This window comes from Mauremys reevesii, linkage group 27 (genome assembly GCF_016161935.1).
Source record: "Mauremys reevesii isolate NIE-2019 linkage group 27, ASM1616193v1, whole genome shotgun sequence".
NCBI lineage: Eukaryota > Metazoa > Chordata > Testudines > Geoemydidae > Mauremys > Mauremys reevesii.
The window spans coordinates 376,778-1,530,210 of record NC_052649.1 but is presented as its reverse complement, the minus strand read 5'-3'; the positions used below and the strand labels follow the sequence as shown (position 1 = coordinate 1,530,210).

Below are 1,153,433 nucleotides of genomic sequence, written 5' to 3'. Positions count from 1 at the left end.
AGACTCTTGCAGTAGCAGGCTATTGTGGGGGGACAGAGAGGAGGCTGGGGAAGTGGAGAGGGAGGGGAAGGAGAGAGTTGGTCAGGGGCGGCTTTGCCTGGAGTTACAAAGCTTTAGCAAACAGGCTGAAACTGACATATTTCCATTACCCAGTTCATTGACTTCCCTGCTCCCTGAGTTGGGTTATGCTGCTGAGTAACGTGCTAGGAAGCCCGTGAAGCCCCGTGTTCCTAAACGGCTGCTTGAGAGATGAACTCTCTAGGCCTGATTCTCCACCGCCACGTGCGACACGCAGTCACTTACGCCAGTGCTGCCAGGTCAGACAGGGAGTGACTCGCACCTGCGTTGCACTGTCAGCGACAAGCCAGGGGAGCAGAGTCAGGGTGGAGCGGGTGAGGTGATGGGGCAGATGAAGCCGGGGTGGAATGGCAGTAGAATCTCTGGGCACCAGGGCTGGGTGAGATGCTGCTGCTGACATCGGTAGTGCCAGGGTGCAGGGCCCTGTGCTGCTGGAGTGTTGTTATGCTTATAAGAAGCACGGGATCGTTTTCAGGGGAAAAGGCAATAGGCTGCATTTACTGACAATACAACAAATTAGCATATGCATTTAATTACATTACACACACACACACAGAGTCCCACCAGTCAACGTTACAGTTACCAGTCCAGAGTCCGGATCGATCCAGTGGCCAGCGAGGTTGATCACGGGTAGGGAGGAGCCGGGCTTCGTCAGTCCCGACACGATGCTCCGGGGAAGTCTTGGCAGGACGAGCCCAAGGTTTCATGGCAAGGCCCCCTGTTTATATAGTGATTTTGTTTTTATTGGGACCAATGAGTTTTGCACCGTCCTGCTGTAATTAATTGTTGTTTGACGAGTGTTTGTTTTTTTTAAATTGTTGGATCTTTTTATTTTTGATTTTTTTTTGAGGGAGTTATTTTATGCTGGTTTTGATTAGAGCTATTTTATTTTTATTGCTGGGGCCTGTTTTATTTTTTGAGTTGTTAATTTGCCCGCTTTTGACATTTTAATAGGGGCGCGGTGCAGCCTCCTGGTGCGCGGCCGTTTGGCGCCGGGTTTTTTTAGACGCTCTGGTTTAGTGATGGCCTTGACACTTAGGCTTTACTATACATTTTTTTTTATTTACACACAAAACAGAATTAATTTACACAGAACATTTTGAACAGGGGCCATTACGTTGCAATGCAAAAGAAAAACAATGACGGCTTCTTTTACTTATTTTAAAATGCTAAATCTACAACAAAGGGATGACCCTGAAAGGTTTGTTACTGCCTTGAAATTAGTCCCGATACAAAGAAATTCTGGCAGATGCATGTCTACCAATGGCACATTAGGCCAGTCCTTTTTGCTACTCAAAAAGGGTGGCTGGCAGGAATACATTTCATTATTATTTTATTTTTTTTAATTATACAAAATACAAACATAAAATTACTATTACTTGTCCCCCTTTTTGACCCTTCAAGACCAGTTCTGGAGTGCGTCATAGTTTATACAACTGTTTCAGAGCAATATATTGAGAGGCAATTTGAGCCTGTGGTTGTAATTTAACAAACATGCTTTTTGTTCAACAGCACATGCAACACATTTCTAGCAAGCAAACACAGGACACTATTAACACAACTAGTAACGGGTGACACACGATAGACAATAGGCCCTTAGACGTTGGGCACCGGCCTGTAAAAACCTCCTACCAGTGATAGGCTGGGGTTTTTTAGACCTAGCAATTTGCATGTTTTTATTTGCATGTCATATGCAAATGACACATTTCCCTCTATTCCTTTGTGTCTGTGCTTTCTCGGAGATGATTAAACAGGTTGAGCCTTTTGGTGGCAGACAAATGGAGCAGAGCAAGTATATCTGCAGTGAGCTGCGGTCTGTTTAATGCAGCTGGAGCTGAGTAATGCCTGTGTTAGTGTCTGTGCTTGGCGGGGCTGGGGGGAGAGGGCAAGGGAAGCAGTCAGAGAGGAAGGCTGGTTTTGTGGCTGAGACAACGGATCGGGATTCAGGAGTTCTAGGGTCAATTCTCTGTTGTGCCACAGGCTGCCTGGGTGACCTTGGGCAAATCACCTGACCGGTCTGTGCTCAGTTCCTCATCTGTACAATGTAGATACCGAGACTTCCTTTTTCCCACCCTTCAGCTGGTTTATCTCTTCGGTTTGTAAACTCTTTGGGGAAGCAACTGTGGGTCTGTGGAGCACCTAGTGCGGTGGGACCCTGAGCTCAGCTGCGGTATCTCAGCACGGCCGTAATACAATGAAATAATCCGTGCAGCCAGCCAGTCACGTCACTGACTGGATTATGGGCTGCAGCAGTGGGTGCGTGTGTCAGCAAGCATCATTCCCGCGCCATGGATGAAGGGTGGCCATCGTACGCTAAGCTCTTGCTTGGCTTGTCTCATTACGAAATCTCTGGGCTTCCTGTGTGACGAGGGACAGCAGGTAGAGCGGGGGCTTAGCTGGTAAAGTGGGGTGACGCATCTAGCCCCCAAACTCTGATCTGCAATGCCTGAGGATTCACTGAGGGGTGTGTCTGCCTGTCTGGCAGCTGTGTTGATGTGGGGACCACGTTTTCCAAAGCACTCAGCTCCCAATTAGGGGTCAGAGTAAAGGCCAGACTTCTTAAAAGTGGACCCAATGTGCTGAGCCCTGGCGAATCTGGCCCTGATTGTGGGGGCTGGGCTTTTGAAAATTCTGGCCTAAGCATGTTGAGTGCCCTCTAGTGGTAGTTCCAATTATAGTTCTACTTAGTACAGGAAATGCCCGTTGGACTATGTTACCCAGAAGCCTTAGGAGGAAGTTGATTGTTTCATTGCCCGGTGTGTCATCAGCAATGAACCTAAAAGTTCCTTATAAAACAAACCCCCTCCCACACGTGTCTAATACGCCACAATCTCCCTGCTTCCCAGTCAGGCACCAGGTATCTCTTTGCTGCCTGGCCGGCTCCTTCTCCTGCTGCATGTTGGGTGAGGCTCTCACTTTGATTTCTCTCCCCCACTTTAGGAGGCAAAGAGCAACTCTGGAGGCAGCACGGTGCAGCGTTCCAAGGTACCTGACCCGCACGACCCTCTCATCCCCATTCCCCACCCTAGGGGCTGCGTGTTCTGAACGAGGCGGCGTAACTCAAAGGCAATGGACGGGTCTGGCATGCCGGGGCCTGGGCCAAGGTGGCTTTTGCCCCGAGTGTGTGATAGGCGATATATGGAAAGAACAGAGCACAGGGCAGCCGGTTCCCACGTCACCTTGTGCTCTGTGCCTATAGCTGCTGTCAAGCAACGTGGGGCTGGGTCCCCGTTTGGATGGAAACCTCCAGGGAAGATCTATTTGCTGGGGGTGGGGTGGGGGGTGGATGTCTCTGGTTTGCACAGATCCAATGCCCCAGCATTCGGGCTAATTTGAAATGCTAATAATGACCCAGCGGGTGGGCCGTGGGGGTGGCCAGACATCTGGGTTCCCTTGATGCTGTGGGCACTCAGCAGGCGGAGCGGTCCCCTCACCCCCGTCTCCCTTTGGTTTCGGGGCGGCGCAGTCGTTCAGCCTGAAAGCCCAGGTGAAGGAGATGTGCGCGGCCTGCCAAAAACCCGTCTACCCCATGGAGCGGCTGGTGGCTGATAAATTCGTCTTCCATAACGCCTGCTTCTGCTGCAAGCACTGCCATGCCAAGCTCAGGTGAGGAGGGGGCTGGGCTGGGGGGGCGAGGTTGGGCTGAGCCCCCCAGGAGTCACAGCCCCTTTGCTCAGACTCGGGATCAAGTGCTGGAGTCCTGAGAAAAACCGTGCAGGGCGAGGCACTGCCCAGAGCTCTCCCGGCGGCGCGGAAGGACCGGAACCGCTGCGCCGGCCGGAGCGGCAGCCCCAGGCATCCCGGCATGGCTGGAGCACAGGTATTAAGGGAGGAAACTCGAATGTTGGTTGAATGCAACCAGCGGGCCTCAGAGCACTGACGTGCCCCAGGTCCCATGCCAGCTTGCACTGGGTCAGTACGGGGAGCGTTGCTAGTTTGGCCTCTCCAAAGGCTGGGTCAGGAGTGTGGAGACGTGACAGGGCTTTACTCCCGTCCTACCCCTCACTGATTCCCCCCGCAAGCCCCTCTGCTCCGCTCCGCCCCTGCTCCCCTCTGCCTCACATTCTCCCTTTTGAAGTCCTGGTTGCCGTTGCGCCCCCTTGTGGCCTGCTGGCGTCTCCCGGCGCTCGGCTGACCCCGGGGCTGGCTGACCTGTGCCGCCTTCCTTTCAGCCTGGGCAGCTACGCGGCGCTGCACGGCGAGTTCTACTGCAAGCCCCACTTCCAGCAGCTGTTCAAGAGCAAAGGCAACTACGACGAGGGGTTCGGGCGCAAGCAGCACAAGGAGCTGTGGGTGCACAAGGAGGTGGAGAGCGGGACCAAGATGGCGTGATGGGGTCCGTTCCCGCCCCCCCACCCCGCCGACCCCAGAAGGGGCAACGTGGAGCGTACAGCTGAACCGAGGGCTGACTGAGCTGCTGTAAAGCAAAGCGGACCCGCAGGGGGCAGGCAGATGCCACCTGGCTCCAAACAGCCACGTGACTGGGGTGGCGGGGGGGGTGTCCTTTGGCAGGTGGGTGCTGGGAAGCGCAAGGCTCAGTGGGGGCGGTTGGAGGGGGCCGACCTGACTGGAGGATGAGCCTTGAGAGCAGGTGCTCGGTGGGAGAGGGTCAGGGCTGGCCCGGGTGTATCTGCTAATATCTATATGGGGCCCCCCCTTGCAGAAATCGGGGAAGAGCCGCTGGGCGCCTGCCAGACGAGCATGCAAAGTGCCCTGCCTTTAACCCCGTCCCCATTCACGAGGCCCAGGTGTCTGCTGCTCTGGAGAAGGAAGCAGCTGGGAGCCCACAGAGCCAGTGCCTGGTGTCAACTGCCCCCTCCCACTCCCGTCCTGCCTGCCGGTGCCGGCGTGAGAAGCGGGGGGTGGGAGGGGTGTCGCTCTTTGGTTTGCAGCAGCTCAGGCCAGCTGAGGTTGTTCAGCCTTCCCGAGGTTGCCCCGTGACCGTTTAACGTCGTCTGTCTGGTTTTTCTATTTGCCTTTGATTGGTACGTTCTGCACCGGGCCGCGGCCACGCGCTTTTTTTGATTATTTTTGTAATACAAGGTTTCCGAGCCTTGCCTGCCTCGTTTTGCTTTCTGGGGGGGTCAGAGCCGATGGTGGGGGTGAGTGCCCCCTGCTGGCCAGATGCTAGAGTTGACTGCCCCAGAGAGCCCCCGCTTTGCCAGCCACATGGACAGGAGGTGGTGGGAGGAGGACGGTGCCTCCCCTGCCTGGGCGTCATACCAGGCCCTTTCAGGTAGCATTTCTCCCAGTGAGTCACACGGGAATCTCCTCATGCCTGGGCTGGGCTGAGCTGGCCGTCACCCAGGGCAGCTCAGCCTGCAGGTGCCGCTAAGAGCTGACTGGGCGAGTCTAACTGAGCCTGTCTCCAGCCCCGCAGCCAGGGTGTCTGAGCAGGGGACAGGCAGCAAGCGAAGTGCTGGCGGCTGCATGCAGAGTGTGCGACGCACGTGTGTGTGTGTGTGTGTGTGTGTGTGTGTGTGTGTGTGTGTGCGCACGCACATGTGCGCCTCTGGCAGAGGGTGGGTGCAAAGACAGCAGAACCCACATACTGAACCCTGTCTGACTGCCAGCACACGCAGCGCAAGGTGCCCGATGTGCTTAGAGGAGGACGGGCAAGGCTGGCCAGCGGCTGGTGTAAGGGAGGCCAGTGTGCCATAGAGGCTCCCACCCCTTCCCCATTCAGCCAGTACCGCTGCACGGAGCCGCTAAACACCAGTGCGCGTTTCCCCCATGATCATCTCAGCCCCTGGTGGGGATGGGGGGGGGTGGGGAGGGCCGCAACCCCCCTCCCCGCTTGCCAAAGCCAGATTCTACAGTGACACGAATCACGACCCAATCGGCTTTCTGATGCACCCAGGGCAGGGCCACAGGCTTCCTTCAGCAAGTCACTGGGCTGCTCCGTGCCTGTTTCCCCATCACCAAAGTGGGGAGCAGTGAGCCTGACCCACCTTCTCAGCCCCTGGGGGTGTGGGAGACGGATCATGAACCTCCAGGGTGGGCCTGCCCGCCCAGTGCTGGCTCTCATGCCATGTGTACGAAAGCCTTGGTGCTAGGCCAGCCGGGGGCCTGAGATAACTGGGTTGGGCCGGGCTCGGGGGGGCAGGCAGCCGGCACGCCCCCCTCCCCCCCCATGCGTGGGTCACACCGTGCTGTAATGATTGGGGTGGGGGGCAGGCCAATGCTCCAGGATGCCCAGGGAGCAGCGGCAGGCACTGGTTCTGTTCAGCCACCGATTGGCTCAACTGCACGCCTGGCTACACACACTGTGTGGTCAGACACCCAGCCACATTGGGGATCTGACATCAGCGGTCGCACCCCCAGTTCCATGGCGGGTGATTTCAGCTGCTTGGGGCCGAGCTGCAGCGCATGGCCCCGAGAGGGAGGCTAGTCGAAGGCCTGAGCGTCTCCCTCGTGCTACAGGGGCCGTGCCGTGCGCCCCCCCCGCCCCGAGGATTGCTGGATGACTGACGTGCAGCTAGCAAAGGAGCCCCGTGGCTCATGCTGGACCCCCTGGCTGGGGCAGCCGCCCAGCGTGAACCTGGCCCCCTCCGGCTCTAACCACGGCAGCCTCTCCTGGCTCAGTTCAACCCCCAAGCACAGGGAGTGGCTGGGTCACGGCGCCTCACCCTGTCTATGCCCAGCCGCTGCCACTAGAGGGGGACTGAGAGCCACAGCCAGCAGGCCCACATTACGTGGGCCCCACGCTCCGGGCAGGCAGCTCTGTTACACACACATCCCTTGGGATAGGACTACGCCCCCCCCCCCCCCCAAGCCACCCAGCTGGCTCTGCCTCAGGCGCCAGCACCCCCCGAGCGCCTTCGGATGGGTTCAGCCCTCCCCAGAGTGGGGGCAGCTGCAGTATTCGGCGCTGCAGCTGGATGGCCCCTGAGGCCAGTGCAGGGCAATGCCAGTTGGGATCCGTGGTGGAGGCGGGCAGCAGGGAACACAATGGGAAAAGAAGATGACTTGGCCAGAAGCAGGCCTGCCTGGTAATCCACAGCTCAATAAGCCACAGGGAAGGTGTTTCTCTCCCCGATCCCTGGGGGGGGGGGTCCCTTTGTGATCACTGGGCCCCCGCCCATGGAACTAGAAGACGATCGTGTAACTGCCTGGCTAGTGGGGGAATGTATAGCATTGTGCTTCAGTGGATGGAATGAGCTGCATGTCATAGGCCCTATACTGCCACTGGAGAGTCCCCTTTAGCCCAAGAGGGTCATTGACTGCAGTTGGCAGTGAAGGTGTACAGCAGCTCCCAGGACTGGGCACTTACAGGAAAGTTGTTTCTTGACCCGTCCACGCCCCTTTAATGAGCCCCTTCCTCCCCGTACAACTGGCATGAGAAATTTGACACCAACCTCTGGGCCGGTGCTGCCAGCACAGAGGAAACCCTAGAGCCCCAGGGCTTGTGGGCTGAGCACCTGCTGAGCACCCCACCCCAGCCTGGGCACAGGGGGACGGGGTTGGATGCTGGCACGCACCTTGGCATCGGAGAGGGGTGGTTTTAATGCTGCAGGGTGCCCCTCAGCCACTAACCATTTGGGGCAGATGCACCCCCTGTCCCATGACTGAGAAAACATGGTGGCACTGAGGGGTTGCAGGGTCCATCTTCCCCAGCCCACGAGGCACCAGGTTCTTTTTGCCTCACAGGCAGATCCTGCTGCAGTGATTAGGATGCTAAGATGGACTAGGGTGATCAGCCAGCAAGTGTGAAAAATTGGGATGGGGGGGGGGTAATAGGAGCCTATGTAAGAAAAAGACCCCAAGATCAGGACTGTCCCTATAAAATTGGGACATTTGGTCACCCTACCTGGCTGGCCCAGGTCAGCTGGCCTTGATGTATGGGCAAGGGCTCTGAACCCCTGGGAGGAGAGTCTCAGATCCCAGGCTCCAGCCCAAATGTCTATATGGTCATTTTTAGCCCTGCAGCCAAAGCCTTGCAAGCCTGAATCAAGTCACCCTGGCTCAGACTCCAGCGGGCTGGTTTTTGATTGCAGCATAGCCGACCCCTCCACTGTCAGAGCACTGGCTGGTGAGCAAAGAGACCCGGGTTCTCTTCCTGCATCTGCCACTGATTTGCTGGGAGACTTTGGGTAAATCACGTCCCAGCTTAACACCGCTCTTACCTCCCACCTGTTTCTGGCTAGTCTATTTCGCTTGTAAACGCTCCAGGCCGGGGCCTCTCTCTCGCTCTGTGGGTGACAGCACCTAGTCAAGTGGGCCCATGGACTCAGCTGGAACAGAGACCTGCTACCACCACCCAACTGCAAATAAATGCTGGCAAAGCCGCGTGGACAAAGGGTTCAGCTCTCATGGAACGTCTGGGTCCAGAAAAAATATTTAAAAAAATGCCCCAGGTGCCCATGACCCCATCCTAGATGAATACGGAGGGGGAAGGTTTTACATTTGCTTTTCACTCTCCGTGGCGCTCGTTCACCTTTTCTTGGGTTGGCTGATGAAAGCAGAGGAGGCAGTTTCAAAAGCCGGTTTCACTTCCTCCCACTTGGCACACACAGGACGCTGGCGGTGGGGTTCTCATTGGAGAGAGCGAGTGTGTTGCCATTCTGAAAAACTCCCGAGTCATTTTAGATTTTGTAACCGCTCCTGGGTGGGCGGGCGGGCGGGGGAGGGAAGGAGAAAAGCATTGCAGAAATTGGGGCCTGCAGGGTGCCCCTCAGCCACCAACCATTTGGGGCAGATGCACCCCCTGTCCCACGACTGAGAAAACATGGTGGAACTGAGGGGTTGCAGGGTCCATCTTCCCCAGCCCACGAGGCACCACCAATATTGAGAACAGGGATAATGACTTTTCCTCCCTCCTTCAACGAAGGCAGCAGCAAACCCCGCTCACCCTTCATCCTGCCCCCCAGGCGGGGTCTGTCCATTCCCGTTCAGGGTGGGCCAGGAACTCCCCGGGGCACCGGGGGACGAGCAGCGCGTGTACACGTCCAGATGAGAAATAGGAGAGCGGAGGCCAAGGCAGGGCTTTGATCGCCTGCCCCGTCCCTGCTTCCCTGAGCACGAGCTCCTCAGCCCGAGGTTGGGGCGGGAGCAGGATCCAGAAATCAGCGCCAGCCACCAGGCTGGAAGGAGAGGACAGTGGCGTGATGAGTGGAAGCCTTATGCAGGGGAGAGTTTGAAACCCCCACAGGCCCTGCCCCTCAGGCCCAGGGTAGACACCACAGCCTGTGCTGGTGGGGGGGAAGCCAAGGGCTCGGGGTGGGAAGCGGGTAACTTCGGCCCCACCACTTGCATCATCTCCCCCTCTGCATTTGTAACCTGGGGAGACGCAGAAACAGACTTTCCTTTAGAGGATCAGCAGGAGCCAGGGACCGAGGGATCAGCAGGGCCAGCCCCAAACCTGCCAGCATCACCCATCACACCTGGGAGGGAGTTTTTCAAACAGAGACTTAAACCAATGGTTCCCATTTGGCCCAGGGCCGGAATTCAGGCCCCTGCAGGGCTGTGTGCATGCGGAGGAGAAGGCAGCGGTAGGAGTCAGTTCTGGGCTCCGTGGGAACGGGTTTGCATACGTGGTTTTGTAACTGAAGGCTTGTTTTGCTGGGCAGCACAGAAACAGAGAGCCGGCCATTCCCTGGCTCAGAAAGCCCCCCCTCTGCTACTCCAGCCATCTCAGGGCTGCCCTCCCCCTGGCTTTCTGCCTCCGCACACGGGGCCTGCACCCCAGCTCCTAGCCCCTCCCTTGGCAAGCAGGGAAACCCCTCAGTGCTCCTGGCCCAGCAGACCTGCCCTGTGCCCCAGGGGCTCTGGCTCAGGCAGTAGCCCCATAGGACCCAGCTGTTTTAACTACCTAAAGGGGATCGATTGCTCCTTCTGCTGAGCCTGAAAGAGGGGCTGGCCCACCCCGTGCTTTCCATCCATTCTAAAGGCAGAAGGGCCCATGATGATGTTCTGTGCTGACGTCCTGTAGCGCAGGCCATAGGCCTGCCCTGCATTCCCTCCTGGGCAGAGCTTATGGAGAATCCACCCCCCAGCCCTGGTGCATTGTTCCAGTGGCTACGGATCCGCACTCAAACATTCGCACCTTACTCCTAATCTGAATGTGTCTAGCTTCGACCTTTAGCTGCTCCATGGAAGAACCCTCGGATTTAATTTCAGACTAGACCATGGTCAAGTCACCCCTTAACCTGCTCTTTGTTAGGCTAAATCGATTGAGCTCCTGTAGTCTACCACTCGCAGGCAGGTTTTCCAATCCTTTAATCATTCTCATGGCTCCTCTCTGAACCTGCTCCAATTTCTCAACCTCCCTACTCTTACTAGATAGGTTGAACAAGGCCAGTGATGGTCTTTGGATCCAAACCCACCCTCTCTCTCAGGCAGCCATTGTCACCTTTCAGCACAGTAATGAATTGAGGCTGTGTTTAATTTGCTTTCTGGTTGGGGAGACTTTAGGTCACCCTTGGGTCACATTTTCAAGTTCTTTTCTCCATGAGGGTAGAAACTTAGTTTGTTCTATACTGAATGAAAGGCAACTCCAGGAGCAGGGGCTTTATGAGAAGCCCTGAATATTATGAGACTTGTGAGAACATCACAAGAGCTGGCAACACAGACAGGCCCAGAGACACCATTGACTCCAGGGAGAGCAGGCTGTTATCCTGCTGCTCTGTTCCTCTGGCTAACGGAGCACAAGGAGGCCTGGCCTCAGTCCCTGGCTCCATTACTAGTGCCTCCTTAGGGCTCAGTGGCCCAGTCTGTAAAATGGGCACTACGCTAATAGAGCTTGCAGAGTGGTGAAGAGCAGAAGCTGGCCCTAGAGCAGGAGTCTTCTCCATGGCTGGATGTGGAAGACAGGGCCAATGCTTTGAGCTACGGTTGGATTTTGAACTGCACCATCACTTGCAGCTGGGAGAAGCAAGCTGTCAACTTAAAGTAAGAGCCACCTTTGAGATCCCTCCCTGCTTTGGCTCAACTCACATGTGCTATGTGCCACGTTAACAGCTAATGCCAGTGGAGGCTCTGCAGAACTGGGAGTGATTGTTCTATTTCAAATCATAGAATATCAGGGTTGGAAGGCATCTCAGGAGGTATCTAGTCCCACCCCCTGCTCAGGGCAGGACCAATCCCCAGCCAAATTTTTGCCCCAACTGCCTAAATGGCCCCCTCAAGGATTGAACTCACAACCCTGGCTTCAGCAGGCCAATGCTCAAACCACTGAGCTCTCCCTCCGCGCCATTGTCATACCCCAGTGCTGGACATTGGCTCTGAGCCCCTATGCTGAGGCATGAATTCCTCCTACCCTCCCTGGGCTGCCGCAGGCTTGTAACATGGCACTAGATGGCTGCTTGTAATTGGTGCCGGCCAAAGCCTGGAAGCAAGGAGTGTGGTCAGGATTCTTTGGGTCCCCAAATTCGGCCAAGCTGTAAAGGGCCAAGATCTATCATGGAAAGTGACCGTGCTGCTCAGGAGGGCAGCGTCTCAGCAGGGATTCTTGCTGAAGGCTGCAATGCCTCGCTTGGCTTTTCATTCCCATCGCTGAGGTGGAAGCCAGCCAGCATATCCAGGAAGCACAGAAAAAGTGAGTTTTGTGCTCCCCTGGTGGAGCTGCAGCCACTCTGCACAAAGGGGATTCCCAGTGCTGGGCTGGGCTAGAGAAACTGTTCAATCCATGCTCATTACAGATCCACAGCGAGGAAAGCCACTGGCACCCTTTGCCAAGTAGAACGAGCCAGGGGAAGAGAAAGGCTGCCCTGGCTCCTGACTCAACGTAGTTGCAGAGAGTCTAGATAGTGTTGCAAAGGTTATTTCAAGGGGAGCATCTGGAGCCACATTCCAGCCCAACAGCGAAGGGGGCTGCAAGGGCACCTACAGGAATGTCCCCAATTCAGCAGTGACCTATGCTACATTTCTGCACAGCCCCCAGCATAGAGACTTGCCAGGAAAGGAGCCCGGATGAACAATGAGGAGCCAGCATTTGGGGCTCCAGAAGTGCACTTAAGGAGCTTGCCTGGGGCTGCTCTAACTTACACCTGGGGCTGTGGCAGCACCCAAAGTGGCCCAGAATCTGCGAGGCAGAAAGGTGGCATATAACAACCTTGGCCTCCATTGCTCCTGGGCTGTGCCTTCTGTGTCTGTCATGGGATCCCACACAACTGCCCAACTCTGCAAGCAACACACTAACCTTTTCATGGCAGCTTATTTCACGCACAGGGTCTTTTTGTTGCAACTCAGCACAAGCCTCAAGCGTCCCCTCCCCTTTCCATGCCTTGGTTTTTGCCCAGCAGAGGGACTTTGACAGATTCCCAAGCCAAGCCATGAGACACTCTGGATAGAAACATGAAAGTGTTCAGTTCTCAGCCATGTAGGGTTCAGGGGGAAAAAATAATAAAAATCCACTGAACGTTTATACTGTCAAGCTGTAACCCTGAGTCATTACAAGAGACAGGCACCTGGCAAAGATCACAGCAACATGAGAGAACAGTGGTGCAGCCGGCACCGGCCAGTGCGTAGAGAGCAGGGCGTGCGCGCGCACACAATTCAGTGAATGCCGTTGTCAGTTCACACAGGTATTTTTTTTTAAGATACAAATATCAATTTTCAAGAAGGAATCTTTGGCTGTGACGTTTTCAGGCAGCTCAGTAGATCACTATTGATAAGATTGGTCTCTCTCCAGAGATACAAAGCCCCCCATTCAGCACATGCAAACACATGACTTTTCCTCTCAAGATTAGACACAGTCCACTATTTTTCCTAGTAATGAAAATGTGTTGTATGTTTTATTTCAACTTCCTCTTCCATAGCATATGGACTGTATGCGATCCTTCATGTCCTATAAAGAATTAATTTCATACCAGGTAGTTGAAGGCTGCTGTCAGATCCCCCACCCCCGCTCATCTCTTCTGCAGACTAAATAAGCCTCTCCTCGTAAGTCATGTGCTCCAGCCTCCTAATCATTTTCATTGTCCTCCGCTGGGCTCTCTCCAATTTCATTCCAGAATGTATTTATTTAATTTAAATATCTCATTCAAAACAACAAATTCTACATCTTCGATTTAGGCTCACAATTTGTTTAATACTGGTGCTGTAACTACATCAAGCAAAGCCACAATTTACATATACTGGGTTCTTCTAATATGTTCTCAATAGGATAAAAAGTAGCGTCGGCAGCCTCAGCCATCCCTTTCTGGGGGGCCCCTTATTGTCTAATGGGGCCTGGAATTGCTGTCAGTGGGCCTGCATATATACACACAAACAATATTAAAGCCAGAAAACAAGCCTTCCCAATTCAGGAGTTCTAGTCCCACTAGAAACAATCATTAGGGTGTGTATAATGTAGCATTTTAAGGTGACTTTCCCTTTAAATGCAGCATTCAATCACTCTGCGATTAAGGCAAATATTATAAATCTTTAAAGTCACCTCACTTGCATAGTTGTATCATGGTTACTCATAATACTTACCCATTACAAGAAACAAAAGGCAGAGAAGTTATTTCATGTATGAATCGATCAGCACGATGTCTAGTCACTTTCATGGTCATCTCCCCCCCCCGTCAGTTATTTTCTGCTCTATCTCCACTTCCACACATGGTAGCAGGAAAGAGGCAAATATTTAAGAAATAGCACAATGATAAGGCCACCTACACGTTGGCAGAAGAATCAGATGACTCAGGAACTGTAGTTGTGAAGTGTGCATTAATACTGTACCCCCAAAAGCTACCAGTAATGTTTACTGGACACCAAGTAGAATGAAGCTACCAGTGTCATGAGAGACAGAAAGTGTCTATTGTCCTAAAACAAGGTGAGAGGAAAGAAGAGGGTGTCTGATTTTAGTGACATCCCTAGAGATGCCAGGTTCTTCATTCTGCAAGACCATGAATTTAAGGATCCAAGTTAGCCCCAGAACAGTATTGGTGGAGTGGTACAAAGATGTTATTTGGCCACACTGGAGACAGACCCCCTGCAATGAGACACGACAGTTAGGTGATGTGGGGTGATTTCTAGCCCTGCATGAGAGCTCTGGCCTGGGACAGCCCCTGGTGTCTGGTTCTCAAAGGCTTTGGGACTGCATGGTTGTGTTTTTTTTGTTTTTTTTAAACTCAGTCATTTCACCCTTGGGGTTGATATTGCATCAGATCATTAACCCCCCTTTACTCAGGTCCCACCACACTTTACAATAACCAACTTTTAAATATTTGAATGTAATGGTAAATAGCTACTCCCAGCTGGCAGAAAAGCAATCCTGGAGGCATTTGGGTCCTGTTCAGGGAAGCCAGGGGGACTCAGGTCCTGGCACCAGAGCAGAACACGAAGAAAACATTGAAAAGGCACCAGAAAAAGCCAGTGACAATTTGAGCCATGAGTTTCCCAGGGGATTAAGGGTTCTGCTCTCTCCTGCGGTACAGTAAATGAAAGTCAGACCTGAAGACATTTAGACACATTGATGGCAGTGGGAGTTGGCATCTAAATCCCGTAGGCAGCTTTGAAAGTCTCGCTCCAATTGCTAGCAAGCTCCAATGAGACCGATGGATTCCTCCTCCCTTTCGAGCCCAAAGCCCTGTTGTATGTGCTCTCTAGTCTGGCTATTTGCCCCAGGTACAACGAGCTGATTTCTCTGACTCTCAGTTTGTTTCCTGGAAGGACCAACTAGCAATCTTCAAGGGAAAGCAGCTCTGGAGATTGCCATTGGTTGTGGCTATTTAGGTCATGCGCACAGCTGGCAGCATCCGACTGTAGGTGGGAACTGCCCTAGAAGCTCCATGGGCTCCAGCTGGGACCGAACTCAGCAGCCAATTAAACACCACAGGGTGCCATAAGCACATCACCCCAGGTCTCCGCATGGTCTCATCATGGATCAGAGTCCAGCTCAGTGTCTGTTCCGACATTCAGAGCCCTCCATGGGATTGACCTAAGCTCTAAGAGACCTTCTCTCCCTTCCCGACTATGACCGCCTCCCACAGCCATACCACTATTAAATAGTGCAGGAGACAGCTCTCACAGGAGCCAGGCCTAGCCTACGGAACTCCCTGCCACAGGGGATGGGAGCATGGGGATCACCCCCTTTCAGAGCTAAATGCAGAGACAGATGCCTGATAAACTAACCGAGCTGTTCTCCTGCAAGCTGGAGCGGAAGAGAATGGCATTTCTATTTTCGATACTCGGATGGCACTCAGCTACCAGCGTGAGGGGGGCCACAAAAGTACTTAGAGAGGTGCAGACTCTCCTGTCCCATTCTGTCCCCTCCCTTGGAGTTGCAGAAACAAGACAGGAAGGGTAGATGCTTCCCACCCTGTCTGGTGGCAGGGGACTTGGCCAGAGGGGACATACCAACCTGGCCCCAGGACTGGATCCTCGTTCAATGCTTCACAGTTAGGATCTCTCCCCCTCTATCCCCCAGGAGAGTCACTGGGGCAAAAAACTTCTTCCTCAGACCAAGCTCGGTCTTGTGGATGAAAGTAGGTCAGCCCAGTTACCCGAGAAACCACTGGCAATGGAGGAGTTTGTAGTGTTGTTGTAACCACGTTGGGCCTAAAATACGAGAGAGACAAGGTGGATGAGGCAATGCCTTTTATTGGGACAACTTCTATTGGTGGAAAGGACAAGCTGAGCTTCGAAGCGCTCTATGAAGCTCGACAACTTGCCACTTCCATCAGCAGAAGTTGGACCTTCTCTCTTCCGTCTGTAAGAAAGGCACACGAGCATTTACGCCACCTGAGAAGCCAGCTTTCATATAAATGATAATTTTATTGTAAATAAACGATACATTGGCCTGGCTTTGCACTGCAAGCCCCCGGTCGGTATACATAATCAGATAAACTACTGATTCAAGGTCTTCTGCACAATCCAGGTTAAGACAGTAATATCTTCCTGCTACCCATAGGTCGCGTCAAACATGTGGTTACGGACTCCAGAATCCTCTAAACTGCTTCCCAGGCACGTCTCCCTCCCAGCTGGGAAATTCAAACCCAATTCAGGGTGATCAGCTCCTAATGTTGCCTGGGATAGTCACAGGAGCCTCTGGGAGTTGGTGCCCAAATCCCACGGGGCATTCAGCTCCCTTAGGCCTCTGAAAAAAAATCAGTTAATTCCCAATTTCAGGGACAGTGCCTGGGTGCTGGACACAGGTTTCAGTTCACATTCAGACACTTAATCCCCCCAGCAGCCACAGTGACTAAGCACCAATCACTGGGCACTTGTCCTACCTGCTGTACGGTGCTGGACAGCTGGCCCTTGCATACCAGGCAACAGTTCTACAGTGGGGATACACATTTCCTGAGGCATCCACAAGTTCTACAGGACCTGCTGGCACCTCAGAAATAATGTGCGTCACCAACGTAGACACCAACTCCCCTATGGATCAGTTTGTTTTGCTTATTAACAGCAAAATAAAGGGAACTGCTTTTGTGAGCTACAGCTTCACTGAATCCCTTTGGAATTTTTTTTTTTTTCCATGCACAGAAGCCAAATTGCTGCAATTTACAGTGACTGGGAGAGAAATCAGAGCTACTGGAGAGCAAGTGGATAACCTGGAATGCACAGAATCGTCACACCAAGACCAAAATGCCAATGTTTTGTTTCCTCACAAGCTCAATGGGAATTAAATCCCATCCACGCTTGGTTTGTTCCAATGCTAAGCTGATTACATGGAACGTGCAGGTGAGGCATTCAGCAATCTCCTTTCTAATGGGGATTTTGCAGCTATTTCACCTTAATGATTTGAGGTCTTAACTGTCCCAGGAGCAATGGTTTGCTACAGGGTTATCCTTCAGAGATTCTAATTCTCTTCATTACTGCAGGACCTTTCACTTGAGGATCCTAGAGCTCATAACAAGCACTGAGTCTCCCTCCCTTCCCGGGAGGAGCAGCTGAAGATGTAAAATGAGATTTGCAAGAGTCACAACTGCTTAGTTTTAGGCAGACAAACCCCTCCAGTGGGCTCTGTTGTCATTTACACAACTCTGGCAATGCCAAGAGGCCTTAAAAGAGTGGATACAAAATGCAATTCATGCCCATTCTAAGGCCCCTTTATGCTGACAGGGTTTAGCGTAAATGAAAGTCAGTCCTCAAGGTTGCTCCACTTGGGACAGATTGAAGATTTTCAGTTTGCATGAATGGGGGTGAGTGCCTGACAGGCCCGGTGAGGAACCAAAGGCGGCATTTTGGGTTGGCACTACTCGTTATAAACCATCAGCAAATTCTCTGCAAAACCAGCTGCTTTTTTTTTTCTTCTTCTCCTTTTTAAATTCATAAAGGTGTCAAATTTATTTCCCCCCGTAACAGTCGAGTCGATATATATAAAAATCACCAAATATGATCTTTTACGATATAAATAAAAGTATGAGGCATCAATGTTTACATGACGTAAAAAGAGCTAAAAAAGAGCGATATAAACTACATTCATAAAAGTGCTTCTCCAAACATACAAGTAATGCTTTGGCTTGTACTTGTGCCGAATGGGCGGCATTGGGTCAGGTACTGGAATACAAGAAGTCCGAGCTGGCTTACCGTGTTCTCAAAGACAGACGTCTTCTGTCACTGTACAATTGCAATTTACTCTTCCATTAATAAAAACTGGAATACAAGTGTATACGCAGAGTAGGCACATTTCAGCATAGGTGGGGAGTTCCAGAGCTCTGGATAGGATCAGAAGCTCTGGCAGGGTAAAGGACTTGGCACGTCAGTCCAGGATGCTATTTGCTCTTCTCCAGAACAGCGTTCCAGGGATATGTATGAGGTAAAAGCCACAACAGATCCTGAGGATTTAGTTGCTTTGAAACATTAAACAAGTTGCACCATTTCCTCAGCCCCCTATTCTATTCTCCCAAACAGTGATGTGCTGGGTAATGAGCAAAGACCACAGAAGCCGGCCTTGGTCAGTTCTGTGAGGACAAGCTGGGAAAAAAGAGAGGCCAAAGCAGCCAGGAATGCTGCATTGGTCTTCATGGCTGCTCTACACCTGCAAGTTAAATTCTGTAGCAGGAAAAGGCTCTGATCTTTGGTACATTTCAAAAGGTAAGAGCTGGCTGCGAGTGATAAAACCACAGGCTTGAATAACGCTGCCATTGGCTCAATGGAAGGACTACTCAGTCCTACTTCTATTGAGAACAAGTCCAATTTCCCATTGCCCTGCACCTTATGTGGTCATTTGCACCAGTGCAAAGCATGTGTGTAAAATGATCCCAAAGCAGAGTGGTAGTGTAATACCCTCACTTTACACAGGTGCAAGTGAGGACAATGCATAGGGCAGCTAAGAGTGAGGCTGTATGTTTATAAAAGGGACACCGGCTGGAAAACTTTGGCTCAAAATCCAGGGTTTTGTAAAGATCAACAGATGTGTTTCCATAGGAATTAAATAATTTCTGGAAAGATGCTTGCAACCCAAACACTGCATCCTTGTGTTAGTGGCTGAGAGCCTGAAAGTGATTACAATCACTAGCCTGCTTTCATTGCTTAAACATGTCTCAGTTGGGTCCAGGAAAGCCATTTTAGATGACATCTTTTCAGTTTTATTAACCCGAGGTGTTATTTACTCCTAGATGAGGAGACGGTTTAATAAAAACATGACTTAATCTGCCACAAGTGTGCCTTTAAATGAGGTCTTATTACCTTCAGACCTCTGGGTCACTAAGACCAGGACTAGTGTACCAACCAAAATGCAGCATTTGAGACTAGCAAGTCACCAGTGGCAGAGAGATCAGAAGCTTGGTACAATCCATGGCAAGATACAATTCAGCAGGGGTTCTAAACTTCATTGCACCGCGAGCCCCTTCTGACAACAAAAGTTACTACACGACCCCAGGAGGGGGAGGAGCTGAAGCTTGAGCCCAGCCAAGCCCTGACGCCCTGGGCAGGGTGGGGGCAGGTAGGGGAGCTGAAGCCCAAGGACTTCAGCCCTGGGCGGGGGCCCTGTAACCTGAGCCCCACCACCCAGGGCTGAAGCTGAAGCCTGAGCCATGCTGCCCAGGACTCTGGCTTGGGCCCAGGCCCCAGCAAGTAGGAAGCCACCCCTAGTGACCCCATTAAAACAGGGTCATGACCCACTTTGGGGTCCGACCCACAGTTTGAGAATCACTGCAATAGAGCAAACTGGTCTGTGTATGTTATGCCTCTCTCTCGGGGACCAATCCCATTTCTCCAGTCGATTTCAGACAGGCATAACAAATGCTCTTTACCTTTACCTCACTGACTGACACGTCTCAGTAACAAAAGCTTCTCTAACCGGTTTTTTTTGTTTTAAAAAAGATCATAGAAACCTGAAACGAATATTTCCACATATACTGAAACATGCAGGGGAAGATCACCTTTGGTTTCAGCCTAGAACGCCCAGTGAACTAGTGTCCAGCAAACTCCTCCCTATGCACGGAAGGGCAACCCATTTTCTTCATCTAGCTTTGCCAGTCTGGCCTAATGCAAGTATTTAACCTTTCCCTGAAGTAAGTTCTCTGGCAGCATTGAAATCATCTTTGGTTTAAGGGATTGGTATAAATAGTTTATCACTTGATAAGACAGGTGCAGCGGAAAGCCGTCCTGCGAACTCTCCCTTCCAGAAGAGGTTTGTTTGGAAGAAGAAGTCTTAGGGAGGTACAGTGAGGACATCCTGTCCTGACACTAGGATAACTTTGGCCTTGAAAGTCAAGTATGGACTCCCTAACCTCGCTGGGAGAGCCCTTTACCATAGCCCTATAAAGCATGTGTTCTGCTGGAACCTCCTTTCTAATTATCCTGACATTTGGATAGCAAAACAACTCCCTCTCCCACCCCGAACCCCAGGTTTCATTATAAAATAATACTATTCACATATTTTCTGAATCAATATTTTCTGAACACCTTCAGATGCTGAATACTTAAGAAGAAAAATATATAATTATATATAGAGCGCGTGCTCAATGACACATGGCTTTGCTGGATTCTTGTACTGTAGAAGTCTGGAAAGACCTAGCAGTCTGGAAAACAGAGCGATCCACACCGTAAAGCCCCCTGTGGAGAGCTGGTTTGGGTGGCTGCCCTATGTTTCTACTCTGAACATAGCTCCTCCAGTTCCCATTTCGGTCCAGATTTCTGTTGCCTACGTACATTCAACAAGAAGCTTCCTAGATCCCTCTGCTTGTGCCTGCAGAAGACATGCACCTCACAAGATAACAAGGACAAAATGCAGCTCTGTGTTGCACAGCCATTGGTAGAATGAGCATCAATCCAGCAAAACATACCAGGGCCAGACCCCAGGTTCCTCAGCATCACTTGCCCAGAGGACTAGGACAGCTGAGACAGCATTTTGAAGACGCAGCTCCACAACGGTCATTTGCATGGTTTCACCATACGGGGCACTGAAAGCCCAGAGTGAACTGCTGGCATGGGAGGTAATTCAGTACAGGAGCTGTGCAAAGTGATGTCTGAGCAGCTCTTCGGCTGAAGGTCTCTGCCGGGCTTCCACAAAGATTCGCTTAAGAAAGTCCCGGCAATGTTCCGATATGTGAGAAGGGAGCTGGGGGTTGGTTGGCTGGGTGGCAATTTTGAAAATGGCTGCCATGGCTTCATATTCTGCCCAGGGTGGTTTCTCGGTCAGCATCTCAACGACAGTGCAGCCGAGACTCCTGGAGAAGCAGACAGGAAAAAAATATGAGACAGAGATTCATACAATAATGCTTAGCATTTATGGAGGAATTCCTAGCAGCAGGTGGTCAGGTACAGCTCTGCCCTGAAAAGGGACTATAAAAATGGCCTCATACTCAGATCTATTCCCTGCATGGATTCCAAGCCAGATCTGCTGAGAACTGACGTCACTACTTTTTACTAGTGTGCTGAGAGTCGGCAGCTCTGGGAGAGGGCGCTGGGTTCCATTGTGGCTCACACAGCATCAACAATTTTTAAAGTTACAACTGTGCAGCCCTATGTCCTCAAACTCTGTCCTCAGTTAACACCTGTGCTACCCACTGAAGGCAACAGGTCCACACAGATGCCACTAACAGCATCATTTGACCTTCTGAACTCGTATCACAGGTGCTGGTGCAGAAGTAGGATAGCACCCAGCTGAACTCTCAGATCCCATGGGGAGGTTTGCAGAGCTGCAAGATAGAAAAGATCTCCTTGTACCTGTAAATTGAGTAAATCAGAGATGTGTAATCCCACCAGGCCATTTTGACAAAATCAAATTTCAGAGTAGAAAGACACTAAGAGCTTTGTTATCCTTGTGTGGAAGGAAAGCTCGTATTATCCCCCATTTTACAGAGAGCCAAATTCAGCAGTGATTTGAAGCATGTGTAGCTCCGGTGACTCGAATGGAAATGTGCTTGTGTATGGTGGCAGTGAATTTTGCTCAAGAAGAATTAAGTGACCTGCTCAAGGCCAAGAGGGAATCACTGACAAAGCTGAGCAGTTCCTGGCTTCCAGATCACACTTCCTGCTTGCTATTAAATAGGGAAAAAATCCCCATTCATCTTTAAAACAAAACTCTTCTGATCTACGCCACAAAGAATAAGATGTTTCAAAGGCAGATTCCCATCAATCACCAAAGCCGGGGAGGAAAGGAATTAAATCTGACGCAGACACAAGAACCAGTTTCTTAACAAGGTTTAAACCCAACAAAAAAAGTTAACACTGGTTTCCCCACAGTCTAAGACTTAGTAAGAGAGTACAGAAAATGCAAACCATGTGCGCTGATGTGCTGGGGTTTGCTCAAGATCAAGCAAGGATATTTTACTGTTTAAACTGATTTATACAGTTTAAGCAGATCCAGTTTCTTTAAGATATTCAGCAAACAACAGGAATGTTTTTCATGTCAAGTTTTTCCAGCAATAACAAATAACTCACATATTTTGCTATTTAAGAAAAAAAACTGGAGAGGCCTGCAGCAGTGGCTGAGCGCCAGGTGGCAGGATCGGTTACGTTTCTGTCTCTCCTCCATACACATCTACTCAGAGACTAACATGGAATTGGAAAAGTCTGACCCCAAAATAACCATCAGGATTGTAAAGCCTGGAGCTCAGCCAACAGCAGCGCCTCTCTGATGGGAATAGACCACTGTTAGTATCAAAAGGAAATTTACAACTGCATCAATCCCGGGGGGATGCACATGTGCTCCACTCTTTCCCAGAGATTCCTAGTTGGGAGAGACCACTGTATACTGGGAAAAATTTTTAGTTACAATTCTGTTAAGTAGTTGTTTGAAAAATAATGCAGTCCTCATTTAATTAAGGAGACATAAGCACTGCTTCTACTGGTAACTCTTATTAAAGCTGCACAACCTAACTATAGCCCTGGCCAGCCCACTGTCTCTAGAAACTAATACTTCAGGGATTTGGGGCTGTTAATTCCTCTATTGCGAGAGTACTGTTTCCTGACTTGTGCTAATCATAGTATGTATACAATTTCCATATGTCTGTCTGCCAATTCACCTCAGTCCTGACCTACAGCTCTCCTGCTATCCCAGTCTGAGGCATTCCCTCCCCACAGTTCTGTCAACGCACCAAAATCCTAACCTTTGTCTATAATGTGCTGTGCACGTTTATGGCGCTGAAGACAAACTGAAAACAGGATGCTACCCCAAGTGGCTTTCTGTCTAACCTAGATGTGACACAGTTAAGGGATATAGGAAGGATGGAAGTACAATAAGAGAGAGTCTTGAACACAGACACCTTGATAGACAATGTAATAGTTAGAGGGACCACAGCCTTGCCGAATGGATTTTTGAAGATAAAATTGCACGATACGGTCCGCAGCAGCCCCGGGTCTCATGCTGTGATCAACTAGCCCAAATTGTGTCAAACTCATTTTCATTTTCGATTCGGCTAAATTTGAATCCAAATCTACAGAGGCAGGGCTGATTCATTAACTGACCACATCACCTAGGACTCAAGAAAAGCTGTGACTCTCTCTGTGGAATATAAATAAAACTCTGAGCAATTCCTCACCATACATCCGCTTTCCTTCCATAACCCTCTCCGCTGATCACCTCTGGACTCATCCAGTATGGCGTGCCGGTGACAGAGCGGATACCTGTTCCAGACATACAGATGGTCTGCAGCCGTTTGCTGGCCCCGAAGTCCCCAAGCTTCACATTCCCAGCAGAGTCACGGAGAATATTGGCTCCTGGAGGAAAAAGAATTCAGGCAACTGTTGTACAATCCTGCTCTCGGATTTGCAACCTGTAGAGTTTACATCTGATCCAGATGTGCCTGGGTCCATGATAGGCTATTTCCCAGTTAAGCCTCTGGTGACCTGCTATGCCACCATCTTTGTTCTCCAGGCTGCAATCAAGCCATTTGTCAACAACTGCCACTTTAGGGGAAAACACAAGGAAGTGAAGGGGGAAGTGCTGAGTCAGTGTTCTCATTGTTGCAGTGTCTGCAAACAGGTCTGGCAACCTATAAAGGGCCCCTCTGGTCAATGGCTGAGACAGTACCTAGCTCTGCTAAGAGGGGTCTCGTCTGAGGGCAGGTTTGGTGTATATTCTGCTTGCCAGAAAGCAAAGATTAGCAGATGGAACTAATTAGATGACTTTGAACTCCTGCAATGAACAAGTTAGCCCATGTTATCTGTTTGGAAGTCCTGTTTACCCTGGCCAAAGGGAACTGGCAGATGGTGGCTTGCTATATAGATGTATGCTAGAGCCTAAGAAGGGCCTTTTTCACTTCCTTCAGGCTCGCAATGGGATCTGGAGCCCCTCACTATTGCTGACTGATAAACCTTACGTACTTAGTTTTGCAGGGCCCTGTGCAGGTATTATAGGGGTCCATCCAGTTCCCTGGAGGCAAGTGTGTAAATCTGGCATTGAGGATGGGGATGTACCAATGAGTAATCTGCCAGGGAGCACAATGCTCATGTGACTAGCTTTAAGGTGAATGTACAAGACCCAGCAGGAAGGTGGTGTTTTAGCACCAACGACTTCCTCATCTTTATCAGCCTGGTAATGATGTGATGAGGACCTACAGGCCTGTATAGGATACTCCACCTTCACCAGAATGCTCCCCCCGGCCCTCCACTGGATAACAGAAAATTGTGCTGACAACTATTGTTAACCCTTAGGAGACTGGCTGGCTCCTAAGAGGATAATACTAGGAACTGGCAGTTTAAGGATTTTGTGGGTCACACAGGACATTAGTGCAGGAGGCCAGAGAAGATTTTTGCAAGGAGGCGGTAAGAAAGGTTGGGACAGCAGCCTGAAGGAAACCCTGCTGTCAGAAGCTGTTTCTGGATCTGGACATGGTGTTCTTAAGGCATCCTGCCTGTCCACCAATGAGGAGGTAGCAGTTTGGCTAGGCACAGGCTAATCTAGGAGGGAACCAAAAAAGAAGCAAAGTATTGACTGCAGGTGGGAAGCGAGGGAATCAGCCAGGAACAAAACCTCGCTTTGTTGGGATGTGGGAGAAAGGGCTCAATTGCAGATGAGGGATTTTAAAGATTACAGCTCCCCATAAAACCATCCTTATTAGAACCCCCAAATGGCAGCTCCTCCAGGAGCTGCCAAGTGGAGAACAGCGCTGACACGTTGCACTCTACATGATTGTATGAAAAGATGCTAATGAGTGTGAATATAATGTAACTGGAATATGCTTCATGCAAAAGGTCTCTTGAAAGGTATCATTACAAAGTTTATAATTTACTGAGTGTGGTCATCCTATTTGTATAAATGTACCACTCTTGTATCTGAAAATAGAAATATGAAATATAACTCTGAGGTCCTATTGTAATTATGCAAAGTGTGGGCCATTAATGGTGGTTTAGAATCTAGATGGCTCCCATCAACTAGGACAATTGACTGTAAATGGGTCTGTTTACTTGTAAGTCTTCCTGTATACATGCGTGCTGGCAAGTGGGTAATGAAGTGACATGTGACTATGTCACCTGAACTGGAATCCATCTTTAACCTGGTGCTTTTCTATTTAGAAGGAGGGGTGGGAACCCAGAGAGGGACAAAGGATTCCTGCCTTGTGCAAAAGATATATAAAAGGGGTGGAACAGAACAAAGGGGGCTGCAGATATGAGGAATCCCCAGCTACCACCTGAGCTGAAACAAGGACTGTACCAGGGGGAAGGATTAGGCCCAGACTAGGAAGGCGTCCAGCCTGTGAAAAAGTTTATTGAAACATTTCTGAGGGTAATATTTTATCTGTATTCAGCTTCTTACTGTATTATGCTTAGACATGCGTCTTTTATTTTACTGGGTAATTTACTTTGTTCTCTCTGTTACTTGGAACCACTTAAATCCTACTTTTTGTATTTAATAAAATCACTTTTTAATTATTAATTAACCTAGCGTATGTATTAATACCAGGGGGGAGAGGAGGGCAAACAGCTGTGCATCTCTCTCTATCAGTGTTATAGAGGGTGAACAATTTACGAGTTTACCCTGTATAAGCTTTATACAGGGTAAATCGGATTTATTTGGGGTTTGGACCCCATTGGGAGCTGGGTATCTGAGTGCAGGAGACAGGAGCACTTCTTAAGCTGTTTTCAGTTAAGCCTGCAGCTTGTGGGGGGACATGGTTCAGACTGGGATCTACGTTTGCGGCAGGCAAGTGTGTCTGCCTCAAACCAGACAAGGGACTGATGTCCCAAGCTGGCAGGGAAAACAGGCTCAGAAGTAGTGTAGGCACATCAGGTGGCATTTCCAAGTGGGTTTCTGTGACCCAACCCGACACAAGTGCATACAACTCTCCTCTTTCTATAGGCTACTGATAAAGGCCCTTAAACATGTACCGCTGACCGGTCTGGGCCCTGAGAAGGCCATCATAAAGGAGACGTTACACTCTTGGAAGCCTCCAGCTTGAGCCGTCAGTGTGTTTAGTTTTTAACAAACCCCAAACATGACATGCAGTCTCCTAGATAAACGCTCAGCCCCCATCTTCACAGATTCCTGTGTTGGTGTATACATGCCCGAGATCGGCCTGATGCTCTCACCCTTTATGTCCCTGTGCACGATCATGTTGCTGTGAAGGTAGGAGACGCCCTCAAGAATCTGGCGGGTGTACTTCCGGGTCACGTTTTCCGTCAGTGCACCATAGGCCTTCAACTGGTCTTTCACTGAACCCTATACCAAAAAGCAAATGGAAAAGATTCGCTCAGAAATGACAAGCCACAGGATTCGCAGAATTCATTCATTACCCAAGAGTTTGTGCTCACAGCATGGTTAGCTATTCTGAACTGCAAACTAGCTGAAAAATAATTTTTTCTACCAAAAAGATCTAATCTCTTCAGCTCCTTGTCCTCTGGGGTAGAGGGATCAGACTGTCTTGACTTCTCCTTGGCGGCTGTCACAAATACTTATCCCGGAGTAGGATGGAATATAAAAATACTCTAATCCCTTCAAGGGGACCCGATATCTGGTGTCTGCTTGGATATTGCACAGATCAATGCAGGACTACCGGCTAACAAAACATTTTTTTGCCAACAGGATATGAAAAAAAAGCAACAACTAAGAACAGGAACTACACTAACAACTATGGAACAGGAGAGACTCCAGCAGGACACAGATTCCATCTCGCTGCCCCAGGCAGTGATAAGTAGGGATCTGTGTCAGTCACAAAGCTCGCAGAAGTCATGGCTCCAGGGTCAGCTGCTTAGGTGGCCTTCGGGACAGTCACACCGGCCACTGCTGGAGTGGCTCTGCAGCCAGCCGCACCAGCCGCTGCTGGAGTGGCCCCAGGGACCACCCGAGCAGCAGCCCCAGGGGTCGGCAGAGCAACCACTGCTTGGCCACCCCCAGCAGTGGACCTTGGGCAGCCCCCAGCAGCTGGTACCTCTGGCACTGACCCCCTGCCACCAGCAGCCCTCTGGTCCCCTCCCTTCTCTTCCCCCCCGAGCAGTGGCTTCCCCTTCTTCCCCCCCACCAAGTTTTAGTCAGGGGTATTTTTAGTAGAAAGTCATGGACAGGTCACAGGCCCATGATTTTTTGTTTATTGCTCGTGACCTGTCCATGATTTTTTACTAAAAATGCCATGACTAAATTGTAGCCTTAGTGATAAGGAACTGAGTGGAGGCTGGGGTCACTCGGGAGAGGAAGTATGAACATGCAGAGCACATGCATGATCCCATCAGCCAATGCTGGTTAAGAGATTCCAATCTCCTGTGCATGGGGTGCATGCTCACCAAGAACGGGATCCACCTGTACAGAGACTTGAACACTTGAGAACTCCAGTTTCTCAAAACACTATCTCACAGATAAAGATCAAGGCAGATAAAACTGGGCCACCCAAGTTTCGACAGTCTCTGATCTGATAACGTCCCAGATCCTCCAAAACAGCCTCCTTTAACCACCACATAATGTGCCTGTTTCTGACGTTAGTAGCTAGAAGCTATTGTTTCAACACTGAAACTACAGGGGCCATTCCATGCCCCAGCATGTCTTCCAACCAGTGAACTTATTTGTATTCTGGAGGCACTCACAACATGGTATGTGCTGTCCAAACACACAGGAAGACACAATCTCTGCCCTGATGAGCTTCCAATCAGATGCAGAGTGGGAGGGCAGGGAAAGATTTAAAAATACACTATCACATATTTTTATTGTATAATAAATCCTCAGTTTGCCCCAACTGTTTGTTTATTGATTGTCTAATTTCTTGAGGGCTTTGTAGGAAGAGACATTTAAAGGAAGAGAGAAGCGTGGTTTTAGAGAGGAGTTCAGGGAGACTGTTCCATGCACAGAATATAGGAAGAAGGTGTGGGAGAAATGGACAAGTGGGTGGTTGAGACTGGGATACTTCCATAAGAAAAATGAAGAGAAGTAGGGAGGGGCAGAGGCGTGACAGGCCATCAAGGTTGAACTTAAAATGTTCAGAAGGAGGAACAAGTTGAGAAGGTTTGAAGCATGGGGTGACCCGGTCAGGGTAACAGGCAAGGACAACAATTCTAGAGGATGTTTGCTCTCTTACCCCAGGCATATACTCCATGAAAATGGTCAAGGTCTTCTCTGCTCGGTCCCGGAGGCAGCCATAATACTGAACAATGCGGTCATGCTGGAGATTCTTTAGCAGCTGGATCTCACACTCCAGAGCGCTCACTTCCTACAGATGTTGAGAGAGCAGGTTAGGTACAGTGCCTAAGGACCACCACATTTCAACTACCCTTGCCCATGACACTTCCACAATGCTACTAATCTGACCCCTGGTGTCTGTGGGCTCAGTGTAAATCTATCCTCTGGATGGCATTAGCTAAGGCAGACCCTGGAAAAAGCTAATGTTCTAGTGACTACCAGGTTAATGTTTATTGTGTAAAGAGTTTGTATGTATGATTGCAGGTGCTTCACATGTAATAAGGTCTAGCAGACCGGCAGTGCTGTCCAGTGGGCTGAGTACCAGGAACTCCTGGCTTCTAGTCTTGACTACCAATGTCTTACTGCATGGCTTTGGTCAAGTCATTCAAAAAATAAATTATTTTGCCAGCTGTAACATGGGAATAGTCCCTTCCTCCCAGACTGGAGGGTTGTGAGGTTGTTTGTTTATTTTTTAAAACAGTAACTGAATATAAAGCCCTGCAGATGTGCTAGGAGTGAGTGTATAGTATCCTCAGCCCGTTAGATACCAAGGTATTTCTTAGACGCCCTTAACCTAAGAATTTCAATCACTGGTTTCCTGCCCAGATTTATGCTAGTGAGTTTTACTCAAATTCAAGCTTAGGAAGGGATGCTGATCTTGTAGGATCTAAAGCACACACACACATGAAGATTCTCTCCTTTATCCTCGTCACAGATGCCACAGGGTTTTATAGTACAATGGCAGAAGGGCTATCCAATAATTTCCAGATGAATCAGAGATCCTGACTGCACAGGAAGCACATCAGATTCTCCCAGCGAATGAACAGGCTGACCATTAAAGGTATCAGAGCACAACTGGTTTGTAGAAGAGCAGCATGGTTCCCCCCAAGCATTCCCACTGATTCAGTCCTTCACACCCTGCAACAGTCTCCTCTGCCATAGGCCAGATTCCTCTCTCTTATTTGTGGAGAGGCTGCATCTTTTCAAGAGGGAGGAACTAGCCACTACACAGATAATGAAACAAGGTTTGGGGTGTCAGCACCTCCAAAACACATTCCAGCCTGTTCTCCCTTGGCCCAGCATCATTGTCTGATTTACAGCAGAGATATGGTGTAAATGAGGGCCCACTGTGGTCAGGGCCTCACTTAAATTGGAATCATAATCCCCACTGCTCAGTTAGAACCATTAAAGCTTCATGGATCAATTCTCCCGCCTCACAGTGAACTCACTAGATGCTGGGAAGCTGGCATGTTAAACTGGCAAGGAGGCCCGAGGGCAATGCACACGACAGTCACCGTGCAGGCATCAGCAAGTTACTCCAGTACTCTTGCAGGCCACGCACCCATTTCAACTGGAATGCCAGTTAAAACTGGAAAGAGCCAAGTTCTCAGCCTGGATGTACAGGCTTCCTTTTGGCCAAGAAGTTAGATATACAAGTTCAGTTTGTTTAGAGAATAATAAATCCTTAGAAACTTCCTGTAACGGGTCAACACGAGATTTACCATTTTTTACCCTTAAGGGGGCTTTGCAAGCACAAAATTGTATGTCAACCCCCCCAATGTCTCAGTGTTAGTTTTTCTCATGCACTTTTGTCTAACAAGGCCAATGGTAGCCTCAGCACCCACAAGGAACTTGGCAACAAGCCAGTAGGGGGATGAAGGAAATAGAGTTCAGTTTCAAGCTTAAGCTATTCTCAATGCTAACAGAAGAGTGATTTTTAAATGACTCCTTGCAGCCTGAAGCCCTAGCACAGGCGGCGGAAGATGTTAGCTTCCAGAGAGACAGGCACAGGCACATTACAAAATCTCAGTCTGCATGCTTAGGTTTGGCAGCCTTGAGGAGTTCTTTCAAATACCTTGCTTGTTTCAGGACTGTCTGGGTCAAACTGGACCTGTTTAGCTGCAAGCTCTCTGCCAGTGTCCACGTCGTAGCACAAGTACACACGACCAAAGGCACCCTGTCCCAGAAGTTTCCCTCGTCGCCAGTTTATTGGGGCACTTGGAGCTGCAAACACAATAATAATTTGCCCAGTTACAGTGCTAGTTGAGGATCACAAGGTTCTGTACAAACATCAGTCCCTATTACGAAGTGATTTCAATATCCATTTTACAGCTGGGAAGTGACTCTTCCGAGGTCGGAGGGTCAGTGGCAGAACCCTGACAAATTCAGGGCTCCAACATGCACTCCTAGACCCCTGCTCTAATCACTGAATCACACTCATGCTAAAATGAACACATGGAACACAACATAATGAAATGCCGTTGTGAAGTTCCACTTGGAGCATATGTCCCAAGTTGTTTCACTGAACTTAGTGATGCTTCACTCCACCATCAGGGGTTCCTCTGAGATAAATCCATTGGAATGCAGCCATCATCTCTGGCCAGGTAAGTGGTCTATTGCTTTGGAATGCAGTATTTCCTCCCCCTCAGCATCCACTCAGGAGAAGTTGCTATTACCTCAGGGGGAGGGAGGCGAATATTAAACCCCTAATCTTGCCACAGTTGCTCCCTGCAGGGAATAAAAAGGAGATGGGTGTCCTGCTAAGGGCTAGTTTACACTGGCAGTGCTTTAACATGGCTTGTGTAGTCATGGCAGAAAACTGGGAGAGAGCTCTCCCAGCACTCTACAAGGGGCACAGCTCCCAGCGCTGGTGCACTGTCTACACTAACGCTTTACAACGCTGCAACTTGCTGCACTCAGGGGGGTGTTTTTTCACACCCGAGTGAGAAAGTTGCAGCGTTGTGAAGTGCCAGTGTAGACAAGCCCCAAGATCAGTTCTTTCCTGCTGGAAATGACAATAAGAATTAGATGTTTTGACTCCATTTCCAGGGGTCTTATCACAATTCTGGCTAGAGGAGTGTTTTGAGGGGACAAAACCTTTGTTCTGTATAAATAGGGAAACTCTGGTGTCAGATTCTAATAACGGAGCTCAGTTTTCCACTGAACTATATATTTTGCAGTCATTTACACCAGCACAGAGAGAAACGGGAGTAACACCAAATCAGGGAAGTAGTGTTTTACCCCCACTTTGCCTCTAATTATGAAGAAAAGTTTGTAAACAAAGCTTTTTCATTATAAAAAACAAGCAGCAAGCAGCCAATTTGAGGATGCAAAGAGGCATAAAGAATTGACTTTGCTATTGGGAGTCAATGTTTTAAAGAGGTGAATTTGATCTAATTAATTTGCTTTAAACAGTTAACCCCCTACATTTGTCACCAAGCTTAACTTTCAAAGTTACTGCACAAGATCTTTGATGCTCTCCACATTCTAACACTTTGTCCTTTCATACCTATTTTTATGAGGAAATAGCTTGGATATTTTTATTCTTTACAAACTGAAACATTCCCAAACAAGTCCAGGGTTTCATTAACACGGAAATACATCTTACTACCAGGAATCGCAAAAACAAAAATAATTCTTAATTAGTAACATACTTTAGTCTGCAAGCCTCATTCTACACAAGATAAACAGTACCAATAAAATAAACAGCTCTTTAAGAACTGCTTAAAAACCCTGGACATTAGCTGGATTCAGCTGATTTCAGATTTTACCTTGTAGCAGAATTGCCAATGCTTTTTAATAGAAAAGCCAATTCTTTCAGCGTGAGCTTGCAGCAAACAGACCACTGCTGGTATGGCTCACGGAGAGGGACACGGTGCTGGGTATTTTAGGGACTGCTGTCAAAGTATTTTTAAATCCACATGTTCTTATTTAGTGACACTAGAGCTATTTCAGGCATCACCAGTTACTGGAATTTCTCTTACACAGTCAGATCATAATGTACCAAAATGAGAATTGCTGAACAGTGTGACCAGGACACTGACTGGGAAGCAGAAAACAAGCCTGATATTCTAAGTCTGGAAATGCTTTCCTAGCTGGACTCTCACTGGCTTCTCCCACCACAGGGGGGAGCTAAAGCCTATCCAGCAGAAGGAGCACCAAGCTCGGAGACAATTCGCTTCTAAGCATCAGGACCCATCTACCAGAGGAACCAGAGTAGATGGCCATGTTCAAATGCAACCCTGAGGCTGCATGGCTTTGGAGCAGTTTGTCCTAGTGAAGCTCTTGGACAGATGGACACCAGCTCCAGGTTCATCCATGCTGCCGTCCCTCAGCACCTATTGTCCCAGATTGGCTGCTTTGGCACCTGACACTTACATTTGGTTGGGATGTTCCTTTCCTGCACAGTAAGGGCATTCTCACTGTCAGCACTCCGCAGGCGCCCACGGGGGTCCAGGTATTGCAATGCCAGGCCCAAGTTCTCCCCATTGGTGCTCAAGGAGCGGCTTGAGGGCACTAGCGTGAATAGGTTCCCTTGGTGCCGCCGTATCCGGGGGAACGTCCTCCGGCCTGAAGATATTAACAACGGGGAAGAGGAAGAGAAAGTTAAGCGTTGCCAAATAGCCTAGGCACAAACAGGAAAGCATGGCCAGAGCCTGAGTCCTGGGGGAAAGGGAAACCAGACATGTGAAATCCACCACCGTGCAGGTCACACACTGAAACATGCACATTCAGAGTATGCTACTTGAGCGCAGGACAACTTACCCTCGATCATAACCAAGAGAGACGGGAGGGGGAGTCACTTTACCGCCCTCATTCTGAGGCATACCTCCTCTGCAGCCTCACCAAGCTCCAAACAGGAACTTGCTCTTAAATTAAAGCAAAGTTTGAGGAGCCTTAGTGGGCAAGCTCCGAGGCATGCTAATGGCCACACAGGCTGCAGTAAGAGGACTGAGAGACTGGCTTGCCAGATAACACCCCAGGCTTACAAACATAACAGCACAAGGGGTAAATAAGTGCAAATAAGTGGTGGTCACATTAACACCACCCTATACCGAAAACCTACCGACCGCTATGCCTACCTTCATGCCTCCAGCTTCCATCCCGGGCACACCACAAGATCCATTGTCTACAGCCAAGCACTGAGGTACAACCGTATCTGCTCTAACCCCGCAGACAGAGACCAACACCTAGAAAATCTCCACCAAGCATTCTCAAGACTACAGTACCCACACGAGGAAATAAGGAAACAGATCAACAGAGCCAGATGTGTACCCAGAAGCCTCCTACTGCAAGACAAACCCAAGAAAGAAACCAACAGGACTCTACTGGCCATCACATACAGTCCCCAGCTCAAACCCCTCCAATGCATCATCAGGGATCTACAACCCATCCTGGACAATGATCCCACACTTTCACAGGCCTTGGGTGGCAGGCCAGTCCTCGCCCACAGACAACCTGCCAACCTGAAGCATATTCTCACCAGCAACTGCACACCGCACCATAGCACCTCTAGCTCAGGAACCAACCCATGCAACAAACCTCGATGCCAACTCTGCCCACATATCTACACCAGCAACACCATCACAGGACCTAACCAGATCAGCCACACCATCACTGGTTCATTCACCTGCACGTCCACCAATGTAATATATGACATCATATGCCAGCAATGCCCCTCTGCTATGTACATCGGCCAAACTGGACAGTCTCTAAGGAAAAGGATAAATGGACACAAATCAGACATTAGGAATGGCAATATACAAAAACCTGTAGGAGAACACTTCAACCTCCCTGGCCACACAACACCTTAAAATCTGCTAGCCATCCTACAGCAAAAAAACTTTAGGACCAGACTTCAAAGAGAAACTGCTGAGCTCCAGTTCATCTGCAAATTTAACATCATCAGCTCAGGACTAAACAAAGACTGTGAATGGCTTGCCAATTACAGAACCAGTTTCTCCTCCCTTGGTTTTCACACCTCAGCTGCTGGAACAGGGCCTCATCCTCCCTGATTGATCTAACCTCGTTATCTCTAGCTTGCTTCTTGCTTGCTTATATACACACCTGCCCCTGGAAATTTCCACTGCTTGCATCCAAAGAAGTGGGTATTCACCCACGAAAGCTCATGCTGCAAAACGTCTGTTAGTCTATAAGGTGCCACAGGATTCTTTGCTGCTAGCACAAGGGGTAGTTAACTAGGGTACGCAGGCTAAGACTAACTTAATCTCTACAATTACCCAAGCAGCCAGCAGGTCATCTAACAGACTTATTTCTTTAAATCCATCAGTGTCTTACTAAAAGGAAGCTTTAAAGATTCTTTAAAGTGAGCCGGATGAGGTATAGCTGGTGCCAAAGAGCCACGCAGGATAAAAATAGCAGAGGGGACCCCCAAGGAAGAAGCCTCTTTATGTTACGGTCTCCAGCCTGTGGCCGAGGTGCTTATTCATCATCCCAGGGAAGGCACTGTTCAGCAGGGATGCCCTCAGAGAGGGAGGGCAGAGAGGGAGCAAAGGATGGCAAGCCTGCATCAGTAGGGAAACCTGGTATCACACATGGCAGCATGCATCTTGAGCTACCACCACCATGCATGGCACCAGTTGCGTACACAAGAAAGCTGTGTGTGGTGAGGCTCTCCAAATAGAGAAGTTACATTTGTGCCCTAGTTGTTAAGTTTCCCACAGCCACCCAAACGTGCTGGCTCACCTCTGGAGCTGCTGCCTCCTTCCCCTCCAATTTCAACCCAAGAGGTGAAGGGCTGCAACATACTCACCGTCACTGTAATCTTTGTGTTGCATGGAGACATGGTAGCGCCGAGGGTACGTCCCTCCTTTCCCTGCTTTGTCATAGATTTGATTCTCACGATCTGGTAACAGGTAAGAAGGAGCAGAGAGTGAGACTCCTTATGCAATGTAAACAAGTTCTAATGGCAGCACGTTCCGCTTTCAGCAGGCTTCATAGGAAAAGGCAGTAAATTCATAGCTTTTCATTGAAAATTTCTCTAGATGTATCCAGCAAACAAGGAGGGATAATCACCAAAACACAGAAAATGTAAGGAGAGAGACTAATATCTGCACATAACAAATTAGCTACACTAAAGTCAGAACCTGTATTGATACCTATAACGGATGCTTGTTATACGAGGTGCTGATATACCTGAGAATTCCTGTCTGTTGTCGGGGTAGCTTTGCGCTCTGGACATCCGTGATTTCCGAAAAGAAGGGCTATTTAAAAAAGATCACAAGCCATTTCAGACAGATATTTACAGCAGTGGACACTGCAAGTTAATTCAGCTCCAGATGGATAAGTGCAGGTCTCAAAACCTCTGCCCCAGAAGCAACAGAAAGCCAAGATGCTACACAGCAATACGACTGATGCTGCAGTAATTTATTTCCTGCTTTTATGCTATGAAAGTTACAAGTTAAAACCCGGCTAAACCCGTTAGCTAGGTTCAATCTCCCCTGCCATCACCCCTGCTGGTCCAGCTTGTGCGCCTAGACTGTTTGCTCTCTGGGACAGAAAGTCTGTTACTGGTTTGACGGTTTCCCTTACTATACAGGTCAACATACACTTCTCTCTCTATGAGACCAAAAGCAGCCACCGTGCCACAATACAAACGTGGTTAACAGCATCTTTTGAGTCTCTCTCTCCTGCTCCTCCCCAACACATGGCATTCTGTGACCATGCTGAAGAATAGTCCCTTCGTTGGCAGCAGTGGCGGAAACCTTTGTCAAGGTCTCCCAAGAGGTTAAGGTGGGTGGTTTCACAAATCTAGTCTTGGCTGCAAAACCAGGCTTCTCACATCCATTTCTCCTAAATTGGTTTAGAAGGAGTGAGGCTGACCCACCTTTCAGATTCCCTAATAAATTTCTTTCTTAGCCTTCCTAGATCCTGGCCAACCCCCGCAGGGAGCAGCCAAGCCCCCTATTGCCAGCAAGGCAGAATTTAGCAACATGCAGAGAGGGGAAGGAAGCTGAACTCCTCCAGGAGGAGGGAGAGAAATCCCCCATTTCCCTTTGGAATAAATGCTACATCGTTTTATAAACCACACAGATCTAGTGTAATGATATGTCCCGTAACATCACAATTTGTGGGTTTTTTTTTAAAGTAGTGTCTTGTCAAATTTCAGTACCCTGTAGCCAGATGTTCTCCAACAGTCTAACCCCACAATCTGCATACTGTATTTTAAACAAACAAGGTATTTAAGCCTCATTTGATTCGTTTATTTTATTTTCTGGCAAAACCATAATCTTAAAATGCAGTTAATTCTCTCTAGAAGTATATTGGGAAATTATGTAGGACTACGATCCTATTGTCTCTGAGTAAAATAATTTAAAGTGCAAAATAAACTGACCTTTACACAACCTCATCACAATTTGATCACATAAGACCTCTTATCAGTCGGTCTGTACCTGTCTGCTGATCTGTCCAAGGACTGACAGCTTCCTGATATGGAATTTTCAGCACTGCTTAGAGGGTCCAACATCTGTAAAACAGGTAATAAAACTGCAATAGTAAGCTGAGTTGATGTTACCACATAAGATGCTGCAGAGAAGGATGCAGTGGTCACCACTGCCAGAGTGAGGCCTTGGCTACACTGGAGAGTTGCAGCGCTGGTAGTGGCTTTACAGCGCTGCAACTTACTCCCCATCCACACTGGCAAGGCACATACAGCGCTGGCTGTACTCCACCTCGGCCTGGGGAATAACGACCGCAGCGCTGGTGCTGCAGCGCTGGAGTGCCAGTGTAAACAGTGATTAATCTTACTACGCTGTGACTGACCTCCGGAATTTTCCCATAATGCTTTTAACTAAAGAACTCTCTTTGTTTTGTTATGATGCCGCTCTCTGTTTTGTTGTGAACTCGGGGCTCCCGGAGCTGCTTATCTAAAAAACAAACACAGCTACTGTTTGCTGTGAATGAGGCAGGCAGGGGGATGAATGTCCACAGCTAGTGTTTGCTTGAGAAGAGAAACACCACGGCGGGGGGTGGGAAGGGAGTCCCTCGGAGCAGTTGCTTATCTGGTCTGAAGGCTATTTGCATTTAAGAGTGAATGAAGGGTGGGGGAAGTGGTCAGAATTTGCAAGGCAGGGAGCTGACAGTGTCGGCTCCAAAAATCCACTCTCTCTCTCTCTCTCTCTCCCCCACCCCCCTCTTTTGAAAAGCACGTTGCAGCCACTTGAACGCTGGGAAATGCTGCAAATGCTGCAAATGTGGCCACACTGCAATGCTGGTAGCCGTCAGTGTAGCCACACTGCAGCGCTTTCCCTACACAGCTGTACGAAGACAGCTTTAACTCCCAGCACTGTACAGCTGCAAGTGTAGCCAAACCCTCAGTGACTGGGGTAAGTCCAGAAAGGGGGGGGGGGAACTATTTAGAAAGTACACCCCATCTTCACCCCCATGGAGGACTTGCTGGGATTATGGTTGCAGCAGTTTGGAGCCACCATGTTATTTTAGATAATGGAGAGCTCTGACATGCACAATATGGTTAGAGTCATACAGTCTGTGTTTATATATTTAAGGAAGGAAATATACATCATACTGGAGATCAGTCGGCCTTCACAATGTATAGAGCTGTTCCACCCCCCCAGCCTTGCCAATGTGAGTGTCACCTCCCAGCTCCCATCTGTGGGCCCCATTTGACTCCAGCAGCAGCAGAGATTCCGTTCCCTAACTGACCTCTCCACTCACAAGATGCACTGTGGCCCTGCTTCCTGGTGTGTTTGAGTCTCTGCAGCCTCTGCTCAGACAGGAAAAGATCACAGAGCCAGGGGGTGGTGACCCTGGGCATGTGTGTCAAGGGTACACCTAGAGGAGCTCACTGATAGGTGGCGAGCCTGCACGGGCTATGCCTAGGGATTGCTCCTGGCAGTATAGCAGAGGGTTTCAAGGGCTGCACTGGAGTGGTACATACACAACATTTATAGGTGCATAGTTTAACTGAACAAGCAAGCAGCAGCTGTTTGCTGGTGAATATTCTAGGATGAAGGCAGGCACAGGGAAGACTGCCAGCAGTGTTGGTGCTTACTGGATTTATTCCCCATCACCCACACGTTTATACTCACACACTGTTCATTGGTCTCTGGGATGAACTCGCCTTCACTGTTTATGCTGGTGTAAGACCCCTGGCGAGCAATTCGTTGTTGCCTCTCTGGAACATACCCAGGGGGAGGTGAACTTCGGCCTGTGTTCTGAGAACCTGGACCACAGACACAGAGGGAGGTTTATTACCCAGATGCTTAGTGAAACAGAATTCAAGAACAGCCTGAATTCTGGAGCTCTCAAACATTCACGATGGTGAGAGCAATTCTGGAGCTATCGTAACAGGTATGTGCAGAGACTTAGCTCATAAGTGCTACTCAATACAATGGCTGCATTGCTAGCAAGTGAATAATTCAACAAACAAAAGGACTGCTGTTTAAAATACCACACAAGTGTCACCTGTGAAGCCCCTGAGCCTCAACAGATCACAGCTATCTGTCCTGTCCTCTTCTTTTTGAAACAGACCTCATGACACTCCAGGTGCTGCCTCCAATATCTCAGTGCTGGAAGGAGAGTGATGAGCACTCAAAGGCAGAGGGCCTCCTTGCTACTCTGACCACATAATAGAAGCATTATCCCCTTGCTGCCTCATCAGCTTCTGCCTACACAAAATACTCCTGTCAGGACAGCCATTAATTACTACATGCAAAATACAGCACCATCTAGTTTGAGCAGCAGCATCACCGACGCCTAGCCATTCCAACATTTAGTGTTTCATTAAATACACATTATGGGAGACCTGCAGCAGTGCTGGCTTGCATTAGTAAGTACACCCAGCAATCTCTTCCTTGCCACGTGAGATTGGTACTGCATAAATAGCTTGAAGACTGCACTGCACATATTAATGCTTCAGTCTCAACCAACCTGAATGAGTCAATGACTAGAGGACAGGAGAACGATTTCTAGGGAAAAATTAAGAGCACATCACATTTTACTTGAACTTAGGGCACTGTGGTACTTACTGTAAGAGGTTTCTGGTCAAGCATCTGCTTGACTAGAGTGTGTGTGTGGGCACAGAGCATACGCTGTTTACTGAGGATAGCCTAATCCCCAGCATTCTTCCTTCTGTGCTTCCCAGAGTGCTTCATAAAGGGATAAGGATACTGACACTCACGGGGCCGGGGGAGGGACAGGCAAAGCTAAGGTAAGAGCCTGATTACCAGAAGAGCTAGGCTAAGCACTTACAGCTCCCCCGACTCAAGGTGTGAGTGCTCAGGACCTTGAGAAAAAAAGATCAGGACCAAGGTGACTTGCCCAAGGTGGCAGAGTGAGTCAGCAGCAGAACTGGGAAGATACGACTCCCAGACTTGTGTGCTTATATGACGCTGTCTTTAACCTATACAATAGGCCCAGCTGCTACAACAGGCACATGAAAGTTGGCAAGTGCTTTCCTAAAGACAATATTTCATACAGCTATTACTAATCCCCCCCCCAGTTTATTACACTTGTGATAGTAAACTGAAATCAGGGCAACGTGCACACTGAGATAACTTGGAATGCACTGGGCGCCCAAACACGTGAAACAATTTATATCTGCTTTTTAAAAAAATTACTGCCTGATTTTCTAAGAAAGCCCATGGGGGTCACATGACACTGGCAACCAATCAGAACCAAGATAAACAGGAGCGCATGCGGTATAGCTGGGCGGAGTCAGGAGAGCACACTTTCACTTTTTCTGATACAATGCCATGGCTTGATGAAGGGAGCCCAAAGTTCCACTGGCTTCAGGCCAGCCGCTATTGTGGAAAGGTCACCGTCACTGGGCAGGAAAAGGAAGTTGGTTCTAAATCAATGTATATCAAGGGAAATGAGTGGAAAAAAACAGAAGTGCTGCCAGACAGTGCTTACCATTTTCAGTTTTGTTTTTTGTTTTTATAAAACTTATCTTTACTTCAGAAACCTCAACTGCATAGCAGGCAGACTGCCTGCTTTATATGATGGGTATCCACACAGGTGTACTCTGCACATCTAAACCATCACAACAGAACACTGCTCTGTATTAGCCTCCCATCTACTTCTGGCATAAAAGCAGAGCTTGAAATCCTCTAGGAAACTGGGTTACATTCCTCATCCCAAATTAAAACGGGGGTGGAGGGGAGAGAAAGCAGCCACCTTCCAGAGATCTAGACTGATCTATAGGCTAGAGTACAACCATATCAGTGACAGGAATGGAGGCTTCTCAAGGTTTATTTTTGGGGCTACAAATGAGGTGCCTGCCTGCCACCTAATTCGTCCCATGGCTTGCCAGGGCTGAGTAAGTCTGCTGTAAAAAGTGACATTTGTGTGTTTGTTGATATCACTTTGCACTGCCTCTCAGCTAGCTAAGTAGTCTGGGTCTGTGAAAAGTGATATTTGTATGTTTGTTAATATCACTTTTCACAGACCCAGACTTACTAGCTAGTAATTCTATTAAAAAACAAACAGAAACCAAAAAAGCAAAAGGAACAACAAAAAGACAAGAACATGCAAAACACCTTATTTATGTTTCTATTCTGTTTAGGTCCAGTAAAGAATAGAGACAACTATTATACAGTTGTCTAATAGAGACAAAACAAAAAACAAAACTGAAAATGGTAAGCACTGTCTGGCAGCACTTGTTATTGAGTCTGCAAAAAAACCCATCATAAATAAATTACAATGATTTGGACAGGTATATGTGCATATTAATTAGCTTTAGGAAAAACAAAGTTTTTCAGAAAAATGGTCATACCGGCCACCAGCAAGAGTTGGTGGCCACACTTTGAGGCCACCAAAAAATTTGTTGCGAGAACCCCTGAAAGGTATACTTGGTCCTGCCTTAATACTGTGGGAGGGACTAAAATGACCTCAAGGTTGCTTCTAGCCCTACATTTTTATGATTCCATAATTACACATCAAGATTTCACACACAAAAGAAGCTTATTGGTAAGTCACATTTGCGGATGGCATTTCTGTCCAAACAGCTTTCAAGGGGTGTCTCAGAGTCTGTTTTTTCCTTTTTCACATTAAAAGTTTACAGCCTTTAATAACAGTAACAGCTCTTAGCACTTCTCACCCACAGATCTCAAAAATACTTTACAATTATGCAAGGGAACGTTACAGATAAGCAGCTCAAACTAGTCAAAGCCACTGCAAGCAGGGGTCAAGGATAAATGTATGCATTCATGGTAGCTTTAGGTCAACAAATTAAATAGGGCACTATAACTTGCCTTAATGAATGTGTGTGCAGCTAAGGACCTGGCACAGCAAGAGCTTCCTGGGAAGTACTCAGCACCCAGAACTTCACATGAAATGAATGGGAGTTGATACTCAGCAGCTCACAAGAATTAGGGTTTCATTATGGAAGTGACCTTCAGTGCTCTGTTGTGGCTGTCCTACTGCTGAATGAAACGTAGCTGCTTTGGAACTCATTACTGAAAAGTGCATCTCTGTTACAGTCAGCAGCCCTGAAACGATCTTTCAACTGGAACATGAATTAATTAGAATAGCAGCTGTGAATAGCTCGAGAAATGAAAGGAAGGTACATTTACTCTGATTTTCTTATTATTCTGAATGGGGCAGGCCCCAGCTACCTACTGTATTCACCCTTGGTTTGATCATCTGATACTAGCCACTATGAGAGATATCAGAATATGCAGGACTCTGGTCTGATCTGCTATGGCAACTCCCATATTCCTAGTAAAGCTTTAATCAGGGTGGCTGATGGATGCCAGAACCCAAGATTTAATTCATTGTAGTTTTGTGGACTTAAATGCCAGTCTAAATAAAAAAAGTTTAATGGACTAATTATGGCCTTTCCAAACCTCTAATCTCAGTGAATTTCTGGGACATCCCACCTAGTAGTAACTCTTTAGCTGTTCAAAAGATTACATCAATATTCCTTACTATTCTATCACAAACCTATAAAGGGCTTTTGATAAGGAATTATTTTGTCCTAGGAGCAGTAAAGAGTCCTGTGACACCTTATAGACTAACAGACGTATTAAAGCATGAGCTTTCGTGGGTGAATATTCACCCATGAAAGCTCATGCTCCAATACGTCTGTTAGTCTATAAGGTGCCACAGGACTCTTTGCTGCTTTTACAGATCCAGACTAACATGGCTACACCTCTGATACTTTTGTCCTAGGAATATTCCTACAATTAGTCAACAGATTTCTCAGAACTGTCTCCTCTGACAGCATGAACACTAATGCTTAATGGATACACATGGCTAAGAATACAAAGATGGTTGGGAAGTGGTGAGAAATACTCACTGACAGACAGGAGCCTACTTCTGGGCTCTGGTGGCTGGTAGGCTGTGTTCACATCCCCCATAGATTGGGAAGTTTTGATCCTGACTTGTTTTGGCAGCCCCGAATGTGGTGAAGAACTAGTCTGTTGGGAGAGGAAAGAAAGCAGAAATTGAGCAGCCCGGACACATTTTCCAAAATATGAATTTTACTGCTAACAAGAAGGTGCATGAATGACAGCCCTGAAGACTGAAGTCCTTTTCATGCAGAGAGCAGGAACAATACAGATAGCAGCAAGGCAAGGTTCCCGATTACAGGACGAAACAGGTGGAGAAGGTTCTGACAACTAGAGAACACTCCTCTTCACAATCTGGAATGGAACCCAAGGCTCACCATTCCTTTGGTGTCATCAAGTGTCTGAAACCCACTGGCAAAGTGTATGTTGATCTAGTTCTGGTTGATGAGCTTGGTGTGGGGGTGGCTGGGTGGGGTTTAATATACAGGTGAGACTGGATGACCTGGAGATCCCTTAAACTATGTTTTGTCCTCCTCTAGTAACTACAGAGGATGACAACCTACTACTGTTATCAGTTTACTCCATCAACTCAAGTGCCAGAGACTGAGTTACGGATTTAAAGGTTCCAATCCTGCTCACAAGCCACGTGGGTGTCAATGTGATTCCACATGATGGAATTTGTTTTTTCTGTTTTTTAACAAGCTAGGGAATTGCACACAATCTACATTAAAATTACACAAACACACAAATTAGGAAATCTCAGAATTAAGATTGCCTGGGCAACCTTAATCCATCCCCCCTGCACGTATGAACTATGACGGTCTTTAATTACATGATCATATTTCCTCAGGATCTCTAAGTGAGTCAAGGAATAGATGGAGTAACTATTCAATATTTTGTTTTATCCTCCCTGTTCAGTGGTGTCACTTCAAGCCTTATTATAGCACACTATTCAGATGATGCTCTGAGGGCAGAATTTTAATTTCCTTGTGGTCTTTTCTATGGTGCTTATTACTATAGTATCTGAGTACTTCAAAAATATTATCTTATTTTCACATCACCAATGTGAAGTTGGAGGATTATTCATGTTTTATCAATGGGAAATCAAGGCACAAAAAAATTAAGGTAAAAATTGTTCACTAATTTTGGGTGCTCATTTTGAGACTCCTAGGACCTGATTTTTCAGAGTATTTAGCATTACATAGTAATTTACATGTCTGTTGCCTTTGGTTGCAGCTGAGTATGATCAGTACTTCTGGTGATTAGATCCCAGGGTCTGAAGTTGGGCAACCAGAAAATGATCACCTAGGAGAAGTTGGGTTAAAATGCCTTGCTTAGCATCATACAGGAATTTTTCTGGAGAGGCAGGGATTGAATCCAGTTCTCCAAGGTAACATTCAACTTTCTTAAACCTGAGACCATTCTTTCTCTTCCTGCAATCCCCTGCCTCATATAAACCTTCCAAATTCTGCAACAAATGAGGAAGGGGTCCTATGAACAACCTTCTAACCTCTGAATGAAGCAGGGAAAAAACAGTATGTGACCATGTAATTAAAGATAGTTTCGTACTGCATATGCACAAGGAAGATGAATTACATTTTCACAGGCAACCTTTTGAGTGCTTCATTTTACATTAGAAGACTATGAATGTTGTGGTGTGTAACTGGTATATAAAATCTGACGATATTACTATACAAAATCAAAGTCCCTGAGCCAATGGCTTATTGGGCTGACAGAGTTAAGGCATGCCTGTTTCACAGCCAATGGTACACAAAGGGTGATGAGGCCAACATCACATCTGACCACCTTTGACTACCCTAACCCAACAGATTACATACCCATTTTGCAGCTGGGTGAAGGGGAGGTCAGTTTGACACTGGAACCCACGACCTTCAGGATTGTAGTCAAGTGCCTTAACTACCCAACCACTGCACCTTATATTACTATACACAGCATGCAAAATATTAAAAAATAATGGCTTGATTTTAAGGTAAAAAAAAGAAAGTGGGAACTAAGCTTACCCCCAAATCAGTTTTTTTCAGATCCTAAGGTGGTGCAGCTGAACAGAGCCTCACAGGGTCTGAAGGACACATGCAGGAGAACTGAGGTGATACAGAGCCCTGCTAGACACCATGAATAGGATTTCCAAAAGCACTCAGTGTTGGCCTAACTCTGCTTCCATTGAAATAATGGTAAAACACATTATTTCAATGGGAGCAGAGTTAGGCCAATCCCACCATGTATCTACCCAACTATTAAAGGAATATGGAGAGCACTGTCTTTGGGGGCAGAAGGGCATGGATGAATCTTCAACAGGAACAGACAGCCCTACTAAGAATGCCATCAACACACCTGACTGTAGTTAGATACAGACAAAGCCAGTTTTCTCAGATCTTGTGAAGGTGTTTTCTATGGAAGGGAGGCTAAAGTAGTAAACAGATGCTAGTTGTGGTTGCAGTTAAGCTAACACTGATGCTGTAATCCACTGTCCTCTGACTGCTTCATAAAGGTGCCTAAGCAACTAGAGATAAATTACCAACACTAATTCTTCCAGTGACAAAGGGAGGCTCTGTATTTTAATGAAGGTTTGGGATATTGTTCATCTAACCTGGTAGATAAGGATCTAGTCCTTCAGCCTACCACAGGATTCTCTAAGACAGATGTTTACAACAAATTGGGTAGATACCTTTTATTTAAACACCCAACAGCTCTCCTCTTCACTCTGCCCTTCCCTGCAGCGGACCAGAAACCGCAAATCACTAATTGCTGGCAAGATACAAATCAAATTCTCTCAGACACTGCCTTCCCACCGATAGCTGCAACAACAGCTGAGATTGGTTAGGCCAGCCTTACTAACTCTGCAGGACATTTTCTGTTGAGAGCCCTCGCCTGTAGGGCTGGATTCCCTGGTGGCACACCAAAGCCAGAGCTTGGTTAACAGCAGGGTACAATGAAAGACTAGTTAAGTTCATTTTTTCCCACCAAGGCACAACACTTTTGAGGCAGGGACTGGAGTGGGGGTAGCTGTTACAGTGTCTCAAGTTCTCTTTATCTCTCAATTTTTTGAGTTTTTTTTCTATGGACCAGATCCTCAGCTATTCTATATTGTAACTCCACTGAGGTCAACGGTGTTACACCAAAATCCAATGAGGATCTAGCCCCACTAAATCTTCTCTACAAGCTCAGGTGATTGGCTACTGCAGTTCCTGCCATCAGCATCTGTACTGGTAGAAAGGATCAAAGGCAGAGTTTATTTTTAAAAGGATAAGGTGCATAGCTGCCCTGGCAAGAGGCACAATATTAAATGAATACAAGTACTGTCAAACTCAGTCTCTCACCAGTAAAGTCACAGCTAGTGCAGAAAAACTAGGTTAGTTTTACACACATATTTGTGCCAAAGTCACTGCAGCACCTTTCCATCCCAAAAGAAGAAAAGAACCCAACCAAAACAAAATCTGCATCCTGTACTTCAGGAAAAAATGCTTCCCGCTGCCTCGCTCAGATGAGATCATGCAGCCAAGAAGCCTCCTTCAGGCTCATGGGCTTTTGCTTTATCACATGCAGGACTCTCTTGTCAAGCAGCTTGGAGCTGAAGAGGAAGTCAGAGGAGAGGGGAAGTAGTGGCACTTGCTGAAGCCCTTGCTGTGCAACAATTTGCTTCTGCTTCCAGCAGAAGAGGAAAAAACAACTAATAGAGGACAGCATCACAGCACTGACTAATGGTTGGTGAGGGGAAGAGAAATTACTGCAGGTGGTCACTGGTGGCTTGTGTAAAGTTTGGATAATCTCTTACACCTAGTAGTAGCCCGAAAACATTCAAGTTAACGGAGGGCAGTAAAAACATGATTGTTTCTTCTGCAATGCCAAAAACGTAAGGCTCTTTTACAGGATATCTCCTGATCGCACAGTGGTGCTGTTAACCATATCTGAAGGTTATTGTATTTTTATCTAACGTGGACGGTGATGTTTGAGAGATGCTGAAGTACCTTTAAGTCCTTAAATCTGACCTCTCCAAGAATTACAGGTGTGCTGAGCACTCATCCTTATGGAGAAGTCCTACAGAATTTAATAGAAATGAACTTTCAGGATTTGATAGCAGCTATATTTAGAGTAACTTTTTGTGCAGCTCCATGTACCATTCTCTGCACGTTATTAGCTATTTGCATTTGACCATAAACTTTAGCTTTAAAAAAGTTGTGCGGATCTAATGCTGATGGAAATAATTCACTAGGGCTGTTGACTCACTGTATCCTCTGTTTTCCTATAGCAGCAAGCAGTACAAGCCTCTGTCCTGCCAGTATGGCTTAGCCCTAACATGGAGCGCTTTGGGGGAAAACTCTCCCGATGGAACACGGGTTTTCATGGTGTCTCAGTGCAAAGCACAAGTTTCTGATGTGGGAGCTGGAATTGAGACCCTTCAAGCTCATCTAATACAGGCAGAAGATGGGAGCAGCTTCCTGATGAATGAGGCTGGATTCAAACTAGTGACCTACAAGCTGAAAGGCTCTGTAGCTCATTAGGCAACATCATGAGGCATCCACTCCCCCAAGAAGTGCTAATATTATACCTTCAAAAATAAGGCTTGCTTTCTGGAATGGCGAGGTAAAATCAAGTTTTGACCTTTAAGGAGTTTACAAGGGCAGGGCCTTCTGCTCTCTGGGCACACAGGCAAAGTGTCCCATATGTTGTACTTGGTTTCCTCCAAACACTCTACTAGCAAGTGCCCCACTTTGTTGTTATAGGGACACCGCCTGCTCTAATCAAAATACTGTCAAAAACCCAGCCAAACAAATATTAAGTTATAAAATTCACACAGTATGTGCTATCTAATCAAAATCAACTCCCTATGCACCAAATCCACTAAGATCACCTGGTCTAGTTTACCAGGGGATGCTTCTGAGGCGCTATTTATACTAATTTTAATTCTTAAAAGTCTGCTGAAGCAGGAAAAAAATTAAGCCAATACTTACTAGTAAAGTCCAAGCAAAGAAGTTATTTGAATGTGGAGCATAGCAGTCTTACTACTTTATATTGCTTCTCTTACTGGAGTACCACTGCAGTGCAAGGCTCTTTAACTAGGGGACATAAGGATCTCAAGGTGAAAAATCTCAAGCATTTCACTTAGTTGCAGTGTCACAAAATTGGTTACCTACATGGTTTCTGTCCTGGGACAGCAGTAATATTCTAAGGCTTTTCACATTTGAGCTTCGGTCCAAGATATCTACCGCTTTATCCAGGTCATCTTGATTTTTCAAGGGAATAGATAACTGCAAAAAGAAAGTAAGATGTTAATGTCTCCAAAGCAAACTGTTAGAAATTAGTGTGATTTTTGCTAATAGTGACATTTCCCCCCTGGAGCTAACTTGTGCAGTAACTGCTAATTTCAGATGCAACTGCAAATTCAAACTGAGTCTCTAGAGAAGCCCCTGTGTACTTTTCACACTGCCTGGAAAGTGTCTGTACCTCATTGTTCATGTAGTGGAGATCCAGTGGTTGGCCAAAGGCTGTTTTCACTTTCTGCTGTACATCTTCATATCGCACAGGTCGGACAAATGGAATAATTCTGGAGGGCAAAAAAGACAGTCGCTGATTGTCCAAGCAGAAAAGATTCACTGGCTAACTGATATGGTCAGAACCGAGTGAACGATTCCAAAACATTAATTCATTAAAATGTTGCACTTTTCTGTCACAAATTATCCTTAACAGGGAGTGATTTTCTCAAATTTGTTAGTTAAATTCATGTAAGTGTTTTTGCAAGGGATTCTTGGCTCATAGCTCGCTTGCAAGCAGTTCATTCAGAGTACATATTACAAGTTAGAGCTGTTTGACAGGACACAACATGTTTCTGTTCCCTGATTAGATAAATATGTAACTTATACTGGTGAAGTATCTCCCTCTACAGGCTGGTTCCAGGTAAGAGGATGAGTCTACTAAAGCTGCCAGCTAAATGAGTTATCTCCTTAGCTCAAGAAGTAGAGACTCACATTTGGTTCTGAAGGTCACAAGTTCAAGTCCTGCTGGAGGCCAAGATTGAGGCTAAAAGTGAAATGACTTAGTGTCTGGTGCAAATACTCAAGTTTATGAATTTAAGACCTACTTCCTGATAATATTTTCCAATATTTGCTTAAAATTAGCCATTTCCACAAACATTCCCACAAGTAAACTTGTTACCTAGAAGTGTTTTCTTGCCTCTAACAGAGAAGGGCACAAGCACACTTGATTCAAGTGAAAAACCCAGATTCACAGAAATTGCTTTGCAGTGTTCACCCTGCTTTGGCGATCCTTGAGCATCCAAGTCCCAAGATCTTGAATTGCAGCATCAGCAACTGCTGTGCAGTCTGCTGCTGCTATTCAAACACTTGCAATACTCAAAGTTTTTGTCAATGAATATAGCTGGATTTAACTGAGGCTGGACAATGTTGACCATTATTATTAGTATTGTTGTAGTGCCTAGGAGCCCTCATCATGGACCAGGATTGTGCTGGAAGGTGTATAGAAAGAACAAAAACATTTGCAGTTTTGTGCTAAACAAGCATGATACTTCAAAGCTTAAAGGTGGCCAACCACACTGGACAGGAAGGACACCCCTCATTTCACGGTGTCAAATATTACACAACTGGCCAGGTACATGGCGGGATTTTGTTCAGTTACCTCTGAACTGGCATGGGAAATTTTATACTCCTATGTTCCAAACAAAATACTGTAAAAGATATGACAGACTCATACTCCACACATTGAAAACACCCTCTCAAATCTCCCAAGAGCCAATATAAATAAGAAACATTTAAAAGGAGCACCACCACCACTTTCCTTGTGTACCTATAGGTAACATGCCTTTGGACTGCTCTATCAACATGGACATTAAGAGGCCAGTACCAAACTAGTTTTTGCCTGTCAGTAACCTACACAAATGACAAGGCACACCAGCACCTGCTCTACCCCCAGGTGCTGGTGTGCCTTCCTCCTGCTAGGATCCTGGTTTTATCCCCTTGAGCTCCAGTCAATTACTGAACTCTGTTCTTCCTTGCAGCCCTTCTTATATGAACCTGCTGTCCATGACTGGCTACTCCTCTCAGCCCCTTTCTAATTGGCTGCCTCCAGCACAGCCTCCCTAGGGCTGCTTTTAACCCCTATTCTGCCAGTGAGGGGCAGATGCCCCATCACAATGGGTATTCATCAAAATACAGCCATTCCTGAAACACTGATAATCTGCTTAGTTTTCCCTAAGCACAACCCTCTTGCCATACCGAGATCCTAGTTACACCATTCAGCCATTGCCCCCTCAGTCTCAATTGAAAAGGAATTTTAAAACCAAAAACTAGGTAAACAGCCAGAAGCAACCCAAAACCATCAATGGTGTGGCTATTTGTGGGGGACACTGCATGACCCTGTGGCATAGTCATGCTTCCAAGGACTGCAATACAGCCTCCCTTGTTGAGTATTTATTACTGTTTCACTTGCTTTGAATAGAAACTAGAAAGGTTTCAGGCAGCAAAGTAATAGGTAACTTCAGTACTGATTCTTATAACTGTTTATTTTGTTGGAATGTTCTTGCTGTTGAAAGTTATCAAGTACTCAGCAAGTCATATACCCCGACAACACTACATTAGGGGACTATTTTTCCTCTATCCAGTGGAAGGATCAGTGTTATGAAGCTCTGTGCTACATCAGAACTCTAGCTCTATTTACATCAACACTAAGCAACTGTGCCTGTGAAGTGAAGGCCTAAAGAACAGCTCTCTCAGCTACCTTAAAACATTTAACCCCTTCGCTGGCACTCTCAGGACATTCATGTGTCAACAGATCATCAACCCATTTGAATGCAATGTTAGCACACATCAGGAAAATGTGTTTCCCAGACATAACTTAGGAGTCATTCAGCACAAGAAGGGTTAAAGACATACCTGTGGTGGGGAATGAACTGGAGAGCTCAACTGGCAAGAGTACAAATTAACCAGCCCTTCTCTCTACCCAACCAGTCCATGGAGAATCCATCAGGGATGCTGGATCCCCTGCAGCCTGCCCTCTCCATTCCACATGGGCCAGGCCGTATGTTTGCCCCTGCCTCTCCACTTACGTCTGCTTCTGGGCCTTGCTACCCCTCCCACCAGACTCCTCTCCAGCTTTTCTATTCCCTTTCCTTCCGTTCACCACTCTCCACACTCCTTTGTTTCCCCAAAACAATGGTTCTCAACCTATTTACCATTGTGGGCTGCATCCAATACTACCTGTCTGGCCCTGAGGATGTCAGCTGATCAGCTATGTGCTGATGGGCCACAAGTGGCCTATGGGCCGCAGATTGAGAACCACTGCCCCAAACCCACTAGGGTCCTCCTCCATAAACAAACATAGCGGTAAAGCCAGGCCCTTAGCGCTTGGCTTGTATGTTGTAGCCCTTCCCCCTACCCTTTGTTTAGGTGGTTTGCTCCTAGGTGCAGGTTCTCTTGTATGTGTCTGGACAGCACCCAGCATGTTCTGAGAGTTACTCTAATACAAATCTGACGGCTGCTCCAGCTTCCTGCTGCTACATGAAGCAAGGTAATGTAGCTCCTAGTGGATGGAAGTCCACATCACAACCACCACAACTATTAGCACTAATTGGCAACCCTGCCGTCAGCCTTCAAGGGAGAGTACTGAATAGGCCACTCAGCTCCTGTCCTATCCCTAGAGGCAATCCCTTCAGATGAGGGTAGAGATATGTTGCTTGGGAAGTTCCAGCGTGCACTGCTTGTGCTTACTTGCCCTATGATACTCGTCTCCAACACTGTCAATCCAGCAGATTTCACCACCACTAGATACTCTTTAAGTATATAGAGGTTTGGTTTTAATAATTCCTAACTTCAGTCTGCTTCCTCAGCCTCTTGCTACTAGACCTACAACATCCAGCTATTTAGAAATAGTCCTTGTTAAAAAAGGCAGCCCACAATAACATTTTCTGCATATTACCAAGAAACCAATCCATGGAAATTATAGTACTTTGGCACTGGGCAAATGTAACTTGGCTCCCAGCTGCAGTGAAGCCCCTTATAAAGGCTTCTATTCTACACACACTGCACGAAAAAACACACAAGATTTGTGGCACCCGAAAACAGCTCTATTAGAGAAGCGCACAGTTTTTAAACTAACACAAAATCATGGAGTTCAGGGTTTAAGGAGTCCATTCCTGCCTGACCACCTTAAATATTTGTGGTTAGATCTGGCAGCTTCTCTGAAACGAAACACACACACTTACATTCTCAGTGCAAGCCTGCTGTCTGTAACTGCATGCCACTTTGGGAATGGGGAATTAGGGCAAGCGTAACTGCATAATTAGACTAACACACAATCAAGCTTTTCATTTCAATGTTACTTAAAAAAACCCACTTTCTACTTCCCTGAGCGCTGTGCCACCTTAAATACAAGCACTTGGGAAGGAGATGTGAGAGACAATAGCACTGTTGATGAGGTTCCACTTCCGAAGTTACCTTGTCACAACACTGTATATCGCAAAATATTGTGGCATGTCAGACAGTGGCTCTGTTGTACTCCACAGCATTCCTATGTGACATTCGAAGCCAACTCATGTCAGCGCTCTATTAGGAATGCAGTAGATCATGACTATGACTACTTTTGGATTTTCTCTTGGTGTACCAAAAAGATTAATGTGTTGTATGCCTGAATTCCTACAGACAGTGAATTTTGTGAGTGATATGATCCAATGGCTTGTGGAAGCAGGGAAAGAGAGGGTTTAAGTGCAGCCATTTAAGTGTCAGAGACAGAGCAACTGTTCTGTCAAGTCTTAGCCTAACTTCATGAGACCTGTAGAAGCAGGGCTCACGTCAGAGTGAGTGGAAAACAGCAGAATACTTGTAAGTAAAGAGTCTTTCCCCTACAGTGTCTACCACTCTCAAAACTGCTATGCAGTAATAATGCAAGGACATCAGAAAGTGAAGTACTGGAAAAAAAATGAAACTGACCAAGCTAGTTTCACTATCCTGAGCTAAGTAAAACAAGTAGTAACACAAACAAATGAAAAATAAAGAGACTGCCAACTGGAAGTCACTTCAGGCTAGAATGGCTTATTTTTTTCTTGTTACTATAATTAATATGTAAACTGACTAGAACTAAAAGAATAGAGAAAAAGCTCTATTTTAAGTTTCTTTTGTGCAATGGACAGTAATTTGGGTATAGCCAATTTCACTGTTTGTCCTGAATAGTCCGTTTCTTTTTGTGTGAGTCTTTCATGCAGCAACAGGGAAGAGAAAAAATGTTAAAAATAGAAAAATAACTGCACAGCCATAAAATTCAGCAGGGAAACTCCAGGCAGGTATGAAACCTGAAACTATAAACAGCTAGCCAATTTTTAAAAAGAAGTTCAAATATATATTTAAAGAATACATCAGATTAAGTTTTTAGTTTTACTATAGTGCAATAACTTTTTAACTTGACATCATAAGAATGATTTTTCTAGAGAAATCTAAAGGGTCCAATAATGTGAGTAATGACATCCCCATGAAAACTAACTTTCTTAATCAGAATCCTGAAGGAGGTTTGAGAGTTCTCCTCCAAAATATTGCTACATACAAAGAACTCAGTCTCCAACCTTTACTTAAGTCATCTTTACTGACTCAAAGGCCCCACTGAAGTTCATGAGACCAACCTACTTACATGAATAAAGGTTGCAAGACCATGACTGAAGAAAGTCACTTATGTGGAATTCCTTTGCTTCTTTATTATTTCCAAAGGCAAGCCACTTCAGCAAAGTAAGAGTGCTGGGGGTTACAGACAAGGGTGATGCATGCAATCTCCATTTTCTTTTAACAGTGGTTATATAAATCACAGCACATCACAAGGCCCCAATTCAGTTAGGTACTTCAAAACATGTGTAATTAAGGGCATAAACAATCCTATTGGTTTCAGTGGGACTACGCATGTATTTAAGTATCTTACTGAATCAGAGCCTAGGAGAGGAGAGTTCCTCTCCATTTTTAAAGCTGAATGACTGTACAACCCCACTTGTCAGTCCCAGCACAGGGATGCCCAGCAGCACCTCAGTGAAGCATCCACCTTAAGATTTTATTAACACGTTTTTATGCAGGATTCACAGATTGAAAACCATGTTTAGAGGTTAATTCAATTATGACCAAAACAAACTAGGAGAGGGTGAATCTAGAATATACACAGACAAGTTCAACTAGGGCAACTGGAACTCGATTTTCACCCATGTCATCTACTGTAGGATTTGCCAATATTGTGCATCAATGGGTCCCTTTTCCCAACCAATGATGCCAACACGGAGGTACTGCAAGAGTATTACAGCTGCTCTTCCAAAACATGGTGTCTGTTACAGCTGTCCTCCCTGCTGCATTCCTTTTTTTTCCCCTCTCCTTTCTGTTGTTCTGTATGGCCGCCCCTCCCGGCCATGGTGCTAACTGAAGTCAAAGCCTGGCCCTGCTCATGGAAATGGCTTGTGCAGACTAACTGGAGCCATTGCTCTGCTCAGGGAGGGGGGCTTTTGGCTCCTTTGTTTAGACCTGGGCTCGGTGTAGGGTGCTCTGCCCAGGTATGCAAGACCTAATATGGCCAAACAGCTGAGCATATGAGTCATGCCTATGGCTTAAAACTTGCCCAGACATGTTCTATGCCTACCTGCAGTTTTTTCCCTGCTTTCTCTCCTCCCTGTAAGAAGGGGAACCAATCAAAGTTACTGGCGGGAAACTGCCTAAGTTTGCCTTTATAACCAGATATTTTCTGATCAGACCTCAGAAAAGTTCCTGCATTGCTGCCTGGTCTGATCAGCCAGGGGTTCTGGGGGGTCCTTTCTCCGCTCGCGTTTTATTTTTGAGCATACCCCCCGTTTTTTAACTCCCCTCCCACAAACAACGAATTTTGCCTGGAGATCTCCTGATTATTGTGAGCGAATCGAGTCCTCTCTGCGTCCTCTGATGCTGAAACTGCTCTTCCTGCTGCTGCTGCTTTGGGGATTGGTAAGAACTCCCTCTTGCAAACTCCCCTGTCCTGGCTGCTGGCTCTGTTTCCCCAGCAGACAGACCTAAGCTAACTCCGTGGTCTGTGCTGCTAAAAACAAGCCTGCTTGCAGCCGCCCCACTGCTGCAGTCACCACTCCCTGAACTCTATCCTGGGCACACACCACTCTGCCCTCTGGAACTACCCCTAGTATAAGGTGCACCCATTAGGTTAGGTTTAGCCTTTAGTCTAGATAAATTGTAATTTCATTTTGCATAGCTGTGGTTAAGTTAGGCTTAGAGAACTGTTGCATTGTGTTTTGTTACTTGCTAATTTGTGTAGTCTTCGTTAAGTTAGATCATAGATAAGATTTTGTAGGTTCTGTATAATTGTGATTAGGTCTGTCTTCTCACTGCCCCCCCCCCGGCTTTCTCTGTGCCTCTCTGACTTGTTGCAGCCTCTCTGTTCTCTGTGTCTCTGAGTTTAAATCTCCCTCCGCACCACCACTTTCTCTCTCTTTTAATTCCTTCCCTCACATGTTCACCCAAAACCCCATTGGTTACTTTTTCTCTCTGATACACCTCACATTCTACATTTACACCACTGTGACACATTTTTACCTAGAATTGTTTGCTATTTAACATATTTTATCCATAACTGTTAGTTGGTTATATGCTGCTGTGACACACCCTTTACACAGAAATTGTTAGCTACCTGTAACATTTATACTTCAGTGTGAATTGGTTACCAACTGTATTGTACCCCATAGCATTGTACCCCACTATTGAAACCCCCTATACTGTTCACCAAAAGAAACCCCTCCCCAATTGTCTACCTTAACAAACCCCAAACCCCTCACTATTGAATTTTCCCTGTTTTTGCATTTTCTTAAAGTTTATTTTGCACCCCACCAGTGCAGTAATTGTACCCCAAGATCCCCTACCTGCTAGCAGGGACACATGGGACATTTGCAACACTAAATATCCTGACTCTGGTTTGCAGAGGCAATCATCAACCTAGCGATTTCTAATTTAAGCTTCCCTCTCCCTCTTTCCCTGAGCTACAAATGTGTGTTGAGGGGCAGAGAGGATATCCATACCTTCTTCCAAAGGAGTCCCTATGAGCAAGATAAACACTATTGACAGAACTAGGACTGTGGCTGCAAGAAGAGGACCACAAGGAGGTGGAAGTGGAAAAAATGCAGGGTTGGGGGAGCACTGAGGAGAGAAAGGGAGAACTCAAGAATCTCAACAGGAACTATCCTTCGCCCCACCCTAGGTAAAGCATTCTCTTTAGGTCAGAGTAAGCCATTTTAGACAGAAACCCACCATAAGCTCAAAGATATAATGGCATGCACCATGTGGAATTCCCGTGAAGTCCACATCCATTTAGTCTGACTAGTGTACTTTATCAGAAACACTGTATATGAGAACACTGAACGCAAAAACTTACCGTCTTTCCCCATTATGTTCAAACTTTATCCTTACATCATTCTGCCCAAGAGAGACGAAACAGAAGATTAGTCCATTATCAAATTCTTTGGCATATTTCATAAGTTATAACAAAGCATAAAATGAGGACCTGGGAGACAAAATATTAATTTGTTCTCTGTTCTCACTCACATTTTTAATACGTTGCAATTTTCAACCCTCTCCCTACTTTAGTCCCAGAAAAAGCCTTAATTTTCCAGCACTCAGGCTGTTTCTTATACCATAAGTTCTCACCTATTTGATGTCAAATAATGAAGCCTGGCTTCTGGAAGCATTCATCAGAAACCACCAGATTCTCCATCTATTCTGCTCCACAATAGCTGTGGTCATTGAAGCACCATTTTTGTTGGTCCCTTCCTCCCAACTCATTCCACCCAAGCAGAAGCATTTTTCAACTAGTATCTTTCTCCCAGTATCACCCCCTGCAGACTAGGAATTTATAAGCAGCATTAATCTTGTTACATCTCAAAGTTACTATCTGATGGTTTACGTAAAATGAGATGTGTATCTGGTGCATACAAGCCAGTTAAAATGGATTTCACGTTATTTTGTATCACCATAGCAACATAAAGTAGTCAGGATCATATCTGCCTCTTAAATTTGCAATTGACATATTAGCTTGGTTATCTGGGACAAAGGGTAATTTTTTTCTTTTTTAAATATATAAGCAAATTTACCAAGTAAACTTCTAGGACACAAAACTGATGTGTGACAGGCATAATTATCAGGTATTCTATTATTTCCTCTTCTATCAAGACTCACAGGAAGACTGGGCAGATAAGAGGAGGACTTCACAGGTATAATATGAGCAGGCATGTGGGGAGAGTATGGGGGGGTGGGCAACGACAGGAGAATGGAGCACCATCAGGAGCTAAGGGGAGGATGAGGAAGCAGCATGAGATGGTGACAAAGAATGTGAAAGGGGGGACTGTGGGGAGTGAAGGAACAGAGAAAGGGGCCATCCATGGCCCCATGCACCAGAAGGGGAGCGTGAGCAAGAGCGCGTGTGCTCATTTTGTCTAGTTACCCACTGATGATGCATGGAGGCTGTGGAACTTTTAAAGAGCAGCAACAGATGTAGGAGGCAAGTAACCAAACCATGAGAATTCCTTACATTAGTATAGCATGGCTCTCCTCCGATTCATTTCTAATAACAGAACTGCAGCATGCAAATTAGCTGGGAAGAAGAGATCATGATTGGCTGAATTACTTCTCATGGCACTATAGTACTTAGAGAGTTGGGTGCTACTGAACTGGCCCTGTCTAGAGTCTACAGTTATAATTAGATCCTGAGAGGGAATGTCTACATTGTTATTTTTAGTCTCGTAGCACAAGCCCATGTCAATTGACTCAGGCTTTGAGACTCGCTGCTGCAGGGTTTTCTTTTGCAATGCAGATGTCCTGTCTGATACCTCATAATAAATGCTATAAAGATGAGGGAGGATTTGCCATTTTATTTATAAAAAGACATTAAATCCCTGCTTTAAGATAAACATAGTGTATGAGGAAGTCACAACCAATACTTTCATAATACAAGCAACTTGTATGTCATTATTTAAAGTGTAGAAAGTTTGCCATCCACGTTACCCAAGGTTTTATTAAAGTGGCCAATGTGGTACCTGTGCACTAAGCTATAAACTCAGAGGATGCTAGACAGCACAGGGAGTGAAAGTATAGCACATTTAACCACTAGAGAACAAAGTTCAAGTTCCAATTTAGATCAAAGATAAAAACCAAAAAGGAAAAAAAAAATCTGCTCTCAGAAGGTATTATCATTTCTCCTGCACAACCCTAAGTGATTAGAGTGGATGAACCCAGCTGCGAAAGCCTTAAAGACAATAGGCAATCATACATCTAGGAACTTAAAAAAAAAAGTGGGTAGGAAATGCTCTTTAAGGTAGAGGAAATATCTGGCAGACCCAGTGGTCAAGAAGGCAGTTCAAAGGGACCCATACATTCACTGCCAGTACACAGTATTCTTGAAGAAGTCCCGTAGGTGCATAATTGTTCATGACAAATGGGCTTCCTGACCAGAAGAACAATGATCTTCAGCCAAAGTAATTTACATATAACTTTCCTAAAGTTTGCTCAGGAATGGCAGGAGTGCAAGGGGTGTGTGCCCCACACTGGCCCTATAAGAGCTGCGGGCCCAATCAGCTAACTAGACTGCAAACCGGGTAGCTTTAGGGTGGAGGCAACTAATTAGAGAGAAGCTCACCTGGAAAGGACAGGTGGGGCTTCTACAAGAGACAGGATAGAGGGGGTGGCTAGGAAAGGCTGCAGTCACTCCCTGGGAACAGGGAGGAATGTTTGGAGGTTGCAGATACAAGTTGCCTAAAGTTACTCTCTGGAGAAGGGGATGGAGACTGGTAACTCAAAGGAGTAGAGAGGGCTAAAGGAGATATGGAAGTGGCTCAGGGAAAGGCAGCAAGGTGCAGGGAACAGACCTTGGCTGCTGTGTAGAAGATCCCTGAGCTGGAACCCAGAGTAGAGGGTGGGCCCAGGTTCACCTGCCAGCCATTGCCGGAGTGGCACTGTAGCAGAAGACTGTCTGATACTGTTGGAGAGCAGGAACCTTGATACACTCCCCGGCCCCCGGCCCCCCAAAAGGGAAATCACAATAGTGACCTGGCCAGAGGGCTGAGTCAGGAAGAGGACACCTGTGGCTCCTGAGAGCGAAAGAGTGGCTACAGGGGAGAAACTGACTGGGTGTAATCACTGGAAGGAGTGTAGGCCTGACTAATCTAATCCCCAGAACTACCAGGAGGCAGTGCCATCCAACAGTAAGCAGACCAACCCATGACAGGGAAGGGTGAATTTTATGCAGACACATCAAAAGGGGAACTTTGTGTATTTACTCCAGTTCAGCTGTCTAATCCAGGAAAAGGAGGGCAGAAAGGGTGAAGGAACGATAGGTTATTAAAGATGTTTTCCAGCTGACTGGGTGAGAATACGTGTGTCTTATAAGAGTTTAATGGCATAATGTACAGAGGAATAACAAATAAGAATCCAGTACACAGGTAAGACACCGGGGTAACAATAGAATGACAACTAAAAGAGGGTGGGCATGTAACTTCAGCCCTTGGCAGTGGGGCTTGGGCTTCAGACTTGCTGGGACCAGGGCCAACACCAGCCTTGGCGACCCCATTAAAATGGGGTCTCAACCCACAGTTTGAGAACCCCTACTCTAAAGGATAGGCTTTGACAAGAGCTATAGGTCCTAGGGTTTTATCCCCACTAATAACCCAGGGCAGGGATAATTTTATGCTGGTGACTGAAATGTAGCCTCTCTGGGGTGAAAGAGTGGTAGCTGTATAGACAGTCAACAGTAACACTGCACAAGAGTGTATGAAAGTAAAGAACATCTCTAAAGGGAGTTTAAGAATTGGATTGCTTTACTCGCTTCCCTTTTAAGCATTCCTCAGACACACAGGCTGAACTAATCCTTTGTCAGCATGTCAGTATCATCCCTTCAATGCCTTCCTGAGCACTGTGGGTGACTTAATGAGGAATCAAGTGTGTGAGGAGAAGTCTAAGGTTGCGATGAAGTTCTTGGAATTTATCTGTGTTTCAGTAGAACTACATGGGGCTGAAAGTCTGTTAGAAGCTAAACTTAGGAACTATAGATCCATGGACAATCAGTGACAGTATGGGAAAAATACTGGAAGAGAGAGCTGGATTCCTGGCAATTACCTACTATCCCTGGCAATATGAGCCCAAGAGCAGTAGATTTCTGGATACTCAGGCAGAGTTAGGGTACAAGGCAGAAAACCAATAGACTCATCGTTCAAGACCACATTCATGGTGAAATACACATAGCTTGGACAGTGGCTTAGTTAAGAAACTTGTATCTACTGCTCATGAGGGCAATGGAACAAGCCAATGTTTCTTCAACCTGTGGGTGTCCACAGAGATGCTAGATTAAATTGTGGGAGGGAGGCATGTGCCACAAGCAGAGGAGGAGAGCCACGAGGTTGAGTAAAGCAGCATGACCCCAAATCTAGTCTGACTCTGAAAAAACACACTGCTATGGGTGAAGCACTGGGTAGTTTCTTGAAATCAATTCTCCCCGTTCTAGTGACTATTCCACAGGGGAATAGGGCTACGCATAGGACTACAGGCTCAGGAAGCAACTCACTGGCTCAAACCATCTATGCTCACAACAAACAGCTCAGCTCCAAAGAGCTTCCTATAGACTCCTCTACCCTATGCTACATGTAACATTCTGATGAGTGAGGGAATGGGGAAAGGGAAAAACTAAAAGACAAAACAAAAATAGGATAACATGCACAGGGAGACAGAGTGGAAACAAAGGAGTGGAAAAAGGAAAAGAAAGACCCGGTCACCACTGTGATATGGCAAAGCACAATGGGATTCTGGGAAGGGGCACTCCATCTATCATAAGGGAGGCTCAGACAAAAAGTTGAACACCACTGGACTAAGCACTAGCTTGAGAGAGGCACAGTTCATTAAGACACTGCACAGTCTTGGCACTTACATCCCCAATCGTAAAACTCTTCTGAGCAGAGCGCTAATTGTGCACAATGGAGTGAAGATTTTGTACGATGGACAAATCGGGTGTAGATCAAGAAACCACACCAGCTTCGTTCCCACTTCCTGAATAAGCCAGGATTTCATCCTTGGCCTCCATAGCAGAAATGACAGTGAACTAACTTTTATCCCACCGAGCATCCCTTTCATGGGAAATACAACTACATGGAAAAAACAGACCAATGAATTTGCCATGGATCAGAGACCCAAGTATGACAGCCAGTCTGACTGTGTCCACCTAAGAAATAATGGGTGTTGACCACATTTTGATAAATGGGTTTTGAACTCTGATCCCAAACCAGCAGGACAACAGAGTTCAATGCTAATTGGGGAGGCTCACGAGCACTGTTCATCTCTAACTGTAGTAAAACGTGGCTGATTACACATTTCATCAGGGTCAACCACACTTTGCTATAATGGGTGTTGAACTCTGTTGACCTTCCCCACATTAGTGAGGCAATACATCCAATACTGAGAGGTCAGGGGCAGGAAGGAACTTAACTTGATGTACGTAACAGCCTCAAAACTGGGTCCACTCCTCTAAAGCCATTTGACCATTTGTCGTTAAGCCCAAGGGACTTGAATTAATTCTCTGAAAGTGCTGGACAAATATTTGCATATTAAAAGTCTGGGGGGTATTGCGGAATTTTCACTAAAATGGGGTTCACACAAATAGCACACAGTACAGGTGGAATTTCTAGGATAACTTGGTCTTCAAGACTAGTGAATTCAACCTTATCAGAAACAGATAAGACCTATTTGGCTATCTTTTCCTCCTCTCCTTCTGCTAAGAAGCCAGTGCAGGATTCTTCCCTACAAAACGATCTCCAGAGCTTTGGCTAGATTAGTTTTTAAATTATTTAAGTAATGGGGCTTCCAGCACTCCCCTGGGGAAGGTACATTCTATAGCTACAAGACAAAGGCAATAGGAAAAAAAAAACCCATCACTACCCTTCCATACCTGCTTAAATGAGCTCTGTAAAGGTCACTGAGCATGAACATGCTCTTAATTTATAATTGCTAGTACTGAAATGGAAGCCAGTTTTCTTACCGGAATTTTTTTTTCTTCTACTGCACAGGCACACTGGTTTGTTATTGTAGGGCTACTCAGGAGGGCTGGACTGCTGGCATTGTGTTTTTTCTTAAAAGAAAAATTATTAATGTTGGTTTATAAAAATTAAAAAGGTGGACTGTGCAAGCTAAAACAAGAAAGCCACATGGTAGAATTTTCAGCCAATCTACCCGGATAATGACTTTCTACATACACCTGGGGGAGGCAGATCATTGAGTTGCTCTGAACAATCAAAACATTGCCTACTTTAGTCCAATAGAAGGAATAAAATAACCCAAAGTGAACCTAAATCAATGACCTAATCCATATGAGGGAGTATAATGCCCATAAAGTAGACATCCCTCTGCAATGCCAGGACTTGCATTAAACACTGGTGCCCTACTGCAGGTGAAGCAAATGGACCCACTTCCACTCCAGTCTAATCCCTTGTGCCAGGTCATAATTTTCAATCTCCAGTAAACAATCCTTTACCTGTTTGTTGGAATGAGCAGTGTCTTTATTCTTCATGGTATCAAAGCCAGGCAGTCTGACACGCCGGCCCATCTGGAGCGCGACCAAGTCCTTCATGATGGAGTCCAATGCCTTCTGCTCATCTGCAATTGACAAGAGGGAAGTTATCTTGGGAAGTAGCAGTTGGGGGAATTTTCAGGAATTCAAACTTTTGTTCCTCTGGCTGAGAGACAAAAGAAGTTTTTCAAGTGCCCAGAGTACATCTTCATTCACAACCACTAACCCCCATGACACCTGTATGAGGTAAACACGCATTAGCCTCATTTCAGAGGCAGGTAAATGGAAGGGTAGAGAGTTGTCTAAGGCCACAAACCAAGTCCGGTCAGAGCTAGAATTCGAATATGGGAGTTCCTGCCTCCCAGGACCATGTCCCGTTCACCTAGCAAAATTTGCTACATGGTAATTTAGGTCACTTAGAAGGACCAGCGGTAGGCGTTTTGTTGCCACAGGAAAACTGGCTAACATCTGTCCCCTTCCAACCTTATGTTCTGCTACCCCAGAGAGCCTTCACTGCTTGATGATAGAGCTAGTCCTGCCTAACAGCAAGAAAGGAACCAGCCAATCAATTATTCTGAATTATTACTAGGTCTCAAACATTTGCGCTGATTGTCAAGTGCACTTTTCCCCATATCCCCCAAACAAGGGTTCACAGAACAAAGGTTGTCTCCTGAGGAAGCTAAAACATCTTCAGGACAGAAGTCAGAAGGGGTCAGCAATGAGAAGAGCCCTGACTGCTTGTAGAGCAGAGCTAGCAGCTGCAGGTCAACCTCTTCAGGAACATGGTAGGAACCCATGACTGGGATTTCGGCAACTAATTATGTTATTTACACTAGAGTAGTACATGGAGGCTCTAATCAGGATTTGGGTTCATTGCGCTAGGTGCCACACAAAGGAAGCAGGTATGGTCTCTGTCCTGAAGAGCTAACCATGAGAAACCAGTGGCATCTATTTCCAAAACTGAGCAGGTAGATGTAGCAACAACATAAATAACTCTGGCATTTTATTAGACACCATAGTCAGTCTTATGAATAAACTGGGCTCTGAGGTGTTGCCTGTCATAACTACCAGGGGCCCTGCCTTCAAGTGGAAGTGAGATGGCAAGACTTGCACTGCCTTTTTTCACTAATCAAACAATACATTGGCTCCGTCTGCTGACGTCAGTCTCAGTTCTCACCTCGGCAAATTTTTCACCACCCATGTGGCCTGCTAACTATAGGACAGTACTAGTCAAGTGGCCTCATGCTTTGCTACAACTGTGAAAGTGTTGATTAATGCAATTCCCTAGCCTATGCCACAATATAACTGAGTCAAAGGTCCTGGGTCTCCTCATCCTAGTTAGTTTGTTTAAACTGATGGTGTGCACAAGACCTTACTATGTTCCTTAAACAAGGCTAAAGCCTGGGATTGTCCCAGGTTTTAATCAAATTACATGGACACAGTTATTGCTGATACTACAAATTTTAACTGCAGTGCTCACAACCTATCACCTAACTCGGTCATATTTGTAACAGATGAGCATAAAAAAAAGTTATGATGAGTTTATAAACTATAATACCCTCCACCCAGTTACAGTCAAGCAAACATATAGTGAGGCTGCTAAACTGTATCAGCTATATTCCATTTTCACATAATTACAACTGTCAGGAAAAAAAATTGACCTTTTGGATTAAAAGTTCTCATGTAACCAATACAGTGTAGTCTTCCAGAGCCTGTCTGAATTTAGGACTGAGGTGAAGTGGCAGAGCTGTGTGGAAAGCCTAGAACTAGAATACCAGGAGGTGCGGCAGGAGTTAGCTAGACACCTGCTTAGCCTATGCCAAATCATTCACTGAAATTAGTCCCTTTCTTTCAATATCACCTAAATACTGTAGAGAGAGTTGTATATGGCATGTGAACTTTTGCTCAAACTACTTACTGGCTTATTGGCTTCATTTTTGAAGCACTTTGCATTATGAGCAACAAAGCATTGGACGTTATCAGTTACCCAATCCGGTCATTGGCACATGTGTACATACTATATTCTTGGACTGTTGTATGTAAAGCTTATCAAAACTCTATGGTTTTACTCTATGGTGTTTGTTTCTTTAGACGCTGTATCCAGTTAAATCTCCTCTAATAGGAGCATAACCTGGTTATAATACATTACAAATAATGTTTCAAATTGTCTCCAGCCTGGTGGTCTTTTTAAATAGTACTAGAGAACTGGGCTGGGGAAGGAAATTTCGTGTCTTGGATTTGTCCATTGCCTTTATAACAAAAGTGTAAAATGTGATCTAGTCAATTCTGACACATTCGAGTCCAATCCTGCAAATTCGAAACAGGTCAAGACACTCAGCCCCTTCAAGTTCAGATACAATGCTGTACTGCAGTTTTAACAGTAGACTGTTTATTTTGATGTCCTTCACAGACACATAATGACCCCAAAGTCAAATAAGCAAGATGGCTGAATGTTTCCGGCAAAGTAGGCAATTTGATTGGCTGAATGCTCCCTAGTGTTATAACATATGATAGACTTTGTTTAAGTTCATTTTGGTGACATGGGAAATGAAGATCAGACACCAATCTCCATTTTTAAAGCAAACGGAATATCAAATATTTGATTTTAAACTCATTTTATATCAAAGTGTAACTTCAGTTAAGGTCTGTATGGCAATGGAAATACAAATTTGAAAGTATTTTATATTAGGTCAAAAGATATTTTAACATCAAGATTTTACACCCTCAACTTAAAAAAAAAAAGTGAAGTATTTGCAGCACTATCAGTTGTATGGCACAATGCAGAAGTTACTACAAATGAAATCTAAGCAACTATTGAAGAGCACTGAGACACCCTGTTTTGCTAGGTCTCCAGCAGGTCTGGGAAACACAGTTCTGCTTTGTGCGGGAAAGACGTTGTCCAGGAAATGCTTTTCATGTTTTAAAAACTACACTCCAGGATGTTATAACATTGATAAAGGGGAATTGCTACTTACAAGGAAAGTTATTCCTTGTGTAAAGCATTTATTTCAGTTAAAATTAACTCAGATCTGTGTAATAAATTAAGACAGAGAATTTGCTATGGAAGGGATGGAAATAGTTTAAAGCAAAATCACAAAGTAGAAGCATCTGCACATTGGTTAAAAACAGGAAGCCTGTAGACCCCTATAAACAAGTTTGCATGGTATGAGAATGGGAGGGATGGTGACAGCGTAGTGTCCACTGTTTACTTGTAAGAAAGATGCACACTTCTTAACAGAGGCACCTGGTTAGTTTGATCCAATGACTGGGAAACTCATGGCAATCAATGAATTTTACAAGTTAGAAATTCCAAACTACAGCCTAAAGCTTTTTTTCACTGGACAAGTGTAATTTATAGTCCTTCAGTGCACATTGGTCAGTGTACCCTAGGGTATTTTGTAAAAGTAAAGTATTAATGACACAAAATTGCACTACATGTTCAGGGTCTGCTTTTACTACATGTCTGTATAGCACCTAGCATAAAGGCCTCAATCCCCTGATTCAGACCTCTAGGCACTATTGAGTACAACACTGCATTAGAGAAGTTCTATGGTAATTTGCTAATCTCACTATCAGAGGCTTATGTCTTCACATTTGCCAGTGTCTTAGAAATTTGCAACTCACTTGCCTTACAAATGTCAAAAGCCAAAGCTCCTCCGTGTGACTGAAAGGCATAGAAAAAAACAGTGACTCCCTATTTTAAATTCTAACAAAACAGTTAAGAATTGAAAACTGGTTGTTAATTGCAGGCTTATTCCTTCCCCCTCCCCCATAATGCAACAGTGGCTGTCAATGCAGCAAAACCTAAAAGCTTACGGGTAAGTGTGTGAGCCAAGGGAAGGAAATGACACAGGCAGGAAAAAAGCAGATTGAGGGAAAGACTCAACTGCAGCTGGGCCTGCAATGAGCATTTCAGTCTAGGTCTAGCACAAGACATTCAGTCTCAACACGGCTCTCCCCACTGCTTCTCAAATATACGCACATGTTTCTCTTTAACAAAAGCAGTATCAGCTTCTCCGACACTGCTGAAAAGCTATGCACAGAAATTAAATTTTGTGGTAACTTCCTATAAAGTGCAAGAGAATCAACTTTAATGCACTTCAGCACTGTTAATGGAGTTACGTCAAATTGCAAACCTAATATCCCTTTAACTACTCAGTATATTAACTAAGTTTTTTAGGGTAATTTATGAAGAAAAGTAGAAAGCTAGATGGAACAATGTAAAGAATAATACAGCATAACCTAGATTATCCAAACATCTATCCAAAACTGGGTCATTGTCTCCTGATGTCTATCACGTTGAAAATTCCCTCCATTATCTGAATCAATTATCCAATCGTCAAAGACCTCTAAATAATCATGGCTATACAGTAATAGTGCTTTTCTGCTCATAAGTTAAGAGCAATTTTACAAAGCTGGATGGCATTCATTAGTTTAACAACCGGTAAAGTCACCCCTTTTCATTTTGCAACTCATGAGCGCACACACAAATATTAGCTATATGATTGTGATTAGTAAGCATTTTAGTGGAAGGCAGACTTTCATTTTCTCAAGTATTGTGTGTTTAAAGACCTTCACATCTGTTTCTACAGAGCAAACACCAGACTATTCTGCCTCCATTTCTAAGCATGACCGAGTCATGGAGCTAAATGCATCAGCATTTTAATTTATAAGAATTAAACCAAATTATATGCATTTGTTTTAAGCATTGTTAGTGATGCTGCATGGATTTGTATTTTAACATAAGCACTAATTATATGCAGGAGACTAAATAGAAGAGGTTTAGCAAACCAGATAACTTCAGAAAAAAATCCAAGTTGCAACTCCCCAAACAGTGCAACTACACAACTCTGCAGTTAGGTTAATAATAGTACTTTCTTTGCCAGTATACAAACATGGTCAAGTGTAAACTCTAGTTTACATAAATTAAACTTTTCTCCTGGTTTACAATGGATTTAATTTCGGACTAAACAAGAAACCAGGTAAACTCAGAAAATCTTGTAAGGCACTTCCCTCTACAGTTCATGTCTTCCTAAAACATTAACTCCAATCGTTCAGATTGAATTATGACAGCCTGCGGTGGCAACTGATGATAGCTCTTCAGCTCCATTACTTGTCTAAAAATGCTATTGTCTGAATTTAGTAAAACAAATGAGGATTGAATCGAAGTTTCACATGGGAGACTGAAGATTGATAGAATTCCAAGTCACAAATAGTGCTATGGCCAAAATTTTCACATTTGGGTTCCTACAGCGAAGCACCTAAATCCATATTTCAAAATACATGGCCTGATTCTTAGAAGTGCTAAGCTTCCACAACTTCAGTCAAAGTCAGAGGAGCTATGGATGCTCATTCACCTTCCAAAGGTGTCTGACTTTAAACATCAGTGTTTGAAAATATTGCTGTATATTTTTAGAATTTTACTGAAATACCTCCAAGCTCCTGATCAAAATGATAGAAAATGTATTTTACATTACCAATCAAAAATCAATATTGGTTTTAAAAAAATTCACACAATGTTTACATTCCTCAAATATCACTAATTGTCAGATACCATCAGGCAATAACAGAACCACCATAATGTCTTCAAAATATAAGACCCTTGACACTGGAGCAAGAAACTATATTAGTTCCAGCCGTGTTCAAGAACGGTTTTCAAGCAGGATTTAATTTCAAGATGAGGTAAAAAAGGGCCCGTGACAAAGGTATAATAAAAAATACCAGAGGTGCTGTTTACATTCTCATAATACAAGAATGAAACTGAAAGTCAAAAAATATTAAAAGGAGATGAGGAAATACTTTCTCACACACCACCAGCTAATTAACCAATGGAACTCACTGCCACAAGACAAAGAGCTTGGTAGAATTCAAAGAAAGATTATTCCTAGAAGTCTCTAATGATAACATCCATTGTTACAGCAGACAAGAAAAGAGAAGATAAGGGATACAAACTCACGTTTAAGGGTAGAAGACAACTACTACTTATCGGGGGTAGACACACATCTCCTGTGAAAGTTACTCCATAACTGACCCTGGCAGAGTTTTTGCATCTTCCCTCGTTGCTGGATTCAGCAGAGCGATTATGCCCGTAACTGATCCGGAATAATCACCTCCCTAGGGGGGCTCTGCTCACCACCGTGGATAGGGCTTTAGCCCAGGCTGTGGCCGGCAGAGGCCTCGCGGGATGCAGCGTGTCGGGGGGCCCATGCGATGAGAGACGCGAGTCTCCCCTGTTAGGGCCTCCCTCGGACCCCCCCAGGGCAAAGCACAGCCGGGGCCCCTGGCCCAGGCGAGCCCCAACCGGCACCGCACCCCAGGGGGCGAGTGACACCCCAGTGGCAGGAGGGGGAGGGGTCCGGCGTGCAACCCAGGGAGCAGGCACGTGAACCTGGATGGGGGGGGGGCGCTCTCAGCTGGGCCCTGCACGGGGAGATCAGCAGGCAGCCGAAACCCACAGACCGGGGCGGGGGGCCCAGATCCTCCCATGTCCCCCTCACAGGGGGGCCCGGGCGCGCGCAGTTCCCCCCGGGAGCCAACGGCCGCAACCAGCCCCTCCCCCCACCGGAGCCGACAGCCTCGCCTCAGACTCGCCCCCCCAGCGGACCCCTACCCATCTCGGCGGCGGCCGGGCCCGCTCCCAGGCGGGGCGGGAGGGGGGGTTAGCTGCTCTCCGGCGCGCTGTCTCCGGCCCCAGGCTGTCACGGCCGCGGCTCCATGGCGGCCGGGAGGAGGGGGGGGGGCAGGGCTCAAAGCCGCCGCCGCCGCATTGCCAGGCCCGGGCCGCCGCAGACAACGTCTCCTTGCAGCGGCCCCTCTCCGGCTCCTCCCCCCGGCGGGCCCGGGATGGGGCGAGGGGGGGGCCCGGTCTCTCCCCTTCACCACCTCCGCGGGGCGCACGGACCGTCAGCAAAACAAACCGCTCAGCGGCCGCCGCGCGCGCACGCACGCGCCCGCCGCCGGCGCCGCCGCCTGCCAATCACAGGGGCCGACCCGTCGCTTGTCTGCCAATCACAGGGACCGAGCCAACCCACCCGACGTTCCCGCCTGCCAATCACGGGCGGCGAGCCCGCCCCTCCCTCCCAATCACGGGGCCCGAACCGTTCCATGCCAATCACAGGCGAAGAGCCGCTGCACCGCCTCCCGGATGGCCCCGCCCCTCCGTCGTCACGGGGCGGTATCAGATCAGCCCCGCCCCTAAACCTGCCAATCACCTTGATGGATGTCTGTCTGGGCGTTGGGATCCGCCCCCTACACTATTATGCGTAGGTTGCAGCGCCAGCTGCTGAGGTTGCAGCTGAGGCTGGGTAAGTGGGAGCCTGCACCTTGCCCTGCGTTGTGGGTTTGCCATGGGAACAATGATGGGCAGGGCTGTTTAATTAAATGTAATTAAAGCAATGGGCAAGGGAGGGATTCAGATAGTTCTGTCCACTATTCATTATTTGGCTGCAGTCAGCCTTGTGCTTCATCTGCCCCTCTGCAGCCCATGCACCTACTTGGGTTAGAGTCTTTAGCAAACCTCTATGAATTGTGGGTCATCTGCATTTGCTAGATCATTAAATGCTAGGCCCAGGGCACCTCTCTGTTACAGGATTGTCAGGCTCCTGCCTTCAAGAACAGTCAGGTTCCCCAACAGTTGTGGGTGTAGCTTAAAAAAAATCTTGAGACGAACTCAGCTGTTTTGGTATGGGTGTTGTTGAGCTCTTAGAAGTCACATTTTCTGAACCACGAGGAAGGCCAGAAACACTTCATTTAAAAAAAAATGAAATAAATGAAGACTAAGATTCTCACATCACTCCAAGAATTGGGGCTTCAAGAACCACCCCAAAGGTTAGCAACCTTACAGTTAATTTTTTGCCACAATCAAAATAGACCATTTATTCCTAATGTGGTTTCAGTCTTAGGTAATGGCACCCCGTTGTCACTCCCCTCCTGACTGTGTTTCCTTAACAACTTAAATGTGAAAGACTCTGAAATGCTTTTGAAAATCCAAATAAATTATGTCAGCCTGTTCCCTTTTATCCGCTACTTTGTTGAGATGCTCAAAGAATTCTAGCGGAAGCAGGATTTTCCTTTACACAGGCCAGGTAGCTGCTGGTTCCCTTCACCTCTAGAGCTAATTGTCAATATCTCTGCAGTGCTAAGGATGCAAATTTTTTCACAGCCCTGAGCAACGAAGCCAGATCAATCTAATTTTTAAGTGTAGAGCAGGCCTAATACAAACAAATCATTTAGTATTTCTGCAATGTCCCTACCCTCTCTGGCACTCTTGACCCCTATAGTTAACCAGCAGACCTAAGACTTCCTGCTTCTGATATATTGAAATAATTACTTGCTCTTTGAAGAGTAATTAGCCAAAGAAATGAAAAATCCTTAGCCCTCCTGAGTTATGTATATTATGCGCCTATCGGCTTCAGAAGGGTTTTCATAAATTTCAAGTCAAGAAAGGACCATTAGGGTCATCGAGCCTCTCCTCCTGCATACCACAAGCCATTTAATTTCACCCAATAATTCTGGTATCAAGCTCCATAAACCGTAATTGAGCTAGAGCATCTTTTAAAAAGACATTTATTCTTGATTTAAAGACTGCAGGTGTGTAGAATCCCCACAACCCTCATTGTTAGAAATTTAACCCTCATTTCCCATTTGCATTATTCTAACTTCCACCTCCAGCCATTGGATTCTTTTTTATGCCTTCTCAAGATTAAAAGAGGTTCAAATAGCTTCTTCCTGGCTACTTAATCAAGTTACCCCTACGCCCCCCTTTTCAATAAATTAAAAAAGATTGAGCTCCTTAAAAATTCTCATTGCAAACTGTGTTTTCTACACCTCAGATCATCCGTGTAGCTCTTCAGAATCGTCTCCAGTTTTTACAACATGCTGGTTGATGTGTGGACTGTTGTATTAATTTTGATGGAAAAATGGACCCAGAGAGAGTCAAAGAAGTTACCGGGCACTGTCCGCCACTAAAGTTGAGTACGGAGACCTCAGTCTGCTTAGACTTATGGCAATCACCACCCCTAAACATTTTATAGCCTTTTATTAAAGATACAGAAAAAGGAAAAAAAAACCAGTTAAAGCATTTCAAATGCAAAGTATCAAACGTAAACCTTTCATTTTAAACAATATCTGTTATTCCCTTTAGCTGTAGGGAGTTTTTAGAAGGGACGGTTTTTTAGCTGGCATGAAAGATGACTGATATTTTTGGGAAAGAGAGAAAAAGTTAGTTGAGATGAACTGAAGCTGCCGTTTTTTTTTTTTTTTAAAGTCCAAGACAAACACACACAAAACAGAAAAGAACAGCAAAGGTAAGAAATGCAGCTTCTCTCGCTGGTTCTGACTTTCACTTGCAACTTCACTGCTGAAGCAACGTAGGCCCAGCACAGGGTCTTAGCAGTGACAGGCCTAATATGGTGAGCAGGAGGGGTAACCTCCACCTGGCAGGCTTTAGGTACATACATGTTTGGTGCCTTTTCAAGCATTTCATGAAATTGACGAAGAGAGGTGTCCGACGCGAGTTTCACACAGGGCTGGAGAGCAAGCCCACCCCCCCCCCCCACTCACTTGGCAATGGTGGCTCCTGTCCCACGTGGGCCCAGCTCCCGACTCCAAGTGTTGTGATCTGGTGGATGGGGTCACGTGGCACCGCGCTCCCATGAGTCACATTGCACCACCACTGACTCCAATTTGGCCTGGCTGCTTCTCCATCATGAGAAGAAATAAGGTGAAAAAGAAAAAACCACAAGGCAGGGAGGGAGGGCAGGAACCCAGTCTCCCAACCCAGGTGTTATTTAGGATTTAACCAAAGCCTGCGGAGACAGTGATGTCATTGGTTCCTTTCCCTGGTCTAGCCTAGTCAGGACACCTTTCAGGATTAGCACAACAAATGCCCAACAGTGCCATGGTGGAGTCCAGGTGTCCAGAAGACGGTGGCTGCGGCAGCCATGACAATGAAGCTTTCTCCTTCCAGTCCACATGTCCATTTTGATCTCTTCTCCCACAGCTGAACTCTCTCTTCTAAGGACCCCAAAAAGGCAGCGATGAACAGAATAACCCATCCCCTCATTATTTTGTTCACTTATTAGGCCTAGTTTCCAACACATCAACTTTGGCCCATGAATTTCCAGTTCCGTTCTCCTCTTGTTTTCCAGACGTGGTCTCAGCATCGTCCTTCAGCTGCACCTGTGGACCCTTTTCTTGTTTGGACTAATCCAATCTGTTCCCCTTTTGTGCCTTTGTCTGCATTTTGAGTTATCTCCTTAACTCAAGTAGCAGCAACTCACATTTGGTTCCGAAGGTCACAAGTTCAAGTCCTGCTGAAGGCCAGAATTGATGGTAAAAATGAAATGACTCAGTGTCTGGTGCAAATACGCAAGTTTATGGGAGGAGGGATAGCTCAGTGGTTTGAGCATTGGCCTGCTAAACCCAGGGCTGTGAGCTCAATCCTTGAGGGGGCCATTTAGGGAACTGGAGCAAAAATCTGTCTGGGGATGGACCCTGCTTTGAGCAGGGGGTTGGACTAGATGACCTCCTGAGGTCCCTTCCAACCCTGATATTCTGTGATATTTTATATAACAGTCAGAACTGGATTTTTGTTACCTTGGACAGCTCAAGAGTGCAGGGCTCTGCCCCACAAGGCACCAGAACTGGACACAGTATTCCAGTAGTAGCCTCACTGACACTGCACATAGAAGTAACATCTCCCTACTTTTACTCAATATTACCCTGTGTCATGACCTGCCCCCTTCTGGGCACCAACACTGGTGTCTCTGGGTTGCTAGTACAGCCCTTTTATCCCCCCCAAGCTTCCTCTTGGGGACATTTGCCTGTGGATATTGTGCAACTCTAGCTGCTTTTCCTAATTCTATTTCGAGGGCCCAACCCCTCTTCAAAATCCCACTGATTGTCACTGCCTCCAAATTCTAGGTTTGAAAAAACACTGTACTTTTATTTAGCTAGATTAAATCTAGCAAACATAACAGTAGCTCTTCTCCCACTTACTCCCAGAGGGCAAGCCTAATCTTACTGAGTGCAGCAGCCCTTCTCTTCCTGATCACGGTCTAGCTCCCCGGCCCGCTCTGTGATCTTGTTCCCTCTCCCCTCTGGAACAAACTGACGCGCCTCCAAATTCAACCCCCCAAAGCTCCAACCGGACAGACTGAGTGGAGTGTCCATCCAGGAGTCTAAGCCTCTTTGTGCCTGTGCACCCAGCAACAGATGTTCTTTTTTGTCTTCGTCCCACAACATCTCAGCATATCATTTCAAGTTAACATAGTTCCTTCTCCACACCATTTATACCTCCAAGGATCAAGTTAGCTCTCTGCCACAGCATGAAGATGAGAACTCACATTCAGGTGGTTGGTTATCCACCATGGCCCCCAAACCCCTTTCAGAGTTGCTGTTTTCCAGGAAACAAACTACATCAAAACATGTTTGCTTACCTCCAGTTTACCAAGTGATTCAGACTGCTCCGCATCACTGACCCTCCTCATCGTTTGCCACGATACCAATCTTTGTGTCACCTGCAAACTTCACTGGCACCGATTTGGAATTTTCTTCCAGATCATTGATAAAAATACTGGGGCTCAGAACCAAGCCACACAAGAACACTGACATACTTCTACTCTCTGGTTCCCCATCAGCAGTTCTGTTTAGAGACCTCTCAGTTAGCCTGTTTGTCATTTATCACTGATTTTGTATGTTTTATTACTAAATCAAGAGGGAAGTGTTATCCCCAATTCACAGATTAGGAGCCAAGCACAGAGAGAATAAGGGACTTATCAAAAGTCCAACAGGAAGTCTGTGGCAGGCAACCTGGGTTCAATTCCCTGGTCCTATGTCCCAGTCCAGTGTCTTAATCATTATCCCTGCATTTTGGCTGAATTTCCATTTTCTGAAGGATACCTGTTTGACTCAAATACCTCTTGATCCTTGCAATTACACATACTGTTTATTTTCTTTCCTTCCTGCTTCCTTGTTTCAGGACATGCATCCTTCCTGTGGATCTTAGTTGCCTCCACGCTGACTCCTGTATTGAGCTAAAAACTTCTTCAGTTACCCTCTCAACAGCCCCATATACACACATATTGAACAGGAGATGTGACAAGATAGAATCCTGTGGAAGCCCACCTGAGCCCTTGCAGCAGGTATTTACTCACCTGATACTCTCCTGCTGGGATTTCTCAAAGAAAAGGAGTGAAGTTACTTAAGAGAGACGATCTACTCCTCATAGGTTCTGGAGGTGCCATCATCTCATGGTCAACGTCAGCAAAAGCACTTGAGAGATCCAAGTATCAGCATGGATACCTGATACAGAGCACGAGTCAAGTCACTTCTCTGCACTTCTTCTGCTACTCTTCATTTATCTTGCCTACCTGGACTGTCAGCTCTTCAGGGAAGGGTCTGTCTTACTATGTGTACGTACAGCACCTAGCACAATGGAGCCCTGATCTCACCTGGGGCCCTACAGGTACTACAGATAATAATTGTCCAGCTTCTCTCCAGGATGAGATCAGCTACCAGAGTTGTCTGTGCCATCCCTAGGCCTAAACCAAAAGTGAAGGAGACCTAGATAAAATGGGTATAAAACTGCTTGAAAACTGGCAGCAGGACCATGCAGGCATGATCGATAGCTAAGAATCCAATTGCAGGGCAGCGTCTAGTGTGGCAGGATGGGTGTAGCCTGGCCTCATTCCTACCTAAAGGCACCAGACACTCCTCTGAAGCAAAAGAGAATCGCCTCCACACCCACCCACCCTTAGAGAGACACACAGGGCTGCCTCCTTCCCCAGGGAGCCATTAGGACACCTGCCCTATTTTCTACTGGTTCTGTATGGGGCCAAGTTCTGCTCTGATGGCACCTATCAGTAATGATCTTGGCCAATATAAAAAATACCAGAACTGCTCAATGGGTGAAAGAGGGATCATCTGCAAACATGATTAGCAGTTCTCTATCAGCCCAGCAGAGGGGGCTCTTAGCCAGTTTATTTAAAGAATTAGGAGCTGTACCCTCCTCTTTAGGAAGGATCAAATAGGCAAAAGGGATGGCACTGTCAAAAATGGCCTTACCTATTTCAGAGACACTGACAACTCAGAAGCAAATGATCTGGAATGTTTATGGATATATATAGTACAAGATGGGGTACTAGTTGGTATCTGCTGTAGATGACCAAATCACATTACAGAACAGGATGAACACTTATCTATGTGTAGAATATAACAACTGATCATTGGGGACTTCAGGCGGGATGCTATATGGTGGAGGTCTCATGCTGCCAGCAGGAAAACCTCCAACATGGAATTCTGGCTCAGGCCTCATCTTGACAGATAGACAAACTGATCTTTGAACTGAAAATTGGTGGTTGCTTAAACCAAGTGATCATGACTTGATTACATGTGTTAGATGTGAAGAGAACTGAGGCCCCAACCAGTTTTTATATATCTATATCTATCTATCTATCTATATATATATCTATATATCACACACATACACATATACATACACACACACACACACGGGGTTTTAAAAGGGTCAATTTCACAAAGCTGAAAATAATTAGTTAAATCAGTGGGAGGAAAAATGGAAACAATAGAAATATGAATTATAATTGGGAACTGTTTAAGGATATTTTACTAGATACCCAAAACCCACATTCCCACAGTTGAGAAAGTCATCTACTTTGGTTAAAAACAGCCTGACAGAGGGGAAGTGAAAGCAGCAATATAAAACCCACTATATAACAAATGGAAAAAAGGGGAAGTTGATAGTTTCTAATTTATATTTATTAGTAGAAATTGTCTGTTTGCTTCCCTTATCAATTTTCTACACGGAGAAATCTCTGTCCAGCCGAGTTAAGGATGATAAGGATGTGGTTGTTACTAGTAATACAGAAAAGGCAGAAATGTTCAATAAATATTTCTGGTTTGTATTTGGGAAAAAGCCAGATGATACATTTCACATCATATGATTAAATGGTTTCCATTCCAATAGTAACTAAGGAGAATGTTAAACAGAAGCTGCCAAGCTCCACACAGAGGACACTGAGAAACAGGAGGAGGACACACTCAACTTTCAGCCCAGTGGTTAGGTACTTAGCTGGGATCTAGAAGGCCCCTGGTTCAAGTCCCCCTCTGCCTGCTGAAGAGAAGAGACTGAACATGGATTTGCCACTTCTCAGATGAGTGCCTTAACCGCTGGACTACGGGATACTGTGATATGGGGCTCCCTCAGTCTCGCCTATTAAAACTATTCTACCTTGGCTAAACAAATCGCCATCAGCAAAGGGGGACCAGATCCTGTATCTCGTACCTCCCAGTCTAGAGAGTCCTTCTCTCACACTCTGGCCCAATGACCAATTATTTATCCACAGCTTAAATGGGCAAGATTCAGGGCACCCCACATCAGACTATCCCATAGCCCAGAAATTAGGGCACTCCTGAGGTGTGGCAAATCCACGTTCAAATCCCTTCTCCTCAGGCAAAGAGGAGATTTCAACTGGGGTCTTCCACATCCCAGAGCCAGTGGGCTACGAGGCTGAGGGGTGTCCTCTTTTCTTCCCTGGAAAGAACTGCCTTAGACACCTGACTCCACCAGAGGGCTCACAGCCAAGAATCCCATACAGCGAGAGCACCAGACTCTGGGATCAGACTTTGGACACACTCCTCTCTTCAGCATCCTCCATTGGCTAGCTTAGGCAGCTCCCCACCCAGGCTGCTGGCTTTCGAGAATCCCATTCTCATGTGCTGCTCTCTCCTCATTCATTGGATAGGGAGCCTGAGCACCTAAACACAAGTTTTGTGAGGCTCCTAGAATATCACTAGGATTAAGAGTTAGGCACAATGACTAAGTCCCTTTGTGAATCTAGCCTAACACGACCAGCCAGCTCTCCACAGTTGGGATTCAGTGTGCTAGACAACACGCTTTCTCCGTCATGTTCAAACAGGCTCTTGGCCTAAAATAAGGGGAAGGAAGGCACATCACATTCAAAGTTTCCAGTCAACAGATCAATTTGACTTAGAAAAGGATATTTCATCTGGATAGATTTCTATAGCACCACGCACTGGAGTATGTGTGCGCTAAGTATTGAATTCTGCCATGGTACGCAAAGGCAGCAGTGGGAGTTGTGGGCAGATACCAAGTGTGGAAATAGGCCCATAACGAGTGCCCACTGAAATGTAACGTTGGGGCTCACAGGGAATGGGAAGGGGGATCGAGATGACAAATACGTCTCTCACCGGGTGTCTGGATGCACAAGCCAGTCCTCTAAGAACAGCCATTTGTCCAGACTTCACTGGATTTCACATATCCCAGAGCATGAAGCTATACAAGGCAAGTCAGGATGAGTTTAAAAGTGTCAGACAAGTGTATTTGTCCTAAGCAGGAAGTGGCTTACTTGCTACACCCTGGTATACCGACTAATTGTTGGCAAAGCACCCACCAGAGACGGCAGCAGGGAGAAGTCAGTGGAGACAGTAATAACTAAGCGGATGGCAATTGGGAAAGGTTTCCATGGAGAATAGTGAAGTTTAGATCCTGGAAGCAGCTCCATGGGGATCTAAACAACTTTTCTAGGGTAACACACATTTCAGAATGATATTATGACATATAGAAGCAAAAGGCCAATGTCACTATTTTCCTCTAAACCTCGATTACTATTTTGCTACGAGTATGCTAAGTGTTTTCAGAGGTAACTCCTTTCTTCACGGCCAAAAAGTTTAGTAAGCATTTCCCTTGAAACCAAAATCCTAAGAACGAGAGGCAGATAGATCCAGAAACAAGATTATTCCAGATTGTTCCAGATCCAGAAACAAGATTATTTTCATGGACAATAGATTGCATTGGCTGCAATTCCCTAAGCCAGTGGTCCCCAACCTTTTCGTCTGGCGGGCGCCAGCCAAAGGACCACTGCAGCGGTGGAGCACCTGCCGAAATGCCGCTAAATTTCAGCGGCATTTTGGCAGCGACACCCCTCAATGACGCCGCTTGCCGTCGACAAGCGACGTCATCGAGAGATGTCCCCGCCGAAATTCAGGAGCAACGCCTCTTGATGACATCACTTGTCGACGGCATGCGGCGTCATCGAGAGGCATCCCCGCTGAAATTCGGCGGCATTTCAGCGGGTGCTCTCCCGGGGGTCAGGACGTGGGCGTATTAAGATGCCCCCATGGGCGCCATGGCTCCCATGGGCACTGCCGTGGGGACCACTGTCCTAAGCTGTCACATTCATTTGCATAGGAGAGCTAACTGTTTAATGTCAGTACATACCTATTTTCCTGGGCTCTTATGAAGTAAAGTAGCACTTCCAATTCAGGCATCAATTGACCTCTCCATCAGTATTACAGAAAACAAATGGTTCCATCTGAGAAGGCAGGGTGCCGCTTCAGAAGCCAATAAAACTGGAGGGACTGAGTAGTTAATGAACAGTGCTTTCCACAGTTAAGATTGTAGGATGATTTTGTCCTAAATTTACAACTGATTAAAACTTAAGGGAATCAAGTCATTGGAACTAAAAAATAATCCAACTGTCACCCTTTATTTTCATCATTATAGACAGATACTGGTGATTTATTATTGTGCATTGAAAGTGCCATTTAATGAAGACCAGAATTGTGAAAGAAAAGAGAATCCAAAGAACCAGGGTAATAAGTGTTCGTGTTTTGGGTTTTTTTTAAATTTATTTTAAGAATAATTACCTGAAAGGTATTAAACCTTTATCTCTGTTACTTTAACTGATCAGTTAAGTGCTTTTCAAATGGAGCTCTATGAACTGACCTGTTTGGATGTAGTTTTTGTAACGTGTTACTAGCAAACTTAACTTTGAGTTGGTAAAGTTCTGTCTGGGACTAGACACGAGAACAAAGATGATCATTGAATTTTATTAGCCTCGGAAGCCCATGGAAAATATAAACCAATAACCCCTTTCTCTGCACATCAGCGAACCTGCAACAAGACACAAAACAAAATCAACACGTTTTAAGCAGTTTTCCTGCTCACCTGCAATCAGTTTTAACTCACCACACAGCAAACTGCAGTCAATCTATAAATGTTCAATTTTTATTACAAAGTATGAAAGGCAGAAAATACTGTACCTAATACACAGGAGGCTGAAACTGAAAAAGGTTAAAAAATTGAATAAAACTACATAGGAAGCAGGAAATAGCATAAAAGGATGCAACATTCCACTTTCAAGCGGTTTCATAAAAGACTGACTTAATTTACAGAGTTTCAATAATATGGTTCCAGGGTGAGGGTGTTAAAATCCACTGTAACAAAACCTTTGATATTGTGTCTCCATAAAAATAATTAAAAAAGGAATACCAGGACACTGCAGTTACTCATGGCAACAACATGTCTGAGTCTGCCCGATAATGGGATACTAGGATTCCTCTAGTACAGTATAGTAGCAAAGTTGCAAATCTCAAGCAATATGAAAGAGGGAGGAAAAAAGTGTGCAAACACCTTAGGCTATGCATGACAGCAGTAAAATCGCTATTGCTTTAACATATTTTAGTGAGAACAAGAAATCTGGGATTTCATATGTATGTTTGTACAATCATGCTACAAAGATCACACCTTCAGGAAGTTATCACAATGGGACTTGAAATGGGAACAGCAGAAGGGAATACACATAACAAAATGAACATCTCCTACTTAACTACTAGTAGTAAAAAAAAAAAGCTTCGGCTCAACAGATTTATTCATTATATTGTACACTGCTGGCAACCCAAGTTAAAAAAAAAAGATCCTTTTAAATAGCAGGTACCACAAATTCATATTCACCAGGTTGTCAAAATACCACATTGCTTCACAGCAGTACTATTTACTGCCGGAGTCCTTCCCCCTTTGTTTAGCAAGTTCTCTATGCCTTCATTCGGATTTGCCTGACCAATTACAGGCAAGTCTCATCTTATGCACATTTAACATGCACGAATTCAGCTTTGCGCAGTCAGCAAAGAAAAAAAATGAGAAAAATAATTTCAATACTGTTCCTGTAGTGTGGGCAATTCGCCTGCCATTACACTCAATGTAATTTTGACTATACGTGTTTTTTGCTTTACGCGCTGACAGCGGAACGTAACCCCAGCGTAAGATGAGACTCGCCTGTACCCTCTCTCGCGTAGAAGGAAACTTGCATATTTTACAAACAGGAAAACGGACATTCTAAGAGACGCTGACTAGTGTGTTTGACGAGAGATGGAACCAGGGCCTGTAGTTTGTTGTGGCCGCAGAACCTTGCAAGAATTAAAAGAAACCCCTCAGCATTGTCCTTTATTAGCTTATCTGAAAAGGATGCCAAGCAGGTCATTTTCCTCACTAGCAAGGAAATTCTAGATTGATGGTATCTGTGCACCAGAAGAGAGGGTTTGTGATACTAGGCAGACTAAAGGCTGTCCAGAAATCTAATGCAATAGTGTGCAACTTCCTCTTAGACCTGCTCTTGCCTCTATGTTCCGTCTCCAGTTGCCAGACAAGCACCCCGCTAGCTGGTGTCTAGTCACGTTTGTTACTATTTCAGTGCTGGTGAAAGGTGCTGGATCAAAAACCTTAGAGAGAGAGAGATCCTCTGGCTACAGCATGGGCAGTGCAAGTTTCTTCACTCACCCTACCTTTGCCAACGTACCTCACCTATGACTTAGAGCGACCTTCCCTAGGAAAATTTGGTTGCCAAGCAAGCATGGAAAAGTGCTGTTTAAGTGCCACCTACCATTAAATCCGTAGGCTTCCCTGCAGACATTAATAAGGGGGCCATCTCGAGCCAAATGTACCCCTGCCCATTAGGAATCAGATCGGGAAACCACCTCATTTCATACAGACCACAGATCAAAACAATGCCTAGACTGGGATTTGAACCAGCGGCCTTGGAGTGAAAAGCAACCGGTCATTCAGAGATACCTGAACTGCCCACTGACTGGATAATGCTTCCCTTGAGTTTGAAGTGGCAGAACCATTGTGTGTGGCAGTAGTGGGATAACGAACCCTTTCAATACTTAGAGGGAAGTATAAACAATTGTACAGCCCTACTGTGCATGGAGCTGCACCCTGTGATTTATCCATTTCTGCCTTTGCTGCATATACCAAAAGGGTTAAGGTGGTCAGTACCAAGGAATTTTGACAAGTCAAAGATCTTTGAATTCTGCATCTTAAGTCACAGAAAGCTGCATCAATTTTCCTGACATTATGGAATTGACAAAGACTGCAGAATTCACCTACCTCCCAAGATAACTATCTACCCAAACCACCTGACATTACTGCCGTATGTTTGAAAGGGCACCTAAGTCCAGGGTCCCCCAAACACAACTAGGCAATAAGAAAAGTACCCAAAAGCAGCAAAAAAAAAAAAGAGTTCAGTTTGGACAAGAGGCAAAGTTAAGTGCTTGAGAGAGCCCTCCTGGATCATGCTGTCTTCTGAATATAAAGCCTCACAGTTTGTAGCATTAACAGCATTTTCAAGTGCTCACATTTTTGGTGTTGCTTTTCAGGTGGTTCTGGCGTGAAAGAGGTCACCATGTGCTGCCAGCCAGAGCCAGTTTGGAACCGCAACATTCAGGAAACTCTCACGCTGTATTTAAGATTTTATTACTCGGACACAGGGTTCAGAGTCAAACGCCAGCCTTAAAGTACTGAGGTAGGAAGGTTATTCCATTCCTAACCCTAACAAAAATATACCTGCTAAAGTTCCATCTAGAGCATGCTCAGCTTCCTGAACTTATATTTTAAAACAAAGGTCCAAAAAAATGTACGTATGTACCAATACATTAGCACAGACATAGATTTCTCCAATCCAATCCCAGTTAAGGAACGATCTACAGATCACACAGCTGTGGATTTAGCATCTCATCAATGAATCTATTCTGGCTGCTGACCTTTTTTAGCCAGTGTTCAAAAAAAAGGAATCAGAAGCAATGCAGATGTGTGATCACAAGTAAATTTTGAAGGGATCATGAATTTTGACTCTTATGGGAAGCAAGGAAGTACCCAGGGAGCCTTAAAGTAAGGAACAACCTGCAGTGCCAACCTCTTCTCTTTCTGTACTTTGCGACCACTGAATTTCTTACTCAAAGAGATTGTCAAAGCAACTTTGACTATTAAATCCTAGCACATAGCAGGGCAAGTTTAGTTGCAGCAACCTACCACAGACGGATTTAATTCAGTGACATACAGATTTAACATACTAATGCACTGGCTCATCCTCCAGCTAGCTTTTAGAGTCTCACCTCATCTTTGGGCTGGGAGCCAAGACATATTAACTGCCCATGTGAGAGTTGGTATCCTGGGCAGTTGGGTTTTTCAAATGCAGCTCAATGGCTGGAATTAGCCAGCCAGAGAAAAGATACAAAACTAGTGAAGTTGGAGGAGAAATGGAGGAGAAATGGCACTTTCAGTCCCATTACGAAATTCACTTCTGTACCAAGCTCACTGATGCTTAGGGAAAGGTCTAAGGCAGTGGTTCTCAACCTATTTACCATTGTGGGCCACACATGCAGTCCTCTGTTTTGTGTGGTCTGCACCCACACAATATATATACTACCTGTATGGCCCTGAGGATGTCACATGGGCCACAGCTGTGTGCTGATTGGGCCACAAGCCGTCCGCAGGTTGAGAACCACTGGTCTAAGGTCTCCATCTCTATTCTCCCACTCCGATGCAAAATTCTTTAAAGGCGGTTTCTCTGTATAGTGTCGCAATCATTTAAAGAGCCACCACCAAAATGAGTCACTGAACCAGTTATTTCCACTAACTCTGGAAGAAATAATGCTTATGGAGACTTGGCAAGTGGTAAATGTAAGGTGGGCTGAGGTATTTCAATTCATCAGCACAAAGGAACTGTGCAAGATTTCCACATCTAATTGGACTTCAGCAGGTAGAATCTGCTGCTGAGTAGTTTTTTGGTCATTAACCCTCAGCACCATATACATCTCGGGGAAGGAGGGTTAATTTGCCATGCAAATAAATGAACTGATGGACAGTTCAACTCCTCCCTCATTGCCCCTTTTGTGAGAGTAGGAAGGCGGGGGCATTGAAGCCTCATTTCTTTACCTATACAGACATGCCATTTGTATTACTGAACTCCTTCTCTAGAAAGATTTGTGGTAATATTCAGGGAATGCTCATTAAGCTACCAAATGACTTCTGAAAACAAGAAGTGTCAGTGCCATACAATGTCCCCGGCTTCCCTGGGGTTCCACCTATGGAATGAGAGCAGGACATGACCCAAAGCAAGTAATGAAGCCAAAAGCAGTTCAACTGGCCAAGTGAGCAGGTGCTTCCATTGCATTCAAGGAACTTTGGATCAGGAGCCTAATCTCTAAAGACAAAGCCACAAATGTTCTGCAAGAAATCTTATGGAGGAAGGCCTCAAGATGAGGTCTCCTCAGTGTACATAACAGAACCACTTCTGCTGGTAATGGAAGCTATGAAGTTATGTGTACTCATTTAGTCTCATTTTCACATGCTCAATTCTCATTCTCTAAACTCTGTTCTTAGTCAAGGTGGGATTATATTTTTGGAAAGTTTGAGGAAAATCCCTTTTCAACTGGATGTTTATTCACTTTCCATAATGCAAAAAAGCTCTCACTATATCAACTAAAACTTCTCCAAGTGAATTGTTCTCCATGACCATCACTAAGCTGGGTGGGAGGAAGAGTGTGATTTAAAGTTGTTCAGATACCACAGTAATGCACATAGTACAAGAATCTACAGAGAAAAGAGTCAATGAGCATGTTCAATACCATTCTGCCTAATACAGCCTGTAGTGGGCAGAGAAACCACATAAGCTCAGTGTCTGGCCTGACCGTTAACAGTCTGCAGGAAACTAAGTTTCTCATTAAAACATGAACCTGTCAAGATCAGAGAGACTGGAGAAAACGGTGGACAAGAAAGAAAGTTAAGATCATGGGATCCACCATTTTTGATGCATTCTTTGTAGTTCTGCAAAAACTAAGCTTTCAGCTTAAACATTATGTTGCTATCATTTTTGCCTTCTGAAGACTGCAGCTAGAAACAGATGTACAGCTACACTGTTAACTCAGCCTTGCAGAAATCTGTCTGCAGCCAAGCAGCAGCAACTCAAACTTTACCCACACAATTTACATCAACAGAATAAGACTTCAAAGCTTAATTGGGACTATTTAAATATTAACATTATGAAAGTAGTCCTTCCCCCATCTCCCCCAAAACCCTACTTCCCCAAAACATGAAATGCAAAACTTATTGCAATGTTATGTAAACACATTTAGTTTGCAGTCAGGAAGCAAAAGGTTTATGCTTCTCTCACTGACATTAGCTTGTTTACACTGTGCCTAGTACTTGTATTTAGATACACATGCAAGAATTTTTCATGTAATATTTTTACAAGTATATCTAAATGAAAGCAGCCTACACAATATAAATGAATGTTGCTATGAGAAACACAACTTTCATTTTCTAACATGCTTGCATATTTAAGTTTAACTTTAAAGGCACAGCTCTACTTTGAAGAGTGACCAAGTTTAATGTGTGGTTCCACACTTGTGTATCAATAATTTCTGGAGCAAATGTGCTTAGAATACCAGAGATGCATGTGTAAGCTATCTGAACATGCAACCATATTAGGAATCTGAACACCAGACAGTTCTTTATGGCTCACCCATCAATAACAATTCTGCAATTGGAACGTAATGAATTTTATTGACAATGTGTGAGACTGAACAGAATGCATCTCATTCTCCCAGAGAACGGCTCTGCACTGTTAACCAGAGTAAATATCCGTCACTAATGAGAGGTGATCAGATGAATAAGATGCTTTTGTATACTGTTTTCTATTTTTTTAAAAGTCACCTGAAGGATAAGTTTTGCTGGTTGTTACCAGAAACATCTAAGATTATAATTGAAAAAGGAGACATCTCTATTTTTCAATTTTAATCTGCACTTGACAGCAGGCTGAACATTTAGTTTCATTGACTCCATGACTCTGTCCCTCCATGTAGAACATGAGGGACAGAGCATTTAAAATAGAAACCTGTGGTTGCAAGAGAGTTGACTGGGGACTTGGGAGAGACGGTGTATACAACTGAAGCTACTATTTGGAAGCCTAATATTCTTAGAAAAATTGGAAGCCTAATATTCTTAGAAAAATTAATTAAATGTTGCCTTTTTATGTATAATGCTGCCTTTGGTTTTCAGTCAATATCAAGATTGTCTCTCAAGGTAATGAGTCAGGGTCAGCTGATCTGGATCTTGACCTATTCAGCTCAGTCTATTGTTACAGAACAAGGTGATGGTTAGACCTCACCACAGTGCGGTGTTCAGTTTGTCACCTTCTCATTTGAAGGGTATTGCAGTTAGCTGATCAAAACAAGAAAAATGACAACATTCAAACTACCTGCCATGTTAAAACGACAAAGAATTTTGCTATCCCTCCGCATAAAGCATCATGGTGACAGAGGGCCGGCCTCGCTCCCCTTTTCCTTTCCACTTCAGAAAGGGAACTTGGCTGAAAACAGAAGGCTCCCCTCACGCCATACCTATCCTGCTCCTCTTACAAGAGTTGCAGTATGTAAGAATGACAGCTAGAGCCAAAACAAGGTCTCCATTTGAGACACACGTTGGACAACTTCTTTTCATTTAGACCCAACCCTGTATGTTACTTTAGGAAACTTTCCTTTACAGGGGGCATGACTTGCCTTTGGACAGCAGACCACCTGTTCTAACTGCTTCGATCACATTCATCCACCAAGATCTGACAGTACAATGCTAATGCTTCTCTCCTTGTGAATCTTGTCACCATTCAGTTAAGTCATTCAGCTGTGGGAGACTCAATAATTCAGTTATGATCTAACATACGGCCCACCACAGTAACAACTGCCTCTAGCGTCAGTTAAAATGAAAGAACTGTGCGACAAGTCATGGTACGTCACAGCACCAGGTGTGGTCAGGGGCATGTAGCCAAGGCAACAGCTACAGCAACTGTTTTACTGCTAGGAAGCCTACAATGATGCTTATGACCCATCATCATCAACAGATCCTGCTTGGGGCTTATGGAACTGGATCACATATCAAAAATAAGAACTGGGGTGAAGAGCCTAGTTAATAGAAACTTAGTCCAATATATAAAAACATACAAATGTTCAAACCGTTTAGGGACAGTAACAGGAATGATTAAAAATTCCTGCAAAGGCGGTGGTTAATATTAATGTCTTTTCTTTCCACCTAGTTTTGCACTTACATCTATCAAACTAATTGGATGTGCTGCCATAGCTGGCTGACAAACACATGGATATATGCAGCAACTTAAAACAGTCATTTAAAGCCTGTAATGCTCATTAACACAGTCAACAAACAGATATACAGAACTTTTTAATTGAGAAAAATATTAAAATCAAAACCCAGAAGGTCCAAGAGGCTGGGTACGTCCCTTCATTTTCTGAGTCTTGTAGGGACCAGCCGACACCTGCCATTAACTCCTGTAACAGTTTCTTGGAACAGTAGATGCAAAGCAACAAAAGATACTGGCCACTTGAAACATGTTTGTTCTTACTTTAGAGGGGAGGGGAAGTTATAAAGCCCTGCCTCAGTTTGGCACAGACCAATAGTGTTACACTCTCAAGATCTCCAGACAGTTGTTGTAGCAGATAGCTATCCAGTCCGGCTGAGTCGATGCCCACTGTACATTGTTGATTTCCCCTTCTGCTGTGTAGGCCAAGATTGGGTCCTCAATGGCACGAGGCATTTGCTGGATATCCCAGATGAGAGCCTGATGGTCATCCGCTACAAACCGGTAAGAAAGAATTTGAATCAGTCATCTCAGAAATAGGTACAGGCATATTTACATGGCTAGTTGGAGGGATAGTTTCAAAAGCAAGCTAAAATACAGAGTGAGATGTCCAAATGAAAAAAAATAACGTAAAGCTGGGCAATTCCCCAAACATGGAGAAATGAAGATCACATAAAATGAAACAACTCCACTCCACCATAACCCTGCTTGTATAGATCTTTAGCTCACTACACATCTGTGATACGGTCTCAAGGGAAATGGTGGCAGCACCATCGATAGGCACATTTAAGAACCTGCACCTGGAGAAAGCACTGAATATACACTGGCAGGAACAATCTTGCGTCGGCCAAGGGGATGGACTAGATGGAACCTAAGAGACCTTTCCTGTCTTTAACTTACGTGGTTTTAAGCTTTGTGTCCACGGACATCTGCCCAATTTTCTTAGAAAATTAATACTGTTTTCTGACTACAGACATGGGTGCACAGCTCCCAGTGACTTAAATGGGAGCCCACACACTTAGCCAAAACCAAAAGTATGGTCTAATGGATGTTAAGAAGCCATATAGTGAACCTCTCTACTGTGTGTGCAGCAATATTACACCTTCAGCAAGAAAATGGCCCTCTGCAAAATAGTCAGCCAGAAGCGACACTAAATTCATCACAAATTAAAAATGCAGAATTCGAGCACTGTTAACAACTATAGCTTTATTACAAGGAGAGAAAACAGCCCTTTGAATAAGGTGGTTAGCTGTTAGGGAATGCACCTAAAGCTAATGAACTACTCCAACATTCATGACTTAAGAAAGGTGTTGCCTCCTTCGCAGTTCAGACACTGGGACACAGTCCCGCATTTTCAAGGTGAGACAGCCCAATGCCCAAACTGCTTAAGAGGCAACAGCTTCTTGGTTTCCCTGGAGAATATTGGGAAATGGCGGAGGTAATAAAATGAGCACCTATGACACCTGGATATAGATCTAGTCTTATTTTTTTGCTCAAAGAGCTGGAGAGATTCGAGGTAGTGGAAATGATTGCAGGGGTCCCAGGATAGCGGTTCATACATTCAGAAAGTTCCTGGGGAACAGGACCAAAGAGGGGGAGAGATCTTTTCTCCTTCGCTCCCCCATGCTCACCTGCTGTACAGATATGGCAGGAAGAGTGAGGTGCCCAGGCAATGCCATTCACACATGCTCTGTGGTTGTTTAACCTGGCAACGGGTGTGCAGGGAACTCTGACATCTAGAATCACCACCTTCAGAAGCAAAAGTAAAAATGTTTGTTTATTTGTTTCCTGAAGAAAAAACAAACAAACAAAAGAAAACAAGCCATTTTGGCAGAATGTTATAAATACAGCACTGTCTCTAAAGACACACACAACTGACCAAAAGCTGTTTTAAAATAATATCTGCTTGCCAAGGACTTTTGAAAGCAGCTAGAGAATCACTCTGTACACCTTGTGTAATATGTAACACAGGAAGAGTGAATTATGAAGTTACAACTCCATGGAGGAGTACTGGTGATGTCCAACTAAAGAAAAATCTACAGTGCCTTTTGGAGTCCCTGGAGCAAGATGGAACTTCGGAGTATCAGCTCAGAGGCATAAGGACCAGCCTCAAAATCAGCTACAGGTTAAAGGAGCCTTTCAACTCCTCAAGCTTGCAGCATCCCAAGACCTACAGTTGCATATTACAGATGTAAATAAGTATGTAGACATGTGAAATCAAGTCAGCTTTTATTTTAAAAGTGTTAATATTGAAATTCAGCAAGTACGAGAACTTCAATACATTTGGAAAATGAACAATGTACAATGCAGCGAACAACTCCATAGAATAACTCCTTACAATACTTCTCTTAGAAGCTGGGCTTCTTGCAATCCGTATCTACAGCCCTGTCCCAGATACCCAATATAAAGCACTTATGTAGTGCTCTTCTCCTTCAACGTGCTTTACAAACATTGACTAATCAGTAAGCCCATCTAAAAAGTCCCAACTGCTGAAGCCTATAGGGCAAATGGTCAGTGCCTTACCTCCATACCATCCATGGCCATTGTTGCAAGATAGTTGGGATCCTGCTTGTTCCAGCAGAGACGCAGCAACGGATGGTGCTGTGGATCCTCATAGATAATGGTGCTGTGCTCCAGATGGCGAAGGTCAAACATCCGCACTGAGCCATCTGCGCCAACTGACGCAAACATGTCTCTCCCGCCACCCGCGCGGCTAAATGCAATGTCATATACCTGCTCAGTGATAGGGGAGATAAGAAAATGGCATTATTTTAATGGCATCATTTTGGCTCCCATTTCTCCATTTTCAAGGAATGTGCCCTATTAATTCTTCCTCCTCCTCCCAGTTAGTGTTTGCAAACACAAGAACAGCACACAGCCACGTCAAAGTAGTGACAGCACTGCTTTCTAGACAGTTTGAGATGGGAGCATGCTAGGAGTGCTAACCACACAGCTGTAGCAGCTGTGCCAGCGTCTTCATTATCTACATCTGGGCCTTTTCCTCTCCAATAAAAATATCACCATTACATAGCTGGACTGCATGTACTACATATACTTACTCTCAGAGAAAAATACAGAAGTCTTAAGCTCCAGTGTGGCACCAGTTTATTACCAGATATGTTCTCTGTTTGGGGAATGCACTAAGAGGGCTTTTCCATCTAAAGAGTGTGTCATCACTAACAATTTACTATGTCAGGCATTTGATTTTACCAGGGAATTGCAATGAATTATAGCAAATACCACAGGTATCTTGGTGTAGAACAGGGATCTCAAACTCAAATCACCACGAGGGCCACATGAGGACTAGTACATTGGCCCGAGGGCCGCATCACTGACACCTTTTCATATAAAAGGTACAAAAGCCCCCCGCACCCCTTCCATGAGGCCCTGCCTCGCCTCTTCTCACCCCGTCCCCAAAGTCCCCACCCCAACTCTGCCCCTCCCTGCCCCTGTTCCAACCCCTTCCCAAAATCCCCACCCCTGCCCCGCCTCTTCACTGCCTCCTCCCCATAGCGCCCCGCTCCCCACTCCTTCCCCCTCCCTCCTGGAAAGCGCTAAGCGCCACCAAATGGGAAGCGCCTGGAGGTAGGCAGAGGAGTGGGGATGCAGCGCACTGGGGGGCGGGGGGGGAAGAGGGGCAGTGGCTGAAGGGAGATTGGCAACTGCAGGAAATAACTCTGGGGGGTGGGGGGGCGGCGGAACAGGGAGCTTGGGGGGCCGCAGCAAATAACTCTGCAGGCCGCATGTTTGAGACCCCTGGTGTAGAATATAAAATGGCGCCTACTGGCAAATGATGCAGTTAGAGATAGAAGAGATCTAGCCTATTCCCTAGCTCAGAATATAGTTCCCCTGAGAAATGACAATTTACATGTACATAATTTTTTTAGAGAGGACTTTAAGAATGTATCAGTTCTGGTTCTATCCTCGGAGGCCTCTGCAGTAGGAGTCCAGATACTAATGCTACTTAACTTTAACAGCGGACAGAAGACAAAGCTTTACTACTAAAATTAGCTTTTTTGGGAAGTGTGGCAGAAACAAAGGTCTATTATAGGGCAAAGGGTTGTACAGGTTTGTCTAGAGTCTAGAATGACCTGCATCTCAAATTCATGCCAAGATGATTTTTACAACACACTTATTTTATATAAAAAACAATTTGTGTTATGGTATGACATGTCATTCAGTTTTTGGGAACCCTTGGGGAAGACAGTTGTGGGGGGAGAGAGAGAAGAGGTTGGTAGGAACTGTGTTGGGGAACATAGGCTTAAAGTCTAAATAAAACTACTAAAGACTCTTAATGCTCCCTGAAGTAAAGGGGCAGAAAGTCCCAGGGAATGAAAAACCCTTTCCTTTCTCCCCCACCCCATCAAAATGCTCACAGAGGCTTCCTCAGAAAGGGACAGGCAGCAAAGAATCCCTGCTCCACTCCCTCATAAATGGAGCCAGGGAGCGAGCAAACATTTAAAAAACAAAACAAAAAAAAACCACAACAGGCAGTTAGAATAAGTCTTAGAAAAATGCTTATGCTATACAGGCCATCCTACAAACCCTGAATTGCATGAGAGGGTCTGATATAAATGTCTTAAGTGTAGAGGCTGCTGTCACTACAGGGTGATTTGGGTGCCTTAACTGTATGTTTCCATTTTTTGTCCCGTCCCCCCCACCTTTTTTTTTTATTTTTTTTTAACTTTAAAGTTAAAAGAAACCTAAAGTGAAATTAAAAAACAAAGAAAACATTAAAAGGTTTTACCACCCTTAAGTTACAAATATAGCTCTCAACTTTAAACTGGAGTTAAGTTTTGTCTGGCAATATTTTATACATTTAATACAAATTAGAACAAAACAGCAAGCATATTCTGCAGGTCCACCGTCTAAAATGAGTAAAAGCAAGTATGTAGAATTCTCAGGCTACAAGCAACTTAATTTTAGACAGATATGTAATGTAGACTCCAAGTCTTTTTTCTAAATCCTCAGATTTTTCTGGAGAAAAATGGGAGCTACGTTCATTCTATAGACCTTTAACAGGTGTAATGCGGACAACGGTATGAATAAGAAAAAGGAAGAGTAATATCATCACCTCTTTGTCATGTGCAATAAGCTGGGTTTTGACATGGCCCGATACCAGATTTACTCTTCCCAATACCTGCCCAGTCTCCAGACCCCAGATAGTACAGGTTGTGTCAATACTAGAGGTACCTGAAACAAAAAGTGTCTGTTAATGGTGGTACTAACATAGATCTGCAGAAACATAATCTTATCATTTATGGGATTAGTCTCAGATGTGCTTTGAGATCTCTGGGTGAAGAGAACTCTGCATGAGCAAAGTATTAGGATTAAAATGTTTGACATGCCTGAATTAAACCATGGATCACAGGCTGGATCTGGCCTGCACAACATGTGTGGTCCACATGACTCAGGTTGTGCAGAAATTTTTAAGTCAAGTCTTTGGCCCTCATAGCTGTAGAGAAAGCCTTACAAAGATGAACCAAGCATAAAGCGATATCATGTCTGCCTGAGTGTACAGACAGCCTCAGATAATGACTCAGTGGGGTGAACTCCACTGCCCTATACAAAACTGACTGGAACATCAGCTCTAGAGCCCAATACGGGTGGTAGCGAAACCCTTCAGGGGTGGGAATTGCTGCAAAAGACGAAATGTTACTACAGAAAGGATGTATTGCTTCCTTGATCTCTGTTCAAGCTTCCCCCTGATGCTATAGGAGGTCTTGACTATGGATCAAGGGGAGTATACACCATCCTTGATTCATACCCCACCCCACAGATTATAATTAAATAATGAAGTTAGCTCTCTGCTCCAAATGAGAGTGACACCTGGTTTAAATCCTGCTGCTGCAGAGGCATTTCATTGTAACAAACATGGTGCAATGGGTACCTGTGGGTACCATTGCATCTTCAGCTACAATCAAATAGCTGAACTGAGCCAGAACAGTCTGTGTATAAATTTAACACTAACAAAAGGTGCCAATCTGACAGGCCTGAAGACTGAAACCCTCTATTCAACATATAGGTTGAGCACAAGCAGCAGGGAACATCCCCAACCCACATGCACAACCCTGAACTGGAGATGCTTCGGGGGGGAAGGGGGAGTTCAGTCTCCATGGGCTGCTCTTTTGTGACATTTAAGGGAGCAGGTTTTTTGTGATGTAGAAACCTGGCCACTGAACGCCCATGAGCTCATAGTAAGTTCTAGTCACTACTCACCTGGTCTAGATTCAAAATGGTCACTTTTATATTGAGTATTTAATGTGTCAGCAGTCTTACCTAGAAGATAAGGATCCACTTCATTCCAATCAAACGACGTTAACGGGGCACAAAAATCAGAGTTCTTATTATTGTTCAGCAAGCACTCCAGTCGGGTCTCAGTTTCACCCACCTTCAGGAAGAAGTTAAATACACAATGATTGCCTTATTGAATGGCCTGGCTGCAAAATCCAAGAGGTGCCCCATAGAGCATAGGCCTTCAGAACTTCAGGTCTTAACTGTGTTTGACATTGGTTTCTTCCATAAATATCTATCCATTGTAAAGAGCTTTCAGACTGTTTGAAGTAAAACTGAGAAAGGTACATATGCTCTCCCGTAACAAGTTTCTGTTACAAAGCAACTATTGAGCCTTGCGATCACATTTAATAAGCTACTTTCATAATTCTGACACTGCTAGAATTCTCAAGATACCGCACAGCCATTGTATTGTTATTCAGAGAGGGTTCTATGTTACTTTGAAAATGTAGGTAAAAGAACAAATTATCCACTATGTTGGCTTTTAATTATGGGTCCTTTCCGTCTTCCCCCCCAGCAATATTGGTGAGCATAATGCTAGAGATAATGTGCCTCAAAAGAAATGGGACTGGGAGAGAAGGGGATCAAAATGCAATGCAGTTAATGGCACATACGTGGTCCTTTTCAAGAGGCTATTTACTTACTCTCCACACACGCAGGTAATCACCGCTGGTTGCCAACAGGTCTGGATATACTCCCTTGGTGTCAGGAATCCACATGAGCTTTGTAGTAGGATATGGGTGATCAAAGGTGTTCCTGCAAATGAACTCTGAGCTCTCCTCATCTAAACCAACAAGCTGGACCTGTAAGAAAATGTCTATCAATTAAAAACTCACTTTTCTGCTTAGCAAAATAACCATGTATATAACAATATTAAGATGTGTATCAAGTGTTGCATTTTAAATGCTATATTAGCAGTTAAGAGTCTATTAATGATATGCCAAAACAAACGCCAGTGTTCATCTTGACAAGCAGCAAGATACCTCCCACTCTTCCACCTTCTCAAGTTTTAAGGAATACAGTCTGTGGTAGGACAGATCTACTGCTAAATACAAGTAATTGATCTACCACTACCATTATATTTTGCACTTCTCTAGTACTTGCCAACCAAATAACCCCTCTAAAAGCATTTTGAGATAACAAAACCAAACCACTCAGCTCCTTCTGAGGTACAAAAGTATTAACTAATTTCATTTTATAGAAGGAGAAATTGGGGCACTGAGAGGTTAAGTGAGTTGTAAAGTCGTAACCAGAACACAGATCTGTCCCCCAAATGATGAAAGCTATTTCTTCTCTTCCACCGATGCTGCTTTCAGATTAACAAAAAAATGTGTATCAACTTTAAAAAAGGAAACATGCCCAGTCTGCCCACATATAAACCTCACAGAGCACTTCATGGTTTCAGTAGATGCATATGCATTACAGAAGCCTCTTTTCTAAGCATATGGTTTTAGCAAGGTAAGTGAATGAAAGTGACATGCTAGGGTGCCATATTTATTCTCTTTAAATGACTTTAAATCAGTTTCCAATTCAAAAGATTCACCCCAGGTCTCCAACAGCAAAGTGCTTAAAAATCATAGCAGACGGTACAACACAAGTGACGAAGTCAGAGTGACAGTATTACAAATAGTCCAAGACCTGGAAGAAGAAATCAAACTTTAAATTTTTCTGTTCCTTTATATCAAAGATTTTTAGCATGGTGGTATATAAAATTTAGTATTGACAAGCACAAATTAAGGCACAAAGTGGGGAATAATTTGAACTTCTTAAACACTTCACTGCATTCTAAACTGAAATATGTCTACACTGCACACCTTGCAGCTGCGCTGTTGTAAGGTGCACAATGTAGCCGTTCTATCGCCGGGAAAGCTCTCTCCTGGCGACAAAATAAAACCACCTCCAATGAGGGGCAGTAGCTTCGTCACCAGGAGGTGGCTCCTGCTGATGAAGCGCTCTCCACACCAGCGCTTTTTGTTGTTAGAACTTTTGTCGTTCGGGGGGTGGGGGTGTTTTTTCACACCCCTGAGCAACAAAACCTTTAACAACGGAAGTGCCAGGGTAGACAAAGCCTTAGGTATTTTTGTGGCCTGCTCAATGAACGTCTCTGCTCAGGCCTTGTCCTCCATGGGCTAGAGGTGAATGCTACAGCTAATCAGGGCCCTGCTGGCTTCGATAAAAGGCGCTGCCTGGCCTTAGCCATTCGGTTCCCGGCTGGGATCAGAGGGGGCAAGGAAGGGTGCTGCTCTCTGGAAAAAGGAACTTGAGGGTATATCCAGAGTTTGTTTTCTGGCTGCACTTTGCACAGCTCAGTTTGCAGAGAGAGAATCCAAGAACCTTAACCCTGAGATTAGGGTGAAACTAAAGGGGCCAGGTAACAAGAAGCCCAAGGAAGAGACAGCAATTAATTGAAACAAGCCATATATGGCTGTTTATAGGGTCCATCAGCTGGAACCTGGAGTAGTGAGTGGGCCCAAGTTCCCCTACCGGCCACAGGTGAAGTGGTATAAACCCCAAGAAGTGATGGAGCTTATTTGGGAGCCTGAACAAAGGGCCAAATTTAAAGGCCGCAGAGCCAGGACTGAAGACCCTCTGAGAGCAGACTGTTTATTGGACTCTAATACCACAAAAGAGGTTTGTGATGGGGCATCTAGCCCATAAAGGGTTAATAGAACCCTAGGGAGGCTGTGCAGGAGATAGCTAATTGGAGAGGGGCTGCGAGGAGCAGCCAATCGAGACCAGGCAGGCCCATATAAGAAGAGCAGCAGGGCAGAGCAGGTCAGTCACTCCCTGGAGCTTGGAGGACTGGCTGCCCTATGGGCAGAGGGCAGATAGCACCTTGGACAGAGCAGTGCTGGGCAGGATCAGGGACTGCTGGCATGCTGAGACCCTGAGACAAGGGTGGAGAAGATGCTGGGGCTGCGGGAAAGTGGCCCAGGGAAGTTGACTGAGGGGTTGGAGGGGACGCAGCATGTGGCTGCCATCTACAGGGTCCCTGAGCCGAGACCCGGAGTAGTGGGTAGGCCTGGGTCCTCCTCTTCCTCAGTGGTGATTGGTGTAAGTGGCTGGACTGCCGTTCCCCTGGAAGGAGGAAGAACTGAGTGTGACACAGCCAGAGGGCTGTGTCCTGAAGAGGATGCTGCGGTTATTGTGATGACATGGGTCCAGGAGCAGAGGTGACAGTGGGTGAGACACCACCAGAAGACGGTGCACTACATATCTGATCCCCGGGACATCCAGCGGGAGGCACCGTCGCAGTGGTGAGTCACACTCTGTTGCAGGGTTCATTTGGACTTTGTGGCTTGGCTGGAGTGTCAAGCCACAGAAGACCCACCAAGGTCAGTCAGCAATCTGCTGGAGGCATCAGGGGCGAGAGGACTGAAACACCATACTCAGCCACAAACAGGCGCATGCCCCTTCAGTTCCTCTAAGTTCTTTCCTACTTTCTTCCAGCACTCAGGCAGAGAGAAGGCTTATTACAATAACTTTTCTAAGCAATACTTTACTCCTAAAGGCATTCTGCACCAAGAAAGTAAAATTTCTGTGCCAAAAATAAAAATTCTGCACACAATATTTTAAAATTCGGCAAATTTTATTTGTTAAATAAATGTGGGGACTCCAGCCTGGCATGGGGGAGCACAGGCCACTGGCTGCATGGAGGTGGGAGATCACTCTATAGCTTCCCCCAGGACATGGACTCAGCATCCAACCCTGACGCAGCGCAAGGACCAGGCCTGCCCCTCCATGTTAGGTGCACCAGGTGTGGGCAGCCAGGCAGGATCCAAGTGTGGATGGGCTTAGTGGAGGGGCAGGAGAGGATCCAGGTGTGTGTGGTTGTGTGGGACCATCTGGGTGCAGGGGAGAGCTGGATGCAAAGGGGCTTGTTAGGGGGTTCTGGATGCAACAGTAATGGGACGCTGCAGGGGGTTCCAGGTGAAGGTGGTTGGGGCTCAGTGGGGAGAGGGGACAGAGCTTAGCAGTCGGGTAGGATGCCAGGGGAGTAGAACTCAGTGGTGTGGCAATCAGGTGCAGCTGGTTGGGGCACTGTGGGGTGGGGATCTGGGTGTGGGTGGCTCATCAGGGTGGTCCAGGGTGAATGGGGCTCGTCAGGGGGGTTCTGGATGCGGGGGGTGGGTAGGTGGATGAGGTTCTGCAGGAGGGTCCTGGGTATGAGAGGGCCTGGACAGATGACAGATGGGGGAGCAGCTCCCCATACGGTGATCCCTCCCCCTGCAGCTGAGGAGCGATGGGTGTATTTGCACCCCTGGCTAATCATTCATGCCTCTCACTTGTAAACAGTGCCTTAAATGAATCCATAAACGTATTGGGTGCAGAACGTGGCAGTCTACCGGAGTGGAGGAACACCACTGAGTAACACCAAGTGACAGCTCACACCACTGCTTCCTATTGGTTTCCAGTCTGAACCTGAGTTGTTCACCTACAAAGCCCTAAATGATTTGGAACGTTACGATCAGCTAAGCTCCCTGGGTCCAAAATAGCTCATGTCTGTTGGCCTTCAGGGCATGCTGCAAGAAATGCACCTATTCCTGTGGACTGCTACAGATGGTGGGGCTTGAACCGCCTCAGGTAGGGAAATTATAAATTAGGTTTTATAGGGGGCTATATTATGTTGTCTGTCAAGATTGGGGGGTAAACTGCTGTTATATTATTCATTTTGTATCTTGCATCAGGAATGCCCTTTTAGAAGAAATCCAAAACAATACAAATCAGATAAGAATCTGTCCTGCTTTCATCCACTGCACTTCTTCCCTCACAGTAGGCAGTTCTGCTGAAGTGAATGTGAGGAGGATTGAATCTTTTTAAAAGCACCAGATATATTTTTCTTGTAAATAAGGAAGAGGCAGTAATATTGGCCTGCTTTTAGGAAATCTACCTTCCTAGAAATAGTAACAAAATGGATGAAATGCATTACAATGTTGATTTGCAACGCATTAGAAACACAGGGGAAGCAGAGAAGTCAAGAGGAATAAAATAGTTAAGAAAAATATTGTTTTGAAGCTTTAAAGTTTATGAATATGGAAAGGTGTGTTAGTTTTAATTTTTCCTTTAAATGCTGCTGACTGTACCTTTTTTTTTTTAGGTCATTAGGCTCCCTTACGTGATTGCTATGTAAGTTTGCCAGCTGAGATAAGGCACATGTAGGATGACAGTTTTCAGACCTGCCCTATAAAGCTATCCTCCTCCTGTCCCTGAAACTAATCAGTTATCAAACCAAGAACCATCATGTACTTTACAGCCCCACATTACAAAGCTCCATTTAACTGAAACTTAAATAAGTTCTTTCATGATCCCTGAGGTTATATCATACCCATGAATAGATATGGACTAGATCTGAAAGAGCCACTTTTCAACTAGCATGGCCCCAATATAGTTAGCTGGCATCTGCACCACAGGAGGACAAACTTCCATCCATTTTCCTAAATGTTTCCTTGCAACATTCAGCAAACTGGATTATATCATTATCACAAGAGTCTCAGTAGGGTAACAACCATCACATCCCAGTGCTTGTAGGTTTTGTTTGCAATCAAGAGTGAGGAGGTGTCGGAGACCATGCAGAACAAAGACACAAAGTACAGGAGACACTACCATACTCTAAGCAATAGCTACAATTTTATTTAATGAAGACTGCAATCTCCCTGCCTCCATTAGGTATCTTTTTACATGGGTAACTGTTGATATTTGTTAGCACCATGAAACTGAAAACCTATACATGTCAACAAGTCTGGCAGTGTTTGATCAAGATCCCTTCTGAGGAACAGCCAAATGTGAAGTTTGAAGATCTTGTTTCAATTTTTAGAAGACTGAAGAAAATATGTATCTTCATTTATTTCTACAGCAATATCAGGCAAACAGATTTGCACCCCACCCATCATGCCCTCTATCTTCAATTCTACATGCAAGTCTCCCACTCTCTAGTACTCAGAGGGAATGGAAAACAATGGGACAGATGTGGGGCCGTAAGAGCCCACTTGGGAATATCCCCAGGACACAGGTAAGGCTACCAAATGTTAGAGCCGCTTTAGAAATGGCCCAGACTTAGGAAAGTGCAAAGATGGCAAAGACGCCTTCTAACCACCAATCCCCTTCACATAAGCTGCACCTTCTGTTACCTGTCAAGAGTCACAGCACAGAACCTTGCCCATGCTCTTTTAATCAATCCTACCACTTCTAGTCCAATCCCCATCTGAGTTTCTTATTTTAGGTCCTTTGCATACACAGTGCTAGAGCATCATATTTACAATAGATTGTTACCTGACATCATGCATATAGCTAGAGAGTGCAGCTGCCTTTCTTAATCAAATGCTTTGGATTTAATTATGAGACCATTGTTCTGTTAACCTCTCAGATTTTGGTCAGTTTGATGGCATTGACAGGGTAGTGTCAGATCACTGACAGAGTATCAGAAGATAAGCATATTGAAACAGTTCTTGTACAGCAGAAGCCATTGAAAACTCACCCTTTGCCAACCACAAATACAAAATTACCATAGAAACATACTAAAGTACTGGGTTAACACTGGTATCTCAGATACCACACTGTGAAAAACTGTTGACAAATGCTGACAATAGCTGTCATCACATTTTTCAGGGAGTGTTTCTCATTTGTCCTATAATGCTTTAACTTTCAGATCTTTTGGAATTGGCCACTGTAAGGGGCTTCCAAAGAGTATTAGTGTTTTCCCTCCCAAAGAACTCTAACCAGATAACTGGATTTAATTAGTATTTAAAAAAATAAAAAAATCTTCGGGTTGAAACCAAGCTGGAAAGTTTCAGGTCAAGAGAATTTTTGGAGGAAGTGGCAATTGTCATTACATTCATTCATTATCTGACACTATGACAAAGACCAAATCTCTCTCGACCCAAAAATGAGCATTAACCCAACACAACTTAGTTTATTTTCCTCCCTACTGCCACTCCACATTCTTAGAAGAGAAACGTACATATCTCTCTGCAAATTTACCATCTGCTATTACAGCACCTAATATTAATGTAACTGAAACACACTTTTTTCAGTCCATTCAACAGCCCTCTGTATAGTTAGTTTCCTCCTGTTTGTATGGGTCTTTCACACAGAAATGGGAGATTTAAACGGGAAAATGCAATTGTAAAATGAAAAAGTTGGCATGGGAATGCAAGGGAGAGTATAGTGCCATAAGGTATTTTTAACTATTTTTTTAACAAAGGAATGGTTTTCAAGTTGACAGTCCCAGAGCCGATTGTGCTTCCATGGCCCCAACATAACTCACTGAGTGTGACACACATACAGGCTGCTGGTTAAAACAACTACACATCACACTTGGATAGTGCTCTGGTCATCTACAGTGCTACATGGGCAACAATTTACTGCCCCCACCTTGTTACATTTCTCCACAAAGTTGTAAGTCATCCCACTCCCCTACACCAACTCTGTTGTACTCTTCCCTGCTCGGAGGCTTCCCATTATACAGCTCCACAAAAGGACTATGCATCCTGACCCCCAGCCTGGCTTATCTAAAAGGGATATTCATATACAACAGCTGAAGTTATAGCACTTATGAGCTTGCTGCCTAGTAATAAAATATGTTGCCTGTAAGAGGGATTACATGGGCTGCTCCTGGAAGATGAGGTCTCTTATTTAAATCTGAAGAGGGCATACAGAAGCTATAGCACACCTTGTGAGGAAGAGAGAGGAGATTCCTCTCCTAGAGGGCCATCGGAGAAAGAGCTTGCATGGGGAAAAACCTTCCTGTGTCCTGCAAAACCTTTCCCACAACAATGAAGCCTTCAGAAGCAAGGTCAAGCATTTTTAACATGAAGCCATCAGTATTCCATACCACTGAAAACTGACCACAGCCCAAACTTTCTAGTGCTGGGAAAAAAAGAGCGGCTTCCACCAAATACCCTAGGAAATGCCACACAAAACACTCTGCAATGAGACTGTGACAGCCAGCCAAGGGCGGAGCAAGACAGCCGCCCTACCCTTAACTCTCACCCCAAGGCCCCACGATCCCACCGCCCTACCCTTAACTCTGCCCCCCCGGCCATGCGATCCCACCGCCCAGCCACCCTACCCTTAACTCTTTCCCCGCCTGCGTCCCACCGCCCAGCCACTCTACCCTTAACTCTGCCCTCCCCCCACCCTGTGATCCAACTGCCCACCCACCCTACCCTTAACTCTTTCCCCCCGGCCCTACGATCCCACCGCCCAGCCACCTTACCCTTAACTCTGCCCCCGCGAGCCCAGTGCCCTACCCTTAACTCTGCCCCTGCGAGCCCACCGCCCTTCTGCGCCCCCCGGCCGGCCCCACCCCCCACGCACCTTGTTGTTGTACTCCTCCACGAAGCTGCCGAGCGCCAGGCGGAAGCGCTTGTCGGGCCGGACGCTCCAGTTCATGGCGTACACGGTCCAGGGCGCCTCGTACTTGTAGATCTCCTTCCGCTTGCCGTGCAGCGACATGGCGGGGCCGGGGGGCGCGGGCGGGGGCCACAGGCAGCCGGGGAGGGGCCAAGGGCCCAGGTGAGGCGCGCGCGGGGTCTCGGTCGAGCGGGGCCTACGGAAGCCGGGGGCAGCGGGGGACGCGGGTGGAGGGCGCCGCCGGCTCCTGGCCCCGAGTCCCGGCTTCCAAACCCGGAGGCGCTGCGAGCCGCGGCGGAGGCCGTTTGGGATTCGGCCCCTCACACAACAGGAGCGGAAACCACGCGGGCTGCCCCGCCCGCTGCGCGTCCGTTGGCTGAGTCGACCGCCACTCAGGGCATCCCGTACAGCCGTTGGGTGGGAAACCTGCCAGTCAGAAGCGTTCCGGTCTCTTATTGGCCACTGTACCGCTCATTCTAAGCAGGCGCGCGCCGCGTTAGTAGAATCACCTGCCACTCCGTTCGTTCCCGCCCCAGAAGGATGGGATGCTCTTTCTCAACATCTCATTGGCTGCGAAGGGTCGCAGTGGCTTCGCCCCTTCGTGAGGCGGGACCGTCTAGCTCCCTGTCCTCCTATTGGCTGGACGAAAGTGTCAGTCAGGGGTGAGCTGCTGGGCAACAGGCGGGGCTTGGGGCTCAGCGGAGCAATTTGAGGCTTAGAATGTAGATGTATCCTGCATTGAGAGAGGTTCGAATCCCAGCTCCGACAGCTAGAGGGGTTGTAAACACCCTGGGCCAGATCAGGCTCCTCTGAAGAGCTCAGCTCCCATTTAAGCAGTAACATAAGGGCAAGATTTTCAGCTGTGCCAAGCAGTCCATGTGCTGAGCAATTTTGAAAACCATGCCCAAGGTCAACCCTTGTAGGTTCATTCAAAGGGCAGGTGAAGCAGAATGTCACTGCTGGGCTGTGGGAGGAAAGAGTCCGCGATGCTTAGAGTCAATGAGTGTATCCCATACATGGATGGAAACACATAAAGGCCTTGCCTTATGCTTTGCACCATTGCTGACAGCTCTCCTAAGGCATGGGAGGGGAAGCAGAGAAAAGTCTAATTTGTATGGGGCCAGAGTCTCAAAAGATTGCAGTACTTGTTTAGGCAGGTACCAATGTCAGTGGCCAGATTTTTGCATAGGAAATAACCTCAGTGTCCTTGGGCAAAATTTCTCATTCCCCCACTGTTGTAGTGTGGAAGGTAGCTACTGCCCTCTGCGTCACAAAGGCCAAGAGAGGGGTCTGAACAGTTGCCATAGGCCCGGTGGTGAGGGGATGGTTCAACATCAGAAGTGAGATTTGTTGCAATCTTTGTTAGCCAAAAAGGAGCAATTTGGATGAGAGAGGGAGAATGGCACGGCCGATATGCAGTGGCGGCAAACAGAAGCCCCTTTCAAAGTTCTTCTGAAAAGTGGCTAAAATGGCCCCTCATATTCTGATCAAGCCTGTTCACTCTTGTTACATCCAAGAGAAGGGACTCGGGCTTCCGCAGCTGCCTTCATTCAAGTGCCAGGTTAACCTTTATTCTCATGCCTTTTCTAAATAATAGGATTGGGAGTTGGCTGCGCTCTGCTCCCAACTTTGCTACCGGATCCCTGTGTGACCCTGGGAAAGTCACTTCCCCATTCTGTGCCTCAGTTTCCCATCTGTAAAATAGGGATAATCTAGCATGGAATAAGATTGGTGTCCTGTCTGTCATGTAGAGCCTCTGGGGCAGGGAACATCTTTGTTTCTTGTCTGTACAGTGCTAAGAACAAAGCAGCCATGAGTCTTGACTGGGGTTGCTAGGTGCATAATAATAATAATAAATTAATAATTAAAGTATTTGCCACTTACATAAGGCTTTTCCTGTTCTAAGTGCTTTACAAACTCATTACTCATTACTGTAGTTCTCACAACTGCCCATGAGGTGGGGGTAGCACCATTTTCCTCATCTTGCAGATAAGGAAACCGAGGCACAGATCGAGGTAAGTGACTGGGAAGATCTTGCAGCAGGCCTGTGACAGAGCTGGCATTCCTGATTCCACCTACGTGACTTCCCTGTGGGTTTCTGCAGCGGCACACGGAGGAAGGATTTGGGCATGTCACTTGACAAGAGGCTGGAGCCATTTATGGGCACTATGAATCCACAGGAATGGTGCTCCAGGACCCACAGGCTGTATCTAGTAGCCTGCATTCCATAACCATCCACAGAGTAGGTGCCTCTGGTGCAGTGCTGTCCTGAGCAGGCACAGCTCTTCCTCAGGCTTTGGTCACTTTTCCTGGCCTGGGACTAAAATTCACTTCAGTTTTGTGAGATCTACCATGGACAGGTGCTGAACGGACAAAGCAGGATTTTCTTTGTCTACGTCAGGGTCATTGAAATACAAGCATCCCCGTTGTAGGCATTTCTCATCCCTTCGAAGAGACACTGAGGAACAGAGGAATTGTCAACTCCATCTCATCCAGCATCCTGTCCCTGACAGTGCCCAGAACCAGCTGCTTCAGAGGAAGGTGCAAGGAACTCTGAAGTGGCTCATTACGGGAGAACCTGCCCATAGGGGCAGTTTCTTCCTAAACTCATTGGTGGTTGGTTAGCTTGCTGTCTGCGGGGAGGACTGGTAGGATGTTAACGCTACTGTGTGGATGAAAGACACGGCCATGTGCCAGAGATCCTATGGGAGTTCAGTTGCCTTTTGCCTCTCCAGGCAGAGGCAGGAGCCTTGTGGGAGAAAAAATGCCTGCGGCTGGAATGTCCCTGCTGCTGCAGAAAGATGAAACCGAAGTTGTCCTGAAATAGAAGTAGCTGCATGGTTGGAGAGAGTGAGTGTGTGTGTGTGTGTGTGTGTGTGTGTGTGCGCGCACACACGCAGCAGGGGCCTAGGACACGGGGCTGGGGTGAGAGACACAACAGCGACAGGTGCTGCAGCATGGTGGAGAAGCCGGCTCAGTGAGCGCAACCCAGGGTTGGTAGGTTGAAGGGTACGTTCACACTGCAAAGGAAGCTGGGATTGCAGCGTGGGCAGGCGTCCTGCCACTGGCTTTAATCAGGCTGGTGCGGGTGGCAGTGGTGGCGAGGAAATGGCAGCGTGGGCTCTGGTGCAGGCTCGTCACCCCAGCCCAAGCCTGCCCCACTCAGGTTGCTGCCCTGCGCCAGGATCCATGCCACAGCATCCTCACTGCTCTCTTCAAACACGCCTAGCCTATAGATCCCCTCTGCCCCGCCATGGCCCAGCTCAGAACCCTCCCCTGCACACACACCTCGACCACAGAACCTCCCAGGTCCACTGCCCCCCAGCACATACCCCCTGCCTAGCCCCTTCTCCTCACAGTGTTTTATGGCGTTGAGATGGCACCTTCCCCTTCACAGCTCAAGCAGCAGCAGTGCGAGCTTCCCACTCCGCCGAGCGGCTGTGGAGAAACCAGACTGGGGTCAGGGGATGGTGCACAAACTCCCTTTCCCTTTCGCACGGCTGCAGCTGCCCTCTGCCTTCTCCTGCTACGGGAGAGCCCTGGGCACCTGCTGAATCCTGCGGCACAGTTTCCATAGCGACGTTGCTCAGGTATAGCAAGGACATCAGTCATTGGGGTGCTGGCTGTGAGGGCACAGGCCAGACTCCTCCTCGCTGCGGCTTCTCTGATCCCCACCACGCCCTTTAATGCAAGAGCTGCCTTGGCTCTAGCTAGCAGTTCACTTGCACACTCTATCCGCCCTGCGTGACTATGGTGGCTATGAATGAACAGGCAGCACGGAGTCAGTGTTGAACCAATGCCCCAGCATGGGGCTGCTGGAGGAGCTGCAGAACCCAAAGTGGTGCCATGGGTAAGATGAGGGCAGATCGGCTCGTGTTTCTGGCCAAATTCCCATCTCAGCAGCTGTCTCTTTACTGCCCTGCGCCGGGTCTGGTCATTGACGCCTGTACAAACAGGTGCGTGCAGCACTGCAGAATCAGACTGGTACCACGTGACACCCAGGCAGCACACATGTGGATGCCAACAAATGGCACAAGGAAGGGAGAATCAGAGTGTGTTTTCACACCACATTCCTCCCCATCGTATCTGACCCGCCACGGTGCCAATGCCAGTAATATCCTGCCCAGCTACAGTTCGATCTGCCATTTCAGTCGGAGATGAGGTTTTTTACTTCCTGTCCTAAACTCTTGAGGAGTGTTAAACAGCTGCCATGTTCCACCCAAGTGGTGGCTGCATTTCATTGGTGGGTGAAATAATTCTGGTGCATGTATGCAGTGTGTAGAGTGCTCTGGGTTGAAACGGGGTATATCTCGTTGCCCAGTTCCACAGGGTAGCTCATGGACTGTACCATGTTACTGTACACACATTTTCCCCTACTTACTGATACGCATGGCTGGCTCGTCCGCGGGGATTGAACCGGGGAACCTTTAGATCTAGAAGCATGAGTCTCTCTCGCGTGAGCTAAAGGAGAAAACATCTTGGTACGAAGGCCATAGCAAATTCACTCTCCTCTGTATGTTATCCAGCCTCTATGGAGTGACAAAGCCCCAGCTACCTGTGCTGGGATGCGTCTCTCTCTCTCTCACACACACACACACACACTCTCTCTCTCTCTCTCCCTCCCCCCGCCCGGTGTACAGATCATTAGCTGTGCATTACGAGCACAGCTATTACAGGCGTTTGCTTTGGAAATGTCCTGCCTTTATACCCCATTACTGAAAGAAATGAAAACCATCTTTCACTCCGAATCCTTTGTGCCTGTGGGTTGTTTTGGCCTCTCTGGAAATTGCCATTGTGCATTTTAACGTCTCGCTGCCACATCTGCTTCCAACGCAGGTGGTTTTCAGCCCCGGCAATTTAGTAGGATGCTTAATTTTTACAACCCTTTAAACGCTGCGGCCTCTGGAGCCATGAGCTCCGAGGTTTTGAAGAGGCAGCAGAGTTCATGCAGCTGCACTTCTAATCAGAGACCGCGGGGTCCCAGACGAAAGCGTCCAACTCATTGCTCTGCCCTGAGCTGTCCTTCCCGAGGGTGTCGTCCGGGTAGCCCATCCTTGAAATGGTTGTTGAGACCATCAGTGTTCAGGTCAGCCAGGTAAACGGCCCACATTAGGACATTCAGCCGAAAGTGCAAAGAAGACCAATTAAACGCATGGAGCATCGAGGCTGGGAATTTTCAAAGGGAGGTGTTGGGTGCTTAATCCCCTTGGGCCCTCTGGGAGTCCTAGTTATAAAGCCGGTTCTGAATACAGAGCCAACATCTCCTGAGCCCACTGCTACAGAGGTGGAGGAAGCCTGCCCTGTGCATGCATAAGGGAAGCGCTGTGCCCTGGTGCCTCACGCCTTTCCGAGGGTTCCCAGCACAGTTTCCATGTGGCTGCTCCCCCGTGGCGACAGAGTGGGAAGCCTGAGCACACGGCAGGAGAAAGCAGGGGGTCCCCACATCAGCTATCTGAGTGCCCCCAAAGCTCATTTTCTCTCTGGACAAAGGGGAGAACAAGCCGCTCAGGTGCCTCTGGCATGGTCAGAGGTGGCTGTTCAAATCCCCACCCTCTCAGATTCCTGCTCGGCTGCGAGCGTGGCGCGCGCGTGTTGGATTATTTCGGGGGCAGGCCAGGCTGTCCTGACAGAACGGCCTTTGCAAAGCGCTGGGTCAGATGAAGTGCTGAGATCCAGCCGTATTCTCATTTCTGCCGAAGGGGAATTCCACAGCCGCAGGCCCTGTCTGGGATCCGCGAGAGCAGCGCTCTGAGCACCACTGGCCCTGGCATCCCCGACAAGGGCAGCTGACAGAGAGCGTCCCAGAGATCTTTGTAGATTAGGACCAGGGCTCTGAAGCAGCTCCAGTATTGGACGGGGTCAGGGTAGCGCTCAGAGCTCCACAGCCATGACCTCGCTCCAGCCACTCTCCCAGCCCCTCGACAAAACCCAGCCTTGAGCCACTTTAGATGCCAAAAAACATTTATTAGCAAAGTGGACACTAAGAAACGCTCACAGTCTTGCTACTCTCACAGGGAGCTCAACGCGGCGTGAGCCGGCGGCCAAGACTACCTCTACAGCATCTAACCGTGTGGAAGGCAGCATTGCTAGGCGGGTTTTCTCCTGCAGGGGAGCAACAGGGTCCCTCGGGGTGTGTGTGTGGGGGGAGCATCTATGAAACCATTATCAAAAGAGACGATCTCCGGGCGAGGGCTGAAAACAAGGTATCTGGGGGTTGGTTTTGCTTTTCTCTTTCCAGGATTGTGCCTCTGAGTTTTGTGCTTTCCACTCACGCTGGGTCACAGTTGAGTTTGTCTGGGAAGCTACGGGGGCTTTGCAAGAGTTGGATGAGGGCTGGAGGAAAGTTTCTCAGGCCTGGCTGAAGCTTACAGTCAGCCTTGCTCTAGGGGCTTCTGGCCAGGGACCTGTGCTGAAGCGTGCTAGAGTGGTGGAAACCCCACCACCCTCATTTCTTAATGACAGCCAGGTAGGACAGGGATGACTCCTCTCCTCTGCCCATCCCCTGGACTTTACACCTCCAGCTCCTTCATTCTCCCACTATCCGATGCCATTTATCCCTCCTTCCCTCTCCTCCTCCAGACAACGTCGTCTCCACGATGAACAGCCCCAGTATGGTAGCGTGCAAAGGTCCCGTGGAGCTAGGCGCGGTATGAACACAGATGTCGAGGTGGTCCCCGCCCCAGAGAGCTGCCAGCAAGGTGGCCTCCCAGCCATGCATTCACTCTCCTCCTGCAGTCATGGCCCATTTTGGTGGCACCAACACAGGGAGGAAGGCTTGGCGAGGAAGGGGAAGCTGGTGCCATCTGGCTCCTCCAGCCCGTTGGCTTCTTGGTGGCCATCAAAAAGAACCGCGTTGGGTGCACTCTATAATGTGCAATTTGAATCTACTCTACATAAGCCTTTGGAGAACAATGATCTCTGAACTCCCTCCACCCTCCACTCCCCTCCACCGGGGCAGAGGACAGCTACAAAGTGTACCCCTGAGCCAATAACTTTGTCCTCCCCGTCTCGCCCCCACAGTCAAAACTGAAATCAGCGAAACCAGTTCTCAGTTGCGGTTCCTCTTGGCTTGGCTCGGCGCGTGCGCGTCTCTAACTGCCGGGAAGCACCGGGTCGGAGAGATGTCTCTGAATGTCTAGGTGCTCGGAAGAGGCTTCAAGATGCTCGGGGAGGGAAGGGAAACGAGAGCCGCGGAAGAGTCCCTGTGTGTTTGTTGCCCTCTGGTGGGGCTCTGGGTGGGAGAAGGCCTGGGAATGGCGCTCCGGCTGGGAGTAGATGGTCATGGTTTTCTCTGAGGCCGCCAACAGGTGTATCCCGCTTGACAAGGAGTCCCTGGATTTCAGCTGGAACTTTTCTATCTCTGTGTAGCTTGGGCTCTGGCGGAGAAGAAAAGGAGAAGTGAGGGTGTGTTGTTATGAGATTAAAGTTCAGCAACTAGGGTCTTCTGGCCAAGAGGCCATAACGTTCCATTGAGAGAGAAGCCCATTGAGCAGGTGGTGCCAGCCTATACAGTGGGGGAGCTTCTTGCCTTTTCATGGGGACACCTTGGAAAAGAGAAGCCCCTGCCCCGTCATTGGGAAACCTCTTACAGCTCACACACACTCCCATTGGTCAAATCCTGCTGCCCTAGTGACGGCGCAACCCCCAGTGCTGGAGCCACGTTTCAACAGATTCAGAGGCCTGGTCTACACCAGAAAATTAAGTTGGCTTGAGCAGTGTAGTTAAGCCGACCTGTGTCCTGTGTAGACAGCGCAAGCTAGCGTTGACTTGGCTACTGCCTCTCGGGGAGGTGGGTTACCTAGGCCGACGGGAGAATCCCTCCCACTGGTGCAGGTTGTGGCTGCACTGAAGTGCTGCATGGGGGCAGCTCTGAAATGTAGACAAGCCCCTGAGCTCTCAAAGCAGCAGCAGCTCCCCCAGAGACAGTGGTGACTTCAGGCAATCTAGGACGGAGCAGCTGATGCATGCCAGAAAGGGGACTCTACTCTCTTTTCCTCCAGCACCCCAAAAGAATGGCTTTGAGGTGCTGGGTGTTCTCATTCCAGGCCTCTGCTGGGCTTCATCCCCTCTCCAGCCCCAAGGGCTTAGCCCAGAGGGGATGACCTGGGGTATGACGGGTTTTGAAATGGCCCTGGGTTAGTCAGAGAGGGAGAGGAGAAGCAGGAGCAGGGGGACCTCACCCAGAGAGAAGCAGTGGGGGAGGTGACAACATCTCCTGGGTCTCTCCATCTCCCACATTGGTGAGAGGAAGCTGCCTCCCTCATGGCCAGCCCCTTCCCCATACTGTGAGGAGAAGTGGGAGGGGAGCAGCTCCTATCCTGGACCCTCAGCCCAGCACTCTCTGCACCTGGAAGGCAGCGGCAGCCTTAGAGAGCCAAGGCTTCTTCCTTCACCCCAGGGTCACTCGCGCAATGACCTGCCAGGGGACTCCCTTGGCCTGCTCCTCTGGAGGAGGAAGCTGCTCTCTGCTGTGAGGAGACGGAGACGTCTCCCCTAGAGCCCCCTCAGCCTCAGTTTGGGCTCAGCGCTTGTACTGGTCTTTGCTGTGAAGCGGGATGAGGTCGGGAGTTACCTGCCCGGGAGGAGTCAGGTCCTCCTGCAGCGGCGTGCACGGTGGAGCGGGCTCCATGCCCCTTGGGCCCATGCTGTACATGGCCAGGCTGTGGGAGGACGGCGAGATGGGGCTGTATGCGGGTGGCACTTGGGACAGCTGGCGCTGCAGGAGCTGGAGGATTATAGTAATATCTGAAGACATCCTGGACTCCAGCCTGTGGGACAGATCAACCAGCTTTAGCACGGTGCCTCCCAGGGCCACCCTCTTTCCTCTGGGGCTTTGCCTGGGCAGTGGACTTTGGACTGCACTGAGCTGGCAAAGTTTCTGGAACCCCTGTAAGGCCAAGCCAGTGCGGCCCACTGAGGGTGGCGTGGGAACCAGCGAATCCGGGGAGTGGCCAGAGCACGGGGGGTGGGGTTTGTCAAAGCGCCATCCCTTGCCTTTCGATTTTCCAAGGTTGCTGCCGATCCTCCCAGCTCAGGCTGGCGAGGGCAGGGTCAGACAGCCAGCTCCAGCAACAGACAGAGGATGCTGCAGTCACCACCCACCAGAGCCAGCCCAGGAGAAAAGGCTTATCCCAAACAGCCTGGCCAAGGCGTTTTCCAGCCCGGAGCCTCGTTTGTATCTTCTTGTCGTGTAGCTGGGTCGCAAGGACACCCAGTGTTAGGATGGCTAATGCTAACCAAGAGTCTTGGAAGAGAGACAAACTCAGATCTTAAACCAATCGCTATTGGGATCAGGCTGGGCAGAGGAGCTGGCTATTGGACGTTTTCTTCCACATTCCTCTGAAGCGTCTGCCGCTGGCCACTGTCAGAGCCAGGACGCTGGGCTAGATGGATCCCTGAGCTGATGGGATCCAGTCTGGCAGGTCCCACGGTCTGTGGATTTACACTATTATTTATATGACAGTAGCAATTAGAGGCAACTAGAGCGGCGATCAGGCCCCATTCTGCTAGGCATTGTGCAGTGACAGAGTCAGAGACTGTCCCTGCCCCGAAAAGCTACAATCTAAATAGACATAACAGAAGGTGGAAGGGGAAACAGAGGCACGAGGGAAGTCAAGTAATTGCCTCAAGGAAGACAACCCAGGTCTCCTGATCCTAATCCACTGGGCCGTGCTGTCTCTTCAACAGCCAGGCTCAAACCAAGAAGCCAAACTCCCAGGAGCGCTGAGGAAAGCTGGCTGCAGATTTGGCTCTGGATTTCGGGGCTGTCCCTATCTCCACGTGGGTCTGGCAGGGTGGAGTTCTGGGACCCCTCTCTGGAGAAGAATGACTGAGAATAGTTCCACGTTTACATCACAACCCAAAGGGACCATTTTTTTTGAGAGAAGTAAATGAAAATGAAAAGGCAGGCTAGGGCCTTTTCTCCGATCTCCGCGGAGCCTGCTGCTGTCACTACGTGGCCACCAGGGGGTGTATCATACCTAGTCGGCGTAGCTCATGGGAGTTTTTATGAAGTCAGTGAAAAAATGGCAGAGTGACGCAGGGCAAATACTTCTTGGGACTAAAGTGAGACACCGAAATCTCCACTTAGGCAGCTAGATAAAAGTGGCCTGATTCCTAGAGGCACTGAGCACACACAACTCCCACTGCACTGAACGGGGGCTGCAGGCAGCCGCTGAAAATCATGTCTTTATCGAGTTGCTTCCACATGGGGGTAACTTTCGGTCCCCAGCGGTGGAGATTCCAGCTGCACCATTGAAGTGGCAGATCTCACCGATCTGGGCTCCTTTCCCTTCTCATTCGAATGCTGGCCCCTTCCTTACTATTTACACGGCAAGTGTCTGTCGCCAGTGACTGGCTTTGTGAACAATTCACCTGCCTAGGATGGTCGAGCGGGAGGAAGGCAGCCGCTCTTCATATACGGGAACAGCGGCAAATGTAAATGCAAAGCCTTCAGTTCCTGACCCCGTGACTGAATTCTGTGGGATCCACTGTAACTAAATCCCGTCTGGGCCCTACCGAGGAAATACTTTAGCAGCTGCTTCCAGATGTCACCACTAATCACAGTAGGGCAGGATGCTCCATGGACATGCAATACCCGAAGTAGCCAGCAGGGAGAGCCCACGTCACATCACAGAGCTGTGTTAAACTGCCCTGTTCCACGTGGGTCTTTTAATGGGGGGGCCGCAGACGCCACTCACTGGGTTGGCCCAGAAGGGGCAGCACCCTGAGCCACTCAAGCACTGCAGGAACCCAGGCTCCGGCCTCGGAGGAGCTGCACCCACCTGCTGAGCTGAGCCTGCAGGAGCTCGAGTCGGGATTCGATCTGACCCTGCCCGTAGTCCAAGCGCAGAGAGTTGGCCCGGGGGTTGTGGACCAAGGACGCGTGTGGCAGGGGCTCTGGGTGGAGATTTGGCCGTCTGTCCTCCCAGAAGGCGAACATGTTTGGAACGTCCCCGGGGGTAGCTGCAAAGAGGAGAGTTCACAGCTGCTGTTGGAGCAGATCCGCGATAACCCCCCAACCCTGGCACCAGGAATTCCCGGTCAGCAAACCCTGACCCCGTGGTCCCAAACAAGCTCTCGCTGCTGTATCACCTGCATCAGCACTGCACCCGTGGGTGGCCAGGGGAACCAGCGCTAGGCTGGTCCTGCAGGAGGCCCTAGGAGCCGCCAGGCTGGAGACAGCTTAGGCCAGGGGTGGGCAAACTTTTTGGCCCGAGGGCCACATTGGGGTTGCAAAACTGTATGGAGGGCCGGGTAAGGAAGGCTGTGCCTCCCCAAACAGCCTGGCCCCTGCCCCCTATCCTATCCCTCCCACTTCCCGCCCCCAGACTGCCCCCCTCATAACCCCCAACCCATCCAATCCCCCCGTTCCTTGTCCCCTAACCGCCCCCTCCCAGGACCCCCCGCCCCTAACCGCCCCCGGGACCCCACCCCCCATCCAACCCCCCTGCTCCCAGTCCCAGACTGCTCTGACCCCTATCCACACCCCCGCCCCGTGACAGGCCCCCTGGGACCCCACGCTTATCCAACCCTCCCCCCAGTCCTCCACTGCCCCCCAGAACCGCCCCCCCAACCAACCGCCCCCTGCTCCCTGTCCCCTGACTGCCCCCCGGGATCCCCCACTCCTTATCCAACCTCCCTGGCTCCAGCCCCCTTACCATGCTGCTCAGAGCAGCATGTCTGGCAGCCGGGCCACCCGGCTGGAGCCAGACACGCCACCGCGCTGCCTGGCAGGAGCACACAACCCCGCTGCCCAGAGCGCTGCCCACGCGGAGGCGTGGCTGTGGGGGAGGGGGAACAGTGGGGGAGGGGCCGGGGGCTAGCGTCCCAGGGCAGGAGCTCAGGGGCTTGGCAGGACGGTCCCGTGGGCCGTAGTTTGCCCACCTCTGGCTTAGGCTGAGGTTTGTGTTGTGATACCATCACTGTCTGGATTCCCCCCAGAGCTAGATCCTAGGCAGGGCCACGTGGCCTCACACAGAGAATGCAGGTTTTGTGTGGAGCCAGGTTGCTCCTCCCAAGGGTCCAGACTTTCCTCCATCTCCCGAAAACCGGACACTCTCCCTTCTCCCTCCCACGGCGCCCCCCAGTGGTCACACTCGAACCCTGGACACTGGAGGGATGAGGGTTAACGGGGCCAATAGGATCTCAGCCCATCTCCCCTCGCTGATAGCCAGCGCTGGGCCCCATGGCTCCCGGCAGCGCCCCAAGACACAATCACCACTACCTGCGTAGGACTGGCTGTCGTCCGCCGCCTGCTTGCCGCCATCGGTGCCCCTGACATTGGGGGGGACCAGGCTGAGCACGGCTGGGGCAAAGTCGTCCTTGTCGGAGTCAGAGGAGGGCTCGGCCTGGGTGGGGCTGGGGGGCTTGGCTTCCTCGTCGCTGGTCTGCGAGCAAGGCGTGGTGCTGCTGCACAGGTCGTCCCACTGGTCCTTGCTGGGGGGGCCCTGCAGGTTGGTGAGCTCCGAGTAGGTGTGGTACTGCTCGGCGTCCGAGATGCCCGTGTCCAGCCCGTCCGGGTCTGTGGGGCGGGGTGTGGGGGGGTGCAGACAGGTTAGTACAGACACGCCAGGGCTGCCCCTTCAGACCCCATCCCCACCGTGATGCCAAGGGGCTTCAGGAGCCCACGAGAGAACCATGGGGAGCCTTACCCAGCTTCATGGGGATGAGGGGGTGGAAAGGGCTGGCGGGCACCTGCCTTGTGCGGGCTGGATGGTGCCTAGCGCTGCCTAATAGACAGTGAACAGGAGAGGCCGGCTGGTGCCCAGTGCTGCCTCGCGGAGGGGCCAGGCCAGACAATACTATGTCTCAGGGCGGGCACAACGTGATCCAGTCAGTGCCCTGCTCCGCCTCATGGGCAGCGGCCCGGGTCTTGCTGTGCCAGCAGCAGATAAGCTGGTAAAAGCCTCCACCCCCCCCAGGCACTGCTCAGCCGAGGCTCTCAAACCCCCGCCCTCCCACCAGTGCTCCTGCTGCAGCACTGCCCGGGGTGGAGAGCGGGCTGCCCCAGGGCGCTCTGGGGCAGGGCACAGGCCAGCTACCTCCCCTCCCCACAGCCCTTCACAAGCGCCGGACACCCAGACCCACCCTGCGCCATGGCGCACAGACCCGCCCCAGGCCCTGGCAGGGGAGCTGGGGGAGAGGGGACCGTTGCTCTCTGAGTCAGGGGCCCAGATTGGCTTGACCCAGCTCTGGCATAGCTGAGACCAGTCCCTCCTGTAGTGCTGGTATCACAGCGACAGGGGGCGCTCGGGAGAGGGGGGACGGGAGAGAAGCGGATGGAGGGAGAAGGCGCTCGGGGGGGGGGGCAGAGACGACTGTTCACACCCTCCCTGTCCTGCCCAGCAGCTGCCACCGATTCGAGGAGACCGAGCCCGGCGGGCTACGACTCACCGGTCTTGGGGGGCCGGCAGAGGGAATGCTTGCGCCGGCGCACGTGGCGATAGGAGCAGTCGTAGTCCTCGCTGAGCGGCGAGCGGGGGATGCTGTCTGCCTGAGAGGGAAGAGGGGACCGAGCGTGAGAGGGGACTGTTAGTGCCACGCAAGGAAACCCTGGGGCGCCTCTCTGCAGGCCCTGCTCCCGGTCCCCTCTCCCCAAGCCCGCCGGCGGGAGATACTGAACTGGACCCTCCTGAGGTGTGATGAGAGACCCCCGAGGCTCGGTGCCCTGGGGGGCATGGGATAGTGTGATGGGAGGTGCCCCGGGACATTAGTGGAGTTAAGGGGGTCTCTCACACACTCATCAGCCAGTGTCTCTGGAAAAAACAAACAAACGGTGGCAGCCAATCAGATCGCCGAGCAGGATTTAACGATAATGTTTACGGGAAAAAAATTACTCCAGAGCCTTCAGCCAGTCACAGCCTTGATTGTTCATAAAAGTGGGGACGTCTCTGAATACGCTTATTTGTGATTGGCTGAAGGCTTTGGAATTCCTGTTTTTTTCCCTTAGCAATCTGACCCCACCGTCTGATACCTGAAGTCAATTGGACTTCAGTATGTGGGTAAAAGTTCAGAGTACTTTTCTGGATTGGTGCCAAAGTCATGATGTTTACATGGTGATGTCATAACATGACATCATCAGTATGCAATGACATCACCATGGCAATGCCATCTATATGGGTCAGTGCCTTTAGTCACATCATGTCAAGACCAGAGAAGCACATCATGACAAGACCATCACCGCACACTGCAATAACGTGACATGCTGCATCATGACAATGAAATCATGCCCTCACTCAAACCATTGTGTCACATCCGTGTTACATTATGACACAATGACATGGTGTCATGTTGAAACAATGCCCTCACGTTACATCACAATGGGAAACAATGCCCTCACGTTGTGAGAACAGCATCATGTCAAAACACAAGACAACGGCACCACGTCATGTGTCAACATGTAACAGCAAAACATTGTCATGCGACACATCACGATGCCACCATGTTGACATGTGGCCACATTGCATCAAGCCATCACGACACCACTCTGTCATGACATAACAGTCTTGTCACAACAAAGCGTCACCGTTTGATGACTCTGCATGACCCCATGCTGTGCACTGTCATGTCTCCCATACTCCCTCCCATCACAACCTAACGTCAACACATCTTGTTGGCATAGTATTGCAACACGATGACCTTGCATCAGCCTGAAATAACCTTTGAGATATTTTAATAGTGCTGTGGTCCTGCAAAACTGGGGGGAAGGGAGTTTAGCTGCAGGACTCATGGATCCAAATTTCCAGAAGAGCTCAGGGCCAGATTTCCAAGCTCTCAGCACCTACAATCAAGGCACCTAACATGCCCCCATGGGCTGGGCTCCTGTGAAAATTTAGGGCCAAAATCACCATTTCACAATCCCCAGGGTGAGTGCTGAGCTTTTCTCAAAACCTGGCTCTTATTGACTCGAAAGCAATTAAAAGCTCAGACAAGGCTTTGAAAACATAGCCCTTGGTGCCTAGCACAGACCGCTTATCAGTCTATGCTACCCAGCACCATTGCCTCCGGCGTCCTCCCCAGCAATTTGGATGGGGACAATTTGCAGCAGCTGCCTCTGTTCTCCTAACTCTCCACACCTACGCCTGAGACTCACATCTCTCAGGTTGAAGGTTATCTCTAAGTTGCTCCAGAAGTTGTCGGAAAAGGCCGGGTACATATCCAAGACCTCCAGGAGGTCCTCCCGCTGGATCTTATGCAAGTCGCAGTAGGTCAGTGCCCGGACGTCCGCGTTGGATTTCCCAGGCCGGGCATAGAGGCTGATGGGCTCCCCAAAGATGTCGTTCTTCCCTGTGCAATGGAGAGAGGCTCATGAAGGCATGGGTGGTGGAGCTGTCCCCAGCGCTCTAAGGCTTTAGAGAGATTGCTCCGCTGAAGTCCTGATTCACTCAGCAGTCGACGTCTGTGAACTCCTCTCCTCCAGCTCCCCACCTTCCTCTGTGTCCTCCTTGACCAACCCACTAGACTCCTCCTGCTCGCCGCTTTGCACCTTCTGCCACGCCTCCCTTCTCCAGATCTACCCCACCCCAAGGCCTCCTCTGCCCATCCCTTTGCTACTTGCGCTGTGGCTGATCTTTGTAAGCTCTGTAGGGCAGGGGCCTTGTCCCTTCAGCTGCTCTGTAACATGCCATGTATGGGCCTCTCCAGGGCTCTAACACTGAATTAAAAGACTGTCCCCCGTTAGGCCAGGAGTGCTGAAATTCACCAGCCCTCGCTGAGGTCACAAAACTGTGAGAGTCTAGTCAGCTTTGTAGCATAGTCAGCACTCCCTTCCGCAGCTGCTGAGTCTAGGCCAGGATGCTGGGTAGACCCGCTGTGGAGACATGGAGCCACATGGACTGGGAGCTAGAGAGAACCCAAAGGGTCTGTCAATAAAAATCCCCTTGGAATTCGTGACAGCCGAGTCTTGGCCTTCCCCTGCCCACAGGGACACGACAGGATGAAACATCGGCAGATGTAAGTGCTCCTCCCAACTCTCAGAACCTCTTGGGTTTGGAGGGCTGGGAGAACAGGCCTCCTCTTTCATGATCTCCGACGCTTCTTGCTTTAGGCTGCGCCAGAGATGTCACAAGATCAGCCGTCTTGTGTGGGATTGCAGTGTTTCTGGCCCTAGCCTGCAGGGGACAGCATTCTGGGAAAGAACAGGGGAGGGGGATGGAGGAGTTGGGATCCGCCAGTTTCTTCCCAAACCTAGAAACAGGCGGAGTCCAGGGATCTGAGGTAGGTTTGCTTCGATTCCGATCTGATCTGAGCTGGTTCCTCCACTCCTAGTCACAGCCAGGGGTGGATTGAGACCAAACTGTGCACGGATCCACCCGGCTGCTGGCATCTTCCAAACACACCCTCCCAGCCTCCTGCCGCCTCCCAGCCCTGGTGGATGCTTCTTCCCAGCCTCACTACAGCAGAGAGAGGATCCCAGGCCTTGGCTAATTCTCACAAGTGAGGCAGCACTGGATGCTAGTGGAAGCCTAGAGTTGGGGAATGGGAACCAGCTCCCTCCTCTCCGTCCACAGGCTGGGTGACCTTTTGGGGGGGTCTCACACCTGCCCGAAACAGGGAGTTATCAGGGGAGTGGGACGGTACCCTGCTTTCTTCTGGCAGAGCCCCTTCTCTCTCCCCCACCTCCCACCTACCCCCCCACCCCACCCCGCGCACCGGAAGGAAGGACTCTTCCACCTAGGATGGCCACCACAATGTCCTCCCGGAGAATCTCGATGGAGCCGCGGGAGATGAAGTAGAGGGTGGTGAGGACATCCCCGTAATGCACCAGGGTGTCTCCAGGAGGCGCGTGAGTCGTCTTGAACTTCATGGCCAGGGCTCGGAGGCAGCCCTTGCTGGCCCCCCGGAAGGCCTTGCAGTTCTGGAGCAGGGTGCGGTTCAGGTGGAGGCAGATGTCAGCCTGCAGGCATTCGGGGAACCCTTTCAGCACCTGCATGGGGAGGAGGGGGCAGCCGGTCACACAGCAGGCCCAGAGGCTGAACCCCACATCCCCCGCCCCCGGCTGTCCTGTAGACAAGCCCAGCCTGGGCTTCCCGTATCGCAGTTACATCGAGAAAGGGATCCAAGCCATAGCCTCTGCGCCGGATGCGGCCAATGACTACGGGCTCTGTCTGTAATGGGACAATCCAACCTGTCTGCTCACGGCACAATCCTGAAGCATGGGAGGGACGCAGGCTCCAATAGGATGTGCTGAGAGGTGGGGGGCTGGGAGTCTGTTCCCAGCTGTGGAAGGGGGTGGGAACCAGAGGGGTGGAGAGTGAGTGCGTGCGGGAGTGGGCGGGTGGGTCAGGAGAACTCTGAATGGCCTGTGGCAGCCCCAGGACAGGGGGGCAGAAGCCCCCACCTTCAGTCCCCATGCTGGGGCCTGCACTGCGAATCCAGCCCTCTAGGAGCAAGTCAGCATGGTGCCTTCAGTAGAACCAGCACAAAGGGAACTGGCCTGGTTGTAGGTGAGGTCACTTTATAGTAATCTAGTGACTCACCCAGCTGGTGCCTTCCTGATTTTAGAAGCTGCCTCCTCACTGACTCCCCAAAAACAAATAAAAACACTTGGGAAATTCCAAACCCCAAACTGTTGTTTAAAAAACAATAAAATAAAAGTGATGGTTGCTTGCAGTCACCCCTCCCCTTCCTTTACAGAACCCACGCCCTGAAAAGCAAGGAAATGAACCACGAGGGGCACCCGAAATCTCACCAACCACATGACAGACCCCTTCTTATCGCTCATAACTGATCATCAGCCGAAGATGAGTCAACACTGTGATGCAGGTGCGAAAAAGACTAAGATCATTCTGGGCTGTAGCAACAGGAGGGTCGTATGCAAGATACGGGAGGTCATTGTCCCAGTCTACTCGGCCCTGGGGAGGCCTCAGCCGGAGCACTGGGTCCAGTTCTGGGCACCGCACGTTAGCAAAGATATGGACAAACTGGAGAGAGTCCAGAGGAGAGCAACAAAAATGATCAAAGGTTTAGAAAACCTGACCTAGGAGGAAAGGGTACAAAACTAGGGCATGTTCCGTCTGGAAAAAAGAAGACCGAGGGGGACCTGGTAACAGCCTGCAAATATGTTACGGGCTGTTAGAAAGAGGACAGGGATCCGTTGTTCTCCTTGTCCGCAGAAGGTAGGACAAGAAGTGACGGGCTTGATCTGCTGCAAGGGAGATTTAGGTCAGACATTAGGGAAAGCTTTACAACCGGTAGGTAAGCTCTGGAATAGGCTTCCAAGGGAGGCTGGGGAATCCCCCTCTCCGGAGGGCTGTTGGACAAACCTCTAGCAGGGGTGGTCTAGGTTTACTTGGTCCTGCCTCAGGGCCGGGGACTGGGACTTGATGACTTCTCCAGCTCTCTCCCAGCCACAGGCACCGACTCCGTGGGTGCTTCAGGGCTCAAGCACCCATGAAAAAAAAAAAAAGTGGGTGCTCAGCACCCACCAGCCACAGTTGTTCGGGGGCGTTGACAATCAGCTGTTGGGGAGGTGCCACAAACAGCTGTTTGGTGGATGTGGGAGGTGCGTGGGGGAGGGCAGAGAGCAGCAAGCGGCGGGCAGGGGCTTTGGGGGAGGGGTTAGAGCGAGGGCAGGGTCTTGGGGGAGGGGTGGAGTGGGGCGGGGGGTGTCTCGGGCAGAGCAAGGGTGGAGCAAACCCAGGGAAAAATAAAAGCCATTTTAAATTCTCCTTTGCCAGGATATCGGCCAAAAAAACTTGACAATGATGTGGTGAGCCCAGTGCCAGTCATGCCAACCAGTATGGCCTCACGATTTCCCTTGTGCGCCTGTCTGGCTGCATCCACCAGCGGTCTCTTGTCCCGTGCTTCGACTGGAAGCTTTCGGGGGAGTGAATCATCTTGTGGTTCTGTGTTTCTACAGCACACAGGGCCACGGGGTTGTGGCTCAGGACGGGGGCTGCACGCGGCTGCTGCAGTATGAAGCGGTAATAAAATAGAGGTGCACATTAGTGACGAGATTCATCAGCCCTCAGATCTGTACCGAAGGATGCCGTCTGCTGGTGAGGAGACACGCTATCCTAACTAAACTCTGTACTATTATAGATGTTAAATGACAAGGGGGTTGCCATTATGGTCAACTGCCAACGGATCAGTAGAGCAGATCAGATTTCCCATTTAATGGTATTCCTTACAAGTAAATATAGAGGAACTGGACTCAGGATAACAAAGAGCCGTAACACAAAACACCCCCCCCCCTCATAGCAACTGCTGGGTCAGAGTTAGCCCCACATTTATGGAACTGTGCGGCTGTGTCTACGCCACCTGCTGCAGCGACCTAGGGAGAGGTGGGCTTCCGAGCCCAGGTTCCAGCCCAGGCCACAGCTTCAGAGCGCTGCCTGTGCAGCTTTGTTAGCAGGGCCACCCGGGGTGGGGGGCAAGTGGGGCAATTGTTTTTTGGGGCCCCTGACTCCTTCACTTGCTCCGGGGGCCCTGGAAAACTCTCGCGGGTCCCGGGCCCCCGGAGCTTCTTCTGCTCCGGGTCTTCGGCGGCAGGGGGTCCTTCCGCTCCAGGGCGGAAGGACCCCCCGCCACCGAATTACCGCCAAAGCGGGACCCGCCGCCGAAGTGCCAGGTCTTCGGCAGCAATTCGGCGGCAGGGAGTCCCCGCCGCGGGTCTTCGAGGTACTTCAGTGGTGGGTCCTGGAGCGGAAGGACCCCCCGCTGCCGAATTACCGCCGAAGCGGGGGCCCCCCGCTGCCGAAGACCCCAGGCCCCCTGAATCCTCTGGGCGGCCCTGTTTGTTAGTGCTGTAGCATGAGCCCTGCTAGCCCGAGTCTCTCTGCCTTGGGCTGCCACTGGCCTGTAAGAAACACGGGCTTGTGTGTTATGTGGGCAGCGGGAGAGTTAGCACGGCCTCAGCTTGTCTTGTCTTGTCCGCGAAGGAGTGGGTCGTGTGCGCCAGGTGCAAGCTGAGTACGTTGCTGTCCCTTAGCAGGCTCCAAAGCGCTTCCCGGGCCCGGTGTAGGGGTAGACTGGGTTAGGCGTTGGAGCTTCAGGACTGGGAGAAACCAGCTCCTTCCCTCCCAGAGCTCCAGCCAGTCGTAGCAATTGTGGGACTCCGCCCATTTCTTCTCAGCCAGTGGGCATGGTGCCACCCAGGGCGCTCCCCCTAGTACCTGTCCGGAGGGTCCCCTGGTCTTGGGCTAATGACTGAACACCAGGCTATGAGTCAGGAACTCCTGGGTTCTAGTCTTGGCTTTGACACTAACTCACTGTGTGGCCTTGGGCTGGTCACTCGCCCCTGGCTCTGTGCCTTAGTTTCCCCATGTTTAACATGGGGGTAGGGATACTGACCTATCTCACAGAGCAGCAGGGTGAGTAATTAGTTAATATTTGTATAGCACCTTGAAAATATAAAGCACTCAGGATTACTATGAGAAACAGACCCCAGCCACAAAGTTTGGGGTGCTCGGACTTGGGGTTTGGTTTGGCTCATTATAATGCAAATGGACCAGAAGCAAATTTTGAATCAGGATCTGAATTTTTCCAAAGCTGGAGGGGGAGGAGCGTCCATACCTAGCATTCTGGCTTGGGCCCATCCCTAATTATAAGTATCAATGTCTAATCTAAACTATTTTCTTCAACAATATCATGTGGCTGTGAGTTCCTCAGGTTAATTACACATTGTGTTGCTTGGCTGCCATTTTGCCTTGACCTGGTGCTTGTCAAGCACACGGAGCAGGGTGAAAATCTGCAAGCTGACCTGATGATGTCCCCAGCGAGGGGAACACATTCCTCGCCCGAGAGGTGAGATGGCCTCTTTTATAGAATTGACTGTCCTCTCTTCTTCTTGGGTTCACAGCATCCCATTCTGGATAGCTAATGTCTCAGGAGGAGGGCTTCTCCCGATGGCAAAGGCCTTTCTCTCATAATGCTGCTCTCCCATTGATCCCCTTCGCTCCCTCATTGCGGCCTTTCCAGATGCTAATTAAACTGGACTGAAGTTTATTTAACTGCTGTCCTTTCCCTGTCACCCAAAGCACAACCTGCTTTGCTTAGCAACCAGCGGCGCAGAGAGGAGGCTGGATCGATACGAGCAGGGCCGGTTCTAGGTTTTTTGCCGCCTCAAGCAAACACTCCCCCCCTTTTTTTTTGGCTTTTACATATGTTTGTACTTTGCAATGTTGTTTTGTTTTGTTTTACTGGGTGTCGTACTGATGCAGGATTGGGCAAGGACTGCATCTGAATCTGCTTGAGCTGGGTGTATCTGCCTGAATTTCTTATTGAGACAGAGGAGCTGAAAAGCCCCTTGGGCCACTGAAGTGCCTGAGTAACTTGTGCCGCCTGTAATATGTGCGGAGGGCAAATACAGACTAGAGAGGGACATTTCAAGAGGCTTAAATCACCACTTGCTTTGCTGCCCCGGTGTCACGTCTGGGTCTCTTGAAGGAGGGCTACAGGGCTGTGCAGCCGCGATCGGAGACAGCCCTTGGCTTTCCTGGGCACGCTCCATATTTCAATCTTAATAGGAGCTGGGCTGCTGCTGCTTCTGAGCGCTTTCTGCTACTTTCACTAATTTAAAATGAGCCTGACGTCAGTGACATTTCCCAAATCATTAACTGAAATGGGTAAGGAGCGCGGTGGAGAATTGCCGGCTGTCTGATGGGTGCTAATTCCGACACTGCCACTTGATCAAAGGGTCGGGTCATTATCTTAAAAAAGTTGTGCCCGAATGAAAGGATTTCTCCCGGCTCAGCTTCGTTTCCAAGGGGGCGGGGAAGGGAGAGAAGAAGGGGGAAAGCCAGGCTAACCCTGGAAGGGGTATTTCATGGCACTCTCTCCTGGTGAGCCCCACCGGCGGTACTGCAGCGCAGGGTTACTGATGGTGTTACTGGCCGCTCGGGGCTTCCTTCCCGGCCCTGGTAAGTTCTTGGCGGCTTTCTCGTTGTTCCTCGGGGGACTCGGGCTTTAGGAACATGAAGTCGCTCTTGGCAGACTCCGGTATCAGGCAGACTTTGTCACAGTAGCCCGGAGGGCCGCTGCCCCCCACATCCAGGCAGCTGGTGGGCACTTTGTTGCCCGAGGAGAGCTGGGGCTTGATGTTGGAATTTTTGAAGATGTCAGTCGGAATGCCGCCCCTGGAAACGTGCCGCCCCAAGCGCGTGCTTGCTTTGCTGGTGCCTAGAGCCAGTCCCGGATACGAGCTCCAGAGCCTTTCCCCAGCACCCAACGGGAACTGATGCTGGAGCATAGCAGTGGGCTTTCAGTTCAGCTCCAAACCACAGGCAGCTCAGCACGCAGCCTGCCATCCAGCCAGGGAAAGCCGAGGAGAGCGCACCCTAGCCTCCTCCCTCCTCCCCAGCCGCCAAGCTAAGTAGTGGGTATCTAGCTAGCTAACTAATGGGTCTGCCTGGACCCACTGCTCGTTCGCACATGGCTCCCAAGCAATACTGACGTGATCTCATCTTGCTCTGCTTTCTTCCAGCCTGAACTAAAAGCACTGGTAGTGGGACAGAGGGGAGTGGAGGTGGGCTCAGGATTCTGCAGGGTGCCCACCACGGAGCTAGGAGCCTTTCCAAGGCAAGCAGCACCGTAAGTTGCCTTCCCATTTCCTTCCCCACGGATGCCTCAGGGTTATTGACAGCGGCGCTGCAGGACCCGGGACCCAGATCCCTGCCTGGCAGCGGCTCAGACCCGTGGGGGAGGTGGTTCCCCTCTCATCAGCCAGGCACTCACCGCGTTCATGTCGATACCGTTGGTGTAGGACCAGGCGTGCTGGAAGTACTCCTCCAGGCGCTGGCGCAGGGGATTGGGGATCTGGTGGAAGCGGATGAACTCCTTCACCCTCAGCATCTGGGTGTGGTAGCGGGCCGTGCCCGAGTACAGGCGCTGGATGATGGCGGAGACGTTGCCGAAGATGCTGGCGTACATCAGAGCTGCAAGAAGAGGGCTGGGGTCAGGGATCCCGCAGAAGGGATCGACCTTTGGTGCAGCTAGGGTTGGAACTGCTCCTGGACGCTTGCCCCCACAGACAGCAGCTCCAACCCCTTCTGGCTGCCTTCTCACCAAGACACCTGATCCCCTCCCACGGCCCCCATGTGTCACGCTGCTTCCCTTGCTGATCCAGGTGGATGTGTGCTGCCGCAGGTTCCCAGCCACGGGGGGTTATGGATGGCTAGGAGGACTCACGCTGGGGATTGGGGGCATGTCTGGCAGCGGGATGGGGGGCTGTAGGGCCAGAGCACACTGGGGATTGGAGTAGTCTCTTGGGTCAGGCTGGGGGAGTGGGAATCAATCCATGCAAAAGTCCCTTACCCTGTTTCTTAGTGGCCAGAAACCGTCTCTCTCTCTGGTCTAGTGCCCCCTGCCTGACCCCTTCAAATGCTTAGTACAGGCAGTCTCTGGTTGTCATGGATGGAGCTGGCCAGTTTCCTACACTTGACTCTCAGGAGCCTCCCCAAGCCAAGCTGGGTTCTCAGTGCAGAGAATACCTGCTACAGGCAGCTGTCTGCACCCAGGTGCTGGGCCGGGCAAGCTCTCCCGACCCTTCTCAATATGAGCTAACCCACCCCTCTCCCCAGAGCAGCCCCTGTGGCCTCTGGCCATCACTGCATCCCAGGAGGGCGCATGGGAACAGGCAGGAGTGGGGAGGTCCCCCAGCTGAGGGTCACGTGGCCCAGGAGGGCGAGTGGGGACCAGGCTGGGCGGCCCGGCCAGGTACTCACAGCCAATCAGCATGACACAGATGGAGAAGATCTTCTCGGAGTTGGTGTTGGGGGAGACGTTGCCGAAGCCCACGCTGGTGAGGCTGCTGAAGGTGAAGTAAAGTGCGGTGACGTACTTGTCCTTGATGGAGGGGCCGGACGAGAGGTCGCTGTCGTTGTAGCGCTTGCCAATCTGGTCGCCCAGGTTGTCCAGCCAGCCGATCTTGTGCTCCATGTAGGGCCGCTCCACGTTGCCGATGGCGTACCAGATGCAGGCCAGCCAGTGGGCGATGAGGGCAAAGGTGCACATGAGCAGGAAGAGCACGGCCGCCCCGTACTCGGAGTAGCGGTCCAGCTTGCGGGCCACACGCACCAGGCGTAGCAGCCGGGCTGTCTTCAGCAGCCCGATCAGCGTGGTGGTCTGCAGATAGGACAAGTGGGGAAGGGAAATCAGCCAGCAACCAAATGGAGTCCTCAGTGGAGGCGACAATTAGAACTGGGGACGAGGAGCCAGGAGTCCTGGGTTCCATTCGTGCCTCTGGGATACAGTGTGGTCTAGTGGTTAGAACAGAGGACTGGGAGTCAGGATTCCTGGGTCCTCTGGACAGGAAGGACCATTTAGTGGTTTAGGAAAGAAGCCAAGACTCTTCGGATGTAGTCCCGGCTCTGAGAAGGGAGGTCTCTATTAGCGAGAGCAGACGATTGGGCGTCAGGGCTCCTGGGTCCATTCCCAGCCTTGCCACTCATTTGGCCAAGTCCCTAATCTCTCTGTGCTCAGTTAAAAGGGGGTAATAACCCTGATGGAGGGAAGCATAATTAATGAGTGTTTGTAACTTGCTTTTGAGATCCTGGGGGCTAACGATGTGCAAAATATCAGGACCTGGTGTTGCTGATTAAAAAGGCCAATCCCCCCAACTGTGAACCCAAACGCCAACCAATTCCTGCTGAGCTTCTCCCTGGCCGATGGGGCAGGGTGACAGGCCAGAGTAACAAGGCTCCTGGCCACAGAGGCCATGGTAACTAGCAAGCTACAAAATTCCAGTCAGAATAACAGAGGCACAACCACGCGGCCTGTACCATCCTCAGCACCTTTCACCCAAGCCCACACGTGGGGAAATGGAGGCAGAGGGGGCAGGGACTTGGCTGAGGCGACACCAGGATTTGGCGGCAGGGCCAGGGGACAATGCCAGCCCATCGAGAGGCTTAGGGAACCCCCCAAACACCGGAGACTGGAGACTGACTTATCAGCCCCCACCCCGACAGTAAGCCATCCTGGCCCTCAGGAGCTGCTATTTCTGGCACTGTCTCTGGCCTGCTGTATGACATAGAGCAGCATTTCTCAAACTGGGGTCCATGAACACCTGGGGGTCTGTGAGAGTACTCCAGGGGGCCCACCAGCCCCACTGATCAACTCCTCCCCCTCCCCCCCAGTGCTGCCTGCACGCCAGGGAACAGCGGTGTGCAGGAGGCGCTGGGAGGGAGTGGGAGGAGCGGAGATGGGGCGCACTTGGGGGAGGGACGGAATCATGTCTGGGGCCGCTGGCCCCACTGATCAACTCCTTCCCCTCCCTCCCAGTGGCTCCTGCACTCCACCGAACAGCTGTTCCCCGGCATGCAGGTGGCACTGGGAGGGAGGAGGAGGAGTTGAAGGAGGGAGGGGGAGGAGTTAATCAGTGGGGCCGATGGACCCCCTGGAGTACTCTCAGCTCCCCGGTGTGCAGGAGGCACTGGGGGACGGGGTGGAAAGAATTGGGGAAGAGGTGGGGTGGGAAGAAGTGGGGCAGGGGTGGGGCCTTGGGGAAACGGGTGGTGTGGGGGCAGGGCCTGGGGATGAGCGAGAGGCTTGGGGGTCCTCAACATTTTTTAAATCAAAACAGGGGTCCTCAGGTTGCTAAAGTTTGAGGAGCGCTGACCTAGAACAAATCACTTCCCCTCCTGCCCGTTGTCAGTTTCGACCGGGTCAGGGACTGTCTCTTGCTACGTGTCCGTACAGCGCTGAGCCCTGATCTCTGTTAGCGCCTCTGGGTGCTACCCAAACACGAGTAAACAACAGGAAAATCATCCCCAGGCGTTCCCGAAAACATCTTTCTAGGCTTAGAATGGCCACAGCAGAGCCAGCTAGTCCAGCGGCTCCTCGATATCTGGGGCAGATCACTGGTCTAACCCAGCATCCTGCCGTACTAAATCACAGTCCCTGGTCCATCTGCTCCAGTCTCCTTCCTCCTCTAGGGGGCAGGGGCCACCCCTCAATGGGGAAGCCCCCACAGCCGAACCACGCTGTGTGGACTGTGGCTTGTTACTGGGGGGTCAGTCAGAAGCACTAGGCTGCACCCCTCTGTCTATATTTGCTGTTGGCGAATAACCCAATGACATCTCAGCTCACAGCTGCTTGGTGTATACCAAGGAAAAGACATTTCTCTGCTGCCCTTTTATCAATCTTCCCCCTCTCTCTTGATCTATTCCCCCGTCTATCCCGTCTCTCTCCCTAGCCATCTCTTCCTATATACACACTTTTCTCCCTGTCTGTCCATCTAGGACAGTCCGCTCAGAGCAAGGCGACTCCTGCAATGTCTCCGTGCCAGTCCTCCAGGGCTGGACTCAGCCTTTGGCTATCTGCTATTTTAAAGTTGCAGATAAACCCAAAACAAAGTAACCTCTTGGCCACAACACCTCCTAGAAGTGCTCCTCTCCTATTCCAGCTTCACACAACACTCCCCAGGCAATGGCACAGGCAAGCCTTCTTAACTCGCCTGCTGGCTCCTGATTGGTTAGTGTCTCTTCCCAGCCCTTCTAGGCCCTTGGAGGACTAAATCTTGTTGGTACCTTGCCCTGAGTGGGTTTCTCCTACATAGGAGATTGTCAGGGTGCCTCCAGCAGGGGGCAGAGCAGGCCAGATAGATAGATAGATAGCTCTATCTATCCATCCATCCACCCCACTATCCATCTATCCATCTCTCCCCCTCCTAGGGTGACCAGATGTCCCAATTTTATAGGGACAGTCCCAATTTTTGGGTCTTTTTCTTATATAGGCTGCTATTACCCCCCACCCCCGTCCCGATTTTTCACACTTGCTTTCACACCCTACTCCCTCCTCCATCTGTAATTTCATCGTCAACATGGTGTTTGGGCACCAGAAACCCCAGGAAGACTGGTCTCTACTCTACCCTCTAAGGGCTCAGCGCAGGTCTCTGGGTTCTGCGTCGTACCACTGCTCACCTCATCGGAGCCGGAGCGGAAGATGAGCAGGTCGAAGGGGATGGCAGCCACCATGTCGATAAGGAACCAGCCCTTGAAGTAATGGATGGCAATCTTGCCAGGGTGGCTCACCACCTCGTCGTTGATGTTGACGTAGGTGGTGCGGAAGTTGATGATGATGTCCACAATGAACATGATGTCCACAATGAGGTCGATGATGTTGAGCGGGTTGCAGGAGTAGCCGCAGTTCCAGCGCTTCTCCTCCTGCTCCTCGTTGAGCAGGAAGGCGGCTGAGTAGGGCGTAAAGACAGCCGTGTAGATGACCAGCAGCAGGATCAGCCAGTCCCACACCGCCTTGAAGGGGCTGTAGTGCAGGATGGTCCATCGGTGGATCCGCGGCGCCTGCAGCTTGTACTCCGGGAGGACGTCCGCGCCCAGAGACAGGACCTGCCAGGGAGATGAGCATGGGAGGGGCACAGGGGATGCAAGAAGCAGGGGGAAGGTGAGCTTAGAAGGTCCTGGAGCCCAACTTTGCCTGATGGCACCAAGTGTCCTCAACATCTCTTCCCCAATCAGCCCTCCCAACTGCTCTGCCCTCCCTCAGGCACCCACAGGTGTTCTTCCAATGTCACCCCCCCAAAATAAGGTGAGCTCGCTCTCTCTCCTGCCTCCAGCGTGCTGTTGCTTGTAACAGGCCTAGGGACGTTGGTCACCATTCAACAGTGGGGCGAGATGGGACATTACAAAACACACTGTCACTCCATTTATCCAAGAGCTCCTGGTCCCCATTTCAAGGCAGGCAGCAATGACTGGGTAGAACCAGCTGGGCACCTAAAGAGAAGCTATAAATCTGGCCTGAATTTCAGAGCAACTGCAGTAAGCGCTTAATGGAATTCAGGTCAGATTTGTTTAGATGCCTAACCCTGGATTTAGGAGTCTAACAGTGGACCCCCATTTTTTCAAAATCTCAGCCACAATGTAACAAACTGGCCAGTGTAGGAGCATCCCACTGGATGCCATCAGTGGCATGTCATAGACCCTCTACTGCTAACAGCTAAAGCAATTCTCCTTTAGTTGACTCATCGGCACTGAGTTTCAAATCTGCCGGGGGGTGCTCACCCTGGCTCCGCCCTGGCCCGACCCCACTCCACCCCTTCCCCCAATCCCTCACCTCACCCCACCTCTTCCTGCCCCCACCTTGCCTCTTCCACGCCCAGTTCCACCCCCACCTCCGAGGCTGCGCCCTTGCTCCTTCCCCCGCCCTCCCAGCACCTCCTGATGCCTCAAAACAGCTGATCCGCGGCAGGTGGTAGGCGTGGGGAGGGAGGGGGAGGCACTGATCTGTGGGGCCTGCCAGTGGGCAGTAGGTGCTGCAGGGGAGGGAGAGGGGGCTGATAGGGGGACTGCCCATGGGTTCTCAGCACCCATCATTTTTCTCCTGTGGGTGCCCCAGCCCCGAAGCTGGTTGATATGACAGTGGCCTCAGCTGTAGGAGCAGACGGATCTGAACTCTGCCCTTGCTGCTGTCAAGTTCTGCATTGCAGTGGGGGGCAGCTGGGAGGTCCCATAGGATTTGCCAGCCTGGATCAGACCACAGGGCCACCTAGCCGGGGGCCTGGTCCCAGCAGTGGCCAATGCAGACCGCTCTTCAGAGGAAGGTGAAACCCGCACAGACAGTAACGGAGTGATTAATGCAATGCTGTGCCCCGGAGGGAGTTCATCGCCACGAAACGGACAGATAGTTCAGGGTCTGTCCAAATCCATCTGGCTGGCACCTGCTGCCCGGAGGGCAGGGGAGGGATGTCCAGCCCTCAGGGTCCCAAACACTAGGCGAACCAGCAGCTCTAGACGTCCTGGGCCCCGAAGGGAGAGGCCAGACGCCTGCTCTGCTCCAGTATCTCCTGCACCGCGCCCCAGCAGGATGGAGGGAGGAGGGAGCCACCCAAAAGTACCGCGGAGGAGAGCCAGCCCAGCAGGGCGGCCCTTGCTCACACGCAGAGCCGGGCCGCGCTGCACAGCGAGAGCCCTGGCCTGGCATCCCATGAATAACACGGGGCGTCCATTTGCCTGCGCCCGTGGCTGAGCCAGGGTTGAGCGTAAGGCCCCGGCCTGGTTGGTGCCGGCTCTTTGGTGGCTCGTTGGCTGGAAGGTAAAGGGCCCATAGCCCAGCGAGAGGCGCCTGAGGGGGCCTTACTTTCTCTCCCCCCCTCACCAGGCTCCCCCTGCCATTGCTCTGTGTTTGGGATTCGCTGCCCTCTGAGCCGCCAACCCATAATGCTTAGACACCACGGTGACGGCCGCTATGGAAACTCCCACAGGGCCCAGTTTTCCTCCCCCTGACACCAGGTTTACACCACCGGTGTCCATGGAGTCACTCCTGATTTGTGCCAGTGAGCAACGAGGACAAGGCTCTTAATCCCTCCAGCGCTTTGGGCCTGATGCTCCATTGCCAAGGGGGGTAACGCGCTGCCAGGGCAGGATGGGCGTGTTTCACACTCGCTTGGCGCTGGGGTCACTGGTGACGTGAGGGCAGCAGGCGGCCTGGTCCTAGGGGTGTGGCAGGAACCGAGCAACCCCAGCTGTGCCTTTGCCTCTTGATCGTCCTACTCCCCCCCCACCACGTACTTCTGGGGGTGAGCTTTACCGGAGCATCCACTGGCCTCACTGGGTTTCCTTCTACCTGGCTGGCCGCTCCTTGCCCCACTGCCCGTAGTGTGGGTGTCCCTCCAGATACTGTCCACAGTCCCCTCCATGTGCTCTCCTCTCATCGGCCCCAGCATTAACAAACCCAGCTGTCTGGGGCAAATCCAGATCAGCGATGCCCCATGCAGATTGACCCGCCCCAACCACCATATGTGTGTCTCAGCCCCACCCTGCCACCCACTAGCCAGCCCTGCAAACCAGGGACTCTCCACTGACCAATGGTCCTTCTGCCCTGCATCCGCCTCCCCCACCCAATGCCTCTCGACTGCCAGCCCCTTGCCCGCTGTCCCGCCATTAGGGTAATTCCTGCCTGGCCACGTCCCGCCCTGAAACTTAACAGCTGCTGGACCATGGCGTGGTTTGGATTCCCCCAACCCAGGCCCCGCTCCCCCCACAGCAAGGTGGCATCTCTCACACACACGGGTACATGCATGCCCAGACCCACATGTGCACACGCCGGCAAAGGGCATTCAGGCGCCTGCCGCAGATTAATCAAAATCAATCAATGGCCAGGCCCCGGGTGGGGAGGAAGCCACCAATCAAGAGCTGGGAAGGCCAAAGACGTGGCTGGCAAGGGAGGGAGAGGGAGTGGAAAAAGTGACCGAAATCCAATCGTTCCGAAGGGGGATGTGCAGAGGCAGCGCTGGCGGGGTCAGGGAACTGACCTCCTTGTCCCAACAGGAGCAAATCGGGGCAAGGGGAGGGGAACTGGGACCCCCCCCCTCGAGCAATGCAAAGGGTGCAGGAGGCAGGATCAAGCTGGCTTTAAGCCTGGCAGAAATGCCAGGGCATGATCCAAAGTCCTTTGGAGCCAACAGGAAGAACTCCAGTGGATTGTACTCGGATCAGACCCCGAGAAACAATCAGAGCAGAGCAGGAAGCCCATATGATACATCCCAACGGGGCCCTGATCCTGAGCGACTCCTCAAGGCAGTAGGAGTCAGGTGGGCTCAGCCCCTCCGTGGGTCTAGCCTTTGGGGGGTGGCTAACACTGACTTCCCCTGCCCTGATCTGAGAGCTGCACATACGCTGCTGACGTGCCAAGTTCCGTGTTATCTTTCTCTGCTGGCTTCCGGCACACACCACCTGCCCGAGCTCCGGCCTTTTGGTTTCGAACTGTTTCAATATTAATCGGCGGAGCCGGGGAAGGAGAAAGGGAGGTTGGCTTGTGGAATTAAAAAGGCTTCTCGCTTGGCTGACCCTGCCCCAAGCGGAGGAATTTGGGGACCCTTTGAACTGAGAACAAAACATCAGAGAAAAAAAACTTCCCCCAGAATTACAGCCCAGAGCCAAGGCCCAAGTTCCAGCTAGTCTGTGTATCCGTCCAGCCTCTCCAGCTGTCCTCCCCAGCCAATGCATCCATCTAGGGAAGGAATCCTGATCATCTACCATCTCCAGTCATCTGTGAAGCCGACACACCTGTTCACCCTTGCCATTGCTCTATGGGATTTCTAAGGCATCTGCTGCCTTCGTATCCAAGAACCACTGGGTATGACTCATAAATCTGGAGTAACTTCTCTGACCTTAGCAGGCTCACTCCAGATTCACTCTGGAGTAACCAAGAGCAGGATTTAGCCAGTGCCTCCTGTTTGCCGGGTGTGTGTGTGTGTGTTTGCTTTCAGTAGCTGTGAGACCCAAACTCCCAGAACCTGCAGGACGTCTGGCTGCAGAACAGGAGGGGAGAAGGATCACGTCTTTCCCCTTCGCCCCTTCAATCCTGCCTCACTGCATCAACCCAAACCCAGCTCATTCTCCCCCCCAGCAGGTCTCTGACTAGCCCGATGCACCCAGTGCAGGAGGGGATGCTGATACTGATGCTGCAGTAAGGGGCCTCAAGGCTCATTCCTAGGCAGAGATTCGTACGTTCATCGCAGACGTGTGCGGCCGACCCCTCTGTGGCTTTAAAAGTCCAGGGCACAAGGGAGGCTGGGGTGCTCCATGCCAGCTCCCTGCCCTCCCACTCCCAGCCCCGCTTGCAGAGAAAGTTTCTGCCTCCCCAGAGAGCAGGGCTCGCCAGGTCAAGAGGGAGTTGTTTCCTGGGGAAAGGACGCCCCCCCTCCAAAAGAAAAGAGCCAATGTGTCCTGGCTCCCCCCTGGGGTTTAATTCACTCTAGGGACAAACGCCCCCCTGGACCCGCTCTCCCCATGGCAATAGCAGGGACTCAATTAACAACACCCCCCTGCCTCAGCCCTGCCCGTACCCCCATCCCGTCCATTCGTCTCACCGCTTACCGGCTTCAGCTTCAGTTTCAGACTCATGGTGTGGTGGGAGTAAGGCTGTGTGTGAGCAGGGAGCGAGGCACAGGCGGGGAGAGGATCCGTGTTCCCCAGCACAGACCTCTGGTGCTTACATCACGCCCCAGGGCAGAGCTGTGATCACACGCGACCCAGCCTCCGCCCCACCCCGGCCCCACTACTAGTGTGTGCTGCCTGCCAGACAGTGCGGCTTCAACCTGCGAGACAGGGCACTTACCACCCTGCCTGGCGCCTCTGCGAGGGAACTCAGACCCTCCCCTGTCAACACTGCCCTGGTCTCCCTCCGGCCCCATCGGGGCAGACTCCTGTCTGCCGCGCTCAGTGCGCTGAAAGGGAGCGAGTGGAACTGACATGCTGCGGTGCCACTCAGAGCCCCGCACAGTTTAGCTGACGATCCTCAGGCTTGGCTGGAAGCCCCTCACCCCCCGCTAGCCCAGGATTGGGGAGCAGGCAGTGTGGATCCCAACACCTGACGATGCACCTCAACCCTGACCTTCCAGGCTCCCCACAGCCAGCTCTGCCTCTGAACCCCAGTCCTGACCCACAGCCCCTGGCTATCCCAGCCCTGGGATCCCCACACCCAGCTCTGCGAGTGCCCCATAATCCTGACCCACAGCCCCCGGCTATCCCAGCCCTGGGATCCCCACACCCAGCTCTGCCAGTGCCCCTCACTCCTGACCCACACCCCCCTGATATCCCAGCCCTGGGATCCCCACACCCAGCTCTGCCAGTGCCCCATAATCCTGACCCACAGCCCCCGGCTATCCCAGCCCTGGGATCCTGACACCCAGCTCTGCTGGTGCCCCTCAATCCTGACCCACAGCCCCTGGCTATCCCAGCCCTGGGCTCCCCACACCCTGCTCTGCCGCAGCACCTCAGCCCTGGCTTGGTGGTGGCTTGGTGATGGGGATCAGTGTCTGCTGAAAGCTAGGGTGAGGGTGCCCAGAATCCCTGTCTCCCTGTTCAGTGAGCCAGTCTTTGGATCCAGGTCTCCCGTGCTGAAGGCCAGACCAGGGCACCGATAACCCGCCTGGCACCTTGTGTGAGGAAGAGGCATTTGGGGCACACAACATGCCCCAGGGGACTGACGATGTCGTAATGCTCTCGGCCTGCACACGAGCTGGTGCTGGCCAGACCTCGGTGGAACGAGGGCCCCAGTCTGAGCTCTGTCACTCTGCACCCCAAGGCCCATGATACCCAGGAGCGGGGACTCGGCCAGGAGCATCTCTCCTGGTCCTGAGAGGATGCTCGGACCCCAGGCTGGCCCATGGGATGCCCACGGGGCCCGATTCCCTCTTGCCTTGCACTCGGTGTCGGCACTTGCAGCAGTGCCACGCGGCGGGACATCGCCACCGTTGTGGTTTAGCAGCACTTTGTGCTCCCTTTGCACGGGGGGTGAGGGACAAGGCAACGCGCTGGGACGTCCTCAGCACACTTGCTCGTGAGCAGCTGCTGCGAGTGTTTGTGGGTCTGGGCCCGGGTCTGGATCAGGGCCTAGGCTGTCCCCCAATGGCAGAGCCCGTGGAGCCAGCCAGCAGCAGGTGTTAGGGCAGGGCTCGTCGGAGCAGGGTCCGGCGGCTCTGAGGGCTCCCGCCCGCATCTTCCAAAGGAGCTGCCACCAAAACAATTACCCCGGAGCCCAGCCCAGGCTAGGGGAGGGGGTTAGCCCTGGATGGCTCAACTCTGAGCTCAGAGCGATACAAAGGGAGCATTTTCCTGGCTGACCTCTGCCTTCCCTCCCCCAGCCACTTTCCTTCTCCGGGCCTGTCAATCTCTCCCCCGCCCCCTGGAACCCACCCCCAACCCTTTCTCGCCCCTCCACCCTTTGGCAGGCAGGATCCGGGCACCCCGACTCCCTTATGCCTGAAGTCACTCTCTGCGCTGACCCAGCCCGGGCTGACATTTCAGCGCCTGCAAGCCAAAGGGGCGTGAAGAGCCGCTCCAGAGAAAACAGGAGCTGGTAACCAGGCCTCCCACAGCCTCTCACCTGGGCCAGGGGCCCGCAGGGCCAAGCTGGACATGGGGAGTGACCCCCATGAAATGGGACAAAGGGCTGCACCTCAGTGAGGACAAGGCCCCCCCAAGCTCTGCTGAGCCCCCTTAGTGCTGGCCTGCTGCTCTCCTGAGCTCCCCCAGCCAGCTCTGCCAATGTCCCTCTACTCCCCTCAGCCACCCCCCATTATTCCAGCCCCAGGAAGCCCCCATGAACCTTGCCCCCTGTGCCTAATTAGACGGCAGCTCCTCGATGCGAATACGCATCCCGAGGGGGGAGAGGCTCATCCCACCTGGGATCCAGGCTCGCATTAGAAAGCGTGGGGGAAGGAGTGGGGCTTAGCCGTTAGCCCCATGGACGTGTTGCTGACGCTAGCAAGGCCTGAGTACGGCCTAGTTCAGGGGCAGAAAAACTTTTTGGCCTGAGGGCTGCATCGGGTTTTGTAAATTGTATGGAGGGCTGGTTAGGGGAGGCGGTCGTGGCCCGGCCCCCACCTCCTGTCTGCCTCCCCCTCCCCCAGGACTCCTGCCCCATCCAACCCCCCTGTTCCCTGACAGCCCCCCCGGGACCCCCGCCCCATCCACACACTTCCGCTCCCTGTCCCTTGACTGACCCTGGACCCCCACCACCCCATCCAACCCCTCCTGTCATTCCTGATGGCCCCCTGGGACCCCTGCCCCCATTCAACCCCGTTTCCCCCCAACCCCTATCCACACTCCCACCCCCGACCACCACCCCAAACTCCCCTGCCCTCTATCCAACGCCCCTGCTCCCTGCCCCCTACCGCGCTGCCTGGAGCACTGGTGGCTGGCGGCACTACAGCCGCGCCACCCGGCTGGAGCCAGGCCACCCTGCCACCACCGCGCAGCACAGAGCACCGGGTCAGGCCGGGATCTGCAGCTGCGCTGCCCCAGGAGCTCACAGCCCCGGCCCAGAGCATTGCATCAGCGGTGGAGCGAGCTGCGGCTGCGGGGGAGGTGGGACAGCAGGGGAGGGGCCGGGGGCGAGCTTCCGGGCCAGGAGCTTGGGGGCTGGGCAGGATGGTCCCGTGGGCCGTAGTTTGCCCGCCTCTGGCCTAGTGGTTAGAACGGGGGGCTGGAAGTCTCTGTTCTCCCTTCTGGGAGGAAAGTGGGATTTCAAGGTTGCAGCAGGGGCTGGGGACAGGATTCCTGGGTTCCTTGCCCAGCTCTGGGGGGGAACGGCATCTAGTGGTTAAATACGGTGCGCAGGGGGGTCGAGATCCAGCAGAGACCACCCAGAACCCAGCCGGCATGGAGATTTAAGGGGAGGGGGGAACGGACACTTCCCAGACCACTCGCTGTGGATCTGTGCCAGGGCCGGTGGGGAGCACACAGGTTCGATGCTGGCCCTCCCGCCCGCAGCAGGGACCTGTCAGCTTCAATCCCGTCACCTCCCAGCCGCCTAATGACCCAGTATCGACAGGCTGGTGAGGCTGAGCCAGCGTCAGCCCTGTCGCTTAGCAGCGGGTCCCTGTGCATTGCAGCTCGCTGGGCCCTCCGGCCCTCGTGCACATGGCATCCAAAGTCAATGTGCCGCTCGGGATGGAGGCTTTTAGGGGGAAGCAGGAGAGGGGAGAATTGTGCCCCTTGAGACATTCCTAGGGGCTTGGCGGGGGAAGTGGGTGCTGGAGGAGGCTCCTCTTCCAAGTGCCAGCATTTGCCAGCTAGTTTAAGGGCACCTTACCAACCCCTCTGGGGCCTAGTGGATTGAACACTAGGCTGGGAATCAAGATGCTGGGTTTTTTTTACCCAACTCCGGGAGGGGAGTGGGGTCTAGTGGTTACAACATGGGACTAGAAGGAAGGACTCCTGAGCTCCGTTCCTGCTTCTGGGAGCGTGAATGGGATCGAGTGGTTAAAGCAGGAGTCTGCAAGTCTGAATTCCTTTCCCAGCTCGGGGAGAGAATGTTGTCTAGTGGTTAAAGCAGGCAACCTGGGGGCCTTGACTGCTCGTGTCCTTTTCTAGGTCTGGGAGGCAGGTTGGCAGAGTAGATGGAGCATTGGGCCATGGAGCCGAGATTCCTGGATGTTATTCCTGGCTCTGCCCAAGACGTCCTGCATTACTTTTGGACAAGTCACTTGTGTGCCCTGTGCCTCAGTTTCCCCATCTGTAAAAGGGAGATAAAGAGACTGACCCCTTGGGAGCACCTTCCAGACTCTCAAGAAGAGACAGGCCTTAACCCAAGGAGCTCACAGGAGCCTTGCAAGAGCCTTGGATGAAATGTGCTCTTGCAAGAGTAAGAAAAAAAAAGTCAATCTGACTTATTTCAGGGGTGCATGAATGAAGATGCAGATTTCACACACACACACACACACACACACACACACTGCAGGTCTCCCTGCCCGCTCCCATTGCTGCTGAGACACAACCAAGAGTTTTCACCCAGGAAAAACGACACTCTTGTCGCGGAGGTTTGCTGCCAAGATGAACAGCTTGTTGGCGCCAGGAAAGAACGACTGTGTCATGCCAGCCAACAAGCAAGGGAGAGCCTCGCCGCTGGCATCGATCCACAAAGGTTTCCACGGAGCGACACCGCTTTACCCCAGCTGAGGATCTGGCCCACTCCCCTCACCAAAGCTCCACTGATCACCAGTGGAGGGCCGGGCCCACAGGCTCGGGCTGAGCTGATCTGTACCTGGCCATGTACCAAACATCTCCCAGCAAGTAACCGAACAGATGAGAGAGAGGGAGGAGTGGGGAGATGGTGATTATTATGGGCTAGATCGTAACTGTGCCATCTGCCCCATTGTATCCCTGCTCCCCCCTGGCTCAAGCAGCTCCTGCCTTCCCTATGCACACCAGCTACTCTGGCTAATAAACAAAGGGGTGGAGCCAAGGGCCAGGGCTCCTCCTAGTCCCCGCCCCTTTCTGCCCTGCGGCCCCACCCCTCAGAGGCTTGTAGCGGAGGGTGAAAGGCAAGTAGTAGCCACAATCTGAGCAGAGGAGTAATGGAGAATCGACCTCCCAGTGATTCCCCTGCATGGCTGAGGAGGGCAATGACAATCCAGCCGTGTGCAAGCCCTAGTGACTGTATCCCCAAACAGTGACAGCAACCCCACAGTGTGACCTCCCCCACACGTGGCTCCTAGTCACTGTGGGGTTTGCCCAAGAGCATCTCCCCTGGGCTGGACAGACAGACAGCGTCATGGCCAGCATCCTGTAGACGCTGGTTTTCTGGGGTTAAAAACATGGCAGAACGTGTCCGGAGCCACAATCTCTTGTTCTCTGCCATGAGCGAGGGAAGCCCTCTGGAAAGCCACACGCATGTACTGAGCCCACACGAGTGCTGGAAACAGCTTTCAGTGGGGCGGCCACGGGGGAGCCCAGGTGCGAAGAGATAAGCGTGGACAGAAAGAGTGAAACACTGCCAGGTGGGTGTGTCCGTCCCCAGCCCTGGCCGTGCCGGAGAGGAGACGCGGAACTGAATACCAAGCACGCAGGGACCCTTCCCTGTCTCCGCTCAGCCGCTCCGTGAAATGTGTCAATCTCCCCCTGCCCTGCGGCTGTTCCACAAACGATCGCAAGTGTCCCCACCATGCTATGGCCGATGGGGAACGGCCTCACTCAGCCCCCAGGATCCCGACTTAGACGTAGTCTGGCCAGGGAGGCCAGCCCACAAGGGAGAATGGGGGCCTGCGCCTCAGGGCGGCCCCGTAGGGAAATGTCGTTTAACGTTGACTCGGCCCCAACGTGACATTTGGCCATTTCCAACTCAACACTTTTCGGAACTTTTTGTTCCATGAAAAATCTCAAGATTTCAACAGTTTGACCCACAAAAGAAAAAAAAAAGTTGTCAAAATATTGCAATTTCTTGTGGGACAGAAATTCCAATTTTCACTCAGCTCCACAAACTAATGTGATCTGCCCCTCCCCTCCAAATCTGCTCCACAAATTACCACGCGTGCCCCCCACCCTGCCCCATGCCTGCTGCATGAATTAGCATGATCATTCCCTTCACCTCCCATGAGTGCCCCTGGCCTGGGGAGAACTCCCCTGGCCCGTACCTGTGTGACTTTCTCGGTGACATTCTGCGTGCGCTCCGTCACCTTGTGGGGCGCAATGATCTCAATCTCAGTGGTGGAACCCGAGCGATGCTTCTCCAGGTTGAACTCCACAAAGTTGAGGGTGAACTGCGGGATCTGGCTGATGGTGCGGTACCTCGTGAGGTCCGAGTCCGAGGTGGAGTTCTGGGGGTTGGGCTTGACTTGGGAGGCCTCTGGAGCAAACCCAGGAAGGAGAGAAACACTCAGGAGGGCAACAAAAACAACGATTAACCATCAGCATCCTAGTCTCTGTGGACAAGGGAGCCAGGATAAGCCATCTGAGAGAACCTATCTGGAGACACAACGCTATTGCGATGGGCCCATTTTGCATTGGTACCCAAACACAAAGGCCAAAATTCTCCAAAGCCACTCGTGATCTTGGGTGCCCAACTCAAGGCTCTTCAGAAAATCCAACTCCAATTGTGGGGGCTGAGCACTTGAAAATGGGTCTCTGCGCTATTGAAAACGTAGGCCCGAGGCCTCTCGCAGCTTTACTGCTCCCCAGCTCTCGCTCTCCCACCGCGGGACTGTATGATGGATTATTTCCTCCCCAGTGTGTTCACTTTCCATTTTTCCCCCCCGAATTCAGTCTCTTTCACCCACTTTTCTAGGTCTCTCCGGATTACTTCTCTGTTCTCTCTGCATGTCTGCAGTAGAGCCGGTTGGACATTTTTCAGTTAAACGTCTTTTTTTTTTTTTTTTAAAGTCAGAAAATGCCAATTTGCCAAACCCAAAACTCACTGCAGTAAAGGGCCAGCTGCGATGACATTTTGGTGCAGGATGGCATTTCTGGTGCGATAGAGAGAGACCCATAGCAGTGGTCAGGGCACACGCCTGGCAGGTGGGGGATCCAGTGTCAAGGCTCCGTGTGACGAAGTGGGGGATTTTTTCGTGGTTTTCCAGTGGGATGCATGCAGAGGGAGTGGGACTCAGTGTCCTCGGGTGTTACTGGTTTAACGAGGTGAGGGGAGAGGGAGTTTGTTGTTACAGGGGACCGGAGAGGGAACTTGGGACCTCAGCCGATGGCCTGGAGGAGGGACACCCCAGCGACTGGTGACCTGACAACCCGGAGACCCAGCTCAGGAGTCGCAGCTGGTTCTGGCCAGTGGGAGGACAATGGGCTGCGAAGAGAGGACCCCATGACCTAACCAGCCGGTTCCAGCCAGAGGAGGGCGGAGTGGAGAGGAGTCCCAGAGGACCCTGTTTACCTGGAAAGAAGACAATGGACAGAGGTGGGGCCTGTGATATCAGATGCCCAGCTGGGAAGCAAGGGGGGCAGGGCTGGAGAGAGGAGGCAGGGGGCCCACGGCGAGAAACAGGTGTGCTAAGGCTCAGGGAGGTGGAGGGGCCAGCCCCGGGAGTGAGTGGACCCCGAGGAAAAGGGCTGTCTCACTGAAAGGGGCACCCCCCCACAGACCGCACGGGGCCAAGAGTGGGCACAATCTGTGAGTCCGTGACACCCTGCTCCGAATCAGCTGCCAGGGGAGTGCCCGAACCACTGAGCTATTGGCTCTGCCGGCCTGGCTCTCTCTCACGTTTGGTTCCAATGCCGAACGAAATACATTTCAAAACCTCGACATTGTTCATGAAATCTGCAATGCTTCCCAATTCAGTATCCTCTGCAAAGGTCAATGTCACGCCATGACCACGGGGATGGGGTTTCTGGATGAAATACTTGGGCCCTCCTCCTCCAAACATGAAGATGATTATGTATTATATCTACCGTATTCACTCATCTAAACTCACCCCTCCACCGTTGGGAGCAGTGGGGACCGGAGTCAGGAAAGAGCCTGGAGGGGTTTGGACATGGCGGATTTACAGTGCAGACGGGTTCACTCAGAGACTTTCATACACAGACCCAGATCAAAGGCACACTGGCGCCTAACTCCCATTGGTTTCAATGATTTCAACTCCCGTTGGTGTCAGTGGGAGTTAGGCACCTAAATTCATTTCAGGAACTGGGCCGTAGAGACACAGCTGGATCTACAGGCCAAGACACATCCGGAGAGCCCCGCACTTGGAAACATACTGGAGTCAGTTTATGCTCCGGGAGACACACCCCTTATCGCTGCTTCTTTAAGGCAACGTAGGTGAAAAACTCCCCCAGGGACCCTCAGAGCAGATGAGAGGAGGGCCCGTCTGCTGGAAGAGCTCTGCACCACCTCCCCATTGGTAGCGACACATCTGCTTGTGCTTTTCCCCTACCTGAGTTTGCCCTCCTCTCCCTGAATTTTCTCTGGAACTCAGACCTGGTGACCTCAAAGTTGTCCAAGGAGGAGACCCTGCGGAGGCTGCTCCCTGGGCGAGGCTGGACCAAGCCCCAAGCAGCGTCGGACCCCGGTGGGCCCAGGAAGGGAGGCTCTCGTTTCGGGGACGAGTGATGCACGGTGGGGACGGCCTCCAGGCTCGACCTCCTCTCCTTTTCCAGGAGGGACTCGGTCTCTGACTGGACACAGTTCTCCTGGGGAGGAGTCTTCAAGTCCCTCAGAATCAGGGAGTCGCCCCTGGGCTTGAAGACAGCCAGGAGAAAGCGTTTGGTTAGGAGGAGTCCTGGAATGCTGAGGCAGGAGGGTGAGGAAAGAGGAAAGACAGAGGGCTGGGCAGCGCTGTCGTGTCATGGGTTAAACTCCCGCTGGGACCAGAACCGAGCACACGGCTAATGGAATCCCACCAGCCTCAAGAGCCTGCGAGCCCCGACTCCTTGTACGACTGTGGGACCCACCACCAACGTCCCGTTCCGTTAAGCCTGGCTGAGCATGGGGGAGCTTGCAAGGTATTGCTGAGCCACTAGCAGAGAGTAAACGGGCCGGAGCAGGAGAAAAAGAGGAAACCCCAGAAGTGGATTTACCTGGCACGAGATGGCTTCTATTCACAGTGTGCCTAAGGCATGAGAGTGAAAAGCTGAACACGCCCTTTCCTCTCCCCACTGCCTGCTGAGGGAGTTTAAAGAACCAATGTACTAAGTCCTTCACTTGCCGTTGACAGATGCTGCCTAATCCACACCAGAGAGCAGGACCATGCCACTGGGGAAGCTGCCAGACGTGCAGATTCAGTTATTCACAGGTTTTCCTCTCCCACCCTCTCCTCGGTGCCTGCTACACTCAGTTTTTTGGAGACTGAGGCGAGTCTCCTGACTTAAGAGACTCGTATAATGACAAGCCTGAAAAACAACCAACCCCTAGCCCGGAACGCACGCTGCATGAAATCTCGGTGCCCCAGAAGTGTCACGTTTCTGCCTATGGGTCCAACAGAGACCAGGCCCCGAGGATTTAAGGAGTTTCCCTGCTATCAGCCAGGGTAAAAAGCCCAAACTGCACATTTCAGGCTCTCGCAGGGTTTGGCTACCAGAAATACGGTGCTGTCCATGACTCTTCTGAGGGAAACCAACCCCACCTCACCCCAAACACTCTGCCAAAGTACTGGCACTAGCTCAACTCTGCTTTGTCCGCAGAGATTCTGCACAGCCCCCGCCAGGCCATTCTCCAGGCTGCTGGCCTCTGTCACCATGCTGTTCCTCAAAAACCTTCACTGAGTTTCTGATGGAGCCGTGCTTTCATTCTGAGGCTCACAGCCTTTTCTGGCTAAGCAAAATGGATCATGGAGATCTGAATTTTATTACCTCCGACTCTTTTGCTGATGGCCCCTTTGCTCTTGCTAAGCAGCTATCACTCAGGGAAGACTCCACTCAAGGCAATAGAAAGTCAGCTTGTCCCAGAGGCACTTGGCAACACTCCAGATGTCTTCTATGTGGACATATTTGGAGCCTTTGACAGCCCAACAGGTGCCTTCTACCTGTATGTACCTACAACCTTTGACAGTCCACCAGGTGCCTTTTACCCAAAACGTACCTACAACGTCAGGCAGCACAGCAGCTGTATTCTCTCTTGACATACCAAGTACACTTGACAGCACACCAAGCACCTTGTACCTGGACATACGTAAAACATTTGGCAGCACAGCAGATGCCTTCTACCTGGCTGTTCTTAATGCTTGGCAGCACAATGAGTACCTTGTATCTGGACATACCTAGAACATTCGAAAGCACAGCAAGTGCCTTGTGCCTGGATGTGCCTAGAACATTTGGTAGCACAGCAGGTGCCTTCTACCTAGACGTACCTAGAACGTTTGGCCGCACAGCATGTGCTTGCTACTTGTACATGCCTGGAACATTTGCAGTAGCCAAGAGGATAATGAGAACAGCAACCTCTTAAAAAGTTCTAATACTAACAGGCCAAGAATCTTTTCCCTACCCCATTAAGTTGATGCAGTCATGACTGTTGCTGGCCCTAATGCATAGGGACAACGTAATCTTTGCTTGTACAATAGTGGGGAAGAGCTGGACAAGATGACTCGTTAGAATGTATTTGAAATCCAGGGCTTACGATAATGCATGGGAGTGACATAAGGATTGGCAAGGCAATTTTAAGAAATGTGTAATTTCAAGGAATATTTGCAGCAAAATTTTGGAGTTTTGCCCATTGATTTCTACCAGATCCATGCAGCAACCAGTGCCACCATCTCAAACCAGCGCTATGTCCTTTCTTAAGAGCAGCATATTTGTGCAATCTTTCCCGGCTCCCTTCCTGCCCAAATGGTTCTAGAATCTGTTAACACTTCGACAAAGAAAGTCCTAACAACCTCACCCCTAACCGTAATCCCTGGGGGTTCCAAAAGGCATTCCTCACCGCTGCACTAAACCGTGCTGCCACCTGAGAGCAGTGGTATGAAGGCCTGTGTGTGAATGCACATATGTAGTTGTATGTATATATGTGCCACTTCTTCCTCCTGGTTGGAAACAGAGCTGTTCAACTGCGCACCACAGGCTCCGTACTGCCAGCAGCCAATGGAGATTCTCCTTTAGTTCTAGTGGTAAGGGCTGGCGCTCAACGCAGGAGGTTCCAGGGTCTGTCCCCACTGAAGTTCCGAGCAACAAAGGCAACAACCACAAAGTCCCTACCTAGCCACAGCTTTGGCTCAGGGTTTAACCATTAAGAGAAAGAGACACTAAATTCAGACACTGCCACAGCAGCGACTGAAGGGGGCAGGGTGGGGAGAGCCAAGGAAGAGCGCTGGGGCCTGACCTAATGTATCAGCTTATATCATACAAAGTCTCCGGTTACCTTTCCATAGTCAATGGCTACTCCATCAAACTCACTGGTGGGCAGAGATTTCCGCTGGATTTTGAGTCGCCGCAGGGACGGGAGACTAAACTTCAACCTCTTACCTTGACCTTGTTGAAAAGAAAAACACAAACAGAACACAAGAGACACAAATGTAACCTAGCTGCAGGTGCCCTGGGCAAAGCGGGTGGGAGGCACGGGGGGGACAAGGCCAGGGACAGCTCAGCTGCAGGTGAAGCCAGGTGCCCTGGGCAAAGCGGGTGGGGAGCATGTGGGGGCCAGGGCCACAGCTGAGCTGTGCCCAGCCATGGGGAGACGCCCATGCAGGTGGCCGGATCGGATGGCTGCCGACAGCTGCGATGAACATTCAGCTGCTCTGGATTCCGCTCTGGATTCCGGCTAGCAGGGGCAGAACCGACAGGCGGCGAGGCTGGGCCGTCCCAGGGCCTGCCAATGGTAACACTAGGTCACTACCCGTCCAGGACTGCCTGGTATGGGTGTCTTAGAGAGGAACGGTTCTGTATCCCAGCCCCCTGGCTGCCTGGACCCAGCCGTTATCCAGTCCAGTGCTTAATCTATGCCAGGGTTTAGCCCTGGCACCTCTGGTGGCAGTTCATAGCCCCGGCACCTGCTGCATCAGTTATGAAAGTAAATCACTGCTTGAGCCGACGCCTCTTTCGTTACAAATTAAGCACGGACACAGTCCCTACGCTATGCCACAGAGACCAACTCCTGGACATTCGCAGTGATCAGCTGGGATCCCACAGTGAAATCCAAGTTTCCTAGTGCCGTGCAAGGCCACGCGGAGAATTTCACTGGGGACAGGACCCAGAGCTCTGAGCACTGGCTCCATGCCACCTCTGTGTCCAGTTTATAAGCCCAAATGCCTCTTCTTAGCGGGGTGGACACATCAGGTCATCCTTTCTCCCGGTGCAGTCAGACGTCATTAGCTCATGGGACCTTCTCCCAACCCCTGCCCGTGAGAGGAGAATCCTGGTGGGGATTCTCTCCCCCAGGGAAATGCTAGCACTTGCCCTGATTTATCTGTCCCACCCAAGCTAGGAAATATACGGCTGAGAAGCCATCTAAGGGATTCGGACAGAACGGGAGCTGAGCGTCTAAACCTCCCAGGTGGGCTTTGGAAATCAGCCTCTAAACCTACCCTGCACCAAAACCATGTTAGAAGAACATCAATCAGGTTGCGAAACCAAGCGCTCCAAAGCTGGGGATTGCTACAGTTAAGGTTGCCTGTGCCCACGCCTGCGCTCCCCACTATTAATGCCCAGGCAAGCAGGAGGAGGAGGAAGCTGCTGGATCTGAGTGCAGGAGGGTTACAAGCCGTACCCGGGAAAGGAGCAGGGGGAGCAGATTGGGACAAGGGGTGTGGGAAGGCGGGAGGCCTGGCAGGGGGGAGATGGAAACTGGGACTAGGAGTTGGGATGGGTGTAAACTGGGATTGGCTGGGCAAAGAGATTGGGGAAAGGACCTGGGGGGACGACACTGAGATTGGAGGAGCTCAGGGAGGACAACTGGGAGCCAGGAGGGCTGGGGGATGTGGGTAGAGGGAGGAGAGGGTGACTAGAGGCCAGCGGGGAAAGAGAGAAATAGCTCAGACGAGGAGCTGGGAGAGGGAAAATGGGACTGGCTAGCAGGAGGGGAAGAGGGGGCCTGGGAATCTGGAGCGGGAATCTGGCTAGATAAGAAGAATGGGGCTTGTGGGAAGAGGCTGGACTGGGACAGGTTGTGGGGGGGAGGGGCAGAAGGGGTCAAGCTTGCAGAGAAGAGGCAGAAGGCTGAAGCCACTAGAGCCTACTCCCCTCCAGAGCCTGGAACTGAACCCAAGATTTCGGAGTCACACCATTATTTGCTGACAGCAGAGCAACCTGTGATACCCACTGGCAAAGTCCCCCATCCTCCTCTAGAGCTGGCCCACACAGAGGAGGACAACCTACTATTGCTACCAGTTACTCCCTAAACTCATATGACAGAGGTCTGTGCAGTGAATCTAGAGTTTCCAGCCCTGCTGATGACCCAGGTCGGTGCCAGTATGATGTCACAGGATGGAATTCCTGTTTTTTTCAGTTTGCTCTTTTAAAAACCTGGGAAATGACACACAAAAATTATGTTAATAGAGCTTTATTATGGTTGCAAAGCCCTCAAAAGTTAAGAAATGCCAGAGTTAAGGTTGTCTGTGTAACCTTAATTCAGCCCCATTGTGCACGTACATTACGATACAGCCTCTAATTACATGATCACACACTATTGCTTCCAGTGGACCCCTGCCTTCTTCAACGCACAGCATGGCCCTGCTCAGGGGATGAATCAGGGTTGTGCAATAAAGGAGGCAGTTGTCTGCAGGACCTTTGCCTCATTTGCTGCTGAAGTTGGAAGGTGGGGTGGATAGGATAGGGGATTGCAGGCACAGAAAGGATGGCTTCATGGTTAAGGCAATTGAATGGCGGTCTGGAGATCTGGAGTCTACCTCTGCCCAGGTCACAAAGTTCCTGTATGATGCTAGGCAAGTCACATAAACCAAACTTTTCTCAGGTGGTTCCTCAGTTCCTGGCTATCTGACTTGAGACTGGATTCGCCGAAGTGCCGAGCACTCCCAGCTGCATGTGAAGGCAATGGGAGCTGTGCTTTGAACATATAAAGGTGCTATATAATGTCAAGGTCCTAAATACCTCAACAGGAGCACCCAAAATCAGTGGCAGTTTTGACTTCAATCTCTCTGTTTCTCAATTCCTGTCTGTAAAATGGAGCTAAGAATCTAGTACACAAGACCTTGCCTGCGGTTCTTTTTTAGGCTTTTGCCAAATGCCAGGGTTCAGGCTGGCCCACTCCGAACAAACAACCTGTTCAAATCTTCACCTCGCACTGGCTTTCACTAGGGCCAGATTTTCAAGAACCTGACTGCCACAACTGGGGCCAGATCAGAGCTCAGTTCCCATTTAGGCACCTAAATAAGGGCCACATTCTCAAAAGAGCCCAGCATCCAACGTGGAGGGGGGGTGACTGCGCTAAGTACTGCTATGCTGAAAGGTGCTAATGGCTTCCAGGGATGGTCTTGAACCCAAAGACTATCACAGACCTCCTTAAGCCAATGGGGGTGCCAAGAACTCTTTTTTTTTAGGCTCAACAGAAGCAATCAAACCCCTTTATGTAGTAACGGCAGCTGCACACAATGGGGGCTATCACCCAAGGACTAGGCTGCAAAACAGGTCAAAGGTAAGCCAGGTAGATTAACAGGGTTTTCCCTCATTGCAACCACAATGGCTAAGATATCAGTTGCAGGGTGGTGTGAGGAACCAAGCCAGCAGAAAAAAAAAACAGTTGTGAGTATGACCCTGAAAAGAAGCAGAGAGACAGAGCTCCTTGGGCACAGAGCTCGCTGGAGTGGCAGACATGGGAATTTCTGAGCAAGGAAACTGCCTGTTTCCACTGTGCTCAGGGGAACAGGACTTTGTGGGCATTTCTTTGCAAATAAACAAGTTTACTCCAAGAATAGATCTGACTCACCTCTCAGATTTTTCATCCAAATGTAAACAACCATGCAAGGCCCTGAATTTTGGCTAACTGCTCAGGCCAAAAGGGACAACAGTCCTGGGCTAACCAAACGGTGTTAGCTGACCTGAGCTAACCATTGACCAGCCAAGATGAACTAGTTACAGTAGCAAAGCAGTTTCAGTTATAGCCTCTTCCCCACCCTGCTCTGTAACTTTCTGGCACATTCTTTTTTAGGGGCCAAACTTTCCATTCTTGGTCTAAGAAGAAAGGGTGAATCTGTACTGCCACCTTAGAGGAGAATCTGATCAGTCAAAATCTGAATGATGAGAAGAGACACCTAAAACCAAACTTTTCTACCTGTAAAAAATAATATTTCCCCACACCACAAACAACTCCGACACAGAAGGAGTCTGAATCTTGCCGTGCAGATAACGATCAAGCTGGAGAATGTCTGAGACCAGGATGATAATAGTCAGATGAGACTGAAAAATCCCTTCTGATTACGTGCGTCTCAAACTTGATTACTCTGTCACCTCTGCAGTACGTCCAGTGGACGATGGTATTGTGACAACCTGCAAAACTCGTGACTTCACTGCTCCTAATAAGTCAAACTGAGATGTGTCGATACGGTCATGTGACAATGAGAAAGAATCTCAGAAAAAGAGTCGCTTTCTTCCAACACTGAACAAGGAACTTTACTGGAATCAGGAAAGTGCTCTCACAACTTCACTGGAGAGCTTCTGTCAAGACCGGTGGCTCTGAACCTTTTCAGATTTCTGTACCTCTTTCACGAGTCTGATTTGTCTTGTGTATCCCCAAGTTTCACCTCCCTTAAAAACTACTTCCTTATAAAATCAGACATAAAAATACAAATGTCACAGTGCACTGTTACTGAACAATTGCTGACATTTTCATTGTTACCATATAATTATAAAATAAATCAATTGGAATATAAATATTGTCCTTACATTTCAGTGTAGAATCTATAGAGCAGTATAAACAAGTCATTGTCTGGATGAAATTTTAGTTTGTACTGACTTCACTAGTGCTTCTTATGTAGCCTGTTGCAAAGCTAGGCAAATATCTAGCTGAGTTAATGTACCCCCTGAAAGACCTCTGCATACCCCCAGGGGTACACATACCGTTGGTTGAGAATCCCTGGTCTAGAAGCTCTCTCTACCCCCTCTTGCCTGGCTTCCAGCTCCCCATTTAAAGAAACGGGGCACATATCCTTCCCGGAAACACTGCACAGCATCCGGAATATTGAGGTGACACTGGGCTGGATTCTCCACTGTCCTGCGTGGGGTCTTGCCATTTGCACCGGTGACAAGTGCGTGTAAATGCTTCCACTCTGGCCTGGTAGCGTTGTACACCCATTTTGCACTGGGGTAAATAACTACCCAAGGCGCAGGGCAGTGGAGAAGCAGGACCTCAAAGGACAGCCCCCAGCCTTTCCCAGTATGCCATGATCTAAATCCCCTTCCTGATGGGACTCCAGTGACCTCAATGGAGTAGCTCCCGCTCCCATCAGTTGTCATTGGCTCACGTTGCGACCAACTCCCCTGGCTCCTGGGTAGCTGCTGTAACTCTGCACACAAGCACAGCTATCCTCCCTGCTCCCCATAGCTCACATGCCGAAGGCCAAGAGCAGAACTAGTCTCCTACGAAACAGCAACCACAGCATATTTACATATGCATATGCCCTGCTCCAGCTGCTTTGCTTGCTGGCCGGATCTACCCTGCCTGCCCCATAGACACTTGCAGTGCTGTGGGCACAAGCTTCCATTTGGCCAGGTTTTTTTTAAACTTCACATTGCTACAGTGACCTTGAGTCTGAGGCACTCACTGCAGGCAAGGGCTCACAGCACTCACTCACTGAAGTGCAGCCACCTCTGGGGTGGAACACAGCTCACAGCAACCTCGACCAACCTCTTAAGGCAGGAAATGGAGAAGAATCCCATCTGCCAGAGAGGCTAGGGGAGGGACTGCAATTACCCAGGCTGGAATCTTTGCGGGATGCCAGACTCACGTGGAAAGCACCACAGGATCTTGAACAACCGCGATAGGCCAGGTGTATTTCTCAGCTGGAAAACAGCCCCTGGGTGGCTCCTAAGCCCCTGCTGGGAGCGTTTGTTCAGCACTGGTTCAGAGGGCTGTATAAGCAGCCCCAGGGCACTCCCAGGGTGTCTCCCATCCTAGCACTGAACGTGTTTAGTTGGTGAAACAGGCGTGATTGCCATGCAGCGCGGCAGGGCTGCACTAGAAAGAGATGGACTGTTTATGCGAGGAAAGGGGGAGATACATGCAAAATGTGCTGGGCTGTCAGTTTCTTAGGAAACTAACATGCTCTGAAAACCGATCCCTGATCTTGGCCTTCCAAAGGGCAGCTGTGGCACATGAGCTCTGGAGTACAGGGGACGATGGCTGTGCCGGGGAGAGCAGCACTAGTGTCTAGCCAGGAGCCAGCCGAATGGAGTTTGTGATGCGTCCCTGGTCTCTCACACTGTGGGTCCAAGACTCCATTACACTGTCACCTCTGAATTACAGGATCTGCGCATACGACCTCCACCTGCCGGGGTAGCCCCGAATTACATTTGTATTGGACAAAAATGTTTCTAGCTCGCACCTTCTGAGGATGCGTTTTAGAGACTCGCTTAAGCTGATCCTATTAAGAGGAAAACAAATCCAGAACCCTGCTCCCCACCTGCTGCCATACGGATTCACACTGATTCCACGTACGTGTGAGCATATGCAACCATCCAGTAAACCCGCTTGCAGAACTGGCTGGAAGTTTAACACACTCACGATATAGTGAAATACCTCCAGTCCAAAAACATATTTAAAGGGCAACATCCCACCTCCTGACCCCAGGGGAACTTGACCAGCTCTGCTGGATTTTACATACATATTCTCTCCAAGGGGTGACGGAATTCACAGAGATGGACAATCCACCAGATTGGAGACATTTTAGACTAGAGAGAAGATGGAAACCACTTTGGAGACCTGGGTTCTGTTCCTGGCGCTGCCAGTGGGCTACCGTGTAACCTCTGGCAAATCACTTCATCTCTCCAGGCCCTTACTGACCTTCTCACTCTTTGGGACAAGCGCGGGTGGTTATTCTGTGTCTGTACAGTGCCAAGCCCTGTGGGGCTCTGCTCTCGGATGGGAAATCTAAGAGCTGCTGTAAGCATAAAATATCAGCCACAGAATTCATTCCCTTGGGGTCTGGCTCCCAGAGACCTTCACCACCTCCCACCCCACAGAGGTTGAGAGGAGGACAACCCCCGCACCATGTGAAATGCACAGCAGTGCTGTCCCTGCATCTCAAAGGGCTCTTGCTTCCCGACTCCCAGCCCCAGCAAGGAAGCAATGGGGATGCAGTGACCTATGAGACATTGGACCTCACACATCAGCGCCAAGGGAAACAGGGCAAGGAAGGGACATTATCCACGGTCGCTCCAGCCAAGCAAGGGGTGAGCTGGGGAAACAGGACTCAGCTTCCAAAATCTTCCTTGCTCCCTAATGCTGAGGTCTCAGATCAGCCTGCTGCTCTGAGTTCCCGAACACCCCTAGAGCCCAGTGACGGAACAGACTGACAGCGGCCACTGCCGGACACTTCAAACCCCCTCACCCCAGCTCCCCATCAGGCACCTGGATGGCTGGGCCACACTGCCGCACGAGGGGAAGGGAATCCGTCCTGAGCCCTCAGCAGATCAGCTGATACTCTGAAGCATGAGAGCCGCTTCCCACCCCGGGATAGCATCAAGACTAGTGTCATTACAGGTAATTGACAGTTGTGTCTGTCTCCTGAGACTGAGGCTGGCATGCCGGGGTGCATCTCTCCAAACCAACAGACAATATTAAACCCGAGAGAACGTTAGGACGATGGCCTCGCCAGTTGCGGGGTGGGGGCACTGACTCAGCTTTCGCTGGGAATCCTGACCTCGGTGGGACCTCCTTCCAAGCTTCCGAGCCCCGTGTATGAACACAGGGCTGGTATCAGATGTGCCAATTGGTGGAAGAGCAATAGTGATCCCGGTCAGGAGGCTGTCTCCAGGCAGCGTGCCGGAAGGAAAGGCAATCCATGGAGGGCAAGAGGACAGGGGGCTGGTGGTACAGGTAAAGCATAGATACTGTACTTTAATAGCGGTACCTCGCTAGAAGCAGAGTATGTACAGAGTGTATATAGGGCACAGGGGGTAGCTGGGGATATGTACAGAGGCAGAGGACGGTGAGGTCTATAGATAGGAAAATACAGCTATAAGCAATGTATGGGCAAGTTCTGCGGAAAGCTAGCTAGAGAGGAGGTGCGGCTGTATGCGAGGCAGTTACAGATGTGCTGCTGTATGGGCACAGGCAATGGATGGGAGGGATGGGGGTACAGGAGAGGCCTGGGCATGCTAGCAGCACAGGCCCAGTTTGGTTAGGATGAGCTGTCGGGGAGGGTTGGGTGACAGGCAAGGCGGGGTACAGGTACTGTGTGGGGAGGTCCGGTTCCCTCCGAGGGAAGCTGGGACATGAGGACACATCTAGGCGAGGTGTAACCGTGTGCACACGCGGGTGGAGGCGGATGCAAAGGGACAGGGAGGTCCGAAGGGAGGGCTTCCCTCAGAGGATGGGTTCTGCCTCAGGATCCCCAAGACTCAGCTTCCTCTTGGCCAGGGAGATTAGGCTCCAAACACCTCCCTTTGCAGAGCTGCCTCCTTGTCTTGCTGTATCACTGCTGGGGAGTCGCTCTCCATGGCTCCAAAGTCTTCAAGATCTTCCTTTGGCAACACGCCGCCTCCCAGAGCCAATCGGCAATGAGGCCACTGCTTGGTCAGGAGCTCAGACCCCGAACTAGGTCACCAACCCCACGACTCAGGCACCTCTGAGTTCCAGAGAAAATTCCAGGGTCGGATTCACCAAGCGGAACCTACACAATCTCTTGCCCTCCCCATCATCCCCGCCTGGGGACCCCAGCTCTCGCTCACCTTGGCGCCAACCCTGGGACAGTCGCTGGTGGAGACTCCGGCTGGCGCTCTTGGCGATGAGCTCGGCCAGGTCCTCGAAGTTCAGGATGAACATGATGACGGCTGCTTCCTCGTTCTTCACCGGGACCACGTCCACCAGGCACCGGAGGCACGACGCTGCCGTGGGACAGGGAGCAGGGGTCAGATCAGAGCAGGGGGAGGGGGATCTAGAGCATCCACCACCACTGCAACTCACCCCCCACCGAGTACAGCTTATGCCCTAAAACCTGGGAGGAGAGAACACCAGGGCGGGGTCCCCTCTGGGTATTAACAGGGTGGCCCCATGTTACAGCTGGGCATTCCCATTCGACGGCTAAGCCCAGCGAGCTGAGCTCAGACATATTCCCAGAGCTCTCAGCCTGCACCAACCAAACCCACCTCCCCGCAGGCTGCTGCAGGTGCCAGCCTGATGCTGACCCACGGCGCCTTCCGAGCAGCTGGAAGGGGCAGCAGATTCTCTGGGGGTGCAGCAGGAAGCTCGGTGGCAGAGAAATGGCTGGGTCAGATAAACGGCAGGACAGGAGGGTGGAGGCTGCTAGACGCATTTGCCAGTGCAGCAGCTCTGCTTGTGACGGCCACCATCTTGGCCGACAGCTAGGTGACCAGATGTCCCGATTTTATAGGGACAGTCCTGATATTTGGGGCTTTGTCTTATATAGGCGCCTATTACCTCTCACCCACTGTCCCGATTTTTCACACTTGCTGTCTGGTCACCCTAGCTGACAGTGGGGCAGGTACCAGGGACCTCCGGAGCTATGACACATGTAGGGTGACCAGATGTCCCGATTTTATAGGGACAGTCCTGATATTTGGGGCTTTTTCTTATATAGGCTCCTATTACCCTCCACCCCCATCCCGATTTTTCACACTTGCTGTCTGGTCATGCATGGCTCCCTGGCCAGGGTCTAAGAGCCTCATACCCTCTGTGGAATGGACATGGAGGGGGACCAGCAATGCACAATCCCCCATGGGTCACCTGCTCCCCTGGACGGTGATTTCTTTTGGTATCCATGTCCCTTCCCTCCTGTTCTAAGGACACGGCGTGAGCAGCTGCCGTGTGCAGCACTCGCTGGCTGTGGCTGGGTGACCCGCTCGGTAGAGGCATAACTTCCCCTGGGGCGGTGGATTCTTCACAAGGCCCGAGGAGATCAGGCTCTTCATCCCTGAGCTTTATTCCTTTATGCCCAGATGGGCAGAGGCTCAGACCAGGTGGGATTGAGGTGGGACTGCCTCCAAGGAGACCGTGCTCTCCCCCCATGGGCTCTCCCCTCCTCGCAGGGCTCCCACAGAGCCATGCCCACTCAGCAAGGCGGCTGCTGGGAACACCAGTGCCCAAGCCAACTGGAGCCCAACGCAGCTGGGTGTGAAGGGTCAGGGGACGTGCATGCAGGACGCAGGGTGATTAGGTTAATTAGGATCATCTGCCACCTGTAGCGTCCTCCCCCCATGCCTCCCACACCATCCCCTCCTGCCCTCTCAGTGGGCTCCCCAGCTCCAACCAGAGACCACCCTCGTACGCATCCCGCCTTCTCTCCCCATCCCACATCACCCTCCACTTCCCCAAAGTTCCCCCAGCACCCTCCCCTCTTCCCACTCATTATCTATCCCCTTTGCTGCCCGCCAGCCAATGAAAACCAGGAATCAGGATAACCCGAGACCAAAGCCCCTTCTTCCCCAGCCAGGCCGTTACCAGTCCCCACTCTGCAGCAGCCTCCAGTCCTCCCCCGCCCCGCTTACAGCCCCTGCACCCCCGCCATGGCTGGTACAGCCCATGTAAGGGGCTAGCCACCTGACAGTTATTGTTAGAGGCCAAGCAGCTATTTTCCTAGCCCAGGAATGGCACTGCCGTCCAATGAGAGCAGAGGGAATAACACACCCTCTTGGAGGACCAAGACACAGCATCTACCCCAGCTGGGCTGGAGGAAGTGGGATGAGGAGAGGTAAGTATTTAGTCCTGCCTCAGTACAACACCCGCTGCAGCCCTCCAGCCGTGCACAAGCCACAGAGCTCATTTTTCAAGGCACTCTGCCATGAGCAGGATCAGCCACTAGGACAGGGAGAGCTGGGCTGAGACATGCTGGAGAAATGAAAGCATCAGGCATTTCCACAAGCACCAAATCACCTGTGGGAGGGATCCCACAGCTCTTTACGGACCAGATACGCATCACCCCTTATCAAAATGCAGCCATCTCTGGGGTGGAATGTGGCAGTTATTTAACAGCATGCAGCAATGCTCCCTGACGACTCAGGACAGTGAAGTCAGGGAGAAGAAAGGAAAAGATTTGGGGGAAAGGCCTGTGTGTTCTTGCTGATCTGATGAGGACAGTGTGCGAGTGTATGGAGTAAGGCCATCTGCTGATTTACAGCAGGGTGTAAATCTCAAATGGTGGCTCAGGGGGTGGTGAGGTTATTACATGGGGGGCTGCGCCCTGTCAGCCTCCACCCCAAACCCTGCTTTGCCTCCAGCATTTATAATGGTGTTAAATATATAAACAAATGTTTGTAATTTGTAAAGGGGGGGTTGCACTCAGAGGCTTGCTGTGTGACAGGGGTCACCAGTACAGTAGTTTGAGAACCACTGATTTACACTGATGTGGTCCTTTCTCGGTCTCTCTGTGTGCCACAATTCCTCTTCCTCCAGCTCTCTCTCAGTTCGAGGCCCATATCACGTCAGGCTATCAACAAAGAGTTAAAGGATGGGAAATTAATCCATACCCATCAACATGGATTCATGGACAACGGGGTCTAGCCAGACAAATTGGGCATTGTACTATGAGATTACAAGCCGGGCTGATAAAAGTAATTGTGCTGATGTAATACATTTAGACTTCTGGCAGGAGTTGGAGTTAGTCCTGCCCGACATTCGGCTTCAAAAGTTAGCACTATACAAAATCAAAACGGCGTCCATTAAATAGATTAAAAACTGGCTAACTGATGGATCTTGAAACATAATCGTTCATGGGGAATCATCATCAAATGGGGGCGTGTCTAGTAGGATCCAACAAGGATCAATTCTCAGCTCCGGGCTATTTTTACCAGTGATCTGGGAGGAAAAAAGTGTTTTCTAAGGAGTTCAAAGTGCTGAGTGCACACTGGGAACGGAGCTCTTGAATAGCTGGCTCCAGCTGTTGGCGCTGAGGACTTGGGACTCTGGCCCTGAGTTCTTTTAAAAATGTGGGCCTACGTGGAGTTATTTATGTTCATTAGTTTTTAATTGGCACTTAAAGCATTGGTAATTAAAAATTCAGAACAAAATATGAAGCTCATCGGTAATCATTTAGCCTCCTGAGACTTGTGGTTCATAATCAATAAACAGCTAATTGCCAAGCAAGAACGGTGGCAACTCTAAGTATCAGTTTAAATTAAATGGCTTAATTAACAACAACCCGTTTCTAAGCCTTGTGCATCATTTGTCTACTTGTTCACTCCTCTCCCAGGGCTCAGTCGTGAGCTGCCTCACACACCTGTGCAGGGCAGCAGGGGGGGCGGTAGAAATGTCCTGCCCAGCCTGGGGTACCCACATCGCCAGTCTGGGTGTGCCGATGGGGGAGGAGTGGGCACAGCCTGGCTCCACCCCTTCTAACACAGTGGCCATGCCGCTGAGCCAGAGCAGAAGGGGAAATGAAATGTGCCAGGTACAGGGCTGGCTGGCGCAGCCTTCTTCCCGCCTGGAGCCAGCGGGGACCAAACGGTGGCTCTCGAGGCTCAGTTTGGTCCCCGGTCCGCTGCTGGGGCAGTGCAGTGACACAGCGTCCCCCCCACTGAGGAACGTCAGTACAGAAGCAGGGATAGATTAGCACTCGGATCCTCCTGCTCCTGAAGCCCGGGGCCTTGCCTGCTGTCCAGGTGTCAGCCGGGGAGTTGTTCAGACCCCAGCCGGGAGCGGGGCATACACGCATTTGCCAGTTCATTACGCTGCCACATTACAAACGGCGGCACAGAGCCTTAATTCACTCAGTGTCTCAAGAGACTGTGTCAGAGCCTGGCTTGAGCCACTAGATAAGACTAATAACTGTTCTGCATCTGAGTTTAATGAGCATTTAAACACTTTTATCCTGAAGGGTCACAAATATTTGAATCTGTAACTCAGCAGGCAGCTTTTCAAACACAGGCTAATAAAGATCCGTGCGGTGCACCTGGCTCCCTCTTTGTCTAACCACGCGGGGGCTGACTTGTCAGCATTTAATAAGCCAGTGGCTCCGGGGAGAGAAGTTTCCTTCGGTGAGGCAAGATGTACGGCTTTAATAACAATGGCATTTGACGAGCTGTAGTCATCTGGCAGGGAGACTGGATAACTACGTCTTGGGAGAGCAGAACGCACACAAATGGAATGCTGGAGTCAAACATCATCCGTGTAATGAGGTGACCCAGATCTGTATGTTTTCAGCATACATTCTTCGCGGTCTGCTATTTAGCCAACCGGCCCTGATCACAGATGGAAGCAGGGCCTGGAGTCGGGTCAGGTCATTAACTCCACTTCTAAGCAGCAAGCAGCCTCACAAAAATGCACTGGAAAGGATTTTGGTATCACAGCATGAAGATGCAAGTATGCCATCCGTGATCGAGAGAGACAGCCGGAGAATAATGAGCTAGGACAGCCATACTAGGGTGACCAGATGTCCCGATTTTATAGGGACAGTCCCGATATTTGGGGCTTTTTCTTATATAGGCTCCTATTACCCCCCCCAACCCCTGTCCCGATTTTTCACACTTGCTGTCTGGTCACCCTAAGCCATACATGCCAAGTATCATGTTCAGTACCATTCTAGTTCCTACTTTCCCATTAAAATACATACTAAGCCCATGCTAAGGCCCCATGCAGTGGCACGGTCATTGCTTGCCAATCCCTCAGATGCTTAACACCCGTGTAATAACACGCCAAGACGTCACAAAGCTGCGTTGTATAGACCTGCTAGCCATAGACTATCAGGGTTGGAAGGGACCTCAGGAGGTTCTAGTCCAACCCCCTGCTCAAAGCAGGACCAACCCCAACTAAATCATCCCAGCCAGGGCTTTGTCAAGCCTGACCTTAAAAACCTCTAAGGAAGGAGATTCCACCACCTCCCTAGGTAACCGATTCCAATAACATGCCCACTTCCTGGATCCCGACAGGATCATCGCAATAACATGCTACACCATGAAACTACGTTGTGATTCCATGCCAGGGCATCACGAATGCCCACCGCAATTCCATGCTGGACCACTATGAAATGGCACCACAATGACAGTTCTCCTGCTGATTATACCTGATGCACTTAAAGCAACTACAAGGCTAATTGCAATTGACCTAGATGAGAGTCTACAGTCAAAATCTTATGGCAACCCTCTCCTAGAGCAGTATGCAATCATGCCTGGTACTGGGTGGTGACCTTTGAAAGGTTTCATGTTTTGTCTGGCAATGGGCGAGAACAGGCTTTCCCAGAAGAGTCCCAGCCTGGAAGGAAATGTCGGGAGATGGGGCTCAGATCTGCTTCACTTCCTGGGTGTCCTATAGCTGTGGTGTTAAACAGCTGTCCTAGAAGCAGCTGCATTTCTACGTGTGCTCTGGAGGTGCACAATCCATAAGATGCCTTGGGATCCTTTGGGATGAAAGCTGCTGTGCTAGCGTACGCTATTATTATCCTGAGAGGGGAATGCACCAACACAATGCAGCACGGCGCTGGCATCATCCATCTTCATGTGCCTGGGCGCATTTGGGCAACAGGGAACCCCATTGGCACACTAGCCCCAATGGGATGGCTTTCCTCCTTGGATCGCTTGGGGGTTTGAAGCGCTTGCACTTGCTAGCGGAGTCTGAGAAAAGCTGCGGCAATCTCTCCCTGTGCTTGAGATAGGACGGTGGAGGTGGGCACGTGTGAGAGAGAGAAAATATACTCCTATTCTTCAAACCCTCGCCCAGGCAGGGCTCTGTAGAAAGCAGCCCAGCCTCTCTCAGTGGCAATTAGTTTCTGTTTTGTACAGCACTGATTCCTTATCTCCCTCATTCTGCTCTGCGATTAACAGGCGAGCAGTTCACAAGCAAGGGGGATTAGCACATCAGCAGGCACCGTGTTGCGCTGATGTTCCTATCGGAAGCTTCATTCCCTGGCATAGCCAGCATCCCCCTAGCCCTTTCTCCCAGCCATTGGGGGAAAGGGGAGGGAACAATCTCCTCTCTGCATGCAATTTTAAAGAGCTCAGGCTTCTGTAATCAGGAGCAGATGGCCGGCATCTCAGAACTTTCAAATCTGCCCTGACGTCAGTTACGCACACACACAAAAGAACGGGAAAGCAATGGACACAGTTAAATCTCTTTAAAGGGCTAGACAGCGGGGATTATTTTTTTCAATAGATATCGGATAAATCCATTTAGAGAGTGAGGTGGGCGGGGAAGACAGGGCTGGTATTGTCAAGAGCAAAATCTACTTCGAGGGATGGGCTGGTCACATAAGAATCAGAGCTGATGAAATAGTCAATAAAAAAATCCCAAACCATCCACCCTAATTTGCAAATATTTGTATGAATTAAAAAGCAGCGCTGAGCTTGCTGGGCTGTCAAATCACACTCAAAAGTTAAGTTGACCCGGCTACAATGTTCTGGGGTGTGAAAAAAATCTACACCCCTGAGTAACATAGTAAAGCCGACCTAACCCCCAGTGTAGACAGTGCTAGGGGTTCTCCTGTCAGCCAAGGTAATTCACCTCCCTAAGTGGTGGTACCTACATCAACGGAGGAATTCTCCTGTCCTAGTGCTGTCTACAGTCGGTATAGCTATGCCTGGCTGTTTCACACCCTTGAAAGAGGTAGCTATGCTGATGTAAGTTCCCAGCATAGACAATCCCCTAGTTACCACCTCTTGGGGAAGTGGATTAAATACAAGGATGAGAGAACCCCCTCTTCCATCGCTGTAATATGGCTACACTGAAGCACTACAGTGCTGAAGTGGTTTAAGTGCAGGAGTATAGCTGCCAGGTATGCATGGTAACGTCTGTGAAATCCCGAAGATCTGCCTGAATGGAGACGCATGGGAAGATTCCAACACGGAAGGGATCAGATTCATTAGCCCCCTTAGTTCTTTTAAAATGTTTCTAGCCATCCAATGAGAACCAAAGCCACCCGACAGAGCTGCTAATCACATGCCATGAAAAACAAACCAACAGTGTCCACTAGCGCCCCGTACGTGAAAACGACCAGCCCGTGGTGAATGCTAATGAACAACGAACACTGACCAAGAGAACTGGGATCAGGTATCACCCATAATGATTATTCCTCCCAAAAACGTCAACCAGCGGGGACAATAATCTCTGCAATCAAACAGCATCTTTCGCCCGGGGGGCTTGAAGCACTTTACAAAGTGAGGGAAATATTAGTATCCCCATCAAGAGAGAGTGAGACGGGGTCCATGGTCACAAGAGAATTAAGAGCAGAGTCAGGCACAGAACTCAGGAGCCCTGATCCCATCTCCTCCCTCCACTCTGATCACTAGGCTACACTCTCCCCGAGCTGGGAACAGAACCCAGGAGTCCTGACTCCCAGTCCCCTGTGCAGCGTTTTGTAGGTGATGGTGTAATTTAGGCCAGACTATGCTACCTCCTATAAATGATGCACTGGAATCCAGCTGCACCCCATGGTACCAGAGACCTCACACTAGGCTGCTGCCTGATTAGGTGAGGACGAGGGGCGGGCGGGGGACTCCTCCGCCCTATGGAGCTGGAGCAATGCCCCTTCGCGCCAGCCCCCTCTGAGTCTGGTGCCTGGGTTGCAGCACCTTTGCAGAGGGCGTCAGACTGAGCTGAGCCAAGAGGGAGGATGCATGTCCTTTCAGACCGAGGTGGACCAGCTGTTTGCTGGGTGTCCAGTGGGGAGTCGGATGCTGCCCCTGGAAGTGACTCTGGGATCTCAGGAGAAGAGAGAAGAACAGACTAGGGAGAGGAAAGCAGCTTCCAGGGGGAACTGCTGAGCAGGGACAGATGCAGGGTCCCTTTGTTTCTCCTCCTCTCTTTTTCTCCCCCCCGTCTCTGTAACAAGCCATTTAGAGCAGGGCGGAGCTTTCCAAAGGCACCTAGATCTGCACCTTCCTTAATCCAAGGCCCAGATCCTCAGAAGTATTTAGGCACCTAACTCTCCGCGCCAGATCTTCTTAGGCAGCTTTGAAAGTCCCAGCTTGGACACCAACCCTGGGAGCCTGGGCTCCTCCAGGATTTACCTTGGTGAGGCAGGCCACAGTCCGGGCCCCGTGGGCTGGACAGACCAGGCCGCAGGGGGCTGAGCTTTCCGCAAACACTCCAGTCTCTGTCCTCTCCCGTGACGCTCAGCTGATCCCACCCCCCTTGCCCGGGGGCACCCGGCTCGCCGCTGAGCTGCCTGATTGTCCCCATCCCCACCACCTCTGCCTCTGGGCGCTCACTGGTTAAGAGCCAGATGCCACAGCTGCACATGGCGGGCGCTGGCTGCTCCTCCCAGGTTCTCCCAGCCAGACGAGCTCGCGCTGCGCCATCTGGGCCCCAGGCTGGCGGGGACTTCCTGAGAAAGTCTCTCTCGGCTCCCAGCAGCGAGGGGGAAGGGAAACGGCCGAGGAGACGAGAAAGTGGGGGAGGCAGCACCCAGCCCTCGGAGCCAGGACTCGCCTTCTCCTCCCAGCCCAGAGAGCTGGTTGGGTGGCGCTGCTGCAAGCCACCGTCGTGCTGCCCAGATTCTGCCTGTGCTGGAGGCCAGGGCAAGTTAGGTCAGACTCCCGCCAGCTACCTCCAGGCTGCTGCGCCCGCTGGAATTCCTGGGGAGCCAAGAGCCACCCCCCCTTTTGACACAACATGCCCCAGCTCTCCACCTATGCCAAGGCCTGCGTGGATGGTAGCACAGAGCCGCTTACACCAGCGCGACACAGTTACCACGCTGGGGAAATCCTCCCCCAGGTCGCCGTAGCCCCTATATGCAGCTGGTGCAGCCTATGAACTCCAGGGGAGAATTCTGAATCCATCCCGTCCACCCTCTTCGGTGCCTGTCCCAATCCCAATCCTCCCGCCTGTGCGGCGATCGCTGTGCACGGGTTGGACCAGGCCCCCCAGGCGAGGCAAGCCGCTGCCCTCTTACCCTGCTGCACAGCTGGAGGGGCTCCGGAGGAGGGGGGTCGCTGTAGTTAACCCCTTGCTCACTGGGGGGCTGCCCCCATCACAGTGAGTTTGAAGGCTCACGTGGACCATTGCCAGGGAGCAAGTCTCCTGGTTTCCAGGCTAGATACAGCCACCTGGGCAGCAGATGATCTCAACCCTTCCTGCTGCCCCAGCCCAGATCAAAGATTAGAGGCCTGGGGACAGGATGTGTCACGCTCAGTCAGAGGGTAGCGGCAATATCCCCTTGGTTATAGGCCTCAGCTAGTCCTTGCAAAATGCAGAGTCCCTTAGAGTCAAAGCCAGCCCTGCGGTAAAGCAGTGGGAGTTGTATCTGCTCACATCAAGCCTGAATTTGGGCATCGGGCTAAAATTCATCCCTGCCGTACCACCACTGACTTCAGCAGCCTTTGGCCCAGTGTCCCCTTTCCCAGGCAGGGCACAGAGCAGTGCACAGTGCTTTCCCGGGATGTTCTCAATCTCACAAGCAGGCCGTTGGAGGGGAACCATCTGCGTGAGCAGAGATGCTGCTTAGCTGCTGAATATTCTCGTATATTCTCGTAGACACAGAGCAATCCCTCCCGGCAGGGCCGTCCGCACCTAGCGAGAACACCCAAGGAGGACCCTCCCCTCCCAGGGTCCCAGCTTCACTTCGGCTGAGAAGCAGGTGCCTCGGCCAGACCCCGTCTCAGGCCTCCCCCCTCCCTACCCCATCAGCCACTGTTCCAGAGCCAGGAATATAGCGCGCTCTGCAGGGAAGGGGGGATGGCAGGGCTGCTGGGCTTTCTTCTCAGCACTCACAGTGCGGTCCGGTTTGGCACCCAGGGGCCAGATTTTGCAAAGCACCTAATATTGCACCTTCATACTGGGCTCTGGGGAAAAAACAGTCGCTTGGGGGCTGAGCACATGGGGGCTGGAGCGCTTGGAAAGTTGGCCTGAGTGCCCCAGCGGGGCTGAGTGAACGGAGCTCAGTGAGACACTGACCACTGAAAACTAGGCTCTTAATCTCTGCCTGTGCCTCAGTTTCCCTGCCTGTAAAACAGAGCTCATTCTCCCCCCTCCCTCCCCCCCACACGTGAGCCTGAGGGATATTTGTAAAGAGCTTGGAGACCTGTGGATCAGAGGTGCAGGCAAACTGCCGAAGGGGGGGTGGGGGAGGGCTTTACAGCGCTGCAGGAAGCCGAGGGACCTGTAACAGAATAATCAATACAGGCTTTCAAAGGTCACACTCACTTCTGGGCCCATTTTAAATGAGCAGATTCCTTTGCTGAGGCCCATGTTTGCTGCGTGCTCTTTCCTCAGCATTACCAGGATTGGGATCAGGGACCTTTGTGCCAACCACCTACCAACGAACTCCCCCCCCAAAGAAATCCCCCCATCCTAAGCAGCGTTTTGACCCTCGAAAAGGGAGAAGGGGCCAGAGATTCCATGAGACGCCTTAGGGACTGCGTTCTTGCTAGTGATTTGACATGAAAGGGGCTCTGATGGACGGCAGGAGAAAACCCGAAGACCGCCAGCCATTTTTCCCGCCCCCAAACGTCGCAGCTGTGCCAACCTCACAAAAATGCAAGCTGGCCGCAAACACTGAGCCATGTCCGTGCCTCGCCCCCGCTGCCAGGAGGGTGCCGGCATGGTTGGGGGTGGTTCTGAATTTCCCTGCCGGCAGGGGACCGGTGCAGCTGCCCAGCCTTTTGCTGCTCTCCATGCCCGGCAGGAACAGGGGGAGGGGAAAGGCAAAGGGGAGTTTTCCAAAAGCTTTGCCTGAAATATCAGGAGCCGGCTTTGAGCCCGACTGAGGCTCAAGTCACGCAGCGCAATAAGATACTAATGGGCTTTGGCAGAGCACTGCGGCCGGAAGCTTGGACGTGCCCAGTTCCTCTCTGCCTGCGGTGGAGTCACAGCAGGGAGAGACCCGGCCCAGACCAGAGCCTGTGCTGCTATCCCCAAGCACGAGCAGACTGGGAAACACAACACACCACACACACACCACGCCAATCCCAGGAGCGGAAGCAGCACCCTGCTGAAAGCAGCTGCCCCAGGCTGATAGGGCACACCTGGGTGTGCAGGAGGGGGTCGCGCAGGGAACCAAGCTCTCGAACCTGGCAATGTATAAACGGTCCGGGATCTCCCTCTCGTGTGTCTCTATCCCAAATCAGCAGCAGGCGCTGTGGAAGCTCGCCCAGCCATTACCCACCCTAGATGGGCTTGCGGGGGGAGATGGCAAGGGTCCCCAGCTCCCAGAATGCACAGTGCTGGAACGGGATGCCTTGTGCTTCCAGCATCACCGATGGCAGAGACAATTAGACTTTGCCGTGCGTTCGGTCAGGGATCACGAAGCCCCTCGCAGGTATACGCTCATGCTGTCCCTCCACTCTGGCAGACAGGTGAGTATCAGCCACGCTTTACAGATGGAGAAATGGAGGCACCCAGAGGAGATACGAGACTAGAGCGCAGGAGTCCCAGGCTCCAGCTCAAAACACCCAACCACACAGAGCTAAAAACGGAACCCAGGAGTCCTGACACCCAGTGTCAGGTTTAATTACTAGATCACATTCCTTTCCCTAAACACAGGCAAGAAGAATCTCCGCCACCCAAGCTCTGGGACTGCCTGCTCCGGAGCCAGGTGTCACGAGTCCCCGGGCGATGCTTTGGAACGGCTCCCCACATAGGGTGACCAGACAGCGAGTGTGAAAAATCGGGATGTGGGTGGGGGGGTAATAGGAGCCTATATAAGACAAAGACACAAAAATTGGGACTGTCCCTATAAAACCGGGACATCTGGTCACCCTCTCCCCACAAAGCCAGGCAGGACTTTGGGGAGCCTCCTCTCCCTCGGAGCAGACTGTCTTCAGGGCAAGAAGCTCACACGGCTTCACCTCCTGGGTCTGACCTTGGAGCATTCAGCATATGCCCCTCCTTGCGCTTCCCACAGCGAGTCCGCCCAGGCGGGGTCCCGGGGAAGCCAGAGGGTCCTGCACAGTCCGACGTGACTCAGCCAGCCAGTAAAACAGAGGTTTATTAGACGACAGGAACCCGGTCTAAAACAGGGCTTGTAGGTACAGAGAACGGGTCCATTTTGGGGCCCAGTAAGCCAGACAACCCTGTCTGCCGTCACTTCCCATCCCCAGCCAGCTCCAAACTGAAACCCCCTCCAGCCCCCTCCTTCTCTGCCGAGTTCCTTTCCCGGGCCAGGAGGTCACCTGACCTCTTTGTTCTCCCCCACCTTTAGCATCCCCTTGCAGGGGGGGAAGGGCCTGGCCATTAGTTGCCAGGAGACAGAGTGTCGGCCAGAAACTGAGGCACCCACACAGTATTCAGAGGAAACATTAAGAACAGCCCCACTTCGTCACATCAGGACAACCCCACCAGGCTACAGTTTGATCCATTAATAACTAGCTGGCCGCTTGTGGCTTTCCTCATGGCTAAGTTTTGGCCAGGGTGGCTCTGCTGCCTTGGTGGTAGCAGCTGGGGTGGGAGCTCTCCTCCCATCAAGTCGCATCCCAGGATTTAGGCCTAGGGAGGTGTGGCATTGTCAGAGGAGAGGCTAGCTAAGGCCAGCTCCTTTCGCTCTGCCCCTGGGGCCTCGTTTCCCCAACGGGTGCTCGGGCTGCGAGAATCCTCAGGCCAGCTGTTATGTAAATCAGCCTCACCCCCTCGATTGTCATCCTGAGAATCTGCCCTCTGGGCTTGGCAGCTGAGTTGGTTGCACCGTTTTTTACGTTGTGGCCAGGCCAAACGCTGGCTCTGCACCCGACAGGCAGAGAGGTGTGCAGTTGGGACGCTGCTGGCTGAGATCAGCTCAGGGCGGAGGCATGCAGCACTGTATAACCCACTGGTGAGCGGGGGCTCCAGGCGCGCCCTGCAGAGGATCAGAGTCTGTTACGGCCCCAGCAGGAGCCCCAAGTCACACCCTGCTGTGTCCGCCAAGATAGCAGCTGTCACAATAGTATCCCCTGTACTGCAGCAAGGAAAGGCCTATATGGAGATGCCGGGAGCACTGCTCCTAAGCTAGCACGGGTGCCGTCTGGCCGGCGGCATGGGGACCAGGTGCCGAGCTGCTGTGGGAATAGGCTGAATGGAAAAATCCACTGTCACGTCAACAGAATGTCAATGACTCTGTATCTGGGCCTGGATCGGCGCGATTCTAGGTAGAGTGGCATAATCAGTGCCGGGAGGTGGAGGGGGGAGTGCCTGAAGGTAATTTATGGTGGTACAGGCAGATGTCCCAGAGATTAATCTGTGTGTTTAAGAATTCAGCTCTTGGAGACTTAATGGAGCAGGGCGCAGAGAGAGCGGAGGCGCAGGGAGATTTCCAGTCAGGGGAGAGTTAACTCTGAGCAGGGCAGGGAGAGAAAGGCAAGACGAAGAAGGAAGTGAGGAGGGCAGGAGCCAGGGTTCAGGGGAATGAAACAGAAATGGGTAATGGAGGAGAGATGGGGGGATGGGCTGGAGGGGGAAAATGAATCAGGCAGTGAGGAGAGGGAAAGCACAGCGCTGGCTTTTGAAGAGGAGAAGGAGCAGTGAAAAAAAGGGGCAACAGCCCCATGTTTGCAAGTTTATTCAAATCTGATCCAAACGGTATTACCGTAGGGGTCTGTGACCCCAGGGACCTGGGTATTCAGGCAGCCACAGACTTTGACACCTCCTGCTTCCCCCGGCCTTGAAACACCACAAGAGAAGACGCCCCCTGAGGTACTTGACATCTGCCCTGCCAGTTGGAGCCCGGCTCTTGTTCTCTGAACCAACACTCCCATCCCTGTCTCCCAGCCAGGGATGCTGCCGCAGAGACCACCACAGGGTTCTGCTCCTTTACTGGGGAGAGGGTTAACTATGACTTTAACATCACACTCTCTGGAAAGTGAGTGATACCAAGCTCGTGATTATGGTGACGGAGGCCTTTGGCCTTGAGATCACTGGCTTGAATCCAGTCCAGGCTGGGATGAACCGAGAGTCTTTCCTAGGCGCTGGCTCTTCCAGGAGGTGGGTCCAAGTCCAATTCCTAGGTTACAAACCACCATGCATGAACGGCAGCATTGGCAGCAGGCTGGGTGGAGCGGCCAAGGACTGACCGGGCCCTGGGGACTGAATTTGCTTTTCATCCCTAGCCTGGCTTCCCTTCTTCGCCAGGCTGGTGGAGCAGCGTGTGCGAGAAAACCTGTCCCAGCACTGCCCCTTCTCTACCTGTTCTGGGGACAGAGGGCTACAGGCGCTACTGGCTTGTGTGGGATGGAAAGAGAACAAGGAAGTGGTGGTCCCTTCCCGCTTGGAAGGGGAGAGGCCCCTGGAGAGCCATGGCATGAGGCCAGACTCCTCGCTCCACATACATACAGTTCCCCCCCGCCCCAAACTCTTGGAATAAGTTGCTCAGCCCTTATTTTAACTTTTATCCTCCACCAAATCTGACTCTGTTCCCCTGCTACGCCTGCCCATCTCCTGCTGGGCTCCGTCTGCTCCATGTAATGTCTCATTAGCACTTCAGAGCAATCTCTACCAGCTGCAGTTAGCATCTCCTTCACCTCTGGTGCTCTGGGGAGCCTGTGTTTGGGGACCTGCTGAGGCGCTGTGGGTGACAAAAGACTGACTAATGAAGCGAACCATCAGCAAGTTCTGTCTTTATCTGCCAACCAGTGCTCTCCTTTCACCTACCCCTTTATTGTCTGTCTGTCCAGCTCTATCTTCTCTATCCACCCAATCTCTGTCCAGCCAATCTACTTGGTCTAAGCATTTATGAGCTGCCCCTGCCTGGTCCTTATTTAGGTGCCTTACTGGGATCAGAGCTCCCTTGAAAAATCTGGTCCCAAGCAGCGCCGTAACAAGGGCGAAGTGAGTGAAGCACTTGCCTCGGGCGCACAAAGTGGAGGGGCGCAACTCTACCGCGATCGGCGACACTTCAGTGGCAGCTCTACCACTGCCGCTTCTTTGGCGGCAATTCGGCGGCAGGTCCCCAAGTCCCTGGTGGAGAGAAGGACCTGCCGCCGCATTGCCACCGCCGCTTTATTCATTCTTCAGCGGCGGCAATTCGACACAGAGAGAGGAAAAGGATATGAACCAGCAACAAACTAGGGAAAGCATGAGTAGCAGCAAGAGGTGCAATGTTTCTGTTCCACTGGGTTAAAGCAGCTGATATTTCCCTTAAGCTTAGCCCCAGGATTTAGAAACCAGGCTGCAAACATGCCATTCTCAGGAGAGCCCCAAGTGCTTCCTGATTCGGTCACGTTAGAAACACCACAGTGCTTCAGTTCTTCCATTTCCTGTCCCAATGGAAAGCAGGATGTATAGGGGCAGTGGGAATATGAAACACACATGGATAATTATATCCACGCCAGCCTGACATCGATCCCAGGCAAGATAATGAAGCAGCTGATACAGGATTCAATTAAAAATAAGGAGTAAAGGAGGGTAATGTAATTAATGCAAATCAACATGGATTCATGGAAACAGCTCCTGTCAAACTAACTAGATTTTTTTTTTAAAATGAGATTACATGTTTGGTTGACCCGATATACTTAGCCTTCTCTAAGGTGTTTGACTTGGTACCACACCACATCTTGATTAAAACACAACAATGATCTAAAATTAACACAGCACACATTAAATGGAATAAAAACTGGCTAACTGATGGGTCTCAAAAAACTAACTGTATATGGAGAATCATCCTCCAGTGGGTATGTTTCCAATGGGGTCCTGCAGGGATTGGTAGTTGGCCCTATGCTATTAACATTTTTATCAATGACCTGGAAGAAAACAAAAATCACTAATAAGTTTGCAGATGACACAAAAATTGGGGGAGTGGTAAATAGGGAAGAGGACAGGTCATTAATTCAGAGTGATCTGGATTGCTTGTTAAACAGGACAAGCAAAAAAATATGCATTTTAATATGGCTATATGTAACTGCATACATCTAGGAGCAAAGAATGTAGGCCATACTTTTACGATGGAGCACTCGATCCTGGAAAGCAGGGGCTCCGAAAGAGATTTGAGGGTCCGGGTGGATAATCACAGCTGAACATGAGCTCCCAGTGTGACACAGCGGCCAAGAGCTAATGCAATCCTGGGATGCGTGAACAGCGAAATCTTGAGTAGGAGTAATGCGGTTATTTTACTTCTGTATTGGCTCTGGTACGACCACTGCTAGAAAACTGTCCAATTCTGGTGCCCACAACTCAAAAAGGAGGTTGATAAATTAGAGAGGGCTCAAAAAAGAGCCACAAGAATGATTAAAGGGTTAGAAAGTGACAGAGTGAAGGAGCACCATCTATTTAGCTTAACAAAGAGAAGGTTAAGGGATGACTTGATTACAGTCTAAGTATCTACATGGGGAACAAATATTTAATAATGGGCTCAATCTAGCAGAGAAAGGTAGAACATGATCCAATGGCTGGAAGTTGACGCTAGACAAATTCAGCCTGGAAATAAAAGGTATAAATATTTAATGGTGAGAATAATTAACCACTGGAACAATTTACCAAGGGTTGCGGTGGGTTCTCCATCACCGACAATTTTTAAATCAAGATTGGCTGCTTTTCCGAAAGATCGAACTTCCCCAAAATAATTCCTAGAGTCTATGATCTAGTCTGACTTCCTGAACAACACAGATGACCACAGTGGTCCTTTCAGGCCTTTGAATCTATGCATCCACCCAGCTTCTTCTCAGAGAAGAAAGGATGCAAGTTCTAGGAGGTGGTTTGGATCAGTCCTTATTTTCCATCCCAAACAAGTTGGTTCATTCCTAGGACAAAGCCCATCAGAAAGCAGATTTGCTCCTGCTTGCACATGTTGTAAATACATTTCCACAGCTTTTCTAACAGTAATGTAATCACAGCTTCCCATGCAACACCCACCCTGCTGTCTAACACATATGGGGTGTGTAAAGGTGTTATATTTCTCCTTGATTGTGACTTTTCCTTCCTGTTTTGATCACTGAGAAGCGTGAGCAGCTACAATGTAGAATTATAATGTGGGCCTGACAGACACACATGGGAAATTGCAAAACAAAGGCCAATTCTGCTCTCACACTTAGGAGGGGGTTACTCCAGATTTACACCAGACTGGGTGAGTCAGAATCAGCCCCAGAGGCTTTGGTGTTGGCAGCAAACAATTCACCATGTTTTATCATTCCCTCTCCACACAGATCCAGAGTCCCACTTCTGCTTCAGGCATAATGCAACCTCCACCTGCAACATCTTCTATAAGCCGGTTACACCATCGTTGTCTATTACATGGATTCTTGCACCTTCCTCTAAAACATCTGGACTTTTTCCAGTGTGGAAATGCCTCTGAGCAGTATAGTCCAACAGGCATTTCCTGTACTAAGAAATACCGTAATTTTAATGACCACTAGAGGGCATCCTACACAATGAGCCTTTACCAAGCCCATAGAAACTGTTCTATGGACTGGGTTGGATTGTGCCAACCCTACAGGAAGACACGTCCCTCTTCCAGGAGCGTTTCTGCCATAGCAAACACTCAAGACATTTGATTAGATCCCAGTGTCCACCTCTTGGAAACACAGCACCACAATTCAGGGTGGAACAGGTGCAGGGGCCTCTCTCTCTCTGCTTCGCCTCTCTCAGCTAAAGAGAAGCCAATCTGCTGCTGTGCGGTCAGCGGCAGGGTATTTCCACAGCAGCGCTGTGGGAACGAGCTGGGTTGGCAGGAGGGGCGTGAGAAGTGGGTGAAAGCTGGCAGGAGTGCGGCCCATCTGCCACGGACAAGGAGCGCGGCCCATGGCAGCAGGAGGAAAGCTGCGCAGAGCAGGTTCGGCCACCTCAACTCCATTGTCAAAACCACCACACGGAACCATCTCCCTCCTCAGGCCAGGTCATGGCTGGCGGGCGGCCTTGCCCCAGGCTGCCGCCCTGCTGTTTATTTAACATTCATTTCTCTGACGTCTTGAACACAAAGGAGGCTGGGAAAGGCTCTGGCTCAATTGCCCTGGAGACCAGAGCCCTGATTTTATCTACAGGATGGGCACAGCAGCAGCACAAGCTCCCCCACATGCAGTGTCCCTTCCTAACCCGCCTCGGCCCCAACCTGATGGGGCCACACCAGGCCACGGGGAGGAGTTCAGTCCCCATGGCTCACTGAGTCTCTGGCCAATGACAGAGGCCTCATTGCCATGGGAAGGGCTTGGATGTGGTCTCCCGTCCATGAGGAACTGCATGGAGATCCACCAGCTCCTTTCACAGAGGCCACCGAATGGCTGAGAGGTTCCGTTGCTATTGACCCGGGCAGGCTTTGAACCACTGACCTAGGGCCAAAGGCCCCCAGATCACCGTTAACCCCACCCCCAGCCAGCCAGAAGCCTGTCCTTGCCTGCTACTGTAGATAAATAGGGGGCTTGAGTTTCCCAGCCCCTCCTGTCCCTTGACCTTGATAAAGGCAAACATTTAATAACATAAAAATATCATCATAATAGGAGCTGTCCTCCTCCCGCCCCCCTCCACTAGCTTATCCCCTGCAGCAGCTAGAGTGGTTAATGTATTTGGCCGTATCATCAGTATTAAACTAATCAACAGGACACGGGGTTTTCCAGGAGTTGGAGACAAAAGCGGCATTGTTATGAATATTAAAAAAAAGCAAGCTATTAATCTGCCCCCGGGAGTTATCACTGATTCCCCCCTCCCCGGCCTGGTTTTAATCTGCAGGGTCTCATGGCAGAGTAGCTAAATCTACCTCAGGGTTATATAACAGAGCCCAGGAGCCGGCAAGGGCATGGAGGTGAAAGATCCCAACCTGCACTGTGGGACCAAACTGGCAGAAAATTCAGGACCAGTCATTCTAGTGCTCAGCACCCACCAGCAGGGCTAGGTTTTCCCAATTGCCTAGCACCTGCCATGCAGAGAGCATCTGAAAATCAGGCCTCCCATTTCAGTGCCCTTGTGTCCCACTGCAATGGGCCCACCCCGAGGCCTCTCCCAACGAGAGCATTTGTAGATGGTGAAGGCTGGACTGGATGGGTTGAGTCTTTCACTGTTACTTTTTGCCTCCCTGATTTTCCATCTCATCGTGGCAACTAATGGGCATTCGCAACGTTAAATGCCAGCCGAGCTCCCTGGCCGATGATCTGGTATCTTCAGTGTAAACGTGTTCAGACTGAGAAATGAACAAGATCTACAAGCTGAGGTTAGCTTAGCACCTAAATAGCCTTCCAGCAATTTTACAGAAATGATGGTTCACGTGCTTACTCCCCGAGGGAGATAAAGAACCATTAGTGGCCCCCAAGCTCTCATAGAATAAGCATAAACAGCCACTGAGGTCATAAAGCAGGCCCATGCTATCAGTGCTCCATACAATACATAATTGTATATTCTGCACATATGGATCCACAGATCTCAAAGCGCTTTCCCAATGTAGGTGTCGTTGTCCCCTTGGTACAGATGTGGAAAGAAAAGGACAGAGAAGTTAAGTGAATTAGCCAAGCTCAATGCTTATACCGGTCTCTCCTGTGCCACTCCAGCTCTGCTCCCACTCTTTGCTTGCCTTCTGGGTCCTGCTCTAACTATTAGGTTAGACAGCCCAAGCCCTGACATCTATCTCCTTCCCTGATACTGTGGGGGTGGGGGAGGCAGCGGGTAAGAGGGTGAATAAGTTTGCCTAGATCTGCATCTGCTTATGGACTCTGACCCGGACTAACAGCTCCCCCTACTAGAAATGGGGGTGTGGGTCTCGTTCTCCCCAAGTCCTCATCCAGGAACAGGCTACAGGTGACTGAACCTCCATTCCACAGGATCGTCCGACATTCCCATAGCTGCCTTTCACATCCCGAACTGGAGCAAAAAGTCAAAATTTTGACATTTCCTGCCACACGAGAATTCTGAAAAGTTGGTTTCAGAAACACCAAAAGGCTTCATTTCAACTTGGTTGATAGATCATCTCATTAATAAAAGCTGAAACACAGAAGTTGAAGCAATCAAGTTGACATGAAACACGGGGGTAATTTCCCATTGAAATGTTGGCAAAAATCAATACGTTCCCACGAAACATTTCAATTTCATCAAATCACTTTCTGATGGGAAAAAACTCTTCAGTCACAAGATGGTTGACCAGCCCGAGAACAGGTCGTGGGTACCAGCACCACCCTTCCCCACCGGAGCATCTGCCAGCAGGTAAAGCCGGGAGCCATTTGAAACACTTGCAAGCCTCCTCTTGCCTTTCTCTCCAGAGACAGCAGCACAGTCAGCTGGCTTTGGACGCGAGAGCCTGGCGGTTTTACACAGCTCTGGGTAATGAGCATCAGGCTTCTGGTGCACAGGTGCCATTACAGCTTCACACCATTTAAAAATATCCCAGTAACATGAAACCAGCGAGAAAGCCGGGACCGTTCTCCCCCTGCTCAGCACAGACGCCCCATCAGATCCCACACCTACTGCTCACCAAGAGCGTGGCAGCAACAGTAACCTGGGCTGGAGCACAGGTTTTCCTCGCAGTGAGATGGATGTCACGTGGACTCGGGGGTGGGGGGGGGGGACTTAAAGGGTGAGGGAGGAAGCGCGCACACACACACACCCCCTATGGAAATGTTTGTGTGACACCTTCCCACTGGATGTTTTGCCTGGAGTGACTCAAAGGAGCATGGGCAATGGGATGAAATTAAGCAGAGGAAAACTGACCCAATCAAGGAAACATCTGGCAGCAATGGCTGGAATCTGGAAGTGCCAGAGATCTATTGGGAGTGGAAGTCATTTAAGATCAGGCTTCTCCACACTATTGAGGAATCCCTAGGGGACAGGTCTGTGTTGGCCAGGGAGTGGGAGCAGGAGGACTAGGGCCTGGATGCACAAAAGGAATTAGGTGCCTACGTCCCTGTTTTAGGCTCCACTGAAACACACAAAATGAATCTGGTAGTTGCCTAAAAACTCACTCGACACTTAAGTTTTTGCAGTAAAAATTCCCTAGATGCTGATTTTTCTGCCTCTGAACACGTGCATGGCTGCCCCCCCACCCCAGGTGCCCAACACTCACCTCCCAACTAAGCCCCAGCACACGTCACAAACCAGGGAAGACAGGTGCACAGCTGCCTAAGTCACATACAGGGCTTGATCCAGTAGGTTTGCTCAGAGGCCACCTACCAGATCGGACCCTTCAAGTGAGTTCACACAAAAGAGCCAGGGGAGCGGAAGAGGAAGAGAAAATCCCTCAACTTTTACCCCAGTGGTTATGGTACTTACCAGGCATGGGAGATCCTGGGTTTGAGTGCCCCAGTGCAGCCCCCTTCCCCCTAAGGATAAGGGATCTGAGCAATTAGTTAAGTCCAAGGCAGACTGCAAAGAGATTTCACGGAGCTGCGTGACTGGGCAACAAAGTGGCAGATGAAATTCAGTGTTGATAAATGCAAAGTAATGCACCTTGGGAAAACAATGCCAGCTATACATATAAAACGATGGGGTCTAAATTAGCTGGTACCACTCAAGACAGATCTTGGAGTCATTATTTATAGTTCTCTGGAAACATCAGCTCACTGTGCAGTGACAGTCCAAAAAGCGAAGAGAATGTTAGGAACCACTAGGAAAGAGACCGATAAGACAGAAAATATATCATAATGACACTACATAAATCCAAGGTACACCCACGCCTCGAGTCCTGCATGAAGTTCTGCGCTCCCCATCTCAAAAAAGAAATGGGAATTGGAAAAGGTACAGAGGACTGCGAAAATGATTAAGGGCGTGGAACGGCTTCCATGTGAGGAGAGATTAAAAAGACTGGGACTGCTCAGCTTGGAGAAGAGAAGACTCGTATCCCGTCTCAGAGAGGTCTATACTATCATGACTGGTGTGGAGAAAGTGAATAAGGAAGGGTTATTTACTCCTTCACACAACACTAGAACCAGAGGTCACCCAGTGAAATTAATAGGCAGCAGCTTTAAAACAAAAAAGGAAGTACAGTACTTCCTCACACAAGGCACAGTCAACCTGCGGAACTCATTGGTGGGGGAAGTTGTGAAGGCCAAAAGTATAACAGGTTCAAAAAAGAATTAGGCAAGTTCCTGGAGGATAGCTCCATCAATGGCTATTAGCCAAGATGGTCAGGGTGCAACCTCATGCCCTGGGTGTCCATACCAATGATTGCCAGAAGCTGGGAGTGGATGATGGGATGGATCACTCTATGGTTGCCTGCTCTGTTCATTCCCTCTGGGGCACCCGGCATTGGCCACTGCTGGAAGACAGGATACTGGGCCAGATGGACCATTGGTATGACCCAGTGTGGCCGTTCTTGTGTTCTAACAGGGATCTGCCACCTCTCAGGCGAGTCCTCTAACTGTTGCACACTGTGGTATTCTGACATGGACTTCCCCCATTCTCTCCTCTTGAAGCTGTTACACTCTGGCTAACCAATTAAAGAGTCATTAGAGCAGAGGACTGGCTCCTAATGTGGGTGCCTGGGTTTCCCACATTAGTGGCAGGTGTTGTAACTGCTAGGCTGAAGGGTCATTCTCCTGCTTCTCTAACCCAGATGACTCCGAGGGAGAAGAATTGGGGTTTTGTGGGGGGAACAGAGAGCATAAGCAGGACAATGACTGGTGGTTAGAGCACTCACCCAGGATGCAGGATGCCCAGGATCCAGTCTCTCTGCTCCAAAGACTTGCACCCTGCTAACAAGAGTCTGCCCACCTGCCCAGGAAGTCATGTTCCCAGCTACCGTGCAGCCACACCCAACAGCACCTCTCTCCACATTCATGGTAGAGGAGCATCAGCACCTAACAGTGATTTCCAAGGCACCTAACCATCCGGCATGGTGCTGGTCAGCATCACAACACCTGCCTGCTTTTGGTAATCTAGTCTGGGAGTTTTCCTCATCCCCTGCCACACCCACCTGCTCCCTTCCCATTGACCTCACGCTTAAGCCCTAATGGCAGGGCCCCCCTCGGCCTGGCACTCGTATCCCTCCGAGGCTGCTCAGGTCCCTTCGATGCTGCATATTGCCGATGGGGCACTCGAGTGGCTTTGGCCGCAGGGAGAAGGGCGAGGGAACCAATTCCCCCCCCATCAACCCCTGGGATCCCAGCCAACTTCCAGCCAGACCCGAGGGGCTGGCAAAAGGCAGCCTAATGTGCGGCTCCAAGGCAGTGAATGATGCTGGATAACATGGGGCCTTTTGGCCTTTCCGTGCTAAACCTCTGCAGCCCTCAGGCATTAGTGCAGCTTAGCTGGAAGCTGGGCACCAAAATCGGCAGCAATTAAACCAAGTGTCGTGACGCCACGGCACTCCTGAGAGCCCAGTCGGGCACAGCCTACGCACCGCTCTCCCGCGCCCCAAAGGGGACGGGGGTCCTTTCATTGGAAAGAGCCTTAGCGTGCACACTGCATGGCCAGCTTCACACGCCCTCGCACGGAGCTTGGGGCCCAAGCCGGGAATTCCCAGGGCCAAGCGCCACCGAGAAGCCTTGAGTCAGCGAGTGGTTTGAGGCGGGGCTAGGGTGCTGAGCTGGTTTCATGAAACAGTAACTCTTTGGGCCAAATCCAGGGATCCTCTTTCAGCCAAAGCTCCCACTGATCTTTGCAAGCATTTGGGGGTGCTCTGCCCCAGTCAGGATCCGGGGAAATGGAGTGAGGCCCCAGGATGTGTCCTGCAGAGACTAGAGATGGGAAAAGACTGCACCCTCTTCCAGCGCTTTCCATCCCTAGGTTCAAAAGGAGGCAAGTGCCACAATCCCCATGTTACTCGCCCGAGGTCATCCAGCAAAGCTGACTTAAGGCTGAAATGCTGCTGCCAAAAGTCTGTGAGGCAGATTAGTACCGTAATGAACCAGCTATTGTATATGTGCAGTGCCCTCTGCAGGACTGTATTGGAACAGCTCACCTGTGTGTCAGACACCCTACACTGCTAACAGCGAATGGATATTCTCCTTTAGTTCAAGCGATAGGAGCCAGGGAGCAGAGTTCTCTCCCAGGGAAGTTCCTAGTGGCCACTGTGTGTAGCACAGCAACAAATATCACTGCTCGATAGCCTTATAATGGGTTTGGAAACCTGATCCTTGTTTCACAAAAGGGAAACTGAGGCACAGAGCGGGGACATGGTGCCACACCAAGGCGAGAGTCAGTGACAGCGCCAAGAACGGAACCCTGCTCTCCCGGCACTGCTAGACCTGATCCATATCTCACAGCTCACCTGCCTCTCCCGTTAATAAGGAAATGCATTTATATTGCATTAACCGAGCCCCATAAGGCTGGAGCTGAGGGGGTTTGTTACTCAGCAGGTACGATGGATGGATTCTGCTCCCAGCAGCAGGAACGGGTCATTCTTTGAGTCCTGTTTTGCGTCGGATGCTGGAGTCAGACACTGCATCAGTAACTGCGTACGTGCAGCATGGGAAGAGAGATGAAGGCAGCCGCAGCCCCGAGTGAAGTCATTTCAGGTGGGGACCAGCCCCAGGGACATAAGTGAGTGTTTCTCCGTGACAGAATCTGCCTGTGGAAGCGTTAATAGGCTAAAGATGCTGAGTATGGAATTCATCCCACGTTGATGGACGGGTCAATGCGGGGACTGCTCCCATGCCAAAAAAAGGTCAGAGCCCTCTCTCTACTTAATGACTATCCTGCCAGGCAGGGAAAGAGAAATAGCATGGGGTCCCTTTACACAGGCCCCTGGCAATGCCAGGGCCTCCCAAATTTTGCTCAACCAAGGGCCACAAAAAGGGCAGTGCACCAGCTGCACTCAGCACACAAGCAGAGTGCAGCCTCCCAGGAGAGGAGCAATTCTCAGACGCCAAGCTTCAGTGGCCTGGCCACGGGCTGAGCCGCAGCACTGCATGCTGGGAGCTGTCGTGTCCACGGGGTTTATACACTGGAGAAGGGAGCTAAGCAGAAAGGCTGCCTCGGAGCTAGCAAAGTAGTAGCTACAATTATCACCGCCCCTGTTCCACCCTAGACTGATCGGGAGCGATGTGATCGACTGGCTACAATTATTTAGACTGCAGTGGCACCTTGGAGACCCGATCACAGACCAGAACCTCACTGTGCTTGGTGCTGTACAAAACACAGCACAAAAAGACCTGCCTTCCCCAGAGAGCTTACTGCCTATAGTATTCCCAAGCCTTAAGAGATGAGTCAGACCACCCCAAAAACCACCACAAGATTGGCTTAACAATCCTGAGATTTACAAACAAAAAACTGCCCAGTAAATGCTGGGTTCTTTTTATTTGCCTTCTGAGGTTGTACTCAGGCCAAGTGTTCCAGTTTCTCTGCAGCTAGAAATGTTATTTTTTAAAATGGAAGCGGAGATGCTCTCATATTCACATGACTCCAGGCACTGGGGCTTTAAGGAAAGCACCCAATATCACAAGACTTGTAATAAAATTGAGATCGTTCAGCTGGCAACATGGAGATATCCGAGCTCTGTGGGCACTGCAGCTCGCCCTTGAACTCGCTTGGAGTAATGCGCCCACGCCGGCGACCGCTGCAAAGCTTTGTAGAAGAGACGCGGCCAAAGTGCTTGAACTGGCCCTGTGCTGTCACTTGCACTTGTGCCAGGTGGGTGTGAAATGCTCCCTAGTGGTGGGAGCGACCCGGGAAGGCTGAATTTTAGCTCACTTTGAATGGTGTCAGTGACAAACACACGGTGCCAGGCAGAGGAGACGCAGGCCCCGGGGAGGAGTTAGAGGGGGAAGCATTCGGGCTGGGTACCCAGGTACAGCTGCTTCCAGGAGCTCTGGGAGCGGTCGGATGTGCTCAGCTTTAACGAGCTAATGCCCCGCTTCAAAGACACATTGTAAACACCAGGATCAAGCATCACATCGGTCTCCCCTCACTGATTCTGCCTGGATCTCCACTGAACTCTCATATGGTCATTTACACCTGTGCCGACCCGCTGTAAAATACAACCAAACCAGTCACCTGGTGCAGATAAAAAACTGCTGCCCAGAGTGCTGGGCAATGGAGACTCAGGTCTATTCTCTCTTCCAGAGTAAATTCAATTCCCCTGCTGGAATCCAATTCTCCTGGCTGCTCAGGGGCTCTAGCAACATGTTGAAAAGGTGTTTATTGAACAGGGAAACCACCAGCACAGCTCCACCTGGGGCTAGCCGGGAGAGCAGTGCCAGCAGGAAGGATTTCTCTTCTTTGTACATCCCATCTCTGGGCTCAGTGTAAGCAACCTGGGTGGGAGAGCTCCTTGCTGTGGTCTTGTGCCGCAGGTTATCCCAGTGCAAAGTGGGTGTGAAATACTGCCACCCACTGGATGCACTGGGTAGGTGGGATTTTGCACTGGGGCAAGTTACAACACAGGGGTGCAGGGCAACCTTTCGGCCCCTACTGCAGCAGTGTGGCAGGGTAGCATTTTGCACGTGCTTTGCACTAATGCAGATGATTGCACGAGGTGCAAGACAACGGAGAATCAGGCCCTAGTGCATCCAAAGCAGTTCGATGCCTAACTCGGCACTTAAATACCTTTGAGAATTCAAGCCTCGCTGTTCAACTCCAGCATCGTTTGATAAGCCGACACAGAGCTTGGAAAAGCAGCAGAGCAAGGCAGACGCTTCCCTGCGGGAGGCCCAACCGCAGAGAAGAGATGCCGTGGAGTTCCCATCACTCATTTTCTCCCCTCCTGAGACAGGTTGGGGAAGGGGTCCCAAATGAAGTGAGTTTGCTGGGACCACTGCAATCCCTAATTCAGTGGCCCATTTGGCCCCACCACTGATTATCCCAGGCCTAGTCCTCACTGGCCAGAGACAGCAGAAGGTGCTGCAGGTCAAGGCGGAGGAACATCCATCGAGCTGGGGTAGGGTGACGGGCCAGGACCGGAATAGCTGGCTGTGCTGCAAATTATAATTGCTTTAATAGAACTGCACGAAGGAGGCTGACACACCAGCTGCCAGTGGCTTTAGCTGGTGTCGCCAGTTTCATATTCATAAGCATCAGATGCCTGCAGATTACAAAGAAAAACCACTCCACACTAATAGAGGCTGCCAGCTGCTGCTCCCTGGGGTATGGCAATATTTCATCCATGTCTGGCATCCCTCACCAGCAAAGGGAAAATATTCCTATTCAGGGGCCTCCCTTTGGGCCTGATTCTCCACTGGCCCAGCCCTGGCGCAGTATTTGCATCAGTGCAAACTGAGCGCGAGCTGGGCACCCAGTGCTGATTTCCACCCACTTTGCACGGCTGCAAGAGACAATGCAACGGTCAGGGCAATGGAAAACCAGGCCCTGTTTCGTCCATGCAGAGCCGGCCCCACATAGCCTAGAGCTGCATCTGAATGAGGAAGTGCCCCTCAGCAGATACCGCCACCAGGGTCTGGGGGATTCCACACTCACGACCCCCCGGATTCCCTCCCACTAGCTTGCAGACCAAAGCCAGCAGCACAGCATCTCCGCTCAGCACGGCCCCGTGATGTGTTTCCGGAAGCCCAGCATGAGGGCTGCCTCAAGAGGGGTTTAGGCCTGGGCAGTGGCAGAGTTTGGGGCCCTCCAAGGTGCAGGAGGGAAAGCAAATGCCAGTCTGCATTCCAAGAGCGTGAACTGTAGCAACAGCTGCTCCTATTTGCAGGAAAGCGAAGTCTCAGGCTGCCTCCATCGTCTCTCCTGGTCAGGGCACATTAGAGCAGAGCTACTCCCCGTGGTCCAGGAAGGGAAGAGGCCAGGAAACACGGCGTGAGCAAGGATGGATGGGCCTGTCGCCCTTGGCAGCTCCCTCCCTGAAGCAAATGATCTTGTAATTAACCTCCTGGCTCTCCTGCTCGGTCACTGTCAGGCATCTTGTAAGGAAATTAACTTTGGCCTGATCGCTTGGCTTCGAACAGGGTGAATCAGGGATGCTGAACCAGCCATGTCCAGGCTTCTGCTGCTTTCCAGTGGCCCCAGGACCCGGTGCAGGGCAGATTGGGAAGGACCCGTCCCCCACATACCCACACTTATCCTTTTACCCCACCAGGTGCTGCCTGACAAGGGACTCGGAGGGTAGCACTGACCAGCTCACGCCTCTGGCTGCCGCATCCCCCTCCACCCGCTGGCTATTGTGACCGCTCAACGTGAGCTCACTGGCTCCTGGGAGATCCCTTTTAAAGCACCAGGCACAAATGAAACTCAGGTCTGAGCAGGGGCGGCTCTAGGTATTTTGCCGCCCCAAGCACGGCAGGCAGGCTGCCTTCGGCGGCTTGCCTGCGGGAGGTCCCCGGTCCCACGGATTCAGCGGCAGCCTGCGGGAGGTCTGCCAAAGCCACGGGACCAGCAGACCCACCGCAGGCACGCCACTGAAGGCAACCTGCCTGCCGCCCTCGCGGCGACCGGCAGAGTGCCCCCGTGGCTTGCCGCCCCAGGCATGCGCTTGGCGTGCTGGTGCCTGGAGCCGCCCCTGGGTCTGAGGAAAGCCATTCAAGCCACCCCAGCGAGTTTGCAGAGGAAACTAAACAGCCTCAAGAGCAGCGTGGACTCCCCCACCCCCACCCATCCCAGTAGGGTGTTGACCCCAAAGCCTAATGGACTTGCCAACACCCCTCATTTATTTCACTGCTGACCCATTCAGCAACCCTCTGCCATTCCATCTAGAGGGGCATCTCCACTAACAGACACTAGACTCAGTATTGTAGTAGCATCCTAAGTGCCCCAGTTCCAGGCCCTGTGGTGCTAGGGGCTGGACAGTCAGGGAGAGAGAGTCCTTGCCCTGAAGAATTTACACTCTAAATAGACAAGCAGAGGGAAAGGTGATACATCTTGTCCAGAGGCACCTGCAGGGTGGGGAAAATGGACCCACAGCTCCTGCACCAATGCCTTTACCCACTGGACCACACTGCCTCTCGAGCAGCAAAGCTTGTATCTTGTGTAGGCCTCTAGGTACCAGTAGTCAGGGATGCACATAACCACTAGGATTCCACACCGCTTTGACCGTGGAACGGCAGATCTGTTACAAGAGCCAGAGTGACAGATGCTAAAGTCAGCAACGTCAACTCCTCTCAAAGCGAGAATGCAGAGGGACGAGGTTATGAGCATCGTCTCTTCACCTTGTCCCCTTGCCCTCCAATAGCATCTGTCATCTGAGGACATCAAAAGGCTTTTCCCAGCAACCCCCCCACCCCAGTGATGTGATAAAGGGCAGGAGGAGGAGGAAATTGTGACACAGCAGGTCAGTGGTGAAGCTGGGAATAAAACCCTGTAGTCCAAAGGCTTGTCTACACAGGGCCACTCAGGAAAATGAATCCAAATTAACTAAAGGTGTGAATTTAATTCCAAATGTGAGCATCCACACAGGGGTTTAATGTAGTTTAACTAATCCACTTTAATTTCATACCTTTAGTTAATTCGGATTAACGTTGAAGTGCCCCATGTAGACAAGCCCCTTGTCTAACCAAGGTGCCCTTCCCGATGTTCTCTGCCTCACTCAATGATGTTGAAAGTGATGGAAAATGACTGAAAAAGTAGCCCCTTATCTGCTGACTTTAGGGACTGCAATAAGGGTCTAGTGCTTTTTACTCCCATTAGACCTACGGAGCCAGCACAGTGAGAACGGGAGTTGGGGTTTATTCTCTCTAGTGCATCATCAACACAATGGCTTATTAAGTCCCAATCAGCGACACCATTGCAAATTCCTTGGAATCCATCGAGGGTATCGCTGGAGACAGCGGAGTCGGCACTGCTGTGACCGAGAGCGTAAAACGATCTGCGGGATGGGAAGAACCTAGTTTGACTCTCAGATCCCAGGCAGATTGGGCAGGGCTGGCAGCTAGAAAACGTTTTAACCTGTAACCGGGCAGGTTTGATCTGGCCAAAAGGCAGGTAAGAAGGAGGCCCTGCTATTTTTGCGGTGCAGAGCAGACCTGCACCTTTAAGAACTCATGATCCACCAACTTACAAAGAGATGGTGCCACCTACGAGAACTCAGTAAACACAGCTGAGAAGGGTGTTGGCAGGTGGAGGTCCCAGTGGAATGGGAACAATGACAGCTGCCAATATCAGTCAGCATCCTGCAGTGGTAGGGCCTGGAATAGGAGTCATGGGAAGGATCCAGAGGGGAGATGAATTCGGTGGGCCTGCCTTCCCACGTTCTCGGCAGGGGAAGCCGTCAGCCCTCGAGCCCTTAGCCGGAGAACCGCTCCAGGATGAAGAGCCCTGCTTCTCAGAGCACCGGGGAGCAGGTGAGGTGGCTTTTCTTGCCACACCCATCCTAATCAGCTCCCCTCCCTTGCAGCACAGCACAGGTCTGGAGCCAGCCATAAGGAGTGCAAGCGGGAGGAAGCAGAGCTTGTGACAAGGGATCATTTTTGGCTGTATGGAGGATGCAATGCAATACTACGTGGCAGGAGGCGTTACTGAGTCTGAGATAGAAGCAACAGACTTGGATGAGAAGTTCTGAGCCCGAGCAGCCCCTGCCCCGTCACAAAGCCCCTGTGTGGATCTGAATTCACCAACTCCGGGATGCTGGGGCTCAGGGGTGCCGTTCGGACCTGCCCCTGCGTTCCTCTGATGCAGCCTGTGTTAGGAGGGGGATCAGGAAGTTGCATTGAGTGAACCAATAGAGCTGGAAAGACCTATTAGATTACATGTCCCTGAGATGGGTAAGCAACCAGCCTCCTGTCTCATGGCATCCTTCCTCTGATGGGCCATTACCCTGTACTGAGCCACCTCGTCCAAGGGACAGCTGAGTCACACACATGTATGTGTCAATGGGCACATGCACACGCACACACACACTTATTGCTTCTGGACCCAGTGCAAATACCACACCCCTCCCTCGCAGTTCTGATGCTCATCGCAGTTTCCTCGGTGGGTAAATGTCAGCAAGCAGCATAGCACCCAGCAGCGGCTCCTTTCTAGTCAAAGGAGCGGCCGTGTCTCCGCTAGGTATCACTATGTCTCCGGCAGGCCGTAAAAAGCAACGCAACAAGCAGGGGAGCTGCCGGGCTGGCTGCACTGCAGTCAGAAACGGCAGAGCCTGGAGATTGGTGGCGACGTTATGAAAAAAATAAAAAAAGAGGATTACTGGGTTTGGAGCCTCTGCTGTGTAATTAAGCGGCAGGTCCCTCGAACGCAGGCCCCTTTCTTTGCCGATAAGCCCCATCTATAATGGGCTGAATGCTCACAGGCGGAGCGCTGCGGGGAGACAATGCTCCCCTTGAAAAGCCTAGTGCCAGTGGGGCAGGGTTTTAAAAATAGACATGAACGACTTTCTTCGAGGCATTACAAAAAGCGGCAGCCGCTCTCCCAGGTTAAGTGCTGAACTGGTCGAGCTTCTCCTGTGGCCAGCAGAACACCGCACAGAGGAGAGGGGGGAGGTTAAGGCTGGCTCAGGGCACCCCGGGGTGGGGAAAACTTCCAACATTCTCATTGTACAGTGGTAACACCGGGGAGCCCTGCTCACGGACTGCAGCCCCGTGGTGTTAGGTGCTGTACAGACACTGCACAAAAAGGCTAAGCTCTTTGGGGAACAAACTACATGCTCCCATTTAGGCACTGGAATAAGGGGCAGATTTCCCCCTCCCCAAGAATTCTGCATGTTGGATGCTGAGCTCCTGGGAGAACATGGTCTCCAACGTGGGGTGCTGGGCATTTGGAAAATCTGGCCTGCTTTGCTTCTAGCTCGCAGGGTCCATGCAGGTGGTTGCTGAAGACCCACCTCTTCTGAGAGAGCTTTGGTGGTGCCTCTGTGAAGCGAGTCAGCACAGAGGGTTCCCAGCCACTTCCTAGTAGACAGGGGTCCCTATTGCCCAGAACCAGCCGGACTGACCCAAGCCAAGGGGCCAGTTAGTGCAACTCAGCAGATGCCACAAGGACTGAACAGCCCATGGAGGCGGAGCTCAGGGTCAGCCTGACAACGGGGAGCAGAATAGGGGGAGCTTCTGTCTGGATAAACAGGGGGCACCATTCACCAGGGCTGTCAATCTGGCACCTTCCCCCAGTATAAATCACAGGGGGGAGGGGCATGCTGGGACCCATGAACATCAGGGGCCAGAGTTTCAGTGCTGGACACCCCACCCAGGGACATCCCCACTGGGGATGCAAATCTGGCTGCCTAGACATCCGAGCACCCAGCTGTGCCTACAGAAATGGGGTCGAGTCTCCATTACAACTCAGGCCCTGAGGCCCAGCCAATGCAGTGGCTTGGCCGGGCATTCTGCACCAGTCCGGCCTCGCCCGTCTATCTGGGCTGCCTGCAGTCGGAACGTCACTGTAGCTGGGGTTTGTCAGTTTAATAGGCACCCCGGGGTTCTCTCTCCCCTGGTGGCTGCAACAATCAGACTCTGAGCAGGGCTGGCGGAGCGACTTTCCTTCTTTAAGGAGCCCTGGCAAACATCAAAGGCAGGAGGAAAAATCTCTATCTGCAGCCTCTGAGCAACTCCTGCCACCCATCCTGTAACATCAGCGCTCTGGCTCTCCTCCTGCCACCACCTGATCACACTGTGATTGCACAGGCTGTCTCCCCAGGGTCCGTCTAGCTGAGATGCTGAAGGTGCTCTGCACCTTGCAGGATCAGGCCCTTAAGACACACCCATGCTTGGCTCCTCATAGTATGCACTGTCTCTTTAATGTGAAGACCGCCCCCACCCCCAGGGCAGAAGGACAGTAGATCCTTCTGAGAAGACAAGTCCCCTGTGCCTCAGTTCCCTGGCTCTTAAAGGGAAAGTGCAGGGTGATAGATGCTACCCTGGTCACTAAAGCTGCTTAATGAGAGGGGAAAAATCACCAAACACCAGATTTTAAACTAGAATAAGAGCAATTAACAACCCTGCAAGAAGAGAGACTGATGAGGTCTGCGTTACTGATGCGTGCAGCAAGTCATTGGTAATGGGAGGCCTCCAGGAATGCAGGGGGAGCAGAATCCAGAGCTGCAGGAAGGGAAGTGTTATTTCCCCTCAGTAGGAGAGTGGTGAAAGTCACCCTCATTCAAACGGGGACAGCATTCACCGAGTCCTAATCTGGGCCATCAGCCTCCTGGCGCACGGCAGCTCTCGCTGACCTACAGCAGCGCCATGCCGGGTCACCCAGGCAGCAAAACAGGGACAGGTGAGATGAGAGGTGCTGTGGCCAATAGGGCACTGGGATGGCAGGCAGGACACCTGGGTCCTAGTCTAGGTATCTAAAGCACTTATACGTGTCCCCCTCACTTCTGCCTTAAGCCTTTATCTTCACACTCCGGGGAGGCAGGGCCGTGCGATTACCCCCATTTTACAGACAGGGAACCGAGGCACAGAGGCGGAATGTCTTGCCTGATGTCACACAGGCCAAGGCCATTCCTGTCTATTCTGAGCTTCCCCTGCTGCGTGACCTTGAGCAAGTCACTTAAGGTCTGTTTTCCTCCTCACCCTTCACCTGTCTAGTTGTAAGGTCTTCAGGTAGGGTGACCAGATGTCCTGATTTTATAGGTATGGTCCTGATTTTTGGGTCTTTTTCTTATATAGGCTCCTATTACCCCCCACCCCGTCCCAATTTTTCACATTTGCTGTCTGGTCAGGTCACCCTATCTTCAGGGCAGAGACTGTCTCTGGCCTGGTGTTCATACCTAGAACAATATTCCCCACCCCCATATCTCCACTGGGGTTTCAAGGAGAAAAAAAACTAATAAGGTGCGTCGGGCTGTTTACAAAACAAGATTTGCATATCTAGCGAGTACCTCATGTTCTAAGCCCTCTCCCAGGGGAGCACCTAGGGCTCCGTATGCTGCCTCTTTGCAGCATCAAGCCCTCAATGTTTAATTAACTCCCTGCAGCATTAGAATTAATCACCGGCATTTCCCAGCAAAGCTTCATTTTCATCTTAACGTAATTTCATCTGCGCACGCACAAGCCACCTTCTGCTGGGGGGGAAGCAGAGCTTGGAACCCGCCGACAGAACGCTGCCTGGGTACGGCGGGGCCGCGCCGGCCAAGGGGAAGCAGAGCTTGGAACCCGCCGGCAGAACGCTGCCTGGGTACGGCAGGACCGCACAGGCCGAGGGGAAGCAGAGCTTGGAACCCGCCGGCAGAACGCCGCCTGGGTACGGCGGGGCCGTGCCGGCCGAGGGGAAGCAGAGCTTGGATCCCGCAAGCAGAACGCTGCCTGGGTACGGCGGGGCCGCGCCGGCCGAGGGGAAGCAGAGCTGTGAATTAACAGTCGAGTTTCTGCTGGGTCGGCGCTTGCAGGGCTCGAGCCAAAGCCCACAGATGTCAGTGGGTGTCTGCCCATTGATTTCCAGGGGCTTTGCATCAGGAGGAAGTTCAAATGATATCACATTCTCCTGCTTATGTAACGCACACACCTGCTGGGTGGGGTGTTCTGTCCCAGCTGGTGGCACCGAGACCACTTAGAGAGAGAGAGAAAATGAATCTGCTCTACCACCCTAGCTAACAGCCAGTTGGATTTCAGCTTATGCACTAAGCTCCAGAGGCCCCAGGTTCAATCCCACCTGCTGACAACCAGGTTCTGTCAGTGTTACATTTATACCGTAACCAATCAGATTACATGGCAGAGCCATGGCCCATCCAGTAATGTGCATCGAAAGTCTTGTTTTTGCTTTAAAAAGGCCCCCCCCATCCCCAGCTGCTTGGGTGCCACAGCTGGCATCAGAAGACGGGCAGTGCAGCAAATCTGAGCCCCATCTCCCCAACCAGAGGAGTCAGCCACTCCAGGGGCAGCAGGATATAGTCAGAGCCCTCCCTGACCCCAAGGAGCCCAACTTTGGGCACTGCACCCATGGGCGTATTCCAAGGGAGGAAGGATGGTGCAGTGGTTAGGGTGCGAGTCTATGACCCAGCTTCCACTCCCTGCTCTTCCCCAGACCGCCAGTGGGTGACCTCGGTATCTCTGTGCCTGTGGACGAGCAGACGTCCCCTCAGCGCACGCCCTCGAGGCGGGGTGTGGTGTAGCAGACGCCCCTCGTCTAGGGCTGACAACCGCTCTGGCCCTGTAGTGGTCTCCTTGGGACTCGGCCACCTGGCTTTTAGCCCCACCCCTTCTGGGGTAACAAAGTCCAACCCACAAGAGTCCAGTGTCCTTTACCTCAGGTTTCAGCCCCTGATGCTGGGCCCCATGGGCCTTCAACCCTCAGGGCTTCAAAAGTTCTTATCCCCTTCTGTCCGGGGGCTTTGCCCCACCTGCCCCATGGGCTGGGGGGTAACCCCATCCCTCCCTCTCCTCTGGGTTCTAGCCCAGAGACCCCGTAGTGACCAGGCAAGGTCTGTCTAGTCAGAGCCACCCCTGCAACCACCCTGGGCTTCTTCCTCCCTCAGCCTGTCAGCCGGCCTTTCCCATAGCCCCTTCCTGGGCCCGCCATGTACTTGCATTCTCCTCAGGGGCCAGGGTGTCTCACTCGTCTCAGGCCCCCCGGCCTCTCTAGGTTCTTTCAGAGCTGGGTTTGCAGGGCTCACCCCAGGAGCCCTCCAACAAGTCCCCCATGAGGATACAGACTTCAGCCACGTCTGGCCTCCTTAGGCTGAAGCTTTTATCCCTCTCAGGTGCCCCTTTGTGTCACTCCTCACTCAAACACCTCCCCGGGCTGCCTCTTTGGAGGTCTAAATGCTGCCAGAACAAGCCACTAGCTTAGCAGCTTTGCCCCATTTCCTGGCCCCCTTGAGAGAAAAGTCTCAACTCCAGATTCCCCACATCCTCTTCAACTGTCTGCTACCCAGAGAGGATGCAGCATTCCCTACTTCAGGGTAGGCCTCCTCTTTTTGTACTAACCACCTGGCTCCTCCCCCAGCTAGCACTCATCTGTAATTGGGCCTGGCCCACCCACCAGGTGCCACCACTAATTAAGCTCCCCAGCTCCCACTTAACCCTTTCAGAGCCAGGGTGAGGCATACACCCCCTCACAGCGCCTCAGCTCTCCCCCCCTCCAGGAACATGGCAGTAATTGCTAGTATAAAAGCAGCCTTGACTGTGAGGTTCTCAGATACTACGGGACGGGGTCCAGACAAGTACCTAAGGGAGATAGGTTGGGAAGTTTGAGGACTGGACTTTGAGGTGTGAATCACTGGCGAAAGGTTCTGGGTCAGAACCTGGGATCTCAAGCACAAGGGGAGTTCAGTCCAGAAGGCTGCTCAAGACTTTCTGTCACTTTAGAAGTAGGCAACACTTCAGGGGACCTTTCCCCAGCCCAGACTCACGTGTGGCAGCCAGACAAAGGATCTCGTCCACAGACTCACGTGGGGAGGCCTCTTTAAAATGGGCCCATCGGGTCTGATCCTGCCACTTGTGCAGTATGGGACTGATCCTGCTGGAGGGGGAAATGCTACAAATTGGAATGATGACACACGCTTTGTATTGGTGTAAATAACACCACAAGGCGCAGGGCAATGGAGGACCAGGTCCATTGGATTTGCTTGCCCTTTCTAGGGAGGAAAGATAGCTCAGTGGTTTGAGCATTGGCCTGCTAAACCCAGCATTGTAAGTTCAATCCTTGAGGGGGCCACTTAGAGATCTGGGGCAAAAATTGGTCCTGCTAATGAAGGCAGCGGGCTGGACTTGATGACCTTTCAAGGTCCCTTCCAGTTCTAGGAGATTGGTATAGCTCCAATTATCACCTTTACTACTGGATGCTCAGAATGGGTGGAACCTGCTCACAGAAATCCCCCTCCCCTCCCCTGCAAGCCTGGGCTGCTCCGTGCATCTGCACTGAAACCTAAGCTGCCATGAAGGCAGAACTGGGGCTGGCTAGTTACAAGGTGTCACTTTTGGAGAAAGCAGAAGACAGGGCCCTTATCGCAATGAACGGGAAAAATCACGACTGAGCAAAGGAGCCCCATAAGGATGTTCTCTGTGATCCCCATGACAGTGGCTGTTGCCTCCCCCACATACTGCTCCCCTCTGCCACCCCCAGTCCTGGGATCTGTAAGCAGTTCTGTCATGTTTTCAGTCCAGTTCAAGGCCAGGTCCTGTGCGGTTTGTGTGACGAAGTGGGAACGTTCTTGATGTGTTATTTAAATGCTGAGTGGGGACTTCTGCTGCCTTGGGGAAGGGAGGATACCTGAGCATGTAACCTGAGAACCCAGGAGGGGGGTTGGAGGCCAGGTAACACCTCTGCCCGGGAAAATGGACAAAGGACACAAAGGCTGGGGGAGGAGCCAGAGGGAGGCTGAGTGAGAGGCTGGAGGAAGTTTCAGTTGGAGCTGGCTGGGAAATGGAGAGGGCCACCCTGACCAACAGGGCTGTGGCCTCCCCAGATGGACCTAACTAAAGGGGGTCCTGTTGTCTGTACCAGCAAGACCTGTTTTGAACTCTGCTCCTGTCATCTAAACAAACTTTCTGCTTTACTGGCTGGCTGAGAGTCCCAGTGAATCGCAGGAAGCTGGGGGAGCCGGGCCTTGTCTCCCCCGACACTCCGTGACAGCTTGCTCCCCTTGACACCCCGTTGGTGAGGGCAGCAGGTAGCCCTCCTCATTTTAAGCCTCTCAAGGCAGGGCCCTGGGGGCTGATTCTGCTCTTGTTCACCCTGAGGGTAAATCAGGAGTAGCTTAGGGGAAATCCATAGGAGAGGAGAATCAGGCTCATCGGTACAGAGGGAGACCAGGCCATAGTGCTGCATAAACAGCCATCATCTCCCCCTAGCAAACAACTCTTAGGGTGGCTACCCCTGCGCGTACCCCCCGCCTAGCTACACACAAGGCCCAGGAATCGCCCACGTGGCTATTTCAACGAGGGGCTCTTACTGTCTTTCCTGTAGTAGAGGATCTCTAGCTTGCACTCCTCGGAGCCCAGCAAGGCCTGAGTCAGCTGCGCGATGGAGTTTTTGGTGGTCTCAGGCCCGGTGAGGAAGTCGCAGGTGCAGGGGCGCTGCATGACCTCCACCCGGGAGTAGCCGAACATCTCGCAGAAGCCATCGTTGCAGTAGATGATGGCGCAATTCTCCATCTGGGCGTTGGCGATGAGGAACTTGCGGTCTGCAAAGATGCACGGGAAGCAAAGGGTTAAAATGAAGGTGACTGCTCCCAAGTGAACTTCCTCGCGGAGGACGTGCGGGTGGGAGTGACAGGAGCTTCTCCACCTGCAGAGCTGGGTGCAAAGATTTGCCAGGGCACCGGCCTTGTAGTCTTCATGCAAATAGGGTGCCTGAGGCAAGATGTTTAGATTGTAAGCTCCTTGGGGCAGAGACCGTCTCTCCCTACTTGTTTGTATAGTCCCTAGTACTGCAGGGCCCTGATCTCAGTTGGTGCCTATGGGTGCTACTGGAATATAAACCATTGGGTTTCCCCAGCACCACATGGGATATTTCCTTAGTTGGAACAGGGCTTCAAGGGGCTTTTTAAAACCATCTCCCATCTGGGGGATGTCAAAGCACTAGACAGATATTAAACATGGCAGAATCCCTATGATGATCTCCATTTTATAGAAGGGGAAACTGAGGCACGGACAGGCCCGGTGACTTGCCCACTGTAGCAGCAGCAGGACTGGGACTAGAAGCCAATACAGCCTGACTCCCAGTCCACTGTGCCACTGCCACCACTAGCAATATCCCAAACTGCCTCCTGCTTTCTCTGTATTTCCCTCCCCGTCATTGCAGATGAGTGAGACAGCTGTGAGTACAGGGGCGCTGTGACGGGATGCACCAGCCCTGTGACAGGTGCTTTCTCCTTTCCTTGCTGGTGCAGACAGCAAGACAGAAAGCACCCCCCTACTTTCCACTGGGGACTCTGGCCATTACTTTAAGACAAATAATAATAATAATAAAATGGAGCAATTAAAAAAAATGAGACAAACCCTCAGGTTATCAATTCATGAACATATTATTTATTGAATAGTGCCTAGAGGCCCCAGCCAGTGCAAGGTGCTGTACGAATATATAGTAAGAGATTGTCCCAGCTTTTACAGTCCAAATGGACAAGACAAAGTATGGGAGGGGAAACTGGTGCCTGGAGGGGTGACGTAATTTGCTCAAGGTCATACAGCAGGTCAGTGGCATAGCTGGGCGCTGACTGCCAGCTAAGGGCCCTCACCACTAGACCACGCTGTCTCCTAGGATTGTTGCCTACAGCCCATTGTCTGGCATGTTGCCCACTTTACATGCCCTATATGATGTGGGTCCCAGCCCTTCCCCTTGGGAGACTTTTCCACCGTCTAAGAGCTGTCGGCGTCAGGGAGCTGCTCCCGACGTTCAGTCTAAGAGATGATTTCGGTGGAAAAGCAGCAGGTGCTTCCTGGCTGTGAGATCGGCTCGCCCGTGGGATTGTTTCCCAGGGGGACCAGCAGAAGCCCCATCAGCTGTGACCTTTGAAGCTAGATGGGACCGAGCACAAGCACACGTACAACAGGGAATAATCTGACATTTGCCAGGGGAAGGACTAAATGAGCTGATGGGTCTTTACCATCCTCAGTCTGATTCTCCCAAAACCGGTGTAAATCAGGAGTGTCTCTTTGAAGCCAGTGTGTACAATGGGCATAAGTGAGTCAATAATTCATTGATATGTTTCCCTTCTCTCAATTAAATCCCTTTGCTCTTTTTTCCCCCTTCCACGACCTTCATCGCACCCTCTGTAATCCCTCCTCCTCCTCCTCGGGGTTCTACCTTGCACACCCCAGTGGACGGCTAGTTCAACCCCTCCCACCCCACCTTACAGCGATCGCTTCCCCCTGCCCGGCTTGCTCTTTTCAGAGTTTGCCCAAGCGCAGCACTGCCTCTTGGCTAGTTTGTGGGCCAGATTATCCACCTGGGGGGGCCCAGCTGGGCCAAGATGACTCACGCACTAAGGTTGCTGCAGGCTCGGTGAAGGGAACCGCACTGCGTGTGCCTGGTAACGTCCCTCTGAAGGGGTTCTGAACGAGCACTCCTGCATGTGCAGCCAGATGTGGGCAGGGGAAGCATGCGCCTGCACTGAGCAACCGGAGCACGGAATTGAGAAACAGAATCCTAGACGTGTAGGACTGGAAGGGACCTCGATAGGCCGTCTAGCCCTGTCCCTTGCACTGCGGCAGGACTCATTATTAGCTAGTCCAGGGATCGGCAACCTTTGGCATGTGGCCCATCAAGGAAATCTGCTGGTGAGCCGGGCCGGTTTGTTTACCTGCAGCATCTGCGGGTTCGGCCGATCGCGGCTCCCACTGGCCGCGGTTCATCGTTCAAGGCCAATGGGGGCTGCGGGAAGTGGTGCAGGCCGAGGGATGTGCTGGCCGCCGCTACCTGCAGCTCCCATTGGCCTGGAACAGTGAACCAGTGGGAGCTGTGATCAGCTGAACCCGCGGACGCTGCAGGTAAACGAACCATCCCAGCCCACCAGCGGATTTCCCTGCTGGGCCACGTGCCAGAGGTTGCCAATCCCTGAGCTAGACCAGTGGTTTTCAAACTTTTTTCCTGGCGACTCAGTTGAAGAAAACTGTTGATGCCCATGACCCAACGGAGCTGGGGAGGAGGGGTTTGGGGTATGGGAGGGGCTCAGGGTTGGGGCAGGGGTGTAGAAGGGGGTCAGGGCTCTGGGCTGGCAGTGCAGGCTCTGGTGTGGGGCTGGAGAAGAGGGGTTTGCGGTGCTGAAAGGGGCTCTGGGTTTGCGGGGGCTCAGGGCTGGGGCAGGGGATTGGGGCACGGGCTTACCTCGGGCAGCTCCGGGTCAGCGGCGCAGCAGGGGTGCAGAGGCAGGCTTCCTGCCTGTCCTGGCACCGTGGGCTGTGCTGCACCCCGGAAATGGCCAGCAGCACGTCCAGCTCCTAGGCGGAGGCGCGCAAGTAGCTCCATGCTGCTTTCGCCCGCAGGCACCGCCCCCGCAGCTCCCATTAGCCAGAAACCGGCCAATGGGAGTCTGGAGCCAGTGCTCGGGGCCGGGGCAGCACGCGCGGCCCCATGGCCCCCCAGCCTAGGAGCCGGACCTGCTGATGGCCACTTCTGGGGCACAGCGCGGTGTCAGAACAGGTAGGGACTAGCCTGCCTTAGGCAGACAGCACCACCAACAGGACTTTTAACGGCCCAGTCGGCAGTTAGCCGCTGCTCCCCAATGCCTTACATTCCACCACCCAGTACTGGGTCCCAACCCACAGTTTGAAAACCACTGAGCTAGGCTGCCCCGACCAGTGTTTGTCTAACCTGTCCTTAAAAACCTCCAATGATGGAGATTCCACAGCATCCCTAGGCAATTTGTTCCACAGCTCAACTGCCCGGACATCCGGACAACAGACATGGACGTCGTGGGCTCAGGGAAGCCTTTGGATGATTCCACAGAAGGCAGTGGGGAAGGCAAGGGGTTGGCCTGCTCCATCAATGAAGGTTCCTCTGTCTGTTGCCGTTGGGAGTCTGTCCTGTAAAGCTCAGGCCGATGATACGAGGGGATTAGAGCACACATCTCATCTCCTGTCCTTAATGTAATCTAGCAAGGTGGAGGCCACGGCTGCTCAGACCGGCAGCGAGCAGGAAGTTCATGGCCAAATTCAGCTCCTGATTCCACCAGTGGGGACCTAGGGGCCGGGGTGGGCCCAAGCGGGATGTGCCCTTTGCAGGTGTGCGAGGACATGGCTCTCCCGAGCGTTGGCATCTCTTCTGGCTGGAGCCGGAGCCAGTTCTTACACACAGAGGGCGCATTTGGGGGCTAGCTATTAGTGCACTCCCTAATTAATCTCGCTGATTACACGGGAGTGGCATCTGCAGCGTGTTTATTCCAGTTCTGCTGTTTGCCTCCTTTCCCACCTGACCCGGGGAATGTGCGTTGGCACACAACAGATCTGGAGAAGCCTCCTGCAGTCCTCGAGGGACCCACAAGCAACCCCCGGGCCCCTGTTCGCAGTCCTGCCGTGGCAGAGAGCTGGGGAAGAGCTGTTCTCACTCCCCTAGTGCCTTGCAGCAGAGGACGAGAAAGCGCTTTGCAAACATTCCCGAATGGCGCTCCAGCACCCTCAGTGAGCTGCTGAAGTGTTACTATTGTCACCCATTTTAAAGCTGGCTAAACTGAGGAGAAGTGGCCTGAAGACGCGAGTGAGCAGCAAAGCCAGACACAGAACCCAGGATCCAGGTGGAGTTTCCTGCTCTACTCACTAAATGACTCCGTCCCCACTGGCAGATGGAGCTAGACACTTGCTCAGTGGATGCCATCACTCCGTATCGCCCAGTGCGCCGCCTGCCACGCTCTGGCACTGGGAGAGGATTAATTTCAGTGAGTCGGGGCTTAGAGCAGAGCTTGGGAGGGGAGTGGGCAGCCGGGTGGGTGGGCAGAGGGAAAAGAGGCTGTTGATTTTAACTAGGCAGCGCAACTCTGCTTACAGGGAAATGGAATTAAACTCCTGGATTGTTTCATTGAGTCACAGCAGGCAGTCGGGCAAATACAAGCCGGATCAGAGGGGCACGCAACTGGCCTTCTCTAAAGGATAATCTGGTACAGTGTGTATGTGTAGGGGGGCAGAATCCATGGAGGAGACCGCAGCTAGGGAGAAGAGGGGGGATGTTATTAGCTGGTAGCTTTCAGGCCTGCTCCTCCTCTCACTCACCCCGGCGGTTATCAGGGGCAGCTGGCGTCAAATTGGGATGCGTGAGACGTAACCTGCCTGGGTTACAGGTTAAACCACATGCCCAAGGCATCGCAGAGCGAGGCATTAGCGCCCAGCGGCTCCCGGCTCTCAGCCCCGTGCTCTGCTCAATCCATCACACTGCGCTACCTCAGGGGGATCCTGGTGAGAATGAGATGAAATCCTGCCTCCAAAATGGGGATCAGGGATGGGCTCCTACTGCTGGAAGGGGCCGTGTGTGTGTATGTGAGAGAGCGAGTGAGCAGGCCTTTATTTTTTGTGCAGCTGTCCCTTTAAGAGGTAGACCCAGCTAAAGACTGTGGGGCACTGTTTCAAGAGTGGCAGCAGGCAGCTTTGCAGCAGCAAGTTATCAAGTTTAGTCCCGCCTGGCCACAGCTTTGGGAGCTGGCAGGGGGCGAGGGAGGCTTGTCTGTTTGTTGATGAGCTAGCGCCCCACTCCCCACCACTCAGATGGCACGAGGGATGCAACTTGCCAATTTAGATGGATAAACAAGGCAAGTTACATGAATTTCTCATTCACAGGATCACGTCCCTCGCCACAAGGGCTCTTGTCTTCTTTTGGCAACTACAGATCAATCGTGTTGCAAGGAAAGGCAGCAAGTTTGTCTCCCCAGCAAACTCTGCAATGGGAGACAGGCTGATTTATGCTGCTGGAGGGACCCTCCTAATTCTCTGGTGCCTAATTCTCTGGTGCCTTGCAGCTGGTGAGCAAATTGATCTCCGTATATTCTGCTCTGGTAGCACTGGGCACCCACTGTGCACTCACTTGGCATCGGGGTACGTTACCCCACAGGGTATCAGACCTCACAAGTCTAAAAAAGACAGCTCCCCTTGAATCGGTTACCTCCGGAGAACTGCCCTCCCCCAGACTATGACAAACGCCGTAGAAGCAGAGATCTCCACAGTCCATTCATTGTGTTAGAGGTGAAAAAAAAGAAACCCAGCTAAAATTCATTTAAAGGGATTATTTCTAGCAACAGCAAATGGCAGCGTTTTGTCAGGGGAGGCTGCCTGGGAGCATCCTATAATTTAAGGCAAATGGCCAGACAGCCCATTTTGCACTAAAATAAGCACTTCTACCTGGCCATTTTCTAGCTGAACATTCTGTCCCCTAGATAAAAAAGGTTTTATCCTCTCTTCTCTCCCCCCTCCCCCGCAGCAGTTACATTTTAATCAGCTCCTGATCTCGGATATGTTAGTAAATCCAAGGTTACTCCGTTGATTTCAGTGGAATTACTCCAGAGTTATGCTGGTGTAACTAAGACCAGAGTCCACCCCACCCAGTCTCGGTTGATGGCATCTGGCAAGCAATATCTAATCTATCTATCCCCATACACCCCCCCAATATCTATCTATCTATCTATCTATCCCATATACCCCCATCTAGCTATCAATCTATCTATCCCCATACACACGCACCAATCTAACCAATCAATCTATCTATTGCTATCCCCATACACTCTACCTATCTATCTATCCCCACACACCCCCAATATCTATCTATCTATCCCATATACCCCCTATCTAACTATCAATCTATCTATCCCCATACACACCCACCTATCTAATCAATATATCTATTTATCGCTATCCCCATACACTCTACCTACCTACCTATCTATTCCCATACACCCCAATATCTATCTATCCCATATACCCCCTATTTATCATTATATACACACCCACCTATCTAATCAATCAATCTGTCTCTCTCCCCATAACTCTATCTATCCCCATACACACCCATCTATCTAATCAATCTTTCTCTATCCCCATACACTCTACCTACCTACCTATCCCCATACACCCCCAATATCTATCCATCTATCCCATATACCCCCATCTATCTATCAATCTATCTATCCCCATACACACCCATCTATCTAATCAATCTTTCTCTATCCCCATACACTCTACCTACCTACCTACCTACCTATCCCCATACACCCCCAATATCTATCGATCTATCCCATATACCCCCATCTATCTATCTATCTATCCCCATACACACCCACCTATCTAATCAATCTTTCTCTATCCCCATACACTCTACCTACCTACCTACCTATCCCCATACACCCCCAATATCTATCGATCTATCCCATATACCCCCATCTATCTATCTATCTATCTATCTATCTATCTATCTATCCCCATACACACCCACCTATCTAATCAATCTATCTCTGCCCCCATACACCCGATCTATCCATCTAGCCCCAGACTATCTCCCCCACCCACACCATCTATCCCTCGATCTAGTCGCCTGTCTCTGGGACAGGATCAGCCTGGCCATGGCTGGGTCCCAGCGAGGCTGAGGACTAGGCAGGAAGTTTGGCAAGTCCCCCGAGCCCCCCCCCCCGCCTCTCCCCGGGGCGCGGTGCCCGGCGCGGAAGGGCCCCCACCCGCCGTACTCACTCTGCCCCTCGAACTTGCGGATGATGGTGTCCAGGTAGGTGTTCTGCGGGGCCACGTGGCCCCTCCGCACGGGCATGCTGGAGCCCGGCCCAGCCCGCCCGCCGCCGGGCAGCTGCGCCCCGCTCTCCGCGGGAGCCGCCGCTCGCTGCGGGGCTCAGCCCCGGGCCGCCCCGAGGGCTCGCTGCGGCTTCCCAGGGCCGCCCGTGCTCCGGCAGCCTGCACGGGGGCAGCCCCTTCCCCGCCCTCCGCCCGGCTCCCCGGCTGGGTGGGCGGAGAGACGAGCCCCGGGGAGTCTCGATGTGCTGAGTCACCGCTCGGGGCCGGAGCTGTCAGCACCGAGAGCTGCGAACCTGACAGTCTCCAGCCGCCTCCTCCCAGCCCGGCCCCGGGAGCCGGTCCCAGCCCGAGCCCCGCCCGGAGCGGCCCTGCGGGGCGGCAGCCGCCGGAGGCTGCCGGGTGGGGAGGGGATCGCAGGGCGGGCTCCCCCGCCCCGGCTGCTCCTGCGCCTCGGCCGCGGGGGGGGGTGCCCAGGAGGGCTGCGGCGCTGTCCCCCGGCCGTGGTGCTGAAGCGCCGCCCGGGGCTCGCCGCTAATCCGGGGGCGGAAGAAGCCAGGGGGCGCCGGACCGCGGCGGGGGATGGGAGGAGGGAGCCCCGGACCGTCCAGTGTGGGGGGTCCTGTCCCCCCCTTTCCCTGCGCCCGGGAGCGGGGCTGCGCGTGGGGTGTGAGCCGTGTACAGCGCCGGATCCCCCCACCCCAGGGTCTCAGTGGGACCGAGGGTCCCTTCTGATCTCGCCCCCCAGCCCCCCCTCCCATATCTCTTCTCCCCCAGCGCCTCTGCCCGGTGCCCTGCGGCTGGGGTCAGTGTCCCTCCCGCTGGGCGCCCCCTCCCCCACGGACAGCACTTGAGGGCGCTCGGTTACTTCTAGGGCGGATCAAGGAGCCCCGGGGCCAGGCCATGGCTGCTTAAGCCGGAGGTTACAGGGAGAGAAGTCGGGGGGCGGGTGGTGACCACCGCGCCCTTCCCCCACTGCTCAATGGGAGAGGGGCCTGGCTAGGGGGGGTCCCTGGAGGGCGGGTTGGATCCTGGCAGGGAAAAGGCGGAAAACCACTGTGCTAGGCACATTCCAGCTGTGACCTTCGTTCCCTGCCCTCTCCCCTCATCCCAGTCCCTGCTCCCCGCCAGGGGAAGGGGCGGCTGGCTGGGCATGGCACAGGGCTGCTTTGCCTGCAGATCAGCCAGTCTCAGCACAGAAATATCCCCCATCCCCACCCACAAGGGTTTCCAAGTAACTCAGGGCTCCCAGGTCCCTGGAGCAGCCCATAGTCTTAATCACTGATCTCCTTTACGGTAAAAGCAACAAAGAGTCCTGTGGCACCTTATAGACTAACAGACGTTCTGCAGCATGAGCTTTCGTGGGTGAATACCCACTTCTTCAGATGCAAGTGGTGGAAATTTCCAGGGGCAGGTTTATATATGCAAGCAAGAAGCAAGCTAGAGATAACGAGGTTAGTTCAATCAGGGAGGATGAGGCCCTGTTCTAGCAGTTGAGGTGTGAAAACCAAGGGAGGAGAAACTGGTTCTGTAATTGGCAAGCCATTCACAGTCTTTGTTTAATCCTGAGCTGATGGTGTCAAATTTGCAGATGAACTGGAGCTCAGCAGTTTCTCTTTGAAGTCTGGTCCTGAAGTTTTTTTGCTGCAGGATGGCCACCTTAAGATCTGCTATTGTGTGGCCAGGGAGGTTGAAGTGTTCTCCTACAGGTTTTTGTGTATTGCCATTCCTAATATCTGATTTGTGTCCATTTATCCTTTTCCTTAGAGACTGTCCAGTTTGGCCGATGTACATAGCAGAGGGGCATTGCTGGCATATGATGGCATATATTACATTGGTGGACGTGCAGGTGAATGAACCGGTGATGGTGTGGCTGATCTGGTTAGGTCCTGTGATGGTGTTACTGGTGTAGATATGTGGGCAGAGTTGGCATCGAGGTTTGTTGCATGGGTTGGTTCCTGAGCTAGAGTTACTATGGTGCGGTGTGCAGTTACTGGTGAGAATATGCTTCAGGTTGGCAGGTTGTCTGTGGGCGAGGACTGGCCTGCCACCCAAGGCCTGTGAAAGTGTGGGATCATTCTCCAGGATGGGTTGTAGATCCCTGATGATGCGCTGGAGGGGTTTCAACAGCTTCCACCCCACCATCAACCTCAGCCTGGACCAATCTACACGGGAGGTCCACTTCCTAGACACTACGGTGCAAATAATTGATGGACACATTAACACCACCCTATACCGAAAACCTACCGACCGCTATGCCTACCTTCATGCCTCCAGCTTCCATCCCGGGCACACCACAAGATCCATTGTCTACAGCCAAGCACTGAGGTACAACCGCATCTGCTCTAACCCCACAGACAGAGACCAACACCTACAAAATCTCCACCAAGCATTCTCAAAACTACAGTACCCGCACGAGGAAATAAGGAGACAGATCAACAGAGCCAGACGTGTACCCAGAAGCCTCCTACTGCAAGACAAACCCAAGAAAGAAACCAACAGGACTCCACTGGCCATCACATACAGTCCCCAGCTAAAACCCCTCCAGCGCATCATCAAGGATCTACAACCCATCCTGGAGAATGATCCCACACTTTCACAGGCCTTGGGTGGCAGGCCAGTCCTCGCCCACAGACAACCTGCCAACCTGAAGCATATTCTCACCAGTAACTGCACACCGCACCATAGTAACTCTAGCTCAGGAACCAACCCATGCAACAAACCTCGATGCCAACTCTGCCCACATATCTACACCAGTAACACCATCACAGGACCTAACCAGATCAGCCACACCATCACCGGTTCATTCACCTGCACGTCCACCAATGTAATATATGCCATCATATGCCAGCAATGCCCTCTGCTATGTACATCGCCAAACTGGACAGTCTCTAAGGAAAAGGATAAATGGACACAAATCAGATATTAGGAATGGCAATACACAAAAACCTGTAGGAGAACACTTCAACCTCCCTGGCCACACAATAGCAGATCTTAAGGTGGCCATCCTGCAGCAAAAAAACTTCAGGACCAGACTTCAAAGAGAAACTGCTGAGCTCCAGTTCATCTGCAAATTTGACACCATCAGCTCAGGATTAAACAAAGACTGTGAATGGCTTGCCAATTACAGAACCAGTTTCTCCTCCCTTGGTTTTCACACCTCAACTGCTAGAACAGGGCCTCATCCTCCTGATTGAACTAACCTCGTTATCTCTAGCTTGCTTCTTGCTTGCATATATAAACCTGCCCCTGGAAATTTCCACCACTTGCATCTGAAGAAGTGGGTATTCACCCACGAAAGCTCATGCTGCAGAACGTCTGTTAGTCTATAAGGTGCCACAGGACTCTTTGTTGCTTTTACAGATCCAGACTAACACGGCTACCCCTCTGATACTTGACTCCTTCACGGTGACCTTCCCGGAGCACCCCCCCCCCGACTATAATCAGCCCCCCCGCCCATGAGCGGAGGACCGTGGCCACGGAGGGGATTTTGATTTGAATTAGGCACAACTTTCCATGCATGAAATTGGTCGAAGAGGATTTACAGGCTGGCGTTGAGCAGGGGAGTTCCCATGAATATTCCGGCCGCGCCTCGCCAATACTCTCATCACAGGGAAACACACAATCGCCAGCCTCGGATGACAGCTCGTGATACAAAGCAGTGACCAGGGAGCCGGGCCTGCTCATTGTACCGTGGGAACTTGAGCCAGAGGAAAGGAAGGAGATTTCAAAGCCCATTGCAGAGTGTGGCTGCCGCTTTTATCTGTGGCGCTCATGAAATCTGACCTTCCCCCCCGCAGAGAAAACTTGTTCCACGGTTGAAAACTCATTTTCTCCAGTCCAATTTCCACAGCCGTCTGAGTCATGATTCACGGTGATTTATTGAGGAGACATTGTTCTGTATCACAGGGCTGCAGCTTCATAGTCTGGGCAGAACTGGGGGGGGGGGGCTGGGAGTCAGGGCTTCTGGGGGTCTGTTTTCTCACTGATGGGCTGAGAGAATTTAGGGGAAATTTCTCCGTACCTCAGCTGCCCCGTCTGTAAAATAGGGATAACACTCACCACGGTTTTCAAAGGCACTGTTGAGATTCTTGGATGCAAGGTGCTGTAGGAGAAGGCAAAGTGTTATGATGTATTAATAGGGTCCTTAGACAATCGAATGAAGACAGGCTGAGTTTGTTGTCTCCCACATTTTTCTTCTTTTTGTGCAAGCCAATACCGGATGTTTAAAAAATGAACCCAATGAACACATTTATTAATAATAAATAATAATAAAATTATTATGGTAGCACCTAGTGGCCACAATCAGTCAGGGCCCCATTAGATTCCAATGCCAGAAGGGACCCCTGTGATCCCCTAGTCCAGGGGTCGGCAACCTTTCAGCAGCGGGGTGCCGAGTCTTCATTTATTCACACTAATGTAAGGTTTCGCATGCCAGTCATACATGTTAACGTTTTTAAACGGTCTCTTTCTATAAGTCTATAATATATAACTACACTATTGTTGTATGTAAAGTAAATAAGGTTTGTAAAATGTTTAAGAAGCTTTGTTTAAAATTAAATTAAAATGCAGAGCCCCCCCAGACCAGAAGGGCCGGCTTTATGAACAGCGGAGCCTGATTTGAATACCCAGCGGTGGTCCGGGGCTTCGGCGGCACTTCGGCAGTGGGGGGTCCGCTCCGGGTCTTCTGCGGCACCGAAGGACCCCCCGCCACCAAAATGCTGCCAAAGCCCTGGAGCAGACACCCTCCCCCGCCGCTGAAATGTCGCTGAAGCCCCAGAGCTGACCTCCCCCTACACAGCCAGGTAAGTAAAAAAAACATTAAAAATTAAAAGGGCCCTCTTGAGCGTGGGGCCCAATTCCAGGGAATCAGGGGAATCAGCTTAAAGCCGGCCCAGTGGACCAGTGACCAGGACCCAGGCACTGTGAGTGCCACTGAAAATCACCTCGCACGCCGCTTTTGAGACCCGTGCCATAGGTTGCCTACCCCTACCCTAGTCTAACTGCCTGTATAACACAAGCCAGAAGATTTCCCTTAGTTAATTCCTGCGTGAAGTCAAATAGTTCGTGGTTGAACAAGAATGGATCTTTTAGAAAAACTTCCAGCCACGATTTAAAGATTTCCAGGGATGGAGAATCCACCACAGCTCTGGAAAATTGTTCCATTGTTAATGACCCTTCACATTCAGAATGCATGCCTTGTTTCCAATCTGAAGTTGTCTACCTTCAGCTTGCAGCCATTGGCTCTTGTTCTGCCTTTGCTAGACTAAAAACCCCTCTCTCACATTTATGTTCCCCATGTAGGTACTTCCAGACAGACCGAGTCACCCCTTAACTTTCTCTGTGATAGCTCCTTGAGCCTCTCATGGTAAGGCAGGCTTGCCAATCCTCTCATCATTCTTGTGGCTCTTCTCTGAGCCCTCTCCAGTTCTCCAACATCCTTCTTGAGGTGTGAACACCAGAACTGGACCAGTCGCAAACACTAGGAAATGTTCACACATTAAATGAATGAAATAGTCCCTGTCCCAAAGAGCTAGCCACCTAAGGCTCTGATTCAGGAAAGCAATCAAACCCGTGTTTAATTCCATCCCTAGTCAGGACAGCTCTTAAAGACGTGCTTAAATAAATTCCAGGGACTTAAGCATGTATGTAAAATTAAACCGGTGCTTAAGAGTTGTCCAAAATAGGGATGCTTTCTTGGGTTGGGGCTAATGGGCTTGGTCTTGCTCCCATTCACGTCAATGGAAAAAATCCCATTAACTTTAATTGTGCAGGATCAGACTTTTTTTTCTGATCTCCTTTCCTTGGTATCTGTTCTCTTTCTGTCTCTCTCTGGCTTCTTACTTCTCTTCCTGCCTCCTCCTCTCCCTTCTCCACATCTTTCTGGAGAGGGAAAGCATAAGTAGGAACCAGTCTGATTTCTGTTGTAAACAAAATCCTCCAGCTTATCAGTGATCTCTTCCTAGCTCACTAAAGTAAATGGCTAAAGAGCCATGCGTGGGGCCGTGAAAGCCAGTGCAAGCCAAGCACTGTTTAGTTTGGGAGGAAAGATAACAAAGAGGGTCAGAGGGTTCCAAATAATACAGGCAGGATGTAAAATATTTGCCTACTGCAGGGAGTGATCGTCCATACTGAATATGGAACACGCGTTGCCATATTTACGGTAGCTGAGATAGTTACGGAACAAGGAAATGTGGGGGAGGCGTATTTAGCTGTGAGTACACGTATTTAAATAATAAGACCTAGATTTTTAAAGGCATTTGGGTGTTGCTCTGCTCAGCCTTGCAGCAGCTGACTGATTTAGGAGCCTAAGACCCTCTTTCAAAAGTGACATGACAACGTATTCGCTATGGCCCAGATCCTCGAAGGGATTTAGGCACCCAACTCCCCTCCATTTCACTAGCTGTTAGGAGCCTGGCTATCTTTAAGGGTCTGAACTTATGTTCCTTTTAACCCTTGGCCACTAAGGCTGGGTCACACCCAGGAAAACTATGTTGATTGGGGTGTGATTTTTTTACTGACATAGTTATAAAGGTACAACCGCAAGGGTGGATGTAGCTATACTGGTATAAAGGGGCCTTGAACTAGAATAGCCTCTTAACCTTCCCAGTATAACCAGTATAAGTTAGTCCACACTGAGCGGATTGTACCATGTTAGATAGTTAAGGCCATACAGCTTTTAGAAGCCCTGAGGGTGTCCCCCAGATTCTCAGTCATCTCGCAGCAGGGTGCTGCTTTGAGATGTACATGTTGATCCAATGGGAACTAGATTTCCCCTCCCCCAAACTCTCTCCAGGATCTGGGACAGGCTGTTTCCAGGATCACTCAGCACACAGCTGGGGGAATCAGTCAAGGGGTTGATGCCAACTCCGCTTTCACACCCTCGCCTCCCCCGGTCTTGGAGCTGAGAAGTTTCCAGTGTGGGTGTTGCTCCAGTGCCCTGGGGCCTTTGATATGAACGCAGCTCCACAGAGGCAGTCAGCAGGAAAAAAATCCCCTTGTAGTTTTTTTAACTAATCAGCCATCTCTGCATTAGAATCAAGTTTGGATGCTTGCCTGGTTCACAGGGTTTTTCAAGCCTTTCCCCACCATCCGCTGTATTTTATAAACCAGGTGCCTGTGAATTGACAGGCTCCACACCTCCCCCAGAACATACTCTAGCCCATGTAGCTTCCCATCACAGTTCCCCACACTGCCCCTAGCCAACAGACCTCACTCCTGTGCTGGAGAAGCAAGTTCAGGTTCCAGGGCCCATCCAGTCACTGGCCTCTCTGCTGAGGCTTCTCATGAGGGCACCGTCAGTAACACACCTGGGGTCCTACATAAAAGTCACAAGCACCTAATGGAGGAAGGCAACCAATTCCCACTGCAAGTCAGCAGGAACTGGACACTTAGTGAAGTGCTTTTGACTGCTCAGCCATTCCTCACTCCAGAGCCTACTGGCCCTCTGACAATCATAGATTATTAGGAACCTCAGGAGATCATCTACTCCAACCCCCTGCTCAAAGCAGGACCCATCCCCAAATGGCCCCCTCAAGGATTGAACTCACAACCCTGGGTTTAGTAGGCCAATGCTCAAACCACTGAGCTATCCCTCCCTGTCTACTCTAACCCCAGGTGAATAGACTCCCAGCCTCACCCAGCCCCCATTTATACCCCTCTCCTGTGAATCATCCCTTGATGCCATTCAGCTGCGGCCGATGATCCCCAGCACCTGTCTGCAAGGCTGTCCCCCAGAACAGGGCTGCCTGCAGCTCAGCAAGGGCAAACTGCCCTGTTACATTCTCCGGTGCTTTTGAAGTCTGCTAAGACATAGGTTGAGACCTACCCACTTGTTTCACTTTAGCCACCAACCGGCTGCCAGAAGGCTGTGGCTTTTGGTCACCTAGGCTTGAAATGGCATTTTCTTTTCTTCGCGCTGGTAAGGAAATTCAGCCTTCTCAGACCAAAGAGAATTTTGCCTTCAAAGGGCTTTTTTAAAAATTGTGTCCTTGCCCCTTTCAAAAAAAAAATCTCCTTTATGACAAAGTCGTGACAGTTGATGTGTTTTTGTTTTAAAGAGGGTTTTTTTTCTCTTAGCTTTAAAACATCAGGCATATTAACCCCGTCTCCCCCTGACTTTGCTGGAGCACTGGTGGGAGGTCTCCCAGATGTTTATGATAGGCACTTGCTCTCAGCTGGTGCTGAGCTTTCAACAAAGATACCCTGTCTCCAAAATGTTCAGGGGGTGTAGTGGTTAAATAGAGATGGCTGGAGGGATAGCTCAGTGGTTTGAGTATTGTCTTACTCAACCCACAATTATGAGTTCAATCCTGGAGGGGGGCATTTAAGGATCTGGGGCAAAAATCTGTCTGGGGATTAGTCCTGCTTTGAGCAGGGGTTAGATTAGCTGAGGTCCCTTCCAATCCTGATATTCTGTGATTTTTCTGTCACAGGCTTTTTGGGCTTAAAAATTGTTCTTGTTTTTTAACAATACAATTTTTTTCATATTTTCTATATTTTTTTAATCAAAGTGAAATGAGAGAAAACATTCATTTCAATTTGATATGAAACAAAAATACCTTTTTTTATTACTTTGTCCCCTTTTCTCCTCCCTTTTCACTGGCAAAAACCAATAGCAATGAATGCCTGGCTCTCATACAGAGCTTTCTATTAGTAGATCTCAAATCACTTTCCAAAGAGGCCAGTATAATGATCCTCGTTTTACAGGTGGGGAAACTGAGGCACAGAGAGGCCAAATGACTTGCCTAAGGTCACCGAGCCAGGCCAGTGGCAGGGCCTGGAGTCGAACCAAGTCCAGCCAGCCCCAAGATTAACAAATAACCAAACAAAAGCCACCACCCTTCTCCTCCTCTTCCTCTCAATTTTCACGCACTTGACTCTTACTAGATCCTTGTTTCATTAGCTCTCCAGTCACTACAGAATTTTCCAGGGCAGATAAAACCTGAAATTGCTAATGTAAAAAATCAGCAGGAAAGAAAACCTTTTTTAAAATAAACAAACCACCCCCTTCTCAGGGCTTCTGTCTCCATCCTAGAGACGTGAAAAAAGGCACAAGCTTCTTTCTTTCTTTCTTTCTTTCCGAGCTGCCTTTAAATGAACTCTCTGATTTCTCTGGGGTGCTTTTAAATGACTCAGGAGCCTAGACCCAGTGGATTGCACTCTCAGCCTGATTCTCCCGTCACCTACACCCGTGCCAGGCAAGAGTAACTCCATTGAAGTCAATAGAGTCAATCTGGTAGGCCAGGGGCATGGGGGATTAAAGAGAAGGCAGAGATTTAGGCAAGCCCCTCACTATTTCTGCTTGAGTCTCTTCCATGGCTGAAGCAGGCTCTCGTGAGTCCAGTGACAGCACAGGCGGACGATTACCTCTGCCCGGTGACTTATTGGTGTCTCTGGCCTGTCAGTGGCACTCGGAACAGCCTGTCAGGCTGCGTGATGGAGGATGTCATCTCCCCGGAATAGTCTCCCAGCAGATTAACTCATCCTTCCAAGACAGGAGCCCATTCATCAGAGGGGAGCCGTGGGGGCAGGGATGACATTGGACTGGAGTGCTGAAGATAAGGGCAAGAAAACACTGATCTTTTCATTTTGCATGAGTCAGAGGCCCCCTCATAAACCCCATCACCTGGCCCAGTTCCCCGCAACGTGGGTCACAAATATCTCAGTCCTTGAACCCTCTGGCTCCTTCCATCAGAGGCTCTCAGGCTTCAAAGCACTTTACAATCACCCATGAATTAAGCTGCCCAACACCCCTGTGAAGCATAATTATCCCCTTTTTGCTGGTGGAGAAACTGAGGCACAGCTAAGTGCTATGGCATCCCCAGGTCACACAACGAGTCTGTCTCAGGGCTGGGAATAGAGGCCACAAGTCCTGCCTCCTGCTCTAACCATCTTCCTGCAAAATCCCATGAAACAATCCATTCTGTTGAATAAAACACAAGCATCGTTATTGTCTTTAATTAGCGGTGGGGTTGTTACTGCCCATCGATACTGCAGTAACGCCTAGAGGCCAAGCAGGTCTTTGTCATTCTGACTCCCACAGGGAGGGTCCTTTCCAGGTGACAGCGCGGGAGGGGGGAATTTGTATGTTGGGGGCATCCCATACCATCCACAAATGAACCCTGGGTGAAACCCAATCTTCCATGCTGCACAGAACTGGGAGAAGTAGCATCAAGTGCTTCCACTACATGCTCCATTGTCAAGCAGTAAAAACTGAATTGCTTTTGAATCCAAAGCAATTTTCTTTCTTCCACTGCCACTTACAAGGCCGCGGAGCAGAAAGCTCTTATCAGTGCAAATGAGAGTGCAGCGTGCTGGAGTTCAAGGATCCACACGCTGGGACTGCAAACCTCTTCCCGAGCCAGCTCGTCAGACGGTCCCATATTATGCTGTGTTGTGTGAGAGAGGCAGGGTCAAGGCCAGATGAATATTTAGCTGACTACTGGCTCTTGAATCCCAAGCAGACTCCAGCATCTTCAATGCCCCCGGATGTTGTGTTTGTAGCAAGCACAATAGCCCAGTTTCTGACCTCATGTGGTGTCAGTGTGAATTCAGGTTGTTACTAATGAATGTCCTCTGGATTTACAGGGGTGGAACTGAGATCAGAATCTGGCTGTTTACACACACACACATAAGAACATAAGAACATAAGAAAGGCCGTACCGGGTCAGACCAAAGGTCCATCTAGCCCAGTATCTGTCTACCGACAGTGGCCAATGCCAGGTGCCCCTGAGGGAGTGAACCTAACAGGCAATGATCAAATGATCTCTCTCCTGCCATCCATCTCCATCCTCTGACGAACAGAGGCTAGGGACACCATTCTTACCCATCCTGGCTAATAGCACACACTTCTCCACAACTTCCACATGGCAACCCCAGCATTTGGTCACATGACAGTCAGTAACAAGAAGCCAGCTTGAAAGCAATGCACTAGGGACCTTTGCTACCTGGCCTGTTTAGCTCCTCTTGCTGGGTGCAGGATTCTAAAGTCATTAGGATCAAATCTGCCCCCGCGGCTCTGAGCTCTCCGGTTCGCTTTGCACTTGGCTTCTGGCCTCCTGTGTTTGCTGTCGGGTCAGGATATCAGTGTCGATCAGGAATTTGATCACAGGCGAACTTACACCAGGGAAAGGGCTGATGAGAAAGGACATGAAGCAGCCGCCCAGCGCAGCTAAGGAGTTGCCTGGAGAAGATGCAGGGCATGCAGCGTGGCATTTCTCTCTGCACTGTGCTGTCGCATTTCATGCCGCATTGTGTTGCACAATTGTTTTGCACTATACTGTTGCAGCATTGCATGTCGTGCAGAGTTGCATTGCATGTAACTTTGCACGGGAATACTGCCCTGTGATGTAACGCAGATGGTGCTTGGCTTAGACCCCAGCTTCCCTTCTGTTCCTCTGCTAAATGAAATCAGGGGGTCCCCGCTCCCAGCCAGCTCCATGATGCCCTGGGTCCAAGCATTCCAGGCAAACACAGCCCAGGCCCCTGGGAGAGATGAGTGGGGACATCTGCTGGCCATGCGGAGAGTTACACCCCATAGCACACCTGACCGCTCCCAAACAGCTGGGAGCCCTGCACCCCCTCCCCTGTGGCCACATACCTGAGCTTTCCCTGTGGCAAAGGCGCCATGGGGGTGGCTCCTGCTTCTGACACAGCACATGGCCCCAGCACTGGGACCCAAATCTCCTCTTGCTTCTAGCGGTTGGCCAGGAGCGTAATTCCCCTGGGGCAGGTCCCACCCCTCTGCGGGGCTCTGAGACAGAAAGGGGCCTCACAAGGGGTTGAAAGAGCCCCCAGAGAATAGTCCAGCTCAGAGCCCTATGCCTCCCACTCCTGGCTCCCGGCATGGGGTGATGCCTGGGGTGCCCGCACTGGGGCTATGCTGGTCTGAGAAGCAGCCTCCCCCTCCTCTCTGTTGAGAGCCGCCGGGCTCCTCCCATGAGGCAGTCGCCCCTCCTGGGCCCGTGTGTGACTAACGCTGAAGAGCGACTGTTTCTGCCCGTGCCAGCAGTATTTCCCCATGAGCTCCTTGTCCCTGTGGGTGAGAGAATGTGAGGAATGTGGCACCACTCAGCCCTGGGCCCCCTCCCATTCCTGCCTTAGCTGGGGGGTCCTGTGTCTCGCCGCAGCCTAATAATAGAACCTCCAAACCGGGGCAATAGACCAGGCCCTGGCTGGCCCCTGGGTTGGGGAAGGCAATGGACTCAGCAGGGCCTTTGCTCATGTGGAGGAAGATGGGCCTGGATTAGGGGTAGCAGGTCTGGGGGAGGGATTTGTGTAGCCCCCCCGCCCACAGCCTAAACCTTCTCCTCAGTAGCCAGTGGCTGCACCATGGTGGCCTGTGGCCATGGCCAGCCCCAGGAACACGGGAGAAGGGGAATCTCTCCTGCAGCATTCGAGCTTCTGCACTGTGTCCTCTTCTGGGTGCAGAGGCCAAAGTAATAGAAATCAGAGACACGTGGGGCTGGAAGGGACTTCAAGGAGTCATCCTAGTCCCGGCCCCTGCGCTGAGGCAGGACCCAGTAAACCTAGACCATCCCTGACGGGGCATTTGTCCGCCCAGATCTTTAAAATCCTCCAGGGCTGGGGACCCCACGACCTTCCTGGGAAGCCCATTCCAGAGAGTTAGAAAGCTTTTCCTAATATCTAACTGAAATCTCCCTTGCTGGAGATTAAGCCCATTACTTTCAGTGGACATGGAGATTAATTGATTACTGTCCTTTTTCTAACAGCCCGTAACAGATTTGCAGACTGTTATCAGCCCCTCACCCCCCCAGTCTTTTCTCCCGAGGTCAGGTTCTCTGAACCTTTGATCATTTTTGTTGCTCTCTTCCGGCCTCTGTCTAATTTGTCCACATCTTTGCTAACCCAGTGCTCCAGCTGAGGCCTCCCCCGTGCCCAGCAGAGCGGGACAATGACCTCCCTCCCGTGTCTTACATCCACCACGCCTGTCCAGGCCAGAACGAGATTAACCTTTGTTGCACCTGCACCACAGTGTTGACGCATATTCAATTTGTGATCCACTATAACCCCCGGATCCTTTTCAGCAGCACGACCCTCCTCGCTGGCGAGTCCCCAGGGCAGAGTTACGCCTTTGATTTTTCCTTCCTAAGTGAAGGACTTTGCACTTGTCGGTATTGATTTTCCTCTTGGGCTTTCCGAAGGAGCCGTCACACTGGGGTCGAGTAGAACAGATCCCTCCCCACCCCCATGGAGCGAGGGCGGGAGGTGCCTGTGAAGCGGCTCTGCAGCCCGAGGGTTTGGAGTAGTGGCTTTTCTCACCGAAACCTCCCCGGAACCTGGCGATGGCACCAGGCTCCGGGCATTGCCTGGGTGAACGGGGCCGGGCGCAGTGGAGCTCCGCAGATCCTCTGAAGTCTTTTTGCAGCCAGCTGGAGTCCGCCCTAAGCCAGCCGTAACAACAGGGCCATGGGTGCCACTTGATGGGCCCTGCTCTTGGGAGGCAACATCAGGGTGCCCCGTAAACATCCAGCCTTTCCTACCCCTTCTTCCTTTAATCCTGCCAGCGAATTCCTCCCCCTTCAAAGACAACACCCCAGAGGATATTGGGGAGAGGAGAAATCACACACACACACACACACACACACACACACACACCGCCAACAGAGAAGGAGAAGTGAACCACACCCATGATCCTTAGGGGCATCATTTCAGGCTGTCCCAGAGCCAGCACCCGCATTGATCCAGGCCGTGCTCCAAGCACAGCTCAGCTAGATCCGGGGCCTTCTGCATCAAAGCCCTTGTCCAAGCTGAGTGCTCTGCAAGTCTAATGAGGGTGACCAGATGTCCCAATTTTATAGGGACAGTCCCGATTTTTGGGTCTTTTTCTTATATAGGCTCCTATTACCCCCCCAACCCCCGTCCTGATTTTTCACACCTGCGGTCTGGTCACCCTAAGTCTAATGGTGGACACCACTGCTTTCCCTGCTCCCTCTGCGGGGATTCAGGCTGCTAGCTGCATCCTCTTTATCCAGGCAGCTGGCCGTGTCCTCCCAGAGATTGTGGATTTCAGGAGGGAACGTAGCTGCTGTACAGAGCTGACCGACGCCACAAGCTTCCCAGGCACCGTTCCTCCACTGGCCCCCTCTCACTCGTGATCTGCCACCTCCACCCCCAGGCCTGCGTCAGTACCAGACATACTGGTGATGTGCACAACTTGGACAGCTGGCTTCAGCCACGAGATCCGTCCTCGTGGAGATGGACGCTGCCCTCCCCAGGTGAGAGGTGGATTTAACCAGCTGTGGAGCGTCGCCATCCTTCCCAATAATTCTGCTTCGGCTCCACAGGCACCTCCCCCGCCTGCCAGCAGCAACCCCCCCCGCATCCCAGCTGTCGTTCAGCTGGCAATAAAATGAAAAATGCGGCCCTGGGCAGCCTGCATGCCCCAAAGGGGCATTGCACGGAACATGCTGGAGAAGCTGCAGGGCATGCAGCGTGGCATTGCTCTGTGCACTGTGTTGTCACATTGTGTTGCACGATGGTATCACACTACACCGTTGTACCTTTGCACATGGTGCATTGCACGGCCTGTGACTTTGCACTGGAATGCTGTCCTGTGATGTAACACTGAGGCCACCACTGTGCTGCACTCATCAGTCTTGCATTAAAATGGCCATATGGTGGCACCCCTGTGGCACTGTTAATCAGCAGACTCCTGAAAATAATTGTCTGCTTAATCCCCAGGCTTCCCAGCTATTTCAGCAGCCCAGTCAGCAGACTCACTTTCTTACAAGAGAAGAGAGACACAGGCCTGGAGGCCTGGGCTGTGTCCCCCTCAGAAAAGGACTTGGTGTTGTTGGGGTGCAGTAATCTGGGTGAGTGGCACACAGCAAGGCAGGAAATTACCAACACCCCTGTTGTCAGCTTCTCTGCTTCCATTTCTCCCCTGAGATTGTGGGCCAGGGCCTGTCTCCTGCTGGAGATCAGGCAGAGTGCTGAAATTTACAAGAGCAATGTCTTCAATCCAGCTGTGTGATTAATAATTGCTTTTTAATTCACTGGCACTTTACGAGAAAAAACAACCAGTTGGGGTTGAACCAAAAACTAAATTTTTAGCAAATCAAACAATCATTGTAGGTCAAACAAAATGGTTTGTTTTGATTTCAGGCTTAAAAAAAAACAACCCACCACCCTACTCCCCAAACTATTTAGACTGACAGATTTTATTATTTTTTGGGAGTGGAGGGAGAAGCAGAGGGTTTGACATGAGCAATTCAGTGAAACCAACACAATTGGGGGGGGGGGTTGTCCAAAATCCACCTTCTCCAGTTGCCAACTCTTGTGATTTCATCATGAAATCTTCCTCTATTTGGTGTTTTCCCTAAAGCCCCAGTGCCTGGAGTCCTGTGATTTCATGAAAAGCTCAGCTTTCATTTAAAAGAAAAGAGGAAGATTCTAGCCCACCTGGTTGCCAAGAAAAGCTCGCAAACGTGACCCAAGTGCTCAAAGGCCAGAAAGCAAATAAAAAGAACCCACGGTTTATTCGTCAATTCCTGAGTTTTAAAGCAAACTTGTAATGTTTGCAGGTTTGGGGTTTGCAATTCAGCAAGCATCCTGCTCACAAGCTAAATACAGGGGAAGGACAGAACAAGACCACGCAGCCCACTCTGCAACATTGCCAGCTTTCATGATTTTATTACAAGTCTCATTTGGTGGCCCTCTTAAAGTCCCAGCTCCTGGAGTCCTGTGATTATGGGAGAAACTGAGCATTAAAAAAAATTAAGATTTTCTAGTGCCCCTGGGTTGCAGAGAGCTACAGCAGGGATTGTACAGAAGGACCCAGCAGGGATCAAATCTCTGAAAACCACAGGTCAAATTGGGCCAGCGCACAGCAGCTAGGAACATCAATATCTGGCTACATCTTGTGCCTCAGAGCTTTCATGAAGCAGAGCAGCCCTCCCTCCCCTTACACATAAAACCTTCAGCATGTGACTGGAGTGTAACTGAGGCAGTGACATCTGCTCAAGGCTGCAGCTGTGAGCAGGGCCAGCTGCCCTGACTTGTTTCATTGGTGCAATGGGTTTATTTTTAAAGCTTCCCCCCACCATCACCTTCAACTTTTATCGACTTATATTGTCACAGTGGCAGGAAGTGATGCGGGGGGAGGCATGAGACATTAACAATGTAATGACAGTAAAGGTTGAGATTCAAAGAGTTAGTTTTATAGCTGTTAAAATATAAGTTGTCGACATCACATGTTAAAATACAGAGTCAAGACCCTTAGCTCAAACTAACTGATTCGCAAGCAGCACTTCTCTTCCTTTGCCTTGCTGTAAATTCTGATGATCAGTGGAAATATTTTCCCCACCTGTTTGAGCCTGTGCAGCGAGACTGATGTTTCCCCAACAGTAACCAATAAGCCTTTGCTTTTTATAAGCCTCATACCACTTCTCTGGCAAGGATGGGCACCGCTCTCATCCCGGCACTCCTCCTCTGAATAGCAGCATTACCTTAGATGGGTTTCGGAGTCCAGGGCGCAGACCCTCCAGCTGTCTCTCTTAGGGAGTTTTTCCTCTTTACAGTAGTTAAAATAAATCATTAAAAAGGCAAAATATTTCTACAGTCCACAAGAGGTGGGGTCCCTGCAGGCCCACAGGGTGTGAGGAAGAAGCAGCCCCTGGGAGGAGAGCCAGATGCCTACTCCCTGGGCATCCAGATAACTGGGGTTCCAGGGCTCCAAAGCCAGCCGCTCCCATTCCTGACAGGGCTTCTGAGGCCAGAGCACTCTCCCCAGTAAGTAAGGGGAATGAGGCAGCCCTGTGTTCCAATCCTGCTTGCTTCTATTCCCACCTCTCACTGAACTGGGATCCTTCCTTTTAAAGGGCCACCCTCCCCAGGCTTGACAAGCCTCACAGGTGTGGCAGGCTTGGGCTAAATGTGATCAGAAGAGCTCTTTAACCCCTTCTTGGCCAGTGCCCGGAACAAGTTGGTCTGTTAACTCTGAACCCTAATGATGACAGATCCTTTTATACCCGGCTACAGTCACCCAGCAAGCTGTTTAGATCCCACCATGACATCCCATTGTAACAGTTTTTCCTTTGGGTTTCCTATTTTTGTAAGAAATAGAAGAAAGAAAGCCTAGAAGGGGAGCAAGGGGCACTTATGCATGTTTTGCTTCCATACAATGGGTTGCTCTTGCTTTGGCTAATGCCACATGTTTTACCCAAACCTATCAGAGACAGCTGAGCATTTGCAGCCCTCTGCCTGAAAAGCCAGGCTGTCTGGGTGCCAGGATTCCAACGGCACAGGCCTCAGAAGGGGGCAGATAATGAATCCCACTCGAACACCTGGAAAATAAAAATGATCAAAACTCAGTTCCCTTTAAATCCCCTTGCTTAAGGCCTGAGCTCTGACGAACTCCCCAGGCTACCAACAAGAGCTGCGCCTCTTGGGATGGGGAAAATTCCACACTCCGCAACAGGAGGAAGCAAACGCTTCTAGCCCTTGAGGGTTCAAGCCCTTAAACTTGTCCCCTGCCTAAGGCGAAATGGCGTCATCCTGCACTTCACTTGGGGGACTGAGGGAGGAACATTCCTGGTGGCAGTGGGGTTGGGGTGTCAGAAGTCGTTCCGGTGGAGTGGATCAGTGGGCAGAGTGCAGGATAAAAGCAGTTTGTCAGACACGCCGTCCCACGTCCTGTCATAGAACTAGCAGTGTTACATAAAGTATGCGATGTATAGCGCTGTGTCTAGCAAAGAGGCAGGATTCAACGCACGTTTGGGAGTGGGGATTCCTTGGTTCTGTTCCCAACTCTGCCAGAGACTTGTTGTGGCACGTGTGTGCCTCAGTTTCCCCATCTGGAAGGGGCTTGGAGATCCTCGGAAGGACAATGGTATGGAAACTCTCAGCTCTCCAGCCCCTGACACTGGGGGCTGTTTGAGGTCTTGGCTGTTTAAGGCTGCAATAAATCCCTGGCCTGGGATTAGTTTTGTACCTAATCACCACAGAGTAAATACTGGTCTTGTTTACAGACTCAGGAGAAGAAAGGCGGGGGTGGGGGGAGCCCCAGTGTGGCTGATGCAGAGATAATGGGGGAGGAGGAGAGATCAGGAGGCATGCAGCTGACTGCTGACTCCAGTGCCCTCCCTGCTCTTACATAAACACATGGCAGCTGGGCTGCTGCGACCCTCAGGCAGAGCGCAGGGCGCTGATCAGCTAACCGGGGTACCACTCCCCCAAGCCTGCCCCAAGCCTGGCAAGTGGAATTTTCCACTGGCTTCATCATCTGACTAATGAGCCCAGGCCCCCACTGCAGCCCATCCCCCCATAACTAGAGCTCGTCAGGCCATTTCTGACAGAGCAGACGTCCATCAGGCAACCCAGGTGAGTTGAAGTTGAACCATTTTGCGAGAACGCATCAGTTTCTCTGACATTTTCTTCAGAGAAGTGTCCGAACGAATCACACTGATTTTCTTGCCTTGATAAGGAAAAACGTTCTATTGCTTTCTTTGGTTTTAGACTTGTATCTAGTCTCTTTGAATGATTCAAAACCGAATAAAACAAGGAAACCTTTTTCCTTATCAAGACAAGAAAATCAACACAATCCGTTTGGACACTTTTCTGAAGCAAACTTCAGCGAAATCAACATTCTATAATATTACAGTGGTCTTCAACCTGTGGTCCCTGGGGGGCTGCAGACTATTTCTAAGGGGGCCAGAAAAGGTTGTTAAAGCAGCAAAGAGTCCTGTGGCACCTTATAGACTAACAGACGTATTGGAGCATGAGCTTTCATGGGCGAATACCCACTTCATCAGATGCATGTAGTGGAAATTTCCAGGGGCAGGTATATATACATATATGCAAGCAAGGAGCAGGCTAGAGATAACGAGGTTAGTTCAATCAGGGAGGATGAGGCCCTGTTCTAGCAGTTGAGGTGTGAAAACCAAGGGAGGAGAAACTGGTTCTGTAGTTGGCTAGCCATTCACAGTCTTTGTTTAATCCTGAGCTGATGGTGTCAAATTTGCAGATGAACTGAAGCTCAGCAGTTTCTCTTTGAAGTCTGGTGCTGAATTTTTTTTGCTGTAAGATGGTCACCTTTAAATCTGCTATTGTGTGTCCAGGGAGATTGACGTGTTCTCCTACAGGTTTTTGTATATTGTCATTCCTAATATAAAAAGGTTGTTACCATAGAACAGCAGTTTTCAATCTGTGGTCTAAGATTTCCAAAGGGGTCCGCAACTCCATTTGAAATGTTTTTTTTAAAGAGTCCGCACATGAAAAAAGTTGAAAACCACTGGATTATTATATTATCCGTTTAACATTATATATACTTAGGGCTTCTGATATTAGGTTTTAACCAATAAACACCAATAAAACACTTCGGATACAACTAAACTAAAATAAAAAGAAATCAGCGTTTATTGGCTAAGCACCAGAACTGGTTACTTGTATCTAAGGGCTTGTCTGCACTGAGCAGCAGTGCACACTATGGGGTTGTGATTTCTAAAGCACATGCGGGTGTTGCACACTCATTGGTCTGTGTAGACCCTGCTGGTGCGCACTAAAGTTTAATGCAGTGTGGTTTGAAACAGAACTATGTTAGCGCACTCCAGGGAACAGTACAAAGAGATGGATTATAATAGAAAGCAAGAAATTCCCCAAACACCCCTCCCACCCCATTCTTGGCTATCTACATAAAACAGAAAAATTGCAAAAAATAACCCCCACAAAATAACCCCCCAGAATCCCCCTGCATAGATCCAACGTTTTATATTCTATTGTAAGGTTCCGACATTATCAAAATGAAACATTGCAATGGTTCCAAACTGACCTTTTCCGGCATTTCTATTCTGCGGGACATTCCGACAGTTTGACCTTTGGTTTTGTTCCAAATCAAAATGAAGCGACAAAATTTCCCACCGAGTGGAAAGTCCAAAGCAGTCGGAAATGTCTGCGTCTCATCCAAATCCAGAATAAAACCAAATTTCAAACGGTCAGAACTTCCCCCCGACTGGAAATCCCATTTCCTGGCCGGCTTGTACCTAAACAGCAGCTGAGGTGCTAAGTCCCACCTGCAGTAGCAAGTCCACGTCTACCTAGCGAGTGTCCCAGAGGCGACGGACGTCAAACGGGCTCTTTGAAACATCACCGCTAGGCTGATCGTGCTGCCTTTTCAGTCTCCTGCTGTATTGGCCCAGGACTTCTTCAGAGCAGGTTCAACAGGCCCGATACACCGTTGCCTAATAACTAGGTGGGTCACTGACATCAGCACAAAATGGGTGTAAGGACGCCTGGGACTGCCCAGGGCAGTGGGAACAGGGCCTTAGTCATTCTGTGTAAGCAGAACACTAGCAAAGCAGAATTTTCCCTCGTTTACATTTGGTGGAAGCCTTCTGCACCCCCTCCCAAGAGGCAACACGGGGCAGGGGTGGGGGTGGGGGGAGGAATCAGGCCCAGGTCTTTTCTATGCTCTGTAAAGCGCCGTGTGAAATTGACAATGGTTTATAAATACCCAGTAAGTGGCCTGAACCGTAGGGATGGAAGCAGATTCTGGGGCCACACATCCAGGTTATGCAGCTGTCCAGCCAGCAAGCCCATCTCAAGCCACTTAGCAACTGTAACACACGATTCCAAGAAGGTTTTTTTGTTTTGTTTCTGGAATTTCCAAGGTGTTGCTCTCAGACAACGGAATCGGGCGTGTGACTGTGCAGCCCCCAGGGGTCTGAGTCCACAGTCCATGGAGAATCGGACACACGTGTATGCTTGGGAGAAGCTACACGGTCTGAAGGCACAGCTCTGGAGCGCAAGCAAGAATCCAAGGCTCCAATTCAGCAAAGCGCGGGAGTAGATCAGTGGTTTGAGCATTGGCCTGCTAAACCCAGAGTTGTGAGCTCAAACCTTGAGGGGGCCATTTAGGGATCTGGGGTAAAAATCTGTCTGGGGATGGGCCCTGCTTCGAGCAGGGGGTTGGACTAGATGACCTCCTGAGGTCCCTTCCAACCCTGACATTCTATGAAGGCACATGCTTCACTTTACTCATGAGGCATCCCACTGACTTCAGTGGGAACTACTCATGTAAAATTAAGCACACTGCTGAATCCATCCACACCAAAATGCAGACATTTCATTTCTGAGGCAGCGTGGCAGCAAAAATATCATCACAGGGGAGGTCTGATGTGGCATCTCCCAGAAGTGAGCTTGGTCCACAGGGAAAAGGGGATTGTTTGGTGTGGAAGGGGTGGTTGACTTTGTTTCCTCATTCCTCACTTTTCTAACCAGCTTTTTGGCCCTGGCGTGTCTAGAGATAGAGGGTGTGGTGTATGGAAAACTGTATTCAAATTGTAAGCTATCACTTGCTTACAATGCTCAGGGGTTTTCTGGTCCTGCTCACAGGCTAGGGGGCTCTGTCGGGAAGCATGTGATCAGAGGCAGCTTGCAGCAAGCCAGCCCAGAGTAAGGTAGGGTAAGTTGTGCCTCTCTGCTTTCAGGAGCAGCCTGCTTTGTCTCGCTCTGGTTTTGGTTGTTGCGTGTTAGGGTTCTGGATTCTAGCTGTGTTATTTTGCAACCTTCCAGCAAGAGGATTTCTGTTGTTATCTGTATGTGTACGTGCTGTGAGCGTAACAGAAGGCTGCCCCTTGCCACTCCCTGAACAAACAACAGGGACATTTTACAGGGGGAAAAAACATGACGTTTTATTTTTCATCCATGCATGTAAACAGCTTGGCGGGTGGGCACCCCCGAGGGAGGGACTCTGTTGGGAAGCAAACAGCCCCTTTCCCGCAAAACGCTTCCCACTGCGAACATGAGCCCTTTTGGTGTTCCCAACCGCACAGCGGAGCTGCGGAAATGACTTCCAGGCACAAACTGACCCCCCTGCCCAATTAATAAAACCATTTCCAATCACTAGGGAATTCATCAATGCAACGTTGATTCAAACTGGCCCATCAGCCCCAGGGGGCATAAGAAACAAGCCACATGATCCCACTCCTCGTCTTGGGGTTCTTTTTTCCGGGAATCCAAACGTTGACAAATAAATAATTCTTTTCTGCTTTGGCTCTTGCATAGTCAAAAAGTTTTGACCTGATTGGAAGGAAGAGTCCTATGCATCCGATTGCACTCCTGCCTCAGCGCCACATGAGGCTTGCACACATGCCCTGACACACAGGCCCATATGTGCGTGCACACACACCATGTACACCCACACCATGCACACCTGGCACGTGCACACCCACACACCTTGCACGCACCTTGCACACATACACACATGCCTTGCACACACGCACCTTGCACACACACACACCTTGCACGTGCACATACCTTGCACACGCATGCACACATCCTTGCACACACGCGCACACACCCTTGCACGCACACACACACACACCTTGCACGCACGCACGCACACATTAGGCCCATGTGGGCACACATGGCAAAGGAAAGGAGTGAGGTTCGGCATTACTTCAGTTCCATTTCCGAGCTGGATTTGTGAGCCCTTCTCCTTGAGGAGCGGAATTTGACTCCCAGGACGATGGTGGCGAGGAGGAGGAGGAGTCCGAGGACAAGCAGGACCCACTGGCCCGCGGCGGCTTGCTTGCTATCCAGTGACATCCCCAGGAAACTGACTTTGGCACTGGCACTAGACGGCGCTTGACCTGATTGAGAAGCAAGAAGAAAAGGGGGGGTTGGAGCGATTTGCTGGGCGGGCGCACGGCAAACGGGTGGATCTGCGAAGGCCCCATTCCTCTGCGCAAGTGGAGCCACGTAGCCCCAGGGGATTGTCGGCAGACAAACGCCCCGGACTCGCGGGTGGGTCCCTGCCCAGCGAGCATTTGAAAACAGGCCCCTGGCTCGTGGGGAAGCGTCTGTTGCTACCGGTTTGCCAGGGCCGGGTGTGTCGGCGAAGGAGCCTAAGCACCAGGCTGACTTGTCAGCGAGTGAGCTAGGCGCCTCGTGAGGCGTTGTGTGGGGTGCGACTGTGACAGGAAGCTGCCTGCACTCCCCCACTCCCCAAACAGAGCAGCCTCATTTCGATCCCTTCCAACCCCACCCGGGAATGGACCTGGTCCGCGGGTGTGAACATCATGCCGGCGACGACTGACAGAGCAGCAGCGCAAGCTCCTCCCCCAGCCCTGCAGCCCCTCTCCGCTGCGTGCTGGAGCGGGGAGAGGGAGGAGTCCGGTCTCCGTGACCCCTTCACCCCGTGGTCTCTCCCCAGAGCCTGCCAGCAAGCGGGGCCGGCTGGGAACGACGGTGGCGGTGGGACTCGGCGCGCCAAGCCAGGCCTCCCGCGTAACGCGCCACGTTTCCAGCAGGGCAGAACTCTCACCCCCTCCGCTGGAGTTGGAAGAACCCGCGTACGGCGTCCAGTTGTACTCGGGCCAGCCCAGGGTCTCCCCGTTCCTGGTGTTCTCCTGGATCAGCCAGTCCGTCAGCGGCTTGAAGTAGGTCATCAGGGCGTCGGCCGACATGTTGGGCTGCCCCGTGATGAGCTGCATGGCCTCCGGCCAGGGCTTGCTGTAACCCAGCTTCATGGCGTTCCTGCGGACGAGAGCGAGCTCCTCTAGGCGCTGCTGCGGCCGACGCGGGTGCCCTAGCAAACAGCCCCGGCCCCGGCCCGCTTAGGCGGTCAGGCGCAGGCCGCCCAGTGGAGGGTGGGGGCAAGTGGCGCAATTTGCCCCAGGCGTGGGGCCCCTCAGGGGCCCCCACGAGAGTTTTTTGGGGCCCCCGGAGCGGGGTCCTTCACTCGCTCCTGGGGCCCCGGAAAACTCTTGCGGGGCCTGGTCCTCTGGAGCTTCTTCCGCTCTGGGTCTTCGGTGGCAATTCGGCGGCGGGGGCTCCTTCCGTTCCAGGACCGCCCGCCGAAGTGCCCCGAAGACCCGCGGCGGGGGTCCTTCCACCCCAGGACCCGCCACCGAAGTGCCGGGTCTTCAGCAGCAATTCGGTGGCAGGAAGACCCCAGGCCCCTGAATCCCCTGGGCGGCCCTGGTCAGGTGGATGACTGCAGAGGCACAGCCCGGCTAGCTGGCACGGGTACCAAAAGCAGCGAAGCCGCGGTGCCATGCACGAGCCGCCCAAGTACATACTTCAGGGGCTCTGCTGTCCGTGTCCAAGCTAGCTCGGGCGCATCACCGCACGCCTCCGACCACTGGGCAGCCAGACCCTTAGGCAGCGCCTGTGGGTTGTGCCAAAGGCCTCCCCTAGGGGGCGCCAGGATCGCATGCAGGCAAGGCCAGCCTGTTACCAATGCAGAGGGGGGAGGCTGAGCCATGGGCTTTAATGGGGCGCGAGGCAGGAGGCAGACGCGTGGAGGGTGTGGAGAGGGAGGCCGTTTAACCGGCAGGACCGGACCGTGCTGACACAGGGCACCGTAGCTCAGAGGAAGACCCACTGCTCCGGCGTAGAGCAGCCTCGCTGCAGAGCCATGCAGCAGTGAAAGGGTTAAGTCTGGTATTGCTTTTCTTGGGGGGGATCTTCCCTAAAATCAGCCTTAATCCTTGCAGAAACCAAGGCGCCACCTAGTGGTGGCTTCTATATATTGCACCATATCTCCCTAGTGCAGTGGTCCCCAAACTTTTTCTGTCAGCCCCCCCGGTAGTGGAATCTATCCACCCCCCCTGGAGCCAGGCCAGGGCTGGGAGCAGGGGCTGCAGTTGGAAGCCAGGATGGGAGCTGGGGGCTGAGGTGCAGCCAGGGCCCAAGCCATGGTCAGGGCCAGAAACTGGGGGCCGAGTGGAACTGGGGGCAGAGCAGCGCGCTCCCTCCCTGGCCTCCCCATGGGGGCTGGCCCAGGCTCTGCCGCACCCCCCTGAACATTCCTCCACCCCCCCCAGCAGGGTGCACCCCACAGACTGGGGCCCTCTGCCCTAGCGAAAGACAGGTCCGTTCCCACAAACGCGGCCAACCCCTTTCAAACAGCGGCTGATACTGACTGGCTCAGACGCAGCCACTGAGATAACCTGGGGAATTCAGCTGCTCCTCCCACCTCCACCACCTCGAGCCAGCCATGCCACCGGCAGGGTGGGGCGGAGGCGAATGCAGACCAGCACAAGGATCCCAAAGCACCTGACAAACAGTCACTACTGCAGCCCTCTGGGAAGCTGCTGGGGCAGCAGATGGTGAACAGGAGGCTTAAGTGACTTTCCTGTTGAGTCAGCTGGAGAGCTGGGAATAGAACCCAGGAGTCCTGGCCCTCAGTCACTTGCCCTACCCGTTCGCTCCCATCACAGAGGCGAAAGTCCCCGGGGTTAAAGGAGGGGTTTAAAACGGGGGCCCAGGAACCGGAAAAGGCCATCAGGAGACGTCTGAGGGGGGGCAGGCTCTGTACGGGCCTCCTGGCATTCTCACTCCTGACACGCAGGCGCTGGAGGACTGCCTAGGTCGCTCCCCGCTGCCATACTCACGCCAGCAGGGTTCCGGCTTCCTTGGACTGGTAGATGTCACATTTGTGCAGGGGCCCCGTGTCACCGGCGGCTTTGCAGAGGGCTTGGTGGAACTGGAACTGGATCACAAAACTGACAAAGTACCTGGATTGGGGGATTGGAGGGAGCGTCAAGTATTTCCGGGCCAGGTGGAACCTGGACGCACATGTGCTTTGTCTGAGAGTCCGTGGAGCAGCAGGCCTCAGAGCCAGCCCTGCGCTATACAGCATGGAGCCAGGGGGACCAACTTTTCCAAATGCAAAAAACGGGACACGTGCAGGAGCCCCGCCCACTCCCTGACCCCGCCCCATGCTCCGCCTCTTCTCCCAGAGGCTCCACCCCCTGGCCAGGCTGGGTCTGGGGCTCCTCACAGCAGTCCAGGCTGCCTGGGCGGCTTTTCCTACTGCCCAGCTCCGGCTTCCAGCCTGGCCAGGGTCGGTGCCTTTGAGGGGGGGAAGAGGAGGAGCAGGGGGGGCCCCATGGCAAGGTGGGACCAAGGCCCACCTCAGCTCCCCCATCCCACCAGGAAGAGGCTGGCACACCCGAGCCTCGGGCAGGCACAGAGCGGTGCCGCAGGGAATCCGGGACAAATGCTGTCCTGGAGTCATTCAGCCCAGAAGCGGGGCTTGAAATGTACATTTCGGGAGTGCCCTGCCCAGTCAGGGACGGGTGGTCACCCTACACGTGGCCATATTCAAGTGCTTGTTCGGACGTACCGACGTCAATAGTCAGAGGTGCTGCTATATTCCCAACCGACTGCAGGGGGAGCTTAGGACCCAGGACTGTAATGGCTCCAGCTGGGATCGGCCCAGAACATCGGGGTTAGCACTCCCCAGTCTGACAAAAAGCACCCCAGGCCCTTTAATCATTCAAAGAGCTCAGCTTAGCTCCACCATGAATGACAGCACTGCTCGCATCACCCTTGCTTCCCACAGCCCCCCAGCTTTTCCAGGCTCACACCCAGGCAGTGACCACGTCCGGCCCTGCTCCCAAAGACACCCTGGCCCAGCTGCACCCGCTCCCTGTGCACGTGGCTGACAGACAGATAACCCCTGGGCTGCAGTTCTTGTCATTTCTGGACGGGTCTAGTATCTACAGACCGGACCACCCACGCCCATCCATTGCCCACCCCGTCAGTCCCTCCTCTCGTTGCAGCCCTTCCGCCCAGGTCAGATGAGTGGCTACGGGCTGAGCCGGGCTTGTTGCCAAGCAAAGGCGAAAGGAGTCGGTAGGGGAGGGCCGGGGCACAGGCGTGTAACCCTGGCCCGGCCTGCGTACCTGACATAGGGAACGTTGGCCGGGATGTGAAACTTCGCACCAGGATCAAAGTCATCCTCCGACCTGGGCACAGGTGGGCACAACCCTTGGTACTTCAACCTGCCGGGGGCATGAGGAGAAAGTGGTAGTTAGGGACCTCCAGCCAGCACAGCGCCACAGGATGGGAAGGAGACGCCCTGTGAGCAGGGGAGGGGGCACGCAGCCAGAGACTGGGACTGGTGAGAGCAGCGATGACCAGAGACCTCTTCAAGATCAGCAAGGAGAGACACAGTGGGAAGCTGTGGAACTCGACTGGACCTGCAAGAGGCACATCCTCCATTGAAAAGAGAGGGGTAGATTCCCCAGATCGGACCTCACGTGGCAGAGAACTGCTCCGAGCCCTATGCTGCCCAGCGGGGGAGCCGACGTGTCCCCAGTGTCAGGCAGGAGCCTCCGACTGACCTGAGGTTCCACCACTGCTGGTTATATTCATCCTCCTGAATGCGCCCGTCAAACACCTTCCAGCGCCACTGGTCCATCAGGTACCCGAAGGGCAGGAAGGCGATTTTATCCAGGGCAATGCTCATCAGGTAGTTAATGTCACTCTCTGCAAAGCAGGGGGAGCAGACGGGAGGTCAGTGATCTAGCCGCCCAGCAGATCCGTCGCCACCCCCACTGGCCAGCAGCCCATCAACAACATCAGCCTCTGATGGGCCTTGGAAAGTTCTAAGCCGACAGCTGGCTGAGCAGCCAACAGCACTCAGTACCAACAGCTGACAACCTGCCCCCAGCCCCGTCCCAGGCTCGCTGACTCCCAGGGAGCCCTGGTGAGCGGCCCCCGGGCCCCGGCCAGCTCACCGTTGTTATCCTCCACTCGCTCCAGCAGACTGATGCTGTGCAGGTGCTTGGGCGTGGAGACCGACAGGGCCATGACGTCGCCGATGGCCTCGTGGAAGCCGGGGTTGGCCCCGTCGCGGAAGGAGATGGGCTGGTCCTTGTACTGCAGGAAGTACTGGACGTGACCCATCTCATGGTGGACGGTGATCAGGTCATCCATGTTCACCACCGTGCACTGCTTAATCCTGAAACACGGGGGAGAAGAGAGAGAGAGAGAGCGCACGCGCGCACGGGTTACTGGGGGGTGGGGCAGCGAGAGAGAAGGGGAGAAAGCAAGCAAGCAACTATTACGATGGCACCTATAGAAATACCTGATGCACTCAGAGAGACAGACAGAGACACACACCCAGACAGACAGGCCCAGTCACGCACCCAGACACGCACCCAGACAGACAGACCCAGACACGCACCCAGACAGACAGACCCAGACACGCACCCAGACCCAGTCACGCACCCAGACAGACAGACCCAGACACAGTCACGCACCCAGACAGACAGACCCAGACACGCACCCAGACAGCCAGCGAGTCTCAGAGCCCTGGTCAACTGACGCAGGCTCGCACTGCCAGGCTGAAAACAGCAGTGTAGACGTTGGGGCTTGGGCTGGAGCCTGGGCTCTGAAACCTGGCGAGGCAGGAGGGTCTTGGAGCCTCAACTGCTATTTTCAGCCCCGCAGCGCAAGTCCCTGGATCTGGGCTCCGAGGCTCCCGGCCGTGGGCTGTTCTAGCTGGACAGACGGACCCACCCACATGCAGTTCCCGGGGCTGGAGCAGGCTCCCTGCAGGGACGCAGGCCCGAAGTGGTGCTGGACTGACACCCTGCTGCAGAGTGTAGCTCCGTGTTGTTATACCCAGCCACTGGCAGAGTCAATCTGCCTCCTGCCCTGGGCCAGGGCTCAAAATCCTGCTCCAGCTAGGGGCAGGGACAGCCTGCCCTGCCACTGGGTTTGCCAAACAGACAAGACATCAAAGCTGTGGGCAGGGTGTCCCAGGGGCCGGCCTGGGGCCCGTCGGGCAGGGCGTCCCGGGGAGCGGCCTGGGGCCCGTCGGGCCTGGTGTCCCAAGGGCCAGGGAGCAGCCAGGACTGGCTATCGCTCTGCTAAGACCCCTCTGCTCTGTCCCAGTGCCAGCCTGGGGCACTGCCCAGCCCTGTCCCTGGAGGCACCTGAAGTCCTGGCGGTTGTAGAAGTCCCAGGCAGAGGCGTGGCACACCACCTCCCGGCCGGCTGGCTTCTCAATCATGGATTTGGCCCAGAACTCCGGCGGCATGGGGATCAGGCCCAGGGAGGTAAAGAACTTATCCGACTCTCGAAACATCCTCTCCGGGGTCCAGCCCTGCGCAGCCAGCAGAGAGAGCACATGGGAGCCGGAGGCAGGATCGCTCCAGGACGGACGGGCAGGAAGCCGGGGACGGTACCACGGCAGCACTTCTCGCCTCTGAAACTCAGGGCGTGAGCCTGCTCCCATCAGGGTCGGGGGCCAAATTCTCATTGGTTGCAGGGGGAGCAGGCGCAGGCCCTTGGAGTGTTTAGCAGGGGGGGCGGATTTCTGCAGAGCCTGGGCTGGCTCTGGCGCTGTCCCTGGCAGAGCGACGACGGACACACACGGGCCATGGGGAAGGAGGGACTCAGGGTGGGTCCATACTGGGAACCAGCAGAGCTACGTTGCTCAGAGGGGTGAAAATCCACCCCGCCAAAAGCGATTTAGTTGAGCTGACCGAACCCCCAGTGTAGACAGCACTAGGCCGAAGATTCAGGGATTATCTCCTGGGGCGGGGGACTGCAGTGTGGGAAGCGCTCAGTAACAGGAGGCTCTGGGACAGCTCTAAGGAGCGGCTCCGGTTGCGCCTAACACAGCACTAAAACAACAAGGAGTCTGGTGGCACCTTAAAGACTAACAGATTTATTTGGGCATAAGCTTTCATGGGTCTAAAGCCCAGATGATACTTAACATAGCACTGACTCCCTGGCCCATACAGCCCCCGCCTTGCCGTTAGCAACACGAAATATAAATCTCAGTCTGTTTATTCCTGAGCTTCGATGGTCCCCGCAGGACCCCTCTGTGCTTGTGCCCAGATTTTGTTGCGCTGCACCTTCTATAGTTATTTTACACCCGTGCAAGGGTGGCGGGTGCTGACATTCTGAGCTGGGAGTGATTTTCACCCACTTAGCACAGCTGGGAGTGATGGAACAAGGTGCAAGGCAAAGGCGATTCAGCCCCTTTTCAACCCGAGCTAATAGGACCCACCTGGTCTGGTTACCAGGTGGAGCCAGCAGCAGAACTCTGATTTTCTCTGCAAGGTGCTATCTTGATTCTCTCCCGTTTTACAGCAGAGTATCCCACTGGTTTCTGAGCTGTGTAAGTGTGAGGAGAATCAGGCCCAGTGGCTGCTGGTTATTCTGAGACCTGGACTGTTTCCCGGGGGAAGGGAAGTCAGCATCACCTAGGGAGGAAAAGGGGTTCCCAAGAGCAGAGTCTCAAAGGGTTGAGCGCACTGACCTGTGTTTGCATGGCCGGGGTGGCATCCACTTTAGTGGCACTAGGGTAGGGCATCACCAGGTCAAAAATGTTGGACCACGACTGGGCCCACATATTCCCTAGAGACCCGCAAGGGGGTTTGGGGGCAGGAAGGGGAGGAGAAAGAGAGAAAAGAACAAAGGCAAAGTTACTCCCAGCCCCGGAGCCAGAAGGGACGGCACTACCTTAGGCTATTTTCAAAGATGCCAAAGGGCTTTGGACCCTGGAAAGGGAATCCCCGGGGTAGCTCTGAAAGCCTCAGCCCTGCTTTGCAAAGAGGGGAGGGGAGCCAGTCATGCCACTCAGCCTCCCTGCCCCTCCCGTCCTCCTCCCAGCCAGAAATCCGCCTCCTGTCCTCAAGTTCACCCCTGTTCTCGGGGTAGCACACGACTCCATGAGTCCCTGTATGGAAAGGTCCCGGCTAAGACCTGGCGAAAGCCAGTGTAACTCCACTGCCATCAGTGAGAAGCAGGATGGTCCAGTGGTTAGAGCACGAGACTGAGATTTAGCAGACCTGGGTTCAATTCTCTGCTCTGCCACAGACCTCCCGGGTGACCTTGGGCAAGTCTCTTAGGCTCAGGTCCTCACGGGTACTTAGACTCCTGCCTTCTCTTGAGTTCTATGGAAGTTGGGAATTTTCATACCTTTGAGGATCTGGGCCTTAGCCGCTCTGTGCCTCAGTTTCCCATCTGTACAATGGGGATAATGCTCTGCCCTTCCCTCACATATAAGCTTGTGAGGTGCTCAGATAGTGCAGTGATGGGGCCAGAGACACAGAAATGGAGCTGCCCTGGCTTGGACACCCAGCTTCAGCTTGGGACCTAAAGCCCAGAAAGGCGGGAAAACACCACCCAGCATGCGGACTGCAAAGCAGAACTCCTGCCTTGGCAGCCGGCTCGCCGAGACTCGGAGTAGATCAGACAGCTCACACGGTTGGATGCCCAGAGTTTGGTACCCGGGGCCAGACTTTGCAAAGAGCTCCGGGCGATTTCGACGTGTGCAGCACCCAATGTGCTGGGCTCTTTGCAAAGCCGGGCCTCACCAGCGCTGGGCCTGCGGGGAAGTCCGGTCCCTAACGAGGGGCCCTGCTTTTCAGAGGACGGGGGCCCTTTCGTTACCCACTAGCACCATCACCCCTGATTCGCAGCCCCGCGGAAAACTGGCCACTGAAGCCAGCTGGGAGGATGGGGGGTTAGGTCTCCGGGGTGGAGGGCAATGGAGAAGAAGGCCCATCTCAGCCGTCAATGGCCCCAGGCCATCCCAGCACCCAGACAAAGTCCCAAGAGAAATGCGATGGCCCCGGCCGTGCCCAGGGGGGCCTTACCGAGCAGGTGAGCTGGGATGGGGCCCTTCAGGTTGACGCGCTCCCCCCCGTATTTCTTGTAGAGGGCGCGGCGCACGTAGGCATGGAGGTTGAGGTACAGGGGCTGCAGCTGCTGGTAGAGCCGCTCCAGGTCGGCTTCGAAGGTGGGCGTTTCGTAGAGGGATCTCCAGAAGGCCCCGTTGTCCGTGTGACCTGCCCAGGTGGAGGAGGAGAACAGGGGTCGTGAGCCCTGCCGCTGATCTCCACGGGCTGCACCAGCCCTGGCCCGGGGACGGCCCTGCCCCCTCGCTCCGGGGCTGGAAGTGTGGGGCGAGGGCGGCTGACTGAGCCATTGCGGTTGGCTCCAGGTGACCTTCCCCGTCTCCCTCATCTAGCTCCCGTCACGCTGGGCTCTCAGAGACCCCTGACCCCTTTCCAGGCCACAGCCAGGACCTTGCTGCTTTTTACTCCACTTCCCTTCAGCCAAGCCCGTGAAGCCCTGCCAGGCGTTCGCCTGGGGCTGTGGTGAGACTGTCACAGGAGCCTAAGGAACAGAGAGGCCCGGTGGGAACTGGGCACTGAGGAAAAGGAGGATTGTGCCTGAGTGAGGAGCTCAGGATTGGGCGCAGGGAGCTGGAGGCCTACGATAAATCTGCTGCAGTGGGGTGGGGATGAGGATGGGAGCAGAGTGGGGCAGGGATGGGGGTGCATTGGGGGCAGGGATAGAAGTGTGGTGGGATGGGAGCACAGTGGGGCAGGGATGGGAGCACAGTGGGGTGGAGATAGGGGAGAGGATGGGAACAGAGTGGGGCAGGGATGGGGGTGCATTGGGGGCAGGGATAGGAGTGTGGTGGGATGGGCACAGTGGGGTGAGGATGGGAGCACAGTGGGGCGGGATAGGGGACGGGAGCACAGTGGGGCGGGGATAGAGGAGGGGATGGGAGCACAGTGGAGCAGGGACGGGAGCACAGTGGGGCGGGGATAAGGGACGGGAGCACAGTGGGGCAGGGACGGGAGCACAGTGGAGCGGGCATAGGGGAGGAGACAGGAGCACAGCTGAGAGAGGGTCTGACAGCGGGCAGGCTGTGTCTGTAGGGAGCGGTGAGCCCTCTCCCTTTTGGGAAGGCAGCTCCATAGCTCACCATTGAGCCTGGCTGCCTTGTTGCTCAGCTCCACATATCTCTTGTATTTGCTTTTGATTTCCTTCCCGGAGGCGTCCCGCCAGCCCTTCCAGGAGAAGAGGAGCTCATCGTAATCCCGCGACTTGGCTAGGATGTCGGTGAGGTCTACAAAGGGAGGAAACGACCATGGACTCCCTGCTGTGCCGCGTAACGTCCCGGGACCTGGGCACCCCTGGAGTTCCGTGCTGAACCCACATCCCCAGCCACAGCCTCCTCTACCCGTAGATCAGCCACCCCAGAACGGTTCCCATCGCCCGGTCCTCCTTCACCTGCCCAGGCTCTCCTCCTAGGACTCTACTGCAAACGTCCCCGCGAGCTCACCTGGTGGGACCATCTCCACTCCCTGCTAGCTTCTCCCATGGGACCGCTGCTCCCTGCCATGGTTCTAACTCTGCTTTTCCCTCTAAAAGCAACAAAGAGTCCTGTGGCACCTTATAGACTAACAGACGTCATGCATCTGACGAAGTGGGTATTCACCCACGAAAGCTCATGCTCCAAAACGTCTGTTAGTCTATAAGGTGCCACAGGACTCTCTGCTGCTTTTACAGACCCAGACTAACACGGCCACCCCTCTGATACTTTTCCCTCTAAGTCACCCTCTCCCAAAGCCCTCCTGGAAGAGCCCTTGTTGGTCACAGTTTTCTCCGTTGTCCATGTGAATGTAACCCGTCCTCTATATTCCACGTGCTCTGTGGTGGAACCTCATTCTGCTGGGGAGATCCAAGTTGCTCCAGAGCAACAAGTAGGGTTGGCTAACACTGATACTAGACCAGATTTGATATTAGGCTCCGTTGGGTTGCAGCCTTCACAGCTGAGATCAAACGAGATTGGAATTACCCAGGCATTTGGGAACTGTCACACGCTTTCCTCCTAGTTTGCTGCACACACACATGGAGATCCCAGCCTTAATTTCTGGGGCATCTTCAGAGAACTTTCAGGTGCTGGGTGGTGGAGGTGGGCACCTACTGTTCCCTGGAGGCCTTGCTACATCTTACCAGGATCCAATGGATAGCACTTGTCCTGTCCCTTGCAGACCTTGGCTACGCTGTATGTGGTCTCCATGTCCGAGAGGATGTTGTTGTACTGAAAAAGAAATTGTCTCCACTTAAATGCCTGCTTATTGCTCTGCGCTCGGAGACAATCATAGACTATCAGGCTTGGAAGGGACCTCAGGAGGTCATCTAGTCCAACCCCCTGCTCAAAGCAGGACCACTCCCCAATCCAACAGCATAGCCTGTCTCCAGCCACCCTTCTCTGGCCCTTCCATCCAGAGATCTCAAAGCGCTTTACAGACATGAATGAATTCAGCCTCACCATTGCCGGGAAGGTAGGGAACGAACATCCCCGTTTCACAGGGTGTGTGTATGGTGGGGGAAGTGGCGGCACAGAGAGACAAGACCTCTTCCCAAGCTCAATCTGTGAGCCAGTGACAGCCCCAGGGGCCCGAATCTCCAACCCACAGGATGCAAATCTCCCTCATTTACTCCGTGGGAGTTTTGTCTATCCTGTAAGGGAGGCTGGAGCCTGGGAATCCTGAGTCCCGCTACGGTGCTCTGGGCACTAGCCCTGCCCTCCCACCCACACACGCTCTGTCTCTTTTAACAAGAGAGAGCGAACATGAGAAACCAAGTGGTTTAATGGTGGCAGCCCACGCCTGGCATAACTGTACTAATGGAGCCGTTGAAAATGAGCCATACATCAGTCGCCTCATGCCCCAGTTCTCTGGATAGGCAGAGCTACTGTGTCAGACTACATCTCCCGTGATGCACCAGAATCTCCCCTTTGGGGGAATGGGAGGCAGTGCATCATGGGACATTGAGTCCAATTAGGGAACCTAAACAATAAACGAGAATGTGAGCGTGCAGAAATCCAACCCCAAAGGCACCATGGCTGCATGTCCACATTGACATATTTTGACTTTCAGGCATTCAGGTTTTGGATAAAAGAAATCAGATGCCACCATGTGAAACTAAAGGAGAATCTCCAGGAGGTGTTAGGAGGAGCAGGGCCCATGACAAGCACTTCTGGGTTTATTGAGTGGGGGGGAGCTATTTTTGGCAATTTTTGAGTTTTATGCAGATGTCCAAAAAATCAGAGGAGTTTCAGGACTTTCTCTTTGTATGTACTGGAATGAATCATGATCTACATGACTCATTCCAGCATCTCTCTTTGTAATGTTCCCTCGTGTGCTCTAACATCGTGTTTTTTCAAACAGCACGGTGTGAAAGGGCACTAAGGAACCTTCGGGGCACCCTAGCAGGGTCTACATCGGGGTCTCCAACCTTTTTACGCCCAAGATCACTTTTTAAATTTAACGGCAACCCAGGATCTACCCCGCCCCTTCCCCGAGGTCCCGCCCTGCTCACTCTATCCCCCCCCCCCCGCTTGCTCTCCACCACCCTCACTCACTTTCACCGGGCTGGGGCAGGGGGTTGTGGTTCGGGAGAGGGTGCGGGCTCTGGGCTGGGGCCAAGGGGTTCACAGTGTGGGAGGGGGCTCCGGGATGAGCCTGGTGCAGGGGGTTGTGGTGTAGGAAGGGGTATGGGATGTTGGCTCTTGGAGCGGGGTCAGGGCTGGGGCAGGGGTGCAGGAGGGGGTAGAGGGTGCTGGCTCTGGGAGGGGGCCGGGCTGGGGCAGGGAGTTGGGGTGCAGGATGGGGCTTGGGGTGCTGGCTCTGGGAGGTGGCTCAGGGCTGGGGCTTGGGATGCAGGAGGGGGTTCGGGGTGCAGGAGGGGGCTTGGGGTGCTGGCTCTGGGAGGTGGCTCAGGGCTGGGGCTTGGGATACAGAAGGGGGTTCGGGGTGCAGGAGGGGGTTCGAGGTGCGGCCTCCCACCGGGGGGCACTTACCGCAGGAGGCTCCTGGGTTGGCGGCACAGCAAGGTCTAAGGCAGATTTCCTGCCTGCCCTGGCCCTTTGCCGCTCCTGGAAGGCTCCGCACACTGCCCCTCTCTGCTGGCACTGCCCCCTCAGCTCCCATTGGCCACAGCTCCCTGTTCCCGGCCAATGGGAGCTGTGGGGGCGGTGCTTGCAGGCAGGAGCAGCGTGCGGAGACCCCTGCTCCCCACCACGGGGGGCCACTTCTGGAAGCGGCGTGGGGCCCCGCGGGGCAGGCAGGCAGCTTGCCTTAGCGGCAGCCCCGCTGCACCACCGGAGATGGCGATCGACTGGGAGAGTCACCAGGTTCGACCGGTCGATCGCGATCGACTGGTTAGTGACCACGGGTCTACATGGCCCAATCAACGTACAACACATTAGTGCGCTTTAGAATTCACCCCCGCCCCCCCATGGGGTGCATTACAGCTCCGTGTAGACAAGCCCCTCGATACAAGTAACCATTTCCAGTGTTTGTGGGAGAAACACCGATTTCATTTGTCGGGTGTCGGGAGGGGGTTTAATCAGTGTCCTACCTAGGACACACACACACACACACACACACACACACACACACACACACCTTGGTCTGTCCCAATAGCACAGAACACAAAGGGCCTCTTTTAAAATGGGCCTTTCACACTGGAGTATCTGGGAGTCGGGAGAAGCATTTCTCTAGGGGCGAACTGACCGGCTCAGTGAAGTCTCTTTATTGTGACTGGGAATAATCGGTGTTTTAATGGGGACGTTGTGCCTCCTGCCCAAGCCTGCTGGGAACCCACCATCCCCTCCCAATGTGATGTTGTGGGTACGGCCGGGGCTGCGCTCGGACTGTGCTGCTGGAGGAGGCGGATGGGCAGGGAAGGAGGGCGCGTGCAGACACACTTTGGCGTACTCCAGCTGGATCATGAAAAACACAGGAGTTCGGCTCCCATTTCAGAATTTCGGGCCTGTTACTTTTATCTAACTGGATCTCCCAGACCTGCTTGTAATTCACCCACCAGCAACCTGCGATCAACCCTCTACTGCATCTTGTCCTTCTCCATTTCCAGGTAGGGTGACTGGACAGCAAGTGTGAAAATTCGGGATGGGGGTGGAGGGTAATAGGCGCCTATAGAAGAAAAAGCCCCAAATATCGGGACTGTCCCTATCTGGTCACCCTATTTCCAGGATCAATGCTAGCCCAGGTACAGCCCTCCAGCCAATGGTAACACAGAGAGTTATGCAAAGCAGCCCACAGCTACCCTCCCCTTTCATAGGAGATTACAGGCCCCAGCATGCAACGCTCCAGCTGCATTTCAAGAGCCGAGCCACACTGCATGCTGGGACACGTAGTCTTTGGTTGGTGAACCCCGTGGGGCAGGGATTGTGCCTCTTCTGCTTGGGAAGCTCCCAGCGTGCTGTCTCAGCGCCGCGTGGAAGACGTGGGAGGCCACAATCCGCTCCATGTTAAGCAGGGCCTTCTGGGTGCTGTCACAGAACACCTTGCCTCCCCCTCACCTCACCTCCTTCAGCTCCAGCTCAGGCAGGGCGGCTCTCTCAATGTCGCTCAGTTTCTTCAGGATGCGCTTGACGCTCTGGTCCTGGAAGTCAGAGTAGTCGAACTGCCGGGCCTGCGTGCCGTGCTTCAGGGTGTGGGCTGACATCTCCAGGTTTTTCTCCAGCTGCAGGGCCAAGGGGAGACAGGAAAGGAATCACCCGGTTGGGGTGATCAGATGCAGCCCCCGCTAAGAATACTGGTGCGTGGGATCGGCAGCTATGGCATGCTCTCCCCGCGGGCTGGCCAGAGACCTCGGTCTAGGAAATGAGGCCCAACTCATTTAGGGATGCCAGGAGAAAGGCACCTCCCAGCGTATGAATGCTACTCTCTGGCTACCAGTATGTGGATGCCTCCCGCCTGGGAGCAGCAGGAGCTGCCCTGGTTTTCTGTGCTTGTCTGCAGTGGACTTTGGGTACAACCTGCCTGACTTGGTTGCGTCTGACGAAGTGGGTATTCACCCACGACAGCTCATGCTCCAATACGTCTGTTAGTCTATAAGGTGCCACGGGACTCTTTGTCGCTTTTTGCCTGACTTTGCTGTCAGCATCACACTGTGTGGCCCCCCAGCCCGGTCTCATACCATGATCTGCTTGTTGTAGTCCGTGATGTTGGTGTTGTACGCCCAGGACGCCTCGCTGTAGGCGTTCCACACCACTTCGGCCGTGCTGTTGTACTCCGCCAAGAAGGCTTGGGCTTGGGCTTCATCCGCTATTTTATCTAGCAGGGGGAAAAACCCACTGGATAAAGCTGCCAAATGAGCGCTCCCCCTTGTGTGAGCAGAACCTCCTTGGAGAATCCATGGCTGAGCTCTCGCCAGTGCCACAGGCTCTCCACGCACCTGAGCGGGCTCCACTTCCTGCCCCGGGGCACCCTTAGAGGGACATGACCGGAGAAGCCAACAGATGAGTGGCAGGTTGACGCTAGTGGAGCATCTGCCTTTGTCCATCTGGACAGGAGTAGCCCGGCTGAGCCCGGCATTCTAGACTGTACCAGTCAGCCAATCAGAATGCAGCCCAGAATGCTACCTCGTGGATTATCTGTTACATCAGGAGAGCAGGAATTACTATAACGAAGGAGACCATTGGTCCATCAAGTTGTGGATCAGGTGTCCAGCCAATGGCACATGTTTCAAAGGAAGGTGCAGTGCCCCACGAAGCACATGACTGTGATGCTCTCCGGAGCCCAGCTGGAGAACGATGCTATTTCTGACTAGCCCATCTCACTGCGCTCTAGCAGAGACATCGCCCACCTTCCACGTCTATTCTGAGCAATGCCATGCTGTGTCCATCTGGGGACACCTCCCAACACCCCTGGACCTTTGGGGAAGGGATAGCTCAGTGGTTTGAGCATTGGCCTACTAAACCCGGGGTTGTGAGTTCAATCCTTGAGGGCGCCATTTAGGGAACTAGGGTAAAAATCTGGGGATTGGTCCTGCTTTGAGCAGGGGGTTGGACTAGATGACCTCCTGAGGTCCCTTCCAACCCTATGATTCTATGACCCAGCTCTGGGGCAAAGGGACAGTGCTGAGGCTTTACCGATGCCGTCAGGGTAGCCATCAGGGACAGGCGGGCGCCACTCGAAGTCCGGCCAGCCCAGTGTTTCATTCCTTTCGGTGTTCTGTTTCTGAAGCCACTCTGTCACAGGGCTGAAGTACTCCAGTAAGGCCCCAGCGTCCATCTTCTCCGTGCCAGTCAGATTGAAGAGGATCTCTTGCCACGGCTTGGAAGAGCCAACTTTCAACACCTCACTGCAGAGAACCGGGAAAGCAAGAGACAATGAGATGGACAGCCCCAAGCACAGCATGTGTGGCTTTGCCCATCAAGATACGGGTGTGATGCTGGCAGAGCAGGTGCCAGCTCATGCCAAAGTCCCCATGGCTCCGTTGAACACTGACACACACAGAGCTGGAATCAGTCTGGCTCCCCTGTGCGTTAGTATTATTAAAACAGGTATTAAAATGATACAAATGTGTCTAGACTTTATTGAATGCTTGTGAGTCGCTGCCTGCATTACTCTCACTGATAGCATCTGTACCCCATAGTGTAATATTTGAGCAGTTGTATTGTGACTCTCTGTGACTCTCCAGACAGGAGAGAGAGATTAATTACTGTTAAGTGCTAATCATCAACAGAATGTGTTATGTTCTCCCCAACAGGAAAGGTCCATCGACACCACACAGACTATTGTGGGACGTTAAAGAGCAGGGCCGTCCTTACCCATAGGCAAACTACGCAGCTGCGCAGGGCACCAAATTGCTCCAAATTTCCTGGTGCCCTACGCAGTTCCGTGCTGCTCCAGCGGCCAGCCCGATCCCCGGGCCGGAAAGCTGTCCCCGCCGCTGCTCCGCCCCCGCCCTGCCTCTTCCCACCCCAGCCCCACCCACATTCCACCCCTTCCCCAAAACCCGTGCCCCTGCTCCACCCCCGCCCTGCCTCTTCCCACCCCAGCCCCACCCCTTCCCCTGAACTACGTCCTGGGGGACTGCAGCAGGGGTCGGGAGCGTCCCACATTCACTGGGTGGCGGGAAGTGGAGCAACCTGGCCCCAGCCCGCTCCGCTCTGCCAGCTCCGCCATCGGTGAGTGTTGGGGGGAGGTTCCCCCCGTCCCCCAAGTCCCAAGGCTGGGAGCCAGGGGAGCAGAGCGGAGCCGGCTGGGACCGGGGCACTCCACTTCCTGCCGCCCTGTGAGTGCGGGATCAGGCCCACCCTGCAATCACCAGTCAGCAGGAAGTGGAGCAACCCAGCCCCAATCCGCTCCACCGGCTCGTGCTGGGGGGTGGTTCCCCCCCATCCCCTAAACCTGCTCCTGCCCCACACAGACCTGGGAACCCCCTGCAGAGGCCTGGGGCCCCCCTGCAGAGGCCTGGGGCCAGTCCCCTCCCGCGGGGGGACTGCATGGGACACCACAATGTCTAGGAAAGCCCTGTTAAAGAGGATAAAAGACTTTGTCCTTCCCATGAAAATGAATCATATAAGCGGATTCCTCTGATCAGCTGAGTTTGCAGCTCAGAGCACATGGCAGGAAGGGAATAAAAACCCCAAACAAAAGGAACCTGGTATCTCTGTGCTGCTTGGATGCTGGGAGGCCCAGGGTTTTCTAGATATAAGCAAGAGATCCCGCTCTGCCTACCCAGAGCTAGCCCTAAAGGACATATATGGGAACTTCTATTACCTTTTGAAACTTGACTGTAATTGGTTTGTGTAGCTATATTGACCTGCTTTAACCCTGGAAATAACTCTCTAATTTCCTTTGCCAACGTAATCAATCTTTATATAGTTTATGATAACACCGGCCACAAGTGTTGGCTTTGGTGTGAGAGCTTTGGGGTGACCTGGGGTCGGTGACTGGTCCTTTGAGACTGGGACTAACCTGAATAGTGCTGTGATTCTTGTCACAAAAGTACCTTCACCTGGGTGGTGGGGTGGATGGGGGTATCCAAGGGGTCTCCATGCATAGGCTGTTATAGGGCCTGAGGAGTTCACACTCGCTAATTGGTTGATGAGCTTTAAGTGTGGAATTCACAGTCAGTTTGGGGTTTGTGCCCTGCGTCCTAACAGTCTGCCCCGAGTCACTGCAGCCGGCGTTATGGGCAATCGATTCCCAGGCTTCAGGGGATCAAACTGGCCACCCCGGGCTCAGGGGAGCAGCTCTTCTCACCATGTGCTTAGGTCACTTGGGAAAATGACACCCAGGCCCCTAAATCACTTAGGTGTCTTAAAAAAATTGACAGCTGGACTTTCTGTTTTGGGGCTTCGCTCTGACCTGGAGTTGCACCGACTTCTACTAGTGCTGGGGGCAGGGATAGCTCAGTGGTTTGAGCATTGGCCTGCTAAACTCAGGGTTGTGAGCTCAATCTTTGAGGGGGGCATTTAGGGATCTGGGGCAAAAATCTGTCAGGGGATTGGGTCCTGCTTTGAGCAGGGGGTGGGACTAGATGATCTCCTGAGGTCTCTTCCAACCCTGACGTTCTATGGATTTGCAGAAAGCATAGTCTTTACGCACATCGTCCCACCCATCCCTGTATGAAGTACCTGTCCTTAGCTGGGACTTGAACAGGGATTCAGGCATTTAAAACAGCCACGCTACCACTTGAGCTAACGGGTAAGCTCCAGCTAGCCCTAGCGCAGAGACTGACGACCTCCGGCCTGTAGGGAGCAAGGCCGTCACATATCCCCCACATGAACCAATGCACTGATCCCACACAACCGGCCATACTGGCTGAGACCAACAGTCCCTCTAGCCCAATCTCAGGTCTTCTGACAGTGGCCAATGCCCGATGCTTCAGAGGGAACCAATGAGAGAGAGGCTAGTGGGGAATAAAGACCCCCCCCGCCTTTTGTGACCCCTTGGGTCCTTTCTAACCGCCCCGCTAGGGCTGGGGCTCCAGGCTGAGCAGCTCACCCCCTTCTTTCCCAAATCCCGCCTTGGCTCTCACCCGAGTTTCGCTCCCGCCTCTTTGGACATGTAGATGTCACAGGTGTGCAGGGGGCCGGTGTGATTGGCCGCTTGGCACAGGGCCTTGTGAAACTGGAACTGCAGGATAAAGCTCACAAAGTACCTGCGAAGAAAGCAAGTGCCGTAAGAACATGAGAACGGCCATTTGGTCAGACCAAAGGTCCATCTAGTCCAGTATCCTGTCCTCTGACAGCAGCCAGTGCCAGGTGCCCCAGAGGGAATGAACAGAGCAGGTCATCACCAAGTGATCCATCCCCTGTTGCTCTGGCAAACAGAGGCTAGGGACACCGTCCCTGCCCATCCTGGCTAATAGCCATTGATGGACCTGTCCTCCATGAATTTATCTAGTTCTTTTTTGAACCCTGTTATAGTCGTGGCCTTCCCAACATCCTCTGGCGAGGAGTTCCACAGGTTGACTGTGCGTTGTGTGAAGAAATACTTCCTTTTGTTTGTTTTAAACCTGCTGCCCATTAATTTCATTTGGTGCCACAGCAGAGTCCTCAGGGCTGAGCAATGGGAACAGGGGAGAGACCAGCTGATCTCTGCTGCAGGGAGGAGGTCCCCCACCCCGGTACTTTTGCCTCCTGCCATTTACATTCTTCACATCTTTGGCCCTGAGCAAGGAAGTGCCCAGATGGTGACTGGTGCAGTTAGGCTGTTTCAGAATCCGACCAGGGGGTTTTGTGCTGACAGAGGGGAGGAGATGAGAGAGCGCTAGGGTCAGACAGAAGCACTGGGTACATTTCACCGCCTCTGCCCTGTACTCTGGTCTCCTGATGCTGCAGAGCTGGGCTCCCCGCACTGTGCTGTACCCCAGTCCTGACCCACAGCACCCCATCATTGCACAGCTGGGTTCCCCACACTGTGCTGTACCCCAGTCCTGACCCACAGCACCCCATCATTGCACAGCTGGGTTCCCCACACTGTGCTGTACCCCAGTCCTGACCCACAGCACCCCATCATTGCACAGCTGGGTTCCCCACACTGTGCTGTACCCCAGTCCTGACCCACAGCACCCCGTCATTGCAGACATGGGCTCCCCAGCTGTGCTGTGATGTACCCCAGTCCTTACCCATAGCACCCCATCATTGCACAGCTGGGCTCCCCACACTGTGCTGTACCCCAATCCTGACCCACAGCACCCCATCATTGCACAGCTGGGCTCCCCACACTGTGCTGTACCCCAATCCTGACCCACAGCACCCCATCATTGCAGACCTCGGCTCCCCACACAGCTCTGCCGATGGTGATTCTGTGTTGTGCCATGACAAACGTGAGTATCGGGGCGATAGCATCGAATCCCTTTAGGTTACCCAGGCCCTATAGGAGAGTCTCCAGGCGCTGTCACTAATTTTAAGGCTCACTGGGGCCCAGGCACATTATACCAACTTAGCTAGTACACAGCATAGTTCACCCCTTATTACTCCAGTGCAGGGCCCCACGCAGCTTTGCCTCCTGGCCTGCAGAACTCCCCGCCGGAGAGACAGATAGGCACAGCCGCGAGCTCTGCGGGTGCCCCTCGCTGCGGATCTGCCTGATCCGGACAGCAAGCTGCAGCCACTTCCTGCGGCTTTTGCGATACAGATAAACGTGCCCCAAAGGACTAGAGTGGAGGCTTGTCAGATTCAGGCTAGTGGATTGGCCCAGCGCCCCCCCCACCACGCGAGTGGTCCGAGAAGCAAGTCACATGCAGCTCCAGTACCTGATGTAGGGGGTGTTGCCGGGGATGTGATACTTTGCACCAGGGTCGAAGCTGGTTTCGTTCCTGGCAATGGGAGGACAGATGCCCTGATATTTAGTTCTGTAAAACAAAGGGGTGAGGGGGACAAAATGAAGAGCATTGGCAGGGGCCTGAAAGAATGGGACAGATGAGCCGCCCCTCGGGGTGTGAGGAGTAAACAGGAAACAAGGAGGAGGAAGAGGGGAAGCTAGTGATGAACAACCTGCATGTGTCTGGGGCTTAATTTCAGATATTTCTATCCATCCACCCGCCAAACATACCCACCCATCTATCCACATATCCACCTACCCACCCACATACCCACCCATCCATCTATCCACCCACCCACATACCCACCCATCCATCTATCCACATATATCCCCCCCACTCATCCATCCACCCACCCACATACCCACCCATCCATCTATCCACATATATCCCCCCCACTCATCCATCCACTCACCCACATACCCACCCACCCATCCATCTATCCATCCACCCACCCACCCATCCATCTATCCACATATACCCCCACTCATCCATCCACTCACCCACATACCCACCCACCCATCCATCTATCCATCCATCCACCCACCCACATACCCACCCATCCATCTATCCATCCATCCATCCACCCACCCACATACCCACCCATCCATCTATCCATCCATCCATCCACCCACCCACATACCCACCCATCCATCTATCCACATATAACCCCCCCACTCATCCATCCACCCACCCATCCATCTATCCATCTATCCATCCATCCATCCACCCACATACCCACCCATCCATCTATCCACATATACTCACCCACCCATCCATCTATCCATCCATCTATCCACCCACCCACATACCCACCCATCCATCTATCCACATATACCCCCACTCATCCATCCACCCACCCACCCATCCATCTATCCACATATAACCCCCACTCATCCATCCACCCACCCATCCATCTATCCATCCATCCATCCACCCACCCACATACCCACCCATCCATCTATCCACATATACCCCACTCATCCATCCACCCACCCACATACCCACCCACCCATCCATCTATCCATCCATCCACCCACCCACATACCCACCCATCCATCTATCCACATATACTCACCCACCCATCCATCTATCCATCCATCTATCCACCCACCCACATACCCACCCATCCATCTATCCACATATACCCCCCCACTCATCCATCCACCCACCCACCCATACATCTATCCACATATACCCTCCCACCCATCTATCCATCCATCTATCCACCCACCCACATACCCACCCATCCATCTATCCACATATACCCCCACTCATCCATCCACCCACCCACATACCCACCCACCCATCCATCTATCCACATATACCCACCCACCCATCCATCTATCCACCCACCCACCCATCCATCTATCCACATATACCCACCCATCCACCCACATATCCATGCATCTATCTTTGCACAAACATACCCATTCATCTATCCACATATACACCCACCCACCCACATACCCATCCATCCATCCATCTTCGCACAAACATACTCATCTAACTATCCACATATTCACCCACCCATCCATCCATTCACCTCCCAGAGTACTGGCCTGCTCCCAAAGCTAAGGACATGCTCTTTTGATAGATTTCTGGTATTCCCCATTCCCAGAAATATTACAGGCGCAGCTTGGTCACAAGGTTCCTCCCCTTCCGATCCCAACCAGGATACACGAGTGCAGAAGTGGCCACCATGGCTGCCCAAAGGCATCTGACCTGCCCACCTCAATGAAAGGTTCAGGTCAGACGTTTGGGTCAGTTTCTTCTTTTCTCCAGCCACATTTGTCCCAGCCCATTCTTCAGGGTCAAATGCCAACTACCCTGTTTCTAGTCATTTCAGCCCACTCTGGGGCTGAGGGTGAAGTAATCCGGGCACCTCACAAGCAATCACCATCTGTTTGCTTGGTGCATCTTTCAAGCCAGAAATAGAACAAAACTATTCACGCTTCACACACACACGTTCACTTATGCACACACCCATGCACATGTGCACACACCCCTGGGCGCACAGGTGCACACCCACCCACACCTGTGCAGGAAGAAACATGCAAGTACACGCATGCTCATCGACCACACACATATGTGCATTCACCCCTTTACCTCAGATACCACCAGTCGTAGTTGTAGCGGCTAGGGGGGGTGCGGCCACTGAAGACATTCCAGCGCCACTGGTCGATGAGGTAACCGAAGGGGAGAAAGGCAATCTTCTCCAAGGCCATTTTCAGCAGGTAGTTGATGTCACTCTCTGCAAGAAACAGAGCCGGAGTGAAGCAGGGAAAGGACCTGGGGGGATGCAGACGTTGGCCCAGGCTTCCTGGAAAGAGCCCCCGGATCCTGCAGGTGGGAGTTGTGTACAGGCAGCTTCCTTAGGTGGCCAGAGGAGCAGGAGGGTCTACGGCGGGTATGGGGGGAGCTGAAACGGCATCATGACCCAGGCGCAGGGCTCAACCTGTCCCTTTCCTTCAGCGATGGCATCGTTAGACGTTCCTCCCTGGCTCTCCTGACTAGAGCGGGGGGACATTTTTTTTGACAAAACTTTTATTTTTTCCCCACCCAAAAAAAACAAACTCTGCACCTTCGGCTCCCCCAGAGCATGGTGGCGATTCATGCCAAATTCGCCAAATTGTTTCAGCCGGAAAAAGAGACAATCGAAAAAAGGTGCTTTTCCCATTCAAAACGACTTTTGGTTTCAAATTTTACGTCCATTTGACTGGATTCTTTTCCGAAACCCCTTCAAAATCAAAGTTTGTTCGACCCGAAACCATTTGTGTCCCGATGTTTCAGGTCGGCCACTGAACCGTAAAATTGGTTCTCCCGCAGCTGGACGCCGGAGCTGGCTCCCGGAGAGCCGCTGCAGCAGCGGAAAGGCAGCTGGCGTTCGTCTCCATTGGCACCAGGCCGCGGGAAAGGATTTCCAAGGGCTCAGCGTCCACACTCAGGGCCAGGTTTTGGGCTGGATGGGACGACAAGGGGCTCTTCCATCTCTAACCTGCGCTCAGGATGAGAATCACCTTTTCACTAACGAGGACGAGAAAAGTCCCAGGCCCAGCTCTCCACTGCTCTGCACCTTGGGCCCGCCTCTCACTCCCACTAAGGCCCCACTCTGGCAGCGTAAATGGGCCCAGAGGCGAGTGTATCTGTAATTTGACTCCCCTGTTGGTGTAACGGGGAGCAGGTCCCTGGTGCTGTGGCCAGTGCGAAGCGAGTGCGAATTGGTGCGTTCTGACCTGGGAGCATTTCACACCCGCTGAGCACGGCGGGAACCGACTGTGCATGGTGCAGGGCCAAGGGGAACCAGATCCCATGTGCATATTGCAGGTCTCTTGTGTGTCTCCACAGTGGTTGCTGCTGCTCCCAGTGAAGTCACTGGCAAGACTCCCATGGGTTCAATGGGAACAAACTAGAGAGGAAACCACCTGGAAGTCAGCACAGGTCACTGCTGTACAAGCCCCCGGGAGAGATCACTTTTCCCCTCTGGGTGGTGAGTAGGCAGCTTTCCAACCCCACACTGGTGGCACCAGGACCCAGGTGGTACCTCCCCTCCACCCTTCCCATCACTCTAGTAAATCCATCCCCTCGAGAGGCAGTAGCGTGGTGGACAGAAGAATCCTTCTGTCAGCCTAGCGGTGTCTACACCAGGGCACAGGTTGGCTTCGCTCTGGCACTCAGGGGCATGAAGTTGGCACGTCCCTGAGCAAGGTAGCTAGACCGACCTAAGTTTCTGGTGTACGCCAGGCCAGAGCTTTGGGCTGGTCGGTGCAGAAGCAGCCAAAGCAGGGAGCTGGGGACTTCTGGAGAACTTTCTACTGTTTTGATTGGACTCTCTCAGCCCTGCGATTGGCTGATTGCTCCAACCCTCCCCCTCATCCTCCCTCAGTCTTTTCACTCCACCCCTAGCCTCTGATCCCTGCCCTATCCCCCTCCCCAACCCCTTTCCCTTCCAGTTAGCTGATCCCCTCCTACCTAAACCCACCCAATAAGTACAGAAATCATGCCGGTTGCTGCCATCCCACAGTCCCCTCTGCTGGCATGTCCTACCCCTTCCCCTCCGGGTCTGCCTGGCCCATTTGGGTTGTTAGCGCTTCCAAGCAGCGGCGCTCTGCTCCTCTCCGTTCAGCGCCTCGCCCGATGGGACCCCATTCTTGGCTGCTCCCAAGGCACTCTCCAGCTGTGCAGGCCAGGACAGAGGTGCACTGGCAGACCTCCAGGCCGGAATCGTAATCATCAGCATAAATACGATCCCAAGAACGTTCCTTCCCCTGCAAAGCCGCCGCTGGCTTGCAGCAGCAGTAGTCTGCAAAATGCATTTGGCTCAACGTGGTGCCGTCTGGCTCAACATGTGGTTAAAGCCCAGCTCCAGGACAGATCCTTTCCAGCCTCGTCTTTCTCCAGCAGGAACTAGTCGTTTTCACTCAGACAGCTGGCCCGGGCCTAAGACGGATGTCTTTTCAGAATTCACTGATCGTGAAACCCAGCCCAGAGAGCTGACTTCTCCTTGGAAATAGGCTTGCTTGGCTGCAAGGAACTTTCCGTCCAGATTCCAGGAAGAAACCAGGGACACCTCTGCCAAGAGAGTTCTGTTCTGTTGGCAGGGAGAAAGGTTTGCTTCCAAGCAAACGAGGCACAGAGCCCCGGTTCCCAAGCCGGCCTGCGATTTAGCACCCAGAGGTGTTACTGTGGGAGTCCTTCAGGGGTGCAGACAATGGCATCTCGGTGTCCGGGCACCAGCCTACTCCTGCAATCACACTCCAAAGCTGGAGGCCCCTTTCAAAACCTGGGACCTGACTCTGCACTTGCGCTGGCTGGAGACTCCCAAGACTCTTCCGGCCGCGGGATGACTCCTGCTTTGCATCCGGATAAGCGAGACCAGACTCGGACCCGTGGTCATTCAAATCTTAAGGACAAATAATCCACAAGTCCTTGTGCTGTTTTTGCTCGGGCAAAATGTCCATTGATGTTCATGGGCCTGAACCAGAGAGGTGCTGAGCACCCCAGGGAGCCGGCAGGCCCAGGGACAGTTTCCCTGAGGAAGAGCTGCCTGGGTCCCAGCCTTTGCTCCCCATGCTGACCCAGCGTGCGCAGGGTGGCTGTTAACCTTGCTGTCTTGGCGATCAGCAATCGGATCAGGCGCAGCAGCCGCCAGTAAAGCCCCGGCTGCCCTCCCCCCGAGCGGCAAATCACCCGCTCTCGTCAGAAGCGGCGAATTGCCAGTGACCTTTGCCGCGGCTTCCCGTCATCACACTTGCTCGCGCGCTCCTCCTCCTCCTCGCAAAGACGCTCGCTTCACGGAAAAGCCTGGACCTGCCGGGGCAGCCTTTGGCTGGGTTATTTAAATGAGCTGTTTCTCCTTCCTGCCCCTCAGCGAGCAGTTCCCAGGGCAGCAGGGCGGGCAAGTGCCCGTGGCTTCAGAACCAGGCGAGCCCCAAATCTCAGCCCAAACAGGTCTTTGGCTGGAGCAGGATTGAGGGAGGGGGGGGAAGGTTCATTCCTTGGAAGGGGAAGTGAACAACTGTCCTGCTGTTGGTCAGGAGGATGCTAGCTGGATTCCTTAGACTCATGCTGCCCTCTCCGCTGCCCACGTCTCTGGACACCCAGGCCCAGATCCTCATCTGGTGTAAGCTGGTGTCGCTCCGTTGAAGTCAGTGGAGTTAGCTGGTGTAAATTTTCCTGAGGATCTAGGCCATTACTCTCAGGTGCTGCTGTGGGAGGCAGCATGGGTTACTTGTGGCTTACAGGCCCCTCGTGCTAATAACTGCCAGGGTCTTGTCCAAGCTCTGCCACAGACGTGCCAAATAACCCTGGTCACGCCACTTAACCTCTCTGTTCCTTAGTTTCTCCCTTTGTCAAACAGCAATAACGATACTCACGCACTTTGGGAAGTGCTCTGAGATCTCTCGATTTAAGAATGCCACACAAGTGCTAGGTGTGAGTGAAAATAAGTGCACCAGCGTGGGGCGTATGAGCATGGAGAGCAGTCCCCAGGCAAGGAGCGACGACAGCTAGAAGCACTCAGAAAATCCCCTCAGAGCTCACTCTGGATTCAGATGCTCTCCCGGACCAGCCAACGTGTGACACAAGAGCTGGAGGGACAGGGCAGCCGGGGGTGTGATGACAGCTGGGAGCCCAAACCCCTCCAGCCTAAAGACACGCTTGGGCATGAACGGCAGAGTTAGCAACTTCCACGCCGGAGGCAGGGGAGAGTGTGTGGAAGGTGCCCCGGCTCAGAGCTGCCATAGCCAGGGCCCTGGCCCTGTAGGGCATTTTTCCTCCCCGCAGATCTCAGCTCATACTGCAGCCCCCTACCCGCCCTGCCCACTCCCTGCCTCCTGGCCAGAGGAGGTATCTGGTTCCCGGTGCCTCGGGGGCACATCCCCGCTGGTACCTGCATCCTGGGTGACTTGGCTGAGGAGCCCGATCTTCTTGAGATGGCCGGGGGTGGAGACCGACAGGCTCATGACGTCGCCGATGGCCTCGTGGAAGCCGGGGTTGGCCCCGCTGCGGAAGGTGACTGGCTGGTCCTTGTACTGCAGGTAGTACTCAACATGGCCCATCTCGTGGTGCACCGTGAAGAGCTGCTCCATGGTGACGGTGGTGCACTGCTTGATCCTGCAGGGCGAGGGGCAGAGTCCTGGCCACACGCGCCCTTTGAGCCGCCTGCTCCCCCCCTGCTGGGATACACTCAGCCCCGGGAGGGAGCCTGCTAGCCCCTGGCAGGTGGGAAGCAACATACTAGCTCCTCCCTCCCCAGTAAGGGATGCTCACAGCAGCACAGAAGGGACCCTAGGGTGCTGGGGAGGGTCAGTGCAAAGGGGGTGTCGGTGGAGAGGGGAGAACACGGGCTGCTAAGCCGGGTGGGAACGTCGCCTTCATTCCCAGCGGCAGCTAAGGCAATGGCTACACTGCAGCCCCCGAGCGTGGACACAGCGTACGCCGACGGGAGGAGGAGTTCTGCTGGGATGGGAACACGTTAGCTATGCAGGCAGAAGCCCCCCATAGCTGCATCTCTGCTGGGGGCGTTGCTGGCATGGTTACATGGGTAGGAGGTGCGGGAGTGGGGGTGTCACCCTCGGGGGTTTGCTGGCATGGTTATGTGGCTAGGAGGTGAGGGGGGGTCCCACTGGGGCTTTGTTGGCATGATTATGTGGCTAGGAGATGTGTGTGTGGGGGGTCATCCTCGAGGGTTTGCTGGCATGGTTATGTGGCTAGATGTGTGTCGGGAGGGTCACACTGGGAGGTTGCCGGCATGGTTATGTGGCTAGGAGATGGGGGGTGTCACCCTTGGGTTGCCAGCATGGTTACATGGCTAGAAGGTGTGGGGCGGGGCCTGTCACACTCCTGACTGACATAGCTATGGCAGTACGTGTTGACCAGGCCTAACTCCTACCTCAGGAGCTGCTAGGAAGAAAGCAGAAGTGGGGCTGGGCTACTGAGGCAACCGGACGTGTCCCCTGGCAGCTGCCGCACTCAGATCCCTTCCCCACTCCAGATTCCCCAGCCCGCCCTCCCCAGGCTGTGCGTGGAGTCAAGCGGCTCCCCAGCCTCTCCCCCCAGTCGGGCCTGGCCTCCCGCCCCCACACACCTGAAGTCCTTGCGGTTGTAGAAGTCCCAGGCGGAAGCGTGACACACCACCTCCCGCCCGTCCGCCGGCTTCTCCAGCATGGACTTCTCCCAGAACTCGGGCGGCATCCCCAGCAGGCCCAGCGAGGTGAAGAACTCCTCGGCGACCCGGAACATGTGCGTCGCGTTCCAGTTCTGGGCAAGCAGAGCCGGGGGAAGCCACCGTTACACGAGCCAGGAGGCTGCCTGGGGCCGGGACGCTCCCGGGCCAGCCAGGCAGCGCAAGCCTCAGCAGCGGGAGAATCACGTCTTTTCCCAAGGGGGCTGGGTTCACAGCCCTGGCGAACAGGGCTCTCCGCTGACCCCCAGGGTAGATACAGTGGGGCAGCTCCCCCACTCCAAGAGAGGGCTCCTATGGGAAGCGTGGTACCTGCGTAAGGCTGCTGGGATACACCAAGGCAGGGCAGCCCGAGAGATGCTGGTAGCTAGGAGGATGCCAGCAGCAGGACACTAAAGTCAGGCTCCTCTCCTGCAGCCCGGAGCCTCGCGCTGCCATTTGCATTAGCGCAAACCAGACTGGTGGTTCCCCCCCACACACACACTGGTGCAGATGACGACACAACGTGCAGGGCCCTCTACCCCCTCCCTGCACCACCGTGCTCAGAGGACACGGCCCAGGCTCTGTCACCACTCAATCAGCTGGCGGGTCCTCCCTGGCTTGTCTCCTGCCCAGCCCACCGAGGGCCTCTTCCCAGCCCTGCTCCCAAGCCAGGGAGCCGGAGACACAAGCTGTGCCGAGGAATCGCCCATTAACGGTGCTGAGAGCATGCGAGTGGCCCCACGGTGATGCAAGCTGGGGACCCTGGAGCTTTCCTTTGGCTGCAGGAGCACCAGCAAGGCTCACTGGGTCCAGCTGCCTGGAGTCTCTCTGTCTGCCCAAGAAGAAATCTCTCACTCACACCCTGCTGCTTATCTTCCCTTCCTTCTCCATTTCCTCTCAGCCCTTCTCTCGCTTTTTTCTCTTTCTTGGGCCAAATTCTGCCCTGGGTCCAGTCCCCTTGCTTGCAACACAGCTGCTGCACCCAGGAGGAATTGGTCCCATTCTGTTCCCGCGCTGCGCACACCGAGTAACGTTCCTTCGCCTGGATCTTGCCTAAGAGAATCTGGGAGGGCGGCCAAAGCAGATTTGTCCAAGTTGGCAGCCTTTTTATCAGCCCTTCCCCAGAAAATTAGATTGGCCGTGGGGCTCAGGCCTGGAGGCTGTTGCCACTGAAAATGGCTCGTGGTGGTGAGTTTCTCCTGGGGGCAGTGACCACAGAAGGGAAGCCCCCCTCTCTTTCTCCCTCTGCTGTTGGCCTTGGGCTGGTGGTGCTACGATCACCCCCATCAGCCCTGCACTGGGGCACTGCATTCTCCATCACTGGGAATTTGAATATCCAAACCGGATGTTTTACTAAAAGATCTGCTCTCGTTCAACCAGGAATCAACGCAGGGAAGTCCTCTGGCCTGTGCTATGAAGGGGGCAGTCGAGGTGACCCACCTTCTGGCCTTGGAGGGTCTCCGTCTGTGCCTCCGGCCAGGCGGTGGGGGGATGCAGTTTGCATGAGAGACGTTCTATAGGGTAAAACGCGCCAGGCTCAGCACGGCCCCTGCAGGATCAACGCGGCCCATCGCTACGGGCCGCGCTCTGCAAACCTCCCAGGCGTCCTCATCTCTTGCAGGGTGATTTACCTGCCTTTACCCACAACCCCCGGCACTCAAGCCCCAAGAGGCTAAACAAGGGCAGCGAATGGCCGCCGGGTTCTTACTTGCTGCACCATGGTGCTGGTGACATCCAGGTTGGGTTTACCAGGGAAGGGGACCATCATATCGTAGATGTTGTTCCACTGCTGGGCCCACATGTTGCCTGGAGAGAGAACAGCACAGCTCAGGGGTTTGCTCCAGCAGGCAGCTGTTCCTATGAACCAACGCTGGCTGCCTCCAGACAGGGCAGAGAGCTCCGGGCCCATCGGCACCCTTTCCTCCAGGGAGAGAGCTCGGCCTGGCTGCAGGCAGCTGAACAGAACAGATGGCCGCCTACTGGAGCATCCCTGGAGAAAGGGGGCTTTGGAAAGCAGCAGGGGCTCGTCTGGGAGAAGGCATGTGACGGCTCCTTCACTTTCCTCCCTCATTTCAGCACCTTTTGGAGCTGCAGAAGGAGAGGTTTCCTTTCCTTGTCTCTAGCTGCAATAAGAGGAAGCGCGGTCCAATGGTCAGAGCACAGCACAGGGCCTCCCAGGCTCTGTTGCCCGCCCTGCCATTGACTCATTGGGTGATCCCCAGGCAAATCGCTGCCCGGCTCCGTGACTCCATTTCATACCTTTGGACAACAGGGAGGACGCTGGGAAAAGTGCGGGAAGCTCTTCGGGTGACGGGCCCTACGGAAGAGTGGATTGCTGACGCCAGCAGGTGAGGGAGGAGATGGGGCAACGGCGACGGGGCGGGATCATATGCCCTCTGCTGGGATCTCTGCAATTGTCTGATTTCCTAACCCTGCCCCAGCCCTTGGGAAGGCGCTGCGGTGCCCTGCCATAACTACTGCATGCAGGGTGGTTCCCGACAGCCTATGCAACTTCATGCACAGAGCTTGGCGCCAAGCGTTTCCCATTCCCTCGTGCTCCCCTCCACCCCCACCCCCGCCGCCCAATCACCCGGCATAAATTCAACTGCAAAGCCGCGTAATTAGCGTGCACGGGTGGGTGGAGGAATCTGTTCCAGTGCTAAATATCTAGGAATTCCTTCCCCAGGCTGCGCATCCCCAGCGCTGACTGGTCAGACCCGGCTCTGGGGTGTGTTTGGGTTCTTCCCTCTGCTGTTTTCTTCTCTTTGGGGAGATCTGGAGCTGCCTTGAGCAGCTGCTCTGGGCTGATAAACAGAACAACTCCAATATGCTCCCAGCTCGAGCAGCTGTGCTGCTCACATGGCCTGATTGTCGGGGGCCACCAGCATGCGTGAGCGTCACGCAGTGATGGGCTGATCTGAGACTATGTTACAGCTCAAAGCACTCTGCAAACTCTGGGTAGGCAGCACTGTTGAAACGCAGCCACCGCCGGAGTTGAGGGTGGTCGCCCCAGAGCATGCAGAAGTGGCAGGTGCTGGGAAATCTCCTCGCTGAGAGGAAGTGCCCTAGAGCTCTTTAATGCCAAGGCAGCACCTCAGTGGGTAGGATCTCCCACAGCCACCGTGTGTGATGGGGACCCATCATCGTCACAGGAGCCGTTGGGCCTCATTCAGCCTTGCTGGGGGAGCTGAGTGCAGAGCAGCCCCTGCTACGCCCAGCGGCCCCCGAGCTGCGCTGGTGCAGGGAAGGAGCAGAGGAACACTTGCAGGGCGGGTATGGAACCCACTCGGCAGGGTGCTCTCCTCTGTCCTGCTCTGGGGGTGGCTGGGACACAGGCAGCGCTGGATCTTTTAGCTCAGGCAGGGGAGGCTCGTGCCTTTAGATCCAGAGGCCTTGAGTTCGATCCCGGCTGCCAACAACTCCCCACAGGGTACGGCGTTCCTTGCACATGTAATATCCAGAGCTGGGCACGTAGGGCTGCAGCTGCCTTCCCCGAATCCCGCCTCCCACTGCTACCCAAACGCTCCACAGTTCCCCCTCCTTGTTGCTGACCTCATGTCCACCCTCCTCCCAATTCCCTTAGCACAACGTCAGCCTGCACTGCCCCCCGCCCAGATCTGCATGGGCAGCTATTGCCTTGGCACCCTAGAGTGGGAGAGGCGGGCGTCCCTCCGCAGCGGGCTCAGCGCCTGCCTTGTGCCCCCTTACCCAGTAAATGAGCAGGGATGGGGCCCTGGAGGTTGATGTACTTGGGGCCGTAGCGTTCGTACAGCTTCCTCCTGACAAAGGCGTGGAGGTTCAGGTAGAGCGGCTCCAGCTGGTGGTAGAGTTCCTCCAGATCGTCCTCAAACGTGGGCGAGTCGTACCAGGAGCGCCAGTAAGCGCCGGTATCCTTGAAACCTGGCAACGGAGAGCACAGGGCCAACGGCAATGAATTCCAGCGTCCTGCCCAGGGACGGCATTTCGGGGACCGCCCCTCCTTGCCTTTCTGCACAAAATCGTCCCCGGGGGGGAGCAAGGACGCCTGCTGGAGGGATGCATGAAAGGCAGAGGGAGGCCCTGTGCCCGGTGGGTAGGGACGCCTGCCCCTCCAGGTGAGCTGCCAGCCGGGGACAGGGGGGAATCCCCAGCTGGTACATCCCTGCTTATTCCCCAGGCTTTACTGATCAGGGGCGTGGCCAGAGGAAAGGGGGTGTGGTCAGAACTCTGCTAGGCCCAGGCTAGAGCAGCCCCGAGGTTCCCTTTGCTGCAGAGCTGAGCTTGGGCAGACCCAGGGATCTCGCTCAGTGGGCCAGAGTCTGATCTCACTTACATTTCACTGGGGGAACCCTACTGACGTGTAGCTGAGCAAGAACGCACCAGCAGTGAGGAAACTGAGCCCCGGCTACTGCCCCAGTGCACAGGGGCTGCCATGCTGAAATGGACCCCCGGCCATCGAGGCCGGCATCCTGCGTTGCCCAGTGTCAGATGTGGCAGGAGACAATGCAGAACGTCACGGGCTTGATTCTCCCCTCACTTCCACCAGTAGGGTTCCCTGAGCTCCTGATTTACACCTGGGCGAGAGGCGACTCTGACGCCTCGAATGCACTCCTCACGCAATGCCGTGCCGTGGACATGGGGCGACGCAGGGAGGAGAGGTGCCTCCTGACCCCAGGAGGAGCGATTGTTCTCCATCAGGTGTTTCTGAGTTGGGGGCTGGTTTGTGAGGCTCCCCCACCCCCTGCTTGGTGACAGAGATGCCTGCAACAGCAGATGTCCTAGGTCCCTCTCACCATCCATCCTGTAGGCCTCGTTGCTCAGCGTCACAAACTCCTCATACTTGGGCCTCAGGGGCTTTCCAGCTGAGCTGTGCCAGCCCTCCCAGGCGTAGAGCAGCTTCTTGTAGCTGCGGGAGTTGGCCATGATGTCGGTTATCTCTGAGTCACGAAAGAGACAAAGACGACAGAGAGTCACACCAGCTTTCGTGGCGCGCAGGGGGAGTTTCTTTCCACCCACAACAGGTCTCCCCAACTTCCCAGCAGATCCCCAGCTGCACGGACACAGGCTGGGGCAGAGGAAGGGGTGTGAACCCCCATCGGGTTCTCTACGGCTCGCAGATCAAGCAGAGACGGGCCTGAGCTGGGACCCAAACGCTCACAAACATCGGGGTGCCAGACAGTCCCCTGGCTTCACAGCGGGCCAGAGCCCCGGGAATGGTGGGGTGTCTGCAGACCAAACCCCAATGGTCCCTGTGCCTGTAACATGCTGAACAAACACCCCAGATCCAAACTCTGCCTCCCCCCACCTGGGGCGCTGGACATCTGAAACTGGAGCAGGATCCTGCGGCTGTGGAGGGAGCAGAGGTTGTGATGCAGAAAGGCTTGTCGGCTCTAACCTCCGCCAGGAGCAGCCCGACACCCCCTTTCTCCTCCCCTCGCCTCATCTCCAGTTCAGTGGCAGCCTTCCAGTCCCCCGGAGCAGGAGCTGGCACTCCTGCGTTTGGGGCAGGGACGATTGTCTAGCGTAGGAGCTCCCATGCCATTGGACCCTGTCACCTGCCTGTGGTGAGCGGCCAGTGCCTGAGACTTCAGAGCAAGTGTCTAAAGGCCCATCGCGTACCCAGCTGAACCGGGGAGTCTGATTTCCTTCTCCTCAACTACCAACCCTGGCTTCGAGCTTCCAAATGCCACTGAAGTCAGTGACCAAACTCCCACGGACCAGGAGGATCAGGGCCACTGAGCAAGCAGGAGGCTTTGCGCTGCTTTCTTGCCTCCTCGAGAAGGGACCCAAATCTGGAAGGTGCTGATCGCGCTCGGCTCCCATTGGCTCCGGCAGAGGCGGAGGGCGCTCAGCACCTTGCAGGCTCAGGCCCACCCCCTGAGCAAGGAGCTTCGACGTTCAGAAAGCGACGGAATATGGGTCATTGGGCAGAGGGCTCCTACCCAGCTGGGACGGGAAGGCACCGTACCTGGCTCCAGAGCCCAGCAGCTGGAGGTCTGGTTTGGAGGGCACACCTTGGCGGTGGAATAGATATTGTCCATCTCGCTCAGGATGGTGTTGTACTGGGGGAGGAGGCAAAAGCAAGTGTTAGGGGGTCGAAGGCCATGGAATCAGGGCTTCCTTCAACACATGGGTAATACAGTCAGAGTTCGGGCACGGGGATACCCCGCCTACGTATTGACAGCGCTTCTGAGGCTCCTTTCACTTTGGTACGTGGCTCTCTGTGCATGTCATTTTTCCAGGGAGGTTGTGAATGCCTGTAGTTTGGTGCATGTGTAGATGGGAGAGGTGCACACCTGCATGCAGAAGTATGTTGTGGTGGGAAAAAATTGTACGTGCATGTCGTTTTGTGGGGGTACGTTTGTGTGTGAGTTTGTGAGGGTGAATGGGAATGCAGGTGGGGGGTGGGTGGCTGTGTGCGCGGTTTGCCTGGTGTCGTTTAATACGTGTGGAAGAAGGAGGCTGGGCATGCGTGTGGTTGGGGGGGGGGGTGATTTGGCAGAAGGGGGGCTGTGCATGCATGAAGTTGGAGTGTGCTTTTCTGTGGGCGTGCGTTGTTAGTGCTCGTTAAAATAAGGGGAAACGGGGAGCCGATGTGACTGGTTAGGAGGAGCCACGCCATGCATCTCCCAACCTGCCCCGGGCCCAGACGGCTCGGCGACCCACGGTGAGGAGTGGTGATGGGGTGTAATGAACAGTGTCAGTGACCCTGAGTTCCTGAGTCAGCCCTCCTGCCACCGACAATCTGCAGCCTTAGCGAGACCATGTCAGGCTTATGTGGGAATCCATCGAAAATGAGGGACGCCCATCCCGAGGGCCAGATGAATACTGTGGCAGACAGATGCTGTGCAAAGGGTCCCTTCCCGTCCCCACAATCTACCAACACAACTCTATCCTGACCTAGAGCGACCCTGCTATTCACCGCTCTGCCAGTACACCCCCGGCTCGACCTGCAGCCCCCACCGCTAGTCCAGTCCTGCTCCACCGCCCTCCGCCCACAGCTCTTGGCTAAGGTGCCCAAGTCCTCTGCAACAACCTCTCCTCCGCCAGTTTTCACACCCACTCCCCATCTTTACCAGCCTGATCTGCACCACCCTGCCAATCCACCTACATCCCAGCATGGTCACCTCGCCTTATGCCAGGAAAAGCTGCCCCATCAACGATCTGTGGCCCTTTCTGATCAGGGAACCATTTTGTAGGCAGGGAGCTTCCTAATATAGCCCACGTAGCCAGCTGCCAGTGAACGCTGGGCTGTGGACCCACCTACCCTCCCACCCCATAGGACTGACTCTGGCAGCACTCAGATCTCCAGGGAATTCAGTTCCTTGGATTCACCAGGAAGCCAGCAAAGTGCTGCTGGAATTGTATTCGGCAAGCAGGGGGGCCGGGTGGATAGGATGCTGAGTTAGGAGAGTTGGTCTCTCTTCCTGGTTCTGCCACTGGCTGCCTGAAGTTGTTTCCCTTCCTGTCTATTTAGGTGGTTGGGTCTTTGCAGCAGGGACTGTCTCTCCCTCTGCGGGTGTGCAGCCCCCAGCACGAGGATGGGACCCTGATCCCGGTGGAGGCCTCTAGGCTCTGCTGCTCTTCCCCTGAAGCCAGGGGGGCATCCTCGGTGCTGCGGAAAGTGTGGCTTGGATGATGAGATGGAGGCCTGAGGCCCTGACCACTCATGCCACTAAAGATCCCACAATGGTTTTCAGATAAGTAGAATGGTTCCGGCCGAATTCCAGTTGGGGAAATCACATCCTGCCCCCTAAAATTCCCCTTAAGCTTTCAATGGAACGGTCATTAGTGTGTCTTGCCCTAAATTGCCGTGTGCCATCATGTTTTAAACAGCTGCCACATTGCCCCCCAGAGGGGGCTGCATTGCAGTGGTGGGTAAAATGATTCTCACTGATACAGCTGTGAAGCACTTTGGGAGGAAAGGCCCGATCTAGGGGAATACCCTAACAAAGTCCTTTTAAAAGAAGAAGCAGCTCTTCAGATGCCCAGGAGTGCAGCTATTTATAATGTCCTGTCCCTCTACTGCTGCAGCTGGCTCAGTTTAGTTAACGAGCACAGATCAAAGTTTGGGAAGACATTTGCATTGGTTATGGTCGCTGCCAGCAACAAGACAATAGCAACAGGGCATTTTCTGCATCCTGCAGGCAACTACAATCTCCAGGAGAGGAAACTGCCCGGCTCTGGCCCTTCCGCTGGCTGAGCTCGCTGCTGAAGGTGGGAGGGGGCCGGGTGGGAAGCCTTTCCTCTGGAGAAGGAAGGTATTTTGCAATCACTACAAGCCTTATGGCTGGGAAGAACTAAATACAGCTAATCAGCAGGAAGGAGATTTCAACACTTGCTGCTTTCGTTCCACCTGCGAAGAATGGCTGAGGCGTCTCTCGGCGGGAGAGAGACACTGCTGACCTTGCTCTCGGGAAGCCTGGTCTACCAATGGAGTGTGGCTGTGAATCTAGCACCAGCATGTGAGGTCACAACTTACACTGCTACGCGGTATTTCATCCTGGAGCTTCCCAATGCCCTTCGCAAACCGGACCCAGGCTCCTTAGGAGAGCTCAGTTCCCCGTTAGGCACCTAACCAAGTGGGCAGATTTCCCAAAGTTTTTTGGAAAGTTTTGCCCTGCTTACAGAGAAAAGCATCTTTGGCCATCACCCAAATGCGACTGCCTCTGGGGAGGAGGCACAGCACGGCATTAGAGCAGCAGCAGCACACCACAGAGCATTTAAGACAGGGACATTTTGCAGGTGTGAAACACTCTCACCAGTGCAAATGATTTCACTATGCACAGAGCAAGTGTGTAACACTCTCACCAGTCCCAGTGGGTGCAGACTTCGGCTTTGGTAGCACTTTGCAGCTGATTAAATGACAACACAAGCTGTTGGGCAGAGGGCAGCCCGGACCCTCCCAATTCTCCATACGCCACCCCTGTCTGCCTCCTATTCAGCTGCATGGAGCTTTGCTGGCGCCAGTGCAGGGCCAGGCTATGCTCCAGGGTGAGGTTTGCTTTGCTGGGAGGATGGGGTGCTGGTGGGCACGGGCTGGCACAGGCAGAATGAGTCTGGTTAAACTTGCACAGGGTTAGGAGGAGGGTTGGGTCAGCAGAGCTCGGGGTCTCTGGAGTCACCCCTTGCCCAGTCTCCAGCGTTCCCCGGAGCAACCCGCTGCCCACATTCCCAGCACCGCTAACCCCGTGGGCTCTGCAGATCTGGGCAGGGTCTGCACATGGATGGGAGGCGGCCGCGGAGCGCCCAGGAGCTGCGGCCAGTCAGTCACGAGGTGGTGCTCTTCCCGCTGACTCATGCCTGACTAATCGCTCCCCCTTCCCCTCAGCATGCTGACTTCTGGAGCGGGTAACAACCATGACCCGCTTGCTGGTGAGCATCACAGATCCCGTGGGGCTGCTCCTGACCACAGGCGCGGCCTGGAAAAATTCTAGCCTGGGCAGTGATTTCCTGCCAAAGCTGCTGCTGTTTTCATTTCTGCTCTCCCCACTTTGGCCTCAGTGCCTTTCCTTTCCTGCCTGGATTTTCCTTAGCACCCTGTCCTGCTCCATTGTTCATTTTACTAACAGTGTGTAAACCGGCCCGGCCGCAACGCCTGCCCTTCCTGTTCCCTTCATACCTCAATGATGTTTCCTCCCCGGATCAAAGGAAAAACGTGCTGGCTTTGCTTCTCTGACCCGTTCATCTGAGGCCACTACCCCAGTGCTTGTCCCCAGCTGCCCTCGAGTGCCCCTTGGCATGGTGTAGCAGATGTGATACCAGTCTGTGCCTCCAGGACACCTGCCCTTTGTACCCTCACTGCTCCGTCCTGAGGGCCTGAGTCCCCATCGCCCCGCGCAGTTGTTTACACCAGCGCAGAGCGCGATCAGATCAGCATCGCAGCCTTTTACCGCCGCGGGCTGAGCGTTCGTGCACACGCATTGCCCAAGCTGCAGGGCAAATCAGCTCAGGCTGGCATTTTTGCCAGGCAAGAGCAGCAGCCGCTGACGAAACAGAGCGGCGGTTGCAGCCGTTCCAGCGGGGGCTCCCACACGTTGCTGGCCAGCAAGGTACAGAAAAAGTAATTTCGATCGAAGCCCTGAGGCTTGGAAGCATTGATGCCCTGGGAATCAGAAAGGCGAAAGCCCCTTTTGGTTCGGCAGCAGGGGCGTCATTTCAGAAAAAATCTTGGGGGTTGGGGGGAGTTGTAGCAGCATCTAGACTAGATCATTAGGTGTGAACGTCTGATGGCCCCTGCCCCTGACTTTGCAGGTCCACCGGGGTGCGCATGAAAAGTCTGGGAGGGCGGAATTGCCCTCCTTGCCCCATAGCAAATTACAGCCTGTCCAGCGTCCTGACACAGCGACTTTGTGAGAGAGGCAGGATGGTCCTGACAGCCCCTGCTCTGCCACAGCCCCGGGTGACCTCAGGCAAGTCACTTAACCTCAGTTCCCCACCTGTACAATGGGGAGAAGAGCCCTGCCCTGCCTCCCAGGCGTGTTGGGAGGCTGCACTCACTAACCATTGTGAGTGGCTCAGATGCTGTGGGGATGGGGGGCAGAGAAGGACCTACGCAGACAGCGGCGGCCCCAGCCTTCCTTTGCAGGAGGGCTTGGGACCGGTTCTCAGGATGGAGTGGCATCTCCATGCCTCTCCCCACCATCGGCTCTCCGGCCCAACAGGCCGCCCTGGGCGGGTGCCATGAATGAGGCTGCTGGCTGAGCAGATTTTAGACCAGGGCCCACGCTGACCTCTGTGACAGCCCAGGGTGGGAAGGTGCCCGAAAGCCGCCTTTGCCCTCCAGCGCCAGGGGCCGGGAGGTGGGGCCTGCACCGTCTGGAGGCGCAGAATTTCAGACTCTAAAGCAAGCTGCTAGGAACCGTTCCCCTTTCTCCTCCTCACTCTGGAGCCTGGGGCAGGGCCCCTCCGCCACTGGGGCTACATGTACCAAAGTGCCGAGTGATTTTTTTGGGGGGTGCCCAATTTGGGAGGCCTTACAGGGGCCTGACTCCCAGACTCTGCCAAGCATCTGCCCTCTGCCAACCAGGCCCCCTTCAGACCGATCTCGGCTTGGGCCCCCGGAATCACTAGGGGCTTTGAAAAACGTAGGCCCTGGCGCCCAGCCTCCCTCTGGTCTCCCTACAGCGTCTCACGCCTCCGCGGGACTGGGGCCTGTCGGTTTATTTCTGGCTCCCTGGTTCTTCTCCTTCCCACGGGAAGCACCCCGGCACCCGCTGGGTTTCAATTCGTTCGCAGTGTTTACTTCTTCCAAGAGAATCCACTTCCCAGTCACACCCCCTCCCCTGTGGTTCCTTAGGCACTCGACACGCTGCCCAACACAACATCGTCTCCTTCCGCTCTCTGCCTCCGCTGGCCCGCTCGCGCCTCTCCTGGCCCGAGAGTTGGAGGGTCAGTTCCCATCCGTTTCAATGTCAGCCTCCCTTGGGCCACTGTGAAAACTCTGCCTGCCACCTCACGCTCCTGTGTGATGAGCTGGATGGCTTTCTGCTCTTCCCTCCACATCTGCGTTGGCCTTATTCTAATTGCATGGGGGTTCCTTGTGGCGTCACACAGTATGTGAGCATGCACCAGGGCCATCCAGAGGATTCAGGGGGCCTGGGGTCTTCAGTGGCGGGGGGTCCTTCCGCTCCCGGACCCGCTGCCGAAGTGCCCTGAAGACCCACGGTGAGGGCCCCCCGCCGGCGAATTACCACCGAAGCAGGACCCGCCACCAAAGTGCCTGACAGCTCGCGACCCCCTATGTAATAACCTTATGACCCCCAGTTTGAGAACCCCTGACGTAGGCCATGCGCTGAAGTTGATAGCTGGGTAAGAGACCTAGTCGGAACGCACAAACTGCCGTGGTATGAACAGTCAGGCACGGAATCGGAGACCTGGCTCTCCTGCCTGCCACTGCCCGGCTGATCTGTGCCTATGGGGCCATGCGGGGACGCAGAATCACTGGAGCACAAGTCCAGCACAGCCATGCCTCCTTCCACCGCAGCTTTGCCCTGGAACACTCCCGGCACCGGGAGCTCTTGTGCAGGCAGCACAGATCTGGCAGACCTGGATCTGCGCACGGAGTTATCATCAGGGGGAAGACAGTGGGAAGCAGACCCAGGACGTCTGGGTTGGTGTTTCCCACCTTTCGCCTGCAGTCGCGGGACTCTGCTACTGCCGCTGCTTCGCTCTTTGCCAGGTTTCGCCCTGCCTGTTCGTGCTGGAGTGAATGGAGATTCTCGCCTCCCCCAGGCAGGTGGCCCGTCATCCAAGCGGGAGGAGCTGCACCCGCTCACAGCAGGCCTGCAGTGGGGCCAATGGGCCTTTGGAGGCAGAAAAGCAGCTGGGAAAATCCTAGCTGCAGAGCTCCATATTTTAGCCGGAGCTGGTGACTCCCCATCAACGTGGCTCCATTCACAAATCAAAAGATGGATTTTCTGATGACCTCCTATGTCCCAAGAGCCTACCCGAGACCTGCCCCCCGCCCCGAGACCCCTGCAAAAGCCTACCCGAGACCCACTCGGGTGCCTACCCAAGACCCAGCTGAGCCCTGAAGACTCCACCCCCTCCACACACACACACACACCGCCCCGATCATTCTCTTGCTCTCTTCCCCAACCCCTCAGTGACTTGGGGGTACATCTACATGCAGTTAGACACCCATGGCTGGCCCGTACCACCTGACTTGAGCTCGCGGGGCTCAGGCTGTGAGGCTGTTAAACTGCAGTGTAGACTTCAGGCTCAGACTGCAGCCCGAGCTCTGGGATCCTCCCACCTCACAGGGCCTTAGAGCCCAGGCTCCAGCCCAACCATCTACACTGCAATTAAAAACCCCCATTGCCCGAGCCCAAGTCAGCGGGCACGGGCCAGCCACAGGTGTCTAACTGCAGTGTAGACGTGCCCTTAGCTTCACTGGGTGTCGCTTCCCCACCCGCTCTCCGAGACCCCAGCACGACGCCTACCTGCTGACGCTTGTCCAGGGGCAGGTTGGAAGGCCCCAGAGTCTGGAGGGAGCCAATGATACTCTTCAGCTGAGTGTCTGTGAAATTCTTCCAGATGGAGCCATAGAGTTCCTTCGCCTTCTTCCCCCAGGCCTCTGTGAAGTTCTGCTCCTCCAGGGAGGCCAAGATCTGGAAGGCAGGAGGAGAGACTCTTCTGTGACAGATATTCCCCTTCCCTGGCAGAACCATTTAGCCATCGCTCCTGGGGACCGTCTGCCCTGCCGCGCGTGTGACCCGCTCGGTGTGGGGCTCTAGGGAGCGGGAACCAGCCCCAGCGTAGGCCACAGACTGGCAGATCTACACCACTCCAACCAGCAGGGACAACAAGCCCAGCAAAGAGGGAGGCACAACACGGCTCCCTGCCTCGCTGCCACACCTGTACAATGGAGACAATGAGAACCACCTTTGTAACAGAGGCATGAGCAATGGTACAGCAGCACGGTCTGGTGGATAGGGCATCGGGCTGGGACTCAGGAGATACAGGTTCTGTTCCTGCCACCCACCTGCTGTGTGACCACCGGGATGCTACTTCACCTGCCACTGTCTGTTTCCTCTACTGAGTTTTGGCTAGAGAGACAGTCAGCTCTTTGGGGCAGGGACTGGCACTCACAAGGGGTGTGTCTATGCTGTAGCTGGGAGGATGCTTTCCAGCATGGGTAGACAGATGCTCTAGCTCATAGGCGCCGACTCCGTGAGTGCTCCAGGGCTGGAGTGCTCACAGGGAAAAATTAGCAGGTGCTCTGCAGCCACTGGCAGCCAAGCTCCCCCCTCCTCGCCTATTTCTCCCTTCCCCGAGCGTGCCGCATCCCCGCTCCTTTCCTAGTGCTTCCCGCACCCTCCCTGCTGCCTAACAGCTGTTTGGTGGCGCTTAGGACTTTCCGGGAGAGAGGAGGAAGAGCGGGGAAGGGGGTGGAATGGGGGCAGGGCAGGGCTGGGGTGGGAAAAGGCAGGATGGGGCAGGGCCTTTGGGGAAGGGGTGGAATGAGGGCAGGGGCGGGGGGTGGAGCACCCACCAGGCAGAGGGGAAGTCAGCACCTATGCTCTAGCTTGCTAAAAATAGCAGTGTGGCCACAGCAGCTCAGGCTAGCTGCAGGAGTACGGGCATGGCCAACCCCCTGGGTTTGTACAACTAATGCATAAGAACAGCTATGCTGGGTCAGACCAAAGGTCCATCCAGCCCAATATCCTGTCTACCGCCAGTGGCCAATGCCAGGTGTCCCAGAGGCGAGTGAACCTAACAGGTAATTATCCAGTGATCTCTCTCCTGCCATCCATCCCCACCCTCTGACAGACAGAGGCTAGGGACACCATTCCTTACCCAGCCTGGCTAATAGCCATTAATGGACTTAACCTCCATGAATTTATCTAGTTCTCTTTTAAACCCTGTTATAGTCCCAGCCTTCACAACCTCCTCAGGCAAGGAGTTCTACAGGTTGACTGTGCGCTGTGTGAAGAAGAACTTCCTTCTATTTGTTTTAAGCCTGCTGCCCATTCATTTCATTCGGTGGCCCCTAGTTCTTATATTATAGGAACAAGTAAATAACTTTCTCCTGGTATTAAGATCCAGGGTTTGTTCAGACGATGGGTGTAACCATTCACGCCCAGCAAGGCCATCGGCCCGTCGGGTGGCAGGACTTCTTTCAGTCATGATTGCTGCTGATGGGGATCAAAGCAATTCCCCCCACTGTTGAAACGAACTCCCTCGTTATCCTGGGTTCCTGCAGCTTGCCCCATTCATTCACTTGCTGCCCTCCACTCGCTTCTGGCAACTGACACCCATGGCTCATGGCCCAGATATGCTGGGCAACCCTAGCACTGCAGCTGTGCAGATGAAAACCTCGGCAGCCCTGTGGTTCAGCGGCTCACAAGGAAGTCGCTGTGTAAGGACTGCGCTTTACAAGAGATCTGGCTAGGAAGAGGGAAATAATCAGAGGTGAGGCACAGGGTTGCACTGATCTCTGACATTTCTAAGAGGAGACACCGGTTTCCAGCTAACGTGGAAATCGCTCCAAGTTCCACTCCCTGCCTGGAGCTTCTCCAGCTGGCACACAAGCTCCAGAAAGGGTGTCATGGGAGGTCCCACTTTTGAACTGAACAGGAGCAGCAGGTGGATTATAAGTGGCTTGCGGGTAAATGTGCATCTTTCACAGCCCTGCTGGCAAAGGTTGAATAAACTGCACTGTTTGCAGGGGAAAAACCTGCTCCATTTATAAGTGGGCTATAAATGATTAACAGGAAATTGAGATATTTTCATACATAGTTAGAGAGTCCAACAAGTCAATCATTTGCTGATAACTATCTCCGGCAGCTTCTACGCATGTGCTTAAAATCATCAGGACACGTACAGCTCACGTCTGCAAGGTGCTTAAACCTTTTATACATGGAACCTTAGGAGAAAGTGGAACCAACCTATTCCTTACACAATCTGTTTGTCCTGCTCTGCTAACCACAAGGACATGCCATGCACCTTCCAGGAGGGATCTTCCAAAGCGCTGAGTCTCAGCCCTATTCCCCTCAACCCTGACAGGAGCCAAGGTTGAGCACTTTGGAAAAATCCCATCTTTGGTTCAAAGATAGCTCAGCATTGCTCACTCTCATGATCCAATCACAAATCTTGCAATATTTGGAATTTTTCTTAAAGAACCAACTCCTGGAGTCATGTGATGATAGAATCTTGGTTTCCATTTAATTTTTTTTTTAAAGCAAGTTTCTAGCTCTCGTGGTTGCAGAGAAAAGCTTGAAAACACAAGGCAAGTGAACCCGAAAAGCTAAAGACAATACAAGGCAAAGAAAAGAAAAAAGAACCCTACTTTTTTTTTAAAACTCTTGCTTTTTAGCCCAATCTCATGATTTTTGGAGCCTGACTTTGGAATGGCTGAAATTGCCAATATGGAGACTTTTACTTTAAACTAAGGAAACCAACCAACCAACAAAAAACCAGTCTCCAGTGGAGAGAGTGCAGTGTGTGCATTTCACTTGGGAACAGGCTGCAGCAAATGTCTCTACACACATGGGCAGAATTCTGGGGAGTTTAAAGGCACAGTGCACTGAAAACAAAAAGGAGCAGCATTTCATAGTTACATACCCATCACTCTATCCATTTGTCTACCCAAAGTATTTCTAACATGCCCCTCACTCTTGAGTCTAGGCACCAGCAGCATCTAGATGTATCAGACAAAAATCTATTGCATATAAAGAGATACATTGAATTTAGCTCTACGTTCAGCTTAGTGTGTGTGTGTGTGGTGAGCACACATTCCAGCCAACCAACTCCCATTTGCATCCAGGAGCCAGCGTGGTCTTGTGACTAGCACATGGGCCTGGGAGACCTAGGTTCTAGTCCCATCTCTACTGCTGACCTACTAGAGGGCCTTGGGCAAGTCTCTTTGCCATCTTGTGCCTCAGTTTCCCCACCTGTAAAATGGGAACAACGACACTGGCCTCCTCGGGAAGGGCTAACTAAGAGATAGGTATTAATTATAACATTACTAATAAGTGAAGGGACTGGGGGGCGTTTAGTGATGTGGGCACCAGGCTGCTAGGCAGTCCCACTATCTGATGTCACACAGCCCCTCTCAGGTGGCAATGGCCTCAAGGTAGCTGGCTTTGAATTGGGAAGAGACCCGTAGATCTAGCTTTGTGCCCTGAAAAATCTGAATGACCCCAAGAGTATTTGCGATTCCTGTAAATGTTACCATTGTGTTCATTTTATACAGAGGCAGGGCTCCCTCCAATGAACAAAACAAGGCCGTTAGCCTTCAGGAGCCTGGCTGCATCAAACCCACGTGCCAAGCAAGGCAGCCACCAGCCCCTCCCCTTGTCGCTTGGCAGGCCGTGTGCACCTACAGCTGGCACCTGAGTAGCTGTCAGGTGACAATACAGAGCAATGTTAAACACCCAGTTTGCAGGTGGGGGGATGGAAAGGTGGCTCCGGAATGGGCTGATTCCCACCCTAAGAGCCCAGGGAAAGGGATGAGTTGCCTCTTTCACTTTGGAGCATCTGGTGGGCAGATATGATGATGAGCCTGGAAACTCTCCATCACCCGCTGCCCACTCCGCACTCTTGTTTACACTCCAGGAAGTTCAGGGGCAGCTCCACATCCCTTCCGTTTCTCACACTCCACCTGGCACAGAGGGGTCACACCAGGCTCCTCCTGCCAACCAAGCCCAGCAGTGAGGGGCAGGAAAGGCAGGCACACAGGGAGGTCTCCACACCCCTCCATGCCACAGAGGAGGTCTTCTCACTCGCATGGAGGGAGGAGAATCCAGTCATAGATGGAGCCATTAGTCCACAACCCCCTGTGGCAGGGTCGGTCTCCACAATGCTCCCTTGTGGCCTGCTGTGGCACTACTCACCCTACCTCAGTTTCCCTGGAGGCAGAACTCTGCTCTGGGGATCTGCACCTTGTATCAGGGCTTCCTTCCAGACCCGCTCTGCACCTGCTGGCTCCCCCCGCCCCACTGCTGGTTGGGCTTGAGACCCACCTCAGCCAGAAGTGGGACAGACCCACTGGTTCACCACCAGGGAGGGGTAAGGACCCATTCTGTTGGCAGTGGGGGTTGGCCAGTGCCCAGTTTTTCTGCATCTCAGAAATGGCCACCCTACGTCTCACAAACCAACAACGACCCCAAAAATAAACCTTAACATGCCCTCCACCCGCCTGGGCTCCCCCTTCATCCTGCTCGCTCATTCACTGCTGACCTTCCCGACTCTCGCCCTGGAGCTCCAGCTTCTACCGCTGAGCTTCCCCCCTGGCTTGAAGCGGTTTCCGCCATAAACAGGCTCTGCGGTTTGGTTCAATGGCTCTCAGCAACCCCCACTATACAAATTGTTCTAATTCCACTGCTCCCCGCAGTCCTTCCCACAGGCTGGGATCCTTGTTCCCAGTCTACCTACAGGCCACAGTTTCGACCTTCCCCCACAAGCCGGCCCCAGGAGCCTCCTTCTCCCCTCTCAGGAGAGAACGTTCCTTCAGCAGCTCTGCTCCCTCACTGGACTCTCCCAGGCCTTCATGGAAGCCACCTGTCTCTTTCCCAGCTACAGCTGATAACAGACCGAAGCCATCTGATTCCCAGTGACCAGGATCACCTGGGGGGTGGGGTGATGGAGCAGGACTCACCCCTGCAGCACCTCCTGCTGGTTGTCTCAGGGAATTAGCTCTTTTCCAGCCTGGGCGCCCTCTGCAGGCTGGTGTCCTGCTTGTAGCTGGCCCCATGTCCCTCCCAGACCCTGGTGCCCCTTTACCCTGGGGCTGCCCCCTGGCAACACCCGCACCAGCCTCTCTGGGAAACCCCCAACCCTCTAATCCCCACCTTGCCTCAGTCTGGGCTACTGCCAGTCATCACCCAGCCCCAGCTCCCTGGGGCAGACTGCAGTGTAAGCCACTCATCACAGGCAAGGGGGTTCGGACCTGCTGCCTTTGCCTGCCTCTCAGTACCTCTGTGGGCCTTGAACCAGGCCCTGCAGCCTGGGGAGTTGCCAGCCTGGAGCTCCCCTGGCCCTTCCCCAGCCCTGCTTCACACCCAGTCCCCTTTCTGCAGGCAGCCAGGCCCTGCTCTCCCAGCCTGGAGAGACACTTCTCCTGGGCCTCTGCCTCCCAGCCTTTATATACAGGCCAGCTGGGGCCTGATTGGGGCATGGCCCAGCTGCAGCCGCTTCCCCAGTCAGCCCAGCTTAACAGCTCTCAGCCACAGCCTTCTCCCAGGGCTGACTTTAACCCTTTTCCGCTGGAGTGGGGGAGCCACCCCACTACAGGGCGGACAGACACATCTGTCAGAGATGAGGCTAAGCTTGACTCCCCTTAAAGGGCCAGCCAAACAGGGACACCCCCACACAGGGCATGTGGAGGGGCTAGTTTGCAGCCAGTACTGGCCTTCCCTTCGAGGACTCATTTCTTCTTCTTCTAGGAGCGCTAGTCATGGTTCATTTCAGCCTCCCCCATCCCTGCACAAAGCCCCCCTAGGCAGAGTTTCGGCAGGGAGAGATGAATGCCGTCCTAAAGGACCCAAGCCCTGAAAAGCATGGAGTAGTTCTGGGCCCCGGGTACGGGATCCAGAGCCTTTCGCCTTGGGGACCACAGAGCACATCCAGCCAACGGCATTAGCCCTAGTGACAGAGAGCTATTGCCACATCTCCGTCAGCTGTTTGGTGGCCTCAGGCACCGGCAGGCAGGTGTCCATCTGCCACGGACTGCTGTCATACCTGGCATTAGGTGGTCCCTGTGTGGGCAATCTCAGGGGACGGCTTGGCCTCGGAGACAGACTTCGTCCACCCCAGGACAGAGGAGGTGAGCCAGGGATGGGCAGCTCGCCCTGTTAGTGTTTCACTGCAGGAGAAAGCAAGGACCTTTGAAGTCCAAGGCTGCCAGCCTGACACCTTTCCCCAGTGCTCTGCCCACCTTATCACCTACCGCCCCTGCCCCCGGTTTTCAGCCTGAACTGGGTTTCACGCTCCGGGCACAGCAGAGTCACCCTGCTTTCATTTCTGGGGAGAGCCCCGGTCCGATCCCATCAGGCTGCTCAGTCATTCGCAAAGGCCTCTCCTGCGTGCATTGTGGCCGCAGGCAGGGAGTCAATCTTATTTCTTGGCAAGATTCCTCCTCTTCTCCCAGTGACTGGATGCTGGCCATTGTCCTAGGGAAGGTGTGCTGTGGAGAACAATCAAGGCTGTGTTACCCGCAGGCTTGAGCTGCTCAGCAACTCTGGGAACGGATACAACCTGGAGAGTTCGCTGCAAAAAAAACCAAGGTCTCAAAAACAAACTGCAAGGACGCAGGGTCGTTTGTAGGGACTGAACCTGGCACCTCATACTCCAAAAATCCTGGGCTGGCTGATGCAAAGCCTGTAATAGACTCATAAAACCTCTCCTGGAGCCCAGCCACTCGACAAAGGGGTTCTTGGGAGCTGGTTAAAAATGGGTGGAGAATTTGGGATGACTTATTTTTCTTCATCGATTCCAGGACCCGAAGGGACCACTGCGATCTTCTCGTCTGGCCTCCTGTACGACACTGGCCTAGAACTGCCCCACAAGAATTCATGTTTGAACTCGAGCAGATCTTTTAAACAACATCCAGTCTCGATTTTAAAATGGCCAGTGATGGAGAATCCGCCGTGACCCGGGGTCAATTGTTCCAATGGTTAATTGCTAGGAATTCGCCACCAACTCCAGCAGGCCTCATCCTTACACAGGGTCTGGGTGAGGGCCTCAGAGCCTGATCCATTGACTTCAATGAGAGTTTCACCCACAAACGGAGCGGAGCAGAACACACGTGGCCACGGGGACCGGCTGTCAATCTGCAGGATCGAAAGGCTTCCTGGTCGCTGTTCTCGCTTGCGGTGTGTGTTAATATTTTGTTGGCTGGAAATGCCGACTTTACAAGACGGGCCCGGTGCAAATCTGACAACATAGCAGCAGGGGAAGGAAAACGTGCTAAGTGTGTGTTCTTGGGGCAGTCTCTTGGAGTTTATTGGATAGCTCATTAGCTGCTATTTAAGCCTTTTCAGCCAAGTCTCCAAGTAGGCTGGGTTGTTTCATTTCATTCTCCTCTTCATTACTCAGGCCTCATTTCCTGGGTAGCAGACTTGGGTGGATACAGCTAAATGGTGCATGCGGCCATGCCTGGCTGTAGGGTGACCAGACAGCAAGTGTAAAAAGTCAGGACAGGGGATGGGGGGGTGTAATAGGCGCCTATATAGGACAAAGCCCCCAATATCGGGACTGTCCCTATAAAAGAGGGACAGCTGGTCACCCCACCTGGGTGTGTGGAACAGCTCTTTGCTTCGACCCCCTTGGGAGTCGCACAAATCAAGTTTTGATCACGCAGCCATTCGAAGAAACCTTTGCACGGGGGAGCCCAGATTTGCTCTTCTCCTTCCAGACGGCCAATCACCAAACAGAAAGGAGACCAGGTGTCTCAGGAGACCCGCCCACATAGCAAGTACTTGGCGGCCAGCGCCTGAGGCTGAAAACTGGTTGCCTCAAGCTGTTGGGCAGATGCTCGGGAGAGGCATTGTGCAGGTGGGACTCGAGCCAGTGCACGAGCCATTCACCAGGAGACATAAGGGCTACGTTCCCCCGGGGCCTCCATTCCCAGTGCTCTGGCCTCCCCTCCTTTTATAACAGCCACCTTTTAAAACTAGGGTGACCAGATGTCCTGATTTTATAGGGACAGTCCTGATTTTTGGGTCTTTTTCTTATATAGGCTCCTATTACCCCCCAACCCTGTCACGATTTTTCACATTTGCTGTCTGGTCACCCTATTTAAAATGGACAGTTACTGATCTTTGATCCGGTTCAAAGGTCCACTGTCCCAGCCCACACCTCACAGCTCTGCCTGCCTGCTGCCTCTTATGGCTAATGACGCAAAGAGGGTAAAGGGGAGAGCACCTAGCTTCGCCCGCCAATGAGGCGAGCCGCCTCTACTGACGGCCTGTAATTTGCAAAGCTGAGTTTCAGATCTGCAGGGCGAGGGGGAACGGTCTCTGCTCCTGAGACGCAACCTGTTCTTCCCCCCACTCTACTCAGAACACACTCCGACCCCAACACAAGCCATGCTCCTTCAGCATGGGATTCTTGGGCCGTTTCAGCCTGTCAGTCACTCCCCTAATCACCAGAGGGCTAGTGCCCTCCCCCATCCCTCCATGCTGATCTCAGGGTCTCTCCAGGACTCTCTGCCCAGGAAGTTAACCACGAGATTATTGCAGTGCCTCAAGCCCATTGGGGTGTCTCTTCTGTGGGGTTCCGGTATTGCTAGGGATTGGCTTCTACAGCTGTGAGTTTCCAAGAGTCTCTTGCACGGCACCCAAGCAGGTGTAACACTAATACGCGTCTTGCACGGATGAGCAATGACAAGATCGCAGTGCAACTCCAAAGATTTTCTGATAGTTGTTTTTCCCCAGGGGGATGAGGAGCAAATGCAGTATCTGAGAAACCACTGGAGAAGAGATGTCAGTCAGTCAGAGTCCACAGACACGCCATTTAGATAGACAGATAGATATGTACGGGGATGGAATGATCATTAGATAGATAGATAGATTAGATAGATGATATGCTTAACACTGCTTTGTTATTATAGAAAGAATAGGAGTCCTTGTGGACTAACAAATTTATTTGAGCATAAGCTTTCCTTACACCTCTTGTCAACTGTGTGTAATTGACCATCTTGATTATCACTACAAAAGTTTTATTCCTGCTGATAACAGGTCATCTTAATTAATTAGCCTCGTAGAGCTGGCATGGCATCTTCTCTGTATGCATATATATACTCTTCTTATATGTTCCATTCTATGCATCCGATGAAGTGGGCTGTAGCCCACGAAAGCTTATGCTTAAATATGTTAGTCTCTAAGGTGCCATGAGTACTCCTGTTCTTTTTATGGATACAGACTAACATGGCTGCTACTCTGAAACTTGTTATTATAGAGTTGCTAATCAGTGTGGAACTACTGACTGACTTTCTTGTAAAAATTGATCATATGATTTATTTTGGAAAAAATATATATATACAGAGAGAGAGAGAGAGAGGAAGAAAGAGATTTGGAGTCCTGGATCTTGCAAATATACTATATGAAATAAAATGTTTGTCAGGCTAGATCTTATCAGCCTTCTTACTGTCTTCCCTTTAAAGAGCTGATTGTTTAGGTAAATGTCACTGATTTGCTAATTACCAGGAAGAAAGATAGGAGAACACTCTAAAGCTCTCTCTGCCACAGGCCCAGACAACTATCTGCAATGCCAATGCAACACAAGGTTGCCACTGGACTCAGATTCTCCACTGCCCTGTTGTCATTTACACCTTTGCAAGGTGGGTGTCAAGTGCTCACAAAGGACGGCAGCGTTCCACACCTACCGGACACTCACTTTGCACTGGTGCAAATGATGACTCCCGGTGCAGAACAACAGGGAATCAGGCCCATAATTCATATATCAAAGCAGAAGGCACCATCCTCTCCCCAGGGCTTTATTTCTATCCTGCCCCATATGGTGAAACACTCCTCTATCAGAAAGTTACTGATGGGGCTTCTCTGGTGTATTAGCTCTCTGCAGTGGGAGAGCCGGAGTTGGGCTAGAGGATGGGGCACTAGACTGACACTCTGGAAACTTTGCTTCCATTTCCAGCTCTGCCACTGCCTGCTGGGTAACCTTGGGCAAAGCACTTACCTCCCAGCCTGTGTCTCTGTTAGAGTGTAAGCTCTTTGGGGCAGGGGCTGCCTCTGGCCTCAGCCATAGCCTGTAGGTGATACTGTAATAGCAGGGACGAATCGCCCCCATGGCTAATAGGGCCATCTCACACTCAGGCGGTAGCTTTCATGCCACAGCAGTCTCTCTCAGTCTCATCCTTCCCCACTGGAGATTCTGCCTCTCCCCCGTGGCCCCGTCACACGCCTCTGCGGTGCACACCTCCCCCATGCCCCCTACAAGCTCCCGCACTGCAGGAGGAGGCAGACCTAGGCTCAGATTCATGCACACAGACCTGAGCCAGATTCCCTCCCCACACCCTGCAGTGCTGCCAGTGGGTGGGAGCAGCTTTAAACCCCAAGCCACAGCAGCCCACATTTTAGGCTATATTAGGTGTGTCTCCTCCCCCCGCAATCCCAGGGTCCTTCCAGTCTCAGGGGCTCCCCGCTCGCAGGGGTAGACCTGAGGACAAAATCAGTCTCCTCTGGACCTTTGGAGCATCGGCTGCTGGGGACAGGATGGGGTTTACCCAGGACACTTCATGGGCCCTACGCTTCTCTACTGAAGCTTCAACAAGCTAACGTTTACCAGGCCTGATCCCCGGTTGGTATGAATCAACAGCTCCACTGAAGTTAACGGAGCTCCGGCAATTTATGCCGCAAAGGACCCGGCCTGTTCTCTTTATTCCTGTTGAGCTGTAGGCAAGTGCCGGTCATGCGGAAACCCGACGGGCTGGTGCAAACGCCGCTCGCTGCGGGCTGGGATAATGGAAGAGACGTGTCATTCTGGCGCTTTCCCGCCAGCTAGGCAATTCAGACCCCCTGGAAGGGACACTCAGAGCGCCTCCAGCTCGGGCAGGCTGGGGAGAGCCCCACTCGATTCACCCCTCCCTTCTGCCTGGCTTGGCTGATAAGAAAAGTCACTCGAGGAGGCCTGCTAGACTCAGCCTTGTTTCACGGCTCTGTTCCCCAAACAAGGGCTTTGGGGAGGAGCCCCAGCTATGCTCTGAGAAAGCTGTCACCCGTCCCCACCGTGCCGACTGCCAATCCCCCGTGCTAACCACTAGCCCACACTCCCTTCCTAAGCCGACCGTGACATTGGTAGCACAGTTCCTGTTTGCTGTCCCTGTTCCTGTTTTCCTTTTAAAACATCAGAGCCTCCAAAGTCATGTGGTGCCTGTTGTTAAACGTCTGTTACAAAACACAAAGGCTCAGCTCGCACGCTGGGGTGGATCGGCAGAGCCCAGGCTGCTGAAGTTCTGAGCCACGGTGCATGAGATCACACTGAAATCTTGGGCCAGAGCCTCGGTTTTGAGCCTTGTCCCCTTGTGCCATAGACTCCAAAAAGAGTCTGCATTCCAGGGAGCCTGAGCCACCAGGACAGCCCTAGGGACTGTTGCAACTGGCATAGGTTAGAGCAGCCCTGAGGCTGTTCTAATATACGCTGCGGGGGGGGGCATAACAAGTGCTCAGCTTCCCCCAGGAGTGGGGCAGAGATAAAGATAACGTAGGGCCACCTTTGACCTCCCAGCTGGTCCAGGCTGGGCATGATTTGGCTGGACCCAAGGTTTCTGACCTCTTTCCTTTTCATCAGCTTGATTTCTCCACCTTAATTGTGCACTAACATTGGTGAGCATGACATTTTGCCTGCAGAAGCGGTGGTGCCCAGTGGCTAGAGCAGGGGCCTGGGGTTCCCTGCCGCTTGCTCTTGGGTAAGTCACTTTCCCTTTTCCTGTGCCATTAAAAGGGGCACAAGACTCTCGTTGGGCAGGGGAGACTTAATCCAGGGGGCAGAGTTGTTTGTGAGCCTGCCAATACAGGTGCCATAGCTGCCCTGGGGATCTTATTGCAAGCACTGAAGTGAGATCATTTCAGAGCTGCCGCTCTTCAGCCATCAAGCAGCAGGACGTTGTCCCTGTAATGTCCCCAGCCCTGCCAGACTAGGCGAATGCAAACAGAGCGCAGATGCCGCTGAGTGAAGCACTCCCTGTGATTTCTTCATTGCCCTGGCAGGGCTGTGAATGGCCACGCAACCCCCCCTTCAGGGGGCTGCTCTGTTGCATGAGCTGAATCTGGACAATCCCCTCTGAAAAAGAGACAGCTGGCCCTCCAGACATGCGTGAGGGGCCATGGTGGAGTCTCCTCCATGCACGGGGAGGAGACGTTAACCACACATTGGAGACGGACACTTAGCGCACACATACACACACATTCTTATAAATGCAGACACATATGAATACGCATGTCGTAGTAGGCATCCTTCAGTCTTGAGAGACCCTGGGTATGCACACTCTTGAGGGGTAAAGAATTTACTCCGTTGGTTTTATGGCAGCCGCGAACCTGGCTGAAGAGACCCATTTGAGAGAGACATTCGCTGCCGCATCTGGCACATTTAAAGGTGATGTTTTGACCCTTTGGGCTCTGCCATCTGCGAGATCCTTTCTCCTCTGCAAAGCTGGGCAGCTTCCTCTCAGAACTCCAGAGACCTTTGTTAAACTTGTTTCCAAAGGCTGCCATCTTGAGTGTGACCTTCCCAGTTGTCCACGTCCATTTCTTTGAGGTCTTGCTTGCACACATCCTTGAAACGCAAGGTTGGGCGTCCTTTGGGTCTTTTTACAGATGCTAGTTCACCACAGAGGATGAACTTTGGGATCCACCCATCATCCCTTTGGCACACATGCTCAAGGCAGCAGAGGCGTGTTTGCATGCTGGGTATGCTGCCCCGTTTGAGCACCTCAGTGTTGGTGACTCCATCCCTCCAAGAGGGTCCAAAGATTTGACAAAGGCAACGCGTATGAAAGCTGTGGAGCCTCTTTTCCTGATGAGAGTACAAGGTCCATGTCTTGTGTAACGCCAACGGACCCCGGTCATCTGCAGGCAGGATCGAACCGGGGACCTTTGGAGCTTAGTGCATGAGCCTCTACCACATGAGCTAAAAGGCAACTGGCTGTTAGCTAAGACTGTGTAGAGCAAACTCATTAATCTCTCTCTCTAAGTGGTCTCGGTGCCACTAGATGGGGCAGAACACCCCACCCAGCAGGTGGGCGGGTTACACTCGCTCCCATACTAAGGTGTGCTGAGAACACATGCACGATGCACACAGATGTGTGTGTGTGTTCTGTCTGTTTGTTGTTCTGCCAGACCCTCTTGTTCGGTCTAGAAAGTTTTGTGGCAGCTTTTCCAATGCGGATGTTGAGTTCCGTTTCAAGTGAAAGGTTGATCTGCGATAGTGGACCCCAGGTATGTGAACTCGTTCACCACTTAAATAAAATAAATATATGGAGACATACCTCTCTCATAGAGCTGGAAGGGACCCCAAAGGTCATGAAGTCCAGCCCCCTGCCTTCCCAAGTACAGATTTTGCCCAAGATCCCAAAGTGGCCCCCTCAAGGATTGAGCTCACAACCTTGGTTTTAGCAGGAGCTCAAACCACTGAGCTATCCCCCCCTTCATGTTCATGGCTGTTGAGCTTGATGGATGATGCTTCCTCAACTCCTTGGCTCATTATGTTTGTCTTTTCTAGGCTTATAGTAAGCCTGAAGTCTTGGCAGGCTTTGGAAAAAGTGTCCATTAGGTTTTGAAGATAAGCTTCTGTGTGGGTTGTCGCTGCTGCGTCATCAGCAAAGGGGAAGTGTTGGATAAGGGCCTCCCGGGTCTTGGTTTTAGATCTGAATCTGGCATGTGCACATACACATACACCCTCCCCCACACTCATAGAAACGTAGAACTGGAAGGGACCTCGAGAGGTATCTAGTCCAGTCCCCTGCACTCATGGCAGGACTAAGTATTATCTAAACCAATGTTCCCTCTAACTTTTTACGTCCATGTGCGGAATGAATTTTGTTATGTGCACCGATATGGAGGTGATGTGTGGCATGGATGGGGCCGAGGGGTTCGGAGTGTGGGAGAGGGCTCAGGGCTAGGGCAGAGGGTTGGGGGGGGTGCAGGCTCTGGGGGGGGACTGGGGATGAGGGGTTTGGGGTGAGGGAGGGTGCTCAGGGCTGGGGCAGAGGATTGGGGTGTGGGGGTACGGGCTCGGGCTGGGGGTGCAGGCTCTGGGGAGAAACTGGGGATGAGGGGTTGGGGTGAGGAGGGGCTCAGGGCTAGGGTGGGGTGGGGTGGGGGCTCTGGCTGGGGCGCAGGCTCTGGGGTGGGACTGGGGCTGAGGGGTTGGGGTGAGGAGGGGCTCAGGGCTAGGGCAGAGGGTTGCGGGTGGGGGCGCAGGCTCTGGGCTGGGACTGGGGATGAGGGGTTGGGGTGTGGGAGGGCTCAGGGCTAGGGTTGGGGTGTGGGGCACGGGCTCTGGCTGGGGCACGGGCTCTGGCTGGGGCACGGGCTCTGGGGTGGGACTGGGGCTGAGGGGTTGGGGTGAGGAGGGGCTCAGGGCTAGGGCAGAGGGTTGGGGGCTCTGGCTGGGGCACAGGCTCTGGGGTGGGTCTGGGGATGAGGGGTTGGGGTGAGGAGGGCTCAGGGCTGGGGCAGAGGGTTGGGGTGGGGGGGGTAAGGGCTCTGGCTGGGGGCACAGGCTCTGGGGTGGGACTGGGGCTGAGGGGTTGGGGTGAGGAGGGGCTCAGGGCTAGGGCAGAGGGTTGGGGGCTCGGGCTGGGGGCACAGGCTCTGGGGTGGGTCTGGGGATGAGGGGGTTGGGGTGTGGGAGGGGGCTCAGGGCTAGGGTTGGGGTGTGGGGGGTAAGGGCTCTGGCTGGGGGCACAGGCTCTGGGGTGGGACTGGGGCTGAGGGGGGTTGGGGTGAGGGAGGGGGCTCAGGGCTAGGGCAGAGGGTTGGGGGGCTCTGGCTGGGGCACAGGCTCTGGGGTGGGGCTGGGGATGAGGGGGTTGGGGTGAGGGAGGGGGCTCAGGGCTGGGGCAGAGGGTTGGGGTGGGGGGGGGTAAGGGCTCTGGCTGGGGGTGCAGGCCCTGGGGTGGGACTGGGGATGAGGGGGTTGGGATTCAGGCTGCCCTGGGGCTGCGGCGGGGAGAGAGGATTCCCCCGGGTGCCTCTCCCTGGCTGTGGCAGCTCCGGGGCTGAGGCTGGGGAAGAGGCACCTCTCTCCTCTCCAATCCAGGCCCCTGTGGCTGTGCGCCTGCTTGGCCCTTGCTAGCCTGCTGCACAGCCACGCAGCTTAGAGGGAACTTAAGTCTAACCATCCCTGACAGGTGTTTGTCTAACCTGCTCTTAAAAATCTCCAATGATGGAGATTCCACACCCTCCCCAGGCAATTTATTCCAGTGCTTAACCACCCTCTTAGGAAGTTTTTCCTAATGCCCAACCTAAGTTGCAGCAAGAATGGTTTAACCCCATTGCGACTTATCCTGTCCTCAGAGGTTAAAGAATTTTTCTCCCTCCACCTTGTAACAACCTTTTATGTATTGAAAACTGTTATCATGTCCCCTCTCAGTCTTCTCTTTTCCAGACTAAACAAACCCAGTTTTTTCAATCTTCCCTCATAGCTCATGTTTTCTAGACCTATAATCATTTTTGTTGCTCTTCTCTGGACTTTCTCCAATTTGTCCACATCCTTCCCGACATGTAGCACCCAGAACTGGACACAAAACTCTAGTTGAGGGCTAATCAATGCAGAGTAGAGTGGGAGAATGACTTCTTGTGTCTTGGTTACAACACATCTGATAATACAACCCAGAATGACGTTTGCTTTTTTTGCAACCGTGTTACACCGTTGACTCATATTTAGCTTGTGATCCACTATGACCCCCAGATTCCTTTCTGCACTACTCCTTCCTAGGCAGTGATTTGCCATTTTGTATGGGTGCAGCTGATTATTCCTTCCTAAGTGGGGTACTTTGCATTTGTCCTCATTGAATTTCATCCTATTTACTTCAGACCATTTCTCCAGTTTGTCCAGAGCATTTTGAATTTTAATCCTATCCGCCAAAGCACTTGCAACCCCTTCCAGCTTGGTATCGTCCGCAAACTTTATATGTGTACTCTCTATGCCAGTGGGTCTCAAACTTTTTTACTGCTGACCCCTTTCACATTGCAAGCCTCTCTGAGTGCGACCCCCCTAATAAATTAAACACACTTTAAAATATATTTAACATCATTATAAATGCTGGAGGCAAGCAGGGTTTGGGGTGGAGGTTGACAGCTCGTGACCCCCCATGTAATGACCTTGCGACCCCCTGAGGGGTCCCGACCCCCAGTTTTGAGAACCCCTGCTCTATGCCATTATCTAAATCATTGATGACAATAATGAACAGAACCGGACCCAGAACATCCCTGCAGAACCACACTCGTTATGCCCTTCCAGCATGACGGTGAACCACTGACAACTACTCTCTAGGAACAGTTTTCCAACCAGTTATGCACCCACCTTACAGTAGCTCTATCTAGGTTGCATTTCCCTAGTTTGCTTATGAGACAGTCTTGCGAGATAGTATCAAAAGTCAACATATACCATGTCTACCGCTTCCCCCCATCCGCAAGGCTTGTTACCTTGTCCAAGAATATACACGTGTACATATCCGTATGTATGTATATTCTTGGACAGAGTACCAGAGTAATGTATGTCGAGCCACTCCCCTGTGGCCAGATCTATACACTGTACACACACTGCCACATATACATGCATATTTGCACACACATATGTATATAGACATTTATGACACACACACACACTTACAAACACATCTAGTGTTAGCCGCTTCACTGACACGCCTGGTACATCCCAATAGGAGTCAGTGGGGTTACCGAAGGGTTGGCCTCATCGCCCTAGACCAAAGTTGGACACATACAGATATGTCCTGACACACAAACACATTCAGCCAGGTCCTCGGTACGCATGTAGGCACATGCACACTATACGAAATCACCTATGGGCCAGATCTTCAGCTGCCCAGCACAACCCTGCCCCGATCCTGGCAGCTGTGGGCAAGGGGCTGCCCTCTGGCACAGCGAGGGTCTTGGCACACAGGGGGCACTGGCACAGGAATGAAACTTTAGTTCAGGGCCTGGGTCCGAAGGCAGGTGCCAGGGGCTGTATCCATTCAGTCCGTTGCCTCCGGCTACTGTACCCCAGAGCTCCCAGGGCTGTTATGGCAGCCGGGAATCCCCAGGCCAGGGGACCCCATCCACCCTCCCTCCTCTCCCCAGCATGGGCAGGCATGGGGAGCCGGGATCCCACTGCAGGAAGGAGCCGCCGGGAGCTAGGACAAGTCTCCAGAGCGGTGCCACGCGTCCGCCCCAGCATCTCCAGCCAGCAGCCAGGGCACCGACTCGCGGCATCCCAGCGCTGCGGGGACACGGGCAGGGAGCTGCGGGGACCAGCCTCGCCGCCGCCCCCGGGGAAAGGGCTGCACCGGAGCCGCTCTCCCGCATCCCCGCGGCTTCCCGGCCAGCCGCTCGCCCCGTCTAGTTTACAGGGTCCCGAGCGCTCCCCGCAGCTCCCAGCCGGTCCGAGTCCGCTGCTCAACCCCCCTTGTTCCTGGGCAGCCCCCCGGGCACCTCCTCGGGGGGCTCCTCCCCGTGCCAGCCCCCGGGCAGGAGCGGCACAGAGTCAGCGTGGGGGGGGGGGGCTGGCTCTGCTTTCCCCAGCGCCCGATCCCCCTAGGCAGGGGCGAGGGGGGGCAGCACCGACCCTGAGTGGCACCTGCTCCCCCGGGAGGGCTGGGCCGCCCAGGGGGGCTGCTCTGGGCTGCACCCCCCTCCCCGGGCGTGGCCCCAAAGACCCCCCCCGCGGGGACCCCGCCCGGGGCTCCTACCTGGCGCTGGGAGTTGGGCTCGCTGAGGTTGGTGTTGTAGTCCCAGCTGGCGGACACGCTCCGGAACAGGACCGCCTCGGCGGAGCTGTTGTAGCCCTGCGCGAAGAGGGCAGCCCCGGGCTCGCTGGCGTCGGTATCGGGGGGCAGGAGCCCGGCTTCCAGGGCCACCGCCCCGCCGAGCCAGAGCAGCAGCAGCCGCAGAGCTGGGGGCATCCTGGCACCCGCGTCTGCCCGGCCCCGGAGCGCCTGGCCAGGGAGCCTCCCGCGGCGGCCGGCGGCTTATAAGCTCTGCCCAGACCCTGCCCACCGAGCCGGCCTCTCCCAGCAGATAAGCGGGAACATTTTACTCTCCCTTCGGCGGCTCGGAGCCGGAGCCCGATGAACGAGCCACTCGCGGTGCCAAAGTCCTTCCATGCAGCACGGGGAGGGGAGGGGAGAGGGAATTGGGGATGGGGGAGAGGGGGGGATGGGGAGGAAGAGAAGGAAGGGGGAAGGGGAGAGAGAGGGAAGGAAGATAGGGGAGGAGGAGAGAGAGAAAGAAGGGGGGAGGGGGAAGGAAAATAAAGAAGGAGGGAGAGAAAAGGGGGCAGAAGGGGACGGGGAAGGGGGAAGCTGGAGAGAGGAAGGACCAGGTGGGAAGGAGAAGAGCAGAAGGAGGGAGACGGAAAGACGAGGGGGCTCTGGGATCTGGCTCCTTACAGCTCCATGAAAGCAGGATCCCTGCTCCCCTGGGCACTGGGCCCCTGGCTCTCCAACTCCATCGCCAGGGGAATGCCAGGCCCTCCCCCTCTGGGCAGCCAGCTGCCTCCCCATGCAGCCCCCTCTGCCCAGCCGGACTCCAGCTTCTCCCTTGCACAGTCCGCCGGCTGAGGGTGCACCAAGGCCTGGGCTGAGCTGGAGGGACGCGGCTGGACGGCGGGGAGCCACGTTGGCCCGGGCCTAGCTGGCCTAGGTTCATCCTCACTTTGGGGTTTCTTTCCCGTCCCAGCCGCTCTCGCTCCCCCTCCCCCAGTCTCCCAGCTGAGCTCGGCAGACCCTCAGGGTGGCTTTTGCAAGTCCCCGGCTGCAGGCTGCGCCCAGAGCCCGCTGGCACTTGGAGAGATGCAAACCGGGGTCCGTGGAATTCCACTGCTGGGAGCAAGGGGAACAACAGGCCCCAGGAAGAGCCTTCGCCGAGCCCTTGATCCCACCAGGCCAGGGCTGGGCGGACTTGTTCTGCCCTTTTCCTGTGGATAGGAGCCGCGAGGGGGTCACTAACCCCCTTTCCCTTCTCCTAGCGCTAAATGGGAGGGGGGTCCTGGCTGGATCCCACCGAGATGTGAGGAGAATCCGGGGGAATATGGAAAAGTGTGAGAAGCACTGGCCTATTCTGTATCCGGTCAGGTGGTGATCAGGGCTTGCGTGAGTTTCACAAGCCAGGTAAGGCGGGGGTGGTGCTGGCAGGGTGGGGCTCACGGGCAGAAGGAGAGGGGCAGTTTCTATCAGTGGCTGGGCAAGTTCCTTTCCCCTGCAGCGCTCGCTTCAGCATAGACAGATCGCGGCGCCGTTCCACTCTGGCAGCTCCTTTGTTCCGGAGCTCCATGAGTTGGCAGCTGGCCGAGGTCACCTTGGCCATGGCTCGCGCTGGGCTACTGACCACCAGTCACATCACATGTCCCGAAGTCGTCACTTTCCCTCCTCCATGGAACCGCGGCTGTAAAGCTCGGGATGACGCGCACATATCTACCCACCCAGGAGCAGGCACGTAGCTAGCTCACCCCGTCCTGCTGCAGCGGCACGGACACGGCCAGCACCCGTCTACACAGCCACCTCCTTCCATCCTGAAATGGGAGGTACCCAGTGATGAGCTGCCAAAATTTTAACAACTGGTTCCCTATAAAAAGTTCTGATTTAAGGGGGGGGAGCGGAGGAGGGGCCGGGGCAGGGGGAGACATACTTGTGGGGCCTGGGGCAAATTGCCCCACTTGCCCCCTCAGCAGCCCTAGAGCTTGCAGCCCCCTCCCCCCTTACCTTGCCGGCAGCTCAAAGCAACTCCAGAGCTCAGCTGAGCTGCCCACGCTGCAGCTGAGGGTGAGCGGGGGAAGGGCCGGGGAAGTCTCAGTCTCCCCAGCTGGGAATCCTGGGAGCAACAGGATGGTCCGGCCTGCAGACTGGAGTTCTTTGCCCACCCCCTGGCCCTTTAACAACCAGTTCTCCACGGAGGTCTAATTTTAGCAACCGGTTCTTGGGAACCTGTGGGAACCTGCTCCAGCTCACCACTGGAGGTACCTGCACAGGGTGGCTGGCCCCTTTAATAGGAGAGGGCCCAGCTTCCTCCTCCACCCCCAGCACAATTAGCTCACCTCTCAGAGGCGGAAGATGAAGAGGGTCATCATGGCACTCAGGAGGCCAGATGTTAGCCTGATGACTAGCTGGGCCAGAACTCAGTTAGGGAGGACTTCCAGGGAGCAGGTTAGGCAAACCTGTGCGAGGGTCCAAAGTAGGGTCTGCAGGGAGATCCCTAGAAGGGGCAGCTGAGCTGAAAGATAGTCCCAGAGCAGACCAGGAGAAGGATTCGGGGGAAAGCAGCCTGGGTAGTACCAGGTTTACAGTGGCACCAGGCCACACTCGGAAGGGGCCCATGACGACTACATGGGGGCCCACGAAAGGTCAATCCGACCCAGAGCCTGGGAGTCAGCACCTTCTAACAGATCTGGGAAGGACTTAAAGGTAGCCCGGAAGTGGCTGAGATCTGAGCCAGGAGGTGGGCGGAAGAGTAGCCCAGGAGAGGCAGAAGCAGTTTGGTTGGTTTGGACTTTTGTTGTCGTGCAAAGGGTTGAATTTGTTTAGTGACGAGTCCGAGTGGTCAATCTGCATCAGCAACACTGTCCCCTGTGGAGAAGCTCTGGGGGGAGGAGGAAACTGAGGCAGAGATGCTTCAGGGCCACCCCATTCCCAGAAGGGGCATTCAGTGCCCCTGTACAGTGCTGTCCTCCCTCCCCTCCCGGGGTCCAGAATGTAGCTGCCCCATCACTTTCTATTCATTTTGTTTTGCTGGGGTTTCCCCGCCCAGCAGCCCTGGCACTGACGTCAGCTGTCTCTGCCTCCCAGAGAATGCCTCCCTGCGGGGCCTGGGAGGACTCTCCCAGGACAAGAAAGCCAAATAAAACCACATCTGTATCCCTGGCTGCCTGTGAAAGGAGGAAGAATCCAGGCAGCAAGGGGCTTCCTGCTGAGCTGACGTAAAGAAGAGAGGCCACCCCTGTGAGGGCTGGTCAGCAGCACATAGCAGAGGATCCGCTGTGTAAAGAGCCTGTCGGAGCACAGGGCTGGGAGCCAGGAGACATGGGTTTTATTCCTGGCTCTGCCACTGCTTCACTCAGTGACCATGGGCAGCCCACTTCCCTGTTCCCTGCCTCAGTTTCCCCATTTGACAAATGGAGGTCATAATGCTGACCTGCCTTTGTAAAGATTTAGGGAAGAAAAGCACAAGGACTAAGAATTAGTATCAAAGGCTCCTGCAAAGAAAACCTTCTGGATAGAAGGATCTTTGTAAAGAGAATCCCATGTCCCTGGGTCCCCCTGCGAAATAAACCATCGGGTTAGGGAGGACTCCGTAACAGAGCATCTAGTTAAAAGACACCTCTCCCCCGCACCCGTAAGAAACAGCATCTGATTGGAAGATGTCCTGTGAAAACAACAATCCTTGGACAGTTAGATTGTCAGCTCCTCGGGGTGGGGACTGTCTGTGCTGTTTGTACAGGGCCTTGCACAAGGGGGTCCTGCTCCAGGACAGGGGCTGCTAGACACTTCTGCAATACAAGTAAAAGTCAGACTAACTCTGGGTTAAAGCTGGTTAATTCTCATCCGCTCTACGTGCAGGGGATCTGCGCTCTCAGCCGCCTTGCTGAGAGCAGCAAAGCCCCACAGCTGCAGGCCGCCTGCCTTCAAAGGGCTGCGCCCAGATGTTCTTGCTGAAATTCTGTGCAGCTCTTGTGCAGGCACCAGCCTGCAGGCTGCAGAGATCCAAAAACCCAACCCATGGGGCCTGATCTGCAGACAGCCGAGCACCTGCAGCTCCCACTGATTTTCATTGGAAGTTCGACTTGTGCTCGCCCTAGGGGGTGTAGCCATGGGGAGGGGGTGTGCTGGAGCCGCGCTGCTCTAATGGGAACTCGAGCAGCACAGTCCCCAGGGTGCAGGGGGAGAAGGGACAAGATGGTGCAGCCTGCTCTCCTCCCTCACTGGGGCGCTGACCCAGACTTGGGGTGCCCCTGAGTGCAGCGGTTGTGCCCTCCTAGCACCCCAGGGGGCACAAATCAGCTCAGAGGAGCCAGGGCCTTGGCCATCCGCACTGACTAGACATGCAAGGGCAGCAGGAGGTGCCCTCCTTAGGGATGGCACAGCAGACTTGCCTGGATTCTCAAGGAGGGGCGTGTGCCTCCTGATCCCTTCTGCCACCTGCAACATGGGCTGGCATTCACCAGGCACAACTGAGTCCTGAGCAGGCAAGCTCCTTCTCCTGGAGGACAGCTGTCATAAATCCATTCTCTTCCCTTCGATGTACTGGTATACTGCCTGGTGTTCCTGCACCACCGAGCACCCTCAGCGCCCATTGGCATCGGCTGGAGACGTGGGGTGATTGACCCCTTGGAAGATGAGCCCCACAGCCCCTTTGAGCCAAAGGGAAATGTTTCCCAGCCCCAGGCTGAGATTCAGGGCTGCGCCTCCAGGAAGCCCAGGACGGAACATACAGTCTGGTTGGAAGGAGGAGTAGGGCAAAGGTGGCTGAGGGAGGGGCTCAAAGGTGAAGCCTCCGAATTCAGATCTGCTCTAGGGGCAGAATAGCACCTGCTGTAAATTAGAGCAGCCCCAAGGGTGCTCTAATTTACTGCAACCTCCCAAGTGCTGCCTCTGGGTTTCTCTGCATTCCAGAATATCTGAAGCCGCATACACTAAGGAGACAACCTCTCTCACTCCGACACAACCCCACCTGACCCTGACATCCCCCCAAATGGCCCCTGGGCCCAGCCTTGCTATGTAGGGGCACAACTGGTGGCTGTGTGCTGTGCTTACTGAATGATTCTTTCCTAGCCCCCTGCCGCACAGCTCCAGCTCCTGTTCCCTGCCGAGCAGCATACAGGGGCCAGGGCTGGAGATAGACTCAGGGGCCTCGTCCTGCCTCCCAGCAACACCCGTCCAGTCCTACAGACTGCAGTGAGGGGCTGCATGGAGACCAGGAGGTAGTTGCAAATGAGTGAATTTTGCACATTAGAGAGTTAGCAACAACTCATCACAGGATCCTTTCCTTCCTGCGGAGAACTGGCTCCGCGCTGGGATCCCTGTCATTCCTGGCAGGCGAGTGAATACACTGGCCTGTGTTTCACAGACACTGGGACGCGTCAGGCATGTGGAATCTGACTCCGTTCCTTAGGTCTGAGATCTCTGCTAATGGGGTGGGAGAGAGGCTCCGTTCTGGGGGCAGATTAGCAGATTATTGCCCTGTGCAGAGAATTCGCAATGACAAAGGAAAAACCACATTGAGCCAACTGTTTGAAACGTGCGGCAGTGCAGCTCTAGCGATCTTAGAGGGCTCCTATTGCCAGGATATCCAAGTGCCTCACAAACTTGAAAACATTTATCCCCTGTAAAGATGGGCAGCGCAGTTATTCCCGCTTGACAGAGGAAGACTGATGTAGAGAGAGATTAAATGACCTGCCTGAGGTCATACACGCAATTAGTGACAGCAGGAACGGAACCCAGGTCTCCCAAGCTCTGTGCTCAGGCCCCAACTTTTAGCTGATCATCTGCCAACAGGGCTAACAGAATGATCAGCTCTAGCTTGCTCTCTCAAGCTGGCTATTAAAGGGTTAACCTGACCTGGACTTGCTACTTCCTCTCAATTAAATCGCTTTCCCTGAGGAGGGCTCCCAGTCCCCCACTGGCTCACACTCAGGCAGGGTGTGTAGTGGTACCTGGGAATCCACGGAGCTCTTAAAAGACCTTCAGTGGCAGACTGAGCTCTCGGGGTGGGTAAGTACCACTAGGAAGGAATGATGGGAGCCGCTCCCAGGAACGTGGCTCTCCGTGGCTGATGGGGCACTAAGCAGAGGGGAGGGCTGTGGTTTGCGGAGGGCATTAGGTGCCTACCGCCCGCCGATTTTCAGTGCAAGTTGGAAGCCTTAATCAATCAAATCTGACCAGTTGCCTCAGTCGTGGGCAGCTTGCACAGCCCCCGAGATCTCCTCTGCGATGCGGCATGACAAGCCTCCTGCTGCTTGCTCCCACGGGACGGAGGTCACCTCCTGCATAGCGTAGGCCAGAGACCGTCACCCGCTGCTTCCTGCACCAAGCCCGTAACTTCTCTTTAAGCTCTTGGACCTAAAGACTGCAAGTGATGGAGAATCCACCAGGCCCCTCTGTAGCACCACATCCCTCGAGTTAGGCCTTCAGTTTGCACAGGGACTGGTGCTTGCCTTGCCAATCAGCAGGGGGTTATTGTTTATCGATGGGGCTGCGTGTCATGGCAGAAACCGAGGACTTGGCTTGGGAGAGCGTGTGCCGATGTAGTTAGAATCGGAGAGAGGGACCTTGGCTCAGACTGGACACAACCACGCTGGGCCTCTGTGAAATGGGGACTGTCTTTCTCCTGCCTCATGGGGATTATTGTGAATGACACCGGGTAACGTTTGTAAAGTGCCTTGAACTCCTCGAATAACTGGTGCTAAAGAAGTTTAGTGCAGCTCCCGCTGCAGCCTCTGGATGGCATTAGTACGTAGCCATGCTCAGCATTGCTGGCGCTCCTGGGGAAGGAACCAGGCAGATCCCTGGGGCAGCTCTGAAGTCCTGCTCTGCGTCACACGGCTGGTCCATTCAGTTAAATCGGGGCCAGGGGGAATCTTCCCCGCAAGGCTGTCACATCTGATCAGCTTCTCCTCACTGCCTGTGGCTCCCTTCAGACCTGTGGGTGCTGCTCGTAGGCTGGCTGGCGGAGATGACATAGTCATGCAAAGTGCTCCCGTGTTCTGGAGGGGCTGAAGGTGTTGTCTCAGCCCCAGGATGGTGCTAGAGGAGATGGCAGCAGAAAGCAGAGCCGGCAATTCAGTAGGGGGTGCTCTTCCTTCGGAGTCAGTACAAAACCCGTGTCGATGCTGTGCTTCCGGAGATGCCACCTTTGGCATGAGACTCGCAACAGAAGTCCAGACCATTTGTGGGTAATAAAGTTCCTGTGAAGCTGTTCCTGAGAGTGGAGGTGTTAACTGTGGTGTCCTAGTCAAATTCTATCCCAGGCAGTTATACTCTGCCTCCCTGAACTCCCCCTGCAGTTTCACCTGGGAGGGTGGGGGGAATATTCTATGCTGCTGTGTGAAGGGTTGCTGTGCGCTGTTAAAAAGTGGCCAGGTTCTATCCCAGAGGCAGTTGCATTGCAGCAGTGGTTGCAGCCATATATCTGGAGAACATGGGACCTGAAATATGCTCAAGAAATGTATGAGTTTCATTAAGATCTTAAGGAAGGATACGAAACCCTTTCCTCCGGAGCCACAGGCGTGACTGTGGTGCCAGTGGAGGCAGAAGGCAGAAAGGGAAGGGAGCTTCATGAGTCACTGTCTGGGTTTAGGGAGTTTGTAGATTTGCTATTAGGAATCAAGCTTCGAGACCCTGCCATGCCCAGCAGATTGCAACACTGAGAGCAGGCGCCGAAATCCCAGCTGGGACACTGTAAACAGTTGGGAAAGCGGAAGCTCTCAGAGAAATTCTGTTCCCAAATGGGTTCAATGGTGGGAGACGCAGGCGACGCCTTTGGAAGCTGTAATTAATGAGGTAGGATTTGGGAGAGCTTGGGAGTGTTATGGAAGAAGAGTTCACTTAGGAAACCTTGGGGCCTTGAAAGCCAGCTTGAGAAGGGCCAGCTGATTGATGAGCCGCACAAATCATTGTTTCCATCCATGTCGTGCTGCGGAAAGATGGAAGGACAGGCCTGAATTCAGCTTCCGTTCTCAGCTATACTGGGATAAACACAGAGTAATTCCATGGACCCCACTGATGATATTCCAGATGAGCGCGGTCTGAACACATCCATGGATGGTTAAATTTCTTGTGGGCTGAGAGCCCAGTATAGCCCCTGGCGAAATCGGTGGGAGTTAGACACCTACACCCCTGTGAGGATCTGGGCCCAAAGTCCTCTCTCATTCAATACAATAGCTTTCCCACAATGCATTGCCAATGGATTGACAGAGCCACTTCCAGGGGTGAAAAGACAATCTGAGCCACAATGGTCTCTCTTCTAGCAAGGGGCCAGTCAGCGTGGAGATTTCGGGGGTGGGGACCACTCTGCTTTCCACAGCTCCAGCTGGGATCAGAAAGCGACACACTGAAATGTCATGAAAAAATGTTGGGTTCCCACCCTAGTCAGAAACAAGGAGCAGGCGAAATCTCTGGAGGAAGCTAGTTCTCATGAGGCGTCCAGCCCAACTAAAAGAGGAGGATAGGTCCATCAGTGACTATTAGCCAGGATGGGCAGGGATGCAAAACCGTGCTCTGAAGCTTTCCTAGCCCCTGTTTGCCAGAAGCTGGGAATGGGCGACGGGATGGATCACGTGATGATTCCCTGTTCTGTTCATTCCCTCTGGGGCACCTGGCATTGGCCACTGTCGGAAGACAGGATACTGGGCCAGATGGACCTTGGGTCTGACCCAGTCTGGCCGTTCTTGTGTTCTTAAGACAGCAGAGATACAGTTGGAGAAACTTACAAGGATGCAGATATTTATCCAACCCCCTGAACAGTCTGAGGTTTGCCTGTCGCTGGTCTTAATGCTCAGACCGATACCGACCCAGCTTATTTTTATTGTTTGTTGCTCTCTTAAAATGTCGATTTATGCAGCATGGAAAAGCAAAGCCAGGTAGGGAGTGTGACACACATCAAAGTATAATGAATCCACATGGGGCAGACAACAGACTAGATACAAATCATTTACACAGCTGGGATACTAGGGCTTGAAGTGCTGTCTGAAGAGTTCTAAGCAGCAGGAGCACAGGAGCTGAAGGGAGCTGCACCTTAGCAGCGCTGGTAATGGATCTTCTGTGCTCTGTCGCCAGCTGGGAAATCAGGAATTATTTATTCATTCACGCAAAGCCAGGAGATAATAATAGGTTGGCTGGTTCTTATGCCCGTGCTGAATGTATCCCAAGGAGAGAAGAAGGTGAGACTCTGTTCTGGAATTCCACTGCTCCCAAGCTGATTTGGCTGGTTGCCAATTTAGGTTGGATGTATTCCTGGAGGTTTCATCACATGACATAATCTTTAATTAAGTATTAATCTTTAATTCCTGGAGACACCAGGACAATCCTGGAGAGTTGGCAACCCAACTGCCTCTCCCCTTCCCTCTGAGATTCTCAAAGCACTTTGCAGACACTAATGACTTACTCCTCAACAGAAGACGAACCTGGCTTGTGACTGGCCGAAAACAGTCACATGACTGGGCAGGATGTATCTGATGTTCAGCACCTCAATAATTCCAAGACTTGGGGAAATGTCATGCAAGACGGCGTGTGTGAAGGGCTGGATTCTGACTGGTGGTATCTGAGCTCTACCAGACAGCAAAGGATGGTCCCGTGGTTAGGATGTGAGGCAGGGGCTTAGGAGACCCTAGTTCAATTCCCTCTTCTGTTATAAGCTTCCTGTAGTGAGTCCCTTAAGGTGCATCTACACTGCACTGTAAGGCCAGGCCTGTGGACCCGGTGCTTGCGGACCCGAGTTCCACAGCTGTGCTAACGCCTGTAACTGCACCACGCAGACCTTCTGACTGAAGTCTGCAGCTGGACCTGCGTCCACACTGCAAAATGACCTGGGGTGGACACAAGCCACAGAGGGACTCAAACTCTGACCCACCCCACTAGCAGGGTCCTAGGAGCTGGGCGCTTGCTAACCTGAGTCAGACTGATTTGTGCGTGGCTGGAAGGGGGCCTTGGGATCACACCTGAGTCAGAGCCTGAGCTTCCTGTACAGTGTAGACAGACGCTCCGGGCATAGCTACACAGCAGCTGGAAGGTTAAGCCCCAGTGTGGGTAGACATATCGATGCTAGCTCGCCTTGCTCTGACACCTAAAAACAGCCACGTGGCCACGCCAGCTCTAGCTGGCTGGCCGAGTACAGATCCGGAGGTCAAGGTGGGATTGTACAGGGGTGGCTCTAGCTTTTTTGCCGCCCCAAGCATGGCAGGCAGGCAGCCTTCGGCGGCTTGCCTGCGGGAGGTCCGCCGGTCCCGCGGCTTCGGCGTACCCGCCGCCAAATTGCCACTGAATCCGCGGGACCAGCGGACCTCCCGCAGGCATGCCGCCGAAGGCCGCCTGACTGCCGCCCTCGCAGGGACCGGCAGGGCGCCCCCCATGGCTTGCCACCTCAGGCACACGCTTGGAGCGCTGGTGCCTGGAGCCACCGCTAGCAGCTAGCCTTAGCCCCAGCCGTACTGCTATTTCTAGGTGTCGTGCATGTGTGTCTGCCCACCCTGGGAATTACACCTCCCCTCTGTGCAGACAAACCCTTAGCTTCTGTGCCTCCGTTCTCCACCCACAAAACGGAGACAGCTGGACTTCACTTGCCTGTATCGTGAAGATAAATGCATTAAAGATTGTCAGATGCTGTGATAATAGGGGCCATATCAGTGCCTTTGATCTCTGCTTCCCACTAAGCTGTCCGAGATAAATTGCAGTGTTCTCTGGACTTGTCATTTCCTGACCTAAAAAAACCCTGTTCCACTAAAGAAATGTCAGGCTCTAATGAAAGAGAGTTCCCAGGATGACCGCTAGGCATGTTTGGATGTAATGGTGATTGATTTAGGATGCTGGGGTGAGAGATGGTCCAGATCTCTTGGATCACTGAATTAATCCCTTCCCTGTAAGAGAGACATTGATCTGCTGCTGCAAAAGGACACAAAGAAGCTGCTTCATATTACAGGGAACGTCAGATCAAGACCTATTGAGATAAATGCACAGGTGATGTCAGTGCAGGGCCAGATTTTTAAGGGTATTTATACCCTCAGTGTCCCCCATTATGCTAAATGAGGAGGTGAACACAGCCAGGGGAAGGGAGTTGCCCCGGGTCACGCGGTGAGTCGGTTGCAGAGGCAGAAATAGAATCCAGGAGTCCTGACCCCCTAGTGCCACACTCTAACCACTAGACCCCACTCCCTTCAATATCAGGTTAAAGAACGTACATGGGCTCCCCCTAATGGCAGGCTCAGTAGCTGCACAGACAGTTCCTTGCAAGGACCTGTTCAGAGCAGTTTATCCAGAAAGGGGCTATTGAATCTGTATTTTCCTCTCCTTTTGCTCTTCGCTGCTACCGGAAACCCCAACCAGGAAGCCTCACTCCAGCTGCCTGGCCCCTGGGCCACCAGAGGGGGCTGTGGGTGGGGCAAGCACCCACTCTCCTCCGGGCTAAGCGTGTCATCTTCCACACCAGCCGGAGCTGCAGGCGGCCTGTGTTCTGCTTAATTGGGACTCCAGGCAAAACAGACCAGAGTGGCTGGAGGTATTAAAGGATGTGAAAAATGTGTTGCCACGGAGACGGATGCTAAGCCGCCCCTTGGAGAGTGTGAGAGAGCCAGCGAGCAAGACAGAGCGAGGGAGCTCCAAGGTCGGTCTGTGCACCCGCACACAGGCGTGCTTACACGCCACACACGCGGTCACATGGCACACGCAGAGCTTCGCACACGTGCAAACAGATCCGCATGCAGACACACACAGAGGTTTACACAGATGTGCAAGTACACGCCCCCACACCGGTTCACCTGTGTGCATACAGACACACGTCTACATACACAGGTGTGCAACACACGCAACTTCACACTCCAACCCTTCCACTGACACATGACCACGCAGCCCTAAACTCAGCTCACACGCACCGATTTCACACGTGCTCAGCGCAGTTTGCGGCACGTTTGCTGGCTACGGTAGCCATTGACGGGGTCACGCTCACAGTCAAGCACAGTTGTGTAAGGGAGCCTGGAGCACACTAAAGGAGAGAGGAAAACACTTCTGTTTTATTGCTGTGAGTTTCTTTCTGGCAGTAAGGATTCTGAGGCAGGTCCCTATCATTGATCCCTTTCTGAAGATGCAGCACCGAGGCAGCTTCAAGACAGTAGGTGGCTTTGAGGTGTCAGACAGCGCTGTGACAGGTCTGAGACAGTCGATGGTGCTAAGGTTGGAATCACATGGGGTGCAGTGAGATGCATTGGTAGAGTCGACGGGGAAGAAAAGCAGGCTTGGAACAGAAAGCAGGCTACAGCTGAGGAGAGAGGTGCATTGGCACAGCAGAAGTTTGCCATGTGCATTCTGGGCTCCAGCCAGCCTTTTGTTCCTCTGTGACCAGGGTCCTAGTGGGGAGCCAACTGTGGTCACTCAATTAGAGTGAACTGCAAAGAATGGGGCAGAATTCCAAACACCACAGTTCCTGTGAAGGATCCAGCCTCAGGCCTCCAGCCAGGTACCCACGTCAAATACGATGAGAATTTCTGCAAATCTTATTTCACCATATAAACGAAAAGGTTCTATCAATCCCAAAGGATTGGACACGTCACTCCCAGGGTTAATGAATGTTTCCGATCTTTCCCAAATACACGTTACAGCCAATTCTTATTAACTAAACTAAAACGTATTAAAAAACAAAAGAGAGAGACTATGGTTAAAAGATCAATGTACCTACAGACAGAGTTCAATTCATTGAGGTCCACATTCATAGCAGAGATGGTGAGCTTTGTAGTTGCAGAGAGTTCTTTCATAGGTTATAGTCCAATGTCCAGATCTCATATTCAGGGCGCACCAGCATAACTGGGACCTCAGTCTTGTGACTCAAACCTCCCCTGACGAAGCCTAAGCAGATCTGAGATGACAGAATCAGGACCCAAGGATCTTTTATACAATTTCATGTCTTTTGGCAAGCTGGGATTTCCTCAGGGAACGAAGGGTAATTAGGATGACTTAGAAGGAGGTACGTAGCTATACGAATTACCGTAAGGCCATTTGCTTGTTCCTCCACCATTCACAGTACATTTCAAAGAGAGACGAATACCATGTCCCGTGTTTACAATTCATTTAAATGCTCGGATGTTCTTTTGACCTCTGAATTATCAGAATACAACATAGACAGAGGCTGTTGATTACATCGGTTGACCCTACTCATACATATGTAAATACACAAAACCACAAACATTATTTCCCCACATGCCTTATGGGGGTTATTTGTTTTGCAGGCTGTTTAACCCTTCCTAGCCATGTGTCACATCCTCTCACTTTCCTCTTGCACTTTGTATTCATTGGTTTGCAAAGAACTCCCTGGGCTGGATGCTCCACTGCCCTGCGCCGTGCCTTTGAGTACCCCCAAGCAAAGTGAGCGTAAAACACGAGCAGACTGACTTTGCACTGGTGTAAGTGAAGATACCGGCTGCAGGAGAATGGAGAAGCAGCCCCTCCCTCCCCCTGAGTTTACACCCCCTGAGTTTACACCCACCTGCCTCCCTGCTCCAGTCGGGACTCACGGCACCAACTCTCCCCTGCTTTGCTCTCCTTTCCCTGCAAAGGCACCTTGTGGGAATGCGCCAGTATCTGCTACTCCCTGACATGACGTTAATTGGGTTCAGTGACCAGAAAACAGAGGCTAAGTAAGAGCTGCTCCACGCAAGGCCAGGAAGCTGCCTAGTCTCCTTCCATCACCTGACAGACAGGGCTAAGCAGAGCAGGCGGCCGCGCTGCCGGTGGGTCCGTTCCCCTCACCATGGAGAGCCCCTGCAAAAGGAGGATTAGACGAAAGGGGCCGGGGGCAGGCAGGAGAAAACATGTCGGAAGGAATTGAGTTGATGCCTCTTATCGACTCGTCCCTAGCGAGGCATGAGCACCGGGGGAGTGGGGGAGAGCTCGGGGCTGGCTGAACGCTGGGCAGGGAGGTGACTCAAGTGGCAGGCTGTGCCGCCACGTGCAGTCTCTGACCGGCACCTCGCAGGGTAAATCTGGTAGCCTGGTTTGGAATGTTACAGCCATGGCAACTGCAAGAGGTCCAAGGCGATGCCCGATCACAAAGACCCCCACTTGCCGCTATCCCATGCGGTACTTGTGCTCTGGATAAAGAGCATTCAGGATCCAGGGTTCTGCTCCGGGACCCTCCAGCAGCTCCAGGGCCACTGAGCGATTAGACAAGGAGAAAAACCTGTTTCTGGAGGGGAATTGTCCCCACAGTAGCGAATGGCTGCGTGGGCGTGGAGGGGTGTGTCTGCAGAAGGGTAGCCTGGGGATTGGATTGCTAGTGAGGGACTGAGGAAACCCACGTTCAGTTCTTTGGTCTGCCACAGGCTGCCTCTGTGACCTTGGGCATGTCATTTCATGGCAGACCTTTCACGGTATTTAAGTGCCTAGTAGTATTTTCAAAAGTGCCTAAGCCAGACACCTGCCTAACCCCCCCCCCACAAGCACCTTTGCAAATCCCACTAGGTGCCTATCTAGATCTCTTGGTGCCTAAATACCTTTAACAATCTGCCCCTTAGGCTCTCTGGCCCAGATCCTCAAAGGTCACAAGGTTCCTAACTTCCACTAGTTCTAATGGACGTTGAAATCAATGGAAGTGAGGGGTCTAGGCCTCAGTAAATGGGGTTAATGGCACTTCCCTGCTTCACGGGGGTGTTGGGAGAGATGGTATTCAGCTCCTGTGGGGACAGGGACCCACATTAGCACCTGTGATAAGAACGGGCTTCGTGCAAACCAAAGTGCCCAGGCGCACAAGGGCCCTGCTAGCTGGAACAGCACATTGACGCTGAGCCCGGGGCTGAGTCACTTCCCCCGCGGCGCCTCTATTTTCCCCACCTGTAAAATGGGGAGATGATCCAGACCTCCTTTGAAGAGAGCCTTGAGCGGGACAGGTGGGAAAACACTAGATCAGACCTGAGGGCTGCTGTTATCTCATTGAAATGCCCAATTCCCAGTCATTTTAATAGGAAGCAGGTGTTCAAATCCCCAGCGAGCTGTACACAGCCCAGCCTACACGCTTCCCTGTTTTAGCAACTAATCTGCTAGTAGTGACCCAGGTAAGAGATTTTATTTTACCTGGACTTGTTCCCACTGACTCAGATCCTTTCCAGGGACACAAGCTCCGCAGGGGTTTCACTATCCTGTGGTCACAATGCCCCCCTCAGGAACTGGTAAAACCACTGCAGCCAGGAGAATTGTCCTCTCTCCAGACCCCGGTTTTAAACGATCCCGGTTTATTTACTTATGAATGCAATCAATTATCATGCCGCCTAATGCACTAAGCTGCTTTCCCAGATGCTGGGACGTTGCTGGAAGGGAAAAAAAAAGTCTCTATTCCTAATTTTTCATAAAAACAGCTCTTTTGTGATCCTTTTTTTAAAAAAACCCACTTTTTTGCAGTTAATTTTAGGCCTGGGATTACTAAAATAATTATGGAACATTAGGCTGAAGTACTGTGTCCAAAGCAAGCAACGCCAATAAATTAAACTAAATTAATCTGAGCATTATGGCCAAAGCTTAGAATGAAAAAAACAAACATAAAATCCAGCCACTGCTGTGCTATCTTTCGAGCGCCACGTGAGTGCAAGGTTCAAAGCTCTTCCTTCCTCTGCCTCTCTGCTTTTACAGCTCCAGCATGACTTCTTGAGAGGCGTGAGTGTGACAATGACCACAGGAAACTCTAAGCATGTCTACATGGGGATAAGAGCCCCCTGGCCTGGCCTCAGCTGGGCTGGATCAGCTCACTCAAGTTCGTGGGGCTTGGGCTGCAGGGCTAAAAACTGCTGTGTAGACATTCAAGCTCAGGCTGGAGCTCGAGCTCTGGGACTTTCCACCCTCATAGCGTCCCAGAGCTTGTGCTTCAGCCAAAGCCCGGACGTCTGCACAGCAATCCCGGGAGCCCAAGTCCCGCAAGCCCAAATCAGCTGATCCAGGCCAGCTGTGGGTTTTTTTTATCCCCATGTGGACGTACCCTAAGAGGCCAAAAGGCACCTGGGCTAGAAATAGAGCTGGTGCAGCAAAGCTTCGTAAGTGCCCAGACTCATTTTTACAGGCATTGGGGATGAAGCACATGGAAAAACATTGGATGGTGACCTAGCAGCTTCCTAGCAGACCCCATGGTACAGGCCACAGCCACTCAGCATAGCAACAGATAGAAGAAAACTCTAATCCCACTGCTCCAAAGGCACTGGCCTCAGCACGTGAGCTAGAAGAGAATCTCCCTTAACTTTCAGCAGTATAGGGCTTGTGGTGCATAGGTGAACCATTCTGATTCCAGCCAGGAGAGGGCAGTAACATACATAGACACACACATTCCCTACAATATACTTGCACAAGAACCTTTCCTCTTTGGGTGCTACCATAATACAAACAACAACAGTGTTGCCCCTCTGCCCAAAGGTAGCAGATGCTGGGACCCCGTGGGTTGGATTCCCATTGGAGGAAAAATCTGGGACACAGAGCTGGGTATATTCTTAGTCCTTCCTGCTCTGGCATGTGGTCCCAGCATCCTACACAGTACACAGGAAATATTTGGGGGTCAACGGGTGGCATCAGCTCTCACTGAGTGCCAGGCAGCGGTGTCGGCTGGCGTGAGGCCAGTACCATGTATAGCTCGTCGGCCGTTCTTCCGGGGCCTTATCCTGTAGCTCTGAGCCACGCAGGGCTGGCCTCAAGCTTTCACTGGCTTCTGGCCAGCTCTGCTCTGTGTCCACTCCCAGCACCGACTGGCAACGGGCCGGAGCGGCCTCGCGGCAGAACGTCCGCACCACAGCCCGCCTGGGCGTGAGAGACCCGCACGGAAACAACCCTGCACCCCAAGCAACGGGAAGGGGAAGTCGCCACCCAGCCACCTTCGTGACTTGCACTGAGCATCTACCAGTAACAAGGATCCCCACAGGGAAGGCACCAACCCCCTAGAGCCTCTTGGCTGAAGCTTGTGCTATTATGTGGCCCCGGGGGCAGGACAGATCTATGGCCAGTTAGCCCCTCTGGCTGTGTTGCCCCAGCTGGAAAGCCAGGAATCTAGTCCCAGGGGCTTCCTGGTTCCTATCCCCCTACCTGCTCTGGTCACCATCTCTTGATCTGTCGTTGGGTTTTCAATAGCCCCTGCCAATGTGCTGGCAGGAGTGCCACACGGCAGGGTCGACGCATCCTGACTCGAAACAGCAAACCCGTTCCACACGCCAGGGTCTCAGGAAGGCCCAGGGAAAGTTAAACTGGCTTTATGCGGCTTTCCAAAAATAGCCGTGAAGGTAATTTGGTGCCAGCTTCTCTCCACCAGGGGAGAACTAAAATCTCATTCAAACAGAGATTGAATTCCTTCTTTAAAAGCTACAGACCAAAGCAGACAGCTGCTTCCTGGGCGCTGTCTGTAGCTCAATGGGACACGGTGGGCTCCAGCTGGGGTGTTAGTGGGTGTAGGAGCAGACCTGTTTCACTGGTGGCGTGAACTCCGGTCTCCTCTTAGACAGGCTGGAGGGGTCTGGGCCTTGCGTGAGGAAGGGCTCTCGGCCTCCGGGCCCCAGAACTGACACGCGGCTTGTCTTGATTCGGTTCTGTTCTACTCAGGTTCTTCTGCATCTGTCACCTGGGCACCCTGTCCCAGTCTCCACCCAGGAAACCTTCTGCCAAGTGGAAGAGGAACGTGAGCTGGGCACAGACAGGGCTGCGTGTCCTTAGCGCTGGTGTTAATTCTGCGGATGTTCAGGAGCGAGCAGACGCATGCGCAGGGTTCTTCTGTTTGCTAACCAGCCGGTGGATTATTTAACTAGTATCAAGGGAAGGTGCATTGAGTCCCACTCGCTCCAGGCCCCCTGAGAACCTTTCCAGGGGCTGGAGAGGCCTTGGCACGCCTGGGTGTGGTGCAGTCTCGGAGCTCCGCAGGGGAGCCCCTCACAGTAGTGATGTGTAAAGGAAACGGGGCACAGGAGGGTGTCCCATTAGAGAGGACAGGGGAAAACCACGACTCTGCTTCTGACCCAAACAGAGTCAGATCAGCTGTGCCCTTCCCACCTGAGCTGAGCTGTGTCTGTGATCACTCCCCTCTCTGCTTCAGACCAGCCATTGGCCCTTCCTTTAACCCCTCACCTCCCATAATCTAGTCACCCAGCTGCAGCCCTGCAATTGCTGCTGCCGCTGCCTTGCGCCTGAGCTTGGGCCAGCTGGGACTTTGGGTGCTGGCCAGATGCTGGCGTGATTTTACTTGTGACCATGAGAGGCCGCAGTCCGTGGCAGGGCTGTGCATACAGTTGGAGTCTGTGTGTGCATGATGGCTTTGCACAGAGGGAGGAAGGTGAGTTATTCTACCGTCCCTCCTATGGCTTTAGGCAGATATCCCTGTAGCCCCCCTGGGTCCGGGTGTGTTTTGGGTTTCCCTCTGGGCTCGATCCGTGGAGGCTGTGAGACTGGCGTGTAGCTCATTACTCTGGCTCTGGGATCCCTGGTTCAGTCCCGCTCTAGTGGCTGCCAAAGCACCATTCCAGAAAGCTAGTGACAAAGCCACGTGCCGAGCAGGGTCTTTGCCTTTCAGGTACCCTCAATCCAGAGGCGGCCGTGAGTCGGAGGCAGAGCAGCAAATGCTGGTGCATGCGCACCTAGCTGGGGAGGAAGGTCCTGCCTGGCATCTTGTGTTATTTACACCTGTGCAAAATGCTGCCATTCCAATGTGCTCGGCCGTGGGGCATCTGGCCCTCAAATCAGAGAGAGCCCGGGTCTGCCTTGGAGGCCCTGAAATGCTGATGGATCCAGTCCCATTTGGCCTTATTCTACCCACTCCTGGCTGTTTCTGGAGCCTGCGTGCAGTGAGGGAGGTGTTGGTAACTGGCTGAGGGGAGGAGCGGGTGTGGGTGGGAAGGGAGGGGTGATTTGGGACAGCAAGCATTGTCAGGAAGGCACGGGGGGAATAACATGCTGCATGGAGGTCAGTCTGCCCTGTGCAGGCTGTGTATTACTCTTTGCTTTTCCATATATCATCGTCCATAGCATGGTAAATCAATGCTATCCCCAAAGTCCCCCGGGGCCAGTGCCGGAGCTAGGAATAGAACCCAGGCGTCCTGACACCCAGTCCCCTGCACTAACCAACCTCCTGCCTGCCAGTCAAGGCAGTCTCAGTACAGTGCTCACTGGTGTCCACACCCGTGTGTGTGTGTGTGTGTGTGTGTGTGTGTGTGTGTGTGTTACAGTCTCTGGGGAGCCCCAAGATCTGGCTGACTGCTGGGTGATCTGCAGGCCCCCAGATCTTAGGGTTCATCTACACTGCAATTAACCCCCCCTCCCTCCCAGCTGGCCCATGCCAGCTATCTCAGACTCTCAGACTGCAGGGACTGTTTAACTGCTCTGTAGACCTTCAGCTTGGGGCTGCAGCCCAAGCTCTGGGACCCACCCACCTTGCAGGGTCCTAGATCCCGGGCTCCAGTTGCAATTGAGCAGCCCGAGCCCTGGGAGCCCAAGTCAGCTGGCCCAGGGCAGCCGTGGGTTCTGAATTGCAGCGAGAGGCCATGGTAACAGAATGTCCGGCTTGACAAAGCCCTGGCTGGGATGATTTAGTTGGGGATTGGCCCTGCTTTGAGCAGGGGGTTGGACTCGATGACCTCCTGAGGTCCCTTCCAACCCTGATATTCTATGAATGTCTGTGTCTCTTTCCTCTAAAGCCCACATGCCTTCCCAGCACAGGGAGTTGGAGAGGTGGACGTGCTGCCAAGCAGCAAACTGGCAGAAGGAACCTCTTGTTGGGGGAGGAGTGGAGAGAGAGGCCTTTCTGCTGAGTCTGCGATTACCAATGTTCTGCTTATTGCTTATGGTTACTCCTTTCCCAAGGGGAGACCTCGCAGTAATGAGCTGCAGCCACCTCCAGCGGGGGACGTGATTAAACTTCCCCACCTCTGCCCATGCCACCGCTGTGGCTCTGTCTGCGAGGACGCTTCCTCCTCCAGCCTCTTCTGGCCCAGCCAGCTTGGAGCAGCCTGGAAAAGAGAGATTCTGCATTTGCTGCGGTGTTCAGCCTCTGCCACAGGGGCTCGGGAGGTATTAGAAGCAAGTTGTTGAGACTCTCTCTTCTCATTAGCTGGGGCTCTCTCGGCGCCCACGATTTCAAACAGGAATGTTAGGCCACCCCCTTCTGCAGACTCCAGTCTCCCAGGATCTTCCAGGGAAACAGGCAGTTTAAGGGTTAAGATTCTGGACTGCAGGGTGAGTGGAAGGTGCCACCTGGGGGGAAGGTGGGCTCTGCTGTGAGTTCTCCCCTGGCCTCTTGTGTTACTTCCAGTCCCCGTACCTGAGATATCTGAGCCCAAGAGCAAGGTCTGAGCCCAACTCTGGAAGGTGGGAATGTGTTTTCCCAGCTCGGCCTTGGTAGCCCCTCCGCTGACCATGGGTGCAGCTGAACCTGGCTCTGCAGCAAGGAGGGGCAAGGTTGAGCCGTGGTCCAAGCCGCTTCAGAATCTGTGACTCCCACTTGGCTGTGACGAGGGCAGAGCCGGCTCTAGTCACCAGTGCTCCAAGCATGTGCTTGGGGCAGCACTTTCCAAGGGGCGGCACGCTGGCTCCTTTTTTTTTTTTTTCCCCACTTGGGGCACAAGAAGCCGGGAGCACAAGAAGCCCTGGACAAGGAGCCAAATAAGAGCTGAGAATCATAATATGATGAAACGAAGCCATTCAAATCTGGGGGCCTAGGCCGGTTCTGAGGCTCTGTCCCCACCCCAGGGCAAGTATTCGCACTAGACCGCCCACCTCCAGCCAGCTGAGCATCTACTGCCCCTTCTGCCTTAGCTGTTTGTTAGTCTGGATACAACATGCCACGTGTAAGCCACTGGCCCCACGCTCATGTCCTTCCCTACACAGAGAGCAACTGCACGGTCCCAGGCGGAGAAATCGTTGTATTCGATGACGAGAACAGCCACCCAACGTGTCTCCTCTGCAACATGCCACATGCCTCGGAATGCCACGTAGCAGCTGAGAGGCAGACTCCTCCTTTTAAAGGTACAGTACACCGAGCCCAAGTCCTAACAGATGCAGGCTGCATTGGCCACTGGGCCTAGGGGAACTGCTCCATCGCATTCAGGAACGATAGTCCAGCTCTCTAATAAGATTCCAGGAGTCTCGCTCTGTGTGTCACTCTGAAGCATAAGATGTCTGTCAGTGTGACGAGAGGGAAGTAGCTATAAGCATGGTTGGGAATCCTTTCACGTTAGAATACCACCAGGTTGAACCATCACGGGCTCTTGCAGTTTGTTACCAGCCAGTGTGTAAATTCGCAGCCATTCTGACTTTATGAATTACACCCATGTGGTGCACAGCTGCAGTAAGGCACGGATCTAGCCCATGCCAGGAGTCCCGGGCTATTGCGTTATCAGAGGAAACTCAACGGATTGCCACCCTTAATGTGCTGCTAATTTGCAGGCAACAAACTCATTGGTTGTATGGGTTACTCGGCCCAGCTGCCACCCACATAAACCAACACAACTCTCCTAGCATAACACCCTCTCAACACAAATCTACACAATCCCCAGTGCGCACCCTAAACCCAAACCCACAGTGCGCCTCCTGGCAGCACGCACCCCTCATTCACCACCTGCATGAATCAACACCAATCTCCCTAGACAAAACAACCCCCGTGCAAACCAACCCGACCGCTCTCCCAGCCCTACACACGCGTTCACCCACCTTTGCTCATACTCGGCATAAAACCCCCGCCGTGGGTCATCGCCAGGCTCCATCATTGCTGGGATTTTTCAATCTGCTAGTGTCCATTTTCAGCATTTTTACATGACTTTACAAATGTTACCCATGTGCCAGTAGGGGCTTTCAGCTACTAGTTGGTTATAACATGAATGGTGGCAAGAAACCCCACCCTGTCCCCCAAATGACTTTATCTTCCGGGGGCGGGGACGCATATAGTGAAGTGGTCATCAAGGGGTTAACTGGGTTACTCCGAGTATTAGGGTTTGGATCCACGCTCCACGCCTTCCATACTTCCGGTTTTGTCAATGGGTGTTCCTCCCCCTCCCCCTGCTGTGACGCACTTCAAGAAAGCAACAAGTTCCCAGCCTGCAGTTCAGTGAGTAAATTAATATTTCCTTGCACCGAGTGGTCCCTTTACACAAGGGAGATTTCCCTGTGACAGGGAAACTCTGAACAATCCCCTGCGTTCTCTGGTCCCCCTGGGAATCCCAGGGCTCAACAGGTGGTGGGAGCAGCCGGGGAGGTTGCTGCCAAACAGTGGCTCAGCACCAGGCGGGTTTTCCTGCGCCTGCTGCTCATTTGGCTGGCTCTGTGAGTGGATGAGCAGCGGGCGGGGGCGGCGCTGTGTGTTTTGGCATCTCGTCGTTGTGTTGCAGCAAACGTGCAGATGGCTTTTGCTCTGTCTGTTGGCAACAGAAGGCCCCGTTTTTAACTGCGAGGAAGCCGGGGTGGCTTTCCTAGGGCTTTGCAGAGACAGTCGATACAGCGAGTCGTGCATGAAACCGTGGCCTTAAAACACACTCATGCACCCCAAGGACACACTGAGACTGACTGACTCTTTCCTTCTGGGAGCCGACCCTGGCCCCTACATGTCACTTTGGTGATGTACAGGGGCACCCCAGCCAGCCAGGGTAAAATCCCCCCAGAGCAGACACAGCATAGGATTGACATCCATGGCCCAGCCCTGCCCCTCTCATGGCTCCCATGTAGCGGGTAGGGTGACCAGACAGCAAGTGTGAAAAATCGGGACGGGGGTGGGGCGTAATAGGAGCCTATATAAGCAAAAGACCCAAAAATCGGGACTGTCCCTATAAAATCGGGACATCTGGTCACGCTAGTAGCAGTGTCCTGGGGGCATGGGGGGATGAGAGGGGAGTTCCCATAGTGCTGCGCAGGAGAGTTTCTGAGCTGTAGCTAGGGTGAGAGTTGGTTGATCCAGCAGTGAGAGCACGAGCCATCGGATTCGTGATAGACACTCACTCTGTGCTTTTCCAGTGCAGGCTGGTTTTACGCACGCAGGGATTACAAAAGTGCACGGTACATCATAAACAGTGGCTGGTGAGTTCTGCGGTCAGGGTCGTGCCTGCGAGAAACAAGCAGCAGATCCGATCTGTGAATTGTCTCATCATGCGAATAGGCCCCCAATTAATAACAGTAATTGCTGACTTATCATCTGAACTGCACACTCAGCTGTTGCTGTGGGCTGAACGCAGCAGAAATGCTCCTTATCTTAGTTATTTTTTCCTCTCCTGGCAGCTCCTTTGTATAAGCACTTGTCAGAAGGCAGCTGTTTTCCTAACTCTCACTGGAGGGTCCATTGTCCAGGGGAAGCAGAGGGTGAGTCCAGATCCTGATAGTGAGATTGCGGTGCTCTGAACGATGCGCCTTGCCCTCGCATTCACGTCCTGTATTGCACTCTGTCGTGAGAATGCCATGCTTCATATGAAATGTCTCTCTGGGGTCTTTTTTGCTGGCTTTGATGGGCCATGCTGGGTGCCAGAAATACCCCTTTGCATTTCTCCAGCACCTCAGAGTGAACACACCTCCCACGCGGGGGTGAGAGAATTAACCCCGTTTGGGTTTAATGTGGAAATGGAGACCCAGGAGCCTGATTTCACCCTGCACCTTGTGTCTTCATTTACACCCTGCATAAAACACAATCAAGGCAGAATCCTCCACTCAGTTCTACTGAGGGTAGCATTTTACGCCCTGCCTTTTGCACAAGTGTAAATGGTGACACAAGGTGTCAGGCAGGAGAGAATCAGCCCAGAGCATTTAAGTAACCTTGTGGATACACAGTGCAGGAACCGCACCCAGATCTCCTATCCTGTTGTGTACCAGAGCATCTTTTTGTGAGTCTGTGGCTGTCTTCTGAAAAGGGCAGTGGGTGATGCCGTGTTCTTCATAAATCCATTGCTCCTCTCCAAGGCTGCATGCACTGATGGCCGAGCGCCGATACGTATAAATAGATCCAGATGCCACACCATTAAGGAGATAGGGTTTTGGGCCTTACAAACCCTCCAGATCCATTTTTATAGGTGCTGGCCAAGTGTAAGCCACACACAAAAAGCTGAATGTCAGACACCTGAATCCAAGCCCCAAGGCAGCGGCTGGTTGCAATGGTTGCTCGGTTTGCCCATGGAGTCTCTGAGCTGTCAGTATTTAACATGTTCTCTCCCTTTTTGTTTTTTTCCTGCCACCCATCACTGTGGTACCTGAGCACCTGCTATGGACAAATCACTAGGAACAGTGAAGTCCCTTTGGGCGTGTCTCCACTGCAGTGAAATGCCTGTGGCTGGCCCATGTCAGCTGACCCGGGCCAGCTGTGGGTGTTTAACTACAGTGTAGACAGACCTGTTGTAGCTTTGCTTCAAGATGCTGGGGTCTGGGAGATTTCCTGTGAACCTCATTCTGTTAGGTACCGTTGAATTAGACAAGGAATACGATGCCAGAGCCCTCCGAGGCTTGGGGAAGGCACTCAGCCCAAGCCATGGGCAGCTTCCTACCCCAGCTTGTGAGCTGCTGATCATGAAGGGACTCGAGTTGCAAAATTCAGGGCCCAGTCTGGTCCAGTCCCCTCTTGTGTCTCAGTGCGGCGCTGACCCGCCTGTGAGCAGGTGCTGTGCATTCCAAGCAGAGAGGTCGAGTCCTTTGATCCAGGGCAAGCCAAATATCAAGACTGTCCCTATAAAATCAGGACATCTGGTCACCCTAATCTTAGCTGAAGTTAGTGGAGGGAGAAGGATTCCAGGGACTCACTGCCCAGGATTTTATTCCTCGCTGCGGAAAGCAGGCTGCGGCCTTGTCTCTGCTGGCAAACATGGCAGCCATGACTCACCCCAGGCGTAGTGCTGGGATGGGAGCTGTAATGTTGACAGGGTGGAGGTGCCTTAGGGTTTGTTCACACTGGAATTGGAGGGGTAAGTCCCAGCTTGAGTCGCTCTGGGGGAGCTTGCATGCTACAAAGAGCAGCGAGTACTTAGCGAGGGTCGCAGACACTTGGATTTTAGCACGCTACCACGATCGCAGCTAATGCTGGTACGGCAGCTTCAGTCGGGAACGACACCTGCCAGCTCCAGTGTAGATGCACCCTGTGATGACACAGCGGTGAAAACTCCTGCACTTTCCATCCTCAGCCGCTCCCATCACCGCTAGCGCTGCTGGAGCCACATCAGGGGGGCCAAGTTTTGCTCCTCGTTATTCCAGGCCGATAGTGGCGTATCCAAGATCTGCACTCGGCCCTCTGCGTATCTCCAGTCTCAGCAGACCCCTTCTGCTCCCTCCAACCATTGATGGTTTTGTATTTAGCGGAGACTCCGGCTGGAATTCGCCACGCCCACGTGCAGACCCCCTATGCACTAAACCATCCCCCCGCTCAACGGCCTGTGTCAACGAACACTCAGTCGAACTCCCAGCACAGTGCAAAATCCCCACGCCGGCTACTCAACTCCCATACCATTGCCTGAGTTTAATTAACCAGTGGGGGAGCAGGCCCGGGGGAGTGAGCAGAAAAATTGCAAATCTACATGGCATGTTTCAGGCCAGAAGGCCAATGCAATCCAGCCGCCCGCTTGGCCAGCAGCCAGCTGCACATGGCTGGGATTCCGGGTAGCAGCAAAACAGACCCAGCTGCACAACACGTTCTGATTGAGTTTGTTTCCATTGCACGGCTCCCACCTTTACTTGTCTTGAAGCCTGACTTTTTTGGAGCTCTGCTGATGCTGCACTCATCTGGCGGCCTGGTGCCACACCACCCTGTATTAAGCAGCAGCTGGGGATACACCTTTGCTTACGCCCTGGCATAGGACTTCTCCAGATGACCTAGATCGCCTCGGCCAGGGTTACGTGGGTGACCCCCCTTATTCAAAGCCAAAAATATTCACAACCACCTCACATAAACGACACGAGTAAAACAACGTATCAATGCCAACAGTGCCGAGCCAATATTAGCGGATCTCTGCATGTGTGTTTCACGAGGTTGACCGAGAAGACTTGACCTCCAAGCGTCAGGGTGTGTGGGGAGCGAGAGAGTGGGGTTTTCTTTGCTTTCAATTGTAATTAAATCGGCAGCACTGAAGGGCCCCCCCGCCGCCAAATTGCCCCACTTCCCCCCCCGGGCGGCCCCGCCTCCAACTGCTAAGGCCCAGATGCTCAAAGATATTTAGGCACCTAACTCTCTAAATAGAGAACGGGTGGGAAAGGAAGCAGAGTTATCGAGAGGCGAAGTGATTAACCAACAACTGGTAACCGCAATAGGGCTCTGGAGCTCCTGCAATCCTAATCCAGTGTTCTACCCGCTGCCTCTCTGAGCCCTGCAGTGCTGGCAAACTTCTCTCATGACTAAAGAAAGCTTAGCCAGTGGAAAAGTTCAGGCAAAGTTGAGTGGGCTGGGGGTAGTCTGTGGAGTTTTCCCCACAGCTATCAGCTTTATGAGCCTATAAAATGTAACAAAGTTCGTTATGATGTATTTTATATTTTAAAAACATAACCACCCCTGATGCTAATAAGTGTGACTGCTGCCAAAGCAATAACCATCTGCTTGAAACCCTGTGCACACCAGTGCGGTTGTTTATCCATGTGGCGGTTAAAACCTCCGCGAATGGTACTTTGGTCCTGTTTTGAGAAAGATGAAATATGTGCAGTAGCTGCATGTCTCTTATCTGTGAACCTGCCCAGGGAGTTTGTGTTCCCGGGTAAGACAAATGCTGGACTCGATAATTGCCAACAATATTAAAAAAAAATACTTTCTAGTCATTTAAACGGAGCCTCTTGGACAAAGCAGAGAATTTCATTGGTTTCCCCAGTTCCCTTTACGTATACGTGAGATTAGACCATGGTTATAGTATTGGCAGGGCAGCTGTGTTCTGAATGGGGCGAGCTGCATTCCCCTGCCAAGTTAGAGTTGACAGATCCCAGTGGAGGGGAGGTTAATTCAACATGTCCCCAAGGGTACCCAGATGACATCGATTGTGGGCCAATCTAACCATGACAGGGAGCACACGCTAGGGATGAAGTCCCAGCTTTAGGACTCAGGACTCCTGGTTCCTATTAATGGCTCCGCCACCTACTCCCTGCGTGACCTTGGTGGCGTCACTTCTCCTTTCTGTGAAATAGGGAGGAAATACCTGCTGGGAGATTTGAGAGCTTCGTTGTTGTCTATAAAGCATTGGTGGATCCTAGGCTGCAGCCTCTGGGGTGTTCTACTAGCCAGAAATGGGCAAGGCTTTTTCTACTGTCGGAAGACAGGATACTGGGCTAGATGGACCTTTAGACTGGCCCACTACGGCCGTTCTTATGCTACGCGGCTCCTAATCACTGCACCTGTCTTATATTTGCCCGATTGCACAGAAACAGCAACACGCAGTTCTTCCTTCGGTCTCAAAGCGCTCTGGTATAAGTGTCCCTATTTGACAGACAGAGACACAGAGAGGTCCAGGATCACCGCAGCAGCAGAGCCGGGACTAGAATCCAAGTCTCCTGAGCCCCTGCCCTGTATCCTATAACCTGGGCCACATTCCCTTCCTTCCACCAGAACAGGGGAGGCACAGATCATTAACCGGACTGGGCCATGTCCAGCCACCTCTGCGGGGCCTGTTTGCATCGTGCCACCTCTGTACAGTCATGGATTTCTAGAAAAATACAGACTTTCGAATCTGCTCTGCCTGAGAGCGTGTGGGGGAAACCTCAGTCCCACCGCTGGGCCCACAACTATTGACCGTCCCTTCTGCCTGTCCGTAGAAGAATATAACCAGTAGGGCCAACCCATCCCAGGGCAAGACTATCAGTGCTGGCTGTCTTATGGGGGGACGTGGGTTCCTGTGTTCAAGCTGGATTTCTGACACCGGACTCCGACTTCTGTGGCAAACACTGAATATCCCTGCCCTGTGTGTTGTGTGGTTGGCGGCCCATACCCCGGTTGGGGTGACGGGCATGAATGAATGAATGAATGATGTTGTGTGAAATCAGGGCCACATGCCGCTTCTGCACCGTGGCAGGCGTTGCAGAGAGGGGCCAGTTCTGCACAGGGGTGCATTTGGATGTAGTCCACGTGGCTGGTGGGGATATGTGGAGCCAAGACCGGGCGTCCTACAGGCTCTCATTGCCACGTGGTTTCAGTTAGACTCAGACTCCGAGGCCAAGCTCCTCAAAGGTATTTCGTTTCTTAACTTCCTCAAGCCATTTGAGGATCTGGGCCCGCGTGTTTAATGGCGTCAGTCCTGTCTTGGCATCTGCCGCTCCGTAGCCATCCAAAGAGCTGACGGGCATCGCGTCGGCTCTGCCGTGCCTCTGCCGCTCTCGGTGCCTGCTGCCGGGGCTGGCTGACCGTCAGCTCTCGGGCTGGCTGGCACACCTGTCTCTTGCAGAAGTGGGTGCTGATGCTTTCACACTCGTTCCCAAGTGAGCAGGAGCAGAGGGTCTGGACGGATGGTTTATAACCTGGCAATAAACGCGGGGTTTGATGACGGATTTTCTTACGATAGAAAGTTCCAGGCTCCACATCTGTTGATTTCAGAGGCAGCTCAGCATCACTCAGTGCAGGGCCAGAAGCGAGGGTAACCCACAACCCCAGGCAGTAGGAAGGCGGGTAAGCTGCCCCCTGGACTAAGGAACCAGGCTGCTATAGAGCACAGTTTTCCAGAGCCCCCTGTTAGACACCAAAATAAGTGGCCTGTTTTTCACCACATGTTGTGGGCAGAGCCCTGGGGAAAATCCAGCCACCTCAATAGGGGCTAAGCGGGAGCTGAGCCGTGACTCTAGGGGCTGAGCTCGATGGGAAATTTGGCCTTAAGGGACCATGTGCTGCTATGAGTCTAAGATGGTGCGATACACAGACTGAGGGTCTGTCTGTACAGCAGCTGGGACGGGTGAGTGCTTAGGCTGAAAGCCGTGCAGGCTGGCCCTGGCTCGGAATATCCCAAAGCACTTGGTGAGCTGCTCAGGAGGGGAGCTCTGAGGTGTCCTGCTCGAGGAGGGACAGCCACAGGTTCGTAGCAGGAGCTGCAGAGAATCTAACACGCTTCGAGAGGCTGTTCTGGAGGCCACAGCAGCCGTCTGAAAGTCTGGCTCTGGCCAGCTGCCCGCAGGGAGCTCTCACAGCCCCTTAGCCAGGCTCCAGGGCTGGAGCGGTCCAGAGAGAAGCAGCTGCCCTGAGTAAAAGAGAAGTCAGTCCCGGTCTGAGCCGGCTGTGGCACCTTTCACCAGCCCCATCAGCAGCTTTCTTCCCACCGCTGGCCTCGCTCCTGTCCGTATGCTCTGCAGACAGGTCTGGCTGGGATATCCCCACCTGCGGCCCGTCCCATGGTTAGTGAACGTGCAACATTGTTAGCACGATTCCAGCACCTCTTGCTGCTGAGTTTGAAGCTACTTTGGGCTGCTGTGCCCAAGTGCACCACGAGGCAGCCTGGGGCCAGGCCAACGGTTCTTCCCTCGCCCGGGTCGGGTAGCCGAGTGGGATGGAGAACCTCTGATGTCACTCCCTGCTTTTCAGGGCACAATCCCAAGAGTACTTCCGTGTGCAGGATTATTCCTGTCCTACATGCCTGTTAATCTTCCGCAGAGTGATTAATGGGTCACTGCTGAGAAGTTAGATGTAATTATAGAGCTTTGCACAAGGCCACTACTGCAGTTTCACGCCCCCCATTCCCTCATTCTCCAGCAACTCCTCCCCTGCCACATCAGGATTACTTGGAAATCTGCTTCTCCCTTCCCTTTCTAACCCCTTCCAATTGGTTGTCTAGCTCAGTGCTGCTCCGCTGCCTCCTTACTGTGACTCCATGTTGTGACAGAAAAATATGACAGCCCCCCTGTCCCATAAGCTTTAACAGTCCCCTCCCATCTAGCTATAAAGCAGGGGCATTTGGTGGATAGCTCAAAACATTGATTGCACCCCAGCCTTCTCTCCTGCCCTTACACGACTCGCCCATTGTTTGGCGTGAGAGCCTTCTCCTCTGCAGCTCCTGCCATCTGCATCAGCCTGTATCTCTCCGCCCCATCCCTTTTGAAACCTCCTGTTTTGGGAAGACTCTAAGAAATCTGAGATACGGATGCTTGGATGCAGGTCTGCATACTGCAGGGTGAATGCTGGAGCCATGGTGTGGAGCCTAGGGTCAATGTGCAGTGTGGATGCTCAACCCCTGGGATTTCAAACCCAGGGTCAGCGGATTCAAGTCCCACTGACTCTGGGCTTACATTGTAGTGTAGACATACCTGTAGTCTGTCCACTAGGTATCAAGTCTTTCCTGAAAAATAGATCCTCTGATCCCCAGTGAAGGTTACAACCATAGATGGCATTCCTAGAACAAAATGGAATTCGTGATTTGACCCAGACTATCCCCACAAACTGCCGCAATTACCCCTATTTCACAAATGGAGCAACAGAGCAATCAAGTGACTTGCCCAAGGTCAATCATTGAGTCAGTGCCAGAGCCAGGAGTAGAACCTAGGGGTATGTCCACACTGCAATGAAAGACCCATGGCATGGCCACGTCAGTTGACTCAGGCTCAGGCTGTGGCAGGGGTGGCTCTATGTATTTTGCCGCCCCAAGCATGGCAGTCAGGCGGCTTTTGGTGGCATGCCTGTGGGAGGTCCGCCGGTCCTGCGCCTTCAGCATACCCACCGCCAAAGCCACGAGACCAGCAGACCTCCTGCAGGCATGCCGCCGAAGGCTGCCTGACAGCCGCCCTCATGGCAACTGACAGCCCGCCCCCCCCCACAGCTTGCTGCCCCAGGCACATGCTTGGTGCGCTGGTGCCTGGAGCCGCCGCTGAGCTGCGTGGCTATAAAATTGCAATGTAGATGGTCAAGCTCAGACTGGAACCTGGAGTCAGCTGAGACTCGGTGCCATGGTTTTTTTGTTGCAGTGTAGATGTACCCTAGTCTCTTAAGTCCCACGCCAGAGCTCGGTCTCCCGAACTGCACTGCCTCAGCAAAGTCCTGCTCCAATATACTAGATCTCCTCTGACCTCACTCCTGCTTTTCCCTTCTGAAGGCCCCCGACCGGCTGATGTTCTTGATGATGGTTTGCCTGGGACTGCGTTGCAGTGAATTGGACTCCTGCTACCGTTTACTGGGCCCGGTTCAAGATGAGGGGTTTTCCCCTTCTTCCTCCACCCAGTTTAAACTTCTCAAACGGGATCAGCCCAGCTGCAGCAGTAGAACAACCTAAAGCATCTCCTTCCCCAGCATGAGGGCACCCTCTCAAAGCGAGAGGTTCGGTTTGGAACGCTCAGCAGCCAGGATCCTGACCTCGTTTCACCCCCCACTGCTTTCTGATTTATCCTCCCGCCCAGCTGCACCCAGCATGAGCTTCAGCTCAGGTGGTGTTGACAATTTTTGAAGACTGACTAGTGGGAAGCGAGATCTCACTCTGAATTGACTCATCCCCAGTCGGAGGACGTGCAGGGAGAATTTCATTATTGCCTGGTGGCGATTCATCAAAAGCCAAGGCAGATTTAATAAAATCATTATGCCAACGGCAGCCGCTTTAGTGAAAGAGCTATTTGCAACCACTCTTTATTCCTCATTATGAAGAGGTTGCTAGACAAGACGAACCAGGCTGCAGGATCTGTTACTAACGAGTAACAATTCTGAGTTAGATTGAGCCATCACGGTATAGGTAAGCTATGTATCGTTTTATGGCTCCTGTCCTGCAAACACTGGTACTGCCAAATTCTGTCCTCAGATACAAACACGACTCCAAGGACTGGCCTTAAAAACGCATTGTCGAGAGCATGTAACTTTTTTTTCAATTGTTCCATTTTATTATTATTATTATTTGTCTTAAAGTAATGGCCAGAGTCCCCAGTGGGAAGTAGGACCACACTGTGTTAGATACTTTGCTTACATGTGAAGCCAGATTTTTTTAAAGGCTCAGTTCCCATTTAGGTTCCCAAATACAAGCCAGATTTTGAAAAGTGCTCAGTACCCAATGTGCGCAAGTCTTTGGAAAGTCCATTTTCATGCCTAAATGGGAACTGCTCTGCTTTGAAAATCTGCAGTGAGAGTCAGCCCCTGGGCCAAACAGCTTCTCAGCTGAATACACCAGGAGGTATTAATTTTGCCATTTTGCAGATGGGAAAAACTGGAGCATGGAAGAATGACGCGATTTGTCCACAAACACACAAGGAGCGCGTGGCGGAAGCAGGAACTCAATTTAGATCTCCAGGTCGAGTGGCTACACCAGCCTTCCTCTTCTCCGACTTAACTCAGCTGCTCAAAGGTGACTTTGTGTTTCTTTCCTATTGTTTTGAAATGTTGCAGAAAATCGTAAGGGTCGTGTCGGAGTTCTTGGCACATGGACAAAATACGTCAAGCTTTGAAATAAAATCTCTCCTGCTGGTGCTTTTCTACGTGGCTAATTCCACTGGCTTTGTGTTCAACCTTCCACCTGCCATGAAACAGACCAGTGAGTGAGGAAGTGCTCTTGGTTTCTCAGTCGAGATTTTGTGCCTTGCGTAGTTGGAAGAAGATACGATGAAACAGACACCATCAAATGCTTTCAAATGGCAACGGATGCCGTACAACGAATTCATTTCTGTCAGTGAAATATAGATGCGGCCTGTGTTGTCTGCCAAATCCAGGCGGATGCCAGGAAACACATCCTGCACATGCTGAGATAAATTAACTTGTGTCGGTTTCAGTAATTTATATTCCCATGCCTGCATAAAGGCGCGTTCTCTCTTTGATTATCGAGCCGCACGGCTGTTCTCTTGCTGCTGTGTGTGTAATTTAGGGTTGGGATTTGGGAAAGGTGGTTATTATTTATATTGCGGTATTGTGTTGAGAGTCCAAACAAGATCAGGGCCCCTGTGTGCTGGATGCTGAACAAACATGTGGTAAGAGCTGGTCCCTACCCCAAAGCGCTTATAATCAAAATTGACAAGACAGATAAATGGTCGGCGGGGAAAGGGGCAAAGTGACTTTCCCTAGTTTCAGCAATTGCACGGCCAGGAATAGAAGGCAGGTCTCCAGAGTACCAGTCCAGCCCCTACCCACTAGACTGCCCTGCCTCTCCGAAGACACTGGATTGACATCCCTTCACACTGAAGTCCAACCAGCAGGTACACTAGCAATTGGCGCAGCAGCAGTGAAAGGGCCTCAGTCCTCCCCTGGACCCTCCTTCTGCTTGGACTGACACCAGAGGATCAGGGTTTGTCATAACAGTAACACGTCTTCTGGACGGGACGAAAACCAGCAGCTCATTCAGCCCAGAACAACCAAGCAATGGCTCTAGCTTTCTAAGAACCTGAATTTGAGTCGAGCACCCCAAGGAGGAGGATTTGGACACGGAGCCAGAATTATTGTTGTGCAATTCTGGCCCATCTCTTATCTGAACCAGCCAAGCTAACCTCTCCTCATCCCATTACCCAAGCCAAAAAGACCTCACCCTTCTTACAAAGCTGGATCTGCCACAGGTTTGCGTCGCACTTGAGTTAACTAGTCGCTTCCCTGTGAGTGTGAGCTGCTTCCTGAATCATAGACTATCAGGGTTGGAAGGGACCTCAGGAAGTCATCTAGTCCAACCCCCTGCTCAAAGCAGGCCCAATCCCCAACTAAATCATCCCAGCCAGGGCTTTGTCATGTTTCTGGTGATCTATCAGCAGCGACAGATGGCAAATGCTGAGGGGCAGAAGCAGTGTCTGAGTAGGGGACGAGGGCTAATGCCCCTACTCTACTTGCGCTACATTGATGACATCTCCATCATCTGGACCCATGGAAAAGAAGCCCTCGAGGAATTCCACCATGATTTTAACAATTTCCATCCCACCATCAATCTCAGCCTAGACCAGTCCACACAAGCGGACCATTTCCTGGACACCATTGTGCTAATAAGCGAGGGTCACATAAACACCACCCTATACCGGAAACCCACTGACCGCTATACTTACCTACATGCCTCCAGCTTCCATCCAGGACACACCACAAGATCCATTGTCTACAGCCAAGCTCTAAGATACAACCGTATTTGCTCCAATCCCTCAGACAGAGATAAACACCTACAAGATCTCTATCAAGCATTCTTAAACCTACAATACCACCTGCTCAAGTGAAAAAACAGACTGACAGAGCCAGAAGAGTACCCAGAAGCCACCTACTACAGGACAGGCCCAACAAAGAAAATAACAGAACGCCACTAGCCATCGCCTACAGCCCCCAACTAGAACCTCTCCAGCACATCATCAAAGATCTACAACTTATCCTTAAAGATGATCCCTCACTCTCACAGATCTTGGGAGACAGACCAGTCCTCGCTTACAGACAGCCTCCCAACCTGAAGCAAATACTCACCAGCAACCGCATACCATACAACATAAACACTAACCCAGGGACCTATCCTTGCAACAAAGCCCGATGCCAGCTCTGTCCACATATCTATTCAAGTGACACCATCACAGGACCTAATCACATCAGACACGCCATCAGGGGCTCGTTCACCTGCACATCTACCAACGTGATATATGCCATCATGTGCCAGCAATGCCCTTCTGCCATGAACATTGGCCAAACCAGACAGTCTGTACACAAAAGAATAAATAGACACAAATCTGACATCAGGAATCATAACATTCAGAAACCAATGGGAGAACACTTCAACCTCTCTAACCACTCCGTGACAGACTTGAAGGTGGCAATTTTGCAACAAAAAAACTTCAAAAACAGACTCCAAAGAGAGACTGCTGAACTCGAATTAATATGCAAATTAGATATAATTAACTTAGGTTTAAACAGAGACTGGGAATGGTTGGGTCATTATACTAATTGAATCTATTTCCCTTTGTTAAGTTCTCCTCACACCTTCTATGGGTCATCTCAATTATCACTTCAAAAGTTTTTTTTCTCCTGCTGATGATAGCTCATTTCAATTGATTAGACTCTTCCTGTTGGTATGGCTACTTCCACCTTTTCATGTTCTCTGTATGTATAAATATCTCCTGTCTGTGCGTTCCAGTCTATGCATCCGAAGAAGTGAGCTGTAGCCCACGAAAGCTTATGCTGAAATAAATTTGTTAGTCTCTAAGGTGCCACAAGTCCTCCTGTTCTTTCTGCGGATACAGACTAACACGGATGCTACTCTGAAACCTGTCTGAACATAGCGCTCCTTAGGCTGGTATCTTGTGCCCAAACATTGCTGGCATAAACAAGGTACAGATGTTTGCTGCTGTCAGTCATCTTGCAGTGCCATTCAAAATGCAGTGACTGACCGCCCTCCACCACCAGGTGAATGCAGTGCCCAGAGTGCAGGAGACCGTTCTCTCCTGGTATACGTGTACTGATCTGCCAGTGTGTAAATACCAAGAAGAGAGAAGAATTTACTATGGGCAAGGGGGTAAAAGTAGGGGCAAGGGAGTGAAACTCAAAGGGAAATGTAGGGTCAGTATTAGCAAAAGCTTCCAGTCTGTGAGATCTCTTGGGCTGTGGAATAGGGGAAGGGGTTGGAAGACTAGACTTAAGCAAAGTACCGGGGGATAGCACTGTAGGGGACAGGCCTACATTGACCCAAGTGGGGACGCATCTACTAGCTATTTTCCATTTCTTTGATCATTTTTATTTCATTGTAGCCGATCAATGCAGCAAAGAGGTATGGAGCCATCTCTCCAAACATGTTCAGCTGGCCCCGTCTAACTCCAGACACTACAGACCAGGCAGGCTGAGCTGCGTCAGAGCGGGGCTGATGGTGCAGGAACTCAGGGGAGATTGGACCCTATTGACCGTAAAGTCCTGCACTCAAGGAGAGGAGATAATCATCAAAGACACAAAATGGGGTGATAACTGAGTAGCTATGGGCTCAGGCTGGGGAGGAAAAGTGACCGTCTCTCTTCTGTAGATCACAATGTTCCAGGTCTGAGAGCTGGTTCATTACCCTGGGATACAGCTCAGCCTCCTGGAAAACCTTCCTCCTCAGCCAGACCCCAGTCCATTAAACCATCTCTACCCTTCGAACCTGGGTAGATGTTTGGTCAGCAACATTCAGTTGCTTTCTGCCCCAATCACTTGTTTACAGTTTATGGTGGCTTTTATCTTGCTGATTAGTACTAATAAAATGATTCCCAATAACCTATTAACAAATCCCCATCATGAGATGCAGGCTGATGGCAGGTTATACTCTGGACCTTAATTGCAATCATGCTACAGGTGTTTTTAATAAGGATCTAGGGGGAAAGAGGGATTAGCATGATTTATGGTTGTCAGACTTTTTAGGGCACTGAAATTCATGATAACGGAATAAACTCTGGCTCCTGCCTACTGATAAAGTGCAGTTGGTGGCAATTTTCAACTAGGGTTTGTCTGCTTATAAGGTTGGTCCCACTATAGCGAGATTGGTTTAGCAACAGGTATAGTTAAAGTGATGCAACCCTCTAGCGTGGACGTATTTATATCTGAAGGTGCTTACAGCGGTACAGCTTATCGCAATGAATGTAACACTCTGGTAGAGCCCTGCAAATCTGTGCGTATCAGCTTTATAGCTGTGGACCATGTTTGCGGATCGGGTGCGGATACAAATTTTGTATCCGTGCAGGGCTCTACACTCGGGGTCTGTATTGCTTAAACTATATAGTTATAATGATACAAAACCTGTATAGAGCAGACCCCGCCCCCCAGAAACATGCCACCCATTTGCTTAGGAAAAAGGAATTTAGTGCCCTGTTTTGTCACACCACTGGTTAAAGTATCACCAAGTGAACTTTGCTATTTTTGGATCAGCAATTATATAAAAAAACCACCACAGTAATCTTGGGCAGATTATTGTCCTGCACCTTGCCCATCAGTCACGTGCAAAGGGCAGAGTTGCCGTAAAACACTGCCCACTGCATCTTACATCCATGTGGCACTCAGTTTTCACTAGTGTAAATGCCCGTACGTGGTGCATGGCAGTGGAGAATGGGGTTCTGAACTGGTTTCTGTCTCTGTAGTGTTGGCTGACTCACTGGGAGCCGTTTTTGAAAACTTTGTAACAAGGCTTGAAAAGTGTAAAAACAAAGAGTTGTCATTTTGAATGTGCTTCCAGATTGTTTAAAGCAGTGGTTCTCAAAGCTGGTCCGCTGCTTGTTCAGGGAAAGCCCCTGGCGGGCCGGGCCGGTTTGTTTACCTGCCAGGTCCACAGGTTCGGCTGATCACGGCTCCCACTGGCCGCGGTTCACCGCTCCAGGCCAATGGGGGCTGCAGGAAGCGGTACGGGCCGAGGGATGTGCTGGCCGCCTTTCCTGCCTTTTTGAAAGTTTATAATAAGTGATGCTCCAGGGAGAGAGAAGGGGAAGGGGGAGAAAAGGGTTTGTTCCTTTTGCCGGGCGCTAATCTTAATGTCTGTTGTGCAGCGGGGAGAGGGGAGGGTCCTGTTTTGGAAAGTGGGCATTGCACAACAGTTTAGGACAGGAAGTGAAGATCATCCCTGTATCAGATTGAAGTGCTTGGGGATGCAGGTTGTTGGGCCCTGATCCTGCTCAGTGATCCATGCACGTGGGTGGCCGCCTGCCTCTGTGTGAAGTCCCACTGAACCCCATAGGGGTCAGCCTGCATAGATCACCACAGATGGGAGTGGGGGGACGCTGTTTTAGGAGGGGATGACAGAACACTCAAAAGAGCTCCCTACCCCACCCAAACTACTTAGGGAAGCTAGTCCTATGGGGTACGTTTAGATGCAAAGCACTGGCATTCTCTCTTGGAGCCCATCCCCTGTGTAGCACATTCCTGTGTGTTGACGGGGATTTAAATGCCTGTCACATGCACATAAAATTGGCTGGTAGGTTGAGCAGGACACTGGACATAAAGGCACCTGGGGGGTATTCCTGAGCTTAACCGGACTGTAAATGAAGGGTAGTCACGCTGCACCCTTCCAACAGCCCCTTTAAAGCACTTTACAGATACTCACCGATCAAGCCCCACCGCTTGCTGTGAGTTACGATTCCCATGTTAGAGATGGAGACGCTAATGCACAGAACAGGCCGCAGCGAGTAAGAATGGAGGCTAGAAGGCAGGTCGCCTCACCCCGTCGACTGTACCTCTGTTACACATTACAGACCCTGACAGTGCTTCGTACAGTGTTAAGTGCTGTGGTCACCTTTAATGGCAGGGAATCTAGAAAGCCAATGTTTCTGGCACCTCCCCGTGACAGTAAGGGTGAATCTAGCTCTTGCTTTTCATCCCCTTCTCTTATGGATCCTGGAGTGAAAACAGCCTGCTGGTTCAATACAGGATTTCTGGGTTCTTTCTGCCACCTTGTGGCCTGCAGCCCTAAAGACACCTGAACGTGGTATTTTTCAGAGAGGAAATTGATAGTAGGCACCAAGGTGAGTGGCTGGATTCTGCACAACAGCCCCGCACTTTGCGTGCATTTCGGGGGCTGAACTCTTGTGAAAATCTGGCCCCAATGGATGTTAAGGTGCAGATTTCTAAGAGTTCAACAACCCCTAGCCCAATTCTATACTGCTCTTGTGCTACAGGGGGTGCTATCTTGGGCCACTGTGATACCTCTACCATTCCAGTGCACCAAAGCGGAGGTGTAAAGGAGCTGGGGAAAGGGGAGTCTCTCCCACAGTACCTTCACAGAGAGGTGAAATTTGCAGTTTGCTCAGCGTGCAGGTGTTTTGTACCTTGGCATTCAGGGAAAGCCCCTTTGCCGTGTGTTGTTGCAGAAAGATTTGGAGCTCTGCATGCTTGACCTCCCAGGTTATCTCTGGATACTGGAGACTTTGGTAAATGTCGCACAGTGGTTCCATTCTAGTTTTCTTGAAGGATAGCGTAGTGGACTAGACTTCAGGCCTGGATTTGTTCCTGCCACTGCCTTGCTGCGTGAGCACCCAAAACCATTAACCCGGGCTGACTGATGTCCTAGTTTATCTTCCACTCCTCCAATTTCCTACTATCTCCCCTCTTTTCCCTGGCTCTTCGTTGCTGTAATCCCAAATACACACCCGCTCTCACAATCCCTCTTCCCCGTGGTACCGGCAGCCAGAGATACTACTGCAAATAACAACCATTTCAGCCATAAAGCTGCACAGATCCATTTCAAACTACTATACTCCTAGTATAGCCTGAATTTTTGTGACCCTATCTACGAACCAGGCCCACTTTTTGGACGTGTAACAAACACGTTTCGCCTGTTTTGGGATTTCAGTACAAAATCTCCCAGCTCCACTATGGGCCCAAGGGATGGCTTCTTCAAAGGGAATCTTTAGATTCCAGGCAGCAGGGAGGTCTTCACAACGGGATGGAATGTTTTGGCTTTTATTAGTTATACTCTGAGGACAGTAGAGTGTCAGAATTGATAGATGCAGTTGTCCATTTTGGTCACGAGGGGGCACACGGTTCTTCAGAACCTCCCTGGCGGTGAAATAGCAGCTGGTCCTGCCCTTAGGTCATAAGCCTCAACTTCTAGTGAAAACAGAAACCACCAAGTGAACTTGTGTATCAAAAAGTGAGGCTCGTGATTAGCCAGCCCCAGCCCTGGTGTAAATGGGTGCAGCTTCACTGATCCCACCAGGGCTGGACAGGGCCCAGTGACTCTTTCAGCAGAGCTATTCATTGTATTATGGTCGTTCGTAGGAGGTCCCAACAGAGATCAGGGCACAGAGATGGTCCTTTCCCCAAAGCGCTTACAGTCTAAACGGGCAAAGGGTGGGAGGGGAAGAGAGGTGAAGGGATTTGAGCAAGGTCACACAGCAGGTCAGTAGCAAAGCAGGAACCAAGTCTCCTGAGTCATAGTCCAGTGCCCTATCTGTGGGCGCACACAGCAGCTGATCTATTCCTCTAATACTGGACTCGGGAGTGTGGTTGCCAAGACGAGTAGGTTCTGACTAAGGAAATCAATCTCTTCTCTCTGTTCCTTTGGGGCAGAAGCACCGGCCGTCACTCGCAGTGAGATTTGGAGTTGATTTGGTTGTAGTGAGGTTTTTCTAATTCTCCCTGTGTGAAGTCCTCCTAGTGAACTCACTGGGGCTCCACGGGGTTCAGCCTCCATAGATCACCACAGATGGGAGTGGAGGGATCCTGTTTTAGGAGGGGATGACACAACACTCAAAAGAGCTCCCTACCCCACCCACCCTACTGCGAAGGCAGCAGGTGCTTGGGGCGGCCAATGGAAAGGGGGCGGCACGGTCTGGGTCTTCAGCGGCAATTCGGCGTCGGGTCTCTCAGTCCCTCTCTTCCTCTTTGAGCTGCCGCTGAAGAGGAAGAGAGGGAGAGAAGGACTCGCTGCCGAATTTGCTGCTGAAGAATGGAGCAGCACGATGGAGTTACCGCTGCAGTGCTGCCGATTGGCTTTATCCTTTTTTTTTTTTTTTTTTGGCTTCGCCACTTGGGGCGGCAAAAAAGCTGGAGCTGGCCCTGGAGACTGCACAGTCTCAACAACTCATGAGCAACTCTCATGTCTCTGGGAATTCACACACTAGCATCCCCGAGAAAGCCCTTTAAACCACAGCCCCTCTCATGCTTCTATCCAGGGCCCCCTAGGCAGGACTATATCGAGAGAGGGGCAGAAATAATAGGAGGTGTCCTTCACAGTCCTCCTGCCAGGGCTCCTCCAAGCAGCCCCCTGGATCGAAGCTCAACTTTTGAAAGTGCGCCCGAGGACGGAGCACCAGCCCAAGTCTCGGATCCTTTCCCTCCCTTTGTGAATCGTACCGTCCCTGGGCTGAGATTACTTCAGATCGCTGGGTCCTGAGCATGGTATGGGTGGGATATTCTATCCAATTCAGTATCCTCCCGCCCTCCCACCCACTTTCCCCATCCCTCTTCAGGGACCCTTCTCGTGAACAACTCCTTCTACAGGAGGTGCAATCACTCCTCGCTCTAGGGGCAATAGAGGAGGTTCCTCAGGAGTTCAGGGGCAGGGGATTCTACTCCCAATATTTCCTCATCCCCAAAGCCAAAGGTGGGCTCAGGCCTATCCTGGATCTGCGAAACCTCAACACGTTTATAAGTAAGCTGAAGTTTCGTATGGTCTCTCTGGCCACCATCCTTCCTTCCCTGGATCTGGGGGACTGGTACACTGCCCTCGACCTGAAGGATAAGTACTTTCATATATCAATTATTCCGGTGCACAGACGATTCCTGAGATTCATGGTCAGCAGCTGACACTACCAGTTCACTGTACTCCCGTTTCAGCCCCTCGCGTGTTCACAAAGTGCATGGCAGTTGTGGCAGCCTTCCTCCGCAAACGCCAGGTACAGGTCTTCCCGTACCTGGATGATTGGCTCATCAAGGGCGATTCTCAAGTGCAAGTGCAAGAGGACGTGGCGTTGGCACGTGCCACTTTCAGCAGGCTGGGGCTCATTCTGATCGTGCCCAAGTCTATCCTGGTCCCAACCCAAAAAATAGAATTTATTGGGGCTCTCCTGGACTCCACTCAAGCCAGAGCTTCCCTGCCAAAGTTCCAGTTCCAAAGCATCAGTAACATCATCGAGAGCCTGCACTGGTTCCCAACCACCACGGCCAGAAACTGCACGAAGGCATATGGCGGCCTGCACGTATGTTGTACAACACGCCAGACTGCGCCTTTACCTCCTCCAGCCTTGGTTGGCGAAGGTATACAGACCCAGCCGGGACTCTCTGGACAGACTGGTTACCCTCCCACCCCCAATTCTCAAGTCCCTCAGCTGGTGGCTACAACCTCAGGTGATCTGTGCAGGAGTGCCCTTCGCCAAGCCTCAGCCCTCACTGTCCCTGGTCACCGACGCATCGGAGACGGGCCGGAGAACGTACCTGGGTAGTATGAAAACTGAAGACCTGTGGTCACGTCAGGGAGCTGAGAGCGGTTTGCCTGGCTTGCCAGACGTTCCAGGCCCATCTTCAGGGCAAGTGTGTCTCAGATATGACTGGTTTTGTAGATTGCAGTGGAGACAAAACTGGGACTTAGGCACCTAAAACAAGGATTTAGCGCCTAAGTATTGTCATGACTCCCACCCTCAGCGCTCCTGGCCTGGCTGAAAGCCAGCAGTGCTTTAAAAGTTCCTCCTGAGAGCAGCCCAATAGCTGTGAGGGAGGATGCTCAGCCCTTGGGGGAACCAGGAGAGGAACGTGAAGGTGGCTTCATTCCTTCCTCCCTCCAAGTGTGCTGCCTCTCCCAAGCCTGCTCCATGATGGAAGGAGGGTATCCCAGGCCAACACCTTGACCACTAGACCATGCTTTCTCTCTGGGTCTGCAATGGCTCCTCCCAGCTTCTGGGAGCTGCGGGCAGCCCCTCTGCCTACCTTCCCCCAATCCTCCTCCTGGATAGAAGCAGGGAAAGAACAGCTGGAGGTAGTGGTGGCAGCAGCTGGGGCAAGGTGTGGAGGGGGGAGTAGGGTCCCCAGCCACTCCCCTCTAGCACCCATCTACACCCCCAGGCATGCCACCCACACCCACTCAGTTTTCCACATAGACATCTCCATCAAACAGCCTCCAGCTTCTCACCCAGCCATTCCAATCTAGCACCCATTGGCCAATGCTTGGAGCAGGGTGTGCTGACCAGGCACTAGAGTTTGTGGTTATTTACAAGTATGCAGATTAGCTCAACATAATTTGCATGACATCACCCATGGAGCTGCACAAAACTGGCCACAGTGGGGTCTGGATGGAGGGCTGGGAGCACAGGAAGTGGAGCCAGAGTGGAGGGAGGGCGAGGAGGGCAGGGGGAGCTGAGTGAGGGCTGGGGGGTGCAGTGGGGGCAGACAAAAGGCTGGGGTACAATGGGGGCAGAAAGGAGGTTGGGGTACAATGGGGTAGCTGAGTGGGGCGGACAGGAGGCTGGGGGAACAGAGGGGGACACAATGGAGGTAGCTGAGTGGGGGCAGACAGGAGACTGGAGGCACAGGGGAACACAATGGGGGTAGCTGAGTGGGGGCAGATAGGGGGCTGGGGGAACAGAGGGGACACAATGGGGGTAGCTGAGTGGGGGCAGACAGGGGCTGGGGGCACGGGGTGACACAATGGGGGTAGCTGAGTGGGGGCAGACAGGAGGCTGGGGGCACGGGGGACACAATGGGGGTAGCTGAGTGGGGGCAGACAGGAGGCTGGGGGCACAGGGGACACAATGGAGGTAGCTGAGTGGGGGCAGACAGGAGGCTGGGGGCACGGGGACACAATAGGGGTAGCTGAGTGGGGGCAGACAGGGGCTGGGGGCACAGGGGACACAATGGAGGTAGCTGAGTGGGGGCAGACAGGGGCTGGGGGCATGGGGGGACACAATGGGGGTAGCTGAGTGGGGGCAGACAGGAGGCTGAGGGCACGGGGTGACACAATGGGGGTAGCTGAGTGGGGGCAGACAGGGACTGGGGGCACGGGGGACACAATGGGGGCAGCTGAGTGGGGGCAGACAGGGGCTGGGGGCATGGGGACAATGGAGGTAGCTGAGTGGGGGCAGACAGGAGGCTGGGGGCACGGGGACACAATGGGGTAGCTGAGTGGGGGCAGACAGGAGGCTGGGGAACAGAGGGGACACAATGGGGTAGCTGAGTGGGGGCAGACAGGAGGCTGGGGCATGGGGGGACACAATGGAGGTAGCTGAGTGGGGCAGACGGGGCTGGGGGCACGGGGACACAATGGGGGTAGCTGAGTGGGGGCAGACAGGAGGCTGGGGAACAGAGGGGACACAATGGAGGTAGCTGAGTGGGGGCAGACAGGAGGCTGGGGGCACGGGGGACACAATGGAGGTAGCTGAGTGGGGGCAGACGGGGCTGGGGAACAGAGGGGACACAATGGGGGTAGCTGAGTGGGGGCAGACAGGAGGCTGGGGACACATTGGGGGTAGCTGAGTGGGGGCAGACAGGAGGCTGGGGGCACGGGGTGACCCAATGGGGGTAGCTGAGTGGGGGCAGACGGGGGCTGGGGGAACAGAGGGGGACACAATGGGGGTAGCTGAGTGGGGGCAGACGGGGGCTGGGGGCACGGGGGACACAATGGGGGTAGCTGAGTGGGGGCAGACAGGAGGCTGGGGGCACGGGGACACAATGGGGTAGCTGAGTGGGGCAGACAGGGGCTGGGGGAACAGAGGGGACACAATGGGGGTAGCTGAGTGGGGGCAGACAGGAGGCTGGGGGCACAGGGGACACAATGGGGTAGCTGAGTGGGGGCAGACGGGGCTGGGGGAACAGAGGGGGACACAATGGGGGTAGCTGAGTGGGGGCAGACAGGGGTCTGGGGGCAAGGGGTGACACAATGGGGGTAGCTGAGTGGGGGGAGGGGGCTGCCAGCCCGCCCCCGGCTGTTAGCGCTTGGGGGGGGGGGGAGACACAGCCCCACCCAGGAGCTCTGCCCCCTCCCCCGTGACACACGTGCACACACCAGCCCCGCCCCCTCCCGGGGCACACGCCTCCCGCCCAACACACTCACCTGCCCCTCCCCCGCCTCCCGCGCGAGCCGGGCCCGGCGGCGTCACGGCCCAGGTACCGGCCCCGCCCCGGGCGTCAGCGGCCGCCGCTAATGTGCCCGTTGCCCTGGCAACGCCTGGGCCCGCTCCCGGCGAGCAGGAAGCTCCGGCCCGGCCCTGTCCGGCAGCGCTGACACGGGAAACGGCTCCTCGCCCCGCCGGCCGCGGCCTGAACCCGACGCCACAGGTAGGAGCCGAGGCCCGGAGCCCGCTGAGGGGGTCTGCTGCGTCCGTCGCCGTAGCGTCTGGGCGGGAGGGGAGTGGGGTCCTCCCGCAAGCCGAGACCCCCCCGCCCCGGGGCCGCTGAGCCCCAAAGGTTGAGACCCCCCCTCAGCCGCTGGGTTGGTGCCTCTGAGCCCCAGATTCTCCCCCCCTCCCCATGTCTCTGTGTCCCTAGCTGAGCTCTCCGGGCATTAATGGCTGTGGCTCCAGCCCCAAGAACTATGCCCCAGACAGGATTCTGGCTGCTCAGGGCCCTGGCTCCTGGGCCGGGCTGGGGGTGTCACGGTGCTCAGGGGTGTCACAGAATATCCAGGTTGGAAGGGACCTTAGGAGGTATCTGCTCAAAGCAGGGCTAATCCCCAAATGGCCCCCTCAAGAATTGAACTCGCAACCCTGGATTTAGCAGGCGTGGGGGAGGCTGGGACCATACAGAGCTCTGAAGTATCCAGCATCTCCGACCCTAACCCCTGATTGACCCACATAAACTCTCCGTGGCGGGCACCATCCCCAGCCAGCCACGGTGAGGGGCAGCTTGGCTCTGGGAAGAGCAAATACCTGGATCATTTGTTTGACCCCCTCCCCCCCCCCCGAGGTTTTGAACTCCATGGGGGAAAGTAATGTTTAACAGGGGCAAGACTTTGGGGTAGGGTCTGGAGGCCCCAGCATGCAGGGTGTAATTGGGCACAGGATGGGGGCTCCTGTGTAGTGGGGTAGCTGGCAGGCCAGTGCTTAGACTTTTAACGGGCCAGGGGATTCAGGCTGGCATGGCCAGAGATGCCCCGCACCTAGAAGAGGAGCATAGCCAGTCCCGACCCCATGAATGCATTAGTGGGGGGGTGCGTTTGGCAGCTGCATTAAGGCCAATGGCACCAGTGGGGTGCAGTTCAGTGCCCCACTTTCAGAAGCCATGGCACACCACCATGTCTAGTGTGTCTGAACAGTGCCACCAGAGAGCGATGGACTGGTAGGAGCTGTGTGAGACTTGGCCTTTTGTGGTCATTCCAGTGAAGCTGGGCTCTGTGCCTTAGTTCCTGTGGGTTTGTAATACACCTCTTGTTCTGTTTTGGGTTTGAACAAGCCTGTCTGTGGGAAGGAGGGGAAAGGTTTTTAGCAGTGTTTTAGCAGAGAGGATCCACTGCCTCTCACTTGCCTTCCTCAAGGTGTGGTGCTGTCCTGTAACCTGCTCACTCCCTCCTGAATGTGTCTGGCTTTATAAGGGCCGATCCTGTGCTAAAAAAACAAGTGTTTTGCACCTGCTAGCGGAACAGGATTGGTCCCTCAGTTAACTGATGACAGGCCTTTTCTCTTTGCTGTGTTTCCTCGTCAGCAGATGCACCCTTTTGTCAGTCAGTGCTGAAGCTGTGTGATGTCTGAGAGATGCATTTAGTCATATGATGGGACAAGAGGGTAGGGACCTTCAGACAGGACCTTAAGCCAGGTGCCATCCACCCTGTCTTTTGTATTCTCTTATCCAGCTGCCTTATGCTTCCATTTGTTGGCAGTAATTTCATTGTTGCATCACAAGCACTTGAAGAAATGGAAGAGTGGAGAATGTTTCCTCAGGAGGACTGGATTGTTTTTCTTTTTTGCATAGTTTCTACAAGCCTGTAACAATTGCCCCAAAACTGTTTATTTAGCAAACTTTAAATAGCCTTCTTTTCTCTTAACCTCCCTTCCTTCGGTTTGGTTGGGGAGTTTGACACTTGGTTCTTGAAAAGATTCACATTCCCATATAGATTTTTTATTTCCATAAGATGTGCTAGGCAGACCGCACTTCCTGGTGGGTGTGTCCCATGTAACTGGATTTTTCCATCAGCCACTACTCACAGAGTTCTAGCAGATCAAACCAAATGAGGTCCAACTTGGAAAATGATCTGAAACACGGGTGTTCAATGTGAGAGAAATACCCAGGCAGCTGTAATGAAGAACTAGATCTAGGGGCAAGAGTGGGCAGTACATTAGACAGGCATTTGCAATGGGATGTGTAATCCTGGACTGCAGATAGGAAGGATGGCACAGTGGTTAGGGCATTAGCCCAGGATCCTGCTCTGTGTCATACTTCTGGTGTGACCTTGGGCATGTCATTTAGTGCCTCTGTGCCTCAGTTCCCCATCTGCAAGCTGAGGATCAGAGCACTTCCCTTCCCCCTAGGGATGTGTGAGGATTAACTGCATTAAAGATTGTAGGCACTCATATGCTGTGGAAATTGGAGGGGCAGATAACTTCCTAAAAGAGACACTGCATTCACAGAGCAGTGAGGGCAGAGTTCTTCTCTGCAAGGTGCACCCCCACCTAGAATATTGCATTCCGCTTTGGGCACTGAGTTACCAGAACAGTATTGACACTGGAGGGTTTTCAGAGAACAGCAACTGACCTGACCTGGAGGGTTTGATTTATAAGGAAATTTGAAGCCACGGGCTAGAGTTCCCAGGGCTCAGCATCCACAATCAGGACTGAATTTCCAGGAGAGCGGATCCCACGTTTGCTTACTTAGTTGTCAGATCTGTGAAAGTGCCCAGCACCCAGCAGCCCCACTGTGCCACATAGGGCTAGGAGGTTTGCACAACAACTCAGCACCCAGCGTGCATCTGATGTATGAGCTCCTGTGAAAATCTAGCTGTAAAAATTCCAGCTGGGTGTTGTATAGCTTGGTTAGTGATGACTAAGGAAGGATATAACACTCTGCAAATATTTGCAGACTGTTAAGGCCAAGGAGGGAGGGAAGTGCTGTGTGTAGTAACCTGAGGTTTAGCTAGAAGTAATAGGATGAAATCAAGGAAAAGTGTAGGCTGAATATTGAGATAACAAGCTCCAGCACGTGAGATGTATTTGACTGTGCAACAGTCTTCAACTGAAGAGGATGAAGCCCCATTATTGGGTCTTTAACAATTGGATTGGATAAGGGATTAGAAGCTGCCACAGAGAGATCAATCCTGCACTGACTCCCGCAGATAGACTGGACAGTCAGATAGTTCGAGGTAGAATAACCCTTTCTGATTCTGTTCAGGGCCGGCTCTAGCTTTTTTGCCACCTCAAGCAAAAAGAAAAAGGAGGCAGCCGGACTGCTGAAGGGGGAGGAAAAAAAAAAAGCAGCTGCAGGGAGTGCGGTCAAGGCGGCTCGCAGGGGGGTGAAGGGCGGCGCTGCAGCCCGCTTGCAGCCGGGCGAGAGGGGCTCCCCCCTCCGGCCTTGGGGTGCTTCTCCCGGCCGGGCAAGCAGAGCCCCTGCAGGAGGTGCTGGCTCAGCTGCTCCTTTAAAGGTGGCTCGGCCAGGCCGGGCTCAGAGCAGCGCAGGAGGCAGAGGCCGGTGCAGGTGGCGGGGAGTGGTGCGTCCCGGGGAGCCCGGCGGCACAGTGAGTGGCAGGGATCGCTAGTTCCTGTCCCCCGGGCCGGGGTCCATGCCCTGGCTGGGCTGTTTGGACTGGCAGAGCATGGGGAGCCGGCTGGGGGCTCCGGAACTGCGGACCGGGCTGCCAAAGCAAAAAAACCCCACGGCAGGGCAGCCAGAATGTGCTGCCCCACGGTTGGCTGGAATGCCGCCTCTGGCACGTGCGCTCTCATCTGGTGCCTGGAGCCGGCCCTGATTCTGTTAAATCACTGTAATGGTGTGTGACCGGGGCTCAACCCTCTCCGAGGGGCGGAGGGGAGCCACACCGACTCACTACACACCGACTGGTCCGGGCAGGTCCCCGGTGTTCCTGGGCGACAAACGCAAAATCCCAAGGCACGGGCCCTCTGGCTCGGGGCTGTGCAACAATACAGAGTCAACAGGGCTCAGGCCTTCTGCTTCAGGGCAGAGCACCAATACAGAGTCAAAAGGCTCAGACCCCTTTTCTGAGCCAAGCACCACGTTCAGGGAGCTCAGGCCCTCTGGTTCAGGGCTGAGCAGCAGTACAGTTTAAAGGGGCCCAGCCTAGGTTCGGGCAGGGCACCAAACACAAAGTCACAATGCTCAGACCCTTTTGTCTCAGGGCTGAGCAAAGAATCCTGTACCTAAGCTCGGGCTCTTACACCTGAGCATTGGGTGAGGGGGAGTCTGCCACCCACATGTGGGGTGGCAGGGGGGACACAGGCCCACCCACTCCACTGCATCCCAGCCCGGGGCCCTAGCAGTGGCTATCACCACTGCTCAGTCAGTGGGGCTCCTGACCGAAACACACTGACATAGGTTCGGGTATATCTGCAGCCTGACTGGGGTCAGCTACCCCCAGGCTACTTCCAGTCTCCCTCTCAGGGCCTACCTGTTCCGTGGTGTCAGTCCCCGGCCAGTCCACCAGCATGGGCTCCTCTCGGCCAGGGCTTGGTGGCAGGTCCGGCAGTTCCTCGGGGAAGTCCGGCCAGGCGTGCTCTGGCAGCTCCTCTGGGTAGCAGCAGGGGTGAAGAGACTCTGGTGGCTCCTCCGGATAGAAGGCATGGGGAAGCTCTGGGGGCTTCTCCAGGTAACGGGCGCAGGGAAGCTCTGGCCAGTCTGGGCGGCTGCCCTGGGTCCCTGAGGTTTCCCAGTCATGAGCTCCCTGTAGCACATCTGCTCCCTGCAGCAGCTGGCCCCCAACTGAGCTCTGGCTGCCAGCTTTTATCCTTCCGGGTCGCTGCCTGACCCTTGGAGGGGCGGGCTCAATGCTCCTTGGCCCCGCCCCCTCAGGGTTCTGGCTAGGTGCTCCCTCTGCTGGGCAGGAGGGGAGCCACACCGACTCACTACAATCACCAGCTGTAAAAACTGTTTTTAGGGCGGTTGCATTGGTGTTTTGTCAGATGCTTTATTTCAAGGCTTTGACAGGACGTGTGTCTCACTTGTTTCCTGTGCCCATGGGGGGATCGCTTCAGTGGCTAAATGACTGGGAGCTGAGAATTGGCACTAATGTGCTGTGCTCCTGTTTGCAGTGTCAAGGCAACTGCCTTGTGAAGCGGAATGGGTTAACTGCTTCTGGACATCTGTTTCCCAGCATGCATAGCTTAATTGGGGATCTTGCTTCAGGTGTTACCAGTTTAGCTGAGGCTGATTGTCAGGAGGTGATTAACCTAGCCTGAAACATCAGGCACAGCTGAGAGCATTGGGGGAGCAGCTGTCACTTGGTAGATGACACTGAAACACAGAGAGGCTGTTCTTACTGCTGTTCGAGACTGAAGTGTGGTGTGGACTGACTGCCTAGGAGTCTCTGTGAGTCTGATTCTGACTAGTTTAGCGCTGACTATGTAGGCTTTAATTTTGGGAGTGTGGGGTGGGGCTCTGACCAGCAGCACTGACCAGCCCCAGTAGCAGGGCTAACTACATGCGATCTTGATACTGAGCTTTAGTGACTTGTGACTGATGTCTGTATTTTCCAGCAGAAGTGTATTTAGTTGGGGTGGAGTACATCCATCCATTAGACTGACGGGGGGGAGGTAGCAGCTCCAGATGCATGTCTTGTTTTTCTTTTAAGTTATGGTCCCCTCCTAGTTTCCATCCTCACCTGGTGCCTTGTGCGTCCCATTGAGAGTTGCTTGAGATGTTCAGTGGAAGCAAGCGGCAGCTGAGTGATAGAAGGGATGGGGGGACTGGGGTGAGGGGGCCCTGGCTTGGACTGCACAGCTGGCAAAGAGGGGTGAGGAGAGCTGGCGTTTAAATCCTTAGCGCTGCAGTGACGGAGGGTCTGTCCTGCACTGGGTGTTTCCATTGCTGGTTAGATGGGTGGGGATGGAGAGAGATTCTCTTATTGCTTATGGCATCAATTAAGGATAAGATTGTCACAAAGTCACAGAATCTGTGACTTTCAGAGACCTCTGTGACATTTTCTGCTTCAGCTCCAAGGTGGCAGGGTCAGAGCGGTCAGTCAGCAGTGGTCCCGGGGCCCTCAGCTGCCTGCAGTGGGGCTCGTGCTCCTCCCCCCCCCCCCCACGGGGTTTGGGCTTCAGTTCCTCCCCCCATCAGTCGTCCCCCCCCCCCTGTAATTTTTGTAAAAGTCACAGACAGGTCATGGGCTTCCCTGAATTTTTGTTTATTTCCTGTGACTTTTACTAAAAATAATGTTGACAAAATCTTAAGCTCTGCAACAATATTTGTGAAGGATTTTTTTCCTCCTCAATAGAAAATGTCCCCTGTGGTACCGTTCGAGGGGACCCTGAACAGAAGAGAACAGGTCTCTGTTCTCCCCTCATGCTATCAGGTTAGTCTTCGTCTGGATTTCAGGGTAGCTGTTCTGATGCCCTACAGCAGGTTATGTTTCTCCAGGCAGGAAGAGCAGCCAGGTAGTTAAGTCAGAGTGACCTTTACTTTAGATTTAGAGAACAAAAGCAACGTCTACATCAGAGCCGCCGATGAGTGTTTCCTTCCTCTGTATCAGTCTGTCCAGCTGTTCTCTGAAGACCAGGAATCCCTTAGCTGATAGGGGCCAGATTTCCAAGTCACAACACCCACAACTAGGGCCATGTTCTAAAAGGGCTCAGCCCCCATTGACACCATTGGCCTGTTTGCCCTGCAGCCAGCATGCTGAACAATCCCGTAAATCTGGACGCTTGTAATGGTACCTAGATAGGAGCTGAGGTCTTTGGAAAATCTGGTCGTTAAGGGGCAGAACACAGAATATCAAGTCAAAACAGTTATAGCTGGATCCACCTCCAGGCTGACTCATGTTAACAGCATTGCCATGTGAATAGCTCCTAAGCCAGCCTCACGTGAGGCTTCTGACGACCATTTTACGATTATAGCAATGTACAGTTCTGGTAGAATTATTCCCCCTTGTACCTGTAAGGGGTTAATGTCTCAGGCCCCATGTGCTGTGCTTTGCTGCCTGTAATATTTCCTAGGGCCTTTTTCTGTCTGCATCCATCTTTTTTGCCTGCCATGAATCTTTCTATGGTTTGGTGCCCAGCCCCTGGTAGAGGAAGGCTTGTTACAGCCACATGCGCTGCCAGGGCCATCCAAGTTCTGTCATGATGGTGGGAATTTCTCCTGCCACCACAACCATGTCCCAGCTTGGTAACAACCCTTGCGGTGAACTCCCACGGTACCTGGGACGAAAAGTGAGCTCTGCAGGAGGCACCTGGATATTCTGTGCCCTAAAAACAGCTGGTGATGCCAGTTGTTCTGGTGTCTGATGGTCAGGTTCTGACTCCATCCTGGTGCAGCAGGCTGCCTTGTATGGTGTGGGGACTGGAGAGAGGAAAACTGCAAGTGGCATTTCTTTAGAATATCAAGGTTGGAAGGGATCTCAGGAGGTATCTAGTCCAACCCCTTGCTCAAAGCAGGGCCAATCCCCAGACAGATTTTTGCCCCAGATCCCTAAGTGGCCCCCTCAAGGATTGAGCTCACAATCCTGGGGTTAGCAGACCACTGCTCAAACCACTGAGCTATTCCTCCCCACAGCTTTCCAAAGCTCTTTGTTTCCCCTTATAGGACAGTGGGGGCTGACTAACCCCTAGCCATCTTGTACTGTGGATGGACAAATGGCCATTTGTCCACAGGTGGCTTAATTTAGGGCTAGTAATTTTGGGGCTGCCTCTGAGGTTATGGGGTTGGAGGAGGGAGCTGCATCTCTTCTTTATCCTCTCCCTTCCCTCTTGGCTAGGGGCACGATTTCTATTGGCGAAGAGCTCTCGTCCCAGCATTGGTGGGTGCCTTGATGTCCCCATTTCACGTTCACAAGGAAAGTGCTGTTAGCTGGCTTGCAAGTGTGTCGTGTTCCCCCTGCCCCTGGAGATATGTGGGAATAGAGGTGCCTGCCTCTGGCTGAGAGAGAGGAGCCCTATGACCCAGTCCCTTAATATTCCCAAAGGGACAGCGCCTGCTGCTTGCCTTGAGACTCCTCTGCTTTTTGATTCCTAATGTACCTTCCAGAGCCTCTTCTGCCCTCAGGCTGCAAGTGCCACATGCACACAGCTGGCATTTTCAGTGCAATCTAATAGAATAAGCCAGTTGTCTTAATCCACTTATCAGGTATGATCCAATAAAGCCTGCAGCTCTGGCTAAGAGTGAAGTGAGCGTGTTCTTAATAAATCTCCCCTGTTTCAACTGGTGTCTTTAATCTGCCTCTGTCACTTACACAGAAACTTCAAGGTGGAATTAACGATGCTGCCTGCTGCTCCTGGACCCTTCCAAATCGAGAGACTCTGAAACCCCGCAGCCCAGTGCTGGGAGCTAGCACATAGTTACCTTTTCTCCAAAAGAATGTTTGTGTGACATGAAAAGAGAGACCACTAATGCCGAGACACCAACACCTTGTCCTGTCCTCCTTCAGTGGTGGGAGATACTTCCCTAACCTGCAAGGAGAAAATTCCTTAGTGCATCTGTAGCTCTTGCATCGTGCTTGTGAAACTGGCCACACAAAGGAAAGGCCACTTGGTGTGATCTATCAACCAGCAGCAACTCCCCTCTCCCCCAGCCAGGTCAGTGCTGCTGCTCAGACCACGCTGAGGGTCCTGTTGGACTGTGTGAGTAGGGGTCCTGACCTGGAATTGGGGTGGGCACGTAGAAAGTAGCTTTTTGGGTGCCGGGGAGGAGTAAGGTACCGTGATGGTCTGTTGGCACCCTTGCCAGGGCAGAGTTACAGCTGTGTGTGCAGCAGCACTGTTACTGCACTTCCTGCTTTATGTAAGTTTGTGTTGTGGTCTTTTGGTTTTTTCCCTTGTAACATTTAATTGTTTGGGTTTTTTGCGGGGGTGGGGGTATTATCTGTATTATGGGAGCACCTACGACCCCCGTCACATGCAGGACTCCATTGTTCTAGGTGCTGTACAAACGCAGCATGAAAAGCTGGTTCCTGCCCCAAAGAGCTTACAATCTAGCTATAAGACAAGACACAACAGATGGATAGAGAGAGACAGGGGAGCCCAAGGAAACAGTGAGACAGTACGTACGGTTTGAAGTCCCGCCTCTGGGCAGGATATGGGGAATGAAGGCCCTGATGGTGCACAGTGCCTGGTGGAGAGGCAGCGTGGCAGGCTCAGGCTGATTCTCCTTTTGACTGTCCCAGACGTGACATGTAGAACCTCTGCCAGGCCTCTCCCTTATCTGTCTTTTCAGCCTTGTTTGATTTCTTGTCAAATGGATTTTAGAGAGGAGTCAACAACTAGCTGTGCTGGTGGAAGAGAAATTCCATTTGTGGAAGCGTAATGCCCCTCACGCGAGTCAGCAGCCGGGGTGAATGGGGATCAAGACACTTAGCAAGTGGTTTGCACAGTAAATAGGATTCCTGGTTTCAGCAAAGAGATGGGGTAAAGCCGCTGTTGCAGAGGCAAACATGTTGACTTCACATGCTTGTCCATTTATTTGCTTAGCCTTTAGCAATGAGGCTTGAGTCTGCAATATTGGAGTCTAATTAAAGTGACCTTGTGCAGTCTCCATGATCTTATCTGTAACACAGGGGGACTGACAGCTGCCAGGCCCTGAGGCCAGGCTGGGTCAATCAGCAGTGGTGTAAAGTGCGCAGAAACATTAATAACAGCTGGGGGAAGACTGAAGTCATGGTCTCCTTGCTCCCAACCCACTGCTCCTTCCCCCAGGGCTCAGGATAGGTGGTGGTGGAGTAAGCATCCATCAGAGCCATTCCAGTGCTATAAGGTCCATATGGATATTGCCAGTGGGCTCTTCCCCCTACTTCTGTGCCTCCCCGCCCCCAAAAAGGTTAAAAATTTAAAATTGGGTTGCGGGTGGGGGGGGGAAATGCTGCTGTTTCAGGAACCACTTGACCAAATGACTCCCAGTTTGCACCACTCACTGTGCCCTGGACTCTGAACTGACGTACCAGTTTCCCAGCTGATCTTATGTATGCAACAGAAATGGTGTTGCAACTCTATCTAGCACTTGCCACCTCCTAAGAGAAGTTAATTTGTAGCCCTAATGCTGGTTTAGGGAATAGATCGTGTGCCAGGTGAGCAATTTGTTGTCTTTGCTCTGGTGCCTGAGCAGAATTGAAAGTCAAAACTGCTTTCCAATTGCTGGGTAAACGTGGAAGGGAGGGCATTGCCTGGCCTGGGCTCTGGCCTGGGCTCTGGCCTGGCTCTGCCAACGTGCTTCATTCCTCTTGTGCAACATCTCTGCTCTGCCAGCCCTCGTCCCCTCTTGAGTAGCCACAGCTCATGCCAAATTGTGTGTGGTGGAGGATGAGAGCATCAGAGGGAGTTGGCCTCCTCTCCTGTGGCGGATGGCTGGGGATGAGGAAGGCAGACACTAGAGCCTTTGAATGGCCTGCTTCATAAATGAAGGCCCTGTCAATACAGATATGTGCTTATTACTAGCCTTAGGTTAAAGAATTCCATGTACCATGAGTATTCACACTCTCCCCGGACCTATTGCTGTTCAAGCCTTGGGTTTCTCCACTTTCTCTGTCCCTGTTTCTATTACTTCCCAAGCAGGGCTGCCCAGAGGATTCAGGGGGCCTGAGGCAGGGCCGGGTCTTCGGCGGCAGTAGAGCAGCTTAAATGCCACTGATCGCAGCTTTTTTTTTCTTCTGGTGCTTGTACTCACCGGGCGGTGCTCCGAGGCTTCGGCAGCACTTCAGCGGTGGGTCCTTCACTTGCTCCGAGTCTTCCGCTGCACTGAAGGACCCGCCGCCAAAAACCCGGAGCGGCTCGCGGGGCCCCTGCGGGGCCCGGGGCAAATTGCCCCACTTGCCCCTCTTCCCCCCCACCCGGGCGGCCCTGCTCCCAAGAAAGGCTGCGGCATGTCAGACTTTTGTTTATTAGCAATTACTGAGGCTTGGTCTACACTGAAAAGTTACATCTGCACAGCACCCCGACCGACTATGCTGACAAATTCCCAAGGTTAGATACAGTTCGGTTGACAGAAGACTGCTTCCATTGACCTCGCTGCTACTGTTTGGCGTCGGCTGCGTCTACACTAGGGGCTGTGCAGGTGTAGCTATGCTGTGGTAATCTCCACCCATTTTCCCTTCTTTGGTGGAGAGAGAGTGAGAATCTTTCCCCCCAACAGCTCCCAGCACTCCAGATGCCAAGCAGTTGACAGCTCTGTTCTGTCTGATGTTGGTCCCAGGAATCCTGTCTAGGGTTACATTTTGTCCCCAGAGCACCTGTATGTCCAGCTCATCTCGCTCACTTATTCTAAGTAGGTCTTAAAAACCCTGCCTGCTTGGTTTTCTTGCTTCCCAATTGGAAGGTGTTGCCTCTTTAAGTTTAATGCAGACCCAGGCACGTCATCATGAATACCAGCGGAGACTAGGCATTGGGGGTTTTGCAGAGGAGCCAGTGCTGGAAAAAGACCATCTGCTCCTTGCAGAGAGCAAAACAATCAAGACTGTGGGCTCCTTCTGGGAGCCATCTCTTCAGCAGAGCATCCTGTGAGCAAAGGTTTTGCTGTTTAATGCTGACTCACTCTGTCCCTGAATTGCCAACTCCTAGTGTTCCAAAATCATGAGTCCAGCTCCCAAAATCATGCAGTTGGCTCAGGGTGGGTTGATTTAAATCGCCAAGTGAAACACCTCGATTTAAATCAGTGACTTGAATCAATTTTTCTGTTCTATCCTAAAGAGAAGTGCATTCTCGCTGGTTGAGTAACCATTAAAACGTGACAGGTTTCAGAGTAGCAGCCGTGTTAGTCTGTATCCGCAAAAAGAACAGGAGGACTTGTGGCACCTTAGAGACTAACAAATTTATTTTAGCATGAGCTTTCGTGCTACAGCTCACTTCTTCGGATGCATTAAAACATGTTGATTTTAAAGCTAAATGGAGGTTTACACTAGAATTGGTACATCTTGTTGCTACCTAGGAGGGTACACTGTGACCAGGTACTTTTATTTAAACAATTATATAGATTAATATTTTCAGATTCGTAACTGTACATTTTTAGTATGTTAGAAAATAGCACATCAGTATATCATACAGGGGTCCCCAACGCGGTGCCCGCAGGTGCCATGGCGTCTAAGTGTGCCCGCGTACTGGCCGGCGGATGAGCATCTGCCAAAATGTCACTGACAAGCTATGTCATCCAGAGGCGTCGCCACCGAAATACCGCGCCCATCAGTGATTTTCCCTGAGCTGAGTGTTTCCAGGGTGGGTGGAGTTGTCATAATTTGAGAACTGAGCCAAGCAGAGCTCACGTAGAGGGAAGCTGTAAAATAGGAAGTTGAACTTGATGAGATACATGATGGTGTCTCCTGGAGTTAGAGGCCAGGTCCCAACACCTGTGATGACTTTATCAGTCTCGCACTCTGGGTCCCCCACAGGAGCAAGCCCTTAATACAGTACATGACCTATTGTGCCATATTCATAAAGCTGGACCTCAAAAATTAGATGTTTTCCCCCCAGTTCTTTGTTTATCTAGAAAAGCCGCCTTTGCCTCAAAGTTTTTGATAGAGGTTCTTGGATTCAGCATTTTCATTTTTTATTTAAACGTTTTGAGAGATTATAAGAAGTTTAGGCCTGAACATATTTTGTATTTAAACTCAGATTTAGTTTTAAACAGGTTTATTTTTAAAAATAAAGAAATTTATTATCATTTAAATAACAATAAAAAAATCCAATTTAAATCCAATTTTTTTTCCTCCCCCAAATTTATTGCTTTTTATCCCCCCTGGATTGGCTTAAATCTCCTCATTTTACGGTTTTTTATTTTAAAGTTTGCTTTATCTGCTGTCTGGTTTTGGAGCCTTTAGGATTCAGGGTTTTCTCTGCAATGATGTGTGCTGCAAACTGGCTTTGTAAAAGAAAGCGGCGATTCTCTCACACCCGACTCCAGAAGCTGGCCTTTAAGAAAATCACCAAATTGCAAGACTGGTGATAAAATCTCAAGAGCTGGCTACCCGTCAGACCCAATGCTCTACAAACCCAGAGGCACGTTAACATCTTTCACTGCTGTAGTACAGAAGAGCCCAGTCATGGGCCAGAACCACTTTGTGCCAGCTGCTGTCCAAACAGAACAAAAATAAACGGTTTCCTGACCCCAAAGAATTAATAACATAAATCACACACCTGGGGCATCAGCTGGAGAGAGAAGGTCTGAGTGTTCCCAGGGAGGATAAAATGGAGATTTTTTTTTTAAAGGGAAGGCTCTGGGAAGGACCCTGTGGTGGGTGAGGAAAGGGAAGTCTGTTCATCTGATTAATTCTTAGCTGTGACTGTGGCCACCGAAAGGGAAGTCTGTTCATCTGATTAATTCTTAGCTGTGACTGTGGCCACCCCCTGTGCTAAGTTATCCAGCCAAACCTGTTGCACCAGGGGAGCATTTGAGAGATCATTATAACACCCCAAGCTATCCCTGTCCTGTGATTATCCCCTGTCTGGCTCTAGGCAAACCAGGAAGCTTCTGTCTGTATCTAGGCGGGTCCGGGCTGGAGCAGTGTTGGCCAATGAGGGGAGACACTGAAAGCTGCCACTAAGCTCAGTGAAAACAACTTGACTGGCCAGTTTGGCAGAGCTGTTTCTGGCCCTCTCCTTTCCAGTTCTTTAAAAGGAAATCCACCCCCAGGGGAATCCTAGCCCAGGCCTACGTCTGCACTGCAATCAAGCCCCACGGCCCTGAGTCGCTGAGCCTGGAACAATGGACTCAGGCTTGTGGGGATGGGGCTGTGGGGCTAAAAATAGTAGTGCAGATGTTCCGGTTTGAGCTCCACTGCTATTTTTAGCCCGACAGCCCAAGCCCTGTGAGCCGGAGTCAACTGACCTGTGCTCTGGGTTTGTCTTTGCAGTGTAGACGCAGTACCCAGCCTGCCTCCCTCTGGGTGTGTCTCCCTCCAGATAAATATCGAATAAGGCAATTAAATCCAACAGCCACGTGCTGCCTGTCTACATGCCAACCATGCAGTGTTAGGGCTGCACTTCTCTAGGTCAGCACATAATATCTGGGCTGGTTTTACAAAGATTAGTGAGTGTGAGGAATAGAGCAAGGTGCTCTGGGCCGGCCAGCTCCATAGGCACTGTTAGAGCTGGGAGTGGGTCTGGATTAGGATTCAGAGGCCCTGTCTGAAGCTGAGTAGCAAGCAGCTCTGGGGAGACTTGGTTCTGAGTCAGGATGGGCTGAAAACTAGGGATAAGTCTTGATAGCTGGTTTCTAATCCCCGCTGAAGTTAGAGTGGGCTCCAAGTGGAGATTTGATCTCAGTGGAAGTTGAGCAGAGTTCACAGCCCTGGTCCCTATGGGCAGCCCAGTGCTCCCAGCATGCCGTCAGGTTGCCATGCTGATCACTTTTCTCCTTGTTCTTGCAGCCTGAGATTTTGCCCCAGGAGTGTCCCTGGCCTCGCCTGGCATGGAGGACAGTCTCACAAGGCCTTCGAGCCCAGCAGGGCTCTCCTGTTACATGGCCGTTTCTCAGCTGTTAGGTTTGACTGTGATTGCCATGACCGGAGCCTGGATGGGCCAATACCGGGGCGGTATTGCTTGGGAAAGCGCGCTGCAGTTCAACGTCCACCCTCTCTGCATGGTCATTGGCATGGTCTTCCTCCAAGGGGATGGTAAGCTGGGATCCTGATGGAGAATTGCTGAAGGGCTAAGAGCATTCCAAATGCTACCTACCTCTCAGCCAGGCTCTGACCCCTTCACTGCCATGATCACACAGATACCTCCAGCTGTTTGCTGGAAGGTCTAGGTGTGTCTGCTGCAGCCTTAAAAATGGAGTGACTCCTGATTTCCATGTGAGTAATTGGCTTGGAATCCTGACCTTAATGCCTTCCATTGCTCGGCTGCGGTTCAGCAGTGTTAGGGCTTTGACGCTAAGAAGGTAACTCGGTCCAAGTAGCCAAGCTGGCCAAGGACAAAGCTGTCCCCCCCGTGTTAGCAGTGGGGACTGGAGCTGGGGTAACAGGTGCACTGACCCTGTCTGCACAGGGTTGCTTCAGTACGAGGTACTTACTGTTCTGCCTGGGTGCCGGAGTAGGATGCTACCAGATCCCCCCACCCCAGTCTCTGGTGACAGTGCAGCGAACAGCAGCCTCCTGCGGGTGGTGAGATTCCCGCTCTCCGCGGAGTGGGAGTGGAGCCGACGTGGCCCAAACCCATGGCAGGCAGAGCACTTAGCAGGGAGCTCGGCGTTGTGCCCTGCTCCCTTTCACACTAATGTAATTGTGCGGCGCCGGGGGCAGTAATTGTCTCCCAGACGGCCACTTGGGCAGAGAGCCGGTTGCGGCCGTACAGAGCCGTGATGGGGAAAGTGCATCAGCAGGTGCCCCCAGACAGTCCCTGAGGCTTAAAGAAAAGATTAATTGTAGCAAATTAAATTTGGAAAAGGCAGTTGGGAGAACAAGCAAGTGCTTAATGCTCCAGCATGAGTCACCCTCTGCCTCCCTCCAGCGGCTCTGACGCAGTCGTTTGTTAGTGCCGAGTCTCCCCCTCCTCGGGGCCCCGGGACCCCACCTCTCCCAGGCTTTGTTTGATGCGCTTAGCCCACCTGGCCTGGGGACGGTTCCCTTTGCTCTGGGCTGCAGAGCCGAGGAGGCTGTTCCCTGCCCACCCCCACTGCCTCTCACGCACGTTTCTCTCCCCCAGCTCTCCTGGTTTACCGGGTCTTCAGGAACGAGACCAAGCGCTCGGCCAAAATCCTCCACGGGCTCCTCCACGCCTTCGCGCTGGTCATCGCCCTTGTGGGTGAGTCTTGGACGCCGCAACGGAAAGGTGACCCAGAAGGACCCGTGTGGCAGTCCCCCTGCCCCTAAGGCCGCTGTGTTGGGTCAGCGGCATCCTGTCCAGGAAGGCTTTTAAATCCGTCCTCTTCTGTTACAACGAAAAGATCATCCCAGGAAGGCTCCCAGAGCAGAGCCCTTGCTCCCCAGGCTCAGCGCCTGCGGTTTGAGGCTCTGCTCCCCAGGCCGGGTTGGGGAGCGGGTCCAGGCTGGATCCCTGAGTGGGGTGTGTGTGTGAACAGGCTAACGAATGGGCCCCAGCCCTAACTGGCCGCCTCCTGCCACCCCTGCAGGTGTGATAGCCGTGTTCGATTACCACAGGAAGAAAGGCTTTGCAGACATGTACAGCCTGCACAGCTGGTGTGGAATAGCAGCCTTCAGCCTCTACTTCATCCAGGTGAGGAGGAGGAGGGTCCCCTTCAGGAGAGCTACGTCCTGCTTTGCAGTCAGACACATTCGTGCCTGACAGGCAGAGTCCTCCAGTGGTTAGAGCAGGGGCAGGACTGCCGGGTTCTATCCCCAGCTCTGGTGGATTTGTTCTGGATCTCCAGTCTCTGTTCCTTGGCTGCAGGCAGGAGCTCGTTGCTGTGCCAGCGTCTGAGGAGGGCTTGGCTGGATTAGCCCACGATCACCAATCCTGGGTTAGCCGGGCCAGGAGCTAATTTGCTCCGATTCCTGAGGCCTGTTGTAATAACACCAACTTCCAGTGGAAGCCTGGGCTGTGCAGGGAAAGAGCCCTTACGCCCCTCTGCACTTTCTTCTTCCCCTCCAGTGGCTCATGGGCTTCAGCTTCTTCCTGTTTCCTGGAGCATCCTTCTCGCTCCGCAGCAGATACAAACCACAGCACGTCTTCTTCGGCGTCTTCCTCCTCGGTCTCTCCATCGCCACGTGCCTGCTGGGCATCAAGGAGCTGCTCCTCTTCAGTATCCAGTAAGTGACGGAAGCATCTGGGCTGCAATTCCCAGCGTCCCCGGAGAGTTTAGCAACAAGACACCCTTGCCACAGGCCGGCACCTCGCAGGGAAATGGAGTGACTGGGTCGTCCGGACCCAGATTTCAGTCCTATCACTGAACCTCCCTCAGTGTGAGGACTCTCCCCTCTCCTAAACCGGGGGCTGGTTCAGGCCCTCAGTGGGCAAATCTGCCTTTTCTCAAAGGCAACGGCCTCTGTGGCAAAAATAGACGGCGGAATCCCTGGCCAGTGCTAGCAAAGCCTTCCCTGGCAAGCTGGGGGCGCTGCCCCTCCAGGGGGTGACCCACAGGCCCCTAATGACTGGAGCTGCTGGAAATCTTTCACCTGCAACGTTTGCCAGTAGAAAAGAGACTGAAATGTTTTCCAGGATTGTTTCTGAAGGGGCGAACTGATGCGGGTGTCCTTTCTCCAGGGCAAGTGTAAATTACCCAGCCCCCTTCTTGGGCTGATCCCTGGAGCATGCGCAGGCGGGATGGTGTCAGCTGTCAGCTAACCCCAGGCCCCAAATGGCTGAGAGAGGCAACAGCACTTCAGAGCCCTTCCCAGGGCAGGCAAGACTCTGTCTCTCCTTCCCCCCCATTCTTCCCCCAGCAGCTCTAACGCAGCCGTAGGGAAAACCTGCTGCAGATTTGGCTCCATGTGGCGCTGCAGCTCACTCGCCCATGCTGCTGCTGCTGTGATGGGGAGCGTGACACTCCCCACCCCCATGTTAGAGCAGGCAGCAAAGTAGCTGGAGAGCATTTCTTGGGGCTGGAGATGGCAAACGCTACAGTCAGACCATTAGCTTGTGTTCTTGCCTCTGGCCATGCCTCGGAGGAGAGGAAACACTCGCAGGGCCACGGGGGGCTGTGGGCTGCCCACTGCAGGCTCAGGAGGGTTGGGTGTCATTTCCTGGGCCGTGGCTGGGAGGAGCATGGTACCCTGGTCTGGGCTGGACTCCAGGGAGCCATGCAGACGTTTTCCTCCTCCGGGTGTTCCCTGTTCTCAGCCCAGCCCCTCTCTGCTCCTGCAGGGCCACCTACAGCTCGTTCGTGCCGGAAGGGATCCTGGCCAACGTCCTGGGCCTGCTGCTGATCGGCTTTGGGCTGGTGATCGGCTACATCCTGACGCGGGACGAGTGGAAGCGGCCGCCCCTGGCTGAGGAGCTGGCCCTGTCCATGGATTTTAAAACCCTCACTAAGGGGGAGAGCCCCAGCAGCAGCCAGTGATGGCTCCCTGTGCTGTGGGGCTCCCCCCAGAGGCAGGGCTGGGGTGGACTTCATGGTCGCTGCTCACCCTGCATGTACTAGCCCCTCCGGTGTCTGTTGCTGGTGTGTTGGTGTTGCTGTGATCTCTCTGCCATGTGCTGGTTGTTACGTGTACAGCTGGCGTGAGGGAGGGGGATCTGCTTTAACCCCCCATTTGCAGGGGAACTATGTGCCAGTGCGGTGGCTCCCAGCCCCATCCCGGTAATAGGCATCATGGTGCTCTGGGACGAGCCATGTTCTCCCACTGAGCCCTTATGCCAGCCATGGCCACTCCCCTGCCACCCAAATCATGGGGGATGGGCTTTGTATGTGGCAGGCGCAGGGGCATTCCCAGTTGGCTGAGCTGCTGTGGGGGGATTGGATCCCTCGCCCCTCAAGCAGCAGGCAGCAGCATTTCCATTTCCCAGCCTGCCTGGCAAGTTAGCGTGAGGCCCACTAACAAATCTAACTCCAGTGCGGATGAAGGTCAGGGCCTGGCTCGCTCCTTGGGCTGCCTGCACTGACTTCTCCCTCCTGGAGTTCACGCAGGATGCCAAGCGGTGTGTTGAACACCGCGCTCCCTGGCAGCCAAACCCCGTTCTCTAGGAGCCTTGTTTTAAACCCTCCCTCACTTGCATGCAAAGCTTTTTGTGTCTCTCGGGCTGGGGTATTTTTAATGATCACTTGGTATTTGTGTAGCCCTAACGGGTCTGCAGCCATGGCCTGAGCATATTGCCTTTGCCCCCTGCTGGCAGCAGCACCTATCTCTGATCAGTCAGGGTGTGTGTGTGTACATGTGCTGCTCTCTGCCCTGGGTAAGATAACCCACCCTGGCCCTTAAACCAGCCTAAACCATCAGTGTTCTTAGAACTCCTCATCCCTGGTACCTCTAGTTCCTGACGGGGGCCGCCCTGCCCTGCAGGCTCTCGCTGGCAGCTCCATTCTGCTGAGATAAGGCGACGCTCCAGCCAGCTGATGTTGAGCAGAGTAGAAATGCAGGTTGGTAAGGTCTACTGACTGGGTGGGCAGTGAATTTTAACATTATATTCAAGTAAAGGCCTGGTTTCCCCCAGCTCTCACTGCAGGGGGCACAGTCCCTGTCTGCACGAGTGACCCATGACAGCGGCTTTTCTTTACATCGAACATGCAAAACTTTCCCATCTACCCCTTTGTTTGCTCTTCTCTGTAACAAGATGCAGGAGTTCAGGTGTTGCCAGGCATTGCTGGTGCCTAGTGATACTGCAGCAAAGACCTCACTTCCCTGCAGGGTCTTTGCATTGATCACCTGTTAAATATTCCCTTCGTGCATGACTGATCAGGGACTAGCCCCCCTCCAATGCAGCTTTGTACAGAGAGCGGGGCAGGCTCTGCTGCCCCTGGCTGAAGGGTGCATGGGGGCTAGGTTAGCAGACTAACACCCTGTTTCCATGGGGCTGCTTGAGAGCCTTCTCGCCCTGCTTTCCTCAAGGGGGTTGGGGGGTTGAGCACCCCGCCCCCTGCTGACGGGTAATAGAGCACACCTGGGTCCCAGGTGGTCCGGGATGCTGTCGTGCGATAACAGCTGTACCCTGGCCAACTTGTTTGTAATCCCATCTCTTCACTATACAACACAGGTGTTCAACCTAACGCATTTCAAAGGGAGACACGGCCCCCTTAGCCATAGTGCAGCCCCCCCCAGATGGTCACAGAGCACAGGCTGAAAACCACTCCTGTTTCAGGGGGTCTGCCAAGCGTCATCCGCATTAGGGCCCTGGGCAGAAAGCCAAAGTCATCCCCACATGACTGAAAGGGATCGGGTAGGGCCCTGGCTTTTATATGCAGAAAAACAGTTGTGGCACAGGTGGGCTCTAGCAGATAACGGCTGGGCCAGAGCTGTTAATTAGCAGATACTGTTTGTAAACCCAGAAAAACTTCATCATGTGGCTGCTGATTCTCTTTGTAAATATTTCCCCAGCCTCTGTTCAGTGCAGATTCTAATTTTCTGACTTGTTCCCCTAAAGTGACCTGAGCTTGATAAAGCTTGAGCTGAGGGTTTGCCCCACACCCACCACTGCCTCCCTTTCAAACTCCCCCTGCTGAGCAGAGACTGGCTGGGCCTCTGGAGTGCGGCTGGTTCTGTTTAACTCAGCACTCAAGCTGGGTGCCCAACAATGACTAGGCCCTGTGAAAACCTCAGCTCCCATGTTACGTGCTGCAGTGAGAGAGCTCTGGCTGGCGCGTTTCCTAACAGGGCCAGGGCGCCTGCCTGGTTTTTGAAAGACTTGTTCTACTGCAGTCATCCCTTGTCCCAACTGAGGGCAGATAGGGGGAGGGATAGCTCAGTGGTTTGAGCATTGGCTTGTTAAATCCAAGGTTGTGAGTTCAACCCTTGAGGGGGTCAATTAGGGATCTGGGACAAAAATCAGTACTTGGTCCTGCTCATGAAGGCCGGGGGCTGGACTCAATGACCTTTCAAGGTCCCTTCCAGTTCTAGGAAATAGGTATAGCTCCAATTATTATTATTAAAAACTATTATGGCCAGTGTTTGAAATTCACTCTCTGCTGACTTCAGTGGAGCCAGGATTTCACCCACTGACTGATTTTGTCTCTCAGGAGGACCAATGCAAGTTCCTTTAGTCTGAAAAACAACTGGCCAGCTCCATAAGGTTGGCTCAGAAAAGTAACACACTGCTAGGGCCGTGTTTCCCTGCCCCGCAGTGCACTCATCTTTAACGGCCAAAAAAAAAAAAAAAAGCTTGTATCAAACAGAGGGTGTAAAGTCCCCTGAAAAAAATGCCTGCCAGCAATGGGAATTTGCAGCAGAGTCTCGTACTGCAGAAACCTTTCCTCTGCCAAATGCATAGTCCTGAACTGACCCCAAATGGTGCAGCTAATGGTTACGTGGGAGAATATTTTATAGGCTGTGTTTTAAAACAAAATGCTCTTTAAAGCCGTGTCAAAGGAGCCGCAATCACTGCACTGTGCTGGTGGCTCATAAATGCTAGTAAGGATAAACCACGTTAATGAAATGCTGAGCTAAACAGTCTCTGGTTGAACTCTGTTTGCCTGTATTGTACTGCACCTGAGTCAATAAATCCTGGTACCTAGCATGAGTCACTCTTTATATTCTTTCTAGCTGGCCAAAGTAAGCACAACTCCTCTGCCAGCTTGGAGCCAGAGCTAACAGAGTGAGCAGTCTGCTTACGTCACGTTCATTGCATGCGTCCAATAGAGGACGTATCTGTCACCGCTGAGAAGCTGTAGCAAATACGTAAATTAAGGCCCACGGAGCTTGGGTCTGTGTTAGGGCCTGGTCCTAAGAGGCTCAGCCTTAGTTTAAGGGCCAGATTTGTAAAGGCATCTAGACATAAACATGCATATAAACCCACCTACCATCTAATCATCTGGCCCCATATAACTTGTGCCCAACATCACCGCATGATCCGGCACTGAGTGCCTGTGACTGCTCCCGTGCAGGTACTGCCCTTGTCTTTAAGGGGGCCAGAGGCAGTTTGGCTCAAGTGAGAGGGGAAAATACCTCTCCTCCCAGCTAGCCGGAGAGCTCCTCATGCTGTGGGGTGTGAGCAACATGCTGCCTGGTGGCGGTACCAGCAGGGCAATGGGCTGGAACTGCTCTCGTTGGAAAGGTGGTTGGCTCAAGTGCAGTCACTCAATGCGTCCCCGCAAGCAGCCAGCCCAGGAGCCAGTAGGGCTGCAGCACAGCAGGGGCCCTGAGGCAGCAGTTCTCCAGCTGTGGGAAGCAGCGTTCCCACTGGCATCGTGCTCGCCATGCTCAGGTTGCCGGACGCCAGCGAGTCCAACAAAAAATCTGTTCTAACGACACAGCTGCCAATCACGAGGAGTGGGTGTGGTAACTGAGGCTCATAAGGACTGTTGGGTTAGGTGCTCACCTAAATTCCCCAGCCACACCATTTTTCTGTTAGTCAAGGTCATGTTATTTATCAACAGCTTAGGGTGCTGGAATGAGCCTTCTCCTCTTGGGGGGCGGGGTGGAACTGGTACAGGAAGATAGAGGCAGCCTGTGTGCTCCACATTCTGCTGGGGAGAAATCTCGTCTACCAGGCAGTAGGTGGTTCAGGGCAGTGGCATATTTAGGAAGAGACTGGTCCATTCTCCTGCCTCCAGTGGGAATGACAAGAGGGGGCACACTCCCTCCCCATACAATAACTGGGTGCACACAAGCTGTTCAGTTGCATCTCTGTATGGCTGTGCTAAGACACAATCGAATGCTCTTAATTTCAGGCTGCAGCAATGAGGAAAACACCAGGCCAGACTCTCTTTCCAAGTGTTAACCATTTATAAATAAGTACATTTTTTTCATACGTACAGGTCATTGTACAGATTACAATCTGTATACATGGGGGCAAATGCATTCGGTTGAACTTTTCACATCTATCTCACAGCTCACATGTACAGACAAGAAAACTCTGCTCAAGCAAATACAGCAAAGGAAAAAAATAGTTTTTCTTTCCTTATACATTAGAGGCTGAGGGCCTCAGCTGAGTGCAGGCATTGCCGTCCCCCTGCACCATATCACAACTGTGTCGTGTTCAATATATCCGTAGAGAGAACAGAACATGCATTGAGTAATATACTGTACAGAGAAAGTCCTTTACATCAGAATTATAGAAAAGCTAAAGGAAAATTAAGTGTCTTAAAGATCTTCCCAGCAAGTATCTTGAAGGATGGCAAACAGTACGATTGATTTAGTACAAATCATCCAAGGTGTATGTACTGTACATCTTTGTACTAATTCAAATCCTCTTGAAAGTGGAGCAGACGGAACAGAGACCAAAATGCTGTAATACTACGGACAATAAAATGCTGGACGGACATGACACCGTCGCCGCTGGAAGCGACCACATTGGAATCTCTAGGTTATTGATGTATTGGCAAAATGGACCTAAGCACAGAGTGACTCCCCTCGTTTGTCTGGCATGTCAGGGCCCACCAAGGCGTACTGCAGCTAAAGTGACCTACCTCTCGGGGCTTGAGGCTTTCCCACCAATCCGTAACTAGACTGTGTTCTAGCAGTGGCCAATCCCCAGCTCCTTCGTAACCGAGCAGTGAGTGTAAAAGGGCCGGGCCAAGCTCCAGTTCAGGTTGTTAACTGCTAAGTGGCATGAGCGCAACCGAACGGCTGGTAGAATAGAAAGGATACCGTGTATTGATCTGGTGTCCGTTCCCTTTAATAGCGCTGCCTGTGTTCGTTTTGTTTTCTCCTGGGTGTCGTGTATACATCAGTAAAAGGTTCCAGTGTGATTCAGCTGTTGTCAGGCGTTGCACACAAATGAATCTTGCTAAATAATTCAGCCCTTAGTGGTTTGTATTAGAAAAAGAGTTTGATTGAATAAAGTCCATCAATTATTCAAGTAATTCTGAAAAAGCAGATCCACCTTCACCATTGTGCTTGTGTCCACATGCATCCCCACCAAATTTTCCTTTGAGCAACCAGAAGTGAGTAAAGGCATTTTGCTGTGGAGGTCCCTGCGACACTGCACAGTAGATACAGTGGCTCTTAGCCTAAGCCCTTGTTTAAAGATCAGTAGATGAATTGTCTGGAACGTCCAAAGGAAAAATGACGACAACAACCAAAGAGCTTGCAACAGATCAGCAAGGACCCACCTTAGCAATGAAGGTAAAAACCTAGCAGGCGCGCTTGGTGCTCTATGTAAGGCGTAGCTGGCACTTCGGTTTTAGCTAGACTTCTTCTGGGTAGCCCTGAATATATAATCATCTTTGTACTAGGGCACGGAGTCACTGGTACTTAGCAGCTACCCTCGCCAGGACTTACTTAATCCAAATGATGGTTTATGTATGTGCACAAAAACTTCTAAAGAAAGAAAATTCGAGGCCCAGTCTTCAACTAAAACTCCCCTAAGCTACCGTGCATGTGATTCCAACAGTCCAGGTCAGCCAGCAACTGGCACAGTCCTCACCTACACAACAGCATTTCTCTGCACCCCGTAATGTAAGGAAGAAGGGGGTACAGCTCAGGCTGTCCAGCTCTATTCTCCCTCTGCGATGGGTCCAAGGGCCTCACTCCTTGAACCCTTCCCTCCTCTAAGCACCATCTTCAAACCCTCCAGTACCATTCCTAAGCTGGCTTGTATGGAGCCACACACAAAGCTGGTGCCCTCTCTCCTGGGGTTGAGTGTAGCCTTTCCAGCTGGTGAATCCCGATCCTCACAGCTGGGATAGACATTCTAGCTCAGTTCAATACCCAGTGCCCTCTCAAGATGACTCTGTGCGGAGTCAGTGCCCTCTAGTGGCTAGTTTGGTTACAACAAGTATTTGTTTAGGAATAACCCCCAGACTACATTCCAAGGAAAACATTCTTGGGGTCTTGACACAGGCATCAAGAAACTGTTTTACCTGGTGCACCTGAAGAATCCTACTTCCGAGGGCTCCTGGTGGGGTGCCGGTTGCGGGGGCAATGCTGGCAGTCTTCAACAGGAGAAATGTACAGGATCTAAGTATAGCCTGCCTGGAAATCTGACACCAGCCTGGGGGGTACGGTCCAGTACTGTCCTACCTTCCTCAGCAGACAAGCTTACAAGATATGCAGCTAACCTGACGGAGTGAAGCGGCAGCAAGTGAAACTTCAGTCTTGTGCTCTATTGCGTTGCCTTTAGCTAGTGTATTCTACAACCGAGACAAAGTATGACAGCAAATACAAACGAATGGCCATGCCAGCTACTAATTATGACTTTGAAGATACAAACGATTGTTTAAATAAATATTGATTTTCGATTGAGACGTGTGTTCCTTACCGATCCAGTAACTAAAGAAACAAATATCCCTCAGGTGTCCTAAGAAAATTGCTGGGGAAGCGCTTTAAAAATCACTGCAAATGGTTTTGTATTTAAAAATTACTCCATCTTGTGATGCTTATATACAACAGTTAGTTCTTGTGCTATAAATGTTCTGATTCATTGCTTCACTTCTTTTTTGAAAAATACACTGAGACAAGAGCTGTTATGCTATTTTCTAATGAAGACACTACTCACGCTTAAATATCCAGTATTTATCATAGTAACAAATTCAAACAGTAAAGTGCACCCATTTACAGAGAGAACAGATGGTAAACCATTAGTGCAAGAATCCTGTGAAAATGTAACACATGATATTGTGGGAAAAAAACCTGCACGCTACAGTATTTAAGCGTTGTTTCATTTTTGTATTAGTGTTAACGTGTGAGCTGTTTTTTTTTCTCCTTAAAACATCTTCATAAACCCGAAGTTGTACATGTAAGTGCTTTTAGGGGACATTTCTAAAGTACAGTACTGGAATCACATGGCAGTGAATAGCAAAGCAAAGCACGGTCAGAGAGATTACAATGGCGTTATCTTCAACACGGATCAGTCAGTTTGGATTCTCTTAACAATAAGATTAGAGATGACTGGCTTATGGCAGCAGCATGTCTCACTTAACTGTATATAAAAAAGGGACGGGGTCAAATTTTTCCTTTCAGAAGAAACTAAAAAAAAGCCGCTCGTTTGTTGAGGAAAGACGGGGCTTTGAACAAAAACAAGATGCTATTAAAAAAAAATCAATGGACACACTCTAGCTAGGTTGGTGCACTGTAGGGAGAGTCAAACAATCACTTGCTCCTTATAAGGTAGAACACACTTAAAAAAAGAGAGAAACACTACTGGTCAGTATCCTTTTCAATGACAGAAATAGTGCATGCAGCTTCCTTTCCTCGGGGCCCAGCCTAACTGTGTTGGGAAGGAGGCACAGGTAACTGGGAAGGCTCCTACTTTTACCACCTGCTTCGAGATCCCTGTCATAAAGCAAAGGGAGAAAATTCTGAGCTGCACCGTCTTGCCCCTTGGGGGAAAAAAACCAAACCTCCAATACAGACTGCCTTGGAGACATATAAAAGTGTCCCACAAATATCCGAGTGGAAGAAACGTAATCCCCAAAGAAAACAGAGGCAAAATTAAGAGCACTTTCCATCTGTCAGTGGGACACACGCCTGACCTGTCCCAAGGACGGCGCCACTCAGTTTGGTCTAAGTAGGGAAATTACAACAGACGGTGCTGATCACTTTCCAGCTCCACACAAGTGAGAAGCTAATCAAAGCCAGGGTTTGCTAAGCGTTTTAGGGCTGGAGCCTTTAAAACATCGTAGCAGTGTTGCGGTCAGAACGGAGTGACACCAATTTACACTAGCTGAGGATCTGCCCTTAATTTGGTTCAATGCATGTTTCCTTGTACGACTAGATTCACGGAGCCCTCCGGAAACAAACAGCGTTAACTCTGTCTAAGGACCAATTCCCTTTTTAAGAATTGCTATGAGATGCAATACTGGGCAACAGGCACTGGTTTGCTTTAAAACAAGCTACAATATTACTGCTCTTCCCATCCACCTGGCTGTTTGCCCTCAGTTACTGAAAAGGCAGCTTAAAAACGTAACCAACAATAAATCAAACATAGGCAAAGAAAGCCCCCTCTACGCAAACAAAACTCCAGAAAATGCTTGGGAAGTTCTGTAAAAATGGTTTTCGGAAATGTCCCCTGCTTTTCACACTGACTCAACACTAGTAGCATCTGATTGAAAAGAAAAAAAAAGAAACCAGACCAAAACAAAAACATTTTCCTGAAATCGATCACATAAATTAATTATAAATATCTCTCTCTTAACTACAGGTCCTTAAAGAGCCAAACATTGTCTCTAACATTTACAGGTCTGGAACACAGCAACCGCCTTCCAAAATTCCAGGAACAAATCTTGCCGCTCTAGGAAACACACATTTACTCATTAATCCCTTGGAGGAGCGCAGCCCCTCCCTACCGCTCACAGCTTCCAAAGAGTAGGTGCAAACACAAAGGAAATGGCAAGGCAAGGCTGTGCGTTGAGAAGGACTTTACTAAAGTGACTCCCTTGGACACTTTCTGGCTTGGAAACCTCCATGTCACGTTATGCAGCATGATCAAAGAAAGATTTAAGATGTCTTCCTCCATTAAGGTTTTTCCTATTCACATTTTCCTTGCGAGCAAAATGAAAACCCATTAAACTGTCCTGGTGAAAACGTGGTGGGGTGTGTGAGATGCAATCATCTGCTGGAGGTGTGAAGAAAAGATTGTGGTTAATCCTGCTTACAAAATGCACAAGAGGTTTCTAGCCAATTCCTTTGGCCGATTAAAATTCACAAAAGGGGCAGAGTTTGATTATTTTTAAAACGCCTCAGAGTAAATCAATACTGTGGCATTTGGAACGCAGCTGTCAAAGTAGCAAAGCATCTTATGGTCCCCACTCATTGCGACAGGCCACGTTATTAAAAACAACAAACAATCCAATTCAGATTAAAATGCTATCAAACCAGCTCAAGCAGGTCAGTTATTATGCATAGCTACTTGGTATTAAAAGCAAATTAAGCCCCATTTGGTGCAGATAATGAGCTCTTTGTGGGCAAGAGACAAGTGGGAAGAGGAAGGCTCTGGTTGTCTAGGGGAATACCCGATAATGCAAATTTTGAAAAAGTTGCCAATTCTTAGCCAGTTTCCACTAGGAATTTTCAGAAGCATTTTACATGAGAGCTCCTTAAAACCAAAGAAACCAATTCGATTTGAATATGAACTCTTGCAAACAGCTGGTTACCTCCCATAGGGGACCTAGCTGGGTTAACTCACTCCATGGGTACTAACATATCCTGATTGACAGCTGAAACCTGGGAGGGAACTCAGTCTGAATTGGGCAAACAATACTGGCTTGTTTGATGTTGGCTTCACCGTCAGCTGGATACCAAAGGATTCTGAGCGCGTGCATGGCTGTCTGATCACCACACAGAAATTACCGGAGAAACTTGCTCATGTAGCTACCAAATAGAAATAATAGTAATAATAAAAATATAGGTGGGACTCAAGCCAGGAAACGTGTGCTGAAAACATAAGGGTCTCACTCCAACAAGTGTCTTTTACACATTAGACTCCACAAACGGTCTCTTTGGTTTGATAGGGGATGTCTGCCCTTGTCTAGAGTCCCTGGAGAGCTGCCTGTACAGGGTGTCCTGGTAGGCCTGTGCAACGGGCAGTGTCCTAGCCACCTTAACATCTGGATATGAGGAGGCTTGGCTGACTCTCTCCAGGAGGTCTCCCCGGGAACCATTGGCTAGCATCCCATGGGGGCTGTAATAGTCTTCCTCTAGCAAATGGCCATTCTGTGCATTGTTTGTTTTGTTATAAAAGGCAATGTTGCTGATTGAAGAAGGTGGGCTAAACGATTCTGGCTGGGGGAGGTTTCCAGGAGATGTCGGACTAATAACAGTATCCACTGAAGACACAGCCCAGGTCCGGGTCTGTTGGTGGAGATGAGGGTACTGCTGAGTCCGAGCAGTTTTATCTATAATTCCCATGAACGGCGTGGTCCTGGAACGGGCTGGTTCACTGGGGTAACTCCCCTGAGGTGGAGAGACTGGAGAAAGTTCATCACACGATCTGTCATAGGCTGGCTTGAGAGGGATCTCCATTTGCTGAATAGAAGCAGAAGGGCGGAAGGTAGGAGTCAGGTTGGAGGTGGATGAAATGCTATTGCTAGAAGGGGAGAATCTGAGGCCAACACTTTGGGAATGAAGCAGCGGTCTTGGAGTTGGTGGGTGAGGCTTTATTTCGTTGGGGTTGATAGTAATGGGCCTTCTGATTAGGTGAGACACATCAGGAGAACCAAGCTGGCTGGAGGGAAGGGAAGAACGTTCCAGATCAAGCTTTGAATGACAGACCGGATAATAGGAAGCGGACTGACTGCGCCCAATCTGAGGGGTCTGACTGTATCTCATTCCACCCCTGTATGCTGAGGAAGGCCTCTGTGGAAGATCTTCTTTAGTTAGCCCTCCATGCTGGCAGATAGCTCCAGCACTAAGGCTGGCTTGAACATGTTGCACTGGTCTACCATCACCTACTATTCCACTAATTGAACCTTGGTAGACCAACCTACTCTGACCAACTCCCATTTCCCCTGATGCAGACTGGTATTTGCTGGCCATAGAATGGGCGACTTGGCTGTAAGCACCAGTTGGAATCACAGTACTAGAATGCACGGCAGAGCTCGGCTGGTTGCTTCTTACAATCTGTGCCTTGGCTGGCTGCAGCCTGTGCCCTTGCTGTGGGACTGCAACAGGAAGCTGGGGAATCTGGAAGGACCTCTGTGTCATTTTGGATAACGGAGACTTTGGTCTACCAGGGAGTTGGCTAACACTAGGTTCTTGCTGGTAACGTACTGGGGAGCCAGACTGGGACCTATAGACACTTATACTTTCTGCAGGAGGGCTGGCTCGATACTGAGGACCTCTACGGAGGGGTGAAGGTGGTGGACTTTGATATTCTTTCCCTTGACCTCCAACTGGAGGTGGACTGAAGCGGTAAGAGGAACCTTGGTGAGCAGGGGAAGTATGTGGCGGACTAGGTCTGTAATGATTGTTCTGGTGTGTAGGAGACAGAGCAGGAGAGGTGGACTGGTACCCTTGTCTTGTTGGTGAACCCACAGAACTATTGGATCTGAAGTCAAAAACTTGATGTGACCCAAGAGGCGACCCCGAAATATAGGCTGAATCCCGGTGAGCAGGGGAAGGGGGTGGGCTCTGGATGATGGGAAGCCCTTGGCTGGGCCTCGACTCTGTCTGTAAGCCAATGGAAACATTTTCTACATCCTGCTCAAGATACTCCTCTTCAAAGAGATCTTGCACAGAGTACAGTTCTTCATGCTGGGCTTCAGGTTCTGGCTCCTCTGGGGGTTGCTGCTGCTGCTGCTGCTGCATCTGTCTACATTCTTCCTCCACTCTCATCAGCAGCCGCTGGATCTCACGATTGTTCGGACACAGCTTGATGGCCTCGTTCAGATCCTCCAGGGCTGCTGAAAACTGCCTGCTTGACAAGGGGACAGATATGAGAATTAAAGTTACTCTGGATTTGAATGAAGCCTTTGGGGGATTCTATTGAGTTTAAGCAGCTTGTCTTTACTTAGGGAGAGGCTGTGATCTCTACAGCGGCTTTCTCGAGCTTTGCCTTATGTGCCTCCATTTGGTTACTTTACACCAACCAAAGAAAAACATTGTTAGTCATTCTGGGGAGGAGGGAGACACGTTACTGGGACAGCACAACCCAGCCCAGTAATTATTCTTTCACTTGGAAAGTGCTTTACAGATTAATTACTCCTCAAAGCACTTCGTGAGCGTTGTCAGCAGATTGTCCCCACTTTACGGAAGGGGAAAATGAAGCACAGATGTGGTGCCAAGCCCACCACTGGAGTAAGCAAGAGCAACTCTGTCCACTTCGACGGAGCTGCAGCTGCTCATGCCAGTGGCCCATTTAGCTTCTTCTGACTTGCCCAAGGCCACAGAATGGCAGGGGTGGCTCTAGAACTCAGGGTTCCCCCAGTCAATGCATAAGACCAGGCTGCCTCTCAGACTTTGCTGGATACTGGGTTTGTCTCCTCAGGATGAAGGGAACAAGGCAGGGAGAGGTCCCAACAGTTGCAAGCTCGCAAGGCCCCCGTGAAAGATGCTTTTTGGGACTGACACTGTAAAGGCTAGCCTGTGAGGAGTAAGGGGATGGGGTGTTCAGGGGAGGTGGGTTGTCGTTTACAGGGACACTGTTAGCTTTTCAACAAAATTGAATCTATTTGAACACGATTGTGACCTGGCGGCGAACAGCCTCCAGATTCAACATGTGCCTTTTTATAAAATGCTCCCATTCACTGCTCCGTCATAGAGAAAGAAAATCCCCAAATGCCTGCCAGCACTTTGGTAAGACCCACTCCCAGTCAGGGGAGAGCAGGTCAGGTAACTGAATTCCCCAGACCTACGCTGATCTCAGTGGTGATGCTGGCGCACAAACAAGGAAGTAACCAAAAAGAGCCATGCTGAGCCTGTTTCATTAGAGAGATGGGGAAATAATGCTGCTTGTATGTAGGATAGGGCTAAATCATCTGGAAAAGGCATTTGAGGCTTAAATGTCTGTAAATGTTGTGCAACCAGTGGAGGAGGAAAACATTCAAGGAAAGCTACAAAGTGTCAGTCTGGTTCAACTAGCCGGGCTTGTCTCTGGAAGAGAAGGTCATGGGTTCGCTCCCACATCAGACTTGAGCTCCCTGCAGTGATAGCTAGGGGAGACGCACAGTTAGAAGTGTTGTCGTTGGGATGAGAGGTTAAACTGCGGTGTCTTCTCCTCAGCTCTGATGTTTACACAAACAGACATTAAATATCCTCTGGCTAGCGGTGAGCCTCGGCACTGCCATGCAGGGAAAACTGGTGTCTAACGCCACTGACTGAGCAGAGACTAGCAGTTGTGCAGTGACAATGTGCTCAGCCGGAGGGAGAGACTCAAACTTTGACAGGTTCTGCAGGGATCTCATCTCCCTGGGCCCTCAGGGAGATTTAATGAGGGAATCCTCCCGGCTGCATCTGAAATGTAGCGAGATCCCAATATCGCATCGTTCTAGCGCCCAGTATGGAGCACGAGCTATTGCTGAAAGCACAGTGGCTGGCATTTGCCCACAAAGTCACTGCACTACTAGTAGCCAAGAAGAAGAACGCTTTAGGATAGACAGATTCATAGATTCCTAGGCCAGAAGGGACCATTGTGACCGTTTAGTTGGACCTCCTGGCCATAGCAATTCTATGAATGAATCCTTGCTTCAAGTCCAATAGCTGCGGTTGAACTAGAGCGTATCTTTTCAGTCGTGATTTGAAGCTTTCAGCGATGTAAGGTGCTGAGTATATTCCAACAAACTCAACTACAATGAGCTTCTCAAAAGTTCACATGAACGTGCTCCACAGCGATTACTAAATAAGGGAAGATGTTGATTTTGGGGTCTTTTACAGCCGCCCTAATCAATGTTCCTTTGCAATTTGTTCTCACGGGGATACTCATGTAGTTTTGCATGGTCAATTCCTACACCGCTGTGCCCAGACTTGCAGAGAACAGCCCCTCTCACTTCTCTCTCTCTCTCGCCTCACCTGCTGCTGCGTTTGGCCCTTGCTCTTGCATAGTAAGCTTCATAAGATTTCGGTTTCAGCTCCAGTGCTTTAGTGGCAAATTCCTCCGCCATTCCAAAATCCTGTCATTACAATAGGTGTGTAGATAAGTAATTGAATATATATATAGATATATATAAATAAAAAAATATATACAACTTGGGAACAAAACAAAATTATATGGACAAAGTTTTTGCATGTAGAGTTGGAAAACCTGATGGTACTTTTCACATGGATCAGACATCATTGATAGCAAGAGAGCTACAACGGTGTCCAGAAGAGGCAAACCCATTCCATAATGTTAGACACTGTCCGGTACCCACACTAACCCAAGGTGAAGTGCTCCTTTCTCCGCTTCTTGGATCTCAATCAAGTACATGCAAGTCCCTGTCCAGTAACCTACATCCTCCAGTAAGCATCTGCTCTCGCAGAGACTGGAAGGTCATCTCAGGAAGGATTTTCCACTGTTGAAACCATTAGGAAACCCTTCCCCCGCCCCCAGACTCCCCCCGTGACTGTCTCTGGCACACACACTAATACTAGGGATCGTGAATAACACTTCTCCGGGAGGAAAGGGATGTTGGTGCCTATATAGCTATGTGCAGCAACGTACAGGACCCATTCACAGTGCACTCTCTCTCACGTCCCTCTGTTCCTCTCCTTTAGGGGCTACTTAGAAAACACTGACTTAGAGGTGAAGGGGAAGGTGGTGGAACAGAATGTAGCTTGGTTAAAATGCTCGTGTGTGGCCTTGCCATGAATGGGACATTATCGGCTAAGGTATAATTCTTCCTGATTACCTGTCCCTTGACCTTGTCTTCCCTAGTGCCCATGTGCCTCGCCACAGAGCTCATGTGAGCACTCAGTAGGGCACCCACTTCCTAGTGGGGTGGCTTTGGTACAGCACCCACCGGCCCATCATGTCTAGCAATGGCTTTGGGCTGTCACAGTCAGCAGTTCTAGGATCTGGTGTCTAATACAGTTCCTGTTTGCTTACAAAATAAGCGAGGCAAACTCCGCTAGGCTACAAATGGAGTTTATCAGTGCACACTGGCTGCAGTCACTAACGAGTGTAACCTGGAAAAGCTTTTGGCATCTTATATACTGAAAAGGACTTCTGTGAACCACAGCTGTGTGCTACTTTGCCAGTTAATACAACGTTCCGAGGCAAGGACGCACTGGCAATATGACTTTGATTTTGACTGGATTTGGCTCATGAGATTACTAATCATAATGGACCAAGCAGTCATTCAAACAGGTCATTTGTAGCTTAAGCAAACCATGTCTTCAGAACAGAAACCCACTGAGGGAAGCTTGCTTAATTTCAGTTCTATTTCCAGACACTTGCCGTTTAATCAAATATCTTTCCTGTTTGGTTTAAAATTGATTAGCTGTTTCTTATTAAACAAATTTCTGCACCCAAAATACACAAAAAATGGTAAGAGTGGGTCTGCAGGGACTGATTTTAGTTTACATCTGCAATTCCAGTCACTCAGTTATCTAAGTCACTTCTCTGAAGATGCAATCTATGGTTTGGACGTCCATGTGAGCTAAATGATGGGTGCAATGATATGCCCCCTGCAATTTTGTGCCAAAAAAAAGAAAAGAAAAGAAGAGCAAGTTTTCAGGCTTGGCTGAATATTTGGCGCTGAAAGTGCAGGCTTAGCAGAAAGTTGGCTTGTTTAAAGATGAGTTTAACATCTCTGTAGTGTTCTCTGATTGTTGTGTTGTTTGCTAGCCAGCATTAAGATCACTACACACGTCACTTTCATCTGTCCCCTTCAACAGCTTAAAGAAATGAAGGCATCACAAAGTCCCCTCCCTTGGAATATAATCCTGGCCAGCACTTGGGTCTGATGAAGTCTTTCACTTCTCAAATCTATGGAGATTGGTCAGGTTGTGGAGATGTGATGCTCTCAGAATCCAGAGAAGGGGAGAGGTGGCATGTGTCTCTTTTGGAGGAACAGAGAGACTCCAGAAGATTATCCCTATGTGCAGCTAAATTAGAGCAGGGGGAAGAAGAGGGACATGGCGTTCTGGGAGGAGGGAGGGAGAGTGTTTCTGGATGAGTCATTGCCCCGGGGAAGTGAGAGCTCTCTAAGCTCCCTGATTTCAAATTCACTGGTATTCAAATGATCACATCTACTGACTCCACCCTTCACCACTGCCCTGGAAATCTGAGAAATACTAACCTCTCCACCCTCAAATTCATATTGTCATCAGAAAGGAGTAATAAAAAATTCAGAAAGCTCTAAACATGGAAATGAATTTTTAATCGTTTGAAATGAATATTAAATCACTACTTTACTTCTTCCGAATTGTAAATACCAGTGCTCTGTGAAGGACAACCAGGTTACAAAGAGGAGAGATTTCAGAGGCCATAGCAGAACCATGGGAGAGACACACTCTGTTATGCGCAGGCAGGAAGCTGGCAGCTTGCTCTAAAGGGACTTGAAGAGTGTGTGGAACTTACGTTCATTTTCCTTCGACATCGGGAGAGGTTGAGGAGGAGTGACACCTTCAGCTCACGGAAGGTTTTCAGGTCTTCTCCAAACCCTTCTCTGGGGAATTTCTTCAAGGCGTATTGGTAGCGCTGTGCTGCTTCCTTCACTTTACCTTTCTAATAGAAGGGTAAGATGTCAAAATACACCACTTGGTTGATTTAAGAGTGGCAGCAGCTTGTTAATTGCTGACAAGCAGCCCATTAATCAGCTGCAGTGACCGTATGGACAAGTAACATCGCTTAGGTGCTGATCTCCTTTTCAGAAAGAACAGCCAGAACATTTGCTCAAGGGAACAGTGTCTAAAATGGAGATGCATTCTGCAAGAACTGCTCCCCCAGTGCACACAGCACTCTCAAGCTACAGTAGGAAACAGAGCAGGAACTTGGTAGCCACAGGAATCTATCTGATAGCCAAATTTGTTTCTTTGAATTTGGCTGCCACTGCCCTGTTTTGGGAGCTCTCCTCCAGTCCTGCAGCACAATACAGAAACATTAATGACACTGCTTTACGAAAGCACTTTGGACAGTTTCTTTAAAAATTCTCTTTCTTCACTGCTAGAAATTGGCTCTAGAGCAAACTTCTCATCGCCCTCCTTGGTCCTATCTTTTATCTGGATGGAACCTGTATCTATTTCTGGATTTCTTGGGATACGTAAACAGATTCCTCTTTTAAAAACTCTCTGGAACTGTTGGAATGAGGCATATTTTTTACGTGAAGTGCTGTGTTCCTTGTGGGAGATGCAGGGCCAGATTAACCCATCACTGGCCTCTAGGCAAACATACATCTCTGGGGCCTTACCTTCTAACACCAAAACCAACACATTGACTACACTACATTCATACCACAATACGTTGACATAATTCAACTTAAATGGTAGGGGATGCAGAAATAAGTTAAGGTTCCCATAGTAATATTAGCTCACCCATACTGCACATAAGGCAAGGTCCTTAGTCCAACACTCAGCCAGGCTCACCTGGCACACAGGGTTACAGCGTCTGCACCACTCGGGTTTGGGCTGGCCATCCCTCCGTCGTGACAAAAGGACAGCTGGGCCAAACCCATGTGGCGCTGTGAACCCACATGTGGAGGAGGTCCATCTTGGTGTTCCCCCATAAAATTGGGCCCTAGGCACATGCCTAGTTCGCTTATGCATCAATCCATCCCTGGAGAGGTGATAAGTGCTTTCGAAATATCACAGAGAGATCAACTAGAATTCCTTCACCCACTACTGTAATGCAGCTATGTCTGGTGTGTAACATGGCAGCAATATTACATAACTGTTGTGCAAGGGGACCAGAAGGTGGCCACTTTCTAGATGTCATATACTGGTACTGTAATTTCCAACACTGATGTAACCAACGCTTAATACCGCAAGCCTAATAACAAGCACCTTGATGAAGCTAAAGATTTTTAGAGTAAATTCCAGACGCTGCAGAGCTAGAAGGTTGAAAGTTGTAGATAATCAGACTGAAGGTTGCCCTTTCTTCTCAGATGGATGGAAGAGGGCACAGCATATAAAAACAGTATCGTTCTTCAGAAGGATCCGGTAAAATCTGTACTATACTGGGTCAGTCTATTCAGTCAGGCTGGACTGAACAATTATGTGTAGTGACCTCTCCCTGGGCAAATGGCAGTATTGAAAGCTGGTCTATGGCTGGATTGTGCAGGGGACATCTATGCGAGGATGCTTACTATGTGACCTCATGGAAATGAGGCACAGTCAAAGAGGGTGCCCTTTGAGTGTGCTGGCTCACAGGTGACTCAGACGCATTTTCTCTCGCTCCAGGCAAGACTGTGACATCTGGGTCTCTGCCATGTGTTGGAGGTGGGGTGGAGCTGCTCTGCCTCAGGAGCCGCAGTGGAGACACGGTGTCTCTGGCAGGTCCAATGTCTTCTGGGCAACTGGGGAGCACAATCCGTTTCACCCATTAGGAGGGAGCAGCTTGCTCCTATCGGCCAGTGTATGAGGGGGACAAAGCCATGATCCCACCTCATTCCCAGCTGCTCTTAGGCACCCTGACTCTCTTGAGGAGGAACAAGTAGTCTTCGCATTCCCTACAGACTGAGCAGCCCAAGGATCCATTGGGAGGCCCATGAACAGACATGCATGGGAAGAGGGAAGGCTCTTGCGTGCCCCTTTCTTTCACCCTGAGCTAGCCCCCATGGGCAGGCAGGGGCTGAGTGTGGCATAGAAGGAGACATTCAATCCCTATGAATGAGTGTTTGGTGTTGCTCAGCAGCAGCCCAAGGATTAATGAGACCCACTGGCAGACCTCCTCAGCTTGAAGGATGGTAGCTATTTGCCTTTGTTCCGGGTGGAGGATTTGAGTCTGGTGGAATCCTTAGGGCTTAGACATGGGAGTGAAGGGGAGGCCTCTCTGAGGGGGAGGATAAACCTGGTTGTATTATTGTATCTTCATTTTTTTTTAAATGTACAAGTTTGACACATGGGTAGCAATGGGGGGAAAAAGAGGGAGGGGAAAAATGGGAATTAGGACACATGCAATTTATGAGTATCCAGACATTAATTTTGCAGCTGCAAATATTAAGCTTTAAAATCCTTTAGACTCAAATTCCTCAGTTGTGTCATATATCCCTGGCAGATGAGTTCAGTTATGGTGCCAGCTCTGCATACTTTCTACTTCCCTCTTAGACTCACTCTGCATCATCGTTGGACTTACAGCTTCTTGTGTGTGCACAAATCTCCAGGTATTGAAGACCAGCTAAAAATAAATGCAGAGCAAAGGGCCTCTATTGCTGTCATTGTGAAATGTCACCCTAATGGTAATGACTGGCTAAAAAATCCATGTCCTGAGAATTTGCTTTCATTACATGGACATTTTTTCACTATGTTTGCCTGGGACACTCGTATTGTGTTTTCGCCTTGTTGTATAGCAATGACTCTGCTACGTAACAATGACACTGCCAAGCAACAACATCAGTGCTACAAAATCCCTGTAAACTCTTTGGTTCTGGAGTTTTCAAGGTGGAAAACCAATGACGTCTCACCTCGAATCCACACAATGCAGACATATTTTGCTTTGTTTCAGCCCTGTTTAAATTTAGCAATCAGAAGGTAAAACTCCTCTGCAATGCAAGAAATCCAGTGAGCATTCTTTCTGATAGAGATGTAGCTCTCTCTTGGCTTGGATTAAGGGGGCAAGTGTTACCTAGCAAACTGACACCTGGAGAACAAGACATCACACCAAGTAACTCTGTGGCTCTCTCACGGTCATCCCTTGCTCTCCCGCTCACCTTATAGAACATGTCCCCCTCCTCCATCAGCTTGCTCAACAGGATGATCATGATGTCTGGCTTGGAGGTGGCCATCGCCCAGGTTGCTGGACCTGTAGTGTACAGGATGCATGATGGGTAAAAAACTCATACAATGCAAGGGTGGTAGGAAGCTAGGTGGAAAAAATATCCTGGGGTGGGAATTTCTGCTGGAGAGAACAACTTGGCGCGGTGAAGGAGCAGACTGCTCCAAATTAAAGGGCTGGCAGTTCATCTTGCATTTCTTAAATTAACACCATCTTCCACACAATGTCTTTCCTTTGTATTCGTTCAAAGACTTGGCTCTGTTTTAAATGATCACAAGAGGGCAGCACATGTTGTAGAATAAGCTTTGGGGGAAACGGTTGGGTTTAAAAAATACGTTTAAAGAGGAAATCAAAGTGGTTACATAAGAAAGCAAGTTAAGTAAATATATAGAAATTTAGCAGAGGTAATCAATAATTCAGCCGCCTAGATATTAGGACTAGGTTTTGATTTAAAACTTCATATGACGTGAAATACTAACGAATGGAAAATTCAATAAGCTGGAGAATAGAACACAAAATCTTTCAGGCAGAGCCCACGCTGAAGCAGATTATTCTAAGGTCTGGTTCCCACAATTGACTCCCCATAGGCGGAGAGCTGCACCAATGCAGGGTCTCACTGACTTCAGCGAGTGCAGGCATCCACCCAGGCAGAATCAATTAATGAATCAAGCCCTAATACAGCTAGGGAGCAGTGGTAAAAAATTTAGCAGAGTTTATTAGTCTGGGTGAAGAATGAGTCAACCATATTTTAAAAGTGGAGCCAATGTGTTTTTCAGGATTAGTTTTTGAGTTCAAGTTATTCTCTGCAACAGTCATTAACAAAATATTTTAAGGTGAGGTAAATTAAAAGATTAGGGGTCGAGGGGAATGCATGCAGGCAAAATCAAACAGGAGAAAGCAAAGCTGACAAAGCCATCAGATCAAGCCTGATGCTGACAGCGATGAAATATACCTCGAGGGCGACTCGGTAACGTCTGACAACCTTCAAAGAAAGGAGAAAACAAAAAGTTGTAGGAGGGGGGGAAAATGGATGAAGGTGAAAAAAAACAAAAACAAAGAAAGGAAAAAGCAGCAGTGAGAGGCAGGCAGCAAAGAAGCCAATGCACCAGCAAAATCCCCTCCAAGGGCAAGGTAACGTGAGCGGCTGTGTGGAGCAGCGCAGTTAACGCTAGGATCTGAAAGCATATACAGAGCAAGTGAAAGCAGCAGCTCACAGCAATGCATGAATACTGTACTGTTTATAGACTGGGACTAGTAAAGGCAGAAAATCATTACCACAGGAAAGGCCTCGCCAAAGAAACAGCAGCTTATTGGTTACGTTTGCTAAGTAGTATGGCAGCAAAAATCACAGTTTAACACACACAACATGACAGTCAGAACTCATGTGCTGCACTCGGGGTAGGAAGCAGCAGCTCCGCTTTAACATTTACACTGCAGGAAGCCAGACCCACTCCCCGGACATCCTGCTTTAGTAAACAGCTGAAAGAGGGGTTCCCCCCTTCGCCCTACCTATCTTCGCTCCTTTCTTCAGAAGAGTGACCACGACGGAAGTGTTGCGGCACCCCACAGCCCTGTCGAGTGGGCGCATCCCGCTGTAGTCAACATGCTCAATCATGGCACCGTGGTCCACCAGAAACTGAACCTGCAACGATGAATGCCACAGTCACCACTGCTTATGCAAGACCAACCCGGCACAACTCCATGCCATGTGTATGGAGCTCCGTTCTGTTCCACTCTGGGTCTCATCCAGGGCCCATCACTATAGTATCTGAGATAAAGTTACTCTTGTGTTGCTCTAGTCTGCAGGTCTGGGTGCTACGTGAATGCAGTAAGATGGGTGAGACATTTGAGCACTAATATTTTATGGTATTTCTGCTGCTTTCTTCCTTGTTCTGCAATTAGTAACACGGCACTTACCACCTCTGCATCACCATAAAAAGCTGCCAGGTCCAGGGGAGTGCGTCCATTTTTGTCAGCGTGGTCTGTGGCAGCTCCATTCTCCACCAGGGAACGCACCACGGAAAGGTGGCCCTTCAGACAAGCCCAGCTAAGGGCAGTCAGGCCTTCTTTGTCCATTAGGGATATGGAGCCACCTGAAAGAGAAGGGGGGGGGCATGTAAGAGCTCTCTTTTGTATAGGGTTTGGTACTATTACATAACAACAGTAAACACACTTAGCACTGCTACCCAGTAGCACTTTTTGTTTGCAGAGTGATGTACAAGTGTTAACTACTTTCCCCATTTTCCCAGTCTGACTATCCCTGTTTTTCTGATGGAGCAGTTAATTGACTTGCTCAAGGCCACATAAACAGACAGCTACAAAGTCAGGATAAGAACTCAGGAAAGTTCTTCCTTTAATCACTAGACTATGATGATCAACGAATCAACCTGGTTTCTGTTGATTTATGTTCCTGTAAGTATAATTAAAGGGAAACCTAATGGCATTGTCAGCACAGCCACCATCCAGGCTTATTAAAGAAATGAACATCAGACTTCTTGAGATCCCAAGTCATTATGGACCAAATCCTGAGTAGCTGGACTGAGCACTGGGCAGATGTGTGCATGGAAGAGATGGGAGTGAATCAGCTCCCTAGGATGCAGAGCAGCTGGAAAGCTGCTCACTGGAAGCTGCTTCAGCACCACAGTTGCAGTAGCCTCTGCAGGCTCTCATGTAACCTCTGCAGCAGTTCTGCTACTAAGGCCCCGGCTGTGTTGCAAAGAGAATGTGTGTGCAAACCTCAAAAATTGCACATAAACAGCTTTTAAAACAGAAGACAGGCCAATCAGATCCTGTTTTACTGACCTGGTACGAGCTGAGCTCAGGGGTTTTGCCTTTCCACAGCTGCAGGAGATAACAATACTAATAACTGAAGCAGAATCCAGGGAATGCAGTTACCTGCTCTCTCACCAGGTGCAGCAGGGAGGTAGTGAACCCTGAACTCATCACTAAAAGGTGAACTAAAAGCCAGACTCTAACATGAGAAGAACACCACATCGGCCCAGTTGTTACTCACTGAGCACCAGCAGTGCTGTACACACAGTGGACACAGTCCCTGCCTCTAAGAAGTTCAAAATCTAAATCAGTCAGAGGATTAGTGGTACCTTGAAGCTGGATAAACACAGCTCCTGCTCTACTGTGATCTTATAGTGACGTGGGGCTAGACTCACCAAGCATTTACAGCAGCTTAAACCCTAGTGGAAGGTCATGGCAAGTGAAATCTACCAGAGAGACTGCGACTAACTGGAGTTGGTTCACACCAAAATGCACTTTGTCCCCACTTAGATCTGTAGGCTTTTCTGCCAAACACCTTCTGAATAGCTAGTCGGATTTGAGATCCCTCCCCACAGACATCAAGAAGCCCACTCTTCTCTCTCAGGAACCATGCTTATATGGACAGAGAGTCTGGAAAGAGATGCAAAGGCATCCTGGAGTAATCAGCCATAGTGGCTCTGTCTATACAGGAAAAAAAGGTGCTTTTTCAATTGTTAGCTTAATTTTATCAACCCCATCTCACATCCTCCATAGCACTCATGTAGTCCCAGTTTAACACCTTTGAGATCATTTGAGCTGGTGGTGTTTTAGTTATCAAGTTAAATTAATTCAACTGAGCTAACTTGATGGGATCCCTTATGGGATCAGACACTGTCAACTGAGAGCCAACAGGAGAGGGACCCAAAGTTTTCCTGGACAGTCGGGAGCTACTTAAGGATCAGCCAAGTTCTTTCTCTCATGATCTTGGTCAGAATCTTTGGCACGAGGGAGGAATGTGAGAGAACATAAATAACTGAAGGACGTGAACTCCGCTCTTCATGGAAAGGGAAGCGTTCTGTTGCTTGAGCAACGGCAACGTTTTCATTCAAAAGTGTGACAAAGGGACCTAAATCAGCTGCATCCCACTGAAGAAAGTGCTTTTCCACCACTCACACTCGTGACTCTATTACCAATAGGTTGAAACACTGTGGTATTGAGTTCTTCTTCTCCACTAGGTAAAATGACAGTCTCCAGCAAATTCTATCACATCCACTGTGGGTTCTTGACTGGTTCCAAATGCAAAGGGATGACCACAGCCATCCTCTTAGCAAAAGCAGGGGAGCCAGAAGAGTGTATTTTCCAATCCTCTTCATCCATCTAGGTCAATGTGTTCACTGGATAGAAAACAAATCCATTTAGATTGTCCAGACAACACACCTCAGATATCCACAGCCTTATTCCTTGCATCTTGGCTTCAAATTTCCCTGTGGAGAGGAGCAAGAGCCTAACATACTGACACAGGCAAGTTCACTTGGGATACAACCGAGAAAGTCTCCACCGAGAGCTCTAAACACACCATGCTTGGGCACCATGGCACCATGCTTGGGCACCACCTCTAGGGTGACCAGATGTCCCGATTTTATAGGGACAGTCCTGATATTCGGGGCTTTGTCTTATACAAGTGCCTATTACTCCCCACCCTTTCCCGATTTTTCATACTTGCTGTCTGGTCACCCTAACCACCTCCATAGCTGAGTGCAGAACGCCAAAAGAATGTGTGGCCAGATCTCTCGTTCAGAAACAGATGGTATATTGCTTCACTAAGGCATATATCAAACACAGCTTGGATATACACATGTAAGCCCAGTTTTAACTGCTACCAATAGGAGCTCCTCTTCATCTGACAGCCTCCTCCTACACTGCCCCTCACTCTGTCCTGAACAGCTTTTAAAGCTTCGTGAAAGGGTCTGCTAGCCTGTAGTCAGCCAATCAGAGGGCAGAGTGCTCATGAAAGTGGTTACAGAGGACTCATTCTCTTTTCCTAGCTGCACTCTGGGGATCAAGCAGCCAAAGGTTTCCGCTCTGTTTTCTTCCTGAACCTTCCTGCACAGGTAAGTAAAACTCCCACAAGAATTGGGAAAGGCTAGAAAGCCACAACAACCACCAGCCTTTTTAATTCTTTTCCCTTTCCAGAGATCAGGACATGCCCTATTCTAGGGTGACACATGAAGACCCCAGGGTACTGATGCACCAGTGCAGCTTTAAGTGCACAATTCAGACTGCTTCAAGGATGTCAAAATGCTGCTCCTAGGCCTGTCATGCCTGACCTCTACACAAGTGCCAAATCCATGATGCACTCATTGCTCTCAGCAGGACTCTGCTCACCGTGAGGAGTGTCTTTCCTTAAGGTCCTTCAGACCCACTTAACACTGGGGGAAGCCAAACATGACACAAGCCTCTAGCCCTCAACTTTGTCAGGTTAGGGTGACCCCCTAGAACTGCACCCATATGTAGATGAGTTGTGATTCCTGCTGCACCAGGAAAGGCCCTTTGTGTGAGTGCACCCAGAGCATGCAAAACTGCTGGGCTGCTTCTCCTTATCTGAAAACGAATCAGGCTAAAGACAAGATTCAAAGTGTGACCCAGTCAGCAATCAAACTGTAAAAGATTTACCTGGCAGAGACACAGACAAGAGAAAAACAAATTGCATCAAACTCACACGAGTGATGCACTGAAGCCTCAACACACTAGAGAACCTTTTACATTTATATTTAAAAATAAGTGAGCGAATGAGATTGTAAGAGGGGTTCCATTCAACTCTCAGTCAAAAGGATCTGCTCTAGGATCACCAGGCCTGGCAGAGTGACACGCAGCAACACATGATGGAAGGTGCAGATCCCATCTGGGCAGAGAAAGGAATCCAAGGGCAGCTACAGACCCAAATGCCCAGGTAGGAGTGTGCCTCCACTGGGGAAGGAGAGGTGGGTGATTTCAATAGCTTAGAACTCAGTGCTATGAAACAGAGGCACACAAGCTAGAGAGGAAGGAACAAATAAAACTTGTACTCTTGGAAAAACAAATATATTTTCAGTTGTTCTGAGGGATAGATTTTTGCAAACAGCTTTTAAACTAGTCCCTCCTGGTGTGTGGTATAACAGCTGTCTCCGCATTGCCAGCCAGAGAGATCATGCCATTGCCTGGTTTACACGTTAAATTGGAACGCACAACCTCTCCACACTAATCCAAGCTGTCGTTTACCAAGTGAACTCAAAGCCCTTGCCTCTAAAAGTTGGCGCCAGTGGAACATATGGATCAAAGCCAAGATTATTCACAGCTGGATCTGCCAGCACTTCAGAACTGAGGGATCGAGGGAGAAAGTTTATTCTGTTGGCTGGTAACTGTCCATACCATCCTGAAACTTCACTGCTCCCCTGAAGAGATGGGAATGCAAAAGCTGCTCTACAAGCGAAAGATGCATTGATGATCCAGTGTCTGGACCAGGAAGACACAGTATTTAGAGCTCTCTTGTGCCTGCTGAGTCTGTTCAAACAGCTGTTTTGTATATACAGAAAGCTTCTTCATTTCCATGCTAAAGGTCCTTCACTTTACTGCTGCTGGAAAGCAGAGATTGCCAGTAGTATAGGAATATTCTGGAAGGATGATGGATATCACCACCTGATTCACTGAAAGCAAACATCTGCTGATGATGTGATACACCCAAAACCACCCCAAACCACTGACCTCTTCCTTCCCCCTAGCTATCTTTTGCACCAAGTAGTATAAGATTGGTGACTGTATGAGGCAAGATGCGCTCTGTCTGCTGAAAAGCATAATCTATAGCCACTTTTTCAGATATGATCTAAAACCAGAGAGATCTCAAAACTGAATGCTCATGTAGTGTTCTCAGGCCTCTGTGTCCTGCAGTTCCAGCTCAACGTACGACAGAATTCCATCCAGCTGCGGCCAGAGAATGCCAATGTAATGTCCACATGCCCACCAATTCTGGATACTACCAAGAACAGCAGGTAATTCTGCAAATGTGAATTTCAAATTGATTGATGATAGTAACTCTGTTAATAAAAAGTGCTTAGTGTTTACAAATGCTGCCTCTGCTAATCAAGTACAGTTAAATAAGATTTGCATTGCAACATACTAATTAACACTTCTGCTTTCCGATTCACACTTTGATTTTAATGAAACGCCGAACAGGACTGTCAAAGCCATTGTAATTACAATACACCATGTAGTGCTGTATTCTACCTGGCCTTGGTTTACGTTTTCAGCTGTGTGTTTTATGCTAGTGGATGCTAAGGAAGCTATTGTATTACAGAGCGTCTCTTATGAAAGGTGATTTTCATACTCTTGACCTCTCTACCTCTCCAGGGTCACGGAGCCCAGGGGCGATTATACACGAACCGGACTTTTCTGACCATTTTATATCCAGGACCAGATTAGCTGATTCTGCTCTTTCATGTTTGCCCTGCTATGTAAAGTTTTCCATCCATTGCTCACCCAGGTTTAAACAGCGTGCCTCTCTCTCGTCTCAGTTAAATAATACTTATTTTAAGATAGATGGAGAGATATGAAGGTCAGAATTTTAATAGGGACAAAAAGAAAAAGGGTGAACAATGTGAAAAATCTCAAGAGCTGGCCCATCTCACTGTCCAAGTCACAGCACTACAGAGCGGGGATCGCTGTGGCACACACTCCCAGAATGGCCAGGGTGAGGAATGGGTATCTTGCACTCAAAAGTCTGGGAGCCCTTCAATGCAAAATCATATTTTAAATGGCCACGTAAATAATTCTATGCAAGAGTCTTACAATTAATATTTTAGCCAGCAGGAATACTAGGTAGACCCAGCTACTTATCCCTCCCCAAACGGGTTTTAGTTTAGAGAGCATATCTGAAAAGAAAATATGAGGACAAACTGGAGCAAAATACTAAAAGAAAGGGAAGCTTCTGGGGCCTTTTCCCACTGCCTCCCCTCTGCCGGAGATTTTCACTGCTGTGTGTAGCTACGCACTGCAATGAGTGGGGACGCAGCCTGCGTTTCACTGTGGCTTATGGCTATGCCTACCCTAGATGTCACCACAAGGACAGACAAGGTCTAAATCCTTGTCCACACTAGGGATTTTACCTGGTGCTCACACTGATGTTTAGCAGTGGGAGCTAAAACAGCTGAAAATGGTCCAATTACAAGTGTTAAATTGTGTCCCAAAGGGTGCTCAGTCCTGTTTCATAAGCCATGATTGAGCCTTGAGATTTGGTCTTGTCAACACATACATTTAAATGGTTTCCATCACGATACTCATTAGGACCAAGAAGTACGTTTCCTAGTTTTGATGTGGTTAAGGGGCATTGCAACAGATATGGCAATTTCTTGCAATATCATTGAAAAACCTTATTGAATTAAGTTTAAGTATCTTTGGGGTCCATTGTATTAAATGCAAAGTTTATGTATTATTGTGGGTTGGGGTTGTATGTAACATCTCTAGGCGGGAGATGTGATGTGAGGCCTGGGAGTTCAGAGGACTATATTGAAAATGTGCCAAACAAGAGTGTTAAGCGGATTTCTTGAGGAATGCCCTAGGGAGAGGCTAATGCAAATACCCTATCTTTTGAAGCTACGCCCTGAGGAGAGGGTATTTGTCTGCTGATTACCCATTCCCAGAGACTGGAGATCAAAGGCCCAAGCTGTGTAAAGAAACCAGCTGGTGGTTCTGGTTCTGAATGTGAGACAGATATAAACTTGTTATCATGGGGAAAACCCAGTTGTAGGTTTTGAAGGACTGATACCTGCGAGAGCTCCAGGCTGGAGCTGAGATGACCTCTGGTAATCCTTTTAGCACGCGTGTGGTTCTTTTATTGTTTTTAATACATTTTCTCTGGAAAACTTGATGGCTGAAGCTTTCACCGTGTGTTATTCAACGAAGCTCTCAAATGAGCACATGGTGTTGAGGCGATACACACCCAAGACAGAAAACAAATGAACAGCCAAGACTAAGGCCATGACTACTCCAGTCTCATTTTCTAAAATGACAAACCATCGCTTCCAACAATGAAGATTCACTGGTGGTAGCAACTTTGGGAGCCCTAGTGTAGACAAAGTGGCAGCAGCCACCAGTGTCATGCAGACTTGCCTTCAGCAGGGCTAGATGACATGGTGGGTAAAATTCCAGCACCCATTCTGCATTAGCTCTCCAACGATTGCAACCAAAGGGTGTGTGTGTGTGAACTGTTAGTAACAACAATGTCCACAAGTCAGGAGGAGAAAATTGTTCAAAGTATTGAGGGGCCTGAGAGTGCCAAATCATGTAATGCGCTTACACGTGATCCAACCTTCACCCCAGACAAGAGAGTGGCAGTGGTCCCAATGATGTCAGTGATTTGATCTTTTGGTTTACCCTGGCCTGTTTCAAACACGAGTAGTACAGTGCTGGGCTCCAACTCAGCCTTGCCTAAGATCTAACCTTGTGCAAGTAAGAATTCCACGGTGCCTAGATGTCCCTCAGATGCAGCCATCATCAAAGGAGTCCGACCCTGCTTGTCTGCCATGTTTACATCAGCGCCGTGGGTGAGTAAGAGATCTACAATCTGGAAACACGTAAAACAAGGATACAATTAATACAAAGAGGTTCTGCTGGGATGAAATGAGAGCTGAGATACAACCTAGCAGTTCCCCTGCCTTGAAACCTCACCCAAACCTCAGACACAGAGAAAGAAATTACTTCTTTATCCATATTTTCCCCCCTAGCTAACTGCAGACTTTGGAGTGCCTGGCACCTAACCTATTGCCCAGGCTTTATGTGCCACTGTTTTTTAAAGTGAGGTGAGGCAGGGGGTTTGTAGGGGATTAGATCACTGAGAAAATATTATTGTTTTTAATCTAAACAAACTTAAGTGCGCCAAAATAGCATGGTCCTGGCTGCATTACAAAGGCTGTAATAATAATAACAACCACAATAAGCCTAATAATAATAGCTCCGTTTACACCAGCACTTTCTGTCTTTTAGGTACTTAATGGAGAAGGCACCAGCCACTGGTTCTTTTAAGACAGCCATTAATTCTAACTCCGGTTACATTTCAAGGCTTAAAGCCTTTTCTATTTAACCATAATGGGTTACCTAGGGAGGTGGTGGAATTGCCTTCCTTAGAGGTTTTTAAGGCCCAGCTTGACAAAGCCCTGGCTGGGATGATTTAGTTGGGGATTGGTCCTGCTTTGAGCAGGGGGTGGGACTAGATGACCTCCTGAGGTCCCTTCCAACCCTGATAGTCTATGATTCTATAATAATAAGAGTATCATATTTAGGAGAAACTACTCACATAGCACTACAAGTAAAGACCTACATCTTCTAAAGTGACTGGTGATTTTTTGATGTCTGAACTAAGACACCTTAAAGGGGCCTCATTTTATATGCCCTCTCCAAATGAAACATTGTGGAACATTTAGGCCAAAGCATTTAGTTGGGCAAGTCAGAAGCCTGATGACTTGAGTGGCTGAACATTTCCTGCATGGAATACTAGTATAAGGGATTATCTAAACCCATAACTCTGTCATTACCAACGACATGCACCCTAGTCAAATGAGAAATAACTTGTGGTGGATGCTGCAGTGACCTCATTTACCTGCCAGTGGCCTTGTCTCACTGCGCTGAACAATGGCACCACCCCACGTCGATTTGGCTGGGCCACTGCTGCTCCTTGCTCTAGAAGCAGACGACATACTTCCAGCTTACCCCGTCCTGCAGCAGCTGTCAGAGCTGAAAGGGGGAGGAGGGGAGAGAGAGAGAGAAGGTCTTTTAGAACTGCATATTTCCAGCAGTAAGAAAAATGTCTCCTTTGCTCCCTTCGGTGATCAGAAAATATAAGGTGCTTTATGTTAAACAAATTTCCTTTCAATTTCACCAAGCAAAAGGAGCGACTCAGCTTGCTTGTACTTCAGCGTTACAGTGAACTAAATAATAATAAAAAAAATCAATGAAAACAAATAAAAAAACAGTAATAAAAAAGCCTAATTCACCAAAAAATTTATACCAGAGAAAAAAAGCCTGTTCGGCTCATTCATGGCAATTTGTGAGTAGCTGTGATTTCTGCCAGTAATCTCAAATCTCTCTTCCTTCCAAACATCTGCATTCCCTCCACCCTGAAGGTTCCAATTATTATATTCAGGGCCTAGATACTACCTTCACAGGTAGGATAAAAAAAGACACAGAATGGATAGACAGAGAGACTATGATACTTTGCTAGTTGTAATTTTCACTAATCATTTATATTTTATTATCAAAGGTTCGTTCTTTCTGTAAAGAGACCTCATAAGATCCTGGAAAAAGAGTACTGTATGAGAAAGACCATTTTCCTTTTCCCCAAGTTGCAGTGGACCAGGAAAAAAAAAACCCAGCTATGATAATCACCAAATAATCTACTGGCATGTGCAACTATGAAATTCAAGGCTGTGTCATTTGAAACCTTAAACATTTCCCCTTGTGCCTCCTGCAGCTTTTCTGTGGCACCGTACAGCATACAATCCAGGGATTCTAAAACCAAGTACGTCACTGCATGGGAATGATTTCAATAGAACACACAAACCTCTGGGTACATGCTTTCTTCACATACACTTTAAAGCCCTTCCACAAAATGTAAGTTGTATTTGTCTAGTTTCACTAGGGAACCTGACTATGTGGGTTTCTTGAAGGAAGGCAGAGAGAGAGATGGAGTTATTGAAAGATTATTGCCAGCCAGCTGGAAGTTAGTAGAGTTTGTGGTTTTCTTTTTCAGAACTAGTGCAGAGCCATGCTATTCAAATGGAAGATTTTTGTTTTTTACTATCTCATTTTAGGGTGTAAGGTTTTGAAACCCCATCAGGGAAACAATTGGAACACAATGCATATGAACAAGCATTCTTCAATTTAAATGCTAATTCTGCCCTTTGTTTCTGGGCCAGGACAGATCACACCTGCAAATGCCTTTTTATGCAAAGCCAAAATTATCTTTAATTTTCAATATTTCAAGTGACCTGGTAACATGAAAGTTCCCCTCCCTGGAAAAATGTACCTTGTAAACTCCGACAACATGGCTGGGTTAGAAATTGAATCTGAAAATAGATCTAAGTGTAGGACTTGTCTTTTACTTGTCTTCAGTATTAATTTTAGACTTTTCAGCTCCTCCCTCTCCTCATCAGCTTCATGTGTATTTCAGCCCAGCTCCTCTGGCTCTGTGTTTTGCTCCTTTTAGTAGGCGTCGGAGCAGAAGGTGGGAGTCTATTTCTAACTGATAGCGCATGTTTCTTCTTCTTTGAAGTTCATTTCTGTGGGATGGCTGATTTAGAGGTGTTGATGGGTTTCCAGCTGCAACCCTGTTACTTGTGGGTGATATATTCAACTTCTCTCTGTTCCAAACTGTAGTTTATTTTCTTCTCTTGGGTTTGGGGGACATCAAGAGTTAAAAAAGAAAACCCTCTAAATGCAGCAAACAGAAGTGACTATGAGACCCGTAATCCTATCCATGTGGCTTTGAATGTAAGCTACAAATGTAGAAGACAGGGACTGTGTCTAGCGGTCACAAGCAAGGGAGGAATCAAGGCTTCTGGGTTCTATTCATGGGTTTTGCCATTGATTCATTGTGTGATGTCTCTAAGGGCTGGTCTACACTGGGAGGGGGTATCGATCTAAAATACGCAACTTCAGCTACATGAATAGCGTAGCTGAAGTCGAAGTATCTTAGATAGATTTACCTCAGGTCCTCACGGCACGGGATCGACGTCCGCGGCTCCCCGTGTCGACTCCGCTACCGCCGCCTGCTCTGGTGTCGACGGGAGCGCTTTCGGGGATCGATATATTGCGTCTAGATGAGACGTGATATATCGATCCCCGAAAAATCGATCGCTACCTGCCAATATGGCGGGTAGTCTGGACGTACCCTCACACAAAGTATTATTATGGACAATGGTGTGACTGTCAATTATGTAATGTGCATTTATTTTACATTCCTAGTGGGCTCAATAACAATGTACTTTTAAATGCAATTGAGCTGTTTGTAAGGAAAAAGTCAACTTCTCTACTGGAAAAAGAACCACCTTTTTAATGTGCTTTCAGTCTCCTGTGTTGTACAATCATCTATTTCATACTCAGTAGCAGGAGGACACATTTTGATGCATTTATCACCATTGTATTTGCACCTCCATCTCCGACTGTATTATTACTGTTGACACAGACATTTTCTGCTGGCTTTTAATATTAGTCTTGATTCAGAGGTAAATATTCCATCTGGAACTGACTTTATTGTGCTATCAGCAGTGCCTAGGTTATGATGTAACTTGGCACTGCAATTCAGATGACAGTAGGATAATATCATGAAGCCAGGCAGTCAATTCTACTCCAGACAAGATTAGAGAGACAAGCAACAGGTATCGAAACAGAACAGGAACCAATACGGATTTTCAAAGTTGATTTTAGGTTGAGGCAACACTTTCTGCTGCATTTCTCTTTATTTTTATCTAGAATTGTTAAGTACTTTTTGGAAAATAAAACCAAAACAAAGTAAAATGGAGTCTCATGAGCCACAGGACGCTCACGTTATCTATGCAATATGTGTAAAAACTAGAGATTGAGGTTTTGACAATTTCCATTATTGCTGGCAGGGCTGTTGGGGGGGGGCAATTTGCCCAAGGCCCCGGGCCCCACAGGGGCCCTGTGAGCCCTGGCCCAGCGGCGGTCCGGGTCTTCGGCGGCATTTCAGCAGCAGGGGGCCCTTCAGTCGCTCCGGGTCTTCGGCGGCATTTCAGCAGCAGGGGGCCCTTCAGTCGCTCCGGGTCTTCAGCGGCATTTCAGCAGCAGGGGGCCCTGCAGTTGCTCCGGGTCTTCGGCGGCATTTCAGCGGCGGGGGGCCCTTCTGTGCCGCTGAAGACGTGGAGCGACTGAGAGGCCCCCCGCCTCCGAAATGCTGCCAAAGACCCGGATCACCACTGGGTGAGTACAAGCGCTGCCCCAGGCCCCCTGAATCCACTGGGCGGCCCTGATTGCTGGCTGCTTATTTTCCATCTTTCACAAGGGCAATTTTTATCAGAAATTGGGCATTCCTTTGCGATGACTCTTAGCATGTGAATCAACGCCATTCCAAGGTAACCAGATGGACTCCAAGAGCTCTCCACAAACAGACAGAAATATCTAATAGTCATGGCCACACAAAAGCTTTTCCATTAAAGGGAGCTCTTTGCCAGGGGCAGTAACACACAGAGGGAACAAGGCAAATGTTGGATGTGTCCTTCAGGGAATAGTCAGGCAAGGAAAGTGGCCTGGGATGTATGGAAATGGGAGATGTCTGAGCAGAACAGGAAGCTGCTGGAACTCGTCAAACAGAGGTGCATGGCAGACGTCTATACAGAGTCAGGGATGTGGGAGAGCTGTCTGGATGTGAAGGGAGACTGCACTGCAAATGGGAAGAGAGTTAGAAACTAGTCCAGAAAATCTGTGTGGGTTAATATCAGACTATGTCAAGTTTAACTAGAGTCATTGGCTATCTTAACTCATGTCCAATGATATCACAGAATCATAGAAGATGAGGGTTGGAAGGGACCTCAGGAGGTCATCTAGTCCAACCTCCTGCTCAAAGCAGGATCAACACCAACTAAATCATCCCAGCCAGGGCTTTGTCAAGCTGGGCCTTAAAAACCTCTAAGGATGGAGATTCCACCTCCCTAGGTAACCCCATTCCAGTGCTTCATCACCCTCCTAGTGAAAAAGTTTTTCCTAATATCCAGCTTAGACCTCCTCCACTGCAACTTGAGACCATTGCTCCTTGTTCTGTCATCTGCCACCACTGATAATAGCAGAACTCCATCCTCTTTGGAACCCCCCTTCTGGTAGTTGAAGGCTGCTATCAAATCCTCCCTCACTCTTCTTTTCTGCAGACTAAATAAGCCCAGTTCCCTCAGCCTCTCCTCAGAAGTAATGTGTCCCAGCCCCCTAATCATTTTCGTTGCCCACCGCTGAACTCTCTCCGATTTGTCCACGTCCTTTATGTAGTGGGGGCCACAAAACTGGATGCAATACTCCAGATGTGGCCTCAGCAGTGCCGAATAGAGGGGAATAATCACTTCCCTCAATCTGCTGGCAATGCTCCTACTAATGCAGCCCAATACGCCGTTAGCCTTCTTGGCAACAAGGGCACACCGTTGACTCATATCCAGTGTCTCATCAGCTGTAATTCCCAGGTCCTTTTCTGCAGAACTGTCATTTAGTCAGTTGGTCCCCAGCCTGTAGAAGTGCATGGGATTCTTCCATTCTCAGTGCAGGACTCTGCACTTGTCCTTGTTGAACCTCATCAGATTTATTTTGGCCCAATCCTCCAATTTGTCTAGGTCACTCTGGACCCTATCCCTACCCTTCAGCGTATCTACCTTTCCTCCCAGCTAAGTGTCATCTGCAAATTTGTGAGGGTGCAATTCATCCCATCATCCAGATCATTAATGAAAATGTTGAAGAAAACCGCATCTGCTTACCAAGGTAAATACAACAGAGGGACATTTTAGTGGTTTTTTGACCAAACCTTACAAATATTTTGGATTCTCATTCTCAATTCCAGAGTCTGTTTATCCAGTTAATAGCATAACTTGATATTTAGGCCTTATTTTTAAAGTAAAAGAGAATACATTTTAGATAACACTACCTCTGCACTGGTCAGCATATTGAATCAACAACTCATCTGTAAAAATGTTGTCATCATTATACGATTGTAATGAACACTTTTTCAGTGTTCAGGGATCATATCTAGATAACTATACCCTCTATTCCTTTTCCTGCTCCTTCTATGACTCTCTAAAGTAACATTTATTTGTAAAAAAAAAAATTCAGTTAATATTATCATGACATATTTATTCTGTATTTAGGTCTCCTTTGGTGATTCTGGGGGCTTCATCCTTTCACACTTTCCTGCTGTTAGCCCACAACAATCTTATTATTGTTCAGGCTGCCTACTGTGCCAATTCTCATCTACATTTTTGTCCTTCACAAGCTCATTTTACCCAGAGGAGGATCTTCCTGGTAGGCTCAAATTTTGGTGTTGCCATGAACCTGAAAACATTCAGAGGTTTGGTTACATGAGTACATTTTCCAAACTACAAAGTCTGAACCAATTCAAGATGTACTCCAGTGTGTGTTCTGTTTACCAAAAACAATTTAACCACACACAAAATTACACATCACCCAGTGTTTGCATCCTTGGTTCAGGTCATTTCTGACTAAAGCTGGCAGGATCAAAATCATTGTGTGGTTACCCAGACAGGAATATCACTGTGGTAATACCGGTGGTTTAACCTAATTAGTGAGTAGAGTACAAACCCTGTAGCTAACATTTAACTAGCTCATCCAAGTTAAAAGCCAATGGCTCCATTTTGCAGATCTCTCTTTGGCTGAGCACAAGCTGTACGTGTAAAGGATGTGGGTTGAAATGCTGCCTTTTTTCTAGTAGACACTGGGAAGGTGACACGTCTAGATTGGCATACAGGATTATCAGATGGACTATCCTCCATTAAAGTGCATTTGTTTAATTGCCAGGTATGTTTTCAATGTTACAATAAAGCAATTACAAGCTCGCAGAAAACCAAATGCTAATTTAACATTCAGGAGTTTAAGCTGCAGGTGTTGCAGGTTATTTTGGTGTTGGCAAACATTCCTTTTATAGCTGTGCCAAATATCAAAGGAGAAAAAGAGAGTTCTGAGTTCTGTGCTCATCTAGCTCAATACAGTGGAAGATGTCCCAGAAAAGATTGCTGGCCTGATCTTTAGAGGTCCTGCACACCTGAATCTTCCAGGTACTCAGTAACCCAAAAATCAGGCCAGGCACTTTTTGGAAAAATAATAAAGCAGGTTACAGAGCATCTGCAAGGAAGTTCAAATCGAAGAAACTGATCCCCCTCAGTAAGTCATGACACACACAGGTCTAAAATGTATATTTGATATTAGTGGAATCCACAAACACAAACATGAAAGATAGAAACTGCAGCATCTATAGAAATTACCTGTCTCTCCCCACAGGCTGTCAAAGCTGTTGATCTGTGCTCGTTCCACCTCCTCTTCATCTTTTTCTGGAAGATCGAGCAGGTAGGAGACAATCTAAAACAAAGAGACGTGTCAGCTCATGAACTTCAGCATGTTATATATAAACTGCTGACATCTTAACATAAGCCATTCTGAATAAACAAAAGAAAATGAACAAAGTCTCTGCCTGGCACCTCAGCGTAGGTAAATATTCTTCCCGAGATCAGTAACTGAGCCCGCTGCCCTGTACAAGGGAAAAAACAAGTCTCTTGAGACAACTGCACATGACGAGCCTTTATAGTGGTGCTACCTAACAACTCAGAAGCTGTGTATGTTTTGTATACAGATTATCCTGTGCATGCAGTGAATGCTCCATAGTTCCTGGGTTACCCATAGCGACCAGTGAAGAAATAGTGCTTTAGTGACTTTCATCTTTGGATCTTGAAGTGCTTTAAAAAGGTGGGTGAATACTAACATCCCCATTTTATTGATGGGGAAATTTAGGCACACACAGGTGATGTGAATTTCCTAAGGTTAAAAAGTGAGTCAACTGAGTGTAGACCAGAACTCCAGTCTCCTGACTGTCTTGAGCTTCAGCCACTAGACTGGGCTGTCTTTCTAAACAATTAGCTCCTTCCTAGCATGAATGACATTTAGGCAGATTGCTAGAAAGGTACCAACATGGTTTCCCTGGCCAGTGTAGACTGGGTTTCAAAGAACTGAATTAATCTCATCCGAGGGTAAATTTTTGAAATTGGCTAAAATCTCCTTAGTGCTCGGTAAGATGATACGAGAAAGCAAGAGATTAAGGCGAGAACAGAATTTACTGAAGGACAAAGGTACATTTTTCTCATCCAAGAAGGGACACACCTACCAAGAGCTACACTAAAGGCAAGAGTGCGGCAACTGTGCCTGTTGTACTCAGCATAGCAACCTGACAGCAGACAAGGGCAGGAAGCATCTCTCATGAACGCAACGCGCAAGGGGGCTTTGAAAAGAAAGGTTTTCAGTTACAATTGCCACTTCTAAGCTGCCTGCTGGGGCTGTCCATTACTGAAAAGCAACGGCATGTACAACACAGGCCCTGGGGAGCCTGAAGTCACAGACTAAACCAGTTTTCAATCAGCTTTAATATGTGCTTAACTGCTAGAAGAAAAATGGTAATGCTGGCTATGTCAGCAAACTGCTTAATCAGTGGAAGTAACATTCCACCTTAACTTTCTTATAATCATAAATTATATACATTTTAATTATAGTATGATTATTATATTATATAATTACTAATTATAACACTATTTCCCCTGGCTTTCCACCTCCCTTGACTGTCAGCATTTCAGAGCATGGACTACACATCTTTATTTGTCTGTAAAGTGCCATGTCCATTTATAGCGCTGCATACACAGTAAATAATTCTGAAACCACTTTTTTAAAAAAAATTACAAATATATCAGTAAAATTCTGGGGAAGTTTCCCATTAGAATAATACCGGGTGCTGTTAGGGATCATGTGACCAGGTTGCAGAGAAGCTCTGTTGCTTCAAAGGCACATCTGTTCCTAAGCAATTCAACTTGTGTCACTTGCATGGTGTGATTTACCCAGCTCCCTTTGATTAACTCCTTTGATCTGATCACGTTACTTATGTTTCCATGGATTGAAGTTTCATGATTAATGAAATTAATGAGAGGGGTTTTATTTAAACAGAAACAAGTTTTCAGCCAAATATTACTTCCCAACAGGAAAATAAACAGTATTTTACATATCATCATCCATCCCCTCACTGGGGAATGGGGTAAGCAGTACATGGTTTTACCTTTGCCTGCTTAAAGGTATATTCAAATACATTAGGGGCTTTTCACTCTCCCTCTGGATGGAAGCCTGCAAAGATTTTGCCCAGGCCACCAAGAAATCAGTGGATTTGTGGGGTGGGCGGAAGTTACTGACTCCACCTCCTAGACCCTCTGTGCTCAGCCTTGTGACCAGGGAACGCAGCTACCCTATTATTTCTGTATCCCACAGAGATCCAGAACAGTGTAGTTATGTCTTACCTCAGCGTAGCCCATGCTGGCTGCTGCAATCAGTGCCTGTTGTATCGCATGGCTCTTCTTAAATACCCCCTGCTGTTGCCCAGCCATTGTCCAGTCACACTGAATCAGGAACTTCACTACCTCCAGGTGACCTCTGAGAGCCGCATGAACCAGGGCACACTGCCCGTTTTTGTCCAAGTGATCCACCTTTCAGGGGAACAGAAACACAAAACACAATTAAACCCGACTCCTGTTTGAAAAGCCATGGCTTTCTCAGCGTCTCCAGCCCTGGGTTTGTAATAATGCCACATGGGCAGGATGTACATTCTCTGCATTCTTCTAGTTAACCATCCCATCCACAACCAGGCAAAGTTCGTTCCTAAAGAATCACTGCCCTGAGGACAGACATCCTCTTGGCCACAGCTGCTTTCTTTGGGTAGGTCACCACTTTACAGCTTCAGTTTTCGTCACACTAAAAGCATACTGGCTTTATTCCCGCAAAAGCACATTTCCGCTGCGTTCTCAAGTACGCCAACTGTAGTTCCTTTGGCACTGAAATTCTACTCATTGACGTTGTCTGCCTCGGGATACAAAGAGCCACTGAGTCGAAAGAGAATGTTCTAAACCCACCATTTCACAATTCTTCAAAATGAGCAAAAATACCTCATAATGAGTCCAGTGTTAGAATGATTAGTCAGCCTGTTTTATTCAGCTGCACCTTAGTCAGCCTCACTAGAAGGGGGCAGCAGAGAAACATTAATAAAAACAGAAATTTCAGGTGATGGCATTATAATCTGATATCCTACTAGGAACTTGAGGACTGTTTTCTATGTGTTTGTCCACAATGTTACCTTTGGCTTCTAGGTCCTACCATAATACAAATAATATTAGTATCCCAGCAAAACGTTTCAACTAGATTCTTTCTACTCATTAACCACTTCACTGCTGAACAACGTATCAGTATGTTCAGTAAATGCACGTAGCCACTGCTGTTTAATTTATTCACGATACAACCCAACATCTTTGAACCAAAAATGGCTGCTACTGTGTATGTTCTCTCAGTACTGAAGGGGGACACTCACGGAAGCGAGCTTCTTTTTTTCCATTTGGGATGGGAATTTTTTAAATCACATTTCGTGCCCTGGGTTTCCCTCCCATTTCCCCTGACAGAGGATATAATGGGACTCCATTGGAAGTTTATTAATACTGCTTATCAGTCGGTGCTAGGGAGTCACCCAGCTTATCTTTTTTTTTAAAGTCTATTTTTGCCTTTACATTGTCCTGACAACTCAGCAAGACCTAAAAGGGTCCCTTAGTCATCCTGACATTCGTATTCAAACCACACAAGCCTTTAGTTTGCTTTCAGAACTGAGGCAAAACATTTACAGAAACCACAAATTGTTTCCAGGAGGCTGCCATTTCAGTTCGGAGCAAAATTCTTCTGTTCAACAGAATGTTTGAAACTTGACTCATTACACACAATTAACCCTTGAAACGCTCACCACAAACCAAACAAAAGAGTATTCTTACTGGCCAAGTTTACTGGCCAACACAGAAGCGTTCAGAGAATATTTCCAAATGGGGTATTGCAGTGGTTCTCAAACTATTGTACTGGTGACCCCTTTCACACAGCAAGCCTCTGAGTATGACCCCCCCCTTATACATTAAAAACAAATTTTTTATATTAAACACTATTATAAATGCTGGAGGAGAAGTGGGGTTTGGAGGTAGAGGCTGATGGCTCGCGACCCCCCACATAATACCCCTCAGGGGTCACAACCCCCAGTTTGAGAACTCCTGGTGTATTGGATGTTGCAAAACAATGCTGCTTTTTAACACCGTGGAGGGTCAAGGACTTGTAGAGAAATGACTTCAGCAAGCCAGTAGCAAGGCAGGATTCCACAGTTCCAGTATCAGGCCTGAATTCCCAAACGCTAATTACAGACCCTGCAAACCTGCTATGCCTTTTGTGCCAACGACACGTTTCAAAGCAGCATGTTGTCACAGAAACGCAAACCCGGCCGGCATTGTGGAGTCACCTGTGAGCAACTACAAACAGGATTCTAATCTGTTCTATCACCGGAACAAAAAACTGCAATAATAATAAAAACTCCTCACTCACACATGCACACCAGGAACAATGGAAAATGTGAGACCTGCCAATTGGGGTGCACACAGTGCTATTTTTAGTACAATGCTTGGATACCATGGGAATAGGTGCCTTAGATACAAAGAGACTGGTCAGACAGAGATTAAGGCAAGGTCCCAAATGCCATCGAATTCAATGGAATCTGGGCACCTCACTCTCTTACACTCTTGAAAATCTCAGCCTAACTAGACAGGTAAGATAGACGTTAGGTGGCTAGTAACTGTGTGTTGGCAGGGGAGGAATCTTCATAGGTGCAAATGGGAGTTAGGTGCCTTCCTCCCATTGACTTCCAATGGAATTGAAAACCCGACTGCCTTCTTGTACCTTTGAAATGCTCCATCCGGACAGTAACACAAGAGGGCAGAGTTGGGATCTCATCAGATATTTTTTAATTGCTGATGCTGCACTTGGGGCTTATAAGAACATAGACTTTGCCATACCAGATCAGATCACTGGGGCTACCCACGTTAAGGCAATAACCAATCCCTCCTGAAGGAGGAGAATCCTCACCACGACACGACTAATGCCCAGTACTATGTGTGGTCCAGCAAACTCACACGAGATGTCCAGCCCCTTGCAGGATTGAGCATTTAATAATGAAGGGTAACTCCTGCTTTGTAAGCAAGAGGGTAGGATGCTGAGACTTTTGAAGATGACGGCATGTGGAAACTGTAGGGGTTTGATTTAGACCATATAGAAAAAGGTTCCAACAAAGTAGACAGTCTGTTTAAATCATTTAGCCTATCTTCAGGTGCAAAAACCAGAGGAAAGAGTATTGTTAAGAAATGTTACATGGCAAAGGAAAAAGCGAACAGTGGCTCAGTTCCTTTTCTGAGGTCTGATATGTACTCCACATACTACCTGCTTTCTCCTCCATGTCAATGTGGAATTCCTGGGAAGTCAGAGTGTCATCAGATAAATACAGTCTCATTACCTGGGCCCGTTTCTTGCACAGTAGCATAACAATGCTCAGATATCCAGCCGCAGCAGCATATCCAAGAGGAGTCAGGCCACTTTCAGAAGAGGCATCTACGTTGGCCCCAAACTCCAACAACAAAGCCACCATCTCTGTGTAACCAAGGTGAGACTGGACACATAAAATTGGGGCATTGTTCAGAACTTCGGTCCGGTAGTTAACATTTGCACCTCCCAAAATTAGCAACCGACTGACCTGAAGGGCAGAAGAGAAACACATCACCACAATGAGCAACAAAAAGACAAGCCCAAACCACAGCTTTATTTTAGGTAGGGGGAGCGCTGTCTAATCGCTAGCATGGACTTTGTTCTGTAATTTGCGTGGTGTTGGAGCAGGCTGGCCTTAGCCATACTGCCAGAAATAGGGCCACAGGGAGCCTCACACAGGGAAAGATAGTGGATGGTTTTGTAACTGCTTGATCGTCCATTCAACAGGGGCCTTGTGATGCTTACTGGTCACCCAATTGCTGCTTCCCCTCCTGCTGTCTTCCTGGCTCTGCTCTCTCTGCACTGGGCTGCAGAGCGAAAGAGACAGCTCATGACACTGAGATGAGAGAGAGAGAGGGCTCCTGATAGGGAAAGGATAGAGAGGATGACGATGGGCCCCCTCTCCATATGAGGAGGATCTCTCAGGCTGGCCCCACCCTCATGTGGGGAGAGGTATGCAAGCCCTGAAGGTTCTCTGCATTAGATTTTTTTTCACTCTAGCTAACATATTTGTACATGCTAATCTGGACACTTCACAAATGTTTGCAGAATGTCTTCACTAGCACGTACAAATGTGTCGGCTAACTCAACTTAATCGGCAATTAACTCAAGTTAAAGAACTCTGTTTCTACAAGTGAATTTAGGATGCTATGGCTTCTTAGGCTAATCCATCCTATCCAGCTTATGGGAATGCCATGTCTCACAGCCTGCTAGCAATAGGTACCAGTGGTTCCACGCTAGCTTGGCCTGCTCTGATTTATAATCAGAGTTTTCCTTCTAAACAGACAGACTTGCCTGAAGAGTCTAAGTGAACTCTGTCTGCCCAGGTCTTAAATCAAGAGTTTTCCTTCATCTAAATATACTTGGTTCACGGCAAGTGCAACCCTTTGGGGTTTCCCCAAGATGGGCTATCTCCCCCCACCATCTGGGGGATGCAGCTCTACACTGTTTTATCCCTGCAAATACAACCAAGGTAAGTCCAACCACTGACTAGATGGTGTGATGTGATATACACAGGGACATGACCAGGCTGGACTTAATGGAGGAACAAGCTATGCACATTATACTCCTTTCCATAGCTGCAAAAACGCCCTCAGAGCAGACAAACCCCCAAGGCACTGTCAGGTTTACAACACCCAAGGGAGCCTTCTGTATATTTGGGAGAAATCGGTGGAAATGAAGGATGGTCGGCAGGAACAGATATGACACTGCTTTTTTATAGGAATTCACAGAAAATCCCTGCTGAACACAGACAAGTTGGGGAGTCGCTACTCATTGGTATCAAACCTTAACTGGACACTTAAAAAACGAGGTCCTGGTTGAGCAAGTTGCTTACATATCGGTGTAACTAAGTTGTGAGGAGTCCCATGGACTTCAATGAGATTCACTCACATGCTTAACAATACACATGCACTAAGGACCTGGCTGAACTGGAGCCTTGGAGAAATCTTTCTTTCTTGGAGCACTGGAGGCTCAAAGCACTGAACCAGCTCGTCAACTGTCTGTTCTGTACAGTACCTTTATGTTAGGGGTGTAGAGGTTTCGCAGAGATGCCAATGCCATTGAAAGACCTTCTGTGCTGTAGGAGATCCAAAGCCCTTGCAGGATAGACGAGGACACTCCTACTTTTTTACTCAGCCCCTAAAGAGAGAGAGTGAGCCAGTGAGTTCTAGTACCCAACATATTTGCATTATGTTATGCAGAAGGAATTACTACATGTAATAAAAATGATTAACAAAAGAATTTTACAGATCTGAGGCTGGAGAATTAGATTCCTGCTAGCAATAAAAAGTCAGCAAGCTGAAAATAACGTTAAGCATTTATCATAGCCACACTCACTTAAAATTCACCATTTATCAACAAAGTGCTGGCAATACTAGACGTGCTGGGGCAGATCCTCCGCTGACGTAAAATGTCACAGTAATGAGCTGCTGACAACACAGAAACATGCAGTTGTGGTTTACTGTTAAAGGCCCATATTCCCTTCCCACTGCATCTTTCTTTAATGGAGAACGAGAATGTAACCAAAATACTCTTCCCTGCCAGTTAAGAACAGTCTATACAGACTAAGGTTGCCATAGAAGCCATTTATCATGTTAGATCCCTGCTGTGAACTAATAAACTTGCAGCCCCAAGGAAGAGCCCCCAAGGTAGTACCGACACGATATCCTTAAGGCAGCCCTGTCACGCCGAGGTTACATGGGCCTCCTGAGCTCTCTTTCAGAGAATCCCATTACACGGGGTAAGGTGGCATATTCTTTTTTCGTTTTGTTTATAAAATACCTACTTTCGTGGCAGAAACTGATTCACGAAATATTCTTCTTATTCACAGAGCTAACTCAACTTGTACTACATTCTCCATCATAGCAAGATAAATTAAAGAAGTTTTACCAAAAGAGAGAGTAGACATTTTCATATCTAATGTTAGATTATCTCCAACCTTCTTATTTGGCTAGCATAGTTATTTTATGCTTACTAGATACCAATTACTAACGTCTTTTTGAACAGCACTAAATTATAGGTTATGTAATAAATAGTCAAGTGAGCTTGCTTTCCTGTTATAAGAATGATCATTTCTTCATAACAAACAGATGTTAATCAGTGGCCTGATGATAGGCGGAAGAAAAGGGGAGCCTATTTTTGGATGGGGTTTTAAAAGGATAGCTTTTCTTCTATAGTGCTTGAACATTATTTCTACTGTAGTCTCCATGGAACTGTACAGATGTCTTTGGCTACTATTTTGACATGTAAGGCCTGATTTTCCACTGCCTTGAACCTTGTGTGCTCATTTACACTTGTGTAAAGTGGGTGTAACAGCTACCAGTTCAAGTTGGTAGTGCTTTACACCGACTCTGCAATAATGTAAACAACCATACTAGGCCTAGGACAAAGAAAAAATTATGCATAAAGTCTCTATAGATTTTTACTGCCATTGTTTGACCATCATAATTTGTTGGTATTAAACAGCAACGACTGTTTTGCCATTGTAATCTGACATATCCTTCTATACACTTGAATTAGTAGCCTTTTGTCCTAACATCATGATACCACAGACGTGAACATTTTTTTAATCTAGAGACCATTATAGTGCATGTCAGTCAAGTGGCTGTACCGTACTGCCTACGTAACAAGAAGTAACTACTGTGACTATTTAAAAGCATTTTTTCAGTTAAATATACTTGCCATTTAAAACCATTTTATTTTAGAAAAAAAATAAAAGATGGCCGTCCTCACGAAGAACTAACAGTTTTCTTCATTTATTATTTTCAAGTCCTGTAGCTTTTAGCTAAACATTTGTCAAATAAAGACCATAAGAACAGCCATACTGAGTCAGACCAATGGTTCATCTAGCCCAGTATCCTGTCTTCAAATGGCCAGTGCTAGATGCTTCTGGCAGTTGGAGATTTAGGGATACCGGGAGCATAGGGCTGCATCCCTGACTATCTTGGCTAACAGCCATTGATGGATCTGGATCTATCTTACATGAACTTATCTAATTCTTTTTTGAACCCAGTGATACATTTGGCCATCACAACATCCCATGGCAGCAAGCTCCACAGGCTGTCTGTGCATTGTGTGAAGAAGTCCTTCCTTACGCTTGTTTTAAACCTTTTAATCTCATTGCGTGATCCCTAGTTCTTGTGTTATGTGAAGGGGTAACTAAATACTTCCCTAGTCACTTTTTCCACACCCTTCATGATTTTATAGACTTCTATCATATACCCCCTCAGTTGTCTCTTTTCCAAGAGGAACAGTCCCAGTCTTTTTTACTCTCCCCTTGTAAGGAGGCTGTTCCATACCCCTAATCATTTTAACTGCCTTTTCCTTTTCCAATTCTAATTTATCTTTCTTGAGATGGTATTCAAGTGTGTATTCAAGGCATGAGTGTACCGAGGATTTTTATAGTGGCATTAAGATATTTTCCGTTTTATTAACTATCCCTCTCCCAATGGCCCCTAGCATTTTGTTAGCTTTTTTGTCTGCCACTGTACATTGAGCAGATATTTTCAGAGAACTATCCACAATGACTCCACGATCTCTTTCTGGAGTGGTAACTGCTAATTTTGCATGTAATATTGGAATTATTTTTTTCCAATGTGTGTTACTTTGCATTTATCAAGAGTGAATTTCATATGCCATTTTGTTGCCTTATTGTCCACTTTTGTGAGATCCCTTTGCAATGCTTCAGTCAGTTTTGTATTTAACTATTTTAGTAATTTTGTATCATCTGCAAATTTTGCAGCCTGTTTATCCCCTTTTTCAGATGATTTATGAATATGTTGAACAGCATCGGTCACAGCAGAGATCTTTAGGGGAGCCTGCTATTTACTTCTCTCCATTGTGAAACTGACCGTTTATTCTTATCCTGTCTCCTGTCTTCTGACTGGTTACAGGTCATCTCATGACCTTTCCATCTCGTGACTTATCCTAACAGATGACCTTTCCTCTTATCCCATGACTGCTTACTTTTCTTAAGAGCTTTTGGTGAGTGACCTTGTGAAATGGTTTCTGAAGGTCCAAGTTCACTATATCCATTGGATCACCCTCGTCCACATGCTTGTTGACTCCCTCAAAGAATTCTAATAGATTAGTAATGCATGATTTTCCTTTACAAAAGCTATGTTAACTCTTTCTCAAAATATCATGTTTATATACGTGTCTGATAATTTTGTGCTTTATTATAGTTTCAACCAATTTGCCTCATACTGAAGTTAGGTTTACCAGCCTGTAATTGGCAGGATCACTTTTGGAGCCTTTTTTAAAAACAGGTATTATATTAACTACCCTCCAGTCATCTGGTACAGAGGCTGATTTAAGCGATAAGTTACCTACACAGTGAATAGTTCTTCCATTTCATATTTGAGTTCCTTCAGAACTCTTTAGTGAATACCATCTGGCCCTGGTGACTTATCACTGTTTAACTGGTCAGTTTCTCTCCAAACCTCCTTTACTGACACCTCAATCTGGGACAGTTCCTCAGACTTCTAACCTAAAAGAATGGCTTGGGTGTGGGGATCTCCCCCATGTCCTCTGCAGTGAAGACTGAAGCAAAGAATTAATTTAGCTTCTCTGCAATGGCCTTGTCTTCGAATACTCCTTTAGCACCTCGATCGTGCAGTGGCACTTATAATTGTTTGACAGACTTCCTGCTTTCTCATGTTCTTAATTTTTTTTCTGTTAGTTTTTCTGTTCTTGGCTAGCTGCTCTTCAAATTCTTACTTGGCCTGACTTATTATAGTTTTATAGTTGACTTGCCAGAGTTTATGCTCCTTTCTATCACCATCAGTAAGATCAGACTTCCAATTTTTAAAGGATGCCTTTCTGTTTCCAACCGTCTCATTTACTCTGCTGTTTAGCCATGACAGCATTTAACAGAATCATAGAAGATCAGGGTTGGAAAAGACCTCAGGAAATCCAACCCCCTGCTCAAAGCAGAATCAACCCCAACTAAATCATCCCAGCCAGGGCTTTGTCAACCTGGGCCTTAGAAACCTCTAAGGATGGTGCTGAAGCCACATCTGGAGTATTGCATCCAGTTTTGTAGCCCCCACTATAGAAAGGATGTGGACAAATCAGAGAGAGTCCAGTGGAGGGCAACGAAAATGATTAGGGGGCTGGGACACGTGACTTCTGAGGAGAGGCTGAGGGAACTGGGCTTAGTCTGCAGAAAAGAAGAGGCGGGATTTGATAGCAGCCTTCAACTACCAGAAGTGGGGTTCCAAAGAGGATGGAGCTAGGCTGTTCTCAGTGGTGGCAGATGACAGAACACGGAGTAATGTTGCAGTGGGGGAGCTCTAGGTTGGCTATTAGGAAAGACTTTCATTAGGAGGGTGGTGAAGCACTGGAATGGGTTCCCTAGGGAGGTGTTGGAATGTGCCAAATAGAGGGGAACAATCACTTCCCTCAATCTGCTGGCAATGCTCCTATTAATGCAGACCAATATACCATTAGCCTTCTTGGCAACAAGGGCACACTGTTGACTCATATCCAGTGTCTCGTCAACTGTAATCCCCAGGTCCTTTTCTGCAGAACTGTCGCTTAGTCAGTCGGTCCCCAGCCCGTAGAAGTGCATGAGATTCTTCCATCCTAAGTGCAGGATTCTGCACTTGTCCTTGTTGAACCTCATCAGATTTCTTTTGACCCAGTCCTCCAATTTGTCTAGATCACTCTGGACCCTATCCCTACCCTTCAGTGTATCTACCTTTCCTCTCAGCTAAGTGTCATCTGCAAATTTGCTGAGGGTGCAATCCATCCCATCATCCAGATCATTAATGAAGATGTTCAACAAAACTGGCCCCAGGTCCAACCTCTCACTCCACACTGACAATGCCAACACAAACACTACATGTCAAACTGTTGATATTGAGCATGAGAGAGAGGATCTAGCAGCATTCTTTTCCATTATTGTCATCCATCCAATCCTTACTTTCTTACTTCTTGCTGGCAGAATACTTGTGAAGGAAGATTCAAAAAGATATATCACGATATCATATCCCCCCACCCCATATCCACAGTTATCTCATCATCATATCTCAGAAAGCGGTCAGGCAGGCATGTTTTGGGTGATTCATGTTGACTGTGAACCTTCCTCCTCCTCCAAATGGTTCAAAAAAAATAGACTCCTTTGAGAGGACCTGATTTTTGATTTTTTTTTTGCTCTTTTATTTTTTTTTTTTTTTTATTTTATTTTGCATTTTTATTTATTGCATTTTAAATTGTTGCATGCAGTTTGTAGGCATTTTCTTGTTTTGTGACTTTTTTCTAATTTTTTTTCTTTAGCTTCACATTATTTATTTAGTCCCATTTGAAGTTATTTATTTGCTCCTTTTTTTGTTTTTTTTTTTGTTTTTTTTTTTAATTTAAAATTTTATTTTTTTATTGCATATATTTCATATTCTACATTCACCCATGCTACATTCACTCACTCCACAATCAATGTACTCCACTTAGGACTCTCTCAGAACTGCCAGTTGAATATGTATCATGTCAATATGGGGCTATTTGAAATTCCCCATTATTATTGAGGTTTCTGTTTTTGTTCTTGGCTTTTGTTTTGAGCATTTTCACAACCACTCTTCCACCCTCCTGGAGCAGTTATATTCCATTTGCCTTCTTCTATTATTATTATATTTTTTCTTTTAATTATTATCATTTTTATCAATTTTGGAATTTCTATCTATAGATTTTCTATGATTTAGTTTGTTTGGAAACTTTTCTTGACTTTTGGAATGGAATTATTTGTAATGGAATGAGGTATTTGGATTTGGAGGTAGGAATCAAGATTTGAGGAATCAACATTAAGAACATACACAAGCTTTTACTTACATCTAACATTTACACATAATTTATTTAAGTTATTTACTTAAGTTAGCAGCACTTAATAAATACAATTTTAAAAAGATTATTAAATTTAAAGCAAAAATATGATTATTAACAAAAAACATTAACAAAAAAAAAATAATCAGCAATTCAAAAATAAATATAGCAAATAAATAAAGCAAACAAATATACTTAAGCAAAAGTGTACTGGCAAAAGACACTCTGAAACAAATAAGGACATGAATTTCAATTTTCAATGAAAATTGTTTAAATAAGTATATTTCTTCAAAAAAAAATGTGTTCAAATTTAAAGATTTTTATTCTTCCTTTTCTTTTAAGTTCTGAGTCTTCATCTCATTCTTTTTCTTTCTTTCTTTTATTAAGTCGTTAAGTTGCAAAACCTCAACAACAAATATAAAAAATACATTAAAGATTAATAATAAGAGGAATGGGGTTAATAAGAAATAAAAATATGCAGGTTTAATCATACACAGGATACAATGAACTTTGATTCTGTGCCTGCCTGCAATTCAGTTCATTTCCAAATCAATTGACCCTGCAGTACCTTCAAATGACCCCTTCACTATAACCTCTTGTTTCTCCAATCCTTCCAAAGCAGCTCTGTCAATGTACTCTTCACCTCCCCCTCTTTTTACCCAGCTTCTTCTTCTCCAGTCTGTCACAACCACAACAGTCAAAGGGGGTACTAACTCAGTACAACGAAGGGGGGGGGAGAAGGAAGGGGGGGGGAGGGACGGGGGGGATGGGGGAAGGGGTGGAATGGGGTGGGGTCATGAGCACAGCTGGGGGTGGAACAGGAGATGGGCTATGTGCTCAGAGATCTGGCAAGGGTCAAGAGTCCCGTTGTGGTCGGGCTGAGCTCTCAGCCCCCCACCCCGCCCTGGCTGGGGCCATGGGGGAGGCTGAGAGAAGTGAGCTGGGGGGGGGGGTGGACTCGACCAGAAGAGGTCGGGCTTCAGCTGGAAGAGGCAGGGCAGGGGCCAGCCTCCCCAAGAGGAAGCTTCACCCGCAGACCACGGTTTAGCTTCTGATTCCCCTTTCACAGCAGTGTACAAGGTAACTCCAGTGGGGTTATGCTGGCGTCAAACCAGCGTACATTTAGAATCAGGACCTTTGTGTTTAGATAAGGCTGCTCTGCCAACACAATACCACAGAAAAAATGTAAGCTGACTTTATGACCTGACGTGCATCTAACTTGGCAGAAGGCTCACGTCACAGCTACAAGATATTGATTTTACTAGACGACCAGGCAGAATGAGATGCTGTGAAGGAGAAATCACTTCCTCATAAACAGAAAGTATCTGCAATAACAGAAATGGGAATACGGACACAAGATACTTATATTTCTCCTTGAAAGGTTCCACTTTGAAAGTGTCTCTTTCAAGAAACAGTGCTGCTATGGCTCAATTTGGTAAAAAATACAAGCAGATCCTCGTAAACAAACAACTACTGTAAATTAAGGAATAAAAATAAATCCGTTTAAGAAACACCAAAGGCTAATCTTTACAGTGCTTTTCCCATGTAAAACCATCTAACCCAAACCCCTTTCCAAACTCTGTAGGACTTCTGTACAACCTGATGTTACCCTTAGCTGTCACCGAGGCAAATTATTCTTGCTAAAATCATACACAAAGGATTTTGCCAAGTAATTAGAAACAGAAAGCTACACTGACATCTTTCGTATGTTAACAGACACCTTCCAGGATGGTAAATATTTTTCAATTCAAGTTGGAATCTATTGCCAACTCATTCACTTAATGAAACGTGAGGTTTATTTAGATTTTGAAATCCTGCCATTTTCTCCATTATAAAGTGTAAAATGATAAAGACTAGGATCCAAATTCAGCTTTGGCACTGACGTTAATAGGAACTGACCCCATTAATGTCAGGGCTGAATCTGGAGCTACTTATGTATGTTAAAATCTGAAAATTATACGCTGATTGGGATTCTTCACTTTACCTCAAACTTCCCCATAATCTCAAATGCGGCAGACCTGCCATTACACATGATCATTAATATAGCCAGTGGAATTAAATAAAGAGATCTATCAGGATGTTAATAAGGCCTGGTGAGATACCGAAACTATCCTGTTGCTCTAAAAAATATTGGCAAAGTGGGTGCTGAAGTTTAAGCACCTGAATGAGTGCCCTGATTCTCTGATGTGCTGAGTACCAACAGCTCCCATTAATTTTAAGAAATGATTTATTGTCTCTGTAGTAGTTACAGTTACCTAACCAATTCCGATGCTGATTGGTGAACATTCTTTGGGCCTGAAGATATGACTCCAGTTGTGGGTCAAACTTGAATCGTAACTAGTGACCCTTGGGTCACTCTTTGTGTGGAGGGTAAAAATGGACCATTAAGGAGCAGTAACTAGACATTTTTTAATGTGCTCAGCTCTGCAGAAACATGCACTCACTGGTAGATCATAAACAAACTATACCTGACTCATACATTGAGACGTCCAGATTAAGAACAAAGCATTTTACAAAGAAGGGACCTCATCCAATATTACACACAAGGAGACAGAAGAAGAAATTTGACCAAGGGCAGTGGCAGAGGCAGGAATAACATCCAGGTCTCCTGACACCCTGTCTCATGCCCTCTCCACTTATGGTTCTGTCACTTTTAACATTAAGAAAGTTTCAGAAGAGCTGTGGGGGCCCAAAATGAAAACCTGGGTAACAAGGACGGCATTGCATTCTGTGAACGGAATTCCAACCCTTGTCTCTGGCAAAATGTTAAGCCCAGTCAAAATTGCAATGCCATTTATTTGTAAGTCGGGGGCAGAAGAACTTGGCGAGGAGCATTTTAAGCTGCTGTTCAGTGTGTGGTGGTTTGACAAAACAAGATGTTATCAGATTTTAATTCCCCTCCCTTAGAATCAAGGCAGATTTCCCCAACTTTCTGGCCCTTCAGAATTCCTCATGTCCTCACCAGTTCTCAAACGCTAACTTTCTTCATGTGTTTTGGAGGCCTGAAGCAATGACACTTCTTACAGCCCCACTGCAACAAGAACAGACCTTACATAGTGGGTACTGCAGTGTGGTTGCAGCCGTGTTGGTCCCAGGAAAGCTTGTCTCTCTCACCAACAGAAGTTGGGCCAATAAAAGATACCACCTCACCCACCATGTCTCTCTGATAGTGGGTATGGACAGACTATGTGCGTCAGGGAAGAGGATGGTGTGAGCTTTTCCTTGAATTCTTGTTACCTTAAAAATGTGTGCTTTGAGAATGTGATGTCCCAGCTCAATAGTCTGTTGTCGGTTTAGCTTCCCATCCTGACGAGAAAACCAGAAGGCAAGCAGCGTGTGGCCACTCCTAGGAACAAGAATAAAAAAAAGTTAGTATTCGAAGAATCCCATTTCATTTTTAAATCCCAGGGGTCCTCCTTGGGGTTGGTGTCATTCAACATCATCAATCTTACGTGCTGCCTTACAAGGGAGACCTAGGCTATCAGTCTCACTCAACCTACTTCCCCAGCGAATGACTTCTCAGAGCCACATGCCTGTAGGATGCAAGCTGAAGAATAGGCACTTAACTGGTTGTAAATTCTGGCCAAACAACTTCTGGACATTTGGCTGAGTCCCTCTAATGAGGATGTAACTCTGCATACTTCTCAATGGTACCCCATTATAATGGATCTCACTTATTTTAGACCCAATTGCTTGATGATTTCTTACTTTAATTCCTTGACATAAGAATTGTTGGGTCATGAAGTTGAGGCTAGAAAAATGTTTCTGTTAAGGAAGAGAGGCATGGATCTCATTTCAAGATTCTTCTGCAGATACAGCATCTGGTGTTCTCTCTCTCTCCTTTTGGGTCTCTGTCAACTCATTTTAAATTGTGGGGATGGTTAGAAAAGTGACTACATATAAACGGTACCTGCTCAGGGCTTGTCTACATGGAGAAATCAACCAGAATTGCTATTCACATCCTACCTAAAATAGACAAGCCCTTATTCTTCAGATCTCCTAGGTGCGTGTGTTTTCTGAGTCATATTTGCTGGCTTCATGGACAAAGTAATATTTTACAACAGTACTTTTTTACTCCCGTTAGCCTTGCAGAGCCAACCCAGCTTGGGAGAATGAACTGGACTAATTCTGATTTGTATACCATGGCATAAACTAATCGCAGGGCTTTTATTACTGGTGAGTGTATAGGACTTAAGAACTATGTTTGATTTACAGATTCTGGGGGGATTACCAGGATTGGAGGTTAGAAAATACAGTTTTTACTTGTAATGTGAACAGGTATGAACTATAATCGGTGAGATACAACAATTATAGAACCTTACGGTGCCATTTTAAAATCACTTTACAGAGAAAAACTGTGATTGAAGGGACACCATCAGCTTGACTTTTTGAAAGTGAAACATTTTAATAAAATCCAGTTTCAGAAAGAAATTTTTAAAGAATCAGCCAGATTCTTCATTCTGTTATATCTTCCTAACACTGTTGTAATTCCACTCTGATGTAAGACAATATTACAAGGGTTTTTAAACTTTCCTGTTGATATTTACAGAGATGGTTTCAGCAAGAGAGAAGCTAATTAATTGACGGGAAAGTGAAAGTGGATGGAGTGCTGTGAAATACATAAAGTAAACTGGAAAAAAGAGAGGAAAATGTATTTAATTAACTTTCAGTTCTAGTGATCTTAGGTGTAATTTGTAACCATAACACACGCACACATTTCCATCTGAAAATTTTGATATTTTAAATTGACAATGACCCTTTAAAGATTAAGGACCTGATTCTCTTCTGCTGTGAGCTCTCTATAGTCATCTAACACCAGTGCAAAGCAGGTATAAAACATAACCAGATCAGAATGACAGAATTCTACATCCACTCTGCACTGGTGAAAGTGACAGCACAAGATGTAAAGCAGAGAAGGATCAGGCCCCAGAGAATGTTCCATACTTGGACTTATGTGGCCTGAGAACAGTGTCTCCTTGTAAAAGAATTTCTTGTTTTTGTAAGAAGTGCTTCTCCTGACAGCAACACCCCTTTCTCATTCTACATTTAAATATACTGTATGTTTAAAAGGAAAAAAAACCCAACAACAACAAACAGATTCACGTGAAGGAACACTTTGAGAAGCAGAGTTACAAAAAGCCGTGCCAGGATTAATGTATAAGCAGCCCAGATACAGTGACCTCCCAGGCTTTTTGAGTGCCAGCTTGGCAATCTTCTCCATCATTCAACAATATCAGAAAAATAAACAAACACTGTTGGAACTGTCCTCTTTGTTGTACTCCACAGTGAAAAACACATGTGAGAAGAGAGAGAATTGTCTGTAATTTCCCCTTGACACTACAGATAAGGAACAAAGGCATGTGTATTGCATTATTTTGCTTTTCTAAGACCTTGGAAGCCTCAGGGACTTTTTAAACCAATTTCTTTTCTGGAACCAATGTAGCTGTACATTTAAAAAAACAACACTCCCCCCTCCCCCAAGCTAACATGATGTGACTTGTCGCTTTAATAGGGTTTTTAAGGATAGCGCATGCTACTATCCCATTAGTACCTTATCAAATGGAAAAACTAATATGCCAGTGCTTAGAATGATCTAAATGCAACTGAGTAATCTAGACGAGAGGATCAATGTTTCCACAATGCTAGGGCTTATCAGCATGTCTAAATCCAAAGAATGATAATCCTTAGACACAGCACTTTCTAAAAGGGAAACCACGACCTGTCATTTTGTTTAAGCGTAGCACGAAAGTGAAGGATTTTGTAAACCAGGGCCTGGTATGCAGCAAGCTTCTCACACACAGCCCTGCCAGAACCTTAATTCTGACAGGTAATAGAGAGACTGATGATTATTTGCCAGATTGTAGGATGGTTTTAAAATATGGAGACATGACCATTAGCAGAGGGGTGCAGGAACAATTTTTATAGTGGGGGGCTGAGAGTCATTGAACCAAACTGTAAAGCCTGTATATGATGGAAACCGCTTCAAGCCAGGGATGCGGCAGCCCCCAGCACCAGCACCAATCCATTAGCAGAATAGGATGAACAACAAAACACATTTTCAACCATTTTCCTTAAAAGGCAAGACTTAAACCCTTTTCTCTGTGGGTCAAAGGTCAGAGCATTAAACTTACACATAATTCTATTGTACCTCCCCCCAAAATGCAATGAATGTAAAGGTACAACATCAACTTAACTATCACTCTGCCATCTGAAATTTTTGTACCCACTATTGTTACAAGGAATGCTTAAGATGACTAGAACTGAAAAGGATTCCAGAGAAAATATATTTATTTCTGTTTATTCAGTTTATGTATTTTGTTTATTTGGCAGCATTTTGCGTATAGTCAGTTTCACCGCTGTCCATGTGTAAGTGTGTAGTTTAATCAGTAACTTCCCTGTTTGTGTGAGTCTTTCATACAGCAGAGATGGACAGAAAATCATGTACAAAATGGGATTGGGAACGTGACTGGAAAACCATGAAAAACGGCAGGGGGAGTTTGAAGTGGTTGTATCACCTGAAGCTACTTTAGGATTCTTCTTTTTTTTTTTTTTTTTTTTTAAATTGACCAGATTTTCAGTCAGTGGTGTCCCTTTAAAGAAGATAATCTCGCAAATGTAATATTCACAGTAGTGGTGGTCTTCCGAAATACACTGATCAAAACTGTAAAGGAGGAGCATTACTGATGATTAGCCTTCAGTAGTGCCCATAAAGAGACAGAGGAAAGAAAATGGATTTAAAAGGAAACAGACACTGTGATGTACTGCTTGAGTTTTGTAGGATGCAGCTGCAACTCAAGCAGTACAGCAAAACTCCTTATTACTGTTAGTTTAATACACCAAGGACATCTAATGACTAACCTGATTACACCGCTTATCTGCTGGGCAATGTCCTGTACATTTACCTCAACTAAAAGGATGGTGATTTGAGTCTACTAAGAGAACTCAGCTCTGGGCCTTATGTCTGGTCTTATGCACTGGAATGGAAATAAGGCACTCCGAAGCTTTACACTGGGCTCGGATTTTGTTTCCATACGTGGGCCTGTCAGCCTCAATTTTCCCATCTGTGAAACAAAGCTAATAATGCTCACACTTGCCTACTGCACAGAGGTGATTGAAGAATAGTCAGAAAATGTTTGGAAAGAGCTTTGAACCCAAAGCTCTCTATATTACGGGTAGGTATTATAGGCACCAATAATGTGGCTGGGTCCATGTACCAGAAGATAAGGTGCAATTCTTAACCCATGCAGCCCCAGGCAGCAGGTAGTTCCTAATTGCTTTCCAGCTGCGGCTGGTAGAATATATGTGTATGTATAATATGTCTGTGTGCATGGTTTGGGCTGTTGTTATGAATAAGGCATGCACGAACTATTTCAGAATAAAGGCTAGAATTCATGAGCAACGTGTTACCTCTGCAATATTTCTTATACCTAAAAGCAGCGGCTTTGGGCTTGCTGATAAATATCTGCAGTCACTTGTTCTGTCAATGATAATTGCACACTAAAATTGATTCTAACAGCAGTGTCTTTTTTAAAAACACAACACAGAATGACAGTAGTGATTTCTACATCAAGGAGCCCAGTGAAATGATTTGCTTTGAATTTCACCACAGCAGAGGTTTATCCTCAGTGGGTTTCTATTTTTAATGTAAGTTTTTGTGTGTGAAAAATTAATAGTGCTGTCAGCTCCGTTATCAAAGCTTTTGTTCACTCTCCTAGGTGGTATGTGTCACCGCATGCTAACGCTGCACAGTTCATCACGGAATATTCCCATACCGACATATACATATTCTAGAGACAATGGTCTTGATCCTGCAAGTTCTGGCACAATGTAAGATATGCACAAGACTGTTGCTGTCAGGGCTAATACAAGGGAGGGTTACATGTGGAGACTGGAAAAGTTGAGTATGAGGCATAGCCCTCCAGACTGATCAGGGTAGCCCCTGTGTGCCTGCTCCCCAACCAACCAGAATGCAAGATATGAAAGGGCCGGAGCACAGGCAGAAAAAGGGAAGTTACTTCCCTTACTGTAACTGGATTTCTTTTAGAAATAGTCGGAAAATCTGTATTCCACTGCAGGTATGCATGGGCTCCAAGTGACTGAGACCTGAGAATTTTTGCAATTGGTGTCTGTCAGTCTGCGTCTACACCCTGCTCTCTTCATGCGCTGCTCTGAAGGTATATGCTTTGAACAGGGGGTTGGACTAAATGACCTCCTGAGGTCTCTTCCAACCCTAATCTTCTTTGATCCTATAAGGGGTGGTGCGGACCAACTGCCTCTCCAGTTTCTTCTCTACTGTTAATCCAGACATGATCGAAGCAGAGGGGAAGGGGAAAGCGAAGCTGAATACAGATAGGAACCACACATCTCAAAGAACTCGAGGTACAATAAGGGAAGCAACTTCCCTTTCTTCTTTGAGTGCTGGTCCCTATGTGTATTCCGCTGTGGGTGACTGACAAGAATACTGTGAGAAGAGGAGGGTCTGGCTGCTTGTAGAACCTCTATCCCAAAAGATGTGTCAGCAGAGGAGACTTGGACCAAGGTGTAATGTCTTGTGGATGGAGCTCCACGTTGCTCCCTTGCAAATAAGAAGCAGGGATACCTTGTGCAGTGAGGCTACTGAGGCTCCTTGTGCTCTTGTAGAGCGATCCTGTACTCTGTGTGGGAGAGCAGACATGAAACAAAGTCGGATATAGCCAGAGATCCACTTGGAGAGTTTCTGGGAGGAAATAGCTTGTCCTCAGACTCATTCCGCTATGGCAACAAACAATCTACCTGACTTTCGGTTGTTTTGTTCTCTTCAGGTAAAATATCAATGCTTATCACATGTCCCGGGCACACTGCTCATCACACGTCATGGGCATGAAGCCTCCACTCCTCCCTGGAACCATGAAGCTTTGGGAAGAATGCAGGCAAGTGGATAATCTGATTTATGTGAAATTTTGAAACTACCTTAGGGGTGAATTTTAGGTGCAGTTGTAGAGAGACCTTCTCTTTATGGAATATTGCGTATGGTGGGTATGCTATTAGGGCTGCAAGTTCACCTACCCTTCTGGTCAAGGAAATGGCAACGAGAAAGGCATCCTTCATTGACAGGTGAGACATCAAACATGTAGCTAGGAGTTGGAAGGGTGGCTTAGTGGGTGCTAAAAGACCTAAATCAAGGTCCCAGTGATGGGTTGGCTTTGATACTTTTGGAAAGGTTCTGATTAAACCTTTCAGGAACCTAGTAGTTACTGGGTGAATAAAGACAGAGTAGCTGTCCTTTGGTGGGTGACATGTACTGACTGTCGCCAAGTGGACCCGCAGAAAGCTAAGGGAAAGACACATCATCTTGAGGGTAAGGAGGTTATCGAAGATACCAGGACTACTTGGTATCTCTGGAGACATATGACTGCCGGTCCCAGATAGAGAAATGCTTCTGTAACATATGCTTGCTTAGTGTGGTACTCTGTCGCCACTCTAGTTGTACCCAGCTCATCCAGAGATTAATGAGTCTGCTACAGGCTTAGCTAAGAGTCAAGTGGTTTTTTGCTCATGCAGTAGAGGCTGACGCACTAAGCTTCAGAGGTCCCAGGTTCAATCTTGCCCACTGATGACTGGGGTCTGTTGGTGTTACACTTCCACTTGGCAAGATAATGTTATCTGGTGGAGTCCTTGCTGCTGTCATTAATAACGGCTTGCACAGCTCCGGGACAGGAATGTTCTAGATGTGACGACCATTCAAGCTGTGATATGAAGAGCATCCAGATTGGGATGACTGAGCTTGCCGTTCTCTTGAGCCAAGAGCTCTGACAAGGATTGAATGCTGATGGGCAGCGGGGTTGACATTCACGAAAGACTTGGGAACCAGAACTATCTGGGCCATTTGGGTGCAACAATGATGGCTTGCGCTCTGTCTTGTCAAATTTTCCAAATAACCCCAGGATAGCTGCAGGATGGGAGGAAAGGCACAGTTCAAGTGGCCTATCCAAGGGAGTAGGAGAGCATCGCTTCTGGAGTGCTGGCCTTGAGCTCCATTGGAGCAGTATGTCTTGCATTTCCTGCCAATGTACGCTATACTTTCCTTGCCAGTTTCACTATGGCTTCATTCACAGGGAGTGTTATCCAGCTTGATCCCTTGGGTTGTGGGCTGTCCAGGAGCTTATGTCGCGTGTCCTGGAGATCTAGAGCTCTTCTGCTACTCTCCATAGCAGCTCTTGGAATTGGCTGTGGTTGTCCAAAGGAGATGGTGAATCTGGAGCAACAGCGTCATTGGGAGAGGAGGAAAATATCCCTGTCGGTAACAATGGATCTGGCTTGTATTCTCCCTCTTCAAATCAGGAGGAAATTCTGATTGCTCTCTAGGAGGGGAGAGGTAATATGACTCCCTATTAAATTGTAAAGACCCTGGGTGTTATATGCACAGGTCCTAGGGCCCGAACAGTGCTGTCATAAGGAGTTAAAGGTGAGTTCCAGAGGTCCCCAAAGCATGGGGTACCACGGGTCCAAGGGTGGGTGTCCAGGTTTGGGTGGACGAAATTGGTTCCAGGCAGCTCGCAATGTCCGGTTTGGATTGATCTCCCTGAGTGGAGGTGATGACTGTTCCTCTGGTACTTCTGACTCCCCCAATGATGAGAAAGTTGGATCTGGGTCAGTTGATGGTGCTATCAGTTCTGCTGAAGAAAAACCACATTTAGTAGATGGGATGGAGGATGGACTTCTTTTCCCATACACTGTGTCTCCTGACAAGGTCAAAATATCCCCGGTGAGGATTGGTTCTGACAAAAGGGAAGATTGCAGATCCAGGAGAACAAAGATGTCCTCCACAGGTGTGTACATCTCCATTCTTCCCGGGGTGCATAGGGTCCTATCTTCCTCTCCCGTCAGAGTTGAAGTGGAAAGGCTCTTTGCTGGTGAATCCATCTGGGGTCCGTGGGGATACTGCTCTTCATTGATACCGGTGGTTCTCAGTCCCTTGACCTGGATGGTGCCACAGACAGCGTTGCTGCTGGTGCAGTGTCTGGTATTGGCAGAGCCTTGCTCCTGTGTACGTTCTTTATCATGGTCCTGGGGCTTAGGATGTGCCTACGCGGGCACGAAGATTTGTCTGCTTGGAAGACAGAGTTGGGGAGGAATCTGTCCTCTTTGGAGTGGATTTAGATAGGGATCTGCTCTTCAGGCCATTAAGGTTCTTAACTACATGCTCCCCTGTCAAGCCTCCCTCCTGCCAGAAGGCAGGAGTGACTTGGTGGTTGTGTAGCAACATTCTTATTAACTGAGGATTGGGTTTCCCCGGGCTCCCCATCCTGCTCATAATTTTTTACTTTGTACAACACTCCACACCTGCTCTGGACAGGATCAAACTCTGTATGCGTGAAAAGTGCAAGACTGCTTTTCTGCAGAGAGCACCTAACTCTCTCAGGACAGCATGGCTCAATGTCTGATCGGGGGGAGAGTAAACATAGTGCTCCCAGGGTTGGGGGAATGGGAAGTGGCAAAGGAGAAAGAAAAGTAGACCAAAGACAGATAAAACAGATACTGGCAAGTGCAGGACTGAATCATTTGGCCCAAAGAAAGGAAACAAAATTAAACCAAATGGTTGGAATAAGTCTTCTTAATCACTCTGCTTATGGCCCCCTTGATGGCACTCGATTGATGCTCTGACGGTCCACTTCAATCACAATGAAAACTCATGATCTTATACTCGGAGTAACATGTGTGATGTATTTTGCCCAATGGACCTGGAATATTATTTCTATATATACACATTTGAATCCCCATGTATATCTGTCTTTCTGATATGTCTCCTTTGAATTCTTGATATTATATCAATGCTGCATAAGGTACAGCAAGACTTCAGTATGGGAATGCACCTACAAACTAATCACATTCCATCCTTTTGTTTCACGTCTCATCTTCTATTTTCAGCAGTAGGTTAAGCTGGCCCTGAAGAGTTCACACACACACTGGAATTTCTGCATGCCTTAGAATTCTTGAATCTGTTTAACAGTGACACCTGCTGGCTGAGAAGAAACAATATCAGCAGAAGTGGAAAGGGAAATTATTTCATTGTTATATTGGTGCACAGAGCTGGAGAAATTACAGAAATTGCCAGGGCAGCGTAAAGGGCCTTAGTTTAAATGAGAATGAGGCCCACAGTTTGTATACACAGAGAAGAACGTTATTTAAGGGGAAAGATAAGAATTAGATTCCTCTAGAAATGCTAAAATAAACACATTTACAAATATTAATTAAAAAAAATTAATAAGGATCAATCATACAAAAATTACTGGGCCTAACTGGGTAACTGATCTTGTTTGGTGCTTTGATGCTAAATCCATGGTACGCCCACATCTTGAATACTGCGTGCAGATGTGGTCGCCCCATCTCAAAAAAGATAGATTGGAATTGGAAAAGGTTCAGAAAAGGGCAACAAAAATGAGTAAGGGTATGGAATGGCTTCCGTATGAGGAGAGATTAATAAGACTGGGACTTTTCAGCTTGGAAAAGAGACGGCTAAGGGGAGATATGATTGAGGGCTATAAAATCATGACTGGTATAGAGAAAGTAGATAAGGACGTGTTGTTTACTACTTCTCATAACACAAGAACTAGGGATCACCAAATGAAATTAATAGGCAGCAGGTTTAAAACAAACAAAAGGAAGTATTGTTTCACACAATGCACAGTCAACCTGTGGAACTCCTTGTCAGAGGATGTTGTGAAGGCCAAGACCATAACAGGGTTCAAAAAAGAACTACATAAATTCATGGAGGACAGGTCCATCAATGGCTATTAGCCAGGATGTGCAGGAATGGTGTCCCTAGCCTCTGTTTGCCAGAAGCTGGGAATGGGTGACAGGGGATGGATCACTTGATGATTCCCGGTTCTGTTCATTCCCTCTGGGGCACCCGACACTGTCCACTGTCAGAAGACAGGACACAGGGCTAGATGGACCTTTGGTCTGACCCAGTAGGGCCATTCTTATGTTCTTGTGTTTGAAGATTTTACAAATCAGTATTAGGATTGCCCCATACCATGTTGTCGTATCAGCGCCATCTGATAGGGGTGAGGTGTGACTGTGTCAAACTTTTCTCTCCACAGTTCCATTTTAAGGGGAAAAAAATCTTGGGCTTCCATTACAATGTTTCACCATAAGAGAAAACTACATCACCGCATAAACAAATCAGCTTGGGGTAGGTTTCTTCTCTGCGCTTTCACCATTGGAGTTCACCAGGGTTCACATGCAGATTGAGGGCACCAATGAACATGAACTGGGTGGTTCTATTCGTAGTCCCTAGTGAACATGGATTCAAATCACAAAAGCCTCACATAATTCACCCCGGGTGAGGCCCAAAAGTGAAACGCAAGGGCACTGACTGTCAGAGAACTGAATATCACAATTCACATGCTATTAGTTATTTGATATTCAAGCACATCCCTACAGTCAATCATTCATTATCCACAGCACATACAAAAAGCAAACTAAAGTGTTAATTTTGACCTACCAAGCCCTGCATGGGTTGTGCCCTGGCTTCCTTACGGAGATCCACTTCTGTTATTCACTTTCCCGGCAGTTAAAATCAACTAGCAGATTCCAGTTAACACTCTGAACGTTGCCAGGCTGGTCACAGTGTTTTCAGGATGAGGGAGGAACTCACTTTCTCTGTTGGTCCAAAAAAGCCTAGGATTTGGGCGAGGAGTTGTTTTTTGTTTTTACTCTTTCGAGGCATGTAGCAAACCCAGTTTATTCAGCTATTTCCTGAGTACCTTGTCTGGAGGGGATGAGTCTCTCTTGTGAGTTGGGGGAACACTTTTTTTTTTTCCAGTTGATTTGTCAACTTCATTACATCACGTAGCAATACAAAAGAATTACAGGAAGAACTGCTTTCTTCTAACACTGAACATCACTAGATTAAGGAAAGCCGTATTATCCCTAAAGCTACTCCTCCATCTCTTCCTTCCTGCTTGAGTAGGTATCTTCTGCCTACTACACTCTTTGCCCACAGACATATCCTCACATTTAAAATTCCAGTTTTGTGATTTTAAAATAATTCTCAATGTGCCCAAAGATTACAATGGACGATGAAGATAAAGAGCTAATGGGCCTGATTCTCTTTTATGCAAAGACACCTTTCTCTCACTCAGGCCAAGTAAAGGGGATTTAAAAGAGGTGTAAATTACACTAACTCCCACTTTAAGGCACCGTTACACCAAGGCCCCTTTACACAACTCTGGCAGTGTAAGTGTGCATCAGGCACAACAGATTTTCTTTGTGCTCTGTAAATTCCAAGCTCCCTGATTTACATCCAAGTTGCCTTTCTTGCAGCTAATTAGATGAAAACCTTCCAAAATACAGACAGTTGACACTGGGCCCAGTGAATCTGCTTTTCCAGGAGACTCGTGTTCATATTTTATTCAGAGCTCCACAGTGTGCTTTATTAGAACTGCAGTGCACACAGTGCTTCCTGTCCCAGCAAAGACAAGTGTCTCCTTTTCTACTGGAGAGCGCTGGAAAGTCTCTCTTAAAAGAAAGTCTGCTAAGACAATTTGAGAAAATGTCTCTTGAAAAACAAAAATGCTCTAAGGCAATGTCCTACCCAGCACACACACAGAGCACAAAGGTTCACCACTCACGGTGGACATTTTTGAAGGATCATTTGATCACTGAAGTTAACTGATTGAATTTTGCACCAATGATTTATTTCATGTACCAGTCAGGGATGCTCATATGGTAAATTTGAGTGAGGGTGGGCGAGTGTGCGTCTAGTGCTGGGAGATTTTGTACTGATTTGTGTGGGTGGCAAATGAGGTAAGGAGCTGTCTGTGTTTGGGGTTATTGTGTGTTCTGGTTGTATTGTTGTGTCTAGGCGGTTGTGCTATCGAGTTGTGTTGGTGGGGAACAAAGGGTGGTTGTGTTGACTTGTGTTTGGGGAGGCTGCGCTTTGGGATTCTGTGTTGTGTAATTTATAAAGTCAAAATGGCTAAGAACTTAAAAGTCCATGTTCCCCCCAGTTTGTACAGAGGGCTGTCCCCCTGGCTGGAGGCACAACCACCTCTTTGTTACCCTGCACAGCTGTTAGTCCCACCTTCTGATCAGCTGTCACATTCCAACTACCACAGAACCTTTGGACTCCAACACTCCATCTGGTTCTCGCAGACAGTATGAAGGAAGGTGGGCAAATGTGTGTGTAGGGCTGGGAGAGTTGTGTCAATTTGTGTGGGGGTTATTGTGTGCTGGGAGATTTGTGCTGATTCCTGCAGGTGGCGAATGACAGGTGGATGCTGTGGTGAGGCGCTGTGTGTGTTTGGGGCTATTGTGTGTGCTGGTTGTGTTACTGTGTGGGTGGGTTTGAAGAACTGTGGCAGCTGGGCCAAGTAATCCACCATCTGTGCAGTCTCCCTCATATAATCAATGACATTGTTGCATGTAAATTAGCTGTAGAATAAGGGTGAGGACTGACTGAGTTACTCGGACGTTATAATGATGTAGGACATTTGGCCTGGCACAGGAACATGCCTTACTGTTACTGTACACCACCTGGGTGTAATTAAAATGGCTGAGAATTTAAAAATTGTATAGCAACAGGTCACAAACCCTGTGATGATTCAACCTGGTGATATTCTGAATCAAAAGAGCTTTCAACTATGCCTGTAGCTGTCTCCATCACTTCACACTGACTCAACAGACATTCTAGGCTTCAGAACGACAATCCTGAAATTTTATTATAGAGATTAACTGTGAACTGATATAGAGTTCATTAAACTTAATGCAAGAAATAACACAGGCAAAATAGGAAATGCACCTATATGTGCAATATTACACCCTATGGAATAAAACACTGATCAGCTTAGGTTGCAAAGCAGGAGAATTCAAAATCTTTGTAATTTTATGTCACTACAGGTTCTATTCTTATTTGTATGAATATCCCACAATTTGTGGACTCAGTCTCTTTCAAAGCTAGTTGATTCAATGATACCTTGGAGCAGTAAAATCTGCAGCAAAGAATGGTTTCATCGATTACGCCATGCAGAAATGAACAAAGGTGCCCTCAACCACAGAAGTCACTTAGAAATCTAAAAGTAATTGAAGATCCAGAAGAAGTGTGACAAGATTGCACATTTCTTTGGGAAAGGGCAGGCGCATTCCCTAATTCTGGGGCAAGATACCTACCCTGTCATGTTCTTTGGTCGCTTTCCTCAGCCAACTAAAATCAAATCACCTTCTCTAGACTGTCATTTATATCATTATTATTACAATAATTTTGTTGTGTTGCAGTAGAGTCAAGGGATTTCAATTGTAGGCCAGGACCACATTGTTCTAGGTACTAAACACACAAACAAAAGTCAGTCCCTGAGACTAAGGATAGATGGGACCATTATGATCATCTCGTCTGATTATCTGCATAACACAGGCCAGAGAATTTCACCCAGTGATTTCTGTATCAAGTTTAATTTGTGGTTTAACTGGAGAACATCTTTTAGAAAGACATCCAATCTTAACTGAAAGCCTTAACAAAGACCCTATCTCAGCCAAACAGATATAATTTTTGATGAATACAAGACACAGGATTGTACATAGGATCTGTATATTGGTGCTATCATAGCCCAGTCTGTTTCACTATCACCCAATGGCTTGACATGTATACTGATCAGGAGAAATGGCAAAACAGAAAACTGTGGAATCCCATAGAAGAGAGCCCAAGGGGTAACTGCCCAATGCCACACTCTGGGACTTCTTTAAAAGGCAGGAATGGAATCATTCAGACCAGGAGCGGCTCTACGAATTCCGCCGCCCCAAGCAGGGCGGCGCGCTGCGCCGCTCGCGCTGCCGGGCGCCGGTCCCGCGCCTCCGCGGGACCTCCCGCAGACGTGCCGCTGGTCCCGCGCCTACGGTGGAGCTTCCGCAGGCATGCCTGCGGGAGGTCCACACGAGCCGCGGGACCAGCGCACCCACCGCAGTCATGCCTGCGGGAGGTCCGGTCGTCCCGCGGCTCCGTTGGACCTCCCGCAGGCATGACTGCGGAAGGTCCGCCGGACCCGCCTGCCGCCCTCCTGTTAAAATGCCGCCCCACGCACGCGCTTGGCGCGCTGGGGTCTGGAGCCGTCCCTGATTCTGACACAGACTGGTCTACTCTGCAAGGGTCTGTAGTCAAATCAACAAAATTTTGTGATCAAAGGTTTCTGATGGATGTAATAAAATCAGCAAGGTCATTTGACCCTTGTCTCTTACTAGGAGGTGAACGGTTACCAATAAAACCACCACAGATGTATCCACATGAAGGCTAAAATCTAGGTCAAGGACAGAGACAGGATCAAAGAAATCTGACTCTCAAATTGTCTTGGGACCACATTCACAATCTTCTCCAGAAAGGGCAGGTCAGAAAAAGAATGGTACCTAGCAAGATCTTCACATTTCGAGAGACAGTTTACTGTACATGTGCCTGACAACCCCCTCATTTGGCGGAAGTTGGCACCCTAGCCTCCTTTAACAGGCATTAACAATCTCTACCGACATTATGATTCATGATAGAAAGTTACCCAGTTTTTTCCAGTCTCTTTGATCAGCAGTCATCTCACTGTTGCAAATCAGTTGAAACTCTGAAATTCTGCTAATGATCCTGATGTAATATTCGTATTTCTCAAGGTTTCTTTTTTAATATTCTATTTGCACTGGTGACATTGTGCCCGTATTTTATTATGTACAGTAGAGTACATGCCTCAGATTACACTAAACATGTGGCTGTCCCAGAGAAGCAGAACATCTCTAGTTTATCCAGGATAATGTAGATGAATTCTCATCAAGAACTCATTCAGGGGAACATCTGCACTGAACTGCCTGAAATAATGGCAGATAACAGAAGCAGCCAAGGGAAGCATCATGGATGGAATTGGGAAATCTATGGCCACCTGTTAGATTTAAAGGCAACAAAAGGTATTAACTATTTTTTTTTAAAAAAAGGATTTGAAGGGACTGTTTTAATATGAGTTTTGAAAAAATGAATCTCTGTTAGCAAAGAAGAAATTCTTATGTCCTAGATTAGTTTATAAGCATTTCAGCTGACTCACCGGCTGTTAAGAATGGATTACTTTGTATTTTAAGTAAATAAGTGTTTCCTTAAAACAGTGTGAAAAGAAATCTCAGGAATACTTAAGAAATATATGTGATAGATAAGATAAGACAGATAGATAGAGTAACTATAGATAGAGTAACTAAGCCTTCTCTAAATTAAGCACTCCAATTATCTTGGATTTAAAATATATTTAGCACCTTAACCTGCTGGATATGTTGGGCCTGATTGGGAGTAGTCAGCTAAAAATTCCTTAGAGTAATCAACATAAAGTGCTACCATTTGGGAGAGACCAGTGGACTAACTAGATTGGGTTGAGCAGCAGGGGTATTGTAAATGAGTTGGTCCATGTGCCCTCTTGTGACCGGGGTGCCCTTTATTCTCCCTCTACAGAGACTCCACACACTTGTTCCTTCAAATGTTGCTTGTCCCTTATTGGGGTAAGGGTTTATTCAGACATATAAACTCAAAAGAAAAACGCAAAGTCCCGAAATCTGTCCTGAGGTATGGCTCTTACCTCACAGCCTGGGTGTGACAAGGGGTTCCTTCATAGTCCTCTTTCTAAATGAGTTATTTGGGTGTGACCCACCCTGGAGTTTGGCTTGCAGCTGTCCTGCTCTGAGCTGACTCCCCTGTACACTTCCCAGAATCAGCCCTCTCTAACAACTGCTTCAGCTTTCTTACAAGGAACCAGTTATTTGAGGTTCCCTACCTGTGCTAGGGGTCTCTAGTTAGCTCATTTAGCAAGCCTGGTCCAGGCTTCAAGTCTCCTGCAAGCAGCTCCTTCACTTCCTCTGCTCTCTCGCCGTTATCCACAGTGCATGTTGTTTTACTACACACCTGATCAATAAAACTAGCTGGAGTCGAAGTACTTTGATCGCAGACCACAATGAAAGGCCATTTGAAAAAAGTGTGGCCCCGAACAGTTTTAGAACAACCAGAAACTTTTTGGAGAGCCACTGGCAGAGAACATGGGTCAGGATTCAGCCTGTTCTAACCACGGTGGAGTGCAAAGGACTCACGAAACTCCTGGTGCAGCAAAGCACCAAGCAGATGCTTTGATGTCAATGGAACTACTTGTGTACTTAAAGTTAAGCACATGCTTAAGTATTTCGCTGGACCAGGGCCTGAGGGAGGAGGCTTGGAGGGAAATAAAGGTGGTGGAGAAATGAGAAGCAGCAAACTAGATGTACGGTTTAGCTGATTAAAATGTGACCTTTACCGTATATAAAACACACAAACAGCACTGTATCCATCAGTGTTTGGGCTGCATCTATCACAAGCTGGTAACAGTGAGCTACTCTATTCATGGTAAAGTCTTTTTCTGGTGGCTGCAATTATTTGGGATCTCCATGTTATTAATCACGGTTTAGAATCTGCCTGGGTGGCATTTCCCATCTTCCGTTCAGACTGACACTGGGGCTGCAGCCCTGCCCAGCTCTTTCAGTTCAAAAATGCATTTCAGAGCTTCATTAAAAGAGCAGACCCACCACCTGAGACCAAGTTCAAGCATCACCTTTCTTCTTTCACATTTTCCATCTGTGTCACAGGTGTATTTAGTCCAACGCTTTCACTCTAATTATTATTACAACACGAGCTTATACTGCCCTCAACAGTCCCTGCTACATCTGCCACCCCGGTTAGTTGCATTTTTTTTATCCTGTCTTGATTCTGTACTTCTGAATGTGATTGAACAGAATCACTCAGGGAACAGTGGCATTTCTTTATGACTGTCTACAGGGTTACTTACACAAGGTAATGGTCCTATGTTCATTTTGTCAAGCTGTGATAAATTCCCTCACTATTTTTATAGCTATTACACTGAAAGTAGTGGAGTAAGAGGGCCCTATTTATTGCGGGCAGACTTCTGGGATGCCTAACAGTACTATTCCCAATGAGGGCAGCACACCAAACTTACTATGCTTTGGTACAGGTAATATTTGCCAGTTTAATTCACTGAAGGACTTGTGATGAATTCTCATGTGTTGTGGCCCAACGTCTGGAACCTAAGCTTGTCCCCATTTTATCCTGATGAAGAAATGGGATATTGCAATGAAAATATCCCAGCTTATTACATTTATTATACCAGGAGTACCACAGAGCCCCAAACTACCACTCCTGTCCACTTGTACCAGCATTTCGCCTGTGTGAAGCCTGTGCACAATGCTAGCATTCTGATCGGATAGCATTTTGTACCCACCCTACATCGGCTGTGTGCAGGTGAAAATGACTGCACAGAGTGCTAGCTAGGGGAGAATCTGACCTCATGTCTTTTTATCTGTGGGGTACGGCACCCAGCACCCCTTTGGGCACTGTAAAATACCGGTAACTAACCACAACACCATGTCCCTGGTGTCTGTGTCCCAGTGAGCTGAGTGCCTGGGTGTATATACGTAATTGGGGAGCACAGAGAGCACACTAGTGCTGAAAGTGTTGGCTAAAATAAGACAGAACCAAGACATTTCATTTCTTGAGCTAAGTCTGTGATTAATGTATTTGATTTCTTGCGTGAATGTGCCTTAACAAACGGGTCTGCAGCCACTAAAACATAAAAAGAATCATAATGACAGGGAGTGGTACGTTTTATCTGTATTGATCAAAAAATAATTGGGGTTTCAAACAGAATGGGATATACAGCATGGAGAGAGGTACTATACGGGAGAACTAATTTTCTTACTAGCAAACAGATTAATTGGGGAAGAAAACAGAAGTAGGGGTATTGAGCTATGAAGGAAAGAGATACAGTTTCATAGATGAAAACAGAAAATGGCACAGTACTGGAGTCCACTAAGGGCCAGATTTTCAGAAGAGCCCAGCTCCCATTTAGGCTCCTAAAGAAGTGGTGCTCAGCACCCAGCAGCTCCCTTTGGAAACAATGGCTGCTTCTGAAACGGCCACTTCATTTCAGTACCTAAATGAGAGCTGTTGGATGTGAGCATTTTTGAAATCTGGACCGGAGAAAAAGAGAGAGAGAGAGAGAGAGTATATGTGTATATATGTACAGTATACACACAAGGTGTGTTTTTTTATATACATACACGCATGTGCACAAGGGATTAAAAAAATTCTTGTTAAAACTGTAATTTTTCTCTTCATCAAACTGAAATGGCATTTTCACCTCCCTGACTAAAATCCATCAAACACACAAACAAAACCACCTTAAGGTTTGTCCCCTTTACCACATCAGCCAATTATAAAGAAGAATGTATTGCTTAGAGACTTCAGGGACTCTCAGGTTACTGAAAATAGAAGAATAAATGCATTCAACAATTAAACGTATCTCCACGACAACAAACCAACATCTGCAATTTGAAGCGAAATTTAGACAATTAAAAAAAGCCAGCGCGTAACACAAGAAAGCAGCAGCATTTTAAGTTGTCTGCAGTACTGAGGTGTAAATGAATTTGTATACAAGAAGTTTGCTGGATAATATATAGAAACAGTAGCTGCTTGAACTGTGATTAGTTAAGAGCTCCATCTGCAGCATGATTCTGTGGAGACGTAGGGAGAGAAAAAGGAATGTAAAATACCTAGGCTGTATGATATTATAAGGTAATTCCACTGGAAACCATGGCAACTCGAGATACTGTTTTATAGCTTCACACATTCGGTTTAGATTGCTACTGAACACTAATTCCTACAAGATGTTATTACCAAGCTACCTTTACTTAGAGTTTTGAAGGCTGATATGAACTGACTTGATTCTGCAAAGGTGAAACAAAGAGGACTAGTATCTCTCATTAATTTTTATAGAGCTATCCTGGGGTATTAGCCAGAAGTCTCCTATTAATATTAATGGGCAGTAGCTGTATGCCTAATTCTCTGTGTACTGAAGGGAAATTTACTGCAAAAGATTTATTCCTCTGCATTGTGTTCTAAACAAGACTCCAGTGGCCTGATTTTCAAAGATACTGAGTGCCTGCAGCTCCTTTTATCTTCAAGTGCTCAGCACCTCTGAGAATATGACTGCAGATGTCCAAGAACTCCGCGATAAAGCCGTAAGTCTGAGGGTCTTAGGAGGATAGAGCTGCATCCTCATTTAGTAAAAATGCACAGTGCACAGCAGGCCATTTTTCCTAAGACATTTTTAATGAATGACATTCTGCTCCCTCAGATTAGTACCTCTCTTCCGCACTTCTTATCTCGGAGGGTGAAAGGAGAGTGACAGTTCCCCTAAAAGACACACCACACACTTAAAATGTTCACTTTTAAAACAGAAACTCGCATTGCTAAAAACAACTCCAGGTGGGATAAACTTTTCTTGACACAGTGAGGGAGAAAAAGTGACATTGCCTCATTTCTGTAGATACGGAGCATTTCTCATTATATGTATTCATGGGCCAAGCTTAATGAATACAAATGCAGCTGAGATTTCCTAACTCTGCTTGGCCTATACAACATAGTAGTTACTGGAAGGAGGTAACACTTTCCATCATACATCAATTTACTCCCTTCTGGGGATCTCACTGTACAGGAGCAAAGCTGTGACCTCTGTAATTTTCACTATTTTTAATCTGAACAGATATACTATGAGAGCATTTTATTATGAGATGAAAGCAGAACCAGGCTGCTGCATTCACAAACTAGGCATGTGCGTAGGGCCTAAATATGTGTGGGGGATGGGGGAGGGTGGATTTTATTTTATTTTAACCGATTCATGAACTGAAAGAGCTTCACTCACTTGAGCAAGTGGCATTGTGACTGGAACGTGTCATGGCTGGGCGCGGCTGGGCCAAATTTGTGTGGTGTTGCAACCCCTTGTGCCAGGTTGCAACACTGCTCACTCAGGTGAGGGAAGTTTCCCGCATCAGCGGATGAGTGGGCAGAGACCGTCTTCACACACAGCTGAAGCTCTCTTTGCCATTCCCAACGGAGCCAAGGGGAGAGGGTGCCACTGGTTAAAGAAACTGCTTCCTTCTCTAACAGCAGCAAGTGAACAGGCGGGGATGGGAATTTACTGCCATGGCGTGTATGAGAGGGAACATCACTGAAGTGTATTTTCCCCTTCTCTCCATGGACCAGCTGTCTGATGGTATTCATAGTCCAAAGTAGGGGCCCAGAAGTGTCTGTTTGCTTAGGGCCCAGTCATGGGTTAATCCAGCCCTGGGTGAAGGCCCAAATGCTCCCTTACCCTAAACACCTCTTTACCCAGCTCCAGTGGGATAACTGTGTATGGGGGAGCGTTCTCGGACCAGCACAGAGCTGGAATGATGACCCTAGGTCAGTCTCCTCCCAGGAGCGTTCTCGGACCAGCACAGAGCTGGAATGATGACCCTAGGTCAGTCTCCTCCCAGGCTTGGGGGGTGTCAGGAGAAATAGGGAATGTCGCCAGCTATTCTACACTGGAGCAATGACCCGTAGAGAGAGATTACAAGATTGGGCAATTCAGTGCAGGGGCCAGAACCAGAATTAAGGGGATGCAAAGGAAGCTACCAGCCTACCTTGTCCCTTCCTTACCTTTGCTGAGATCAACACAGGCAAAGAAAAAAGGAGACTCTAGTTGAAAGACGCTGAACATGTTTGATGTGGCTTAACAGGCAGACAAGGAGTAAGGAGACCTGGGCTCTACATTTGACTCCCAGTGCTTTGCTGACTTCAACTCTCTGAGCCTCAGTTTTCCCCCATCTATAACAGAGATAACGGCACCTTCCTTCCTAATGATGGGAAATGCTTTGAAACTATTGCAGGAAAGGTTCTAAAATAAAAGTCTATGCAAAAAATGCCTTGGCATTAGAGCAATGTTTAGGTCCAGAAGTGCAGAGGTAATGACAAATGCACAATGATAAGTTTGCCCCCCTTGTGCATAAACCTTTAAAAATGGTCTCTCTGTCTATAGTTTTATATTATTTGTCAAATAATACAACTGGCTAACAGTGCTACACTGACAGTCTGCAGAAGTCATTACTGGTTCCAATGCTGGTTAAAATATCAGGCAAGAGCTTTTCTTGTGTCCTATTATTAAACAGTCAGCGCCGAGGGGCTCCCTTGTGGGAGAATCTAGAATGATAGTGTTTCCCTTCAATGCCAATTAGCCTTTGCTTTGGTTAGAAAACTCACGCTGAGCATTCAGGGAAGAAGGCGCTAGCAGCACAACAGGCTAAAACAAAAATCTGGAGGGCAGGCGGTTTGTTGCTTGACTGTATGTAGCTAGAAGAGCATGTGTTAAATTTGAGTACAATACTTAGCCTTTTTGTTTGTTTTTCCTTTTCTGTGCTGCTGAGAGGATGGGACAATGGATGTTCCAGTCTTATTAATGGAAGGAAAAAGACCATCCCAGCTGCAGTGCTGCTGACCCAGGTCCCATTATCTCAATTTCCTCCATAACATCCTCCAAATCTGTTCACTTCTGTCAGGGAAAGTCAATTAAGAGCTGTTTCACATGGTCACACTTCAGTTTCAAAGCTATTCTCCTGAGAGAATCAGCCTCAGCAACCACTATCTCTACAGTAGCTCTCTGCAAAGTCAACAAGCCTAGGTTTAGCTGCTTGTTTCTGAAATTCAGTACAAGGGAACTAAACGGTGCTTCACACAGCTTCCACACCTTTTCAATTCCCATTTTACTGGGGGAAAAATCAAGCTCACTGTGAGCAAACAAAATGCAAGCAAATTTTCACACACTTGTCCTATTATTAGTCAAATCAGTGGCACGCTGTGCTCCCATTAAGGTAGTGAAAATACACGGTGATTTTTCATCTTAATTGTTGATGAGGGCTTACCTAGCTCTGAGCTCAACATTCAACATCAGCTCTACCCAAGAGCGGGACAGGAAGACGTACATCACACAATAGCTAACTCTCCGGGACTCTATCTACTGATGACTGAGATATACCGTATTTTATTACCTGCCATGAATACAAGTACCTTTCTCAGACCTGAAGAAGAGCGCGGTGTAGCCCAAAAGCCTGTCTGTTTCACCAACACAAGTGGGTCCAATGAAACATATTACCTCACCCATGTTCTCTCTCTCTCTATCAGGATATGATACAATTAGCACACATGATGCATTTGAGGTTTTTAATAGTCCTTCAGTAGGTATGGACTTACTCTCTAGGCACAGGAACCAGTATTACTTATTGCTTCTGTTTCAGTCCAGAGTGCTTCATCTTTGCCTCTGGCAAAAATTACTGTAAGCGAGAGAAGCCTGGCTAGCTCTGGTCTAGGATTTCATATTTGCAAAAGGTTTTTTCCTCCCCCGTTACAGTGATTTATGGCTTCACCTGTTTAAGATAGTAAATTCGGGACTAAACTGATGCCTGAAAGCCCACAGAAACGAATCTCTCAGTATTACAGGCTGTCTGAGCTCTGAATGGCAAGTTCTGTGACGCGGGAAGGTTGGAACAATGTAGGAATTGGTTTCCCCTCACTATACGAGTAGTAATTAACTTCATGACACCACACCTGTCAGGCACCTGTACTCAAGGTCAGGGAAGGTCCAATAACTGAGATGATCATCATCATTACAGTAGAGGGATTCAAAGCTCCAGATGACGTGTGCTAGTTGTGAAGCCTGTGCAAAACATTCACACTGTGCATAATGGTTACGAAACTGCATGAAACCTGAACCTCAGCCCAAACTGTTTCTTACCTTCACAGTGTACCATGGCTGATTTATGATTTCATGCTAAAACCATGTGAAATTTCTGGCTGTGCATGGTTTCAGTGCACAGCCTGGTGAAACAGCAGTTTTGATTGAGTTTTGCTTTGAGTTGGAGAGTTCATTCAAACTTGGAGCTCAAAAGGGACATTCAGAAGGCATAAACCCATGTGGACCAAAACTAAGGAGAAGGATGTTCTTGGGATCCTGAGAATCAAAACTGCTCACATTTACACAGCTTTACAAAGGTGCCTAATTACTACGGCACATACACAGTGTAAAAAAAATTGATGCCTAATCCATCAGATGTGCTCTGGTTAACTTTACTTTATTTGGGTAGAGAAGGAAGAAAATGGTTTTTATTTTCATGCAAAATGTATGCTGTGACTAGTTATCAACAGCAAGTATCAAAGCTTGCACCTAAACCCCTGGTTTTGTCCCATCTGTGATAAAACAGTAAAGTAATTAGTAGCTAGTGCATTAGAGATTCACATCTTAGTTGATGAAATGTGTACATCCAGTCAAAAATTACTATGGTCAGAAAGCAGCTGGGCTAAACACAAGTGGATATTAGGAAGAATGTTTCCAGTACAGCAGGCTAGGATTAAAAATAAATGAGAGACATGCATTTAAATGGCTTTGCAAATAGCAGACAACTATGGTGAAAGCCATGATGGGAAAAGCATTGCATGGTGAGAAGTATCTAATGACTCTGAGGAAAGATATAACATGTAAATAATTAACACTGATATAAAGATAGCTGCAGAGAGGTGGAAGATGCATTGCAAAGACTAAGTAAACAGGAGAGCTGTGCAGAAATCTACTAAAGCAGCCAGGATTTCCACTCGGAGCAGCTGTATGTTATTTTTTCTACTAAATCCTGTTTACCAAGAAGCTCCATATCTGAGGTGGTAAATATATTCTTTACCCTGACACTGATAACAGCAACAACTTGCTTTAATGAGGTGAATGGCTGTCACCTTGGCTGAATATTCAGTTTCAGCAGATACTATCACTATGTGCTGACTGCAGGTTCAAGGAGATGCATTGCAGGGGCTCAGAATATGAATGACTTTCCCAATTTTTATATATATGTTTCAGGGAATGGGCTAATATAAGTGAAACTAGAACTGTTGGGATGGACAACTAAAATGATGAAGACAACACCTGTACCCCATCTGAGGTTGAAAGATAGAAGATACATTTTTAATAGTGTAGTAGTATTCTCATGCTATCAGTGCATTTAAACAGACTACAAAGTCTAATAGTGTTTTGATATAACTTATGTTCACAATAGCTATGCCAGGAACACAATAATAATTTATCCGATGGTCATTGTGTCCTCTAAACACGAATTCACACTCCAAAAACACAGTGAGGCCTGATTCTGCATTCAGAAGTCATTCAGTGGGAGTTCCATGAACAGAATGGCTTTTGAATCGGGCTCATTGTATATAGATGTGTATATGTTGTTTGATTTTCATCTCTTTATCATCTATCCCAGACAGATTATATGCCTTTGCAGACGTGATGGACTAGAGTCTCCCATTTAGTCTGTACTGTATTTATCCATATTAAATCCCATGAGACAAGATTATTAGGATGAGCAAGAGTGAAATGCTGCAGACATTTTTACATCAATTACTTACCGAGGGTCACAAAGAAACTTGGTCTTTTCTCCTTCCTCTCTCCAGATAAGCCATTCTCGAAAAGACGGATGAACAAACATTCGTGTCATGTCTCTACGCTTGATAAGAAACATGGAGAGGTTCTCCATCCTCTGCTGAAAGTCATCCCATTCCAGTGTGCCCTCAATGCTACCAGCATTAATGGCCTGAAAAATATGTTCATCTGTTAATGGATGCAGAGAGGCCACTGCCACATTCAAGAGAGGCATAACCCGATCAAAGGAAGACTGTGTTGGGAACTTCATATTGCACTGCAATAGGTAAACCTCTGAGAGAGAGACGGGGACTACTTTATAGCTGGAGCTCTTCAGTACCAGGTAGCCCTTCTCTATGAGATCAAAAGTGAGCTTTAGGTATAGATAGGAGCCTTGGCTCAAGGTCTTGAGGTGAGAACTGAGTTTGCCAAATGTAGTGTTGTCCATTTTGCCATTAAGGGAGATGTTGTTCTGGATCTCAGAGCTGCTGTGTATTCGATGAAGGATATATGCCTGGAGGTCCTGATCTATGGCTTCGTTCTCTTCCAGTCTATCCAAAAAAATCCTATGGAAGGGCAACAACTTAATTATTTCCTGGAAGAAAAGAAAAGAAATTATTCATGTTGGAAGTGCTTATTATTAATAAAGATAAACATCTGTATTTCATCAGCACCTAGAGAGGTGTTGGGCAAATACCTAAGATGACATGGTCCATGCCCCACAGATCTTAAAATCTAAAAAGCACTGTAGCGGGTTTCTTTGTGAAACTAGGCGGCTGAAGTAAAACTGATGAAAGTTTTTCCTAACACACCTGCCCAGGAAAGGGGTTGGAGTATTCACAAAGAGCAGTGCCCTTTAAAATTATAGTCCCATCCCCACCAGCTATCGGACATGCCATCAGCTCTCTTCTGTGTCATGAAGATGTCCAGGTTAGGGCATCACCTGTGGACAGCCAAAGCTGGTGGGGTCCAGGACTCTAGGCCTCTCATTGAAACAGATCGCTTAGCACATCTCAAAGAGTGCTGAGTGCAGTAGTCTTCAGCATCATACCACAATTGATTAAATAGAAGGTTATTAATAGATATCTCCTAGCTTCGTCCCATTTAAGAGAGAATACACGACTAAACTCCCATTCGTAATAGTACAGTCTCACAGACTTTGGGCCTGGTCTTGCAAACACTCTGATGGTGAGTAGTCCTCTCTCATGTGAATGGTCTGAAATTAATGGAACTACTTGTTGAGCAAGGATTATTGACATGAGTAAAGGGTGCAGGATCAGACTCTTGTTCTGTAACAGTATCCAGAGAAAGAGTCTGGAGGACATAAAGCAATCTGAATTCATTACAAAAAGACTTAAATGAGGTAACTTCAAAAAGATCAATAATTAAATCTATATGACACTAGTTAAGATTTTCAATAAGAAAACCCACTATGACAAAAATCCAGTGTGTTTAATAAGAAACATGGTCTTAATATACCTGTAGACTTGTCCTGACCGTCACTATCAACTTCAGCCAGGATGGGAATTTTCCAATCATTTTGCTCAAGAATGATACTATGGTGTCCCCATAATCTGGTTTGTGAAATTCAGCTTCATTTAAACCATCAATTAATATGATGTAATCTTCATCTGGAATCTTCCTCTCTGAGATTACAAGAAAGAGAAAAGGCTTCAGTCCATCGGCTAGCAGCATGGCTACAATGAGTACTCACCACATTGTTTTAAATGGAAAATAAAATCAGACAAAAAGAGATAAAATAACTATACATCTCAGGTTGCATAAAATATGTATTTGATTTACAACATCTATACAATTGCAACAACACTTCATTAAAACATTTAAGCTATTAAACAAGTTACCTTCTCCCCAAACTCAAATATATTTGAGAAATGTGAATCAACATGTCTTAGCAAATTTTGACTTGAACATTATTACACCTACTTTCACTGGTGACATTAAACATCAACAGCACCTTGATGTAAACCTGTTGCAACATTTCCAGTTGCTATGTATACGTATGCGTAGAAGAATATGCCTCTAGCACCTTTAAATAATCTAGGTTGGGATGTTGTACAGGCACATAGTAGACTTTTTAACCAAATAATGCTCATGCTGGGCTAGATTTTCGTAAGTGCATGCAAATACTAACAAACATGTGCAAACCATGGTTCATGGGCAATACAGGTCTTTGAGCACAAATCAGTTTGCATGCACAGCAGCTGGTCAGATGAACTTTTCAAAATTCTGCCCTCTGTTCAGGAAAGATGGGTCCAGGACAAACCCCTGCCTCATGAACTTCAGAGAAGTATGGATCTGAATTCTATGGCTCAGGTCATTAAGACGATTACATTTGCTGAGAGTTGTACATGGACATTTTTAAATGTAGGATCCTGGGCAATTTTCATGCTGCTAACAACATAAATAATTAGGAAAAACTGTGGGGTTTTTATGCAATAAAGTTAACATTTCTCGAGCAAATTTGAAGGATGAACTTTAAGTTTAGCGTTAATAGATGCCAATAAGAGGAACTACGTCTCACTGATACCGCAGTCCATTAAATAAAAATAGGGGTGTCACAAATCTGTCTGTGGCGGAACCCCCATTTAGGAGTTTTTGGGGAGTGCAAGTGTGTGGGTCGAATTGCCCCCATCCCAGTCGCTGCTACACGGATGCATCCCTTTTGTGGGTTGGTGCTCAACCCTCCGGCCGAGACCTCCTTGCTGTTTCTTCCCCTCTTAGGGTCCCATGTGAAGCAAACCAAACTGCCCACTGTCAGCAGACAAGGTTAAATCAAAGTATGAAGAAAAAGGAAGAAAGGAAAACATATCTGCAGCTTTGGTCATGGCGTTGGCCTCTCTTACCTCAGCCTCATTCCCTTCTTAGCTCAAGGGATCCATGTCCTCCTCCTGCACTGGCAGAGGCTCTGTTGGCTATCAGCCTCTCTCTGGGAGCTGGAAAGCACAACAGCCAGTTCCCTTCCCCGGGTTGCCCCTAGCTGAACAGAATTCCCTCTTTTTAACTCCTCCTCCAGTCCTGGCCTGGTCTGGAGGAGAGAGTCCACTGCAGCCCAGAGCAGCTCCTTAATCTGCTTCCATGCTGGTGCAGCATCACAAGGGGATTTTTGTGTCAACTGGTTCTCTGAACCAGCCAAGGTGACTTATGGAATCAGAAGTTGGAGACTTAGGCCTCGTCTACACTTAAAATTTAGATTGACATAGCTATAGTGCTCAGGGGTGTGTACTCACAGCCCTGTGCCCCATAGCTAAGTCAAGGTAACCTCTGCTGTAGACATGGGTAGGTCGAGAGAAGAATGCTTCCATTGACCTAGCTACTGCCGGTCAGGGTGGTGGACTACCTACAGTGATGGAAAAAACCCTTACGCTGCGGTACGAAGTGTCTATACTTCAGCACTACCGTACTGCCCGTAGTGTAGACATGGCCTCATAGTTATCCTCTCCATCCCTGACCCATGAAGGACTATCCCCCTCAGCACTTTTTAGTGAGGATGTCACATTTATGAATTACACAATTTTTGCTTACTCCCACTGTCTGGGATGTTCACAGGGGTCAACACAACCTACCTAGCACCAAAGACCTCCTTTAAGAGAAAGCCAACTGCAGGTGTTCCCTTTGGTGGATGCTTAAGACAAGTTTCACTGTACAATATTGTCTAGTAATATATTTAAAAAATTCTAGCCAGGGACATATTTAGTGCACCACTGTACACGTACAAAAGATAGTTGCATTCTTTCTTCAAAAGTAGACCCTGGCAGCAGGACAAGACATTTTCAAGCCATTAGCACATCAGCTAACAAGGGCAGAATTTTAACTGCTCAGGTTACTTTTTGTAATATGTTGCATTAAAGACAACCAATTTTTGAGGTCATCTTGCCGCAGCTGAAATCTGTAGACAAGAAACAGGCAGGTAAAAAAGGTATAATGGAGGTGGGACACAAGGAGCAGGTGTATTTCCTGGCCCCCGTTTTCTAACTGGTTCAGCACTACAAAAGGTTAATACCCATGTCACATGACAGTATCCACTGACTCCGGTGGCTATTACAGGAGCTATAAACAGAGTATGGGTCACAAACATGAATCAGCTCTGTGTGGGGACCACTTGAACGAGACATCTCATGTATCAGCTTGGAAAATGGAAAGACATCTTAATTTTCTCTCCTCCCAAAGGGAATGGACCCTCTTGTACAACACAAAAGAACAGGAGCATTTAATTTCTAATACAGCTGAGATTTTCCTTGCATCAGCTCCCTATAAATTACCCTCTTTTCTCTTCGCAGTAAATTAAATCATATTTTATATTTAATGAGCAGTTTAAAAAATATTGCTCCTTTTAATTAGATTATTTGCTATTTTTAACACCTGATCACCCATCTGAAGATTGTGTTATGGCAGTTAAAACTAAACAGCCAAAGACCTGTTTATTTCAGAGGGAACTCCATAGATGCTCTGTCATGACAGCTACAAGGGGCTACAATGCTCTTGCTGTGTGTCTCCAGGGCAAAGAGCAGGGCCTTCTCAGCAAATGGTCCTCATGGGAAAGTTTGCAACAAAAGACCCATGGCACGGCCATGGCTGGCCCATGTCAGCTGACTCGGGCTCGTGGGGCTTGAGTTGAGAAGCTATAAAATTGCAGTGTAGACATTTGAGAGGGCTGATGACAGGGGAGGGTCCCAGAACTCAGGCTCCAGTCTGCAGCTTTATAGCCCCACAGCTTGAGCCCAAGTCAGCTGACCCCGGCTTTGAGACTTGGTGTTTTTATTGCAATGTAGCCATACCTGGTATCTTGAATTTGTTTCTTCTGGCAAGTCCATCAGAGCCTTTGTCTAGCCACCTTTAGGGTGTGGTGCAAGCTGCACTTTTCTGGAAGTCAGTGCTGCTTAGTGACTATGGCTTTGGACTGGAAGTTAGGAGACCTGGTTCTATTCCTGAGGAGTGCTGTTGATTTATATTTGCAATACATGCATGATCCCCACCTGTAGTGTTAACCTTCCTTTGGGAAGCACTACAGATGGACTGTGCTATGAAAGTTAGGCACTATAGTTAGCGGGTTAACTTTTTCTTTTCCTCTTTAATCACTTAAGGAAATATTTAATTAAATTTAAAATAAACGGTACAGTGGTGAAAAGAGTTGCCCCTATGGTGTTTCAGGGAATAAAGAAATTAGTACAAAATATACTTTGAGAGTAGCTACACATTAAATCTCATCATCCTATTATTATCTCTGCATCCCAAGCTTTTTTTATTTCTCCATTTACTGTTAGTATCTGTACAGAAAAGGTGTTTATTTTACATTAAAATCATTACATATGTTTTTTCACTTAACTTTTAAGCAGGATTACAGGGCACACTAGGAAATAGTCCTTACGACTCTCTCACCTTGGAGCAAATACGATGGAAGCCTGATTTTTACATCCACATCTCATGTTTCTCATAACGCTTATATGGGCGATGGGGAGGAGAAGGAAATAAGGTCATTGTTCCCCTACAAGTTGTTTATATTACTTGAAACTCAAATACATTTGAAAAATGTGAATCTCAGTTTGTCAGCAACATTCAGCATTAATAACAATGAAATTACTGTTTAAAGCTTCAACAGCACCTTGTAAAGGATCTGTTGCTATATTTACAAATTCTTGTATATTATATATTTTCTTAAACCAATTTCCATATGATGTTCATTTTGTTACAAAACATTTGGTACAAATTAGTTTGCTAACAATCTTAATCAGCAACACTGAAAGATTGGGGTCTTGATCCCTGGATCCAGCTGAGCTGTGCTTGGGGAAAAGCACAAGAGGGAAAACTTGGCTTCACATAAACTTTGACTTTCCCTGATCTTAGGTGCCAGATGGGGATCAGTTTGGCTGCCAGCATAATTTAAAGCATCCTCGGAACGGTTCTAAGTTGCGTCATCTGGAATGGCCCCCCAGGTGTCATTATAACAGCTGTAGATTACGTCTCTTCCTGCTTGCCACATCTCCAGCATACCCCTTATGGCAGGGGTGGTTGCAAAGGGTGGAGAGAATGCTGACCTGATGCCACTCAGAGATCTCCCCAAGCCAGGGGAATCCACAGCTGGACAGCTAAGCCGCCTTTACAGTCCCTTTGCGCCTGTACTGAAGTCAGTATTTAGAATCTAGACACTCAGGTTCAAAGTAGCGACTTCATTTGAACAACAAAGCTGCTAAATATGACTGGAGTGGTGTTTAGATCACTTTGATCCATCTACTGCATTGGGGTGAAACATGCAATCGTGTTGAACAATTTCCGCAGCCAATATTACACAATGCAGTATTTGTATAAACATGGTTTTGAGAGGGACAGAGTTCTGAACTCTACCCACACTTGACTAGTGTCCATGGCTATGAAGGTCAAAGGTTTTACAGTTAGTCACTCTATTAAGAAAAACTAACTGCATCTTTCTTGTATACAAAAGAAAGAGGAGCAGGTACAGCTGACACTGCATGTGGGAAAATGGAAACGTCTTGAAGGGTTTTTGCTATATCTCCAGAGTCAGTAATTAGGATATGGTCTGTTACCCAGTTGCCCAAAGCAGCTTTTCATAAGTTATCTACGGACTTGTATATTGTCAGCATTTCTGTTTGGAGGCTGAGAATTCCCAAGAGCTGATTAAATAATGAATTTCTGAGGGGTAATTGAGTGGAGAAAAAAGTTAGTGACCTAACAAATGAATGCAAACATGCTATTCTAAGCACAGCTGTGCAAGGCAAATGTTGTCAGCATTCATTTTCAGATCTTTTCATCCAAATGTTGGATGTGAATGAAACCAAATGTGCTCAAAGTCAAGAGCTCACTAACTATAGCACCACCTCCATGGCCTTGGAAAACACAACTGAAGGACTAGGTTGGAAGAGGCGTTACAACCATAACAAGAGTCTTTTGGTGTATTCTCAGCCTCCGTAAGTCCTGCCTTCTCTTCTACCACTCTTGAATTTTCCTAGCGCACTAGGGGTTCACATGTGGAATCCATGTGTTCCTTGGTTTGGCGGCCCACACCCAAAGAAAAGCTAAGTTAAAAATCCTGAGGCTGATAAGAGTTAAAAACAGTCTCAATCACAGTACCTTTATGAAGATTTTCCAAGGGCTCTAGGACTCCCCTCCGGAAGGAGGCCATGGGATCCTGAACACAGGATCTCAAGCTGAGCATACTCTGTAAATGTGGTTCCCGCAGTAGCTGCTCCCTGTAGGCGACAAACTGTGGTGAGCGGCAGAGCAGTGCTGCCACGTTGTGTACAAACTCTGGCACAAGACAGGTGTAGGCATTGTCGGCCTGGCAGTAATGATAAGCGACAACCTACCAAAGGGAAAAGAACAAAAATATATCAACAATTAAATTAAACTGAATTAAAGTTCAGCCATTCACAAAAGTAGACAGGGACAACTACTAATTGATCTGTCTGAAGAACTGCTTTGTGTACTGCGTGATAGACTTGTGCTCCACTGTTTCAGATCTCCATGTCAGTAATAAGCTGCGATTGGTTTTTAAACTTAAATTTTATTTGGTGTTTTTAAAATACCATGCTAAGTCTGGAAACCGATGTACGGAATACAGCAATTCGTTAAAAGGAGCACTGCAAAACCTGCAAATTACAGATTCTCATGAACAAAGGGGTTGCCACTTACCCTACATTCCATACCCTCTCTGACAAAGGTCCTCCTGCAGCGAACTAACTAAAGAAAAATCTCCCCTTCCCCATGGCGCCCCTAAGTCCCAGCTCTTTGGTCTCACTGCTGCCACCTTCTCATAAACAGAAGTGCAACCAGATCCACCTTCCCCTTTCCATCTTTCCACTGGTTCTCCATTCTTCCAGGAACGGATTTAAAACTCCTCCCTCCATGGACTGTGTGACACTGTATGGAATTGTGAGACACTTTATATTATTATTAATACCAATATTATAAAATTGCAATGAATTGTGCCAGATATGCTGTGTAAGGTGTCAGGGAAAATGTTATGATTTGCCAAGTATGGTAATCTTGTTTATATGTTTGTATCACCTTTGTATTGTGAGTTATAGATATGTATTGTATATCTGTATTTCCAAACTTGTGCTGTTTTTCTGGGTGACACCCACAGACAGATTGGCATCAGCACTGCCTAGCCTCTTCGATGGTCCATCAAGGGTCATCAGCTGTACAATGAACCCACTGAAAGGAGCCAGGGGCTGTACCTTATGACTTAGCAAGGCATGTATGGGCAGGCTGGTGGACAGAGAACTCTAAGGCTTTTCCATGTCATGTGCTGTGAAGCTTGTGTTTGAGACACAGGAAGTACAAGCCACATGGCAAAAGGAATATAAAGGGCAGCCGAATCATCTCCATTTATCTTCAATCCTTCTTACTTCCGGAGCAACTTTTCTACAAACCGAAGCTCTGAACAAATGACTGAATGACCCATCCAAGCTTTCGATGTGTTCGAGAGGGAATTTCAAGCCAACAACTCACCAATACTGCTAAGAAGCTGACATACAGACTTGTAAGTCTCTGTAGGTATCTGACTGCTTTATCATTTAACAACTCTCTTCTTGTTCTTTTCTTTTCTAATAAACCTTTAGTTTTAGATGCTAAAGGATTGTCTGGCAGTGTGGTATTTTGGGTGAGATCCAGACTGATACTGACCTGGTAAGTTGGCTGGCCCTTTGGGGTCAGAAGAACATTTTGTATAAGTGAGCAGAACTTCTCACTTTACTGGACCTATGTGCTAATTGGGAGGCTGAGAACTGGAATGGGGGCTGGGTGATTTCATTTTTTGGCTTCTTGGTAACCAGTGGGGGGGATCAGGAATACAGTTCATGATTGGTTGGTGAGTCTAACTTCAGTGTGAGCCACCAGTGTGGGGAGAATCTGCTCTCCTTTTTGCAGCCTGCCCTGATCTTGGCATTTTCACTGAGAGCTGCCCTAGGCACTCCAGGTCACAGTCTGTAGAGGACAACTCTCTCTGTTCCCTCCACTGCTCTCTCTTTCTCCACCACACCTGGCCACTTGGAGGCAAGTGTCCTCTTCCTTCCAGTTTCAGCCAGCTTGGTCAGCCTTTCCATAGTACACTTCCCCATCCACTTTCCACCTCTCTTTAAATCTCATTTGACAATATCATTTTTCTATAGTTCTTCATTTTAACTATTTATTTTATTCTGCAATGTATTTGGGGGTCCATTTTGTAAGAAAGACACGATATAGTCCTTTGAGGAGCCACAGATGGATCCTATGAGTCGACACTCAACATTGCTCATGGCTGCTTGTGGAGGGTGGCATGACTTGGGCTTTAATGTCTCTGAACTGCCATAATGAACCCTTGGTTGGCAACAGCCTGTAGGACAGGCTTGTTCTGAGATGTTGTCAGGAGTGTACATTTATTTTCATCTGAACTAAGCAGATATGACTTTGTAAGGCATCATTTTTCTCATCCTAACTGCATTTTAAGCCTGGGCATCACAGAGTCCAAAGGCGGCTATAAATATTAAAAGAGGCTTTTCACTTTACTCCCATTTTTGTTTTTGGTAAATGTCACCACCAAAGCTGAAGGCAGCACTGAGAGTTCTTTGCTGAAGTATTTGGTAAAGTTCAATTTAGCCAGTCTCAAATGCTTTCTATCCAGCACCTTTTACACATTGTGCTAATTCTCTGAATATAGATAATACTGAAGAAAACAATAAGCAGGCAATGGAAGTGAACTGAGAATAAAAGATTACATTTAAAATGTATATTTCCATTATTTTCCTGAGGATTGAGCAAGTAATAACAACGTGATCTGTTGTAAGTGCAAGTCAAGCCATTCCATGTAAAGTATTAAGGAGTCAAGACATTATACTCTTTATATTAAACAGCAAACGTCAATGGTCACACTTGTATATTTTCTTTTTAAAGACAGCTTCAAAGTAATTTAAACTTGTTTTATGCATATTTTACCTCAAGTGATTCCACATGCTGGTGCATGGGATCATGAAACCAATCAGCCATGGTATACCATCTGCACAGTCTCTGCATACAGTGGAGTTAGTGCTCTTTAGCAATTTACAAGTTTCTGTTTTGAAACTTGAAAAAAACAGAAAACACTTCCAAGTGACTCAGTTCAAAATGTTGTGGGCCCTGAAGGCAGAGACGTCTCTCTCTCTCAGCGGGTCAGAAGTACAGGTATGAACTCAGATCCTTTGTTTCTACCTCTTATAGTGCTAAAACAATTCCTTGGCAACTTAGCTTGCGCACCCCTTGAAAAGAGATAAAATAACGCAGGGTAGTACATTTTGGGAAGGTTAATTTCCTAGAACCACCTGGATCTCCAAGTTGGTTGTATAACAAAGAAATATGATTATCACAATTTTTGTAGCCATTTTTTTACACATTTCAGGGCTTAAAAAAAATATCCGATATGTAGAAGCTAGAAAACTGACTCTCGTAGACAAATGCCAATAGAAAAGGTGCTGCCACTCCTGAAGTAGGGTGAAGGAGCAATTAATTTCTCAGTTAGTGAGAAATGCTTTGTGCATCATCCTCCTGGCTACCAAGAGTGCATGGTTTGGGCCTCCTACTATGATACTGCCATTGAATCTTACCCAGACTAGTCACATTGCTCTTGGCTAGTAAGTGTCACAAAAATTAAGATCTTCCTCTGCTCATTTTTTCTATTCTTGCCTCTCCAATCTCTCTGCTTCCCTCCCTCTCCCTCTGCAACCACTCTCTCCGTTGTGGCCCAACCTTCACCAGTCTCTTTTTCCATTCAGCCTCAAACAACCATCACCACTCACTCTTCTCTCTTTCATCACTCCATTCTGTTCCCTCTTCAGTCGCCCTTTTCTGGATGTGGGGCTCAGCAGGAACATTCAATCCTGATCACTAGAGAAGACACTCAGATCTGCATTTCTCCTGGTGACGAATGGGTTATTCACGCTCTGTGTATGTATGTTATTTGCGTCACACCTTCAAGGTCAAGCCACTGATTTGATCTAACCTGTGCAGTACAGTACAATAATTAAATTTTATTTGACTTGAATTGAGTTTCGGTTCAGATTAGAAATGGTGGAGGGATTACAGGAGATTAGAAGGAAGAAGGAAGATTTCCTGGTATAGGTGGGATTTAAGGAGGCATCTGAAGGAAAGAGAGGGTGGTTGGTAGATAAAAGCAGGAAGATGTTTCCAAGAATATGGGGCAACCTCAGTAAAGGAATAAAGCTGAGAGAGGAAGGAGATGAATGCAGCAGTAAGGAGAGAAAGGTTTGGGAGGCAAATATGGAGCAGGAAAAATGAGATCAGTGATGTACGTAAGGAAAGATTATGTAGCACCTGGGAGGTGAAGACAAGTGAAAAAGGAAGATGGGGAGTTAGGAGTGGCAGTAGATAATCGCCAGTAAGAGTAAAAGAAGAAAGAGCTAAACAGAACGAACCTCAAAGGCGAAGGAGTACGAAGGGGAGAAAGGAAGCGTTAGGAAATGTCATATTTGAAAGATATTTTAGTTAATAGGATGGGCCATTTTAAACAGTTCTCGGGCACTTCATGTGACATGTAACATCTTCCATTCAAGACAGCATTCCTTTGACATCATGCCTATAGACATGATGTGTCTGTTTAATTTTATAACATGCCATCATTGACAGGAGGAGTCTGTTCTGTCTTAGGTCTTCTTATACAGCCAAAGTATCTCAATATCGAGGGCCTGACACCTCTGACACACTTAGAAAAATGTTCAAATCCTTACAGTGCATCCCTGCTTTTAGTACAAGGCTACAAACGTGTGTTTTAATCAAATTTTAGTATCTAACAGGATTTATCTCCTTTTTCAATCATACAAAATGGTTTGGAAGTAAATACAGTTTAATCCATTTACTTGCCAAAAGGCCATTCACCAAGTAATATTTTAATTTTAATGAAATCAGCATCACTGTATTTTAGTATTTCGTGACTGTGCATATATGTGGGGATCCTGTTTATAGGGAAGGTTCTTTCATTATTTCTACACAGCTGAGGATGCTAGTACATGCCTGCTCAAACACATTAGTGTTACAAGGCATCAGGTCTCAGCAGCAGTGAATTTTGTTTCTTCTTCCACCTCTGCATCAGATGACAGTATTCCCATTCTTTTCAGGCGCCCCAGCAATCATAAATTATTCTTTCTTTTGGCTAGGAGAGGGTGGCGAAGGACGTCTCAAGTCTGCAGTAATGCTGTGGATCAGGTGTATTAACACTATGGGGAAAGGAGCTACTGAACTAGTTATCTACGGTGCCCCTTGGGGTGATGTGAAGGGCTAGCATGCAGGGGTGCAGATGTATACATAAGATGGTTTGGCCTTTGCAAGGGATACATGATTGGTTTCATTTTCCTGAGCTAGGGGATCAACTTTCAAAGGTTACGGTAACATCAGCATAGGGCAGCGGTTTTCAACCTTTTTTTCATTTTCGAATGGCAGTGCTGTCTCCTTTGGAAATTAAAGTTGTGGTCTGCAGACCCCTACCATAAAAGTCTTACACAGAAAACTGACTGAACAGAATTCAGCTATAAATGTTGCACGTGCTCAGCCCTGCATTTGATGCAACGTGAGAAAGGGTGCTAAACTGCGGACTTCTATGGTAATGACAACACTTCTGGGTTTTGACCTGTAGATGAGTTATTCACATACTTCTGATTGATTAGAAAAACGGAATGCCTTTTCTGGGATCTTAAACTTTATTTTCAGTCACATTTCACTAGCCGCTTACACATAGTCTGGGGGAGTCGCAGGGGCATGCAAATCCTATTGATACCTTTACACAGCACCATCTGGTGCTAGGAAAGCAACACTGCAAGTTCTCATTGAATTTTGGAAAACAGCTAAATATTAGTTTGACGGTTTGGTTTTTGGATGATTGTGGGTGGAGGCCCCTCCTGGCCAGAGGAAGTTAGGTAGAAAAATGTTTTAACGGAGAAAGAAATACACACACAACGCAAGGGGAAAAAAAGAAAAAAATTGTCTAAGACCAATAAATGGTGCAGACAAAGGATTATAAACCTGGACTCCATACACAGACAGGATTTAGGGCTGGTTAGATGACAACTTGAGGGTGTTGGACAGATGTCTTCATGCTCTTAAAAGTAGATTTGATGAAGGGTCACTATTTCATCTAACTGATAAAACTGGAGCTTCATGAAGAAATTCATGCTAAATATAAGTCATATGAGTGTGCTTTTTATGGGATCTTAGATTAAAGACCCTTATTTTTATTTTTATAATGGACTCCAGGCCTTTCTGCTCTTCCTCGCTACTCTTTTCCCATGAGTTGACAGTCCCTATCTCCCATGCTGTAACTGTAGTGTGTCACCTAGGCTCAGATACACAGTGCGGTACTGCATACCACATAGGTGATATTTCTAAAGCGCATCAATGTGTTGTGCATTAATTGGTCCATGTAGACTCTATAGGTGTGCAGTAAAAGTTCCCTGGTGCACATTAAACATTTGAAAGGGTTTGAGACAGTACTATGTTAAAGCACACTAGAGAACAATTAGCGCGCAGCACGTTAGTGCAGTTTAGAAATCCCATCGCTGCAATGGCAGAGCTGCACCATGTAGACACGCTCTTAGCTAGTATAGGGGGAGGTATTATACAACCTTCAGTAGGCAGATTCAACAGGTACTTGCCACTAGATTTTCACATATATTGGGTTAGCTCCTCAGCTGGTGTAACCTGCTGTCAACTTCAACCAGCTGAAGATCTGGCCCACTATATATAACCTCAGCATTGTGGCCATGCTGGCAGACTGCTCATCTTCAGCAGGCAGAACCGTAAATAACTAGGAAATCTGCTTTGTTAAAAACCTATTTTCACATTAAATATATATTATAAAAACCCAAACCTACATAATTTACCATGGAAGGAGGAGCCCTCCCTCCCGTCAGAAGGCAGCAGGGGTGTGTGGGTTCAGGTTCACTGAGGACAGGATGGAGACTGAGGAGGAAGCGGACAGATAGGAGGAAGAACGTGATGAGAAAGGGATAGGGGAGGTGGAGGACACATGGAAGACAAGATGCTGGAGGAGCACAACGGGGAATAGGACTAGCCCAGAAGACAGGGTGGGGAAACGAGGATCAGAAAGGAACAAGACAATGAGAGGTGCAGGAGATGGCGATGGATAGAGGGGCAGCTCCATTGTCCTCAAGGGGCTTGGGGCAAATAAGTGGAATCCCTCACCAGGTAGCCACTGGGGAGGCTCCTATTTTTGTTGTGCATGCAAGGTTGAATTTTGAGCCCGAAACAAACATGTACATATTGGGAGTAGGTGGCATCCACCCAAAGGCTCACGAATCAGAAGGCAGATGAAGACACATATGTCTTTTTAAAAGGTTATGATTTTTCCAAGCCAGCCTCATGATTCCGAGCAGACTGGTCCAGGGTTTTTGAATGTCTGTATTTGGCAATACAGCTTCCCTTGCTCTCTTTCTCTGCAATCCTCATCTGTCTCTTCTCCCCATATCTCAACACTTAAAAACTGCAGGAGGGTGGAGGAATGAGGCAGGCAATCTCCCCTGACAAGCAGCGCTCTGAGCTTCATTACTGAACCAGGCCTTGGGGGCCAACAAACTTCTCATGGTTCATCTCGGGAAAGCCCCTCTGCAAAGAATCATGGGAAGTCCTCTGGCCTGAGACTGCTAATGCCATTGGCTGTTATTCCCAGGCTGGGGAAGCTGGGGGAGGGGAGGTGGAAGAAAAGTAGGGATTGGTCTGATTTCCATGTAGGTGAGCCATTTAAAGAAAACTAGGAAATTAATTCACAAAAATCTTTGTTGGGAAAGTTAAGGTTGCTATACACATAACAAGCTTCACTAAACCACAAAAGCAAGGTAATGAATAGTTAAGCCATTTAACCCTCTACTTCTTCAGCCGCAGGGAGATGTCTTACTACTTCCAAAATGACTAACACCACAGACCACACACCCCAATCTTAACCATTGTGCAAGAGATGTCAGCCTTCCAGCACTCCCTTTACTACAATATCACCTTCCAACCAGAAACATCCGCAACTAATGACGTGTGGAGGGTAACAATGCAATGCACCTCGTGAGGGTGTAACACTGATACACAGTGGCATTACATTTTCAATATTTTTGTCCATGAACCTTACAGAGTGGTAATCTCACTGTTTCCTCTTGCAAAGGCTTATATGGATTCAGTGAGCCTGTCTTAGAGAAAAATTCCAAAAAAGATCACAGCAATTCAGGGTTTTTTGAGCCAAACAAATAGCTTGATAGTTTGGTATTTCTAATACACTTTAAATTTGGTTTAAGATCTTTGTTTTCCCTAATTACTTCAGGGAATCACTGAAATCCCCAAAGAGGAGCAACCTTTCCCTCCATGGTAGTTATTCCTGTGCCAAAGTCTCAATTTTATGATCGAAATACGGGATTGATGAATCAGAGACCTCAGAGACCTTGTTATGGGAGTCTTGCCAGGGCTCAATGGGAACAGGATAATGCCCATTGTTTCAGATAATTTTTGCTTTTGATAACAGCTTTGTTTTTTGGGGGAGTTAATTTCAGGTAACTTCTGTGCAAGTGCTGAGGGGAAGGAAGTGCTTTCAGAACCCAGTAACTCATTTTCTTCTGTAGTTTTCCATGGGAAATAGTAGATCTGCTTGCTAGTTGTCTAAATTGGCTTATTTCTAAGGATTTTTATTCTCCCTGATGACTACAGGACTATAAATCATGAAAGACTTCAAACTGCTCCCTCAGAGTACAGTGAAAAGCTGCTCCCTAATAGTATGGCAAAGAAACTTAAAATAAACGATAAGCTCACCTGGAGCTCTCTCTGACACTTTTTATTAATTTAATGCCGCCAATGTGATCAAAATGGGTACAAAGTCAAAGATAAAGGCAGCTCCAGCCCCAAAGAGCTGACAGTCTGAAAACAGCCATAGAGAAGACAGATCACACTGGAAAATCCAGAGGAAGGAATCATAGGCCTTTTGCTTCTATTATTATAAACTCACAACCTATAAGGTCCAGGGGAGAAGTTAATCTGAAGGAGGGATTTGGACGAGTTGATGCTGATGTCATGTTTTCACCCCCGACTTCTGTAGCCTATGTCAACAATGACTTAGACCTTTACTCTTTTATTCATGGACTTCCACAATCGGCAGGTCATTTTTCTTTATTGTGCTGTACACTGTATACTGACAATATCCTTGACACTGGCAAAGAGCTGGAATATCAGTACTTAGGGCCATTGAATGTCTCATCTCTTTTCTGTATTTCTTTAAAAATTACTCAGGATAGTGACACGCACACAGGCTATCTTGATGGTGGTTGCCCTCCTACTCCAAATAAGCAGCTCCTACTAACTTCAATCTATTATTAGATCTTGTTTTTGATAAGGCCTGCAGATTATCATACCGCTGATGTCCGTGACGTTCTCCATGACGGGCTGTGCAAGTTATTGTAATGTACTAAAAATAAGATTTTTCTGAATTAGGGCCTAATGGAAGAAAGAAATTAAATCTCTGACATGTCAGGAGAATTGTTTCATTTTCCATGAAGTATCAGCTGTTTGTTTTTCTTAATGGGTGCTGCCAAAGACGTAAAGGTCAACTAATCAACCTAAGCACTGGTCACCTCGAGAGGACACAGTATGCTTTGGAATCCAGTGATAGTTAGTTTTGGAATTAGTCCATGTTTACAATAGTCAAGATAAGATTTACTGTCAGATTAACAACTGAACAAACCAACAGACGCAAAGCTGCTACAATAGGAGGTCGTGTATGTCCCTTGCCTTTTAGTCTGATGGCAAATAGCACATCAGCTTTTCTTTTCTTTTTTTTTGGTTAAATTTTCAGCGGCGGATGGATTGGGCGTTAAAAGTCCTTCCAAATGGGGCCACAGCCAAGATACTGCAGGTCAGATTTTTTTGGCCTAAAAACCATGACTTGTTTCTCTTTTCTCCCTAGTTGATCCGATATGCCAAAAGAAAAGCCACAGTCTTTGGATGTGAAGTGGGATGTGCCATACTGGTTGAAACAAAGGGCCTGTCTACACTGGCACTTTCCAGCACTGCAACTTCCTAGCTCAGGGGTGTGGACACCCCCCCCGAGTGCAGCAAGTTTCAGCACTGCAACGTGCCAGTGTAGACAGTGCACCAGTGCCGGGAGCTGTGCCCCTCGTGGTGGTGGGGTTTTTAGAGGGCTGGGAGAGCGCTCTGCCACAGCAGCGCTTTAACGTTGCCAGCGTAGACTAGCCTAAGTCACACACTTTGGCTTTGTAAAGTTATATTCTTTTTAAGGAAAGAAGCAGATTGGAGCTAAAAATATATCCATTTGTCAGTTACATATCCAGCAGGATTATTTGAGACCTCAGTGAAAAAAACCTTTCAATAAATGAGATATTTTAGGAGAGAGAACACTCTCTGACTGGCCGTTCTGACAGTGTGCGGCGTGTGCAACGTACAAGGAACATAATGACTAATGTGTGCCGAACAATGCAGAGTTGGCAGTTGCAATCCTCTCCAAGAGCCATATGTGAAAGAGGAGAACACTTGTGAAAGTTCTAATATTTATTTATATAGACATTCACCACACACTCTTTGCCGTGCCATCTGGGTGCTATGTAAAACAAACAGCGGGCAAGATTATACCTGGTTCAAAAGCCAAGCAAAGTAAGTGTTGGGAATCATTTAGCACAGAGGTGGGCAAACTACGGCCCGCGGGGGACCGTCCTGTCCAGCCCCTGAGCTCCTGCCCTGGGAGGCTAGCCCCTGGCCCCTCCCCCGCTGTTCCTCCTCCCCCGCAGCCTCAGTGAGCTCCTGGGGCAGTGCAGCTGCAGAGCAGGGGCCTGACCCAGTGCTCTGTGCTGCGCAGTGAGTGGCTGGTTGCAGCCGGGCAACGCCACTGCCTGTCCTGGTCCAGCCTTGCCGCCAGTGCTCCAGGCAGTGCGGTAAGGGGGCACGGAGTGGGGCGAGGAGGGTTGGATAGAGAGCAGGGGAGTTCAGGTGGTGGTCGGGGGCAGGGGTGTGGATAGGGGCCGGGGTGGTCAGAGGGCGGGGAACAGGGGGGTTGAATGGGAGCAGGGGTCCCAGGGGGGCCGTCAGGAAGGAGAGGAGGGGTTGGATGGTGCAGCAGGCGGAAGTTAGGGGCGGGGTGTCCGGGGCAGGTCAGGGAATGGGGGTTGGATGAGGCAGGGGTCCCGGGGCTGTCAGGGAACAAGGGGTTGGATGGGACAGGAATCCTGGGGGGGCCGTCAGGAGGCAAGAAGCAGGGGGAGGGGGGTGGATTGGGGGGCGGGGGGCTGGGCCACGCCTGGCTGTTTGGGGAGGCACAGCCGTCCCTAACCGGCCCTCCATACAATTTCAGAAACCCGATGCGGCCCTCAGGCCAAAAAGTTTGCCCACCCCTGATTTAGCACTAAGAGTTTGCTGGACATTTTCCTCCCCAGTGCAGGAGCAGGGAATAGGAAAGCACAAACTGCATGTACCCTTTAAAAATGTGTAGCAGCAGCAAAGCTCCCCAGAGTTCTTAGCAGTATCTTGCCACTTTCACACCATCAGCAAAGCAGGGCTGTATCTTACAGGTACCACATAACCCAGGATGTAAATGTCAACCTATGGTCACATGATGTATAATCCTTTCCAGCCAATAGAGCAACTGATGTGCAAATCACTTATTAAAGATTCTGATCTGTTTATGTGGACGTTACCCAAAAAGGCGCAAGTATCCCACAAAGCAGAACAATTCACATTCTACATCTTCATCCAAGAGGTCATGCAACCCAAGCAATTATCTCTTCCAAAAGCAAGTATTGGACACTCACTCAGCAATTTCATCTGGAATTATCTCCATTCTTCAAGAAAGAGGAATAATTACTATGGGAACCCTGTTGTGTTATGACATGCTTTACAGCCTTCAGTCTGCTGTCTGGTGGCTGTGAAAGATTAACTCTCAGAGGACGAGGTGAACTCTTGATGTTTTGGGAATTTCATTGTAAAGAGAAATAGATTTTCTGGGGTTATAAAACTGCTCTGGAAGGTCTTCCCCATACCCTTGCTCGTAAGCATTTACTTACTCACTGTCTTCTGTCAATATCCACATTGTGTGATGTATACTAAGACAATTTCAGTAATTAAACAGGACACGTTCCCAGAAAAGGTCATCATGGAACTCTTTCAATACCTGCGCGGCGAGTCTCCGCATGGCCTCTTCTTGGCGTCTGCGCATTTCAGGCGTTCCAGGGCAGCTTCCACTCGTGATTGACGAGTGAGCAGAAGGTGGCTGTGTTAGGGGTAGCTCTCTGTTTGCATCCACATCTGTGTCAAACAAAGAGGGTAACAGATTACTACAGGCCAACCATGATGGAGACTATTACAAAGTACACAATAAGGTATCTTCTAACAATCCATTCAAGCGGTTAATATATTTTCTGTAAGCAGTCTAAGACTCTGAGCAGTATAGGGGTGCACCTAGGGGAAACTCTCCTGAACAAATTTCTGCCAGAACTAACAGGGGAAGGACAGCAGAGATAAAGGATTAACCTCATCTTACTCATTTTCTTCATGTTAACGTTAGTCATTAAATACACACAGTATTTAGTGAATTTAATACTCCTGATAATGTGGCTCCTCTCCTTAGAGTCAGGTATATTGTTGAGCAATGCTCTACTACTTCTGCCCATAGGCCCCTCATCTAAATGCTTCTTTTAATTTAGACCCAAGCCCTTCTTGAGCACACGTATAAATGGGGACCATTTAACCCGGTAACTAACATCCCAATTCACAACCAAGTAAAGTAACCAGAAAGCGAGAAATACCAGACGATACCCAGAGGAGCATTAAGATGTTGGGATGGATGGAATCATCTCTAAAGCGTAACTGATTCTAAATCTCATTTAATCAGATTTGCTTGCCTGGGTAGAGTGATGCGGCACAAACTAGAAGCCTTCTGTAAACGTCAGGATAAATGGCATGTTTTTATTGTGAACTCTTTCAAACTACATTATTTTGCAACCGGAAGTTATTGATTTCAAAAATTTTTGATTAAAATTTTTTTACTTAACAATGCGTGACCATTGATTTCAATGTTTTAAGAGTATTCTAATAGCAACAGTCTCTTCAAACATAGATCCTACTAGCACAGAATTTTCCGGAATGCTATAATGTACCCTTGACTTTGGCCTGAAATCACAATTTAAACTATAAAAGCAGCAAAGAATCCTGTGGCACCTTATAGACTAACAGACGTTTTGCAGCATGAGCTTTCGTGGGTGACTTGCATCCGAAGAAGTGGGATTCTTTGCTGCTTTTACAGATCCAGACTAACATGGCTACCCCTCTGATACAATTTAAACTATGATCCATTTATCTGCTGGTAGAAACAATAAGGGTGGTGTCCACTGTCTAAATACTTAATGTGTATGTTTAATTAACAAATTAATTTTTTGCACATGTGAACACAGCAGCACCTCTATCTGCCTGAGTTATGAAGAAACTGTAGTGGGATTTTGGTTATTTCCAGCTCACTAACACCAATAATATATTTCTTATAGGACTTCTGGGTCACCTGATCAATACTTAAGTTATTAAACATATTAACAGGATTTGTTTTTTGAATGTGTGTAAATGAAGATAGATACATCTGCTGGGAGAGCAATACAGCAGTGCACAGACAATCCACGAAGTTTTTGGAGAGTGTTGGGGACAACTTCCTGTGCAAGTTGTCCCCAACTAGGAACCAACTAGGGGACGTGCTCCTCTTAACCTGCTGCTCACAAACAGGGAAGAATTGGTAGGGGAAGTAGAAGTGGGTGGCAACCTGGGCAGCAGTGACCATGAGATGGTCGAGTTCAGGATCCTGACAAAAGGAAGAAAGGAGAGCAGCAGAATACGGACCCTGGACTTTAGAAAAGCAGACTTTGACTCCCTCAGGGAACTGATGGGCAGGATCCCTTGGGAGGCTAATATGATGGGGAGAGGAGTCCAGGAAAGCCGGCTGTATTTTAAAGAAGCCTTATTGAGGGCTCAGGAACAAACCATCCTGATGTGCAGAAAGAATAGCAAATATGGCAGCCGATCAGCTTGGCTTAACAGAGAACCTTCGGTGAGCTTAAACACAAAAACTAAGCTTACAAGTTTACAAGAAGTGGAAACTTGGACAGATGACTAGGGAGGAGTATAAAAATATTGCATGAGCATGCAGGGGTATAATCAGGAAGGCCAAAGCACAATTGGAGTTGCAGCTAGCAAGGGATGTGAAGGGTAATAAGAAGGGTTTCTACAGGTATGTTAGCAACAAGAAGGTGGTCAGGGAAAGCATGGGACCCTTACTGAATGGGGGAGGCAACCTAGCGACAGATGATGTGGAAAAAGCTGAAGTACTCAATGTTTTTTTTGCCTCAGCCTTCCCAGACAAGGGCAGCTCCCACACTGCTGCACTGTACAGCACAGTATGGGGAGGAGGCGAGCAGCCCTTAGTGGTGAAAGAACAGGTTAGAAAAGCCGGACATGCACAAGTCCATGGGGCCAGATGCAATGTATCCGAGGATGCTGAGGGAGTTGGCTGATGTGATGGCAGAGCCATTGGCCACTGTCTCTGAAAACTCGTGGTGATCGGGGGAGGTCCCGGACGATTGGAAAAGGCAAATATAGTGCTCATCTTTAAAAAAGGGAAGAAGGAGAACCTGGGGAACAACAGACTGGTCAGCCTCACCTCTGTCCCCAGAAAAATCATGGAACAGGCCCTCAAGGACTGGAGGAGAGGAAGGTGGAGGAGAGGAGAGGTGATCAGGAACAGTCAACATGGATTCACCAAGGGCAAGTCATGCCTGACCAACCTGATTGCCTTCTATGCTGAGATAACTGGCTCTGTGGATATGGGGAAAGCAGTGAATGTGATATACCTTGACTTCAGCAAAGCTTCTGATATGGTCTGCCACAGTATTCTTGCCAGCAAGTTGAAGTAGTATGGATTGGATGAATGGACAATAATGTAGATAGAAAGCTGGCTAGATCGGCAGGCTCAAGGGGTACTGATCAATGGCTCGATGTCTTGTTGGCAGCCGGTATCAAGTGGAGTGCTCCAAGGGTTGGTCCCGGAGCCGGTTTTGTTCAACATCTTCATTAATGATCTGGACGATGGGATGGATTGCACCCTCAGCAAGTTTGCAGATGACACTAAGCTGCAGGAGAGGTAGATACGCTGGAGGGTAGGGATAGGGTCCACAGTGACCTCGACAAACTGGAGGACTGAGCCAAAAGAAATCTGATGAGGTTCAACAAGGACAAGTGCAGAGTCCTGCACTTAGGATGGAAGAATCCCATGAACTGCTACAGGCTGGGGACTGACTGGCTAAGCGGCAGTTCTGTAGAAAAGGACCTGGGGATTACAGTTGACAAGAACCTGGAAATGAGTTAACAGTGTGCCCTTGTTGCCAAGAAGGCTCATGGCATATAGTTGAGGTTAGTCCTGCTTTGAGCAGGGGGTTGGACTAGATGACCTCCTGAGGTCTCTTCCAACCCTAATCTTCTATGATTCTTTATATGCCTTTTTTCAGAATAAATGTCTTATTTCTTATTCTGAGGAGCTTAGAGCTCCTTATTAAGCAAACAACCCTAGCCATAATTTTTGATTCACTTATTTCCCAGAATTTAGAGCTGGGGATCTCTCCAATTTACTGTTACTTCAAGGAAGCGCTGGAGTAAAAACTGAAAGCCTGTGTGTGTTTGGTTTGTACAAGCATCTCTTTTCTGTGCTTTGCATGTGAGAACTGTAGAACATTTTCCTATTCAAAGCCTCCAGGTCTCTACTGTGTGTGTGGTTTTTAGTTTGAAAACATTTAAACTATAGCTTCTTTAATCTCCCTCACAATCTCTCTAAATAGACTGAGAGAAACATCCAGCAGGTGCGTTGCAGGCTTTTAGTTAAAATACATAAACAAATCCTGCCTTTCATTACACGTCCATTTAGCTCTGGAAGGTGACATTCAATATTTCAGAAAACCAACATTTGGTGTTGTTTCAGATGCTTATATGTGGCTGATAATATTTCATTCTAGCAAACAGCATTTGTCTAACAAGAGGTTTAACTATAGTTTCAGTAGGATAGAGTATCTCTTCATTCCTGTTTTACCCTTTTAAGTGTCGTGTGTGTGATATTAAGCTATTGTTGCCTTCCATCTGCAAGGTGGCTGCATTTCAGTGGAGGGTGAAGTGATTTATGTTGGTGTGCAGGAGGAAAAGCAGTTGCCAAGCTCAAGATTCAGTGTGTGACCCACCCCAAGCTCCTATACCAGAATAGATGGGGATAGATCTATCGTACAGGGAGGAATAGGTAATGTGTCCAGCATAAAGTGTGTTGCGGTAACGAGTTAGGGGAATAACAGATGGAGGCTTCCCATTAAGCAGGCCAATGATGAGCCCAAGCTAGGGGGCAATAGAAGAAAAGACAGCCTGATTCCTCAGGGGGCCTCAGTTGGCATGAACCAGTTCATGCTTGTGGTGGGGTGGCCACCCCACTCCAGCCCGGAGAGCTTAAAAGCAGCCCTGGGGAGGGCTATGGCTGAGGAAAGGCTGATTGTGGAAGCATCCTCAGCTGGGGCCACACCCCAATCAGGGCTCAGGTGGCCCATATAAGAAGGCAGTGGGCCAGGAGCAGGACACACTCTCCCTCTAGCTCTTGAGGGAGAAGGGCCTGGCTGCCTGGGAGCTGACAAAGGTACCTAGAGTGGGGCATGGCTGGGGGAAGGCCAGAGGAGCTGGGGAGCTCTGGCCTGGAAAGCCCCCAGACTGCAGGCCTTGTTAAAGGCCAAGAAGGGTACTGGGGTTGCAGGGGGCAGCCCAGGGGTAGGCAAAGGCAGCAGGTCCAAACCCCCCTTGCTGGTGATGAGTGGCACTCACACTGCAGTCTGCCCCAGGGAACGGGGGCTAGGTGATGAATGGCAGTGGCCAAAGACTGAGGCGAGGTAGGGATAGAGGGTGGGGGTTCTCCAGGGAGGGGAGACACAGATTTGTGGGGGTACTGCCAGGGGGCAGCACTCCAGCCTGAAAGGGGCACCGGGGTCCAGGAGGGACTTGGGCCCAGCGGCAAGCAGGACACCAGCCTGCAGAGGGCAATCTGGAGCTGGAAACACGAATTCCCTGGACGACCAGTAGGAGGTGCCGCAGGGGTGAGTCCTCGCCCCATGACATCGCTCCACATTGTCAAGGTCTGGCACATGAACAGTAAACCATGTCAGGGGCCCCATTATGGCAGGTTTGGCAACAATCTCTGAACTGGTCTACTGGGGGGTGGGAAGAAGTGGTAATGGGATCCTTGTGGGTGAAAGGTGCTAAACACATAAGCGTATGAGATTCACGCATTTCAGAGCTCTCTCTGTATAGCAGTACTTACGTTTTGGGGAGGCATGTGGGCTATCAGAGGCAATCTGTCTCATTCGTGTGCCATGGCAGCTGAGAGCAACCAGTCTGGAGATAATGGCAGTTTTACCAAAACCAATGTTCCCAACAATCACCACACCTCTGTTCACACTGGCATTGGCACTCTGCAGCTGTGCATCTATCTCATGGAACACCCAGTCCCGTCCGACAAACACAGACTCCGTGGTGATGCTTGGCACCTCAAAGAGCAGTGGTTTCAGGGAGATGTCCGGAGGTCTATAAGGTGCAAAGCGTACTGTAAAGAAGAAACACAGGGACAGAACATACCATTTAGGGCTAGATGGCAATACAGCTGTGGTTATGACATCTCTTAGAATGAATTAGAAGGCTAGAGTGCTCACACAGAAAAAAGAGAGTTTACCTGACCATTGGGTTTGCATTTATATTTCAGAGACTTATTACAAATAAAGGCCGTGTCAACAAGAGCAAAAAAGGTGTGTTCTTCAATTGTTAGCTGAGCTCCATGAACTCCATTGAAAACCCCCATGTAGACCTAGCCAGATAATCTGAGCTTGTCCTCTTATACAGTGCAACCACAACAAAACCATCTTAACGCTGTTAAACTGTGTTCACACGGATAGCAAAAGGGGGTTTTAACCGAACTAAACTAAATTGTTTGAGCCATTTCAAATGGCCAAACCAAACTAAAACGTTTTGTTCTTCATGAAGGAACATTCTGCTGAAATCTATCTTGTCATGCAGAAAATGTTAATTCAACTAACTGCATTTTCCCCTGTGAAAATGTTTTGATCAACTTTAGTATAAAGGCGTTATCAGCAGGCATTTGGAATGGCTGCAATACTTCTTACTGGTGAAGTCAAAAGTGGGTAAAGCGATTCATTGCTAGTGAATGCCAACAAAGCCATTCTACCACAGCACTCTTCCTGTATTTTGCATGTGGCACATCTTACTACAGAAGAACTATTTTGATAACATTTAGCATTTGTAACCATCCTTCTATACTGCTAGGCAATCTTTACAACAATTTTTGAAGGAGAAAAATTATAACCAAGAAACCACAAAATAATGTTTTTATATCTCAGAAAGTTGCTATTTTAATATCAAATAATCCATGAAGTATGAGGCATAAATCCTAATGTTTTACATTAACAGAAAAGAGTAAATATCAGCTCTCGCTTGCTCTTAATAGTAACCTTCTACACACTTGTATCAATCAACAGATCAGTACATCTGACTGTCACACTTGCCCAGTATTTGGGAAATTAATCTGCTCTAACATTGCCAAGGTTGCTGCAAAGGTTTTATTTGAGGACAGGTTTGATGAAGTTGGATACATATTACTTTTTTGCTATCTTGGAGATGGAAGTGAAAGTCTTATGGAATATTGGAGCATGTCACTGGCACTGTTGGATGCAGTATAAAGTAGCAAGGAATGCCAGAGACATTTCCCTTAACTCAGTGGGTCTCAAACTTTTTTACTGGCGACCCCTTTCACATCACAAGCCTCTGAGTGGGACCCCCTAATAAATTAAACACACTGTTTAATATATTTAATACCATTATATATGCTGGAGGCAAGTGGGGTTTGGGGTGGAGGTTGACAGCTCACAACCCCCCATGTAATGACATCACAGCCATCTGAGGAGTCCCGACCCCCAGTTTGAGAACCCCTGCCTTAACTTCTGATTTAAGTAGACAAGGTGGGTTGTGATGTGACCTTCTCTGTCATGAAACCTAGTACGCGTTTGTGTTAATTTCCTAGTTTTTCTCCAGGGTTGGTGTTCCTCAGTATAGGTCCCCACGTTTAGGGAAGGGAGACAGGAGAAGTGGAAGTGCATGTGCCTGGCAATCAGAGGGAGAAACAGTGCAGCTGAAGCCACTCTGACTGTGTCAACTTTTCTGAAGACAATGAGAGGCTGCAACTTCATTACGTTTTTTAGGTCTATAACATTTCATCTCCATTTAAAGGTTACTGAAAGTAAGTAGTCAAACAGCAAACCACTATATTTTGCATTAACCACAAAACCTGTCAGCTGGAGACAACCTCCAAGAAGGACTCTGTGTTGTCTCTCATTTCCTGAAACACACAGCAGCCTCTCAGGTGCTTCTGAAAATGGAGACAGCAAGGAGCAGCAGCAGTCTGGCAGCAGGTCTGCTTACCATGTTCTCCTTTCCTCTGGGTCCCCTGTCCCTGCCTGTGCGAAACCTACCTCTTCACCTTCAAACCTGCCAATATGTAACATCAGGAAAGCAAAACAAGTGACAAATTGATATTTCATCCAATACCGGTTATCTGATGATTCAGATTGTCGTAGCTTTTCAAGTACAAAACCAGTTTTAAAGATACCTTCTTACTGTGAAAACTACATCAAACCTGACATCCCCCTACCCAGGTCATCAGCAACAGCGTTTTAACCCTAGCGCTCCACAGTCATGGTTCAGAATGCTCCCACCTGTGCTACAGGATGAATTGCGGCCATTACAGAAGGACTTTCTCATTTTTTAAAAAACCAACTACCGCTCCTCCGTTCAGACAGATGCCAAGGAATGTTTGCTCATTCATTTATTTCTGAGCATTTAAATGTTTGCTTGTCGGCAATATTTCATAAAGGCTTATGGGGGAAGGAGCAGCATGAACCATTATCTGCAGATTTACTGTATAACTCCCTTGCTGCAGTCCAATGTTACAGCAGGATTCTGAAAGCCGATTTTTTCACAAAGGGAATCATTTATCACAGGTTGCTTTTAAATGCACAAGATGCTCAATTCAGCTCTCCAGGGAAAAAAATTAAAGCACTTTATCCCAGACAAAGGGCCAAGGGTGCTTTTCCTCATTCTAAAGGGCTAACATCAAAATCATTAGGCTTTACAATTAACTTGCCTTGACAGTTTTCCCATTTACTAACTATTACCTTAATGATCTCAGAGAGATCCTCCTTTCAGCCAAGCCCTGCTGCCCTTGAAAATAAATACATGATCTATGCTGCAAATCTTGCTGCTGGATTGGAAGGCCTGGAATGCACCTTAACTGATGCAAAGGATCTGATGCAGCAAGCGGCTCTTTCTGCACTTCTGTGGAGAGCATTCTTGGCCAAGGGTGGAGAGATGGTAGCCAGTCCTCAAACACCAAGAATCTGCTGGACATTGTTTTTGTTTTATTGCTTCACATCAGTGCAAGCAATGAATACAGAAATGTGAATATCCACAACACAGTGTAAAGCAATGAATACAGAAATGTCACTATCCACAATACAGTGTAAATACACGGCTTTATTAAATGGATACAATAAAACATAAAATGCTGTACCTCATGTATTATGTCATTTCTATTAATAGAGAAGCATAGAGATATTATTTTTTCCATTCTTGGCAAAAAATCTTAAAAAATCAGAGCTACCAGCTGATTCCCCTGCCTGACACTCAGCATAAAAATCCTAAACTCTACGTGCTTTGTACCGCTAACATTTTAGAGCATATTTTTGTAACCATGGACATAGTCTAAGCCTGGTGTAGGATTAGATTTAGAATAATACTGTAGAAAGGCAGGAGATTAAACAACCAACACTGTCCTTTCAAAGAACACACAACACACAGAATAAAACTGAATCCAGCCAGTCAATAAGATTTATGGTTCACTTTTACACAAACCTTAGCAGACTGTAATAGCAAACTGATGGGACTAAAGGTAAGTAGCTCACTGCTGAGCGACTGCAGGTAGGAGAAAAAGGAATACAATGTCTGATCTAATTAACTCAAGAAATGAAGGTTACGCTCCTGTAATTGGGGTTCTTCAACATGACCTCTGCACACACATCACACCCACCTTTCTCTCTTCCTCTGAGCCCTAATTAATTACAGATTCGGGGAGGCAATGAAAGGTACAGAATGGGTTGGCAAGTCATGCCACACCTCCACTGTATAGCCCCGCCCCCTGAACATTCAGAGCCTGGAGGGGAGGGGGAGGGGCAGGGGGCGCAAGAGGGCTCCAATGGACGCCGCTACAAAGAAGATTCCACTAGTCTAAGCAGCAGTCAGTGCACCCCAAAAGTGGGAAAATGCAGAGGCCATTCAAAGAAGAAAATCCACTTATAATATGCAGAAACATCATCTTTCTAAACAGATTTCCCCCCTACTCATTTATACTCAGAATTCCTCAGAATATTTAGGAGCTTTGCTTTAAGACAAACAACAAGATTCATAATTTTACGCTGTGAAATGGAGCAACAGTTAGTTAAATTGTCTCCACAAGTTTCTGCTAAAACCTCTGCAGTGTGCATAGGTATGGAGATTGACATCTGCTAGATCCCCTCCTATAGGCTGGTCTGCATGGTGGCCAGCATTTGCTGTGCACTTTGCTTTATGCTGATCAGTGCCTGTGAGGTCCTGGCTTTGTCTAGAATCACTCCCCTCTCAGACATTGCCTCCCATGTCTGGATTCAGCTCATATTTACATTTTATTCAAACCTATAAACCAGGATATAAACCAATCCTGGTACTTGTTTCCAGAATGTTTAGAGGCATAATCCAAATTTGGCCTTATTTGTATGTAGGAAGCACAGACCTAGAATGCAGAATAATTGTATTCAAACTTTATTTTAAAAAAATTCAACCAGTGTAGTTAATACCATGTATACAAGATCTGTAGTTAGAATGCTTCAAATAATCCTGCATACATTTAGATCGAAGCATATACTGGCACTGACCTTAGCTGCATCCTCACAGTTTATTGCTAAAATGATCTTTTAATTAAAACATTTCATAATGTGGCCAAAAAAGGCAGCAGGTGATTCCCCCACACAGAGAGGTTAGTCATGCAGTGTGACTCATGCTGCTGTAATCTTCATCTTCACACTACAGCATTATGCCTACAATGCGGGAGGTTTTTAAAGATATATATGATAAGCATCTAACTCCCATTGAAAGTGAATGGGAGTTAGATGCCTATCCACCATTTGTGTCTTTGAAAATATCCCCATGTGTGTTAAAATAAAGCAGCATAAAAACTTTATAATTATTTAAGATGATTCAAATGTTCTATAACATTCTAGAGTTGGGACTGCCTCTATTACATCATAGACAGTATATTTATTAACACATATTTAAAACTGATTTAACTTTGCTTGTTAAATTTTGGTATCAGTTTAAAACAAACATTTAAATTTTCTCTTGATGCTGTAATGCCACTCATAGGACACTTAATGATGACAAAATCAGCAAATTAGACTCTCCCACTAAAAATTTCCCCAGTGATATTGTATTAGGTTAATGACACCTTGATCCCCTTGCATCTGAAGAAGTGTTTTTTATCCACGAAAGCTTATGACCAAATAAATCTGTTAGTCTTTAAGGTGCCACCGGACTCCTTGTTGTTCTTGATCCGCAACAATACCTCTTTAAACCACCACTACATAAAAACGGCCATACTGGGTCAGATCAAAGGTCCATCTAGCCCAGTATCCTGTTTTCTGACAGCAGCCAATGTCAGAGGGAATGAACAGAACAGGGAATCATCAAGTGATCCATTCCCTGTCACCCATTCCCAGCTTCTGGCAAACAGAGGCTAGGGACACCATCCTTGCCCATCCTGGCTAATAGCCATTGATGGACCTATCTTCCAATCTGGTTCTTTTTTGAACCCTGTGATAGTCTGGGCCTTCACAACATCCTCTGGCAAGGAGTTCCACAGGTTGACTGTGCGTTGTGTGAAAAAAACCTTCCTTTTGTTTGTTTTAAGCCTGCTGCCTATTAATTTCATTTGGTGGCCCCTAGTTCTTGTGTTATGAGGAGGAGTAAATAACACTTCCTTATTTACTTTCTCCACACCAGTCATGATTTTATAGACCTCAATCATATCCCCCCTTAGTCGTCTCTTTTCCAAGCTGAAAAATCCCAGTCTTACTAATCTCTCCTCATATGGCAGCCGCTCCATACCCCTAATAATTTTTGTTGCTCTTTTCCGAACCTTTTTCAATTCCAATATATCTTTTTTGGAGATGGGGTGACCACATCTGCAAGCAGTATTCAAGATGTGGGCGTATCATGAATTTACATAGAGGCAATATGATATTTTCAGTCTTATTATCTATCCCTTTTTTAATGATTCCCAACATTCTGTTCGCGTTTTTGACTGCCGCTGTACCTTGAGTGGATGTTTTCAGAGAACTATCCACAGTGACTCCAAGATCTTTCTTGAGTGGTAACAGCTAATTTAGACCCATCATTTTATATGTATAGTTGGGATTATGTTTCCCAATGTGCATTACTTTGCATTTATCAACACTGAATTTAATCTGCCATTTTGTTGCCCAGTCACCCAGTTTTGAGAGATCTGTTTGTTGCTCTTCGCAGTCTGCCTGGGACTTAACTATCTTGAGTAGTTTTGAATCATATGCAAATTTTGCCACCCCTTTTTCCAGCTCATTTATGAATATGTTAAATAGGACTGGGCCAGTCCCTGGGGGACACCTCTATTTACCTCTCTCTATTCTGAAAACTGACCGTTTATTCCTACCCTTTGTTTCCTATCTTTTAACCAGTTACCAATTCATGAGAGAACCTTCCCTCTTACCCCATGACAGCTTACTTTGCTTAAGAGCCTTTGGTGAGGGATCTTGTCAAATGCTTTCTGAAAATCTAAATACACTATATCCACTGGATCCCCCTTGTCCACATGCTTGTTGACCCCCATCAAAGAATTCTAGTTGATTGGTGAGACATGATTTCCCTTTACAAAAAACATACTGACTATTCCCCAACAAATTATGTTCATCTATGTGTGTGACAATTTCGTTCTTTACTATAGTTTCAACCAGTTTGCCTGGCACTGAAGTCAGGCTTACAGGCCTGTAATTTCTGGGGTCTCCTCTGGAGCCCTTCTAAAAAATTGATGTCACATTAGCTATCCTCCAGTCATTTGGTACAGGAGCTGATTTAAATAACAGGTTACAGACGACAGTTAGTAGTCCTGCAATTTCACATTTGAGTTCCTTCAGAACTCTTGGGTGAATACCATCTGGTCCTGGTGACTTATTACTGTTTAGTTTATCTATTTGTTCCAAAACCTCTTCTAATGACACTTCAATCTGGGACAGTTCCTCAGATTTGTCACCTGAAAAGAATGGCTCAGGTTTGGGAATTTCCCTCACATCCTCAACCGTGAAGACAGATGCAAAGAATTCATTTAGTTTCTCCACAATGGCCTTATTGTCCTTGAGTGCTCCTTTAGCATCTCGATCGTCCAGTGGCCCAACTGGTTGTTTAGCAGGCTTCCTGCTTCTGATGTACTTAAAATTTTATTTGCTATTACTTTTTGAGTCTTTGGCTAGCTGTTCTTCTAATTCTTTTTTGGCCTTCCTAATTATATTTTTACACTTCATTTGCCAGAGTTTATCCTCCTTTCTATTTTCCTCATTAGGATTTAATTTCCACTTTTTAATGGATGTCTTTTTTGCCTCTCACTGCTTCTTTTACTTTGTTGTTTAGCCATGGTGGCTCTTTTTTGGTTCTCTTACTACGTTTTTTAATTTGGGGTATACATTTAAGTTGAGCCTCTATTATGGTGTCTTTAAAAAGTTTCCGTGGAGCTTTCGGTTACCAAGCAGTCCAGCTACAGTCACCTCTTGGACCTCATCCTGTGCTCCACTTAGGACTAAATCAAGAATTGCCTCTCCTCTTGTGGGTTCCAAGATTAGCTGTTCCAAGAAGCAGTAATTTAAGGTGTCAAGACACTTTATCTCTGCATTCCTTCCTGAGGTGACATGTACCCAAGTCAATATGTGGATAGTTGAAATCCCCCATTATTACTGAGGGTTTTTTTTATTTTAATAGCTTCTCTAATCTCCCTGAGTATTTCACAGTCACTACCACCATCCTGGTCAGGTGGCCTGTAAAATATCCCTACTACTATATTCTTATCATTCAAGAATGGAATTACTATCCATAGAGATTCTACGGTACAGCTTGATTCATTTAAGATTTTTACTTCATTTGATTTTATGCTTTCTTTCACATATAGTGCCACTCCCCCACCAGCACGACCAGTTCTGTCCTTCTGATATATTTTGTACCCTGATATTACTGTGTCCCATTGATTATCCTCATTCCATCAAGTTTCTGTGACGCCTATTATATCAATAGCCTCGTTTAATACGAGGCACTCTAGTTCACCCATCTTATTATTTAGACTTCTAGCATTGGTATATAAGCACTTTAAAAACTTGTCACTTTTTAGCTGTCTGCCATTACATGATGTAATTGAATCGGGCTTTTTTTTTTTTTTTTTTTTTACATTTTCTCATCAGATCCTACAATATAACGATGCAAATGGACACTCTGGTCCAATCAGAATACAGGGGAACAGGCCTCAAATTCAGTGTGCCTACAGTAAAACAAGTAGTGTGACATCAGTTTTCTGGACGTTGCTGGAAACTTCATCTGTCAGACACAAAATCTTGCTTCCTTGGAAAATGCTTTTCTGACCTTTAGGGGAGGGGTATTATCACTTTATTATTATTATTATTATCACTTAGTAATGAATAATATTATTAGCCAAAGGGAATTATATTATTACTTAATTAAGCATGTACTATTATAGCAGTAATAGCAAGGCCCCTCTGCTTTCTTCTCCAATAATCTGAGTAGTTCCATCAGAGGCTAATCCTGGACAGGGATATCACTACTTAATTACTCTATCAAACATTTACATTCTCTTTCCAAGTTCAATTACAGTATTTTTAAATTTACAGTGGAAACTGATTCCATGGAAACCACATTGCGCTAAAATTGTATAAAAAATCATGACCATTATTTAAGCAGGTCTGTATTCAAAAGAACTGTACTATTTTATGGAACACTTTGTGTACACCCACCTAACTCCCATGTTAGCACTTATGCTATGAATGACGGGATAATTTGTCTTTTATTTATTACTAATTAGAGTTTATACAAAGAAAAAAACCTGAAAAACCTTGATTTTTTGACTTCTACATGAAACTTAAACATTGCTAAAAATAAATCCTGAAAAAAATGAAATTAATAAACCTTGACAAATAGAAGCCTTATGTATAATTAAGTCAAACAGAAAGCTGTAAAAGATTTGAGCTATGGCTTAGGAATTAAAAATTTTACTCAGTTTGATAATTTGTATGTCAAGATGCAAATGAAAATGGCCACATGAACCTTCGATGCCTGTATTGCATATTTTAAGGAAACCCATGAAGAGTTGTAAAGGAGGACTATACATGGAAGCAGATTTAGGTGGAACTCCGGAGAATGACATACAGACGGAATCTATACCTCATTCATTTAAACTAACTGTCTCCAGTTGAGATTGTTTTGCTTGTTTGACGGGTTATGGCTCCCAGATGCCTCAGCAATAGCCATTACACAAAATGCACAAATAAATAACTGAACAACAGCTAAAGTCCGTCGGAAAAAAGCTCTATGTTGTATTTCTCCAGATGCTTCCCCAACTGGTTACCCTCCTATCTGGAAAGAGTAATAGGCAATTTAGCCCCCATGCAGACTTAGCGTTAGGTCTTGAGGGTGATGCATGGCAGTGATAACGTTATGAACAATACTTTCTCCTTGGAAATGAAGCAAGAAAGTTAAATAACTTTAAATAGTACATCAACTTACCACAGTACTGAATTTAATTACATTAAACGTTTTTAGGGTTACGCTACCATCCGTAAGATTCCATTGTAAGTATGCACGCCGAACCTTTCACATTTACCAACAAGTTGTTTCAGGTTTTACTGTTCAGCATTTGACTCTTTCCCCGACTGTGGGATGAATGTCTGCCGCAGTTACAAAGACAAAACCACACAGGACAAAGATGTTTCACTTTTGTTTACTTTCTCTGACTCTCTCCACTGACTCCTTTTTTCCATCATACCAAATTTATGCTTCATTTCCATAGTGTCAAGGCCTCGGGCATGCTCTATTTATCTGTTCTTGTCTAGTATTGCATCACCCTTGTCCCAGCACTTCACCAATGATATTAGCTTATTTCTGCTTCCACTTAGTGCCCACTTCCATACCATCATGTCTTCATGGAGAACTGTCCCTGAACTGATCCATAAGGCCAATCAATATCTTCTTCGTATCCTTCTGTTACACCAAGAAGAAATTGGTAACAGCACTGCGGAAGGGGAAGTATAGTTGATATAAATTTAATAAACAAAAAAATCCAAAGGTTTGTAATGTATATAGAAAGGTACACATTTTTGTTACGTTCCTCTTCCCCATCTTTCACATGCTGCTGGTCATAGAAAGGTAGGACTGGAAGGGATCTCAAGAGGTCAAATAGTCTAATCCTCTGCACTGAAGGCAGGATGACATAACCACTAGACCATTCCTGACACATGTCTGTCTAACCTGTTCTTAAAAATCGCCAGTGACAGAGATTCCACAACCTCCCTAGGCAATTTATTCCAGTGCTTAACCACCCTGACACTCACAAAGTTTTTCCTAATGTCCAACCTAAACCTCTCTTGCTGCAATTTAAGCCCATTGCTTCTTGTGCTATCCTCAGAGATTAATAAGAGCTATTTTTCACTCTCCTCCTTGTAACAACCTTTTATGTACTTGAAAGCTATCAGGTCCATTCTCAGTCTTCTCCAGACTAAAGAAACCCATTTTTTTCAATCCTTCCTCATAGATCATGTTTTCGAGAACTTGAATAATAATTTTGGTTGCTCTTCTCTGGATTTTCTCCAATTTGTTCACATCTTTCCAGAAATGTGGCACCCAGAACTGGACATAATACTCCAGTTGAGGCCTAATTAGCACAGAGTAGAGAAGAATTACTTCTCATGTCTTGCTTACAACACCCCTGCTAATACATCCCAGAATGATGTTTGCCTTTTTTGTATTAGTGTTACATTGCTGACTGATATTTAACTTGTGGTCAATTATAACCCTCAGATCCCTTTCCACAGTCCCCTTTCCTAGGCAGTCATTTCCCACTGTATATGTGCACAACTGATTGTTCTTTCTAAGTGGAGTACTGTGCATTTATCCTTATTGAATTTCATCCTATTTATTTCAGACCATTTCTCCAGTTTGTCCAGATCATTTTGAATTTTAATCTTATCCTCCAAAGCAATGCACCCCCCCCCCACCTTGCTATCATCCACAAACTCTCTAATGCCATTATCTAAACCATTTATGAAGATATTGAACAGAACTGGGAAGGCGCAGGCTGGAGCACCCCTGGAGAAAAATGAGTGGGTGCTTAGCAACCACCGGCAGTGAAGCTCCCCTCTCTCCCCCCCACTCGCGCCTGCCAGCGGCCCCCATAGATCAACTCCTCCCCCTCCCTCTCAGTGTCTTCTGCACACTGCAGAACAGCTGTTCCGCGGTGTGCAGGAGGCACTTGGAGGGAGGGGGAGGAGTGGGGACGGGGCGTGCTCGGGGGACGAGGAGGGAAGAGCCGGGGTCGGGGTAGAGTGGGATGGGAAGAGGCAGGGAAGTGTCTGGGTGTAGGGGTGGAGTGGGGGCGGGGCTGAGGGTGGACTGGGGTGGAGCCTGGGCTGAGGGGTTGACCACCCCCAGGGAAAACTAGAAGCCAGCGCCTGTGCTGGGGACCCCACTCACTGTGCCCTTCCAGCTTGACTGTGAACCACTGATAACTATTCACTGGGAATAGTTTTCCAACCAGTTATGCACCCACCTTCTAGTAGCTCCATCTAAGTTGTATTTCCCTAGTTTGTTTATGAGACAATATCAAAAGCCTTACTAAAGTCAAGATATACATCATCTACCACTTCGCCCCATCCACAAGACTTGTTACCCTGCCAAAGAAAGCTCTTAGGTTGGTTTGCCGTGACTTATTCTTGACAAATCCATGCTGACTGTCGTTTATCACCTTATCTTCAAGGTGTTTGCAAATTAATGGCTTGATTATTTGCTCCATTATCTTTCCGGGTACTGAAGTTACGCTGACTGGTCTGTTATTCACTGGGTTGTACTTATTCCCTTTTTTATAGATTGGCACTATGTCTGCCCTTTTCCAGTCCTCTGGAATTCTCCCATCTTCCATTAGTTTTTGAAGATAATTGCTAATAGCACTGATATCTCCTCAATCATCTCCTTGAGTACTCTAGGATGTATTTCATCAGACTCTGGCAACCTGAAGACATCTAACTCATTTATGTAATTTTTTAACTTGTTTTTTCTCTATTTGAGCCTCAGATCCTACCTCATTTTCACTGGCGTTCACTATGTTACACATCCAATCACTACTAAACTTTTTGGTGAAAACCAAAACAAAAACATCAGCACATCTCCCATTTCTACATTTTCCATTATTATCTTTCCCCGCTCGCTGAGTAACGGGCCCACCCTGTCCTTGGTCTTCCTCTTGCTTCTAATGTATTTGTAGAATGTTTTCTTCTTACCTTTTACGCCTCTGTCTAGTTTAATCTCATTTTATGCCTGGGCCTTTCTAATTTTGTCCCTACATACTTATGTTATTTGTTTATATTCATCATTTGTAACTTGACCTAGTTTCCAATTTTTGTAGGACCCTTTTTTGAGTTTCAGATCATTGAAGATCTCCTGGTTATGCCAAGGTGGTCTCTTGCCTAACTTCCTATCTTTCCTATGCAGAGGGATAGTTTGCTCTTGTGCTCTAATAATAATTTCTCTGAAAAACTGCCAACTCTGTTTTTCCCCTTAGACTTGCTTCCCATGGGATCTTACCTACCACCTCCCTGAGTCTGCTAAAGTCTGCCCCTGTGGCTGCAGCCGGGCTCAGTACGCCTGGGCTTGGGGCTTCTTCACCCACAGCTCCTGATGGGACTCAGGGTGACTGGGTAGGGGCTACTGCCCCTGGCGCTTCTTCTGGGAATGGGGCACCCAGTTTTCTCAGGGGCCCACAAATTGGCCGAGGGCCCCTGATTTAATTTGCCACTGGCCTGGACTAGCAGCTAAGAACCCCCAGCACCTACCCACCTTCATCTCCGGGAACCTCCTCTAGCTCTGCCCTGATGTCAGCACAGAAGTGAGGATGGCAATCTTGGGACTCCCTCTCTAAAACAGCTTTGCAAACCCCCTGATCCCATTTTAGATCTGGACCCCCAATGTTAGAACATCCTGAAATTTCAGATGTAAACATCTGAAATTGTGAAATTGACCAATTAAAACCCCCTCTAACTGTGAAACTGACCAGAATGCACTCTGAATTTGGTAGCACCCTAGGCCAGTGTTTCTTAAATGTGGCCACCATGGCCACATGCAGCCACCAGTGGCTTTTCTCGCTGCCACAGCCTCCTGGGCTGTGACTGGGGGGAGGGGAGCCAAGCAGTGGCCCCTCCCCCTCCCTGTTGCTCCTTGGTGTTGTCTGCTAGGACTGCAAGCAGGGGTTGGGCCCTGCCCCCGTTTGGAGACAGCTGGGGCACAACGCTGGAGGAGCCGGCAGCTGGTGAGTTCCCCACCTTCCCAGGGGTGGTGGGGTGCAGGTTTTGGGCTTCACCCCCGGGGCAGTGGGGTGGCAGGTTCCATCCCCAGGGCTTTGGGCTCTGGCTGCACAGCTTCAGGCTCCATCCCTATCCCCCGGCCACGGGGCTTTGGGCTCTGGCTATGGGGCTTCGGGCTCTGGATCCCCACTGTCTCCCCCAGCCCCCGCAACTCCATCACCCCTGGCCCCTACTGCCTATCCTGACCCCCAATACGGGGCTTCATTTGTTCACAGGCTTGCCAGGCTGAGTAAGTCTTCTGTGAAAAGTGATACTTTATGTTTGTTAATATCACTTTTCACAACTGACTTACTAGAGAGCAATAAATAAATTATGATTTGGACATGTCTATGTGCATATTTATTTGCTTTTCCTAAAGCTAATTAAATATTTAAAAAAAAAAGTGTGAGTTGGTGCAGAGTGCGGCAAGAGTTGGTGGCCGCACTCTGAGGCCACCGAAAAATCTGTCCTGAGAACCTTTGCCCTAGGCATAGCGAAAGCTTCTTCTGGAGGAGAATCCAAGCCGCTTTTCTTCACAGCGGCTTGGGGTCTGGGGAGACGTGGTGCAGCTGACTGAGGGCTCCTCCAGGCTGGTGGGGGGCAGAGGAGTTGGGGCACCTCTGGCGGAGGGGTGTGCTCAGGCTCCGGCCAGCCTGGAGCTCCTCCAGGTGGAGGGGGGGTGCAGAAGGGGCAGAGCCAGGGGCTAGCCTCGCCAAAGGGGGGCTCCACCCGCCACCCATGGATGAGCAGAAGATAAACAATGATAAACAAAGACATCTTGACTCCCATAGAAAATACAATATCCAAGCACTGAATTCTAATGTAGAAGGTTCCAGCATTAAAATGCATGTAGCTCACTGTTACTTGTTTGTTGATGTAAATTTAAATGCTCAGATGCCCCCTAGGAAATTTAACGGTCCAAATACAGCTAATTAAAGCAGCAACATCTGGTCATAATGAAACAACTTTCCTGCACTCACGTACTAAATCTAAAAATAAAGACTTTTTTTTCTGTAAAGTGAAGATAAATTTACACACAATGGCTAACCTTGACACATGCCCCAAACTCTCCTGTCTGCATTACTATACACACAGCAATATGGTAGTGCTCACAGATCACATTTATAAGCCACATGAAAGCTGTGGCCTTTGGGAAAGAGATGGATGGGCAGATTTATGTCTCAACAGCATACAGAATCTTTCTACATAGGTAAATACATTTTCATTTTGAGTATGAAACTATTACATTATTGTTTTAATTTATCTCATGCATTACTTTGTTTGGAAGGGATACTAGCAGATCCTTAAAGATCGAGTCTATTTTTTATATTTATATCTGATTATTCCCTACATACAAATGGTTTCAAATTCCAAATTCAAAACAGTTTGGATTTTAGGTTCCAGTTTTGGCCTATCTCTGTAATTATTATTATTAAATACAACAGGTAGCATTAATGTAATATTAAGGTTGAAATATCCGGTACTCAATGTCAAGAAATTCTAAAAATTAAAAATTTATTCACAACATTAACTTGGTACGTAATTTTCAAAGGAGTTCAAGGGAATTGGACACCTCATGGGAATAGACTACGCTGTAAAAGGTACAATGTAGCCAAATTAACATAATCTTTTAAATTTCCTAACCATTGACTGTTTGACATTTAAAATAAATGCCGCATTGACACAAAGTTGTTTTTTTATTTCATTTAAAAATATTAGGTATGATGACCATAGTAATTTATTGGTCTTCTATGGTCACAAACATGAAAGTTATGGAAAGGAATTAGGGGACATCTTTTCCACCAAATAGCTGTCAGTGCGCTAGGCAGCTTCACTGCTAAGTGTCTGAGGCTATACCTACACTACTGCACTAAGTCGACATACACTACGCAACTCCAGCTACGTGAATAACATAGCTGGAGTCGACGTACCTTAGGTCGATGTACCTTAATCTTCTCGTCAGGGGGTAGAGTACAGGGATCTATACTGGAGAGACATCTGTTGTCGATTTGGCAGGTCTTCACTAGACCCACTAAATCGACTGCTAGCAGATTGATCTCAGAGCGTCGATCTGGGCTGTAGTGTAGACCTGCCCTCCAATGCCTAATTCTGATGGATAAGCCAGAATTGCATTAATGATATATATTGCCTTCCATTCAAGACTATACTCTCACTTTCCAGTTGTCAGGAATGATACATAGTCAATGCTGATAACCACAGGTGGTCTCTGCTGAGAATACCTCTGTTCACACCAGAGACCAATAAGGAGTGGGGCTCATACCTAGTAATTATGGCTTTCAAAAAATAACATTAAGAAAGAAGAAAGGAGAAATCTGATTCAAGGAGCTGACAACTGAGAACCATCCACAAGACTACAAACTATCTGCTTCTGATTTTTAGTTAATTTTTTAAATTAAAACTGTTTTTGATTTAGAGTTTTATTTTCTTAACCGAACAGTTTGCTATTTCCCCACCCCACGCCCACATTTTGAGAAGGTTTTCTTTCCTTCCCATTCCAGCTTTTTTACTAATCGGACCTGAATTCCAAAGTTTTGCCCCAAATCCCTCCCCAAGACCTAGTAGGAAGCTTGTACCTGAGACCTCTCTATGAACCCGATGCCTGTCAGACACGTACTAAGAGAAGAACAAATTACATGAAACTTTTCCCCTGTAATTGGCTGTAGTCTCAGTGCTCCATTTAAAGTATGCAACGTTGGTAAGTACCCTGCCAGAAAGAAAATGTTTAGTGCCACAACCATTTGGACATCAGTGCTGAGGATATGTTCCGTATTTCACTAGCCACCAAAGTTATATTTGTACCAAATGCTAGAATATTAATTCCACATGGTCCATAGGAAAAGGCCCCAAATATTTCATTTTATTATGCTGACTAAATTGAATCCTGCAGTGTACTCACACCATTCCTCATCACTGATTTGTCCATTCTGTTAAACTGATGCCTGGCCAATACCTATTTTAATCTACACCATCAAGCCAAGGCTGCATATCTTTAGAGAAGAAAAGAGCACTGAGATTTTGCTAACTGGGTTTTCTAAAACATTTAAAAATAATTTTCATGTGTCACTGATTAGTCACATGATACATGCCAGATACTTATTTAACCTCATCGATTCCTGATATTGTCTGATGAACATCTCAATAGCCCCTGTTAACATTTATTTAATAATCCTCAGCAGACAGCACTCCGCAAGCAAGTCACAGAACTATGGGAGCTACCAAGAGTCAGACCCATAATAAAGCCCCATACAGGTGTGTCTCTAGCGATGCCATAGAAGGATAATTAACTATGGGACCCTAATGAATTCCCAACCACAACCTTTGCATTCCAACTTTTGCAAGAGGACAATGATCCTCCATCTTCAAAGCCTATTTAGTAACAAAGGAGAAAAATGGAGAACGAGAAAGTAGATAAAAACGAATTAGGGCTAGAGAAGACATAGAGAACAGGTAAACAGTATCACAGCCCTTACATTTTACAGACTAATTCATTGGAGGACAGATGATTGGAAAGGGCTCAGAAGGAGAGGGACAAAAATGTGACTAATTAGCAGGCCAGGGTGTGTGCACGCAAACTGGAGGATCCTGGTTACTTGCTTGATTTTAGTATTTGTTACAACCACAAAATAAATTAACAACTTGCATTTTAATTTGTCAACCCTTCGCTGGGTTTTCTATTCACTTTTAATGAGGAATTTTACAGAATTGAGGCTAGAGTCCCATGGTAATATCCTGAACTTGAGATAACTTGTTGGAGTAAATTAAATCTATATTTCTTTGGAAAGTATTAGGGGGGCAGGTAGAGAGTGTATTTTTAGTGCTAAATGAGAGACTGACAACACATAAGCTTTGCAAACCTCTCCAGTAGAGCCCTAAAAACACATTTCAATCCTGATTTGAAACACACCTGCTATTCCAGTCCTGGGTCCCTCCATAGCAGAAAATGCCAATCATACCAAAGTAAGGCTGATTGAATAATATGAACAAGTGCACAAAATCCGCACAGCTGAGATCCAATCATTTATTTCACTTCTGCTCCTAACCTTCAGATTTAAACCCAGGCCTTCAGGAGACATGCTTCTCCCACTCTCTTCCAGATCACTCTCCCCTATACAAACTGAATTCTTAGTTGTAATTTGATTTTGTTGAAGTGCCTGTTAGAAAATTATTTGGCTTCCAGACTCCTTTCTCTTCAAAGAGAATAAGAACTCCTTGTGAGCTATGCTGGCAGTAAGCATCCACAGTTCATTATTAGTATTAAGCTGAGTGGTGTACTTGCCAGTTTCCATTTTAGGACCAGCAGCTAGAACACATAGATATCTTGCTGTCCAATACAAAGCCCATACAGTACTAAGCCACATATCAAGAGTATTGCAAAGATCTAGAGAGCAACGTCGGGACACGAGTGACTTTATACTTATTAGAATTGAAATGTAGATCTGAGGAACACAGTATTATCAACTGTCATCTCCTTCTATCCTATGTTAAACAGCAGCATGCAAACGTTGGTATATTAAATGCTTGAGAATCTTGATCCTATCTTCCTTTTATTCCATTTGGATTGCAAGCTCTTCAGAGAATCCTATTTTTCTGTAAAGAACCTCACATACATTTAGCAGTATATAAATATCTATTTTTTATTGAGCACCTCCTTGGAGATGGCTGAACTATTTTTATCAAGTTTTCATAAAAATCAATGAAGCATGGAAAACTTCAGCCCAAAAGGCTAAAGTGTACAAATGTTACAAGCAAGTGAAAACAGGGGACTATAATGGAAAGTGTTAGGCACTACTGCACTGCCTGTATTAATAATAGTAGCAGTACTTTAGTAGGCTAATGCAATAGTTGTAGCACTCAGGAATTCTCCATCCAATCCTCTGTCCCCAAAATATTTCCTATAGAGGACAAGAAGAATGTTTTACATAGTAAATTTCCATTGACTTTCCCTTTTCTGGGATGGGAACATGACGACAACACTGGCGAATGTTTTAATACCCAGTACTTAGTTCTACAATAAATACACTTCTACTTCAGGGTACCTTGCAACTATTATCTTGCAGGTTAAGCTATATTAACCTAAACTAGCCTTAAATTCCCCTGGCTCATGACAGTCAAATGAAAAATGCACTCAGTATTCGGTTTATAACCTGCCACTTGTACAAAATATTTTTCCTGCTCTGAGCCTTTAGTATTGAGCTGGGGAAGGAATGCAATTCCCCTTCTCAAACAGGCTAGTTTAACACACAAAATAGACAGAAGGGAAGAGTCACTTGTTTAATGTCTAACCATTGAACCTCTCCATGAAAATTAAAATTTAGGCACGAGAGGCATTGGTGGGTTAAACAATAGTCATAATCTTTGGCCCTCAGATCGGAAGCCGCTACTGGCTCCACTAAAGTCTGAGAACCATCTCTTCAAATCCCCAAGACGTACTAAGACTGAGCCCAAGTTTAGGATTTCCAATTGGCACAACAGCTCAAAGACTTGGTCACTAGAACAGGCCAGTTCGACACAGTCTCTAGGAAACATTTGGAACTTTTGAACACTCAGAAAAAATCCCATATCCTGTGAAAAGAAGAGACTTCCAAATAGTGGTATTATCTATAGTGCTTTCCCTTCCTCCCTCCCCTTTGTTAAGATAGCGTGTCACTACAACAAAAACCAGAAACAGACATCAAATATGAAACACTGCTGCTATTCACATGCAGGCTTAACTGAAAAAGAAAAGAAAATATGTGGTGCTGCATGTTTTTTTAAAAGTGTGTCTGGAAAACAATTTGATTCTGTTCCTACAATAAAGTTTAATGTTTTGGATGCAATCACTGCAAATTATGAAGGCTTGGCAAGCTGCTCAGTTAGAACATATGGAAATTCTGTCTGTCAAAGTTTGCTTTCTTCGCTTACTGCCTGCCAATACATTTTTATAACTGTATCACCAGCCAATATGATTTCACTACAAACCGTGATCCAAGACGACACAAAATCACTTTTCTCTTTCAGTCAAGGGTTGTGTATTTTGTACAAATCCCCATCAGAATTAAAACCGGCCAACCCTGCAGTGCCATTGGATTGCTACATTAGAAACCAGTCTAGCATGGACCGATGAGCACATTCCAAACTGCCTTACTTGAGACAGTAGGTCAGCTCCTCAAGGTAAAAATAAACACATCACCCAGAGGAGAAGAGGAGAGCTTTATGGACTCTTAACAAGCACTGCACGACTTGCAGACACGCAAACATCGGATGGCCCTGTGGCAAACCAACAGCAGGAAGCTGTCCCACACAGCTGAAACACAACTCAAGACTCCAGCAGCTTTTCAGTGTATGCTCATTCCGATACTGTAGTTACAGTATGTCTGAGGGCACCAAAAATCAAAACCAAAAAACCCCTCCAAACCCAAACCTTTAACCATGACACAGCTTTTGCAAGCAGTAACAGCTGAAATGCAAACAAACCAAAGGAAAAAATAGGGTGCAACAGGCTGCAATGTTGACAAGTACGTATAACCTGCCAGCACACAATTCTGTATAGAGCAAACTAAATAGACATCGAAGTTTGACGCATTTGCTTTCTAAGAAAACATCACAGCAAGAGCAACCCAGAAAGGGTACTTTAACAACACTCCATGTAGCTCCCTTTGCACTGTTCCTCACAGAAACATGGCCCAGCACTGGCAAACTACCATCATCTAAAGAGATCAGTACTTGAGTCTATTGCTACACCTTCTCTCAAGTTTTCTTTCCCTTCTTATTTGACAATGCTAGGAAGAAACACACTGTAAGACAAGAGGCCACCTCATCTCTCAGTAGTGAGGCAGCACTTCATGTATATACCGTATATACTCAATCATAAGCCAGTCCGTTTACAAGCTGACCCCCCCAATATGGATAAGTAAAAATGGCAAATTTTTATGACCCATTCATAAGCCGACCCTATAATTCAGGGATTGGCAAACTTTGGCTCCCGGCCCATCAGGATAAACCGCTGGCAGGTCAAAATGGTTCGTTTACCTCGAGCGTCCACAAGCACGGAGGTAAACCTAAGTAAACAAGATGTCCCGGCCTGCCAGCAGCTTACCCTGACTGGCTGGGACAGCAACTGGTGAGTACATTTTTTGGGGGGGAGAAGCTGGGTGTCAGGGGAGTAACCCCTGTGACCACCCCCCACATGACCCCACCCCGTGTAACCCCTTCCCACCCCTAGCCTGGGACCCCCACAGTCTCCCCATCCCATCCCTTCCCACCTTACCTGGGGAGGGCCAGAGGAGGATGTCTCTGGCCTGCCGCAGCCTGCCAGCCCCGGAGCTGCAGCTGCTTTGGAGGCTGGGGGGAGAGCAGCGTGGCCAGAAGAGGAGAGACTCTGGCCCCCCCTCTTCCTTTCTGGCTCTGCTGCCTTTCCTTGCTCCTTCTGTGAGGGGAAGGGGCTGTGTCCCACCTCTCCCTCTCTATACCCGTTCATAAACCGACTCCCTTCTCCGGTGCTTCCCTTTTTTACTAAAAAAATTCAGCTTATGAATGAGTATATATGGTAATATGGGAAACTTTACATGAATCAGATGTTTCCACCAAAATAATAGACAACTGCAGGAAGCACCATATAAAGTCCTATCCTTGTGGCTACTACCTATGGCATGTGGCCGCGCAAAAGTCCTTCAGCTGGTCCTTACCTCTTAGGTCTTGTTGTATGCGGGCACCTGCCATGCTCTGCCGAGGCATTCGGAGGGACGTACGTAGGGGAGTGTGTCTCTGCTCATCCAGGTAAGCTAGATCCTCTAAGTGGGCTGAGCTGGTGGCTGCCAAGGGAAAGCAAACAGCTATCAGACCAAGTCCTGGTATTCTTTTTCACACTAAACACACATACGTTTGTAACTATATTAAATCAGCACAACTGAGATGAAGTAAATCTGCATGTGATATTATAGATTACGACTTTTGACATTGAAGGGTCATAAATCCTATGGTGGACAAAAATGCAAATGTAAAATATTAATTGAGAAGTTGTATTCATATTGCATAGGCCTATAAGAACAATGTATGTTTCCTTCCAGCTCTTTGGTTTCTTAAAGGTAGAAATTTGCATAGATCATGCATGAAATGAAAGTTTGGAAAACACAGAGCACAGTAATTTCACACAGCTAGGAATAATGAGGTGTTTTGGTACCACTTCTCTCATGTCCCCAAGATATTTGTACTTGTCTGGTTTCCTGCTGATGCTCAGAAATGACAAGACAAATAGAAATGGAGATGCTTATAGCTGCCAAGCCTTTCCTATTGAAAGGTTTATTTAATTGCTTGTGCAAAAAGTTTAACAGATAAAGTCAAAGACTCCAGCTATATAACTGGCAATTTAATAATGCATTTTAAGCGAATGTCAACAAATCTCTTCTTCAATTATTTTAGATCTGCCTAATTTGGACATTAACATCCATCTATTCAGACTGTTAGAATTGCTGATAGAAAATTTAAACCTCCAGGCGAAAAGGGACTTGCACAGATGATAAAGAGAAGTCTCAGTTCTAAAGAAGACAACTTCACTATACCAGCACTATTGTTCATGGTAGAACTTCGTTTGTCTTATAACAATAGATTAAATAGGAGTAATTTATTGCACTCAGTTGAAGGCAACTCCACTGTGTGTATATTCGTGGATGCAATAATGACGGCTGCTAGAAAATGTATCCCTTACCTTGTGGAAAGTGTCAGATAACGCAGCGCAGATCATTTTATTTTTTCCAATCTCAAATTAAGAACTAAAAATAGACTGACACAACACCAGCTGGGAATACACCTGGGCGACTTCTGCAAGGACTCAGATACAAGCAAAACTTCCATGAGGCATCATATTAAACACACTGAAGCAGTAAACTGTTTAAAGAGAACTTTCATCCTGATGTGAAAATATTTAGTTTTAGATAAGATGGCCTCCTGCACTACGACACTTACAGTTGGCATTTTTTAAAATCAAAATTGTGACATTTACAATGGTTATTTCAATGGTCAATTCTTTAAGTGTCCATTTTTTTTATGAAGACACTCTCTGGTTGAAAAGATTTATAAACAGGAGTTTGTTATCAGAGAAGAAGGGAAGCAGGCTTCCACTCACACTGGACTGTAAATGAGCAACAAACTGCAGCATTTTCAAAGGGAGATGAGTGATTTGCTTAGCCAAGAGTTAAGAGCAGTTCAGGAAGGAGAGAGACCAACCAATATACTTAAAAAATATAAACATGACTGAGATTTTGTATTCATAATCAACAGAGCACCCAAAGATGAGAGGGGGGGGAGGACAGAAAACCAGAGAGGAAGGAGGAGAACCAGTAGGCAGTCCCATCAGTAACCATTCACACATATTATACATTTGGAATAAACAACTCCCAGTTTTCACTGAAGGGAAACAACCAGACTTATCATTCTTAGCAAGATTGCATAAATCAGGAAACGAAAGAGTATTTGTGTGTACAAGAGAGCCGACAATGGGAAGATTGGGGGAAAAGAGAGGTTGTTAATATACTATAACATCTTAGGAAAAGGATGTATAAGAACTGGCTTATCAATCATCAGGTATTCAGATCACATCTTAATATTCCTTTGCCTTTTTGTAACACCTTCCATCCAAGTAGCTCAAAGCACATGACAAACAATAATTTTAAAAGCCTCCCCGCTACCTTTTAGGGATAGAAAGCTCAGGTCCAGATCAGTTATGTGATTCACTCAGGGTCACACACTGAGTTAGTCATTTGTACTAGTCCTGACTCCCATTGCCCTGCTCTAACTACTGCAGATACTGTCTCTCTAGGCCCTGTAACCTGAAGCCATGATCTCACGTGAGACTAGAATCCAAGTACAATGAGCCATTCAGAGATTTTACCGCACATATTTTTGTTTTCTTTTCTTCTAATTTAGAATAAACAAACGGTGCTCACACACGGGCTCCAAATGGCCCTGTCAATTGTATCAATTTACAAAACCAAAATGCCTTGTGGGTAAGTAGGAATTGACCACGCTTGCCCTGCGTTCCCCCTTTTCACCTGATGGACCATTCTGAATGCCGTAGGACCTCCCACTGGCCAATCTCCCTGATCCATTGTGGGTATGGCCTTCAAAGATTCCTCTCAGGCATGAGACCACACAGACATTTCCTTCCTGAGTGCATCACCCATTCTTCCCTCCCCTCTCCTGGTTTTTTTTTAGTTAACTGCCACATCTTGTTTGCTGCAGGACTTTCTGTTTTACTGGAGGTTCCACCAGCAATCTTTTCAGGACGAGGACTTTCCCCTCATCACAAAATTGGCACTAAGTAAATATCGGGTTTTCACTTTCATCAGAGCACACAGAAGGTCTGGTTTAAGGAAGGAATCTGTTTATACTTCAATTGTCACAAGTTTCTGTAGATGTTTACAGCAGGTTAAGTGAGGTAAGGGTGCCCGAATGCCTTCACCATCGCATTGGCTCAGTGGCCTCTAACTGCAGTCACTGCTCTGCATTGCACAACAAGGAGCAGGCTTCAGTATCTAGCCCAGAAAGTGGAAGTTCTCATCTAGACCCACATCCCTCACCCAAGGAAAAGTCTAGGGATTCTGGGGGTTGATGTCTGCTTGATTTGACAGAAGTGAGCTAGCCTCCTCCTTACGATTAGACCCTGTTTCCATGGCAATTTGATAATGTAACATGCTGGGCTTGCCCTTCTGGCAGAATGGGGACTATGCTGTAGCTCTGTTCTGGTTATGTTAGAATGAATATAGTTTTTAATCATATACACACGGTGTCTTATTTCCTGCACTGGGCAGAGCAATGTATCTATGGTAACTTCAACGCACATTGGCTTTTCCATTGTACTGTGAGCACGGTTCTTTCAAATGCAGTATTTATCAGTGTTTCAGTTCAGTTTTTTAATGTAATTTACTCATTATTGTTTAAGATGAAGCACTTTCTGCAGAGATGGTTACCTGCAAACCAACTGAAAAGTAGGACACATAGAACAATGTATGCAACAACCAATCAGACTGGATCACACTGCTATGAAGAAATTAGCACATTTTGCCTGGCAACCAGTAAAGCAGGGCCATTCAAAGCTTGATGTGATTACAAGACACTGAAAACACATACAGTACATTTCATCTGACCATTAAATAAATGGAGTACCACCGAATTTTTCTGGAAAATACCAGACCCCCAAATGATTCTGTTCTGGTGCAACAGAAACCATGGCACTCTTGTTTTATGATTACCAAGAAAAGTATGGGAATGGATTACATTTACAAATAATCCTGTTTGTTGCAGATTTCATTTGTTTTTCATTGTTAACCAATGAGTATGATTTGAAACTCATTTTTATATAAACAAAACCAAGAGTTGACGTTTTGCATAGTGAAAAGCTAGGAGCTGTTTTAAACAAGACTTCTCAGAAAAACAATTGTGGGACGACATCCAGGAAAAAGAGCTCTCGTTTTTTATTATCATGTGCCCAGTACAGCATTCAAACACTCAACATGTTTTTTTTCCCTAGAGTCGTTTCCTGGCTTTTCACACAGAGATGCTATATTAAGGGAAGATGATGCTGGAATTGATGCCTTTTGCCGAATGTTTAGTTGAATAAAATACTTCAGACCAATCCAAAAGATTACAGACTCTCAGTTAAATGGTATTATTGGGTGGTTCCTTGATATCATCACAGACTTTAAGACAGCTGAAGCATGTGGGCGGCATTTCAGCAAGAGGAGGAGCTGTGTGAGATCATCCATCATGTGGATTCCAAACTAGAGAGTCAGTTTTGAATAGGGTTGCCAATTTTGGTTGGACGTATTCCTAGAGGTTTCATCACATGACAATCTTTAATTAAAGATGAATCTTTAATTCCTGGAAACTCCAGGACAATCCTGGAGGATTGGCAACCCTAGTTTGAACCCCTCCCCGTCTCCTGATATTTCATGTCTCTCATCTGGTCACCCTACCTCAGATACTACCTCAGATGTGGTGGCATAACCTCCCAAGCACAGCACTAAGGTGGCTCTCTAACCCAAAAAGGTTTTCGTGCCACTGCTTTATACAGGGACAAAATCCTCTCTCACCTGGACTATAATCATCCTACTGACTCTACTCTTGTTCAGATAATCATTTCCATACTTCCTATTAATTACACAGGAATGGAAATCACACTGCTTGCTATTCAGGATTTTGAATATTTTGTTTGACTTATTTAATGTGTTCATTATTATTTTAATTGTTTAGCATCATGGTGGTCTCAGCTGGAGAAGAAGATGATAAACAAAATTATTACAGTTGAGAATATTTTATTCAATTACTTAATATTAAGCAAATAAAATTACTATTTTAAATTTAATTAAGTAAGTAAATGTCTCCTCCAGAGTTCCTGTATGGGCTTGAGCAAATTATTTCTGTGGGGAAGTACTTGTGCCCAGCTCTCTCAAGTCCAAGTCCAGTGCCTTGAACACAGGAGAACATGCTTTTTCCTCATGTCAGAACACAAAAAAGGGACATTCAATTAAATTGAAAGGCAGCAAATTCCAAATTGAGGCAGAAATACCTTTTCATACAATGCATAGTTAGAATGTGGAACTCATTGCCACAGGATGTCATTGTAATCAAGAATTTAGCAGAGTTCAAAGACATGATGCTATAGCTAATTATGACAAAGATGTTGAACGGGGTGTCAAACCTCATGCTTTGGGGCTTAAACTCATCTCTAACTATTAGGCATAAGGATGAGACTTTCATGGAGAGCAGATTATTCAATAACTGCCTATTGTGGTGTTTCTTGCATCTTTCCCCGACACATCTGGTGATGGCCAGTGTCAGAGACAGGAACTTGGTTAGATGGACCATGCTAGATGCTCCTATGCTAGAGCTCTTCTTCAAATAAACAATTGGGGAGGAGAAATGAACACTAACAAACTTACCTATTTTTCTTTAGCCTCATTCTTGGAAGTGGCTGAATCATTTTCACTGACACTTTCCAAAACATTTCAGCTTGAGGCAGAGAACTAGCATGTAAACTTTCGGTCTGAATGATTAGAATTTGACAAAGTTATAAGCAACTCAAAAAAGGGACTTTCTAATGGAAAGTGTTAGACAACATTAACTATTGTTTTTGTGACCAATGCAAAATTTAGACACCCCGATAAAGTTATAAGCAACTCAAAAAAGGGACTTTCTAATGGAAAGTGTTAGACAACATTAACTATTGTTTTTGTGACCAATGCAAAATTTAGACACCCTGATAAAGTGGGGTGAGAAACGGGAGGTTTTGAAAAAGTTTTTCTTATGTTCTGAAATACGCTCTTCACCCTTCATGCTCCTCTCCTCTTACAGAGTTGACCAAAACCAAACCTTCACTGCAAGGAAGGAGAGTAACTATTGTTGAGACACTGTGATTAGAAAGAATTGGATTTACAATGGCTGAGAGTTATTAATTCCTCATATTAAAAACTACTGCAAACTTAAAGACTTGCGGGCTGATTTTCATTTAACCCACGGCCACTTTACATCACTCTGCTAGTACAAACTGGCCTTTACAAGTGAGTATACATGTAATTTATACTCTCTTTATGGCCATGTAAATGAGCCTGAGTACTAAAAAGGGGCCTCAGGACAAATGAGAACAGGCCCTTAATTTACAAATAAAATATTTTTTCAATTTGTTTGCTCTGCAAGAGAAAAAATAGACAAAACTTACTAGTCTTTAAAACATGCTATACAACCAAACCAGAAACTCATCGTTCAGCACTCTTTAGAAAGTTTAATAAAGAAATATTCAAGCAAAGGAGGTTGGTTATTTCAAAGTCTGAACACTTTCTCCCTCCAAGATTTGTAAAGTACACTTCAGTACTGTAGTTTATGCAGATCACAAAATTAGGATAAGGATGATCATTCTTTCCAGGCATATCTTTTACTTGAAAGGGAGCTATTAATGTATTACACAAACAGCTCAGCAGTTGTGTTGCACTGAAGGCTTCAAAAATACAGTACACAAACTTGTTAGCTAAAAGAACTACTGTTTTTGTGACATCATAGCAGATTTCTTGCTGAATTCTGTTAAATCCTTTAGCACACTCATCTTTTCGTTACCTGGTTTAAGCAGCTCCTGTTTCTTAAGAAAATGGGCAGCCCTGAACATTATACAAGCAGAAGTGGAGACCCATATTATAGTAGAGTTGTTCATGTGCTTCATTGCTAGAACTCTGATCCTCTCACACATATCCGACTGACAACAGCTGCTGCATAGCAAACATTTCCTGCATCCAATCTCCCTGCCTAGCTCTGCACAAATCTCATTTTAATTCTTCCAAGCACACACGTAGCCATCAAGGATGACCACAAACATTAGTCTCCTTGGCAATTTAATTTGTTTACATAACCCTTTCGCTGCTACTGTAAATTGATAGAAGTTTCTTTTCAGTTTTATATATTCTCAGTTAAAAAACAAAACTGAACAAGTTTCTTTAGATGACTCATCAACCAAAACCAATGGAAAAAAAATCTTGTTATGCAAACTCATATTAGTGCTCAAATAGACATAAGTAAAATCTTTTTATCCTGCAGTCTAAGGGAAAACATGCTTCTACAAGCCAAACTTGCAATCTACACACTAGGGACAATGAATTACTGCAGTGTAAATTTGTTGCATGCCTCACTGTTTGGCCATGCAATCCCTGAGGATTAACAATTTTATTTTTTAAGGTTTTATTTTATTAAGTATATTGTTATCAATTATATGAGATTTTAGGTTAAACTGGTATTATTAAGAGGCTCATTTTTCACATGCCATGCATAACCTGGATTCCTCAGGTCCTGTTCACAATTTCTGCCAGATCTAGAAAAAGTTTTCTCAACTTGTTTTTGTCAACAGTTCAGGTTTTATGGTTAAAATGGTTTTACCAGTGAGTGGCAGGCAGCGTGAAAGGGTAGAAACATTTCTTTAAAATGGTAGCTGAAAACACTTCTTCATTAATTGTGTTTTAATATTTAGAACTGTTTTCCTTTTTCTTCTAAAGGGAGGAAAAAATGTGTCAATTTACAACAGGGGTTCTCAAACTGGGGGTCAGGAGGTTATTACACGGGCGGTCGCGAGCTGTCAGCCTCCATCCCAAACCCCGCTTTGCCTCCAGCATTTATAATGGTGTTAAATACATAAAGAAGTGTTTTTAATTTATAAGGGGGAGGTCGCACTCAGAGGTTTGCTATGTGAAAGGGGTCACCAGTACAAAAGTTTGAGAACCACTGATCTACAATAATCTTTTTTAGCTTAATTTCCAATGGACCAGAGTGACGTTTTACGTGATCTCTTATATAAGGGCCATAGTTACCAGATACAGGAGAATGTCTCAGCCACTTCACACCCACCTCTTAACCAAAACTCACAAATTACAAGGAACAGGAAGGATTTTTAGGAGGAAGCTAAATTCACATGCCCAAGTAACAAACTGTTGTTTGTCACTCAGGTAAGACAATGCGTGATTCTGAGAGGACATCTTGCACAATGGCCTTTAAGCTCTGTCCAACACTACAATGGTTGCTAGCTGCTGAGATGTTTTCCAAGATGGATTCTTGGAAACTATTACAGGTCATGTAATTTTGCCAGTTCATGCTGACCTGTGTTATGGGAAGAAACTTTTTAAATGTAGCTACTGAAAACCTTTTAAAATAGCCCTAATCCTGAAAGATGAACTGTAATTTGTGGGTTTCACTTACAGGACATGTATGAAGTCTGAGAGACACTATTCACACTCCTCCACTACCGGTGGCTCTTATAAAAAGGGATCATATAAGGCATCATATTTAGTAATTTACTATGACTCGGGCTCCAGCTAAGGTACTGTTTACGCAGGGTCCTAGAGCCCAGGCCTGAACATCTACGGCACGAGCCTCAGTCAGCTGGTACGGGCCATCCTTGGGTTTTTAGCTGCAGTATAAACATACCTTTAGTGTGCTGATAACAGGGACTGAACAGAGTTGATGAAGCAAAACACACAGGTATTCTGCTGGTCACTGCCATGGACCACTGGGTTCCTCATGCAGCCCCTTGATGTGCCTCATGTGGCAATCATCACTGTGTTGCCAAATGGCTTTAAGAATCAGTATTTTATATTGTATCATGCTTCTGTGATGGCTATTGAGAGACCAGTGTTACAACAAACCCTGCTGCAGATCTGGCTTTCTGAGTGGGGACAGGCCCTGAACGGTGTCCAGAAAGCAGCACTATGGTGGTTAAACTGGGGGCTACTTTGATTCAGACACTGAAGTTAGTCACCCTCACCCGATATCTGCCTACGCACAGTTACCAGAAAGGGTGGGCATGCCTCATCTGCAGGCTCTTTTCCATCTGCGCTTCCCTCTAAAGCCCTCTCGACGTGGATTTAGTGCACAGTTACGCTAGCAATACGCTGAACCCAGCACACAAATGACATATCTATCTCACATGCCCCAGTGGATTATTTTGCCTACGTCAATAAAATTACACTTTCCCCATTATACACCAATGAGCTGAGCCAATTATTCTTCATTTCTAAATCAGAAAGATAAAACATATCTAAGGACAAAGAAACGACAGGTGTTTTATATTGGAAATGTGTTCCAGTTCTTAAGAAACTATTCAAAATCAGTTTTAACATATACAGTATTAAACTGTAGAAAGCATCCTTTTCAACTGCAAACCTCACTCCACCCAACAGGATACAGTGACTATGAAACAGAACTAACGCTACAAAATCCCTTCCCGATAATAGTAATATCTGCATATGGCAAACATTATCCTTGCTCAGAAATTGCAGATAAAGGATGGAGGGCACTTCAGTTTCAATGTAATGTTTGAACAGCCCCCATCACCAACCATCCATAGCCTACATTTTCCTTATCATTCAAATCAACAAAGAACAGGAAATACAAAAGGGGCGTTAAAATTGCATAGGATATGGGTGGTGGGGAAGAAGCATATAAGTCCCTCAAACTCTTTTCAAGTGATTATGCTTAGAAAAATTCTTACGTATACATATTTCATTAAAGTACAGCTGAACCCAAATAATATATGCAACTGTTTTCATTCGAGCATCCCATCTGTACAAACAACAGTTCCTTCCTTTCAAACTGATTTACAATCCAAAACCATTTTTTCAAAATGGATCACAAACATCATATTTTGTTTGAATTTAAGCCAATTTTGCACAGAACAGAAATGTAAATTTAAATCAAGCACATGTTATGTTAAAGCAAAACATGCCACATGGCTAAGAGGCTGTTATGCATAAATCTAAGGTAGTACTGTATTACTATTAATAAGATGCTGGTTGACACAGGAAAATAACTGGAAGAGCTGGCTAAGGGACAGAGAGATGTCAATGTTCATTCCATCGGGGGATCCATCCATTGTTTATCAACGACATCTGCACATTTAGGGTCCTTTAGGATCCCTTGCTGTTCCTGGCTTCCCAGATATCTGTAGAGACACACTGTGCCTTTTTTTCTTCTATGATTTTTTTTTCCTCTTTCCAATGCCAGGTCTCTTTTTGTTATTAATCTAAACTGCCCATTAATGGATGAAAAATAGCAAACAGTCAATGTACGATCAGGTAAAAAATATTCTAAAAATGTAGCCTAGTGTAAACAACTGCACCTCCAAAAACAAACTCTTTTCTATGGGAGATCAATTTAATGGGAAGATCATATGAACTTCACTGTGGGGTGATGAGTTAAGATGTAACTGTGACACAAATGGATTAATAAATTACTATTGTTTGATGCACAGTGTATCCACTTAAAACATCTCTCTACAGGGAGGTTGGGAAGAAGGTGGTATCAGGGGAAGGCTGAAGAGAACGTTTTTATGATGTAGAACTGGATATTAACATGCTTGAGATTTAAAACAGTGCCCAGTTCCTAGCTGTGTTACTCCTGTACTTCCAAAGTCCTCTCCAGCGTACAGTACTTAAAAACAAGCCTTTGGAAAGGTTCTTGCTTCATTGTTTTGTCATTCCTAAATGATCCAAGTGGCTGGTTAATTTTGTTTATGGGTCTGTTGTAATAAAAGCCAGAACACCAAGATAAGCTGCCAATGTGTCTCAAAGCAGTAACATATGAAATGTGTCTTCTTTGTTACTTGTCAAATCTGTGAATGCAGTGTTCACTAATCAAAACAATTATACTTTATTGCTATAACCGTATCTGTTTCCAGTGATGGTAACAAGAGTGAATCCCTCCTCTAGGAACCTCATTCCCAAACTGTGCTGAATGCTATTCTGTTGTATGGGTTTCATCTTTGAGCATACTACTCTCATAAACTCATAAACTCATTTTTCTATTAACTACCGCAATAATGCTGTTCATAATTATTCACGGTATGTTTTGGACAATGTATCATAAAATATGCAGATTAAGTGACTAATGAATGCTGTAGATATGATGGGAAGATATTTAGTCCCTTATTCTCAGGTCATCTTCTAGAATGAGTAAGACTGGGAGAGGTTAACAGGGAATACTATCAAAATATTGGCTTTTAAAATGCCACACAGGTTGATGAGCCAAGATGGGTGAATAGTAAATTAAAATTATTTGTGAACTTGTTTGCCTAATCCAGATCTTATTTCAGTCCACGTCTGCAAACTTTATTATTATGACTACTATTATTTTGCCACTGGGACAGGGTGTTAGGTGTTACACAAGTGTATATGGGTGTTCATGTACAAACTCACTAATTCACACGTGGATGAGCACATGTATTTGAATGCCTGCACTCGTGCCAGAAGTGGTTGCCTGGCCACCATAAATTGAGACTGTGCCAAAATGTTCATTTTAGCAGGGGTGATAAGTCTCCTAAAGTTTGTGCATTTTGAATAACAGGATTAAACTGAAATGGTAATTGCACTTTGTTGTAAAGTGCTAGAATCTTCTAGTCTGCTCTGAAGTAAAAATGGCCAATGTGAGCTTAGTTCTGAGAGTTCTAAAAGAACAAGTTGGAAAAATGGGCTGCCTGACCTTTTCTATAGATCCCCTTAAAAGAATTAATAAAGCAGTAGGATGTCTGAAATTAATGTGTCTACCTTTTTGTGGTTTCAACTCGTGTATGACTACTATTTAAAGTTTAAAACATTAATTTTCATCTCTCTCTCTCACTGGCTTTCGTGAACAAAATAAATATTACAATATTAGCATAAGGAATAACGAAGAGAGAAGGTAACCTGGGTGTTAAGTTCAGCAGAGTAGTCCTTTACCTGGAGACTACAGCCACGGAAGATGGAGCAAGGTGTCTGCTTTGTGGAGCTCCTTCATTATAAACAGATGGAGCTGCTGGTAGGTTGCTCTTCAGGAAAGTTCCCTCAATTCTGGAACTTGGTCTGCCAGAGCCTGAGTTTTGTTACATAACTGCTGCAAGGTTTACCTTTTTCCTCAGGCAACAAGGGAGGAGGTTGCTGAGGGATGGAGGGGCCTTCTTATCACACAGTTCCCTTGATCTTTCTTCAGATCCTTAATGTTACTTCAGGCAAACACATATCATTATGTAAAGTTAGGTATCTTCTATGTACCCCAAATTCAATTTTCTTACAACTTTGCTGATAAATATGCTACAGATATTGTAGATACCAGATATCTGGTCTTGTGTGTGAGGACTGTCTCTCAGACTCAACCAGAAAAACACTGAAATTCTAACTCTTAAGCCTAAGCCCTCATGGTTTCATCTGTCTTCTGCCTATGACTGCTGTGCACAGTTATAGATAATTTGGAGCTGAATTGTACCCAATTCTGAAAGTAAAAAAATAAAAAGTAGGCAGATTCCTGTAATGCTACAGTGCAGCCCTAAGTCTGGATGCAGATCATAGGGGCTATATGGAAATGAACAACAGAAGTAAACCCTGTATAAGAAACCTGATTGGACCCTCCCTCTCAAAGTGTGTTTCATTTAACTTTATATTTCTCTTTCTAATCTGTATATTATTTTTCTTCTTCTAGTGATAATTGAAATGAAGTCTGAAAAGTCTGAAAAGCTTCTGATGTGCTCACTTCTGTCTCAGCTTAATCTCAAGATTGTTTCTGCAAGACTAGATCATTCTTTGTTGCCATGTGTGATCATAGAATATCAGGGTTGGAAGGGACCTCAGGAGGTCATCTAGTCCAAGCCCCTGCTCAAAGCAGGACCAATCCCAAGATAGATTTTTACCCCAGTTCCCAAAATGGCCCTCTCAAGTATTGAACTCACAACCCCGGGTTTAGCAGGCCAATACTCAAATCACTGGGCTATCCCTCCCCTCTAGTTCAGGCTATGGCTGCTGGGTTCCTTTGAGGAGAGTATGCGAGAAAAAAAGAATGTGAACATATTCCCACTTTAAGAAACCACTTTATTGGTGACTAATTAATTACTGAATCTATCAGCAAATTGCTTTTACTCTGAAAGGTATTTTCCAGGGCTCAGTCACCTGGTAAAACGTCTCCGTTTAGCTCTTTATGTTGCCAGTCTTTCACTGTCAGAGGGCAGCATAAGCTTTTGTATTTTTAAACATCCCAGATTTTAAAACATGTTTTAAAACCTTTCACTCAGAGCCAGATCACTTTTACCTTGTTTGGAGGCAGAAGATGATGCAAGGAGCCTAACCAAATTTAGGCAAGCAACACTGGCAATCTTTGGGCTTGGGAGAGCAGAGGAACTGTTCCCACCATACTCCTTTCTTGGTGTACATCACCACAAAGCGGATGATAGGAGGCAAGGCAAGGGTTGGTACAGTCTGTACTCTTTTCTTTAGCCTGAGGGCACTAATATCTTGCTAATTTCAGTTGTTGGGTTTAGTGTGCAGGTAACCAGGTGATGCTGGTGACTTACAACATACATGAGGTCAGACTAGATGACCTGGTGGTCCCTTCTGGCTTTACATTCTGTGATTCTATGACTCTTCCCAGCACCAAGGAGCTTCAACTGCACCCTAGTCAGGGTAGTGTCTAGATGGCAAAACTTAGCCCTTAGATTTCACATTGCCAAAGTAAAAGGCAAAGGCTGATCCTTCAAACTGCATCTGTGCCCACAAAAAAGCCATTTGTATGTGTTTACGCAACACTGGCCTCATCTTTGAAAATGCATCTTTTACTGTGTAAGGAATTCAGAATTAACACTTTCTGAAGATTTTCATTTGTGCTTATTTTATCCTTTCCAAAGGAGAAGAATGGATGGGGTCTAGTATTTGTATGGGTGTTTTTATTTTTATTATGTATCTATGATGTGGCCAAAATAATGCAAGATCTGGTATGTCATCTCATGCATGGCAGAGATATGGAGGAGAAAACATCAGTTGTCAGATTTTTTTCAAACGCCAAAGCAAGGTACCTGAGACGACTAGCATAGAAAGTAGTATAGAATATAAAATAAGGGGATTATGTGCATAACTGGATGGGATGGAATAGGAAGAAAACATACTTGAATGCAGAGTTTTCAATTCTTTGGAACAATAAAATAGCAAACCAAATGGATTTATAGGGTTCTGAATTGTAAATCTAAGTGCAAAAGATTTTTCAGAGGCTGAGGGATAATTTTAATAGTGATTGCTCTTGGATCGTAACCTTTTCTTCGGTCAAAAATTGCAAGCCCTTTCATTTAGTACAATGCAATGGAACTCACATACTCTTTTCAAACAGCGGAAATGGTCTGCATGGTGAGGGAAGAAAGGTGGCATGCTTTTAACAGTCATCCCAAACTGTAATTTGATTGCCTGGGGACAGGTGAGTAGAACAAAAATGGAAATTACAGTAAGCCACCTGCTTGCTTGCGTGCTATTGGCATCTTATTAAGTGCCATAGTCATAAAGGACTCCTGGATTAGCTTTGTGACCTCCTCAAACATCTTGGTCATCAGGGCCTCCTATACTATATCAGAGGATTAGATCTGGTCCACACACAGATTTTACACCAGTATAACTTGGGGTGTGATTTTTTTTTTAACTTATCCAGAGGGTGCCTCTGTCAGTCAGTGCCATTTCCTGGCTATGCATGATGTCATGATGAATCTGCCTCAATTTCTCTCATTCTGCTAACAATCATTTGGCCTGTACCAGATGGCTTCCTCTTACGATTCCAGCTGCGTCATTTATCTCCCCCTCCAGGCCAATAAAAAGTCTGACAGAGCAGGAGACAAGTGACCCTAGAGAAGGATCAATAAGCCCAGGTCCCCACAGAGTCCTGACCCCTTTGCGCCAAGGGGTTTTACTATTCCTTTTGCTGGGGATGGCAGGAGAACCTAAGCCCACCCACTCTCCTGGATTCCAGCCCAGAGACCCTGTGTTAAGCAGCTCCTCACAGTCCCTTGCTGCTTCCTACCTCACCTCTCTTGTAGGCCGTTTCCAGATTCATGTTCTCTGATTCTCCCTCACTGAAAGTCTCATCTCCTGGGCAGCTTCTGGCCAGCCTGCTGCTGCAGGAGTATCCTCTGGGCAATCCCTCAGTCTGTCTGGCAGTCACCCCTCTCCTCTGATCTGCAATTTCTTATCCCCCAGGTGTTGCTGGCCCAGCAATTAGCCCCAGCTGAGGATGTAGGTGGCCCACCTGTTTGTGCCTTGGTGGCCATGGTAGGATGGGGTCTGTATACCCTATGGCATTACCAATACCTTGTCCAGCGGAGGGCAACAAAAATGATTAGGGGGCTGGAGCACATGACTTATGAGGAGAGGCTGAGGGAACTGGGATTGTTTAGTCTGCAGAAGAGAAGAATGAGGGGGGATTTGATAGCTGCTTTCAACTACCTGAAAGGGGGTTCCAAAGAGGATGGATCTAGACTGTTCTCAGTGGTAGAAGATGACAGAACAAGGAGTAATGGTCTCAAGTTGCAGAGGGGGAGGTTTAGGTTGGATATTAGGAAAAACTTTTTCACTAGGAGGGTGGTGAAGCACTGGAATGGGTTCCCTAGGGAGGTGGTGGAATCTCCTTCCTTAGAGGTTTTTAAGGTCAGGCTTGACAAAGCCCTGGCTGGGATGATTTAGTTGGGGTTGGTCCTGCTTTGAGCAGGGGGTGGGACTAGATACCTCCTGAGGTCCCTTCCAACCCTGAGATTCTATGATTCTATGATACCGGTACAACCCCTAGTGAGGACAGTTATAGCTTATTCCCCTTCCCATATGGAAACAAGCTCTACCGGTATAAACATATTTATAGCAGTATAATTGCATCCACACTAGTGGTGTTGTATTGTTCTAACTGTACAGACATAGCTACACTTAGTATTGCTAACTTTCTAATCACACAAAACCGAACACCCTTGCCCTGCCCCCTGCCCTATCCCTTCCCTGAGGCCCTGTCATGCCCTTTCTCCGACACCTTGCTCCCCCCGTCACTCTCTCCCCCCATCCTCACTCACTTGCAGTGGGCTGGAGCAGGGGTTGGGGTGCAGGAGGGGGTGAGGGCTCTGGCTGGGGGTGCGGGCTCCAGGGTGGGGCCAGAAATGAGGAGTTAAGGGTGTGGGAGGGGGCTCCGGGCTGGGGCCTGAGATGCAAAAGGGAGTGAGGGCTCTGGCTGGGGGTGTGGGCTCTGGGTGGTGATGGGGGTGAGTGGTTTGGGGTGCAGGAGGGGGCTCTGGGCTGGAGTCACGGGGTCACGACAGTGGGAGCGGGCTCAGGAATGGGGTAGGGTGCTGGGGTATGGGAGGGGGTGCAGGCTCTGGCTGGGGGTGTGGGCTCTGGGGTGGGGATGAGGGGTTTGGGAGGAGGCTCAGAGCTGGGTTGGCATGCAGGAGGGGGGTGCAGGCTACGGGAGGGAATTTGGGGGGTGGGACAGGGCTCAGGACAGGGGGTTGGGTTGCACTATGGGGTGTGGGCTCCAGGAGGGGATTCCAACCAAGGGCAGGGGGTTGTGGTGCGGGCTCCAGCTGGGCGACGCTTACCTCAGGCAGCTCCCAGTCCGCAGCCCAGTGGGGCGAAGGAAGGCTCCCTGCCTATCCTGGCTCCACATGGCTCCCGGAAATGGTTGGCATGTCCGGCTCCTAGGCACAGGGGCAGACAGGCAGTTCTGCCCAACACGCGCTGTCCGTGCACACAGGCGCTGCCCCCACAGCTCCCATTGGCACTGCCATATATTTCATGTTATAGCAGTCTCGGATGATGACCCAGAACATGCTATTTGATTTACTAACACTGTCACTGCAGATTTGACAAAATGCAAAGAAGGTACCAATGTGAGATTTCTAAAAATAGCTACAGCACTCAACCCAAGGTTTAAGAATCTGAAGTGCCATCCAAAATCTGAGAGGGACGAGGTGTGGAACATGCTTCCAGAATTTTTAAAAGAGCAACACTCAGAGGCGGAAACTATAGAACCTGAACCACCAAAAAAGAAAATCAGCCTTCTGCTGGTAGCATCTGCCTCAGATGATGAAAATGAACATGCATCGGTCTGCTCTGCTTTGGATCATTATCGAACAGAACCCATCATCAGCATGGACGCATGTCCCCTGGAATGGTGGTTGAAGCATGAAGGGACATATGAATCTTTAGTGCATCTGGCACATAAATATCTTGTGATGCCGGTCACAACAGGGCCATGTGAATGCCTGTTCTTTCTTTCAGGTGACATTGTAAACAAGAAGTGGGCAGCATTATCTCCTGCAAATGTAACCAAACTTGTTTGTCTGAGCGATTGGCTGAAGTAGGACTGAGTGCACTTGTAGGCTCTAAAGTTTTACATTGTTTTATTTTTGAATGCAGTTAGTTTTTTGTATGTAATTCGACATTTGCAAGTTCAACTTTCATGATAAAGAGATTGCACTACAGTACTTGTATTAGGTGAATTGAAACTACTATTTCTTTTGGTTTTTTACAGTGTAAATATTTGTAATAAAAATAAATACAAAGTGAGCACTGAAGACTTTGTATTCTGTGTTGTCATTGAAATCAATATATTTGAAAATGTAAAAACATCAAAAAATATTTAAATAAATGGTGTTCTATTATTGTTTAACAGTGTGATTAATTTATTTAATCACTTGACAGCCCTGGTCCTTATTAATAAAAACAACTATAATGAGAGAGGCAAACAAATGTTCCATGGACACTAAAATCCATTCTTACAATAGACATCTGTAATGCATCTGTTTATCCAGAGAGGAGCTACTGGGCCAGTTTCATTCCAAGTCCCGCTTAGGGAATAAGAGAAACGGAAGAGATTATCCAAGGAGGCCCACTGCTCTTTATCTGCCAAAATATGATTGGGTCTGAGGTTTATTTTGGTTTCTGGGGAAAGACCTATACTGAGACCTCTTCTAAACCTAGCCCTCTATTTATAAAGTAGCTTAGTTGATGAAATACTGGATTTCACATCATTTATCATACATTTAAACATTCTCTCAGAAGATAAAAGAAATACATCTAGAGACCTACCGACATTTTTGAAGCAACAGAAGTACCCCAAATCAGCCACCGCATCAGAGGAAATCTGCTAGAAATCACTGTCAGGGCCTTTTAGAGATTTTTTAAGTGCAACAGCAGGATTGGGAAAATTGAAAAATATCCAAAAGGCTTCAGAAAACTATAAAGAGACCCGGAGTTCTGCAGAGGGAAGAGAAGCCTGTCATCATGAGTCAAAAAAGGTGAAAGGATGTTTAGCGCCACCAACTTGCAAGAAAGAAATTGGACGAGGAGACAAAGGCTAATAACTTAATAAGGACGTCTCAAAAAGCTTCCCTGAAGAAGTTTGGGGATCAGAAATATCTTCTCCCATATCAAAAAGAGAAAGACAATACTGAGACATTAGAGTTTCACGAACAGGCTGGGTTTCTTTCTGCATTTATAAAGGCAGCTTGAGAATGGTCTTGTGCACTAATTTCAGGCACTAAACTGGATTTTTTGCAGACTTGATGAAATTCAGAGCTGGAATGGTTTGACTAGCTAGCATGATGAACTGCTCTAATTCACCTCAAAGGACATTAGATCTGAAGCATAAACTAACTGTCATTGTAAATGTTCAATGCTGTTTTTAAGAAGAAAAATTCAGCTAATCTGGTGGCAAAATTTGGATATTCTACCTTTTTAAAATCGAACTATTAATATACAAATACTACATTCACCTTTTTCAAACTCGGAAAAACTATCCTAAGGAAGGGAAGACAACGGCACATATCAGTCACTGGAATGGCACTGAAGGATCACAGATCAACAATAATAAAATCAATATCAAAATTGCCCCATAGGACATTCCAGGGTATCTCAATACTGGGGGAGGGGGGGAACCCAAAAAACCCTATAACAACAAGTCTCAGAGCCCAGGTCTACAGACAGATTCATGCTACGGTGCTAAGAACAGTGCTGGTACTCCACTCAGGCTGAAGCCCGGGTTCTGAGACCCACCTCCTTTGCCAGGTTTCAGGGCCCAAGCTCCAGCTGGAGCAGGAATGTCCACACTACTATTTTTAGCACCGTAGCATGAGCTCCGAGTCTCTAGACCCACGCTCTGATGCTTGCTGCCATGCGTGTTCTTTTGCAGTGTAGACATACCCCCAGATGCTCTCCAATGCATTCTGGTTTCAGTTATTTCTTGTTTATCTTTCCTGATTTTTTATTTGCTTATCATTTTCCCTTCTTAAGTAAACATTGTCGCTTAATTTTAAAGCTATTTCCATTTGGATTGGGGATGTTATTGTTATTCGTAGTATTTTAACCAACAGCAGATGAAGTAACAATTTTTGTCCATAAATTAAATCGAACCCCCACAACTTTAGGCTTGTTGGCCCAGTGAGATGACAAACATTTCTTCCTCTTCTTTCGCTGCTTAATCTCGTTCTGCCTGTTAATTATTTCTTAGTGGTTACTGCATAGCAAAGCAGCAGTGCCCTTCACAGCTGGTTCTGCCTTAGTACCATAAAATTGCTTATCAATTTTTATACTCCATGCAGTGAGTCACCAATAACTGGTCACCATATGTGCGCCTAGTGAGCTCATGTGAAAGAAGCCTTCTACGTATTCCCACAACTGGACCTTTGAAAAAAATGTTTTTATCACATGTACAGTAACCCATTAATTTGAGTGATCTGCTAAAACACTGAATGTACAGCTCCAATGAATATAACATTTCATGCAGTAAATTATACACATGACCCTTAAGCGGTCCAGGAGACTATTTATTATTAAAGTTTCCCTTCAATAATATTTGTGAAAAAATAGCATTTCTGACCAAATACAAAGATGTAGCATACAAAGTACTGAAAGACCAGGATGCTGTTTTATTGAGAGAATTACTTTGCTTTACTTAGTTATTCCTCTTCATTTTGTGCTTTTCTGGTAGCATGAAGGTATTCATTAAATAGTAGCAAATGCTGCTTGCAGATGGGTGAAATTAGAGAATGCTTTTATGCAGATTTTTGTAGACATGCAAAGGAACTTTTTGAAAAGATACTGTAACACCTTCTGGGGCAAGCACTGCCACACATTAGTTCCCAGAACTATAGTAAAGTGCTTGCTTACAAAGTAAATCCAAAGCTTGTTTAAAGAAGACAAAACTTGTCTGCTTTAGTTATTTAGGAAGATTAGCACTGAAATGGGGTATTAGACCCAGCCTGGCTAACCTCTGGTACCACCAAAATACACACAAATAAGCAGGTCAGTCGACCTGGAAAAAATATTTGGTCAGATTTGTTGCCTGAAAACTTTACTATAATTTTACAGTAAATTATTTATAATGATTACACCAAGTACTGGATCATCAGCATTCTGCGCAACTATTAGTTGTAGTGTTGTGGAACCAATCATGGCTCACGGCTCCATTTTGCTAGGCACTGCATGTACACACAAGACAGCATGAAGGAGGAACTCAAGGATGCAACGGGAGAAGAACAAAGTTGAGGTTTCACATGTGAGAGATTAAACTTCTCCATAACAAACTTAGTTGTTCAACCAGAGTCTCTAGTCATATTCTTGCCACCCTGACTTACTCTGATTCCCAACTCTTATTCCCAACTGGGTGGCAGGTTCTTTTAGTTGTAAGTAAATGGTGGGAGGTGGTATCACAATAGTCAGTCCCTCCACGTGTAAGTTCTTATCTCTACAGCTGCTTTTAGTTTTTAGCATACAATGAACTCCACTATGAAGGAGTGTTAGGCCATAAATATTATTCAGTTGTACAGTACAGCCTACATTGGCAAGACACGCTGTTCTGATGCCCAGTATCCCAGGTTCTTTGCACTGCATGAGTCCATCATTGATATTTTGCAAGCTAGCTAAAGAATCCTGCAGGGACCAGGATTGACAAAATATATAGGTTTGCCAGTTCAACACAAAATTTAACCTGTATTTATTGAATTGCAGATGGGCTTCCAACTCCAACATTATGGATGATGGCAGATATTCACCCACCATCCTTACACTAGGATATGGTACAAAATATAGAAGAAAGAGCAGAGGAGGACAGCAAGCGAGGAGGAATACTTAAAAAAAGCTTTTAAATTAGGTTAATATATTTTAAATCTTCTCCTTTCTTTCCTTCATGTTTGCCAATGAAGAGAATTCTAAGGAAGGGGCTGAGAGGTTGTTAAATGCTATTACAAGATATTGCAACATCATTTAGGAATCTTTCAAACACTACAACTTCAAGGAAATAGAGATGATTTTGGCCTCTAATTTTCATAATTAAGGCTCAGACATGCTTCAGCAGCACTTACAGGAAACATTAACAGGCAAAATAAATATCTATATATTGTTTAACAGTGTTGCATAGATTTTAAGGCTAAAGGGACCACCATCTTCATCTAATCTGACCTCTCCTGCACAACACAGTTCATAGCATTTTGCCTAGGATGCCAAGTATAGCTATTTGTAGACGGAAAGCCTTATGAAAAGATGCGTGTTTCCCAAAATAGGACTATAATTCACATGTTTATTAAATGCATAAAGTTATGAAAACTGAAATTAGAAAAATAAAATGCAACTTTTTGTTGTTTTTACTGAGGGAATTAACCACTAAGGCAGCTTGATAAGTAATGTGGTAAATTCACCATCATTTGGAGATGTCAAGCTGCAGTTGGATGTTTTCTCAAAAGTTATGTTCTGTTCAACCAGAAGTTATTGGATTTGATGGAATTCACTTATGTGGTAGGGAAAAATCACTATGGACTCTGTTGTACAGCAGAGGTCAGACTAGATGACAACACACCACTACCTCGATATAACGCCACCTGATATAACACAAATGTGGATATAACGCAGTAAAGCAGTGCTCTGGGGGAGAGGGGCAGGGCTGTGCACTCCGGTGGATCAAAGCAAGTTCAATATAACACGGTTTCACCTATAACACGGTAAGATTTTTTGGCTCCCAAGGACAGCGTTGTATCGGGGTAGAGGTGCAGTTGTCCCTTTAGCTCTGAAGTCTATAAAAAATATTAATACCTGCAATCTTTGTCATAATTCTAGTTTCTAATGGATGCTTACATATTCTGTTTAACTGAAATCTGTGAAAGAAATCTTGCTGTATGCGCCCTCCCACTGCAGCCAATATGGAAGAGAGACTAACGTTTTCTAAAATGGATTCTTATATTGTGATGCTTTGCTTTTTAAATCCCAGCACATATCTTTCCCCATCCTCCTAAGTTTTAATTATGAACTGCAGAAAAAGCTCTTGATATTATTACTGCTGATTAATTTGGAGTTGAAAATTTTATGCCTGGAAATTATGCATTATTTTAGAACTGAGGCTGGGGTTAAGTATTGGGATGGCATTTAATCAAAAATAATAACTAAACTTTTTTTTAAAGCAGATTTTGAGATCACTCTCAAATGATCTGATGGCCATGAACTTTTAAAAAGACCGGATTTTGGCAGCCTAGATTGCTGAATGAACTGGGTGGAAAATGTACTCCTCCTTCGGCGGTTTTCACTTTATACATGGTATTTCAGGCAGAAATGGAATGTTATCACACCCAATGGCAGTTTCCTGAGGAGATGAGACTTCTCTTTGCATAAAGACATTGTATGAAAACAGTAAATGAGAAGACTGTGTTGATGGCTTGTTTTGATCTGATCTAACAGTAAATAAATTATTTCTTACCTGCTACTGAATTTGGCCGTGGCATAAGGTAAAGTGGAATAGACTGCACAGACTGGGATAAAACCGTCTCTAGGTTCCTTTCTGGGATCTTGTTTAAACTGTAGGTGGAGGCGGTCATGTTTTCATCTACGCGATATAAACAGGAGTCCATGCTGGATTTCTGAGACTGCCAAGGTTTCAGGTTTCCTCCAGATCCTAGTTCTTTGCTGCTCTCCCCTCCATATTTAGTGCGCTCCATGTTTTCAGAATAGCTTGTCAAAGTAGCTTGAAGGAACAAATAAAAGAGATGTGAATAATAAAGAAAGAAGTAGCTGCATACATAACAATATAAGATGATATGTGCAATGAAAATAACAAAAATAAAGCTGATCATATTTTCCAGCATTCTCACATAAATCAGAGATTATGGAACCTAGTGAAGCTGTCCTACTTACTGCTTTGAAAAGTTTTGTTTGACATTACTAAACGGCATTTGCAGTTATCACGAGTATTAAAATGCTACATATAACTGTATTTGTTCAAACACACAATCCCACAGACTTATAATAAAGACGATTAAGAACAAATACAAAGTCAGTTTTGCTCATTGTCTCCATTTTCTTCTAATATACAGTGAGTCAAACTGTATCAGTTTAAAGTTTATAAACATGCTTGTGATAACCAACTACAGAGTATAATAAATGACAGTAGCATATTTGTTTTAGAAAAATCAACTTGGTATAAATGTTAACCCTTAAGGTCACATCTGAGTTTATGAAGCTTCAAAGGTAATCCATAAATTCACCTTTGTACTGTGTGGATTACGCTGTTGGTGCTACGTTGTTGGGGTTTATTTCATGGTCTCCTCCTTTTTTTTCTTTTTGACTTCAACTTTAGGTATTACTTCCACCATGATATTGACAAAGCAAAAGCCTTTTTTTTTTTTTTTAAACTTTGCTCAATATCTTTCAAGTGAATGGGGCAAATTCAGATCTGATCTAAGTGCATGCCACTCCACTTAAATCAATGGAGAGGGAGGCATCTGACTATACCAGGTCTTAACTGGCCCCAGGTATCCAAACGGCTATCCTACTAATTGATAGGCAGAAAATTCTCAACCTAAACTCATCACCCTGCACCCCTCCTGTGCTGTCAGGAAACCAGATGTTCAACTAGATCTTGAACTTTCCTGTGCCTCACGTCTATAAATATAACTAATATAACTTTCTGAACCATTCCTCCGTTGAAACTCTAATGCTTTCATTTCCATTTAACCACTGTTAATTACCTCTCCAACCTAAAGTCTATGTTAATGTGACTAAAATGCAACAAACTATTGCCACAGGTCCCTGGACAACACAACATGAATTAAGCACTTTCTCTTTACAGTACAAAGATCACACTTATGTTTTCCAAAATATTCTATGATAATGCCCTGTCTTCTGAAAGAGGCTTTTCTCCTTGCATTCACACAAAAGACCATTTCTGAAGCAAAAGATATGTAAAGCCATAATGGCTTGTATCTGTGTGGTCTCATTAACAACTACCAGAGTGGTTTAATTTCTTTTATATTGGTAAAAACAAACACAAAATTACTCCAAAGAAGCATATGCTTTCAGGCTTAAGCTCTTTCTATGCCAAGTTCCAAATTAAAGCAAAATTCGTAAAGAGAACAGTTTCATCTCACAAAATAGGATTTTAATGGATTTTCTTACACAATTTGAACTACAGCAACCCAAATAATAGCATTTTGAACATCCATTAGCTTCAGTGGAAGTACCAGGGATTAATCTGGCCCATTGTGTCTGATAATGACATTAAATATTTGTAGTGAGATAATATAATGAAAATCAGGGCCAAATATTTATAAATAAAGTCAAAGCATCATAACAAGGGGAAAAAAGGCAACTGAAGGAATTAACATGCCACTACATGTTGTACTCTGAACAAGACAAAAGAGATGCCATCCCAGAAGTTACTGTGCCTGTTAGTGTCACAAGAGCTACCTGTCACTTGATTTCTCTCACATTTGAGAGTTTCAAGTGTTTAAAAACCAAAAGAGAACTTGCAAGGAGACCATCTAATACTCCTACAAGTGCAAAGGGCAATTCAGTGCACCATGACATAGTGAAACGTCACCATTCTGCAGATCCCACTTGTCTTAGAACTGTTCAGAAAAAAAGACAGAACAGATGATCTTTCCTTTAACAAAAATGGATTGAAGTCCTTTTAGAAAAGTACACACTGTAAAATGAGTAAAAAAAAAAATCAAAGAAAAATGCCTTGCTGGATCCATGGGCTTATTTAAAAAAGAAGGTGGAACCTCTAACAAGGTGTGGCCAAGTGGTTTAAGCACAGGATAGAGTCAGAAACAGCTGAGTTCTAATCACAGGTCTGACTCTAACTTCACTGGGGATCTTAGGCAAATCTCTTTACCACTCTGTATCTTAGTTTTTCCCTCTGTAAAATGGGGTAATATTTCCTTATCTCAGAGGTGCTGCAAGGATTAGTTAATGTTTGTAAAGCGTTTTTAAGTTCGAAGCAACTACAGGAATGCAAAATATTTGATATATTCTCGCTGGCATTTAAATATATATTTTCTGTCAGGAAAACAATTTTATATGTTAAAATGGGAAAATGAGATAAAACAAGAAACAGATGTTGTTAGCAGATCCTTCCCCCAAACACTGTTTAATTATTGGGAAATATGTTTTCAGATGCCTTTTCTAGAATCTCTAATTCATAGTCTCAGTTTGTGTTGCTGAGACACACTGTACCATGTATTTATGCAAAAATTAATTTGTGCCAAAGATGCATATCCACGTATTTCCAATCAATCTTTGCAGAAACATATCATCAACTGAAGGAAATAATCTCCAAATAGCACAAATTGTGGAAAACAGATAGGAACTTTAGCAATAATCTCGCTTTAAATGAGCCAGCAACAGAAAATGACGAATAAACCCTGAAGGTCCCCGTCCTAACTGTTAATTTATGTTTACTTGAAATGTAGTTTTCACTGGTTTAAAATCAAGCTGTTTTTATGTGCAAATTCTTCACTGACTCAGGTATTTGGGATTGTTCCCTGGGGGTTAATTTACCTTCTGAATGGTCTTAGATGATCTAAGTACTACTATGCAGGCTAGAATCAATTGCTCTATGGCTTTAATCTGTTCTGCGAGCTATTTTAAACCAAAACTGCTTTAATTTTATTTAAAAGGACAAAAAAAAATCTGCTAAAACTCAGCGTCCTGAATTAGTATGCAGTGCATGTCTCTGAGGAGAACTAAAACATAAGTAATAGTGCAGCGAATGGGCTGTGCCTACCACAGGCAATCAGAGCTATGAAATTACCACTTCTCAATCACTATTGTAGAGAACATAGTTCTATTTCAGACAAGTCACACTGTCTACGTCAAATGAGTCTGTCTCAATGTAACACTACATGGAGAAAAGTTAATAAGACTTGTATATACAGGAAGCTATTGAGGCTTCAGGCTATGTTTAGGCAGTAGCGGAATACCTGCAACCAAAAAGAGAAGCATGTGAAGCATGTGAAGTCTTCCCCCAAAACTGCCGAATTCACAGTCTAAACTCTCCTATGGACAGGGCTGCAGCAAGAGCATTCCAGGACAGGTTCTTGGTTCAGATGATGAGTGTGTTTAAGCACGTATCCCCATGATCTCTTACACTCACCCTGCTGTGGATTAATTGTGCTTTGCAGGAGTAATCTCCACATGCAGTTGCATGGGGACTGGGTATGCACCCTTGGGATAGATATAATGCAGGTCCACAGCAGGACTGCCTTTGCATCATTAAAGTGCAAACATGTCCATGTTAAACACACTGGGCCTGAATTTGGCCCAAGGTATTTATTTTCCCGTTTTGGGGAGAAGACACCTCTGGAAACAGTTTCAAGAGGAACTGTATTACGGCAAACACAGAATGCCAGAATGACATCATTGTAGAGAACTACCTTTCTCTCAGATATTTTATATATGCAAAGAGAAAGCCAACTCCTATAATCAAAACATCAGATTATAGTTAAAATGACCCTCCAAATTACGCAAACACTTTCCCTTGATAACACTACTTTGGTTAGATTAAAGAAATCATAAACAAAGTATTTAGTGTAATCCCCAGAGATTTATTTGCTGTGTAACTCTTAACTGTGATTCTATAACTTTCACAGCTGCTATAGCCAATGAAAAGGAAGTCCTAATAATGAGGAATCTGCTTCCAAGAGGGACACATTTTTATATTAAATTGCTCAACTGTGTTAATCATGTGATGGCTGCAGGAACTCGCATGTGTTCTAGGACCATTTCACCTACAGCGAATTAGTTTAAAGAAATTGTGCAACGAGACAACCGAGGAGCAGTGAATTTCACAAATATAACCAGATTATTTACACTGTAAACTCTTTAGAACAGGAATCTTGTATTCAGAAATGTCTGTAAAGTGTCAAGCACACTGTTGCTATCTGCCAAATCTATGTGCTTTGCTACTCTGCGTGTAACCATTGCTCTAGTCACTAGACGACACTTCCCTTCAAGAGCTAGGAATAGAACTCAGGATTCCTCAGTTGTAGCATTCTACTGCTGTCAAGCATACAGTTATGTGAACCACTGACAAAATATGTAGTACACCTCTACCCCGATATAACACCAATTCGGATATAATGCAGTAAAGCAGTGCTCCCGGGGGCAGGGCTGCATGCTCCAGAGGATCAAATCAAGTTCGATGTAACGTGGTAAGATTTCTTGGCTCCTGAGGACAGCGTTGTATCGAGGTAGAGGTGTAATTTGCTTCTAGTGGCTGCTCCACGTAGCAGACAACAGTTATGCCTAGAGCTCAACTGATAAAGGTCTGACCCATGTGGGGAGTCCTTAGGGTTGCAGGTGGTAGCATTTCTATTCTTCAGGTTTTCTTTTTTAAAAAAAACCCACTGGTTTATTCAAGTCACACAATAAATTAAAAGCCATTAAAATCTGTCACTTATGACCTGACATGCAACAAACCCATTCCATTCTTTGTTCAATCGTCATACATTTTGATTGTGTGTGACCCACTGACAGGTTTGAAGGTTGAGGAATATAATGGCTTTTAGTTAGCAGCCTATGGTGTCAGTCCCATTGGAAACAATCAACAATTAGACAAACTTTCCAGTTCTTCCCTGGGCCGAGAGCATGCCTAGAAGATTTCTGCCCGAAGGTGGCTTCGAAAGTTCTGAGCATCTGGAAATAGAGGCTTAAAATGGAACGTGGTTTTCTAATACTATGGTGGGTATTACCAGCACCAGAGATAATATTCAAACACATATAGACTTAGGATATGTCTAGATTATGAAAAACTGTTGTTTTTTGAAGAAAAAAAAGAGTGAGCTATCTCGAGGTACCTAACCCCATAAGCCACATTTAAATTAGATGCTAAAACCATAAAGCCTAGGACCAAGCCTATTTTAACATGTCAGCTGGTGGGTGTGGTAAAATATAACTTAACCCATGTCATGCTACAATTTTAAAACAAGTTAGCTTACACATTTTCAAATAACTCTTTTATCGGAGTTTAGGCAAGCCTTCAGTGAACCAGCCACAAAAGAATCCATCTAAAGACATCAGTGTCACGCACATCATTCTTGTGAGCGAGGCTGCCACATAGAGACACTGGGTAGGCAGAGTCTGTGACTTTCCCCATGGGACAGTGGCAGTGCTGGGAAGCAGCATGATGCAGCCAGAGAAAGTACCCCTCAGAACAGTCATGGCCTCCACAGCAATGCAGCATACAACCTTGTAGAGCTGTCACAGGATAGGAAACGCAAAGGCTTCTTTCTGCAGAACAGAGCCTTTAAACCAACACTAGTCAAGGGAGGGAGTAAAAAGTTCATAAAATTCTCTGTGTGCTTAATTTCCCCTAAAACAAGTGATGTAATGGTCATGTTGTTAAAATGAAATCAAAGGTTTGTGGCCTAATACAAATAAGCAATCCTGTACTGAGAGAGAAGGAGAAAGTCTGTGTGTGAGAGAGAAATATGAAACAAGTAAACCAATTTCATTTTCAAGCCTCAAGGCAATATTATAAATGGCAGCAAGTACACAAAGGGTTTTGAAATATTCTGAAAAATACCTTGATAGTGGCATCATTCTGACCTTTTCTGCTCTACATTTTAAATTCCCGAATGAATCAGCAGAGGAGCAGAATGAATTTAATGCATCAAAGACAGCAGGGAGTCATGCTGGAGATTGAGACTGGAAATGTAAGGTCTGATATAATAGCATAGCACTACCGCATTGAAAACACACACATGCTCATATCATAGATTACTTGCTGCAAATACCATGGCAATGAGATAAAACAGTCCTTACTTTCTACTTGAGTTTATCACGTGCAGAAGCAGATATATAGTTTAAGCATATTTTGTCATGTCTATTATTATATATTTTAAACAAATCTAGTAGCAAGAACCCAAACCTCAAGCAGGAGTCAGTAATACTGTGGGCAATTAAAGGGGATCTGTGACAGAGTGCAGGGAGTGAACAGGTGAGCCTGCACTCTGACACCAATTAGTCCCCCAGAGAAAGATGACTGAGGTAACCAGATAATCAGCTCGTGGGCTGAATGGAATACAGAGCAAATTAGCCCATCAGCCCAAATCTGATAAAGAGGAAGGAAGTGCCAGGAGGGAGGGGGGAACAGGACTGGTTGAGTCCATTCCCACAAAGGCCTCAGAGAAGGGAGACCTCTGTTCCCTTCAGGTCCTGATGAGCGGGCCAAAACCACAGAAGATATTGTAAATAGACTGTTTCAAGGGACTGCGGTGGTATTGGGGGCGGGAACTCGAACTAAAAGGCACATGAATGCACAACTAGTGGAGTCTGCACAATTTCTGCAGGGCAAGAAGACAGCAGTGAAGATGCACCCCCTCTTACAGGATCAATCAAGAAAAGTTAAATATCCTATAAAATATTATTTAAACATGTCCTTAATAAAAAAATATCTAATCCAAGGGCTGTTTCAGAGTTAAAATCTTCAGTACAGTGATTCACCATCAAATTATCCAGGACACAGAGGTTGTTGCATTTGTAGATGTGTATAAGTCCCATGTGCTATTTTTCTACTCTCTCTACCTGACTCCACACCCTACGTTTATTACGGGAGGCTGAGAATTTTGGATTTTAGAAGGATGACCACAGCTACTGGGGTCACTTAGACAAATATAATTTTCTCTCTGTGATTTAACTGCATCACTCTCCTGATTTAGTCTCTACATCAAAGGCATTACTTGTCCCTGTACCAACAAAAATTCTGTTAATTTCTTCCTCTTTCAGAAATGTCAACCCCAAAATCATGAGTCACGTCCACGAAAATAATGAGATTGTCTAAAAAACCACAAGATTTTCAAAAATAAATGTGACTGGTTTTTATTTGCCCATTTGGTTTTGAGGTTTTCAGAGTACAACTTGGGTCATGATATCAAGTGTTTCTCTGCAACCAGGAAGCCTAGAAATTGCCCTTTATAAAATGGAAGCTGAGATTCTCATCTAATCACGTCCCCAACAGCTGGGACTTTAAGGAAAACATCAAACATTGCAATATTCGGGATAAAATCATGGGCTGGCATCACTGCTTCTTCCTCTTGCAACTTTCTGCCCAATCCACTCGATTTACTGCTTCATTCAGATTCTCTTCCCACTCATCTTTGTTCCGTCTATCACGCTGGATGCCTGGAATAATCTCCCCATCCTCATATGCCACATGCCCTTCCCCTCTTCCGCCAGCCCTGCTCTTCAAGCGTTCCTTTTTCCCTTCTCCTTATTAATAATCCCCTCACTCAATTTCTCTATTCTGATCTGTTGACCTATTTGTTTTATTAAGGACCAGATTCTGCCATCCTTACTCATGTTGAGTAATACCTCACTCCATAAGCAGTCCCACTGACTTCAATGGGACTACATATGGAGTAGGGCATTACTCAATGTTAGGAAGAGGCAGAAACTGGCCCTTGGACTAACAAGCTCTTCGTAGGAGGAATGGTGTCTTAATCTATGGTTGGAAAGCATTTTGTAACTGTACAGTACTATACACATTTTGTTAATAATCATTTTTGGTTTATGGTAGATTGTTTAGACCTCTCAACCCTGACAGTTCCCACAAATGATGCCATAAATACACACAAATTAAATGCAGTTTTCTTTCCACTAAAGCTGTGCTTTTAAATTTAGTACTGAAAGAAATGAGTCAGTATTCTCAAGTGATATGTGTTGTATTTAACTTGATAGCAAATCCATGACCCCACTGATTTTTCCCCCTCACGCCTGATTAGATACCTGATAGATACTGTTCTTTTTATCTAACAACTACCACTGCCATCACTTTCAACATTCAGATGCCCAGCATTCTTCAAAATTAGATCCTTCACATCTACCTGTAAAGGAGGTCCTTTACCGAGGTGCTCAAAAGGATTTAATTGTGCAGTTCTAGGAAATGTATTGACCATCAACAAACACTGATCACAAAGCTAGAATTATTCAAGGTTTTTTTTAGGTCTAAGACAACAAAAATATTTAATCTGGCTTTATGCTGAAGTGTCCTTTTAGTGTCTCTTTAGTCCCTACAGTATTTAGTTATTCCCAAACAGACCCAGCTTGTCAGTATCATCTCTCCTGTTTAGCACACACTCTAGATTAATTCATTATCAAAGCTATTTTTATCTGTAGCAACATGCAACTAGATATAAAGAAGTTTAGAGGACAAAACGAAGAACAGCAAGCATGAAAGCTGCTACACCAGAATAACTTCTGTGTTCCCCAGGTAGGAACGCCGAGCGAGGCCGAGACAGCAGCAGCCATGAGCCAAGCAGCAGAGGATACACTGAGGATGACAGCATGCAGCAGCTGCGGTATGTACATGGTCCTAGCGGGGGACCCAGAACAGTACTATGTATGCATGAAGTGCCGCCTCATAGAGCTGCTGGAGGAAAAGATCCAGGGTTTAGAGCTGCAGGTAGAAACCCTGGTAGAGCATAGAAGGGGGTTCGAGCAGCTGATGGAGCAATGGCAAGCAGTGGCTGAAGGGGAATGCCCAGGAGTACAGGGGGAAGCAGGGGCTAAGGCCAGTGAGGGGGGACTGCCAGATGAGGAATATGGGCAGTGGAAGCATGTGACCGTGAAAAGCAGGAAGGGGAAATGGAGAGCCAGTGAGGGAGAAATAGAGCTAAGGAACAGGTTTGGAGGTTTGGAGAATGAGGAAGGGGTACAGCAGGTGGTAGCTGACGGTGGGAGGGCAAGGAAAAAGAGAAGAGCGGCTAATCCGATAGAAAGAGGGGAGGAGTCGATGGAGGCAGCACCAAGTTTGGGCCCAGGGAGGATGCAGGATGGCTTAAGGGGAACCACAAGGGATGATAGGAATGGAAGGAGCTTGCAACCAGGGGGGACGGAGGATAGGTTAGAGGACCGCACTGTCCCCAGGCAAAGGCAGGTCTATCTGATTGGGGATTCCATACTGAGAAGGTTGGACAGGCCTGTGACCAGGGCTGATCCGGAGAACAGAAGGGTGTGCTGTCTACCGGGCGCTAAAATACGGGATGTGGACCTGAGGTTGAAAAGGATCCTAAGAGGAGCAGGTAAGAACCCGTTGATCATCCTTCATGTAGGAACGAATGACACGGCTAGATTCTCGCTAGAGAGGATCAAGGGAGACTATGCCAGGTTGGGTAAGACGCTCAAGGAAATTGAGGCTCAAGTGATCTTCAGTGGGATTCTACCTGTCCCTAGGGAAGGGCGCCAAACGGGTGACAAGATCGTGACGATAAATAGTTGGCTGAGGGAGTGGTGTTACAAGGAGGGCTTTGGGATGTATGGGCACTGGGAGGCTTTCGGGGACAGAGAACTGTTCTCACGGGATGGGCTCCACCTAAGTAGGGAAGGAAGTAGAATTCTAGGAGGGAGGCTGGCTCATCTGATTAAAAGAGCTTTAAACTAGACATTGGGGGGAGACGGTTGGGAGAGGTCCAGGTACTCTCCACGCCAAATTTATACATTGAGAGTGAGAACAACAGGATAACAACAGATATAGCCAGAGGGGGAGGGTTAGGTATAAGGAAGAGGGGCGGGACGGATACTAGACCGACAGGTCATACTGGTAGTACTGTGTCCCTACCAAGTTGGGTGAAAAGGGTGAGAGGAGCCAAACAGCAAAAATTAGGATGTTTGTTCACCAATGCGAGAAGCTTAGGTAACAAAATGGAGGAACTGGAGCTCCTGGTCCGAGAATTGAAACCGGATATTGTAGGAATAACCGAAACATGGTGGAACGGTAGCCATGACTGGAGTACAGGTATGGAAGGGTATGTGCTGTTTAGGAAAGACCGAAACAAAGGTAAAGGTGGGGGAGTAGCATTGTATGTCAATAATGAGGTGAAATGTAACGAAATAACTAGCAATGCAATGGATAATACGGAGTCTGTTTGGGCAATGGTGACATTGGGGAAGAAAACTACTAGAGCGTCCCCTGGGATAGTGATTGGGGTGTGCTATAGACTGCTGGGATCTAGCCTGGATATGGATAGAGAGCTCTTTAATGTTTTTAAGGAGGTAAATACTAATAGGAACTGTATGATCATGGGAGACTTTAACTTCCCGGATATAGATTGGGAAACAAATGCTAGTAATAATAATAGGGCTCAGCTTTTCCTAGATGTGATAGCTGATGAATTCCTTCATCAAGTAGTTGCTGAACCGACAAGGGGGGATGCCATTTTAGATCTGATTTTGGTGAGTAATGAGGACCTTGTTGAGGAAATAGTTGTAGGGGACAACCTTGGCTCGAGTGATCATGAGCTAATTCGTTTCAAAATAAATGGAAGGATAAACAAAATTGCATCTGAGACTAAGGTTTACGATTTCAAAAGGGCTAACTTTACTAAATTAAGGCGACTAGTTAGGGAAGTGGATTGGACTAACATATTTAGGGATCTAAAGGCGGAAGACGCCTGGGGTTACTTCAGGTTGAAGTTGCAGGAGCTGTCAGAGGCCTGTATCCCGAGAAAGGGAAAACAGTTCGTAGGTAGCAGTTTTAGACCGAGCTGGATGAGCAAGCGTCTCAGAGGGGTGATTAAGAAAAAACAGAAAGCGTACAAGGACTGGAAAATGGGAGGGATCAGCAAAGAAACCTATCTTATTGAGGTCAGAGGGTGTAGGGAAGCAGTGAGAAAGGCAAAGAGCCGGGTGGAGATGGACCTAGCGAAGGGGATTAAAACCAATAGCAAAAGGTTTTTTAGCCATATAAATAGGAAGAAAACCAAGAAGGAAGAAGTGGGACCGCTTAAAACTTTAAACGGAGTGGAGATTAGGGATAATCTTGGCATGGCACAATATCTAAACGAATATTTTGCCTCGGTCTTTAATGAGGCTAATGAAGGGCTAAGGAATAGTGGTAGAGGGACTGACGGGAATGAAGATATGGGGGTAGACATTACGGTATCTGAGGTAGAAGCCAAACTTGAACAGCTTAACGGAAGTAAATCAGGGGGCCCGGATCTTCATCCTAGAATATTAAGGGAATTGGCGAGTGAAATTGCAAGCCCGTTAGCGATGATTTTTAATAAATCTCTAAACTCGGGGGTTGTACCGTTTGACTGGAGATTAGCTAATATAGTTCCTATATTCAAGAAGGGGAAAAAAAGTGACCCAGGTAACTACAGGCCTGTTAGTTTAACATCTGTAGTATGCAAAGTCATGGAAAAATTTTTAAAGGGGAGAATAGTTACGGACCTTGAGGCCAATGGCAACTGGGACAAATTACAGCATGGTTTTACGAAAGGTAGATCGTGCCAAACCAACCTGATCTCCTTCTTTGAGAAAGTAACAGATTTTTTAGACAAGGGAAATGCGGTGGATCTAATATATCTTGATTTCAGTAAGGTGTTTGATACGGTACCGCATGAGGAATTACTGGTTAAATTGGAAAAGATGGGGATCGAAATGAAAATCCACAGGTGGATAAGGAGCTGGTTAAAGGGGAGACTGCAGAGGGTCGTATTGAAGGGTGATCTGTCGGGTTGGAGGGGGGTTACCAGTGGAGTTCCTCAAGGTTCGGTTTTGGGTCCGATTTTATTTAATCTATTTATCGCTGACCTCGGAACCAAAAGTAGGAGTGGGCTGATAAAGTTTGCGGATGACACCAAGTTGGGAGGTATTGCCAATTCGGAAAAGGATCGGGATATCCTCCAGGGAGATTTGGATGACCTTGTAAACTGGAGTATTAGTAACAGGATGAAATTCAATAATGAGAAGTGTAAGGTTATGCATTTAGGGATGACTAACAAGAATTTTAGTTATAAGCTGGGGACGCACCAGTTGGAAGTAACGGAGGAGGAGAAGGACCTAGGAGTCCTGGTTGATCGTAGGATGACTATGAGTAGGCAATGTGATGTGGCCATTAAAAAAGCTAATGCGGTCTTGGGATGCATTAGGCGAGGTATTTCTAGTAGAGATAAGGAGGTGCTAGTCCCGTTATATAAGGCGTTGGTGAGACCTCATTTGGAGTATTGTGTGCAGTTTTGGTCTCCCATGTTTAAGAAGGATGAATTCAAACTGGAACGGGTACAAAGAAGGGCCACTAGAATGATCCGAGGAATGGAAAGCCTGTCGTATGAAAGGAGACTTGAGGAGCTCGGTTTGTTTTCCTTAACCAAAAGAAGGATAAGAGGAGATATGATTGCACTCTTTAAATATATCAGAGGGATAAATACCAGGGAAGGAGAGGAATTATTTCAGCTCAGTGCTAATGTAGACACGAGGACAAACGGATATAAATTGTCAGTCAGGAAATTTAGGCTTGAAATTAGATGAAGGTTTCTAACCATCAGAGGAGTGCAATTCTGGAACAGCCTACCGAGGGAAACAGTGGGGGCGAAGGACCTCCATGACTTTAAGATTAAGCTGGATAAGTTTATGGAGGGGATGGTATGATAGGATAACGGGTTTAGTCAATAGGTCAATAACGTGCCACACTGGTAATTAGTACAAAGGGTCAATGTTGGGATATTGTTAGCCTTTTCCAGAGGGTCTGGCTGGAGAGTCTTGCCCACATGCTTGGGGTTCAGCTGATCGCCATATTTGGGGTCGGGAAGGAATTTTCCTCCAGGGTAGATTGGCAGTGGCCCTGGAGGTTTTTCGCCTTCCTCCGAAGCATGGGGCAGGGGTCGCTTGCTCATGGATTATCTGCTACTAGAAGTCTTTAAATCATGATTTGGAGCATTCAACAGCAGAGTCAAGGGAGAGAATTAGTTCAGGAGTGGGTGGATCGGCTTATGTGGCCTGCATCTTGCAGGAGGTCAGACTAGATGATCATAATGGTCCCTTCTGATCTTGAATTCTATGATTCTATGATTCTATGAACTTTTGGAATGAGGGCCCTTTGCTTAGTGTTCGAGCTCTTCATTTAAAGTCTTGCAAAATTTAAGAGGAGACAACTGCCTACATGGTATTAGACAGATCCACCCTATTGCTGCAGCACTGCAAGAGGATGTGCACAGTTCATGGGCTTTTTTTTCAAGCTATTTCAGTGTCATATGCTTTTCTTCTACCTGATTTACCAAAACCTCACTCAAGAAAACTGAATAACTAAACAGGGACTAAACTGTAGATCACCCCAGAGCCTTACTTTAAGGGAGAAACACACACACAACAGCTGATTGTTTAGACAGGACAGCCACAAATGTCACTTTTCCCAGAAAGAGACAAAACGCAAAATGGTAGTTTTAAAAAATATTTGGGGAAACACTGACTTGAACCATGCTATGTCCCTAGCAGACTGCTACCAATTTGATACGCTTTGTATTCCATTAGAGAAGATTTATATTTTATTTTGTAGTCTTGCATAAGATAGTTGGGAAATCTCTTTGTGTTTTATCATAGTTAAGGTGTTAGTAGCTGAGCCTTAGAAGTCTGTTTCTTGTTGGAATGTGATGTTCGAGATTTCAAAATTTTGAAATTCAAAAGCACATGATTCTGTTACTACATTTTCTTCAGTAGCAGTCTTTGAACATTAACAGTTGGCTGCTTTTATATTGTGAGAGCAAAAAAAAAAAACAAAACAAAAAAAAACACCAGGAAACTAGTCAGGGGTTAAAATTAGGTCAACATTTTCCCCAGCTACTCTGTCGCTTCATGAAAAGGGTTAGTGGCTCACAGGAGAAAAAGATTACCTGCTCCTCTCTCTGGTTTTGGCATTCTCCTCTCTCCCTCCCGCCCCTAATCCCCTCTTTCCTTTACAACTTCATTTTTGTGTTTATTGGGGTTTTGGTGCTACTATAAGAAAAGCAACTGAAATAAAATTGGGCATCCTATGATAGCAGAAAAAATAAATCTTTCTCTGACATTTTTCCTACAACGGCAGGACACAGTTCTTTCTCTCAGTTGTGGCTGTACTTAATGATGGCGAAAGAGACAAGCTTTTTTGTGCTCAATCACCAATGGAAGTTGGTCCAATAACATGTTACCTCATCCACCTCGTCTCCCTAATATCCTGGGACCAGCACAACTACAACAACACTGTCCATCATAGAACACACTCAAGGTATTTTTAAAATAAAAATTCTGAAAGTCATTAACATACAATATGGACTAGTGACACTGAGGCTTTTAGAAGAAAAGAATCAAGTTGCTATTTAGAAAAATGGTTACATCATAGGTTGTACTTTTGTAAGTTTAGTACACGGGCTTAGCCGCTATGAAAGACAGGTGCATAATTGTTATGGTCTATCAGCGTCTAAATCTGTTGGCGTTTAAGAGACTCCAAATATCCATTCATATAAGAAACTGTAACAACTCTGAAAGAAAGAAAAAACAGCTCCAGAAAATAACTATGTACAAACACTGATGAGCTAGTTTAAACTGACAAAAGCCAGGAAAATTCAAAATTAAGATTGAAATTTTGTCTTTAACAGATGTGCTCAATATTTTAGCTAATTAAAAGTTCTTTATGCCATCATCCTAACTAACAGTTGTAGTAAAAATCTAAGCTGGGATATAGCAATAAAGGACATAATACAATTTTGAGGTACAGCAGAACCTCAGAGTTATGAAAACCAGAGTTATGAACTGACCATTCAACCACACGCCTGATTTGGAACTGGAAATATGAAATCAAGCAGCAACAGAGACCAAAAACAAAAACAACCCAAAGAACCCCCCCCCGCCGCCACACAAATACAGTACTGTGTTAAATGTAAACTACTAAAAAAAAAAGGGAAAGTTAAAAAAAAGATTTGACAAGGTAAGGAAACGGTTTTATTTAAATTAAGAGAATTAAAATAAGCATTTTGCTTCTGCCCAGTAAAGTTTCAAAGCTGTATTCAGTCAAGGTTCAGTTTTAAACATTTGAAACAAACACCATAACATTTTGTTCAGAGTTACAAACAACCTCCATTCCCAAGGAGTGCAGAACTCTGAGGTTCTGCTATGTCAACCTACATCTCGTACTTAGATAAACTGCCCACTGAATGGGACGAGGTGGGTTGAAAATCAATAGGCTGTTTCCCTTCATATGAAGGGTGGGACTGGACCCTTTCCCAGTAACAGATATTTAGAGGAAGAGATGAACAGATAAGTCCTGAAAAAGGTGTAGAGGGCTGGAACTGGGAGGATTCCGAGTTTAAAGAACATTCATTATACTGAAAGGCTAAACAGACTGAACTTTGTATTTTCTGGAGAACATAAGACTTCAAAGTAACCTACTCTAATGCAAGCAATACAATTTATTCAGGGGCTCAGTAAGCATGAGATGGTCATTTATTCACACCCATTAGACATGTAAAACCTGAGGAGCACAATCTAAAAAAAATGTGGAAATAAGGAGTAAAGAAGGAAAGCAGACAGGACTGAACTTAAAGAGCACGGGTGGAACACATAGTTACATGTGGTCCAACTGATAAACATAAGTACTTAAAACTAGGCATTTACATCCCTACTTAGGTACCTAAGTTCCATTTTATGCACTGAAGTGCTGATTTAGGCACCTGAGTTCCTATTTAGGCTCCTTACATAAGTGCCTAAAATCAGATATTTAGGTGCATAAAATGAAAATGTGTCGCTTTAAGTTTGACAACTGGGGCCGCAGAGACCATCAAAGCACATGGATAACATGCCTTTTAAGAGACGCCTAGACATTTTATGGTGAGAGAAACTATAAGAACATACAGATTTCCTTACACCATATAATAATAGCTAAGCACAACAAAAAGTTCCAGCCTTGATTAAAAAGAACGAGGAGTACTTGTGGTACCTTAGAGACTAACAAATTTATTTGAGCATAAGCTTTCGTGGGCTAACACCCACTTCATTGGATGGATGCAGTGGAAAATACAGTAGGAAGATATATATACACAGAGGGCATGAAAGAATGGGTGTTACCATACTAACTATAACAAGATTATCTACACCTCTACCCTGATATAATGTGACCCGATATAACACAAATTCGGATAGATCATGGGTAAAGCAACGCTCCAGGGGGGGCGGGGCTGTGTGCTCCAGCGGATCAAAGCAAGTTCAATATAACACGGTTTCACCTAGAACGTGTTAAGATTTTTTGGCCCCCGAGGACAGCGTTTTATCAGGGTAGAGGTGTATTTCTTGGGCTTTGTTGGCTTAAGCCAGACCCTCAGCAATGACCTTTGACATAGTGTGGACCATATCTTAAGAGAGATACATATTATCCTGTCAATTGCTCGTCTCCCAATTTGTGATCACAAAGAGAACCTCCCGAAGGCATCTACATCATCTGTTTATGTGAAAAAGTAACATTAGGCAAGAATTGATTCTATGGTTAGATGTCTTTAATGTGATTTAGCAGCTGGAAACAAGAAAGATTAGCAAGTAACATGTGACCAGCCACTCTCTGGAACATCATTTAGGAACCATTGTATTTTGTGTAAGTATGAGATACAATGGTAATGCATGTTAGTGGCATTATTAAGAAGTAATGGGTTGCCAATGTCCTCATGACTGTATCGCCTTGTTTCATTTGAAACCAACACATCAAGAAATTGAGATGAAGAGATTTTACAAGAATCATATATGATAATGTGATAACAGGGAAATAATCTAGAGTCTGCCGTAAATATTATATAAATAATATACCGGCCTGAGGCGGGGCAGAGATGAGATAATAGATCTATTCCCCAATTTAGGAACCAGAGGCGGGACTAAAACTCAAGAAATGCGTGACCTCTAGGGAAATATGTAGGTCTTTTCCAATTACGAATAAGGGCAAAGAAGGATATGATTAACTTGTAAAAGGAATTCTCTCAATACGTTAGCTCTCCAGATTTACACTCTTGAAGTAGCATGTGGAACCTTTTGACATGGGGGGAATCTCTGCAGCAGTGAACAGATTGATCTGGGTGAGGAGCGGATTGATTCCTGTCTGCAGAGCATTCTATCCGCTACATTCTGTACTAAAGATAATTCCAGAGTACAGTTAGTCATGTAGACTACACCTCTCACAGTGATTATGAGACATCACGGACTCAGGTCTCACCAATATGCTAATGAAAAAATATCAATTCCCAAAATGTCCTTTGCCTGGGAGAAAATAGCAGATGTATGAAAAAATCACACCTTGTTCAAAATTTCCTGCTAAATATTTAATTATTATTTGGAAAATATGAAAAAGTAGGGAAAAACCCATTTCCCCACATTTTGTACAAATTTTGTTGGACAGAAAATAGTAACAAAGGGTTGAAAGTGTTACTTAAAGAGAGAAAGTTACACCTTCACTTTTTAAGGTGTTCCCCTTCCACTTTTTTATGGCTTTCCCACAGTTGTCAAAATTTTCCACGGGAAAACTGGAATTTCCTGCCAGAAAAATTTCTTAAGGGGATTTTTCCTGCAACTTTTTTTTGTGTGGGAAAAATCCCATTATTGCAGCCTGCTCTATGAAAAACAGTTGACTCGAAGTCAACCCATGAAAACAGAAGTCTTGTTGGTAGGCGATGGAAAAAACTTTGCTAAACTCTCCTACCTAGTAGCCTCATCAATGACTAAGGGCATCAACTCACAGATCATCAAGGTGATGTGGCATATTAGGATCATTTTAGATGCCTCACTGCTCTACTCATATACATACAGATTGCCACAGTGGTGAGGAACACCTTCACTTGTTCATCTCAGAGGAATAGGTGAAGTCTCCTGATCATCTCCACCTGTGCAATTTCAGCACCTTCAGGTTGGATTTTGCAACTCACTCTCATCTGGGGATGGATGGAACCACTACAGAGAATGAAAATGACATAGCACATAGAAGCACACATCGCTTGCAACAAAGACTGATGAAAACACACCACACTGGTGCTTTGCAAGCTCCACTGCTTTCTAATTCCTTGAGTGCTCAAATCCTGGTCCTAATTGGCAGGTCTGATAATGGACTAGGACACTCCGTGACCCCCAGCACAACAATACTTCAGAGGGATGTTGCAATTGGACAGACTGAGATTCTGACTATCAAGCACTGGGAACAGATAGCGACATGTGATTGTGCAGTAACTCCATCTAGAGTTCAATAACCCGCAGTGATATATCACTCAGAGTACTTTTTAAATTTTCATTACAAGAATGTGCAAGCAAAAGTAATACAAACAACGGTTCTGGGAAGTGGAAGAGCTGAAATTAAACTCAGGTTTCCTGACCAGTCATGCAAAACACCAATCACTAGGAAAACTAACTTTCTTAAATTATGAACCTGTTTTTTAATATATAGATGGTTGAAAGGGAAAAGAATTCCCTTAGCAGGAAGCATATACAATATTTGAAACATGACAAAGAGCTACTGAGCTAGAAACATCCCATCTGATTTTACATAGAAATTCTTTTCCTCCAACTGCGTCTTTGCAGGTGTTGAGTTGAAATAAAATATACACATTTGTATTCTAAGTTCTCCCACCTAAATATGTATTGCAATATGCAGAGGGCACTCATAAAACAGTCACTAACAATCTGCTAGACAGATACACGCAAGGGACGCAACCATGCAATTCTGTGTTAAAGTCATCCGGGTTCTTCACTGAGGCAAGTCTTGCCAGTGGTTGAGCTAAAGAAAACTAGACAGACCTTTGGGAGCACAAGTGGAAGCTTGCTCTCCTACAGGTTCAGAAAAGTCACAGGTATGGGCTACAGAGAATCAGCCATGGGGCATGCAAATTCTGCAGTCCAAGGGACTGTCCCCTTGCTAATATTGTCCTTGCGGTGGCCAAACACTGGGGCTGGACACACTGAATATAAACTATTTCCCATTAAAACAGAAAGAGGATTTAAGGTGAGAGAAGCAGTTGTCTCATGGGAAGGCTCAGGCTGTTGTTGTGAGGAAAAGACATGGGCTTATGAAACCAGAACACCTCTGCCCCAAGGCAATTCTCATAATTACTCTAAAATATGAGACACAACACTGCTAGGCTAGGAAGGTTAATGCAACTGTGATGATTGGAGGAAGCTCTGTACAATATATGGATGCTGGTTGATATTAGGAAGTTATTATGCAGTTGTTACTATGGCAATTGCTGAGTCACAAATGTCTGTCTCTGTGTTCACTATTGCTGAGAAGCCTTTAAGCATTTAGTACTAGGAACAATGGTGGGTCCTTAGAACTCAGCCACTGTCTATTCAGGTGGAAACATCTAAATGACAATGGATAGGCTGCTGCCTAGGAGAAGATACTTCCTCCTACTTATCTCCAGGGAGGGGGAAGTAGAGAGTGGAAAGTTACCGGTAGGACAAAGAGACAAAGGTATTGGTGGTGGGAGATATAAACTAGAGAGGCTCACAGAGGGTTTACTTTCATAGTGGGGACAGAGGTGAGTATCCTGTTTAACTGCAGACTGGTCACAACCAGAGAAGGAACCATGTTTCAGAACATAAGTGATGCGCTACAGCAGGACTCGGGACAGTCCCAGATATCTCTGACCCCAGCCCAAAGAGTGCTCTGGAGTGATAAGGAAATGGAGGCAAGGAAATACATGTACGGTTTATTATTTTTGTGTCGATCTGTGTCTTTCTTTTGCAACTAAGTAAATAGCAGTGGTTTTAGAATCCTGTGCAAAGTCTGTCTTTGTGTTATATGTATTACACTATTCATGTGTCCCTTGAGGAGACAAACTGTGGACTCAAAAAACGCAAAACTGGAGTTCTGGGAGATGGTGTGTTTAAGCTGTGGGGCAGACAGGGGGCGGGTGTCTGAGGAGTCGGCACTAGTTCTAAGGAATGGGCAGGTGGCTGAACCTCTGAGGAGGGGATGCCAAACAGAAGATCTGCACCTTGAAAATGTGCCCGGGGTCCTAGGACAGTGACAGTTCGCTTGTAATGATGGCCATAGATCAACTGCCAGTGAGGGAAGAAAGGGGCAGAAAAACAGGATTTGTTTTTTGTTCACTTATCTAAACTTACTTATGTTAACTAGGAGGACATGGACCTGTCTCCTACGTGGGAGGCTACTGTCTAACACCAAGATCTACCATCTTTAACTTGTTCACATCTTTACTGGACCCCCAAGCCTGCTATGCTACCAAATTAGCACAATATCTCACATGCGTTGTGTGTGTGGCAGAGATTGGAAAAATCTTACAAGTAGTGTTCGCTTATCTGTGCCTGCTCCCTGGATGTTCTTCAAGTGCTATCTCTGTGTGTATTACACATACGGACGACAGGCAAGCAGTACTGAAATAGGAGGCAGGTATGAGGATGCAGATGGTATAGATGTCTGTAATACTACAATTCCAAGGGCTGTGACAGCATTAGAGGCTTGGATCAAAGCAAAATGCTTCACAAAGGTGTGGATGGAATTCTAGGTTGCTGCCTTACAAAGGTCCAGCATAGGCACAACTCAAAGAGATGCTTCTGAGCTCACCTGTGCTCTAGTGGAATAGGTCCTCACCCCATTTGGGGAAGGGAAATGCCCCAACTGATTGGAAAGGAGGATACAGTTAGAAAGACTCTGAGGAGTTATCACTTGTCCCCTGCTCACTCTGCTATAGCAACATATAGCAATGCTTTCTCATTATGAAATATAGAATAACTAACTATTGAGAACAGAGTGCACTAATTGCTGATAGGCAGACCCACAGCAAGCTAAGAGAAAGACTCAATGTCTTGAAAATGAGGCGGTAGATTCCAAGGGCAGAATGGACCATTGTAATCATAACACAGGCCATAGAACTTCCTCAAAATAATTCCAAGAACAGATCTTTTAGAAAAATATTAAATCTTGATTTTAAATTGTCAGTGACAGAGAATCCACGACAATCCTTGGTAAAGTGTTCTAATGATTAATTACCCTAACTGTCAAAAACGTACATCTTTTTTCCAGTCTCAATTTGTCTAGCTTCAATTTCCAACCATTGGATCATGTTATATCTTTCTCTGCTACACTGAAGACCCCATTATTAAATATTTGTTCCCCATGCAGATATAGATTATAATCAAGTCACCCCTTATCCTTCTCTTTGTTAAGTTAAATAGATCGAGCTCTTTGAGTCTCTCTCTACAACTGACCAACATTCTTCTTGATGACACTGGTTCTGTTGTGCCCAGACAGAGAACTGCTTCCATTTGGCTAGATAACGTTTTTAGAGCCCTGCAAATCTGCGGATATCCGCAGACCATTTTTGCTGATCGTGGATCGGATGCAGATACAATTGCACAGGACTTTACTCACTCAGCAGCTGGGGGTAGGTCAGAGTCAGGGCTGGCCAGCGCCTGCTCACCATGCCGCTCCCTGTCCAGCAGCTCGGGCCGCGTCAGCACTCCCACCATGGCCTGGCCCAGCAGCACTCCCAGCCTGCTGGCTCCCGGCCCACCAGCTCCTGGGCAGGAGGGCCCAGCCACGGGGATTGAAGCAGGCAGGACCCCAGTGCCCCACCCCTCTGTCCCACTGTGATGCATCACGCACTGCCGCTGCCATCTGCCATTGCTTGTGAGCCTCCAGGAGCAGCACGCAATGTGACACCCCTTCCCCCTGCCCTCCCCTCGAGACCCCCATCCCCACACTGCCTCTTACTCCCAGTCCCCACCCTCACACTGCAAGACCCTGCCCCCCACATCCCGTTGCTAGCCCTTGTGAGACGGCTTGCTGCTGTGGGTGCGGATGCAGATACAGGTAAAAGATGGCTAGCGGATTACAAGTTGGATCGCGGGTTGATTCCGGAGGATGCAGATCCACATTTTTGTATCTGTGCCGGGCTCTAAACATTTTCTGGTAGAATCTTTCCTGCTGTGATTAAGAACTATTAGGTCTCCAAACATGAACACTCTAGGTCTGACACCAATCCAAATGCCAAGCCATGAGATGAAGAAAGTCTCAAGGCTTTCTCTGTGAGGTGCTTCCTCAGTCAGAGCTTTCATCCCTCTCAGGTCCGGAGTGGGAAAGAGTGACACATGCAGCACTTGGTGGAGATATGTGCCTTGCCAAGGCAGTGCTGGTGATGTCACTGATTGAGAAGGAGTGAGGACAACAGATGCAGTTTTTAAATCCTGGAATTCTGGACACAGTCCTATTCCTGAAAGGGGGGATGGGTCCCCAGGGTGGGGAAAACTAAGCTACACTAATTGAATAAAATATTATAAAACACTATACAACTCCAATAAGCTATATACAGTTATATTGACAGAGATTAAGACAATGCAAGGCTAGCTTCAGAAAGTTCTGACAAAGGCCATTTGGTGGTAAGAAGGAACTGGAGAGTCGGTCAGTCTGCACATCCCCATACAGCAGTGGTGCTGAACACAAGGAGATCCAGGGCTCAGGCACAGAACAATGGACACTACATGCAAGATTTTCCACTCTTCGGTGCATGCATACCTACGTGTGGAATACAAATAGGGACCAGTACTCGAAAAGAAACAATCCTTCCCATCCACTTAAATGGTAAAAATCTGAATCATGCTAACATGTCTTGTTTAATAGCAGAAAGACAGACCCAAAAACTTACTCTCATGCAGCGCCTGCTAAACAAATACACAGAATCATTCAGAATCATTGCCTAGGTTAGAATTTGGGGGTAGGGGAGGGAGGAAAGAGAGAGAGAGAGAGAGAGAACACTACTCACCTATGATACCACTATCTCTGCTTTCCAGAGTGGATGTAGGGCTGGTAACAGCCCCATAGTTGCAATCCTTGGCTGTAACATTTGTACTGAGTGGAGGGAGGGTGGAGCAGGGACTACTGGCTGGTGGTGAGGCAGTGCTGCTGGTCAGCGTGGAGCAGGGACTTATCCGCTGTGTTACTGCTGAGGTCTGAAAAATTGAAACCAGGAACACATCACTCACCACAATCAATTACTGTGAAAAAAATGTATCTGTAGCTCACACTAGAGAATTTACCCTCTACAATAAAGAACAACATATGTTTTATGGCTAAAAATGAAAATACCACGATGCTCAGCCTCTGCGAAAAAAGCAAAAATATTGACAATTTGGTTTTAATTTCTTTTATGCCCTGTAAAAATGAAAGATCCTCAGTTCTGAATTCAACAGGAAACCTGGTGAAGTTTGCACAAAATGAGATTTACTATATAGTAATTTTACTGTTTATGTCAACGTTTGTCAGGAAATTTTAGCTGTTAAATTTCCCTGTTAGTATTAAGCTGCGATAAAAACAAAACAAAATAATATTACCTGGAAGGAATGATGAGGTAAAACTTTTGCTTTCCACACAAGCAAAGAAACTCCTGGTGACAATTATAGTGCATGATCTGACCTGTACTTAATGCTTATGGCAAGAAATAACACAAACAGGAAATCTGTGCCATTTCCATCTGGTCAGAAATCTCAGTTGGCTTGCAATTTTTGTTTTGTGAATGTTTCTTCCATTCAAGAAAAATAACAATGCTTTTACACTGGAAGAGGAAGTGCCAAGTCCCACATCTAAATGAAAGAAATTCTTTCCCCAGAAGAAATGCTTTCCACACCAGAGGCTGACTTCTCATACTTTACAGTAGTGAAATACTAACTTTGCCAGGCAAAAATATGGCAGCATGAAAAAGACTGCATTTTAAAAGTTATTTCAGAAAGAATCTATAAGAAATTGTGCAAATGAATACCACTAGAGTTAATATATTTAATACTATATACAGAGATCATCTATTAGAAGAGATAAAATCTGTATACATTGCATTTAAAGGCTAGTTGTGATGAAGCTGAAATTCTCTGTATCTGGCTACATGTTCAAAAGTGATCTGCATGCTTCCCTGAGAAAGAAAGATCTCTTTTCTCAAGATAAAAATTTACTCAGTTTCACCCTATCCTAGAATACCTGTACATAAATAAGACATACTGTGGTGAATTACTGAGGTACAGCAGGTTTCGGACAAGGCTCACTAACTATAAACAAGTTAATGTGGTCTCATCCACCAAACGCAATGACTTATTAAACACTAAAGAGTGCCTACATCAGATCATGCACATACAACTTTGTGGTTTCTTGAAACAAACATAACTGTAGCTAGCATATTTTTCACAAATAAATTAAAAACCCAGCTTTAAAATCTCTCCAACTCTTGATTTTGATAAGTATCAGAGGGGTAGCCGTGTTAGTCTGGATCTGTAAAAGCAGCAAAGAGTCTTGTGGCACCTTATAGACTAACAGACGTTTTGGAGCATGATGCATCCGACGAAGTGGGTATTCACCCACGAAAGCTCATGCTCCAAAACGTCTGTTAGTCTATAAGGTGCCACAAGACTCTTTGCTTTTTGATTTTGATAGACGCTGAATCCCTTGCACCAGAAACAAACTTGATATGCTTTTAGCATCACTAAAGGAAGGCTTCATATTTCAAGTGCTAGTGGTGCTCATAGGCACTGCAGTAGTTATGCGGAGGCTAGAATATCTGTTACAGGACCTAATTCTGCCCTCAGACTCACACGCACATCTCCCATCAACCTCACTGTGAATTGTGTGTGTACCAATGGGTAGATTTTCAGCCATAAACTTCTATTTACTGTCTCTATAAAACTTGCCTTTCAAATGTGTTGGTCACCGGGGACGACAGCAGCAAACCCATGTCATGGGGTTGTACATTAGCTTCAATCACAGTCCTCAAGGTAAAGTTCCTGTATTTTATCCACTAAGTCCCTGAGTCCTCATTTAGCTTTTAGACACAAAAGAACATTTAGTTCCAGCTCAGAATACACCAGTTGCACTCAGTAGTTCAGCACCATTGACAGCCTCTGAACAGATTGATGCTCTCCAACCATGTCACTACAATAAGGGAAAGTGACTTCATTTCCTAACAGTTTACTAAGCACTGCAGTACGGGGTTACTTCTCTTTGCAATTGTCTCTGCTTTCCGATTGAAACATTTAGTCCCCTTGTACAGTAATGTCTTGCTTCTCGGTAAAATGCTATTGAGGTGGAGGAAATCTCAATAGGCCTTAACTTTAATGAACACTTGCTTACTTTACAAGGGATACTTTTATAATAATAGTTATAGAAAACTGTCCCTAACTTTTTAAAAATATCATTTGATCCTGGAATCGCTGGGCAAAACTGAACACTGAAGCACAGAGCTTGCAAACTACAGAAGGCCTTTGAAGTCTAACTATTTCTTTTCAAGCTTGAAAAATGATTGAGACTGACTTTTCTAAGTAGGACATGTGAAAGATTCATTGTCTTCTAAATTAGAAGGCAGATCCCATGTGTAGCTAGTGGGGAGCTATCCAATTTGTCACAGAAATCCCACTGTGGCTTGTGAAAATGCTCGCTTACTCAGACGGCAATCACCAGACATTTGAGGGAAAATGGAGCATCGTGCACAATAGGTGGGATTGCATAACTCTAAAAAACATGAGGACTGATTCACCACTGTATTACTCTAATTCCATGCTAGTGTAACTCCACTATTTAACCATAACCATATACCATCATAGAACTGGAGTAACACATGTGAACCAGGTATGTGGAGTTCATCCAGACAGACTACCATGAACATGCTTTTATAATAATTCCTAGAGACTGCTATATACTGGAAAGGAGGACATCCAGGCACTTCCAACCAGCTTATATTTAGAGCTGATGGGGAGGATTTTTCTTAGAAAATGTTGATTAATCAAAACAGAAACTTGTTGTGGCAACATACCAGTTTTGATTAAACCTTCTTCAGAAAAAGTTTCTTAGGTCCAGAATGACATTTCTGATCAAAACCACAGAGACCCCCTACCCTAGAAAAGCCAATAGCCTGGCCAGGAGGACACTCATCTGGGACATGGGAGAATGGCAGAGCAGAGATATGAACTGGGGTCCCCCACATCATAGGTGACTGCCCCAACCACCAGGCTATTGGATATTCTGGTGCCTTTCTTGGTACATTTTCATGAAAAACTTCAAAAGACTTTGGTTTCATCCCAGTGTGAAACAGGAACATTTTTGAAATCTTGAAAAGTTTTGCAGAAGGGGAAAGCCATATCCCATACAGCTCTAGTTATAATTCCCCTTATGATCTGATTCCTTATCAAAGTAGTCGCACATGAACATTTGCTAAATTTTTGCACTCTTTTTATTCCTTTATCTTTTTAGGTGGCTGCCATCAGATCATCTTTTGAAGCATTAGGAACAAACCAACATGGTTCCCCTCCTCTCCCTGGAAAAGGCACACGCACACAACAATACGAGTAATGGATGAATATAACACTACAAATGTTGCAAACTAAATACTTCACACTCTAGAAATAACAGTACTTGACTAATGTGTCAATTTTCCCTACCTCTAAGAGCACTGCTCTTGAAATATTTAGTCTCCTAGAAACTACAGATTTAAATCTCAGCAAGGTTGACCTAGCTCTTAATAAGCACATGCACTTCATACCATAGTTTCCTGTTTTGGTTCCTTCTGGATTACATTTTAAAAAATGAAGTCTATTTATTTTATGTGGTTATAAGAAGACAGGCATTGCCAGTAATCCATTTAAACTAACAGCCAATCTCTGACAGTGATCAATAAAAAGATGTTTCTAAGGAAGGTGTAAAATCACCTTAATGGACAATTATGTAACAACATGCTCACAAAGAGAACAATGACTTTTATTCCTTTTTTTAAAATCCTAGTAAGTTTAACTGTAGATATTCTTATTATTCATATAAATGTTAAATCTTCTTTGAGATCTACGATTTCTTTGCCTTAATAATATCTTCTGACAATGAGTGCCACATGTTAAATTATACATTGTGAAGAAGCATATTTTCTTGTAATATCTTTTATTGGACCAACTTCTGTTGTTGAAAAAACAAGCTTTCAAGCTTACACAGAGCTCTTCTTCAGGTCTGGAAAACATATTCAGTGTCACAGCTAAATATAAGGTGGAACAGATTGTTTAGCATAAGTAGTTAACACATATTTCAAGGGACCATTCAATGTGAAGTGGCTGGTTAACAGCCCTCCAGTCATAGGGGGACAGGAAGGGAGATGGGAGGGTGTGTTATTGGGTTATAGATTGCTGAAATCAGGGGTGAAAGTAACTTACAGGACTTACCGGTACTGCCAGAGTCCTGAGGGGGCGTGGCCTCACCCGGAAGAGGTGGGGCCTCTCAAGATTTAAAGGCCCTGGGGAACCAGCTGTGGCTGGGACACCTAGAGCCTTTAAATCAACCAGGGGCTCCCAGCTGCAGAGGTGGCTGGGAGCTCCCTGGGGCCCAGGGGCAAATTAAAGGGCCCGGGGCTCTGGCCGCCAGGGGGAACCCCGAACTTTAAATCCTGGCCCCACCCGGCCTCCAGAACCATGGCCGGGATTCAAAGGACTCTGGGCTGCCCGCAGCCGCGGGGAGCTTTGAACCCTTTAAATCCCTGCCCCAGCCCAGCCGCCGGAGCCGCGGACGGGATTTAAAGGGCTCTGGGCTGCTCGCAGCTGCAGGGAGCTCTGAGCCCTTTAAATCCCAGCTGCGGCCGGGCAGCCCAGAGCCCTTTCAATCCCCGCCGTGGAAGTCGATGCGGTCCAGCACGGCGTACTGGCTCTTGCCGGTACGCCGTACCAGACCGGACTGGCTTACTTTCACCTCTGACTGTATGTAGTGTATGAATGTGTCACAAACAATGCAGCTGCAGCCTGCCACCGACCAGCAGCGACCCCAGCAACCGGCCCCTGTGGGCTGCTGCCTGCAGAGAGCCTGCAGGTGCCGCTGGGCTGGGTCTGCCAAGGAGTAAGTAACCAAGGCAAAAACCACAGCCAGCCAGGGAGGGAGCCGGGGGGGGGGGGGAGTCAGGGGTGAATGAAGGACAACTGGAATAGCCTTCATGAAATATACAAGATATTTAGAGAAAGTTTTGTCAATTTCAGCCTCTGCACTCTGCAGGCAGGACAAAACAATCAGAGATCTGAGATTGCACCCGATGTCCTAAGGACATTTCAGGTGTTTAAATCAATATATAAAGAGGGTGAATTGGAATGAAAACTACTATTTCTTTCAAAGGAGGCACAATAATTTCCCTGAATATTCAGTTTTCCCCTCCAATCCCTTTGTGGTTTTGTCTATGGGGGCTATTTGCTTTCCCTGTGAATCTTTAGTTGCTTTAGCAAAATTGCTTTGCCCAAAATAAACCCTAATCATCATGACACATCTTTCCACCATGTTCTCCATGTTTTTTGTGTTGTTTTTTTTTTAAACAGTAACATTTCAAAGAGGATCTGCAAGCAGTTTGGACATCACAACCATGATCCTCTGCGGGGGAGGGAATGGGATAGATTTGAACTTGGAAATGGTTCCTGATTTTGATTGTGTTTAGGAAATCCCCTCATCCCGGGGGCAGAAAAGAACTGCCCCTGCCATGGTCACACGCACCCAACAACAACTGGGAGTGAAATTAACAAGGATGCCAGAAACGGCTCCTAACTCTGGGCACTGAACTGCACAGGGAACAGCTGAGTTTAAACTGTTCTTTTGCAGGCAGCAGCAGCAGGCATCTCAGCCAGTCTACTGCAAGCTAGAGCCTAGAGGAAAACCCCTGCTGGGAGGAGGGGGGGAAATGAGGAGGAATGCAGAGCCTTGTCTGCAGCCTGGCTGGAGGAGGGGGAGGGAGGAGACGAGAAACCAATGTGACAGTGAGTTTTCCCCTTCCACCTGCTTTTATTAGCTCTGGATTTAAGCTGTGCAGCCAAATGCTTGTATTTGTTGTGTATATTAGTAGGAGAGATCCCCTCATCCCAGGGGCAGACAAGGACTGCCCCTGCCATGGTCAAACACACCCTCCTCTCGACCCCCTCCCCCCAGCTACTGTGAGTGAAATTAACAAGGATGCCAGAAACCTAGCCCTGGGAGCTGAACCATCAGGGAACAGCTGAGTTTAAACTATTCTTATGCAGGGAACAGGCTTCTCTCTCCCTCCCTCAGTCAGTCTCCTTTTCTTACCGGCCCTCCGTACCGGCGCGTACCAGCTTACTTTCACCTCTGGTGAAATAAACCATAAATCCAGTGTCTCTATTCAGTCCATGATTATTAGTGTCTAGAAAAGTTATGAATTGAAGCTCCCAGGTTCATCTTTGAAAGCACTCTATAGGTTTCCTTTGATCACTAGGACTGAGAGGTCAGATACAGAGTGATCACTTTGTGAAAGGTGTTCACCCACAGGTGATATCGTGTTTTTGTCTTTTATCATTTTCCTGTATGAGTTCATTCAAGAGCATAGCGATTGTCTGGTTTCACTCACTAATTGTTATTGGGGCATTTAGAGCACTGGATGAGGTACGGTTTCTAACCTCTTATTTGTCTCTTTTTCCCGAGTTGCTATAATTACTTAGAATCCATCAATAGATATGAGTAATATAAATGGTTCCTTCCAATGTGCAATACCTACAGGACATGAATTGCATCTGACACCATGTTTCTCAAGTGTATAGTTCTGTTAGGGCCTTTCAAAGTTCCAAATAGTTTTCTCTATCCCTAACTAGCCTAAATAATACTGTGTCATCCATAAATTTTAAATAAACATTTCCATTTATAAGACAATTCTGTATTTTCAACATTGTTGCTACATTTATTGTTATATTTCAGCTAAAGCATTTGAAAAAGTAAACTTTACTATACTGCTCTCATATTCCTAAAGCTTGCGAAGAATAGGAGAAAAAAGTTTTACTTTTTGGCATTTGTGATCTCTCATTAAGGAAAACATGCTCAAGGAAGAAACAGTATATAAAAAGCTGCAACTTCTTAGCAATTTGAATAAGAAAATGTGTCCCTTGCTATAATCAAAATAAAGCACTCGAGTGGAAATGCAATGTGTTGGAATTATAAATTGGGACAGTTTTAGTTAAAAACAGCTCTATTCCTTATCTTCATTTCACCTCAACATTGGAGAGATTGCAAATAATTATATTCTCGCTTCAGAGGGCAGCGCATGGTCAGAATAGCAAGCAGTCATCTAGTCCTAGCTTTTTACACAGAGATTGCTTTCGCTGCTCAAGCCACATAAACTAATGAATTAAAATCTAGAAAGGGCTTTTCTTTTTTAAAATTCAAGTGCATAATGGTAGCCAAAGTTTCAATCGGATGTCAGCATCTTTGCAAATTTATCTTTGCAAACCCCAGCAACATCCCTGCATCATGATTTATGCTGAAGAATTAACTCTCGGAGGGCTAGTTTAGTGGGATGGCAGCAGAGCTGTGACATGTGCTGCAGCACAGAAGGGTCTTTACTTTGGGAAATACTTAGGAAGATTCCCACTCTTAGGCCAGGTCTACACCACACACTTATATTGGTATAACTATGTCGCTCGGGGGTGTGAAAAATCCACATCCCATGCACAACGCAATTATACCAACTAAGCCCTGGTGTAGACAGCACTATATCCAGGGCCGCCCGGGGGGGGAGAGGGGGGACAAGTGGGACAATTTGCCCCAGGCCCTGGGCCCTGCAGGGCCCCCGCGAGCCCTGGCCTGGCGGCAGTCCGGGTCTTCAGTGGCATTTCGGCGGCAGGGGGCCCTTCAGTGCTGCCAAAGATGCGGAGCAACTGAAGGGCCCCCCGCTGCTGAAATGCCGCCGAAGACCCAGACCGCCACCAGGTGAGTACAAGCGACGCAGCTCCCCTGCTTTGCCCCAGGCCCCCTGAATCCGCTGGGCAGCCCTGACTAGATCAGTGAGAGAACTTCTCCTGGTGACATAGCTACTGGCTCCGGGGGAGGTGGATTAACTATGCCCATGGGAGAAGCTCTCCCATCGGCGTAGGAGTGTCTTCTCTGAAACATGAGTGGCGCAGCTGCACCAATGCAGTGTTTTAAGTGTAGACCTGCCTTCAGAGGGATGTGGTTAGGGGTAAGAGAATCACAAATGCAAGTCACACAAATGCCAGTGGATTCATACAGTAAGACTGACATCAAACTTGGACAAGGCTGTTTGACAGTCCTCCTGTCCGGAAGAGGATTGCTGCAATCACACCTTCAGAATAGGGGGGAGAGAAATTCAATTCCCTAGGACTCCAGTTAGACTGGCCATCAGCAGCTTAGATGTGGATTTTAGGGAAATATGCAGCACTGACAGAGGAGGCACTGCTCACAAAAAACAAACCCCACAACAAATTTAAGGTGGCAAATTAAGAACTTGGCTTTTCTCTATCTTCACTAAGCACATGAATGGTGTTCAAAGAGCCTTTAAAACTTTTTCATGCAAAAATTCGTGCAGAGCCCAAGATATCAATCTACTTCAGAGTGCAACTGTCACTGCTGTCTCTGTAAAGATATTTTCTTTTACTTATTCTTAAAGGCGTATTTTCAGAAAAGATGGGTTTTTAATTAAAAAAAAAAAAAGCCAACAAAAGGAACCATTTATAGTAGAAATCTCTATTCTGCTTTGAAGTATTCAATTCAAATAAGTGCCTGTTAAAAATACACTTTCTAACACAATGTATTATACAGTGCATTTCAAAGAGAGCCAACAAAACGTACACAAAAAACTACGTGAAATCATGAAAAACTTAATTAATGTGTTAAAGAATAAACATTTTACAAAAATCCATCTTCTCTGCTCCAAAGAGAAAAGCATGTTAACCCCCTTTGTCCCACTTGTGCCATGGACTGCTCAAAAACACTCATGGAAATCTATGACAACACAGAGCCAGCCCCTCCTCCCTGACCCAATTCTCCAGTCCCCCTGCAGGCCAACCTCTTCACTCCCTGATGCTGAAGGAATACAGCTTCCTTCCCCTCTAGGTTAGCTGATCTACAGCTGCCACTATTTTTTGGACATCCATAACTCCGGCTACTAACTCTACCCCATCTACTTACCTCCTCCCATTGCTCCAGCTTTTTCACCTACCTGATCCAGCCTACCTCTCTTGCTCTGGCACTGGCACTACTCACCTATCTGCAATAGCCTCCTTTTACCTCTTAAAAAATTCAAGAGGGGGTAAATTCAATAGTGATTTGCACCCCTAAAAATGATAGAATTTATTTTTTAAAATTCTGTTCAGTGGCAGTGTAAAATCAAAGAGCAAAGAAGGGTGCTGAAAACTTCAGTCTGAAGAAGAGGAGCTTTCCTGAATCACCAGAAAAATAAAAAATGGCCAATCACACTTCAGAGACGCAGACAAGTTTATTATTCCAGTATCAAGTCAGTCCAAAGAGGAACCAAAAACTACACGAGAGCTTTTATTTTATCACAAAGACAAGCTAGACAGTCACTGCTTTGTCAGCCTACCAAAGCAGATGTAATAAAAGGAACTTCAGGCAATGAGTAAGAAAAATAAGCCTTTAAACAACAATACACACTTCTCTCTATGGTACTAGCATGGCCTTTTTTATCACCATATCTGAGCACCTCACAGTCTTTAATTATTTATTTTTCACAATAGCCCCAATTTTCACACAAGGAGCTGAGGCACATGGAGACTAAGTGACTTGTCCAAAGTCACACAGTATGTCTGTGTCAGAGAGCAGGAAATTAACTTTGGATCTCCTAAGTCCCAGGCTAGAGTCCTAACCAGTGGACCATCCTTCTTCAATTAACAGACTTTCTTTTTTTCGGTTTTCACTCTCACCCCATCACCTCTCAGTTTGGTAGAAATGTCCTTAGCTTATTCACTTCCCCTATGTGGGGAGTGAGTCTACTGTCCAGAGCAGAAGACTAGGAGTGATTACTACAGAACTGGGATCCAAAGTCCTTACTCAGGCAAAACTCCCATTGAATTTAGTGTTCACCCAGCGCCTGGCTGCCACTCTGTTCTTGAGACATCCAGAAAGTTGAGTTAAGTTCAATGAGAATTTGACAAAAATAATTTGGTATTTGTATATATTTTCAGCTTTGAGCCATTTCAATATGTGAATATGAGCAAGTCATGTAAGCAGCTGTAAAATTAGGATAATACTACTTACCTGCCCTACCAGGGGATTTACAAGGCTTATTTAATGTTTCTAAAGTACTTTAAAGGCCTCACAGGAAAGGTGCATAGAATACGAATTATTTTGATCACTATTATCTAATATGGTAAGAGAGGCTATTGTCCCTTAGGAAGCTTGCAGCTCAAACAGGAAAATGACAGAAACTATCACAAATGGTATCAGCTGATCCCATAAACATGTATTGCTACTGTGTAATTATGACCCACAGTTTAATAATATGGTATTATTACCTTTTTCCTTTTGTGGAAATCATTCCATCTCTACCACACACACACCGTGTGATAGTTACAAAAACTCATGTGCTACATCACAACCAACCAATCATTGCTGTACATTTGTAATGCCGAAGGAGATCTCATACCTGATTCTCATCCTGCACTTCCATGCTGTACTGTGGCCCCGGCTGTACCTCTGTGACTTTCTCTCCAAGGAGGAAGCCCAGGCGAGTCATGAGTGTGTTTGCTGCCTCATCTACGGATGGAGGGGGTCCCAGCTCCTGCTCAGCGTCACCTGAACAACAAGAAAAACATAATTTATGATGGAAACTGTTTAACTTTACTATTGTTCACCCACTGTTTTAATGGGCACAGCAACTCCACTATACAGGTTTTCAGGTCACACACATATCTTCTCTGCCTTACTCAACATTATTCGCTGGACATTCATTGGTTTAAATTGTCACCCTGCATTTCTTTTAAAACTACCCTTTATTCCTTCTCTCTCTGCTTATTCTCAACACCTCATTTTAGGCAAGATGCAGACAGCCATCCCTTTCCCCCAAGTTCATGACAAAGCCCTCTAGGCTCAACCAAGAGATGGGACTTTGCTAAAATGCAATCCTGAAACCATGCTCCTCTCTCACATACACAACCAAATGAGTCACCTCTATGTCACCATTTGCAGAGAACTCATGACTGTATGTGAATTGTTTGATGTTCTGTTAGCAATGCACTCAAGTGGCATTCATACCAGTAGGCCCACAGTTTTAAGCAGCTGAAATTCATTATTTCATAACATGAAGGGACTTGTTCATTAGGAAAGGTAGAGTAGACCTCAGACAGGTCATGCATGTTAGTTACCCAAGGTATAAAATGAACCTTTTTTAGCAGTGAGGACAAGTCACCGGACTATGTGCTGTACTGGAGACTGGTTTTGGGTCTAAAAGTGCAAACGAAGGGACAGACTGCATGACAACTTCAATTAATTTCATGCATTGCAGTGGTGCATGGAGAGAGAAGAAGTTTCTTCAGTAGCCAGGTCCAAACTATAAAGCTCTATATAGATCAAACCAGGGCCTTGAATTACACTTGAAAGCAGAGGGGAACCCAACGTCGTTTGCTGAGCACAGGTGTAATGTTTTCATACCAATCCATTCCTCTAGCCAAGCAGATTGCTGCATTCTGGACTATCTGAATGAAACAGGATTGAAATACATCAGGCTGAAATGCATTATTATGATTAGCTAGTTTCAGCAGTACTTCCAGAGTACACTGGGTACTTTGTAGAGTTTGTGGCAGAACAGCTGGTTTCATCGGTCTCAAAGTAGAAACTGCTCTCTAAACAGTCAGAGCTTGATCATTTGAGTCTGTAGGTTTAAACTTGCACACACTCTTCTGTTCTATATTAACCTTAAGAAGCCTGCAAATGGTACAAAACTGTCATTTACCTCTCAAATAAACAAACGGATGAGCTTATTCTAAGTCAGATCACCTTGAAATGGCTGGATGTGGTCTCATTATATGGAGGATAACAGATGTCTGCACAGTGATTACAACTCTAATTCACTTGAAAAGTTCTGCGGACGTCACAAAACACGAAAAAGCACAATTCAAACAATTTATAAATGCCAGCCAAGTCCTGAGCGTGTCAAATTTACCACAGTCACCAAGTGTTATTTTATTATAACTTTCAAAGTACAAAAAACTTGAAACTCAAGCAAGGTAGTGTAATACTGGATTATTCTGCCTTTGGGCTTCATGGTTTTTTTTTTTAAAGTTTGAAACATTTAATTAACTTGATATCCTGGAAGAGACAAACCAACTCCTAGACATGGATGCAAGGATAATGCAAAAAGAACCTGTTACCTCCCTTTCATAGATGATGGTAAGGTATAATGCCCACTCACTGAGTTCAGTGAAAGGACATAACCATTTTATCCTCCATCACTATTTAATCTATTCCTTGAATACCATGGACCAAATTTTGTAAGTAACATCCAATATATCAATGATAGTATCCAATTCTAAGCTCAGCTACATGCATGCAAGGCCACTGAAGTCAATGGGACTGTGTGTGTGAGAGATCAGAATTTGGCCCATAGGCTGAAGTTCTGGTTGTGTGTCGTATCAACTCGCACATTTCTACATAAGCATTACAGTAATACAGTAATACTAGAGACAAAGCCAAAATATCTCTCTGCAACTCAATCCATTAGAAGGGAGTTGGGGGGGGGGCCTAGAAGATTGTCATTTTATGTCTAACATGCTATGCATTATGTCTTCACAAAGAGGCAAGTTAGAAAGAGATTTCCATCTCACTGTGTGATTAGAAGGGGGTGTAAATTATGCCACTACTGTATTTTCAAAGGCACCACACTAAAAGGTAAACGTAATTTTTTCCCAAATGCAATACACAAAGAAATACATTTGATCAGTCACAATCTCTCCCCTAACACCAACTCTGCCCTTTACATATTGCTAATCAGTTTTAGAGCAGCAGAGCATTCTGCGTATTTTAACAAGGGATTTTGGGTATGGGTTGTTTTTTTTCAAAGTTTGTTTCTTGGTGCCACAGCCTCCAAAAAGTGCAGTAAATCCAATTGCAAAAATGAACCATTAGCTATGACCTGGCACTGAAAATGTTACATTGCAGTGATGTCTGTGCCCGGGCACTGAAACAGTATACTGGTGGAAAGTGACTGGGTGTTGAATTGTATACACGCTCTGGAAGTGAAAAGGCATTTACAGAGGGATGAACGGGAAGATGGGACTGAGCCCTTTCTTTACCTCCCCTACACTGTTCCAGGAAGGCTAAAGAGAGGAGAAGCTTTTTAGTCCCCTTGCCTCCTTTTATCTTCATCACCTTCTGAAACCTTCTGTCCACCCCCAACCTTCCCAAGACTCCTGGTGTCCACCCCACACCCTTAAACAAAGTTGTAGCCTGGCTGCTTGTACTGTACTCCAGTGGTGAGCTATTGGTCCATCACCATTCCGTTGTTTATGTGCGATTGTATTCTAGAGGTATATCCCTGATTCTGTGGCAGGAACTCAGGATGGTGAGACGACTCGCAGAAGACAGGAAGTCCATCTTTTCCCTGGAGCGCTATGGATGAAATTCTTAGATTCACGACAACACAAAACACAGCCTAGGGAGAGGCAGAGCTATGGTGACTGTAAGCCACTTTTACAGCCCCTCAAATCCTGGGCTGTCCCAGAAGTGAGAGAGACCCATGAAATAACTGAGGTAGAGCCCTGAGGATTACTTCCATTTTGACAGCCTATCACCGGAGCCTTTCTGCCCAGAATTTCCACGGTACTGTATGAAGGGTCCCACCCTGACATATCTGATCTGTTAGAGTCTTTTGTATAAATAGGGTACACACTCCAAATGCATACTGTATCTGTTGCAAAAACCCTTATGAAATTTCTCTGAAAAGTAAATTACAGTGCAGCAGCAGAACACAATGTTAAGTTACATGCCACGTAAATTATTTACAAGTGATGTACACATTGTCAGGCAGGGGGTTGTATGTAGAACATCAATCTCAGAGTAAATATTCAGGGTGGAGTTTGTAAATATATTGGTTAGTGTGCATCATACATGCCATTATTTTTATAACGATACAGTATTGACCTTTTCCAAGATATCTGCAAGATTTCCTACATCCAAATACTGCAGAGATCATGGTAGAGTTAACTTCAGTTAATGGTAAAGAGCCGTTTTTTAATGGCGATCACTGTTTGACCACCACTGCTCTGAATGGAATGTTAGATCTGCTCTGGTGTTTGTGACAATGGCCCTGATCCAGCAAAAACTTCAACATGTGCATAACATTCAGCAAGTGTGTAGTCCCATTGACCGAGCAGGACTCAAATTACACATGTGCTTAAGTGCTCTGCTGGATCAGGGCTGATGTCATTCTCTGGTGACTTGGAGGCAACGGGGTATACAACCTGTCATTCTGCTACAGCTAACTGAGATTTCCCTTAGCTTAAGTGATAGGGCCTGGTTTTTGGACTAGGAGGCCCTTAGTTATAATTCCTGAGTTAAAGTAGTCATGGAATCAATACGAGATAGAACTCCCTGAAAATGTGATTTATTATTATGTGCCAATAATGTGCTTGGTGCTGTACAAGTTACAAATGCAATTACAGTCCCTGCCCCAAGGATCTTATTTATATGCAGCATTAACCTGAAAGGTTGATCAACTTAACAATGCATATTGAAGTGACACATTCTCTTGCAGTCATTATCACGGTCCATAGTAATAATGGAGTTTGGTTGCTGAGGTCTACCCCAGGAATTCTTACCCTTTTTCTTTCTGAGGCTCCCTCAACATGCTATAAAAATTCCAGGGACCAGTGTGTGTGTGTGGGACAGTTAAGGGCTCCTGGCTTCAGCTGCTGGGATTGGGAGGGGGGGGGGGGGTAATGACTTTGGGGCTTTAGCCCTGTGGAGCACCAGGGCTCCGCCTGCAGGCCAGAGGAAGTGAGGGAGAGATGTGCCTGGGGCATAGTTTGACTTCTGTTTTGTTGTTGTTGTTTTTTTGGGGAAAGAGGGGCCGGGCCTGGAAGGGCTTCGGCCAGCTCTGCACACTAGGGCCCAGGGAGGGAGCGCCACATCCACTCCCAACTCACCTCAGCAGGCCACACCACCTGTCTGGGTTGGGGTGGGGGTCTGGGGCACAACCAAAAATTGTAACTCAGAGGGGGAGGCTCAGCTCACAACGTTTGAAAACCGCTCAGGGTGCAGACAGGAGGAGCTCGGGGCGGTGTGCAGGCAGGGTGTAGTTCAGGGTGCAGACAGGAGGAGCTCGGGGCGGTGTGCAGGCAGGGTGTAGTTCAGGGTGCAGACAGGAGGAACTCGGGGCGGTGTGCAGGCAGGGTGTAGTTCAGGGTGCAGACAGGAGGAACTCGGGGCGGTGTGCAGGCAGGGTGTAGTTCAGGGTGCAGACAGGAGGAACTCGGGGCAGTGTGCAGGCAGGGTGTAGTTCAGGGTGCAGACAGGAGGAGCTCGGGGCGGTGTGCAGGCAGGGTGTAGTTCAGGGTGGAGGCAGGAGGAACTCGGGCGGTGTGCAGGCAGGGTGTAGTTCAGGGTGCAGACAGGAGGAGCTCGGGGCGGTGTGCAGGCAGGGGGTAGTTCAGGGTGCAGACAGGAGGAACTCGGGGCGGTGTGCAGGCAGGGTGTAGTTCAGGGTGCAGACAGGAGGAGCTCGGGCGGTGTGCAGGCAGGGTGTAGTTCAGGGTGCAGACAGGAGGAGCTCGGGCGGTGTGCAGGCAGGGGTAGTTCAGGGTGCAGACAGGAGGAACTCGGGCGGTGTGCAGGCAGGGTGTAGTTCAGGGTGCAGACAGGAGGAACTCGGGGCGGTGTGCAGGCAGGGTGTAGTTCAGGGTGCAGACAGGAGGAGCTCGGGGCGGTGTGCAGGCAGGGTGTAGTTCAGGGTGCAGACAGGAGGAGCTCGGGGCGGTGTGCAGGCAGGGGGTAGTTCAGGGTGCAGACAGGAGGAGCTCGGGGCGGTGTGCAGGCAGGGTGTAGTTCAGGGTGCAGACAGGAGGAGCTCGGGGCGGTGTGCAGGCAGGGTGTAGTTCAGGGTGCAGACAGGAGGAGCTCGGGCGGTGTGCAGGCAGGGTGTAGTTCAGGGTGCAGACAGGAGGAACTCGGGCGGTGTGCAGGCAGGGTGTAGTTCAGGGTGCAGACAGGAGGAACTCGGGGCGGTGTGCAGGCAGGGTGTAGTTCAGGGTGCAGACAGGAGGAGCTCGGGGCGGTGTGCAGGCAGGGTGTAGTTCAGGGTGCAGACAGGAGGAACTCGGGGCAGTGTGCAGGCAGGGTGTAGTTCAGGGTGCAGGGAGGGGGTAGCCAGGGACAGTCTGCAGCTAGGGTAGTAGCTCAGGGTGCAGCGAGAGGTGTAGGTAGGGGCGGTGTGCAGGCAGGGTGTAGTTCAGGGTGCAGAGAGGAGGAGTTAGGGACTGTGTGCAGGCAGGGTGTAGTTCAGGGTGCAGGGAGGGGGTAGCCAGGGACAGTCTGCAGCTAGGGTAGTAGCTCAGGGTGCAGCGAGAGGTGTAGGTAGGGGCGGTGTGCAGAGGGGGGGTGCAGAGGAGTTAGGGTTGTGTGTGGTGTGCCAGGGTTTGCGCCTCCTGCTCCTCTGCCCCAGAGCTGGGTCCATCCACCCACTGGCTACATGAGCAGTCAAAAGGGGCTGAGAGCTGAGGAGCAGCCACAGTCCTGGGCACCAGGAGCAGGAGGAGGAGGAGACAGGGGAGCGCCGTGACTGCCTGCTCCATGGCACTGCACCAGCCAGAGCAGCAGCCACCCTACGCTGTGTGGCTCCAGCTTCCTGCCTCCAATCTGGCCAGGGGGGTGGAGCCTCGGGGTGGGTGGGGAGTGGTGGTGTGGAGCTGCCCCTGGGACTGCACCGTTCTGGCACTGCAGTTTGAGGGGACCACCCCCTTGTGCCCCCCATCCCTGCCCATGGGCTCATAAGAACAGCCATATGGGGTTAGACCAAAGGTCCACCTTGCCCAGTATCCTGTCTTCTGACAGTGGCCAGTGTCAGGTGCCCCAGAGGGATTGAACAGAGCAGGTAATCATCAAGTGATCCATCCCGTCGCCCATTCCCAGCTTCTGGCAAACAGACGCTAGGGACACCATCCCTGTCCATCCTGGCTAATAGCCATTGATGGACCTATCCTCCAGAAACTTATCTAGTTCTTTTTTGAACCCTGTGATAATCTGGGCCTTCACAACATCCCCTGGCAAGGAGTTCCACAGGTTGACTGTGCCTTGTGTGAAAAAATATTTCTTTTTGTTTGCTGCCATGGGCCCCCGGCTGAGAACTGCTGCTCTATCACATCACATAACAAGAAAAGATAAATTACCTTTGTTATACTTGTCCACATTCTTAACTGAGGTGCAGCTATAACAAATGTATTGATTTCACAAAACCTTTCTACTGTGATGATAAAAATAACTGAATTTATTATTTCCCTCACTCAAAGAAAAAAGGCAAAACTGGGTTGTGATAGAGTTATGATTCAATAATTCAAAAATAGCTAAAAAATTTTGTGCTCAATTGCCGATTCTGAGGAAAGCAGCTATTATTTAATATATAAAAATATAACCAAAACATTATCTTTCAGGCATAAAGAGCATTTATCTCAAAACAATGGGAAAATTATATATGGTACAAGCATAAAAATAAACACACACACACACACACACATATATATATATATTCTCCAGCTTTAGAATGGTGGCTGTTCATAAAGTGACGAAAAATGCCATCTGCCATTTCTTTTTTTAAAAGCAAGATTAGCTAATCCTTTAGTACAGTACTGTGATTAAAATTACATATCTAGCTTTAAAAGAATTTGAACTTCTGAAGAATGTCTCCAACACCACCACTGGGACTTATACTGTAGTGTTCATGTATGGTGGAGGTATAGCTCAGCAGGTGGGGGTATAGCTCCCAGGTAGAGCATTTGACTACAGATCAAGAGGTCTCTGTTTCAAATCCAGGTGCCCCCTTCCTTGTTTTTATATTTTGACTTTAGTAAAGCTTTTGATACTGTCTCGCATGACCTTCTCATAAACAAACTAGGGAAATGCAACCTAGATGGAGCTGCTAAAAGATGAGTGCACAACCATTCCCAGAGAGTAGTTATCAGTGGTTCACAGTCATGGTGGAAAGACATAATGAGTGCGGCCTGCAGGGATCAGTTCTGGGTCTGTATCTGTTCAATATTTTCATCCATGATTTAGATAATGGCATAGAGAGGACACTTATAGAGTTTGCGGCCACTACCAAGATGGGAGGGGTTGCCAGTGTTTTGGAGGATAGGATTAAAATTCAAAATGATCTGGACAAACTGGAGAAATGGTCTGAAGAAATCAGGATGAAATTCACTAAGGACAAATGCAAAGTCCTCCACTTAGGAAGGAACAATCAGTTTCACACATACAAAATGTGAAATGACTGCCTAGGAAGGAATACTGCAGAAAGGGATCTGGGGTCATAGTGGATCACAAGCTACCTATGAGTCAACAGTTTAACACTGTTGCAAAAAAAAGCAAACATCCTTCTTGGATGTATTAGCGTGAGTGTTGTAAGCAAGACATGAGAAGTCATTCTTCCGCTCTACTCTGCAGTGATTAGGCCTCAACTGGAGTACTCTGTCCAGTTCTGGGTGCAACATTTCAGGAAGGATGTGGACAAATTTGAGAGTCCAGAGAAGAGCAACAAAAATGATTAAAGGTCTAGAAAACATGACCTACGAGGGAAGATGGAAAAAATGGGTTTGTTTAGTCTGGAAAAGAGAAGACTGAGAGGGGACATGATAACAGTTTTCAAGTATGTAAAAGGTTGTTACAAGGAAGAGGGAGAAAAATTGTTGTTCTTAACTTCTGAGGATAGGACAAGAAGCAATGGGCTTAAACTGTAGCAAGGGAGGTTTAGGTTGGACATTAGGAAAAACTTCCTCTAACTGTCAGGGTGGTTAAGTACTGGAATAAATTGCCTAGGGAGGTTGTGGAATCTCCATCATTGGGAATTTTAAGAGCAGGTTAGACAAACACCTGTCAGGGATGGTCTAGATAATACTTAGTCCTGCCATGAGTGCAGGGGACTGGACTAGATGACCTCTCAAGGTGTCTTCCAGTCCTATGATTCTATGTATACTGTAGTATCCACATAGTGAATTTGAAGCTACTTTTCTACTATGGAAGGAGATTTTACCCTGAAACATGATATTTATGATAAGCAGCGGGTTTAATGAGTGGTTAGGGTTCAACCCCTGGACCCAGAGACCTAGCCTGAAATCTTCTTGTGTGGCGTTGGGCAAATCAGTTAGCTTCTCTGTGCCTCAATTCCCCATATAAGTTTCTTAGATAGAAAGTTTCTGCATCTATATAGAAGTAGAAGAACATATTTTTTCCCCCTTAGGAAGTCACGAACTGAAGCAAAAGTAAAAAGGCTGGGGTTTGAGTAACAGCATAAGAGCTTAGGCATTCCCATGCCCAAAGAGACAAAAGATTCATCTAGTCTACTACTCCATCTCTGAAAAGAGCCAACTGTAAATGCTTCAAATAAAGGAGTGTCCCACAGTTTGCCAACATTTTTATGGCTGATTTAGAACAACACTTCCTCAGCTCTCGTCCCCTAACGCCCCTACTCTACTTGTGCTACATTGATGACATCTTCATCATCTGGACCCAGGGTCACATAAACACCATCCTATATCGGAAACCTACTGATCGCTATACTTACCTACATGCCTCCAGCTTCCATCCAGGACACACCACACGATTCATTGTCTACAGTCAAGCTCTAAGATACAACCGCATTTGCTCCAATCCCTCAGACAGAAACAAACACCTACAAGATCTCTATCAAGCATTCTTAAAACTATAATACCCACCTGGTGAAGTGAAAAAACAGACTGACAGAGCCAGAAGAGTACCCAGATGTCACCTACTACAGGACAGGCCCAACACAGAAAATAACAGAACGCCACTAGCTGCTACCTTCAGCCCCCAACTAAAACCTCTCCAGCACATCATCAAAGATCTACAACCTATCCTGAAAGATGATCCCTCACTCTCACAGATCTTGGGAGACAGACCAGTCCTCGCTTACAGACAGTCCCCCAACCTGAAGCAAATACTCACCAGCAACTGCACACCATACAACATAAACACTAACCCAGGAACCTATCCTTGCAACAAAGCCCGATGCCAACTCTGTCCACATGTCTATTCAAGTGACACCATCACAGGACCTAATCACATCAGACACGCCATCAGGGGCTCGTTCACCTGCACATCTACCAACGTGATATATGCCATCATGTGCCAGCAATGCCCCTCTGCCATATACATTGGCCAAACCAGACAGTCTCTACGTAAAAGAATAAATGGACACAAATCTGACATCAGGAATCATAACATTCAGAAACCAATGGGAGAACACTTCAACCTCTCTAACCACTCAGTGACAGACTTGAAGGTGGCAATTTTACAACAAAAAAAACTTAAAAAACAGACTCCAAAGAGAGACCGCTGAAATTGAATTAATATGCAAATTAGATACAATTAACTTAGGTTTGAACAGAGACTGGGAATGATTGGGTCATTACACTAACTGAATCTATGTTAATTGAATCCCCATGTTAAGTATTCTCACACCTATGGGTCATCGCGATTATCACTTCAAAAGTTTTTTTTTTCTGCTGATGATAGCTCATCTCAATCGATTGGCCTCTTACAGTTGGTATGGCTACTTCCACCTTTTCATGTTCTCTGTATGTATAAATATCTTCTTGCTGTATGTTCCAGTCTATGCATCCGGTGAAGTGGGCTGTAGCCCATGAAAGCTTATGCTGAAATAAATTTGTTAGTCTCTAAGGTGCCACAAGTACTCCTGTTCTTTTCATGTTTACATAATGTCTCGTACTTTGCAATGCTTATTGAGCTCCGGGATGACTTTTCTTATTTCAGCTAGTCATTAGCTCTGACGTAAGGGGGCTGGTATCCTGCTAGTGTTGTCCTAGCTTACAGTGCTGTAGTTTCTATTCTTATTCACACAAAAATCTATTCTTTTTAAAATGTTACTAAATTATTTGTCTTCAAAATATCTTGTACTAATGATGTGCATAGTTTAACTAAAAATGGCATAAAACACCTTTCCCTTTATCCATTTTTAAGTTTTTACCTTTTAATTTAAAAAATTAAAATGACTCAGACTTGGAGTCTTTCAGCTAGTGGATATGGGGTCAGAACTGAGAAACTAGTATTCATGTGTTTGCTGCCAGCCCAAAGGCTTTGTTATAGATGTCGGTGAGAGACTAAACATATGAAGCCTGAGATGGTGAGGGCCCTATCTCTCACTGACATCAGTAAGAATCATTAAGAGTCCTCACCAACTTGCAATCCGTCCCTCAAAGGGGAGGACTGGGGTTAGAGAGAGAAGGAAATTGTGCTAACCTGTATACATTTTTGTTAAAAGAACAAAAAAGAAAACTAGTATCCCTGTTTTTTCACTGTAAGAACTTGACAACCTTTGGGATTCTTTGATATTGAACATTCCATTATTACCACAATGTTTTAATTAAATTAGATGAGACCAACAGTATGCAAGAAGTTACAAAGGAAACTTAATCCAACTCTTACACGATTGATGAACAGGAAAGACACACTAATCGTTTCTGGCTTTTGTCCTGAATCTCCAGAAGTGACGGGTAGCTGTGCTCTGTATGACTCACACTGCTTTATGTAAGAGAAATAAATAACAGCTTTTACACAGATGTGAAACAGGTTGTCCCTCTGTAGATTAAAATACCACTCATGTTTACACTATCTGGTGTTTTAATGGCCAGGTCAGAAGAATCTTGGACGGAGTAAATCAGAGCATTGAAGTCTTAACTTTGCTGAATCCACAGATGGAATTCAGCAGCAGAAAAAATAAAGTAATTTCAGAAACCAGCATGGTACCAACATCCAATTTTCTAGCATGGAAATTTTAAAAGTGAGGGCCTGAGTGAGAGCCCTGGGAAAGCACAGCCAAGCAGTACTAGCTACTCAGACTTCTGTATTCACAAGTGTCAAATTCTACCTTGCAGCTACTCTTCCGCAAACTCAATGAAGTCTCTGGGGTTGCACAGCTGCAACTGAGAGCGCAATAGCACCCAAGAAACCTCTTGAATTAAAAACAAACCTGCCACCCCAAGCCTCTGCAGCTGGTTGCTCTCCCTACCTTGCTAGGCAGCACAGCAGTGTCCCTGCTAGCCACCTGACAAACAAGAGCCACAACCCTGGGTTGTTGAGAAAGAGGAGAGTGCAATACTCTGGCTGGTTCTGAAAGCTTCAGAGAGCCTATGTGTTGCCAACCCTCTAGATTTTACTGAGAGTCTCATGATATTTGGGGCATTTCTTAAAGCCCCTGATCCTCAAGTCAAGTAATTATGTGGGAACCTCAGCTTTCATTAAAAAAAATAAGTAAGATTCTAGCCCTCATAGTGGTGGAGAAAAGGTGACCCAGTCTCCTCCCCGTCTGGCCATTAATCTGGGAGGAGAAGGAAAGGAACTCCTGGAAACTTGGCAAAAAGTCTGCTAATAAGTAGGAGGCCTGCTGGGGTAGGAGTGAAGGCAGAGGACAAGAAATGGATCAGTTGTCCGGGGAGTAAGAGAAGGTTAATTGGCTCAGGCATCTGGAAAACCTGAAAGTCAATTAGCTGGGGAGGGTCTGGGTTGCCTGTGTGAGGAAAAGGTCAATTGGATGGGATGGATGTTGCAACAGAGGATGAACTGCTGGGTTTAGAGAAGCCATTTATTGATTGGGGGTACCTATGAGGCAGATGGATTGAATAGCAATTGGGCAGCAAGGTCACATAGGATAGACTCTGGGGGAGGCAGGCCAGGAGGAGGGGAGGAGAAGGGAGCAGACGAAGTATGGGGAAGGGGGGCAAAGTGTTTATTTATTTAGGGCAAACATTTCAAAAGCACCTAAGCAATTTAGGAAACCAAGTCCCATTTTCAAAAGAGACAGACACTTAGGAGTCAAAGTCCCACTCACTTAGGAGCCTAGGTCAGCCCTGACAATGAGTTAGGCTCCTTAGAAGTGTAGGTGCTTTTGAAGATTTTACCCTTTGGATTTATACAAAAATGGGTAATTCTCCTTACACACTCCCCAACTTTCCCATTTCTTTAAAATACAGAACGAACCCCACGTACTAAGTGCAGCAGCACAATCCACTATAACTCATCACCAGCAAGCCAAGCAACTTGAAAGCTCAGATCCCCCTCTCCCGCCCCTTCCAGCAATTCATCCTATTTAAAGTGTCTGGGGAAAAAAGATGAGCTTAGCAGCGTGTCCTGAAGGTCACCAGATTCAGGCTGTTTTAAAGTGAATTTCACAGCCACAGGGACCACATGGAAGATGTCGTGCCTGCAGCCCTTGTGTGTTTGTAATGGTACGGCTTCAGATTAAGTGCCTTTGCTGATTTCAACTGTGGTAGTATGACACAGGTAGAGAGGCGGTCTCTCAGGTAGGCAGGTCTTAGGACACTTCAAAACCACACTTTTTTATCCAGAAACTCACAGGTCAGTGCGGATCATGGAATACTGGCTGATTATTAATGTGGCAAGATACTCTACTTTACTCAGCAGCGGACGCTACATTCTGCAAAGGCTTCAGTATGCTGGATGGTTGCAAGCACTCAGAAATTTGAAAATGCCAGAAATAAGGATGCCTGTGAAAACTTACATCAGCCTTTTTGTGGATATATATTATGATAGTGTCTTTAATTACGTGATCACATACTACTTTTATTTAAGATATACTAGGATCCAACAAGCAGAAAGCCCTGTGCAGCACCTCAGCATGATTCTCAGTCACATTCCCCTATTCCAGTGGTTCTCAAACTGCAGGTCAGGACTTCAAAGTGGGTCGCCAAATGGGGTCGCCAGGGCCAGCATTAGACTTGCTGGGACTCCTAGCAGAAGCTGAAGCCTAAGCTCCACCCCCACCAGGGGCAGTGGGGCTTAGGTTCTGGCCCCCTCTCCACCCACCTGGGGCAGTGGGGCTTGGGCTCCACCCCACCCAGGATCATGTAGTAACTGTTATCAGAGGGGGTTGTGGTGCAATGAAATTTGAGAACCCCTTCAATTCCGTACCTTGATTTCTATTCCTATCAGCTTTTTCTCACTACAGATCTTTAAAGTCCACAAGACTTGCTGTCAACCGTAGCAGGTTAGCAGATACAGAGTCAACACAGGGATCCTAGTGACTTATCAAGGTCCACAAAAGCTCATGCAGACTTTACAAAGTCTGGCAAACCTTGGATTGGGAGCAGGAGTCAAGGTACTACCGGTAACATGGGGAAGCAGAGGAGACTGGGGAGTAAGGGGAAATGAGTCGGAGAAACCAGTTTTGCAGGCCCTCTTGTTATCAGATGCGGACCTTGCCAAGCCAATTTGCAGCAGCCTCATCAGTGAAGTGCAGAAACCTCAGACCACCATCAAATCTGGTCAAAGGGCAGTCGTTAAGTGATGTGTGACACTGTCTGTCTTTGGCCACAGCTGCATGTGGGATCCTCTCATTGGCCTCAGGTATGAAGGCCGGCTACATATAGACCCTGGCCCAATCAAAATCAATTCAAAAAGGCCCCCGCAAGCAGCTGACCTGGGTGGGGAGTGGAAGGGGTAGGGCCAGAGCCGGAGTTGAAGGGGCGAGGCCAGAACCTCTTCCGACTATGCTGGGACGCTGCCCGGTGCAGTGCAGCAGCTGCCTGACAGAGCGCCTGGCAGCGGCAGAGACCCACCTCCCACCCAGACTTGGCTTCCGGGGACAGTGGCCGAGCAGGCCGAAAACCTCCCTCCCCCCAGGCACATTTGGCCCCTGTCCCCAGAAGCTGAGTCTGGGCAGGGAACAGGCTGCTGCCCCGCTCCAGCCAGGCTCTCCCAGGCAGCTGGTCTACGCTGCACAGAGTAGCGACCGGGAGTGGCTCTGTCCTGCTCCCTGCCCGGGCCTGGCTACCAGGGAGAACAGCCCAATATGTCGGGGCAAAGCCGCTGCAGCAGGAGGACAGAGTCCTTACCCCCCTGCAGGTACCGTAGAGCGGGGAGAGTGCAGGGGCCCCAGCCTGGGGGCAGGGAAGAGACACATGGGGAGGTCACGTGTCCTCCCCTTTAGCTGGTGCCATCCCAGTATGGGGAGGCACGAGTGGTCTATGCAAAGGCCATTGAGTGGCATGGCAAGTCAAAGCCAGGTACACACATGGTCGGATCATTTATAAGAGACTGGTTTCTGACGACATCTCTGCAGACCATTCTTCAGGCCCTCTAAGCTGGGGCCAAAGAGAAGTGCAGAGAGATCAGTTGCTCTGTAGGCATTGCCAAGGGATGTTGAATTTCAGGTGTGGTGAGCTCTATCGATGGTGCTTGCCCACCATTCACTTTTATACACTAGCATATTATGAGTCCCAAATCACCCTACAAATGCCAATAAGAAAATAACTGGGAAGCTGTGTTGGTTCAGATACTAAGGGAAGGTTATTGATAGAACTTCCCGTAGACATTGCTGGCACTGTCAATGAGGCCAAGAGATTGACCTCTTCCATCATATAGTATTAAAAGACTCTCAGATTAATGCAATAAGTGGTACATAAATACAACTTCATTTTAACAACAAGATGATACAGCCAGGGCCGACTCCAGACACCAGCGGAGGAAGCACGTGCCTGGTGCAGCACATGCTAAGGGGCGGCATTCCATCCATTCTCGGGGTGGCTTTTTTTGTTTTTGTTTTTGCTTCGGCAGTTCGGGCAGCTTTTTTTTGTTTTGTTTTTGTGTGCTTCAGGCAGCAAGAATGGTAGAGCCAGCCCTGGATACAGCTTTAGACACTTCTGTTAACAGGAGGGATAAGGTGGTGAACTGTAAAAAATCAGCCTCAATATTCAGGAGCCAAAATTACAATGTTCTATGAAGTTTGGTTTGGTGGGGGGTGGGGTGGGGGTGGGGTTTGTCCAGGGGAAGAAACTCAGTCAAGAACCATCTAACTTAGTAGCTTTCTCTTGAAGCCCATGGGTTTCACGTAGATAGGAAAACAAAAAAGCATGAAAAGAATCCCACCAAACTAGATTATATGCCAGGGTCCTTTGCTTCATCAACTATGCTATCAATTCATTGTTTGCAATTAATTCACTTAGGATATTGGATAAATTAATTTAGAAGGTAGGCTCAGATATTTGACTTTTAAAAAAACGTTTCCTGGAGTAAAGTTCTTTCTAGGTCTTCTGTCAAACATCAATCTATACTGGCATTGAATCCACTGATATTTCCCAAGAAACTCTTAGAATATGAAAATAAATACACTAGTATTTAGAAAAAATCTTTTTTTTTCCCAAAAGAGACTGTGGCCCCAGTCCTATAACCCTTATGCACATGCTTGACTTTATTACAATGAACTTTGACTTTGACTTTCATCAGGGCCAATTCTAGGACAATTAGAGGAAACAGTCTTGACAACTATATTTTTTCTTTCTTTCAAGATGAAATATCTATTTATCCCATTTCATAATTTAATGTATGTTACATACAGCTCTGGCAAATTCATTATTTACAACACAACCATTTGCTAATGAAATGGTATCCAACCCAATATTGTTGCTGCAAACTAATGATGAGTTAGAGCTGGTCGAAATTTTTGTTATGAAAAGGTTTTGGTTTCGGTTGGAAAATGGCTTTTTCCAAATAAAATTTTTTTCTGTAAAAAAGTTCAGATTTTTTAAATTGTTTGTTTTTCATAAAAAATCAAGTATTTTTTAATACTTTTATTGAAAACATTGATTTTTTTCTTCATCAGGATATAGATTTTTAGTAAGTGAAAAAAATTATAACCATTAAAAAAAATCATAGAATGTACCGGTATGTTCTTTAAAAAGTGCACTTTTAAAAAAAGAAAATAGGGTTTCATTCATTTTTCAGCCAGCTCTGCTAATCGCAGAGCAGGAATACTCCACTAACTGAAGATTCAAAATTTTAACAACACTAAGAAGAACCACAAACCAGGAAATGGAAAAGACAAATATATGGGGATGGAAGGGTGTGGAGTTAGTATACCTGCCATCCAAATATTTTCATTTAGGGTATGTCTACACCAGGGGTCTCAAACTCAATTTACCTTAGGGCCAGTGCCAGTCCTCAAATCCTTCCAGCGGGCCAATAATGTCACCTCGCTCCCGTGGCCTCATGCCACTCCGGCTGCCTCTGCCCAGCGACTAGTGATGCTGCCTCCATGGCTGCCTCTGCCCGGCAACTAGTGATGGTACCTCTGTCCCTCTCCCCCAGCCAATGGGAGCTGCAGGTCAGGGGGCACCCCTGCAGCAGACAGAGCCAGCAGTGGGGCTGCATGGGTCTCTCCTCCGGGGGGGAGGGGCATGTGAATGTCTCCTGCCCGCTTCCCCGCCCCCGCCCCCTCGGGCCAGCAACCATGAGGGCCGGATGAAATAACTTTTAAAAAAGTTTCCATGGGCCGCAGTGGGGAGGTTCTCGGGCAACAGATGGCCCACGGGCTGGGATTTTGAGATCGTTGGTCTACACCGTAAATGAAAATGTGATTGCAGCATGGGTAGGCATAGCAGTACTATCTTTAATCTAGTTACCACAGGTTGCAACAGAAGTATGACACAGCAACATCAACCCTGACACAGGCAGCAACCAAAAGATATACCAAGAGTTTCTGTGGGGTTTATACTGGCTAAGCTAGCCCACACTGCCCTGTTCTCACTACCACAGTTACCAACATCAGCTAGATTAAAGCCATCACGGATGCATCTACCCATGCTGAAATCATACCTTCATTTGTGATGCCGGAGTACCTCTACGGATGAAGGAGATTCTATTTTGCGAAGATGCGAGAATTCTCATCAGAACCAATGAATAGTCTACGTAAGCCACATATGTTAGGAGTATCTTTCACAAAAACTACCCTCATTTGAAATGGCTTACACTTTATAGCACTGCACCAAGATACCTCGCACTTAGGCAGAATTGAGCCATCAGCAGAACCCTCCCAAGAACTGTCTAACATTCAACAAATGTCCAAAATCCAAAACATTCACTAAGTAAAATGCTACAAGCATCATGCAGAATGTTGACGTTGCAGCCCATGCTGTGCTCTTAAGTAAATAGAGAATCCTTGTTTCAGCCTCAACACACCTTCAGCTAAAAATTCCTTAAAGCCATTTACATTATTGACTGGCTTAATAATGAACGACCTGGTTTCATCTGTTTTAAGACTTTCTACTGTGGTACCATACATGAAATCAAATAAAGCAATCCTGATTCCCTCAAATGACATGAATAACCCCACGGTATTCCCTAAATAAAACACATTTATAAAGTTTCTCTTTACAAAAAAAGCACATAAAATGAGCAGTGTTTCTTACACATAGTATAGTCTAAAAAAATCATTTCTCTTAGCCTTGTGAACTCCTATATTGAAATTTGCCCCACATATTACAGCAGTATTTGCTTTAAAACCAAATGAGGATAATAATTTCTTATTGAGTTTTATGACTTAGTGTGAAGGCTACAATCATTGTATCATTTTTAGATGCATAATAATGGCTAAAAGAAAAGTAATGCTTACAGTGCAACCTTATACCAGAGAGTGATTATTATTCCTTTAATGGTCAGTCTTTTGCTTCTGAAGAATGACGCCTAATATTACTTAAGTTAAATCTGAAATCTGAATTAATTAAGGTCTAACCTTGATGAATCAGGATATTGGTTCATGTAATGAAACTCATCATACATTTTACTTTTAAAACACTGAACATTTAATTGAATTACCTTAAATGGGAAAATTCTGGTTCTGTTGGAAAAGCCAAAATAGGTATTTCCTAAGAGTGAACACACGCAAAATGACAGAAATAAATCTGAAAATTACATTGTCAGTAGTTTTGATTTCAGATTATGTTATTTGTTGGATTGCTGCTCCAAGAATATTCTCCCACTAGGTGGCATGAACCTGTGGCCATGTCTACACTTGCAAAGTTTTTGCACTGTCAGTTTCAACGATGATAGTGAACCAGTGAAAGAAAAATGCTGGCTAGTGCACTCACTCACCTCCGAGGTGTCAGGTAGTGTTTACATTTGCAGCATTTCCATCATGGATGAGAGCAGCGTACTGAGGGCAGCTATCCCATAGTGCAGCTCTCTCCATTTTGACTATAGGTGTTGTGGGAAGAAGTGGGGGGTGAGCGCAGGGTCCAAACACGGGATCGTTTGCTCCATGGAGCAGCCATGGTCACTTGGCCAGATGAGCACTTGCAAACAAAACAGGAAAAGGAGTTTCAAAGTTCCCAGGGCTTTACAGGGGGAGGGCTGGACATCTGTTTACCTGACGTCAGAGCAGCGTTGCTGCAGGCCAGAGTGGTCACCCTAGGCACTGTGAGATATTGTCCGGAGCCTAAAAGCTGCTTACACAGGAAGAACGTGTCTCCACTTGCACATCACCTCAAAAAGGTCACTGGTAAGAACTGTGCGCCTCTCGTGGAGGTGGTTTTCTGTTTGCGGTGAAACTTCTGAGTTTCACCACAAAAAGTCATTGGCAAGTGTAGATGCTCCCATGGTTTTTGCACAAAAAAAGGGACTTTTTGTGCTTTAAATGGCAAGTGTAGATATGCCATGCATTGTTAATACAGAAATCTGCTTTGCACTATTCTGTATGTATTTGAGATATTACATCAAACAACATTCAATTCTGTTTCCAGTCCTGCTCTCTGGAATATGTTCGTTGGTTGTTTATTATTCCTATGAAAACGCTGTATCAACCTCACACTAGTGTAAATTGTGTGTAAAATGCTTTAAGTGTCTACACACGATACAGGGCAATGGGGAATCACACCCACTAACCTAAATTTTACATAAATTTACACAAATAGACCAGTGAATTTCTAGAGCTTACCAATATCAATGCTCTGAAGATAAGACAAACATGTATCTGATTACCTTAGAGACTGACTTTTGGTATGGGGTTATGGGAGAGTTCTACAACTGGCAAGAGGACATAATACCCGTTTGCAACTTCGGTGAATGATTTAAAAGCATAAAGGCACAAATCCTGATTCCAGCACTTAGTTCAAGAAGCAGAGTATCTGTAGGAAGTTCTATAGAGCAGAAGGGAAGGAATTCTGCCTTACAGGACATGGAACTACTTGGTAGCTTAAACTGCTTTGCTACCCATGACTCAAAACATGCCCATCTCAATGGGAGACTAGCCAATGGATTCATTGGCCCTACCCTCTCTGCCCTCACCTAAAGCCCCTCTATGGCAGGGTTGACGGGGTCCTGGCACCCTACCCTACTTTCCAACCCGAAATCCCATACAGTATACATACCAATTCCACTGCAATCAGTGTCCTTCCTGGTTGTGTGCTTGTATGCACTACAAGACCATACAGAAGTTAGTCTAATGATAAATATTACCCCACTCTCTCATATCCAAGGACCAACATGGCTATAACAACACTGCAAAAAACAAAAGACCACAAAGAAAATACAGATGACCTAAATCTTAAGTGGAATAGGAAACCCTCTGTAATGATAAAGAAATTTCTGTGCTGTGTTCTGACTCTGAGCTTCACTAAGCTATCTAGCTAGCTAGCTTAAACACAAAAGTGACTAACCTTCCAACTCCCAGTCCTCATATTCTGTGTATTGCTGCTTGCTGGAATGAAGCTCTGGTCTCACAAGTGACAAGACTGTCTACTAAACCACTCAACCATTTCCCCAACACATTGGCTTCTTTTCCATTGCAGTGAGCCTCATCATTAATTCCAAATCATTAAGACATTTTCTTACATGAATTCCACAGACACTCATTATAAAATAAAATTAAGGACTATGCCCACCACCACATATAAAATTACAACAATTCCACTTCTTCCAGTTGCCATTAGGCTGATGTTCCCCTCTACCCACAGAAAGACAGTGAAGAAGTTTTTAAAAGACACTGCATTTAAACTGAAAACATTTCAGATTAACATAATTTTGATGCTATCACAAAAATCAATATCCACTGTGCTTTATGCTCTGTATTCAAAATTTTCAAAAAGCTCTGGACTCATTTTTTATCTTAGATTATCAAGAAAAATCAGCTACCAATTAGGCACCAAGTATCACAAATGGGAGCTGCTGGGGCCTGTGCACTTTTGAAAAACCGGTCCTTTATTGAAGTTCCTAAAACGGGAGCTGAACTCTTTGGAAAATCTTCTACATTTTGCTGGAAGGCAGATGTGGAGGAAGCAAAAGGACCTATTGGGATAGTCTTTTAGCTGATGTAAATCAGAGCTACAGTAATTAATACCAACTAAAATTGTGGGGCCTATTGTTTTCAAATGATCACACTGAAGATTAAATATGGGTTTCTTCGCCCATCTTTGAACACACAACCTCCTATCAATGATAATCAGAGTTACACACTCACGTTGATGGAAGAACTGACCATACATCATGTGAGACAGGTTGGAGGATGTTATATTCAATTGCTTTCAACACTGAGTGCTTTATAAGACTCCCAATCAAAGAGAGAACCCTTCCTTTAAAATTAATCTGTTTGCTAAAAACCAAGCAATAAGATGAACTTAAACAGTGTTTCATATATTAATTGTGCTATATTAGGCTTGTCTCACGTAATCCATTCCAAACATTTTTTTTTTAATTTCAACAATTGTTCTGCAAAATCTCTCCCACTCCCTCCTCTTTAAAGTTTCTCACATGTCAGGAATCTGATGTAAGTCTCACGATTGCATATTTTATAGCTCAGTTATGCATCACTATTACTGAGAACTGGGAACAAAATAAACCCAGTAATACCTGATTTATCTCAGTGCTCTAGCAGCTCTAGTGGGAAGTTACAGCTGTTGACCAAATTTAACTTTTATAGTGCATTCTGCCACATGAAATAGAAATACAGATAGAGGAAAGTCAGCTGGATGTAGAATTGGGAGGGGATCAGTATGCTAGGTATACTGAAAATATGTACAACACATTATTAGATCCTACATTTTCAACTAAAACATTTGAGGATAATGGATTCTTCACTTTGTATACTTCTTAATATGTCATTTAGGGCTTAGCAAAACTGTAGCTTAACGGAACCCAGATCAAATAGAAGAGTGTAAAAGGGCATCTTAAACAGTTGGGGTAACATGGGCTGGGGGATAGGAAACTGAGCCAGACCTGGTTCTACTTTCAGCTCTGCAACTGACCTACTGTGTGAGACTATGGGCAAATAACTACCACTGTACCTCATTTTTCCACATGTATAATGATTCTTACCCTACTCTGTAAGGAACTTTGAGATCTATGCTTTGGCTACTTGAGCTTGGAGGTGACCTTAGCTGCTCTATGAACTTGTGTGGGTTTGAGAGTAGGTTTGAGAGTAGGTGATAATTAGGTCTGTTGCCTCTAGGATGAGTTCACTTTCATACTGGCTGGACTACTGCATGTTAAAAAGAGAAAGGGAAGATTTCTTCACAAGATAGGCACCAGTTGCTCCTGACTCTCTTTTACTAACCAGAAAGGACAGGGATCAGAGTCACAAATTTTGCATTGAGTTTTGTTAAGGATGTGAATGGTCTAAATTCAAGGAATGATGGCAGGCTGGTGGTTTGCTGGCATGAGATCAAATCCATACAGCTTGAGTATCCTTCCTAAATGCAGATGATCTTTTCATTGAAGGAAGAGGATCGTTCATTGTGTCTGGTGTTGGGTTCTGTTGTGGACTGCAGGCAGTCAGCATTGATGAAGTGGAATACCACACACAACAGTTCCTTAGGGCATGATTCAATGGCTTCTATGGAGACGGAGAGAGAAGTTGTCTTGGCCTGTAATACAACTTCAACACTGGCTTGGAGAAATTCTTTATGTTTCAGCCTAAGTCTTGGGTAACTTAGCCAGATTTCCACCTGCAGCTTTGGGGGACCTGAAATTGCAGGAGGAATTTTGCATTCTTTTGCCAGAAGCAGAATGCACTCCCTGCTGGGGACAAGGTGTGCATAGGGTTGGAAGAGTGGGCTAGTCATGACACTCCCTGCCTTCACCTTCTTCCCAACGGGAAACCAAACTCTCTTCATCAGGTTACCCCATCAGATTATCTGCACTTCCCAGCCACACTCTGTGCCCCTACGCAGGTGAACAAAGGTTGGTGCAGGTCTCTGTTCACGAGCCTTCTTTGATCATTGGCAACACAAATCCATGAATGAATCAACCTTGTATTCAGTTCAGACTATCTATTACTATGTATATACGCTTTTACATCGTTAACAGTTAAAGGCCAGATTTTACACAGCCCTGACTTGTTGCAAGAGGTGGCAGAGATGCTACAGAGAATCCTTCCTCCTTGTACATCTCTGTAGCAGTCAGCCAGAATCCCAGTGTGTGAACTCTTTAAGCGAAAGATGCAGCAAATGATTGTGCAGCCAAAGATGACAGACACCCCTAAGGGAGAATGACCAAGTGGAAGCAAGGGCAGACACGCTGGGCCGAATCCTCAGCTAGTTAACAACAGGCATCACTCCTGTGATAAAAATGGAACTGTGTCACTTTACACCAGCTGTGGGTATGGCCCACACAGTTATGTGAGTTAATTATGCAAGGCATTGAATTACACAGAGAAGACAAATAGGCTGAATTTTTTCTCCACCTGATAATACAGAGACAAGTCTACAGATCTAGTGAAATTACAAATCAACAAACAGAATAGATTCCTAATACAGAAATATTTACACCTTGGATAATCGACCCTTAAAACTTGCTGCTATTGAAATACACACCTTAGTAAGAGAACAGGAGTACTTGTGGCACCTTAGAGACTAACAAATTTATTTCAGCATAAGCTTTCATGGGCTACAGCTCACTTCTTCGGATGCATAGAATGGAACACACAGACAGGAGATATTTATACATACAGAGAACATGAAAAGGTGGAAGTAGCCATACCAACAGGAAGAGTCTAATCAATTGAGATGAGCTATCATCAGCAGGAGAAAAAAAATGTTTGAAGTGATAATTGAGATGACCCATAGAAGGTGTGAGGAGAACTTAACATGGGGAAATAGATTCAATTAGTGTAATGACCCAACCATTCCCAGTCTCTGTTTAAACCTAAGTTAGTAACAGACAAAACCAAGTATATACATATATGAATAGCATCACCATCTATAGTAACACTTGCTAGAATATCTATTATAGAAGTTGTTATTCTTCATGTTTCAGACCATAAGATTGGAGTCAAGAAAAAAAATATCTTCCATGGAATAGTTCTGCACAATTGTCCACGTGCATGATGGGTTATTTTGCCTTCCGTTAAAACAGTGGTTCTCATGCTTTTGTACTGGTGACCCCTTTCACATAGCAAGCCTCTGAGTGTGGACTTCCTTTATATTAAAAAGTGTTTAATTGATATTTAACACCATTATAAATGGTGGAGGCAAGCGGGGTTTGGGGTGCAGGCTGACAACTCGCAGCCCCCCCCATGTCATAACCTTGCGACCCCCTGAGGGGTCCCAACCCCCAGTTTGAGAGCCCCTGTGTAGCGGAGTGGTTACCCACTCCTGCCCTGCGGGGCTAGAAACAGCCTAGGAGAGGGCTGTGGCTGGGGCAAGAAGCCTGGGCTGATTGGGGGAAAGCAGGCTCAGCTGGGGCCATTCCCCAATCAGGCCCAGCTGGCCCCTATAAAAGGCTGTGAGCCAGAGGCCCAGGCAGTCTCCCTCTGCCTATAGAGGGAGAAGGGCCTGGCTGCAAGGTGCCAAGAAGGGAACCTAGAGAGGAGCAGGGCTGGGGGAAGGCCTAGGGAGCTGGGGAGCTCCGGCCTAGGAAAGCCCCAGGCTGAAGGCCTGGTAAGGCCCATTAGGTATTGGGCTGCAGGGGGCAGCCCATGGGTAGGCAGAGGCAGCAGGTCCGAACCCCCTTTGCCTATGATGAGTGGCTTACACTGCAGTCCGCCCCAGTGAGCGGGGGCTAGATGGGGACTGGCAGTAGCCGAACACTGAGGCGAAGTGGAGATAGTGGGTGGGGGTTCCCCTGGGAGGGGGAGACCCTGAGGCTCTGAGGGGTTACTGCCAGGGGGGCAGCACCGCAGGTAAATGGGGCAGCGGGGTCCTGGGAGGGACACGGGGCCACAGGTAAGGCAGATCACCAGCCTGCAGAGGGCGCTCCGGAGCTGGAATGAGCAAATCACCAGCAGGAGGCACCGTGGCGGTGAGTCTAGGTGCTTACACCCTGCTTTAAAGCATCTAGTCTAGGTCACTGTCTAAAACTGTCTATTGGTCTAGATGAACTATCACAAAATTTCATTTTAAAACACTAAAGCAGCTGATGTACAAGAATGTAACAAAGTAAAGCTCCTGAAACTAGCAAATCACTATTTTAAATGTTGAAAATATGGTCTATACACAGCCTGAAGTGTAATGATGCAAGCGGTGCTTCTTTCATAAAGTCGTTCAGATTTTTATTCAATAATGCCAGATTCATTTTATCACAAGCATCATACTTCAAGAAGTGGAACACTGCAGACATATTGTAATAGCGCAATATGGTGCTCTTTAAATTCTCTTCATTTTTTCTAATACTGCCTATGTCTCCCAAACACTTTCTTCCTACCACTTCAGCAAACGTGAATGAATAAATACCCAGCCATACACTTCATAGTATGCACATACATTACACCATTCATTGGGACTTTATCTGAACTTTCAGTACAAGCTGAAGCATACCCTTCCTGAACAGGGATGCTTTCCTTAACTGGGGCAATAGACTGTGTGTCTAACTGAAGTGAATATGTGATTTACCATGTACTTACAATGGTTTTCCGTGGAGCTGCTGTGTAATTATTACACAGTTGCTACAGAATATGGCAATATTTTACCATAACTATGTGAATAACTCATGCTTTCACAGCATTTCATTTACTTATCAGAGGTTATTTTAAGAGTCACTGAAGGCTGTCATTTATTAACAATTTAGATTACTACAACTTTAAGGATATATCTGTAGATTGACAAAACGTGCCCATCATGTAGTATCTGACCATGTATTCAATAACTTTGAAATGTATAATTCAGTGAACAAAACCACCATAAATGAGCCACCAACCATACCCTTCTCAGGTGAAAGCCTCATTAGACAGACGGACCCTACCACATATCCTGAAGGTCCACAGATTCAGGCTCTGAGATCTCTGTGAGAAGCAAATTCCTGTGCAAGGAAAGCCTGCAACTATGCTACAGATACTGAAATGTATAAGACTTCTGTAAGAGCGCCCCACAAAATTTTAATTGTCACAGTACTGAAAATATTTCATCTCAACCACCAATCTCCCAGATTTTTAATCAGACTCAACGTTTGAGGCCATAGCTAAGTAGTGTCCCCTAAATGTTTCAAGGGAGTGTTTTTACCAATAATCAGAGAAGTACGGATTGCACATGTATGATATGCTGTCCGCTCTGATAAAAGAGAATTACTTAATTCATGTATTTTTTTTTTCAAAATGCAAACCCTATTCACAAGAACTTAACATCATTCAAATAAAACCAATCTGACTCCAGCATATTTTTCTTAAGGTCCAAGGGTGCACATCTTATAATCTGCAGTCTCAAGAGTATACTTAAGGTGGAAGTATAGTAGCATGAAGTCCACCAATATTCCTTTGATAGGGTCAAGTCTACCACTATAAAGTCAATTTTGAATGCAATATACCATGATGCTTTCTTTTGACCTGACAGACAATGTAATGATATCGAAACTTTTCATAGTGTAGTATTGATGTTTCCTGAGCTCACTGAACTACTTTTTCCTGGTTTTCCACCTTTTTTCACTTCCACTGTTACTTGTACCTCCCCTTTGTCTTAGAGTACGTCCACACTACCCGCCAGATTGGCGGGTAGCGATCGATCTATCGGGGATCAATTTATCACGTCTTGTCTAGACGCGATAAATCGATCCCCGAACACACTCCCCGTCGACTCCAGAACTTCACCAAGGCGAGAGGCAGAGTCGACGGGGGAGCCGCGGCCGTCGATCCTGCGCTGTAAGGATGGGAGGTAAGTCGATCTAAGATACGTCGACTTTAGCTACGTTATTCTCATTGCGTATCTTAGATCGATTCTTCCCCTCGTCCCTCCCAATGTAGACCAGGCCTAAGACGTCTACTTCTCTTTCACCTTATTCTTCCTGTCACAAAGTCAGCCAAGGAGCTTCCTTTGAGATGAATGTTAACTATTTGTATGTTACCCACATGATCATGGTAGCTAACGCTGAGCATTTGTGATGAACTCAGCCTTCTCCAGCTCAGAATCTGAAGTCCATCTCAGAAACTGATATTGTAAAATAATGAGATGAAATCACTTGAGGTTAATTTGAAATTGTATTGTACTGTCTGGTGATTGCAGATTACACAATTTTAATACTTATTATCTAGGTCCACAGATATTTAAAAAAGGAATATAAATGGAAAAAATGGGAATTAAGATGGAAAAAAATACTAACAATCCCTGAAACTTAGTCTTGTTAACGAATTGAAATTGTATGACTTTCGCTGGGGAGGAATCTTGCTTTCAAGTAAGATTTAGTCTAAAAAGCTCTAGGCTGGCAAAGGCCAACCACACAGCAGACATAATGTACTATACTTAGTATTTGAAAGAGAGAGACAGCTGCTTGAAAACTCCATGCTGACTTGGCAGGGAAGTGCACAGGTGATGGCTATGTAGGTAACCATACATACTGTCACTTCTCCTCATCAGGGAGAAAAATGTTTGCCAAGAAGAGAATGCAGTGGGAACACACAAAAAAATACACAATACATGTCTTCTGACTGGATCTGCAAAGATGGACAGTCAACAAAACAGAGAGAGATACAGGAAAGCTGTTCCAGACACCAACGGCTGCAGAGGAGAGAACTGTTGCACTACCAGGATGGGATTGTGAAGATGGATAAAAGGTCAGGGGCCAAGTGAGTGAAGAGAGTAGAGAAAAAAGCAGAGAGAGAGAAGGGGAAGTGTCTGTGTGGTAATTTCACGCAAGCCCATTGAGTATTTTAAGAACAGGGCAATTTTGAAACTGGACCCTGAAACTAATAAGGAGGCAAGGGAGGGTTTTGAAGACGGGATGATATAGTCATACTTCCTTGCAGGCTGCAACAAAATTCAGCTTCTAGCAGGTATTCAGCTAAAATTCTGGTATTTGGCTTCAGAGGAATTATTTATCAAATGGCTATTCTTCAAAGCTGACTTGGTAGGAGGACACACACCTCCTTTTCCCTGTAACATGGCTAAGCTTGGCTGCTTCATCGCCCCCATTCTGATGGCCAATTTTGATAGTAGCTCAGTGTGGTTTAAAGGAAGAGGGAGTGATTACAATGAGGCTCTGTTCCCTTCCTAACCCTCTTGGTGATACTGGCCACCTCTACCTTGTGGCTAAGTCCGATCAGGCAAGCTGCAGGTCTGAGCTGTCTTTTTTTCTCATAGGAAAGCTTCCTCACTCACTTCTGCAGTGTTTTTAAACTAGTATTTTGTCATTAACAATGAGGTTTGCTTAAGAGAGGCAGAGACAAATCTATTCATCTAGACTTAATTATAGTCATAACCTTCTAGCTCAATAGTTTTGCAAAATATTATTAAGTGCAAAGGTCTTTATGCTTTCCAGAGTGCTTAGTCTGCATCATACTTTAAAACATGTCATCTTTTTCAGAACAGATTTAATTGCCAATACATCTTTATAGAAAGTGGGAGAATAACCTTTAATTATTAGTAGGATCTTGGTATCAAAATTTCAGGACATCTGCTTAATAAAAAGTAAATGGTCTCTCCGTGGGAATCTGCCACCATGTATGATGATGACGACATAAGTAAGATATTAACAAAACAAAATAGGGAAGGTGGTATCTAATTAATCACATGCTTTGTGAGATTATGAGTCTAACTTGTTTTTGATTACTAATATATTCTTGCAATAAATGATCAGATGTTACGTGTGACTTTGACTAATTTCTATTTAACTTTTCTGATATTTCACCATCCTAAAAAATAGATATTCAGTACACCCCACTTGTTTAATACATGTAAGAATGTGTGGGTAGCTGTATTTTGAAGTTTGAAGACTTGGACTTGGGATTAAATGAGTGGCCACAGCGCTGAGAAGGGGACGAGTTTCATTTAGAAGCCCAAGTGAAGGGCAGGATTTAGGGAGGAAGCCCTGGGGGCACTGCTGTATAACAGGGCAGGGATGGACTTAAAGCTAGCCCAGGAAGTGCTGAGAACTGAGCCCGGCGACAGGGCTGCAGACATTACCAAGGGCATAGGGACAAGCCCTGTTGGACCCTTTACCCCAGAAGAGGTTTGTTTGTTCATGTGTTGGACTGTGTGACTTAGCCAGAGGGCTGAGCTGCTGAATACCCGCCTGACAAGGACAGCAGCCGACAGGGGGCACTGCAAGCAGAGAGTACAGGTTTATGTCCAGCCGACAGGAGATGCTCACAAGAGGCGAGTGCACACTGTCACAATAAGGATACTAGAAGTATATCATGTTGATGCAGTGGGCACATCGATAATGTTCTGAAAGTGGTGACAGGTTTACAGAAAGGTATGTGGGAGATGGAATGTGTACCTGATGTACAGAGGAAGCAAACAGAAGACCTGAACTAAAGAGAAAGTTGTGCCAGAGTATTCTCCCCTTGCCCAAGAACACACTTTTAGATCTAAGAATGAATAGTGCTATAATAAGAGCTAAGTATTTATTATTAATTATTATTATTATTAGGAAAGCAGTGTGACTGGATGACTACGGTACAAGGCTGGAAGCCAAGAGACCTCAGTTCAATTCCTCTGCTACTGACCTATTGTATGCTGTTGAGCCAAGTTATGACCCCTATCTGTGCCTCAGTTTCCCCACCTGTAAAATGAGAATTATTACACAGTGTGGGTGAAGCACTTTGAGATCTCTCAATGAAAAGTACTATGTAACAGCTATAATATTTATATTCAAGACATTTAACCGAAGACATGTAGATACAGTCAAATTCATTTGGATAGAACAGGCACTAAGAGGAATCAGGAAGAAGTAGAGGAGTAATTTAAAAAGTGTCAAAAGACATATACAGTTAAGCTTCTTCACTGTAAAAGTTGTTGTTAAGTTGACCAAGAGGAAGGAAGTAGACAGAAAAGAAGAGAATGTTGAGGGATAGCTCAGTGGTTTAAGCATTGGCCTGCTAAACCCCCAGTTGTGAGTTCAATCCTTGAGGGGGGCCATTTAGGGAACAGGGGTTTAAAAAAAAACTGTCTGGGGATTTGTCCTGCTTTGAGCAGGGGGTTGGACTAGATGACCTCCTGAGGTCCCTTCCTGCCTTGATATTCTATGATACTCTATAGAGGAGAGGTCTTAGCATAGAAGAGCCATCAAAGAACATGTAGCAAAATTATGGAAGAAGGGAACTAAATTAACTCTAGGAGAGAATCAGAGATAGAATCATGGGTTAGAAGAGACGGCAAGAGTCATCTAGTCTAACTCCCTAATGCTTGGTCCACAATGCCCTGAAGTCAAGGGAGATGGTAGGAGAGGAAAAAACCTATCAGCATCAGAAGGTAATGGCGGTTTCTTGAGTATTCCTTTTGCATATTCTCAGTTTGGGATGCACCCTTTGGCACCACCAAACTTCAAGAATTTTTTAGAAAATAAAAAATGGTTATCTACTTTTTGTAACTGTTGATCTTCGAGATCTGTTGCTCATGTCCATTCAATTCTAGGTGTGCGCGCACCCACACGCGCAGTTGGAGATTTTTGCTTTAGCAGTATCTGTAGGGCCACCTGTGGCGCTCCTTGAGTGCCACTTTCATGCATTGTTATATCAGGCGCCACTGGCCATATGCCCTATCAGTTCCTTCTTGATGGCAACTCCAACAGAGGGGTAGGAGGGCGGGTAATGGAATGGACATGAGCAACACATCTCGAAGAACAACAGTTACAAAAGATAGGTAATCATTTTTTCTTCTTTGAGTGCTTGCTCATGTCAATTCCATTCTAGGTGACTCACAAGCAGTATCAATGGAGGTGGGCTAGGAGTTCACGGTCTTGCAGATTGCAGCACTGCTCTGCCAAAGCCTGCTTGTCTTGAGCTTTCTGGGTAAGTGCATAATGAGACGCAAATATGTGGACAGATGACCAGGTAGCAGCCTTACAGATCTCTTGGATTGGAATCTGTGCCAGGAAGGCCACTGACAACGCTTGTGCCCTAGATGAGTGTGCTGTCATGATCACTGGTGGAGGCACCTTTGCCAGCTCATAGCAGTAGCGGATGCAGGCTGTGATCCTGGACAAAATCTTCTGAGCAGACACTGGGCAACCTTTCATTCTGTCTGCCACCACAACAAACAACTGTGTTGACTTATGGAACAGCTTTGTTCTATCTACGTAGAAGGTCAGAGTCCTCCTGACGTCCAGGGTGCGTAGCCTGCACTCCTCATCTGACACATAAGGCTTTGGAAAGAAGACGGGTTAATATATGTCCTGGCCATGAAACCAGGAAATGACCTTGGGCAGAAATGCTGGGTGCGGTCGCAGCTCGATCTTATCCTGGCAGAAGACCGTATAGGGCAGCTCCGAAGTAAGGGCCCTAATCTCTGATAGCCAGTGGACCAACATCACAACCAGGAACAAAACCTTCCAGGAGAGAAGCAGGAGAGAGCAGGAAGCCAGGGGCTCAAACGCAGGCCCCAGGAGACTCGACAGCACGAGATTCAGGTCCGGGGGGGAGGGATCCCGGACGTGTGGGTAGAGATGCTCCAGACCTTTCAAAAAATGTGCCCCATCCAGATTGAGGTGGCAATTTAAGATGGTGACTTTGATCTACAAAGACCTACATTAGCTGGGACCTTGCTGCTTTAGAGGCCATTCAAGTTGGCTCCCCTCAATTTAAGAGAGGGAGCTGGAATTAGAGCATTCTGTGTAAGGAGGCCTTAGCTCTGGAAAAAGCTTTCACCCCTTGAATGAAATAGCCATGGTCCCTTCCGAGCACACTGCACCAGATATCTAATTACACAGGCTGCTGTGAAGATAGGTCTTTGGGAGAAACCAGATGTTGAGGGACAGGGAAATGTTGTTGTTCTGAAGCTGATTTAATTCTGTTTTCATAATTTACACTAAGGGCATTTAGATACCCCATTTTATTGTTTTTAATAAATCTACAAATAATAGAAGATCCTGGAGATCTGTATACCAGCACTGCCTCGCCCAAGGTGGAGTGATCAGAATGACTCCGGTCTTGCCTTGTCTGATCTTTCTTATCACCAATGAAAAGAAGAGTGAAAAGAGATACAGATGTCTGCTCCACACCAACAAAATCACATTTGTTACTGAGTTCCTATTTGTCTCTGATGTGAAGCAAAAATAAGGAGAGTTTCCATTGCTGCTTGTGGCAAAGAGACCTACGAGAAGACAGGTCTACCATGGACAGCTTCAAAAACCACTTGCGCTGATTTTGTGGTCTGTAACAATTTATCTGTCTACATATTTGTTTAGTGGCAAGTTAGAAAGCCACAGGAAGTATCCAGTCAGCCAAACACCAGTCTCAGAAGGCTACTGCTTCCCAATACAGGTGCTGGGAACAAACATCCCTACATGTTGAAGCAGAACACTGTTGCTGAGTTGTCTGGAATCTATCCAGAATGGCAGGTAAGGATGTAACATTGCAAGAAATTATGTTCCTAAAAGAGCTTACACATATCATTCCAATCTAGGCTTCTTAGAACATCTAGGCCATGATAATTTTTTAGTTATTTAAAATGGTTCTTAATCTGTATGTATAAAGAAAACAGCTTCTTTAGAGTTATGCTGGTGACACCAAGTCCCAAGTTACACAGAGCATTGGCTATTATTAGATCATAAGCTGAAGCTGGAAGAACACCAGAATTATTTGAAGCTGTTTAAGAATCCATTTAATAAGTACAATGTGTAACAGCAGGGTATGAAAGTTCTAGAGCTAAAGATAGTACATGAACAATAAACTGCACATACAATGTTATTTCCAGAAATGCTTGTCCAGAGCCTTTCCCCTTTAGATAAGAAGGCTCTATAGAATAGTCTGAGTTGTTTATCCACTTCATGCACTCATAAATGCAGCTTTCTAAGTCCTCTCTATGCTCAAGTTGCATCAGGTTAGAGGCTAAGTTTACAAAATGGCAGCTGGTCTGTGGATCAGTCTAAACCAGGGGTAGGCAACCTGCGGCACGCGAGCTGATTTTCAGTGGCACTCACCCTGCCTGGGTCCTGGCCACCGGTCCAGAGGGCTCTGCATTTTAATTTAAATTTTAAAAGAAGCTTCTTAAACATTTTAAAAACCTTATTTACTTTACATACAACAATAGTTAAGTTATACATTATAGACTTACAGAGACCTTCTAAAAACGTTAAAATGTATGACTGGCACGCGAAACCTTAAATTCGAGTGAATAAATGAGGACTCAGCACACCACTTCTGAAAGGTTGCCGATCCCTGGTCTAAACTGAGACACAATTTTGAAACTCATCAAATATGGCAGTACTCCTATCACAGTCAATTATTTCAGCTTGCTACACTAGCTTTTAGGGTTTGTTTTTTTCAGTTATTAATACCTACAGTTTTTGATCTAGCTATTATTACCTCAAGATACAATGAAAGAAAACAGCATTGTCCGGAATTCTCAAAAGTGGCAAAGGTTTCCAGGTGAAACAACACATTACATTGCCATAACTCCTTTTTGCAATTAGGGCAGATCACTCTGATTTCACATTCCCGCCAAGTCAGTAAGTTAGGTAACATGGGGACAACCAAAAGGTCAAACAGTCAAATCTTTTGGCAGCACTAAGTTTTGTCTTTTCCCATTCTCTATTGTTCTTGAATAAGTTTAGTTCTTCAGCTGTCTTGCAGGTACTTGCAGAGATTCCATCATTACAGCACAGGACAAATCCACAATATTTTTGAAATCTTTAAAGTATTTTTCTTTTCACTCACTGTTTATACCACTACTTCACAAAGGCAGAACAGAAACCTATTTCTTCACTAAAATTATTTTCTTTCATCACACAATGCACATATTGGTTACTGTTGGGTTTCTTGTGAGAGCTGCGTTGCTTGCATTTATTTTATTTTATTTTTAAAGAAAAAGTGCAGAGTTTGTTTTGAAAACCTAAACCAAGATCCAGATATGAAGAATTATATGGACTTTATATACTGAAAATTAAGAGGTAGAGCAGGCAGAAATCTCAGTCCTAATGTTTTTTTAAATCAAAGAGAGAAGAAAAATGTATCTAATAGTAGGTTAAACAAACAAAATTGCGGTGGTGAATTGCCTTTCACTGTAAATGGAAGAGATACTCATTGGGATATCTAATTCAGTTATTAATAGAACAGACGACTTTGATCTTACTGTGAGGCAAGCAAAACATCCACTGACCAAGCATTTAAGGTTTGTGTCCCAAAATTTCTGAAGAAGAATTCAATCAGATTGAAAGATAATGCTATAACATGGTTAGCCTTTGAAATGCAACGACAAGGTAATAAATCATGCAAAATGCAACTGAAAACACTGATCTAACACAAAAGGCAATTACTTGAAAGCACTATCCATCTCAGACACATCTCATAGGTTTCCTGAACATTTATAAATAAAAATGTGGGCATGTTTTAGATGCAAAGTTCAAAACAAAAAGTAATCTAGAGATTAAAGTCCTTTGAGTAAAACACCAGGTGGAACAAAGTGAACAGTCCACCACCCATCATATAAACAAAGCTACTTCTCAATGTCAGCATGAGGGAGACACAATCAAAATAAATAAATTCTATTGGTTATCATTAGATACTAAATCACAAATGCCAAAGTCAATACCAAAATAATTCACAGTTGAACAACAGAGACCTAACGATAAAAACTTGCTCTTCCATGCTGTGGCCATGCAAGGTGGGGAAGAGGAGAAATGCTGGCTGTGCTCTGGGTCCCTTAGTGATCCTGCCAGTGCAACACAGGATGGCTTAGGAATGCTGAGGCAACACACTTTCTAGTTCACTGCTGCTTTGACTGAGATTAGCACATAAAGCCATCTATCAAATGGTGAGTGCAGCATACAAACAGAGTCCAGGGAGGGTGGAGGACTTGTTACACTCCTTCAAGATAGCACTAAGTGTATCCTGCCCATGGAGGTGCTGGCAAAAAGGTAATGTCGAATCTTCTTTCTTCAAAAAATGCACTCCAAAACAAAAAAGGGCAAGCTCGAAATTAGTAACTATCATAATTACCAAATTAAACCCGGCACTACAGCTCAGAGGAATATTTGCTTTCCAAAAATTCTGAACAACTTATTCATTGTCATCTCTGATTGGATCATTTTAAAATATTGTGATTACACTTTATACAACTGGACCAAATTCTGCTCTCACTTATGCCAACTTCGTTTGCTCCTTCTTAAAGAATTTAATTCATATTCTTCATTGTGCAGGTAAGCATACTGGACAGAATATTGGTAAGCATATTGGACAGAATGCTCAGATTATAAAAATATTTAAATAGAGAGTGAACATTTTTGCTACAATAGCCCAATTCCTTCCCTACTAACAGAAATCTACCTTCTCTCAGGAATCTCTTACTCCCCTCTTGCTCCTCCCCAAAATGTAACATTCTACAATGATCCACAATACAACATATCACAAGAAATACTGCATGATACAAGCACAAAAGGCAAACCATGGGACAACAGTTATTCAGGAAACCACCTCCCAGTAATGTGCTGAAACGTGCCTGACATTTAAAAATAAACATTTTAGCACTGAGCAAAATTCCATCTCTAGGCACCACAAACGGAGATGAGTATTTCTACATGCAGAGTAGGTAATGTTCACTTCTCATCACTATTTACTGTTTTAAACGGCCTTTAAATATATTACTAATTAGATTACCTGTCACAGATCACATTACAAATTATTGCTACCCCTACTCAAATGTATCTTTATCCTCGTGTTTTTTCTTCTTTTCTTTAACTTTACCCCTTCAGGGATACCTATGTTTTAACAGTATTTGATAAAGTCCTTCAGAAAACACAGGCATTTTAGAAGAGGGTTTAAACAGGTCAAATATTAAAGAAATTATTTCAAATTCCTTTGAAAATATTTTGTGCATAAAAACTGCTTGTATCCTTATGGGGACTGATCTCTCTCTTTAATGTACCTTTCTGTACCAACCCATATAACTCAGGCTAGGATCTATCATTTTCTCTATATATTCTAAGCCAGGGCTGGTGCAACCATTTAGGCAAACTAGGTGACCGCCTAGGGCACCTAGTGGTTGAGCAACAAAGAATCCTGTGGCACCTTATAGACTAACAGACGTTTTGCAGCATAGTGGTTGAGGGCGCCTAAAAGCCTGCTCAGGCAAGGAGGTGGAGTGGAGGTGAGCTGGGGCGGGGGGGGGGGGGGGGGGTCTGCCTGCAGAAAAGGCAGGGGTGGAGGGCGCACAGAGGAACTGCTCCCCGCCCCAGTTCACCTCCACTCCACCTCCTCGCCTGAGCACCTGCTCTAAGTCTCCTCCAATCGGCGCCACAAGCCTGAGAGGGGAGGAGAATTAGAGCAGTGACAGCGTGCTCAGCAGAGGAGAGCTGTGCGGGCTCCCTGGGCGGGGCTCCCTGGGCAGGTTAGCTGGGAGAGACTCCTTGGGTTGGAGGGGCGGGTGGGCGTGGTTAGCTGCCACAGGGGGGCAGTGGGCAGGGTTAGCTTAGGGTGGGGTGGCGCAAGGTGGAAGTTTCGCCTAGGGAGCAAAACTTCCTTGCACTGGCCCTGTTCTAACCATCCTCGAGATGATGCACCAAGTTTGGTCTGTTTAGTCATATTAATACAAAAACCTGTGTTTAAACTGCATTCAGATTGCAAAGTTCAGATCTCAAAAGTGAGGACATGCCAAAATTAAGGTTGCCATGGCTACCTGAATTTGGTGTTCTTGTGTATATGCACCATGATAGAAAAGTCCCATATGATGTTGGGCAAGACTCACATCAGTCTTCAAACTGCCTATGGACTTCTGCTGCCCAGAGTACACTCCAACCCCTCTAATGCTTGTACATCAGGGGCACGTCTCTCTGTGACCAGCTCCCAGCCCTGTCTGTCTTTGTGTAGACTTCCACCTCTCTAGAGCTCCTTACCCTTCCTCTTATGAGTTTTAGAAAGCTCTTTCTCCAGCCATCAACTCCTTCCCAAGGTTTTTCTCCTGGACTCTCTACCCCAGCCAAGCCTTTTCCAGAATTAATGAAGGTCCTGCCCCCTTCCTGATCTCTCTCTCTTATGAGTACAGTGAGATTAACTGCCTTCTTTCCCAGTACTCCTGGCTACAGCCTTTAAGCTCAGCTTCCCCAGAAATGCAACCCCAGAATGTCTTGCTGCTTCAACAAAGTCAGAGTTGAACTGAGCCATAGGCTTGCCTTAAAGGGCCCAGAACGCTGACTTACAGGTCCAAGGATCCTCCTGTGGTTTTGTGAAGGGCTGAGCTAATAAGGAGGAATAAAATACCCAACACTAACCCTACCCAGTGTCTGCCTGAGATGAGGGCAGGATGAGGTTTAGCTAGTTGAAGCTCAGTCCACACAAGAACTGATGTTATCCTCATGCCTTTGTCAACCAGGATCACCTATGTCCCTTAACTTGAGGTGTGTGTCCATCTCTTGTTTGAACTACACCTCTACCCCAAAATAATGCGACCCGATATAACACAAATTTGGATATAATGTGGTAAAGCAGCGCACTCCAGCGGATCAAAGCAAGTTTGATATAACGCGGTTTCACCTATAATGCGGTAAGATTTTTTGGCTCCCGAGAACAGCGTTATATCTGGGTAGAGGTGTATATGGAACCTAGTTAGAAGATCAGGTTACAACCATATTCAGGATGACTTTTTATCATTTATGCACTATCAGGAAGCTGTGACTGTTTCTTATAACAGCAGATATTGTGACTGTCTTCTATACCTTTGTCAGCTCAAGATTACATTGCTATAATGTGCTTGATGTACAGCAACATCTTATAACCACCTGAAACTGAACCTGGTGCAGGGTTCAGGTGTCTGTTTCTTATATGGGAGTATCATGCAGTGAGTCTCTTATACATATTCCAGGATCTGCTCTAGTTGCTTAATGGTGTTCAGGTGAAATTTAAAATTTCTAAATCTCTACATGCCTATTGACCTTCATACCTGTGGGACAACCACTCTGCGCTTGCGAAGTTTGAGCTGGAGCCCTTGTAGTATAACAGAGGGTGAGCTGCTGGCATGGTGTTCTCTGTGAGGACATTTCAACTTCTGGTGTTTCTCAGCCCTATTTAAAGTAGTCTAAATTTTACGATCTTCAGGGCCTGTGTCCACAGCTCATCTTTTCCTCCCAGCATTTGTGAAGGTGGAGAATTTTGAGAATTTAATGGCAGAAAAGAAGAAGTGTTTCAATATTTAATTTGCCTGTAAATTGCTGTTTGGGAGTCACACTGAATGGAATCACCAAAGTTAAGTCATAGTGACAGGACTTTTAGATATTTTAAGTTCTATCAAGGGCACCTAGAATGAAGGAATTGGTGCTCTTTTTATTTTGTATAAATGTAACAGACAAAATAAAACACACCAACCCACCCTGTTATCACATATGCACACCTAGATGGCAATGCCAAGTTCTGTGCATTTTATGTTCCTAACTGCAAACTAATATCTACTTTAATACAGATATTTTCTAACCGTCTGTACGTGAGGTTTTCCACTCTGAATTCCCACACTCCCAGCACACAATTTCACTAGAGCATGGGACAGAACAGAATCAAAATGTTTGCAGTCAAATGCTTTAGAAGCCTTTCCAGTGCTCTCAACAGTATTTATTAGACATTTAATAGAGTGGGCTAGTTACAACACCCCCGGGTAAGCAAGGGTTGTATGCTATCAAGCAGAAACTCACAGAGGACTAAGGATTTCTTAAAATTTATTAGTAGAAAGCAAGAGCTCCAGCCTTCAGGTTACCACTGTTTTCACAGCAGGCACTCTGGATCCAGATAGTTAAAGCATAACCCAATTCTACCACAAAAGAAAAGAGTAATTACCCACGAAGTACTGCTTGCATGTACATACCTCATTTTAAGGTTCCAAGGCATGAGGGGGGAAAGAGGAAGAAAACAGCAAATCGCACACTATACAAACTCCCTTTTCTGTGCAAATGGCTGCCTCAGTTTCAGAAGTCCTTCCTCAATAGATTGTTCTATTCCTATTCAGCAGAACTTCTCATATTGATTGCAAATAAACATAAATAACTACATATTTCAAGTCTGCATAGCCATTCAGACTCTGCATTCTCTGGGATCCAATAAACTGCAGTACTCCTACTAAAAGAGCTGCTGGATGCCAAATGTGCAACCAGGCAGCAGGGGGTCAGGCGCCCCCTGACAGATATCTTGACGTGTGGATCTACACACAAAAAAGTCCTCTGGGCCTCCCATAATCTACTTGCTCTGGCTTTACTCCAATCCAGTGCTTCTCATTGACACCCACAAAGGCATGGCTTTTTTCTTTCTTTGTTAAGTACACTTTACTTGTTGAGGTGCTGGGAATCTTCACACATTTTTAACACGTTCATCCACACTATCAAGGAGCTATAGAAGCAGAACAAAGGGCAACATTCAAGACTCCACTGTCAAAGCAGTGTTTCTGGACTGTCGCCTGCTAGGCCTCTGTGAGTATCTGCATCCTCCAAAAGTTGTGTCATATTAAATTTGAGAGAGAGAGTAGTTCTTAATTCCTTTTAAGCAAGTTATGCAATTCAATTACAGTTCTTTATTAATACAGCCATGACAGTATTTTTTTCCAGTTGTGATTATCACAGTAGAAGGTATTTCGTTACACAGAAGGGGCAAACGTTATATCAGTAAAATTCTGTTTGTAATACTGACTGATCCATTTAGAAAGAATGATCACTTTTCACAGTAAATATGGTCTCAAAGAAAGTATTCTCTGAGCATAGGGATCCAGTATCAACAACTTTCCCATGAGAATTTTATTCTGTTTCAAACATATTTCATTAAAGAAAGCTCTTCTCTCTCATTATCTGTGCAATATATGGCTTTTCATCAAATCATTCGTTTTCTTTAAACACATCTCTGACAAAAGTGATATTGTACTTTGACACTGACTCAAGTACTGGCACCTTCTCTATCTGGACATGATTCTAAAGGCAAGATTCCATGTGGTCACATACTATTTGGGAGCAACTGTTACCATTTGACTCTGTCATAGGAATATATTGATCATGTGATCCTGTAGCTTATACACTAACTGATCATCCAGAAGAGAAAATTACAGAATTCAGCAAAGATCTGAAAATGAACATTTCCTGCTCCTTTAAGTCCTGATCTGCAGCCGACTGTAACTGTAACATCTCTGACACAGCTCCATAAACGATCTTCTCAACCTTAATGAGGTTGCCAAGCAACTAGTACAAGTTCAGAAGAATCTGGGAAATGATACTGAGTCCTCAGCAAGATACAGCTATATAAAGATGTAATGGAATTCACACATCTGTATGCAGCCTGTCAGTGCTTGAAAATATTTACCAAATGAACTGATCAAAAAGTCAGAAAAATATAAGGTTAACTCAGGGAAATAAAATACTTCAGTTCCAACTATGTTTTTAACCAGATTATGACAGAGGCCTCTAACAAGATGCATACACTTTTAAAGTTCCTAAATTCTTCAGGGTACATAAATTAATGGCTACCTCTGAAATAAATGTGATGTGCTTAATAGCAAATATACAAGAAGGTATGCTTATGTATGAAATGATTTAATGATGGAATACACCAGAAGTATGTGTTTTATTCCAGTAATTCTGAATATATGTCAGTAATCAAAATCAGCCTTAAGAGAGTATGGCTGTTTGATCAGCTCTATAGTAGCTTCTTCATATTTTAGGGGGGAATGTGTCGCATGAACACACAACCGCAAGTGACAAATAAAGTACAGATCTCAGTTAGAGACTGCCACCCAGCCAAGTGGGTAAGTCCATAAAACTAGGTTGGGGGAAGGGCCAGCCAATCATTTAGAACAAGGGGGCACAATGCATATGAAACTGTGCTGTGCTGGAAGGCCCGTCCTAGAGGCTTTGCATGCATGCTTACCAGGGCAGTATGCATCAACGTCCAGTTTCTGTGCTGAAGTGAGCGTTGGTGAGCCAAGCTCAGACTCTGGGATTCGAGGGCTCTCAACAAACTTTGCCTTCCTCAGGGGGGCTAAGGAGAAGGAGGGGGAAGAAAGAAAGAGAGGTCAAGAGTAAGGGAAACAGCAGGCAACAGATGGAAGCACTTAACTAAATGACACACTGTGTCAGACTCATATTAAGTTACCCTTTTTTTGTGTGTGCCAGAAAAAAAATGATCTGCATTCTTCACAAAGGAGATGGGCTTGTTCTAAAGCTACAACAAACTGCAAAGTCTTACTTTAAAGCGGGCAAGCACTGAAGCACAGTTCTTGGTTGTCTAAACATTGGCTTTTTCCCCCTCCCCTCTCTAAAATTAATCTTTTATGAGGAACAAATGAACCTGGATTCAACAACTACAGAAAGGCTAAGATCATAGAGAGCAAAACAGAGCCTGCTTTTAAGGTATTTTGAACAAGAATGGTTAGATAATTAAAATGCTTCCTTTGAACAGAAACTTCAGCTTCAAAATATCAGTGGCACTCAATATCTTCTGCTCTAGAAAATTCAGTATTAAATATGAGTTATCTGACTACACAGCTTAAGAAGGAAATTGATCACCTCGCTTAGCCTTGCAAGCCCAGGAGGCCCAAGAGAGTTAAAAGAAAGAAGCAAAAGAAAAAAGAAAAAAAAATTTTTTTTGGCTCAGATGTTGTCCAAGCTGATATAGTAAGGAAACACTGACTTCTACAGCAATGTGATTTTAGCAACAAATTTGAGCTGCGAGCATTGGCATTAGGCTTTAGGATGTTTGTGTGTAATGAAATGCAATTTATGAAAACACTTTCAGTGCTGAGATTTTAAACAAAAAATCTTGCCAGCCACTAGAAACAAATCTAGGAAAATAGTTAATATATGCAGAAAAGACTGGATAAAGTTATATAATATTCAAAGTGGAACTGTTATGAAAATTACAACTGAATGGAACTCTCACATATCCACTAAAGTCTGAGTGTAATCTGAAAAGTTACTTTAAAAATAATATCATGGGTTTAATGTCTCTCAGCAACTCAAATATCCTCAATTTACAATTAAAAAGATTATTTTATGCCTGCCAATCCTGCAAGTTTTAAATATGGGAATTGAAAGTCAAGCTGGGTTCTTTCCTTCTCACGTACTATGTATCACCTGTAATAAAGGCTCTACAGGTCAGATAATACCCTTAATGGTAGCTATGAATCCCATTGTTGCTAACACATGTAACTGCAGGGTTAACTGACTTGCTGCATGATTGGAAATTAGTTAATGGTTCTGCTGATGCAAAAGAAGGAATACAATCCAGCTCACTTTCTCTAACTGCATTGTTTCTACAGTACTAACAGAAATAAAAAGGGGAAACATTTACATCAATCACAAAAGCAAAGAGAACTATGAGACAGAATTCATGCAGGAGACCAAATTCTGCTCTCTGTTACATTGCTATAAATGCTGAGCAACTCCAATAACTTGAGTACAATTACTCAGAATTTACACTGGTGTAACTGAGAACAGAATGTGTTCCAGAGGAGTTGAGCTGATGACTAAGAAGGTGCCATTTCTATACTGTCACTTTTCTGAATACAACCACACATTAGGTGATACTGAGTATGTGTACTACAGTCACTCTGGGCTCCTAGGGTATCCTGTGCAACACAGCCCGCACCATGCAATATGATAAGTTAAAAATTCCAAGTTATTAGTATGGAAATGATAAAAATTGCACCAGTTAGCTGAGAGTTTGAGAAAACAGCCAGTAACACAAAAAATGTTCCCAGAATTCTGATATGATGGTGATAGAAGAGGAGATTTTGATGAAAACAGGTAACTATAAGGAGAATACTGTTGTAACATTTAGAACCAACCCAGATAATCATCCCACACAGATCATTTTACTAATATTGCAGCTGTAATTGTACTTTCACAAAGGCATGTACTGAAATTTAGGTTTCATCCTACTGAGGAGAGTCCAGTAACATTATTCTTCCTATTTATTAAGATTTTGTAGGGCATACAACACACCCTTACATGAAATAAAGAATACAAGCTTCATTTTGACACGGTTTAAGTAAACACTGGAAGGATTTTAATACAGCTTAAAAAGAGGTAATAGCTTGTCTTTCTCTTCATAATAGTTTCTGGCTAACCAATTTTAGAGCCAGGAGTTATATAAAGCTACATTTACATGACACTAAATCAAAAGGAGTTATTGCAGTACAGCACATATAGTAACCTCATTTGAAACGAAATGATGTACCCCAACTGCACATTCATCAAGGAATTCAGGTAGCATCATAAATCATAAGATTGAGGCTTACGTGGTTACTTTGTGTCATAAGGACCACAAGATGGAATCATTGATTTAATTCTTGCACATTTGTGGGGAGCAGAAGTAAAATACACAAATCAAATGCATTCTTCTCCATCATTCATTGTGTGTCCCTTACCCTCCTTACAGCTGCTTTCTATATCTCAGGAGGTCTCTTTTTCTTTTATTAATATATTTATTTAGAGTTCAGTCTTAGATAAATTCCACAAAAACAGATGCACATGAAAAGTGTGTGATGACCATGACATGCATTTAAAAATATTTAAGTACATGTATGAATCCATTCCTGTTCTGAACAACACTTATGCACAGGATTATGTCCCATTGACTTCAATGGGATTGAAGCATGTACTTACATGGTGTCATGAACAGGGATGCTTTCTTGAATCAGGGCCCAGGGAAGTACATTTTAAAATATGTTCCATACAATATATAAAACTGTTTGTATTACATCCTTTTCTTCATGTCATATCTTTGTTTCACTGAGTACAACTCCCTATATTGCTAACAGCAGGAGCTCGCATACCATGGAATAAATAAAAATCAAATCTTGTTAAGCCAACAAAGGGGTAAAAGTGAATCATCATAATGACTACATCTCTCCTGCTTATAATGAAATGAAATGTTTTCAGTACTGGACTGAAAACAAGGCAGCCTGAAGTCCTCCATTCATCTGCAAAAAAAGGCGTACAGTAGCACTGCATGCTTCTCCCCTTCCCAACTCAGGATCACTCTATCACTGTACCTCAACTTTGTCCTGGAGATACTACTAATGGAGGCCAAAGAGTAATACTGTCTCTATGCTGATTTTACTGATATGGATCTCAGTCAGAAAATAGACTGAGAACATGAAGTGCTGTCAGATCATAAAATACCAGGGTTGGAAAGGACCTTAGGAGGTCATCTAGTCTAACCCCTTGCTCAAAGCAGGCCCAATCCCCAGACAAATTTTTGCCCCACATCCCTAAATGGCCTCCGCAAGGCTTGAACTCACAACCCTGGGTTAAGCAAGCCAATGCTCAAACCACTGAGCTATCCCTGGAGTGGATTTGATTCTGTGACAAGAAACAAAAGGCTTTGTACCCCATTCCCAGTTCCACAGAGCCACCTGTTCTCTGTGATTCACTTTTTGTAGGGAAGAAAACATTAGTCATAACTATTGTATAATGTCCACATCAACTATAATTTTGAGACAGAGTGACTGTACCATGTATGAACAGGGCAGCCATAGTCAGCCAGATAAATATGAAAGTCCTGCAGCCATTTTAAATTCAATTTCTTCAGCTAAACATCTTATAACTTTCTTGATTGTAAAACCACATGTAACTGCTCATCCCTGCCTATCCCTCAGTGTGCAGAACTCATTCTTCTTTACAGTGAACAGAGGAAAAGAAAAAGGAAAAGGAGGGGACCTGGGAGGACGAAAGGTTGTCTCAGATGGGAGACTAACTGAACTGTTCTCTTTCAATACAAAAATATAAAATACCTTAACAGACCAAACTTGAGCAAGGGCTCCCCAGAGGGATTACGGTAGAATTCTCTCTGACATTCAGACAACATAGCTTGAACCGGGACAGAAGAGTTTGATCAAGTACACCTCTACCCCGATATAACGCAACCCGATATAACATGAATTTGGATATAATGCAGTAAAGCAGCACTGGGTGTGTGTGTGTGCACACTCTGGCGGATCAAAGCAAGTTCGATATAACGCAGTTTCACCTATAACGTGGTAAGATTTTTTGGCTCCCAAGGACAGCGTTATATCGGGGTAGAGGTGTGCCTGTTCTGAACACTAGTTACTGTGCCATGGCCTAAGTGCCTCTATGTTATTCATAGTTTAGTTTCTAAATCTGTTAAGTTGAGGCTTTGGTCACAGGTATGTTGCTTCATCTACAACTTAACAGAGATGTGTTTGCACCCTTTATTGGAAAAGTTAGTGCCCTTTATGCAGATATAGCTACAGCTGTAAAGACACTGATAGATGTTTTAAAAACCACTGCCCAAAATGAAGTAGCCAACTGTAAAGAGATTTCTTTAATAACTTTCAATGACTTAACCAAGTTTGAAAAGTCACTTCTGAAAGATATGTCCTAGTCTAGACAAGCCTTGCTAAATTAATTCAGCTCTCAGGAACATTATAAGGGATTCTTTTCTCTAAAACAGTCACAGTGTTCAATCTATATGTCTTCCTCTTTTGCTCTACTGCTTTCCTTTCTTAACTAATTTTATACCCTTATGACACTGATTTCTTTTCTTTTCCATCCATATTATATTTATGATTTGAGATCTGTTATTGGGGTGTATTGTAATATGTTGGACAAAAGAAAAATGCAATATCACCAATTAAAATAATATCTATTGTTTAGTCCAGTGTTTCCCAAACTTGGGACGCCTCTTGGGTAGGGAAAGCCCCTGGCGGGCAGGGCTGGTTTGTTTACCTGCTGCGTCCACAGGTCCGGCCGATCGTGGCTCCCACTGGCCGCAGTTCGCTGCTGCATACCAATGGGAGCTGCTGGAACGGTGTGGGCTGAGGGACGTACTGGCCGCCACTTCCAGCAGCTCCCATTGGCCTGGAGCAGCGAACCTCGGCCAGTGTAGCCACGATCGGCCGGACCTGCGGACGCAGCAGGTAAACAAACTGGCCTGGCCCGACAGGGGATTTCCCTAAACAAGCGGCGTCACTGGTTTAGTCTATTGTTAATATTGCATGGATTAAATGTAACACTTTTTATGTCAGTGACCACATAAAATTGCTGAAAGGTTCTATATCAGATAATCATAAAGCAATTCTTTGATGTCTGTCTATGATTTTAGATTAAGAAATAAAATGTGTACAAATGGTAAAAATAAAAGATTTCAAATACTTAGAGAGATCATCAAATCTTCAATGAAATCTGAACTGAGCACTTCTGCTTAAAAAGCATCAATAAAAACCTGAAGTACATATTCATAATTGCTTCAGAAAGCACACAAATATTCCAGATTAAACCCAGTAAGGAAAGCAGAACACAACAAAAGAACAATTTGGTCACAAAGAGAAGGAAGCATTTGCTATTGTAAATTCCTACCACTGTAGCGCTAACAAACCAGAGAACAATCCTAACACAGCTGCAAATGTGAGCAATCAAACACAAAATTAATTCTTTGAAGAGCCAGTTATTATAGTGGATACAGTGCAGCCAGTGTTTATATGACAGTTGTCGAAAATTTCGCTTTAAAACCTGTTATCAATTACAGCCTGTGACACCTACTAAAATGAGTAAGTAACCAGTCCTAAGCAAAAACCTATAAACGAGCAGTAGTAGCTATTACTGGTTTTGTTTGTTTTGTCTGTATTGTTAGTTTTTATGTATATTAACTGTTGAGACTCATCCACAATATTGCTATGTATAACGTCACAGCAGAAGTATGTCAATAGCCTTAAATGAACTCCATGCGGTTTTGTTGTTTGACCAGCTGAACCAAACCACAAAAATACTGTTAAAAAAAAAAATCTACCAAAGAACCATGTGTTGAGGACAACATGAAAACAGTAATCCCTAGACTTCTGCTGGGGTTTTTCAGCGAACCTTATCATTACTTAAGCTCTATTAAAACAATATAATTTGTTTATTTGAAAGATGTACTCTGCATAACTACTCCATCAAACACTGAATGTGGTTTTTAATTCATGTCTATTGATAGTATTACTTGCTGCCTATCACAATCATTTGTGCCACATGCTAGTTACTGCCAGCTTTTGACGCCTTTGGTCAGGAATCAAAGCGATACAGTGATTTAATTCCGACATTACAAAGGTGAAATATCCCACTTTCTTATAAATGCACAGGGCCTTATAAGACATGTTTTAGGTTTTGGTTCAGAATCTCTGGGATCATCCCATTAACTCTATCAGGAATAGCAGGAAAGCAGAAATAATTCTAGGACTGTTTCTGGTATCAATACAGATAAAACACCTTTTGTACAAACAGCCAGCAATGAAGTAGTTTCAGATTCACAATTCTGTGATTACTATTAAGGAGCTGAATAAAACAAGAGTTATATTACGCACCTTTAGTTTGTGAAAATCCAGTGTTTAAATTAAGCACTACGAGGAAAGGGGCTTCATATAACATTTTCAGTGTGATGAAAAGGAAATACAAACTTAGTGCCCTCTTGAAACAACTTGTCTCTAAACGCTTTAACAGTCCAGACAATAGCTTTGCCAAGCTTAACATTTTCCTAGTACATGTGTATCCAAATTGGACGATCTACATGAAAGAGAATAATTGGATTTGAAGACCTAAAACTCTCATTTCCTTTAGTACTAACTTGGAAATCAAAACATTTTTAACAACTTGTTGCTTCAAGGATTTTGTTTGGCTACTCAAAGAATCTTTTACCCACAATGTTCCTCTTCCATACTTAGTTTATTACTAACCACTGTTCAATAAGCTGTAATCTAATTTTTGGAGTGGATCTCTTATGGCCAGCTCTTGCTTCCCCAGAAATGAATGGAAGTTTTTGCCAATAACTTCAATGGGAGCAGCCATCAGCTTACAAAAGGTATTCAGTGAAATAATATGTTTAATATGTCTTAGCATTTCTAGCTCTCTGATGTTTCAATAGATGGTGCCTCACACTTTGAAATGATTTCCATAACAACGGGTTGCTCTACTGCAATTATACAAAGAAAGATTTCTGCTCTTGTGTTTTAATTTGAAACCATATGATTTGTTTGTTAAATTAGTTAAATACACTAAACAATTGCACCAAGGCTCATCTTTATTGACATCAGAGGATGTGTAAGTCCAAGTTTAGCTATCAAAGCAGATCTGTTCAAATTCATTTTGTGGCCCTCCATCTTTAGAATGATCTGATCATGGCACAGCACTCGTTAACATAAAAAAAAAGTAGCTTGGGGAGGCAGATTTATTAAGGTACATTTCTGAGGAGGCAGGGATGTTTCTTGGCTAATGGTTCTGGTTTTTTTTGCCAATCTTATAAGTGTCATATACTTTGCATTATTGAACTGAATACATATTATTAGCATCTGTAAAACCATCCCTTTATTCTCTTTCTTGTTTTTAATTCTTCTTTACTAAGACCAGCAACATACCTATTAAATGAATCAATATTTATGTTTAAAAACATATGGACTAAACAGTGACAGGGCAGCCTGTATCAGACAAAACTGCAAATACAATACAATGGGAAACAATTCTTTAAGATGGCAAAATCAGGGACACTTTTCAAAGAAAAATTGGAAAAGAGAAGGACAATGAGGATCTGAACAGAAGAATGAAAATATTTGTTTGTCATTTATGATCTCCCTACCAATATGGTACCTAGGCCACATATATATAAGTGATGGTGATTAATTTGTATTTGTTATACCAATGGAAGCTACTGGCAATGTAGAATCTGATACTTCTCTCCGAACTCCTTAATTCAAGGTGGCTCACACTAAAGGCAATGGCAAAACTCCTACTGACTTCAATAGGAGCTGGTTTGGATCAGCCGTGAGATCCTTTTTCATGCTGAATATTCAATACCAGACTCACTTGACTTGTGGGAGGCTGGGGACCACAATGAAACCAAAACCAGGCATAAAGGCCCAGACTCGCAAGGAGACATGGGTGCTGCGATGCTCAATTTTGCAGCACCTAACTTTTAGGCAACAGAAATTCACAGGGATAACACTGCAATCCACTTCACAAATAGTGAAGCTCAATGCAGTTTAAGCAGAACAAATGGATTTTTATTAAACCATGGATTGCTCTGTCCATGTGGCTGAGCTGCTAAACTCTGGCAAATGAACTTTAAAAATATAATTAGGAAGGCCAAAAAAGAATTTGAAGAACAGCTAGCCAAAGATTAAAAAAGTAATAGCAATTTTTTTTGAAGTACATTAGAAGCAGGAATTCTGCTAAACAACCAGTGGGGCCACTGGACAATCAAGATGCTAAAGGAGCACTCAAGGACAATAAGGCTATTGCGAAGAAACTAAATGAATTCTTTGCATCCGTCTTCACAGTTGAGGATGTGAGGAACATTCCCAAACCTGAGCCATTTTTTTAGATGACAAATCTGAGGAACTGTCCCAGATTGAGGTGTCATTAAAGGAGGTTTTGGAACAAATTGATAAACTAAACAGTACTAAGTCACCAGGACCAGAGGGTATTCACCCAAGAGTTCTGAAGGAACTCAAATGTGAAATTGCAGGACTACTAATTGTCCTCTGTAACCTATCATCTAAATCAGTTTCTGTACCAAATGACTGGAGGATAGCTAATGTGACGCCAATTTTTAAAAAGGGCTCCAGAGGTGACCCTGGCAATTACAGGCCAGTAAGCCTGACTTCAGTACTGAACAAACTGGTCGAAACTATAGTGAAGAACAAAATTGTCTCTGCTGAGTCTGGAGAAGAAACAGCGCTTGTATAACCAGGTATCAGGCGCAACGGTGAGAGAGAAAGAAAAGATATCCCTATATTGAAGATAAGCTAAAGTATGTATTGTCTAATGTCACATGATTTTAAAAAATAGCTGTTTTAAGATATTGTTTTATCAGACATTCATCTATCAAAGTTTTCTATGGTCTCTAAATAACAATTTAATAGAGGTTGTCACTTTGCTTTTTTAGAAATTAGATCCCCTCTGGCCTTGTACTACCATCCAACAGATCAGTTCCCATATACACTGAATGACTTTGATGGACCCACAATGAGTGTACACTAAACTGAGCTACTGTTTCAGTTTGGGGTTTATTTGCATTAATCCATCTGACCATATTCCCTCAGATTGCAGCTGGTTGACAAGATTAACCACATCTCCTGACATCCTCTATACTAATTTCTGCTGCCTGCAATCAATCAACATACCAATGAAAACAGGCACAATTAAGTGAAGAATTAGTTCAATAGGCTCATGCATCCTCTTTCCAGGATCAGAGGAACCTCTAGATGATCAATTATCAACATGATCAATTCCTTCCTGACCCAAAATTCAGGTAACATATTTGAATTTCACACAGTGGTTTTCCCCACCTAAAAACATGATATGAGTCTTTAGAATTCCCACTATCATTAAACAAACAGTTCTCAAATAACGTGACTCAAAACCCAACCATTTCTTTTAAAGTTAATACAATCTCTAGCAATAACTGCAGTTAAAGGAACAGAATGATCACTTCTTTGGTTTCTGAGGGCCCTAAAATGTAAAATAAAATAAAAAATTTCATATCAATCTGATCATACTAAAATAGGGGTTTTGCTTAAAAATGTTAAACTCTCCTATGTCATTGGTGCACAAGGTTATTCTTATCAGATCTCATTTAGGCACTCATTCTCTGCTGAAAAATAAAACCAAAATACCAACAAACAGAACACAGATTCAGGGATTTGTTTAACCTTTTCCTCTTATTAAAATAATCTGTCTGAATTTGGAAAAGTGATTTAGGTTCCTTCCTAGTAAAGACTTCCTGCACAACAGAGTTTGAATATGTGCTGCACATGCTGTCTGTCACAAGTGTGGTGAACTTTCTTATGGTAAAAGCAATACGATAAGGATTCAGTGTACAGCATAAAGTTGACAAAATAAAACAATAAAAATGCATTGCGCATTTGCCATTATTCTCCCTTAACTGTTCACAAGTATCCTTTACATATAACTTTTTGCCTTTCTGTATGAAATGGGCTGTTTCTCCATAAGCATTAACTCTGCAAAACTATAAACATTAAAAGAGCTTTTCCTATTTACACAGCCCTCACAATTTTTTGAGCAGGCAGTAATTTTTCATCCATACTAGTACATTCCTTATAGTTGTGTAAATTTTGGCCTGAAAAACAGATGTTTGCAGTAACCAATTACAGCAATGTGGCAGACTGTAAGTCAAGAGGTCAATAATTAATACGGGTCTCTTTTTGGAATTGCAAATACAGATCTTATTCAGAGAAATGCATCAATTACAATAAATATTATAGAGTCAAAAGAGCCATAATTGGGGTTAGTAAGGCCAAAAGGCATTTTCATTTGCTACTCCTTCTGAATTTCTATCGTGAGCCCTGTTTGTGTGTACACTTTAAGGTCCAACACCATTCCCAGAAAGTTAGACAATTGCAAACGTCCTATTGACTTCTATTGCAGCAGAATTATACTCCAAATGTAGGAAGTTATATTAAGATAGGTTAAAAAATTACCCCAAAACACATATTGTAAGTACTACATACCCAATCCTTCAGTCCTTACTAAGACTTAACTCCCACTGAGTGTCCTATTGAAGTCAACGGACCAAAACTGGAAATTCTTGCACAGCTGCAAATAGAACTCCCATGTGACTTTGATGGGAATTTTGCATGAGTAAGGACTAGAAGATTCATCCAATGATAGGAACTAATAACACAATGCAAACTGCTTAGTAACATATATATTCAAAAAGTTTAATTGGCACGATTAATTTATAATAATAATTTATGCAATGGATTTTGCTTTTCAGTGGGGCAAAAAGCCTGTCTTTCTGATTCTCAGTTTTAATACTCTGATTCTTCTTTATATCCTCAAGGACACTGTCAGTACAGAACTTTAATTGGTCACTAGGGCAAGTGATGCCCAATGTTTATAACCATTATAAATGTGTCATTGTAGATTAGCTTAGAAGGGACCTTTAATGTTTACTTTAGTCTAAATATATTTGTGAGCATGGAGAATACTTTCCAAAGAGGACAAATGTTAGTGTCTTCATTCCAGAACTGTCTCCTAACAATTTACCGGTAATCCTTTGGTCTCTCTCCCATTGGCACGATCCATACAGAGATACCTTTCCACTAGCAAGAATTTCAAGGAGAAAAGTGATGCACTGACTGCTATCAATGGTATCTATAGGGTTGATTAGCAGGAGGTGCACACAGTTCCCACCCCAAACTAAATATGCGTCTCTATGTTGAAGGAGGAAAAAGTAACTTTATCACCTAATGTGTTAGCTGGGTGTGAATTAGAAATTATCTGTATTCTTAATCTTAAAAATTTGGTTAGAGTTTATGTATATACATTTAATAAAATACTATAAAACAAACAGTAGGAAAAATATTTTAGAACTTGCAAAAATAAGGCAGTGTAATTGCTAGAACTCTTTAAGAACATAAAGATCCACGGTATTGCAAACAAAAACCCATCTGAGGATTAGAACCTGTCGGCCCAAATTTATAGTATTTTTCTAAGGCATAGACTGGGGAATCTCTGTTCTTTAAGCATGTTAGCTATTTCTGAAGATCTGCTCACTGAATCACAAAGACAAGGATGGAATGAATGGTATGGTATGGTCTGCGACAGCTACCCATTCACTTTCACTGCTCTGCTATCAACACATTCCAATCAGGCATAGAAAATATTTAGAAATTGAAGAGCTACTGAGGGTTCATCCTTTATTTTTATGGACTGAATATTATGATCAATTTTATTTGTTAGTGCTTAATTCCACAATTACAATCTAATATAAAATAAAATTTGAACAAAAACATAAGAAATTATCTATTCTTTTAGAACTATCACATTTTCTCTCTGTCCTATTAGTAGCATTTATTGTGGCTTAGCATGAGGTACTTAATATCTGTGCAGCTCACTAATTCCATTGCATTTTCTATTTATGTCATTATTTCTCTGTCATGCAGTTTATGACTGAGCTAGTGTTTAATTAGGAAAGTTTTCTTCAGATTAAAAGAAAGGCAGTGATAAAAGGACAATCTAATGGATTAGTGAAAGATATCTCAGAAATTCAGTTTTAGCTCTCTAACTAAATGTTTAGTTTTGGTTAAAAGGAGAATTAAAGCTGAATTACCTTCTTATGGCGTTTTGTGCAAGGTGTTCAGTGTCATTGCTTCCCATTTATATGAACTTATTCTATGTATATGTATATACATACATACCCATAGAGAGACACAAAAATGCACCTGAAGACAAGGGAAAATGCTGGAAGAAATACTGAATTTATTTAAAAAAGAATGAGGAGTACTTGTGGCACCTTAGAGACTAACACATTTATTTGAGCATAAGCTTTCATCTGGGTTTTAGCCCACGAAAGCTTATGCCCAAATAAATTCGTTAGTCTCTAAGGTGCCACAAGTACTTCTCGTTCTTTTTGCTGATACAGACTATCACAGCTACCACTCTGAAACCTGAATTTATTTCCAGGCTATAAAGAACGTATTGATAAAATAGATAATTTGGGATATTTGACAATCCATCTCTTTGCATCAATTGTCTATTTATTTCAGACTGGAAAATAAAAGAAACTATTATGCTTCATCTTCATATGCAGTCAGTTGCTAGTCAATTTCACTTAGATGCTCCCCCGACCAGAAGAACAAACAATATTTAGGTTTCAGGAGATCAAGTCTGCTTAAAAATGTTTTTTTGTTTCCACTGGAATTAAAAACCAACAGAATAGGAGCATTTCCATTCCCCCTCACAAAGCCTGAATATATGAGTTAGCATGAGAGTTGGAATCCTCATAACCAACCTACCGGCAAAAAAAGACAGGAACCACCACGAGCCATCCTAGAAATCCATTACACAGATGCACACAGTTCATATAACCATTGGCCACACACTTGAATTCCCTTGACCTACTAACCCCATTAACAGTCCCCAAGGAAGCTTAGCTCAAAGTGCCCTTGAGTGGTCTGTCCACTTTCTGGCTGCATCTGTATAAAAGAACTGCTGAATTTCCACTGAATTTTGGCCCTTCCACAGTCACAAAAGGGAGAACTAGAACATAAAATCTGTATCTTTCTGAATGATGTAAAAGTATTGTTATATCCCATCAGTGAAATAGTACCACTGTACATGCTGGATATATCCCTCAATAGCTATCTGTTTTGAATTTCCCACTAACTTTTTACATAAATCTCTCAGATGTGCTTGAGCTGTACTGCAAAACTGCTAATGATTAGACTGAAATGGGAAAAGCCAGAGTACGAATTTTAAAGGGAAACCTTGTAAATCCACTTTTTAAAGATAGCAACAGTGGCAATTCTGCGTTGGCTTTTTGCACATCATATATTCCCCATCTTTCAGTTAACAATGGAACTGGCCCTGTTAGAGGCTCATTCATGTGCTGGAAGCTGCCCAATGACTATATAATGCTGCTGAGAGCAGCCTTTACTGAAGTCTCCCTGATGGTAAAATGTTTTAAGTGCTGCAGTGTTATTGATCCACAGAAGTCCTGAAACAAATAACTATCAGTTTCAAAGCAGTTGGACCACACCCACTAAAGCTATGGCTATAGCCTTCAGTCCTCTCAGTCCCAAATGAGTCTTGGCTCTGCTGCAGCCAGAGCCATATAAATACTAGAATACAGAACACATGGTTGTGTCTTCCATGGCACTAATATGTGAAATATTTATAGAAAGGATATTTTTGCATGAGATTAAAACCAAAATTAAATGGACAAAAATATCTGTAAAGGTAAATAAATATTAATAACTACTAGAATACTAGGATTTTTTTATTAGAGCACCTATTATAACAGAGACATGTCAATGCTTCTTTTTTAAGAAAGATTATCTTATGCAACAGCAATGGATTGTTACTAATGAATGTGAAAGCTTTCTTCAGTTATGTTTGTAAATTCAAAACGTCAATGGGTACCTAAAGATTTCTTAAGTGAACTTGTCTCCTTTCATAACACAGGTATCACAATGTCATCACACTCTCAATCCTGACAAGACAAAATCTTTGCATGTCATTTTGACCTTAACCAAAATGATATGCCTTAAGGCACAGATATCAATATTACAGAAGAAATTAATACTTCCAACGTTGCTCATTCTAGTACCATACTAGTGCAATACACAAAGAACTATAATATTATTTGTGTGTCTCTGGCTGTAACTCACTACCTTCAACCACTGCACCTCTAACAAATCCCCTACAAAACACTGAAGAGTGAGGCACAAAATATAATGATAAGCCACAACAGTGACATGTTATATAAAGATGCTGAATGACAGAGAAAAGAAAAAGTAACGTGTCTCCTAGAAAAGCATTTTATTAAATCAAATCATAATCAACCCACTTAGAGAGAGATGATTACAATCTCCTTCAAATCATAACAAACAAACTAATCAAATTCTCTTCCTGTATAAACAGGCGGCACTAATAAATTTCCAAAGCAGAAAATCACTCAGCCAAGCTAAAGAGGTTTATATGAATAAGAACAGCTAACTAAACAAGAAAGAAGTTAACTAAGTACAGCAAAACCTATACAGAACACATGTAAAACAAGTGTTTAATAATGATTATTTCAACCTTTCTCAAAAATTATTTACATTAAATGTGTGTTCAGGAAGAAAAGGGACTCTTCCTAAAAAAACGAATCTGTATCTTCCTGTACTTCCAATAGGAATAATAGCTCAATTCCAACTTTGCTTACAACTATAATGCTATTTACAATTAATTATAGCAAATTAAATGACACATTTGATGCATAATTACTACTACCGGAAACAACAGACAGAAAACCGATCCTCCTCTTGGTCAAGATAACTGCCTTTAATATAGATTATACCAGATTGGGACTCCCAGCATGAACAGCTGTTGTCAAGATTACTCTGGCAAAACTTTGAGAAGAAAGGTTCTCTAACAAGGGCTCCAGGAAAAACTCCTGGTTTCTCTGCACACAAGTTCATTTTTAATGTGAGCTGCCAGAAAGTTTCCAGTATTCCTGCTTGATGAAAGAGATTTTGGGAGGTGAAGCTAATTAAAATAAATGCATGCAGGTGAAGATATGCTGCTTTGATCTTCCCTTCAAAATTACTATGTTTCTTTTAACTCTTGACTGCCAATAGGTATGTATGGTGAAAATTCTTCAGAATAAGAAGTCACAGTAGTAGAGATTTCCAAGACCATTCCATTATAAAATGTTTTCAGTTTCTTGTAAAACTTTTCAAAAATCACCTGTTTTGGCAGACATTTCTCATATTTGGTTTCATCCCACAAGGAATTGTGTGTGAGGAGGACAGAAGGCGGGAAGAGAGAAAATACATCAATAAAAAATATCTTTTCAGCTGTTTAATTTTGAAAATAAGTAATTCACGGGTTGATATTTTTCAGAAATTTGTCCCCTTGTCAGATTGCTTTTAAAGCTTCAGAGTTGGCACATACTATAGGCTCTGCTGAATGAGGACCTGTGTCACAAACTTGTACCATCAAATTTTATGCAAAACTCTCTTAAAATGGAAGAGCTCCCACCTAACACCAGAGGCCAGTGCTGAGGTGGGGAACACTTCCACTTCCCTTCCCCCAACAATTTCACTGGCATTACTTCATCTGATGTTAAATTTAAACTGGATGAGAAGGAGATGTCACACGATGTGAGAGCTGAGCAGGAGGCATCTTGCTCCAGCTCCATTTCCCACTATCCAAAAAGCCCTTTTTTCAGTAGTTCAAGGAGTTACAAATACTGCATGGACACTGAAAATGACCAGAAACCTGCATGGAAGATTAGGACATACTTTGAATGATATTTATTCTAAAAAAGAGAAGCAGGGTGTCTTGGCCACCTTAATTAAATTTAAGTAAACCTGCTAATACACCATTGTTTGAAATTGAACCAGCCCATCATACTCTGAGACCTGAATCTAAAGAGAACAAATATGAGCAAGCCTTAATCATCAAACTGCTAAACCAAGACACCAAAATAAAACATTTGTTTTGAGACACATCAATAAATGGAAAACCAAAGCAACCACATTTTCTTCTACCCTGATCTATATGTGGAAACTCTCAGAAGATGACCATAAGATAGAGTTCAAGATCCCTTGCCAAAGGAATATTTATTCAGCCATCTGTTACCTAGAAAAGTTCATCTTTCTTTCTGAAGGAAAATGTTGCTTCTCTAATATCTGACAGGATTTTGAGGAATTTCTTGAAGCGTACCACAATCGCAGCTCCAACCTTCCCTTTCCAAAGCTCACTCAAAAAAATTCTGGAAGCGAAGTTCATTTCTGAATTTGTTATATTGTAGAATTGGGTTCATTGGCCCTTCTTAAATGTTAACATATGAGAGCACTCCTTGGTTTTTTGATTTGATAAAGTAAGAAAAAATGGTCTTTGATTTTATGATAATTGAGAATTGATAATGGAATTATGTTAGGAATTTGCCCCATTATGTTATGCTTACCAGTTTAGCTTTTAAAAAATATCCTATATAATTAAAACATTATATTCTATTTTGTATTACATTTTTATTATATTTAATTATTAAATTATTAGTGTTATAGAATTTGATTTATGCTTTACTAACAGCCAGTTGGTTGTATATTTATCTGTAATGTTTTCATTTCTACCTTTGTTCCATTGTTAAAGATGGCAGGTTCTTACTGATCTCAGGACAAACCGATGGGGTGGACATTACAACTGTGAATGCCCATGCTTGATATTAATATTGTTGTGCTTTCTTCGATAACATTTTTAATAATATTTCTTTTTGCTCACAGGACTTACTCTGCTTATTGTGGGTGATTTCAATTGTGTTCTCAGGCTACATAAGACAAGACATGCAAGCCAAAACCAATATGCTTCCTGGTCTAAAACATAAACAAACATATAAATGAGCTTAATTTGGCTGACTCTTGGGTGTGACTTAAAACAAACAAACAAAACAAAAAGAATGATACTTTTTCATCCCTCATTCTACTTATTCTCCAACTCTTTAAATTTTACTGATAAAACCTGTATAACAACTCCTTACAGTTACTAGACATTGGTCCAATTTCTTTATCCAATCCTGCTCATATAGACCGTGAGTCTGCAGTAAGTTCCATGCAGGCAGACTTGTGACAATTTCAGTGGGGCTTTCTTTGCACATGTCCACACATGGAGCTCACTGCAGGATTGGCGCGATAAAGTTAAAATTCTTATGAAATAATGCTTTGTCTAAGGTTTTCAGATAGTCTGCAGAGAGACATAATTTGCAAAAGAAAGTCAGCCAAGATTAGATTTAAAGTATCATTGCTGAGTTTTTTAATTAATAATGAAACACTGGATAGTAACCCATACTTTTGACATGACACCAATAAAAGCAGGTTTCTGGAGCAAGTTAATTTCATTTTCAATTAATTATAACAATATAAGGCAAAAATTAGCGCAACTTTATTTTTGCTTTAAGAAACACAAGTTGACTCCCACAAAGTTCCTCCAAGAAGGGTTGCCTAAGTTAAATTTCCCAAATCTGGGGACTTACAGCTTCCTTAGGAACTTATCAGAGAGAATGGCAGTTGCACCATGTCACAATATTTTTATGTGATGAGCACCAAAACTTATTGTGCTTTGACTTGGTTGCTTAAAAATCCCCTCGACAACAATTGCTACTATGAATAGCAATTCTGGTAAAGCTGGAGACTCTATCTGCTTTTAAAAAATACATTATTTCGTCTTACAAAAAAAGACATACCTTGGGCAAGCCAGAATTTAGTAATCTTTCAGAATTTTTAAAGCAGCTTAATTTACCTGAACTCAATGAAGAGGAAGTAGAGCTATTAAATACATCTATTTCCATAAAAGAAATCAATAAGTTCAATAAAACTTTTTTTTACATTTCTGCAGTGCATATATCTCCACTTGTGACTTACACTGAGATTTGATTGTTAATAATATCTGAATCACAGATACAACTGTATAAACCAGAAAAAGATTGAACCACTGTTTTTCCGCTCCCCTGCCAGGAATATTTTATCCCATCTCTAGCAATGCAGGGTGAGGCTAATTTAGAAGACAAGGAATGTAGGGTGCTATCATGGCTTCATGTGTGCTGAGATCACAGCCTAACATGCTGACCAATATTGGCTCATTGTTTCCTTGTACTACCCCATCTGTCTGTGTCCATCTGTTCTCTCGGGTATTAGACTAAGTATTTTGGACAAGGACTATCTTTTTGTTATGTGTTTGTACAGCACCTAGCATAATGGGGGCTTGGTCCACAACGAGAGCTCCCAGGTGCTACAGTAACACAAATAAATAATAAACAACTGTAATGGTACAACCCCAGTCTTGCAGGAATCTGAGGACAGTCTACACTTAAAATGCTGCAGCAGCACAGCTGCACCGTTGCAGCTGTGCTGTGTAGAGCTTCAGTGAAGATGCTACTATGCCAATGGGAGAGCTTCTCCCATCAGTGAAGTTAGTCCACGGCCCCAAAAGGCAGTAGCTATGTCGACAGAAGAAGCTCTCCCCTTGACACAGAGCTGTCTACAGCAGGGGGGCCGGTATAGCTGCGTGGCTCTGGGGTGTGGATTTTTCACACCCTGAGCGACGTAGTTATACCGATGGAAGTTTATAGTGTAGACTTGGCCTGAGAGGAGAAATTCAAGTATAACATGCTGTTACTGTGTGTACTAATTAAACATACCACAGCAAACCAAAACTCCTAGGTATGGTCTGAGCTGGACTTTGGAGTTCCATAGCTGAATCCATAGGAAGAGAAAGAACTAACTGTGGGAGTGCCAAATTCCATAGAAACAGAGCCCTATCTATTTTCAGTATAGTCCCTAAATTCCATACCTAAAAAATGTAACAATTTAAAAGGCCCAAACTAAGCAGTAAAATACACTGTGAACATCCAAAGTCCAAACTAAACCAGACAGATGAAGTATATTTACACACGTAGACACATGCACACAGAGAGAGAGAATAGATTCTATCCACCCTAGCTTTAAATGGCTGATTGTCTCAAAGAAAGGCCAAGTCATTTCGCAGACGAAGATATTAGTTGTATAGGACTGTTGGGGAAAAATATAGTTTAGGCTACTGAATTTGTTTATCTAACTACTTAATCTTCACATTTTGAGCAATCAAACTTTCTATCTTGTCACTCTTGCCGATATTCTAGAACATGTCATGGGGACCTCCCCTCGGTATAATTTGTTTTCAGGGCCTCGGGTATCACCTAAATGGGTAGAAATATTGTTTACACATTCTTGGTGAAACCTTCTCCCACCCGTCGTTTCTCCAGACTGTTAGTCTGTACTGTCAGTTTTTGGTGAGTTGTCAGCTACTTCCATCTTATATCATCAGTGAAATAAATGATATTGTCTGTTTCAGGTATCATACAAAGCTCCAGGATTGGTTATAACTCTCAGAGGGTGAATAGCATTAGAATACCCAATGGTATCCTCTTGAATATATACCCCACTGGAGCACTAGTTTTAAATCATTAAAAAAACAGAATCCAGAGGATTTTTCAATCTAAGAATGTACTAGAATGCAAATACTTGGGTGGCAAGCCAAAAAGTACAAACGGTTTGAAAGTACAGAGGGAAGGGAACAAAGGAACGTAACTAGCAAAGAGGTGAAGAGAACAAGCCATGTACATTTTAAACATAAATTATGTCTCTGAGATTAAATAGAGGAGAAATTAGCATAAATAGCTAATGAGGAGTGATTACTCTGTCCACAGGTCAGGACTAGCCTTCATATCCCTAGTCTTCAGCTATGCATTAGCTTTAATGTCAAAGTGAGAAGAGTTCCCTATGTTTCATATTAGAAGGGCAACCAGATACTATCCAAAAAGGGATACTCATATACCATTATCCTCTAAATCCTATAGCACATGGACTTTCTCAAGTGAAACATTTATTATTTGAAGAGGTAGTAGCACAAGCACATTTATCCCTTCTCATCATCTTCCAGAATTAAAACCAAGCAAGATAAAACAAAATGCCCCAAACACTTCAACAGTTAGTGTCCAGTTTACAGTGTTCATTGCTAGTTGAAAGGGCTCTTGCTCTAACAGTGCTTCACTGTTTTTTTTGCCCTGAAGAAAACCTAAAATCTGTTTAGTCTCTTAGCTAGGAATGTCTCTAAAAAGGCCCAGCATGCTTTTGAGGTGACAGGTTCATCAACGTTAGCCTAAGTGCTATTAAGTAAGTAGAAACCTTAAACATAAAACCACTCATTTTAGTAGCCTAAACAAGTGGCTCTCAACCAGGGGGTCCACCAGGCATGACCAGTGTTAGACTCACTGGGGTCCATGGCAGAAAGCCAAAGCCCCACTGCATGGGGCTGATGCCTGGGGCCCTGAGCCTGTCACGCAGGGCTGAAGCTGAAGCCTAAACAGCCTCGCTTCGCAGGGGCCCTTGTGCATGGGGCCCCAGGTAATTGCCTTGTTTGCTATCCCGTAACACCGGCCCTGGCTTTTATATGCAGAAAACCAGTTGTTGTGGCACTGGTGGGCTGTGGAGTTTTTATAGCGTATTGCGGGGGCCTCAGAAAGAAAAAGGTTGAGAACCCCTGGTCTAGACGTCTCCACAAAGTATTTATTTATGGTCAAACAATGATAAAAATTCAGAAACAATAACTAACTATTGATAGGGACAGCAAAAAATGCAGTCAGACAGAAGTGGGCAAAACCAGTGGTGGTATCACACTCTCTTATCGGGAACCAAATGGCCAGGAAGAGCATTGCCAAGTGAAAAAAACGCGGAGCATATTATTTTCAATAATGAAGAGGTACCCCCCCAAACATATTTAGCTTGGATTGTGCAGAGCACCTACCCAGCAAACTGAGAAGTGCAAACAATAAATAATGAGTCTAGCAACTAACTCTGACCTTTGTCTATCTCCTAAACAGACTGGATAATGTCTCTACAACCAGAACATTACATGCACCTACATTGCTATTCAGCCTGTATTTCTGAAATACAAGTCTCCCTTTTGATTGTTAATTCAGCCTGCACTCTGATGCAGCACTAATTGCATTTCTGTTGCTATTAGGCTGTCTCACAGTTCCAGGGAAATATATTAATCAGTATGGTGGCACCTGATCGAGTAAACTGTCCTGCAGACTGAAAGCAAAATTTGTACAAGCAAAGAGATTAAGACAGGACTCACTCTGCATTATTATGTTGCAAAATAAACGTCGCTGGACTGTTCAGTCGTCCGTGAAGAAACAATAGGTTGTACCTGTGTGAATTCTTGTTATGGTAATTTTCCTTCCAAGCTGTCTAAATCTGCTCCCATTGAAGTGAATCGGAATTTAACCACTGACTTCAGCAGAAGCAGAGTTAGGCCAATGTTGAATGCTTTAGAAAATCCCACCGAGAATGTACAATACACAAGCTAATATGTATTTATTCCCAGACAAAACCTAAGTGAAAGTGGAGTTACAGTAAGAATACATATGAGTAATTTAGGATAAAAAATATTATGGGGATGTCATTATCTCAGAAACAAGCATTACAAAGCCAGGAACGATTTAGTGATGCTATGCAATAAAGACAAACTGTTTGGGGCATTTTGTTAAGTGTGTGCATAGTACCTACCACCATTAATTTTGTGACAATTTACAAGAAAATCTAAGAGCGTTGAGATTGAAAGAACTCGATACACTAAGCCTAGTATTATTTGTAACAGGAAACATGCCCACTTTCAGCAACGGTGCCTCTCATAACATGGAGCATGTGAGCACTTTAAAGCAATCAATTAAAGAACTGTAGGGCCTTTCAGTCACACGAAACTGAGAACTCCTCAAATGAGAAAGAAAGAGAAGTTAGAACTGATTTGTAAGCTAAGGATTTCTGTCATTGTTAAATATTTGGTTAAAGTATTCCCAAGAGCCTACAGGAATCATGAAACCCCAAAACAATTAGAATAGCTTTAAAATGATTAATCTGCAGAATATGTTTGGGGTTTATGGTGTGATGATATTACATGTGTAAAGGGGAAAAAAAGCTTGTCTAGGAATTTCACCTGGGCAAGGTAATTTTGAATTGAATTGACATTTTTGATAATCACAAAACTTGTTTAAATTTCTAGATTCTAACCTCAGAGTTGTTTGGCTGAATTGAGAAAGGCAGTCTGAGCATTCATTTGGCATGCAAGCATAATTGGCTCATTGATAAAGAACTGTATTTAAGGATGCCTATTTCTGTGTTGGTACAGGTCATCTGCCCTGAATAGTACAGAATTAGGATTGTTTGCCTACATAACAAGACTGTATAGGACTCGATTTGATATCTCTTAATAAACTGTAACATCCCATATTGAAGTCATTTTTTTATCAGTGTAAATGTAAATGCTACCATGTAACCATCTTTATTTTACTCTCTGTAATTTACTACCTGCTTTTAAAATTCTATTTTAGTTGATCAATTTATATATTCAGAATAGTTCTCCAGTCTATACTTTAGCAAAGGAACTAAGAATAAAAACAACTGTGGGAAACCTGGCATAGATAAATAGTTAATTAAAACTGCTTATCCAATATGTGTTTTATAATATATCTGTATATGGAAATGCAGAGTTAAAGCTCCCAAACAACCTTAACTCGGCCCTATAGTGACACCAAAATGGAAAAGTATTTTAAAAGCCCCTAATGCATCTTTAAAAATCAGTGTAATCTCATCTAATCTGGGAGCACATGTTAAAATGCAGTAAAATTATGAAAATTCTTTCTTTATATCATGACAGCATCTAGGGACTCATTCAAGCATCAAGGTTCCATTCAATACTCCAAGAATAAGCACTCTAATTTGAGGGAGAATACACTCTATTCTTCATACACAACAAAGAGGGTGAATTCCTGTTTATGAGTAAAACTCAAGTCAACCTTATCTAAAGAGCCGTGGCTGACACTTCCATAACAGAGGACTTTGTAGTTCTATCACTTTTGTTAAACATACAGATATACACATTTTTGTGTAAGCAGTCGATTAGTAAATATGACTGAAATAATTTTAAAAGGGGTCAATACCACACATACATCCATTTATCCTCCTGCTTTTTAAAAAACTGATTTTATTTTTACAATAAAATATATTAAATACACCTCTACCCCGATATAACGCTGTCCTCGAGAGCCAAAAAATCTTACCGCGTTATATCGAACTTGCTTTGATCCACCGGAATGCGCAGCCCCGTTCCCCCCGGAGCACTACTTTACCGCATTATATCCTAATTTGTGTTATATCGGGTCACGTTATATCGAGGTAGAGGTGTATTATATTACTTAAATATGCACAGTATGCATATGGTACTTTACAACATCATTTCTAAGCAGTATCAAAATATTTTTGTTTTTCCTGTAAAAGAGGACATTAGCACTTTGTTACTAATTAGACAAACACTTGAGCAATTTCTACTAAGCAGGAGTTCTCTGCTCTGGAAAATACACTCTTGTAGCAAAATCACTGGTATTTCTCAGGTGAGAAAAGCCATAATCTATTGTGGCATTAATGGCAGACAGTGGGGAAAGTCATTCTTCTATAGAAAGAAACTGGCCCGTCGGCCTCTTTCCTTAGGCTATGTCTATACTATATGTCAGCAAAACTTATGTCGCTCAGGGGTGTGACTATTCCACCCCTTTGAGTGACTTAAGTGCTTGTGTACACAGTGCTATGGCGGTGGGAGAGCTTCTCTTGCCGATATAACCCCCGCCATAAGCAGGAGCTGTTTTTTATGCCGACAGGAGAGCTCTCTCCCGTTGGCATAGTCTTCACCAGATATGCTGCAACAGCGCAGCTGTATTGGCTGCGCCGCTGCAGTGCTGTACATACAGCTATACCCTTAAAGAAATGCGTACTCCTGCTGTATAGCAATTAGCAATCATGGGGGGGGGGGGAAAGAGGGGAGAGAGGGAGGAGAGGAGGGAGGATTTAAAATAAAGTGTGGGGGAAAACAACCTCTTCCTAAGCCTAAACTTTCCAAAAGACAACTCTGCTGTAAACCCTGTTAAATTTCGTAAAATCTTTCAGGCACCATTTCAGGTTTCCACACTCTGAAAAAGCAGGAAGCTTAGGGCCCCAATTTTGATTTCAGATATACAGGGACCTCTCTCTTTCTGGGTTACATAATCAGTTATTGTGTTCAAACATGCGTGCAGGCTGGCTGATTTTACAAAACACACAGCTATATGTGCCACTCATGTGCCTGAAATAAGTACCAAGTTCCATTAAGCCAAATAGTTTTTCAAAGGGGCGGGTAGTTACTGTAGGAGCCATGCATGGCATAGTTTTGACAACTAAGGGGCAACTGACTGGAATGGCAAAGAGTTCATGCTCCTCCATCCTACAAACTAATTTTCCTACTGTCACAGATAGGGCTGCTCCATAGCAGCCACTGCAGGTTCAAGCATGGTGCTGCAAGTGCTCTCTGCCTTAGCCAGGGTTGCCAATCCTCCAGGAGTCTCCTGGAGTCTCCAGGAAATAAAGATTAATCTTTCATTAAAGATTATGTCATGTGATGAAACCTCCCGGAATATGTCCAACCAAAATTGGCCACCCTTAGTCCACAAGCTGTGGCCTCCTGCTCAGAACAGAGTGGCGTGTGCTGTGAGCTTGGTTTCAGTCTCTAAACAGTTAACCAAAGATAACAAAACCCAAAATCTGACTGTCTGTGCCTTTAAACAAACAAAGAAATCTCAAATCCAGCGACAGCGACTGAAGGAAAGGCCCTGACCTGGGCCTGGGGTTCTCGGCTAGCACTGAGAAGTTCCTCCTCTGTCCCAGTCTCACCGCTCATTGCCCCAGGCTCTGAGAAGAATCAGGCAAGCCTTCTTAACTAGCCTGCTGGCTCCCAATTGGTCAGTGTCGTCTCCTGGCCCTTCTAAGCATCTAGAGGACTAAGTTTTATTGGTAGGTAGCCTGGTCTGAAGGGGGTTTCCTGAACCGGGGGGTGTCAGGGCGCTGGCACTTGCAGCAGGGGGCAGACAAGGCCTGAAAGACTCCATCACTACTACCCATCAGAGAAATTTAAAAATGGGACCTTGCCGTAAAAGGGCAAGAGAAAGTCATAACTGATGTGTATGTTTAAAATTAGTAAGAATTTAAGCTGAAGAAATACTTGGCTCACTAAACCAGAGCCACTCATCAACAGAAGTTGGTTCAATAAAAGATATTACCTCACCCACTTGGTTGCTCTGAAACAGAGAGAGACATTAGTTCTCTCTCTCTCTCTCTCTATCTCACACACACACACACACACACACACACACACACACACACACACACACACACACAAGCATTAAAAAAACTGATTCACCTAAAAAAGAGGCAGAATTCTGTGTAAAATAACATCTACTGATTTTGTTTGACAATAATCACAAAAGAGATAAAAAAGGCAAAAGATGTAAAAGAACAAACATTCCAGATCTTCCACCACAGTCCAAACTAACATGATACTTGTAAATATATAAACAAGTCTCCGTTTTCTTGAGAGGTGAAAGGTTGACATACAGGAAAAGAATAAGGTTAAGTTTAAATTACTATCTGCCATCCCAGCTCAGCAAAAGTATACATCTCCCCTGCTTAATTTCATGAGATATGACAGTAAAGCAAAATAAATGGCAAAATAAAAAAAATAACCCACAGGTAAAACAACAACGTTATAAAGCGTCATTAACATCATCAGATGAACTAAAGACCTATAGTGCAGAAACACTTAAATCAGTACATATTAAGAGTCAAACTGTAATGTTTTAAATAAACATTATTTTAATCTAAGGAGTATGAAGGGGGAATTTTAATCTACAGTTTACCAGTGCATTACAAGGACACTATTCACATGATTCTCATTTCAAAGAAGGGTTGCATATTTGATAATCAGAAACAGCCCCACAACCCGAGCCTTACAAGCCCAATTCACGGGTCAGCCGTGGGTCTACACTATGCAGTGTAGACATACCCAAACTATCTAATCTGCTACATGATGATCAAACTCATGCACAAAAATTGAATAAAAAAGCGAGAACAAAGCAGCGGAGGTCATTTGCAGAGAACTTTGTGCAACCTGCAACAGCTGCTACACACAGGTAAAAACAGTTAGGAAACTGAGTATCCACTTCAAAATGCCTTGTGAAATTAGGAAGTTGTTAGAAAGACATTCATTTGACAATGTTGAGCTAGATTGCTGTCCACATCTAATCAGATGTTTCAGTGTCTGTAAGCCACAAAATGCTACATACAGTATGTGAAATGGCACTCAGGCAGACATCACAAGCTCTTGCCAATCTCACACGGCGATTGACAGGAACCAGTGTCCACGAATCACATCAGAAGCAATGAAGGAGCTTACAAGGAGAATATTAGCATATTGTTATAAGGGGCATTCCTTATGCTGTGTCACATATCATCTTTGTGAAATGTTTCATGACTCTGATTAGCTGCTTTTTTTAATAACAAATTACTTCACAAAATAAGATGTAAAGTGGCAAATACTCTGTTACGCTGGATCCAGGACATAATGCTAATGTTGGGGGGAATGCTAATTTATATAAATATTTTGATTTTGATTTTTTTAAGAATTATCTGGGATTACATACTTATTATTACTCAATAAAATATCTTTACTTGGAGACAGGAAAGGTTTTGCTCTTTACTCTCTCATTTCATCCAGTTGTGTGATGTCCACTCGGTGCTGACTCACAGAAATGCAAAATGCAGTATATGTGGATATAAATATTTTAAGATAAGAAATAACAGTATTTCCACAATAATGCACCTGTAAATATCCAGTTTATTAAACCATTAATGTTAATGCTGAAAATGTTATGACAACGTCTGTGTGCATGCATGTAAACAAGTCATATTCTGGGCCAAATATATATTTGATATAATCCCATTCACATTAGTGTGATTACATCAGGGTTCAATCTGACCCACTGTATGAAAAGAAAAAAGAAAAAGAAAAAAAAGACGTTCAAAGAAAGTTATGTAGGGTGCAAAGCCAAGCACTCAAAAGATAGGAAATGGCAGAATAATGGTTGCCAGAGCAAACTTTATTCTACCCCCTGGTGTGTCCATCCTATGCACTGAATGAGGCAGGAGTCCTATGAAAACAACATGTGATTTAAAACTGTATCATGATAGATTAGCACAAAGGGCTAAAGTTGCACAAGGAACAGTAAACCTGCCATTTCCTAACTTCTGAGAGCTTGACTTTGGAACTGTAACATTCTTTTAATGAAATGTTTTAAATTTAATTTTCCAAGAGATTTTTTTAAAAGGAAAACCAAATTCTAGTGTGTGAGACTAACTCCCCCCATCTCCACATCATGCATCTTCATCCAAGTTTTAAATTCTGAATGTTCAGCACAGTAGTACAGACTTCTACCATTTGAGCTACAGGACCATCTACATTAGCTAGTAGCAGGAGAACGCTATCCCAGAGGAAGTGTGCTGAGTCCAGGAGCTGTGTTTTGTGGGAAGCCTGTCTTGGCTGGATTCCCCCCACATGGGAAGTGTGGCATTCTTCCCACATGTAGTTTTCCGGAGGGAGTGGGGGGGTGGGAGAGAGAGGAGTGGAACGCTGGCGCCATGTCGTTGAGGAAAGCCCAGCCTGGCTCTCTCCTCACTCCCTGACTCTACAGCTGGCCCTGGTAGCTCCTAGACATTTCCAGTACAGTGTTTGCGGGGGCTCTGGCAGTAGTGATGTAAACCCTGCTCGCTCTTTAGAATGTTTGTATGCAGTTATTTTGGCATGCTGCCAACATTTTCCTGAAGAATACAAACTACAAGAGGAAAATGACCAGTTCTAGCAGTTTATCACTCAGCTAAACCTGAGCAGACTTACATGGGACAAAGAAAAGGCACTTCTGTAGCCCTAAGAAAGGGATAGTCAATTATTTTTTGGCAAGGTCCCAATTTCTTAGTCAAGGTCCAAACTGCAAATTTAAAAAAAAAAAAAACAATGCTGATAATAAGTAAATAAAAAGATTTCAGGGTCTGTTCAAAAACATCTGGCAGTCTGGATTTGGCCCGCGGTCCACCTATGGACTACCTCACCCTAGGATTTTCTCCTCCCAAATTTCAAAGGCCTATTGCAAACAACAGACGTATTACAGCTTCTCAGAAAAAGGCACAAAAATCTTTTATAATGGAAAGTGCTACACAACCTTTAAATAATACAAAAATCAAACGCACAACTACAAAATGGGGAAGAATTGTCTAGGGGGCAGTAGTGCTGAAAAGGATCTGGGGGTTATAGCTGATCACAAACTGAATATGAGTCATCAATACAGTGCAGCTGCAAATAGGCTAATTTGATTCTGGGGTGTATTAACAAGAGTCTTGTATGTAAGATACAGAAGGCAATTGTCCCACTCTACTCAGCGCTAGTGAGCCCCAGAAGGAGCACTGTATCCAGTTCTGGGCACTGCAATTCCGGAAAGATGGGGACAAACTGGAAAGAATTGCAGTGGTTCTCAATCTATTTACCATTGTGGGCTGCATTTAATACTACCTGTCTGGCTGTGAGGATGTCACATGGGCCGTAGCTCTGTGCTGATTGGACTGCAAGTGGCACACGGGCCACAGATAGAGAACCACGGGTCCAGAGGACAGCAACGAAAATGATGAGAGGTTTAGAAAACTTGATCTATGAAGAAAGGTTGAAAAAACTGGGCATGTTTTGCCTTGAAAAAAGAAGACTAGGGGAGGACCCGATAACAGTCCTCCAACATTATTTACTCCTGAGGGAATTATGTGCCAAAAAAAATAAAAATTCTGCGCAAAATATTTTAAAATTCTGCAAATTTTATTTGTCAATAAATACACGTGGAGGCTCCAGCATGGCAGTCAGGAGCATAGGCCACTGGCTGCACGGAGGTGGGAGATCGCACTGCAGCCCCCAACCCCTTCCAGGACAGGGACTTGGCAGTGAGGATGCACCTGACCCTGACATAGTGCAAGGTCCAGGCCTGCCCCAGAAACACCCTGGTGCCCTGCCCCTCCAGGCCAGGTGCACCAGGAGTGGGTGGGCAGGCTCAGCCCAGCAGGATCCAAGTGTGGAGAGGCTCAATGTGGGGGGATCCAGGTGTGGGGTGAGAGGGTCCTGTGTGGGGCAATCTGGGTGTGAGTGGCTCAGTGGGGGGTCCAGGTGCAGGGGGGATCTGGATGCACAGGGGCTCATTGGGGGGTTCAGGGTGCAGGGATAATGGTATTCTGCAGGAGGGTCCAGGTGAAGGTGGTTGGGCTCAGTGAGGGGGGTTGGGTGGGGGCACTTAGTAGAAGGATCTGGGTGCTGGAGGTGTTGGGCTGGGGGGGGTGGGGTGGCTGGGTGCAGCTGGTTGGGACTCAGTGGGGTATGGGTGCAGGGGAGGGGTTTGTCAAGGTGGAGGTTTGAGTTGTGGAGCAAAGGTGGTCTTGGTGCAGGGGGCGGGGCTCAGCAGGGGCATCCAGATGTAGGAGGATGGGGCTCGGTGGGGGGGTCAGGTGCAGGGGGGGCGTGGCTCGGCAGGGTGAGGTCTGGAAGCAGGCGGGGTGGGGCTCGGCAGGGAGGGTTAGGTGCAGGGCTTAGTGGGGTGGGGGGTTTGGCTGTGGCGGGTTTGGGATGGGATTCTGGGTATGGGGGAGGATCTGGATGTACACAGGCTGGGTGGCCAGGGGAGCAGCTCCTTGTACAGTGACCCCTTCCCCTGTAGCTGAGAAACAATGGGGGAAGGAAGCTGGGGGAGGGGGACAGTGCGCAGCCGGGTGGAGGTGGGTCTCATCTGGCCCCAGCCGCTCCATGTAGGGGAAATGCGCTCCTTCCGCAGCCCAGCTTGGACTAGCAGCTGAGCCCAGCGCAGGGTGGGAGCCACCAGTCAGGGTGTCCCTAGCCCCGAGTGGCGTTTGGGAGAGCCGGGTGCCTGGAGTTAGAGCTCTGGATGAGGGGGGGCTCCAAATGCAAGGGGTGAGGCTCAGAAGGGTGGGGGTTCAGGTGGTGGGGGTCTGGTCATGGGGGGAGTCTGGCTATGGATGCATGAAGCTTGGACTGACCCAACACCAGCTGAGGTGTCCCCATCCCTGGCTCTTCGCAGTGATTTACCTCTCCACCGGCTGCTCAAAACAATGCGCCCGTGCTTCTGGGGAGGTGCATATGGCCGTTCTTGCAGCTTCCCTTTGCTTCCCTGTCAGAAAGTCATTTTTCTGAGGGGAGGCAAAGAAATCTGCGGGATACATGAATTCTGCATGTGCGCAATGGCACAGAATTCCTTCAGGAGTACAATATGTTAAGGACTATTATAAAGAAGATGGTGATCAACTGTTCTCCATGTCCACTGAAGGTAGGACAAGAATGCTTAACCTGCAGCAAGGGAGATTTAGGAAAAACTTTCAACTATAAGGGTTAGTTAAGCTCTGGAATAGGCTTCCAAGGGAGATCAGACTCCCCATCATTGGAAGTGTTTAAAAACAAGTTGAACAAACACCTGTCTTGATGGTTTATGTTTACTTGGTCCTGCCACAGAGCAGGGGGCTCGACTTGATGGCTTCTCGAGGTCCCTATCAGCCCTACATTTCTATGATTCTAAGTTGATACCATTTGCCACTATAATTTTGATATTATTGAACAGGAAAATGGTAAGTTTTTAGCCCCAAAAGGGGATGTGGGGGGAGGGAGGAAATGTCTGTTAACATTTTGTATGAAGCAGACACAAACCAAGGTATATTATCCCTTTTAGTGTCCTTGGCCCTACAGTACATCAGACATCTGTAGAAAAAGCGATTATAGTCCTATGGGTGCCTGCTGCACATAAGGATATGGTTAGACACTTCCAGGAACCTCAGCAATGTGTGTCCTTGAAGGATATGCATTGGAATGACTCTGAAATACAAGCATATGCAATAAGGTGCGGAAAAACCACATCAGTGCTATTACAAGAACATTTAGCACGTTGCATATTCTATAAATGGTGGCAATATCATGAGTTGTAATATGTGAGACCAAAGTTTCCTAAGTGACTTGAGGCAAATGGATATTAATCACAGTGGAAATTAAACACATAGTTGCAATGGTAGTTGTCAGTCATGGGGAAAATATAACTTCCAGTATTTTGATAGAGATAGACAAGAAAAATCAGGGGCAAAGGACTAAAATCAGGGACAGTCTCTAATATGGAGGAAGAGGAGATGAAGAAAACAACTGAAGTAGTTTGAATTGAAACAAGCATTTAAAAACACATAGCTGTATTATGAAATCCTCCTCCCCTCGCTAAGGAATAGAGCAATGAAGGGCATGGAGTATTTTTCAGGGGTCATTCCAGGAGAACGAGGAGGAGTGATGTATCAGAGGAGAGAACTGATGGCCTGGTACAACAACATTCCATGTTAAGGCTCCCACCTCAACTTTCTTATATTTGAGAAATTACTTCAATTGTGTCTAGGAATTATAATAGTCTCAAAACACAAGTGGTAATCTACATAATGTTCCATATTATGCATCAATACCTAGGTACAACAGAGTAAATAAAGACAGATTTTCAGTCTTAAATCACTGAAAACTAAGGAAGTCAAATATATACTTGTTACCTGAATTACAGATTTAGTATCTTTGGGATTTTTCCTCCTGTTAATACTGTATAAAAAAAAAGAAAACTGAAAAGAAAATCTGGTATCAGCCTTTTCCAGGGATTGTGTAGGTAGTGACATGTTATTCCATTTGCTGGGATTTTGAACTGCTACACAGTATATAAGCAAAATCCTGGCAAAGAGTTGATTCTGTGAAGGCTCTAAAGGGCCTGACAGGCAGTTAATCTTACTATGCAAACACCCATAGAAATCATGAGGGATTTTGTACTCATCTCTATTATGGGGCCCTATTCTGTCAATATGCTGGGTAGCTATGAGTCAAAAATGATGCCCACATATTGAGAGAAGAGTCGAGTCTTTAGTTTGTAAACAGCACTTTGGAATAACATGTATTAAAAATTGTTAAATATTTCAAATCACTAATTTGCCATTTCCATTTTTTCTTGTTTTATTTATAAAGCTTCATTCACATTGTGGTTTACTGGCTTCCTGTATAAAACATTACTTTTAAAGTAATCTGAAATGTTACGGATTTGGTACATCTTTAATTAAAGAAAAATTGAGTTGACTTAAGCTGCCTTTAAAAATGGTGTGGCCAATTTCAGAATGCTGAAAATTTAGACAAGTAATTTATGAACCCCTTCAAAATGGAGAAGAATGCAAGCATGCTACAACAAAAGTGTGTGTGTATACACACTTACATCTGCTGTATTTTTAAAAACTCTCAGTGTCTATCTGTTGATTTACACACTTGGCAAATCAAATCAGGGGATACATAAAAATGGATGAAACATCAGAAATCACACAGTAAAAGATTTCACAAGACAAAAAAATTCCAGCAGAATTATGTAAATGAAAGATTACGCTCTATCTCAGCAGCCTGAATTCTTGGAAATAATATGAAATTAAACAACAGCAGTTCAATTCAGGAATAGAGGTTACTGGTAAAATGCTGATGCCAAAGCCCAGACAAAATGATTTTTTTTTAAAAGGAGATCATAGTTCAAGTCTCAAGTTTGTAATATGGCTTACAACCTAACAGAAAAATTAAACGGAAAATATGTATTTTTATAAAAATTAAATCTAATGAGATACTTTTCAGAAAATTCAATCCTTGTAATTGCTGTGTAGTTTAGAAACGCAAGAGAGAGTGGGCTTCTAATCCTACCTCTACTCCCATATAAAAATTTAAATTTTAAGTCAATGTCACTGGCAAGAATGGGAATATTTAAATAATGATTTAAAAAAGAAAAACAATTCAAAATGTTATTTATAGCATCCACGTTACAAACAATATTTGAGTGGGACAAATGTCTAAACTGACATTACAGATTTTAACCAAGACCCCCCTCATAAATCGTATGTCACATGGATATCATGTCCCAAAATGACATTTCTTTGTATTTTTATCTTTTAAACATATTATGTAAATGCTCCTATTTTTGCCAGTGGCACTGACTTAAAACTCCCTTTTTACTTGTCAGGAGCACATATCTGAATAAAAAGATAATATAAATATGGTTGAAGATTCCCTAATCCACTCATAAAGAACATCTGATTTCGAAGGGTTTTGCAATACATAGCAAAAATACTATTTTGGTATCTTGGTCTGACTACGATAAGTGCTATGACCTTCAATGGTCGTACTTTTTTTTTTAAAAAACCACAGTTACTTATAACTTCTCTACATAATAAAGATACATAATACAACACTGGATTGCTTTCATTGCAATACATATTATGTAAGAAATACTGCACATTTTTGCAAGGAAAAAGAAAACACATTATGTAAGTTTTGTAACAGGTAACCAAAGGAATAATAATCAAAGCAGAACATCTGATTTATGTGAGAGCAGTCTCCTAAAGGCTTCCTTGTATACTACAAGTGTCAGAATCCCTTACTCTGCATTGGTTTTTCTATAGAGTTTAAATTAGGCCTAAAAAGGCTTATATAATTTTAAATCAGAGACCATGCAAGACACAGAATTGTCCACTGCACATACTCACAGGGTTTTGTTTTTCCTCCCCATCAGTCGGCAGCATGCAATCTTTGCACCATTAAGTCGAAATGCCTGTTAATTCATAGGTAATGTTGTCATGAGAGCAGCACTTCAGTAAAAATCCTCCTCTGGTCCACACCTCGCACTTTCCCTGGAGCTAGCGCCACACTGCTACTCAGAGCGTCAGTGTGATGTTACAGGTGACATCTCCTGCAGCTGATGTCAAGCTTGGTCGCAAAAGCACAACAGCAATCTCCCTAAGGCACTTGCTGTCCCTAACAAACATTACTTTTGCATCTTCTGGGTCCCCAAAGGAGCAGATTCAGGGATGATTTCAGAAAAGCTTACACAGACACTGAGCTATCTCTTCATTAAGTCTCTCAGCATTAAACAGCTTTTCTTTCCAGAATGCCGCAGCATATGTAGACCATATGCCTCCTTTGGGGAAAAATGAAGTATTTTTACAAAATCTCTCTCTATGGCGCAGTTAAATTTGCCTTTTTGTTACAGCACATTGCTGAAGGAACAGGTAAATAATGGCGCAGTATATCAGAGTGAATGATTCACTGATGTTCTCCTTAACATTCAGGAGTAACACGAAAGGCTAGCAATGCAGCCCAGGTCCAGAGCTGATGAATGGTGCAGTGCTGCTGTTGTCATGGCAACTAAAAGGAAAAAAGCAGCACCATATAAGGAGTTGTGACATGGATTCCGGGAACAATTTCTACTAAAACGCTGTAAGCCTTCAATGCTTTAAAGCTGCAGCATCCTCTCACAGAGGCTTGTGTACAGTTTTCATTGTTTAGATTTGAGCAGTCATAACAAATAGTCACATAGGCAATCACATCAACTGAGGAAACATTTGTATTGGGAATACTGCACCAAAACATAACGTAAGTGAATGTGCTTTTGCTCTTATTTCAAAGACTCCGCTTGGAATGGTTAAACAAAAAGAGTGACAACATGTTTGGCTATAACCTGGGGAACCTGTCAGTCAAGAACTGCAGAAAAGAAGGAGACCTCAGATGCTATATAGCTTCATGCAGGTAGCCTTTATGAAAGCAGGCACTGCATTAACCAAACTGCAGCACCATCAGCTGGCTGACTGACAGAGCAACAGTGGCAATGGTTAGAGATACAGCCACTCCCTCCAGAGGCAGAAAAGATCCTCAGGACAACCTGTAAATCAGTCACTGTTGTGCAATGAAGGCTGGCAGTACTGTAAAGCACCCAGGTTCCAATAAGACACTGACACTGCAGCAAAAACCAACCCATATGTATAGCTGCGTAACAAACTGTACACCAGGAAAAGAGCTACATTCCACACTGCCACAATCAGGGGGGACATTTCTCAAACGCTGTTAATGTAAGAAAATGTCTTTCGCACTTGTACATGTCTCCAGATATGTAAATACCATAACCACAAAGGAAATAATTATTAAAATTGTACATCTTTAAGCACTATTCTGCTTGTGCATGGGTGGGGGGAGTGGGTGGAACAGTGCCTCTATCATTAAAAAAATCTTCAAGTGTTTCTATTATTAATCCTGTTGTACCTTATTGGGCACTAATTTGTGAGCTCACATTCTCTCACAGTATGGCTTGAGATGAGAGACAAGCCTATCAGGAGTCAGCATTATTGATAGTCTTTATTAAGTAGTTTAGGCCTACATCCCAAATTTAAAATTCTTCTAGAATGTTAGGGGAATTTCTGCTTCCTTGTTCCCCACCAAACACACCCTCTCATTACCCCTCCACCTCCACCCCACCTAATATCCAGAGGAATTATCAGGTATTTTTTTTTTCAAACATCAAATTCAAGAGTGTTTAAGGTCCCAGTTTAGATTTTTTTTTTTTATTTTTCTCCTTCATGGTGTCACTACAAAGCAAAAGTTAATGCTTGGTTTTGGAATAATCATAATCTAGCCCTTAAACACTTTACTCAAAATATGATACATACTCATTGTTAACTCCGTCTTAATGTAGTTTGTACCTGAGAATTCTTTTTTTCTTTAATTAGAAACATCTACATATGAACACTAAACAAGAAACTCAGAGAATTATACTGTATAATATTTCTAATGATTTTAAGAGAAAATTTTATAAATTACTTAAGATTGATATTATAATTCAGACGACCAGATTCGCCAGTACGCTTTGGCTACTTTGTTCTTTTCCAGAGAGGCATAATACAAAACATAATGAACAGTTAAACTGAGTTTAGATTAATGGTCATTTTTTCAGTTATTTTTCATAACTGAACATTTACCTGTTAGCAGTGGCTGGTACATAAAATCTTAATCAGAGAAATAATGGCTACCATCTCCTATTGTTCTCAAAGAGGCTACATGTAGCCCTTAGTTAAAGTGCCCTCTTTCAAAATGGCCTAACTGTTCCCAGAGAGACTAGGGTTGCCAATCCTCCAGAATTTCCCTGGAGTCTCCAGGAATTCAAGATTAATCTTTAATTAAAGATTATGTCATGTGATGAAACCTCCAGAAATACGTCCAACCAAAACTGGCAACCCTAACAGAGACTGAAGTCAAACTGTCCTCAGGAAAGATGCCTATACTGCCAGGAAGTGAAGAGGAATAGTGCAAGGAATAGCTAAGGACAGCCCATGGCCTCACTCCCACTGGGAGATGTCAGCCATTTTGAAATAGGGTAGGTCTTCATGAAATTCTGCATACAAGAACATTATTTGTCTGCTGGGTTACCAACTTTGAAATGCAAAACAACTGGCATCCACCTTCCACACAAGGCAAGCCCACCGCAAACCCAACCTCCAACCACAAGGCAACTCTGCAAACCCTCCCCCTTCAACAGCCACTTTAAGGTCGTGGGAAATTCTCGGTCACAATTTGAGAGAATTCAAATAGAGCCATTTCATTCAAAGTGGTGAATATATGGAATTATTTGTGTGCTGAATTCCTCCATAAATGAAATGTAGTTCCTTATCTGTAAATCTGTGGCTACCTGAAAGATTTACAACCCTGAAACTGATCTTATCTCAGCCAAGAAATTGCCAAGCCTCAGGCTAACTGAGCTCTGGTCCCTAAGGGACACAGAAACCCTGCAGCAAGATATGCCCCTTTACTTCAGGCATAGATCCACTTAGCCAGGTTGCCTACAAAAGTATGTCACTAGCAAAAAGCAACAACTACCATTATAAGAACTTTGAAGATGACTCAAAGCACCAACAAAAGACATCAGGGCAAAGATGAGTAATGGTCATAATTTGGTTCCAGTAAGAAGTTCAGTTATGTCTTCTCTAAAGGTGTTTGGAGAGAGACATCTCATCTTTAACATCAGCACTCACGAGAAAGCCATCTGCTTTCCCCACTGCTGTGATGCTTCTTATGATTTCCTACTTGAATTCCGTGCAGGTTATGAAAGCCTTCAGTCATTTGGATCTTTACGGGATGGAAGACTGGTATTTTGGTGTTTTTCTGTATCAGGGAGTGGCTTTATTGTTGGAATATATCACAGGTGCTGCAGAGCTGCCATTAACTCCTTGTTTTTTCTTGGATCTGATAAGATGAAGAAAGGGAAGAAATACTTTGTGGATGGAGGTAGTTTGAATTCTTTGTTATACCTGTTTTAGTAAACAGTCAGCACCTATTGATGGTTTGTGATTGATTGGCTAAACTGTTTAATTCTGTCTCTGTTTTAGAAGAGGGCTCATTTGCCTATCAATAGCTCGAATAAGCAGAACTAGGTGAAACAGATCTGAATTTGGACCAGTGCTAGAAAAATGACATCTATCACAGGAATGCCATGAAAAGCCACAGACCCGCTATTCCTGAAGCTCCTCCTATTACAATGAAGTATGAAGGGAGAAGAATCCCTGACCAAAGCGCAATCTCACCAGGCATCTTGGTAAAGGACCTCGCCACAAATAATCCAAAAATCCCACACTGGCAAAAATTCCCATTGTGCTTTGTTTGAAGGTCCAGAACCTGGAGAAGAAAAGACAAAATATTCCAAACTGGGAAAGATCTGCACCACTTTGGAGGAACAATCTTCCTCCTTTCCTATGCTCTGAGGGGGACCCATGATCCTCAGGAAGCACAGAAGGGATATCCGGCCTACTAGTATGGAGAAAATTTGGAGCTCTAAGAGACAGTGAGCTCTGAGGGTGGTTCCAGGTAGCAGAATCATCTCTAGAAAAAAAAATCTACAAATACTCATGCAGGGGAGGACAAGGGAGCAACAAAGGAAGAGAGCACTAATTCTGGATCAGGGAAGCCTCAAGCAAATGCAGAATTCATGTCCCCTGTAGATTTCTTTGCTTTCCCACAGAAAAATGACTTTCTGATGGGGAAGCAAGGGGAAGCTGCAAGAGCAATCATGCGCCCCGCCCCAGCAGTGTGGGCACGTCATTTTGGGAGCCCGGAACTGCTGGAGGACAGATAAATGACCAGGGGTGGGGGTCGCTAGGGATGTCCCAGCCAGTGGCTCCTACACTATGCCAGGCTTAGCTGCTAGTAGAGGACTTTTTTGTTTTTTGTTTCACTGGTTCATTTTGAAGTGTTCTCTACTGAAAAACAAAATTGTTCATGTTTGTTCTTCAAACGTATAGTAAACAAATATTAAAACCTGGAAATATTCTAATAGACTGTCACAGGATGAGCTTGGCTTTTATAGGGATTCAGCTCCCAGTTTTGGCCTGTGACTGGTTTTCTATCAGATCAATGGAATTGTGGAACCTGTATTCAGGCACCATTGGTGTTACAGAAGTGAGAACAAGGCCTTCTGGGACACAAAGCTGTATAAAGGCAAGCTACTTTTCTCAGTAAGTGGAGAGAAAACCTACTACCGATGTGCCTCTGCAGTGACCAAAGTTTGGGCATGATCTTTGGGAAGTTCCCAACTCAGAAACAGCTAGAGAAGGAGACTGAAAGGGGCTGTGCTGAAGAAGGGCTGGAGTGGAGGCCTTAGGGGTAAACCACTCTGGGAAGCAGCACTGAGGAAATGGTGAAGAGAATGTGTGAGGCCGGAGTGGGTAGCAGCTTCACAATCAAGGGCCTGAAATCCAGGCTGAAGCGGATGGGCAAGTGAGAGCACAGGCTTCACTACGTCTCGGCAGTGTCACCTTGAGGTGGTGTGCTGCAACTCCTTCAACCAAGGGGCAAAGAGCTATTTGTGAATAGATCCTGGAAAGCAAGAAGAGTGAATTATTAACGCAAGGATGAAAGTTCACGGTCACAGAGAGTAACTGGAGAGAGGACTGTGCCCCAAGAATAGCAAAAAACTTTGTGGAGCTCCCGGTACCAAGAGATGAAAATTTGACTTGTGTTCTTTGAAGATCCCTTTATTCTATGAAATCAGTATTTCTTTTTTTGCAGATCTAATTATCGTTTCAACTTGCCTGTTTGTTTTATAATCTTCCAAATATTCCTTTGTACCAGACTAGTTATATACATATTTAAGTCTTTTTTTTTTAAATTTTATTACTCTTTACATCCTGACATTGGTCACATTTGTTCCTCTCATGGTTTTCTCTGAATTTTTATGGTAGTATATTCAGTAATTTCTAAGATATTTTTGGTTTTCCTGCAATAATTTCCTCCATATATAATAACATTCAAATTACTTAAGGCGTTTTTCATTTCCTCAGTTTTGTATTGTTTCCTCAATAACTGTACTTTTAAATACTTTCTGTGGGGTACCTCAAATACAGTGTGTGATGACTGCATCTTTTGTCTGAGTATATAGTTAGCAGTTTCAGTCTTACTTAATGTATCTATCTTGACTCTCCCTAGGAGTAAATACAAAATAATTTCTGTAAGGGTACGTATTCTAAAAAACGCATAAGAAAATAGTATGCAATTGTATACTACTCTTTAGACCTGGCACTACTCTTTAGAAACGTGTTCCCCTCCTTATTTTTTGTATACATGTTATTCCCAATCAACAAAGTGTCTTAAAGGATCAAACTATTTTTAAACCAAACTCAGTTATATTATTACATGGTACCCTCATTCGTTTTGTGAAAGGCAGTTTTTAGCTTGTTAGCCTCACCTTTCTTTAGAACTGCTTCCAAAACAGTTTTGTCAGCAAAAGCAGCTTTTGCCAACAAAACAGCGGAGATGTACACACTACAATGGTACTTTTGTCGGGAAAACTCTCTTGCAAACAAAATAAAACCATCTCGACGAGAGGCATAAAGCTTTTTGCGGCAAAGGTAAAGCGACAAAGAGTCAGTATAGAAATATGTCACCGTAACTGGCCTCCCCCAGTATCCCACAATGCCCCCTGTGACCACTCTGCTCACTGTTTTGAACTCGGCTGCACCGCATACAGCTACGCAGGTATGAACCCTCCCCTTTCAAAGCTCGGGGAAGTTCTGACAGCTGAGCATGGTGCTCTGCTCCAGCAGCAAACAGAAAATCATTGACTCAGAATCCTACTCTTCCCCTGCACTAGGAACACAATGGCAGGCAGGCTGATGCTGTGGGGAGTGGGGATGGGAGGGGGAAGTGCTGTGCTGTGCAAAGCCAGGGATGGAGGTGGTGGCTGATGGTGGGGGGAGGCCTCCCCCTGCCTCAGGACTGGTTGCTTCCAGCCACTGTCTGAACTTAAAGAGACAGCACGCCAATACACTCTCTCCCCCAACACACACAGTCTCTCTCACATACACACTCCCCCACACTCTCTCATACACTCCCCAATACATACTAGTCTCTGTCTCTCCACCCTATAAACATACACTCCCTGTCACACACTCTCCCCACTTCCATCCCCACATCAGTTGAAAAGCATCTGATAATCTAGTAGGATGCTCATGGAATGATGGGATTGAGAAACCTGCATCATGTGATGCTGTACCTGCCCCATGAGTAAGGCCCTACCAAATTAACAGCTGTGAAAAACATGGCACGGGCTGTGAAATCTGGTCTCCCCTGTGAAAAGTGGCTATTGTAGGAGGGTTGCGATATTGTCACCCTTACTTCTGTGCTGCCTTCAGAGCTGGATGTCTGGGGGCTCTTACCATGCACCAGGCTTCAGTTGCTACTCCTGGATGGGCTGGGGAGGGATAGGACTTCCTCTTCCCAGCACAGGCTGCTCCCAGGGTCAGGTCAGACAGACCTCAGTGAACCTCTCCCAACTGCAGGAAGCTCTGCGGCTGCTGGCTGGGAGCCCAGCTCTGAAGGCATCGCTGCCGCCAGCAGCAGCACAGAAGTAAGGGTTGCAATATTGCAACCCCCTACAATAGCCTTGCAACCCACCCAGAGCTCCCTTTTGGGTTGGGACCCCCACAGTTACAATACCATGAAATTTCAGATTTAAATATCTGAAACTGTGAAATTTCAGATTTTTAAAATCCTATGACCATGATATTTACCAAAATGGACTGTGAATTTGGTAGGGTCCTACCCATGAGGCATTGCAAACCTTTCCCGAAGCACCCTGCAGCCAGTTGCACAGTGGGATAGCTGCTCACATTGCACTACTCTCTGTCATTGCAAGAGCTGCTAGTGTGGATGCACTCTACTGACACAAGAAGCATACTGTGGACATGCAACAACAGTTTAATTAAAGTGATTTAGTTAAAGCAGCATAACTTTAGGTCAATAAAACTCTGGGCTTGTCTATCACCCCCCTGAGCGCAGCAAGTCTGAGCGCTGTAAAGCTCTAGTGTAGACAGGCTCCGAGCGCTAGGAGCCGCGCTCCCAGTGCTCAGAGCTAATCTCCTCGTGGAGGTGGATTACCAGGAGCGCTGAGAGAGCTCTCTCCCAGCGCTCGCACGTGACCACATTCGCACTTCAAAGTGCTGCCGTGGAAACGTTCCAGTGGCAGCGCTTTGAAGTTTCCAGTGTAGACATACCCTCCGTAGGGTAGACATAGCCTAAACTTTTGCAGCTTTTACCACCAAACAAAGGTTTACGGTCAGGACAGTTAAAACATGTCATGATATACTGTATGTATATGTATACATATATGTAAACACATGCAAACCAGAAAAAAGTCTATAAAAACACGATTAAGGCTGTAAAGTGAAGCAACCTCAAGTTAGGAAATACAAGAATTAAGCTAGCCTGTGTAAGCTCAGTTCTATCTCCTTGTGCACATACATTATCAGTCTTTAATTATACAATTGCATACTATTTTTTCCAAAAAGACTCCAGCCTCACTATAAGGTAATGTTAACAATTCTAGCCTGAAGATCACAATCTGACCCATTAGCCATTTTTAAAAACGTTTTCTTTTTCATTGTTGAAAGTATGGCTGAATAGGGCAAATCACATCATAGCAAATGTCTATATAATAATAAATAAATGTAAACAGCTTTGTGTCACATAGTGCTAGATAAGAATAGCTACACAAACCATCATTCAAAAAACAAGAGAATGGAAAACTAAATTCTATAGAAGAAGGCACTAATATCATCTGTAATAAAAGAATGAATGGACAATGTACAAATGAAAGAAGTAGACTGCAAATGGCTTCAGTGACATGTGAAACTAGACAGGTCAAACCAACCAACTCCATGTTTCAAGCCTTGTTCTTACAATTATGATTTCTTTATCCTCCCATATTCTGCATCATCCATACAGGAAAATATATAATTACCCTATGGAAAAAGCCCTTTTTAGCACATAACAGATATTCCCATCAGTACTGTATCAGTTTCATAGGACAGCCTCCTGTCATTTATTTTAGTACTTATATCTATGTGATTAGAAAATATAACATTCTTTAGAAACAGGGGTGCATTACTAATTGCCTATACATTAATGCTTCTTATGACAAACAAAAATGCCAGAAACATGAAAGTGTAAATTTAAATGGTTGTTTTTTTTTACGAGTCCTTGTGAAATACATCTATAGAGACAATGCATACAGGGCCGGCTCTAACTTTTTTGCCGCCCCAAGCAAAAAAGAAGAGTGCCGCCCCGCCGTACCCCCGCCGCCCCCACCCCCGCCCCCACCGAGCGCCACGCCGCGCCAATCCCCCTCTCCCCATAGCGCTGCACCACCCGAAGCCCCGCCCCCGAGCTCTACGCCGCCGAAACAAAAAAAAACAACCCTCCAGCGCTGCCCTAACAAACCAAAATAAATAAATAAATAAATAAACCCTAAGCACTGCCCCACCCCAAGGTGCCGCCCCAAGCACGTGCTTGGTCAGCTGGTGCCTGGAGCTGGCCCTGAATATATATATACCCAAAACTCAGTAAAAATTTCAAAAGCACATAGAATATTGTCTGACTGAACGTCAAAGTGCTTATGTCATTTTTGAAAAAGGGACTTAACTCCTAAATCACTTGGATATTTCTGAAAATTTTACCTATGTACTTTCAACAAACTGATTTATAAGTTTGTAGTCTCTGAATTGAATTAAAATATTAAAATAACAAAAATTTAATAGCTGCCCTATATTTGTTATGCGGATTCTAGCAGCTAATGTTCAACCACATTTACCAGGCTATTTGTCTCATGTGTTTTCTCAAAGAAGTCAAAGAACTTTAGAAATCAGAGCTGGAAAAGACCTACTAAGCCACTTGAGATATTCTCTCTGCCAGAGTAGGCACTGTCCCTATATTACATGTAATAGCACAGTCTCCAGTCTCATATTTATTCCTTGAAGCACGCATTTCAAAATACAGAGTCGAGACAGTTAAGACTAAAAGTGATCTACCTTAACAGAGGTTCCATCTCGAAAATCTGACCTCATCTTTCAGAGTCCAAAGATGAACTCTCCCCCATCTGATCTAGTCTCACCTATACATTTAATTTTTTTTTAAATTATAGATAGGGCAAAATAGATTAGAAATAAAAGTGCATCTTCGGACTCCAGACTGTAAGACCTTCTAAAAATAGGTATATAATCAAGGCAGAGTGTGTTTACTGGGGGCTAGAGCAGAGGATCCGGAGTCAGAACTCCTAATCTCTATTTCTGGCTATGGTTTGCTGCAACAACTTGGGCAAGGCACAAATTCTGACTCAGTTTACCTATCTCTAAAATAGGAACCACATCAACTTCACACAGTGGCTGTAAGGCTTAATTAAATCATTCAGGTAAAACTATTCGAGATACTTGTATGAAAGATCTCTTACACACTATTTTTGGAACAACAAATTCTTGTTTTTAAGAACAAATAATTTCTAATTATTTTTCCATATAGAGTCCCAAAAAGATGTAAAATTGCATGACAGTTATAGATGCTTAAAAATTCAACTACCATTTTGTAAACCCGTTTTTACAAAATAGTCAGGTCTTCTACACAGACTTCTTTTAGACATGCAATTCTGAAGGACTTCTTGGAAATGAACTAAATATTCTTAATACTGTACTGGTGAAAGCAAAACGTAATAAAGTCATTGTTTTCTTTTCAACACTACAACTTTTTTAGCAATTTCAGGATTTACTTGCCCATCAACTGCACTAACTCTTATGTATTCAAAGCAAGCTATGCAGTATACACAATAAAAACAACAGCAGTTGTATTTACTGAAGATGTCTCAAGATCTTTCCTAAACAAAATCCATTTCATGTACATTCTTATGCAATCGTCAGTCTGCATAATCAAAGCTCAGAAAAACCACACTGATGAGTGCAGTATAAGAATCTAGATAGATTAGATATTAAAGGACAAACAATCCCTTTTGAATTTTGCCATGAAAGGAATGAAACAAGGGGAAAACCCTGCACAGATTAATTTGGGATGGGAGGAATTAGTGTTGAGCCTGAGAGCCATCACATCACCTCCTCCCTCCAATCCCTCGGAAGCTCCCCAACATAAGCTCTGAATGTTTTCTACATTATGTCCTTGGATGGTAAACCAAAAGGAAAATACATACAAAAATTCAGATGGATTCTGTCAGCTGTCCCACATCTGCAAAATCCCTGGAGAGAGGATTTTTAATCCACAAACAGGCACAGAGACCATAGTCATGAGGCTTCAGATGGATGGACTAGAAACTGTCAACACTAATATTGTTACTTAATTTTAATCGCCAACATACAAAGAATTTACCCATTTCCAAGGCTTAGCTGGTGTCTTTCAATTTGACTTCAGTGGGGTTTGGGTCAGGCCCTAATGGAGAATTATATGAGAACAGACTAATTAACAGGTAACTTTTGAGGTCTCATCCAGCACTAATTACCATGCAACCTATGTAGCTTCTACATTATAATTGAATGTATTCCCATTAAAACAGTAACTTAAATACTGTTAAATTGGAAAGCTCTATGCTTCCATGATGGGAAATAGTGTTTCAGATTCCAGAGACACAACTTAAATAATTTGCAATACAACAGCTATGAAGTTAATACATATAGCCCAGTAGCTGCCTACAACCTATTTTGTAACTACACAATACTTAGTGTACTTACCAACAGCTAACATAAAATTGTCTCCTATAATGTAAAATGTCAAACAACTTTCTTTTTAACAGTACTTAAAAATACAGTACATAGATAAAAAGACTGATTTTTTCATGTCTCCTAACTGTCTGGAATTACATAATCTTGTTTGCGTCTAGATGTAGCTACTGGTTAGTATAATGAATCAAGATAAGTATCAGATTTTATCAAGCTTCTTATAAAATATTTCCCCACACTGATATCCCTCTCTGTACTACAGCAGTTGTGTTATTCCTAGCCTCACATTCCTATGGCACTTTCTGGTGCCTGTCCATTCACCTTGTAGGGTCCCTTAGCATATGCGCGCTAACCCTTTATGCTAAATTATCTTTCTGATCTTGTATTTAGTTGTGACACTCTGAGGGCATGCCTATACTGGCATTTTACAGCACTGAAACTTGCAGCGCTCGGGGGAGGGGGGTGTTTTTTCACACCCCTGAGCGAGAAAGTTACAGCGCAGTAAAGTGCCAGTGTAGATGTGCCCTTATTACCTTTCTCAGACCTGAAGAAGAGCTCTGTATAGCTCAAAAGCTTGTCTCTCACCAACAGAGGTTGGTCCAATGAAAGATATTACCTCACCCACTTTGTCTCTCTAATATCCTGGGACTGACACGGATACAACAACATTGCACGTATGTTTCTACGGCAGTTGCTCTCTGTCTGCTAAATGTATTTTAATATATTCCCTTTATAGATAAGGCAAAAGAATTCCAGGTACAGTCGAGGTGTACGCAGAGAGGTAAGCATTAACAGTTATTCCAGTATATTCATCCCATGTTACAGCCTTTTTCTCACAACCGCCTTCATAAAACATTCTCCTTATATGGATACTGCTCACCTATCCATACCCCACCCACAGCAGACTATTTTTGTGATTTACGTCTCCCTCTTCTCCCACCCTCACCAATCTTCTGCAACTCTGAATTGCTTAGCAAAGGAATTGGCTACAATCCATTTTTTTACAGAAACAGCAAAAACACACTGAAGTGCTTTTCTTAAGGACAGTTTTGAACTTTGAGGACTCTTCTTTACCAATAAGTAAAAGTCTTCAGTCCATCTCCAGTGTAAATATGAGTATTAGACCTGCTAGTGTTAACCTGCTAACCTTCCAATCTATCCATTACAAAATATGTAAATACAAAATGTAAAGCAATTTAAGGACTAGGTGGGATATTGGGCTAAAACATTGCTTTTTCAATTATATCAACCTGGGTTATAAATCCTGCTTTAGAAGTGAAAATAAATGTGGTGGTCTCATTCCTAACCACACTAGGCATAAATATAGAACACACTAAATGTACATTTTGTCAGACACACCACTCTATTTAGTAAGGGCCCAAAACTAGAATCACAACAGGGTGATTCCAGTCAGAATTGCAGTCCAATGTTTAGGAAGTTTGATGAAGCCGGAAAAATACATACCAGCACAGAGAAACAAGGCTTAGTCGGTAAAATACGGAGTTAACAAATCCATTGATAAATGCGCAGGTAAGGCTATTCCATTTGTGCCGCTGCCTTCATTCTTTCTGAACAATGCTGTTCATTTCATTTTCCTTTAGTTAATATTTTTCTCTGTGAACACTGAAGAGATGGATAGCCATGAAAACAGAAATCTTTAAAATAGACCACATAAGGTCTGGCAAGCTGCAGTGCCAGATTCTTCACGCTGCCTCAGCAATAAGCTGAAGTCTAACCTGTAGGCAGCCCACTCTCTAGGGATCAGAGATATTTTAATCTCTGTAGTAGCCTCTTCCTGAAATTCACATAAACAAAGATTGGCAAAATTGTGCAAATTGTGCACTGTGTTTTGGAATTAAAGAATACTGAGGTTATCAAACACTGCACTGCATGACTGCAATGCAGGGGCATCATTTGCTATGGTGCCAGGGGGGCAGTTCTCCCCTAGCCCAGATCTTGGTTTGCCCCCCAGACTTATTTCTTCCACTCCCACCATATAATGTTCTATATGCTGATACAACTCCCCCCGCGTAGAACTTTTCTGAAATGATGCCTCTGGTCCAATGCTTTGTTCCAAGAGGCGAAATGTGAGCATTCAATCCACTGTGGTAGCCAGCCGAGCCTTTCCGCATTTTAAAAGTCTTTCCTGAAATGTTATCAAATTTCATACAAAAAACTACATTAAGGCAACTCAGTGCAGACTCTATCATCAACCTCTCCCAGCACTCAGATTTGCAGCCTCATTTAGCTTTGACTCTTTTTTCACCTTTTCCCTACCACACATCCAGGCCTGGCCAAGTCCTTTCTGCTTCTTCCTCCACAAAATACAAAAAATCCAGCCAAGAGGTCTTTTGCCAGATGACTGCTTGAGTTTTCTCTCTCAATCAAAAGGCTAATCCAACATAGCCACAGCCTGTTTCAAAAGTTAAAACCTCAAGGTACTTAAAAACTTTTAAGGTACTGTCAACTAAACAACTGAGCAAAACAATACAATCAAAATCACATTATAACAAATAGGAATAGTGAAAAACAAGGTACCGTAACTCCTCACTTAAAGTCGTCCCTGTTAACGTTGTTTCGTCATTACGTTGCTGATCAATTAGAGAACGTGCTCATTTAAAGTTGTGCAATGCTCCACTCTTACGTTGTTTGGCTGCCTGCTTTCTCCACAGCTGGCAGCCTCCCTACACCTTGACCCCATCCCTACAGTGCCTCCCGCCCCGCGGCAGACCCCGCGGATCAGCACCTTCCCCCTACCTCCTGCCCGTGGCAATCAGCTGGCATGCGGCGTTTAGGAGGGAGGAGGAGCCTGCACGCCAAGTCCTCGCTCCTCCCTCCTAAATGCCGTAAGCCAGCTGATTGCCCTGGGCGGGAGGAGCAAGGACTCGGCGTGCATCCCTGCTCCCTCCCCTGCCTCCTGCCCGTGGCAATCTGCTGGCTTGCGGCATTTAGGAGGCAGGGGAGGGAGGGGGAGCTTGCAAGCCAAGTCCTCGCTCCTCCCTCCTAAATGCTGTAAGCCAGCTGATTGCCCTGGGCGGGAGGGGGGAGGAGCGAGGACTCGGCGGGCAATCAGCTGGCTTGTAGCATTCAGAAGGGAGGGGGGAGGAGCGCGGACGCAGCGTGCAAAGTAAAGGGGGAGAAGAGGGGGAAGAAGAGGCGGGTCAAGGGTGGGGGCTTGGGGGAAGGGGTGGAGTGGATGGGCCGAGGGTTGAGCCCCCTTCCCCCCGCAAAGTCAGTGCCTGTGCTTGCAAGAACAGCAATAGGAGCAGCTGGACAATCCATCCTCTTCCACTCTGACTCCACCACCTCAACCAAGCTTCATACTCAGCAGTGATGATTGTACTATTAAATTGTTTCTTTAAAATTGTTTAAAACTTATACCTGTATTAAATTGCTTATTTAAAATTGTTTAAAATGTATATAATGCCTTTTGTCTGGCAAAAAAAATTTCCCTGGAAGCTAACCCCCCCTATTTACATTAATTCTTATGGGGAAATTGGATTCTCTTAACATCTTTTCACTTAAAGTCACATTTTTCAAGAACATAACTACAACGTTAAGTGAGGAGTTACTGTACTGGACAGAAGGAGACAGGGAAGCACAGGCCCAGAGATTCTGTCCAGATCCACGGATGTGAAATCACATCATTGGTCAGCTGAGTCCTACTAGTACATAGCATGACCATCATCTGATAGTGGCTATTTCAGCGCCCCACCACCCTGGCAGTGATAGTTTTAATGTGAACAGACTGCTAAAGAGCTCCAGTATCCCTTCATTCTGTTAATGCAGTTCCCAAAGTTTTGAGTTTTGTTTTGTATTTTGTTTTCTGAAACAGCTGACATTATGGTATGCAAAGACATGTGTTCCACATATAAGGCTGATTTCCCAGATTTGCTCACACAATCTCCCTAGGAAGACAGATGTCTGAGGACTGCTTCCAATTATCTGGGTCAGCCATATCAATGAGGCTGAAATTAACTGACTACCCCGGGTATTGTATGTATTTTGGATGCTTTCCATTGCTGTCTTTGCACAGTGGTTTGTTTTGCTTAATACACTCATCACTAATTTTATCTGGATGGGGAAAGAGACAACTGAAACTGCTGCATAAATCTCTCTCTCATGGTGGACTCTCTTTGCGGGATATAAAGGCGTACTATCAATACTGCCCACATTAAGGTGATACTTGCTTGGAAATTGGGTTTTACATCCAGTCATTGGGAAGAAATGGAATCTGGTTTGCTAGGTGTGGAAAATGTCTTACAACTTTTATGGACCAACTTGCATAGACCTGTATCACACTTTGCTTGAACAGCAGCAGGGACATGTGCCTCACAGGGAATGGCATGTGCCAAATTGTATGTAATTTATCCCCCTTTACACTCATGTGATCTAAGACTCACTTTCCCCTGCTAAGTTAGATGGCTTCAAAAAGAGAATGGATTTTAATTAATTGGAATACTTCAGAGGGGTTTATTTTTCCAATGGAAATAAATTCCTTACAGAGCTTAGACACAAATTCAACATCTTAGACTTTCCTTTCTTTCTGTATTTTCAGACAAGGTGTGTTCTTAGTTTCCAGTACTAGAGAGCTTTTTCTTTTTGAGCAAGCCACTTTTTTTTACGTTTCGAAGCTCAGACTGTTACGGGGAACACCGTGCACAGCAATTGTGTGACTTCCTTGCCTCTTGAAGAAGAAGTTAAATGGGGATGAGAGCTGCCACAGGCTCTTGAACCAGAAGTTCCATGTCTTTCATGTGTGTTTGTGCTGTTTTAATAAATTAGTTAGCACCTCAATGTAAGATCATAACACAATGGAGCTGGACACCAGCCCAAATGAACAAGATGACAATTCCTTTTTCTGGCAGATATTGGAAGCACTGCACCCAGGGCCGGCTCCAGCTTTTTTGCCACCCCAAGCGGCGAAGAAAAAAAAAATAATAAAAAGATAAAGCCTCAATCGGCAGCACTTCAGCTGCAGTTCTACCGTGCAGCTTAGTTCTTCGGTGGTAATTCGGCGGCCAGTCCTTCCCTCCAAGAGGGACCCCGAGGGACCTGCCGCCGAATTGCCACCGAAGACCCGGATGTGCCGCCCCTTTCCATTGGCCACCCCAAGCACCTGTTTCCTGCGCTGGTGCCTGGAGCCGGCCCTGACAGCAAACAACTGGGTTTTATGCCCCCAACATTCCAGAATCTTGTAACTTAGTATATATGAACTTTGAAGTGTGTGACGGGGAAACTGGATGCTAATTCAACTTTTGGGGATAGCTGCTCAGTCAGATATTTATAAGAGATGTGGAACGGGTTCAACAGGCATTGAACCTTATGATTCTTCTCATATACACAGTTATACTCTAAGAAGGCATACAAGTTTGAAAAGATCTGTATACAAGAATAATTGACATTCACAACACTGACACCCCCTTTTACTCCTAAACCCCTACTTCTCCACAAAAGGGGATTTTTTAATTAAAATCTAAAAAAACCCAAACAAATAACCCACCCTCAAGCAGACATTTTACTTCAAAAAGAGAGAAGTGCCAGAGACTCTAAGAAGTCCATTAAGGACTTTGGTACTGTTACTGATTTTCCGTGGAAGGCACTTAGATACTGTGGTGATTGGCAGCAGTACAAAATCCTGCGAAAGATAGAGGGAGAAGTTTATGAATTTATTATATTCTTCTGCAAATGATTTTCTCACCCCAAAATATTAAATTTCATGTTACTTGGATAGTTCACATAAGAGAAAGCATTTGGGAATATGAGTGAATTTACCCCTCTCTTTTATTGTCTCCTTATTTATTTCCCTCCCTCATTTCCTTCGCCATTTGCTTAAACGTTGTTACCATTGTATGTGACAGTTTTATCCATGAAGCTCTGGATTATTTGACAGCAATATATATCAATATCTATATCTGTATTTTAGAATCCAATCCTTCTTTTCTGTCTTAATGGCTGAAATTCTTGGCCATTCACTGGTTATCCTCTGCCTTGAGTATTAAAATCTTCTCCTCTGATACTGATGGCCTAGAGATGAGAGGCTCTTTGTAACTATGCTTGGAAGGATTTTATTTTATTTTATTATTTTTTTGTTAACTGCAATGAATAACAGTGTTTTTCCATATAATTTTTCTCTTTTTTAGCAACTTGAACTTTTGCACAAGCAGGAAATCTAAAAAACATAGAGGTACTCCTTATTATACAAATTGTTCTGACTGTGGAAGTCAATGGTCACAACAGATTCAGAAATAAAATCATATTTGACAGTATTAATTTATTATTAACTCAGGGGTGGATAGAACTGATGACAAAAAATGCAATAGTTGTCTAGAAGTGCAACATATATATTATTAACTTTGCTCCAAATTGTGATTAGCAAACAGATTTTTTTCATTAGCTTTTGTGTAGAAGGAGAAATATATGATTTCTGACTTTCACAGATTAAAATTGAATAATTCCAAACCTATCTATAGCTCATTACCAATTCCACAGTCAATCCAGTACAACAACTTTTAGGTTAAAAATTATTTAGTTACTATACATGAAAATGTCCTGATAATTTATAACATCACCAGAAGAATCTATATTGTTCCAAGAAAGTAAATAAGGGCTTTATAATTCAATCTAATCATGTTTCTTAGTTCATACCAAAATATCCATGCATGCAAAATTTAATGAAAACATGATTCATTTACTTGTTTTACTTCACCAGAATGCTTTCCTTGTATAAACAGGGCTTCTATTAAAATTATGTTTGAAAGTGGCGAGGAGGGGGAGTGGCTGGAGCATACTTCTCTCCAGTTATTTCTAGCTGGCCTCTGGTTGCTGGTTTGCAGCTTCTCCCCTCTTTCCTCTCTCTTGTCTGTGTGGAGGAAAGGGGATCCATCATTTAAGTACTCTCTAGGCTCATACAGTAAAACAGACAAGAATCTCCCTCATTAAACCAAGTAGCCAAAGATACCTCCAATCCTACATTACTAACTACGCTGTTACTCACCTATACAAGTTCCAGAACATTCCAAGTTACTTAAGCAAAGCATTGCTTGTAACCTAAAGATAATTATGTCATTAAGAGACTGAAAGTTCTTTCATACTTCAATTTTCCTCACCAAAGAATCCTTTCAAATATAAATCTTCTGTTGGATACACTTATATTTTGCTGACAGCAGTCTTAAGAAACTAAATCTTTAGAAAAAAACCCTTTTCAAAGGCACCAAGGCAATTATGTAAGTAAGTGGTACCACTACTGCTATCCGGTCACTGCACAAATATGGAAATCACTGCATGAATGGGCTAGCCTCCTACAAATGTACGAAGGAACTCAGGAGCATGAAATAGCACCCTACAACTGGATCATTTCTTAACAATTTTCTCTGCTCTGAAGGTCACATTGAAAAATCCATGTGGCAACTGTCAGCTGGACAAGAGCCTCTCTTTGTAATACTTGGTTTCCCAGAAATAACCCCCATCCCCTTTTCCAAAAGAATCAAGCTTTTATTGTGTGGTATTAACAACTGGAAGTAAAAATTAGAGAAAAGCAAAAGGACAAACTGAAAATCACCGCTAGGAAGGCTTGATGGAAATTTTTTTTTGCAGTTACCAGAATCCCAATATGTCCCCCTGAATTCACTGTTAAATTATTGGCATCAAGCTGCAAGCTTGCCAATCACTGGGAGATTTTGAAACGTTATTTATCAATACTGCTATATGTGCACAACTATACAAATGCATTGAAAAGATATCTATAGAACTGGAATAAATTTGCATGTATACACAGTACAGTATGTTAAGAAAAGAAAATATGCAACACTGTGAACTCTTCCTCCTGAATTTAAGGCTAACCCAACAAGTAATAAATAACATTTATCTTTTCTTTAATGAGACAACACATTTCACAGAATAATGAGCAAGAAGGATGAGGACCTCCACACATGACCACGCATAATGCACCCCACAGGACAATCCCTTTATTTATTAATATAATAAATGGCTTGTCATTCAACAGCCACCTTTTTTCTCAGATGAGGGCTTGTTTTGCTCCATGAATTCTATGCACAATCTCACAGTATGGTGGTGAATAAAGAAGACCAACATTACTGTTCTAGGGAGTGTCTGATGTAGAAGTCACCTACATCTGGCAAAATTCACAAGAAATTCTAACAGATGCTACAAAACTGAATTTCTGTATAGAAACAGACAGAGGTAAAAATGATGGGCCAGATACTTAGCTAGTGTAAGCTGGAGTCGTTCCACTGAAGTAATGGCCTGGTTAGTCAAACCCATTGCTAGCTAATGGAGCTATGCCTATTTACACCAGCTGAGGATTTAAGATAGAGTTTTCAAAGGCACTAGGGATTTAGAAGTACAAATTGGATTTATGCTCCTTAATCCCTTGGCTGCTTGTGAAAATCATCTTCTTGGCACTCTATAGATCAATTTCTTTAAATTACTCTCTGTGACATCCTATATGTAACAGTATCCTCCTGCTATCTTTGTTTATAATTCCTCACTGTTAAACACTAATTAACACACCAGGGTGAGAAGCAAACCAAGTTTTATTTGAGCTCAAATAAGGTGCAAGGGAGAAATAGCAATCTCACACCTTTTTTTCTTTCTGTACTTTCCCACGGTGGGCTACTTTTTCATATATATAACCTTGATTACATTATTTTTCCGAACAATGCTGATAGGTCTGCTGAGTCGAGGCTGCATCATCTCTGGATTGATGCACCAACGCATAGTGGGAAGCGAAGGTGTGGACAGAAGACCAGGTGGCCGCTCTACAGATGTCCTGGATGGGAACATGGGCCAGGAAGGCAGCAGACGAGGCTTGCGCTCTTGTAGAGTGAGCGGTGAGGCGGCTAGCTGGCACACGAGCAAGCTCGTAACATGTCCGGATACAAGATGTTACCCAGGAGGAAATCCTCTGAGAGGAGACCGGCTTGCCTTTCATGTGATCAGCAACCGCTATGAATAGCTGGGGCGAACGCCGGAAGGGCTTCGTCCGCTCTATGTAAAACGCAAGGGCCCTGCGGACGTCCAGGGTGTGAAGCTGTTGTTCACGACTTGAGGTGTGCGGCTTCGGGAAAAAGACCGGGAGGAAAATGTCCTGGTTTAAGTGGAAGGCCGACACCACCTTAGGGAGGAAGGCCGGGTGTGGTCGAAGCTGCACCTTGTCTCCGTGGAAGATGGTATACGGTGGACCAACCATTAGGGCACGAAGCTCGGAAACTCGTCTCGCTGAAATTATAGCGACGAGGAAAGCCGTCTTCCATGACAGGTAGAGCAGGGAGCACGTGGCCAAGGGCTCGAAGGGGGCTCCCATAAGCTTGGCTAGAACTAGGTTCAAATCCCAGGACGAGGTAGGACGCCGCATCGGCGGGTACAAGCGGTCTAGACCCTTAAGGAAGCGGGAAACCATTTGATTGGAAAAGATGGACCGTTCTCCTACGGCCGGTCGAAAGGCGGACACGGCGGCCAGGTGTACCTTCAAGGAGGAGACCGCGAGTCCTTGTTCCTTAAGGGACCAGAGGTAGTCCAGGATCGTAGGAATAGGGACCACGAAAGGATTAAGGCCTCTCTGATCGCACCAGAGTTTGAAACACTTCCATTTCGCGAGGTAGGTTGAGCGAGTGGAAGGCTTCCTGCTTTCCATCAGGACTTGCTGCACCGCCGCCAAACAGTCATGCTTCGCGTGGGTCAACCACGCAGGTACCAAGCTGTAAGATGGAGGGACTGTAGGTCCGGGTGGCGGAGCCTGCCGAAGTCCTGCGTTATCAGGTCCGGCCATAATGGGAGGGGAATGGGATCCCGTACGGAGAGCTCGAGCAGCAGAGTGTACCAGTGCTGCCTCGGCCAGGCCGGAGCGACGAGTATGAGGCGGGCCCTGTCCCTCCGAAGCTTGAGTAGCACCCGATGCACGAGTGGGAACGGAGGGAAGGCATATAGTAGGCGATCCGTCCAGGACCAGAGGAATGCGTCCGACAGGGAGCCTCGGGAGCGACCCTGGTAAGAATAGAACTGGTGGCACTTCCTGTTCTCTTTGGAGGCAAACAGGTCTATCTGGGGAAACCCCCACCTTCGGAAAATTGTGTGCACCACATCTGGACGAAGGGACCACTCATGGGAAAGGAACGACCGGCTGAGATGGTCGGCCAGCGTGTTCTGCACTCCTGGAAGAAAGGACGCTACCAGGTGAATCGAGTGGGGAATGCAGAAGTCCCAAAGGAGCATCGCTTCCGTGCAAAGCAGGGAGGAGCGGGCCCCGCCCAGCTTGTTGACATAAAACATCGCCGTTGTGTTGTCCGTGAACACCGCCACAAAGCGCCCTTGAAGATGGGCGTGGAAGGTTTGACATGCGAGGCGGATCGCCCGCAGCTCCCTGACATTGATATGTAGGGAGAGCTCTCGGGGCGACCAGAGACCCTGGGTGTGTAGGTCGCCGAGGTGTGCCCCCCACCCCAACTCTGAGGCATCCGTGGTCAGGGTGACGGATGGGCGAGGAGGGCGGAATGGGACTCTGGCACACACGACCTCTGGGTCCAGCCACCAGTTGAGCGAATCGAGGGTCGGTTTCGTGACTGTGACTACCATGTCTATGGGGTCGCGGTGCGGCCGGTACACCGACGCAAGCCAAGTTTGAAACGGGTGAAGGCGCAGCCTCGCGTACGTAGTCACGAACGTGCATGACGCCATGTGGCCCAGGAGGCGGAGGCAGGATCGCACCGTTGTTGTGGGAAAGGATTGTAGGTCCCGGACGAAGAAGACCATCGCCTGGTGCCGAGGTCGAGGGAGGCAGGCTCTGGCCAAATTGGAATCCAGGACCGCTCCGATAAATTCCACTCTGTGTGATGGAGCTAAAGTGGACTTCTCGGCGTTTATCAGAAGTCCTAGGCGCTGAAACAGGGCTAGGATCTCGGCCATTTGACTTGCTACCAGTTGGCGGGATGGCCCGCGGATGAGCCAGTCGTCGAGATACGGGTACACGTGCATGCGACGACGGCGGAGGGCTGCGGCAACCACTGCCATGCACTTGGTGAAGACCCGCGGCGCCGTAGAGAGGCCGAAGGGTAGCACCGCAAACTGGTAGTGCACGTTGCTGACTACGAACCGCAGGTAGCGTCGATGGGGAGGGTAAATCGCGATATGGAAGTACGCGTCCTTCATATCGAGGGCGGCAAACCAGTCTCCCGGATCCAGGGAGGGAATGATGGTCCCCAGGGTTACCATGCGAAATTTGAGCTTGAGGAGGTATCTGTTGAGCTCTCGGAGGTCTAGTATAGGTCGTAGACCTCCCTTCGCCTTGGGGATTAGGAAATATCGGGAATAAAATCCCCGGCCTCGCATGTCGGTCGGCACCTCCTCTATGGCACCCAAACTCAGCAGAGTCCCGACCTCTTGCAAGAGGAATTGCTCGTGAGAGGGGTCCCTGAAGAGGGACGGGGAGGGGGCGAAACAAACTGAAGGCGGTAACCAGACTCTACCATGCGCAGTACCCAGTTGTCCGTTGTTATCTGGGACCACGCCGGGAGGAAGTGGGAAAGACGGTTGAAAAATAACGGGGAAGGATCCGGTGAAGAGACTGATGGGCCGTCCTCGAGCGTCCCATCAACTCGGTACCGGACCGGCTCGGGACCGCTGGTGCGCTTCGCACTGAGGAGGACTGTTGAGCCGCTGGGGTCGGCACCGTAGGGCTAAGTGCCGATTCCATTAGGAGCTGCTTTAGCCTAAAGTCTCTCTCTTTTTTAGTCCGCGGCTTAAATGACTTGCAAATCGGGCACTTATCTGCTCGATGGGACTCTCCGAGGCAACGCAGGCAGGAGTCGTGAGGGTCACCAATCGGCATGTGCCGCTGGCAAGCCGAACAGGGCTTGAACCCCGGTGCTTTGGGAATGAGCCCGCACCGTTTCGGGAAAAAGAGGGGCTAGCCCCCCTAATTCTCCTTAATACACTAACTAACTAACTTATTTAACTATTTTAACTAACTATATACAATAGAACCAGAGATACGCTAGGGATGTGGAGGTCAAAGGAGCACTCCACTGTTCCAACGGCCGTCACGGGCGGGAAGAAGGAACTGAGGAGCGGACGGGTCGGCTGGGGTATATATCTAGCGCTATAGCGGCGCCACTCCAGGGGGCGCCCAGCCGACCCGCCGGAGTTGCTAGGGTAAAAATCTTCCGAAGAGCCATGCACGCACGGCGCGCACACCTAACTGGAATGCATAGGAGCAATCACTCGAAGAAGAAGAACATTGCCACTGTGAGGCATTAACATGTGGCTTCACCTGTTCTGCTATGGAAATACTTGGCATACCAGTCTGACACTCGTGTGTAAAGCTAAATCTTTTGAAGACCATAGACTGTGAGTCGGTAGAGAGCCCAATTGGACCCCCGTCACAGAGTAGACATGTCTGTCACTAGCATGAGCGCCACCTGTGGGCAGGCAAATGGAATGCTTACATATACATTGGCTGGATTTGCCCACCAATCTAGGGAGGTGAGGACATAAGAGGGCACTCTCATCACTGAGTTCAGCTGATGGCGGCTCAGCAAATGGACTGATACCAGCCAGGCCTGCAGAACTGTGAGGCATAGTCTGGCCTATTGAACGACCTAGGTGCAGGTGATATGTCCCAGAAACCACAAACAGTTTTGTGCTGTTGTGATAGGGTGAGCCTTCATATCTATAACAACTGATTAGATTGCCAGGAATGTGAAGTCTAGAAGAAAAGCCCTGGTTTGAGATAAGTCCAGTACAGCTGCTATAAACTGTATCCTCTGGACTGGGAAGAGGAGAGACTTCTCAGCATTGATTATCAGTCCCACGTCATTGAACACTGACCAGATCAGGGCCACACTGCTCTGTACTTGCAGTCTGGATCGGCCCTTGACAAGCCAGATGTCCACGTAGGGTAAACTTGAAATCCCGATTTTTGTAGGAATATAGTTATTACTGCCATAACTTTTGTAAAGACACTGGGAGCAGCTGACAAGCCAAATGGTAGTACGGTGAACCGGTAATGATTTTGATGTACCAGAAATCAGAGGTTCTTCCTGTGAGAAGGTACACCTCTACCTCGATATAACATGACCCAATATAACACAAATTCGGATATAACACGGTAAAGCAGTGCTCCGGGGGGGGGGCGGGGCTGCACATTCCGGTGGATCAAAGCAAGTTCGACATAACAGGGTTTCATGTATAACGCGGTAAGATTTTTTGGCTCCGAAGGTCAGCGTTATATCGAGGTAGCAATGTATCTTGTTAAGCTGCCAGTTACATTAACAGCACCAGGCTCGACGGAACCTTTTGCTGTGCAGGAGCCAACTATACCAACTTAGGCACTGATTTGGAGGAGGAAAAGTGCTTAGATTTAAGGTGCACTCTATCTGATTCCTTCTTGCCCGTCTTACCAGACTTGGAGGGTGGAGCTCTTCCCTCGGCTGAGGCCTCTTTGAAAGTCTTCTATATCTTTCTTGGCTTAGGTGAGGGAGCTCAGTGCTGGGATTCTGATAATGCTGGAGGTGCACTTTTCACTGAAGCTGCAGCATTCAGCACTGAGTCAGACTAGGATGGCTCCGACAGTGGCCTCAGTATTGCCTCCACTAGTAGAAATTTCAGCCTAGCCTCCCTGTCCTTTTTTCCAGGTCTGAATTCCCTGCAAATCTGGCACCAGTCTTTCATGTGTGCTTCACCTAGGCACTTTAGGCAACCATTGTACGGGTCACTCACTGGCATACACCTCGAGCAAGAAGCACACAGCTTGAAGCCCAGCAATTGGGGCATACCTTAGTACTATCAGCAGAAACCCTGAAACGAGGAGAAACAAGTCCAAAAAACTTGGTATTTTTTTACACAACTAAAACTTACTAACTACTAGACCAACTATATTATATACAATATTGTACACAAAGCTAAGAGAGAACTGTTCCGGTATTGAGCAGGGGTTCCAATGACCATCAAGAGCAGTAAGAAGAAACTGAGAGGGGCTAGGGCAGCTCTTCATGACAATGGCATGTGGCACCAGAGGGAGCCTGAGCCGCCCAACAGGTCTGAGGGGAAAAAACCTATGCCCTGAGTGTGCAGACATCAAGAGTGGAATGCACATATGAAATCACTCAAAGAAAAGCACTATCAGGCTTCTTACAGTGTTTTTACTCTTGTTTCCCTTATCTCTTCTTTCTTATTTTGTGTCCCTAACCGGGAGAGGGGGAGGCATAGCGTCCATGCTTCCAAGATAAGAAGAAAATAAAACTGTATGGAGAAAACTAGATGAAGTTTATATAATCTGGGGCAGTGTTTCAGCACTTGGCCTTTCTTTCCCCTGCTGGTGGCACAACATGACCTTCTGTCCTTTAATCCTCTGTCGTAGTATGGGAAAAGAGAAAGACATGGACCATATGTCGTTGAAGTCCGGAAATGTAAAAACTAGATGTTATGGATTCAAACTGACTACAGCAGAAAAAGAACAGCAGGAAAAAACAAAGTTGAAACTCCAGAGAAACACAACAAAGTAGCAAAAAGGGAGGCTTCTTTAACTTAATCTTAACCCCTAGCTTCACAGCAGGATCAAATATGGTCAACAGCTTTAATAAGCTGTCAAAATACAGGTTCATCTTGATATTTAAAGAAGTCCCCTCATATGGTTCTTGAAAAAATATTGATGAATTTGCAGGTCAGGCCTACAGCACCTAAACCAGGGGTCGACAACCTTTCAGAAGTGGTGTGTTGAGTCTTCATTTATTCACTCTGATTTAAGGTTTCGTGTGCCAGTGAAACATTTTAATGTTTTTAGAAGGTCTCTTTCTATAAGTCTATAATATATAACTAAACTATTGTTGTATGTAAAGTAAATAAGGTTTTTAAAATGTTTAAGAGGCTTCATTTAAAATTAAATTAAAATGCAGAGCCCCCCGGACCGGTGGCCAGGACCCGGGCAGTGTGAGTGCCACTGAAAATCAGCTTGCATGCCATCTTTGGCACGTGTGCCATAGGTTGCCTACCTCTGACCTAAACAGTCCATTTCAGAAAGGGAGGCCTTTGGAGAAAGAGTGTAAAGATTTGGGAATCTGTAAAAGCCTAGAGATTGGAGGTCCAAGAACTGTGGTGGAGTCATCAAAAGATTAACCATTATACTTGCCTATCAATGTAGAGGAGCTGCAAGCTGAACATGGGTAACCCACTGAATGTCATTCACAAAAGAAATTGTACTTAATCCACAAATAAGAAAATCTCAGTAAGTGCAGGCCTTAAACTTGATTAAGATCTGAGCAATAATAAAAAGACTTTGAAGACTTAACTGTGGTAGGGGTACCAAGCATGCTATTCGGATCTGCACGGCAGGATTGGCAAAGCCAGTCATGGACAACCAGACTGATCTATACTTGTCCTTCCTCAAGTCCCACAGAACTATGTGGATCAGTGGAACTCTGGAAGTTCCATGAGAAGGTGAGAAGTTTCTTCAGAGAATAGCGTGAACATGCCTGTGGAGCTGGGTAACTACTGCATCTCTGCACAGATTGGGGATACTGAGCACGCCACCTCTGCACATTGTGAAATCACTGACACACATGACAAGAATGGAAAGTACGTGGCAGAATCAAAAAGGCAGAAACAATTTAAAAAGCTTCTCTTAAATAAAAGTAAAAATGCATGTGGGCATTAAAAAAAAATCTTGGCCTTAATGTGGTACTTTTCAGAGGAACATTGTACTTAATTCTTAGGATTTTTCATATTCTAAGCTCTTTGGGGCAGGGACTGTGCCTTCATACCCGTCAGCAGAGTGTCTTGCATTATATAAATAATATATATTGTTATTATATAAATAATAACTAATTCATTACAAACACGTTACCAGATTATTTAAGGTAGTAATGAGCATATCACTAATGTACATATAAAGAATGCATTGATAACTGGAAATGAAATTATAACAAATCATTAAAACAGACTAAGCTAATATGAAACTGGATACCATTCTAAGCCTGTTTTTTATATTTTCTAGGACATTTCTTGGCTCTAAAATAAATAACTAATATTTTAAAATAACCTTATTTTTACTATGTCACTCTTCTGAAGAAAAACATATCTGCATTCTTAGACTTTTCATTATAGAAAAGGAAACTCAGAGGACCACAGCATAAAGTAAAAATAGTTCTAAGCATCTCAGCAGACTCTAGGTTTTTGGACTACAGTGCAGGATATTTTTAAAAATAAAACAGTATTTCCAGGAGAAATGGAAAACAATTCCTTTTAAGTAAAGCCCAAGCTTCACTTAATCTGTTTTCCAGAAAAACACACATATGACAGTTAACTTTTCTTAACATGAGGCAGCTTGAAGATTCTTCCAAAAGGCTGAATTTGTCAGTGCTCCAATGCTTTCTTTTTCAGAAAGAATTATATATTTTGTCTCCTGCTTCTTTGTTGCTAAGCTGAAAGTTGCTTTTCAGAGCCCAAAATATTTCACATATTTAATGTGAACTTTTGGTCCAGTCCTATAGTCTTTATTCATGCAGAATTCACATTAAAGACAGTAGGATAATAAAGCTAGACTACAGTCCTTTCCATGCGTTAAAATCTTGCTTTTTGGTCTCTTCAATTACAGTCCAATCACCCTTTTCCCCTTCAACTCAATACTCGCTGATTGAGATGCCTACAACCATGGTGTTTACCTCCTCACCTCAAAACTTACTACTGGAATCAATTGTTATCAGTGTCAACGCTCTCTGCTCCACAGAAACTGCTCTTGCCAAAGTCTTGAATGACCTCTTCCTGCTAAATCTCAAAACCATGCTTCTTTATGAGTGTAACTTCCACGTTGAACGTATTCACCAAGCCATCTCCCTCACCACTTTCAAATCCTTTTGCAAAAGTCACTTCTGCCACAAAAGCTAAGAGTTGTGAACCAGAGGATACATTTGGGGGCAAGAAAGGGAGAAGGAGCCTCAAGCTATATTTCTGGGGATCTTATTATCCTAGTCCATTTCCCTCTCCATGCTTGTTGGGAGGGGGAGGGATAGCTCAGTGGTTTAAGCAGGGTTGTGAGTTCAATCCTTGAGGGGGCCACTTAGGAATCTGGGGCAAAATCAGTACTTGGTCCTGCTAGTGAAGGCAGGGGGCTGGAGTCAATTACCTTTCAGTTCTATGAGATAGGACCACTTGAAATGGAAATCTGTTCCTGAACTAAATTTTCTTTATGATGTGCCCAACATAACTTTATGATTTTAGGGTTTCTCATAAGTGGCTGGCCCTGTTGATATTTTCTGCAAGAGGAAAAAAGCATGGAGGTATTTGTTCTGAGGAAACCCTCCTCCCCACAGCATGTCCTCCCCCTCCCCCCAAATAAAAAATTAGATAGATTTAATAGTTGGGAATAGAAGGGTGGACTGCCGGTCAAATTTTGCCTAAAGTGTTCTTTTACAAATATATTTTGGTTAATGAGAAAAACCATGAACTCAAATTACTTCCAAGATATCAGCTTCCTTAACTGACCTCACTAGGCCCATATATTCCTGTACACAAGTCATTAGCAAAAGCTTATCACTTGGTTCAGAGTATTTTATAGAAGATCATGAACCATATTCTGCTCTCAGTTACACTAGTGAAAATATGAAGTGACTCTGAATGTATGTCAGTGTAACTGACAAGAGAATTTGCCCCCATATGTGTTATAATATCCTCACAGCATACTTTAAGTATGAATTAAAGATTTGGGATGGCCTGAATTCGGAATTTTATTTACTGTTGCCCGTGGTATACTTTCAATTAAGAAATCAAATACTAATGAAGGTCTTTCTTTTGCCTGTAATGTCATAGGACGATCTAAATATGACCTACACCTACATCATGTTCTCAAAACTGTGGTTCAAGCATTTAACTCTATTACTCTCAGTTCAAAATCTATTCCACACTGAGAAGCAATTGCCTGGAACCTTTCTACGCCTATTGGAAGCTACGTAGCCAGAAAAAACAAAAAAAAGTATGTGAAGCCAGGTACGAGCCAGATTTCTTCATACATCATAAATGAAGAGATGCCCATTAAAATTTATATTTTGGTAATTAAAAACAAATCGTTGCATCTGGGGTTTACAGCTTGTATATCAGTTTTCAGGTTGTTTAATTTTCAACGAGCAGAGATAGTAAACACTGGAAACGAGGATTTTCAATGGAAATTCTAACACAACTTTAGTTAGTTCAATATTCATAGAATCATAGAAGATTAGAGTTGAAAGAGACCTCAGGAGGTCATCTAGTCCAACCCACTGCTCAAAGCAGGACCAACCCCAATTGATTCTCATCAATATTACTGATTCTATTTGAAATCAGAAAACAGCATACATACAGCTGAAGAATCTTATATATCAAGTATTATCAGCTATAAAATTAAGGAAAAGGTAGTAATTCATTTAATCCAAACTTTTCCTTATTTCAGCAGACATGTCAGATCACAAAATTGCTTTAAGCTCACAACCTTCTGTTGGCCTATGTGATTTACAAAGCAACTACTATGCCACATTGTACATGATGCAGGACTTTGCTTTTAAAAGAAAATGGAAGTATGTGAAAAACTCTTTTAAAACTTTTATCAAGGCCCTTTAAAAGGAGCTTGGGAATCATATGCTAACTCCTGTTTGCAACCTAAAAAGCATACTTGTCTTTATAATCTCATTCTCCAAAGCAGACTAGAAAGACTAATAATTCCATTACCATCACTCCTTGAGTCATTAGAAATGCTCTTTTGGGATTATTCTATATTCATTCTCACGAAAACAATGCAGGTAGATTAGCTTTCAGGTAAAGAATTACAAGGCTTCCTTATTATAATTATATACCTCTTTCTAATATGATTTTCCTTAACATAAGGCCACTTGTAATCTGACTCTCAGTTCTAATGTGTATCATAATAAACTCCCTATTTATCACATGGATGATGTTATATATAACTTGTAAAATACGGGTCTCCTAAGAGTAACCTTAAATAAAGTAAAAACACTGTACATTGAAAATAATAATTAGCTATGAAAAATGAACATTTGGTATATTTTGAATTTTTGGAGGGAACAGAATTATATGCAACATAGCCTTACAAATTTTACATTGATCAAGTTAGGTGCCGAGCACTCTTCACTCCTTTCAGTGGAAGTGGAGAGCAATCAATACGGAACAGAAATTGACTCAAGTTTTTTTTATTATATATCAGATATTACTTCTAACAAATTCTAAAGCCATTAATGTGTGGCGGCTCAGTAATTCCTAACTAACAGCAAGAACTGAAAGAGATCAGTGAATTCCTGCACTGTGTAGTTACCGATTTAGCAGTACTTTCCGATAAATAAAATATTAAGTTTGAAACCAACAGTGGCATAGTATCAATATTTAGAAAATGAAAATACTGTAGCCATTACAGTATTTATCTTTCACAGGTGTGACAAAGTTCCTCCTCTACCTTGGTGGGTCCTGCGCTTATTGGCAGATTTGCTCACCTCAATGATCTTCCCCACAGTCTGGGTCAACTCCTCCTGTGTCTGATCAGGAGTTGGGAGGTTTGGGGGGAACCCGGGCCCGCCCTCTACTCCGGGTTCCAGCCCAGGGCCCTGTGGATTGCAGCTGTCTATAGTGCCTCCTGTAACAGCTGCATAACAGCTACACCTCCCTGGGCTACTTCCCCATGGCCTCCTCCACACACCTTCTTTATCCTCACCACAGGACCTTCCTCTTGGTGTCTGATAACGCTTGTACTCCTCAGTCCTCCAGCAGCACAGCCTCTCACTTTCAGCTCCTTGTGCCTCTTGCTCCCAGCAACTCACACGCACTTCCTCTCCTCTGGCTCCCCCCTCCCTGACTGGAGTGAGCTCCTTTTTAAACCCAGGTGCCCTGATTAGCCTGCCTTGATTGGCTGCAGGGGATCTAATCAGCCTGTCTGTCTTAATTGGTTCTAGCAGGTTCCTGATTACTCTAGTGCAGCCCCTGCTCTGGTCACTCAGGGAACAGAAAACTACTCATCCAGTGACCAGCATATTTGCCCTCTACCAGACTCCTGTACCCCACTGGTTTGGGTCTGTCACACAGGCTATTTGTCAATATGGTGGTAAGTTCTAATATTTAGTACAAAGTCCACTATAGGAATTTGTCCTTTCCTTTCCCGTGACAAAATCTGGATTTAATGCAAATCTTAAAAGAGTGTTTTGGGGAACGCTGCCAAGAAAGGCTTTGAATAAGCTACAGTGTCTGTTTTCAAAAGGGCTAATTTTTACTATATACCTCTGAAGATGACCTAATACAAAGCAAGCTTCATGACCATCTAAAGAAAAATTTTACTGAGTGTAACCTTCTTATTTCAGCTAATGTCCCTGGACTTGGCTGCCCAAAATCTCAAATTTAGATAAGACTGAAGCTCATCTATATACTGAGAAACTGTCTTGGTAACCAGAGTATACTCACCCTGAGAAGCAGAGGATAAATGTTTGGGAGAACAATATTATTTATCTATCAAGGTATAACAATGTGCTTTACTAAAAGACTACGTGAATGTACACAGATTAGCAAATAAACAGACTAAGAACTATATGGAGTCTACCAAAAAGGAATCATATTCTTATAAATTCAAAACCCTGTGGGTGAAATCCATCCCCAAGTATGGAGGTCCTGTGCCGAATCCCACTTGCATTTTCCATGGGGGAGGGTGGCAGGCAGTGCAGCCACTAAGAGGCAACTTCACAGTTTTGTTACAGAGGGAGGAGGCTTTTAGCTGGCCTCAATTAAATCACTGTAGGAGGGACTACTACAAACATCTTATTTAAAGGACTTGGAGAGGCAGTCTCCAATTACTTCAGCCCACAGGCAAGAACAGAGGCCATGCACCCTAAAGCCTGATGTAATTTGCGATGGTGAATTCTGTCCTTCCGTCTCCATGGAGCTGCACACAAACACCAGTGAATTATTCCAGCGTTGTGAACGGTGGAACCTCTTTCACCCAGAGTGAATTGATCAACCTTGCAGCAGACTCTAAAGGTCAACAGCCTTGGGCCATGTCTAGATTAGAAAAATAGATGTTGTTTAAAAATGTTAGCTAACGCATATTAACTAACCTCTTTTTTAAAAACACTAACGTAGATTGGATTTAACACATATAAAAAGATGTCAACTGGTCAATTTTTGACTCCCCGGGGGTTGACCGTGACCAGCTAGCATGTTTTAAAAAACATTAAAATGTGCATGAGGTGGGTGAGAGCAGGGCTGGGTGGGGGCTGTGGAGTGGGTGAGTTGTGTTAACGAGTGGGAGAGTGCAAGAGAATTCAAGGAGGGGGTCAGGTGGGTAAGCAGGTTTATGGTGAAGGCAGGAAAATGTCAGGAAGCCATAGATGTCCATGGTATCTGGGAGAGAAGATGGCCATGTGCGGGGAGTTCCTGTGATGATGAAACCAGAGTAGCAGACTGGCCATGGGCCTGGGATGGGGAGTTCAGTCTCTATACGCCAAGGCATTAATGCCTGAAAGGCTCCTTGTGGCACTGCTATCTCAGCTCCCCTGTACATCAAGGCAGCGCCATGGAGGAAGCTGAGGTGAGGAGCAGGAGTCCACAAAAAAAAAACCCCAGATACATCAACATATTGATCTTCTATCCCGCATTCCCATGCCCAGAGCCCTTTTTGCATACCATGTCTCCCTAACACAATCCCCCTTCCCTACACACAGTTCTCCTCAGCCCATGTCCATCTACCTACCTCACTAGCCATCCCCAGTTCCCCCAACACCAGCAAGCACCACTGTGGGGAGCAGGGAAGTGACTGTGTGAGAAGGGTATGGTGGTGAGCAGGATATGTGAGGGAGTTGGGACAGAGAGAGCACCCTTAGTTTGGCCCTTAATTTTCTCTCTGTTTTGGAAACACCATCTTACACTCCTTGAATTCATTCCACCACAGAAAATACTGCTGGGTGGTAAAAAGAAGGTTATTACCTGAGGATGTAGGAGCTTTGCTAGGGACAAAGTTCTTTAACAGGGCAGATAAATCTCTCCTCCCATTTTCCTTTTGTTTATTCTTCAAAGCAGAGAGGTAGGGAAGCTCAGAGAACAGATCTGACAACACTGACCAAGTATCAGTGCACAAGAACAAAGAGCAAAGCATAGGAGTATATGCCCACCTAGAATTCCAAGAACTATAAAGCACCAGAAGAGCAACATCACCCAGTGACAGAAAAAAAAAGTCAGAAAAGAATGCAGTGATCCATGATGTATGCTTTCAGGGTAACTTGATTCCTTATAATAAGAGTATCTTTAAAATGCATCGGACATTGAAAGCATGTGATGGAGTGTTAAAATCATGCAGACTGGTGTCAGAGGGGAAAAAATAAAGTTATTTGTTAACAATGTACTGCAAAAGTGTGGAATTCCATAGTCCAAGTTTCTGATAATTAGATATTGAAAACTAATTCTTGTTGCTCTCTTATTTTATCATTTTACTCATTACATGCTTTTCTACTTTCAACTGGACCTTCACTATTATTACTATTAAAGGTCATTTATATAGGGCCGCAAATTTACAGAGATTTTCAGGGTAAGACATATTACCTGTCTCAAAAAAGCTTATTATACAGGCATACAGATTGATTTGAAAATTGAAATAAACAGCATATTCATCCATACCCACCCAATATTCTAACTTACTGTTTCTGTGCTGTCATAAATTAGACCTAGTTTAACCCCAATTTATCTCTGCTTGTGTCAGTAATATTGAAAATACTTGGAGATGTTGCTTTCAGTCCCATGAAGAAGAGCCTCTTAAAAGCAACATGAATGGGCTGTAATAGGACATCTAACCCCTCCAGTCCTCCTTAAGTTTGGCATCTCTAAGTTGGTCTGTAACTCTGCATCTGTCTTATTTCAAAATGTGGTCATATGGAGAGGAAACTATTGTTCAAGATTGCCAAAATTATTTGGGATATAAAGGAGAAAGCATATATACTGATGATGTGAGATTTTGAGTCCTTTTCAATTTTGTTACTGCTCAATTGCCTAAAAACCTTGAACTCTGTTTAAAATGGTTAATATGGAGGCTCTTACTGAATCCTCTAGCTTTAAGGTGAATTGAAGGAAGAGAAATTCAGGCCCAACCTAAGTCGAGAAGTTTTGTCACTGACATTAATGCAGCCATGATTTCACCCAAAAGGAGATATTTTCACTTTGTAGAGCTTCTGGTCCAAGTATCTTTGTCAAGATTTGACATGTGAAATAGGAAAAAGACATGTTTTCTAAAAAGAAATCTAAAAATATTTTTTCCAGCTCTAAATTGGCAAATACTACAAACATTTTCTCTGAAGCATTCATTTTAAAACTGAAGTTAAGTGAAACATATTTCTTCAAACTTAAGTGCCTAGTAAAAATGTTCTGTCCTCAATTTCAAAGCAACGAGTAAACAGCAAAAAAGCCTTTTTGCATGGAAATATGATGCATTACTCAGAAATGAATTTTAAACTAGTATTTCAGAGGAAAATCTCACCTTCCCTGCTTCTGATTGGAAGAATTCACAAACTTCTAACAAAATCAAAGATGTAGCTATATATAGCTAATATTATAAACTACATGGAAATCTAGCAAAGGACTGGCATGTAACCAATATACCAGTCATTAATTCTCTAGAAATGTCCAGTACAGCCAAAGATGCAACATGACCATCACACCAATACCATCGTTTGGGGGATCACGTGAATGCATTCCACATGAAAACCATTTTTAAATTATCTCTGAGCTATTCATTTATAATAGCAATAATGTCTTCATTGCAGGGCATTCCATGGAGATTAATGCTCTCCTGGGACTAATGGCCTATATGCGGATCATTAGTCCGAGGAAGAGCATTTCCTTTATTGTAATAATTTAAATATTCACCAGCAACAACAAAAATAATCATTTTAAGCAATTATTTGTTTTCACTCTTGTGCAAACAATGATGAACCTATTGATAACAAAAGAGGCACTTCCATTCTTAGACATGTAAAGTCACTGAAAGAAACATTGAATGTTAGAAACAACTCTTCAGCCCTTCCATATTTTGTACGGAAAGTCCAAAAAATATGTAATTCTTATAACACGTTTTTTATATTTTATAGGCGTTTTCTAACAATTGTTAACTAAAGAAATACAATCACCTGGAAAAATATTTTGTTTTTATTCTCAACCCTACTCCACAGTTTGTTTGTGTTAGTTGATCTGTACTGTCAATCACTGATGCAGAAAGGAAAGTTACTCATCCGTAGCTGGAGTTCTCAAAGTATATTGCCTGGGAAGACCCAGACTCACTCATCCTAGTTCCCAGCTTCTCTGGAGTCCTCATTTGATATTCTCAATTGTTGCAAAAGAACTAAGGGCAGTGGGGAGATGGGCCCTTACATAACTTCACACTAAATGTTTTGATTCATGGAGCCCTGATGACACATGTGCAACTCTGCATAGGCAAGATACTTTGAGTGCTCTAATAACAGGTAAGTTATCTTTCTTGTTTCTTGCTTCTTGCATGTGTCTATCATTGTGACAGCGAGGATTTTTAAAGAATCCTGTAGTATAATGGAAACGGGAGGCTGGAACCCAAACTGAAGGATGGGATGAGTTCCAATTTGCTTCATTTTTCTGTTGGCCACAAGGGGCAGAGCTATCAGTGGGAAAGCACACAAACCCTAACTTAGAGAAGCAGTCTCCAGTTTTGCACTCACAATTAATTAAGCATAGATGCTGTGTCACAACACAAAGATAGCTATCCGCCGTGAAGATACTGGAGCACTGAATGCTGCTTATCAGTGCTTACAACTAAACTGAACTCACAGATCCAAGGGATCAAGTCAATACTGATATTACAGAAACACACACTACATCTACCATTGCATTATTATTAATTTGTATTTATATTACAATAGTGCTTAGAGACCCCAACCAGGATTAGAGTGTCATTGTAATGGACATTATACAACCATATAGTAAGAGTCAATCTTTGCCCTATAGAATTTACAATCTTAATAGACTAGATAAAAGTTGGAAGAGTTAATAGATTCCAAGGCCAGAAAGGATCATTGTGATCATCTAGCCCCACACAGGCCATTGAATGCCCCTAAAATAATTCCTAGAGCAGATCTTTTAGAAAAACACCCACTCTTGATTTTAAAAGTGTCTCCACGACCCTTGGTAAGTTGTTCCAATGGATAAATATTCTAATTGTTAATCATTTACACCTCACTTTCAGTTGGAATTTCTCTATCTTCAACTTCCAGCCATTGGACCATGTTATAACTTTCACTGCTAGACTGAAGAGTCCATTATTAAATATTTGTTCTCCATGTAGGTACTTATAGACCAGTGTGCTTCAATTAACAGCCTACGAGCCTGCTCCCCTCCTGCTACTTTGCCCCAGGCTCCCGATGGCTTCAGACCCCTGCACTTTCCTTGCCAATCCCAGCTGCAGCGTCCCTACGATGACCAGCCTCTGAGTGCCTAGTGGGGGAGTTGAGTCCTGAGGCACTTCTGAAAATCCCATTAGGTGCCTAACTGCATCTTTAAGCACCTAAATACCTTTACAAATCTGGTCCACAGAAACCAAATAAATTACTTAAAATAAACTTTTTAAAAAACATACATGAAATGTCACTATGTGCTGCAACAAATAATGTACAGTTTGCTGAAGTCTCTTTCTCTCAGCATGCAAAAATTCAACATACTGTTACTTAAACTGCTGAAATGTCTCCATCTGTTGGCCTGACTTGAGTAAACTGATTCATGAGGAGACTGGAATTAAGTATATTCTGGTACTACTTACAACATCCCTGCAAAACTAGAATGTGTGCAAACCAGTTGATTATTTAAAGACTAGATAGATCATGCTGTTAAACTGAGATCCAACCCATTTTCCTACAGTAATTTAATATTGCAAATATGGGTGTATATTCCAATTACAAAATCTTGTGACTCCAGCAGGCCATGTAGTTAACTAATGAAGATTTGTGCAAAGAAACTTGTTTGGTGAGCTTTATCTAAAATTTTGCACTGACCGATTTTAAAAGCCCCACTGAACTTATTTAAAGTCCTTACCAGTTAATTTCTTCACAGGTTGGAGCCGAACACTGATAGACTGATGTGTGAGTAAGGGGGAGGATGGAAGAGAGCGAGACATGCCCTCCATAATCCGAATGTGCTGCATACCTTCGGTCACTGGGAGTGGTGGAATAGCGTAGTCTGGTTCAAAAGCACAGTCGTTCTCTGTGGAGGTGCCTGATAGGAATGTAAAAATAAAACAGAACAGTTTGTAATAAAAGGCAGCCTACTGTTTTTATCAATTCCTAGACTCAGGAATTTGCTGGCTTAGGCTGGCTAGACACTTTCTAATATTTCCATACTATTTCTCACAAAAATCACACAAACCTTTTAGTATTGGACTGCTTCTTCTCATGTTCATCTTACAAAATGTTTATGCTTCCCATGAGGAAATTACATTTATACAATAGCAAATAGGTGAATGTCTGATATAGAGTAACTAACAACATAACTAGTTAGATTTTAAGTTTTATCATTTTACTTTATTAAGCATTCTAGAGTGATCAGTTTTAATGTAATTACTACCCTGGGCGAATAATTGATTTTTTTCAGCCAACAAACCAAAAAATCTGAACAAATATTCATTTTGGTTCTGAAAATTGTTGGAATTTGTCAGCAAATTGGAAAAGTCCACTCAGCTTCAAAAAACTGTGTGCGCACGCACATGTCCCTCTTATAACCTTTAGCCCAGTGGTTAGTAGGCCACTTGCCTTGGAAATGGGAGGTCCAGGTTTGAGTCCCCACTCTGGAGCAAGGACTTGAACTCAGATCTATCTCCTGTCAGGTGAGCATCCTAATCACCAGGTTTACAGGCTACTCAGGGGTTGGTTACTCTCAATGTCTCCTTTTGAAGCTGTTCCACATTGCAGAAATATTTAAATACTCACTGGAGCAGAGATTTGAATTCTGGTCTCCCTTCTACCAGGTAATTACCCTTACCACTGGGCTATAGGTTATTCTGTAGTCAATCTTTCTTATTCAAGCTGTTCAACTTTCTATAAATACTTAAATATTAATTGGGGAAAAGAGCAAGAAAGAGTGTGAGAATGACTTTAGACTGGGAGATAGAAGATATAGACTCAGATCTTCTCTCTGCCTGGATTACACAGTGCATCAATATTTACCGTCTTTATTTTACCTGCTTCTTCACTTTGTAATATGATTTATTTATTAATTTGAATTTTTACTACTCTGCAATAAAAGAGCACCACCTAAAACTCCAAGTGCTCTTGATAATCTTTCAAAAATACACTAATAAATGATGATTCACAGGTTTGTACTCACTTGTATCAGTTTTTGTACTCTGTCATGGTAGCTATAAATGAATATTGTATTATATTTTTCAATTTCATTGCTGCTTTAAATACTTAAATATTTATATGTCTTTTAAATAAAATAATGTATTTATAAATGTATAAAAGATATTTACATTCCTAAATACAAATATTCCTAAAATAAAAATAAAAATTTTGTTTGACATAGTTCATAGTTTTGTTTTGTTTATAGAAGGATATTTGTCGATAGATATACAGAAATTCTTATATTAAATGATATAAAATAGATCTATTTTAAAAAAAAGTGTAATGAGTCTGTTCATAAAGGTTTTCAAATGCATTGTTTCTTATGATTTATAATCCTAAATAGATTTCCTCCCACCCCACCCCACCCCTCCCCACCGAAAAGATTCCTGTCTGGTACACACATCTAAACTTCTAGAATCTCAGACTAGTCAGAAATCTTTAGGGTCTAAAATGTACAGAATTAACAGACCTTAATGTCAGGTTTCAGAGTAGCAGCCGTGTTAGTCTGTATCCGCAAAAAGAACAGGAGTACTTGTGGCACCTTAGAGACTAACAAATTTATTTGAGCATAAATAAAAATTTGTTAGTCTCTAAGGTGTCACAAGTACTCCTGTTCTTTTTGCAGACCTTAATGTGTATTTCATGCAATTCTATAGGACCACAAAGAAACAGATCCCTTAGATTTCTATTTGTCCAGTGATGTTATCCATTGCTCTTTTCACTTCTCCACTCTCATTTATTAGAATGACAGAGGAGCTGTGAAAGATGGAGTCTGTTACCTTATTATTTCTTTGATTAACATTCTTGTAGAACAGCAAATCTGAGCTAAATTGCTGGCTTACAGATGAGAAGTCATTCTTACAAGGTTACCTGCTAATGGACAGACTACATTTACTCAGAGCAGATACTGGGTCAGAGTCTCAACTGGTGTAAATCAGCAGAGTGGAGCTATGCTAATTTACACCATCTGATAATTTGGCTCATGTTTCTCTGATTAGAATAGATAGAATATAGAATATCAGGGTTGGAAGGGATTTCAGGAGGTCATCTAGTCCAACCCCCTGCTCAAAGCAGGACCAATCCCCAAATGGCCCCCTCAAGGATTGAACTCACAACCCTGGGTTTAGCAGGCCAATGCTCAAACCACTGAGCTATCCCTTCCCCACCTTAAACACTTTATTTAGAGAGAGCACTCTAAATTTTCTGCAGTCTTATCACTAGGCACTAAAGAGCCTTTGGACTAAGTAAAATACCTTTACCGAATTGAATTGTTGCCTTGTTTGAATTCAGGTGATAATTTTAGAATCTAAGTGTATGTCTACACTACCCGCCGGATCTGCCGGCAGCGAGCGATCCAGCGGGGGTCAGTTTATCATGTCTAGTCTAGACGTGATAAATCGATTCCCAAGCGCTCTCCCATCGACTCCTGTACTCCACTGCCGCAAGAAGCACAGGTGGAGTCGACAGGGGAGCGGCAGCAGTCGACTCACCACAGTGAAGTAGGTCTAAGGTTATTCACGTAGCTGAAGTTGCGTAACTTAGATCAATCCCCCTCACCCCCCCAGTGTAGATCAGGCCTAATTGAAGCTCCTCAAGGAACAGTGCAGTCAAATGGTTCATTTTATTTGTCCTTGTTCTTTTTTCAAGTTCAAAGTTTATTCTGTATCTCACTGCCACTCATTTCTGTAGAGAGCATTTGGAGGCAGAATTAATTTCTCCCTGCAACATATGGAATAAGCAGATCTTTGCTTGTGATCCAGGTTATTTGATGCTCCTTCTCCAGTTACTAACTTTACCAAAATTTTTAAGCAAATATTCTGAATATTCAATAAATTGGGACAAACTGCTAACAATTGTACAGAGGCATTTGAATTATATTATAGATATGTATATTTGCCATACTGTATGCAGAGAAGCAAAAAAAATGTGGACACTGAATAAGTAATACGGAAAACTATGATTTATCCATTAAGACTCCCTTAGTTTTGCGAACTGATGGTCAAGCTCTTACTTAAATAGAAGAGGGAAAATTAGAAATGATCCATGAGATTCTCACCCCTTTCTTGCCCCCTTATGCCTGTTACAAGTGCCAGAGAGGCACAAAGGGTCTTGAGAAGCCCTGAATCCAGCTGGGGGAGAATTTCCCCTAGTATTGGAACAGTGGAAGATTACTGCAGGATTCCCTCACAAACCCTAGAACAGGGAGTGTGCTTGGGGCAGGAGGAGCAGAGCACCAGCCCAGAACACTGCAGAGATTCTGAGAAGCACAGCCACCCATAGCCAGCCTGCTGTGATTTCGAGCGGGGTGGTTAAAATTCCACCACTGGCTACTCTGGCCCCCAGAGCAGCCCAGAATTGGGAAGGCATGAAGGTGACTTGAAGCCACCTTGTTCGTCTTGGGCTACGAGTTCTGTGCTATTCCTCTTAATTATTAGCATTTGGGGCCACAAAAAGAAATGTGTCAAAATCTGCACTAGCCTCAGCTACACAAAAGTTGCAAAAGGAATGATCTGCATCAATCTTTAATTTTATAGCGATAAACTGCCACATATTAAATGCCACATTCTCTCTCTCCCAAGTAATGACGACATCTGAGAACTGTTCCTAAGCCAATTGTTTGGAAGCATGTGCTCAGAGGACCAGAATGGTACTTTGGGGCTTCATATGTTCAGTTTCTTAAATTACTGGCTTGGAAAGGAAGCTCAACATGCCTGGGTGCAAAATTAAACAAAAGTACCATTCATTGAGTTGCTGTTCTTCTACAAAAGAGTGGGGTTGAAAAGGTGTAATTTAGGGCATAATTTGGATCATTATCTTCACATTTTTAACTAGTTTCTTGAGGTCAGTTTTGTGACCAGGAATGGATTAACTGATTTCTTAAAAATAAAAACTGATCCAAATGTTCACACATCACTTGCAACAAATCAGTTCTAATATTTGAAAAGAATTACTTAAGGACCTTCTGTGTCCAGAGGCATCTCGCTAATACACTGGAGTACTGTGGAGTTCTGTGATAACTTGCCTCCAAATTTACAACAGTTATCCTTTATATTTTAATGCAAATATACATTACTTGATATCTGATGCACAAACTATACTATACTGAGCAGAGAATTATGAGAGTGCATCTAAATTTCTCCCAGATTATATCATTTCTTTGTTTTTGCAAAAGATCAGATAGATTTTAGCCATGGGTTCTGCTCACCTTTGTTCCTGTGTTATAATTTTCCTCTCTGAAAGCAATTATTTGATTTTGGATAGCTTTGTGTGACTTTCAGTAGTTTGTGTGAATAAATATAGGTTTATAAAAACTAATTCACAGAGGTGGATAACAGAGCTGAATTGTCACACGTGGATAAGGCAGAAAAGATAAATGCCTTCAATACATTATAATTCAGAAGAGACAACAGCCTGAGTTTATTGTAGCTGTCCAAAAAGGCTATATCAACAGTGTAAAATAGTCAAGGGAATACATTATTCATTCACATAGCAGAAAACAGATTTAAATAATTCTGAAGATCTCAGACAACTCCTTATCAGAAAACTGATAAAAAGTTATACATTTTACAGCTAAAATATAAGGACCCATAACCAATCTCAAAGTCAAGGAATACTTCATAACATAGCTGTATTCTTCTACAATGAAAAACAAAACAAAAATTAACTATTATTGCACATGCATGCTCAAATGCAGTACTGGATGCCTCCATGTAGGACTCAACATCCATCTGACGATAGATGTTATTTTACTTTGCCCATGTATTGAAGATTTAATCCTTAACTGATTTTTTTTTTGCTTTTAAGACTTTAATTACCTCAAAGTCATTCTACTGCAGTTTCTTTGATATGCAAATTTCCAATTAATTCATAATGGATAACGATTTTTCCATGATTGCTAAAAATACTTTGAGCTGGACGCTTTGGTCTGCTCTTTTCACTTCATACCGTTAGATGTTAAGAACATGCCTAAATGCTTTGCTGGATTGAGGTCAGAGTGCTCAGCAGTTTGGAAGATAATGCCCCTGGAGGGGTGCTATGCACAGGTTTAAAATTCCCTGAAAACACAGGTTCAAACTCCAGCATTCTGAGACAGCTTTAGGAAGAGCCACACTGGCTTTTTTGGAAGAGATGTATAAGGCGTGCATGCTTTGCATTTGCTCCATTATAGTATAGGTCTGCAACAGAATCTGGGGCCATAATATCTGGCACTTATCTAAAGCTGAGGGAAACTGAGTCCAATGTATTTCTATACAAAATGAACAATAAATAAAGCAATAACGTGAACAAATAGCTATACAAATTGATAGCACCTGCCATCTAAATTCTCAAAATGCTTTGCAAACTTTAATGTACTAACCCTCATAAAATCCTTGTCAGGTGGATGTTATCTTCATTTTACAGACACAGAAGTTGGGGCACAAAAAATTAATTGACTTGCTTAAAGTCACACAGAGCAAGTAATTGGCAGAGCTGGAAAGAGAATCCAGAATCACTGAATTTCCATCTCTTGCTCAAAACACTGGACCACTCTCTTTTTCTTTTTTAATCATTAATAAAACTTAAATTAAAAATGTTTTATTTATGGATTACCTACCAGATCTTAATTTTAACAAAAAAGTGATTCTGAATTCAGTAAAAGCAAAGGAATATCTTTGGGGTGGAAAAAAGGGAGAAAATAAAATTATTTTTTCACAATTGCAAAATTCAAAAGGATTTGAACACATTATTCTGAAATTTGTTTCTGTCAAACAGAATATCTTTCTACTGATTTATAAATCACTGAAACAAAGGATTTACAGTGATTGACGCACAACTTTAGCAGCATTGCTACAACATATACTTACCCAAGACATTTCCTGTACAGTGCATATACTAACTATTAAATTGTCTTCTGAATTATTTCAATATGATAAAATGTCATAGACTTAGTAGATACATTTTTTGTGATATTCCAAATTGAATTTTAATTTTTGTTGCAAGAGTCTGATGGTCTCATTTAAATGCTATACATAACAAAATCTCTAAGCCCTTGTGGTATAATATGTATAGTATGTTAGCATATGGAATAAACATAGGTTACAGTTAATAATAATCACATGAAGCTTAAACACCCTTCATTTTTCCCCATGAAGAAGTCATACTGTCTCCTCTCCTGGACAGCTCTGAACCAATCTATTTTCATCTTCAGAACTCAATGCCAACATGATGACGCTTCTCCTGTCTGTACTAGCCCACACATTTGGCCTGCAGCCATATCTTAGGTTGTGCTCATGCAAGCTAAAAGTTAGGGTAAAGTGGTATTTTGTTACTTTTTTCCTTTGTTTTCTTTCCCTTTCCTGTTAATTGCGACTATTCCAAGGGACATACTCATACAGAGCTCATTTCAAGTGTATACAGAGAAAAAAATCCCAATTTTTGAATGTTTACAAACAGAAACTGAACTGGTGCTGGCTCCATGCTGTGTTTTTCAGCTACTGCTAGGCTGAGTCAGAAGGTGGGTTACATGGGGATAGGAACCTAGGGGAAGAGAGGAGGGGCATGAGTCTTGGAGGGTATAAATGGGTGGCATGGAATAAGACAACGGATGTGGAGCAGTAGCATGCCTCCAGTATTGCCAACTCTCATAATTTTTTCATTAGTGATGAGGTTTCAGACAGGGCTGGAACTTGTCTTGCGGTGACATGAAAGCTCCAGCCCCGTCATGAAGTTCAACCCTGCAGGATGCAGGTAGATTCTCTCCACCACTGCTCACTGTTTTCACAGGAGGGGAGGGCGAAGGAGGAAACAAAGTGCCCATCAGCTCAGTAGGCCTCTGCTCTTTCCTCCACTCCAATGAGCAATGGAATCTGCTCCTCGCTCTTCCCCACTATGCAACCACCAGTTTGGGAATAGGGAAGGAGGATAAGGGCACCACTGCAGCCCCCCGAGCCAAGGATGAGGTGGAGTGAAGAACCCCAGAAGTAACAGGAGGACTAGAGGTGAGGTTGGAGGAGCAGAACTGATGGAGAGATTAGGATGGCTGGGCAGATGAGAGGCTGAGGGAAGCACTGATATGGGGGATAAAGATTGGAACTGGCACTGATATGGGGGTGGGCTGCAGCACTGGTGTGTAGACAGAACAGATGTGAGGGCTGTGGGAGAGGCAGAATGTGGTGTCAACATTGATGTGGGAACTGTGCCATGGTCAGGTCATGGGTGGCCAGACCTAGTAATAAAAGCCAGAGTCCACAGTCCTGAGACAAGAGTCCAGAGTCAGCTAGGTCAGGATACCAGAAGCAAGAGGCAAACTGGGGATCAGAAACACGTCAGGAACTAGAATCAAGCTGGGTCAGAGGCAGGAGACAAACCGGAGATCAGAACTACAAGTCAGATGCCAGGAAATCAAACTGCAGAAGCATGAGCAATAACACGAGGCACACATTCCACAGCAGGGCCCATGGGGCCCAGTTGTTCACACAGCTTCCTGTTCCTACTGCTGGCTTAAGTAGGGCCAGCCAGTCAATCAACTACCCTAGGACAGCACCAACAGGACCTCGGGGCAGAGCCTCACACTGTGGCTTGACTTCATGGGTCCCAGATCAGCTGGAGGGTTGGAGCATGGCCATTCCCATGAACTCTGTGGACCTGGGCTCAAGACCAGCGAGTCATAACAAACTAGAATGACAGGACTGCTTTGGGTGTTGGGTGTCTCAGCTCCTGCCCGGGTTTTAAATCCACCTTTTCAATATATTCGAGAGTGGGCAACATTCATTGTCACCCACACACATTGGGAACGGGTAGAGGAATTCAAAAATCGAAAGACAGACCAAAAACACAATGTAATATTTCTTAAAAAATAAATCTCATTATTTTGGAGCCAAATTTCACTTTTATTGGGGATCTGATTCATGATTTTTGATCTCCTGAGGTTGGCAATACTATACCTCTCAATTGTTCCTCATTTCAAAGGACATCACTTCTTTTAGGCTCAAAGCTATCTCCATTTCCACACAAATTTGGTGTCCCCTTCATATGTGTGGTTTGAAAATTACTTCAGAACATGAAACTGCGGGTAGATAAGTAAGAGCCATTTACACTAATGGCATCTTAAGTTTACAACATAAATCATTTGTGTGGGACTTTGTCACACACTGAATTGCACTATGGGCCTCAGCAGGCTGAAAGTATTGAAAGGTGGAATGAAGAGATACTATCTGGATTTGGAATGAGGGAGCCTCTTATAGAGGCAGCAGAAGGTACAATAGATGGGAAGTTCATGAGAGGAAGGGGAATAAAGAGGCTACGTCCCATAGGGTGGGGGGTGAAAGTGAGGGGAGGAACAATGGAAGCATGAAAGTGAAGTGAGGAAGGAAGGGATTCCAGTTTATAAAAGAGGTTTGTCTCCTCCAACCACAACCTTTGAGTGGTTTCAGGTGAATGGAGGAGAAACAGGGAATAAGCCCTTAAATAACTGGATATTTTAAAATTTTCATCTCATTTTTGATCCATCCAGGGGACTTGATGTGCTTCCTCTGATGGTTAGAATTACACAACAATCATTGTGTAGAGTCCAGGGAATAAAGGCTCACATTTTCACACACACGCCATACCTGTGTGCAGCAAACAATGAGCATTCAAAACACAGTTTACCATCAATACAATTGTTTTATAAATAACAAATAGATGATATCTAATGTCTCAATATAGGTTTGTGAAAGACCACATACATTTATATAGATAAATGATTAATACAGTTTGACAGGAAATGACTAACAATAATTTAAAAAATTAATGTATTAAACTATGTATAAATGGTACCAAATAAGAAGTAGGTCGGTCACTTTAATCACCAGGTTAACAAGATGCTATTTGGACAAACTGGCCTTCTCCAGAACCCCTATATGAAAGTTTATGAATAATGTATCTGTCCATGTGTTGGAGGGAGGGAAAGAGATAAAGCCTAAATTTTATCTTGTTAAACTTGACCATTTCAATTACTAAACCATTTCTAAATATATATATTTTTTATATATGTTGTAATTTACCTTTATACAGGTCACCTTTTTTTTCCCCCTCATCATTTTATTAGACAGGGCTGGCAACATTGCCTACTATTAAAATTGTGTCATTATATAATCTTGTTTTCAATTGCTTCTAACTTTGCCAAACTTTAACCATCTGGGCTGAAATCTTCTATGCTAAGGGTCTGCCTCAGGCTGAAGTTTAGTGGAAAATTTCAGCCCAAACAATTCATTTGTTTCCAAGAATGAGGCTAGTAAAAAATACATTGTTTTGCTCATGTAAATTCAAACACCTTAGTCCTGGCATTTCCCAATGTTTCAGTGCTTGACTTTGCAACCTTAATAATGATCTTTTAATATGATTTTGTGTGTGTACATAATGTTCTCGATCAAGTACATACTAGCAAACAACATACCTGCATTTTTCCTATAGCATGAAAAGATCTTTACCAGTGAACCACAGGTATGTCTAGCAAGTATTCAGCAATGTGCTTTGGAAGAATATAGTACCTCAGACCATCAAAGTACCTGATTGTTATGTCCATCAAACACAATCAGAACATTCTGAAATCAGCACTTTAGTTAAACCCATGTATATGTATGTATGTACATATTTTAAATCTAAACAAATTAAACCACGTCAGAGAGCACAATCAGAGAAAATGGGCTAGATACTCCCTTTACAATTAAAATTACCAATAATATCTTTTGTATATTAAATAGAGGGAGGATTGAAAAGAACAGGTTATAATTTACTGTTATTAATTTTTTATTCCCTAACAAAATTCCAGGAAAGCAACCTGGTTCTTAATGCAATGTGGCTCTGGGAGTGTGTACAGTTATTAGAATTCATTGTTTCTTTCTAATCTAGCCTCAATTCTTATGATTAAAGATATAAAATTCCAGATTAAAAAAAACTAGTACAGACAACAAACCTCTATCAACAGTTGCCAGGGCCGGCTCCAGACCCCAGCACACCAAGCGCGTGTTTGGGGCGGCATGCCGCAGGGGGCACTCTGCCGGTCGCCAGGAGGGCGGCTCCGGCGGACCTCCCGCAGGCGTGTCTGCGGAGGGTCCGCTGGTCCCGCGGCTTCGGTGGAGCATCCGCAGGCGTGCCTGTAGGAGGTCCACCGGAGCCGCGGGACCAGCGGACCCTCCGCAGACACGTCTGCGGGAGGTCCACCGGAGCCACGGGACCGGCGACTGGCAGAGCGCCCCCCGCGGCATGCCGCCGTGCTTCGGGCGGCGAAATCACTAGAGCCGCCCCTGACAGTTGCCATTCCACACGGTTCAATAGTTTTAGTTCCAAATACCCATACCCCTAAATTTGTCTGCAGGCTTCAATCACTGGCAACATTGGAACACAGAAAAGAACAGGACTATTGTTTTGAAGTCAATGTCACTTCAATAAACTATTTGGACTCTACAGCAACAACAGATTTGGGGAAGGAAAAGAAAAGTGAAACAGAATTGCTCCTGGAATCTGGTGCAGAAAACCACAACGTGAATGAGCAAAACATACCACCTAGGAGAGGCATGTAACTGTGGAATGCCTTCTTAGTAGGCTGGTGAGCTGCATTTAAGGCTCCAAACACCAGGACTTTCACAGCCCCAGAGAATGACCTACAACAGTATTTAACAGATCCAAATTATTTTTCTACTCCTACTGTATTACTGCTCTCCATAAATACAACATGGACCTCCCACCTCAGTGTTGGAGGATGGAGAAACTTGCCCAAAGGAAATGGTGTCCTTCTGCTGTATTGCAGTGAAGGAGAGGATTTCCAGAGCCCAAACTAGATGCTGCACTCTCTCCATGCTACCACCCATGCACCCCTCTCCAGAAGTGGGTGCAGAAGATAGATGCCTGTGGAGTGCCTCTGCCACTGCTCTGTGGAATAGTAGGAAGAACTCCTTCATCCCCAGCTCCCAAGAAGATCCCCAGTTCACAGCCTGAGGAACTGAGGATGTGAAGCCCATATACATAAATTAATAGATACTACAGCATTTGTTTGAAAGGCTCCCACATGAATATTGTGCACCATACATTATTCCAGCTTCATTTCAACCCTTAAAATGGATCACTTTGTACCTTTCTGATCGTTATTAAATTGGTGCATATCTAAATTACAATAAAAGCTACAATAAACCAGAAGAGCTGGATATCTTACCAAAATAGAAAAACTGCACAAAGTGCTAACATAAGAGAAGTAAGCCCTTGAAGGAAAATGATACAAGCATTACCTTGCCCAGATCGGCCCTGGCGGGAGTCTACACTTGCCTGTCTTCGGTCTGGTGGTTCCTCGCTCCCTCCATCTGCATGAGAACCAAAACAGCATAAGTATACCAACATAGCAGATAGGTCAGGTAGACGCAACTTTTCCTCAAATACCATCACTTATCTTCTAGGAACGGACGAAAACCAGTTCAATCTTGCTGTGTGAGTGACAAAATTAAAGAGGAGGAAAAAACAATTGCCTATATCCTGTACAGTATTTTTTTATTTCTGTATAGCCCACTATAGCCACAATGCATGAGGTCCTTGCAGATGCATAGGCAAAAAGAAAAGAAAAAAAAAAGATCTGCCTTTAATTTTCTTCTGCCAATCTCAGACTTCTTAATAAAAATCAGAATAACACTTGTGCTTTTTCCATGAGTCAGTTAATTCCTTTGTCTTGAACAGTTTTGTAAAAATACTAAATTTTTAACGTATGTGAAACAAGTCCACAGTCAGCAGTAAATTGGAATACTGTGTTAAATATTGCTTCCCTTTGAAAATAATTCTTTAAACAAATCAGCAAAAAAAATAAAAATGTTTCTTGTTATCTCCTCCTGAAACTGTTTAGTAAGGCTGCAGCAGTAAACAGTAACAAGTAAATCTTGCCAGACAGATACTGGAAGGAACATGTAAATATTTTACAATTAATTACATGCCACTCTTCATTGATCAACTGACCAGATTAGTAACAATAGATGAGCAGATCAATAGAGATGTTTCAGTACATGTAGCAAACACAAGCTGAAAGCAGAAACAAGGAACTAGGAATTAAATGCATCATACTCTGAGAGTTACTTTAGTCTGGCTGTACAGAGTGTTAAAGACTGTAACAACATATACAAATATAGCAAGTACATGGTACAATCCAAAAGCCATTAGTCCTTACACAGGCAAAACTTCTAATGTCTTTAAGGAGTGTTTTAAAGTGATAAAACTTCTTAAATAGGAGGTTTACATCAGTAAGAACTTCAGGACTGGGCCAATAGCTCTGAGCGTACAGAAAGGTAAAATTTATGATTGAAATAAAAGTATAGTATTATATTAAAATATGTAAAATATTGCTATAGATGAATCAACTGAACTTTGTCATAAGCTGCTCAGTGATTGTATGCAAAAAATACTTTTCTTTTGAATGATCCTGCTGGCTCTGGTTTGAGAGAGACCCTATCCTTCAACTGGGGCATATCAATAAAATTAGCATGAGAATGTCTAAAACCCAAAGCTTTGCTTCTTGGCTAGGAAGAGCAATGATCCTAGGACAGTTGTCCACAAGGGCCAGTTTCCCAAAGCAAGTTACAGCAGCTTGGCAGCTCTTGTAACTCATGTCAGCTGCTTCTGACACCAGGGTGCAGATGAACTCCAGCCATATCACTTTCCCTGGTCATGTTTCTATTCTGGCTGTGTAACCCACACACCTTCTGGGTGTGGTGTCAAGGAAAAGGTGTTATAGGCACTATTCTAGCAGCTCTACAACGTTCAAGAATCCCACTACACGGGGTTATCCTCCTGGGGTTCACTGCGCTAAGTTTAGAGCTGCTTCGTGCCATTGGAGAGGCACAAAGCAGCACTAATACAACTGAGGACGGAGTGGATATACCTACATTGTTAGTTATAGTATAAAATTCTTATTGAAAAATTCCTTCCCTTGGTTTTCGAAAATTATTGTGCATGAAAACAGAATGAAAATCACCAACAGTCCCCTGGCTACAAGCCCAGATTGACAACCTCTAAGTCATGGAAGTTTCAAATGAGTGCTTTCATTCAAAGTATGAAAACACAATTCAAGATGATGACTTGGTTAACTGAATTTTTTATAAAGGGCTCTAAAGAAATATCACAGTAGATGGAAAAAAACAGAGAAAAATCTATATCTGTGAGAAAGAGCATGCATTATTAAAACATTAAAAGGTACAAACGTTTTTTTACTTTTATGATCTATACTCTATCACGTAGAGCATTCAAAAAACACTTTAAAATCTTATAAGAATTATTAAAAAAAACTAGATTAAAAGGAATAGGTGAAATATTTGTTGCCATGAAATTGGTTTTTAAGTAGTAAAGTTATTTGGAATATCAGATAGTACCTCTTTATACACTGCCTCTCCACAACCATTTAGATAATAGTGATACTAGTCAGTTTGATTATATTTGAATTAAACACTTTTAAACAACAAAGTAAGCTCAAACGAGCTGTGTTAAGCATATATTTTCACTGGCTAGCATAGAAAAACATCATACATTATCTTTAAAATGCCTTTCACAATAATTTAGAAGCGTAAAGAGCTTCATATTCCCTAAGTACTCTAGTGTATGCCTGAAAAACATAGTTTAAAAGATACTGAAAATCTAATTAATCTAAAATCTAATCTAATTCCACATATAAGGGCTAAATTGTTCTTAAAGGCCACGCACTGTTATGAGGGAGGACTGTCCTGCAGAAGCAGCACACATATGCAGTGTGCACTCTGGTGTGAAGTTTAGTAGAGAAGGAAGGGAGATAGCTGGTGTACCATGATCCCACGCTCACCTCAACCCTTCCTTTTTGCACATTTGAGCAGGGCCACATACAATTTATTAATGCCCTTTATAAAAACAATGTAATTAGAATTTAGGAGAGAGAGATACTTTAACTACCGGATAAGTACCCAATGAAATTACGATCAATAAAGCAACCAGTTACCAATACTGGTTTCAGAATTCTATGGCTCTCCAATTTCCCTTTAAGTAGTGCCTTCACAAACCAACAGAAATCTCCACTGACATAGGATTTATTGAGTGTATACCGAGACAAAGAAACATCCTATGCATCTTTGCCTTATTAAAGCAAACAACAGAGGATGACAGAGAGGAAAAGATGAGGAGGCTCAACGTTTCAAACTTTGACACATCATGTACTGTATCTAAGATGGACTCCTACCAAAGTTATGCAGTGCTACAATTCTGAGAACTCACTTCATTTGTTCTATTTTATTGTCTTGAGATCATTAACATGCTTCCTTCACCTTCTTATATGCCCCTGACTGTACTTTTTGAAAAAGTTCCTGTTTTCCTTTGGACATAATTTTGTACTGTATAGTGGTAGTCACTAGTATCAGTTAAGTCCCAGTTTGTTGTATTTAACACTGTATCCTCTAGTGCTCTCAAAGGGTTAATAAAACTAATATGCCATTGCTATAGACCCATAATTGCTGCAGTCGCTCTGTGATGAGAGCAGTCAAAAGACAACATGTAATGATGTGTCTCTTCGGACAGGAAGCGTGATAGACTTCAAGAGCGGGAGGAAGGAAGCCAAACAGCTAATCTGCATCCGATTACAATGGGATCGTATTAATCCCAAACTGTTTCCATTTTTCATTTTAACTAAGGCAACAATAATTTTCCATCAAACAAAATGAAACAGTAATAGTATAGTTCACTATATCTCCTTTAGTAGGCAGTAAACATAACCTGCCGGTTGGAAGTCTGAAGCCTTTTGCCTTAATCAATCATTATCCACTTTTCAACATCACCCCCAAACTGTAGAACTGAGATGGTTTTCATATTCTTTTTCTTTTAAAACAAATATATTGTTGCCCTTTGCCCAGGGGAAGAAATTTTGAGGCCTGGAGGAGATTTATGTGAGGTATCAACTTTGTGTGTTTTGTTTATTTACGAAATGTACCATCTGCTTGAACAGAGGTGGCAACTAACTGCACACAGGCAACTTTTCCTCTTGAAGAAACCTCAAGGGCTGCTGCCCCATCTTAGAAAGGGTCTGTGTTTGTCTCTCTCCAGAACTCAGACATACACAAATGCTTGAAACACTCTATAATAAGCCCCTGTGTTATACTCCTGAGAAACCCCTATTCAAAGGCTCCTCTCCACCCTTATGGTCTGGAAAAGCCAGGACCCTCCTTTTGTGCAATTACTCTACAATACAAAAGAAGCCAGAAAGGTCTAATTGCCCAGACAACGAACAATGCTTGAACCCACTCAATAACCCTAACAACTCTCCCAGGGCATTTATTGCAATATTTTAAAATACCCACTTTGTGGCACAACAGTTCAAAATGATATGTACAGAACTCCAGGTTCCAGCCCTGCAAATATCAGTAACAGGGACTTACTTCAGGCAAGCAAAAGATCCTGCCACAACTCTATGGCAAAGCAATTGTACAGGAATTTCTACTAACACGTAACATTGAACAATAAATTGTTGAATACATCTAGAAATAGTTTGGGATGATGCAATATGACCCAGGCGATTTTTAGCATAAAACATGAATAATACATAACTTTTAGTTCTATTTCAATAATATAGAAGAGCTTTTCCTGTACCCAAAGTATGTAAAACAGAGGCTCACTTAATAGTAAACGGTCTTGGAAAAACTACTGTTAAATTAATTGTCTGATCGATGAGAAATGCAGAAACCACTTTTGGCAAAAAAATGAGATCATGTTATCTTTATGAAAAACCATAAATGATGGATCAGCCATCAAGGTATTTACCGTAATTCACTCACACTTCTGGTTGATGTTATGGCAATAACAAATGCCACCATAAGACATAAATAACACAAAGAACACTCAGCCAAGGGTTCACAAGGTGGTTTTGTGAGTGTAGATAATGCATCTGAAGTTATCATCACTGATGGTGAAGGTGGCTTGAACTGGATGCCTCTGAGGATATTTGCAATGACTGAGCACCATGTCAATGAGTTCAGAATGTCTCGAGGTAGGTCAACATTTGAATACTGTCCAGAGCTGTCCTGCAGATTTGAGAAATCCAATGCTGCATTGGCCTCTTTTTCAGACTCGCAAATGGAGTCACATAAGTAATAACTACCATGAGACCCAGAAAGAAAGTAGCTTTATGAATGACATATTTGAATGTTTAAAATATATTGCACTATTTTTAAAAATCTGCCCTCAGGTAGAAAGGCTTTCCCTGATACTGAGTCCATACAGAGCCTATATATAAAATTCTCTTGAGTTGGACAGAGAGTAGACTTTTTGACATTCAGAAGTAGCACCAGGGCTGGAAAAAAAGGTGGTTATATAAACGATGTGACTTAATAGATCTTCACAAACAGCATCCTTCAACAGCCAATCATCCAAAAATTATGAACTAAAATACCCTGCTTTCTCAAATGAGCTGCTATCACAGAGAGACACTTTGTAAATACTCTTGTTGCTGTGGACAGGTCAACGTAATAAGCTTCTGTTTGCTGATAAAATGCGCTAACATGTCTCCAAATAGAGGAAGGGAAGGATCCTTGCTAATCTGCTCTCACATCATATCTGAGGACCGCTGTTCAACAAAGATGACATGGAAGGAGCATATTGTTTAGATTTAGGCCTCAATCTGAAAGATCTCTTCTTGTGTTGGCTCTGGAAAGATGTAGGGTGCTGGTGTTGTAGCTCATACCTTTGATTTGATGAGAAATAAAATGAGGAAGACTGTGGATAATACAATCTCTCATAATGGAAAGGAGTAGAAGATCATCTCCTAGTAGAAGAAATCAAGCTAAAAAAATTGGGGCCATTGAGCTTGTCTCCTTGAGCTTTCCCAGTCATCTTTTCACTGAAAGCCCACCACCTTCAAAGGGGAGATCCTTCATCTTAATTCTAGTATCCAAAGCCAGAGAAAAAGAGCAAATCCAAGTATGTTTCCTCAGAGTAACTGAAGAAGCCAATCCTCTGGCAGAAGAGCCTGAGGCATCAAACAAAGCTCTGAGAGCATGCTTTGCCACATTTTGACCTTTCATTAGGATTGCATTTACTAATCTCCTGTTATCATCCAACAAATCCTGCACAAACAATATTGTATTTTCCCAAAGGCAGAATTCATAGCGAGCCATAATTGCTTAATAATTTGCTACCCTAATACTAAGGGAATCAATATTCTTTCCCTTCTCTATCAGCAGGATTGGAATGTACTTGTTCAGACCTCAATCTGCTACTGGCAATAGTCACCAATAGTGGACTATGTACACAACATGTGTGAAAATATGAAAACTGCTCCAAGGGTATCTGATGTATTTTGTTTGCCTTCTTGGAAACAGGCTGGAAAGAGGCAGGCGTGGGCCAAACAGTCTTAGGATCCAGCAGACCACTGAGAATTAGTAATGGTAACCTACTATTGGAGATAGCACCAACAATGCTGAACACTGGATGGAAGGTTTCCTCCATGGCTACTGAAGGTAAGTGCAATATAGACACCATGCGATCCACCAGGTCATGAAACTGCAGAGCATCCTCACAGCATCCTCTGCATCAGATGACTGGAGGATAGCTAATGTAACACAGATGTTTAAAAAAGACTCCAGCGGTGATCCTGGCAATTACAGGCCAGTAAGCCTAACTTTAGTACCAGACAAACTGGTTGAAACTATAGTGAAGAACAGACACAGACACAGATGAACAGAATATATCGAGGAAGAGTCAACATGGCTTTTTTAAATGGAAATCATGGCTCACCAATCTATCAGAATTCTTGGAGGATCTCAACAAGCCTGTGGACAAAGGTGATCCAACGTGCTTGGACTTTCAAAAAGCCTTTGACAAGGTCCATCACCAAAGACTCTTCAGCAAACTAAGCAGTCATAGAATAAGAGGGAAGGTCCTCTCCTGAATCAATAACTGGTTAAAAGTCAGGAGAAAACAGATAGGAATAAATGGTAAGTTTCCACAGTTGAGAGAGGTAAATAGCAGGATCCCCCAAGGATATGTATTGGAACCAGTTGTGCTTAACATATTCATAAATAATCTGGAAAAAATGGGGTAAACAGTGAGGTGGCAAAGTTTGCAGACAATACAAAATTACTCAAGAGAGTTAAGACCAAAGCTGTCTGTGAAGAGTTACAAAGGGATCTCACTAAACTGGGTGAATGTGGTCTATAACAGACAATTACTGTTACATTCCTTTTGCCCGTTACACAGAGAATAAGAAACCATAACAATCATGTACAGTAACATTCAGCACAGGTTACAAATGGGGCTATGCTACCTGTGCCTTCTGTTTCTAGTTCCTTGTTTTTCTTCTTCTAACAATTATCCCTTTAAAAACCATGGCACAACAAATCCCCCACAAGCACAAGACAAATGCATTTTTTCAAGTGACTGCCCCCAGGAAAAGGGAAACCCACAAGAGGTTTCAGCAACCCTAAAAAAATAATCCAGTGAACAAACCCCTGCATAGTAATTACCAGACCAGCCTTTGAATACAAGCAAGTTGCATCTGCAGTCAATTTGATCTCATGTCAGCAATAATATGCTGCCTCCAGCTCACCTCATCCCCAGGTATTCATGTTTATGTTAAAGGCAAAGAGACCAGGTAATAAAAACAGCAATAAAGTGACATCAGCCCGACACTGCTACTCCTTTATTTAACTGCCACTCTCCTTAAAGCACAGAGGGTGCCTATTTCTTTTTTTTAAGTTCTTTATCTCCTTTTTATCTGACAAAGCAATCATTAGCAGCAGGCAAGCACAAGGGTGGGTCAGGTTTCTCAATGCATGCTGGGAAATCTGCTGCAAGAACAGACTGCATTAGATATGCCAGTGCTCTATGGAACTGTTAACAAAGAGCACTCCAGCATAATAGCTTGAGTCAATATTTGTAAAAGTCTGAACTATACAATGCACTACACTGTATAAAGACTGTTTGTAAAACACAGGACACCCACAATAAACCAGCCACTAGTTAGAAACTGATTTGATTCCAACCCAGTCTGTCATCCCTGCCAAAGGAAAGGAGTGCTTCACGCACACTATATCTAATACAACGTGGCTCAAAAGGCTCACAACTGCCATCAGGATTCTGAAACACACACATGGAAAGTCAAATTACCAAATCTGATCAAAGCATGCTGATTACAACACGGGACTGTAGCAGAATCAATCCCATGCCCTTAGGGCACTGTTGCCATGTGAATGATCAGCTCAGTTCCCTTTCCAGACTGTGTGTATGTCTCTGTCTTATCAGGGGCTTGCAAGCACCATGGAGGTTGAGCATCCCAGTGGATTCAGATCAGGCTAAGTAATGACATGCTCTAAATGCAGCTATTTAGTATTTGTCTACAGGAGATTTATCCCTAAAAAGGGGTAAAATTGTACCTCAGCTGGCCAGTAAAACAGAGATAAGGAAAGAGGGGACCAGAATAGCACAAATGCATTACTAAAATTTCTTCATAATAACAAGATTTACATACAATTTAACAACACTTCTCTTAAATAAACATGCTCATTACAAAATAACAATATTTTCTAACAGATGAACATTGCTGTTGAAATCACTCAAAAAAGGGATTTAATAAAAAAGGAGATAATATCACAGGGCCGGGAACCCACTGGCCCTGATCCCCCTCCCACCGTCCAAACCCCTCGGTCCCAGCCCAGGGTACCCTCCTACACTCCAAACCCCTCATCCCCAGCCCCACCCCAGAGTCCACACCCCCAGCCAGAGCCCTCCCTCCCCCGCACCCTCATGTCCCAGCGCAGAGCCCCCTGCTGTACCCTGAACTCCTCATATCTGGCCCGACCCCAGAGCCCACACCCCCAGCCAGAGCCCTCACCTTCTCCCACACCCCAACCCCAATTTCGTGAGCATCCATGGCCTGCTGTAATTACTATACCCAGATGTGGCCCTCGGGCCAAAAAGTTTGCCCTGCAATATCATCTAACACAATTCAATCCCTCCATGCAGGGGTTGCTGCACTAGAGAGAGAGAGAGAGAGAGAGAGAGAGAGAGAGAGAGAGAGAGAGAGTGTGTGTGTGTGTGTGTGTGTGTGTGTGTGTGTGTGTGTGTGTGTGTGTGTGTGTGTGTGTGTGTGTGTGTGTGTGTGTGTGTGTGTGTGTGTGTCAGAATCCACCTTATAAAGGGTCATCTCATATACAGAGAACTTCAATCTTTATTACCGCCAGTACCCTGATTCATTTGTGAACATTACTTTCACTATTTAAACAGAAAATATTTTTTTCCTTAATGGCTTTCTTATTTCCATCCACCATCACTCTTATCTATAAATGTAATTTTAGAAAGTATTTTTATTTTGTTTTAGATGCATTAATTTATACTTTTGTTCTGTTCTTTATATTAGAATAACAGCTGGATGACTAGACTCACAACTAGAACACAAAGCTGCAACAAACTTTACAGTAATAATTCAATGGAGTGCGAAAGCTCAGAATGCAAAATAGGAATATCAACACCCCAACTATAATATCATTGCTTTAACATGAAAAGCAATCCAATAATAGCTTTCCAACTGTGGCAAGTTTATTATGCAAAGTAATGGGGAGTTATAAATCATAGCAATGTTTTCATAGACATGCTATTACATTTGGTAATGGCTAATATATTGGTCTCCGACAGTCAGAGAGTCAAGGCATATTTTCAACCCAAAGACGCTAATAATTAAGAAAATATAATCGATCTAGGTACTGCTTGATCTCATATTTGAAATGAGTTTAGAAAAACAGAGAGTTCATACTCAGTTAATATGGATAGTGTTTTCTCCTTATTATAGTTTTAAATATAGACACATTGGATGTATGAGCAGCGAGAGAGAGGAAGATAATTTAATTGAAGTATGGTACTTATTGTACCCATGTTCTGGGGATAACTTTCCATATCATAAAAGCCACAGCATCACAAACAAGAAGTTCTTTCTGGAATCGTGGTTATAATGAGAAAAGATGCAGTCCAATATGATGTATTATTAACACTGATTAATATATACCTACAGACTCAGAGTGGCTAACTCTGTTAAGTATCTCTATTCATATTGCATATTTTAATTTTATATAGAGAGACATACACGTTTCATATTTTGGTGCACATCAAAGTAAGCATTCACTTTACAGTTATGTAAAGTTTGGCATAGTAAGAGAGGTTGAGTGACTTGCTCTCCATTCGTTGAGACACGACTAACACCTGTAGAGTCGCTATTCATTTCTATTTCAGAAGTGGAATCTGATTCCATGTTCAGTAAAGTTAATGATACTTATCTCCTTTGTAAAGCGCTTCAAGATCAATTGCTGAAAAGTGCTATATAAGAGCTACGTATTATTATTACTGTATACTTTCAACTTTAAACCTATATTAATAAAAGTACTATTTCCAAAGTTTCTAAACAAAAGCTACACCTCATCTCGACTATCAGCACTGTTTTACTGCTGGGGGGTTAGCTGGTGGAGAGAATACAATATGCAGTAAAAGTATGCACTGATTAGTGCAAGCAGAAACATATTGCATGGAAGGCTAATCCAGAGATACAACAGAGACTAAGAATATCCAAATTACCAACGAAGATGCCTCCAGAAGACAGTCAATCCCTATTCAGACACTAGTCTCAAGACTCTATGCGCTTGACTGTGAATGCTAAGAGGACTGGAAATAACAATGGAAATCCAGTTATATTTGTTGAAGGGTATCACTGGGTTCTATACATATGTATTCAGAACATTTTGTTTAGTTAATGGATGTGCCCTTATTGACAAGCCAGAGATGAGATTACTTACCTGTAACTGGAGGTTCTTCAAGATATGTGGTCCTATTTGGATTCCAAATGTCGGTGTGTATGCACACCATGTGACAGAAGGTTTTCTTAGCAGTGTCCATTGAGACACATGCATCATGCATCCCCTCATGTTCGCAGCTGAGGGTATAATAGGCTGTGTGGTACGACACCTCTCCAGTGTCTCACCTACCACTGAGTAATCGAGTCCGCAGCAGAGGGGATGGAAAAGGGGTACTGGAATCCAAATAGGGACCACACATCTCAAAGAACCTCCAGTTACAGGTAAGTAACCTCCTATTCTTCTTCGAGTGACAGTCTCTATATGGATTCCAAACATGGGTGAGCAGCGAGCAGGGATCAGCGTGGAAGTGCAGTCTCTAGTACAGTCTGGCTTACAACTGTGTCTGCAGCCGCCACCTGGGTGATGGCAAAGTAGGATGGAAAGGTGTGTATGGAGTGCCACATTGCTGCGTGACAGATGTTCTATAATGAGACATCTGTGAGGCAGGTCAATGTGGCTGTGTGCACTCACATAGAATGCGCTTTCATCCATCTGGTGATGGTATGTTGGTGCACATGAAATGCACCCAGAGACCCATTTAGACATGCGTTGCAAGGAGAGGGCTTGTCCCTTGTACCAGTCGGCATTGGCTATAGAGTCTTGGTGAAGCACAAAAGGCACGGATTTTGGGGAAGCAGAACACTAGGGCACAGTGGAAGCAGAGGGAGTGCAGGACTCTGCCTGCGTGGGAGGTGTAAGATTTGGGACAGAAGACAGGAAGATGGATGGTTTCCTCCCTAGGGAGGAATTTCAGGTGTAGCCGCAAGGAAATGTTATCTTTGTGGAAGATGGCGTAAGAGGGGTCAACCATCATGGCTGCCAGCTCACTGACCTGTCCAGTCGAGTTAATGTCTACTAAGAAGATCACTTTCACGGAGAGATGGGTGAGGGAGCACGTTGCCAGTGGCTCAAAGGGTGTTTTCATGAGATTGGAGAGAACTAGAATAAGGTCCCATGAGGATGTGGGCTTGAGGACTGGCGGGAATGCATTGAGCAGGTCCTTCAGGAAATTAATGGTGATAGGGTGTGTGAACAGTGAGACGCCATCCACTGGGGGAAGAAAGGCAATGAGCACTGCCAAGTGGACCTGGACAGAGATGTGGGTAAAGCCTGATGTTTTGAACTCAAGAAGATAGTCTAGCACCACAGGTATGGATATCACAGTCAGGGGTTGCTGATGGCAGTGAGCTCATGAGGTGAAGTGCTTCCATTTCACTCAGTAGCAGATCCTGGTGGATGCTCTCCTTTGAGTAAGGATGTGTTGCACTAGATTGGAACATGTTCTGTCTACCCTTGAGCCCCATCCAAAAACCAAGCTGTGAAGTGAAGAGGGCACAAATGAGATGCTGGAGTCTGCCCTGATTGTGCGTGAGGAGATCTATGAGTGTTTGGAGGTGGCGTGGTGTGCAGGCAGAGAATCTGAGGAGGTCCATGAACCAAAACTAACAGAGCCAGAATGGGGTTACAAGCAAATCCAGACAAATCTTGCATAGCATTGTGGGAGGGAAATGGGGGGAAAAGGTGTAGCAGAGACCACTCGTCCTGGGGAGGAGAAGAGCATCACCCTGCAAGTCCTCCCATATAGCTCTCCTGGAACAATAAAGGGGCAGGTTGCAGTTCTCGTGAGTGGCAAAGAGATCCCAGCACAGTGTGGCCCATTTGTGGAAGAACCACTGGAGCGTGGCATCGTGTAGTTCCCACTTGTGGTTCACCTAGAGTCCTGCTGAGCGCGTTGACCAGGGAATTTTGGGAGCCTGGGAGGTACGTGGTTTGGAATATCACTTGGTGTTTGATGCACCAGTTTCAAAAGTGGATGGACTCAGAGCAGAGGGAGGGAGACTTGGCGCCACCCTGCTTGTTGATATAAATTATGGCTGTGATGTTGTTGGAGAGCATATGAATGTGTCTTGACTGAATGAGAGGGAGAAACACCTGGCACACAAAATGGACTGCCTGCAATTTCAGGACGTTTATATGCATCCTAGTGTCTCGTGACATCCAAACACCTTGGGCTGTGTGACGTTCCAGGTGTGCTCCCCAAATCATGAGGGAGGGATCCATTATGATGGTGACTTGCAGAGTAGGAGGGGCAAAGGGGGCACCAACCATGACCTTGGAAGGGTCAGTCCACCACGTGAAGGAGGCCAGAACTGTCCAGGGGACCAGGACTCTGGTGTCCAAATGATGCTTGTGTGGTCTGTAGACAGAGAGAGGCCACAGCTGTAGGCAATGCATGCAATGTCACCAAGGTACAGGCTGCCATATGTCCAGAGAGGGAGAGACGGCCTGGGGTCCCACTTTGGCCAACAGCCGTCCCTCATCCAACAGTGCCATGAACTGCCGCTGTTGGTCCAGTGGCAGCTTGTCCCTGAATTCTGTTAGTTTACTGTAATTGTTGACGTCATGTTTAGAGCCTGATAACTGGCAATGTGGAACTGGAGCCTTGCTGAGGAGTAAACTTCCTTGCCTAGCAGGTCCATCCTCTTTGCTGCTCTGTCTGGGGGAGTGGATTTCTGCGAGTGCTGTGGGCCCACTCCACTGCTGCATGGACGAGTTGTGGGTGAATGTGTAAAAAGGAAGTCTGTTCTACTAATATTGATTCTGCTTATCAAAAAGAACAAATCCATTTACAAATAAAAAGATGAATGAAAATAGGTAACAAAGTCAATGATACAGAAAATCTGAATAGGGCTATAAGGCAAATTTTCTGACATACCTAAATGAATCAGAAGCCTGAGTTCCATGGACTTCCAATGGGATACAGGTTCCTAAAGCAGTTAGGTGTTTCACAATACACTGGAAGAAACTCTTATGCAATATTCATAATTTCCATAATACCAATATTTGTTTTTGAAACATATTTTGATGAACGATCTTCATGTGGAATTATGGACAAGGCTAGAAGATACCCTAAAATAATAGCTCATTATCTCAATCATTTAAATATATGTAATATTGGTCTTTCTGGAAACTACATAAAGTTAATGGGGCAGTGTGGGAAGTAATCAGCTAAAAATAATGTTTACTGTCACTAAATTAGAAAGGTACTAATTTGCTGTAATCCAAGTGCATCAACTTACAATTATTTATATGAGTTTAGATTTCAAGCTGTTTTGAGGAAATATAGGATCATCCAATACAAGCAACTGAAGTTCTAGAAACTGAAGATCTTCCACAGAGGAGGAAAACAAAAAACAAAGCCAGCATCTTCAGTATATATAAGGGGACCCAATTTGCCAAGAAAGTGGGAGCTAGAATTTTTATCTACCATTGTTCAAGGATGAGTAATCACTGCTGGTGGTTTCGAACCATTCTCTCAACCCACCAGATTCAGTAATAACTTTCCTGAAAGTAAAAAATAAAAATAAAAATTAAACATTTATTTTAAATTATTATAGTGTTAGAACTCAAATCCTGGACAAATTTAATTAATTGGAAATTGCATCAGTTTTGGGGTGGGAAACAATGTTTTTCACAAGTACTCAGTAACAAATAAATTCCAAAATTGCTAGGTGTTGCTCAAGGCACTTAAAACACAAACATCCTTATTTCACACTCTTGGTTTGAAGTCTACAGTGGAAGATGGAAATATTTTCTCTAGCACATTAAGAAACCTACTTTGCCATCAAAATTGGAAGAAACTTGAAAATAAATAGTTTGTACCAGATTACAATTGTATCACCCAGAGCCATCTCTGTTATAACCCTTGAGGTTCTAAACAGTAATGGAAATATGCCAACACATTTATATAGCTATTCTTTATGAGATTTTCAGTGGCCTTTGACTGTCAAAATGTGTCAAATTGTTAAAAGCAGTTATGTAGTAAAAAATAAAAACAGGTTTAGTGTAACTGGGAAAAATGAATAAATAACTTTGAAGATTCAATTACAAAGTATTACTCCACCACTCAAAAATTAATGGTCAATAAAGACCCTTACAAACAGAAATCAAGCCAGGATTTAAAACCAATAATTAACCATATAAGAAATTATCTCCAACAGAATGATATTTCAAAGGAAAAGTGATACATACATATATATACTGTGCATTTTTATTATCTTGCGTGCCAGCTGTATGCATGTCCAAGCTAACTTTAATGATATACCTGCCTTTATTTACTTCTTGCTATAATGTGCGACTCCAGACTAGCAGGATATAATATATCTAGAATTAAAAATTCACAGAGGTGACAATTCACAGGACATGCATTGTATAGTCAAAGTTAATAACACGGTACAATACTGTGCAATCTAAGAGTATGTAGTTATGATTGTGCCCTGATACACAGTAAAAACGTTTTTTACATCAGGTATTTGGATATGGTCATTCTGGCCCTAAAGTCAATTAAAATAAATGTAATGATAGACCATATCCATTCTGCAATAATAAGTTTACAATATAGCACATTAGGTAGAATATATATGTATACATGAAACTACAGCTAGCATTGCATTATTTATCAGTAAAAAATGAAGATGCTGGCTTTTAGACAGTAAAATACAATTAAATTTTCTAAATGATAACTGTCTCCATCCAAATTTCCTACTCAGTTTAGGCCTGGTTTTCAGAAGTGCTGAGCACTCATCTTCCATTAACATCCATGCAGGGGTGAGTGCTCAGCAGCTAACAAATCAACTCCCTTGTGCTTAAACACAGGAAGACATTACTAGCAAGAATACATCAATACAAAAAAATCCAGTAAAGTTATGCATTTATACAGATGTAGAAAAGTGCAAGCAATGTGGTATAAATATACATCATTTTAGATGTTAGAATAATCAAAGACATGCCTTTACACCAGATTAACTACATGACTGGGACAAATACTCTCATTGTGCAAGATTCAACATCTCCTGTTCCTTTAATTGAAAGCTAAGAAAGCCCCATCACCAGATCTTTAGTCCTTCGAGGAGACTTCCAACAGAAACAAGGAAGACAAATCTCGTTATTCCTGATGTTACTGTGATAAGAAACAAATAGAAACAATCTGGGTTTTGTTTTTTAAAAGAAGAGTTTCAGGCCTTCTTAATAAATCACAGAGCAACACAAAAAGAATATAAATGATTTTTTTTCCTTTGTAGGTCAACTTTAAAATAATTGTAGATTTGTATTTTTGGAAAGTGATTATTTTGAAGGCATTGCCCCATTTTTACCAATTCAATAACTGTTCCCATGGAAACAGGAGCAGGGGAAAAATGCTAACAGCAGAGATGTTTGAACTTAATCAGCTATTAAAATAGCTTGAACAGTTCACCTGTGTTGTCTTTTATTTGTCTGTCTTGTCTTATTCATAGATTCTTCAGGGCACAGCATATGTCTTATTTAAATTAATAGCATTATATACTTTTTAGAACAATATTGCAAGTCCCCCTTTTTAAACTGTACTAGATGACTTTAGGATCTAACAGTCTCCTAAAGTCTGTAGTACAGTACACCACCTCTGTAAAAGATTTGCCTGCTCTTACAGGGGCATTATTTGAAACAGCACAAATCAACCAGAAGTGGCAAAACCTTTGTCAAGCAATCAGTTGCCTCTTTTAACCGTTACCCATTTTATAAAGCTGAAGAATGCCTGAGTACCATGTCTTTAGAACAGTGGCTCTCAACCCTTCCAGATTTCTGTACCCCTTTCAGGAGTCTGATTTGTCTTGTGTACTTCCAAGTTTCACCTCACTTAAAAACTACTTGCTTATAAAATCAGACATAAAAATACAAAAGTGTCACAGCACACTATTACTGAAAAATTGCTTACTTTCTCATTTTTACCATATAATTATAAAATAAATCGATTGGAATATTAATATTGTACTTACATTTCAGTATCTAGTATATAGAGCAGGATAAGCAAGTAATTGCATGAAATTTTAGTTCTTACTGACTTCGCTAGTGCGTTTTATGTAGCCTGTTGTAAAACTGGGCAAATATCTACAAGAGTTGATGTACCCCCCGGGAGACCTCTGCATACCCCCAAAGATAGGTGTACCCTGGTTTAGAACCACTCCTTTAGACAGTATTATAGTGGTCACCAGTTGAACTTAAAGAAGGGGCATTTGAAAGAGGGGATGGACAAAAACATAAGCACATGGGGACAGAGGGAGTATGTGACAGAATGAAGAATATTGATTCATTAGTTTTTAATCAAACTTTTCTGGGCAAACTTGGGGCAACTTTATCTGATGGAGACTTGAAAATCTAGTTAAGTCTGGGGATTCCACTATATATATATATTACTTCCTATACATAAACTTGTACAAGAATTCCAGTTTGCATTATATTTCAGTTTGTATTATATTATGGTAGCATCTCCAGAGTTAAGATTGTGTTGCAATTTCCATTTAAAGCAGAATTAAAAGCTGCTGTTTTACACTGTAGTCATAGAATCATAGAATTATAGAAGATTAGGGTTGGAAGAGACCTCAGGAGGTCATCTAGTCCAATCCCCTACTCAAAGCAGGACCAACACCAACTAAATCATCCCAGACCGGGCTTTGTCAAGCCGGACCTTAAAAACCTCTAAGGATGGAGATTCCACCATCTCCCTAGGTAACCACCCTCCTAGTGAAATAGTGTTTCCTAATATCCAACCTAGTGGTGAATTCCATCTCCAAATTTGGCATAATCATCCTTCAAAAGGTAATTAATTTTCTAGGATTATTTTTTATTTAAAAGTGTATGTAATTTCTGCAGTGAACAGCTTTAGAATTACTTCCTTTTTTAAATTTAGACCCGTTTTCAGATTTTTGGGACCCCTGTTAACTTAAAAAATGGAATGTTCTACACCATTCAAATTTCACCCACTAATTATCTTCACTATGTCTCAAATGTAGGCTAAATGGAAGCCAACATCAATAGAATCAATTTGAATAGATTCAGTGGTGAAAATATATCAAATAATATTTGTGATGGAAAGAGGTAATTTATGCTGGGGAGGACAGAAGTCCCAAACTGATTTATTTTTAATAAGAAGAGAGAGATTACAAATAATCAATTTCAAGGTAATAACCAGCAAGTTCACTGTGAGACAGCAAAGACTTCTCTTTCTGGACTTCAGAATGCAGAGGCCTTGGAAGCCTCTGATTTTTGGGCCAATCATCAGGATTTTTTATCTCGAGCTTGGCAATACTGATAGGTCCCAAGGTAAACAACTGTGAACTGTTCTTTGATGTTATCTGGAAGATTTTAATTTGGTTTTACTTAAATCATTAACTGAAATTTTATATCACACTCTCAAAGGAAAACATAATGCAAATATCTTGGGAAATTTATGCAAGCTACAATGTAAACACATGAGGATTTTTAACTCACCTATAGCAAATCTTATCCCAGAGATTATCCTCCTGCTAGCAAAGCAAGAATTCTTTAACATTAGTTTAATGAATGTGTGTACTGAAGAGATGATATCATAAAATCACAGAGTTTTTACTCCCCAGTATCTTTAAAAAATTTAAGCCAGCTTTCTTGACAGAAAAAGGAATTTAAATGAAATGGTAACTGAAACTTGTGCTGTGACTGCTTCAGAGACACAGGCGCAAAAATACTCCCTCTCTTCCTGCTGGTTCCTTGAGTCAGTGGTCATGTGAGAAAAACTCCTTTTTTAGTAAAGTAACTCCTGTTACCACAATGAGAAATAAGTATCCTACTCATTTGGTTAAAATAATACTTACGGTATATCTCAAACAAAATAATTATGACCCTGTGACATGCGTTCACCTTGCTGTGTCGGAGACTAAGGAGCTCTTCTCCCTGGAGCTGATGACATACCCTATCTGACATCTAATTTTCATAATAAATAATTAAAAATGATCTCTTAACTGAACTTCCACTGTTCTTCATGATTACGATGATGCATGGATAATGATTTTTTAAATTTGCTTATAATGAAAACATTATATAAATTCATAATTACTCTCTAGAGGCCTGAAAAATATTATATTTATCAATGTCAGCAAAAGGTTCCCACACCTCAAAATAAATTTAATCCCACACTTACTCCCTCAAGTAAAAGTCTGAGCTAACCTTATCCTGTGCCCTGCCGGCTAAATGATAAGGCTTTGTTGGACCACAGAAGGACAGCAAATTCCACAGTAGAGACACCTCCACTAAGAATCCTGTGCTGTGGATTTGTTGAGGGAAGAGAGATCTCAAGGGATAGGGGCTCTGTCCAAGCCATTCCTCCTCTGAAAAATAAATTAATTTTGTTCCCTATAAATCAGTCTCTGCAGCTCCTTCTAAAACCTTGCAAGATCCCTGCATTGCTCTTCCCATTGTTTATCTCCCCTGGGCACAAGACCCCATTTGCCGCCCATTTTCTCCGGCATACTGGTTGGCTGCTTTGTTCTTTACCAATGTTGCTAACTTTCAGAAATTTATCATAAGCAATGCAATTTTGGCCATTACTACAGGAGCTCTAGCAAAAAACGTGATAAGCTCCTGCTTTCATGTGAGTTGTGAGAGAGCAAGTCCCACCCAAACAATGGGCTCTAGCTTAAGGGATGATGAATGTCAGTCTCAGCACTTTCATTTGCTACTACTTATTATTAACCAAGACAGATCTAATTGCTACCTTATGGGAGATGACTATCATTCAGATCACATATAGAGGTTTATGAGTGTTCTACTGTCTCCCTGCAGAGAGATCTGGTTCTTTAACTCAAGTGGTAAAGATTCATACTTCTAAATCCAGAAGTCTCATGTTCAATCCCAACGGATGACCTAAACGGGGCACAGTTACACTTGGCTATGCCAAAAGTAGTGTTTCTCAAACTTTGGTTTGCAGACCCCTGGAGGTCTACAAAGGTCCTCCAGAGGGTCTGCGACCCCCACTGATCAACTCCCCTCCCTCCCGCTATCTCCCAGTGGCTACTGAAGCCAAACCGTGAGACTTTAGGAGCTAAAAGTCTGGCAGCATAGCAAGGCTAAGGCAGGTTCCCTGGCTTTGCTCCACTCCCCAAAGCAGCTGGCATGTCCCTGTGGCCCCTGCGGGGAACGGGGGTCTCCGCATGCTGCTCCTGCCTTGGCCCGGAACTGTGGCCAATGGGAGCTTCAGGGGCGGTGCCTGCGGGCAGGGGCAGCACACAGAGACCTCCTTCCCCATGCTATTCCCAGCCTAGGGGCCGCTGCCAGAGAGATGTGCTGGTTGCTTTCGGGAGCTGCCCAAGGTAAGCATTTGCTGGAGCCTGCACCCACTCCCACACCCCAGCTCAGAGGCCGCACCCTGCACCCAAACTCCCTCCTAGAGTCCGCACCCCACACCCACTCCCGTACCCAAACTTCCGCCCAAGGCCCGCACCCGCTCCTGCACCCAACCCCCTGCCCCAGCCTGGTGACAGTGAGTAAGGGTGGGGGAGAGTGAGTGATGGAGGGAGGGGGGATGGAGTGAGGGGGGGGCCTTGGGTGAAGGGGTGGCGTGGGGGCAGGGCCTGGGGCTGAGCAGGCAGTTGGGGGGCCCCAAAAAGTTTTAAATCAAATTGGGTGTCCTTGGATTGCTAAAGTGTGAGAACTGCTGCCATAAAGATAAATGGAATAACCACTAGACCATACTCTTCTCCCAGAGCTAAGAATAGAAACCAGGGATCTTAATACCCAAACATTCCCTACTCAGTCACAAATAGATGGAAACGACTACTGGACTTTTGGCAGCCCCATATGAGATGAGTTTGGCAGGTCCCAGTTCCAGCTTCCATGTTGCAAACTCACAACTGTGCTTTGCAGTGGATTTTAAACTCTTTGGTGAAGAGAATGTCTATTATGTGTTTGTACAATACCACTCCCCACCACCTCTGTTAGAAGTTGGATAAAAAAGGGGTCTGAATGTGAAACATTAGCGAGGGGTAGTAATATATTAATAGGTCATTACTCTCTTCACTATGATCAAAAGTGCACCAATGCCACAGAAGAGTGCAGTAGGTGAGGCCACTCAACACCTGGGCAACAGAACAACCCAATGATTTGTCACTGTGTAACCCAACCAATTTAGTTTACCTTCTGGTTTTCATATATCACATCACAAACCACTAGACAGAGACTGTACATAAATCTTTTCAATGTATACAATTACTGAGATTCTGGTCTGTACAGTTTCTCACTGTATCAGCAAGGAGATGCCATTAATCTAGTACCACTGTATTACACATGATAGCTTAAAACATTTTTGCCACTTAAGATGGGACCATGAATCAAATCAGTGGCAAGGGAAGGTAAAAGCAGATGCCCCTCTCCATTATGATTGTGAGGAAAGAGAAACATGCACCCAAAAAAAGAAAATAAAAAATAAAAGAGAGAGAGAGAAGAAAAGCTGCTGGAATTAATTATTTTTAACCTAAACATTTTTTTTCTAAAATTTGTTTAAAAAAAGAACACATTACTTTTCACTAATCACCACTCCAATAGATTTCTGCTACATAAAGCTAACCATGCAAAAGAAAGATCTGCATAGTAAAGACATTCAGTCTTTATATGCCTGACCCAGAATATCTTAAAATAAGATGTTTCTTCACTGAATTTTATTCAAATAGTGATAAGGCATTATACTAAAGCAAATATGCGACAGAACATGGATCAACATAACCAGTCTGGCATCTAAAGAAAACACAGGTTTACCTGTGACCAGACAATGCTATTAATATATACAACAATGTTAAGTTATATGTCCCCATTATTCTGCAGACAATGTAAAAACTACCTTTCCTAAGGGTAGATCATTTAATAATTTCTGAAACATTTCACAAGACCATATGTTTTCTATTTGGCTCATCTTCCATCAAACATGCAGTCAAATCAGGCTCAGAAAATCAGAATGTTAGATTACTGCACAATATTGAAGCAGCAGCACTATCATGCAGACAAGGTTGCTCAAAAAGTACACATCCATATTCCTTTCTTAATAAAAATCTAATAGAAAATTATTTTTAATAAGGAAAATACAACAGTTTGCACTGTTAAAAATCCTGCAAATATTTTTTTCTTTAAAAACCAGCAAAACTGATCTAATGCCTTGTTTTATCTCTCAATTCCTTATGCTTACCTTGAATGTACTGTTACAGAGGCATGTGCTTGAAGGCTAACAGCAGGACGATGGCGCAAAATTCAAAATAAGAAATGATGTAGCAAGGTCAGATTAAATCTTACAATGTCAGAAAGCTTCACAAGGAAGCGAGAGTAGAAGAGATCATGTGGTTTGAATGCTACAGAGGCAGGTAAAAGGGTTAATGAACCATGAACAACTCTGTGTGCTGTAAAAAGTGTTAAGAAAAATTACCTGAAAAATCTAAGCAACAAGAGAAAAAACACATTAACTTTCTAAAAGATAGGCTGACCTTCCATGTTTGAAGCAAGAATTAGAATTAAGAGATGCACCCAGACAACGCAGGGCTATCAGTCACTTGAAATACTTGCTATATTTGTTTCCTCTCCAGACAAACAACCTTATCTCTTCAAAATGACCAAAATCAGGGTATGTCTAAGTCCAGGGATCAGCAATCTTTGGCACGTGGCCTGCCAGGGTAAGCACCCTGGCAGGCCGGGCCAGGTTGTTTACCTGCCGCGTCCGCAGGTTCGGCCGATCACAGCTCCCACTGGCTGCAGTTCGCCATCCCAGGCCAATGGGGCCTTTGGGAAGCGGCAGCTAGCACATCCCTCAGCCCGCACCGGTTTCCAACGCCCCCATTAGCCTGGAGCAGCGAACTGCAGCCAGTGGGAGCCACAATCGGACGAACCTGCAGACGCGGCAGGTAAACAAACCAGCCCGGCCCATCAGGGTGCTTACCTTGGCGAGCTGCGTGCCAAAGGTTGCCGATCCCTGGTCTAGACCATAGAGACTGTACTAGCATAGCTAGGTTATGTCAGCACAGCCCCATAACCTTAGACACAGACCTCTTCTGTCAACATAGCTGCATCTACCCTGGGGGTTTTGTCAGCATATAGCTAAGCCAGTCAGGGGTGTGATATTTTCACATCCTTGACTGACGTAGCTATGTCAATATAATTTTTCAGGCCCAATTCTAACAACAACATTTTTGATGAGATCATTACCTTCTGGAAGAGAGTGGACATGTCTCAGATACTGGAGCACTTCAACCATTTCTACATAAGCATTTTTGAGGTTACCCAATTTTTGCAGTACCACAAATGCAACCTCATAGTCATCTAGCGCAGACAAGCCACTGGCATTTTTACTACTGTGTCTCCGAGACCTGCTTTGTGCAAGGCCAGGTAAGGAATCAAACAAATGTCCTGATTCCTGATGGATGGATCCTTTGTCCCACAATAGAGAGGCTGATGGTGCAGCCTTCTAAGTGAAAGGCATGGTAGGCCATATCAGAATGAATATTTATGGCAACAGAATAGACGAAAGACTTGTGGATGGCCAATTTGGGAAAGTTGTACATATCGCCTTACCAGGCTGAATCTCAGAAAAACACTTGGATGTGTGCTTGAAAATGTAGCAGGCAAAGATTGCTATGGCTTTCACCTTGCAGTTCAGGGGATCCCACAGAGAGACATGGATGTTGAATGGGCGGTCCAAGGATTTTGACTAAGAAGCCACTGCAGATTTAGATCAACATGTCCAGAGATCCTAGAATTTTGAAGTCTAGCTTGTAACATTTTTAGGAGAATTTTCACTAAGAGATTAGAAGGCTGCATCTGGAGGAGCACATCTCCACATAACTTTTAGAAGGGAGGGACTTGTCCAAAGGCCTATTTCCTAACCTTTAAGAAAATGGGTATCCCCATCTCATCTTCCTCCACCTGAGACTCCACAAGGAAAATCTTCAGAGTTTGGGTCAGAGGAGACATACAGCCACTCCTAGAGGGGAAGGGGTGGGGGGAAATCACATATGGGTGCTTCTGAAGAGAGAATGGCAGGGTGCAACACAATCTATCTCAGAATCATATTCCCTCACCTAAAAGGGGGTCTGCTTACAGGAGGAAGGAGAGGAAGGAAATGACTTTTTGAAATCTAGTGAAAGAGCCCTGCCGATCGCAGAGAGGGAAGTAGGACCCACAAATGATTTGCTTAGGCAGATTCTTGGTGCAATAGTGGCTTGGACCTTCAAAGATGACAGCAGGGATGTTCTAGATTCTGCTGATGCAAGCAATTGTCCCTGGTTAAAAATTTTTACTTCTCCCTCTGAAAAAAGGAGAACATTATAGGGTGGACAGTAGGTACTGGAAGGGAGTGCTCGACCTTCTCTTCCTCTTCATAAGCCTGGGCATTCTACTAAGATCTAGATTTACCAGGTGGGATCAGAATCAAAGTTAGGTCACAGAGTTTAGGCCTGCTTCCCACAGGCAAGCAGCTGGGCAAATAAATGTCCATATGGCTGGTCATTTCAAGAACACTGGTTCTCCAAAGGAAGACTAGAGGAATCCTCTTCAGTCAGGGCACCTTTTCCACTTCTTTTATAATAAAAGACAAGTACTACTTTGCCTGTGTTGTCTTCCATGACTTCTGTGGCAGAGGCCTAAAGGTGGGACCTCAGCTTAAGGCACTTGTTGCCTTTTTTACCAAGACACAGTAAGAAACTGGAGATCATGGACAAAGAAGACTTTAAATAGGAGAAGACTTAGTCTTAAGTCGCTTGTTCTGAATTTCCACTCCATATGGCTAAATGCAGTGCCTTGCATGGTGTCAAGTATCCCATGCGTCTGATGAAGTGAGTATTCACCCACGAAAGCTCATGCTCCAATACGTCTGTTAGTCTATAAGGTGCCACAGGACTCTTTGTCGCTTGTTCTGAATTGTTCATTTGTTTACTGACTGAAGTATAGAAAAAGCATCAAACAGTCTGAATACATGCCACTCCTCTCACATTTAACCAGGTTTCACTTGTCTTCTTTTACACTATAAACCTGCTAGTTATTCTGTTCATTAGAGTCTGCCAGAGCAGATGAGTCCTGAATTTGTAAGGTGACAAACAATCAAGAAAAATACCATCTCCCACCCCACTCCCTAAATAAAATAACTATAACTCAGGCCTTCTTTGTACCTTACAAAGAAGCAAAAAAGAACAGCAACCTAATTTTATTTTTCTTTGCAAATCACCTTTAAAATGACTCCTCCTTGGGAACTGTCTTTACTTTCCTCATAAAAGGGCAAAACCACTGCATTGAGAGTACAGTTTAGAGCAGTTCACTCGGTGAGGCCTAGTCTGAACTACAAAGTTAGGTCAACATAAGCTGACTTTAACTGATCTAGTTGTGCATATGTGTACACTAAATCTGTCTCCTATCAACAAAAACACCCTGTTACAACGATGCAATAACATCACCTCTCCAAGCAATGCAGAGTATGGTCAACTTACTTAGGGTGACGCAGTGCGAGTGTAGACACTGCATTACCTGTGTCAACCCTAACAATCCAACAGCAGCTGTCCCACAATGCCCCTGTCCCCGTGATAATGGCCTCTGTAGTCATAATTTTGAACTCCATTGCCCACGGGCCACACTGAATTGGAAGCCCTCCCCTCCCCCATTAATATTCCCTGCATGTTTTTGAAATGCCTTTTCTTGATTGCCCACCTTGGTGAGCACATCCAATAGCTCACTTTTATTGTGTGCATCTGACCATGCCAGCTCCACACACATAGAGAACAACTATGTGTGGTCCTGCTTCGAGCAGGCAAGGAGTCTTGGATCTATTCAGCTGGTGGGGAAAAGAGGCTGTGCAAGCACAGCTATGAAACAGCCGTAGAAATATCAACATCTACGTGCAAATTGCACCAGGGATGCTGGAACGGGGCCAGGACAAGGATAAGCAGCTGTGCTGCATGAAAGTGAGGGAATGTCACTGGGGCTGCCAGAAGGTGAGAGGGCAACAAGAAGTCTGAAACTGCCCCGCAGTCCTACTGCTTTTACAACTAACTGCATGCCGTACTTGGCTGTAACCTCACCAGCAACTCTTAGATAACTGTACATTTCACAGGAGCAAGAGGCAGAGACCCTTCCTGTGAACAGGAAGGAGAAAAGCTGGGGGGCAGGAGAAGAGATGCAGCTGGGGATTCAAACCATGCCTGGAACCAGGAGCTGTTTGAAACTCCACCAGAGTCAAGCCAGTCCTGCCAGGCAAGCAAAGATGAGCCCACAAATGAAGGAAAACAGAGCTCGGGTAAGCATATACATGCATTTTTTCCTTAACTTTTTTTCTTTTCGCTGCCTGAAACCTGATCTCCCTTCCTCCTTCCCTCCCACCAGCCATTCTTCCCCCATTTAAAAATGGCGCTCAACTCATCTGCAGTTTTACAGAACAAAGGCATGGACCTTTGATTGCTTAATTTACTAGAAAAACGTTAGAAAATTAAATGTAAAGGAATACATTCAAAAAAAATCAGTATGTCAGTTTGATAACACAATCCACATCAGATCAATATCCTTTGCTCAAGTGGAGACAGAACAGACGTAGACTCGGAATCCCTGTTGGCCTAGGTGGGAGGGGCCACAACAAATACTTTGTTTATCTGATCTTGAGAGATCTCAATGAAACTTTGATGGAAACACTCTAGCATCCTCTCTGGAAGATTGTTAGGAATGGAAGCCATAGCTCTTCCACTGCAATGAGACTTTCCCATGCTACTCTGTGATGAGGTCAGCAGGCACCACTGAAGTAAGCAGTATAAGGGCCCAGGCAGCTTCAGGACACTAGTAGCAGCTGGGTTCTCTGCAACTTTTTTTCACCCTCAGGAGTAAGCTATCAGGCAAAATCACCACTGCCTGTGAAAACAGTGCCAATATTATACCCAGGGAGAGGCACCCCATGAGGCTAGGCTAGATGCTCCAAAGCTAAAGTGACAATTAGTATTTCTTATTAAAGGTATTTATGTGAATAACATACGGGATGGGGGTGGGGGTTTGAGACTTATTTTTCTCTTTCCTTGTGACTGTAACTGCTGAATGTCTGACCCTGATCAGGAGGAGAAAGAAGAGGACTGAGGAGGATATGTTCTCTGAGATCCTCCAATCCTTTACAGCCTCGGACCACGAATGCAGATCTCGGAGGGGCCACAGAGAAGGTCCAAAAGTGGAGAAAGCGGCTGCTGTAGGGGAAGGAAAAGGAGTGGAGAGGCACAGGAGATGAACCAAGACATCATGGGTTTGCTCAGGTAACAAACTCAGACGTGGCAGACCATTACTGACCCACATGTCCAAAGACCCTGGACTCAGCAGCCTTTCCAAACATTGGCAAACTCTGTGGTTTGCATTCCCTATAACCTCCAGCGTACCAGGTGGCAGCATGGTGTAGATACTTACCCCCATCACTCCATGCTGGGAGACAACAACGAGAATTACAGCTACACATACACCAAACTATGAAAGCCACAAGTTGGCACATGTATAGTCACAACCTACTACATTACCGTTCAATGTTACGTTCAGAAACATAAATGTTCACCGATGACTTCCGTTTTTACTTGGGTTTTAAAGTATGATTCACCCTGTTGCAGTGTTGATGAAAGTTTTTTAAACTTGTGTCTGTTTACACTTTAATTTTGTTGCTGTTTTCTTTGCACATAATAAAGTTCTATTTCTGATAACTCGGAGTATCTTTATTAGTTTACACCAAGCATTACAGAATTCATAGTGGGAAGCAATAACCCACCCATATTTAATCTCTGTACACACAAGACACTATTTCATAAAAGCATCAGACAGCACTACTGTGGCTGACTGTTAAAATGGTCTTGTAAGGCCTCCCTCAGACATATAACTCCATGGTTGCCTCTTCTAATAGCCCTCATACCTGGCTGTTCAGCAGACAGCCTATCCACCTTGCCCCTCCTCTCTGGCGGTAGCTTTTCCCCCTTTGCCTCTCAGATATTATGCTATAGCCAATGTGATGTTTGCCTCACTGACATCCAATATGGTGAGTAAACACTGCCACTGTCCCTTCAATCTACCAAAAGCACATTCAACAGCCAATTCTGCATCTTCTGAGCTGGTAAGTGATTTTTTCTTTGGTGCTGTCCAACTGTCCGGTATACAGCGCCATGAGCCACGGGAGCAAAGGGTAAGGTGTATCCCTCAGAATCACTATTGGCATTTCTACATTACATTTTTGTCATTCACCTTTCCTGACCAGCCCACATTAGCAACAGGGAAGCGCACCTGTTGATTCACATGATTCATTAGTGTTTACATAACTACGGAAAAGTATCCCTTTCTGTTGATGTACTCAACAAGGTGGGCTAGTGACAGAATAGGGATATGGGCGCCATCAATCACACCACCACAGTTTGGGAACCCTACTACTGCAAATCTATCTGCTATTTCCTGTACATTACCCAGACTAACAATCTTGTGTAGCAGGAACTACTTAAAGGCCTTACGCACTTGGGTGATAACAGTCTATGCTGTCAAATTTCCAACTGCAAACGGATTGCCCTCTGACCAAAAGCAACCTGATATTGCAAGCTTCTAGTGTGTGATCACCACTCATTTCCCCATTGTCAATGCACCTCTCATTTTGCTGTTCCTGTGCTAAAGGTTTGGAGCAAGCTCAGCACACAGATCCAGGAACCTGGCCTTTCATATCCGAAAGTGTTGCAGTCACTGCTTGTCATCCCAAACATGCATTACATTGCAATCCCACCAGTCAGTCCTTCTTTCTCGGGCCCAGAAGTGACAAACCACCGTGTGGAGCTGCTCCATGATCCTATTTGTAAGTACACCACATTTTACATTGACACAAACATTCATGGTAAGTGCAGCGCCAATACAAGCATTAAGATATGCATGTGATATATAAAAGTTGGCAGGCGTATGTTGACATAATTTGTGTCAACTGAACTTTCCAGTGTAGATGTGGCCTGAGGTTGTATCTTCACTGCACGGCTAATTTGGGTGATTAGCACCTAGATTAGCCTATTACTGGTACAAGAGTACCCATACTGTGCCATAACCAGAAAGTCATACACTCATTAATGTATCCTCACTGTTTCTGCACTCACCTGTATGTGTCTGGCGGCATGATCCATGTTTTTTTGTGCTGAGATGCTCTACGATTCTTGCCCAATCAATTGGAAGAGAACTTGTCTGTCTTTGGGGGGAACTGTGGGAAGGGCAGTGGAGGACTATCAGAACTTGAGTGATTTTGCCTGTGGATTCTGAGCTCAGATTCTACCCAACCCCTCAGTTGAGTAAGATAGCCCAGGCATCCAAACATAGGTCAGAGGTTTTTCTGTATGAATGATAGAGACAGGCTAAAACCCAGATAAGAACCGAGGTTAACTGGCAGAGAAGACATACCCGGTGAGCTAAGGAAGCACAACCTGGCTCAGGACAATCCCTTGTAGGCATGCCACACAGAGTATCTCCTCTTCCTTGTGGAAGGAGAGGGTGAGTTGTCTCCGTGGCACCATCTTACTCCTCATCTCCTCTCTGGACCCCACTGATGATACTCCATGTCCTTCAAGATTTTAGAACTGGTGGATATCACACTTTCACATCTAATTTTTAGATTCCACAGATTGGAATATGAACACAAGCTTTCCTGCCTTTTCAACTCCTATTTGGTTCCATAACTCTGAATGAACTAGTTACTGAACTGAACTAGTCAAATAAATTGAAAATGAAAAAAATATTCTCTCTACACCTGGAGAAGAGGCTATTGCTGAAGATCTAGCATTTCAACAAACTCTGGTGCCTAGCGCTTAGCTAGTGGTCCTGAGCAACCATACCCAGTGGTCAGAGCTGGAGTCCACCCTCAGGAATTGAGAGTCAGCTGGGTCAGGATACCAGAGGGCAGAGGCAGGAAAGAAACTGGATATCAGAACCACAAGTCAGAGGTCAGGAGCCAAGCCAGATCAGGACACCAGGAAGTCAAGCCAGGAGAGCAGGAACAGAAACCACAGTCCAGAGCAGGGTGGATCCCAGTTGTTCGCACAGCTTCCTGTTCCTGTTTTAAGTAGGGCCAGTTGGCTGCTCTGGGACTCCACCAATAGGACATCAGGGGCAAAGCCTCAAACTGGGGCTGGGCATCACAGTTCCTGGGTCAGTAGTTATTAGCAGGCTGCCAAGTGGAGGGTTGAAGCATGGCTGTTCTGGTGAACCCAGGTTTGAGGCCTATGGGTCATGACATTTGTACTGGTAAAACTATTTCAGTTATGGGTGTGATTTTTCACTGAAATAATTATACCAGTACAACTCTACTAGCACAGACATAGTTAAACCAGATTAAAGGTGCTTTATACCAGAATAGTTTAGTCCCTACATGAAGCTCAAAATCTTGCATCTTTCACCAAGAAAAGTTGGTCCAATAAAAGATATTGCCTCACCCACCTTGTCACTCTAATATTCTGGGACCAATGTGGCTACCGGTAAGGTGGATAGAAAACTGGCTAGATGGTCAGGCTCAACGGGTAGTGATCAATGGTTCCATGTCTAGTTGGCAGCCGGTATCAAGTGGAGTGCCCCAAGGGTCGGTGCTGGGGCCGGTTTTGTTCAATATCTTCATTAACAATCTGGAGGATGGTGTGGACTGCACCCTTAGCAAGTTTGCAGATGACACTAAACTGGGAGGAGTGGTTGATACGCTGGAGGGTAGGGATAGGATACAGAGGGACCTAGACAAATTAGAAGATTGGGCCAAAAGAAATATGATGAGGTTCAACAAGGACAAGTGCAGAGTCCTGCACTTAGGACAGAAGAATCCCATGCACTGCTACAGACTAGGGACCGAATGGCTGGGCAGCAGTTCTGCAGAAAAGGACCTAGGGGTTACAGTAGACGAAAAGCTGAATATGAGTCAACAGTGTGCCCTTGTTGCCAAGAAGGCTAATGGCATTTTGGGTTGTATAAGTAGGGGCATTTCCAGCAAATCGAGGGATGTGATCATTCCCCTCTATGCAGCACTGGTCAGGCCTCATTTGGAGTACTGTGTCCAGTTTTGGGCCCCACACTACAAGAAGGATGTGGATAAATTGGAGAGAGTCCAGCGGAGGGCAACAAAAATGATTAGGGGGCTGGAGCACATGACTTATGAGGAGAGGCTGAGGGAACTGAGATTGTTTAGCCTGCAGAAGAGAAGAATGAGGGGGGATTTGATAGTTGCTTTCAACTACCTGAAAGGGGGTTCCAAAGAGGATGGATCTAGACTGTTCTCAGTGGTAGAAGATGACAGAACAAGGAGTAATGGTCTCAAGTTGCAGAGGGGGAGGTTTAGGTTGGACATTAGGAAAAACTTTTTCACTAGTAGGGTGGTGAAGAACTGGAATGGGTTACCTAGGGAGGTGGTGGAATCGCCTTCCTTAGAGGTTTTTAAGGTCAGGCTTGACAAAGCCCTGGCTGGGATGATTTAGTTGGGATTGGTCCTGCTTTGAGCAGGGGGTTGGACTAGATGACCTCCTAAGGTCCCTTCCAACCCTGAGATTCTATGATTTCTATTCTATCTACAACAACACTGCAAAAATAAAACTATCAGTTTATCTTGCACCTGGAAATTTACCAACTAGCGAAACCAATATAAACCACGTTTAAATTACCTCTGTATTTGACACTGGTGCAACCACTGCTGGAATACTGCTTCTTGCTCTGGTGCCCACAATTCAAAATGATGTTGATAAATTGGAGAGAAGAGCCACAAAAGTATTAAAGGATTAGAAAACATGATTTATACTGAGAAATTCAAGAAGCTCGATCTATTAAATTGAATAGAAGGTTAAGGGGTGACTTTAATAAGGGGTGCTACACTCTAGCAGACAAAAGTATAACAAGATATAATGGTTGGAAGTTGAAACTGGACAAACTCAGACGGGGAAATAAACACAAATTTTTAACAGTTAGGGTAATTAATCACTGGAAGAATTTAACAAGTTTTGTGGTGGATTCTCCATCACTGGAAATTTTTAAATCAAATTTGGATTTTTTTAAAAAAAAGACATGCTCTAGTTCAGACACCAATGATTTTGGAGAAATTCTATAGCCTGTGTTATTAAGAGGTCAGACTAGATCAGGGGTTCTCAAACTGGGGGTCAGGACCCCTCAGGGGGTTGCGAGGTTATTACATGGGGGGTCACGAGCTATTAGTCTCCACCCCAAACCATGCTTTGCCTCCAGCATTTATAATGGTGTTAAATATACAAAAAAGTGTTTTTAATTTATTAGGGGGGTTACCAGTACAAAAGTTTGAGAACCACTGCACTAGATGATCAGTGTGGTCCCTTCTGCCCTTGGAATCTATTAAATCAATGTAAATTAAGAGTATCCACACAGAAAGCTTCAGCAGTTTAACTAAACTGGATTTAAATCACACCTTTAGTTAAACTAGTGGAACCTTTAATTAAACTGGTCAAATTATGAGCATGGACCAGACATCACAGGAACTTTTCATCTCTTTCTTCTGCCTTTGTCACTCCATAACTGACCATCACATTTCCTCTCATGCTTGGCCTCCAACTTAATTAGGTGTGAGCTATGTGCTGAAATTTTTGTTTATGCTTATCTTTATTTTATTTGGCAGTTTAATATGTAGACTGTTCAGCATTTAACTTAATGAGGCCAAATTTTGCATAAGATTATATAAAGTAATTACCCTTTAATAATTATTGCTACAATTAAAATTATGGCGAAACCTATTAGTTTTAAAATAATTCTATTTATAAAGTCTTGCACTTAGTTTGGTAATGGAAGTCTACAGTGAAACACTTGTTGTGTTGATTGAACGCATTATGACTAAGTTCTCACTTTAGTTCTCTTGTAGAGACAGCTATTGAAAAGCATAGAGAGACACAGATACTAGTTACATAAAAATCATGAAACACGCAGAGGCACGGCATATTCTACAAGCAGCAGACGTTACACCAGAACTCAGCAAATATTAATTTTCGTTGGCTATCATAAGTCCTAAATCAAGTGTACATTACCTTTTTCAGAGACCCAGGGGCAAGATGTTTCTGAAATCTTCCTGACATATGCACCCTTTTTTAATAGGAAATATTTTGTAGTAATTAAACTATGGTATAAGTTACAGACAATAAAACATTTAATACTAATCAAATTTGAGTTAATTGGCTTATTGGTAAATGTAAACAATTAGTTAATATATGAACATCCATCTGATGTTCATATAAAAACCGTTATAGATAGCAGGTGGGAGGTAGCCTTTGGAAATTAGAGTTCAAATTCAGAGTGGGTCACAAGTGAAAACAAATCTTATTTCTTATTTCTCACATTGACAAAGTTTGTGATGGTTTTTGCATGATTGTCTGCTTCTGTTCAAGAGATGTTTCATAAGACTGGAATACCCAGGGTGCTGCAGAGAAGGTTTGAGGTACAATGGAAGAACTGCGTGGGAAAGTTTTCACAGCATTTGCACACATTATGCCTGATTATGAAAAATTCCAATTAATATTTCACTTTCATAAGCACCAAATTTGCCCCAAAATTTAACAAAATGAAATATAGGCAAAATGTATCTTAATATATGCAAATGATTTTCTCTCGGTAAATCATCAAAAAGCCAGAGGTAGAAAACAGGAAACTAAACATGTCGATTTCTCTGTATTTTTATCCCTCTACTGCATTAGTCTACTTTGTTACCTTCTTAAAGTAAAGATGGGCAAAGATGGGAACATTTATCTAAATCTCATCCCCCTCTCCAGTGAAACCTATATTTGAACCACCCTGATTTTGCAACCCAAAAATATGACCAAAAAGATTTGCAAAACTCAAAGCACCCCCAGATATCAGATATGTATGTTTAAAAAATAATCTGTTATTTCAGTTACTATAGCTGTTACATTACAACTGAGTTGGAAAAACTGATTTTTTTCTTCAGGACCTTGCAGTTATCTTGATTTTGATTCAAACATCAAATTGGAATGAGACCAGAAGACCACAAACATTTGAAAGCTTACATTCTCTACAGAAAAACAAAGTAACTACTCATAAATTAGCCACTCATACTTCCCAACAATACCACTGCTCTCCAAATGGGTTGCAAATTTTATAAATATTAATTCACCATTGGAGACCTCACTGAAAGGTCACAGGCATTATTAACAGTATGATGTCCTAAACAGGTTCTAAATGAGGACGCAGAGAAAAACCTGACCTAAGTGGACCTTAGGAGCTCATTGCATAAAAATGGTTTTCTGATCACCTGGAGTTCTGCAAGCCCTGTGCAGATAGGATACCTTGGAGCATCTCAGCTCAGCTGTTACATCTCTGAACTCCCCAGATCATAAAGTTCCACAGTTAGGCACTTAAATATAATATGGCAATAAAACAAAACAAAACAAATGGGCTCGGATGGTTGAGGGAGGAAAAGAAAGTCTGTGAGCATTTCATTTCATTGACCAGTAAAGTCATATTATAATTAGCATATATTTTATAATATACACATATATATGCATGGTACACATGAGCAAGACAGTATGGGTGTAACATCATGCTTCAGTTCCTTCTGGACTGAAGGCCCTTTGTGAACTATCATTTACAAGGAGCAATTAATTGTTGAGGACAGAATACTTTGTGTCCCTGAAATATTTCTGCAAACCACCTCTCCTCCAAACCAACAAAAGAGAATGAGATTCCTGCATAGCTGAACGATGCTTTCCTGCACAGTAACATGCAATGCTATCTACCCACCCATCAGGCAGGCCATCCTGTGTAATCCCTCATGAGACTGAAACAATTGCAAACAGTGTTCAGAGTAAATAAAGACAGACAACAAAGAACCAATGGAAAAAATTTCAGTTGGCCAGTTAACAGCAACTGCAAAAAAGAGCTGGCTACTGTGTTGCTGAGGTAATATTATTTCTAATGTTATGGCATATGCTTTACTTTTAGAATATTCACTCTTCAAAGTACCTGGTAACTCTCTACTGTTTCGTTTGTTTTGTCACTGAACAATCTTTGATATGCTTTTCTTTTAAATAAAAGAAGTTCACAAAAAACCCCAATTTTGCCTGTTAATAGTTCACTGGCTGTGCCCTACTGAATTAGAGTAAAAGTTAAGCAATCAAAACTAAAATATCTCATATAGTAAAATATAGTACTTAAATACATCACCTTTCTTGCCCTTAAAATGTAAAACTTACCCATTTTGTCACCTTTGCAGACATTCATAACAAGAATTTGGCCAAAACCTCAGGTAAATAGAGTAATAATGGTATAAGCTCAAATAATGATAAAGTTGCTGCTATCCTAAAAAGTGAGAGCAAAAACCCAACTCTCTTTAATGGAGTTAAACTGCTTATAAAGTGTACATGTTCAGTAATCCAATTGCATTACTGTAGTGATGTGGTCTAACTGCTTGCCTGAGAGACAATTCAGTTCTGTACAGATAAGTCCTCCCACACTTAATCCCTACATCTACATTTATGGACAAAACAGAAGATGTTCTGCTGTCAGGCAACTTAAGCTATTTGCATAAGAGTGATTACCTCATTCACTTTAGGGTGTAGAATGTATACCTAGGCTGTATTCATTATTGTTTTTCCTTTAGGAAACTGCAGCTAGAGGAGTACATGCAAAATGGTCTCTAGCCTTTAGGGTTTTTTTAAAAAACCATTACATTAAAATATAACTATACTGATGAAAGCAAGTGATATGGCAGGTATGAGAATCAAAGAGAGAGAGAGAGAGAGAGAGAGAGAGGTGACCTTGGCCTCTCCTCTCAATTGCCACTTGCCAGTATGTGAATGAACTACTTCCTGCCAAAACTTGAGATTCCAGGATTTAAATGGAGCAGACTAGTTATAGCATAACACCTTTAATTATAACCATGCCAAGTTACAACTGACCTCATTATGCTTATACCACTGTACAATGCAGAAATGAACAGAAATATAGGGAAGTCTCCCTCACATACAGTACTTGACTCCTTTTTGAAACAACACACAGCATAATAGAAGCTTGAGCAAACAATTAATACACATAGAGAGAAAAATAAAACCAAGTAAACATTAAGTCCCAGATTTCATATTCAATATACATGAATTAGACTTTTCTCTGGCTATTTAAAATCTGTTCTATTTTTGTGTAGAAATCTGTTTTTGTACTTCCCTTAAAAATATGTAATTACCTGCAATAATTGTTCTCTGAAGGGGCACACAGTTGCAACAAGAAATCAATAGTTTTAGGACTGCTCTTGATTACCAGACATTAGAGAGGAACTTAAGTAACTTACATTTCTGAGCAATTAACTCCTGCAGAGGGCGCTGCATAATACCTTTCCAGTGGACTGCCTCCTAGTACTTAGAGCCGTCTGAGTGGAAATACAGATTTGAAAATATGTGACAAAAAGTTTAGAGAAACCTCAGCTCTGAGAAGAAGTGAATGGAAGAGGGATATCTTACAGTTATAAATCTCAAGATAACATTATTTACAAGTAAATAATTCTTTGTTTTCCAGTGCACCTTCATTCTTATAGACTGAAGCCCGATACTGTAAAGGGAACCACCTAAGCACAAAGTGAACATACCTTGATAAAAATAAATACACAGTTCAAAATTACATTTATTTTGATTTCTAAAGAAAGCAATCACCTGGTCATAGCTACAGAATCCTTGGCATCAACTTAAATATCATATACAGTATATTGTGCCGTGGCTAAGATCTCTCTCAAAAAACGTGAATAGAAAATAATATCATTCGCTGAATTGCATTTCTACTCTGAACAGTGATTTTGTAAAAGCAGCATCTTCTGATTCTGAAATCTACTCCTTGAATTATTCAGTCTCAGATGCTTACTTCAGTGTCAGAACTAGATTTAATCCCTTCTTCTGCATCAACAGAATTACCAGGCCAATAATTAGACCTGTACAACACCATAAGAACATAAGAACAAAAGAAAGGCCGTACCGGGTCAGACCAAACGCCCATCTAGCCCAGTATCTGTCTACGGACAGTGACCAATGCCAGGTGCCCCAGAGGGAGTGAACCTAACAGGCAATGATCAAGTGATCTCTCTCCTGCTATCCATCTCCATCCTCTGACGAACAGAGGCTAGGGACACCATTCTTACCCATCCTGGCTAATAGCCATTTATGGACTTAGCCTCCATGAATTTATCCAGTTCCCTTTTAAACATTGTTATAGTCCTAGCCTTCACAACCTCCTCAGGTAAGGAGTTCCACAAGTTGACTGTGCGCTGTGTGAAGAAGATCTTCCTTTTATTTGTTTTAAACCTGCTGCCTATTAATTTCATTTGGTGACCCCTAGTTCTTGTATTATGGGAATAAGTAAATAACTTTTCCTTATCCACTTTCTCAACATCACTCATGATTTTATATACCTCTATCATGTCCCCCCTTAGTCTTCTCTTTTCCAAGCTGAAGAGTCCTAGCCTCTTTAATCTTTCCTTTCTAGTGCTAGAATATCTTTTTGAGGTGAGGAGACCACATCTGTACACAGTATTGCAACAATATATTCTCAGTCTTATTCTCTATCCCCTTTTAATGATTCCTAACATCCTGTTTGCGAGAACTATCCACAATGCCATCATGTTGTATGTATAGTTTTTTTCCAATGTGCATTACTTTACATTTATCCACATTAAATTTCATTTGCCATTTTGTTGCCCAATCACTTAGTTTTGTGAGATCTTTTGAAGTTCTTCACAATCTGCTTAACTATCTTGAGTAGTTTAGTATCATCTGTAAACTTTGCCACCTCACTGTTTACTTTCTCCAGATCATTTATGAATAAATTGAATAGGATTGGTCCTAGGAACACCACTAGTTACCCCTCTCCATTCTGAGAATTTACCATTAATTCCTACCCTTTGTTCCCTGTCCTTTAACCAGTTCTCAATCCATGAAAGGAGCTTCCCTTTTATCCCATGACAGCTTAATTTACGTAAGAACCTTTGGTGAGGGACCTTGTCAAAGGCTTTCTGTAAATCTAAGTATACTATGTCCACCGGATCCCCCTTGTCCACATGTTTGTTGACCCCTTCAAAGAACTCTAATAGATTAGTAAGACACGATTTCCCTTTACAGAAACCATGTTGACTATTGCTCAAGAGTTTATGTTTTTCTATGTGTCTGACAATTTTATTCTTCATTATTGTTTCAACTAATTTGCCCGGTACCGACGTTAGACTTACCGGTCTGTAATTGCCAGGATCACCCCTAGAGCCCTTTTTAAATATTGGTGTTACATAATTCCGCAACTTCACATTTGAGTTCTTTCAGAACTCTTGGGTGAATGCCATCTGGTCCCGGTGACTTGTTAATGTTGAGTTTATCAATTAATTCCAAAACCTCCTCTAGTGACACTTCAATCTGTGACAGTTCCTCAGATTTGTCACCTACAAAAGCCAGCTCAGGTTTGGGAATCTCCCTAACATCCTCAGCCGTGAAGACTGAAGCAAAGAATCCATTTAGTTTCTCCGCAATGACTTTATCATCTTTAAGTGCTCCTTTTGTATTTTGATCATCAAGGGGCCCCACTGGTTGTTTAGCAGGCTTCCTGCTTCTGATGTACTTAAAAAACATTTTGTTATTACCTTTGGAGTTTTTGGCTAGCCGTTCTTCAAACTCCTCTTTGGCTTTTCTTATTACACTCTTGCACTTAAGTTGGCAGTGTTTGCCACCAGAGCAATGGGACTGTATTTTTGCCACCGAGAGCATTACTTGGCCTGCAAAACATTACTACTATTGATAATGTACAAGAAGGAAAGAACTCAGGACCCTACAATACCATTTTTTATACTTCCTTTTTTTCTGTTTCTCTTTTGGTACCGTTTACAACATACTCTCTGTCTTAGAACATTTAAAAGAAAATTTGATAATGGGTGCCACTATTTTTTGATGAGTTTTGAAGAAATATTTGAAAAAGAGAGAGAGAGTTCCTGGCATTCTGAGATAGAGTGGTAGCCGTGTTAGTCTGTATCAGCAAAAAGACCGAGGAGTACATGTGGTACCTTAGAGACTAACACATTTGTTAGTTAATCTCTGAGATAGAAAGGAAACTCTGAGGGGAGGGGAAAGGGAAAGGAAGGGAACGGAAGGGAAGGTGGACTTTCAATAAGGGAAAGTGATACTACTCTAAACTAATGGGTGAATTTAAATTGATTTGGTTATACTGCTATAATCTCCTGTGCAGACTCTCTTATTCCGCTATAAGAGGGCCTTTTTTCAGTTTAGTTTATATCGCTTGGGAAAGGGATTAAGCTAAACCAAAACCAGGCCCTCTTATACCAAATAAGATTGTCCATATAGTGCTTTATAGTTGTATAGCTATACCATTTTAACTAAACCAGTACAATTATTTCTGCTAGTCAAATCATTAATCTGGAAACAGGTTATGAAACACCAGTAAACCAAATCTTTGTTTTCATCTTATAGATGAGTTCAAGTGACGTTTCATTAACATGTGTAGAGAACACCATGTGGTTGTATCATCATCTGAACTTAAATTGATCAAATGTTGCTAGACTGTGTGAACTGAAAGCTGCAGGGCTTTCAGCGGGTAACAAAGAAATCTGACAAACATTCAAACAGGTGTCCCCTGGAGACCGCAAAAGAAATGGTTACTAACCTTTCTGTAACTGTTGCTCTTCAAGATGTGTTGCAAAAGTCCATTCCACTGTAGCTGTGCATATGCTCCAGTGCAAAGTTGTTAGAGAGTTCTTCTCCTAATGGTACCCACTGGAGTGGCACAAGTGCTCTCTGGTGCCTCACACACAATGTGCAGGCATAAAGGGAGGACCTGTCCCCGACTCCCCTCAGTTCCTTCCTACCAGAAGACTCTGATAAAGAGGGGAAGGAGGATGAGTCATGGAATCGACATGTGCAACACATCATGAAGAATAACAGCTAAGGAAAAGTTAGTAACCATTACTTTGAGTGGTTGCATGTGTCCATTCCACTGTAGATGACTCACAAGCACTCCCAACAGGAGGTAAGTTTAGAGTCTATTTGAACAGGGATTGGAGGACCACATGTCCAAATTTAGCATTGTCTCTAGATTGCTGAGAGATAATGTAGTGAGAGGCAAACATATGACATAATGACCATGTTGCCACTTTGCAAATGTCCAATATGGAAATGTTAGCCAGAAAAGCCACAGAGGTTGCTTGGAATTTAGTTAAATGACCCAATACTCTATCCAGCAGCTGCACATTATTCAAGGGGTGACATGGGTGAATACAACTGGAAATCCATGACAATATTCTTTACATGGAAACAGGACTGCTCTTCCTTCTGTCCACAAATCCAATAAACAATTGAGACAAAGATCTGAAAAGTTTAGTCCATTCCAGATAAAACGCTAAAGTTCTCCCAATGTCCAGACTGTGCAGTCTCTCCTCCCCTTATGACCATGAAGCTTTGGGAGGAAGGTCAGGAAGAAAACTGCTTGGTTAATATGAAAAGTGGAGATCACTTTTGTAAGTAACTTTGGGTGAAGATGAAGATAGACTTTGTCCACATAGAAAACTATATGTAGGATCGATACTAGAGTCCTCAACTCCACCACTCTCCTGACCAATGTAACAGCTAGTTAAAAATACTACTTTCACTGAAAGGTTCATTGAGAACAGATAATTGAGGACATGTCACTAGCGGCTCAAAGGAGTGACCCATTAGCTTTGTTAAGACTAGATTCAGACTCCATGGTGGTATGACATTCTGTACTGCAGAAACAGTCTGTCCAAACCATTAAAAAAATTTTACCGCCATCAGGTGGAAAAGAGAGAGTTGTTATTGACAGATGGATGAAATGCCCATATAACCACTAGGCTAGGTGTACTCTAATTGAGCTAATCACCAATCCTTGATGTTTCAGGACCAGAAGACAGTCCAGTATATGCTGACCAGAAGCAAGAACAGGAGAAACCTCTTTCAGTCTGCACCAGATGGAAAACCTCTTCCATTTAGCCAGGCAAATAGTTCTAGTTGATAGTTTTCTACTATTCAGCAGCACATCCTGAGCTTCTTTAGAGCAGGATTCCTCCACCGATATTAACCATGAAGCCTCCAGGCTGTCGGGTGAAGGAGACAGCCGCAATTCTGTGAAATCAAGTCTACATGAAGTAGGAGTGACAGTGGGGGATGGATTGAGAGGTCCAAGAGTTGTGAAAAACAATGTTGATAGTGCCATGCAGAGCAATCAGCATAAGATGGGCCTTGTCCTGCTTGACTTTGCATAGAACTCTGGGCAGAAGGGAGTTTGAAGGAAAGCATACAGCAGAACCTCTAATCACAACAGAAGAAAAGCATCTATTAATTAATCCAGACTGTGGCCTGCCCAGTAGCAAAACTGGTGACATTTTCTGTTGTCTTTTGTTGCAAACAGATCAACTTGGGGAGTTCCCCAGAGCTGGAAAACGGACCTTGCTATGTCACTAGTGGTGACTGATAACCTGCTCAGGTGATCTGCCAGTGTATTCTGAGACCCTGGGAGGTAGATCACTTTCTAAAGTATAGAGCTGCTGATGCAGAAGTCCCAGAGCAGAATTGCTTCCTGACAGAGTAGTGAGGACTGGGATCCTCTGTTTGATTACATAAAACATGGCCATCATTGTCGGTCAGCTCCAACATACCCCTGAAACTAATGTGAGGCAGGAATGGGATGCAACCTAATCAGGTAGCTCTCATTTCCCTGATGTTTATGTGTAGATTGCGATATTGGGTAGACCAGAGACCTCGGGTCTGCAGGGGTCCCAGGTGAGCCCTACAACCCATGTCCAAGATGTCCATGTCAAAGGTAAGAGATTGAAAAGGTGGAGCGAAGGGAACTCTTTGCAGACATTGGTCGGGTCTGTCCACCAATCTAGGGAGGATAAGATCAATTTGGTACATGCCCTAACATGTCTATATGGTGCCTTCTTGGTGAATAAACCTCGGCCAACCAACCTTGACAGAGTATGAAATGCAACCTGGTATACTGGATTACATAAATGCATGCTGCCACATGTGCTAGCAGCCTAAAATGTCTCCCTCTGTGGTGAGGGGATAAGCCTTTAAGTCTAGAATGAGATTTTGCACTGCATGAAACCTTGCCTGAGACAGTAAAGCCTCAGCCATTGTCTAGTCCAGGACCATTCCAATACATTCTATTTCCTGTACTGCAGACAGGACTGACTTGTCTGTGTTAATCAGCAGGCTAAGCACACTGAATCTGGATCGGATTATGTTTATGCGGGACAACACCTGAAATCTGGATCAATCTCTGATCAGCCAGTTGTCCAGGTAAGCAAAAAACATAGATCTCTGACTTCTGGAGGAATGCTTCTACCACCACCATATACTTTGTAAATAAACATAGGACAGCCAAGACCAAAGGGGAGCACTGTGACTGATGATGGTGACCACTGACAGTGAATCGCAAAAATATTTTGTGGCTCTGATGAACTGCCACATGAAAATAAGCATCCTTTAAATTGAGAGCAGCACACCAGTCCCCTGGCTCCAAGGAAGGAATAATGGTAGCTAAAATTACCATGCAGAATTTTTATTTTTTTCAGGAACTTGTTTAAATCCCTTAGATCTAAAATAGGCCTGAGAACTCCTTTTGTTTTGGGGATCAGGAAGTGTTGGGAGTAAAAGCCTTTTCCCCTGAACAAAGGAGGGACCTCTTCTACAGCTCCTACAAGAAGTGATTGCATCTCTTGCAGTAACACTGTCTTATGAGAGAGGTCCCTGGAGAGAAACAGGGAAAAGGAATGGGATGGGGGGAAAAGACAAACAAATTGGATCATGTATCCCACTTCCACTGTGCTTAGAGCCCACCATCTGTTGTGATCTGGGTCCAAGCACAATGGAAGCGGGACAGATGGTTTGCAAAATCTGGAGAAGAAAAAGATGGCACGTTTAGAACTGGTAGACTGCTCTTTAACCGCCCATCAGAATGAACTCTTGGAAGATGCTGCCTGTCTCTATGAACCAGCAGCTGCAGAAGCAGAGAGTGGTGGTGGAAGTCTTTTGTAATCGCTGCTCTTACTCCTTGGCAGGTCCTGATCTCGAGGGGCAAACCCCTGAAATTGCTGGGACTGGTGAGGACAGAAGGCCTTCCGCTTCACTGCTGGACTGTAAATGCCCAGGGACTTCAGGGTCACTCTAAAGTCCTTGAGACTATACTGACTCTTGTCAAATTTGCCGAGAATAGTGTTGGCTCTTCAAATGGGAGGTCCTGGTCTGTTTGTTGATCAGGAGGGAAGCCAGGAGATTGTAACCACAACCAATGCCTCATTGTGATGGGAGAAGCCATGCTGCGAGCTGCAGAATCTGCTGCATACAGACACTCATGCAGAGCTGTTTGGAAACCAACTTGCTCTCCTTGATCAATGTCTGGAACTCTTGTTTCGCATCAACCAGAAGCTTGTCTTTGAACTCTGAATTTGTATCCCACAGAGTAAAATTGTAGCATCCCAGCAAAGCTTTCAATACAACGCTGTAACCTACCTGTCAAATAAAGCTTCCTCCCAAATTAGTCCAGCTTCTTGACCTCTATTCTTCAAGGCTGATGCCTGGTGACCTGATTTGCCCTCTCTCATTGGCTGCCAACACAACAAGGGAGCCCCAAGGGGGATGACTATAGAGGGGACATAGTACTTCCTCTCCACTCTTTTCGCAGTTGGTGGCAGGGAAGCTAAGGTCTAGCAAAGAACCTTGGTAGGCTCTAAAATAGTGTCATTAATAGGCAGGGCTATTCTAGTCAGGGCTACAGATGCCAGCGTGTCCACCCGCATGTGAGAGTTTTCTTGGACTTCTTCCAGGTGAATGTCCAGGGCCATAGCTATCCTCCTCAACATCTCCTGATGTGTCTTAAAATCATCAGAAGCAGCGTTCCCTCTAATTTTTCCCACGAATGTGCAAAATGAATTTTGTTATGTGTACCAATATGGATGTGATGAGTGACACATCATCTCCATATTGGTGCACATAACAAAATTCACGTGGCAGGGGTGAGGCCAAGAGGTTCAGAGTGTGGGAAGGGGCTCAGAGTTGGGGCAGAGGCTTGGGGTGGGGGGTGTGAGGGCTCCAGATGGGGGTGCGGGCTTTGGGGTGGGGCTAAGGATGAGAGGTTTGGGATGCAGGCTGCCCCGGGGCTACAGCGGGGAGAGAGAGGACTCCCTAAAGCTCTCTCTCCCCACAGCAGCACCTGGGCTTGGGGAGAGAGGCGCTTCTCCCTGCTGCGGCAGCTCCGGGGCTGGAGCCATGGGATAGGCACCGCTCCCCTGGCTGTGGCAGGTCCGGGGCTGGGGCACAGCCGCACAGCTTAGTGGGAACTTAAATCAAGAGGTGGAGAAATAGGTTCCACCAAAATTGATTCATCAGGGAATGAGAAAGAGGACACCAAATGATACTCGGGGCTGGTCCAGTTCCCACTCCTTTCATGGATATTCATGAAAGGGGTACTGAATTGCTTGATGCTGGGCTTGGTACTGATATTAGGGTGTTTGCAACATCGATGCCCCTGACGGCTAGTAGATGGAGTTGGCTATGGTGGATGCAAGGGACATTTTTTATTGAAGAGGAAACCCCAATGGGTTCGAAAAGGGCCACTGGATACAGACCTGGTCCCCAATAGAACATGGCCCCATGGTACTTTTTGTAAGCCTCTTGTTGCTATTGAGGTTGAAATCAGGGAGGGAACCTGGTAAATTACTGGTCAGTACTCTGGGTGCGGGTGCCAGGCGAGACTCCTGAACTGCTGGTGACAGTGGTGCCAAGAGCTTCAACAACTCTCTCGCAGTGTCAAATGCCTCATGAGTAGATGATACAGGGTAAGCACTGTGTGTTACTGGGACATGATGTGATCCTGATTATGGTGTTTTAGGAACCAGTCTCAGCAGACCTGTACTGGGCTCCGGAGTCAACAAACTCCTCTGCTTAGAGGCATGCCCCAAGCAGTGCCTGCTCTTTGAGCACCCTCCCGAGTCCTTAGTTGAACTCAACCTCTTCACTTCCTCTGATGATCCTGGTACTGAGACTGATTTACGGTGCACCTGCTCTTTGGTACTGGTGACACCAATCTGCCTACTGGTACCAGTAACGCTGGAGGTGCACTATTAACTGATGTTGAGGTGCTCAGTACCTGGACTGAGGTAAACAGTTCAGATGGAGGATGTAGCGCCAATTCCACTAGCAGATATATCAATTTGGCTGCCCTGTCTTTTTTGGAGTGAGGCTTAAAGCCCTTATAAATACTACATTTGTCACTCACATGAGCCTCTCCCAAGCACTTAAGGCAGCAGTGAGGATCACTGTTAGGCACTGCCTCACCACAAGAGTGGCAGGGCTTGAAACCTAGAGAGTGCAGCATAGCTCTGGCATTGAACCGGTACCCAGACTGGGTGCTAGATCAACACCACAAACAACAAAAACCATTTTTTTACTACACTATTAAACTACACTAACTAAACAGAATTACATGCTTGACTAAAGACTTGAGGAAGTAAGGAAAGGGAGCTCCAACACAGATGATAGGAACGAACGGAGGTGAGGCGGGGGTGGCTCTGCTCTTTAGGCCTGCATACTGTGCACAAGGGACCAGAGAGTGCTCAGGTTGTCCTAGTGGGTACCGTTAAGGAAAAAAATCACTGACAGCTATGCACTGGAGGGCATACACACCTACAGTGGAACGGAAATGTGCAATCACTCAAACAAGAATATAATTTATTGGTGTTTTTAAAAAAAAAGGACAGGAAAAAAAAAAGAAATTTGAGTTTATTTTCTAATGTCCTTAGTGTGCTCCATTCAAAATCCTATGGAAATGTGTGAGTGGGAAAAAAGTCAGCAGGATGACTCATTAAGGTGAAACCCCAACATCATATTAGTATGGAATTTAGGATACATCTGTAAAAATATCTTATCACAGAAGAACTTAGTTTAAGGAGGACCAGTCAGTAGAGATTGAAGCTCACTCACTCTATAAGACCAACCAGCAAAAATAGCCTTCTATATTACAATACCTGAGCTCACAAATATCAAGGGACTATCAGATATCAAGGGGCTTAAAGGGGCTATCAGAACATTTTATGTATAGGTGCTGTTCCCTGAGAGACAAATTTCCATGCAAGCTGTAACCTATTTAATGGAAGATTGATTGTTGAAAATGAAGATTCTTTTCTCTTTGCAGATCATCTCAGGCCTGACACAAATCTAGTACAAGAGCATCAATGATAACACAGCAGATGTCAACCCCAAGTGAGGCAAGTCTATTGGTGCAGGTACCAGTGCTCTGTACATCATGAATCAGGGCATAATTTTCAATTCTAACGTCCCCACAAGTGCTCATAGACACTTGGCTTTGGCCAGTCGAAATAAGCCGATATGTACATGATTTAACAGTGTCTCAAATATGAGGTGACCCATCAACATCTACACTATCAAGACTGAAATCAGTGGAGGCCTCAAATACTTGCTTCTAGGAAAGAGGGGCACAGAAGGAGACATGTTGGGAATTGAGACTGATCCTTTCAAAGCAAACCCTGCTCTTCAACTGAAAGGAGGTGAGGCATTCTACATTGCTGGGGTAATGCATCATTGACATTTCAACATCATAGTAATAGAACTGGCCTGGATATTTCAAGCAAATCAAAATAAAGCTTCAGGGACTATTTCACCATACTCATATCAATGCGCGCAATACAAATGATCTATGGAAGTTCCCTGCCATCTTTTATGTTAGGAGCACAGACCCAAGACTGGCAATCTATTGTAGCATATAATTTTGAAAAAAATCTGGATTTTATGCAGTTAATCTTTATACCTAACAGCATGAGCTGTGTCAGAAGGATTTCTGCCTTTTATGCAGATTTTCTATTTTTGCTTTATAAATTTTCAGGTGAGATATGATGCAGTCTGTTACTTGAATGAATCAGTATGCAACAAAAACCTCTGTTACAAGTAATTTCAGTGAGAAAGCATAGCTATGAGCAAGATAGTTTTAATTTTGTCTACCTTAACACCACAGTGAAAGAGAGCCAAAAACACCAAGAGCAAGTGACTAAGCAGCTTTCTGAATACGGATGTTAACAACACAACCTTGGTTCATATATTACCAGCCTATCCAAAGGCAAGAAGTTGCTGAGGCTTTATGCAAGCTAATGTTTTCTTCTCAGAGCAAGCAGAACAAAATATGACATTCAAAAATCCCACACCATTCATTAGAGTGTTTTGAAATTAAAGGTGAAGCAAAGTCACCTTTATATCTCTTGGGAAAACTGAAGTTGTAGAGTCTAGACTGGTACTCTACTGACAAGTTCTAGGCTCTGATTCAATCCTACCACAAAAGAGAGAAAAACAGTGTTGGAAAGGGAATATAAAATAGAACATAGTTTACCAACCACTTTTCTATAGAATTCTAATGTATATTCAGAGATTTGTATGGTTTTTATTTTGCTCATTTACTGGCCCAGCAGCCACTGGAACACTAGTAGTTTTAATCATCTCCTGATCATTCAGATGATATGTTATTTTCAACCACCACCAAGATGTTTTTGAATATTGATAAAAATCCAGCTGTTTAAATTAAAACGCATTTTCTTAGATTTATTACAATTATTACTGGCTTGCTATTATAAGGTTACTCATGAATGAAGATCTATTGGAATTTCCCCTTTCCAGAAAAAGAGGGCACTGAAGCATTTTCTGGGAGAAAAAAACATCCTCCAAAGGAATTAAAGAAATTACACTAACTCTGCAAACCAAAAGGAAAACACAAACATACAAAACAAAATAACAAAAAACCCAGTAGATCAACCTACCAACCTAATTTTCTCCTACCGTTTTTATAATTTTGGGCTGCACAAAAAGCTTTGAAGAAGAAACTACAAAGGCAGAATACACTTACCAGTATAGTATAGTGTTATCTTCACCCTAGGAACTTAAGGAAAAAAGCTTTGTATTCATTATAATGTTAACACTGAACTGTCTTGATAAAAAGTATAAAAAGATTATTTTCCTTTGAGCTGTCAAATGGAAATCCTTCCATTGTTAAATATACTCCAAGGTCCAGTGTCCCTACTGGGAGCCCATTTCTCCTTCTTATTAAGTTTAAGTTTGCAACCACAAATTGCAACACCACAAAAATATATTCAATTTCTTGGCCATCTACCACTACCTCTTATCTCTTTTAGAATCAAGCCAATAAGGAAATGTCTTACAAAGGTAGGACTGTAAAGCAGATGGAAATCTGCAGGTTTTCACAAAACCAGACGTATAAAAAACAGAAACAGGAAAATAAACTGTCATATGGTGAGGTTATAATCTGCATTAGCCTTAGGCAACCAAAATTCATTCCATAGATACAGACAAATTTATCTATATCCTAACAAAACCTTTGCTTCACAAGAAATGTTTTGGTTCCCATGGTGTAACTATGTGTCACTGCTAATGACTAATAGCAGGAATACCGGCAAGTTACTCGTTAATTGCACATGTAGCAAGCATCAATAGTCAGACCTAAATTAAAAAGGTGATAATGCAGCTTTCAAAAAGGGATAAGCGAAGTGTCAAGCCCCGCACTGAATCAGATCAGCACATTGTACCTCTGTAAAAGAGAAGATTGTACAATTTGTTTTTAACTGATCACATGAGAAAGTTACTCACCTTGCAGTAACTGAGGTTCTTCGAGATGTGTCCCCCTGTGGGTGCTCCACTCTAGGTGATGGTGCGTCCCGGCGCTGTCGATCGGAGATTTTCGGTAGCAGTGCCTGGTTGGGGCGCACGCACCCAGATGGTATCTCCCGTCTAGTTGGAATCTTCCTGAGTGCGTGCGCCCCACACCCTCCTCAGTTCCTTCTCTACCGTGGGGAGTCATCTCAGTACTCCAAAGTAGAGGGGAGGAGGGCGGGGAGTGGAGCACCCACAGGGACACACATCTCGAAGAACCTCAGTTACTGCAAGGTGAGTAACTTTCTCTTCTTCTTCGAGTGCTGTCCCTGTGGGTGCTCCACTCTACGTGAATGTGTAGCAGTACCCACTACGGTTGGTGGGACTTTGGAGAAACGGCAGGGAGTACTGAAGATAGTACTGTATGACCTACTATTGTGTCTGCTGTGGTGTCTTGCATTAGAGCATAGTGTTTTGCAAACGTGCATTCAGATGACCATGTAGCTGCTTTGCAGATATCAGGAATGGGAACGTTGTGTAAGAAGGCAATGGATGCCGACATGGCTCTAGTGGAATGAGTTCTAATGTCGTTGGGCGGTTGAAGATTCTTCGCACGGTAACCGGATCTGATGCAGTCAGAGATCCACTTGGACAGATGTTGTTTAGAGATAGCCATACCGTTTGATTTTTTTCGGTAATGGAAACAAAGAGTTGTGGAGACTTGTGAAATGGTTTAGTCCTGTCTAAATAAAAGGCAATTGCTCGCCTGACATCGAGAGTATGCAGGGTTGCCTCTTGTGGAGTCTTGTGAGGTTCGGGATAGAAAGTAGGTAAATATATAGGTTGGTTGAGGTGGAAGGTAGATACCACTTTAGGAAGAAATTTAGGATGTGATCTCAAAGTGACTTTGTCTTTGGAGAAGATTGTGTAGGGAGAGTGGGCCATCAGGGCACTCATTTCACCTACTCTCCTTGCTGATGTTATGGCAACTAAGAAAGCCACCTACATGGACATATGGAGATGAGAGGAGGTAGCCAAGGGCTCGAATGGAGGTTTCATGAAAGCGTGTAGAACGAGGTTAAGATTCCATGAAGCAGCTATTGGGTGAATTTCAGGGTAGAGGTTTTGCAGGCCTGTGAGAAATCATTTTATGGTTGGGTGAGTAAAGAGTGAATAACCTGCTAAGAGGTCATGGAAGGTGGTAAGTGCCACCGGGTGCACTTTGGTGGAGCTGAGCGAATGTCCGTCTTGTTTTAGTTCCAAGAGGTAGTCTAGAATGATAGGGAGGGTCACCATATTGGGCGCTAAATGATTACGTGAGCACCAGAGGGTGAAACGGTTCCACTTCTGCAGATAGGTTTTATGAGTGGAGTCTTTCCTACTGTGCAGAAAGACATAGCGGACCTGCTCAGAACAGGCTAGTTCATGGGTTTGGAACCATGAAGGAACCACGCTGTGAGGTGGAGCTTGAGGAACTCAGGGTAAAGAGCCAGTCTATTGTTCTGGAAAAGGAGATCTGGCCTGTTGGGGAGAGCCCGTGGGTGACGGGAGGGCATGCAGAGTAGGTAGGGATACCACGTCTGTCTCAGCCAAGCCGGGGTAATAAGTATGACCCGGTCCTTGTGGTCCATAATCTTCCGAAGAACCCGGTGTAGCAGAGGGATTGGTGGAAGGCGTACAGGAGAGAGCTGTTCCACGGGATGAGGAATGCGTCTCCTGGGGATGCAGTTCCGAGTCCCACTCTGGAGCAAAACTGGGGACATTTTTGGTTCTGGATTGTGGCAAAGAGGTCTACTGACGGGGTGCCCCAGAGGGAAAAGAGCTGTTGAAGTATTGTGGGGTGCAGTTCCCATTCGTGTTCCGTCGAGAAGTGCCTGCCGAGTGCGTCGGCAGTAGTGTTGTGGCAGTCTGGCAGGTAGGAAGCGGTGATCTGTATTTGACATTATATACACCAATTCCATAGGCGGATGGCTTCCATGCAAAGAGAATGTGAGCGTGCTCCCCCTTGTCTGTTGATGTAGTACATACATGCTATGTTGTCTGTTAAGACTCGCAGGTATTTGTTCTTTATGAGGGGAAGAAAATGAAGGCACGCTCATCTCACAGCTCTGAGCAATAAGAGATTTATGTGTAGGTGCGACTCTGATGCAGACCACTGGCCTTGTGCCCTGTGTCCCCCTAAATGCGCTCCGCAACCAATTAGGGAAGCGTCCGTGGTGAGCACGAGTGCTGGGGATCAGTTCTGGAAGGAAACCTTAGTGCAGAGGTTCTCTGGTCTTGTCCACCACTGTAGGGAAGCTAGAATGTTGGGAGGCGGAGTTAACCGCATCCCTAAGGTGTGTCTGTTGGGTTTGAAATTGGAATTGAGCCAGCCCTGAAGACATCTCATGTGCAGCCTGGCGTACTGGACTATGAAGGTGGTGGCTGCCATATGACCAAGGAGCTGTAGGCAGAGTTTTGCCTGTGACCTTGGATGAATAGAGAGCGTGCGTTTGAGCTGCGTGATAGCGAGGAATCTGTGATATGGGAGCAAGGCTCTGCTCTGGATTGAGTTGAGATGAGCTTCGAGAAACTCAATCTGTTGTGTAGGTGTCAGGGTGGATTTTTGGGCGTTTATTTGGAGGCCTATGCTGTGAAAGAGGGCGATAGTGAAAGAGTAGCTTGGAGTGTCTCGCCATAGGAGTTGCCCTTGATGAGGCAATCGTCCAGGTAGGGGAACAGCATGACTCCATGTCTGTGGAGGTGAGCCACGAGCACAGCTAGAGTTTAGGAAAAGACTCCCGGCGCTGTGGAGAGGCCGAAAGGAAGAACTCTGTATTGGAAATGGTCGTGACCAATTGTGAAGCTTAGAAAGCGTCTGTGAGCTGGATGAATTGATATATGAAAAGAGACGTACTGTGGGTCAAGGGCTGTAAACCAGTCCCCTTGATCCAGTGCAGGAATTAATGTGCCCAGTGTGACCATTTTGAATTTTTGTATCCTCGCGAATTTGTTCAGTTGGCGTAAGTCTAGTATAGGCCTCCAGCCCCAGTCTTTTTCTGGGTCAGGAAGTAATGGGAGTAGAAATCTTTCCCTGGATGTTGCATCGGCACAGGCTCCACTGCGCCTAGTTGTAGAAGGTAAGCCACTTCTGCGCAAAGCAGGTGCTCATGAGAGGGGTCCCTGAAGAGGGACGGGGAAGGGGAGGAGGATAGGATATGAATGGGCTAGAATAACTGGACTGAACTATCTCGAGGACTCAGCGGTCCTGTGTAATTTGCTGACAGGCATGTTGGAAACTCTGGAGGCGGTGGTGAAATGGGCAAATAGGCTGTGGAATCAAGGAGTGGTCGCACAGACCCTAGACCAACCTTTTTAAATTGTTGTTTTTTCCCAGATGGATGGGAAGTGGTTGCTTGAGCTTGATTTTGTCTGCGCTTAGGGGGTCTAGCGCGATTCCTATTTACGTGGTAAGGTTTGTGTTGAGGCCGATAAGACTGTTGTGTATGTAGTCTTAGGTAGGGTTGGTATCGTTGACCCCTGGGAAGAGATGGGTGAATGCCCAGGGTGCGCAGTGTCGCTCTAGAATCTTTCATTGTATGAAGTAGTTCATCAGGTGTTTTTTTTTTTTTTTAAAGAAAACAGTTTATATTTATCAAAGGGGAGGTCCTCCACTTTGTTCTGCAGGTCTTTAGGGATGCCAGATGCAGAAAGCCATGAAGATCTGCGCATAACCACAGCCGGTGCAGTTGTATGGGCTGCTGTGTCTGTTGCGTCTAAAGAGGCTTGTAGGGCTGTTCTGGAAATCAATTGGCACTCGCTCAGAATTGATTTAAAGTCCGCTGTCCTGTCCTCTGGAATGTAAGAGGCGAATTCAAAAGTTTATTGTAGTTATCAAAGTCATGCCTGGCAAGGAGTGCAAGGTAGTTTGCGATCCAGAATTGTAGAGTGGAGGATGTGTAAACCTTGCGACACAAGACGTCAAGGCGTTTAAGGTCCTTGTCTTGCGGGGTGGACTGATATTGTGGCTGTTTTGTTCTTTGTGCGACTGCATCGATAATGAAAGAGTTCAGCTGTGAGAAAATAGGAAGTCAGCGTCCTTAGCAGGAACATAGTATCTATGTTCGGCTTTTCTGCAGGTTGGTAATAAAGAACCTGGAGTTTGCAGAGAGCGTCAGCTGGTTCCAAGAGTGCCTCATTTATAGGGAGCGAAGTAGGGAAACTGAGGCTGATGGCTGCGGACCTTAGCCTGAGGTGGAAAAGGCTCCAGTGGGGGAGGAGAGGGAGGTGCGGAGAACTCTGCTTGCGTTGTAGATCAGGTTCGCTCTCAGTGAAGGTAGCCAGTTCAGGTGGTGGGACTGCGCTGTGTCATGTTAAGAAGCGAAAGTGAAAGTGTGAGCGGTGCCGTGGGTCGGTTGGAGGTGCCCTGCAGGGGGTCTGCTGCTGGTGCAGGGGCGGAAGGCAGGCTCGGTGCCGACGTTCTTCCTGGCACCAGGGGAGAGCACGCGGTCGGAACCGCGGCTTTTTTTTTCCCCCCCTTTCTTCCGCCCTGAGGCTTGCGGTGCCGACGTCCTTGTCGGCACCGGGGCAGAGCGCACAGCTGGCTTCGCGGCTGTTTTTAGTCCTGAGGCTTGCGGTGCCAACGTCCTTGTCGGCACCGGGGCAGAGCGCGCAGCCGGCTTCGCGGCTATTTTTAGCCCTGAGGCTTGCGGTACCGATGTCCTTGTCGGCACCGGGGCAGAGTGCACAGCCGGCTTTGCGGCTGTTTTTAGCACTGAGGCGCTTGGTGCCGCGGAATCCTGCTGTGTCCAGGAGGTTGAATTTCCGCCTCTACGGTCTGTGGGAGCCATTGTTGAGGCGTGATCCGGGGCTGAGGCGCCTACCTTTGGCGCTGTCAGCACAGAGGGTAGGGATCTCGCAGGAGACCCCTTACCCTTGTTAGAGTCTCTCCTATGAGACTGCTCTGCTTCTTGCCTCCGCTCCAGGGAGGGTGAAGCAACGCTCCCCACCGGTTCCGATCTGGCTGGGGAGGATGTGGGAGTGGGTTTAACCTTCCCCATCTCCAAAAGCGGCTGCGGGGATTTTTCCATGAGAAGTATTTCAAGCCGCAGGTCTCTGTCGTGCCGAGCCCTCGACTCGAGGCTCATACAGTGGAGGCACTTTGCGGGGATGTAGGCTTCCGCGAGGCACTTCACACAATGTGAGTGCCCATCCAACCTTGGTATGGAGTCCTGCCAGAAAACACACCTCTTGAATCCTGAAGCCCCTGGCATTGTAAATTAGAAATGGCAGGGGAGAGTGTCTCAGCGAGGGACAAGTCTGAAGTGATTTTTTTTTAACTAAGTAACTATACTAAAGGAAGGGAAACAACTGGGAAGTAATTAATAATTATTTCTATGTTCTTTGTCACTGTTTCCTATAGATACCAGGGAAGAGAAGGCAGCACTGCTCCGAGTCCCGTCTTCAGCCGAGGACGGTTGAGAAGGAACTGAGGAGGGTGTGGGGCGCACACACTCAGGAAGATTCCAATTAGACGGGTGATACCATCTGGGTGCGTGCGCCCCAACCAGGCACTGCTACCGAAAATCTCCGATCGACAGCGCCGGGACGCACCGTCACCTAGAGTGGAGCACCCACAGGGACAGCACTCGAAGAAGAATTAATGGTTACATTTTACATCCATCTCCAAAAGGCAAAAACCTTTTCAACGTTTTAAAGAGCAATATATAAAGAAAAATCTACAAACCTTTTTTTCAAGTATAAGAATATAATAATCTGAATGATAAGTGAATAATCATGTTTCCTTAGTAATGAGGCCTTAACCCTGCAAGGAGATGCCTTAGTGGTCTGACTTAAAAACAAAAAAACAAAAAAAAACCCTATTTATTGAAGTAAACAGGACTCTGAATGGGTGAAGTGGTGTGCCTGTATGCAAGTTGAATCAAGGCATTTATAGTGAAAAAAACTGCCAGCATGGAGTTAATCTTCTGACCTGGTTTAAGTTGCAACTTTCTTCAACTGAAACTATTGCTGACACCCATTGTCAGCAATCAGTAGTTCTTGTTTCAGCCTTTGAGAGAGAATTTTAGAACAGGATTTCTTTATTTGAATGCTTGTTCTTAATAATGGAGTTCGGCAACACTAACTCCTAACTGAGGCAGGTTTTGAGTGAAATTTCTTGCTTTTTGGAAAACGCATTTTGAATTCCTATTTCTAAATGTAAGAGTGTTTTGACAAACATTTTATATATAGGGGAAATGATTTCAAAAGCATGTAAACATTCTATCTGTTAAAAATACTAATTTCCTTATAAACAATTCTCCAATGGAGTAGTTTCTGTATTTTATATAGTTATCAAAATGAAATGTTTAACTATGTTTACAGAAATGGCCATGATGATAGTTTATTTTTGTCCATTCTTGCAGTTGAACTGTGTCCAGTAGACAGAACCAAAACTTTAAAATCACTTAATCTTTCATACATAGTATTTCAATAAATACATTCACAGGTAATTAAAGAAACAAAGTTCTGCCAGACCAAGTTTAAATTTCACTTTTATTTGTCTATTATTATAGGTAGAGCTGGTAGTACAGCCCATAGTTATATAAGATCCTGTTTTCAGTTGCTTTTAACTTTGCCATACTTAAGCTGCTTGGGCTGAAATTTTCCCTGCCAGGGGTCTGCCTCAGGCTCAATGTTTTTGGACAGTTTCAGCAAAAGTGTTTCAGCAGAGGTTTTTTTTAAGAACAAGCTTCATGAAAAATAGGATGGTTTACCTGTGTTAAATTCTCAGAAACTTTTAGCTGAGAAGCTTTAGTCAGTGCCTCCATGCTTTGCAGCTGGGAACTGAAATTTGGCAATGGGGTTACTTTGTGTCAGGGACTTGCCTTTTTCACCTCCTATGAAAATCCACCCAAATTTGGTCATATTTATAAGTCTTTGAAAAAACTGTTGGCATATCCTCAGTAGAGACCTGTTAGAACTACACACCTGAAAACTCAGCAGATTCTGTCCTCATTCAGATTGTTGTAGCCTCTCACAACTCTGACACGTAACTGGATTATGCAGGTGCCATCCCCATAGGACAACTGTGCATACTCCAGCTCAGGTCTACCGAAGCTCTACCAGACCATCTCTGCAATTGCTGGAGGCTAACATACTACTTCTATCAGTTCCGAATGGTGAACCAGCATCACTGGGAGCTGCGGGTGGCTGTGCAAATGTAAACAAACTGTCTGGTGGCCTGCCAGCAGATTACCCTGATAGGCTGCATGCGGCCCACAGGTTGTCCACCACTGATCTAAAGGATTCAAACCTGCTGATGAACCATGTGGGTGTCAATATGATGCCATAAGATTAAATTTTTGTTTTTTTCAAGTTGGTTTTCTAAAAACTAGGAAATTATACAACAAAACTGTTAAAATATTACAGTTGCAAAGTCAAGCAATCAAACATTAGGAAATGCCAGTATTTAAGGTTTCCTTGCAACATTCGTTGGACCCTCTTATGCATATAAGTTATGATACAGTGTTTAATTAATCTCTCCCAAAAAGTTTCTATGTGATGCTAGGGAAGTCACTTAAGCAATATTTTTCAAGGTGGTCACTAACAATGTGTTCCTCAATTTCTGGGTGCCCAACTTGAGACCCTGGGGTCTAATTTACAGGAGTGCTACAACTGAAGTCACCAGGAGATTTCTTTGAACATATAACGTCAGTACTCTGAAAAAATCAGGTCTCAAATTGGACATCCAAAATTAGTGGGCACTTCTGTCCTAATTCTTTGTATCCTCAGCTGTAAAATGGGGATAATACTACCTTGCCTCACAGGTGGTTCTGAAAATAATTAATGTTTGTGAAGCACTCAGCTACTATAATGATGAGCGCCTCAGAAAAGCCTATTAGGAAATTAAGTGCAGCACTTGAATAATGTACAGTTAATACGGCCTGGGGCCACATATTGCACAATGAAGAAAAAACAAATTTTTAAATAGCTACTTCTTCAGTGAGCACTGTCCATCCTTGCACTGAATGAGACCAGGATCCTGTGGAAAAAATAGTATGTGATCATGTAATTAAAGACGGTATCATAATTCATATGCACAAGGGGAGGTATATGAAGAATGGACAAACTCCCCTAATTTTGGAATTTCCTACCTTTTGAACACTTGATTTTTCAACCTTAATGTTCCTTTAATATACATTTGTGTGGGCAAGCATAAAAAAGATGTTCTTTCTTATGGACAACATATAGCACACAAGTATAGCATACATTTGTCTATAGGGCAGAAAGCAAGTTTAAAAAGTAACTTGATAACAACACATGTATATTAAAAATTATTAAATATATTTGGCAATTAAACAGTTAAATGTTAAATTCATTAATATTAAAATATAAGCTTCTGGCTATCGATGTCTAGTGTGCAATCATTGTGATGTTTTAAACAAAGAATGAATACAGAACAGATCTCCACAACACATTTATTCAAAAACATTATTATTCACAGTGGTTGGATATGATACACTATAAACTGTCTAGAAATAATTTTATAACCTCCAATGGTTCTTAAATTATCTTACTGAGATGTTTAAATATTGAAACGCATCAAATATTGATGTCTGACAGTCTTGGTAAACCCTTAACCCCAATTACTGTAGTACTCTAACCAGTACCCTTTTTAATTTGCAGATAAAAACTGAGTTAAAACGGAGTTAAGCTTGAGAGTATCAGTAATTTAGGGTAAAACACATTACTGAGATGTTGTATTTATCCCAAAGCCAAAAATTAAGTTGAGATTACACTTTTGGAAAAAAAAAAAAAACATGTTGAGGTAAGAAATGCACAATTCAGGCACCTAAAACAACTTAACTCTGCCCTGTAGTATTGCAGTAACAACATTATTATGATTAAGGCATTTCAGTGTCTGTGATGTCAGATCAGATTAATTTGATTTTTAAGGCATATTAGGCTGGCTCGATTTTTTGTATATCCCCCTTTGTGAAATCATTACATTACAAGGCAGAGTTAAGGTTATTTGAGTGGCTTAACTGTGCATTTCTTATGTAATGTATTTTGATTTTTTTTTTAATTTAACCTTAACTCTGAATTTCCTCGGCTAATAATGGTTCTGTGATAATTATATCATCTCTTTTTCCCCCTTACCCTTAAATCACTGACACACACACTCAACTTTCACTCCCTCTTAATATAATTTTTGCCTGGGAATTTCTATAATTTTAAATAATTTTATTAAGGCTATAAATTAATCTCAGTTAATGCCTGCAATTAACTGAAAACAAAATTAACGCACATGTGGAGTGCCTAATGTAAAATCCACCCTCCCTTGCAAACAAGGGCTCACACAGCTGAAGGGAGCTCACCTAGCTCAGTAAAAGGAGTTTAATCACTGTTTAACAGTGTGATTAAAACTGCGATTAATTTTTTTTAATCTCGTGCTTAACTGTGATTACTTTTTATCTCATGATTAATCATGATTAATTTTTTATTTGCTTGACAGCCCTCAATTTCATACATGAGCACTAAACAAGAAATGCAGAGAATGCTACCATGTGATATTTCTAATTGAAGCTATGTACTATCAATCTTAAATCATATTTCAAAAAAAAAATTATGGTCAGATTCACCAATACACCAAAGCAGCCACAGACACCAGCCATTTAAGTTGGGTTTACAGATGTTTTTCTTTGCCAAAACACCACAAAGCAACCAAAGCAGATTGGCAAATCTAATCCGCAACATTTCTTCAAAGATAACCAATACACAAGATTTAAATTAATATTTACAGTGTGGAAAGTTTGACATTTCTGTATTAGTCTATTGTTAAGATGATTCAGTACAAAGAAATGTCCAACCCAGATGCAAAAGTTTTTAAGAATCCAGCTTTTAATTTATTTTTTGCTCTAATTAAAGGATTTACTTGTGAATGCTCATAATATTCATTCTTTGAAAAGAGAGTAATGTAATTTTGGGGAAGATGTATTGTATTTTTCACAGAAAACAGAGATTGAATCCTTGTTTGAAGTGCAGGACAAAATTCAATTTTAACTATGCAGTAATGACCAGGTCAGCATCTTAATAACTACATAACCTTTGAGCTCCAAAATTAATATTAGTGGCACACATATAGGAATGGAGATTGTAAACCTGGATCTTGCAATGAACAATTAATCTGTTCTTCTGCATATTTCTCATTGTTTTACTTAAAAATCTCTAAAATACAAATGTGGTAACTGTTACATTGATATAATTGTATATATGGAGAATTTTTTGTGCATCACCAAATGTTGTATACTAAGACTTGCTTGTAATTATTGTTTGTAATTATCTTGAAGAACCTCAGTTACTGCATAAGGTGAGTAACCTTCTCTTCTTCTTCAAGAGATGTCCCTGTGGGTGCTCCACTTCAGGTGACTGTAAAGCAGTGCTTTTTAAGATGGTTGGGGCTTCGGAGTAGGAAATAAAGCAGCGGAAAGTACCGCTCGGCCAAGCTGAGTATCTGTTTTAGGGCCTTGCGTGATGGCGTAAAGTTTGGCAAAAGTGTGTTCAGATGCCCAGGTAACAACCTTGCAAATGTCTGTCAATGGGACATTGTTTAGTAATGCTGTGGAAGTGGAGATGGACCTTCTAGAATTCGCCCTGATGGTTGTTGGAGGCTGAACGACCCTTAGATGATAGCATAGTAGAATACAGCCACATATCCATTTAGAGAACCTCTGTGTGGATATAGCAGCAAAGAATCCTGTGGCACCTTATAGACTAACAGACGTTTTGCAGCATGAGCTTTCGTGGGTGAATACCCACTTCTTCGGATGCAAGAAGTGGGTATTCTTATGCAGTGCTCATGCTGCAAAACGTCTGTTAGTCTATAAGGTGCCACAGGATTCTTTGCTGCTTCTACAGAACCAGACTAACACAGCTACCCCTCTGTGTGGATATAGGCGCTCCCTTGGATCGTTCTGCTATGGATACAAAGAGTTTAGGAGTAGCCTGAAATGGTTTTGTTCTGTCCAGATAAAATGCGAGAGCTCTTCTAACGTCCAGCGTGTGCATGGTCGCCTCGAATGAGTTCGCATGTGGCTTGGGGAAGAAAGTTGGGAGCTGCAGTGGTTTGTTACTGTGGAAGGATGAGTGCAGCTTGGGAAAGAATTTGGGATGGGTGCACAACGTAACTTTGTCCTTAAGAAAGATGGTATATGGGGGTTCAGCCATAAGCACCCCTATCTCCCCTACACGTCTCGTAGATGTGATGGCAATGAGGAAGGATACTTTCATGGACAGGTGTAACGAGGAGCAAGTTGCCAAGGGTTCAAATGGTTGACAAATTAGGAGGGTGAGTACAAGATTTAAGTCCCAAGGTATAGTAGGTGGCCTCACTTCTGGATAGAGGGCTTGGATGCCTTTTAGGAATCGTTTGGTGACAGGGTGAGCGAAGATTGAAGTGTCATCAGTCTTTTGATGGAAAGCAGTGATTGTCACTAGGTGGACCTTCAGTGAGCTGACAGAAAGGCCCAACTACTCTGAGTTATAGGAGATAGTCTTGTATTTGGGAGAGGAGCAGAAGCAGCGTATGCTTGTTTTGTGGTGCACCATATCGTGAATCTCTTCCTCTTGTCTATGTAAGTGGAGCGTATGGATAGCTTCCTACTGATTCCTATGCTGCCATGTGGCCCAGAAGTTGTAGGCATTCGTGGGCCATGGTTCATGGGCTGGCTGCACACTGTGGCCATGATTGTTTGTATGAAGTCAAATCTGTCCCGTGGGAGGGATGCCCTCGTTGTCATGGAGTCAAGATAGGCGCTGATGAATACCAGCTGTTGGGTAGGTTCTATTGTTGATTTCCTTGTGTTTATTTATAGGCTGAGGCTATGGAAGCAGTTTACTGGCATTTGCGTGGAGTGAACGGCTTCGAATGGAGTATGAGCCTTGCGGAGACAATCGTCCAGGTAAGGGAATATAGTAACTCCTTGCTTCCTCAGATGCATCGTTGCCACTGCCAGGATCTTGGAAAAGACAGGGGGTGCTGTTGACATGCCAAAGGGTAGCACCTTGTATTGACAGTGGTCTGTGCCTAACGTAAATCTGAGAAACCGCCTGTGAGTGGAGTGTATCATCACATGAAAATAGGCATCTTGGAAGTCAAGGATTGAAAACCAGTCCCCCTGTTCCAGCGTTGGTATGATAGTTATTAGAGTGACCGTTGCGTCTTTTCGAACTTGTTTAGTCGCCTGAGGTCGAGCATGGGTCACCCCCACCCCCCTTTTCTTCTGTGTTAAAAAGTAGTGGGAGTAAAACCCCTTTCCCCGTGTTGTTCGGGGACCAACACCACTGCCCCCAATTGGAGGAGATGTTCTACTTCTTAGCACAACAAAGTGAGAGGGGTCTCTGAAGACGGACAGGGTGGGAGCGTTGACTACGGCTGTGGCAGTGGATCTGGCTGCAGAGTCGGCAGCACCTAGTCAAGCTTGCAGCATCATGTAGGCGATGGTTTGGCCTTCGGAGACTAATAATTTGAACTGTCTCTTTGCTTCTGGAATGTCAACAAAATCGTTAAACTTAGCCTAGTTTTTGTGGTCATACTTAGCCAGTAGAGCCAAATAATTGGACACTCTGCTTTGGAGTGTAGAGGAAGCATAGACTTTTCATCCAAAGGGGTCTAGCCTCTTGCTTTCCTTGTCCAAAGGGGTGGATCTGAAATGTTGTTGCTTGCCCTTTTGGTTGGCTGCCTCTACCACTAGCGAATTAGGAGCTCGATGTGTAAATAAGAATTCGGATCCCTTAGGTGGGATGTAGTATTTTCAATCAGCCCTTTTACAGGTAAGTGGAATTGTGGCTGGTGTTTGCAAAACTGTTTTTGCTGGGTTCATGATAGCAGCGTTGATGGGCAATGCTATCTTAGAGGAGGAGGAAGTATGTAAGATGTTGGTTAACTAATTCTGAGTTTCTGACACCTCCTCAAGGGCAATCTTAAGTTCATCGGCCACTCTTTTAAACAGGTCCTGAAACTGGGAAAAATCATCCGCTATTGTCAGTGGTGGAGGCATTATAGCCTCATCAGGAGAAAAGGAGGAATTCATGGGTGGCGAGGTGTCTGGGGCAGTATCTACTGCCTGCTCTGCCACAGGGTCTTCCTGTATGTCCTCCTCCATCCTATGTGAGGGTGGAGGTGGGGATTTTGATGCTTCCCTATGAGGACTAGGGTGTCTGCTGTGGCGTCTTCCATACGACCCCCAAGGTCTCCAATAAGGCCACTGGCCTGGATAGGACATGGGAGGTCCCAGCCATGGGTGTCCATACCAGGGAGGGATGTTATGGTCATAGGATGATCGAGACCTGGATGATGCAGTGGTCATGGGTGTTCTGATGGTGGAAGAGTGGCGAGGGGAGAATACCCCTTCAGCGTCATTGTTCTCATCACTGGAAAATCGCAATGGAATTGGAGATAGATGCTGATGTGGAGCCAATAGTCTCGGGGAAACATCAGTACCAAAGAGAAGAGACTTGTGGAGTGGATGAGACAAACAAATCCCTATGGTGCAGGAAAAGACACGGCACTGATGGTGTGAGTGCCATGGGAAGCGGTGTTATCTGCACCGTTGGTTCAGAGGGCTGCGTGGGTGCCAATGTCACTGGTGTTGGCACTGTGGTTCCAGAGGTTTTCAGAAGTGGTGCCGAGGCAGGAGCAGTCACCGGTGCCGTCTCCATCAGAGGCACTGGTAGTGCCGTGGTGGAGGCCGGCAACTTGGAGACATTCACCTCGGTACTGGGCGGTGGGTGCCAGCAGCGGCTGTCTTATGGAGCAGGTTAGATAAACACCTGTCAGGGATGGTCTAGATAATACTTAGTCCTGCCTTGAGTTCAGGGGACTGGACTAAATGACTTCTCAAGGTCCCCTCCAGTCCTATGAGTCTATGATTCTATGATTTTTAAATGTATTAAAATTTTAGAATCACTTCAAGTTTAGAGGGAAGAGAGCTGTTTTACCACTTTTCAAGCTCTAGAAAAAAGTTATATTTGAACTGATGCAGATAATGTTGAGCTGGAGGTATGTATGTAGATCCCATTGAGTGCCTGGGAAAAGATTTTTCATTATTTCACTGCTTTCTTATTAATCTAAAGAAGAATCTTAAAGGCCCTGCATAAAACTGTATCTCTGCCTACATCTTTGTGCTTATTTCCTCCTACTATCCCTCCCACTGCCTACAGTATGCACCTCCTTCCTAATGAGCCACTTTATATTCTTCTCCCACTGCAATCGTCACGCCATCTTCCATGCTTTTCCTTACACCTGGAACTGCCTCTTGTTCCCTTTGCATCAAACAGCCTCCCTTTCCTCCTCTTAATCCTTCCTCAATCACACTTTAACTGCAAAACATACAGAACTCAAACAACCTTAGAACTGTGTGTTACCTGTCTGAACTAGTAATTTAATTTAGATGATGAGTTCTTTGGGGGCATGGACAATGCCTTTTCTTGTGTCTGTACGGTTCCAAAACACACTATTCAGAAACAACTTTTAAAAAAAGGTAAATAAACGTATCAAGGCAAAATGGACAACAACAGTGCATGACATAAAATAAACTATATTCATTTTCCACCATACTGCAGTAGCATATTCTGATCATGTAACAGCTCTGTTGGTGTACACATGCTGAATCACTGCTCATCTTGCAGATGCTCTTGAGAAAACTATACAAATCAACACATTTTAAATAACCTAGTTTAGCAATGCAGATATTTAGGTCATTAAACAGCAATTGAGACAATGAAAAAGCAGTATTTTATGAGCCACTAAAGCACTTTTACAACAGGAACATTTTGAGCCATCCTTCCCTCTCCTTTTTTTCCCCCATCATAAAAGAAAAAGTTATAATAGCTATGTGCAACATTTCTATTCTGACAATGTGCAGTTCGTTCATATTCCTTACCCTGCCATGCCTAAGCACTCTTTGTACTCATGATAAACTGATAACACTGCCTTACAACTATGCTGGATAGTTTAGTTGCTTCTCCCACAACTAAGTGAAATGATAAGAAAGGAAGATAATCACCTACACTTGACTTTTCCAACTGTATTTTCTTCATTACCTTCACATTCTTTTGAGCACAATTGTTAGTGCCATCAGTCTGATAACAAACTAGAAAGCAATGACTGCTGGAGCTACCATAACTAAAGATTATCCAGAGATGCTGCCCAGGCCAGGTGTGCAACATCCATTCCTACTACTGCAGACAGAGACTGGAAAATATGACTCCCCGGAGGACATTGGAAAATACAATCCATCAGAAGAGGGATTCTTGAACTTAGTGATGCATAATCATGTATGTATTGTAATTGCTATTTACCAAGACTGCAGATATGTTAAATGCAATCACATATATGCAGGAGGCCATGAGCCCCAGAAGCCTTGAGGGGAGTGTGACAAAGTTCCTCCTCTACCTTGGTGGGTAGATTCACCCTGTGGGTTGGGAAACAGCCCAGAGACCTTCCCCTCTGGTAGAAGCCACAGTCCAGGTCAATTCCTCCTGTGTTTGATCAGGAGTTCGGAGGTTTGGGAGGAACCTGGGCCTGCCCTCTACTCCAGGTTCCAGCCCAGGGCCCTGTGGACTGCAGCTGTCTAAAGTGCCTCCTGGTACAGTTGCGCAACAACTACAACTCCCTGAGCTACTTCCCCATGGCCTCCTCTCAACACCTTCTTTGTCCTCACCATCAGACCTTCATCCTGATGTCTGATAACGCTTGCACTTCTCAGTCCTCCAGCAGTATGCCTACTCACTCTCAGCTTCTTGCACTCCTCTTACTCCCAGTTCCTTGCACGCACTTCCTCTCCTCTGGCTCCCTGGCTGTCTTTGGCCTGACTGGAGTGAGCCCTTTTATAGCATCAGAGGGGCCTTAATTAGAGTCAGGTGCTTAACAGCCTCACCTGACTCTTAGCAGGTTAATTGGAGTCAGGTGTTCTCATTAGCCTGGAGCAGCCCCTGTTCTGGTCACTCAGGAAACAGAAAACTGCTTATCCAGTGGCCGGTATATCTCCCTTCTACTACTCTGTTGTTCCCAACTGGTCTGGGTCTATCACAGGAGACATGGATTTAAAAGCCAACCAGATAGATGAACCTCTGATTCCAGCCCAAATGGCACAAAGGCTGACTCTGGATACTCTTAAATCCGAGCTTGTGGACTGGAGGCAGGACAGTTTAGAGGTAATCCTACTCTCCTAGAACCTGAAGATACTAAGTAAGAACTCAGGGTAAAGGTCACTTTACCCTAAAGAGTAAAGCACTGGTCACTGTTTCCCAAACTGGAATTGAGGCAACATATGGGATCCAAGGAAACATACATTTGCACTAACATCTATGATTAGATCAACAGAATCCAAAACGCAATCACCCCTTCTTCCAATACTCTAGTCCATGTGCTACAACAGGCACCCTTCTCCTACCTACTTAAAGCTTCAGGTGTGTTCATCCACTGGGGACATTTTATTGCTACAAACTGCACATTATTTTAATCTTGATTTTTTTTTTAATGCAGGGCTACAATGAGGAAAATTGGCTTTATAACAGAGAATGGAATGGACAAGGAACAGCTTGGAATCAGGCAGCGACACAGACTACAGCTAGGGTGACCAGATAGCAAGTGTGAAATATTGGGACGGAGGTGGGGGGTAATAGGAGCCCACATAAAAAAAAAGCTCCGAAATATTAAGAACATAAGAACATAAGAAAGGCCGTACCGGGTCAGACCAAAGGTCCATCTAGCCAGCTGTCTGTCTACAGTGAGTGGCCCATGCAGGCCCCCCCTGAAGAGAACCTAACAGGCAATGATCAAATGATCTCTCTCCTCCTCATCATCATCCCATCCCAACAGAGCTAGGGACACCATTCTATTCTTACCCATCTAATATTAATAGCCATTTATGGACTACCATTACATGAATTTTATTTTTTTAAACATTACATTAGTAGTAGTCCTAGTCTCCTCCTCTCCAGGTGGAGTTCCACAAGTTGACTGTTGACTGCGAAAAGAAAGAACTTTTTTTTTTTTTTTTTTTTGCCTGCTGCTTTTTTTTTCATTTGGTGACCCTAGTCTCTGTATTATGTGAATAAAATAATCTTTTTTTTTTTTCCTTTTCAATCATCATCATGATTTTATTATATCTATCTCCCCCCCCCTCTTTTCTTTTTCTTTTCCAAACTCTCCTCTCCTTCTTCTTTTTTCCTCTTATCTCTCCTTCTCTCTAATCTAATCATTTTTTTTGCTCTTTTTTCTTCTTTCTCTTTTTTTGAAATTTTTTTTTTTTTTGAGTGAGGAGACCACATCTGTACAGATACACAGATCTGCATGATTGGATATATTATATAAAATATATTATATATATATCTTCTCTCTATTCTCCTTTTTTTTTTAACATCCCTTTTGCTTTTTTTTTTTTTTTCTTCTGCACACTGCGTGACTCAGAGAGAGAACCACGATAACTAAGATCTTTTTTTCTTTTCCTGACAGCTAAATTAGCCCCCCCCCCAATGTGTGTATGTAGTTTTTGTTTTTATTTTGTTTTTGCATTACATTATTTTTATTTTTATTTTTTTTTTTTTTGCATTTTGCACTTAGTTTTGTTAGATTTTGTTGATTTTGTTTCTTTTCTTTCTTTCTGCTTTACTTCTTTCTATCTTTGTTTAGTTTTAGTATCATCTGCAAACTTTTGCACCCCACTTTTTACCCTTTCTTCAGAATTCATTGAATATATATGAATAATAGGATTGGTCTAGGACTGACCCCTTGAATACACCACTCCACCCCCTCTCTTCCTCCTATTTACCATTTATTCCTTCCCTGTCCTTTCTGTCCTTCAGTTCTCAATCCATGAAAGGACCTTTCTTTCCTTTCATGACATGATTTTTGGAATTACGTTATTACTTTGGTGAGGACCTTGTCAAAGGCTTCAAAAAAACAGTACTCTACACTACACCTGATCCCCCTCCTTGTCCATGTGTGTTGACTTCCTTGAAGAATAATAGATTATTAAGACACGATTTTTCTAAACAGAAACCATGTTGACTATTTGTTTATTTTTTATGTTTTGTGTGTCTGTATTTCTATATTGGGACTGTCCCTATAAAATCAGGACATCTGGTCACTCTAACTACAACTAGCATCGAATCATTCAATGGCACAGACCTACCTATTCTAAAAATTAACTCTTGATACTAAATTACTTATTTGTCCCCTGAAACCACATATAATCTATAAACTATAAAAACAGAAAAGAGTAGTACGCAGTGATGGTTCAGCAAAATGCAACCTATGGTAGCAGGAACAGAAGTGAGGGTGGCAGCGGGACAGTCCTTTATATAAAATATTCTTGCACCAAATGTGGGTTCACATGAACAAATGTGCACAGTATCAGAGGACACTGCTTTGTCGATGCTTTTGAGGATGTGGCACATCCCAAACCCATCTGAAAAGGGGGGCAACTACAGGGCCAATTCTCAGTGGTAAAACCTGCATTAGGAAGGTGTAACTGATAGAGGGTCAACCTGCAATTTATCTGCATCAAAGAAAAAAGTGATAACATTGCTCACATAAAAAGTTAACTATTTAATGACATTTTAATACTTTATAAATAAAGCCTGACGAAGTGGGTATTCACCCACGAAAGCTTATGCTCCAATACGTCTGTTAGTCTATAAGGTGCCACAGGACTCTTTGTCACTTTATATTGACATTGTGCAGCTATTTTTTTCATTTCATAGAGATAGTACTATGTGCTGTCACCATCATATCACACACTAAATAAGTATTAGAGAAGCCACTAAACAGAGTACTGTTATCAAGCTTCAAGACAAAACTGATTTCATTATTTTTGAAATGGTTCCACAAGCTTTCTGTGTTAATCTGAGATAATCTTTGCATCTCTGCAGTAAGATTATATATATTTGGTCTTTAATGCAGAAAGCATTGACAGATATAAGTCTTCCCATCAATAAATTCTTTCAGAATAATATCTAATATAATTTGAAAATGCAGGGTGTCTACTGTGCAGGTCCCTTGTCCTGATATTTTCTGATCAATTATTGCATAACCACCTGCAGCATAACCAAAGCAGCAATAAACTTGCAAGATCTCTTAATAATTGGCTGCAATTATTTTAAAGATGATTTATGCTTGAATTACACTTACACAGCATGTGAGATCATTATAACCTTAGAATCTACTTATCTGACCTAACAGCACTTGGAACAAGAGGCACCCTATTTCAGCAATAACTCTCTGATAAAATAACCTGTTATAATTAAACTTATTATTTGACTGTAAAAGGCATCTGCCAAGAGCCTGGATGAATATATGTTGTCATAAGGAAACAAAGTTAATCCAAAGTAATGGCTTTATAAATATTAATGAATTTTAAACCATAAATCAGTATCCTTTAGATTGTTAATCTAGATGTTAAAAGTTTTCATAGTGTGTTTCAAGTTAAAAATGTCTAGTTAATATTTAATTAAAGTTTGAGGAATGTTGTATATACCAACAAGGAACAATGATTTTTGATCAGTGCAAATAAGGAAATCAACTGGTCTAAGTGAATTCTAAGGTCATAATTATTGTTCTAGTAGTACTCTGTCTAAAACATCATATCAATTTAAATAGTAAGCTATGACCTGTAACTTTTATTTCCCCAAACAAAACCACAACTGTCATAAACCAATTGAAATTAAGTCCACTGAACCCTTTAGCATCAACAAATTTAGCATACTCTTTTAGCATACCCCATTGACAACAGTGGAATAACTGTGAAGAAATCAGGCCCACAGCTTCGTGAAGTAAAACAAGACAACTGACTTTATCTTCCTTCCTTTTAAATACCAGGTTCCTCAAAACCTTGCTCATGCAAGTAATCCTTACTCATGCAAGTAGTCGCACTGAGGTCAGAGGAACTGATCATGTCAGTAAGGATTACTCCCATGAATACTGTTTTGCAGCGTTAGGGCCTTAGCATGCTCAGTGTACAGCCTGTGATAGGGCAGTGATATGGCTCAATTGGTACATCTTGTTGCTCCATTAAAACTAATGGGCCCACTTTCAGAAGTCTTGGCCCAAGCTCTGCCTCTTGATTAACACACATGCCCCTAATTTTATCCTAATGAAATTAATATACAAATGAGGAATTTGTATATGTGCATAGACAATTTTGATGTAAATATGTTTCCTGCTGAACTAACAGGACTAATGTCTGCAGCACCATCCAAACATGTCACATTATATGCAATGGAACTCATGCTATGAAATGGTGTAACATTTACCTGAACAGATCGCCACCTGCTTTATAACATCAAAGATGCTATAGCTTGACAAAATAAATTAAAATGAAAATATTTCACCTCAGTTTATGTTCTGAAATCAATGGAACACATGACCAAGTCAGCCTTAAATTTACAATTCCATGGCCGGTAAAGATTTAAGAGTGGGATATCACATCTTTTGCAAACTCATTTATGATTCTCTGCCTATCTTGTTTTTTCTTAGGGAACATTATACTTATTTTTCTTGAAATGGAAGGGGACAAGAAAATGCAATATGTGCAAATACTGTAGCGCTTAAATCCTTTTGTAGTGAATTTAGCATTTGTGAAGGCACAAGAGTAATAGACATGAAGACCAACATATTTTACATATTCATAGAAGAGTCACTGCATACCATAGGTAGCAGCACTGCAAATTGCCAAACAGCATACCTTAACTTGACATAGAAGGAACACTTCTACCAAGAAGAGAGAGCTTCAAGAAAGGGGCCAGTTAGTACCAACTGCAGTGGTATTTTTGTGAGGCTGAAATTCTCCATTAGAATCTAGATGAAGATTATCAATTCAGTTCCAATACAGCAGGCCATTAAATAGCTATCAGATGGAAATCCCTTTTGGTCACAGTCAAACTTTTTTATTTTCTGGTTCACAATGGCAGAAAGGTGAATTCTCCAAAATGAAAAGAGATATTCCAAATGTCACAGAAACTTTCCTTTCATTGGAGCACTGTCCAGGAGGAAGACAAACCAATGTGTGCAAGCCCATAGACACAACCTGACCTATAACTAAAAATACACTATCTATTTCATAGAGTCCTTCCTTCCTCCTTAACAAATAAAATCATTGGGAAGCTTGAAACTGAAATCTATTTCCTGATCCAAACAGCTTTTCTTGCAACACATACAACACTTTGTGATTGAAAGGGCTCTTGTGTGAGTCAACTTTTTTTTTTAAAGCACTGAAGTATTTGCTTTAAAGAATTACATACTACATGCTGTACATTTGCAAAGAGAGCAGTACCGCTAAAGTCTGGGTCAACTATTCTTAACAAAATTCCTTCAAGAAACACTAATAGCTGTCCCTAGCTGCATAGCTGAAAATTTATCTAGCATTTAATTCTTAATAAAAAACTTTGTTTTTAAGAAGCAATTGAAGATTTGTTTGTAAATTTTCTTTAATAAAAATTGTTTTCCTTTCTGCCATCTCAATAACATGTGGCCCAACAGCTAGCCAAATAATTGTATTTAGTTGAATTCCCTTTCAATTAAAAAAAATCTTAATTGCAGCCAGCTCCTCATCTGCAATTTGCAGCACTAATATCCACCAGCCATTTTGTTTTCAGCATGTAACACTAGCAACCAGCTGTCTTCCCCCTGCCTCTCTATTAGCATATCAGATAATTTAGAAAAATCAGCTCAGAAGCAGACTGTACCAGTAATGGCTGATTTTTATCATGGGGACTATATCTGTACATATGCTGCTGCTACCTGATTTTTCCATTTTTTTCTGGTTCTGCTCTACCAGCCTTGACTCAGCAAAATTTCTTATCTTTACTTTTTAAATCTTCATCACTAATATACCTACAACATTTTCACATATTCACTGTAGCCTCTCAACTGCAATAAAACAAAGGTTGAACTACTGTGGTTTCAAACAGAAGAATGCACTCACTACATAGTTTCAGAATATAGCTAACCTTTTAAATATTTTAAATTAAAGGGAAGAAGGCATACATTTGGTTAAGTAATTATAACTGTATTTCACTAGAGCAGCTACCCATGAATAATAAATATGTAAAGGCTAGCATGCATTATTCTCCTTTCTCGAGGGTGTCCCTAATAAGCATTAGACAGAAAACAATTCTCCACCTGTTTTGACTGCAACATCCTGCTGTTTGAATGCCAATTATGTTTTCTCATAGAAAGTGTCCCTGAAGTCCAACATGACATGCTTCTACAGTTAAATTAAGATACTTTTGAGGCTGGTGGCCAATGCTTTTTTCAAGTAATCTTCTGTCCTCAATGTAAAGCTCTTCACCATGTCATATTTCCAAAATCTGAAGAAGCTGTGATTCTCTTTATTCTCGCTAAACAAAATGTAAACTTTTCCTCTTAAGGGAGATTTTAAAACCTTTACCTTTGTTTTAAAGATATCTGTAAGAAGAAATCATTTATCTAGTATAATCAGCCACCATAAAGTATGTTAGCATCAATGCTTAATTTGTAAGGAAAGAGATGCCGGGGCTCAAACTATTTTTTTACTTTCATAGCTGACGCACAAAGCCCAGAGGTGCCTGGGCTATGAACTGCCAAACCTAGACATGCCGGAGCTCAGCCCTGGCACAAAGTAAGCACCGGTTAGAATGTTGTGGTATGTTGCAGTTACACATTAACAAGCAAATTACAAATCACTTATTGATTACAGAATAACAACTGGCTGGAAGATATAACAATCCAAAGGAAATATCTAACAGCCTCCATTAATGTAACAAAAATATTCACTTCAGAATGTTTCTACTCTTATCATTTCTCCATGCTGATGTGGGAGCACATAGGTTGAATGGTTCTCACTAGTGCTGTACCTTGTAAAAAAGCCAATCAGATTCCTTTGTTTCATCTGCAAAGCTCCGTCAGAGTTATGTAACATTCTAGAGACATGAAGAGGTAGAATATGGTATAGTAGATCCCTTTTGTACTCCCTAGAGTATATACTGAAGCATTCTGTTACTCTTTTTTGGCATCTATAGGTCTCATACATTGTTCTGAATTTCATGTCAGTTATGAGAGAGTGGCATCTGTGAAGAGCAATACGAGGCGATTTAGGCATAAGAGAAAAATGGGGATGTGCACCTTCTTCCCAGAAAATGTTACAAAACATATTAAGTATGAAGTACACAGTACTATTACATCAAGACTGATGTTCCTTGTGCCTTGAGCTACGTTTTTCTGGTATAATAAAGAGGGGGTGGGGATTGTGCATGTACTATAAAAGCACAAAACAGAAGAGTGCATTAATAAACAAATGAAACAAACAGAAAAATGGAAGTAAAATGTTAAAATGCCAATGCTTAACCCTTAAAATAAAATAAACAAACATAATTTTATCCCTTAAAATACAGTATTTCAACTGCCTGGTTAGATACTATTTTCTCACCCAACAAAAACAGGATTTTCATTACAAAGTCATATCATAATAGAATTTCTAAAAACATGCAAGCACACACATGCCCAAAGAGCTAAGCAATAACAGCATAGATGTCTGTGTACTTTATTTACATGCTGAGCTTTTTCTATTTGTTGAAGTGTACATGCATGGTATTCTCCCTTAATTTGAAGACAAGGGGCTCCCTAATTTTAAACACTAACATGCCCTCTTGCCCTCTATCCTCCCTCCCCCATGATAATGCACCACTGCTGAAAATGTTACTCTGTGAATGATTTTTCTGAGGGGAGTGGGAGGGGGAACCACACTATTAACACATTTCAGCCGAAACTGTCAAGTGCACACCCAGCTGTGGCTGGTGAATCCAGCCCCTTCTCTACACTCTAAAATCAGCAGCATCCCATGACCAAAGATTGTGAATCAGCAGTATGTTAACAAATGTATTTCAGACATCAAAAACTAAAGAGAAATCTAGATATATTTTTAAAAACTGAAAAGTGATAAATCTCCAGCAACATAACAATAATGAGATTATAATGTATAATTAGGAGATCTACTCTGATCAGATTGTATTGAAACTACAATTTTTGTGGCTATTATGTTTTTCTCATTAACATTATTCTGATTGACTTAACTGGCTGTGCTTTTATACAGGCTTAAAAATAAGAAAGATATAAATGAAGATCATAATGTAAGAGACAGGTTTTTTTTAAATGTTCGCATTTGTGTCCTTGGTTTTTTAATGACTCTTGTCCCAATTCCTTATCCTCTCCCTCATTGTGTGCAATATGGCCGATTGTTACAAACATTTGACTTTTTAAAAAAGGTAATAATTTAAAGTCTAGTTATTTGCAATGCGAACTTAAGTGTTTTACAGTCATCAGTAAAAGATGAAGTGTCAACTCTAGTGTTCATTCCTCTGATTTTCGAAGTCAGCTCACAATCCTCTACTAAAACTCTATAATATCATAAAACAATAACAAAAAGAGAGAAACTGGTAGAAGTTGTGACAGTTTAAAAAAAAGAAAAAACATACATTTGCTTACAAATTATTCAGATGATACATCCATAGTATTAAAATAAAAATAAATGTTTCTTTAAAAATGTTATAACTATTTTAACATAGACATGGAGGCACATGGACACACACACATATATATACTCTATATATACTGTATATTTTTAAATCTCCACACACAATCTGTATGTATCCATACATTACATATCACTACACAAATGCCCACAAATGCATTCTGAAACAGACAGGAAAACATAATACATCCTGATTTCTATCCACTCCCTTAATCTTGCTAACGTAATCTCCTCTCCCACTCAATGTTACAAACTCACCTCTGGATCATGTTGAAGATTATTTTTTTCTAAACCCAGAACACACTGCACCATTTTGTCTGTCTTCTGGACAGCAAGAAACAGGCAGAACAGCAGTGAAGGAGTGTACTGGAGTCAGCAGAGTCAGTGCCTGCCTCATACTGCAGTCTGTATATTGAACGCAATGAAGCCCACAGGTGCCTACGTAAAACACTTCAGCTGCAGAGAGCAACTTAATGCTTCCTCAGCAGCATGTCTGTGCTCTACTTTCACTTTTCATTAACCCATGCTCAAAATGTTCATGGAAGAATCTTGACTTAGAGACAGCTTTCATATTAAGCAGCTTAATATAAACTCCAATTGCTTAAATCCAAGTACATTAAGAAGGCTAGACTCAAACGGAAAATGAGAATTTCAAACAGAATAAATCCTACCATGCAAATAATCCTATGGCATATTAACATTATTCTCTCTCACTTTGCTGGTCTTAATTACTAGCATTTTAAAAAAATCAAATTTTAAACAGTTTTTCCATATTTAATATTTTTAATATTTCATATATATATATATATACACACACACACACACGTGCAGTATAAGTAATAATCTGAATCAGGTGACTGAACAGTTCTTTGGTACTTTTGCATGTTCTCTATACTAAAGTTCCCTATAGAGCAAGCCATCTGCCTAGGGGAGAACCCACTACTGTTTGCAATATGCAGACGTTCTAATTAGTGAAGGAAAAAATAGAAATTTGGCATACATGACAGCAACAAATTATAAACAAACCTAACTCCACCCATTTATCATACAAATCCTTCTTTAGCAAAGGAAGGTCACTCAAGCTGTAAGCAGAGAATCAAGGAGGTTCTTTTGAAAATTGCAGGAGAAAGTTAACTTGCAAATTAATCTAAATATTGCCAGCTCAGTAACTGCCACACTTAGTGCCTCTTTCCACCTTTTAAGAAGTCCCATATTGTTTCTCTTCCGCTAGACTTGTTCTTCTTCTCATCTATTCCCTAAAATATACTCATTAGTAACTTACTGTAATTAACTTGTCTTATGGATATATTTCAACAATTAAAGTCTTGTTAGGAAAAGAAATTAAATAGAATTCTGATTTTTTCAATATAAAGTTCTAGTGTGGCTGGGATAAAGGTAACAATTTATTTTGCATGCAGATGTATGTACAGTACCACATTACATCTCAAAAAATGTAAAATCTGACCCCTGCTGTAGCTAAGAAAAATAGTATTTCTATCTTATGGACTTACCCCAAAATTTAATACGACTTGGGCTGAATAGAGGAAATCCTGGATAAGACAATATTATTGTTTATCATCATTTACAATACTCAAAAGTGTGCAGGTAGGTGGCTTAGTGTTCAGATAAAAAGAATAAGGTCTCTGTCCCTAAAAGTTTATAATTTATATTTCCGACAAGACACAATGAACAAAAAAAGCAAACAGTGGCAAATGAATGAATGCAGGGAGAATAAACATTACCAAAAAAAAAAAAAGTCATTTGTCCCCACTTAGGTAAATTTGTGATCATTTATTATTTCTATTATGGCAGCACCAAGAAGCCCCAACTGAGATCAAAGCCTCTTTGTGCTCGGCACTGTACATAGTAAGAAAAAATACCTTATTCAAAGAGATCATAGTCAAGGCAGCTCCTTGAGGGCAGAGACTGTACTTTTTGTTCTGTTTGTACTGTGCCAAGCACAGTGGGCTTCCAGTCCACAACTAGGGCTCATACAGACAGGGGAAAAGCCACGGAAATGAGAACAGACGTTAGGTCCCTTCATGCCCAACCCAGTAGTCCATTAAATTAGTGCCTATGCTGGGTCACTGGTATATTGGGATGACACATATAGATACCTCACACATAAAATACAAGATTGCCACAATTTAAAGCACTATCAAATAACTTTGGGGGACTATGAACGTACAAGACGGCATTAGGTAGTGGCCACAGGGAAGGAGACAGAGAGAGACAAAAGTGTAAGGGGAAACAATTAAAAAATATTTACAAATTTCATAGTGTGGTTAAAGGTGAAGGATCAGAGAAGAAGGGGCAGAAGTCTGTGGATATGGCTCACTATTTTATGGTAGAGTAGAAAGTTTAATGTATAACATTTTGGGATTACTTTACCCCTTAGGCACAGGGACAAACAACATACCTATTTGCTTAGAGATGAAATGTGGCCTTGGGGCCCGGAAAAAAACAGCAGTGTGGCTATAGCTCCATATCATCAATGAATAGTTGTCCCTAATGTCAGCACCCAGATGCCCAGGTTCCATTAACAGGTCTCTCTCATGGAAGGGACCTTGCTCTTTATAATGTGAGGCTCAGACAAAAAACTGAATGAATTCCCTGGAAATAATATAACTTGCAGAATTCCAGAAGGTAGTCTACTAGCTTAAGGCAACGCAAGCTTCTGCCAGAAATACAGACCTATTGATTTTCTAATAAAGCAACAGTCCAATATAGCATGGGGAGAAATATCCAATAATAGTACAATTTCTGCAAACTGGGACAATGATAAGAACATAAGACGTACTAAACCACTGCCTGCCAGAATCTGACAGACTCGGTTGATGCAGGTTGATTTATTTGTATTCATAGTTAATAGGACACAGGGAGAGTAGAAAACATACTAACTACAATCTATGCTTCTAGAGAAACTGAGTCACACGACTTTGTTCTAACATTTCTGAGCACAGGAGATGAGACTCAGCCAAAGAACCAAAAATAATATCACGCAATTACCATTCACTAACCCAATACAAAACTTGAAATGCAAAGCAAAAAGCTTAATCAAATTCTAACATGCAATTGATGCAAAAACCCCTGTCCAATGTTGAAACAAGTTTCACAGACACAAAGCTATTGCTAACAAAACAGTGCACCTATTATTCCTGGAGGAATTCTGCGCCAAAAATTCTGCTCCAATAAATTAAAAATTTTATGCACAGTATTTTAAAATTCTGCAAAATTCTGCATATTTTATTTGTCAAAATAACACAATATAATCACGCTGGTTTCAATAATTTTGGTAGTTTATTTAAACTACAATGCAATGGATGGAGAATGAGAGTGGGGAGCATTAGAGGACATCCCCAAACCTCCTTTGTCTAACAGTAATGTAGCTAGGTTTGACCCTTTATTTCTAGTTATTAGTCAACAAATATATGCAGCCATATGCTCAGTGTTACATCATAGGCAACTGAAGAGCAAGTGAAGGCTGGTGACTCAAACTCACAATTTATACTGGCTACTGACCATCTCCAGACAGGTCAGTAGCAAACAGTTCATGGAGCATATTTTGACAAGAAACGTTTTCAGTACAACTATTTAGATCAGTTCTAATCACTAAAGCACCATAAGCATTTATAAGTCAGACTGTCCTTATAATAAGGCCTGGTCTACACTGGGGGCGGGGGAGATGATTCTCCTGGGGGATTCACAGAGCAATGGTAACAATTCACTATAGAGGCAGGCTGCTACATTCTGCTCTGCCTGAGGGAACAGAGGTTGCCCCACGCCTACCTGCTCAGAAACACCCCAAAGCCCTGCCCCTCCATGCTGAGCATGCTGCAATAACAGGCGAGAGGGACAGAATCTCTCTCTCTCTCTCACACGCACGACCACCCAGCCCACCCACGCCCCCCATGGTGATTTACATCTCTACTGGCTGTTCCAGATGCCCAGACCGACCGACCTGAGCTGCCAGGGAAGGGTGTGTGACCACTCTTGAGGCTTCCCTTTGCTTCCCCATCAGAAGTAATTTTTCTGCGGGAAAGCAAAGAAAACTGCAGGGGACATGAATTCTGTGCATGCACAGTGACGCAGAATTCCCGCAGGAGTAAACTATGCTTTGATCTACAAGATTTGAACAAGACAACATTAGCTGATTCTTACATTTATTCATATTAATTTATTATTTTTTACAATTTATAAAAATTATTGTTCCATTAACAGGCACCTATTATGTGTTTTAAGCACACTCAGGATAATAATCTCATAATGATCCAATATAATAGAATGCTCATGACTGCTACAGTGTAACAATAGACTGATAATTTAGCAAGCAAATCAGCTGATGACCAGTTTTTCAATGGATGGGTTGCCAGACTGAAAACTGGCAGATCAAATTAGACAAAGAAAGTTCACAAAGTTCACTACTAGCCATGTTTAATAACACAGAGATTCACATGTACTCATTCACAACAATAAGTGTTTGAAAAGAAAGTAAACAAAACTTTTGCCAGGCTTTAAGACATTGCACAGCCATTGTAGATGACACACTGATGTCTAGATCTACAATATAAGAACAGGCCAACCATGCTCCAGAAATCTAGGTAAAAGGAGATCAAAAATTAAATCCAAAAATGCATTATCAGAGTAACTGAATTGTGGTCACATTCTCTTAATTGAGGGTGTCAAGCTGAACTCTACAAAAGTGACCTCAACTACTGATTTTCAGCCACCAGAGAATCCTGATGAGCTAGAAAAAATATAAAGATGTTAGTTTACTTCGTTAAATTTGTATTACTAAAAGACCTCTTACAGCAATAAAAATAATCAGAGTACTCAATTACTTCATCACTATGCATATGGTAGCCAAGCCACACTGCTGTATGTCTTCTGGAGGCCAGCATAGGGAAAATCAACACCACCAAAGCTACTATGAATGAAACTGCACCTGCACAAATTACAATACAGTGTTTAAATCCAAGTCAGGAAAGAGTGTAATACCCGCTGTCAGCTCAAACACATCATGTCTGGAGGGAGAGTGAAGACACGTGAAGTAAAAGTTCATTTATTCATGTCCTGTTTACCTGTGACAGACAAGAAAATGACAGAACTAATGGATTCAGCTAAGATCCTTAGTAATTCACATTGACGGAAATTATCATTGATGGTTTGGGGAAAAAAACTGCATCTGCTATATGGCACAGAATACTGGTCTTTCCCACAAGGAAATACCAGTTACGGATGATCTGATTTTAATGCGAGAAACCTGTGATAACATGATCACCAAGGCCTGAAATAACACAGAGTATTAATTCAGGATTCATGGGAACACAGACATGTAACTGTAGAGGCAGAGATTTGCGGCTGCCTTGAAGAAAAGGCTCTGTAAAATCCAGTTTCCTCACAGCATCTCATGTCAAACTGTAAGCTCATGATCCTTCATGTCTCACCCAGAGCAAAATACTGGATAATTAAAATTATGTACATATAGTCGATTATTTCACTTGCTGGGGCTGATTCTTTTCCTTCATCTCACCCCTATATAGTGAGTTGTATAAGAGCTAAAAAAAAAAAACAAGCCATAATCGGCTGGGGAGGGGGAGGGGGGATTCCACTGACACAGAAGCAGCACTGGACTAATGTAAGGCCTTGTCTACAGTACCATGGTAAGTCGACCTAAGTTACATTATTCCAGCTATGTGAACAACGTTACTGGAGCCAACGTAGCTTAGGTTGACTTACTGCAGTGTCCACTGCGCTGCGTCAACGGGAAACACTCTCCCGTCAATTTACCTTACTCTTCTCGTTCCAATGAAATACCAGAGTCAACCGGGAAGTGCTTTGCCATCGATTTAGCGGATCTTCACCAGACCCATTAGATCGACCCCTGCTACATCGATCACAGCAGCTTCGATCTCTGGTAAGTGTAGACATGGCCTGAGTATACCTATGCTGCCCCCTCTTTGCAGGTCACAACATACTGGACATGTCACGGGCAGGAGCTGGAGCGGGCTTGCTCAGAGTGTTCAGTGCCATAGTGATTCGGGGTTACAGTGCAGCCCCTAGGCAGCCAGGGGGAAGCTACGAGCCCCTCCTAGCGTTGCTTTAATTTATGCCAGGGAGATGTCTTGGCCCCTGCAACAGAATCCAGGCAAAAGAAAGATGGCTATCTTTACCTTCGACCCCGTCCTGCATCTGCTGTGTAGTGCCATTCAGGAGGCACAGCTTAAAACTTCTCCCATTATTTTGAGCTACAGAGACTGAGAAACAAACTCTGAAACCTACTGCTAAGCATAAAGGACTCTGCCCAACACAGAATACTTGAAGAGATTGTATCAGGCAGTAGTCCCCAGTAAAATTTGCACAGAGCTACGATTTTGCTCAATGACATCGAGTCCTGTAATCTAAAATCAAATGGGCAAAAAAGAAAAAAAAAAAGAGTATAGACTTAAAATGCCTATTAGTAAAATCCAATCAGATTGCAGAGAGACTGACATTCATTCCTTGCCACTTGGGAGCATAGTATTACAGCAAATGATAGCATAGGATCACCTCCACTACTGAATCATTGTAGTGTTTCATTTTCCTTTTCAAAAATCAACAGCTGAACACAAAAATCATCAATGCAGGAAAAGCTTAAGGCTAAACCAGTCCACTAATCCAGACATTACATAAACACTGTACCTTTTCTCTAGGAAAAGAAAGTGGACATGCAAAATCAGGATGGTCAGTGGTAGCCTAATACTATTTAAAGCCAAGTTACAACACTCTGCATCTAAACATTCCTCTATTCCATCTGTACAAGATAATATTTCAATCACAGAAATTTGCTAAAATTGCAGGAGGTAAATTTTCATCCATATGGTCATGCTTACAACTCAAGAAGTTCTATTTCCAGCCAATAAGTTGGTTTTGTTTACCAGGAAAGCTCATACCACCTGGGTCAGACCAAAAGAATCCAAAGAGAAACCAGCATGCACAAACACAGACAAGTTACTCATGCTGGCCATAGCATAAAGCAATCTAAGACTGCACATATAAAACATTTGTTATTAAGTTCATATTTAATGTGGTTTGAAATTAAATTGCAATTTTCTGAAATATGTAGTTAGGAAATTTCTAGTCCACAGTAACTGTAAAATTTACATTTACTTTTTCTTCTATAAATTTGTTGTTGGCACCAGATGGCACTCTCACAGATTGTTTAAACAAAACGTGTAAAACTAACATACATAGTTATAGCCTTTCCGTATTAGGGCTGAGTAAAACAAAGTAGGCCGTGTATCTACCTAAGTCAGCTATTTTCTTTATCAGTTTTTTTTGGCTCCCCCAAGTATATGGGTCCCCCCAAGTTTGCAGCTGCGTTCACATATGTGTCTCTTGTAGCCCCCACAAAATGATATATGTATCCTGCGCACCCAATTATTCCACAGGGTTATGGGTCAACCATGAAGTGTAAGACAAAACGGGCTTGTTTGTTGTTTGTTACCAAAAGGGTTGGCCACTATTCCCCTTTCTGAATGTTATATACAGCGTGGGCCATGTGGGCTCCCACCACGAAGTTATAGCCTGAAAAATACTGTTAGTAGTGATGACATTTTTCTTTTTCTGCATATCCAGTTAAGTCTGCTCAATGCTTAAGTCTCTATAACTGGAAACATTTCTTAGTTACAGAAATATTGCCTACAGCAAATACCCATCCAAACAAAAATTGTACATAGTGTCAAAAAATTACAATTGACCATATATCTCTAGAAGCATTTAGTACCTTGCACGCAAACATTTATTTGTTGAAAAATACCCAAACAAAAGAACCATACCCAGCCATTAAACCAATTTATATTAATCAATATTATGCCTCCTTGCATAGTTTTTCTAGTAAAAATACATTCAGTAAAACATTCAGAATTATATGTATAAAAGGTAAGTGGTGACAGCCAAGTGAAATGGGTAACAAATGAAATCTTCTAAAAGTACAAGCATTCACTACACATGCAAACCCCATGAAAAACAGGTTGCATCTGATTCAGTCTTTTCTAACCCCTGATAAGTCTTTTTTTGGAAAAGAATAGAGGCCATGACAAGACATATCTGGCCACAAGATTCTAAACACATATAATGTACTTGACATATCAGATACTTAATATCTCTTTTCTGGTTATGTATAACCTGATTCCTGAGTTCTAGAGGATATTCTGACCACTTAAGTTAAAGAGGTACAGTTGAAGGCTATGGCATGTCCTGATTGGGCTCCCTTCCTCATTCATCTGTGAATTTTTCTGATACGCTCTTGAACTCAGTTTTCTTTAATCATCTAGAACTCTTCAAATCTTAAATTCAGAAAAACCCTGACCACCAGGAAACTTACTGACCTCTGTGTTTAATTAAAACTGGCATTATGCCTTTACAACTGCAGTGGCCATCAAGTTTAAAACAGGTTTCAGAGGGGTAGCTGTGTTAGTCTGTATCAGTAAAAACAATGAGGAGTCCTTGTGGCACCTTAGAGACTAACAAATGTATTTGGGCATAAGCTTTTGTGGGATATAACCCACTTCATCAGATGCATGGAGTGGAAAATACAGTAAGCAGGTATAAATATACGGCACATGAAAAGATGGGAGTTGCCTTACCAAGTGGGGTATCAGTGTTAACGAGGCCAATTCAATTATTAGTTTTTGCCCAAATAAAGTGTTAGTCTCTAAGGTGTCACAAGGACTCCTCATTGTTTTTAAGTTTAAAACAGTGATTTATGCTAACGGAATTATAGGAGCCCATTGTAAGAGATTAAATTAATTTCCATCCTTTTTCATACTGGTTTTATAATCATTAAAACAACATGAATCCACATTTTGTATCTAAAAATCCCTTCAGACAGACAGATTTGATCTCCACTAGGAAAACTGAAAGGTGGTAAAATTACCAAGCATTAAATCCAATTAAAGGTATTACCTCACCCACCTTGTCTCTCAAGCATTAAGAAAGTAGACTGATTACCTTCAACATATCTGTAATTTTTAAGGTCAGTTGAAGGGGAATGGAAAGGGATCTAAGAGATATCCATGTAGTTCAATCCATCACATTCTAATTTTGATTAAAAGACCCTAAAACTAAAAGTTAGAGAGAAAGTGAAGCTGAAATGCAGGAAACCATTCAAGGAGCTAGTGAAAGGGAAAGACGGCCAGAAGCCGAAGAGAAGAGAAGAGGCCAGCAGCAGAGTAGGAAATAAGAGTGCTGTGGAGAAAACTGGACAGGAACTCGGTGACAAGGCAGTAAGGTTGGTAACCACGAGCTCACACTCCTCTTCATATCTTGGAACAGAACCCAGAATTTCCAAGTCTTAACACGCCTCTGCTGCCTAGCAAATAGCTACGAAGTCCACTGGCAAAGCGTGTGACTCATCCCTTTCTAGTGTCTGGTCCACACAAGACTTAGCAGCCTACTACAGGTAGCAGTTACACAGCTCAAGTGGTAGAGGTCTGTGCTGTGCATCTCAAGATCCTAATCTGTTAATGAACCATGTGAGGGGCAACACTGTTCCACATAATAGAAGTGTTTTTCGAATCTGCTTATTTAAAAAAACCCTAGAAAATTCCATTAAAAAAACCCCTATGTTAAAATAATTACTATGTTAAAAGGTTATAAAGTGAGTCAATCAAACATTAGGAATTGCCAGGAATTGTGCAGGAAGAGTGACAGAATGGCCCTGTGGTTAGAGCATGAGCCTGGGGGGCTTGGGAGAGCCTGATTCAAGTCCTGCGTCAGCCTCACGCTGCCTGGGGGGCTGGGGCAGGCCCAGGGAGCCCCTTAGAGGGGTAAATGTATTAAAAGGGAAGTCTTGGGAGAAGTATCAGCGATGGTGGGGGCAGGATTCCCTGTCTTTCAGGTGCCCCCTGTATTAAAGGGAGAGGTATCAGGATTCCCTGTCTCCCAGGGGGCACCTGTTGGAGGGGACAGATAGATCAGTGGTTTGAGCACTGGCCTGCTAAACCCAGGGCTGTAAATTCAATCCTTGAGGGGGCCATTTAGGGCTCTGGGGCAAAAATCTGTCTGGGGATTAATCCTGCTTTGAGCAGGGGGTTGGTCTAGATGACCTCCTGAGGTCCCTTCCAACCCCGACATTCTATGATTCATTCAGCCCCCTTGTGAGTATGCATTTTGTGAGTCTTTAAATTAAATGATCACATTCTATGTATATGCAAGCCATTTTCTGATAATATGGCTTTTCAAAGCATATTATGTTATTTTATATAAAGTTTCATATCTGTAGAGCCCTAGCTGATTTTTAAAAAATAGTTGTGCTAAAGGCATATTAGAAAGCCTTAGTAAAATCTCTCAGATGAAAGGAAAATAGACATGCCATGGTCTTTAATTGTAACCCTTGCAGCTCATCCAGCCAGCAAATAATTAACTTTGAAGAAAGATGATCAACTTCCTTTTTCACACTTAGGGATCCTGTAAGCTGACGTTAGACTCCACAGTAATGCTTGTCTTTTTTGAGGAAGCCGTAACTATGGAATCCACTACAGGGGAGAAGAGTCACTTGCTCCTAAAGTCTTGTGGGAGCATATATTGTCCTTGAGCAGATTTAGGGGAAAACAAAGACAAAAAACAACACACAAAAATGACCTCAGGAGAGACGGTCTCATTGATTGTTAGAAGGTGGGGGATGCACTTGGAGGGAATACCACAAAAAAACCCTTACCCCAGCAAGTATTCCTAATTCACTTGAGACAGCCTGCCGGGTGTGTATAGGGTGCCTCTCAGATTCAGAGTCACGGGATACATCTCCCTCTTCTGAGCTGTAGACCATCAGATAGGTCACAAAAACTCAAGAGGGCAAGGGTAAAAGCAGTGACTGAAAGATCTTTTTACTAAGAGGAAGATTTGTATTCACTCCAAATAAATGTCTGGAAACAGAGGAAGGAGACTCAAAGGTTAAGTCTCCTGGTAAGAGTTAGCAGGCAGGAAGAACTTACTGATCCACTGAAGCACCATGGGAAAAAGGGTAGGGGGTTGATAGTTAATCTTTACCTCATGGAATTCTTGAAGTATCTCTTCCTCTGAGAGCCGGGCTATTTTGTGGAGAACCTCCTTTCATATGGGTGAGCTTTGCTCTACTTTGGATAGGTGAAACATGCTCTTTTTGTCTTTGAACCCCCAGCAATAATCACCTCAGTCTTGAATGCCTCACTAAGGCTTTGGCTACACTTGCATTTCAAAGCGCTGCCGCGGCAGCGCTTTGAAGCGCTAAGTGTAGTCAAAGCGCCAGCGCTGGGAGAAAACTCTCCCAGCGCTGTCCGTACTCCACCTCCCTGTGGGGAATAACGGACAGCGCTGGGAGCGCGGCTCCCAGCGCTGGGGCTTTGACTACACTGGCGCTTTGTAGCGCCGCAATTTGCAGCGCTGCAGAGGGTGTGTTTTCACACCCTGCTGCAGCGCTGCAAATTTGTAAGTGTAGCCAAGCCCTAAGAGATGCAGTGTTTCGCTGCTGCTTTGAAAAAGACTCTACCCTTGCAGGAGGGCTTCTCTCCCACTTAAAGGTTTTGTATATCACAGATTCTGAAAGAGCTTCAGCCACTGCCTTGCTACACTGAGTTAGTGGAGGTTTCTGTCAGTGAGAACAGAAGAAAACCCTACAGGCCCCATGGAAAAGTATTACTGTGCAAGGTACAGTTCAGGTGGTGGCTTTTGTTTCTTTTTCTCTTTTTTCTTTTTCATTAGCCTCCTCTGGTCAAGAGACAAATGGTGCCAGCCAGAGCCACAAGGGCCATTTTCCTGCATGTTGTTGAGTGAGGCAGGAATCTAAAGGCAGGAGCAAAGGAGATAGAAAATCCTGAATACTGATTGCTCTTCATCTTGCCTATCAGAGCAGTAATGAGGATGGCCTTGTTGCAAAACCAAGACCCAGTAACCTAAGTAAGAACAAGTTTTGAAGCTCAGCAGCAACTATGTACATTATACCTGGGTCCCAGTGCCAAGAAATCCTACCAAAAGTCAGCCAAAATCAAAGGGAATCCAAAAAACATGCCTAAATCTCAGTAATCCAGTTCATCCCCTTTTCCACCAGACTGCAGAACTCTCAAAGCGACTACATAGGAAAACAAAAGGACTTCAGCTAAAAATGTCTACTTTGGAAGGAACACGAGACTATCTACAAAAAAATAAATTCCCTGAATGGTCATGAAACCAAGGTGTGGCAGCAACCTATAGGAGTAGCAAAGCATTTGCAGTGAGTAGAAGGAATTTCAATCAGTATTTGCTAAATATAGTGCAGGATCAGACAAGTAGATAGAAATGACAGAAAACACAAGAATATACCAATACCCATGGGATGGTTACTGCAATGAAAAATTCTTCAACTGTCTTAAAGCAACAGAGTCCCTCCATATAAGATTTTGAAATTCAAGATGAGATGTTAAATATTACAGGTAACATTTTCAAAAAACCCCAAGTTACTTAGAAACCTAAATGCCATTTAAAGTCAACCGGATTTATGAGCCTAATCCACTTAGGCGCTTTTGAAAATTTTACCCCTCAAACTCCTGCCAATGGGCCATCTCTCAAACAAAACAGGAAATACAATTATTGCTACAACAGCAGATAGGAGAAACAGAATTTTAGCAGCAGGTAGGGAAAGAGAAACAAAATTTAAGAGAAATGTCCTGGATTTTAGCCCACACTAACACTCCCACAGCAGACTTGCTGGATAGGAGAAGAGCATTCAGAGATCAAACTACAGTTGCAGTTCTGAACCCTCCAAAATTCAGAATGATATAAAAGTAAAGCTCACATTTTGGGGAACTCAAAATTGGCTAGATAACGTTAATTACAATTATTCAGGAGCTTCTAAGGAATAACATTTGCAGGTATAAAAACTGGAGTTCAGCTAAGAGTTCTATTGTTATGTTCTTATAATGCACCCATTACCTTCAGGGCTGAACGGGGTGGGGGGAAGACAGTACAAATTACTGGGGCCTGGTGGTCCGGAAGGAGACCCGAGGCCTGGCTTCCCCGGCCCTGTTTAGCCGGTCCGACCTTGCTGGGGGGCCTGAAAAAATTTTTTCACTGGGGCCTGACCCTGCTCTCGGCGGCCCTTATTACCTTGGTGTCTTAGTGCCACACAAATTTAATAAGCTGAATACAACACTCTCTCTCTCTCTCTACCCTTCCTCTATTCTGTAGGGACTAAGGTTTATTTGCCTCTTTTAAAATATGTGATGTATTTGTATTAAATGTTGATGAGGTGACTGAAGGTAGACTATGCCAAAGAAATAGGCTTTTTATATGGTTCCCTTGGTAGACAATGTTAGCCCCAAGTTCTATTTGCATGTCTTGGCATTTAACGGTTTAGCCGTGGAGCTTTTAGATACCTGGAATAAAGCCTACAATGATAGTGGTATTGTTATGACATTACTCAAAGTGGGGCAGCTCGGTCATTTTATCCTTTCAAAGACCTTGGATAATTGGTATAACATTAGCTCTACTTAATACATTTATTTGACCAACTAACCACTTTACCAGGAAGTGCTTTCTCCTCTCACCTCTTCTCATATACATTTTCCCCCTCCTCCCACCCCCAATGCTTCATTAGAGCCTGGTTAAACCTTCTATTACAAAGATTTGTCTGATATAAACATGCTTATAACCTACCAAATGCCTGTTTGAAGGTAGATATCCCAATATATTCTTAAAGCATCCTCAATTATTTCTCTCCTAAGTCCCATGTGCTGTGTGCTATTTTTCACACAATTAGAAATTTAGAGCTAAACCTCAACGTGGTTCTGATTCATCATTTTCACCTAACAAGTATACTGTGATTTCTAACTCTGAAGGGCATTTGCAAAAATGCTGGTTCTAATGCTAATGAAAGTGTGCAATATCTTTGATGTTAAACCTCCATTAAAATAATTTCATAATAAGGGCTTCTCTTTTTAATTACCACAGAAAATACTGACCCTGACTTTGTTTCTCACCAAACCTGAGGATGAGTTTTATTATACATATTTAATTTCACTTGTGCGGATTCATGATTTTATAGACCTCTATCATAAACCCTCTTAGTCGTCTCTTTCCTAAGCCGCACAGTCCCAGTCTTTTCAATCTCTCCTCACATGGAAGCTGTTCCATAACCCTCATCATTTTTATTGCCTTCTCTGCACTTTTTTCAATTCAAACATATCTTTTCTGAGATGGGGCAACCAGAACTCCATGCAATATTCAAGGTGTGGGCATACTGTGGATTTATACAGTGGCATTATATTTTCTGTCTTGTTTTCTATCCCCTTCCTAATGGTTTATAACTTTCTGTTAAGTTTATCGACTGCCACTGCACACTAAGCAGATGTTTTCATAGAACTGTCCAGGATGCCTCCAAAAATCTCTTTCTTGAGCGGTTACAGTTAATTTAGTCACCATCATTTTGTATGTATACGAGTGACTATATTTTCCCATGTGTACTATTCTGCATTTATCAACACGGAATCTCATCTGCCATTTTCTTGTCCAGTCACCCAGTTTAGTGAGATCTCTTTGTAACTCTTCCAAGCCAGTTTTGTGCTTAACTATCTTGATTAATTTTGTATCATCTGCCTACTTTGCCACCTCACTATTTACCCCCTTTTCCAGATTATTTATGAGTACGTTGAACAGAACTGGTCTCACTACAGATCCTTGGAGGACCCCACTATTTACCTTTCTGTGAAAACTATTTATTCCTATCCTTTGTTTTCTATCTTTTAACCAGGAAATTACTGACCTATGAGAAGAGCTTCCCTTTTATCCGATGACTGCTTAGTTTCCTTAAGAGCCTTTGATGAAGGACCTTTTCAAAGGCTTTCTGAAAGTCCAAGTACACTGTATCTACTGGATCATCCTTGTCCACATCCTTTTCGACATCCTCTAAAGAATTCTAAGAGATTTTTGGGGCATAATTTCCATTTACAGAAGAGAAAGTTACTCACCTTGCAGTAACTGAGGTTCTTCGAGATGTGTGTCCCTGTGGGTGCTCCACTCTAGGTGACGGTGCGTCCCGGCGCTGTCGATCGGAGATTTTCGGTAGCAGTGCCTGGTTGGGGCGCATGCACCCAGATGGTATCTCCCGTCTAGTTGGAATCTTCCTGAGTGCATGCGCCCCACACCCTCCTCAGTTCCTTCTCTACCGTGGAGAGTAATCTTAGTACTCCAAAGTAGAGGGGAGGAGGGCGGGGAGTGGAGCACCCACAGGGACACACATCTCGAAGAACCTCAGTTACTGCAAGGTGAGTAACTTTCTCTGCTTCTTCGAGTGCTGTCCCTGTGGGTGCTCCACTCTAGGTGAATGTGTAGCAGTACCCACTACGGTTGGTGGGACTTTGGAGATACGGCAGGGAGTACTGAAGATAGTACTGTATGACCTACTATTGTGTCTGCCGTGGTGTTTTGCGTTAGAGCATAGTGTTTTGCAAACATGTGTTTAGATGACCAAGTAGCCGCTTTGCAGATATCAGGAATGGGAACATTGTGTAAGAAGGCAATGGATGCCGACATGGCTCTAGTGGAATGAGTTCTAACGCCTTCAGGTGGTTGAAGATTCTTCGCACGGTAACAGGATCTGATGCAGTCAGAGATCCACTTGGACAGACGTTGTTTAGAGATAGCCATACCGTTTGATTTTTTCGGTAATGGAAACAAAGAGTCGCGGAGACTTGCGAAATGGTTTAGTCCTGTCTAAATAAAAGGCAATTGCTCGCCTGACATCGAGAGTATGCAGGGTTGCCTCTTGTGGAGTGTTGTGCGGTTCGGGATAGAAAGTAGGTAAGTATATAGGTTGGTTGAGGTGGAAGGTAGATACCACTTTAGGAAGAAATTTAACCACAGCCGGTGCAGTTGTACGGGCTGCTGTGTCTGTCGTGTCTAAAGAGGCTTGTAGGGCTGTTCTGGAAATCAATTGGCACTCGCTCAGAATTGATTTAAAGCCCGCTGTCCTGTCCTCTGGAATGTAAGAGGCGAATTCAAAAGTTTATTGTAGTTATCAAAGTCATGCCTGGCAAGGAGTGCAAGGTAGTTTTCGATCCAGAATTGTAGAGTGGAGGATGTGTGAACCTTGCAACACAAGACGTTAAGGCGTTTAAGGTTCATGTCTTGCGGGGTGGACTGATATTGTGGCTGTTTCGTTCTTTGTGCGACTGCATTGATAATGAAAGAGTTCAGTTGTGAAAAAAGAATAGGAAGTCAGTTGGTTCCAAGAGTGCCTCATTTATAGGGAGCGAAGTAGGGAAACTGAGGCTGGAGGCTGCGGACCTTAGCCTGAGGTGGAAAAAGGCTCCAGTGGGGAAGGAGAAGGAGGTGCGAAGAACTCTGCTTGCCGTTGTAGATCAGGTTCGCGCTCAGTGAAGGTAGCCAGTTCAGGTGGTGGGACTGCGCTGTGTCATGTTAAGAAGCGAAAGTGAAAGTGTGAGCGGTGCAGTGGGTCAGTTGGAGGTGCCCTGCAGGGGGTCTGCTGTTAGTGCAGGCAGGCTCGGTGCCGACGTCCTTCCTGGCACCGGGGCAGAGCACGCGGTCGGAGCCACGTTTTTATTTTTTTTTCCCGCCCTGAGGCTTGCGGTGCCGATGGCTTTGTCGGCACTGGGGCAGAGCGCATAGCCGGCTCCGCGGCTATTTTTAGTCCTCAGGCTTGCGGTGCCGACGTCCTTGTCGGCACCGGGGCAGAGCGCACAACCGGCTCCGTGGTTGTTTTTAGCCATGAGTCTTGCGGTGCCAACATCCTTGTCTGCACCAGGGCAGAGCACGCAGTCGGCTTCGCGGCTGTTTTTAGCGCTGAGGCGGTTGGTGCCGCGGAATCCTTCTGTGTTCGGGAGGTTGAATTTCAGCCTCTACGGTCTGTGGGAGCCGTTGTTGAGGCGTGATCCAGGGCTGAGGCGCCTAGCTTTGGCGCTGTCAGCACAGAGGGTAGGGATCTCGCAGGAGACCCCTTACCCTTATTAGAGTCTCTCCTGTGAGACTGCTCTGCTTCTTGCCTCCGCTCCAGGGAGGGTGAAGCAACGCTCCCCACCGGTTTCGATCTGGCTGGGGAGGATGTGGGAGTGGGTTTAACTTTCCCCATCTCCGAAAGTGGCTGCGGGGATTTCTCCATGAGAAGCATTTTAAGCCGCAGGTCTCTGTCGTGCCGAGCCCTCGACTCGAGGCTCATACAGTGGAGGCACTTTGTGGGGATGTAGGCTTTCGCGAAGCACTTCACACAATGTGAGTGCCCATCCAACCTTGGTATGGAGTCGTGCCAGAAAAATACACCTCTTGAATCCTGAAGCCCCTGGCATTGTAAATTAGAAATGGCAGGGGAGAGTGTCTCAGTGAGAGACAAGTCTGAAGTCATTTTTTTTTAAACTAAGTAACTAACTATGTAACTATACTAAAGGAAGGGAAACAACTGGGAAGTAATTAATAATTATTTCTATGTTCTTTGTTACTGTTTCCTATAGATACCAGGGAAGAGAAGGCAGCACTGCTCCGAGTCCCGTCTTCAGCCGAGGACGGTTGAGAAGGAACTGAGGAGGGTGTGGGGCGCATGCACTCAGGAAGATTCCAACTAGACGGGAGATACCATCTGGGTGCATGCGCCCCAACCAGGCACTGCTACCGAAAATCTCCGATCGACAGCGCCGGGACGCACTGTCACCTAGAGTGGAGCACCCACAGGGACAGCACTCGAAGAAGAAGCCATGTTGAGTCTTCCCCAACATATCGTGTTCATCTATGTATCTTATAATTCTGTTCTTCACTATTCTCTTTTTTACAACCAGTTTGTCTGGTACTGAAGTCAGGCTTACAGGATCACCTCTGGAGCCTTTTTAAAAAAAATCAGCATTACATTAACTATCCTCAAGTCATCTGATACAGAGGCTGATGTAAGCAATAGGTTACATACCACAGTTCTGCAATTTCTTATTTGAGTTCATTCAGAACTCCTGGGTGAAACCATCTGGTCCTAGTGATTTATTACTGTATCAGTGCTTTCCAAAACCTCCTCTATTGACACCTCAATCTGGGACAGTGCCTCAGATTTGTCACCTAAAAGATGGGCTCAGGCATGGGAATCTCCCTCACATTCTCTGCAGTGAAGACTGATGCAAAGAATTCATTTACTTCTCCACAAACACCTTATCTCCCTTATGTGCTTCTTTAGCACCTTGATTGTCCAGTGGCCCCGCTTCCTGCCTGTGATGAACTTTAAAAAATTTGCTATTCATTTTTGTATCTTTTGCTAGTTGCTCTTCAGATTCTTTTTTTGGCCTGTCTAATTATATTTTTACACTCGACTTGTCAGAGTTTATGCTCCTTTCTATTTTTCTCAGTAGGATTTGACTGCCAGTTTCTAAGGATGCCTTTTAATTTCCATTTAACTAGCCTCCTCATTTTTGTGTAGTTCCCCTTGTTGAAGTGTAATGCTACCGTGGTGGCCTTCTTTGGTATGTTCCCCCCATAAGGATGTTAAATTTAATTACATTATGGTTGCTGTTACTGAGGGGTTCAGCTATATTCACCTCTTGGGCCAGGACTAAGCCATGAATTGGCTCTCCACTTGGTAGTTCCAGGACAAGCTGCTCCAAGAAGCAGTCATTAATGGTGTCCACAAACCCTCCTCTACTACACACATTCTTGATCAGAGACCAAGAATTAGCTTTATTTTCTGACTTTAAACACTGAGGAGATTCTTTCTGTAGCTCTTTACACATTTTTAACTTTTAACAGTACATTTTCAAAATTCAATACAAAAATGTCCTATTGGATTATGGGTTTCCTGATGAAGGCAAGGAACATTCATTACTATTTTAAAATAATATTTTAAAATAATCTTAACTTTTTATTTCCTCATATTGCTGCAGTTTCCATATTATTATGGTATATCAAATCGGAGAGGCTCTTTGAATGGGAAGAAGCTAGCAGCAGAGTATTTTTGACAAGAGGTATTTGGCTTTGGAATTCACTTCCCTCTTTGGTCCTTCAGGGCTGAAATTTGGGGACCTTGAGGCCACCATGTAAAGTTCATCTGTTCTCCCAAGCTTTTTTCTGAAGAGGAGTTGTTATCTGGAAGTTGTGTGGGATGGATGATAGGGTTGAGTTTATTTTCAGCGGGCTTTGGTGGAGTTTAGTTTGTCTGGGTTGGGAATACTTTTTTAGTATACTGGATGTTTCATGTGCTTTCACATGTTTATAACTGTTTTACATTTAAACTGCATTACCTTCCAGAAGCTCCTATCAAAATCAGGACCTCATTGTGCAAAGAGCTTTACAAATACAGGCTGAGAGACAGTGCCTTCCCAAGGAACTTCATTTGTGATTTTTAACATTTATACTACACATATAGAGAACATGCATGCGAGAATGGAAATAAATGTGACTAAATTAAATGCGACTTACTTCTAGTATTGCTAAATGACATATAAAAATTTAGAATGAGACTTACTTTAAATCAAAATGTTGTACTATTATTTCCAAAATCACCTCATTAACAAGTGACTTGTTCCGAAACCATCACTAGCTCTTGTTCCGTGCTATGCTCTAACATATGCTATGCTGATGTACTTGCATGGGTTTGGAATATACAGATAATACGGTGTCATAGTTCAGGACAACTGCACCTGTATTCCCCCACTATGGTCAAGCAAGGCTTCCGACTCCTGAATCATTGCCTCTCTTGGGTGGAAACACATGTTTCTCTCTCTCTCTCCTGACTGCGGTATTTCCAGACTGCAGAGTCCCTTGACTATACTGTGACATCCCAAGCAAAAGACAGACAGCCTAAACAGGTCTGCTTTACTTCTCTACTCAGACAGTAGACAGTTTAATCGCATACAGTTATAATTAACCAGAATTCTTTCTAAGCCAGCACTTTTATTCTTAATGTAAGAAGAGTATTACAGAGAAAATGTATTAAAAACAGTGAAAGAACTTACATACATGCTAATAAGCTTACCAGAGATCACCCCCTGACTCTAACAAGGGCTGTAGTTGGTGATAAGTCCTTCAAACCTTGTGCAGGGGTTTTTCCTATGGTCACAAGCTCAATGGAGTTTCAGCTCAGCAGATTCATGGCTCAGAGTCACTCTTTTAACCCATCTGAATCTTTGAAGCCACCATGAATAGGAAATAACCATACAGTGGGTTTCTGCCCAAGCCATAGCTTCAAAGGGATGGATCCAGAAGTGGGTCATTTGCGTTCTCCTCCTTCCAAGTCTTTCCTGGGAATCCCCCTACTTTGTTTATCTAGCACAATGTTTCAACGAGTTTTTTGAAGTGCATAACACATCATAGGATTTACATTAGCCATGCCTTCTCCTTACAGAAGTTATATACAATCCCACAATAACACAAAACATTTTCACTTTTAATACAATGAACTCCTAAAATACTTAATTCAACAAGGTTTAACTAAGATATTACAGGATATTGTCATATCTATCACAGATGGGACTTTCATTTTTTCTTTGTATTTAAAATACATTGTATTGGTTTCTAAAAGGTTTAATAAATGTTTGCTATCCCAGGCACATTATCTATGAGAATTTATTTGAAACCAAACTTAGGAAAACTGTACAATATTAACAACAAAGAACCCTGATTGTGACCACATCAAGATTGCAAAAATATTAGGCACCAGTGATCCATGTCAGTTGTGTATATTGTATTAAAAAAGAAAAAGTGGTAAATCTTAAGTTAATAATGTATTGAGTACCCCATACCTCTCCTGGTATTTGGTGCATTCAATCAATCATTAAATTCACATGCTTACTCCTAGCAGGAGTGACTGATTCACATGAATGGTAGAATAGATTCACATATTTCCATGAATATGTCTTCTCAGTTATAGCTCATATGACATAAAATCTAAAAGTCGTTACTAAACTTACCTGCAAACATATGTAAATTAAAATATAAATACAAAGAAGCTGAGTTTGATAATCAAATCCTAAAACAAGTCCTTGATGAAACACACATCCATGTTTTACAGAAATCTCTGAGAGAATCCAGTACTTTACCTCTTGCACATGGAATTCATCCATAAAGTTTTTTTTATCATCAAACAAGTAAAATGCAGGAGCACTTTCTTGATCTTCTTATGTTATTTTGTTGTTTCCGTGACTAACAGTGCTGCTCGGGCCTCCCTTTCTGTTGTCAACGTAATGTTATTCACAGCACATGCCAATGCAAATGCAACAGCATCAGCAGTAGCATGAGCCAGAAAGATGGCTAGTACCTAGCCAAACAGAGTCCTTAAACTAGTCTCTTTCCCCTTTCTGGCTTCTCCTTTTCAAAGCTCTAAAGAGCTTCCATTCACAGGAGATTAATAGGGCTCTCTGGCCCTGAGCTATTACGTTATTCATCCTCTCTGTTGTAAAAGTTGGATAAAGTCCAGCAGCTTGGATTTCTATCATGCACAGTATCCAATAAAGAGACATTTGGAATAAAAACTGTGATAAATCATTACTGTTGCCAACTGTAGCTACAAAATACTAACAGACACAGTCTCTTTTTTTAAACTAAAAGCTCATATTAACCTTTTCTAAACTGCTATTCTTTGCAAAACTTTCTGTCAAAAAAAAAACTTGAAACATTCTGCAGAATAGATATGGATTTATTAGTCTATGAGCGTATCAATAGCTGTCATTCTTCATCTAGAAGAGAATAAGATGCCCCTTCTATTTTCTCTTATTATCAGGGCCTGATCTAACTCTCAAAGTCAACAGAAAGACAGCCACTGACTTTAACGTGAGCTAGAACGAGGACCAGATTTTCAAAGATATTTAGCCATTTAAAGATGCAGATAAGCACTTAGTGGGATTTTCAAAAGTGCCTAAGCAGGTTAGGTGTCTGAGTCCCATTTGGTGCTTAGGCGCTTTTGGAAATTTCATTAGGCACTTATCTGCATCTTTAAGTGCCTAAACACCTTTCCAGATCTGTCTCTGAGTCCTCAATGTTTATTTGTCACAACTGATTGTTCCCACTTGATTAACGAATAACATGAAAAGTTACTTTTTAAATCAGTTTTACCTTTTAACTGTGGTTATTACAATACTTCATAAATGTGGTAAATTGTGATATTCTAATAATAGAATCATTGAATATTAGGGTTGGAAGAGACCTCAGGAGGTCATCTAGTCCAATCCCCTGCTCAAAGCAGGACCAACCCCAACTAAATCATTCCAGCCAGGGCTTTGTCAAACCGGGACTTAAAAACCTCTAAGGAGGGAGATTCCACCATCTCCCTAGGTAACCCATTCCAGTGCTTCACCACCCTCCTAGTGAAACAGTGTTTCCTAATATCCAACCTAGACCTCCCCCACTGCAACTTGAGACCATTGCTTCTTGTTCTGTCATCTGCCACCTCTGAGAACAGCCTAGCTGTGTCCTCTTTGGAACCCCCCTTCAGGTAGTTGAAGGCTGCTATCAAATCCCCCCTCACTCTTCTGCAGACTAAATAACCTCAGTTCCCTCAGCCTCTCCTCGTAAGTCATGTGCCCCAGCCACCTAATCATTTCCGCTGCCCTCTGCTGGACTCTCTCCAATTTGTCCACATACCTTCTGTAGTCGGAGGACCATAACTGGATGCAATACTCCAGGTGTGGCCTCACCAGTGCCGAATAGAGGTGAATAATCACTTTCCTCGATCTGCTGGCACTGCTCCTACTAATACAGCCCAATATGCCATTAGTCTTCTTGGCAACAAGGGCACACTGCTGACTCATATCCAGCTTCTCATACCGAGGCCCTTTTCTGCAGAACTGCTGCTTAGCCAGTCGGTCCCCAGCCTGTAGCTGTTAGGGTCACCAGACAGCCAGTGTGAAAAATCAGGACGGGGGTGGGGGGTAATAGGAGCCTATATAAGAAAAAGACCCAAAAATCAGGCCTGTCCCTATAAAATCAAAAACAACAAGAGTACTTGTGGCACCTTAGAGACTAACAAATTTATTTGAGCATAAGCTTTCATGCGCTACAGCCCACTTCATTGGATGCATAGAATGGAACATATAGTAAGGAGATATATATACACATACAGAGAACATGAAAAGGTGGGAGTTGCCCTACCAACTCTAAGAGGCTAATTAATTAAGATGAGAAATTATAAGCAGGAGAAAAAAAAACTTTTGTAGTGATAACCATAGAAAGTCAGGGTTGGAAGGGACCTCAGGAGATCATCTAGTCTAACCCCCTGCCAAAGCAGAACCAATCCCCAGACAGATTTTTGCCTGAGATCCCTAAATGGCCCCCTCAAGGATTGAACTCACAACCCTGGGTTTAGCAGGCCAATGCTTAAAGCACTGAGCTATCTTTCCCCCTGACAAGAAGGTGTGAGGATACTTAACATGGGGAAATAGATTCAATGTGTGTAATGGCTCAGCCATTCCCAATCTCTAGTCAAGCCTAAATTGATGGTATCTGGTTTGCATATTAATTCAAGTTCAGCAGTTTCTTGTTGGAGTCTGTTTCTGAAGCTTTTCTGTTGCAAGATTGCCACCTTTAAGTCTGTTACTGAGTGACCAGAGAGGTTGAAGTGTTCTCCTACTGGTTTTTGAATGTTATGATTCCTGATGTCAGACTCCAGTTTGGCCAATGTACATGACAGAGGGGCATTGCTGGCACATGATGGCATATATCACATTGGTAGATGTGCAGGTAAAGAAGCCCGTGATGGCGTGGCTGATGTGATTAGGTCCTATGATGATGTCACTTGAATAGATATGTAGACAGAGTTGGCATCGAGCTTTGTTGCAAGGATAGGTTCCTGGGTTAGTGTTTTTGTTCTGTGGTGTGCGGTTGCTGGTGAGTATTTGCTTCAGGTTGGGGGGCTGTCTGTAAGCGAGGACAGGTCTGTCTCCTAAGATCTGTGAGAGTGAGGGATCATCTTTCAGGGTAGGTTGTAGATCTTTGATGATGCGCTGGAGAGGTTTTAATTGGAGGCTGAAGGTGACAGCTAGTGGTGTTCTGTTATTTTCTTTGTTGGGCTTGTCCTGTAGTAGGTGACTTCTGGGTACTCTTCTGGCTCTGTCAATCTGTTTTTTCACTTCAGCAGGTGAGTATTGTAGTTTTAAGAATGCTTTATAGAGATCTTGTAGGTGCTTGTCTCTGTCTGAGAGATTGAAGCAAATGCAGTTGTATCTTAGAGCTTCGCTGTAAACAATGGATCGTGTGGTGTGTTCTGGATGGAAGCTGGAGGCATGTAGGTAAGTACAGCAGTCAGTAGGTTTCTGGTATAGGGTGGTATTTGATACAAGCCCTACAAGGGGCACTCTGCTTGATACCGGCTGCCAAATAGACATCGAGCTGTTGATCACTAACAACTTCACATCTATATGTTGAGATACAGTTTGTTTATAAATATTGAAACAATTCTTGTGTAATAAAATACACAAGCTAGCTTCCTATCAAATGAAATTTAAAAGTGATATAGCTGAAAAAAATAAATATTTATACCATAATTTTTCATTGTGTGTGCTAGAAATTTTAATAACTACATAATCCCTGACAAAGAATTTGCAAGCTAACTCTGATGCACTCTAGTGCATTAGAGGAAGCAAAGCAAGTAGGGAAAGAATGAATAAAAATAAACAATATAAAACAATCTAAGTCATCAAGCAAATCATAAACCCTGGTACTTTTTAAACAAATGGGGGTAGCTCATGAGGGGAGGGGTAAATGGTAGAAAAGTAGAAATTTGTGGTGGAAAGCAAGGCAAAAAGAAGGTTGTTAGTACAGTTCAGAAGGAAGGATACTCGGCTCACAAGAAGAGGGATATCATTCCAGGTGTATGGAGCAGTGTGAAAATAAGTACTGAAGGCAAACACAGGAGAAGGCGATAAATGGCGTTACAAGCCAAGAAGAATGGGCAGTGTTCAGGGACCCAGGTGGGAAATAATGGGAGAGGACAGAGGTTGTGTAGTCACTGCAGAGCATGAGAGGTAAGGGTGGGGAGCAACAGGAGAAGAGATGTTTCTGAAAACGTTACCCAATACATCCATCTCTTCTGTTTGCTCTTTGTAACTAAGTGCTTTGCTTTTCCCGCACTCTGATCTGTCACTAAATAACTGTTTTCAAGTGGAAAACAATATATATATTGTACAAGAAAAATGAATTTTAATATTTGTTTGGGGCAAATAACATTGAAGTTATCAATTTCAAAAACCAGCTTTCATTCTCATACTAAATAATACAAAAGCCTCTAGAGGCACTGTCAGTTTTATTTGGGCAGTTAACCAATCAGTTACTGGATAAAACATTACTAAGTTTCAGTTTAATATTAATTGGACATTCTAGTAGAGAGTAACATAAGTCTTATTTCAACTTTTTTTTTTAGCTAGGTGAAGTAACAGCTATTATTAGCTTTATCAGGTTATTGTGTGTCCATCTCTTCTATTTGACAGTTTGAAAATTAGCCAATATATTTTTCTCTACTTTTCTATTTATTTTCTTGCTCAAATCAGCTAACTTACACACACACACACAAAAATGGGTTGAGGAAAAAGACAGTCAGACAAGAGAGCCTGATAGTGAGGCATTCTCATTTGAAGAGTAGCAGTGGAACAAGCCTTTCGGCCATATAAAACCCATCTCTTAAGTTCCTTGTCTTTGGGATTGGCTTTAGGATGGAATGACAGGCACACTCATTAGCTGCCATGACCACCAAGGAATAGGGAACGGAGTGAGTAAAAAAATAATCAAAATCGTGTTGAGGGAGTTGATATTATCTGCCCACATATTTGGCCGTATATGGTATAGAAGCCAGGGTCCACAAGAAGGTTTTCCCCAGCTCTAGTAAGGCTTCACTCCTAGAGAAGGAACGCCCTCTTTGTGAGGTCCTGGAAGACCTTGAAGTCCTCTGCGAGGGGAAAGCCAACATCTTCAGAGTGACAGCTTCATCTAGAGATGATGATGAAATATGGATGGGAACATCCAGGGGTTCCTGTCATTATTTCGCCTTCCTCCGTAGGGCCCAGTCCAGTGGGTATAGGGATGGTTGCAGGAACCCTGGTAGAGTTTTCTTGCAATGGGGGAAAAGAAGACTTCCTCCTAGAGTGTGACTGTGATGGAGATCTAGAATGCCTTGGAGCACCCCAAGAGCACTCATGGAGAATATTGCATTGTCTGAAGTTATCCACAGTAGGGTACACCATGCTGGAGCCTCTTTATAAGAAAACCAGTACAGAGAACCATATGTCTCAGCCTTAGATACTGATGAGTAATGCTTCCCCTGTAATGTATTTATTAGGGCTGTCAATTACTCACAGTTAAATCAAAAAAATTAATCGTGATTTAAAAAATGTAATCGTGATTAATTGCACTTATAAGAATAGAATACCAATGGAATTTTATTAACTATTTTAGGATGTTTTTCTACATTTTCAATATTGATTTCAATTACAACACAGAATACAAAGTGCACAGTGCTCACTTTATATTATTTATTACAAATATTTGCACTGTAAAAATGATAAATAAATTCACCTCATACAAGTACTGAAGTGCAATCTCTTTATCGTGAAAGTGTAACTTACAAATGCAGAGATTTTTTTTTTTTGGTTACATGACTGCACTCAAAAACAAAACAGTGTAAAACTTTAGAGCCTACATGTCCACTCAGTCCTACATCTTATTCTGCCAATCGCTAAATCAAACAAATTTGTTTACATTTATGAGAGATACTGCTGCCTGCTTCTTATTTACAATGCCACCTGAAAGCAAGAACGGTGTTTGCATGGCACTTTTGTAGCCGGTGTTGCAAGATATTTACATGCCAAATACTAAACATTAGTATGCCCCTTCCATACTTCAGCCACCAGAGGACATGCTTCCTTGCTGATGATGCTCGTTAAAAAAACGTGTCAATTAAATTTGTGACTGTACTCCTTGGGGAGGAGAATTGTATGTCTCCTGCTCTGTTTTACCCACATTTTGCACATATTTCATGTTATAGCAGTCTCAGACGATGACCCAGCACTTGTTCATTTTAAGAACACTTTCACAGCAGATTTGACAAAACGCAAACGCCAGATGGCTATAGGAAAGTAGTGAGAAACAGGCATGTTAGCCCCAGGCTAAACAAATCCCTGTTACCATGGTAACCAAATGGCAGTTGCTCCAGGTTAATCAAGACCCCTGAGGCCAATTAAGATACTTCCAGAAAACAGTGGAGACAACTAGGTTGATTGGGACACCTGAAGCCAATCAGGGGCTGGCTGAAACTAGTTAAAAACCTCCCAGTTAGTCAGGTGGGCGTACATGTCAGGAGCTGTGGGAGGAAGTTGTGCTGTTGGAGAGACTGAGCAGTACACACTATATCAAGCACAAGGAAGGAGGCCTTGACGTAGGGGTGAAGTGGAGCTTGAGGAAGTGGGGGCTGCTGTGGGGAAGTAGCCCAGGGAATTGTACGTGTCCTGTTTCTAAAAGGTCAGCTACCATAGCTGATACTATTAGGATCCCTGGGCTGGAGCAGAGGGTGGGCCTGTGCTCCTCCCTCTCCTCCCCCCCTCCCCCCCCAACTAATCACTGAGACTGGGAAACAATAGAGACTGTGCAAGGGAGGATAGTTACTGGCTTATGATGAAAATGGCTCAGTAGGCTGTGACTTTTGCCTCTAGAGAGAAAAAGGCTACATGGAGAGTCACAGTGAGCCTCTGAGGCCAGCGAAATCCGCTAGGAAACGTGGGACCCACGGAGACAAGGACAGAGATTTGTCTCAGTACCAATGTGAGATTTCTAAAAATAGCTACAGCACTTGACTGAAGGTTTAAGAATCTGAAGTGCTGTTCAAAATCTGAGAGAGGCGAGGTGTGGATCACACTTTTAGAGTCTTAAAAGAGCAACACTCTGATGTGGAAACTACAGATCCCAAAACACCGAAAAAGAAAATGAACCTTCTGCTGGTGGCATCTGACTCAGATGATGAAAATGAACATGCATCAGTCCACACTGCTTTGGATGGTTTTAAGCAGAACCCATCATCAGCATGGAAGTACATCGTCTGGAATGGTGGTTGAAGCATGAAGGGACATATGAATTTTTTGCGTATCTGGCACGTAAATATCTTGCAACGTCAGCTACAAGAGTGCCATGTGAATGCCTGTTCTCACTTTCAGGTGACATTGTAAACAAGAAGCAGGCAGCATTATCTCCTGCAAATTGTAGCCAACCTTGTTTGTTTGAGTGATTGGCTGATCAAGAAGTAGGACTGAGTGGACTTGTAGGTTCTAAAGTTTTCCATTGTTTTATTTTTGAATACAGGTTTTTTTGTACACAATTCTACATTTGTAAGTTCAACTTATGTGATAAAGAGATTGCACTACACTACTTGTATGAGATGAATTGAAAAATACTTTTTTTGTTTTTTACAGTATATTTGTTATAAAAAATAAATATAAAGTGAGCACTGTACACTTTGTATTCTGTGTTGTAAAGGAAATGAATATATTTGAAAATGTAGTAAACATCCAAAAATATTTAAAATAAATGGTATTCTATCATTGTTTAACAACGCAATTAATTTTTTTAATCGCTTGATAGCCCTAGTATTTATTTCTATTAAATGCAAAGATAGAAACAGAATTAACGAATACTTAAGAGACTGCAGGATACAGCCAAAGTAACAGAGAACCAAAATTAGAGTGTCCAAATATTTCTGTGTTCGTAGTTCCCTATTCCTGATGCTAAAGCAACTTTTTCTTAGATTTTTACTGTATGTGTTTTAGAGACATTTATAATCAGTAATGTCACCAGGCAAAACCGAACTCTGCAAAAAAATCTCAGTAAATGCCACCAAGCACGCTCAGAAATGATTTTTAACTGCTTCAAAATGTTTAACTTCCCTCCCAAACCCAGCAAAACTATGAATCCTTAATGAAGACTCTATGTCCATTCCAAGGCTTAATTATAGAGCATGCTACAGGAATCTGCTTTAATAATTGTCTTATTTTAGTTAATTTATCTAAATTTTAATAGAATTTGCCTTGGTTCAGATTCATCATAACTTGTGTATATTAGTTCAGCAGGGGTAGGGAAAGCACATGCCTTCAAAAGTTCAGCTTTCAGAACTTCTTGAAGAACTACTAAATGAAATGCACATTTGTTTGATATTATTCTATATAAAACTCCAGAATATAGTAGTTATAAAAACAGGTCTACAGACATCTGCCAAAATCATCTACAACAAATGAGAAAACTGCAAAGTCACTACCACTGACCCTTCCGTCACCATTTATACATACATGTAACCACAATCAGGTATTGTAAAGACAGACAGTGATTAGCATAATACATCTGAGGATGGAGCTGGACATGCTGAGAGCACAATTTGGTATGATTTGGTATGATTGTGTTGTCTGAAGTCAGTTTTTCATATTCTACCTTATATCTGCAAACAATATTACAACAAATATTATGCCCTAATATAAATCAATGACATGCCCTCCTCTTGAATAATATGTTCAGTTCTAGTCACCCCTTAAAACTACTGAAGAAATAGACAAAGGTCTAGAGATGGACAGTAAAAATGAAGTGACTGGAAAGTTAAAAAGTCAAATATATTGAAATTGAATTTAATAAAGTCACAATCTACTCAACTTCTCTCCCGTCCAGCTGCAGCTCTGGCAGGTGTCATCTAAGAGTTTTACCACTAAGTTTAGAAGCTTAAATATGAAAACGAGATGAAATAATCAGATGAGAGGACTTATGCTACATTTTTAAGGCCTAACAATAGAACTGTGAGTAAAGAATAACTTCACGGTACTTTTATCATATCCTATGCAATAATTAGTGATTCTTCCATCTGCCTAATTTCATGACATTCAGAGGTACACAGAAAGGGAAGAACATACTCTCATCTGATATGGCCAAAGAGGAAGTTGTGTTGTTCCTTTTGTTTTGTTTTGTTTTGTTTATTAAAGGTCTATAAAAATGCAAACTGTGGGAATAAGGTGGGGAGATCTTGAGCACGTGTAATTCAGTTAAACGCAAACTGCAGGTGCTCAGCACCTCTCAGGATCAGGCCATGTGTTTGAAGGAAAGAAAAAGGACACATTTTGACAGCACACCAGTCTGAAAGTTCACATGACTAGAAGCACTTCTCACCAGGCACAAACTGCAAAACATATTTACAAATATACAACTCTGAGGCGAGTAGGTAGGCAGCGACAACTTGTTAGAAAACTGAAAGGGCAGCATCTAATCTCCATTTTAGTTTGCATAACTTTTATAATGAAAATTATAAAAAAAACCCAAAATGTTCCAGATAAAACTACTTTCATTTCACTGCAAGATCTTTAATACTTGTTTAGCCATGGACTGCTTTTGTTTTACATTCTTCATGTTCTCTTTGTTAAGTAAGATATTGAATACTGCTGCAAATAAAGACATTTTGGGGAGACACAGTCCATGTTACGAATATCAGCAAACAGAGTGGTCACAGTTCCTGGAGATATGATACCTCCTAGATACAACAAAGCACTTTCTGATGCAACCAACATTCCAGTACCACTAAATGAAGGACCAAAGATTCCTGACAATGCTGGCAGAGCCGGCTCCAGACCCCAGCGCACCAAGCGCGTGCTTGGGGCAGCATGCCGCGGGGGGCGCTCTGCCTGTCGCCGGGAGGGCGGCAGGTGGCTCCGGTGGACCTCCCGCAGGCGTGCCTGTGGATGCTCCACCGGAGCTGCGGGACCAGCGGACCCTCCGCAGGCACGTCTGCAGGAGGTCCACCGGAGCCGCAGGACCGGCGACCGCCAGAGCACCCCCCGCAGCATGCAGCCGTGCTTGGGGCGGCAAAATTGCTAGAGCCGCCCCTGAATGCTGGAGCTATTTGAAGAGGTGCTTGTGGGACGCGCCCACTGAGCAGCCAGCTATGGAATCCTCTTTCTTTGGTACTCATGAGGCTTCTAAAGTCATCGGCAGAAACATCTACTGTAGCTGCTGCTACAGGTTGGGAAGCTGCTACTACTAAGAAAGGAAACTCTGAACTTTGAACTAATGCCCCTCCCTTTATGCTGAGAAAAACATATAAGTCTCCATTTAGACAGGAGAACTGTGCACTTCCTTTTCTTAGCGGGCCTACTGGCCTGTAACAGGGTTGGCTTCTTCAGCACCTCCTTGTGCCTCACCTTTTCTCGGCACTTCCAGGCAGATAAACTTAAACAACAGTTCCAAAGGAAACATAATAGAAGGTCCATCCACCCTCTCCTAGGCCACCCTTCCACCCTACTCTACCACAGAGTGCTGACCCTCCTAACTCTTCCTGGAGGACGAGCTTCTACCTGAGCTGCTGACCCACATCTGGTTCTCTATGGATTGGATCCTTATTCTCAGTCTACCTTCAGGCAGTCTGCCTGGGGTTTGTCCTTCTCCCAGGCCTGTCTTGGGTAACTCCTTCTTCCTGCCTCCCTCCAGTCTCCTGCTAAAGGGACAGCTCGCCTGTAAAACTGCCATTTTGGGGTTTAGGGCAGACTGAGCCCTAACCTCCAACTCCTGAGAGTACATAACTCTCCTAGGCTTGAGTAAAAAACAAAAAATTTCCCACTGGCCAAGAGAAAATAGGCTGCTCGTCTGGGTAGAGGAGGAAAGAGAACTCCATTTTATGGTAAATAGAAGCAGCAGTTGTGTTCCTGGCAGCTTGTCAAGAAAGCCCATAATTGGGCTAAGTATGGACTAAGTATTCCCCTTATTAGTTCACAAATGGAACAGCAATACATTGAAAAAAATGCTCATTTAATTCTACCAGACAAGATAAGTTTCTATCCACAGGGAAGAAAAAGGAGACGGGTTAGAGCAGGAATATAGGGAAAGGTAGTTGTGGATGTACCAGAAGCCTTACTTACTACTCGGCAATGAGCAGTAAAGGCAGGCTTAAGTCATAGGAAAGAGACAAAATGACTTTAATGGGAAAAATAGTTTTTCATTAGAAGGTTTTGGGGGAAGAGGGTTGTTGTGTTTTTATTTACAGAGCCTAGATTTTAAATTCAGATTATAGGAGAAAGTAAAACATGATCTACCAAGCTGGATGTCTGAATTACAGGGCTAGCTGCATCTCTGTCCCCTCTTCCGGTCTCAGTGAATGCACCACTGGACCTCTTCTCTTCACCTATCCCGGGGTGTAATCCTGTGATTCTCCCACTCTTAAACCAGGCCCTGCGGTGCAGTATTCTATCCACTAACTGTAACTACTCAGCAGGCCTAGCTAGCTGTTCAGGACCTGCAAACGTCCCTCCAGAAGCTTGTGACCAGTGGATAATATAGGTGACCAGACAGCTTTCTCAAACCTTCCTACTGTTTGATCTTACCAGCAGGAACAATGCATACCATAAGGAAAAAAGAGTTTTAAAACAATTAAATCTATATGCATTTCTACTTACCCTAAGCCCTACCATCCTGTGTTAGTGGACCAGCTTAGTTTTGCTTCTTCAGATCCTCTAGTAGGGCCTGTCGCTTGGTCAGTCTCAGTACCCTGATAACAACCTCCCCACTCTCTAAAGAGCAACTTTTTAAACGCTAGGGCAGGTCTACACTACAGCGGAGATCGACGCTCTGAGATCGATCCACCAGCGGTCAATTTAGCGCGTCTAATAAATACCCGCCAAATTTACTGCAGATTGTTCTCCAGTCGGCCCCTGTACTCTACCCCTGATGAGAAGAGTAAGGTAAGTTGAAGGGAGATTTTCTCCCGTCGACCCCGCACTGTGTAGACCCCGCGGTAATTAGACCTAAGGTATGTCAACTACATGTACTACGTCGACTTACCGCGGTAGTGTAGACACAGCCTCAGTGTTCTTTTGCTCTTTTGGCTCCCAGCCTTGGATGAACAAGTCTTGAAACTCTGGCTGGAACCTGGAACAAGATTCTCCCCAGCTAATAGCCCAGGCATTGCCTCTTAATGATACTCACCCATGTTTACCAGGTTACTTATCTGAAGCTATTATAGTGCCTTCTTTCTAGTTTCCTAACAGCCCTGCTATTAAACTAAACCAACATATACATACAGTGAACATTCCAATAATCCAATAAAGCCATACAGTAACTATCCCAAAAAGCAGGTCACACACAGCACTCAAATTACAGATTAGCCCTACATCCTCCACAATGCACTAAATGATTTATGGTCTCTAATTACTTCCCTGGCTATTTCTTCAAGAAAATAATAATGTACATAAAGCATATATATTTTAGTTAGTGTGAAAGTATCTATGATAAGCTACTGAATATAGTTTGTGTAATAACATTTAATGGGATCTCTCCTAATTATTGGTTCTAGAAGGACATATTTAATGCATGTGAAAGCTAGAAAGGCCAAAGGCTTGAATTACAGGAAAAAATTAACAACAAAAAAGTTTTTTTCACATATGCAATTGAGAGGCTTTTTGAGAATAAGGCTGTGAAGTATAAACCTTCTTTGTGAGTCTCTTCTGGTACTACAGATTTCTTTATACTATCATATACTCAGTAAGAAAGCTGGAAACACCACTGAGACTTGTGAAAAAGAGCAAATTTAAGGAACCCCTCCCCCCCAAAAGAGGTGAGTTCATAGATCCTTCTCAAGGTCACAGCACTGCTGTACTCCCACGTAACAGAAATAAGGTAAGAACAAAATTCAGATGCACATTTGTTAAATCTAGAACCACTTCATATCTGTCAATTTAATTCATTGTTTGGAAAACATAACTGAAATGATGCCAAGCCATATGATATGAAAGTTCACAAGTTAACTAATTACTAAGGGAAATTACCCCAGGCTTTCTGTGACTGGCATCTATTAATATATGTTCCTTGTAGGCAGAAGTTGGATGCAGCTTAACAGTTTCAGCACTCAAAACTTGCATAAGTACAAAGCCTAATGCAGTATTTGAATTCATCTACAGATATTTTAAAGCAAGCCTTGCTTTTGCTGTATATCAAGATCAGCTCAGAAGAAAATATGCCTTGCATTACACGTTAAGCAAATTCAGTTAAAAAACCTGAAAGGGCTCAATAGTTATACTTTAATTTAAAAACAGGATAACAATCCTAATTATTTATTCAGACACTGTCATTTAGTTTTACTCCTTAATTACAAGTTCTACAGCTATAAAAAACAATGTTCACTCAGTAGCTCTGACAAAAGAATGATTAACCATTTTTACAGCATGGATTATGATAGACTTCATTTTCTTGAAAACATGGATTCAGATTAAAAAATCAAAGTTTGTTTATTACACAAGAATAAAAACCAAGATTATACCAAAAAATAAAGCTAAACATCAGCCATTGTGTATATTTGTGCTTTTATTAATTGTATTCAGCTGTCTCATCTGTAAAATCAGAGACATAAACCTCTCTTAACTGACTAATTTTCACTTTTAAAAACAAATGTTTTACAGATGGGTTAAAAGAAGCACTAAGTCTTCTTGATATGATCTGAAAGGGAGACATAGTTGCTCTTATTAAATCCCCTCAATTGTTTGTAATAGCCTGTTTTCAAGGAAACGTATTTATTTTCCTCTGCATTTCTTGTGGCACATCAGATTAACAACACATTTTAGGAATAAGAAGCGATCATACAAAGCAAAAATGTCACTTTACCTTCTCCTTTGCATACCAGCATCACCAATATTACCATGACCCCAAGTACATGATTGTTAGGAAACTTGTACTCCCTCTACTGGTTCTTCACAGTAAAACATAAAATATAATTAGTTTCTACAAACATTTTATACACGTTTGTAGAACATATAAAAAATAAAAAACTATACTAAAAGGCCATTATTCAAGTTGTAAAGTCAAGCACTCAAAATTTAGGAAAAGTAAGAATTTAGTTTAGTTCATTTGTGCATATGCATTATGACAGTTTTTAATTTTAATCTGATCATATATTATTTTTCCATACTATCCCTGTATCATTCAATAATAGGACAAACAGTGCTCACTTGAAATCACAATGCCAGTAGCAGGATTTTTTAATAAATCCATAAACTTGGAGTCATAACTTGTGTCTGGAGAATTGCAAATATGGTACCAATATTTAAGAAAGGAGGGAGGGAGAGGAAGTGGTCTGGGAAACTAGAGGCCCATTAGTTTGACCTCAGCTGTATGCAAGGTCTTAGAACAAATTTTGAAAAAAAGAGTACTTAAGGAGTTAAACGGTATAACATGGTTTTACAAAAGGTGGATCATGCCTGACCAACCTGAGAAGATAACCATTTTTCTAGACAAAGGAAATGCAGCAGGTCTAATCGATCATGATTTCAGTGAAGTATCTGATACAGTTCTATATGGGAAATTAGTTAAATTGGAGAAGATGGGGATTGACATGACAATTCAAAGGGGGTAAGGAACTGGTTAAAGGGGAGACTATAACAGGTCATGCTGAAAGGTAAACTGGCTGTAAGAAGGTAACTACTGGAGTTTTTTATTTAACATTTTCATTAATGATTTTAGCACAAAAAGTGGGACTAATAAATTTTGTAGATGACACAAAATTAGGAAGTATTGCTAATATGGAGGAGGACTGAAATATCATACAAGATCTGGATTACCAAGAAATCTGGAGTAATTTCAGCCCAAAGGTAAAGTTTGGCAAAGTGATAAGCAACTGAAAACAGGGTCGTATAATGGGAAGTGTTAGGCAACCTTAACAAGAGGCTGTGCTGCCAGCGCTGCCTATAATATTGTGTGCATTACACTGCTACCTGTCCAGTTTCAGAGTAGCAGACGTGTTAGTCTGTATCTGCAAAAAGAACAGGAGGACTTGTGGAACCTTAGAGACTAACAAAATTATTTGAGCATAAGCTTTCGTGGGCTACGGCCCACTTCTTCGGATGCCTCATTCACCCAAAATGCATAAGTACCTACAAAATCCAGTATGTTTGAGAGGTCTGGATCCTCCCCACCCGTCATTCAGTCCTTCCTGCTATTTCCATTGATACTTGGTTTTCGTTTGTTTGAAAGAAACAAGGGTGGAGAAAGTAATTGAGAATGCTTAATTCTAGTGGGAAGACAGAATTAAACTCCCAAAGACTCTTATTTACAGGGTTGGTTTTATTGAAAAAACAGAAGATGAAAGCCAGGATCCAATAAACTCAAAATACTAATCATCTGAGGCTTTCCTAGCTTCCACCAAGTAGGTGGGCAGAGGACACACCTTTCCCCTTTAGTAGCCTTCATGACCACTAGTCACATTCCTTACAGTCCTCCTTCCAGAGCATCGCAGGCCTCCCCAGTTGATGCTTCCTCCCAGCTGGTTCCTGCTCCTTACATGAGTTGTCCTCTCAGGCTTTCCACCTGGTGGCTGCAGAGAGGCCCCTCTCAAGCTCCTCCCTTTATCCAAGACCTGGGTAAGCACCATTTGTGTGTAGACGGAACTGGGAGTTATGCTTGAGCCTGAGTTTGAACCCTGAGCTTACACTTCAATGTAGACATACCCTAAGAGGAAGGAAGCCCTATATGTGGTTTCTGTAGGCTCCATACTAAGGAACAAGTGCATGACCTGCTACTAAAGCGATCAGTTTTAAATAGCTGTAACAAACAATACAAGGCACACATGCGTCACAAGGCCCAGTGTTCCCTTATAGCTTCTTATTAGCAGCTACCCCTGCACTAACAAAAACATGTTCTACTTCTAGAAGAACTAAACTACGTTAATCAAGAATTAAGGGTACTCCAAAATTTCTCAAGATCAGGCGTCCAGTATATTTAATTGTTTGGTTTGCAAAAGGGGCTCAGTGAACCACTCACAAAGATCTACATGGAAATTAAAGTACTCATCAGTAAAATTTAATTTGCTGTACCCAATGTGTAGTTCCTATAAAAGTTTCATAGATATATGGTGTCTGTTTGCAGAGTAAAATGAATGAAAATCTGTATTGATTCACCCCAAATCATCTAGCTCATTCCAACTCTTGCTTATCTCCCAAATATGCTACCTTCCATCCTTCTCAATTAAGTAACAATTCCTGTGAACACTTACAGTTATTTACACAGAGACCTGTAAACATATTATTAATTACCCCTCGTTTTCTCTTCATGCTCATTACCACATGAAATCAAACTATAGACACGAGTTCTACGTGCTCTAGTCAGCTATTACTTTCAACCATTGTGGGTGTGTCTACACTGCAATAAAACGTCCATGTCTGGCCCGTGTCAGTGACCTTCCCCACTTCCAACTCGAGCATGGACAGTTACACTGAGATTTTATAGTCCCATAGCCTGAGTCCCATGAGCATGAGACAAGGGACATGGGCCATCCAAGAGTGTTTTATTGCAGCGTAGACGTACCTTGTAACACTTTATATGAAAAATGTTACACTACAGCCAGGGAAAGAAAATGATTGGTATTGTGATTTGACTGTTCAGAGATAAAAGTGCATACCGAGGGATCTCCAAGCCAATCTGAAACATTAAAACTCAGAAAGTTTCATAAAAATATCCCACCTAAAAGTACAGGTTTATGAGCCAAGACGACCATTTTCAATGAGGCAAAGTCTTTGCATAATAAACTATTCTGAATCTTCAGAATATTAAATACAACCTGTCGTTCAATGGAGACAATCTTTATGGAGTGTTTCTGTAATATATGAGTACTCTATAGATACAATTACAATAATACTGGGGAGTTAAAATACTTGGAATTCCATATTGACCTTTGATATTTGAGACAAATTTCATATACATACACAATTAGATCCTATTACTAAGTCTGTTATAAAATACAGTAACCCCAGGGTTACAATTAAGGTGTTCCGGCCCAAGACTGGATTTAACTGATTGTTAAAATCATATTAGATTTTCTGCACCTTCTGCCTCTTTCTCTTCCTTTTCTCATACACACACAGACAAACCCAGTTCCACCAATCCAAGCTCTAGCCCCTGCATTTGAAACGCTTTGTTCTAAAGGGTATATGGCTTTTACTCAAGCTTTTCACATGCTTGTGTTTTGGGTGCTACTGTTATTGTTTCAGACACTTCTTTGCAATGTCTTCTTTATATTTATCCTTGATGTAAGGTGGCAGTTATTTCTAACCCATAACAGTATTCTCTGTGGTAGAACATTATTCTTCCACCTCTGCTGAAGAAACTTTCAGTTAAGATTAAAGGCAAAAAATGACTATTAATTCTAAAATAAATAAATACACACAGAGAGAAATTTACCCTTTGCATAAGACCTCTGTGCACTCTAACTAGAAGGTAAGTTTGAAAAGTCTGTTATTAAGATCATCAAGGACCAAAACAGTTCTGATGCCAGATGTGAAATTTCTTGAAGATTTCTTGAAGGATCCATTATAAAATCAATTATAACTCATAAGCTAATTAATGGATTTACTTGTAAATTCACAGAAAATTTGTTCTATGTACAAAGAGTAAGTGCTGTAAGTGTCAGGAAGACACACTTTTATACCCAATAAAGATCAGCACTCTGCAGAACAGTCAGGTAAGGAAACAGTATGAGGGCACTTAGAGGAGTAGAAATCAAGGGGCTGGAAATAGGAGCAAAAAAGGGGCCTGGAAAAAGTCCTGAGACAGAAGGAAAGAGAAGTGGCATGCACTGCTGCAGCAGCAAAGCTGTAGGAGTAGTGAACTGGAAGTGAGCTGAGGTGTCCCTTGCCTCTATAGGCTAGAAATTTGACTGTACAAGATCCAAGTATCTAATGACCTGCCTCTGTCATATCAGCCGTGGACTGGAATCCCCAGCAGTACCAGGACTGGTGAATTGGATATGGTAAAAAGAATGGCTGTGCATCAAAACTACAGACTGTATCCAAGATTCAACTGCATATAGTACTTCTACTCTTCACAAAAGATATTGTGACACACTTATATCACTATCAATCACCATGCTACTTGTGCAGTTGTTTAAGCAGACATGTAGATTCTTTGAGATTTGAGTTACTCTGGCTGTTTAATCCATAATTATTTGAATTACACATCTGGTTTTAATTTTATCTCCAAAGAAGAGAAAAGGGAGAATAAAAATGTGTTTTAAAACTGCTCACTAAGTTGTATATCCAACCCATTTTAAAAAAGGGGGGGGGGCAGAAAGTACTGCCAGGTTTCAAAGAGGATATAGTAAAATATAGATATGAATCTGACATAAAATGGAACCAAATATGAAGAGTTTACATTAACATTCCTTAGACTGTCTCAGAAATAACTTTGTAACTCATTTTTTCTTGTGTTTTTTAAAATAAAAAGAATACTTTGTTCTTTACCATCTGCTTACAACTCTAACTATACTCAAAGCCAATAACAGAGTCACATTCCATATTTAAAGATTAGAAGATTGTTAGTCATAGTGGAAGAAAAGTTTACTGCAGAAAAAACATGTCCAAACTAAAATATTGTGGAAGCTATGAAATATCTTACCAGGTATAGCTATAAAAGATGTTGACAGCATTGTTTCTACTGCACAAGAACTTCTGTGACCCACAAGACAGGAAAAGAAATATTAAACACCAACAGACACACATACAGAGAGAATTTTATTGTATACAAACCACTGCTAAAATCTCACCAACACTGTTTTGAAAGCACCAATCAAAAGACAACCACAGGAACCAGCAAAATCCAGTGTTCAGTGCTGCAATAGTACTTAACTTTTTAAGCAATTGTATTGTATATAACTATAAATACATATTTATGCAACTGATGTTCCTTTTTTAGAAATATTCTGAATTATATGTGGTTGTGAACCACAGTACCATAAAACATAACAGAAAAAAACAACAAAAGCTGAGTCAAAACAAATTGAAACCACATTTCTTTAAAATTATTGCTCAGCCCTTTTTGGAAGAGAGGAATAATGAGAAGGCATTATAATGATACAACTACTAGTGTATTTCTAATCAGCCAGAATTACCAAGACCACATCACAACACACAGACATCTTTAGCTTGACTTTACTGACCTAGTTTGCTGACTATAGTTACTTCATATAAGCGAGACTGCAAAGAATTATCATTTCAAAGGCCAATGTGTTCATTGAGATCCCACATGAAAAAAGCCACAATACTTTTCACCATGTTTGAAATGCTTACTCTTTAACTTACATACAGAAGGATTTGTATTCAAGAAATCCAAAATACATTATGCATCTTGTCACAAATATTATGGGCTGTTGTTGCAGGGCGCCATCCCAGAAAATGCCTCCTTGTGGCATGGTATTGCCCTGCAAGTACCCTGCCCTCAGTTCCCTCTTTAATCTCCCAATAACTAAGTTATAGTCTAAAGTACTTAAAGAAACATTCCCCCTTCTTGGGATCTAATCAATGGAGTACACCTCTACCACGATATAACGCTGTCCTCGGAAGCCAAAAAATCTTACCGCGTTATAGGTGAAACCGCGTTATATCGAACTTGCTCTGATCCGCTGGAGAGCGCAGCCCCACCCCCCTGGAGCGCTGCTTTACCGCATTATATCCAAATTTGTGTTATATCAGGTCACGTTATATCGGGGTAGAGGTGTATTTATGAAGCAATCTCCTTTGGCCATTCAGGACCAAACCTGTCCCTCTTGGGGCCTCCAATTCACTTGTGTTACAAGGGCCCAGGTTTCCACTTCCCCCTGATTCAAGGTGCTCTGCCAATCACACTGCAGCCACTGGCCTCTCTGGTGAGTCTTTCCCACAGGTCTCTTCCTGCCCTCCTCTTCCTTAAGGGATTCCACAGCCATCATGGTACTGTGCAACACTTAAAGCTGGTGTCCTCGGCCCTCCAATATCTGGGTTTCATCCCCACTCCACAAAACCTCCCTAAATCCTAGGACTTGTGCCTTCCCCTTAGTTCAGGGCCCCCAAACCCTCCTTCTTGGTGCTACATTTGGTTCAGGCAGGCTTCCCCATGCCATTTTCCTCCTCTAGCTGGTAGTGAGGATCTGATAGTTTAGCAATGAAAGAACAGTCCTTCAATCTTCCTAATATATTTCTCCAGTTTTTAATGTTCTTGAAGCTGCCCTCTTTCAAAACTATCATAACATTCAACTGGAATGAGATTAACAGCAAAATAATATTTGGGGAGACATAATACTACCTTAAACACTTTATTTTTATATTCCAAATATTGTCCCTTCAAAACTTTCATTAGTTTTAGCATTCAGGCAAATGAGGGCTCGATTACACCAGCAAGGGCAAACCCTATTCAAGTTTCACACCTACACAATTCTGTTAAATTCCTTTTTCTTCATTTCCAACTAGTGTGCCATTGCAGAGCTCTGGGTTTCTTGAACAGAAATCCACAGTAATGTCAAATTATTAGTTTATTTTTTAATTAAGAAACAATATTAATGGAAGATGAGTTCATGCCCAGATTGAGAGTTGTACAATAAATGTTGAAATGAAACTGAGAAGTTTGTTTTAGAAATGACAGACAAATATTACAGTACAAGCAAGAGGGCAATGAACATCATATTCCTGTTTAGTTCAACATTTTAAAATTTAATTAGTAAAGAAATACTCTTACAATCCGCATACAGCTGTGATGTCTAAATAATGAAGCATCATAGTTTGTTAGTTGTAATAACTGCCTATTTAACAAACAATTTCAAATAATTTTAATATGAGGTAATTTAAATAAGAATCTGTTGTTTTTTTATAACAGATGTTTGTGCAGGAAAACAACCTCATCTCTGCAGAATTCTGTCAAGAATTAATCTTGGTCGACTCAGACAACAGATTTTGTTTTTCTGGACAGTATACCTCCACCAAAACAGAAACAAGCAATATGACAATGTCATGAAAGTAACATTCTTTGAATATTTATTGTACTTCTGGGGAAAATACTTTGTGGCAGGTTACTTTTAGGGATTTTTACTTTCAGTTTTTATCACCAAGGGATTATGGTTAACTATCTAGTAATCTGACAGAGTGACAAATTCCTTTTCATATTACATTAGACTGAAACCAAACTACTTTCTTTATTGACTTAGCCCATCATATTTAATTTCACCAGAAATTAAAAGCCAGTAAATAACCCAATACCAAGCTCCTAAATTATTCTTTACAAAGAAAATGGCTTGAAAGATTTATTGATTTTTTTCTTGCTTGCATGGCAAAGAATCAGAATTAAATATATTTATTAAGATACAGAATCAGCAATGAATTCATATATCATGTTACAGTTTGATAGGCCAACATTCATCATTTGAAATATATTATTTTCCAGTGTAGTTACACTTTACATTAGGACACTGTTCCTCCTCACAGTCTCGTTTTCATCCTTCTCCAAGCAGCCAATCAGTAGTTTCCAATGAAACTTATTTCATCAGAGGCAGATTTGAAACATGTAGTGTTAAATCAATATAGTACAGCTGATGTGTACTATTACAAATTACACCTATTCATAAATCTGGTCATATATTTAATGAGCAAAATATTTTCCTTCTCTTGTCAGTCCCCATCTGCCTGGAAAAAGCAAGCCAAATAAAATTTTTTTACTTCAGAACTGTAACCTCTCATTCACATTTTGTAAAATTAAAAAATGTCCATATTTGGAAGGTTATGCATCCACACTACAAGATTGAAAAGATGAACGAAAGGGAATATTTTAACATTAGAGATCAATATCAAATCATTCAAGACCTGGCCTTGATGTCTACTTGTCTACTATTCAATTTTCAGGAGGATCAGGAACATGAATGCAAAGGGATATATAGTTCCATGGGCCTCTAAAAATATATTTAATACTCCACATTACTTCATTTTATGAAACTGCCTCAAAGTCTACACATCTATTAATATGGACAGATGCCCATATAATCCATTCCTGCAACAAGAGACTGCAAAGTATCTTGACAAAGAACTTTAATGTCATAAAACTCTGAACAACAATCAACCTTTCAGGTTCCAGCTACAGTGGATACCATTAAGCAAGAGCCATTCACCACAGTAGTACAGTATAAATACCTCACTGCAGTATACATATGAAATTTAAGAATATATAGAGTAACGTCAACAACATGGCAACCACTTTGGAAACTACCAAAGCAAATTGGTACACTGGCCATAAACAAGGTTCTAAATGAATTGCTGATGTCTAAAAATTGACATGGAAGAATATTTGCCTGACAATGCGGTCAACTGTCTTAAGGCTGTAGTAAGCCGTCATCATTAAAAAACAAACAGCATAAACAAAGACAATAAGAGGGGGGAGAAGCTATTTTTTAATCTCTTTATCTGAGAGAAACAGCCAAATATTACTTAAACTAAAAAAAATAAATAGCAATAGAGAAAGAGAGAGATCCATTTTATTCTATACGGATTCATATACCATGCTCATCACTGCAGTATCAGAACAACTTCCAGTAGTGCACTAAGCAATGTGACTAACATCTGTCACATTTGTTCTCTTATCCTCTCCCCAGGGAAAGGAGTGTGTGTGCAATAATACCGTATATTGTTCCAAAGCTTCTGTAGGAAGTGTAATGTTCCTCTTCCATTCTGGAGTATTTATACAACTTGCAACAAACATTCTTTTCCTTCACACAAATAGGAAACGGAACAGTATTGTTCAGCATCTTTTCTCTTTGGTTTCTTTAGGTCTCATATCCTTATATATAAACTGACTATTTCAAGAGTTTGCAGTGTTGTTGTAGCCTTTGGTTCCAGGATATAAGAGAGACATATGCCCGGCTGACTACACTTCAAAATAGAAGAGACCCCTTTCTACTGAATGAACTTGACATGCCTGGGCTATCATATCTTCTGAATGTGTTAGCCATTATAGGAAATTCAAAGCATTTCTGACAATTAATGTGTTTCTTTTCTATAGATGAGGATAATGAACAGTAAATGCTAAAAAAAAGTCCTGACTGCAATCAAAATCAGAATTTAATGTTGATTAAGTAACACTGGAACACAAGTCTGCTCTGTGTGTCTAGAAGTGCATAAAGAGTTCCTTCATGATAGTTTAACTGCTCCACAATCCATCTATTCAAAAGTTACAGCAACAAAAAATACCAGAAAGAAATATAGAAGAAAGTTGCTGAAAGTAGCTATGAAAGAGGTTTCAACAAAGACTTGTAAGATACAGGTCATGTTCGAGCCCACAAGATTTGGTATCATGTATAGTCTCAGATGCTGATTTCAGAAATATGGGTAAGGTACCATGGATTCTACAATTTAAGAGCCATAGAATTGGCAGATGAATTTACCCTTTTGGCTTACAATGGCTTTTCAGGGCTGCAGAAATTAGTTCATTGAGAAAACTGGCTACTCTCTTAACTTCTACTAACTTTCTTGTCTATCTAGTTGTAACATAAAAATTAAAGAGTAAGAATTCTCCACTTCAGTCTGCCTGTCCTCTTCCTCCACTACAAAGGGGAAATTCTGAATGATTTTAGTGTACAGATTGCAGCTAGGTGCTAAGCCTGAGCCTGGATGAAGTGGAAGAGCTTCCCAAGCCAGCTGCTCTGACTTGGACAGCACCAAACAGCATCATCAATGTACCCTCGTCTCAAAGAGACAAAAAAGGAACATGACGGTTAGAGGCTCCTTGATCCCTTAAAAGTGCATGTTCCCCCTTATTTCCTCACCTTACTGAGTGCCCATCCCATTCCTCTACAACTTGCTATGGTCTTCCAGTAAATACACATAGTCTCTCTCTCTCTAAAATTAAAATCTATATTTAAACTGGTAAGCGATAACAGTTCAGTAGACTATAATAAAAATGTATAGTAATATTTTCCAAATTTCTTCTTCACAGATAGAAAAGACACGCACAGCATCTCTCATAGATCAAACCTAGCAAAACAGTGTGGGTTAATACTTACTGTAAACACATCCGTAGGAGAGTGGTAGAAGGACTGCAGTGTAAAAAGCAAGGACTTCGATGGTTTATTCATTGCAAGGAATCTGGGTGTAAATTTTAATTTTAAAACTCTGTTTCTTTTCTCTGTCAAGAAACCAGTCTATACACCTTGGTCCTTTCCACACTGATTTCTGAGTAAATTCTCAATTACACTGTTCACTACTGGAGCTGAACACATGTCAAACTAAGGATTAATGGTAATTTCACCCAACAAATATATTATAAACCAAGATTTAATATCTGGGGGATCCTGCCTTTCTTTCTGAAGATTATAAATATTAACCACATATAGAGCACAATGCAAACAGGAAACATTTATATTTTTCTCCATTTAATCACTGAATACCTCCAGATATCAATTCCATTTATCACATTGATCAAGTTACACAGAGACAAATAAACAAATGAGTGTGCTGCAGTACAGTACATAAGATACCAATATTTCTCAAGGTAGCATTACTTGTAAGTAGTTATTAACACAAGCACAAACTTTGTTTAATGACAGTTAAGGTGACAGAAGGCTATACTTCATCCACCAAAAAACTTAAACACATGGAAATAAAAAGTTAAAGAAAAAAATATCCTTAAATCCTTGCCACATTCCTATTGCCTACAATACTGTTGATAACATACTTCAAAATTCTGTAACACTTTCATTTCTATCTCCAACAAATATCAAAGAGCAACACATACCCTAACTGCATCAAACTCACATTTTAATGCAAAATTTTAACAGCAACCTCAGCAATGTTACGGCTGAATAACTTCCCAAATGCAAAGAGACTGACAGATGTGCTGATCAGTAGATTAAATAGAATGAGACAGCTGTTAAGGTTTTTGCGAATGTGAGTTTGATAAAGTTGTACAACGGAGTGCTCTTCGATATCAGTTGGAGATGGAAATGAAAGTCAATCAACAGCATTGTAGAAAATACAGTGTTCTGTGTGTATGAACCAAATCTGCACCAACCCGACATGAAAAATTCAAATATACCGTCTACATTTAATTTTTTTTATTTTCACCACTTTACAACACTTCTGAGAAATAAAGGGAGCTCACGTCCAAATTAAATTCTGTTGCAGCCTCAAATGTCATCATCATCATCATTCCACCGTAACATAATCTTAATAGCCTGATCTTCTTTAATTTTAAAAATAAAACAGGTTTGGAACTGTTTAGAATTTAAACTGGTGACTATCTGAAGCTCACTGGTGTTCAAGATTTTATGCTTTTCTGAGATGTGATATGTATATTACCATTTTTTATATATATTTGTCAGCTGTAGAAGTAAGGTTCTGCTATGTTTTACAATAAGACCTGGGTTTGACTTCTGCTACTACCATCTCATTTCCTGAAGCTTCAGTAAACAGATCACCACCACTCATTATCATGCAGACATACTGACATGAGCAGATAGCTAAGATTTCAAAAGGTAGGCAAAGTCAAGTCTGGTAAACACTTGAATAGAAGACCCTCCCAAAAGAAGACTTTGTAGAGTCCATGTATCTTGTGTGCATCAGAATGAGTAGGCACATCTTCCAGTTCTTGCTGCACTTCTGCAACATTGCCTTTCATTACATAATCACGCTTCAGTTTTTTCCAACGCATGAGTGGCATTATATATTATTGCATATGTTTTATGTAAGCACGTTCATACACAAAAGATCTCATTGAAAAGCAGTGTCACAAATTCATTTTTCTTGGGGAAAAAATTAACTGTAAATGTACTTAATTCACATAATTAAAACCTGAACCTTGAATCTTAATGTTAGATTAGCATAGGAGTCTGGATTCTTTTTACATATAATGGCTTGCTTTTCTCTGTCTTATTTTCCAATTTAATAACTATTTTTGTGTCTATATGGTGCTTATGCCTTTTTCTAAAATGAATCATAGTCTTGCTCACAATAAAGTAAGAAAAAGAAGCACTCTAATAATCTATAATGATGTGGAGTCTAGAAGACCATGTTGGGTCATACTTCAATTAAACACACATACAGTACACATATGGCAGTAAAAATAATCATTAAGAGCAAAATTTAATAGGATTTAAAATTCAGTGTAACTTTTAATCAAAGATATAGAAAAAAAGGTATGTACAGTAACTCCTCACTTAACGTTATAGTTATGTTCCTGAAAAATGCGACTTTAAGTGAAACAATGTTAAGCTAATCCAATTTCCCAGTAAGAATTAATGTAAATGGGGGGGTAGGTTCCAGGGAACTTTTTTTTCAGCTATATATACAGAGAGAGAGACACACACACACACACAAAGTATAAGTTTTAAACAAACAATTTAATACTGTACACAGCTATGATGATTGTGAAGCTCGGCTGAAGTGGTGAAGTCAGAGGGTGGAATATTTCCCAGGAATGCTTTACTGCTAAATGAAGAACTAGCAATCGGTTAACCCATTGATGTTAATGTTAATCACACTCTACAATGCAGCACGAATGGAGGGAAGGAAGACAGCATGGGAGATAGAGACAGAGACACACACTGTGTGTGTGTGTGTGTGTGTGTGTGTGTGTGTGTGTGTGTGTGTGTGTGTGTGTGTGTTGCTCTTTTAAGTAGGCTGACCCCACTCTAAGCTCCCTCCGTTCTGAGCCCTGTCGTGACCCCCCCCCCACCATGGTGATGGGGTAGGTGGGGTGCAGGAGCGGGGGGGAAGGCGGACACCCTGACATTAACCCCCCTATCTCCCCCACCTGCACAGCAAGCAGGAGGCTCCAGAGAGCACTTCCAAGGCAGAGGGCAGGAGCTGCACACGGCAGTGGGGGGAGGGACAGCTGAACAATTGATAGCCTGCTGGGCGGCTGCTGCACAGGGAACTTAGGGGAGCAGGGAGCTGATAGGGGGGCTGCCGGTCCACCCTGGTTCCAAGCCCCCATCAGCTAGCTCCAACGGGCTGCTCTTCCTGCAATCAATGGAAAAAGCAGGCGGCTGCCAAACGATGTTATTAAGGAGCATTGCACAGCTTTAAACAAGCATGTTCCCTAATTGATCAGCAACGAAACAACGTTAACCGGGACGACTTTAAGTGAGGAGTTACTGTATGAGGAGGAGTCTTCATTTACTTACCGCTGGACCTGTTTTTGCGGTTTGATTTCCCACCTGTAAGGAGCATCTTGAGACTGTTGCGAAACATGGCTGCACTATTCTGCTCTGTGCACCCCAAAATCTGTGTAAAACAAAACAAAGATATGGTTTGGCATATGAATATAAGCTTTGATTTGTCAACATGGAAACATTTTGGAAAAACAGTAAGAGGAGCTAAAGATAAAAACTTCAAAAACTTCACTGACAGCAAAAAAACGGAACATAAAACATTAAGACTTTCTATTTTCCCTAAAAATATAAATTGCCAATCATAAAATCTAACATTTCAAATACCTTTATTCATTCAGATTGACTATTTTCAGTAGAATACAGAATTTCTTCAACACTGTTCACTGCCAGTGCCCATGTTGAATAGTTAAGCCGAATTATTATCCAGCTCCGTTTCTATGGGTTGGGAAGAGTATGAAAGTCAGCCAAGTCAGTCTCCAACTGACACTACTACTGAGGCTGAACCTGCCAGGGACCAGGGCATTGCTCAGATCTGTCAGTCGTGCTGACATGGACCTACAGACTACAAGGTAGTGTCTTTAGCTTCAGGGGCAGTTAAATATCATATATTTCGGTAAGTTGACATAGTCGTTAAATGTACAAAAGAAAAAACAGAAGACTCCAAACTCAAAAAATGTTAATTTGGCTAATGTTAATACAGTAATCAGTATCTTTTCCTCAGTCTATGTCAAAGATCCTCAAACTGTGGGGAATGCCCCAAATGTTCAAGGGGGGGGGGAGCGTGGTGGGACCCGGACCAGCCCAAACAGGGGGCAGGGAGGGAGTGTCACCCAGCCCTGCTCTGCCCCCAGCTCTGCTCCTAGCCCCAGCCCCAGACTTACCCCCCCAACTTTGCCTCCACTCCCATCTCAGCCCCAGCCCCATCCACACCCCTGGCCCCCAGCTGCGGCTTCGCTCCCAGCCCCAGCCATGTCCTCAGCCTCAGCCCCCATCTGCAGCTCCTCTTCTGCCCCCAGCAAGCCTCTGTCCCTTCCCAGACCCAAACCTGCCCCCAGGTGTGGCCCAGCCATGGTCCTCTTACCCCTGTCCATGTCCCCCTCCTTCCCACCAGATCCGTGGCCCCACTCCCAGCCTCAGCTACCAGGAGGGGCACAGACAGGTGTGTGTGTGTGTGTGTGTGTGTGTGTGTGTGTGTGTGTGTGTGTGTGTGTGTGTGTGTGTGTGTGTGTGTGTGTGTGTGTGTGTGTGAAATGCTTGGGGACCACTGGTCTATGTGTCTTTATGGAAAAACCATACAGCTCCCTTTTCCAGACTTCATAAGGTGCTTCAGAGTAGGCAATTCATTTTAAAAACTAGATTAAAATAACAGTAAACAACTCAAAGGTCAGGAAATATCAAAATTATGGATATACTTGCAACTTAACTGTGATCCATTCTGGGTGTATACATGAATATAGTCTTCAGTTCACAGAATATCAGGGTTGGAAGGGACCTCAGGAGATCATCTAGTTCAGGGGTCGGCAACCTTTCAGAAGTGGTGTGCTGAGTCTTCATTTATTCACTCTAATTTAAGGTTTTACGTGCCAGTCATACATGTTTATGTTTTTAAAAGGTCTCTTTCTATAAGTCTATAATATATAACTAAACTATTGTTGTATGTAAAGTAAATAAGGTTTTTAAAATGTTTAAGAAGCTTCATTTAAAATTAAATTAAAATGCAGAGCTCCCTGGACCAGGATGAGTGCCACTGGAAATCAGCTTGTGTGCCACCTTCAGCACATGTGCTATAGGTTGCCTACCCCTGATCTAGTTCAACCCCCTGCTCAAATGAGGACAAATCCCCAGACAATTTTTTTTAAAAAAAACCCTGTTCCTTAAATGGCCCCCTCAAGGACTGAACTCACAACTCTGGGTTTAGCAGGCCAATGCTCAAACCACTGAGCTGTCCCTCCCCCTAGTTATGTGATAACATATTAGCACTCAATTAATACAAAAAAATACATATTTTACAAGCTTGTGATATGCTTCTTGTAGGGTGCGTTATGAATGAGACAGATTGTACACAAGTGACTAACTTTTTTTCAAATACATGCAGAGCAGTATACAGAATTCAAAATGCTATATACGTGCATCTAAGGTTGTCAAAAGTCATTGTAATATGCTCTATTCTATTACTGGAGAAATATTATCATTTAATTAGAGACAGCAATAAAAATACATACTCACAAGGGAGTTAAACTTGTGTGGGTGACCATAACTTTAGCATTTCCTGACTTTTAAGTACCTTCCCCATATGACCATAAGAATATTTTTTTATTTTGCTTTTAAACAGAGTACAGTGTATGCACTTGCTATGCGTTTGAGGGTCATTAACGTCATACTACATTATTTCTGATATCCTATATAACTACATTAGAACTGAAAAAAGCTTTGTTTAGGCTTCCCCTCTAACCCCGAAATAAATAATACACCATTTAAGAGAAGTTTTCAGACAATCAGTCATTATTCAAAGCTTCCTATTTGGCAAGCAAATTTAAGATCTTGAACTTACCAGCTTGGCCACATACACAACAGTTCTAAATAAGAGTTCTGTTGTTATTTTCTATAGACTGTTGTCATGCTCTAGTTCAGTGGTTCTCAATCAGGGGCCTGGGGCCTCCTGGGGAGCTGTGAGCAGGTTTCAGGGGGTCCATCAAGCAGGGCCGGCATTAGACTTGCTGGGGCCCAATGCAGAAAGCCAAATCCCCACTGCATGGGGCTGAAGCCTGGGGTCCTGAGCCCTGCCACCCAGGGCTGAAGCTGGAGCCTGAGCAATGTAGCTTCATGGGGCCCCAGGCGGTCTCCAGCTTGCTATCTCCTAATGCTGGTCCTGGCTTTTATATGAAGATAAAGCGGTGGGGGCATGGACAGGGGTAGGAGGCCTAAGGGTGGGTTGCACCTGGGGGCAGGTCTGGGGCTGGAAACAGGGCCAAGGCTGTACTGTTGTGGCACAGGTGGGCCGTGGAGTTTTTCTAGCATGTTGAGGGGGCCTCAGAAAGAAAAACGTTGAGAACCCCTGCTCTAGTTTACTATACAAAAAGCAAAGCTCTGGGCTTTGCACAGTCTTCCTCTGATTTCAATAAGGTATCAATAAGACTGTTCCTTTTAATAAATCGTACATTTCATTACAAGATACTCACATACACAATCTGTGAAGTATCAAGAAGAGTAAAAAATAATTTACAAGTCTAATCTACAGGTAAACAGAAGGCAGAAGAAATCAAGGCGATACTTGAGCATATTATAGGAGTAATAATCCCAAATAGATTAATCACGCAGAAATGAAGTACTAGTCAAAAGATTTAGGCTGATAAAACATGCAATGCTGTATCATTATGCACACAGTGCAGCTGAAAGAGTGTCTCATAGAGGTCACTAGCAAAAAGGTTTCTTGGTCCACTAATCCAAATATACTTATCTGGGCTTTGAGCCAGAAAACTAGAAGGCAATAAATTTCTCTGTCCACTGACTGCATGTTTACACCACCAACTGAGACTTCGTTGTATCTGAAATTAATATTAACTCTTCAAGTGCTTTTGTACAGATTTGCAGCTAAAGAGGCCAAACTGCTATATAAATGCTCGCCTGCTGAAAAAAGATGTAAAAAGGGATGTGTTATAGGAAGAGTTAACGGATTATTCCATCAAGCAGATACAACAGTATTTTTTGAGACAGGATTATTCATCGATTTTGATATTACTGTTTTTTCTTAAACTCTTATACTGAAAGAACATCTTTTAAATAAAACATTTATGAGGGAATATGTTTGCACGAATACTGTACTACCAGGAACCCAATTATTTTATGGCTCCAAAAATATGAAATTTCTAAGACATCTCCTTGCCTCCTTCTAAGGGTACCACTGGCAGATTAGTGAGAGGTTCACACAGTCATCCTACCCATGGTGGCATCTTTCTGCAGTGTGATTGCAAAGCAAGTAACAAGCAGTATTTGAGGGCAGGCAGATCCGAATTGGACCTCTCTACCTCTTGAGAAGAGGCAGCGGTGGCAATTTACCAGTTATACTGGAGATGATTATTGTGTGTAATTTATTTATCAAGGAATGTGCAAATACATCACCTTTTTCTCAGCAAAGTCCTTTTCTATCCCATTTTCAAGCTAGTTTTAAATGAGGCAGAATGAAGTGAAGTGAGATGATTTATTTAGACAGAAGGCAGAAGGTAATAAATAAATAAATAAATAAATAAATAGGTAAATAAATAGGTAAACTGCATTAAGAACCTAGTGTGGAATCCTCAAGACTCCCAATCTTTTACTCTAACTACTAAACCACAAAGCTTGGTCACCAATTACTAACTAAAATGGAAAAAGCTCAAGAAGTAAAAGGAGCCCATCAGAGCACTTCACTAAAATTAAATATTTTACATCCCATGAGAATAGTTGAGACTATTCCAATCTGGATAGGAAAGCAAGAAGCGAAACAAGACACTGTAATGGGATTAGATGTTGAGGGAGTTCTCATCTAAGCTTTTTAAAAAATCTAAAAAAAACAAGAAAACTCCCCCACAACCCCAAGATAAAGCCAGCCCCTGGATCTGCCAGTGCATTTTGTGTTTTCTATCAATTTAGATTACTAAATCCTTAGGGCAGTCTGTTTCTTCCCTTTGAGTCTTGTACAGCGCTGACCACATTGTTGGCACCCAAAACTTTCATTTTATCAGTTCAGCTGTAGAATGACGTTTCAAGTTGGTTCTCATTTTAATCAAACCAATTTGCTCAGCACTAATGCAGTAATTTTTTGTTAGACTACCCCACCTCCCCCACCTGTTTGTGAAGAATGTCAAAGCCCACAATGATTCAGCATCACTTTATCACAAGGAAGAAATCAGTCAGTGAGAAGCCGATATAAATAAAAGTTGATGTCACAGAGCACAGAAAGATTAATCTAGAATGAAGAAGAGAAAGAATCAGTTCTGCCTGTCAGAGTTAATAACGTGCCACAATGGATGCTAGATAGTCTACTATGAATAAGTCAGATGGGACAAGAATTCTAAGGTATTCCCATATATGTTACAATAGAACCTCAGAGTTATGAACACCAAATGGAGGAAGTTCATAACTCTGAACAAAACATTATGGTGGTTCTTTCAAAAGTTTGCAACTGAACATTGACTTAATGCAGCTTTGAAATTTTACTATGCAGAACAAAAATGCTGTTTTCCCTTTATTTTTTTAGTACTGTAGTTTATGTTTAACATAGTTGTGTACTGTATTTGCCTTTTCTTTTTTCTTGGTCTCTGCTGCTGCCTGACTGCATACTTCCCGTTTCAGTTGTGGTTGACTGACCAGTTCATAACTCTGGTGTTCGTAACTCTGAGGTTCTACTGTATCTTCAAAGTTTGTAATTTCCAGCGAGTCAGGCAATGAGATATCCATTTGCAACCTTTAACATATGATTCGCCCCTCATTTATACTGATGTAAATCAGGAGTATCTTCTCTGCAGTCAGTGGAGCGATACTAGAATCAGGCTCTATTTTAAATATTTACCTATGCTGCATTTATGAGTTTCTTTTTTGTAACCAGTTCCAGCTTCCTTAGCTCAACCATATCACTGGTTTCATTTTTTAATATATAAAAATATTACCCACGATTACATTTAGATCCTCTTTTTGCAAAGCAATGGCATGGTAGCCATACCTAAACTGAAATACGTATGAAGCACAAAGACCAAAACAAGTTTTACAGCAGACAGAAGCTCAAACAATTCAGCATATAAATCAAGGCAACTTCACGTAAATGTCAAGGAGATAAAACAAATGTAAGAACAACTTTATGCACCAAAGACATCCTTTAGTATTATTAGACACTTCATATGTAAAACCAAACAGGTAGCTCAGCACATAGCAATGGGAAGCTCCAACTACCTTCTAATAACAAAAGAGCCATGCTTCCTGAAATACATACTTAGACCATTACTGGTTTTCCTATCACTGGAATCCACTGCAGTATCAGGCTTAGAAAATGCTTTTCTCAAGCTTCTGAGGCAGGAAAGAGACTCCTCTTTAACTAGTGCAGTCTCTCAGTCAGCAGACTCTACAGACGCCTTGTAAACTCCACTAACATTGCTCTAGTCTTTTGCCTTTATGCTCAGAGGCAAAGGTTTTCTCAGTAGCTCCCTCTGGGCTTGTCTATGTTACAAAACGTTATTGTTTTTAAAAATGATTATGAAGAGTTGAATTACCTGACACTATGGTGCCTGGACACTCGGATCAGTGCAGACCAAGAAATGTCACATGGAACACTGTGTGCTAATGGCAAACAAAACCTGCTGGGACCAAGGTTTAATCACAATTATCTGACATGATGCTGCATTTGATTTGCCCTGCTTTAATCTGAGCACTCAGACATCATTAGCATGATGTCAGTTAAGATAACTTCACAACTATGTTTGAACACAACATTTTGTAAAGCAGACAAGCCTGCTGAGGGCTTTCTCCCTCAGTAGTTACTGCCATCTCTCTGTCCCACCAGCTTAATCTCCATCTGATAGAGAGCGAGTCTTCAGGGGAGTATGCTGAAGAAGAATGGAGTCTCATCCAGCCAAGCAGTTACTAGGCCCACTCTAGCAGCTCCCATGCTACACCAGGATCCAACAAGATTTTGTTCCAATTGCTGGGGCAGGTTATCCATAAAATTGTGGACTAGAAGAGACTTAAATATTTTTACTGTTTTATGTGCTGCAATGGTCTAATAGTATTGGCTTGAACAGCTCTGTCTGTTAGCCAATTACTTCTACCCTCAGAAAAACAGATCTAATTTTATTAATAAGTTAATACAGAAGACTACAAACACAGGCAAGATGTAAACAATATTTCTGTTCATCATGCTGTACAACAAAAGAAAGCAAGATATCCAGTTTAACACAGATCCACAGACATAGCTATAAAGATAGAAATATATCAATAAACAATTCTGACAACGAGTTGCCTAACTAAACACAGAATAGTGTTTGTCATTGTGCTTTTATATGCAACCTTGATGAGAGAGTGAAGAAAGTTCTCATTCCTTTTCCTCCTTTGGCTGAATAGCAAAAGCATCATCCATGTGACCCTACTTTGGATTAAGCATTGAGATAAAATGGATACTTACCTTTCGTAACTGTTGTTCTTCAAGATGTGTTGCTCATGTCCATTCCATATTAGGTGTGTGCGCGCCCACGTGCAGGGCAGCCTGACATTTTTCCCCCAGTGGTATCCGTAGGGCCGACTCTGGCGCCCTCTGGAGCCCCGTGCTCATGAGTCAGTATATGATGTGACGCCGGCCCAGCACTCTCTGAGTTCCTACTTGCCATCAACTCTGGCAGCAGGGAAGGAGGACAGGTCATGGAATGGACATGAGCAACACACCTCAAAGAACAACAGTTATGAAAGGTAAGTAACTGTTTTTTCTTCTTCGAGTGCTTGCTCATGTCGATTCCATGTTAGGTGACTCACAAGCAATAGGGGTGAGCTCAGAGCTCATGGTCGTACTGCTTGCAACACTGCTTTGACGAAGCTGGCATTGTCCCGGGCCTGCTGGGTGATGGCATAGTGAGACGCAAAGGTATAAATCTAAGTCCAGGTGGCAGCTCTGCAGATATCTTGAATCAGTACTTATGTGAGGAAGGCTGCTGAAGAAGCTTATGTTCTGGTGGAATAGACAGTCATGATAGTAAGAGCTGACACTCCTACTTGCTCATAGCAGAATTTGATGCAGGCCAATATCCATGAGGAGATCCTCTGAGAGAAAAACAGTAAGCCCTTCATCCTGTCTTCTAGCACAATGAAGAGCTGAGTCAACTTATGGAAGGGTTTAATCCTTTCAATGTAGAAAGCTAAGGTCCATCTAATATATAAAGAGTGCAGCCTGCACTCCTCATTAGACCTGTGGGGCTTCGGAAAGAAGACCAGGAGGAAGATGTCCTGATTATAGTGGAATTGTGATGCCACCTTTGGCAAGAAGGCCAGATGGGGGCACAGCAGGACCTTATCCTTACATAAAACCAGGTAAGGGCATTCCGAAGTCAATGTTCTGACCTTGGAGATCCATCGGGCTGAAGTGATCGCTACCAGGAAGGTGACCTTCCATGAGAGGAACAGCAGGGAGCAGGATGCCAATGGCTCGAAGTGGGGATCCATGAGCCAAGGGAGAACCAGATTTAACTAGGGACTGGGTTGCGGACCTGACGGTAGAGCTTCTCTGAGCCTTTCAGGAACCTGAGCATCATTTCCTGAGAGAAGACCAATCTGCCCTGGATCAGAAGATGAAGGGCCGAGATAGCTACCAAGTGCAGCTTAACTGAAAAAAGGGCTTGGAGTTTGACGTGAAGCAGGTAGTCCAAGATGGATTGAAGCAAGGACCTGGAGCAGAAAACCTCCTGATCTGAGGCCTGGTAGGCCAATCTGGTAGAGGGCTTCCTGTTACCCAGCAGGATGTGCTGGACTTGTGTCAAGCAGGGATGTTCCTCAGCATTCAGCCACGCAGAAGCCATGCTGTCAGGTGAAGGGACGCTAGGTTCGGGGGAAGCAGATGGCCCTGGTTCTGTGAGAGGAACATAAGAACGTAAGAATGGTCCTACTGAGTCAGACCAAGGGTCCCCCCAGTAAACTGTTTTCTGACAGTGGCCAGTGCCCGAGAGAATGAACAGAACAGATAACTAAATGATCCATCCCCTGTCGCTCATTCCCAGCTTCTGGCAAACACAGGCTAGGGACACCATTCCTGCCCACCCTGGCTAATAGCCATTGATGGACCTATCCTCCATGAATTTATCTAGTTCTTTTTTGAACCCTGTTATGGTCTTCACCTTCACATCCTCTGGCCAGGAGTTCCACAGTTTGACTGTGCGTTGTGTGAGGAAATACTTCCTTTTATTTGTTTTAAACCAGCTGCCTATTAATTTCATTTGGTGACCCCTAGTTCTTGTTATGAAAAGTAGTAAACACTTCCTTATCTACTTTCTCTATACCCATCATGATTTTATAGACCTCAATCATATCTCCCCTTAGCCATCTCTTTTCCAAGCTGAAAAGTCCCAGTCTTATTAATCTCGCCTCATACAGAAGCCGTTCCATACCCCTAATCATTTTTGTTGCCCTTTTCTGAACCTTTTTCAATTCAAATATATCTTTTTTGAGATGGGGCAACCACATCTGCACACAGTACAAGGTGTGGGCATACCATGGATTTATCTAGAGGCAACATGATATTTTCTGTCTTATTATCTATCCTTTTCTAAATTATTCGCAGCATTCTGTTCGTCTTTTTGACTGCCGCTGCACATTGAGTGTATGTTTTCAGAGAACTATCCACAATGACTCCAAGAGCTCTTTCTTGAGTGGTAACAGCTAATTTAAACTCCATCATTTTATATGTATAGTTGGAATGATGTTTTCCAATGTGCATTACTTTGCATTTATCAACATTAAATTTCATCTGCCATTTTGTTGCCCAGTCACCCAGTTTTGAGAAGTCCTTTTGTAGCACTTCGCAGTCTGCTTGGGCCTTAACTATCTTGAGTAGTTTTATATCATCTGCAAATTTTGCCACCTCACTGTTTACCTCTTTTTCCAGATCTTTTATGAATATGTTGAATAGCATTGGTCCCAAAACAGATCCCGGGGGGACACCACTATTTACCTCTCTCCATTCTGAAAACTGACTATTTATACCTACCCTTTCCTTCCTATCTTTTAACCAGTTACCAATCCATGAGAGCACCTTCCCTCTTATCCTGTGGCAGCTTACTTTGTTTAAGAGCCTTTGAAGAGGGACCTTGTCAAAGGCTTTCTGAAAATCTAAGTACACTATAGCCACTAGATCCCCTTGGTCCACATGCTTGTTGACCCCCTCAAAGGAACTCTCTAGGGAGGGAAATGTCCAGGAGCTGTGCACATGGGTGCGTACACACCAAACATGGAATCGACATGAGCAAGCACTTGAAGAGGAATAAATAATTTGGTTCTCATATACACCAAAATACCAGAATCAGAGAGAAAAATATGCAATTCTCAGATTCTCCAATACTGAAATACTTTTTTGAAAAAAAAATCTGCATTATAAAAGATGGTTTACACATTTTTATTAAGCATCACAACATCCCAGAGAAGTTGAGAAGTGTTATTCCCATTGTATGGATGGGTAAACTGAGGCACAAGTTTGACATTGACCAAACTGCTTAGAATGACTAACTACACAGCCAAGAATAAAACCCAAGTTATTATTCCCAGACCCTTGCTGTAACCATTGTCCACTTTGCCTCTTCAGTTTTAGACTCCACATGTACTGGAGCATTGGACATCTCTTCCTAAAAACTCAGGGCCCCATTTTCAGAGATACTGAACACTAGGAAGTGAATGAGAACTGCAGGTGCTGAACACCTCTGAAAATCAAGTTCCAAAGTCTTCCACATACCACAAAAAGAGGAATCCATGTTAGACAAATTTCTTTGCACCCCATCATTATTTTTGTTGTGATGAGAGCACACAAATGTGTACAATAATTCACAGTGGTCAGTATATACAAAGAATTTCTATACTCAGTGAAATCTGCAGGTTTTTCCTCTAACAGTTACCCCAGTAAAACCATTACAATGTTCATTAAACTACTATATATGTATATATATATATATCTATCTTCAGTAGAGTTTTAACCTTGGCTAGTTAAATATTTGTAAAATATAATTATATATCACCACCTCACAACATATTTCAGACTAAGTTCATTGGTCCACTGTTCAGAATGTCCGCATCCACATAAACTGACATCCAAAAACAAAGGTGGAAGATTTTCATCTTTCTGCATTCACTCGCTTTCAAGGCTTTTATTCTGGAGGAGGGAATGCCTTGTCTGTGTCTTCGAACAGCACTATGGAACCAGGGGGTAGGAATAGAGAGTAAGTATCCTTCAAAGTATTCAATTAATATACTAATTAGAAGCAGAAGCAGTTTAATTTCTTCCAAGTATTTAATTAATGTACTAATTAGAAGCAGAAACAGTTTAAACCAAGTACTGCAGCACTGGGGGGGGGGGGGAGCCAAGGCTTCCCCTTCCCCACCAGCTCCCTTTGGACCCAGAACTGTGCAAGGGAGATGCATAAACCCCTTTGGGCCCACTAAGATCCTTGTGACACCTGGCCAAGGGGAAAGAAACTGCAGGGTGAAGACAGCCAGAGAATGAAGCCAGCAGATCATTTGCACATAAGCAGGGAACATCAAATGCTGACTATGTCACAAGACTGTTTCCTATAGTTTCCAGTCTGCCCTTCTCCCTCAGTCTCTTCACCTCAGCCTCACTCCTTCCTTTCCTCCTTCTCACCAGCATATTCCTGCTATGTCCTCTCACCCTTCCTTGTTTTTTCCACCTAACTAATCCACTCCTCACTAAACCACATTCAGAACATTTAAACATTTAAAAAAGAAATAGTAGCACTAACATTGTATTTTAAAACCATCCCGCTTTTTCTACGTTACAGCCTTTCCCCCATATCCTTTATCTACCTTGTCTATTTAGACAGTAAGCACTTTGGGGTAGGACTCTCTCATTTTATATTCGTGCAGTACCTAGTACAGTAACCCCTCACTTAAAGTCGTCCTGGTTAACGTTGTTTCGTTGCTGATCAGTTAGAGAACATGCTCGTTTAAAGTTGCGCAATGCTCCCTTATAATGTCGTTTGGCAGCCACTTGCTTTGTCCACTGCTTGCAGGAAGAGCAGCCTGTTGGAGCTAGCTGGTGGGGTTTTGGAACCAGGGTGGACCGGCAGCTCCCCTGTCAGCTTCCTGCTCCCCTAAGTTCCCTGTGCGGCAGCCGCCCAGCAAGCTATCAATTGCCGGCAGTTCAGCTGTCCCTCCCCGCACTTCCATGTGCTGCTCCTGCCCTCTGCCTTGGAACTGCTCTCCGGAGCCTCCTGCTTGCTGTGCTGGGGGGAGGGGGGGAGTGAGTGGGGGGCTAATGTCAGGGTGTCCCCCTCCTCCTGCTCCCCGCTTACCCCATTTCCAAAGAGCAGGGTGGGGAGACGACAGGGCTCAGGATGGAGGGAGCTTGCTGGCAGGAGCTGCTGTCTCAACTTGCTGATCTGATTAAAAAGGCAGTGTATTTAGAGTGGGGTCAGCATACTTAAAGGGGCAATGCAATCTCTCTCTCACACACATGGTGTGTCTCTCTGCCTCTGTCTGCCATTCGGTCTCCCCTCCCTCCACTTGTGCTGCCTTGTAGAGTGTGAGGCTACATTAACAACAATGGGCTAACCCTTGAGGGCTCAACCGATTGCTAGTTCATCATTTAGCAGAAAGGCATTCCCTGGTAAATATCCCACCCTCTGACTTCACCACCTCAACCGAGCTTCACAATCATCATAGCTGTGTACCAGTATTAAATTGTTTGTTTAAACTTATACTCGTGTGTCTGTGTGTACACACACACACACACACAATATAGTCTTTTGTCTGGTGAAAAAAATTTCCCTGGAACCTAACCCCGCCTATTTACATTAATTCTTCTGGGGAAATTGGATTCGCTTAACATCGTTTTGCTTAAAATTGCATTTTTCAGGAATATAACTACATGGTTAAGCAAGGAGTTACTGTACAATGGGACCCCATTCTTGGTTGGCCCCTAGGCACTACTGTAATAAAAAAAAATTGTTCCAGAGAAGCAATTTATAAAATTTACTTTTACAAATGATGACACATTCCGAGTACAAGGTCACTGCATCAAACCCTCCATCTATCAATTACTTTTTCAATATAATGCTTTAAAAATGTTATTACTACCCAGCTGTTCAGATGAAGTTAATCAAAGAGTTACGGCTGTCACCTTCGGTTAACATCAGTTACAGGTAGAAAACTTCAATTCCTCTAAAGATAAATATTCTCTCACGTGGAGTAGAGATTAGAATGCTGGAGAGATGTCTTAATAAAAGAAAAAGAATGCTTAACTTAGATAAGAAGTGTGTACATGTTGCAATCCTATATCAAAAAACGTTTATAGTAACAAAGTATATTTCTGATAATAGCAATAACACATCAAAGATCAGAGACAGTGGTATCCTTGATAAAAGATAGAAAAGATGAAAAACTTTTCACAATTCTTTTTTCATACTACAATGTGAAGTCAGAAAAATGTTTTGTACATGTATTTAATGGATTTTTAGTGGCTGTTTCACTAATCTCAACAGGTAGAAGTGACTTGAGGCTTGCCACTGTTTGCTGATACAAGTCAAATTGCTTGAGCTCTAATTTGACTCTCAAATTACAATGAAAACAGAAATGTAAGAAGAAAACAATTTTGACGTACAATTTGTTTTGGATACAAGCAGACCTCTGGGCTTGATGTCAAATTAAACAACATTCTGGACAGTTTTTATAAAGATTCTGTCTGTGGCAGGGAAAAAAGGACAGAGAACACATCTTTTTAGATTCAGCTTTCCAAGAAATGACTTCCTAAGAGTGGCTGTGACTAAAACAATTGTATTGACATGGAATTCATGGCTGAACTTTCTTAGATAATACACATATTTGAAGTCATTTAGGATAAGCATGGAGCAGCACTTCAAGTTCTAATAAAGTTGAAGTGTTACAGAGCAGTTAAGCGGCAAATGAGTCACATTTTATTTTTGTCTGCTGGAAGTGGGAGAAATCAATCTCTTCAACACAAATTCTCACCAAAAGACAGGAACAGTAATATTTATCCATGCTTTCCTGAACATTTCTTTTCTTTGAGTAACATAGTCCACAGAACCATTACAGTGTTACTTCAGTTGCCTTGCAGTTTGAGGGCAGAACTAAACCCGTCAATCATGGACAGCAGGTGAATGGTCCACCACATCAAGTTCTCTCAAGTTCAGATAACTTCCACAAGGATAATTCCATCCTATTTTCCTAAATTAGAGTTTCTGTTAACTATACTTTGAAGAAAAAGCACACAATTTCTACTACTGCAGAGCAATGAGATAATTTTCCCTTAATGAAATAATTCCAAATCTTTGGATATCAATTTCCATCATTAGTCTGGATGATCCATTTGTCCCCAGGGTGGGCAAAATCTGTGGGTCTTATTACTCAAAGAATGGAAATTTCAGGAAAGATTGGATAAATTTCCCTATTATTTTTTTGTGTGCTAGATCTGTTACAATGGGATTTTCATAGCAGTGTATTTTCAGGAAGGAAAGCAGGATCATCTTTTAATTATAGATAAGGCTGCGAGTTTGTCACGGAGGTCACAGATTCCGTTACTTTCCATGGCCTCTGTGACTTCTGCAGTGACTGGTGCACCTGGCTCAAGGGCAACTCCGGCAGCCCTGCGCCAGGCACTCTGGCTGCTGCTGGGGCAGTCTCGGTCCCCTGCATTCCTGTGCTCCCCCTCACCAAGCAGCACCAGAGTTTGGGTGTGGGAGGGGGCAGGGGCACGGGATAGGGTGAGGTGGGCTCTGGGCAGTGCTTACTTGGGGCACTCCCCGGAAGCAGCGACATCCCCCTCGTTCAGCTGCTAGGCGGAGGCGTGGCCAGACAGCTCTGTGGGCTGCCTCCGCCCAGAGTGCTGGCTTCGCAGTTCCCATTGGCCAGGAATCATGCAGGGGGAGGGTGGGCGGTGCCTGCAGGAATAACTAGCTAGGCAGTAGTTCTTTAGAAAAGGATCTGGGGATTATAGTGGATCACAAGTTGAATATGAGTCAGCAATGTGATGCAGTTGCAAAAAAGGCTAATGTCATTCTGGGGTGTATTGACAGGAGTGTTATATATAAAACACAGGAGGTAATAATTGGAGATATACCAATCTCCTAGAACTGGAAGGGACCTTGAAAGGTTGAGTCCAGCCCCCTGCCTTCACTAGCAGGACCAATTTTTGCCCCAGATCCCTAAGCGACCCCCTCAAGGATTGAACTCACAACCCTGGGTTTAGCAGGCCAATGCTCAAACCACTGAGCTATCCCTGCTGAGGCCTCTGCTGGAGAAGTGTGACCAGTTTGGGGAGTCACACTTTAAGAAAGATGTGGACAAACTGGAGAGAACCTAGAGAAAAGCAATAAAAATAATGGGGGGGAGAGAGAGAACATAGAATCATAGAATTCAAGATCAGAAGGGACCATTATGATCATCTAGTCTGACCTCCTGCAAGATGCAGGCCACATAAGCCGATCCACCCACTCCTGAAATAATTCTCTCCCTTGACTCTGCTGTTGAATGCTCCAAATCATGATTTAAAGACTTCTAGTAGCAGATAATCCACGAGCAAGCGACCCCTGCCCCATGCTTCGGAGGAAGGCGAAAAACCTCCAGGGCCACTGCCAATCTACCCTGGAGGAAAATTCCTTCCCGACCCCAAATATGGCGATCAGCTGAACCCCGAGCATGCGGGCAAGACTCTCCAGCCAGACCCTCTGGAAAAAGGCTAATAATATCCTATCATTGACCCTTAGTACTAATTACCATTGTGGCACGTTATTGACCTATTGACTAAACCCGTTATCCTATCATACCATCCCCTCCATAAACTTATCTAGCTTAATCTTAAAGTCATGGAGGTCCTTCGCCCCCACTGTTTCCCTCGGTAGGCTGTTCCAGAATTGCACTCCTCTGATGGTTAGAAACCTTCGTCTAATTTCACGCCTGAATTTCCTGACTGACAATTTATATCCGTTTGTCCTCGTGTCCACATTAGCACTGAGCTGAAATAATTCCTCTCCTTCCCTGGTATTTATCCCTCTGATATATTTAAAGAGTGCAATCATATCTCCTCTTATCCTTCTTTTGGTTAAGGAAAACAAACCAAGCTCCTCAAGTCTCCTTTCATACGACAGGCTTTCCATTCCTCGGATCATTCTAGTGGCCCTTCTTTGTACCCGTTCCAGTTTGAATTCATCCTTCTTAAACATGGGAGACCAAAACTGCACACAATACTCCAAATGAGGTCTCACCAACGCCTTATATAACGGGACTAGCACCTCCTTATCTCTACTAGAAATACCTCGCCTAATGCATCCCAAGACCGCATTAGCTTTTTTAGCGGCCACATCACATTGCCTACTCATAGTCATCCTACAATCAACCAGGACTCCTAGGTCCTTCTCCTACTCCGTTACTTCCAACTGGTGCGTCCCCAGCTTATAACTAAAATTCTTGTTAGTCATCCCTAAATGCATAACCTTATACTTCTCACTATTGTATTTCATCCTGTTACTAAGGCCTGATCTACACTAGGACTTTAATTCGAATTTAGCAGCGTTAATTCGAACTAACCGCTCAACCGTCCACACCAGGAAGCCATTTAATTCGAACTAGAGGGCTCTTTAGTTCGAATTTGGTACTCCACCCCGGCAGGTGGAGTAACGCTAAATTCGACATGGCTAGCTCGAATTAGGCTAGGTGTGGATGGTAATCGAACTTAGTAGCTCCGGGAGCTATCCCACAGTGCACCACTCTGTTGACGCTCTGGACAGCAGTCCGAGCTTTGATTCTCTGACCAGCCACACAGGAAATGACCCGGGAAAATTTGAATTCATTTTCCTGTCTGGGCACTTTGAATCTGACGTCCTGGCTGGACATCGGGGCGAGCTCCGCAGCACCTGCAACGCTGCAGAGCTCTCCAGCAAAGGAGTTCATGTAATCTCTGAATAGAAAGAGGGACCCAGCATAGACTGACTGGGAACTCTTCGATCTGATCGGTGTGTGGGGCGAGGCATCTGTGCTTTCGGAGCTGCGCTCCAAAACAGGGAATGCGAAGACCTACGAGAAGGTCTCCAAAGCCATGAGAGACAGAGGATACAGTCGGGATGCAACGCAGCGCCGCTTGAAAATCAAGGACCCCAGACAAGGCTACCGGAAAATCAAAGCGGCAAACGGACGCTACGGAGCCTGCCACCACTGCCCCACCAGTGACCATGGACTCTGACGATGGGACAGTGTCGACGGCCAGTTCCTCGGCGATGTTCACGGACGGGGAAGATGAAGAAGGGTTTCTGGAGGATGAGTTAGGCGACAGCGCTTACAACGCTGGTTTCCCCGACAGCCAGGATCTCTTCATCACCGTCACGGAGATCCCCTACCAACCCTCCCCGGCCGTTAACCCGGACCCTGAATCAGGGGAAGGAGCAGTCGGTAAGTGCTTTAAACATGTAAACATTTATTCTTAATATAACAGGAATCTGAAGTATGTGAAAAGGAGGTCTCTCTATATATGGGGATAGAACAGAAATCCTCCTGGGAGATCTCCACGAAGCTCTCCTGGAGGTAATCGAAAAGCCTCCGCAGGAGGTTCCTGGGGAGAGCTGCCTTATTGGGTGCTCCGTGGTAGCACAGTTTTCCGCGCCAGGCTTTCATGAGGTACTCAGGGAGCACTGCCTCCCCGAGCACGGCTGCATCGGGCCCTGGTTCGTGCGAGCTTTCACGCAGCATGCGCTCTATATCTCCTTCAGTGACCCTCCTCAGGGTGATCTCGCTCAGAGACTCCTGCATCTAATTACGGTAATTACTGTAATGTTACGCCTGGTCCAAAGTATTTTTAAAAAAATCTACGGACACACGGCATAGCACAGACTCAGCACGCAGCTGCGTGACGAGCGTAACGGAAAGCCAAAGAATATAATGGACGCTCATGGAGGGAGGGGGGAATGAGGACGCAAGGTATCCCACAGTTCCTGCTGTCTCCGAAAAGTATTTGCATTCCTGGATGAGCTCCAAATGCTTCTAGGGTCAAACACAGTGTCTGCGGTGAGTCAGGGCATAGTTCGGCAATTTGCGCACACACCACACCCACCACCAGAAGTGAAAACAATCCTCTGTTGAGTCTTTTACATGTCACCGTATCTTTACTGAATGCTGCAGATAGACGCGATGGTGCAGCACTCAACACCAACATCCTTGCTCCCCCCCCGCCATGGGTGGCTGATGGTTCAATAAGATGGAAATCCATCCTCATCATCAGCCTATTGGCACATGGGGCATTGCAAAAGGGCTGGTAACCATGCCGACTAGTATCAGTAAGGTCAATCAAGGGCGCCTGGCCCTAATTTTTGATGGCTGATGGTACAATATGGCTGGTAACTGTCCTCATCATTGCAACAGGGGGCTGAGCTCCATCAGCCCCCACCCTTCATTGTAAATAAAAGACTCAATTGCCCCTGGACTAGCAGAGGGATGATGGGCTCCTTCACCCACAGTCCTTAATGTCCTGCCTGGACTATCATTGCAGCTGGAGGCTTCCTTCCAGTCATTTCTCACAAACAAGTCACTGTGTCTTATTCCTGCATTCTTTATTACTTCATCACACAAGTGGGGGGACAATGGTATGTTAGCCCAGGAAGGCTGGGGTAAGAACGGAATGAACAGGTGGTGTTGTTGCAGGATCGGACACAGAGCAACTGTGCTCTCTGGTTCTATGATACAGTGGTTCTCTAGTACACTTGCCCATAATCTAGGCAGGACTGATTCTATTTTTAGATACCAAAAAGGAGGGATTGACTCAGGGAGTCATTCCCAGTTTTTGCTTTTGCGCCCCTGGCTGCTCGGCCAGGGGCACTTATGACAGCAGCAAATGTTGCAGTGCAAAAGGACAGGTAACCATGCCCATCTTATTACCATCTTATTACCAATTTATGGTATGGTTGATGGTACAATATGGCTGGTAACCATCTCTGCTGTCATGCAAAAGCAAAAGCATGCTGCTGTGTAGCGCTGCTGGCCTGCCTTTGTCAGCGGCATCTAGTACACATACGGTGACATACACAAAAGGCAAAACAGTGTCCATGGTTGCCACGCTATGGCGTATGCCAGGGCAATTCTGGGAAAACGGGCTTGAAATGATTGTCTGCCGTTGTTTTCCCGGAGGAAGGAATGACTGGTGACATTTACCCAGAATCCACCGCGAAAATGATTTGGTGCCCCAGCAGGCACAGGGGTCTCAACCCAGAATTCACAGAGACAGCCTAGACTCAGTTAATTGTTCGCCAAAATGTATCTTTGCAAGGAATTCACTCCCTGTTTCCCATCTCACAGCTTCCACTGTCTCCAGACCTGCCACAGCATCCCCCTCGCAGAGGCTGGCAAAGATTAGGCGGCGAAAGAAAAAGACAAGGGACAAGATGTTCGAGGAACGTATGGGCTGCTACCTAGCAGAGGCGGACCAGCAGAGCCAGTGGAGGGAGACCGTCTCTCTGTGCCAGCGCTCACACAGCGAACGGGAGGAGAGGTGGCATGAGGAAGACAAGCAGGCGACTGAAACGCTGCTTGGACTAGTGAGGGAGCAAACGGACACGCTCAGGCGCCTTGTGGATGTTCTGCAGGACCGCAGGAGGACAGAGACACCCTGCAGTGTATCTGCAACCGCACTCCCCTGCCACAAAGTCCCATACCCCCCTCAACGAAAGTAATCAGGAGGAGGGGCGGCCGGGGACGTGAATACTGTCACTGCACCACAGCACAGTGCTCAAGTACCCAAAAGCTCTCATGCCCTACCTTTGCCGAAGTCCTTCACTTCCACACTCACAGTAGTCCCAATCCCAGTCCCATCCCCTAACTGTCTACTTAATTAATAAAAATGCTTTGCTGTTAATTACTGTTTCCGTTATGTTTTTTCAAAGAAGACTGTGTTTGAATGGGGGGCGTGGGGAAGGGGGTGGTTAATTGCATAGGACAGTCACCTTTCCCAGGGCAGACACGGGGGCAGGATCAGCAGCGGGTCACACACACGGTGCAGTCAGTAGGCACCCTGGTCGGTTTTTGGAGGTGGTTTCCAGGATCTGTGTGGGCGGGGAAGATGTGACTTTGCAGCGGGGGAGGGCGGTTACAGATCTTATACAGCGGTCCTTGTCCTGGACCGCTGAGTCACGCAGCTGAGGAATCTGTATCCGTCCTCCTCCACCACAAGGTCACATATCCGCCCGCACACAGAATTCCATAAAGAGGAATGGCAGGCTCCGTTGAAAGAAGCATTCCGGCACTGCGGACCGCTCTAGGAGCAGGAGCCTGTCATTCCTTGAGTTTAGAGGCGGTCTTTACATCACCGCACACCCTACCCAGCACAGCCTGCGTCCCAGTTTCAACCCTTTCACGAAAAGTCATGAATAAAGAAACCTTTGTTAAGTAATAATGGGACATGTATTTTATTTTTACACGTGTGCTGGAAGTGGGGGTAACGGGTGAAGCAGGGTATGTAACCGAAGAGGAGAGTCAACAGTAACTGGGTAAAGAAACAGGGGCAGGTTCAGCTTCTCTGTAAAGAAACTGAACAGTCACAGGTCACGCTGCTCGCTGGTATTTGAAGAGTTCCTTGTCGCTGTCCCAGGCGCATGTATAGGGCTTCATGAGCAAGTGCATTAGCGGGTAGGCTGGGTCCCCGAGGATGACTATAGGCATCTGCACATCCACAACAGTTATTTTGTGGTCCGGTAAGAAACTACCTTCCTGCAGGCGTCTGAGCAGCCCACAGTTCCTGAAAACACAGGCATCATGAACCTTGCCCGGCCACCCGACGTTGATGTTTGTAAAACGTCCCCTATGGTCCCCCAGTGCTTGCAGCACCATTGAAAAGTAGCCCAATTTCTCAGCAGCTGACTGTGGAAGAGGTGGACAATAAAGTGTGAGGAGGAGAAAATGGCGATGATCGCAGCGGGCTCCATGCTTGCAGTGCTGTGGCGTCCGCGCTGTCACTGACGAGAAAAGTGCACGAACAGATTGCCCGCAGCCGCTTTCAAGGAGGGAGGGAGGGAGTTTGTGATTGACGGTTCAATGACAACACTTACCCAAAACCACCCTCGACACATTTCTCCCCCCAGCAGGCATTGGGGGCTCTACCCAGCATTCCAATGGGCAGCGGGGACTGCGGGAACTGTGGGATAGCTTCCCACAGTGCACCGCTTCCAAAGTCGACGCTGGCCCCGTGAATGTGGACTCAGAAGTTCGAATTTGTGTATTTAGTATGGATACACAAATTCGACTTCATAAGGTCGAATCCACAAATTCGACTTAAGTAGATTCGAAATAGTCCTGTAGTGTAGACAAGGCCTAATACTCCAGTTTACAAGGTCATCCAAATCTCCCTGGAGGATATCCCGATCCTTTTCCGAATTGGCAATACCTCCCAATTTTGTGTCATCCGCAAACTTTATCAGCCCACTCCTACTTTTGGTTCCGAGGTCAGCGATAAATAGATTGAATAAAATCGGACCCAAAACCGAACCTTGAGGAACTCCACTGGTAACCCCCCTCCAACCCGACAGATCACCCTTCAATACGACCCTCTGCAGTCTCCCTTTAACCAGCTCCTTATCCACCTCTGGATTTTCATTTCGATCCCCATCTTTTCCAATTTAACCAGTAATTCCTTATGCGGTACCGTATCAAACACCTTACTGAAATCAAGATATATTAGATCCACCGCATTTCCCTTGTCTAAAAAATCTGTTACTTTCTCAAAGAAGGAGATCAGGTTGGTTTGGCACGATCTACCTTTCGTAAAACCATGCTGTAATTTGTCCCAGTTGCCATCGGCCTCAAGGTCCGTAACCACTCTCTCCTTTAAATTTTTTTCCATGACTTTGCATACTACAGATGTTAAACTAACAGGCCTGTAGTTACCTGGGTCACTTTTTTTCCCCTTCTTGAATATAGGAACTATATTAGCTAATCTCCAGTCAAACGGTACAACCCCCGAGTTTAGAGATTTATTAAAAATCATCGCTAACGGGCTTGCAATTTCACTCGCCAATTCCCTTAATATTCTAGGACGAAGATTATCCGGGCCCCCCAATTTACTTCCGTTAAGCTGTTCAAGTTTGGCTTCCACCTCAGATACCATAATGTCTACCCCCATATCTTCATTCCCATCAGTCCCTCTATCACTATTCCTTAGCCCTTCATTAGCCTCATTAAAGACCGAGGCAAAATATTCGGTCAGATATTGTGCCATGCCAAAATTATCCCTAATCTCCACTCCGTTTAAAGTTTTAAGCGGTCCCACTTCTTCCTTCTTGGTTTTCTTCCTATTTATATGGCTAAAAAACCTTTTGCTATTGGTTTTAATCCCCTTCGCTAGGTCCATCTCCACCCGGCTCTTTGCCTTTCTCACTGCTTCCCTACACCCTCTGACCTCAATAAGGTAGGTTTCTTTGCTGATCCCTCCCATTTTCCAGTCCTTGTACGCTTTCTGTTTTTTCTTAATCACACCTCTGAGACGCTTGCTCATCCAGCTCGGTCTAAAACTGCTACCTACGAACTGTTTTCCCTTTCTCGGGATACAGGCCTCTGATAGCTCCTGCAACTTCAACCTGAAATAACCCCAGGTGTCATCCGCCTTTAGATCCCTAAATATGTTAGTCCAATCCACTTCCCTAACTAGTCGCCTCAATTTAGTAAAGTTAGCCCTTTTGAAATCGTAAACCTTAGTCTCAGATGCAATTTTGTTTATCCTTCCATTTATTTTGAAACGAATTAGCTCATGATCACTCGAGCCAAGGTTGTCCCCTACAACTATTTCCTCAACAAGGTCCTCGTTACTTACCAAAATCAGATCTAAAATGGCATCCCCCCTCGTCGGTTCAGCAACTACTTGATGAAGGAATTCCTCAGCTATCACGTCTAGTAAAAGCTGAGCCCTATTATTATTACTAGCATTTGTTTCCCAATCTATATACGGGAAGTTAAAATCTCCCATGATCATACAGTTCCTATTAGTATTTACCTCCTTAAAAACATTAAAGAGCTCACTAACATGATCTATGAAGAAAGGTTAAAGAAACTGGGCATGTTTACCCTGGAGAAACGACGACTATGGGGCACCTGATAACACTCTTCAAATCTTAAGGGCTGTTATAAAGAGCACAGTAATCAACTGTTCTCCATGACCACTGAAAGTAGGACAAGAAATAATCCATTTAATCTGCAGCAAGGGAGATTTAGGTTAGATATGAGGATAAACTTTTTAACTATAATAATAGCTAAGATACCGGAGTATGTTACACCAAGGGAGGCTGTGGAATCTCCGTCTTTGGAAATTTTTAAGTACACGCTAGACAAACACCTGTTAGGGATGCTCTTGATAAAGTTGGTCAGAGCAGGGAAATGGACTAGATGACCTCTTGAGGTCCCTTCCAGCCCCACATTTCTATGATTACAAGAGAACTAACTTCTCTGCCCTGAGATTGTCAGAACTCCTAAAGGCTAGGGTTTGATGGATGACAGAAAAAAAGAATATTTCTTCAATTTACTTTAGGGATGAATGCTACGACAGTTGATAGGACTTCTTGTTTGAGTTAAAAATACAATACTGAGTTTGAGAGTGTCATAAACCATGATGGGGTCTTGCCAAGTGGTTGGAGCCATAGCAGTTGGGCCTAGTGCACAGAGCCAGGGGTCAGAGCTGGAATCAGGAGTCCAGAGTGGGGTTGGAACAAGGACAGAGAAAGAGCAAGGCTGGAGCAGGCTAAGGCTTGTGGAGTCTATTACCACTATCAGGAAGGGGAGAGTTACAAACCATGAAGTAACATTGAGCAGGATAAGCTGCTGTTTCTCCTATGAGGCTTTGTACCTGACATGAGTATCACCAGACCAGCTCCTGGCTTGTGGATTGGCTGGAACTAGCACAGGAATGACTCATCAGCACATGTGTCTTAATCAGGCTCTAGTTCAGGAATGACTCATCACCTTACAGAGCAAAAGCTCTCAAATTCAAAAATCTCTCTGGAGATAGCAGCTATTGGGAAGTCTACTTTAATAGACTGAAATATAATTACATGTGTCACAAGGGTTCAATTGAGGCAATGTTGTAACAACCAGAATAAGATTCCAAGGTTGTGCTTTATGATCTTACGAGTCTGGAATCAGGATAAGTTGTCCTGAGACAGCATTCAAGGTTATGATTTGTACAAAATCATCTTTTCTTAAATATGCTTAGAACATTATAGTACAGACAACTTTTTTATTTAAAAACTCTTATACACCCAATTAAGTCCCTACTGGAGAAACTCAAGACCATGTTTCACCTTTTTAACATAGTAGTTTAACTATGGATTTTAAATCAGACAGTAAAATAAATTTTATTTGTTGCCTTCTTTCTAGAGTCCATGAGTGTGATAAGCACATCATCCAAATATCTGTTCTGAACCTATCTAGTCTTGGATGGAGGAATGTTTTTTTTTTTTTTTGCAAGTCCTGTCCTTCTGTATGAGGAAGGGATATTGGAGAGTCCAGTGCTAGGTTAATTAGGCCTTAGAACCATAGTCTCCTCAGCCACAATGGCATAAACAGTATCACTAACGCTCTTCTATTACTATTCATTATTTGTATTACCATAGTGCTTAGGAGTCCTTCTTTTTTCCTACCATTGCATGCTCTTGTGTAGAAGTGGAAACTCATACAACAGAGATCTAGCCCAGCTCTTCAAGAGACCATACTCATCACCTTGCATTCAAGATCCAGATACCTGGAGAGACCCTCAAGGTTCTTTACTGCTCTTTCCAGATCCAAAGCTATCAACCACCAGTCCAGCAAACTGACTTACAATGAATGAGGCCACTTCTGGATGTAGGTTCCATTCTGTTTAATCCAACTTCTGCCATGTAAACCTTGGTGTTCATCTCTCCCTTGATGGGCAGTGCATACAGGAAACTGATCTACCCAAAAAAAGAGAAGCTGATTCTCTCTGAAGTAGGGCTGACTGTTTTCTTCCTAATTTATTTATGAAAACCTCATCAGATATGTCTGCCAAAAACAGAACAAGTCTGTTATACGTGAAAGGAATGGAGCTCTGAACCTCAATGAATCATAGTATTCCAGCCAGTGCATGCTTTGCTCTCCCCCTCTTTCCCACCAGCTCCCCTTGTACCCAGAATTGTGCAATTTGGCTCCTGTCTTTGACAAGAGCCTTTCCTAGACACTTCAGGCGCCTGGAGTGCGGGTCACTAACTGGCATTGACTTCTTGCAGGCATTCCAGGGCTTGAAGCCTGGGGACCACGGCATGCCCTAGCACTCGGTACTGGAACCCAAATGGCAGGAACAGCAGAGCACAAAAAAGACCCCCAATAAAGGAAACCCACTACTAAACTATCCAGACACTATACTATTAACTATTACCACTATATACAAATGTAAAACAAGTAAAACCTGCAGCAGCAAGACAGATCCTCCAACAACCATATTAGGCAGTAAAAAGGAACTGAGGGGGCTGCTCTGGCCTTTATACCATCACATAGCAGTGCTAGGTAGCAGAGGGGACATGCACCACCCCAACAGATATCAATGAGGGGAAAATTCCCAACAACAGTGCACTGTGCACTCACACACCTGAAATGTAATGTGCAATCATGCGAAGAACAACACTGGAGTCTGATTCTCATTTATATGGAGAGCCCTCTACAACGTGCTGGCAGCGCCATAAATGAGCCTTAAAGTGGGAGCAAATGTAATTTATGTCCACGCCAAGGCCTCTTTACACTGGGCCTTTGTGTAAATGGGAAACAGGCATTGAGGGCTTGTCTACACAAACAATTAGGCCATAGAATCATAGAATATTAGGGTTGGAAGAGACCTCAGGAGGTCATCTAGTCCGATCCCCTACTCAAAGCAGGACCAACCCCAACTAAGTCATCCCAGCCAGGGCTTTGTTAAGCCGGGCCTTAAAAACCTCTAAGGATGGAGGTTCTACCACCTCCCTAGGGAGCTCATTCCAGTGTTTCACCACCCTCCTAGTGAAATAGTGTTTCTTAATATCCAACCTAGACCTCCCCCACTGCAACTTGAGACCATTGCTTATTGTTCTGTCATCTGCCACCACTGAGAACAGCCTAGTTCCATCCTCTTTGGAACTCCCCTTCAGGTAGTTGAAGACTGCTATGAAATCCCCTCTCACTCTTCTCTTCTGCAGACTAAATAATCCCAGTTCCCTCAGCTTCTCCTCGTAAGTCATGTGCCCCAGCCACCTAATCACTTTCGTTGCCCCCCGCTGCACTCGCTTCAATTTCTCCACATCCTTTCTGTAGTGGGGGAGACCAAAACTCGATGCAATACTCCAGGTGTGGCTTCACCAGTGCCGAATAGAGGGGAATAACCACTTCCCTCGATCTGCTGGCAATGCACCTATATATAATATACTATTGGCCTTCTTGGCAACAAGGGCACACTGCTGACTCATACCCAGCTTCTCATCCACTGTAATCCCCAGGTCCTTTTCTGCAGAAATGCTGCTTAGCCAGTCAGTTCCCAGCCTGTAGCGGTGCACGGGATTCTTCTGTCCTAAGTGCAGGACTCTACACTTGTTGAACCTCATCAGATTCCTTTTGGCCCAATCCTCTAATTTGTCTAGGTCACTCTGGACCCAATCCCTACCCTCCAGCATATCTACCTCTCCCCCCAGTTTAGTGTCATCTGCGAACTTGCTGAGGGTGCAATTAATCCCATCATCTAAATAATTAATAAAGGTGTTGAACAAAACCGGCCCCAGGACCGACACCTGGGGCACTCCGCTTGATACCGGCTGCCAGCTAGACATCGAGCCATCGATCACTACCCGTTGAGCCCGACAATCTAGCCAGCTTTCTACCCACTTTATAGTCCATTCATCCAATCCATACTTCTTTAACTTGCTGGCATGTCTACAGTTACAAGCTTACAGCAGCACAGCTGTACCAATAGAGCTGTAAGATCACACGTGTAGCTGTGTTATGCCGAGAGGAGAGAGTTCTCCTGTCAACATAATAAAACCAGCTCAATAAGCGGCAGTAGCTATGTAGGTGGGAAAGTGTCTCCCGCTGACATAGCGCTGTGCATATGAGCACTTATACCAGCAAAATTTATGTCGCTCGAGAGCTGTTTTTTCCCCACACACAAGCGACAAAAGTTTTGCCAATGTAAGTGCTAGTGTAGACATAGTCTTAGCTTGTGGAAAACTGGGGTTTGCAATAGCCTGCTGTATACTAACTGTCAATGTGGAACCTATAGACACACATTAACAGTTTATTAAAGTGCTTTGATCTAGTCTTCTTTGATCAAAGGGCATTAAAGAACTGTTAATATGCATCAGCAGGCTCCACACAGGCAGTTAGTCTGCAGCAAACCAGTGAGCAGTAGAGTCATACCCAACTTTACTGTGTACTAAATGTTCATGTAGACAAGCCCTAAGTGTTTACTTGCCAGTCACTGCTGAGATTTTATGAATTGTTGCCCAAATACAAATTTTCCTTGATAGAAGAGAGCTGCCAACTTGGCCCTGCAGGACTTATCTGTGGACACTGTTTCAGCCACATGGAGCTTCTAGTTATCTGTCTCGGCATTTATATCATACCAAACTCTGGAGTGCCTGAGTAGCTAATCCATTATCTAGGTATTTATATAGCCTTCAGCACCATAGTATTTAAACACCTTACAGTGATGAACTGATTTTATTCTCAGTACCCTATCATGCAGGGAAGTATTATCCCTATTTTACAAAAAGGGAACTGAGGCATGGGATACACTAGGTGCCTTGTCCATGGTCATACAAGAAACCTACGGTAAACCTAGGAATTGATTCCAGGTTTCTTGAGTCGGTTGTCCTATCTTACATACCCTCTCTCTTGTAGTGGAGACTGATGAAGCCCTAGAAGAAGCCACCCTGAACTTAATGATTCAATCTGTGTGTGTCTTTCCAAAGGAAAGATGAGACTGAACCAAAGTAAAGCAAAACACTGGCTCAGTCTAACTGCTCATCTCACAGATTCATCAATATTATAGTCTACCCTCAAGCTCCTGCGTAACACAAGCCATACAGCAATCCCTGCATCAAGATAATAAATTATGGCTGAGCTAAAGCATAACTTTTAGAAAGAAATTCAGTCTTAATTTAAAAGGAAAATTCAGCACATCACTTGTTAAGTTGTCCCAATGGCTAATTACCATTATCATTAAAAATATGTGCCTTATTTCCAGTTTGACTTTTCCTCATTTCAGCTTCTAGCCATTGGATCTTGTTATGCATTATGCCTGGTATTAGATATCAAGGCAATAGTACATCATGATCAAGTCACCTCTTGCCCCTTCTCTTTAATAAACTAAATAGATTGAGCTACTTTACTTTTTCACTGCAATGCAGATTTTCCTTGATTCATTCATGCTGTTTTTTCCTGTACCATTTCCAATCCATCCCTTTAAAAAGATGGATTCACACTGTAATGCTGTGTCCACCAAAATTGGACATAGCATTCCAGTAATGGTCACAACCAACAGTTCCCTACTCCTATTCAATATTTCCCTGTATTTACATGCAAGGATCATTTGCCTTCTTAGTCCTAGCACCGCACTGGTGAATTCATGTTCAGCTGGTTATCCACCATGGCCCTTAAGTCCTTTTCAGAGTTACTGCTTTCTCGTACACAGTCGCCCATCCTAATGTTTCTTGTTCTTTGTTCCTAGTCGTGCTTCATTTGGATGTATTAAAACTGATGTTTTGCCAAAGACACCCCAGCCTACCAACCAATCTAGATCACTCTGTAGAGTTCATGTGACCTTGTCATTATCTACCACTTCAATTTTTGCAGCAAAGAGTCCTGTGGCACCTTACAGACTAACAGACGTATTGGAGCATGAGCTTTCATGGGTGAATACCCACTTCGTCGGATGCATGTAGTGGAAATTTCCAGGGACAGATATATATATGCAAGCAAGAAGCAGGCTAGAGATAACGAGGTTAGTTCAATCAGGGAGGATGAGGCCCTCTTCTAGCAGTTGAGGTATGAAAACCAGGGGAGGAGAAACTGCTTTTGTAGTTGGCTAGCCATTCACAGTGTTTGTTTAATCCTGAACTGATGGTGTCAAATTTGCAGATGAACTGGAGCTCAGCAGTTTCTCTTTGAAGTCTGGTCCTGAAGTTTTTTTGCTGCAGGATGGCTACCTTTAAATCTTCTATTGTGTGTCCAGGGCGGTTGAAGTGTTCTCCTACAGGTTTTTGTATATTGCCATTCCTAATATCTGATTTGTGTCCATTTATCCTTTTCCGTAGGGAATGTCCAGTTTGGCCGATGTACATAGCAGAGGGGCATTGCTGGCATATATTACACTGGTGGACATGCAGGTGAATGAACCGGTGATGGTGTGGCTGATCTGGTTAGGTCCTGTGATGGTGTCGCTGGTGTAGATATGTGGGCAGAGTTGGCATCGAGGTTTGGCACTTCAATTTTTGTGTCACAGGATGTGATAATTTGGGGGCTCTATCTATATAACTTATGAATTCTGATTGCTATTGCAAAGTTATTCTGAAGTTATCATAAAAATGCTACATCATGGAAAGCCTATATCTGTATATCCACCAGGACCCACAGCAGGTACACTCCAGAAGGTGTACAATGGGGAACACTGAAAGTTAATGACGGTGCTTTGACCACACAAAAGTTATGCAAAAGAGTTACTTTTCCCAAAGGAAAAGATACTTCCTTCTCCATCTGAAGAGAGCGGTTTTTGTGAAGCAGTGGAACGTTACCAAAAGACAGAACAAAGAAAGCCAGGTAATCAGGGAATGATTTAAATAAAGAGTCACACAGGGAAAGGAAAGCCTTGGGCAAAAGGAAGAAAGAGATCAGTCTGGTTAAGGGCAAAGGAAGCAAGCTGCCCTGGGAGAAGATGGCTCTGTGTTCCGGTCCACAAGTCGTACATTGGAGCCAGAAGGACCTGGACAACCCCAGATCAGACCCTGACTTCTGCCCAAATAATGTCTTGGAGTGAAGGTAGGGAAATAGGTGTAGGTTTTATTATTTTGTATGATCTGTACTCTCTTGTGCTCTATATGACAAAGTAAGTGTTTCTCTGTGCAAAATTACCACAAGCCTTGGGGCAGAGTTAAACTGTAAACCAGAAGACTCACATCTTTCATTGGGATTCAGGGAAAGGCTGTGTACAGGGCGAAATTCAATAAGGACAAGTGCAAAGTACTCCATTTAGGAATAACAATCAGTTGCACAAATACAAAATGGGAAATGACTGCCTAGAAAGGAGTACTGCGGAAAGGGATCTGGGGGTCATAGAGGACCACAAGCTAAATATGAGTCAATAGTGTAACGCTGTTGCAAAAAAAAGCCAACATCATTCTGGGATGTATTAGCAGGAGTGTTCTAATCAAGACACGACAAGTAATATTTCCACTCTACTCTGTGCTGTTTAGGCCTCAACTGGAGTATTGTGTCCAGTTCTGGCCGCCACATTTCAGGAAAGATGTGAACAAACTGGAGAGAGTCCAGAGAAGAGCAACAACGATTAAAGGTCTAGAAAACATGACCTATGAGGAAAGATTGAAAAAACTGGGTTTGTTTACTCTGGAGAAGAGGCGATGGAGAGGGAATATGATAAGTTTTCAAGTACATAAAAGGTTGTTACAAGGAGGACGGAGAAAAATTGTTCTTAATTTCTGAGGACAGGACAAGAAGCAATGGGCTTAAATTGCAGCAAGAGAGGTTTAGGTTGGACATTAGGAAAAACGTCCTAACTGTCAGGGTGGTTAAGCACTGGAATAAATTGCCTAGGGAGGTTGTGGAATCTCCATCATTGGAGATTTTTAAGAGCAGGTTAGACAAGCACCTGTCAGGAATGGTCTAGATAACACTTAGTCCTGCCATGAGGCAGGGAACTGGACTAGATGACATCTCAAGGTCCCTTCCAGTCCTCTGATTCTATGTGTTTAATTAATTAGGGTACCTTGAGAGACAGTGCTGGTGGGCTGAGGAGCTCTATTTCCATGAAGGGGTAGCAGACAGAGTAAGTGTCTGGGAGAGGACAAGGGAAGAAACAGTGCTGCAGCCTGCTGAAACCAAGGGAGGCTTAAACATTTACTAATAATAATTTTGTATTTATCTCAGTTTCTACAGTCATCTGGATGGCTATTGCTGAATCTTCAGCAACATGAATTGAAGTCTGAAGAGATGCCTTGAAGTCTGTTCCTGCTTAGTTGCTGGTGCTATCCCCTGTTGACTGGCTAGAAATACACTTCTGTAAGCAAAATCTTTTAATCCACATGACTGAGCCTGATGCAGGGAGAAAGAACCCAGTGAATCACAAACTTCTGCCACCTCTCTTTACAAATCTGAGGTGTTGTAGTAACATAGATGAACAATTGTCTTATTAAAAGATTTAAGTTCATATTGCTCCTAAAATAGACACAGTGTTTTTGAACCTTAACTATAATGTTGGCTCATATGCTGTTGAGAAGCAAAGCCTGAAATGCTTCTGTGGAGGAAAGAAACACTGCCTGCACAGAGTAGAAAATCCATGAATTAGGACTCATCAGTAAGCCTGAAAGCTAGAGAAGAGCTTCAAAAAACATATCAGTATGAGATACTGCAGAAATATTCACTGTGTTAAATGACTAAAATAATGTAAATGCTGCCTCATGGCTTAATTTCCAATCTAGTTATGATACACAGTGGTAATTTTAAAGAAATGCAATTATTATATGCTAAAGGAAGAATTACTATGAGGAGATAGAGGATGGTCTTTTTGTTAGCTCAAATAGACTTATCTGCCAGTAAATTAGCTAATCTTTCTGACAATGCAGATACAAGACAAGCTCTGAACAGCTGGATAACAAATGAATGCAATGACATCATCTGCACACTGATAGTCTCAGTAGACTAAACACTCCCTCCTTCCAATGAAAACCACAATCTAATTTATTTCAAGACGACAGTGCATGTTTCTTACCAAGCTAGGTTGCATTTTTATTTACTGGTACACTGAATATGAATATTACACATAACAAGAATCCATGTAGCTTTCTCTTTTGATCTATCCTTCATCAACACAAATATCCTGGGCACACAAAGTTTTGAACATGAATAAGGAGGTATGAACATAAAAAAACATAAGAACGGCCGTACCGGGTCGGACCAAAGGTCCATCTAGCCCAGTATCTGTCTACCGACAGTGGCCAGTGCCAGGTGCCCCAGAGGGAGTGAACCTAACAGGCAATGATCAAGTGATCTTCCTCCTGCCATCCAGCTCCATCCTCTGACGAATAGAGGCTAGGGACACCATTCTTACCCATCCTGGCTAATAGCCATTTATGGACTTAGCCACCATGAACTTAGCCATGTTGTGATTTGTCCTTTTGTTCACAATTATCTCTTGTGCTGGTGGGTGGAGGTTTTCAGCCTAAATTTTTCATAGAACATATATGTTTAAGAGAGCAGACTGTTTTCTCTTCCCTTTAAAAACAAACAAACTATACATTGTACCAAGAATCTCAACTGAAGGGAAATCTCATTTTGAAAATAAAGATAAAAGTTTTGTCTTTAAAAGGTACATTTGAACATCTGAACCCAGACATTTATCTAGTGTAAATCACCATATTTCCAGTTAACTCAATGAGTGATGCCAATTTACACCAAGTGAAAATTAGGCCCATAAACACTATAATTAATAATCCTTTTAAAAGGTCAGTTGAGTAAATTAATTTTACAACTTTCACACAACTCTCCAGAGCAAAATACTATGCTAGCATGAAAATAAGTATATGCTGCTGAATATAAGAACGTATGGTATTCCACGTATGCTTTCTTTACACTGCTAATCTTTTCTTTATGAAGTTTGTTAAAAAAAACTTAAATGTATTATGTTTTTTCAAGTTTTCATATGAGACATTTTTATCAGTACCTGAATTCAAATGACAGTCTACTAAAACATAGGTGTTTCTTTTAATGACACATAGCACTTAGACAACCCCTAAACTGTCAAAAAGGACTACTCTAATCTGCAAAGATCACTTTCAGAAGCTGAGAGTTCACCAAATTTTTATGATAACAGTTTTAGAACAGTAATTTCAAAAGGTTTCACTTATTAATTCTGGTTAGAATCCAACAACTATCCCATGAGTAAAAACCCTATATTTTAGCTACTGAATGAGGCTTCCAATCACTCTTCCCTAGGTGTTGTTATAAATGTCACACATCCCATAGCAAAAATATATAAAAGCTTGAATATGTCAACTTGCTAAGTATGCCTATAAATAAAGGATGTCTGATGCCAAAATAACCCTCTCTACCGAAATTTTATCTATATTAGCAGTTTAGAAAAATAGTTATTTGTTAATAACAAACCTTTGACTTTTCCATTTTAAACTGACTTTAAATAAAGTCTAGTTTGGTACCACTAACAAGAGTAGTATATATTTAGGTGCTCGACTACTATGGTGTTAGGCATGGTATAAAATAAATTAGATGTATTAGACCTTGGTTTGTCAAACTTTCACAGCTGGTGACTGGTTTTCAGACTAAGAAATGCCTCATGACTCACTCCCACAGGACTTCAAAGTCTAACCCCACATAGGTGAAATTTTGTAAATATAATTATATCAGAAATAACATCTGATTATGAAGGTCCTAAAAGCAAACCAATTAACAGGAGGTACCTGATTTTAAGCACACTCACAGTTTACTGTGAAGGATGATCCTGTCTTGCTGATGAGACATTCCACATTAATTTAAACTGGGGGAATACAGTCAAATCATTTTTGAAGAACAAATGTCAATGTTACTTTGTTGTTCCTGACACCATCTGATTGGAATCTGACACACAGGTTACAAGGACTAAAATGGGTAAGTGGAATACTTTGCCTTCAGAGGCAATTAACATCTGCTGAATTCCTGGACAGAGAAACTCAAAAATTCAATTGAAAGGTTTTCCTTACAGGGGAGATCTTTTAAAATTTATTGATATTTTCATTTCTTGCACATGTGAGTATGTATATACTTTATATATACATACATTATACACTGTTTCAAGAGTTGTGCTAGTTGTACAACCTGGTTGTAATGCTAGAAAACAAATTGAAATAAATAGAAAGCAGACACATTGCAGAAGGTAGTTTTTCAACTTTTTATAATCTGTACAAATCTCTCTATGTGTAAACGGAAGAAGAGGAAGCCATGTTGACTTTGCCACAAAAAACAATAGGGGTAAAATTTTCAAAAGATGCGTAAGACCTAAGTCCCAGTTTCAAAAGTCACGCCAAAGAGTAAGTTCCACTGAGTTTCAATGGCATTTAGGGGACATATTACAGACCACCTCACCAGGATGGTGATAGTGACTGTGAAATGCTCAGGGAGATTAGAGAGGCTATTAAACTAAAAAACTCAATAATAATGGGGGATTTCAACTATTCCCATATTGACTGGGAACATATCACCTCAGGAAGGGATGCAGAGAAAGTTTCTTGACATCTTAAATGATTGCTTCTTGGAGCAGCTAGTCCATTTCTTCCATGTTTGTGCTGCTGTTTCTTTCATCACTGTATAGCCATCTCCTGGGAGAAGGAGGTTGTGGCAGGGCATGGCAAATTGCAACCAAAGCTGGCAGCAATAACCTGGACATCAGCAGCAGCTGAGAATGACAGCCCAATAATTAGGGCATGCTGACCTCAGAGGCAGCTGGAGAGGACATCCTGATATTTTCCCAATCTTTTAGGTGAAGTATAAAAAACTGATGGGAACTTTGGGAGGTGGGGTCTTCACCCGCTGCCAATGACTGGCTCTGCTCCTAAGCTGCAAGGAGACTGACATAATAGATCCGTGGACCTCACCACAAAGAAAAAACAAGTTTCTCTTAGATCATGATTTTCTATGAGGAACAACAGAGAAATACTGAGCCCTTGTCATCTATTATTTAAAGAACTGGTAGTCAATACAGATCAAAGAATCACAGAAATGTAGGATTGACTGAAAAGGACCGCAATAGGTCATCTAGTCCAGTCCCCTGCACTGAGGAAAAACTAAGTATTATCTAAACCACCCCGACAGGTGTTTGCCTAACCTTTTCTTAAAAACCTCCAATGACAGAGATTCCACAACCTCCCTAGGTAATTTGTCCCAGTCCTTAACTACCCTTACAGTTAGGGAGCTTTCCCTAATGTATAACCTAAATCTCCCTTGCTGCAATTTAAGTTGTTTACTTCTTGTCCTGTCCCCTGACTAAACAAACCCAAGTTTTTCAATCTTTCCTCACAAGGATTGTTTTCTAGGCTTTTATTCATTTTTGTTGCTCTGCTCTGGACTTTCGCCAATTTGTCCACATCTTTCCTGAAGTATGGTGCCCAGAACTAGATACAATACTCCAGTTGAAGCCTTATCAGTGCTGAGCAGAGTGGAAGGATTACGTCAAAACCAGATGCTGGATTTTCACATGTAGTTCCTCTGCCCCTAAGGATGCAGGCAGACTTCCCAGTTGAGAACTTCTGGAAATAGAGAAAAATTAAGAGTGGCCCAAACTAAGCGACTGCCTTAAGGAACTTGGTTACAAGGACGTTTTACTACCAAAGCTCAGAAACAGCTAGTGAGAGAGAGAACACCACTTATTATTTTCCAAGATTCAAGGAGCCACACCGAAGGGGCTCAACAGAAACCATATGCATAAGGTTTATTTAGTCAGTTTAAAATGCAAAAGTCAAAGGAACCCAGAGAGCATGCACAATCATATTTGGATTATCTGCACAATCTACTGAGAGCAGCATCCCATACTGATGACTCAGATGGGGAGAGCATATTTTGCGGCTCAGCTTTGAACAATATCACCACCTTTTTTATTCCTTCCAAATTTCACTTTCCTTATAATTTTGGAGGGTAGAGGCTAGCAGGTAACTTTTTCTTAAACCATCCCTGAACACCATCAAAACGGAAGGGATAGTGGATTTCCTGGCCAATATCTTGTAACCGATGCACCAAAAAGAAAATGTAAACCACAGCTTATAGCGGCAGTGAGACTGAGAAAAAAAAGTAGTGAAACTCTTCAAAGTCCCCCTTATAAAATTATCTCCATGCACATGAGATGCCACTCACAGTTGATAGTGCAAATGTTCAAAATATGATTGCTTATGATTTCTGGGACTGGCTCCCCCATTCCCAGGCATCAATACACCCCATAAGTGCTGCTGGGCTACTCATGCTTCACTTCTACTTGTTTAGGCTCATATATCCCACTGAGCCCCTTGAGTGGGGCTCAAATGCCCTGCTAGGCTCTATTAAGTTCCTAGAGTTTGGCTTCTTCTTGACTAGTTGGTGAAGAGGGGAAGTGGTAGTACTCTCCCAAATCTACTAATTCATGGTGTCAAAATGAGCTATAGCTCAAAGCAGATTGTTCAGATCTTCAAAATATGATCCTCCCTCTCTTTTCTTGCATGCTCTGACAAGCAGTGAAATGTGTACAGTGATCCTTTCTTTCTTCTAAGTAGAAGCTGAGCCTTTGTGACAACCAGTGTGGTACCTCTCAGGTCAAATGATCATTTTAAATAGCCATTCCAACCTGTCAAGGGCATTATGAAAGGACACACTGTCTTCAAGAAGCAGGTCCAAAGACTTAGAATGGAAAGCTGTTGCTGGTGGAAGTGGGTGTGCCAGAAGCTGAAAAGAGGTGGGTGGGGAGGAGAAGAAAGGACAGGAAGAACAGAGCTGTTACTGAAGGCACAGATATGGCATTTTCAGCCCTTCTTTCTCAGCTTTTTCCTGGGAGGAAGTTTCATTTGTCTTCCCCTTTTTCCATGTAGTTTCATAGCTATGCTGAGAAAATGGATGAAAAATGGACCTCAGCAGACAGGCACCATGTATAGATAGATTCTTTGTGCAAGGCAGGAGAAGAGAGGAAGTCTGTTTGCACGCCAGGCAAAGAGAGATTGTTTACAAAAATTCTGCATCCAGATTGGCTACTACATCATTAACTGACAGGTGAGTATTTACTAGTTTGTCCATACTATTGGCAGCAACAACACAAGGAGCAGTACACTGGAGGACTTCAGATCCTCAGAATTATAGGGATAATATGCAACAGACCTGAACCTTCAAAAAGATATCTTTTTCTAGACTTTAAATGGGTGCTTTTTAAAATGCTCTTTTTTATATATTATCTGTCTTATATTTCTAATCTGTAGACAATATCTTTATGCATTATTTATAAGGTATACCATTTCTCACATTTTTCAGAAAAGCAGGACAGAATCATTTGATAAAATGATTGTTTGGTTAAATTAACATAAACTTAACTGAAAGAAAAAGTTACACAGTAGTTTTGTGTTTAATTTTTAATCATCATTATATATGAATTAGACCATAGCAATTATTTGGTTATATAAAGTTGAATTTAAAGTAGATTTTGGATTCCCTTGGATTCCAAGAGTGGGCATTCTGTGCTAAATATACAATTAATTATCAGAAGGATATTTCAAAAACGTTAGCTATTTAGAGATTATACAGAATCACACAGCAATTTTAAATGAATTACTGAATCAAAATTAAGCTGTGATATTAGAGCAACATATAAAAAAATCAAAGCAAAAATTACTTCGGTTACTTCTTTCTGGGAATATTCATTTGGCTCGAGGTGATTATCCCTTTATTTTGGATCTGCATGTGTGGCTGCTGCCTCAGATGAAGGGGAAAGAGGGAACAATGTAGTGAAGGTAGGAACACTGGATCTAGCATAGTACTAGGGGAAGGGAATGGGTCAGCGAAGTAATCCTACCTACCTTTAGTTAACTGAAATGATAGCTATGGGGGGGTGTGGTGGGCCACCTGTTTTCGTTTCTTTATCCGTTCATGCATCTGTACCGCGTCCACGTCAGGTTCCCTAGTTTTGACCCTTTGACCCCCACGCTTGTTCCTGTTATTTCCTTTGTTATCCCCCAACAAAGTTGAGATCTGGGCTCAGTAGATCCTCCCCAGGCTGGGGGAGGGGCTTTTAGCTGTGGGCACTCAATAGGACTGGCCCTGAGAGGGCTAAAACCAGCCTAGGGAGCCTGAGCAGCAGGCAGCCAAAGGAGTGGCTGCAGGGGAAACAGGGTGGCTGTTAGGGCGGCGGCTGCACACAATTAGGGCGGTGGTTGGACCAGCCAATCAGGTCCCAGGTGGCCTATATAAAAGGAAGTTGTAGACCAGAGTGAGTTGATCTGCTGCAGGGAGCCCTAGGGAGAAGGCTGGCTTTCTGCAGGGTTACAGAGAGACCAGCACCTGAGGAAGGACGGGTGCTAACAGGGACTGGGGGCAGCTAAGGAGAGCTCCCAACAGGCTGCCAGGACTTGCAGGCTCAAGGTCTGGGGAAGAGGGCAAAGGAGCTGGAGCCAGAGGCAGGAGCAGAAGGAACTGAGGCTGCAGGGAAGTGGCCCAAGGAATAGTGGGCTGGAAGGAAGAGGCAGCAGGAAGCTGCTATTTGTAGAGTCCCTGGGCTGGGGCCCGGAGTAGTGGGCAGGCCTGAGCCCCCCATAGCCACTGAAAGAGTGGCCCAACTGCAAACTGCCAAGCCACTGTGAGGAGTGGCTGTACTCATGTTGGAGGAGTGCCCCATAAGGAGGGAAACCCAGATGATGACATGGCCGGAGGGCTGTGCCACAAAGCAGACGCTGAGGGGAAGGAGCCATAACGGGTCTGCAGGCAGAGGCGAGGTTGGGAGAGTCATCATCACCCCAGGGCACACCAACAAGAACTGAGCTAATTCACAAAACGCCCAGCAGGAGGTGCCAGTATGGTGAGTGACACTGACGGGGGAGGGGGGAATGTTTTGTTTGTATTAATCTCTTTGGACTGTAAGCTCCTTGAAGACAGGGACCATGTGTTCCCCAACACTCTGTATAGTATCAAGACCACTGCCATCAGGTCAACAAATAAATAATTTCAGACAATATCCAATTAATTAGCCAGTTGTTCCCTTATTGTAAACAAACTATTACATAACTATCCTCTTTTCTTCATTTAATAAGTTGAATAGATTCCCAACCTCCACTCTTACAACTATCCTGAACCATTAGGTCAGCTTCTTGCTAGCATTGATAACTGCTTGGGAAAGGACAGGTCTGCTTCTCCAACTGCACAGTGTCCTGGGGCAAAACCAACAAAAACAACTTTTGAAGTACAAAACGAGTGGAAACAGTGCTGTAGCAAGACAGTGGAGACCTTAGACCAGTGCTGCAAACAGACTACAATTTACTGTTCAACCACAATGCCAGGGAATCATTGTTAAACACTTGGCAAATATTGGATCATAAAAACTGAATGAAGAATGGAAAGAGAAAGAAAAGTATGCCAGGTTGGCCTTCATCTGAATAAACAAGGACCACATTAATTGCTAGAAACCACAGTGGGAGTGAAAAATGTGTGACTGGAACAAACTCAACACACAGAACAGGAAATCATGTAATAAACTCAAAAGTTTATAATATATATATATAGGAACATGAAACACAAGAACTTTATACTAGGCTGGAGCACTTGTGGTAATGATGCACAAACTGAAAAGATATGAGTGGCAAATCATCAATCTATGGGAAACAATATGGGAAGGCAAAGAAGAATTCTACCATGATGAATATAGGATATTGACATTAGGAAGAGAAGATGGTAGACACCAGGATGGAACTGCATTGGTGCTAAAGCCGAAGGCGAGACACTCTAATGGTATTTAACCCATTATTTCCTTGTAAATTGAAAGGGAGATTCAGAATCAAAGTCGGTACAATTACAATAATACAAGTATATGCGCCTACCTCAGCAGTGCCTAAGGAAAAAATTGATGATTTTATAACAATCTACATAAGTATGTTACATTACAGAAAGTAGATTTTGAATAATGCGGTGGGAGTAGACAAGTCTTCATGTGATTTGGATTCTTTTTTCTGATCATAACTAGTTAATAGTAATACTTAGCACTTACTTCATATAGCACCTTATATTTTCAAAGCATTATCCAAGCATTAATCCTCATAACCTGAGACATTTAAGTTTTATCCCCAATTTGCAGGTGATGAAACAGAGGCCAAAATTCTGCTCTGATTTATACTCATGTTAATCTAAAGTAATTCCATTGATTTAAATAAAATTACTCTGGATTAATAATCAAAGTAACAAAATTGCCAACTGAGTGCCAAGATTTGACCGAATTTCATGGATCCCAGTCCTGTACTCAGTTCACTAAGCCACTCCACCATCAACTGAGAAGTTCCTCAATTTTGTGTGTTACACATTAAAAGGATATAGAATGTCATGTAAACGGTAAAATCAGATTTGTTTAGCCCCATCACTATAGCATCTAAACTCCGACTTGTTGATCAGAAATTTTTGGAATAAAGTAGATTGTTAAATTTCCGCTTTCTTAATTACAATATATACAACTATCAATTCAGCATTTACCAATGCCAAGATACCAATTTAGCAAGTCGATACAAGGATTATAGGAGTACTTGTGGCACCTTAAAGACTAACAAATTTATTTTAGCATGAGCTTTCGTGAGCTACAGCTCACTTCTTCGGATGCATCAGCATGAGCTTTCGTGAGCTACAGCTCACTTCTTCGGATGCATCCGAAGAAGTGAGCTGTAGCTCACGAAAGCTCATGCTAAAATAAATTTGTTAGTCTTTAAGGTGCCACAAGTACGCCTGTTCTTTTTGCGGATACAGACTAACACGGCTGCTACTCTGAAACAAGGATTATAGGATACTTTCTCTTACTGAACCAACATTTGCACCCTTCTTCAATCTCTTTCTTTCCTAATTCTATGTACCGATATTCCCATATAATTGAAAATAGAAGGCCAAGCAACCTGGGCCAGTATTCCATAACCAGAGACCAAGGCAGTGTGAGTGGACAAGAAATGTAGGTGTTCACTGAAGACATAGTAACTTGAGTCCTCAACTGCCTAACCCACAGTGACTCACAAACAAACAAGGTTTCAAGTTCATGGGACTGCATTGGTTTAGAAGTCAAACTAGTGAGTTATCCTGAAGTTTCTGCTCTAGCACAGTCTCTCATTCACTTATAAGTGATCACAGACACAATTATTATTGCTAAAAAACAATGCAAAAATTTTAACTTGTGTTGTATTTAAGATCAATGGGTTAATAGTCACACAAAATACAACTTATTACAATCTAAGACAAATATCAAAGACTAACTAAAATGCCAACTGTGAATAACATGTACTATTCCTATATCCTTTTTTTCCCTATCAGCTATACTTGTCTGATAACATTGAAAACAGGTAATGAAATTAATGAGGTTTGCTTTAAAGTTAAATCTTGCATAAATACCCATCCAACCATTTATTTTTATGATATAGAGGCTTAACTGAGTACATAATTAATTTGATACCACTTGTTAGTGCCAGTAGGAAAAAAGGGAGATCGTTTTAACAACTCATGCTATAGATAAGAGCTCATTGCTAGGGAGGAATAAGGGGGACTTGCAAAGACAGCTGCACATTGGATTAAGGAAATCTATTTCTGGCTCTCTCTATTACAGAAATTATCGACTGCCTTCATTAAAAAATAAAAATGATTAGATACTGAGCTGAGAATCTTAGTCATGTACTTTAATAAAAAATGTTACCGTACCATTTTTCTTGTATTCATTACATTGTACAATCTGCTCCTCCCTAGTGGAGATCAGTGACAATGCCTGCACCTGCCTTATCCCTCTTGAATGACCAGAGGTTGGAAAGAGGGAATTCATTGACTTTATAACAGGAAGCACTATTAATTACATCTCCTTTTTCTTTTGTACCATTTATGGGAGCAGAAAAGTCTCTCCTCCCCACCCCCCCAATAAAAAGTCTTAATGGTTCAGCTTTTAAAAATTCTCAAGGTGTATTGATCTAGGTGATTCTTAAACTAGGCAGCAGTCGTTCATACATCGTTCATTTATACCAAAGTAACATCTTACTGCAATTTTCGAGTCTCAACTGCTCAACTGGACCAAGGGAATTTTTTTTAAGTAAACCTCTTCCCTCTGTGATCTCTACAGATGGAGGAACCATGTGTAGGTGCCCATTTTGAATGTAAATAAAAGCCTAGCAACATGGTGCTGGAGTTTCCACAGGAGCAATTTATGTTGTATTCTTGACTCACTGAAAGTGAGCTCAAAAGCTAGCTGAGCTTCCATGGGGCTGGTGAAGCAGCTGAAGGATAGGTTACTAACCTGTACAGTAATTGGAGCTCTTCAAGAAATGTTGTCCCTGAGATGGGGAACTGCATACACCCATGCACTTTTGATCAGAGATTTTTGCCAGCAGCGCCCGTGGATCTGCACCTGTGCCCTACATGCCCTCATGCTCCAGTTCAAGGGCATATAGGGAGAAGACGACCCATTGCTGGTCCAGTTCCTTTCAACAATGAAGCCCAGAGGAAATAACTCTGGAGCCAAAGAGGAGGAGGACAGGTAGTGGAGCACCCAAAGGTACAAAACTTCTCAATAACTCCAGTTACTATACAGGTAAGTAACTTCTCCTTCAAGTTATTTTCCCTTTGGGTGCTCCATGTCAGGAAATTTCTAAGCAGTGCCTCAATTACAGAGTAGATGAGTTCTGTACAGATCAGATAACAGCTTTACAAAAGGCCATATCTACTCTCAAAGCATGCAATATAGCATAATGCTGGGAAAATGTGTGCACAGATGACTGGATGCCCTGCAAATATCTGTAATGGGTATGTTTCCAAGTAGGGCAATAGAGGTGGACGGCTATAAAAGTGGACTTAGCTCTAGTGGAACGGGCACTCACCCTAGGTGGCGGATGTATTTCCAGAAGCTTTACAGAAATGTCAAAATGCATCCTGAAACCCACTTCAACAGGCTTTGAGCGGAAATTGGGTGTCCCTTCATTCTCTCCATGAAAGAGACAAAGAGTCTGGAAGAAACAGTGAAGGGTTTGGTCCTACTGAGGTAGAAGGCAAGAGCTCTTCTTCCAATCAGAGTATGAAGACTGACGTCCTCTCTCATAAGAGCGAGGCCTGGGGTAAAACAGTGTCAACTGAATGTTCTCATTGATATGAAAATCCAATAACACCTTAGGCAGGAATTGAGGATTAGGATGTAAAGTCACCTTACTGTGATAGAGCACCATGTCTGATGGATCAGTCATTGGTGCTCTTGGTTCCCCTACCCTTCTGGGTGATGTGGTGGCTGTGGTGAACAAGGTTTTGAAGGATAAATGAAGAAACAAACAGTTTCCCAGGGATGAGAATGGGGGTTTTCTCAAGGCATGAAGAACCAAATTAAAAGTCCCAAGGCAGAGCAGGCTCTCTTCCATGAGGAACAAATTAGACAAACCATTAATGAATCACACAGCTGTAGGATGGATGAAACTGAAAATCCTTCAAGTGGTGGGTAAAAGGTTGTAATGGCAGCTAGAGCAGCAAAGAATCCTGTGGCACCTTATAGACTAACAGACATTTTGCAGCATGAGCTTTCGTGGGTGAATACCCACTTCTTTGGATGCAAGTAGTGGAAATTTCCAGGGGCAGGTATATATATGCAAGCAAGAAGCAAGCTAGAGATAATGGCAGCTAGGTAAACCTTAACAGAGCTCAGAGACAAACTCTGGTTTTTAAATGTAATAAGTATTCAACTGTGTGTGAACACACTCAGAAGGCAATATGGATCATTGGGTACACCAGGCCTGGAAACACTTCCACTTTTCCACTTGTGGAGAGTTTCCTACTATTCAGCAGCACTGTCTGAACAAACCTGCTCTATGCCCAAGACCCATCGAGGACTCAGGCCTTGAGATGCAGTGATGAGAGGTTGGGGGTTACGCTATGATGCCCAGTCCCCCAAAGAAGTCCTGCTGTCAGAGGAAGGCTAAGAGGCAGATGTAGAGAGGGGAGAATCAGGTCTGGGAACAATATCTACCTTGTTCATGATGTCACTCTAAAATGGTCACAGCTCTATCTTATTTCAGCTTGTACAGATCCTTGAGGAGCAACAGCGTAGGAAAATAACTGAATTGCAGGACACAAGGCCAAGGAGTAAGGAGGATGTTTCCCAGTCAGTTACTTCTACTTGAGGAGAGGGCACAGTCTCACCAGTACTTTGTGCTGGACAGAACCGCAAACAGATCTATCTCCAGTGAACTCCAGGTGAAATAGATCTCCTGAAAGACTGAATCACTCAGCTCACATTCCTAGTCCTGATATAAAAGTCTGCTCAGGGAGTCTGCTATGACATTTTGCAGCCATGGTAGACAATGTCTATTTGGTGGAATATGCACCAATTCCATAGCATTACCAACTCTGTGCCTAAGGGTTTGCATCTTGATCCTCTTTGGGGGTAAACAGAATACATCATTGCTCTGTTGATGATTACTCTGACTGAAAGACCCCTGATGTTGGGTAGGAAGTGATGGCAAACCTATTGAATTGCATGAAGTTTTAAGAATGACGACATGAAGTGACGACTCCTCAGGAGTCCATTTGCCTTAAATTGTGAAGCCCTGGGGATGGGTCACTCAATCTACCAGGGAAGCACCTGTAAGATGCGTGCATGACTATAAGAAAGTAAGCATTCTGGAGGTCAAGGGCAACAAACCAGTCTCCAGGATCTACGGATAAAATTACTGCTGCTTTATTCTTACACAGTGATTCAGATTACCATCCTGAATCACTGTGTAAAAATAAAATTGTTCAGAGTCCTGAGATTCAGAATTGGTCTCCATCATCCTTTTTGGGGGGGGGTGGAGAGGGGCCCCCACGGGACCAAGAAATACTTGGAACAGAATCCTTTCCTGATGAGATTCAAGGGAATGGGTTTGATCATCTCCAGGAGCAGGAGAGATTGTACCTCCTGCCTTAGGAGCCCCTCGTGAGAAGGATCATTGAAGAGGGATGGCCCTGAACTGGATGGGATGGCCCATCAAGACAACTTCTAAGATCTGAGGGATGAACTCCAGGTGGTCTCTATAGGGCAGATGGAGAGTGGACTGATGCAGCATAAGATCCATAATAAGGGGTGATCTGTGACCTTCAACCAACATGTCAAAATAGTCACTTGGAAGAGGTCGCCAACTGAGAGGTCACTTTATATGACAGTGCCTTTTTGTGGAATCTGAACATCTTTCTAGGTGGTTCCGTTAATCTGAGGGAGGTTTGGTACTCAAATGGGCGAGACAGTTGTGCTGTCTGCAGTTTGCTGTATTTTCTTTTTGTCATAGGCATGTATATGTTGGAACATCGCAGAGTCATCCTATAGTCACTGAGTGAGTGGAGGGATTCTCCTTCATCACAGAAGAGCTTAGGCCCTTCAAAGGGAATTTGTACCTCCCTGGGAAGGCCAGAGGATTCAGCCATGAGGTTCAATGCATGACTTTAGCACTAGTTGCTACAGAATATGAAGCTGTGTCCACCTCATTGAGGAAAGCCTGAAGGGAAGCCTTTGCAACCATATGGCCTTCTGTAATGAGAGTTTGAAACTACTTCTTGTCATAAGGCAAATGATCAATAACATGTACAAAATTGCTGTAATTTGTAACATCATTTTTGCCATCAAGGACTGATCTTTGCTCTCTCTACAATTCAGGGTTGCAACTAATAGCTCTTGCAGCCAAAGAGGTCCAGGTGCTTGCTGCAGAGGGCGGGAGGTCAATCTGGATTGATGCTGCCTATTTCTTTCGTTGACAGCACTGACAACCAAAGAGTTAGGGGAGATGGGAGAAAAAGTCTGTTGACCCCTTGGCCGGTGTACATTTTTTTTTAATCAGTTATTTTGCATTTGGGTGGGATGGTCACTGATATTGGCCATTCATACAGGCCGGTGATAGTAAAACATCATTAATGGGCAAGGAAATCTTGTATTGAGGAGTGGTATGTAAAACATTCACTAGGGAGTCATGATGTTCTTGTTTTCTGCCAAAGGGATCTGCAAGGCCTCTCCTATTCTTTTCATTAGGTCTTGAAAGGCCTTAAAGTCACCCATGTGGGATGATGGAGAGGCATAAGTACCTTGTCTGGTGAGGAGGATTTGTTAGATGGTAGAACTTCCACCACTACTCTTAACTTCTGTTTTTCTGGAGGGTCCTTCTGGGGAAGAAGGTCTCAAGGTGCTGGTGGATGTTGATCTGTCCATGAGGGCATCCTGTAGAATTCATCACCATAAGGGGCTCAAGGGTTTCAAAAAGCCCACTGTGGTGGGGCATAAAGGAGTGGGACACCAGTGGTGTTCCTGCCAAGGCTGACGGGGCAGTTGCCAACTAGTTCCTGAGGTTTCATCTTTGGGAAATACCTCAAGTGAAGAAGGTTGGAATGGGAAGATGGTGGAATCCCAGACAAAGATTTGCACATCCAAGAAAGTCATCTTCCATATCCAGAGGAGGAGTGCTAGATATCAGTACCGGAAGCTGTGTCAGTACTGAAGGTCGAGCCCGTGCATGCAGATGTAGTTGTTTCGAAGGCTATGCCAACGTCAGAGGATATGTCAGTACCAGCAGGAAATCCTTCTTGGTACCCCTCAGCAAAAGGAATTCAGGCTCTTCCATGACTTGGAGATCCTCGTGAACCTGGGCACTGTTCCTCAGTATGAAGTACATTTATCCGTACCAGAGATGATACAGATGGACATACTATACACTCTTTGTGGCCATGAGCTGAGAAACATGGTATCGTAGTAGGGGCCCAGGACAATTTCTTCCAGGAACCCTTGTGTTTGGAGGGCTACAATCTGGGTATCAACTGATGGTGCCAGAGACAGCTGGTTGCAGAGAGACTTCTCAGTACACAGTGTACTGGGAGTCTTTTTTGATGGTACCAGCAACTCAGTACCAAAAGAGGTAGAAGCCTGAGCAATACCCATAAGAAGATGTGAGATCTCATTACTCCCTGGTGTTAAGAGTGACATTCCCCTTCTTCTGGGATTTCTCAGAGGAATGAAGTCTTTTTGTCTTAGAAGACTTTGAAGAGTCCAAAGGTGACCCAGGCTCTTCACTTACTGGAGCAATTGTGGATGGTGATTTTCTTTGACAGGAAGGCACAAATCACAAAATAGTTACTTCCATTCCCACACAACGTATAATTTAATAGCTATTAAAAGCTTACCTTATTTATAAGGAAGATGCAGCAGGCAGACCAGAAAGCTGGAGCTTGCACAAACACATGGGGCCTGCCCCAGGGGTGAGGGAATCAGGGGAGAGGGCATGCAGGCCCCATCCCTGCCCCATGAAAGCCTCCTGCATCCCAGGCTCAACTGCTACAATCTTACCATGGCCTCACCAAGCAGTGTTTACCACAGGAACACCCCTTATACAGTAAATCCTGAGAGTGGTAAGTTATACCAAGTTCTACATTCTTAGAACTTTCTGGCTTGCATTTCGCTACTGGAGAGAGAAAGTTGTGAGATTTACATTAAATCACAATTTGTCTTTAAATGTGTATATATTTATCAGTTAAATAAAAAAGAATATGCAAAACATATTTTGTAGCTTTTGGAATTCTTGGTCAGGCTATGCCTCACTTGCCTGGGCTGACGAATCACCCCAGAGCTCAAGAAGTCACTGGAGCATTCTGAGCAACTGAGGCCAATGCACAAGGGAGAGAATTGGACCCTGCAGGCCTCAAGGAGTGATCCATAAGGAACAGTTTCAGCCTATCTTCTCCTTAGTTTCCTGGATATACTCTTGAAGCCAGAGCAGACATTAAATGTGAACAGGAAAGGAGACTCTCCGAGGCAGCAGGAGTGTCCACCACTGATGGGAAAGGACCTGTGGCACATCTGGCAGGGTTTGAAGTCTAGCGTTTTTGTCATAACCTGAATAGGAAAGGCTGAAAACAGACAGGGGCCCAGGGTGATAGTGGTCCTGATTGTAAAAAGTGGGAGGGGGAACTCCCTGAAGGCACAAGCCAACGCCAAACAAAAATAAATACTTAATACGATAAAATAAAGAGTAAAATAATTTAAAAGCTACTTAGCTAGCTAACAGACACCACAACACTCTGTCTCAAGCCACAGGTAGTTGAGAAGGAACTGGAGCAGTGGCATGCCCTCTCTATATGCTCTTGTACAGGAGCATGAAGGGTTGTAGGGCACAGGCATAGACCCAAGGGCACTAATGACAAAAACCTCTGATCAAAAATGCACATGCACGCACACATCCCTGGTGCGGCGCATCCATAGGGACAATTACTTGAAGTAGTACACTAGATCGACCTCAAAAAGGACATCAAAAAGCCAAAGTAATAATATTCATAGAACTTGAAAGAAAGACCATAATTTGCATATGCAGCCTAAAGATAAATGAATATTTTTCATTTACAGATCTTTGGAGGCAGGCAACAGGCCCATTCCCTTTCTGGCACATTCAGGGGTTCCTCACTCTCTTCCATGAAGGCTGACCCTCTCCTAATTCTTCCCTTCTGCTCCCATCTCTGAGACCCCATGAACATATTTACCTTCCAGCTATTACACCCCCAGATTCATCCCTCTATTACCCCACTGTGACCTCTTCCCCTCTAGCTCCACTCTCTAGGCTTGCACTAGGACTGCTACGTGTGCTAATATGTTCTTCCTCTTGCATTTGTATCCTTACCTCCTAATTCCAGCTGCTACTATGTCAACTTCAGCTGCTACTATGCTTGTTCCCATTCCCATTTCTTGACCTCTTGCAGCAACCACTACCATACTCCTATCCCAAATCCCTTCTCCTCCAGTGCACCTTCTCCAGGCCCCCTTCTCCTCCTGAGGGGGGAAAAAACATATATGACATATTCAAACATCTGTCAGTGTCCCTACCCAGAATATTTCCCTCCCCAGTCCAGGAATATATTGTCACAGATCGGGTCGAACACCCCCAATTGGCCACTCACCATATTACCATGAGGGGAATTCAGCCTTTGGATCCCCGTGTTTTAAGACTCGGGAGTTTGACTACAATCCAAACACTGTTCCAGTTGTGGAGTGTCTACGCACACTCTCAGAGTGTGTACTTCCTGTCTAGCACCCAGTCCTGAGAGCTGCGACCAAGTGGCCCAGCTGCCTCGCACCTGGAACCAGTGCTGAGACTCTTCAGATTCCACAATATTTTAAACATATCTTCTCTTCTAACTCCACCCAAAGGTATGAGCCTTCTAGTTTATGCAGTGTGGTAGATGTAGCATATAACAGAGATACTTTGAACAGAAGTCTAACACATGATACACATATACACAGAGTTAATTTAGAAAACAACAAACATGCTGAATACTCCCCTCTTCACACACTTCACTCTACCATGCCTATCCTTTGGGAGTCCATGGGGAACCATCTATATTCAGGTAAGCAGTCTCCATCCATCCACACCTCATCTGGTTCCTGCAACTGCTCCCCTCATTTTAAACTGGTAAACAATGGCCAGAGACACCCAAGTAAAGCCATTCCTATCCCTTATAACCTTCCACTACCAAGTGACTTCTCTGGCAGGTGACTTTTCTCCTGAAAAACCAGCTCTCCAAGGTAGAAGCCAGCCTTTTATCTAGGATGCTTCCTTTCTGAATGGAGGACGATCAAGATTTAACAACTCTCTGTTATGTCTTTGCCACTGTTTGAATTTTGATCCAACGTGGTGGTGAAAAAACAACAGACAAAAGGCTGCATGTTCAAAATGGAGATTACAGCTTGGTACAGATACAAACGGAGAGTTCATAAAGTCACATAAAATTAATAAGCTGTACAGACATTCCCCAAATTGTCACAACTCACCCTGCATACATGAACTATTCAGCTGCCTTCCCAATTCAGCTTTTCTTCCTTCCCAACACCCAAACCCTGAAACCTCTTCTCCCCACTTAGTCTGGCTGCAAGCATGCTACTGTTGCTGAAGCAATTGCTGCAATTTCCCTTTCTTCCACTGCCAGTTATTCAGTTCCTTCCCCTCACCCCCTGAATGAAGAGCAGCTGAGGAGAGGGAAGGTGCTGATTGGTTGGCAGGAAGTTTCAGGCATCAGCCCAATACATAATGGCAGCTGTCCAGATAAGGTTAGAGAAACCAAGGCAGCAGATTAGGTACCAAAAACCACACCAAATACTGGAGGCTAGGTAACTCTGCTGCACAATGCTGAGTGTTTAACAATCCTCCTGTATCTCTCAGGCCTATTTCATTTTTCCTTCTGCACTGAGAGTTTGCAGACTGTCATTACAATCTGTCATGCTGCAAAGGCTAGCGCACATTATATGGAGCTAGAAATCACTGAGGGTCTACTATAATTTTCTCCTTGTTCAGGTCTCTCTCCTCAGGCAGTTACAGATGTTGCATCTGCTAAACGCTGAAACTAAGGTCAAGGAGTCACTTATATGCAAGGGATGACATCATCAAGAAAGCTCAATAGTTCATCTCCATCTGCTGTCAGGGGAAACTATACTGAGGCATCCAGAATGGCCTCTAATACCAAAGAAAGGAAAAGAGGGTTTTTTTCTAACTGCTTGCCCTGCAAATTCAGACAAGGATCTAAAAAGTCAACTTGAGTTCTTTTTGCCTCAGATACCATAACCAATAAGATACTGCAAGTCAAATTCTGTCCTCATTTACGGAAGTACAACCCTAAAGGTTTCAATAGGATTTCATTGGTGTAACTGAGGAAAGAATCTGGCTCTTCATTTCAAAGCTACCTAAGAATTCTCTTGCAGCTGTGCAAGCCCAATTAGAATCCAGCTCCCTTTCCCAAAACTGTGTTGACTGTGCACAGTTTATAGCAGTAAGTAGTAGTAAAAATATATTTTGGTCACTACAGTAAGTAGATTTGACCCTCACTAAACACGGGCAGTGGATGTTGAGTAAGAAGGTACTGTTTTTACATGGTACTTTTTCAGAGTAGAACAGCATTTTAATGTATTCTTTTGAGTCACTGTAGTCTTCAGTGTGTAAACATAAGAAAACAGAACTATAGATATGAAAAAATTCTTAAGCAAAATGTTTTCATTCTATGTATTATATACATGTAAGATACAATTTGAAGAGTTTTATTAACCCGTCCTTTTTAGGCAGAAGTAGTTTCTATTGTACCTTACCAACCAAGACAAAATTTATTCCCAGAAGCTGTCTCATTTATCCAGTCAATCACAGTCAAGCTGGAAGGGCATATTGAGTAGCGTCCTGCAGGGATCGGTTGTGGCTCTGGTTCTGTTCAAGATCTTCATCAATGATTTGGATAATGGCATAGAGAGTGCACTTATAAAATTCGTGGACAATACCAAGCTGGGAGAGGTGGCAAGGGCTTTGGAAGACAGGATTAAAATTCAAAATGATCTGGACAAACTGGAGAAATGGTCTGAAGTAAACAGGATGAAATTCAATAAGGACAGATGCAAAGTACTCCACTTAGAAAGAAATAATCAGTTGTGCACATACAAAATGGGAAATGACTGCCTAAGAAGGAGTACTGCAGAAAGGAACCTGGAGATCATAGTGGATCACAAGCTAAATGAGTCAACAGTGCAACACTGTTCCAAAAAAAATGAACATCATTCTGGGATGTATTAGCAGGACTGTTGTAAGCAAGACATGAGAAGTAATACTTCCGCTCTACTCTGCACTGATTAGGCCTCAGCTGAAGTATTGGGTCCAGTTATGTGTGTCACATTTCAGGAAAGATGTGGACAAACTGGAGAAAGTCCAGAGAAATACAACAAAAATAAAAAAGGTCTAGAAAACATGACCTATGAGGGAAGATTGAAAAAATTGGGTTTGTTTAGTCTGGGGAAGAGAAGACTGAGCGGGGACGCGATAAATGTTTTCAAGTACATAAAAGGTTGTTACAAGGAGGAGGGGGAAAAATTGTTCTCTTAACCTCTGAGGATAGGACAAGAAACAATGGGCTTAAGTTGCAGCCAGGGCGGTTTAGGTTGATTAGGAAAAACGTCCTGTCAGGGTGGTCAAGTACTGCCTAGGGAGAGTGTGGAATTTCCATCATTGGAGATTTTTAAGAGCAGGTTAGATAATTACCTGTCAGGGATGGTCTAGATAATACTTAGTTCTGCCATGAGGGCAAGGGACTGACTAGATGACCTCTTCAGGTCCCTTCCAGTTCTACAATTCTTCAGCATCTGCCGGCAAATAAACTTTCAGTCATGAAAAAAAGAGCAAAAGTTACCATTAATCCTAAATATTTATTTACAAAAATTATCCTCAGCACCAAATGTACACATCAGTGAAGATTAAATGAAGGTTACAACCTTGAAGCAAGACCTTTGAGATGACTCTTCATATTCACACCTACGGGTAGGTGCTGACCAGTGTAGCCTAAGATGGAACGTTTTCCAAGCAGTGTCTGTTGGGTCACACATGCACCCCCTCATACCTCTCTCCTCAGCATTCATGAATGTTCTAGGAGCAAGGTTGTATAAAGGGGGATGCTGTACCTCAGTTCCTTTCATTGCTGACCCAGAGAAGTTAAGATAGGACACTGAGAAAGGGGACGGTAGGCGGGAAGCTTGAGAAACTACCCATAAAAGAGAATACGCAGGTTCATCTCAAAGAACTCCAGTATAAGTAAACAAACAATTTTTATTTTGAGTATCTCTGCATATTCCCTCTTATGGGTAAGTTTGTTAAGCAATGCTGGAAACACAAAAGGTAGGAAGAGTGCTAATTAAATAATGATTGAACTGCAGTGCTACCAAAAGGAGAAGTCAAATCCAAAGCATAAATGTAGCCACTAATTTCCAAGCAACAGATTTCCCCAACAGAAACATGTTTAAGACAAGCAAAATATGCTGCCATTCTCCTAGCGGAATGAGCAGTAGGCACAGGATGTAACAGTCAAGGATTCATTGTTTTATGCATCTGGAGAAGATATATCATATCATTGGATTCCTAGAATAAGAAACAAATAACCTATAAGACATCTTAAAATCTGCAGTTCTATTTCAATAATAAGCTAAAACCCTTACAACATCTAAAGTACATGATTTAGGCCTGGTCTACACCGGGGAGGGGGGGTGTTGATGTAAGATACGCAACTTCAGCTACGAGAATACCATAGCTGAAGTTGACATATCTTATTTCGATTTACCTCCCATCCTCACGGCGCAGGATCAAAGCTGCGGCTCCCTCGTCGACTCCACTACCACCACTCGCTCTGGTGGAGTTCCGGAGTCAACGGGGAGCACGTTCGGGGATCGATATATCGCGTCTAGATGATATCGAGATAAATCGATCGCTACCCGCCGATCCGGCAGGTAGTCTGGACGTACCCTTAGATTCCCCTTTATTAGTATGTGGCTCTGGAAAAAACAGTGGCAAATTTACTGTGGGATTGATGTGAAACTCAGATATTCTTTTCTATAAAAACCTGGGATTAGGTCTAACAACCACCTTATCTTTATGAAAAATAGTAAATGGTGGGTGTGCCATCAATGCATGCAATTTGCTCACTCTTCTCGCCGATGTTATAGCAATAATAAACACAGTCATAATAGATAAATAAAATAACGAAAACTCTGACAAGGGTTCAAAAGGCAGCTTCATAAGCACAGATAAAACCAAATTAAGATCCCATGGTGAAACCAGGTCTTTTACGACAGGATAAATGCTAGATAAACCCTTCGGAAACCTTTTAACTGTATCATGCACAAGTAACAACCTACCATCAATCATGACATAAGCAAACAGAGCTTTTAAATTAACTCTTGGAGAGCTCTGCTAATCAACTGTGTGGCATTTCAATCACTCCTGTGCGGCAACCACACCACACAGCTCACAAGGCACAAAGGTCCAGAAACAAAGGGAGTAGTTTATAGACTCCTTCCAACAGCTGAAATGGGTCCATACAAAGGTCCATATATTAAGAATCAACTGTGCTTTGTCCTGTCTTATCTTCTTCACCAACTTCTGAATTAATAGAAAAAGCAAAGGGCATATAGATGGCCTTCTCCCGAATGCATTAGGAAAGCAGCTAAAATGGTCTGACTGTCCTTTCTTGTGGGGAGGGGGGGAAAAGACAACACTTTTTGCTGAACTGGTTGCAAACAGATACACAACAGGCTGACCCCAATAGAAGAGGGTCTCTTGTATCTCATAGTATCTGAGAACTGTCTCTGCTGAGCTGTTCTGCTGCACACTACTCCCCTACTAAATGTAGAGCGACCAGATAGATGCTACATAGCATGCACCAATCTCATGAACCAATTGCTTTGGCACACGACAGAGCTGAATAAGAAGAGGAAGTTACTCACCTTGTGCAGTAATGATGGTTCTTCAAGATGTGTTTCCTTATTGGTGCTCCACTGTAGGTGTATGTGCGCCCCGTGCCTCTAATCAGAGATTTTTGGTAGCAGTGTCGGTTGAGACCAGACATGTGCTCTCCCTCCCTCGTGGTCTGCCTCGAGGCTATCTAGAACTGCACTGGCGAGCCTCCCCACTCTGCCCCCAGTGCCTTCTCTGCCACAGAGCCCTATGGAGAACTCCAAAGTAGATGGGAGGAGGACTGGTTGTAGAGCACCCATCAGGACACACATTTCAAAGAATCATCGTTACTGCACAAGGTAAGTAACTTCCTCTTCTTTGAGTAGAGTCCCTATGGGTGCTCCACTGTAGGTGACTCCTGAGGAGTACCCACCACGGGAGGCTGGGACTTCATAGTACTCTCTGTAGTAACAGACTCCACTCTGGAGTCAAAGAAGGCGTTGGAGGCTGAATCGCCAGTGATTGCATAATGTTCTGTAAAAGTGTGGGCAGAGGCCCAAGTCGCTGCTCTACAGATTTCTGAAATAGCGAGAAGGAGTGTGACTGAGGTAGAAATTGACCTTGTGGAGTGTGTATGGTCTCTGGATGGAGGCGGCAGGTTGCGCTCCTGATAACAGTGATTAATGCAACTGGAGATCCATTTGGATAGTCCTTGAGCTGAGATCACAGAGCCCTTGGATCTTTCTGTGAACAAAAGGAAGAGCTTAGGGGATTTCCTAAAGTCCTTAGTCCTGTACAAGCAGAATGCTAGTGTTTTTCTACCATCTATCATATGCAGAATCGTCTCCCTGTTGTCACAATGTGGTTTTGGGGAAAAAACAGGGAGATGGATCTGCTGATTCATATAGAAAGTGTAGAGAAAATAGGGAGAAACTTAAGATATGGCCTTAGAGTTACTTTGTCTTTAAAAAAGACTGTGAATGGTGGGTGTGCAATCAGGACCACTATTTCTCCTATGAGCCTAGCTGAGGTGATGGCAATTAGAAATGATGTCTTCATGGACAGGTGTAAGAGACAGCAAGTTGCCATGGACTCAAAGGGAGGTCTAGTCAAAGCCCAGAGAACTAGATTAAGATCCCAGGCTGGAGCTGGTCTCACATGCAGGAAGAGATTCCAGTGCCCTAAAGGAATCTATGCGTCAGCGGGTGAGCAAACACCGAGTATCTGTCTACCTGGCAGTGGAAAGCCATTTTTGTCACAAGATGTACCTTAAGGGAGCTGAGTGAGAGTTTTGTCCTCTTGAGGTCCAAAATGAAGTGTAAAATCAAAGGGAGGGAAGATGAGGTTGGGTCTATGTGTTTAGAATGACAACAAACTTGGAATCGTTTTAGAAATCTATCTTTAGAAATCTTTCCTCTGGAAGAAAAGTCCTTCCTGCCACCAAGTCCTGTACAGAGTCTATAAAGAGCATTTGCTTGGCTGGACAGAGAAATGACTTTCTAACATTTAGAAGCATTCCTAAATCTTTAAGAAGGGAAGTTATAAACTGAATATGTCAGCAGATCCTTGCACAAAGGTGACATCAGCAGCCAGTTATCTAATTACAGGTAAACCAACATACCATTTTCCGAGATGCGCCACTATTGCAGAAAGGCACTTTGTAACAAATCATGGTATTGTACAAAGGCCAAATAGCAGGACCTTGTACTGAAAATATTTTTGTCCCACCATAAAATGGAGGCACTGCCAGTGATTTGGTTGAATATAAATATGCATCTTTTAACTTAAGAGTTTCAAACCCATCCAGGGAATGAGGGAAGCTAGGGTTAACATTCAAAAACGGAACTTTCAGATGAATGTGTTCAACTTTTTAAATCTGCACCAGGAAATAACTTGAATAAAAGCCTTGAACCCACAGATCTTTGGAAACTTCAGAAGCATCTTCTGAACTTCTGGAAGAACAACTTTATGATATGGTTCCCTGAAAAGGAAAGGGTAAGGGAATTGAAAGTAGGTAGTGTTTCAAACTGTGTTGCATAACCCTTTTCTATTATTTCTATTAACAGACATCTGTTGGGAAAACAACATAGCAGGGCACAGATTATCCAACAAGTTCTTGGAATGTATTGGAGACAATTTTTTATTTCAGAAGGTGGAGAAAGCTATTAGGGGAGAGGCTGGTCTAGATTTAATTTTGGCAAATAGGGAAGAACTGGTTGAGAATCTGAAAGTGGAAGGCAGCTTGGGTGAAAGTGATCATGAAATGATAGAGTTCATGATTCTAAGGAATGGTAGGAGGGAGAACAGCAAAATAAAGACAATGGATTTCAAGGCAGACTTTAGCAAACTCAGGGAGATGGTAGGTAAGATCCCGTGGGAAGCAAGTCTAAGGGGAAAAACAATTGAAGATGGTTGGCAGTGTTTCAAAGAGACATTATTAAGGGCACAAGAGCAAACTATCGCACAGCGTAGGAAAGATAGGAAGTATGGCAAGAGACCACCCTGGCTTAAGCAGGAGATCTTCAATGATCTAAAAATCAAAAAGAGTCCTACAAAAAGTGGAAACTAGGTCAAATTACAAAGGATAAATATAAACAAATAACATAAGTTTGTAGGGACAAAATCAGAAAGGCCAAAGCACAAAATGAGATCAAACTAGCTAGAGACATAAAGGGTAATGTACCCATCTTTTTCCAAAGATGAAACTGATAGCAGGACATTATTGATTGGTAAGGCTGCGAGTCTGTCACAGAGGTAACGGAAGTCACTGATTCCGTGACTTTCCATGACCTCCATGACTTCTGCAGCAGCCAGCAGCAGCAGTTTGGGTGTGTGTGGGAGGGGCCAGCGGGCTCCACGCACTGCCCATGCCCACAGGCCCCACCCCAACAGCTCCCATTGGTTGCCGTTCCCAGCCAATGGGAGCTGCACAGCTGATGCTAGTGGCGGGAGCAGCGCACAGAGCCCCCTGACCCCTCTGCCACCTAGGTGCTGCAGGGACACCCAGAGCCGGGTAGGGAGCCTCCCATCCCCACTAACCTTTTCCCCACCCAGAACCAGTAGGGGTCTCGGGCCGTGCGCCGCTGCCCTCCCTCCAGCACCAGCGAGGGTCCTGGGCCACGTGCCACTGCCCGCCTACCCTCCCCCACCGCCCAGCATCAGTGGGAATCCTGGGCTGCGAGCCACTGGGCTGTCTTAGGTACCTTAGCCTCATTCAATGGTGCAATCGAAGCAGAAACAGGCCTCTTTGGATCTGAACACTAAGACCTCCTGGAACCAAGAAGTCTAGCAACAAGAGCTTCCTTAAGCAGATGCACCAGCAGCCTGTTCTGTCTCCTTTTATATGCTTTGGATTTGAAGGTCCAACAGATGGAACACCCAGGAGTGATCCTCTTCAAGGCACTTAAGACACCTCATGTGGTCATATGATGCAGAAGATCACTGGGCAGGAAGCACATCTCCTGAAGCCCACTTTCTTCTTCTTTGGATCCATCATCTCATAGAACCTAATCCAAAATCTATGTTAACTTGTTATAAACTACTCAACACACTAACAATACTAACACTTAAAGCTAAGAACAACATACTATCCTAAAGTAAGGTAGGAGAAAACTCCAGATCTGAAGGACTGGAGTGGTTCACTTCTATTTGGTATTTGCGGTTGGAAGGAACTGAGACAGTAAAGAGTGCAGCGCCTCCTTATATAGCCTGGCCCTCAGAATGTCTGTGAATGCTGAGGGGAAGGGGTGCCCATGCTCTCCAACAGACACTACTTGGAGAAGGTTCTACCATTAGACAGCACTAGTTGGCACATTACCTATAAGTGGGAATACGCAAAGCCACTTGAAGAAGAAACTAGGGTATGTGTGTGTCAGAGAACATGACAGAGTTCAGGAGGCAGGTGAAAACTTGGGGAGAGGTTGCAGGTATGAGATGCAGGGATAAGAACTTGTGTGCACACTTGGGGAGGGAGAGAACCAGACAAAGTTAATTTTTGGAAGGAACACATTAACATTTGGCAATTAAAGAAATTAAAACCGATCTTATTCCCCTACTCTTTCTTGAAAAGGGAAAACACTTATTACTCTCTTGAAAGGAGTATAGGAAAATTAAGTTCTTATTTATCAATAGAACAGGAACATTTCTGAACTAATAAAGATTAAATTCCCACATATTCCTTGCCTACATAGACCACCCATTTTATAAGTAGGAAATAATCTAATATTCCTGATACAATAGTCTCAACTGCTCCTTGATGAAGTCTGTCAACTATATTGAGTTGTATACACTGTGTTCATCTATTGAATGAGGGCTATCATCCGTTGAGATCTGAGCTAACATCACAACAATTATCTAGTCTGCACCATAAATTAGGCTAGTGTAGTAGAGGTCACAGATCTCTGCTTTCTCTCCTAAATTACTGTTACTGTAATCCCCCAACAACTAATTGTATTAGCAATGAGTAAATTAATTTTTAAATCTTAAGAAACCAAATATTTCCAATTTTTTAAAATAAATATTAGACTGCTGAAGGAAACTGGCCTTGTAAGTAAAAACATTACTTTTACAATTTATACTAGCTATCAAAGCTAGTGAAAGATGTCTGACTACTAGGAAACTGGGATGAGTAGTATACAGCATTAGGTTACCAAAGGCTGTAGTTAGAAAATCAGACTTAACTTGACAGCTAAGTTACCACACCTCATACAACTAAAATTGGTACCAATGTTAGCCCAATCACAGCTGTGCAGATACCTTTTTAAATGTTTTTTTCCTCTTGCTGTTCATGCTAAAGTCATTTCCCCCCACTATTTGTTTAATTTTAGATCTTCAGAAAAACAACAGAGTATGGGTCAAGGGTAATTCCATCATTAAATACCAATTTAGAAAGCTACAACTTGTGGTTCTCTCAAACAAATTCTTGTAGCTCAAAACCCACCATCAAATAGCATCACTAGAATAACTTCTGCTGTGCCTATGTTGCATCTGATGCTGAAGTGGAGTGGGAAGAGCAAGGAGACATTCACATAGATGAAAAATACCTTATTACATAAAAAATACATTTGTTGCTTTGCTTATTCTTTCCTATAACTTAAAAACAAATATTAAGTTAATGAATCGTCAGAATGTATTACACACATTATAGCAATACTGCATAAATTATGCATCTTTCTCACAGACACGTTGACAGAAAATAAAAAGTGTGGCTTATAGCCTGCAAAGATTAAAGACCACTGCTCCAACAATTACATTTTTTACATGTATCTGAAATGAAAGCTTTCCTAAATTTTCATAATATATAAATTAAACTCGTTCTGCAATTAAGTCATTGGGAAGCTAAATTAGCCTGGCAACAGAGCTTTGTTCAACGACTGTTATGTCCTCTCCTCCCCTTAAATAAGGAGTAATTATCATTTCGGAAACCTTCAAGGTAGCTAGTTAGTGCTGTACATTATTTTTGTATGCGTCCACTAAAATCTGTGTTATACTAATTAATCAACTAATTGTACCAATCAGTTCAGCTACAATAGAGACATTTGCCAATTAATCTCACTTTCAGAGAGAGTAATTCTGTAGTCAGGATTAGAGTTTTTGTTCTGTATTATTTTAATTGGCTCAAACATTTCATTTTTATTTTAAAGAACCTAATAGATACTTTGAATTCTCAGAAATTGCTTCTTTAAATGATAATTTATACTGAAGTAGAAGCATTTTTCTATGAAGCAGTTTTATCCCTATGTCTGTGCCACAAGAAGTTTCTCAAAAGAAAATTATTCATCTCAGTGGGCACGTTCAAAATTCCCATATGAACTATGATGCAGGAAATGATTGGTTCCACTTTATTCAAATACAGGGTGGGAGGGGCTCGCTTAGTGGCTTGAGCACTGGCCTGCTAAACCCAGGGTTGTAAACTCAATCCTTGAGGGGGCCACTTAGGGATCTGGGGCAAAATCAGTACTTGGTTCTGCTAGTGAAGGCAGGGGGCTGGACTCAATGACCTTTCAGGGTCCCTTTCAGCTATATGAGATAGGTGTATCTCCATATATTATATTATTCAAGTTCTATCTCAGGTGTTCTTTCTACTCACTTCTCACCCTTCCAAACAAATATTTAAAGCTAGAAAAGCTAACAAAACATTAAAAACTTACATTATAAAATCATTATGTAAAATCACATAGAACTATGGCTAACCTGTTAGATTTTTGTTCCTATGTATGTATCTTACTTCTAACTTACACTATTGCTTGACTCAGCATTTTTCATGGTATAAAGCAGTAAAAGCTGTCATTTTACTCTTAGCCCATTCCTTTATCCCCCAGTGTCCTTCATATCCTTAAAGCTGTCAGAAGTTCACTGTCATTTCCTTTGTTTTACTGCCTTCAATGATTGTGACCCCATGTCACAGCTATTGTTCTTCCAGGCAAAAGAGAAGTTTTCTTCGGAACTATTCAGTTCAGGCCGTCACTGAGCAAAGAGAGGCATTCTTTGTAACAGTCATAACATTTAGAGTTTATCTTTGGCAAGAGGATGGAATCTGGACATGTGAAGTAACACCCTAATTATAATTATATAATCATTTTCTCTAGATTAAGTTGAGGGCCAATCCTCATTCCAGTTCAGGTGAAAGACCTGTCCACAGTGTTGGAAACTTATTAACCTGACTTGATTCAAGATGGCTTAAGGATTATGCTGCTTTTGCTACTGAACCATTCAGCCAATGACTTAGAGGAATACTATGACAATTTATAATACAAAAACATTGAAACTGGCATGAACCTCTCATAGCAGCAGCAGCATGATATATTACTATGCCTTACAAAGTATCAGAAGGGTAGCTGTGTTAGTCTGGATCTGTAAAAGCAGCAAAGAGTCCTGTGGCACCTTATAGACTAACAGATGTATTGGAGCATGAATATTCACCCACAAAAGCTCATGCTCCAATACGTCTGTTAGTCTATAAGGTGCCACAGGACTCTGCTGCTTATCCCTTACCAAGGGATAGTGACTGATGAAATGACAAAGATGGCTACTAGAATGTTGATGGCAGAAAGCTCATGCTAAGTCATATCAATTAGACTATTGAGAATTCTTTATGTTCTTGTACTGTGGCAGAGAACGTATCCTTTTCCTGTTTAGTAGAATCAGATAAGTGTTGTCCAGCAGAACTACTTACAGTGGCAGGGAATTCATTGACTTGACTTACCTTAATAAGACTGACAAGGAGAGTGAAAGTAAGTCTTTTAATGGACCAACTTCAGGTTGGGAAAGAAACATGTTTTTAAGTTACACAGAGCTCTTCTTCAGATCTGGGAAAGGTATTCAAGAGTGTCACAGCTAAATACAAGGTATACAGATTGTTTTGCATAAGTAGTTAACACATTCAAGGTGAAGTGGCCTGTTATCACCTCTGTAGTCAGAGGACAGAAAGGGGAGTTAGTGGGATACATATTGTTGTAATAAGCCATAAATCCAGAGCTCCCAGGCTCGTCTTCTGAAAGTGTTGTGCAGGCTTCCTTTGATGACTAAGACTGAGAGGTCAGATATGGAGTGATTGTTTTGTGAATAAAGTGTTCCCCCACAGGTGACATAGGGTTTTGTCTTTTATCATTTTTCTGTGAGAGTGCATTTCAGAGCATAGTGATTGTTTCACCCACACAGTTGTTATTGGGGCATTTAGTGTATCAGATGAGGTACACCACCTGTTGTGATAGGCATACGTAGGACCCATGGATCTTAAAAGGTATGTTTTGGGAGGTATTGATCATTGTAGCAATCATGGGTCAGAAACGTGTCCATGATAAAAATTTTGAGGTCCATGGTAATTTTTCAAAAAATTGAATGACTGAATGACATAACCCCCCCCCCCCAGTGTCCATCACTAAGTACGGTAATTTTGTCAACTGTCTGTCATGCAACATGGTGGTGCTGACCCCTGGTAGCAATGGAGATATGTCTGCAGGTTTTGCATCTGTTGTCATGGCAGAGTCTGGTGCTGCTTTGAGTTGATATGTCCTGGTCTGTGGGGACATTGCTTCTGATGATGAGCTTAATGAGGTTGAGGGGTTGTTTGAAGGCCAAGAGAGGGTATTTGGGAAAGATTTATTTCAGAATGTGGTCCCCATTGAGTATAGGATGGAATTGTTTGATGATATCCCATATGGGTTCCAGTGTGGAGTAGTAGGGGTGTATAGCTGGAGGATTTCCCCCCACATTGAAGCTAGTTCTCTTGGGGTATTTGGGAAGCCCATTCCATGATGCAAAGGTGGAGTGTCCTTGTTTGGTGCAGGCAGTTTTAAATGTGTTAATGTGAGTATCCCAAGACTTTCTCCTCAGAGCATATTCTGTGGCATGTGAATGCCTGATTGTAGATAACAGATTTCTTGGTGTATTTGGGTTGGTCACTGGAGCTGTGAAGGTAAGTGTGATGGTCCGTGGGTTTCTTGTATATAATTCTGCCTGTAGGGCTCTGTTGCTGAAGTGGATTGTGGTGTCCAGGAAGTTCATGCTGGTGTGGGAGTGTTCTAGAAAAGGTTTGAAGGGTGGGTGATGGATATTGAAGTTGTGGTAGAAAGCTATGATTGTCTGTCCAGAGGATGAAAATATCATTGATGTATCTCATTTATATAATTGATTTTGTGATGCATTTGTCCCAAAGTACTTCCTCAAGGTGGCCCAGGAAGAGGTTGGCATATTGGGGAACCATCCTAGAATCCATGGCTGTTCCCATGCTTTGGACGAAGTGTTTATTGTTTAATGTATAATTTTTATGAGGGAAGGATGAAATGGATGAGTTTGGCAATGTATATGGCGTGGATATCTGAATGTTGTCCATTGTCTCAGATATTTGAGGCAGGCAGAGATGCCACCACTGTGAGGAATGTTGATGTGTAGGGAGATGACATCCATGGAGGTTAGGATGAGCAACATTAATAAGAATAACATTTCTCTCACAGTAAAGAATTTTCTGTATACTTTGAAGATAATATAAATATGTTGGTTTAACTTAATAGGTAGCCATGGAAAAAAGAGCCGGAAACAGGCCAATGGCTCGAGATTCCCACCCATCTGCCAACACTTAAGAGACAGTGCAAAAGCCATTCTCTTTTATGTTCTACCTCTGATCCCATGTGGAGCTCACCCAACTGGTTTTGCACAGCAGGGTCCAAGTTTATGAATACAGGGATTTAAAAGGGCTGATTTAAAAGGGCACTCTGTCAAGCAGGGGAAAGACACACTTGAGAGAGACAATGTAACTACTTTGGGTGACTAAATAAGGGAGGCTTGCTTAGGGATGATAAACTTCTGTATAAGACAGACATCTGTGTAGACCTTTTGTTGTTTGAAAATATTTTTCTCTTATGTTTTGCTTCATTCCTGCTATTAAGATTAAACAATACTTTGGTTTAAGAAAGCTGTCTGGTTACTGTATTCGCCACTGGGTACGGGTGATACAAAGAACCCAGTCTAACAGTGAGAGTATAATGTGATGTCAGCCCAGCAAAGGTAGAGGCCTGCGGCCTGAGACTTAACGGATTATACTCACAGAAACCAGAAAGAGTTCAGAGATGCAGCTTTCCCCGTAACTGGGACAACAATATGAGGTCTGGGGTAATATTTTGGCCTGCAGCATCACTCGTACATGGACAGATGGCGCTTAGGTCTACATCTCTGTTTAGTTTAACCCAGGTTTTGTGTTCTCCATACTCTTCAATACCTGAGAGACATAAGGAAGCAAATGTGTAAAAAGTTGCTTAGGCTCAATCCTGATAAGATGCGAAGCAAGATGGCAGATTGAAGGAAGCATCTAGAGGTATGGAGAGATATTTGAAAAAGCATTTTCTATATGAGATCTATGTCTAATGTCACTGATTTCAAACTGTGATCCTTGATAGAACAGTACAGTCTGATGGAAGCATTTCAGCTTTCTTGACTTGTGGAAGTTCAATATATAAGAAGGTTGTGCTAGCTGTAAATATAGCACAAGCTATTTGCTTATCAATTTTGTGATCTAGTTTGTGCTCACTCCCACTCTCATCATAAATTATATGCCCTTTTTGTAATTCTTGCCGCTCGTTCCTGGGGTTATACTCTCCTCAGGTTGTGGCAGCGTGTTTTTATAAATTAAATTAAAATTGTACACTTTTTTCAATTTAAAGGATTAATAAATATATATATATATATATATATAATTAAATTAAAATTTAAACTTTTTTCAATGTAAAGGATCAATAACTTTTCTACCAGCTCTTTAAACTACAAAACCAAAAAAATCTATTAATTGTTTTTAATTAAATGTATAGGCCCAGTAAAAAGCTTGAGCAAACAAATAGGTCTGCCTTACGCTGTGTGATAAAGCATACGAAATTCAAAATAAATCCAAACCTTTGGAGACTGCTGCCTCTTGTGAATCACCAGAATTTGGTATGCTTTATCACACAGCGTAAGACAGACCTATTTGTTTGCTCAAGCTTTTTACTGGGCCTATACATTTAATTAAAAACAATTAATAGATTTTTTTGGTTTTGTTCTTTAAAGAGCTGGTAGAAAAGTTATTGATCCTTTAAATTGAAAAAAAAATAAATTTTTAATTGAATATTTTGATCACTGAGACCTGCCCTGGAGTGACTCAGCAATATGCAAAGTAAATTGCTCCAACAAAATAACCGTGCCTGAATTAAACTTGGTTCTCCCACAAATTAGTGCAGAACTCTAACTTTGTTCCAGACCAAACTAAGACACCATCAGTTAGCAGTTGTGCATTACGGTCTCAAAATAAAAAGGACTCACTTATTTTAGACCTCCCAGCCTTACAATCACTAGCAGCTTGTTGGTTATACTCAGCAATAAAACTGCTTACAAGTGTCCATTTTGTCTTTCCCAACATCAATAATCAGTATTTTTGAAATAGTAAAACAGTAACATTTTATTTTATACCTATGATGACATATGACTTATTTTAAGTCTAGAATGTACTTAGATAAGGTTACAGATGGCTCAGATATATAGTTTACACTAGTGAAACCACAGGACAACTCACGGAACTGAATGTTATAAGTCAAATTATTACTTGCTTCATTAGGTAAGTAGACTAGCTACCATAAGCTGTTAATAGGCAACCAAAAGCAGAGTTTTGGAAGGCTACTGGTTTAACATTATTTTTTTTTCACCATAGGTAACTCTTAAAAGCCACCTTTAGTTTGGATTTTTAATCAAACTCCCCCCTTTATTATATTTGTTCTGAATAACTCACGGTGACACTATCTGAGTGCACAAATTCTCATTTTGTAAAGGAGGCACTATTTATAAGTAAACACTAGACATAACATTTCCAGGAGGGGAAAGGAAACATAGCAGACATTTGAATTGCAAAACAAATAAGCCTGAAAGTTAAAAAAAAAAAAAATTACTAGACCAGATGCTAGCTTATTTTGGAGGAAATAACATTTTCCACCTCAGCCACAATCATCAGAAATTTTAACATGTATTCTAGTACGGCATGTATTTGTCTGCTAGTTTTGAGGTAGTATTCAGATATAAATATTTAACTAAATTTTGTAATTAACAGGCAATCTAGCCAAACACAATTAGCAGACTGTTTTAAAAGAGCACAGCAATGGCAATGATAAACAAGTAACAAAACCTTTTTAAATAAATTATGGATTTATAATTCTAATTACCCCAAAATGTAACATACAAACTGAACAGCGAAAGAAAAGGAAAAATACAGCCCATGAATAGTTTAAACCAAGTGTATTCAAGCATTTCTGAATGCCATCTATAATGTATACAAGTATATAGAACTTGCTTTCAACAGCTGCCAGATTGAAACTTTCCATGCTCATATAAATTATTCAAAATTTTAACCTACACTCTTTTATGTTTAAAACTGTGTCCAAAACCAAGCAAACGTTAAGGGAGACTACCTAATTACATGAGGCCTAGTAGCTTATCTCTACAAAATATGTTCACTACCACCTTTTTTGAGCTCTCTTCCTATACTTGATACTTTGACCAACATAACAAATTTAAACAATAGCAGAGTAACCACGATGAGGTTGGTTTATCATACTGGCAGTATTAGGTTAGAATGCACATCTCTGAAGCTTCATAAACTTTATGGTAACAGCAGCCTCTTGGAATTATATGTTTTGTCTTGCATACTGCAACCCCTTTTGCCTACAACATGAGATTGGAACAACTTGAAAGTCTAAAGGATATAGTCAAAACTCTCACTAGTCCATGCAGTGCAACAAAATAAAATAGAATTTAGAGTTGAAACATTCAGGAACTCTGAGAATGGAAAAAGCAAGTTGTGTTGATTGTGTGTAATGTAGGACATGGGGGGAGCCAAGAACCTTTTATTATAGCTTGAAAAAAAATACAGGAAGATTAAAGATCTAAAAGTAGGAATCACATCTTTAAAATATAAACAAAGTACATAATTTTTTAAGATGCTTATTGTCTAAGAAGTCATATCTTGTAGCCCTGGTATAATCTAGAAACTCCCTAAAATGCATTAGAATATGGCTTTGGACACTTAAACATCAAAAGAATAAGCCAAGAGCTGGACCTGAGCAAAAATGCACATTCTCCTATAAAGAGGTGTGCTCCTCTCTGTGGTCAAAGACAAAATTACCTGGACTATGGTACTGCTAGGTGTTAATATGAAACACACCAGAAGCTCAAAACAAAAAGGGAATTATGGTATCTTAAGAGTATTTACCTGCTTGAAAGGAATCTTGTGAGGCTTAATTCATTAATGTTTGTAAGTACTTTTTTTTAATTTTAATAATTACTTACATTGCAGTAGCACCTATAGTCTCCAAATGAAATCATGGATCCATTGTTTTAGGAAATGTACAAATATATAGTAAGAAATAGTTTTTCTCCAAAGACCTGACAATCCAAGACCCTGATCCTGCAATCTCTTATGTGCAGCCAGAGATCCACTGAACTAACAGGTACAGAGATCCACCCATCCACAACGCATTGCAACATTGAGACCTTAATCTATATAACAGATACAAGGTGGGAGGAAAGGGAGCATTAACCCAATTTTACGTATGTGAGCTGAGGTAGAAAGTTTAGATGATTTGCCCAAGGTCAGAAAGAAAATCTGTGGAAGAAGCAGGAATTTGACCCAGGTTTTCTGAATCCCAGTCTAGTGTCTTAACCACAAGATCATTCTTCCACTCGAGGCTTCCAGATTCTTTGATGAGAGGTGCAACAAGTGTGTATAATCATAATGAATAGGCTAACTAGTGTGACACACAAACTATTTCCATTGCCTTCAGAGCAATTCAAGTAGCCAAGCACCTCAGCTGAATTTGAAAAGTATGAAGCTGTTTCACTGGAGTACACTGGCAACCTCTCTGCTAGGTCCTATGAGTTGCAAATTTTGAATGTTCTTTGGATGAACTTTATTTTTAGTAAGTGAAATTCCATGCAAAACTGTACATAAATTCAATGTTAGCATTGACATTTTAAATATGTCAACAACAGGAAATTTAGTTATGATTCTCACAACAGTCTTACTATCTAAAACATATATACACAGCCATACATTGAACAGAACAGTAAAATAAACTACTACAGATGTAGAAAAGGGCTGATTATAATTGCTGTAGGAGGCCTAAACCAGATTCTTATTTCAGTTACTGTTCATTGGTGTAATTCCAGTGGAGTTACTCCTAATTTAGAACAGTGCACATTAACTGAGATTGAAATCGAGTTCCATGTTTTGGGATCTACAGACCATTGTACACCTCTACCCTTTATAACACCACCCATTATAACACGAATTCGGATATAACGCGGTAAAGCACCGCTCCAGGCGGACCAAATCAAGTTCGATATAACGCGGTTTCACCTATAATGTGGTAAGATTTTTTGGCTCCCGAGGACAGCGTTATATCGAGGTAGAGGTGTATGTTTACTTTCTCACTTTAAGTCATTACAATACATCCTATGCCAACTGGACTAGTTAAACATCATTCACTCATTTTTAAAACACAAGAAAAAGAAGGTAGCGAGATTATGAGTACATACTGTAATCCAATCCATAATGAAGCAATGGGTCAGATCCTCAGCTGGTGTAAATTTGTATAACTACACTGTCTTCAATGGAGATACACTGATTTACACCAGTTGGGGATTTGGCCCACATCTTTAAACCATAGGTGAAAGGTATGCAGGAAAATTATGTATTTTAAATCACTCTGAAATCAACATATACTATTTACATACATCTCTTTGTAAAACAAATTTTCTGAGAAAACTGATATTAACCAAATAAACACATTATGAAATTTAAGTACTTTATCAAATTACGTAAATACACTGATATAAGGAGGGGAGGTTTAAAACACCAATGTAGCTTTCTGTAATTAAAACATTTATTTTAAATCTAATTTCTGGAGAAATAAAATCTACCAGGTAAAAGACAGTACAAAAGTACTCATGAAGATGATCAGCCAGATCAGTGGTTATTACACTGGCTGAACATCCCTATCCAATAAATTTTGCATAATGCTGCATAACTGCTGTTAACTGCTCTTAGAATGATCCATTCTAGACACATGAGTGTTAAGAAAATATTTTTAGCTTTAACAAAATGAAGTGACAAAGTAATCCTCCTCTGAGAATAAAACATAGCTCTTGGGGTGAGCAACTGAAGGAGAAGATGGAAAATGCTGACTGTCTGAAACCAAAGGATAGCCAACTGGTCTTAGTCCTTCCTTCCCCTTCCCTTCCCTCCAACCATCTCTTCAACCTACAGCTCCAACTCTAAGTATGTAGTGTGACACATTTCAGTATTTGAACAAACAATGTATGTTACCTTCAGGATACCTCTTATTATCAGCAATCTCATTCAGTGTGTACGGCCTCATCTTACTTTGGAGTACGACATCCTGAACTGAAATGTTCATGAGATATCCTATGATAACTACCCTACCCAATGCCACTATATACATATTTTTTAAAACATGACACACAGCTAGATCACAACAAAAGGCCAAATGGTCCACCAAAGCTTATCACTTTTAATTTTTTTCACCTTTTCTCTTTGCTTTATCTCTGCAGCCTTAAATCGCCTCTCTTTTTCCAAAAAAAAAAAAAAAATGAAGTTGTCTCTTAAAATCTTTTATATTTTGTGCCAGTGGCTTTCTTCCAGATGTTCACTACTCTGCCATACAGATTTCCTGACATTCCTGTTTACTTTTTAAAAGACCACTTTCTCAAATACTTACTTTTAAAGTTCAGTATAGCCCACAGTTACCTCCATGGCTGCCCTTCTACAGAAACTCCCCAAGCCTTATAGCCGACAGCACCAATTTGGTCGACTTAATATACCCTCTATATATACACACACACACCATTTGAAAGTTTATCATGTCTATTTTAAAATTAGGTATGATATGGAGCTGTCAAGTGGTGCCATTAGAAATGGGGAGAAACAATGACACCATCAACACATTACAATGACCACCTTGAAATAGCTGCATTCATATAGTCTAATGACTCTCTGTATTATTTCAAGACCTAACATTGGATTTCTTTGTGACCTCAAAAGCATCATATCAACAATCTAAAGGGTAAAACAAAATCTAGTAATACATTTATACAGGTACCACTGAAATGTAACAATAATGGTGATCTTTCTAATCAACATCACCATCATCTTGTTAATCATTATGATCTCTGTCTAGAATGTGTGGGTTACCAGAGTCTTCTCTGTCTTGGCATGTACACACTTTGTGCAAGAGAGATGGTTTTGACTATATAATAGTTGATTGTGCAGTGACCTCTACTGGTACAAGCACAAATAAGATCTTGTAGAGGCTCAGATGCCATTTGGCCCTTGAAGAATACAGAAAGTAGTTCATCATCCACATTTTTCCATCCATGCTGCAATGGTGATCCAACAGGTTTACCTATGCATGAAGACATCCAAATATTTCCTTGCCAAGATGCTCTTTTGATAATGTTTTTCAAAACTGTCTTCACAAGATTGCAGTTTGGGCAGTGAATTGTCCTTTTGGATGGTTAGATTGTGGTGCAAGCAGTTCAGATCTCTGTGGGTCTCCTTTTCTTTCTCATTTTGATTATACAGCACTGCTACCAACTTCCTTGCTACAGAAATTGCAGTTTGTCCATCACTCTCTCCCAGTTTGTCATGATCACATAAGCAGTACGTGTTTTGCAGCATTAAACAGAGATTTTTTTTTTCCCCAATACTAGTTAGAGATGACAGAGTCACATCCTGTTAATGCACATACAGCAGAAAGCATGTTGCAGAAGTCAGGTGTGAATGTGGCACAAATTGCAGTCCCATGTATGAAGCAATGTTTGTCAGTTGAGCTGGTAATGCTTCCTGTTTCAATCCACATTATGTGCTCCATTTTTTGGCCAGGAGTGAATAGCAAGGACCATATCATCTGTACCAGGTGACCTAATTACTATGGTTCCTTTGATATCAAGCCATACTGGCACATGCAGGATGCAGAAGCATCCTTATATCTGTTTCCTCTTGAGTACTGTACAAGTCGTGGGCTTCTTCAACACTGCAACAAAGTGGTAATTTTCTTTAATAGTTTTGTGGCCCCTTACATGGGTCTCAGTTTCCCCTCTGTGTTGCATTGTTACTGGGTGGGGGAGGAGGAGGAGAGAGACTTGTTTGCTCTCAGGGCAGGCTAAAAGACCCAGGTATGAATGATGCCTAGCTGTATGAGCCTGAATGAGTCATTAAAAAGGAATGATCAAGGCCGACCCATATCAATAGAAAATCTGAAAAGACAATGGAAAACACAATCACCAACAATACTAATAACCAACAATTCAGAGGGAGATGGATTTCCCCACTTATCAGCAGAGAAGTTGAGCAAAGACCCCATCTCGAGAACAAAGGACTGGGAAGCTGTAAGATGGGGGGATTTGGAGTTGGCTGCTGGAAGGAGTCGGGAGCTCTCACCTGGCAAGTGATCAAGGAGGACAGACTGATAGGGACACAGTCAGAAGAGAAAGTTACTCACCTTGCAGTAACTGAGGTTCTTCGAGATGTGTGTCCCTGTGGGTGCTCCACTCTAGGTGACGGTGCGTCCCGGCGCTGTCGATCGGAGATTTTCGGTAGCAGTGCCTGGTTGGGGCACACGCACCCAGATGGTATCTCCCGTCTAGTTGGAATCTTCCTGAGTGTGTGTGCCCCACACCCTCCTCTGTTCCTTCTCTACCGTGGAGAGTCATCCCAGTACTCCAAAGTAGAGGAGAGGAGGACGGCGAGTGGAGCACCCACAGGGACACACATCTCGAAGAACCTCAGTTACTGCAAGGTGAGTAACTTTCTCTTCTTCTTCGAGTGCTGTCCCTGTGGGTGCTCCACTCTAGGTGAATGTGTAGCAGTACCCACTATGATTGGTGGGACTTTGGAGATGTGGCAGGGAGTACTGAAGATAGTACTGTATGGCCTACTATTGTGTCTGCCGTGGTGTCTTGCGTGAGAGTATAGTGTTTTGCAAATGTGTGTTCAGATGACCATGTAGCCACTTTGCAGATATCAGGAATGGGAACGTTGTGTAAGAAGGCAATGGATGCCGACATGGCTCTAGTGGAATGAGTTCTAATGTCGTCGGGTGGTTGAAGATTCTTCGCATGGTAACAGGATCTGATCCAGTCAGAGATCCACTTGGATAGACATTGTTTAGAGATAGCCGTGTCTTTTGATCTTTCGGCAATGGAAACGAAGAGTCGTGGAGACTTGCGAAATGGTTTAGTCCTGTCTAAATAAAAGGCAATTGCTCGCCTGACGTCGAGAGTATGCAGGGTTGCATCTTGCGGAGTTTTGTGAGGTTTGGGATAGATCGTAGGTAAATATATAGGTTGGCTAAGGTGGAAGGTCGACACCACCTTAGGAAGAAATTTAGGATGTGGACTCAAAGTGACTTTATCTTTCGAGAAGATTGTGTAGGGAGGGTGGGCCATCAGGGCACTCATTTCACCAACTCTCCTTGCTGATGTTATGGCAACTAGGAAAGCCACCTTCATGGACATATGGAGATGAGAGGAGATAGCCAAGGGCTCAAATGGAGGTTTCATGACAGCATGAAGAACGAGGTTAAGATTCCATGTAGCCACTGTTGGGTGAATTTCAGGGTAGAGATTTTGCAGGCTGGTGAGAAAGTGTTTAATGGTGGGGTGTGTAAAGAGTGAGTACCCATCCAATAGGTCATGGAAAGTGGTAAGCGCCGCCAGGTGCACTTTGATGGAGCTGAGCGAAAGTCCGTCCTGTTTTAGTTTCAGGAGGTAGTCTAGAATGTTAGGGAGGGTCACATTATTGGGTGCTAAATGTTTATGTGAGCACCAAATAGCGAAACGCTTCCACTTCTGCAGGTAGGTTTTACGAGTGGAGTCTTTCCTACTGTGCAAGAGGACATATTGGACTTGCTCGGAACAGGCTAGTTCATGGGTTTGGAACCATGAAGGAACCAGGCGGTGAGGTGGAGCTTTTGGAGCTGGGGGTGAAGAACTCGTCCGTTGTCCTGGTAAAGGAGGTCTGGCCTGTTGGGGAGAGCCCATGGGTGACGGGAGGACATGCGGAGAAGGTAGGGATACCACGTCTGTCTTGGCCAAGCCGGGGCAATAAGGATGACCTGGGCCTTGTCGTCCACGATCTTCCGAAGAACCTTGTGTAGTAGAGGGATAGGTGGGAAGGCGTACAGGAGGTAGTTGTTCCTTGGGATGAGGAATGCATCCCCTAGGGATGCAGTCCTGAGTCCCATCCTGGAGCAAAACAGGGGGCATTTTCGGTTTTGGGTCATTACTTTCACCAATGGGAGAAAAGCTGTTGGAGTATTGCGGGGTGCAGTTCCCATTCGTGTTCTGTCGAGAAGTGCCTGCTGAGTGCGTCGGCAGTAGTGTTATGGCAGCCTGGTAGGTAGGAAGCGATGATCTGTATTCGATGTCGTATGCACCAATTCCATAGTCGAATGGCTTCCATGCAAAGGGAATGTGATCGGGCTCCCCCTTGTCTGTTTATGTAATACATACTTGCTATGTTGTCTGTTAAGACTCGCAGGTGTTTGTTCTCTATGAGGGGAAGAAAGTGAAGGCATGTTCTCCTCACTGCTCTGAGCTCTAAGAGATTTATGTGTAGATGCATCTCTGATGCGGACCACCGGCCTTGTGCCCTGTATTTCCCTAGATGTGCTCCCCAACCGATCAGGGAAGCGTCCGTGGTGAGCATGAGCATTGGGGATCGTTGCTGGAAGGAAACCCCTGTGCAGAGGTTTTCTGGACTTGTCCACCATTGTAGGAAAGTTATAACATTGGGAGGAGGAGTTAGCAGCATCCCTAAGGGATGTCTGCTGTGTTTGAAACTGGAGTTGAGCCAGCCCTGGAGGCATCTCATATGTAGCCTGGCGTGTTGAACCACTAAGGTGGTGGCTGCCATGTGACCAAGGAGCTGTAGGCAGATTCTTGCTTGCGTCCTGGGACGAATAGAGAGCGTGCGTATGAGCTGCGTGATAGCGAGGAATCTGTTGTATGGGAGCGAGGCCTTGCTCTGGGTTGAGTCGAGATGAGCTCCGATGAACTCGACCTGTTGCATAGGTGTCAGGGTGGATTTTTGGATGTTTATTTGGAGGCCTAGGCTGTGAAAGAGGGAGATGGCGAAACGCGTGGCTTGAAGTGTGTCACCATAGGAGTCGCCCTTGATGAGGCAATCATCCAGGTAGGGGAAAAGTGTGACCCCGTGTTTGCGGAGGTGAGCCACAACCACGGCTAGGGTCTTGGAAAAAACTCTTGGAACTGTGGAGAGTCCGAAAGGAAGAACTCTGTATTGAAAATGATCCTGACCGATTGTGAATCGTAGGAAGTGTCTGTGAGCTGGAAGTAAGCATCTTGTAGGTCGAGGGCTGTGAACCAGTCCCCTTGATCCAATGCAGGTATTATTGTGCCCAGTGTGACCATCTTGAATCTTTGTGTCCTCACGAATTTGTTCAGTCGGCGTAGGTCTAGTATAGGCTTCCATACCCCGGTCTTTTTCTGCGTTAGAAAGTAATGGGAGTAGAAACCTGTCCCTTGGTGTTGCGTCGGCACAGGTTCCACTGCACCTAGTTGCAGAAGATGTGCCACTTCTGTGCGAAGTAATTGCTCGTGAGAAGGGTCCCTGAAGAGGGACGGGGAAGGGGGAAGGGTAGGAGGGTAGGATATAAAAGGGATGGAGTAACCGGTCTGAACTATTTCGAGGACCCAGAGGTCCTGTGTAATCCGCTGCCAGGCATGTTGGAAATTCTGGAGGCGGTGGCCAAATGGACAAGTAAGCGGTGGAATCAAGGGGTGGTCGTGCAGACCCTCGACCAACGTTTCAAAACTGTTGTTTATTGCCCGGTGGACGGAAGGTGGTGGCTTGATTTTGATTTTGTCTGCGTTTGGGAGGTCTAGTACGATTCCTAGTTGTGTCGTATGGTCTGGGTTGAGGGCGATAGTACTGATGTGTGCATGGTCTTTGGTAGGGCTGCTATCGTTGTCTCCTGGGAAGAGATGAGTGAATGCCCAGGATGCGCAGTGTCACTCTCGAATCTTTCATGGTGTGCAGGAGTTCATCAGTTTTTTTGGAAAAGAGTTTGTCCTTATCAAAGGGGAGGATCCTCCACTTTGGTCTGGAGTTCTTTAGGAATGCCTGACACAGAGAGTCATGAGGATCTGCGCATAACCACAGCAGTTGCAGTGGTACGGGCTGCTGTGTCCGTCGTGTCTAAAGACATCTGTAGGGCCATTCTGGAGATCAGTTGTCCCTCAGACAGGATTGATTTGAAGTCTGCTCTTCTGTCCTCTGGTATGTAGGAGGCAAATTCGAAAAGCTTATTGTAATTATCAAAATCATAGCTGGCGAGGAGAGCAGAATAGTTTGCAATCCTGAATTGTAGTGTAGAGGATGTATAAACCTTGCGGCCCAGGACATCAAGGCGTCTAAGGTCCTTGTCTTGTGGGGTGGGTCGATATTGTGACTGTTTGGTCCTCTGTGCAACTGCATCCATGACAAGAGAGTTCGGTGGTGGATGAGAAAATAGGAAGTCTGCGTCCTTTGCAGGAACGTAGTATTTACGTTCGGCCTTTTTGCAAGTTGGTACTAGAGAAGCTGGGGTTTGCCAGATAGTGTCAGCTGGCTCCATGAGTGCTTCGTTTTATAGGGAGCGCAATTTTCGAGGGCGCAGACGGTTGAAGGATTTTGAGGAGTTTGTGTTGCGTCTCCTAAACCTCTTATAAGGGGATATCCTGACTGAGTGCAACCCTCCTAAAAAGTTCTTGAAATTGTTTGCAGTCATCCATGGTCTGTGGAGGTGAAGGGAGGAGGGTTTCATCTGAGGCTAGTGGAGAGTTAGGGTTAGGTGAGTCAGGATATGGTGCGTAGCTCCCAGGCTCAGGAGGGGGCTCAGGCACCCTAGAAGTGGATGGAGCCGGAGATTGAGGCACAAAAGGAGGATGATTGGTAGGAGGATGTTGCCATGGGTACCACTGAGGCCAAGGCATAGGGTAGGAGAACCCAGGTGCCGCCCACAGGGGGGCAAAGTAGGGAAACTGAGGATGCTGAGCTTGAGCCATGACCTGAGGTGGTAAAGGTGCCTGTGGAGGAGAAGCAGGAGGGGAGAACTCCGCTTGCTGATGTAGCTTAAGGTCACCATCAGTGAAAGCCAGTTCAGGTGGAGAAAGTGGCGGTTCAAGAAAAGAGTCCTCTGTATCTCAGAGCGGAGAGTGAGGCTCAGGTGGCACTATCTGGCTGGGGAGCGTGTGGGAGCGGGTTCAACCTTTCCCGTCTCCGACAGCGGCTGCAGGGATTTTTCCATCATGATGATTTTGAGCCGCAGATCCCTGTCACAACGAGCTCTTGACTTGAGGCTCACGCAATGGAGGCACTTCGCGGGGATGTGGGTGTCTCCGAGGCACTTCACACAATGTGAGTGCCCATCTGACCATGGCATGGAGTCCTGACAGGAGATGCATCTTTTGAATCCTGAAGCTCCTGGCATTATGAATTAGAGATGGCCGAGGAGAGTGTCTCAATGGGAGACAAGCCTGAGGGGCTTTTTTTTTTTTTTTAAACTAAGTAACTAACTATGTAACTATACTAAAGGAAGGGAAACAACTGGGAAGTAATTAATAATTATTTCTATGTTCTTTGTTACTGTTTCCTATAGAGACCAGGGAAGAGAAGGCAGCACTGCCCCGAGTCCCGTCTTCAGCCGAGGATGGTTGAGAAGGAACTGAGGAGGGTGTGGGGCGCACGCACTCAGGAAGATTCCAACTAGACGGGAGATACCATCTGGGTGCGTGTGCCCCAACCAGGCACTGCTACCGAAAAATCTCCGATCGACAGCGCCGGGACGCACTGTCACCTAGAGTGGAGCACCCACAGGGACAGCACTCGAAGAAGAACAACAGGGTTCACTACAGGTTGGTTGGGCTCTGGGCTAACAAGAATGGTCTATGCTTTAACAAGAGTTTCTCAAATGCAGCCACCATGGCCACATGTGGCCACTAGGGGCTTTTCGTGCAGCCACAGCCATCAAATTTCTTGAGACACCTCCTTCATTTCTCTATACTAACCTAAGAATTTCCTGAATCTTATAATTACTCACTGATACCTATAGTTTTTCATGACTATTGGCCATTTAGATTCACAGCTGAGGATAAGTATGCACCCTTGGTGTTAAGTCTGAAGCTCATTAAGCACCTAGATGCCTCTTACCTCCATGACCCCTGTCAATCTGGTACAGAATTGGATATGGGACACAATGCACTAGTGGCTTTGGCAAGGAATCTCATCTTATGCTTTTAATGTTAGATCTAAGAGCTTCCTTCAATCCCACTGATCATGAGGTGTTGACTAACGTGCAGACTACAGCAAAAGTAGATGGTAGTTCTCATGGGTAGCTCTGTTCTCTCCTTGCAGCGTGCTCCTAGAGGGTGGTGTGGAGCAGTTGCTTTCTTCACTAAGAGCACTGTTGTGGAATTCCACAAAGTTCACACCTTGTCTCTCCTAATGTTCAAAATAGATAAGGTGCCTTTAAGATGTTTAGTAAGGAGGTGTGCGCTGCAGCTACTTCAATATGATGTAAACCCTCTATTTTGCCTGATACAGTGAATGCTGCTGAATACTTGGAACCTGTTTTGGGGAGAGATTAGGGCACAGATGAAAGTTAATTAAGCTGCAAATTGTGGGACCATACCTTCAATCAAATGAGACTGAAATATGGCTTCAAACTCTTCAGAATCCTTTCTTGTGCCCCTCCCCTCATCATAATCAGTCTTGCTTGGATTCATCTTCCACCAGATGTTGTTCTTCTATGAGTTGATCTTGTCCAAGCACTGGGCCACCTTGGTGGTAGTGGTATAGTCATATGTAGTGAATGACAGGTAGAACTATCCTGTCATCCGCATATTGCTGGCACAGGAGTCCCTGTCATCTGGAGTCCCTGACCAGTGCAGCTGTGACTACATGTAGATATTGAACAGGACCAGAGAGACTCCACAAGGGGTCTAGTAATGGAGGTACAGTTTCCCAAAATGACTTGTTGGTTGTGTCCCTCCAGGAAGCACTCAAACCATTTTAGCACATAACCCTGGATCCCTGCTAAATCTCTTAAGCAAGACAGCAATATTTTGTGATCAATAGGTGTTGAATGCTGCAGAGTGATCTAGGGGGATTAACATGGACGTTCGCCTCTATCCACTGACAGCAGGAGATCTTCCATCACTGCTACTAAAGCAGTTTCAGTTCCAAGTCCTGGCCTAAATCCAGATTGTGTCAGGTGTAGAATATAAACTTCAATTATATGAAGTTGACCTTGGCTAGCTTCTCTATGCGCTTACTAGGAACTGGACAGTAGTTGGCTAGACGGATATATCCGGAATGGGATTCTTAAGCACTGGGCGGACTATTGCATGTTTGAAAAGTGAAGGGAAGATTCCTTCCCTGAATGAACGTTGGCTGTTTCAGTCATGCATGGCACCAGTCACTCATGACTCTCTTTCACAAGCCAGGAATGGTATGAGTCGGATTCACAAGTCTTTGGCCGAGACTCTTCTATGGTGTATACAACTTCTTGATGAGCGAATGTACTGAACTCCAATAATGCAGGCAGGCTATTGGCTGGTGAGTATAGGCAAGGTGGACATCATATTGAAGGCAAAAAAACTCCCTTAACAACAATCACACACGAAGTCTCCTGAAAAACAGAACGGCTTCTACTTCATCCAGGACGTTTTTGGAAAGTGTAGGGGACAATTTCCTGGTCCAAGTGCTGGAGGAACCAACTAGGGGCAGAGCTCTTCTTGACCTGCTGCTCACAAACAGAGAAGAGTTAGTAGGGGAAGCAAAAGTGGATGGGAACCTGGGAGGCAGTGACCATGAGATGGTCGAGTTCAGGATCCTGACACAAGGAAGAAAGGAGAGCAGCAGAATACAGACCCTGGACATTAGAAAAGCAGACTTCGACTCCCTCAGGGAGCTGATGAGCAGGATCCCCTGAGAAAATAACGTGAGGGGGAAAGGAGTCCAGGAGAGCTGGCTGTATTTTAAAGAATCCTTATTGAGGTTGCAGGAAAAAACCATCCCAATGTGTAGAAAGAATAGTAAATATGGCAGGCGACCAGCTTGGCTTAACAGTGTAATCCTTGCTGATCTTAAACACAAAAAAGAAGCTTACAAGAAGTGGAAGCTTGGACAAATGACCAGGGAGGAGTATAAAAATATTGCTCAGGCATGCAGCCAAAATCAGGAAGGCCAAATCACACTTGGAGTTGCAGCTAGCAAGAGATCTTAAGAGTAACAAGAAGGGTTTCTTCAAGTATGTTAGCAACAAGAAGAAAGTCAAGGAAAGTGTGGGTCCCTTACTGAATGAGGGAGGCAACCTAGTGACAGAGGATATGGAAAAAGCTAATGTACTCAATGCTTTTTTTGCCTTTGTCTTCACAAACAAGGTCAGCTCCCAAACTGCTGCACTGGGCAGCACAGTATGGGGAGAAGGTGACCAGCCCTCTGTGGAGAAAGAAGTGGTTCGGGACTATTTAGAAAAACTGGACGAGCATAAGTCCATGGGGCCGGATGCACTGCATCCGAGGGTGCTAAAGGAGTTGGCGGATGTGATTGCAGAGCCATTGGCGATTATCTTTGAAAACTCATGGCGAACGGGGGAGGTCCCAGATGACTGGAAAAAGGCTAATGTAGTGCCCATCTTTAAAAAAGGGAAGGAGGAGGATCCGGGGAACTACAGGCCAGTCAGCCTCACCTCAGTCCCTGGAAAAATCATGGAGCAGGTCCTCAAGGAATCAATTCTGAAGCACTTAGAGGAGAGGAAAGTGATCAGGAACAGTCAGCATGGATTCACCAGGGGCAAGTCATGCCTGACTAACCTAATTGCCTTCTATGAGGAGATAACTGGCTCTGTGGATGAGGGGAAAGCAATGAATGTGTTATTCCTTGACTTTAGCAAAGCTTTTGACACGGTCTCCCACAGTATTCTTGCTAGCAAGTTAAAGAAGTATGGGCTGGATGATTGGACTTTAAGGTGGATAGAAAGCTGGCTAGATAGTCGGGCTCAACGGGTAGTGATCAATGGCTCCATGTCTAGTTGGCAGCCGGTTTCAAGTGGAGTGCCCCAAGGGTCGGTCCTGGGGCCAGTTTTGTTCAATATCTTCATTAATGATCTGGAGGATGGCGTGGACTGCACTCTCAGCAAGTCTGCAGATGACACTAAACTTGGAAGAGTGGTAGATACGCTGGAGGGTAGGGATAGGATACAGAGGGACCTAGACAAATTAGAGGACTGGGCCAAAAGAAACCTGATGAGGTTCTATAAGGACAAGTGCAGAGTCCTGCACTTAGGATGGAAGAATCCCATGCACTGTTACAGACTAGGGACCGAATGACTAGGAAGCAGTTCTGCAGAAAAGGACCTAGGGGTTACAGTGGACGAGAAGCTGCATATGAGTCAACAGTGTGCCCTTGTTGCCAAGAAGGCTAATGGCATTTTGGGCTGTATAAGTAGGGGCATTGCCAGCAGATCAAGGGATGTGATCATTCCCCTCTATTCGACATTGATGAGGCCTCATCTGGAGTACTGTGTCCAGTTTTGGGCCCCACACTACAAGAAGGATGTGGAAAAATTGGAAAGAGTCCAGCAGAGGGCAACAAAAATGATTAGGGGGCTGGAGCACATGACTTATGAGGAGAGGCTGAGGGAACTGGGATTGTTTAGCCTGCAGAAGAGAAGGCTGAGGGGGGATTTGATAGCAGCTTTCAACTACCTGAAAGGGGGTTCCAAAGAGGATGGATCTAGACTGCTCTCAGTGGTACCCGATGACAGAACAAGGAGTAATGGTCTCAAGTTGCAGTGGGGGAGGTCTAGGTTGGCTATTAGGAAAAACTTTTTCACTCAGAGAGTGGTGAAGCACTGGAATGGGTTACCTAGGGAGGTGGTGGAATCTCCTTCCTTAGAGGTTTTTAAGGTCAGGCTTGACAAAGCCCTGGTTGGGATGATTTAGTTGGGAATTGGTCCTGCTCTGAGCAGGGGGTTGGACTAGATGACCTCTTGAGGTCCCTTCCAACCCTGAGATTCTATGATTCATTACATTCCAAAGACTGTGGTATAGCCATGCATGTGTGCAGCAGAATAGAGACTGGGAAATACCCACTGAAGTGACAGAAGCATATTCACCATATCATATCCACCAACTTGGATTGATAAGTAGAAAGTTGCTTTTCCTTTATACTGAAACGTAATGGTCGTACATATTCCCAAACACACATCCACCTCTAGTACCACACTCACACAAGTTTACCTGCTGCTGAGTATTTACTCCTATATGGCCTTTATGTTACTTAAAAAAAAAAATGAACGTGTCATTCTGAAAAGGGTTTTTTTCTCCAGTCATTTAAATTATTTGTTACCGAGATGTTGGGGCTTACATTAGCAAAAAATACATTGCAAACTAATATTAAGATGCTGTACTAGAGCAGAGGCAGTGATGGGAGAAGGTAATCATGGACTAGAAGAGGGTCAAAAATCAGAGCTCTAAACATTTTTTAAATGAGAGAAAATATACTGACCTAGAAATTAAGGGGATTTAATTTTAAACAAGGGTTTACTGTTCTGCACAACCTGGTTTCTATTTCCAGATTAGTGACTCGGTGAATTTATAAGGGACACTTTTGATCTCCACACAGAACATCAAGTATTTTCCCTTTGTTAGTATCAATGATAAAAATAAGAAGTAAGGAAAGCCAGAAATATGTAATGTCATCAATTTCATCAATTTGTCTTTTGACAGTTTAAATATAGGCTCACTATATTTCATTGTCCTAAATAATAGCTAAAAACATGAAAATAAGAAATACCATGTTTCATTCTATAACACTGTTTTGGTGAGAAGGTCAGTAGTTGCTGTTTGGGTCAACAATGGAGCATACTAGCTAGTAAAGGATTTTAAATTCCTAATACTGTCAAACTCTCTAACACTTTCTGGAAGAATGTCCTGTGCCTTCACAATATGTTTTGCGCCTCTCAGCCCAAGAATTAAAGTCCATTTACCTTAGCATACCAATGAATCTGCTTATTTATTCCACATTTATCTCCCTACGGCATGAATGGGCAAAGGGTATGCAGTTTCTTTCACCACTTAACTTCTGTAAAAAAAAAGTATGACATCATAACTTGGACAGCAATTGGTCTGTTAAAGCGTTCAATTGACAACAACGTATGCATGAAAAATAGCAGGTGTTGGTACTGGAATGAGGCCAGCACTCCAAGCCAGGGATACATCCACTTGGATATAGTCTCCCTAACTGATAAATTATTAAATTGCAATTTATCCAATTACATATGAAGAAAAACTATTCCATAGAAATGAACTGTACATTTACATTTAGACACATACTACACATTACACTATGGAATGGTTAAATGTTTTTTTCTAAAAATCTCATACTAAAATCAATGTAGCCTGCATTAAAATACTCTCCCTTTAACACAACCTACTTCGGAAACACAAACTTCTTTGTGAAGCAATTAGGGTTGCTAGAAACATAACATACCTGACCCAAGCTCACAAGAGGAAGCAAATGAAAAGTTAAGCAACCTTTTCTCCTTACCCACAGACATATACCTTACCATTAACACAGTTACTATACACCACAGATCATGCACTTCAACCTTAAATCTACTCCCACAACCTTCTCTTCTCCACATAGCCCTTTACCAAACTACCTTCTACTAACATTATTATTTGTGGACTTTTGGTATAATAGTACGTTGTGCTGAGAAAAGTTTGGTAAAGGGGTTGATGGAAGACTGATCTCCTTAGAGCATATTTAATTCCCTTACTTTTCTGGGTTTAAGACAAGTATGTTATGTTTGTAGTGACTCTGCTTCACAATGAAAACTTCTGTATGTTAATTTCCTAGATTATTTTAAATAGGGGCATGGTGCTGATTGAAGGATGGGATGGACTTGTGGGGTATGTTTAATTCCAGATACTGACAGGGAAAACTGCATGCACCAGCAATTGGTAAACATGAATAAGGCTAAGATTTTTTCACGGTTATTTGTAGTAAAAGTCACAAACAGGTCACTGGCAATAAACAAAAAACCACGGAGCCCATTACTTGTCCGTTACATGGGGGGTGGGGACACAGCCCCAACTCCAGCGGCTGCAGTGGGGGGTCGCAGTCACAAGAGACACACAGCCCTGGCTCCAGAGCAGGCCCAGCTGCGAGACGGGGGGTACACGGCCCTGGGAAGGGGAAGGACATGGCCCTGGGAAGCCGCAAGGGGGGCACGCAGCCCCAGCTGCAGCCTCCGGTGAAAGCCACAGGGCTAAGGCATGCGGGCCCCGCCAAGCCCGGGATACTGCAGGGCTGGGGAAAGTGGACCCTGCCAAACCCAGGACACCGCAGGGCTTGGTTGCATGGACCTGCCAGCAGCCCCGCCAAGCCTGAGACGCCACAGGGCTGGGGCATATGGCCCCAGCTGTAGTCCCACCAAACCCGGGATGCTGTGGGGCCCTCCCTCAGTCCAGTGCTGCTTCCTTTGTTCTTCAAGTGTCAAGGGGTAGAGAGAAAGGGAGAGATAATTTGGGGCATCTGCTCTCCCTTCTTATAGTTCTTTCCCTTCTTTGAAAACCATCTCCAGCTGAGGATCAGAAGACAAAGTCTGTGTGGACGGGAACCCCAAGCTGTTTCTTTGTCAAGATGTAGATTTTTCACCCACATCTTCCTTCCTGCCAAAGAACAGTCACTTAACTGGATGATGGTCCATTTGATTTTGTTGACATCTGACTGAGGCATCAGTTAGCCTTTTGTGGTTTGTGAGCGCTCTCTAGATTTGGAACATGTCTTAGTAATATCATACAGTAGAATCTTATAACTTTACATACAATGTTGCCACATATATTTTACCAGGACAATAATGCTTAGCAAATTATGAGTTTTCAAATGATACCTCACACTGCATACTTTTTACAAGATTGATAGATTTTGTACAAGGGGTGAACACAGGGGTACAGACTGTCCCAACAGGCTGCCCAGAAGCTATAACCTTCTCTATTGCATTGTATCCACACGGGACAGATGAGTCTGTTTCCGCAGAGATGCACAGGAGTTATACATTTTAAGGACAGAAGACACCACTGTGATCATCTAGTCTATCCTTCTGTATAGGACTTCTCTGAATTAATTCCTGCTCCAAGTCCAACAGCAAAGATTGAAATAGAGAACATATTTTAGAAAAGCATCCAAACTTGACTTAAAGTTTTCTAATGATGAAGGATCCCCCATACCTCTTAGTAACTTGTTCCAATAATTAATTACCCTCACTGTTAAAAATCTGTGCCTTCTTTCTAGCCTGAATTTGTCTAGCTTCAACTTTCAGCCATCTTGTTACTGTAAGTTTTTTAGGGCAGGGAACCATCATCTTGTTTTGTGTTTGTACAGTGCCTATGACAATGGGGTCCCAGTCCATGACTAGGGCTCCTAGGTGGTACTATAATTCAAATCATTAATAATATTATGTAATTTCTGTTCCCCACGTAGGTACTTACAGACCAAGCCACCTCATAATCTTCTTCTCTGATAAGCTTAAAAGATTGAGCTCCTTGAATCTGCCACTCTAAGGCACATTTCCCAAACCTTTAATCAGTCTTGTTGCTTTTCTCTGAATCTCTACAATTTATCAACATCCGCTATGAAGCAGGGACACCAGAACTGGACACAGTATTCCAGTAGTGGTCGTACCAGTGCCAAATACAACCTCTCTCCTCCTGCTGAATATTCCCCCATTTAAACATCTGAGGATAGCATTAGCCTATTTAGCTACAGCATTGCTTTGGGAATTCATGTTCAGCAGATTATTCACCAGAAAGTCCAAGTCTTTTTCAGACTCACTGCTTCCCAGGATAGTCTCTCATCCTGTAAATATACCCTATATTCTTTGTTCCTAGATTTATACATTTACATTTGAGGTGAGGTCTCCTCACCTCAAAAAAGATATTCTAGCACTAGAAAAGGTTCAGAAAAGGGCAACTAAAATGATTAGGGGTTTGGAGAGGGTCCCATACGAGGAAAGATTAAAGAAGCTAGGACTCTTCAGCTTGGAAAAGAGGAGACTAAGGGGGGATATGATAGAGGTATATAAAATCATGAGTGATGTTGAGAAAGTGGATAAGGAGAAGTTATTTACTTATTCCCATAATACAAGAACTAGGGGTCACCAAATGAAATTAATAGGCAGCAAGTTTAAAACAAATAAAAGGAAGTTCTTCTTCACGCAGCGCACAGTCAACTTGTGGAACTCCTTACCTGAGGAGGTTGTGAAGGCTAGGACTATAACAATGTTTAAAAGGGAACTGGATAAATTCATGGTGACTAAGTCCATAAATGGCTATTAGCCAGGATGGGTAAGAATGGTGTCCCTAGCCTCTATTCGTCAGAGGATGGAGATGGATGGCAGGAGGAAGATCACTTGATCATTGCCTGTTAGGTTCACTCCCTCTGGGGCACCTGGCATTGGCCACTGTCGGTAGACAGATACTGGGCTAGATGGACCTTTGGTCTGACCCGGTACGGCCGTTCTTATGTTCATACTGAAATATTGTTGGACAATGCCCAGTTTCACTAAGCAATCCAGATCACTCTATCAATTACCTGTACTCTTCATTATTTACCACTTCCCCAATATTTGTGCCACCTGCAAACTTCAGCAATAATGATTTTATGTTTTCTTCCAGGTCATGGATAAAAATATTAAATAGCATAAGGAACAGATCCTTGTGGGGCACCATGAGAAACACATCCACTCAATGAGGATTCCCAATTAATTACATTTTGAGACTTATTAGTTAGACATTTTTAAACCACTTAATATGTGCCAAGTTGATTTTGATACTAGTTCTTTAATCAAAATGTCATGTGGTACTAAGTCAATTGCCTTGCAGAATTCTAAGTATATTACACTAACACTCTTACCTTCTCATCCAAACCCGTAGTCTCATCCAAATGATACCAAGTTATTTTGACAAGACCTATTTTCCAAAACCCATGTTGATTAGTATTAATTATATCACCCTCCTTTAGTTCTTTATTAATTGATTCTTGTATCAGCTGTTCCATTATTTTGCCCAGGATCAATGTCAGGTTGAATAGGCCTATAAGAACCTGGATCATCCCATTTACCCTTTCCAAATACTGGCATGACATTAACTTTCTTCCAGTACTCTGGAACTTACTCAGAGGTAACATTAACAATCCAGAGAGCAATTTGACCAGATCTTTTAAAACTTTTGAATGCAAATTATCCAGACCTTCTGATTTAATAGCTGCTATCTAATATGTCACTGTTTGAAAAGTGGGGAGTATTTCATCATCATCATCACCACCACCACCACCACCACCACCACCACCACATGATTTGAATACATCATCTGGCTTTGTCACAAATACTGAACACAAATATTTATTAAACGCTTCTTCCTCTTCTGAATTATTATTCACGATTCTACCATTTCCACCTTCTAATGGACCAATAACATTGTCAGGGTTCCTTTTGATCCTGCTATACTTTGGTCTCAGCCCAGGATACAAGTACGGATCCGGATTGGGTTGTGAAAGAGTCCTTTTCCCCCATACACAGCCAGCTGAGATCCCCACTGAACCCAGATCTTCCCTTTTGCCTCTGACTTTTCTCATCCTATGTCTCTCTGAAGCCTTCAGGGGGACCAGTCACTGAAAATACCTCAGAAAAGAAAGCAGAACTGAGAGGAAAATCTCTCCAAAACATCAAATGCAGCCCTGAGACACGGCTGGGAATTAAACTGACAAATTATTAAACCAAGCTGTTAGTCTAGTATTCTGTAATAAGGTTTGGAATTTTCCTCAGAAAAGCTCTGCAACAGGGAGATGTGGCTGGGCTGCCTGCTGCTATGGAGGCAGCACAAACTGGAGGAAGCTTTTAGTATAGATAGTAAAGTATTATACTAATTTTGTGCAAATTTTATCGTAAAATTAATCTTACATTATATTAATCAGTAACTAAAAACAAGCATGTTGATATTTAAAACCAGAGGAAGAGTTTAGAACTCTGCATGATTATATTTTTATTTAACTCAATTTTTATGTCACTTATCTCTAAGAAATAAGACAAATAAAACTCAAACATTAATAAGGAAGATTGTTTCATGCCACTTTTCCAAATCTATCAGGTCAGAAGAACTATAACACTGATAAAGGAAGAGTGTATCACCTACTGTATTACACCTCTTGATTAATAAAAGAATAGCACAGACATGAACATGAAAAAAATACAGGATTTCCATTTTACTTGAAGGAACAGTCTCACCGATTTAATAAATAAGAAGGGGGAAGCGGGGGCCCTCCTACCTTGAAATGTGGAATTGAGTTAAATTTCTAAGTGATGATCGCCTTCCTCCATGTGCCCAAAATCCTGCAAGACGCAAAAACAACAACATTTAGTACTAAGACCCTCAAAACATTCCATTTAACTATCTGGCAAATTACATCTCACATTTTTGGAATTCAAAATTAAACCCCACTGAAGAAAGGGTACATAATGTCACAATAATATCACCACATGAACAGCTGACAGCTTTCTACAGGGTATTAATGTATCAGCTATCACCTCTTAGTTCTCCTCACCATTAAAATTCCATAGCTGTAAATCTTTAACTGATCAAAATTAATTTTGATCACCTGGAGCACTTTTTTTCACCCTCAATGATTTTCACGTGAAGAACTGAGAAAAAGTATAATGTAGTGTTTCTTTCAATATATATACACTACGGTGTAATATTTAAAAAGAAAGCACTTTATACCATTTTTGCAACTACCCGTATTTTTTTTCTGTGCACTACTAAGCTTTTTGGGTTAAATCCTGAAGGCTTTACTTAGTTTTTATTCAAGCACAACTCTCACTGAAGGCGGAGTTAAAACCGAGTCAGGATTTAGTTTTGTTCTTGTATCAAGTATGTTTAATTAGTTCATCAGTCCACATCACCTGGTATCTTTGAAAAGGTCACTTATAAATACTGTACTGTATTTTGAAAAATAGTATAAAGTCTATGGAAAGATGTTTTATCACATATATTAATATTGTGATGTGTGCAGAATCCTGCTTGTTGGCATCTACTGGGACATTATCGCAGAAGACTTCATTGATATACCTGCTGCTGTTTACAACAAAAAAGTTGAAAGGAAGACGAAAGGTATAAACAAACTAAAATTAATTGAGTGACAGGGTTGTATCAGGACACATTCACCAGCTCAAAAACTGAAAAGCGTGGAAATAAGTTAAGGGACAAGTCTCCTGCATTCCTTGCCACTGTCACAATACCTACAACACTGGCAATAACACATTCCAACACTACATAAGGCTTCATTGATATACCTGCTGCTGTTTACAACAAAAAAGTTGAAAGGAAGACGAAGGCAGCTCAAAACTGAAAAGCGTGGAAATAAGTTAAGGGACAAGTCTCCTGCATTCCTTGCCACTGTCACAATACCTACAACACTGGCAATAACACATTCCAACACTACATAAGGCTTTCATTTCCACCTCCAACAGATATCGAGAAGCAATACATACCCCAGCTTCATCAAACTCACACTTTAGTGCAAAACCTTAACAGGAACCTCTCAGATGCTCTTGCACCAAAATTTTGGCACATCTGACAGTCACACATTCCATACATTTGGGAAGTTATTCTGCCTTAACATTTCTGAAGTTACCAAGCACCTTCCCATCTCCAACTTCCTATTCCTGGGCAAAATAACTGAGCAAGTCATAACCACTAAACTCCAACATGTGACAGCAGCCAACTTCCTGGATACCTCACAATCAGAGTTCAAACCAGGGCACAGAACAGAGAGAGCTATAGGTGCACCAAAAGATGACCAGTTCTAAAAGCCAATGACCAGTTCTTATAGCCAATGATTATGCTGCTGGACCGCTCTGCACTTTTTGACACATTAGACCACTAGATGCTGCTAACCTGCCTACATGACACACCAGAAACTGATGGCCCAGCACCAAAGTTGTTCCTATCATTCCTCTCCAGCAAAGCCCATAGCGCTGGGTAACTATTCCTCCTGTATAAGGACCCTCACCTGTGGTATCCCATAATGCTCTATACTATCCCCTCTTCTCCTCAGTACCTGAGACCATTAGGAGAGACACAGAGAACATAAGAACATAAGAACATAAGAGCTACCATGGGCTCACCTGCCAACAATATGCCAGTGACTCTCAACTATATACAGGGAGTCATCAGACGCTACTTACAACGCTTTTCAACTGACTACCTGTTTTGCCCCTGCAATGCTTGTTTCGTCCTTACGACACTTGATTTGCATAAAGTTCTCTTGAAATCGCTTCCTGGTTGCATTATACTGGTATAGAGCTGGAAGGAGTCGCTTCTGATTGGCTTTGAGGGACCAGGGTAGCTTTTTGCCGGGTAGGGTTGCTGCTTATTTTTAATTGGCTTCCAGACCCAGCCAATCAGAAAGCCTGAACAGTGATTGACTGAGGCTCAGCTTGTGTGCCATTCTCCCTGGCTTTCTGAGCCTGTGTTTCCAGCATTCTGAGCAGCATATGTGAGTTTATGTGTTTATTTGAACGCTGTTTACAAAATACAGTGTACAGTAAATACATTGATGTTGCAACATTAGTCATCTATAATTAATTTAGTACAAAAATCTGGGTTATTGTGGTGAAAATAGTGTATCAAGTCTTGGTTCAGGAACCTATCCCCCCTTCATATCATTGATTCCTATGGGAAAAGCGGATTTGACTTACAACATTTTGACTTACAACGCAGTTCAGAGGAACGAATTGCGTCATAAGTCCGAGGACTCCCTGTATCACATTCACAACTAATGCAACTATGACTACTACAAGATGTCACAGTGCCTATCAGAAATCAAAGCGTTTTGGACTTAGAGCAGGGATACAACCTCTTTGCTCTGTACTATAACAAGCCTGGGGAAAGGAGACAAAGTCTGCAGGAAGTCATCTAGCTTGTACATAGAAAGGTCCACAGCAGACACAGGGAATGGCAGACTTAATGGCAGTCAAGAGTTGGAGATGTTTCCACCTCCATGGGCCTTGGCCTTGATTGGCCAAATTAAAGGGTTTTTTAATTGCTAGCTCTATGGGGCCAGAAGGGGGGAAAGGCAGCTATGACCATTAGTGGTGGTAACCATGAGGGAAAGGCTGCAGGATAACAAGATCTCGGAAAGGATGATTACATTTAATGGAGTAAGGTGACAGCTGTAATTGTGGGTGAGTAGCCCCTTTTCTTTTGTTTTGAAGCTAGTTCCAGGACTTGTTCAGAGGCCCCAGACAGCAGTAATCATTAAAAGCTAATTTGTTCTTCATCCTATAAGTGATCGCCTTGTGCCTGATTTCTCCAACTCCAGTTCCAACCCAGAACTTTCTTTCGTCTGCATCCACCCTGCCACTCAGGGTCCCTAGCCTTTCCCCGGGGGAAGAAGGGAGTAACACTATAACAAATACAGCACATCCTCTCCTAATTAGCAGCACTTATCTCAGAATACAGAACACATTTTCTGAGGCTTTACAAGTAAATCCTTTGATCAATTTATGCATTAAAATTAAATAAAACTATGTCCTTTAAGAAATTAGCCTTCTGTGTCCATCTTTTATTTATCCTGAATTATCTCAATAATGGAATAATGCAGACACTTCAAACTTTCAATGAAAATAAAATTAACTGAAATCTTGTGCATATGCTATGTTTGAAGAAATTAAGTTATAGTTAAACTAAGTTATTAAAATTGTATCTAATTTATGCTTATATCAGGAACAGTCAGGCTTAGGTCCGCAGTAAAGGTAAATTAAGAGGGGCTATTGTGACATCAGAGTTACTCAACCAAACACCATCCTTTCATGCAACAATTCTATTGGTTGAAATTACTCAGCAGTATGAGGGAAACTGGGCGCATGTCAAGTATTCTCACTGATAGATTAGTCGTCTCCACTGTCATTACTCATTAAAGAGTCTGTGGCTACATGCCAGCTTGTGCATCAGCACTTGAAAGGCTTGCCAAGTCACTGCTGCCCTGGTTCACTGTGCATTGAGGAAACACTACTAGGGGAACTGAGGCAGTAGTGCTGGGGGAGCTCAAAGCACAGACACACTGGGACTCAGAGTCTAAGTTCTCCCTGCCCCCTTCACATACCACCAGCCTCATTAACACTGCCCTCTAAACCAGTACGGCTACATCTTCACTGATTAAAAAAAGCTGCATATTTACTGCTCATTAGATGTCTCTCTGCAAAAACAGTAGAGACAAGACACTTTACATTTACAGCAAGACAACTAAGTGGGGTCAGTCATGCACAGAAGATAGAATGCTGACCTCACCTCACTACCTTCACAGTAAAACCTACAAGTGCCTTCTCTCCATTTAGGATTTCCAAGTGAGAAAACTATTGCATGTTAATTATCTCACTGTAAAAAACCCACCTTTGTATCAGTGATGACAAACCCTAAGGCAGAGGTTCTCAAACTGTGGTCCGCGAGCTCCATTCAGGTAGTCCACAGACAGTTCCCTCTAAGATGCTAGCCTGGGCAGCCGCACACAATTGAATGAAAGGCCACCCAATTAGTGGAGCCACGTAGGTGTGGCTCCATTAATTATGTGCCTGGACCCCGGAGAAGACGCACATGTAAGATGAAGTGGTGGCCTTGGGGGGAATAGAGGGGTAGGTGGGAGGAGGCAGTAGGATGAGAAGAGGGGGTGGGTGGAATTTCAGATGTGCATGGCTGCGGCGGCCAGAGAAAGAGGCAACTTTCCACAACTCCAGGGCTGTGGCTGCTGGGGAAATATGGCCCTCCATCTCAGCTTCAACTGTGTGGCTGCTGTGGCGGGGGAGAGACCCCCCCTCCTTCCCAGCCGCAGCTCAGGGGCTGCCACGGTGGGGGAGAGAGGGAGAGACCCCCCCTCATCCCCAGCTCCAGGACTGCTGCGGCAGGGGAGAGAGGGCACATCCATTGCATTAGAAAGGTAAGACTACTGATATTAAAATATGAGTTGTGTGCTTTTATTTGTAGAACAAAAAAACTTTTACTATTATTAAGGTTTTCTTAATACAGTGCTTTATCCAAAGGGCTTTACAACAGTTAGCTAATGGTACAAACAACATTTGGAAAGATCATTAAGTGGTCTGCCGAGACCCTCAGCAATTTTCAAGGGGTCTGCAGAAAAAAAAGTTTGAGAACCACTGCCCTAAGGGATTGTCTACACTTACAGTGCTGCAGCACTTAGTGAAGACACTACCTATTCTGATGGGAGACCACCTTCTGTTGGCATAGGAATTCCATCTCCCTGGGTTGGTATAAATGTATCGCTCAGAGGTGTGGATTTTCCACATCCCTGAATGACTTCGTTATAGTGACATAAACTGATAGAGTAAACCAAGCCTAAAACTATTGCAAATTAACAGCCAGATTGACCAGTACATCTCATTGGCTTTAATTTTCTTTGTGATGCAAAGCAGCTCCAAGGCGAGTGCAATTAGCTGATATACTCTGGCTTTGATGTAACCATGATTCTTCCCTTACATTTTTAAAATGTATTTAAGGTTGATAATATATATTCAAATCTTTAGAAATATCACATGACAGCCATCTCTTTTAGTTTCTTGTTTAGTGTTCATACATAAATGTTTTAATCTTTTTTAAAAACTATGTTAAAATGGAATTAAAAATGACAATACATTTCAGTAACTTCAAAAGGAATAAACATTGCAGCAATGTTGTAGTTAGCCCAAAACCTAGCACCTGAAAAATCCAGGAAATTCAGAATTAAGGTTACACTATTTTGTGGATATATATACACACACACACAGCAGTCAGATCTTTCCAATCTAAAACCTTTCACCAGAAATAATTTTAAAAGAAAATTGGTAATACTCTGAAAAAAACCACACACTGTGCTATACCGTCTTCTTAGACACTGCTATGTATTACTGAATGTCATAAAAAGTAGCAATATTTGTAGTAATTTTAATGTATAATTCATGTTGTAATGATCCAGGGATCTCTTAACTCAGGGAAACAGAAACAGTATGTGGGGTTTGGTTCTCTTGGCACACTTAGTCTGAACGAAAACATTAGATGCAGAATCAATTTAACATTAACAACAGTTCTCTCTAATTTTCTGGGAAAGAAGAGAAGAGGTTCTCAAACCAGCTTTTCATAAAGAAAAATTGACTACATTTGGTTACCTTTATTTTACAGCAAGCCCCTTAAGTGACATTTTATTCTATTTGATGGTTGATTTAAAACCAAAACCAAAAAAACACCTGCAACATATATTCATAATAGGGTATTATTAGTCTGCATGAATACAAGTAAAGAATACAGAAAATCAACAAGCTCTAATTCTTTGCTGAACTTTATTTGGCTGGAAGGTTTGAGTAACTTCCAGGCAATACAGAGAAAGCTGCACTTCATGAAAAATATATTGATGACTGGCAGCAAACAGAGAAACTGAGTTTGATAGTGTCATCTTATTTTCTTAGTTTTATCTGCATCTCAAAACCACTGTACAGTTTGGCAGTGTTAAACAGAGGGCTATAATAATAGTAAGTACTTGAGATCAGTATGCAGTCAGGTTCGTAAATAGAGTTATAGGGGAAACTTTGCATAGTTTCAAACCATACTCTGCTTGTCTCCAGCCAGTGCTTCTAGTTCCTGACTTTTATGATGACTAGGAGACAGATTCAATAACTTAAAAATAAATCAGAGGGGTAGCCGTGTTAGTCTGTAGCCACAAAATCAATGAGGAGTCCAGTGGCACCTTAAAGACTAACAAATTTATTTGGGCATAAGCTTTCGTGGGTAAAAAAACAACTTCTGGCCACGGAAGTGGCGTTTTTACCCGTGAAAGCTTATGCCCAAATAAATTTGTTAGTCTTTAAGGTGCCACTGGACTGCTCGTTGATTTTTTAAAAATAAATGATCACCAATAATACTGGGAGGGAATGTTTGTATATAAATTATATGAAATAGTCAGTTTGCCATTTTAAAATACAGTATTTGTTATTGTAGTTAAATGTTAAAGTAACAACATATATTTCCAAAACAATTAAAGAGAATTTACATACTATAGCTAAAATAGCAATATACAATAGTATTTTTCTTGAAATATCTCCAAAATTGTCTGGTCATTCACGACCCTCCAAGATATTTGTTCTCCACAGGAATGATACAACTGGAGAAATCCAGGTTAAGACTTTCAAATGCTGTGGTCAAAGCATTTGAAACAAACACCTAAAATTGAAGGAGACCAGATTGCACCCAAATCTAACCAGGTTCAGACCAAGAAAGGCTTTCCTTATCAATCACCTCCATAAAAAATCCACACAGTCCCAAGAAGAAAGCACCTTTTAAGCCTCTTTATGTCTTCTTCATAACTGTTCGCCACCACTTAGACAGTAAGGTAATAGGTGGTACCTTAAAAAATAGCTATAAGATAGAGGAAAGACAGATTTCTTCTTTAAGGTGGTGGATGCTTCACAATTTGATAACTGAAAAGTTTAACAATTTGTACCATTTTTTGGATAACTAAAGATATTTCTTTTAAAATATTTCAGCAGCTGTCATTGGTCTGCTTAAGATCGCATAATGCAGTAACACATTTTCTGTTTTGTATTTTACAGTACTAGTTAATCTATAGTTTATACTTCATACATAATGAGTGTTGACTACCCATAATTTGCTTGATGATATTTCATCTGTATTCAGAGTGTAGTTCATGAATGTTCTCTGCAGTGAGTCTCTAAACAGTGAACTTCCATCCACTCAAAATTACATTACAAATCTTTATGTGAATGCAGCAGCTCTTAGTGAGCTGTCAATAAAATCTGCACATTGCTAAAATGCTTTTTATTCCTTAAATGTCTATAATCCTCTAATTATACTTGTAGATTCTGCACTTTAATTAATGGTATGAGACTTCTAAATTCTGAAATGTTATATCTCAACAAGTTTGCTGACAGAGTATTAAACAAACAATTATGAACAACTCCCTCTCTACCCCTTCTTCTCTATTTTTTAAAAAATCAGTCACATTGTTTTACAATCTGAACCATGCTATCAAGTTACAAGGCATGATTCAAATATATGCTAATATCCTAAAGCCTGAGGGTTTTTCCAATTCACAGCATATCAAAACATTTTCTGGTCACTGAACAAAAGCCAGGCCCCATTTCTGGTTCCGTTTTTCCAAGAAATCTTCTTAGTCCCGGTAGGTAGAAGACAGCAGCCCAAATTCTTTGACTGCTTAAAACGGCTCCCCGTAAGTCTCCAAATCCAATTTAAAAATCAAAAACCCAACTCTTGTTTTCAGAGCTCTACATACGTTTACTCTGCCCCCTTTCATTGATCTTCTATCTACCTTCTCACTCTGCTCCTCCAGCCTTGGTCTTTCTTATCTCAGTTAGGAGTCACTCATAAAGGCCCATCTGTGCCAAGTTTCTACTTTTTCTTTTGAGATACCATGCCACTTTCCAATCTCATCTTAAATTCTCTGTTCACGTTAGCCTAACATGAACACTAAAACTCTGTCCATCTCCCTCTTCGTTCCATTATTGCACATCTCCAATTTTATCTGCAAGGATATCCGCGCCCTTGTCCCTGGCCAGCAGAGAACAGAACACGTGGCGCTTTCTGTTCTGTCTGGACTCGAATAGGTCCACCTTGAGAGTTCCCCAACTGCAGAAAACTAGGTGACCATCTCTGGATGGAGCGACAATTTGTGGCGAGATGAGAACGTTCTGCTGAGGCGATCTGCCAGGATGTTCTTGGCTCCAGGCAGGTGGGTGGCCATCAAATGAATGGCATGTCGCACACAAAAGTCCCAGAGGCTGAGCGCTTCCCGACAGAGGGCCTAAGACTTGGCACCACCCCACCTATTGATGAAGAACATTGAGGCAGTATTGTCCGTCAGGACCTGCACCACCTTATCCTCCAGGTGGGGAAAGAAATCCTGGCATGCCAGGCAAACCACCCTGAACTCCTTAATACTGATATGAAGGGCTAGGTCATGTTGTAGCCAATGGCCCTGGGTGCTGAGCTTGCCCAGATGGGCACCCTAGCCCAGATCCAACACGTCTGAGAAGCAAGGAGAGAGAGGATGACTGGTCGCGAAGGGGACACCCTGAAGCCCCGACTTGGGATCCCACCACCAGTCCAGAGACAGGAGGATGTGGCTCGGCACTGTGACCACTCAGCCCAGGGGGTGCCTGCTTGGAATGTACACTGAGGCCAACTACATTTGCAGAGGCCTCAGATGAAGCTGGGCACGGCTCACCAAGTAGGCGCATGTGGCCCATCAGATGCAGGCACATGTGGGCCGTGGTGAGCGGTTGACTCTTTATGTAGCTGATCAAGTCCGACATAGCCTGAAAGCGTGCTTCCAGTAGGAAGGCCCTGGCCCGTGTGGAGACGAGAACCACTCCGATAAACTCTATACATTGAAACTGTGTTAACATGGATTCTTCTGTGTTTATTAGAAGACCCAGATTGCTGCAGGAGGAGTGCACCAGATCGAGGCTCCTCTGGACCTTCTCCGGAGACCTGCCCTCGATGAGCCAATAGTCAAGATAAGGGAAGATCTGGACCCCTCAATGCCTCAGATGAGCTGCCACCAGTGTCATGCATTTTGTGAACACCTTGGGGGCTGAGGACAGGCCAAAGGGTAATGCTGTAAAGTGGAAATGGTGCCCCGCCATTATGAAACACAGGAAACGTCTGTGTCCCGGGAATATGGAGACTTGAAAGTAAGTGTCTTTTAAGTTGAGAGTGATCCAGTCCCCTGGATCCAGGGAAGGGATGATGGAGGCCAGGGGTACCATGTGGAACTTCAACTTCATGAGAGATTTGTTGAGGCCCTGCAGGTCCAGAATGGCTGTTTGCTTTCAAGATTATGAAGTAGAAGGAGTAGAATCCTCTTTTGCGCATATCCCAAGGAACTTCCTTCATAGCCCCCAGGCCTAGGAGGTTCTCGATCTCCTGAATGAGGAGTTGCTCGTGAGAAGGGTCCTGAAAAGGGATGGAGAAGCAGGGTGGCGGGAAGGAGGGACAGCCAAAAATTTAAGAGTGTAGCCACAAGCCACTACGTCCAGGACCCAACAGTCCGACATAACCTGCAACCAGGCTGAGTGGTAGGGGAAAAAGTGGTCGAGGAAAGGGCAGGAAGGATCCAGACAGTGGGCTGCTGCGTCACATCCGAGCGCACCCTCAAAATGAGTGCTTCTGGCCCCACTAGTGTTTCGCCAGGCCAGGTTATGCAGGAGATCGGGACAACGAATGGCGGCGGTGGTTAAACCCGGTGTGTCTTTTTCTCGCAGGCCCCTGTTGAGGCTGCCACTCTCTAGGTGGAGGAAGAGGCCGGAATGGCTGCCTGGACGTCTGAGGAGCGTGCATCCCCAGGGAGTGGAGGGTCACCAAGGTATCCCTCAGGCCATTCAGACGCGCATCTGTTTGGTCAGAAAACAGGCCGACACCGCCAAACAGGAGGTCCGAGATAGAGGCCTGCATCTTCTGGGACAGGCCAGCGGTCTGGAGCCAGGAACTGCGCCGCATGACCACTGATAGACAGCTGAAATGGCTATTTCCCAGGCCATCTGGAGGCCGGGACATGCCCTGCCAGGGGCAAAGTCCCCATTGGGACACTATCTAACAACACTTAATGGATACTTAATAACTAACTAACAACAATCAACTTATTTACAGGTAAAGCACAAGTCTAAGCTAGACGAGAAACCGCTTACTGCTTGCGAAGCAAGAGACAGAGGCACTCCAACTGACCACCACAGGTGGTAAGAAGGAACTAAGAGGGTGCAAGGCTGGCGGCATCTGATATACCACGCCACGAGCACGGCACTTCAGAGGGCGCCACAGCTGGCCCTATCGGTGCCGCTAAGGCAAAAGTCTCAGATGGCTGCACACATGTGCGCGCACACACCTACAACTGAATCAACATGAGCAAGTACTCGAAGAAGAACCTCCTCCACAGCCTCCATTCATATGAGGGACTGCACCTTCTGGGCGAGGAGTTGCTCATGAGAAGGGTCCCAGAAGAGGGAAGGAGAGTGGGAGGGTGGAGTGGATAAAAACTGAAGGGTATAGCCAATTGTCACTGTACTTAGCACCCAGTGGTTTGATGTAATGCAGAACCACACTGGGATGAAGTGGGACACGCAGTCCAAAATTAAAGGGGTGGCAAGATCATAAGGGGGAACTGGTATAGTGCCCTCAGGTGCACCTTTAAAAAGCCTGCTTGGGCCCACGGGAGTACCTATGAGTCCCAGGTTGGGGGGTTGAGGTGGACGGGAGCAGTTGACACTTGTAACCTCTCCCTTTCCTTTAATAAGGCCCCTGTCTCAGAGGTGGCACCAAGAAACGAGGTGGTTACTGGGGCCTGAAGTGCTTTCTAGAAGCCAATGGAGTGTAGAGGCCCAAAGACCTGAGAGTGACCATTGAGCCCTTCGGTCCATGAAGTCTGTCTGCTCCGAAAACAGTGAGGAGATTGTTAGACCTCATGAAGAAGTCCCAAGGACTGGAGCCAAGTACAACATCTCTTGGTAACAGCAGAGGTCACTGTCATCGAGAGCTGTCTGGAGAGAGGTCCTGGCCACATTCTTACCCTCCTCCAAGAGAGCACTGAATTCTTGCCTTGAATCGTGAGGCAGAGCGTCTTTACACTTGGCCACTGAGTCCCACAGATTGTAATCATATCTCCCCAGCAAAACTTGCTGGTTAGACATATGCAGTTGAAGGCTAGCCACTGGGGGGAGGGATAGTTCAGTGGTTTGAGCATTGGCCTGCTAAACCCAGGGTTGTGAGTTCAATCCTTGAGGAGGCCATTTGGGGATTGGTCCTGCTTTGAGCAGGGGGTTGGACTAGATGATCTCCTGAGGTCCCTTCTAACCCTAATAATCTATGATTCTATAATAAACATTTTTCCCAAACAGGTCCAGGGGTTTGGGGGGGGTGTCTTTTTGTTTGGGGTAGCGCTCATCTGGCCCCTGCCTGTCCCTCTCATTGGCTGCCAACACAACCAAGAACCCTGGGAAGGGGGAGGTGAGAGTATAGGTACTCAAACCCACTTGCAGCACATATTTCCTTTCTGCTCACTTTGAGGTGGGGAGCAGAGAAGGAGTTGCCACAGGACCTTGACTAGATCTATTACAGACTCATTAATAGGTAAGGCCACTTTGGAGGGAGCTGTTGCAGCAAGAATGTCAATAAAGCTGTGGTATGTTTCCTTACACTCCTCAATTTCCAGCCCCAGGTTAGCTTCAGAAGGTCCTGATGGGCCCTGAAGTCGTCCTGCGGAAATGAGCTACTGGGACCCAATATGGCTTCGTCTGGGGAGGAGGAGGCAGCTTGCGCCAGAGGAGGGGCTCCTTTCTCTTCCTCAGTGACATCCATGGGAGCCACACCCTGAACATCAGTACCGGAGTCGGGGTCTGGTGCCAAGCAGAAACAGGCAGTAGTCCGCTTCTCCAAAACCACTGAATAAGATCAGAGGGAGGGTGACCTTCGTACCAGGGGAAACTCCCAAGGATTCCAGTATGGACACTGCGTAGGCCACTGGCCTGTTGGCCAGGTGCTGGCAGGGGGGGGACCCACACCGAGGTTCGGTGGCGCATAGGCTGGGTGCTGGTGGTGACTGTTAGGCTGCATGAAGGTTCCCTTTCAGACTCAGATGAAGAGTCTTCCCTCGGTGACCACAGTGGAGCAGTACGCACTTTGTCTCCATACAGTGCCAGGGGTTTGGGGACCAGCGGTGGACTGGAGATGATCACGAAGATGGAATCAGGACTGACTTACCCTTAGAAGACGCCAGGGCAGCTCAGTGCCAGGAAAGGGATTGATGCTCCCTACTACTTCCTGCTCCCAGTCACTGGAGCTGGCAGCTGCCATACTGGAGTCAGGGGAACCAGAAGTGATGGTGAATCGCTAGCCCACTGCAAAGGCCTCTGGGGTTGAAGTGACAGACTGCTGGTGCTGCGGTTGCTTCTGGGTGTCGGCAAAGGGTCCTGCACCAGACTCAATGCTCTGGGCGGAGTCGACAGTGCTACTGTGGGCCCAGGTGTGGAGGAGTGGCCATGTGCCGGTCGCACTATACTGCTTTCCACATGCTTGTCCCTTTTTCTGCACTGACAGCGCCCTTTCTCGGTGCTCTGCTTTTTGTGTTTCTTCCGTAGCATCAGAGATGGTGAACCGTGCTGAGAACAGCATGGTGCCAACAGAGAACTTCGTGCCAAAGCCGAAATGCTCTGTGCAGAATCCAAGTGGCTTGGCTCTGAAGCTGGTCTGAGAGTGGTTTCCATTAGTATAGCCTTCAGTCTTATTTCTCTGTCCTTTTCAGTGTAGGTGTAAAGTCCCGACAAATCTGACATTTGTCCCTCATCTCAGTTTCTCCCAAGCACTTCAAGCAGCTGGTGTGCAGGTCGCTCATGGGCATAGGTTTGCTACAGGAGACACAAGGTTTGAAGCCTGTGGACCAAGGCATGCCCACCCCCTGGGGCAAAGACAGTCCATTGATGACAGGGACTATCTATTTACACTAATGATAACTACAATATCTAGACACTAAAACTATACTTTAACTATGGAACAGAGTCCAAAAAGATACTGAGAAGGACCCTTGCTGAAGCAAGGAGTCATTCCAGCAACTGACATGTGCGGTAAGAAGGAAATGAGAGGGTGCTTAGCTGGCAGCACACCTTATACTGGTGCAAGAACTGGCCCGACAGATACCACTAAGGGGAAAATCTCTGGCAACAGTGTGATGTGTCACGCGCACACCTAACATGGAATGGACGTGAGCAAGCACTCGAAGAAGAACATCTAAAACAGGAAAAGAATTAGGATACTCCTCAAATCACAATATAAATATAATTGAACCCAAAGGAGTAAGAACTCTCATATAAAAGGAATAAATCTGAAAAAAGTAGAATGCTTCCTGGGAACAAATGTTATTTTGCCCATTGGATACAGTACAAGAGAACTTGCCAGGTGCTCTACATTTTGACTAACCAGACTTTAGACTTGAACTATACATATAATGCTCAACAGTAGCATTCTAAAAATGTTATCCACCCAATATATAAAGCTTCCAATGATAACATTTATAAATCAAGAGTTTTCAGAAGTAGAAGCCTAATATGAGGCACTTAAGTTCATATTTAGGCACTTAGGCCAATTTTCAAAAGTACTAATCACCTAGCAGCTCCACAGTATTTTGAGTTTAAACATTCACTTTTTAAATGGTGATCATTGTAAACAAGAACTGCATAGTCTCCATGTACCAAATTAATTAAGTACAGAGAATTTCAGAAACTTTTTCATTATGAAAACAATCTACTTCATTGCTGTGTGCACACAATGCACATCCACACGTACAGTTCCTCCCCACTGCATCCACATTCAATTATCTTTAACTGATTTCAAACCAGTTGTTTTGGGTGATGTACTCACCATAATATGTGCTGTATGTCAAAATATACCAATCTAGTGGTAGAATATGTTAAATATGTTCAGAGAAAAACAATTTTCCCTCCCGTCACATTATGCTTGGAAGACGTACTGTAATTCTCCTACACTTAATGGGATCAGCAAATGGTTAGAAAAGAACTAAGAACAGCAGGTATCATGACACTATAAAAACAAATGATAATCACATCTGTCACTTTGAGACCAACCCTGATCCCACTGAAGCCACTGAGAGTTTTGTCATTGACTTCAATAGGAGGAGGAGCAGTACCTTGACAAGATCCTCTGTTTCAGGCCAGCTAGTTCACCAACAATAGGAAATGCACTACATCCTATTGGAAAATGTACTGCTCAGTGAATTGGTGTCAAAAGGGGAAAAAAGTGTGGGTTTGCAAGGATTTAGCCCATTCCAACAGAAAACAAAGCACCTTCTGACATCCAGTCTATAAAGAAGGGAGTTATTGGGATGCACGAAACACTGAGATGAAACTCCGTCCCACCTTGGAGAAGAATTTCAAATGAATCTGACACCATCTTATCCTTAGGACCTGAAGTTCACTCACAATTTGGGTACGTCCAGAGTACCCGCCATATCGGCAGGTAGCGATCGATTTTTCGGGGATTGATATATCGCGTCTCATCTAGACGCGATATATCGATCTCCTAATGCGCTCCCGTCGACTCCGGAACTCCACCAGAGCGAGCAGCAGTAGCGGAGTCGACACAGGGAGCCACGGATGTCGATCCCGTGCCATGAGGAGCCCAGGTAAATCGATCTAAGATACTTCGACTTCAGCTACGCTATTTACGTAGCTGAAGTTGCGTATCTTAGATCGATACCCCCCCCCCCCCCCCGTGTAGACCAGCCCTTTAAGATAAAGTCACTGCAGCCAGGAAAATGAAAAGACGGTTACTCACCGTTGTAACAGTTGTTCTTCGAGATGTGTTGCTCATATCCATTCCAGTTAGGTGTGCGCGCGCCGCGTGCACGCTCGTCGGAAGATTTTTACCCTAGCAACACTCGGTGGGTCGGCTGGGCGCCCCTGGAGTGGCGCCGCTATAGCGCTAGATATATACCCCTGCCGACCCGTTCGCTCCTCAGTTCCTTCTTGCCAGCTACTCCGACAGTGGGGAAGGAGGGCGGGTCTGGAATGGATATGATCAACACATTTCGAAGAACAACAGTTACAATGGTGAGTAACCGTCTTTTCTTCTTCGAGTGATTGCTCATATGCATTCCAGTTAGGTGATTCCCAAGCCTTACCTAGGCGGTGGGGTCGGAGTGAGACGTGGCAGAGTGTAAGACTGCTGAGCCAAAGGCTGCATCGTCTCTGGACTGTTGCACCAATGCGTAGTGGGAAGCAAAGGTGTGAATGGAAGACCAGGTCGCCGCCCGACAGATGTCCTGAATGGGGACATGGGCCAGGAAGGCGGCAGAAGAGGCTTGTGCTCTTGTAGAGTGAGCGGTGAGATGGCTAGCTGGAACCTGAGCAAGCTCATAGCATGTCCTGATACATGACATCACCCAGGACGAAATCCGCTGAGAAGAGACCGGCATGCCCGTCATGCGATCTGCTACCGCCACAAAGAGCTGAGGCGAACGGCGGAAAGGCTTTGTTCGCTCTATGTAAAAAGCGAGGGCCCTACGCACGTCGAGGCTATGAAGCTGTTGTTCCCGACGGGATGCGTGCGGCTTCGGGAAGAAAACCGGGAGGAAGATGTCCTGGTTTACATGGAAAGCTGACACCACTTTAGGAAGGAAGGCGGGGTATGGCCGAAGCTGCACTTTGTCCTTATGGAAGATAGTATACGGCAGGTCAGATGTTAGGGCACGAAACTCAGAGACTCGGCTCGCCGAAGTAATAGCGACGAGGAAGGCCGTTTTCCAGGACAAACAGAGAAGGGAACACGTAGCCAAGGGCTCAAAGGGGGCTCCCATAAGCTTGGCTAAGACCAAGTTCAAATCCCAGGTAGGAGTTGGGCGCCGTACCGGAGGGTATAATCGTTCTAGGCCCTTAAGAAAACGGGAAACCATATGATTGGAGAAGATGGAACGTTCTCCTATGCTGGGCCTAAAGGCGGAAATTGCTGCCAGGTGCACTTTCAAGGAGGAGACTGCGAGGCCTTGCTCCTTGAGGGACCAGAGATAGTCCAGGATCTTGGGAATAGGTATCAGGAGAGGGTTGAAACCTTTCTGATCGCACCAGAGCGCGAAACGCTTCCACTTGGCGAGGTAAGTCGACCGAGTGGAAGGCTTCCTGCTCTCCAGCAGCAGGGGTACTGGGTGTGTAGGCCGCCGAGGTGTGCGGGGTGACCAGAGGCCCTGGGTGTGTAGGCCGCCGAGGTGCGCACCCCACCCCATAGCCGAGGCGTCCGTAGTCAGAGTGATGGAGGGGTGAGGGGGGCGGAACGGGACTCCGGCACACACCACCCTTGGGTCCAACCACCAGTTGAGTGACTCGAGGGCCGACTTCGGGATCATGACCACCGTGTCTATAGAGTCCCTGTGCGGGCGGTAAACCGACGCCAACCAAGTTTGAAAGGTGCGAAGGCGGAGCTTCGCGTATAGGGTCACAAAATTGCACGCTGCCATGTGGCCTAGGAGGCTGAGGCAGGTGCGCACCGTTGTCGTCGGGAAGGACTGCACGCTTCGGATGATGGAAGTCATGGACTGGTGCTGAGGCAGAGGGAGGCAGGCCCTGGCTAGATTGGAGTCCAGGACCGCGCCGATGAATTCTATCCTCTGCGTAGGGGTCAAGGTAGACTTCTCGGCGTTGATCATAAGGCCTAGCTGTCGAAACAGCCCTATGATCACGGACATTTGTTGGGCTACGAGCTGCTGGGACATTCCGCGGCCCAGCCAGTCGTCGAGATACGGGTAAACATGTATCCGACGATGGCGAAGGGCCACAGCAACCACCGCCATGCACTTGGTGAAGACCCTCGGTGCCATGGAGAGGCCGAAGGGGAGCACCGTAAACTGGTAGTGCTGGTGGTTGACGACAAAGCGCAGGTAGCGTCGATGAGGAGGGTAAATTGTGATATGGAAATACGCGTCCTTCATGTCGAGGGCGGCAAACCAGTCTCCCGGATCCAGGGAGGGAATAATGGTCCCCAGGGTGACCATGCGGAACTTGAGCTTGACCAGAAATCTGTTGAGCTCTCGGAGGTCCAGGATTGGTCGCAGACCTCCTTTTGCCTTGGGGATTAGGAAATATTGGGAATAAAACCCCCTGCCCCGCATGCCTTCCGGCACCTCTCTATGGCACCCAAACTCAACAGAGTCTCGACCTCTTGCAAGAGGAATTGCTCGTGAGAGGGGTCCCTGAAGAGGGCCGGGTAGGGTGGGTGGGAGGGAGGGGGCGAAACAAATTGGAGGCGGTAACCAGACTCCACCGTGCGAAGTAGCCAGCTGTCGGATGTTATCTGGGACCAAGCCGGTAGGAATTGGGAGAGACGGCTGGAAAACAACGGGGAAGGATCCGGTAAGGAAACTGGTGGGCCGTCCTCGGGCGTCCCATCAAAAGTTCTGTTTGGGCCCTGAAGTAGGCTTCGAGGGCGGTTGGGACTGGTTTCCCTGATTGCCCGACTGTCTGCGCCGGTTCCCCTTGCCCCAGCGCCTATTATCCGGCCGCGGTCTGGGCTGGTTGTACGAGCGGTATGGCTGTGGCTGGAAGGACGTCCTCTGGGTAACCGGGGTGTGCATTCCCAGGGAGCGAATTGTGACGCGACCATCCTTAAGGGTCTGCAGCCTTGAGTCGGTCTTCTCGGAGAAGAGACCCTGGCCATCAAAGGGCAAGTCCTGGATGGTGTGTTGGACCTCCGGCGGCAGCGTCGAGGCCTGAAGCCACGAAATTCGCCTCATGGTCACCCCAGAGGCCAAGGTCCTGGCTCCCGAATCTGCCGAGTCCAGAGAGGCTTGGAGGGCCGACCAGGACGCTCTCTTTCCCTCCTCAACAAGGGCCGTGAACTCAGGCTGGGAGTCAGGTGGCACAAGCTCAGAGAATTTCGACAGCGACACCAAGGTGTTATAGGTGTACCTGCTGAGGAGAGCCAGTTGGTTGGCAACTCGTAACTGGAGGCCACCAGCCGAGTAGACCTTGCGGCCCAAAAGGTCCATGCGCCGCACTTCCTTGGATTTAGGCGCTGGCGCTTGTTGGCCATGTCGCTCATGGTCGTTAACCGACTGGACCACCAATGAGCATGGAGCAGGGTGAGTATAGAGGTACTCGTATCCCTTGGACGGGACCGAGTACTTCCTTTCCACTCCCCGGGCGGTCGGAGGGATGGAAGCTGGTGACTGCTAAACGGTGTCCGCATTCCACTGCATAGTGCGGATAAACGGCAGGGCCACTCGAAGAGACGCAGCCGCCGAGATTATATTGACAACGGGGTCGTCATCTTCCGCCACCTCCTCAACTGGCAGGTTTATGTTCTGGGCCACCCGTCGTAACAAGTCCTGATGGGCCCGAAGGTCGATCGGAGGAGGGCCTGAGGTGGACGCCCCTGCCACTGCCTCATCAGGGGAGGAAGAGGATGACAGGCCCAGGACCACAGTGTCCTGCGGGGGTTCAGCGAGCTGCTGCGGGGCCTTGTCGACGGGGGGATGCTCCGCATCGATGGACGTCAGCAGCCCCTCTTCCACTGCTGTGGGAGTAGGCCTGCTGAACGTGGCCTCAGGCGTCCTGTGGTCGGAGGGCCTGGAGCGCTGAGTGGGAAAGGGGGCTCCTTGCGCCTCATGGTACGCCCATGGAGTTCAGAAGGCCCATTGAGGAGGACCTTGGTCTTGGCCTTGAGGCTTGGTGCGGCCTGGGAGGAGACGGATGGCTGTCTCGAAGGCCACGGTGGTGCCTAGAGACTGTGACTGCGCCGTCGACTCCGCCGGTCTGTCCCTGGACGGTGCCAGGGAACGGTGCCGGTCTTTGCGGTGCCGGGAATGAGACCGGGACCATCTACCGCGCCGGTGCCGGGAGGTCGACCGGGATCTCGAGTCCCGACGGTGGGAATGGCTGCGTGAGGACCGGTACCAGGAACGGTACCGAGAGCCGGATCGGTGCCGATAGCGCCTGTCAGGAGACCGGGACCGTCTCCACGAGTACGACCGGTACCGCGATGGAGAGCAGTACCGGGACTGCGAGCGGTGCCGAGATCTGGAGCGCCTAGAAGGGGATCGTCTCCGGGACCGGGACCTGGAGTAACGTCTGTGCTGCCTGTCAGGGGAAGGAGGCCTCATTATAGCCGGCTTGACCGCTGATTTAACAACCCGCACCGGCGGTGCCGGGGGTTGAGGATGCGTTGGCTCCGTCAACACTATCAGCTCTCTCACCGTCGAAAAGGTCTCAGGCGTCGACGGGAGAGCGAGCTCGACCGCGGTGTGCACCGGGGAGCAAGGAGGTACCAGACTCGACAGCCCTTGCGGCGCCGGAGTCAACGGTACAGCGCACAGTTGATGCGCTGCCGGTGTCGGTGCCGGGGGGGCCGGAGGTCTGGCGACAGGTCCAGGTGCAGAGACCTTGGAGGAGGTCTGTGCCGTCTTACGTTTCCTCGACGGAGAGAGGAAACGGTGCCGGGGGGCCGGTGCCGGCTGCTGCTTCCTCGAGGCCTCGGTACCAGAACGGACGGGAACCGCTGGAGCGCTCCGCACCGAAGGTGTCTGCGGAGCGGCTGGTGCCAGCACCGCAGGGCTAAGTGCTGACTCCATTAGGAGCTGCTTCAAATGAAAGTCCCGCTCCTTCTTTGTCCTTGGCTTGAAGGACTTGCAAATGCGGCACTTATCTGTAAGGTGAGACTCTCCTAAGCACCGCAGGCACGAATCATGAGGGTCTCCAATCGGCATCGGCCTCTGGCAGGCCGAGCACGGTTTAAATCCCGGTGCCTTGGGCATGAGCCCGCACCGGGTTGGGAAAAAGAAGGGCTAGCCCCTCAATTTCCCCTAAGTAACTAAACACTAACTACAACAAACTAGTAAACTAATCTAACTATATTTTACGAACTATATACAACAACTATGAGAAAAAACAAGTGAGAAGCTAGGGCTGTGGAGGTCAGCAATGTTGCACTCCACTGTTCCAACGACCGTCATGGGCGGTAAGAAGGAACTGAGGAGCGGACGGGTCGGCAGGGGTATATATCTAGCGCTATAGCGGCGCCACTCCAGGGGGCGCCCAGCCGACCCACCGAGTGTTGCTAGGGTAAAAATCTTCCGACGAGCGTGCACGCGGCGCGCGCACACCTAACTGGAATGCATATAAGCAATCACTCGAAGAAGAACTTCCATTTAAGAAGCTCAAGCTCACAGGAGCTGTGCAATCAAAAAGAAGCTTTCAACAGCTTTGTCGGGACCACATTAATATCCACAAAATGGGGGAGGGGGTTGATATGGGAAAACATCTAGATAGTCACCTGAAAAAATCCCTTCTGCAGGGATGTCCACAGAGCCACACAGTAGGTTTTCACCATGTCAGTTACTAGGAGGCAGAACCAGACATGTTCATCACAGGCAGACAGGAGGGGCTATCCTATTAAGGTCCCATCAAGATGTTATTCACAGCCAAGGGAGATGGAATACTAGCAAATCATTATTCGGCCCAAAGGAACGGAATGTAGAAAGAACAATACAGAGCAAAAATTGTCTCTTCTAGGGTATAAACACAATGAGGGACTTAAAAAAGAAAAAATATATATAACCCAGGGAGGATGGATCTGTGCCATGTCTGCTAATATCCACTTGTAAGACTTTGTGAAAGCATGAACAGAAGACCAAGTTACAGACATACTATTCTAATGGTGCGGAAAAATACTGATTTCTCACAAGATACTCAAAAGGAGAAGAGAGGTGAATATATCTAGGACAAGACTGAGCTTCCAAGGTTGATGTTTCTCGGTCTTGACAGAGTTTGATAAAGCATCTGCTCTAAAGAATCTACTGATATCTGGATGAGACATCAAACTTATTCTGATGTGGTCTGAAGGATACTGCAAAGCACAGCTACTTGACCTTTGAGAGTGACTATTGAGAAACCCATAAAAAGGTTCATTGAAGAGATTCTAGTATCTGGTCTGCTGATGCATAGAATTACAAGTATCAGGGGGTAGCTGCATCTGAAGAAGTGAGGTTTTTTACCCACAAAAGCTTATGCCCAAATAAATCTGTTAGTCTTTAAGGTGACTCCTTGTTTTTACAGAATTACAGAATTGTGTAACTGGAAGGGACCTCAAGAGGTCTTCTAATCCAATCTGCCGCATTCATGGTGGGACTAAGTATTATCTAGACTATTCCTGGCAGGCGTTTGCCTAACCTGCTCTTAATCTCCAATGATGGAGATTCCACAACCTCTCTAGGCAATTTATTCCAGTGCTTAACTACCCTGACAGTTAGCAAGTTTTTCCCTACTGTCCAACCTAAGTGACCCTTACTGCAATTTAAGCCCATTGCTTCTTGTCCTATCCTCACAGGTTAAGGAGAACAAGTTTTCTCCCTCCTCCTAGTAACAACTTTTCATATACTTGAAAACTGTCATCACATCCCCTCTCAGCCTTGTCTTCACCAGACTAAACAAAACCAATTTTTTCGATCTTCCCTCATAGATCATGTTTTCTAGACCTTTAATCATTTTGGTTGCTCTTCTCTGGACTTTCTCCAATTTCTCCATATCTTACCTGAAATGTGGCACCCAGAACTGGACACAATACTTCCGTTGAGGTCTAGTCAGCACAGAGTAGATGGGAAGAATTACTTTGCTTACAACACTCCTGAGTAAAGATGCCATTCAGTGTTATCGATTACAAAGTTGTTTAACCAGTCTGCTATGTGGTGCTTTCCTTTTATGTATAGAGCACACAATCATGAGACACTTCTAAAAGATTAGAAGGGCAACTTCCTTCTGAAGGGATAATGATGTGATGGTTACTTGGTTGCTGATATAGGTAGTGAATGATGCATTGTCTATCATTATAAGGATATTCTCCTTTCCCTGAGATGGGATATAGGCCCATAGGACAAAATGAATTGCTCTCAATTCTAGTTAACTGATGCTCTCTTTCTCCTCATCCCTTCCAGGCTGACATCTATCATCATCACTAATCTTCCTAGCTCATAGATTGGGAACCTTTTGAGAATCAGCCCAGCTCCATTCACCAACAAGAGGACCCGATAACTTTGGATGATAATTTTATACAGGTGGAAAGATGGGGTAAGATGTTCTGTTGAAGAAACACCAAGAAACACTAGTGATCTCATGCAATGTATACCATCAGCCCTAACAACTCAGAAAGAGATTGGATTGATTATCTGTAGGTTCTGAAAACACTGCATAGTGCCTCTTTCAATCTGATTTGCCCCTCTGGAGGCAAAAAACACCTTGTGTTGGTAAGAAAAAATACCAGACACTATTTAAGTATATGATGGACTGTGCTGGTATCCACTGACTTCTGTCCCTGTTGATAACAAACCCAAAGGACTGAAGAATCTAAATGGTGAGGTGCACATCAGCTGTAGTGTTGTCCCTTGAGATAGCTCATATCAGCAAGGCATCAAAAAATAGGGTACACACAAAATCCTCTGTCTGTCTGAGTGCTTCTAGCGCTTTTTAAAGATTCTTGTGGCTGAAACTAGTCCAAGAGGTAGTAAAAAGTACTAGAAACCCTGAGACCTATAACAGAAATAAAGAAAATCAGCAATATGACGGCCAAATTGGTATATGCAGATAACCTTATTTAAGAGCTATTAAGAAATTCTGCCTTGGAGACAACTGCCAAAACAGATTTCAAGGTTTTCGTTGTGAACTTTTTTCTGATAAATTTGCTCAGATGTTTGAAATTAAACACACCTCTATCTCCTCCAGATCTTTCTTGGACGAGGGAACGGAAGAGTACATTTTTCTGTTTTTTGGTGGATTTGTGAACTCCACAGAGTATCAAGAGTGAACTATATTGAAGACTAGAGCTGTGCAGAGGACAGAAATTATCGTTTGCAAAGGATTTTGAGTCAGAACAAAACCCAAAAATTTGTGGGGTGGAAGGAAATAGTTTCTGATTAAGTGAAACATTTTGTTTTTACAAAATCTGTTTTAGCCTTCCTCTACCTGAAGAGGTTAAGCTGATCTGACAGGCTCCTAAGGGGGCAGTCCCATCCCTCTTCACATGACAGATAGGTCTCCTAAGTGTTGCCAGACTGGAAACCTAGTGTGTGGATCTATGAACATCCTAGCAAAGAACGAAAGAAGGTCTACAAAGTGTCAAGTCCCTCGCAAATATGGCAAAAAGGGGCTACAAAGATACTAATCTACCTTTGACTATATCATAACAGACCACAGTGGCTATCAAACACACTTTTATGCAATTAAGCTTTAAATTAGATTTAGATTTAGCCAGGTAAACAAGGCAGTCAATCACATTTAGTCAGGACAAACGAAAGGTTGCTTATGGAACTGCCAGTGTCTTTTCCCACCATAACAGGCATGGTATTTGGCATCAGACGAGGCCACAGTAGTGATATATAAATATAGATACACCTCTAGCCCGATATAACGCAACCCGATATAACACAAACTTGTATATAACGTGGTAAAACAGTGCTCGGGGGGTGGGGAGACTGTGCACTCAGGTGGATCAAAGCAAGTTCGATATAAGGCGGTTTTACTTATAACATGGTAAGATTTTTTGGCTTCCGAGGACAGCGTTATATTGAGGTCGAGGTGTATTTTTTTAAACAGCCTTCCTGTACAGATAATTTAGAGCAGGTGCCAATATACAATCTACCAAGAGGCTTGATAACCATAGGCGCTAGAGCTCTTTTAACTCATAAGACAGTTTATGGAAGATCAGGAGTTTAAATAGAAATGCAACAAAGAGAAAGCTCCTTTGGCAAACACAGTAAAGAGGGAACTGATTGAAGTGTTCAGAAGGAACTATTTATACCTTCAAGGAGATAGAGTTCAACTACCCGTACAAGAGCCTGGCTCACTACAGCGACCCTCAAGATTCAAATTTCTTTAAGAGCTGAGGGATGTCAGCCAGTCTTGCTCTAAATAGCTAGCACCCAGAAGTGAGAATCCTGGCAGATGATAGATTTATATAAGTTTTCAAATAAAGTTCAATTAATAACAAAATCCATATATATAACAAATTACATTACTACAATTTCACTGCCTCTTAAAAAAATTCAACTTCAAAAAGTGCATAAACATTCTATTTAAAGAAACAATGGAAACAGTTTAAAGAACAAATGAAAAAATCCATTCAATGCGTAAGTTTAAAGTTAACAGATTCACACAAAATAGTGTAACTTTCAAGAAAAAATATTTAGCAGTACAGGCTTAGGTTTAATTCTATTATTTTTAAATGGGTTTTTTTTAAACAACTTAGCATAATAGTAGGGTGAAACAGAATCAATTGTTTTTACCTAAAGATATCTTGCAGATTTATTATTCCAGTGAAATGAAGGAAAGAACTGTATAACACTGCAATCAAGTGGACTCCTGCATACTACAGAATTCAGTATTATCACATCTCTGTTGGGATTATAGATAGTCAGCAGTTTTTAAAACATATCTAAATACCTTTGAGGTGGCATTTTCATTTAAATTCAGTCAGTAGGAGGAATCTCAATGTGACCAAGTGCAGCTCTAAGAATTTTATAAATATAACCATCCTTCAATATTTACATTTGTATGCAAAAAAAATGGTATGTTCAAAGATCATTTAAATCAGCTTCTGTACCAAATCGCTAGAGGATAGCTAATGTGACGCCAATTTTTTAAAAGGGCTCCAGAGGTGATCCCGGCAATCACAGGCCAGTAAGCCTGACTTCAGTACCGGGCAAACTGGTTGAAATTATAGTAAAGAACAAAATTGTCAGACACATAGATGAAGATAATTTTTTTGGAGAATAGTCAACATGGTTTTTGTAAAGGAAAATCATGCTTCACCAATCTACTAGAATTCTTCGAGGGGGTCAACAAGCATGTCGACAAAGGGATTCAGTGGATATAGTGTACTTAGATTTTCAGAAAGCCTTTGACAAGGTCCCTTACCAAAGCTACTAAGCAAAGAAAACTGTCATGGGATAACAGGGAAGTTCCTCGTATGGATTGATAACTGGTTAAAAGATAGTAAACAAAGGGTAGGAATAAAGAGTCGGTTTTCAGAATGGAGAGAGGTAAACAGTGGTGTCCCCCAGGGGCCTGTACTGGGACCAATACTATTCAACATATTCATAAATGGCCTGGAAAAAAGGGTAAACAGTGAGGTGGCAAAATTTGCAGATGATACAAAACTACTCAAGCTAGTTAAGTCACAGGCAGACTGTGAAGCACTACAAAAGGATCTCTCAAAACTGGGTGACTGGGCAACAAAATGGCAGATGAAATTCAATGTTGATAAATGCAAAGTAATGCACATTGGAAAGCATAATCCCAACTATATATATAAAATGATGGGGTCTAAATTAGCTGTTACCACTCAAGAAAGAGATCTTGGAGTCAAGATCTCTGAAAACATCCACTCAATGGGCAGCAGCGGTCAAAAAAGCAAACAGAATATTAGGAAACATTAAGAAAGGGATAAATAATAAGACTGACAATATCATATTGCCTCTATATAAATCCATGGTACACCCACATCTTGAATACTGCATGCAAATGTGCTCATCCCATCTCAAAAAAATATATATTGGAATTGGAAAAGGTTCAGGAAAGGGCAACAAAAATTATTAGGGGTATGGAACAGCTTCCATATGAGGAGAGATTAATAAGACTGGGATTTTTCAGCTTGGAAAAGAAACAACTAAAGGGAGATATGATAAAAGTATATAAAATCATGATGGTGTGGAGAAAGTAAATAAGGACATGTTATTTACTCCTTCTCATAACACACAAACAAGGGGTCACCAAATGAAATTAATAGGCAGCAGGTTTAAAACAAACATAAGGAAGTATTTCTTCACACAACACACAGTCAACCTGTGGAACACCTTGCCAGAGAATGTTGTAAAGGCCAAGACTATAATAGGGTTCAAAAAAGAACTAGGTAAGTTCATGGAGGATAGGCCCATCCATGGCTATTAGCCAGGATGGGCAGGGATGGTGTCCCTAGCCTCTGTTTGCCAGAAGCTGGGTATGGGCGAAAGGGGATGGACCACTTGATGATTACTTGTTCTGTTCATTCCCTCTGGGGCATCTAGCATTGGCCACTGTCAGAAGACAGGATACTGGGCTAGATGGACCTTTGGCCTGACCCAATATGGCCGTTCTTATGACAGTCTGACCTTGGAAAGGTCTGTTTGGTTATTTCTTTATTTTCACATAAATATTGCATAATATCATCTTTACCTGAAAACACTACAGGCACTTGTAGGTTTTCATTTCTGTTTACAAATAGGTGTTCAATAACTTCTCGCTTTGTTTGTCTTTACCCTTAACATGTTACCACCACCTGTGGAGAATAAACTAACCACACACACAGGCTTCTGGCAACATTATGCATTTGGGTGTTCTCAGAAAAAACAACTTAATTATTGTTTTAGGGCAACTTCAGCACTTAACCCATCTGTTAAGCTTCTCATATCTATTAACTACAGCAGTAAGAACTGGCTCATTACACCCTATTAAAATGTGCAAACAAACTACTCCAAAGCTTATTATTCAAAAATATGCAAAAACAGCTAAATAAAATAATCTTTGCAGTTTATTACTTCATAAGAAGATAGCAAAGAACAAATTAAAGAAGGGCTGTCAATTAATTGCTGTTAACTCACGTGATTAACTCAAAAAAATTAATTGCAATTTTAATCACATTGTTAAACAATAGAATACCAACTGAAATGCATTAAATATTTGGATGTTCTACATTTTCATATATATTGTATTCTGGGTTGGAATTGAAATCAAAGTGTATATCAAAGCTGGTGGTTCCTACCCTGCGCCAGGCTCAGCCGCTAGTCACAGCTGGGCTGGGCAGGACAGGACTTCCTCTTCCCCTGCATGGCATCCTTGGAGGGGTGGGGTGGTATGACTACCTATTAGATCACTCACAGATCATGGGCATTGTGCATATGGGTCCCATGGGCCCCAGCAGGAAGGGTGAAAGGCAGATTGCAGAGGTTCCCAAGGCATAGGGTATCATCAGTCCTGGGCAGGGGCATGCCTGGTTCCAGAAAGCTCCTGATCTCCTGTCTGGATTGATCTCCCTTAGAGGAAGCAATAATAGTTCCTCTGGTAGATCTGATTCCTTCAATGATGAGAAAGTTAGATCCAGCTCAGTTGGCAATGCCATCAGTTCCATCAAAGGAAATTAACAGCTAATATACAGGATGGGGTGGGTACACTTCTTCCATAGCCTGTTTCTCTTGGTGAGGTCAAAATCTCCCTGGCGAGGGATGATCCTGACATCAGGGCAGACTGGGGATCCAAGAGAACAAAAGTGTCCTCTGGAGCAGTGTATCTCTCCTCCCTTCCTGGAGTGCATGGATTTCTATCTGTCTGTACCAACAGAGACAATGTAGGAAGGCTCTGACCTTGGGAGATGCGTACAGGTTTCTGGCGGTACCACCAACGGCTGAGGATTTCAACAGTACTCTTCGGCCATACTAGCTGTTCTCGATCTCTCCACCTGGACAATAACACTAGGGGAGTTTCAGAGTGCTATCCGTGTTAGTCTGTATCACCAAAAACAACGAGGAGTCCTTGTGGCACCTTAGAGACTAACAAATCTATTTGGGCATAAGCTTTTGTGGGCTACAACCCACTTCATCAGATGCATGAAGTGAAAAATACAGGAGCAGGTATAAATACATGAAAGGATGGGGGTTGCTTTACCAAGTGTGAAGTCAGTCTAATGAGATAAATCAATTAACAGCAGGATACCAAGGGAGGAAAAATAACTTTTGAAGTGGTACGAAAGTGGCCCATTTCAGACAGTTGACAAGAAGGTGTGAGTAACAGTAGGGAGAAATTAGTACTGGGGAAATTAAGTTTAGGTTTTGTAATGATCCAACCACTCCCAGTCTTTATTCAGGCCTAATCTGATGGTATCCGGTTTGCAAATTAATTCCAGTTCTGCAGCTTCACGTTGGCGTCTGTTTTTGAAGTTTTTTTGTTGAAGAATTGCCACTTTTAGGTCTGTTATTGAGTTACTAGAGAGATTGAAGTGTTCTTCTACTAGTTTTTGAATGTTATGATTCCTGATGTCAGATTTGTGTCCATTTATTCTTTTGCATAGAGACTGTCCAGTTTGGCCAATGTACATGGCAGAGCAGCACTGCTGGCACATGATGGCACATATCACGTTGGTAGATGTGCAGGTGAACAAGCCCCTGATGGTGTGGCTGATGTGGTTAGGTCCTATGATGTTGTCCCTTGAATAGATATGTGGACAGAGTTGTCACCGGGGTTTGTAGCAGTGTTTGGTTCCTGGGTTGATGTTTTTATGGTGCAGTGTGTAGTTGCTGGTGAGTATTTGCTTCAGGTTGGGGGGCAGTCTGTAGGCAAGGACTGGCCTGTCTCCCAAGGTCTGTGAGAATGAGGGATCGTCCTTCAGGATAGGTTGTAGATCCTTGATGATGTGCTGGAGAGGTATTAGTTGGGGGCTGTAGGTGACAGCTAGTGGCATTCTGTTACTTTCTTTGCTGGGCCTGTCTTGTAGTAGGTGACTTCTCGGTACCCTTCTGGCTCTGTTAATCTGTTTCTTCACTTCACCAGGTGGGTACTGCAGTTTTAAGAATGCTTGATAGAGATTCTGTAGGTGTTTGTCTCTGTCTGAGGGATCAGCGCTTTTGAAGTGAAGAAACAGATTGACAGAGCCAGAAGGATATCGAGAAGTCATCATCAAGGATCTACAACCTATCCTGAAGGACAATCCCTCACTCTCACAGATGAAGTGGGTTCTAGCCCACAAAAGCTTATGCCCAAATTAATGTGTTAGGGTATGTCTACACTACAAGAGTAGTTCGATTTAACTTAGGTCGAATTTGTGGATTCGACCTTATGAATTCGAATTTGTGTATCCACACTAAGGACACTAATTCGACTTTGTGAGTCCACACTAACGGGGCAAGCGTCGACATTGGAAGCGGTGCATTCTGGGCAGCTATCCCACAGTTCCCGCAGTCCCCGCTTCCCATTGGAATGCTGGGTAGAGCCCCCAATGCCTGCTGGGGGAAAAATGTGTCAAGGGTGGTTTTGGGTAACTGTTGTCATTCAACCGTCACTCCCGCCCTCTCTCCCTGAAAGCGCTGGCGGGAAATCTGTTACCGCACTTTTCTGGTCAGTGACAGCGCGGACGCCACAGCACTGCGAGCATGGAGCCCGCTGCGATCATCGCTGCACTTATGGCCGTTGTCAACTCCTCACACCTTATCATCCACCTCTTCCACAGTCAGCTGCTGAGAAATCGGGCGAGGAGGCTCCGGCAGCGCGGTGAGGACATGAAATGTCAGAGTGGCACAGACCTCTCACAAAGCACGGGATCCCGCGCCGCGGAGATCATGGTGGCAATGGGTCACGTTCATGCTGTGGGACGGCGATTCTGGGCCCGGGAAACAAGCACGGACTGGTGGGACCGCATAGTGCTGCAGGTCTGGGATGAATCACAGTGGCTGCGAAACTTCAGGATGCGTAAGGGCACTTTCCTTGAACTGTGTGACTTGCTGGCCCCTGCCCTGAAGCGCCAGGACACCCGGATGCGAGCAGCCCTGACTGTGCAGAAGCGAGTGGCCATAGCCCTCTGGAAACTTGCCACGCCAGACAGCTACCGGTCAGTAGCGAACCACTTTGGCGTGGGCAAATCTACCGTGGGGGTTGCTGTGATGCAAGTAGCCCACGCAATCGTTGACCTACTGCTCTCAAAGGTAGTGACCCTGGGAAACGTCCAGGTCGTCATAGATGGCTTCGCCGCGATGGGATTCCCAAACTGCGGTGGGGCTATAGATGGCACTCACATCCCTATCCTGGGACCGGCCCACCAGGCCAGCCAGTATATTAACCGAAAGGGCTACTTTTCAATGGTGCTGCAAGCACTGGTGGACCATAGGGGACGTTTTACCAACATCTACGTCGGGTGGCCGGGCAAGGTTCATGACGCGCGTGTTTTCAGGAACTCTGGTCTGTTTAGACGCCTGCAGGAAGGTAGTTTCTTCCCGGACCACAAAATAACTGTTGGGGATGTGGAGATGCCTACAGTGATCCTCGGGGACCCAGCCTACCCACTAATGCCCTGGCTCATGAAGCCCTATACAGGCGCCCTGGACAGTGACAAGGAGCTCTTCAACTACCGGCTGAGCAAGTGCAGAATGGTGGTGGAGTGTGCTTTCGGACGTCTCAAGGGGAGATGGAGGCGCTTACTGACTTGCTCGGATCTCAGCGAAACCAATATCCCCATTGTTATTGCAGCTTGCTGTGTGCTCCACAATCTCTGTGAGAGCAAGGGGGAGACCTTTATGGTGGGATGGGAGGTTGAGGCAAATCGCCTGGCTGCTGATTACGCTCAGCCAGACACCTGTGCGATTAGAAGAGCCCAGCGGGAAGCGCTGTGCATCCGGGAGGCTTTGAAAGCTAGGTTCCTCAGAGAGCAGGGTAACCTATGACTGTCCAGTCTCTTTACAGAGAAGCTGACCCTGCCCCTGTTTCAGTTACTATTGACAAAATAAAGTTATTGGAACATTTTTAATTAACAAAGTTTTCTTTACTGACTGAAAGGCTCCTGCTCCTACAGCGGTGTCTGGGGAGGACGGTTACAGGAGGGTCTGCAGGAAGGTGAGTAGGTGTGGGGATGATGGCTCTGGCTGGGGCTCAGAGCATCGGAGAGGTTCATGGTTAGGGTGGAAGGGCATGGTAAGGGCAGCCTGCCTTGCCATTTGTGGATGCCACACCTCCCAAACTGACCTGGGGCAGCAGACACCTCGCAGAGTGGAGGTGCCTAGTGACTGCACTCTGTGTGTGACCTGCTGTTGATCCTGCCCCCATGTCTGTACCCTGTTAATGGTGGCTGTCACAAAGTCTTCTGCAAAGAAACATGACGGAAACAGTAATGAACAGCAAACTATTTTTAATACTCAACTACACAGTTGGGGATGAAACTGGGATTTGGGATTGGGTGAGCCAGGAAGGGAAGCAATTCTCATACTTTAGGGAATGAGAGCTGTTTGGTGCATGAGCGCCTGCTGGGGTGGAGCTCCTTCTTGTGATTTTGGGTGACAGGACTTTGTGGCGGGAGGGCAGTTGCAGATACAGTTCAGGGGTCTCTGCTCCTGCCTGCGGTCCTGCAGAACATCCACAAGGCGCCGGAGCGTGTCCGCTTGCTCCTCATTAGTCCAAGCAGCGTTTGAGTCGCCTGCTGGTCTTCCTGCCGCCACCTGTCCTCCCGTTCGCTGTGTGAGCGCTGCTGCTGAGAGAGGGTCTCCTCCACTGGCTCCTGGAGCAGGCCATCAGTTCATTTCTTTCGCCACCTAATGTGCCAGCCTCTGTGAGGATGCCGGGCAGTTCGGGAAAGAGCCGCAGCTGTGTGATGGGAAAAAGGAAGTGATTTCCTTGCAAAGATACATGTTTACACTGAACACAGTCTACTCAGTTTCTGTGAACAAGACCATACAGGGCACCTAATCTCATGTGCTCTCAGGACAAGTTATTTGCTTTCATTGTCTGGGGTCTTGCACTTGAGATCGGACAAGCGGGGCAGGACAGCAGAATCCGTAGCAACCAGGCCTGGTTAACAGTTAATGGATAGCAGTGCCCTCCTGCTGCAGGCAATCTGGAAAGCATGTCCCCAGGAAAGATCTCTGCAGCCTCCAAGACGTGGCTGTTAAACGACGGTCATTGTTATGCAAAGGAAAAGTCAAGCATTCACAATAGTAACATTAAAGTAATTCCCTAATTAGAGATATCACCCTGAGGCGGGTCACCAGGAGAAACAGAGAGTGCATGCTGCGTGAATCCCTGCACAGACCAGGGCCCTATGCTGCCATGCTGGTCGAGGCAATGCTCCCACTATACCTCAGGATGGCCTGAACTGTCCCAAGAGGATTTCTGTTCAATCCCTATATGCATTGACCTTCTTTTCATATAGTTTTTATTCCTGTTTTTAAAAATAAATGTTTACATGTTTATAGCACTTACCGACTGATCCTTCCCTGATTCAGAGTCCGGGTTACGGGCGGAGAGGGTTGGTAGGATCTCTGTGAGGGTGATGAAGAGATCCTGGCTGTCGGGAAAGCAGTATTGTAAACCCTTCCTCATCTTCCCAATACACTATCCCATCCTCAGAGTCCATGGTCACTGGTGGGGCAGTGGTGGCAGACCCACCGAGAATGGCATGCAGTGCCTCGTAGAAGCGGCATGTCTGGGGCTGGGGCGTCCGTTTGCTGCTTTGATTTTTGGTAGCCTTGTCTCAGGTCCTTGCATCCCGGCTGTATCCTCTGAGTGCCATGGCTTGCATTCCGACTCATCACCCCACACAGCGATCAGATCCAAGACTTCCCGGTCAGTCCATGCTGGGACCCTCTTTCTACTCTGAGATTGCATGGACTCCTCTGCTGGAGAGCTCTGCATCGCTGCCAGTGCTGCTGAGATGTCCAACCAGGAATTGAGATTCAAACTGGCCAGACAGGTTTCCTGTATGGCTGATCAGAACATCTGAGCTCGGACTGCTGTCCAGAGCGTCAACACAGTGGTGCACTGTAAACTAAAGAGCCCTCTAGGTCGAACAATTAGCATCCTGCCTGACAGATGATGCAAGGCATAAGCTCCCTCACTCCTGAGTCAGGACTCATACTAGGAGGTGCGTTCCTTGATGACTCTGACTGATGTACAAGAGAGGTCCCCCAGCCTGGTTTTGACTGGAGTCTCCCTGGCAGAGATACGTGCTTACCTAAGGAAATATAGACAGTGCGGGTGGTTGTCTCTGACAGAGAAGAAGTGGGGACAGGAGACACAGTTTTTAAAGACCAGTATTCTCTGGTCTAATTAACATCTAACAATACAGGCTATGTGCCGATAGAAGTAACAGTCTCAAGCACATGGAGCACACGTGTACCCACAGAGGAATAAACAAACTATAACTATCTCAGAAACATGAAACATCAATTGGAATTTAATTTAAAACATTTTTTAAATAGTTTAAAATGATTATAGAAACTACTGTCAAACATAAAATAAACTGAAAATAGCGGAGAAAAAATATTTTTCTCTAGCTTGGGTAAAAAAAATTCAGACAGAAGCTGGATAATAGCATTACAGCGCTGGGAGCCGTGCTCCCAGCGCTGGGGCTTTGACCACACTGACGCTTTGCAGCGCCGCAATTTGCAGCGCTGGAGAGGGTGTGTTTTCACACCCTGCTGCAGCGCTGCAAATTTGTAAGTGTAGCCAAGCCCTAATATAAAAAACAGGAGAAAATCAGAGCATGAAAATAAAGTTAGGATTCTATAGCTTAAAGAGTTCGCTATGATTCTGGGGCTTAACTCAACATACCACAGAGTCTAAACTTTACATTTTAAAAATTAAGTTTCTTCTTTTTCCTTGTATGTAAATATATAGAAGTCACAATGTAAACAGATGTTCTTTTACTTACTTAACCTAGTCCTGCAGAGAAAGTCTTCCGGTCAACAAATGGCCAAATCCTGAAGTCATTAGCAAAATTCACCGCAACCCCATCACATTCCCCTCAATGAGCTGTGAACTGGAAGGGCTAACTGGGACTACTAAACACAGAATTTACACCCACTCATCTCCATTCTTAAGAAAAAAAATGCAAAGTTAAGTAAGTTAAATAACAAGGTCAGGAAATACAAAACTTAAGTTTCCAACAGAAATGTTAACTCAGCTGCACTGCACGTATGTAGCATCTTCAATTCCTCTTTTATTGGCTACTCATATAGTTTGAAATATTGTTTGTTGTTTTAGACACACACACACCCCTACCTTAAAATAATGACAGGCAATGCAGTCAGATTAAATTGCAGTTGGCATCTATATGCAGCTGTATTTCTTTAATTTTGCGATTTTGTCTGTAAAACCTTTATGTTGCCATTATGAAATTAGGCTCTGGGAAAGAGATTAGAAGAAAATCCTAGGAATTGACTAGTTTGGGAGAGCAAACTTAAACTGAGCTTTAGGTCATTGTTATTTCCAAATGCCATTAAAACAACCACCACAGGAATAAGGGCGATGGATGACACTACCTCAGAAAGTATGTGTTCCACGCTTGAGTGAAGCAAGTACTCTGCCTGCTCAGAAGGAAAGCACTATATGAAAATCATAACAGTAATATAATGTAATATTCTACAATCATTTTATGCCTACTCCTCTGTATCTACTTTTTAAAAATGTAGGTTGGGGAAAAGAAAACCAAAGTGACGTTATTCTGGATTTCTGCAGGAATGCATATGAAACTTTCAGACCACATACTGAGTCATGAAACTAATTATTATGATTATAGAATAAGCAAATGAAATACCATGAAATCTGAGATTCTCAACTTGTGGTGCAGTGGAGATTACCAACCTCGGCACCACCTGTTTTACAGTACTGGTGGTGGAAAACCTAAGAGAATCTAAGAACTGTCTCAGATTGAACATCTGGACAAAGGTGGGCAAAGCAGAATGAAAGGCTGGCAAAAAGAAAGGAGAAGAGCACAGAGTGAGGGGAGACACTCATTCACCCCTTAGTGAAGAAATGCTTCCAAATCAGGTACTGAGCTGGAGGGAAGAGACAGACTGGTTCTAAACCACCCTCTCAGTTTCTTTTCATTCTTTCTTCACTATCCCTCTGGAGTGTCTCTTCTCTGCTCCCTCAGGAACACACAGGCTGCACAGAGGTGCCAGTGGATCTTTCCAAATGTCCCATTCTGGCAGATGTTTATGCATTCAGGTGGGAAGTTACCAGGAGGAAAGAGGAGAGAGGAAACCAAAGGGAGAAACTGGTAGAGAAAGGAGAAAGAACACAGGGAAAAAGAGAAGGGAGGAATCCCGATAAAGGAAGAAGGAACTGTGAGGGAGAAAGAGAAAAAAAGAACAAAGAGAGAGACAACAAAAGCAAGTGATGTGCAGGAATAGGATGAGGGGAAGAGAGCTAGGGACAAACCTGCAACAGAAGGACTCTGTATTAAAACAGAAGTATTTATGCCAGTTGTAGCACATTATTTTTTCAAGTCCTATTTCTACTGAATTATACCTAACAGACTCCTTTCTAGTGTCTCCAGATGACCTAGTTACAGCTCTGCAATTCACTACTCAAGGCTACAGAGAAAAGGAACATTATGACTGCTTTCACTATATTTTATGAACATGACTGCACTAACAAAATGTCTGTAACCTAATGTGTGGTAAGCATAAGAACAAGTGACATGAGACCAAAGATTGCAGCAACACAGATGCTGAAAAAACAGTGATAAAAAAGAGGATTTTTTTTAAATCAACCACACAGAAGTAGCATAAACAATTCTCTTGAATTTATTTGATTATACAGAGGACAGTTATCTGTATTTGCTTGGAACCAAAACAACATCCAGTGGACAAGCTGGTTTAAAGATGTGTATCCCCATAGATACCCAAACCCTCAGATTTGTTCTGTATTCACACTGGGTTTCAAGCAACTCTTGACCCCAGCATATGAATAATTTTAAGATTTTAATGTGCCAAAGAATAGGTTCTTTGAGTAAACTGGAGGAGAAAAAAGGAAGAGGTAGAAATGAACAAACACTATCCAGACTTCAAAGAAATTATCAACTCTCCACTTCACTAGACTATGGTTTTCATCAGCATGGCTAATGACAACACAGATCATCTTTTAGGGATTGAAATCATAGTATTACTGAAGAAAGAGATTTAAGTCACTTCTCTTCATTTTTGATCTGCTAGGCTGGCTACCAATCACCATTGCAAGAAAAATATATGCTTTAGTAGTAGAGGAAATTTATTTTACAGCAACCTCCCTGTAACAGGGTGGCAGCTGGAAGGCCTGCGACAAGTCAACCCTGATTAGGAAAGACGCACACCTGGGTTAAATGATGTGCTTCCCTATAAAGGGCAACAGGAAGCTCAGGAAACTGCAGTGAGTGAGAAAGCCTCCTGTAGAACAGACTCAGAGCAGAGGAGTTTGGAAGCCAGAGCCAGAAAGCGGAGTTCTCCAGCCAGTAAAGCCTAGGAGTGGTAGCTGAATCAGAAGAGAAGACAGACCCCTCGGAAAGGAGGGCCTGAGCTGGGCCCAGTTTAATATAAGTTTAAAGATTTTGTGTTTGTTTCAGACAACCAGAGAGAGAAACCACTGAGTTGAGTCTGTGACAGAGTTTGTTTCCAGCCTGAGGGGAACTGGCAAAGGGCAAATCAAAGAGGCCAGGGAGAACAGCAGCCCAAACACCAGGAGTGCATGTCTACACTTACACTGCTGCAGTGATCATTATTTGCACTGTATCAGAATGGTAGCCGTGTTAGTCTGGGTCTGTAAAAAGCGACAAAGAGTCCTGTGGCACCTTACAGACTAACAGACGTATTGGAGCGTAAGCTTTCGTGGATGAATACGCATGCCTCTGATGAAGTGGGTATTCACCCACAAAAGCTTATGCTCCAATACTTCTGTTAGTCTATAATGTGCCACAGGACTCTTTGTCGCTATCTGCACTGTGCAACTAACAGTGCATGTCAAATTAATTCATTTTTCTTACACATCTTTACTTTTCCACTTCTCCTTGACCACCCTCTCCACGTTTACATTGTAACAGCATTTCTTTACATGCAAGGCAGATGCACATTATCACAGTAGCAGTGACCTAATGAATGGGCTTAAATACAGGGAGATGTTCCTGCTGATAGAATTCTTGTTTGGAATAAACCTTTAACAGAAACTTTACTATTCCAGCACAGACTTTTGCCTTGTGGAAAAAGTAGAGACCTTTCTGTTAAAGGTTTATGCCAAACAAGAACTCTATAAGCAGGAACATCTCCCTGTATTTAAGCCCATTCATTAGGTCACCCCTAGTGAAGTGTCTACATGATGGTCAGAAATAAGTTAAACATATGGCATTCAACGACCAAACAAACTGCAAGAAGTTATGACCTAAGTCACTCTATGTGCGCAATCAAAACTATAGTGTATGACTTCATATAGCATTAAAAAGAGAAGAGGCATAGGCCAAACAGTACTGAGCACATTGCAGTGAGGGACAATTTTACATTAAACTTTCCGTTAACTCCTCTCCTACAGGACTTCATTTAAGGCATTTTCTGTTGCCAGAAAATATAATATATGACCAGAGTGGTATAAAAAATGTGTTCAATTTCAAATTCATTTTATATATGAAAGTACTCAAATGATTACATTTATTGGTAGCAAGTTTAGTACTGGGCCCATGCTTTCTCATTTTAAAAATTAACAGATGGCAATCACAGAACCACAGGACTGAAAAGGAAATTGAGAGGTAATCTAGTTCAGCCCTTGCACTCATGGCAGGACTCAGGCTATGTCTACACTATGCAGCATTTAGCTAAAAGCCATGCAGTGTAGCTGCTGTTTGTCGACTCTCATGCTGACAAAGTGCCGCTCGTTGTCAGCAAATCTTTTGTCTTTCGGGGGAGGAGTGTATTTTTTTAACACCTCTGAAAGACAAAAGTTTTGTTGTTCAGTTGCCAGTGCAGACATAGCCTAAGTATTATCTAGACTATCCCTGACAGGTGTTTGTCTAACCTGCTCTTAAAAATCTCCAATGATGGAGATTCCGCAACCTTCCTAGGTAATTTATTCCAGTGCTTAACTACCATGACACAAAGTTTTTCCTAATGTCCAACCTACATCGCTCTTGGTGCAATTTAAGCCCATTGTTTCTTGTTCTATCCTCAGAGGTTAACAAGAACAATTTTTCTCCCTCCTGCTTGTAATAACCTTTTATGTACTTGAAAACATTTATTATGTGCCCTCTGAGTCTTCTCTTCTCCAGACTAAACATACCCAATTTTTTAAATCATCCCTCATAGGTCATATTTTCTAGACCGTTAATCATTTTTGTTGCTCTTCTCTGGACTTTCTTCAATTTGTCCACATCTTTCTGGAAATGTGACGCACGGAATTGCACACAATACTCCAGTTAGGGCCTAACCAGCACAGAGTAGAGCAGAAGAATTACTTCTCATGTATTGCTTACAACATTCCTGCTAATACACCCCAGAAAGATGTTTGCTTTTTTTGCAACAGTGTTACATTGTTGACTCATACTTAGCTTGTGATCCACTATGACCCTCAGATCCCTTTCTACAATACAGTAGAACCTCAGAGTTACAAACACCAGAGTTGCGAAATGATAGGTCAACCGCACACCTCATTTGGAATGGGAAATACACTATCAGGCAGTAGGGATGACCAAAAAAAAAAAAAAAAAAGCAAATACTATACAGCACAGTACTGTATTAAATGTAAACTACTAAAAAAAATGGAGAAAGTTTAAAAAAAGATTTGACAGAGCAAGGAAACTGTTTCTGTGTTTGTTTCATTTAAATTAAGATAGTTACAAGCAGCATTTTTTTTCTGCATAGTAAAGTTTTAAAGCTGTATTAAGTCAATGTTCAGTTGTAAACTTTTGAAAGAACAACCATAACATTTTGTTCGGAACTACGAACATTTCAGAGTTATGAACAACCTCCACTCCCGAGGTGTTCGTAACTCTGAGGTACTACTGTCTCCTTCCTAGGCAGTCATTTCCCATTTTGTATGTGTGCAACTGATTGTTCCTTCCTAAGTGGAGGACTTTGCATTTGTCCTTACTGAATTTCATCCTATTTACATGAGACCATTTCCCCAGTTTGTCCAGATCATTTTGAATTTTAATCCTATCCTCCAAAACACTGGCAACCCCTCCCCACTTGGTATCGTCCACAAACTTTATAAGTGTACTCTCTATGCCATTATCTAAATCATTGATGAAGATACTGAACAGAACTGGACCCAGAACTGAGCCAGGCAGGATCCCACTTAATATGCCCTTCCAGCTTGATATTTAATATTTAATTGTTTCATACTAGTTACTGCAGCATACAAATCTTTGAGATTTAACTATTAAGAACTGTTTAGGCAGCATTCGCTACCTTTTAGTTAAAGCTGGACACATAAAAGGTTAGATCCACATATAGCAAGACATCATAATGCTTTACAAGTAATTAGGAAACACAACACAACCGTTTCAAAAGACTGGCAAAATTCATCAATGCAATATCATTGAACGAAGCACAGAACAGTGTTACTTTTTTGGAAACAGTGCCCTATATGCAGCTAGAAGGGATTCCATTAAAGGTCAGAGCACTGGCTGCACTGAGAAGGCACGGATTTTCTCAGAAACACTACAAGCCACAGAAAAAACTGGTACAATATTACACATTACTAAAGGCCCAGATAAGTTTATTTCCATTGATGCACCAAGTTATGTTAAGTGACAAATTATATTTTAGTAGAGAACAGCCAATAGAAGAGGAATAAAGTATATAAGGTGTAAGCACTGAAGCTGGCAGACTGTCAAACGTACCAAGAGTCAGAACAAGGCAGGATGTTCTTCTGATGGACTGTATAACAACCAGTTGGGATGTTTGTTAATGCATCTACCTGTAGCAGAAAAGGTCCAAAAAACCCTCAGGGGGTTCCCACCTGTCTCATGTTAAAAGCTCAAGAAACAAAGAGAGGAGATCTGGTGAACATGGCATGTTTAAAAGAAACCTTCCACCAACATGGAAGCTCTACTAATACTCTCATGAAACTGGAAATCAATTCAATGCTAGGACAAAAATTGCATATAGTATCTGAATAGGAAAGCTCCTGCTGGTTCTGGCTCAAGCTAACACTGATACTGAAAAGCACAGCAATTTGCTGAACTTGATTAGAAAGATTTTAGTTGCCTGTTTAGCTATTAAAAACCATTTAAACAAATGAAGATGGCCATTCAACACATTTAGCCATGGATTAAGAATTCAGTTTCCAGTTGGAATTTTTTGAATGTCAGTATGAAAACAAAAACCACAAATATACAAATGCAAGTTTGATAGTCACACTTTTTCACATAAAGACTTATTTCCCTTCCCCTTTTGAAGCCACATTTTCAAGGAGAAACAGCTTTCATTCAGAATTCAATATACATCATCTGCATTTTCAGTGACAAAGGCCCTTTTCAGTGCATTGGTGCACTCATACCTTCTATGCCTTTTACTGGTGAGTGAATCGCCTTCTCATTTATTTGTTTATAGGACAAAGGAAGAAAGTGCTTCATAAAGTAAAAAAAATCCTGTCATCAAATAAGTTTACCTCAGTCCTCTGAAGAGCATGACATGATGGTAGGAGCTGTAAAAGGAACAATCAGGGGAACTCAATGGGGGCTTGGCCAGGGACAGGAGTAATATTTTTTTCTTGGTGGAAACTTAGTAGATATAACCTCCGCAAAAATAAAAATATGTGTTTTAACACATCAAACAAAAATCTATTTGGTCACTTTAATACTTGTATTCTAATTCTTCTTTCCACATATTTTGGCAGCAATAGCCTTGAAGATAAAAATACCTGGAGGGAAATATGCAAAATTGTGTGCTTTCATATGCTTCTATAAACAGACTTGATTTTTAAAAACTAAATATTGATAGGTTATACTATAACCATTATAGACGTAGTATGTAATATTTTAAAATCAAAATCAAAGTGTAAAATAAAACTAACAGACAGTAACAATTAGGTTATCACACAAGTATACTACAAGGAAATTCATATAACAGACCAGAACATCTTGAAGAGTTAAAAATGAGTAAACAGCAAGCATACAAAGTACATCTGTTTGTATATTTAGCCACATAAGTAATAAACCTTGAAAATGCTCTGCAGATAAATTTAGTCCTATGTAATGTTTCCTCAAAAGAACAAAATAGCTCTAAGCAGAAAAATAATTCACATTTTACAACTATCAGTAAATATGGTTTTGGTATGTGTTTATGGTAATAAAAATCACTGCAGAAAAAAATATCTTATACGCCAAGTTTATTTTCCATCAGTAACTTTCAAAATAATTATACTTATTTGACCTACAAAATCAAGATTTTTCTGACTGCCAGTGCTGCATGCTCAATCTCATAACTAAAAACCCAGGCTGTATCCTTCTTCATATATCCTCACCAACAATACAAATTCAGAAACTAATATATCAGTGTTATCGATCATGCAATAGGAAGGTGAAGGTCTGCACAGCGGTATATAGGGGGAAATACATGAACAAAACAAACTGCTATTTTTAATTAGTCCCTTCCAAGGCTATAATTACTTTCTGCAGCTTTCCAAATGGTTATGTTTCTCTACTGAATCACATACACCCACGTCCCAGTTGCTTGCAGTTCTTGGTATGTTCAACAATTAACTGATGCAGCTGAATCAGGGACATGAAAAAAATTATTTTCAAGTGTGAGGCTATTCATAAAAATGACATCATAGTTCCAGACTTCTTCTTCAGTCACTCTAGAACACATTTCCAAAGTTTACAAATTCAAATGATGTTTTTTTCAAATTGCCAGTTCTGCAAATACTACCTGGGTTTTTAAAGCCAAGGTGGATTCTCTCTGCTAAACACATCACTAATAAAGGTTCTGCAAACTGAATATATCTAATAATTCTGTTAATGTGGGAAGTAGAACAGAATTCAGCTTGCTGTCCCACAGCTATATTAGCTTTTCAGTGTTGGACAGACCTAAAACTTGGTTTTGTCAGTATTATAAACCAAACAGGACTCAAAGGCAAACAAAGAAAAGATTTCCTGAGTAAGATTTTGACTGATTAGTTAGTGCTGTTTTTAAATCTCTCATCTGCAAACTTTGCACAGTTTATCAATGTAAACTTATATTCCTTTATTGTTCCCTCCTTTTCCCCTGCCTCAGCCTCTTCACCATCTGCTACACCCACGTGTTGGATCTTGTCTTAATTTGTAAAGTTCTTCATACAGCATGGGGGGTGGGGGCTCTCACCTTGACAGAGGCCTCTGGGTACTAGCTCCCATAGTACAAAGAATAAATATGAGCTGCTGACTAAAGTAAGTTCTTACTACTATTTATTCTTGAGACAAGGTGGGTGAGATAATATATTGTATTGAACCAACTTCTGTTACTGAGAGAGACAAGCTTTCAGTCTTACACAGAGCTTTTCTGAAGACCTGAAGAGGAGCTCTGTGTAAGCTTGCCTCTTTCAGTAACAGAAGTTGGTCCAATACAAGATAATACCTCACCCACCTTGTCTCTCTAATATCCTGGGACCAACACAGCTACAATAACAGTGCACAAAACCATTTATTCTTGTTATTCCTGCAAAGCCGACATAAGTAAGACATAAGTAAGAGTGTAAAAGCTGGACTCAAATCAACAGAAACTGTTAATACTTTCTAATATCAAGACAAACCAGTTACACCTCTGAAATGCCATGGAAGACAATGAGGTTGTATAGCTATAAGCCAAGGACATAATCTGTCCTGCAGAACCTTTATTCTTGGTAATGTGCAAGAAGGAACGGACCTCACTTTACTTCCAGTTCCAAGGTTGAGTTTCCAGATCTAGCAATTAGACAAGTTAAAAAAAGAACACAATCTCCAATCTTCAGAACTGTCCTTCAGAGCAGAAGAATGTTTTGAGGATTCTAACCTACTGTTAACTCAGCCATGTTGCATATCCTGTAAATTTTGTGGTTTACATTTAATTAAATCAATAAAAATATATTAAGCTGCACCTAGATTTAGAAATTCAGGCCAGTTGCTGCGGTAGAAATATTCATTAATCCAGGTATGATTTAATTCTAATCTTGTACCTTCTTTCGTTAGTTGCCTACAACTGCAGTGTTTAAGTCTTTATTCTGTGAGGTGGTGGGCATTAGTCTCCTTTTGAAACAGGAATATTGTGAACACCAGACAAAAATATTCTTGTAGGTGCTAAAATCTTACACCTATGTATCAAAGTGTATAATATGTTCTGCAAGTAACAGATGCTGGTAAATAATGCTACTTTAAATTAAATCCATCACTGACAGTCTGAATTGGGGAAGAATGTGACCAAAGCTGACAATACTCTTAGAGACTTATTGTAAAAGATTATTTTCCAGTATCTGCAGAGTATGCGTTTAGATCTCTCTCATCTGTGAAGTGCAGCAAACATTCAAAATGATGTCTCTGTATTCACTAACAGACAAACCCACCTCGATAAGTAACAACTTTACATCAAATTATTTTGAAAACAGATGTTTTAGGACTCCATTTGTAAATGGTATCTTAAAACGTAATCATTTATTTTCATAGTTGCCACTTTTGCTAAACCTCTCAACGTCAAAAGGTATTTTTAAATCCCCAGAGGGCTCTATAAGGCTTTATTAGCTGCCCGGATAACTGGAACTAAGTGATGAGGATGTGTGCTGGGAGAAGGTGAGGTTGCAAAAACAGTTACCCAAAATTATTAATCATTAATATTCCGTAAGCTCCCAAATGTCACAAACAGGACTGGGACCACATTGTGCTGGGTGCAATTCAAACACAGTCTTCCCCCTGTAGGGCTAATAATCTAAACAGAACAAAAGTGTTTTTTTCTACTACTATGATCCATAGTTGGTTGAGTTAATATATTATATGTTCTTCTCCTCATCCCAAAGCATCTCTATAGACCTAGGAAGCAGTTACCATGTCACTATTCACTTCTGTCCATAGCTGCTTCTGCCACTAAGCCCAGCCTGTTCATGTCCCTGTGTAAAATGTCCCACCATCTAGTCAGTGGTCAGCATCTAGGTTTGAATTTGCATTTCTTTAGTATTCTATCATCTGTCTTTTACAGTGTCCTCACAATTGTAATCTTTTAGATTTCAGCCAATCCCATATCCTGATTTCACATCCTACTCTCTTAACATCTTCATTTGTCTTAAAATGAATCCACTTTACACCCACCATCTTCCAAAGAACTCTCATCTCTACTGCCTCCAACTTTCTGATGCTGTTTTATTTAATGCAGCTGCTGGCAGATCACAGAGTAATAATACAGTTAATATACTTGTTTGATAAATTTTCATTTTGTTAGCAAACATGTTATCAGTCCATAATTTCATCAACCGCTGTGCAACACTTGTAGCTAAAGCATATATCCTTTTAAACCTCTTCCTTGATGGGACCATCAGCACTGACCAAGATTCCTATGTACACAAAATTTTACTTGTTCTATGACTTCACTGCAGCTGCATTTCAACACTTTATCATCCCTCCTCCAAGATACAACCTTTTGCTGTTTTCATTGACTTCATGAAGGCATTTAATTCAGATTGGAAGGAAGCATTATGGTGAGTAGTAAAATCATATGGAGTTCCAGATACAATAAATGCTATTATAAAAGTTATGCACGAAGACTCCTGAAGTGCTCTAAGACTTAGTGGAAAATTAAGTAAGAGGACCAAGCCAAAGTTTGGTGTAGGACAAGAGGGCATGAAATCACCATTGCTTGTCATCTTTTTCTTAAACTGGACATTCAGAATGGTAGATAAGTTGGAGGGTGTAACATCGGGTGATCTAGAGTTAAGCTCTTTAGGTTAGCCAGATGACTAAGGATAAGATTATGTCATGGAAGTCACTGATTCTATGACTTTCAGAGATTTCCGTGACATTTTTAGCTTCAGCCGCAGGGTAGCAAGGCCAGAGCCATCAGCCGCTGTGGGCAGCCCCTAGAGCCATCAGCCGCTGTGAGGGGGTGGAGCTCCAAGCCACTACCGGGGGGGGGGGGGAGCACCAAGCCGCAGCAAGCAGTGGGGGGACCCCCCCCGAGCTGTCAGCCACCGTGGGCAATGGGAGGACCCTGGAGTTCCAAGCCATTCAGGCTGCGGCCGGGGGCTCGGGCTCTCTTCCACCACCACCACCCCGCTTGAGTTTCAGTCATCCCCCTGTACTTCCACACAGCCCACCCCCCACCATTATTTTTAATAAAAGTCACAGAGAGGTCATGGTCTTCCATGAATTTTTGTTTATTGCCCACAACCTGCCCATGACTTTTACTAAAAATAACATGACAAAATTTTCACCTTACAGATGACATACAACTGGCAGGCACGTTTGAATTAATGATGAACATATTATATATATAAGACTATGTTTATGCTGCTTGATGGTCACCATTATGTCATTATAAGTCTAATTAAATCACTGTATAAAGTGCTACATAGGAGAAAGTGTAAACTGACTGATGAATAGGAAAGGATGGAATTGTTAGTGGAACAAACGTGGCAGTCAGCATCACTGTAAATTACAAGATCAAGTCGGTAGGGCAAGGCTAAGGACTGGTCTCCACTACTGGGAGATCAACGCTGCTGCAATCGATGCAGCAGTAATTGATTTAGCGGGTCTAGTGAAGACCTGCTAAAGCGATGGCAGAGCACTCTCCGGTCAACCCCAGTACTCCAGCTGTCAGAGAAGAGTAAGAGAAGTCAACTGGAGAGCATCTCCCATAGACGCAGCATAGTAATGATACCCGGGTAAGTTGACCTAAGTTACGTCGATTCCAGCTACGTTATTCACGTAGATGGAGTAGCGTAATTTAGGTCGACTTACCCCCGTAGCGTAGACAAGCCCTATATTGTGAAAGGCCTTTAAAAGCCACAATCTAGCCCCACAGGCCAAAGCTATGTAAGAGATGTGCTTGATGAGGCTTATGAGAAATACAAAACTACTAAGCAGGTTTTTTTGTTTTGTTTTATTTTTAAATAGTTAACCTTCATTCTTTTCCATAGCCATTTCCTTTCCTGCCTCACACTACTGCAGGCAGGTGTAAAGGGCAGAGCTGCCACCAGCTCTCCTCAGTTCCTTCTACCACAAAAGCTACTACAGCGAGGCGGAGGAAGCAGGCTCCTAGAATGGAGATGTGCAACAGATCTTGAAGAACAATAGTTACAGAAACAAGTTAGTAACCATTTCTTATTCTTCAAGTGATTACACATATCCAGTCCAATGAAGGTGACTCACAAGCATTTCAAACTGGAGGCTGGCTTGGAGCCTACTTGAACAGGGATTGCAAAACTAGCATAATCTCTAGACTGATGAGAGATGTATGGATTGATGACCTGGTTGCTGCCTTGCAAATGTCCAAGTTGGGTACATGTACCAGAAAGGCCTCGGAAGCGCCCTGAAATCCAGTTGAATGTGTCAACACTCTAACTAGAGATGCGATATAAGTCTAACGGTAGCATACATCTGGAAATCCAGGCAGAGATCCTTTGGGTAGCCATTGGATGGCCTGTCATTCTGTCCAAAACCACAACGAACAGTTGCAACTGTAGTCAGGAACTTCAGGTGAGGCCAAAGTTAAACCATGTCTCTAAAGAAGATCATATTAGGAGATTCTGATACTAAGGCTTACAATTCCCCTACTCTCCTAGCTGAGGTAACAGTAATAAAAAAAGCCACCTACATAGAAAGATACAACAGAGAACAGGTTGCCAGTGGCTCAAAAGGGGGACTCCTCAACTTCACTAGAACTAAATTTAAGTTCCACAGGGGAACCAAGCTGTGTACCTAAAGATATAATCTGTTAAAACCCTTCAGAAATCTAACGAACATAGGATTGGAAAAAGCAAGCAATTATCCATGGGATGGTGGAACCTGAGATTGTGACTAGATGGACTCTGACGGTACTGACAGCTAACCCCTGTTGTTTCAGAAACAAGAGATAGTCCAATATATGCCGAATAGGAGCTCAAGCTGGGGGAATACCTTCCTCTCTGGACCAAATGAAGAATCTCTTCCAATTAACAAGGTAAGTAGTCCTACTTGAAGGCTTTCTACTATTTAAAAGAACTTTGTGCACTCCCTTAGCACAACCTCCTTCAAAGGATGTCAGACAGGAAGCTCCACACTGTCAGATGGAGGTTTAGAGGAAGGAGACAGTTGGGGTCCTGGGAGATTATATCTGCATCCCACGGGAGTGATAGTGGAGATCTGACCAAGTGGGCTAGAACAGGGCCATGTGGGGCCATAAATATAAGGTGAGCACAATCTTGTTTGACTTTGGACAAGACTGTGGGCAAAAGCAGAATTGGAGGGAAGTCATACAGACAGGAATGCATTTGTTAATGGCTGTGAACCCAGGCTGTGGCCCACTTGGGAACAAAACAAACAAACAAAAATGACGTTTTTGACTGCTCTTGTTGCAAACAGGTCCACTTGGGATGTTCCCCACAGCTGCAAAATGGACTCAGACACATCTGAACAAAGAGGCCACTTGTGGTGACTTGTAAATGACCTTCTTAGGTGCTCTGCCAGAACATTCTCAACCCCTGAAAGGTAAGCAGCTTTCAGGCTGATGGAACTGGTGATGAAGAAATTCCAAAGCAGAATCGCTTCTTAGCATAACTTTGTTTACTGGGCTCCCCCCTTCTTTGTTTACATAGAACATAGCTGCTGTGTTTTCTGTGAGCATCAACAAATTCTGCCCCATTGATATGCAGAAGGAACGCCATGCAAGCCAAACAGTTCGCCCAGAGTGCCAACATTTATATGGACCTTTAGATCTTGGATAGATCAAAATGTTGTGTCTGAAAGGGACTTAAGTGACTTCACCATCCTAGACCCGATGCATCTGTGACTAGAGTAAGTATCTGTTGTGGAGGAGCAAAGGGGACTCCTGTGCAAAGATCTGAGGGCTTTATCCACCAAGTTTGGGAGGACAAGACATGGGTAGGTACCTGAACCACCATGTTCATATGATGACAGGCTGGTGAATACACCAAGGATAGCCAACTTTGTAGGTGCCTGAAGTGCAGCCTGGTATGCTGCACCATGTAAACGCACGCCGCCATGTGCCCTAGAAGCTTGAGGGAGTTTTGTAGAGGATGTGCTTTTAGATCTAGAGCAATGACCCATATTGTTTGGAATTTCAACCCCAGCAGGAAAATCTTGGCCTCTGTAGAGTCCAGGACTGCTCCAATAAATTATATTCTCTGTACTGGAGTCAGAGTAGATTACTCCATACTGATTAAGCGCCCCAACACGTCGAAGATGGACTGTATAGTGACCATTCTGGACAGTACCTGAGATCTGGACCAGCCTCTTACTAGCTATTCATCTAGGTAAGGGACTACATGGACTCTTGACTTTCGCAGGAATCCCACTACCACAGCCGTGCACCTTGTGAACATGCAAGGAGCTGCTGACAGGTCAAAGGGCAGCGCTGTGAATTGGTAGTTGGATCCATTGACCATGATCTTGTGGAATTTTCGGTGTCTCTTGTGAATTGCCATGTGAAAATAAGCATCCTTTAAGACAAGGGCAGCATAACAGGCCCCGAGATCTAGGAAGGGATAACAGAAGCTACAGGGACCATCCGGAATTTTGTTTTCTTTAGGAACTTGTTTAGCTGTCTTAGAACTAAAATAGGCCTGGGACCTCCCTTCACTTTCAGGATTAGGAAATATCAGGCATAAAATCCCTTCTCCCGAGCAACATGGGAGCTTCCTCTATGGAGAGACTGGACCTCCTGAAAGAGCATGTTCTTGTCAGACTGGTCCCTGAAGATGGAGGAGTAAGGGGGTGGGAAGGAGAGATAGAAACTAACTGAAGGGTGTTCCACCATGCTTAGGACCTACTGATCCATGTGATGTGATGCAAGACCAAGCCCTTAGAATGTGGGACAGGCAGCTGGTAAATAGTGGGGTGGAGAATTATAGTACTCTGCTCTCAACTAATGGGTCAAAATATTTGTTCAGAGGACCCAGTTTGCCTAAATGTACTGACAACTGCAGAAGAGGAGGGAGGAGGACAACACCTCTTGTGACGTCTGCCCCTCTTTCAGGCCAGGTTTTGGATATGAGGCATGAAAGGCAGAAACCATTGAGACTGCTTCAGGTGGAACAGCTTTCTTTTTGTCAATGGTATTTAAAATCCCAGAAACTTAAGGTCATCCTTGAATCCTTAAGACTATGTAGCCTCCCATCAGTCTTTTCAGAAAAGAGTGAGTGGCCTTCAAATGGGAGGTTTTGGATAATTTGTTGAACCTTTGGGGGAAGACCTGACAACTGCACCCCAGAGAAATGCCACATATTGATAGCAAAAGCCATAGCTCGAGCTGTAGAGTCTGCCACATCCTGACTTGCCTGCAAGGCTGTTCTGGCAACGAACTTGGTTTCCTCAACCATAGCAGTGAACTTCTGCTTTCCCTTGTCCAGAAGCCTGTACTTAAATGTCACGACTTTCTCCCACAGTCTAAAATGTACCAACACAGGAGAGCCTTCTTTTTTGTGATTCTAAGCTGTAGACACACTGTGGAATAAAGCTTCCTTCACAAGAGGTCCACTTCATTAGCTTTCTTTCCCTTCAATGTCGAGGCCCATTGTCCCTGCCCCTCTTTTTCATGAGCAGGAGAGACTACTAGGAAGATAGGAGAAGTGTGGCCATAAAAAACGTTGGAATCCCTGCAAAGAGACATAATATCTTCTCTATACCCTTTATGCAGTAGGAGACAGGGAAGACAGGGTCTCCCATAGTACCCTGACAGACTGCAGGATAGTCACATTAATAAGGAAAGCTACTCTAGAGGTTCCCACCAAGGCTAAAATGTCCACGTTTTGTGACTTTTCCTATATTTCTTTCGGTTGGATATCCACAGATGCAGCCTCCCTCTTCAACAAGTCATGAGGAGTTCTATAATCATCAGGAGGGGAAGAAGCAGACTCTTATCAGCTGACAAAGAAGTTCCCTATGCATAGTACCAGTTCTGGTACCAAGGTGTGCAGATGGCGACCCTGTTGTACGTGCTCCTGTCACCTAACTGTAGTAGAATCATAGGAAGGGAGCAGAGATGCTCTAGGCTGTAAAAGGAAGCCCCAAGGATTCCCAAAGGGTCACTGATATGTAGAAGGAACCCAGTTATGTCCAGGCCATTGGTTCCTGGAATGCTGAAGCTGTGGCTGATACCACAGTGGGCAAGCACCTCATAAGGCCTGCTGAACCTACCCATTTCCAGACGCATAACACTTGACCTCACATTCTGATGAAGACTCCATTTCACCTGACCAAAGGGGAGCTGACACTATGGGTACCACAGACATTGGTTCTGAGCTTAGACATGGAGGTACTAGCAAGATCATTCATAGAATCATAGAAGATTAGAGTTAAAAGAGACCTCAGGAGGTCTAGTCCAACCCCCTGTTCAAAGCAGGACCAATTCCCAACTAAATCATCCCAGCCAGGGCTTTGTCAAGCCGGGCCTTACAAATCTCTAAGGATGGAGATTCCAACACCTCCTGAGGTAACCCATTCCAGTGCTTCACCACTCTCCTAGCGAAATAGTTTTTCCTCATATCCAACCTAGACCTCCCCCTTTGCAATTTGAGACCATTGCTCCTTGTTCTGTCATCTGCCACCATTGAGAACAACCTAGCTCCATTCTCTCTGGAACCCCCCTGCTATCAAATCCCCCCCACTCTTCTTTTCTGCAGACTAAACAAGCCCAGTTCCCTCCCCCTCTCCCTCTCCTCCTAAGTCATGTGCCACAGTCCCCTAATCATTTTCGTTGCCCTCCGCTGGACTCTCTCCAATTTGTCCACGTCCTTTCTGTAGTGGGGGGGCCCAAAACTGGATGCAGTACTCCAATGTGACCTCACCAGTGCCAAATAGAGGGAAATAATCACTTCCCTCGATCTGCTGGCAATTTTCGTATTAATGAAGCCCAATATGCTGTTAGCCTTCTTGACAACAAGGGCACACTGTCGACTCATATCCAGCTTCTCATCCACTGTAATCTCCAGGTCCTTTTCTGCAGAACTGCCGCTTAGCCAGTCAGGCCCCAGCCTGAAACAGGGCATGGGATTCGTCCATCCTAAGTGCAGGACTCTACACTTGTCCTTGTTGAACCTCATCAGATTTCTTTGGGCCCAATCCTCCAATTTGTCTAGGTCACTCTGGATCCTAATTCCTACCCTCAGTGTACCTACCTCTCCCCACAGCTTAGTGTCATCCATGAATTTGCTGAGAGTGCAATCCATCTCATCATCCAGATCATTAATGAAGGTGTTGAACAAAACCGGCCCCAGGACCGACCCCTGGGGCACTCAACTTGATACGGGCTGCCAATGAGACATGGAGCCATTGATCACTACCCGTTGAGCCCGACAATCTAGCAAGCTTTCTATCCATCTTATAGTCCATTCATCCAGCCCATACTTCTTTAACTTGCTGGCAAGAGTACTGTGGGAGACCATATCAAAAGCTTTGCTAAAGTCAAGGAATAACACATCCACTGCTTTCCCTTCATCCACAGAGCCGTCACAGAAGGCAATCTGGTTGGTAAGACATGACTTGCCCTTGGTGAATCCATGTTGACTGTTCCTGATCACTTTCCTCTCCTCCAAGTGCTTCAAAATGGATTCCTTGAGGACCTGCTCTATGATTTGTCCACGGACTGAGGTGAGACTGACGGGTCTGTAGTTCCCCAGATTCTCCTTCTTCACTTTTTTAAAGATGGGCACTATATTTCCCTTTTTTCCAATCACCCAGGACCTCCCACAATCCCCACGAGTTTTCAAAAATAATGACCAATAGTTCTGCAATCACATCATCCAACTCCCTCAGCACCCTCCGTTGCACTGCATCCAGCCACATGGACTTGTGCATGTCCAGCTTTTCTAAACAGTTCTTAACCAGGTTCCTTCACCACTAAGGACTGGTCACCTCCTCCCCATACTGTGCTGTCCAGTGCAGCAGTCTGGGAGCTGACCTTGGCTATGAAAACCGAGGCAAAAAAAGCATTGAGTACTTCAGCTTTTTCCATATCACGTCACTAGGTTGCTTCCCCCACTCAGTAAAATCCCACACTTTCCCTGACCACCTTCTTGTTGCTAACATACCTGTAGAAACCCTTCTTGTTACCCTTCACATCCCTTGCTAGCTGCAATTCCAATTGTGCATTGGCCTTCCTGATTACACCCCTGCATGCCCGAGCAATATTTTTATATTCCTCCCTAGTCATCTGTCCAAGTTTCCACTTCTTATAAGCTTCCTTTTTGTGTTTAAGCTCACCAAAGATTTCTCAGGTTAGTCGCCTGCCATATTTACTATTCTTTCTGTGCATCGGGATGGCTTGTTCCTATGCCCTCAATAAGTCTCCTCCTCTTGGGAATGGTGGTCATGGAACCCCCATCCCTAGAACAATGCAATCAATGCCTTCTGGTTGATTGGGTCTCCTTCTGATCCATTACCTCAGATGACTCTTCCAAACCATTCTCCACCATAGTACCTGTGTACAGAGCCTGAAAACGGTTGCTGGCTTCCCTCTACATGGAACCCTTTTGAGAGGTGCGCTAACTATAGCTGCCACTGGAACTTAACAATGTGTCAGAGCTGCAGCCAGAACTGTGTACACTATACCCCAGTACCAGGAGTCCTAAATAGCTGGGGAAACTGGTACCAACAGGTTTAACAATTCCTGAACTGCCTCATAAGCTTCAGGCATAGACAGCACTGAAAAAGGCTCTTGCCTCTGAGGTACCAAAAATTGTGTCAGCTCTTCAAGGATTGGTCTCAACAGGCCCATCCAAAGCTCAAGTCAGTGATCCCTCTTAACTTAAGGATTGTGCCTGACAGAGCCTTTTTGAGAGCTCCTCCATGTCCTTGCCTCCACTCTGTGTTCTCAAGGAAGATTTCAAAGACCGGTATTGAGTCTTTAGAAGACATATGTTGCCTTTCCTTCAGTACAGGCAATGAAGATTTGCCTCTCAGTCAGATCAGGGGGAGCCCTTCTAACAGCTATGAGTCTGCTTGGTACCTATTCCAAGCAGCAAGGCTCCAATGATAGGAAAAGGATATACTCCATGTGCAGATTCGAGTCTGGCTGCACTGTCTACACCACTGCACACATGCAAAATTCATGTCCTGTACAGAATTTTTTTCTCCACTGAAAATATATTCTGGCAGTGAAGTGCTGCAGTTATGCCTTGCGCCCATCAAGGGCTGCTGTGGCACCAGAACACAGAGCAGCCGCTTCTGGGCGGGAGCAGCCCCAGCTATGGATAGGGAAGAGAAGAGGCTGCATTCCTCACTGTGCCCTACCCATGGAGACAGGTTAGGAGGCACAGGATATAGGGGGGGGAACAGCATAGGGCACATAGAATTGCTGGGGGAGTCACAGACTGGGGTTCAGAAGGGCCAGTAGGAGTAACAGACTGGGTCACGGGTTGAAAGGGAGTGGGGGTGCAGGGACACATAGGGATGGAGGGAGGAGAGGTGGCTGAGTGGGAGTGCAAGGACACATGGGGGTGGGGGAGGGAGTGCAGGGACACATGGGGACTGGGTGCAAGAACACATTGGGACAGAGACAGTTGTACCTGACTGAATGAGAGAGGCTAAGTTGTCAGCCAAAGTCTGCATGGGGGAGGCTCCCTAACTATCCCTCCCCATCCCCAAAAAAACCCGTTCCATACTTCTCCCACCCACCCCCAACAACTCTCCAAGTTCACACCCAGGCTCCTTCACAGCAATTACTTCCCTTTCCCTTAGCTCTTCCATTAGGCCTGACTTCTCCAAGCCTTTGCACTGCTTCTGAGGGGTGTGGGAAATATGTTTCTGTAGTGTAGTTAAATTAATTATTACTCAAAGTTCTGTATTAATATGCCTTGTAAGGAATCTATTTGTCAAAACACATTTCCTGAATCTTTTTTTGTTGTATTTATTGATACAGACATACCTGCTGACAGGTATTTTGAAATAAACTACCAAACTAATTGAAAATGGCATGATTTTACACTGTTATTTTGACAAAATATTCAGAATTGTAGAATATTGTGCAGAGGATTTTTAATTTTTTGGCACAGAATTCCCCCAGGGGTAACTGTCTTTCCTTGAATGGAGTTTGAACCCTCTACAATGTAACGTTTGTCACTCACCTGAGTTTCCCCTGACACCTACAGGAATTGGAGCACAGGTCACTCACTGGCATAGATTTGTTACATGAGCGATAGGATTTGAAGCCAGGAGAATGAGGCATGAGACTGGTACTGGTACCCAAACAGGAACTGGCAAATCCAGACTCCTAAACACTTATCTAAACTTACTTTTATAGTTAAACTATGTACAAAAACTCTAAACTAGCCTAAAACTAACAGAACAAGTAATATTACACAAAAAAGGGTAGGACTTGTAAATGCAAGGATAGCAGCTCCTACAACCATCATGATCAGGAGGAACTGAGAGGGACTGGTGACAGTTTCACCCTTTATCCCTAGTGCATTTGGCATGAGGGAGCAGAGGGCACTCGTGTCTCCCCAACTGGTACTGCTACAGGAAAAAAAATCTCTGATAATTGTACATGAGGCACATGAGCACAGCTACAGTGGAATGGGTAACTGCAACCACTTGAAGAACCACTCTTTCTGGAGGTGGGGAGTGAAAATCAAGGCCAGATAGGAGTTATCTTCTTGAAGATACTAGAAAAACACTTAAACAGAAAAAAGCAAGCAATGCAATACCTTCGTGAGAACTAGGACTCAAATGCAAGCTCCTGGGACCTCTTGTTATTCAGCTACAAAAGCAGAATTAAGACTCCTAATTGGTTACATGATGCAGTCAAGTTGATGTGTTACCCTCTAACATCTGGGGACCTGTGATCAAATTATTGTTTAACTCACTAGCAAAATAGGTTTGTTGGACCAAATGCACCTCTAGTGATTGTGTCATTTTAAAAAAGCCACACAAAGCAACTCAGAATAACTAACAGAACAGTTTGAAAATTCTCAGTTCTGGATAGTGAGGCCTGTTGCAAATGAGGACTGAAGGGTATATGCAGTACTGTTTAGGTAACTTATATAGCACCTACCCATGCTTCATCTGGGTCTAGTGTTCACATTTAAATTATTCTCCAAAAATTTAAAAGATCAAGGTAGAAGGGAGGAACTTGAGATATAGTTCTTTTTTCTTCTAATTTTGCATCTTGGTGTACTGATTAACAGTTTGCTTGAAGGCACAGAAAGACTCTGTATTCCCCCTACTGTTGCCAGAACTTTAATAATATAAAATACACATTATTCTATTAGTGGTTCTAAACAGCAACTCAATAAGCTTCCCAATTTGCCATAAATAGTCAGTCATTTGATTTACAGTGTAACTGCAGCATATCCAATTAGAAAGTGATAAAATAAGCTTTATGATTTAATCATCTATAGGAATAAACTCTCTGACATTTATAGTGTTATGACTGGAAAGCCCAAATTCTGCTTGTATGGAAGCCAACTAAAACATCTTAAGTATATTTTAAAACAAATGTTTCCATCTAAACAATATCAACAATTCTAAAATTAGTTAGAAAACTGTTTTTGCAAAATATTTATGTACTCACTCATTACGGAATTTTTAAAAAATAAATCTATAGTATTCTACCTCACATTCTTAATTACTCTGCAGTTGTTGGCTCTGCACATTTCCCATTTATATTAGATATTTAGCTGATAAACAAAACAAAAACATCCTTGAAATGTTAAGTGGAATCCAATATTTTATCTCCAGTTAACTTCTATCATACCAGATTTAGGATTAAAAAAGTGTTATACCTCAGCATGTGCAATCTGTGACTGCTAGTTATCATGTCAAACATTTTGAGAACTTATTTATTTTGAGACTACCAGAGAAAATAAGAAATCTTGTAATTTACAGAATCTCCACAGGTAATCTTATCTTAGTATCAATAAGATTATATTTAATTTCATATCTGTATACAATAAATAAAATGACATTAACATCAATATAATAACATAGTTGAATGTCTCTTCTCTGTATAGCTATGTTGCCCTCTACTCTGTGGAATGTCAGACCTACTTAAGCTCATGAAATCACATCACCCTCTAGTGGCTGCAGTCTACACAATATAAGGCCATATACTATACAAATGTGACACTTCACAGGTTACCACTCATAAAGTATGATAGTTAACATTTTTTTGAAGGTAGCTATCCCACAGTGCTTGCAGCAGAGTGGAATTTTGGGTTGGGCTTGCAATGCCTCATGGGATCAAAACATTTGTGCAGGTGGTTATGGGAACATGATGTTTGCCATTGATTTCAGGGAGGAAGGGAGGTAAGTGAATCATGGGAGGCTAAGAAACTAAGCCTTTTTCGCACCTAAGCACCTTTTTTCCTAAGCCTGGGTTACCCATGCAGACACCACAGCATGGCAAGCATGGACCTCGCTCAGCTGCACACTGTTGTTATGAGCATTACAAATATCTCATGCCTTATCCTGCAGTATTTACTCAGCCAAAGCAGGAGCCGCTGCATGGAACAATGTGATGCCACACAAGCAGCCCCGATGGAAGCCATGAACTAGAGCAATTCACAGATGCTGGCGAGAGTCACACATCACTTTGACATGGTGAAACACCGCTTCTGGGCCCGGGAAACAAACAGTGACTGGTGGGACCGCATAGTTATGCGGCTATGGGATGATGAACAGTGACTGCAGAACTTTCAAATGCTTAAGGCCACATTCATGGAACTGTGTGAAGAGCTTTCCCCAGCCCTGACGCGGAGCAATACTAAAATGAGAGCTGCTCTGACAGTTGAGAAGCAAGTGGTGATAGCTCTGTGGAACATTACAACGACAGACTGCTACCAGACAGTGGAGAATAAATTCGGAAAGGGTAAATCTACCGTGGGATCTATTGTGATCCAAGTTGCCAGGGCAATCATTAGACTTCTGCTAAGAAAGATAGTGACTTTGGGCAACGTGCAGGACATAGTGGATGGTTCATAGAATCATAGAATTCGAGATCAGAAGGGACCATTATGATCATCTAGTCTGACCTACTGCAAGATGCAGGCCACATAAGCCGATCCACCCACTCCTTAAGCAAGCGACCCCTGCCCCATGCTTCGGAGGAAGGCGAAAAACCTCCAGGGCCACTGCCAATCTACCCTGGAGGAAAATTCCTTCCCGACCCCAAATATGGCGGTCAGCTGAACCCCGAGCATGCGGGCAAGACTCTCCAGCCATACCCTCTGGAAAAAGGCTAACAATATCCTATCATTGACCCATTGTACTAATTACCAGTGTGGCACTTAATTGACCTATTGACTAAGCCCGTTATCCTATCATACCATCTCCTCCATAAACTTATCTAGCTTAATCTTAAAGTCATGGAGGTCCTTCGCCCCCACTGTTTCCTTCGGTAGGCTGTTCCAGAATTGCACTCCTCTGATGGTTAGAAACCTTCGTCTAATTTCAAGCCTAAATTTCCTGACTGACAATTTATATCCGTTTGTCCTCGTGTCCACATTAGCACTGAGCTGAAATAATTCCTCTCCTTCCCTGGTGTTTATCCCTCTGATATATTTAAAAAGAGTGCAATCATATCTCCTCTTATCCTTCTTTTGGTTAAGGAAAACAAACCGAGCTCCTCAAGTCTCCTTTCATACGACAGGCTTTCCATTCCTCGGATCATTCTAGTAGCCCTTCTTTGTACCCGTTCCAGTTTGAATTCATCCTTCTTAAACATGGGAGACCAAAACTGCACACAATACTCCAAATGAGGTCTCACCAACGCCTTATATAACGGGACTAGCACCTCCTTATCCCTACTAGAAATACCTCGCCTAATGCATCCCAAGACCGCATTAGCTTTTTTAACGGCCACATCACATTGCCTACTCATAGTCATCCTACGATCAACCAGGACTCCTAGGTCCTTCTCCTCCTCCGTTACTTCCAACTGGTGCGTCCCCAGCTTATAACTAAAGTTCTTGTTAGTCATCCCTAAATGCATAACCTTACACTTCTCACTATTGAATTTCATCCTGTTACTAATACTCCAGTTTACAAGGTCATCCAAATCTCCCTGGAGGATATCCCGATCCTTTTCCGAATTGGCAATACCTCCCAACTTGGTGTCATCCGCAAACTTTATCAGCCCACTCCTACTCTTGGTTCCCAGGTCAGCGATAAATAGATTGAATAAAATCAGACCTAAAACCGAACCTTGAGGAACTCCACTGGTAACCTCCCTCCAACCCAACAGTTCCCCCTTCAATAAGACCCTCTGCAGTCTCCCCTTTAACCAGCTCCTTATCCACCTCTGGATTTTCATTTCGATCCCCATCTTTTCCAATTTAACCAGTAATTCCTCATGCGGTACCGTATCAAACGCCTTACTGAAATCAAGATATATTAGATCCACCGCATTTCCCTTGTCTAAAAAAAAACTGTTACTTTCTCAAAGAAGGAGATCAGGTTGGTTTGGCACGATCTACCTTTTGTAAATCCATGCTGTAATTTGTCCCAGTTGCCATCGGCCTCATGCTCTGTAACCACTCTCTCCTTTAAAAAATTTTTCATGATTTTGCATACTACAGATGTTAAACTAACAGGCCTGTAGTTACCCGGGTCACTTTTTTTCCCCTTCTTGAATATAGGAACTACATTAGCTAATCTCCAGTCAAACGGTACAATCCCCGAGTTTAGAGATTTATTAAAAATCATCGCTAACGGGCTTGCAATTTCACTCGCCAATTCCCTTAATATTCTAGGATGGTTTTGCCGCGATGGGGTTCCCTAACTGGAGTGGGGCAATAGAGGGGGAACACATATCCCTATCTTGGCACCAGACCACCTTGCCAAAGAGTACATAAACAGAAAGGAGTACTTCTCAATGGTGATGCAAGTGCTGGTGGATCACAGGGGCTGTTTCACCAACATCAACATGGAATGGGGGGGAAAGGTGCATGATGCGTGCCCCTTTAGGAACTCCGGTTTGTTCAGAAAGCTGCAAGCAGGGACTTTCTTTCCAGACTGCAAAAACACATTGGTGATGTTGAAATGCCAGTCGTGATCCTGGGAGACCCAGCCAAATCTTGCTCCCATGGCTCATGAAGCCATACACAGGCAACCTGGACAGCAGTTCAACCATAGGCTGAGCAAGTGCAGAATGGTGGTGGAATGTGCCTTTGGACGTTTAAAGGCCGCTAGAGTTGTTTGCTTACTATGTTAGACCTCAGTGAAAGCAACTGTGAAAGCATTGTTCTTGCTGCCTGCTGTGTGCTCCATAATATATGTGAAACAGAGGGAGAAAAGTTTCCAGTGGGGCGTGGGCTTGAGGCAGACCGCCTGGCAGCCAGTGTTGAGCAGCCAGATCACCAGGGCAATAAGAAGAGCACATTGAGGGGCTCTATGTCTCCATGAGGCATTGAAAACTAATTTCAGAAATTACCAACAGTAATGTTACACTTATGTGTGTTGTTCCTTACCAAGCGGTCCACTTCATTGCATTTTCCCCCCTGTAAACTCCACCCCAAATACCCACAGTGTGCTGAATGAATAAAGAGCCTTTTCTACTCAATCCATTATGTTTTATTATGCTTACAAACACACAGAGACAACAAACAAAAGTAAGCTATCAGCCCTTTTGCCCCAGGTTAAAACTGTTGGGGGTGGGGGAGAAACCAGGACAGCATGCTTACAATTGCATTGCAATTATGATCAAAGGTGTGGGAATGGGCACCTTCTGGTCTTTGTACCTTTCCCTGGAGTTTAGTGCAAGAGATACGGACTCCCCCGACTGCCCTCATCCTAAGATGTCTGGCGGAGGAGAAGGATGTGGAACTTGGTGACGATGGCAGCAGGTTCAGCATAGGCTGCAGAGGGACTCTAGCATCCAGCTACCTTTCTTGAACGTCAACCAGACACCTCAACATGTCTATTTGCTCCCTCATAATCTGCACCATCTCGTCCTGCATGTCACGCTCATGTTCCCTGCATGCTCTCCTCTCCTCGCTGTCCTTGTTCAGGCTGTCAGACAGTGCAGTCCTCCATGCTCTGAGCTCTGTCCGGTCACTCTAGGAGGCACGCATTAACTCACTGAACATATCCTCCCAAGTCTTCTTTTTCCACCGTCTAATTTGGGAAAGTGTCTGTTCTGGCATGGAGGATTGTCGTGGTGTGGAAGATGTGCCAGCAGACAAGGTTTCAGCTGCAAAGAATACAAAGCACAAGGGTAGCATTGACAGTGCATACATTGTTTCTGGTGCAAGGTTAATTCTTTTTATAAAAGAACCACCCCTCAATGCACTTCCCTGCAAGCCACAACGTATTCACAACCGCTGGCTACTGCAAAAGTCAGTTTGCTGCTCCAGCCATGGTGAGTAAGGCCACGAGGCATGCGCAAGAGGTCTTCTGCGGCAGCTTTTGTGAAAACATTCTTCTGATCAGTGGTTCCAACCTCAGAAAAGCTCCTCTCCCCCAAGCAACCCAGATAATGCTTGAGGACAGGCATCAGTGTAAATCCCCGCAAATAGTTTGATTGTTACAAAAGCAGCACTGGGTTGGGGAGAAAGGGAGACAAACAGGAAGCACTCCCTCCCCCAATTTTTTAAATGCTGGTTGCAATACTCAGTGATCCCTTCCAACCAGGGCACGCTCAGGAAAGTGTGGTTCTGTGACCCAGAATTCACCAAACGGGGCAGATTACTTGTCAAATTGCTTGCGGTTTAAGGGCTAGCATTTAAAAGTTCCCCCATTTCCCCTAGGTGACCATATGCAATATCAGTCTCCTGAGGTGGAAAGGGAGCAGATATTGTAAGCATGTGGGTGAAGACCTGGTCCTTATGCGACAATGCTGCGTGCTGCAATGATGCCAGAAGAGTTAATACTGGAGTGGCGCAGAACAGTGTCCTACCATGGTGAACAAAATAAGGCAGCCCTTCCCAGAAGCCTTCTGCAAAGTATTGCCAAGTACCTCCATGAAGGCTTCTTTGAGATCTCCATGGAGGATTCCATAGCCATCCTCATGCACATAAACAGTCTTTTTTGGAGAGCACCCTCTGCGTAGCTGGAATGGCAACCAATAACCACTATACTTTTTTTTCCCTTCAGATTCAATATTAAAAATAACAGCATGTAACCCGTACAATTTGATTGGAAATGTGTACTCAACACAGGTGCCTTCCCCAGCATCATACTCTGCCAACAATTGGTCCTGTGAGAGGATGGGCTCCAGAGTTAAAAAAAGTTCTTGGCTGTTGGGGAAAACAGATCTTCCACTTGCCTGTCTCACATTCTCCTCCTCCTCATCAACAATGTCCTCCTCGTTGTTGCTCGAGGTTGCCTGGGGCTCCTGGGAGCTACAACAGAGTATTTTGGGATAGTGGTGGGGTCACCACTAAGAATCGCATGCAGGTCCTCATAGAAGCAGCATGTCTGTGGCTCAGAACCAGAGCGACTGTTCGCTTCTGGTATGCTTGCCAAAGTTCCTTTATTTTCACGCGGCACTGCTGTGTGTCCCTGGTGTAGTCCTTCTCCCCCATGCCCCATGCAGTTTTGGCATAGATGTTAGCATTTCTTCTGCTGAGTTGGAGCTCTGCCTGCACAGACTCATCTCCCCACAAAGCAATAAGATCCAGCACCTCCTGTATATTCCATGCTGGAGCACATTTGCAGCCTTGAGCATCCATGATCAGCTGTGCTGACGAGCTCTCCGCTCTGATCAAACAGGAAATAAAAACTCAAAAATCCCCAGGGCTTTAACAGGGGGCAGCTGTCTCCTGTGTACCTGGCTGACATGCCTTGGAGTTGAAAGTGCTCTCCAGAGCAGTCACAGCAGAGCACTGTGGGACACCTCCTGGAAGCCAATTCATTTGAATTACAACAACACAGCGTCTACACTATCCCCATGTCAACCAGTGGTTGTCAAATCAAGCGCTACGCTTCTCGCAGAGGTGCAGTACAGAAGTCGACTTTACAGACCCTTTAGGTCGGCGGAAGGGACTCGGTAGTGTAGACACATACATTATTAAATTAACCTAACTCGGCTTATGTCGACCTAACTTTGTAGTGTAGACCAGACCTCAGAGTCCTCATTGTGACAATCCTGACTTAAATTGTTTCAGGATTTGATTGGTAAAGGTTGCAATTCTGATCTTGTAATAAGATCCTGATAACTAATAAGATAACTGATCCTGCCCCTGCTTTTCTGCTATATTGGGAAAGCAATAAATAAATAGCAAATTGCCTTTCTTACTCTTGGAGGCAACACCACTCTTAAACACAGTATGTGCGCTTTGATTACTCAAGTAATTAGATTTATCTTTTGCTGAGCTATTTTAACAGTACTGCTCTGTAAAATAAATTTTTGTTGAACAGTATGGCATTTTTTCCCAGTCTTGTGAACACAAAAATCTCATCATAACAGGTACATAGTATGTACAAGATGGAAGAATTAAAGTTGCCACGGGAACTTTAAACCAAATTACCTGGCTTTAATAGATTTCACACCTCAAATTCTGTTTTATTAATGTAATTTTAAAACTGATTATGCTTTACATGCTCCTTTTTTGTTCTCAGGGCTTGTAATGATATTTTTAATGTGCTCTATTTCCTATTAAATATTGGGTATTTAGTTTATAAAAGAAGGCAGAAAACTACAACATAGGTGTTCCATGCTTTAAAATAGTAAATAAATGGCCAGCACAGCATGCATCTCCTGGTTTAGAAAACTCTCGAAGGAGGCTAGATACTAGGTATGTACAAACCTGAAGCAATTCAAATTTTAGCCAAAAAAGTTTTGTGAAGCTAAATTAATCAGTGATGCATTGCTTTTGGATGTTACCCCAGTAGAGTCCTATGGATACCACGGGAGGATTGAGTTGGGGACTGGCTGGCTGCCTTTAACACCACATTGCTCCTCCAACTGTTTTTGCTTAAGGCCAGCCATATTTTGTGTTCCTTAGGAAAGGGTAACTGGAGTACGGCTTTCTTGGGATGCTGTCTCTCACGTTTAAGCATGCTGAACTTGAAACCAGGAACCTTGGCTTTGGTTTGTCAAAATCCCTTGCACACACTGTAAGGGAGGAAGAATGAGTCTAGGACAGGGGTTCCTTGGAACACGGCAAGGCTGGGGGCAGAGGAAGGGAGGGAAGACAAGTTGTCAGAAAGAAAAATGAAGTATAGTACTACAACAATTTAAAACATTAAATATAATCAGACATAAATCAATCCATCATCTTGAAAATGGTACACATAATTGCAGTTGAGCTAAAAGTAAATTTTAATCAAACTTATGGCAAAGACTTAATTTAAAAGGGTATTCCTGGAATCTCAGTTTCATTAGTAATACATCTAGGAATAGCAACAATCTGCATCATTTCTTCTCTGCTAGAGATATTTCAAAAAAGTGAGATGAGAAAAAAAAATCTTGAAAGTAACAACTTTTACATATTCCATTAACATTTTTGCAACTTCCAAATCAGACCATCTTCATCTACTTTCTTGTTCAGGTCATTTCTAGCACTCCCTCCATAGTCATCATCTTCTCCCCCTAGTTTCTACTCCTAGAGAAAAAGAAAGGATAAAACTCATCCTCAAACTTGCACCTACAAACTCCAATAGAAACTCTGCTGTTAGTTGCTACCTGTTAAGCAAGTGCATAAGCATTTCCAGGATCAGGTCTTTAGTTTACAGCCAAAGTGAGAATGGGCATGAAGTCCTTAGAGCTTTTCACGCTAACTCTAGTAGCAAAAGAGCAGGACACTAAATCTGCGCCTTGAGTGTCATAAATATAAATTTTCTCAATGAGTCCTGGAGGAGCATCCAAGTGTGTATGCAGCAAAATCATACAACTGTTATGATTTCTCCCCTCTGTTCATATCTTTATAGCAAATAATTAGTAGATGCTTAGATTTCAACACAAGACCCCCCCCCACCTTCTTTCAAATGTTCATTATGAACAATATTTTAAAGTTAGCTATTCAAAAGCATTAATTCTCTGAAAACAAAACATTAATCATATATACAGAAATACTTTATAGTCCCTGCTTGCCATCAAACTCTTATAATACACCATCAATGTACTTTCAATTCTACAGCTACATTCTCTTTTTAAATGTTACTAATGAGAAAACAAAACAGCGTTCTCAAGAGATTCAGGAAAGTAAAGGCTATTTTAATTAAACAAGATTATTGCCAATGCCGACCTATGAAGTCAACATTTACTGTTTTTGTTGTTGTTAATTTTTTTGTGTGTTTTGAAGTAACAAAAGAGATGGTCAGTCTGGTAATCTATTGATTGCATATGCACTGCCAAAGAAGGATCAAGCTTCGTACTTTGCACCTTGAGTCTCAAATTATACCAGATCAGATATCCTTACTGAGAAGAATCAAGAAAGATGGAATCTCTCTCTGAAGGACACCAGCATCATGCACGATTATGAAGATACATCATCACAGATCACTGGAATATCTAAAAAAAATTGTTAAATATTTTTAAAAGGGCACTGTCAATTTAATTAAATAATGAAACTTTTGTCTGAAATTCTATTTACCTACTTTTGTTACAAGTAACACCTAACATTCCTGTAATTGAAAGATTGGAGAAACAAAACCAGTACTCTATTTTTTCAGTTTGTTTGCTTTGTTTGCTTTGTGCATAACTTCTTGTTATCCAAGATATAATAGTCTCTATAACACCACTTTGGAGACTGTTCCATTTTATAGTTCTTTCACATAGTAACAGTGGAGGGAAAATATTATTTAAAATGTAAAACGTAATTACATAATTCAAAGATTGGTAACGGGCAGCAAGAGGCAGAAATTCATACTTCCCACCTGTTATTTTTAACCTATTTCAATAAAAAAAGAAAATGTGACAAACAAAACAAAAAAAATTGGCAAGGGGAACTACAGGGCACGTATAGTGCTGACATTATTTTTAACTCATTTTTAAAACTGACTACATTTCAAGTAGTGTCAAGCTCTGTAATTGCCCTGAAGTTCCTCTTGCCAATTTGTGAATTTTTTAATATCCAATTTTTCATTTTTACTTGAGTTTAAGTTAATAGTATAATTTTAATTATCCTTATTTAGGGACATGTTGTGGCCCATCCTGCACGCTGTACAAGTATACAGTGGATGTGGGGGAAGATGTTTCCAGGCTTCACAGGGCTACTATGTTCCTCCTCACACTCAGGTAGGTGGGGAGGGGAGGATCCTTGGCTATGCCAGTGCATTGCTAAGCGTACCCTGAACTGGGGTATAAACTTATTACAGCATATGCCCTCCCTGGAGTCATAGGAGACCAGAAAGGAGATTGTAACCTGTAACAGTGAGCTGCCCCTTGCTTGGATTTAAATTATAGTGTCACAATTGAGCCTTTAATAAACATACTTCTTGTTATCCAAGATATAATAGTCTCTATAATTTAGGACAGTTAAATATCTTTCCAAATGTAAGTATATAAAAGTAGAAATAACCACTTTTGTTTTCCTTGAAATACTTCCTCAATTTCGATGTTTTGTGAAATAAATAAGATTTGCATTAGAAAACTATTGCCAAAGTTCATAAAATATTTTAGAAACAGTTCCAGCAGGCATCTTGGATAAGTGAAAACTGGCTTCACTTATCCTCCAGTCTCTTTCACTCACATTCACTTTAAAATGTCCTTTATTTTTCATATTATTAACCATATGTCCTGGTGTTCCTAAAAATATTCAAGAGTTGAGAAAACTACTTACCTGGGTTCTTGTTCTCTGCAATTGTATGTTGATCATTATTGTGATCCCAACATACAACTTATAAGAACTCCTACAGCATTAGAGTTGTAGGGGCAATTACTACCCACACATGGGCAGATGGTATAGTCTATCTCCGCTAACTGCTATCAGCATGGTGTGTTCTTTTTCCTCCCAACCACAAGATATATAGCATTAACAAAAGCAAACATTTATCCCCATCTCTGCAGAGGAGGTGGCTGGGCAAGTGTGACTCTATTACAACTTAAACCTTCAAAGAACAACAATTACAGCCAAGTAATTTTCCCTACTCTAAGGGCACCAGTTGTAATAAATTCCCACTCCTGAAGACAAAAAAGCTCCACCACTCTCTAGTACTCCAATGGTGAGACTACATATCTCAGAGCTGGTCTACAGTACAAAGTTAGGTCATCATAACTACATTGCTATGGGCTGAGGAAACTTCAAACTCTATGCAACTTAATTAAGCCAATCTAAACCCTGGCTGGACACTGCTAGGTTGACAGACGAATTCTTCTAATACCTAACCCCTCTTGCAGAGGTGGATTTACTACAGCAATGGAAGAATACCTATTAAGTGTCTATACTACAGTGCTGTGGCAGTAGCATTTTTAATGTAGACATACCTTTAGACTAATAACTATTTGAAGCTAGGTTTCTCAAACCAGACCATGTTCTGAAAACTAAGATAGTAGACTTGGACATCTTAATGAAACACTTATATTAGGAGGGGGTATGTCTGCCTCACTGAACAGGAGAAAAAAATAAATAAATGTATACTCTATTAAATCAGAACTATGGAGAGAAAGCCTCCCAATTTTCTAATATTACTATTCCCCTCCGATCATAAGAATATTCTAAATGAAAGATATTAAAAATTGCATTAGACCCCAATTTAATAAATTGGAAATATGAACAGGAAAGGCATACCACAAGGCTTATAGCCTAAAGCAATGGAACTAAAAGTTGTGAGTTAATAAAGATTAATGCACATTTTGATAATTATATCACTTTCAGGAGACTGGTGTCCTACAATAAATATGCGGCAAATGAACAATTTAATTATCTATCAGTTAGACTATAAACTGGAAAAATAAGGAGCATCCCAACTACTTTTACCAAGCTTGCAAAACAAAGAATTCAAAAGAATGATTATTTTTCAGATGGTAAGACTTGCTACACAAATAACAAACCACAAGCCAATACATTCTGGACAACAAAAATACGGAGGATGCTTAGAGTAGTAGCTACCATAAATAGCATCAACTAACAGAATGAGCTTAAAGCTTGATGCAATTCCAAAGACCCTAAATTAAATAATTCTCTGAAGAGAACTGGCTGGAAATTCCAATACAAGTGTGGTACTAGAAGAACGAGAATTTCTATTGATGCAAAATCATTACTACTGGAAGTCTACCCATATATTAAACACAAAGAAGCAAATATATATAAAAATAAAAACTCATGTCCTGCTTTTAGTAGCAAATGTTTTATACATGTGGTTGCAATGACCAGGTCTCCTCTGTTTTAAGTGAATCCAGAACACAAGCAATAAACTCTTCACCTTGTTTTCAATAAAGGATATTGCCACAACAAAAACATGAATGTGTCAACATAACTCTCCCTGTTCTGGAGCTGCCTTCCTCCATCCAGTTCCATATCTCAGGCTGCATCTCCAACATATCCTTTTGGAAATTTCACTATTTGAACTCAACGTGGTCAAAACCGAATACTTTATTTTCTCCCAAATGTTTCTCACTTTCGCTGCCAATGTCAACACATCGACCATCCTCGCTGTAACTCAGGCTTCTGGTGCTGGAGTTAACGATACCTCCTTTGCTTCATACATCCATATCAGATCCACTTTTTATTGTTTCTTGTTACATAAAGATTTCTAACAGTTTCTCTGTCCACACAACTAAATTTCCCATCTTGATTACTGTAACCTTCTGCTCACTTGTATCCCCTAATACCCATCCAGTCCATTCAAAATGCAATCACTAAGATCAGAATGACTGACAAGGAAGATGATCACATCTCACCCCACCCTCCCTCCACTGCCTGTCCCTTCTCTAACAAATCAAGTTCAAGCTTCCAGCTACAGTCATGAACTCTCATTGTAAGTCTGCCCCGCCCCACTTCCCCATGCTTGACTCTAATCATGACATGCCCCCACCAATGCCAGATTTGATGTCCCATTTATTCCTCTCATGCCATCTCCATGCTTTATTCCCAATATTATTTCCTGAAATGGTAAGCTGTTCCTCAGCTGATCCACAAATCCACTACAGGTCTGTCGCATCTTACGCTGGGGTTACGTTCCGCGGTCAGCGCATAAAGTGAAAACCGTGTATAGTCAAAATGACCCTTGAAAATCCCTTAAATCACCCATAAAGTACAATTTTGTGTATACAACCCTGTACAGTACTATGCATTGTATACAGCAATGTACAGTACGGTATATAATAAAGACTACATATGCAAAATATAATTTTACAGTATTTTTAATAACATAACAGAGACAGAAGAAAGAATAAAAAATGAAAACAGTACAGTACTGTAAACCCGAACAGTCACCAGTCATCCTGGATATTCTTGCTAGTCTTGTACTGTACACACTCCAATGATGAGTCTTCCTCTTCCCCTGACAACACTATTATTGAGTCGTCGGGGCTTGATGTCGATCCAGGAGATGATGGGCCAGGTTTGGGTGACGGAGAGCGAGTCGTAGATGAAGTGGTTGGTTCTGGTTCAGCTTGAGAAGTTGACTGTGTAGGCTCTGCTGTTGCTGGTTGTTTTTTCTTTAAAAACATGGTGATTGGCAACTGTCACTGTTGTCTCTTGAGTTCCTCAAACATTTCTTGGTACGGTCTCAAATCATCCGTAATACTACATATGATTTAGAGGCTTCGTTTCATAGAGGGACCATATTCAGAAATTAAATCATTCAAGTGTTTCGCTGCTTGGAACACTTCAGAAAATTTATGAAGATTCCAAGTTGCTGGCTCTTCCGGTTCATCATCATCTTTGTCTTCTGTAGACGATTTTATCAGTTCCTCTAACTCTTCGTTAGTCAATGTTTCTCTATGGCCCTCAATTAATTCCTCAATTTCTTCCTCGAGGATGTCAACGAAGCCATCACCACCCACTTGCCTGGCCACCTGAACAATGAGTTGCACTTCTTTATCAATGGTCAGGAAACCCTTAAAATCACTCACACAGTCTTCCCATAGGTTTTGCCAACATGCATTGACTGTTTCAGTCTTGACTGCATCCATTGCCTGTTTAATGTAAGTGATGCAATCAGCAATGTTGAAGGACTTCCAACACTCCATCACATTAACACTGGGATCAGCATCCATAGCAGTAAGGATCCGTGAGAGTGAAAGCCTCGTGTACGTGGCCTTGGAACAGCTAATGACGCCTTGGTTGAGAGGTTGGAGGTGGTATTGGGAGGGAGAAAGACTACTTCAAAGTCATTATGTGCAAACCAGCGTGTCGCAGGGTGGCCAGGAGCATTGTCTACGATCAGCAACACTTTAAAGTCAAGTCCTTTTTCTTCAAGGTACTGCTTGACCTCCAGAATGAAACACTTGTGGAACCAATCCAGAAATAATGCTGCCGTCACCCAAGCCTTTTTATTTGATTGCCAGAACACAGGCAGGAGATTTTTGTTCTTGCCTTTTAGTGCACGGGGATTTGCAGCCCTGTAGAGCAAGCCCAGCTTTATTAAACGTCCAGCCTCATTGCCACAAAGCAACACAGTCACACAGTCTTTAGCTGCTTTGAAGGGGCTTGTCTTTCTGATTTTGAAATGTAAGTGCGGGTGGGCATTTTTTTCCAGAAGAGACCAGTCTCGTCATCATTAGAAACTTGTTATGGAAGACTACCTGTTTCCTCTATGATTTTCTAATTGTTCGGGGTAGGCTTTTGCTGCGTCCTCATTGGCAGATGCAGCTTCACCGGTAGTCTGCAGGTTTTTGAGGTTGAAGCAGTTCCTAAAACTGTTAAGCCAACCTTGGCTGGCATTGAATTCCTTCTTATCAGAAGGCTGTCTCTCTTCGGCGGGAGGTTTGAACAGCGCATAGATGCTAAGAGCCTTTTCTCGCAACATGTTACCATTGATAGGCATACGTTTACGGTTCATGTCTTCCAGCCATAAGTTTAATGCCTTTTCAGTGTTCACTAAAGTCTTATCACGCACTTGGCTCATCACCTTAGCAGTTACTGGAGCACTTGATGCCACGGCTTGACGAATTTCTGTCTCTCGAATCTTGATGGCACGGAAGCTAGATTCGTTGTGGCCGTATTTACGCGCCACATTGGCGATGGACATACCGTCTCTCAATAAGTCCAACACAGCCAGTTTTTCCTCCAGCGCTGGAACACGTCGCTGTTTCTTCGGTTGAGCACCAGATGAAGTAGGTGCCTTGCAGTTAGGGGCCATGTTATACAGTACAAAAAATACATACTGTCTCTTTAAACAGTACAGGCACAGTACAGTCTCACTCAGCATGGCGAGATGCACACAGTATGAGAGGCACAGGGGGACTGAGTACTGTAGTGGGAACAGCAGATTCGCTTCTCCCATCTCACACTCACTCCGGGGGAGACATACTATTTAAACTTTTTTTTTTGGCCAATCCTCCTGGGTTATTATAAGGGAGAACCTTATCACAAGCCTAAAGACATGCTGTTGCTGTCAAGTCGCCCAAAAAAAATATTTTAGTGGGAACAGCAGATTCGTGTCTCACGCTGGTGGAATCGCCCTTTTTTTTTTTCCTTCTTTCTCCCGACCGTGCAAAGCTGAAATTGTGCATGTTAAATGTGCGTAAGATGCGACAGACCTGTATCATCTTCTCATTTAAATCCCTCTTGGAGAACCATTTCTTCTGCAACAGCTACACAGAAAAGGTACTGGCAGTCAGAAGCACAAGGGTCTGCTACACCACATATGTGGGACAGAATTTACCACCTGCTGATTTAGGGGAAGCGTAAGAACACAAGAATGGCCACACTTGGTCAGACCAATGGTCCATCTAGCCCAGGATTCTGTTTTCTGACAATAGCCAATGCCAGATGCTTCCAAGGGCAGGAACAGAACAGGGCGGTTATTAAGTGATCCATCCCACCTTGTCTAGCCCCAGCATCTAGCACTCTTAGGCTAAGGGACAACCAGAGCATGGGGTTGCATCCCTGACCATCTTGGCTAACAGACACTGACACACCTATCCTCCATGAATTTTTTTTAAACGCAGTTATACTTTTGGCCTTCACTGCATCCTCTGACAACAAGTTCCACAGGCAGATGAGGCATTGTGTGAAGTACTTCTTTTTGTTCATTTTAAACGTGCTGCCGATTAATTTCATGAGGTGACCCCAATTCTTGTGTTACATGAAGGGGTAAATAACACATCCTTATTCACGTCTCCACACCTGTCATGATTTTGTAGACCTCTATCATATCCCTCTTAGTTGTCTCTTTTCCAAGCTAAAAAGACCCAGTCTTTTGAATCTCTCCTCATATGGCAGCTGTTCATTTTTCACAGAATCATAAGGTTAGAAGGGACTGCAAGGGTCATCTAGTCTAACCTCCTGACAAGATGCAGGATCTGTTGTGTCTAAATTAGCCAAGATAGATGGCTATCCAGACTCCTTTTGAAGACCTCCAATGAAGAAGTTTCCACAACTACCTATGTTCCACTGTCCTACTGTTCTTACAGTTAGGAAGTTTTTCCCCGAGATTTAATCTAAATCTGCTATGCTGGAGTTTGAACCCACTGCCTCTTGTCCTGCCCTCTGTTGCAAAAGAGAACATATTTTTCCATCTTTTTTATGGCAGCCTTTCAAGTATCTGAAGACCGCTATCATATCCCCCCCTTACTCTCCTCTTTTCCAAACTAAACATACCCATTTCCTTCAGCCTTTTGTCATATGGCTTGCATTCCATCCCTTTGATCATCTTTGTTGCTCACCTCTGGATCCTTTCCAGTTTTTATACATCCTTTCCATACATTGGTGACAAAACTTGGACACAGTACTCCAGCTGAGGCCTAACTAGCACCGAGTAGAGCAGTTCTACCACCTCCCGTGACTCTGTTAATGCAACCTAAAACTGCATTTGCTTTTTTTGCAACAGCATCACACTGGTGACTCATATTGAGGTTGTGATCTACCACAACTCCCAGATCCTTCTCAGCAGTGCTTCTTCCAAGCCAGTCTTCCCCCATCTGCATTTGTGCATTTGGTTTTATTTCCCTAAGTGTGGCACCTTACATTTGTCTTTGCTGAATTTCATTTTGTTGTCTGTAGCCCCTCTCTCCAATTTATCAAGATCTCTCTGAATTTTAGCTCTACCCTCCAAAGTATTGGCAACCCCTCCTCTTCCCCCTCCCCCAAAGCTTGGGGCCATCTGAAAACTTGATAGGTATGTTTTCTATATCTACATCCAAGTCATTTAATCAATTCCTGGAGGTGAATGCCTGGCTGCAACGATGGTGTCGCGAGGAGGGCTTCAGCTTCCTTGACCATGAGATGCTGTTCTAGGAAGAAGGACTGTTAAGCAGAGATGGGGTCCACCTATCAAGGAAGGGGAAAGAGCATATTTGGATACAGACTGACTAATCTAGTGAGGAGCGCTTTAAACTAGTTTCAAAGGGGGCAGGTGACCAAAGCCCACATGCAAGTCAAGAACATGGAGACCTGGGAGAAGGTTTGGAATTTGGGGGGAGCATGGGCTGTTATAGCAGGGATAAAGGAGTGACAAGACAGAACTGGGGGGCGGGGAAATCAAATCAGTATCTTAGATGTCTATATACTAATGCAAGAATTAGGGGGAATAAGCAGGAAGAACTCAAAATGCTAGTAAATAAACTTAACTATGACGTAGCTGGCATCAAAGAGGCCTAGTTGGATAATACATATGACTGGAATATTAGTATAGAAGGGTACAGCTTGCTCAGGAAGGACCGGCAGGGAAAAAAGGGAGGAGGTATTGCCTTATATATTAAAAATTTATACACTTGGACTTTGATTGAGAGGAAATAGGAGACAGACTTGTTGAAAGTCTCTGGGTAAGGATAAAAGGGATAAAAAACAAGGGTGATGTCATGGTAGGGGTCAACTACAGACCACCTAACCAGGAAGAAGAGGTGGATGAGGCTTTTTTTAAACAGCTAACAAAATCATCCAAACAACGGTGATGGGGAACTTCAACTACCCAGACATATGTTGGGAAAATAATACAGCAGGGCACAGATTATCCAACACATTCTTGGAATGTATTGGAGACAATTTTTTATTTCAGAAGGTGGCAAAAACTACCAGAGGAGAGGCTGTTCTAGATTTGATATTGACAAATAGGGAGGAACTGGCTAAGAATTTAAAGTGGAAAGCAGCTTGGGTGAAAGTGATCATGAAATTATAGAGTTCATGATTCTAAGGAATGGCAGGAGGTAGAACAGCAAAATAAAGACAATGGATTTCAAGAAGACAGATTTTAGCAAACTCGGAGCTGGTAGGTAAGATCCCATGGGAAGCAAGTCTAAGGGGAAAAACAACAGAAGACAGTTGGCAGTTTTTCAAGGAGACATTCTTAAGGGCACAAGAGGAAACTATCCCACTCCGTAGGAAAGATAGGAAGTATGGCAAGAGACCACCCTGGCTTAACCAGGAGATCTTCAATTATCTAAAAATCAAAAAAGAGTCCCACAAAGAGTGGAAACTAGGTCAAATTATAAAGGATGAATAAAAACAAACAACACAAGTATGTAGGGACAAAATTAGAAAGGCCAAGGCACAAAGCAAGATCAAACTAGCTAGAGACAAAGGGTAACAAGAAAACATTCTTAGAAGCAAGAGGAAAACCGAGGACAGGTTAGGTCCATTACTCAATGGCGGGGAAGGGAGGGGGAGGGAATAACAGAAAATGTGGAAATGGCAGAAGTGCTTACTTACTTCTGTGTTTCGGTTTTCACCAAGAAGGTTGGACATCTAACATAGTGAATGCTAGTGAAAATGAGGTAGGCTCAGAAGAGGCTAAAAAAGGGAAAGAACAAGTTAAAAATTCTTTGGACAAATTAGATGTCTTCAAGTCACCAGGGCCTGATGAAATGCATCCTAGAATACTCAAGGAGCTGACTGAGGAGATATCTGAGCCATTAGCAACTATTGAGAAGTCAAGGAAGAATGGAGAGATTCCAGAAGACTGGAAAAGGGCAAATGTAGTGCCCATCTATAAAAAGGGAAATAAGGACAACCCAGGGAATTACAGACCAGTCAGCTCTGCTTGTGTACCCTGAAAGATAATGGAGCAAATAATTAAGCAATCAATTTGCAAACATCTAGAATGGTAGTTCCCAAACTTGTTCCACCGCTTGGGCAGAGAAAGCCCCTGGCGGGCCAGGCTGGTTTGTTTACCTGCCACGTCCGCAGGTTCGGCCGATTGCAGCTCCCAGTGGCCGTGGTTCACTGCTCCAAGCCAGTGGGAGCTGCTGGAAGCACGTGGGCTGAGGGACATACTGGCCACCACTTCCAGAAGCTCCCATTGGCCTGGAGCAGTGAACCGCGGCTACTGGGAGCCGCGATCGGCCAAACCTGTGGACGTGGCAGGTAAACAAAGCGGCCTGGCCCACCAGGGGCTTTCCCTGCACAAGCAGCGAAACAAGTTTGGGAACCACTGATCTAGAAGATAATAAGGTGATAAGTAACAGTCAGCATGGATTTGTCAAATACAAATCATGTCAAACCAACCTGATAGCTTTCTTTGACAGGGTAACAAGCATGTGGACAGGGGGAAAGCGGTAGACGTGGTATATCTTGACTTTAGTAAAGCTTTTGATACTGTCTTGTATGACCTTCTCATTAATAAACTAGGGAAATTCAACCTAGATAGAGCTACTATAAGGTGGGTGCAAAACTGGTTGGAAAACCACTCCCAGAGAGTAGTTATCAGTGGTTCACAGTCATGCTGGAAGGGCATAACGAGTGGGGTCCCACAGCGATCAGTTCTGGGTCCAGTTCTGTTCAATATCTCCATCAATGAGTCAGATAATGGCATACAGACTACACTTATAAAGTCTGCGGATGATACTAAGCTGGGAGGGGTTGCAAGTGCTTTGGAGGATAGGATTAAAATTCAAAATGATCTGGACAAACTGGAGAAATGGTCTGATGTAAACAGGATGAAATTCAATAAGGACAAATGCAAAGTACTCCACTTAGGAAGGAACAATCGGTTGCACACATACAAAATGACTGCCTAGGAAGGAGTACTGCGAAAAGAGATCTAGGGGTCATAGTGTACTACAAGCTAAATATGAGTCAGTAGTGTAATGCTGTTGCAAAAAAAGCGAACATCATTATGGGATGTCTTGGCAGGAGTGTTGTAAGCAAGACACGAGAAGTAATTCTTCCATTCTACTCTGCGCTGATTAGGCCTCAACTGGAGTATTGTGTCCAGTTCTGGGCGGCACTTTCAGGAAAGAGGTGAACAAATTGGAGAGAGTCCAAAGAAGAGCAACAAAAATGATTAAAGGTCTAGAAAACATGACCTATGAGGAAAGGTTGAAAAAAAATGGGTTTCTTTAGTCTGGAAAAGAGAAGACTGAGGGGTGACGTGATAACAGTTTTCAAGTATGTAAAAGGTTGTAACAAGGAGGAGGAAGAAAAATTGTTTTTCTTAACCTCTGATAGGACAAGAAGCAATGGGCTTAAAATGCAGCCAGGGAGGTTTAGGTTGGACATTAGGAAAAACTTCCTGTTAGGGTGGTTAAGCACTGGAATAAATAGTCTAGCGAAGTTGTGGAATCTCCATCATTGGAGACTTTTAAGAGCAGATTAGACAAACACCTGTAAGGAACGGTCTAGATAATCAGTCCTACCATGAGTGTAGAGGACTGGACTAGATAACCTCTCAACGTCCCTTCCAGTTCTGTGATTCTATGTTAACCACCCCCACACTGAGAATAGATCCCTGTGGAACCCCTCTTGAGACCTCCCTCCAATCCGACATCATTCCTGTAATACACCTCTACCTCGATATAACGTGACCCGATATACCACAAATTTGGATATAATGTGGTAAAGCAGTGCTCTGGGGAGGGGGGGGGCAGAGCTGCACACTCCGGTGGATCAAAGCAAATTTGATATACCACGGTTTCACCTATAACACAGTAAGATTTTTTGGCTCCCAAGGACAGTGTTATATCAAGGTAGAAGTATAGTTACTCTTTGTTTTCAGTTGTTTAACCAATTGTGTATTCACGTAATGATAGTTCTGTCAAGCCTGCATTTCTTCGGAATGTCATGTAGAACCGTGTCAAAAGCATTGCTGAAGTTCAGGTATCCACCGCATTCCCCCATCCACCAAATCAGCTACCTTGTCAAAGAAGGAAATCAAGCTGGTTTGGCATGATGATAATTCTATGACTCTGGTCGCAGAGAAGCAACTGCAGCATGTCCTGAGGCTGTACTCAGAGGAGCTTTTGGATGCCACCCCTGAGGAATGGCTCACTGTGGAAATAGCAGCAAAAATGGAAAAGACAGAAGCCACCCCAGAGTCTGATAAGTTTCTGGCTCCAATTTAATGTTTATTAATATAGGAGTGGGAAGGACTTCTGTTCTATGAACCAATGCAAAAGTTATTACAAGCCCTGGGTAGCAACATGTATCCACCAATGGCAGATGCATGCCAGCACTTTGGCATCCCCACACCCTCCCCCATGTGGAACTGAAAATAGAGACTGGGAAATGCAAACAGTAAAAAGGGGATTTAAAAGTGAATTTTTACTGGAAAAGTACACATTTTTGCTCAGGCATTCCTGTTTATTAAAAATAATAATCTTATAATGCCATCTCTGTAACTACACCACTCTGAACCCACTCAATAATGTTAAAAGGCTGCCTGAAAACATTGAATTGGCAGCCCAAGTTGTTCCACAATTGAGGGGGGGGGAAGGCAGAGAAACAGCTGCAATTTTTAACTTACCATTGTCTCTGCACTTCTTTCACTGCAATTAACCCGGCTGTGTACAGGGAGTTTCTGTGGTCTGAAGCATCCCTCTCACAATATACTGAAGTTCAGTTTTAAAAAGTAACACTTTTTGTCCTTGAAATTCCACAACGATTTTTTCTGTGATCCTGAACTGAGCTATTGGAGAAAACAACTCCTTTTGTCTTGTCCTGTTCCAGGTCCCTAGACCTCTACAGGCTGGAGTATCCGTGCAGCTCACCCACACTGCAGCAGAAGCCTGGGACTCTCTTCTTCTACGGATAAACATGACAGATTCTTTTGACCAACCATTCACCAGAATGCTTTGAGTAAGCTATATACCTCAACATAAAAACTTCACAGCAATGCTGAAGTTGCAGAAGTGCTAGTGTACAACAGAAACTCACAAATTTTCACTAATGACTGAGGACCATACTGCTCCCTTTCACAGAAACATTTGGGGAAGGCAATCTGGGAGGAAGAAATACTCCATAAAGTTCACTTCACAGAGTTTTCATAAATCTGTCTTCCACTGGGGCGGAGAGTCCACAGACTTTGGATGCCACTCCTATTCCTCCTTTCAGCCCTACAGAACTTGAAGTTAGAGTAGGAAGGGAGTTTGCCTCCATTCTTCCACTCGCTTGAAGGACAATTCCAACAGAAGATGCACATTGTCTGTTTGCTCCTGCAGTTATAAAGTGGCATCAACAGAAAGCGCTAATAGAGCTAGCTTTAATGGCCCATTATAGTGTAATCAAAAATCCTAATCAAATGGTTCTTTGATAGTTTATGTGAAATTAGTTTACAACAATGGGACTAGTTGTGGTGCAAAATAAGGATTATTCACATAAATCAGGGCTTGCAGGATTGGACCCTCATTCTGGATTTCTGCCATTTTATCTAATTATTCCTTATTACGTATTAACAGAATAGCAGTGTGTAACAAATTACTCCGAATCTTAGAAATTATGAATATAGGATTGTACTATAAAACGCCCTTTCAATTCAACATTGACTCTCAATTTTAACTTCAGCCTGACACCACAATAACCCTAGTCTACTCTAAACCACAATCTTTCAGCCAAAAATGCATTCACCCCATAAACAGTGACTAAGTGACAACTACTGGACAGTAATAACTAGAACGTCAACAAGCATGATTCATCTCATATTTTTGCATTACTTCTATCAATTTGAGAAAGTATACTACTTACATAATTCCCCCTGCCATTAGCTCACACAATACCATTCCTACTCAGAACTAAGGTCCCAAGATGCACGCATGTGCATAACTATATGCACATGAGTAGTCCCACTGAACTCAACAGGATTACTCATGTGCTTAAAACTTACGTAGGTGTGTACATCTAGGCAAGACCAGGACCTACAAATCACTGCTTGCGGTTGCTGCTTATATGGTAAATGATGCTTCTGAATTTTCAGAGCCTTGCTAACAAATAGCGGAGAAAGAGAAGAAGGAGGGGTCGCATTGTCAAATGTTTAAGGGCCAAAATACAGCCTATCTGGCAGGAAATCCCTCTCTCTTCAAGAGCCAAAATATCTTTTTTTTATATCAAATGTCTTACTGTGGTGGTAGATTTTAAACAAAGGCTTGCTTTATGTAGAGCATAAACAAAACCAATACATTCTGCTCAATCTAAAGTAGTCAAATATATTCCTATGAGTGGAATATTGATTCCACTGAAATTATGCACTCTCTCAAATGTGGCACAAAAACCAAGTGGCTTCCAAGTTAGAGGTATTTATTTTATTTTTATACCATTATTGATGAGAGTGTGCAAGACTATGCAGTCTGTTTTCTTAAAGACTTATAAATTAAAATTTGATTTAAAAAACACACTGTACTCAGGTTATGTGCTTGTTTGTCTACCAGCATAAAAAGAAACATGTTTATTTCAAGCTGTATTAGAAACATGTAATAATAAATGCTGGCCAAATAGAAAGCCAAAGTAGCTGGTGAAGTATTTTAAACTGTAAGTCTTCTATTGTAAGCAAGAGTTTTAAAAAATTAAAGATTTCTTTATTTAAAAAAAAACAAAACTTCAGAGTATCGCTTTAACACAGAAATTTGTCACAAAACCCAGTGAAACCAGCTTTGTTCTTCCAATAGAATTATATGTCTAATACAGCTCTAGAAGAGCAAGTTGCATTCTCCTCTGGCTTATGAACCAATTACTCCTGGGGGAATTCTGTACTACTGCACATGCGCAGAGTTTATGTCCCGTACAGAAATATTTTTTTCTCCGCAGAAAATACATTCAGCTATAGAAATGCTGCAGTTATACCCCTTTCACCCACCAGGGGCTGCTGTGGCACCAGAACAGAGAGCCGTCATTCCTGGGTGGAAGTAGCCCCAGCTGTGGATAGGAAAGAGAAGAGGCTGCGTTCCTCACAGCACTCTGCCCAGGAGGCCAGAGGATGTGGCATGGGATACAGATGGAGGGCCAATGTAGGGCACATGAGGCTGCTGGGGGTCATAGACTGGGGTTCAAAAGGGGAGGACAGACTGGGGCAGAGCCACATGGGGATAGAGAAGGAGGTGTGGCTGAGTGGGGGTACAGCAACCAATGGGGACAGGGGAGGAGGTGGTTGAGTGGGGGTACAGGGACACATGGGGATAGGGGCAGATGTGCTGACTGAATGAAAGAGGGAGAGGCTAGGGGGTCAGCCAAGGTTTGCATGGAGGAGACTCCAAAACAATCCCCTCGCCCCCCAAAAAAACCTCTTCCATACTTCTGCCACCCACACCCAGTAACCCACCAAGTTCACACCCAGGCTCCTTCACAGCAATTACTTCCCTTTTCCGCAGCTTCTCCATTATACCTGATCCCCCCCAAGCCTTTGCACTGCTTCTGGGGAGTGTAAGAAATACATTTCTGTATTGTAGTTTAAATGAATTATTACTCAAAGTTCTGTAGTAATATGACTAGTAAGGCATCTATTTGTCAAACAACATTTCCTGAATTTTTTTGTTGTCTCTATTGTTACAGACATACTTGCTGACAGGTATTTTGAAATACATTACCAAAATAATTGAATCTTGCATTGGTATGTCGTGTTATTTTGACAAATAAAATATGCAGAATTTTAAAATATTGTGCACAGAATTTTTTTATTTTTTGGCATAGAAGACCCCCCAAGAGTAATCAACAAAATTGAGACATATGATCCTGGTCCTGAAATCAGATCATTTTGTAAGAATGCAAACACATGGAGTCCCACTGAATTCAATGGGGTTCTGCACAGGCACCTGGGTCCTCTCATTTCTCCCACTTCCTTCAAATGAATCTAATATATATTTAATATTTAAAGTGGCTGATTTTTTTACCAAAAAAATAAAACAAATATTATTAGAAGATCACAAAAGGAAAAGGACCAGAACCACGACAGCTCCATATGATGTGATTATTTTATAAACTTTTTAAAACAAGCTCTAACAAGTTCATAATATGCTACAGCTTCACAATCTATTTTATAAGGCCCCAATCCAGCAAACGTTTTGAAACATTATTTACTTTACATACAACAATAGTTTAGTTATAAATTATAGACTTCTAGAAAGAGACCTTCTAAAAAGGTTAAAATGTATTATTGGCACACAAAACCTTAAATTAGAGTGAATAAATGAAGACTCGGCACACCACTTCTGAAAGGTTGCCGACCCCTGTCTTAGACCCTTAAATAGCACTTAGAAAGAAGTTTTTTGTACATTCCTTTTTTTTTTTTAATAAAAACATCAAAAGATGGTGGGACATAATCTCAGGAATAATAATAAATTTTATCATAATGGTTATAAACCATTGTATCAGTAACACTGTGGAGTTTGAGTATTCCAGATACTGCGCTGAGCATAAGCAATACACACTTATGGAAGGGCAGTTACCGCACACATTAAGGAGATACTGTAGGATACATTTTCAACGCTTTAGAAATGGATTTCACCACACAGCTCTCATTGATGTTAACAGAAGTCATAGAGTTAACGCCACCTGTATTACTCTGAAAATTTAAACCTAAAACCCGTTTTGCAAAAGAAAAAAAAAAAACCATTTACACCCTTTTCTGCATTGTTATGATGTTTAACAAAAAACAGAAAAGGTACATTGGAGGGATTTAAAAGCAGGTGGCTGATTTAAAAAAAACACTAGACTAGATAGGAAGCTTACTTACTCATCAACTAACCATTAGTTCTCCTGTTCCTCAAGAATGCAAAACAGGGAATTCAAGACCTGATTTTTCTAATAAAAAACATAAGCAGGAATATAGACAACTTTAAAAAAAAAATCAGGCTTTCATTACACTGTATAAAGAAATAAAAGAAGGCAGAAACATTATTCTTTTATTGAAGGTCATATGAAAGGGATTTTTTCCCATTGTTTCTATTTTAAATTACATGAAAATGCTATTATTGTCACCAATATAGAAAATACTCCGAAATTTAAAAAAATTATTAAGTCTACACAAATTAAACAAAACTATTTAAATAATAGGCACACAAAGAAGGATCTGAAGACACAGAACTCTGCAGAAGACCCAAAGTTATTTAAAACTAAAAAGTTAGCTGCTGAAGTAGACTGATGGTGAGCACAACAATATTCCACATGGAGCATGTTTTTATTGTTCACTTAGGATCCAAACCTGCATACTCTTATGCACAAGCTTAACTTTAAACCAGTGGTTTTCAACCTTTTTTCATTTGCAGGCCCCTAAAAAAATTTCAAATGCACGTGCAGACCCCTTTAGAAATCTTAGACAGTCTGCGACCCCCAGGGGTCCACGCCAAAGGTGGAAAACTGCTGCTTTAAACACATAAGTTGTCCCGTTGACTTCAGTGGACATACTTGCATGCACAACATTAAGTATGTTTGTAAGTTTTTGTAGAATAGAGACCTTACTCCAGAAAAACTTCATTGATGGACCGTCAGCCATAGTAATGTGTATAGTTCATTATTCAAAAGCTATACACACTTATTTCCTAGTAATCTGAAACTTTAAAAGGCTCTAATTGGATGTGTTTAATAATCATTTACAGAAATATGAGATCCATTGTAACCTGGTTCACAGTACACCAATCACTTCAAAAGACTATGTCATGAGTTCTAGTGGTAGCAAATGCAAAATATGGAAGGCAAAAAGGCAGATAGGAATGGCTATAGAGGGAAAGCCAAGCAATCACTAAAGGTATTAAATTTATTTTCTAGGCACTATATTAATTCAACTTCACTTTCATATATAGCACTGTACAGGCAAGTAGTAATAATAAATTAATTTTTTACGGGCAAAATTCTAACCTTCCTTGCACATATACTAAATCAGAGCAGGCTACATACAGCACTCCTCTGAGCTCTACGTGGGGAGTGGATGGCAAGTTTTGGGAGTGTGTATAGCTTCTTGTGTATATGTTGCCTTTGGTGTCTGGTAGTAAGAGAAGCAAATGCAGTACTATTTACTGAGGCTCTTTTAGGAGAAGCAATAAAGAGTAGAGTACTGCATAGTGTGCTAGTCACCACCCCCCAAGATACCCTACCTACAGCAAATAAGATAGCTCAAGGACCCTTTACTCAGGCATTACCACTCCACTCTTTCCAGAAACCCTCAGTCACAAGCCCAAATTTTGTCATATATTGGGATCCTGATTACGCCAAACCACAATAACCAATATAAAAAAGCTTTATAATTGACTTGCTTATAAATCTTACATTTCATTTTATACACACACACAGTCTTTGTCACTCCAGTAAGAAATTCAAGTGTGGATATAACTAGCAATTCTCTTAAAAACAGATGTTCTTGGCAAAATGCACTCACTTTATTCGCTTGTCTTTACATTTTCACATTAGGAGATTTTTTTTTGGTGAAGGTTTATGGTTTTCCTTTCATTTTTCATCTGAACGCTAGTGCTTAAGATCCATCGTTCCAAGCTCCACCTGGGAAATGCTGCAAGCAGGATTCCATGGACATCTTTCCATGTTGTTGTTCTCCTCACCCAATTTCATCCTTGCTACAATACACTGAACAGACACAAATCTATGTTCCACTTCCCAAAGAGTATTAATTAACCATTTCAGCTCCTATTACTGAACTCCACCAAATCAAAAATATTTGGTCAGCATATTTTGTTTCATTTTCCTTACATTAGTTATTTTCACTTTTGTAAAAAGACACAAACATACAGTTCCCTCACAGCTGGTTTACCATATTACATTTCTTCCTGAACTTCCACTCAGAAATGGGTGTGAGACCCTCTCTTTCCCTGGCAAAACATACATGTAATAGAAACTATCTGTCTCATCTCTCATTACTTTTTACATTTTAGCCTCCAACAATCAACCCAAGAACACCAGTAATAAATAAAATGCTGCTGTATTTTTCAATTTGCTCCATATTTTTTATCTTTATTCACACTATGGGAAGGGTAGGAAGGGAAGATATTTAACCCTTGTTTTCCTTGCATAGCACACAAATAACAGCTTTTTTGTGTGTGTTTCTTTCATGTGAATTCTCTCTGCAGCAGCAAAGTCTCTGGAAATAAAATACACCATGTTCTGACAGCCACTTTTTTCCCCTTTGTCTTTATTTTTCCACATTGCTTAAGGGGAGGTTTGTCTCATTGCATCATTATAGTTAAACCTATTAGCCTTTAAAATATAAAATATTATATATATAAAAAGTATCTCATTTAAGACCTACCTTATTATTATATATATATATATAAAAGTATATCATTTAAGACCTACCTTTTGCCCATTCAATCTGTTGTTTTAAGGACATTTACTTGATCTTTTAATTGAAAAAAAATGGTTTTTATTGATACCATTTTAGTAAATTAATCATATTAGCCTAACATTTATTACACTACTTAAACATATAAATAACCACAAATTATTAATGTGAGCTTCAAATTATTTATTGCAAATTAGGGTGACCAGACAGCAAATGTAAAAAATAGGGATGGGGGGGAAGCAATAGGTGCCTATACAAGAAAAAGACCCAAAATCGGGACTGTCCCTATAAAAGCTGGACATCTGGTCACCCTATTACGAATTGATATCACTGATCCAGTAGCCATCTATTTGCCAGTACTGGTACTACCGGTCCTTACATTATATTGAGCCAGTCTCCATACAAGAGGTGCAATATCTATGCAATTGACAGTCCCTCTTTATATTGGTAGAAGGGATCCAGCCCCCATGTGATCAATTCGCTGTCAATACCACACTATAAAGGTATTTTTTAACCAGTCCCTATTACTACAACTCTGTGTGTGTGTGTACCATTTACCCACCCCCATGAACATAGCTCACGGATGTATCTGGTCGCCAGTCGCGTCACTCCCATAGGTGCGAACAATGCGGTCCTTGTCAATATAATTTCAACCCAGTTATCAATGCACCCCCCCAGCCTGACTGGCCCAGGCTCGGTAGTATCAGTCCGTGTCCATGCCATTGCGGGGCTCTCTGCGCTGCTGAGCCGGTCCCCCTCAGAAACGCTGGGCGCACCGCCAGCCTCCCACCCACCCGTGGGGGGAGGGGATGGCTGACGCGATTTCCAATCGATACCAATATCGCCAAACAGACCCCGATATGTCACGAAATATCGCGACACACACACACACCCCCCCCAATGGCTACGCCGCCAAGTCCCCGCACCCCTCCCGCCTCCCATACGCCAGCGCTGATCCCCGCACCCCTCTCCCCCCTCCCATCGACACACACCGCCTAATCCCCCCCCCCCACACACACACACACACACACCCTCCTCCCGCCCGGCCCCAGCGCCTCCCCCTCAGGCGTCGCTGCCCTTACCTGGGGCGGCGGAGCGCGGGCTCCGATGCGAGGCTGCCCTCCGAATCCGGGCGCCTCCCTCTCACCACATCCCCTCTGGCCCCCGGGAGCCTTCCCTGCCGGGGCGGGGACAGGGTGGCTGGTCTTGCCCCCTCAGCGGCTCTCGCGCTCCACCGCGGCGGTTACCTCAGCCCCCACCCACCCCCCGAAAAAAAAATTATAAACACCCCAAGGCTCCCCTCCTCCGGACCCCCTCCCCGCAGAGCGCGAGGGGGCGAGCGGGCGCGCGCGCGCGGTGTCCCAAGGGAGGGAGCAGCAGCCCCTTTGCGCCTCGCGCCTCTGGCCTCGCGCCCGCCCGGCGCGCGTCCGCGCAGCCAACTCGCTCCCGAGTCGCGCGTGAGCGAGTGCCGGCTCCCTTCTGGGCTCGCGCACTCGGCTGGCGGGGGGGGGAGTCTCAGGGGGAGTGAGGAAGGAAACTCAAGCTACGCCTCCCTCTCTCGCCCTTGCGCGAGCCGGGACGCACGCGCTCTCCCAACCTCTGTGTGTAATGCACTGGAGGTGAGCCGCGCGCCGACCAGGAGGGGTCTGGTTAATTATTCACCCGGGGCGTGTCTATGCAAATCGATGCTCCTCCCTGGCACCCCGCATAGCGTGCAGGGGGGGACGAGTAATTCTTCATGAAGGGCGGGGCTATGCAAAACAGGTCGTCCTCCACCTCCCCCCGTGCGTTGCTTTTGCGCCTGGTTTCTCTCTCTGTCCTGTATTCATAACGGGGAGGGAGTGAATTTTTAATTACTTATTAGATATTAATTACCCTTGTAATCACTGCATGTATTAGACCAGGGTCTCTGTCTGTGCGCGAGCTGGGGGCTGGGTTGAAGAAGCACAGAAGCCCTGCAGGAGGGGAGCTCGCAGCCCTCTCTGTGGACTCCTCTCATCTGAAGTCCGTCTGGGCGTAGCCTTGCAATGTTTGTGATGTTCATGTTAAATCGGCAGGAAAACTTTTCCAGCAAGGAGGGGGTAGATCGTTGGAGACAGTTCCCACTTGGGGGATTTTCATTTATGAAAAATTTGGGATACTAGAATACTCTAGCGTGAAACCCACGTTTGTCTGTGTTACTACAGTGCATTTTTACTCCTTTCTCTCGCCAAAGGATTTATAATCTGTGCAAATGTGTGTGTGCAATGCATTACGCACGTAAAACGTGTTTTCTGGAAGGGGGGGGTTGTGCAGTGTTTGTTGTGGGGAATGTATTTGGGATGTATCTGATGCATTTTTCCTACCATGCATTGTTCAGAGCTGCAACTGCTACTGTCAAAAAATAACTGCTACTGAACCAACAAAAGAGAAGGATGTGACTGAGGGGGAAGATTCCGGCTCCAGCAGAGGAGAGGGATTTTATAGAGGCAGGACCTGCACACAAAAAGAGTTTTTGGGTGAATTCTGGTTCTGGGGCTAGAGCTCCAACAGCTTATATGTCCTTCAGCTCCTCCAAGAGGACAGAAGGCGTTAAAGCTTTTTTTCATTTTAAACCCTGATTTTTTTAAAAAACTAGGAACGAAGGAAGAACATAAGAACATAAGAACATAAGAAAGGCCGTACCGGGTCAGACCAAAGGTCCATCTAGCCCAGTCTGTCTGTCTGACAACAGTGGCCATGCCCCTGAGCCCCTGAGGTGAACACCTAACAGGCAAGCAATGATCTCTCTCTCTCCCATCCATCATCATCCTCCCAGACAGAGGCAGGGGGACACCATTCTTACACCCATCCCCTGGCTAATAGCCATTTATGGACTACACCATCAATTTATATTTCCCTTTTTTTAAATTGTATATAGTCCTAGCCTCTTCACTCTCTCTCCCTCTAGTTCCAAGGAGTTGTTGAAGCTGAACTGAAAAAGAGAACTTTTTTTTTTTTTTTTTTGCCTATTAATTTCATTTGGTGACCCTAGTTTCTTTCTTCTTGTTCTTGTATAAATAAAATAACTTTTTCCTTTCTCAACATCACTCATCATTTTATATACCTCTATCATGTCCCCCCTCCCTCTCTCTCCCCTCTTTCTAGTCTAGCTTCTTTAATCTTTCCTCATCTTCTCATCTCCCTCTCTCCTAAACCCTTTCTTTTTTTTTTTTCTTTTTTTTTTTTTCTAGTGCTCTAATATCTTTTTTTTTAGAGGAGAGATCACATCAGTACACCACATTAGATGTGGGATGTACCATGGATTATATATTAATATATAATATATTCTATATCTTATTCTCTATCTCTTTTATATTCTTTCCCCCTTTTGTTTTTTTTTTTTTTTTTTTTTTGCTTTCTGCACACTTGAGAATCTTCTTCTATCTCTGGAATTTTTCAGTGATGGTACGGTTAGGCAGGGGAAATACAATAATTTCTACAGCTATAACTTCAATTAATTATGTACAGCTCACTGTAAGTAGAACCTTCCGTCTACCATATATAGGATGCTACTTGTTTATATAAGACAACTATCCTACTGTGAAAACATCACATTTTATTTGGTGCCTGTTATTTTTATTAAAGACTTTATCCAATAACTTCCATTCTTTAAAATGTAAGAGGGACACTCACTGTTCACAGCTGTCCCTATGTTTAGGTTTTGTAAAACAAGCGATAACAAAGCAAAGACAAACATCAAATTATTTTCAAGGTCTAATTAAAACACTTAACAAAATATTGTAACCAAAATGCTGCAAAGAATGAGCCATACCATGAAATCCAAAGAGTTAATTTGCATTATTTTATTGGCCAAGCTGAGTGAAATGCAAATACTAAAGAAGGAGCATGACTAGTGAAAAGTAAACTAGATTTTTAAAGTCTACATGCATCCAATGAAGTGGGTATTCACCCACGAAAGTTCATGCTCCAATACATCTGTTAGTCTATAAGGTGCCACAGGACTCTTTGCTGCTTTTATAGATTTTTAAAAATTCTCTAGGGTATAATACTAATATATTAACTGAAGAAAGGATAGAGTTTTATTGGATTTTTCATCTGACCAGGACTCTTTAAAAATAATTAATCAAAAAAGTTTAATCTTATTTATCAGTAAAACCTTCTTTCTAGTCCCAGCATAAAACGTGTTCTCCTTAATTAAATTAATTGTAAGTGTACTACACTCTCTTGGGATGTCTTGTCAAAGCTTCTAGGTGCAGATTACTTGCCTCCATCTGACTGCAGAAAGGTTAAGAGCGTCACATCACATCTGTCCCTGGTGCCAAAGTTAATGACCAAATAAATTAAGCAACAGGGTGAACTGCAGTTCTAAGCTGAATTATTTGCACAAAAGATAATTACAGTAGAAGCAATCCCAGTTAGTTTGAAACTGTTAAAAACAAAGTATAGCTACACCAGTTTTATTATTTAGTATATGAGAACTTCTGGCTGGTAGCATTAGAGCCCACCTCCTCCTATTTCTGGAATTAAGGAGCTATCAGATTGGGTGCACATGCATTCAAGTCCCTGGATTTTTCCTCCTGACTGGGTGATTTCTTTCACTGACTAATAATAAATAATAATAATAATATAATTTAAAACAGCACATCAGCAGCACTTTTTAAAAACCATCAGGGAAATCTTCCAAAAATCCATTTGTTTAATTCTACAGCAAAAGTGCATTCTGTAATTATTTCTATATAATTGTCTCTCATGTCACATTACAGTCTTTTGAGTCCACATATATTAAAAGCGAATAAGGAACCAGAATTATTCCTTTTTCCCTTATAAGGTGTACTTGCATGGCAAATACACACTTTGCATACTGTTGCAGTTATAGTGTTTAGGAGTAATAATACTTCCACCTACAAGAAAATATTCTCAGATGTGGTGTTAATTGCTTTAGATAGCTACCCATATTTTTTCTGAAAAAAGTAAAGCATGTTTCGAGACATAGACATTGCGTAAGAAAGGGAGGCCCTGTCGCTTCAGGCCAGCTCCTACTCCCACTGCAGAGCTGGAACATGGGGTGGGGGTGACAGTAAGGGCATTGAGTGGGATCCAGAAAGAGACCGGCAGGTTTGCACTTAAAATTAGCTCAATCTAGCTACGTTACTCAGAGCAATGAAAAAAATTGCACCCTGGGCACCGTAGGTAGGCCGACCTAAGCATTCCAGTTCTAGTTCACTACTGTGTGCCCCCCCCCACACACACACAGCATAGGGGACAAGGTTAGGACAACAGGCTGGCAGGGAGAGGCTGCAGTTTAGGACTACACCAGTGCCTACTGTAGACACAGCTAGGTCAACAGAAGAATTCTTCCATCAATGTAACTACCATCTCTCAAAGAGGGGATTACCTACAGGACAGGAAAACCCCCTCTGTTGATACTGCTGTAGTTGGTCTACTGTATCGTAGACATCTCTATAGGCACCTAAATTCCAGACCTAGGAATATAACCCAAGACTTCTGCATCTAAGTCCCAATTTTGACTTCACTGCAATCCACAAAAAACTCCTACCAAATTCTGTAGGAGCCTAAATTCACTCAATGCCTAACTTTTCAAAGTAAAATTTCCCTAGGCACCTGTGTTTCAGCCTCTGGGCATGCACACTGCTGCCTCCCTTTATGCGTCCAAATGCCCGTCTACTGCCTGAGCTCCAGAATGATCCACGAACGAGGGGAAAAATAGAAGTTCGGCCACCTAAGTCATATGCAGGGCCTACTTATTGGATCCAGTCCCCCATTCAAAATGTAATTGGAGGAGGTGGTGTCGTCCACCTTGTAACTTTGGAGACCCAGGTTCAATTCCCTTATCGCTACAAATGGGGGGAGAACAGAGACTCTTTTTCAAGTCCTACCTCTCCAAAAAGTATTCTAACCACTCAGCCAGAGATGAGCCATGCCTGCCGATAGTGCAGGGGGGAGCAGAGTGAGGACAGCTGGCTTCAGCAGTGTTATTGAGGCGGTTCAGTCTGTGTGACCATGCTCAGTACAAGCCAAGCAGCAAATCAGGGAGGGATGCACATGCCTCACAACGCGTCTCCTCTGCACTGAGCTAGGGGATCTGCTGTGGGGTTCAGTCAGCCTCTGCTGTTGAAGCTATTCCATTCTGGATAAAGAGTGACAGGACAAGGGGGACTGGACTGGGGGTCTGCAGCATCATTCTCTATCTCATTCTGATCCAAGAGGGTGGAAGGATGTTGTTTCTTAGATATCTGAAATCCTTACATCAAGATACAAAGACTAATGTGTGTGGGTTTTTTTAAATGTATGCCATAGGAACATCCCTCCATATTTGACTCTAGGAAGTGTGAGTAATTAAAACATGTAAGAAAATATAGATTTTGCCTCCCATATCTACCCAGTTAAGGAAGATACAATCCAGTCCTAGTAAACATTTAAGGAAGAAAATTATTCAGATCAATTCTAATATTATTTAACAATGTATTCTTAAATACCAGGATATGAACTTCCCTCCCACCTCCACCAGTTCAAAATGGCCCAGGTTTGGTGATCTGCAAGGTGCATCTATTTGTGGAGACTGCTATGGAAGTGGGTTTTTAGAGAAATTATTATTATTAATTATTTGTATTATCATAGCACCCAGAAGTCTCAGTCACAGACCAGGACCTCATTGTGCCAGGTCCTGTACTACCCCAGGATAAGAAGACAATCCCTGTCCCAAAGCTTGCAGTCTGAAGTACAAGACAAAGGACAACAGCTGGAATTATATTTGTAAAGGGGGGGGGATTTTTATTCTGCAAGCTGTTTAATTATCCTGGAGCCTTGGATAGGTGCCTCTTTATTTTTGTATATATCTAAATAAATAATGCAAATAATTTCAAGATTAATTATGCAAATAAATTGGCATATTGTGTCCCTTCTTCCAACAGCGTTCTCTTCTGACAACAGGATTGCCCCTCTGCTGAGTGGTAGCAGATGCTGGGGCCTTGCACGTTATCTTTCCACTGGAGGAGAAATCAGCGACATGGAAGCTAGGTAAATTCTCAGTGTAACTAGATTTAACACATTCACCAGTTCTGGAACAAGATGATCAAATAGCATACAAAGCAATACCTTCCTTCAGGAATCTCAGCCCAGCACTAATATCTGGTAATCTGGTTCCCAGACAGCAACTCTGCTTCAAGAATTGATTCTACTCCGAGACCAGTGCAGAGAGCAAACTTCTGCTTCCACAGCTCTATCTCCCCAAATCCTTGTATAACCAGAGACTAAAAAAACTTACTTGCACGCTAAGAAAAAGAATTTGGGAGATTATGTGCAACAGTGCTACCCTATCAATATATTCAACATTCAACATCAAATGTCCACAATATAAAGCAAATAATTTCCATCACCCAGTAGATGGAGAGAGAGAAAACACCACCACCACCAGTTTTAACCCAAGTTAAAGCAAATATTTGGTCAAAAGATTATCCTTGCACTGCACTCTGGAGGTCAGTAATCTGAGGCTCTGGGCATCCTCCATAGGGTTTGAATTCCACAGCAAGAGGTCCTCCAGAGAAAAGGTCCTGCTTTTGGTTCTCAAAGGATTGCCAACAAGAATAATAGTGCAATGAATGACTGGGTGTGATAAAGGATGTCATGTAATGTAATCTAATGTTTGTTTTGGTAGCAGGAGACAGATATAATTATTCTACATAAAAATATAATCTCACAGCTATTTAACCCTTCCTCCCCACCCCAAAGTGCTACATAACTCTCTCTGATGTTCTCTCTTTATGGATAGATTAGATAGAAAAACAGAGATATGTATCAGCCCCAGGGTGAAATTTCATAGTCCTTTAACAAAGTTCCCATTATTGAATAAGTTTTAAAAAGGAAGAAGAATGTATCTAATTAAGAGGCAGTGGGAATTTAGAGTGATAGAATGTATTTATGCAGAACAAAATTTGGCAGGAACACCAGGTTTAATACCTTTACTCTTGAAAAAGGTACCATGGGAGTTTAATGATTACAAGTGATCAAGATAACATCTCATCTGAAATAAGGCACCTCCAGCATCACACTGGGGTATTCTTTCAGCACTAACAAAGATGGAAGAGGATTACATAAAGGGATCACAAACATCTTTATAATTGTGCCTTTTGCTTTATTAATGTTACGGACCTAGTCAGAATATTCTTTGTACTTGGTATAGATACCGTGTTTAATTACTGCAAATGGCCACTAAAGAGATTTTACTGGTAATCACTGCATCTGCTGAGTTACCAACATCACTTTCAACAGCACCTAGATTCTTCTCAAATATGGTGATCTAAGTTGCAAAAGATAAATTTGTCCATTTAGTACATACATACATACAAATATGCAGCTCTGTATTTGTAGTCTCAGTAAACCTTTATGTTTATTCAGAAACAAAGTAGTAATTTCTAAACCAGAAATTGGTAAGGTCGCTGTTGAACAGGTCATATAAATAGCTACATCATATCTGAAGAACACTATGTAAAGCCAGGTTCTTTCCTCCCCAAATAAACACAAATCTTTCTACCAACTGCAACCAAATCTCTTGGATTGTGATCTGATGTCCTCTCAGAAGCTAATCCAGTAAGGGCCTGGCTAGTAGTTGAATAGGAGACCTCCACAGAATACAAAATTCTGAAATATCAAAGACACAATGGGCCTGATTCTCCAGTGCTCTGTACCTAATGTAATAGCTTAACCCTGTACAAAATGCATGTAAGAGACTACCAAATCAGAATCCACTCTGAGCACAAATTAGCAAACAAGGTGCAAGATTTTTATGATCTAGTAATATCTAAATATAACAAATGTTTTACGATCATCCTGTACCATGAATTCTTAAGACTATACACATTTTACAAATTAATGAAATAAAGATGGTGAATAATTAAGTACGTGTTTAGGGTTTTAACTATGGACTCAGATGCCCATGTTTAACTCCCTGTTCCATCATAGGCTTCCCATGTGACCTTGTTCTCTTTGATCCTCAGTTACAAATCTGTAAAATGTGGATAACAGCATTTCCCTACCTTATGAAAATGTTGAAGCTAAATACGTTAAAGCTTGTGAGGCATCAGATACCACAGTAACTAGGACCATTTCAATACCTAATAAAGGGAAGACAAGACATTTAAAGTTCACTGTTCAGAAGTTTAATAAGACGAAAGTCTGTCTTATAAACTGTATTTTAGAAGTGTGGCTGGTTGAAGTCATTTTCACAAAAGGAAAACGCTTTGGTTCATTCAATTTCATCACCACCACCACCCATAACCATATTGGTCTTTGGGGCAACCTCACTGATGAGCAATCAACCAATTGTCTCCACCCCTGATGATTGTATGTCAGTGCTTGAGTCTCTGCAAAGTCCATTCCTGTCCACTCTTATGTTGTCAATCCATCTCTTCTTCCGTCTACCTTTTCTTCTCTTCCCCTGTACTATCCCTTGGAGGATTATCTTGGATAGGCCAGATCTTGTTACATGGCTGTACTACTTCAGCTTGTGCTTCTTCATGGTCATCAGAAGGTATTCATATGACCCAGCGCACTGGGTGATGATGTTGCAGACCTCTTCATTAGTGACGTGGTCAAAGTAGGAGATGCCCAGGATTTTACGGAAGTATCTCATCTCTACTACCTGTATTTTTCATTCAAGCTCTGCCGTAAGGGTCCATTCTCACATGCATTCAGAAAAATGGAGATGACCAATGCATGCAGCAGTTTCAGTTTGGATTCCAGGGAGATGTTCTTATTCCTCCAAATTGGCTATAGCTTTGCCACTGCTGTTAGTGCAGTTCTTGCCCGAATTTCTGCCTTGGATCCTTCATCAGCGATGACTGCCCCAAATACTTGAACTGTTTCACTGTCTCCAGCTCTTGTCCACTGACAGTGATATGTGAGCTGATCCCATTACGTTTGTCTGTCATCAGCTTGGTTTTCTCTGCACCGATTTCCATACCATATTTTGTAGAGGTTTCATCCAGTTGTTTCACAAGGTTGGCAAGTTCATCTTCGCTGCCTGCCAAACCATCTATGTCATCAGCGAACCAATGATTTGAGATTGTTCGCCCCACAATGCTGACTGTGCATCTGTGATCTTCTAGGGCGTCAGTCATTATGTGCTCCAAGTAGATGTTGAACGGTGTGGGCGAAAGAAGGCAGCCTTGCCAGACTCCAACAGTGGTGCGAAACCACTCTCCTATTGTGCCATTGATGAGAACTGCACGCTGGCATTAGCATACAGTTGTTTAATGGTAAGAATAAGCTTACGACCAATATTGTACTACTACTACTTCTTTCAATTTATTTCTGCCAAATATAGTATAACTCTTAGCTATGATGGAATAAATGGTGTTTAGTGCAACTGTTGAAATAGCCCTATATATTCCATGAACCTATAACAGTGTGAAGAGAACATGCCAAACTCTTTACCAACAGAGTATGTCTCCCCTTCAAATCCTACAATAAATCAATACAGATTTTCTTTATTTCTTTCCTGAATCAAAATCCAAAGCACAAGACAAGGACAGTAGTCTGAATAATTATCTTCATTAACTGAACAGCAGCACTCCGCAAGCAAATTGTGGAGTCTTGTCGGAAGCAGAAACAGCACAATCATTCTTACCGCAAATAACAGTACTGAAAGGCTATTTTCCCTGTATCCATATTTTGTAGACTAATCTTGAACCCACTGAAGTCAATGGGAGTTTTGCCACGGGTCTGGCCTTTCGAGAACAATTTAAATAAGCAAGGCTTAAAGTAACAAAACATATTACATGGCCAAACTCACAAATCGCTGCGCACCACCTGCAAAGTCTTGTAATCCCTCAATTCCCATTGAAATCAATGGGAATGAGAGACACATGGCACCTGGCAGAACTGGACCTTGCAGCAGGATAGAAGGAAGTACATTGTTTTTGGAAACCACTGTTAAGAGTAAAATTTCATAGAAGAATCCACAATAATTTTTCCATGTGACTAGATGCATACTTCAATCCAGACTTCAAATCTGTTACCCAGTTTTGTGTGAGAATGTTTCAAAGGCACTGTTCCTCTCTCCCAAAGATCTCCTTGCTTGGCTATACTATGCCAGGAAGACATTATCATTAAGCCACAGCAAATCTCCCAATCCACTTTTCATGGCATTCCTAAACTATGCACTCCACCCTGATTCATTTTAGGAAACTGATAAGACAGCTGTGAAAATACACCATGTAAAACACTCTCATATTACAGACCAGCTGGCAGGATCTGCACTTTATTTTTTCCCCCAAGGGAATAAAGAATGTTGTTTATTCCATTTTTAAAAGGCATTGAACTAAAGTGTATCTTTTTCCTAATTAACCCAACTGGTATTGTTAAATAGGTGTGTACTTGTACTCTTGTATAACACTATGGCTTGCAAAATCAGCTATATGCTAAAGATTTTCTTATTATGAAAGAGGGAGTGGTCTTTGCCTATTATTAAAATGTTTGAATTTAAATTGTATTTATTTCCCAGTTCTATCCAAAGACAGTGTCATAAATACTGTTCTTATTCAGCGCTTACTGTTGCCATTAATACAGTTGTCATTTGACAGCACCACACCACAGGATGGTTTGGCACTGAATCTACAAAATGCACACATTAATACCCAGTACAGTCATTGAATATTAACTACCAGGCTTGTACGCTTACAGGTCTGCAGCCATTCTGCCTGTGCTATGATCCCAAGAGCTCTCACAAACTAAATAGGGTCAGGCTAGACTAGTACTTACTTGATCAATTGGGAGCTTTCCAGGGAAAGTTTTGGGGCTGGAGGAAACATGGATAATTCACTAGATAGCAGTCTTCCTTTTCAGTCAGGAAAAAAAAAAACCTTCATGTGGCTTCAGATATTGTCCTCATGCAGTTAAAGGTGCCACATTTTTGTGGAAACTGAAAACCACAAAAATTGGTCTTGACTAGTTAGGATTACTAAAAACTTCATGGCAATTTTTGCAAGATTAGGGATGTCTTGACCAAAACCCCATTTGACCAATACATTCTGTTCTTTTGCATTCCTCCTGAATCATAGAATATCAAGGTTGGAAGGGACCTCAGGAGATCATCTAGTCCAACCCCCTGCTGAAAGCAGGACCAATCCCCAGACAGATTTTTGCCCCAGATCCCTAAATGGCCCCCTCAAGGATTGAACTCACAACCCTGGGTTTAGCAGGCCAATGCTCAAACCTCTGTGCTTTGGGAGCTTCCTTATTTCCTGCACAGTCCCCTTCATAGCTGCTTCAGAGCAACTACAGTGGTCCTCAGGCAATGGCAGTGTAGCTCTTCCATCATGTGTATGCTGTCCCATATTGGAGAGTATCAGGGGGGTAGCCATGTTAGTCTGGATCTATAAAAAGCAAGAGTCCTGTGGCACCTTTAAGACTAACAGATGCATTGGAGCATAAGCTTTCGTGAGTGAATACCCTGACGAAGTGGGCATTCACCCACGAAAGCTTATGCTCCAATACATCTGTTAGTCTTAAAGGTGCCACAGGACTCTCTGTTCCATATTAGAGAGAGTCCCTTGTCCTTGCACAACAGCTACTCCAGTCAGTGATCCCCTACATCGGAGAAACCTCACCTCCTGCAAACTCCTACAAGGCCCTCCCACACCTTACCAGAGGGGATGCTTCCAAGCAAACTCCACAAGTGGTGTTTTGCTGAGTTGTCTTGGCCTTATGGGTCTTTCCTCTGGGAGTGGGTAATCTGGTGCAGAGTTTTCACTGTTTTGTTCTCAGTTTATGTATTCACTGCCTCAGTGTTCCACAGTAGATTAAAGTCCTGGACTATCCTGGGCTCAATCTCATCAGTTGAGCCTGATGGTTCATGCAAATACCTTTGTCCATCCTAGTTTTTCCGTATGGGACTGTTTTTCTCCATAACACATTTTAACGGTAAAGCTTTTTTGGGAAAAATATATCTGAACAGAATAAAAAATAAGCAAGTGCTAAAATATCTGCAGTGCTGGGGAGATGCCAAAATGCCCAAATATACCGTACCCAGTATTCAAATTGTTTTCAAGCAGCTCCACACATCTTTATTCTAGACACTTTTATGCCCAACAGAGAATTGTCCTGATGATCCAAGTAAATTACAGCAATCAAAGCAGTTCAAAATAGTGCAAATGTTAAAATTAAGATGAAACTATCAGCTTCAGAAGCCTGCTTTTAAAATTTGGTGTGCTGCTAGTACTGCTCTGATCTCGCTTAAAGATTGCATTATAGTTGTTATGGGAATGACATGAGTCCGGAAAACACTTTGGAACAATTTACAGCATAATTATAAACCACAAGGTGTCTAAAGTTGTGGGAGGTCAGGTAACTGCTTGTTCAGTTAACTGAGAGAAGTCTGTATGCTGGTTAGTAACTGCTAGCCTGTTAGGCAACTCCTCAATATCAATACTCCAAATCAATGGAGGTGGAGAGTAGGAGGAGCTGGTGTTTGTCCAATAGAATACAGAGCAATAACATAAGTGTTGGGGGAATAAAAATGACTGCTTTCATGCATGTTAAAGAAAATAGATGGTTCAGCAGAAGGCTGGGAGCTGATGATACCATCTGTTTTCAAGCATTAAAAAAAGCAGTTCAGCACACCTCTGGTGTCAGGGAAGAATACTTTCCTATGGCAAGCATCACCTTCTGTGAATGGGATGTTGTTGTACACCCTCTTGTACAAGATGGGGATCATTTGCATTCTTCTGTGGAACAAAGTGAAGACAACTAGGTGATCTTGTTGCACCACCCCCATTGTAAGATTTGGGGTCACGTTTTAAGTATCTTCCTAGCAGATTCTTTGTCCAGTTCTACTTACCCCAGGAAAAAAGGATTTCAGCAGAGAGAGTTTTTTTGATTGGCAAATGATTGGCTCACTCTGACAATGTTCCAGAGCTTGTGGTGATAAACTTGCAGAGCAAGGGAGATATGGGAGGACAAAAAAGTATGTTTGGGGTGTAAGTTAGGAATAATAGCTGCAACATTTCTGCTCTTGACAAGAGTCCGGGTGAAGAAGAATGACAATGCATCCAAAGGTGAGAAATTTTAGCAAAGAGGGACCACCAACTTCAAAGGGTTCAGTAGCAGGAAGATATGGTATCATAAAAAGGAAGATCAGAAAGTGAATTAGTGGGACTGGTTATCAAATTGAAGGTGACAATGAGTTCTAGAGAGAATACAGATGGAGCGAGGTTCCGGGATAGAACTTAGTGGCCTTCTATTATGGGACACAAAAAAGACAGTAATTAAATCTCCATTAGAAAGGGAGGTAAGTGCCTAGGAAACTAAAAGTGCCATAAAAACAAGTCAACTAACACCTAGGAATCATACTGGAGAGTGGCCCCTTCAGCTATTATCTATTATATTTATTACAATAGCACCTAGACCTATTTATTACAATAGCACCTAGTGGTGGAGCTACCACCACTGCCAATAGTCCAGGCAAGAAGACAGGCCTGCTTGATCTAAAGCAAGCCGTCAGTGGAGTGTGGGCTTAACAATTCTTACAGCAAAAAAATGTAAGATTCTGTCTCTTCTCTAAATGAAGCACAAAGTTCTCTCTCTCTCCTGGAGATTACAAGAGGCTGAAGAAAAAATATTTGACCTCAAAATCTCTTGTGTAGGAAGGTTTAAGCCTAGCTCCGGAAAATAATCCAGTGTTTTGGATTGACAACCATTGGACATCCAACAACAAAATGTTGCAAGCCTGACAAAGTTTTTCTGTAAAGCTTAACAACAACAAAAAAAATCTTACCAGTATCTACCTTTATATTTAACTTCATAAATACACGACAAAGAAAATAAACATTAACAAATATATCTGGGTAACTCATTCTCTAAACACCCTTTGGGAGTCCACAAATAAAGAAGCATTATAATCAATAGATAAGGGCATAAATGTAAAGTTCTACCATTCCATCCCACATTCTAATAGAGAAATACTAATTAACACACTCAAGAAGCCTAATACTGAAATACTTTAAAATTATCTCACCTAGGAAGAGAAACTACAGCAACAAGCTGTATTTGGAAAAAAAATCTTAAGGTTGAGCATTGGACAAGGAATACGCAGCCACAAGATTTGCCAGAGAGAGAGGGAGGTTGCACGCGCACGTATACAATCCCATCCCTTTTCACTGTTCCCTTGTTTGTGGGCCAATAAAAACTGCTAAGCATTGTGAAAGTCATAACAAAATATACTTCTGAGTTTTGAAAATAATTTATATTATAGCAAAGAACAGAGTGATAACATCCAAATCCTTATTTTTATTTTTAAATTAACTTTTCTCTGAACTTTTACAGCTCTGGCCAAATTAGACTGGCATACTATAACCCTCTCTTTGTCCTCAGCATAGGAAAAAGTTAAAATAATAAGTTGGGTAACCACCGAAATTGGAGTCCACCTGAACCCTCTTTTCCCTGTTGCATCTTTTTCTCCCTATGTGTCTGTCTCACAGATGAAATATATAGCCTGTGTTTTGCAGGAGGTCACATGACATGCTAGAGCTAATCCTCAAATTTATTCTGGCTCTATTAAAAAAATGTATGTATGAAATCCTGGCCTCTCTGAAATAAGTGGCAAAACACCTGTTGACTTCAACAGGGCCAGGATTTCAAGTTATGAATCAGAGGGCATATCTACACTGCCCTGCAGTTTGATCTACAAGGGTGCGAACAGCAGTGCGCACCAAAGGGCTTTGCTGTAACTCCCCCATGTAGACACTGTGGGTGTGAACTAACAGGTTCTTAGTTCACATTAACATAGACCAAGCTGCAGGGAAGCATAGACATGCCCTAAGAATCATATGAGGAACTGTCCTTTTTGACATATGGCTTGTCTTCACTACCAGGGAGATCAACGCTGCTGCAATTAATGCAGCGGGTGTCAATTTAGCAGGTCTAGTGAAAACCTGCTAAATCAACACTAGAGCGCTCTCCAGTACTCCAGCTCCCCGAGAAAAGTAAGGCAAGTCGACCAGAGAGCGTCTCCTGGTGATGCAGTGCAGTGAAGACACCAGGGTAAGTTGACCTAAGCTACGTCGACTCCAGCTACCTTATTCACATAGCTGGAGTAGCGTAACTTAGGTCGACTTACCCCAGTAGTGAACACAAGCCCTTAATGGAGTAGTTTGACTGTCGTTGCTGTTTCCATCTGTACCAGATTTCTTGGATATCTGGCTGTAGATTTGTTCTAATTAGTTAATTAGCTTTTAATACAGCTGTTGTACAGTGTGTAGGTGTTCTGTGATATTTAACCTATTTATAGGCTAGGTTCCCTCCCCCCCAAGCAAGCTTTAGAATTTAGGGCCACTTTCCCTAAATTGCAAAAAAACTTATGCATGTTAACAGGCATAAAACCATGAAGATTTTTAAAAATAACTCTTGCAGTTTTTTCCTCATTATGTTCCTTTCCTATTAAAACAAAAATCCACAAACTACAGGAAAATCTGATGGATGTTGATATTATACTGTTAGACAAATCTTATTTACAATCCTGGAGAGTAGTTAGTATTGACAAGACCATTTTCCTGTGGGTGCCATTAAATAGGTATTTATTCAGCCAGCATGGTTTCAACAGAGCTTGTTTATTCAGCATCTGTTTGGTTTACCATTACATTCTTTCTACAGTTAATTTAATCCACTGCAGTGACACCTACAGGTGAAGGTGGAGGAAATTAACTTGCCTTTGAATCTGAAATTAGCTGTCAAAGCCACCAAGAGCCCCTGTGACTATTGTTGTTTGTTTATAATAAAATGAATTGTTTTAGGAGTATTCTCTCCTTTGCTTTCACTCTCTATTCAGAAAATAAAGGCTAAACCTACTGGGGGATCAGCCAACAGCTCACTGTTCATTATCCTGAGCCATGTATTGACCCCATCAGGAAAGTACCAGTATTAAAAATCAGTAGTTTCATGAACAAAGAGCCAAACAGATGAGTGTAACGGAGTTATTGGGACAGTTTCAAGGGTAGGAGTTGCCAATCTAATATAATTTTTGCCTTGTAGCTAACAATTTTATTCAAATGTAATAAATGTCCCTCTTCCTCCTTGCTTCCAAATGGCCTTCCAGCTGCTATTTTTATTAAGTGTTCATGACAAATACATTCACTATTGTAAAAATGCCAAAGGTTCTTAACACCAGTAATTTAGCCATGTCTGCTATGGCTTCACTGAATGCAACTTAGCTCTACTGCTAGAGTCTCTGACAGAACCATGTAAACAGACAACGGCAGGCAAATGTGTTATAGCTATAATTAAAAGATAATAATCAGAACACATGGGTCCCAGTTCTCTGTTCCTGCTGCACCTTCGTTATTTGCATTATTGCAGACTGAGTAAAATGTTCCCAGTTTAGAACAGTACCATTTTGCACTCATTTACACCAGAGTAAATAACTACAGAAGATACCATGCAAGAGAGAATTAGGCCCAAGAAAATGATGGTTTGTGCAGATATGGTGAATACAATTACATGGGCAACCTTAATTCTGTCATTTCTTGATTTCAAGTGCTTAATTTTGCAGCTTTAATAAACATTCTTTTCCCCTTTTTAAAAACATATATAATTTCCTAGGGTATATTTAAAAAAAAAAAGTTACAATTTTACACCTTATTCGTCTCATGCTTCAGTCTCTGAACTAGAGCTGGATAAGAATTTTTTTTTGCTGATTTTATATATGTGGCTAGAAACTAAGATTTTGTTTAAATTGACATTTTTCATGGGAAAAAATGTTAAAATCAAGGAAACTTTTCAACCTTTCAATTTTTTTTTTCAAATTTTTATTTGAAAAGGTTTTTTTGTTTGTTTGTTTTTAAAAACCTCCCCTTTCTTACCATTTTCTAACTTTTGCCATTTGGAAAACACTACAAGTGTAGAACACTGCAAGCTTCGGAACACTTTCAGAGAGAAAGGAACAAATTTCATTTTTGGAGGAGGAAAAAAACCCAAACACACTTAGCCTGAAAATACTACTTTCAATTGTCTTCAGTGGAGGGGGGGGGGAGATGATTTTAAGAAAAAACAAACAATGATGTTTGAAGTAAAAACAAAATGAAAATTTTGGTTTAAAAATTTATGGAAAATAGTAAAAAAGAGCAATTGAAAAGATCAAAAGGATTTTTCTAGGGGAAGCTTCCACAGAGGAAAAATAATCCCATTTTCTGACCAACTCTAGACTGAACCGTGGACCTTCAGCACAATCCCCTGCCACTTGAGTGAAAGGACTAAAAACAGCAGATCTCAGGAGTAGGTTGTCCTACTCTGTGTGCCAGCTAATTGAAGAGGATGAGTACCAGTAGATAGTATATGCATTTTACAGACAGCAGAGTCAAACAAAGATTTTGTAGGTGCTTTTCAAGAGGCAGTGTGGCCAACAGATGTGGGTCTGCCATATTAGAAGTTTGTATTCTATTCCTAGCTTGTGTAACTTCTCAGTAGGGTGTGAGGCCTTGCTTAATTTCAAGAGCTGTGATGGGCACAGAATTATTAATAGCATTCAGTAGAAGAAGTCTAGAACTCATGGTCTCCTGCTTTTCAGCCCAGTACTCTTCCCCTAAGCAAGAGGGGTAGGAGGATATATTTTGCCTGTTATTAATCCAGATAAAACTAAGTCCCTGGGCATTACCAACAAACAGATTCTAGCTCCAGATTACAATCAGCTCAGTATTAACCTGTCCAGTCCGGACACTGAGCAAGTGGCAGCTGTCAAATATTTGGGGTGTTGTCATAGACAGTGCTGGAAGATGCTCAAAAGATGTGGATGCATGTACAGCAGCAGCTGCCGCCATGTTTCGGGTCCTTCAGCGGCTTCTGTGGGGACATCATGATTTCAAGCTCGCTATGAAGCTGCAGATCTATAGAACCACAGTTCTACCAACTGTGTTGCATAGAAGAAATGTGGACACTGGAAAAGACTGAAGACCAATGCATTGATATTTTCGATTCTTGTTGTCTCTGTCAGCTGCTCCATGTCAGATGCCAGGATAAGATCAGAAATAAGGATATTCAGAGCTGAATCCAGCCACCACCTCCGTCAGCACTGGTTTTGTTTTCAGTGGCTTTCCTGGTATGGACATAGTATAAGAATGGAAGACCAACAAATTCCAAAGCATGTGTACCAGGGAAAGCCACTATGGAGCCGTTGATCACGTGGGCACCAAAAGCCAGGTGGCACAAAAAGATTGCCAGTGATGGACATAAATTGACTATACAGTCAGACCACCTTAAGCTCCTTGGTAGAGCTCGAGCTGTGTGGCACTCGATTTGCAAAGAGGCCACATCCCTCTTTGGGATTTGCCATGAGGATGTCCAGAGGTTCGGCTGTGCACATGCAATGCTGATGAGGGATTTTAGCAGCAATAGCACTGCTGAACAAAACAGATGGGAAATGGCAATTTTTAATGATTTTTAATTTCATAATAAATATTAAATTTAACAAATCTGACTGGATTTTCACTGGGCTCAGGACTATTTCACTGCTGAATTTCAGGCTCCTGCTCCAAAGAATGGAGTCTCTAGAGATCTTCAAATAAACAGCTGGGCATTTTTATAACAGCCTAAAGCAATTTAATTTAGAGGTTGCTATCACTACCACTATAATGGTCCAGTCGTACAGGCCATACTTACATCAGTGGCCCAAGGTGAGTAAAGGGCTTCACAATAGACTGCCTTAATTATCTTATTAAAAATATTCAGATTGCTATCATTCAAACTGTGAACTCTCTTCAGAAGTGGAAGTAAACAACACAACAACAAAATTTAAATGAGGTAATTCTTTTCTTGCTTAATTGTGCATTAAGTACATGCAGAAGCACAAGTGACTGTCAGAAGACTAATAGACTTTAAGGTCAGAAGGGACCATCATGATCATCTAGTCTGACCTCCTGAACATTGCAGGCCACACAATCTCACCCACCCACTCCCTAACCTCTGGGTGAGTTACTGAAGTCCTGAAATCATGGTTTAAAGATTTCAAGTTACAGAGAATCAACCATTTACACCTTTAAACCTGGAAGTGACCCATGCCCTATGCTGCAGAGGAAGGCGAACCCCCCCCCGAGGGTCTCTTCTAATCTGACCTAGGGGGAAATTCCTTCCCAACCCCAAATATGGCGATAAGTTAGAACCTGAGCATGTGGACAAGACCCACCAGGCAGATACTTGGGAAAGAAATCTCAGTAGTAACTCAGATACCTCCCCATCTAGTGACCTGTCTCCATTAGGTATTTTTGTTACTAGCAGTTGCCGATGGGCCACAAGCCATCATAGGCAGCCCGTCATACCATCCCCTCCATAAACTTATCAAGCTCAGTCTTGAAGCCAGTTAGGTTTCTTGCCCCTGCTGTTTCCCTTGGAATGCTGTTTCAGAACTTCACTCCTCTGATGGTTAGAAACCTTCACTTAATTTTGAGCCTAAACGTGCTGATGGCCAATTTAGTTCCTTGTTGTTCGGCAGGCTGTATTGGCCGGCTGTTCAAACTTCCTGTAACATGCAGGGTGGGCAGTAAAGTTTTCCCACAGTGCACCATGGGCAAAGGGCTAAAGCAATCACATTTCAGGAGGGTGCTAGGGAATCTGAGATATGGTTGGTTTGACTCGGGTCTGTGTGCTGCAGTGTGGATGCCAGACCCCCAGATTTGAGCCCAGGTTAGACAATTCTTAACCTAGGATTCAGAATCAATGTAGATGTTCAAGCACCGGGTTCTCTAACACAGGCCAGCTGACTCAAGTCCCACTAACCCTAGTTTTGTGTAATATTTGTGAATTATTGAGTAACCTGGAATTAAAAAAAAAAAAAAAAAAGGAAATTCAGTGGGCAATTTGTAAACGGAGAATCTTTCCAAAAATAACCTGTAAACATCTGTAGAGAAAGTAGCATCCTTGAAAAACAATGGGTCATAAATCTTTTTTTCCGTGCCTGACATTCAGTGTATAAATATGGGCTAACATGGATAGTAGCTAGGAGTATTTTTATCTTCCTGTGATTTCTTCATGTCTGAGGAAAGCCTGTCTAAACCACAGAGAAAAGAAATCTTCTGTCAAACCACCACAAATATTTGTCCTGGTTTTCTTAGATGAAGGGCTCTAATTTTCAGTCACTTACTCCCTGTACGTCTTGGCTTTTAATGTAGCGTTGCCACGTTTCTCTCACTCAATATTCATTAAATCAGCATTCTCCAAGTAGAGATTCCTACCTATGTTGGATTGCATTCAGATTACCCAAAGGGGGATGACAATCACACAAAGGGAGTAGGGATTGTAAACCTAGTTTAGTCAAATGAGTGAATTCTCCCAAAATTCAAGGATGGTATAATCCAGCCCTCCTCATACAGAGGAGCACCTTATTGTGCACACAGATCAATTTAAACAAATGGGATGATTTGCATAGTAAATTCGGGTCAGATTTTTCCAAAGGTGCTCAGCACCCAAGCAGCTCATAGTGTGATACGTATGGACAGTTTTTCAGAAGAGCTCAGTCCCCAATGTGCACCTGATGTGCTGAGCTCTGAAATCTGGCCCCGATTGTGTGCGCTGAGGGCTTCTGAAAATCTGGCTCTTACTACTCCATGTGCATGAGGGGCAGAATCTTGTCTGAGAATTCTTTCACTAGTTGATGTGTATATACACTGATGCTAGGCCTCATTCACCTAGCATTAAACTCATATAGTAAACATAGCGAGAGTCATAAATAACATTGCATCTAACATGCAGCGGATCATTGCAACACAGAATTTGTTTGCATACGTAAGCTTTGTCTATTCATACACATGAATGAATTAGAGCATATATGGCAATAAAATATCAGGTGTCTGATCCTGTGAGTGGCAGTTGAGTGCACTCCGCATATTGCAGCAGGCCACAAGATTGCAACTAGGTTGTAACAAAAGGTTGTCACAGTTTGTGAATCAAATTCATCTTGTTCCATCTCATCCTATGACAGTGCTTCAGATCACACACAAAGGGGGTGTCTGCTTTTAAATTGGATAACGCTTACTGCACAGGCATGGTCTTCATATCTCATCACACCATTAAACCAGATGGCACCATTCTGAACGGTCCATTGCTTCAGTTTATGCCTCATCCCAGTTACTATGGACTTTTACCAGCAAAGTGGTGTTAGTTTGTCTCCCAGTCACTTTCTGTCATCTGGAGTCTTGTTTCCTGTTCCCAGAATCCAATCAATGCTGGATATTTAGGCATGAAAATGCAATTTATGTAGTGACAATCTTCTTGAAAAATGTAAAGACAAATGTTAGTCTCACTGTTTTTCATCTGATCCAATAGGACTAAAATAGATGGCAGGATAGCATAATCAAGATGTAGCCATCTGTCATGTTAGTATTTGAAGGCTGAATCCCTAGCCTTACTGTGATCACATATTTAAAAGACAACCTAAGAATTTGAATTTATCCTTTAATTCACTGCCACACTATTTTTTTTAAACCATCTGTAAAACGTAATATAGGCAGAATCCTCCTGAAAGTACAGAAAAGGATAGACTTTAAGTTGGACTGACAGGAATGGTCATTCATGAGCAGTAAATATCCACTGAGCCAGTACCTGGACTGTGGATAAATAGAAAATTGTTATCTTCCGAAATGTTAGCCCCTCACCTAACAACCACTGCAAAAGACTAAAAGAACAAGTTACAGTAGACAGCATATTTACTGGACTGAAATTGTATGAAGGCCTCCATGAAGAGATTTGTAGAATCATGTTTGCTTCAATTAAGGTTGGGATATAGACATCCAGTGAAGATAACTATGGTCAGTTATTTCTAAGGCAACGAAGTCTGCATAGTAACGAAGAACAACAAGATCCATTTTCACAACTTAAAAATCACTAAATGAAAGCATTTTCACAACACATGAGTTGACAATAAGCATTCCCAAAGGACATTGCAAATTCATAGCACAGCATCACAGAAAATATTAAACAAAAGCATATGGGCCATTTGTTAATGTCATCTTATGCTAATGATGACACATGCAACTATGTGAAGTAAAATTAGTGTTGATGTAAAGTTTGTTATTTCCACAAGGATTGGTACTGCTAAATATCACTGTGCACCGATGTGACATGTTCTTTAAAAAAAAAAATAGTGTAAGACATGAAGGGTCAGATTCTCAGGTGGTATAAACCAGTGTACCCGCACTGAAATCTAGAGAGCTGTCAAGTTACACCATCTGTGATTATGTATCCAAATGAATCCTCAGGCTTCAGTACCAAAGTAAGATTTATGAGCAAAATCCCTCCTATTCCCACTGAAGTCAAAGGCAGAGGACAGGAATTCACCTCCCGTGTTTTGGAAAGCTGGATATGGGACAAGCTCCTTAACAAAACTCTCCAGTTCACAGTATTGCTGTCTGCGAACTGGACTCTTACAGGGAAAAAAAAACAACCTCTTGATTTCAAAAGGGAACAGAAAACCTCATGACCAAAAATATTTGTAGCTGTTCAGCCCAACGTGTATAAATGAATCTCTGCTTTATAAATACAAGATTACTACTATGAGGGTCAGGAAGAATTGTATCCATGTACATTATACAACAGAGCAGATGCATGGTTTTGTCCCCCAATCTTTTTCTGCAGCATACCAGGATAGATGGCCCCAATAGCAAACCCTATGTATCTTTGAAAATGAGAGTTGACTCATGGCAAACAATATCTTGTCTGTCCCAAATTTTATCACCATGCTCAATATGTTTCCCGTGTATTTTGGAAATCAACATAGGAAAATACATTAGAGGGAGGCACACAGGAAGTTGGGAATTCTGGGTTCTATTTCTGGATCTGTCACTGACTTTGTGTGCATCACTGGACTTTCCCATGTCTCGTTTTCTTCATTGGGAAAATGGGCATAATACCTGCCTCACAGGGAAGGGAAGGGCTAAAGCTTAATTAATTGTGTGTAGTGTGCTCTCAGATACTTAGGCGAAAGGTATTAGTGACGTAAAGAGCAACTCTTGACAAAGCCTCTAGCCTGTTACTAGCCAGAAGATTTATCCTGCTCTCTAGCAGTCCATAGAGCGCTAGGGAAAGAATGGCTACCTCTCTACTGCCTGATGAGCTTCAGAGGGCCACAGGAGAAAGGCTCCTGCCTCTCCTGAAGCAGAGGTCAGACCTAATAAGCGCTCAGATTTGTCACAGCCATAGCTTGTTTTAAAATGTGAATTGTTTTAAAATGTGAATTTGCTGAGGGCCAGTGCAAAAAAAATAAAGCCAGGAAGCTGGCAACAGAAATGGCTGCGGTAAGGACGTCTGCAGCCACCATCTGTGCATTAGAGAGGGAAGGACGGAAGGATCCCAGAGAGCTGGTCTCTCAGGGAAGGGTGTACCCAGAAGAGCGAAGGATGAAGAAAGTCTGTGGGAGACAGAGTAGAAAGCAGCCCAGGGAGAGAGCAGCAAGGCTTGGGACTGAGTAGACTTTGTGACTTGTGAGGTCTCTGGGTTGGAACCTGGAGTTATGGCCAGGCCTGGGTTCCCCTACCAGCCATTGACAGAATGGCACTGTCCGGACAGCAGGTCCATTGAGACTCCATATCTCAGAAGATGAAACCACATAAGAACTTGGCTGGAGAGCTGAATCATGAAAAGAAACTGCAGCTCCTACAGCAAGAGAGGGCAACAGGTTGAGGCAAGGGGAGAATCAGACCTGGAAGAGAACTATTCCCAAGAGCAGCCAGGAGGAGGCGCCAACCACAGTGAGGGGACCTTGTGACAGCACACCCATGCTTAATGACTCAACTGAATAAATATTGGGTCTCCTCAAATGGCTTGAATTAAACTGTGTTCCTGCCTCTTCACACATGTACTGGGGGTGAATGCCAGGGGCTCTTTCCCAGCACACCAGTGCTGGAGACAGATATTGGAATGCACGATAGGGGTGGGGCTGGCTACGAATAGTGCTCACAGCCCCAGAAAGGGGCAAATCCAGAGGAAATTAGAGGCTTGGGTCCCCCTTTCTCCCTCTACACCTGGGAGAACGCTAGATATAGTTTGTACACAGACGTAGAAATGACTGCTTGCCAACCTGCTCCTCTCATGAGCCACAAGGCATTATGCCTTTGAAAGGCGCAACGCCTCTAGCAACACTCTGGAACAGAGCGTCCTTTTCAGCTCTCCAGTGTGGCTCAACCTTGCAAGGAGTCTAACTGAGCCCTCTCCCCTTATGTTTTGTAGGTTTTCTTTTAAAACACACACTTCCTGCTAAGTATCTCTTTTCTCACTCCTGTGATGTACTGAGTCACAAAACATGTATTGGTCCTTCTCTCTGTGTTGTGTCGGGGGTGCACGTAATGAGAAGGAACATATTATTCCATGTAGACAGGAGGATAAGCACAGCATGCAGTCAGCTCTCTTGCTGATGTTTGGGCTTGGCTCAAGATGAGAGGCTGGCAGGCTGCTACCTCTTCTCCTACTGTTGATTTCAGACTCTCTAAAAGAATGAGAAAATTCACTAAAAATTTTCAAGCAGAGTCAGTCTGACAAGTTCCTACCCAAAATGTCCTGCTTATGCCTCTATGTATGACACTTCTCCACACTCCACCAAAGTAGCTGGGCTTCTACCTCCTTAACCCACAGACTTCAGGGGATATACTAGAGATATCTGCATGAATGGCCCCCTAACTACATCCTGTTGCCTCAACTCACTGGCTTCTACCTACAAGGGTTTGATGCAGCAAAGTTAATGTTAAGCATGTGAGTAGGCCTGTGAGCTTCAGTGGAGTATTCGTTTGCTTAAAATTAATCCCAAATTCCTGAGTAGATATGGTTTCCCTGAACCAGGGTCATTGATTGTAAGCTCTCAGGGAGATGGACTATATCTTTGTATGTATTTGTACAGCACTTACTATGATGACATGACTGTAGTATAAAAATTTAGTAGAAACAACATTTTTATTCCAGCATATGCCTTCAAAATTGTTTACTAGGATTAACGCATGTCCCCCACTTTGTAGGAAAGGTTATTAAACTAATTTCTACTGTAAAGGTGAGTAAACTGAGGGAGAATGCATCCAACGAAGTGGGTATTCACCCACGAAAGCTCATGCTCCAATACGTCTGTTAGTCTATAAGGTGCCACAGGACACTCTGCTAATTTTACAGATCCAGACTAACACGACTACCCCTCTGATACTTGAGGGAGAATAAGACCACAGAGGGAGTCAGGACCAGAGCAGGAATTAAGCAAGTCAGTTAAATGAGCGTGGACACCTGGATCTCAGAAGGCTTACCCTGAAACACCAACTGTGATCAGCTGCAAACCTGAGAAGCCAACGATGAGTTTCTTTTCACACTGTGCAGATGGCATCATTTTAATTACTGGTAGGCATCACAGGGTGAATAGAACAGTCTCATTTTTTTTAAATATATGGACTGTTGTATCTGCTTTCCTTTCCTGACTGCACCAAACAGTCATCGTGAGAAGAGGCAGAGACAATAAAAGCCAAACAGCAGCCTTTCTGCAGTGTTATCACATACTAATTATTTAATACTAAAAAGACAAAGTTGACAGAATGGAACATATGACCATGATGACAGGCTCTATTAAAAAACACTTTGCACTGGCTGCATTTCCTAGTTACCACAGCATAGAAACAGGTTGCTAGGTAACAGTCTGCAGTCTCCAGTTCCGGCCATCCTGGATTCGGAAATCAGCCATAAAAGGAATTCCCATACCAGTGCATGGTTGCCATGGGGACCATACATAAGTGATGCATCCCAGGTTAGAGGCAACATTGTTTCTCTCTTGCTTTAACACTTTCCAGACCTTAAATAAAGGGAGCCCGGAATTCTAAAAGCCAGCTTTTAAACAGAAAAAGATACTGATGATAACCAGTTAGTCAGCAATCACGTTTCAAGGGTACACTCTCAGAGCTTCCACAAAACCAACTTTTTTTAAATGTTCAGATTTTCTGAGACTTTGCACAGGACAAATGTCTGCAGTATCAAATTGAAACCAGCAGTCAAGCAACAAAGTAAGGTGCACAGTACATATTTAACTGTATTCCTGGAAGGAGTTAAATAGTAAGGAGAGTGGAATGTGCCAGGTAGACAGATGTAGGATTTAACTATCATATAAAAATAGCCTGGGGGGGGAGAAGTAAAAATCAGAGGACATTTGGTGAGACAATTTAGCCTACTGATTAGTGCAAGACAGAGTCAGCCTCCTGGATGTTATTGTTGGCTCTGCTACTGACCCATTGAGACACCACTGGCAAGTCACTTAATCTCTCTGTGCCTCAATTTACACAACTGTGTAGGTATAAAACTATTTGGGTACAATTGTACTTGCTTATCTCACTGACTGTGGGGCTTAGTGTTTTTAAAACGTTTTGAGCTCCTTAGATCACAGGTGCCATAGAAAGGTGAAGTAATTAATTTGGGGAAGTTTACTGGAATGACATGCAAGAGTAACTATGTTGACATGCGGGAGTAAGTTTGATCAGCGGAATGATTCATGGGGATCTGGGGGTATCAGCTTTAACAACCTGCACAGTATGCCCAAGGTCTTCCTTTCCATGATTCACCAAGGGCAAGTCATGCCTGACTAACCTAATTGCCTTCTATGAGGAGATAACCGGCTCTGTGGATGAGGGGAAAGCAGTGGATGCGCTATGTCTTGACTGTAGCAAAGCTTTTGATACAGTCTCCCACAGTATTCTTGCCAGCAAGTTAAAGAAGTATGGGCTGGATGAATGGACGGTAAGGTGGATAGAAAACTGGCTAGATGGTCGGGCTCAACGGGTAGTGATCAATGGTTCCATGTCTAGTTGGCAGCCGCTATCAAGTGGAGTGCCCCAAGGGTCGGTGCTGGGGCCGGTTTTGTTCAATATCTTCATTAACGATCTGGAGGATGGTGTGTTTGCACATGACACCAAACTGGGAGGAGTGGTTGATACGCTGGAGGGTAGGGATAGGATACAGAGGGACCTAGACAAATTAGAGGATTGGGCCAAAAGAAATATGATGAGGTTCAACAAGGACAAGTGCAGAGTCCTGCACTTAGGACGGAAGAATCCCATGCACTGCTACAGACTAGGGACCGAATGGCTGGGCAGCAGTTCTGCAGAAAAGGACCTAGGGGTTACGGTGGACGAAAAGCTGAATATGAGTCAACAGTGTGCCCTTGTTGCCAAGAAGGCTAATGGCATTTTGGGTTGTATAAGTAGGGGCATTTCCAGCAGATCGAGGGACGTGATCATTCCCCCTCTATTCAGCACTGGTGAGGCCTCATTTGGAGTACTGTGTCCAGTTTTGGGCCCCACACTACAAGAAGGATGTGGATAAATTGGAGAGAGTCCAGCGGAGGGCAACAAAAATGATTAGGGGGCTGGAGCACATGACTTATGAGGAGAGGCTGAGGGAACTGAGATTGTTTAGCCTGCAGAAGAGAAGAATGAGGGGGAATTTGATAGCTGCTTTCAACTACCTGAACGGGGGTTCCAAAGAGGATGGATCTAGACTGTTCTCAGTGGTACCCAATGACAGAACAAGGAGTAATGGTCTCAAGTTGCAGAGGGGGAGGTTTAGGTTGGACATTAGGAAAATCTTTTTCACTAGTAGGGTGGTGAAGAACTGCAATGGGTTACCTAGGGAGGTGGTGGAATCGCCTTCCTTAGAAGTTTTTAAGGTCAGGCTTGACAAAGCCCTGGCTGGGATGATTTAGTTGGGTTTGGTCCTGCTTTGAGCAGGGGGTTGGACTAGATGACCTCCTGAGGTCCCTTCCAACCCTGAGATTCTATGATTATTATTACACGGATTATTATGCTGTTAAACCAGACATGTACCTTGACTGGGGACTTCACTTGTCAGAACCAATGAATGCCAGCTTTTAACAATGTCAAGCCCACATTCATCTCACTGTGCTGGACAGTAGCTGGATCCTGAAAGATACACCATGTGCAAGTGATGAGGAAAGACAAAGAGCACCCTTTGCATTTGCAGTGACATCCCTCTGAAGGGCAGCTGAATGAGGGTAGTTTGCAGCTGATGAGCTCTTTTTTCCCCCCCTGGAAGAACTGTCTAAAAAGGCCTCGTGAGCCAAAATTATAAAGTAATTATACTCAGCCTTGAACTGAACACAAAAAGGGTTATTCACTACAAAAGCCCTCGCAACCATGCTGCCCTGAAAGAAAAAGAATACCGACTGTCAAAAGCAGTAATGAAAGTGACACGCAACTATTAATTTCATGTCTGTCTTTCAAAAGTCTCTAAGAAGAAGTAATTCTTTCAAAGTATCCATTATTGTTCCATATTAAAGGACTTTGCCATTCCCTAGCTATGTCTTTTATCAGGATAATGTCCACTTTATTCCTTAATTAAAAATACTCATTCTTTTTTCAGTTCAGAAAGAAGCTATAAAAGTGCTGAAACAAATCTGTAGGGCTTAGTACAGTAGTTCTTAAACTTTTGTACCGGTGACCCCTTTCACACAGCAAGCCTCTGAGTGCGACCCCCCTTATAAATTAAAAACACTTTTAAATATATTTAACACCATTATAAATGGTGGAGGCAAAGTGGGGTTTGGGGTGGAGGCTGACAGCTCGCGACCCCCTATGTAATAACCTTGCAACTCCCTGAGGGGTCCCAACCCCTAGTTTGAGAACCCCTGGCTTAGTATGTCGTATCTGAACATACAGATGAATCCCATCTGTTCCCTACATTAATTGGTGGCCTTAGCACAATGTTTCACATCATAGTCACCTTGTGCAGTTAATATGTTTCTGCTTAGAGCGACGAGTGAGCTAGACCAGATCCTTCTGGAACAAGTCAGGATTAAAGCTGTGGGGATTTGCACCATAACTAGCAGGAGCCAAACAGCAAATTCCACATTTGAGTGCCACCATTTTTCCTTCCCTGTTACAGGAGAAGTGATTGCAGGGTGAATCAGACAGCAAGTGTGAAAAATTGGGACAGGGTGTGTGTGTGTGTGGGGGGGGGTAATAGGTGTTTACATAAGACAAAGCCTCAAATATTGGGACTGTCCCTATAAAATTGGGACATCTGGTCACCCAAAGTGATTGTTAACATGTAGCTAAAAGACCAGACAATAATAGCAGATGCAGGTAGGATTGGGCGTAGCTCCTATAATTGTATAACAATATGATGTCACTGGATAACGAAAAAAGGAATTCAATCCCAGAAGCAGAAATTTCTGTGTAGTCAGCATAAATACAGTACTGCCTCCAGCCATTGATCCTGAGTCAGGAGTGGCATTAACAGGTTGCTAGTCTCATTCAGGCCTCAGCTGGAAGGGCAGGGGCAACCATCAGGGTCTTGTGTGTGAGGGACTACACTGAATTAAAACAAGGGTGTTCTTAGAATTAGAGAACCACAACTTCCCCTCCTCCCCACCAAAAAGTGTGTATGCAAAACCTGCTCTGCTAAAGTATAGATGAATAATATTTCACACTTTTAGCACCTTCTGTTGGATGCGCTCAGGATTCTTTATAACATGAGCCTGTTAAATACTGCCACCTCCATGACACAGAGGACCAGAGAAGATCATAGACCAAGCCAATGGCAGAGATTGGGATAGAAGCAGGGGCCAGGACACCTCAAGTCCCGCACATAACAGGAAAAGTGCAGTCTTGTAGAGTTAGGGAAACACTCATCTACTTGCAACCTGGCTACCCCAGCCCTTGCAGAGGAAAGGGAGGTGGATTGCTCTGTGAACTGCTCAGGAGAGCAGTCCAGGAATAGGGGGAATGCATCTGTGTAAATAGAAATGCCTGAATGGTGATAAAGCAGAGTGTAGCACTCTCTGCTACACTTGCAAAGTGTGTATTAGCATGGTGCTGTTTAAGCCATTTTGGAGCTTGTATAAATTGCCTCCCTGGTTACCAGTCAGTCAGTGTGAATATATGTAACGCATGGCATTTCACATGTTCCCTTTTGTGCCCAATTCACAGACTGAGTCTGTTGCAGGACCCAGCTACAAAGCTTGGAGGTTTAGCTTCAGCTGTAGAAACTCATGCGTTTAGCATTAGAAATCCTCTATTCAATCCCCAGTGTTAGCCATCAGACATGGATATTGACTGAGACTTCAGCCTTGAGGGTCTGCAGCAGAATGACTTGGCTCAACCTAGTTTGGGCTTCCAACCATCTCTTTACTTCTCTGTCACATGCCCTGACAACTGGGAATCCCGAGTTTTCACAAAGCACTGTCTGTGTTTAGAGTCAGCAAATGACTTATAAAAAAAATAATAATGACATAAAAAAAATTGCCAAGGGTAAAATCTTGGCCCCAGTGAAGTCAATGGCAAAGCTTTCATTGATTTCAGTGGGTCAGGATTCATCTGAGGACTTTATGATGGTACATTCCATTGTCTTCCTTCTGTGACACACACAGGAAAAATACAGACATCATGATAAGGGTATTCTTACCATGAATGGAATTTTGACAGTTTTCCCTCACCACACAGTGTGCTAAGTATATTCTCTGCCTGGGTTCCCTCATCTAAAACGTGGTTACATCAGCATGCTCTGCATTGCCTTGGGGTACTATTAAATGTAATGCAAAATAAAAACAGAGCAATACTTATTTATTGCATGGCAAACTCCCTGGGTTACCATGGAGAGACCCAAGACATCTCCATTTTGTGATCTTAGGCCCACTCTCCCACTGCTTCCACCCACTGCCTTCTGCACTCACTGCCTGTCCTGTGCTGATTAGTAGGGAGTGGGATGATTCTTTGCAGATTGCATTATAAAAGATGGCAAAGTGTTATTTCAGCCTCTCTGGATCAGATGGATCACAAAACCTGCTGCACTCACTAGACCACACTTAGAGTTTCAGGTCCTGTCTCCCCCAGCTCCAGTAAGTGCAGCCCATCAAGCTCCTTTAGCCAGAATGAAGCTACCTTCTTCACTTCACTGGTCCCAGCAAGGAACTGACATGCTAAGGCCCTGCAGCTCCTTTTATCTGAGCCTGCTGGGCTCTGATTGGCTACTTCTGTGCAGCTTTCTAGGCAGCCCTGGAGGACCCACCTTCACCGCTCTATTCCTGGAGGGGGAGGGAGGAGGACAGAGAGGGTGTAGAAGACCTGCTACACCCATCACACCGAGTATATTGTTGGCCCAGTACCACTCACTCCCATTCTCTGAGCTTGATTTTCAGTTGTCCCCATCTCTACAGAGATGGGGACAAAGGGGAAAATAGACTTTATGCAGCCTTTGCATTGGACATACAGTAGAACATCAGCGTTACAAACTGACCAGTCAGGCACACATCTCATTTGGAACCAAAAGTACACAATCAGACAGCAGCAGACATGGGCGCCAACTTTTTTTGGTGCCGGTGAGTACTCGCGCATCCCTCCGCCTTGGCCCCACCCTGCCCCTATTGGATCCCCCCCAAATCCCCACCCTGGCCCCACCTCCTCCCTCAAGCGTGCCGCGTTCCCCCTCCCCCCCCCTCCCTCCCAGGCTTGCCATGCGAAACAGCTGTTTCCCAGTGCAAGTGCTGGGAGGGAGGAGGGAGAAGCAGGATGTGGCGGCGTGCTCAGGGGAGGAGGCGGAGGCGAGCTGGGGTGGGGAGGCAGGGCAGGGAGCTGCCGGTGGGTGCAGAGCACCCACCAGTTTTTCCCCCATGGGTGCTCCAGTCCCAGAGCACCCACAGGAGTTGGCCCCTATGGCAGCAGAGGCACACCAAAAAAAGATTAAAAAGCAAACAATACTGTATTGTATTAAATGTAAACTACTGAAGAAAAAAAAAAGCAGCATTCTTCTTCTGCTTGGTAAAGTTTCAACACCGTATTAAGGCAATGTTCAGTTGTAAGCTTTTGAAAAAATGGACATAGTATTTTGTTCAGAGTTACGAACAAATCACCATTCCCAAGGTGTTCATAACTGAGGTTCTACTGTATTCTGGCACCACACAGAGCTCTGCCCTGCTCTTGGTGTAAGCTAGAAGAGTCTCAAGGCTGAAACTCAGATGAGAAATGGTATAATCAAACACTTGCACAATGGACTATATTATTTATACACACACACACACACACATATACATATATACACACACACAGCAAAGCTCAAAAGCAGACCTTCACAAAATGAATCTCTCCACCGGCTTGTACCAGCAGGCCCTGTTTATTTCCATTGTTTACATAGTGGTTTAGGTGTACAGAGCAGTGTATAATGGGTAAAATGTGCTGAACAAATAAGTCTGCTCCAAAGATCTGACTAATGGCACCAGAGGGGTGCAATATAGAGCACACATGGAGCAAGGTGTGGTGTTTCTGGCTGGAATGCATCCATTTTTTTAAAAAGGAGAGGCGAAGCCTTTGTGAACTCTACTTGGAAGGCTATTTCCAAGCATACGGGACAACATAAAAGCAAGCACAAAACAGTGGTGGCCCAAGGAGAGAAAGGAAGGTGTCAGTACAAAGAACTGAGCTAAGTTTAGGGAGTTGGGGAAGATATGTAGAGGGTGGAGTTGTGTAGAGCCTTGAAGGCTGGAATGAGGAACTTGAACTTGATACATACGGCACTGTGATATATTTTAATTACAGTACATATTGCGCCAAAGTTAACATATGGCTGGTAGACTTGTTTTGCTTTTTAAACCATATTACGGAGATGTCTATCAGTGACTCCATAGTTAGGGTTGTAGTCTTATGCTTACCAGCAATTTTATGTCCATTTTATTTCTCAAAAGTAAGTGGCCAGTGTGAAATTTCACACACGGTTAGCTATCATGCCCTTTGAATTTTCTGCGTGGGTCCCTCCCTGTCCTTTTCATAAAGTTTTAAAAAGGTTGTACTTGCATTCTGGCTGAAGTTTGTCTTTGGCAGTCCTCCTTTTCCATTGTTGACCAATGTTTTACAGAAAGGATTGTTTCTTTACACAACACTGAATAGAAAAAGAGGGACCTGACTAGGCCTGTTGCAACAGGTAGGTTTGGTATTACTATAAATAAAGAGATTGACAGGCAGACACACAGGCTTTGGGGTCATTTTTAGCTGTTATTCACATTAGAATAGAAGTTTATGTGCTATGCATACAAACCTGATTGATGGTATGATTGATGCAGGCTGGGCTTATGCAAGCATGATGGATGCAGGCTGTGCACACACAAAATCTTCTCTGTCAGGAGCTATGCTTTTCCTCGTGTTATCCTACAGCAGCGAGGACCTTAACAGCAGTCTTAACTAGGGGCCCTAGGGATGCTAACTTTGCCCTGGTCTACACTACGAGCTTAGGTCAAATTTAGCAGCATTAGATCGATTTAACCCTGCACCCGTCCACACAACAAAGCCATTTTTGTCGACTTAAAGGGCTCGTAAAATCGATTTCTGTACTCCTCCCTGATGAGGAGATTAGCGCTGAAATAGACCCTGCTGGGTCGAATTTGGGGCAGTGTGGACGAAATTCGACAGTATTGGCTTCCGGGAGCTATCCCAGAGTGCTCCACTGTGACTGCTCTGGACAGCACTCTCAACTCAGATGCACTGGCCAGGTAGACAGGGAAAGCCACTGCTCAAAGCAAGACCAACACCAACTAAATCATCTCAGCCAGGCACAGCAGGGCCACTACATTTCTCCCCTGTCAGTGCAGGTTAGTAGAAGGAAGTGGGTCAAGATTCAGCATCCCAACCCCACATAGCTACCCATATAGGCCTGGGACAGGTATTTCCCCTTTGTAGCTGGGGAAAGACCAAGGAGCAGATTATAGCAGAGCAGGAATCAGTCACAATGTCAGCACAACAGAGTGCTGCCCCTTGCTTGGGGATTGTGGCAAGGCCATGATTTAACCCTCACAAAGCAAACAACCCGCATAGCAGAGCCCAGAAAGAACAAAGGCTAAAAAAAGAAAACCCCATAAAAAGGACCTCAATAAAACACCATGTTTCTGAAAGTGTAATGCATTGTTGTGGTTTTCAATGTAAAATATAGTTTACAGCAAACTTTGTAAAATTACATGCTTTGCTTAGAAAGATAGTTACAGACAGGAGATAATTACTAGTCCATCTCTAGGAGTCAGAATCCTGGTGTTCCTCCAGACGCACAGTGCATTCCTGCTAATTGTCATGCATTTACACTAAACACACACATTTTGGGCTTTAGTTTAAAAAAAAAAAATACACCTACCCCCTTTGGTGCCTCGATCCAACAGTTGCAATTAAGTCAGTGATTTTGATTAAGTTATTAGCACTTAATGAAATCTAACAGACAAATGAAGGTTACTTACCAGTAAGTCAAGCACATTCACACTACTGAGAAACGCACCTCTGGGTTCAGAGACCAATGGAGCCTTTCAGAATCAGTGACATTACAGCAGTCGCCAAATGTTCAAGAGTTATAGATTGGGACCCCTCAACATGATGATTGGCTTAAACATCATGTTCTTTTTTTTAAAAAAAGGTATTATTTTTGGGCTTTGGTTATCTGAATTCTGTTTTTTGAGCGTTCAGGGTACACTCCAGTCACATTTTCAAGCTTCAGAGTAGCAGCCGTGTTAGTCTGTATCCGCAAAAAGAATAGGAGTTCTTGTGGCACCTTAGAGACTAACAAATTTATTTGAGCATAAGCTTTCGTGGGCTACAGTCCACTTCATCGGATGCATAGACTGGAACATGTAGTGAGGAGATATATATACATACAGAGAACATGAAAAGGTGGGAGTTGCCCACTCTAAGAGGCTAATTAATTAAGATGAGCTATTATCAGCAGGAGGAAAAAAACACTTTTGTAGTGATAATCAAGATAGGCCATTTGAGACAGTTTGACAAAAAGGTGTGAGGATACTTAACATGGGGAAATAGATTCAAACACACATTGAATGGACACAAATCTGGCATCAGGAATCATAACATTCAAAAACTAGTAGGAGAACATTTCAACCTCTCTGGTCACTCAGTAACAGACTTAAAGGTGGCAATTTTGCAACAGAAAAGCTTAAAAAACAGACTCCAACAAGAAACTGTTGAACTTGAATTAATATGCAAACTAGATACTATCAATTTAGGCTTGAAGAGAGACTGGGAATGGCTGAGCCATTACACACATTGAATCTATTTCCCCCATGTTAAGTTATTGTCAAACTGTCAGAAATGGGCCATCTTGATTATCACTACAAAAGTTTTTTCTCTTAATTAATTAGCCTCTTAGAGTTGGTAGGGCAACTCCCACCTTTTCATGTGTATATATGTGTGTATATATCTCCTTACTATATGTTCCATTCTATGCACCCGATGAAGTGGTCTGTAGCCCACAAAAGCTTATGCTCAAATAAATTTGTTTTGTTAGTCTCTAACGTGCTACAAGTACTCCTGTTATTTTTAAGCTTTTCTCTGTAATCATGGGCAGCTAGAAGCATGCTGAAAATAAATAAATAAATAATAAACTAAATAAAAGAAAGCTGAGATTCTCACCTCTCCAGGAGTTGAGGCTTTAAGTGAAATATCAAATATGACAAGATTCATGATAAAGTCACAAGAGTTGGCAACACTGCATTGCCCAGATTCTAGGTCAGCAAATGCACTTCACAAATGACAGCAAGATGAGATAACATGCACAGATGGTCATATAAACCTAAACTGGGCCCAATTCTCATTTACAATGAGGTCCTTCATGCTGCTCCAGCACTGTGAAAGGCCCTTTAAGTGAGTGCTAGCATAAATATAATCTACAAACATTTTAAGGCTCTTTCACACTGCCAGAGGACACAGGTCTTGGTGTCAATGAAAATCAGGGACAATAAAAAAACCCCAATAGCATAGGCAAAAGTTACACCATAAACCAGGGATAGGCAACCTATGGCACGCGTGCCAAAGATGGCATGCAAACTGATTTTCAGTGGCACTCACACTGCCCGGGTCCTGGCCACCAGTCCGGGTGCTGGGAGGGGCCCTCTGCATTTTAATTTAATTTTAAATGAAGCCGCTTAAACATTTAAAAACCCTTATTTATTTTACATACAACAATAGTTTAGTTATATATTATAGACTTATAGAAAGAGACCTTCTAAAAATGTTAAAATGTATTACTGCCATGTGAAACCTTAAATTAGAGTGAATAAATGAAGACTCGGCACCCCACTTCTGAAAGGTTGCCGACCCCTTCCATAAACAAACTTATTAAACCTGAATGTAGCTGAGGAGAAAACAGTTCCAGTAGAAACTAACCTTTGCATTTCAGGGCTGCAGAAGGATGCTTAAGAGCTAGTTGGCCCTGCTTACCTGAGTAATACAATGGATCCATCACAGCTGGAGCTTCATCCTGCTTCTCCTTTTAAGAGTCTTAGGAGTGGACCCTTAGATGTATGAAGATCATTCAAAACTAGTGGAAGTGGAAGAGGAGTTGAATGGATCCTCTGTTCTAACAGAGGTATGGATCTTATTCATTTTGGCCCTGGATCCAGAAACCAGTGTCAATTTAGGCACTTGGCTAGGATTTTTAGGAACTAAAGATGGGTTAGAAATAAGTGAAAGATGGCCTCTTTGGGTCCTGGATGGAACACAAGGACTTAGCTGACAAGGCCTCTTGTAGGAAGAGTGCCTGCAAACAGTTCTGCATCTTTTTCTTTGCCTGCCATCTGTTTAAGCCAGTGGTTCCCAAACTGGGGTTCATGAAATGTATCAAGGGGTTCTCAGAAAAAAATTCTGTCATGGTGGACTGAGCCATCTCTAGGGACCTTGGGGGGGCGGGGGCAGCAGCCCAAACCCCGTGACCATGACTTCCTGGCAGAACATAAACTTCGGTTGGATCAGTACACTAAAACCAATACATGTGCATACCTAAAAGGACTTTGCACAACGTTTAGGCAATACTTTCCAGCTATGTCAGGCGATGATGACTGGATTCGCAACCCCTTTCATACTACTTTCTCAACGCAGATATTGAGCACTGAGGAAAAAGAAATTGATTGAGATCTCCTGTGATTATGAACTGAAAAGGAGTTTTAGCAGTCTGCCATTGATCAACTTTTGGCTGAGTTTAGGAAACGAGTATCCCCTGCTGGCAGAAAAAGCTACTATAGTTGTTACCATTTTCAACAACATAGTTGTGCATACGAGGAAAATACTTTCTTGCATATCTGAAAACCAAATACAGAATCAGACTCAGTTCTGAACTAGACCCGAGACTTTATCTTTCGCCAATGGTTCTAGACTTCCAAGAGCTATGCAGATCAAAAGCAAGTGCATCCATCACACTCAGGAGTTTTAAACTCCTTATGAGAAATGGAAAGGGAGGTGGATATTTTTTTGCTGTTTCTAAAATTAAATAGGCTACTTGTGTTGTTTTTAAAAAATAGATAAGTACAGAACACACAAACTGACATGTAAATCCAGGGATTCGTTGGTGGGATAAAGTAAACTGGAATAGCAGCCTCAAGTCTGTAATTTATATAAAGAAATAAGCAACTTTAAATCATATGGATAAAATGAGTTGGTTGTCATTTTAGTTCTTTGCCTTCATCATCTGTCCCACAGAACTGCTATATTCGCACAACACCACTTAATAAAAAGTGACTATTGAAAGAAGGGGTGAAGGAAGGTCAAACAAATATACATAAGTGGCAAATTAAATTAAAATAAATATATATGTGTGTACACACACACACACACCACAAAAAGCAAACTGACCAGCAAACTGAACCTGCTCCTAGTGAAGTCGTTAGTTTTGACTTCACTGGGAACAAATGGGATTCTGTATCAGCACCATAATGGACTAAGATGTATTCTATGGACATCCTTTGAGCAGGTGGGGGCATAAGAGCAGAGATGAGTGCAGAGATTCCTTCCTTCTGCCCCCCCTTTGTGCACCTGTTCAAAGGGAAGCCAGAGCCCCACATTTCAGATTATTGGCCACATGATAACCATATAGGCGGCAAAATAAGATTGCCGATGATAAGGACAGACTATGTGGTTGGATGTTCAGTCTTAAGAACCTAGTTAGAAATCAACCCATGTGGCACTCTATCAGCAAGGATTTACCTTGATAATGATGATGACTGGGTGCCTAAAGATGCAGAGAGGCATTTTTGTAAATCTCACTACATATCTAAGCAGGTTAGAGGCCTTGCTCCCATGATCTGATAATAGCTTCTTGGGACTCCCACCGAATTTAGTCTGTAAGCTCTTTGGAGTAAGCATGATCTTCATTGGTTGTGTCTTGTACAGCGCCAAATAAATTTGGCACTAAAAATAAAGTAATACCAGCAATAAAAGACAAAACAGCAGTGGGTATGTAAAAGGAACACCATGACCTCATGGGTGAATGTGGCTCCACCATGTCCTGCCTTAGTTTCCCCCGGATGAGGTAACTGAAAGTCTCTCTAACAGCCTTATAGCAGGATCTAGGAGAAGACAAACACTTTACTTTACTTTACATCCGTATGGCTCCCTTTAACAAAGTTTATGAAATGAAGACTATATATAATGGTGTAAAGGTTCTTACCTCAGAGCCCAGACCAAACTTAAAAGTCCAAGAAACAAAAGTATCCAGGTCTCAGCAGCAGGTTGTTCTCCAGTAAGGCCTCAGGTGTCTCCACTACCTGGAAAGCTCTGCAGTCTTTCTCCTGCTTGCTCAGGGTCCTTCACAGACCTCCCTGCCTTAGGAGTACAGCTTTTGGTTAGTTCAGGCATGCCTTCCCTCCAGAACTTTCTTTCTCCTCAGGGGCTCTCCCCAGCTGAGCTCTGCTAAGCTTTTCTTAGGCCCAGGTGCTCCTTACTTAACTGCCTTCTAGATATCTGAAGAAGAGCTCTGTGTAGCTCCAAAGCTTGTCTCTCTCACCAACAGCAGGTAAAAGATATGACCTCACCCACCTTGTCTCTTCCAGTTATTGGGAATCCAGAGATGGGTGGGCACAAGCCTGCCCACAACTAAAGACTCCTCCCCCAGTCTAAGGGGTGGAGCTACCAGATCCAAATCCCAAGTAATTTAGTGGGTCAACTAATGAAAAAACAGGGATGGAACACCTTGTCTCTTTCAGCTACGTAGGCAGTTAGCTATCTTCAAGTAGAGCTGGGTTGGCTTGCTTCCTTCAGTGGAGCCTGTCACAGGTAGGCTGGGGAATCTGACTCCGCTTAAAGGGCCAGCCCTGAGATAGGGTGAATATTGAACCAAGAACTAATACTCTGCCAGTACTGCAGTATTCTGCCACTAACTCAACCTTTTAGTTTGTTTCAGTAAAAGGAGGTTGAATGAACAACAACAACAACATTCAAATAAAGCTTATGGCCCGACACCAACAAACAAGGAAATTCCAAATTAAGGATATCACTGAGTTCTGGAAGCTCTGCAATACTAAAGGGGATGAGTTAAGGGTAGAGCGGGATTCTTAATTTTGAATGTTCTTTGCTTGTGTTGGTTTCACCCTTTCAAGCCTGAAATGGGCAGCTGTTTACTAGGATGTCAGCATGACCCAGATATATTCAGTCACAGTGCAAGAGTGTGTTTCACATATGTATCCTGTATGTAGTAAATCCTGGAATTGGCAAGTCAGATTTTAAAGGCCTTCTCATTACCAACTAGACATTAGTAATAGTCTAAACTCCTATATCACTTTTAATTTGAAGATCTCAAAACACTAATTGGACCCCAGTTCAGCAAAGGACTTAAAGGTGTGCTTAACTTTAAGCACGTGAATAGTCCCATGGCATTTTGTAATCTCCATTCTTTATACTACCACATTTCCTCCCTAACTCCCTTGCCCCCAAATAGGAGACCAGCAGCGGTGAAGAGATATGGATTTGTTTTATCATCTGTACCTATTATCTCCTTTCAAGGTTTTGAATATGATAGCACTGGGATTTGACGCTGTGTAAGGCTTTCTGAAAAATCCAGAAAAGAGGAAACTGTCCTGTGCTTCAGAAGAGTTCAACTGAAGTACAGGAAAGGGGAGCGTAATAATAATGGTACATAATTTACCCCATTACCAGTTACATACTCATGTGATTAAAATTAAGCAAGTGCTTTGCTGAATCAATGTCTAAGTCTCACATAACCCTCTTCAGCTAGTGAAGTAATATTAAACCCATTTTACATACAGAGAAATGTGGGCAAATATGTAAACTGACCCAAGGTCCCACAGCAAACTAGTGGTAGAGCTGGGAACAGAACACAAGAGTTGTATCTTGTACTTGAATGACTCTGCCTCTCTGAGAGCTAAAGACCAGAAGGGACTTTTACCCTCTTAAAAATTCACACCGTATTGCCAGTTTGAATTTTTCTAGCTTTAGTGTTTAGTCATTGGATCTTGTTATGCCTTTGTTTGGTAAATTTATGAGCCCTCTAGTATCAGATGTCTTCTGCCCTCATAGATATTTTTATAGACTGAACAAGTTGCTTGTTTACTTTCTCTCTGATATGCTAAACGGCACTGGGCTCCTTAAGTCTATTATTAGGGGTGTCAAGTGATTAAAACAATTAATCGTGATTAATCGCGCTAATAGAATCCCATTTATTTAAATATTTTTGGTTGTTTTCTACATTTTCAAATATATTGATTTCAATTACAACACAGAATACAAAGTGTACAGTGCTAACTTAATATTTATTTTTTATTACAAATATTTGCACTGTAAAAATAAATAGTATTTTTCAGTTCACCTAATACAAGTACTGTAGTGCAATCTCTTTATCATGGAAGTTGAACTTACAAATATAGAATTATGTACAAAAAAAACCTGCATTCAAAAACAAAACAATGTAAAACTTTACAGCCTTTAAGTCCAATCAGTCCTACTTCTTGTTCATCCACTCTCTCAGATAAACAAGTTTGTTTACATTTATGGGCGATAATGCTGCCCACTTCTTAATTACAGTTACCTGCAAGTGAGAACAGATGTTTGCATGGCACTATTGTAGCTGGCATAGCAAGATATTTACATGCCAGATGCACTAAAGATTCATATGCCTTTTCATGCTTCGGCCATAGTTCCAGGGGACATGCTTCCTTGCTCCCCTGGAGCGTGTTAAAAAAATAATGCATTAATTAAATTTGTGACTGAACTCCTTGGGGGAGAATTGTATGTCTCCTGCTCTGTTTTACCTTCATTCTGCCATATATTTCATGTTATAGCAGTCTTAGATGATGATCCACCACATGTTGATCATTTTAAGAACACTTTCACTTTCACATCTGTTCTCACTTTCAGGTGACATTGTAATTAAGAAGTGGGCAGCATTATCTCCCATAAATGTAAACAAACTTGTTTCTCTTAGTGATTGACTGACCAATAAGTAGGACTGAGTGGACTTGTAGGCTCTAAAGTTTTACATTGTTTTGGTTTTGAGTGCAGTTATGTAACAAAAAAAACCCTACATTTGTAAGTTGCACTTTCATGACAAAGAGATTGCACCACAGTATTTGTATGAGGTGAACTGAAAAATACCATTTATTTTGTTTATCGTTTTTACAGTACAAATATTTGTAATAAAAAATATAAAGTGAGCACTGTACACTTTGTATTCTGTGTTGTAAATGAAATCGATATATTTGATCCAAAAATATGTAATAAATTTCAATTGGTATTTCTATTGTTTAACAGTGCGATTAATTACGATTAATTGTTTTGAGTTAATCGCATGAGTTAACCGCGATTAATCGACAGCCCTATCTATTAGTAAGATGTATTTTCAAGACTTTGAATCATTCTTGTAGTGCTTTACTGAACACTTATCTCCCTCTATATTGCCCTGTTTATCCATCCAAGGACTAGTAGCTCTCTCAGTCACAGTATAGCACTGGGCGTTCACATTCAGTTGGTTAGCTACAATGAGCCCTTTCAGATGCCTGAATGACCTATATTGTCATTTCAGAGTTACAGATTACCAGGATATAACCCCACATTCTGTAAATAGGACCTACATTCTTTGTTCCAAGATATGTGTGGCTGTGCATTTGGCCAGATAAAACCACACAATTTGAATGAGCTCACCTTACCAAATGATTCAGCTGTGCATCAGTGACCTCCCCTTGCTGTCATTCACCACCCAGCCAATCTTTGTGTCATCTGCAAATTTTACCAGCAATGACCTGACATCTTGGCACCATATTGTTGTGTCTGACTTGATACAATGTGACAGTGTTTCACAGAAGCAATCCTGAAAGGGAATTTTGGAATCTCATGAACCACAACCAGAGTTTCAGACACACTCCAACCCAGAAGGTAAATTCTATCTGCCTCTGAGAGTCCTTTGCACTGGTAACAGGGAGTCAGATACAAGGGCCAAAATTTGACTTGAAACTGCCCCCCCCCCAAAAAAAGCAGAGTCAAGTAGACACAATTTTTTTCATGAATTTGTGTTGATTTCAGCGAATTGTTTCGGTTGAAACAAACATTTAGATTTTTGGGGGGCAAGCGCTTCACAAAATGACCAGAGGAGGTGGTCAGCCACCACCACCCTCTTATGATCTTTAGCTCAGTGGCTAAGACTTTCATCAGGATTTGGGAGAACTGGGTTTGAATACCCATTTGACAGCAGGGACTTAAACCCATGTCTTTACCCACCCAGGTGAATTCCCTAAGCACCAAGTTATTCTGGGGGGTGGGTCTCGCTTATCTTTCTTGCTGAAGCTTGCTCACTTTACATACAGTTCTTGAACGGACATTTGGGCAGAGAGTGAGAGAATGAGTCTAGCCTGGTACTGAGGGCACTGGAGGAGGGACACCTGGCTTCCAGTCCCTACTCTGGAGGGGAAATTCAAACTTGGGCCTCCCAGAGCCTGCATGAGTGCTCTAACTACTGGGCTAATAGTTAGAAGGGGGCCATCGCCAGCCCTAGGTTTGTGAATCTAGCCCTTCATTTCCTTTTACTGAACGTACCTAAAACGAAACTTCGATGACTTTTTGAGCTGCTGAAAATTCCAAAACCATCTCAGTTGTGGCTGAACAGGAAGGGAATTTTTGTTTTGATTTGTCAGAACTGCCAGCGAACCAGAAAATCAGTTAGTTGTCCGGCTCTAACCAGGCCCCAACTCCAGTGCCTCACCGTGGCACCCCAGGATCCTGTGACTGGGGCACGGGCCACCCCCACTCCACTTTCTGCCACCCCCACTCCTTGAAGCCCAACTTTCTGCCTGTATTTGCCCTACTCCTCCTCTATCTGCTCTCCCATTCCCTTCCCCCTTCTCTCTGCCCCTCCCACTCTCCCATTCCCCTTCTCTCTGCCCTCCCCCATCCCCTCTCCCATTCCCTTCCCCCTTCTCTCTGCCCCTCCCACTCTCCCATTCCCCTTCTCTCTGCCCTCCCCCATCCCCTCTCCCATCCCCTTCCCCCTTCTCTCTGCCCCTCCCACTCTCCCATTCCCCTTCTCTCCACCCTCCTCCAGCCCCTCTCCCATTCCCCTTCTCTCTGCCCTCCCCCCATCCTCTCTCCCATTCCCTTCCCTCTACCCCTCCCCACTTCCCCCTCCAGCTTCCCGCAGGCGACTAGGCCCGCTCGCTCCCCGGTGATTGGCCCCGGCCGCAGGCGCGCGCTCGCTTCCCCCAGCCCGCCCCCGAGCGGCGCGCGCCGCAGCCGGCAGGCCGGCGCGGTTGCCTTGGGAACAGCCAGACGCCGGCCTGGCAGAGGGACGAGCTGGCGAAGGCCTCGCGAGGTGAGCGGCGGGGAGCCCGCTCCTCTCCGGCAGCGCCCCCAGCTGGGGGGCGCGCCCCAAACACCCCCCTGAATTCACCCTCCGGGGGGGCGGCGGGCAACCTCCCAAACACCCCCACCCCAGCGGGGAGACCCCGCCCTTGCCTCCCGGGGGTCAAACCTTCCAAACACCCCCGAACCCCTCCCACTGGGGAGACCCCATCTTCAGCCCCTGGGGGAGCCTGCCTAACCCCCCCATCCCTTGGGCCCCAGCTACCCCGTCAGGGAGGACCCTGCCTGCACTTCCTGGGGGGGACCTCCTAAAAGACCCCACCAGGCCTGTTCCCCATTTCAGGGCACCCTGATAAGTGCACACTCCCAAGGGAGTGCTCCAGCAACCCCTCCACCCACCCCAGGGAGCAACGCTTCCCTCAGTGCCTCAGAGAGGAGACACCCCACAGTTAACCCCATTTGGGAAGACACCTCCTCCTCATAGGGGAGTGATCTCCCAAAACACCCCTTTCTCAATGGAGCATGCCCCAGCACCTCCATTAGAGGGAGATCTCTCCCCACCATCTCTAGGGATGAACCCCCCCCAGCATCCTCTCACATGAGCAGAGCCCCCTGATCCTCCCACAGGGGAAGCCTCCATAGCATTCCCCCCATCCTCAGGGAGGGGAAACCCACCACTCATTCCTAGGGGAGCGTTCCCAGGAACTAGCTTTCATGCTCCATTAGTGTAGCAAATAACCCCCCTGCCCTATCTCCCCCCCCCCCCCAAGGTGTCTCCAGGGGAGGATTTCTGCACTATTCAAAGGTATGTTGGTAAAGCCAGGTAAATCCCCACTCCCAAAGCACTGCCCTTCGGTGGGAGGCCTCATCTAGCTTCCTATCCTGCATCCAAATGTTCAAAATACACTCAGCTGAAAAAAGTACAGGGAACATCTAAGAGAGGGGTTGGCAACCTTTCAGAAGTGGTGTGCCAAGTCTTCATTTATTCACTCTAATTTAAGGTTTTGCGGGCCAGTAATACATTTTAATGTTTTTAGATGATCTCTTTCTATAAGTCTATAATATATAACTAAACTATTGTTGTATGTAAAGTAAATAAGGTTTTTAAAATGTTTAAGAAACTTCATTTAAAATTAAATTAAAATGCAGAGCCCCCCCGACCAGTGGCCAGGACCTTGTGAGTGCCACTGAAAATCAGCTTATGTGCTGCCTTCGGCATGCGTATCATAGGTTGCCTACCCCTGATCTAAGACATGGGAGGGTCATTGACAGTGTGAGTTCATCTGAGGAGGCAGTAACAGGGGTCATCCAAAATGTTATATGTGCTGGGAGAGGGACATTTGATTTGGGGTGCAGGCTAGGGCTTTTTATGCAATGTGGGATGCACACTGCTGGGTGGGGGGGGGTCACCCAAAAGAATATGAAAGGAAGAAGTGTGGTGTTCTGAAACAGCTTTCCAACAGCAGTGGAGGCAAACAACCTAACTTATTTTAAGATGAAACTTGATAAGTTTATGAATGGAATTGTATGCTGGGGTTGCCTCAGCTAGCAGGGGACTGGGCTCAATGACGACCCGGGAGCTTTCCAGTCGTATGTTAGTATAAATGCTACCAAGAGTACTTATCACCTTAGAAGGCTGGAGCTGTTGTCTCATTTGTGTCTACTCAAGCCTGACACTGGTTCTTAGTGTTCGGTAATTTTCCCATGAATTTGCCTCCTACTTCTCTCTACCCAATCTGGGTTTCTTTTTCCTTTATCATTAACCTAGTCTACTATTAAAGTGAAGACTATTTATACTGCCCCTCCCAAGGGTCTGCCACATTTCTGGATGTTGTAACAGATGGCTGCATAATACGAAGTGATTAATATGGAGGAACTTCTGCAGAGATTTGGCATTAGGACAGGTGATGGTTAGCACAGGTTTCACAATATTTTAATTTCTTTTAGTACAGTGTCCCAGCTGCAGAATGAAGAGTGTGATAGGCACAATACAAACCCTTACTCATGCAATAGTTCATACTGATGTGAGCAGTTCCATTTGCTCCAACGTAAGGGGTTGCAGGCTTAGAATATATATGAAATAAAATGAATAAATATAGTCAAACAAACAACCCCCCACCGACATAATGCAGTGTACTATTTATGTGATTATGCAGCCGTCAGATCTGTGTGGTTTCCCTTCTCCTAACAGAAATATTAATACCCAGTACTGATACCCCAGAAAAATCATATTAGGACCCAAAGACCATAAGATTGGTTTAAAAATTATGAAATTAAAAGAAAAAAGTGGTGGTCTTTTTATTTCCCGTATGGTTTCTGAGCATTTAGGATATGCTTTTGTCACGTTTTCAAACTCTTTCATCCACAACTGTAAAGCCAAAAAAAAGTGTTCTTGATTTTTTTTAAATGAAAGCTGAAATTCTCACTTAGTCACAGGCCTGCAGAAGATGCAGACAAAGATAATAGCTGAGCTAACTTCTGCTCTCATTACCACTATTATAAATCCAGATTAACTTCAGCAGAGTGACTGGCTTTATAGTGGTGTAAAAGCTGAATTTGGCCCCTGGAGAATAACTCCAGCAGAATGACCTCAGGTATTCTGCTGGGAAAAATATTCTCACTGTTTGTGTCAGCGTTCTTAGAATATTAAGTCATTGAAAATGCCTAGGTAAACGGAATGTTTATAGGAGAGAACCATGGCTCCTGGCTTTGCATTCCCTTTCCCACTTCTCTATCTTCCCATGCCCCTTCCTTTCCTCTTCCTTCCCCTCCCCTTTTCCCTTCTTCCTTCCCTTCTCCTATTAATTGTGAGCAGGACTTACCTTCAGAGAATTAATACAGCCCACTATAGTACCATCAGGAACCAATAGCTGCAGTGAATACAGCAGTGAGTGCATCTTAAATTGAGAGACAATTTCAAAGGTGAGGAGCTGTCAAAGTTAAAATGTCATTTGTAATAACTGAGAATATGAAATTTATTTACAGTTAGCAAGTATGTCCTTATTTCTGATAAATTCACCATTATCTCATGAAAATAAATCCCTGTATCCTTTTTATAGTTCGTAAAAATCATCACTGATTTGTGTGGGACTATTAATGCTTGTAAAAGGCCCTGAACATCTCCTTTTTAATTACTGAAAATATAAGGCACGGGCAACATTAGTTTAAATTCCTCCACTCTGTCCTCCCAACCTACTTCAGCCTTGATCTGTAGGAATGAAAAGATAGGTCTGTTCTCTGTAGCTCAGTTACAGCTTCTCTACACAGAGGATTTCTCAACATAGGGAATTATTCCTGAATAACTTTCTCATTGATTCTGTGTGTGCATCCTTATTCTGGATTAATTCCACAGATTAGAGTTAATTCAGAACAAGGCACTCATATTCCAAAACGAAAGCATCCACATATGGATTTTATTAGAAATAGCTGTTCTGCTTTAAATTCCTACCCTACTTTATTCTGGATTAAGTTTTGTGTTTAGATGAGCCCTAAATGCTTGGTTTCTTTTCTGAGATTGCCGACAGAGAACCAGTTAGTGCCATACATTGTGATGCTTCTTGTCTAGGTCCTAGCAGACAGACATTCAATTTCATTTTGCATGGGCCACTTTACAGTTTATCAATTATACAGAGTGAAACAATGCATATATGCACATTATGAGGTTTTCGTGACATCATGGGAATCTTGAGAGTGAAACTTGCATAGATTGGTATATCTGAGATGTTCTCACAGACTGCCTGTGCTTATTGTATGTGATGGACCACACAAAATGTTAACAAGAATACATAATACCTGACACAGAACAAGATTTACAGGTATATAATTTATTGTCTGGACTCCACACATTCTTTGCCTGCCTTATTTGATGACATCTGTCAACTCTTCTGAAAGAAGTAGCATTACTTTTAATTAACTTAATATATATCTCCAAAACCTTTTGGTGCTTTTAGCATGTCTATCTGACATTCTCAAACATCAAACAGTTGACGGTTGTTCATCTTCTTAGCTGAACCTGGCAACAGTCAAGGTTATTGTTCTTTTCTCTTGACAGATGCTAAATGGGTTAGGCAGCAAGACAGCAGGTTCACGGTGGCTGCTGCCTGACCCACAGTTGTTAGGATTCTTGATGTCCCTGATCATCTCTGAACTGAGTATTTGAACTTCATTTCTATTTTCAGGACATCCATTTTCTATTTGAGGAACCTTGTTTGCCTTTGTCATTTCCTCAGGCTTCTGTGATTGTTCAAGAAAAACTTTGTCTCACATACTTTCTGCAAGAGATGACTGCATCTTGCTTAATGGTCTATGAGCTTTCTGTAGCTATCACTGATTTCTCTCACTAATTCTCCATTAATTTACCTCAGATCATTTTCGCTGATGTCTTGAATGCAGCTCTTTGTACAGGGTGATGAGCATACATGCCCTCTAGAAATGTGTACACTGCTCATTTAGACCAAGTCAGTATGATCTTCTCTTACATTACTGCATTTTTATTATTAGTTTGAAGTAGTTTATGTTTCTGGATAAATTTGGGAGGTAGCATGGTCCAATGGGTAAGGGAAACTAGACTGGAAATCAGGAGACCTTGTTTCCTGTGCTGGCTCTGTAACTGACTTGCCTTGTGACCTTAGGCAAGGCATTTTACCTCTTTGTGCCTCTGTTTCTCTCCTACTGTAAAGTGTAAGCAAGCTCTTTGATACAGGGACTGTATCTCATTAGATATCTGAATAGCAACTAGCATAAATGGAGTTCCAATGTGAATTGAGACTGCTAGGCCTTGCTGTAGTAATAATTTTCCTCTGCGCTTTGAGATGCCATTCGTGGTGACCATCAGACATGATTATTCAACTTCTTTTAAATATAAATTAAAATATGTTCTCTCCTGTGTGGTTAACGAATGTTAGAGATTAATAAGGCTTCTTTCAGCAGGACTGGGACCAATAACAATTTTCAGTTCTAGACCTGTGTTTTCAAGGACTCTTTCAGAAACTTTAGCCTTTGAGGATGATGATATTTTTTCATACATGGATTCTGGCTGAAGGTGATTTTTTTGAGTGAAAATGGTGCAGTAATGACATACAAAGCTGGGAGAAGAGCTCCTGCAGACCTTGCAAGATGCAAACACATTGGAGAAGGGCTCCTAAGCACTTCAGTATAGATTACGTCTTTATGGTGCAATCCTAAGTGGGGTGTGAGGTGCGGCAGAGCTATGATGATCATATTTAAAAAAATAAAAAGATGTTTTTGTGTTAGCAATTTTTAGGGGCCTCAAATTGATATTCATATAGGTGATGCAGTTTCATACTCATGGTATAATGATATGAAACCATAGGCACTAGACTTTTATAACAATTTCTGTATGTTTCTGGGAACCACAGGAAGGAGGGACAGAACAGGTATCAGGTACACATCCTCTCCCTTCTCAACCTTCCCAGAGGAGTCCAAGCATCTGGCTTTGCTCTGATTAGACTGGATCATCAAACCATTGTATTCATACTGTAGTGGTGTTGCCCGACATGTTATGATAAGCTTTGGCCCTGAATAATGGTTGCCATAAAATGCATGTTCACTACATGATGAGGGTGAAACAGGACCACACATTTTACAATCGATATAGCAATATGCTTTGAACAAACACTTTGTACTTCAAAAACACATTTTTGGGGAAAAAACAAAACAAAACCAGGCCATTTTAGGTATCCTGAAAGTCAGAAGAAAAACTGGGAATTGTCACAGTGAAATTCAGACATATGGCCTCTGTAGGCAGGGAGAGTTTAGGGGAGGACTGGGTCTTAGGGACAGACCATCTCCAAGTGGCCTTCTGGATGGTGCAGCCTGCACTCCCCTGTATCTCTTGTCTGCTAGGGATAGCTAGGGCCATGGCATCACCTTACCATCTTCTTGTTCCTCCTATGATTATAAACTGGTAAGGCTGCAACTGAGGCATCCAGAACCCAGGAAATATTAGCATTAAAGGTATATATTTCTCCCTCGCATTTTTGTACAATGCTGCCACTAAGCTCCTTTTTCTCAGGTGATAGATTAAGATATCTAATAAAAAATGCTGTATATTTTTCCTGGTTTTCCATACAGCAGTAATCCAGTTATGTGCAGAGGCATTTCTAAAAGTTACAGAAAGTTACTACTATGGCAAATTTATTACAGTTTAATGTAATATGAGAACCATAAGTATGAGCAAAAATTCTGTCAGGTTATATGCCAAACTGAGGCAGGATGAGAATTATGAAAAGTAAAGGAGTCTTTTCTAGCAACTCCTTAACGGTGCTTTTCAGCTTCAACTTTAATTCTCTCTCATATAGTCATACAAATCCGTGCACCTTTGTATCCTCTGCTGCCTGAATGTACACTGGCAGGTGGAATAGTGGATTCAATACTGGGCCCAGTCCTACAAGGTGCTAATAACCTCCTGCATGGTGTTGAGCACATTGGCAGTTGCACATTGCAGAATCAGGCTCCAGTATTACAGTTCAGTACAGATTTGAGAAATAATCATTAGCCTCTAGTAATTGCACAGGAGACAACTAATTTAAGCTTTCTGTCCTTAATATGTCTTGGATTCATACAATTCTACATTAATAAATAATTTACCTATATCAGATTCCTTGTTGCTATCTATACTACTACTGCTGTACCAGATCACCGTGCAGCAAGTTTGGGCCGATTTCCTGTTAATGATCAGAACGAGTTCATTCATGGTGGTTGGGTACTCTGTAATTAGTAAAGAAAGGCTGTAAGAATGCCAGCATGGCAGGACTTTCTTTAAACAGGAACATCTCTTCTATCTACCATTAGTAATTAACACATAGAGAAAAGGCAATTAGAGCAGAGCAAAACTGAAGTAGTGAGATAAAAAATGATCTTTAAGAAGACATACTTGCTTTATGTGCAGGTCCTGCTTACCTACTGTAATGTACGACTCCAGAGAAAGACAGAAGTTCATCAGTGATGCTCAGTATGTGAGGGAAATGCAACACAAGATGGATTCAGAGTATCAGGTACGCCCAAAAAGCAATAGACTTTGGTCAGCTATTTCATTATTTGTTGAAAGTTACCTTCAGTTGGGTAGAACATTAGCTGGTGATTAAACAGCTGATTGCTACTGTTTTAATATATATATTTCTAATTAGGGAACTTACATTTTATCTTATATTCTAATATGAGTAGAAATCAGTAAGATTTCATCAGTGAATGTTTTCAGGCCATTCAAACGAAGTCTCCTTATGCCAGTGGTCCCCAACCTTTTTGGCAGGAGGGCGCCAGCCAAAGGACCACTGCGGCGGTGGAGCATCCGCCGAAATGCTGCCGAATTTTGGCGGCATTTTGGCAGCGACGTCTCTCGATGACGCCGCTTGCCGTCGACAAGCGACGTCATCAAGATGCATCCCCGCCGAAATTCAGGAGCGACGCCTCTCGCTGACGTCACTTGTCGACGACAAGCGGCGTCATCGAGAGGCTTCCCTGCCGAAATGCCGCCGAATTTCAGCGGCATTTCGGCGGGTGCTCTCCCGGGGGGGCAGGATGCGGGCGCATTAAGATGCCCCCGCGGGCGCCATGGTGCCCGTGGGCACCGCGTTGGGGACCACTGCCTTATGCAGTTGGTTCTCCTGCACAAGAGTTTTCTCTGTACCTCTCGCCATGCACTCCCTAACTTAGCAGGAATATTTCTGCTCCCTTGAGGCCCCTCCACCAGCCCAGAGAACCCTGAGCAAACACATTTCCTCCCACTTTCCTTCTCAACTGCCTTGGATGCTCTGTGGCGCAGGTTTACCTACATTCCTGCAGAGAAGCTTTGTCTACCAGCAGTCTAACTCACCTGGCTAGAATGATGTAGGTTTCTCTCACTCAGCAAGAGTGAGAGATTTGCTCTTCTTCCTAATCAGCCCCCATCTATGCTGAGTTCAGCCATTTTCTACTCACCCTTTCCAGGCTTGAGACATACTGCAGGTGTAGCAGGGTGAGGCTGATTGAGCTCATAGGCCCTTATTAACCCCTTCTGACTCAGTGCCTAACTTTAAACATGTGAGTAGTTGAAATCAATGGAATTACTCTATTCACATACTTAAAGTGAGGCATGTGTTTAAGTACCTTACTGATCCTCAGATGTATTTAGCTGCATACCTTCCATTGATTTCAATGGAAGTTAGGCACCTGAATACCTTTGAGGATCTGAACCTTTGTGATGTATTGAGCACCTTCAGTTCTCCCTGATGTCAGTGGTAGACATGTGGTGCTCAGTATCTTGAAAGATGGGATTCATATTTTTCATTTATCTATCAGGATGAATGTGAAGCAATACCAATGGGCTACATTTGAAAAATTTCCCTGTGAAAATTCTCAAGTAAAGTGGGGCAACCCACTTTACTTGAGAATATTATCACTGTTGCTGTAAATGTTGAGAAAGAGGGTGCTGGCAGTTCTGCTGCTGTTGGTTTTATTTTCAGTGTTACTAGTACATTTTGTTGAGAATATTTTAAAGTGGCTTTTTATTATTGTAACCTCCATAGTTGAGGTTAATTTGAAATTTTCACATAAAGCAGTGATCTAGGTCCCATTCAGCAAAGTACTTAAGTATATGCTTAAACATTTTGCTGAATAGGATGGGCTTAAGTGCATGTTTAAAGTTAAGCCCATGCTTAAGTATTTTGCTGCATAAGGATCTTAATTTTTTTCTTAAATATTCAGTTACTATTCATAATTATTTATTTGTATTGTGGTAGCACCTAAGAGCCCCAATTATGGGCCAGGGCCTATTTGTGGTAAGCACTGTACAAATATATGACAAAAAGGCTATCCCTGTTCTAAAAAGCATACAATCTAAGTTGAGCAATATTTTACCTGCGAGACTCTCAGTGGACTTATAGTTCCATGCAGCTTTTAGAATGTTTTTCCAGTGTGTGTACTCTATAACATGACATAACTGAATTAGGGTTGAGAATGACATAAGTAGGTTGGTATACAGTACACGTCTCAAGTGTCCTGAAGGTTAAAAACTTCTGCTCAAAACTAGTGGTTTTGTGAGCTACCACACTTCCAATAATGCATGGCCTTGCCTTGGAGATGCAAAAGATATAGGTTCAGATCTTCTGGACTGGCTGAGTTGCACTTCAAATAAGCCTAGGAAGGTGGGAGCAACAGTTCCTTTAATACACTCTGTGCTCCCTAATCCTGGTTTGATGAGATTCCTAGGTTGGCAGGCCCTGGCCCCAGGCCACATTAGAGCAGTCTCACAGGCCATTCTAGTAGCAGGGGATCTACAGAGTTTAGTGGCACTGTGACTATATCCTGTTTTTCCCAGCCATGATACCTACCCCAAGGGCTAGGAGGAAGGGGTTGCAGAAACCACTGTTCCAGGCCTACACCATCTGGGGATTCCAGCTTTTTAGTGGGAATCCTTGGGCAGCAGGATCCATTGCCTCTGTGGCCATTCCATACTGGCAGACCAGGGTAAAGTAGTAAAGTGTTTTGAGTTCAAAGGATTTGGCTGTCGGATCAGACTAATTGGTCTGACCTCTTTGCAAGTACACTGCAACACCCTCCTTTTTGACACAAGCATTTCCACAGTAACTAGAAGGATGATGATTAAAAAACCCCAAACCTTTCATTTCCCCAAAGGAGCTTCTTTATTAGTGAGGGGAGAGGAGCAGAAATCTCTGTGAACTCCATTAAGTACCTCACCCTGCAAATTTAATGTACTTGGGAAATGCTTTGATTCTATGGTGATGGGCATCATAGAAAATCCTAAAATAGATGAGTGCATGTGGGGGGGGGGGGAGAACAGGACATAGGAACACATACACACACAGAGTCTGATGAGCTGCTGCACAGTTTATTAGTTGTTGATAGTTACCAGGATTATTGAAGCCCCAGGTCAGGTAATTATTCCGATCAGTGTTAGGCTTAGACATTCAATAGGTTAATTCTTTCGTCCTATGATGTATTTTGTGACAGGTGTGAATACAGAACAATTGGAGATGAGATTGTCTTGACAAGGTGGACTGTAGCTAGAATTAAGACTCAAGTTATTCAGAAGGAAAAATCTCTCTTATTCCAGACAAAGAATGTGTTTTGTTCCTTAGGCTTGCCTGAGAAGACAGGAGCAGAATAGAGAACAGACTGAGAAGAAACGAGAGCAACATGCCAGGCAAGAACAGAGGCAGAAAACCCTATCTTCCATCTATGCTACACGCAGTTATGAAAGACCATGGATATCAGGCATACCAGTTACCAGACAGGTACTTAAACTATAGGTCACACAGGGTTTGATAATTTAAAAGATAAAGTCAAGTGGAACAGAATATTGTTACAGGGTAATGGTCTCCTGCTGCTGCATAAAATTCCAGGGAGAAAGGGAAGCAGTTAATAGGAAATGATTGGTGAGGAACAGTCAAAATATTTACTTTTACATTGAGCCTGTGAGTGTTGCATTCCAGTGACTATTTTTTTCTGTCAAATTATGGACGTACATGTAATCATTTTTTAAGAGGGATGCTGGGCAAGGTAAGTAACATTTACTCACTGTTCCATAACTACATATTTTTTTTAAAATGTGATAGTGAATTTCATGGCAGTGTTCAGGAGATTTTCAGTAAACCGAACGTTAAATTCTTCCATCAGATCCATGTCTGTGGAATCTTTCCATACCTCAAACAGTGAGCCAAATCCTTGATCCTGATAAAGCAGCAGCTTTGTGTAAATACAGCAGCACAAAGGAGCTTTAAAGCTGGCCTAATGGGCCAGCTAGGTATTGCCTTAGTACAGGATATCTCCAGCACTCACAGTGGCCCCTTAGAGCAGCCCTGAGGCTGCTTGATTCCACCAAGCTCAGGGAACTGAGGAGAGCAACTGTGGTATAAAGCCACCTTTACCACCATTTAGGGGCCTGCAATGTGCACTGTTCACCCCAACCCAAGAAGCAAGACCGCTGTTTCTGTTATCTCTGCAGTACAGGCTTGGAACTAACTGATCACCAGAGGGGGGATGGCTTTGATCTGGCTTGAGCATGTTGTTTCTAGCATGACCCACATCAAATCTAAAATCCTAATATCTGTTTAAATTGTGCCGTTTGGGTGAAAAAGTATGACAGTCTATAACTGGAATAACAGTATACTGTGGCCTCCTTTAATGTGGAACCAGTGACTCAGCAGATGGATGGTTACCAGGGACAGGTACTCTCACTAGAGAAAGAACAAATACTTTATGTGGATTCATTTTTTTCCACAAATTAATTAACATTTTAAGTACTGGACTATACAGACCTATTAGACAACATATATACATTTTGACTTGTGTATCAACTGTTTGTCTTGTACACAAATATATTCAGTAATTGCCATGGTGACTGTGAAGCTGAAGGATGCCCAACTCCCAGGCAGGTGAAGAGGAGCTGCTGAAGGGCCAGGGAGCTGCAGATAGATGCCTTGCCAGGGATGGAGTATGGATTTGTTAATTCAAAAACTTTAAAAAATATATACTATTAACCTTTTAAAATATATCAACATGGAACAGAGATTAAAAAACATTAGGTACATAGGAACTGATGAACTGGATCTGACCCATGGGCCATCTAGTTTAGTATCTGTCTCTGAGAGTGGTTAATCCTAGCTGCTTTGGAGGAAGGTGCAAAAAAACTATGCAGTAGCAAATATGGGATATGTGCTCCCAGGAAAGTTTCCTCCAGCTCTGAAACACGATGGTTTATATCCCTACCAAAATTATTGTTTTGGTTTATTTTAACATTTACTGTTATGTGACATAAAAAAAAAACAGCTGTACTATGCGATCTCATTATAAACACTGTACAACTGCATACAGGATTTGGCAAAGCACGACATAGCTTTTTCAAAGTTTATTGGATGTAGAGCTCCTGCTAACAGTTCCCCAGACTTTGCTGTCTCTCAGACTATAAGTCTCTAAGATGGGATAAGTAAATTTGTCATGTGAACACAAGGTCCCTTTCACGCACAATCATCATCATGGGTTCCTCCCGAGATTATGGAGCAAGTATATGTCTCCAGGTTATGTCCTGCTTTAACCTTACCTGCCTGTGCTTACTGTTGGTAGTGGCCCTGCGGAGCTCAATTAATCTCTTCAATACCCAGCAGGGCTCTCTTTGCAGCCTCCATGACATAATGATGATAGAGCCAGGGCAATAGTGCCTGAACAGGGAGGTTTTCAAAAGCATTACACCGAACTTTGGAGCCCTGAAAATAGCTTTATTTGACTGTAAGTCAAAGAGAAAAACCCAAAGTTTTTCACCAAACTGAGAGATCCAGTGCCTTTCCTTCCATTTTATTCCTGGCAGAGACAAATTAAAAGATCACAGCAGAATGGGCCACAGTGATAATAGTTGCTTCTGACTGTGATGATGCTGTGGTTCTTGAACTTAGATCAAATACAGATACCACCTGTGGTGGTGCTGTCTCAAATCAGAGACTTTTTCTGATATAGGGGCAAGTAGTCCTCCCAAACTCCAACTTGCTATGTCTAGCAGCCTGGAAGTTGGAATTGATCTCCCTGAGATACTCACAAAAAAAGTCAATGAAATGCTCCTGTCTCCCAGGAAGAAGTCAACAAACTCAGCGCATAGAAAATATGGGCAAAAATCATATATTGGTGTTATAAATAACATACATGAGCTCAATCAGCAAAAATGAACTCCATGTTGAAGTTTTTGCAGTTCAGCTTGCGTATGGGTAGTAGATCAAACATTCGCAAAAAACACGTTTCAGCCCTCTCAAACATGGTCAGATGCAAAAGACCTTGGCTGATCACTGGACTACAACACTTACGTATATCAATTCTTGAGGGTGGCATCATCATCATCATTCACAGATTCCCCTCATGGATCCGTAATGTAAGCACTGAAAACCTCTCCTTTTGAGCCATCGGACTCATAGAATCATAAGGTTAGAAGGGACTGCAAGGGTCATCTAGTCTACCCCCCTGCCGAGATGCAGGACTTGTTGTGTCTAAATCATCCATACAGATGGCTCTCCAGCCTCCTTTTAAAAACCTCCAATGGAGAAGTTTCCACAGCCTCCCAAGGCATGCTGTTCCATTGTCCTACTGTTCTTACAGTTAGGAAGTTTTTCCCCGAGATTTAATCTAAATCTGCTATGCTGGAGTTTGAACCCACTGCCTCTTGTCCGGCCCCCTGTGGCAAAAGAGAACAACTTTTCTCCATCTTTTTTGTGTCAGACTTTCAAGTGTCCAAAGACCGCTATTCTATCCCTTCTTAATCTCCTCTTTTCCAAACTAAACATACCCATTTCCTTCAGCCTTTGCTCATATGGCTTGCATTCCATACCTTTGATCATTTTTGTTCCTCGCCTTTGGATCCTTTCCAGTTTCTCTACATCCTTTCTATACATTGGTGACCGTAATTGGACACAGTACTCCAGCTGAGGCCTAACTAGCACTGAGTAGAGCAGTACTATCACCTCCCATGACTTGCATGCTATGCCTCTGTTAATGAAACCTAAAACTGCATCACATTGCTGACTCATGTTGAGGCTGTGATCCACCACAACTCCCAAATCCTTCTTAGCAGTGCTGCTGCCAAGCCTTTTCCCTCATTCTGTATTTGTGCATTTGTGTTTTGTCTTTGTTGAATTTCATTTTGTTGTCTATAGCCCAGTTCTCCAATTTATCAAAATCCCTCTGAATTTTAGCTCTATCCTCCAAAGTATTGGCAACCCGTCCTAGTTTTGTGTCATCTGCAAACTTGATCAGTATGCATTCTGTAGCTATATCCAGGTCATTAATAAAGATATTAAACAACACTGAACACAGAACAGATCCCTGTGGAACCCACTTGAGACCTCCCTCCAATCCAACATCATTCCATGAATAGTTATTCTTTGTCTGTGGTTGTTCAACTAATTATGTATTCACTTAATGGTAGTTCTGTCGAGCTTGCATTTCTTCAGCTTACTTATCAAAATGTCATGTGGGACTGTGTCAAAACCCTTGGTGACGTCCAGGTATAATTATGTCCATCACATTCCCTCATCCACAAAATCAGTTACCCTGTCAAAGAAGGAAATCAAGCTGATTTGGTATTATTTGTTCTTGGTAAAGCTATGTTGTCTGAAAGTGATTATCCCTTCATCCTCCAGGTATTCACAAATTGAATGTTTTATACATTGCTGTAGTAGCTTCCCAGGTATCAAGGTCAGGCTGACTGGTCTGTAGTTTCCTGGCTCCTCCTTTCCCCACTTTTTAAAGATGGGTACTATGTTAGCCCTTCTCCAGTCTTCCAGGACCTCTCCTATCATCCATGAGTTTGTAAATATTATTGCCAGTGGCTCTAAGATTTCTTCAGCTAATTCCTTCAGTACTCTCAGATGAATAGCATCCAGCCCCACTAATTCAAATTCATTCAAATTGGTCAGAAGATCTCTGACATGTTCTTTACTTATCCTGATCTGCATCCCTTCCCCTTTATTGTCTATGGTAACTTCAATAACAGTCATCCGCTCACATATTATTTTTTGTGAGAAGACTGAAGCAAAGTAGGCATTGAGCCCCTCTGCCTCCCTATCATGCTCTGTTACCAGCTCACGTTCTCCATTGAGCAGCAGACCCATGCCGTTCTTGGTCTTTCTTTTTTGTCTGACCGCCTCCTTTTTTCCCATACCTATCCTTTCAGAACAAGCTATATCCCTCAATGAGGGTATTCCAATCATGGGAGTTGTCCCACCAAGTCTCTGTGAGGCCAATTAAGTCAATTTTCTTCATATACCAGGCCTTCCAGTTCATCCTGCTTGTCCCCCATTCTCCTGGAATTTGTATACAGGCATTGAAGAGATTTTGCAGACTGCCTTGTTGCTTTTCTTTTTGCCTTTTTACTGCAGTTGTGATTTCTAAACCCTTCTCCAGAAATCAGCCTCCTTCCCTTGTCTGCATTCCTTGAACCTAGATGCATGTTGGCTGGATTTTTGTTACTATCCCTCATAGGAACTAATTTAAAGCTCTCCTTATCAGGTTAGCCAGATGATGTCCAGAGATGTTTTTCCTGGCATTTGATAGATGGAGCCCCACCCGGCACAGTAATCCTCTTTCCTGGAATATCAGCTCATTGTTGAAGAAGCCAAAATCCTCTTGCCGACACCACCTGCATAGCCACGCATTTACTTCCACAATTCGATGGTCCATGCTCAGGCCTTTTCCTTCAACAGGTGTCCCAAACTCTTTTATCCTTCTTCCCAAAGCCATGTAGTCTGCAGAGATCCTCTCAAAGTCATTTTTTGCAGTATCGTTGGTGCCCACATGGATAAGTAGGAAGGGGTAGTGGTCTGAGGGATTGATGAATCTCAGCAGACTCTCAGTCACATCCTGAATTCTAGTTCAGGTAAGCAGCATACTTCTTGGGATTTCTGGTCCGGACAGCTGATGGATGACTCTGTCCCCCTTAAGAGGGAGTCCCCGAGCACCACCACTCTTCTCCTCTTGGGAGTGGTGGTCATGGAACCCTCATCTCTAGGACAATGCATCCCATCTCTTCTGGGGAACGGGGTATCCTTCTGATCCCTTCCCTCAGATGACTCTTCCAAGACATTCTCAGCAGTAGTATATGTGCAGATAGCTTGAAAGTGGTTGCTTACCTCCATCTGTGTTGGGGGTACATTGGTTGTCCTCCTCCTTCTCCTGGAGGACACATGCTGCCAACTTTCTTTCTTGTTCTTCAGTCCCCCCTGCACTGCCCTCTCTGATTCTTCAGCATGCTGTGCCCACAGTACCAAATCCTAACTTCTGTCTAGGAAGTCTACATTTTCTCTGATGCAATGCAGGGTTGTTACTTGGGTCTCTAGTCCTTTATCCTTTTCTTCCAGCAATGGAGGTCAGTGTCTTTGTGCTTTCTCACATTCAGTCTCCTTTGCTGTCAACTCCAGGAGGAGCGTTTCAGAAATAGGTGCGTTATATAGGAAGCTATAGTACTGCACCTTTCATCAGAGTAAGATCGCTCTCAGAACTGATGCTTTTCATAGCAAATGTCCATTTGTTTCCCATAACACAATGTAGTGGTACTGCTGTAATTCTGTCTGAGTCCCAAGTACCCAAGGAGACCAAGTAGTATATTCTAGACCAGGGGTCGGCAACTTTTCAGAAGTGCTGTGCCGAGTCTTCATTTATTCACTCTAATTTAAGGTTTCGCGTGCCAGTAATACATTTTAACGTTTTCAGAAGGTCTCTTTCTATAAGTTTATAATATATAACTAAACTATTGTTGTATGTAAAGTAAATAAGCTTTTTAAAATGTTTAAGGAGCTTCATTTAAAATTAAATTAAAATGCAGAGCCCTCCAGACCAGTGGCCAGGACCCAGGCAGTGTGAGTGCCACTGAAAATCAGCTCGCGTGCCACCTTTGGCACACGTGCCATAGGTTGCCTACCCCTGTTCTAGACATTAGCGGGGCAATCAAAATATATATCAGCATCGCACTGAGGTCTAAAGAAAGGCAACATCCCTTCCAGTGCTTTACCAGCCAGCAATCCAGAGCAGGGAAAAAGGTCCTTAAAAGCCTCAATAAGAAAACGCGATTAAGAGATGCATCTAAGACTTGCAAAGCTAATAAGGTAACCCCACTTGTTGAAATCACTACACATTTAATCAGAAGAACAGCATCTATGTAGCCAGAAAGGTTGAATGCATCATACAAGAAAATGTATAAGTCAACAACTTGGTCTTCAGTACACTTACTCAAGACATTACAAAGTAGATATCCTGTCCTCTGCATATTCAAGCTTTGGCAGGAAAGTTCTACAAGTGTTATCTCAGTAACACACCATACCCCTGAGGTTTGCAATAAATGTGTTAGTTATCTAATTAGCACCCCTTCCTCGTTGGGAATGTCTGCATTGCCATGTAAGCCCAGGGTTAGTACAACTCAAGTTAGCAGACCCTGGGGTTGTTACTGTAGGGCTAGAGTGTATACACTCATTTGTAACCCCAGGTTAGGAATTGTTGAATCCTGGGTCCCAACCTGGGGCATCAGCATCTACACTGAATTATGTATTTCTGAGTCCCACCACTCAGATCCCAGATTTCCTAATCCCTTCCCCACCCCCACCAAAAAAATGGCCCCTGTAGCCCTTTTTTCTTGTTGCAGCATGGGAAAAGCTGACTGTCCACTAAACTTGATAGTCCGTAGGACAAAGAAAGTCAGCCCATGGGATTGTGGGATACTTTTGGTGGATTCCCAGAGCACAAGTCTGGAAGGGCTGCATCTACACAACAAAACAATAGGGATTGGATCCTGAGTCCCAGCTTAATTTAGGCTCAGACCTTCCTCCCCAATGGGGTCCTGGGACCAAGACCTGGGTTAGGGCAATTTGTGTGTAGATGGAAGGGGAGTTAGGCTTGGTCCTGAGTTCAAACCTTGGGCTTACACTGCAGCGTAGAGATATCCTTTAGGCCCACTAAACAGTCACTGTTCAGAGCATCCCTTGCAAAGATTGCTGGACATGCAATGGTCTAGAAAAGAAAAAAAATTATTCTTACCTGTGAATTTATTGTCTTGGTCCCCACAATCCTGCAGTTTGACCCATTTAGGGAGGAATACATGTGAGGGATTATAGAACAATCAGTTAATTTTCTAAAGTTTATCAAAGGCGCTTTTGCAAGTGTAATCTCAGTTTTACATGAATAAATACTATTGCTACCTTAAAATTTAGTTCTGAAAACTATCAACTATGGGTAGGGTTTCCAAAAGATGGGACCCAAGCCCAATGTCAGAGATCTGCTCTTCCTCCAAGCTCCTAAAAGACAAAGGAAAACCCACTATAACGACTATTGGACATGAAATGCTTAAGAAGAGAAATAACCACTGAGAATACTTTTTTCTTTCTGTGCTCTGAACAGATCTTGTCCATGTAGGAGGTCAGATATGGAAGGATTCTACCAAGGCAAAAGTGAGGGCTAGAGAGTAAATCCCATATTCTCTTCTGGGGTTGATTCCATTCTCAAATCATGTCATTACATTCACATCCCAGTCACTCCCTGATACGTATGCTGTTGGTAAATGTAGAGCTAATCAGATACTATTATTCTGAGCTGGGAAGCATTCAGACTGTCCTGTTTTGTGAACAAAGTGCTCTGACTTTTGGACTCAGCTAGAGTTCAAACTTTGCAGTCAAGGCATGTTTTGTCTGGGTGTGCCTGACTCTCCCCCTTCCTATATATCTTTTTTAGGGTGACAAAATATTTTTATAGTAACAGTGTTCTGTTTAGGATACATTTTTCTGGTGTGATTTGATCACACTGCTCACTCACCAAGGTCTATTCCACAGAGATTGTTATACTGCCTTATCTCTGTATTATATGAGCACTTTCAAGTAGTGCATTGAGCAAAATGACCAATGTTTGTCACATGTGGTTCATTCTTTTTCTCATCCTCACCCCAGGAGGAGAACTGTGTGTGCAGCGTAATGTTTTGATTTTAGTTTTTTATTTTTTAATGTCCATGCTACTATGTGTTTATACAGGAGAAGGTGAGGTCAAAGCAGCATGTCTTGCCCTTAGAGTGGAAGGTGGTGAGGATTTATGGTTGTCTTTAGTTCCTGCTTTGTTCCACAGTCTTGGACTGGACCCTGAGAAAATTCTGTCTCCTGGAGTTAACTTTGAAAGTTACACTTTGTGCTTTTTCTGTGGTATGAGCCTCCGACTAATACTCCTACACCCTTTCCCTGAATTTGAGAATCTCCAAGAGTGGGAATCAATTATAATTTGAACTTTTGGAGACAAGACTTAACTATGCTTCAGATGGTTCCCAGATATGCTGAGGTTCTTTGCTTAGTATATTCAGATGAGGGAACAAGTAAGGCAGTGAGACAGAACAAGGTTCACTGAAAACACCATGCATGAAGCTAACTATTGATATGGTATTTAGTCATGTAAAACTGAGATTATACTTACAGGTTTCAGAGTAGCAGCCGTGCTAGTCTGTATCCGCAAAAAGAACAGGAGTACTTGTGGCACCTTAGAGACTAACAAATTTGCATATTAATTCAAGCTCAGCAGTTTCTCATTTGAAGCTTCAAAAACAGACTCCATCGAGAAACTGCTGAGTTTGAATTAATATGCAAACTAGATACCATTCACTTGGGTTTGAATAGAGACTGGGAGTGACTGGGTCATTACACATATTTAATCTGTTTCCCCATGTTAAGTATCCTCACACCTTCTTGTCAACTGTCTAAAATGGGCCATCAAGTTTTTTTTCTCCTGCTGATAATACCTCATTTTAATTAATTAGCCTCTTACAGTTGGTATGGCTACTTCCACCTTTTCATGTTCTCTGTATGTATATACATTTCTTACTATATGTTCCATTTTATGCATCTGATGAAGTGGGCTGTAGCCCACAAAAGCTTATGCTCAAATAAATGTGTTAGTCTCTAAGGTGCCACAAGTCCTCCTGTTCTTTTTGAGATTATACTTGCAAAAGTGTCTTTATAAACTTTAGAAAATTAACTGATTGTTCTGTTATTCCTCACATGTAGTCCTCCCTATTGGTTGAACACTGAGCATTTGTGTGAGTAGCGTGACTTTAGAAATAGTTTCATAGCTCAGTCCCCATTGAAGACACAGAAGGTATTCAAACTGATTTATTTTGTTCTAGTTGCATGCTGCAATCTACAGACAAATGTATTTAGGCTCAAGTCACTGGATTTAATTAAAAAAAAGCAAGAAAGTCAAAATCCTCAAATAAAATGTGAGAATTATTCTCATAAGGGCACTAATCTTTATGAAGACTATTTTGAGTCAATGATAATAGCTTGTTTTGGTTAGACCAGTTTTTATCTGAAAATCTCATTTCTTTTAGTTAAACATTCAGATTTCCCCTTTTTATTTTGTAGAATTGTACTAAACAGAGTTCAGTCTCTGAGGGAAAAATTGTATTGAGTAAAAACAACAAGGAGTCCTTGTGGCACCTTAAGAGACTAACAAATTTATTTGGGCATAAGCTTTCGTGAGCTACAACCCACCTCATCAGACGCATGGAGTGGAAAATACAGGAGCAGGTATAAATACATGAAAAGATGTGAGTTGCCTTACCAAGTGTGAGGACAGTCTAACCGGACAATTCAATTAACAGCAGGATACCAAGGGAGGAAAAATAACTTTTGAAGTAGTAATGAGAGTGGCCCATTTCAGACAGTTGACAAGAAGGTGTGAGTAACAGTAAGGGGAAATTAGTATTGAGGAAATCAGGTTTAGGTTTTGTAATGACCCAACCACTCCCAGTCTTTATTCAGGCCTAATTTGATGGTGTCCAGTTTGCAAATTAATTCCAGTTCTGCAGTTTCATGTTGGAGTCTGTTTTTGAAGTTTTTTGTTGAAGAATTGCCACTTTTAGGTCTGTTGATGAGTGACCAGGGATACTGAAGCGTTCTCCTACTGGTTTTTGAATGTTATGATTCTTGATGTCAGATTTGTGTCTTTCTTTTTGCGTAGAGACTGTCCACCTTGGCCAATGTACATGGTAGAGGGGCATTGTTGGCACATGGCATATATCCCATTGGTAGATGTGCAGGTGAACGAGCCCCTGATGGTGTGGCTGATGTGGTTAGATCCTATGATGGTGTTCCTTGAATAGATATGTGGACAGAGTTGGCACTGGGGTTTGTTGTAGGGTTTCGTCCCTGGGTTGGTGATTTTGTTGTGTAGTTGCTGGTGAGTAGTTGCTTCAGGTTGGGGGGCTGTCTGTAAGCAAGGACTGGCTTGTCCCCCAAGCTCTGTGAGAGTGAAGGATCGTCCTTCAGGATAGGTTGTAGATCCTTGATGATGCGCTGGAGAGGTTTTAGTTGGGGGCTGTAGGTGACGGCTAATGGCATTCTGTTACTTTCTTTGTTCCTTTTCTTTCTTCCCTTGGTATCCTGCTGTTAATTGAATTGTCTGGTTAGATTGTCCTCACACTTGGTAAGGCAACTCACATATTTTCATGTATTTATACCTGCTCCTGTATTTTTCACTCCATGCATCTGATGAAGTGGGCGCTAGCCCACGAAAGCTCATGCCCAAATAAATGTGTTAGTCTCTAAGGTGCCACAAGGACTCCTCATTGTTTTTGCTGATACAGACTAACACGGCTACCTCTCTGAAACCTGTCACATTGTATTGAGTGAACTTAATGATCATGAAAGTGAGGGAACCGGACTTAGTATGGACTAACTCTATGCAGGGTTCCCTGCACTGCTCAATCCAAGTACTACATTACCATTTGTTGAGCAGGGACTGCCAGCCTAGTCACATTTCACAGTGGTTTTATGATCTGAATAAATGGAAACTGGGCATAGACTCTCAAACTCATTTTCACTTACAATTTTCACTTACAATTTAACTGGTATGGAGTGAATCTCACAAGGTTCCAAGGTTCATTTCAGATAAGCCATAAGACTTTTGTATTTTTATTTGAATAGACCAGAGTCTTTTGAAGCAACAAAAGATTGGCTGATGCAGATTTCAGTTATTATATTGGATATTTCCATTACATTGATGCAGCTGTTCATTGTGTAAATATCTGAAATCAAAGTTTACACTACAGGGTTTTTTTTTATTTGTGGGATGTTGAACCGTTTGGTAATTATTCAGTAGCTTTCATTATTTAATACACAGTTCCATGAGAAAAATTCATGTGTATTTAATGAGTTTTTCTCTAGTACTGAACTAATTCACTAGCATGCAAATGAACAAAGCTGTCTACTGATTTATCTTCTCTACAGTATATGTAGTTTTTTAAACTTCTTACAAACAGTATTTGTCAATGCAATTATTATGCGGCTTTGAAAATGAAAAAAGCCTGTTTTATACTTTGGTTTTATCCAAACTTTATAATAATATCTATCTCCTGCTAGCTGAATCAAAGTTAATACATTTGTATTTCAGACCCCAGTGCAGACTATGTTCATGCTCTTGCTTGTTCGTATGTTTGCCTCCTTTTCTGCCTCCCATATGTAATGATTGTTTCCATGAAGTCATATATTTCATATTTCTATCTTTATAATCTACATATCTGATGAAACAGTGGGAAGGCAATAGGGATTTTTCTTTATTCAGGAGAATAATTGTCTAATTTGTATTGGAATATAAGAATCAACTGAGATTTAGGGTTTTATTTACAAACAGCAGCTTCCTTTATATTTCGTTTTATTTGCTGCTGAAATTTTAAAACCTTCACCTAAACAGAGCACTAAACCTAAAATAAATCTCTTCAGGAGACAGATTGTTTTTTGGTGTCCTAGTATTAGACTTTTGAAAATTGTATTTATGCTTTTCATTCCAGATTGAAAGCCCAGCGGAGTTAAAATAGTGAAACTAAGTATGTTAAAATAGACAACGAGATTAGAAGAATTTACACACTTTATGGTCTCAGTTTGTATAAACATACAAAAACATCAAAGTAAAAGAAAGCAAATTGCAATGTTTGTGAGAAAATAATCAAAGTCACTTCAAAGCTGAATATTGTGGCTTTTTTAATGTTGTAATCTATGCATGCAAAACAATTATTTGTATTCATTAGCTGAAGTTTACAGATTGAGCTAGTTACTGAGCATAAGTATTTTTTAAACAACTGTATAAAAGCTAACTTTTATTCCACTTCTTCCTCCCTGTAATGTTCCAAACTTGCACCTTGTGCTAAAATAGTGTGGACTGAACTTCTATGACCAGTGTAATGCTTGTTACATTGTAACAGTACTTCTATTTTGAAAGCAGCCTCCCCAAAAACATACATGGCCTCCCACATAAACATATTTATCAGTAGGCAGTACTTAACGGTGAGATTTTCCTAGGATGCCTAAATCTAAAAGCGATGGGGCAGACTGAGAACTTAGTTTCAGAGTGGTAGCCATGTTAGTGTGTATAAGCAAAAACAATGAGGAGTCCTTGTGGCACCTTATAGACTAACAAATTTATTTGGGCATAAGCTTTCGTGGGCTAGAACCCACTTCATCAGATGCATGGAGTGGAAAATACAGGAGTAGGTATAAATGCATGAAAGGATGGGATTGCCTTACCAAGTGTGAGGTCAGTCTAATGAGACAATTCAATTAACATCAGGATACCAAGGGAGAGAAATAACTTTTGAAGTGGTAATGAGAGTGCCCCTGACCCATTTAGTCTGGCACTGACCCATTTAAGCTTGTATCGCAACACCATGATTCAGCACTGCAGCCTATAATTTCTCACATATACCTGTTACTAAAGACCTCTTTAACATAAAAGATAAAGGCACAAAAATATCCAGTGGCAGGAAGTAGAAGCTAAAACAATTCAAATGTGAAATAAGGTGCAAATGTTTAATGGTGAGGGTAATTAACCATTGGAGCAGCTTGCTAACAATATGGTAAATGCCCCATCACTCTAAGTCTATAAATCCAGGTTGGAAGTCTTTCTAAAAGACCGGGCTCAATGCACATACTCCCTGTCTCAGTTTCCCTTCTCAAGAAGCCAGTAATTCCACTTCAGGCACTCTTGACATTTGATTCAATAGCACCCTTCTTCGGACTTGTTTATTACAAAACCTCCTTCAAAAGGGGCCATAACAAAAAGTCACAAATAAACAATGTACTTTTGGGTTCCTCTGAAACCTGCCTTCTATGTTCTGTTCCCCTCTCTCAGTCTTTAAGTCTCTCTTTATGGCAGGCACTCCAGCTTTCCTCCTGGAGCTGGGTTGCAATTTATCTCTGGCAGCTGGCCCCACTTAGGCCTCACATTCATAGGACTGGCAGCCTTCTGCTGGGGTCTGGTACCTGCTAACTCAGAACCCTGCAGGGGTCTTCTTACTCCTTTCAGTGTCTGCAGACATCTACCCTGTGATGAAGGAGGAGCAGCATTTATGGTGGTCCTCTTCTCTCAACTCATCCTCAATTGGTTGGGAGATAGGGGAGTTTTGCCCCACCTCACTGTAAGTCTCCTGGCCTCAGGCCCTTAAAGAAACAGTAGCAGTGTTTCCTCCCAAACTCCGCTTGCTCCCAGCATCTCCTAGATTATATCTGTAATTGGAACTTGCAACTCTTTCGAATTATACTGGGTGGACTGAGCAGTAGACATTACTGCCCTTAAGGGGCAGACTACCCAGGCAGTGGCCTACATTATACATAGGCTTGTCAGGATTTGATTTAAGGTGACAGATGTCAGTAAATGTTGATTTCAGCTGACACTGAAATTGACCAAAAAAAAAAAAAAAAAAAAAAAGAGTATTGATGAGCAGCCACCCTTGTGCCTGCAGGGATTGAGGGTCACTAGCCCTGTAGCAGTGCAGGGAGCCCTCTGCAGCCCCACTACTTCAGACCCACTCTCACGACAGTGGAGTGGCAGAGGGCGTCCTACAGATTTAGGCCTAACTAAGGGTAAAACGTTGCCATTTGAAAACAGCTCTTCATTATTTCAAGGGGGGCTTCCAAGGGCCAGATTTGTAACTCTCCAGAAGTATATCACATTTTCTTTTACTAACATGTGAGAAAAGTCATTTGTATGGACAATATGCAGAGAGGGTCATACCAGCACGTGTAACCATTCACACTCACTTATTAATGGCAACTCATTTTAAAAAACCCTTTAATAAAGTAAAATTATAAAATTCAGATCAGACGCTCTAAAAATAAAGAAAATAGGGGTTGAACATAGTGGTCCAGTGGACTCAGAGTCAAGAGACAGAATAAAATCCTGGTCCCATTGAAGTCAATGGCAAAACTCCCATTGACTTCAGTGGGGCCAGGGTTTCATCCCACAGTTCTATTCCTAGCTCTGCCACTGGTCTGCTGGGTTACTTTGGGCAAGTCACTTCAACTCTCTGGTTCACTTTTCCTCATTTGTAAAATGGAGATAGTGACATTATTCTACTTAGTATAATTTGGAACCACAGCACATAAGTTAATAACACTACTACTAATTTGTTATAAAGCACATTTCATCCATAGAGCTCAAAGCATTCCACTATCTGCCAACAAATGCAATCAGTAGATTGAATGTAAACATCTCTTCGTGAAATCTGATTTTTGTGAGGATGAAGTGGAAAATACAAATAAATGATGGACATTAAAATCTTTATTAATAAAACTGGCCTGATCCAATAAATAGAAGAGAGATACGAAGATGAAAATTTTGTGGAATCAGAAAACATGTAGTAGTTTCTCCAAGAATCCCAAATCTTTGGTCCCAACTTCATAATAAAACTCTTACTTTTTTTTTTATTGAAGTAATATCTTAATCAAGTGAAGTTTTCAAGATATTATATCAGAAATTCTTACCTGAATACCAAAAACTGTTCACTGATTTGGATGACAAAATATGTTCTGCTTCCTATTGACTTATTTCTGTAATACTTACAAACAGTGCAGCATCTTGAATGTGTAGCTGTGATACAATTGAATGAAATAATCTTCATTAAAATATACAGTGTACCACAGAAAACTGAAAGAATTATAATCAGGGAGGAGTGTGCTTGGCAGAAGCAGTATGGAGAGAAACCTTAGGAAAAAAATGTACTTCAAGAAGAATTAACAATAAAACTAATGAATATCTAGTGGTCTGTGAATATCTAAAATTTATCACTCTTGACTCTACCACATTACTTCCTGAGCTGTTTCTCTATAATTATTAACAAGAACCTCTACTAATAATCTGCTCTTTTATTTAGAAAATTAGGTGTCTTTGCCCCTGCATGGAAAAGTGGAATGTATCTTTCTTGTTAGCATTTATTTAGGAGGTTCAAATAGATTTCTGTAATGACCCATTCTGTACAATCATTTGATAGAGAGATGATGTATATGCATAATTTTCTGGTATACAGTCCTTCCAGTGTACTTATTTCTCTGCATGTATAAATGAAGGCCCAAATTCTCCACACCCCATCCAAGTCATTGTGCTTCACATCTCTGAAAAGGGATGGGGGAAGAACTCTCCCCACCCTTTCAGTGTCTGGAGTGACGATGCAGTTGCTTATGATTAGCGTTAGGTTATCAGATACACCTCAAGAATATTATATTTAAACACTACCAAACAAACAAAAAAACCTTGCAGTTTGGTTCCATTGCTATCATGTAACCAGTAATTCAAAGCTACCTAACATCTTTACTTGATACCAGAGCAAGTGGGAATCAAATAGGGACTGCCATCAGCAAGAGCTATGAACAGGATTAATAGAAACCTGCAGAGCATATTTTTCAAGAAGTTTGAGCAAGCTTTCCCCTCAGTGTGAGGAATTGTTGGGACACAATGCTAATGGGGAAAGCCCAGTGTTCCAGTTTGGGCACTTAATATTTGGGTACTCAAATGAGAATTTAGGAGCACAAAACACATATTTTTATACTTAATCTCTCCTAAGCAATTTACATAGAAATCTAGATAATCTACATTCATACCCTAGTATTAATAGTAAATGGATGTGTGTAGCACTGGAAAATTATGACATCATAGCCACCAAAGATCATGCCTCTCTTGTAGGGCATAATTGTCTTGTGGAGTAGGAACACACAGTGTTTTGGAATTGAATAGCAGCAGTTTACCTTGTGTGATTGCATTGTGATCTCCTTTATGGTGTTAACATGTAAATGATCATAGGTTTAAACTAGACCTGACAGTTAACCGCTCTAGTAAAATTAATGGGAGACATTCACTCACACATCTGTTAGGATCATTGTCTTGCTTTCTGATTATAGATTTAGGGCCAAATTCTGCTCTCAGTTCTATTGCTGTAACTCCATTGACTTCAGTTGAGTTACTGCAGAATTATATGGGTGTAAGCAAAAGCAGAATTTGATTTTTAATGTCTGAAGATGCTGATTTGCACAGTGAAGGTTCCAGCCCATTTGAGAGAGTTTTCATTTTAATCTACGCATAGATATTGAATTCTCTGGAAATACCTATTTTGATATATACAGGCGAGTCTCATCTTACGCTGTCAGCGCGTAAAGCGAAAATCGCATATAGTCAAAATTACATTGAGTGTAATGGCGGGCGGAATCGCCCGCACTACAGGTACAGTATTTAAATTGTTATTTTTCTCTCTTTTTTTTTTGCCGACTGCGCAAATCTGAATTCGCGCATGTTAAATGCGCGTAAGATGAGACTTGCCTGTACTTTGTATTGCTCTTAGATTTCTGTTCTCCCAGCTTTGTGGAACTGTGAATATAAAGGGATAAGGGAAGAATCTTCCTAAAAATGGATGGTGTATTCTTTTTGTTCCTGCCTGGTACTAGAAATTTTGCTGGTATATTGCTTATCTTTGAGCACAAAACTTCTCACCCAGAGAGTAGAAGTTAAAAGTTCAGTCTGATCTTTTTCTTTTTGCTTTTCTAGTCCTCTGCAGATGAGGGTTCTGGGTCTGCCATCAAGTCTTCTGCAAACAGATCTGACTCAAAATTCCCTGCTATAGAAAAAATATCAAGCAAGCAAAAGCAAAAACCTCCCATGAGCTCCAGCAAAGTAACTCCAGGTGAGCTAAAGGGTGCATAAAATGGAACTAGTTACCACGGTATTAGGAATTATCAAGTACGTAGAAGATGCCTTGTGGATTCAGAATCATTATGGTACTGCCGTGCACACTCATGGGCCTGATTCTCATTTACAGTTAACAGAGTAGCAGCCGTGTTAGTCTGTATCCGCAAAAAGAACAGGAGTACTAGTGCTCCTGTTCTATTTACAGTTAAGTCACTTTACACCATTCTGGCAGGGTACAGTGACCTTAAAATGAATACAAATGAAATTTACACCTGCTTTACGGCCATTTTACAGCACCAGGGTAGTGTAAAGCGACTTAACTGTCAATGAGAATCAGGCCCATATGACAAACAAATAATCTCACTGAATTAACTGAAACCCACTAAACCATTTTAAAATCATTTAGTTCCCTTTTAGAACCACGGAGATTCATTTTGGAATAGCAATAAAAGGCACTGCAGGGCATGTCTGTATGTTCTGCAGTCTCGCTTATTTGGCCTTTGATCTCATGTTCACACTGGAGAAGTCTTACAATCACCTGACTTCTTCGGAGCCCTGGGAGAGTTTTGATTGACTTCAATAGGACTCTAGTGGGAGCAGAATCCATCTAATAGCTGAAACCCAGGGCTGAGAGTGTTAAAATAGCAACTGAAAATGTGGGATTGGTGTTTAAAACATAAACAGATGATCAGAATTAAGGGCAGCTTTCCTATCATAAATAAAGTTAATTAAAAAAAAAGGCTTCATAATTCTAAATATCTGCTGTTAATACCAAAAAGTGCATGAATAAATTCTCAGAAAATGGTATACGTTTAGCCAGGATTAACTAATCAGCCTGTTGCTTTAAAGAAGTCAGTTAGTATGCATGCCATCCAATTACCTTTTAAAATGGTATTCCATTTGTGAAAAATGCTTTAAATATTTATGCTATAAAAGTTATCCCATAATATAATAGAAGGTACCTTTCCTTTGACACAGGGAGATTGTGAAAACATGGCTATATCTCCAGAGACAAACAAAACAAAACAGGCCCCCAAAGACCCAATCAGAGACAACAGTTGTGTGGGAATGATTTTGGACATACATGGATAGTAAATGTCATTATGTAAAGCTCCTGCAAAGACAGAAGGCTATTTCACTATGTTCATGAAACGATCAATTACATCAGGACTATCCATGTGGCCAAAGTTAAAGATCCCTCAGTGTTTACATTATAAATCACTACCAAATATTTGAGATAAATATATCAGATGCTCTGGGCTGAAATGGTACATAAATTAGTTTTTTGTTTTTTTGTTTTTTTTACTAAATTTGAGATGAGAGAGGGGAAGAATCAAGCTGATCGTTTTAAACCTAGTTTAAAATTAAAATTTCTCTCTTATTGCATTTTGGCATCCCACTAATTAAAAACAATTTCATTTATCAAAATGAATTTTTTGCAGGTAATGAGGGTCTAGATATGCTCTCATTTACCCTGGTGTGAATCTGTATTACTTCTGATGCCATCAGAGTAATTTCAGATTTGTAATGGAATTTAGAGCAGAATTTGGGACTTGGGCATTTTGCGGGAAAAGTGTAATCAAAACAAATGAAAGCCCTAATCTTGCAACTGACTCTGCATGGGTTGAAACCTATGTCCATGCAGAGCTTTTCTGAAAGCAACAGGGCAGTACAGGGTTCTGCCATGCAGAATGAGTTGCAGGATTAGACATATTTTTTCATTTCAAAATGTGGATTCCTGAGCATATAAGAAGGGAACATTGAATGTTTACCATATTATACCCTGAATCTTTTTTAATGTATTTATCCTCCCAGCACTCCTGTGAGATATTAATTATTCCCATTTTACTGATGGGAGACTGAGGCACAGAGAGACAGTGTGTTTTGCCTGTGGTCACAAAGGAAGTTTGTGGTAGAGCAGAAAATTGAACCCAGCTCTCCTGAGTGCCAGGCTAGCGCCCTAATTACTGGATCATCCTTCCTCTCCCAAGCTAGTAACTAGTACAGTTCCATGTCCTTTGTGAACATGAGCAATGTGCTGTGTCTGGGAGCAATTACAGAGCACCAGCTCTTTATTTTCTTTGATTCTGTGACTAGAACTTTGGAAATAGCACTTTCACTACCCAGGAGCTAGCAATTTTCAGTGACATAGTAAATGCTTTGGTTTGAAGTGGAAAACTGATCAGGTCGTCAGATACTCTCGATGAACACCCTATGTTCTCAGTCAGAACTATTTAGACTAAAGCAGTCTCTGACCCAAAGAGGTCTCTGTGGGCCAGATTCTCATTTACACTAATGTCTCGTTGCTACATTTGGCAGCGTAAAGGGACATTGAAATAGATGGAACTATGATTTACTTCCACTTTAAGGCCCATTTACACTGACCAAGTAGCATAAAGGACCCTTAGTGTGTATGAGAATCCAATCCTGCATGTAGATTTGGATGCTTTCTTGAGATGGTTCACTGAAGTTAAAGATGAGATACTCATTTATATCAGGGCCTTATTCTAATACGTATATATATCAGACCAAAAAGGTGTAAGAAAAACTGAGTACCTGGGAAAATGGTGCAAGGACAGGGTAGGCCCATTACTCTGTGTGTGTGTGTGTGTGTGTGTACACACAATAACAGAAAATGGGGAAATGGCAGAGGTGCTTAATGACTTCTTTGTTTTGGTTTTCACCAAGAAGGTTGGTAGTGATTGGCATTCACTGTGTTAGACATTCAATGCCCCAGCCCAGAGCACCCCTCTCACACCCTGAACCCCTCATTCCCACCCCTACCCTGCAGCCCTCACCCACACACCCCAATCCTCTGCCCCAGCCCTGAGTCCCTTTCACACCCCAAACCCCTCATCCATAGCTCCATTGGGTCACGGTGATCAACAATTTTCTTCAACTGGGTTGCCAGAAAAAAAAAAGTTTGAAAACCACTGATCTAGAAGATAGAGTGATAAGTAACAGTCATCATGGATTTGTCAGGAACAAATCACGTCAAACCAGCTGGACAGCTTTCTTTGACAGGGTAACAAACCTTGAGGATGGGGGGGAAGCGGTAGACATGGTGTATCTTGACTTTAGTAAAGCTTTTGATATTATCTCACGTGACCTTCTCATAAACAAACTAGGGAAATGCAACCTAGATGGAGTTACTAGTGGTTCACAGTCATGCTGGAAGGGCATAACGAGTGAGGTCCATGCAGGGATCAGTTCTGGGCCTGGTTCTGTTCAATTTCTTCATCAGTGATTTAGAAAACGGTAGAGAGAGTACACTTATAAAGTTTGCGGACAATACCAAGCTGGGAGGGGTTGCAAGTGCTTTGGAGGATAGGATTAAAATTCAAAATGATCTGGACAAACTGGAGAAATGGTCTGAAGTAAACAGGATGAAATTTGATAAGTACAAATGCAAGGTACTCCATTTAGGAAGGAACAATCAGTTACACACATACAAAATGGGAAATGACTGTCTAGGAAGGAGTACTGCAGAAAGGGATCTGGGGGTCATAGTGGACCATAAACTAAATATAAGTCAACAGTGTAACCTCTATGCCAAGCATCCGACGAAAGCTCATGCTCCAATACGTCTGTTAGTCTATAAGGTGCCACAGGACTCTTTGCTACTGCTACACCTGTGTACCTCTGCCTGTGTAATGAGTCAAGTAGAGATATGCACCAAAGATCCTCACATTCACATGGCACTAATGTTAGGGTTTATTGTACGCTGTCTATCATTTAACAGTTTCTCATGCACAGCTGTTTCCAGAACTGGTTGTGCCTATAGGTCATGTTTTAAATCACTTTTAAATGCTTGCCTTCACTGCATTGTTAGGTCAAACTATAACTTGAGTTTTACTCCTAACTCAGCTCCTGTTCACACTCTTTGGTTATATAGCAGCTGGGAGATGCGATTTCCAGAGCTGGTAGTCATACATGTTCTAGCTTGCTCAAACTAACATGTTATGTAGAGGTATGTGTTTAGGTCTCTAGCCTGAGCCACCACAGGTGCTGCTGCGGCCGCACTGCTGTTTCATTGTATCTTCACTCTCACTTGGCCTTGGGTAGCTCACCTATTGTTACTAGAGTTTACTAATTCAAGCTAACTATTGCAGTGAAGATGAGTGTGTTTATAATGGGCTCATTTTACAGTGAATTTTTGTTACAGATGTGTAGTCTACCCCATTCTATATGGCTACTATGAGCACCTGGAACCTCCTTTCCCTTTTCCTCTGTGCTACTGAGGGTACGTCTACACTACGGGACTATTCCGAATTTGCATAAACCGGTTTTGTAAAACAGATTTTATAAAATCGAGTGCGCGCGGCCACACTAAACACATTAAATCGGTGGTGTGCGTCCATGGTCCGAGGCTAGCGTCGATTTCTGGAGCGTTGCACTGTGGGTAGCTATCCCGTAGCTATCCCATAGTTCCCGCAGCCTCCCCCGCCCCTTGGCATTTCCGGGTTGAGATCCCAGTGCCTGATGGGGCAAAAATCATTTTCGCGGGTGGTTCTGGGTACAGCCTCACCCCTCCCTCCCTCCCTGACAGCGGCAGACAACCGTTTCGCGCCTTTTTTGCTTGGTGAACCGTGCAGACGCCATAGCACAGCAAGCATGGACCCTGCTCAGCTCCATACCGCAATCGTGGATGTTTTAAACACCTCGTGAACTCTCGTGCAGTATATGCTGAACCAGGACCTTCGAACCGAGGCGAGTAAGAGGCGGATACGGCAGCGCGGCGATGACAGTGATGAGGACGTGGACACAGAATTATCTCAAACCGCCCCGGCGCTTTGGAGATCCTGATGGTAATGGGGCAGATTCTATCCATTGAACGCCGATTTTGGGCCCGGGAAACAAGCACTGACTGGTGGGACCGCATTGTGTTGCAGGTGTGGGACGATTCCCAGTGGCTGCGAAACTTTCGCATGCGTAAGAGCACTTTCATGGAACTTTGTGACTTGCTTGCCCCTGCCCTGAAACGCCATAATACCAAGATGAGAGCAGCCCTCACAGTAGAGAAGCGAGTGGCGATAGCCCTGTGGAAGCTTGCAACGCCAGACAGCTACCGGTCAGTCGGGAATCAATTTGGAGTTGGAAAATCTACTGTGGGGCTGCTGTGATGCAAGTAGCCAAAGCAATCACTAAGCTGCTGCTACGAAGGTTGTGACTCTGGGAACGTGCAGGCCATAGTGGATGGCTTTGCTGCAATGGGATTCCCTAACTGTGGGGGGGCGATAGATGGAACCCATATCCCTATCTTGGCACCGCAGCACCAGGGCACCCAGTACGTAAACCGGAAGGGGTACTTTTCAATGGTGCTGCAAGCACTGGTGGATCACAAGGGACGTTTCACAAACATCCATGTGGGATGGCCAGGGAGGGTTCATGACGCTCGCGTATTCAGAAGCACTACTCTGTTTAAACGGCTGCAGCAAGGGACTTACTTCCCAGACCAGAAAATAACAGTTGGGGATGTTGAAATGCCTGTCGTTATCCTGGGGGACCCAGCCTACCCCTTGATGCCATGGCTCATGAAGCCATACACAGGCAGCCTGGACAGTGGTCAGGATCTGTTCAATTACAGGCTGAGCAAGTGCAGAATGGTGGTGGAATGTGCATTTGGCCGTTTAAAGCGCGCTGGCGCACATTACTGACTCGCTCAGACCTCAGCCAAACCAATGTCCCCTATGTTATTGCTGCTTGCTGTATTCTCCACAATCTCTGTGAGAGTAAGGAGACCTTTATGGCGGGGTGGGAGGCTGAGGCAAATCACCTGGCCGCTGATTACGCGCAGCCAGACACCAGGGAGATTAGAAGAGCACACCAGGGCGGTGCGCATCAGAGAAGCTTTGAAAACGAGCTTCATCAATGGCCAGGGTACAGTGTGACTGCTGTGTTTGTTGATGAACACCCAACCCCTTGATTGACTCAGTCCCTGTAAGCAACTCCCCTCCCCTTCGAGTACAGCTTACTTATGCAAATAAAGTCACTCTCATTTAAAAAGCATGAATTCTTTATTGATTCATTATAAAAGAGGAGAGAAGTAAGGGTGTGCTTTGGGAGGAGGAAAGGAGGGATGGAGAAGGCCATTAAAAAAATTCAGAGTAACGGCATCCTTCTGGTTGGGCTGTCCACGGGGTGGAGTGGGCGGGTGCAGAGCCTCCCCACGCGTTCTTACACGTCTGGGTGAGGAGGCTAAGGAACATGGTGAGGGGGGAGGGTGGTTATACAGGGGCTGCAGCGGCACTCTGTGATCCTGCTGCCGTTCCTGAAGCTCCACAAGACGCCGGAGCATGTCAGTTTGATCACGCAGCAGCCCCAGAGTTGCATCCCGCCACCGCTGATCTTCCTGCCGCCACCGCTGATTTTCCTGCCGGTCTTCCTGCCGCCACCTCTCATCTCGGTTGTCCCTCCTGTCCTCACGTTCATCCCTCCTGTCCTCACGTTCACTGGCCTCTTTCCTGTAATTTGAAACCACGTCCTTCCACTCATTCAGATGAGCTCTTTAATTGCGTGTAACTTCCATAATATCCGAGAACATCTCATCTCGCGTCTTCTTTTTCCTCCGCCTTATCTGTGCTAGCCTTTGGGATGGAGGAGGGACGCTTGAAAAATTTGCAGCTGCATGAGGGAGATAAATATTTAGAAAGATACATTTTACAGAACAATGGTTATACTCTTTCACAGTGAAAAGCACTATTCACCTTACACAGCACATGTGATTTCCCTACAAGGTCGCATTTTTCATCTTAATAGTGACTGCTTGCATCTCTGGGGTTACAGATCTCAGACACAGGTCCAGGCATCAGGATTCAGCTTGCATGCGGCCATGGTAAGCCACTGTCTCAGTGATTTACCCTCCCCAACGCATGGCTAATACCACGCTAGCTCCTGCTAATCAACAACCTTCCCCTCCCCACCCACTGCTTGTCCGGTAGCTTGGGAAGCTCGCCTCGCCGGTGACCAAACAGAAAAGATCATCGGCATTTCACTCCTCCTCCCCCGCCGCTACGTGCAGGAAAGTGTTTTTTTTAAGCTGCTGCATTCCACGAACCCAGTAGAAAAATGGCCACCCCCCTTACTTAAATTCCTGATTTTTAACCAGGTTATCCTGAACGATATCACTTTGCTGAGGATAACAGAACAAGATAAAGAGCGGATGCTTCTTGAATGCCAGCAGTCACCGGGACCATACGCCGCTATGCTTTGCCACGCAATGATACCTGATTACTTGCTACATGCATGGCATGGTAAAGTGTCCTACCATGGTGGGCGGAACAAGGATGCCTTGCCCAGAAACCTTCTGCAAAGGCTTCTGGAGTACCTACAGGAGCGCTTCATCGAGATGTCCCTGGAGGATTTCCTCTCAATCCCCGGACATGTTAACAAACTTTTCTAAGTAACTATACTGTCTGCGAATGCATCCCAAGTCCTCTGGGCAAATCAATCATTAAAAAAGGCTTGCTTAAAAAACACTGTTTGCTATTTGCAAAGGTACACTCACCAGAGCTCCCTTCCAGGCGTCATTCTCTGGAATAGTTGCTTGTGAGGGCTGGGAGCAGGGTAATTCCGTCAGGGTGATAAAAGCTCCTGGCTGCTGGGGGTCACGGAGTGCTGTGTGCTCTCTGCGAGGTCTTCCTCTTCTTCTTCCTCTTCATCTTCCCCGTCTGCATAATCCTCAGACATGGCAGAGATTACAACCCCCACCTCGGAATCCACGGTCAGGGGTGGGGTACTTGTGGCGCAGCCCCCTAAAATTGCATGCAGCTCCTCATAGAAGCGGCATGTTTTTCGACCTGCCCCGGACCTTCCGTTTGCTTCTTTGGTTTTCTGGTAGGCTTGTCTGAGCTCCTTAACTTTCACTCTGCACTGCACGGAGTCCCTGCTGTGGCCTTTAGCCGTCATAGCCTTAGAAATTCTTTCAAATACTTTTTCATTTCGTCTTTTGGAACGCAGTTCTGTTAGCACTGAATCCTCTCCCCATATAGCGATCAGATCCATTACCTCCCGAGCGGTCCATGCTGGGGCTCTTTTTCGATTCTCAGGAGACAGCATTGTTAACTGTGCTGATGAGCTGTGCGTGGTCACCTGTGATGATGAGCTCTCCACGCTGTCGAAGCAGGAAATGAATTTCAAAAGTTCGCGGGGCTTTTCCTGTCTACCTGGCCAGTGCATCCGAGTTGAGAATGCTGTCCAGAGCGGTCAGTGGTGCACTGTGGGATACCGCCCGGAGGCCAATACCGTCGATTGCGGCCACACTAACCCTATTCCGATATGTTAATACCGATATTAGCGCTACTCCTCTCGTCGGGCAGGAGTACAGAAACCGATTTAAAGAGCCATTAAAATCGATATAAGGTGCCTCCTAGTGTGGACGGTTGTGGCGTTAAATCGGTTTTACGCTCCTAAAACCGATTTAAACGCCTAGTGTAGACCAGGCTTGACAGCATGGTGCTGAGGAGGATACTGTGACAGCAGTATGCAGTGATTTCAACCTGCCTGTTTGCTTTTTTGCACTCAAGGAATTATGAAATCTGATGAATTTCATTATCTGCTATGTTTCATAACACAGTAACTGGAGAAACCAGAATGCAAGAGGCTCTTTCCGTACTTTTTTAACATACACTTTTGTGTATGAATGTGAACATACAGAGAATTCTATTGCAGAGTGCCCAGGAGGGTTGTCACAAGCAGCAGGCCTTCCCCAAAGTACACAATGAAAATTAATTCAGCGTCGCATTAGAACTGGGGCAAATTAAAAAGCTCAATAAAATGTTTACGTTACTCTGTCACTTACTTATTAGACATTAAAGTTCCTAACACTGAAAATCCCACCTCTTGTGTTCCAAAATAAAAAGATATTTGTGGTACATAATTAAGCCTTAATTAAGAGTTCCTCTGCATATACAAAACCATAAACATCTCCAGCATACTCAGCAAGGTGAACAGTCTGAGCCCTTTAATTTTAGGTATACATCAGGAGCTGCCTATTACACTGAGGCAATATCAGTCATTTCTGTTTTTCCAACTGAAAAGAAATAGATGATATCTGTTAATTATCTTTTGGACCTAACCTTTGCACTTTCTGGCACTGCAGCTACTGGGAAAAGTAGTATTTAGTAAAAGGGGCAGAGGGTTCCTATATATTTGTTTATTGTCTGAACCAAAAATCTTTCTTCCCCTAGAACTGTCCTTTTATATTAGTGGCTCATTATCCCCTCTTGATGACAGCCCAAAGTAAATCAACTCTGCCTTCTTGGTGCCTATCTCAACCAACCAGCATCCTGACACTCACTGAAAATTTGATAGAACATTTAATTCCTCTTCTTTCCAAGGCCAAGTGAAAAGCAGAGCCCTATCCTACTCACAGCTGGAAACAAGTTGCTTAGTGAACTACCAGTGCCAGGATTCCTAGGAGTGCCTTATGAACTGAAAATACAGATTTTTTTTGGTTTAGTTTGGAGACATGTCCCCCACTCCTGCATAGAAATACACAGAAGGGGAGCACTTGCATGAAGAGAGCTACAGCTCCTGCATCCATGAAGATGCAACCTGTCATTCCCTTACCTATATGGGATCTGTATAAAGAGCAGGAATATAGTCTGCCAAATTCTTAGAGGCCAAAGATCCATAGGATAGGGCCTGAACCTTCAGACTCTGGGTATGTATCCTGCTCCCCATCTCTTGATGTGGCTCGACTCCTCTGGCAGCTGCACTTTTGACTCCCTGAAAAGGGTCACGGAGCATATGGGAGGAGGTAATGTTAGTCTTGGCATTAATTAATGTATTGTTCATATCCACTGGTTTGTACAGGGAAAATGCTGAATGGAACAGCTTTTCCTTACCCCTCTCCTCTGCCTGTCCACACTACCTTTTTGGCACAGTGCTGAAGTCATTATCTTTATCTGGACTGGGATTGTGAATGCTCTCTAAAGTTTGGAGGTGTTCAAATGAAGAATTTTTTGTTTCAGGTCCATCTCCATATATGACACTTTAGACCAGAGATGCTTATCTTTGGCCTTTATCTTTTAGATGAGGGTAAATCCAACTTCACAAAATTTATAAATAATTAAAAATAGTGACAGCTCAATCTGTTTAGGATCTAGCTAATTTTAAACTGGAGGCCTCTTTATCAGAGATAAAGAATAATAATTCAAATTTCCTAACGCTTTCCTGGCAAATCCTGTTAACATTCTCCATGGGCAGGAGGCTCATTTAGGGCCAGATTTTCAGAGAGGTCAGTACCCACAATCAGCTGGATTTTCAGAAGAGTTGAGCTCATGTCTCCAACTGTAAGTGGGTAGATTTTCGAAAGAGCTCAGCACATTAGGTGTGCATTGGGCAATGAGCTCTTTTGAGAATATGGTCCTTGTTTAGGTGCATAAATGGCAGCTGAGCTTCGACAATCTGGATCCCATTGCGCATGTTGAGCAGTTGAAGAACTGATTGAGATTTTGAAAACCTGAACCTTAATTTCTATGCTAGGTGAATCCTTAGTTTGTCTTTGGAAACTAATAGTTACCCCTATGGATATGGAGGTTGACCACCAAACTGGACAGTTCGTCAGTATGTAATGAAGTAAGACCAGCCACCAAGCCTCCTAATAGAACTTCAGCTGTGATTTATTACTGGAGAAGACAGGTCTTTGCTTCAGCTTTCAGAGATTTATGGAAATTCCCACTGCTTTGAACATATTCATTTAATTAGAGCTGTTCATAAAAGTTATTTTCCTTGAAAAAAGTTTTAAATTTCAAAATAGAGTTCTTTGAAAAAATTCAAATGTTTCTTTATGGCTCTTAATGAAGAGAGATTGGTATTTCGATATTGCGAAGCTAAATGTGAGTTTGGATAACCCCCCAAATCTCTGTTCACTGAATATGACTCTGTATATCTGTTTAAAAAAATAAAAGCTAACATTATATACATTTTGCAGGAATAAAAAGTGTCTGGCATTTTTTCTTTGAAATACACATTTTTCTTTCTAGTTTGAGTATAAATGACAAAGATTTGCCAAAAGAGAAATCAGTGCTGATGTAGTCTCTTGCTCTGCAGAGGAAAACCTTGGAGGGACTTATCTTCTAGGTCTTTTAAGAACAAATATTTTAATGGAAGCTCTTTCCCTGAAAATATAAGAAAATTACTGAAAGGTTTTATACTTAACAGCTGCCCAGAAGCAGTCATTATTAAGGAGAAAGAGAATGAACCAGGGAGGATTGTTGGGAAGCCCAGACACACAGAATATGAGAAAATTGGAAGACAAAGACAGACGGGCCTCGTTGCTGCAGGCAAAGGTACAAGTTACCAGCACATCTGGTGAGAAAAATCTCCTTTACAACTCATTTGGTCTGTAGAAATGTAGAACTGTTTATTTCTAGGCTGCTGAATTCTTACAGATCCGTTTCTCATTTACACCACGATGTCCCCACTCCAGTACCATAGAGAGCCCTTAAACTGTCATTTACTTTCACTTTAAGGTCCGTTTACACTACCATTATAGGCTTAGTGTAAATGAGAACAAAGCCTTAATTAACTGATATTCTCATATTGTCATCTTTCTCCTTATATAAAATGAGAGAGAGAGAGTGTGTGTGTGTGTGTGTGTGTAGAGGAGACATAGAAGCAATTCACTAAATAAATAAGTAGTCTTAATAAATGTATAGCTTTAGAAAAATGTATCCATCCTCTAAATTCTGTGCAGCCTATTTATCTACATTAAATGGCTGATCCAATTGATTGAAGAAGCCATTAAAAATTCTTAAAATAACAAATATACTGAATAAAATAAGCATCACATATTGCTGCATTTTATTCTTCAATCTTTGATAATTTTTATATAAGATAAATACCTCTGAAATTCTAATCTAACACATGGCTATACACAACTTCATGCCTTGGAACTGGCCAAATAGGTTGCCATTGTCTGGATATTCTGTTGCAGTAAAGCAGCAGACAGGGTCACACAATCGTAGGGTTAAAAAGGGACCTGCACTAAGGCAGGAGCAAGTGTACCTAGCCTATTCACAACAGGTGTTTGGTCAACATATGATATAAGACCTCCAGTGATTGGAATTCCACAACCTCCCTTGGAAGCCTGTTCCAGAGTTTAACTACCCTTATGGTTAGAAAGCTTTTCCTAATATCTAATCTAATCCCTTGGTACCGGTATATCTTAAACCCATTACTTCTTATCCTACCTTCAGTGGACATGAAGAATAATTGATTACTGTCCTCTTTATAATAGCCCTTTACATATTTGAGGACTGTTGTCAGGTGCCCCCTCAGTCTTTTTTTCCTCAAGACTAAATATGTCCAATTTTTATAAACTTTCCTTGTATGTCAGGTTTTCTAAATTTATCATTTTTGTTGCTTTCCTCTGAACTCTATCCAGTTTGCCCACATCATGAGCGATACAATTACCCCCTGTATCTTACATACAACTCTCCTGTTAATACACCCAGAATAATATTCACCTTTTTTGCACATGCACCACATTGTTGACACATATTACCTATAACCTCCAATACTCCAATTTGTCAAGGTTGTTTTGAATTTTAATCTTGTCCTCCAAAGTGCTAGCAACCCCTCCCAACTTGAGATCATCTGCAAATTTTATAAGCATACCCTCCCTTATCCAAGTCATTAATGAAAATAATGACTAGTATTGGACCTGTGGGACCTCACTAGACACATCCCCCAAGTTTGACAGCAAAACGTTGATAACTAGTCTGAGTACTGTCCTTCAACCCCACCTTATAGTATTTCCATTTAGACCACATTTCCCTTCATTGCTTATGAGAATGTCCCGTGGGATTGCGTCAAAAGCCTGACTAAAAATCAAGTTATATCCTGTCTACAACTTCCTCGTGGCCCCTCTCCCCTCATGCACTAGGCCAATAACTCTGTCAAAGGAGGAAATTAGGTTAGTTTGGCATCATTAGTTATTAACAAATCCATGCTGGCTATTACGTGTAATCCTATTATCCTCAAGGTGCTTACAACCTGATTATTTAATAATTTGTTCCAATATCTTTCCAGGTATCAAAGTTAGACTGACTGGTCTATAATTTCCCAGGTCCTCTTTGTTCCCCTTTTTAAAGATAGGTACTATGTTTGGCCTTCTCCAGCTTTTTGGGAACTCACCCATCCTCAAGGAGTTCTCAAAGATAATTGCTGATGGTTCCGAGATTGCTCCAGCTAGTTCCTTAAGTCCCTAGGGTGAGTTTCATCAGGCCCTGCCAACTTGAGTACATCTAAATATTCTTTAACCTGTTTTTTCCCTGTTTTGGCTTGTATACAGCCCCCTTGTAAACATTAATTCTGTTAAGTATTTGGTCACCATTAACCTTTTTAGTGAAGATTGAAGCAAAATAGGCCTTATGCACCTAAGCCTTTTTGTTGTCATCGGTTATTAGCTCTCTTTGTCCACTAAGTAGAGGGCCTACACTTTCCTTCGCCTTTCTCTTGCTTCTCATATTTAAAGAGCCTCTTCTTATTGCCTTTTATGTCCCCTGCTAGGTGTAACTCATTTTGTGCCTTAACCTTTCTGAATTTGTTCCTACATGCATGTACTATTCTTTTATACTCCTCCTTGGCAATTAGTCCATGTACTCACTTTTTGCAGGATTCTTTTTTGATTTTCAGGTCGTCAGAGAGCTACTGATGGAGCGATATTGGGCTCTTCCTAGTCTTTCTATCTTTCCTTCTCATCAGGATAATTTGCTGTTGTGCCTTCAGTCTTGTCTCTAAGAAACTGCCATCAATCCTGAACTTTTTTCTCTTAGATCAGTGGTTCCCAAACTTTAACAACCCACAAACCCCTTTCACAAAAATATCAAATCTCATGAACCCCCTCCTAAAAATGAATATTCCAGGGATTTTCTCCCTTACCTGAGCATAAATTTTAGCAGCAGTGATCTTGGAAATAATTTGGCTTTTTATGATATGCCTATTACACACTATTATTTATTACATTATTTATCATTACATTATTAATTTTATTACATTATGAAAACAGCAACACTCTTCCAAGATTTCACTTTTGTAGCTCATATCACTTCAGTTAAGCCTCCTACATGTTTCATCAAGGAGTACCAGATGTGAAACAGCATGAAGGTATTTAAGACGCCAACTCAAATAAAGAATTCCTTCCACAAGCATTTGTGTCTTGAGCAGTCCAGGCAAAGAACGCACACAACTACAACAAAGCTTAAACTTGTTCTTCATAATAATATTAAAAACAACACTAGCAGCCTATTTAATTTTAGAAACAGCAAAAAATATCCACCTCCCTTTCCATTTCTCATAAGGAGTCTTGAAGTTTAAATCTCCTGAGTGTGATGGATGGAGAGTGGTGAAGCACTAGAATGGGTTTACCTAGGGAGATGGTGGAATCTCCATTCTTAGAGGTTTTTAAGGCCCGGCTTGACAAAGCCCTGGCTAGGATGATTTAGTTGGTGTTGGTCCTGCTTTGAGCTGGGGATTGGACTAGATGACCTCCTGAGGTCCCTTCCAACCATAATATTCTATGATTCTATGATGCACTTGCTTTGATCTGCATAGCTCTTGGAAGTCTGGAACCACTGGAGAAAGATAAAGTCTCAGGTCTGGTTCAGCATTGAGTCTGCTGCTGTATTTGGTTTTCAGCTGTGCATACGAGGAAAATACTTTCTCGCATAAGTATGTTGTTGAAAACATTAACAAAACTATAGTCGCTTTTTCTGCCAGCAAGGGGTACTCATTTCTTAAACTCAGCCAAAAGTTGATCAGTGACAGATCTCTGAAACTCCTTTTCAGTTCATAATCACAGGAGATATCAATCAATTTCTCTTTTTCCTCAGTGCTCAATATCTGCATTGAGAAAGTAGCATCATCAAAGGGGTTGTGACTCCAGTCATTATTGCCTGACATAGCTGGAAAGTATTGCCTGAACATTGTGCAAAGTCCTTTTGGGTGTGCGATTATATTGGTTTTAGTGTACTGATTCAACCAAAGTTTATGTTCTGCCAGGAAGTCATGGTCACGGGGCTTGGGCTGCTGGCCCCCACGCCCAGGATCCCTAGGGACAGCTCTATCTGCCATTATAGATTTTTTTCTGAGAACTCCCTGATACATTTCATGAACTCCCAAGGGTTCACAAACTCCACTTCGGGAATCACTTCCTTAGATTTTCTTTCCATGGTTCCTTACCCACCAATTCTTTGAGTTTGTTAATGTCTGCTTGTTTGAGGTCTATTATCCTTATCAGCTGCTTAATTCCTTCCTTTTCTTAGAATTATGAAATCTATCATTTCATGATCCCTTTCAACCAAAATTGCCTTCAACCTTCAGATTCGCAACCAGATCCTCTCTCTTGGTCAGAATCAAGTTTAAAACGGCTGTCCCCCTGGTTACTTCCGCTACCTTTTGAAACAAGAAGTTGTCACCAATACATTGAAAGAACTTAACGGACATTTATATTTTGCCATATTACTTTTCCAACAGATGGCTGGGTAGTTAAAAGTTCCTCATTACTACCCCATCTTATGTTTGTATATTTCCATTATTTGTTCTAGAAATGCCTCATCCATCCTCTGATTTAGTGGTCTATAATAGATCCCTACCATGACATTGTCCCTGCCCACCCCCCTTTTTTAATTTTCCTCTAAAGTATTTGTATTCTTGATATATAATGCATCACCACTTCTCTTTGTCCCTGCCTGTCCTTCCTGAACAACTATGCCCCTCAATACCAACATTACAGTAATGAGATTTATCCCACCAAGTCATAATTTAGTTTATGTAGTATTACTTCCAGTTCCTCCTGTTCATTCCCCATACTACTTGCTTTTGTCTATAAATATGTAAGATGTTGAGCAGATTCTTCCACTGTTATCCCTCTCGCTGTGTCTATGACTATTGTAATTTTCCATTCCTCGCCACCCCCAACATTTAGCTCTCTGTTAAGGTCACCATTTTTAAACCTACTTAAGGGCTTTTGTCAGCTGCCCCCTTTGAACCCAATTTAAAGCTCTGCTCACTACTAGAGGTCTGTTTGGGCCTACTTTTTAAACCCAACCCAGTCCGAAACCCAACTGACCCAAGCCTGAGAAAGCTGAGTCATTTTCCAGCCCATCCCGTCCTCTCTCTCCTGAGTCAGCACCAACGTTTCCTCCTGCCTATGGAATTGGCTTGGCTCAGCAGCAGCTACATGCCCTATTGCTAGCCACTACCCCCTGGTGTGATGTGTGTGCTGCAGCACGAGAGGCACTGTGACTTCTCAGTACATGCATTCTACAGCACATACAGTGAGGCAAGGTGGCAACAGCTGGCAAGAGCGGGGCACAAAGCCACCGCTGCACCAACCCCATGGGCAGGAGGAGGAGGTGGTTCAGGCCAGGTTGCAGTGCTCTACTCCAATATGTTGGTGAGTTGTATGTGAAGATGCTGTTCTCCTTCTTAGTCAGGGGGGCCTCATAACTTCCCAGCAGTCCTCTTTCCTGGAACATCCCATAGTTGAGGAAGACAAAAGCCCTCCTGTCAACATCATCTGTGGAGTCACGCATTCATCTTGCTGTCCTTATGGGAAACGTCCCACTCGAGCAGCGTTTATTCTGTACTGTATATTACACATTTTAACACCTTAAATAGTTACTATATGTAATAAAGAATATCTGTTCAGTAAAAAGTCAGAGAATTGACTGTTAACATTCAAACATATAAATATTCTAGGTTTATTATCTGGTGATCTGTAGAAGAGTCATATTCCAAAGAGACTTTAAAAAAAAAAAGTAAAATATATAGTAGAATGTATCTGTAGTGCTTATCAAAGTGCTTAAAAATTTTAAGGTGATTAATCCTCAACTCCCTATCCATAGGAAATTGGATAAACACAAGGCAGATGTGTTAATGTTCACATTTTCAGATGTGCACTAATTTTGTATGCCTCAGGTTGTTTTTTTTTTTTATAGTTGATGTCAATGGTAGCTACTCATGATTAGCAACTCTGAAAATCAGTCCATAGATGTCTGTAGCTGAGCACTCAAAAACGGAGACATCCAAAATAAGTTTTTTTTGAAAATGTTGACTTAAGTGACTTGACCAAAGCCCCAGAAGAAGTCACTCTCCCAGCTTCTCTCTCATTAGAATTCAGGAGCTATTAGTGCAGTCCTGTTTGTAGACCTAGCCTCTCTCTCCCCCTTGCTCCTTCTTCTCTCACTGTTAAGACAGTTTAATTAAACAATTTCATTAACACCACACCTTTATAATAGGATATCTGAATTTTGCCCACCATGTGCTTTGTATCACCTCTTCTTACCATGTTATTCTTCTTAATTGTAGAATAACATGATAAGAAGAGGCAGATACAGCCTAGTGATTAGTGAAAAGTCTAAGGTGAACACAATCTGTTTTTCCTCCTCTAAAAGCAATTACTCTTCCTGAGTCCATACTGTGTACTGTGATAAAAGAAATAAAAAGCATATGGTCATGGATAAAATGGAAAATCCTTTCCAAAACCAAGAAATATAGGACTAAACCCTGCCTTGGATGCATCTGTGTTCTCCTGTTAAAGTCAATGGGAATTGTAGGAGCACTTCCCAGAAAGAAGTTGCTTGTAATTTAGAGAGAGGAAGCAGTGGTAAGTCTATGCACTTTTATTAGACAATGCCCTTAATAGCTGTTCTTTGCTTATTCCCTAACACACTCATGTAATGTCAGAAGATGTTACAATAGAGACAGAATCTACACTGCTACCTCGATATAACGCCACCCGATATAACACAAATTTGGATATAATGCGGTAAAGCAGTGCTCCGGGGGGCGGGGCTGTGCACTCCGGTGGATCAGAGCAAGTTCAATATAACACGGTTTCACCTATAACGCGGTAAGATTTTTTGGCTCCCAAGGACAGCGTTATATTGAGGTAGAGATGTAGTTCCATTTTCTTACTCATTTTTATTCATACTTGGAAAGTTTTGACAAAGGATGCCTTCCCATTATGACTGACAGTCTGCCCTCCTCTAGCTAAACTAAATTGGCTATTTTGGATACTGCAATGGAGGACAGGCTACAACAGAAATCTTTTTCAGATCTTGGTCCTTGATTCTCATTCATGCTAGGTTAATGATGACTAAAAGTGATTTATTGCTGTTCAGTGGTCTTTGTGAAATCAGCATGTCTCAGTCCTGTTTCTAGGCATCCATGTTAGAAACAATTGCTATGACCACAAGTGGCATTTTATGTTGCACTTAGAAACCAAGAATTAGATGGTTTCTTGGAGAACGACCTATTCTTCACTCCCTACAGGTGGGTGATCCTCTATGATACAGTCACTAATGGGCACAGAGGATTTCAGGGATGTCATTCTGACCCCTTTCACCAACCGTACAAATCACGTGGGAAGGAGCATTATTTGGGGTTAGAATGGGTGACTGGGAAGCTGGAGAGCAAGAGTCAGTTTGCATATCTACTGCTGATAAGCTGTGTGACTTTGGGCATATCATTTCACCTTTGTGTATCACTTTTTCCATTTGTAAAACATGGATAATACCTACTCAATTTGTGAAGAGCTTTGAAAGCCTTAGAGGAGCTATGATGTTATTTGCAAATAATTATTACTATAAATTTTGAACAGAAAAAAATCTAGAACATTGTGATAATTTCTGTTGATCACAAAAGGGCAGTTCCTTCTGGAACTACACATGGAATGCAAGTAGTAGGTGGGACAGTATTTATGCTGGGAAGGAGACGTGTTAATTGGATCTCTAGACGTGCCAGTGCACCATTTAGCATGATTTATGAATTTCCTTTATATGGTCTTACAGGTGTCCAGATAGCAAAGAAATATTGATTTCTTGTCTGAACCCTAGAAGAGTTTATGAATAAAGTCTACTAATTGTGTTAAAGTGCACTAGAACTGCAGTTACCTATAATTGAACGTGTCATAACATCGATACCAGAACAGCAGTGGTAAGAAATAGCCACTTCGAGCATGTGTTAGGCACTAGAAACAAAAAGGATCAAATGCTGAAAGTTGATTTTGTTTTCACGGCAGATCTTGGAGTGACAAATGAAACTACGCTCACGAACAAGAAGAGATCTCAAGAGAGAAGGAATGTAATCCAGTCTTCTAAGCTAAATCTCGATCGTAAAGGTCTAGACAAAGATAGCAAAATAGGAAGTGTCCTTCCACAGACTCAGCAGTCTCCAACTCTATCATCTGCATCTACCTTGCAAGGAGCTCATGGTTCCTTTGTCTCAAATGAGTCACATGGTCCATCTTTTATACCCACTAAAATGGCCCCTTTGAGGTTTAGAGATGAAAACTTTTATTCTATGCTTTGCTTAAACATGGAAGAGTCCTGTGAAGAAAATGATACTAAAGATGATGATATACTAGAGAAGGAATTCCTTTCTTTCAATCTAAATCACTCTCCTACTCCTCTAGAACAAATTAGCAAATTTAGTGGAATATCCTTGGCTCAAGATGAACAATGTAACTTTGAAGAAACTGGAGATGATAGAAGCATTTCATCAAGGAGTGTGGAATCTTCTCATCAACCATTAAGACAACACAATGTAATGGACACAACTGTTGAACAGTCTTCATTAAGGCGAAGAAACTTTAGGGACTATGGAAAGTCTTACACTCCAGATGGGAATTCTTCTGAAGGTGCTGATTGCAATAAAAATGAAAATGAAACTCCATTATTTAGTTCAAGAAGCTCACAAGCTGAAAGCAGACCAGGCAGCGCATCTATTGCTGAGACTCTTAATAACATTAGCTCTATAGATAGGCCTAGTGTCAATATTTATAACAGAGAATTGCAAGCCTATGAAAGCAATCAGAGGCGTTATACTGATCTCCTTACTTCTGCAAGGTCAACAGTTCATAGACCATTATTGTATTCTGCATATAATACTCCAAGATCATTAATACAATCTGCACATAGAGCTGAGGTCTCAACAACTGTATCATCTCAAGTATTGGATTTGGATGGAAGTTCAAGGTTTAATGTTCGTAGACCCTTGTCTCCTATAAGAAGTAGAGATTCTTTTTCTGCTACAGAAAGTTATGAATCTTCATCACCTATAGTCAGTACACCTGAAGATAATAGCCTGCTGGATGATAGTATAGATAATGGTTTAAAGAGTACATCTGCAAATGCTGCCTTACATGATGAAGAGAACTTACTAAATTCACATAGTTCTTTTTTATCTATAGATTCTTCCAGCCCATCTTTGTTTCAAACAAATTTCACAGCCCACCTTCACATGGCTGGCACATTACATGATCAATTACCACTTGCTTTGCTGGCAGTGTCTGATTTACAAAATCAAAGTAGTGCTATGAGCAGCATTGCAGCCTGTGATACCACAAGTGCAAAGGAAATAAACAAACATGCAGACCCAGAGAAGCTTAAGAAACTACAGGAGAGGTGAGACATATGTATCGTTACCTTTTTGACATGAGCAATTAGCCAAAGTTTGAGGCCCTGTGGGTTGTTTCCATTGGGAGGAGAAATTGATGATGGAGGCAGGTATCTTTGAAGAAATCCTTTTTATTTCCAAAGAACATACAAAGTCCTGTTTCCCTGAACACAGAAGGAAACAACTGGCGATATTTTCTTTGCTGACAGCTCTAAGTCCATTCAGCCAGCATTCAGCCTAAAAGCTCTTTCTATAGGTTTTTCTCAGGGCCATACTCTGTGCTTGTTCAGGCTGCACCTGGCTTTCTTCGTTTTCTGTGGGGTTTCTCCTGCCTCTCTCTCTCACATACACACAGCACTCTACTAAAACAGTCCCTGGGAAGCCCCCCCTCCACCCAATTAGTTCAAATTCCCGAGCAACCTCACATGTGCTTGTGCCTGTGTTTTGGGCAGCACCATGCACTTCTGTTTGGGGTGGAGACTTATTGTTTCATAAAAGGATCAGACTGTTTCTTACAGCTATCTTAAATGAAGGATGGCCGTTGCATACCCCAATTTTAATGAGACTTAGATTAACTCGTAACAGTATAATTATACGGGTCACACATCCATGATTTCACAGTAACATGCCGTTCTAGAGCTAAATGGAGAGCTGTGGAATCTCTCTGTGGAGAGCGCTGTGTTTGTTTAGATTAAGGTTGCCCAGTGGTTGACCTTTTGGATCCCCTTTGGTAATAAATGGCTGGATTTTATAATCTTTCAAAATTTCCATATGGTTAAAAACTCATTGCCAGCTACCTTTGTGTACACAGGCGAAGAATCAGATAGTAACTCCTTTCCCTCCCACCCCCCTCATATTGCCCATTATAGTTACAATTTTCCCATACTCAAATGCTTGCCATTTTTAATAACGTACAATGGCACTGAAGCTGCTTATGCCATCAGTTTTAGTAGGGCGTGTGCGCGCGCACACACACACACACGTGCCCCACTAGTAAAAATGGCAGTACTTCTCGTTGTTTCCAATGGAACACAGGCTGTGGAAGATAACTGCCATTTTACTAAAGCAAAACATAGGTTGCATCCCGATGGTTCTCTCACTGACACACAACACTTACCTTGTGTCAACCCTGACTATTTGCTAATGTTGCTGAGGTTGTAATTAAGGTTTGTGTAATACTGTGAAGGGGATGAATGTGTTCTTTGCAGTACGTTTCTTTATCAGTTGAAGGCAGAAGTAAATTCCTTTGGATGATCTGGAGTCTGTCACTGTCAGTGGAAGTGTGCTGTGTGGGCATTAGGATACAGTTAAGAGGTAGCTCAGCTTATTATTTTGTTGCTTTTTAGGGTATCAGCCATCCTTAATCTCTTTTAGACCAAGTTTTTGGTTATGAAAGGAATATAGATAAAAAGAAACCATCCGTACAGATGCTAAGGAAGTTAAGAGGATTGTCTGTTCTAAAAACTTGTTAGCTGACCCAGTTTCTTCACTTTCTTCCCTAAAACTGTAATTTCCTTGACTGAAAAGACTTTCTGATAAAAGGCATATTGGTCAACTCTGGGTTTCCTGCTGCTGACTGTAATCGGCAAGCTGCTCTTTTTCTCAAGCAGTTGTTTCAGCAATTAAGAACAAAGATGTTTTCATGAAAATATGCCTCTCCATCCCATCTCTCCACTCCCCCGGAACATAAACCAACTGGCCACATATTCAGTTTTGGCACTTAACAGAAGTGACATAGCTCTGAGTCATACAGTAGTACCAGAATGTAAACTGGACCCTTAAAAGAACAAAGATGCTTTATTTCAAAAGGTGTTAACCCTTAGAATACTACAGACATGCAAACCTTATGTATGCTGCACTGAAAAAATGACTATAGAGGAATAAACTCATCTCCTCCTCTCTACCCCCATCTCCAACAACAGCTCTGTTTCATTCTCAGTCCCCTACCCCCTTTCTTTCCTCACTCCAGCCCAACATGTCCGCTTCTTCCCACCCCGACCCCCGCCCGTCCCCTTTCCAGAGAACACCAACTAGGCTGTCACAGACTCTGGCTTTTTCACCCACCTCCTTACAGCTACCGGCCCCAGATATCAACTCTGCCACTTTCATGCTCCCACTTGACTTCCTAATACCATCTGCTGTACCCCGGCAAGCTCTTAGCCCTGGGGATTGCTAGAAAACTAGCAGCAGAGGGTAGAGTGACCAGATGTCCCAATTTTATAGGGACAGTCCTGATTTTTGGGTCTTTTTCTTATATAGGCTCCTATTACTCCCCACCCCGTCCCGATTTTTCACATTTGCTGTCTGGTCACCCTAGCAGAGGAAGTTGAGTCATGTTGGAAGGGCAGGCTAGGAAGGAAGTGGGAGTCCTGGGGACAGAAGCTTCTCCTACTGTCTTAAAAACTGTCCAATTGCTAATCAGCTGTCCTGAATAAAGATCCCTAGATACTCTACAAGCACCAGGAAATAGCCCATAGCCAAATGATATTATTTGGATATTATTTGTTCAGATCACTGACATCTACTGAAAGATGTTTAGGAAAGCCTCTTTAACCCCCCATCCAAAACATGTTAATTAAAATATAAATTAAGTCTAATGTTGGACTGTAGAGTTTGGTGAAAGAACACTTCTGATTTGTTTTATTGTGTCTTTAGTCTACTAGCAGAAGACTCAGAAGAGGAAGGAGACCAGTGTCGGATATGTCAGATTGCTGGGGGCTCTTTAACCAATCCACTGGTAGAACCATGTGGGTGTGTAGGAACCCTACAGTTTGTTCATCAGGAATGTCTAAAAACATGGCTGAAAGCTAAGATAAAATCAGGTAGGAATGTGAGAAGAGAATACAAGTGCAACAGCATGTCACTAATTTAAGAAACCTCATCATATGAGGGCCAAATTCACCTTTGGAATCACTCCCTGACATAAGTGGAGCTATACCAGGTGATATCAGTGGAGTTACACCAGGGATGAATTTATTCCATAGGTTTGTCAACATTTCAGTCTTTTTCCACAATGCAAAAAATAGGTCAAATAACTTCAAATATTTGATGGCCTTGCTTAGACTCCTGGCCATTAAATCAACAGATGAGTACAACTAAAATTCTAAATCTCCAGAGTTTACCATTTAAAATAAGCCAAAATATATATCAAACACTGAGGGATTTACACATTACCAGTGGTATCATGTGAACATCAAATTGTGTAGGATCCATAAACTTCACATGTAAGACTAATTAATGGGGAGGAAAGGGAACATGTTGAATGACAAATCCATAAAGTGAAATAAATATTTTTTTTAAATATTGAAATAGGGGGAGAAGGAACCTGCATAGAATGAATTTTAGTGCTTATGAAAGTAACGGCTAGCAAATTATTGCTATGCAAGCTTTCCTTATCTTCATCCCCAACTTGGTCAATACATACTAATACTACATTGAAACTTTCCAATGTATTCTATTTCTATTCGTGTCCTCAATTAAGATAAAAAATGTTATTGTGCTGTAAATGTGAATTGCAAAGCAGGGTTTTGCAAAGTTTTCCATAATATGGACCAAATTTTAATACAAAGATTCTCTTGTAAACCACTCCCCCTTACATTTGAAATCACACATCAATTAAGCCATTGTTTGCATGGAAAAGGAATATTGAGCATACACGTATGTGTTTTAGTTGTCTGTTACTGCAATTTAGTAGCTAGAAATGAAGGAGAGGAGTCAGTGGCTAAGAGTCTAAGGGTATGGCTACACTTACGGTTTGCAGCGCTGGTAGTTTGCAGCGCTGGTCATCCAGCTGTGCAGGGCCAGCGCTGGTGTGTGGCCACACTCACAGCTACCAGCGCTGGTGTGTGGCCACATTTGCAGCATTTGCAGCGCTGTTGGGAGTGATGCATTATGGGCAGCTATCCCAGCGTTCAAGTGGCCACAACGTGCTTTTCAAAAGAGGGGGGTGGAGTGGGGTCTAGTGTGACAGGGAGCGGGGGGAAAGAGAGAGGGGATTTTTGGAGCCAACACTGTGTGTTTAGCTTCCTGCATTGAAAAATCAGAACATGTTTCTGATCCCTTAGTCTTAACTCTTAATTGCAAACAGCCTGCCTCCAACACGGACTCCCCGCTGATTCACTCACTCCCTGTGGTGTACTGTGACAGGGAGCGGGGAAGAGAGAGATTGGAAAAATCACAAAATGTTTGCGAACCCTGCATCCAACGCTGTTTCCCCTGCCTCTCATTTGATCGTTCACAGCCAGGTACAGATAGCTCCTGTTTGCTGTGATCAGTGTTTGTTTTTTTAGATAAGCAGTTCAACGGAGCTCCGATCGGCTCCATTCTGTTTCATTCACTCTCCCTGCCTGCCTCTCATTTGATTGTTTACAGCCAGGTACAGATGATCACAGCAAACAGGAGCTCTGTTTGTTCGGAGCTCCGATCGGAGCTCGTTCACAACAAAACAAAGAGAGGCTGCATAACAAAACAAAGAGTAATTTATAAAAGCATTCTGGGATACACCTTATACCCTGGAGGCCAATCACAGCGCTGGTGTGTGGCCACACTTGATGACCAGCGCTGCAGCACCAGCGCTGGAATCCTTATTCCCCATGCCGAGTGAGGTGTACGGCCAGCGCTGCAGCCAGGGAGTTGCAGCGCTGGAAGTGCCCTGCAGGTGTGTGGCCACTTACTAATTGCAGCGCTGGTGGAGGCTTTCCAGCGCTGCAAATTGCCAGTGTAGCCATACCCTAAGAGTCACAGAATCAGGTCTCAGCCTCCAGAGATAACAATAAGCAAGTTTATCACTTAATTCCGTATATGTGAGAACTCACTGTTTAGATTTGTGTCAAAAATTCTTTTCTTAGATTCAAGAAGACAGGCGCCCACACCACCCTTGTTTTACTCTTCATCAGCAGAGAATGTAGCAGTTAAATGCAGATTCTTAATCCTTATTCAAATTCCTGACTGACCCCAGTATCCCGGGCGTGAGCTACTTCCTTCATCTTCCCTAGATCCTGCCCTGGGTTCAGGGAGAGTTCAGCCAGCCAGCTTGGGAGCCAGAGTGAGAGAGAACACTAGCAAGGGGAGAGAAAGTTGGGAGGGCATAGTGGAAATTCATTTGGTATTTGACTAGCTATGTGTTTGGATGGGCAGAAATGGGACTTCTGGTCAGCAAAGGATTATTTTTTTTGAGGTGTCTGGCTTTAGGGTGAGGCCCTGATCTGAGTATCTGTAATAACCTTAGATTATTTTCAATACCCAAGAAAAGTTTATAGAAGGCCACATGCTTTTAAAAAATACTAACCACGTATGAAATATAATACAGTGGGCCCAAAAGCAACTGGAACCCATTGTTCTAACTTAGAGTTTTATACAGGCACCTGTCACCACAATATATGACTGTCTTCCACACAAAAAATCAATGGCAATAGCAAAGTCCCAAGAGGATTTCATGGAGTCTCTAGTATTTCTTCCATTTGGGGTGAAAATCTGCTTGAGGGTTTTTTTGTTTTGTTTTTTTAAACGGATTGTATTAATTTCCTCCTCTTTATTGAGGTGTGTCTCAGTGCCATTTTTATGGTGAAAAGCAACTGGAACCGATTGTTCCCTTCTTTGTTGGTGGGGGGAGGGCCGGAAGGGGAGGAAAGAGATCCAGTGAAAATACTAGGCAGCACACTGGGCCTTTATTTGGTTGGTATTGACCAGGCCTTGCGTGTAGAGTCTTGATGTGTGGATGCTACTGTTATATTTTACTTGAGACTCGGGTGGAATTTTCCTGCACCTTTTCTCTTTTTCACCACTATCCCCACCAGTTCAGTGAATGAAATTCTGTTTCAGAAGGTATAGGTCTCACTATATAGTCAAAGAGAGAATAGCCGGTGTCCAGTCTCGTTTCCACTGCAGTCAGTGGCAAAATTCTTGCAGACTTCAGTGGGAAGAAGCCCAAAATATTTAAAACAAATACAAATAGAAGTGTGTTACTGGTTATCTGGAGTTGTTGTTTTTCAAATGTGGTTCCTGGACTACAAGCAGACTTCTAGTGTTTTGTGGAATTAAGGATTTGGAGAAGCAAGCGGTTGGTGTTGATAAGAGAGGTCTCGATACAAAGATTTCTGTAATGAAATGGTCTGCCAGAAAGAAAACTGACCCTCTGAGTTAGATATGACTCACCATTTTGAACTCTGCTTTTTGACTCTTCAATTTACAAGGGGAAAAAACAAAATCTATCTTGGACTCTGTTATTGTTTATTTTTCTACAATAGAACATACATTTATATGTAACAAGCAAGAGGAAAAAAAAGAGTATTTCACATCATACTGTCAGTTTTGAGTGAGTTGGTCCCTAAGGGCCAGGCCCATATAGTTAGGGCCAGATTTTCAGACAAGCTGAGCTTCCATTTAGGCATTGGACTAAAAAGCCAGATTTCCGAAAGATCTCAACACACTGGGTGCATGTTGGTTGCTGAACTCTTTTGAAAGTCTGGCCATAAGTGTCACAATGGGAGTGGAGGACTTTTGAGAATTTGACTTTCATTTGGGAACCTAAATGGGAACTGAACTCATCAGAAAATCTGGCCCTCGTTGTGGGTGCTGAGGCCTTGGAAATCTGGCCCTGAATGGCCACTTACATTCATTGAACTTACATTTGTTTCAAACAAATGGACATAAATATTACTTTTCTATGTCAAATAAACCATATTGATCAAGGTATGCATCTCATAACTCCTGCATTTGTAACCCATATCAGTTACAGTTTTGTAAACTGTTATACATCACATGGAGTGTAATAGACAATACAACTAATATTTAAAACCATTATACAAAGCTTACATAATAATGGATATGATTAGAATAGAGTTCAATGGAATTTAGAGTCAAAGCTAGCAACTTTGAGTAAAAAAATGGCTTAAAAATAAGGGTTCAACGTAGTAGTGATTTATATATATATATATACAGAGACACTGTGCTCAATATGGACTTACAAGTTCAGTATTTAATTCCTCATTTAATTTCAGGTGCTGAGCTGGGGGCAGTGAAAACCTGTGAACTGTGTAAGCAGAGCCTGATAGCTGATCTGGATGATTTTGATGTGAATGACTATTATAGAAATCACCAACAGTCTCGGGTAAGAAACTGACTCTTTCCAAATAAAGGCCTGTAATCCTATTTTGCTACTGCTAGCTTGCAGTACTCTGTGCGTGTAATGATCTGCCATCATGCACTGAAGCCAGCTAAACTGCAAGGAAGAGATATGCTTCTTTACGGCGATTTAAAGAAATGTAAAAAAGCCCCTGAGTAATAAGAGTCTGAGAATAATAATCACAGTTCATTTCACAAAACTGCCCAGTATCATGAGGCTTTGAGTGAAGGAAGTTTGTAATTACATTTGGAGATGGGGAATAACATTCTTGTTTGCTAGGTAGAGATGACATTGCAGTGTGCAAGCCTCTTGAGGAGGAGACTAGCCAAGGTTACTTCTCCTCTGCAGCATCTTACAATTTAAAAAATACACAAACAGAAGATTCAAGGAATTGAACATCATCCCATTATTAATATCAAAGTGTTATTTGTGAAACAAGTTAAATAAATGTATTTTAAACAGAAAAATGCAGGGGTAAGATACAGAGATATTGAGAGCTGTAAGAAAACAAACCTAGCATCACAATAGATTTAGTATTTTTTAGCTTTATGCCTGCCAAAGAATAGCTTAATTTTCCAGAAGAAAAATATTCCAAGCATGGAGTGCTAATACTTTACTATAAGATGGTGATGGGGTCAGCTTGTTCAGAAACAAGATAAATGTTGTTCATAGAGGAAGACAGGAATGACAGGGTAGGTCATGCTGGTGGGGGAGTGGCAAAATATGTGAAAGAAAGCATATTGTCATATAGCAGGGTCTCTACACTCTGAAATAATCACACTGAACCATAAACAGACTAAAGTGATAAGCATACACACCCTTTTTCAAACTTGAGTGTTTTACAGAATTACAGGCTGTACCTATATTGGGTACAGTTTGATGATTCAACACATCAAATTTACACATTTAAGGACATACTGCAAAGCTCATCTCTTTTCCTAGGCATTTGAAAATGGGTGGAATTGTAAGGATGAGTAATTGTTGGAGAGACAGGGGGAATTAAGGTAATGGGAGGTCTTGCTTGCTGGTTGTGATTTATATCTGTTTGTATTGATGTACTTTTAAGTATTATTTGTGATGTATTCTAGTTATGCCAAAAGCACCTAAAGCATATGGATAGATATACTATTTAGTATTTATAGAAATCTAAATAAATACTGCAGCGTGCCAGAGTTTTTCCCACTGATTCGTAGAAGATAGCCACTTCTACCAGATTGTGTTTCTCAAATTATTTGCAGTAAACAGTGTATATTTCCCCATCTGCATCGCTCTAGGACTTATTTAGTTATAAAAAAGTAAATGATTTCCCAGCATGCTTTGACAGAAGTTATACCACCAAACTATTTTCTAGCTGATTGATTTGCCATTGTGCTGTAAAATGTATATGAATATAAAGGTTCACTTAGAATGAGATTGTCTATAGATACCCATTGAAAGCGCAGAGGAGAACATCATGGCTTGGAATATAATTCCGTCTGAATGGAACAAAAAAACCACAAACAAGCAAAAACACCATGAGAACCAATCAAGATACAGCTTCCAAAAAACGATTTGAGGAGATTTTTGTAAGTGCTAAGCCATGCAGATGAATGCTGTAGTTTCAGGAAGGCTGTAGTTTCCAGATTAATGACCATCTCTTAGGTTTATTACACTGGTAGCACTGACAGAGGATGCTGTTGAAAAAGTTTGACCAAGTGACTTGCTCAAGTTCAGAGAAACAGTTAGAATTGATGAGTACCTGTCTCCTGGGCCTGTGCTTAGGCTATGCCTCTCAGGGACTACTGTACCTGAATGCTTAGTTTTTAAGCCACTGTTCTTAATCAAGAACATGCTGCTTAGAACCAGCACTATTATTAGTAACTTCAAGAGTTCATTTAGTATTCAGTGTGCACCATTAAAAAAATTACTTTTTTTTTTTTTTTAATCTCTGCTTCAAGACTGAAATGTAACTACTTCTGGGCTGGAAAGATGGCTGGCATTCTGAGCTAGCAACATGATACAGTGTATTTGGAGGGGAAATTGTTATTATTGTTAATTTCAGTGATTCTTTTCACCAGTGGCAGCTTGATGCACTAATTACAGAGAATAAAACGTAAACAAAAAAATAGTCAAAAGCCAGGCAAAATAATTCTTACATTTTGTTCTGCCTATTGATTAGATTCACAGTTAATAACATTCAGCTACAGAGGGGGAATTTGGGAAGGCAGAATTAATTACCTACCCAGAGTGCGGCCAAGACACTGGGTTTTCAGCACCCCTATGATTGCTACAAGTGCTGTGAGATCTTTAATGCCCACAAATGGTCAGGATCTCAAATTTCCATCATATCAGAAAGCTGAAACATCCAGCAGCATAGCATACTCTACTCCATGATATAGCATTGAAAGGGAAGAGTGCCACATGCTAACTCTCCACACTCATGGTTTTCCCTGGAGAGCTTCCATTTAATTATGGAAAGGCCCACTCCTCATTTGCATGTTAGATCTGATGATCTGTATTTTATTTGATATGTGCCAAAATATACAGCAGTTTAAGATGGCATAGCTTCATCTTTTTGTTAATTATTAGCTGAGATTTGCCATTACTTGTGCCAAGGAGTTAACTTATATTTGTTCTCTTCCTCTTTTGTGCTGTATGGATCCCAACTGATTTTCTCCTCTTTACATTTCCTTCCTATAAGATCCCAGGTTACATTCTAGATTAAATTCTATGGTCTGTTTTATGCCAGAGATCAGACTAGATGAGCATAACGGTCCCTTCTGACCTTAGCCCCCACACACACACCCCCAAGCCCCTCACGAATTTACCAATCCAGAGGCAAGCCTTAGACAGGACTCTCCTTAGTCTCTTTTGCCCCTTTAATTGCCTGCCAAAAGTCAGTGTTGAATCTCTCATCCACCCTATGTCCTTAGTGTGTTGTGTTTTAGGAATGCCGGCAGTCCCTGCTGGCCCTGGAGTCTGATAGCTTCCCGATCCAGTCTAAGCCAGGTCACTCATATGTCAGTGCAGAGACCTTATGCTAGGCTATTGTATGTGATAGTCACTACTCACAGTAATTAAGAAATTAAATACAGGCCACAAAGATAGTTCAGAGTTAATAAATGAGTTTGGTAGGTAATATAGCCTCTGGCTGAAGTAACTGAGTACTGGTTCTAGTCCTTAAGGTCTTTAGAAACCAGCATTACAGTAACAGTAAATAAATTGGCTCTCTTTTCGGCACACAGGCACAAAGTGAGCTAATGAATTCAGGTCTCTACCTTGTGCTGCTCCTTCACCTTTATGAACAGAGGTTTGCAGAACTCATGCGCCTAAACTACAATCAAGCCAGTAGAGACAGGGTAAGAGGAGTGAAAATGATAGTGCTTCAAATCAGACATCACTAATATCATATACTCATTTGTTACTTACATGGCTTCTTATCCAGCTAATGACGCCTCCCTAGTTGTCAAGCCCACAGAAGCTCTGCAATCCACTTAGAATCCATGGCAGTCTTTCTTTTTCAAAATCAGCCACATGAAGTTTTATTAAGTAACCTAAGCCTTCCTCAGAGGTACAAGCAACAATCCTGCCTAACACTTATCCCAGTGCAGGATGGGTATTTCCCCCACTGATTGCCAATTATTTACACATGCTCCATACCCTGTCTGTCAGCTCCACAAGATACAGCTGTGCAATGGGCAGGAGTGGTGTTATGTGTTTCCCTTGCTTACCAGCCACAGTAGAAGAAAAGTTTAAAAAAAAAATTCTGGGATTAACTATGTGCATGTGGAAATGCAGCCTGAACCACTAAAGAATGAGAATCCCAAAAACCTTGTCTACAGAGCAGAGTTATGCCCCTGTAATTTCTATCAGTGCATTGTACCCGCAATCTGGCTAATCTGGTTAACATAAACCTATTTACAATGATCTCACACAGAATTCCCTCTAGCTGTTTCAGTACATTCCCAGACTTCCCAACCCAGATCCCTGAAATGGGGTTTGTGGAAGCAGATCTCCACAGTTAGAGAGCTGCTATCAGGGCCAGCTCCAGGCACCGGCACAGCAAGCAGGTGCTTGGGGCGGCCCATGGGAAGGGGCAGCACGTCCGGCTCTTCGGCGGCGGGTCTCTCAGTCCCTCTGGGAGGGAAGGACCCACTGCCAAATTGCTGCCGAAGAATGAAGCGGCGGCAGTAGAGCCGCCGCCGAAGTGCTGCGGATCCCTTGGGGTGGCAAAAACGCTGGCGCTGGCCCTAGCTGCTATACCAAGTTATTTTTAATTGTGGCCTATATAAATAACATGAATTCAGCATGTAAGATAGCAGCTATCTAAAGCTGAATAACAGCAGTATTACATTAAAAGCTTCTTTACTTTTTTTTAAATAAAATAAATCTTGAGTCTGTTGTATTGCACCCTGTGAACAGAAAACTTTTATGCATAAAATTACAGTCAGAAGCCCTGGAGATACTGCACAGGGTAAGTGCAAGAAGAGTTGTAGGAGCCTTATAAAAGCATGCTGGGAGATGCCAAATGCAGTGATGCAGCTGCCACACCAGTGATTTCTACCAGCACTACCACAGCGATGGTCAAGAATGACTTGATGCAGGTTGCAACAGTGGCAAGCCATACTTTGAGCAAACGCAATTGCACAAGTACTAGCACCATTAAAAGCACTTTTGAATGTGGACCCAACTGGCCTAATTCTCAGTTACCACATGCCTGCAGCTGAGGCATGGTTAAGGTGGCTCAGGTCTACTCCTTTTTCACTCTGCTTCACATGGCCACATATGGGCCCTGAGAAGAAAACTGCTGAAGGTCAGGATTTTCAACAGTGTTTATGTGATTTAGGAGAACAAGTATCAGCGACTTTCAATGGGACTTGTGTTCAAAGACACATAGGTACATTTGAAAATCCCACCGATAGTGCAGTACATGCTAACCATGCCTCCGATCCAATCCCTGATCCAAGGGCTAGGAACAGGGTCATTTTAAGGCCCTCGTATCAGTGCTACACCATCCAATCACGCCCCCAGTGGAACTGGTATACTCTGGGGGCTCTTTCCACCCAATTTAAGGCTGATTTTTGGTGCCAGCATAGTATAAGGGGGTCTTTAATGTGACTGAGAATCAGGACTAAGCTGTGTTACAAGCATATACACAAGACTTCAGGATGGTTCAGAATGCATCTGATGGTGGCACCTAATATCATATTTCACAATAAAAAATTGACATGATGCAGCTTGTTGGCATCATGAACGTATTTCAGAGTAAGATATATTTCTGTTCTCTTAGAGCACTTCTTATGAGTTGCAAAGCTACCACAGAGGCTTTTAATTCAATTGGCAGGAAAAGTCCATCTGGAGCTGAAACTGCTCTATACCTTGTGGAGCTCTTTTTTATTTTTAAATTCACAGAACATTGCTTCACTGGAGTGTTATAAATATAGTTGAGCTGGTCTGAAAAGGTCACATATATTGATCCAGTGGCTTTGGGTGCTTGTAGCTAATCTGTGGTCTCTCCTTGATACTGATGGGAACCGAGGCTTTCAATCCTGACTGTCTGGAAGCTGGAAAGGAGTTTAATTAGAACATGACCTATGGGATATTGGATTCTCTTGATACTCACTATGTTTTGAAAAACTGACCATAAAATAATCCAGACTTTGCTTTTAGTACAACAGTCCTCATTACATTGTTATTGTCCTGATGTGTTTATCTTTACAATTAGTAGTTTTTCAGCCTCTTTATACCTCTTAAGTTTCCAAGGACCATATCATACAATTAATTAAGGCTGAGTATTTGTCACAGAAAAAACTGGAAAACTCACAACTTTGTCATGGCAAAAAAAAATACTAAAATCACAATTTTAGCTGGAATAAACAAGTCAACCCCTACCTATTTTTAAATATAATGCATTTTTAAAAATTTAAAAAGCTTATGAATTGGGGAACAGAGAGGCCCAACATTTTCAATGTGGCCTCTGATTTTGGGTACCTATTTTTGGTAGCTCATTTTGAAACACCTTATTTTGATTTTCAGAGATGTTGAACACCCACAGACGCAGCTGAAGTCAACAGTAATTCAGCACATCTGAAAATCAGGCAGAGGGTGTCTCATGTTGACCACTGAAAAACAGAGACACCCAAATCAGAGGCCACGTTTGAAAACTTGAGCCTAAATGACAGGTGCAAGATCACCTACATAGTGAGCTAGTGAGAGAGGTAGGAATCGAACCCAAGTGTCAGTAAGACCCCTGTTCTTAACACTGGGCAAACTTGTCTGACATGGGACATGTACTCCAAAATGAGGGACAAAAAATCTACTACAGGAAGCTTAAAAATAATTTTGTTTCTTTAACATAAATAATATTTTCTGTGACCTTGTGATTCAGTATTTTAGGTTACACTTCACAGCATTTTCAGTCTAAAACAATACACCATTGCTGTAGTGAGAGGTTACAGATAGTCTTGTCATCAAAGATGGTTATAAAACAGTATATCAGCACCAGGCAAACTCGAAGAACCTTTAACAAACACTTCAAACAGAAAACCGAACTAAGATTTAGTTCCAGGGCTTTTGTTCGGTGAAGCTCTTTGATATTAGTCACTGGCTAATAATGAGTATATTGTGACACAGTGAGTCATCTAGTTTCACTTCAAAAATATGTGCCTTCTGAGACATGATTCAGCACTTCTTATATAAATATATGACAGCAATAAAAGAGAGAACAACCAACAAGGGTAGCCAGGAGGTAAGTTTGAGACTATAAATGAGAGACAATTGAGAAATACTCTACACCCGTTCTGAGCACTTGCTAACGGCACACTCCTGCTATTGGGCTGCCCTTGTAGTTTAACCTTCCTGTCCACAGAGCTACACATTACAGCTATTTGGGTGGGGCATAGCCAGTGAAGAATATTTATCTCTGGCAGAGAGAGAGAGAGAGATTTTTTTTGTGCTTCTATAGAAATTGTTCCTCCCCGACAGAGTCACTCCCAATGAACTCTCTCTCTCTCTCTCCAATGCTTAGTCAGACAGTCGGCTGACGGCCTAAGAGTCCAACATCAGAACAGACTTGATGAACCCATGTAATAGGGGGGCTGCCTCTGGGCTGCCTCTACCCCTCGGTTGGTGGAATTTTATCCCAGATATTACAAGCCACCTGGAGAACAGTGTTCACTGGAACGTCTTGTGGTATCCTTGCAACATGCCCAAAGAGTGTAATGCATTGCCTCTGGACAATGGCCCCAGTAGTCTGTAGACCTGAACGACCATAAACATCTGCATTACATATGAAGTCATTCCACTTTATGCCCAATATACAACGTTGACATTTTGTGTGGAAAGCCTCCAGCTTTGTCCAGTCTGCGTGGCATAGTGTCCATGTTTCGCAGCCATACAACAGTATGGGAAGGATACAGCTCAAATAAATCCTGAAGTTGGTGCTCATACTAAGATGATGTTGATTACATATCCGTTGTCAGCCCATGGCAGATGCTGCAATGCCAATCTGGTGGGGAACTTCCGTGTGAGAATTGGAGGAGCTGGTAAGTATAGAACCCAGATAGCAAAAGCTGGAAACTGATTTGACGGTTTCGTCGTTCAAAGAGAATGGAGTCACAGGTGGACCTGGTCCTAGATTTTGCAGTTTTGAGTTTGACCATGAAACATGGAGGCCAATTTTAGCTGACTCCTATGCTGGAGTGCCTCATGAAACCTGTCGGGGCTCGGTACTAAAAGAACATCATCATTAACATAGTCAAGGTCTGTTGGTGATCTCTCACTCACCTCAATGCCTATGGACCTGATGGAATGCTACATTATGAAATCCATTGCCCGACAAAAGAGTGCAGGGACCAGAACGTAACCCTGCCTACCACCAGATACTGATTTAAAAGGCGCTGACCTCCGGTTCAACAGAGGACCATGGACAGTGGTTCCATTATGAAGCTCTCTAATCAAGTGCAGCAGAGTGGTAAGGACACCTATGCCCTTTAAGGCCTTCCATAATGCGACACGGTCTACTGAATCAAATGCAGCCTTAAGAACAACGTACACTACATACAGGGGCTTTCTGAACTCGTGATGTATCTCTGCCAAGAGAAGGGCCAAAATGGCATCTAACATGGACCTGTTCCTCGTAAAGCCTGACTGTTGGGGGTGACACTTCCGATGTAGCAAAGGCTCCAGGCATGCCCACAAACCATGCGCAAACACCTTTCTGGAACAGAGAGCAAGGTGATCGGCCTGTAGCATGGGTAGGGGAGGCTGGGGGAGGCAGTGCCTCCCCAAACAGCCAGGCGTGGCCCCACCCACACTCTGCCCCCAAGGCCCTGCTTTGGCAGTGCTTCTAGGCTCCAGGGGGCACTCGGGCGGGGGGGGGGGCTGTGGACACTAGCCAGCCTGGGCAGAGGCCAGCAACTGCGGTGGTAGGGGCTCTCGGTTCCGGGGCATGCAGAAGGGGCATGGCCTTGGATGGAAGGGGTGGGGACGGGGGCTAGCCTCTGCTAGCCAGCGGTTCACGCATCGTCCTATGGCCTGTAGCTCTTACATTCATTGCATGGTCCCTTGCCCTTATAGAGTGAGATCACAATACCGTCCGTCCAGGTAGTTGGCAGGGTTACAGTTTTTCACACCAGATGAAAGATGGTCAGTAGTGATTCTGCTACAGGATCAATAGCACATTTTAGCATCTCTGATGGAATACCATCAGCACATCCATTTTTCAGTTTAGCGATGGCACACTTTCACTTCATCCAATGTTGGTGCATCAGTACAAATGTCGGGATCCGGAACTGCAGTGACTGCCAGATCATCCAGCTTTCAACAAGCGGCGGCTGGAGGATGGTTCAGAACACTGTGATAATGTTTCACCCAGCGTGAGAGAATATCATCATCCGATTTACATGGATGGCCTTGGCTGTCGTTCAGGATGCCGGTTGTTTTGACTACCTCTTGACCACTGAGGTTGCGAATGTCACGAAATGCTGGCTTCAAGTCACCCTTGGCTAAGCCAAATTCACCATCATCCGCCACTGGGTTATAATATGCCTCGTGATCACGGAGTGCCAGGGTGTTAAATTTTCGCTTCAGCTGATTATGAGTGTGCTTATCGCCACGTTGGTGGGCTGCAGCCTTCAATTTAATTATCTGGAAGGCCTCCTCTGATAGCCATGGTTGATGTGCTGGGTGCCTATAGCCAATCGTCTGCTCAGCAGATTGGTTGAGGGTAGAAGTGAACAGACACCAGGCAACCTCCACATCATCTGGCAGATTAGCTAGAGCTGAGAATCTGTTGCTGATGTCAATACAAAACCTGTTGGCTAAACCTGGCACATGGAATGTAAAACTTCATTGTCACAGAGAGCTTACCTGCCCATTGGAGCATCGACACCATACAGGTGACCACTAGATGGTGATCTGTATTCGCCACGCATTCCGCAACATGATATACTCTACAGGAGGTAAAGAGACACCTGTTGTGTGTAATGATGTGGTCCAACTCCTTCTGAGTGACGCCACCATGAAAGATGCATGACAGCTAGTGTATGCGTCACCGCTTGAACCATGACCCAAAAATGGAAAGATTCTGGGAGGCACAGAATGTAAGCAAGCGGCGAGAGTTATCATTGGGTGTGCCTGAACCATAATGACCAATCACCTGTTCAAACCCAGTCTGCAGGGAGCCAGTAACTGCATTTAGGTTATTTGGAGGGACTGTGCATATTAGAAGTTCCAGCTGATCATAGAAATGATCTTTAACTGAGTCAACAGATTCCTCTGTGACAGTGAGGTAACGGTGTCTCTGTTTAAGACGTGCAGTAAGTAAACGAGGAGACACAGGTGTCCAGGTTGTCAGGAAGGACTCGGCGTCACCTCGCAGTAGTAGTGCTACCCCATATAGATGGTTGGGGCCGCTAAAATACAGAAGTAAAGAATCTTCCACCTCATGACGTCCGTGATCCATCAGCCTTTCTTCTGTTAGACCTGCGATTGATATACCAAGACGGTCCATTTCGTGTGAGACAGCAACCTGATGACCATGCCTGTGAAGAATTGCAACATTCCAAGTTGCAATTTTGGTGGACTGTCGGCGATCCTAGATAGAATTGGATGCATTGTCACAATGTACTGCAGACGTGCCTGCCGACATCAGAGGACACGTGATCTCTCCTGCCATCCATCTCCACCCTCTGACAAACAAACAGAGTCTAGGGACACCATTCCTTACCCATCATGGCTAATAGCTATTAATGGACTTAACCTCCATGAATTTATCCAGTTCTCTTTTAAACGCTGTTATAGTCCTAGCCTTCACAACCTCCTCAGGTAAGGAGTTCCACAAGTTGACTGTGTGCTGCGTGAAGAAGAACTTCCTTTTATTTGTTTTAAACCTGCTGCCTATTCATTTCATTTGGTGACCTCTAGTTCTTGTATTATGGGACTAAGTAAATAACTTTTCCTTATCTCCTTTCTCCACATCACTCATAATTTTATATACCTCTATCATATCCCCCTTTAGTCTCTCCTTTTCCAAGCTCAAGAGTCCTAGCCTCTTTAATCTCTCCTCATATGGGACCCTCTCCAAACCCCTAATCATTTTAGTTGCCTTTCTCTGAACCTTTTCTAGTGCGAGTATAGAAAAATATTGAGAAAAATAACATTGATACAAAGAAAAAGTCCCAAACTAGGTTGCAACCTTACATCTTATTAATATTATCAATACTGACAAACTCAAATGCTGATCCTGGGATGAACTGCTTCAAAGAAACAAGTCTTTTCACATAACTAAATATAGCTATGTCTAATAACAAACCAGGTAGAGGTTGTGACTGTTTATAACAGTCACAGGGGACCAGGGGGTTGGACTAGATGGCCTTCTGAGGTCTCTTCCAACCCTAATATTCTATGATTCTATAACAAGACATTGTAACATTAAGAATAATCCTTCATTTTTTGTATCTTAAGTGTTAATAGTGCTGTGATTTCCTCACTTATCATGCTTTTAAACAATTTCCATGCCTTCTTAAAGTGTTTTCAAGACATTTCCATAGCAGTCTCTAGGTATATTAAATTGTATGTCTGATCAGTGTTAATGTGGAGAATTTTTATTAATCCTTGTCTCCTTTCTCATAGCTCTCAAGACAGCCTAGAGCAGAGGAAAGTGAAAGTAGGTTTTTGGAGTTCAGAATCACTTCTCAGAGATTCTTGCTTATTAGTTCTCATTAAACATGCTAACCCTCAGATAGTGACAGGAAGTACTAAGACCCATTCAGATGTAGAAGTTAACAGACCAGAAAAAAAGATTTCTGGAATTTCAAGTTGCACAAAATCGTCAGGAAGATTTGTATCATACCAGTGTATAATGAATATGAATTTTTAAGTGTGTGTGTGTGTGAGAGAGAGAGAGAGAGAGATCTGCAATAAGATTTTATGCTGCTTATACGGGCATTTATGAGCTATTTTTAGAACACCCAGAAAGAAGATTGGTTACTCATTCGTTGAAGACTTCATCCATTTAATAAGGTTTTTTGTTTTATCCATTGTTTTTGAGTGCTGACATTTGGCTTTTCTCCTTTGGATTGATCAGGACATTTTAGTTGTCCATGCAGGCTCAGAAAGAAACCCTAAAAGTGAGACTTTACCGTACATAAAACAAGGCAAATAGTGAGATTATTTTTATGGGACTAATCACAAACTGTAAGAAAATATTTTGGTTTCACTTACAGAAGAATCTTAAACTCTCTGGGCTAGAATATGGAGCTCTTACTTAATCTAGTGAGCATTTATTCATGCAAATAGTCCCATTGAGGTCACCTGCGCAAATGCTCACCAGCATGAGTAGGGGCTCCATAGTCTGGTATGCTGAGAAAATGTACTATGTTCTTTTTAGTGTTTCAGATTAAAAATCTAAGACTATGTCAATGCCATTGTCTTTTAGATAGTGAGCTTTAGCGCATACTAAAGGTTCCCTAATGCTCTTTAACAAAGTTCTGTTTCAAACAGCATTCCACTAGAAGGGTCTAGATCACAAGTAGTGAATAGGTGGACTATGGGCCAAATTCAGACTGCCAGATGCTTTAGAACAGACCGCAAAATCTTTTATTTACTTATCATCCTGATTGTTATTGAGGTGTGACAAATGTTTCTCTGAAGTCTGGACCTTGACTATACCTTGACCAAGAAATTTGGATCTTGACAAAAAGTAATTGACTACCCCGGTCTACATGGACCAGTTACAACGCAATGCATCACTGTGCTTCAGAAATCACACCCTGTAGGGTGCATTACCCTACCATGTAGACAAGCCCTCAGTTTTCAATTGTGCTTTGCAGTTTGGTTTTAAAACCTCCTTCCTGTAAAGTTTCTAGCTTCATCCTTGGGGTTGACCTCCATGTTATATAATATCATATATCACAAAGACTTTTCTGTCCTACAGCTGTGAGTTGCAAAGAGCATTTAAACAAAGCAAGCTTTAGATTTAGAGCAGTTGTCTGGCTAATGGTTACTTTCTCATACAGGAAGAGATTAACCCATCAGTTCTGAGGGCAAATTCTTGCCAAGTTACACTACAGTATAGGGAGTCTTATGCCTCTGTCAACAGGAAGGACTTTTGTCTCCATCTCAGAAGTAGAGTGAAACAGAAATAAAGTGGAGAAAAAACTTTGTGGCAAATGATTTGTTAATCCTTAGAATGTTAACATTCCCCTAAGACATGCCATTGCCATCTTGTGGCTAAAGCCATTTCTACTTTCACCTCCTTGTTTATAGTGGTATCGCTAAAGAAAAACCAGAAGGTAACAAACGAGAAGAAATATTTTAAATACATGTTTTACTAATGCTAGAACAACCAACAAATTTATCCATGGTCTTGCAGTGCCAGTTTATCAAAGTTATAATTGTGATATATGAAAACATCCTCTCTTCTCCCCAAACATAACTGTACTGTTAGTGGATAAGGGACAGTACACGGAATCCATTCCAGACACATCAGCTACAGAGAAAAATATCAAATATTATAAACATGATATAAATGAGGATGTAAAACTAGTAACATCTGGGAAGAACATCAACTGCCCAGCTTGTTATTCCACCCATAGGCAGACTCCAGGTCTTGTACCTATAGTGTATGGCACGTGTGCTCACAGCCACTCTCTTTTAGTAGGCGTCAGGTTAGATGCTAGCAGACTTGAGTCAATCTCTTGGTGTTTTTGTTAAAGCAGCACTGTTTCAGTTTTATGGTGTCATACTATAGTGACACCTAGTTTCTAGTTAGGTTAATTACACCCAATTTCCCCTATGCATGCCCTGCAGTGAATATACCTAGAGCCTATTTTCTTCTTGGGGCATTGGCTTCAGCAGTCAGAAATTCCTGGTTCTAAGCAAAACCTGCATTTTGCATATGCATTTATTGCCCCTAAATGTCATTAATTGAACCAGTACTTAGAATGTAATAGTCTAAACTATAGTGAAATACCAACTACTTATTTAGGCTGGTCCATCTAGAAGTACTTGGAATATAAAATAGCTACAGTACACGCTTATAGTCATCTTTTAATTAATTGGCGACATACCATGAATCTTGAAGATGGATGGCTCAATGCTGAGTGTTTTCCAGTCCTTTCTGTCTTGCCACTAGACTTCCACATTTTTCCTCATCTCACCTATGCTGCTAGTCCAGCAGCTCATTGCTTACGTAGCGTCACCCCAGAGGAGCATATTTTCCTAATTGTCAAACTGTGACAGTATAATATGAACAAATATCTCAGCTTCCCCTGCCAGCTCCACATGAGAGATCCGCATTTACATTTTGTCTGGGAGAAAGCAGCCTGTGATTAATCTTAAACCCTTTCCATGATGAGCACCTCCTTGCCTTGTAGAGTCACAGTTAATAGTGGGGCATATCAGAGCAGAGAGAAACTTAACCTTACATTTTTCCATGTAGTCTTATAGGTCTTCTCCTGTTTTTAAAATGATTCCATATTTCACAATCCTTTGCTTTGACCATGAGACTACATTGTGTCTCTAGCTGTCATTGCAAATAGACATCAATTCTCATTTATTATTGAGCAGCTTTCTAATGGACCACTCTCCACTGTGCTCAACAAGTGAACCTAATCTAGATGGTCACTTGCTGTCCACCATTAGCACCATGTAGACATCTAAAAGGTCAGTTTTAAACCCTTGTTGTTGTATGGGTCAGCAGCTTGTGTATTCAGAACAAATACATTTGTCTTTTGGATACCTGAACCTGAGTTTTAAAGAAGCAAGTGCCAGTTGTAAGGCTATTGAACATTTTAGCAGGCATCTTGCAGTAGTTTGTTTTCTTGCAGAATGACAACCCATGGAGAGGCTTTAATGTTGTCATTTGCTGGTGCAGCCCAACAGAGCACACACTACATTACTATTGATCTGGCTTAAGCGCCAAGAAAGGAAAACAATTATGCTTGTCTATACATACATAACCTGCTCAGCAGGTGTTACCTGTGTTGGAGTGAGTGGTTACTGCCTCATAAGCAGCTCAGCTATGGAGCCTTTCTCTGCTGAAGCCTGAACTTCAAATGAACCATTCAAATACCAGTAGATGGGAGCAGTTTCTATATTTATTTTTGGAATATGCCATAGTTTTTACAAAAATTATAAACAAGGACCAAAGTATAATTTATACTAGGCTAACTCCAATTATATTAAACCAATGTAATAGCAGAATTTGTTTTTTTAGCACTCCTTCCCACAATGAAACAGCCCTTTTTTCTGTTCCACTGCATGCATACCCCCTAGTCATAAATAGTGGGCTCAGAATATTCAGCCAAGCACTACTAATATAATAGAGTGGACTAATATCTCAGAATCGGTGGGTTTGCCAGTCACCCGATCGTTAGGAAACCACCCTTGCTGCAGTTATACTTCTGAGAAGTAATAAATAAGGCCATTTAGGAAAACAATACTTTGCCCTTCTTTAACAGCATCAACCCAATGATCTCAAAATGTTTTACAAATATTAACAAATGAGGTTTCGCAGCACTCCTGTGAAACATGCATTAGCATCCCTATTGTACAGATAAGGAAACTGAGGCACAGAGGGTAAATGACCTCCCCAAGGCACCACAGACTTCCTGTGAAACATTTGGGAATAATACATCCTTTTCTCTTGCCACAAGACCATGTTTTCCCACCGTAATTCAAACGGTGTAAGCCCCAAGACAGTCTCAAGCAATGTGTCCATTTTGCACTTTGGGGGCCCAGCTCTGCCCGCAGATAAGCATGCATGACTCCATTTGACTTCAGAGGGCGCTGCTTAGGCATGTCCGATAGCAAAACTGAGCTCCTGGTAGTGCTGAGACGTGGCAATGAGAGTTTGCCTAGTTATTCCTGCTTGTGCTTTGCTGTATGTGTTTAAAAGAATAATTTTTAGGTTGCTGAATTCACTGAATATTATTCCTCTACAAAGGGAGGAATTCTAAGTAGTCTTTTTTTCTTCTCCACTTTACAGATTCAGAGTCGGGGAACAATGGATAGAAGAGTGCTTACCAGATTGTCCAATGAATTTGGAATTTGGCAAAGAGGCTTTTATATTGAATACCCTTCTCCATGTGTTTTATATCCTTTTTTTTTTTTTGGTCTTGCCTTACACCAAACTAAAACAAGTTTGTACATGTCACACAATCCTTTTCAGGAGGTCTATTATTGTCTTTAGAAGTGGAAACACCACTTGATAATTACTTTAAAATAACATGGAACAAAGCAGCTAGTAGTGAAAAAAAATGGTGTTTCTATTGATTATATCCTAAAACTGCTCACCATAACAGAAAACAGATGACTAGCAGGCAGTGTGTGTTACTGACTGGCCTTCTGTAACCTTTAAAAATCAGAAGCTACAGAAAGGCATGTGGTTGCTTTATTGTGTACTCTGGACCCATATTTCGTTCTGTGATTCAAAGGTTTCTCCTGATTAGAGCTTGGGTTTGTACGGTAAAGTTAAACCATCATATATACAGCTTACACTGGAATCTTCTAGAACATACTTGTATATTATTGATTTACTGTATGTGATGACAAACTTATTAGTGTATCATCTCCAGCTTGAGTGGGACAAACTTTCAGTAAAATAATTTTATTCACCCCTTACCATTAGTGTACACTAATTTCTAAAGAACAAGAAATACACAAGTTCTTTTCTTTTTGTGGGGAAGAGAATAGGTGCTGGAACTAGGGGTGCTGCCACACCCCCTGGCTTGGAGTGGTTTCCATTATATACAGGATTTACAGTTTGGTTATATGGCTCTTAGCACCCCCACTATAGGAATTGTTCTAGCACCTGTGGGGAGAAGGACGAGGGAAGGCAAAAGTCCCTATTCTGACTTGAACCAGAGGAAAAGACATGTAGTAAGACATCAAACCATTAGTGATCTCCACAGACAGCAACTAGAACACTTATCCATCCATTTGGTGTATTGCTATGTTGGTAATAAATGGCATTTTGCAGCATTTCCTGAATAGTGGAACATGAGGTGGGATGGAGACTGAATGCTTCACAGAGTGAGATGCTGTGTAATCAGCCTGGAGCACTCAGGATTTCACACAACTTTGAACTGATCAATACAGATTTGCTGTAGCTTTCCTTTCAGGCAATGATCAGATCTGTAAATGACTAATTTCTCTTTGATTTACATGGAGGGGTCTCCTCCTGCCCACATGGTGCATGTGGCCCCATAGAGCACCCCACTCCTTTGGGACCCATGGAGGCTATTCTGTGGGTCTGGGGCCCACACAAGGGAAAGGGGCAGACAATTACACTGCCTTCCCCTTACTCTGGCCCCACAGACCACAGGCAGAAAACAGAACACAGATGGGCTATATTATCTTTCTGATGAAGCCTCAATAACCCCTGGCAGGTCCTGTGGGCTGCAGGTGATGGGGCTGAGGCTGCTCCATTAGAATTACAGTGCTGGGAACTGGGGGGTGCAGTTAAGAGGGGACAGAGTTGGAGCAGAGGCCACTTTCTGGGGATCATCTCAGTTTGGGGGTTGGCCCCACAGCTCATTCCATGAGGCAACCACCAGCCCCAGACAGAACAGGAGAAGAACTCCAGGAAGGAATCCTCATTGCGATTTTCTCCCATAGAGACCCATCTCATGGGTTTTACTGCAGGAGATGATCGAGGTCTGAAGAATTTTATGGCAGTCCCTAAAACACATTACCAGGACGGGAAAGCTTATGCCCATCCCCTAGATTTTGAAATTCTAAGCTCCTGTTGGGCATTTTATCTCTGACTACTGGAACATCAATTTGTTGGAGGCTCTGAAAATCCAATAAATCAATAATTATGTTAATAGATGAATTTTTTCTTTAGAAAAAATAAAAACCTGTTAAAGTAAAAAATTCATAATAAGGGCCCAATTTTGTGGAAGCTTTTGCATGTGAGTAGTCCCATTCGTGTAAACTAGTCAGTTTAACTGCAGGTGAGTAAAGTTACCCACATGTGTGAATATTAGCAGGATTGGGAACTATGGGCAAGATCCTCAGCTGCTGTAAAGCAGTTTAGCTTCTTTGGAGTCACATACACTAATGACTAAGGTGATTAAGAAGAAAGCTAGAAGGAAAAACATTTACCCCAACTCACTTCTTTCTGCTTAAAGTCTAGTTTTACAGTGGTGTAATTGAGAGCGCAGAATCTGACCAGAGGTGCTGAGCTGCGATCCCTATACAGCTTGTCTACATTATCAAATGGACTTCTGCGGACGCCGGGCGCAGCTAAATCTGTGCACAGTCTGGCTTGTCATTAGCTATACTACCATCTAAACCATGTTCGGTGGCAGTTCAGCTGCCCCTGCTGACACCCATTGTCAGCAACAGGTAACTTTCCAGTGTAGCTTTTAGAAACACCAGTTCTGGATTGTGTCGTGATAAACAAGGTGGCCTGGAGCTTGGATATCAACTCAAAATATATTCTATTAACAGATTATAACACCACTGTATCAATTAGCATGGTTATCAGAGCAAGAACTTAGCTACACAATGAGAACTTAATCGTTGTTTAAGTAGCTGTTAGTCACATATCATATAGCTTGTGGTTTGAGTGAGGAGTACTTAGTAGAATTATTGTCTATGAGTAAAATCACTTATTAAGCATTCACCATATCCACTGAGCATTGTGTTCCTCCATTATCCTGCTCAAGTAGCATCTCCTGAGTCCAGACTCATGGCTGGATTCTGGGAATTGGAAACAAAGATCTTGAGGTTACTTGTTTTGTACAAACCAGTTCTATTCAGAAGAGTGGTTTTTACCACTGGGTGAAATGAAAATTGCCACCAACTGTTGCTTTTTTATTTTTTAAACAATGTGCAGTAATTGCAATCCATATGGCACTTTAAAAATACTGTAGAAACCAGAGCTACCAGTAATAGGCTGGCAAAACCAGTGGGTTTTTTTAAAATGTATTTATTTGGCAATGTGAGTGTGTAAGGGTGTGGACTCACCCCTGCAGTGCCTCCTGCTGGTCATCTTTGGGAATTAGCTCATTTTCCAGCCAGGAGCACCTTCTGCAGGCTGGTAATCCACCTTACCTCACTCTGGCCTCTATATCCCTCCCAGGACCCGGTGCCCCTTCACTGGGTTGCTGCCCCCCCTTGCAGAACTCTCTCAGGGTCTCCCCCTCCCAGGGAAACCCCCACCCACTATCCCCACTTCACCGCAATGTTAGGCTACGGCCAGTCCCCATCTAGCCCCCACTCACTGGGGCGGACTGCAGTGTACACCCCTAATCATAGGCAAAGGGGGTTTCGACCTGCTGCCTCTGCCTACCCATGGCTGTCCCCTGCAACCCAGTACCTAATAGGCATTACCAGGCCTGCAACCTGGAGCTTTCCTAGGCCAGAGCTCCCCAGCTCCCTAGACCTTCCCCCAGCCCTGCTCCTCTGTAGGTTCCTTACTTAGCATCTTGCAGCCAGACCCTTCTCCCTCTACAGGCAAAGTGAGACTGCCTGGGCTCCTGGCTCACAGCCACTTATAGGGGCCAGCTGGGCCTGACTGGGGCTTGGCAACAGCTGAGCCTCCCTTCCCTAATCAGCCCAGGCTTCTTGCCCCAGCCCCAGCCCTCTCCTGGGCTGTTTTCCACCCCGAAGGGCAGGGGCAGGAGCAGGTAGCCACCCCACTACAAAGTGGACTCATTTTTTGTTCTCCTTTTGAATGGCCATTTTGCCATGAAAAGCTGTTTTCAGCTGTTTGCAGAGACTGACTACCTGGGCAGATGCACAGTAGTATGCTCCCTCTCCCTGCACCCAGATGGATTTACCCATTTTTCTCCAGAAATGCTGTATCCCCTCTGAAAATAGTCAAATATATTGTTCCATCAGATACGTTTCTGAGTGTTCATGAACATCGGTTTTTCCCTAGGAGCTGGGCACAACGCAAAGAGTGATAGCACTAGACGGTGCTGATAAAACCCCATTCCTTGATGAGCTGCTGTTGCTAGAGAGGGATTTGCCATAACAAACTGTCAGGCAAGAGTTAAAATTTAGGTACCGGCTAAGACAGAACCCGCAGATCAAGCAGGAATGCTTTAGAAGCTCAAGGACACTGACAACTGTAAACACTTGATAAACGTCTATGGTCAAATGTCCGCCCAGTAACTCAGCTCTTAGACCAGAACAAACCCTCCCTTCGCAGCCCTCCGGGTATTTGTAAACACCCCACCCCACCCCACCAGGTATTCAGGAATAATGAATGTCATCAAAACAGTTTGATGTGCATGTTCCGTTCCCGTCACTGTCATGTTAAATGTGTTCTCTGTCTCTGAAACAATGTTTGTCTCTGTAAGAACAAGATAAATGCAAATGAAGTGATAAAAGGTATATAACTGATCACTGTAACCCCACACCTTTGAAGCCGTTTATCAGTTTTCCTGGTACCGTGAATAAACCCCCCTTCAGTATTGTCTGTGCTTGCCTGATTCTTGGGGAAAAGAATCTCTTTGCTTAACAAAAATTTAGGCACAAAATCACAAGTCATGCCACATTTATTTTAAATCACAGATTGTATCAAAATGTCACCTATGATCTCAAACACACCCCCAAAAAACCACCACCACCACCCTGATGTCTCCTTTTTCCAGTCTCATTCTTTACTTCATAGCCATCCCTTATCTGGCAGATTCTTCAAAGGCCCCCTGCTTCACTTCTGCTACAAAGGCATCACTGAGGACTCGTCCCACACTGCAGAGAAACCTGCAGCATCCTTCCTGCCTGCAGAGGAGCATGGCAGCAGGAAGCCACAGAGGCTTTGGGATGAAAGGGAAGTTATGGACTTTTTTTTTCCACGGACCACTTGAAAATTGCTGAGGGTCTCGGCGGACCACTTAATGATCTTTCCAAATGTTTGTACCATTAGCTAACTATTGTAAAGCCCTTTGGATAAAGCACTATATAAAAAAAACCTTAATAATAGTAAAAAAAAATTGTTCTACAAATAAAAGCACACAACTCATATTTTAATATCAGTAGTCTTTCCCCTGCCATGGCAGCCGCTGGGCTGGGAAGAAGGGGTGTGTCTCTCATTCTCTCCCCTGCTGCGGCAGCCCCTGAGCTGGGGTGGGAAGGAGGGGGTTTCTCTCCCCGGCAGCTGCAGCTCTGGAGCTGGAGAAAGTCGCCTCTTTCTCTGGCTGCCGCAGCCCTGCATGTCCCAAATTCTCCCTACCCCCTCTTCTCACCCCACTTCCCCCACATCTATCTATTATTTCTTCCACCTATCCCCCCCAAGGCCACCACCTCACCTTACATGTGCATCTTCTCCAGGGTCCAGGCACCTCATTAGTGGAGCCACACCTGCACGGCTCCACTAATTAGGTAGGCAGCCCTTCATTCTCTTGTGTGTGGCCGCCCATGTGTGCACCTTAGAAGGAATAATCTGCGGACCACCTGAATGGAGCTTGTGAACCACTGGTGGTCCACGGAGCACAAGTTGAGAACCTCTGCTTTACAGGGTTGACTATTTTCAAACATGTCTGCCTCTACCTGTTGGAAAGTGATGGACATACAGAAATACTGTGAAACCAGCAGATTGTCATTTATGATGATCGATCAATATTAATTCTTCTACAGTGAGATTTTCCTCTGCTCTCTTTCCAGCAAACACACAAGAAAGGGCATCCGTTTCCTGGACTTGTAAGGGAAGTTTCTGATCTTCAAATACAATGGTTTAAATCTGGAGCTGGATCAATGGAATTACTCAGAATTTGGACTAATGTAACATGCACCCAAAGCTACCGGAAAAAATTCAAAAGAGCCGCATTTTCAAAAGCGACTTGACATTCCTAAGTCACTTAAGCACTTTCAAAAATTTTACCCAGACTCTGGAATACAGAGGTGAGGTGAAGTGTGGCAGAGTGGTCAGCCTCAGAGATACCACCTGCATTTCTGCCTGACAGATCAGTAGTCGGTAGGAAACTTAAAAAGGAATTTAAAATAATGATACTGAGTATCCTTTTCTAGATCAGCTTGGGCTGGACCAGGCTTGGGTGCAAACTGAGACTGTAACAAAAATAATCTCATAGAGTTAACTAGCCATTCCCTTAAAGCAGGTTTATCTGGTTCAAGTTTTAAAAAATGACAATACTTATTCCATCTTATTTCCACCATTTCTTATGTTCCTTTTGCTACCACAAGCAGCTTCTGCCTCTGAAAGTTTTAATTTAAAAACATCTCTCATTCTGGACTTTATTGTTTAAAACCAGCATCGTAATTGCTACTGAGAGCCCTCCATAACATAAGCCATCTACCTGAAATCAGGTCAAGTCATCTTGAAAGCTTTAAAATTCCAGAGTGAGGGTGACTCAAATGTCCTTTCACCCTCTGCAATGTAGTGTTTCTCAGAAAAATTTCCATTGCTGTTTGTCATTAAACATCATGGCCCATTGTGACTTTCCCGTCAACCCATCAGCTTCTCTTTCCCCCACTCGTGAGGAGCACACTGAAAAAAAAAAAAATCAACTGCTGCTGCTCTTAGCTTTTCTGCTTTCAAGCTCCAGCTCTGTGTTGTTGTTGTTGTTGTTTTTTAAATCAATGAGTAAAAGAAGCAGAAAGCTTCAGTAGGACACATAGCACCAAATTCTGCTCTGATGTGCTGTCTCACTGAGATCAGTTGGATCGTGCTGGGTATAAAGCAAGGCAGTCCAATGTTAAGTGTGATAGACATGGCATTTTGATTAAAAAACTAGAAAGATATAAAATTAACCTAGCACACATCAAGCGGATTAAAAGCTGGCTACCTGAATTGTGAATAGGGAATCATCACTGAATCGGTGTGTTTCTAGTATGGCCCCACAGTGATTGGTTCTTGGCCTTGTGGAATTTAACATTTTTATTAAGGTCCTGGAAGAAAACATAAAATCATCACTGATAAAGTTTGCAGATGACACAAAACTTGGGGGAATAGTAAATAATGAAATGGATATGTCACTGATACAGAGCAATTTGTATTGGTTGGTAAGCTGGGCACTAGCAAATAATGTGTTTTAATATGGCTAAATGTAATTGTATACATCCAGGAACAAAGAATGGAGGCCATACTTACACAATGAGAGACTCTATCCTGGGAAGCAGCAGCTCTGTGGATAATTATAGCTGAACAGGAGCTCCCAGTGTGATGCTGTGGCCAAAAGGGCTAATGCAATCCTTGGATGTATAAACAGGGGAATCTAGTGTAGGAAGAGAGTTTCTTTTACCTCTTTACTAACACGGCTACCCCTCTGATCTTTTACCTCTGTATTTGGAACTGGTGCAATTGCTGCTGGAATACTGTGTCCAGTTCTGGGGTCCACAATCCCAGAAGGACATTGACAAATTGGAGAGGGTGCAGAGAAGAACCACAAGAATGATTAAAGGATTAGAAAACCTGCCTTAGAGATATACCTAAGGAGCTCAACATATTTAGCTTAACAAAGAGAAGGTTAATGCGTGACTTGATTACCGTCTGTAAATACCTGCTTGGGGAACAAATATTAAATAATGGACTCTTCAGTCTAGCAGAGAGTTATAACATGATCCAATGGCTGGAAGCTAGACAAATTCACACTGGAAATAAGGCATACATTTAAAAAAAAAAAAAAACAGTGAGAGTAATTAACCATTGGAACAACTTACCAAGGGTCATGGTGGATTCTCTATCACTAACAATTTTAAAATCAAGTTTGGACTTTATTAAAAAGATTTGTTCTAGGAATTGTTTTGGGGAAGTTCCATGACCTCTGTTATTCAGATGACCACAATGGTTCCTTCTGGCTCTGGAATCTTGAAGCACATGCTTACATATAAGCAATATTTAAGCTGGGTCCTGAAAAAGGCTGCGTTCATGAATCAGGGCCAGAAATCCAAGTTATAAAATTGATAAATAAATATTCTAGGCTCAGATGATCAAATTCAACCATCCTGAATTCCAGCCCCCGAATCTTCCAACTCTCTGGGTATGTCTTCACTACCCGCCGTATCGGCGGGTAGCAATCGATTTCTCGGGGATCAATATATCGCGTCTCATCTAGACGCGATATATCGATCCCTGAACGCGCTCCTGTCAACTCCGGAACTCCACCAACCCGAACGGCCGTAGCGGAGTCGACATGGGGAGCCGCGGACATCGATCCCGCGCCGTGAGGACAGTAGGTAATTCGATATAAGATACTTCGACTTCAGCTACGTTATTCACGTAGCTGAAGTTGCGTATCTTAGATCGATTTTCCCCCATAGTGTAGACCAGCCCTTTTTGAGGAAACTCCAGAATGCCGGCTCCAAATCTGACATACCTCAGAAACTGGTGGAACTGGCTGGCAAAATATAAATGCCCCCTTTGAAAAAAGTGCACCGCTCGCTGACTGAGATTTAAAGAGAACAACAAAGAGCCACCACCTCACTCTAGGGGCAGCAAAAATCAACCTGTAAGGTCCCTTGACTATCTGCAGAGCAGCCATTAACAAACACAACTCCATCAACTGGGTGATATCAGAGAGGACAGACACAAGCAGAGAGGAAGGCTAAATCCGAGCTCCAGCTCCTTGGGACCATTAGGGACCCAAGGGGGGGGGGGGAACAACCAAAACCCTTGCATTTGGCAAAAGAAAAAAAAAGAAAAAAATTGGTGGGGAAAGGAATTTTATTTCCAAGTTTCTAGAAGGATCTTACAAAACATGGAGAGTTAAAGAAAAACATATAATGGATAGGGTCCTTTCAAGCATTTCTTCACATTATTCTAACGGTGATGGGAAATACCATTTAACTGTATATGAATTTTTCTGGTAATCCCAGTCACTGTCAACTGATGACAAGAATCTTTCTATACAGAATTTCCCCTGGATTGTGCAGTTCTGAGTTTGTTATTTCACCTTGAAAGAAAAAGAATTGATCAGAAACATAACCAACTCCCCCCCATTTTTTTTTTAAAAAGTGCTGTAATCCCCTGCTGTTTCAGCACAGGGACCCCTCCGAGCTCTTCAGCCCCAACCAGCATCACCTTTCTTTTTCAGCTTGGGGCCCCCCCACAGCTATGCCAGTATACCTCTATTCAGACCGAGCAACCCTCCTGCTATTTGAGTTCTGAAGATCCCTGGGGAAGAGGTTGCCAATGCTAACAGTGTTGTTTTGTGGGTGTGATGTAGCTAAATGCCCACTGGGGATTAGAATGAGATCAGCACATTCGTTTTCATTCTCATCAGGTTTTTCCACTCAGATCTTCAAAGCTCAAAGGCTAGTGCATTTGTTCGCGGAGGCCCTTCCTCCGTATGTGTACAAAGAAACAGCTCTGAATTGGAAAAAATCCTCAGGAAATAAACACAGAGAAAGCCACAACAAAGAAATGGAAATGGGGCAGTTCCATTGTCTGCAAGTTGCCCCTCACTGTGAACTACTGTGGCAGATTTTAGACACCACCCAAAATAAACCAATCAAAAAGACAAAAACCAAAAAAACCCCAGGAGCACAGTTTTACAAACACTTAATGTCCAGCTTAAGTGAAATCAACAAATTTTAAAATTCATACAGGTGCCATAATCATTAGAGTAACAAAAATTAGCTATTTCCCATTGTCTTTAGAACAACACAAATTCAAGCCTCGGAGGCAGAGGGCTAAAGCCAAGTGTCTCTTGCAGGCACATGCTGTCCCGCTCCAGAGATGTTGGAGGCCTCCTTCACGTCCCATTCCTATCAGAGATCACCCCTCAAGGGCCAAATGTCTCTCGCTGTCTCCAGTCATCTGGTATCCCGACTCTGGCAAAGTGTTGGTCGCTGAAGCCAGATGGTGGAGTGGAAAAGCTGAGCTCCATTCCTGGCTTCTTCCCCAGGAAACCCAGGCTTCTCCTATTGCACAGCTCAAAAGCATGGAAGAAGGGTATTGGCCATGCATTGCCTTCCTCCTTCCTAGCTACACTTAACACATGAAACAGGCAACCACAAACTCCCCGGCCATCTGTGTGAAAAAAGGTATATACTCAGCACGCATTCAATACAGTACAGCGAGAAGCTATCATTTCCTTTTAAAAAACCCAAAGAAACATCCAAAATCAACCCCACCCCCCTTTTATCACAGTCCGAGTGAGGCAACCAATTCCAAAAACACAACAGAAAACCAACTAAACGCTCTGGGTTGTTTCTCCCAAGAAACACGATTGGTCTGAAAGTCAGCAGAGATTAACAGCAGAATGGCTGGTATGGAATGAAGGGGAACAGACAGAGAGAGGAGTGAGACCATCCGTCTGGCAGCTCTGCGGCTGGGTACTGGAAGAGGGAGAGCAATGAGTGTCATGGAATGCTAAACTGTATTATACAGTTCAGCCACTAGGTGGCGCTATGTGTAAAATACCTTATTTAAATGAACCTCAGTCATACCTGGCCGAGCATTAAAGGATCTTCTGATTAACACATCTGGTATGTATAAGCAAACTCTGTAGCCAGTCCATATCTGGTACAGAAGAACATGACGTGGTGACAGGAGTAAAATAAGAATAGAAACATAAAGAAAACAGCAACAAAGGTTTCAAATACACCTCTACCCCGATATAACACTGTCCTCGGGAGCCAAAAAATCTTACCGCGTTATAGGTGAAACCGCGTTATATCGAACTTGCTTTGATCCACCAGAGTGCGCAGCCCCCCTCCGAGCACTGCTTTACCGCGTTATATTCGAATTCGTGTTATATCGGCTTGTGTTATATTGGGGTAGAGGTGTAGAAGGAACAAAGCAACAAAGGTTGCAGGATCTCAATGCCCCAGAGAACTTCAGCTTTGACAAACCTTCACAATGGACAGTCTGAAAACCATATTTTGCAAGTTTCATATTGCGACCAAGCTCAACAAGGAAACTGATGATATATAGCAGGGGTAAGGCAACCTATGGCACGAGTGCCGAAGGCAACACGCGAGTTGATTTTCAGTGGCACTCACACTGCCCGGGTCCTGGCCACTGGTCCAGGGGGCTCTGCATTTTAATTTAATTTTAAATGGAGCTTCTTAAACATTTTACAAACCTTATTTACTTTACATACAACAATAGTTTAGTAATATATTATAGACTTATAGAAAGAGCCCTTCTAAAAACATTCAACTGTATTACTGGCACACGAAACCTTAAATTAGAGTGAATAAATGAAGACTCGGCACACCACTTCGGAAAGGTTGCTGACCCCTGATATATAGGTATCTTCTTTAATTTATGCTATGGGGAAACAAGCAGAACATATCTTTAAATCCTTGACTTTACTGAAGATAAAGATGACCATGAAAGGATTCTGGGTATGTTTGATGCATACTTTATACTTCAGAGAAATGTGGTTTACGAAAGAGCACTGTTTTCACCAGAGAATTCAAGAACCAGGGGAAAGTGTTGAATGCTTTATAAGAGCTATGCATACAATGGCTGAAAACTGTGATCTGGAAATGCAAAACATGAAAATATCAGAGAGAGGCTAGCTACTGGGTTAACAGATTAAAAACCTTTCACAGCAGCTACAATTGAAGAACATTTTAACCCTAGCCACAGCTATACAGAGAGCAAAGCATTCTGAGCTGGTGAGACAGCAAAACCCAGATCAACTTGAAAAACCTACTGGTTTAGAAACTGTAAAAAGACACTTGAGTGTTAAAAGTTATTATCACAAAGCCCTTGAGGCAAGGAGAAAGAACTTCCAGGCTAAGAGGGACAAATTCCAGCCTACATGCACACGGGGCACGGGGCACTTGCTGGAGGATTCTCTGCAGCTTGAGGTCTTCAAACTACAATTTGAGGACTTCAATAACTCAGACATAGGTTAGGGGTTTGCTACAGGAGTGGATGGGTGAGATTCTGTGGCCTGCATTGTGCAGGAGGTCAGACTAGATGATCATAATGGTCCCTTCTGACCTTAAAGTCTATGAGTCTATTAGTCTAAAGTCATATCCCAAGAGATGATGCATATCCAGCCAGAGGCACATGGTGTAATAAATGCAGGAAATATGGACATTTTCCAGCTATTTGCTGCACCAAAGCAGTCAGGGAGGTGAGTAATATTACAGACATTCAAGAGCCATTGTTTCTGGGATCTACCACTTGTGATGACACAGAACCTGCCTGGAGAGTGAAACTGAATATTCATAGCAAGACTAATGACTTTAAAATTGATGCAGGAGCTGATGTCACAGTCATGTCAGAAGAGACACTCAAATCACCTTCCACACCTCCCAGAGCTCACCTGACACAGCTCTGACTAGCCCTGGTGGTATTCTGAACTGCATCGGCCAGTTCACCATAGAAACAACTTACAAACATTTTGCATTCAGAGTGCAAAGGATCAAAGATGAACAACCTTCTCAGCTGCAGCATGGCAGCCATGATAGGCCTAGTGAGAAAGGTGGAAGAACTCAGTGGAGGATTTGATGATCTTGAACTTTTGAGAGGCAATCTGGTACAAATCAACTTAAGAAACAATGCTGAACCATACAATGTACAAACATCTCTACCAGACAGATCTGGTAAGAGACTAGCTGCAGATTTATGTGAATTCAGAGGACATCATTACCTGGTCATTGGGGACTATTTTTCCAGATATATAGAAATAATGTACTTGAAAAACATAACATGTTGCAGTGTGATGGAGGAACTGAAATGCACTTTTGCACACTTTGGTATTTCAGGACAACTAGTGATGAACAATGGACCACAATTCACTGCAGCAGAATTTATGTCATTCCAAACAAAATAATGATTTTGATCATATTACTAGCATCCCATTTTACCCACAAGCAAATGGAGAGATGAGAAAGCTCTACAGGCAGACAGGAAAGTCCTGCAGCAGGAAGATTCATTCATTGCTTGTCTGAGTTACAAATCAGCAACAGCGGCAGCTACTGGATACAGTCCAGCACAACTCCTGATGGGAAGACAACTCACACCTTCTGTTCCAGCTTTGGAAAAGAACATATTTCCAAAATAGCCACACATGAAGAGAGTAGCCAAATTGAATAAAAAGGCTGAAAGAGCTTATGAACATTTTTAGAACAAACGCCATTCAGAGAACCACCAGGTCTAGAACCTGGTGACTGTTCACGTCAAACTGGATGGAGAAAAAGGATGAGCAACTCCAGCTGTCGTAAAGAAAAAGAATTCAGCACCCAGATCACGTGTGACCAAGACCGACAGTGGAGTGTTCAACCCAAACCATTGACATCTACTGTTTGTTCCTCAGAAAGAACAATCAACAGAGCAAACTCTGCACATGGCAGAGGCAGAATGACTCCTCGAAGAATCCAACTAACAGCCAGCCAGATGGCCAAGTGTTCCATGTTCGGGTTGTCTAATTAGAAGAATAGTATGATTCAGAGGCACTTAACAGACTGATATGTACTGAACTTCAAAGACAATGTGATAGTTTAAATATTGTAAGGTAGGAATGTAGAACTTAATGGGGGTGAAGTCATGGGAACGATAAACTGTTACGCTGCTCAGCCTCCACATGGCAGTGTGTGTAAAATACCTGATTTAAACGCATGTCAACCATCTCTGGCAGAGCATTAAAGGAATGTATAATGAACACATCTGCTGTGTGTAAGCAAGCTCTGTAGCCAGGCCATATCTGGCCCAGGAGCATTTTGTAGAGTCAGGGGCCTTTCATTCCTTACTCTGAGCTTCTTGTCAGAAATCTGCAATCAGAACGGCACCGATCAGGCTGCTTGGTGGCTCAAGTCTCAGCATAGCCTCTTGTTGGCACATGGGACGAAGTGGGTCAGTTCACTTTCCAGTTCTCTAAGTCATTCGGGCATGGTGGACGTGGCTCTGTTTGAGTCCACAGGAGAGGAGAAGTGGGGGTGGGGATGGGCAAGGGATTCCGTCTCTGACACGCTATGGAATAAATATAATTGCACTGTGACATGATGAGAAGGCGCAGGAAAAATGACAGGGTGGGAACGAAGGCTGCGTGGAAAACCATTCCCTTGCAGCCCCCCCCCGCCCCGATCAGACACAGCACTAGAAGAGAAGGGAGTGCTCATGCCTTTGTATCTGGCGGGGGGATGGGAAAGGAGGCCTCTGATCTGATCCCAGGGGAGTTAGTGCGATATCACACTCCAGTCCCTGTGGCCATGCTCTGCTAACTGAGGGAGGGATGGAGAAAGCGTCTGTGCTGCAGTGACCCAGGGAGGTGTGATGGAGCTAGCTCAGACACAAATGCTTGGGGAGGGGTGGGAACCCTCCCACCTGGATGCACGGATGGGGGGAAAGGTTGGGTTTAGAGATCGCTCACCTGGAAGGAAGTTGTCTCTGGCCACCAGCCTGTCTCCTATGTGGCCTCAGGGAAGCCAGTCCAGAGAGCCACATAATGGCCCTAAATGCTCGAGGCTGTTAGTACCGCAGGGTCGCAGGTGCCTTGGCTCCTGTGGAGGTCTCTGAAAGGCCCTAACTGGGTGACGCTCTGCCCTCCCCCTGCGGCCTAGAGACTGCCTTCCCCCGAACTCCCACGGGTGCCGCGGAGCAGACGGGGTGGCTTTGTGCCTCCCAGGGCATGCGAGAGGGAGACGCTGCTGGCCCCGTGTTTGATTTCCTGGTTCCACCCCAGACCCCTTTTGGCTCTTCTTCCCTGTCCCAGCCGCAGTGATTCTGCTGTTGTGCTTTGCTGACCTTGTGTATTTGGTGTGGAGATAGTGTGCCTGGTGCTCTCAGTTCCTCCCCCTCCCCCCCCAACTCCCCCCATTAGTCTTGCTGTTCGTTCATCTCCATGTCAGACACCAGAATGTTCTTCTCGGCAGATTCGCTGGGGTTGGAGGTGGTGCGGCTGTAGCGGGCGCTCTCAAAGGCGCCCCGCTCGGAGCTCCGCCGGCGCTTGTACAGGTAGACGGCCAGGGCGATCAAGGCGCACAGCGCTAGTGCTGAGAGGACGACCACGGCGATGGCGGTCGTGTTGTCCGGCAGAGCTGAGGGAGAGGGGAAAAAGCACGTGAAACCCACCGCACTAGGCCCAATCCCGGTCACCGTCTCCACCGAACTGAAGGGAGGCTGAAGCACAGCAAGAGGAACGGGCTTGTCCCAGGTCACCACAGCCAGGTCAGTGGCAGAGCAGGGCATAGGACCCAGGTGTCCTGTGCTTCAGCCCCTGCACTTTCCCAGACACACGAGTTAGGGGTAGGGCAGGTCACTGCAACGTAGACAGCTCCCGCAGCTCAGAGGTTGGCAGAGAGGCCCCCAAAGCCAAGCTGGTTCCCAGGAGGCCTGGGGGGGTGTCCTTTTCCATGGTTGTAGTACTTGGCTCACCTAGGGGGTGTCTATCCTGCCTGGTCCCACTCAGCGCGCCATACTCCTCACTGCCACCCCGCAGCGCATGGACGCCCTGGACCCCGGCCGCTGATGCTGTCTGGGGGGCGGGGTGATCGGAGCAAGGGAGCAGTGTGTTCACACAGTCTCCAGCCACAGAAATCAAGTGTGGCCCCTGCCCTGGGGAATTCACAGGGAAAGCTCTTAATCCAAAGGCGACCCTGGCCAGCCTGCCAAGATACGGGCGCAGCGGCAGGTGGCAAACACGGCCACTCCTGCTGGTGTTAATAGGAACCAGGCTGCCAGGCCCTGGTACTCCCTGTGTCCCGTACGACCCCTGGAGCTGGGGCTGGACAGGAACAAGGCCTTGTGCCCGTGTTGATCTGTGACGCTGCTGTGCCACTCACCTGAGCGGGAGAAGCTGCTCTCCTCAGCTGCAAGGGGAATGAAGAGAGAGAGAGAGAGAGATCAGTAGCCTGCCAGAGTGTCCTTCCTTCCAGACCCACTACTGCCAGCGGGGAATGGTGTGTTCCTCCCCTCACGCCCAGCCCTGCCTGCTACAGCGGGGGAAAATGGCTGCTGCAATACAGAACACGTGCCCAGTCTACGCATTGCCTCAGCTCTCTTCCCAGACTGGCACTCGACCTGACCCCACCGAGCCTGCCCCGCACCCGCCGAGTCCCCGGCGCCCCCCGAGCCTGCCCCGCACCCGCCGAGCCTGCCCCGCACCCGCCGAGTCGCCGGCGCCGCCCCCCGAGCCTGCCCCGCACCCGAGTCCCCGCCGAGCTCCGCCCACATCCTACTCCGCAGCCCCCGGCTATTCCAACCCTGGGCTCCCCGCCCAGCTCCACCGACGCCCCTCAATCCTACTCCACAGCCCCCGGCTAGTCCAACCCTGGGCTCCCCGCCCAGCTCTGCTGATGCACCTCCGTCCTGATCTGCTACTCCCCACCCACAGCTCTATTAAATTCAATCTGACCTGCCGCAGCTCTTACCATATCAATCCTGCACTTCTCCAGAACAAAGGCTGGGAACTGCACTGAGCTGCACTCTGGGTGCTGAGGACGAGGTGCTCTGAAGTACCTTGCCCCCACCCAAACTCCTCTAACCAGGATCTGAGGCCAGGTCCCCAGAGGCAGAAAATCAATCCCTGACACCTCGACAGCACCTGAGCCCCAGAGCGGTTTTCTCTGCACCGGCGGGAGGTTCTTTTGTTCTCAAACTCTTTCGTAGTTTGCAGCGAAAGCCACCAAACCAAGTCAACCGGCTCCCTGGGCCCTCTTACCTCGGGGGATCTTACAAATGACCCCCATGGTGACATTAGAGCAGGAGCCCAGGTGCCACACCCCGTTACTGCTCTGGATCCAGTAGCAGCTGTTCTGGCTCAGCATGCTGGGCCCAGTGTCGTGCTGGCCCCAGTTGGAGTAGTTCATGGCTGTGTTGTCGTGCCAAACCAAGGTGCCTCCTAGGAGAAGGGAAGAGACCATTACACAGAGCTGCAAGGGGAGCCGGAACCTTGCCCAGCTGAGAGCAGCGAGGTTAGTGCCTTGGCAGGACACCTATCTAGGGCAGGGGTAGGCAACCTATGGCACGGGTGCCGAAGGCGGCACGCGAGCTGATTTTCAGTGGCACTCACACTGCCTGGGTCCTGGCCACTGGTCCGGGGGAATCTGCATTTTATTTAATTTTAAATGAAGCTTCTTAAACATTTTAAAAACCTTATTTACTTTGTACAACAATAGTTTAGTTGTATATTATAGACTTATAGAAAGAGACCTTCTAAGAACCTTAAAATGTATTACTGGCACGGGAAACCTTAAATTAGAGTGAATGAATAAAGACTTGGCACAGCACTTCTGAAAGGTTGCCGACCCCTGATCTAGTGTCAGCAGCTGCTGCCCTCAGGTGACTGACGGAGCAGACTGTCGATGCTACAGTTCCCAGCATCCAGTGCTCTAGTCTGATCTGAGCAGCAGCCGGCAGAGTCTTTAGGCTCCAGCAGGATGAGCTGAGTGGCCTGGCCACGTTGAACGCAGGGACTGGTCGTCTCCCAAGACATGGGTGGCTTTAAGCTGCATTGCAGAGCAACATGGGCTGCCCTCTGACCAGTCCTGGAAAACTGTGCTGAATCCCAGCACCATGTCCAGCGTGGCCTGGAGGTCCCCTTAGATCAACCCTGGAGGTGATCCAGGCAGGTCGAAGACACTGTCCCAGGCCAAGCACTCCCTTGGGAGACCGGACTGGGCTGCAAACGTCCAGCCACTCCTTTGTCTCGCTTCCCCGAGACTGACACAGCAAACCCTTTTATCCCAAAGTGCCTAGAGCTAGGCAGGCCATTGCATGTACAAGACACATGTTCCCCCAGAGAAATGGATAACAGAGCCCACAAGAGAGTGCCTGGCTTCCACATGCCTGGGCTCTTTGATACGTGCAATCCCTAAGCGCTCACTGGCCGCAGTAACAGTGACAGTAACACTGAGCCCAGATCTGGCAATTCCCCTTTGTAGATCTCCAAGCACCTCAGCACAGGAGGGACAGTGCCATTATCCCCATTTGTGCAGACAGGAAAACTGAGGCAAATAATGGAAGAGCTGGGAACAACCCCGAGCTCTCCCGACTCCCAGTCCAGTGCTCCACCCATGGGGCCATGCTGCCTCCTGACACCAGCAGTCTGCAGTGAAGTCAGAAGCGCTGCTCCAACCTCTCCAGTTTCTAAAAATGCTGGAGCCAGACAAATCACTCCCCTTGCAACGTGACTCTTTTACCTTTGGGGTTAAACGTCATCCCCAACCAGGCGCCCTTGGACTGACTCTCATAGGCTTGGAGATGCTCCCAAACGAACACGTTCTCCATCTCATCCTGGATGGACAGCACCGTGCCGCCAGCTGCGGAGGAAAAGGCACATCAGCCAGGAACGTTACAGGGCTGGCTGCTCAGAGGAAGGGAGGCACAGCATGCGGGGGCTGGATCTTGCTCCCAGCGGTGCACCTGCTCGCTTTGCTGAGACCTAACAGGAAGGGGCCTTTGTTTAAGTAGCTCCACCGCCCAGCAATGGTTCCACGGACAATCAGCGCGAGCGTGCAGAGCCTCAGCTGGTGCAAAATGCCCGACACGTTCCACGGAGGTCATCAGAGCTCTGACAATTTACACCTGCTGAGGATCTGCCCTACAGCCCTGCGAGAAGAACTGATTATTGAAAGGCTCAGTTGATCACAGGCCGAACACACAGGGAGATTCGGCCTGAGAGTGACTGAAGTGGGGAAGCACCAGGACAGAGATACACAGGGGGATGAAGGTTAATTTATACTGGCCGTGAGGGACGGCAAGTGCTGGAGTCCATGGAACCAGCTCTGCATGGGAAGGGGTGGAAGCTGCACTGCTTGAGGTATTTGAAATGAACTGGACAATGCACCGTCAGGCACGTCACAGGGAACAATCCTGCCCGGGCAGTGGGGGGAGCCCATGATCTAATGGGTCATAACCATCTTGCATTCCTAGGCTCGCGCGCTCGGGCTTGCTGCACTCGAACCTCGTTTGTACCTTTCTGGCATCTCTTCATGGCGTCCTTCTGCCCCAGGGTGACCTCCATGTGGAAAGTGTAGCAGTGATTCCTAAAGGGGATCCAGGAGGAATCCTCCACCGACTTGGGGCAGCTCCCACTGTAACTCCACTTGTGTGACGGGGGGGACCCTGCAAAGGAGCCCAAGAATGGGTAAGGGGCTTTTCTTTTCCCCCGAGGTTCTCCACCCCCTCTCGGCCCCGCCACCGCTCTGCCTCCTCCCGCCACCACGGCCCCACCCTCGCTCCGTCTCTTCCCACCTCCGCTCTGCCCCCTCCCTGAGGCCCTCGCCTGCTCGGTGCTCTCCGCCCTCCCCCCAGTCAGCTAATCCGGGGTGCCGCCAAACAGCTGTGGCTGAATCCGGAGAGAGCACCCCAAGGGGGAGTGAGGGGGGGGAGCAAACAGCTGTGCCCAGGGAAGCGGTGCAAGCAGGAGCATTGCTGATGACCCACCAACACTAGAGTTTAGTCTCATCTGTGCCCTGCCTTGCATGGACGGGCGGGGGGGGGGAGCAGGGGGCATGTTAAAGAGAAGTCTCAGGCCATGTCTGGGACACCTTCCTGCCCAGCCAGCTCTGCGGGATCCCTAGGAAGCACTGCAGGGCACAGCGTGTGCTCCCTGGATGGATTCTTGCTGCTCGGCCTGCAACCCGCCCAGCCATGGGGTCTGCAGCTGCCCGGCGGAGCAGCACCAGGAGGGCCCAATATCCTTCTTCCCCTGGCTCCCCTCTGCGTCTCCTCTGCTCCCGGGAGACCGGCTCACACACCTGTGTTGACCTTGCAGATAGCCCCTTGCAATTTGGTGTCACAACCGGCCGTCCGCCACGTCCCATCCACGTCCACGTAGGAGCAGCCCGTGACCTGCCGAGGCTCCCCGTCCTGCCAGTTGACATAGGAAAGGCTCTCTTCTGTGAACCATGAATAGCTCCGGCCTCCCTGAAAACCACCGACAAAGGGGAAAGCTCAGGGGCAGCTCAGACCACAACCCCGCCCCTCCACTGCCGAGGGGACAAGCCCCTCCCTCCTACCTCCTCATTAGCCAGGCCGAACCAGAGCGGGGCCCGCAAGCTGCTGATGGCCTGAGTGAGGTAGGCCTGGGTGTAGGGATCCAGCACGCTGGCCAGCGTGGCGTTGCGGGTCTCGCACAGCAGCAGGGCCTCCTGCCACTTCAGGGGTTTCTGCAGGATGCGGTAGGTGCTGTTGAGGTAGGAGAGCGGGGAGCTGGGGGAGGGGAGGGAGCTGGTCCGGGATGAGCTCAGAGCTGGGTCTGGGGGAGGAAAGAGACACGCTCAGATCTCCGTCCAGAGTCTCTCTTTGCTCTGGCGCGATGCCCCTCGGCACTGCCACAGGGCGTCCCATCCCAGCGCGGGAGCGGGGCCATGTGAAAACGCCCCCGTGAGTAACTGTCGCACCAGCTCAGGGCAAGCATCTCGCTGGGCAAAACACGCCGCTGAGCGCCCCACCCCCAGCGGGCGGCACCCAGCTCCAGGAGAGAAGGCAGCCACCAGCTGCAGGATTTTGTTCCAACCAGGAGCCAGGCTGAGTAATGTGTGTGTGAGCGTGGGTGGGGGGGTGCCAGCCTGGGGGCACCGCGGAGCCTTCAGAGTCTCACAGGTGGGACCGTTTAGCACATGAGGATCCGGGCCCCAGGGTGCTGCCCACACGCAGCGCGAGACGTGGGCTGGTGGAGCCGAGTGAGCTGCAGATGCAGCCCGCGGGGGACAGAATCACGTTAAGGAGAAGGGCAGGTTGCTGAGACGTGGCGGGAGGACGTGGGGCGCTTTGATGCTGAGCGGTGCAGCACCGCACCAGAGATGGATTTAGCTGGGCCTGGCACAGTATTAGACCTGGGCCTGACCCCACAGCCTTGGCTCAGGATCTCAAAGCACCAGGGGGTGCATGTTGGAGCCGGTATTGGGGCTCCGACTCAGCGCTCTGGCGTGGCTGCTGAGATACCCCGGGGTGGGGCGTTCTAGGAACGGCGGTTGCGTTTCTTTGCAGCGTATTGTCGGACACTCTCGGCTGGACAGACGTGCCAGCACTCGGACAGCCTGGCGCCTGGGTGGCACACAGGCTTCCTGCACCGATCCGTTCCCCAGCTTGCGTTACAGGAGAATTTGGACCGTCGGCCCCACAAGTGTGGCTGGTACCAGAGAACCCAGGCGCAGCGCATGCTGCCCAGAGCAGCTGGTTGCTGACAGCCGGGCGCAGGGCTGATCTGGCAGGAGCAAAGCCCAGCTGCAGCCAATGACCCAACAGGGGTAGCTTGTAGGGGGCCGTGATGCCAGGTCACCGGGGCTACGGTTATGGAGCTCATTTCTGACCTGCACTTGCCCCGCCTTCTCTGCGGTAGGTGCCATGGGCAAGGCATCTGCACACGCCCGGTGCTGTCAGCCCCTCTCCCCTACCTATGCTCCGCTGGCAGATGTAGCCGTGTTTCTCCTCCAGGCAGTTCCTGTCGTCCCAGCGGCCCGTGAAGTGGGGAGGGGAGCCGTGCCAAACCAGCACGCAGTTAGTCTGCAAAACACAAGCCAGCGAGGTCAGCGCTGCCTCTGCAAGCCCTGCCCTGCATCCCGAGCCCATCCTCTGAAACCGTCCCTGGGAGCGGAAAGGATCCTGGCCCCACATTCTGGCTGCCTGGCACCGTTATGGCAGCCAAAGCAGGTGGAGCGAGCTGGCTGGCTGCAGACTCCTCGAGCGAGGCCAGCCCCACGGCGCCCGCACCCAGCGAGGCCAGAGCACTGCCAAGTCTCTGCTCCCTTCCTGGTGCGGCAGCCAGGGTCCCACCCAGGTGTCCCTTTGCTCATTGTTCACCCCAGACTCCTAGGTACCCACCTGCGCCCGGCTGCTGTTTATGGGGGTTTGCATCCCTCAGAGCCATGCCGATGCTCACGTCTCCTCTCTTAGCCACTGTTTAGCCAAGCAGAGCTGCCAGGACTGAGTCCTCCTATTAGCCAGTGCCCAGAAGATAAACCTCAGGGCTTCAGCAAACCTCTAACTATTAGGGACCAGGAGGAGACCTGCCTGGGGGTGGATTATCTGCAGGGGTCTTGCTCCTCCCTCTGAAGCTGGCCCCTGCTGGGCTCCGAGCTGGGAATTCCTACGTTCCACCCACGCCCAGGCAGAAAGCAACGGGCTGGGCTAGTCCAGAGAGAAAGGGGCCCAGGGAGTCGCTCACCGGTTTGTCGTTCGCTGTGGAGGTGCCGTACCCGGAGGGCTCCCCTGGGGCCCAGTTGACGTATCGGAGAGGTTCCGACTCCACCCACTGGAACTCCTGCTTGGCGTCGTGGAGGCCGAGCCAAAGGTCAAAGGTCACATTGGGAAGGATGGAGGTTATAAAAGCTGAAAGATGAACACACAGGGGAAGCAGGGAACCGGCTGATCAATGGCGGCGTCACAGGGCACTGCCGAAAGCGCATGCTCCTGACCCCTCCGTCTGCAGGGTCAGCACCTGGCCAGCTGTTAGCCCAAGCTCCTCACAGGCAGCCCTTGGGGTCCTGGCCTGGAACTGCCCAGCCCTGGCAGAAGAAGAGGCCCCAGGGGGATGCCCTACCTTGCTCTAGGTGGTTGGAGATGGTGGCCAGCACGGCGCCCTGGCTCTCACACGCTTGCTTCGCTTCCTGCCACTTCACCTGCTCGGCCTTGTCGTGGCCCTTGATGCTGAAACACTGGGCAAGGCCCGAGGGCAGATGAGAGAGACGTTCAGGGGGCGTTTCCCCAACCCAGCGAGCAACGTACCCACCCGCCTCCCTGCCTACTCCCCTTCCTGGTGCTCCTGGGAACCTGTCTGAATCACTAGTTGTATGACTGCAGCACCCAGTTACGGACCAGAGCCCCAGGGTGCTAGGTGCTGTACAAACAGAACAAGAATGACCTCCGTGAGTATACCCCTTACAAACCCGCACACAGACTCACCTATTCCCCACCTTAACCCCCTCCCTTCCCCGACTGGCCACAGACCCCCTCTGCCACCAAGATACCTTGTATCCTCCCTGCTTCCCTACACACATGCACAATCCTCTCTCCTACACACACAACTCCCTCTCCTGTCCACGCACCCAATGTAGCATTTCACTTTCCTCAGCCCCACAGCCAGGTCGTGGAAAGCCCCAGCAATGCTGCCCCTAGACCGGGGTGGTCAAACCTTTTGGCCCGAGGGCCACATCTGAGTGGGGAAATTGCATGCAGGGCCATGAATGCAGGGCTGCGGCTGGGGCAGGGGTGCAGGCAGGGGGCTCAGGGCAAGGAGTTGGAGTGGAGGAGGGGTGCAGGGGGCTCAGGGAAGGGGGTTGGGGTGCAGGAGGGGGTGCACAGTGCGGGAGGGGGCTCAGGGCAGGGATGGTTGTGGAGTGTGGGGGTTGGGGCCGGGGGTTGGGGTGCAGGCAGGGGGCTCAGGGCAAGAAGTTGGGGTGGAGGAGGGGTGCAGGGGGCTCAGGGAAGGGGGTTCAGGTGCAGGAGGTCCCTGGGGGGGTGTGTGTACAGAGGGCTCTGCGTGCTGCCCTTGCCTGTGGGTACCTCCCCCGAAGCTCCCATTGGCCGGGAACGTGCAAGAGCAGCGCACGGAGCTCTCTGCCCCCCCTCCCCCAGTGGTACAGAGGCAATCCCATGGGCCGAATTCGGGCCGTAGTTTGCCCACCACTGCCCTAGAGGGTCCTAAACCCCACCTGGGAGCTCAGAACCGCAGGCGGGCACTTTGCACAAGAATAGGCAGAAATGTAAGCAGACGCACATGGGGGGTGGTACAGACAAGACAGACAGCCGTTGCGTCTGCAGGCCTCCTGAAATACCTTGTTGATGAACGGGACCCAGCCCCGTGCGCAGCCGCCAGGAACGGGAGCGGGCAGTGGTGGCAGAGAGGGCTTCACAGCAGTGGTGTTACTTCGTTTGCAGATATACGGCAGAGCAGTTACACACTTCTGGTCCCCCCAGTCCTCTTCAGGGAAAAGGAGAGAGCATGCGACTTCCCTCTCCATGCTCCATGCTCCAGGCAGCCGGTGGAACTAACTCCCTCGACTGGAAGGGGCTTTGCTATTGCAAGGACCTTGGGGCCTCCGTATACCAGCTACCTCGAATATTAACCTCATGGTGGGACATTTGTGCCGGGCGTGTGCAGAGGGGACGAGTGTGTGTGGGGGGTCTGTCATGCAGGACTCACCTGCACAGTCCATGGTGGGTACGTGGGATACTGGCTGGATTAGTCAGAGCAAGGGACTTGGGGTCAGGACTTGATTCTCAGCTCTGCCAGTCACTTGCTGGGCAAGCCAGTGCTCCCCGCCCCCCAAGATTCCCCCCGGGGCTGACTCCAGAGGTACCTCCCATTGACTTCACTGGTGGGTGCTCAGCACCTCTGAGAACAGGCCCAAGGTGTCTCCAGGCTGGGCTCCCAAAAACAGAGGCACTTACGAAAATGTTGGTTCCCCCTCCCTCCATGCCTTAGCTCCCCCATCAGTGAATCGGGGCTCATGGTACTGAGCCACCTGGCCGGAGGGGCTCCCAGAGGGGTCACTGACGGTGCTTTGAGATCGCTGCTCCAGTAGTGCGGCCATTCGCCTAACACGTACAAACCTCTCACCTCTGCTGGCCGTCACGTACACGCACTTCTTCTCCTTGCTGATTGGCCGCGGCTTGCCCGGCGCCCAGGAGATGAAGTTCAGGAGGGAGCTGTCGGACCACCTGCAGAAGGCGAGGGCGGGAAGTGTCAGCAGCTGCATGTGGAAGGGGGTGGGAGACGAGGCTACCGAGCAGGCAGGCAGGCTCTCGCACTCAGAGCCGGGTCTGAGAAGTGGTGATTCCTGCAGCGCAGGCTCCTTGCTGGGCAGCTCTCCCTGCGCCCCCTGCTGCTGCCCATTCAGCTGGGTGCACTCACCCGCCATGAGCCGCTCATAATCAAGAGGGTGGGCTTCAAAGCAGCCAGTGTGGTGGAACAGCTGAGGAGTAAATCTGCTCCCATCCAAGCCCAGGGGAGCCTGGTCACCGACTGCAGGGGAGATGGGGCCAGGAGGGAGCTGTGGGTGCAGGTATCACTACTGCCCTCTGCTGGTAGCACAGGCAGACCTGCGCACGCATGGGGCTGGAGCTCCTATTCCACTCCCAGGCCAGGCACCGCTCATTGCAGACCCCCTGTCCAGGGGAGCTCCCAGACGAACGTTAGACAAGATGTGTCCGTCGAGAGGAGAGTGGGGAAGGGGAAACAGGGGTGCAGACTGTGTGTTTACACCATGAAGGCCCATGCATAGCACCACAGACTACACCTGGGTGAATTCTGATTCCTGGGGCAGAAGGTTTAATACCCCATCAACTGAGCGCAGCCCACACCCGCTCAGCACGTCACACTGGCCCTCTTCTAACAGTGCTTTAATCTCATAGAATCATAGAATCTCAGGGTTGGAAGGGACCTCAGGAGGTATCTAGTCCAACCCCGTGCTCTCATGCAGAGCTTCACAAGCCTGCCACAGGCTTAGCCAACAGGGGCTGGCTGGTTAGTGCAGCAGCAGAGGCTTGTGCTTTAAGACACAGGTTTGATGCCCACTGCCGACGGCCCACCCGGGGAATGGTGCTGCACTTGCTGGAATGAAACTCGCAGCAGCAGCTGCTCGAGGGGGTGTTGCAGCCTGCCTGGGGGTGCTGATGGGAGCAGAGCAACGGCGCTCCGTCCCAGCTGAGGGGGAGGTAGCCGGGCCTGCTTTCTTCATGACTTGTGCTCAGCGTGACTGGAGCTGGCTTGTCAGCGTTGGCTGCTTGCTCTCTAGGCTGGAGAGGCATTTCCAGCTGGGATGAGCTGGGGAATCCAGAGTCCTGCCCCAGTGTCCCCACTACAGCTGGAATTTAACGTGGGGTTCCCGGTTGGATTTGCACTGAAACGCAATCCTCGTTACGGGGGGGAGGCATGAAGGAAGGTGAGAGGATGCATGGGGAAGGGCGGGGGAGGGGAGACTCACTTGAATCGCCCGTCGTTTTCATAGGTGTGCAACCCGATCCACCAGTGCTGCTCCTGGCCCCTGGAGAACTGGGGAATCAAAACACGGGACACGTCAGCATCTCAGGCAGAGCCGAGAGAAGAGCAAATCCAGCAGGGCCCCATTCAGGCAATGCCTTCTCTGCCGGGACCTACAGGAGCCGCCTGAGCCCGGCCCTCAGTCTGGGCTGCGGCCAGCAGTTTCTCCAAGCTTTCCCAGGGCCTAGAGAACCCGGCACAGGTGCCCTGTGGCTATTGCGGGCTGGCTGGGCGATGAGCTGTGTGCAGCCTCCCCGTCCCTCCTAGACCCTGCGGTGCCTTTCTCAGAAGGGGAAGATGCTCAGTACCCACCCACCCTCCTCCTCCTCCCTTCTCTTCATGCAGCAGCTTGGGGGGACCAATGAGATGCTTTTGCTGGTGCCAGTCAGTGGCTTCATGCACCAGCCAGTGCAATGCACCACAGCCCTAAGGCCAGCGCTCAGTGACACGCAGGTGTCCGACAATGGCCCACGGATGCCCCACGCTTGGCTACGTTCTACCTTCTTCAGGCTCTGGCCCAAAAAATCCAGCTCAGCTTGGTTATGAACAGACACCAGCTCGGCTTGAAACCAGGTGCAGATCCGCTGAGCCTGCACCCAGGTGGAGTGATGCTCAAAGAATTTGTATTCTGCGTCCTGATATTTCACCCACTCTTTGCTGCCTGTGGACACAGAAGCAGAGACAAGACGAGGCTGTGCATTGTGACGCGGGCTCAGCCGGGGAAAGCAGTGACAGAGCGAGGAGACAATCTGTTCTTACAGTAACAGGCCCGTCAGCAGCCCTCTGTACAGCTTCCTTTGCATCTGTCACTCTTGCCACAGGTGCTGGAAAGCAACAAGCAAGGGGGTCTCCCTTTGGCAAGCTGGAGACGTTTTAGTACCGTGAGAAACTGACCGTGCCAATGAAGAGTGGAGCCCACGCTGTGCGAGCTTTCCCTATGCAGCTCTGCCAGTGCCCCTCACACCTGATCTGCAACCCCTCCCGCTGTTCCAGCTCTGGGATCTCCCTGCATCCCTGTTCAGACCCCTCAGTCCTGATCTCCAGCATCCTGCGCTAGTCCCTGCCTGGCCCTCCTCTCCCAGCTCTGCTGTTGGCCCTCAAGCCGGAGCTACACACCCCGTGTCATGGCAGTCTTGCCTTCTCCACTGCCTTGTCTGTTCTGCCAATTTCCCTTACTCCTGACCTGCAGCGCTCTCTGCTATCAGAGCGAGACTCGGGGCCCCCAGCAGCACAGCTCTGCCGATGCACTTCAGTCCTGCCCTGCCAGCCCAGCCCTTCCCCCTTGCCTCCCTGCTCCGCTGATTCTGCGTGGCTCTTCCACCCCGACGGCACCGCCGGGGTTCTAGGGCAGAGTGCTCTAAGCAAGCCATGCTGCACGGGGATCGGGTCATGCGGCCACGTTCAGGGGCTAGGCGGAGGGAAAACGTCTTGCACTTTGGCTCCTCCCTTGCACTTCCAGCGGGGACTCACGAGGTGGGTGGTTAAGGCCACGGCTCCCACGCTCCTGGGCCCAGAACGAGCCCGAGGGTGCCCTGGGTTGCTCTCCAACGGGATCAATGCGTGTTTGTGGCTAAGGGCATTTACCCACCAACGCCATCCCCCCTTCTGGCACTGCGTGGCTGCTGGCCCTTACTGAACGGCAGTGACATCCAAGCCAAGGCCGAGCAATCCCTTCGGGACGGGTCAGTATCTGGGGTGGGGGAGCAGCACACCACGGGAGATCGCCTGCAGACGGAAGGACGGGCTCTGTGTCATCCTTGTTACACAACAGCACAGCTGTGCCCCAGTGGGGAGCCTGGCCAGTGTGGGAAGGACGGCACCACCCCTCGCTCTGGGCATCTCAGGATTGCACAATGGCCTCTCCAGAGACACACCCAAATATTCAGCCTCTTTCCAAACTCACATTCTAGCTTCGCAGCCCAGTAACCCCTCACTGGGGCCAACTGCATCCCGGGCCTCGAGAACAGCTGCCTGCTTGGTTTAGTAACTCTGTCGCTTTGGGTTATGGCCCAGAGCCCCCCTTCCCTGCCACTGCTGAGACCCTGATGCCCAACAGAACAAATTCACTCCTGGGAGAGCTCTAGTGACTCCTCTGGGGTTGCGCCTCCTCACACGATGGGGGAATTTTGCCCATCAGACATCCAACTCTCTTTGCCGAGACATCCGTCCATTTCACCCACAGCCTGCTTGTTTCATTAAACAGCATTTGCAAAACTTCACATACAGTTTGGAGAACGACTAGTCTTGTGGCTGGAATGCAGGTTTGGGAGCCAGGACTCCTGGGTCCTTGTGTGATGCTGGGCAAGTCATGCCGCGTGCCTCAGTTTCCCCCTCTGTAAAACGGGGCCAGCGATACTGACCGAGCTCCAATGAGGGTTATGAAGCTTTGCTCATTAACGTTGTTGGGTGGGAGGCACCATGGAAGGACAGACACGTCCACACAGGGGAGACAGACGCTTCGTTGGACAGGCACTCAGTCATGCAAGGTGGATACAAACAGGGGAGATACACTCAAGAGGCAGACTCTTCCCAGACACACGCACACCCCACGAGATCATAGAACCATAGACTATCAGGGTTGGAAGGGATCTCAGGAGGTATCTAGTCCAACCCCCTGCTGAAAGCAGGACCAATCCCCAGACAGATTTTTGCCCCAGATCCCTAAATGGCCCCCTCAAGGATTGAACTCACAACCCTGGGTTTAGCAGGCCAATGCTCAAACCTCTGAGCTATCCTTCGCTCCTCCCCCCCGCAACAAACACATGCCCTCGGGATGTGGGCACGCTCATCGGGGGAGGCAGACAGCAGGAGATGCGCAGAGACTCCAATGCGTACGGAAATCTCCAGGAGATGATTCAGTAACACACCTTGGGTGGGGATCTCTGGCTCCTTCACATCAGCACCTGTTCAAACACAGAGGAGAAAGGGGATGAGAGAGGGATGAGCGATGCTCCTGAATTCAGCTCAGCTCCTGCCTGCGGGCCTCAGCAGCTCAGATTCCTGCAAGGAAGACGTTCTCCCCCTTTACGTTCAGGCCTGCGCCACGTCTGAAGAATCCACTCAGACTGATTTCAATTAAATAAAAGTAACTTCCCAAGCCAAGTGGTTTTGGCTGGCAGCAGCTTCCTCTGGCTTTCATACCACTTCTGAATTATGGATCACCTGCTTCCGGAGCCTGCTGACATTCTCGCGCTCTGCTGTCCAGGACCTGGGGGGGCGGGATGTGTATGGATAATGACCTCTAATCACAGGGCTATCAGAGCAGTGCAGCAGCTGTTGGCACCTGCAGGGGGTTTGCAGTGATGGGAGGGAGAAGGGGAATTTTTATTTCATGAATTTGGAGCTGGTGAAAGGTGCAGGACAGACATCCCTAGGGAGGGACGCCCCCCTGTGAATCCACAGGGCAAGCGTTGCATGGACAATAGCAGCAGCAGCTTCACACAGCCACTGCCTGCAACCCTGACCGGGAATCACACAGGCCAGAATTCAAAAGCAATCAGCACTCCCAGCTGTGGCCGGCTTTTCCCAATTGCTCGGCCCCCAGCGTGCTGAGGCCTTATGAAAAATCTGGCCCTAAATCTCACCATGGGGGGCTGGGGAGCGGTGCTGGGGGTTGAGGACTTGGGAAAAAATCCAGCCCTTATCTGGGTGCCTAAGAGTGAACTGAGCTCTTCGGAAAGTTTGTCCCTTGGTCTATTGGAGATTTGGTCAATTTAGCAACTGGACCGAGGCTCCGGACACTTTGAAGACAGGCCACTGAGGAGCTCTCAGGTTGCTGGTAATGACTCTGGGCCAGTGCCAACCTGCCCTGGAGCGCAAGCCAGACTCCAAGTGCCAGACTCCAAGTGCCCCCAGCCAGCCAGCTCCCTGCGAATCGACCCAGGGTTTCAGTTTTTGCTCCGGCAGCAGCGTCCTCAGAAGCCCCCGGATTTGCTATTCGGTCTGAAGGGGCACGAAGCATGGGGAAGATCGAAGAGATAAAAGTGCATCAAGCAAGACCGTCCCTTCTGCTCTCTAGGGGTTTTGCGGATGTGTATAAATAAACCACTCAAGCGCCACTCTGGTGGTTTACAACAGTATCAGGAACCTGCAATAACAATTCAGCCTTAAAGGCAGAGGAGTTGTGTGCCTGGGCACGTGTATATTTAGAACAGGTTTTCTAATCTATCTACACACACACACACCCCGACACACACCCCCTCCAGGCGCCCATTACACACACACACACAAAATGCATCTTCTATAAACATCACAAAAAAAAAATAATAATCAAGCTTAGAAACGTTTTGTAATTGCTTAAATCTCATTTATCCGTAAGCTTCCGTCCGCCCCAAACTTCCCTAACAAGCTCAGACATTAGCCCTTCAGGGCAACTAAGCTCATGGTACATTTCAAGCTTCAGTTACCTTGGCTGGAGAGGTCTCAAAAAACTAGGGCTTAGATTCTTCCATTAACAATGGGAGAAATGGATTATTTTCCATCCTGCTGTAACTCCAACAGTGGAAGGGATTTGGCTCAAAAAAGAAAAATCACCTTTATGCCGAAGCCAAATCTGAACCGTGCCAGCCCCGGAGGTGAACATTTCCGAGCGATATGAGCGTGTGAACACAGAGGGGTGGGGGGTTTACAATGGAAATAGTTTTAATGACACCCCAACTACTGTAATTATATGCATGCCTGCTACAACTGGCCTCAGTATCTCTGTGCCCCTCAGGACCCTATCAGGAACCACCTTACCTCCCGGGGCGTTGAGAGACTAAATTCAGTAACATCTGTGAATCACTCAGACACGGTGCTGCTGTGTGTCACAGAAAAGCCCTGTCGGAAATTAACAATTCTGTATTCAGAGCTGAGTTTGGACGGGGTGCAACAAATGATGGGAGGCAGCGTAGCCTAGTGGATGGGACTAGGACTCAGGAGACTGGGTTCAATTCCTGGCTCTGCCACTGCTTTGCTGGGTGACCTTGGGCAAGTTACTGCCCTGCGCCTCAGTTTCCCCATATGTAAAATGGGGATAACAATACTGACCTCCTTTGTAAAGCGCTCTGGGATCAGTGGATGAAAGACGCTAGATAAGAGATACAGTATTTATTACTGTTAAACAAAGCTTGAGGCCACACACTGAATGATTAAGTTAAAAATTAATACTGAAGATCTGCTCATGCAGTGAGCACTATCCTGTGCACTGAATACAGCGGGGCCCTGTGGAAAACGGAGCATGTGACCATGTAATTAAAGACTGTTTCATAACGCATATACAGAACAGGGCTGAATTAAGGTTAAGCAGGAAACCACAACTCTGGAATTTCCCAACTTTGGAACGCTTTGGAATGCTTGCAGGTTTTTTTTTTGCGGTGCGATGTATATTTCAGAAAACTCAACCTCTCCTCACTGGTTGTGCGCTGTGAGTTTTGGGAGTCTACACTATATTCTTCATACAAACCAGCAGGCTGAATCCCTGCTTTAAGCAAGAAACTCAATGGAACCATAAACGACTGAGTCGTAACCAATTCCTCCTTATTTCAACGGCTATCCAGGGATTTGGTCCAAAACTCCTTCACAGCTTTGAAAATTTCACCCATACAAATGGACAAAGGATCTGTCTTCACTTCCTGTCTCAAACTGTCATGTGGGCTCACTGTGATTAAAAACGGTTACAGCGATGGACAGCCAACATTTTAACAAAGTGCTCCCACAAAATTACTCCTCGCCCGCCGGCAACCCTGCCTCTGTGTATGGTCATGCACAGATCAGAGGAATGAAGTCACTGGTTTTCCCATTTAAACAAAACTACTTGCTCATAAAAATAACCCGAACCGCTTGGCAAACAAACTTAAGTGCATTTGCCGAAAAAATTTAGATTCCGCTCCTTAAGCCCGTCAGTGTGTTGACAGTACTGCGGGGAGTGTGGGGAGGGGGGGTGTCAGCGTGTGTAATTTGAAGAGTGTGAGCATCTGTGTGTGTGGAGCTTTCAGGGGAGCCTTGGTGGGTGGAGATTTCCTCCCTCCAGGAATTTTTCAGAAACATCTGCAGCTTGGTGCTCTTCCATTCTACCCAGGTTATTGTCCCAACCCCGTCCCCGGAGTTTCCGAGTGCCTCCTGGTCGCGCTTTGAGCGATGCGACTGACACCTGTCATGTGTTCCATCTTCTCGCTCCCTGTGTGTGGGGTAGGGCAGTGTTTTGGGGGGCTGTTTGGGGGTTTTTCCCCCTCTCCTCAATCTGGTGCATTCTGAAGGCAGAACTTTTCCTCCTCAAATGTAGCTACACATGCTCCCCAGCAAGACATCAGCTCTGGCCAGGAAGGCTTAAGGCATGTCTACACTGCCAAACGGGGTGTGTGGGTTTGACTCGGGTTAACTAACTCAGGTTAAAACAGCAGTGAAGACACAGCAACTTGGGTTAACTGGGTGAGTTCAACCCCAGGCTCCTGTCTAGGCTTGAGGCTGAGCTGCTACGTTACCCTTTCTTTACTGCTACTGTAACCCAAGTTAAGAACACCCTTATTTTCGCAGCGCCGACACAGCCTTGGTTACATCCAGAAAGGCGGCTCCATCTCAGGCAGAGAAAACTCCCTACACTGCCTTGGTGACAGACTCCAAACAAGCAGCCCCTGAGAGTCCCCATCATTGATCCCTTCAGACCCCTTTCCTACCACACAGGGGGGCTGGCAGGCTGAATTCGCCCATGTCTGTGACGTGATCCGAGATCAGCGGATGGAATGAACGTAATATAAGAACGGCTGTACCGGGTCAGACCAATGGTCCATCTAGCCCAGTATCCTGTCTACCGACAGTGGCCAATGCCAGGTGCCCCAGAGGGAGTGAACCTAACAGGTAATGATCAAGTGATCTCTCTCCTGCCATCCATCCCCACCCTCTGACAAACAAACAGAGGCTAGGGACACCATTCCTTACCCATCCTGGCTAATAGCCATTAATGGACTTAACCCCCAAGAATTTATCCAGTTCTCTTTTAAACGCTGTTATAGTCTTAGCCTCCTCAGGCAAGGAGTTCCACAGGTTGTCTGTGCACTGCGTGAAGAAGAACTTCCTTTTATTTGTTTTAAACCTGATGCCCATTAATTTCATTTGGTGGCCCCTAGTTCTTGTATTATGGGAATCAGTAAATAACTTTCTCCACATCACTCGTGATTTTATACACTGCATTCTCCCGGTTTGCCCTGCCCCCGCCCTGTGCCCCTCTCCCCGTTACCTTTGGGCAGTTTGCAGATCCAGTCCAGCTGTGACTCACACTGCATCGGCATCCACTGCAAGGACGCCAGGTCCAGCACTGCACAGTTACGGATGTCGTCATCGTCATGGTTACTGCGGTCAAAGTTGTGGTAGAAAAACTGGGAGCCGGGAAAGATGGGCAGAGTTAGAGCCTGCAAACCCACGGGAACTGGAGTCACCCCACTGGGCTGGACAATTGGCCCTTATCGTCTGGTCTCCTGGTGCAATGGATCGGAGGGTTGATCCATCTATAGCGCTCTGGCATTCTGACTCAGAGCACAGCCAGTGCCTGATGCTTCAGATGCGAGCAAACCCTTCCCAGAATGCACCCAGCCAGCTGTGCAATGCTGTACCCCCAGAGTGCCCAGCTAATCCCAGCAGCAGCCCCATCTCAGCCTCATTCCCTCTGCCCTACACCTTGCATCTGTGCATAAGTGGGTGTGAAAAGTTCCAGGCCAGGACAGTTGTGCTTTCCATCCATTTTGGACACACGGCGCAGGGCACTGGGGAATGGGATCCCAATCTCTAATATGGGTCAAAAAATGATTCAGCCATTTTTCTAATATGTGGCCACAGTAGCTGTCCTGTGGTGGAATCAGAGTCAGGTGGGAGCAGGGACTTGTGTCTTTCTCTCTGTCAAAGCCCAATGCTGCAGTCACTGTCCTGTAGAAGGATCAGACATGAAGGATTAGGCCAGTGGTTTTCAACCTGGGGCCCGCAGACCCTGGGGGTCACAGATTATGTCAAAGATTTCCAAAGGGGTCCGTGCCCCCGTTCAAAATCTTTTAGGGGTCCGCAAATAAAAAAGGTTGAAAAACACCGGATTTGGTAAAAGGAAAGTCGAGCCTCTATGGCCTCTCCATGATGCCTTTCAGACATTACACCAGTCCGCTTCTGGTGGCTCTCCATCCATCCAGCCAGGAGGAAGGGAAGAGTCCCAGTGACTTTGTCAAAGAGACAAGGGGACAACCCCGCAGCCTTACCAGTATTATCCTGTCTCAATAAAACAGCTTTCAGTGCCCAAGCAGATGTGTGAATGATCATCCCAGGGAGACGGAAAGACAAGGTGCTGGCCACTTGTGGTTAGTAAAAAGTTCATTTTGCAAGTCAGAGGATCAGATCCTCAGCGGGTGCAAATCAGCAAACCTCCGTTAACGTCAATAGAGTAACACCTGCTTGCACCAGCTCTGGATCTGTTCTGTGGTGCCCTGACCAAATTCCAAATGGGTAACAGTCACCTTCTGCCTCCCTAAAATTCCCCCTGCAGACGCTGCTTCCTCTCCTGAATTACCACACAGCACTGCTGAACAGCTGCTGTTGTCCACCCCAGAGGTGGCTGCATTTCAGCAACAGGCGAAGTGGCTCCTCTCTATCTATCTACATTGATGGTTTGCAGTCAGTGTGTCCAGCACTTTGAGGTCTTTGGATGCCGGTTTGCCACCCCCACAGAGCACGTGGCCGCCCTGCTTGCCTCTCAGCTCATGGCACTGCTGATCTGGCACCTGTTCCTGTGCAAAGCTCATCTGCACTCACCCCGAGGCCGTCGCTCCACCTCCAGCTCCTCTCTGCTCCAGGATCCCGCCGGTTCAAGCCGATCCAGAACCAGTGCTGCTCATGGATCTCCGGTTCCGATTCGCTGGAAGAAACCACACGGAGCTGGTGAACTGTGGGAAGGGGAAACACTTCCTGTCTCCTTCCTTTGGCATGGAGCTGGAGGGGGAGCTATTAGGAAGAATGCCCAGGGCCAGTTCTAATGCCCCCGGATGCACCGCAGTGAGAATGGGCAAAGCGCAGGTGGTATATCCCACAATGCATCTGCAAACATGATTTTATCCCCATCCCCAGGAACACCAGTGGAAAAAAATCATGTGCACACCCACTTCAGGCATGCATGTGTGCATGCTTTGCCTACAGCGTACACCCTGCCTAGGCACCGGCAAAACATACATGTATGCACACGTGCACGGATACACACAGACACAGGACATACAAAATGCCACACAGGATCGGACCAACGGCCCAGCTAGTCCAAATACCCTGTCCAAGATGCTTCAGCGGAAGGCACAGGAACCCCCTAGTAGAGAATGATGGAATAACTTGCTCATGGGGGTTTAGTAATTCTGTCGCTTTGGGTTATGGCCCAGAGACCCCCCTCCCTGCCACAGGGGTGAGGGAAGTGGGGGGGAGGGTTGCTCGGGTAGTTATTTAGAGATGCAGTTTCTCATTGGCTTATGCTCTGTAGCAGAAAGCTTTACACTCCTTGATTTCCATCTTTACTGTGTACCCCTGGGTGTTCTCATTATCCATGCAAATGCCTGGAGTCCTGCCAAGGTCTTGGCCTCAAAGAGGTATTGTGGCAATGAGTTCCACAAGCCAATCATCCCTTATGGGAAAAAAGGGTTTCCTCATTTTACGGCTTGCTCCCTATAATTTCACAGAGCAGCTCCTTGTTCTGACAAGGAAGGGTAAATAGCTACACGTTTCTCACCTATCTACTTGCCAATTTATGTTAGTACAGGGGTGTCCATCACCATGGGCTCTGGGCACTGACTCAAGCCTATTCGGTATTTCATACACGTGTCAGGTGCTTGTTGCCTCCCCAAAGTGAAAAGTTCCAGCCTTTTCAGTCTCTTGTACTGTGTACACACATTGACACACACGATACGCACCTGCTCACACTCAGGTCAGTGTACGTGCTTTGCCTACAAAGTCGCACGTATACACACGAGCACACAGACACACACACGCATCTACGCACACAAATACATGCAGACTCTTGTACACGCAGCCACCCTCACATGGGTGCAGGAGTGTATGTGCACGTGCATAGGCACCGACATCCGTGCACACGCCCACGCCCCCTTTCCAACCGACTCCTCACCCAAAGATCTTGTTCAGGGTGTTGGCCACAAAATGCTCCTCCTCGTAGCTGCCCAGGCTGAGCAGCTGCGCCCCCAGGTCACGGCAGAACAGCTGGGCCAGAATCCAGGTCTTTTTGTCCTGCAGCTTGTCGTAGTTAAACACCTGGCATGGGAGAGAGGGGCAGACTCACTGCTCTGCTCAGAGCACGCCCACGGTTCCCTTCTGCTGCTTCCAAGCTGCCCCCTCTCTTGCCTGGGGCATGTTACACGTGATGAGATGCTGAGTCCGCTCCAGCCTGACCCTTGGTGCATCTGGCTGGGCGGCCGAGGCCTGTCTGGTCATGGTGGATTCTCACCTTTTGCAGACCAGGCACCTGCCACTACACCCCACCCCACGGCCAAAGGTGGGCAAGATCCACGGGCAGTTGGGGCCAGCTCCCCGGGGGGGCTCCACACTGTGTTTTAAAGAGCCTCAAATGCCATTCGCAGCCTGGTGACGCACAGGGCCTGTCCCGTAGCACTGGCTGGCCTGTGCAACATGTACCAAGAGCAGCAGAATTTAGCAAGTTACAGAAGCTTAATGCTCCAGCGGAGAGGGGTGGAGGCTCTCCAGCGCTAGCAGGGCCTTATCTGCCATCCCAAATACCTAGAGTTAGGAAAGCCACTCGGCCAGCTCCTCTGCCTCCCGGCCTGCAGCATCCAGTCCTGCGGATGACCAACTGGCTGGGACAGGCAGCCTGCTTTCCATCCTCCACAACGCCAGCAGCAGAGAGACAGACCCAGAGTGACGGAACTACCCCCTGCCTCCAGCCCCTCGCTGCTGTGCAGCTCCTCACACACTAAGGCCAAGGCGCCTTCTCCATCACTCCCTGCCCAGGAGCCAGCTACACTGCCGGTGTTTGGGCTCTGGATGCCCACGGACTGGGGGAGTCCAGCACCTCCAGCAGCACTGGCTCCCCAGGCGTTTGGGGAGAGCAGACCCACAACTCTGTCCCGCCCTCTAGCCAGCCAGGAGGGCTGGAGGGGCGCACGGGGGAGGGATGCTCACCTTGGAACTGGGCCGAGCAGCAGGAGATACATTGTCTGCCCTGCCCATGCAAACCTCCAGGAGCTTCTGCCAGGCTGCTGGGCCTCCAGGGCATCCTGCCTGGGGAGGGCGTGTGTGTGACAGACTCAGTCTGGCTTCCCTGGGTGCACACTCACTCCCTTCCCTCGCTCTCTACAACCACTGCTGTCTCAGCAGCCTCGCAGGGGCACCGGTGAGGGCTCTGCAGGTCGCCTGGTTTCCCTGCAGTGGCCTCTGTAGTCACGGCTGGCGTAGGGTTGCCAGGTGTCCGGTTTTTGACTGAACAGTTCAGTCGAAAAGGGGACCTGGCAATGTCTGGGCAGATGTACTGACCGGACACCAGAAGTCCCGTTACCGTGGGATGACGGAAGGGAAGGGCGGAGAGGCTCTAGCTAGAAGGAAGGAGCAAGCAGGGGCAGAGCCTCGGGGGAAGAGGGAGACAAGAGGCCACTGCAGGGGCAAAGGAGGGGGGGGTTTCTGGTTGTCAGCAATTAGAAAGTTGGCAATCCTAGGCTGGCAGCTTTGGGGTGGGATGCAGCCACCCCAAGGACACAGAACGTGTGTGTACACCACACACTAAGCCTGGGTCTGTGGGGCCCGGACTTTCAGTGTTTCCAGCTCTGTGCTTAAGCGTCCACACTGAACTGCAAACCGGGGCTTACACTTGCTGGACCCAGGTCTCACAGCCGTGCTAACGCGTCCACACCGCACTACACAGAGTTTCTGACTTGGATCTGCAGCCTGAGCTGCGTCCACATTGCAAAATGACTGGGCTTGGTCTCCAACCCACCCACTAGCAGTGTCCTAGGACCCGGATCCTGAGTGCTTGCTAACCGGAGTCAGACTGATTTCCATGTGGACGGAAGGGGGGCTTGGATTTGAACCTGAACCAGGGCCTGGATTTAGTATACAGTGTAGACAAACCCAGAGAACCCTACTGTCTTCCCTGGGACACGCTGGCTTCTTACCAGGGCCGGCTTTAGCTAGTGCGGCGCCCGATTCGTGGGGCTTGTACTCACCGGGCGGCGCTGCAAGTCTTCGGCGGCACTTTGGATTGCTGCACTCTGGCCGGGGGAGCGGGGCTGCGGGACTTGCCGCGCTGGGGCCAGAGCTCTGGCTGGGGGAGCGGGGCCGCGGGACTTGCCGCTCTGGCTGGGTGCGGGGCCCTCTTCGGCGCAGGGCCCGATTTGGGGGAATCAGCCTAAAGCCGGCCCTGCTTCTTACCTTGTAGCAATGTCGGAGCTTGGGGTCCGAGCTCCATCCCTGGGGGCACGAGCCGGTGAGGCTGGGCGTCGGGTACGGGGCTGGTAACTCGGGGTTCACTGGGGTGCCCTGGTTCTGTCTGCAGATGTACTTGGCCTTGAACGTGCTGCAGTTCTTCACCTCCCATAGCCCCATGGAGCTCCCCGTGGCCAGGGCGACGCAGCCGCCTTTGTTGTAACCTGGAACGCTCGTGGAAAGGGGACAGAGAGGGGGACACAGTTTGAGCCTAGATAGCGGAGTGTGGAACCCGGCCACCTACCCCTGGTGTCACAGGCCCCCGCCTGGGGATATCTTCACTGGCCCTTCCCCCTACCACCGGGTGGGCACCAAGTAGACAGCATGAGTACAGACCCCACTGCTGCCCTGGGGCATCCAGGCTGGCGGTGCCACCCTCCAGAGGGTAGAATGGGTGGGGAATGGAGAAGTTATGCAATGGGGATGGGGGACGAGTGGGACTGATCCCCTCCCCCTCAGGGCCCATAGGAAGTTGAAATGGACCAGAGCTGCCAGGGGCAGGCAGGAGCATCCCTTACAGGATGCGCCCCAGTGTCTCCTGCTGACTGGTTCCCGTACTGGGGCTGCCATGGGAGCTGGCCCCACAGCCCAAGAGATTGGACTGCGGTGGCGTTTTCCTTTGTCCAGTTCCCTCCCACGGCTCTTTGTTATCCGCCCCGTGCGCGGCTCCAGATGGGCTCCCCTCCCTGCTTGGGGTCTACTCCCTTCACATCCAGGACGATGCGGAGGTAGAAAGAGCTGCCGCCGTTAGCTGGCCACTGCTCCTCCGGCCATCGGCGTCTGGCCCTGCACTCCTTGCCACGGCAATGCTCAGGGAACACAGGCTGCCATGTGTCTTGCTGGGGAGGAGAATGATGGGAAATTGGGGAAGGGAACGAACACCCCACCCCACCCCCCAGCTGGCTCCTGTGCCATTACCGGGCTGGTCGCGGTTCCAGTGGGTGTACATGACCTCGTCGCCGCTCAGCCAGCGGAAAGCGCCCGTCGCATTGATGTCCTGCAGCGCCGTCCAGAAATACTCCCTGTCCCAGCCATAGATGAGGCTGCTGACGTACGCCTGCTCAAACCTGACACGGGAGAGCAGTGAGATGCCCTGTGGTTAATCTTCCTCCTCTGTGGCTCTGGTCCTGAGACACGGGCCTATTCCCGCCCTCAGCCCTAGGGCCTGGTGCTTTGACTCAAGCTGTAGAGACTCAGGCTTTTAGAATTTGGGAACCCCAGTTCAATCCCCAGCGGCTGTCACGCAAGGAGTACAGTCTCAGGTGCTTCCTGCTCTGTCCCCTGCTAATTAACTCTGCCGCCTGCTACTCCCGGGGGAATTCTGCACCAACAAATTAAAAATTCTGCGCACAATATTTTAAAATTCTGCAAAATTCTGCATATTTCATTTGTCAAAACAACACAATATAATCACACCAGTTTCAATTATTTTTGGTCATTTATTTCAAAATATCTCTCAGCAAGTATGTCTGTAACAACACAGACAACAAAAAACAATTCAGGAAATGTTTTTTTTGACAAATAGATTCCTTACTAGGCCTATTAATACAGAACTCAGAGTAATAATTCATTTAAACTACAATACAGACACGTATTTCCTGCCCCCCGCCCACCCCGAGAAGCAGTGCAAAGGCTTTGGGGAGTCAGGGGTAACCGAGAAGCTGAGGGAGAGGGAAGTAAATTGTTGGGAAGGAGCCTGGGTGTGAACTTGGAGGGTTGTTGGGTGTGGGTGGGAAAGGTACGGAACAGGTTTCTTGGGGTGGTGGGAAGAGATTGTTAGGGAGCTTCCCCCATGCAGACCCTAGCTGACCCCTAGCCTCTCCCATTCAGTCAGTCTCATCTGCCCCTGTGCCCCCACTCAGCCACTGCCTTGTCTCCCCTCCCCCTGCCCCCATGTGTCTCTGTGCCCCCACTCAGCCACTCCCCTGTCCCCAGGTGTCTCTGTGCCTCCCTCTCACCTATGGCACTGTGCTTCCATTCCCATTCAGCCCCTGCCCGTCTGACCACCCCATAGCACCCCCTGCTGTCTGTCTCCTCATAGCCCCTGTCTCCTGACCTGGCCTGGTAAACTCTGAGAAGAAGGCAACTCTCTCTCTTCCCTGGCTGGATAGCTCAGTGGTTTGAGCTTTGGCCTGCTAAACCCAGGGTTGTGAGTTCAATCCTTGAGGAGGCCACTTAGGGATCTGGAGCAAAAATTGGTCCCGCTAGTGAAGGCAGGGGGCTGGACTCAATGACCTTTCAAGGTCCCTTCCAGCTCTAGGAGATTGGTATATCTCCAATTATTTCCCTGGCTGGCCCTGAGCTGCAGCTTTGTTCTATCACCACAGCGCCCTCTCGTGGGCAAAAGGCGGAACTGCAGCGACATTTCTGCAGAACCTTTTTTTGTGCGCAAAAAAATTACAAATCTGCAGGGCTCGTTAATTATGCACACACACAGTAGCACAGAATTCCCCCAGGAGTATCCTGTGGTATGTACCGTTATTCCCATTACATAGATGAGGGAAAATGGGATGTGACTTGCTTCAAGACTGTGCAGCCAGCCACTCAGTGGCAGAGCTAGAAATAGAAACCAGGGTACTCCCTCCCCATCCCTTCTTCAGACCACAGGCCATCTCTGCTAATGAAGAGATTACGCTGGAGGGTAGGGATAGGATACAGAGGGACCTAGACAAATTAGAGGATTGGGCCAAAAGAAATATGATGAGGTTCAACAAGGACAAGTGCAGAGTCCTGCACTTGGGACGGCAGAATCCCATGCACTGCTACAGACTAGGGACCAAATGGCTGGGCAGCAGTTCTGCGGAAAAGGACCTAGGGGTTACAGTGGATGAAAAGCTGAATATGAGTCATCAGTGTGCCCTTAGTGCCAAGAAGGCTAATGGCATTTTGAGTTGTATAAGTAGGGGCATTTCCAGCAGATCGAGGGATGTTATCATTCCCCTCTACTCAGCACTGGTGAGGCCTCATTTGGAGTACTGTGTCCAGTTTTGGGCCCCACACTACAAGAAGGATGTGGATAAATTGGAGAGAGTCCAGCGGAGGGCAACAAAAATGATTAGGGGGCTGGAGCTCATGACTTATGAGGAGAGGCTGAGGGAACTGGGATTGTTTAGCCTGCAGAAGAGAAGAATGAGGGGGGATTTGATAGCTGCTTTCAACTACCTGAAAGGGGGTTCCAAGGAGGATAGATCTAGACTGTTCTCAGTGGTAGAAGATGACAGAACAAGGAGTAATGGTCTCAAGTTGCAGAGGGGGAGGTTTAGGTTGGACATTAGGAAAAACTTTTTCACTAGTAGGGTGGTGAGGAACTGGAATGGGTTCCCTAGGGAGGTGGTGGAATCTCCTTCCTTAGAGGTCTTTAAGGTCAGGCTTGACAAAGCCCTGGCTGGGATGATTTAGTTGGGGTTGGTCCTGCTTTGAGCAGGGGGTTGGACTAGATGACCTCCTGAGGTCCCTTCCAACCCTGAGATTCTATGATTCTAAGTATTCAGCACCAAGCTGGGGAGTAGGGGATGTGACTCCAGCGACCTCAACTAGGGTTATGGGCGTGTCCCGGAGGGAATGGAAGCCGAACACTCATGGCAGCAGAGCTAATCCCCAGAGCGCACCCACCTGTTGGTGATGGTGACGAGGGTGGCCTCGTAGTCAATGCACATCTTCCGTGCATCACTGTAGGTCACACGGTCTTCTCCTAGCCAATAGCAGGAGGGGCTGTGCCATTTCCAGCCCTGGGGAAAGAGAAGACCATGATGGTAAGACATCTTGCAGACTTTAGTACCATCTGAGCAGATGTGCTTTCCAAACGCCCTTTACCCACAATGCATAATTGTCCAGTGGAACTCGCTGTTACAAGATGTTACTGAGGCCAGGAGCCTAGCAGGATTCAGAAAAGGGATCAGACATGCACCTGAATAAGAACCACCTCTGCAGTTCCACTAACTAGGATAAAACAATCTGCTGGGGATATAAACCCTCTTGCTTCAGGCCACAAGAAACCACTGATGGCCTAGGGTCAGAAAGAGCTTCCGCCGCAGACACGTTATTGAACAAGAATCCACTAGGGGGTTCCTTGCATCCTCCTCTGAAAGCAGCTGATGCTGGCCACATTTAGAGACAGGCCTACGATAGACGCTGGGTTTCATCCAGTCTGGCAATCCCTATGCAAACGAACTAGAATTACTTAGGACAACAGTGCTGAGTCTCATCCAAAACCCAGCGGCAAAGAGTCCCCTGCAACTCCTGGGGCACTGGGCTCAGCGTGGCTTCAGAGGGAAGAGCGCCATGACCTGACTCACCACCATCACTTCCTGAAACACCCTGGGTTTTTCTTGGGAGGTCTCCCATCCACAGGCTAACCCGGCTTGACCCTGTTTATCTGGTGAGATCTAACAAGATTGCAGCCTGAGAGGACAGGGCTGCAGAAAAAACATAGAGGCAGCTTCAAAGTAACAGAAAAATCTGCGTTGCCAACATCCCACCCCCGAGTGGAGGTTCAGGGAGGGGAATACAATCCCCTCCTTATGTGGGAAAGCCAAGTCCCACCGCAGTCCGCTTTAATAGCCCTGGTTTGCTGATGCTGGAGCCTCTCTGGAGTTGGGGACACAATAGGGTCTATTCTCTGCCAGAGCAGACGGGCAGGAGGGACTGTGCAGAGAGCTCCAGAAACGCTTGGCAAAGGCACCGGCAGCCACAGCTGCATGGGGTGGGAGGAAGGAGGCTTGATCGCTGCAGAGAAAAGGAGGAAGAGTGAAAGGAAACACTCCGAACAAAAGAAAGAGCCGGGAGGGTTTTCCTTGCCCAGCCTGAGGCCAGGGTGGGGGAGTAGGAAGGAGGGGCCTTGCTCAGGCCTGGGCCACACTGCCACCTTCCCGCGCCCTAGGGACGCTAACAAATCCTGTGTGGTCATGTCAGGCTGAGCTGTTCATCCACGCCGTGGGGCCTGCATCCCCCTCCCTATAGCCACCCTGAGTCCCAGCACTCCAGTCCAGGGCGCAAAAGCCCATTGTCTCGGCCTTCGCTAGCTACGCACCCCGCCACAACCCACCTCCCACCAACAACAGCGCCGCCGGCCCGGCCGCGACAGCCCCCCGTAGGTGGCAGCAAAGAGCCGGGCGCCGGGCAGGAGACAGAGTCGTGCACTAGCTTTGTGCATTACGAAAGTGCTAGGCAAACCCAGCTAAGGAATCCTCCCAACCAGAAGCGCAGCTACGGCCAATATGCCAAGGAGGGATGTCAACAGGCTGGAGGGCATGTCCCCTTATCCGTACCTAGCTCCACAACCGCCCTGCAAGATAGGCAAGAATCATCCACATTTTGCAGATGGGGAAACCTAGACAACGACCAAGAGGGAGGGCCCTTCCCAAGGCTCACCGAGGGCATTAGCGTCTGGTCCAGGATGTGAACTCCCAAGTTCCTGGCTCCCATTGGCTGGGCTGGGCTGGTTTAGTTGGGGTTGGTCCTGCTTTGAGCAGGGGGTTGGACTAGATGACCTCCTGAGGTTTCTTCCAACCCTGAGATTCTATGATTCTGTGATTGCTTTACTCAGAGCACTTGCCTGAAAGTGCTTGGAAACCTTTGCATCAAGTACTGCCCGTTCTGAGCTTGCTCCCGCTGGAATGCAGCATGCGCCAGGGGTAGTGGCCTCATGCAAAGCCCACCTCTCTGTTCTTGGTGGACTTCCAGCCACAGCCTGATGCAGAGGCAAAACCTGGGGCAGAAAGTCCCCCACAGCAACCAGATAATTATCCAGGCAATTATGCAGACGATTCTAGTTCCACAGCGGCATGACAGGTGCCTTTCCCTGAGGTATGCACAGGGCACAGGCGCCATATTTTATTTTTCCAGGTGGGTGCTCCACCCTGCTCCTCCCCAAGGCCTCAACCTCACTCCAACCCTTCCCTGAGGCCCCACCCTGTCTCAACCTCTTCCCCACCCACCCGCTGCCTACTCTGAGCGCCTCCCGCCAGCCAGCTGATCGGCGTCCCCGCCGAAAAGCTGTGGCTGTTGGGTGCTTGAGCCCCGGAGCACCCATGGAGTCGGCACCTATGGCAGAGGAGCTCCTGCCCCAGACAGCCACAGACCGAAGAGACAACATGCAAAGAAGGACCGGGAGGTGAGGGAAACTCTCAGAAGGCAGCGGCTCAAGCTACAGAATGAAGCCCTGATCGCCAAGAAACATGGCGATTATTTCTCGAGGACCCTAGAGCGCGCTGGGGGTCCCTGGCTGGCAAACGGGAAGAGTGTGATCCCTGCCCCAGGAGAGCCCACAATCGAGAGACGAGACAGAAAGAAGGAAGAGCAGCTGGGAGCGCTGGAGTCACACAGAGAGGGGGGCTGGTGCCTCCTCGTGCAGGCTTCTGAGCCAACACCACCGGTGTTCATTATCGTTTCACTGCAGCTCAGCTGATTTTGTTTGTAAGGAGCAGAGCCGCAGTGACGTTAGTGCCTTTCAGCTGAGAGCCTCCCGGCAAAGGTGGGTCGGGATCGTCAGCCTCAGCTCACCAGTGGGGTAACTGAAGCCCAGGGGAGGCAGGAGTACAAACAGAACCCAGGAATCCTGGCTCCCAATCCCCACCAGGGAGCACTGCTTGCTGTGGGCTCCTGCACCCGCCTCTCACTGAGCCCTGTTGTCATGGAGTTACCGCTGCTTTCCCCTGGTGTAAGCAACGGGAGACTCTGGCTCTGACACCAGGAGTTGAACTCGCATCTTCTCGGTGGCGTCTAACCCCAGGCTGGCCTATAGTTGTGGGTTACAAACTATTACCACCTTCCAGATCCGCCTGCATGGAAATCAGCAAGACAGAAGGGGGAGATGGGGGCAGTTCCCTGCCCCTCCCCAACATCAAGAGAAACAGCATTTAAACGAAAGCTGGAGGGAGGGAGAACGGCACCCTTTGGAGTGGCACATGGGTCACCCTCAGAACCTTCCCCCAGCCCTGGGGACACGCCAGGGGAAGTGCAAGCTGCACTCCTCCGACACTGGCTCTCAAAGGGCTCTGGGACACAGCAGGTTAATACACCAGCCTCTCTCACCCATGGAGACCTGGGTTAAATTATTGCTGAGCAGGAGCTTGGCAGCCCCAGGCCAATCCCTCGTCCACATCTGTCTGCATTACAAAACTGACGGGCAGGCTCTTCTCGGAAGAGGCCCCAGCTGGGAGCAATGAGAATTCTTCACGGCAGCATCCAGAGGAGACCCAGCACTGGGGGCTAAGCCGGGGTGCTGCAGCTCAGGAGTGACGGGCACTGGAGGAGCCCAGCACCGGCATGGCAGGGTGGGCTGCAGGTGAGGGAGCTGGGAACACCACCTGCCTGCAGCCCAGCTGCTCTGAGCTCCCTCCCTGGTGGTCCTACCCTGCACTTTTGTGCACCCTTCTCAGCTGGGCTGATCAGCTGGGACCCTCCGGCCTGCTCACCCTGTCCCACTGCTCCTGGCCTCCCCCTCCAGCACCATTCTCCATCCCCTAGTGCTTCCATCCAGTCCCCCTCTTTCCGTGTGCTTCCATCCTCCCTCCCAGAACCCACGACCCAAGTCCCCTTCTCCCCTGCCCCGTCCCCGTCTAACCCAGCCCCCAATACCTCTCTCCGCTGCCCATCACCCAGCTCCTATGGTGCCCAAGTACCTCACTTGCTTGTGGATTTTACACCAATCAATCAGCGGGAGGCGGGGGGGCGGGTATGGAGCAGCTCGTTGGCTAACCTGGCAGGGAGGCCTGGGAGAAACGTGTCCGATACCTTGAGCAGATGGTGTTTCCACTTGTGAAAAACAGCACGTTTTCTTTATAGCACAAAGCAGCGGGGCTGCTGGCTGCCCTGCAGAAGTCAACGGGCTGGTTCTACAGACCAACCCCAAGGAGTTGGGGCGGGACAGGCTGGGGAGGAGAGGGGGGCGGCCTCCCGCATTGCGTAGCTGCTGGCTCGGGAGACGTGAGTGTCTGGATCTGGTTTAGAAGGAATTTGGGAGAAGGAAGGAGGGTTCTGGGGTGGGCGTATTGGGCTGAGGGGGCAGGACGCCTGGGTTCCACCGTCAGCTCTGTCACCCCCTGAGCAAGCCAGTGCTTTCTGTCTCTGTGACACGGGGACAGAGATACGGGTCCTGCTCACAGTGCACGACTGCCAGGGAAGTGCACTCGCGGGCCAGGCCCCGCAGAAGGGCATGGGGTGGGGGGGCTGTGAGAGCAGCGCTAGAGGAAGCCGTCAGGGCAGAAGTATGGGGGACACTGGAGGAGGGAGGGGCTGTAAGGACAGCAGTGGGGGGGCTGCGAGGGCAGACACATGGGGAGTACTAGGGGGCCCGGAGTAAGTGGACGAAGTCTGCAGTGTCCTCAATGCCCCTGAGGCGATACTTGTGGGCAAATCCCCCTCCACACCACACTGCTGGCAAAACAGCCGCTCAGACACTTCTACTGAAATCCCAGAGCCTTTCTTCCCTCCTCCTTCCGCCTCCCTGCTCCCTGCCACCACAGGCGTCGTTTGACTTCTATATTTGAGAGTGTGGCCACGCGTGGGTGGGGGTGGACAAATCCCGTGCCTGCCCACAGGGGTGCCGTTTCAGATTTGGGGGCGGGGGGCAATTTTAACCATGGTTCCAGGGGCTACTTAGGCAACTGAAAAGTCTAGTGTTTTTGCAGATGATAATTTAGAAATATCCAACAGGAGCATTGTATCTAATTCCTATGTCAAGAAAAAAATAAACAAACTTTAGACCCATTCGGCTCTAATACTAACACATTTGGACATCTTGTGGCGAGTCACGTAAGGGACACTGGGTTAGGTCTAAAATTGTAATGTCTATTCTGCTCCATGGTGCAGAAGGTGAAAAACCCACATGGTCACTGCCAATCTGACCCAGGGAAGAATTATTTCCTGACCCCAAATATCATGATCAGATAGACCTGAGCATGTGGGTAAGATCCACCAGGCAGACACCTGGGAGAGAATTCTCTGTAGTAACTCAGAGCCCTCCCCATCTAGTGCCCAGTCTCCAGCTGTTGGGGATTTTTTGCTACGGGCAGTTGCTGATGGGCCACATGCCATTGTAGGCAGTCCCGTCACACCATCCCCTCCATAAACTTATCAAGCTCAGTCTTGAAGCCAGTTAGCCTTGGAAGGCTGCTCCAGAACGTCACTCTTCTGATGGTTAGAAACCTTCACCTAATTTCAAGCCTAAATTTGTTGATGGCCAGTTTATATGTATTTGTTCTGGGGTCCACACTGATGGTTGACTTAAATAACTCCTCACTCTCCCTGGTATTTATCCCTCTGATGTATTTATACAGAGTAATCAGATCTCCCCATGGCCTTCTATTGGTTGGAGTAAACAAGCCAAGCTCTTCTCAGTCTCTTCTCAGAAGGTAGGTTTTCCATTCCTCAGATCATCCTAGTAGCCCTTTTCTGCACCTGTTCCAGTTTTAATTGATCTTTCTTAAACATGGGAGACCAGAATTGCACATAATACTCCAGACGAGGTCTCACCAGTGTCTTGTATAATAGTGCTAATACTTCCCTGTCTCTACTGGAAACCCCTTACCTGATACATCCTAGGACTGCGTTAGCCTTTTTCACAGCTGCATCACATCGGTGGCTCATAGTCATCCTGTGACCAACCAATACCCCCAATTCTTTCTCCTCCTCTGTCACTTACAACTGATAAATCCCCATCTTATAGTAAAAATTCTTGTTGTTAGTCCCTAAATGCATGACCTTGCACTTAGCACTATTAAATATCATTCCCATTTCTATTACTCCAGCTTACGAGGTCATCCACATCTTGTATGGTCTTCTGGTCTTCCTTGGTATTGGTAATACCTCCCAATTTTGTATCATCTGCAAATGTTATGAGTACACTCCCACTTTTTGTGCCAAGGTCAGTAATAAAAATGTTAAAGAAGGTTGGTCCCAAGACCAATCCCTGAGGAACTCCACTAGTAACTTCCCTCCAGCCTGACAGTTCACCTTTCAGTATGACCTGTTGTCATCTCCCCTTTAACCAGTTCCTTATCCATCTTTCAGTTCTCATATATTCATCCCCATCTTCTCAAATTTAGCTAATAATTTCCCATGTGGAACTGCATCAAATGCCTTACTGGCATCCAGGTAGATTCGATCTACGGCATTTCCTTTGTCTAAAAGATCAGTTCTCTTCTCAAAGAAAGGTATTAGTAACTTCCTTACCACCTCTTCAATCCAACGATTGAAACAACTATAGAAAAAAAAAATCTACAATTTCTGTTATTTAGGCTACTCACTTTTCGCAGCTCACCAAGCTCGGAACAGATCATTTAACTTTAGGGAACCTCCTATCAGCCCTTTCTTATCTTAATCCCCAGTTAATGACTCTGTTTATAAACAAAATTCTGACTCCCTGCCTCTGGGAGAACCCCTTACAGTGCACACTCAGGTTGCCTGCCTGAGGCTTGAGGGGGCAACGCCCTCCCATGCCCCCCCCCATTCTGCCTATACCTGCCACATCCAGAGAAGGCTGCCCCTCGCACTCAGCTCTGCCAGAGCGCGGGATGCTTCACGAGGTGAATTAACAGACTCTTATGGAGGGAACGAGTGGAATTCACTGGCTGGATCCCCCAGAGACCTGCCAGCTGGGCATGAATTCAGCTGGCCTCCGAGTTACTCACAAGCAGCCTTCACTCATGGTGAGCTCCCATTTGGTATTTCTCTGGTAACCGGCTGTGCTTTTGTCCTCCGAGTCAGGCTGTGCAGCGCTGGCTTTAAGTACCCGGACAGCAACCAAGCACAGCAAGACGCTCCTGCTTCCCTCGCTGTGGGCAGCGTGTGTGCATGGCGGAGTGAGTGTGTGTGAAACAGATTTCATAGCTCAGGCTGGAACGTGGTTACAGAGAGGTACAGGGTAGCAGGCCAATTATCAGCAGGACATTGATTTCCTTATTGCAGATGACAAAGAGCTGGGGGGTGCGGGAGGAAGGGAATGGATTTTTCTTCATTATAATCTGCAGTCTCAGGATCTCATTTAATTTTCTGGCAGTTTTATCCCTTGGCAATTCAGGGACAGCATGATGGTTTGCAACCAGAGGCGGGTTGTAACTCTGCTGATCTCATCGCTAGGCATGCTTAGGTCGGCTGAGCTGTGATGGGAAATCTCCCCGGTATTACAAGAACTGGTCGGGGTGATCCACTACATGGCGTTCTCTGAGTCAGGGCTGAACCCAATGCTCCAGTCTGGCACCAAGGGACCCTGCCCTCAGGGGCACCTTTTTTCAGATTAGCTGTAAAACCGAGGTCCTGAGTACGGCTGGTCACTGAAGATCAAATGGCACTTTTCACCCCCCGTAAGGAAGGGCTATTAAAACTGGCGTTCTCACCAACCTAGATAATGATATTCTCCTTTGCCAGTTTACCTGGAGGCTGGATCTTCGTCACTTCCTCTCCTAAGCTGTTGTGTAGCATTACTGTGAGATGTTAAAACAGCTGATGAGACCCACCTTAGAGGCGTCTGCAGTCAGGGGTGGGAGACGAGATCCCCAGAGAAATGTGGTTTGGGTTCCTTTAGGATGAAGGATACTACAACGATTTCAGATCACCAGTGCCTTAATGTCATTTGCATAAGGCTTATCATCTGGGGGTTTTCAAGACTTGGGTGAAACTCACGAACCACCACCTGTGACCCACTCTAGCCTCTTCTGCCCAAGTACGGCAAAGCACCTTACAAACAGTAATGGAAGGAGCTTCACAGCCTTCACGGGCATCAGGGGAGAACCGTCCTCATTTTACAAGATGGAGAAACTGAGGCAGAGAGTAACTTAGCCACGGCTACACAGCATGGCCACGGCAGAGCCAGGAACAGAGCCCAGGGAGACCTTGTGTCTCAAACACAAGCACTGACAAAGAGGGCAGGCAGGAGGAAGCTTCTCTGGAGTGCAGGGCAGCGTCGAGGTCCCCTGTGGGGACAACGGGTTCTCAGAGGGAAAGTCACTCAGGGTAGGCCCTTGTGCAAAGAGACCAGAACACAAAACCGAGAGAGATCAGGTCGGGGACCCTGCGTCAGGCGGCAGCACCCCAGTAACAGGGTGAGGACGCATGGACAAAACAAGGGGTCTGGAAAAAAAATTCAACCTTGGCACGACCCCTTCAGTGCCGGGCAGCTCACCTCCGGCCCCCACCCTGGGCCGCTCTGCTTGGTCTGTGAGCAGCACGGGCTCCCTGCAGCGCCACCCTGCAGCACGAGGGACCTGCCGGCCACAGGCAAAATGACCCCATGGCTAAGACGCTTCAGTTTCCAATTCTGGCTGAAGGAATCTGGCAGCGTTGCAATGCAATTCCCCTCCCCCCATGCACCACACCCCTTCTGTCCGCTTGCAAGCCAGCAGCCTGACTTGCCAAAGCCTCAACTCCAGGGAGGGTTGCTCCTCATCTGCTGCCTCCCTAATCCCACCAGGACCTCAGTGAATCAAGGGGCCAGCTCCTCCCCGCTGTCCATGCTGGAGGGATTAGTGTGTCACTCCTGATGTCTGGCAGGCTCTGGGAGTTCCCGCTCTGCCGCATGGCCTGCCAAGGCGCGTGGGATGGAGGGAAGAAAGGGGAGCGACCGGAAAGACACAGGGGAGGCAGCTGCTGCAGCAGCGTGAACAAGGCCCGAGGCGGCTAATTGCTCTAGAACAAATGCTGCCCTGGCAACTGCTTTTAATCCTCCGGGCAGGATTTTTTATATTAAGCGACGGTTTCATCAGCCCATTTGCAACCCTCCCCCACCCCCCCCCAAGCTGCAGCAGCCTCGGAGCACATGGTTCAAACACGATTATGCGCAAGCAGGAAGGAGCCCGAACCTGCAGATGTCATTACCAGATTCTGGCCTGTCGAGCCATCCTGAGCCCACTCCCCCCCGCAGGGCTCAGAGTCCAGGCAATGCTCCAGCTGGAGGGGCTGCTCTGAAGTCAGGCTCGAATAGCGCTGGTGCATCTTTCCGTGCCAGCTAGCCAGCTGATCAGGAAGCATGGAACTCACAGCCCTACCAGGCCTCATCTGAGCCACCTCCCTGGCCAGCGCAGGAGCGTTCCCTGCATCCGTTTCAAGAGCTCTGTACAACTCAGTGCTAAAACGTCTCCAGTGATGGAGCTTCCGCTGCTTCAACAGAGGGATCAGGGCAGCTCGTTAGTCCTCCATGCAGGAGAGGCTGGGTGTGATGTGGTCACGTCCCATACTGTAGCAGGAGCAAATGTCTGCATGGCATGACCCCATCAACGCCATGCACCAGGACTGGAACGGGACAGCTCTCATGCCAGCCTGAGTCAAGCCCCGTTCATCCTGCAAACCCTTAACAAATGAGGATTTACACCCATTTACAAACGTTAACCCTTAAAAGGGCCTGGAACTGGATGAGTGGAAGCTAGCGGAAATGCTACGGGATCTGGTGGATGGCCACAGCCAGCTGGTACAGAGACCCAAGTTACTGTTAGCAGCCTTAGTGCCAAAAGAGAGAGTGGGAGATGTAATTATACCTATCTCTTATCTAGCACTTTTCACCTGTAGATCTCACTGCCCTTTATAAAGGAGGTCAATAACATTATCCCCATATTACAGGTGGAAAAACTGAGGCACGCCCAAAGTCACCCAGCAGGTCAATGGCAGAGCCAGGAACAGACCCCTGGTCTCCCAAAGTCCAGACCAGTGCACTATCCACTAGGCAACACTGCCACCTCATAGGGGCAATGGTGGTACAATGTCCTGGGACAAATGCAGCGGCCAGATTTCCAAGCGTGCACCCGACGCACGGAGCCCGCGTGAGCCATCTGAGCGGAGCGAGGTGCTTCTGTTCTGAAAACCCGGCCACCGATTTTGGTGCAGAATCAGGAGCCGAGAGCCTGTCTGAAAATCAGGCCTCCGCCAGGGCGGGGCGGTGAATGCTGCAGGAGGGCGCCAAGGAAGCAGGCAGTGCAGTTTCTTCCCAGAAGGGTGGGCTCACTTTGGACAGCACCCCCATTAATGGTGCCCCCAATCCCCTGAGCTCCGGAGTAGCCGTAACCACTCGAACCTCATTCCATTCCTTTTGCGGCTGGTCCCACGTGCGCTGTCCCTCCTCCCCTGCTCTCCATCCCATCACGAGGCGGGGATGGGACACCTCTTTTCACCTCTCCTTTTGACACATCCAGGTCTATTTATGCCATCGGGGCTCCTTCGCAGCGTATGAAGGCACCTTCCAGTTGCCCAGCGTAGCTGCGTTTTCCTAGCTTGAAACCCAGTCCTCCTGGCTTTCCGATCCTCTTGGGGCTGCCAAGCTGGGCAAGATGCCTCAGCAGAGGAACAGCCTTTCTGTGAATGGAGCCAGGGTTGGGGAGGGGACGACCAATCATTTTGTTTGAAACGCAGACCAACTTCAGGACGAGGGCGAGGGCGCACGTCTAACTGCAATTGGTTTGCCGGTCACTTGCTTTGACAGGGCTAATCGAAGCCTGCCTATGGCCCACACACCCTAAAATAACAGGGGGGTGCAGCCTTGCGTTAACCACACTACCAGGGAACAGATGGAAGCTGGGATTTATCCAGCTGGACTCAAACCTGCTGGTCCCTGCTCGTGGATGGGAGCGGAGGGTGCTCAGTCTTTCGTAGGAGCCACTCTTCTCCTCCCTATCCAGGATCTAGTCATGTCACCTCATCCCACTCGGTGGGGGCAATGGGCCTGGTATTTCAGAGCTCCACCTCCCCCCTGGTAAGACTGCCAGCAAGCAGCCCCACTAGCCTCCTCCGCAGCAGACATCAGCAGCACGGCCGCGTCCCACCAGACCCGGGCCAGCACGCAGCTGGACTGGAGACGCATCTCGGCATTGCACAGCTGGCCTGATGCAAGGGCGGATGCACGTCTGGACACTATGCAGCTGGACAGCACACAGCTGTCAGGAGCCACCTCCCCACAGGCCTTCAGCACGCTATCCCGGGATCTAGGAGCGCGGAGGGGGGAAGGGCGGGGGCGGGGGTTTCTTCAATTCTTCACTCCTCCTTGCTCAGCTTTAACCTCCTCCTTCAAAGCCCCCTCCTGTAATTCCGGTGCTTGGTCCCACCCGCCAGCCAGGTGACAGTCCCTGGGGCTGGACCCATCCGAGACAAGTCAGGGTTACAGCTCTCCGACATCCCTCCCCTGCAGTCAGACGGGAAGTCAAGCTGTCTACAGCAAAGCTCCATGCAAAGCTGAGCCCCGCACCAGCGGCTGAGCTAAAAGAGCTCAGGAGGCAGCTTGCAGCTGCACACACCTCGCTGGTGAAGTCTGCCATGGGGCTGCCCCTTCAGCCGCTGAGGCGAGCTGCTGGCTCTGGAGGGCTCATGGGCAACAAGCCGAGACGCCATGGCCCCACTGCTGTGCCTACAGATCCTAGTCATCCCACTGCTGCGCTGCGGGATAACTAGGAAGGAAGCTTTGTCCAAGGGGTTTAGCTTTTGCATCCCAAAGTCACGGGGGTCGAAGGGAGAGACCCAGTGTTTCACTGGCCCATTTGGGTTTCTTAAGTCCCTCCCTGGTCATAAGAAATGGAGACACCGTCCCTCCAAAGTATGGGCGCATCGCCATTGGCAAAGGACGGCTCAAATACGCCCCCACAGCCCGAGCCCAGGGGTCCTCTGGGATGACACGGGCAAGCAGGGTGCCTGCTCCGATCTGAGCCTGCCTGCCTGAAGCAAGCAACAGCTCCTTGGCTTGGTGATTCAAGTACCACATGGGATTCCTTCCTCTGGCAGCAACACCTCCCCCAGCCAGAGCCAGCGTGAGCGGGTAGCAAACAGGGCAGTTGCCTGGGGCGCCACGCATTGAAGTTACATCCTGTCTACAGAGTCACTGCGGGTAAATCTCACGCGCCTGTTACAGTAACGTAGTCTCTAAAAGTGGAAATAAATCGCACTAAAGCAGCGATTTTCAAACCGTGGGGGTGCACCCCCCTAGGGAGGAATATTCGTGGGGGGAGAGGAGGAGACGATGCTGGGGGACTCAGGCGTCAGCCATGGTCAGTGGAGCTTGGGCTGGCAGAGGCCCACTCACCTTCCTGCAGCTGTGGTCCTCCTCCTCTCCCCGCTGGCTCACCCGGCCGGGCTTCTTACAGATGGAGGGCAGCGTCTGGTTACACGGGCTGTCGTTCCACCTCCCTTCCTGGAGAGGATGGCAAAACACAGGTCAGGCAAAGGGTGGCTCCCAGCAAATGCAGCTCTCAAAGGACCAGAGATGGGATATTTTCAGTGGCAAGCTTGGGTAAGTCCCACCGACCCTGTGCTTCCATCCCATGCTGCTCCACATCACCCCATCATTGTGGATCCCCCCTTCCCTTTATCTGTCCCCAGTACAGGGTCTGATCTTGCAGAGAACCTCTGGCTGGTTCAAATCCAGCTTAGGAGGGCAGTGGCTGTTGGGTGGTCCGTGTGATAGGAGTTTGGTGGCACTCGGTCCGGTTCTCAGTGGGTCAGCTGCCCACGCATTACAATCACCACCGGAAACGGCCCCCTTGTCAGCAGCCTCTGCAGGAGGAGGCAAGGAATGGGTCGGTCACGGAGACCACCCTCACGGTCAGGTTTAGGGGACGCTGCTGTCTGTGCCACACCCTTACGATGGACAGAGAGAGCTCCAGTCTCCGGGGCTGTCAGCACAGAGCTCATACCCATCTATCTAGGCTCGGCGGGATTAGATTTTGATCAGTAAACGTCAGTAAATGCTGATTTCACCAAGTGCACACAAACCAACCAAAAACTATTTCTATCAATTAGTAACTGAAATTTACAGATAGGCAAAGTAAGAAAAACGCTGCTTGGAAACAAACTAGGGATTGATGTAAGGACATTTACAATGTACACTCTGACATGCGAGGTTGACAAGCTTTGTAACCATCAAAACACAAATTAACTTTTTGAATCTCAACATCTACAGTCATTAAATAATTATTGTCTGACCCCCAAGTAATTTCCCGCAGCTGTAAAAATACTTAAAAATAAACATCGAGCTCTGTTGAGATTTAAAATATGTATAGATTGAATTCTGCCAAGCTCCAATTACTCCATTCCACCCCTGCGAATTGGGTAGGAAAGGTCCCACATCCTGTCCCGCTCCTCCTCCGCGATCAGTCCTCACCGGTCCCCAGATGGTCACACAGTCCTCCAGGCTGTCTCGGAAGTTGTTGGGCTCAAAGGGGTGCCAGTACGTGAACCTCACCGGCGTCCCATCCGACCACTCAAAATTCATCTGCAGCTTGAGGTCGTTCAGGCCAATCCAGAGCTCCTCAACGTCTGCCAAGCAGAAAGGGGAAGAACAGGTCAGAGTCCAGCTCTGGTGTCTGGGGCGAACCTCACCCTACTGACGCACAGTAGCACTTCGGCACGAAGAGAAAAGTCTGCCCTCTTTGAGCATTCACGGATGAGATGAGCTTCTCACAAGTTACAAGCCACGCTGGCTGTGAGCCGCCTGGGACAGGGACTGGCTTCCTTGTTAGCTGTTTGTCCAGCTTCTAGCGCCATGGGGCTCTGATCCTCAACTGGGATTCTTGGGGGTTACAGATAAATAAGAATGGTCAGAATTTCTGAGACATCCAAGGGAGTTAAGTGCCCAGTTTCCAGATCCGAAGTTCTTTTAGGCTCCTTTGAAAATCCAAGCCAACGATAACAATATTACATGCAAGACAAACTCATTAAAAGAACATTAGCGAAGTCAAACACTCAAAAGTTAGGCCATGCCAGAATTAAGGTTGCCCATACAACCTTCATGTTGGCCCCTTTGTGCGTACTTCCAAGTCTCCTCTGCTATTGTAACCCATGCCAGCTAGATTAAAGCTAACACCAGTATGCCTGCCTGTGCAGCAATCACACCTTTATTTGCAGGGTAGACATTGCCTGCGTTACTTGGCTGCAACAGGACATTCTGACATGCCAATGGTGATTCAAAACTCTGCATTAAACTCATCCTTAGAGTAGATCCATTGACCTGGGTTGGGAACATAGGACTCAGTTTGTACTCGACAAGAAGAGTACTTTCAAAAGGACATGCCTTGCCTTGGCTACTAATGAATAAATACTCGGCATGTCTGTTCTTGTGGGGAACGGTCTGGAAGTGCTTTACAAATGCTTCTCCGAGGTAGGTTATAGTATCACTGCACTCCATGAAAAGCAGCCACCTCTTGGATGGAACGTGGCGGCTATTTAACAGCGCACAGGAGCATTATTACAGAGCAAATTTAGGACAAAGATGTGTAGACTAAAACTGTATCTAACTGAAACTGTTGGGGGAAGCTTTCCCTAAGCAGGTACCCAATTTGGAATCAGTCAGGGCAATCCCTATTCTTAAAAGAGTGCCAGGAGATCTTCAATAACCACTAGTGGTCCAGGGCCTCAGTTTCACATCTCATGGAAACAATGCCATCGCCAGAAGCACAGTGCCCGCCACCTTCCCCCTGGCGCATTGGGTCAGTACTGACTCAAAGAGAATGGGGCCATTCCTTTTTATTCCTTATTGAGATTAATGTATGAAATGTCAGTCATTGCCCCAGCAGATAAATGATGCACTTAATACATGTTAAGTGCTTCTTGTACGGTCTCTGATAGATTCATAAGACGTCAGGGGACGATACTTTCTATAGCATCTTCCATCTACAGATCTCAACCCCATTCACAGACTGAATTAACTACCTTCATAATCCCAGAGTCAGAGAAGTATCCCCAACCCCATTTCACAGATGAGAAAACTGAGGTGGTGGGAGGGACTTATCCACAGCCACACAACGAGCCAGCATTAGAGCTGGGAACAGAGCCTAGTATGGACCAGATCATGATACCTCTACTCACTCCGAATAGTACCTTCCTCCACTAGTAGCCTCACTGGGACCACTCCTGGTGCAAGGTATATTACAGAGAGGAAAGACTGTCCAGTAGTTACAGCACTCAACAAATGCAGGTTTAAATCCCTGCTCCGGCCATGGCCTCCCTGTGTGACCTTGGAGAAGTCACTTAGCCTCTGTGGGCCTCAGTTCTCCATCTGTACAATGGGGAGATTAGCTCTGCCCTGCCTCACTGGGGTGAATGCATTAGAGCGTGAGGGGCTGAGCTAGTCATAGGGGCTCTAGAAGTACCTTTGGTAGATATCCCACGTGGATGCAAACATGTAAAGGTCAATATGAACATGTATGTGCAGCACAGAACCATGCACCTGTAGGTACCGTGCCAGTGAAGATATGGGCTCCCCCCGCCATGCACATTCCAAAAGAGCCAATCCACAGCTCTGACCCGGGTCCCTAGCGTGTCCCCAGGGGGAGAGAGTGCAGACCTGCTTTAACCCTACCTTGCTTGATCTGTTTGGTGACAAACTCCAGCTCGGAGAGCGTGTGGATGCTCACCAGGTCCCCACCACCGCGCAAGCAGGTCTTCTTCGCATCTTGCCAGCTCTTCTTCTCGCCAACCAGCCGGTAGCAGCTGGACTGGAAGGGCTGCCAGGTAGGCTCACAATCAACCTTCACCTCCGACCAGGAGTCTGCAGGGACCCAGAGCAGACTGCTAAGGAGCCTTGTTGCTAACTCCCCGCACGGCCCCCTTCTAAGCCCGTTCTCCTCCACGGTGCCAGTGGCGTCCAGCCACGAGTGCAGGGTCTGTGTTAGGAGTGGCAGAGCCCCCAGGCAGCAGGAGGGTCTGGAAATACACCAGACTGGAGTTCCTCAGCCCTGTGGTTCTGCTGTCGAGGGACGGGAAGGGGAGTCGAACGGATCACTTATGAAGTGGCAACTGTTCCCTCAGCGACGGGCCAGATTCCATCTCCAACTAGCACGTTCTCGGCAATTCCCTGCTCCCCACGCTGCGAGCCCCCACTGCCATCCTCCCTGCGAGGAATCTGAATGCTCCATGGATTCCCCCGGGGCTGCCCCACTCCCCAACTGGCATCTTTACACCAGCACCTGGATCAACTGACTTCACAACAGCTTCAGGGGGAGTTTAAGAGCGCTGAGGTTTCTCCCTTCTTAAACCCCTTTTTCCTACCCCCAGCAAGGGGGTGCAAATCAGTCAGCCCAGCTCACAGCCTGCGGGACAGTAGCGACTGAAAGCTACAGCCACGTGGCAGCTTTTTGCCGGACGATATGTAGGCCCCTATCAAATCCACAGTCCATTTTGGTAAATGTCACGGTCACCGCGTCTACAAAAAAAAATCTTGAATTTTACGGTTTGAGATATTTAAATCTTAAATTTCACAGTGTTGTAACCGTGGGTGTCCCGACCCAAAAGAGGTTGGGCGGGGGTTGAAAGGCCATTATAGGGAGCAAAGCGGTACTGCCACCCTTACTTCGGCACTGCCTTCAGAGCTGGGCGGCCGGACAGTAGCGGCTGCTGGGGCAGGAACCCAGCTCTGAAGGCAGCGCTGTTGCCAGCAGCAGCAGCAGAGAAGTAAGAGTGGCAATACCATGGCCCCCCTACAATAGCCAGATTTCACGGGGGAGACCAGATTTCACGGTCTGCGATGCGTTTTTCACGGCCGTGAATTTGGTAGGGTCCCTACCTATAGGCAATGAGCATGGCGGGCTGCAATCCAGTTCTCAGTGGATGGATGCCCACATTGCATGAACTGCCACCACCACAATCAGCCTTGTCACATAACTTAGGTTGCTCTGTGTTTGCACAGCACCTAGCGCACTGAGGTCCCGGTCCAGGACTGGGACTCCTAGGGGCTATCACAGTTCAAACAGAATTATTAAAATAGTAATAAAACAACAACACGCTGACAGCCCCATCAGACACAGCCAGAGAAAGGCCACGCTAGTAAGAAAAAAAAAAATCTCTTGCGAAAACAGATTTACTGAAGAGGAAAAAAAAACAAAAAACCACCCACTAGATGAATAAAACATAGAAAACTGAGTGTGAGGAGAAGAGCCAGACACAGCATGGTGCATCGGCTGGTTTATTATTTCTGACATAGCACCATCAGGTAGAAGGTTGTCAGTCAGACACTGGCGTTAGATGTTCAATATATTTCAGGTTTGTTACAAAGCAGCCCTAGCGCAAGCTGTAGGGAAGCAGTGACAGATCAAGCAGCTGGCTTGGCACACATCTCAGCATGCCTGCCCAGGTGGCAGGCCAGCAGCTTGGAGAATGCTTTGAACTCATCATAAGGCGGAGACGAGGCTGAAGTGCTGAGCTGCTGGGAGACCTGACCCACATGGAGCTGAGAAAGGAGTCACTCAAGATAACCATCAGCTACAAAGCAGAGGAATTTGCTCAATGATTTAGAGTGCCAGACACCAAAGAAGCCTTCCGATTGGACAGCAGTAATGTCACACCCAGAGCGATAATGCCCCCTCCTCCCCCTTGGAATACGATTAAAGTCCCATTTTGCCTCTTCTAATTTGCATTTCATAATTGCACCGAGCATCTCTAGGCTGTACCGCTCTGGGGAGTCAGTTCTCTTCTTGTGTGGCTGAAAGGTAGGAGGCCACACACACCTGGGATGTGTAATCACCACCTTGCAGACAGAAGGCAGCGGAGATGAAAGGGGCCGGGAGGAAGGAGAGGAAACGAGTCGCCACGTTTCCATGGTGCACATTAGCATTCTGGCAGCGTTCCCACCATACTGTATCCACAGTGAGACAAGCTGAACCTGCAAGGTGATCAGCACCCTCCAACTCCAGCCATTTAAACGGGAGCTGGGGGGTTCAGCCCCTCTCAGGCTAGGTCTACACTGGGGCGCGGGGGGAGTGTCGACCTAAGATACACAACTTCAGCGAATAGCGTAGCTGAAGTTGGCGAATCTTAGGTGGAGTTACCTGGCCGCGAGGACGGCGGCGAGTCGACCGCTGCCGCTCCCCCATCGACTCCGCTTCCGCCTCTCGCCGCGGTGGAGTTCCAGAGTCGACGGCAGAGCGATCGGGGATCGATTTTATCGTGTCTACACTAGACGTGACAAATCGATCCCCGATAGATCGATCACTACCTGCCAATCTGGCAGGTAGTGTAGACGTACCCTCAGTGTCAGGCCCTAAGGTCTTATGAAGGGATGGGGCGGATTCTCCACTGCTTTGCACCACGGGTCATCACTGACACCTGCACAGAGCGATTCCAAATGGGGGCAAAACCATGTGATATTTTAATATATCCCAAGTGCGGGAGAGGTGGGAAATAATCAAAAGAAACCAGTTTGGCAACTTCTGAGAGCTGCGTGAAGGGCAAAGGTTCCCACTGGCTACTGGGGCAGTTCTTGTTCCCTCTGCAGGAGCCGATTGCTCATCCCTCGTCATAGGAAGAAACATGCAAGCCGCAGTGATAGACGCAATTCTGTACTTAGGGTTCTCAGTAAGCGGCCCTGGGAAAGGAAGTGTGGGAGAGACCGGACCCAACCAGAGGTGCAAAGTGGTGCAGAATCAGGCCCCATCCCTGCCTAGGATCTTAGGGTCTCATATCCAGAGGTGCTGAGCACCCTCACTTTCTTTTTTCCTCCTTTTAAAAAAAACCAACCAATACGGACATCTGTGCAGAGTGCGTCCAGGGTTTGGGGGAGGTGGGTTTGTTTTGTTATCAAAGAAAGAAAAAGAAAAGCTGTGGGGGAGAAGGAAAAGCGAGAGATCTCTGGCTACTGCAGTGCAGGCAGGCTCTCCAGCTCACCTGTCGTGAACGGATCGGAGGTGGCATTGGGTTTCTTCTTGCAAACATAGGGCAGTGCAATGCTGCAGTCCCTGTTCTGCCAGCCCCCCGAGGACTCTGTCCGGATCACCCCACAGTTTTCTTCGCTGGGATTGTCAGGCTGGTCTACAAGCAGGAGTTGGGGGTGGGGGGGGGCGAGAAGGGAGGAGGAAGGGTAGGGAAAATACGAGCATTAGAGCCCATCCCCTGGATGGGGACACAGGAGTTCAAACAGAAACCAGAGCATGGTCCAGCTAGTGGACACTGCCAGATGCTTCAAAAAAACAGGAGTAAACCCCTATAACACTGCTTTTGGAGCAATACTATACAGCAGGGGAAATTTCTTCCTGAGCTCTAAAACTGGTGATCAGCCTATGCCTTGAAGCATAAGCACCTGGGGCCCCTAAAACCTCAGCTAGAGCCCTGGCAGGTGCGATTCTCATTCCCTAAAACTTACTAGGGTCTGATTTTCTGAAGCACTGAGCACCCACAACTGCCTTTGAAGTCAGTATTGAAAATCCAGCCCCCTAAACTACCTCCCCCAATAATATCCTGCCACAGCAATTGCCACAGGCTAAATACAGGCAGAAAAAAGGAAGGAGCAACTTTAAGATGTTGCCTTTAAAATTAATTGCCTGCCCCCGAGGGCTCGTCTCATGGAATGCGGTAAACAGCAGCAGACAGCTGGCATCTATTATACAGGACCATTCATTATTTTATATTCCATGGCAAAAAGTTACATCAAGATGGAGTTTAGGCTGAGAGTTCGTATCAGTAACTTAGGGGTAAAGATCATTACAGGGATGCTGGAATTATCCCCAAACCAAGCCTTGTGAGCCCAGAGAAGTCAGAGTTAACGTTATGTTTCAGAGAAATCCAAAACACGGTGAGAGATGGAAATACAGTTAAGGCACCCGAACAGCCTTAACTCTGCCTGGCCATGCACCCGAACAGCCTTAACTCTGCCTGGCCAATACTTAAAGCATTTTAGTATTTGTGGTCCCAGATTAGATTAAATTAAATTTTTAAGATATTTATTTTCTAGACTCTGTTTTCCCCCTTTATGGCACTCGGGTGAAATCCTGAGCCCACTGCACTCCATGGCAAAACTCCCACTGAAGTCAATGGAGCCAGGATTTCACCCCAGCATCAGGTTTCATGTGGCATGGAGTTCCATGGAGTCTCACCACAGCACATGGCCCAGACTTCTCTGGTGTCCAGTGGCACACAATTCCATGGCAGCTCCTGGCCCAGGCACATGGTTCCATAGATGGCAAAGTGCTGCTGCCACATATGCGCCAGCAAATGAGCCTGCCTGTTAAATCCTGCAGGATCCTGGACCATCTCTCCTTAGCCTTCTGGGGCAGGACTCTGGGATTTGCCACAACACAACAACAGAGGATCTCTATGACCCTCCCTCTTCTGCCGGGCTACCCATAGACAGCATCTACATCTGCCTTTGTCTCCCTCCTGCTGTGAGTTTGCCAGGACCTCACCCCACTGCAGGATGCTGCTCCCCATCTGCATCACCCTTTACCCCTCGGCCATACTTACCGCTCTCCCAGTTGAGGTACTTCAGGGGCGAGTTGTCTGACCACTGCCAGCCCCCGTTCATATCCAAGTCGTTGAGCCCGATCCAGAGGGTGGAGCTGTATCCCGTCAGCAGCCCTGGGACAGAGAGAGGACGCCGGCGTCAGACCCCTCCTGTTCTGGGAAGCCCTCGCAAGTAACGCAGCTCTAATCTAGCTGACACAAGAGGGGCCCAGCATCAACTTACAAACACGGCTCCTTCCAGACCCGGGTCCACGGCAAACAAACTGCCACTGCACCCGCTTGCCCCTGTCATCCGTGGGCAGCAGAGACGGCAAAGACCAGAAGAGCCAAAGAGACGAAACTCCCCCGTCAGCCTGAGGACCGGGTGGGTGAAACCGGCCCTCCTGCTACTGCCCTAGCTGCCTCTCTTCTGCCACTCACCGGGCGGCCAATCCAGAACCGGTCACTAAAAACATCACTCGCGCTTCTTCCCTGCTCAGAGCGCTGACGACTCCAACGGCTTCTTCCACGTAGCCGCCCGCATGCATAGGAAATACAACAGCTGCGGCCCACGCGCTAGCCGCATGGCTGCAGCCTGCCACTGGCTGTGCGCGCATCGCCTCCCCCCCACGGACTGCAGCAGGAGGGACACACGCACAGCTGCAGACAGAAGCTGCTCACAGGGTGTCAGTCACTCTGGTAGGATAACGGGGCATATCCCTAAATCCGGGCAGCAAGCTCCCGTCTCGCCGGGTCACACAGACCTGCCAGGGAACCTGCCCGGCCTCACCTTGACGTGGTTTGCTAAACACCCATGTACCTCTAGAGGCCGCCACGCACCTCGTTAGGCAAACGGGCATCGCCGCCTTGGCAGGTTCTCCAGCTGCACAAACTGCTCTCTGCCAAGTTCCAGGCTACAGCCGCGTCCTGCCACACCCACAGGTCTCTAAAGGGTCCCCCTTGCAAGGACCCACCCACTCACTCTTGGAAGGGGGTTACTATTGAGGTTAATGAGCATGGGCGACGGTAGCATAGGCAGGGGAAGGCTGTGCCTCCCCAAACAGCCTGGTGTGGCTCTGCCCACGCTCTGCCCCCAGATCCCCTCCTGCCTGCTTCCAGTTCCCTTCCCGCGCTCCTGTGGCCGAGAAGCTACGGCAGGCAGGCGGGGGTGCACAAGGCCTGGGACTGGGGGCGCTGGGGCCGTGCCGCGCTGCCCATCCGTCTGGCGCTGGGACCGTGTTGTCTGCCTGGCGCGCCAGGGCTGGAGGTGCACAGGGAATGGGGGAGGACAGTAGCCACGGGAGGGGTGCACTCTGGGCTCTGGTGGGGGAGGGCGGGACCTCACCTCAGGCAGAGGGGTGAGGGCTAGCCACCCCCAACAGTGGGTTCACTCGCCGCCCATGTTAGTGCTCTATGGAAGACTTCAGAGGAGAGCCGAAGAGCCCAGGGCAGCGCTAGCCAACAGCTCAATGGCAGGTTTATAAAGCATCTCCCATTCAGGCTTCCCAAAGCATCCAGCACACCACTCCCACCCCGTTCTACGGTACCCACACCCAGCCAGCACCTGCCCGGCCTGGGGGGCAGCACCCCACTCGGAGCAGCGAGAACCCAGAAAAATCTACTCCCGCCCAGCAGACAATGAGCTGATTTGCCTTACAGCTCCATGCCCCGTTTCGCAGCAAGCTGTAGGCGAACGTGCACAGCGACGCTACGGTGAGCGCACCAGGACGTGTTCCAGGAGAGGGTGCTGACGCACCTGTAGCGTTGAGAGGCCAGAGACGTCACTGCTGAACGGCCCGGCGGCCAGGGCAGAGGAGAGCCCCACACTGCCCCTGTCCAGACAACCCTGGTGTTTGCTGAGGATGCCCTCGCTGAGGCGAAAGCGGCCTCTCCCTGGGGCGAAGCTCGCCTACAAGGAGGCCAAGTGCCGGCACTAACTGGTACCTCCACGTCCCCTGCCGAGGAGCCTGAACCAGGGCGCCCCATTCCAAGCACCCTTCCTTCCCCAGGCAGACTCACCGTTGATGTAGGTCTGCTCGTGGATCTCGGTGATACTCAGCAGGTTGGCCCCCTGCTGCTCGCAGCTGCTCCAGGCCTCCCGCCAGGACAGGGTGGACTGGAAGTTGAACTGGTAGCAGCTGTTGGTCAGGTGATCCTTGTCCCAGAAGGTCTCGCAGTCATTGCCTGTGGGGATTGATGGGAAGTGAGAGCCGGGGGTTAGCTCTGACCTGTGCGCAGAGCTCCCTGGAGAGCCAGCGGCAGGCGGGAACGTGCTGCTAATGACCCGAAGTGCAGCTCCCCTTAGGCTTCCTTCTCATTACAGAGGCTGCAATTTTCTTTCAGGGACACCGCAACGGCAGGCCGTGCCCACTGCAGACCCAAAGGGCTGGGGGCGGCCTCTGACTCTGGCCAGGTGCGAGACCATGGCAAACGTCTGCCTGCTATGCTGCATGCAACTGGCCATTACCCCCTTCTACGAGCCAGGGTTACAGAGCCTGATTAACCCTGTGCCCTGCACTGAGCACCTTGCTCTGCCAGGCGTCCCTCTGACTGCCTCGGCACTCACAGTTTGGGCCAGTCGGGCTGAGGAAGGGTCGCAGAATCCAGCTGGGAATCCACCCCCTCACCAGCGCCAGGCTGGTATCCCCCACTCAGCTGTATCCCCCACCCCCTCGCCAGCACCAGGCTGGTATCCCCCACACAGCTGCAGCCCCCACCCCCTCACCAGTGCCAGGCTGGTATCCCCCACATAGCTGCAGCCCTCAGCAGTGCCAGGCTGGCATCCCCAACACAACCCTCCCCTCTGCAATGCCAGGCTGGCATCACCCAAAGAGCCATCCCCACCTAGTACCAGGCCAGTTATTGATGATCGTAGCCCCCCCCGTTGCTAAGCTTCTGGACGGGCCAATCGCCACTCACTCTTAATGGGACAGAAGCCCCATCGTTCATCTTTGCCGTAATCCTGCGTGGTGGCGCACCACAGATGCCCGTCCTCCCGGCCCGTGCTGGTGCAGTCGTGGAACCACTGGTTGTCATACTTGAAGGGGATGGTGCAGGGTTTCCCGTGGGAATTGCCTTGGATGGTGTAAATTTCTGCCGAGAGAAAGAGTGAGAGAATCCTCCCCCTAGCTCGGCCTCCCTTCCTGGGGGACAGAGGGCTGCCGGGGGAAAATGACCCCACCATCGTGCCTTCAGACAGTGGGGCCACTGGGTGCAGCACTGAACTTGGTCTCAGCCCCTTTTCCTCACTGTAGTTCTACAGAACGGCCTCTGCCAGCCCTAGATTTATTATCCTCCCCCTACCAACCCGGCCCAGATCTTCCTGCTTTGTTTGTTTGAGCTTTCAGAGCCCCTGTGGCCCGACTCTCCATTGCTCTGCGCCTGGTGGAGTCACCACAGCAGTGCAAAGCTACTGCTGATTCACACCCACGCCACACTGGCATAAAGAATGACCCAAGATGAAGGGCAGCGGAGAATCGGACCCTTAGACGGTGCCCACACTAGCACTTTTGTTGGTAAAACTTTTGTCAGCCAGGGGTGTGAAAAAACACACCCCGACCAACGTAAGTTACACCGGGAGACCTTCCAGTAGTGCGGCTGCACTGGTACAGCTGTAAGGTCGCTAGTGTAGACAAAGCCGTAGAAGCTGGAGTTTAATTAGGTTTTCACTGCAGGATTCAATTTGTTTCCAAGGGTCTCGGCAGGACGGTGCTTTAAATAACATCGTTATCATCCTGTTTGCCGGGGCTTTGAGATCCTAGGAAGAAAAGATGTAAAGTTCTATGGACCACTCAACTACTTGTATTTCAACCCCCCTGCAGCCTTGGTACAGACCGTTCATTCGTACAGTGCATAGCTCCCTGGGAGACAATCATGCCATTAGTATAAATTTTTACTATATTTATGGGAGGAAAGAAAAATGATTTTAGAAACCCTTATACATTCTTCCCCCTGGGGATTTCCCAGGCAGCCTGGCTCCTTGGCCCCTATCCTGTAATGGGACAGACCCTTGTGGAGTCGATTCAAGCCAACAGAATTGCACAAGGGGTGCACGCTAAGGGCCCAATCCAATTCTCATTTATGCTGGCTAGAAGCCAGACTTGATGCAGGATATACAGCGCCTGGCACAATGGGGTCCTACTCCATGCCTGGGCTCCGAGGGGCTACCACAATACAAATACATAATCCTCCCTTTTGGCCCTAAAAATCTAGGAAGTCAGTGAGAGTCTCTCCACTGACTTCAATGGGAACTGGATCAGGCCCTAGCAGATATCAATGCAGGATCGGGGCCGTGTGCTGTTAGCTGTTTGGGGCAAGGGCTGTTTTCTTCAACTTCGGTTAACAAACAAACAAACAATAATGATGATAAGACTGAAGACCTCATTTCAAACAGTAATAACGGGCACGTGGCTGAATTCTTGCTGACTCTGAGAGCCCTACAGCACCTAACACAACAGAACCCTGATCTCAGTAAGCGCCTCTGGGCTCTACTATGATCACAGAACAGGGAAACAACCAGAACCACAGAGCCCTCCCCAGGCGTTACCAGAGTAGGGGCTGGAGCACAAATCTTCATGGGTGGTATAGACGCTCCACTGCCCGCCGCGCGCCTGATCTCGTCTCTCGGCAGGAGCCAGGGAGAGGTTCCCTGCCTTGGCGTTCAGATACTGAGAGAGATGCTCCCCTAAGCTCCGGCAGCTCCACCTCATGTTGACGGACTCGCGGTCGCACTCGTAGGTGGCCAGTGACTGCACCGCCGCGGTGGAGTTGATGCCCTGCCAGGCGACCCCGAGGCACTGCATGGTCCCGAGGTTGAAGAGTCGGTTCCGGGAGACCCATTTCCACTGCTGGGCTGGGGCGCTGACGTTGCAGGATTTAGAGACCTTCACCAGGGTGTCCTTGGTCTCCAAGCAGCCCAGAAGCCTGCTGTTGTAAATCAGAAACACCCTGGAATCTGGAAGACAAAGAGAATAAAGCCAGTGAGAAAGGATGAGGCCCTGATGTGAACGTGAGCAGCCTCTGCTGTGACACCTGCCTGGACAACAATTCCCAGTGCCGGTCAATTCCCCTGCTGCGTTGTACAGCACCTAACACAATAGGGCCTTGCTCTCAGCACGCCCTCCGGGGGATACTGTAACACACACAGTAACAACAGCTGGACTGTGGGTCTGCTCTGGCATAACATCTCACACTGCTTTTCAGGGCGCTCATGTCTTGGGGTGACGGTTGTTTATTCCTTAGCCTCTGCTACCTAACAGGATAATGAGGAGGTGCATTTTTCCCACCGACTTGCACAGAAGGATCTCCAAGTGCTTGAAAAACAAGAATTAAGCTTCTCGGGATGTCAGCAGGTGAGTTTTAGGTATTCGTAAAGATACAAAGATCCTGGCAAAATGGAATTTCTTTAACAGGGAAATTAAAGTGTCATTAAAACCTGAGCTTGCACCGACTGCTCTGAGTTCACTAACTGGCCCCAACAACTCAACTGGCCCGTTTAAAAGGATGCTAGGTTGCCTTATAACAATGGATTTTAAACTAGCTTTCCACCACTGTAAGTACAGCCCACGTCTTCTTTAGCCAATTCGTTCAAGTCTGAAAAAATATAGCTATGCGGGAAAATAAAATGGTGTTCATCACTTTTATGCACATCTGGGGCCTAGTTTAAAAAAAAAACATATTGGCACACACACAGTACTTTGGGGAAGGTCTCACGAGTTCGGCCCTCCTGATGGAAACACTCTTGGAAGCAAAGCAAACGACTCATGATACGCGGTGTTAGTTTTTCTTCTCTTTTCCATATTGTCCATGTCATGTTTGAGGTTTGGTCTTTAGCTACGTTGTACGTTTTTCGCTACGCTTCAGTGATTTTCAAAGCGGCCGCAGGACGGAGGGGCTCGATTCAATGGGAACGGAGCGCCTAATCGGGTTTTGATCATTTGACCATTGGGGAAATACTGGACGGACAGAGAGGGGAAGTGAGTTGCTCAAGACCCCACATGCTACAAGTAAATCTATACTGCAGTTACGTAGCTTGTGTAGACGGACACCAGAGCTAGCCTGGGTATTGCAGCAGTACGAGTTTGAGCACAGACTACTGCCTGAGTCATTATCCAGGATTCCTGGCAGACACACACAGCCTGTAACAAAGCTTCAAAGACAGCTACATGAGCTGCAATCACACCCTGTAACAGACGTCCCTAAAGTCAGCGGCTGAGCTAGGAAGAGAACCAAGGAGTACCGACCCTGCAGAAGCACCACTCTCTTACGGTAAGTGACACTTTCAAATAGTTGCGGCTTGAAACATGACCAGCCGTAGAACTCTCAGATCTAACAAAACCTTTGTTTTGTCATCGCTAAGGTTGCATTAGAATACAGCCTACCCGCCCCATACCTTGAAAGCAGGAAAATTAACTCTGGGATACACTCCCTGCCACTTTCCCATTGGCTACAACACCATCAACAACACGACAACCCTCCACAAGGCTCTCACTTCCACCTCCAACAGATACTCGAAAGCACAATTTACTGCGTCTGCACTGAACGGTCTCTTTACTGGCAACTTCAGACTCCAGTGTATCCACGGGCCAGCGTGCCCTGCCGTCACTGACTGGTCCAGTCACTTGGGAAGTGAATCTGCCTAAAAAAACCTGCTTGGTTTGTGTTAGACTGCAGCTTTTGAGAACTGTGTGAGAATCAGAGAAAACCTACATTTCTCATCAGCTGATGTGTTATGATGTCACTGCTAATGCAGTGGGCTCGTCTGGGTGCATTCCCACCCCGTCCAGTTATAAAGGGGAACGTGCCAAGCTGATATTGTATTAATCTGCACGAGGGGAGCAGCATATGGCATAGAGCGCAGAATAGAGCATTTAAAATGTCTTGCAAAAAGGGCCGAAAAAACCCAAGACTTTCCAGTAAAAATTTCAAAAAGGAACGATTTTGGAACTCTTTGTTCTGGTTTTAATCAACTTATTTTTCCAATCACAAAAAAAATGAATCCTACTCAAAGTTTACACTCTATGGTTAGGGTTTTCAGGAGAGGGTTTCTTATCATTTTTATAAGATTTTTACAACAATAATAAAATATCTTTAAACTTCTATTAAACTGAAATTTCCACTCCAAATTAACTATGCTGTTGCAACCAGTGCTCCAGCATAATGAAGTTGCAAACAGCTCACAGAATTTAAATAACATCGTTTTAAACTGACTTGCTGTTGCAAAATATTTTTTTAATTGCTTCTGTTTTTGTAGGACTTAACTATAACTACCATTTTACATTCCTCAAGAAGTGATCTGACAGTCCAACTCCCAAGTAGAGGTAACACCACGAAGGATATTAAAGTAGGGTCATGTCTACACGGAGCCGTCATGTGGATTCGAAGGGCGTGAATGGCAGAGCACAAACAGCTGCACTGTAATTGCAGTGTGCGGACGCTGCTGGCACAAACTAAGAGCAGCATCCACACAGCGCAGGTCAGAATGACACTCTTTGATGGGCGCTGCAAACCAGACCCCCGTGAGCTGCACTGCAGCACAGTCCAGACAAGCCCAAGGAAACAAAACAAAATAAAGTGTTAATGTCAAGCTCCCATTGGAGGGGAGAATAAAAGAAAAATCAATGTTTGCTAAGAGGAAAAGGATACAGATTTGAAGAGAAAGAAGGATGGGTTTCTTTCTCTGAGAGAAGTTTCATACATGATGGAGAGTGAAAAAAATAATCAATAACTTTGGCTAAGATTTAATCATAGGTATTTCTGGTAAAAGTCATGGACAGGTCACGGGCCATGATTTTTTTGTTTTGTTTTTTGCCCGTGACCTGTCCATGACTTTTACCATAAATACCTGTGATTGAGTCTTGGGGGGGGGGGGAATACTGTGAGGAGGGGTGCAGTGGGGGGAGAGTGAGCCCACAGCACCAGCTGTGGGGGGGAGCCCTGGGGGTCTTGCTGCCACTCCAGCCATGGTGGCAGGGGAAAGCCCCAAGGGACCTGCTGCTGCTCCCGCTGGGGAGCCCCGGGGGCCCACTGCTGCCGCGGCCACCACTGGGTGGGGGGATGGAAGCCCCGGGTGACAAACCGCTGCAGAAGTCATGGAGGTTGCAGGAAGTAATGGAATCCGTGACTTCTGCGATCTCCGTGACAAACCCATAATTTTCAAAGTCGATTACTTAAAGTCAGGCACCCAATGCCAGATTCAGGCATCAAATAAGCGTTCTGATTTTTAAGATGCTCGCTGTGATGCTGGCAGACCAGGTGCCTGCTCATGCCAAGGCCTCGCTGAATGCTGACACATGCCTAGCTGGAAACCAGTCTGGCTCACCTGCGTGTTAGTACTGCTAAAATAGATGTTAGTGTTTAGACTTGATCAAACGTTTGTAGGCTGCTACGTGTATTGATCTCGCTTATGACACCTGCGGCCCGCGGTATAAAGTTATACTGAGGGTTTGCAAGTGCGAACCTCTGTAACTGTGTAACACACTGAACAGGAAAGCAGCACTAATTAATGTAGAGTGTAGTGCCTGCCCACAAGAAAGCCCATTGAAACCAAATGAGCCATTGTGAAACATCAAAAGACAAAAGACTTTGTTGATCGTGTCCTCTTCATATGAAGAGGAGACCAGTGAAAACATTTGTCCCATCAGCTTGGACTCTGGTGGAAGGAAATAAAAATCCCTGACCAGAAGTACCTGTATCACTACACTGCTGGGAATTTGGAGAGGGCAATATTTCTAAGCATAAGCAAGGGATCCCCAAGCTGCTTAGCTTGGGCTAGCTACAGAGGACATTGAAAGCTTACTTATTGCAGCAGTTTTATTACCTTTTGGGACATACGACTGTGACTCATTTGTGTGTGTATGTTTAACTGCTTTAACCTTGTAAATAACTCATTTCTTTTTTTTAGTTAATAAATCTTTAGTTGGTTTATTATCGGATTGGCTAGAGTCTATGAATCTAAGTGTCTTGAGTGTCAGGTCTAAGGTGCAATTGACCTGGGGTAAGGACTGGTCATTTGGGACAGAGTAACCTGAAGATTGCTGTGATTTTTGATGTAAGGTACCATCTATCACAAAGGCAAGTTTGCCTGGGTACAGGATGGATTTGATTCAAATCAAATTGATTTAAATTATGATATAAATCATTAGTCAGGAAGATTTGATTTAATCATGGTTTTCTACATAAAAGTATATTCTTGTTGGTTGTTATAACCTGAATACATATTCTTCACAAGTCAGAGATAGATGTAGGTTTTGTTTTTAGAAGGTACACTATATTTTTAAAACAGTGATTTATTTTAAAAACTTTTCAGATTCGTTTTACAGCTGTATCAGAAAATGAGCGAGTGTTTGGTTATTTCACTTACCAAAGGTAACTGAAGCAGATATTTATGAAGTCATTGGGAGGAGAACGATCTCCAATTCAACAGGTTAATCAGTAATATTTGGAGGATTTCCTTGCCATGCTGTATTAGGAGGAGATCCCCACCAGACGGACATTTAAATTGTTTTATTTAACTAAAACAAAGTTATGGATTCTGGATTTTTTTCTTCAACAGCAAATATATAATATTTTAACAAAACAAGCGTATGTCCCTCACTTCTCACATCTATCTCCAGACTCCTCCTTCTTGTCCAGATCTATTCCGCCCCCCTCCCCCAGTCTTCTATTCATTGAACTTTTTGAAGCTTTGCACTTTTAGAGAGAGAGAAGGGATTGATTCTGTGTACACAAATTTGCAGAGGGACAATAGAGTTAAGGTCTGTTATTTCTCACCTCTATATATTAGTTATTTAAAAACATTTTTGCTATTAACAAGCATGTTACCTCTGGAGACACATCTCCACAGTTTGAGAACTGCAGAATTAAGCATCTCTGATGGTATCTTCTAGACTAAGCACTGAGTCCCATTGGGTAGGTAGAAAGATTAACCTAAATAATCTATACAGAAGCCCCTGGAACCCCATAAAATTGGGTCCCTAATCCATGAACTATTGGAACTCATTTACAAAACATGTAATGTTTAAAAAAAGGAATATATTGTCTCAGACTATAGAATTAGACTTTATAATCCCTATTCCACGATGAGATATCTTTGAGCTATAATGTATCTTAATTAAAACTATCTTCAGATAAAATGCTTTTTGGAGGAAAAAACCTATCCAAAAAATCCGATTTAAATAAAAAAAGTCACTGATTTTTATCCAGCCTGCCCAGGTGGCAGGATAGACCGGGAGTGCCCAAGGGGACTGTCTGTGACTGCATGGTTAGGCTGCAATAGGGCTTGAGGAGTTCACACTTGTTCCTTGGTTGGTGAAATCTAAGGCGAGAACTCTCAACCAATTTAAGGTTTGTGCCCTGCCTCTTGACAGCCTGCCCTGAGGTTGGCCCTCACGTGATGCTCAGGAGCTGCTCCAGACACTCTGCCTCCACAACCCTGTTGACAATCAATGGGAGTCGTAGAAGCCCCAGTGGAGATCAGGTTATTTTTAACCTAGGGGCCTAAAAAAGACGGATCTAGGTGCTGAGTTTTAGGCAGCCAAGTTTGAAAACGTTGGCCCTGAGCTCTAGAAACGTACTTGCTGGTGTCATTTTAAGCTGCCGCCGTTCTGCATTTTTCAGGCAAGTCTGCAAACAAGACCCGAGGTCTATTTGCCCAATTGAAAGGCAAACCGTCCCTGCTCTGAATTCCGTGAGGCCTGTTGGTGATGCCAAGCTCCTCCCAAAGACACCCCCTACACCCGCCATGCAGTTCTGTAGTCACAAGCCCGGCCGTTTCAGCTCCTCCACTTCCAGACATGAATTTAAAGCCTGCGTCCCTGGAGCCCTCAAACAGAAGGAGAAAAAAAATCCAGACACTGCCAATAAAGACGCCCTGAAGCTCTTGCCTACAAAACTAAATCCATGAAGAGCTGAACAGGGCCTGAAACGGACAGTGACCTGAGCGTGAACTTCGCGGAAATGCTCTCTACAGGGAGTCCAGCGGGTCGGCATACCAGATTCACTGGAGCACAAATTCATACCAGCTCTGCTCCTCGGAAGGGAATGCAGAGGGGACAGAAGAGAACGTGCCCTTTTTTCAGGGACTCCGAAGAAGCAGGAAAAGTGGGTGTCAGGTGACTGCAGGGAATGAGCAACATATCCCAACGCTGCAAACATTTCCACCGGATCCCTCTTGACAAGGCCAGTTACAGTGCACCCATGTCGGACACTGGGGTTTGTTGTTACAGGGGCTCTTTGGGGGATGGGTCAGACATTTCTGAGTGTTAACAGAATAAATAAAAAAAGGCTTAAAGCAGAACCGTGCACAAAGCACTAACATCAAGCAGTAGGAATGTCCGACATCAGAGTGTTTTCAGTATCAGTAGTTCCTTAGGAGCACTGCAGTACCAGTTCCATAATGGTGCTGCAGGAGCTAAAACCGAATTAACAGCCCCATATACACAACTTCTGGAGGATGAGGACTCTGTTGGCAATGGGCAATTACAGCATCTTTATGCGAACCGCACTATACTGGACCGTCGTATGGAAATCCCAGCATCTTTGTATGGAACAGCACTGTCATGCTGCCAATAGATGTATTGTCATTGCTGGCAGTCAATGGCAGGGCATGGTATCAGGACCTGAGTGGTTGCTTGTGTTAAGTTAACCTTGAAAACTGTCCCAAAAGCTTAATAGTCAAGGGGAAAAATACACCAGTCAGCGCTGAGAAATGTGGATTATTAATGATGTTTATTACGACAGCATCTAAGGACCAACCAAGAACAGGGCCCTGTTATTCCACGGGCCGGACACACCCCCTAGCAGACAGGCCGTCCCCTAAAGAGCTCTCCGTACAAACGCTTGTGGCAGCTGTACGTTGCTGACCTCGCCTGGTGTGGGACGAGCACTCTGCTGGCTGGGAATGGCCGGGAGGGGGTGGGGGAACGTGGGAAGGAAGCAAAGTCTCAGTGGCTGCGGGAGGCAGGAGAGGTGAGGTGGAAAGATGCTGTTGCTGGGGAAGGCCGTGTGGCTGCTGGGGGTAGAAAGAGAACAAGGGCTTCAATGGCAGATTGACCATCAGAGCTAAGAGAGGTGATGTGATCCCAGAGCAGAGCACCGGACTGGGACTCCGGAGACGTGGGTTTTATTCCCGGCTCTGACACTGACCTGACGTGTGACCCTGGATGAGGGCCTGCACCCCTCAGTGCCGCTGTTTCCTCTCCCAGCCTCGTCTCTCTGGCCTATTAGACAGCAAGCGCTTTGGGGCAGGGAGCGTCTCTTGTGCTTGTCCAGCACCAAGCACAATGGGGCCCCTGTATCGGTGTGTGTGTGGGGGGGTGTCTCTAGGCATTACTATATTAACAACAACAAATGGGCAGATTTAGACCAATGGAGTCAATGTCCAGCTACCTGTTGCCGCTTGCATATTAGTGGGGCTGGTGCTTTGCAGCTCTATTAGTGCCACCTCCCATTCCAGGAGGGAAGCTAAAACTGCCCGGCTGCCTTGTCCGAAAGCTTCTCTCCCCCCAGCTGAAGCAGGTCCAGTAAAAGACATGGAATCATCCCCCCTTGTCTCTCTAAAGCCTTCTCCGAGTGCCGAAAGAGAAACTGAACTTCACACGGTTCACAGCCCTGTTACAACACTGCCACAGCGGCGTCAGCACGGCCCCTCCAGGGAGCTGCATGGAATTACAGGACAAAGGCAGGTTTAGCCCATGAGTCTGACGCTCCTTAACCTGCAAGTGCTCTACGGGGAGCATCTTCCAACTGCTGTGACAGATGATCACATATTCAGTTGCATCTATGTGAACATCCAGATGTTTGCACCTGTGGTTAACTGAAATGGGCAGACAGTCGTCCGTATGAAGGCACCTGTCTGGACTTGTATACAAACAGCTGGCTCTTTAAATAGCTGGTTGATCAATGCATTCCACCTCCACTAAATGCAGGGGCGAATATCTGGCGGGTGACACCTCCACGGCTTGTCTTGTCTCACACACATTCTGTTCATGGTAATATTTAGCACTTATACGGCGCTCTGTTTTCAAAGCACTTTACAAACTTTAATTAAACATCCCCCATGGATAGGTGATTATCCCTTCAAACAGATAGGGAAACTGAGGCTGAGCAGTTACCTGACTTGCATTTCCATCTTTGGGCCCAGTCAGCAAAGCAGTCTGAGCCCTGGACTCAATCTCAGGACACCCAGGTTCTATTCCTGGCTCTGCCAATGGCTGACCTTGGGCAAGTCACGGCGTGGCTCTGTGCCTCAGTTTCCCCCTCTGCAATATAACGATATTGTTTTCAAACCCGACACTTTCACTTGGGTCCTGTCAGATCCACGTTGGGTTGCAAGGTTCTGCCAGGGTGCTTCACTGGTACAGTGTACCGATACAGCTACGCTGGCAAAGCACTGCTCTTATGGACACAGTTTCGGGCTAAAATTTTTAAGAGTACCTAAGGCCCAGATTTTTAAGGCTATTTAGGCATTGCTCTGCTCAGTCCTGCAAGGCCTAAGCGACTCAGACCACATCTACACTAGCAACGCTTTGCTGGCGTTGCTGAAATAGTACGCGGTACCGACAACGCACTCCTAACACGGACCAGGTTACACTTGCAAAGCTGGGTTTCTGGCGGTACAGTAAAACCACCCCTTGCAAGTTCCCCCGGTAAAAGATTACAGCTGTGCTAGTCTAGCTGTGTCTAAGCTAGCGGCTTCGGACGACACAGTCTGTCGACCAAGGATTCCCCCTGAAAGAGCTGTACCGGCAGCAGTCTCCCACCGCTATTCCCGTCCCAGGATCCCTGCACGCACACTGCTCTGCCCATCCACCTCAATCCCGCCCCGCAGCCCCCATCCCGCTATTCCCATCCCGGACTCCCCGCACGCACACTGCTCTGCCCATCCACCTCAATCCCACCCCGCTGCCCCCATCCCGCTATTCCCGTCCCGGGCTCCCTGCACGCACACTGCTCTGCCCATCCACCTCAATCCCGCCCCACAGCCCCTGCCGCTATTCCCGTCCCGGGCTCCCCGCACGCACACTGCTCTGCCCATCCACCTCAATCCCACCCCGGTGCCCCCATCCCGCTATTCCCGTCCCGGGCTCCCTGCACGCACACTGCTCTGCCCATCCACCTCAATCCCGCCCCGCAGCCCCCGTCCCGCTATTCCCGTCCCGAGCTCCCTGCACGCACACTGCTCTGCCCATCCACCTCAATCCCGCCCTGCAGCTCCCACCGCTATTCCCGTCCCGGGTTCCCTGCACGCACACCACTACTCTGCCCATCCACCTCAATCCCGCCCCGCAGCTCCCGCCGCTATTCCCGTCCCGGGCTCCCTGCACGCACACTGCTCTGCCCATCCACCTCAATCCCGCCCCGCAGCCCCCATCCCGCTATTCCCATCCCAGGCTCCCCGCACACACACTGCTCTGCCCATCCACCTCAATCCCGCCCCTCTATTCCCGTCCCGGGCTCCCTGCACGCACACTGCTCTGCCCATCCACCTCAATCCCGCCCCGCAGCCCCCGCCGCTATTCCCGTCCCGGGCTCCCCGCACGCACACTGCTCTGCCCATCCACCTCAATCCCGCCCCGCAGCTCCCGCCGCTATTCCCGTCCCGGGCTCCCTGCACGCACACTGCTCTGCCCATCCACCTCAATCCCGCCCCGCAGCCCCCATCCCGCTATTCCCGTCCCGGGCTCCCTGCACGCACACTGCTCTGCCCATCCACCTCAATCCTGCCACGCAGCCCCCGTCCTGCTATTCCCGTCCTGGGCTCCCTGCACGCACACTGCTCTGCCCATCCACCTCAATCCCACCCCACAGCTCCCACCGCTATTCCCGTCCCGGGCTCCCTGCACGCACACTGCTCTGCCCATCCACCTCAATCCCGCCCCGCAGCTCCCACCGCTATTCCCGTCCCGGGCTCCCCGCACGCACACTGCTCTGCCCATCCACCTCAATCCCGCCCCACAGCCCCCGTCCTGCTATTCCCGTCCTAAATTCATAGATTCCAAGGCCAGAAGGGACCATTGCGATCACCTCTGTAACACGGGCCACAGAGCTTCCCCAGAACAGTTCCTAGAGCAGATCTGGAGCACACAGAGCTCTGCCGACACACCCGCAGCAGGATTTTCCATGCCAGGCAATGGAGTTACATTGGCATAAAACAGTTGTGAGAGAAGAGAAAGACCCTTGTCCCTTTTCTAGGGCTTCGCTAAGACTTAGCTCAACTGCTAAATGCAGGCTGCTGTTCTACGTCTAATCCCTGGTCTGTCCAGGTGAAATTCTTTTCCTTGTCCTGTCTTTCCAATGAGCCCCATGGCTGAACGGGCCAGTGACGCTGTGTTAAGACTAAGTGTCACCACGGCACCAAGTGAAGTTTAACTTTAAGCCCAGGAGACCCGGGGAGGACGGGAGATGAAGTCGGGTTTCCCTGAAGTGCTTCCTCCCCATCACTCTATTCGGGTCATTACACCGTGCCCATCGCCGTGGTACCCAAGTAACTCTCAGTGGTGCATTAAGCAATCTGACGAGCACCTGTCGCCTGTGGGTCAGCCTCCCAGGGGAAAACTGGGCATGGATTTCCTACTGGTTTATAGTTCTTAATTCAGAATAACGCAGGCTTTGAGGAGAACGATTCAGACACATTCCACATGCAGCAGCCGACTGCTGGCTCCCTCGCAGCCAGGTCTGGCCCGGCCACTCCTGGGATTGGCTTTTGGAAACCCGCAGGTAGGTGACATGTCCCTGCCTCTCTGGATACTGCTCACTGGGGGCCCTGATCCTGAGAGGTGTTAAGTGTCCTCAGCTCCCACTGACTCCAACATGGGGCAGGGACTGGCCCCATCTCCATCCTCCCCACCGAGGTCTGTTCCGAAGAGCTGCTTTGCTTTTCTATGGTCTCTCATGGCTGAGGTTTACAGAGCTGCCTAAAGGGATTTGAATACCCCGTTCCCGTTAAAACCAACGGGTGTCCAAATCCACCAGGCATCTTTGAGGAAGCCCAGCCTTTAGTTGTGAGCCACAGCCATATGTCACCTAAAGGTCAAAGGAAGCTGTCCAGACCAGAGGGGGATGGCTGGGACCACAAAGGCAGAAAATAACATCTTACTCTGAAAAGAGACAGGCTGGAGGTAGAAAATTATAGCCTGGAGCGTGGGACCCGCCAGCTACAGAGACTCTCCCTGAAAAGAAACAATGGAAAGTTACCTTCAGGCAGCCAATTCCCTTCCACGCTCCGCTGCTCTGGCTTCTGCAACCTCGCGAAGGCACCGGAGAGACGCCGCCTACACAGCCAGGGGGCTGGCCGGACATACCCAGCAATTTTAGCCCTGGTGATTGACGGCCCCAGAGATGGAAGGCCCAAGAGAGTGCTGGCACCGCAAGCTTCCCCTTTGCCGTCCCAGCAGCACTCCCAGCCGCCGTCCTGCCCCGGAGACACCACTGTCAGGGGTGAGGCGAGTCCGGCTTCCAAGGGCCCATTCACTCCCTGGTGCCTCCCCCGGGACTGCCAATAAGCAGAATCCATGAGCGCCCAATGTCAATACACCTTCCCTGAGAACGGGGCTCAGCCCCACAACTGGCTTCGCCTGACCGGGCACCGGCTGACACAAGAGGCAAGCGGAGCATCGGTCGCCTGTGGGGTCGGAGGAGGGGCGAGGGAAAAATTCAGACGTTACAAGAGGCAAAGTCCCACGAGAGGGGCTGGGCGCGAGAGGCTCTAACCCTGCTGCTGGCGGCGTAGCCTTCCCAGCAAATCCCCGGAGTGACGGGCCCAGCCGCAAGCGGGGGCTTTACCCTTCATTAAAAGACCAACATTTTCAGCCCTGGGTGCCTGAAGACAGACACCTGAATCAGCTGTGCGACTTCCAGAGCACCCACCGCTTGCTCACGGACATCGACGGAAATAGCAGAGGTCGAGCCGCACCCTGAGAGAACAGACCAAGGCGAATCCTCCTCTGGGGAATATTATTGGGGGGGGGGATGTGCAGGTGTCGACAGCAGGGGTCCCTTCCTATCTGCCATCACCAGGCCCCCAATTCTCCCTCCATTCCCCGCCAGCCCCCATCTACACTCCCCAAAATTTTGGGGGTAACGTTTTTCCCTCCAAATTGCCCCCAACCCCTTTGCCTGTGGTAAAATGAAGAAAGGGGCCCGCCCTCAAATAAAAACATTCTATTTAAAAAAAAATCATTTTTCAGCAAAAACAAATCATGGAAAATTTTCATTTTGGGGGCAAAAAAGCCGATTTTTCATCTAAAATTTTTTTTGTACAAAAAATAATTAAGATGTCATCCATGCTAATTAATAATCCTAGAATAAGGAACCCTTCGACTTCAGTCTTCCCGGTAGGCGAGCCGCACACACTGCTCCCACAGGTCACAACGGAGCTGCCTCTCACCAAACGCCAGGCCCGTCCTGCTGCTGGGGCCTTATATAGCTGTCCCAGCTATCCCAGAATGCCCTGCTGCCATGGCAGGACTCACCCACCTTGCTACCTAATACTTGGGTGCAGCAGTGCTCCTAGGGGCTGACTCCATGGGTGCTCAGCACCCACCGGCAGCCCCCCCCCCATTAGTGCCTCCCCACCTGCCTGCCAATCAGCACCTCCCCCTCCCTGCTGGCACCTTCCACCTGCTGCAATCAGCTCTTCTGCAGCATGCAGGAGGCACTGGGAGGGAGGGGAGAGGAGCAAGGGCAGGGGGTGCTCAGTGGAGGGAAGAAGCCGGGCATGGGTGGGGCCTTGGAGGAAGGGGCAGCGCTGGGGGGGGGGCACCGCCCCCAGCACATTAGAAAGTTAGCACCTAGGCAGCCTTTGTGAAAAAGAAAAGGAGAGAGCCGGCGGCTATGGTGCCCAGCACAGGGATTTGTCATTGTATCGTTCATCCCATATTTACCTGAGTAGAAAACACCAAATAGAGAAATCTGTAATACTACCCCGGGGGCAGTCCTTCCCGGAACAACGCTCCCTCCCAGTGCCCCTTCTTAACACAGGCCTTTTCCAGGCACACAGCTCTGGTGACTCACGTTTGCCCACGCTCCCTGCCCGTACAAGCTTTGCCAAACTTCAACATTCAAAGTCCTTCCTCTATCTCAAGGTCTGTCTCACCCTGCCGCCGGAGCTGGGAATGCAGCAGGGGCTGGCACGTCCATAACTATTTATCCACACAACACCCCGCCCCGACCGCGGCATGGCCGGGTGAAGGGCAGAAGGGCCAAGCAGGGTACAGCCGGGAGCTCAAAGACAGCAGTGGCTTTTCCTAGGAAGCCTGTGAAGTGCAGGTGATGGAATGTTATGCTTGGCCCTGCCAGCCCCGCGGCCTAGGAACGGAGGAATCGTCTTCCCACACACACAAGAACGGGGACTGCATGACTTACTCCCCTTAGCTCAGACCGTGGGAGAAGGGAAAACAGCAGGAGAAGGAGAGAGGCTGGGGGAGCTCATTGCTTTCCCGAACTCTGACCACCCCGAAAAACACAGACACCCAACGGACACAACTGCCCCACAGCTACTGCTACTGCTCTGGTCCCCCGCCTTCCCTCCCCTCAACTCTGCCAAGATACCTCAATCCTACTCGGCAGCACTCCCTGCTATTCAAGTCCTGGGCCCCCAGTGAGTCTACTGATGCATCTTAATCCTGACCAGCAGCCCCCCCTGCTATTCCAGGCCTGAGCTCTTTCACAGCTCTGCTCAGGCACCTGCAACAGGACTTGCGACAACCCTTCTTGATCCCTCCTTCCTCTCTGGGAGCCCGAGGAGACCGGGCACTTGCACAGACGTCAGAGATTCAGCACTTCCCCTCCATATGCCTCTTTCCCCTATCTGCCTTGCCTGACTCTCTGGGGGCAGGAACTGTCTCTCATTAGCACTATGTAAAGCAGTGGCTCTCAACCTTTCTACAGGACCCCTTTCAGGAGTCTGATTTGTCTTGCGTACCAAACGACTTGCTTACAAAATCGGAGACAGCCATACAAACGTGTCCCAGACTGACAAATTGCTGACGTTCTCATTTGTACCATAGAATTATAAAATAAATCAACTGGAATGTAACGATTGTCTGTCATTTCAGTGTATAGTCTATAGAGCCATATAAACAAGTCATTGTCTGTATGAAATTTTAGTTTTTACTGACTTTGCTGGTGCTTTTTAAATGTAGCTTGTTGTAAAACTAGGCAAGTATCTAGGTGAGTTGATGTACCCCCGGAAGACCCCTGTGTACCCCCAGGGGTCCATGTACCCCCGGTTGAGAACCACTGCTGTAAAGCATCCAGCATGACGGGGCTGTGATCCCAGCTCTAGGTGTTACAGTAACAAAGAACAGTATTAATATCCTACTTCCCATTTATCACCCGTTTCTCTGCTTCGCTAAACACAACCCTTCTCGTCTTCTTCCCAAGTTCTCTCTTTCATTTACTTCCCCCCGTATCTTTTTTCCCTCCGCCTCCCTTCCCTCTACATCTTACTTTGCTTACCCCCTTCCTTTCCTTCCACTCATTTACTGACAAATGCCCCATTCTTAAAAAAAAAAACCACCACCACAGTCAACGTGCCAAACCCACCGGCCTTCCTCAGATTAATCGCACTGTCCACTCCACCTCCACCAGTCACCTCTCCTCTGGTGGAGTGGGTTAAACTCACTGCATCTGGGTCCACTGCTGGGCCGTCTTCCTAAGGACAGGGGCTTCCATCCAGTCATCCTCACCAGTCCTCTGAACTGTCACGCAGCATCTCTTAGAAGGTCAGAGTCACAACTGTGCAAAAGTCTCTACTATCAACCGACAGAGAGAAATCAACCAAGGCCCCAAAAGATGGGTTTACAAAAATACCCCCCCAAAACTTCTGAAAGTGGAGGAGCAGCTTAAAATTAACTCTGACGGCCACCTGAGCAGGCAAAGGTCACAGTTGGATGGACGCTAACCAGAGCCTAGGAAGACAGCTGCTCTTCAACGTGCATGCTCTGAATCCACTGCCAAGCTGTGGGCACGGCCCTGGACCAGCTCCGCCAAAAGGTGTAGGGACAGAGCAGTGCGCACACGCACGTCATACAGGGAACGGCCATCTCACCTGGCGCTACAGCATGGCTACCTGATAGCACTGCTCTCTTCCCCCAGAGCTAGAGCATTGCACCTGCAGAGAGCCTGACTCAGTAAGAACACCCGTCTCTAGCAGGGGGAGACCCACTTGTAACCCATTCATAGCCTCAGAGATGGGGAAGACGTATTAATTCCCACATTGTCCCCATGACTCAACCCATGACTCCTGAGTCCCAGCCCAGTGCACTGTCCACTAGGCCACGCTGCCAAATAACACATTAGCCTCAGGCCCTTTCTAAGCAGAGAGGAGTCTCCATCTCAGAAGCGCTCACCATGCAAAATTTCCATCAAGATGCTTCTTGGACAGAATGCAGCTTTTCAGTGACAATGGAAAAAGCAAACTTGAAAAATGCTGGTGCAAACAACCAAAAAGGGTGTTTTCCTAGAATCAGGGCTCAAGGGACAATCTCTATTGAGAAGAGGGATTTTCAAGCTCCAGGCCGAATGACTTCTTTGCTGGGACTCCCAGTCGGAGGGCAAATTACTGCCAGTTGTGGTGATAGGAGACAGCAGCTCCCTGTGATTTGCACTGGAATCCCTACTCTCGTTTCGTTTCACACAGGCCACCAAACAAGACGGTGACAACTTGCAGTCACTGTTGACCTGTGCTGGATTTGAACCAGCGACTTAGCCACTGCCAGAGTCTGTTTCATGGAGGACTAACTCCAATTCATGTAGACAAAGAGAGAGACGCCAGTCAGGGCATTCCTTGGGATTCTGACAGGATGGCGACATGACTGGGAAATTGTGAAGCGTTAACACAGGAACCCAGCAAATCCATGGAGTTGGTCTTGCTGTGTCCTGAGACTGATTCTTCTTCTTTACTTCTCCGTGGACCCACAGATTGTTTGTACCGCGGCCTAGATTCCCAGCAGCCTTGCGTTGATAGACTGGTCGGAGTGTAGCGCAGAAGCGTCATTTGCTGCGTTGGCTGTTCTGGAGTTCTGCTTAGGAATATTCTTGGGAGGATAGTTGGTATTTGCACTTAGCTGCGCTTGTTTCTGTTTAATTCCAGGGCAGGGCCGGATTACCCAGTAGGCAGACTAAGCACATGCTTAGGGCACCAGCAAAGCAGGGGGGACCAAAAAAAGGAGATTTTTTTTTAATTTGATATTTCAAAACAAGCACTGAAGGAGTCATCATGGGAAAAATCAGAACGTTGTTAGACTTCCTTACACTCCACTGCACACTCTTGCCCCGTTTTTCTGTTCTCTTTTGATTACTTATCCCCACCTCAACCAGGGGGGCGTCCTGCTAACATAGATCGAAATAATACGAGGAAATCAGAGACTGTAACTGATCGTCCTACTCCTGGTGGTAAAACAGACATTGTTCTAGAAGGTGTGGATGTGTCAGAGACTGAACCTGCTCATGCTGTAAATAATAGGAGGAAAGATCCTGGTATGTGGGTTGATTTCAGTACCGATGCTGTAGCTTACTGGATGGATCGTGGACCAAATGACTGTCAACGCTGCACTGGGCCATTTGAGAAATCACGACGGACTTTTACCAATGACACAACATTGAAAGACGGAATACAATGTGTATTTCCAAATGTAGAGATCGCACTACGTATTTTTCTAACATTGACGATTACTAACTGCTCTGCAGAACGTTCTTTTTCTCCGCTGAAAAGAATAAAAAACCCTCAGAGAACAACAATGTGTCAGGACAGACTTGCTTCACTTTCCCTATTGTGTATGGAAGCGGACATGCTTCGTCGAGTCAGCTTCGATGAACTTATCCAGAATTTTGCAATCAGAAAATCTAGAAAGAAGCTATTTTAATTTCAGCATACATGTCAGTTTTGTGTCATTTCGAAAAATAAAATTTTATTTTACGGTATAGGATTGTTTTTTATTTTGAATTACATATGGGGGGGGCACCATAATCTTTTCAGTGCTTAGGGCCTCTGAAGGGCTTAATCCGGCCCTATTCCAGAATTATATCAGGGGTGGCCAAACGATGTCTCGTAAAGGTCCCCATACTCCGCCCCCCCCCGCCTCCATTCTCCATCTACCAGACTTGGTGGGGTGGGGGAGGAGCTCAGGGCTTCTGCCCAGTAGGGAGAGGGGGCTTGGGATATCAGCAGGAGCGGAACTGAAGCCCCGAGCCCCGGCAGGAACGCCCCATGGGGCTGGAGCCCCGAGCCCCAGAAGGTGCCTCCTGCAGGGCTGGAGCCCTAAGACTCCCCTTCCCGCAGGGCTGAGGCCCCAAGCCCCGGCAGGCATATCCTGGCTCACAAACGTCTGAAGATGGTCGTATGTGGCTTGGTGGGTCAGTAAGTTTGGCCACCCCAGACTAGTTTGCAAGGGGAGGTCAGCAGTGTGAGGAGATCGTGTTTTGGGGCAAACCCCTATGCACACTTGATTGGAACTGGGATGAAATGATTGGAAAATCTGGGAAATGTTCTCGATAAGTGTGAGTGGTTGGAGGGTCGGATGCGAAGACGATATGATATCAAGTAGGGAAATACCTACACGGAGAAAGTGTATTACTGGTGGGGTCTTGGTCTAGCTGACGAAAGCATAGTGAGACTCAGTGGCTGGAAGCTGAAGCTACATACATTCACACTGGAAATAAGGGGCACATTTTTAACAGTGAGGAGAACCAACCATTGGAGCAGCTTACCGAGGGATGGAGTGGGTTCTCCATTGTCCAATGCCCCTTTGGGGAATGCAAGATTATTCCCTATATTCCCCCAATATTTTGTTTTGCCTGTTCCCCTAGGGAGATTATTCCACAGCCTAATAGTTCTCACTTCTGTGAAATTCTCTACTATTCCCTTTCTTCAACTGTATCCCATTACTCCTAGATACACCCCCCTGACCTACTGCAAATGTTCCCTCTCCTTTCTGAGCATTCCCATCCTTCAGATGTATGTGAGTCATGGGTTCTATTCCCAGTTCTGCCACTGGCCTGCTGGGTGACCTTGGGCAAGGTACTTTCCCTGCTCTGTGCCTCGGTCTCCCAAGCTGTAAAATGGGGTAACGATAAATACCTCCTTTGTAAAATGCTTTGAGAGCGACAGATGAAAAGAGACCGATATTGTTTGACACAGGTTACCAAATCACCATCAGCTGGTGGCAACTTTGGACAGGGCTTGAAAACGCCTCTCCTCCAAGGGTGAGTGGGAATCTTTCCCAGCTGAGTGCCACCAGCTTCTGTAAAATCTAACTTTCATTAACACAAAAACAAACAAACGTTTCTCACAAAAAACCTTCCAGGCCGTGGACTAAATGTAAAGCAATGCAGAGGCATCTGCCTGAGCCAGCAGACAGCTCCAGTGTCGCCGCTGCTGCTCTGGGCTTTCCCAGGCTGCAGCAGAGAGGAAATTCATCAGTTACCATGATTTTTCATTGCTCCCATAGGGCTCTGCATAACCAGGATGAGTAGTCAGCACGTCAGAGAGGGTGCTCGGTGCATGACAGCCATTCATGTGAATGGAGTCATTCCGTAACCTCCCCGTCTTCCCCACCACACTGAATTCTCTCTCTAACAAACCAGTCACTAATTAGGCACAGGACACTCTGGGTGAAAGCGTGCCTCACTGAAATCAGTGGCAAAGCTCCCTGTGACTTCAGTGGAGCTGGGATGTCACCCAGTGTTGCTGTAATAAATAGTATACTTGTCTTTCACATAAGGTTCTTAAACTGCCTTCTATCACGGAGAACATAATCCTTTCCCGCAATACCACCTACCTTTACTATGATTTATTATTTGTATTATTGTAGGGCCTAGAAGCCCCAGCCATGGATCAGGCCCCCATCACGGTAGATACTGTACAAACACAGCTCTCCAGGGAGCTTAAAATCTAAGAATACCACCAACCTGTTATTTAGTGCATTTCATCTGCAGATCTCCAAGTGCCTTACAAAGCAGACAGATTTCATTGTCCCCATTTTGGGTAAAACACATCAGCTCCCTGTGCCTCAGTTTCTCCAGCAACCCAGTGGCAGAACTGGAAATTGAATTCGGGTCTCCCGAGTCCCAGTTCAGAGCACTGTCCACTCAGCCATGCTCCTATCTATGCCTGCAGCACTCAGTAGTCCCAGGCAGTCTCTCCCCTAAGTGCTGGACACATTCAGAGGGATATGGCCATAGACAGAACAATAATGAACGTTGTGACTGTTTCCTAGAGTTCTTTAAGGTACCTAGAAGCTTCAATGAGTGATGCTGGAAAAAAAGGCGGATTATAGAGATAATTAATTAGCCCTGTGAGGTAGGTAAATCGCATCATCATTCTACAAATGGAGAAACTGAGGCACAGGTAACACGGGAAATCCATGAGCAAAATATAGAATGCAGTGGGCCCAGCTCCCGGTCCCCCTCGATGCTCCCACCACTCAATGCACCCCCTCCTTTAAGTCCATTCAGGCAGCAGGTTCCTCACTCTCTTTCCATGCAGGCACGACAGCAGCTAGTACCCACGTGAATTCAAGACTCCCACACAATGTCTCCTAGCAATAACTGCACCCTGCGTCTCAGCAGTACTGCTCGCCCCAGAGCACTGCGCACCCAGCACTGCTCGCCCGAAGAGCTGCCTCGCAATTGGAGTTTCGTCTCAGTTGGGGTGGCAGCCCCACCGTCCACGCAGAGGATGCAGAGTGCTGCTGGCCAGTGCAGAGGTGTATAATCCTGCGTTTGCCCTTCCTCCCGCCAGGCAGCTAACACCTGCAGGGACCGTACCCCACAACAGGATTTTGGCTGGCTTTTGTGCAGTAGCTGCATGGGGTTATCCTTGCGCTCCATGCTCTCCTCATGTCTATACACAGGGGCTGGCCAGAATCCGACTCTCCATCCATCCACAACAAGGTGACAGGCACCTCAAACATATGATTAGTTAGACGGAACCAAGAACACGTCCTTATTTACTTTCTCTCCACCAGTCTACACTACGGGATTATTCCGATTTTACATAAACCGGTTTTGTAAAACAGATTGTATAAAGTCGAGTGCACGCGGCCACACTAAGCACATTAATTCGGCGGTGTGCGTCCACAGTCCGAGGCTAGCATCGATTTCTGGAGTGTTGCACTGTGGGTAGCTATTCCGTAGCTATCCCATAGTTCCCGCAGTCCCCCCCTTGGAATTCTGGGTTGAGATCCCAGTGCCTGATGGGGCAAAAATCATTGTTGTGGGTGGTTCTGGGTAAATGTCGTCAGTCATTCCTTCCTCCGGGAAAGCAACGGCAGACAATCATTTCGCACCCTTTTTCCCTGGATTGCCCTGGCAGACGCCATAGCATGGCAACCATGGAGCCTGTTTTGCCTTTTGTCACTGTCACCGTATGTGTACTGGATGCCGCTGACAGAGGCGATACAGCAGCGCTACACAGCAGCATTCATTTGCTTTTGCATGATAGCAGAGACGGTTATCAGTCGTTCTGTACCATCTGCTGCCATTGTAAATTGGCAATGAGATGACGGTTATCTGTCATTCTGTACTGTCTGCTGCTGTCATGGGTGCTCCTGGCTGAGGTCGGCCGGGAGCGCAAAGAAAAAAATGGGAATGACTCCCCGAGTCAATCCCTCCTTTATGGTATCTAAAAATAGAATCAGTCCTGCCTAGAATATGGGGCTAGTGTACTAGAGAACCAGTGTATCAGAGAACCAGAGAGCACAGCCGCTCCGTGTCAGATCCCGCAGAAATGATGAGCTGTATGCCATTCACAGGGGGTGCCCCTGCAACAATCCCACCCGTTGCGTCCCTCCTTCCCCAGCCTTCCTGAGCTACCGTGGCAGTGTCCCCCCCATTTGTGTCATGAAGTAATAAAGAATGCAGGAATAAGAAACAGTGACTTGTTAGTGAGATAAAATGAGGGGAAGGCAGCCTCCAGCTGCTATGATAGTCCAGGCAGGACATTAAGCGGTGTGGGGGAGAGGAGCCCAGCATCCCACTGCTATGATAGTACAGGCAGTACAGAAGCTTTTCTTTACACATGAAAGGGAGGGGCTGATGAAGCTCAGCCCCCAGTTGCTATGATGAGGACGGTTATCAGCCGTTCTGTACCATCTACTGGGAATGACCGGGAATCATTCTTATTTTTACCCAGGCGCCCCCGGCCAGCCTCACCTGAGGCCAGCCAGGAGCACTCATGGGCTGATAATGAGAACGGATACCAGTCCTACTGTACTGTACCATCTGCCACCGGGGAGAGGGGAGAGGATGCTGCTGTTTAGCTCTCCAGCACCCCGTCTACCAGCAGCATGCAGTAGACATAGGGTGACATTGAAAAAAGGCAAGAAACGATTTTTTTCCCTTTTCTTTCGGGGGGGAGGGTGAAGGGTGTAAATTGACGACATACACCCTGAAACACCCAGGAAAATGTTTTTGACCCTTCAGGCACTTGGAGCCCAGCCAAGAATGCAAATGCTTTTCGGAGACTGCGGGGACTGTGGGATAGCTGGAGTCCTCAGTCCCCCCTCCCTCCCTCCATGAGCGTCCATTTGATTCTTTGGCTTTCCGTCACGCTTGTCACGCAGCAGTGTGCTGAGTCCCTGCTGTGGCCTCTGGAGATTTTTTCAAGTGCTTTGTCATTTCGTCTTCTGTAACGGAGCTGTGATAGAACAGATTTGCCTCCCCATACAGCGATCAGATCCAGTATCTCCCGTACGGTCCATGCTGGAGCTCTTTTTGGATTTGGGACTGCATCGCCACCTGTGCTGATCAGAGCTCCAAACAGGAAATGAAATTCAAAAGTTCGCGGGGCTTTTCCTGTCTACCTGGCCAGTGCATCCGAGTTCAGATTGCTGTCCAGAGCGGTCACAATGGTGCACTGTGGGATACCACCCGGAGGCCAATACCGTCGATTTGCAGCCACACTAACCCTAATCCGATATGGTAATACCGATTTCAGCACTACTCCTCTCGTCGGGGAGGAGTACAGAAACCGGTTAAAAGAGCCCTTTATATCGATATAAAGGGCCTCGTTGTGTGGACGGGTGCAGCGTTAAATCGGTTTAACGCTGCTAAAATCGGTTTAAACGCATAGTGTAGACCAGGCCTCAGTCGTCTCTTTTCCAAGCTGAAAAGTCCCAGTCTTATTTATCTCTCCTCATACGGAAGCTGCTCCATACCCCTAATCACTTTTGTTGGCCTTTTCTGAACCTTTTCCAATTCCACTATAATGCAGCCATCTCTGCAATTCCGTTAGAAAGGATTAAACGTGTATAAGGGATTTATTTAGACTGTAAGCTCCTTGGGGCGGGGCAGGGCAGGGGGTATCCGTGTCTCCTCATTCTGTGTTTCTAGGGTGCCTGACACACTAGGATCCTGGTCCACGACAGGAACTCCTAGACCCTACTGCAATAGAAATAATAAAATAAAACATTAATCTTACGAACCACCTTGTTTCAGGGCACGAGCCAACCGCTGACCTCCAGCGGTCAGGAAAAAACGTCCCGGATGGCAGGTAATTCCATCACTGTCAAGGAAATACATGCTCGCACCTCCCTCGGAAGCGTCTGATGCCGGCCCTGGTGAGCAGTGGCCAGAGCAGTGGGCTGGGACTTGGCAGATGACGTGCGGCGTCCCCAGCCCAGCGGCGCCGCACACCGAATCCTGGCAGAGGACACCAGAGCAAGGATTCCCCCTGGGGTCTTTGATGTCTACGCAGGGTTTGTACATTCTCACCCCCCGAAAAGCCCTCGCCAGTGGAACTCACTCCCCCTGCGGCACAAGAGGGGGGACTGCACCTACCTTGCAAGATTTGAAGCCGAAGGTCCAGAGAGTTCAGCTATTTCTTCTCCCTGATGCTGGGACCCTATAAAGGCTAAACACCTTGCAGACCCCCTGCTTGGTTTGCCCAGGGGTTAGTGCTCCTAAGGGGACAGACAGGAATGGAGCAGCCAGCAGGTTACCCTGCACAGCCACGGTGTCCAGTAAGCAGCCTCCCCACAGGGTGGGGCAGCTCTGCCCCGCCCCTCCAACAGGACACTGCAGCTACAAGCCAAAAACCCAGCCCTCAGCTCAGATGCTACTCAATTCTCATGCAGAACCCATGCCAGCCAGTCAGACAGCTGGAAGCCCAACTCCCAACCACTGATAAGAGTTTGACGAACACTGCACTCTGCAAGGACTAAACTCTCCTCTCACCCCAGAGGGGCTCCCTCCTTGGCAGCTCTCCCAATATTCCATGTTTTTCATCCAGCCCCAGCTCCTGGAGTCATGTGATGATGTGAGAATCTCAGCGTTCAATGGGGAAAAAAAATAGCACATTTTTAGCCCTTGCGGGTGCGGAAAAAAAACCTTGAAAACGTCACCCTCGCAGGCACAAAGGCTGACAGGCAAACCACAGGGATTACTCTCTGAAAAAAAATCTTGCCGTTTTTAAGCCAACTTCATGATTTTTGGGGACCTGACTTTGATCACACAAGGCTGGGGCGCACTGGGGAGGCCGCGTGGGAAAACTGCCGCTGTGCCCACTCCGTGGATTGACAGAAGTCCCGTCTCCAGGGCCGATGCCTTTCAGGCTCCACATTCTGTAAAAACCTGGAAAATCATCCTGATGTTCTGGGGGGTTTTAAATCTACGTACTGCTTTTATGATGAAACTGCTTCCTAATTGGCCATGGCACGTGGCAGCCTGATCTCAGAGCCTGTCGTGACGCAGTGAGGACTATGGCGAGCAGCTGCTACCGTACTGCTAGAAACAGCCACCATCTAGATCAGAGATCTCAAACTCAAACCACCATGAGGGTCACATGAGGACTAGTACATTGGCCTGAGGGCCGCATCACTGACACCTTTTCATACAAAGATACAAAAGCCCCCCCCGGTCCCGCCCCCACCCCTGCTTCCATGAGCTCCACCCCTTCCCCGCCCCCATTCCAACCCCTTCCCCAAAGTCTCTTCTCCGCCTCCTCCCCCAAACACGCCACGTCCCTGCTCCTCCCTCCTGGAAAGTCCGAAGTGCCGCCAAACAGCTGTTTGGGGGGTGAGGGGAGCCATGGGGGGGCCGCAGGAAATAACTCCACGGGCCACGTGTTTGAGACCCCGACCTAGATCAGCATCCCGGGGATCGATTCATTTACTAGGACAGATTCTGTCCCCCGCCCTGGCCCTACAGCCAGGGGCATGGCTAAGGGTGGAGAGTCTTGGTAACACAGACGGATTCTGGGCTGTTCGGCACCGCGGTGAAGTCCACTGACAGTCCTCAGGAGGCTGGGACCACCGGCCTCAAATCCCAAAGGTACAAAATGGGCTTCTCCCGGCAACTCTCAGCCACCGTATGCAGGAGCCGGAGAGCATTATGTAATGACAACGTTCTGCTCCTTTGGCATCTGTCACTTAAACATCTCACACCACAAGCACCAAGCATCACTTTACAAAGAAAAGCCAGGGAAAGGGACCCGGGCCGGATCCTGCTCTCAGTCACAGCTTTGTAAAAACTAGAGTAACTAACTCCCTGGACTCCAGCTGAGTAAATCCAGATTTACAGCACAAGAACAGACCAAAATAAGGCCCGTGTATGTTTCAGCATGCTGCACAGTCTCTGGCAATGTCGAAAACACCCTCTCCTCCCTGGCGCTCTGCCCACCACGACATGCAGGCTTCAGGGGGTGGTGTGGAAGCCACAATATGCCTCTCACTTTGCAACTGAGAGCTCTTTATGGCAGTGCTCAGAGACACAGTAATACACCTTGTCCCTTCTGCAAGGATTCGACCAGCACATAAATATTTATCCTGAGGTCACCCATTCATTTCGTTAGGGAAGAACAGAAAGGGATGCAACAGCCAACAGGAAAACATTCTCTGAGGCATGTCTGCACTAGGAACACACACTGGCTGTTCACGAAGCCGCACCCACAGTGTCAAGCAAACCCCTGCCGCCCAGAACCTGTATCCGTGTCTGTATTATGTGCAATTACTTTCTAAAAGCTCACTGAGGCTCTGGTACAGAGGCAGTGCAAGGCAAACATAACAGCCAACCCACGCCCCCAAGCTGGTAGATGACAAGACGTCTGCAATCTTCAAAGCATTTTTTACACTTAGGAAAATTCTCCTTGGTACATAGAGGCTGAGCCTCAGAGCCTGATTCTCCTTCCATTTACACCAGTATAAATTAGGAGTAACTCCACTTAACAATGGAGTTACACTGGCATGGACTCACAGTCAGACCCCAAAGAGAATTGATCTTATAATTAAGGTGCTCTTCTACTAGGCATTCTGACTAGCAATTATTTTTACTTGCCCAGAGGACCCAACCGTTATGTTCACGGCATACAGACGGAGAAGGTCGAGAAAAACCACCAAATACTCTTTTTGGAAGGTTGCAACATAACACCATAGTTCTTCGATCCAGAACCCTGACACACAAGAACCCAAAACAGAGAGAGACAAATCAGGCTGCTCTCTAAGGCAGAGCGCCACAACTCACTCCACCTTGCTCTAGGCTTAGTCTTTGCAGACTGACTGCTGAAGACCCAGATCACATGCTTCCCTACAGAGCCCACTAGTCTGCAAGCAGGACCAGGAAACCCTTTATGCTTAAAATGGCAGCTTGTCGTTATAACACAGTTTTCGATACATCACACCAACTAAGACCAGAGCCCTGCTGTGCTAGGTGCTGTCATATATGAGGTAAGAGGGACAACCCCTGCCTCGAAGACCTTACAGTCTAAGTAGACACAGGGTGACAGGGGAAACAGAGGTGGGGAAGCCACTTGTCCCAAGGGGCATGGCTAGGAACAGTGACCTAGTCCAGTTCCCTATGCATGGGACCACAGCACCTCTAGAGATGAGTTCAGGCTGCAAAACTCAAGTCTGAGCTTTGATTTTTGTCCAAACTTCCCACCAGATCTAGGGGGAAATTTTCCAGTCAGGTATTTCAGTCCAGACCCTGCTTACCATCAGGGGTGCCTGCAGTGAGAAGTCGCCCAGGCTCTACCTCCCCCGCTTTAAAAAACATTTTTTCTGAAGGAGGAGAAATAAAACTGTTCTGGACAGAGCTCGGGTCTGATTTTCCCATCAGCGCTCCGCCTCCATTCCAGCATCCTTCCCAAGCACAAGCTGTCCCATCAGAGAAACACACTGGCTCAGGCTGGGGCCTGACTCAGCAGGAAGTGGATCTACACCCTCAAGCCAAGAAAGAAAATAAAAGAGGTTTTTCACTAAACCTCAAGGAAAAAACAACCCGATCTCTCGCTACAGGGAAAGAAAGGGAATCTCGCGATGGGTGGGATTTCTGTACGAAATGCCACGAAGCGCCAAACTCATTTCAGCCAACGCAGTGCAGGTAGCAAAGCAGCTTGCATGGTGAGGGAGCTGCTCGAATCCCTTCTTCTTTGCTGTAGCTGATCTCACTTCTTGGGAGATTAGCCCGCTGGGTTCTTACAGGACCGGATTCAAAGTTCATTTAAGTCAATGGGAATCTTTCTACTGGTGGAGCAGGCCCATAGAACACATTTTATCTGATCGTCTCAGAGCGTTATACAGTACGAACATTCATTCATTCTCCCAACCCTGCCCGGGATGGAGGCAAATATTATTTATAGCCACGTGACAGAGGTGAAACCGTGCACAGGCAGGTTAAATGATTTCCCCAAGGTCCCATGGTGAGGCAGAATCCAGGAGCCCTGACTCCTAATACCCCAATCCAACTATTACACCTCATTTGCACCCGCATACGGGCCTGGGTCAGCCCCTCGGGCCTTCCCACAACCTGAGCCTCATTTTACTTTGGACAGATCCAATCGCAGGATCAGGGCCTTCAGTTCTACTTTCCCGATTCCAACACCTAATTTCCATCCACAAGCACCACGGAATAACCTTCAAGAGCCAAATGCTGCCCGTGGGCGTGCATGACTTCCACTGCATCCACGCAGAGAACTGCGCGTGCATCAAAGGGCAGAAACGGGCCGAGCGAGTCACAACCTACTCCCTACTGGCTGCCGTGGGCTTTTTCATTGCCCGTTACCAAAACACAGGTGTTAACAACAACAAGAGACTTCTTTTCTATCAGTTTTCCCATTGCCCACCCTGTCTGATCAATGCAACCGTGACACTGCCCTTGTCTCAGGTGGACTGAAGTGCGACAAGGAAGAAGATGGGTGGTGGTGATTATCGTAGTGCTTAGGAGCCCCAGGGCCCATTGTGCTAGGTGCTGTACAGACCCAAAAGATGGTGCCTGCCCCAAAGACTGTATCTATGTGCAGATATTTTGATCATTGACAGCAGAGGGTAAAATATTTTAAAATCCGCGTGATAATTTCATGGGGCTTTAATAAAGTACGTGGGCCTGTTGTAACATATTTACAGCTCTACATCCCCACATATGTACAAAGACCATATTTGCAAAATTTGCTGCTGGTCTTTGAATGCCTCCATTTTCGGGCACCTCACTTGGCCTCCGTTTTCAGATGGGCTGAGCTCACACGGCCCCCAGGAGTCGTCTTTCCTCTTATCTGAACTCTGTCTTAGGCCTGGTCTTCACACAGAAATTGTAACACTTTAATTACACTGGTAGCACTAACGCAGTAACGCTCCCCCTCCCTATAATAATAATTGGAGATATACCAATCTCCTAGAACTGGAAGGGACCTTGAAAGGTCATTGAGTCTAGCCCCCTGCCTTCACTAGCAGGACCAAGTACTGATTTTTGCCCCAGAACCCTAAATGGCCCCCTCAAGGATTGAACTCACAACCCTGGGTTTAGCAGGCCAATAGCTCAAACCACTGAGCTATCCTTCCCCTTGCAGGAATGGAAATAAGCTATACTGGTGTAAAGCCCTTTTATATGGGTACAAGTGAGCGTACACCAAGAGGATGAAGTTGGTTCCATATTCGCCGCACCAGTTACTTATTCGTGGTTCCCAGTTCCTTATTCAAAGGCAAAATGGAACAAGTAATCTACCACTGAGAGCTCTTGACACGTGTCTTGCTGTGAGCTAGCATCAGCGCTTGATAGGCTCCCCATCGAGACAGCTGCGCCCTGTGCCACTGGGGCTCAGGGACCGGGCCCCCACTCCTCACACAGCACCAGGCTCCCTCACGCCGATGCACTAGTGCACTTCGACGGCTTTGCGCTGCTCTGGTACCCGCGATGCTGCCCTCAAACGTTAACTTTACGATTAACACTACAGATCTTCCAAGCCACAGAAATACCGCTCGGCCGCATTCCCTTTGAATTTCTTGCTTCGTGTTCACACGTGACATTTATTTAAAAAACAAACAAGGAAACGGCAAGATTAAACAAAATACGTTAAAGTGTAGTTAAGGTTGAAAGCATGCATCAGCAACTGAAAGGTTACTTGAACCATTACAGGGATCTTTTAATTATCCTAAACCCAAGCATTGCAAACCCAGGAATTTCAGAGTTAAGATTATATTGAAAAGAAATCCAAACCTGTTAACCCATAGAAATGAATCATAATGCACCTAAACAGCCGTAACTCCTTAACTTAACCTTAGCTCTGAATTTCCTGGCTTTCCAATGCGTGGTTCTGGGATAATTGCAACATCTGTGTAAAGATTTGCACCCCTAAGTTATGGAGATGTAGTCTCAGCCTTCACTCCATCTTAATGGAGCCTCGTCTTGTAATTCACATTAGGTTTTTTAAAACCCTTTCAAACCAAAGCTACAACTAAGCTCCTCTCCCCGACCCATGGTCTGTTTCCCCTTTTGCCCTTCCCAACCATCTCTGTTCCTTTTTCACTAGGTGCTACAGTAACACAAATAATAAATGATGAAGGGCCCAGGCTGGCCACAACTAAATAACGTCTTGTATTTAATCACAGAGCAGACACAGCGCCACAAGTGCAGCAGGAGCTTCCCACCCCCTGACAACGTGCCCCACCCTTGGAGGGCCCACTTTGGGGGGAAGGGGCGTTTGGTCCCCAAGGCCCATTCTAGTCTTGGCAGCTTTTCTTCTCTGTTATCTCCTCACACTCCTTTTTCTATAGTGTCTCATGTTTTACACGGTTTCTGTTTAATCAGTTTTTCTCTAGCATGCCCCAAATCCCTTTCTTGCAATGTTTTCTTTTGGATTTAACCTTCTATCCAGTGTGCGTTTCTGGCCTCTCTGATGAGGGTTCAACCATGGCGGTGGTTTCTGTGCTTCGGACACCCATCCATGGGGATCTGGACTCAGACTCACCAAAGCTGTCATAGAATCATAGAATATCAGGGTTGGAAGGGACCTCAGGAGGTCATCTAGTCCAACCCCCTGCTCAAAGCAGGACCAACTCCAACTAAATCATCCAAGCCAGGCCTTCAAAACCTCTAAGGTTGGAGATGCCACCACCTCCCTAGGGAACCCATTCCAGTGCTTCACCACCCTCCTAGTGAAACAGTTTTTCCTAATATCCAACCTAGACCTCCCCCCCTGCAACTTGAGACCATTGCTCCTTGTTCTGTCATCTGCCACCACTGAGAACAGCCGAGCTCCAGCCTCTTTGGAACCCCCCTTCAGGCAGTTGAAGGCTGCTATCAAATCTTCCCTCACTCTTCTCTTCCATAAGCTAAACAAGCCCAGTTCCCTCAGCCTCTCCTCGTAAGTCATGTGTCCCAGCCACCTAATCATTTTAGTTGTCGTCCGCTGGACTCTCTCCAATTTCTCCACATCCTTTCTGTAGTAGGGCCCCAAAACTGGACACAATACGCTAGATGTGGCCTCAGCAGTGCCGAATAGACGGGAATAATCACTTCCCTCGATCTGTCCACACAGGCCAGCAAACAGCTGTCTGGTAATAATGTCCTTCAGTCACTAGCAAGGTGTGCTGGATTAGAACCGGTGACCTAGAGGTGAAAATATCTACATCCCATCCCCAGCCACCCAGTCTCCAATCCATCTACCTCTCTTCCTTCCACACTGGGAACTGGGACCCAGGGAGCGACGTTCAGGAATCAGAGCAGGCCTGTCATTTTACAAGATGGGCGGCAGGGGAGCCAACAGAAAGAGTGGACAAGAATATCTAAGAACATGGGACATTTCTCCTTACCACGTCACTATTCTCTGGGCTGACTGATTTGTGCAGCCAGCATTAGTCAAACTGGGAATGTAAAAAAAACAACAACTAGTTTACTGTGAATGATTTATGGGGTTTCTTCACTTCCTGAATTCCTTGGGCAAACAGCTTCCCCCCCCTCCAGGCCTGTCTCCCCTCCCACCGTTTGTCTCTCTTGTCCATTTAGGTTGTAAGCGCTTCAGACCAGGGCCTGTCTCTCACTGCACGTGTGTACACAACACCTAGCATGCTGGGGCCTTGAGCTCAGGGAAAGGCCTGTAGGCACTTCTACAATACAAACGATAAATAATAGACACTTGCCCTCTGCCTCCCGTATTCTAACTTAGCCCAGTGCCGCACTGTCTGAGTTGCAGAGACTGCAGGGGAAAGTTTACAGCTAACCAAGCCGTTTTAATTGAAACGGAGGGACAATTACACAAGAACTGTTCTGGTCACCTTCTGCTTTGGAAAAATCTTCTCGCTGCCCCTTTTGCGCCCTCCCTTCCGCACGCACAAACATCTACATTTTGGACCGAACTCAGAACAAGCAGCTGGATATGCAGGGGCCACCCCCAGATCCCTTCCATGGCTCGAGGCAAGGACTGGACATAGCTAAGGGCATTCTTGCATTTTCCATTTGCACAGGAGCTCCATGCAACCTCTGCCTGGATGGGAAACGGACATCGTTCCAGAGTCAGGTTTGCCACACACTCCAGCTTGCTCATCTAAAGCAGTAGGTGAGGAGGTTTTAAATCTGCGTGGCTGAGGCCCAAGCTGCCTTCCACACGTTCTCAGCCCTTCCTGAGTCAGACCTCCCATGGCCTCCAATGGGAGCTCTGCCTAGCCAGGGATGAGTAAAACCCGGTAGTTACCGATCCATCAATTCAGCCTCAACTGTTGCTGTGATTTGATCACTGTATCGTTCCGTCCGCTGTGCATTTCGGGAAATTATATTCATTGAGAGCCAATGACGGGTTTGTTTAGGTTCTATGTGCTTGTACATTCCCTTAATAAAATCCATAAAAATTATACCCCGGTGGTTTCTCTTTTAAGACAGCAACAAGGCTAAACAACCCCCAGGCCAGAGATGAGCCCCTGGACTCTCCCCTGGATTAATAGCTCATTACGCTTACACTTTCCAGGCTCAGGGCATGGAAAGCCCTGACCTCAACCAACAGGGAGAGGGGCACTGCCTCCAAGCTCCCTGGAATTCCCTGCACGTTTACGGTTCTATGTCCCGTCTAGCTCTGGCGGGTGACCAGCAAGGCAACGGCCACTCTCTGCAGCACCGTCCCCTGCTAAACCCGCAGATGCACAAGCAGCGTTAACGCCCTCTGGGCTGAGCTGCTGTGTCGAGAGCCCAGGAAATTGACTTCTTCTGGAAAGGGCCCACACCCACAGAGAGCAGCAAGCATCTGGATCGTGACTCTGCAGACCCAAGGGAAGCTTTGGTCCCCGAAATGCGCTCTGACCCCTGTGCAGCAGCATCAGTTCTTCAGGTTTTTAATCAGGAAGTTGTCCCTTTAAAGCGTGATCAGCAACACGACTGTGAAATGAACCAACCACCCAGATCCCAAACCAAAGCGAGAATCGCTGCCTGCCTGCTAGCTCGGCCCCATGTGCAAGGACCAGCCGGGCCCCCTCCCCTGCCTAATGAAGGCCCAGCAAGATACGTTCTGGGACCAGACCCTAGAGGACATCACTGCAGCCCGTGACGCGCGAGGCAGAACGCAGCCCAGCCTGCTTGGTGTCAATAATCTAAGCAGGCCTGATTCGTGAGCAGCAGAGACAAGAAACCGGATATTTGCCAGTGAATCTCAGACCATTGGCAGCATCACCTCCAGCCATATCCAATGCCACGCTGCCCACCCGACTTCAAACCCCACCACAGAGCTGCAGTGGAATGTTACCAGCTGGTCTGAGGAGAGAGCGGCAAAAGGAAGGAAGGAACAGAAAAGGAACTGGATGGGGGAGAAGAACCGACATGAAAATGGAGCCGAGAAGGAAACAGTGGAAAATGATCAGAGAAGGCCTGTGAGAAAAGCAGCAGCGAGGCAGAGGAGAAGAGCTAACATGGTCCATGTGCTGTGCGTAGCTTGGCGGCTTATGCCTAGGGAGCAAGTGGGAAAAAATGCTTTGAGCCCTAATTCTGAGCACAAGCCTCCCCTTTGCCTTGCTGGTGGGGGCAGAGAGGAAGGCTGCCTTTCAATTTAATTTCCCTTGGAATTTCACTAGGGTTTCGGTGACAGGGTGCGGGGGCCCGAAAGGTTTGTGAACTCAAAGCAGTTTTGCAAACACCACGAAGAGTCGGAGAAATTCATGCCATCGGGCTCTCACCCCCTAGCCAAAGCCCTTCCCCGTAAAGCCAGCCACTCATACGACACTGCGCATGACGATTTCGTCCCACGTCCCTTCCTTGCACCGTTAATCGCAGCTGCAAGGGAGAGCGAGCTCTGGCCACCCCAAGCTCAGGCAGCCTTAAAGCAAACGTGAACAGCAGCCCATGGTGCCCGGCTTTACAAGGGGCTGCCTTCTGCAGCCGGGAACCTACTTATGAATAAGGTTGGTCTTTTGGTTACGGCATCAGAATGGGATCTGCAAGACCTGCGTTCTGTTCCTGGCTTGTCCGTGGAAAGTTGACTAGGGTATGGCCACGCGGGAGCTGGAATTTCCCGCTCAGGTAGACATACCCGCGCCAGCTGCGATTGAGCCAGTGTGCTAAAAATAGCAATGCTGCCGTGATGGGGGGAGGGGCTAATCGCCCCAGGTATGATCCCACCTGAAACCCTAGACGTACTCAGGTCTGGCAGCTCACCCCACCACTCCTGCAGTTACACCTGTCCGAGTTGGAAATTACAGCTCCTGTAGAGACAGTCCGCGACTGACTCGCAGGTACAGGTCTCTCCACCTCACTTCCCCATCTGTAAAATGGGTATAACAATGCATCCTTTCTCCTACCCTTAGCCTGCTTTGCCTGTGTAGCTAGGCTTTAGCACAGGGAAAGGGGCTGTCTCTCCCTATGTGTCTGCACAGGACCCAGCACAATCATCTCTGTCATGCTACTGCAATACTACCAATGACAACGGATTCCTCCCGGGTTTCGATAGCCCCAAGGAGTCGGCCAGTTCAGCCGCCAGTAACCGTGAAGGGCAAGGACAGGCCCAGAATGTAGTTCCCATTGTTACTTATTAGGTAGAGAGGAAAATGTCGCCCCTGCAAATTGCCATTTAGGACTCTGGTTTGGATTTATGGAGAGCACTCTAATAAATTAAACTCAGGGCTTATGTTTGTTTTTGTTTAGGCCAATAGACCCTATTATTTTCTTTAATACAGCCAAATTAATTAAAGGAAGCAACTAAACGGACGTCAGTCACTCACTTATGTAAATAGACGCATCCTGAGTTAGAAAACAGCTCAAATGGCTATTCCACGGGAGGTCTTGAAAGCTGCAGGCCAACTGGATTATGTTATCATCATGAGAAATTAAAACAAAAATCATAGCCTACAAAGCACCTATTAAGGCCCCGGTTCCGCAGAGCAATTAAGCATATGCTTAACAGCCAATGGGTCTTGAGCCCATGCTTATGTGCTTGGCTGAACTGGGGCCTTCAAAAGTGTAAACTCCTTTAAAAAAAAACACAACAAAAAACCAGAACACCTCCCACTCCGGAGACAAAAGGTTCCAGATTGTGTCCACAGCTTCCAGTGCTGGCAATCAAATTCCTGAGCTGCTTTGATTCACATCCAATCTGACCTAATAATCTCTTCTTCCCCCTAAACCACCCCCTCCGCTCCCCGGTGCTGCTGCATTCTTCTCCTCTGGTGACAGAGCATCCGATTCTTCTGGGAATTCCTAATGCTGGGCTGACTTTTCTTTTGCATTTAACAGCATGTGTCTTAAAAATATCAGCTGAAAAAGACTTTTTTTAAATTTATTTGTTAGTATTTCTATCTGGTACAAACTGTGAGTTGTCCAGACTCTTGGGTGGATTTTAGCCAAGTTGGCCAAAAGAGGAAGAACGAATACAATAAATAAATAAACCACAACCCACCCCCACAGGCATGCTGAGTCTGCTTCAGCATGATGGGATCAGTAAATCTAGCTAAGCTACTGATGTCGAACAAATGACCAGCAACCCGTTACAACACACCCGAGTGACACATGCCAAATCGCTGTCACCCAGAGAGAACTAGGGACCCAGCCATACCAGAGAGGGCAGATTTTTCAGTTCACTTTTTTTGGGGGAAAAAAGCATTGCTGGAAAACTTTGGTCCATACAAAGTTTTTGTTGGCCTGGAGCGATGTGGAATATTGATCAGGGGTGGAATCACTGGTTAAGCCTCAGCAGCAGAGATGAGCTGATCTTTAAGGAGAAAAGCACTTTTTTAGGGGAGGGGGGTTTACTGTGTTTTGAATGAGCTGTGTGGTTTCATTCCGGCTCCCTCTCCATCCCAGCCCCACTTCGAGCAGTGCCAGGGAGGGGAGCCCTCCACATCTGGTTTCACTCAGCTCTTTGCTGCCCTCCCTTCCCTGCACACCCCCCACCCACTGCCTCCTTTCCCTCTTTTCTTTCAAAAAAAAGGAAGAAAAAGGAATCGATCTAGAGCAGCCGATGCACAAAGGAACCGAGCACCTCCCCCCCCAACTCTCTCCCTCCCAGACACACTCCCAGAGTTGGAAAAACACGTGTAAACTCTACCTGAGCGAGCAGCGCCGAGACGCAGACCAAGGCTCAAGACGCAGACCAGCGTGTATTGCAGCATCCGTGGCCATGGAGAGCAGGCGAGATTAGTGAGTTTCATGCCCAGGGATAGGTTTTGCTGAAGGTTTTTTTTTTTTTTTGGATGGAGGCTGGATTCCTCCCTCCCCCCCCACACACACACAGTCTCTCGCCTTCTCTCCTTGCAGAACTCCTGAGCTGGGTAACTGTTTTCTCCCTTCTGTCCTCCTCTTGCTCAGGAGGGGAGGACGCTGGAGGAGAGGGGGGTGGAAAGACAGAGAGAAGGAGGAGAGGAACACCAAAAAAAAAAAAAAAAAGAAAAAAAAGAAAAGAAAAAAAGTGGCTCTGCCTGTCTGCTAATGGTTCAAAGAAAGCTTCAGAGTAGACACTGCGTCACCGGAGAGCCAGTCACTTGTGGGCTGATCCCAAAAAAGCAGGGAAGGGGAAAGAGAGAAGGGAAAAAAAATGTTTCAGGCTTAGCAAACTGGAAGCAAACTCCTGAGGAGCTTGGCAGGAAGCGCTGCACGTTAGCACCGGGAGCTGTTGCAACACTTTGCAGTGGGGAGCTGGGGGGGGGGCAGCCTTTCCTGTGTGTATTGCAAAGCAGTTTTGGGGGGTGGGAATGGGATGAAATGTATAGCCCCCGGCCGGGAGGTCAACTATTCAGACCTACCAGCTCCCACCCTAAACGCCACAGTTTCCCTCTGCAATGGGAGCTCGGGGGGGGGGGGCGGTTTGCTGTTGTCTTTGTTAATTACAAGCAACTGTGGGGGAGAGGGAGCTGTGGATGCTCCCTCCCCCAGGAGATTAGCTCGGCAAAATTCCCACCTCCAAGGCGGCCGGAGTCCTTCTAGATTTTACAAATAATGTAAAACCAAATGCACTGCTGCAAATACACACACACACACACCCCGAATCATGCACCATGTTGCAAACTTCTATGGTCTGTCTCCTCCCCATCCTCTTGCCGCCAGGTGAGACTAACTGCCCCTGGAGTCATTCTCCCAGGGGAACAGGGCACCGTGATTTTAAGGCAACACAAAGTGATCTGCACTGGTGCACAAATACAACCCAGGAACGTTCCTCGAGCGAGAGCTACTCCACTGCCCCAGCGCCTTGGGAGGACTGCGCTGAGCAATTGTGCTAACTCGCTCCAGCTGTAGCCTGTTCCCCCTGGTGGGCCAGCCAACGCCAGTGAAACCCGCCACGCCAGCCTGTGCGTGTGTGGATGGGACCTGAGTTAGGGGCAATGCTTGACTTAAGCCTGCAGCCAAGACAAACCCTAAGGGGGTTGTGCCCCCCTGGAACTACGGAGCATCGTCTGATGCTGCTCAGCTTGTGGAAGGGCCCACGGTCTTTTCCTGCCTCCGGCAGGATAGTTCTGGAGTCCTCCCTGGTGGATGGAAATAAGGAATAAGAGACACAAGGCTTTGTTTTAAGGGCCAGTTTAGGGAAACACCATTGCACTTAGCCCATCATGGAATTGTCTCTCCAGTGTGCAATGCAATTATCATACGCGTCAAGTTAATGTTTAACTTAACGTTCCCAGTTGTAACGCATGTCAGTACATCGCACAGTAAAGGATGGGGGGGGTCACCCTAAGGGACAAATCAGTGAAAGAAGGGACGTTCTGCATGAGGTCCGACAAGATGATCTAATGATCCCTTCTGGCCTCAAAGCCTAGGAAACATGGAGCCCCCAGGATGCTTTCCTCCAGCCCACAGCTCACCTGGCCTCCGCCCAGCAGGCTGGCCCATCCTTGCTATTCCTGGGGATCCAAGAGGGCGTGGGGGGTTGGCTGGAGGATGAGATGAGGAGTGAGCATAGTCTGCTTCAGCATGGACCACACGTGCCTCTCCTAGGGTGACCAGACAGCAAGTGTGAAAAATCGGGACAGGGGGTTGGGGGGCGGGTAATAGGAGCCTATATAAGAAAAAGACCCAAAAATCAGGACTGTCCCTATAAAAATCGGGACATCTGGTCACCCTAGCCTCTCCTGCCCGCCGCTCCCAAGCAGCAGCCCTCTGCCCAGCGCTGCCCCAACGGGCCGGTTGGCACTAGCCGGCATCACCTGAGGCACAGAGGTTCGTAGCCTGGGCGCATCCACCCTGGTCTCTGTGAACGTATAACCTGCAGCCTCCCCTGGCCTGCCAATCAATTCACCAGAGGCAGAGGAGGTGGGGCCAGACCAACCCAAAGGGCAGGCTTCTTTCCCCCATCCCCCACGCACCTGTACCTGCTGCACCAGGCCAGCAGTTCCTCCTCCACCTCCCGCTCCCCCTTCCAGAGGAAAACACCCAAAGCCTGTGAGGGAGAGAACTAGGAGCAGGGCCGGGGGGAGCCAAAGATGCTCTGGGAATCTCCACTTAGCGGGATAAGAAGAGCCCGCGGGGGTGGGAGAAATGCCCCTGCAGGGTTCGGGTAGGAACAAGGGAAATGGCCAGTGCTGGGGAAAGAAAGACAAAATTCTTAAAGTGATGGAGGTGGGCATGGGGGGGGGGCGGGGGACAGGGGTTGCTGGGCACACAGAGGGCAGTGGGGATGCATCAGTACAGGGCACCTGACACCCAGTTGAGCAGTTCTGATTTCACCCAGCACCGGGGGACGAGGACAGCTGGTAGTGACCCCTCGATTTAGGCTGCCCAGCACTTCCCATTATAAAGGCTTCTTGCTACCTTTGATTTGAGACACTCTCCCACGTCCATCGTTTGCAGCAGGTCTTTGAGCAGCTCCTCCATGCAAGGACGCCGCAGGGGTCCTCCACCCTGAGGAGTCAGCAGCCCTGCATTGGGGATCCATCCCTAAAATGCACCATGTGCTGGCACTCGCAGTATCATAGAATCATAGAATTCAAGATCAGAAGGGACCATTATGATCATCTAGTCTGACCTCCTGCTAGATGCAGGCCACATAAGCCGATCCACCCACTCCTTTAGCAAGCGACCCCTGCCCCATGCTTCGGAGGAAGGCGAAAAACCTCCAGGGCCACTGCCAATCTTCCCTGGAGGAAAATTCCTTCCCGACCCCAAATATGGCGGTCAGCTGAACCCCGAGCATGCAGGCAAGACTCTCCAGCCATACCCTCTGGAAAAAGGTTATATCATATCATTGACCCATTGTACTATTTACCAGTGTGGCACTTAATTGACCTATTGACTAAGCCCGTTATCCTATCATACCATCTCCTCCATAAACTTATCTAGCTTAATCTTAAAGTCATGGAGGTCCTTCGCCCCCACTGTTTCCCTCGGTAGGCTGTTCCAGTATTGCACTCCCCTGATGGTTAGAAACCTTCGTCTAATTTCAAGCCTGAATTTCCTGACTGACAATTTATATCCGTTTGTCCTCGTGTCCACATTAGCACTGAGCTGAAATAATTCCTCTCCTTCCCTGGTATTTATCCCTCTGATATATTTAAAGAGTGCAATCATATCTCCTCTTATCCTTCTTTTGGTTAAGGAAAACAAACCGAGCTCCTCA

General features: G+C 45.9%; 9 protein-coding genes and 1 long non-coding RNA gene across 53 annotated transcripts in view; 3 read left to right on the top strand and 7 right to left on the bottom strand.

The window, feature by feature from the left end:
* The window catches only part of LIMD2 (LIM domain containing 2), a 20,153-nt gene extending 15,019 nt beyond the window's left edge, over window positions 1-5,134 (top strand). For 3 of the 5 annotated variants that reach the window (XM_039516760.1, XM_039516761.1, XM_039516762.1), the window contains 3 exons: window positions 3,019-3,063; window positions 3,545-3,684; window positions 4,251-5,134. In XM_039516760.1, coding sequence (XP_039372694.1) covers window positions 3,019-3,063; window positions 3,545-3,684; window positions 4,251-4,410 — 345 coding nt within the window. In that variant the 3' untranslated portion in view covers window positions 4,411-5,134. Of the gene's footprint in view, window positions 1-1,448; window positions 1,928-1,958; window positions 2,936-3,018; window positions 3,064-3,544; window positions 3,685-4,250 lie in introns of those variants that run through there. The other 2 variants (XM_039516763.1, XM_039516759.1) reach the window with 2 other exon arrangements.
* A 10,623-nt stretch (window positions 5,135-15,757) lies between these two features.
* On the bottom strand, window positions 15,758-68,554 carry MAP3K3 (mitogen-activated protein kinase kinase kinase 3). 3 transcript variants are annotated; one of them, XM_039516745.1, is made up of 17 exons: window positions 68,538-68,554; window positions 61,585-61,706; window positions 61,093-61,182; window positions 55,453-55,493; window positions 47,518-47,617; window positions 47,208-47,321; window positions 42,063-42,183; window positions 37,852-37,985; window positions 36,196-36,269; window positions 34,940-35,007; window positions 34,557-34,649; window positions 32,162-32,353; window positions 29,859-30,007; window positions 27,903-28,034; window positions 25,930-26,059; window positions 22,941-23,118; window positions 15,758-20,624 (listed from the first exon to the last, which is right to left on the bottom strand). In XM_039516745.1, the coding sequence occupies exons 2-17, from the start codon at window positions 61,678-61,680 to the stop codon at window positions 20,396-20,398; spliced, it is 1,941 nt and encodes a 646-aa protein (XP_039372679.1). In that variant the 5' UTR covers window positions 61,681-61,706; window positions 68,538-68,554; the 3' UTR covers window positions 15,758-20,395. The 3 variants fall into 3 exon arrangements, with proteins under 3 accessions (XP_039372679.1, XP_039372678.1, XP_039372680.1); XM_039516744.1 differs by lacking the exon at window positions 68,538-68,554 and adding an exon at window positions 68,231-68,529; XM_039516746.1 differs by lacking the exons at window positions 61,093-61,182; window positions 61,585-61,706; window positions 68,538-68,554 and adding an exon at window positions 52,702-52,805.
* A 10,094-nt stretch (window positions 68,555-78,648) lies between these two features.
* DCAF7 (DDB1 and CUL4 associated factor 7) lies at window positions 78,649-100,857 on the bottom strand. The gene is made up of 7 exons (XM_039516717.1): window positions 100,479-100,857; window positions 92,807-92,965; window positions 92,148-92,259; window positions 90,943-91,061; window positions 88,392-88,601; window positions 87,500-87,617; window positions 78,649-86,362 (listed from the first exon to the last, which is right to left on the bottom strand). The coding sequence occupies exons 1-7, from the start codon at window positions 100,614-100,616 to the stop codon at window positions 86,190-86,192; spliced, it is 1,029 nt and encodes a 342-aa protein (XP_039372651.1). The 5' UTR covers window positions 100,617-100,857; the 3' UTR covers window positions 78,649-86,189.
* A 5,637-nt stretch (window positions 100,858-106,494) lies between these two features.
* KCNH6 (potassium voltage-gated channel subfamily H member 6) lies at window positions 106,495-196,925 on the bottom strand. 4 transcript variants are annotated; one of them, XM_039517020.1, is made up of 14 exons: window positions 196,850-196,925; window positions 189,643-189,873; window positions 151,970-152,125; window positions 138,331-138,542; window positions 127,376-127,801; window positions 124,181-124,580; window positions 123,192-123,391; window positions 117,189-117,441; window positions 115,609-115,802; window positions 113,910-114,009; window positions 112,741-113,037; window positions 111,299-111,479; window positions 109,087-109,282; window positions 106,495-107,890 (listed from the first exon to the last, which is right to left on the bottom strand). In XM_039517020.1, exons 1-14 carry the CDS (start codon window positions 196,923-196,925, stop codon window positions 107,606-107,608), a joined length of 3,207 nt encoding a protein of 1,068 aa, XP_039372954.1. In that variant the 3' UTR covers window positions 106,495-107,605. The 4 variants fall into 4 exon arrangements, with proteins under 4 accessions (XP_039372954.1, XP_039372955.1, XP_039372956.1 ...); XM_039517021.1 differs by lacking the exons at window positions 151,970-152,125; window positions 189,643-189,873; window positions 196,850-196,925 and adding exons at window positions 140,575-140,878; window positions 143,490-143,599; window positions 144,652-145,451; XM_039517022.1 differs by lacking the exons at window positions 151,970-152,125; window positions 189,643-189,873; window positions 196,850-196,925 and adding exons at window positions 140,575-140,878; window positions 143,490-143,599; window positions 145,386-145,418.
* Window positions 196,926-200,414: 3,489 nt separating this feature from the next.
* On the bottom strand, window positions 200,415-213,700 carry LOC120392317. The gene is made up of 3 exons (XR_005591667.1): window positions 213,376-213,700; window positions 206,273-206,457; window positions 200,415-201,008 (listed from the first exon to the last, which is right to left on the bottom strand). It is a non-coding gene; the product is annotated as an uncharacterized LOC120392317 (long non-coding RNA).
* A 5,444-nt stretch (window positions 213,701-219,144) lies between these two features.
* Window positions 219,145-324,569, bottom strand: ACE (angiotensin I converting enzyme). 5 transcript variants are annotated; one of them, XM_039516454.1, is made up of 26 exons: window positions 324,363-324,569; window positions 320,243-320,400; window positions 260,660-260,827; window positions 253,684-253,777; window positions 252,509-252,652; window positions 251,445-251,636; window positions 249,445-249,542; window positions 247,659-247,831; window positions 246,462-246,685; window positions 242,180-242,324; window positions 240,005-240,103; window positions 238,283-238,405; window positions 235,383-235,594; window positions 234,428-234,564; window positions 233,813-233,971; window positions 230,432-230,519; window positions 229,398-229,541; window positions 228,277-228,468; window positions 226,935-227,032; window positions 225,601-225,770; window positions 224,398-224,621; window positions 224,002-224,146; window positions 223,561-223,659; window positions 222,265-222,387; window positions 220,191-220,402; window positions 219,147-219,516 (listed from the first exon to the last, which is right to left on the bottom strand). In XM_039516454.1, the coding sequence occupies exons 4-26, from the start codon at window positions 253,754-253,756 to the stop codon at window positions 219,320-219,322; spliced, it is 3,471 nt and encodes a 1,156-aa protein (XP_039372388.1). In that variant the 5' UTR covers window positions 253,757-253,777; window positions 260,660-260,827; window positions 320,243-320,400; window positions 324,363-324,569; the 3' UTR covers window positions 219,147-219,319. The 5 variants fall into 5 exon arrangements, with proteins under 5 accessions (XP_039372387.1, XP_039372388.1, XP_039372389.1 ...); XM_039516455.1 differs by lacking the exon at window positions 324,363-324,569 and adding an exon at window positions 322,851-322,932; XM_039516453.1 differs by lacking the exons at window positions 320,243-320,400; window positions 324,363-324,569 and adding an exon at window positions 278,593-278,805 and having other exon boundaries at window positions 219,145-219,516.
* LOC120392084 (cytochrome b561) lies at window positions 322,938-343,932 on the top strand. 3 transcript variants are annotated; one of them, XM_039516460.1, is made up of 7 exons: window positions 328,098-328,264; window positions 331,129-331,467; window positions 337,239-337,484; window positions 338,515-338,613; window positions 338,942-339,045; window positions 339,421-339,578; window positions 340,633-343,932. In XM_039516460.1, the coding sequence occupies exons 3-7, from the start codon at window positions 337,280-337,282 to the stop codon at window positions 340,826-340,828; spliced, it is 762 nt and encodes a 253-aa protein (XP_039372394.1). In that variant the 5' UTR covers window positions 328,098-328,264; window positions 331,129-331,467; window positions 337,239-337,279; the 3' UTR covers window positions 340,829-343,932. The 3 variants fall into 3 exon arrangements, with proteins under 3 accessions (XP_039372393.1, XP_039372394.1, XP_039372392.1); XM_039516459.1 differs by lacking the exons at window positions 328,098-328,264; window positions 331,129-331,467 and adding an exon at window positions 322,938-323,074; XM_039516458.1 differs by lacking the exon at window positions 331,129-331,467 and having other exon boundaries at window positions 328,101-328,264.
* A 1,192-nt stretch (window positions 343,933-345,124) lies between these two features.
* TANC2 (tetratricopeptide repeat, ankyrin repeat and coiled-coil containing 2) lies at window positions 345,125-976,786 on the bottom strand. 23 transcript variants are annotated; one of them, XM_039516554.1, is made up of 32 exons: window positions 976,607-976,786; window positions 975,719-975,884; window positions 972,234-972,384; window positions 849,418-849,481; window positions 844,079-844,173; window positions 826,036-826,206; window positions 762,637-762,736; window positions 642,128-642,199; window positions 630,580-630,759; window positions 559,539-559,649; window positions 518,976-519,124; window positions 508,347-508,533; window positions 485,270-485,533; window positions 462,931-463,056; window positions 441,778-442,059; window positions 436,570-436,703; window positions 424,512-424,743; window positions 418,887-419,053; window positions 417,395-418,002; window positions 393,340-393,448; window positions 384,304-384,426; window positions 382,538-382,774; window positions 379,476-379,661; window positions 377,412-377,505; window positions 371,024-371,157; window positions 369,868-369,991; window positions 362,563-362,738; window positions 362,155-362,287; window positions 360,581-360,672; window positions 357,295-357,441; window positions 354,804-354,904; window positions 350,769-352,713 (listed from the first exon to the last, which is right to left on the bottom strand). In XM_039516554.1, the coding sequence occupies exons 6-32, from the start codon at window positions 826,120-826,122 to the stop codon at window positions 350,769-350,771; spliced, it is 6,300 nt and encodes a 2,099-aa protein (XP_039372488.1). In that variant the 5' UTR covers window positions 826,123-826,206; window positions 844,079-844,173; window positions 849,418-849,481; window positions 972,234-972,384; window positions 975,719-975,884; window positions 976,607-976,786. The 23 variants fall into 23 exon arrangements, with proteins under 23 accessions (XP_039372492.1, XP_039372496.1, XP_039372495.1 ...); XM_039516553.1 differs by lacking the exons at window positions 972,234-972,384; window positions 975,719-975,884; window positions 976,607-976,786 and adding exons at window positions 931,893-932,095; window positions 932,822-932,864; window positions 933,890-934,062; XM_039516557.1 differs by lacking the exon at window positions 844,079-844,173.
* A 473-nt stretch (window positions 976,787-977,259) lies between these two features.
* On the top strand, window positions 977,260-1,048,469 carry MARCHF10 (membrane associated ring-CH-type finger 10). Of its 6 annotated transcripts, XM_039516965.1 has the most exons (12): window positions 980,069-980,290; window positions 984,279-984,384; window positions 987,466-987,621; window positions 1,004,693-1,004,828; window positions 1,016,000-1,016,149; window positions 1,023,867-1,025,250; window positions 1,027,898-1,028,064; window positions 1,032,241-1,032,350; window positions 1,035,590-1,035,703; window positions 1,039,826-1,039,888; window positions 1,043,478-1,043,511; window positions 1,047,835-1,048,469. In XM_039516965.1, the coding sequence occupies exons 2-10, from the start codon at window positions 984,298-984,300 to the stop codon at window positions 1,039,871-1,039,873; spliced, it is 2,352 nt and encodes a 783-aa protein (XP_039372899.1). In that variant the 5' UTR covers window positions 980,069-980,290; window positions 984,279-984,297; the 3' UTR covers window positions 1,039,874-1,039,888; window positions 1,043,478-1,043,511; window positions 1,047,835-1,048,469. The 6 variants fall into 6 exon arrangements, 5 of the variants coding, with proteins under 5 accessions (XP_039372898.1, XP_039372899.1, XP_039372896.1 ...); XM_039516964.1 differs by lacking the exons at window positions 980,069-980,290; window positions 1,039,826-1,039,888 and adding an exon at window positions 977,260-977,378; XR_005591637.1 differs by lacking the exons at window positions 1,039,826-1,039,888; window positions 1,047,835-1,048,469 and adding an exon at window positions 1,033,789-1,033,930 and having other exon boundaries at window positions 1,043,478-1,043,504.
* Window positions 1,048,470-1,058,983: 10,514 nt separating this feature from the next.
* MRC2 (mannose receptor C type 2) lies at window positions 1,058,984-1,150,194 on the bottom strand. 2 transcript variants are annotated; one of them, XM_039516950.1, is made up of 30 exons: window positions 1,115,894-1,116,475; window positions 1,114,752-1,115,159; window positions 1,113,125-1,113,298; window positions 1,112,225-1,112,389; window positions 1,110,227-1,110,340; window positions 1,108,655-1,108,798; window positions 1,105,356-1,105,544; window positions 1,103,160-1,103,314; window positions 1,102,083-1,102,190; window positions 1,089,701-1,089,816; window positions 1,087,007-1,087,155; window positions 1,086,035-1,086,252; window positions 1,083,765-1,083,907; window positions 1,082,417-1,082,519; window positions 1,080,864-1,081,002; window positions 1,076,518-1,076,553; window positions 1,074,151-1,074,311; window positions 1,073,595-1,073,662; window positions 1,072,229-1,072,329; window positions 1,071,444-1,071,589; window positions 1,070,210-1,070,324; window positions 1,069,835-1,069,998; window positions 1,069,065-1,069,173; window positions 1,067,685-1,067,923; window positions 1,067,424-1,067,592; window positions 1,066,639-1,066,788; window positions 1,065,864-1,065,983; window positions 1,064,384-1,064,563; window positions 1,063,506-1,063,532; window positions 1,058,984-1,062,761 (listed from the first exon to the last, which is right to left on the bottom strand). In XM_039516950.1, the coding sequence occupies exons 1-30, from the start codon at window positions 1,116,015-1,116,017 to the stop codon at window positions 1,062,541-1,062,543; spliced, it is 4,455 nt and encodes a 1,484-aa protein (XP_039372884.1). In that variant the 5' UTR covers window positions 1,116,018-1,116,475; the 3' UTR covers window positions 1,058,984-1,062,540. The 2 variants fall into 2 exon arrangements, with proteins under 2 accessions (XP_039372884.1, XP_039372885.1); XM_039516951.1 differs by lacking the exon at window positions 1,115,894-1,116,475 and adding an exon at window positions 1,149,933-1,150,194 and having other exon boundaries at window positions 1,062,541-1,062,761.
* Between the last annotated feature and the right edge of the window lie 3,239 nt (window positions 1,150,195-1,153,433).

What these genes read in the sequence shown, in the direction of transcription:
- MAP3K3 (XM_039516744.1), bottom strand. An exon ending in TAGAAGAAAAAAAAATTCCG is followed by an intron (nt 55,494 to 61,092) that starts GTAAGAAAACTG and finishes TCTCTTGGGCAG; the next exon opens with AATGATGTAAGGATAAAGTT. An exon ending in CAGAGACCAATGAACAGTGT is followed by an intron (nt 36,270 to 37,851) that starts GTGAGTATAAAC and finishes CCTGTTTTACAG; the next exon opens with ATGTTGGACCCTCTAAGCAG.
- DCAF7 (XM_039516717.1), bottom strand. Translation starts at nt 100,616, where the DNA reads ATGTCGCTGCACGGCAAGCGGAAGGAGATCTACAAGTACGAGGCGCCC. An exon ending in ATTACCTGCGTGTGTGGAGA is followed by an intron (nt 92,260 to 92,806) that starts GTAAGTAAATAG and finishes TTCTTCCTGAAG; the next exon opens with GTGGGTGAAACTGAGACCCG. An exon ending in TTATTGCACATGACAAAGAG is followed by an intron (nt 88,602 to 90,942) that starts GTGATGATATTA and finishes ATCACTGAGCAG; the next exon opens with GTATATGACATTGCATTTAG.
- KCNH6 (XM_039517020.1), bottom strand. Translation starts at nt 196,925, where the DNA reads ATGCCCGTGCGGAGGGGCCACGTGGCCCCGCAGAACACCTACCTGGAC. An exon ending in CCGCAAGTTCGAGGGGCAGA is followed by an intron (nt 189,874 to 196,849) that starts GTGAGTACGGCG and finishes GCATCTTTGCAG; the next exon opens with ACCGCAAGTTCCTCATCGCC. An exon ending in CTGCCGGCCCCCCAAGACCG is followed by an intron (nt 113,038 to 113,909) that starts GTGAGTCGTAGC and finishes CCCGCCCCACAG; the next exon opens with ACCCGGACGGGCTGGACACG.
- ACE (XM_039516453.1), bottom strand. Translation starts at nt 278,805, where the DNA reads ATGCCCCCAGCTCTGCGGCTGCTGCTGCTCTGGCTCGGCGGGGCGGTG. An exon ending in CTGAGCTGGAGCTGAAGGAG is followed by an intron (nt 230,520 to 233,812) that starts GTGAGGTGAGGG and finishes TTTCTTTTTCAG; the next exon opens with TACAACAACATCCTCTCGGA. An exon ending in TACAACCGCCAGGACTTCAG is followed by an intron (nt 224,622 to 225,600) that starts GTGCCTCCAGGG and finishes CCCGTGTTTCAG; the next exon opens with GATTAAGCAGTGCACGGTGG.
- LOC120392084 (XM_039516459.1), top strand. Translation starts at nt 337,280, where the DNA reads ATGGAGGACAGTCTCACAAGGCCTTCGAGCCCAGCAGGGCTCTCCTGT. An exon ending in TCAGCCTCTACTTCATCCAG is followed by an intron (nt 339,046 to 339,420) that starts GTGAGGAGGAGG and finishes CTTCCCCTCCAG; the next exon opens with TGGCTCATGGGCTTCAGCTT. An exon ending in CTGCTCCTCTTCAGTATCCA is followed by an intron (nt 339,579 to 340,632) that starts GTAAGTGACGGA and finishes CTGCTCCTGCAG; the next exon opens with GGCCACCTACAGCTCGTTCG.
- TANC2 (XM_039516554.1), bottom strand. Translation starts at nt 826,122, where the DNA reads ATGCTGCAGGCCAAAATATTACCCCAGACCTCATATTGTTGTCCCAGT. An exon ending in CTTGGAAAATCTTCATAAAG is followed by an intron (nt 419,054 to 424,511) that starts GTACTGTGATTG and finishes TTGTAATCTCAG; the next exon opens with AGAGGAAGATTCCAGATGAA. An exon ending in AGGGCCAAACGCAGCAGCAG is followed by an intron (nt 352,714 to 354,803) that starts GTGAGGCGAGAG and finishes CCCCTTGTCAAG; the next exon opens with CAGGCAGTTTTCAGCAGCCC.
- MARCHF10 (XM_039516964.1), top strand. Translation starts at nt 984,298, where the DNA reads ATGTACGACTCCAGAGAAAGACAGAAGTTCATCAGTGATGCTCAGTAT. An exon ending in CTCCAGCAAAGTAACTCCAG is followed by an intron (nt 1,004,829 to 1,015,999) that starts GTGAGCTAAAGG and finishes TATACTTAACAG; the next exon opens with CTGCCCAGAAGCAGTCATTA. An exon ending in ACAAGTTACCAGCACATCTG is followed by an intron (nt 1,016,150 to 1,023,866) that starts GTGAGAAAAATC and finishes TTTTCACGGCAG; the next exon opens with ATCTTGGAGTGACAAATGAA.
- MRC2 (XM_039516950.1), bottom strand. Translation starts at nt 1,116,017, where the DNA reads ATGACATGGACAATATGGAAAAGAGAAGAAAAACTAACACCGCGTATC. An exon ending in GTACCTCAACTGGGAGAGCG is followed by an intron (nt 1,108,799 to 1,110,226) that starts GTAAGTATGGCC and finishes TCCTGCTTGTAG; the next exon opens with ACCAGCCTGACAATCCCAGC. An exon ending in TCGGCCTGGCTAATGAGGAG is followed by an intron (nt 1,067,593 to 1,067,684) that starts GTAGGAGGGAGG and finishes GGTGGTTTTCAG; the next exon opens with GGAGGCCGGAGCTATTCATG.